This window comes from Ambystoma mexicanum, chromosome 2q (genome assembly GCF_040938575.1).
Source record: "Ambystoma mexicanum isolate Mex_15411 chromosome 2q, UKY_AmexF1_1, whole genome shotgun sequence".
NCBI lineage: Eukaryota > Metazoa > Chordata > Amphibia > Caudata > Ambystomatidae > Ambystoma > Ambystoma mexicanum.
This window is the reverse complement of record NC_090924.1, coordinates 1130396887-1131550319: the sequence shown is the minus strand read 5'-3', so window position 1 is coordinate 1131550319 and position 1153433 is coordinate 1130396887. Positions and strand designations below refer to the sequence as shown.

Here is a 1153433-nt window from a genome sequence, read left to right as displayed (position 1 = left end):
AGCAGCAGGGTACGTGTATTTCAGGGGTGCGCGGGAAGTATCACACGCAAAGCAGCAGGGTACGTGTATCTCAGGGGTGCGTGGGAAGTATCACACGCGATTCCATCAGGGTACGTGTATTCCAGGGGTGCGTGGGACGTATCACACGCAAAAACAGCATGGTACGTGTATTTCAGGGGTGCGTGGGAAGTATCACATGCAAAAGCAGCAGGGTACGTGTATCTCAGGGGTGCGCGGGAAGTATCACACGCGATTCCATCAGGGGACGTGTATTCCAGGGGTGCGCGGGAAGTATCACACGCAAAAACAGCAGGGTACGTGTATTTCAGGGGTGCGCGGGAAGTATCGCACACAAAAGCAGCAGGGTACGTGTATTTCAGGGGTGCGCGGGAAGTATCACACGCAAAAGCAGCAGGGTACGTGTATTCCAGGGGTGCGCGGGAAGTATCACACGCAAAAACAGCAGGGTACGTGTATTCCAGGGGTGCAGGGGAAGTATCACACGCAAAAGCAGCCGGGCATGTGTATTTCAGGGGTGCGCGGGAAGTATCACACGCAAAAGCAGCAGGGTACGTGTATCTCAGGGGTGCGCGGGAAGTATCACACGCGATTCCATCAGGGTACGTGTATTCCAGGGGTGCGCGGGAAGTATCGCACGCAAAAACAGCAGGGTACGTGTATTCCAGGGGTGCACGGGAAGTATCACACGCAAAAGCAGCATGGTACGTGTATTTCAGGGGTGCGCGGGAAGTATCACACGCAAAATCAGCAGGGTATGTGTATTTCAGGGGTGCGCGGGAAGTATCACACGCAATTTCATCAGGGTACATGTATTACAGGGGTGCCCGGGGAGCACCACACGTGAATTGCACGTGTGGGTCCTCCCAGGTGTTCCCTCTACACCCTCCACGGCCCCTGCAGGTGGCCCAGACCACAGGGGCCTACCCTGCACATGTCCTGCAGGCACCCCATCCACCATGGCCATGCCCCCCAGCCAACCCACATGTCACCTTGCACTACTGCCCACCAACGCATGTCCCCCTGCACCCCCAGCCACCAGGGGCAGCCTCCACCAGGCCCCCACCCATGTCCCCTATCACCCCCACACCCCGGCCACCAGGGGCAGCCTCCACCAGGCCCCCATTCATGTCCCCTATCACCCCCACCCCCCACCCACCAGGGGCAGCCTCCACCAGGCCCCCACTCATGTCCCCTATCACCCCCACCCCCCAGCAGTGCAGGGGCAGCCTCCACCAGGCCCCCACTCATGTCTCCCACCACCCCCACCCCCAGCAGTGCAGGGGCAGCCTCCACCAGGCCCCCACTCATGTCTCCCACCACCCCCACCCCCCAGCAGTGCCGGGGCAGCCTCCACCAGGCCCCCACTCATGTCTCCCTGCACCCCCAACCCCCCAGCCACCAGGGGCAGCCTACACCAGGCCCCCACCCATGTCTGCCACCACCCCCACCCCCCAGCAGTGCAGGGGCAGCCTCCACCAGGCCCCCGCTCATGTCTCCCCCCCCCCACCCCCCAGCCACCAGGGGCAGCCTCCACCAGGCCCCCACCCATGTCTACCACCACCCCACCCCCCAGCAGTGCAGGGGCAGCCTCCACCAGGCCCCCACTCATGTCTCCCACCACCCCCACCCCCCAGCAGTGCAGGGGCAGCCTTCACCAGGCCCCCACTCATGTCCCCTATCACCCCACCCCCCAGCAGTGCAGGGGCAGCCTCCACCAGGCCCCCACTCATGTCTCCCATCACCCTCACCCCCAGCCACCAGGGGCAGCCTCCACCAGGCCCCCACTCATGTCCCCTATCACCCCCACCCCCCAGCAGTGCAGGGGCAGCCTCCACCAGGCCCCACTCATGTCTCCCACCACCCCCACCCCCCAGCAGTGCAGGGGCAGCCTCCACCAGGCCCCCACTCATGTCTCCCTGCACCCCCACCCCACAGCCACCAGGGGCAGCCTCCACCAGGCCCCCACCCATGTCTACCACCACCCCCACCCCCCAGCAGTGCAGAGGCAGCCTCCACCAGGCCCCCACTCATGTCTCCCACCACCCCCACCCCCCAGCAGTGCAGGGGCAGCCTCCACCAGGCCCCCACTCATGTCTCCCTGCGCCCCCACCCCCCAGCCACCAGGGGCAGCCTCCACCAGGACCCCACTCATGTCTCCCACCACCCCCACCAGCCAGCAGTGCAGGGGCAGCCTCCACCAGGCCCCCACTCATGTCCCCTATCACCCCCACCCCCAGCAGTGCAGGGGCAGCCTCCACCAGGCCCCCACTCATGTCTCCCATCACCCCCACCCCCAGCCACCAGGGGTAGCCTCCTCCAGGCCCCCACTCATGTCTCCCACCACCCCCACCCCCCAGCAGTGCAGGGGCAGCCTCCACCAGGCCCCCACTCATGTCTCCCTGCACCCCCACCCCCCAGCAACCAGGGGCAGCCTCCACCAGGCCCCCACTCATGTCCCCTATCACCCCCACCCCCCAGCAGTGCAGGGGCAGCCTCCACCAGGCCCCACTCATGTCTCCCACCACCCCCACCCCCCAGCAGTGCAGGGGCAGCCTCCACCAGGCCCCCACTCATGTCTCCCTGCACCCCCACCCCACAGCCACCAGGGGCAGCCTCCACCAGGCCCCCAACCATGTCTACCACCACCCCCACCCCCCAGCAGTGCAGAGGCACCCTCCACCAGGCCCCCACTCATGTCTCCCACCACCCCCACCCCCCAGCAGTGCAGGGGCAGCCTCCACCAGGCCCCCACTCATGTCTCCCTGCACCCCCACCCCCCAGCCACCAGGGGCAGCCTCCACCAGGACCCCACTCATGTCTCCCACCACCCCCACCAGCCAGCAATGCAGGGGCAGCCTCCACCAGGCCCCCACTCATGTCCCCTATCACCCCCACCCCCCAGCAGTGCAGGGGCAGCCTCCACCAGGCCCCCACTCATGTCTCCCATCACCCCCACCCCCAGCCACCAGGGGTAGCCTCCACCAGGCCCCCACTCATGTCTAACACCACCCCCACCCCCCCAGCAGTGCAGGGGCAGCCTCCACCAGGCCCCCACTCATGTCTCCCTGCACCCCCACCCCCCAGCAACCAGGGGCAGCCTCCACCAGGCCCCCACTCATGTCTCCCTGCACCCCCACCCCCCAGCCACCAGGGGCAGCCTCCACCAGGCCCCCACCCATGTCTACCACCACCCCCACCCCCCAGCAGTGCAGGGGCAGCCTCCACCAGGCTACCACTCATGTCTCCCACCACCCCCACCCCCCAGCAGTGCAGGGGCAGCCTCCACCAGGCCCCCACTCATGTCTCCCTGCACCCCCACCCCCAGCCACCAGGGGCAGCCTCCACCAGGCCCCCACCCATGTCTACCACCACCCCCACCCCCCAGCAGTGCAGGGGCAGCCTCCACCAGGCCCCCACTCATGTCTCCCACCACCCCCACCCCCCAGCAGTGCAGGGGCAGCCTCCACCAGGCCCCCACTCATGTCTCCCACCACCCCCACCCCCCAGCAGTGCAGGGGCAGCCTCCACCAGGCCCCCACTCATGTCTCCCACCACCCCCACCCCCCAGCCACCAGGGGCAGCCTCCACCAGGCCCCCACCCATGTCTACCACCGCCCGCACCCCCCAGCAGTGCACGGGCAGCCTCCACCAGGCCCCCACTCATGTCTCCCACCACCCCCACCCCCCAGCCACTAAGGGCAGCCTCCACCAGGCCCCCACTCATGTCCCCTATCACCCCCACCCTCCAGCCACCAGGGGCAGCCTCCACCAGGCCCTCACTCATGTCCCCTATCACCCCCACCCCCCAGCAGTGCAGGGGCAGCCTCCACCAGGCCCCCACTCATGTCCCCTATCACCCCCACCCCCCAGCAGTGCAGGGCAGCCTCCACTCATGTCTCCCTGCACCCCCACCCCCCAGCCACCAGGGGCAGCCTCCACCAGGCCCCCACCCATGTCTACCAACACCCCCACCCCCCAGCAGTGCAGGGGCAGCCTCCACCAGGCCCCCACTCATGTCCCCTATCACCCCCACCCCCCAGCAGTGCAGGGGCAGCCTCCACCAGGCCCCCACTCATGTCCCCAGCCAACATGTCACCACAATGTAGATCCCTGGCCCCTATGGTCAGCCTCCAAATGCCAAACACCCACCCGAGTATTGCATCCACCCACTTAGAAATGCCAAAAACATGATAGAAGCCCAATTGCAAGTTTGGAAATGAACACATGTCCCTCACATACACCCAATGGGTGTCAGTGAATGTCAAAACTCATATCATGATATGCATGAAACCAATGAGATGATACTACACATTGAACTTTGAAAAAAAAATATGTATTAAAAGCAACATAAATTGAATCAAAAATAAACAAACAATAATAGAAATTTAAAAAAGAAAAACCAGCAGGTCCGTGAAATAATGCAAAACCACAAATCATAATGCAAAGGAAAGGTGTCCAAAGTCACAGTCCACAAAAGTAAATCCAATGGAAAATTAAAATCGAAAACCATTGCTGCATGGCGAAATCATAATAAAAATTGAAAATCCAAAAGTCAACTATGTACAGATAAACAATCCAGGGTCCATGATCCCAACCGAAGAAATGAAACCTATCTAATAACACTACCTAAAAAAAATAACTATATACAAAAATGTGGCCCATTGTCCAAAAGGTCCAAAAAAAATGCTAAAACAAAGGAAACCTAACACTAACTATAGAACTATTTACAAGGGCAGCGGGCTAGTCCGACGGCTCACTTCGGGATGTTCCGGGCCAGGGCATCATCAAACTCCTGCTCAATGTCCCGGAGACGCTCCTCCTCCATGGCCCCGAGGGTCCTCAGGGCCGTCCACATGTTCCCCCCAAACTCCCTGCGGATTGCCTCGAGGCACTCCGCATGGAGTTCTCTGCTCTGACCATCGTGAGCCGTGCCTCTTCTGCCCGCTTCCGCTCCGCATCTATGGCGTGGCCCAACCGCTGCCACACGGAAGACACTTCCCGTCCTGGGTCCTCCTACCCTCCGGCCGATGCCTGCCCCTCCGATGTGGAAGGCCCCGAGCCATCATGGCTCCCACCACGTTGCTGCTGCTTCGCCTCTGACCCATGCACTGGCTCCTGCTGCCTGCACATCCTCTGCTGGCTGGGGTGCAGTCGTTGATGTGGCCACCCCTGCTGGACGTCCGACTCCCGACTGTGGCAGGGATGCCTCCTCCATCAGCCTGGCCGCACCGTCAAAGGCAGCTCCACAGGGCACCCAGGTGACTGATGGGTGGGAAGATGGCACGGAGGACGACTGGCGCACAGGGGGTTCAGTTGAGGAGGGGGTCGTAGCAAGCCCCATCAAACGGAGGAATCCGGCCTGGGTGACCTGTCCCAGTAGGCCGACGCGGTCAACGAGCCATTCGAGATGACGTGCAGTCTCCTCATGAAAAAACTGCAGGTCACCTCGCATGGCCCGTTGACGCAACGCCACACCAGTCAGGACAGGCTCAACCCAGACCCGGATAGCCACGTCCGCAGGCAGAGGAAGGCCAGTTGTCGTGAGCTCATCCCCTGCCTGAAAACGGGTCTGGACGTAGGCATCCCTGCTGGTGCAAGATGATGCAGTGACAGGATCAGGGACAGGATTGCACACAGGCACCTCCGCGGCGACCTGTGCTGCCTCCTGTCCCTGGTCCTGCACTGCACCACTAGCACCAGTGGAATCTCCACCTCCAGACCGCGTCTCTGTTGCTTGCACGGCCTCCTCCTCCACCAAACCCCCCACCAACCTGGATGACTCCATGCCATCTTCCCCCGTTGGGCCCTGTGGGGTCCCAGCTGCCCCTTCTGCTGCCGAGGAGTCCAACTCCGACCTCCGCCTCTTGGACCTCCCCCCGGCAGCTGCGGCCTGGGACGCGGCACCAGACTCCTCACTCCCCGACGAGATCACAACCTGGGAGGGGAGCCGGGCCTTGCGTCTCCGGCTGGCGGTGCGATCCCCGCCGCTGTACTCCACAGCACCTTCTCCGCCCTCTTCATCAGTTGACGCTGCAGACCAGGAGAAATAAAACACAGGCATCAGGGCACTGTACAATGGACACATACACACATGACAGCTGCACATGAGTGGCATTGGCAAACCTCAGACATGGCATCACAATCTGCAACAGACATGTCATTTCAACTTGCACACATGAGCCATACCACAGCCACATTGCAACTGCCAGCACCATCCATACACATATAACAGCATGAGCAGGCAAAGGTGAGCCAGGCATCACATGCAACACAGGGAGTGCACTACACATGCATGCACACCACCACACTTGCATGCATGTGTACACCTCAGCCAACTGTTGCAGTATTCCGATGGACATCCATGTCACATCTGCCAATCAGGCTTCCACATCCCGCTGTCACATGCATCCATGTTGCATCACTGTTGCACCCTTGTCAAATACACACACATGCACATGAACACAGTGCTGATACATGCAGCTGAAACAACATACATGCATGACATCACGAACATGGCCACTTACATATACATTTGTCCAAACATGTGTGCCCACACATCTACATTTGGCATGCAAGCCTACACACACAAGCACCATCCATGTCTCACACATGACAGCCCTCGCATGTGTTAGCCTCACGGTCCTGTACACCCCCACCCATACTCGGCCCCATACAAACAGATGTGCAGCCGGCACACTACTGGCACATCACCACACGCACAGCTTACAATCATGATGCATGTACACTTACCGCTCGACTCCAGACGGGTCTGCCTCTCAAGGACCTCGACGTGGAGCGCTGGGGATATGCGTTCCAGGACCCTTATCTGATCTTCCGACAAGTGGCCCCGGCGCCCCTTAGCATCCGCTGCCTTGAAGAGGCGCCGGGCCTTGACCTGAAGTCCTCCCAGCACTTCTTGACATGTTGGAAGTCGCGGACTGCCACACCCTACGCGTTGATGGCAGTCACGATGTCCGTCCAGATCCGAGTCCGTCCTTCCTTGTCGGCGTGCACACTTCTGTAGAGGGCATCATACTACATCACTACATCGCCCCATCCAAGGGAAGAGGGCAGGAGCCCTTTCCCCATCGCTGCAACGCCATAACAGCTGGTAAGCTGCAACGAAGGCCTGCCTGGCCTTGTCCAACTTCCTGCCTGACCCCCGCATGCCGGGCGCATCGCGGCGCCACATCGAGGCTAAGCCTCGCTTATCCCGCCCATTACATCCGCCGGCAGGCGGATGCGCCGGCGGCCCTACGAAGGCCATACAAAGGCCTGTTGAGAGCCTGTTGGGCCTCACTACATCGCCCCATCCAAGGGAAGAGGGCAGGAGCCCTTTCCCCATCGCTGCAACGCCATAACAGCTGGTAAGCTGCAACGAAGGCCTGCCTGGCCTTGTCCAACTTCCTGCCTGACCCCCGCATGCCGGGCGCATCGCGGCGCCACATCGAGGCTAAGCCTCGCTTATCCCGCCCATTACATCCGCCGGCAGGCGGATGCGCCGGCGGCCCTACGAAGGCCATACAAAGGCCTGTTGAGAGCCTGTTGGGCCTCACTACATCGCCCCATCCAAGGGAAGAGGGCAGGAGCCCTTTCCCCATCGCTGCAACGCCATAACAGCTGGTAAGCTGCAACGAAGGCCTGCCTGGCCTTGTCCAACTTCCTGCCTGACCCCCGCATGCCGGGCGCATCGCGGCGCCACATCGAGGCTAAGCCTCGCTTATCCCGCCCATTACATCCGCCGGCAGGCGGATGCGCCGGCGGCCCTACGAAGGCCATACAAAGGCCTGTTGAGAGCCTGTTGGGCCTCACTACATCGCCCCATCCAAGGGAAGAGGGCAGGAGCCCTTTCCCCATCGCTGCAACGCCATAACAGCTGGTAAGCTGCAACGAAGGCCTGCCTGGCCTTGTCCAACTTCCTGCCTGACCCCCGCATGCCGGGCGCATCGCGGCGCCACATCGAGGCTAAGCCTCGCTTATCCCGCCCATTACATCCGCCGGCAGGCGGATGCGCCGGCGGCCCTACGAAGGCCATACAAAGGCCTGTTGAGAGCCTGTTTGGAGCATCAGGAGCCAGGGGCCACGGACCTTTAATCTTTTGTGAGTAGTGGGAATACCCTCAGTCTATACTATTGTGCTTTCTGGTATGCCCTCTGCTACTCCGCACCCATAAACATTTGAACTCGGTTTCTTTAACTGTTTGCTACATACGCTCATGCTTCCAACGCTGCCGCCTCTATGCATTACTGCTGCCACCTCTTTAATAGTACAGGCATCCTTAGCCCTTAGTGCTCCATGCCTCATGACTGCTATTGGCCGTGCCCTATGGTCGCTAACGTACCACTGCAACTGTGTTGTGCCCTATGGTCGCCCAGACCCCACTTGCATTGTGTTGTGCCCTATGGTCGCCCAGACCCCACTTGCATTGTGTTGTGCCCTATGGTCGCCCAGACCTCATTCGCATTGTGTTGTGCCCTATGGTCGCCCAGACCTCATTCGCATTGTGTTGTGCCCTATGGTCGCCTAGACCCCACTTGCATTGTGTTGTGCCCTATGGTCGCCTATACCCCACTTGCATTGTGTTGTGCCCTATGGTCGCCCAGACCCCACTTGCATTGTGTTGTGCCCTATGGTCGCTTAGACCTCATTCGCATTGTGTTGTGCCCTATGGTCGCCCAGACCCCACTTGCATTGTGTTGTGCCCTATGGTCGCCTAGACCCCACTTGCATTGTGTTGTGCCCTACCTATAACGCCTATGCCCCCTTCACGCCACTCCCCTGTACATTACCTTAGCCCCAGCATGCTACTCTGCCTGACTGCGATCATGTTCCCTTTCTGTGTCATGCAAAGTAACATACCCTGCACTGGCAACAGTTACCTAGCCTATAATAATGGTTTAGTCAGACCCGCCTGCCCAAGACACCACCCGATCACCTGCCCTACACCATTCCTGCCCACCACACCAGCCTTCCCCCCGGATACCAAGTCCGCCCTTCCCACCCATAGACATGCACACGTTCCGCATGTCGCAGCTAACACACACCTAGCTGTCTATAAGCAGAACCCCATCAACACGAGAGCATCTTGCCCTACCATTGACTACAACACCTCTACATTAGCTAACCCTACCAACTCCCGTAACACTACCCTCATCCCCTCCGATCGGAATTCTAGACTTGGCGCCAGAACCCACCACAGACCTAGCAAAGGCCCTACCAAATCACTCAATAAGATCAACCCTCACACTGTAACACCCATCAACACTATCCATCCCAGTCTTAAAGGAGCTCTCCTAAATGTCAGATCATTAGTCGCCCATGCCACAGAAGTCGCTGACATTATTCTAACAAACAACCTGGACTTCCTTGCGGTAACCGAAACATGGCTGCACGATGCTGCAGGTCCATCTCTTACCCTAGCCATACCTGATAACTACACCATCCTTAGAGCAGATAGACCGAACGCTCGAGGTGGCGGTGTAGCTATCATCTTTAAGTCCACGCTTGACATCAGACTATCCTCTGCTCCCCCACTCAAATCCTGTGAACACATTACAGTCAAATTTCAAACCTCCCCTAAAAGTACTATTACGCTGCACTTAATTTACCGACCCCCGGGCCCTCCTGGCTCATTTGAGGAAGACATCACTTCACTAGTTGCTGAAAGCTCCAAACCATCAGCACAATTGATTATACTCGGAGACTTTAACCTTGGGTTTAACGACCCCCTAGACACCCCAGCCACTGCCCTGGCCATGGCATTAGAGGAGCATGGCCTCCAACAACTTTGCTCCAAACCCACCCACTCGAAAGGCAGAATCCTTGACTGGATAACTACCCTTAACTGCAACATTACTACGAAAGATCCCACACAATTTATCTGGACTGACCACCACCTCCTCCCGTTTGACATTCTTACCAGCAACTCAGCACATAAAAGGCCTATCATGGCACCTGCCTGCCCTACTAGGAAAAAGAGCAATATCACAGCGGAAGCCCTAATACCTCTGGTGATCCCTACTTTAAACGCACTACCCGCCACAACGGACTTGAACCAACTGGTCAACGCCTACAATGAGTCCATGGCCAAAGCCATTGACATCATTGCCCCACTGAAACTGCGCAAAGGAATACCCAAAGCGCACCTGAACACATGGTTCACCCCGGAGCTCAAAACCCTGCGTCAACAAAAAAACAAACTTGAAGCACTCTGGAAATCAGTGCCTTCTATAAATAACAGAACCAATCTCACCAACATCTCCACCCTCTACAAAAATGAGATTATACGGGCCAAGAAAGAATCTCTCAATACTAGGATATCCCAGGCAAGCTCCAGTACTAAGGAGCTCTTTAACATACTAAAGGAATTAGAAAACCCCATTACCCCCACTGACTCTTGCACTAAGGATAAACCCTGGTGCACAGGGATCCAGAATGCCCTAGCTAACAAAATCTCAGGGCTCCAAACTAAAATCAACAACAAACGACAACAACTCACTCTCGATCCCACCTCCTTCCCCACGCCCCCTCCACCTACTGCCACTAGTTCAGGCTTCACCTTCAAAAAGGTATCCATATTGGAGGTTCAGAAAATTATAGCATCCCTTAAACCATCGAATTGCAAGGGGGAGAGCTGCCCCGCACAGATCATAAAAGATGCAGCTAGGGATCTCTCCCCATTTATCACCAAATTAATAAACCTGTCCTTCGCCAACAACATGGTCCCCAGCAATCTGAAACAGTCGTGGGTCCTACCGCTACTAAAAAAAACTACTCTCAACCCTGACATCCCCACGAATTACAGACCCATTACCACCGTCCCATTCCTACTAAAAATCTTGGATAGAGTGGCTTATTTACAAATCCAGGACTACCTTGAGGCCAATCACCTACTAGGAACTCGCCAATCTGGCTTTCGACCACAACACGGGACAGAAACGGCCCTTGTTGATCTCAAATGCCAGATAGACGAACTCAAAAACAAAAACAAGGCTGCCATCCTTCTACTCCTTGACCTCTCCGCTGCCTTTGACCTGGTCGACCATAAAATCCTGTGCAACCATTTGTCTCTGGCAGCACACTTCTCCCACTCTGCAGTCACATGGATCCAATCTTTCCTGGACAACAGAACCATGCGGGTCTTCTCCCCCCTAGCAGCGGCTGACCCCATCCCCATCACCTGCGGTGTCCCACAAGGATCCTGTGTCTCACCTACCCTTTACAATATTTTCACCAAGCCCTTATTCGACAAGCTGGACAATCTGGGTGTCACCTATACTAACTACGCAGATGACACCCAGATACTCCTCACCCTATCAGGCAACTACAACAAGGACGCCAAATGGATCAATGAAGTCTTTTCCATCATTCAGGCATGGATGGCCACACATGGCCTATGCCTGAATGATGACAAGACTGAATTGCTTCTTGTCGGCTCACCGAACACTATCAGTAAACTCTGTCCCGGCTACACTAGCTTCACTATTGACGGTAACACCATACCCATTGCCAAGAGCGTAAAAACCCTCGGTTTCTACCTAGACACGAACATCAACCTAGCTAAACAAATCAATATGACCGCCTCAGCCACTGCCTACACCGGTAAACTAATCAGGGCCTGCAGACCACTGATCTCCCCTAGCAACTGTCTCATCCTAGCCAGAGCACTCATTCAATCTAAACTGGATTACTGTAATAGCCTCTATGTAGGTGCCAACAAAACAGTAATCAATAAATTGCAAGTTTTACAAAATAACGCACTCCGTGCCGCCCTCAATATTCCTAGAAGGGAACACATCTCCGCCACCAGAACTGCCTGCAAATGGTTGTCCATCCAACAGAAAATTGACTTGAAAACCATATGCCTTACTTACAAAGCCCTCAATCATCTTGCCCCACCCTACCTCTCGAACAAATTTACACTAAGACAGAACACTAGAACCACCAGATCGTCCAACTCATTACAACTAACAGTTCCCAAATACTCCCTCAAAAGAGCTGGAGGATCCAGCTTCCCAACTTTGGCATCACAACTCTGGAATTCCATCCCACTGGATATTAAATCTACACCTACTTTCCAACCCTTCAGAACCAAGGTCATTTCCTGGTTAACCAACAAATAACTGTCCTACCACATATGTATGCACTCCGAATGTCCAATTTTATGTATATTGTTTGAATACTATTATCTATGCCCTATCAATACTGTACTATTGTCTTTTACCTGTAACCTGATGTTCAAAGCGCATATATACCCCTGGGTCAAGAGCGCTATATAAATAAATAAACAAACAAACAAAAAATACTGCCCCAGGACTTGCTCCACCAGGACACCAACTTCCCTGGCACTGAAGCTGCTGCCCCTCTGCCTCTCTGGCCGGGGGTTGTCAGTGGTGCCAGATGTTGCAGTGCCCGACATGACAACCCCAGAGGCAGGAGTGGGTGGGCAACTGGGTCCTGGGGCTGGGCTGTGGAGCGATGGAATCCCAGTCGGTAGTCTTCGGTTCCAGCAGGGGTGGTCACAGCAACAGCACCCCTGGCTGATGTGCAGGCAGCAAATGGCAGGGCACGTGGGCAGCAGGCAGTCAGGCAGCAGCAGATGGCAGGTGGGAGCGTGCCCGGGGCTCTGGGGGGCAGTAATTCGGCCTTGTGGGCAGGAGCGTGGTCTTCCGTGTGGTTACGCGTGGCCAGCTTGATACGGAGTGATTTGGCACGTGAAAATCCTGCACGTCTGCGTGTAAATCGAGGAAAAGCCCTTAGCGTGTATGCACGTCAGCACGCATATGCGATTTCATTGGACCAAAGGCCCTTAGCGTGTAAGCGCGTCTGTGACGTGACGCGTGCGGGTGTTGCCCTAATTACACGTGATGACAGAGCACACTTGGATTTCCACCAATCGTGTGTGAAACTTCCAGCGCACCCCAGAAATACACGTACCCAGGCCAATCGCGTGTACGCTCACTTCCCGCCGATTACACGCGATGACACTCAGACGTGCAGTTTTACCACGTGTGCTCGCATATGCAATTTCATTGGCCCAATGGCCACCATGCGCAGCTGTGACGTCACGTGCATGGCCGTAGAGAATGGCGCGTGTAAAAAAAAAGAGATACACGTCCGAGTGTCAAAGCGCGTAATTGGTGGAAATGCCCTCATCGCGTATGCGCGTCTGTGATGTGTGTATAAAAGGTACATGTGGAACACCATTTCCTTGTACGTGCTTTTCGTGGAGAGCGAGTGGGTGAAATCTGTACTTCTTGTCGGTTCACACGCGATTTACTTCACAGCGTTTCCAGTTCGAACTCCCTGTTACCTCTGACAGCTTTTTCTCTTTTCCTCTTTTTCCTGGGCCTGTTTCCTCAAGCAGCATTCCCTTCTACTGTTGTCCTGTCTCCTCAGACAGCGTACAATTCTTCTTTTGGCGGGGGTGTTGCCAAAGCGCACACGCGCATATTTTTCATGCTTTTGTTCCTGGCTGATGGTGAGTCGCGCACGTATTTAACATCTGTGCTTGCCCGGTGTGTCGCGTACCCCTTCAGAGGTCATTCTAGGCTGCGTGTGACATGCATACGTTCATGCTTGTGTTTCTGGGTGCCACAGCGTAGTGCAGGTTTATTTTTCCACGCACATGGTCTAGGAGGGGTTGCGTGCACCTTACTTCCCTTTTTTGGGGTGCCTGTGCGTTGCGTGACCCTGTCATCTTTCCCCAGGGGTGACATACAGCCTTGCTAGATCACTAGGGTACGATTACCATCTGGTACCCAACTCCTTTAACCCCCAATTGCCCAGGACAATAGTTCACATCGACTCCCATACGCACAATAACATCAGTGCCATGGCTGGGAGGCGACCAAGCCGTAAGGGTGGCAAAGGTGCCGAGCCCCAAGTGGTGGCCGTGGTGGATCCGGTAGGGGACATGGCCGTGACTTGCAGGGTGCCCCTAGCCCCCCATGTGTGGAGGAGCAGTCAGGGACACCCATGCCCCCCCCTTGGTTGAGGTTAACGTGGCTGACACCATCCATGCTCAGCCTTTGTTGGACCAGCCCACTGTGGAACCAGACCTGGCACAGGGTGACCCCATGGCTGACTTCCAGGTCAGCAGGTCTAGGCCACGTGCGCCGGTGAACGTTGGTGCATCAGGCCACGTGGATCAGGGGCAGCTAGGTCATCTGCTGCCCCGCGTAGGCAGGCTGGGGAGGCTGCAGGGGCAGCTGCGGCTACATCCACCCCGCCTCTCACACACCCAGCCAGGACAGTGTCGGTCCAAGTCCATCATGCTGACATTCCCCCTGACACCATCACACTTGAGCTAATGCCTGCACCAACTCCCATGCTGAGTGTGCAATCCCACGCTCCTGCCCCTAGTGTCCAGAGCGGCGTAGGACACTCAGGATTCCCACCACCTTCCAAGCGGAAGAGGAAGAGTGCTCGTCCAGTAGAGGCTGATGCCCCAGACACGGCTACACAGTCCGGCCCGTCAAGGAAGCCCAGCTTCAATGAGGCCGAACTGAATGCACTTGTAGAGTATGTGTCCGCACATGACTGCGAAATGGTGATTGTTGCAGGATCCAAGACCACACCTGCACAACGTCAGGTACACTGGCAGACCATTGCGGACATCCTAAGTGCCCTTGGAATCGTGAGGCGCACAGCTAATGAATGCTACAAGCGCTGGAATGACCTGAAGCGCAGGGCAAAGAATAAGCTGGCCTCAAGTCATGCCGCAACTCTAGTGACTGGAGGTGGGTCTCCAGCAGACGACATAGAACTCACTCCACAGGAGCAGGTTGCTGGGACCTACGTCACGGAGGAACAGATCCAAAGCGTGGGAGAACTGGCCGATTACGAGGCATTGTCCGGTGAGTGCATATGCATGTGTGTGTCATCCATGTGCATGGTGTGTGTGGGAGGGCTTCTGTTTGGGTGCCAGGTGAGGGTTTGTGTGCCTGAGTGGTTTGGGTCACCCATTTGCCTCTTCCTATACATTCTTGGCACCAGCATTTGGGTATAGCAGCATCCCTTCTGCCAACATTAGACATCCAGCCCAACACCACGCCAGTTGCCCTTGGAGTGTGATCTTGCCACAACATTGTTGTTTATTTACCTCTGTTTATTCAGGCAGATTGTTTGCATACCACCACTTTTACTCGGGATTTCTCAGTCCTATTGTCACATGTCTGACATGGCTATGGTACAGTGGACTGGCTTAGTTTCATGTACATGATTAGTTTAGACATGTCCCTGTGCTATAGGACCATTTTGGACTGGCAGCTGCAGGTTAAACATTTGAACCATTTCAATGAAAAAATCAATTACATGAGCAAACTGGACTGAATGAAAAATTGGTGACCTCCTCTCCCTCTTCACCTCATGGCTAGGGTACATGCCATCTGTGTGATGGCATGTGTATTTGACCTGCCAATCACTGGCCAATCAATGGCCAATGTGTTATGCCACTGCTAGGCAGCATGCAGCAAATGTTTTCATCTTCCATCTTCGTGTCATCAATGTGTGCCATCTGCCTCCCCTTCACACGCAGTGACGGTGCATGCATGGGAGGGTTTTAGTCATGTGGGACATGTGTCAATCAAGTACTGTTTCTGTAGCCTTTCAGCCCTAATTGTGTGCCATATGCTAATGCCTGTTTCCATCTGTTTTCTTTTATGTCTTTGCAGGGGATTACGCCCTTGATACTGCTGGGGTTGTGGAGATGGTGCAGACCCAGGAGCGGTCTGAGGGCCGACCGACCACCAGTGAGGGAGGTGGTGTGGTGGTGGGTGAGAACCCACAACTGCTGCAGGTCGTGCTCTCAAGGGGTGTCTCTGGCTGCACCTCCCCGAGCTGTATTCAGGTGTCGATTCGGATGATGAGACCTATGTGCCGTCGCAGGTGAGTGTTCCTGGGAGGGATTCTGTTCTGTCCGACCCACCTGCACCAGGGTTAGAACCCTCAATGGGGATGTCAGTGTTGGCAGGTACGCCTTTGGTGGTTACGGATGCAGGGTCACACTCGCGACATCTGATCCTGTTCCTGGGCCAGCAGATCAGAGGGGGAATGCAGTCCTGCGGCCTCAGGCAGTGCCGGCACAGCAAGGCGCAGTTCGCCTTGCCCCAGACAGGTGTGGTGCCCGCCGACGTGGTGGCCGTCCGCCACCTGGCAATACCGCTTGGGAGCAATCCATATACGGTATGGCAACCCAACAGGCAGCATCATCAGAGATGATGGCTCAGGCCATGGATAGGGTGGCCACTTCCATTGTCCCCCCCGAAAGGCTGATGGATCGACTACAGCAGGCAACAACTCCATCTGCCAGTCACACAGGGAGGACATGTTGGCGTCCGACAGGGACAGAAGGGCGGCACTGGCGACTCTGCAGGAAGCCATTTCCATAGAGTCCCAGGGCCACAGGGAAGCCCTGAGGGTGGAACTCCTTCACCTCAGGACGACTCTTGTTGAGCTTGAGGCTTCAACAAACAGAAGGACAGAACAGCAGCTGGAGCGTCTCACACGTACGCTCTCAGCTGAGATGCAGGCAACTAGGGCGGAGGTCCGGGCATCCCGTGAGTTGTTGCATGGGGACCTCCGCACACTTATCCTCCAGAACGAGACCTACCACACCCGCATGCTTGCAGCCATGGAGGAACAGACTAAGGCTTTGCGTGGGATGCCTCCCATAGTGCCACCACCTCTTGATGCAGCTGCAGAAGGTGAGGAGAGCGACAGCAGTGATACTCCCACAATAGGGTAGCCGTGTAGGCCATGAGCCCATGGAGGTGTTTTTTTTTGCAAGATCCACACAGGTGGGTTTTGGTGTGCACCCTGTCCTCGGACCTCCTGGGTGGCCTCCCCCACCCCCCGGGCCCATTAATGGCCATTTTTTTTTTTTGGGACAGTGTGTTGCCTTGCGTGGCTCCCGTGGGCATACGCTGCATTGTGGCTGGGCACATGCAGGCTTGTCATGAATTTGGTTCAGATGCTTGGGTTTTTGTGACACACACCCCTCCTGCTTCCCGTTTCCATGGGCTTGCAAAGGGTGTGCCCAAGTGACATTGACGTACATGGTGACATTGGACTCCCATGAGCTGTGTGGGCAATCTGTAGTCAATACTGTGTATACATTCATAGTGCATATTGTTGTTGTATTGTACACTGCATGGTGTATTGATATGTGCCTCTGCATCCATCTCATCCTCCTAATTTGCAGGTCCATTCCTCATGTCTTCACAATGCGGTCCACCTAGGAACTGGAGTCCAAGTTGTAAGCATTGCACCTACACTCTTGCGTGGCGCAAACATTGTATACTTGGAAGTGTTCGGAGGGCTGGCATCATCAGGTAGTGAGGCTAGCAAATTTTCTAAGTCTGTAATGTCATGTTTAAGGTAGATTGGAGGTTGTGTAGGTGATTGGTATTCTTGGTAGTTATTTGGTAATGTGTGTTGTAGGTCCTGCATTACTGTGAGCATTTCATGTGTGGACATGTTTCCATCAGGGACACTGTAGCTGGTGACACTTGGGGCATGTTGTGGGGATTAATTTCTTTCCTCTCACATTGCATGACATGCCATGGTGTGTTGTGTGGCCGTGCCGGGAAGGGGTTGGGTGACATAGCACTGTTTTCATGTAGTATTTTGCGAGTGGATATTCATTTCTGCAGCATGGAAGTGTCTTTTGATGACACTGCATTGGTGATGTTTGTGTAGGTAGGGATGCACACATTGTGACACTTCCACATGAACAATCTCAGGCTGCTATGGTTCTGACAGTTGACTGTCCCTTTGTTCATCTTAATTGTCAGGTCGAGTCATCATTGCTTATCAGATGGTATGTGCCAGGGCTGTGTGCCCTCCACTGGGGTGTGATTTCTATGTGAAGTAATTAGCCACCAGCTGCGTACGGGCTGCTTCACCCCCTGCCCTCTCCCCTCCCATGCGCAGTGGGCGTGCATGTGGTTGGGGATGTGGGGGCACCACCATGTCCACAGCCAGGCTCCGGCGTGTTGCAACATTGTGCAGGACACATGCTGCCACTATGATCCTGCACACTACTGGGGGCGCATATAGCAGCTGCCCGCCAGAACGGTCAAGGGAGCGAAAGCGTGACTTGAGCACTCCGAATGTGCGCTCCACTATGCCCCGGGTTGCAATATGGGCTGTGTTGTATCTTACCTCTGGAGGCGTGATGGTGTTCCGAATTGGCGTCATCATGTGGGTGCTCAGATGGTAGGCACTGTCCCCTGGTGAGGAGGTGATGGGTATCATTAGTGGGGTAGTGGCATAACTCTGCATCTGACATGTATGCATGTGCAGTGGCATTCATACTCACCAAGCAGCCATGTATCGCCATGCCGCCCAGCTTCTAGGTCCCGGCTTAGGGTAGACATTCGGTAAATGAAGCTGTCGTGGGTGGACCCTGGATAGTTGGCATATACTGAGGTGATGATTCCCTTAGCATTACATACTACCTGCACGTTGATGGAATGCCAGTGCTTGCGGTTCCTATAGATGTGCTCAGATGCCCTGGGGGGACGTAGTGCCACATGGGTGCAGTCAATGGAACCTAGCACTTTTGGGAATTGTGCCACACCGTAGAGATCGAGGGTGGCAGCCTGCCTTTCTGCAGGTGTCCTGGGCAGGTATATGTGCCCACGGACTGATGGGCGTGCAGTGATGGTGTTCAAGACCTGGTGTAGGCAGCGTGACTGCGTGGCCTGTGACACCCCACCCACTATGGCACTTGTCCGCTGAAATTATCCTGTGGCCAAGAAGTGCAGTACACTGAGGACCTCCTCCAGGGGGCTGAGTGCTTGGGAGCACAGGGTGGGTGATGTGAGGTCATCCTCCCACTCACTGACCAGGTACAGTATTATGTGTGGTGGAAACCTGTACCTCCCATACACCTGGTCATCAGGCATCCCAAAAAGGCTGGTTCTGGGAGTGAAAATTTTGGCCCTCACTATCCTCCTCCTCCTCCTTTGGTAACCCACGGCCACTGCTGCTAGGAACGGTATATTCATCCTGGCGTATGAGCTTGTTTGTTGTTTCTGCGCACTTTTATGCTGCCCGGGTCGACGTACGCCTGCTTCATGCTGGCGTACGTGTTTCAGGATTGGACCATTTATTTTTCGGCACGTCGTAGGCGAACATGTGAATCTTCCCGCCCACCCCAGGAATACACGTAGCACGCTCTCCCAGGCCCAGTCACGAGTAAATATTCCCGCCCACCCCTGGAATACACGTACCTCACTCTCACAGGCCCAGTCGCGTGTGGAAGTTCACGCGCACCCCAAAGTACACGTACCCAGGCCAATCGTGTGTAGAACTTCCCGCGCACCCCGAAGTACACGTACCCAGGGCAATCGCGTGTGGAACCTCCCACGCACCCCGTAGTACTCGGACCGAGGCCAATCGCGTGTGGAACTTCCCGCATACCCCGAAGTACATGTACCAAGTCCAATCGCGTGTGGAACTTCCCGCGCACCCCGAAGTACACTTACCCAGGCCAATCGCGTGTGGAACTTCCCGCGCACCCCGTAGTACACGTACCCAGGCCAATCGCGTATGGAACTTCCTGCGCACCCCGAAGTACACGTACCCAGGCCAATCGCGTGTGGAACTTCCCGCGCACCCTGTAGTACACGTACCCAGGCCAATTGCGTGTGGAACTTCCCGCGCACCCCGAAGTACACGTACCCAGGCAAATCGCACGGCTAGGGGGTGGGGGTGATGGGAGACATGAGTGGGGGGGCTGGTGGAGGCTGCCCCTGCACTGCTGGGGGGTGGGGGTGATGGGAGACATGAGTGGGGGCCTGGTGGATGCTGCCCCTGCACTGCTGGGGGGTGGGGGTGATGGGAGACATGAGTGGGGGCCTGGTGGAGGCTGCCCCTGGTGGCTGGGGGGTGGGGGTGCAGGGGGACATGTGTGGGAGCCTGGTGGAGGCTGCCCCTGCACTGCTGGGGGGTGGGGGTGATGGGAGACATGAGTGGGGGTCTGGTGGAGGCTGCCCTTGGTGGCTGGGGGCTGGGGGGTGGGAGTGGTGGTAGACATGTGTGGGAGCCTGGTGGAGGCTGCCCCTGCACTGCTGGGGGGTGGGGGTGATGGGAGACATGAGTGGGGGTCTGGTGGAGGCTGCCCTTGGTGGCTGGGGGCTGGGGGGTGGGAGTGGTGGTAGACATGGGTGGGGGCCTGGTGGAGGCTGCCCCTGCACTGCTCGGGGGTGTTGGTGATGGGAGACATTAGTGGGGGCCTGGTGGAGGCTGCCCCTGGTGGCTGGGGGGTGGGGGTGGTGGTAGACATGGGTGGGGGCCTGGTGGAGGCTGCCCCTGCACTGCTGGGGGTGGTGGTGATGGGAGACATGAATGGGGGCCTGGTGGAGGCTTCCCCTGGTGGCTGGGGGGTGGGGGTGGTGGTAGACATGGGTGGGGGCCTGGTGGAGGCTGCCCCTGGTGGCTGGGGGGTGGGGGTGATTGCAGACATGAGTGGGGGCCTGGTGGAGGCTGCCCCTGCACTGCTGGGGGGTGGGGGTGATGGGAGACATGAGTGGGGGCCTGGTGGAGGCTGCCCCTGGTGGCTGGGGGGTGGGGGTGGGGATAGACGTGGGTGAGGGCCTGGTGGAGGCTGCCCCTGGTGGCTGGGGGGTGGGGGTGATGGGAGACATGAGTGGGGGCCTGGTGGAGGCTGCCCCTGCACTGCTGGGGGCTGGGGGTGATGGGAGACATGAGTGGGGGCCTGGTGGAGGCTGCCCCTGGTGGCTGGGGGGTGGGGGTGCAGGGGGACATGTGTGGGAGCCTGGTGGAGGCTTCCCCTGGTGGCTGGGGGGTGGGGGTGCAGGGGGACATGTGTGGGAGCCTGGTGGAGGCTGCCCCTGCACTGCTGGGGGGTGGGGGTGATGGGAGACATGAGTGGGGGCCTGGTGGAGGCTGCCCCTGGTGGCTGGGGGGGTGGGGGTGCAGGGGGACATGTGTGGGAGCCTGGTGGAGGCTGCCCCTGGTGGCTGGGGGGTGGGGGTGCAGGGGGACATGTGTGGGAGCCTGGTGGAGGATGCCCCTGCACTGCTGGGGGTGGGGGTGATGGGAGACATGAGTGGGGGCCTGGTGGAGGCTGCCCCTGGTGGCTGGGGAGTGGGGGTGGTGGTAGACATGGGTGGGGGCCTGGTGGAGGCTGCCCCTGCACTGCTGGGGGTGGGGGTGATGGGAGACATGAGTGGGGGCCTGGTGGAGGCTGCGCCTGGTGGCTGGGGGGTGGGGGTGGTGGTAGACCTGGGTGGGGGCCTGGTGGAGGCTGCCCCTGGTGGCTGGGGGGTGGGGGTGATGGGAGACATGAGTGGGGGCCTGGTGGAGGCTGCCCCTGCACTGCTGGGGGGTGGGGGTGATGGGAGACATGTGTGGGGGCCTGGTGGAGGCTGCCCCTGGTGGCTGGGTGGTGGGGTGGTGGTAGACATGGGTGGGGGCCTGGTGGAGGCTGCCCCTGCACTGCTGGGGGGTGGGGGTGATGGGAGACATGAGTGGGGGCCTGGTGGAGGCTGCCCCTGGTGGCTGGGGGGTGGGGGTGCAGGAGGACATGTGTCGGAGCCTGGTGGAGGCTGCCCCTGCACTGCTGGGGGGTGGGGGTGCAGGGAGACATGCGTTGGACATGAGTGGGGGCCTGGTGGTGGCTGCCCCTGCACTGCTGGGGGTGGGGGTGATGGGAGACATGAGTGGGGGCCTGGTGGAGGCTGCCCCTTGTGGCTGGGGGTGGGGGTGGTGGTAGACATGGGTGGGGGCCTGGTGAAGGCTGCCCCTGCACTGCTGGGGGGTGGGGGTGATGGGAGACATGAGTGGGGGCCTGGTGGAGGCTGCCCCTGCACTGCTGGGGGGTGGGGGTGATGGGAGACATTAGTGGCGGCCTGGTGGAGGCTGCCCCTGGTGGCTGGGGGGTGGGGGTGGTGGTAGATATGGGTGGGGGCCTGGTGGAGGCTGCCCCTGCACTGCTGGGGGGTGGTGGTGATGGGAGACATGAGTGGGGGCCTTGTGGAGGCTGCCCCTGGTGGCTGGGGGGTGGGGGTGGTGGTAGACATGGGTGGGGGCCTGGTGGAGGCTGCCCCTTGTGGCTGGGGCATGGGGGTGATGGGAGACATGAGTGGGGGCCTGGTGGAGGCTGCCCCTGCACTGCTGAGGGGTGGGGGTGATGGGAGACATGAGTGGGGGCCTGGTGGAGGCTGCCCCTGGTGGCTGGGGGGTGGGGGTGGTGGTAGACATGGGTGGGGGCCTGGTGGAGGCTGCCCCTGGTGGTTGGGGGGTGGGGGTGATGGGAGACATGAGTGGGGGCCTGGTGGAGGCTGCCCCTGCACTGCTGGGGGGTGGGGGTGCAGGGGGACATGTGTGGGAGCCTGGTGGAGGCTGCCCCTGGTGGCTGGGGGGTGGGGGTGCAGGGGGACATGTGTGGGAGCCTGGTGGAGGCTGCCCCTGGTGGCTGGGGGGTGGGGGTGCAGGGGGATATGTGTGGGAGCATGGTGGAGGCTGCCCCTGCACTGCTGGGGGTGGGGGTGATGGGAGACATGAGTGGGGGCCTGGTGGAGGCTGCCCCTGGTGGCTGGGGGGTGGGGGTGATGGTAGACATGGGTGGGGGCCTGGTGGAGGCTGCCCCTGCACTGCTGGGGGTGGGGGTGATGGGAGACATGAGTGGGGGCTTGGTGGAGGCTGCGCCTGGTGGCTGGGGGGTGGAGGTGGTGGTAGACTTGGGTGGGGGCCTGGTGGAGGCTGCCCCTGGTGGCTCGGTGGTGGGGGTGATGGGAGACATGAGTGGGGGCCTGGTGGAGGCTGCCCCTGCACTGCTGGGGGGTGGGGGTGATGGGAGGCATGAGTGGGGGCCTGGTGGAGGCTGTCCCTGGTAGCTGGGTGGTGGGGGTGGTGGTACACATGGGTGGGGGCCTGGTGGAGGCTGCCCCTGCACTGCTGGGGGGTGGGGGTGATGGGAGACATGAGTGGGGGCCTGTGGAGGCTGCGCCTGGTGGCTGGGGGGTGGGGGTGGTGGTAGACTTGGGTGGGGGCCTGGTGGTGGCTGCCCCTGGTGGCTGGTGGCTGGGGGGTGGGGGTGATGGGAGACATGAGTGGGGGCCTGGTGGAGGCTGCCCCTGCACTGCTGGTGGGTGGGGGTGCAGGGAGACATGAGTTGGACATGGGTGGGGGCTGGTGGAGGCTGCCCCTGCCCTGCTGGGGGGTGGGGGTGATGGGAGACATGAGTGGGGGCCTGGTGGAGGCTGCCCCTGGTGGCTGGGGGCTGGGGGTGGGGGTGGTGGTAGACATGGGTGGGGGCCTGGTGAAGGCTGCCCCTGCACTGCTGGGGGGTTGGGGTGATGGGAGACATGAGTGGGGGCCTGGTGGAGGCTGCCCCTGCACTGCTGGGGGGTGGGGGTGATGGGAGACATTAGTGGGGGCCTGGTGGAGGCTGCCCCTGGTGGCTGGGGGATGGGGGTGGTGGTAGACATGGGTGGGGGCCTGGTGGAGGCTGCCCCTGCACTGCTGGGGGGTGGTGGTGAAGGGAGACATGAGTGGGGGCCTGGTGGAGGCTGCCCCTGGTGGCTGGGGGGTGGGGGTGGTGGTAGACATGGGTGGGGGCCTGGTGGAGGCTGCCCCTGGTGGCTGGGGGGTGGGGGTGATGGGAGACATGAGTGGGGGCCTGGTGGAGGCTGCCCCTGCACTGCTGGGGGGTGGGGGTGATGGGAGACATGAGTGGGGGCCTGGTGGAGGCTGCCCCTGGTGGCTGGGGGGTGAGGGTGGTGGTGGACATGGGTGGGGGCCTGGTGGAGGCTGCCCCTGGTGGTTGGGGGGTGGGGGTGATGGGAGACATGAGTGGGGGCCAGGTGGAGGCTGCCCCTGCACTGCTGGGGGGTGGGGGTGATGGGAGACATGAGTGGGGGCCTGGTTGAGGCGGCCCCTGGTGGCTGGGGGGTGGGGGTGCAGGGGGACATGTTTGGGAGCCTGGTGGAGGCTGCCCCTGGTGGCTGGGGGGTGGGTGTGCAGGGGGACATGTGTGGGAGCCTGGTGGAGGCTGCCCCTGCACTGCTGGGGGGTGGGGGTGATGGGAGACATGAGAGGGGCCTGGTGGAGGCTGCCCCTGGTGGCTGGAGGGTGGGGGTGCAGGGGGACATGTGTGGGAGCCTGGTGGAGGCTGCCCCTGGTGGCTGGGGGGTGGGGGAGCAGGGGGACATGTGTGGGAGCCTGGTGGAGGCTGCCCCTGCACTGCTGGGGGTGGGGGTGATGGGAGACATGAGTGGGGGCCTGGTGGCAGCTGCCCCTGGTGGCTGGGGGGTGGGGGTGGTGGTAGACATGGGTGGGGGCCTGGTGGAGGCTGCCCCTGCACTGCTGGGGGTGGGGGTGATGGGAGACATGAGTGGGGGCCTGGTGGAGGCTGTCCCTGGTGGCTGGGGGGTGGGGGTGGTGGTAGACATGGGTGGGGGCCTGGTAGAGGCTGCCCCTTGTGGCTGGGGGGGGTGGGGGTGATGGGAGACATGAGTGGGGGCCTGGTGGAGGCTGCCCCTGCACTGCTGGGGGGTGGGGGTGATGGGAGACATGAGTGGGGGCCTGGTGGAGGCTGCCCCTGGTGGTTGGGTGGTGGGGGTGGTGGTAGACATGGGTGGGGGCCTGGTGGAGGCTGCCCCTGCACTGCTGGGGGGTGGGGGTGATGGGAGACATGAGTGGGGGCCTGGTGGAGGCTGCCCCTGGTGGCTGGGGGGTGGGGGTGCAGCGGGACATGTGTGGGAGCCTGGTGGAGGCTGCCCCTGCACTGCTGGGGTGTGGGGATGCAGGGAGACATGAGTTGGACATGAGTGGGGGCCTGGTGGAGGCTGCCCCTGCACTACTGGGGGGTGGGGGTGATGGGAGACATGAGTGGGGGCCTGGTGGAGGCTGCCCCTGCACTGCTGGGGATTGGGGGTGATGTGAGACATGAGTGGGGGCCTGGTGGAGGCTGGCCCTGCACTGCTGGGGGGTGGGGGTGATGGGAGACATGAGTGGGGGTCTGGTGGAGGCTGCCCCTGGTGGCTGGGGGGCGGGGGTGGTGGTAGACATGGGTGGGGGCCTGGTGGAGGCTGCCCCTGGTGGTTGGGGGGTGGGTGTGATGGGAGACATGAGTGGGGGGCCTGGTGGAGGCTGCCCCTGCACTGCTGGGGGGTGGGGGTGATGGGAGACATGAGTGGGGGCCTGGTGGAGGCTGCCCCTGGTGGCTGGGGGGTGGGGTTGCAGGGGGACATGTGTGGGAGCCTGGTGCACATTTTAGCGCACATGTTTTTCAGTCGCAGGGGCGCTACCGCCTTCTTTCTTGTGGCGTACTTGTTTGGCCCTGTGCGCGTCTTTGACTGTGCGCTGGTTTGCCCTATTCGATTCCATGAATACGGGTTGTAGGCGAGCGTGTGGGCATTCCGCGCACTTGCCTCCTGTACTTCCCCCGTGACGCCCATATTTTCACGCGTTGTTCCCCATTCCGAGTGTTATGCCCCGTGTTCCGCCTACTTTTGTGATGTGCGCCGCGCTATGTGCGATTTCGCAGTCGCCGTGGCGCACGCTGTTGGATGACCTGTGCGCCGGCATGCGCGGCGCACATTTTTAGCGCACATCCAATGATTTTCGCGCACACGGACTTCCATGAATCGATGTGCGCTGGTTTCCCTGCGATTTTCGCACTTGCACTGCGATTCGCACTTTTTGGCACCTCTGCGCTGGAATTTTCAGCGCACATTATTTCCATGAATCGACCCCTTACTGTTTAAAATAACCCTGCTAAAATTTCTTTGGGGGAAAAAAAACCAAGTGTGATCCACTAAAAACAGTTGTTAAGGCAGCGTAACATTTTATTTATCCTGTACAAATTTGTAAAAAGGCACTGCCATGCGTAACATTTCTTAAAACCCTGGAGAAAAATATTCGCAGCCCACTGGTCCAAATTAATAAGCAGCCATCCATCTTTCTCCTCAGCAGCCATGCTCAATGGATAAACTGCAAAACAGCTTACAGTTTAAGTTAGCGTTGATAAAAAAGACTTTATGTAGGAGCCAGGTGTGATCCACTGATAAGAAATATTATGGAAGTATAAGGCTTTAGGTGTAATGTATCAATGGGTATAAATGTGCTGCATTGCATAAAATATTTTGAAAAACCAGGAGAGAAGCACTCGCAGCATGGAGACCAAATCAATCAGCAACCATCTTTCTTCTCAGGAACCATGCTTTGTGTAGGTATTTAATCACGGAACCTGCCGCTGGAGGGGTTATGCTTTGTGTGAAATATTCTAATGCATGGCCACATGTTTTGAAACCTGCTTCCTGCAATAAGGGTCTCAAATATAACTGCCTTGCCCGCTCAGTAGGCTTACAAAGTAAAATGAAGTGTGCAAGTGTTTCCTCGGTGGCACCGCACATTGGACAATTAGCTGAATCCAAATTTTTCCATTTGGAAGTGAAGGCAGCAATTGGCAGGATCTCCATTGTAAGCCTCATATAAAGTTATGCTGCATATCCAGGCTTCATCAGGCCAAAGTAGGCTTTAAATTCAGCTGTATGCCTCTGGGCCAGATAGACCGGTCCCAACCTTAGCTTTGATGCCTCGAGGAGAAGATTCCGTGCTTGTTGCCTTATCAGGGGCTTAATTTGGCTCCAACTCATTGCACAAAGGCTCCAAGGGTCTTTCCAAAACTTGCCCATATTCAAGTAGAGTGATAGGTTTTTTTATGTGGGAGAGCCATTTCAAGCTTCTTGCTCCTTCAGAAGACATGATGTGTAAGAGGGAATCCCTACACAGTTCCAAGGCTGGCTGGGTCCAGACTCTAACCCATAAGGAAACATAAGGTTAGTGCTTAGGACGATTGTGCCATATTCCAAATTAACTAAAGCAGCCAGGGCACTGGGGGATAATAATAACAATCTCTTCAGGAAGTTATTTTCCCTTCTGACAATCGTCTCAACATCTTCAAACCCTCATAACTCTGGACCATAAAGACCAGCTGAAACCGCCTGCTTCTAATGGAGTTTTAATGCAGGCGAAATTGCGCCACTCCCATGAATGGAAAAAAGGATAAAACAGCCCGCTAAATTTGTTCAGCGTAACGGCAGCCCTATTTATATGAAGGGCCCATCCTGGTCTTGTCTGAAATCTCACGCCCAGATAGTCAAAGCTATCAACTTGTTCAATTAGAGAATAATCAATCATTATTTGAAGCGAGATGTTCTTCCCGAATTTCGGCTTTATAGCCATCATCTTTGTTTTCAATGCATTGATTCGGAGGTCCAGCTCTCTCGATTTCCTTAAACTGTGAAAGGTAGTTCCTAAAGGAAACTTTTTCATGTTTATTAACTTATTTATATATATATTTTTTTGCAGACAGGCCAGAAAGTAAGGTGGGGAGGGAAATGAGGGAAGGGGCACCAACCACATATATGAAGGGGAAAGCCGACAGGGGAAGATGTTTGTAATATCATCTTTCATGTACTGGGTGTTTGTCTTAGCAGTGTACGGTGGTGGCGCAAGTTATGGTTGCTTAGTTTACCATAACTGGCGAATATCTGGGGGCTTTCAGTTTTACTTCTAACCTTAAAGACCCTTTAACAATGTATTTTCAATGTCTTTCATATCTTTTTGTGGTGCAACTTAACCATAACCTCCCTTTAACAAAGCTCAAACTCAAAGTTTTAGCTCAAACTCAATTTTAAGGTGGGAGAACATTTTCCTTTGAAAACTTTCTAAGAATTGGTCCACAAATTATAAATGTGCTATTATCCTGGGAGGCCTTAAGATTGCACGGATGCCCACTAATAACCTTTTGTGACACTGCATAGAGGCCTCCATGATGTCCCAAGCATGATAACCTCAAGCTAGGCAGGTCAGCGTATTAGTTTTTAGAAATATATCAAGAATGTGTTTTTAAAAAAGGTCTTTTATGGGAGAGGGTTGACATTTGTTTTCTAGATATAATCAATTGTGCCATGTTTTTAGAAAATGCGCTTTGGCACCAGCAAATGGTCTGAGGCAGTAGAAAGTTGTAATGTTTATTAATAAAAGGTAGGGTGCAGGGGTGGCATTGGGGCTGGGAGCGCGCCAAGAGCTGTAAGAATCTTGGGGTAGGAACAAAGTTAAAAGGCTCAAGCCCTCCCTACCAAAAGAGATGCAAGGAGGACCCATTTCCTCTGTGATTACTAATCATGTGCACAATTCTCTGAACGTGAATACGTGCAATGCGCCAGGATATCTACATATTTTATTTGAGGTCTGTGTGGTTTCCATGTCAATTTCTTTGGTGGTAGCATATGGTGGAGAGAGTATTGATTCTTCAGTAGCACCTCCATCTCGAGTTACCTTGAAGCCGGATATTTAGAAGAACTTGAGTGTAATGGTTAAAAGAGCAAGGTGTGCTGTATCCAGATCCACCTGTATAATAGGGCATCACCTGCATACAGTGATCGCTTAATATGTTGTTCCTCAAGTTCAATGACTCGCATGTTTGGGAGGAAGAATTCTTCAATCTATGGAACAGCCTCTATGTCTAAACTGAAGAGGATGGGGGAAAGAGGGCCTACTTGTCTTGTACTGCAAGAACGTTTATCCAAATTGTTAGATGGAGACCTTAACCGCTATTCTAGACTTGTGTTCTTGGAACAGCATTTCGATAAGGGAGATTATTTTGGGACGAAACCCAAATTATTCAAGCACATTTGTCAGATAATCCCAGTCGATACGATCACCTTTTGGCATCCAGTGAGATAGCTGCTGCAGACACGCGCAGTTGCTTAGTCACACAAGATCATAAGAGGGGAAAATGCTCGATTCTAGATGCTACAGATTGTCTTGCACTTCATATTTAAGATGACTCAAAGCTATTGGTCTCTAATTAATGACCAGATTGGGATCACATATTTTTGGGGGGGATATTGGGATCTGACTGATTGACAAAGTTGCAAATCATTCAGCAGAAACTGTAGACATGTAACATGTGTAGCTTCTGCATATCCATGAAACATAGCGATGACAATGCATGCAGGTGATGTGCTTAACACATAGGAAGGCCATACACATGTTATAAACATTGCAAAATGGCACGTTGTGCCCATTTCTTCATTTGCGTGGCAATACTCCGCTGTTGCAATATTATTAATGGATTTTCTGTGACATTGAAATCAGTTCGTGGCTTTGGATTGACTGATAAATCCGCTTTCACTAATCAAAGAAAGTAAGATTACCTGCAAGTGCCCAGTCATAACTTTAGGGATTGGCCTTAATCCAATGAAATGGTGTTCCAATTAGCACCTTAAGTCCTCATGGTCTTCAAATGAACGGCTCATTGGCGGAAAACTTTCATAGGGTTCACAATATATGATTTGTATCAACGAAAATCTGACAGGCACTGCGGCTCTTCATTAAATGTGTATGCCCATTTAATAATACATTCACTCAAGCTATCATAACAAGTGAGGAAAGCTGGCACTCCCGGAGGGCGGTGGGGAGGATGGCGGAGAACCGCATTAACTATTTATTTGTTGCTTTCTAATCAACCTCTTCCAGTAGCCGCCTTTGCCAGCAAAAAGCAATAGTAGTGGCCAACGCATCGACGCGATTGCTTACCTGAATAGAGTGCACATGGAAGGCTTTCCCAGATTGCTTACCTGAATAGAGTGCACATGGAAGGCTTTCCCAGATTGCTTACCTGAATAGAGTGCACATGGAAGGCTTTCCCAGATTGCTTACCTGAATAGAGTGCACATGGAAGGCTTTCCCAGGTGTCATAGCTCTGCAAGTTCAAAAAAGTAACTAGACCATAAGTGTAGAGCATATGACACGGGTTCTTGGGTCTCTGAAATGGGCCTATTGAAGGACAAAGTCATGTGATGTCATTTGCATCCTTTATATATTGCTCAGTGTAATGGGTTCCCCTTATCTCCAAGCCAAGCTAATTGGGGTGTGGTAGATTTTGGGTCTGCAACCTTTGGTTCTCCAGAGGTTTTGGGCTACAAGTCCCATTGGCCCTAGGCTGCATAGTTAACGGTGATGGATTATGGGAGTCGTAGTGCAGAACCTCTGACTTGACATAATTACAGACCGCTAAATACCTCTTTGTCTTGTGAGACACTCCTGGTGTGTTTGTGTTCTGGAACTAAGATCAACTGCCATGATGCCTAATGTTTAAATAAAAGTGATCTTTTTTTGAGGATTGTCAATCACAATTTTTACTTTGAAAGCAACAGCAGAGCGCTCTCAGGCCAACCACACCATCACAGTTGCATTTATCAATGGACTACTATGTGAAACCAGACCGTCAAGATCCTCAGTGCAAATACTATTTTGACTTCCAAACTCGCACAAAGGTCTCCGCGGTGGCAGTTGGGGGTTGTGTTGTTGTGGTTTCATGGACACCATACTCTTCCATTCATTGTATTATTGTTCTTTTTAATAAAGCCCTACCTTCCCCTCTACTAAGGGAGACCTGTGCGGTTTTACTTATTTCTGAAATGAGAGCTAATTAGAAAGGAAGTTGAAGTCGTAAGCGCCAAGCTTTCTGCTCAGCAAGCATACGTACTATTCCAAGAGCGTCAAAGAGTGCTGAGATTCTGGAGAGGAGGGATAATGTACCAGAAGTGGATGCATCATTTCATTAGTACGTTCATTAAAAAAAAATGTGTAAAATCCGATAATTAGGCTGGAAACAGATTTTAACCTTTACAAGTAACATTTGAATGCCAAACTGAAAAGCCAAATCCGAAAAGAACCTGGCAGCAGAATGCGCTGGAGTGACGAGGAGTGCATTTGCTGAGAGACTGCAGCCGAGTTGGACCTCTTTTTTGGATCATTTCAATTCCTATTCACATGTGACTTAAGCCGCACTTTCCTATTGCCTTCTCAATCTACCATTGACGTAAAACAGAAACGTTATCTTCTCGTTGACTATTGATAATACATTATCTTCACAATGAATACAAGGCCAGCTTTAGCTGTGATCTGACATATTAGCACAGAAAATCAGTCCAATAGTAATTGTTCTCTGGTTTAAATAGAGCCACATGCTATATCCATGGTACATGTAAAAAGGTTTCAGCAGTTTTGCCTGAATATTTAGTAAAGATTTAATTTCTCACATGACAGGCACGGCCAGTCTACCAATTTAACTGCCTTTGCTTGAGAAGTACTCATGTACAGGAGTCCACAGTCTTTGCCTCTCCATATGTTTTGAACTACAACTCCCATTAGCCCTAGCCAGCACAGTCAATGGTGAGGAATCTTGGGAGTCACAGTCTAAAACATCTGGGGAGCAGCAATGTGCATGCTTTACTAGCAAGGCTATGCTGATGCCTGTAAGAACCCTGTCGGAATCCGGGGAAACACCACAGGTGCTGCTGCTTCTGTGGTGAATGAAGTTTCTGCCGGATTCTTGGGATTCACGTCATGATCCAGTTTGAGGCCTTGGAATTCAGGTATACCCCATGTTTGTGTACTTAATATACATCATGCAGTGGATCCACTACACTCTCCACTGTGTGCACATGTGTGCATGGCCGATATCCGTAATCTTCGCCATAATTGCTTCATTCAGACTGTGCCCGTTTTTTGCAGGTCTTAAGAAAGCCCCCTCTGTCTGAAAGAAGCAGATATATTGTTGGGGGTCAGAACACTGTAGCCCGTAGATATGCTTTGGAATGACCTCCTGGAGCGGGGAACCTTGCATTAGGGACTTCCCACCGGGCTTCCTGTTTTGTTCAGAGGTTCCAGATGATAATGGTGTGGTGATGGGAAAAGCCATAGAAACAAAGTTCTCCACGGGTTTCTCTCGCCGCCACCTCATTTAGAACAAAGACCTTTGCTTACTCCATTAGTCATGAAGTCCTCTTAAATTAATATAAAGTTCTCTTTCTCTACCATGTATGCAAATGTCTCGGGCATTTAGCACAATTCGTGTAAATATATTATTTGAACCCTTCCCATTCCCCCATCTCATACTAAAGGATGTAGGATAATGATGCTTAGAAATGCTAGTCCTGTGTGCTACATTAAGTCCCATATCAATGTAATATCTTCTTTCACTCATCCTATCAGTGTATTCCTCCTTTGAACACAATTTAACCCTTTGGGATTTAAACCCTGGGGTTTGGCAAGGACCTGTAAACTATTAGGAAATCAATGTTGGCACAACACAAAACATAGATAAGGCAATCTGCTGCCATTTAAGATCGACTTGCAAAACAGTATACAATTGCACTTTACTTTGAAAGTCTTTGATGAAGAAAAGGGAAAAATAATCATCTGAACTTTTTCTTTCATAACAATTTGTTTTGTTTTCGGACAGCATACCTGTTCTTTACATCTAATTGCGTAGACGTAAAGTGTTCCGTTTTCTAATGCCTTCGAACATTCCTCACCTTCAATCAGAAGGTTTTATTTCTTCACGGAAAACTTAATACCTTTTTTTCCCTAGTTTCAAAATGATCACCATTCATCATTTTGTGCCTTCTTCATTCTCTTATCCTGCTACATTTACAGAGGCAGGGACATCACTAGGTAGGACGTTAGATTTACTCTTTGGTATTTTCTTACATTTTTTGATAGCTGTATCTTGCTTCAGATGAAACATTTATCATCTCTGGGACATAAGGTTGATAACTATGCTCTGAAATTAGTCCAACACTTTGGGTAACATCTGACGATGTTTGTGGTATCGTATATCCTGTATATTGGTAAGTGCTTTAACGAGTGTCCGCCGGCATGAAAAGATCACTGGAAGTGGCTCCTGTGGTGTAGCAACATTATTTATACCAACTTTATCGTAATTTTCCTTCCTACCGAGATCAAAGTTACTGCAGATATTTTTCTTCTATTTTTCAATTAACAGTTAACCCCATTGTAATACTTAGCAAAACCTTCTGGTTTATATTTCTACCCCAAAACATTTCTCTGATCTGAGGTCGTCCCAACATTTTGGGGAGGCTCTGGGTCAGGAACCTAGCTTTTCCTTTGAATATAATTGGCCAAGTAATGGGCAGACTGAAAGTGGAAGCAGACATTGGCACAATATTTCTGGTGTTTTGCTTTTTGGACTCATTAGGTAATTGTTCTGCCTACGGTGGAGTTTGCATTTAAAAATAATTTGCGTTCTGTTGCATAAGTTTTTAATTATTTTTGTCTGTATAACATATACCTGTGGGATTTTCCAGCGGTCATTCCTGCCCAGCATTTTGTGCATACTTTTCTAAATCCCTCGTGCTAATTGTGGAGATTTAGGATAGGGTTGTGTAAAACCTTTACATTAACCAAGGAGGGTATACAAATGTTGATGTTTTAACAGCTGTGTACATGCTTATTTTGTGTCGGTAAGGTTTGGTTGTCTGCATAGGTTTTGCCTGCTTATTTCTGGCTAGGTAAGCATTCACCTTGCTTTGCAGTCCTTCATCTGGTGGATCAGATTAGAAATTCTGTCGCTCTAGGACCACATTCACCTAAGAATTTGATCGTTGTTTTTGTTATTCACATTACATAGTTGCAACTGATAGCACATGATCATGTGATCATTTCAATAAGCCGTCTCCTACTGCGTCAGTGAATGGCAATGAAGAATTTGAGCTTCTTGAGATTTGTGATGCTTATATTCCCAGAGACCAGTTACCGTATTCTGCTTTAAAGCTCTCCTGTTAGTAATCGGACATGGCAACCTGCTCCTTGGTACATTCTTCATCCTTGGTTTGATGATTCCATCACCAGATTCCTAACAAATCTGGGGTGAGCGGATTATACTGTTTTCTGCCACAATCATCATGGCAATAGTGATTTCCGGGCTGCCCTCGCTGCAGAATGCATCTGGTTTATGGTTAAATCCAATGGACCTGATGTGGAGGTACATGGTATTGAGAGCAGCATAGTGTGGGTGCTTACCTTATGCAATGGCTTGGCACGTATTTTGGTGGTTGGTTTGGGTGCATGATGACAGTGTAGTAACTGATTGTGTAATCCATTCTAACACGTTTGCCAGTGTTTCTAATGTTGCTTCCCTTGCAGACACTTACTTTGGGTATTTGGCCAAACAGCATGATAGTTGCTTACTTCAGAACAGTTAACAAATAGATTCAAGCTTAAAGTAGCGTAGGGAATGTGTGGGTGCATGAAGAGGACACGTCGCAACTCTTCGGTTGCACTTGCTTGCTTATTGTTTCTTTCTTCACTTAGTGATGTTAGAACATGTGTCCACTAGGTGTTCACCAAATATAGGTAAATATAGCTCCGAAGACTGATCCTGAAGCTGAACATCAAATGGGGCTTTTTGAGAATGGACGTTTTTCCCATAAAGAGCAGTTTCACTTCTGGGCTGGTCTGCAGTCTTCTAGATTTCAGTGCAAAGTGTCAGGAAAGGTTCATAGTTCCCTGATACCTTCATGTCCGGTATGATGAGGGGCTTCATTGTGGTGCAAAAATCACAAATGATCATCTGCAATACAGTGCACCTGGGATGAGTGAAATATCCTGCTTTTGATAGAGGTGAACAGTTTGAGCTTTCATAGGGCAAAGAGTGCAGGTACATTATGGTGTTTTTGCTTTCAATGTTCACGCAGATGGGTTTCAACTAACTGTGGACACTGAAGATGCAGGAGGAGGATACGTCTTTGCCCTACATAAAGTCTGTTTGTGTAGCCTTATCTAGTTAAGACTGGCACAACTACTCCATTATCAAGCTTTATTGTGCAGGGTTGAGTCAATCAGAAATCCTATTCATGGGATGTATCTGGATGAAAGCTTTATTGCCTGCCTTTTTGCAGAGGCGTAGCCAGGATTGTCTTAACAAGTGGGACCTGAAGCTAATGTAGTTGGGCCCACCGCAGTGAAATTACCATCTGTACATGCCCACACAGCGCTGCTGAGTGGGCATTTACAGATTTTGGGTGGGCCTTGCTCGCTCAGGCCCTACCTTTTCTACACCTCTGCTGCCTTGACCCATAGGTTTGATTCAGTTGGTCAGAGGAGGGGGCTCCAGTGTTCTGGGTTGGGGCTACAGGCACTTGGAATCAGCTTTACTTATTTGTTGTTATAAGTATTGTATGGTGCCATACACCTGGTATAGGGCTGTACATTCTTTCAATTAAGTTTCACAGTAAGTTATTTGCCACAGTTATAACAATGTAGCCCCTAAGAGTGGATCCAATGCATCATGGGAAGTTTATATGCATTCAAAATGATGGACAAGGAAGTGCCTTTTTAGAGCGACATAGTCATTTGAACAGCTGATAGTTTCTCATCATGGACGAGTTGACCATTTCTCCATCCAGCGTTACATTTCCAGTGCAAACCATTGGATGTGCCGTGCATTCGAGTGACTGCAAATCTCTCCAGTTAGCTCACTTTTGTACATGTGGATGTCTCATCCAAATCATCAAAAATGTATATCTATTATACATATATTGCATAATATGTACATATATTACAACATTTCTAACTATGTTGTTTTCTCGAAGTGATTTTTATGTTCTGGATTTTCTCTTTCATTCTCTCACGTGTATACTCTGCTATTTAAATCTTGACAAATCAGAGCCCCGGTGTATTTACTTTGATGTGGTCTTAAGACACTACGTCTATATTTGGAAAAATTGTTTCAAATTTTCAAGTGTGTTGTTTTGTTAGCCATCAAGGTTTGTGGCAACAGAATGTTTTTTTGCTCATCCAACATCTCCTATTTTGTAAAGGTTCCCAACACCCCCTACATGCTACTTCCAATGGAGGTTTTCTATCTTGTAAGAGGATTCAATTCAGCACTACAGCTAAGTTAACGCCTAGTCTAGAATACTGAATGAAAACCCTTATTGATATATCTTTATGTCCAGTTCATGCGTTCTGGATGACTACCCCTATATAACACCCCTCTCTCGGAATCCCCCTGACCCCACTGAGCCAAGAAGTAGTTCTGTTTTGCAAGTTTAAAAGGTTTATTTGATAATTTAAAATATATATATATCACACTTTATAATAAATTAATAATTGAATAGCACACTTAATCTGATATGATAAAGATCAACAACGGAGAATCTGGCACTAGCACACTTCTTATAATCACTAATGAGTTGACATGAAATGGATAAGGTAGCACAGTGGTAAATAGGTACAGAAGTATAATGTGGTAGAGAATGCTTTATATGGTTCAAGGAATTGCAAGGTTGAATGAATGAAATGCAGTATAGAAAATACTCAATATGATTTCAACAAAACAATGTAATCACTTTTCTCTGGCAATCCCCTCCCCCCCTTGATACAATGCAAGGAAATGGAAGGAAGCACACAGTTCTCAGAAATGCGATCAACTGTAACTCAGTTCACCCCAGCAAGCTTAGACTACAGAAGTTTGAAAACACAGGCCCAAATTGCTTTGATATGTGCTGGCAATGAATTAAAAAATATGCTAAAATGCTTTTAATTCCCTTTCAGAGGTTCAGGGTGAATGGTATCTAGTTAATATTAGCTCAGGCTCACACTAGCAATGATGCAGGGATAGTTAGCAGGTTAAACGAATTTCTGCCAAATGGAAGGCAAGCAGCAGCAGTTTTACACGTGAAGAAATTTGCAAATCGCGGTAAAATTCACGGATGCGTGTTCCGCGATTACGGCAAAACTATAGGGGGTAGGAATGCGGTTCTTAGTGCGATTAAAAGCTTAGATTCTCAACTTTCAGATGAAAGTTACTGCAAGTCTCTAGCACAAACGGTTGCGGAGATATGAGCGATTGAATAAAGGTCGTTTTTCAGATTTGAAATTTTAAAGTTCAAAAAGACAAGTGCAGCTTTACAAATGACAGGTGACAGTTAGGAGGCAGTTCTACTTAGATTAAATAGATTGAATTATATTATTTTAACTAAGAGAGGTGTTCTGAGTTTTGCTGAGTACTCACAAGAGATTTTGAACCGGAAAGCGACTTGGTCACGGACTTCAGTCTGGTCAGGTCTTCCCGGGTTCTGCTCACAGCGCCTGGCCTCTGCTAGGCACCGGTTCTCTGGGTCGGGTCCTGCCTTCTCTTTGGATATTTCTGTCACCGGGTTCTTGCAAAAGTTCTTGGCAAAATTCAGACGGCTCGCCCGGCTGTCTGAAGAGTTCAGTTGCAAAAATATTTTGAGGCCTGCTGACAAATACTCTTGCTGGCAGTGGCCTTTTTGGTTAAGGTTCTGAAGTCTCTGTTTATCTTGGAGTCTAAGTGTTGGCTCTTTGAAGATTGATGGAGGTAAGTATGGATTTTTCCGGCAGAGCGTCCCGCTGCAGATGGAATTGAAGGTCCCTATCTGTCCTGTCTGTCTACTTTTATGTGTTTAGAATGTGGGTGTGTTCTAGCATCACTGACCCTACCTCTCTCTCAGCTTCTAATTGGTCAAACTTCCATTTATCATTTGATTGGGGAATGAACTGTGAGTCAGAGGGATGTCATTTTATGGCTTGCAGATAGGACACTCCTCTGTCAGATTGCACATATTCTATATTTGATAATAAAAGACATATTTCACAGTTACACAGTTGCTTGAAATTACATATACATGGTGTGGCTGAATTTAGCCATGTCTCTGTCCAAATCTGCTGTTTCTAAGAGCTTGCATTCAGAAATGGCACATAATTGACTTTTTAACTGATTTTTCAATTTCTGACATTGACCCAACTTTACATACATGTGCGCAGGGAGTATGGACATTAACTGATGAAGTTTCAGATTTTTAACATGCATACATTTAGAGTAATATCCACTTTTCCGCTGACACCCCCCTGAACATGCCACCGGGTCGAAAAACCTCTTAAAATGTGGGCAGAAAAATCACAAGAATTATGGTGTCATTTATAAAATTTTCACATGTCCGCTCTATGAATGATCCATCTTTTTAAAGTTATGTTCTGGCTCCAAAGGGGTGTGGTTTCCTCTCAGCACAAGGTAGAAATACTGGTTTATCCAGTTCTGCCAAGCCAGCTTGCTCTCACAGGCAGTGCTCCTCCCAGCTTCTGCCAAGAGGAAGCTACATTTTACGACTGCTGTAATAAAACCTTTGCCTGAGTCAGGAGAGGCTCATTGTTCAAGAGGAAGCCATTTATGATCCTCTCAATAAACCCTCTGCCTGGGTGAAGGGAGTTGCATTGTTCACTCTCCTGCAGAGCACAGGTAATTCAATTATCAGATAGATGGCATATCCTTAGTGTGAGCAGCAAAAGGGCAGCTAGGCCTGGGAACACAGCTGTGACTCAAGTTTCACTCCTGATGGGGGTAGTTGCCAGGCAGAATTCAGTTCCTTAAGCCAGGTTTCAGATAAAATGTCACTTTTTGTTCCCCAGTTCCTGCATTCAAATAAAACTAAACATTTTTACATATGCAGCTAGAATGCTAATTCTAAGTGCAAAACTATGACATTCCAACAGTTACAAAGGCATGTGACACCAAACATAGGTCACTCATTTAATCTAAACATTTTCGATTTTAGTGTCTTTAAATCCAGTGCAACTTAAACTGCTGACTCCATAGCTCAGCCAGTTTTGTTATAAGCATTGTTCTGGGCTCTTCATTTCCCAGATTTTGTAGGCACACAAAACTCCATTCTACCAAATGTCTGCTGGTGTTCAGTGAATATTTTGCACATATTGCAATGTTTGAAATAGGCACTTTGGCTTGCCTTCAGAGAAACACAGGGTGGTTTTAAACTGCCGGCTTTTGGATAGTGGTGAGTACTGGTACTGCACCCATTTTTGGGATTTAAGAAAATGAATTCCCCACAATTCTAGGTTGCATTTGGCAATCAGCATTGCCATTCCCAATGGTTTCAGACTACTGTGCGGGTAGTCCAATGGTGGTTTTAAAGCGCTTTGAAGCTAACCGGCGCTACTGTTTTTCCTTTGGCAACCCATTTCCCTCATGGCAACCCGGCCTTTCATTCTCGCACTGGTGGGTGGCAAGTGAGGCAACCATTTTGGTGTGCGCACAAACTGCGCAGCTTTCCTGGATTTCGGCGCACATGTGGGTTTTCCGCCATCTTGAATTTTCTAAGCCCACAGCGCCAAATGTTGTGGCATGATAGCTTAAACATGGGTCAGGACACCCAACAATCTTCCTCTTTCATAAACCTTCCCCAGCAGTGTGTACATGGGAGGTCGTGGTGGACCAGGGCAGAGTTTACATGGCACGCCAAGTAACATCCAGTGAAAGGCACACCAGCTGCAGGAATGCGTTGCTGTGGAGGGTATGTTTGACTAATTGACTTCTGCCCTGCAGGAGTACAAAGATGAGTAGATTCCAAAGTGCCTACTCAGCCCTTGCATGTCTGCAAACCAAAAATCACACCATCATAAGGGTATAACAGACACAGTTATGTAAGCGATATTCAATCAACACTACAGCTAAGTCAATGCCTAGTCTGGGATGCTGAGGAAAACCCTTAATGATGTATTTTTATATCCAGTTCAGTACTCTGGATGACAACCCTTGTATAACACCCCCTCTTAGAATCCCCCTGACCCCACTGAGCCAAGAAGTAGGTTTGTTTTGCAAATTAAAAGGTTTATTTGAAAATTTAAACAATATATATATATATCCCACTTCTATAAATAAATTGATAATGGATATTACACTTGTGAATATGAGCAGTAATCAGCAAGAGGTAACTATGAATAGGAACAGAAGAACAAGGTGGGAAAGAATGCTTTATATGGTTCAAGGAAACGCAAGGTGGAATAAAATGCAGTACAGAAATAACTTGTTATAATTTTAGCAAAAGGTAATATGATCACTTTTTCTTTTGACAATTCACTCCCCCCTATGCAATACCAGAAATGGAAGGAGAGCACACAGTCTTCAAGAATCCCAACAAATCACACTTTATAATGCAATACACAGTTCCAGTTCTCCCAGCAAGCTTAGGGAAAACAGGGATGAGTTTTAAACACAGGAAAATGACTTTAATGTGGTTTGCAAGGAAGTGAAAAGGTGCTAAAATTGCTTTTAATTCCCTCTGGAGGTTCAGGGTAGGTGATGGCTACTTTATATTAGTTCAGGCTCACTTGCCGTATCTCTGGAACCGTTCCTAGCCCAAACGGTTCCAGAGATACGGACGATTAAATAAAGGTAGTTCTTCGGATTTAAAGTAAACTCAAAATGACAGGTGACAGCTTGCAGCTGCAGAATTGACAGGTGACAGTTGTGCAGCTTTAAAAATGACAGATGACACGATTTCTAGGAGGTAGTTCTACTTAGGTTAAAATAGTTTGGATTAGATTATTTTAACTAAGAGATTGGTTCTGCACAGTTCTGCTAGGTACTCACAATATAAATTTGAACTAGGCCTCGTCACAGATCTGGTCAACACGTCCAGCTGCGGTTCTGTCTGCTCGACGGGTCAATCAGGCACCGGTTCTGCTCACAGCAATCTGGGTCAGCTCTGCTCTGCTGGTCTAGCCTCTCTGGATTCTGGATGTAACACTGCTTTCTGGGTACTGCTACAGGTTCTTGCAAAAATTCTCGGCAAAACTTCAAACAGCTCGCCCGGCTGTTGAATAGTTTGGTTAGTTTTGAGGCCTGCTGAAGAGGATTCAGCTGGTGGATTCAGGCCTCTCTGCTACAAACTCTGGAGTTAATTTCTGCTACAGGTTCTGGAGATTGATGGATTTGTAGTCTGGATCTCTGGATGTGAAGTCGTCGGTCAGCATGCTCCGCAGCAAATGGAATTGAATGTCTCTACCTGTCCCAGCAGTCTCTTTTTATGTGGTTTGGAAAGTGGGTGTGTGCGTTGGTCATAACTAAACCTGCCCCTCTCACTTATCATTGGCCAATTCCTCCTCTCTCCCTTGATTGGGGGAAGGAAATGTGAGTCAGAGTGATGCTGTAGGTTTTATGGTCAGAGGAACCTGCCCTTGTCAGATTGCACACAAATCTATTTCTGACCCAAATACATATTTATCTATGTACCATTTTTCTAATATTATAGGTCCAATTAACATATTTTCTGCAGCACCAAACCATCCGATCCCTGTCTTTGTACGATGTCGTGTCCACTGATGACAGAATTCTCCCCTTTTCATCCAGATAACGACCTCTAAACCTTTCCAGATTTTACACAAATGTGCACCAGGGATATGGGTTACAGATGATAAAGTGTCAGATTTTTAACATGCATACATTTGGAGTGAGACCCTATTTTCTGCTAGCAACCCCCCAGAATACACCACAGGGTCCTAACGCCTTTTAAAATGTGCACCGAAAAATCACAAGAATAATGGTATTACTTCTATAATTCTGACAAGTCCGTACTATGAATTATCCATCTTTTTTTAAATTATGCCCTGATCAAAAAGGGGTGTGGCTTCCCACATCACATGGTGGAATAACTGGTTTATCCACTTCCCCCAAGCCAGCTTGTTCACAGAGGCACAGCTGCCTCCCAGTTTCTCCCAAGAGGAAGCTATTTTACGACGCCCCCAATATAACATTTGCCTGAGTCAAGGAAGTTGCATTGTTCGGTCCCTTCCAGTTCCCAGGTGCTCCAACCCTAATCTAATCAGAGAGGTGTCAACTCCTTTTGGCAAGGGGCCGCAGGATGCAGCTAGGCCTGGGAAGAATGGCTGTTGATCCAGTTTTAACTCCTGTCGGGGGTAGTTGTCAGGCAGAATTCAGTTTCATTAAGCCAGGTTTCAGCTAAATGTCACTTTTTGTTCCCAGTTTTCTACATTCAAATCAAACTGACAATTTTTACCTATACATTAAATAATTACTTCCTTCAAGTCATTTCAGAATATAGTTTTACATTGTATCCACCTCTTAGCCAGTCTTTCCTTGGTCTGGTTTTGTTTCATTTATTCAGTTTTAGACAAAAGTCTGGTGGTTTTAAAACGCTGGCTTTCTGATAGTGGTGAGTACTGGTAATGCAACCATTTTTGGGATTAAGAAAATGAATTCCCCACAGTTCTGAGTTGCTTTTTGGCAATCAGCATTGCCATTGCCAATGGTTTCCGGCTACTGTGTGTGTAGCCCAATAGTGGTTTTAGGCAGTGCCCTCCTGTGCTCACAACATAGGCAAAAATGGGTGGCAGCCTATTCTTCATGTTTTCCCTGTGCACTCTCTGGGGAGTTCTGGCCATCATGATTTTTTCCATGCCAGTACTGCACAGTTTTATGGTAGGGCTTGCATGCATGGGTAAAAACATCCCACAGTTAAGAGATATACCTCCTTCCCCTTCTGTGGTACTGTGGACCGAGGGAACACTATGCTCTCAAGAGGGGTGTGAATGTGGTCCAGTAGCAATCCAAATGGCGAAGTATAACAGTCCAAAATAAAGGAATGTCCCATCAAGGTTCTATAAAAGTATACACACTTGAATCAAACACACCATGTGCAATATTAACCAGCTAGAAAATGCTAGACAAATGCATCCCTGTAGAAAGAACACAGAATATGCAAACAAAGCAGATGCAGCACTCTGGGTAATGAGACATGGGGAGAAAAGGCAATTAAAGACCACTATTTCTAAAAGGATATTTCTTGAGGTTGCAAAAGGGATTCAAATGACAGATCCTGTCTCTAAAGCCCAGAAATGGACCACGGAACAGTTAGCAAACATACCTATTTGCAGTTCTTGGTCATCCGGCAGCATCAAACCAGAATTCTTGGGCTGAGCAAAGGTTGGGAGTGTGCAAAGGCAGCACCGGAGGGTCCTGGAGGTTCAAATGTTTCGAACAGTTCTTGAAACACGGCTCCAAGCAGTTCAACAATGAAAAACACTAGGATCCTGGCTGTCTTGGCTCTCAGGGTGCTGTGAGTCCCAATCCAGGGGCTCAACAACAAGATGGATCCTTGTACTCGGGCTCCCAAACATGGGGGAGGATGGCACATAACTGCAGGGGTCCTTCAACACGGTGAGGACTTGAGTATCACTGTGGCTGGCAGAGAGGCTCATCTTGTTCCAGCAGCAGGGTCAACCTTAATGGTCCCTGGGTTGGTTAGGGGACAGAACTCACCTCTGCCTTGGTACACCGGCCTTCACCTCACAACTGGAAGATTCTGGGAAGAACTGCTCTCCCAGCAGCATCCAACCAAAACCTGATTCCAAAAGATGATTCAAACAAGTGGTGGGAGACCGCTTCTTTTAAAGGTAAAACCCCAAAGGTGTTTGAACTAAAGCTAACCCGCATTAGTTGTCCAATCCGTGTTCTTAAAAGAATTGGACTTTGCCCTTCTGACATCACACCCAAAATGTTTTGCTCTAGAGTAATTGGAGGGACAGGAAGAACAGAGAGAAGCACAGAGAAACAAGATGATGGAAGTGTTCCTTAACTTTACAGAGCCCTCCTTTCTACTCTAACCTCACCCCCTTCCCTTCTCACTAGGATCAAGGGCCTTTAGAAATGCAGCAACCTGGTGTGAGGCTACTCCCTTAGAATAAGTGTGGTCCTTTGATGCCTGGGTCCAGGACAGCTGCCTGTTGTGCAGCTGCCTCTTGAGGAGGGCATCACCTGCCCTCACACAGAGATCAAAGAGGAGAAATGGCGATTCAAGTTCCTGTACTGTCATTTGGCAGGCTCAGCCTGTCTGGCCAGAATACATATCACCTGCCAGAGCTGAGCTGGCTCGCAGGAGCTGACTCATGTGTGGTATCAAAATGGTTGTAGCTGCTATCAATATAGGTAGTGCTGTGCACCATGCCTTAACTCAGGGATAGTTTATAGTTCGAGTTTACTCTGCCACCATCATGGGCTACTAATGATCATCATAGTTTTGGTACAGGGGTGGGGGGGCATATCTTAAATTCAACTCCTGCGTTGTATAGACTTGGTTTTCACTGAAGCTGTCAAGGGGGCACCAGTGCTGCAAAAATGACTTTGCACAGTTCCATGAATCAGGGTTTGTGTCAGCAGTGCAAAGTCACTTTTCAGCAGTGCAAAGTCACTTTGAACCGTGCAAGAAATTCCATGAATCGGGCCCTAAAAGTATCTAGCAAAAATGTTGATCTCCTTTTGCTTATCTCTTTCCTATTACCTAAACTCAAAACAAATTTCTTAGTCAAATGTATGTTTAACAAATGCACGAGTTGGTGACATTTCATCTGTAAAACCCGATATATAACGGTTCTAAGTACACAGTACACAATATTTCTAATATTGACCAATTTGACTTTCCCACATGGTAGATTTATGTGAAATATTTTTTTTAGAAGATGCATCCGAATATCCACTGTCTGTGATGAATGGAATTGCCACACGAAGTTGGTATAAAGTGCAAAAGAAATGTGCCTGATTCATGGAATTATTTGTGTGGGAAATAGGGGATTCATGGAACCGACTGCGCAGGACTTTCTTGGGACTTGCGTTGAGTTCGCGCAGGTCTGGAATGTATGTGCAAGAGGTCGAGCACCTTGCACAAGACACCAGGCAGAGTGGGTGTGACTTGCACAGACTGCTGGGAAAGGGCGGAACTCAGAAAATGGGGAAGAACATGCAAAAAAAATGGGCGTTACGAGGGAAGGCCAGCAGGCAGTCCCTAGGATGCCCACATTTGCCCCAAACGACACGTATTCCTGAAAACACCCACGCAGCCTCTCGGCATAGGAATGGCCACGCAAATCCCTTGATCACTACGCCACCCGAAGGCAGGCATAAGTACACATGTGCATAGGATTCGCAGTGCAAGGTGGGTTTGCATGTCGGAATTAGGGGTACGTGTGCGCAACTGGGGTTCTGATTTAACTTAGGGGTCCGCGTAAGTAGTGTAGCGCGGTGCAGGAATGGTTTACAGCGGTTCGCACACAGAATTTCCGAGTTTAGACCGAATTACAATTTTTCATACGCATGTTGTTGGGGTGCCGGCAACAGTTATGGGGGACACTGCGCACGGTACCTGAGATGCAGGCCTGCTTCTTTTAAGGGTGCATGCAAAGGTAGCTTTTATGGCTGTTGATGCTTTGCTTGTGGGCGTGTAGTGGGCGTTCCAAGCGAATATGGTTACTCTGCGCAGTAATTTCCATGAATACGCGTGGCACTCATTTTTTATTCTGCCCAGAGGTTCACGCAGTGCCCTTCTCGGCGCGTCACTCTTGCGGGATTTCTGCACACATTTCCATGAATCGGGCCCTAAGTAAATCATGGCCTCAATGCACAATGCATAGCAGGGACACATTTTATCTCACTATGATGAAACCTTCCTTTTTCCAGAAGCATTCTCCATTGGGCCTTACTCTGTTTTGCCAGTTTTCATAGTAACGTGTTTTATGTAAAGTGTGCAATATTACACCATCACTGACGGTATTGTCAATTTTCACCAATGAAACATTATGCAATACAGGTCAGTGCTTATGCGTTTTTGACACCAGGGACCCCCCTTTCACTCCAGATTCCTCCTACTCTATCCTATACTACATTGAATTAATTCTGCTTACCAATATTGGTGTAGTTTTTGTATGAAACGCCTTTCATTAATACAATGGCAGAGTAGTGAATGAGTGCACCTGTTCCAGAGGTCAGATTGTTTCCCTACACCCCCATTGTGTCTTTCCAACTGTTTGATTATTCCTAATCTGCTGTCCTTTCAGTTGTCCTCCCACATCTTTGCCACAAACGATGAAGTCTGGGGCCCCAGGCAATATGCCCCATGCCAGTAGCGCTAAGAGCAGAACCCTCATTCTGGGGTTTCCGAAAAAAAGTTAAAACTTGGCTGTTCGCACAAGAGTGCCCATAAACCATCACGACCATCTGCCCTACTTTATAACACAATTGTAATGCAAATTGAGAAACTTTTTAACTCCTTGAATACTTTACGATGTATAAATGTGATGACTTATTCTCCCTATGCAATCTCCATCTTCTTGTAGGAGTTTGCACTGCCTGCCTGGCAACTGTAATGTAAGCCTTCTTGTATGCGCCCAGATACCTTAGGATCAGGAGCGCTTTATAAATGAACACATGAATGCAGACAGGAGTTGGTGTTGTAAGTAGTGGTGATGAGCAGGGTTACAAACGATTGTTAACACAACATGCAGAATTTCTGAAGCCAGTATAGCTAGGCCCATTTGGGTACCATAAAGGAATACTCCCCACCGCCCTTATGCTGCCGCCGACCCCCCATACAGCTCTATACATGCCTGTAAAACATGCTGCAATATACTTGCCACTACTGATGTACATAATCCTGCATTTACGTTTTCCTGCTCACAACCTGCTTTTATGCCCCTCTCTTCCCCATTGCCTGTTCCACTTCTTTAGGCCGCTGACAGGCTGCCATGATGTAAATCACCCATCTGTGGGATTGCTCTGAACTTCGAAAATAAGGCTTTCCTGACTCAAACACCACTTCTGCTTTCAAATAACTACACACAGGCCCGTTTCTTGGCCCGGGTGAAGCGGGCAGCTGCCTGGGGCGCAATTGGCCTGGGGGCACTTTTACCCCGGGGCTCAATTGCCTTCGGAGGTCAAATTTCCGTCTTTGCTACGATTGTCCTGGTCGGGGACCCGATTAGCCTGGAGCGAGTAGCGGCAGCAGGTGCTGCCTCTGCCTCTTCTGACCTACATCCGTGAGTCAGAAAGGCTCTCTGTCGCTCAGCCCGGGCCACCCTTTTTTCAAAAGTTTCGCGCCACCAGTATTGGGATCGGCATCAAAGGGCTTGATGCCGACTTTGATGCCGATCCCGGGAATGCCAGTGATGACGGAAAACACACAAAAAATGGAGGAGGCACCCCGATAACCCGTGCGGGGTCCTCCTCCTCCCTCCCCCCTGGTAAAGGGGAGGGGCCGGCTGATGCATGGCAAAGTAGCAAAAAGCCTGCAAAGGGCCAACAAAGGAATGGGGCGGGGATGCCCCCTTTATAACGGGCGGGCTCGTCACTGCAAGAAGCATCCAGCCTCTGCAAAAGGACGCCCGCCCGAATCGACTGGAAGGATTTCGTTTTACACCCACCTACCCTACAACAGGACAGAATCTGGGCAAGGCTTGGTCGTCGACATTGCAGGACGGCCAGGCGGTGTGGCAGTGTTTGGGCGACCAAGAACAAGAGGCAGACTCTGGATGAGCCAGGAGAAGCCGGATGGGTCTTCGCTCTTCTCAGACAAGAGCCTCTTCGGGGCCTGAGCGGCAGGGGCGTCTGGTGGTAACAATAAGGGCTCAGCTTCCCCCAAAGAAACAGGGTTCTCTCTGCCCAGGAACACCTGCAAGGGCAAGAGCGGGTTAGGCACGTATGGTTTGGGAGAGCTGTGCCTACAGTGGACTTTGTGGATTGAAAGGGGGAAGCAGGTTGTTGGACACGGAGCAGTCGCCGTATCTTCAGAGCTATTTTCACTAATGTGTGCAGTGTGGTTTTCATGATGTTCTGAAAATAAATCTATGGCCTTTTTATTCCAAAAATAAAGCCAAGGCTCATTCTGCACTTTTCTGTGGGAACCGAGGAATAAGCATGTACAGTATTATGGGTCCAAATGGACAGTTGCACGGGTTATGAGAGAGAACCCCATCTGGGACGATGGCAACCTCGCCCGAAATTACTCTGCAGGCCGAGGACCTGTTATCCCGTGGAAAGAGATGGTTTGTAATGCCAATGAGGCTTCTTGCATTGCAGAGCAATGAAAGTCTGATCTTGCGGGCTGGCCGGCTCCTTAATGGTGGCTCCGTGTAAAGAGCTCAGTTTTCAAAAATGGGACTGGACCTTGTTTGGCCAGTGATGAAAATAAACACTCGTTTTTTATTTTACAATCATCAAACAAATGGCATTCCCCACTACTCTGTTGTGCTCGACAAATGAATCCTAGAGTAGCGGCACTGAGAAAGTATAGGTAACGCTGGAGACCAAGCAGGCGGCGTGACCACTGCTGTTGCCATACAGTAAAGTCTAGCGATATAGGTTACTTACATGAAACTTCGTGTAGCCCATGGATACATCAGAGTGACGGAATAACTCACTGTGGCTGGACATTCAAAACACGGTGAAAATCTGTCCCAATGCAGGACAGTGACCATGAGACTGAAACCCCAGAGAAATCAGACAGGGTGCTCACAGGCTCACATGGGGGCCGGGGCCGCAGTGGGGTGTCTTCTTGTGGCCACCCATCCCATACACAAACATTCCGGAAACGATACAGTCTATACCACAATTTACCCCAGTCGGGGCAAATAACTGCCTCCATGAAACTGACCAAGAGAAACGAACCCCAGCCTGATGTTTGTACAGTGGCCTGCAACACCACAGAGGGTGTCAAGCCATCAGTGGGAAGTGAGCAGGAACATAGTTCTATTTTTCACAGTTTCACAACGCATCTGTTGGTAGTTAAAGCAGACCACTACTGGTAATTTAACGCTCTAGGCTGTTTTCGCCTGGGCTCCTGCTAAGCAGTAACGTGTCAGTCCTCGTTAGTTGTTGCTTTGGAGCTCATGAACGGGGGTTCTGCAGTTTGAGCTGGTTAATGCCTAAAGAGGCACGTTTTAGAAAGTATGCAGTACAAACGTAGAAGCACGCATGCATGCCATCATGCATCTGTTTCGTTCTTCTTAAAATCTCTGGCCAAAGCGCCCATTTCTTTGATCTATGCATCCCTTTTGGTTTTAAACTGGGCCCCTTTCTATTGTTTGCTGTGTCAAAGAAGTGCCCCCTTAGTGCTCAGATAAACACAACTACTCCCGGATCACTTTCAGGTCATTATCCCCATCCAAGGGGCAGCATTTCCAAATGTTCTGCTACTTTCCAAACTCAGGAATTGGCGGTCTTATCAGCTGTTTTCTTTGTACTCAAATTATTACAAATTGTTAGAATGGTGAACGTGGTTACAAATATATAATTTCACCAGAAGATTGCCAATGATAGGGAAATGCACATCTCCAACTTATAAAAACAGCTTTTTTTTACGTCTTTACTTTGCATGAATCCTCCGTCCCCCCAAAGCCCTCAAAGCAGCCCCATTTGAACTAAAATCTGTTAAATGAAAACCAGTCCAGGAGGCCTACTTTCTTGGGCCTGGCCAGCACTCTTGGTCTGCCCACCATTGACTGGCCATGACCATGCTAATCTCTATGGCCATTACCGGCCACTTTCTGCCCCTGCCAAAACACCTGCTCGTGGGAACTCTTTCAGCTCACTTTATTCAAGCCTTACCATCAAACTGTGTACTTGAAGTGCCTGCCAGTGTTTTTTCAATGCAGTCCTCTGCATTTATAAGCACTATGCAGGTCCTTCACCGAAGTCCTGTTAAAAACAAGCATTGGCAAAGCAAACAGCTTTGGCTTGTGTATAAGTACTAGGCATTCGCCAGGCACTGCTATTAGATGCCCAGGAAGTCACACCATTTTTCACCTGCTACCATCAATGGGCAGTTAATACCACTACAACAGTGCCTGATTTCCTGGGGATCCATTCCCTTTACGCCTGCATGTGTGCCCTTTGGAAGAGGAGGAAGAATGCACAGCACATTCATTAAATCCTCCGAAAGGTTGCAAAGTGCCTTAGAATTTAAAAGTAAGGTGTACATGGCTAGTACCTTGCTTTTATGCCTTACCTTTTCAGTCCGGGACTTAGTAAATTATAATTTTGGTGTTGTGTGTGTGTTTATGTTTTTGTTTATTTTTACGGGGATTGCAGGGAGGAGGGAAATCGGAGATTGCAGGGGCAGGAGGCAGGGTATGGGGAAATCGATAATGAGCAAAGGTTTGGCGCTAGGGGGCGCTATAAATGCTTTCGCAGCAGCAAAGTCAAAGAGAGTGCCCTTAATATATACTAAAAATGGACATAAAACCTTAAAAACCAAGACTAGTATTTACTGTGTTTGTTCTCTGCTTTGTCTGAGGAATTACTGCAAAGTTCTTGAATCACAATGTAACAAAACCTGTTTCATTTGTATAGCAGTGATTTATTGAAGTTGGGTAGGAGTTACTTAACCCTGGAGTGTAGTTGGGAGTGGCACGCTTGCCGACCGCTTAAGGGGTGGACGGGTTGGCGCATTTTAGTATCTCGCCCTGGGAACCAAATGGACTAGAAACTGCCCGGACTACACCATAAGATAAATAAATAACGACGCGGATGCAAGGCCTGTATTAAAGAACCTCCCGTTGTTACACCAATCACCAAAGTTGCTTTCCCTCCTCTATTGTTTGATCTCTTGTACTAGTGTTTGTTTTGTATTGTGCTGGTGCAAGTCTGGGTATATCTGGCGAGCACTCTGGATGCGCGCGGCATTTGATAAATCTGTCTGGGTAGTCTGCGCACACAGTCATGCGCACGAAATCTGAAAATCAATCTGCAATTGCAACCTGTCCTTTGAGAAATCCATGCGAGCTAAAAATACGCACATGTTCCCTCGTGTGTTTTGTATTACCATCCTGTCAAATCCTTGACATGCTAATGCTGTGCATTTTCATTATACGCACACGAGGAAAACACTTTGAACATTATTGTGAGTCATCCGAGTGCGACAATATCGTTCTTGTGGCGTGGATGCCGCAGGGAACGCGCTCAATGTCCCAGCAGGCGGGAAAGACGATTGCGTCATTCTGATCTCTGGCCCTAAACGCATCTCTGTTCGATAGTCTCTTCAATACAGGCTATAATTAGCTTTTACCTATTCACGAACTATGCATTTAGAAGATAAATCCGTGATATGTGCGTCAGTAGGTCCAGTCGTTTTTAATGTGTTTCTTTTAAGCATACAGGCATTGGTCTACGCTATTATGTTGAATTACTTTGCTTCTGCCTTTGAATTGATAAAAAAGTGTCCATGTAGATTATTTAACAGAGATGGTGGTGTTGTTCTAGTCTTGTCCTGTTTTGCTGACCACCAATGTTTGCTCGGTAGAATGTTGGTGCATGAAGTGATTGGCAGCTCAGGAGAATGTTCATGAGTGTTTGCTGGTAAGTGTTCTGTGAGTGTCAGTTGGGGCCTGAGCTGGGGCGTGTGATGATGGCTGGTGGGTATGCTGCGTGCTTCCTTTTCTGTAATATATACTAATAGTTACTGGAACCCTAACATGTAAATATGTATAATAAAGACTAGCTGGGTTTATACTAACTGATTCCACAGTTGGTCTGTGTCTGGACATCGGAACCACTCCATATCACAACATAATTGGAGACAAGCTGAACCCAGGGAGCAAACAACATTTTGAAGATGTTGGGCAGGAGCATTGAAACCGAGTAAGGAGAGCTGTGGGGAGGAAAGCGGCGCTAGACAGTCACCCACCATTCCCGCATTTGCTGTCATCCATCCTCACGGGCGAGGGTTAGCGCCACAGAGACTATCAAGGGAGAAGTGCCATCACTCATTTATCCTTCCTTACTGCTGAGAGCCAGGCTGGGTACCTGCCCCAGAGATCATCAAGAGAGACTGGATACTGCCCCTGGTAATGCATCTTGCCCCTGGTACTATTTAAATAGGCCCCGACACTGCCCTCCAGTCAAGCTGGACCTCTGGTGTAGCAGAGGCATTGGGGGGTTTGACTTGCAAGGAACTGCCATTGCATGTTGTGGGCACCAGTACTGAGCAATCCAGCGTGGTCTGCAGCAAGAAAAGCATTACTCTTACCGGCGCTGGTGGTCTGGTGTTCGCCACGCTCCATGTTGTATGGGCCAAAGTGATGGAGGGGGCCAGAGCGGATGTGTGCACGCGTGGCCCTGCATTGCTTCAGGGTGGCCCGGGATTGTGTCTGGGTGCGGACACGAGCATCTTTATATCTATAGTGGCAGCCTGGCTGGTGTGTTATTGGTCACACCTAGGAGTGGTTGTGGTTTGTGCTCACAGAGAGGCTGGCTGCCGACTGCCACTGTTGGGCTTGCAGGCTGCAGTGCCAGGCCGTTGTATGGAGCGGCTGGGACAGTGGCAAATTTAAGACAAAGGGCCCCTTGGGCAAGATTAACAGAGGGCCCTGGAAGGCGGGACTTGGGGGCAGAGCTTAGGATGGGGTGACTTAATGGTGGTCACAAGTGCAGCAATGATGAACTTAAAGTATTTTTCTATCATTGGAGTGTTGGAGTGTGTTTAGTGGTATGGCTCTGGCTGGAAACAGCCGCTTCACATCACCAGTTATTATTTCTTTTAAAAAAAAAAAATCATTGTATTTGGTTAGTTCAAACCTTTACAAAAAAAGATTTCAAATAATCACATACTACACATAATTAAAAAAGAAAAAAAAGTTCTAAAAGAAGAATAAAGTAAAATAGTACACACAGGATTACCAAACAGGAAAACAAAATAGATTAAGAGAAGGGTAATCAATTTGAGTCCAATACATCAAGTTCGCTCTTGAGGTGGATTAATTGGGTTGGTTCAGTATGCACACAGCAGTTAATAATACCACAAATAGAGCAGCATATAAAAAAAGATCAGCAATTACATTCACATCAGATATAATATACTACCAATTGTAGTATAGAAACAGTGAATCCACAGACAATTCAAATAAAATGAATACATTCAGAATAAGTCCCCATTTTTGCAGATTGCATCAAGTTAAGTAAAAATAAAATGCATCCCCTGCCAAGTATCATCAATTTACCAGGTTTACAGATTCAGTGATTTCATTACACCAGCCAGGGCCAACCCTTCCCGGATATTAAAGTTTTCAAGACAATGTTTCCATATCATATCTCCATCATAAAGGAATGGATTCATTGCTAGTGGCCTCAGATACTGGGTTCTTAAGCCCTGTAGTGGGAGGCATTCAAGCAAGCACCAAATGCCTTAAGGTTTCCAATTTTGCTATACACAACCTACAAGTAGCTAACTCTGCCATGATAAGCGATCTCCTAAGCTGGATATCCCTGGTTGGTAGCAAGTTCCACCTCACCCTTAATAGGATGCCCCTGTAGTGACGATTAGGAAATTGTAACAGGATCCTATTCAAGGTTCCTCTTCGTCTGTGTTCATGTGTCAGGTGGCTCATTGATGGATAAGAGTGAAATGCATCAGTATTCTGAGACCAATCATAGTCAAATAAGGCTCACTTAGCCTTACTAGGGTTCGAGATCAGTGTTTCCACAGACACACCAATCTCATTTAGGGTACATTCAGACCGAGCTCAGAAGGCCATTAATCCAGATGAATGGTATTTTGTATTTTGTATTTATTTTATTTATATAGCACACCAGGCCCAAGGGCATCCGGGCGCATCACCTAGGTTTACAAGCATAATAAGAATACATACAACAGAATACATAAACCAGTGAGGGAATACAAGCAGTGCAATAAAAGTATAATTAGGATAATATACAAGTTCTATACATATTAACAATCATGATAAGGCAGCTAGCATGTTGGCGCTAGTGTTGTAGATCAAGATGACAGTGGGCGCTAAGAATCAAGGCTGGTCTTGGGCTGACAGCCAGGCTTTGGCTTTGCTCTTGAAGGCCAAGAAGGACGGTTCCGCTCTGAGTGGATTAGGTAACGAGTTCCATAGTTTTGCAGCCAAGGCTGGTCCAAATTTCTACTCATTAGGTGGTGTAGAGAACCAGGGACGCCCATTGTACCCATGCCCACAGTGACACCAAGCCCCAATCAAAGCCGATAGCTGAGATCAGAATTGCGTTTGACACTCCAATGATTCTCCTCCAAATTTTTCCCTCAATTCTGCTCAAGATTTTACACAGATTATGAGATCTTAATTCTAAACCATAGATCAATTTAGGCACAATTTTGCCTTCGAAGAACATCATTGAGAGTTTGAGGCAGAATCTGCCAAACTTTTGGTCAATACTAATAATCTGAGCTTCTAAAAGTTTAGCCTAGATCTCATTAGCTATTTTAGGGCCTTTACAGGTGGAGAAATAAAAGCCCTGATACCGAACTGAGTCTGCTAATTTCAGGGGAATGCCTCCGATGGTGCATACAGGTCCTGTAGTCATCCCTTTTGCTTTCTTAAAGGCAAGAATCTCAGTTTTAGTTGGGTTAATAATTAGCCCGTTGTCATAGTTCTCAAAGTTGTTTAGAGAGCTTTGCAGCCCAACTTTAGTGCAGTCAAAAATCAGTACGTCGTCTGCATATATTAGACATACAATTTTTTCCTTACCGATCCTTGGGGAAACCAGCCCCTCTTTAGCCAGTGATAGTATTACATCAGAGAAGTACTGATTAAATAGCCAAGGGGCCAAAACACACCCTTGCCTCACCCCGCGGTAGGATCGTACTCTCCTAGAGATGTCCCCTTTTTGACTTAATCGGACCTGTATACCACAGTTTTCATACACACCGCTAATGAGTCTTAACAGCCCATAAGGCAATCCCCATTTGGCAAGTTTGGACCACAATCTACCACGGTCGATGCAGTCAAATGCGGCAGTTAGATCGATCGAGGCCATATAAGTGCAGCCCATAATTTGAAGTCAAGCCTCTTCCTGCACACACTTGAGCGCCAAGCCGTTAATGTTTTAAGAATGTCCCTTCCTGAAGCTTGTCTCGAATTGAGCTAGCGGATGATAAGTGGTAGCCCAGACCTCCAAGTATGAGAACAGGAATGCCGAAAAGATTTTTCAATTGGCATCAATAAGAGAGATTGGTTGATAGTTTCTGGGATCCCTCCTGCCCCACACTTGTAGATAGGGACCACATGTGCAGTATTCCAGGAGGTCAGAGTGATCCCGGTAGAAATGATGTCTCTAAACTCCAGATACAGGAGGTTTGTCCCCAAATTACGGTCTCCTTTAAAGGTGTTATTTGTGAGACCATTAGGGCCTGGGGCATGAGATGACTTGCATCTAGCGATTAAACCATAAATAGTGGTTAGATCCAGCTGAGCATCCCACATGGCATTTCCCGTTGTTTCATTTATGATCGAGCTATTGGTCAGCAGGTGCCCAAATCTGTCTCATAGAATTGCACCCACTCTTGTTCAGAAAATGAGTTAAGCTGGGATACAACATAATTAGGGTCTTGCCCTTTGACCAAATACCAGACTTCGGATTTAATCAAAATACCTAACATCAATTCTGCATCCCGCTGTAAAGTGAGATGTTTCTGGGATTTGCAGAAATTCCTATAGAACTGTCTGACCCTTCTAGTCAGTTTATTACATGTAGCCTGTTCAGAGTTGGTATATTGTATCATTCAAATTTCCCTTCTCATAACCCTGTTTGCTTCTGTTAATTTCATACTAAAGCCATGAGTATGCCTATGTGGTTTTTTACACTTACTACCTGATCCTGCCCCAATACCAGATACCAAGCCCCCAACAAGATTCTGGAATTTGTTAGTATTGAAACAATTAATCTTCCAATCATAGGTGGATAAGTCAAGATTGTTCCTTACCCTCAAGTTCAACAGATGAATATTATGGTCTGTCCATTGGACAGCATTCCCAGCCACATTAGCAATTACTCATGATTGAGTCAGAAATTCCCTAATACAGACTGGCAGATCAAAGGAAGCCATCAAGATAGAGTGATCACTCCAATCATTTTTCATGACCTCAAATGACTGGGAGAGTTTTTTTAAGATAAGGATCAACAAAAATATAGTCAAAGAGGAACTTATCCCTCTATGCCACGTATGCCAGTCTAATGAGGTGTGTTGTTTGGTCTTCCTTCCCAGTAGGGGCTGCAGACCACGCCCCTCAAGCCCAACCTTCCACATTCTGCCCAGAGATCTCTTTACTGAATACCCACTAGTTAGGTCTTCAAGATTCCATAGGTAGTACTGGGGTTCACAGTCAGCATTAAAGTCACCCAGCACCATAATTCTCCCATTCACGTTTCTCTGAATCCAGACATCTATTATATTGCATACATTTTCTACAAAGTCATCCAGAGGATCAATACCCCTATGCCAATAGATGTTAATGATCAATATCTTAACCTTACCATCACTGAAGCAAAGCTCAATCCCCAATGCCCCAGATGGCAGATTCACAGCTTTTCCCCCACTTAAACCTAGTGAGTTATCGGTTGCAATCATCAGCCCCCCCCCCCCCCAAGCATCTACCACCAGTGCTTTCTTTCGCTGGCTGCACAAATGCACTAAAGCCATCTAGGGTAGGGGCAGAGGTCAGTCACGTCTCTTGGAGACAGATGCAGTTAGTAAGTTTTAGGTTATTCACACATTCCCAATTCGAAAGAAAATGGGCATTGCCTCAGGTATTCCAAGATGTAACAGTTAGCAAAATCTCCTCCCGGGTAATTGCGGGGCCAGTCCACTTATCACAGGACCACTTTTTGCAACAGGGAGGAGATTATAGTTGCCCAGTCCACATCTTTAATTTCCCCCCTTTCAACATTCTTTGTTATTCCCAGTTTTCCAGGCATACATGGGACTAGATTAGTTTTTACATCATGAGGGTCAGTTTCCCCCTTCTCTCCCTCCTCCCTCTGTGTAAGGATAAGTTCCCCCACCAGAGGGGATGCCAGATGGATAACACTGACACCCAGCTTGTCCCTCACCAGTTATTATTTAAACAGTGATTTGTACAGGATCACTCGATTTGACACGTGTTTTGGGTGACATGTGAAACGTCATCCATTCAATTGAACAAGGATATGTACGATGGAGACATTGAAACTCTCAATAGACATTTCACAGAGAAATGCCCTTTCAGTGGAGAAAGCTCCCGGATCCATGGGCCCATGCACTTCAAGGGGAAATATGCCATCCCCTTCCATCCGCTCATCCCTTCCAAAACCACAGGCTGTCCCCAACCCTTCCAAAATGTTCTCTTCTTCCATCCTCTCCCTTGTTTCTTTCGATAAGCCCCTACTCCTTTCACCTTCCATTCACTGTCTTCCATCAGTCTCCAATCCCACTCCCCTTCCATTTACTCTCCCATTCCCCAAAAACTATTGCCACAACATGAAAAATGAAAACTGTAGACCTCAGTCCCCTGAACAAGAGACTCAGAAGAGACTCCCACTTAATGATGCCCTAAGAAATGAAGTTATGTACCTTTTGTTCAACATGTGTGCATTACCTGAGTTATAAAAAAAAACCAGACCAAACCTAAAGCAAAAGAGAAGGCTGAAAAGAAGCACGAAAACATCAATTGACTGATGTTCCCTTCTCATCTGCTCTCTCCTTATTCTATCCACTCCCCTTCACCTTTCCCCCTCTGGTCTACTTCCATGAACTCCCCCTTACCACCATCCCACTCACCCACACCATGGGCCTCATTACGACCCAGGTGTTAAGGGGTTAACAGCGCCGTAAAAGGTTGCGGCGCCGTTAACCCCTTAACGCCTTACTATGAGGTCCCTTTGCTGCTCCCGACCTTAACGGCTGGTCTGTACCAGCCGTTAAGGTAGGGACCCGCAAAGGGATCTTGAAGGTAATTACGATACCGCAATTTGCAGTACCGTAATTACCGCCTTCCCCATTCCCATTGAGCCCTATGGGGCAAAAACGGGAATGGGGAAGGGCCAATGGTAAATGGGGAATTTCCGCCCCGCCAACCTTGGAATGGGGTGGTAATTCCCCATTTCACCATGGCGGATTCGGTAAGTTACCAACGTTAACCATGGCGCTAATAGCGCCATTGGTTAACGCCAGGGTCGTAATGAGGCCCCATGTCCCTCTTGGTCTGGCAGAGTAGGATCACGAATGAAGCTCCCCCCTCTGTGAGGGCCGAGCAATGAAGTTTCCATCCCAACTGCCATACCAGCATCAGCATGCCCCCAGTAATGCCTCCCTAAACACTGTGGCTACTCACAGCAGGCCCCAGAGAAGGGGCCACGGGTCCCAGCATCTTGATGCGAAAGACAGACCCCCCAGAATACTCCAGCGTAGAATAGGATATTTTGTGGCTTAAAGAATGACATTTTGAAGCACAACATTTTATTTTTGTGACATTTTTGCAGCACATTTAATTGAGCTGAGAGTGTGACAGAGTGCGTTTATGCCAGGGAGCATCATCAACTGCATTTGTTAGTTTAATCAATACCCACAGGCGACATACACATTTGGTGAATATGAAGGTTCACTATTATTATATACGCGGCAATACTAGGCTATTACACCATGTGTGAGACCTTTTTTAGAATAGCGCTCAATATGAACTGACTCATATCTAGGTGCAACTCATTTTGATAGGTAAAACATATTGCGGTTACATGATTTGCCCAGAATCACACATCTTGGTTAAGCGGTGAAGCCCTAATTTTAGCCTAGGTACTTGACAACGTATCTTCCCAGTTCAAGCTGTTGCAAATATGTGTTAATGTTTGGTTTGAAAATACTCAATTTTACAGACGACTTAAAACGTTCATAAGTCACATATTAAACCTACCCGACAACATATACCTGATTGTAGAAGCATGGTTATCAAAAGAAGTATGGGGTGATTTTGTTTAGAATCCTAAATTGCATAAAGTGTACACTTCTGTTTGCACTTTTGAGCAAAAGGGCACCCTCTGTGCAATTGTGAGGCAAAAGGGCCCTTCTGCAATTTTGAGGCAAACGGGCCCCCTCTGCGCAATTTGAGGCAAAAGGTCCTCTCTGTCCAATTATAATTATTTCTACTAGTTTGAGGAAAAGTAAAACGCAGAAAAACTCTTCACTTTTCCACTGAATGTCTGGAAAAGCGTAAATGCCTCCCACAATTTACAATTGTGGGAGCCATGTACTATGGATTCTTTTGAAATGTGCCTGCTTTTACCAGTTGTAAAACTCAGGCAGATTCCATAGGAATCAATTGGTTTAACACCAGCATAAAAATACATGCTGGAGGAAAACCAAAGATTTGGCAGGCAGGCCTGGAAATGCAAGATAATGTGTTAAGTGTGCTTTACATAATCCTGCAGGGTGTAAACATCATGGACTTCATTTAGGGGTCTCCCTTGCTACCTCTGTGGTCTCCCTGGCTACCCCTACAGAATTTCTTAAAAAATATAATTTTTATTTTATTTTATTTACATTGAGACTCATGGCCTGTGGCCAGCAGCATTTGGCTCTTTGTTTTTGGAATGGCTGGTTTTCTGATGGCTATAGCCAGTAAGATAACTCCGTGGGTTGAGCGCTGGCTGCTGCAATGTGTGTGTGATCTGCAGGTTGCAGGTTCGACTCCCAGCAAGGTCAACTCAGCCTTTCATCCTGCTGCGGTTAAATGAGTACCAACACAGGTTGGGTGATATTGTATGTATATTTGTTTTATATGAAGCTCTTAGGCATAATTGCTATATAATAACACATCATTATCGTTTAACCATGGGCATTCACAGTGGTTTGGTAATATGTGCCTATATGCACTGATATTAACAATACATATGGTGATCCATTCTTGTATGAAATGTATATCACTTTAGAGTGATATCGTAACCATATTTTCTGTAGTGTACTCAGAAACAATGCTATGTGATGTCACTTCCTGTTTTGCCGTGGGGTGAAAGGTTGTGTTCCATGGCTTCCTGTGATGTCACTTCAGGGGGGGGGGTCAAATGATCTCATCAGAGGCCATTGGTTATGTGATGTCACTTCCGCTACCCCTGGCATTTTGGAGAAATGTCCCTGTTAAACATGTGGCTGTAAATGCTTTTGCCACTACTTTTTTCACTCTTCAGGACTTGGAAAATGACCCCCTATTATTGTAGCTATGTTTTCCCCATTTTGAGTGAAGACTACAAGTTCCAGCATGCAAATGTATGAGAACCTACAGTTTCCTAAAGACAAAGGGGCTGATTCGTGGAATTTGAGCGCCGAAAAACAGGGATTTGTGCGCTTTTCTGCCCGCAAATCCCCATTTGTTAAACAGGGATTTGCGGGCAGAAATCCCCGTTTTTCGGCGCGCAAATTCCATGAATCAGCCCCCAAAAAGTGAAGTAAAATGCACTATAGGGTCATTCTTCACACAGCTTGTTCTATACCACTATAATTTCTAATAACCCAACAATCACACTTGAATTTCTTATTAAAACCTTATATAATCTGAAACATAAAGTGCGACAGCAATAGTCACTGCTAGTTAGCTGTTCCCATCACCAATCATTCCCTGTTGTAAAAGGTCTGCTGCTGAGACATTTGCAAAAGAGACTATCTCGCTGGGAGTAGTGTGAAGCCCTGGCTGTTTGTCTTTGAGGTGAGAGAGACAGAGCAGGGGGCCGCATGGGCATTTGTACCTTGACCCACTGCTAAATCCGCCTCTGGGCTGGGAGCTCCTTCCTCCCCGGACACCTTTTCAGGAATGGTGACGTCAGTGGGTGTTCGCTGGTGCCCTGGATGTTGCAGCATTACTACTTTGTTGTCCGTTGTTTCTTTTGACGCATGTCTGTATGGAGTATGGACACTTGGCAGCACTGTCATGGACAGTAAAGGAGGACTGGAACGTGAGATGGCAGCGCAGTCATCACGGATCTCACAGTAAAACGTTTTCTGAAAAGGAGAGAGACTATCCACAGAGACTATGGTACTCGTGTCGCAGGTGATGCTGTTTGGACATGTGGAAAATCAAAACATGTTTTTTAAAGTGTGCACTTGTGGGCATTTTGTTGGTAAACTTCTTTCTCAAGGGGAGAATGGTAATGTGCAGTGAATGCTGAGTGGTTGTGTGAGCCACTGGGAATCCGAAAGCATTTTGCAATATTTTGAGTTCTACAGATTAGTCTTGATCCTGATCACACCTGTGCTCATATGTAGTATGCACTGTGGGGGGTGTAACGTCATAATATTTAGGTCAATCTCTAATATAGTAGAGGTCTTCAGAGTTATATTGTCATCTTAGTGTAAAGGGAATAGAAATACAAAAGCTGGGAATGTCTAATAAAGTAAAGATCACAAGTTATATTATCATGAATCATCAAGGAAAAATGGAAGAGTTGCATGTCTAAAATGTTGTTTACAGTAGCAGGAATGCATGCATGTTATGATCCGTCATTGGAATTGTGGTTGGGTTAGATTTTATCATAGTTTTAAAATCCTACTTCTACCATAAAGGTTGTGAGTGGAATAGGAATTTCTATGTTTTTTTCCCTTTATTGTTTTAGTTGTATAACAACTTTTTTAATATACTAATTCTCTTTGCGTTTTTTTTGTTCAAGTTGTTTTACATTAAATTACAATATTCAAATACAATTCATATCAGGACAACAGTCAAAGTAAAATGAGTATCAGAAGAGCAATGTAAAATAAGAGGATAAAAGGATATACAAGTCAAAAGATAAATGCAATTCGTAAAACCATTCTTGTTAGGAGTATAAATCGCAAGTAAAACTATAAAATGTCAAGAATAGATGGACTAACTGAATAATCTCTATTAACAATATACGTCAGATATAGTTATCTTTTCCTTTGATTAAATGTAACTGTTGCTATCATGCAGTTCATGTGGATTACACCATGACGTGCCAGTTTACAATTCTCATTCACACGCACATTATATTATCTTCATTTAAAATACATTTCATACTGTAAATAGAATGAAGTGACCATTATTAAATTATTAAATCGACCTGTTGAAAAGTTGGTCATCTAGTTTAATGGTTAATAAGAGCTGAACATTGCGATATTCACTGATACGTTTGTGGTGTTAAATATATATGTCCACATAGCATCTATATTCAACAGTCTAATATCTTTCAAGTGTTTCAAATCATATTTCACTCTCAAATCTGACAGCGCTATGCATTCTATTAAAACATGTTGAACAGTCTCATCATGTGGAGGGAGCTTACAGAATCTACAGGTCATGGTTGGACAAAGGCTTTTGTTATATTTAGCAACTTGTGTTCTAGCCGGCCAGAGATTCAATCTCATTCTTAATAGTGCCTGAATATATTTACAGGGTAATTCATAGAATTTCGCACAAAAGTGGCACACGCGGCTGGCGCACAGTGTGGGCGTGCGAATGTCTGCGCCAGCCGCGTGTGCTAAAATTGATTTCTGCGCTCAGCGTATCCATGGATTTTAGCCTCCAAAATCAGCCGTGGTGCAGAGGGGCGCAGCGACCCTGCAGCAGTGCCAGTTACGCCCCCATGAACGCCCTCGCGCAAGGAAAAGCCATCAAAATTCCTAATTCAGCCCAAAGGGCTGCGCTAACTCTGGACCAGTTTACAGGGCTGCCAAACAGCAAACGCCAAGCGGGGAACGTTTATTACTGGGGTGCGTGTGAAGTTTCACACACGAAAGGGCCTGTGCAAGTGGGGTACGTGTATTACTGGGGTTCGCGGGAAGTTTCACACGCGATTTCAGCAGGGTACGTGTATTACGGGGTTTGTGTGAAGTTTCACATGCGAAAGGGCCTGTGTGAGTGGGGTATGTGTATTGCGGGGGTGAGCGGGAAGTTTCACACGCGATTGGGCTGGGTACGTGTATTTCAGGGGTGCGCAGGAAGTTTCACACGCGAATGGCCTGGGTACGTGTATTTCAGGGGTGCGCAGGAAGTTTCACACGCGATTGGCCTGTGTACGTGTATTTCAGGGGTGCGCGGGAAGTTTCACACGCGATTGGCCTGGGTACGAGTATTTCGGGGGTGCGCGGGAAGTTTCACACACGATTGGCCTGGGTACATGTATTTCGGGGTTGCACGCAAATTTTCACACGCGATTGGGCTTGGTACGTGTATTTCAGGGGTGTGCGGGAAGTTTCACATGCGATTGGGCTGGGTACGTGTATTTCAAGGGTGCGCGGGAAGTTTCACACGCGATTGGCCTGGGTACGTGTATTTCAGGGGTGCGTGGGAAGTTTCACACACGATTGGCCTGGGTACGTGTATTTCAGGGGTGCGCAGGAAGTTTCACACACGATTGGCCTGGGTATGTGTATTTCAGGGGTGTGTGGGAAGTTTCACACGCGATTGGAGTAGGGTACGTGTATTACCGGGCTACGCATGAAGTTTCACACGCGATTTTGCTGTCAGAGCAGGGAACGCATATTTCGGGGGTGCGCGGGGAGTCCTCCACGTGAATTGGCAGTGTGGGTCCTCCCAGGTGTCCCCTCTACCCCCTCCACGGCCCCTGCAGGCAGCCCACACCACAGGGGACTACCCCGCAACCTGGTCATGTCCCGCAGGCAGCACATCCACCATGGGCATGCCCCCCAGCCAAGCCACATGTCATGTTGCAATATGATCACCAACTCATGTCTCCCAGCACCCCCACCCCCCAGCAGTGCAGGGCACATGCCAGCAGGCCCCCACACATGTCCCCCAGCACCCCCACCCCACAGCAGTCAGGGGCACCTGCCAGCAGGCCCCCACACATTTCCCCCAGCACCCCCACCCCCCAGCAGTCAGGGGAACCTTCCAGCAGGCCCCCACACATGTCCCACACATGTCCCCCTGCACCCCCACCCCCCAGCAGTCAGGGGCACCTGCCAGCAGGCCCCCACTCATGTCCCCTTGCACCCCCACCCCCCAGCAGTGCAGGGAACCTGCCAGCAGGCCCCCACACATTTCCCCCAGCACCCCCACCCCCCAGCAGTCAGGGGAACCTTCCAGCAGGCCCCCACACATGTCCCACACATGTCCCCCTGCACCCCCACCCCCCAGCAGTCAGGGGCACCTGCCAGCAGGCCCCCACTCATGTCCCCTTGCACCCCCACCCCCCAGCAGTGCAGGGAACCTGCCAGCAGGCCCCCACACATTTCCCCCAGCACCCCCACCCCCCAGCAGTCAGGGGAACCTTCCAGCAGGCCCCCACACATGTCCCACACATGTCCCCCTGCACCCCCACCCCCAGCAGTCAGGGGCACCTGCCAGCAGGCCCCCACACATGTCCCCTTGCACCCCCACCCCCAGCAGTGCAGGGCAACTGCCAGCAGGCCCCCACTCATGTCCCCTTGCACCCCCACCCCCCAGCAGTGCAGGGAACCTGCCAGCAGGCCCCCACTGATGTCCTCCAGCACCCCCACCCCCCCAGCACTGAGGGGCACCTGCCAGCAGGCCCCCACTCATGTCCCACTCATGTCCCCTTGCACCCCCACCCCCCAGCAGTGCAGGGCACCTGCCAGCATGCCCCCACTCATGTCCCACTCATGTCCCCTTGCACCCCCACCCCCAAGCAGTGCAGGGCATCTGCCAGCAGGCCCCCACTCATGTCCCACTCATGTCCCCTTGCACCCCCACCCCCCAGCAGTGCAGGGCACCTGCCAGCAGGCCCCCACTCATGTCCCCCTGCCCCCAGGTCATGACGATCCTCAATCATGGCCCTTATGGCCAGCCTCCCCAGCCCAAAGACCCAACTAAGTATTGCATCCACCCACATTGAAAAGGCAATTACATGATACAACCCGAATGGCAAGTATGTAAATGAACTCATGTCCGTCACACACACACACAATGGTTGCAAGTGAATGTGAAAACCCATATCATGACATGCATGAAACCAATGAGATAATACCACACATCGAAGTATGAAGAATTGTTTTTATTAAAAACAACATGAATGGAATTAAAATCAAACAAATAACAATGGGAATAAAAAAAGAAAAGCTGCATGTCCGTAAAATAATGAAAAACAAGAAATCATAATCCAAACGAAAGGTGTCCAAAGTCACAGTCCAACAAAGCAAATCCATTGCTCCATGGGGAAATCCAAAAAAAAGAGATGAATCCAGTAGTGAACTATATACAGATGAACAATCCAGGGTCCATGATCCCAACTGAAGAAATGAAACCCATCAAAAATATTACCTAATGAAAAACTATATACAGAAACGTGGTGCATTGTCCAAGCGCAACCAACATAAAGAAAAAAACAAAGGAAACCTAACACTATCTAACTATTTACAAGGGCAGAGGGCTAGTCCGACGGCTCACTTTTGGATGTCCCGGGCCAGGGCATCATCGAACTCCTGCTCAATGTCCCGGAGGCGGTCCTCTTCCATGGCCCCGAGGGTTCGCAGGGACGACGACATGTTCTCCTCCAACTCCCTGTGAATTGCCTCGAGGCACTCGGCCCGCCTCAGGGCCCTCCGCACGGAGTTCTCCGCCCTGACCATCGTGAGCCGTGCCTCTTCTGCCCGCTGCTGCTCCGCATCTATGGCATGGCCTAACCGCTGCCACACGGAAGACACTTCCCGTCCTGGGTCCTCCTGCCCTCTGGCCGATGCATGCCCCTCCGATGACGAAGGCCCCAAGCCATCACGGCTCCCACCTTGTTGCTGCTGCTGCTGTGCTTCTGCCAGTGCCCTGGCTCTTGCTGCCTGAACATCCTCCTCTGGCTGGGGTGCAGTTGTTGAGGTGGCCACCCCTGCTGGACGTCCGACTCCCGACTGTGGCAGGGATGTGTCCTCCACCAGCCTGGCCGCAGGGTCAGAGGCAGCTCCACAGGGCAGCCAGGTCACACATGGGTGGGAAGATGGCACGGAGTACGACTGGCGCATAGGGGGTTCAGTTGAGGAGGGGGTCGAAACAAGGCCCAGCAAACGGAGGAATCCGGCCCTGGTGACCTGTCCCAGTAGTTCGACGTGGTCAACGAGCCATTCGAGACGACATGAAATCTCCCCATGAAAAGACTGCATTTCGCCTCGCATGGCCCGTTGACGCAACGCCACACCACCCAGGAGAGGCTCAACCCGGTCCCGGATAGCCACGTCTGCAGGCAGAGGAAGGCCAGTTGTCGTAAGCTCATCCCCTGCCTGAAAACGGGTCTGGACGTAGGTATCCCTGCTGGTGCAAGATGATGCAGTCACAGGATCGGGGACAGGATTACACACAGGCACCTCCACGGCGGCCTGTGCTGCCTCCTGTCCCTGCCCCTGCACTGCACCACTAGCACCAGTGGAATCCCCACCTCCAGACCCCATCTCTGTCCCTTGCATGGCCTCCTCCTCCACCAAACCCCCCACCAACCTGGATGACTCCGTGCCATCTTCCTCCATCGGGTCCTGTGGGGTTTCAGCTGCCCCTTCTGCTGCCGAGGAGTCCAACTCTGACCTCCGCCTCTTGGACCTCCCCTCGGCAGCTGCGACCTGGGACGCGGCACCGGACTCCTCACTCCCCGACGAGATGACAACCTGGGAGGGGAGCCGGGCCTTGCGTCTCCAGCTGGCGGTGCGATCCCTGCCGCTGTGCTCCACAGCACCCTCTCCGCCCTCTTCATCAGTCGACGATGCAGACAGGGAGAGATAGGACACAGGCATCAGGGCACTGTACAATGGACTCATACACACATGACAGTTTCACACGAGTGTCATTGTCACACTTCAGACATGGCATCACAATCCCCAACAGACATGTCATTTCAAATCACACACATGAGCTATTCCACAGCCATATCGCAACAGCCAGCACCATCCATACACATACAACAGCATGAGCAGGCAAAGGTGAGCCAGACATCACATGAGACACAGGGAGTGCACTAGACATGCACACACGCCACCACACTTACATGCATGTGTACACCTCCACCAAGTGTCGCAGTGATGAGATCGACATCCATGTCACATCTGGCAATCAGTCTTCTACATATCAGTCTCACATGCATCCATGTTGCATGACAGTTGCACACTTGTCAGATACACATACATGCACATGTACACAGTGCAGATACATGCAGCTTGAACCAACATCCATGTGTGACACCACAACCTTGACAACTGACATACACTGTCATTCAAACATGTTTGCTCACACATCTGCATTTGGCCTGCATGCTTACCCACAAATAAACCATCCATGTGTCTCACACATGAAAGGACTCGCATGTGTCAGCCTCACGGCCCTGTACATACACATCCATACATGGCCCTACAAAACCACATGTGCAACCTGCACACTACTGGCACACCACCACACACACAGCTTCCAATCAGTATGCATGTACACTTACCGCTCGACTCCAGATGGGTGTGCCTCTCAAGGACCTGGACGTGGAGCGCTGGGCATACGCGTTCCAGGACTCTCATTTGGTCTTCCGACAGGTGGCCCCGGCGCCCCTTAGCATCTGCTGCCTTCAAGAGGCGCCGGGCCTTGTTGAGGGTCCTGGACCTGAAGTCCTCCCAGCGCTTCTTGACAAGATGGAATTCGCGGACTGCCACCCCCTCCGCGTTGATAGCAGTCACGATGTCCGTCCAGATCCTGGTCCGTCCTTGTCGGCGCGCGACCTTCCGAAGAGGGCATCATACTGCCCCAAGACTTGCTCCACCAGGACACCAACTTCGGTGGCAGTGAAGCTGGTGGCCCTCTGCCTCTCTGTCTGGGGGTTGCCAGTGCCGCCAGATGGTGTAGTGCTGGACATGGCAACCCCAGAGGCAGGAGTGGGTGGGCAACTGGGCCAGCCAGGGGTGGTCACATCAACAGCACCCCTGGCTGACGTGCAGGTAGCAAATGGCAGGGCACGTGGGCAGCAAGCAATCAGGCAGCCGCAGATGGCAGGAGGGAGCTATGTCATCTGGCAGGTGGGAGCTATGTCATCTGCTGCCCCAAGTATGCAGAGTGGTGAGGCTGCAGGGGCAGCTGCAGCTCCATCCGCCCCACCTCTGCCTCTCGCAGCCAGGACAGTGTCGGTCCTGGTCCATCATACTGATGTTCCCCCTGCCAACATCACACTTCAGACAATGCCTGCACCAAGTCCTATGGTCAATATGCATTCACACACTCCAACAACCCAGTCCACCGGTGATTCTGCCCCTACTGACCAGAGCGGCGTTAGCCACTCTGGCTCCGCTCCACCTTCTAAAAAGAGGAAGAAGGGTGCTCTGGCACGACAGGCTGAGACCCCAGGCACGGCTACACACTCCGGTACCTCAAGGAAGCCTTGCTTCAATGATTCGGAACTTGATGCACTTGTGAGCTATGTGTTGCAACATAGCCACGAACTGGTGGTGACTGCAGGGTCCAAGACCACACCTGGTCAACGTAAGGCACACTGGCAGACCATCGCCAACCACATAAGTGCCCTTGGATTTGTGAGGTGCTCAGCTGATGATTGCTACAAGCGGTGGAACGACCTGAAACGCAGAGCAAAGATCAAGCTGGCCTCAAGTCATGCCGCTACTCTGGTGACTGGTGGTTGGTCTCCACAAGAGGACAACGAACTCACTGAACATGAGTCTGTTGCTGGGACCTTCATCACAGAGGAACAGATCCGAGGTGTGGGAGAACTACCCGATTATGACACATTGTCCGGTGAGTGCCCATGCATGTGTGTGTAATGCATGTGTATGTTGTTTGGGTGACGGGTTCTGATTGAGTGGCAGGTGAGGGTGTGTGAGACTGAGTTTCCGGATTAGCGCGTCTTTTTTTGGCACGTGCGTGTGGGCGTTCCGCGCATTTACCTCCTGTACTTCCCTGCCCACCCCAGTAATACATGTACCCCGCTCGCCCAGGCCCAATCTCATGTAAAACTTCCCACGAGCCCCTGAAGTACACGCACCCCGCTCGCCCAGCCACAATCGTGTGTAAAACTTCCCATGCACCCCCGAAATACATGCTATTTTTGACACAGCAGGTGTCCATGTTTGTCGCGTACCCCTTTGCACATCATTTGTCCTAGAGGGCCACAGTATGGGACATTCATCAGAGTTGTATATACAGGCTTTTTGTTAGCGCACATTTTTTTAATGCGCAGGGACGCACCGCCTGCTTTCGTGTGGCGGACATGTGTTGATGTAAATAGTTGACTTTTGGTTTGTGTCATGAGATTGCCATTTCACTGCTGGGGGGTGGAGGTGCAAGGGGACACGAGTGGGGGCCTGCAGGCAGGTGCCCTGCACTGCTGGGGGGTGGGGGTGAAAGGGGACATGAGTGGGGGCCTGCTGGCAGGTGCCCTGCACTGCTGGAGGGTGGGGGTGCAAGGGGACATGAGTGGGGCCTGCTGGCAGGTGCCCTGCACTGCTGGGGGGTGTGGGTGCAAGGGGACATGTGTAGGACATGAGTGGGGGCCTGCTGGCAGGTGCCCCTCATTGCTGGGGGGTGGGTGTGCAAGGGGACATGAGTGGGGGCCTGCTGGCAGGTGCCCTGCACTGCTGGGGGGTGGGGGTGCAAGGGAACATGAGTGGGACATGAGTGGGGGCCTGCTGGCAGGAGCCTCTCAGTGCTGGGGGGTGGGTGTGCAAGGGGACATGAGTGGGGGCCTGCTGGCAGGTGCCCCTCAGTGCTGGGGGGTGGGTGTGCAAGGGGACATGAGTGGGGGCCTGCTGGCAGGTACCCCTCAGTGCTGGTGGGTGGGGGTGCTGGGGGACATGAGTGGGTCCTGCTGGCAGGTGCCCTGCACTGCTGGGGGGTGGGGGTGCAAGGGGACATGAGTGGGGCCTGCTGGCAGGTGCCCTGCACTGCTGGGGGGTGTGGGTGCAAGGGGACATGTGTGGGACATGACTGGGGCCTGCTGGCAGGTGCCCCTCATTGCTGGGGGGTGGGTGTGCAAGGGGACATGAGTGGGGGCCTGCTGGCAGGTGCCCTGCACTGCTGGGGGGTGGGGGTGCAAGGGAACATGAGTGGGACATGAGTGGGGGCCTGCTGGCAGGAGCCTCTCAGTGCTGGGGGGTGGGTGTGCAAGGGGACATGAGTGGGGGCCTGCTGGCAGGTGCCCCTCAGTGCTGGGGGGTGGGTGTGCAAGGGGACATGAGTGGGGGCCTGCTGGCAGGTACCCCTCAGTGCTGGTGGGTGGGGGTGCTGGGGGACATGAGTGGGGGCCTGCTGGCAGGTGCCCTGCACTGCTGGGGGGTGGGGGTGCAAGGGGACATGAGTGGGGGCCTGCTGGCTCGTACCCTGCACTGCTGAGGGGTGGGGGTGCAAGGGGACATGAGTGGGACATGAGTGGGGGCCTGCTGGCAGGTGCCCCCCAGTGCTGGGGGGTGGGGCTGCTGGTGGACATGAGTGGGGGCCTGCTGGCAGGTGCCTTGCACTTGCACTGCTGGGGGGTGGGGGTGCAAGGGGACATGAGTGGGACATGAGTGGGGGCCTGCTGGCAGGTGCCCTGCACTGCTGGGTGGTGGGGGTGCAAGGGGACATGAGTGGGACATGAGTGGGGGCCTGCTGGCAGGTGCCCTGCACTGCTGGGGGGTGGGGGTGCAAGGGGACATGAGTGGGGGCCTGCTGGCAGGTGCCCTGCACTGCTGGGGGGTGGAGGGGGTCATGCATTGGTGATCAGTAGTGCAAGCTGACGTGTGGCTTGCCTGGGGGGCATGCCCATGGTGGATGGGCTGCCTGCGGGACATGACCAGGGGTGCAGGGTAGTCCCCTGTGGTGTGGGCTGCCTCCGTGGAGGGTGTAGAGGGAACACATGGGAGGACCCACACTGCCAATTCACGTGTAGGACTCCTTTGCACCCCAGAAATACACGTACCCCGCTCGCCCAAGGCCAATCACATGTGAAACTTCCCGCGCACCCCAGATTTACACGTACCCAGGCCAATCGCGTGTGTAACTTCACGCAAACCCCAGGGATACACGCACCCCACTCGCACAGGGCCTATCGTGTGTGAGACTTCCCGCGAACCCGAGATTTACATTTACCCAGGCCAATCACATGTGCAACTTCACGCGAACCCCAGGAATACATGCACCCCACTCGCACGGGGCCTATCGCGTGTGAAACTTCCCGCGAACCCCAGATTTACACGCACCCCGCTCGCCCAAGGCCAATCGCGTGTGAAACTTCCTGCACACCCCCGAAATACACACACACGCTATTTTTGACACAGCGGGTGTTCGTGTTTGTCGCGTACCCCTTTGCATGTCATTTGTCCTAGAGGGCCACAGTATGGGACATGCAGTCAGTCAGCCAATCAGGCACACAGTGCATTCAGGCCACACTCCTCCCTTTCAGACACTCACAACAAGGAATGTGGATTGGGACAAGTACCCAGCCATTCAACACTACACACTGCATTCAGACCAGTTTCGGGCAGGGCTGTCTCAGTCTTTGTCTCTCATGCCAGAAACCAGACAACCACAACAAGGAGTGTATATTGGTCACACACTCCATTCACCCAGGTCCCACCCACAGGAGGTACCCACAACATACAGTCACTGGGAAGGCTCCAGTCAGTCTAGCTGGGCCTTCACAACAACACCATATATGGAACTTCCACCCAACAGCCAGTCAGGGGGAAGGGACAGAGTCAGGGCTTCCCAGGACTTTGGGAAAACAAGGTAACAGGCAATAGAAAGCAAGAGGCCACAGGGGCCATCTTGTTTCCTATCAGGAATCAACTGATCCCAATGGTAGGGCCTGGGTATCCCAAAATGGAGGACACCCATAGCACCTGTCAAATTCAGCATGGAGCTGCCACCAGCCCATAGCCTGCTCTGTGGGCCACCCACAGGTGCCCAAAAACATACACTAGGGGCACAGGGTTGTACCCCTACCCATGGGTGCCATAAGGGTATCCCATGGGTCTGTTCACCAAACCAAAAGAGAGAGCTGCACTGCCAGGAGTCCCACATGGACTCCTGGGCAGAAAACATGACAGAACACACGATAAAAAGCAGTAAAGGACAAGGATTCAGAGGCCCTGTCCCTCTGATGCATTTCCAGCATCACAGTCGCCCCCCCCCAGACTGAGGTGGAGGGTGTCTAATCTCCCACGGGATAGACACCCTCATCCAGACGGTCAACATACCTTCTGGAAAGGCCATCTGCATTATCGTGACTCTTCCCTGGTCTGTGCTCTATGGTGAAGTCTAGCCCTTGCAGGCTAATGGACCACCTGAGCAATTTCGGATTCTCACCCTTCATTTGCATAAGCCACTTCAGGGGCTTATGATCTGTTTGGACCTTGAAGGTAGACCCCGTAAGGTAGGGCCTAAAACACCTAAGGCTCCAAACTATGCTAAAACACTCCTTTTCAACAGTAGCCCACCTAAGTTCTCTACCCTTGAGTTGTCTACTGATGAATATGATAGGATGTTCTCTCCCTTTGTCATCTAACTGGGACAAGACAGCTCCAATTCCGGTGTCGCAGGCATCCGTCTGGACGATAAAGGGTCGGCTGTAGTCAGGCGCACACAACACAGGTGCCCTACACAGACTTTCTTTCAAGCCATCAAAGGCCCTCTGACAGTCTTCGGTCCAATTAACCTTCCTAGGCTGTTTCGGTGAAGTTAGAGCTGTCAGGGGTGCAGCTATGGTTCCATAGTCTGCCATGAAATTGCGATAGTACCCAGGGAGGCCCAAAAAGGCTCTCACCTGGGTTTGAGTAGTGGGAGTCTCCCAGTTCTGTACATCCTGTACTTTACTGGAGAGAGGTTGGATTTGCCCCCCTCCTACCTCATGAGCAAGATAGGTAACTTTCCCCTGAGCTATCTGGCACTTGGTGGCCTTGATAGTGAGGTTAGCCCTTTTCAAGGCCTGCAACACCTTATCCAGATGTGTCAAATGCTCTTCCCAGGTGGAACTGTAGACGGCAATGTCGTCTAAGTAAGCCACACAAAAGGCTTCCAGCCCACTGAGCGCATGGTTGACCAATCTCTGGAAGGTGGCAGGGGCATTCTTCAACCCAAAAGGCATGACCCTAAACTGGTAGAGTCCCTCAGGTGTTGAGAAGGCCATCTTTTCCTTGGCATGGTCCGTCAGAGCTATTTGCCAATAGCCTGAGGTAAGGTCAAAGGTGCTCACAAATTTGGCAGCACCTATGGTGTCCACGAGCTCATCAGCCCGGGGCAATGGGTGCGCATCAGTTTTGGTGACGGCATTGACTCCTCGGTAGTCCACACAGAACCTCCAGGGACCAGGGACTGGTTGATGGTTCAATAACACCCAGATCCAACATCTTGGCGACCTCAGCCTGGATGTGGTTCTTGACGGTATCTGACATACAGTAGCACCTGCTTTTGACAGGCACACTGTCACCAGTGTCAATTTCATGCCTACACCACGGTGTAAGGCCTGGCGTCAGTGAAAACAGAGAGGCATACTGTTGGTGTAAAGCCCTGCAGGCCCTCTGTTGCTCTGTTGTCAAATCCGGAGAGAAATGTACTCCCTCCACTGAGCCATCCTGAGGGTTGCTATGCAGCAAATCAGGAAGGGGCTCACTCTCATCCTCTTCTTGTCCTGAAGCTAGCAAGAGACATGAGACTTCTGCTCGCCGGTGGAAAGGCTTGAGCCTGTTGACATGGAATATCTGAGGGGCTACCCCCGAGGCTCCCATGTCAACCAGATAATTGACTTCGCCCATCTTGGAGATGATCCTGAAGGGTCCAGTCCACTTGTCTGCCAAAGCTCTAGGCTTGGTAGGCTCCATCACAAGGATTTCCTGTCCCGGAGTCCAATCCACTTGCGAGGCTTTAAGGTCATGCCAGTACTTATTCAATTCCTGGCTGGCCTTGAGATTTGCTGTTGCCTGACCCATCATCTGTGTCATCCTCCGTCTGAGGCCTAACACATAGTCCCCCACTTGCTTGGCGGGACCTGGAGGGGTGGCTGCCAAGCCTTCTCGGATCAAGGCGAGGGGCCCCCTCACGGGATGTCCAAAGAGTAACTCAAAGGGGCTAAAACCAACACCCTCTTGAGGTACCTCTCTGTAAGCAAACAGCAGGCATGGCAGGAGGAGATCCCATTTCCTCCTTAGAGGTTCTTCCAAAGCCCCTAGCATGCCCTTGAGAGTTTAATTAAATCTCTCAACCAGACCATTGGTCTGGGGGTGGTAAGAGGTGGAGAACTTGTAGGTTACCCTGCACTCTTTCCACATGGTTTTCATGTAACTAGACATGAAGTTGGATCCTCTGTCAGAGACAACCTCCTTGGGGAATCCAACACGGGTGAAAATGCCCAGGAGAGCCCTGGCAACCACCTTGGCAGTAACAGTCCGAAGGGGTATTGCCTCAGGGTACCTGGTGGCATGATCTACCAAGACCAGGATGAACCGATGTCCACCTGAAGTGGGAGGGTCAAGGGGACCGACGATGTCGATGCCCACCCTCTCAAATGGTGTGCCAACCACTGGCAATGGCTGCAGTGGGGCAATGACACTGCCTCCAGTCTTGCCAGACAACTGACAAGTTGGGCAGGTCCTGCAGTGGGACTCCACCTCTACTCCCATCCGTGGCTAGTTGAAATGGGCAGAGAGCCTCTGCTTAGTCTTCTTGGTCCCAAGATGACCAGCCATGGGCACCTCATGCGCCAACTGCAGTAGGAAGGGCCTGTAAACCTGGGGTACCACCAACCTCTTGAGGGCACCAGGTTCAGGCTTAGTGGGCTCACTAACAAGGAGCTCACCCTCCCAATAAATCCAGAATGTCCTAGGCACTTCTCCTTGTGCCTGGGACAGGGCCTGTTTCCTCAGTCCCTCGAGAGAGTGGCACTCTCTCTGTCCCTTACAGAAGTCTGCCCGGGAGGGTCCCCCTTCAGCTAACAAGCATTGAAGGTCGGGATGATCCTCCGGGTTGAGAACCTCTCCCACAGGAGAGTCTTCTGTCTCTTCTACCACAGGAGTTGAGTTTGGGTTTTCCAGTGGACCCAGCCCGTCCGGAGCATGGATCCCAATGGGTGCTGTCGGAACAGCAGGAAGAGAAGGTGTTCCCTCCACAGGGGTGGCCTTCTTGGTCCTCCTTCTTCTTGCCTTAGGCCTCGCCTTTGGCTCGGGTACCTGACCCACAGCCAGACCCGGTGTCACCTGTGACCTAGTGACTGCAGCAGCAGTCATGGGAAGACCATCCGAGATCAACCGCAACTCTACTAGATCATTTCCTAACAGAATGTTAGCAGGGACATTGTCCTGAACCAGGACAGGAAGCTTTGCTGTGTTGTCTCCAATCATGAGTGTGACTAAGGCTACAGGTGATAATTTGGGAGGCCCACCAGCTAACCTGGTGGTTTGCAGAGGAGCACCTTCATAGTCCTCTGGCTTGAGCAGGGTCCTGTCCACCACTGTCATGCTTGCCCCAGTGTTTCTCAAACCAGTAGAAGGCTGGCCATTCAAGAGGACACTTCTCAAAAACCTACGGGTGTTCTGTGGGATAGTCGCCAGTACTTCTGCATACTGGTCCCAGGCCCCAAGGGACACTAAGGAAATCTCTACCGGAGCACCAAATGTGATCCCGGTAGAGGAGGGGAGGACAGTGGCCTCCACCTCAGACACGGGGTAAGGGTAGGTCAGGCTGACAGCCTGTACTCCAAGTGCCTTACCTTTACACTTGGAGTCACCCCTTTTGTGATCCAGAGCCCCACAGTCCCAAAAAGCGGCAGGAGTGCGGGGTACGGTACTGGAACCACTGGGAGCCTGCTTTGCAGCAGGTGGACCACTACTCTTATTCCCACCCACAGATGACTTATCCCCACTAGATTTTTGGGTCTTGGGAGAGGAAGGTTAAGGTTTACCCGACTGTGACTGGTTGTGGGACTCCTCAGCTTTCTGAGAGGCCCCCTTTCCTTTGTCCTCGTCCTTCCCACTGGAGTCCTTAGGGGACACCCGGTGGGAGACCCACTTGTCAGCCAACCTAGCCAGCTTAAAGGGGTCCAAAATGTTCTGGTCAGCCACATACTGACGCAGCTCTGGTGAACAGGCTTCAGAAAAATGCTCAAAAAACAAGAGGTGGGACAATTCAACAAAAGTCTTAACCTTGTATCCATCGATCCACCCCATCATGTTCATGTGCGCAGCACTCACCCAGTCAACCCAAGACACATTCTCTCTTTTCTTAAAATCCCTGAACCTTCTAAGGTATTGGGTAGGTGTCTTGCCAAACTTGGCAATCAAAGCAGACTTCATACACTCATACTGACCCCTTTCTTCCACACTCAGCTTCAGAATACAGTCATATCCAGTTTGAGGCACTCTGCTTAACAAACACTTAGCCCAATCTCTTTTATCAACATCATGAATCGCACAAGCCATTTCAAACGCTTCAATCCATTGGAGGATATCTGAACCCTCCACAAATACACCAACCAAATCTTTCATAAACTTGGTGGCTGGGGACCTGACACTCTCACTGGTTTTAGCTGAAGTCTCCACTCTAGCTTTCTCTAGCTGGATTCTCTGACATTCAGTATCCTGGCTCTTGAGTTCAAGGTCCTTATTTCTGAGTTCAAGATCCCTATTCTTGAGCTCCACTTGTTGAGCCAACTCCTCTTTCTTAAGTTCAGCATCTATTTCCAACTTGCGGTATTCAAAGGCCAATTTCATCCTTAATAACTCAAGCTCCAAGGAATTGCTGGGGTTTGGAACAGAGGCAGCAGGAATGGCGGCATTCCCAGAAACAGAGTCAGCAGAAACCCCAGGGGCAGAGTCCTCATTGGTTGCATTCCCCCCCTCATCAAGAGTTTCACCATCAGTCTGGTAGTCCACCAGGGCAGCTATCAGCTCAGCCCTAGACTTATCCACAAAGTCTAACTCCCTGGCTTCACAAGCACTCTGGAGAGCCTCCAAGCTCATCCGAGTCAATTTGCCATTTGCAATAGACTCCATTGTTTGTAATGCAGTTATCTTGTACACAACTAAACCTTAATTTAATAAAGTGCGGATATCCTTTGTAAGTGGCACGGTTATACACTGATTCTTAAAACCATAAGCATCCCACCGCTGCCACCAGTGTAGAGAAAAGAAGACCGGTAGGGGGTGTCTGTACTTCTGCTCTCTATATGGTAGAAGAGAGGCACAGAAGACCCCAGCCAAGATTCTCTATTACAGTAGCAATGGACGAGCAATCAAGGCCTAGCTTCTCAGGAGGTGATGCAGGCTGATTCTTAAGTACAGTGTAGTCCCCAAGCCCCCACAAAGGAATGTCCACACACTGTATTGGTTAGAACACAGTCTTTATATAATCATTATTCAAGGTTATGTACACTTATCATAATAACTCACTTTGTACTTAGGAAAATCAACAATGGCAAATATATACAATTCTAAAGTGGTACCACCCTTTGTATTAGATCTCATTAAAGTGCATCAACAATACTGTAACAATGTCACACAGATCAATACAGTGAAACCAGCAATAGAGAGAGGAGAGAAAATAAGATGGTTGAGCAATAGGCAGAATACTGGCCCCTACCACTAGGCACAGTTCTGTGTGGAGATCCCCCCACCTGGGCAACCTGTAAAATAAAGATATAGCACAAGCCCAGTCCATATATTGTTCTGCAAGTCTTATTCCCTCCTATAATGTTTTTACCCCCCCAATGTACCTGGTGGAGTCGAGTTCTTCGAAGAGGCGTCGACAGATCCTTCTTGAGCGACCCCCTTTCAAGCGGGAGTCACGGATCGTCGAGAGGTGTCGAGAAGCGTCGAGGAACTCGGTGTTCGGCGACGGGGAATCGACGGCCCTTCTTGAATGCCTTCTCTTTCAAGCGGCGGACACGGGGCGTCGAACGTCCGTCGACAAACAAGGTAGAACAGCGTCGATGAGGTGGCAGCTTCGTCCGAGCGGTGCTCGTCGGCGTCGGAGCGTCGGCGTCCTGCAAGGCAGAGGCGTGCGGGGCACCTCGGTGACAATAGTTCTCGACCGCAAAGATTGTGGAGACGGAGGCCCAGCAAGGGTGTCGAGTCGTTCGAGTCTTTGTGGTCTTCGGGTGGCGGGAAACCCACCGGCAGGTTTCTCCTCAGCGCGTTGGTCGTCCTCGACTTTCTCCGGCAGGATAAAGCGGTCGACGGTGCGGACGAGGGAGTCCTTCGATTCGAATGTTCTTAGGCAAAGGAGCGGACGGCTCCGGTCGTCGGCGGCACGGCGTCAAGTGGTTCCCACGGCTGGGCAACACAACTTCGACGGGCCTCCAGCGGTTACACAAACCTGCGAACCCTGGTCGACGGCAATGGACTTCGACGGCGGCGATGTCCGGGTGCTTCACTTCGATCTCCTCGGCGATCCCGTCTCGGGTCGGCAGCCGTTCGAGGGTCTGTCTTCCAGGGCGCTTCGGCGAAGATGGAGCGGTGCTCGATGGTCCCTCGGAGCACGGGAAGAGGGCGCCTTACCAGGTCCTCTCTCGGGTCAGTCTTCGACGATTTCGGCAGCCTTCGGATCGGTCGAAGCAAATGCAACAGCAAGTCTTCTTCTTCCAGCTGGACGTCGAGGATCAGCAGTTCCAGTTACTCTTAGAGTGGAGACTCAGCTCCAGAACGCTTCTGAATGCTTCCTGAACGTTCCCTGAACACTTACCAGTGGTGAGAGGTCCCCAGATATACTATTCTGTCTCTCATCCACACTGCTGGCACACACTCAGCAGCCAATCATACAGAAGGGCATTCATGCAGTCAGTCAGCCAATCAGGCACACAGTGCATTCAGGCCACACTCCTCCCTTTCAGACACTCACAACAAGGAATGTGGATTGGGACAAGTACCCAGCCATTCAACACTACACACTGCATTCAGGCCAGTTTCGGGCAGGGCTGTCTCAGTCTTTGTCTCTCATGCCAGAAACCAGACAACCACAACAAGGAGTGTATATTGGTCACACACTCCATTCACCCAGGTCCCACCCACAATAGGTACCCACAACATACAGTCACTGGGAAGGCTCCAGTCAGTCTAGCTGGGCCTTCACAACAACACCATATATGGAACTTCCACCCAACAGCCAGTCAGGGGGAAGGGACAGAGTCAGGGCTTCCCAGGACTTTGGGAAAACAAGGTAACAGGCAATAGAAAGCAAGAGGCCACAGGGGCCATCTTGTTTCCTATCAGGAATCAACTGATCCCAATGGTAGGGCCTGGGTATCCCAAAATGGAGGACACCCAGAGCACCTGTCAAATTCAGCATGGAGCTGCCACCAGCCCATACCCTGCTCTGTGGGCCACCCACAGGTGCCCAGAAATACACTAGGGGCACAGGGTTGTACCCCTACCCATGGGTGCCATAAGGGTATCCCATGGGTCTGTTCACCAAACCAAAAGAGAGAGCTGCACTGCCTGGGCAGAAACTATGACAGAACACACGATAAAAAGCAGTAAAGGACAAGGATTCAGAGGCCCTGTCCCTCTGATGCATTTCCAGCATCACAATATAGATGCATATACTATACATTTTCAGCAAGCATAATAGGGCATTATGGGTAGACCGTATGGTGGGATGTTGACTGCCATTAGCAACAAGCTTCCATATCACTCATAAATCATACATAATGCAATTCCTGGTCTGGCCTGGCCAAAAATGTTGCTTATTATTAACATCTACCTAAACCCAAAATCCTCTGAATATGTACAGCTATCTAGGGGGCCTTAATGAAAATATTTGTTTGTGGTCTGGAAATAACAACAATGAACATATTTTCATAGCTAATGACTTCAATGCAGTACATGAGGAGGGGCAGAGCAATTCTAAATTCACAACATGGTGACAATTCTCTGACATCTGGGGGCATCTGTCATATATGAGAAGAATGGAATCTCTATCGATTGAATGGGAACGTTGAAGGAGATGTTCCTCCAAAACCGACATCTAAAAGAGATGGGTTTTTTTTTCGATTATATCTGGTTTGTAACCTAATATTGAACAGTATGATAGACTTTCAGGTACTCAATGTCATTAAAATCAATCATGATCTATTGACTTGTACTATAAAAATGCACTTCAAAGAATCTTGCCGAGGTAAGGGTGAACTTAACAAAGAATCATATATCTTGGGTTACCAAAAATGTCCATCTTTTTAACCAAAAAATAACTGATCTGGTCAGAGACTTCCCTATTGATCTAATACATCACCATTTTGCTCCTAGTGAGTTTGCAAATATGTTATATTGGTGCAAGATTAAATAATGAAAGCCAATGAATGGATAGCAACTAAAAGCGGAAATGCTCACAAACACACATACCTAGACATTTCCATGAAAAAAAGAGAATTAAATAGAGGGTTAAGGTTTTTAGGGGAATAAGATCATGGGGCTCATTACGAGTTTGGAGGTAGCCATGCTGTTTTTAGGAGCATGGCTACCCCCAAACTAGAGTGCGGGTCCGGGTCCTGCAAAAGGGGACTTACCGGGCCATTCAGACCTTGAAGGGCCCGGTAATTCCCTTTCGCGGGACCCGGACCCGGTATGTCCCCATTTCCATTGAGCCCCAGTGGGGCTCAATGGGAATGGGGAGGATGCTAACAATGGGCCCGTTAATGACGGGCCTGTTGTTAGCATCCTGTACTGCTAGCGGGTCCCGCTCTGCATGTCTGGTCTGGCCAGGCGTCCAGAGTGGGACCCTCTGCAGAATTTACCGGCACCGTTAATTCCGTGGCCGCCACATTCGTAATGAGGCCCCGTGTCTTTTGAGCTAAAGAACTGAAACAGAGCATAGAAATGAGTTGCGGTTGTATACATTTTATATGTTACAAAGAGATGGTCAATATATATCCTTACTTTTAGAACTTAGTTAATGACTTACCTCACTCCCAACATGTCATGAAGCTAAATCCCGTTTCTGAATCAAACTCAGTGGTCTATTTTTCCAATTGGCATAATCTAAAAAGGGAAGCTCCTAGCAATGGCTTTCAGGTGCCTGCAGAAAATGAGTGAAATCTGTCTTTGACAGTGGAGGACATTTTAATGAAAAACAAAATGCTAAAGAAATCTCGGGCCGCAGGGTCTGATGGGCTTCCCAATGTTGTCCTAAACAAATCCTCTTATATGGCCTAACATTCTTTTTTTGCTCTTCTCCATGATCATTTCTGGAATATAGATCCTGCCATTCTGGGGTATCAGTCAATTACGGAGCTGAAAAAAATTCCAAAGAATGTTGAATGCACTCAGAGTATTGCGGCTCTAGTAATCCGATTATCAATAAGCAAAAAACAAAACATTCTTAAAATAAGTACAGCCAAAACATGTTCGTTGTTTGTTTGGCAAATGGGCTCGTTTAGGCTGTAAACCAAATGGTTTAGTGTATGCTGTAATGTGGATGTTTTACCATCATGTACTAATACATTTTTATAAATTAAAAGTGCCACTGTCTTTAAGGTGTAGAGTTCCTCTCACTCAGACCTACATTTTGGGATCGTATTGAGGGTGTGATTTGGAGGAAGTTTTTGGTACTCCCGAACTCCACTCCTGTGGTAGTCATTCATTTTGGACTGGAATTTATGTCACTGGTATGTAGGATCAAATGGCAAAACCTTTAACTTTATTGTAAAATCTGGGACTATCCTGCTAATTAGATGTTCCCACTATTGCTCAACGTTATTATGCAAAGGGACTCACAGATTCTTTTAAACTGGGCAATGTCTTGTGAATCCAGATTGGGTGTTGATAATATGACCAGCGACTGCCTAATAGGAGATCCTTTGAGGGTAAGTAAAGTGCTGTAGGCATGGACTGGTGTTCCACGTGTAATCAAATTATAACTTAAGAAATGTTTAGGAACTTGCACCTGGAAGAAGAAAAGTGCCATAGATTTCCACCTTCCCCTGTTAAATGACCGCCAAGGTTTATTAGATCAAACTATATGAGTATAAGTTTGAATCTCCATTCAAAGTGCGAGATCATCAGGTGTAGAGCTGAGGTGGAATACCATCTGAGAACTTGCAGACTGTCATCATTTACATCACATTGAAAGTCTGGAACATTGTTTTTTGGTATGCACTTCCCTTGATGGTATGGGAAATGCAACGTTTGAACGGTGCGTACACGTACACATGCGAGCACCTATCTTTTTAAGCAAGGAGCATTGCAAAGTGAGACCTGCTTAGCAGAGCTTACTTTCTGAGAAAGCAAAGTAGCATTGTTTTGCATAGCAAAAATCAAAAAGAGCTCAGGACAGCACACCCTCACAGATGGCATTCTGTCACAGAAACCAATTGAGAAATCAGTCACTAGATGGACCATTTCTGACCCTCAAATAATGAGCTGGTCAGGGCCAAATACTTCCCCTTCATTCCAATTGTTGTGTTCCTCAAGTGCCTTGATTTGGAGTAAACAAATCCATGCTCAACTCCACATCCCCCAGCTGTTGATGGGTGTGGTTAGCTGTGTGTCATTCACATAAAACGGACAGTAAAGGAGATCAAAAAGGAGTACCACTGACTTGATAAATAACATGCATTACTTAGGTACCCTCAGATAGTTCAGTTTGAGGTGTGTGTCAAGAAATAGCGCATCTATTTGGGGTAAATAACCCCAGAAAAAAGGTAACATTTCCTTTATTAGGTCACAGAACTGGTCAGACTTTCATTCCCTTCAACGCCTGGTCCTACACTCACGCTGATGCTAGAAGTCGTCCAAATGATCATGCGTAGAATAAATAATCTGTTTTGGTTGGCAACAGAACCCACCAACACACTATTTGTAATCTGTTGTCAAAAATAGTGTGAGCAATTTTAACAAAAAAGGATTTAAAAGCTGTTTCTCAAGTTTACAATAAGTGGTGAAAATGCAGCTGGTTAACAGCTCTGTGTATTAACTATGTTTAAACAATGTGTATACTACCACTGCAATAGTCACTGTTGATAACACATGTATATAGGTGTTTCCGTGTAATGGAGAACTCGTATTGTTTAGCAAGTAATGAAATTGCATTTCATTTGATATGTGATTCGATGTTTATACTGTGTGAAAAGTTATTTGAACTAAAACACAATTTATAAATAAAAAATCTAGCCAAAATCTCCTACACATTCCACTCTGCAAACTAAAATGCACACACAAACAAGTATTCATATAGTACACACGCAGATCCTGGAACAGCCAACAACTTCACATCCTCAAAACACCCTCCATCACCACTTTCAGAAAAGCCTCAAAACATCCCTCTTTCCATACAGCTAATCGAGCCTGAAAATCTCCCCCTCAATCGCCCGTCTATCCTGATCCCTGTGTTCTGTTAGGTAAAAAGGTTCTAACTTCTGTTTCATCCCTGTGCCCGCACCTCTCTCCCACCCTCAGTAGCGTCGGAATCAAATTTAGGAGGGTCACAGAGGGGGCCACAGACAAATGTAAGGGGGGCTTCAGACAAAAGTAGGGGGGCTATGTAAGGGCAATTTGTGACATCAGAAGCACTCCTGCAGAGAATCTTTTGTGCACACCAATTACCACACCCCACTGCATCTCCACTTGCATCAGAATGTAGTCACTAAACCATTAAGTCACTACATTCTGATTGGAGGGGCTGCTCTTGGCTGCAAGGGGAACTTAACAGCTCTCCGTTGTCATGCGGCATCATTGATTTCGGCCCTGTGTGTGTGCTGTGAAGGTGGACACATCACTGCAGACAGTGCAGAGAAATTAGCCCAGCTGAGGTAAGGGATAGAAGGGGGGGCAGGACTTCAGATGAGCCCCCCCCTTCCCACCTAGCGACAACACTGCCCACCGTCACCTCTCTTTTATCTTGTGAACCTTGTAAGCCATTTCAAGACCCTCTGGGTAGGGCCAGTGCTATCCAAAATTCGGAGAATGTAAAAGATATTAAACTCCTTTAATGGACTAAATGTACATAGTAAACAGTGCCATCAATAATTCCTCATCAACTAAAGGCAGTACATGCTGTTCTGTTTTGGCTAAGTAGCACAATTGTCACATCACAAACTAGCTGTGAAAGTTTATTCCATTTGGTTGGGAAGTCGTAACTAGACTGTAAAAGAACGTTATTAGCATGCCGTTAGGCGGCTATTTCTGTCATACATGTATTATAAGGTTCTTGTAGATGTCATCATGCTCTGCAAGAAGAATACCATATCTGCAGAAGTAGACAAGGAAGAGGGTCAGTGCCAGAGGGCTGGACTCCTCAAAGGTGCTAAGGTTACAGACTACACCCTAATCACTAATCATTACAGGAGTTCTCTACGCTGCTAAATACTCAGGCTGCATTTCTTCGTTCCTATATTTCATTAGATCTGATCAATTATTCTTTAATCTCAAATGCCATTTTCAGTCAGACCAACACATCATAATTGTAGGTAGGTGTCATGAGCGGGAAGATTCAAGAAGATTCAAGACCAATGAAAATATTTTATTTTCACTTGTAATCAAGCGAGGGAGCAAAACTGCGTGGATTTTCTAAATAGCCCTGCTGAAAATGCCATGAGAACTAGTTTCAGGTGTATTCTACTGGATCCAGTCACTGGCAGGTGGGTTTCAACTTTTTGTTCACTGCTAATGAGAAAATTCCATTTAATTCCAATTGCATCTTTTTGGTTTAACAATAACTATTGGTTCAATTACATCATTACATGGGCAAAAATGTCGGCGTCACAATGGCGGCCGAAAATGCAGACTTTTTTTTTTAGACCCCCCCCCTTACACCACATATATATGTCGGGGGTATAGGATATAATATTAATATGGGATTGGGAGGGCTGCCGGTGGTTTTAAAAAATAAATTAAAATATAAAGTCTGCATTTTTGGCCGTCGCAATTGTGAGACTCGCAGTGATCACATAGATTCCAAATAAACCAGTAGAAATATGTGTAAAGGAAGAGGTGACTGAATTAAACATAATCACATTGAATGGGTAACATGCCCCATTTCATTTGGGAGATGCCACTCTAGGACTGGTTTCAACTTTGCAGTCTGGGACTTCCAGTCCTTTACAAGTCCCATAATGAAAAGTTAAAACCAGAACTGGACAAAGATCTTCCGAATTGTATGGTCATGTTGGCATGTATGTATCATGCAGCATGGACTAAGGTTTTCATTCTTTACACTTCTTCTGAGTGTGTAGTCTTCGGCAAAGTATTCCAGTGTGAGGATTTAAAAAGCAAGTATTCTTTATTCGTACTCCCTCTTTTCACTCATGTATTATAGGTGGGGATGAATTGCTATTTCATAGGAAAAAATGCAGAAATTATCAAATTGTAGCGTAGATGTAATTAAACTTCGCTCCCAGAGTGTTTACAATGTGTTCTTAACTATGTCTAATATAGGCCGCAGGGGCTCCAATGCCGATTCCTGTGGGAGGGAGGTCGGTGAGGGGAGGTTTGGGTCAGGAAGTGAAAGGTTGGGGGGCTTTTCTGGTTTCAAAGGCGCAGATGATTGCAGGACTCGTACGCAATTAGGTGTAATCCCGTAGATTTCCAGTGGGGGCAGAGTTCAGCTCAGCAGCAATCTTGTTGCCGTGGAGCGTGATTAGTTTTGATTGTGTGCAGGTACGCACGTACGTGACGCGCCCACCTTTCAAATGTCAACTGAATCGCTTTTTATTGGAATCTACGTGCCAGGCCAGACAAGCCCTGCTCAGAGCAAATCAATCCTAATTGTCAACGGGATGAAAGTGAAGCAGCATAAAATGGAGAATTCTCTGAGGGACGCTGCATGCCATTTTGTTTTATTTTTAGCTGTTGCTCATTTATTCCAATGGACTGAATATATGTGAGATCACAAATTATTAGATGCCTGTCCTGGTTCACAGACTAGGCAGTGGCTTCTGCCTGATAATGCAGTCTGGGGTTGCTCCTATTCATAGGCGTCCCTAGAGGGGGGGAAAGAGGGGCAATTGCCATACCTATTTTCTACTTTGCCCCCCACTTGGTGGTCTGCCCCCTCTCTGACAAAAATTTTAAAGGTGCTCCTTTTGCTCGGCCGACATTCACGCATTTTCAGACTATTTTTAAGTCTTTTTTTCTTTCTCCTGGCCTGAAAGGGACAACATGGGAATCAATGGTGCATATGTATCACTGGGGTGGACGCCATCACTGTTAAAAGCAGGCTACCTACTTGCTGGGAACACTATTGTTTTCCAAATGTGCAGTTTACACTTGTCGGCCTATCACACAAATGCCCTGTGATGTTCGTGCCCCTTCCTTTATGTTTTATCATACAATATATTTCTTAAAATATATGCTTGTCAAACGAATGCTTCTGTTGTGCTGACAGTAGTTAATAGAAAATTAAACTGTGGGTTCATGGGTGCCAACTTCTGATTTTCATTACGGGGTACAAATTCCCCCACCCCTGCTTTGTATATAAGACACATTTGTTTTTGTTTTAAGGTATTGTAAAAAGTCATACAAACAGTCAACAGTATTTAATCTCCAGCTCAACATTGAACCTGTGGATAGATTCATTGATGGTGTACCAGTGGTGGCTCTTCCATAATGGGCGAGGGGGCGTCGACCCACAGGCACCCTTGTCCATTATGGAGGAGCCAACCCAGTGTAAACACTGAGCACTCCCTTAGCTGCTTTGAGCTTTGGGCCTTTTAAGAAACGTGCGTGTAATGGATGGGTTCACACAGAATAACTCTGAGTCCAAATAACCGAACCAACTCAGGAAGATGGCGAAGTACTGTTTTATTAACAATTATCTAAAACAGGGAGTTACAACGGACGTATGGATAAATTCTCTGAGCAATCTTTTCATAAAAACATGGTTATATACCCAAAATACGTCAAAGGTGACATCATACTATGTGGCAAATAATGAAAAACCTACTGGGGATCAGGATAGGCTTACGGGAAACATCTAAGTGCACATTCTATAGGAACTAGGATTGCGATTCACTGCCTACTGTCAGGTGGACAGCATATGCCTCCCTCTAAAACATGTACTCTTCAAAAACATTAGATACACAGTTTATTATTGGTTTTCAAACTATAAGGTCCCTTGTTATATGGACCCCTACAATTGGTTGGCATGCTTGTGCCATGTCTGTAACATTCGCTTTACTTAGCAGCACGTATGACCAGATCCAGGTGCAAGGAGATGGGCCTGACTCTACCTCCCCACCCAATAAGCCCAACATCTCTCATCGCCCATGCCTTCTGACATGAAGATTGTCTTTCAACTTGGCCTTGCAAAGTATCCTTGTCTCTGAGAAAACATGGGATTGCGGGCATTCACTATCATTGTTCTAGGACTCCAAAATGAACTCTATTTCCAACCTTTGCTCACGTGACAGGAGACCATGATTTGGTCCATTTTGCAGGCTATAAATGTCTTCAATGAATTAAACTTGGTATTCTTGGTGTTCTTTCTTTGCACCTTAACAAGAGATGATTCATCCCTGCATGCACCTTTTCAGAATAGATAACCAACCTTTCCTAGTTCAGTCTTGACTTCAGGCCAAATAGCCTTCCCATGCAGCTTTACGATTCAACTTGTTTTTTCTGCGACAATTTTTCTCTTCCCTCTTCATGGGCCCTGGCTTACTAAAATACATGATACCGATGTCCGGCTTCTATACAATGGTGGCTTTGCCTGCATTCTTTTCTCTACATATAGCCAGCTTCTATGATAACTTGGTCTACCTTGCGTTTCAGCGTCTGTATAATTATTGAACAGTTGATTCTCTGCAGCACTTTGTGCACGTGTAATCTTCTTTTTCATATTTAAATGATCTCCTGATGCTTTACTTCGGCATTAGTTTCCGTAAAATCCATACAACCTCTTCAACCAGTATCCTGAGACATCGTTAATACTCTCTTATGATGTCACAGGCTTCTTTCTTTTCTCATATTCCTTCAGAGAGTTCCTCCCTCAAATTGTCCTCCTTTCAGGGATACATTCGATAGGGTTGTCTCAATGTGTATCTTCTTTCGAACACTTGTTGCAGTATTGGCACAACTGCTGTGTCAAACACAACATGATCTCTGTCTTCCAACATATGGGAGGTAGCGGGGTGGGGTTTCCTACAGAGGCATGCAGCTGCTTCTTTACAGCTTTTTGCAGCTCGGTGAACACTCCTAGGCACGTCTTAAACTGTCAAAGGGAAGCACGGTTCATGTTTGACAGTTCTGCAAAGCTGGAGTGTTTTGCTTGCCCAACCCTTCATGGCCCATGTGGGATGCTGGCTGGACAACTGCATCTTTGTTTATTCCTGCACATACAAATGGATTGGTGCGCTTCGTCATCATTGCTCCGGCTTTTGTGCGTTTGTGCAAGAGCCATGGTGCGCTCTTTGCATCCTGGTTCCTATTTGTCCTACAAGGATGGGATGGGAGTAAACTTCAGTACAAGGGCAGAAGGCAAGTTCATTTATATATGTTTATTTAAGCATGTATACTTGCATTGTGTGTAGTGAGTGAGTGTATGATGATTGGTGTTCGCGTGAATGAGCGAGTGCATGCTATGTGTCAATGTGTGTGCACGTGTGTTTGCCTTGGGCCATGGGGCTGAATTTGGTGGGGGGGGGTTGCACAACCCCCTCTCTGCATCGGTCAAAATCAGCTCCCCATGCAAAGTGTTGGGGGCTTTAGGGGTAGGCATGGTATTTATTTTACTAGGCATCTGTGATAGATGCTTTGTAAAAAAAAATGCCATGCCTGCTCTTTGGACCCTCGAGTGCCTTGCAGGCCACATAATCACCTTGTCTACCTGCGAGGAGCTGGGGGGCTGAGGGGCAGGCATGGCATTTTTTACTGGGCATCTATTATAAAGCAAGTATGATAAGTGTTATTATGTAGCTAGACTGGTATTTTAATGCAGCCAGTCTAGCCATTTCTTACTGTGGCATGACATTTTCTATTGGGCATCTTTGCTAAAGCAAACATGCTATGTGTTATCTTGTACAGTGACTAGAATTTTGGTGTACCCAGTCTAGCCATTTCTTATTGTGGTATGCATTTTGTATTGGGCATCTTTGATAAAGCAAGCATGATACGTGTTTTATGCAGCTAAACTGGCATTTTTGTGCAGCCAATCTATCCATTTCCCACTGTAGCATTACATTTTGTATTGGGCATCTTTGATAAAGAAAGTATGAATGTCGTATTAAGTGGCTAGACTGGCATTTTGGTGCAGCCAGTTTAGTCATTTCTTATTGTGGTATGCCATTTTGTATTGGGCATCTTTGATAAAGCAACCATGATAAGTGTTATGATGCAGCTAGAATGACATTTTGATGCAGCCAGTCTAGTCATTTCATTACTTATGTGGAGTGATATTTTCTATTGGGCATCTTTGACAAAGCAAACTTGATATGTGTTATTACATAGCTAATCTGGCATTTTAGTGCAGCCATGCTAGTCATTTCTTACTGTGGCATGGCATTTTGTATTGGGCATTGTTGATGAAGCAAGAATGATAAGTGTTATTATGCAGCTAGACTGGAAGTTTAATATGGCCATTTCATATTGTGGTATCCCATTTTGTATTGGGGCCTCTTTGATAAATGAAGCTTAATAAGTATTAGTGTTTGACTAGCCTAGCATTTTGGTGCATCCAGTCTAGTCATCCTTAATGTTGTATGCCATTGAGTGCCCAGACTGGCTTTTTGATGCAGCCAGTTTGGACATGTTTTCATACCGTGGCATGGCATTTTGAATGATAAAATCAGCTGGGGCATGTTCTTACATGGGGATACTGCAATATATTGGCAGAACAAGCATGGAAATGTGTTCTTATAGTATCATTACTAGCATTATACTCATAGCAAACATGAGTATTTTCTTATTTGGCAATACTGGCATATGTAAATCAGCATGGAAATGCATTGGCACATCAAAACATACCAACAAGAGGATCACTAAGTTGTATTTCTCCATAACACTACCTATCCCTCAAAGAAAAACGGAACTGTATCTAACTGGTGTGGGTGGTGGCAATCTCACCCTAGATCATGCTGGTGTGCTGACTATCTAAAAGTACATAGAGAACTGAGAAACAGACCCTCTTCTGTAAGACGAAAACTGTGCAACTAAAAAGCGCACATTATTCGAGTGTCAAAAAAAACTATTTTATTCTTTCTTGCTCATCTACTTAATAGGGTATTCTAGTTAAAAAGCATGTTGATCAATTCAAAAGATACTTATATGTGAAAAGAAAAACTTATAAATAAAAAATTGTAAAAACCACTGTATATCTCCACTAATCTGGAGATTATATCATACAAACTGGTCGACCATTTTCAGTGGTCTGACATTATTTTACCGCTTTCTTCAGGACCAATGCTGCCCCTAAGGGAGGCGCTTGAATCTTGAAGCAACTCTAACAGTCCTATTACTGGAATTTTGTGACTATGCAGCAAACGCTGATCATGTACTTGAACAAGAAAGGTATTGCTATAGCTGTATGACTGTTTTGTCATTCTCCATCATGGAGTTTTCCGTCTCTTCTTAATTCATGAATCTAGAAACGGGTGAGAGAAAAACACAAACAAAGAGATCCTCCATCAGCTGATCCCATGTGGGCGAAAGCAACATTTTTAATATTATGGGCCTGATTCATGGAAGTGTTTTACAATGGCGCAATCCCATAGGAAAACGTTCCATGAATCAGTCCCAGTATCGATTGTTCATGACAGTTTCTCAAAAAACGGGAAGAACACTTACTCATTGTTGAGGAGATTATTCCTCACACACTCACTGATGGAAATAGCTGTAGGAAATAGCAAAAGGAAATCTTGTTGACACAATGGGCCTCATTACGACTCTGCCGGTTCGGAAAGAACGGTGGTGTTAAAACCGCCTCCACTGTTCTTTTCCGGACGGGCTGATTAAAAGTCCAGCAGGCGGGAGGTGTCACTCCCACCAGGTTTGACCTGGCAGGTTTAACACCACCCGCCTGCAGGCAGACTTGGAAACCCCAGCACCATTACAGCATGGTGCCGGTGTTTCCACTTCCCCATTCCCATGGAGTCCTAGGGGATTAACAGAATTCCGCCTCCGGAATTACCGGGTCAACGGGGTTGTAATGCCCCGGTGATTCCGGCAATCACAGAGGCGGAATGGTAATACGAGTCCGGCGGTAACCTGCCGGAACTTCTGGCAAGGTTACTGCCTGACTCGCACTGAGGCCCACTGTGACTGGGGTACCTCCTTAATGTCCAATTATGTAACCATCAGAGTTACGTTCAGTATTCAACAAGCTGTTTATAATGGTCACACCATTTTCATTATCTAACTTGGGACTATTCTGGAGTCATTCCTTACACCACAAACACATGCTAATCTATGGGTTTCCAAACTAGTCATTGCTTAATGTGGTATGCCATTTTGTATTGTGCATCTTTGATAATGCAAGCATGATAATTGTTACTATGTAGCTAGACTAGCATTTTGGTGCAACTAGTCTAACCACTTCTTACTGGGGCATGACATTTTGTATTGGGCATCTTTGATAAAGCAGTGTTATTGAGTGCCTAGACTGGCATTTTGATGCTGCCAGTTCAGACGTGTTTTCATACCTTGGCATGGCATTTTTAATGATAAACCCAACTGGAGCATGTTCTTACCTGTAGAATCATTACTGGCATTATGTGCAAAATAAAACATGAGTATGTTCTTATTTGGGACCACTGGCATATGTTGGTGCAGCTAGCATGGAGATGTATTGGCACAGCCAGCATGAACATGTTTTTGTACTGGAATATATTGTGGACAAAGGTATGCTCCTGTTCACTGTTAGTGATTTGCATCTGTTGGATTGTTTCACAAGTTACCCTACAAAACCAATTGCAAACTGTTCTGCATTTTACCAATTTTTGTAAAAGAGTGTGCTATAAAATGCACCATTTTAAGCCATTATTTAAAAACCTTTCTCATGGGGAAACCCCACAAACCCTCTTTATTGGTTTGTGCTCCCTCACTAAGTTTGGTCACTATGGCATATTTGGGGGAAATATTTCCTCCCTCCAATTAAGAAATTCACCAGCCGCCACTTGTATATACAGCCAGAAACTGAAAACTGTTAACAGTTCTATGGGGGAAAAGTGAGATTCCTGCAACCATTGCTAAAGAACCAGGGGAAGAAATGGTCTCCTTTCCCCCTGTACTCTGCGCCTCTAGGTGATATTTAATCTGGTAAACAGACTGTCCTTGACTATCATTTGAAACTGAGTTATGAGTGATATCTCTTCTGTTATACTCTCTCTTTTGACTGGCTATTTTTTAAAGCTGATCTGGAAACGATGTCTCTTCTGCTAAATACCACCTCTAACTCTGGAGGATACCTCAGGGGCAACGTGCTCGTCTTGGAAGCAAGACGACGCAGAGCAACACTGGTTCGATCCCCGGGTCCATGCTTAGAAACCTCTGGGTTATAAGCGCCTTACAAATGACCAATAAAATAAAATACACATTATTTGAAGCTACGCTGGAAGTGATGTCTGGTTGAGTTAAAAGAATGCAGTCTCTTGCTGAGTTCATAGGACATTTTTGTAACTTTTGAACATGAGTTAACATTTTAGGATGTATATTAACTTGATGCAAAACTTGTATTGTCTCAAACCTACTATGAACAAAGAAAGAAGTGAGAGCAGTAGGAAATGGTGGTTACTGTGCCTTACTCTTTTTGATCTTGTAGGTTTAGTTGCACATGCAGCCGGTTAGTAGAAATCATGGTGTCCATGCTCTTGGTACCCAAAATATGCATTAGGCAGTTTGTTTTTTGGATTCTACTAGTATGGTGCTTGTACACATCTTATGAGTTTGCTTTTTCCACTGAAATTCGTAGGAGGTATAGTCCACAAGTTTAGTTTTGCTACCATTGTGGTTGTTTAATTATTATTATTTCATCATAAGTGCCGACAAGTGTTTGGACCATCTACGGGTCTTTATCAAGGCTAGGGTTTAGGTGTATCTTGCGTGGTGATTTGATGAGGGCCGGTGGCCATGGGCAGATAGTCAACCTGGTTAGGTGCGTTATTATAAAAAAAAAAAAGATTGTGTTTAGTTCAAATAAGAACCTTTACAATTTCTTTATCTTCATTACAATTTATAAAATGAGATACAATATTTCATTAAACTTTAAAATTTCTTTCTGATTACTAAGACAATTTATACATAAAAACATATCTTAAAAAAACGAAATTTATACATATACATTTTGAATTCCACAGCCAAAATCCAAGCAGTTACAAGCATTAATACGTTCTTTTAACACTTCATGAATTTTCGTTAGACTAATAACCAGATTTGTACTGTTTCCCCACATACATTTATTCCATAGTGTTGGTCTAGATATTTTTGATCCTGTGTACCAATGACTTCCAAATTCCTTAATTCTTAGCACCTCAAAATGTATACAGTACATCACCAGATGTTTCAAGGACTCAACCGTTTGCGCAACAGGACAGGAATGACAATCTCTGCTTTGGGTTCCAAACTTTTCCTTATATATAGTCCAATTGAAAATTCAATCATAGGTGCAAAATTGATTTAATCTAAAATGCATGTATAAATCTCTTGCAGCCAAACACGGAAATTGGAGAATATATCTGGATAAATCTCCCAGTTTCCTTCTATATACAGCATATTCTTTATATGATTTATATTTACCAATCCGATCTGACTGGAGACACCAGCTCAACAGTTGGAATTTCCGCTTCTTAGCAGGTAAACATAAGTTAAGATCTTCCTTGGATATAGTAGACAAATTTAGAATTCCTTCCATTTTACTTAGAAATTTGGATAAGACCAGTAACAATCCTGAATTAATCATATTGTTCAGGTCAACATAGAACAAGTTTTTTGAAGGGCCCAACATCTTCCTATAATTAACAACCTCCAATTTTGTTTGGCTGAAAGTGGTAAAAGACCCAGTTCGTGCCGAATTATATCATTATGGATTGATTGTGCTAATCCAAATTCCTTTTTCTATAGTTTTCCCTGAGCCATGTCTAACATATCATCTATATCAGAAGTACATATATCAGAAATATATAAAATGCATGGTTCAATTTTTAACAAATAGATTTGAATGATAGGGACTATTGAAAAGGTGCAATATTTTCAGTATATAATACACATCTGGGCAGTCAAAGACTTCAGTTTTTTTCCAAGAGCTCTTTCCACCAAATTTCTGAATTCTGATAAGTTAACGTGTAGCCAAGGTATCTTATTTCCTTAGCTACCGTGAGCCCAACCATACCAATCAACCAATTAAATTTCTTTGTTTTTCTCTTCCCATCAGAAAAAATTATAATCTGTGACTTTGCCTGGTTAATCTTTAAATTGAGAGATTCAGCAAATAGATAGAAGGAATCCAACTTATTCTGGAGTCCGAACAGAGTTCTGTCAAGCAATAGTAAATCATCCGCAAAGCTTACACAATTTAGTTTGAGATGGGCTAAGCATGCAGGATAGGTTGTTATATCCTTCCATGTAAGATCTATATCCGAGAGGTATAGATTGAATAATACCGCTGCTAAAGAACAGCCTTGTTTTAGCCCGATTTCAGTTTGGTATGGCTCTGTTAAGGTTCCCGTTTTATTTAGACGGACCCTATAGTAGGTCTTTGAATGTAATAATGCAATCAGAGCTACTAAGTGTACTGGGATCCCACTTCAAATCATTTTATTCCAAAGCATTTCTCTTATTACAGTGTCAAAAGCTGCACTCAAATCAAGTGCAGTCATATATACTGCTCCTGTCTCCTTTTGTTTTGTTTGACACTGCAAAAGTGATACAATAGTGGCATTTAAAGGACAGCCCATACATTTCCAGAAACCTACTTGGAATTTAGACAGGATATTGTTGTTATAAAGCAAGTCCTGTAATTCCTTTAAAATAAGCTGTGAAAAAACCTTGGAGGAGGCATCAGTTAGTGCAATTGGTCTAAAGTTCGAGGGGTCATTCACAGTGCCCTTTTTATATATGGGGACAATTATTGCAGAGCACCACGAGCGTGGAATCTGTTTGGTGGAAAATATTGTGTCAAATTTTTATTTAAGAATCCTTGCCCATAAATAAGGATCCATTTCTATTACACAAGAGGGGATCCCGTCCAGACCTGATACCTTAGATTCCTTTAGTTTAGCTATTGCATCCACTATGTCCTCTATGGACCATGGACAGCACTCCAAAATTAATTCAGAGTAGTTAACAGTACGTTCTGTATAGAAAGTTCTAGGAAGTTCAAATATTTTGGTGATATATTGTACCCAAGTGGAGGCTAAAATAGCTGGTTCGTTATAAGAGCTGGAGGCATTCAACGTTCTAATGAAGGTCCAGATGTTTCTTGTGTCATGGGCTAAGATGATATACATCATACGCTGATTATCTTTAATAGCAGTCACATGTCTGAATTCTTTAATCTGATTTTTATATAAGAAAAGTATGTGTTTTTTTTCAATAGAATATTCATCCAGATCTAAATTCAATCTGGTTAGTTTTGTCAAGTTATAATTTTTGATAATTTTTTAATTGATGGATTCATAGATTAAAAGCATGCCTGTGTTCCTTAGGAGTCAAAATTGGCTTAGTGTATTGCGCAACATTCATTACATGCATCTGAATACTATTACTGATTTGCTCCTCCAACTGTATGTCCACAACCGGAAAAACCTGCCCAATGAATACAAAAAGAGGATCCTCCCTAATATACTCGCTAAGTCTCCTACAGGTATGTATATTCCATATAATAGAGAGACCAGATCTTTCAGTCTCTATTAGTTTGAGCGACAAGCCTGAATCAAGTCTCCAATTACGGATAGTTAAGTTTATAGAAATGGCTGAGTGATCTCCATAACCAAGGTCTATGATTCACACTGGTTCACAAATGTTGCAAATAGAAGTTGACATAAAGAAATGGTCTATATAAGTGAAAAGATCACCCCGCCTCCAAGTAGAATGACGGGGACTAGGAAATGGCTGTACCAGTTGAATGTCCCATCCCAAAAAGTATCTCACCCACTTTTGTCAATCTTTAATAGTCAAAGGTACCTTTTTGTTAACCAGACTCTCGTTTATGTTCTTACTCTTGTGGCACGAGGAATTAAAATCACCTCCTATTATGATCCCCACTTGGGTCGTACTTACAAATATACCTTCTAGTACTCCATCCATCGTATTCACCATTTGGTCCCAAGAAATAGTTAACCTATTCCAATAGATACAAAGAATTACTATGACTAATTCCGTTCGATTCTGCGGATTCAATTAGGTTAGGTGCATTAGTGCCCAAGTGGTGTAAGTATGCGGTCCATTTAGGTGAATCTCTGCAGGACACGCTTACTCCTGGAGGGAGACGAGCCGAATCACAATGTAGTTACTGGTAGTAACTTCAATTTACTGTTGCCTTACTCTTTTCTTTCCAGTAGTAAGTCAGAGTTACTTCTAATCCCTTGAATTAGCACATGTCTGTCTTCCAATTTTTTTGGGGAATATTACACGAGCCCCATCACAAGTGCAGCTCTCTGGGTAAATTATCCTCAAATTAATGAATGATTGCATGGCTAGCGACAGAGAATTGTAACCCCTTAAGTGCCAAGGATGAGTGTGCTCATCCTTTGTGCAGACACTTGCATAATATTTTAGCAGTTAAGGAGAGACTAATTTTCAGTTAATATGTGTAATTGTGCTTGTTGAACAAAGCCCACAAAACACAGATACCTTACTGCTTGCAGCATGAACCATGTCAGGGATTGGGTTTTATAAAGCTAATTAGCAAGCCTACCTTGCTAATCACCAACAGTTCATTCAAATGGATTCCTCCAGATCACCAACTCTACCAATCACCTGTGGAGTCGCACAATGATCCATCCTGTTCCCTGCGAGCTTTATATGGAACCATTCTGAACCTTCCTCACTCCACACAACATCCACATATAAGTAGATGACACACAGATCTACCTTAAGATATTCACCATTGAAGACATCCACAGGCTTAAGTCCTGCCTCACACCGATCCAGCCGTGGATGCCCAGTGCTTACATGAAGCATGAAGCTCAACCCTTCCAAGACTGAAGTCCTATTTCTGACCAACAACACCAAATAACATGACATCCAGACCTAGCTCTCTACTATGAACCTTGTGGGTTTCACATTCCAGCTGGCCACTTGGGCCAAGTCCCTTGGGTTTCACATCGACATACGCCTCTCCTTCAAACAGCACATACCAAGGAAGACCCAAACAGCCTAGTACCAACTTTCTCTCATGCAGAAAGTCAAGCCGTTCATCCCAGAAAACAACTTCAGATCCGCTCTCCAAGCCTTGGTCTTCTCCCACCTGGATGGTGGCAATGCCTTTTTGGAAGGCTTTCTGGCTACTATTTTGGCACCCCAGAGATGTGTTCTGCATGCAGCAGCACAACTCATCAAAACACTCTATATATTTCAACACATCACCCTGACCTACTTCGAACTGCACTGGCTCCTTCTGCAAACCTGTATCATCTTCATATCCTGTTGTATCATCTTTAAGGGTGTCATTCTGAAGTCTGCAAGCTCCTTGCGATCCACCAGAAGTAAAGATATGTGCAGGCATGAACTTGGATGGTTCAAGAAGGAAAGAACCAAAAGACAGGCCTTCTCGTCTACACACAAGGGTTTGTAACCTCCTCCCCATCAGCATCAGAATTGCCCCATCTCTTCTACAGTCCAGGAAACAGCTCAAGGCCTTCCACTTACTTCAAAGATGGCTCCTCTCTAACACCTAGGTCCACCCACCCTCCCCTCGCAACACTACCTGAGACTCAGTGATCAGCTCCTCACGATTTCCTACCCTAGTTGCTTGTAGATACCTTCCTGCCCTCCCCTCCCCTGTTGTTAGCTTCCCGCTGCCCAATCTCTCCTTCCTTCACCATGTTCTTCCCCCTAGGATTATAAAGTGCTCTGTTGCTTCTCAAACAGCAAGGTTGAAAAGTAATCTTGAAAATTAAAGTTACAGTACACCTTATTGTATATGTTGAATTACTGAACCTTTACGTTCATAAATGTAAATTGGAAAACAAAAATGGGCGTCATTACGAGTTGGGTTGTATTCTGGCAGTAAATCTACTGGAATACTGCCCAGCTAAATTACTGTTACTGCCACTTTGTCCGGCATAATTACCACCAGATTATAAGTGGTGGTAGCGTGTAATTCCCCATTTTTATTGAGTCCAGTGGACTCAATGGGGCTTTTTTGGTGGAATTACTGCGGCGGATTTCCCACCTCGGTAATTCTGCCTATTCTGCTGATTTTTGTTCGATGGTGAGTGGCAATATTCACCTTCAGGATTTTCCTGGAGGTAAATCTTCCACTCCATGGCCCAATCTTATAATTTGGCGTAGCAGTAAAATTTGGGGGTAACTCCGTTACCACCAATTTTACTGCTTACTGCCATACTCGTAATGAGGCCCATTGTTTCAAGTGCTTTGTGTTCTCTTATTGTTCAAACGTTAATCTTTAAACATGCTTTTGAATTTACCATAACATACATTTAAAGATCTCTTAGTGATGTTAACCAGTACTATTTTGGCTGGAATAAATAGCAAGCCAGTATTTTTGTTGAACCTTTTGTGATTCTGTCACAATTTTGTGCTTCATTTGCAAATCATCAATTTCCTGTTATGTGCAAATCATATTTCATGCCTCTTGGCAAATTACTTGTTTCCCCACCTAAAAATCCCTCAAGGTACCACAAGCAGCCATGTTCCTCCTGGTTCCCTTTTCCAAGACATCAGGTTTAGCCCACTTGGAAAACCCAATATGTCACGTCATATCGAAAATGTTTGCTTTCCAGCAAACCATTGTGGTGGGCCAGACGAAGAACACATACTCTGATTTATCATCTCACTGCTGTATTTTGTTAACTGAAATGTGAGAACTCCTATCTTTCCCTATACTAAGGGAGTTCCCTACTTAACAAAGCTAACAAAAGTGCGCGTCCGTGAGAGTTTAAATCAAGACCGGTCCACTTTCCAAACTAACCTATCCTAACCCTACCACTATTAGAACAACCAAAAGCACAGGAGAATGGCTCCCCTCTCCTGGGAGTGGATTTTACACCAACTTCTGTTCAATAAAGTATCCGTAGTAGTTCTTAGTAACTACTTTTGTCAAATCATACAGTTCTGATAATGGATTCTTCAATGTTTCAACTGTCTCTTTTAGTTGTTTATTCTTTTTTGTCTTCTTACTCTCCTCTTGTTCTGTTCCAGTTTATTTGGCCCTTCTCCTTTCATGGGACAACTTTGTTACTTTCTTTTTTTCAAACGTAAGTCCTTCCTTTCATTTATGGTCCACTCTTTATATTGTCTGAGACAAGTTTGAAGGCTCCAGCATTTATTCTCACTCTCTTCATGTATTCTTGACACTTTATCTTGACTGGGACCAGTATGAGTGTTGCAATAATGATTCTCATTCTTCTCATACACTCTTGGTACTTTGTTTTGACTGGGACGAGAATTAACATTCCAGTAATAATTCTGAATCTCTTCAAGTATCCCTAATACTTTATCTTGACTGGGACGAGTGTGAGCGTACCAGCGGGGATTCTCAGTCTCTTCAAGAATCCTCAATAATTGATCTTTACTGGGATGATCATGAGTGTCCCTGTAATTATTTTTGCCCTCCCCTCTCGGGTCTCCCGCTTCTCCTGTTACCTCAACGTCTCAAGGGTTCCTAACCCGCGGGGACCTTCACTTGTCAGGTTGGCTTCCCGTTACTTCAGCAGCGTTCTGAATTGTCTCTCTGTTCCTTTCTCGGTCGCGCTCGCCTTGTGACACCTCAATAGAAGTGGTATTGGCGTTGTTAATAGACCTTCAGGCCGACCGTGGTCTGCTTGCAATCACACCACCACTTGTCTCTTGATCAGGCTCAGTGCGCTTTGTATTCTCCTTGGTTTCTCACGTCTCTCTTCTTTTCCCACTCCATGCGTTGGGAACCATACCCAAGCTTCTCTCCAGCATCGGACACTGCACGTCCACGTTTATTCAGCATCCTCTGCCAACTGATTTGAAACTCCCAGGTTCTCTCTCACACAGGTCTACCGCCTTAAGGCTTTATGAGGCTGCTGTGGGACTTCCCTGGCATACTGTCAAAGTCCTTCTTCTCTGTCTGTCTCATACTCTGTATTCGATAGGGTATTTGAATGACAATAACACATTCTGATTTGTTCTTCATCTCTTTCTTCACAGGATGTTAGTGAAGGAGGATTAGTAATATGTGGATTAGGGAGTTCCTCATAAGAACAGGAGTCCTTGTCCCCAGAGTGGAGTCCCTGCCAGTGAGGTCCCACTTGCCTCTGTCTCAAGGGAGGGTATTGCATAGCAGGCTCACCTCCCTAGCTTCAAAGGGAACGACTCTCCCCTGGGCAGAAGTGATGGAATCCCTCGATTTTTCACACCATGCACTCACATTTACCTGTTTAATGCAGCTGTAGAAACACTGGAATGGTCATCCTGAGTCCATGGATACATCATACAAAAGTATACAGGTTGCTCTAACCATGGAGGAGAAGATGTGTACATAAATTGTACATGAGACTATGTGTACCATATATATGCAGCTGCATGTGTGTGTGTTGTGTGACCTGTGTAATTAATAATTCATTAAGAAATGCCTTTTTGGGACTTCTCATGTGTCTGTAAATTTTATAACCGGCACAGAGGCCTTGCTCTTCTGAACTGATGTGAATACTTTTTGTTGGCTGAAAGATCATGCTTTTACGTACAAACCAAATCTAGCAATAATACTGATTATATCGTTCAGCACTTTTTTCTTGTCTTTTTCATGTTTAATTATTGATGTTTCTCTGCTGAATTTTGGAATGAAATTTCGCTAGCCACTCATATGTAGATATATAATTCTGTTTTTAAGATTGTAAGAGGGTTTTGGTTGTCACATTTCTCAAACGCAATGTTACAACAGAATCTCCTTTCCAATGTAAATCAGATTGTTTAGGTAAATGCGGGTTGCCCAAATAACTGCAGGATGTCCAAACTACCACCATTCCTGTCCTGCAGATGTTTTTAAATTGTATTTGTTTTCATGAATTATGTAACATTCACACCCGTGCAATGACGATCAGCCAATCAGGTGGCTGAAAAGGTTGGCGAGAACACATTGTTTACCGGACAGATTTTCCAGCCACCTGAGGCCCTTCCCTGGGCAGCACATCCTGATTGTGGGGCGGCAACAGGGAACCTCTTCCTGTTGCCTCCCCACATCCCCACCCTTCCCACCACCCTCAAAGGCATCCGACACCCTTTCCCCACACCCCTAAAATCCCCCCAGTTACCGGCTGGGCCAGAGCTTTCTGCTTTGGTCCCGGCGTTCCTCCCACCCGCTGCTGCTGCCAAGGAAATAAAAAAGGGGCTAAGCCCATTTCCCATGGAGGTGGCTACCTTGCTTTTGTTTATTAGAGATTGCACTGGCGCAATACACGCTGAGCTCATCTCCATTAAAAACATAACAAATGAACTATTTGCACACCAGATGAACTTCAGGGTGCGAATCACCCCCACTCAGGGGGTCATACAGGGGCGGTAATCGCCCTGAGCCCACACCAAGGCTACCTACCTAGGCTCAGGCTTGTGGGCCGTTAGCGGCCCTGTACACTCCCTAAACTGGGGTGATTGCACAATCATATTGTGGAAAAGGGCTCTGTTGTTTTTAATAAACCATTAGCTAAATGACATTTCCAAAAAGACTCGATAGATTTAACAGTGGTGTAACACAAAATGTGAGGCCCCACAGCAAGCCATGAGGATGGCCAAAGTTCGGCAAAAAGCTTGGCCCGTGCCACACTCCGTGCCGACCTTGACCACCACTCATGCCCAATGAACATGATGATCATGCTGCTGCAGAGGCATGCCGCTCACTGCACAAGGTTAAAGATGCAAGTATGTTTTTTAATCAAACCGTACATCTTTCACCTAGCCCAGAAACAATTGGGCTATTTATTTTATTTTGCATTTGTAAAGCACACTGCAGCCCACGGGCATAGAGGCGCTATCAAGGATACTTAAGAAGGCTTGCTTGAGGGTTACAATAAGCGGGCCAGAAAAACTTTGCTTTGGTTGGTATGATACAGAGAAACAGTCTTATACATACAATGTAAGGTGTGATATTTAATATTCAGAGATGGTGCATGTGTCAGGAATCGTACATGGGTGAGCCCTCTAGACAAAGAGCCTGCATTGCTCCTGAGTCCTTACAACAAAATGTACCAGCCATCCTTGTGCGTGTCCAGTAATATTATGCACCGTAATGATACCGTAAGAAAACATGTTCATGCTAGCTCTGTCAGTATATGCCGGTATCCCTGTGTACTAAAATTATCTTGTTGGGTTTGCCCTAAATGTCAGTAAAAATCTCCTGCAATAGGAAGAAAACAAGTTCTTGCTGCTGCACAAATGCTTCTCCAACCCCCACACCACTATTTAAGAATACTCTTCATACTGACTTTGCCCTCAACACTAGTGAAACATTCAGTGCTACAGTAAGGCACAGTTTCCTTGTTTGGCTGCACAAATGCCTCCACCAACCATGTAAGTACATTCTGTAAAGAAGCCGGTGGGGGTGCCTGTACTTCCGCTCTCTATATGGTAGAAGAGAGGCATAGAGGACCGCAGCCAAGATTCTCTATTATTGGTGCATGGTCGAGCAATCAAGGCCTAGCTTCTCAGGAGGTGATGTGAGCTGGTTCTTAAGTACAGTGCAGTCCCCAAGCACCCCCAAAGGAATGTCCACACACTGCATCAGTTACAACACAGTCTTTATATAATTAATATTCAAAGGTATATACAATATCACGATAACTCACTTTGTACTTCGAAAATCAGCAATGGTAAATATATACAGTTCTAAAGTGGTACCACTAACGTTATCTGATCTCATTAAAGTGCATATGGTCAGAATGACACACAGATCAAAATAAAGAGGAAACCAGCAGTAGAGAGAGGAAGTAAAGCAGGATGCTTGAGCAATTGGCAGAATATTGGCCCCGTCTACCTAGACACAGTTCTGTGTGGAGATCCCCCACCTGGGCAACCTGTAGAAGAAAGATACAAGCCCAGTCCATATATTGTTCACACTAGACTTCCCAATAGTTCTGCAACCCCAAAGTACCTTGGCGTTGTAGCGTTCCTCGTCGGGGAATTGACAGCCCTTCTTGAGTGCCCTCCCTTTCAGGCAGGAGTCACGGGTCGTCGAACGTCCGACGGAGAACAGGTCGAGCTACGACGTTGAAGTGGCCGCGTCGTTCCTAGCGGTGCTCGTTGACGGGGAAGCGTAAACGTCCTGCCAGGAAGAGGCGTGCGGGGCACCTCGGAGTCGATAGTTCTGGACCGCAAAGAGTTTGAAGAATTGTGGCCCAGCAAGGGCGTCGAGTCGTCGGCGTCTCTGTGGTCTTTGGGTGGCAGGAAACCCACCGGCGGATGCTCCTCGGCGCGCCGACGGTCAGGCCTTCTCCAGCAGGATACAGCGGCGACAACGCGGATGAGAGCGTCCTTGGATCAATTAAGTTCTTAGCAAACGGGAGCACGGCGGCTCGTCGAAGGTCTGTCTACCAGGGAGCTTTGGCAAAGGTCAGCTGGTGCACGATGGTCCCTCGTAGCTTGGAAAGAGGGTGCCATACCAGGTCCTCTCTGGGTCAGTCCTTGGAGACACAGCAGCTTTCAGATTGCGAAGGAGAGCAACAGCAATTCTTCTCTTCCAGCAGGGCTTCAAGGTCAAGAGTCAGTTTCACTCCAGTTACTCTTCGTAGTATAGATTTCAGCTCTGAACACTTCTGAACACGATTCCTAGCAGTGAGAGGTCCCCAGATATACTGTTGATCTCCCATTCATTCCGCTGGGTCACACCGAAGCAACCAATCACTACGAAGGGCATTCCATGCAGGCGGGCACCCAATCAGTCACACAGTGCATTCAGGCTATTCACTTCTCTCCAGACACTCACAACAAGTTACGTGTATTGGGACAAGTACCGAGACATTCAACACTTCATACTGCATTCATACCGGTTTCAGGGCAGGGCTGTCTCGGTCATTGTGTCAACTACCAGATACTAGACACCCACAACATAGAATGCGTATTCGTCATACACTCCATTCACCCAGGGCGTTTGGGGACGGGGGTTTGGGGTGTGCCTGGGGGGAGACCCTACCCCTTTCCACAGGAATTAATTTTTAAAATGTGAAAAATATGGTAAAAAGCAGTTTGGAATTGGTTTTATCATCTCACTGCTGTATTTTGTTAACTGAAATGTGAGAACTCCTATCTTTCCCTATACTAAGGGAGTTCCCTACTTAACAAAGCTAACAAAAGTGCGCGTCCGTGAGAGTTTAAATCAAGACCGGTCCACTTTCCAAACTAACCTATCCTAACCCTACCACTATTAGAACAACCAAAAGCACAGGAGAATGGCTCCCCTCTCCTGGGAGGGGATTTTACACCAACTTCTGTTCAATAAAGTATCCGTAGTAGTTCTTAGTAACTACTTTTGTCAAATCATACAGTTCTGATAATGGATTCTTCAATGTTTCAACTGTCTCTTTTAGTTGTTTATTCTTTTTTGTCTTCTTACTCTCCTCTTGTTCTGTTCCAGTTTATTTGGCCCTTCTCCTTTCATGGGACAACTTTGTTACTTTCTTTTTTTCAAACTTAAGTCCTTCCTTTCATTTATGGTCCACTCTTTATATTGTCTGAGACAAGTTTGAAGGCTCCAGCATTTATTCTCACTCTCTTCATGTATTCTTGACACTTTATCTTGACTGGGACCAGTATGAGTGTTGCAATAATGATTCTCATTCTTCTCATACACTCTTGGTACTTTGTTTTGACTGGGACGAGAATTAACATTCCAGTAATAATTCTCAATCTCTTCAAGTATCCCTAATACTTTATCTTGACTGGGACGAGTGTGAGCGTACCAGCGGGGATTCTCAGTCTCTTCAAGAATCCTCAATAATTGATCTTTACTGGGATGATCATGAGTGTCCCTGTAATTATTTTTGCCCTCCCCTCTCGGGTCTCCCGCTTCTCCTGTTACCTCAACGTCTCAAGGGTTCCTAACCGGCGGGGACCTTCACTTGTCAGGTTGGCTTCCCGTTACTTCAGCAGCGTTCTGAATTGTCTCTCTGTTCCTTTCTCGGTCGCGCTCGCCTTGTGACACCTCAATAGAAGTGGTATTGGCGTTGTTAATAGACCTTCAGGCCGACTGTGGTCCGCTTGCAATCACACCACCACTTGTCTCTTGATCAGGCTCAGTGCGCTTTGTATTCTCCTTGGTTTCTCACGTCTCTCTTCTTTTCCCACTCCATGCGTTGGGAACCATACCCAAGCTTCTCTCCAGCATCGGACACTGCACGTCCACGTTTTTTCAGCATCCTCCGCCAACTGATTTGAAACTCCCAGGTTCTCTCTCACACAGGTCTACCGCCTTAAGGCTTTATGAGGCTGCTGTGGGACTTCCCTGGCATACTGTCAAAGTCCTTCTTCTCTGTCTGTCTCATACTCTGTATTCGATAGGGTATTTGAATGACAATAACACATTCTGATTTGTTCTTCATCTCTTTCTTCACAGGATGTTAGTGAAGGAGGATTAGTAATATGTGGATTAGGGAGTTCCTCATAAGAACAGGAGTCCTTGTCCCCAGAGTGGAGTCCCTGCCGGAGAGGTCCCACTTGCCTCTGTCTCAAGGGAGGGTATTGCATAGCAGGCTCACCTCCCTAGCTTCAAAGGGAACGACTCTCCCCTGCGCAGAAGTGATGGAATCCCTCGATTTTTCACACCATGCACTCACATTTACCTGTTTAATGCAGCTGTAGAAACACTGGAATGGTCATCCTGAGTCCATGGATACATCATACAAAAGTATACAGGTTGCTCTAACCATGGAGGAGAAGATGTGTACATAAATTGTACATGAGACTATGTGTACCATATATATGCAGCTGCATGTGTGTGTGTTGTGTGACCTGTGTAATTAATAATTCATCAAGAAATGCCTTTTTGGGACTTCTCATGTGTCTGTAAATTTTATAACCGGCACAGAGGCCTTGCTCTTCTGAACTGATGTGAATACTTTTTGTTGGCTGAAAGATCATGCTTTTATGTACAAACCAAATCTAGCAATAATACTGATTATATCGTTCAGCACTTTTTTCTTGTCTTTTTCATGTTTAATTATTGATGTTTCTCTGCTGAATTTTGGAATGAAATTTCGCTAGCCACTCATATGTAGATATATAATTCTGTTTTTAAGATTGTAAGAGGGTTTTGGTTGTCACATTTCTCAAACGCAATGTTACAACAGAATCTCCTTTCCAATGTAAATCAGATTGTTTAGGTAAATGCGGGTTGCCCAAATAACTGCAGGATGTCCAAACTACCACCATTCCTGTCCTGCAGATGTTTTTAAATTGTATTTGTTTTCATGAATTATGTAACATTCACACCCGTGCAATGACGATCAGCCAATCAGGTGGCTGAAAAAGTTGGCGAGAACACATTGTTTACCGGACAGATTTTCCAGCCACCTGAGGCCCTTCCCTGGGCAGCACATCCTGATTGTGGGGCGGCAACAGGGAACCTCTTCCTGTTGCCTCCCCACATCCCCACCCTCCCCAACACCCTCAAAGACATCCGACACCCTTTCCCCACACCCCTAAAATCCCCCCAGTTACCGGCTGGGCCAGAGCTTTCTGCTTTGGTCCCGGCGTTCCTCCCACCCGCTGCTGCTGCCAAGGAAATAAAAAAGGGGCTAAGCCCATTTCCCATGGAGGTGGCTACCTTGCTTTTGTTTATTAGAGATTGCACTGGCGCAATACACGCTGAGCTCATCTCCATTAAAAACATAACAAATGAACTATTTGCACACCAGATGAACTTCAGGGTGCGAATCACCCCCACTCAGGGGGTCATACAGGGGCGGTAATCGCCCTGAGCCCACACCAAGGCTACCTGCCTAGGCTCAGGCTTGTGGGCCGTTAGCGGCCCTGTACACTCCCTAAACTGGGGTGATTGCACAATCATATTGTGGAAAAGGGCTCTGTTGTTTTTAATAAACCATTAGCTAAATGACATTTCCAAAAAGACTCGATAGATTTAACAGTGGTGTAACACAAAATGTGAGGCCCCACAGCAAGCCATGAGGATGGCCAAAGTTCGGCAAAAAGCTTGGCCCGTGCCACACTCCGTGCCGACCTTGACCACCACTCATGCCCAATGAACATGATGATCATGCTGCTGCAGAGGCATGCCGCTCACTGCACTAGGTTAAAGATGCAAGTATGTTTTTTAATCAAAACGTACATCTTTCACCTATCCCAGAAACAATTGGGCTATTTATTTTATTTTGCATTTGTAAAGCACACTGCAGCCCACGGGCATAGAGGCGCTATCAAGGATACTTAAGAAGGCTTGCTTGAGGGTTACAATAAGCGGCCCAGAAAAACTTTGCTTTGGTTGGTATGATACAGAGAAACAGTCTTATACATACAATGTAAGGTGTGATATTTAATATTCAGAGATGGAGCATGTGTCAGGAATCGTACATGGGTGAGCCCTCTAGACAAAGAGCCTGCATTGCTCCTGAGTCCTTACAACAAAATGTACCAGCCATCCTTGTGCGTGTCCAGTAATATTATGCACCGTAATGATACCGTAAGAAAACATGTTCATGCTAGCTCTGTCAGTATATGCCGGTATCCCTGTGTACTAAAATTATCTTGTTGGGTTTGCCCTAAATGTCAGTAAAAATCTCCTGCAATACGAAGAAAACAAGATCTTGCTGCTGCACAAATGCTTCTCCAACCCCCACACCACTATTTAAGAATACTCTTCATACTGACTTTGCCCTCAACACTAGTGAAACATTCAGTGCTACAGTAAGGCACAGTTTCCTTGTTTGGCTGCACAAATGCCTCCACCAACCATATAAGTACATTCTGTAAAGACGCCGGTGGGGGGTGCCTGTACTTCCACTCTCTATATGGTAGAAGAGAGGCATAGAGGACCGCAGCCAAGATTCTCTATTATTGGTGCATGGTCAAGCAATCAAGGCCTAGCTTCTCAGGAGGTGATGTGAGCTGGTTCTTAAGTACAGTGCAGTCCCCAAGCACCCCCAAAGGAATGTCCACACACTGTATCAGTTACAACACAGTCTTTATATAATTAATATTCAAAGGTATATACAATATCACGATAACTCACTTTGTACTTCGAAAATCAGCAATGGTAAATATATACAGTTCTAAAGTGGTACCACTAACGTTATCTGATCTCATTAAAGTGCATATGGTCATAATGACACACAGATCAAAATAAAGAGGAAACCAGCAGTAGAGAGAGGAAGTAAAGCAGGATGGTTGAGCAATTGGCAGAATATTGGCCCCGTCTACCTAGACACAGTTCTGTGTGGAGATCCCCCACCTGGGCAACCTGTAGAAGAAAGATACAAGCCCAGTCCATATATTGTTCACACTAGACTTCCCAATAGTTCTGCAACCCCAAAGTACCTTGGCGTTGTAGCGTTCCTCGTCGGGGAATCGACAGCCCTTCTTGAGTGCCCTCCCTTTCAGGCAGGAGTCACGGGTCGTCGAACGTCCGACGGAGAACAGGTCGAGCTACGACTTTGAAGTGGTCGCGTCGTTCCTAGCGGTGCTCGTTGACGGGGAAGCGTAAACGTCCTGCCAGGAAGAGGCGTGCGGGGCACCTCGGTGTCGATAGTTCTGGACCGCAAAGAGTTTGAAGAATTGTAGCCCAGCAAGGGCGTTGAGTCGTCGGCGTCTCTGTGGTCTTTGGGTGGCAGGAAACCCACCGGCGGATGCTCCTCGGCGCGTCGACGGTCAGGCCTTCTCCAGCAGGATACAGCGGCGACGACGCGGATGAGAGCGTCCTTGGATCAATTAAGTTCTTAGCAAACGGGAGCACGGCGGCTCGTCGAAGGTCTGTCTACCAGGGAGCTTTGGCAAAGGTCAGCTGGTGCACGATGGTCCCTCGTAGCTTGGAAAGAGGGTGCCATAACAGGTCCTCTCTGGGTCAGTCCTTGGAGACACAGCAGCTTTCAGATTGCGAAGGAGAGCAACAGCAATTCTTCTCTTCCAGCAGGGCTTCAAGGTCAAGAGTCAGTTTCACTCCAGTTACTCTTCGTAGTTTGGATTTCAGCTCTGAACACTTCTGAACACGATTCCTAGCAGTGAGAGGTCCCCAGATATACTGTTGATCTCCCATTCATTCCGCTGGGTCACACCGAAGCAACCAATCACTACGAAGGGCATTCCATGCAGGCGGGCACCCAATCAGTCACACAGTGCATTCAGGCTATTCACTTCTCTCCAGACACTCACAACAAGTTACGTGTATTGGGACAAGTACCGAGCCATTCAACACTTCATACTGCATTCATACCGGTTTCAGGGCAGGGCTGTCTCGGTCATTGTGTCAACTACCATATACTAGACACCCACAACATAGAATGCGTATTCGTCACACACTCCATTCACCCAGGGCGTTTGGGGACGGGGGTTTGGGGTGTGCCTGGGCGGAGACCCTACCCCTTTCCACAGGAATTAATTTTTAAAATGTGAAAAATATGGTAAAAAGCAGTTTGCAATTGGTTTTGCAGGGTAACTCCAATATTACAATTCAATAGCTGCAACAGTGCACAGGAGTATTTTCCAATGCAATTTCATGAAACCTTTGTCCACAATATATGCCAGTATAAAAACATTTTCACACTGGCTGTGCCCATGCATATCCATGATGGCTATATCAATATATGCCAGTATTCACATGTGGGAACATGCTCACGTTTGCTTTGTGCATAATGCTAGTAATAATACTATAAGAAAACATATCCAGGCTAGCTCTGCCAATATATGGCAGTATCCCCACGCAAGGACATACCCCTGTTGGCTTTGCCGTTAAAAATTCCATGCTACAATAAGAAAACCTGTTTGAACTGACTGCACCAAAATGTCAATCTAGCCACTTAATAACATATATCATGCTTGCTTAAGCGGTATCCAGTGAAAATGTTGCCTGAAAGAATGTAATCCGTGAAAAAGATGTGGTGAAAATAACTCAGTGAAAAAGTTGCCAATCAAAAAGTAATCAAGAAAAGCTGCTGAAAAGTAGCGAGAAATGTGCTGCTAAGATAACTGTTAGGGTAAAGGAGGGTATTGTGGGCTTATGATTGCCTGGTTTAGGGCAAGGGGAGAGGGTTAGGGTTAAGATTTTTATTACAAAATGGGCAAGAGTTTGGGTCAGGTTGGTTGCTGCAGGAATGGTGATATTGGGGCTTGGTTAGTCATTTGGGTAGATTATGTGTCAGGGCAGGTGTTATGGTAAAGCTAGGGCTAATAGAGTAATGGTTTCGGTAAGTGCTGAAGAAAGGCATAGGGAGGTTAGAGAGGGCTGGTGATGGTGCAGGATATGGGTTAGGATAAGCCTATAGATTTGGGTACAGTAAGTATAAGAGTTCTGGTTAGTTTAAGGCTCAAGTTATAATTAGAGCAAGGGTTTGGGTTAGGACAAGGGCTATGTCATTTGTGGCAGGCTGATGATGGGTTGGAGTTACTGTTCATTTTCCATTGGTGTTGTATTGAGCAACATGCAAATAAACATATTTAGTATGCTGAAGGGTTGGTGTTCTGTAAGAGTTCAGGGCAGCGTGAGAAACCTGAAGTTGTCTCACCCGCTAGTCCCCGGGGATCTGTCATCCAGGTGGCCAGGACACGTCCATCACTATTGGATCCAGTTTCTGGGGGTGGACCAGTGCGGGAGGATCACCTGAATGTGGAGTCTTTGGGGAGTGGAAGTGGGACACCGAAGGGTGAGACGCGGTATCCCCTTCCTTATGACACCTTTTCCCCATCCTGCCCAGTAGGATACTTAGGAACTCTACCCCCCCTTTCCCAACACAACCACTTTCTCCCACCATGAGCGACAACTGACTGATACCATTTACCAGAGCCATTTACCTGACATGTCCCAACACAACGGCCAACAACAACACACCTGACTTCTCTTTCCCTTCCCCACTGGGATAAAAGGCGGAGGACAAGAGCAATTTGAGCAAGGCCGAATACACGAGGAAGCAGCTATTCCAGGACAGCAGTTCAAATGGAGGAGAAAAGCGGCGAGACCTGAAAGGATGTCAAAGAGGGAGTTGCCCTTTTCAACCCAGACTCGCAAAGCTGCCGATTTTGTTATTAAAAGTGTGTTTATTAACATTTTACATAATAAACAGAGCATAGAATACAAATCCCAAATAAAACAACAAGGGGCCAAAGACCCCTACTACCCAGCCCCCCTCCCTCTCCCATCCATTGTGAACAGATTTTGTTAATGCACAATGGTCTGAGGTATAAGTCCAGCAAACAGAGGGTTCCATCGATAGCACCGTGACTAAGTTCTCAAAGCGCAGCTTGACACCATTTTAAAGACTTAAACATGAGTAGTTACTGATGGGCCCCCACAAAGGGGGGGGGGTACACCACTGGCAAGTCCTGTGGGGGGCTGCACGTTAGGGTCATTGTCTTGATCATCTTTCCTGGCTATGTAACACCTAAAGGGCCCCCAGTAGTCCTTCGGTTTACTGTTAATAGGGAGCGACAAGTTGTACTGAGTCTCCCTATGCTCACAACTTGACATAAGGTTGAGCCAGTGCTGAAACGTGGGTGGTGCAGTGACACCCCATGTACGCACCACTAGTGACCTTGCGACTGCTGTAGCCATACTCACAAGGTGTTTCTCACTCCTAGTTCCAACCTCCACAAGGGCCAGAAACCAGCATTCTGGAGAAAGTGGGATGAGACTATCAGTCATACTCGACACTGCAACAGCAATGATCACCCAAAAAGCATAGATCTGGGGACACAACCACGTGACATAGAGGAAATCAGCTGGGGTTTGACAACATCTCTTACATTCCGGGGGTTTATGTGGAAATAGTTTCCTCAATATAAGGGGAGAGAAGTACATCTGGTGTCAAAATTCGAAGTGGATCAGGCGAAATCTGTTATCTGAGGAGATGGATTTGGTCTGGGCACAGATCTGTCCCCATTGATCATCAGACAGTGTTTTCCCCGGGACACCCTCCCAACTGGCCCTGTGGCGTGTGTGGAGTGGGGTCTTGGTTGCTCGGGCCATACCATGCAAGGTCGAGACTAGCTTCCTGGTGGCGGTGATATATGTCATGAGAGGGGAGGGATGAGGGGAGTTCGGGAAGTCGGGCCACCTGATCCTCAACACCTCCCTCATTTGGAAATATAAAAGCCGAGTGATAGGTTTCCAGGCGCCCCTAGATTTAAGGACTTCCCATGATATAAATTTCCATTCCGGGGCCACATCTCCTAGTTTGTAGATCTGTAGATTAGAGAAGTGTTGTATAAAAATGTTCTGGTGTGAGTGGTATACCCTGGATGTGATATATGGCCATAGTGGGGGAGTACCATTGGGTCAACCCGGCCCACCTCGCCAGCCTGTGCCAGGCTCTAATGGTGATATCCACCAGCTGACTTTCTACCCTTGGGAATTTCTCCCACGTGGCCCACAAGAGACCCCTAAGGTCATCTGGATAAGCAATGGCCCTCTCAAGGCGTGAATGGGGTAAGTCGTCCGAGGGGGCCCACCACCAAATGGCGTACTGTGCCTTGGCAGTTAAATAATATTAAAAAAGGTCTGGACATCCAGCCCTCCATGGGAGTAAGGGCGGCATAAAATATCTAGGGAGACTCGAGGGTGTTTCCCAGCCCAGATCAGTTTGGTCATCATGCCCTTCACTCGTCGCCAAAAGGACACAGGTGGCCATACCGGAACCTTATTAAACACATTAAAAATTTTGGAAGGATCACCATCTTAGAAAGCGAGATTCGGGCAGCTTGGGAAATAGGAAGGCGCACCCAATTGTCCACCCGGTGTTCCAAGTATTGTAAAGCAGTAATATAATTCTCCTCGTGTAGCCTGGCTGGAGATGTGGAAACACAGGCGCCCAAGTAACGTATACCCTGCGGGCACCAAGCGAAGGAGTCCCCAACGTCTTGGGGGGAAACTCCAGAGGTGAATGGAAGCACCTCGGATTTGGTCCAGTTGATACAAAGGCCGGATAGAGCCCAAAACTTAGATATCTCTTCTGCCACGGTTTCCAGGTTAGTCTGCGGGTTCTTAACATAAATTAACATATTGTCTGCATACAATGAGACGATGGAGATGTGTGAGCGAAGTGTTACCCCTCTATGAGCATGATATTCCCTCAGGGCACATGCCACTGGCTCAATGGCCAAGGCAAATAGGATAGGGGAAAAAGGGCAGCCTTGTCTAGTGCCCCGAGATGGAAGAATAGGGTCAGATTGAATACCATTAGTGTACACCAAGGCACGAGGAGCTGTATAGAGCAGACGGATCCAATATAGGAACGTAATGCCCATACCTGCCCGCCGAAGGACCTCAAACAGAAAAGGCCATTCGACAGAGTCGAATGCCTTTTCGGCGTCCAGTGCTGCCTCTTCTATAGGGACCTCTGGGTTAACATTATGCATCAGTGGGAACAACCTGTGTAAATTATACTGTGTGGACCAACCGAGTATGAAATCGGCCTGGTCTGGCAAAACCAGGGCAGGCATGTCCAGCAAAAGCCTGTCTGCTAGGGGCTTCACTAGGATCTTGTTATCATTGTTCACCAATGACAAGGGCCGCAAAGCCTCTGATGAAAGAAACATAAGACCAGGAATCGCAGCTGGCGAGTAGTGTGACAGATGTCAGCGGTACATGGAACCTCCTACACTGATAGCCAGGGTGGGAAGATGCAGTTGCCATTCTGCTACCGTCCTTGACTCCGGCGGCAAAAGAAACGCCAATGAGTTCAGCACAGCCAGTAAGTCAGATGAGTCTGATAGTTGGCCGGTCTGTGTTAGACTCAAGGTTGCAGTGGCAACATTAAGAAGATTGAGAGACAGAGGTCTTTTGTGAATGAGCTTGGTACCCCTCTCCTGAATGAAGAGACTGTGTTGAAGAAAAAAAGGGGTAAGAAACTACAAATACCAAGAGACCTTAGGGAAGGCCAACTTGAGGTGTCAAGGTGGTCATACACGGGTCGAGCAAAAGCCATTGTACAATCGAAGGTCCTTGACACATTGGAAAAGTTGTGACGATAAGCCAATTGTGAAACTGACGTTTGCACCCGGCTGAGGGGAACACCATACGAACTGTGATTTTGTAAAGCCCGCACTTGCCATGGGCTAACAGAGTGACTCAGCGAGACGAGATCGCCCTTTTCTTGCGGCACCAAAATGGCAGTCGGGCCCCATAATAACACTTATCATGCTTGCTTTATTATAAATGACTGATAATAAATGTCATGCATGCCACAGCCTGACATGCAGGCATGCATGCATACATACAAACATACATCATACATAGGCATGCACACACACACACACACACACACTTCTACAAAATTATTTTATTTTTAGATGCTGTTTTCCAGACCAAATTTTGTCTTCCCCACCTACTCTGGGTAAGTCTCTTGCAACCAGGACTAATGTCTGGCAGAGGGACTCCCAGGAGCCCCCTTGTTAATTTGCATATTTAAATATCTTTGGGTCTCACCCTAAGTTACTAGGGGAATCCAGAGGTGGACCCCTTGTTCACTATTCTTAGAGAGACACAGCTCCACCCTACTAATTAGGGTCCAAGCAGACCGAAACACGTGTCTGGGGTTGCTGTTGGTACTCTTGTTCAGAGGAGAATTGCCTAGCATATTGGTGCTGGACTGCCCCAGGGCAGGATAAATACTGATATGTTTGGGATATTTCTTCTCTGTGAAAGATAGTGAGCTAAAGTCTCTGGGTAAGTCTCTAGTAACCAGGACTAATGTCTGGCAGAGGGACTCTCAGGACCCCCTTTGTTAATTTGCATATTTAAGTAACTATGGGTCTCACCATAAGTTACTAGGGGAATCCAGACATGGACCCCTTGCTCACTATTCTTAGAGAGGCACAGCTCCACCCTACTGATGAGGTTCAACCAGACCAAAACACGTGGTTGCTGTTGGTACTCTTGTTCAGAGGAGAATTGCCTAGAATTTCAGTGCTGGACTTCCCCAGAGCAGGACAAAGACTGATATGTTTGGGATATTTCTTATTATTGGAGTGTCCAGCCCTTTCGAGTTTAAGAAGTATTCATTTCGTCAACTATCTTGCGTATTTTGCACAAATAGACCCTAGTAATAGATGGGTGGCTCTAGCTGCAACAGAATGTATAGGCATAAGGGTTGCTACCATTAACTTTTTAAAAGCCTTGAACATGGAATGAAATGTTTCCCATCATTGTTAACTCCCATAAATGCTAACCTATCAAATTTTGGGAAAAAATGTGCTGCTTGAAAGATGTTTATCTGTAAATGTATATTAATGTTTGTTATATTGTTCATACTTTTTGAAAAATTGGATTTTTTATGTATAAATTGAAAAAGTTGTAATTTCAACTATATTCAATAATAATAAAAAAAAATATGTTTGGGATATTTCTTCTCTGTGAAAGATAGTAAGATAAAGACTCTGGGTAAGTCTCTTGTAACCAGAACTAATGTCTGGCAGAGGGACTCCCAGTACCCCCCTTGTTCATTTTCCCCACCTCTCTACAGGAAGGCCTTTGGCAGCTGAATCCTGTGCTCCAGCCTGCACCACGGCGGCAGAAACCTGCAAGCAGGGAGAACTTCCTGGTTCCTGTCATGTACGCTCGAGCACTGTGCCGTAAGTGGAATGTTTCTTTCTGAAGTCGGAGTGCATGCAGCTTCTGAACTCACCCCAGATATCAACTGGCCTTATCAAGGCCTGTGTTTAAGGCCTCTGCATTTGTCTCTTTCGGTCTGGAGGAAGAAGGAAGAAGAGGGCCCTCATTCCAGCAGGGAGCCCTACCCAGACTAGGCCTGCACAGCAACAGGGACCAAAAGAGACGGCATGCCAATGTCAGACATGATTGCAATAATAGGGTCCCTACTCCAGCCAGGACTTGTAGCCAAAGCTAAGCACCAGTACACTCCTACAAAATGCTTCTGTCCCATGCCACCACCCAATGATGCTGCTATATGTTTCAATCTGACTTGTGCACTCGTTATTCCACTACCCAGCCCCTCTCGCTTCTTGCCGGCAGCATATTATGTGCAAAACTCAATTTCTTCTCTATCTACGTCACCCACATTACCCTCCCTCTGTTGTCCAGCATGCCGCCATTGTACTGGTCGGTTGCACGTACACATATGCAGCAAGCTATCTCTTCTCACTGCAGTGCATCTGCACCCAAAATGATAAATGTCAGCCCTACAATCATTGCTCATGAAGAGCGTTGCTATAACACACACGCTCGCCTTCACATGGAACAAACAATGCGCACCTCAACCCCCGCCATCTTGCAACGTGAGGCTGATGTCGTGCATCTTAAACATTCCAACGTTCAAGTGAAACAAGGAATCTATGCCTATGAGCACATACGTGCCCGCATGGAATGTTCCCAACTCGCTCACAATCGGCTGTTTGGTCAGCCCTAGAAGCTAATACTCAAGCAGCCCTGCGCACCGGCTCTTTGCTTCCCACCTTGGTCTCCGCTCCCGGAGCGGATTGCTGCAAAGACTCGCTGCCCCCACTACCTCAATAAAGTTTCCATCGGAGTCCGGTCGCTGAGTCTTTGGGCACCAACTCTGATCTTTTTTGTGGAGTTACGAGTCCTGCTGCTGCTGTGTATACAGTCCTCTTTTTGTCGTGACTGACATTTCCCTTTATAACCTTCCAAACTCTGCGGAGCGGCCGCGGAGTCTGGTCGCTGAGTCTTTGGGTCTTCGGGCTCTGCGTCCCCCGGCCCTCGACTCACGACTCTGCGACGGCCGACAACCAACTGTGTGGTCCCACGGCTAAAGGAAATACGCAAATTACTTTTGACAACCACAGCTAAAACCTACTGGCATCCCGACCGAAGATGGCTAACACATCTGATCCTTGAACCAGACTACGCCGGAAGGTTGGAGCGGTTTCGGATTGTACCCCACCACCGGCCTTGGCACAACCAACGATTGAACAGACTCTGTCCAAATTCCAACATCGGAAGAGAGAACACTCACTGACGCAGCAGCTTGCCGATTCAAAGGTGAGTGATACTGTGCCGGCAGTGCAAATGAGAAAGGCGCATGATAATACCTTTGTTACAACCAGCACAACGGCAAATCTTGCTACACCACCCGCTGATGCTGCATTGAGCACGGAGACTAAGGTGGTCTCTCTTGTGAACCTCCCAATGCTGGGTAAATATGATGACCTTGCAAAGCCCAATAGGGATGGCTGTTCCCCCCCCCCCCGACGTGTTTACAAACACTGAGCACAAGGCTGACAATACGAGTCCCTTGAGCGGAAACAACTTGATGATAAATTTGCAAGGAAATGCACAAAACATCCACTCTGGCTTGTTTGGGGGTAAAGAGCTTTTAGGAGATCTTATACCGCTACACATGGAACCCCTGACTCATCCTCATCAAATCGGAGACCCTGAACACTCACTTCAGAGCATCGATGATAAGGCTGACAGTCTGCCACAATACACCCCCCCACAATACATCTCAAAATAACCATGAAAAGACCTCACTGGACTGTCAAACAACTTCAGCCTTTAAATTTAATATGGACGGTACTCTCTGATCAGAACGAGTCCCCCTTCAATCAAAGGCTCTGCTGACAAGCTGGTCCAAGCTAAGAGGGGCCATGACAAAGAAATAAAAAGCCCTGATGGCTAGGCAACAATGGCAGAAAACTTATGCGAAGAAAATCAAAATGGAAGGCAATATTTTTCAGATATATCAACCCTCTAACACCTGTGCTGCCCGTCTATCTCTAGATATCACGGAAATAGAACTTTGATGAGCAGTCAAGAAAAAAGGATAGAAGTTTTTGGTGAAATCGGCAACGCAAGGAGAAAAGACACTCAACTCACTTCGGCACCGTCTGACAGAGGAACCTATATACTAAGACCCAGGCACCTCACCAGAAAGAATTCATGGATAAAACTGACAGCCAACAACTGCCTTTCTTTCGCGTTGGCGAGAAACAGGATGAACGGAAGACAGACCACAAACGATATTCGGACCAGAAGGAGAACAGATTCAAATGTGAACCGACAGAGGCACGTCAACATGAACCCATTCCAACCACCATGATTGATCTTCAGAATATGTTGATTGCGATGACCTCCCACACATTGATTCCATTCCTAAAGTTACAAGAAGCCAATGTTGACGTGATCAAAGACCAAGCCACTCTGCTCACTTTGATACTTACGAAACAGATACATCTTGAAAATTGTATCACAAATGTCCAGAAGCGCTTAGACACAGAAGCAGAGGCGAGCCTGATGCAGCAATCAAGACTTTTTGAGGTTGCAAGAGCCGACCGGGCTGATAAATCACAAATGACGGCCGCAACGATGGCCTGGATGAAAGGGCCTATAGCGAAGATGACACATACAGTGGTCGATAAAGAAAATATAAACGACCCCAAAAGATCTGTGATAGAGACACAGCCGGACCTACCAACTATGAGAACTGCGTCAGGTTTCATAAAGGGTCCCATGGCCCCTCCGCCTGTACAATCTCTAACGCAAACACGGTTATTGCCCAATCCAGCGGGTAAGAGCTCATCTCTGCAATCAGTGGCAAAATTTGAGATTTTTGGGCAATCAAGACAAATCTTGCCAAACAATCCACCAAAAGAAAAAGGGAAAAAATCCAACAAAAGTCAAACGGGGTAACAAGCCTTCTTAAGGAAATTATCACTTCCACAGGTGGCAACATCAAATCAAGCCAACAAAAAAGATTGCAACAGATTCCAAACAAGCAAAGAGGAGACAGAACCATCAACGACCACTGTGAAATGCAATCAGATACAAGCCAGAGAAGCACAACTTCATGAAGAAGTGATACAACAAGATGAGCTGATGAATCTAACGACACACATGGATGATCCAGTGACATCCATTATCGATCTGTATACAGATCCAAATGACTTTTCATTGATAATCATAGATCAGTATCTGAAAGAGCTCTCGCTGCAATCAATTTCAATAGAGCTCTCCTGTGAAGCCATCTCGAATGGCGATTTAGATTCCTCCTCAATGAATCAAGAGTCAGTGATTGACCTGAGAGATGACTACGGGGGACCATCCCTAACTCACCAGACTGAAGGAAATACAGACGCAATGGGTGAGAAATTCTTTGCGAAACCCTCCAGATATAGAGCAAAGAGCTCCGGGAATGTGCGGTTACTGATATTCACGTACCCACGAATCTCCAAGAAGAAACACAGCATTATTCTAGCACGACATGATGCAAGAAATGATATGATATGGCATGTATAAAATTTATAACGCGCCTATACACAAGTGTTTCAAGTGATACATGTGATACTACAACTGGAAAGTATACGGTCCGAAGATATCAAATTAGTACTGTTCCTGGATGAACACACCCTGGATAAAGTAGAGATCGAGCTACAAAATAGGCAAACACTGAACCTAATAACCTAACCTAATAATACAAATGGAGCAACACCTTTACCGCTTAGGATTTCATTGTCCCCAAACCACCACTCAGTGGACTCTCTGTTCGTGGAACACCAGAGGACATGGTCATGTATTCCAACGAGCCATCCCTGACCTCGAGAAATTCCATATGATATGTTTACAAGAAACATGGATCGCTCCACAACCGATCTGTGATGGATTAATTACCCGTATGAACCCAGCCATCCAGCGGAACCAAGGAAGACAGTCTTCCGGTATGTTGATGATGATTAAAGTTGATTCCAACTGGACAACAGTGGATTCTATCAATCTGAATGCTTGAGCACAATGCTCCATCTTGCAAAGGATCAACGACAACTCTGATAGTAATGTCAATCAAACAAGAACTCATTCAAGAAATTCTTGGGAATCCTGAACCTTTACTGGAGCCCCATAGCCATCAATGACAAAATATTTATTTATTGTGTTTTCACGGCTATAGATGCAGCAGATGGCAAATACCATAACATTGAATGTATTCTCTGCAGTGACTTGAACATCCACCTATTCGATTCACAAGGTCGCCTAGCGGAGTAAAGCGTACTGACCAACAGAGCTCGTAGATGGTCAAAGGAAATTGCAATCAGAAACCTGATCCTAACAGGCAAAGCTCAAGATGAGAATAACCAACTGATACCAACTTGGATGCCGGGAAATTCTAAAGGAATAATAGATATATATGTATCCCGCGGTATATTGGATGCAATATCTAAAACAGAAAACATACACGCACCCAATAGTGACCATCACAAATTGACAATCTTGTGGTCAGGAACTGGCCATCCAAGGAAAACACAACAGATCCCTCAATTGGAGTTAAACAGCGCTGTGAGCAGACTGCGCCTCAAGCAACACCAAATTTACCTATTGCCTGAAAGTTTTAAGCACACATAAAGTGAGGGGATTGCTAAACTGAACTAGGAATGGTTACTACGAACTTACCAACAAAAAAGGAAACTTAAAGAGATGATGAAAAAGATACACAAGCATCATTTTAACACCCAAATTATGGAAAAAAGAAAGAGCTACGAAAAAAACCTCTGATTTCTTTGGAAGTCAAACAATGGAGAAAGATTCCGGTCTATCAAACTTGCAAAACAGTGCTATAACAACTGGTTGAAAATGACGAGAAGTACATTACATCAAACAGATGCTGAAAACATTCTCGCAACGCTAAAGAACAGAGACTTAAGAGGGTTGTGGAGCCTACTTAATCCTAATGTGAAGTCACAAGAGTATCTAATACTGAATGTAGTAGAATCCAAATGGATAGAGCATTTCACTGCCTTATACAAACCGCGGAGCGCGGTCGCCATCGATGATAAACCAAAAACAACAAAGAAATGGAACTTAGTCTGGGACCGGGATGACATATTGAAGATAATTGACAAACTGAACATGTCTCGTGCCCCGGGGCATGGTGGTTTATCCAACGTAATCATTAAGCAAGCTCCTGAATTGTGGGCAGATGTCACTACCCAAATATTTAACCTAATTGTTGAATTGAATCAGATTCCAAACACTTGGAAGATGGCAACCCTAATCCCAATCTTTACGCAAGGTGACAGAAAGGATCCGGTCAATTACAGACCTCTTGCACTGTTGGATCCCCTGGGAAAGATTTTTGTCACCTTCCTGCTGAATAAACTCACCAGTTCTGCACAGATTAATATTAGATTTGCAGTCAGACAAACAGGCTTTGTTCTAAAAGTGGGCACAAATGTAAATCTAATTCTACTAAACCTCATCAAGCAAGAAGCCATCATGAATAAAACACAAGTATTGGCAGCATTCGTCGACCTGCATTTCGTATTTGATGAAGTAAACAGGCAATTGCTTTGGGGCAAACTATTGAGATGGAACTGTCCACGAGACATCATCGCACCTATAAAATTGCTTTACTCGAACACCAAGATCACAGTCAGGATGTCCAAAGAATGAGTCCAAACAGCACCGATTGAGACTTGGAACGGTCTAAAGCAGGGTTGCCCACTCGCGGTGACCCTATTCAACTTGTACACATCTGACTTTGAAGAGCACATGCACTCAACTTCCCTAAATCCACCGAAAATTAAGTGGTCCGGCTACCTGTTATGATGTATGCGGACAATATCGTTTTACTGGATAAAACGGAATCGTACAAAAATGTCCACTTGGGAACTGCGACGGCCAAAATGCCGGCTTTTTTTTTCTTTTTAACCCCTCCCTTACACCATATATATATGTGGGGGGGTTTAGAGTATGATATTAATATGGGGGGTCTGGGGGGGCCTCCCCCGCATATATATGTGGTGTAAAGGGTTAACAAAAGTAAAAGTCTGCAGTTTCGGCTGTCGCAGTGATCACATAGATCCGATAAAACAACTAACGGATTACAACAATGCTTGAAGATGATGGAAAGATACATGGTAAACAATGAACTAAAAGTCAATACTGTGAAAACAAAAATGATGCACCTAACTGAAACATTAACCAAAACATCGAGATTGCCAGCATTAACACTAGAAGGGAAACCACCATCAGAAGTGTCAACATTCAAATATCTAGGGGTATTGAGTAATCACTCAAAAACCGAAAAGCAGTGGTCTCAATATCTGGTAGTCAATTCAAATAGATAGAGGGGTTACCTGCACTTAAAGGAATAGTGCGTTCAAAAATATTATTGTCCCGAGGGTTCGACCATGTGTTTTTAAGCATACGTTGATCAATCGTACAAACATTTCCTATGCACCTTACCGTAGTTTTCCTCATTACACATGCAAAATCAGGCAGCAGGGCGCGGCCATCTTGTGATAATCTTATCCGTTGCTGCATCACCCTAAGGTGAACTGCCCTGGCGGCACTAAATCATATCCCCCACCCCTGAGGCTGACATCACCAAACCTAGTGATATTCTCCGCTTATCTCCATGACATTACTGGGCAGCTTAGACAAACGCACCCAGTCATCACTTACGTGTTAACGTCAGTTGACGCAGAACCCATAAGGTGGGAAGGTAATTGGGATAACATGATGGGGAAACAAGGACACAAGAACTGAACGCCACTGTACGGGAAATCAGAAGCACCAGAGAAGTGGATAGGAGGTGCTTTAAAGGGAGATCACATGACAGGCCAACGTGTCGAGCGCTGCAGGAGGAGGGGCCTGGACAAATGAATAGGACGCTAGCATTGCCATGCCAACTTCCAGGCACCTGGCATTAGTTTTCTTAAAGGGCCAGCCGCACGCTATTTATAGTGCAAACCATTAGATGGAGACAAATGTTTGGATCGTGCTTGGCGCTCCCTGCTCCTATCTGCAGCAGGGTCCCGAAGCCTGACAGTATCCTCCCCCAAAGAAGCCCTCACCCTACAAGAGGACCAGAAATGAGATACAAGAACAGGGGCATGAATGTTACCAGCAGGCTCCCACGTGCGGTCCTCTGGACCATAGCCCTTCCAGTCCACATAATAGAACCTCTTGCCCCTCCTGACTCTGGTGTCCAAAATAGCGCCCACCTCGTACTCATCTACACCTCTCAACCATAGGGGCGGAGGACGAGGCGGGAGTGTAGCAGAGGGGTGACAGGGTTTCACGAGGGACACGTGAAACACAGGATGGATTTTCCAATTAGTCGGAAGGGCTAAATGAACAGTTGCGAGATTGATGACCTGCAATACATTGTAAGGACCACATACTTGGGAAGCAACAGCCTCTGACCTAGGAGATACAAATTCCATGTTTACCAGACTTTCAAGCCAGGATGATAAACAGGTGTAGGTGTGCGATGTGCATCAGCATGGGCCTTTATTCGGACTTGAGCCTCAAACAAATGTTTCTTAACAAGACTATGGACGTTATTCAGGTCTCAGATACAAGCAAGAGCTGCTGGGTTGTGAGACATTAAGCCAGGAGAGATGGGTAAAGAACGGGGATGTAGATCAAATAATGCATAGAATGAAGACAACTGGGTCGCTGTGTGGAGTGAGTTATTATAAGCGAACTCCGCAAGAGGTAGAACCGAGACCCAGGTATCTTGATGTTGTACTGTGGTGTTCAAGTGCTAGGTTTGCCTGTCTGTTTGAGGGTCACAAGCACTGGAATACCTGCCATCTACACCCAGCTCTGTGGTTAACGCCCTCCAAAAACAAGAGGTGATATAACTGACCACGGATGCTCCGGAATGGGCATTGGTTACAAGAGACCGACAGGTTTGCCAGGTGCAAGCCTGCACTGGGCACAAATAGCACAAGTAGCCACATATTCTGTAATGTCCTTCCTCAGAGTGGGCCACCAGTACCATCTCTGCAAGAGATTGGTCGTTTTCCTAACTCCCGGATGGGCAGCCAAGAAGGCGTCATGACACCATTGCATGGCCTTACACCGTGCAAATGGATCGGGTAAATAGATCTTGCCCAGTTTGGAAGGCAGGGAATGCTGGATCTCCAATCCGTGTTCAATGATTTCCGACGGGTCGGACCGAACCCAATCACAAATTGAGGCTTTCAAGGACGGTTGCAAAGAACATCCACAAACCACCTGACTAGGCAGCAAGGGAGCACCATTAACATTGGGATTACTGGAGCCTCCATAGAAACAAGAAAGAGCATTGGCTTTGGAATTCTGAGAACTGGGGCGATAGGTAATGGTGAAGATGAATGCTGAAAAGAACTCATGCCAGCGGGCATGGCATGCAGTAGTGCACTTCACCGATTGCAGAGCCAACAGATTTCTATGATCGGTAAATACCTGCACCGGTTCCGTGGTACCCAGCAAGTGATGCCTCCAAACCATAAAAGCATCCCTAACCGCCAGCAGTTCCCTTTCGGTGATGGTATAATTTCTTTAGAAATGGGTGAGCTTTCTAGAATGGTATGCCACTGGATGAAGTCTGTTGGCATCAGGACAGTGCTGTGACAGGATGGCCCCTAAGGCAACATCCAAGGCATCGGCTTCCACAATAAAGGGCAAAGCAGGATTTGGATGTTGGCGAACCAGAGTGGTGGTTAAAGCGGTTTTCAGAGTTTCGAACGCAAGTTGTGCTTCCGGTGTCCACCGGAAGGGCTGCTTTTGGCTGGTGTGAGCGATAAAGAGGGCTAACGATAGCAGAGAAATCCTGGATGAATCGCCTATAGAAATTTGCAAATCCCAAGAACGACTGCAATGCTTTCAGATTGCCAGGGGATGGCCAGTCTAGCACAGCAGGTGCTCATTTGTACCCCTTGGCTCGTGATATTGTACCCCAGCGATTCTGCCTCACCCACATAGAACATGCATTTCTCTAGCTTCGCATAGAGATGGTTCTCTCTCAGACTTTGTAGCACACGTTTTACGTGACAAACATGGGTTGCAGAACAGGGTGAGTAAATCAGGATATCATCCAGGTACACAACAAGATATTGATCCAGCATATTATGGAATATATTGTTGACAAAAAAACTGGAAGGTCGCCGGCATGTTGCACAGCCCGAAGGGCATCACGCGATACTCAAAAAGGCCAAACTTGGTCTTGAAAGTGGTTTTACACTCATCCCCCTTGTGTATACGTACTAGGTTATACGCCCCCCTTTAAGTCCTACTTTGTGAATATTGTGGCCGAGCCTAACTGGTCCAGTAACACTGATATCAGTGGGATTGGGTATTGGTTCCTGACCGTAAAAGAGTTCAGGGCGCGATAGTCAATACAGGGACGTAGGTCCCCCTCCTCTTGGGGACACAAAACAATGGGGAGGCTGCAGGGGAATGAGATGGGCAGATGAAACCTGATTTTAGCGACCTATCGATATACTCCTTTAGGATCAAGTCCTCCTTCCTTCGGCGTTAAGGAGTAAATGCGTCTGATTGGTATCTTGGCCCCGGGTACTAGTTCAATAGGACAATCATAAGGCCTATGTGGGGAAGCACCTCGGCTCCACCTACATCAAAAACATCTTGGAACTCCTTATACTCCTTTAGGGAGCCCTGTGTTCACCACAGCACCAATAGTGGAAGCCGTGTCCAGGAGAGCGCAGCTAGGAGTCGTGGTCTCCTGCTCAGGTAATAGGCAATGTTCCCCACAATAGTCCGAGGAAAAACGTACCTCCCCATAGTGCCAGTCCACCCCCGGGTTGTGTAATTTCAGCCAGGGAAGACCCAAAATGAGTCTAAACTGGGGAGCTGCAATCAAATCGAAGGAAATACAAAAAAGGTAGCAGGTGCCCCTCTCTCGAAAGAACATGGCATGATAACCTGTTCAATGGTTATTAACCACTTTGAGAGTTCGCAGTCATCTGCTTTTTGCTCACTGTACCTTTCACATATGTGAAATATCCATTTGCATATCAGTCTTTATCCCGCCCACATGGGCAGTCCAGCACTGAAATCGAAGGAAATCCTTTCCTATGTCCACATTGCGTGCTCATGAGCAGCTCAGTTGTATGTACGGTCACCATACCAGATACAAGCGACGAACCGTCAACTGCTTTATCCATTTCTGGACATGATTTAGGAATGATAGATAGTCCGAGTTCCCGAACATAAGACCCGTCCACGTAGTTACCCGTGGCTCCTGAATCCAAGACACCCACAACTGCCTAGGCACCACAGGAGGCGGAGGACAAAGTTAAAGGTAAACAATAAGGACGGTGTATCATGGGTCACTAAAGGAGCCACCCGGCAATAAGACCCCATCTATTGGCGGGCCTTAGTGTTTCCCTGCTTCTTGTGGGTTTCTTTGGACAGGCCCGCAGTAAGTGGTCTGAAGCCCCACAGTAAAAGCATAAACCATTCTTTTTCTATGTTCTCTGGTTTCAGCTGACAGAGGACCCTTCACTGCTTCTATCTGCATTGGTTCTGAAGAACCGGAAATGGGAACGGTGGAGGAAGATGTAGCCGGAGGCACCGTCCTCTTCTCCCCCCTCCTTTCTGCCTGTCTGGAGTCACTAAATCCAACCTATCGAATTTGGACACCATGCACTCCAAATGTGTGATGTTATTTTGGTAAAAATGAATTTAGATCAATGTAAGACTGGTTTGAGGTGCAGAGGAGAAAAGAAACACCCCTGGCATATGGGTTGTCAATACAATAGAACACAAGTAAGTTCCCAGTTGGGGAACTCCCGTCCCCTGCACACTATCAATGGCTAGAGTAGCCCAGTCATTTTAGAATAGTAGAAGTAGGTATTTAGTAAAGGTAAATATTACAATTAAAGTCACTGTCTTCTTTAAGGGTCTATCGGTCAGATATGACCCTGAGTACACCATTCACAAAGTCTTTTTGTTCTTTTTCAAAGATGATTTATTCCAAATATAAGTGCCCAACGCGTTTCGAGATACAATCTCTTCATCAGGGGCTGTGCGCTGAATAGATTTTCATTTTCATTTTTCATATATCTTTCCTTCCCTCTTCCAACCTTCTTCCACCATATCAAACTTAGTGCCCTGAAGCCGAGTGCAGGATGGCGCTGATTGTCAACAGTCTAATGTCTTGTGCGCAGATGTTAAGATGGAGTATTAAGACTCCTCGTAAGATCGTATCACACGGCTGTGTGAAGATCCGCAGAGCCTCGTGGTTCACAAGGAGTCACTAAATCCAACAGGTCTGGAAAAGCTGTAGGGATCACTGGGACTGTAGCAAGGGTATCCTTTAACGAATCTGATAAACCCTTATAGAACAGGGATGCCTTAATTTCTTCAGGCCAACCGGTCTCGGCTATCAACTGGTTAAACCTAACCAAATAAGCCAGGAGGGGTGTACTACCCTGTTGCAACCCGAGCAATTCCAAGTCGGTTGCCTGTGTGGCATATCGTGTGTCAAACACACGACTCATTGCGTCAATTAAGGCGTCGCAATTATACAGCAGATGGCTCCCCTCCTCCCCTCCTCTAACAAAGAGTTAGCCCAAGCGGCCGCAGTGCCCCCCAAGTGTGACAACAAAAAGGCCGCCTTAGTGCTGGAGTCTGGAAACGATGCAGGCCTACACAAAAAGTGCAACCAGCACTGATTCAGGAAGGTCCTGTCCGTCTTGGGGTCTCCCATGAACCATTCCGTTGGGGCTAACGGGAATTGAGCATTCATATACACTGGACCAGTGTCTTGCCGCGAAGGGGATAGCCCCGACCCAGATGCCACCGCGGGGGACGGTGCTCCATTACCAATGGGCTGTAATCCTGCCTGTAACTGATGTATGCGCCTCTTAGTAGCGGAATGGGCAGCTGCCATATCGCTATGTAAATCGGCCACCAACTGAAGGATAGCCGAAAATGACTCGCTGGCATCCATAGTGAAAGGCTTCTGATTATGTCAGAGGCGTGATTGCACACGTAGTGAAGCAGAAGCATTCTTCTTGCCAATGTACCCGACTGGCCTATAGTAGTGTACAACCAGCAGGGTCAATAAGTGAAAAGATAGGATACCAGGATCGTTGGGCGATACAACCACTGAAGACAGGCGGCAGGAGACGGCGCAGGATACACAGGCAGAAGCAGATCAAAACTGCAAGGAAAACAAAGTTAACACAATGCAGTCTGAAACAAGAAGTCTGGTAGTGTGCCAATAACAACCTACTGACCTTGACTCAACTACTAGTAACTCGATAACAACACAAAAACAGGAGGCCGTCAGCAGAGGTTGTTATGTAACAAGAAAGCCCAATAAGTTCTCAATGCTACAATGATATGAGTAAACCACAAGTCAGGAAGCCAGAGCAATGGGATCTTACTGCTTGGATTCCTTTCAGGGGCCAAGCAGGACAGCTGACCGTAATAAGGCACAGGGGGGGACAGCTGAAGACGAGGCAAGAAGGTAGTTCAATCCGAAGGAATGATTTGGAGTCCACAACTACTTGACCCCGAAGGCATGAGGAGGCCTAAGAAGGGTACATCCAGAGTATCTAGTCCAAGTACCCTGAATTTCCCAACCACCTAACTCCGACGGCACAAGGATGCCTAGAAAGGGCACACCGGAAGTCTCTAGTCCACGTACCCTAGTAAGTGGTTTCCAAAAGGCCAAGAACGTTCATGGGCCAAGAAAGTTCATGGGCAAGTTCCAAGGTACCCAAATCCAAAAGACGTAAGCAAGAGCAGGTCGAGTTCTTTCTGGGTCCAAGGGTCCAAGCAGGAGGCGGGCGGTGACTGTAAATGTAACGTGAGCAGAGTGGGTTCCAGGGACAGTCCGGGTTCGTCAGCAGGGCAGGCAACAGTAGTAACGTAGACACAAAGAGTCCGTAGGCAAACCGGGTCAAGTATCAAGAGATCAAGCAGGAATACAGGAATACAGGGGAAGGTAATCATGCATGGCGCTCACTTGGCAGTAAATACACAGCCTTCCACATCGACAATATCCTGATCCCAATTTCATCATCAGTAAAAACCCTAGGAGTTTGACCCCACTCTCTCCATGTCCCCACAAGTGAATGCTATTGCATCCGCAACATCCTATGCCACCAAGGTTTTAAACGCCTCAAAGACTTTTCTCCCCAAAGACAGTTGCCTAATAATCGCCAGCGCAATCACAGGTTCAAGGCTTGATTACTGCAACGCCCTCTTCACTGGCACTTCTTCTAAAAACGTGCAGAAACGCCAAGTGATTCATAACAATGTCCTGCAAGCAGAATTGGACATTCCAAAAAAGAACATATCGCAGCCGCTAGAAAAGCTGCTCATTGGCTGCACATTTGTGAATACATCATTTTGAAGACTCTATCTATCACCCACAAAAATGCCTTTCCAACACTGCCCCCCCTTAGCTTGCTCAAACTATCACTGAAGCTAATTTGACTAGACCATCTAGGACGCCTTATGCTCACCACCTTCTCCTACCCAAACTCAGGAGAGCAAAAGCAGAAGGCTCGAGTTTCCCATACATGGAAGTCAAACACTGGAATGCGCTACCACCCTCACTCAGAGCTGAACAATGATACTGGGCTTTCTGCAGAGCTCTAAAGACTCAGCTCTTAGGAATAGACTGCCCTGCCTAGAGCTGTCCAGTTCATCCCTGGATTTGCACCTTCTACACCTGTATTAATTAGTCTGTACCTATAAACGTTGGCTTGTAACCAGTGCCTCAATGCCCTAGGGTTGTTTGTGCACTTTATAAATGAAATAAATAAATAAATAAATAAATACATAAATAAATGAATAAATAAATAAATAAAGACCCTTTGTAATAGAACCGCTTCCTTTCAAGATACCTATTTTTTCCTTAATTAGGCAAAATGCTGTTTGTAATCAATTGAAAGTGAGTGTGGCCGGATACAGACATTTAAATGTTAACATTTTCAGTAAATGGGCGCATATTGAGTTCCTCGGGCCATTACGTATGGCAGAGTAATATTTAATCAAAAAATATATTTATGGGGCGGGAGAGAGACCATTCCAAATAAAAACCAACATGCATGTTTATAATCATACGTATTTGCTAGGCTGCATGTCGTCATGAATGAGGATTACATGGGCCTGTAAACAACAGGGAGCAGAAACTGAACAAACTGTGGGATCCCAGCAGTAAAGGGGGTGGTGAGAGAGGAGGGGCATGCATATCTGCCTCTCTGAAGATTACCACAAACAATTGGAAAATAAAACCTAAAAAGCTGTACTTAGATACTTCCTGCACAGTACAATCTTAACAAGCAATTTCACTGGGATCCGCATCAGATGCTCAAGTGGTCTTGTGGGTAAGTGTCTCGCCCCTGATCCTAACAAACATAGACTGATGGGTGCAAGTGGATTCCCTGGATCTATGATCCAGGGAATCCAATTCTTCCAAGAACCTACACACAACATATCCTGATAGCACCCACAGAAGCTTCTCGTTGTACAAATGCCAGGTCTTTTAGCTTTTTCAATTCATGTTGTTTTGCTGAACTCTGGAGCAGCGCTGGCATTGGGGAGGATCCCGGGAGGGAAATCTGGCCCAATGCCAGCACTGCTCCTTCCAATTTACGAATCCCCCACATTAATCAAATAATACCTATTATGAAACATACTACATATCCAAAGAAAAAGGAAGCTAGCAGAGAAAAGAAAGAAAAATCGTCTCCTTATTGAGATTCAAGAGTGGCCATTGAATCTCACTAACTTGAAGTCCATATCCCCCCGAATACACGGGAGAAAGAAGTGTGGCATCTATGTCTACAAGTCTACAAGTAGGTTTATGTACCCCTGATAGCGCCTCTGTCGATGTTCTGGTTAGACTAACTCCTTGGTTATACCACTTTTACTGTATGTTTAGCCAATGGAGAACAAATGTCCAAACACACATACTTCCCAGTGATTTCTCTTATAGCCCAAGGACACATGAATGCACTAAGATCTCGCGTGAATTGATATGCATGCACTATTGAGTTAGGTTTGCAGTTTATGATTGGGTCAGCCCACAGTCAAATGGAGATTAAATGCTCAGAGATGTTCAACTTTAATACACAAATGGCCTGTCTTCCTTAATTGTAATTTCAAAGCAGATGCTCCTCTAATCCCTAGTCACTAAAATGATATTGGGACACAAATCTTCGTTAAATTCTGTGACTTGCTTCTAGGAAAATTCTGGGAATTATTTGAGTCTGTAGAACAGCTACAGCATCCAATTTTTTCAGTAGAATGAGAAAAAACGTATTTGACACTGCTGCTATGGTGACGTTTGACAATACATGTGTAGCCTTCCGTGGCATGATGGAGGGTAAAAATGGAAATACTCAGGTAACCTCAAGTGCCTACAAACCTTTTTGGCTTACTGCACAAAAACCCAGACTCATTTAAAAGTGGAAAAGGTTGCTTTAATGTGACAGGCCAAAGCTTACAATTAAATGCTTACCTGGCTCCATGGCCTAACAGACTGAAGAAATATTTTAAACAACCGATTAAATAATGAAACATTTTCATTTCCCCCCAACAATTAAATAATTAAATAAAGCCACTTCCTTCCTAACTATCCCTTGGACCCTACCGTCTCCTTACCCCTTTTCCAGGCGTCCCGCTTTCTCCCTGGGGCCATGCCCCTCCAGGCTCAATACCTATTCACCCGGGGTGGCCCGCTTGTGCAAACAGCACCACCCCATCCTTTCCCGTGCCATTCCCCCATTGTGCTTCCCTCCCCCCACATCTAAAGGGGCCATGCCCCCGGAGCCCAGAACCACTTCAATACCCCTCAGACTCTCCTCTACACCAATCTCCCCCTTCCTATGACCTGCAGCCAGTCTGACCTGCCACATCAGCAACAGAAATTTTACATTACAACTTCACTAATGCCCCGACCTGTCACACAAAACTACCAGACACTAGCTCCTTAACAGACACCAAAAAACCCGTAAAAACTTGACATGGGAAGTAAAAAACCCTGCAGAACCCAAGTACAATGAACCCCTCCCCACATTTAATAAAACCAGATACCAGACCTAACCCAAAAGAAAGGGGTGGGAGGGCGGGACAATCACCAAGCCCAACCGTCGCCTGCCTCCCGAACCTTCCCTGGCCCTTTAAATACCCTGAGGAGGCGCTCTGCCCCCCACGGCCACTCGCTGGCCGTGTGCAGCGCCAAAAACCTCCCCGGGGGAAACGCTTCGCCTTCCCCCCGGGTCCTCCTTTTGGCTTACTGCACAAAAACCCAGACTCATTTAAAAGTGGAAAAGGTCACTTTAATGTGACAGGCCAAAGCTTACAATTAAACGCTTACCTGGCTCCATGGCCTTACAGACTGAAGAGATATTTTAAACAACTGATTAAATAATTAAACATTTTAATTTCCCCCCAACAATTAAATAATTAAATAAAGCCACTTCCTTCCTAACTATCCCTTGGACCCTACCGTCTCCTTACCCCTTTTTCCAGGCGTCCTGCTTTCTCCCCGGGGCCATGCCTATCCAGGCTCAATACCTGTTCCCCCGGGGTGGCCCGCTTGTGCAAACAGCACCACCCCATCCTTTCCCGTGCCATTCCCCCATTGTGCTTCCCTCCCCCCACATCTAAAGGGGCCATGCCCCCGGCACCAGAAAAACCCTCCACGAGGTGTTCTTTCTGCCCCACCCCCCACTAGTTTTCTTTACCTCAAACTCCTTAACCAATCTCCCAGCCAAGAGCCCAAGTCCGCCAGATAATGATTATTCCCATAAAACGACAAGTGTACACCATCCTCTCTAAAGATCATGAATCCCTCATAGACTATTTCCTTATGGTCCATAACCTGTACCGCCAACGAGGCACAAAACTTAACCATCTCTCTGTACACGGCAACAACTTAGACCACACTACAGCTTCTTGAGGCCACATTTCACGAACCCAGACTAAATCCCTTTTAATTTTCCTCAGAAGAGCCACCCCCGTATCCCTTACCAGGTCATTCTCCCCAGCATGAATAATCAATGCCTCGGAGCCCCATAGCGTTCCCTCAACCCAGCCAACATAAGAAGCAACTGATCCCCGCGCAGACCCCCTAACCCGTGGCATCTTACCACAACATCTTTATAGTTGCAACCCAGTTGCCTGCCAACAACCCTTTTCTCAGCTTCTTTCCCCGCCCACTTAAACCTAGAATGTCCCACAAACCAGATTTTTGCCAGCTGACCCGACCTCCTAGCAGCATCTGAAAAAGAAATTACAAAATCACTTACAAATCAACAGCAACCTAATAAATGCAACACTCCTGCTACCTACTCAAAAATTCTATAAAGACATCCAGTTTGCCCCGGTCCCTGACATACCCTTTGTATCTCCCTTACTCCCAGCGTCCCAACCTTTTCACCTACTCCTCTGAATAGCCCAGCCTGCTACCTACAGATGCTGCACCCCTCCTAAATTAATGAGTTCCAACCTCCTAACCTCTCCCACACCACTAGTAACACCTTCCTCAGTTCCCTATCCTTCCTTGCCATCTCTTAACCCTCTCCGAAAACACCCCCGGTCCTCTCCTACCTGTCCCCCTATATTTCACACCTTTCACCTAACCTTTAAACAATACACCTAAACCTGCTTACCCCCCCCCCCTTTTTCTTCTAAACTATTCCCCTCCTGCTCACCCTTGCCCCCCACCTTCCATCACCTTATTAATATGGCCCTGCATTGGCCCCCCTGCACCCGGGGCCCACGTGCACCCCCGTCCATGGAGGCCCTTTTCTTTATTACTCCTCTTTGCCACTGCACCAGGGGGCAAACCTCCACCCCCGTCCATGCGGTCCATTCCATATAACTAATCTTCAAGCTCCTTGCGTCCATTACCCCTGTTTCCCAACTGCACCAGGGGACCTAGTGCACCCCCGTCCATGCAGGCCCCTTTTCTGCCTTACTCCTCTCCACCACTGCACCAGGGGCCAAACCTGCACCCCCGTCCATGCAGTCCATTCCATATAAATTCCTCTTCCAGCACCTTGCTTCGTTGCTCCACTTCCCCCAGCTGCACCAGGGGCCCTAGTGCACCCCCGTCCATGCAGACCCATCTCATCACTTCCCCCTGCTGCACCAGAGGCACTCCCGCACCCCGGTCCATGCAGCCTGAAGCTTTCTCACCTTGTCGTGTGGCAAGCGTGAGGGCTTCGCCGACCGTCGTCCATGCCCTCTAAACGACGGCCACCACCCCTTAACAATTTCCACAGTTACATCCCCCTGCGGCCCTCCCCTGCCCTAACTACACGTCTTCCTCCTCACCCCTCTCCTACCCCCTTTGGATTGCCCCCAAAACCTCTCATCAAACCTTGTGCCCCCCCTCCTTTTACGATAAACTGAGCCCGACCTACCAGAACACCCCAACTTACCTGGCATGCGGTCCTTCCCCCCCACCTCCTTGCCCCACTCCTCGTCCTGACCCACTGTCCCCCACCTGAAAACAATCTGTAACCGGATGCCTACCTGCACACCTACTGCACTCGTGTTTAAATTTGCACATCCACCTCGTGCAGCCTTCTTTATTAAATGCCCAACATGCTGTTGAGGGCTGTCCTCTGCCTCCTCCCCCCGCTCCCTCATGGTCGGGGTGACCAAGAAAGGGCCGGTAAGGCACAGGCAGCCCACTTGCTGTGTGCAATGTCAGGGCAGGCCTCGTCGGAGCCATCCATTGCAGCCAAAGATCCATGCCTATCTCCCCCCAGACCGCCTGACTGTCCTCCGCCATTCTTGCTCTGAATTCCTCATCATAGCGTACCCAGGCAAAACCCCCAAAACTTGTGAAAGCCTTCCTAATTACGTCCATATATTTAAGCAGAGCCACGCAACGCTCCGGCAATTTTTCGCAATAAACACTGGCATAAATGATAAATGCCGACGTCCAATTCTCAATAGTCACCGGGACCCTTGGGCGCGAAGCCAGTTCCCTCTCTTCTTCTTTAGACCCCTCCTTTGCTCTCACTTCCCTATGGAGCAACTTAAAAACATCTACAAATTCCCCCGGCTGAATTTTCTCCCTGGTCGCTGCCATCAGGTGTGCCCCCAACGGTTTTGTTATACCCATGTATGGCAGTTTTTTCTCCTTGCCTTTCACTTCAACCTCCTTTTCTTTTTCAACTTGCACCTCGAGCACCAATGGCTCCACCACCTTGTCCGTTTGGACCTCCACTGAGCAAATGCTCTTCTCATCCCCCAAGGCTCCAATGGCCTGTACACCAACTTCTTTCCTTACCCCTTGCCGTCCAGACCTTTCATTTCCCGTCCCCCTTCTCGTGTCCCCTCTCTGCCATGCAGATGACTATTCCCTTTCCTGCTCACCTCTTTCCATGCCGGCCGCCTGCGGTCTGGCGTCCACACCGATGCTCCTCATCTCTTTTCTTAGAGGGCTCCTACTGCGGGAACAAAACATGTCAGCAGACTCACCCAGCCAATAGTTCCCCCGACCTCTTGCCCCCGACCACCCTGCACCTGCCTTTCCAGATCCCACCTCAAACTTCTTCTCTCCTCCCCCTTTCCCTTACAGCCCTATAACCTTCTACCTCCCACTGCCCCACATAATCCTCCAATCCAACTTCATCACCCCTTAAATATCATTGTAGATGTGAGCTCATCCCCGAGTTGAGTTGATCTTCTTCTTGCGAGCCCGGGGCGTCCGCCCCGCCACTCCTTTGACGTCTTCTCGGCGGGGCCGCAGAAACCCCTTCCTGGTCCTCTTCTCTCGGGCGAGGTGTGCCGTCCTCCACCCTGGAATCCTCATCGCTAGGGGCCGTGCTGCACCCTCTAGGCTCTCCTTGCGCTAACCGAGGAGGGGCTGTTCTAAAACCCTCTACCACCACCTGAACAGCAGGGGCTGCGCAGCGCCCTCCGCCCTCACTCCTCCTACCCAGGGGGGCCGTTCCGCGCCCCACTCTACCCTCCTCAATTGATGGGGACCTCTCCCTCCTTCTCCCACCTGCACTCTTCTGCAGGTATTTACCCCCTCTTCCCCTCTGCCCTGTCAACCCCTTCTGCGCCCCATCACCGCCCCCACCGTGGTTCCCTTGCCCCACCTCTTTTTGAGCACTCCTAGCTTCCTTAGGGCTCTCATTCACTCCCTCCCTCACTGGCTCCCCACGCGACTTTTCTCCCCCGGACGCCCTCCTGTCTAACTCCCTCCTTATCTTCCTGCCCCTGGATTCCCAAACCTCCCCTCTCCCCGCCGCGGGGATGCAAGCCACCACTGCCGCGAGAGCCCCGCCAGCCGCAGCTCTACGCTGCGGCCTGCCTCCACCTACTTAGTGTTCTCCCGTTACTTCTCCTACCGCCCCTTCCAATCGGGCCTTAGATGCCCTGCTACTATCCACCAGACCCTTCTTACTGGCTCCCTGTCCCACCATTGTGCACTAATACTCTTAATGTGCACTACCAATATGCCCCTTGCAGCTCAACTAGCTAAGCTAAACCCCCGAGCCAGCACCTACCCTTGGACAAACCCCCCTAGGGATGTAAAACCCAGAACAGATAACTGTGCTCTAAAAGCTAATATCCCTTAATAAAGGTCAATTAACTTCTATAATTCCAAGATACAACCTATATAAATAATTATGAACCTACAGGAATTTTTTATTTTTTTATTTATTTATTTATTGTAAAAAAAATAATACCCCTGCCCTAAACCCCCCCCCCCTGCTCCTAACCTGCCCCAGAGGAGAAAACGCCCAAAACTACAAACCCAGGATCAACTGGGGCCCAAAAACGAGATTAGCACACTGCCCCCTAGTGGCCTGCAGGCTGCACCGCACTAGCACAGAAAATAGAGCTGTCCCTTTAAGGGAACTGCAGTGCCCCCTAACACCAGTGAGTACTTCCACACATCAAACTCTGCATAAAAAGATGACAGGCTGAATTAAGTACAGCCACACATGAGGGGCCCGAAGATCCCTGCCTCACAAATCCTCTCAAATGAGACAAAAACTCCACTACACTGGCACCAGATGACCAATGGCTGATCAATAGCACTTTACTCTCCCTCACAACAACAACAACAAACGAGCTGAGATGCCCGCCCCAGACCGAAAACAACAGCTGCTCCCTACGCGACCCGCCTGAACCTCTGGTAAGCAGAGAGGGGTGTCTTATCTACGGCACCCCTAAATATATGCAGTTGCACAAAATTATAAATTTAAATTACCTAACTAACTGCCTAAACCCCGAGTCACTAACACCAACCCTACCTCACCTGCTCTAACCTCGCACACACAAGGCCCAGCTACTTCAGGGAAGGCTCGGGAGCAGGCGACAGGACTGATCAATCACCAAGCCCAACCGTCGCCTGCCTCCCGAACCTTCCCTGGCCCTTTAAATACCCTGAGGAGGCGCTCTGCCCCCCACGGCCACTAGCTGGCCGTGTGCAGCGCCAAAAACCTCCCAAAGCCCTCTGCCGAAAGGGATGCTGGGAGATCACTGTCTCCCCACTCTGGAGGCTGGCCCAGGGAGGTGGCAGAAGGCCCCGTCTATCAGCATAGCCACTGTGATATGGACAGTATAGCTGTGAGTAAACGTTCACACTTGACGCATACACTGAACTTCCACCGACCTCCACTTCTGTATGAAACATTCACTCTCCTTGCTCCTCCAGTTCAATGATCTGATGTGCCAGATCTGCAGCACATTTCCTGCTTCTGTAGCAGATGTTGAGCTTAACTGAAAGCATTCATTGTAGGTAAGAGTAACACAAATTGGGTATGGCTCTGGTGTGCTCATGCCCCATGGTGCAGGTGCGGGATATACTGATACAGCAGCAGGCGAACCTCCCTCCCACTCTCCCTCCCACTTGCACCCAACCCCCCTATGCCACCATGATGGAGGGTACAGCCACAGTAATCACCCTCACAAGGGCTTTCAGACCTCTGTCAAGAGTGAGAGTGCAGGGTGAACATGCACACATGCCCACAGCATGGCTCCAAACACACTGCCAATATTTTAGCTTGTTGTGACAGAATGCCACCTGTGCAGATGAAATAGCTTCACATTTTCTTTTTCTAAGTATGCAGGTACATCTGTTTCTGAAAGTGAGGTCTGCTAATATGACCCCCAACCCCTTTAATAATGCTCCATGCTGAAAAGTAAAGGGTAAATATGTATCTCCTCTTGGACTGTCTACGGACACCTCCCAGGAGCTGCCTTGTAGTTTGGTAACATGGTTGTACCATGTGACTTTTTCATTCCTGCCAACAGACTGATGGAACCCAAATATCCAGCAGCCATGATCTGCCTTTAACCATGGGCAATCCTGATCCTAAATTCAATTATGTAATTGAAATGTGTGCTTCCAGAGTACAGTGGTTGTTGATTTATAAATAATTAGATGTCATGTCTGGTAATGGTATGGTGGTTACACTGTCCAAAACCTCTTGTCATTTTGTGTCGGGCCGACTCTTTGATGTAGGCAGACAGGAAAAGGCGGTGGTTATTTAAAGTAACCATGAGAGAAGCACCAGTCAACTGAGTGGTCTCACCATCTTGTATCCTACCAGGGCTCCAAAATGTCCTGAACCCTCCTCCCCGCTTGCCACAGGCAAAACCTCTGGGTACGACATCACCATGCCAAAAACTCTGAAACAGCAGACAGGTTGTAAGCAGTTACAGAAGGCTAGAAGTAAATCAATCCACTGTAGACAATTGCCTTTTTAAGGGGCACCAACCCCTTCATCCTGTTGATGTATGTTTGGGCTACTGAAGGATTACACGTGGAACAAGTTTGGGAGTTCAGTTAGCTCCAAAGTTCTCCTCCATAGAGTTGAAGATAAAGACCTCCAAGAAAAGGGTAAGCCTTTTTCTTCAACCATCACAGAGTAAAATTTGGGGTGATCTTCTGGCTGATTAAGCCTATGGTACACTGAGAGCTCTGGTAGCCAGGAACCGGCTCACTGGAGGTGAACGGCCCCTCGAAGTACTCTCAAAAAAGCCTACCAGGCTAGGAGGTGCAGAGCAATGGACTTGTCTTGCCCTTGTAGACCCAGTAACTAAGCCGTCCAGAAATATCTATGGACCCTGTGCCCCGGCTTCAATCAAAGTTTGGGCTAGCCCAAGCACTTCGAGACACTTTTCAAGCTGCTGCAATCTCCTGGAGCTGCATTTTGACACTGACCGATTCTTGATATGCTGTTGAGCCATTGAGCTGCTGACTTGAGACATCACCTGCCTGCACGCCAGCTGTTTTCGAGATTTTCACTTAAGAACCGCATCGCATCGCTGGATCTCTTTGAGCTCACTCGACCGATTCAAGATTTTAACTTGACCATCGCTTGCCTAGTTCTTCACCTGATATAAGCCCATCACTGCTAGAGGAAAGTACTACATTGTTAGACAATCTCGGGCTATCTGGAATAACTGGCTCCACATAGCTTGATTCCAATTCCACCCATTGAAAGCACCTAGAAGACTGTCTCACACTGTTGAAGTCCAAGAATAAACATTAAAAGTATTTGAAATGGTTCTGTCTCACTGGCCTATGCCAAATGGCCATCGCGACATACAAGACCCCACTTTCTACCCTTTTTAAAGACTTGTTCAATTAACTTTACATGGCACTGAAATTATTGCCTGGACATCCACAGATTGCACCTGTTTATCACAAATCTACATATTCTGTGTTTCCCTTTACAGGAGTGCATTAGAGTGTTTTTGATTAGTGTGTTCATATTTTTATAGAATCTTATGTGAGGAACCAGGAATGAGATGCGGACACAGAGGACTCATATTTTGGCTGTAAACATTTATTGAAAATATAAGGTGTTGGGAAAATGCCTCACTATCTCTGATCTAGGAGGGGGTTCCCTATGTGATGAATCCTTTGGAGTCATCACTGATTTCCCATCGAGGATCTCCTCCCACATGGCCAGGGGATGGCAGCAGCTACCTGACCTGATCCTGTGGGGGGTACTATGAGTGAGGATCATATGGGAGGAGACCCCCTCAGGAGAGATGTGGTATTCTTCACTTTCTAAGTTGTTGATGGCTTGTTGTCACTATACAAATCACTCCCTTTGTAACAGCGAGCAACTCCTTCCTGAAAATCGCTCAAGGCAAATATGCCATTCATACCTCATACACACACAACTAACATCTCTTACCTCTAATGTTTTTTTCAAATAAGATCCCTACCCAATATTACTTTGCTAATCCTAGAAAACCTATGGACTCCAACTCCCATAAAGTCTCAAGTATTGAGATGAGGAGGAGGAAGAAGGAGTTAATGCAGACTGAAAGAAACACAAAGTTAACTGTACCGACTAGTTGTTATGGTGCAGCATGAGTGCGCAGGACTTTTAAAAATGGTGTACATACTCAAGAAAGCAGGAGAGCCAAAGAGGAAGGCAAAACTGTAAAGCGAAGCAGTACGGGAACGGACAGTGCTGAAGAACACAGGCATTTCTAGGAAGATGCTCGCAACTAATTACCAGTGTGGCGCGAAGTCAAGAGAGAGGCAGCGGGCCCCCGTGCGAGGACCGTTAAAGGACTGTCAGCCACAGCAGAGCAACCGGAGCTACGGTTCCAAGAAGCAGCAGTTATGCCTGCGGGTGAGTGAAGAGCAGGCAGGAGCGCTGGAGGAGGGTCTGCAGTGCGAGGGAGGCCGTCCCAATGAAGAAGCTTCATTGCAGAACACTGCAAGGCACTGGTGAGTCTGCTCAGAACCATTGGGGGTCCCGGGGCTTTCCAACAGGCATGAAAGCAAGTAAGAACATTTGAAAACCGACCAATCAAAAGTACAAAGACAACACTTGTGCAAGTCCCCATGTATGAATTGTCAATGTGGGGAAAGTTGGAGCAAGTATTACCACAAGTAAATTAATACTAATGAGCATATTTAAAGGCAGAACTTGAACAAGACCCCATGTATGAGATGTCAATGTGGGAACAGTTGGAACAAGTAGTACCTCAAGCCAATGAAGACGAAGCATAGTGAAGTAACACAACTTTGCTAGAAGAAGTCCTGGTGAAAGAAGCACACCAGGAAGTGAGCAGTTGGGGGAGAGATACCTGACAGAGGGGTACACCAGAGGATCTACAAGACCCCACAAAGTGATTGCTGGCAGGGGAGTATGCCGGGGATCCAAGAAGCTCTGATTAATCCTGAAGGAAGTAACCGGATGGCTTTAGCCGGCCACTTCCTCCAAAGACCCGCCTCTTAAGGCATAGCTCTCAACCATTTGTCTCGCAATGGCGGGTGAAATCACCCGATTTTGTTTTTGGCGGGTGAGACGCCCATTGGAATGAATGGGCGTGCAGGAGGCTTGGCGGGTGAATCAGCCCTTTGCAAGGCGGGTGACACCCGCCAAAAGCGGGTGAGTTGAGAGCTATGTTAAGGCCAGAACCTGTCTACAGCCTGTCTGTGTCCTGCCGGGACAAAGGGGCCAGACACACTGCATCCCGCGCTATCAAGCATTCACTGTGACTGCCACTGCGACCACTCTCCTAACTAAGGGTATCTAATATGCACCATATGAATAATCTGTTGTAGTGATCAAACTCTTCCATTCTATTGCAAAATACTATGCCGCAACATTGAACCTTCAAACAATATCGGCGAACACTCACCGTCTCTCCTCACTGACATCCGCGCTGCTCCTCTGCTCTGCTTGCCATATACCAATCGCATGACATCGGAAATAACCAATTTCCTGCAATGTGCATGATTGATACGAGGGCCAGCCTGCCGTAATCTTTGCCACACCTGACATTCTCGCAGCAACACCTTTAATATAAAAATCGCCTATTCTGCTTTAGTATTGCACTGGAACCTTCCTCTCTAGCACAGCCTGTATACTGTTTCCTATTCCAATGTTTGTGGCTTAGCGCATGCCCATCTGCCCACTGCCCTAACTACCTAACAGCGATCCATCCCACTGTCAACACTCTGGTTGACCTCAACGCCTAAATTGATTTATCCCACCATCAGCGTTCTTTGTAACATTAATTGTCGAAAATCGATTTACTATGTTGCCAGCACTGCATGTGATATGAATGCCGAAATGTGATTTATTGTGCCACCAACATTGTTTCTTGCATCCCTAACTGTAAGCGCCTGCTTGCTATTTAACCTCATAGTGTTAAATAACATATTGCCAGCACTACCCTATTTGATCCACACCCAACATCCAAACGTTTCAACACTCCCTGCACTTTTGTATCCCCCCCACTGCTTACTTGATTACCTCTAACGGCCTAATTATCTGTTATATCCAGTGGTCGAAGTGTAAGAAAAGAGAAGTAGTGGAAACATGTTCCCTGCTGGCCTGCCCCACCTTCTCACAAATCCCATCCCCATTCCCCCTCCCACAAACAATACAAACCCCCAAACACTTGCACCGGTTGTTTGAAGGAACGTTCAGTGCAGAGCACTGAAAGCGCACGTTTCAACTTCTTCGTACACTTTCATTTTAAAACGAAACCATTCCGGGACGGTTTCTTTTTAAAATAAAAGTATAGGAGCTGTACAACATAATTTAAAAAAGTAGAGGCACACCGCTCCCGCTCACTTCAACCACTGATTATATCTTACCGACAGCACATGCCTACAACCATATGTATTTGTTTCATACATCGTAGCATCCCATGCAACTCACCACAGCACCCGCCCCAATGCAAACCACGCACCACCCCACGCCAATGCACACCAACCCCTAGAGCTCTCTACCACCAGGTACAGGTTGCCATATCTCAAGGCCCTCACTCCAAGCTACTTAACATTATCCATCATCAGCTATCTCATCCTACCACCTTGCACCCCATCTCACCATACCTACAACACCACTGACATCAGTCACTATAACACTATTACTGACCACTCTAGTATCATGCATATTAACAACACTGATTGCTCCAAAGGTGCCTTTATCTCGTACCTCACAGGCTGGGCCCAACTACATTGCACTAAACAACACCCGCTGCCTTGCCCTATGCCATTCCTTCCCAACACCCCAGCCTTCCCTACCATACCACACCCCCTCACCCAAACTATCCCATTACTAGACAAAGCACGCCGCATACGCCTCTCCAATAGAACTACACACAAACACACACTTACTAGACCCGCCACTATTTCTAACAAAAATGACAGACTCTCCACACGCACTCTTCATCAACACTTGCACTCTGAAAATTGGCCCACTACTCTCTACCCCAACATCGCTACTATGCTGAAATCCCAGCAGACACAAGTGAACCCCTTCACCAACCTCCAGTTGATCACTATCACAAGTGAGACCCATCAAAATTCACCCAACACCACAGAGACACATACTAAGACCCCAATATGACCCCTCCCACAACCACACAACCTTTACTGGGAGCCCTACTCAATGTCCGGTCCCTCGGGGCCCATGCTATAGTTTTACACGATAGCATACTAGAACTCAAACTCGACTTCCTAGTACTCACTGAAACATGGTTACACTCATCCTCAGGCCCGGAAATCACCCTAGCCATCCCCACAGAGTACACCGTTCTATAGAGCAGACTGCCTAGAAGGCATAGGTGGCGGAGTAGCAATCATACACAAAACCACTTTGCAATTCACAGAATGCAAAATCAAACCACTCACAGGCTACGAACTCCTCTCGCTCAAACTAGCCATCAACCCCAAAACAACCATAAACCTCTTAATAACCTATAGAGCACCCAATGCCCTGAGTAGCCAAGACATAGACCTACCCCTCCTTGTTACACCTCTACTCAAACCCAAAACTAAGTTCATCATTTTAGGAGACCTTAACCTAGGCTACGACCCCATGGACAACAAAGTAACGGCCTGCCACAACGCCTTCCAATTGATGCAATTCTCCCAAATAGTAAATCCACCCACCCATTCCAAAGGCAGAATCCTCGACTGGATTCTCACACTTAACACCACAGTAACCGTAAATGACATCCTTAATATACAATGGACAGACCACTGCCTTATTAAATTTTACATAAACATAGACATTGATCTAACACCCAAATCTTGCAAACCAGCACCTATACGGATCAGGAATTCCCGCAAACTCACCCCTGAAAATCTCAACCCCCTGATACACAACCTGATAAATACCAAACCACTACTCTGCACCAACACAGCTAGCATTGCAGACCACTACCATCTTTGCCTGAAAACCGCTATAGATGAAGTGGCTCCACTTAAAACCAAACAACCCAAACCCAAACGTAGCTCTCCCTGGTTCAATGATGAACTCATAGAACTCACGGAAAAAAAGAGCCTTACAACACCTCTACAGAAAAAATAACTCCCCCGAACTACATTCGAAACTCATTCAACTATCCAAAAACTACAAAAACAGCATACTCTCCCACAAAACCGAATCATTCAACGAACGCATCACCAATGCAGCGTCCTATACCAAATAATTATTCAAAATGATCAAAGAACTAGAATCACCCATCCTACCTCCCAGCCCCATCAACACGAGCAAAGCCTGGTGCACCACCATTCAGGATGCACTATCCGCTAAGGTAACTACAGAACAAAGTACAATTGCCACTCAACAAAAACTATTGGAACTCACAGCCAATCCATCTCACCCCTTAGGTTCCCCAACTACCAAATCTGATGTACCCGAATTCCATTTCTCCCAAGTTACAAACGACCAAGTCCTTAAAGCAATAGCATCCCTCAAGCCTTCCAATTGCAAAGGCGACGGCTTACCCGCTAAAATAGTCAAAGACAGCGCAATCACACTAGCACCCACCATTACTGAATTTGTGAATGTCTTTCAATGCCAGCGAAATTCCAGCCTCCATCAAAGCAGCTTGGGTAACTCCCCCACTCAAAAAACCAACATTAGATCCAGAAATCCCTACAAATTACAGACCCATCACAACAGTGCCCTTTCTCCTTAAAACCATCGACAAAATTGCATACAGCCAAGTACAAACCCACCTAGAACAAAAGCATCTGTTAGGAGATAGACAGTCAGGCTTCCGCCCTAGACACAGCACTGAGACTGCCCTTCTAGACCTCAAAAACCAGATGGACTCCATCAGAGACTCAGGTAAACTGTGCATTCTCCTCCTACTAGACCTCTCTGCGGCATACCACTTCTCCACCACAGCCACCACATGGATAAAGTCCTTCCTTTCAGACCGTACATCAAGAGTCTTCGTAGGTGAAGAAGCAGCTGACCCCATTCCAGTACCATTAGGAGTACCGCAAGGATCCTGACTCTCTCCCACCCTCTACAATGCCTACACAAAACTACTCTTTGCAGCACTTGACGCCATGGAAGTCATACACACAAACATCGCCGACGACACACAAATACTCATACCCATCACAGGTAACCTTGATCAGGACACTGATACCATCAACAAATTTCCTCCCTCATCCAAAACTGGAGGGCAAACAATAGTCTCTGCCTCAATGGAGAAAAAAAACGGAGATCCTCATAGTTGGCTCCCCAGCTAGACTCAGCAAACTCCATCCCGACTCCTCCTCCATCATGATAGATGGCTCCCGTATCCCCATCTCCTGCAAAGTCAAAACTCTAGGAGTACACATTGATTCCAGCCTCACTATGAACAACCACATCAGCACTCTCGCCTCCTCCACATCATACACTGCCAAACTCATCACACTAAGCAGACCCCTACTCACTGCTGACAACTGTCTCACATTAGCCAGAGCCCTCATCTTAACAAAATTAGACTACTGCAACGTCCCACTATTAGGTACCTCAAAAAAGAACCTAAACAAATAACAACTCCTTGAAAACAAAGCCCTCAGAGCAGCTTGAGGCATCAAAAGAAGAGAACACATCTCCCAACACATAAGGGATGCCGATTGGCTCCCAGTACAAGTCAGAATTCTCCACAAAACTCTCACCATCACCCATAAGTGCATTACAGATAGCGCCCCCATCTATCTCAGCCATAGCATCTCCCGCAAAACCTCTAACAGAACATTTAGGTCCAGCGCCAACACGCACCTTCACATCCCACGTTTCACTACTTCCAGAGCAGGTAACACCAGCTTCCCCATAGCAGCTCCCCGCATCTGGAACTCTCTTCCTACCCACCTTAGTAATCCTTCCCGAAATTCAAGAAACTATTAAAAACCTGGCTATTTAACAAATACTAACACCCTAGTCCTACCCCACCGGGCCACTCCCCCCCCCTCAACACATGTAACTGCACTAAATGTAAATGATATATGGATTTGTTGTGGACCATGTAACTGTACTCTATGTAAATGATATTTGGATTTGCTTAACAATGTATGTATATATGCAAGATGCAACCGACCAATAATTTTTTACCACCTAAGACTACAAAGATATCTGTAACTGTGCAAACTCACCAAGATTTATTTAACCTACGCTGTGACACCTAAGGGTTTGGGCGTATAACAAAATGCAATAAATACAAATAAATAAATAATCTGATGAAAGGAAGTCCTGGCAAGCAGAATACCAGGCACTTTGAAGATAATTAAGAACTTTAAAATTGTAGGAAGATACCTGCCAGGAGAGTATACCAGGGGGTCTAAAGAACCTACTCAGGAGTCCTGACAGGAGATTATACCAGGAGGTCCACTAAAGTCACAGAAAGAAAACATATTTACTTTGTAGAACACATGGTAGAAAAGTATACCACAGACTCTAAGAAAGCAGGTTTTTGAAGTTGGAAGTTGAACAAAGACATTTTTGTATGTTGAGACCTAAACACCTGGCAAAGAAGTACACTCAGAAACCTGAAGAGCTCACAGGAAGATTTCTGATGGACAAATGAATCAGGTGATCCACCAAAATACCCAAAGAAGCTAAAGAGAATCTTATATGTAACATCTTATTTGAAAACAAGATCCTTTTTGTGAACTCAGTGCAGAGCAAGTCTAGGAAGAGGTAAATGATATCAGGCATATTGTTTGCACAGGAACCTCCTGAGTCTGGCATAAAGAACCAAAGGAATTGTTGTTTGAAAGAGCCACTTTTGCCATCCTGAGAAGCTGTTGTTTGAAAGAGAAATGTCTGCCATTGTTAAGGAACTGTTGTTTGAAAAAGACACTTTTGCCATCCTACCTGAAATATCCAGGGGAAGGGAACCACCCTCTGCATCTAAGGGTTTCTAATAATAATATTTCTGTTGGATGTATCTACTTGCTTTAATTGTGAACACTCTTCTGACAAGCATAAGTCAGAGACATTTTCCTTACACTTTTGGTTGTTCCTTTTCAGTGTGAGGGTTAGATTAGTATGTTTTGGACACAAGGACAGTTTATATAATTTTGAAAACTTGACACAGATTGATCTTTAGTTTTAGTTTCGTAGGTAGGCAAACTCTCTTTAGGATAGGAACAGAGAGGCCTTTATCCAAACCTTTTATTTGAATGAAGATGTCTGATAAAGAAAACATTGCATCTTTGTGTCTGCCTCTCATTTCTGACCCATCAAACCTACCTCAACAAAAACAAGTGATCTGTCCTTTGTCAAGATGTCAACAAATAAGTATATGTCCTGTGTCCATAATAATATTCTGGCCACATCACTCTAAAATGAATTCTAAGGTGCAAAGGATAGTGGTCCTGTTCTTTAAAGTGCACAAATATTTCAATCAAACACAAAAGTATAACTCCAACAAAAAGTTCCAAGCGGACAATTTTCACAGTTGCACGGAGTGATTCCCTTCCCCGGTTTCCGTTTCTTCAAATGAAAATATTCTACAGAAGCATGATCACGTTCCTTATAACCCAAAAGGACAACTCCCTCCTCTTGGTAATTCCACAATTCCATGAAATTCCTCCCTTCTACAGGTTTCTCTTTATTTTTAGGGCAGTTCATAGAAATCACTCCCAATGATGTGAATTTCTTTTTGGGTTCTCCTTTTTACAGTGTTCACAATTTTAGTTGCCAGTTCCCGACTCACAGGTTACCTTGCATGCTCCCCTGCCAGGTTCCTTTCTTTCTTGACAATAATTTACAATTTGAAAGGTATGATTTTTCCTTGATATTATTTGTACACTCTTCACTGTGTTTCACACACTTGACTTTGCCTGGTATACCACCCTGCCAGGACATGTGCACATCCTTAACATTCTCCAGGGTATGGGCTTTCTTGGGATACTCCTCTTTACTTATCGTGCACTTTGCCTGGTGTGCTCCCCTGCCACTTTTTTCTTTTATCCAAGAAATAATGTCCTTATATGGTTGCCTTAATAAACCTTGTTTCACAAGGTCAGTATTTCTTGGGTATTTTATGTACCGGGTTCCTCCCCCACTATCAAGACCCTCTTGATTTAATAGACTTGCACTTCTGTGGTAAAGGTTCAACAACCCATTCAGCAAATGGGTTCTAATTATCTCACCCTCTCCACAGGCTTCATTTGGTGTCTCGCGTTTCACTTTCTCAAAGCGGCACACTCCACTCGGCAACCCGGTAGCCCGTTTGACTTCCCCAGGCTTACCGGTTGTTTGGAGTTTTTCCTCTGCTTCACTGGTCTTTTGTCTCTCTGTGGTTTGGCTCGGCGAGCATCCGGTGAGCATCCGGCAAGGTGTTACTTCTCCACCGTACTCTTCCATGTCGGGTACAGTTCCTGCTGCATCGCGTGGTGTGGTGGCAGGCTTCCAGCTCTTTGATTTCTCAATCCACCAGCAGGTTTATTTTCTGAACCGTTTCCTATGGTGCTTCCACCTCCAGCGGGCTGACCGACATCTGCCTCGACCGCAGCACATTCCAGCCTCTGCAGCTCTGCTACTCCCTTCTTTTGACGTTCTGTCTCCTGGAGTTTCTCTTCTTGACCACATCTGTCAGGTGTGGCAGTAGCTGATTTAACCTTTACGCTTCCAGCTGCATTTGCCCAGTGAGGGAGCCTCCAGCTTCTCTCTGGCACACTGCTGGTCCACAGGGGTTCACCCCCTTTTCAGGGACCATAGCAGTTCACAGGGTTCCCCCAGCAGTCCCCAGTTCTCAACAAGGTGGTGTGGTGCAATGGTTCCTCCTTCTCTTCTCTGGAACAATAGTCCAAGGCCCTTTCTTCTGCAACAAACAAATCTTGCAACCAGCCTTTCCTTGCTTTTATACTGACGCTCTGGCCAATAGGATTTGCTGACCGGCAGGATACCGGCAAATGGACCTACCATATAGTAATACCAGCATATTACAGGTGCCGGACTCCATGGGGGGGAATTGCCAGTAGTTCCGGCACAAGTAATACGAGCTGTGATTTGCCAGTGGGGGAATGATTAACCTCCAGGTGTCGGCTGAAGGTAAGTCAGTTAACCCCGACTGGCAAACTTGGAGTATGCAGGTCTGGGAACATGTCGGTATATGGAAATACCAGCACTTTCTTTCCGGTTTGATATTCCGAATGACCTCCTGAATGTTTGAATTTAACCAAATAATAATTTCCATCTGTATTATATGCGCAATACAAATTTATTTTTAGTTCATGAAGTAACACTGTTTTTAGACAAACACTCCAAAAAGCATTGGTTTGATTATACACATTAAGTGCTGCTCCCCAGGATGTATTAGATCCTTTGGTTCTCAATCTCCGCTGTGATGCCTAAATTAACAATCATTCCAAAAACATTCAGCTCTATTCAATTTGTTGTCTGAATAGAAATATAGCTAGTAACAATCTTCAACTATAGTTACTACCCTTTAATGGAGCTTCTTCACATTTCCATTCTTTGTGGAGATTAAGTGGATTACAAAAAAAACTATTTACAAGAATTAGTGAGTTGGTACAATAAATGACTTGATGGCCAGAACAACAGGATGTTATGTTATTCAAACTTGTAAAGCGCACATACTGTGAGAAACCTGAAGGTGTCTCACCCTCTAGTCACCAGGGATCTGTCATCCAGGTGGCCAGGACATGGCCATAGCTTTTGGATCCAGTTCCTGGGGATGGACCAGTGTGAGAGGATCACCTGGATGGGGGTCTTCGAGTGAGTGGGGGTGGGGCACCAGATGATGAGACACGGTATCCCCTTAGGGTACGTAGGAACTCAAGCCACCCTGTGCCCCTTTTCCCCACACAAACACTTTCTCACAGACAGCTCACTGTGAGAGAAAACAGACTAACAACCGAGCCGTATATCTGACATGTGACAACACAATGGTCAGGCAGAGTCAGGCAGTTACGGATCATTACACACACCTGACTTCCATCACACTTCCCCACATGGATAAAAGGCGGAGCACAAAAGCACACTCTGAGCAAGCCAAAGCTTACGAGGTAGCAGCAGTTCCAAGATGGAAGTTTAATATGAGGAGAAAAACATCAAGACCAGAGACGGTCGAAAGGAGGGAAGTGCCCTTGACCTTTTCAGAGAAAAACTGTTACATTCACAAGCTTTCGAGAACAAGAAACATTTGACTTGGAATTAAAGTTGAAAAACCTGCATTGTGTTTCAGAGGTACCCGGGGCTCTCCCACATCAGTAGACGAGGCAGGGAGGAGCGTTTGCCGCTGTGGTATTGTCCTTGGCTCCTACAACAAAGCAGCACCAGTAAAGTCAGCACTGCCGGTGAGTCAGGGAGACTGATAATAGACCATTCTGTGTTAGAACCAAGGCTGCAAATGGCATCATTGTATGGAGACATCTGCAGAGAACAGTGTGTGAAGCGTATGTCACGAGCGATACAAATATAATTGAACAGCAAACGAATGACTGAACTTTTGAAGCCATGATAGATACCATATGCAGAGTGGACCGGCACCACGTGGGTGCTCATTCAAAGGTCTCTGTTAGGTATCCAACTGAGAGGTGACAAACGTAAAAAGGAATTGTGAAATCAAAGTGGTCCTGCAACGGGTCAAGCTAAACCCTGTGCACATTTGAAAGTCTTCAATAGTTAATAAGTACTGAAATTGGTCCGAGCACGCTGAGTGAAACTAATTGAATAAAAGGGATGTGTGCTCGTCAAAGAATATTCTCAGCGGAGGGAGACTAATTGTGTGAGACAAAGGATCTGGGCCCAGAAGAGGGGGGTCCAAAGTAACAATTGTTGTATAAAAGGGACCTGAGCCTGGCTCAAGGGGATCCAGGATGAAGAGTGAATCACCTGAATTGCTTACTTGTAAAAGGGAAAGGAACTTTTAATCTGTTTTTGGTACATCAGGCCTGCTGAATCAAGAGCCTTTGATAAGTAAAGAGACTTGGGCACAGAAGTTCCTGATGCTGGTAATGGAACTGTATCCTCATGCCGAAGAAGCCAGAGAGTGTGCTATGCTCGAGTGAACCGCCTTGTCCTGTGCTGAAATCCTGGGGAAGGGAGGCCAGCGGCCTGAACATCCTGACATTTCATTTTTGTGTAAACGTTTTTATTTTTCATAAACAATATCCCACACTATTTGTATTTAGAGGTAAGGATTGGCAATAGATTTATTTGGTATATGCCCTTTTGTTTTGACAAGACTCCACTAAGACTGCATTATAATGGTTTGAGGGTCATAGCTGGCTCCCATTTGTAGATTTAGGATTAGATAGGCGTTCATCACACCCTTGTTGAAGTTCAATGAACATCCTTGAACTGTGGTCACTTGTGTCTGTCTTCTTTTGCTACCATGCCTCCTTACAATACACCCAAGGGCTGCTTGGCGAAAGCTCAGATAAGTAGGCAATATAGCAAACTTTAAAACAGATGGATTTTAAGGAGACGCATACATGAGAAATGGGACTCTGTTTCCCGAAACACACCGGGAATCAAATTCCAGAGATGGGCTTCATCAATGGAAAAAAACAGCCACCAATATGGACAAAGTTGGAGCGAGGAACCAGCACAAGACACGTCATAGCAAAACAAAATGTCTGAGTAGGTACAAGGCAGAGTAAAAAAAATGCACATCCCCACCAAATACCCTTTAGGGGGATAGGTAAAAATCTAAAACAATTTCTAAACAATGTCTAATGTCAACCTAGGCATAGTGGTAGAAGCTAACAAAGGCACAAAAAAGAAAAACATGGCTGGAAAATAAAAATCCTGCAAATAGCGCCAGATGAAATTCGAATAACAGACCACAAAACTGATTCCAAAATTCTGCCCAAGATGTTAGAGCACAGCTTCAACCACTCATTCAGGACAGCTGCCGGGAATTCCAAGTCAGCCATCAAACATCTCTGTGAAGCCTCCAGAGATTTCCTCCAAGCGCCCTGGAGCATCAGCCATTGCTCTATTACCGGGAGCTTCTTTGATTGCTGCTACAGCCCACGGCTTCTGCACACGCCGCCACGGCCAAGCATCTTGCCCGTCGCCTTTCCTCCATCGCTATTCCTTCATGCCGCTGCTGTCTTCCAACGCCGCAGCAGAACAGCTTGTTCCCCCAAGTCCCACACTAGCATCTTCACACATTGCCATGACAACACTGGCAGAATGCGGTCAGAGGCAATGACCTTCTGACTTCTACTTTGATGTGATTTTATTTTTTTTAATTTTTACTCATTTATTTTCAAGATTTTCAAATAATCAAAAAATACATCACCAAAAGTTCAATAGAGTATAAAAACATAACACTCTACATTAAATAGGTAAGGAAATAAAAGTAATCCGAAGCATGTATAAATACTGAAACATCAGACATTTCAAAACCAATTACTAACCTTTCTTAAAATAAAATACCTAAACACAGTCTTACATTTTGAAAATTCCAACACAGAACAACACAAAAGACATACAGACATCTCACAGACTCACACAAAACAGAACAAAAACAAGACTGACGAAGAATCCTCAATTAAAGCACATATACATTATCAGGTAGTCGGATCCAACAGGAACAACTAATCATCAGATACACAATCACCATATAAATCCATAAACGGCTTCCAAAGAGCTCGATACTTACTTTCCTTTCCTTGCCTCACAAACATCACCCGCTCAAAGTTCGATAATACTAACAGATCATTAATCCAATTCTCTACTCTAGGCTTCTTCCTTGTCTTCCATACCATTAGTATTTCCTTCACTGCAACCACAAGTGCTTTATCAATCCATTGTCCATATTGACGAGCAACCGCACAATGCCCCCTACCCGACAAAAGCAACACCTGCATAGGCATCCTGGGAAAACGTATAGACAAGACCGCCTCCAATCTATCTAGCATTCCCACCCAAAAATCTAACACCCGAGAACAATACCATAACATATGAATCAATGTTCCCTTCTGCTTTCCACATCCCCAACACAAGTCATCAACAGCCAGTCCTAAATGATACATACGCAATGGAGTCCAATACAGATGTCCTAACACTTTGCTGTGATTTAATGCCTGGGCAGCCGATAAGATTGCTCAGCCGTTTGAGTGCTCACTGCTGCAATCCGAGAGTGATCTGCAGGTCGCAGATTCGAATCCCGACACGGCAAAATCAGCCTTTCATCCTTCCGAGGTCAATAAATGAGTACCAATTTTGGTTGGGTGATATTGTATGTAAATATGTCCTCTGTAAAGCGCTTTGGATTAAGGCGCTATATAAATAACACATCATTATCATTAATTAGAGAAACTGTTTTCATGCATCAATACACAGTTGCACCTGCACAATGAAATATCCAACAACTTGTCAATTCTTTGGAAATAATTCAGAACGGCATGTCCGTGAACTACTTTTCTTTATCATACAGCCTAGCAGCCTAACAATGATTATCTTATTTAAGAATCGTACGAATGTCACCAACATTGCTATGCCAAGCTAAATCACCATGCTTCACATTGGACCACAAACTGAACTTTTATCCCATTTCCAACTTTGCATCATGAGAATCTTAAACAACTTTATCCCAGATTCTGACTCATGCACTTTGATCCAAGCTCCTGTTTTTTTCAGACTGGACTATGGAAACCCCCTATTCACTGGTTTCTCTCAAATTGATTAGCAATGTAAAATATATATACAAGGCAGCAGTAGAGCTAGTCTGTGGCACCAGGTCATTTCATCACAGCATCACATCCTGATCTAGCCCCACAGAAGCAAAACTGCCCGAATGACGCACAATGCTCACCACCACCATTCTGCCAAATACCAAACAAAAACCCTTTTGTGTGTCGAGGGGCATGTGGATCTCTGCAGCAAAGAAGATCACAGATTTAAAACCCCCGCTTTCAAAAATCTAAAATCCAAAAGCATCAATGTGTGGATGGCCCCAACAAATTTGGAGGTGCCTCTCAAACTATTATCTGCACAATCCAGTTTAATCTTTCAAAAAGAAAAATCAGAAAATCTTCATTTTAAAGACCTGCTTCACTAACAGAAGGTAGACCCCGAATATCCTGTTCATTGAGACCCATCTAGCTCTATTATATTCTCGGGGCAACCCCCAAAATTATCCCATCTTCCCGTTCTTGCTCACAATTATTGATGGTGAACGTTTGACTCTTCTTGCTAGTTTAAACAGCATGGGAATCCTCCACTGAGACTATCATTACCTTTATTACTTTATTTCCCAGCATGTTGTCCTGCGTCTTGCTCTATTACTTATTCTCCTCCTGCCCTGCACCATTCCTGACCCATTCCATCTCCCTGCCAATATCACCTTTGTGGTTGTTCAACCTTATGACAAAAACACCCTTGATATCATATATCCAGTTTTCTGGCAACATTTTTCTGTCAGCCTAGCCACAGTCAACCTTAATTCTGAAAGGTGCGCTCTTTGAAGATTGGACTAAACATGAACAGGTGGGAGCTTAGAGCAGCATCCATGGCCTGGAAAGACAGCATTGCCATGCTCTGAAGGGAACTTGTAATTGGAAATGCAAGATGGCTGACAACCTTTTATCATCTAGGTTCCCCCTGGCATGTCACTGTGGCCAAAACACAAGCTATTATGAGAGTAGGAACATGGGTTAATGCCCATAGCCAAACTGGCATTTTGGCGAAAAGAAGGTACACGTCATGACAATCGGACCCTGGTAAAAGGGGTAGAAAAGGAATTGGTTTGGGAGAAGAAGCTGCCTGGAGGTGGAACAAGAAGCATTGTGTTAGCCGCAGAAGACCTTCATTCTCTGGCTTTATGAATCACAAAATCACTCTGAGCCCTGAAACTACACAAAATTGTATGTACTCTGAAATTACTATGCACCACAAAAGGAACCTCTGATAGAGAAAACAGAGGTCAAGGAAGGATGTGATCCTGAAATCCTGTGTTGGAGTCATATAGAGATTGTATATAAAAAAGTCACTCCCGTAGAAAATGTGCAATTTTTTAATTTGTGTGTCTTCTCTATCTCTGCATTAGTGTAAAACATTATATTCAACTTGATACATTTATGAAGCATAGACTACCTGAGAGGTCTCTTGGCACTGGACCTTTCTAGCTCATTCCACTTACGCCGCATCTTGCTGTTTTTAGAGTGTGCCCTACTTAAGCCATTGTGCTGAAGTGCAAGCCATGTCCTGCACATTATCCATCTTAATTGAGCAAGGGCAGTATGGGACTGTGGCATACAGTCATTCCCGGCACCAATGGAAAATCGGCTAACAATTGCAAATTGCATTTCAGTACTTTTCAGGCGATATTGTTTGAGTACCACCCATGAAGGACGTTTTGGAAAAATCTATTGCAAATATATTAGTGCATTTTAAAGAATATTTGGTTAGTAACATTGATTAAAAATAACACAGTACATCATCAAACTGGCCCACTCTGGCCAAAAACACACTTCATATACCTAATACTGAATGGAGTAGTCAGAGCATGACAAGGGGCAATGATATTTTTCTTTGATATTGTAACATCTGAGAGGTATCTTCAAATGGAGGCTGTTTCAAACTGTCTTCAAACGTGTTAAGCAGAAATGGAACCCCTACCCCTTTTTTTCTCCAGTTATCCATGCATCCTTGAAACACTTTTGTATCAGCGCTGTAAGGAAGGCATGGTATCAAACAGTGGAGACAAGTGATCACAGTCCAAGGGTGTTTATTGAACTTCAGTGGGTTGGTTAAATGCCTATCTAACCCTAAATCGAAAGATGGGAGCAAGCTATGACCATCAACTAAAAATAATGCAGTGGAGTCTTTGTCAAAATAGAAAGGCCTATACTAATAAACCTGTTGCCAGTCCTTACTTCTAAATAGAAATGTCGTGGGACAATAATGTATGCAAAAGAAAAGTGTTCAAGAAAGAATATTTCAGGATAGTTGAACTATTGGCTTCCCTTCCATACGTTTTCAGCACGGGACAAGGTGGCACACTCAAGCTTTGCACACACTCTGGCTTCTCTGCCACAAGGATGCAGTTCCAAAGCACAGGTATGGGGACCATCTGCGTTAAAGTCTCTTTACCAATAAATGTCTCTTGTTGCAGAGGGCCTGATGTACCAAGCAAATATCAAAGTTCCTTTCTTCTTTAGATTTTCACAGTTCATAAGTTCTTGGGTGGTTTACTGTTCATCATGGGTCCCCCTTTGCTGGCCTCAGACCCGTTTTATACCATGTTCACCATTGGTCTCCCGTCTTTGGCCTTGGACCATTAAACACAATGTTCCTGATTGGTCTCCCTCGATTGGGCTCGGACAATTAAACACAATGTTCACAATTAGTCTTCCTCAAACGGGCTCGGACCATGTAATCTCACTTTCTAAGTTTTCCTCTTTGCATCAAATATCGAAGACTTTCAAATGTGCAATGGGTTTTACTTAAAATGTCACAAGACCACATCGATTCACTTCACTTATCATTCTTCTACTTTCGTTTCTGTCACTTCTTGGCTGGTAACCTTACAGAGACCTTCGAATGAGCACCCTCTCGGTGCCGGACCGCTCTGTCACTGGTATTGTATCTTTTCTCTGTAATTTTCAAACATACATCAGCAATTAAGCTTTCCTCACGTTTTTTATCACACACGTTCCTATCTTCGTTTGTGCGCTCTTATAACAAGGCTGCTGCTTACAACCTTGACTTCAACAGAGAACGGTCTTGCATCGGTCTCCCCAACTCACCAGCTGTGTTGATCTCTCTGGTGCTGCCACGGCTGCTGTTGCTCCTCCCCGACTCTGTCAGTAACGCATGAGGGCCCCGGGTATCTCCGACACACAATGCAGGATTCTTCAGCCTGGTTTCCTGGTGTTACGCTTTTTAATCTGAATGTTTCTGAAAAGTAACGGTTTTTCTTCAGAAAGGTCTAGGGTCTTTCCCTTCTTGCGCTTCCTTCTTGGTTTGCCGTCTTTCTCCCCTCGCTCAACTGCCATCTAGATACTGCTGCTCCTTTGTGGGCTTTGCTTCACTCAGAGTGTGCTTTCGATCTCTGCCTTTCATCCGTGTGGGGAAGCTTAATGGAAGTGAGGTGTGAGTGGTTACCAGTAATTGCCTCATCTTGCCTGACCATAGTAGTGGGACATGTCAGGTACAATGCTCTGGTGTGAGTCTGTTTTCTCCCAGAATGGGCTGTCTGTGTGAAAGTGTTTGTGTAGGGAAAAGGGGAGGGGGTGGACAGTTCCTAAATATCCTACTGGGTAGCATGGGATAAAGGTGTGACAAGTAGGGGGATACTGCATCTTGCCATCAGGTGTCCCACTCCCACTCCCGAACACCCTCACCCAAGAGAATCTCCTGCACTGGTCCACCCCCAGGAACTGGATGCAAAAGCGATGGCTGTGTCCTGGCCACCTGGATGACAGATCCCCGGGGACTAGTGGGTGAGGCACCTTCTGGTTTATCACAGTGCATAATAAATAACAAATCAATCAATCCTTTTTAAAGCATTAACCTTTCCGAGACATACATCTGAAGCTAAGTTGAAGTTAAGACCGGACAAAATGGCATTAATTTATGTTTCCGTTAGGTTGGAATGCATTTAGAAATTAACCAGTTCAGGCGTTTTAAAGGTCATTCAAGCTTTGGGTAGTGCTTATCAATTTACAGAGTGCAAAGCACATTGATTTATGGACCTTGGCTTTAGAGCAAAAGTGCCAGGGCTCTGGTGTGGTGGTAGTGCTGTCCACAAAGCAGCTGGAAAACATAGCGCTGTGCTGCCATGCAGCCACTGTGCAGCCTGTTGCTAGAAGGAGGAGAACATCGTTTGGTGTTACATCATTGAGTTCACAGAGTAACATTAGAGTAGATGCGATGAGCATACAATTGTACTGGCATATCTAACAGCTATCAGGGCACTCAAGGTGGTGGCTCAATTTTCCCACCTGACAGCTGCCATCCAATCATTCTAGATCATCCAATGGGAGAGAGAGGAGCTAGTAGTTTGTGAGCGTATGCCTGGGAGCATTGGGAAGTAGTGTCATGTTTCAGTGATTGTGGTTTGTGTCTGGCCCCATGAAGGCATGAAGCAGAAATCAATAGTGGTGCATTTTATTGCTGACCATAATGGCATGAGTGTCTGGCTAGATTTTATTTCCTGGAGGATGGTTGTTCCAGATGTGTGGGCTGATCACTGAGAATCGTGTGTCACCTCTTCTTTTACATTTTGAGAATGGGACGTTAGCATAAGTGGGGATGTGGAGATGTATTTGAGCTGTGTTTGAGCTGTGCCATTTACTGTGTCTGTCTGCTGCATTTAGCCTTTGTGCCCCATGGCTTGGAGGGGGGCTCACATAGAGAGAGTTGGCATCATCCAGGCAGTTTTTGCCTAAGGTACCTATTACCTTTGGATGGCTCTTTTCTGGAAGTTTTATTTTTTCCAGGAAATTTAGCAGGGAAAATTCGTTTTTTCTACCATGCTCACATGCACATCCAGGGTCTTGTAGGTGGCCTGCATAATGCCAGTTGTTCACCTTTTTCTGGATTGGAAAGTTCTCTATGAAGAATGTGGTTGGTGGACAGATTATGCCAATTTAATTGAGGAGCCATTTCAGGCTTTTGTAAGAATGTCTGTCTTTCAGCCTTATATTCTACTTCGGTTGGCCCTCATGTGCATGCACATACCCCCAGACAATTGTGAATAGTTCTTCTCCATGAAACACAACAGATATATACATGTTTATCAAAGGTATGGTGATGTTCCTCAAGCAAGCCCATCTATGGGTTAAAGTAATCATTGATCAGAAGCCGGGAGCGGGGGGGGGGGGTTCTGAGGGATCCTTGAGAATCAGGGGAGATGAGCACCCATTAACCTCAAGCTTTCTTCTCTCTTTGATAGGAATGACCTGAATCAGTTCAGCATGTTATTCCATACAGCATTCTTGTGGTCCTGGAGCAGGCTAATGTCATCCATTGTGTCGGATGCCGTGGATACATGTATTAGAATCTGCATGAACAGATTGCTGGAGTCTGCAGATTTGAAAAGATCATCCTAGCCTGTGACTAGTGCTGAGTTATGTGTTGTGGTAATAGCAAAGCTGGGTTGGTTCTGGTTTGGTTCTAGCAGAAGATTGAGTTGCTTTCTACATGGGTTTGCAAACCTTGGGAGGGGGAGATAATTGCTCGGTTCTACAAGGTCCAAGATAGCTTTATTTAGAAAGGGTCAGGTGATGAATGAATATTTCAAACTTTTGAGGACAGTGCCTGAGGAGAGGGATATGTTTATGAGATTCAACATCAGTAGGAGGACATGTGTATCTTTGGGTACAGCTGTCATTGCCTCAGGAAATGGGTCTCCAGCACCTCTCCATCGTCTTAGTGAGTTGAGCAGAGTTAGGACCATTCACGTGTTCCTGGGTCATGTGTTGGGGTGGGGAGGCTGTGGATGAGGTCTTGCAGCATGGTGGTGGTGCTACTGGGGCTCACTTACGTGGGGCCTACTTAATCTTAAACAGTTTCATTTAAAATCAAACAAGACTGTGGGAAACACCCAAGAGCTGGCTGCAGGCTGGTAGCTAACACTACAGAACGTTCGTTATCGGTTTGTAATACATAGCACTTGATTCTTTGTCAACGCTCATCCATATATATTTAAGGCTGTCGCATCTTCTTCAACACTCAAATGGCAGACAGAATAGGCCAGTGAATTTCGGACCTCTGGGTTTCCACAGCAAATTGAACAAATGCAAATAGCTAGACTGGCCTCTTGAAAAGGCAGAAGTACAGTTGCTCATCATAACTACCCAACTGACATGTGTTGATAGCATGGGCATCAACTATCTAGTCTGCAATGGACCCCCTGCATTCTCGTAGGAACCCTGATGGATAAAGCAAGACTGACCAGGTGAAAAGTCTGTCCCATGGCACTTAGGATTTACATTGTACAAAAGCTCATTGTATTGCCCCTGAAGTAGCGTCAGAAGTTGAGGGAAATGAGTGTACACTGTCTGATAACCACCTTTGCAGAAATTGTGGTACTGCACTGGGTCGATCTCCGGCTGTTGCCTCTCTCCTCTTGCCCCATCCATACTTTTAAAAGTCTATTTAGTTTAGTTCCTTTAGTTCCTTAGTTGCTAATGGTTTGCACATCCTCTAATAAATTACTACCCTCTGTGTTTTCATCACCTTCCCACACATACTCTTTGCACATTGCCCTATTAGCTTTAATTGTGAGTAAAATACAAATGCCAGATATTACTGTATATTCCCCTTCATTGGAACAATGTGTGGATCTTGTCAGAAGGTGGAGAGCCGTTTCATAACCAGTGCCCTGCTCCTGCATCGCCACACTTTTTGTGTCACATGGATAGTTCTAATTTCTTTTTGTATTCACATTTTTATTGGATTTACCATAGTACAAAAATACATACACATTTACAAGTGGATAGTTCTGATTTCATAAGATAAACCAGTGGCAACATCTTTCTCAGTTTTTCAGAATACAGGTTAACCCACTGGGTGGCCGGTTTTAATTTTTTAAGGCTGCAGCAAAGAACAAACATTGTGCAACATTTACTATTGTATAGAGGTTGGGTTGACACTATCTGATAGTTGGTTTTGGCTATTGCAGTAGTTGGTAGTAGTGTTGCACTGTTTTCAAAGATGCTCTAGTAGTTTGTGGCTTGTCCAGTCCAGTGAGTCTGCATATTGTTTTTCAGCTTTTTGTGAGGGGTTGTTGGAAAAATACCATCATTCCTAACAAATTTATGGCAATATAGGAGAGGCTTAATTGGGCACAGATCTGCTTGGCCACACTTACCATGGCATTTTGTGGTGGCTACTGGTTTTGTAGGAACCAGCACAAGACAACAGTTCCACTTGCAGTTATCAGGGTCGTCGATGGCCAAGTCTCGTTTCTCTTGAAAGTCTCTTGTTTTCGAGGGCCTGACGTATTACAATAAAATTACGATAAAAAACAAATGTTCCTTCAACAAATGAAAGTTTGTTTCCTGGTTTTACTGAGGGTGAGGATTCTTCAACCTTGGGTCCCCCTCTTCCGGGCGGTAACACTTATTCCTGATGATGTTGGGTGATAGCTTTTCAGCCCTGTATCTCCCTCTACTGGGCTCAGAATCTAAAACAGTTCCTATTGATATCAAGGCCTTTGATGTTGAGTCTCCTGTTTCCGAGGGCCTGATATATTCACAAAACAACTAACAAACACAAAGTTCTGTTCTATATATCTCTCGGGTGATGACTTAACCCATGGGTCCCCCTCTTCCGGGCACAGACACCTCTTTGCTTTCAGCCTCATTCCACCGGGTTCACTCTGGTTTTTCTCGTCACAAATCTTAATGTCTTTTTAAACACTAGTTGTGGACATCCCTCGGCCGGGTTCACCTTTTTCAAGACACTGTTTATTGGGATTTAAGACTTTGCCCCCTCTTAGTTAGCATCCCTCTTCCGGGTTCACTCTTGCCAATTTCACTTTCACTTTGCTTTCAATGATTTGTGGGATTCACTTCCCTTGCTTGCTCACAAGGCCGGATTTACCCCCCCCTTACTTTCTTTACAGTTCTTAGGTCAAAGGCTTTCAACTGTACAGGGATTTTGCTTCACCTCGTGTATGATCACTTTGGTGGCTCTCCTATGGCCTTCTGGTATCTGTAGTTTTACTCAGACGGGGATCGACCAGAGTCTCTCGAGTTAGCACCCACATAGTGCTAGTTCTCTCTGCATCTAGTCACCCCTTAATACCTCTACAGTTCTTTAAACTTAGTTCAACTTGCCACTTTGCGACTTTCATTCATCACACTCCAGCTCTTATCGGCTCTCCCCTCAACTCACCAGCTGTGATAAACCGCTTGACTTTCTTCGTAATTGGAGCAAGGTCGGTCCCACAGTAGCAGGGGTTTCTCTTGCTCCCGCTTATCAGCATCAACACGATCCGTGTACCTTTGACATCTGTTGCAGAACACTTGGGCTATTGTCCTCGTTCTTACATGGTCTCTGTGGAGGTTTCGTGGGTCTGCCTCGAAAAGGGCAAGGGTGTGTCTCTCCTTGTCAGCCTCTCGATATTTGCCACCTTGCTCTTCCTCTTGAACTGCTGGGCCTGGGTAGCTGTCTCGTCGTGCGGTCTGCCTGACCCTTGCGTCGGGACATATCAGGTTAACAGCTTTATGAGTCGGTCTGCTTCTTTCATGGGGCAAAAAGGTGTTGGGGCCGGAAAGGGGGTTAGAGTGTCAGATCGTTCTACAGGGTAGGATGGGATAACAGTGCTATATGGAATTACAACCCTTGTATTAGAGGGGTTTTTGATAAACTCGGAAGGGTGGGTTTTGGAGGGGTTTTGACATGAGTAGGAGGGTTTGTGAGGCTAACAGGAATATCTAGGAACGTGAAATAAACAAGAGGGATTGTGGGAACTGTAGTATTTTGCCTGAGCAGGTTGGGAGTGTGGAAAATAATAATGAGAGGGATGGGGCAGACATGGCTGGGAGTATTCGGGTAGGGTGCAGGCAAACAGGGAGTTTGAGATGAATAATCTTCGGGTACAAGCGGGGTGGAGATCTTAGGCGATTGACGTTGAGCAGAGGGGTCTTTTGATCTGGGTAGGAGAGATTTAATGGGAGGAATTGAGGTAGAGGTGTTGAATCTTACAAAAACCTCAGAGATTTTGTTCTCCTCTCCTTTTCCCTCGGTTCATTACCACGTCTCCCTTGGGTCATTAACCTGAGTACAACGTTGGGTTCCACCATCCTGGTGAGCCTTTCTCGTTCTCTCACCCCAAAAGTTGGGATCTGAGTGGAGCAGGCCTTCATTGTCCACCTGAATAAGGGTTTCTCGAGGTTCACTATGCGAGATACCCTCAGATATTTCACAGTATCAAGGGAAATCTGCTGTCAAATGCCATTCTGTGGCTGTTGCTCTGGCTTTTGGTGAAAAGAGATATTGGGGAAGGTGGCTCAAAGTCTGGTGATGGCCAACAAATTGGCGCTTGAGTATTGGTACAAATGTCTATTTTTAGGTGGGCTTCACTACTATCTCATTTGACCGCTACCATTCTGACTGCTTCTAAAACATGGAAGAGGCTAGAGGCATGGTCCTAACATTTGTGTGAAGCAGTGCCAACTCAGAAATTCTCAGCAGGGATCAGCAAGTCCAAGGGATTGTCTGAAGCCACGGTTTTCAACAATGGAATATGGCAGTGAATCTATTGCAAACGTCACACCAAGGCTGTCATTAAATACTGAGCGTTTTGAGTCTTTTATGATATTTTTAAAATTCTTAAAATCCTCAGCAATGTTGGACTAGCATGATGAGAGGGAAAGGAGTTGTCTGCCTGATGTGTCATCTCTGGGCACAGATTCTGTCCGGGCTTGTGAAAGTCTGTGAATAAGAACGACTCCCTCGAGTAAGTTTGTGCAGTGGTGAATCAAATGTTCTAATAGACTGGAGTTGGGGGGTGGGTGGCTGACCAGTCATCTTTTCACCTTTCCATGCCTGTGCTTGATGCAATTTCATGTGTGCCCAAAGGGAAGAAGTGCCAAATTGTTTCCCAGCTTCGTCCGCTCGAGACACCAGTCTTTGCATACATGGCAAGTGAAAGATGCCTTTGCTGATTTTCAAATGTAAAATGACTTGTGTAGACCTGGGATTGGCCCTAACCTCTCCACCCCCTTGGAGTCATCTCAGTGTACTTTGCAGTATATGCTGTATAGGTACTTTTGGTGTGGGAGGCAGTGCTGTACATACGACTGACTGTAAAGTTATATGACCAGAAGCATGTATCTTTTCCAGCAATTTGTGAGACAAAAAATTGCAGAGTGGAGCATGGGCTGCATCTAAAGCTTTCTTGCTATGCTGAGTGTGGCACCTGAACTCATTGGGTTGTTAGTGTCTGCACCCTCATGTTCTGCCTTATTTTCTCAAATGCTGTCTGTAGAAATCTCAAAGAAGATGTGTCTGAGTCTCAATTTTGAAGCAGTGGATGGATCATAATCTTTGTTGAGTCCTTCATTGTGTCTGTTATCAAAGAAATAGGGTTCGGAATTTCAGGAATAGGTTCCTATCATCTGTGGATTGCTCTCTTCTTTGCTGAGGTTATGTCATCTTTTCTCCCTCTTATTCTCAAAATTTTGGGGGCTCAACCTCCCTCTCTTCTACCCAGACCTCATCCTTTATCACCACATGCCACTGCAACAGAAGTTCATGTAAGCTTACATGTCTTCCCTGTGCACCATATTGACGTCAGGCATATGCCTTTGCTCTATACAGATGAATAGATATTCGTCTAGTGATTGATTGCTGCCGCTGATAAACAGATCCACACACTATCTCGGCTTCTCCAACATCGATAGCCACTGCTGCAGCAAGTATAAAACATCCAACAGATACTGTGGTAAGGGCAAGCAATGCCATGAATGGCACGAAAATGAGTACATTACTCAAGGATGGATTTATTAAGTGTTTATTCAGGGACGAGGTTCAACCAAACGCCCGTAGGACCTAGAGACATGTCTAAAAACAATAGGGATGTTTCTAAAGCAAACTGGGCCTCATTACAAGTAGGCTGGTCTGGATTTAACGGTGCCGGTAAAACCGTACTGGCACCATTTACCCGACTGACTCATTACGACCCTTGATCCCGGAAACACCATCAGTGCAAAGCGACCCCCCGCAGTGTCAATGCACCCGGGAGCTGCGTGTGCAGAAACAGCATGTTGACTCGCTGGCACACCCCCAGTCACCGGCAATGCGCAACACTGTGCACATTACGAGTGGCACGGACACAGGAACACCGCCAACAAAGTGGCAGAAACACTGTGAATATTGCGGCGGTATCGGCGGCAATGCGGACATGGAGTTAAACAGTGGCAGGTGAGCTGAATCAGGCCCCAGGTGTGCAAAATGAGGCCAGCTGCACCTCATAGGCCACTGGGAGCCTACAAAAGGGCCACACCCACACAGAGGCCACCTTCCAGTACACCCATGCTGTCAGCTGCTGTACCAGTATTTGGGCTAGGGAACCTACAAGCAGCAGTGCACATCGTCGCAGCAGTGGGGCAGAGGAGGAGGAGGAGGAGGCGCAGGTTCAGGAGGCAAAACTTGAACTCCGTGCCCACCACAAACATAAACATGCAGCAGGCACCACCCCGCAGGCAGCCAGCAATACCCCGCAACAGGGCCTCACCCTTGAACCTGACCCCAGGTCAAATCCACACACTATACAGGCTTGACCGGGCCTCAATCATATCCATCGTCACCCTGATTGAAGAGAACATCAGCAGCCTCATTGGCATCCGGACTGCAATCCCCCCTACTGAAGGTAGTCCCGGTACTGCATTTCCTCGGAACTGGGACATATCAGCACACTGTTGGGGAGCTGCACGGGCTGTCACAACCCTGTTTTTCCAGAATACTGGTCCAGGTACTGGATGCGCTGCTGCGCCATGCATCAGTGTACATTTCCCTACCCTATACCCCTGCCCAGGTCATTGACACCAAGTTGGCCTTCCATGCCATTGCAGGCATGCCCAATTGCATAGGTGCAATAGACTGCACGCACGCGGAGTTGACAGTTGGACATGCAATCGAGGTGGTGTACCGCAATCGGAAGCAATTCCACTCACTCAATGTCCAGATGGTCTGTGATGCCGGACAAGTGATCACCCATGGCTGTGCAGGTTTCCCAGGGTCTACACACAATGCCATGGTCTTGCAGAATTCTAAATTGCCACACTGCATGGAACGCTCTGCTGGACAAAACACATGGCTATTGGGTGAGTACAACTGCCAATGCATTGCCCCTGTGTATTGGGGGGGTAGTGAAGGGCAACAGTGTCCCAGGCATTGGGGTGAGTACAACTGCCAATGCATGACCTCTGTGTATTGGGGGGGGGGGGGGGTAGTGAAGGGCCACAGTGTCCCAGGCATTGGGGTGAGTACAACTGCCAATGCATGACCCATGCTCAATGTAATGGACAAGCACCAGATTCCACACAGTTCAATGCGTAGAATTTTAAATTGCCACAGCACGCAAGTACATGCCCTGCCTACCTCCATGCAGACCCTAGCCATGGGGTGGCACTACATGCAACATCAACATGAGGAGGTGAGTCCCTCCCCTGCCCAAAGTACCTGTGCCTCCTCCATGCACACGATGTGCGCTCCACGTGTGCTGTGCATTGCTCACATCTGTACAGTGACCTGTGTCTGCCAGATGCAGGTCTGCCCATCACATCACAATGCCATAGTCACCCACCACATCTGAACCCATGGGCATTGACATGTGTGCAACATGTTGTTGCCCAATATCAATCCACGAATGTAACCATCACTGACCCCTGCATGGTAATGTGATCCAAGTGTGCTGTACAGATGAATCACACAACGGATTACCAAACGTGGCATCATTGAACTGCATCTGAATCAGACAGTAATACCACAAACACTAACATGAGCTCTTGCTTACACTCCCATGCAGGTGATGCCGATATGCAGTCACGCCATGGCTGATGACACCTATACAAAGGCCAAGGAACAGACATGAGGAGGCCTACAACAGAGCACACATACGCACACATGGCATGATAGAGTGTGCCTTTAGACTACTGAAGGCCAGGTTCCGCTGCCTGAGCCGATCTGGTGGCTCATTGCTGTACAGTCTGGTGAAGACTGGGATCTCAGCTCATGTGCGATGCTGCACAATCTGTGCATATGCAGGAACATAGCACTGCCCCCGGACATCGAGGCTGAGATGAAGATGATGATGATGACGATGATGACAGTGATAGGATGGGTGCACTGCCAGGCCGAGGTGCCATTGATGGACTACATGCATGTGCAGCACTCATCCACAATTTCATTTGAAACACTGCTCATGCACATTCAGCACTTCATGTGGTGGCACAACATTAAATGGTTTGTAGACACAAGAAATCAAGATTGTCCACTTGCTTTTTCACAACAGTGTATTTACAAGTAAACAGGGGTGATGGGAATTGGATAGGAATCAAGCACACACGTGCCCCCCCCACCTCCCCAATGTACCCACCCACCAACCAGGCCCCAACTGACTTACCCCACTAGGTACCACCCACACCTCCCCACCGTACCCACCCACCAACCAGGCCTCAACTGACTTACCCCACTAAGGACCAGCCACACCTCCCCAACGTACCCACCCACCAACCACGACCCCATCACAACTGTTTGGACGACAGTTCAAGAATGCACTTTCTATTTCCGTCCACGCTTGTGCCCCTACATGTCCTTTCCAGATGGTTCTGACAGCCGTGAAGACCTCCTCTGGGGACTACTGGCCACCGACCTGGAGGGTGTTCTGCTGGCAGATGGCACTGCTGGGTTCGCAGATGGCACATGATGCAGGAAAGCCTATTGGGCAACAAGCATTGTCTCTGCGATATTTTACATTATATTATTACCCTCCCTGACACTCTGTGAAAGGACCATGTTGGTTGTTGCAAATCGCCCGATTGCACGTGATAGCCGGCGCACTGGGGTGGCACTGTTCTCCCGTTGGAGTCTGGCCTCCTCTCGTTGCAGCCTCGCCTCCTGGAGTTGTTGCTCCACAAGCTTGCTTGGTGCTTCTCAATGCGCAGGAGGCGGGCACTGAGTTCCATGAGTGAAGGTGTGGGGGAGCGGAATGGACTGTGGGGTCCCATGGGGCTGAATATGGGCACCTGTTCGGGAGTGATGTTGCCCCCATCATTGTTAGGGAGAAGTCTCAAGAATGTGCTAATTTCCCTTACCTTTTTAGACCCCCAGCAACTTTGCTGGATTTCTAGGATTCAATGTTTTACCTGGGAAGAGTGTGAGCCTTTCTCTCCCACTCGTCCATGTATTTTGATGTGTGTTTTACTTTTGTGTTCTTTGGTTGTGGAGTTTTAAAACAACTCCTTAGGCATCACATTTTTCTGTGTGTCACACAGCACCCTGAGTGCAGTGGCACAGGGGTGTCTTTCAGACTCCCCAAGGTCTAAACACATTCTCTGGGACTGACTACTGTCTCCCAGAGCATGTAAAGTTAAATTGACTTTACTAGTCTTTTTAAATTTACAGACCCAGCACACACTATCTTCCTATATAGTGCTGGAAGGGTTGCCTAGCTACCCCTGAGTCTAAACACTCATGTAACAGTCAAATGTTACCCTTTCCCACTTGACGTGGCTGGTGGCAGTGGTTTTAAACAAACTACCATTATTTTTCACGACCGCGAACACCGGTAGCTAAAAATCGGGTCAGCCATGTTTTCCAATATGGCGCCCCAGACCTATATGTAAAACCAGACTCCAGTAAACTTTTTTCGCCATTTCTTTTTGGAAAGATCCTTCTTGTGTTTGTCTTTGTGCGCCAAACCAGGTTTTGTCCCTTTGTTCATTGGCCTTTGGTGGGCTTCAGTGCTGAAGCCCTCCTCTGGCGCCTGAGTGTCTGGGGTGGACAGGATGTGAGGGAGGCGCCCGAAACTCCCTGTGCTTAGTCTCCTGGGAGACCTGAATGCACTCTGGCATGATTGGCCGGCTGGCTGTCCTGCAAAGACAGACACCCTGCTGTGTGAGTGACAACCAGGCTGGAATGAATGGAGGAAAACTGTTTAAAAGCAGGTCTCTGGGACTTGGGAAGCAGAGCCAACCACTGGAATGAAAGAACCAAAGACGAGCTGAAGGAAGACGACTGCTCCAACTCCTGGTCCAATGGTGAAGCCCTGCTGCAGGTCCGAATTGCCTGAAACTCCATCGACAGAGAAGCCCTTCAAGGTTAACTTCTTCCCTTGAGTTTGGTGGGAACAACCAACTCGTAAGCCGCCTGGACACCATCCCCATACTGGTCGAATTTTCTCCAGAGTGCTGTAGAAAACCGGATAGCCAGTGGGAAGGATACCAGTTCGTGGTCTTTAAGGCACTCACACCTTAAACCAATGTTTTGCCAAGCTTGTGACCTCTTCCCTGGGCAGTGCAGGAATCTCCCGACTTCCTCCTTCTTGTTCCCATGACTGAAGCTCAGGAACAGCGAAATCTGCAGGAACTGCCAGGAACAACTGCCTACAGCTTTTCTTCACTTACAAGGTACTGTGTAAATGCGGTGCAGAACTCTGTTCAGCCGCGGTGAAAGTTTGTGAAACTTTCCCGACTTTGAAGGCTTGTCCTTCCCTAAACTAACATCTAACTTTTCGTCTGACCAAATTCTTCTAAAATCTGTGGCAAAGACTTAACCGTTTACTGCCAGAACTGTGCTATCCTATACACGACTCTGAACCATTGACTTTGCCCCAGGCCTATTGAATTGCTGGTTGTAGTGAACTGAAACCCTTTGCCCTGTCTATGAAAGTATTTGTGCTGTTGGTTCTTTTAACCTTGTCTTTTTACCCCTTTTTAAAGTAACTGAAGTGTCATTTTCGTCCCACTTCAGTGGAGCTGAACTTGTTCAGAAACTGATTGGTTGTGTATTGTAGTATATTAGTATATTAGAGTGTGATACTTACTAGTGGAATGTTTTCCAAATGACTGTGTAAATAAATGCATATTATTTTACCAAGAAACCTTGAGTAAGTGTTTGAATCACTGTAGTTGCTAATCCTTTGTGTAACCGGTTGTACTGCTCACTTTACTCTTGAGATAAGTCTGCCTTCTCAGCCACTGCTACCACATTACTGTGTAGAACAGGTTTGCACCAAAGGTGAAATTGAACTGACAATTGTAGTCTTAACTGTGTGTAGTGTTCCCAAAGGGTACTGCATATGATTCTGCCTAACAGTCATCCACATTGTTGGGTGCATCCGTGCCCTGTTCCCCTGGCGCACTGTCGACGCTGGCTGCATCATTATCGCTTTGAGTAGGTCGCCCACTGATGGGTGCGATGGAAGTGGCAGCAGGTGTGTCCTCGGTTGCCACATGCTGCACTTCGGCTGCTGCAGGGATTGTTGTGTCCGTAGCCACTGTCAGCATGGCAGATGGTTGTGTGCCAGAGGTGGAGGCAGTGGCATTCCGGGATGTCTGTGCACGATGGCCATGTGCAGTCACCCTTGTCGTTGGCTGTTGTACCGGGTCACTGTCAGATGATGTGCCTGTGGGGAATGTAGAGCATGCTGTTAGTTGTGTGGCAGGATGTGAATGGGGCTATCACATGCAACGCACTCCTCATACTCGGTCCACTTGCAGGTACACACATTTGATGGGTGATGCACTCAGGTGTGTGGATCACGGCTTGCACACAGTTGCACGTCGTCTGCCTGTCCTGGTAGTGTTGTCACATGGCCCTATTGCGTGTGGTCATTGGTGTGGTGGATGTGTTCTGTGCCTCTAGGCCTGGCTGGGGGCGAGGGGTGGATCATTGTTGGATGTGTTATGTGCCTCAAGGCCCTGGGTGGGGGGTGGTTGTGGGTCATTGGTGGATGTGTTCTGTGCCTCTAGGCCCTGGCTGGGGGGGGGGTGCAGATTACATCATTCACACTCATGGCTTTGCACTCTGTGTACTTACCAGCCTCACCAGGTGTGCCTGCTCCGACTTCTGCTCTGCCAACTCCCTCGATCCCCTCGAGGTGCTTGACACTGCTGCACCTCTCCTCCCAGGTCTGCAGCTTCAGGGGTGAAGCAGGTCCTCCTCCTATGCTGGTGCTGTGCTGAAGTGTGCTGCCATGTGGTTGCATACACGCAGCCGCAGATCGTCCCAGCGCTTGTGGCAGTCTTTGACAGTGTGCACTGTCACACCGACTGGTGTGCACTTCTGTGCAGAGGCTGCCCAAATTTCCTTGCGCCGCTGCTTGGTGCTACGCCTTTGATCAGCGCTGAAGAGCAGTGGTGCATTGTCAACAATGTGCGCAACCAGCACTGTTAGTTCAGCCTCGCTGAAGCAGGGTTTGTGCTGCCGTGTGGCTGGTATGCGGGATGTCATATTCTTGCTTCTCTGGATCAAGTCACAGTAGGTGTAGGCCCAGTGGTTGCTGAGGATGGCAGTGGATTGTGGTTTAAATAATGGCTGCTGCTCTCTTTACAGTTTTCGCGATCACAGTGTTTCCGGGACCAGTATTTCCGTATCCAGGACAGCGGGGGCAGATACGGATGTACCGCTGCCATGTTGCATGGTGCATCCATCTCCGTGGGTGTTAGCTTTACGGCGGTGACACCATTCCTGCAATGGTCTGGTGTGCACGACCGACAACCCATAATCGCACCTTATTGCTGCATGCTTGCGGTCACGGAAACAGTGTCACCGCCTTCATGGAAAAAACGGATTCCGGACCAGCTAACTTGTAATGAGGCCCGGCGGGGGCGGATAGGGATGTGCCACTGCCATGTTGCACAGTGTATCCGTCTCTGTAGGTGTTAGCATTACGGCGTTGACACCGTTTCCGCAATGGTCTGGTGCGCACAACCGGTAATCGCACCTTATTACCGCACGCTTGCAGTCACGGAATTGGTGTCACCGCCTTCACGGAAACAACGGATTACGGACCGGCTAACTTGTAATGAGTCCCAGTCAGGAATTTGTTAACACAAAGTGAGTTTTCAGAAGGGGTACACCACCTTAGAAGGCAAACGTCCAAATTATAACTTTCTTAACTTATTCTTACACAACCTTGCCCCTCCCTGGGATAGACTATTCAACAACATAATGTCCAATTGTTTTGTTGTCAACAGAAAGTTCCAAAACCTAATTCTAACAAGCCATTTAGCCTTCTGGCACCCTAAGCTTTAAACACACATTTTAAAAGGTTCAGCCAACAAAATAGTAAAGAAATCCTAGTCTCCAATATCCATTCCTAAACTAACAATTCTTTTTAAAAAAATGTATTTCGGCTTGGGGTTTATTTCAAACCTTTGCCACATGATAAACAGAATAAAACAGTGAAAAAGCAAAAAGGCAGTAAAGGACGGGAAACTCATGAAAATATGTCCTGCCAATATAGATTTGAAAACAATCATGAAAAAAATAAACAACAAAAGAATAAAAACAAAATTTGTTTTGACGCATAGGAGCAAAATTATTTTTTAAAAACTAAAAAGGTTGCATTAGAGTGAAGTAAATCAATACGGAGTATTTGTGTATCAGGCATGCAAATTCACTTGTCTCCGCCTTTCATGTTACTCTACTGCTTTCAACATATTTGGGTTAGATATGTGTAGTTTTTTTCCCATGTCAGAACTTCAAAGATTGTCAAAGCAAAAAGCAAAAGCAAACTGCGGTTTTTTCCCCTCACAAAGTTTCTGCCACCAGATGTCAATGTCCATTATTCGAAAACCTTTCATCTAGGTGCCCAAATAGCTTGTTCTCAAGGCCATTAGATGAAGGCACGACATTATCATATGTTTAAGAGTTTTGTTTGGACCATGGCACAGTCAGCATGACCTATTGGACTCCTGTATTCGTTTTCTGGGTGCTAATTTTTATTTGGTGTGGTATAGATTGAACCTAAATCTCATGTACAAAGATTTGGATTTCGAAATCTGCTCAAATATTTTGGTAATGTGTCTACTGCTTTGATTTCAGTAGACACGAAGGGATAGAGTTTGTACTTTGCTTTTTCATGTTGTGTTTTAATCCAGTCATGTATCCAGATTTTTCTTTTGGCAGAGTCAGGGTTGTTTATCAGAAGCTGCTCCGTTATTCCAGCGTCCAGAAATAGTTCTGAGCAACACTTAAACCATTTATCTAAGATCCAATCTCTTGGGTCAGTGGATTTGCCTTTCAAGATGTTAAATTGTATTGCAGAATCATGTAGAAGGGTTTTACGATAGAGTGCTAATGTGTTCCACTCTACGGTTGCATATAGCAATCGTAACCCTAACTCGTGCCTTATCAGTTGCACTAGAACACATTGTGGCAAGTGGAGTATTTTTTTCCAAAAAAAGCCCTCTAGTGACGCCCAAATCTTCCACAACAAGCATAGTGCGGTCTCAGCCCCTTATGTTAGTACGGAGCCTACTTTCTGCTTGTAAAAGCTCAAAAGCGGCTCAGAGAATATCTGCCATATCTACGGTGGAATCGTCGAGCTTGCGTAATTAAGATGTTCATCTTAGATGTGAAGGCAGTTATATGGTGGATGTCTGTCTTACTGGAATTAATTTCAATGCCCAGATATTTAGCCTTTGGTGATTGTGACAAACGTTCTTTTGCGAGGTGCCACATGAATTTTGACTTTGGTCTTCGTCCCTCTAAGCTTTCCAGAACTAAAAATGTTGACTGGGCCGTGTTAATTTGAAGGCCATTTTGCTGTGTGTACGTATGCAGTAGATTTAACTTTCGCTGTAGACCAATTTTAGTCTGATCTAATAGGATCAGGTGATCTGCGTATAGCATTCGCCCTACTGCTTGACCATTTATCTTAGGGTCGAAGGATGTTTGATCGTGGACTGTTAATTTCATGTCCGATATGAATAGCTTAAGGAACTCTGAGGCCAAAGGACAACCTTGTTTGAGGCCTTTTCTGGTTTTTATGTGCTTGGACAAGAGGCCTTCACAATTTAATTTTACCTGGATCGAAGTGTCCTTATAAAGTGCCATAATGGGAGCTAAGAATGTTCTGCGGGCACTTCCAATGGACCTATTTCGACCAGAGCAGCTTGCGATCTACGCTTTTGAATGCTTGAGAGAAATGAACCAAGGTGACGCATGTCTTGTGTCCTTTATATAGAGCTCTGCTTGAAGCATGCTCAATCAAAGCAGATTTAGGCCCTGATTCACAGAATGTTTTCCTATGGGATTGTAAATGAAGAAACAAGGCGACTCTGCCTTATTAAAACTGGCGCATCTCAATTGGCCCTTCTATAGGGCTGCAAATTTTCGAAAAATTCGATTCCTTCTTCAATATCTTATTGCAATCAAAATATGGATAGTCAAAAATTTCTATGTTCTTTTAGACAGGGATGTTTATTCACATTCTCATATATTGATTCATATTGCACTGTGTTGGGCGATCAAAATTTTGCCTTCAATATACATTTTGCCAATGCATTTCGGTATAAACCTTCGTCAGGGCTGTATAAGGGCACTTGATTACATCATCAAACAGTTTAAACACAGTATATTAACAAAATCACACATACCATTTGGATTGTCCAACGTATATGCAATAGTTCCGCCAAATGAAAAATAAACAACCAACAAAAAGCCATTTAGTTTCAGCATCATGGGTTTTATATGCATTGATTTTTAGGACAGAAATCAGTCCTACCTGATCGCTTTAAAGGCGTTTCCTCTCTAGTTTCACAGCTGTGTGTGTTTAAATGCGTTGCGAGGCGCATATATCCATCGTCTCTCTGTTAAAGAGATAGATGGTTTAGACAACCATTCTACTGTTGTTATATCTACTGTAGAACACGGCGAGTGTTCGTCGATGTTTACCTGGAGTTCCAGCGTTGTCCTGCGGTCTATAGAGAGACGTGTACGCGCAGGCGCCTGTGTGTTTCATTTAAACGTTGTCATGGAGACGGTACGAGGCGCCGTGGTCCAGCCGGGTTGCCGGAGCACGTACGCCTCGCGCCCCACCCCCGGGTAAATACCCTGGGGCGGGGATGTCTCCATGGAAACCTCTGTTCCACTATATGCAATAGCTCAAGCTGTCAATGTCTATGTTTAACTCCATTACGGATAGCTAGACATACTATTTGTACGATGCATTATATATGTGCTATGTTATTATTCATTTTCCAGGGTGATTCCTAAACAATTAAAGCATGCAATTATTTATACAAAAAAGGGTATACATGTTTATCCAAGTGTCTAGATAAATCGGTCTCATGCACCAATGCCTGAAGTTCATCTGAGGTTATCCTGCGTCCGTAAGTATATATGCAAAATCGGAAATTTACAAAAAACACATATAGTTAATCTCTTCATTCATTCCTTTAGGCATTAGAGAACTCAAACGGTCAATCCAGAAGGTTTCTCGTTGATCCATTGTTTTTTGGAAGTTTTCATGTGGATCTCTCTTTTCTACTATCTCTAGGATAGCAAAACGTATTTGTGCCAAGTTATGTTTCTTGTCTTGCCAGTGCCTGGCCACAGCCGAGGTTTTGTTACTATTACGTATACAAGATCTGTGCTCATTCCATCTTGTTTTAGCTGTTCTCACAGTTTGGCCAACGTAATGTAAACCACAGGGACATTTTATAGTGTATATCACATTTTTTAGAGTCACATGTCCCGAAACTTCTTAATTTTATGGTTTCTCCTGTATACGGATGTCTCAAGGTATCCCCTTTCCTATGGGATTGTGCCATTGTACAATGCATCTGTGAATCAGGCCCTTAAGGAGCATCCAACTTCATTAGCAAAGCCGCATTTCCTGTCATCCAGTTGACCAGATTCATGACTCCAGCATTTAAGACGAATTAGTCACAGGGAAGCATAGATCTTACCCAAGACGTCGAGCAAGGCAATTAGGCAGTAGTAGGATTTCGGGTCTGCCTGAGATCCTTTCTTGAAGATGGGAATTATCACAGATCTTCACCACGACGCTGGAAGTGATCCTGTTGTTCCAATTACATTGAATAGCTTGAAGAAAAAAGATGACCAGGTGCTTGTTCCAACATATAACTTGTAAGGCAAGCAGGCCCTGGGGCTCGCGAGGTACTTGCTTTCTTCATAAGGTCTGCAATTTCTAATTTGGATAATTGCATGTCCCAAACATGTCTCATCTGTGAAAATGCTGTTGGTGATTTGTCACCAGGTATATCGCCATAAAGTGAGGCATAGAACAATATCCATGTGTCCTCAGCTACCGCATTTTTGATGAGCGCTTTTTGTGCTGTATGGTTGTCATTCAGCAATGTCCACAAATTCCTTGAGTCTTTAGATGCGATGGCTTTCATAATTCGTTCTGCATCTTTTTGAGTCTGAATGCTTTTATGTAATATAAGCCAATTGTTGAACATTTGGCGGTGGTTGTTAATAGCTATTCTATTTTCCTTAATCCCTGAGGAGCGCAGAAGCTTGATATCTTTTCTTAGCTCTCGCTTTTTTGCCTGAATTTCATTATCATAAATGTGTTTATGATTGAAGTGTGGTTTGAATCCTGCTTTAATGTTTTCTTGGACGCTTGGAGGAGCAGTAGGTATTTGGTTCCTATTTGCCCCTTCTTTGATGAGTGTGTATATTGTTCACACAATTTGGCCACATCCGAGCACTTAAGGAGCAGCGCTTTCTACTCCAGGTGGTCTCTGTGGTATGTAGATATTAAGATTTCAAGCCACATTGCTTCCAGCACATTGTTCATTTGAGCAGGTTGTGGTCGCTCTGTTGCATTTGAATCACCTCTAATTTCTCAATTCGGCTTAATAAGTTTTCCGTGATGAAGAAGTAGTCAATTGTGGAACTTGACTGGCCATTGCTCCAAGTAGGAGCTGTTGGGATGTCACCAGTTATGTTGCCATTGATCATGTGAAAATTACGTTCCTTCAATTCCTTTGTCCAAAGTTCCGTCCTTGATTTCTTCTCAGATGTCTGGTGGGTCACCTTGCATTGCACAGTGTCCGTTTTCTAATGGGTTGTGCATTTGTTGTATTTAATCAAGAATTAATCTATTTCTCTCATCATCATAGTGATGAAGCATTATTTTTTCCAATCCACAGGGTTCCAATATGTGTTAACTATAATTGTCACTTCTTCACTTCCCAATTTGTAGCATGGACGCTTAAGAGTTAATATTTGAATATTTAGATTGCGATTAGCTGTGTGCGATGTTGTTACTCGTAGATTTTTATTCACCAGAGTTAAGAGGCTGGATGATGGTCGTCCTTTTGTACTTTTGCATGCTGGATTTAGAAATAAATCGTAACCTTCGGCTGTCGGAGCTTCGATGAGCCAGGTCTCCTGAAAACAGATTATATCATATTTCTGCAGTTGGCAACAATTTGTATTAAAGAGGTGACTGAATCCCCTCAGGTTTCAGGAGCCAATTACAAATCTCTTTTTCTCGAGGGGGACCTCATTCTATCGCATTTGTTTTGTGTTTAGAGCTCCTGCCAGCCAGTCCCAATTTGATTTCTCAAGAATTGTTTTTCTGGTGTTAATTTGTGTAAGTACGGGTCGGTCTGCTGCTTGTTGTGTTTGGAAAATAACTTTCATAGGCTTATTGGTGATGTATTCTGCTTCTTTGAGAGTGCCAATTTTTGTATGCATTTGGCGTCTTGGTTTTCCTTTAGTTGCCTCATCAATGTTTGTTTGCTTACTGCTTTTCTGCAGGATTTGCACTGGTGGCTGCTTGTCATTGCTTGAGCCTGATGTATCGGTTTGGTGTAAGCAGCTACTTATGTCAGAGCCCAAGGGCCACAGTTGGTTTGCAAAGTTTAGCAATAGGTGAGAAATTAACTTTGAGGCAATCTGCATGCATACAGAATCATATTTTAATGGTATAGGAAAGTGAACCGCCTGAATGTCACTAGATTCAATTGTTCTGAGAGAAGAAATATGATGTAACAGATTGGGGATGTTTGTACAATTCATTTTTAGTTGTAATTTAGTTGGACTATTCTTTCCAGATACGGTTTAGTATATCTGCTATCAGAGTCTTGAAGGCTGGTGTACCTACTTGGCTTGGACTTTAGGCTCGGTTCATTTGGATTATTTGTGTGCTTGTTTTTCAAAATGCTACCATTCTTTGTAAACAGGCTTATATGATTCTGCATTAAGCCATTCGAAACCTGCTTAGAGCAGTCTGTCCTTGTTTCATACCACTTCGGTTAAGTAAAGTTTGGATTATGACTTGTTTCCTTCTCTATTGCACATTCGAGATTTTTAGAAATTTCTGCTAATGCATTCAACTGGCTTTGATTGATCATTCTTTGTTAGTAGAATTTGTTTTTCTTCTAATGTTAGAAAGGCTTCTGTGCCCTTGATCGCGTCACTGTATATGCTTTGCGGCATTGTGTTTCTTGCGTTGGATTCATTCACATTTTTCGATGTTGAATCTTCCTTTTGTGTCTGGTTATCCTCTATGGGTATTGGTTCATGTTCTTCCATAATATAGTGATATAAATGGGTACTCCCAAAAATGTTTTGTTCTCGGGGGGTCAGGTCTGTAAGAAGGGAGGTTCTAAAGAGAAAAAGAGCAAAACAGACTGACTACCCCTCTCTCGTGGGCCTGTCGGATCACAGGTAAGAGTGCAAGTACTCTGTTTATTGATGTATACATTTCCAATAAGACTTATAGGAAAATCCAATGTTTTTTCCGATGTCATGCATATTGTAAATAACTGATATGCTGATAAGTACATGTAAATTGTAGAAGCCCGAATTTATATAATGTATTGAATGAAATGAAATATATGATTGGTGCATGTTGAAGCCTGTAAATGTTTTTTTAAAAAAATATCTTTTTAAGTGAATATTAAAAGAAATGTATACATTTGTAATCATGTATCCGGTCTAAATAATTGTTTCTCAGCAGGTGTTGTCTCTGAAAAATCAATAAGCAGAGTCCTTGCTCTCTTACCTGTGATCCGACAGGCCCACGAGAGAGGGGTAGTCAGTCTGTTTTGTCCTTGTTCTCTTCCATAATATATACAGAGAGTTCTAGAAGATCTTGGACAACTTCTGCATCCTATTCTCTACCTGTTTCAGTGGATACATTGTGCGTGATGGATTTTTCAGAGGGAATCATTGCAATTTGTGGGTTTTTCTTGGCGGATGTTCGCTTATATTCTTTCTTTCATTTTGCTGGCGTTGTTATGCAGCTTTTGGTAATATCGTCACCTGTCTCTTTAAGATTTCGGATAAATCCACACGTATTATTAGATTTAAGAAGTTTCTTTGATGGTACATTTTTTGATTTTCTGTCTGGGTTGATTTGGGTATCAGCGGCTTTGTCCTTGGCCATTCTTTTTCTCCTCTTCTTACTTAGGTAGATCTCGTAGTTGTGACCAATTGGGGTCTCATCCTCATTAGAAGTGGAATCAATTGTTTCAATTATATTCAGTTGCGATATTTCGCTGGTATTGAACGCTATAGCCTCATTTGAATCACCATCGCTCATAGGCTTTGTATGGGTGTTACAGATAACAGATAGACTTGTCAGACTTTGGACTTGCTTTTCTGGTTCCATATGAAGTGGCAATAGTGTGTTCCTGTGGCCTCTCTCGGAACCGCTCGAATATCCGGACTGGATGTTGATGTCTTTCTGTTTTGTACGTCCTTGTGTTTGGCTGATGCTTGCATTAAATTGTTGAGGGGCTCGTTACCCCCCATTTTAAGATTTCTCTAGCAGCTTCCAGCTGCAATCTTTTGTTTGCTCCTATTTCAGCCATATGCTCACACAACAGTTTTTGGAGTAGTGTTTCTGAGTTGCCGTCTCTAGCTAGACCTTTTTCCAATGAGGTAATGAGGCTCTCAGTATGGATTAACCTTGTATGGGCCATTGCTAATAGAGTGGCTTGATCTTTGTATGAGTCATTGATTGCCTTGTATCATTCCATAAACAGGGAGAGAGTGATGGAAAGTGTCGACATTATATTACATTGTAGTTGGAATGCAGATTGATCCTCAGAAGTTGACATTCTAGCTCCTCACCTTTGTCTACAGTTATTTTCAGGTGCTCAGTACTTGGTTCCCTGATGCTGTTTGGATAGGGAGGATGAGTCTGAGTCAGAGTCCGACTGCTGCATGCGAACCTTGCTTCTTCTTATCTGCCTACTATAGGTAGTAGTACCAGTGCCCTGCAAGCTAATTATTTTAGATGCAATTACACCATCATTCATAGAAGCATTGAGCCCAGCTGATGGCTCTGTACATTTCATTGATCTTCCTCATTTTTGACTGTTCTCCAGGAGGGATGTGATGGTGACAATATCCTGTAAATATTTTGTGTTTTCCACATCCGACTGAGAGATTACTGTCTCTGAGGATTGAATCAAAGGACAGTGTTTTGTGAGTATTGCTCTTGGTAGATTGAGGATGTCAAGCAGACATCTTCTTTTCTGAGCTTTGGTGCCAATTTGGGCACTCAATGATATCAATGGTGTTATGGGGCCCAACGGGGCCCCTCCGTAATTGTGCCTCTTTAGATCTTGGCCCTCAGTTCTGTTAGAATGACTTTCCACATTTATGATTTGTGATGTTCGGGTTCTGACTCTAATTCAGCCAAGTTAACTGTGGAAATCGTAATGTTATTTTGGTGAGTGTGTGCCACTGGTAAGAGTGGTTCTTCATCCAAAAATAATGCCTGATCCGAGGGGTTGACAAAGAATAGATCGGAGGTGAGCTTGCAGTTACTCTTTAGGCATATTTCATCCGTGAGCAGACTTTGTTCTGTGTGCATTTCATTCATGCGCAGAGATTTTTCAACGTGTGTTTTGTCCATGCGCAACCTTTGCTCAACGTGTTCAGCGTGTGCTCTAGTTTGAGCAACTAGCCAGGCATGTGCTGATTGATCTCCATGGCCCAAACCCTGTAAGTCATCGTTCTTAGGTGATGTGTCTGATGAGGGTAGGCTGCTCCTATGAATAATTGCAGCTACTCTCCCAGGTGCTTGGTGTTGAGGTGTCAGGGTGAGCTGTACATGCTTTTGTTGTCCTGGCTCTTTATTGGCCACACCCATATGACTTGTTGAGTCTTAATTTCACAGTCGGATGCTGTCAAAGCAGACGCCACCATGGGTGAGCACTGATCGAGCTTGGATGAGACAACGGGGGGAGGGAGAGTCAGAGTCTGATGGGGAGGGGCATAGTTTGAGCCAGTAAATAATACTTTCCTTTAATGGCTTCATTTTTCGCAAAGTGTCATTTGGCATTTCACCTTCCCCCGCCCCCGACCCCTCTCCCATTGACAATTCGGGGGGAGTTGCTTGCTCTGCATCCTCCTCCCCTGTGCTGCGCACCTGGAAATTCTGTGCCGACATATGAGTAAGGAGGCAAATCTGCCTTCGCGTTTTCTGCATGATGGTTTTCATGCGTCCACCGTTCACAGCCTGCAAGCAGATAGCAACGAGACTGCACTCAAGTCGCACTCTGTGTCTCGCTTCGCGTTTTGCCACGGTTTAAGTCTCCAGTCGACACTGTTAGACTCCTCCTCACCACTGGTAGCAAAAACAATGGAAAGACTGCAACGAGACTGCACTCAAGTCGCACTCTGCGTATTACTTTGCGTTGTGCCTTGGTTTTAAGTCTCCAGTCACAGTTGTTAGACTCCTCCTCCTCACTGGTAGCAAAGACAATGGAAAGACTGCAACAGGACTGCACTGAAGTCACACTTGGCGTCCCGCTTCGCGTTGTGCCTTGGTTTAAGTCTCCAGTCACAGCTGCTAGACTCCTCCTCCTCACTGGTAGCAAAAACAATGGAAAGACTGCAACACGACTGCATTCAAGTCGCACTCTGAGTCCCGCTTCGAGTTGTGCCTTGGTTTAAGTCTCCAGTCACAGCTGTTAGACTCCTCCTCCTCACTGGTAGCAGAAACAGTGGAAAGACTGCTGCAGCGAGACTGCACTCAAGTCACACTCCGACAGATACATTCTCATTGGAAGGTTCTTTTAGGTGGTATAGTCTAAAGCCCCCCCCCATACTTCATACTTTGACTGTTTCTCTGAGAACCTCTCCCATATCTCAAGTTCTCTGGTTCCGTTTCTCATGATCCTTCTCTCATGATTTCCCTCAGCCTCTGGTTTCATATCCATGCAATTGGTTTCCCACAACACTACTTGCACAATCTTAACCCTATTCCAGATCTTGTGTTTCCTCAGCATTCACATGAGGTCTCCCCCTAGACCTTGGGTTGCACAGCATTCATATGCAGTCTCTCTCTTTCTAGATTATAGGTTTTGCAGCATTCCTTCACTTCAATGGGTATCCCCCTCCACATTCATGGTCCTTTCCCGGTAGGCATTATTATGTCAGCCTCCTGTCACCGATCACTCTTCTATAAGAAGTACTTCACCATTAGGAAGGCAGCCTCCTGCTTTTCCCAGGACCATTCCTTCGGTCTGCCTCTTTCCCAGAAACCTGCCTTCTTGTGCATTGTTGCTCTGGGTTAGCCCTCTCCAGATCAACTGCTGTAGGATGCCCAAGGCATGGGTTCCCTCTTTCCAAGTAGCAGGTTCCCCATGTAACAGGGTTGGTTAGGAAGCTTGGAAGATTACTTCCATGATTTCGCCAAGCTTCTTCTGTGGTCCCCTCCACTTCCTCTCTATCCTTTTATACCTGTGGGGTTTTGGTACCAGCTTTGGCTCTTCAGAGTGGCTGGCTCCATTATAGGATTGTTTCAGAGATGTGAATTGGTTCTTATTTTCTAATGGATGTTCAAATCCTTCAATGATTTTCCTGGCCCATTTGTTCTGCATCTTTAGATGGGGCTCTGAGCATCAGCATTATCTTGGAATCCTTCCGGTGCATTTGTGTTAGACCGCAGCATTCCATGAAGGATGGTGGTTGGCTCTGATGCAGTGTCTCTGACCAACCGTGAGGATGGTGTTTTCTGAAATGCTAAATTTCTTAGGTTCGGGCACTTATCTGTTTGACTTGCACTTACTTCACACTTTGATTTGACATGGGGAACAGACCCTGCAGTACCTTCTGGTTGGGTTCAGATATTGGAGAAACATATACAAGTTTGCAATGTTATCATGTACTAGGGTTTGATTAGAAATCTCTAAATATATTTCTTTTGCGTGTTTTAGGAGCAGGGATCTCCAACACCTCTGAGGGATAACGACGGTGCCTTCGGGCTCATCGCGAATACGCTTGACCAGCGCAGTCCTCAGCAGCTCGTCCCCTGCACAAAACAATTTGGGAAGTTTGCTCAACCCACCGGTTTACATTCCTCCATGACCCTTAGCCTGTCCATGTTTGGGTAATTCCACAGATCCAGATGTGTTCCATTTTTCACCTTACAATAAGTAGAACACTCAACACTGTTTTGGCATATTCTGCCTATGAAATTCATGTTGCCCTATGACTACTTTGGCATACTTCTCTGACTGCAAAATGTGCCAAAGACTGCTTTGATATACTCCCCTTGATACAAAATTCACTTTTGCCTAATATTAACTTGGTGTCTTTCTGCACTTACAAAACATCATGTGGGTCTAAGACTACTTTGCAATTCCCCTCTACAAAATTCTGGTGTCCTTAAAAATGCTTTGCATCCTCCACCATCAAAATGCATGTGTGTCTAAGGCTGATTTTGTGTTTTGGCATACACTGTTGCCTACATAATTTATGCTTAAGACTGCTTGGGTGTATTCCTCGCACACAAAGTTCACGTGTCTAAGTCTGCTTTGGTATACTCCTCTATGTACAGATTTCATTGTGCCTAAGACTGCTTTGGCATACTGCTCACTTACAAAGTATGTCCCACCTACAAAATTCACTTGTCCCAAAAACTGCTTTGGTGTTCCTCCCAGGATTCAAAATTCACATATGCCTATAACTGCCTTGGGGTACTCCCTCTCCTTACAAACATCATGTGTGCCTTTGATTGCAGTGACATACTCTCACACCTTTAACATGCACTTGGGGTTCTCACCACATTCTCCTTCTCCTGGCCTTTTGTTCTTCTCCTTCCACCTGTACATTAGGCGCCCACAAACACCCTACATAATTTGACTCAAATACCCTCAATCTACCTGATAATAAAAAATATCCCCTCACTAGACATATTCCTTTTCCCTAACCATTCAGAGCTCTGTGATATTGCCCATGTGTTTTCAAGTGTCAACCAGTGAATGTCAGGAGTTACTACTAACTGCCTTTATATGGACACAAAGTTTAACTCACTGCTCATGCCGTGCAAAAAGCATGAGTACTTCAGACTGGTCCAACAAGCTGAAATAGGACGGGTTCGGGTTTTGCAGAAAACCATCTTGCTCGCTACTAAATCGGCACATTCAGAAAACAAAATGTTGTGAATGTTCTAAAATAACACACACTCCCACAGCATCCATCTTTAGTCAAATTTGGGACAAACAGAATAGTGCTGTCCCTGAATCTTTATGAATATGGATCTTGTGAGAGAGTGTATTCATAGAAACAAAATGAAGAAAATTCATTTTTATCGTCTGATGCATATAATAGCAACATAGGTTTTCAAATTAAGGCAATCCGTGCAATAGAAAGATACCGTTGGTTTGGGTATCTGAGATTGTTACTGTGGTGAAATTGTGTAGTAGGGAAATTAATGGCTTGAGCCTTCCTGGTTTGTACATGGATTTGGTTGTGAGGGCCTTCACTTGGTCAGCTTTGGTGGCTGAGTATTTTTGACTGATGCCATGCTGATTATAATTTCAGAATCGTGGTATGACCTTCCCCTTTTGAAGTGGTAAACTTACTGATTTGAAGATCATGGAGGCAAAGCCAATGAACACGTCATTGGTGAGCAGGTGGGATTGGAGTGTGTTCTGGAATACATCTTTTAGATGCTTTGATGTTCCTAGACAGCAGTTTTTGTTGGAATGGAACAAGATGTTTGTGGTTGGTGGGGGGGTTGATGGGGTTGTTGGAATTTGTGGCAGGTTGTGGTGAAAAGCATCCTGTGGTGGTCTGAGCAGGCTTCTGGCAATATGATAATTGGGGTGGGGAGGGGAAGCTGTACTGCAGAGTGGTTTGACCACTGTTTGACAACATTTGTTTGACAGGGCTTCAAGGTTGAGGCAGGTGCCATATGTCAAGAAATTGTCAGGAAGAAGGGACTGAATTGTCTACCTACTAATAGTTGAAGTCCCCTACTACCATTAGCTTTGCATGTGTTGGGAATAGTGATGTGAGGAAAAGACCAATTTTGTAAAAAGTCCTTTGAAAGGAGCTGGTAAGTCAGCAGCAGTTGTGGGTTTTGAAACATGTGTAGTGGCTGATGTGAAGTTGGATTTTGATAAAAAAAACATGACTGGACTTGTGTGGTAGATCCATGAAATACATTAGAAATGAAATTGCATATACTTTGGCCACTCTTACTTCTCTTGCAGACACTGAAGCAAGGGAGGAATGTGTCCACAACCATGTTTCTATGAGGATGAGATGTGGGTTGTTTTTTTAGGATGGAATCAAGGAGGTTTCGGGCAGAGGTTCTTACTGATCTGGTGATTGCTTTGAGTGCACTTTCTATGCAAATGGCTCTAGCCTAGGGTTGATGATTGAGGATAGTGTTTTGCATAATGAGCAACGAATTTTTGGAGATTGCCACAGAGTGCTCTCAGTACAGGCTGCTGTGTGAGTCTGTATCCTGAAGGTTCTTGGTGTTGGTTAATTAAGACAGACCCGTGCAGAAGGAACAAAGAGGACACCAGGGGCATAGAGTGTGCACAGGTCACTAAGGTGAAAGTCAGGAGCACAGGATATACAGGGATTCGTATGGTACATGTTGAAAGTTTAGCAACAACACGAGTTTGCAATGAGGCATATCTGGTCGCAGGCAACACACTGGTTACTTTAGGACTGGTCAGATACACACAAGAACACAAAGTTCGCTTAGACTCAGGTCATTTCAACAGGTTAGTTGCACTATTCTAGTTTTCAGTGCATGTAGATCTGGTCTAGGCATGAGTCAGGTGATCCGGGCATGTGCACAGGGTACACAGTCCACATGAGAGCCATTCATAGGTAACACTCATCCAGGCATGGAACAGGATGGTTAGTTCCTGAACTTCAAGTGTTGGTGAATGGCAGAAGGGTTTCCTTTACAGTGTTCAGTGGTATGCAGATACAAACTGTGGTTTTCTGTTGTGTTGAATCCTCTCTCTACATGGGTGCTCAGGTGAGCCCACAAACTGGCATGACCCTTTTTCAGACATCATTTGCATGCCACCTTGAGAGTACAATTGATGATTGGGAGAGAGGCATGAACACGTGGCTGTGCATGGCCCAATAGAGCCAAGGTAGGTAATGAGAGGGGTCAGATGGAGCAGGGATTGTGGAGCCTGGATGGAGAGCAGAGTCGTTGCAATACTTGGTATAAGCCCCAAATCAGGTGATGAGGGGAGAAATCTGTTCCTCTTGTTCGCTTCTGATGTAGCTTCCAAAAAATGATTGTCACTGGTTGAGACCTTGGCCCTTGCTTTTGGCTCGATCAAATATCATGCCATGCTTGTCCAATCACACCATGAGGAGTCATCCAACTTAATATGTGTAAACTTTAAAGAAATTGAATATAGGCAGGGATGCACATAATGAACTGTGCGGCCTATGTGGTGGGTCAGAAAAAAGAGTCTGGCACAACACAGAAATGTGTAAGTGCTTTTATTTTAATTAATAGAAAAGACCTATCTTGCCCTATCGCTATAGGGAAATCCCCTACCTAACAAAATCAAACTAAGGCGCTCGTCTGTCGTGAGGAAGTTGAAGAATCACAAAATATTTCCTCAGTCTGAACCTAAAGCTACCTGACCCTACGACTAATAATACTAACCGAACTGGGCCCCAGAAGAATCTCTCTCTTCTGCTGGTCTCCCCTTTGCCTTTTTGTCTTGTGGTTTCTCCCAGGGTCTTCTGGTTTCACAAGTCTGTAATATGTATTCCAAAAATCACTCCTTATGATGATCTCTCTTAATGTACTGTCTCCTTCATGAGCGCTGCAGCTCTTCCCAAGTGTTGGTGGGCTTTGTTTTCCTGATGAAGTGACCTTTAGTATTGGTCTCTTTAGTAGAGTCTCTTAAACACCTTCCTTACACTCTGAGTTGTTCCTCTGACGTATTCGTTTTGGGAGATACCCATCTCTGAGATGGATTTATCAAGTTTTTGTTTTCTTGGTGTACTTCAATGTGTACTTCCAACTCCCAATATGTTTCACAACTGTTCTTAAAAGGGTCTCCTCACTCTTTAACAATTGTCTCTCTTGATATCTCTTTTTGGGGTTTCACCTCTTCCACCCTCAATAGTTGTTTCCACTCTCTTAACAATTCACAACCTTATCCTTGCTTTAGGCTTTTGAATACCTCCTCAGATATCGGTTTCTGCTCGTTTGATATTCCGCTCCTACATGTATCACAATCAAAGTCTGTTTGCTTATTTATTTGTTCTACCAGTGGCCTCCTGCACACCCCGTACCTGTATCAGCCACAGGTGACTTTGCTGGGTTTGGCTCATAGTCAGATAGGTCATTTTCCTCTCTTCGCTTTCGTCTCTCGGTTCCTCGGTTGCTCCGGTCTCCGCTTCTCTGCAACCCGCTGTATTCCCACGAATGGCAGCTGGTGGAAGCTTTCCTCGCTTCTTATCATCCAGGTTTAAGCATAGTAAGGAGGTCCCTAGGCCCACCACGGCACCTCTGTGGTCACGCCACCACTTCATACGGTTCTTTTGCTTCCGTCCTGACAACGGTTCAACCGATGTCTGCTACACCGGTCCTCTGGTGTCTCCTTCCTGGAGTGCCGCAAGCTCTGCAACTGCACTCAGTTCTACCTCTCCTTGGCATTCTGACATCAGACGGCTTCCTCTGCATACCGTTCTCTCTCCTCGGTTTGGGCCTCCTTGTCCCGTTTTCACAGCCGTTTCTTCTTGAAGTGATATCTCCTTTATTTTCAGATAACGTGTTGGTTTCCATATTACCTTCAACCAAATAGGAGGAGACAGTGTTTTGGATGTAAGGCAGTCCCATGTATGCAGATAAAGTGCCCTGCTTAGGGAATTCCCTTTGATAATAGGAGTCTTTGTCCCCTGAGGGCGAGTTGCTGCCAGTGAGTTCCCACTTGCCCACACTTCTAGGGAGGGTCTTGCAGGGCAGGCTCATCTCCCTAGCCTCAAAGGAGGTGGTTCCGTTGAGGAGAAGGGACGAATACACCCAATGAGAACAAAGCAACTAATACATACACCAAACGGGTCTGTAGAAGGACAGCCGAGGGATGAGAGTTATTTTAGAAATACAAATACATGGACTCATTATTAGTTTCGTGGTATTTTGCCAGCAAATCTGCCATATTACAGTCCAAATTGATTACCGTTACTACGAGTGGTGGAAGGGCAGTGTAAAATCACATTTTTGGAGTTCATGGGGATTTTAATGGAGTTAACTTAAGTGGTAATTCTCCCAATTTCAAAACTTGACGTAAATCTTCTACTTCAAGGCCAAAGTAAAAAAATGTGGTGGTAATGGAATTACACCACTCTTAAAGCGCACCACCAAATTCGTAACGTGTAATGCGGCCCATGGTCTTTACTGTAGCCCGTGTCTGTTTGTTACTACCAGGGGATCCCAAATAACAATCCAAAGAGAACAACTGTATATCATACTGTAGGTTCAGATTTATGAGGGTGGGAACAGTTCTGCTGCTTTAGTATCCTAGAGCAAAGTGAAACATGTATAAAATACCGCTATTACATCATTTGTAAACCATGGATTCCTGATGTATTCTGATAAATTAGATGTTCCCTTTCTCTATAAAAGACACAGACGGTTGTTTAACCCTCCTCTTGGATATTATTTCTATAATGCAAACATGCTATCTTATTAAAAGCTGAGCGTGCACACACACACTGCTGGTAGTCGTGATAATGAATGATGTGGTTTCTGCCTGGCGTATTATTAGCCGAGCAGCAAACATTGAGCTTTCGCGGTTAGATAACGTGAAATACAGGAAAAGGCAACACACCTGCTTTTTATAACATTGCTATTCATAGCGCCCATTTGCAACGAAGTAGTAATTTCGTCAACAATTAGAATGTCAGCACCAATCTCCAGGTGGTTGGACAAATTGCTCAGTTGCATTGGATACACAGGTCATTAGTGCACTTTTCTGGGGTTTTCATTCACAACTATTTTAAGAAAATATAGATGCAGTTTCTTCAGTCAATTAGGCCGGCCCAGATGTTTGTTTACTTTATCTTTAGAGCTTAAGGACTGTAGGCAGTAGACATGTCCCGGCCATGTTTAGTGAACTCCAAGTTCACTCCTAAAGAGAACAGTAGATTTTCATAAAGTGTGATTTAGTTTTTCACTGAACACATTTTCTCTCGCCAGAGTAGCAGCAGTCAAGCGCATACTTGATGGCAAATTCTTTATGGCCGGAATAAATTGCAGCAGTTGGGGATCCTCTATATTTTGTGGTGGGAACAAATTGCAGTGGTTGGGGATCTCCCTAGCCAATGCAAACCAGAAGTCACGTCACCCCCGTGCAGAAGACAGGCATAACTTTCGGATCACCAAAGGTAATTCCACAGGAAGATTTGGGAACAAAAGAAACCGCAGTACTACTTATGCACAGGATAAACATCTCCAGAATTGCCTGGAAGCACTTTGCACCACAGTCGCAGTATTTCACTATGGTTTCCAATCCTGCAATTTAATTCTGCACTTTGGAGCCACATGGTCAGCATTTCACTGTTGTTTCCTGGCATCTGAGAAGTTTTTGTCCCTGCTGTAGCAAGAGGTTACGGTGAAGTCTTTGAAGTGCCCAGTACTGATCCTGGTGTTATGGTCTGCACAGTGCCAGGCTGCAGGTCAGCAACCATGCAAACCACGCAAGAAGATGTGCCCTCCAGCGTGTACGTGGTTTGTAACAAGTTCTTGTATGTTTCTTTGCTGGGCAGAGGTTGCAGATGTTGTTGACTGTTGGAGTTCTTGGTTTTCTCCTTTTTTCTTGACTTCTCATGGTGCTAACCATCAAGTGATAGCATCCAGGCTCCTCAGGGAAGGGAGTCTGAAGGGCCTTCCCGGAATAAGGGGAGGAGGCACTGGTTCTTGTCATTCTCTGCTCTCTGACAAAAGGTAATTGTTTGCAGACAGTGGCACAGTTCTAATGTCAGATTGGGCATTGGAAGCTTGTAGCGGCTCTCCGACTTATCTGGATGGTTTAGTCTTGGTCATTATATTCGGCAGAACATGTCATTCTTGTTGCAAAACACAAAACACACATTGTGCACACATTTTTCTGGGCATTGTGATATCATCCAGTCTGGTTAAAGTCAATTTTCCGTCCTTGGGTCTTTAATGGATCATTTTAATGAACAATTGATTCAACCAAGGGTTCCTTTACAGATTCCTTAAATATTGGTCACATACCACCATTATTGATGAACCCCTCCCTTGATCCTGAAATCCCCAGAAATGTAAAGTCAATAACTATACTACTCTTTTTGGAGAACGTATGGATTTCATGCAGCTCACTGGCTCAATGCAAGTGTGTGTAAGCAACAACACGGGCAACCCTAATCACCAAGGTGATCTGTCACATAATGGACTGCTTTAGAGTAGTAACCTCAAACGTTTTCATGCTGTGCCCCCCGTGAGGAACCAGAGGGCATCCTCCAAACTACTTTTCCTGGATCCTCTCAGGTGGCCAGGGAAAGGCCATTGCTTTTGAATTCTGACTCTGGGGGTGGATATGAGAGGTAGGATCACCTGGGTGGAGGGCCATTGGGGAGTGGGGAGAGGATGTCTTCAGATGAGGCACTGTATACCCCTTTCCCTTATCAAAATGCACCCTGCCCTCCCACAACCTTCATAGGTTATTTTCAGTCTGCCCCTCTTTCAAAAACATACAATGTCCCACATTCATTATCTTTTGGGACTGGCACGAGGGAGAGGCAACTAAGAGTAATGCACACTTCTATTGGTGTGCACCACTGTCTTACTGAGGCAAAGAAGAGGACTGTGAAACTCTACTACAATGGTCAGGCATGCCCTAATAAGTGGGGTCAGGCAAAGTGCTTACACATGCAGCTAGCTGAAAGGCTACAGGTGTATATAAGGAGAGGCCAGCATACAGCAAGGAGAGATCTGCCAGGGGCGAGAGATCTGCCTGGGGCGAGGGAGCTGCCTGGGGAGAGAGAGCAGGACGTGGCAACCCGGTACAGAGCAGGCTAGAGAGGCACCAGTGGAAGTGTCGCCAGGTGCTGCAGGACAGTACAAGAGATGCTGTGCTGTAAAGAGGTCGGAAGCCCAGCAGTAGCCAGTACTGTGTGTATTCCGTTGGAGCTAGGGAACACTGAGAAGTCAACATCAACAGGAAGGTTCAGAAGCGATGAGCGAAACCGCAGAGGATAAAGCCAGAAAGCACCCGGAGTAGCTGCCGGAGACCGGTGAGTGACAGAAAGGGACTAGTCATGCCGGGGCACTGCAGGGGCTGGGCTTTGGCACAAGTGGAGGCTGAGCAGATGAAAACCCATGATAAGAGGGTCAGGAGACCGAAGGAGAGATTTGTGAATGCCAGACAATCTGCAAAGTGTTTTATGCATTATTGAATACCGAACTAATGAAAAGTTATGCAAGGTACATGAAAGCACCACATGAGTGAAATTAAAGTAAGGTGAATTTTCAAATACAGAGAAAGCAAGTACAAAGGCGCTAATGGACAATGTGAAAGTATGAACCAAATGAAAGCCAGTGACAGGGGCTTAGGAAACAAAGTGAAAAACAAATCATAAACACTATTGTGAAGTGTGAAAGCAAGGTGGTGACAAGGAAAGCACTCCAAGAAGTGAATGGTATGAAAGTCAGGTTGTGGCAGAGTCAAGAAGTTCCCAAGGATAAACAGAACTACAAATGGACAATTGACACATGTTCAAAGAGGGAGTCTCTGTTAGCAAGGAAGTCGAATGAGAGCAAGTGAATATAAACGTGCCATGGGTTACGGGTTGCGTGACCTGTAGTGGGTGGGCCATATGGTCTGACAACTGTGCCTAGACCAAGTAACCCATACTTGGAGTGATCTAAGGAAAGTTAAATTACTGCAACTATTGTACCTATCAAGTATTGAAGAGAACAGGCTAACTGTAACCACTGAAAAGCCTGAAAGGTTGTAAAGTTGGTGTGGAACACTTACTGGAAGTCAAGAGAACTGACTGTGTTGAGCTTGGGCAAGGGAACCCCAAGCTCTTTTGGTGTGGAACTGTTTTGAACTTGGGGAAGGTGCTGAAATGCAAGCCAAGAGCTGGAATAACCTCAGAACTTTATTTGTAACACTATTTCTTTTTGTGCTGACGTTCCTACACATAGTTTAGCTTTAGTTGTGAGGGCAAGTTTAGGTTTTGGACACAGACAGACCTTTAAGCTGAACTTACTGACTCAGACTATATATTTAGGTAGGGAAATTGCAGCTTAGCATAGGGCAAGTTAGGCCTTACGCCATCCTGATATTTAATGTAATTAAAGTGTTTTTATTTGAACATTGAATTTGTTGTCTGCGTCTTGATTCATGATGCCTCCACACCCTCTACAGCAAAGGTTTTAGATGTCGGGCACCCAAGTTTGGTCATGGGGTGGCTCATGGTGGTTGGGGAGTGTATAGGTTATGGGGAACACAGAGTACCCAGACATGCCCACTTACGCCTAGCCATAGGGGTGTCACTGAGACAAGACTATGCACTAAGAGGCTACCTAAACCCCACCTTCATGCATTCCTATCAACTTTGGGAGGTGAAATCAGATATTTGTGTATGTGAACCCAATGAAGGCAATATTTGGGATTTTGATTGTTGGGGGTTCTTTATGAGGTCAAGGAGTATGACACTGTCCAAATAATGGAAGTAAGTGAGGCTCAGAGGTAGCACAGATACAAGCCATACAACATTAAATGGTTGTTTTCCCAAGATAGAGTTTCTACAATGTAATGCAGCACGACAGTTCCTCACAATATTATCTTTTATTTGTCATTCAATATTGTTACTGCCACCATGTTTCCCTGTTCCAGATACTTCCCTTAACCTTTTGCCTATTTAATAACTATCCATCCATTCTTTAGTCTTTATCCTCTCTTCGTTCTTTTTTTTATCGACCAACCTTGTTCTGTCTGTTAACTCTTTTACACCTTCTCGTCTGTTTACCTGATTCAATCTCCCTCTTGTGTTCTCACCTACCTTCTTGTAAACTTTCTTATTTGTCCCCTTCACTTCCCTTTTTAATTCAACTCTTCTTCTCCGCTATGTATCTCTTGTTTTATTTTCTCTCTATCCATTGTGGCGGATCAGAAGAAGGACGCAGAGTCTCTGAGGGCATCATTGGAATGATAGTGTGAAAATCGGACTATCCCTATTACTCTGGGGTATTCCCTACCTATTTTACTAACTAAGGTACTCGTCAGTCATCTTGCAATGTACAAAAAGAATGAGCCACCATCCAAAAACTAACACTATCTGATCCTACCACTAAGCTGAACCAAAACAGATAAGGTCAGGAGAATATGTCCCTTAGCCTGGCAGGTGCTGCTTGCACTGTTCTCTGTTGTCTTTAAACTCCAATTTAATAAGTAACGTTAAAATAGTCTTTCGTGACACCTTGTATTAGCTCATGCAACCCTCTCAAATCTTTCCTTGAGTCTGGTTGGTTTTGCCTGTTATTTCTCATGAAGGCTTATTGGGCCTTCTGCTCCTTATGTTTTGTCTTTCTCATATACCATTCATTTACTTTGTGCTCAGGGTTAATCTTTCCCACTGTCCAGGATAACGTTATGTTTCCTTGGAAGTTGATTATCATGAAGGCTTCACAGCCTTCCTTACTTCCATTGAAATGTGTTTCAAACTTTCTCACAAGTCTCTTTCTGTCCCTTTAAGGGTTAGTTAGTACTTCATCTTGGTCATTTAGGTAGTTTACATTTATCAACACATCCTTTTCTCTTTCAACTCAATTGGTTTCCCTTTCAGGGTGGGTTATGATTCTCTTTCTTTCACTTTCATAGTTTAAGTTTGTCAGATTTACTTTCTCACTTTTCTTGTTTCTACTGGGATGAGTAATGATCCCCACCCCGGTTCCCATTCTTCCCAGGTTCCCTGTTACCTTCCCTTTCAGGTGGGAACATCCTGGGGTTGCGGATGGTCCGGGTAGCTCTGGGCATTTTCTCTTCTTTGTTACTCTCGTCGCTGGTGTCTTCGCCTGATGCAGCTCATCTTTTCTCCCGGCTTTGGTGTTCCTCACTGGGGGACCACGTCAGCTGTTGTGGCTTCCCCTCAGCGGTCTCAGCATTGTTACCCGGGCAGCCTGCTCACCACTCAAATCTCGTGGTCACGCCACCACTGCTACCCTGACTCTGGTTGGGTCGGAGACTCATCAACTTCAGCCTCCAAGCAGATAGTTTTTCTGTTGCTGGCTTCCAGCAAGTTTGGACTTCATGGGCTCTACGCTTGTCCATCGCGCCGCCTCCAACTAGCGCAATGTTACATAGGGACCTCCCCTGCTTCACCACATGATCCTCTTTCTTTGCTCCCTCTTCCCTCTCTTGAGTTAACAAATGTTCCTCTTTAATTCCACTGGTCCAAGCAGATCTAGGCTTTTCACTTAAAGAGCTATCTGCTCTTTTTCTCATGGATAGCATATTTTTACTCTCCCTTTCCAAGTCTTGATAATTGGAAGTTTTGGATATGTGAGACAGTTCCATATATGCCATTATATAGTTTGGCTTTGGGAGTACCTCAGAGGAACGGTAGTCCTTGTCCCCTAGGGGGACATCTCTCTAGGTGAGGTCCCACTTGCCTCGATCCCTAGGGAGGGTGTTGTAGAGCGGGCTTACCACCCTAACCTTATAGGAAGTGACATGTTCCCTCCATCCGTCACGGCATCTTCTTTTCTCTCTGCTCTCCCTCCATTTCAGTTTCTTCACTTTCATTTTCTCCAATTCACTCCTGTTGCCCTCGCATCTGCCTTTCCCCTCCATTACACATTATCAAACTGTGCTTCTCGCCTGTGCATGGTACCTTCTTTGTTGGAAATGAGAGTGTTGCTCTCTTCTGGTTAAACGGGTGTGCAGAGAACCAGACCTGATTCACCTACGGTAGATTGATACCCTGGGATGACTGCAACCTGCTCCCTATACAATGCGATAACCTCCCAGGATTCACATAGTGTGGGACAGTGCAAGCACTGATCCGGGATGTCCAAGGTGATTTTTCAGGTGTCCAAAATGTTCCAGAAGGCAAAGAATGAGACACAGATACAGGCAGGATTCAGGATGGAGGTCAGCATCACATGATACTGGACTGGAGGAAGGAGAATACCTCCCCAATGATGAGGAAAAAGGAGGAAAGCAGGGAAGAAACTGCAAGGAGTGGGAAAGAAGGCAAAGGCAGTGTGCTAAATCTGACGATATCATCACTCCTTTCCCTGGGATAGCCTCTCCCATGTGGTCAGGGGAAGGCAGCCGCTACCTGATCCTGACCCTGGGGGTGGCTATATGAGGGAGGTCCACCTAGGGGAGGTGACTCTCAGGGAGACACAATGATGTCCTTGGAGGAAAACACATGCCCTCCTTTCCCTTTCAGGGAGGTCTCCTCTGTCCCTCATGTGTTAACGGCATATTGTCACACTTATTCCCAACCTCTGTATAAAGCTATGGTATTTAAACCCCAAACTCCCATTAGGTAAAACATACTGCTGCCTGGGACGAGGAAGAGACAGGGAGAAGTGAATATCACTCCCCGGGAAGCTCAGTATCCACTTCCCCCAAGTCATTTGGAAACCAATTACAGAACAACTGACAAGAAGAAGAGTGATGGAGTAATGATGATTACAAGGACCGGGCAACGAACGCTGTGGTCTAGTTGTTGAAAAATGAGTAAGCAGACCACAAAGTTTCAATATGGGCTGGTCGCAGCTGACAGAAGCCAGGAGATAGGAAAGCTAAAGATGCTTAATCACCTTGTGAACTGCTGAGCACTGCATTGAAGGCAAGGACACAGTGGCAGAAGTCGGAAAGGTGAACCGGACGAAGGGACAGCAAACCCAAGGTATGGGTGGTCCACCGCTTAGAGAGAAACGGCCATGGGAACTGCACATCATGAAAACCGACACCACAGGACTGTAGCGCTGGAGAAAGCGCACGCAAAGGCAGTACAGCAAAGTGGAGGGAAAACAAGAGGCACAAAAGACAACCAGTAAACCCTGGGAAGAAAGCAGGGTTACCGGGTTGTCAGCAAATAGAGTTTGCTGTTTATCAACAACAGAAATAACCTGTAAAACTAGAAGAAACAAGTGGGTTACCGGGTGATTAAATGAAAGGGAAAAGCTGCTTGAGAATGCCACAAGTCATTATAGAAACCAGAGGTTTATAACACCAGTTGCTAATGGGTTATCGAATCCCGACTGGGGAGGAAAGAATAACCCATGTGGCAAAGACATGGCAAGCATTTATACTAAATGAAGGCTGTCATAGAAAAGTGTTCCATAGTGTAAAATCCTGGAAAGTGAACACACCTGGTGAGGTTAAGTATTTGAGTAATGAACTGTTCATATAACAAGGTCCTGGCACAAGAGTACACCAGGTGAAGCTAAAGATTTATCCAACTAAGTGTTTTTGTAATAAAGTCCTGGACAAAAGAGTATATCAGGTAAAGTTGAATATCTGTATAATAAAGTGTTAAAGTAACAGAGTCCTTGCAAAAGAGTAGGCCAGCTGAAGTTACCAATCTGTGCAATGTGAGAAACCAGAAGTTGTCTAACCCGCCAGTCCTCAGGGATCTGTCATCCAGGTGTCCAGGGCCATAGCTTTTGAATCCAGTTCCTGGGGGTGGACCAGTGCGTGAGGATCAGCTGGGTGAGGGGTCTTCTGGGAGTGGGACACCTGATGGCGAGACTTGGTATACCCCTCCCTGTAACACGTTTACCCCATCGTACTGTAAGGAAGTCATGACATCAACAGTAAGAAAGACACAAGTGACCACAGTTCAAGGGTGTTTATTGAACTTTAAAAAGGGTTTGAAAAACACCTATCTAATCCTAAATTTAAAGATGGGAGCAAGGTATGTCCATCAAATAATAATAACACAGTCCTAGTGCTGACTTGCCAAAATAAAAAGGCTTATACTAAACATCCTATTGCCAATCCTTACCTCTAAATACAAATTATATCTGACCCTGCCGGGCACAACACCACCGGCAGGCAGACTTGTCACGGAAGCACTGACACTGTCAGTGATGGTGCCAGTGCTTCTTGCGGAATGGGGACTTACACAAACTGCCACCTGACTTCCCGCTCTGCCGTGACTTGTAATGTCGGTGTTACAGGGTTGCCACCAACCTCATAATGAGACCTATTGAGTGGGAAACAATGTTATGTAAAAGAAAGAAGTGTTCAGGAAATGATATGTCAGGATATTCAGGCAGTTGGCCTCCGCTCGCCACGTTTTCAGCACGAGAGAAGGTGGCACACTCAAGCTTAGCATAGTCTCTGGCTTCTCTTGCATGAGAGTGCAGTTCAAACATTAGCACCAGGGCCTTCTGTGCCCAAGTCTTTTTGCCTTTCAAAGTCTCTTCTTTCAGAGGGCCTGACGCAACAAACAGACCATAAGTTCCTTTCCTCTTAGAATTTCACACATACTCAGTTTCTGAGGTGATTCACTGTTCACCTCAGATCCCCCTCAGCTAGGCTCAGATCCTCATTAACACAATGCTCGTTGGATTTTCATGTGTCCAATTTCTCGGGTGATTCACGGTTCACCCTGGATCCCTCGAAGCCAGGCTCAGATCCTCTTTTAACACAATGTTCAAGCAGGCTCCCTCCGCCGGGCTTGGACAAATTTAATTAACTCTAACACAAACTTGCTTTTACCCAAAGCTTTCAATTGATCTCCCTTGTTTGGGATCGGACCAACTTTATCTATTTTGTTATCAACTTTCTTGGCAGTATCAACATCAAAGACTTTCGATTGTACACAGGATTTTGCTTGACCCACCGCAGGACCACGTCGATGCACAGTTCTTTGCCACTCTTTCACCTTTGTCAACTCACAGTTGCATGCCTTACAGAGACCTTCGAATGAGCATGCATGCAGTGCAGGACCCTTTGTCAAAGGTATTGTATCTTGGTTTTAAAGTTCAATCACTCATTTGTTGTACAGTGTTACTTGCGTTGGTTATCACATGCTTTTCCTACACTCTTCGCTTCAGCGCTCAACATACTACGTTGCTGCTTTCAACCTTGGTTGCATCCATCCTCGCCGAGGGTAGAGGGCAGGAGCCCCCCCCTCCCATCCCTGAAGCTGCTCCACGCACATGGAGTGCATTGCAGCACCATCGCCGGCATCATAGAAGGGCCTGCCTGACCCTGTCCTCAAAGGTGCCTGACTCCCGCATGCCGGGCGCCACGCGGCACGAAAGCGAGGCTGATCCTCGCTTGTAGCAGTGTAAAACTGCACTCATCTGCCGGTAGGCGGAACCGCCGGTTGCCAGCACGAAGGCCACACAAAGGCCTGTTCCTGCGCCTGTGCCCCCATTCCATCCATCCTCGCCGAGGGTAGAGGGCAGGAGCCCCCCCTCCCATCCCTGAAGCTGCTCCACGCACATGGAGTGCATTGCAGCACCATCGCCGGCATCATAGAAGGGCCTGCCTGACCCTGTCCTCAAAGGTGCCTGACTCCCGCATGTCGGGCGCCGCGCGGCACGAAAGCGAGGCTGATCCTCGCTTGTAGCAGTGTAAAACTGCACTCATCCTCCAGTAGGCGGAACCGCCGGTGGCCAGCACGAAGGCCACACAAAGGCCTGTTCCTGCGCCTGTTTCGCGCATGGGAGCGCGGCGTGGCCACCCCCCCTGCTCAATTTAAACTTCCCCGACCGCCTTCCGCAAAGTCCGAGGCAAGCTATCGGAACCAAGTATCCAAATATCTCCATTCATACAAGGTGAACTTACTGTAAGTACTTTGCCCCTGTCCTTGTAAACTACTCGTATTTGCTTAAATTGCTGACATTGCAAATGATACGACTCCCCCTCAGTCGGCATATATCGGTACTCCATTTACTACGTGGACCGTCATATCAAGGAGTATAATCACGCATGCCAGTACCGGGGACACTACTGTAGGCATGTACTCTGAGCCACTAGTATTTGAATGTGTTTCAGGCCACCCTTGAAACTCTCGAACCTAAGCATGTCATAGGTATTTTGTGCCTTATGGTCACTAGTAGACTACATCTTGATTGCGCTGTACACTATGGTCACCAACAGACCACGTTTATGACTGTGTGGTGCATTATGGCCACTAGTAGACCACCTTATAACTGTATTGTGCCTTATGGTCACTAGTAGACCACCTTATAACTGTATTGTGCCTTATGGTCACCAGTAGACCACCTTATAACTGTATTGCGCATCATGGTCACTAGTAGACCACCTTATAACTGTATTGTGCCTTATGGTCACTAGTAGACCACCTTATAACTGTATTGTGCCTTATGGTCGCTTACAGACGACCATTTCAATTGTGTTGTGCCTTAAGGTCGCTTACAGACCATTTCAATTGTGTTGTGCCTTAAGGTCGCTTACAGACCATTTCAATTGTGTTGTGCCTTAAGGTCGCTTACAGACCATTTCAATTGTGTTGTGCCTTAAGGTCGCTTACAGACCACTTCAATGGTGTTGTGCCTTAAGGACGCTTCAAATTGTATTGTGCCGTGCCTGACTTGGGTCACGTCTAATCTAGGCGTACCACTGCCCTGGGCGACAGCCTGTGATTACGCTAATCTAGGGCTGCCCTGACCTGTGCATTCCAGCCATTGGGTTATCCCTATCTAGGTGCCCAGGCTTCCAGCCATACCATAGCATCCTCGATCCCTTCCATTATCTCACCAGTCCCACCCAAGGAGACCCTATCTTGTCCCTATTAACAAGCTCATAGGGAACCTATTCTGGCAGCCAGCACCACCATCATGCACATCAGCGTGCGCCTTCTACTGCACTACCTCCTAGCCACACACCTTGCCCTATTCGCTCAACCACCCAAGTCAACCACTCCTACCTTTGAGGTTAATAACCTGGCCTGCCCTTACCTACGTGACCCAGCGTCACCCACCATGACTTTGACACCCTCAACGAGTCCTTCAGCAACTACCGTTGACGCTCACCACCCCTGCAACCAGATTAACCAATACCTTAATGACCCAGCTCTCTGGCTCAAACACTTTGCCACAAAACCAACTCCTAACCAACCTTGCCCCCTCACTCTCAGGAACAAGAGCCTAGGCACCAGATTCCGCATTCGTCCTTCCCGCACCAACACCACTAAGCAAGCCCCACGCACACCACCCAGCCCGCCTTCGCCGACCGCCACTTGCAAAACTAAGACCACAGGGGTTAAATTGCCTGTGTTCAAGGGTGCCCTTATCAATGCTAGATCTCTCACAGCACACGCTCTTGACATAGCCGACCTTATTGCCACTGCCGACCTTGACTTCATTGCCATATCCGAAACCTGGCTACATGCCGCCTCTGGCCCTTCTCTATCCTTGGCCTTACCGCCTGACTATGGCATCACACGCTGTGACCGCTCCTCTGCCCATACTAGAGGTGGCGGCGTGGCATTCACCATTAAAAACTCCCTTGACCTAAGAGTAGTATCCGACTCCAAACTTGAATCAGCTGAACTGCTGACAATCAAATTACTACTAACACCTAACCAAACGGCCACTCTTCACCTTATCTACAGGCCCCCAGGGCCGGCACCCACCTTTGTCAGTGAAATTTCCACTCTTCTTGACAAAACAAAAAACAACTCCCAAACAATAATCTTAGGTGATTTCAATATAGGTCGCGGCGACCCTAAGGATCCTGTAGCAACTGATCTGGAGTGTGCTCTTACTTACCTTGGCCTCACCTTGTACATACAAGAACCGACCCATATCAAAGGCAGGACCATCGATTGGTTAGCCGGTTCTAATTGCAACATCCAGGTCCTCAATAACTCCCCATGCTTATGGCCTGACCATCACATCATAACATTTAACATTGAAGCTACCCCGCGAGCCCCAACACCCATTGCCCCAGCCCTCCCCACCCGCAATAAAAAAAATATAACAAGAGAACAAATCCTCCCACTGTTACTCCCCTCTCTTAATGCGGCAACCAATGCCTGCTCTGATCTCACCTCCCTAGCAGACATCTACAACCAAACGATGCTCACGGCTATCGACACTATAGCACCAATCAAACCTAGGAAGACTAAACCACGAGCACATCTCAACTCATGGTTCACTCCACAGCTAAGAATCCTCTGCAAAGCCAAACGCTGCGCAGAAAACTGTTGGAAAAGCCACCCATCTGATGAGCATAAAGACGGCTTCCTCCTCGCATCCCTCACTTATAAAGACGCCATCATCATTGCTAAAAAAGAATCGCTTAGTAATCGTATCATGCAAGCCGACTCTAATTCCAAGGAACTCTTTAGAGTCCTAAAAGAGCTCGAAACCCCAGTCTCCCCGCCAGACACTTGCACGAAAGACAGCAAATGGTGTGCTAACATTCAAGCAGCCCTCCTAAACAAAATCGCTATGCTCCAATCTAAAATAAAAGAAGAGCAGGACTGCCTGAGGCGTGACAACCGCTCACTCTCCCCTACTAGGCCCACCCTCTCCAACTCTGCCAACATCAAACCTTTCATCTTTGCACCACTCACTGTCACCGAAGTAGAAAACATCATCCTCAGGATGAAACCATCCAACTGCCAAGGTGACCCGTGCCCAGCTCCCATCATTAAGGACTCCGCCCATGACTTAGCCCCATTCATTACAGACTTCATTAACTCATCCTTTGAAACAGGTACTGTCCCGGACAACCTTAAAGACGCCTGGGTGATTCTGCTACTAAAAAAACCTTCCCTTGACCCAAGCACACCCACAAACTTCCGACCTATTACTACAGTACCATTTCTGCTGAAGATACTGGACCGTGCAGCTCATCTGCAGATCCAAAACTACCTTGAATCAAACAATCTGTTAGGTCTACGACAATCCGGATTTCGGCCCAGACACGGCTCTATTAGACCTAAAAACCCAGATCGAAGTACTGAAGGACAAGGGCAAATTAGCAATGCTATTACTCCTGGACCTTTCCGCCGCATTTGATTTGGTTAACCACCAGATCCTTTGCAGGCACCTCCACTCTGCTGCCAACTTCTCTCCCTCCGCAGCGGCCTGGATCAAATCCTTCCTGAGCAACAGATCTATGAGGGTCTTTGCACCTTCCGCTGCCGCAGATCCCTCCCCTATTCATTGTGGTGTTTCTCAGGGTTCTTGCGTGTCACCTACTCTTTACAATATCTTTACGAAACCACTCTTTGATGTGCTTGATTATCTGGGTGTCTCCTACACCAACTATGCGGACGACACCCAGATACTCATTCCCATCTCTGGTGATTATTTTGCTGACACCAAGGCCCTCAATGACGTCTACTTGGTCATCCAAGCCTGGATGGCCCAGCACCAGCTATGTCTGAACGACAATAAGACAGAGCTACTTATCCTGGGTAAATCACAACGCCTGAGCAAACTTGAGCCATTCTATCAGTCATTCATCATAGACGGCAACTCCATACAAGTCTCGAAAGACACTAAAACACTAGGCTTTTACCTGGATTCCACCTTATCCTTGTCAAGACAAACTAATGCAGTCAGGTCCACCTCTGCCTACACGTGAAAATTCATTTCAGCCTGCAGACCATTCCTCACCACCCACAATAGCGTCACACTAGCGAGAACACTTATCATGGCAAAAATAGATTACTGCAGTGCTCTATACTTAGGCACCAGCCAAGAAAACCTGTCCAAACTCCAAACCACCCAGAACAATGCAATTCGAGCGGCCCTGAACATCCCTCGTAACCACCACATCTCAGAAGCCAGAACTAGTCTAAAGTGGTTACCCGTGAAGCAGAGAATTCCCCTAAAAATGCTTGCCCTCACGCACAAATGCCTAGCCAACAAGGCTCCGATCTATCTCTGCAGTCGGCTTTCGCGCCACTCCACTGCCCGTCCACTAGGAACTGCTCAGACTCACTGCCTTACTATGCCTAGTTTTAAGCTCCAAAAAGCAGGAGGCACTAGCTTCCCTGTCCTAGCCTCCAAACTTTGGAACACCCTCCCTGCTGCCATCAGAGCTGAAGACTCCTTCAACACCTTCAAGAATAAAACCAAATCTTGGCTCTTTGACCAGCAATAGTTGTGTTAGACATCTGTCCTACTTACTCAGCCCGCCTGTTCCCCAGCACGATTTCCGGTCTGCTACCTTCCCAACTACCTCAGGGATACTTCCTCTGCGGAGCCTAGGGACACTGTACCATGTGTAATATATGTAATTATTAAGATTGTTATTATGTTGTATTGGTATACTTTTATTGTAATCTATCTGCCTGTATGTTCTTTTCTTGCAACCCTGTACAAATTGCGCCCTGATGCCCCCGGGCCTGATGGTCTGCGCATTATAAATAAACACAAATACAAACACAGACCGGTCTGGTATCGCTCTCCTCAACTCACCGGCTTTGTTAATTTCACTGGCGCTACTTTATTATTGTAGCCAAGGACAGTACCACGGCAGCAGGCAATACTCCCGCCTTGATTTCTTGGCGCGGGAGGGCCCCGGGTACCTCCGACACACAATGCAGGATTCTTCATCCTGGTTTCCTGGTCTTACGCTTTCTATTCTTGAGGTTTTGTGAAAGTAACGGTTCCTTGTCGAAAAGGTGAAGGGCACTTCCCTCCTTGCGATCCCCTTCTGTTTCGGCGTCTTTCTCCTCCTGTTACACTTCCATCTTGGAACTGCTGTTTTCTTGTGTGCTTTGCCTCACTCAGAGTGTGCTCTCGTGCTCTGCCTTTTATCCATGTGGGGAAGTGTAATGGAAGTCAAGTGTGCAGTGAGTGTTGGTCAGTAATTGCCTGATCCTGCCTGACCATTGTATTGGGACATGTCAGGTATACAGCTCGAGTGTTAGTTTGTTTTCTCTCATAGCAAGCTGTCCATGAGAAAGTGTTTGTGTTGCCAAAGGGTGGTGTGGGGGTTCAGTCCCTAAGTATCCTACCTGGTAGGGTGTGGTAAAGGTGTTAAAGGGAAGGCGATACTGCATCTCGCCACCTGGTGTCCAGGTCCCCGAACACCACTCACCCAGGTAATTCTTCCTGCACTGGTCCATCCCCAGGAACTGGATCCAAAAGTGATGGCCATGTCCTGGCCACCTGGATGACAGATCCCCAGGGACTAGTGGATGAGACACCTTCAGGTTTCTCACACTAACCGGTAGGATATTTAGAAACTCTACTACCCCCTTTCCTTTCACAAACATTTTCACACAGACAGCCCGCTCTGGGAAAAAACAGACTCACACCCAAGCATTGTAGCTGACATTTCGTACTACTATGGACAGGCAAGGTCGGGCAATTACTGAAGAATCCTGTAATGTGTGTCGGAGATACCCGGGATCCTCCTGCCCGGCTCACCGAGTCGGGGAGGAACAGCAGCCATTGTGGTATCATCCTTGGCTCCAAGATCAAAGCAGCACCAGAGAAATCAACACAGACAGTGGGCCTCATTATGACCCTGGCGGTAGCCATGCCGTTAAATACCAGTCATGAATTTACCGGCGTCCGGAATGGGCAATTACCGGGGCATTACAACCCCCGTGGACCCAGTAATTGCCCATTCCCGGGCGCCGGTAAATATTAGTCCCCATTCCCATATGGGTCCCATTGGACTCAATGGGAATGAGGAGGCCGGATGCACCGGCACCATTCGTGAATGGTGCCGGTGCATCCGACATGTACTGCTCGTGGGTGCCTGTCCACCCGCCTGGTCACCCGCCTTAATGTGGTGTCAGGAATTGGATATGATTCAATTGAAAATCTATGCTGGTAATCGTTATACCACTAGAAGGAGAAAATAGGATTATTGAACTCCTTGAGTCTGATAGAATATCTACTCTAAAAGAGGCCTTGTTTTCCCAGCTTCAAGTCCCAACTGAAGTCTGAAGGTCAATCGACCTGTCGGCCAGTTCCTCAGACTCAGAAGAAATTGCTTGGAAGTCCAACAGTACCGTCATCACGCAGAACACCTGGAATTAAAACTGCCAGCACGTGGCTACCCGAGGAAACTTCTTAAAAACACCTGCAAAAGAGTCTTATTCATCCCCAAGTCTTGTGTTGCCTCCTGAATGATAATGGTCCATGATTAGTTCCAAGACTAATAGGTATGGCCCTCCAGCACATAAAAATGTTCAGCCCGGCAGTGATTTGGGACACTGTGCTACAACTTGGATTTAGGATGGCTGGCAAGACTGGGATACCAGAAGCAAGCCAAGAAATGACAAATACACGAAACGGACTGCAAATAGTATGAGGATTTCATTTAACATGTCTTCCATATGCATAACTTTTAAAACATTGTCAACTATCCAACCACCCCCAATGTGCTGGAAGCAGTGCTTTAGAAAACATGTTGCACCCTCAACATCTGCAAAGACAGCCGAGTATCATCTTTGTACTGGTGCACAGGGTAGCCATTTCCACAGATTCAGGCCCCCATAGTCTCCTAGTGATGTTTAATAATAAGGAAGATTGTATTGATCTCCCGCCGACCATCTGAGATTGTCGACTGGGAAAGTGAGTCACTGAAGTTAAGACTGAAAAAAAACATGAAGCTGGTAATCTATTTCACTTCTGGTTTTCGCACGCACTAGCACTTTCTTTTTGCCGTCATTGTTTCCGAATGCATAGACAGACAATCAGTGGCATAAGTGTACCAAAAACGCTAGTGGAACTGCGGCAGAGTAGACAGGCAGGGAGCAATGTGCTATACATTTTTCAAGGGTTGCAGCCGTGCTGGGTGATAGCCAACTGAGTTAAAACTGGTTTTAGTTTAGCTGTAACTGCTATCAGGTGGTAAAGTAGAGCAGTGTGCTTTAATGTCACAAAGAACAGCTCTGGAATGGTGAAAATGGTTGCAAAAAGTAGTGGAACTGTTAACAGTGAAGAAAAATAAAACAAACTAGTGGAATGCCGCTCCCGACCATTCCCCCTCACTTCCACCACTGCAGACAATGATGAAATTGCATTGCTTATTTTTTATATTTTCTATCTTCTGCCTCAACTATCCCTGGCAGCAGGCTCTCTTCTATCTGTATATTTCATTGTCCCAGGAATCTGTCTCTAGCTCCCATCCTTGCCTAACTCTTAGATGTCCCAGTAACAGTCCTGTAGCTGAAGGGAAACCGATTCCTTCTACCCTACTCATCTTCCTCCTTCCACTCTCCCTGATGCTATGCCACATGCTTGCAGCCCCATCTATCCATTCACTCTCCTTTAAGGCACAGTGGGTCTCCTCCTCTAGTTCCTCCTCTCTTTCTTCTCCACTTTACACCTTCAAACTCCTCTTTTGTCTCCACTTTACACCCCCGATCTATTATTCCTCCCATCGTCTTCCCCCTTAGTCTCTGCTTCCTCCTCCTCTTACTCTTTAAACTTCACTCAGCTCTCCACCTTAGTCCTTACTCCAGCTTCCTCAATAATCTCTACTCCAACCTTCTGCTTAACTTTCCTTCCAACCTCCCCTTTAATCTTCACTCCGACCTCCTTATTAATCTTCACTCAAACCTTCCACCTAATTTTCACTTCAAACTCTCCCTTTCCTCCTTTACTTTCACCTCACCCCCTACCCTAGCAAACAACGTTCCTTCCTCCCTCTACCTCTTTCCAGCCTACTTTCCTCTGCTCCTACTTCTTCAGCTCCTCCTCTTCCCCATAGCCACCACCACCTCGGTCTCAATCTGTCTCCAAAACTCCTACATCCCACTGACATTTCCTGCCAACCCCCATTTGTTAGTGCTTATGATAGCAATATATTTAAGCAAACAGTAATATCCTGGCACGGATATGTCTCTGTGCCCTCTTCGCTGCGTCCAACAAGGCATGCCTAAATGGAACCTGTGCCGAAACAGTCTGTGTCAAAACGGCTGCCTGGAATCCTGGTCTTGCCCTACGCCTGCCTTCTCGATCTCTCGATATTCGTGGGCACAGACATTTCTCTTTGTTTCCTGCTGTGTCCCTGAGGAGCAGCTTGATGTATGCCGATTTGAATGGTCTCAGTACTTTCCCTGTTGAAAGTGATTGGTTGAAAAGGTTTCTGTAGCATTCCATCAGTGTTCCTTGTGTGAGGATTGATTTGTGTATATCTAGGCGACAGGGATCCATGGGAGAGTCAGCTTTGTTGCTATTGCTTACCAGCTTGATGAATGTCTTCACTAATATTTGGGGGAAGCTTCAGAGTTTGTTCTGGCTATCCTCAGATAGCGGGTAGGTTGCATGCATAGTTGGTTGGTCTGCTGTATAATTTGTTGGATGGTGCTGATTTTGTTTTTGAAGTGGTCTGAGAGGTTGGTGCATAATTTCAGTGAAGGTATTGGTATGTTGCTGCAGCCAGGGGGGTTTCTCATTTCGTTTATGATTTGAAATAGTTATTTTTGTGTGTTGGGGCTTTGGTGATTCTGTTGTCGTAGTATTTCTTTTGGGCCTTATGGATTTCCTTTTTGTAAGAGTTGATATTTCGTTGGAATTGTAATTTCTTCACCAGATTGTTTGTTTTTCTCCATTCTATTCCAAGCTTCCTGGTTTTCCTTTTCATGGCGCTGAGTAGCGGGTTAAACCATTTTGCTGTTGCTCTTTTGAGGAGTGGGTTGAAAGGCTTTTCCTTGGAGAGCTCATCTATTGTTCTGGTGATCCATTTGTGCAGTAGTTCTGTTTTTCTGTCACAATCAGCTTGTCTGGATCTGTTGGTGGCGTAGGACTGTCGAGGTGTTGTGGTTGTTGCGAGGTACAGTGTAAGATATAAGGATTTTTCTCTTCTCATGTTGTTTGTTTTGTTAGCTGTAGTGGTTGTTGGGGTGTGTTCGTTATTCGCAGCCATTTCTAGTGGAGGAGGGTGTGGCTGTCGATCAGTTTGGTTTGCTCCTTGTTAAGATTCTCTTTGGTGGCGGACAACTTTGTGTTGGGGCATGTTGTGCTCCTTGGTAGAAGGATTGTTAGGGGATGGAGGTTACAGGGGTAGTAGCATGCCTGTAGGGCCATGTATGGCTTGGTTGGATTCTACTCTTATCCTCTTGCGATGTGAAAGCTAGATGTCCTCTATGAGTGGTTGTCCAATTAGTGGGTTAGGTTATTGTGTTCCTCTATCTATGGATGGCCTGTTTAGGCGGGGCTCTGGCGGGGTTCTATGCGTTGGAAGTGGGCAGTGCAATTGGATATGTGTAGAGCGTGACTGGTTTCTAGTTAACTTGGGCAGTGACCTGGCTATCGATGGAAGTTATTTGTCATGTGCCTAGTCCTGGAAGGCGTTCAAAGCCACACATGGGTTTGTGAGACTTTAAGTGGGGAAATATTGCACATGGACTTAGGATGGCTGCAGCTCAGCATTTGTGATTGCATCATGCAAACATTAAATCCAGCCCTCCTGGTTGCTTGTTTAATTATTTGGCATTATTTCATGTTTTGCTACTATTCTTCCGTAGCTAAAATCTGATGCAGGAAATTACCTGAAAGCTTGGTTTTCTCTTCTCTAAACACCCATGCGATATGACCATGTACAGCACAGTGAGTTTATTATCGCTGAAGGTTTTAAGAGCTGAGGAAATCACCATTTCACTGCTGAGCGCTCAGCTGCTGGCTTCTAATGCATGTCATGTGTTTGATTTAATACTAGATTCCACTTCTACATGTTATGCTTCATCAGAAATTTGATATACAGTTTTATATTGAGCTATACTAGAAACTATTATCCCTGCTGGGTTCTCATTTCTTATAGACTCTGGCTTAAGGGAAGGAGAGAGCTGCAAGGATTTGAGATTCCAGCTTTTAACACTTAACGTTCATTTGAATAAAGGAAGACCTATAAATGACTAGGCCTGCAAGAGAAAGAGAGAATATGCGTGTAATGTTATTTTCTGCAGAAAAAAGGAAATCTGTGACAGAAGGGTTTCTCAGATTCTACAGTCGTTGCTGATACAAGTCATGCATACTTGGCTTCCTGTGGGTCATCTGTTGGTAGAAGGGGTTGAGCAATCTAGGCAACACTGCGGAGGGGAGTGAGGTCCATGAGATACCACTAGACAATTGCAGAGGAAAACCACAACCACGTGCAATACCCAGCGAACAAAGCGCTACAAAACACCCAACACACAGCACGGACAGAGACAATGAGCACATAAGTCCAAAGCAACGAGGTAAGAAAAAGCCCTACTAGCCCAACCCTAAAACCTTCAGTTCTGCAACCGCCTCTCTGCACAGCAATCCGCACGCACTTCACCACACTGCAATGACAAAACAAACCACACATAGCACTACACAACAGCACATGGGAATCTACTGAGTCGTAAACCGCACCAAAGCTCAGTAAACGGTGCAAACCATACTGAAGCTGTCAACAGGAAATCAAAACTCTTCCTCTACCTTTTCCCGCTATACCCTACTAACCCCCCTGTGATAAACCTGAAGGTGTCTCCCTAGCTAGTCCCCGGGGATCTGTCATCCAGTTGGCCAGGACACGGCCATCGCTATTGGACCCAGTTCCTGGAGGGCTGAGGGAACCAGTGAGGGAGTATCACCTGGATGTGGGGTCGTCAGGGAGTGGGAGTGTTGCATCGATGGGTGAGACGCGGTATCCCCCTTTTTTCAAAAACTTTCCCCATCCTACCACGTAGGACATTCAAAACCACTACCCCACCCCCTTTTCTGACACTTTGCACGACACACCAAAGAACGGACTAACACCAGAGCTGTTTACCTGGCATGTCCCAATACAAGGATCAGGCAAAGTCAGGCAATTGATCAGAATCACACACACCTGATAAAAGGTGGAGCAAGAGAGCCCAGTACAAGAAAGGCAGACTACACAACAAGATAGCTATCCAGACCCGGCAGTTCAAGAGGAGGAGAAAGGCAGCAAATTTTGAGAGGATGACGAGGAGAGATACGACCTTGAACTTATTCGACAAAACCCTTCGAACCCTCCGCTGAGAGCAACGTAAGACAGAGGACAATAGCCCAAGTGTGCTGCAGCAGATGTAAACTGTACACAGAGAATACCGACGCCAATAAGCAGGAACAAAGGAGACCCCTGCTTCCAGGGTACCGGCCTTGACTTCTGTAAAGAGGAAGGCCAAGCGGTTCATCTCAGCTGGTGAGTCGAGGGGAAAGCTGATAAGAACCTGGCTGTGGTGAATGAAAGTCGCAAAGTGGCTAAGTGAGAAAGTTCAAAGAACTTTGAAATTGTAAAGGGGAGACAGCTGCAGAAGGGGACTGGCACCATGTGGGTGCTACTCCGAGAACCTCTGGTCGATCCCCATCTGAGTAAAACTACAGAAATCAGAAGGCGGTAGGAGAGCCGCCAAGATAGGTCAGATGGCCATTCAGAGGGTCAAGAAAAATCCTTGTACAGTCGAAAGCCTTTGATCTACGAACTATAAAGAAAGCAAGGGAAGTGAATCACGCTACATGAGAAAGCAAGGGAAGGGAATCCCAAATAGATTGAAAGTGAATGTAAAGGTGAAGTTGGCAAGTGTGAACCTGGAAGCGGGATGCTGACGAGAGGGGGCATCTAATGTCCCAAGAAACCGTGTGTTGACAAAAGTGAACACGGCCGAGGGATGTCCACTGGAACTGTTTAATATGACATTGCGATTAGCGAATGCTGGAGAAGCCATAGTGAATCCGGTGGAGGGAGGATAACAGTGGAGAGCGGTCCGAGCCCAAACAAGGGGGATCTATGGGTGAAACAATCACCCAAAGTCCATTAAGAGAAGGAACTATTATTTGATTTGTGGAATACAATTTGTGAAGGGTCAGCGCCCGGAAGATGGGGACCCAGGGGTGAAACCATCACCAGAGAAATACGTAGACCAGAACTATGTGTTTGTTTGTTGTTTTACTTGATAAGCCTATCAGGCCCGTGGGACCAGGAAACCACAAACCCAAAAGCCTTCCATAGGAGCTGTTTTAGGATCCAAGCCCAGATGAGGGAGATCCGAGGGGTGAAAACCGATCACCCAAGACACCAAGGAACAAGGGTCAGCGCCCAGAAGAGGGGGACCTGGGGTGGAAAATCCTCACCCTAAGTAAAACCAGGAGAAGAACTTTCATTTTGTTGAAGAACTTTTGCTTTGTTATTGAATACGTCAAGCCCTCGAAGGCAAGAGTCTTTCAAGAGAAACAAGACTTGGCCATCGATGTTCCTGAGAGCTGCATGTGGAACTGTCGACTCGTGCTGGGAAAGCTCAAGTGTGTGCTGTGCTCCAAGATCCCGCCTTACATCGTGCTCAAAATGTGGGAAAGGAAGACCCAGGCTAACACATCCTGACATACTATTTGTGAACACTTCTTTCTTTTCTTGAGAACTATCCCACACCCTTTTGTATTAGTTTGTAAGGTTTGGCAATAGGTTTCTTAGTATAGGGCCTTTTTTTTCTTTTTTTTTAATTGTGTTTAACCATTTTGGTTTTTACAATGTTTAAAAGTTCTGCGTTTTCGTGTTTTTGTGCCGTTTATGAGCTACTTAGGACACCATGTAACAAAGTGGACCTCCGGTACTTCAGGTAAGTTACAGGTTCCTTTATTGTCCATGTCCAGTACTTTTCCTCAAGACACAGGGATGGTAGGGGACACAAGATGACAAGGAAAAACACCGGGCTCACCCCCACACCCATCTTCTCAGCTCACTCTAACTTCCAACCGTCACTCACAGAACCCTGCACACCAACATTCCACCTAAACATTCCAAGAGGTGATGTCACACACTGAAAGCAGATTACTACACTTCTCCCCCCCTTAGAAACACAAAAGCCAAATACTACGCCAACGCTTTCCAGAGAAGACAAAAAGGAATGACAAGGTATTGTGACCAGCACGGGACCTTAACACCCCAAGACCCACGCTACCAGAAATGCCACAACACAGCGGCTGCCTATGTGTAGAACCTCTGGCAAAACCAAAAAAAGGAAATCCAACAAAAGGACAGCATTAACTGGACACCAACGGACCAAGAAGGAAAAGATTGCCAACGGCACGCAACCAAACAAGACAACACCCTCCCTCGGTCCACACCTCGAGGCCACAAAAATAAAAACACAGCACTTACGCCTGTCCCGAGCTGCCCCTCTGGACCTAGGGCTGCCACCCATAGCCTACCTATTGTTAGCTAACACTAACACAACTAATGCCTAACCAACCTAGCCACCTTAGCACAAATCACCTTCCACTTCGGTCTGCCACCCCAAAGTCTCAGAGCTGCCCCTCCAAGCGCTAACCAACCGCCCCCAAAGGAAGCAACAACAAATGCCCAACAAACCGAGGGACCTTAAACAACTTTGACAACAGTATGGGGAAGAACCACAACACCACGCTGCTACTCTGCACAAAACCGTTGGCCATTCCCTCTATCCACAAAATCCATTTATAACACACCAGGAGACAACCTGACATACCAGACACGGAATCAGGAGGCACACTGGCAAAGCAAAATAGAACACCACCTCGTCCAATAGGATAACACTATGGACAGTAAGAAAAACGCCACTCAACTCAGGCATAGCGACCAAAACAGACATTACAACGCTATGAATCACTACAGCGAACACTGCCCTGAGAATAACACTCCGCCAAAAGTGACTTACCCTGATTTACGCTCAGGCACTAATGACCACAACATACAGGCCAAAGCGACCAAACCTGAACTATCAGGCACTAATCACTACAGTAATGAGGTGACCTACCCTGGAAAGACCAGGCACCCAAGAACATCTAAAGTGACCCACCCTGGACAGAACAGGCACCAAAGACCATAATCACACCTCACTCCAATGACACCTAACCTGAAACCACACAGGTTGATGAAACCAAAGGTCAAGGGATCAGCAACACAGCAAACATAGTGACCAACCCTAGCACAACCTATGCCAGGCACTATGAACAAATGCAGTTGGAAACACATGACCCCAGATTCGCAAGAACACTTGCACGCACCCATACAGTGCACTCTCGGACCATCACTGGTAACATTTACCATACACAACATGACATAGCAATAAGCATAAATGCAGGCATCATAAAATACATTTCAATATTTTGAAAACATTGCAAAAAACATGTTGAAAACATTGCACACAACATGTTAATACATTAAATGATGACCCCCCCCCTGCAAAGTCCTCAGATGTAAAAATAGCACTAAAAATATGTGCATAGACAATGTCACTGATGCTTGCTTGAAATCAGAGTTCCCAATGAAAGTTGACAAGTGGACCACCACCCTGAAGTCCATGAAATTCTAGACCCCGCACCTTACATCCTAAGTAAGAATGCAACCCAATTTATACTACTAGGGTTTAACATCAGTCCCAGTAACGTTCCATCCAGCAGGTGAAACATTAATATAGCACTGGCAATTACAATCGCAAAAGTTGTTAATCAGTACACCTCCGAAGAGCATTTAATTACAAACCTCCCACACCAACCCTTCAATTTCAGAAAGGGACCACCCCGACCCCCCTATACTAGGGTACAGATTTCCCACAGGGCCACAACACAGTGACACCACAGGAAACAAACAACGGCCACCTACATCTAAGTGAGGGAAATTTCCGCCTTGAGACTAATCAAAGGCGCTCATCTCTAACAAATGGGCCACAACAGATACAGCATTCAAACACAGGCACGCGGCCCCACACTAACCTGACCCCAAATTTCGGCAATCCATTAATACGGAACTTGCTCCAAAGCCCGCACTCTATGAAACAGGCCTCATAGATTCATCGCTTCCCGGCACATTTCCAAATTCAGTTTGAAAACCAGAAGAAATCATTCACCGCCGTGTAACGCTTCTCCTCTCTCTCTCTCCGGCACGTATCTCCCTCTGCCAACGAGCTGTGAACGAGGCTTGGAATGCAGGAAGGCAACGTTCTCCGCGCACGTGACTGATTGGGAAACCTCCCCAGCTGTGACGTAATCAGAAAACATGCAGTCGCCGTCCCAGCAACAACAACCGGCAACGTACGCTCCTTTACCCAGGCTCATGTCGCGGTGACCAACAACAGCCGGAAAACCGCAGTAACGTACTTAATCCATGCCGCTGGAGTGCGCTCTTTTCCTTCTTGATGCCAGCGCGCATGGACACAACAGGAGCAACGCACACACCTCGTTAAACTGCAGCTGCGCACAAGTCTCCTCCGAAAGACCTGCCCATACGCGCACATGAAGTCCTCTTCACCCGATGCCATTCGGGAGGAGCCGTTTCACAGCCTCCCATGGAGGGGTCCAGAGAAGGGACCGCCCCTCCATGATCGTAACTCGAGATAGGGGACGACCAAATGTGGGGAAATAGTCCTCTGCGCCACGCTGCCGAACGCAGCCCCCTCCTCTGCAGATCAGCGCCCACACTTTGGTGCTCTTCAGGAGCCGCTCCCCCTTCCTGGACCAACGTAATACGGGCAGGGCCTCCTCCAGCCCGGAGTGCGGAACGCTCGTTCTCCGCTGCCGACTCTGCAGTACAACAGAGACGCGCTCCGAGTGAGCGGCGCCAACACAACAGCCCGGGCCCCCTCCTCCGCATTAATGCTGTCCAATAAACTAATGAGGCGTTCTAGGCACGGACCTCACCGATGACAGCAAACACGATTCTCGGCCAAAAGGATACAGGCCCGCCTGGGTGTGGGGGGAACATACGGGGGCGGTGTTCCAGGAGTGCTGCACCCCCCCCAGCAGCGCCATACGAAGGCAGTCCACCTACCATCCCATCCTCGTCGCCAGTGTAACAAAGTGGACCTCCGGTACTTCAGGTAAGTTACAGGTTCCTTTATTGTCCATGTCCAGTACTCTTCCTCAAGACACAGGGATGGTAGGGGACACAAGATGACAAGGAAAAACACCGGGCTCACCCCCACACCCATCTTCTCAGCTCACTCTTCACTCTAACTTCCAACCGTCACTCACAGAACCCTGCACACCAACATTCCACCTAAACATTCCAAGAGGTGATGTCACACACTGAAAGCAGATTACTACACTTCCCAGTTAATGCTGTCCTTTTGTTGGATTTCCTTTTTTTGGTTTTGCCAGAGGTTCTACACATAGGCGGCCGCTGTGTTGTGGCATTTCTGGTAGCGTGGGTCTTGGGGTGTTAAGGTCCCGTGCTGGTCACAATACCTTGTCATTCCTTTTTGTCTTCCCTGGAAAGCGTTGGCGTAGTATTTGGCTTTTGTGTTTCTAAGGGGGGGAGAAGTGTAGTAATCTGCTTTCAGTGTGTTTCCAACTGCATTTGTTCATAGTGCCTGGCATAGGTTGTGCTAGGGTTGGTCACTATGTTTGCTGTGTTGCTAATCCATTGTGCTATGCACGCGTGGGTTCGGATCCCATCCTCGTCGCCAGTGTAACAAAGTGGACCTCCGGTACTTCAGGTAAGTTACAGGTTCCTTTATTGTCCATGTCCAGTACTCTTCCTCAAGACACAGGGATGGTAGGGGACACAAGATGACAAGGAAAAACACCGGGCTCACCCCCACACCCATCTTCTCAGCTCACTCTTCACTCTAACTTCCAACCGTCACTCACAGAACCCTGCACACCAACATTCCACCTAAACATTCCAAGAGGTGATGTCACACACTGAAAGCAGATTACTACACACCACATTTCAACAAGGAGGTTCACAGGGACTGCTCGCAGGGCGCGGACTGGTATCTGCCAATTAGCTCTTTTCAAAGCCACTTCCAGAAATTTCCCTGCCATCGAGGGTCTTTTTATTTTGACACAACACCACTAGGACTGCCTTATTTTCATTTGATGGTCAAGGCCTGCTGCCGTCATAGATTTAGGTTTAGGCGTTTTTCCACCCTGCAAACATTGTTCAATAAACACCCTTGAACTTATATCACTTATGTCTGCCTTTACTGTTGCCTTTACTGTTGCCACCATGATTCCCTTACACTCCCACACTCATACGTTTCAGATCCTACAGAGCACCAGGGAACCACCACGGTGGTGATAGTGTGCGGTACAAATGATCTTTAACATTAACATTAACGAACCCTGTCATTACTTGAGTAAAGGAATGTTCTCCCAGAGCCATAGTGTATACACTTTATCTCTCAGAAAGGAAGGGACACCGTGAATGTACAGGTAAAGGCTATTTGTGGAAATTTCAAATCTTGTATTGTTAGGTTCAGGATCAACTGTGGAGTTGCAGTAAGCTTAATGGCTCACCGGGGTTTTGTTTGCTTGTTTTGTTGTGATGAGATCTGCAGGGGGTGAGGGGACTCTTCCAATCTTTACTGAACCATGTTACTGGGCTAGTTTAGGATTCAGGTTTGTAACATAAGCAGTCAGTGATTGGTTTGAGTGGAATATAGTCCTGACGCTGAGCCACTAACATGATGATAATGATACCTTGCAGCCACAGCTTCCTGGACTCATTTGGAAAACTTGACAATCTGTCTATAGGGCTGTCTTTAAATGTATTTTTCATTAGATATTGTTTAGAAGCTTTAACTTATTTTTTCACCTTATCTAGTAAATCGATGGATTTTCCATCGAATTAATTTGCATCGAGGGATTTTCATCTAAAAAATATGCATTTTATGCATGTTTTTAAAGGGTTAATTTTTGGGGGGTTTAAAGGCAAAAAATGGGAAGTTGGGTGGCCCGCCATTAAAAAAAAATGCATCAATGCTAATTTTTTCAATGCAAAAAATTTGATGGAATTGTCCCTCGATGCAAAAAAATTTGATGGAAAGACCATAAACCCTTGAGCACTATTTATTTAATTTTCAAGACCTGGGATGTTTCTTTAGGCTTTGAACAAACAAAATACTGTCCTTTAACATCTCAACCCCCCCTAAAACTCCCTCAACTTTATATTAGGATTTGAATGGGGTATGTTTTCTTTTGTTGCCTTTCTACGGAAGCAGGATATCCAGACAGTAATTGATTTTCATGCAGGCAATTTTTGTGAGAAACTGTTTTGCCTGTCTTCTTCATATGTTTATCTTAGTTCACATTATCTTGCTACCAAAAAAAATAAGTATCTTGTACATTTTTTCAATTTACTTTGAATTTGTTATATGTATACTTTGTATGGGTTATAGAATAACCCCATTCTGTGGACAATTCATCTGTCCAAAATACAATCAAATAGTATACCTTGTTTATTAAATATTAATTGTATGCCATATTAATTTGCTCTGACTTAGCCGTCAACTACCTGCAGCCTCATTAATTGTTTGGTCAAATAGCGTATCCATGATCAGGTTTTTGAATTGTTCAATTGGGGACAAACCCTCTTGTTTTAACAAAGGAGACAGAACAACCCAACACCCTTTCATATGCAACTGTGTCAGCCTGATTACAGCTTACGCCCTCAGTATCAATTGATAGTGAAATGTAATGTCTGGGACTGCGTGTTTACAGTAGTCATCCCCAGAGGGGACCCCGTTCAGAATGTTCGAGTATGTGGTTTGGTGGTGCCAGAAAGTCTGCAACTTCAAGGGAGACTTGCCGCTTTTATCAGGAACCACAGAGAGCGCCATTAACCAGAGGGACCCTTTGATCCAAAACAGACAGGAAGGTGGGTGTGGCTTAGTATTATATGTTTCACCCCTTTGCCTTTTCTGTTACAAAGCACTCTGGTTATGACATTGTGCATACAGAAGATTGTTGGTGGGGACCCAGAATGGGTTCATTAATGTAGGCTTAACCTACACCAATCACTGTGGTCCAATTAGCTTTAAAAGAGGGCAAAGCCCTCTTCTGGCAGATCATCTGAAGGCTTCAACAGAAGTAGAAGGAAGAACTCATCATTGGACCCAGGCTGAAGGTCCAGTCGGCTTAACATCTTCCGCCAGTGAAGGAAGGCCAGGACCTCTAAGAGGGATGCAAGATCCCTCCCCTAAACATATTCCAGGGAACATAGGGAGATACCGACTTCAGAGGATCCTCCAGCAGCTCCAGAACCGGTACCCAGTCAGCACATAGCATGCCCTGCTAGGCTCTACAGCAAGCTTCCTAGGTGGGAAGTGCCAAAGAGTGTCTGAACCAAACCAAGGACAAGGCAGCTGCCTGCATCAATATCCTCAGGATTTGGCTACATGCCTTAAAGAAGGACACAATCCCAGTGAAGAAGCTAGGAGGAGTGCATCGACAAGCATCTACCGATGTACGCTTTAAAGGACATTTTCGAGCCAGTCGAGCCCCTCGAGCTGAAACCAACTGCACTGCTGACTGTTGTTACGCAGCTGTCGCTATAGCCGTCTGAGACACCTCGACTAGTGCTTCGGAACCCCCGACCAGCACTGAGATGATTCCTGACCCTGAGCTTCCATGTAAGCCGCCTGCAGCCATCTGTCCTTCTTCGCTCGTCGAACTGCCTGCCGCCTGATACCCACAGCTTTCTCCCATCTTGAACTCTGTCGCAGAATCTGCAAAGCTTCCTGAAATCGACTTGACCATGTCGAGCACCAAGTACTCATACAGCACAAGGTACATTGTGGTTCAGTCTGCATGGTGCTTCTCCGAAGGCCCGTCGTGACATTTTTAAGACCCATTGCACCCTTTGTGTTGAAACCAGGTATCCTTGAACTATTGCGATTATTTACTATACCGACTACCATCCTGATAGTATCCAAAGTGCATCCGTTTTCCCTCTTTGAAACTGTCTGTCCTCCTCATTCCTTTACAGGGTTGGTTGTATTTCGTAGTGTGCTAGAACTGTCTGTTGTGATAATAATAAATAAGATATTTTTATACAACCTTGACTGGACAGTCCCTTTTATCATTGGGTAATAACTGTACTTTCGCTGTCTTGCAACTAACCAACGATTCACAAACTTTTGGAGATAAGTCTGCTATTCCGTCCACATTACCAAAATTGGACAACAAGGTTTATAATTTGCTTGTGTTTCCAATCTGTTCAGATCTCTTCTGGTGTCCTAGAGCTGTCGGGCTGATTGATGGTTTAGAAAACGATATTGATCTCTGGACCACTGGTGCACCGAAAGTTGATTTGTCACAGTGGTGATGACGGATCATTAGAAGGAATAGTTGCAACCAGCACCCTCAAGCCAACCTCCACCACAAAGTGTTCCACTCATACCAAGTTTTCAACTAGCACAACAATCAATGTCCTTTAGCAATGCCCCAATTCTCAGGACAACGTCAAGAGAGATGGCCATTCCAAGTGTTTTGTGATTTGTGTAATGAAGCTCTTGTTTTTGGCCATTTGCAGGCCTGCGTTTGACAAGTGATCATACTTCATCATCAATAGCATCATATACGTTTTATCGCAAGTAAGTCCACACAATATATGCAATACTAAAGACCAGCTATGCTAATTTGACCAGCTATTACAATAAAAAGGTAACAATATATGTGGGAAAAACCATGTTATGGTGGGTTTATAAATGATTGAAAACACCGTTCTTCCTGTAACAGGGAAAAGAACTGGCAATTTTAGGTAACAAGCCGTGCTCCCTTAGGCAAGCATCCTTGACCGTAATTTAAAAAAAACCTGAAATGTATTTCTGGCTCATGACGTGTGCACTTAAGAATGTGCACTGCTACCAAACATAGACTTTTAAACCAGCAACTGAGAGAAGTGCGTCAACCTTAAATGTCAGGACATATTTGTATTCGTATTTATCTGAAGAACAGGGATGTCAATTTCAATCAGAATTGACTTACAGTAACACATTTACAGATGGAAGAGACATTTCCACGAAGCGTACATGTGCCATAGCAGAAAGAAGAGAACAAGTGGTTACCCAGCTTATGCAGGTTTAAAAAAGAGGAACATTCATTTGTGATACAGTTTATAAAAGCTTTTCACAATATACAATTGGGATATATACCAGGTACAAGCAAAAAGACGTAAATGTACATAAAAAAACAGGTGACTTATAAAGTTAACACTAACCTAAGCCTGCATGTGCGTCAAATATAAGAGGACTACTATTTAAATATACAAAATTACATTATTAACCGTCACTGCAGGCAGTGGTGGGGTCAGGTAGGGAGGATGGGGAGAGGGGGCGCCCTCTTTAGCAAGCAAGTGATTTTAAGCCGAGCTTTGAAGAGGTACACGTTTGGGCAGGCCTTGTTTGTTATGGGAAGTGGGTTTCATTGTGGCGGGGTAAGTAGAGAGAAATAGTGGGCATGAGAGGAGGCAGAGGGAGGTTATGTGATGGTGAGTTTGAATGCAAAGATTACAATTATTACCTGAGTACATATGATTACAAGCATAGAGGATGTTAACTTTTTTCAAATATGTTGGCCTTACCCATGCAAAATTTTTCAAAGCACATGAGAAATCTATTCTATATATGTGTCGATTTAAGATGGTGTGCACTAATATGCACAGCTCAGAATTACGTAGTGCAGTTATTTCACACATGTACCTAAAAGTATGTCCACTAATCAGAAAAGGGACAGGAAGATTTTCAAGGAGCTGAATTAACTGTGCATCGTTGTGCAGCTAACCCCATTATGAGCATGCACAGGAAGGTCTTGTGCAGCTTCTGCATAAGCATTGCTTCATGAGGCGCAGGGACGATGGCCACTGTGGACAGTAGACCTTTGTCACAGTAGATCAAAGCTCAGCATAAACCATAAATTGCAAACCAAGAATTTCACACCGCACCGCATGTGGTGTTTTATTCCTTTTGACGAGGTACAATTTAAAAGAGCAACAACGCTCGTATGGTGAAAGAGTTGACCTCATTGCGACTTGCATGTTTACTTGCCCAAATTCAGGTTTGGCACATGCAAAAGAAAGCATGTCTTGGATTTGACAATGAAATTGGAATTTACAGATGTATAGGCAGACTACTTCCATAGACGAGCCCCTTTTTTGTCTGTGAATGTAAGTAATTTGCAAAACCACTCAGTTGGGGTATCAGCAGCCATGGTTTGTAAAGTTAAGGCATGCATCAATTGAGATGGCTATAGTTGACCTTACAAGAAGGGAGTAAGTTGGAGAGGGATAGGGTGGCTCTCTCTCTCTGGATGCAGAGAAAGCGTTTGATTGGGTCAACAGCATCTACCATATTTGGATTAGGTGATGAGTTTGATTAAACTGTTGTATAATAAACCAATAGCTGTAGTCATCTTTATTGGATATATCTCTGAACCCTTCAAGTTGAAGAGACGAACTAATCCAGGCTGTCCTCTGTCAGCTCTGCTTTATGTCCTGGTAAAGGAGCCACTAGGCTTGGCCTTGAGAGGAGAAAGTAGAATCAAAGGTATCAGCTGTGGTAGTATGGCTGTATGCGGATTATCAGTGGTGGGTACTGCAGGACAGTACAGGCTCGCTTCCGGCTGTGGTGGAGACGTTAGACCGAATTGGAAAGATTTCAGGTTATATGGTGAAATGGAAGAAATCCAAGGCATTACTGGTTACGTCACCCTGCTTCAGAGCAAGCCTCGTTGATGAGGGCTTCCGATTGGTGGCCGGCAAGAATGAAATATCTAGGAATCTGGCTTAAAAAGGATTTAGCCCAGATCATAGATGTGAACAAGTCATGGGCATTGGAGAAATTTGAACAAGGTGTGGGATCTGGTCTACGCATAATATAACCCTGTGGGGAAAGGTGAATACAATCAAAATGACAGTAGACCCGAGGATCAATTTCATATTGTAAATGGTTCCACTTGACGTTAAACTTGGGTTAGTTTCGTGCTCTGGTGACTCCTCCCGCCAATCCTCCTCACCTGGGTCTTCAGTGAAACTGTCCTGGGTGTCCATCTTCTTCTTTCTTCTGGTTTTCCTTGTCTCTTCTCCCTTGCTGTCATTCTCTGTCTTGTGGAGATAAGGGTGAGCTCCCCCGGAGGCCATGTTGCAGGGATGGTACACACCAAGCAACAGGGATTCCCGGGGAGCCGACCCCAGTCAGGGAAAAAGCTTTGGACGCAGCTCGGAAGATACTTGGTTGCCAGAGACACCAGAGTGCCTTCTTTCCATGGAGGATTGGGTCTTCTTTTCTTGTCTGCCCATGTCTTGTAGCTCTTCTTGCTGTCTACCAAGGATTCCAGAGCTGACTTATGGGTATGTTTGTGATCGTCTAACAGTTTTTCTATCATTGGAATCTTAGACGGCATGGTACCAGACAATGGGATGTGTCGTGGATGATAACCATAAGTGCAAAAGAAGGGACTGATATTGATGGCGGTATGTTTCGAGTTATTGTTTGCAAATTCTGCCATCGGGAGGTAATCAGTCCAATTGTTTTGCTCCTGATTGCAGAAACATTGCAGATCTTGCCCTAGTGTAGAATTTAGCTTTTAGGTCTGGCCAGTACTCTGTGGGTGATATTCCGAGGACAAGGCGTGTTAGACACCCATCTGTTTGCATAGAGAGGCCCAGAACATGGAAGTAAACTGAGAGCCCCGATCGGAAATGATGTTCCCAGGAAGACCATGTAGGCGGACTATGTCCTTCAAAAACACAGAAGCAGTTTCAGGAGCAGACGGAACACAGCGTAAAGGGGAAAAGTGAGCCAGTTTGCTGAATGAATCAACAGTCACTGTGATGGCTGTGTGCCCCTTTGAAGGGGGAGATCAACGATGAAGTCCGTAGATATGTGTAACCAGGGTTGAGACGGAGGTTCTTCTTGCTGTAGCAGACCGATTGGTCTGGAGGTGAGATATTTGTTTGAGGCACAGACAGGATACGTGGATACATACGTCTTCACGTCACTATACACTGTAGGCCACCAAAAATGTCTTGTGAGGAGATCCTTCATTGCTTTTTGGCCCTTGTGTCCTGCGGTAGGGAGACCGTGACACCACGAGAGTGCCTGTGTCGGCAGGGCTTTGGTAGGGAGATACAAGGCATGGTCCTTGAAAAATAAGCCCTCCCTTTCCTTCAGCCGGCATTGGGGAATACTGGGGATGGTCTCCTGGGACGTACTAGAGATCACTTCCTGCAAAAATGTGATAGCCACAGCTAGGAACTTCTTCCCTGCCAATAGTATTGGCCAGTATCTTCCCCATGGCTCCATGGGACAAGGCATCGGCTAAGGCGTTTCCTTTCCCAGGAATATGGGAGATATCAAAATCGAACTGGGAAATAAAATAAGCCCAGCGGGTGTGACAAGCATTCCGGCATTCCATTTGCTGGAGTATCCATAAATTGCTGTGATCTGTACGGTCCAAGAAGCGATGAGCAACTCCTTGGACCAAATGCTTGGCGTATGGCTAGCAGTTCCTTTTCTACAATAGAATAGTTCCCTTCACTTTATGTGAGAGTCCTGGAGTAGTACGCCAATGGATGCTCAAGCCCGTCCACATCCTTTTGTAAGAGAGCAGCTCCTATATCTCCCCCTGACGCGTCTGCTTCTTACAAGAACGGCAAGGACTGATCAGGCTGTACAAGTATTGGGGCCATGGTGAAGGCCTGCTTGAGAGTGTGAAAGCTTTATCTGCTTCTTGTGTCCATTGGAACTGTACGCCCTTTTGAAGGAGCAAAGTCATAGGGAGAACCAAACCCGAGAACCCAGATATGAAGCGCCTGTAAACATTGGCTAGTCCAAGGAAACGCTGTACGTTCTTGATGTTCCTGGGAGCTTGCGATCATAGGATCGCCTGGATCTTCCCTGGATCCATCTGGATTCCATCTTCAGAAAGGATATACCCCAAATAGGACACTGATGGTATGTCAAAAAAGTATTTTTCCGGCTTATCGAAGAGATAATTGTTCCGCAATTGGAGTAACACTTCATATACGTGCTTCCTATGTTCTTTCAGATTAGCTGAAAAGACCAGGATGTCATCTAAGTATACGACCACGCTGGAATACAAAAGATCAGCGAAGACCTTGTCCATGAACCGCTGAAATATTGCGGGAGTGTTCACTAACCCGAAAGGCATCACTTGATATTCAAAGTGCCCCGTAGGTGTCCGAAAGGCCGTTTTCCACTTGTCTCCTAATCTGATACAGAGCAAATGGTAGGCACCTCTGAGGTCCAACTTAGTGAAGACCATAGCTCCCTGAACTGCCTCCAGGACTTCCTTTATCAGGGGAATTGAGTGTCTGTTCTTGATGGTGAGTTGGTGTAGACCACGATAGTCGATACACGGCCTGAGCTCGAGGGTCCCTTTCTTAGGGATGAAGAACAAAGATGCACCAGCAGATGACCAGGACTCTCTGATAAGACTGTGCTGGAGATATATGTCAAAGTGTTCTTTAAAATCTTTACGCTCGGGCACAGAAAGTGGGTACATCCTTCCAAATGGTATGGAAGTATCTGGGAGTACGTCGATAGTGCAATCTTCATTCCGGTGAGGGTGTAGGATGTGTGGTTTTCTGTTCTCGAAGACCTCTACAAACTGCTGGTATTGTGTGGACAAGGAGTGAATGGCTGATGCTTTCCAATGGCGTTGAGTCCTTGTGTAGCAAGCAGTTCTGTCTGTAATATGAGGAATGGAACAGAATGGTGTTGGCAGACCAGTCTATACTGGGGTTAGGACGGCGCAACAAAGATTATTCCAGGATAACCGAAAAAATGAGCATCCTGGATCACGTCAAAAAATACCACCTCCTGATGTCGGAACATGGTGACTTGAAGGGGCCGAGTTTCCTGTACAATGGGACCAGAGGTCAAATGGGACCCGTACACTCTTTCGACTGGTAAGGATTGTTTCTTGGCTGACAAAGGTAAGCTGTTTTCACAGGCCCAAGTGACAACAATGAAATTGCCTGCAACCCCACAATCGAGCATGGCTAGGACCTCTAGGGGAGGTGAGAGATCCTGGGATAGTGTCACCTGGAAAACCATGAGTCGGCTGTCACCTCTGGAGTAAGGTCTCAGCGTGTTGTTGCAGGGATTTGGAAGAACACCCCCGGACCTCTACCTGGTCAGGTTCGGGGTGTAGTGTTTCCCGGTCGACGAGGAGGGACTTTGGGACAGTTCCTCAGAAGGTTCTTCTGGGAACCGCAGTACATGCATAGACTGAGGTCCCGTTGTCTCTTGCGCTCATCAGCAGTCAATGGACCCTAGGATACACCGATCTGCATGGGTTCTTCTCCCTGTAGCCTGATTGTCTTCTCTGCTGGTTTGTTTGTTTGTTTGTTTGTTTATTTATTTGATAATGCGCACCAAGCCCAAGGGCAGCTGGGCACAGTGGTACAAGAATACTCAAAGCTTAGTTACAGTGTTACATAGTCGGTACGTGCATAAATTACATAGATTACATAGATTACGCAGATTACATTGCAGTATGGGAGACAAATACAGTGCAAGATTAGTGGCAGCTATTCTTAAAGATAGCGTATACTACAGAAAATGAAGTGAAACACCAGATGAGTGGCCTATGGTTGCACTTGGGAGAGCAGGAAAGTGTGTCATAAGAGTTTGGGTTGTGCAAGTCAGGAAAGAGAGATGTTATAGGTCATTCGAGCGAAGCCATTTGAGGGCATTAATTCTGAAACTGGTGTACGGAAGGGGGCATCTAAGGTCAGTAGGGAGTGAGTTCCATGCTTGTGCAGCTTTGACTGGGAAGCTAGTTCCTCCCGCCGTAGCGCGTTTCAATCTGGGAGTGTCAAGCAGGAAGGTATTGGCAGATCTCAGTGGTCTGGTGGCAGTTTTCCTCGTGATTTTTTCCGAAAGGTAGGGAGGTGCTAGTGTGTTGAGACATTTGGAGGTGAGGGATATAGTTTTAAAGAAGATTCTGTCTTTTATTTTTAGCCAGTGGGCCTCTTTCCTAAATTTAGAGATATGCTCTCTATGAGGTATGTTCAACGCTGCTCTATGAGCGTTGTTCTGCAATCTTTGAAGTTTGTCAGTGACATACTTGTTGGCTCTTGAGTATAGGGCATTGCAGTAATCAAGTCGGGATATGATGAGCGCATTTGCCAGGTTAATGCAGCTGTCTTTAGACAGAAATGGTCTAGCGGCTCGGATTAATTTTCAAGTGTAGGCAGTAGTAGAGGAGAGAGAGTTAACTTGCTTTTTTAGGTTGAGAGAGGAGTCCAGGTAGAATCCAAACATTTTAACCTCCGGCAGGACCTTAATGATGTTATTGTCAATGTTATAGGATTTGTAATTTGAAGTTAGTTTTTTTAGATTAGAATTGGAGCCGAGGAGTAGTATCTCAGTCTTATCGTCATTCAGGCAGAGGCCATGGGTTGCCATCCATGCCTGAATGAGGGTGTATATTTTGTTCACCATAGCCAGGTCATCTTCATAGTTTCCCAAAAGGGGTATGAGGATCTGGGTGTCACCCAGTCTGTCCAACTTGTTGAATAGGGGTTTAGTGAAAATGTTATACATCGTTGGTGAGACACAGGATCCCTGTGGGACTCCGCAGGAGATTTGCATGGGATCGGCACAAGAGGAGGTAGAGAAAACTCTCATCTCAAAAAGGATTGCACCCAGGCAATGGCTTCTCCTGTGAAATTGGCACCGAGTCTTAAGTGGCTACATAACACTGCGTGGTCCACCAAGTCGAAGGCTGCTGACAAGTCCAAAAGTAGTAGCAAGGTGGTTTTGCCATTGTCCTTTAGTTCCTCAATTTTAGTCTTGAGGTCTAGCAAAGCTGTTTCAGTGCCATGGAGGGGGCGGAATCCTGATTGTCGAGATCCTAGCAAGTGATTAGTTTAAGATAGTCTTGAATTTGTAGATAAGCTACCCTGTCAATAATTTTGAGTAAGAAGGGCACCGTTGTAATGGGTCTATAGTTGGTGGGTATTGATGGGTCAAGGGTTTGCTTTTTCAGTAGGGGAGGAACCAGGATTCTTTCAGGTTAGTCGGTACCGTATTTGATTTGAAGGAGGAATTAATTAGCTTTGAGATGAATGGAGCTAGGTCTCTAGCTCCGTCCTTGATTATTTGCGCTGGGCAACTGTCACCCTTGCAGTTGGAGGGTTTCAAGGAGAGAATTACCTTTTCGGTGTCAATGATAGAGATAGTCTTGAAACTAAATGGTGGAGTAGCGTTGTACTCCGGAGGCGGTGGTGGTGGTTGGTTATCGGTGAGCAAGGAGTCATTTTTTTTTTTATTTTGAGTTGGAGGGAGGAGATTTTATTAGTCGGGGCACTCTGTATAATGGTGCACCATGTCTTTTCCTTTGGGACAGTGTCCGGTAAGGGCGGACTAGTCATGGGCTGTGAGTAAAGCCGGGTTCTTCTTCTTTCCTGACACCGTTCTGTGAGGCGGATTTCGATCTACAAGGAGAGAGTCACCGGCTCTGGAAAGGTTGATTGCCTTGCAGTGCGAGCCAGCTCATCTTTGATGTCATGGAGGCCTCTTCGGAAGAGCGTTTTCTGGGCTGAATCAGGCCATCCCGCATGAGCAGCCAGTTTTTGGAATGCCGTGACATAGGTCTGTACATCATGGGTTCCTTAGCTAAGGTCAAGTATAGCCTCGTAGGATGGGTTTTGCACCTCTGGTCATTCGAACCTAGACCTGAACAGGTGTGTAAACTGTGCATAATCATTTATTGACGGGTCACCCTTGGTGATCAAGGGTGTTGCTCAAGCCAAGGGGTTCCCAAATAAATTGGGTACAAGAAAACCCACACAAGCACGATCCGTCTCATAGGCTCAGAGAAGGTAAAATACATCAGACATGCTTCAAGGAACTCTTTCAGATTTTTTGGATTCCCATCGTATTTTTCAAAAGGTAAGGGCAGAGGGGGCAGGACCCCCAATGATCCTCTCAGACCGCAATCTATTGCCATAGAACGATGTTTTTGGAATGCAGGGACTGCAACTCTGCAGTTAAACCCAGCATATCTGATAACAGTCCCTGGTATTGCTCCAGGGATGCCATGGGGTACTTTGGCATTGCAAGCTTTCGTGCTCTGGTGACTCCTACCCCCAATCCTCCTCACCTGGGACTACAGTGGATCTGTCCTGGGTGTCAGTCTTCTTCTTTCTTCTGGTTTTCCTTGACTCTTCTCCCTTGCGGTCCTTCTTTGTCTTGTGGAGATAAGGGCGAGCGCCCGCAGAGGCCACGTTGCCAGGTTGGTACACACCAAGCAGCAGAGATTCCTGGGGAGCCGACTCCACTCAGGGAAAAAGCCTTGCAGCAAAAAACCCTGTGACAGATCCTCTTTAGTGGTGTTTGAGGAGTTAGACTCAGGATCAAAATGCAGCACGTTGTCACTAGCTGGTACCCAAAGTACACTGGACAGAGGGGAGTATGCTGAAGGTTGTAAGCATACCAGGATCCAGGACACAGAATCAGAGAGGTGTAACTTCGATCAACAGGTAAGCAGGAGCGGAGCATAAGCCGGAAAGCCCAACTGCAGTAAAGGAGAGAGAGAGAGAAGAAAGGTGAACCGAAGCGAGAACCGAGAGAGAGAATCCAGGGCAAACCGGGGTGAGACCTGGAAGTGGTAGGCTGCAGGTGGAAGGGAGCAGCAACGCCTTGGAAGGCGCATGTGCAAGGATAACACAGGGAGAGAGAGCAAGAGGGAAATTGGTGAACAGAGTGGAACGCCAAAGAAAGAAAGGCTGAACAGCGGACAGTTGAAGCGGGAGAAGGGGCTCAGGAATACCAAGCGTCTCACCTAAGAAACAGTGAAGATTACAACGCTCCATGCTGCGTTCCTTCGCAGAGTAAATACAGGCGGCGGCCATCTTGGAAGAACACTAGAACGCTGCAGGACGAACTAATGGAAACCTGACGGAAACTCTACTGAAGTTTCCAGTTCTGCCACAGTTTCCAAGGGCATAGCATGACAGTTAGGCTGGACAGGATTTTGCAGAAATACCTTTGGGGAAACAAGCCAATGATGAAACTGTGGAAATTACAGCTACTGCTGAAGAAGAGCGGTTGAATGTACCCAGCTTTGTGGCTTATCAACTTGCATTGGCAGTACTCCACATTGCACCTTTTCAAGAAGAGGAAACCGATGATTGCAGTTGGTCTGAAGCTAGTGTGGTGGGCCCACTGGAACCTAGGGCACTTTTGACTTCTAAAATGCATCCTAAGCAGGTTGCATCACCTCTCACAGAATTTTTGAGAACTTGTTGGTTTGAATTGTCCAAGACAAGGGATCTGGATGCCCTGGGCGCCAGAAGGGCATCAACCTGGCTAAATAGGAAGGTGAAACTTAATTGGCAAACTCTGTTCTGGCTGGTATGGTTCCTGGGAGGTTTGAGATGGTTGGGTGACATGCTGAAGGATGGGGAAATACTGTATTGAATCTATGAACCAAATATAATTTGGAAGGGGATTTGAATCAGGATTATACATCACGCTAACATGGGTGTTGGGTGATGCCAGTTATATTAGTGAGGTGACTCAGTTAGTGAACTGGTGAGGCAGGAACATTTGGCTTCTTTGGTTTACAATCTCCTGTTAGTGGCCAGGAAAGGGAACTCGGCACTGATAGAAAGATGGTCCCAGAATCTGACAACCGGTATGGATGAAGCAAAGTGGGAGAGGATATGCAGTAACATTCGTCTTGTGTTCTGGAATGGAGGAGAGTGTGCGATGCAAGTTAAGCTCTTGAACAGAGCATACTGAATACCTATTTCAATTTTTGAATTGGTTGTATGTGACTCGTAGTTATGTTGGGGGATGTGAATATATCGAAGGGACGATGGAGCACATGATTTGGGATTGTGCCAGAGAGAGCACATTCCGGGTTGACGCGTGCACATTAATGAACAAGGTTCTGAGACTGGACTCGATGTTTGATTTCGATACCCTGATATTAGGGGATGATACTCTTCGGATGAGTTGACCAACCCGGAGAAGAAATGGCTGTTAGGAGCTGCAATGTAAGCGAAGACAATGATTCTTAGGAAACTGTGCAACCTCCAACGATAAACGTCTACACTAATAAAACGTACACGCTGTCTCTAATTGAAACGGTCTTGTTTTCACTGCAAAATATGTTTCATTTGCATGAAAAGATCTGGCGTAGATTTATGGATTTATGGATCTAGAGCTGTAATATGTAGGCTTACTGTGTATACCGTGGAATGAACCACTTGCAAATATATTGCTTTCGGGTTGTTTATTGTAAATAGCAATAAATATATAATTTAAAATGAAATTGCAGATGTGCACACATAATTGCTATTTGTGATCTGGCATGCCGGTCGTTTAAGGGATTAATTTACTTGCACCACTTACACCCACATTTATCCTGCCACAGTGAACAAGCATTGGCAAATCCAACAATTCTGGATTTTCTGTAAGCACGGCCCAATGGCAAAGCCTGGCGAATGCTTATCTGATGACTATGCAAAGTCTAAAACTGTTGTCCTTGCCAGTCTGTTTTTTAATGGAATTCAGTGGAATACTGCCTAGAAATGACAGGTGCATCACCCCAAAAGCAGAGTACTAGCTCAAAGAAGCTGGGAAAGGCTATAGGGACTAGCACGGCTATGGGTGGTAAATGGGTGGGTAAAAAGGCAAAAAACTACAAACTGTGTGTTTCTCCTCACATCCCATCTCGCAGCTATTGTCAGTTCTCATGCCTAATAGCCACATTCTTTTTTATTATAGTGTGTTACAGTTTAAACAAACGTTTCACACTGATAATGAACACATTCAGTAAGAAAGTTAAAAAGAGTTATCCATTACTCTATATCAAAAGTGATCTTACAAATTCATTACAAATAGAACAATCATTATTTGAATGTACATCTAGACACCCATTGTAACCGAGGGCGATAGTCTCCTCTATAAATAAGACTGTTAAAACATTATTTAAATAAATAATGAAATCCGCTTTACACTTCATTGGAATAAAAGCAGTGCATATTTCAGATAATCTCAGTATGAGTGTCTCTTGCCAGCTTTTCTTCAATTGTGTACCAAGGATTGGTCATGGCAAGACATAAAGACAGGGAGGACCCCGTTAGACATCTGAGCCAAAACTTTTCATGTGGATGATTTCGAAATTGTGAGCAAACTGCCCTAAAATGTTCTTGTGGAAGTGTTCACAACTAATACATTTTGTTAAAAGATGTTGTAGTGTTTCGATGGGGGAGAGTTTGCATAACTAACAGGCTCTATTCAATGCAGTAATACCCTGATGTGGGATGTAAGGAACTCATGGTGGCAACAGTAAAGACAGACACAAATGATCACAGTTAAAAAGTGTGTACTGAACTTTATAATGGGGGAGATAAATGACTAATCTAAACCTATATCTAAGATGGGAACAAGCTACGACCATAAAATAATAATAAGGCAGTCCTAGTGGCGTCTTGTCAAAGTAAAAAGACCTAAACTAAAAAAAATATATATATATTGCCAATTCCTTACTGCTAAAATTACAAAAAGGGTGTTGGATAACAGAAAAGAAAGAAGTGTTCACAAAAATCAAAGGTCAGGATGGCATGGCTGGGTCTCCCTTCCCCACATTTGAAGCTATTGCCTTAGAAGGCTGGCTGATTCAAAGAAACAAAAAAGTTACTTTGGTACTCTCTTACCTTGGGCGATTGCTCTTTGACCCTTGGATCTCCCTCCGCCGGACTCCGATCCTTCTTGCAACTTGGGCCTCCCTCTGTCGGGTACACTACAGGCTTTCAAATGTTACCTGTATGAGTCAAATGTCCTTTTAAATAATTCCCCACTGCGGACAACCCTCGGCCGGGTTTACTCTTGTCGACACAATGTTCACGGGTGTATGACCCATGATGCAAAATAATCAAATAAACAAAAGTTCTCTCTGTGATCCTACACCTTGGGCGATTGCCTCTCGCCCCTAGGATCTACCTCTGTCGGTCTTGGACCCTCCTCGTCTTGCCTTTTCCCTTAGGATCTCCCTCTGTCAGGCTCAGATCCTCCTTTTAGTTTGGGCCTCCCTCCATCCGGTTCACTAAGGCATTTATCTAACACGGTTCATGTATTTCTAACACAGTTCATGTATTGCTCATTTTCATCCAAAAGCAGGGTTTTCCTTCTGCTAGCTTTCTTTCGGCATCCCTAGGTTGGGTTCATACTTGCCTTATTCCACAGTTCACAATCTTATCGGAAAGCGGGGTTGCCTTCCCCTAGCTTTCCTTTGGGAACGGGTCAGAAATGTTCTATTGTAAAAGGGATTTGACTTAGCCCTTGTAGGACCACTGACACCGCACACCACACCTTCCTAGGGCTTCTGGTTCTTGTAGTTTCAAAGAATAGGTCCTGGTCAGAGTCTTTTGAATGAGTGCCCACGTGTTGCCGGACCCCCCTGGACATGACCTCAACTGGACTTTCTCTAAAGTTCAACAAACACTTTGTTTTTCAGTTTCCTTGCATTCCAAAATATTGCCACTTGCAACCTTCGGCTCATCACAATTCAGTTTACTTTCAGCTTCCTCCGACTCACCGGCTGTGCTGAGCCCCTTTGTCTTCTTTGTTCTCTGGAGTCAAGGATAGTACCAGGGTAGCCAGCTTGCCTCTCCACCTGTGTTATCAAAGCGGGAGGCCCCCGTGTACAATTGACGTCTGCTGATTTGCATGCCAGTTGTATCTCCCGGTCTTATGATTTCCCTTTCGGAGGCTTTGCGGTGTTGAGTTGAAAATGGCAAGTGAGATTCCCCCTTCGTCATCCTTCCAGGTCTCAACGCCTTTCTACTCCGCTTGAACTGCCAGTTTGGTGTGTTGGTGTAGCTGTCTCCTTGTGCGTTCGGCCTTGCTCGAAGTGTGCTTTCGTGCTCTGCCTTTTATCCCTGTGGGGAAAGTAAAGGGTTGTCAGGTGTGCGTGTTTACTGTCAATTGTCTGACTCTGCCAAACCCTTGTGTTTGGACAGGTCAGGTGAACGGTATTGGTGTTAACCTGTTGTCTGTCACAGTGTGAGTAAGTGCTTGTGTCGGAAAAGGGGGAGTTAGAGTTTCTAAATATCCTGTTGAATGAGTGATTCTCAAGGTCTATCTGGGAGAATACCCTCCGGTTTCTCACAGAGCCTTGTGTTGATCAAAAGTGAAATAGTCAAATGTAAAAACCGACTGTCTATTTTAACCTCATATAAATCATGTATTTGTTATTTTACATTGTTATTGACAATACTGATGACTTTTTCCTAGGACAACACTGAAACATATTTGATCTTCCTATTTATAGTAAAATCTTTCCTTAATTAATAGGAGAGGTAGTATTATAATAAATGGTCTGCGCTTAATTTTAAAATACAGGACACAGAATTGAGAGATGGGAAACTGAATTTAAATCTACATCCTGTGTCATCTAAACAAAGCACTATCACCAACTGTTTGTTATCCACCTATATTTGAATTGATTTCAAAGCCTTACTAAGCATGGATCCCACAGTAATGTATTGTGTTGTATTTGTCATTTATATAGTGCCTTATACCATTATTATAGTCTCAATGCGCTCTGAGTGGGAACACCCTTGGTGTTAGAGGTCATGGAGTAAGATTAGGATGCGTGTGTTTATTTGGCCAAATAAGGCTCAGCAGGGCTGGCCAGGCTCTGGTAGAGAGCACCCTATGCGGTGAAGCATGTGGATGGGCACTGAGAAGAGTTGGGAGATGGCATGAGTGTTAGAGGCTCGCTATGTGTTCAGCGTTCCCGAATTTGTCATAGATATTCACTGCATTCTGATGTCAAAGGTGTTGTGGCATAGTCTGGTGTAAGTAGGTGGAGAATTATGTGAACAGTACGAATTTTGTCATAGTCCTTTCTGTATCCTGATGTGTGTGGGTAGCCCTGCTTGCAGACGGTGTCCACCGAAGTGGTGTGTTATACGTAGCTAGCAGAGTTCGCTGGTGATTTGTGGTTTGTGCACCCGCTTAGGTAATTGGCTTCCTCTGTCCATTCTTACGGCTGCAAAAAAATGGTTAGCAAAAGTGACAGTCTATGCTCCAACTATTTGCAACAAGAGAAGGATGGGATGTACATCCAGGTTCTTCTGGGGGGATAGTGTGGCGAATCAACCCAGATACGGAGTGCTTACTGAACTTTTTCACTTGTTACCTTTACCATGAGCGGCCCATCATATCGTTCATACATGCGAAATACCTGCCCATCCCTCAAGTCCTTCCAGAGCGATTCCGGTGCTGGTACTTGTTTGCCCTCCTAGAGTATTGCACGAAGGACCCCTACCTGGTCTACTGGAGAGAGACATGGCCATGGCACACGTCCTCCCATAACAATTCCCTGCAGTGCATCCCAATCTGTTTGATTGCGATGGTGGTGATTCTATCACAACGGCTGTGAGTGCAAATTGGTTGTTTTCCCATCCATGCCAGGTGCAGTGACTCATCAATCCTGTGACATTTCCTATAGAAGGGCTGTGATTAAGCTAGTGGTGCTTGTGGGAAACTAGGGTCATGATTGGAGTATCATAATGTGTTTGGTCTGGGCCGCCACGAAAGCGGCAAATGCCGTCTGGCCCTGAGAGGTCTGGGTCGTGCGAATGCAGCCGGTGCCACCTGGTGCTGAGTTTCTAAGTTTGGATCAGGAATTTGGGAGGGGTTTCCGGATATTGTGGCAAATAGCCAGGTTTTGAGGACTTTTTGAAGGAAAGGTAGTTTTCAGTGTGGCACATATGCAGAGGAAGAGTGTTCCAGATGGTGGGAGCTAGAATAGAGAAAGCAGAGCCACCCACGCAAGGGAACAGTGAGGAGGAGAGCTGAGCCCGATCTGATGTTTATGGACAGTTGGTAGTGCATGATTTTGTTGTGAAGAATCCCAGGTCCTGTATTATGGAGGGCTTGTGTGTGATGCACATGGCTTTGAAGGTTGTTCTTAGGATAACAGGAAGCCAGTGCAATATTCTGAGTGCGAGGATGATGTGTTCTCTGGGCGAGAGGGCAAGGAGCAGTCTGGCTGCTGCATTTTGGATTTGTTGAAGTTGCCGGGGTGCTGAGATAGAGGGAATTGGCGTAGTCTAGGCAGGAGATGACAATGCTTTCTTGTTATCATTAGCCTATCTATGAAAGTAAGACATTTTCTAATATAGTACCATCTCTCCCCATCCAGTATCACCCCCACACCAACCTGGAACCCTATAATAATCCCTCTGGCGTCAAGGGGCATGCCAGGCCAGTAACCACCCTCGAGTCCAGGCTTAGGTAGACACAGGCGACGAACATGCGATTATTAATATACAATGTAATTAGTAAAATTTGAATATAATGTACAAAATGTATGTATTTAAGTTGTATTGCTACCAAATCATGTTCCACCATGTTCTGATGAAGAAGTCTATTGGTCTTCGAATGCACATGCATTGTTTTACCTCTGTATAACGCTTCCAGCTAGTTCAGTAAGAGAAATCAAATTCTGCATTTGTGTGAAAAGAATTTGGAAAGCCAAGTAGAGCTGTTTTACATAAAATGAGATGGCATTGTGTTTGTTGTTGATCTGCAATTTCACGGGATAGTTTTAAAGAGAGTAATAAAAAAAGAAAGGTAAATGACAACATTTGTGGGCAAAATTGAGTCACATTAACCCACCCAAAAAGGGAAGGTTTTTGTCATGTATGCACACTGCTGCAATAGAAAAGGTCCTGGATTGTTGAGTGGTATTCTATGCGGTTCCTCATTCTCAGCAAGCATTCCCATTTTCATTGCTGCCATTATATATCCAGGGACTCACACTGTATGCTAGGTATTAACAAATGCCAGTACTGAAAACAAATGGCACAGACTACCATCAAATGTCGATGTACTCCCACAATGTGTGAGGCATATTCTTTACCCAAGTTCTCCCATGATATGCCAGATAAAAAAAAAGGGAGGTGCTTGAATTGCATACCTTACCTGCAGGGCCCCACTACCAAGACGTCGCACGATTTGCATCCATTGTCTTGTCCATCCAGGACAAATGCTCAAAAATACATGCTGGGCGCTTCACTAACCTCCACACACTAGCATCCTCAGTGCTCAGATACATATATACATATCAACTATGCTGTTTGCACACTGCAATGGACTAACCCTCGCAACAGACACCAAATAAAGGAACTCTAAACCTCTACAATCAAATTAGATATCTCAGTGCTAGCCAAAGCATCCTAGCACTACACGCACAAGGGGTTCCCGTCTGACAACAAATGTTTCTATGCTCTCGGCAAAGAACACCTTGAAATGGACTCACATGCAGAACCGAGGGTACTTCTGCCCTGTAGACATCAACACAACATCAAGGCTACTTTGCATGTTGCCTCTCGCCATACTAACCTAATCCACCCCCTCTTTCAGATCCACCAGCCCACCAGGAGGCCATGCAAATGGTTGTGGTGCATGGTATTAACCCCAGTAACATAATATAGTGTGTATACTCGTGATGAGTTGTGCTCAGTACAATGTTTCAAGGTTGTTGGGAGCTTTTCATGTAGCTACAAAAGCATGTTGTTCCATCCAGACATGACAGCATTCTGGGAGAATTCGCGTTCTACATTGTTAAGGCAATTCAGCTACTGTCTCAACTAGAACATCCATAAATAGTACATTACCTGCAGGGGCTAAATAAGTTCATAGGCTGTAAACAGTGGAGGTGGTACATAACATGCAGTGCATCAGATGGCATTCACACTTAGGGAACAATTGAGCTCTTAGTTATTAGTTGTTCAGCTTCAGGAGGTGCTTTATAATTCAATACTATCCTTCTGCTTAATAGAAAGCATCTAGTCTGACTTCAGACAAAACAAATCAGGCGCTTAATTCAAGATTGTGTTCCTAAATAACCGGGGAAGAAATATTAAAACAATTCGGCAAAGCAGGAGCACAGCCCAAATGAGAATTGGAACAAAATAAGCTATATATGGCTAATTTGCTGTGCGTATGGCTCCTACCGACTGGACACTTTGACTATAGCTCTTGAATCTGGCATTGTAATAATAACAATAATAATATTATTATTTCTGGGATATTTTATCATTATACTGTCTAAAGGTATCCAGTTCCAGAGCACCTGCTAATAATTGTTACTTATTGCCATCACTATAACACACAACAGTGCTCAATGTATTGACCTGCAAGGTTGGGAACGGTGAAGGTCTGACTTAATCTTTGTGTCAAACCCATGGCACACGGCATTGTTCTTTTCGCAAGGCAAGTGCGTTGTACTTGAGCTATGCTCCTGGGCTCATAGGTTTAGGGCTAATAGTGTTGATTGGCCCAAGACCACATGGGCATCTGCAAGAGTGTTGATACTGGCACCATATTACTGCAATATGGTGTGTACTTTTTATTAACTTCCTTTTAGATTGTGTGACAAGGCCAGTCATATAGCCTTGTCATGAGGGGAAAGGAACCCCTCTCGGCCAGGGTTGGGAGACCTACCAGGCAGGAATACAGATCCAGTTCTACCCTTGAGGTATACAGTGTCAGCAGAGAGGGTCCCAATTCCTGCCCCCCACTTGTGCCAAACTGTGTCTGTGCAGGCAGCTACATACTCATGCCAAACGTCAATTAATTGCTGGCTAGTCTTCTTATTTTAAAAGATATCCCGAAAGAACAAGAAGACCAGAGAACCAAGCAGGACATGCAACAGGAGAGCGAGAGAGATGTGTCCAGAAGGGAAAAGCTGACTATTTGACAGACGTGTTTTAGCAAACAGAGGTGGGGAGAGAGAACCTGCTCCCATTTGCGACAAACACAGCAGACCTCGTAGAGCTGCCCAATGAAGGACACCAACTCACACAACAATCAGAAGGGCCCCTAGACCACCAGAGCCCAAACGGGGACCCACCCTGGCCACCCACCCTTCCCAGACATACATTTCAGAATACCGCATAGAAACCGGTCCTGGGACACGATCATGAACAATGGCCTTCCTGGGCCTCCACCTCCAATACGTGGCAAACCTGCACTGAGAAAGAAGATGGGGCTGAGCACCCTAGCTATAACTGTTTGTCATACACACAAGCCTCTGGTGGGGAAGACATGACCTGATTTGGCCAAGGACAGTGATTCAATCCTAGCAGAGAATTATATAAACGAGCAGCAGTAAGTGTGTTTTTTTCAGCTGATTTCAGAGGTGGAGGACAATCAAGATAACAGCAGGAAGGAGTGTGGAGATGAGTTGTGAAGCAGGTCAGATGTTGTGCAATGAGTAAAGGTGGTTCTGTAGTGTGAGAGTGCATAGTTGTGTTGCGAGTGGCTAGGCAAGGTAATGCAAGGAATGAATGTGATGTGAATGTTACTGAGTGAAAGGAGTGTGTTTTAATAGTGGAGGGAGACGTAGTGGTTGGATGCAGGAGTAGCGATTTGGAGGGAGGAGTAGTGGTTTGGAGGGAAGAGTTGCAGTTTGGAGTGAGTGGTAATGGTGTGGGGATGACTAGTGCTGTAGGGGGAGGAGCAATCGTTCAGAAGAGGAAGATTAGTAGTAGGCAAAGGAGGAATAACATCAAAGGGCAGAGCCGAGACCTAGTTGAAGTGAGCACATAGAAAGGACAGAAGAGTGGTGGCAGGAGGGAGGCCGACTGAATAAGAGGAAAGAGCAGTAAATGGAGAGGTGAGAGGTGAGAGTAAGGATGTTAGATGAAGCATGACTAACAGAGAGTAGTTGTAAGGCAACGGGGGTCATTACGAGTTTGGAGGTATCCATGGTGCTATTAGCGCCATGGCTGCCTCCAAACTCGGGTCCGGTAAGTCCCCATTCAAGATACCCATCCCCATTCCCATTCGAGACCCCATAGTGCTCAATGGGAATGGGGAGGGAGCTAATAACGTGCCCGTTATTAGCTCCCTGGTCCCTTAGCGGCACCCGCTAAGGGCAGCTGGTAAAACCAGCCATCCTTAGCGGGAACCGCTAAGGGACCTCGGAATGCGGCAGTAAGGTGCTAGAGGCACTGGCATCCTTACCGGCGCCGTTAAACCCTTACCGCTGCACTCGTAATGAGGCCCAACATCTCAAATCTCATCACTGAGAACTGAATAGAGAAGGGACAGTAAGAAAATCCCTGAGGGAGTTTAGAGAGCCATCATTTAAATAATTTCAGACAGTAAGGGTCAACATTCAGCAGACCTAAGCTGGGGTTACGGATTCCTGGGTTAGGGAGAAGGGTCATTGTTGCGCATGGGGTGGGCCTTAAAGGAAGCGCGGAGCCAAGATACGTCTTAACACCATCTTTATTTAACCAGAACTGCCGCCCCCAACTTTCCCGCTCCCCCTCCGCCTCCCACCCCGCCCCTCTCCCTCTTTCCCTCTTAACTTCTCTTAAAGGGTCTGTGTCCCTTTTCCCCTCACAACATCCCCCCTTACTTATCAACTGAGTCCAAGTTCACATTTCTTCGATGAGTCTGGTGGGCCTCCTGGCTGACCGATGGGGTCGTCCCGCTGGCTCGTCCTCATTGTTGTCCCGGCCGGCCGGCAGGGGCTCCTCCGGTGGATCGGGTGGAGGCCCCGGATCCATGGAATCTTCCTCTAGAGGCATGTCAAGTGTTTCGTCCTCTTGAAACCATCGCCTGAAGTGTGATGCATTTCGGGTCACTTCGCCTTGGTCTCCTGAGGCTGTGACCATGGACCCGTTTACCTCTGTCACTATCATGGGCTCAGGACGGTGTCTCGAGTCCGTTTTCCGGCGTTGGGTTCGTCAGACTAGCAAGGTTTCCCCTATTGGGATCAGGGTTTCCTTTGCTTTCTGCTTTTTGTCAGTCCATTCTTTGGCCCTTTTTCTCTTTTCAGCTTCTCGTCTCCGGATCTCCTCGTCCTCCTCTGGCGTGTAGTCTTCAAGCTGGGGAAGTCGGGACCGCGGTTTATACTTGATCAGGAGTTCGGCTGGAGTGTGACCAGTCGCCTCCTGTGGCGTGTGCCTATAGCTTCGTAGCATCTGTGAGATGGCCTGTGGCATCGAGGCCTGGTCGGTGGCCGCTTTCTGGCACGTGCGTTTGATGTTCGCCATAAATCGTTCCACCATCCCGTTGGCCTGGGGCCATAGTGGCATGATTTTTTGATGGTGGAATCCAAGATGTGTCGCAAATCTCTTAAATTCTTGTCCTTGAGTTGGGGACCCATTGTCTGTTTTCACTAGGTTGGGGATGCCCCACTCTCTGAATAGCTCATCTACTACGCCTTCCACGTGGTGGAAGGCCGTGGACTGTACATGCTTCACTAACGGGAATCGGGAGTACTCGTCTATGGCCACTAGCAGGTGGCCTCCCTCTTCCAGCATGCCGTAGAAGTCAAGTGCCACGCGTTGCCATGGTCCATCGAGGAGCGGAACTATGCGCAGCGGGCAGGGTGGTGTACCAGCTGCGTTCAATTGGCACGGGTTGCTGTGTTCGTCCACGATGGTGTCCATGTGGGGGAACCACACCTGGTTCCACAGTATTTTTTTTGTATTGGCCACACCTCGATGGCCTTCGTGTGTGATCATTACTAGTGGCTTCCTTAGGCATTTGGGTGCTACCAGGCGGTTCCCTCTGAGTAGCATGCCTTGGCTTGTCGTAGCCAATTCATTGTGTATTCTCTCCATTCTGGCTAGGTCTCTTCTGTCGACTTCCCCCTCATCCCCCGGCTCAAAGCATTCGTTGGCCGCTAGTCGCCACCTGTTTGTGTTCGTGAGGTGAACTGCTGCCTTGATGGGGGGGTCAGCTCTGCTCTTTTCTGCAAATAGTTGTGCAGTGATGGCTGGAGGAAGGGCATTGTGTAACAGGTATGCGACATATCCGTCGGCTTCTCGCTGCATTGTGGTGTCGGACGCTCCGTCTGGGTGTCGTGATAGGTAGTCCGCTGGGTTCGCATCGCCTCCAGGTTTGTGGACGATGGTATATTCATATTCCTGGAGGCGAATGCCCCATCGTTCAATGCGTGGAGGCATTTTGATCCTTGGGTTGCCAAACAAGGCCAGCAGGGCCTGGTGGTCTGTTATGAGGGTGAAGGTGTGTCCGATGACGAAGTGGTGGAACTTCTCGCATGCCCACACGGCTGCCAGGCTCTTGCGCTCCGCCTGTGATTATGCTTGTTCGGTGGCATTGAGCGCACGGCTGGCGTATGCTACTATGTGGGTTTTGGCATTGTCCTACGGATCTGTTTGGGCTAGAATTGCACCTAGCCCCACTGGGCTGGCATCCATCGTTATCTCAGTTTGCCATTGCGGATTGAAGTACGCCAATTGTCGGTTGGCAGCTAGCTCCTGTTTTATGGTGGAGTAAGCCTGTTGGCAGTGGTCTGTCCATAGGAAGGGTTGATCTTTTTTTAGCAATTGCCACAGTGGGCTCGTGAGTGAAGCATACTGTGGGAGGTAGCGAGCACAGTATCCGGCCATGCCCAGGAATGAGCGGAGTTCGGAGGCATCCTTTCGACTGGGCAGGTTTGTTATGGCGCTGATCTTCTCCGGATCTGCCCTGATGCCTTGGTCCGAGAAGATGTGGCCAAAGAAACATAGGGTGTGTGTGTTGATCTCGCACTTCTGGCTGTTGAGTGTGAGTTCGGCATCTTGGAGGATGCGGCAGACCTGATGTAAGGCGGTGTCGTGTTGGTCTTGCGTGATACCAAATATGAGAATGTTGTCACTGTAATTAAACGCGTTGGTGATGGGGCTAATTAGTCTGTCAATTGTCTCTTGGAAAATTTCAGCAGTGGACGAGATCCAAAAGTGAAGTCGTTTGTATCGAAACAGTCCTTTGTGGGTGGTGAATGTGGTGATGGGTCTGGATGCAGGGTCAATGACAAGTTGGTGGTATCCCTGATTTATATCCAGTTTCGAAAAGGTGGTGGCTTGGTTGAGTCTGATCAACATGTCCTCCATGTTAGGGCCAGGGTGTCTCTCCCGTTGGATGGCTGTATTCGGGATCCTTATGTCTACGCAGAGGTGGAGGCGTCCGTCTGCCTTGGGGATGACTACAAGTGGTGACACCCATGGTGTGGGTCCTGTTGCTCTTTCTATGATATCGTTGTCCAGTCGTGTCTGCAGTCCGTGTGTTACTTTCGCCTGTAGGTGAAATCCTACTCTCCTTGGGTGCTGTGGTACTGGCTGTACCTTTGGGTCTATGTGAAGCTTGATGACATTGTTCTTTAGCATGCCTACTCCTTCAAATAGCTTTGGATAGGTGGCCTTCAAGTCTTCGATGTTTAGGGCCTCGTGATGGATGGCCTGTATCAGTTGGGAGCCGGGTGGTATACATTGAATGGCTTCTGATTCATCGTAGTGAATGTCAATGAGTCCTAGAGCGAGAGCGACTTGTGGCTCAGAAGGCACCTTCCCATCGCGGGACTGTGTATGACATGTATCACTGTCTGTATTCGTTTTCCTCTATGGACGAGGTCACATGCAAATTGTCCTTTTGACATTAGCGGCTGTGCTGCACCCCACTGAAATATTTGGGCGTGCGACGGCTGCAGCGGGAATTCGTCTTCTAAGTGTTGATATATTAGATGGTTCTTGACATTAACGGTTGCGCCCGTTTCCACCAGGGCCGGTGTGTCTATTCCTCCTACGTGAACCGTCACCCTGGGTGCTGTGCTGTCATCTGAGGCGTCTGAGATGAGTCGAACGTATTCCCTGCTGTATCGGTCGTTTTCTGCATATTGTGCCATCGAGTGTTCCTCAATTGGTGGGTTCTCATACGGATCTCTGGTGGCATTCTCCCTTTGGTGTTCTTCTTCGGGATATGCTTGCATTTGGTATATTTGTTCCTGGTTGGCGTATGTCTCCTCCTTCTGATCCACCTGTAGGTTTTCTACTGCCCTGATGAACCCGGCGTTATTCGTGGGCCTTGGGTTGTTGAAGGGCTTGTTGTATTCCCGTTCAGGGTATGACCTTGGGTTGAACGGTCTCGGCACCTCGAATCTTCTCAGGTTCGCCTGTTGGTTGGGTGGTCGGTACGCTGGTAGTGGGGGTGTCTTCTCCCGGCACATGCTCTGAAAGTGATTTTCTTGACCACACTTCATGCACATTTGTCCTATGGCAGCGCATTGGCCCTTGTGTGGGAACTCGAATCCGCACCAATAACATTGTCTTACTGGTGGAGAGCGTCTTGCGTTATTCCTTTGGTCTTGTCTGTACGTGTTGGCGTAATGGCGGTTTGTTTGATTGGTGGTGACGGCAGCAATGGAGCCTATCTTTTTCGGGTTCTCAATGTGGGCCGCTTGATCATCTACCCTTTCGTACACTCTGGCCAGTTCAGCAATTTTCTTCAGGGGTAGTGGTTTTTTCAGCAAGTGTTTGTGGAATATTGATGACAAGCATCCTTCTATGACTCTCAAGCGGATGGCCTCCTCGTCATTAAAGTTGGCGAAGTCACAATATGTCATTTTTCTCTGGAGGCGTAATATGAACTGACCAACTGTTTCTTGGGGCATCTGGGTGCACTGATTGAATATGTAGCGTTCATAGTCCCTGTTTGGGACTACTATCAGACAACTGTTGATGGCTTCGATAAGTTTCAGGTATGTAGTCCTTTCCGCTTGCGGGATGGTCTTGATGACGCTCTTGATGTCTTTCCCGACCAAGTTTGTGAAGATGTCTAATTTATTGGGCGCATCTTGATTTCCTACCGCCCTCATGCATTCTTCAAATTCGTCCATCCACTCTTGCCATCTCTGGTCTTGGTTCTCCTGTGGTTCTAGTGCAAATGGGTTTGGACGACGAAGGAATGACACAGGTTTAGTGGGTGTTACCCCTGGTGTTGTGGGTGCTGTGGTGTCCTTTCTAGTGACTGGTGACAGTGACTGATGCTTGCTCAGTGGCTTTCCTTGCTTTCTAGTGGTCTGAGACAATGACTGATGAATGCTTAGCGGCTTTCCTCGCTTTCTAGTGGCTTATGACAGTGACTGATGCATGCTTGGTGGCTTTCCTCGTTTTCTAGTGGCTTATGACAGTGACTGATACTTGCTTGGCAGCTTTCCTCGCTTTCTAGTGGAGTATGACAATGACGGATGCTTGCTTGGCGGCTTTCCTCGCTTTCTAGTGGCTTATGACAATGACTGATGCTTGCTTGGCGGCTTTCCTCGCTTTCTAGTGGCTTATGACAATGACTGATGGTTGCTTGGCGGCTTTCCTCGCTTTCTAGTGGTTTATGACAGTGACTGATGCTTTCTCGTGTCTTTATGACATAGGTTACAGTATTGCAGTTATGTTGCCCTTTCACTGGGCCAGGCCCCTTGTACTCCATACCTGGATGTTTTTGTTTGTTCATGCGTGTCTGATGTTTCGTTCCGTGCGGTCCTGCTGCTCTCTGACCGCGTTGCTGGGTCTTCCTCCTTTGGCCTCTCCCACGGTGTGGGCCTCCTCCGTATCACGGCTCGAGTCACTCGCTGACTCACGCCATGTGCTGCTACACCGGGTCCCTCTTCGACTCCAGATGTCTGCTGCGGTCGTCCTCCTGCGCCACAGGTCTGTTCGCGCTGGCGCCGACACCCTCTTCGGCTTGTGGTTGTAGTTTCTGTTCTGCGCCGCACCTCTGCTGGGCTCTCGAAGTGCCGGGTCCCTCCTCGACTCCGGCTGCTGCGTGCGTCCTTCTGCGAACGGCTCCCTTCTGACGGCAGCCGCCGGGCATCTTCACCGGCGTCCCCGTCTGCCTCCTGCAGTGTAGATCCCCTTTGTGGCTCAGCTGCGTATCACGGTTCGTCTCTGTGTTCGTCGCCAGTTGTTGCGCGCAGGGGTGGGCCTTAAAGGAAGCGCGGAGCCAAGATACGCCTTAACACCATCTTTATTTAACCAGAAATGCCGCCCCCAACTTTCCCGCTCCCCCTCTGACTCCCGCCCCACCCCTCTCCCTCTTTCCCTCTTAACTTCTCTTAAAGGGTCCGTGTCCCTTTTCCCCTCACAACAGTCATAACAACAAGAAAAAGAGTGATGGCCGTGGGTCCTAGAAAGAGGAATATCAAAACGCTTGAACCATCTCTGTGCCTTGGGCTAATCATTGTGCCATCTGTGACATTGCCAGAATGCTAGAACCATAGATAAGCTGCGCATATTAAAATCAAATCTTGCTAGCCTGCAAGCTTTATTAATGCTGTCTGAAATAATATCATTTTGGCACTATACAAACACCACATTATGTGACCTCACATAACATGATAGGTAATCACGTGTTATGTGTGCGTCTATGCAATAGGAGTGCTCCGAATGGAAAACCCTAAACAGGAAAATACATCTTTGGCTAAACCGTGGTTTTAGCTTTTCTGGTCTGCCCTGATTTGCTTCTATTTTACAGTTTATTTTTGATAATGCACACAAGGCTGGTCTGTTGCTTGACAACGGTATCAAATTGTGTTATTTCCCCTCTCCACGTGCAGCGTAGAATTCATTTTATTGTTCATTTCTAAGAGCATGAACACTGCTCTGAAAGACAGCTGGGCTCATTATATCCTTTAAAAAATACAATTGATACATCGTAAAAACCTAATTTGTATTCATATAGAAATTATGTATCATGACTTATAGTGCGGCATCGTCAAAGATATTGGGGTAGGGGGTTTTATTAGCATAGGTTCAAGCAGTCAATCACAGTAATGCTTGGATAAAAGCAAGCGCCTTGAGTAAAAAGACACTCCCCCCATTATTATGTGAGTGCTTTGTGACGGCCGTCGAGAAGCGGCAGCTTGTTATGCTTTTGCTCTTTTTTAATACTGGCCCTCAGATGATTATAATCCTTTTGGCAGTTGTAGCTATCATTTTTGGAGGACATCCTGTGTATGGGGACCTGTAATAGGGTCAGGTCACTCCCTCAGTTGGGATGGGGATTTTGTGTGAGTGTGCAAGGCATTCTTCTTTGTTTAGAGGCCACCTCTCTGGTTACACAGAATTCAGGCGATTAAAATGGATTCGACCTGGGACTGGTAGCCTTTGAACATTGTCACAACATTTACACTATTAGTAAAAACTAAGGGTTCACTTTTGAAGCCATGTCCACCTTCCTCGTCGTATCTTGTTCTATTTCACCTTTTCGGGCACTGTGATTTCACCTCTTTCGTGTTGGTCTCCAACTCCTAGACAAAAAGTATGACTTTGATATAAGTGAGGGAACGTCTATTACATGTGGGTGACCAGCAGACACTGGGCCGTGCACAAGTCTCCCCGCTGGCATTATCATTGTATCTCTAGTGCCAATGGTGTGTAGGAGGAGTTGCTGGGGGCTCTGATGAGGGCTCTGGGTTAAAAGGGCTTTGAATTAAAGGGGTTTATTAGTTTAGCATGCACATGTAGTTTTAGTGTGGGTTTTAGACAGAGATGCAGAAATGCCGAAATGCACAATGCACCTGGTTGCCAATGTAGGTAAAACCACAAAAAATACCCCAATGGTGCCACCACTCAGGTTTCACAGCCCCTGCCATTCTTCCACCTCCCAAGTGTACTATGGTCGTCCCCTGCCCCTGGCTGGGGATTATTCACAGTAATGTCGGTATGCCATTGGCAACACTACGAGGATCCCACCAGAGGGCTAGTTTTGGACGGCCTATGTCCCGTTTTGGTCACACAAGGCCTAGGGATCCCCCATGTATTTACATGCATTATTTCTGATCAAATTCAATCTATATTTCAAAAATCTATTTTATTAGAAATATATAATTTTTGTGAACATTCTAATATTTACGTCATTTCTTGCAAAAATATTTCATATCACGGTATGGTTGAATAGAAACAACATTAAATATAGACATCTCAAACAATTCCCCTTGACATACACAGACGAAAATAGATGTCAACAATAACAAGGCAACCTCTATATTGATGACCTGAGACAAAGTTCATGTGAGGGCAAAAATACAAGATCAATTACAGGTCAATGCAATCCTGACATCGATCATTTAGTCGTGTGTCACCCTGATTATTCCTACATGAACGTGCTATAGATGCACATAGATCAGGTTTCAGTTTTTCCGGGTAATGTTTTTTTCTTTATTTCCCCATTTTGATCAGAGTGAAAGGAAAACGTATGGTGTTAGTGCTGCACAATGACCCTAGCCTGAACCAAGACAACGGCAAAGCTTTTTCTGGTTCACGATCACCCAATACTGTGGGGGGGGAGGGGCTCTAAAACGAGTGTGATCAGGTAAAGTGGAAAATAATAAAGTAGTACATTACCCAAGTGAAATGTACACGAGATGCATAGAGTCATTTCAAACATTAGTGAACTATCACATGACAGCACTGCAAATAATGGATCCCCCATACATGTTGATTATTGCAGGGCATGTATACAACAATCCAGCCAGCAGATGTGTTGTAATGCCTTTTTCTGGAAAAAGTACATTTTGAAACAGGATTGCAGTGCCTGGTCACAGAGATGCCTAGTGTCTACTCTCAGGGTAAGGACCTCATAAAAAACTTCAATATGTCACACAATGTCATCTACGGCAGGAAAGAAAACCACGTGAGCTAAATATATTGCGTATGCTCTGATGGGGTTTCATGCTATTTCCAGGGAGACACCAGAGATGCACGCCGCATGCCAACATTATCCCTCTACCAATTTACCTGGAGGTTGTGTTACTTTTCTGAAGACCCCATAGGAACCCCGAGCCACCAAGGGATGCTTCTGTGGTATTCCCCTTTCACTTATTTGAACGTACCCTGGCATAAAACAGATAGGGTGGCAAACCTAGAAGTGCATGCTATGCAATGCCCAGCAGGGTTCAACTTCCTGCTACAGGTAGTTCATTGGCTGATCCTGCAATTGTGGGCACCAGTCATCTAATATGTTTTTGAATAGCATATCATAATTGACCCCCCTCCCCTTCTGAAGCAGAGCCACAGTAGGTCTTATTGCTTAAGTTAATGTAACTCAATTCTTCTACCATGTTGACTCAGACCTTACGGGACATACATGGCACTTTTGGCAAACAGATCTCTGAATGAGTGATTATTTCTCTGAGCTGCCTTACTGGCATATGCTCAGAAATGTGTCAAGTCACAGACAAATGTACTACGCACTACTAGGCAAAGCAGCAGGATATTTGTAAGTGCCCACACAAACACACAGAAAGCAAAGCAATGTGGGTGTATCACACAGGGCATAGCACATCATTCCGATTCCCGCCCTGCGGTTAAAAGTAGATAGCGTGTCAACTTGGGATTGATGCAGCCCTACCTTAACCCCATAACTTGGCAGCAAAGGACATATATTAAAGGCTGAAGACTGATCTGATAGACAATGAAGAAATCAATGGATAAGTGTGGTGTCTGTGTGCGATGGGTGTACATGTCAAGGAATCAGTACTGTTACTAATGGTGCCGGTGCTTCAGTGTTCCCATTCCCGTGTAGTCCTATGGGACTCTACACGAATGGGAACTTACCATTCCTCCGCTGCCCATAATATCCCAGTATTACTGGGATATCGGGTGGCGGAAACGGTAAGGTGAGTCTGCCGGCAATCCAACTGTCTAGGCAGACTTATAATGAGGGCCAAAGTCTACTCACCTCGTCATTTATGAGCAAGGAAGCAATAGGCACCTTCAATGCATCTGTAGTGTCCAATACCTCTGTAAAGCTCTCTGTTATGTATCTGTGTTGTTGTAAACCTCTGTAAAGCGCTCTGTTGTGTTTGTGTATTGTTGTGCATCTGCATTGTTGTATACCTCTGTAAAGCGCTTCGTTGTGTATGTGTGTTGTGTATCTGTGTTGTTGTACACCTCTGTAAAGTGCTCCATTGTTTCTCAAAGCTAGGTACGGCTCAATAAAGACTGTAATAATAATACTACTAATAATACAAATAATAATACTAATAAAAATAATATTAAATAACAATAGAATCATTGATACAAATCAGGGAGTGGTAGTTTGCTTGACTTGTCTACTGACACAGTCATACGACCACAATTACGGCCTTTCCACTTATCCCTGAAAGGGCCTAAGAGGAATACTGGACAGTCACTGTGGGCATTAGCTGTTATCAGATCCTACACCTGCATATAGATTGAAGCTGTTCTTGGAACATATGTACTCCATGGGGGCATTTACACAGCCCATAGATGCATTCTGTAAGAGGATTCAATTCAGCACTACAGCTAAGTTAACGCCTAGTCTAGAATACTGAATGAAAACCCTTATTGATATATCTTTAGGTCCAGTTCATGCGTTCTGGATGACTACCCCTATATAACACCCCTCTCTTGGAATCCCCCTGACCCCGCTGAGCCAAGAAGTAGTTCTGTTTTGCAAGTTAAAAGGGTTTATTTGATAATTTAAAATATATATATATCACACTTTATAATAAATTAATAATTGAATAGCACACTTAATCTGATATGATAAAGATCAACAACGGAGAATCTGGCACTAGCACACTTCTTTATAATTACTAAGGAGTTGAGATGAAATGGATAAGATAGCACACAGGTGAATAGGAACAAAAGAAGAAGGTGGTACAAATTGCTTTATAGAGTTCAAATGGATGCAAGGTTGAATGAATGAAATGCAGTATAGAAATACTCAATATGATTTCAACAAAACAATGTAATCACTTTTCTCTGGCAATCCCCTCCCCCCCTTGATGCAAGGCAAGGAAATGGAAGGAAAACACACAGTTCTCAGAAATGCAATAAAATGTGATTCAGTTCAATCCAGCAAGCTTAGACTACATAAGTTTGAAAACACAGGCCCAAATTGCTTGGATATGTGCTGGCAATGAATTAAAAATATGCTAAAAATGCTTTTAATTCCCTGTCAGAGGTTCAGGGTGAGTGGTATCTAGTTAATATTAGCTCAGCTCACACTAGCAATGATGCAGGGATAGTTAGCAGGTTAAACGAATTTCTGGCAAATGGAAGGCAAGCAGCAGCAGTTTTTACATGTGAAGAAATTTGCAAATCGCGGTAAAATTCGCGGATGCGCCGAGCGCTATTACAGGAGAACCACAAGGACTATCTCTATCGTTTTGGGGTCCTAGGAAAGCCTAGGATCTCATCTTCCAAATGAAAGTTACTGCAAGTCTCTAGCACAAACGGTTGCAGAGATATGAGCGATTAAATAAAGGTCGTTTTTCAGATTTGAAATTTTAAAGTTCAAAAAGACACGTGCAGCTTGCAACTACGAAATGACAAGTGACAGCTTTGCAAATGACAGGTGACAGTTAGGAGACAGTTCTACTTAGATTAAAATAGGTTGAATTAGATGAATTTAAACTAAGAGATTGGTTCTACACAGTTCAGCTGGGTACTCACACTGTATTCTTGAGTGAAATGGGCCTCGCCATGGATCTGGTCAGGGTTTTAAACTGGACTCTGGTCTGGTCTGGTCTGGCCTCTGCACTTCACAGTGATCTGGGTCAGCTCTCTCTGCTGGTCTGGGTCTCTCTGGGTACAGCACTGCTTTCTCTCTGGTCTGGTCTCTTAGTTCTGGATAGATTGAAGTCTCTAGTTTGGCTTTCTGGAGGTTTGATGGAGGTAAAGTATGGATTTTTCCGGCAGAGCGTCCCGCTGCAGATGGAATTTGAAGGTCCCTATCTGTCCTGTCTGTCTGCTTTTATGTGTTTAGAATGTGGGTGTGTTCTAGCATCACTGACCCTACCTCTCTCTCAGCTTCTAATTGGTCAAACTTCCATTTATCATTTGATTGGGGAATGAACTGTGAGTCAGCGTGATGTCATTTTACAGCCTGCAGAAAGTCCACTCCTCCTGTCAACTTACACACAAATCTAGATTTGAAACAAATACATATTTGCAGAGGTACATATTGTTTTAAAATCATATGCACCCATCATGCATTACAGGAGGTATCCCCTGTTCAAACTCTGCTCTTCCTGGGAGCTTGCATTCAGAAATGGCACATATTTCACTTTTTAAATGATTTTTCAATTTCTGACATTGACCCAACTTTACATACATGTGCGCAGGGAGTAGGGACATTAACTGATGAAGTTTCAGATTTTTAACATGCATACATTTAGAGATATATCCACTTTTCCGCTGACACCCCCCTGAACATGCCACCGGGTCGAAAAACCTCTTAAAATGTGGGCAGAAAAATCACAAGAGTTATGGTGTCATTTATAAAATTTTCACATGTCCGCTCTATGAGTTATTCATCTTTTTAAAGTTATGTTCTGGCTCCAAAGGGGTGTGGTTTACCCTCAGCACAAGGTTGAATTTCTGGTTAATCCAGTTCTGCCAAGCCAGCTTGCTCTCACAGGCAGTGCCCCTCCCAGCTCCTGCCAAGAGGAAGCTACATTTTACGACTGCGGTAATAAAAACCTTTGCCTGAGTGAAGAGGGCTTTGTTCACTCTCCTGCAGAGCACAGGTAATTCAATTATCAGATAGATGGCATATCCTTAGTGTGGGCAGCAAAAGGAAGGTTGCCTGGGAACACAGCTGTGACTCAAATTTCACTCCTGATGGGGGTAGTTGCCAGGCAGAATTCAGTTCCTTAAGCCAGTTTCAGATAAAATGTCACTTTTTGTTCCCCAGTTCCTGCATTCAAATAAAACTAAACATTTTTACATATGCAGCTAGAATGCTGATTCTAAGTGCAAAACTATGGCATTTCAACAGTTACAAAGGCATGTGACACCAAGCATAGGTCACTCATTTCATCTAAACATTTTCGATTTTAGTGTCTTTAAATCCAGTGCAACTTAAACTGCTGACTCCATAGCTCAGCCAGTTTTGTTATAAGCATTGTTCTGGGCTCTTCATTTCCCAGATTTTGTAGGCACACAAAACTCCATTCTACCAAATGTCTGCTGGTGTTCAGTGAATATTTTGCACCTATTGCAATGTTTAAAATAGACACTTTGGCTTGCCTTCAGAGGAACACAGGGTGGTTTTAAAACGCCGGCTTTTGGATAGTGGTGAGTACTGGTACTGCACCCATTTTTGGGATTTAACAAATGAATTCCCCACAGTTATGGGTTTGCATTTGGCAATCAGCATTGCCATTCCCAATGGTTTCAGACTACTGTGCGGGTAGTCCAATGGTGGTTTTAGGCAGTGTCCTTCTGTGCCCATAACATCGGCAAAAATGGGTGGCAGCCTATTCTTCCTGCATTTCCCTGTGCATTTTCTGGGAAGCTCTGGCCATCATGATGTTTTCATGTCAGTACTGCACAGTTTTGAGGTAGGGCCCGGATGCATGGGTAAATACATCCCACAAGCCCCCCTTCTTGCGGTGGCCATCTGATCCTTCACTAATGGGACCCGCAAGATCTGGGATGTTTCCTCATCTTCTTCCAATAGATGGCACAGTTCAGCATCTTTTCCTCCATCCGGTCGGATCGATCGGTTCTCCTCGCCGGTCCTGATGGGAATATTGGGCGGTACCCCGAGCCCGTTGCGTCTCAGCTCCCGGTCTCCGGATCGTCCTTCTTGGCCCGTCTCAAGGTTTTCTTTCTCCTAGGACGACAAAGGAAGAGCGGCAATACCTATTCATAGACGTTTTTCCACCACTGTTGAGATGGTGGGATAGCATATGCATTTCATCATCACGACACATTACATTCTTATTTTGAAAAAAAAACAGTATAACTAAGAGACAGTTTCATGCAAATCACAATATTTTAGAGACTAGATGTGGTATGTTTTATGATTGGAACAGAATTAGTCTGAGACAGTACCCGCTAGGATTCCAGAGGATTCCTCCAGTTGTTGCAGAGTGTGCCTGGGATGGCAACATTTCAACTGGTTTATGTGGACCCACTTGTCTTCTCCCGCTGCCAAAGGACCTTTGGGGATGTGGATTTTGTAGGCCACAGGGGAGATCTTGTCGATGATCTCAAAGGGTCCCTTCCATGTAGGCAAAAATTTGCGCTGCTTGGCCTGGTTCCTTTGGAAGTTGTATAGATAGACCCGGTCTCCCACCTGATATTCCTTCCTGGAAGTTTTCAGGTCATAATGGGTCTTCATGCTATCAGCTGATCTTTCTAGATTCCGCTGAGCATAAGCAAAAGCATGTTGGAGGTGTTTCCTTAAATTCTCTACATACTCATGAGTAGTGGAGGCATTTATCAGTGTCTGCTCTTGGGTCCTGTAGAGCAAATGCTGCGGAAGCACCATCTTGCGCCCGGTCATCAACTCAAATGGTGACATTTTGGTTGCAGATGAAGGGGTAGATCTGATAGCCATTAGGACCAGAGGTAATCGGATATCCCAACTTGGCCCAGAATCTGCCACAAACTTCTTTAATATGCTCACAATTGTCCGGTTATATCTCTCTACTGCCCCAGAAGAAGCTGGTCTATAAGCAATATGCAGCTTTCTCTTGACCCCCAGTATCTCCCACATCTTTGTCATTACTTCACTGGTGAAGTGGCTACCTCTGTCTGACTCAATCCTTTGAGGTAGACCAAAACGGGAAAAGATGTGGTTAATCATCAAGGCAGCTGCAGTTTCTGCCTTGCAATTTGGGGCTGGGAGACATTCCACCCACTTGGTAAACAAGCATGTCACAGTCAACATGTACTTATTCCCCCTAGCCGAGCGAATCACAGGGCCTACAAAGTCAATTTGTAAATCTGACCATGGGAGTGTCATTCCCCTCTTTTGTAAAGGTGCCCGGTGCATGAGGGATGATGGCTGAAATTGTGCACACACAAGACAACCCTTCAAATATTGGTCGAGGTCCTGCCCCATGTGTGGCCAGTATGCAACCTCTCTTAAGATTTCCAATGTTGTGTGAAACCCCCTATGACCGGCGGTGGCCGCATCATGGGCGTGACTTAACATCAGGCTTCGGAATGAGGTAGGAACCACCCACTGATCGTGGCCAGCTTTGGATTTCCTTACCAGCAAACCGTCTTGGATCCGGAACATTTTTGGACATTTCATCAACACTCTTAGGCCCTCTTTCCCAATGTAATCGGTATCCGTCAGGGGAAAGTTCTCAGGTTCCTCAAGGTGCTGGTAAAATTTACCAATTATTGGATCCCCCTTCTGAGCAGTAATCAAATCAGCATCAGGGGTCTCCTTACTCCATTGTGCAATTGAAAGGTTGTTGTGAGCATTTGTCTGGGACCTAGTGATAGCAGTGACCTGGATTTCCCCCAACAGGGACTCAATCTCAATTAGATCCCCTTGGATGGCCCCGGTTTTGGCCAGCTGATCAGCTAAGTCATTTCCAGTTTTGTCTGGTCCCTCTACTTTGGAATGACCCTTGATCTTTTTCCAGTAGATGGTCATCCCATTCGATGTGACCAGATCATCAATGTTTTGGATCAACTTCCCATGTTTCAAGGGTTTGTTGTTAGCACATAACATGCCTCTGGTTTTCCAATTAACCAGGTGCTCCACGAACCCGTTCCGTACATAATCCGAATCTGTGATTATGACCAGTTCGTGGAGTTGATGCTGGACAGCAGTGAGGATGGCCTGATGCACAGCCATCAATTCTGCCACCTGACTACTTCGGGGACCAATTTTGTATCCAGCGGAGGGTTCTGGGGACTCATTCACCCATGCATTCCCTACGCCAGCCACCAGTTCTTTCTCCCCGTCGTTGTCAACATGGTAAGAGCATCCATCCACATAGACAGTGGGCATTCCCTCACACTTGTCTTCTTCAAAGACTTTGTGGGGGGAATTAAGGTATGCCTCCATGTTGTCCTTTATTTTTAGACTTTCGTCCTCGAGACAGTTTTCTCTGGCACAATCATGCAAGTCAGCCAGACCTTGCGCGAGGGGACTCTTCTTGTTTTGGCCATATCGGACCTCCACAGGAAAGCCTTGCATTGACAGAATCCAGGAAGTAATTCGGGAGTTACTCACATTTCCGGCCCGGATTCTGTCACTTTGGAGATATTGCAGAGGCTGGTGTGGAGTCTCCACTATGATGTGTTCCCCCTGGATAAACGGGCGGTAATTCTTCAATGCCCACACCGTTGCCAGGAGTGCCTTATCACAATCGTTGAATTTTTCCTCCACAGAGGATAAAGTTTTGCTCGCATAGGAGATTACTTTATTGACCTTGTCATGCTTTTGGTATAATACGGCCGTCAAGCACGTATTAGAGAACCCTGTCTCCAGGAAGAACTCCTTGTTTCTGACAGGGTAAGCTAGGCAAGGCGCTTGTGAGAGGCTTCTTTTGAGTTGTTTTACCGCCTCGGCTTGTTCTGGACCCCATTCCCACTTGACCCCCCCTTCAGGAGATGAATCAGGGGTCTGGTGATCTCTGCGTAGCCCTCAATGAACTTTCTGCTGTAATTAGTCAGTCCAAGGAGGCTCCTTAGTTCCCGCAGAGTTGTGGGGTCTTTCAGTTTCTGAAGTGCTTCCACTTTCTTTTCCTGGGGACAGAGACCCTGAGGAGTAATCTCATGCCCCAAGAAGTTAACACGGGTTTTACACCACTGTGCTTTCTGAAAGGAAAGTTTTGCTCCGGCGGCCCTCAACTGTGTCAGAACATAACGGATCTCCGCTATGTGTTCCTCCACAGATGAACTTTTGATGAGGACATCATCTACATAAGCCAGGTTACCCCTTGCACCCAAGTCAGGCATGGCCTTGTGTAGAAAAATGTTGAATTCATTGCCGGAGTTGAGGTATCCGAAGGGAGTCCGGGTCCAGGTGTACTGCTGGCCCCCAAAGGTAAACGCCAGCTTGTATTGGTCCTCCCTACTGACAGGCACAGTCCAGTATCCATTGGTCAGGTCTATTGCAGTGAATACCTGTGACCCCTGGATCTGGGCCAGCCCTTGGTCAATGTAGGGCAGAGGCCATCGGGAAGTATGGACCCGTTTGTTGAGCTCCCTAAGGTCGGCGCAGAGTCTCCACTGGCCGTTTGGCTTCAATATTCCCAGCACCGGATTATTGAAGGTGCTGTGGACTGGACGGATTATTCCCCGGGACTCAAGGTTCTTAATTATTTCCGTAAGGGACTCCATTGATGCGAGAGGCAAGCGATATTGCTTCACAAACACAGGAGTCATGCCAGGGTCCGTGGGGATTGTTGTTGTGTGGATGTCAGTGCGACCACAGTCATATGAGTCTACCGCAAAGAGATCTTGGAAATCCAAGAAAACTTGTTTCAACTTTTGCTTTTGTTCCAGAGTCACACAGGCATCAGCTAGGTTGACTCTCTCTTCCACCATCTGCCTGAAGCCTGGAAAGACTTCTGGTTTGGCTATTTCCGCGGCCTCCTCCAGCTGGGTGGAGAAGTCCCTGGTCAGAGTGCTGATTTGGACCGGAGGCTTCAGGTGGGAAAGGCAGCCCTCATGTACCTGGAAAATCACCTCATCCCTCCTGAAGTCACACGTCACATCTTCCTTACCATAGGGGCAGGAAGTGTACACCAGGAAGTTCCCCCCATGCCGGGTGAAAATCCTGTCTGGTGTTGTATTGTCCTCACTGTCACTGTCAACACAGTCCTTGGGGATTGGTCCTAACAGTTCATTTACAAGATCAATGGAGAAATGTCGGTCATCAACCGCCATTCCAATAATGGTGCCCGCGGCTAGAGTAATACTCTTTAAGTCGCTGTTATCCACCTCTATTAGAATGGTGTCATGTTCTATGTTGACTAATGGAGTTGGGTTTACCCCCAACCCTTGCTGTTGGAAAGAAGCATTTAGATGTATGTAAGCATCAGGGTTTTTCAACTCTTGTCCCCTTTTAACTTTCACTTCCAGGGAGAATTGTCGGGTCCTTTCTGGGATGGTGACTTCCTCTTTAACCTGAATTTCAACTGCATAAGGTAGCAATTGAGCTGACCTAAATGCTTTTTCTGGATCATCAAAGCCCATGGGATTATCCGCTAATCGGGACCAAGCTTTGAAGTTTATTAGGTCCAAACTAATGGCAAAGCGATTGAGAATGTCACTGCCTAAGTAAAAGGCGGCAGGGACGTCTCGCACGACCCAACAATTGTGGACTATGCTCTTATTGCCAATGGAGATTTTGAGCATACACCTGCTTGGCAGGAGATGTTTGGAATTAGGTGCTTCCAGGTCCATTTCCCATTTGTCTATCAGTTTGAAGGTGGGAAGGGCTGGATCTTTTGGGAGTTGGCGGAACATGGCTTCGCTGATGAAGCTCTTACCGTTGTTCACACACACTCGAGCGAGAACAGAGTCCTTCCCATCATTTAACTGAACAGGGATGAACAACTGCTCTCCAATTTGCTGAATATCAGCCAGGCTCTGAGCTGATTTCACATCTTTCTGGACTATAGGAGTGGGAGTTTCAGGTTGTGGATTGGTATAGAATTTCAGAGTGTTTCTTTCCAGCGTGGAATACCACTTTAGACTGGAAGGAAGGTTGATTTTCAGAAATAGAGAGGACCCCCCATCACCAGTCTGTTGTCCTACTGCTATTACTGTCACGTCTGGAATTTGGCTATTCTGGAAGTGAAATTCTACTTGGTCAGATTTTTGTTCAACCATGTGGCAGGTGCCGTTTAAACTAACATGGTTGACACTCTGTTTTAATTTTATCGGTCGGCTAGTCTGGGTCCAGAGGACCTTGTTTACGCAATCTATTAGGGGTGACAACCTTCTCAGGAGGTCATTCCCTAGTAAACAAGGGGTGCCCTCTGGAGTCACAACTATGACCGGGTGTTTCAACTTGTGTCGCCCGATCTTAATGTCCAAGTCTGCTGTCCCCTCGACGGGAATTTCCTTCCCGTCAAAGTTCTGGAGTTGCCCAGGAAGAGAGGTGAGAGGAATTTGATAATTCTCTCCCCTTCCTGCATTCAGTTCGTCAAAGGCCCTTCTGGACAGAAGGGTAGCTTGAGATCCCGTGTCCACCAGTGCCGAGATTGTACCCTGCCCCTGTACTTGTACCGGGGCATAATATCTTCCCTCCTTCTCCTCAAGGGGGCACAGATAATGTACATTTTTGGAAAACTGGTGGGCTAACTTTCTGGTTTTGGACATTGCTAGCGAAGAGATTTGGGCAGAATTCTGTGGAGAGCCTTGGGAATCTGAAAGAAAAATTTTGCAACTGGAGATCAGAGCCATTGTGGGTTCCCCTGGCTCCGGTTCTGGGCCGCCCCCCCCTTTTTGGAGGCAGTCACCAGGATGGGTTTGAACCAGGGGATTTTCTTGCTGTTGGTTCTGGGATGAGATGGTGGGAGGCGGTAGCTCAGTCTCCACATCTCCCCAGTCTGGATTTGCATTCCTAGGGACCCATTTTTCTTTGGGAGGAGTTCCCCCCTCTCTGAAGGAGAAGATCCTTTTCTCAGGATCCTCTGAGGATCCCTCTCCCTCAAATTGGAAGATCTGTACCTCCTCCTCAAACTGAGTCTGTTTGGGTCTTTTGTTTCTCCTACCCCCCCTCTGCTCCTTAGGAGGCAGACTTTCAGGGGCAAGAGATTTTGTTTCCGGTTCCTGGGTTTCCAGGGGCTGTTTACAAGTGAGGAAGGAAGCTTCCTCCAAGGCTTTACACCCCCCTTCCCCTTGTGCCTCCTCCCTGGGAACCGGTGAGTTATCGGGGTGCTGCCCCCGTCATTGTTCTGGAGCACCAGGTCCAGAGTTGGGTGCGTTCTGCGCCGGCATGCTGATCTGAGGGTTCTGCTGCGCCCTCAGTATATGACCCATATCCCGCGCCATGTTTTGAACCTGGCGCTCTAACTGGGAAACCCGCTCAGGCTGATACGGGGCCCTGTTTTCTCCCCTGGGCTGATCCCGGGAAGGGTAGCTATCCCTCCTCTGGTAATACCCCGGGTTGGGAAGATTTGGGTACCCCTCCACCCTTGGCCTCCCCTCTCCCGGATTCAGTGGTCTGGGCTCAGGGAATTGGGGAAAGAAGGATGGATGGTTTTGGGGCTGAAAGTTGGGTGGATACCTGGGGAAAAAGTTCTGCCCAGGATTTGGAGAGTTTCTGCCCTCCGGTGGGAAGTTAGGAGGGAAGTTCCCTGGGTTAGGTGCTTGGCTGGATCCCCCCCCTTGGGCTGGAGGAGTCCACACATAACCCAGGATGGGTCTGTTTCCCTTGTAACGGGGACTTACATAATCAGGAGAGCGAGGGACCCCATTTGTGGGGCTGCCTCCCTGGCTCCCTGTCTGTGACTGGCCCGAGGACCTTCTGGGCCTAGCATTATTAGGTGCAGGTAGGTTTTTAGGCCCCCCCATCTCCAAATCTAAAACGGGGGTGACCTTTACCTCTGCCACCTTGGCAGCAGCAGGGGTGGTGTTGGCTTTGGGGTTTTTCTGGGCATTACTTTTGCTATCTACCGGTTTCTGCACCTCATAGATCCGGGTAGCCTGTTCAATGACCCAATCTAAGGATCTTTTCTCGTGAAAATCCCTCACGAGCTGGGTCATGATGTATTTGGGCAAGGCATGGAAAAACGTATTTATGAACTCTCTACTATCTGTGCGCACCCTTCTTGTGGTCTGTGCAAAAGCACGCTTTAACTCCTGCACAAATTCTTGTGGGGCCTGATCCTCCCCACATTGCAAATTGTAGGCTGCCTTGCGAGCCTCTTGAGGATTTCTGTGAACAGAAAAATGTTTCAGGATGGCCGCCTTATAGGTGGACCATCTTAAATGATTTTGATCCTCCAGCCCCGCAAAGAAACTGGAGTATTCCGGGGAGAATGTCCACTTTACATATTGAATACAGCTTTGGCTGTCATTCAAATGGAAAGTCTCCATCATTTGTTCAAACAACTCTAAGTGCTCCCAAACAGAATACTTAGCGTTCTTATGGTAAGGCGTGATGACGCTCCTGATCGCCTTAATCTGCTTTAAGGGGTCCTTAAGCAAGGCCCTTTTTGCCTTATTGGCCTTTTTGGTTCGGGTAACCCTTGTCCATTCTTCCTCGGACTCAGAGGCACTGCTCCCAGAGGTTCCCGTCTGTTCTTCCAGGTTTTCCCGGATTCTGCGAGCCTGGGAATGGCTGGCAGAATGTGGGGACCTGGTCTCCTGTGTCCTGCGCAGTTCAGAGGAGTCTTCAGATTCCTCCTTGCTGCCAGGATTTGATGGGTACCCCCTCCACTGACTTAACTGGGCAGAGGTTTTCAGGATGCCCTTAATGGGCCTACTCTCCTGGGGTTCCCCATTGAACTGTACTGTACTTGGGTGCCCATACCCGGATGCCCACCCCTCCATTCCTGAGTGGTGCTGGCCTATGAGCCCCATACTCTTAGCTGGATAGTAATCTGCCATCCCTGCAGCCCTGTGCTCATGTGCGCCAGGGGACATGGGGGTGGTAGAGCCCAGGGACTGGGGGAGATGAAGGCCCCTGGTGTTAGGGCTCCTGCGGTTATGGTCAGGAGCCTCTCTTTCCCAGCGGACCTCATCTCTATCCGCCCCTGCTCCCTGTTGCAATGCAAGAGCCTGCATTTGTGCTTTCAGTTCCTCTGTTAAGGCCTTACTCGACTCTATCAGTTTCTCCTGCATCGCTACTTGTTGTTGGAGCCTATAATTGTGTTGACAGAGGGCCTCGTTTTCCCTCTGTGCTTCCTGGTTGGTCCTGGAGAACTGGGCCAGTCTTTGCTGCAGGAGGTTTACCTCCTGGGCAATGTCCCTATTGGCCTGCTCCTTTCTTGCTAGAGCATCTTCCACCCTTCTGGTGTGCTCTACCAAGTTCTGGTTTTCTTTTTGGAGGTCACCCAGCCCCTGGTGGGCCAGGTGATTTTCTTCCATTTTTCTTTTTAAATGGCAGACTTCCTGGCCTAAGGTATCCCTTTCCTGACTAAGAGCCTGCATTTGTGCCGCCAGGTCGTCCCTTTGCCGTTGAAGGGCACCAGCTTTTTGGCGCTCCTCATCAAACTCTGCCTGGGTATCCAGGTCTTTCAGAATTAGTTTGTTGCTCTCTGCCTTCACTCTATCTAGGTGGCCTTGCAGGGTGACTACCTGCTCAGCACATACCCTGTTGAAGTCCAGTTGTTGCTCCAGCTTTTTCTGGTTTTGCAGTAGGGAGTCCAAACCTTCTTGGTATTCCTTCTGCAAGGCCAGAAATCTGGTATCCTGTTCTACCTTTTCCCGTTGCAGCACATCCATATCCTTCTTTATTTTAATGATGTGCTGCCTACTATCATCTTCTGACTCCTGGCTCCTCTGCAGCCTCTGCTCAGAAGAGACCAGGTCAGATTGGACCTTCTCTAACGCCATCTGTTGCCTATTTGCCAGATTTTGGCTTTCAGCACATCTATCCTGCATGTCTCCCATATATAGGTACAGGTATGCCGCTATCCTAACAATCTTGTCGTGTTCATCTTTGGCCTTAGGAGCCATATATAGTTCGCTCAGGGCCACATGTAATGGACCCTGATCTCTCCATAAGTCTGACCCTGTTTCAGTGACCTGTCACGTGATGGCCTGCAACCAGGCATCCTGGCCCTGCTCAGCCCATTCACCTCTCACAAATAACTTATGTAAGAAGTGCTCTCTGGCTATTTTCATGTCTACTAAGGTCGTCATTCTAGAGATTGGTCTCTGTCCTGACTTACAGAAGTTTGTATTTTATTTTTGCAGAACAGAACTTTTCTTGGAGTGTCCCTTTTGAGGAATGCTTCACAGCGTAATGCAGCGTGGTGATCCGACCGGATGTATGTATCCCGTCAGTTAGCACACTGTATTAAGCTGCACAAGTGGTAAATCTAACCCAACGTCTCGGCTCGAGCCCCCAATTTGTAAGAGGATTCAATTCAGCACTACAGCTAAGTTAACGCCTAGTCTAGAATACTGAATGAAAACCCTTATTGATATATCTTTAGGTCCAGTTCATGCGTTCTGGATGACTACCCCTATATAACACCCCTCTCTTGGAATCCCCCTGACCCCGCTGAGCCAAGAAGTAGTTCTGTTTTGCAAGTTAAAAGGGTTTATTTGATAATTTAAAATATATATATATCACACTTTATAATAAATTAATAATTGAATAGCACACTTAATCTGATATGATAAAGATCAACAACGGAGAATCTGGCACTAGCACACTTCTTTATAATTACTAAGGAGTTGAGATGAAATGGATAAGATAGCACACAGGTGAATAGGAACAAAAGAAGAAGGTGGTACAAATTGCTTTATAGAGTTCAAATGGATGCAAGGTTGAATGAATGAAATGCAGTATAGAAATACTCAATATGATTTCAACAAAACAATGTAGTCACTTTTCTCTGGCAATCCCCTCCCCCCCTTGATGCAAGGCAAGGAAATGGAAGGAAAACACACAGTTCTCAGAAATGCAATAAAATGTGATTCAGTTCAATCCAGCAAGCTTAGACTACATAAGTTTGAAAACACAGGCCCAAATTGCTTGGATATGTGCTGGCAATGAATTAAAAATATGCTAAAAATGCTTTTAATTCCCTGTCAGAGGTTCAGGGTGAGTGGTATCTAGTTAATATTAGCTCAGCCCACACTAGCAATGATGCAGGGATAGTTAGCAGGTTAAACGAATTTCTGGCAAATGGAAGGCAAGCAGCAGCAGTTTTTACATGTGAAGAAATTTGCAAATCGCGGTAAAGTTCGCGGATGCGCCGAGCGCTATTACAGGAGAACCACAAGGACTATCTCTATCCTTTTGGGGTCCTAGGAAAGCCTAGGATCTCATCTTCCAAATGAAAGTTACTGCAAGTCTCTAGCACAAACGGTTGCGGAGATATGAGCGATTAAATAAAGGTCGTTTTTCAGATTTGAAATTTTAAAGTTCAAAAAGACACGTGCAGCTTGCAACTACGAAATGACAAGTGACAGCTTTGCAAATGACAGGTGACAGTTAGGAGACAGTTCTACTTAGATTAAAATAGGTTGAATTAGATGAATTTAAACTAAGAGATTGGTTCTACACAGTTCAGCTGGGTACTCACACTGTATTCTTGAGTGAAATGGGCCTCGCCATGGATCTGGTCAGGGTTTTAAACTGGACTCTGGTCTGGTCTGGTCTGGCCTCTGCACTTCACAGTGATCTGGGTCAGCTCTCTCTGCTGGTCTGGGTCTCTCTGGGTACAGCACTGCTTTCTCTCTGGTCTGGTCTCTTAGTTCTGGATAGATTGAAGTCTCTAGTTTGGCTTTCTGGAGGTTTGATGGAGGTAAAGTATGGATTTTTCCGGCAGAGCGTCCCGCTGCAGATGGAATTTGAAGGTCCCTATCTGTCCTGTCTGTCTGCTTTTATGTGTTTAGAATGTGGGTGTGTTCTAGCATCACTGACCCTACCTCTCTCTCAGCTTCTAATTGGTCAAACTTCCATTTATCATTTGATTGGGGAATGAACTGTGAGTCAGCGTGATGTCATTTTACAGCCTGCAGAAAGTCCACTCCTCCTGTCAACTTACACACAAATCTAGATTTGAAACAAATACATATTTGCAGAGGTACATATTGTTTTAAAATCATATGCACCCATCATGCATTACAGGAGGTATCCCCTGTTCAAACTCTGCTCTTCCTGGGAGCTTGCATTCAGAAATGGCACATATTTCACTTTTTAAATGATTTTTCAATTTCTGACATTGACCCAACTTTACATACATGTGCGCAGGGAGTAGGGACATTAACTGATGAAGTTTCAGATTTTTAACATGCATACATTTAGAGTTATATCCACTTTTCCGCTGACACCCCCCTGAACATGCCACCGGGTCGAAAAACCTCTTAAAATGTGGGCAGAAAAATCACAAGAGTTATGGTGTCATTTATAAAATTTTCACATGTCCGCTCTATGAGTTATTCATCTTTTTAAAGTTATGTTCTGGCTCCAAAGGGGTGTGGTTTACCCTCAGCACAAGGTTGAATTTCTGGTTAATCCAGTTCTGCCAAGCCAGCTTGCTCTCACAGGCAGTGCCCCTCCCAGCTCCTGCCAAGAGGAAGCTACATTTTACGACTGCGGTAATAAAAACCTTTGCCTGAGTGAAGAGGGCTTTGTTCACTCTCCTGCAGAGCACAGGTAATTCAATTATCAGATAGATGGCATATCCTTAGTGTGGGCAGCAAAAGGAAGGTTGCCTGGGAACACAGCTGTGACTCAAATTTCACTCCTGATGGGGGTAGTTGCCAGGCAGAATTCAGTTCCTTAAGCCAGTTTCAGATAAAATGTCACTTTTTGTTCCCCAGTTCCTGCATTCAAATAAAACTAAACATTTTTACATATGCAGCTAGAATGCTGATTCTAAGTGCAAAACTATGGCATTTCAACAGTTACAAAGGCATGTGACACCAAGCATAGGTCACTCATTTCATCTAAACATTTTCGATTTTAGTGTCTTTAAATCCAGTGCAACTTAAACTGCTGACTCCATAGCTCAGCCAGTTTTGTTATAAGCATTGTTCTGGGCTCTTCATTTCCCAGATTTTGTAGGCACACAAAACTCCATTCTACCAAATGTCTGCTGGTGTTCAGTGAATATTTTGCACCTATTGCAATGTTTAAAATAGACACTTTGGCTTGCCTTCAGAGGAACACAGGGTGGTTTTAAAACGCCGGCTTTTGGATAGTGGTGAGTACTGGTACTGCACCCATTTTTGGGATTTAGCAAATGAATTCCCCACAGTTATGGGTTTGCATTTGGCAATCAGCATTGCCATTCCCAATGGTTTCAGACTACTGTGCGGGTAGTCCAATGGTGGTTTTAGTCAGTGTCCTTCTGTGCCCATAACATCGGCAAAAATGGGTGGCAGCCTATTCTTCCTGCATTTCCCTGTGCATTTTCTGGGAAGCTCTGGCCATCATGATGTTTTCATGTCAGTACTGCACAGTTTTGAGGTAGGGCCCGGATGCATGGGTAAATACATCCCACAATTCCAATGTACATTGTCAGGGAAGGGCCAAATGTGCTTAGGAGCTGTAGGACAATATCAGAAGTGGATGGCATTTCCGGATTGAGAGATGTGGTATGCATGCTGGGAGAAAACTCACAAGAGGGGGAAGGCACAGCATGTTTCCTTCCCCATGGCTTGCTGTGTTGCTTTGCCCCAGATGGATGGTTGTGGCATACAAAGAAATGTCCCTCGTGAAGGGTCACTGTGGTTCCCACAGGATCACCAAGTTCCAACTCCTTGCTGAACCAGAAACATGTCAAGGATAAATGGGATAGAGGGCCGGGTGACTTGGATGGTTGGGGTCAGATGATCTGTGGTTTGCAGGACAGCGTGGTATCCCCTACTTTTTAGTTTTGTGTCCTCTGGGAAATGTATCTGCAAAGGAGGAGCCACTCTATAGTGGCATCGGTCTGCCCCTAGGGAAACGTAACAGTCTGGGGCACATATTCATTGTATCAAAACAAAAAGGTGCTGTTACATAAAGGATTGGTCCTTTGGGTTGAATGATTTGAACACAGTTACCTAGTCCAATCCGTTTTTCAACAAAGTTTCAATTTTACATTCAATCATAAGGAACAGAAAACACCTTATCAGCCCCAAGTGTATAACAAATCAACATATTATTATTGAAAACAAATCATACAAACATATTCAATATGACAATCACAAAGGGGCACATTGAATAATAATGACATTTACATCAACAAATACATATTCTTGAACATGAACATGAGGTATATATAGTGAACAGACGTCAGAAATAAATGCAAGAACCATTAATTAAGGAGAACGAAAATCCAAAAGCAATTACATAAAACACAGTGAATCAAAAGAAACCGGTTCAAGTTGACCAATGTGTTCGTCTTTCAATTGAAGAAAAGGCTATCTTTGAATCCAGACGTTGTTACTGGTTCAAAAAAACTGGTTTGAGATGAGAACAGGAAATGGATCCTTTTCTAAAATTGTAGAAATGTCCCAGAGTCCGAATCGATTCTTACCTGGGATTGGGTCTGCCGAAGCGGTGTCCAAACCTGTTCCCCCACGTGCATTGTTTATACAATATCACATGGTGTACCTGCCTCAGTGTTTACTCTGTGCACATGTGTCCCTCCCACTGTGGCACATAATTCTGATCATGCGGCTTCTGATGGTTTCTGCTTACTGGATGTCATGGGTACTTTTGCTGAGCAAGGTAGTGTGTGTACTTCAGCTGTCATGTTTGGTTCACAGTTGGCCCCTTTGCATGCCCCTTTCTTGGGGCATATTCCCTTGTGGGGTGTGCTCCTTTTGTGCGATGCACTGCCACCCTGTATTTGCCGGATGATTCTGGATTCCTGTGTGTATGCATGCGCATGGTAGTTTGAGGGTTTCTCAGTTCTGTAAATAGTATTTGCTTTCAAAATGGTGTGCCCAAATCAGTATTTAGGCTGCTGTGAACATATAAGTAATCGCTGATGTTTCGCAATCTATGTGATAGTTTTGTCCTATATGGATGTGATGATTGTTATGGTGTTCTTTTTCATTAGTATGTAATTACACAAACTGTCATTGGTCGATTGGGGCGTACCTTTTTTGAAATCATTATCATCAGTTTCATATACAAGGGAAGAGATTACGGCTGCTATTTGGAATATCCAATCAAAGAATAGTCAATGGCGCACATCTATGACAACGAACACGGCTAAATTACTTGTTCTATGGAAAGGAACCCGCTCGAGAGTCCGCAGCCACACTTTAGCTCACTTTACCTTTCACAGAAGGCAAATAGCCATTTGCATATCAGTCTTGGTCCCTCCCGCATGGGCAGTCTAGCACCGAAATGCTATGGCAATTCCCTTCTGAAGGGGAGTACCAACAGCAACCCATACACGTATTTCAGCCTTGTTGGGTGTTAGTGAGGTGGAGCTGTGCCTCTCTGAGAACAGTGAGCAAGGGGTCCACGTCTGGATGACCCTAGGAAACTTAGGGTCACTAAACCTAAGTCCCTTAAACAATCAAAAAATAGTCATAGGTCCCCCTCTACGAGAACAAACACGGCTAAGTGACCTGTGTTTTGGGAAGGTAATAAAATCACTCGAGAGTCCGCAGCCACACTTTAGCTCACTGTAGCTTTTTTCAAAAGGGAAACATCCATTTGAATATCAGTCTTTGTCCCGCCCACATGGGCGGTCCAGCACAAAAATGCTATGGTAATTCTCTTCTGAGAATATCACTTGTCATGAGTTTGCTAAAATATATTTATCTAATTGGATTATCCCTTAACTCTGTGTAAAAGAGAGTGAGGCCATTTGTTGCAGAGACTAAAGCTCGAACCCCAGGACACCAGGACTTGCATCATTGTTCCACCACGGATGTAATCACGTGAAAACAAACGAAAATCGAAAGAGGGGGTATTCATATTGTTATCAAACGTAATGTGCAATGCTCCACTCATGCCTACTGGTAAGTTTCAAGCCACTTCTTTATCATTGTAAAGGGCAGATGGCAGGTCAGTAGCCATCCGGAGGTAAGTACTTAAGCAGAGACCCACTGACACATCCAAGCTCTAGGAGCCCATCACTCAACTTGTCACACCGAGAACCTACACTCAATAATGCATGCATGATCCACTCAATCTTACATCAGGACTCCTGGCATGACAGACCCAGTCACACAGGCACTCATATGCTCTTAGGCAGTCACCATTCTCACAGGCGACTCACAGATCAGACACTGACTCCCACACTTCTCTACCCGAATGGCACCAAACACACAACACTACATACAGATGAGCACACCTCTTACAGCAAAGGGAATGAAAGGACAAAATGCCCACAAGAGGCTAACACGTGCGCACTCGGGAGAAACCAATTAAGAATCCACACAAGACAAGGGAGGCAAGCATCCACATGAGGGGATAGAACACCCACAGCTGCCGACAGTTTAAGAGACACATTTGGAGGATCAAGTGCCAGAGGGTTACCAAAGTGGCCAGGACAAAACACAAACAAGAATGAATATATTTCCAATGTTGTTGAACCAATGCCATGGGCACACCACAGGGCCACCTAACACACTCTTAAACAACAACTATCCTTGCACAAAAAAGGCTGGGGGACAAGGAGGTAGGAGAATACAAAGAATACCAGAACAATAGAAGTGCAGTCAATAGAAGGGATATAACACAAGGTCACCCACAACATTGTAAAGTTTCCACTGCTCAACCCTGGATTGAACGCACTGGGAGCCATAAAGGTAGTAGAATATAAAGGAAACGAGAACAAACACAAGGACAATGGAAGGGACACACAGATGAGGTCACCCATCAGACCACATTATACCACTGCCCAACCCTATACGCGGGGAGCCTGGGTGATTGTAAAAATGAAAAGGAGACTAGAACATGAAGCACCACCAAAACTATATCCTCTGATTAACATGTAGCACGCCAAGGCTACACCCCCATTGATAATGAATTACCCCTGGTTGGCTTACCACTTGGAGGTACCTCAATCTCCCACTGCATGGAACAGAAGCACAGAGAAAAGGGAAGGGAGAACAACTTCCAAACTCAATGAATAAACACTAAAACTAGGCAGGCCAGACGCCCTACGTTGCAAACACAAACCCTTTCTCAGTTCCATGGCACAAACAGCTTAGTACGCACATGAGCACACAGGCCTAAACCGCATGATCACAAAACGCCAGTGCACACACCCAGCTGGTGCCACTGATGCCCAATAGCAAGTACTCTAAGACACTCGCATGTGCACCAATGCCAATAGATCAGGTTGCATGATCAGGACCAAATTACATGACCAGGAAACGATAATAACATTTCTGAGAAGCACATCAGTCGCTAATATTAAACATTTCTTCAAAACCTAGAGATTGCTAAACTATTCGAAAAGGGCAAACCCCATGTCAGTAGCTGACAACCAAAGAATCCCCAAAGCACAGGAACACCACCCTACACCTGGAGGTTAAGCCACCCAAACTCAAAGTAGTATATGGTGATTGCCTGAATTCCTTGGGACCTGGAAGCTTCAGGGTCTGGAGTTTCAGGAGAGGCAGATGAAGCTCGAGGACAAGGCCAGAGGATGTAAACTTCAAGTGGTGAGGAAGAGGTTGTGTTCCACCCTGCCAGGCCGTCCCTGTATGTTTGTCAGCTATTGAGCCCTTTGAGCGCAACGTGCCATTGCTATTTGTCTATCAAAACTGTGATGTGATGTATAGATACGGTTGGAGACATGCAAAAGAAAACGGAGCGCCTTGCAGATCTCAGTTTCCTGTACCAATATCTTCCCCCTAAACCCTGCACTGTGGAAAAATGTCATTACAACCTTGGCACATTGTGAACGCGAGGTGGCATTAGGTGAGATATCCTGCTGTCCCAATGGGCAGTCCTTTTGAACAACCTGCTTGGTGGGTCTGTTCCCAAGTGTATGCTGTGACAAAAAAGACGACTTAACTACAGGAGTGCATTGATGTGTAGTGGCTGAAGTACCTACTCAGACCAACAAAACTACTAAACCAGCAGTGATTCCAATCATGAAGGTGAAACAGGAACAGCCCAACAGGTATACCTATTTTGCCGCTTGTGGTAATGTGGGCCGAGGGCAGGCTAGACTCTTCCGGAGGGGATGTAACATGGTATAGAAGCAATTCAAACAACAATAGTACGATGGTACTAAAATAAAAGATGATCAACAAAGGCTATATAAATTACACACATCCCACCAAATTATTACTATCCCACCAAAGTAAGACAAATGTCAAAGTTATTTCATATGTCTTTCAAAAGTTAGAGAAGGGGGCTTAAAATTCAATAGGGTCCAAAAGACAGGCCAAGGGGAAAGGGCCGTTTCAAATGCCTCTATTTCTCGTCTTTCATTGCCAAGTTTTTCGGAATCAACCTGGAAGTCTGGGTGCTTTTGGCACACGGCTGGGAATGAGTCAGGGAGTGGCCGTGACAGTTTGCAATGGTGCAGTACTGCTCAGCAGCAGTTATGGCTTTGCTGGTTGACGTTTCTAAGGACAGCAGGAGATTTCAGGTCAACAGCACTGAAAGTGTCAGCAGCCTTGGGTACAAGAAAGCAGCGACTGGCCTTTAGTGGTTAATGGGTTTGGCTGGCTGAACATGACATCAGGGTACTGCAGCAGTGATGGCTTGGAGACTGAAGAATGAAGTGGTGATGTAATGGGGGACCATAGAAGACTCAGCGTGTCTAAGATGCGGAGACCATGGATCTTCGGTGTCAGCGTTGAGTGGAACTCTGAGATGTGGAAGCAGTCGAGTGTTGATGTTAGATATGACTTGGTTGGTTCCCTTGCAGCAGTTTGGAACAGCGTTGAAGCTGTTCAAATGTGTCAACGTGGTTTGGAAATGCAAGTACAGCCAGGAGCCACCTGGGCCGTTTGTTTGGGCCTGTGGTCACTGGGAGACCCAATCCAAAGTCTCAAGGGCAAAGTGCGTCCTTTTTGCTGCCCTTCCCAAATAGGAAGGGTTTTAGAGAGCACTTCAGGATTCTGTCACCTCCAGTGAAGTAGGTCCTGGATACCAGTGTTTCAGTTGCAAACCTCTTGTAATCCCAAATAGGATTTTGGGAAGGATAGTTGGAAGAACCTTCTTTTTCCTTGGAGCTCCTATCTTCACCTCTATGGTGGAGGATATTGGACTACACTGTAGTTCCAATCAGGTTCTACTGAATACTTCTTCAAAAAGGTTCCAAAGATGAGTCAACTATGGGGAGGGTTTCTCCCCCTCTTATAGTCAAAATGCTAAAGTGGAGTGGTCCAAAAAAAGCTGGTTGTTAAGGGTCCAATACTGGCTTCTCTGCAGGAAGTGAGGAGGGTGGAAAGGAAGTTTGGGAGCACTAGCAAAATCCAAGATGTTGAGACCCCTCTGTGGTCAAAACCTTTCTTCTGGGCTTCTCTGCCTCTGCTCCATTCCTCTGCCTGTCTACATCAAAAGACCTCCAGTAAGTAATACCCAGGGAGGGATCCTACTCACTCAGGGAAGGGCTAAACTCTCCTCAAGGGGATCAAAGAGAGGCTTCCTGGGCTGGAACCCACATGGCTGGGGGTACACCCAGGCCAGATGGATAAAATACACCAAGCCCCTAGCATCATTGCATGACCACTCACCAAGCTAACAATCAGTGACATTACTTGTGGCTGTCTAATTGTATAATCTCATTAACCACCATGTAAAAAAAAAGACATTACTTATATTTAGATATGAATAACTGCAACCGGGCTGCTGGGGTACACAATTATAATATTATGAAACCAGTGCTACAGATGATTTAAAAACAATCTCTGCCTCTTGGAACTTTGACTTACAACAGCTGTAATCAGGAGTGCAAATGTAATCTTTGAACCTACCCTGCTGCCATTGGAGGGTAGCTGCTGGTGAAGAGAAGGTCACAGCAAGGTACATGTGTGCATTATGCTTTTGTCATGGTGTATTATGAAAATGGGATCTGATTAGTAAATCTCACTTTTAGAAATAGACCTGCCAGCATTGTTTTATTACTTTAAAAATGTTTGCAAACTCAGGCTTCCCCACCCTCACCAGATGGCATTCTGTCAAAGGCACATGCCGTTGTTCTGTGTGACAGTCAACCAGAATGGCTCAGTGTGGGGTTTATGCAGTGAGGCAAGCAGATACACACTGCAGAAGGACTGTAGTGTGCAAGAGGAGTGCAGCAAGGCAAGCAAACATGTCAAACAAGAAATTATCGGAAACACTGCGTCATTGTGAACCTGGTGAAGTGCAGGACATCACCTAACATTCCATCAAATAGAGGAAAGGATCCTTAAGTGAAAGATTGGGGGACATCTAAAGAAACACATCTTTACAGGACAAGTAACCACCAGAAGACATGTAGGATCGATGAGGGTTTTATAGTGGGTAATTTCCAGTCATCAAGACATAATACAAGTCTTAGTGAGCTTAGAGCCCTTTGGATAGCAGGCATGCAGTGGATGTGGATGCAGAATAACTCTGACACCAAATAATCAAACCATCTCAGGAAGATGGCAAAGTTTACTGTTTTAATATCAATTGTCTAAAACAGGGAGTAACAACAGACATCAATTGATGTTCGCTTGAGTTTCTCGCACATTTCACATAGAAACACATTTATATACTAAAAAATCATCATAAGTGGCGTCATGCTACGTGGCAAATGAGAAAAACCTGTGAGGGGTTGTGATGGGATCAAGAGGAACATTTTAGCGTATTTTCGATAAGGGGTGGGATTATGACTGGATGTCTACTGTCAGGTGGACAGCTTATGCCTACCTCTAAAATGTGTCATCTTCAACACTATTAAGTACACGGTATATCATTGGCTCTCAAACTATAAGGCCGTTTATAATTGGTTGGCACGCTCGTGCCACATCTGGAATATTCGGTTCACTTAGCAGCACATAAGCTGAAACCCAGGTGCCAGGAGGTGGACTTGACTTTACCTCTGCGCCCAATTAGCCCAACATCTCTCATCACCCATGCCTTCTGCCAGGAAGATTGGCTTTGAACTTGGCCTTGCAGAGTATTCTTGTCCCTGTGAATATAAGGGAGTGTGAGCGCGCACTATCATAGTTCTGGAACTCCATGCCCAGCTCTATTTCCATCCTTGACTCATGTGACAGGAGACCATGATTTGGTCCATTTTACAGCATTTAAATGTCTTAAATGAATAAAACTTGGCATGCTTGGTGTTCTTTCTTTGCACCATAACAAGCGATGATTGAGCTTCTCACCTTTTACTGCCTTCAAGAAAAGATAACCGGCCTTGGTTTGCTTCAGCTTTGGCAACAGGCCAGACAGCCTCGTCACTCGTGTCCACAATCTCAGCTAATTCTTACTGCGACACAGTTCTGGGCCTTACTTCTTCATGGGTCTGCATAACACTGATGTCCAGATTCTATACAATGGCGGCTTTGCCTGCAGTCTATTCACTACGTATAGCCAGCTTCTAAGATCACTTAGTCTACTTTTGTTACAGCATCTGTCCAGTTATTGAACGGCTTACATTTTCTGCAATGCATCACACACATGCAATTTTCTTTTTGCATATGAAAGTTTACTCGATTCTTAACTTCGGCGTCAGTTTCTATACAGTCCATGCTTTCGCTTTAGCCAGTATTCTCAGGGCATCCTGCTCATCTTTTGTGGCATCACCATCGACTCTTTCGCTCTTTCTCATATTCCTTTGAGGAGTTTGTAACAATGATGACCTCCAGTACTTCAGGTAGGTTCTTAGTCTCTTTATTGTCCTTGTCCTGTACTCCTCCACAAGACACGGGATGGTAGGGGACACAAGATCACAAGGGAAACACCGGGCTCACCCCCACACCCATCTTCTCTGCTCACAGCTTTCTCTCACTGACCAACCGTCAACAGAACACTTCCACCCAAACATTCCACTAGCAGATGACCTCACACAGACTGCTACTCTGTAAGCATATTAGTACAGAGTTCCTCCCTCAGATTGTCATCTCTTCGGGGATACATTTGATAGGGTTTACGCAGAGGTTACCTTCTTTCGAATATACGCTGCAATATGGTCACAACTGTTGGTGTCAAACATGGCACGATCTTAGGTTTCCAACATACAGGAGGTAGGGGGGCGGGACTTCCTGCAGAGTCATTCAGCTGCTCCTCTACACTACCATGGGCCTCATTACGAGTCCGGCGGTAGCCGTGCCTGAAAAACCGGCAGGCTGCCGCCAGACCCAAAATACCATTCTGCCTCTGTGATTGCCGGACTCACCGGGGCATTACAACCCCGGTGACCTGGTAATTCTGGAGACAGAATTCTGTAAATCCCCATTCCCATGGAGTGCAATAGGACTTCATGGTGATGGGGACCATGGAAACACTGGTTCCGTCTATGACAGAGACGGTGTTTCCATTTCCGCCTGCAGGCGGGTGGTGTTACTCCCGCCAGGTCAGACCTGGCGGGAGTGACACCTCCCGCCTGCAGGACTCGGAATCAGCCGGTCCGGAAACAACGGTGGCAGCGGATTTACCGCCACCGTTGTTTCCGGACCTGCTGACTTGTAATGAGGCCCCATGTCTCCACAATCATGCCTCAGGTTACCAAGAGAATTGTTGAAGAAGGAGATTATGTTTGGGTTAAGTGTGGCCATCAAAGGGAAAAGGACATGCCATAGATTTCACAACCTGTCAGGGTAGTAAAGGTTCTCAATAACACTGAGAGTGGAAGGTGGTGTGGTATGGAACATGAGCCGGATGTCTTTGTGAGGAGGCAGGTTCCAACATACTATTGGGATCTCAAGGTGGGGTGGTTTCTGATAATGTGTATTGGGCAGTGGGTGAAGAGTCTTCTGTGGATTGAGGCATTTTAATGAGTGGAGGTATGGAAAGTGATGAAACAAACGTAAAAGAAGCACCAAGAAGGAGTGAAGTAGCAAGGCGAAGCGGGAGAACACATTCAGTTCCCAAGAGGTTCCTGGATTTTGTGCTGTAGAGATGAGCATGAACTTTTTATGGAACAGTAGGGTAGCTTGTTATTGTATTGCTTCATTATTACAATCTGTTTTTTTTAATTATTGCTGTGTTCATTTACCAATCTGTTTAATTTGCAACTAATTCAACCTCCTTTTCATTCCACGCATAAGGGTCAGAAGGTCGGGATTGAGCACCTGGATAGGCGATCCTCTTAATGACACCCTGCATATCAGGTAGCTTACCAGCATGGCCTCAATAGTACCTTCCTCCTCAGTATAGTTATAGTCCAACACGAAGTTGCTACATAAATTGCAGTCAAAAGGGTGGCTCTCAGCACAGTGGACCCTCAAGTCTCTTTGTGGGCAGGGCTTCCATAGCCCCTTTGACACCCCCAGCTTCCATGGGTTACCAAGTTACAGTTACTTGAATGTGATCACCATGCTTGCCCTCATTTGGATGGCCAACATTTCCATGGTGTGGGGCAGGCAAGTGGAAGAGAAGTTCCCCCATAGCCATGGTTACAATGATGGCATCCACTGATGTGTCAACGATGCTCTGAAAAGCTATAACATGCGACCCCCTCCACCTATGTCAACATTCAGTGATTGACACTATGAAGAGAGGAGCTTGGGTAACCTGTGTCACATGTCTCAGAGCAGGGGCCTGCTTCAACATCCAGAACACCAGTGACCCAACAAAGACAACAATGCCAGCAAACCTAGAAAAACACTCCCCTGCAGGTTGGTGCTGGGATATAAGTGAACCTCGTCATTGGCTCCGAACAACTCCAATCACCCAGGCTCAAGTAAAGAGCATGATCACGCCAGCCCCCCTGAACTTCAATGCAGGCCACCGCGATTCGCACATGCATCTCCCTGCAGGGCCATCCAAACAGAGGCCTCTTGGCTTGGGAGGGTCGCACAAGTCACTCTTGGGCTGTAACCCTCCATCAGTATCTGCCAGCCGCACAGCCCACTCCTGGACTGCTGGGCTTCATTTCAGGCTGGCAATTAACATCTACAAGCAAGATGACTTCTGGCGGACAATGGGTCACCCATTCTCTTTCAGTCCTGTTAATCCGCACCGCCCAGATTCTCAGATCTCATCCACAGTGATGTTGAGCTTGGAAGAGGTGAGGAATCCATGGACTAACCCAGAAGCAAAGGGTTATGTCAAAGTCTTGTAGTAGAAGGACAGGTTAATGATAAGTGGTCGTCCACAGGTAAGAACACAGGCAGAAGCCCTAAAACCTTCACGGAGTCATCATGCACGCCTCGTCCACTCAACACTCCACCAGACATGCTTGACATCACAGCCCTAGTAACGCAAGCATATATTCTCTCAGTCCACCACCGTTCTCACTGGGACTCAAACATCAGACACTGACTCCCACAGACACCCCTGGAAATAGCCTGCACAAACCTTCTTAGTAACATTACACATGATTACGGATTTTATACTTACCTAGTTGGTTTGATCATTTATTTTGTATTTGTATGTTCTATGCTTTCCTGCAACACCGAAGGGAAAGTTGCCAGAGTGTGGCAAATGCAATACATTTGAAACTAGAGTACAAAGTCAGATTGGCGCTCGTGACAACACAGCCATGTTGACAAATGTATTTTCTAACTTCTGAGACTGCTGTCTTCATAATCTTAGCATTACTTTCTGAGACGCGCTTTACTGAATGCACTCATCAAGCGTGCCATAATAGAGATCATTTCTTCTTTCTCAGCAATGCACATTGTCCGCTGCTATGCGTGTAGCTTATTGGTATGGAAATAGCACATTGTTGCCTTGGGCCTGCGATTAGCCTTTCACACCATTTTAGAAAAGCAGACCGAGAAAACGTTGATGCATTCATACAGGGTGGCCATGATTCAGACCCCTTTCCGGTTTCCCTGTCAGAGTAGAGTGCTGAGGGGTGCAGACGCAATTCGCGCTATATTAGCTATTCTAATTCTCTCCGTGAAACAAGCAAAGTAAATGACTGCATCTGGTAAACGCTTAACATTATCCACGTGCTAACAATAATGATTTGCGAGACAAAAGCAGCAGCTTTCCTCTTCGGGCTCTGATGCGTCCCGCTGATTGTCATAGTCGCGCGAGGCAACGTTTTTGACTTACTCGGCTCATTAGAAAGCAGGAGGTCACCGCAGACGTCAGCATCTTGACGCAGCCTGACAACGGAACGGCTCTACGTTGCGGTTCGCCACGTCCCCGTGACGCGAACTGGTCTTCCGAGGTAGCAGTGGCGATGCTTCAAGAACCAAGGAGAGAAAGAAGCGTCGGCAATGCGAGCATACGTGCACTTAAGTGTGATGATCAGTAGGATCTAGGCGAGTCACATAGAGTATGAGCTGGCACAATTCCTCACTTTTCTGTGATGCGATGGCACCTGACCTCTGCTTCTTACTTGCCGGCTCAAACCGGCCAGTAGGCCAACAGCGGAAGGGCCAGCCCAACCTGAGAATGTGAGACAGGTTTTTTTGGCCAAATGGGACCGTTTTATGCGTTACTGCTCTATCTGGTGTATGACGTTCACTCATCACATGGGGTTTTTTTGGTATGAAAAATTCACTGAAAAATATGGGGTGGTGGAGGTAAAGGAGTATATGGCTACGGGGTTGGGCAATACGTAGTAAATAACTGGCCAACAGGGTTTGGGAGAACCACCCAAATACAAAAAAAAAAATGTATGCGTTTTATAGGCCTACAATCGGGGGTGGGGGGTGAGAGGGGGAAGCAAAAAAAACAAAAAACCTGGTGACAGAATGACATAGAACCCTGTGCAGGTGTTTGTTTTGATCAATACTGCTGACCAAATCAGCATTAAAAAGCAATATTGGAAACACATATGACCAATAACTCCCTTTTAGATCCTACTGCAACAGTTATTCACAAAAAGTAACTTTCTAACTCTAACATTCCCTCTGTCCTCATCCTACTCGATCTCTCCTCTGCCTTCGACACGGTCAACGGCTCCATCCTGCTCAACCATCTCCGTGATAACCTGGGTATCACTGATCAGGCTCTGGCCTGACTGACTTCTTTCCTCTCTCATTGACCCTCCCAGGTCCAACTTGGGTCCTTCCTATCATCTGTCTTCCTTTCTACCTGTGGCGTTCCCTATTGGTCTAACTTCTCGCCCTGGCTTTTCAACCAATACCTGGCATCCCTCGCCCACTGCATTTCCATTTTCTGCTCCAATTTCCAGTGTTACGCTAATGACACTCAACTCATTTTCAGGCTGCCCTTGGCCACCTCCTCTTCTTCTCTCATCTCAGAGTGTCTAACTGCCATTCAAGATTTGTGTGCCGCAAATGACCTCTGTCTGAATGCCAGCAAGATGGAGATCCTCCTCATCGGCACACCACCACAATCCTTTCCCCTCACTCACTGGCCGGCCTCTCTTGGCCCTCCTACCCCAACCTGCGAGGCTAAGAACTTTGGGGTCATCTTTGACTCCACACTTTCCTTCACCTCCCACATCTCTGAGGTCACTAAAAAGTCAAACTTCCTACTGCACCTCTTCAGAGGTACTCTGCCTTTCCTTTCCTTCCCCCAGACGCTCACTGTCTTCCAAGCTTTGGTTCTCTCCAGGTTCGACTATTGTAACAGCCTCTTCCTAAATCTACCTGCCTCTACTCTCCGCCCTCTGAAACTAATCCAGAACAGGACTGCAAGACTTGTCCTTGGCCTGAAGCCCTGGGATCGTATCTCTCGATCTCTGAAATCTCTCCATTGGCTCCCAGTGGATGCAAGGATTAAATTCAAAACCCTCTCTATTGTTCACAAGGCTTTCTGGGGCCTGGGTCCAAAATACCTTCAGCTATGCCTCCGCAAATACCTCCCCTCTCGAGCTCTTCGCTCCTCTACCTCCAACTCCCTCAGGGTCAGTCGATTTTCAAAGACATGAGCTGGGGGTAGATCTCTGTCTTCGGCTGGGGCCTCCCTCTGGAATAGCCTCCCTGCCACTCTAAAACATGAGGAGAACCATCTCCGGTTCCGGGAGCACCTCAAGACCTTCCTCTTTACTTCTGCATTTGCTCCTCCTCTCCCCTGCTGATCTGCTCTCTCTTGGCACTGTGCACCTGGCCACCCTCTGTCCCCTGGGCCCAGGTACCTGCTCACCCTGCCATCCTCCAGCACTGCCACCTGGCCCCGCCTTGAAATGGGACTTTATCGGTACCCATTTTCTTCCTTTTCTGCACTTGTTCGACTTACCCAGTTTGCTGCCGTAAACACTTCACCTGTCACTTGCTGGCTGCACTACCACTGTTTATTGCCTCTATTATCTATTTATTTGTATTTATTATTATTTATTATTATTATTATTTATCTTTTCTCCACTGCTCCACACTCTCCTCTCTTCCCCGTCCATGCACTTTCTCTCCTTTCCCTTTTCCCATGCACTTGCGCGTTCTCAATGTCACTGGGCCTAGTAAGATTGTTGATGTGTTCTCCCCTCCCTTGCCTTGTTGCGCTCTGAAACACTTGTGTATGAGTGCGATACAAATAAAATATCATATCATATCATATCATTGGGCCTAATTACCAGAATGGAGGTAGCCATGCCGCTTTTAGTGGCATGGCTACACCCATACCAGGCCCGGGTTCCAGGAATAGGGAATTACTGGGCCATGCAGACTTTGGCAGGCCAGGTAATTCCCATTCTCGGAACCCGGACCCAGTACATCCCCATTCCCATTTGAGCCCCCACAGGGCTCAATGAGAATGGGGAGGATGCTAACAACGGGCCCGTTAATGATGGGCCCATTGTTAGCATCCTGGTCTGCTAGCGGTCTGACCAGGCGTTCCAGAGTGGGACCCGCTGCAGACCTCGTAACAGGGCGGCCTGGAATGAACAGTGCCGGTCCCTTACCGGCACGGTTCATTCTGTGGCCGCCTACCTCGTAATGAGGCCCATTGCTTTTACTAGTGTGGGCTACTATTTCATTTGTTCAAGGGCCAGTTCTGTGCCCCAGTACACCCCTGACTACTTGTTATATGTTCTGGCTGCATTGAAGCTACACAACACACATAATGAAAATATGTGTAGGCATGATGGTCATGCATGACCTCCTCTCTGAGAATCAGAATGCTTGCAATTAAGTGTATAACTACTGGTATTGACTGCAGTCCAAACATCCTAACTTCAGAAGAAAACAGTCTGTACAACAAAAACAATTTTGCTGCCTTCAAGAAACTGTCATGCAGAAAAAGGATGAATCATCGACATGGCTTCACCCAAAATCGGTTCTTAACAAATAAACACTCTTTTGGCCAGCATGGTTTCTTGCTGGGATACGCTAAATAGATGACTTGATAAATGGGAAATTGATTCCTTTTGAGATAGATGAAGAGAAGCGCATATGGGCAACACATAACTCTGAAGAATGTTCTTATGGAAGCTGGCAACTTGGTGGAAGGAGGATCTGAGGGGAATGATTTAGGAGAGATGTTGAAACAAATGGGACATCATTGTCACACGTCCTCGGCGGTGTACGCTCTACTCCAAGTCTCGGCGTAGGGAATCCTGCCTTGCTGACAAAATGGTCAAGTGCTGGGGCAAGAGGACATCTGAGGGGAATTAAGAGTGACTTTTGTGAGAATGTTAAACTCTCATCAGTCAGCTGGGGGACAGAGCAAGGCAGGTAAAGAAACTTAGAAGAGTACTTTGTAGGCCATATAGAATGACTGAGAGGGGAATGAGTGACTGCTGGGGTTGCAAACGCTGATGAGGTACACTGAAGCGCTAGATCTGGGAATATAGTACATTCTGGGATGATTTGCAGAGACCACGAATACCTTTCTCAGCAAGGACTTGGAATTGACCTTTCAGATAGATATACTAGGGCAGTGGTATTCAAATATGTTTATGCTAAGCCCCATTTAGTAAACAAATTGTTACACAGCCCCCCTTGAGTGAAAATAGTGTTGCCAGGCCCCCATCAGATGCCATTAATGGGGAGCAGGTGTAAGTGGATCTAGGTCACCTGGCTTAAGCCCAACCCACCTGGCGCCTTCTAGGTTGCCGCTCTTTTTCCCCACTTAGCAAGCCCGCCCACCTGGTGCCTTCCTGGTTGCCGCTCTTTTTCCATACTTAAGGAGGCCTTTAGCCTCTTTTTCTTTGCAGATGGGGAGCAGGTGCAAGTCGATCTAGGTCACCTGGCCTAAGCACCACCCACCTTCTTAGACCTGCCTCTTCCTTCATGCTCTTAACTCTTAGATCAAGCGTGTCTCTCGCCCGGGCGTCCGAAGCAAAGGGCTGACAAAAAAAAGGGAAATTCCTCTTTGGACCTATTCGAACCAGGAGGACCCAGGGCCCGACCCCCTGCTCAGACAGCAGGTAAGCATGCACCAACATGTGTTTACTCCCTTGTACCCCCCTCCTTCTCGCACACAGGTGTTGCTTGTTTTGCTTAATTCTTCTGCCTTGCTCCACCTCCCCCCTCCAGCCTACTTCTGCAGGAGTCTGTCCTGATACATTCTGGTTTCACCATCACCGTCTTGTGGCCAATGCTGGATTTTACTTTTATGGACTTCATTGATTCACGGTGCGTCACCCTTTCTCAACTCTCATGCCAGACTTCCTTTGCATCTTGCACTCATGGTGGCCCTGAATCATGCTGTTTCCATCTTCATCTTGTATCCTGGTTTGCAACATTGTGTGTTGCTACTGTCTTTCTTCTGCAATTGTATTCGCTCTCCCCTCTTGCTTCTCCACTCTTTTTGACTGCTTTCTCTCTGTTCTCTCCTCTTCTCCCTTTCTCCCTTTTCCTATCTCCTCCCCTTAATTTTTTCTATGCACTTACTCTATCAGAATTGTCCCTGGACCTTGTATGATAGCAACCTCGTCTTCTCCTTTCCCAACCCTTACTTGTTTCCCGCCCTCCAGCACTATCTGAAATGTCATCAGGCCTAGTACGATAGTCGCTTGTTTTGTTCCTCCACTCCCTTTCTCCACCCCTCTCCCTCACCTTTTGTTTTTCTCCGGCTCTACCAGAAATGTCAGGCCTTGCACGATAGTCACCTGTCTGTTTCCATTTCCTTCCCACTCTCTCCCTCCCTTCCTTATCTATGTCTTAGCTCTTGCACTATCTGAAATGTCATCAGGCCGAGTATGATAGATAAGTTCACATCCTTACTGTTCATGGCCTGTAAGAATGTAATTGTATTTTCCCTTGCTCCCTCCCTTGCCTTAAAGCACTTTGAAATACATTGTGTATAGGGGCTATATAAATAGACTATCATATCATAATATATCCTATTAAAAGCAGCCACGAAGAGCCACGTGCCACCCCTGGATATCCTGTGTGCCCCCCAAAAGGGACCAGACCCACAGATTACAGCACACTTTCCACTGTGTACTGTACTAGGGCGAGACACACAAGTCCTACAGGAATGCTGGATATGTAGAGCAGCAACGACAGAGAAAAAATGGATTCTAAGGGGACAGAAGATGATGAAGCCACCAGCAAGGGCTGAATGGTTGCATGCAATAGGATGTCACGGGTGGAGAGGATTCTCTAGAAAAGACAGAACAAATTGAAATTTTTTGAAGAAACTTGTTTTTGATTCGTTGTATAATAACATAGGACTTTTCTGTGACAAAAGAAAGATGAATGATGGTGAGGAAGGGGTAGGAAATGCACTCTGCTTGGATGCTATTTTTTTGTAGCCCTTTGCCAGCTTGTTTTAATTAAAGGATAACATGTAAATACATCTTGCTGTGAAGGCATCACAGTTTTTTTTAATGTAATTCAGCAAGAAACATCCTCAATGCATCTTGAATGTAACATGCAACATCTAATTGAGTACTTATGAGGTTTAAGGAGTGAAAACCTAGCTGAGAAGGAATGGGGCACTATAGAAAGGGGACACCCCCAGGGATTACAAGTAGGGTGCGGGAGTTGTAGGGGAGCTGGGATGGGTAGGAGGAAAAGGGAAGGGATGGAACTCCAGGGGGAGAAAAGGGGTTGAGTGGAGCTATCAGCGCATGGCGGAATTGCTCTTTGAAGGATATGATATGTCATTTATATGACACTTAATACCCAGAGGTTTCTAAGCGCAGACGCAGGGATTGAACCTGTGTTGCTTTCTGTCTTCTTGCTTCCAAGGCGTGCACGTTGCCCCTGAGCTATCCGCCCGAGACAAGAGTAGTGTTTTCAAGTCGTTCTTGGAGCATGGGATGGAGGTGGTCTGTTTTATTCACATTGGTAACTTGCTCAATAGGCAGAGTGCATAGCAGAATAAGCAAAATTACTGTTTAGTCCTCTCGCATCACTCTTGGTTTCCAACCTGGCGATGTTGTGCCTTTTGGTGGTGTTCTGGTCTCTGGGAATGGAGAGGTTCACAGACACGTAATTTAGTCTTGAACATGAGTGCTTGGAGGGCAAGCTAGTGCAGCTCCTCGAGGGTGGGAGTAATGTGGTTACATTTTCTTAGTCGGGTGTTATGGCTTGCTGCAGCATGCTGGATAGCTTTCAGGTGGGCGAAGGTAGCAACTGATGGCATCATTTCACATGCCAATGTGAAAGCTAAACTTGGAACCATGCTGTCACTTCCGTACAGAGAAACATTTTGCTTTTGCATTACAACGCTTGCAAGCTCATGCTAAAACTATAGCATTTCAACCAAGTTTACAATTAAAAGGTTGACCTTATAAAGACACTCCTGTTGTTTAGATATTGAAAAATATCATTTTTATTTTCCAAACCACTTTTGTATAGTTACTCCCTATTAAAGTAATGTGTTTTCCTTTACCTCCAAAACCCATATTGCAATTAACAACTAGTAGCCGTGTAGACCTCAAGGGGAGTCCAGACCACTTGGGTTAATTTGGCCATAACTTGTGGGCACGCCATTATCCCTTAATGATGAGCACTCCCTCAGTCTATAAGTCTACAACCATGCAGATAGTATTAAATTAACAAACCAATATTTTGTTTTGTTATAATGCACTAAGCATGACATCGTTCCACCTCTTGCCAGGGTTGAGCTTGACATTTGGAAAAATACACAAGCATTCTCGTTCTGCTGCGTCATTTCATGACTGACAAGATATCAGATCTTGGCAAACGGACTTAGGCTAGACCGCAGTCTGCCCGTTATCTCCTCAGATGCAGGGAACTGTCAGAGGCTTGTTGAAAATCAAAGGGCTCTTTTGAATGTGGGCGGCTGATTACCTGAAGTTCTGGAGCAGGTCAACTTAGTGCTTCTATCATTTTCATCTGATATACCAGGGGTTGATAGAGTGACTGGACCTTGCAGTTGGGAATGACTTCCATCAGTAATGCCAACGGCCCCCATAGGCATTGTGTGCATGGGCGTAATTTTAGGGGGGACGGGGGTGTTTGTCTACCCCAATTTTCAGGGCACACTATTTTGTCCCCATTCATTTGAATGGGGCACCTTTTTTTCAGAGGTTATGTCCCCCCAACATTTTCAGCAAAGTTTCTCCACTGCTTGTGTGCAATGAACCAGCTTCTAAACTTGACCTAAACTGGATCAGTTGTTCCACTGGAACTGGAACTAGTGAATGGTCCTCCATGCTGCCACGTGTGATCTGCCCTTCTCAAGGTCGGGTGGGGCGTGGATGCGCGAACCTGGGCCCTCAGAGGCTTTTATACTTCCATTTTGCTTTGGTTTCTCTGTATGCTAAATTTCAACCATTCATTTTGAAAGTATTGAGACCCTTGTGGTTTCAACCCTGTTGTTAGTTTGATAGTTGGAGAACATATCCAAAAGGGTCACAGAGTGGTATGACGTTCCTTTGCCCGTGATCTTATTGATGCTCTGGAATTGATCAAACGCAGGTGCAGAAAGAATCCTCTACTGGGAGATTATGCAAATGTCTGATGCGCCACAATACAGCATAATCAAAGAAAAGGGATGCGCACTCTTTTGAGCCCGAGCCCACAAGATGTGGACAGCACAAATAGACTACACAGCACTAGGCTCCAATTATGCCCTACTAAGATGTAGCCATGCAAAGTCTGAGGCCCGAGTAAGGGTTGTATTAAAAGGGAGTGGTCACTACACATCGTGGTGGGGCAAATCAATGGAAGAAATTATGCCCTTTAGTGTGTATGCATCTATGTAGGGTTGGAATTTTTAAAACATAAACCTAGCTGTCAAGCAATGGAGCGCAGTACATAGGGGACACTCCCAAGGGGTCACAGTTAGAGTGTGGGGTAGCAGGGGATCTGGGACGTTGCTTAGGGGGAGTGTGGAGGAGCGGAGGCTCCTGAGGGGGGAGAAGAAGGGTTGTGTGGGGCGATCTGAGATTGGCATGGTGTTTTATGAAGAGTAGAGTATTTAGATTCTTTCAGAAGTGAAGGGGGAGGGGCAGTCTTTTCTGTGTTTGTAACTTGCTCCAGTGACAGGGAGAATGGCCTGAAAAGGCAGGTTTCCTGTTTTTTGCCTCTGCAGTTGGTGGGATGGTGGCCGCCAGAGGTGGCGAGTTTCTCGTCCAATAAGTGGTCTGTTTTGGTTGTTACTGCTTTGTAGGTGATTCATGCTACCATTTTGTAACACTCAAAAATATCCTTTCCGCAAACAAGTAGCAGTATCTTAGCATTTAGCATTTATAGGCGGAAAAGTGGGCTTACGAGAGAGTGATAGCAACAGGCATTGGTTTAATTCAAGCACTAGTACAACTAAATTCGGTTTCCTGGCTTGAATGGGGGGTACGTTTAAAAATACGAGTTTCCAAAACAGAACCGGAATCGCACTAAAGCCAAGAACATAGACGGGGAACTTTTTTTTTTTGTTCGTATCTGTGGCCTGATGTTCCCAACAGGTCTCTTAGCGAGCAGTGTGAGCAGACAAAAGAGATGAGTCAGTAAAGCTGGGAGAATGGATCAAAGAGGAGGACAGTCAGTTCTCAATGAGCTGATAATGCGCGGTTGCTAGGAAGGAGATCAAGAAGAAATGTGTTGATAATCATACGCAGCTGGGGACAGAAATACCAAAACAAGGGATAGAATGAATGGCAGAGGGGGAGAACGAGCGGAGCACAGATCGAAGTATCTGATACATGGAGGATTAGCAATGGGGCCACGGGCCGAAAATGTTGTGAGTCATTGGTCCTAATTCACAGAGCGTTTTCCAATGGGGTTTCGCCATTATAAAACGCTTCTGTGAATTAAGCCGATCGTGTGGCCGTTCCTTGAAACCTGCCCGAAAAGCGCAGAGAGTTCATACACACGAGTCACGACACGGGAGTTAAACATATGAATACGGATTGCATAGCAGGTCATTCAGCAAGTGTCTAATCCACACGGTGCAATGCAAAACATGCCGTATTTGAGTCGAGGTGCGTTGTTTGGACTGGCGAAATTGCCACCGTTGCCTGTAGGTGGGTGGATGGGGCCCAATCGGCTCTACTAGAAGATGCAGATTGTTCACCCGGAAGTCATTTTGTAGGTGTATTTTAAGCAAACTATATATGATAGAAAAATATGCCTGAATCAAATGCAGATGCACATTTGCATGGATGCACCAATTTCTTAAATTACATGCATTGTCATCTTTTTTTTTTTTTTATTGTGCATTAGTCACATGAAAGGACTTTTTACACATTCTTAAAACAAAACAAGACAAGCATAAAACAGAAAGTAAAACAGATACAGATAATTACAGTCTGGCGTAAAAATAAATAAAAGCAAATCCGAGGGTCCTCCCTTACCCCAGATCAGGGGCCATCCCCACTGCACCCACCTACCCCCATCCACCAGGCGTTCCGTAAAGGCAGGGGCACTGCAAACCCAAAATAGGATCAGTTTTACGCTAAGCTCTGAGTCCTGAGCTTAAACCTTCATGTGACACAGACACCAAGGTGGACTTTTAAGGCATCTCCATAGATACCCTTCTTTATTTATAAAATGACTTAAACTGTCACTATTAAACATGTTTATCCCTGAATACCTAATTCCCATCTAATGTCTCCTTTCTATAAAGGGATCTGCTCCGTCAGCCCACTCATACCTAGAGGGGTCACAGGGTGGCCCATAGTGTGACACTGATGGAACAGAGCCCTGCCCTACCACCCACACAAACATGAGGCCAGAGGATGGTCTCGATGGGTAGTCCCACCGCCTAATCAGCCTCAGGCAGGCCACCAATTTCTTCCACGACCTCACATTAGGGAACACAACCCCTATGGCCCTTCTATTTACCACTAGATTCCTACACCTGTATAACATTACTGCTGCATAACAATCCCCACACACAAAATTCCCCCTGCATAACATTTAACCTACATAACATTTAACCAACATTTAAATATATACATACATGTACATGCAATAACATACATATACAGACAACAATAAAACAATGACATGAAAACATATAAAACATCGCGTCACCTAGGGGTGACTGAGGCAGTCAGCCACCACTTCTCAGTGCCTTATTTGCTGCTGTCTTGCCGGTGGATTTCCCCTTGATGACATGGAACATGGAGGGGTCTGCTCCTGATGCCATTTGGGGCCTGGCACCCACAGTAACCTCTTCGGGGTGGACCCATCCAACACATGGGGTCCTCCTGTGGGATGTATCAACCCACTCATCCAAGCCCTGCAACATCACTGTGCGTCGCTGGCATCAGAAACATCATAATGGCCACTGGAAAGCATGCTGCTCGCTGGAAATCACCAGAAATTGCGCAGTGAAAACCTGAAAAATAGGCCACCATCTACTTTTGCCTATCTTAGTGAGCACAGGAGATCAATGCCAAAAACCACCATTGGGCTACCCACAAAGTAGCCTGAAACCACTTGGAAATAGCAATGTGATTGAAAAAGAAACACAGAGCTGTTGGAAAATCCGTTTTCTTGATTGTCAAAAATTGCTAAAATCATGGCTCACAAATCACCTAAAATATCCAACCTCTTTGTTGGATGTTCCACATCATGTACTGCAGGAATCCACATCAATACAATGTCAGCAAGAATCATATGTTCTCAGAACAAAATCCTATTTTAAAAATACTTGATGGAAAGGCAGCTGTCAAAATGGGTGTAGTACTGTTACTCGCCTTTGTCAGGTGCTGGCGATTTATAATTCTAACAGGAGAACTGGTGTTTCAGAAGTGAAACATGCCAAAGAAGAGAATTCCCATCAAAATGCCATATAGAGTGCCACACAGTAATCTCATGTTGAAAAAGACTTGATTTAAAGATATGTTGCTTATTTTAAGTTTATAAATGTTATTCTTTTCACAAGGAACTATGTTACAATTGATCAGAAACTAACCTGATGCAGTTAAATCTCCAAAAGGTTTGCTTCCCCTGAAAACTCTTCACACCTTGTCATTCCCACCACAAGGAGGATGTCGCATTGGCATGCTAATCAAAGAGGGGAGCAGATTTTCTCTGCAGCCTGGAGAAAGAAACAATGCAGGCCTTGGACTGAATGGGGAATGCTAATTTGGGTGTAACTGTCAACAAACTCCTGGCAGGAAACAACACATGTGACCCTCTGAGTCAGCCTAGCTCTGGGGACTGACCAGACTGAAATGTGGATTTAACATTGGAGTAAATTATATTTTCTAAAAATGCTTATAACAAAGTGTGTTGAACTGACGAAAATGTGAAACTTTGAGATTGTGAAAATTAAAAATTCACTCACAGTTTAAGACTAAGCTGGACTCTGTGCGATGTTCTGAGCCCAAACACCGGAATTTATTAATATTGTAGCTACTGTATTTATGCTATGAACATGCAAACGTACAGCAATATGCCCAGAGAGGATATGTATGCATGTATCAAATTTGGTGCAGAATTAATATTGAGAAACCCTCCAAAAGCACGAAAATGTTGTCATTTCTGAACCCAAGCCGTAGAAACATGGGACTTGAACAGAAATGTACCTTAAGCAATCTGTCATGCAATTATGTATTCTCAACAACTTGTGTATCTGGGAAATATGTTTATTGGGAAAAATAGATTTTCTATGTAAAAGCAAAAGGGAGGGATTTCTTTTGGACCATAAACACAGCATCACTCTGACTCATTATGACACGCTGATCTTTTCTCCAATCAGTGCATAGGAAATCCTCTAACCTATCAGATCCTTAGAGGGTTGGGCATTGTAGACTCAGCCTCCCCACCCACTTTGGAAATACATAAATATAGACTGCTTACGACAGGCAGGACACACACATGTTTCCACTACTCAACCTATTTCTTGGCGCAGCACCCAGCAGGAAAACTCCAGACTCCAGACCAGATCCAGACAATATGCAGACAGAGACTCTAGAACCAAACTCTAGAACCCTGAAGCAGAGGCCACACCCAAAACAGAACTCTTTGCAGCTGGCCTCAGAATCATTTGCAACCTGATTCTAACCCCTAGACTTCCAAGGGGCATCTCAAAATCCAACAGCCTGGCTGAGCTGTTTTGCTGCTCTAGCCAAGAACCCTGTGCTAGAACCCAGATCCAGACCCATAAAGCAGCTCTGTATCCAGAACCCATCAGATCCAGTTCAAGAGGCCACCCAGACCATAGTGCCGTACGTAGAGCAGAACCCAGTGCCTGATCCTGTCCGGTGGCAAGTGAAGTCAAACCCTTGACCAGATCTTTGACGAGGCCCAGTCCATTCTAAAGCCTAGGAGTGAGTATCTAGTCTAGAACTGTGCATAGTCATCTCTTAGTTTAAAGTAATCTATTCCATCCATTTCACTTATCCATAACTGCGTTATAGAATCCTGTGGCCTGTGTCCATCCTGAATTCTTCTCATTCTATTGTTTGTGATAATTGTAGCAATAATCATCTTTGCGCTGATATTTTCTGAAGAGGGACAAGTGTTTTGACGGACAGAGATCAGAGCGCAGGCCCCTGTTCTGGTGTTTGCCCGTTGAGTGTCTTACTTCTACATAGCTCCTTAGTATGAATCCATATTGATTCCTACTCTTTAGCGCGATCTTTAGCGCGATCTGTCATTTTTGAAATCTTGACTTTATTTCTGAAAAATCTACCTTCACAAAAACCTCTGTAACTTTGGAAATGCACAAGCTAAGATCTTAAGCTTTTCAACTAACCTAAAACGACATTGGAATTCATTATAGTTTTTCTGTAATCGCGTTTCACGCACGCAGAAAAGTTGCAGTGAATTGCAATTTAGCTCCATTTCACCACATGTCAAAATAACTGTTTCTTGTTTTCAACTGCTGAAATTCGTTTTCAATCTGATAATTCTTCATGAATCATTGATAGTGTTGACCTGAACCAATTCAAAGTAATTCTCACAAATTCTGAATCTCCTTTAGTGAATTAAAATCATTTTAGCATATTTTCCCATTCAATGCAATCACATTTTTGCCTGTGTTTATAATCATACCTGTTCTCTCTAAGCTTGCTGGGGGAACTGGAATTGAACTGAATTATTGATTGTATTCATGAAACCTGTGTGCCCTCATTTCCATCTCTTCCTATTGCATAGTGGGGGGAGTGAGTAGTCACAGGGGAAAGAGTGATCATATTATATTTTGATTGAAATCATATTAAGTTTATTTCTGTGTTGCATTTTCCCATCTTGCATTTCCTTGAACCATAAAAGTATTCTCTGCCACCTTATCCTTCCTGTTCCTACTCCTAACTGATTAAAGGGATCATGGTTATTGTGATATTACCCATTACTGATTAATGTTCATATTCTTCAATGTGCTATTCAGATATTATTTTATTAATAAAAGTGTGATATATATATTGTTCAATTCTTCCAATAAACCTTTTAATTTGCAAAAGAAACCTACTTCTTGGCTCAGTGAGGTCAGGGAGATTCAAAGAGAGGGGCGTTATATAAGGATTCATCATCCATATTTAAAGAACTTTGACATAAAAAATATATAAATAAGGGCTTCCATTGGGCATCCCAGACTAGGCATTGACATAGTTGGAGTGCTGGATTGAAGTCACTTACACTCCTGACTCACCACACATCCTGCTCTCTTCAAATGTCGTATAAGCAGCCCCTGTGCTGAGGTGGGGGACCACTGTCACCGCGGCCACACCTGAGCACACACTGTTGTCATCAGAGGCCCATTCTAGGGGTGGCACCATCATCTATGCTGCACCCGAGGTCCATTGATGTCTTTGGGCTAGCTCCATCGCCTGGGGGATAACCTCTCCTGCACTCATTCTCTCATCTTCAGGATGGCTCATGACATAGGGAGCCATCCCCATAACCACTGCCTGAGCCCGCTGCACCATTTTGTCTTGCGGTGGCATCCCCATTGCTATCAGGACACAGCTGCTGTCAACCAGCACGTCCTGGCGCTGCTGGCATCCTCGTGGCACCCTCCCCCTCTGCCTTGTGTCAGAGAACTGCAGTGGGTGATTTGCTCCATTTCACCCGGGCTTCTTTGCCGTGGCAGCTGAGGACTTCTCAGATTTCTTTACACCCCGCTGGCCAATGGGGCAGACCGCAAATTTCCTTCAACGCTTCACCCTCTGAGGCAGTGCAGGCGACACAGCTCTTCACCTCCCAGGCTGCCTGACATATGTGGCTCGGGAGAACTTTTCTGCAAGGCACACCTTGCTGTCGACTAGGATGGGTATCAGTGAACATGGGTGGGTCATCAGGTTTGGGCCACCCCATCACGCGGCCCAGAATGGTCGGCTCTTAGAACTTCACCCTGGACAACACCCCACACTTGATTAAGGATGGGCCTATCTGGATGGCCCCCGGGTGGGCCAACAGCCACAATTGCTCCGTGGGTTCACAGGGTACTCTGGATATGCAGCCCAAGACCACGATAACAACGCCGGGTGCCTGATGCATGTTGCTTAGCTCCAAACATTTCTTCAGGCCCTGGGGGCTGATTTAGACCTCACCCACCCCAGGGATTGTTTATTTTCTTCTATTCTCTTCTTCCACCCTAGCTCTCTCTCTCTTCTTTTTTCTAACCATCCTCAAAGAGTTATTTTTAAATCTCTAGAATCTTTTCTCCTCTGCCTATTCCACTCCTAGAGCAGGTAGTTCTGTCCTTTATTGTCCTTCCCTTACCTTAACATTCCATCCAGCTCCATGATGGGCTGGTTGAATATTTCCAAGTAAGTAAACACTGCATTAAATAAAGTATGTTATTTATATGTCTGGTGTCTGTGTCTTTATTTCCCCGTTTCCCGTAGAGGACTAGCAAACAGCCCTATCTATCCGGACCCTATTTGGGCCACGGACTACACTTGCCCTCATTACAAAATGTTACCCTTAGCAAATATCTTCAAGACTCCATCTTCATCGACAAGAGCTTATACAAATGGTAGGAACATCAATATGAATGACAGCATGACTTCAGACGGGCAGTCACGGCAGCAGGAGAGGCAATCTGTGTAGCAAGTGCTCGTCCAGGAAGTGGAAAAGTGCCTAATCTCAGAGAGTTTTCACAGAGCTCCCCTCATTGCCAAGCATGCTTTTGCTTGCACCAATACTCTTTCTAACATGCCCCGGCCGATGGGAATAACTGTGTTGACTTGCTTTTGAAAAATCTATACTTGCATTCACTGCATAGCACAGAGCATTATCTCCTCTTCTTAACTGCACACATTTTCTCAAACATCATAAACACATCACCTTTCTCAATCTGCTTCTTCCCCAAGCACTACCATTATTCTTCACAGGCCAATATCCCACATGATTCACCTGTTGTAATTCTGAGCGCTCGGTTGTTTGGCAGACACAAACGCCATTGCAGGAGGGGCACATCTCCCAGGACGGCCTGTGGCCTCGAAGGCTATGGGTGCATGTGCAATCTGTGGTATTACCCACATTTATCGTTTAGAAAATATCGTATGGTTAATCTGCCCAAATTCGGCCGGTACAATTCGATCATTTGTAAACGATCAGTTTGGGTAATCACTACCAAACATGGGGATCGGGGGCTGCGGGGGTGTCTGACAGCAATATAACATTATAGCAACCCACCACAAATGCAGAACAGCAGGGGGATCAGTTATTTTCTTCGAGTGATACTTGTTCTTCAAGAACAATTATCAGCCGACCAACAGAATTGAGCCCCCTGCTGTTCTTGTAAGTGTGTTTAAGGATCAGCTCAGTGTCATGTAAGATTAAATATCAATCTGACCCAGCACCTATTTAAGAATGTCATTGGGCTGTGTGATTCTTTAATAGACACTGGGCTAGACCGATATTTAAGTTTACATGACACTGAGCTGGAGGCAAGGTGCCCTTTATTTGCTGCGTCTGGGGCATCCTTGTGCAGCCGCACCTCCTGAGTGCACCTTGAGCTGGCGCTGCTTGTTGCTGTCCTACTTTCTACTGAATTAACCCCTGTGTGGCTGTTTTGGACTATGCCTGGACTGTCTCTGTTCTGTCTCTGAACTCTGTTACTTCTTGCCTTGTTCTTCCCGGGAACCATGGAACTGGAGTATCGCTAGACCCGTCTTTGTGCTGCCAGGTAGGCCCAGTGTTTATTTTCAGTTGTGTTTGTTTTCCTTCTTTTTCGTCCTTGTACCGCACGGGATCGTTTCCTGCCCATTCCCTGGATCTCCTGCACTTTCTATTGGCACGTCTTTGACACACATAATTGCTTTACCTACGCTGTATTTGTATTAAAACATTCCTTGCACCCTGTGGTTTTGAGTCCTTCATCACATCACCTACAGTTGCAATGGCATATGAGGAGGGATGCAAAGCTTGCAGGTGTTGTTTGGTTATTTATCCACCCATTGACTGCCAGTGGCCATGCTAATCCTAATGACCATTCCCATCCACTTCCTGTCCCTCCCCACTCAACACACATCATCTTTGAGCTAACTTTAACATCAAACGTTGTGCTTGAAGTGCCTGCCAGTGTTTTTTCAAAGCAGTCTTCTGAGAGTTAATGACATAGTTGGATCTGTAAATGCACGATGAGTGTAATAAAATTGTCTTAACCATGTCTGCCTTCAGCCACTCTATTTATAAGCACTGTGAGTGTTCTTCACTGAAGTCCTGTTGGAACCAAGCAAACAGTTTTGGCGTGTGTATAAGTATTTGGCATTTGCCAGGCACTGCTATTATATGCCCAGGTACGCCATTTTGCAGCTTCTACCATCAATGGCAAGTTGATACTTCTACAGCAGTGACTGGCAACTGCCTTTTCTATGCTTACACCAAAGCCAAAACTGTTTGCATTGCCACTGCTTCTTATGCATGTGAGTGGGAAGCTTGAACATATCTCATTGTGTTTAGTTGTGTAACTTACATGTTCAATAGTCACCCCTCTGGTGTGACAGGTAATTAATCAGTGAGCCATACTGCAGCAAAGATGATGCAGGCTATCGAAGGGAGCTGGCAGAAATCCCTCAGGGTTGTGATGAAATTATCAGGTTTTAATTGCCCTTCGATGAGAAGAACACTTGTGTACATGCGTGTTATAAATGACTTATCATATCATATCAAGATCAGATGCATGAAAATCTCTTGTCATGGGTGTGATGCTGGAAATGCATCAGAGGGACAGGGTATCCGTATCCTTGTCCTTTACTGCTTTTTTATTGTGTGTTATGTCGTGTTTTCCATGCAGGAGTTCATGTGGGACTCCTGGCGGTGCAGCTCTCTCTTTTGGTTTGGTGAACAGACCCATGGGATACCCTTCTGGCACCAATGGGTAGTGGTACAACCCTGTGCCCCTAGTGTATATTTTTGGGCACCTGTGGGTGACCCACAGAGCAGGGTACGGGCTGGTGGCAGCTCTGTGCTGAAATGACTGGTGCCCTGAGCGTCCTCCATTTTGGGATGCCCAGGCCCTGTCATTGGAATCGGTAGATTCCGGATGGAGACCAAATAGCCCCCATGGCCTCTTGCCTTCCATCACCTGTTACCTTGATCTTCCCGAAGTCCCGGGAAGCCCTGCCTCTGTCCCTTCCCCCTGACTGGCTGTTCGGTGGAAGTTCCATATATGCTAGTGTGGGGAAGTGCTGACCTGACTGGCTGGAGCCTTCTCAACGACCGTATGTTGTGGGTACGCCTGTGGGTGGGACCTGGGTGAATGGAGTGTGTGACGAATACGCATTCTATGTTGGTGGTGTCTAGTATCTGGTGTTTGACACAATGACTGAGACAGCCCTGCCCGAAACCGGTATGAATGCAGTATGGAGTGTTGAATGGCTCGGTACTTGTCCCAATACACATAACTTGTTGTGAGTGTCTGGAGAGAAGTGAATGGCCTGAATGCACTGTTTGCCTGATTGGCTGCCTGCCTGCATGAATGCCCTTAGTCGTGATTGGATGCTTGAGTGTGATCCAGCGGAATGAATGGGAGATCAACAGTATATCTGGGGACCTCTCACTGCTAGGAATCGTGTTCAGAAGCTGAAGTCCACTATGACGAGTAACTGGAGTAACTGAAGCTTGACCTTGAAGCCCTGCTGGACGAGAAGAATTGCTGTTGCTCTCCTTCGCAATCTGAAAGCTACTGTGCCTCCAAGTACTGACCCAGAGAGGACCTGGTAAGGCGCCCTCTTCCCGAGCTCTGTGGGACCATCGTGCACCAGCTGATCTTTGCCAAAGCTCCCTGGTATACAGACCTTCGACAGGCTGCCGACCCGATACGGGGACTGCCGCGGAACTCCAAGGAGAAGCGCCCGGACTGTTGTCCGCCACTGTCGACGACCGCCATCGCCGACCGGAGCCTCCATGCTCCCGTTTTGCCTAAGAACTTTCGAATCCAAGGACGCTCTCGTCCGCATCGTCGCCACTGTATCCTGCTGGAGAAGGCCTGACCGTCGACACGCCGAGGAGCATTCACCGGTGGGTTTCCCGCCACCCAAAGACAACGGAGACACCGACGACTCGACGCCCTTGCTGGGCTACTGTTCTTCAAACTCTTTGCGGTCCAGAACTATCGACACCGAGGTGCCCCACACGCCTCTTCCTTGCAGGACGTTTACACTTCCCCGTCAACGAGCACCGCTAGGAACGAAGCTGCCACTTCACCGTCGTAGCTCGACCTGTTCTCCGGCGGACGTTTGACGACCCGTGACTCCTGCCTTAAAGGGAGGGCACTCAAGAAGGGCCGTCGATTCCCCGGCGAGGAACGCTACAACGCCAGGTACTTTGGGGTTGCAGAACTATTGAAAAGTCTACTATGAACAATATAAGGACTGGGCTTGTATCTTTCCTTTACAGGTTGCCCAGGTGGGGGGATCTCCACACAGAACTGTGTCTAGGTAGCGGGACCAGTATTCTGCCAATTGTTCCAACCAACCGCTTTCCTCCTATTGTCTATTGTTGGTTTTGTTTATTTGATCTGTGTGTCATTCTGACCGTATGCACTTTAATGAGATCTGATAACGTTGGTGGTATCACTTTAGAACTGTATATATTTACTATTGTTGATTTTGGAGCACAAACTTAGTTATTGTGATAGTTAACGTGACCTTGAATATTATTTATATAAAGACTGTGTTTTAACCAATACAGTGTGTGGACATTCCTTAGTGGGTGCTTGGGGACTACACTGTACTTAAGAACCAGCATGCATCACCTCCTGAGAAGCTAGGCCTTGATTGCTCGATCACGATACCAATAATAGAGAATCTTGGCTGGGGTCCTCTGTGCCTCTCCTCTACCATATAGAGCGCGGAAGTACAGACACCCCTTTTTCCGGCTTCTTTACTATGGGTACCAGAGTTGTGTTTAGTGGTGGGGGTAGGTTAGAGAGGGCTCTCAGGAGAGCCACCCCACCGTCCAGGTGAGCCAGAACCTGGACCTAAAAATTGGCTTGAAAGTTCATCTCTGAGATGTATGGGTTTGAATGGCTGTGTTTAATTGGTAATTTGTCACGTGAAGGCAGCGTGGTTGTTGATCAGAAGATGACCGATATGAAACACTGCATTAAATAAGGGGTGAAACATTGAGTTTTACTGAACCGGGGCAAAAAGTTAGGGTTTTTGGTATGACTTGTGTGATCCCAGCCTTTGTGGCATTGAGTTTGAAGGATTCACTGCATATCCAGGATTGTAAGAGCATGGGACAGGCCTTAAGGCAGTGCCTGACATTGATATGTAATACATAGGTGAGATTGTTGGTTGATGTGGATTATGTGGTCAGCCAAGGCAAATACTCTGTGTTCCATATTCAAGGTGAAATCCTAGTACAGAGGATGGCACCTTGTGTAGTAAAGAGGTGACCAGAAGTGTTTATGATCTTTTGAGAAGTGGAGGGAAGGAAGCATTTGTTTGAACTGATGATAGTTGGTAACCGGTTCAATATTTTATCTTCTCACCACGTATAGATTGCATAGGATGGTCCTGGTTGTTAATGGTGCCAAATGCCTTTTTTTAAGTGGCAAAGCAGCACTAGGAGGCATGGGTTTCTTTTTTCAGGGACATGGAAGACATAATTCACACCCTGGGTGGGTGCTGTTTTCAAGCTATGATGGGGTCAGTGCTTTGACTGAAGGAGATGTTGACTCCAAATGAGGCATTGCATTTGTAAGGCAACCACCTTTTTGAAGGTATGGGAGGTGAGTGATATGGTGTTAGTCGCTTTAATTAATGGGTGCTTGAGTGGTTTGTTGCAGAAGGGATGATTCTGGCCTGTTTTCACAGCAGTGCGATACAACTCCATTTGTTAAAGGAAAATATGAGAGGCACCGACACGCGCCATGAACATCCTTAACAAAAGGGGCCTTATTACTTCAGCTTCGTGTATCTCCTTACTGGACGGTCCTCTCTGCATTCTGTGCGGCTTGCAAATGCTTGTGTGGCTAGTTCTTGACTTTACGAGCTTAACACCAAGGTATAGTCTTGGTCTCTGGTGAGTTGTGGCCTCTTCCATCATGTTGGGAATTTGAATGTAGCTATGAGACGGAATGCTTACTTCCATTTCACAATGACTGTCTCTTGACCTTTATCTAGCATTATTGCCACGTGCAGGGTCTCACACCACACACCACCATCACCATAGTACGATTAAGCAGAGGCGTAGTTAGCATTCATTGTAGCATTTATGATACTATGCATTTCAGTTGATGACTTGTGGGGCCAGTAAGCGGTGGCGTGTTGTGTTGAGCCTTTTGGGATTTCAGTAGAGGTTGGCCATGGCTGTTGGGATTTATGCATATGTGATGTGTTTAGAGGGCATGGGAACTGGTTGGTTTTAGATCTTTTGGGATTTGGGGTTTAAATGTAGATCTGGTCTGTGGGAGAGAGTTCCAGGTCGTTTCCTAAATGCACAGTGTTTGAGGCTTGTCACTTTGTGCTTGTGGAGCTCTAGAAGAATTCAGATGTGATCTGGGTAGCCTGCACTAAGGTAAATGGTGGCAACGTGTTGCTTGCATTTGGTAGTATAGGGGACAAAGGGATATATGTCTGTCCCATCAAACATGTTGCTTCTTGAAACCCTACATTCTGACTGCAGCTATGCAATGGCCCAGAGTAACTGTAGCCAAAGCCCATGTGTTCTGCATTCATGTTAATTATTGCATTATCCCTGCACCTAGCTGAAAGAGGAAACCTTGTACAGGCAGGTTTACACCTGGTGCCATATTCAACATCAAATACTATAAAAAATTGAAGTGAGGAAACTCAGTGGTAACATATGTAACATACCATGCAGATGTCCACAATGTCTAATCTAGATATGCAATGGGGAATTGCAATGATTTTTTTTTTAAGTTAATCCCAAACACGGAATGTAGTGAATGTTATACGTGACTTGCAGGTTTTTTGTCTTTCCCCGTTTGGGTGAAATTCAACAAAGACAGGATCTTTCCAGCCATATCTTACCGGTAGGTGATTGTCAAGTGTGTTGGGAGGAGGACGAGCAGGGACATACAGCATTTTCTGAAAGGAAGCGCATAGAGCGAGGCATGCTCACGGCATTGCATTTTATTGGGAACATTCTTTTCCCTGGAGGAGAGAGTTCAGTATTCCCCCCTGGGGAGGAAGGGATTGTAGCCAGTAGTAGTACCTTTTAAAGTGCATCATACATCTGAGCCAACACACTTGTCAGGCGTGCCGAGCGAAGGCAGTATGTGTGATTATCTTGCATGACAATTTATTTTGTTAGTTTTTGAAACCTCAATAAAAGAAATGTTAGATAAAACACATTCCTCTGTCTTAAAACCAGCTTTTCTCATTTTTAAGAGTTAGATCATGATATGGTCTGGTACTGGGCAACAGTTTTGCCCCTTTTTAACCATCTTAACAATCTTTATTCATCATTTCTTTCAAGATTTTGTCATCTGAATAATAATACCAAGAGAAATGTACCATATGCATATATATATAATGCCAGTTCCAACTTCCAATAAACAAGCAATAACATATACAAGCAAAAATAGTATAGCCACACAAATAGTATAGTACTCCCAAGAGCTTTCTTTATTGGGGTGGGGTAGACATTGAGAAACATAAATTGGGCAAGGGGTTTCCAAGGGAGGGGCACTTCAAATGCAGCCAATAAATACAATAGTGGCCATGTTCAACAATGTGGGGTTTCAAAGGTATTTGTTATTGCTGGTTGACAAAGTCAAAATGGACGGCAGTCTCCTCTGTTTAAGGTGCTGCATTTTAAGAAAAGCATCTGGAAAATTGAGTTTTGGAGCCAGATGTCAATATCTAAATTGGGTTTCAGATTCTTTCATATATGACTTTCAATCCAACGCCCAAGTAGTGCTATTTATTGGTGTCTATAGAAATGATTGATTACAAAAGTACCTAATGAGAAGAAACCACATTTTTTGGTTTGAATTCGTTAGGGATTTTTTGTTGATTTTATTACAAACCGATGAGGTGGTGGGGTAAAGGGATAGGGTAAGGTAGAGGGAAGTGGGGCAGGATGTGCGGGGGTCACACCCCACATTATTAAAATAAGATTTTATCAAAACAAATGTTGTCATTCCTCGGTAGGTCATTTTTTTCCAATCATTTCGGTAATCCCTATTTCTCCATCTTATATGTGAAATATACATAAATACACTATTTCTTTAGCATTAACATTAATTCATGGTATTTTAGCATTTCTACCTTGAGGTGAAGATCGTACATTTGATAGCCACTAAAATACGAAAGAGTAGTCAAGTGGAAATAAAATCTTAGCAAGGAACGCTCAATCACACACAACCAAAGTTTCTCAATATAGACCAAGGTCTATCCCACTGGTCCTAGAGATGGTATTCCAGTATTCATGGAAAATTAATTGACTTTAGAACATTAAAACATCATATGCTGTTTTAATGTTCTAAAGTCAATGAATGGTGTGTTAAAATGCTTTTATACTGTGCACAGTCTCCACTGTACTCGTTTCAGAGCATAGACTTAGAGGCCGATTCATGGAATAATTAGCGCGGCGCAAGTGGGCAAAAACGTGCGATTCGCAGTGGAATAGCGAAAATCGCAGTGAACGTGCGAAAATCGCACGAAAAGCAGCGCACGTCGATTCATGGAAGGCCGTGCGCGAGAAAACCAGCGGATGTGCGAAAAAAAAGTGCGCGCCGCACGTTGGCGCACGTTGGCGCACAGGCCATCTAACAGCGTGCGCCAGGTCACAGCGAAAATCGCACAGGCCACAGCGAAATTCGCACATAGCGCGGCGCACGCAATAAAAGTAGGCGGAACACGGGCGTAACACTCGGAATGGGGAACAACTTGCCAAAACGTGGGCGTCACGGGGGAAGTACAGGGCACAAGTGCGCGGAACGCCCACACGCTCGCCTACAACACGTATTCATGGAATAGAATAGGGGAAAAAAGCGCACGCTCAAACCAGCGCACAGGCACAAACACGACCGCCACAAGAAAGGAGGCGGTAGCGTCTCTGCGGCTGTAAGAAATGTGCGCCAAAAGGTGCGCCAACAAATAGCACCTATATACTGCCATGATGAATGTCCCATACTGTGGCCCTCCAGGAAAAATTACGTGCAAAGGGGTACCCACAAACACGGACACCCGCTGACAAAAAATACGTGTGCATGTATACCGGGATGCGCGGGAAGTGTCACACGCGATTTGCAGGGTACGTGCATCACAGGGGTTCGCGTGAAGTTATTCACACGATCGGGCCTGGGGGAGCGGGCTACGTGTATTACAGGGGTTCGCGTGAAGTTCCTCACGCGATCGGGCCTGGGGGAGCGGGCTACGTGTATTTCAGGGGTTCGCGTGAAGTTCCACACGCGATCGGGCCTGGGGGAGCGTGCTACGTGTATTTCAGGGGTTCGCGTGAAGTTTCACACGCGAATAGCCTGGGCGCGTGAATTTGAGGGGTGCGCGGGAATTTCCACACGCGATCGGGCCTGGGGGAGCGGGCTACGTGTATTTCAGGGGTTCGCGTGAAGTTCCACACGCGATCGGGCCTGGGGGAGCGGGCTACGTGTATTACAGGGGTTCGCGTGAAGTTCCACACGCGATCGGGCCTGGGGGAGCGGGCTACGTGTATTTCAGGGGTTCGCGTGAAGTTCCACACGCGAATAGGCTGGGCGCGTGTATTTCAGGGGTGCGCGGGAAGTTCCACACGCGAATAGGCTGGGCGCGTGTATTTCAGGGGTTCGCGGGAAGTTCCACACGCGAATAGCCTGGGCGCGTGAATTTGAGGGGTGCGCGGGAAGTACCACACGCGAATAGCCTGGGCGCGTGAATTTGAGGGGTGCGCGGGGAGTTCCACACGCGAATAGCCTGGGCGCGTGTATTTCAGGGGTGCGCGGGGAGTTCCACACGCGAATAGCCTGGGCCCGTGTATTTCAGGGGTGCGCGGGAAGTCCCACACGCGAATAGCCTGGGCGCGTGTATTTCAGGGGTGCGCGGGAAGTTTTACACGCGAATAGCCTGGGCGCGTGTATTTCAGGGGTGCGCGGGAAGTTTTACACGCGAATAGCCTGGGCGCGTGTATTTCAGGGGTGCGCGGGAAGTTTTACACGCGATTTCTGCACGGTACGTGTATTTCAGGGGTGCGCGGGAAGTTTTACACGCGAATAGCCTGGGCGCGTGTATTTCAGGGGTGCGCGGGAAGTTTTACACGCGAATAGCCTGGGCGCGTGTATTTCAGGGGTGCGCGGGAAGTTTTACACGCGAATAGCCTGGGCGCGTGTATTTCAGGGGTGCGCGGGAAGTTTTACACGCGATTTCTGCACGGTACGTGTATTTCAGGGGTGCCGGGGAGTCCCACATGTGATTTGACAGTGTGGGTCCTCCCAGGTGTACCCTGTACACCCTCCACGGCCCCTGCAGGCAGCCCACACCACAGGGGACTACCCTGCATCCCTGGTCATGTCCCGCAGGCAGCCCACCCAACATGGGCATGCCCCCCAGCAAAGGCACATGTCTCCTTGAACTAATGAACACCAACACATGTCCCCTTGCACCCCCACCCCCCAGCACTGTGGGGCACATGCCAGCAGTCCCCCACCCATGTCCAACTCATGTCTCCCACCACCCCCACCCCCCAGCACTGTGGGGCACCTGCCAGCAGGCCCCCACCCATGTCCAACTCATGTCTCCCACCACCCCCACCCCCCAGCACTGTGGGGCACCTGCCAGCAGGCCCCCACCCATGTCCAACTCATGTCTCCCACCACCCCCACCCCCCAGCACTGTGGGGCACCTGCCAGCAGGCCCCCACCCATGTCCAACTCATGTCTCCCACCACCCCCACCCCCCAGCACTGTGGGGCACCTGCCAGCAGGCCCCCACCCATGTCCAACTCATGTCTCCCACCACCCCCACCCCCCAGCACTGTGGGGCACCTGCCAGCAGGCCCCCACCCATGTCCAACTCATGTCTCCCACCACCCCCACCCCCCAGCACTGTGGGGCACCTGCCAGCAGGCCCCCACCCATGTCCAACTCATGTCTCCCACCACCCACACACCCCAGCACTGTGGGGCACCTGCCAGCAGGCCCCCACCCATGTCCAATTCATGCCCCCCTGCACCTGGGTCCGAACATTCCCCAATCATGTCCGTAATGCCCATCCTCCCCTGCCAAAAGGCCCAACCAACTATCACACCCACCCACATATCAAAGGCAATTACATGTTACACCCCCAATGTAAATAATGCAATTTAACACATGTCTGTCACACACAATGGCTGCAAGTGAATGTCAAAACACCCAACATGACATGCCTGAAAGCAATGAGATGATACCACACATTGAAGATTAAAAAAATAATATGTATTGAACAGCAAATAAGAAAAAACACAAAGCAAATCAAACAAAACAAGATGAATGTCCATGAAAAATTTTGAAAAAATAAAATAAGCCAATCAAGAAGATAATCCTGGGTCCATGAGCCCTACCAAATTAAACCTAACTGACTACTAACTAAAAAGGGAACTATATAAAAAAAAGTGGTGCATTGTCCAATCGCAACCCAAAAAAAATTCAAAAAAACAAAGGAAACCTAACCCTAACTATACAACTATATACAAAGGCAGCGGGCTATTCGGACGGCTCACTGGTTGTTGTCATGGGCCAGGGCATCCTCGAACTCCTGCTCAATGGCTTGGAGGCGGGCATGTTCCCTGGCCCCGAGGTCCCGCAGGGATAACGCAGTGTCAAGCTCAAACTCCCTGCGAAGACCCTCGAGGCACTCAGCCCGCCTCAGCGCCCTCCGCATGGAGTCCTCCGCCCTGACCATCGTGAGCCGTTCCTCCTCTGCCCGCTGCCGCTCCGCACCTATCCGCTGGCACAACCTCTCCCACACGGAAGCCACTCCCATTCCAGGGTTCTCCTGCCCTCCGGCCGATGCCTGCACCCCTGATGTTGATGGCCCCGAGCCATGATGCCTCCCACGTTGAGCCTGCTGCTGCCTCCGACGCAACTGCCTGTGCCAGCACGACGGCATCCAGGCTGATGGAAACCACCGACGCCGTCGTGCACGTGCCCTGCCCGATGATGCCGTCACATCCTCCATCTGCTGGGGTCCAGTTGCTCTGGTGTCCACCCCTGCTGGATCTCTGACTCCCGACTGTGGCAGGGATGGGATCCCCACCGAGCTGGCTGCATTGGTCGGGGCAGGTCCACAGGGGGCCCTGGTGGCATCTGGGCTGGAAGACGGCAAGGAGAACGACTGGTGGATAGCCTGCACAGAGGAGGAGAGGGCCGCCACATTGGCCAACACATGCAGGAAACCCCCGAACATGGCCGATCCCAATTGGGCCACGTCGGCACGGTGCACTTCGTGATGACGTGCGTGCTCCTCCCGGGAAGCACGCACGGCATCACGAATCGCAGCCGTGCGCAACGCGACCCCAATCAGGACCTTCTCCGCACGGCCAGGGGTTCCCACGTCCGCAGGTGGAGGGGAGTCAGGTGACATGGACATCCCCTCTACCTGCGGACAGGCCTGGGACGGGGCATCCCTGCTGGTGCATGGTGGTGCACTCACAGGGTCAGGGACAGCGACATGCACAGGCCCCTCCACGGTGACCTGTGCTGCCTCCTGCCCCTGGCCCTGGACTGCACCACTTGCACCAGCAGGGATGCCCCCACCAGGCCCCATGTGTGCCCCAGTGGCGGCCTCCTCCTCCTCTGTGCAAACCACCAACCTGGATGGCTCCTCACCGTCTCCCACCGTAGCAGGCCCCTGTGGGGGCTCACCCACCCCTTCCGCTGCAGCCGTGGGGGCATCCCCGCCGCCTTGCTCCACAGCGCCGTCTCCGCCCTCTTCTTCACTAGCCGCTGCGTAGAGGGAGACAAAGAACACAAGCATCAGGGCACTGTACAATGGTCCCCTAGACAGGAAGCAATAGCAGATGAGCACCACTGTCAAAGTACACGTCCATCATGTCCCTCCACAACACATGGGCCAGTCCAGGCAAAACACACACAGTAACAGGCATGGTGCATGCCATGGACATTTCCATGCATGTCCAATGGACTCTTGAAACATTCAATGATATGTAACTCACATGCATCATGGCTCATGCCCATCACATGCACACACATCACCTCAGTCACATCCATCTGGCCCCAAACACACCAAACACAGCGGATACAAGGGTAATTTTGCTGCTTTACTGAATCTCTGCATTGTCACACACATGTGTCATGCATCCATGGCATGCACAAGTCACAGACACGCAGGTCAGGCACACAGACATGGCTACCATATATGTACCTGGCATCAGCACCCATCCCTCACCCCCACCCATGTTCAGGTACAGAGACTGGCATGCTCTCATGTTCATAATCTGATTAGGGCTCCCCATGCGGCATTTCAACACATGCAACAACCATGTGCATCACACATCACTGGTCGCACATGCATTACCATGATGTCCCTGCACACATACATGCATACATGGGCTATGGCACACATACAGGCAAGTATCATAGAACCAGCACACCGCAACATGCCCTGTCACACACAGTAATGCATGGACACTTACCGCTCAACTACAGACGGGCCTCCCTCTCAAGGATCTGGGCGTGGAGCGCTGGGCGTACGCGTTCCAGGACCCTCATCTGGATGGTACTCATGCGGCCCCGGCCCCCCTCCACGAGGCGCCGGGCCTTCACAAGGGTCCTGGACCTCAAGTCCTCCCAGCGCTTCTTGATCTTCAGGACGTCGCGGGTTGCCACCCCCTCCGCGTTGATGGCAACCACACAGTCGGCCCAGATCCTCTGCCGTCCTTCCTTGCTGGCGCGGGACGATCCAAAGAGGGCATCATACTGCCCCAGGACATGCTCCACCAGGACACCAACTTCGGTGACAGTGAAGCTGGTGCCCCTCTGCCCCTCTGGCCTGGGGTTGCCACTGGTGCCAGATGTGGAAGTGCCCGACATGGCAACCCCAGAGGCAGGTGTGGGTGGGCAACTGGGTCCTGGGGCTGGGCTGTGGAGCGATGTAATACCAGTCGGGAGTCTTCAGTTCCAGCAGGGGTGGACACAGCAACTGGACCCCTGCAGATGGCTGATGTGCAGGCACCAAATGGCAGGGCACGGTGGCAGCAGGCAGGCAGGCAGGCAGGCAGCAGCAGATGGCACGTGGGAGGCTGCTCGGGGCACTGGGGGGCAGTAACTCGGCCTTCTGGGCAGGAGCGTGGGCTTCCGTGTGTTTTCGCGTGGCCAGCTTGATACGGAGTGATTTGGCACGTGAAAATCCTGCACGTCAGCGTGAAATCCGAGGAAAGGCCCTTAGCGCGTAAGCGCGTCAGCACGCATACGCGATTCTATTGGACCAGAGTCCCTCAGCGCGTAAGCGCGTCTGTGACGTGACCCGCACGGGTGTTCCCCACTCAGGACGTGATGACGGGGCACACGTGGAGATACTGCACGTCAGAGTGTCATCGCGTGTAATTGGACAAAAGTGCGCGTACACGCGATTGGCCTATGTACGTGTATTTAATGGGTGCGCGGCCACTTACACACGCAAGTACGTCAGCGAACCGGTATCCCGTGGTGCGTGTGAATTTCCACACGCTATTGGACTGGCAACAGGATTCCAGGGCTGCGCGGGTCACACGCTGTATCCCGTGGTGCGTGTGAATTTCCACACGCTATTGGACTGGCAACAGGATTCCAGGGCTGCGCGGGTCACACGCTCGCCTAGAACACGCGCTAAGCATAAATCGCGGACTTTAACAATAACAAGCTCAGACGCCAGGATGAACATACCGTTCCTAGCAGCAGTGGCAGTGGGCTACCAAAGGAGGAGGAGGATAGTCAGGGCCAGAATATTCACACCCAGAACCAGCCTTTTCGGGATGCCTGATGACCAGGTGTATGGGAGGTACAGGTTTCCACCACACATCATACTGGACCTGGTGACTGAGTGGGAGGATGACCTCACATCACCCACCCTGTGCTCCCAAGCACTCAGCCCCCTGGAGAAGGTCCTCAATGTACTGCACTTCTTAGCCACTGGATCATTTCAGCGGACAAGTGCCATAGTGGGTGGGGTGTCACAGGCCACCCAGTCACGCTGCCTACACCAGGTCTTGAACATCATGACTGCACGCCCATCAGTCCGCAGGCACATATACCTGCCCAGAACACCTGCAGAAAGGCATGCTGCCGCCCTGGATTTTTACGCAGTGGCACGATTCCCCAAAGTGCTAGGTGCCATCGACTGCACCCATGTGGCTCTACGTCCCCCCAGGGCATCTGAGCACATCTATAGGAACCGCAAGCACTGGCATTCCATCAACGTGCAGGTAGCATGTAATGCCAAGGGAATCATCACCTCAGTATATGCCAACTATCCCGGCTCCACCCACGACAGCTTCATTTACCGAATGTCCACCCTAAGCCGGGACCTAGAAGCTGGGCGGCATGGCGATACATGGCTGCTTGGTGAGTATGTATGCCACTGCACATGCATGCATGTTGGATACTGAGCAAGGTCACAACCTCACCAATGATACCAATCCCCACCTCCACAGGGGACAGTGCCTACCCTCTCAGCCCCCACATGATGACGCCAATTCGGAACCCCACCACGCCACCCCAGGTAAGATTTAACACAGCCCACATCACAACCAGGGGCATAGTGGAGCGCACATTCGGAGTGCTGAAGTCACGCTTTCGCTCCCTTGACCGTTCTGGCGGGCAGCTGTTATACGCTCCCCCAGTAGTGTGCAGGATCATAGTGGCAGCATGTGTCCTGCACAACGTTGCAACACGCCGGGGCCTGGCCGTGGACATGGTGGTGGCCCCACATCCCCAACCACATGCACAGCCGCTGCGCATGGGAGGGGAAAGGGCACGGGGGGAGGCAGCCCGTACACAGCTAGTGGCTAATTACTTCACATAGAAATCACACCCCTGTGGAGTGCACACTGCCCTGGCACATTCCATCTGACAATCAATGATGACTCAACCTGACACTGATCCTGAATGTGTGGAGAATGAACCGGGAATTCCATGTCAGCCTGAGATTGTTCACCTGGAAGTGTCACAATGTGTGCATCCCTACCCACACAGACACCACCAATGCAGTTTTGTGAAGTTACACATTGAAGCAGCTAAAATGAATACCCACTTGCAAAATGCAACAAGAGGACAGTGCCATGTCAGCCAACCCAACCCCAGCACTGCCACACGACACACCGTGCCATGACATGCTAATTGCAGGTAAACAAAGTAATCCACACAACATCACTCTCACTATGTACAGTGGCACTATTGGAAACCTGCAACACCTGAAATGCTCACAGCAATGCCGGACCAACAACATACTTGAGCACGTAGTACCATTAACATGACATCAAAAATGTAACATATTAGTAGTCTCACCACCTGGAAATGCCTGCACTCCCACCACTACCAACTGTGCAGTGTTGGCGCCATGTAGAGTTGTAGGTGCACTGCTGCCAACATGGTCCCCATCGCCAGACTAGAGGTCCTTGTGTGGACTTGAGGAAGGGACCTGCAAATTGGGAGGTAGACACAGAAGAAGAGTTACACATCAATGCAACATGCAGTGTACAACACAACAGCAATATGCACTAGGAATGTATACACAGTATTGACTACAGACTGGCCACACAGTTAATGGGAGTCCAACGTCACTGTGTAATTCACTGTCACTTGGGCACACCCTTTGCAAGCCCATGGAAACGGGAAGCAGGAGGGGTGTGTGTGACTCAAACCCAAGCATCTGAACCAAATACATTACAAGCCTGCATGTGCCCAGCCACAATGCAGCGTATGCCCACAGGAACCACGGGAGCCAACAGATCGGAGCCAACAGATCGGAGCCAACAGATCGGAGCCAACAGATCGGAGCCAACAGATCGGAGCCAACAGATCGGAGCCAACAGATCGGAGCCAACAGATCGGAGCCAACAGATCGGAGCCAACAGATCCTCCCAAAAAAATTGGGAATAAAAGAAATCAAAATAAAAATGAAAATAAGAAAAAATCAAAAATGGCCATTGATGGGCCCGGGGGGGTTGGGGAGGCCACCCAGGAGGTCCGAGGACAGGATGCACACCAGAACCCACCTGCGTGGATCCTGGGAAAATAAAACACCTCCATGGGCTCATGGCCCACACGGCTACCCTATTGTGGGAGTGTCACTGCTGTCGCTATTATCACCCTGTGCAGCTGCATCCGGAGGTGGTTGCACTATGGGAGGCAGCCCACGCAAGGCCCTAGTCTGCTCCTCCATGGCTGCAAGCATGCGGGTGTGGTAGGTCTGGTTCTGGAGGATGAGTGTGCGGAGGTCCCCATGCAACAACTCACGGGATGCCCGGACCTCCGCCCTCGTTGCCTGCATCTCAGCTGAGAGCGTACGGGTGAGACGCTCCAGCTGCTGTTCTGTCCTTTGGTGTGTGGAAGCCTCAAGCTCAACAAGAGTCGTCCTGAGGTGTAGGAGCTCCTGCCTCAGGGCTTCCCTGTGGCCCTGGGACTCAATGGAGATGGCCTCCTGCAGAGTCGCAAGTGCCGCCCGCCTGTCCCTGTTGGACCCCAACATGTCCTCCCTGTGTGACTGGCAGATGGAGTCAGTTGCCTGCTCTAGTCGCTCCATCAGCCTTTCTGGGGGGACAATGGAAGTGGCCACCCTATCCATGGCCTGAGCCATCATCTCGGATGATGCAGCCTGTTGGGTAGCCATACCGTAAATGGATTGCTCCCATGCGGTATTGCCAGGTGGCGTACGGCCACCACGTCGGCGGGCACCACACCTGTCTGGGGCAAGGCGAACTGCGCCTTGCTGTGCCGGCACTGCCTGAGGCTGCAGGACTGCATTCCCCCTCTGATCTGCTGGCCCAGGAACAGGATCAGATGTCGCGGAGTGTGACCCTGCATCCGTAACCACCAAAGGCGTAGCTGCCAACACTGACATCCCCATGGAGGGTACTGACCCTGGTGCAGGTGGGTGAGACAGAACAGAATCCCTCCCTGGAACACTCACCAGCGACGGCACGTAGGTCTCATCCGAATCAACACCTGAGTACAGCTCGGGGGAGGTGCAGCCAGAGACACCCCTTGAGAGCACGACCTGCAGCACTTGTGGGTTCTCCCCCACCACCACACCACGTCCCTCACTGGTGGTTGGTCGGCCCTGGGACACCTCCTGGGTCTGCGCCATCTCCACAACCCCAGCAGTATCAGGTGCGTCTTCCCCTGCAAAGACATGAAAACAAAGTAATGGAAACAGGCATTAGCACCATGGCACACATTGAGGGCTGAGAAGCAAGAGAACCAGTACTTGATTGACATGTCCCACATGACTAAAACCCTCCCATGCATGCACCCTCACTGCGTATGAAGTGCAGGCAAACGGCACACACTGATGACACCAAGATGGAAGATGAACAAATTTTCTGCATGCTGCCTGGCAGTGGCATCACACATTGGCCTGTGATTGGCAGGTGAAACACACATGCCATCACACAGATGGCATGTACCATTGCTATTGAGTGAAGATGGAGAGGAGGGCAGCACCTATTCATTCAGTCCAGTTCCCGCATGTAATAGCTTTTCTGATTCTGACAGGTCAGATTTTTCACCTGGAGCTGCCAGTCTGTAATGGTCAAATTGCACAGGGACATGTGTGTACAAAAGATATCCAGGTAACAAAGTCACTCCCCTTTGCCATACCCATGTCAGACATGTGACTAGTGGACAGCGACATGCCTAGTGAAAGTGGTGGAATGCAAACAAACTGACTGAATGAACAGTGAAAAATAAGCAAATCTGTTGTGTCAAGGTGACACTTCAAGGGCAACTGGCGTGCAGTTGTGCTAGATGTCTACTGTTGGCAGAAGGGATACTGCTATGGCCAAATGCAGCTGCGCAGGAAGTATTGCATGAAGCACATGGCTGACCCATACGACTGAGGCGCACACACTCTCTCCTGGCACCCAAACAGAAGCCCTCACACACACACCATGCACATGTATGACACACACATGCATGTGCACTCACCGGACAATGCCTCGTAATCAGCCAGATCTCCCACGCCTTGGATCTGTTCCTCCGTGACGTAGGTCCCAGCGACTGACTCATGTGGAGTGAGTTCCATGTCTACTACTGGAGACCCACCTCCAGTCACTAGAGTTGCGGCATGACTTGAGGCCAGCTTACTCTTTGCCCTGCGCTTTAGGTCATTCCAGCGCTTATAGCAATCATTGGCTGTGCGCCTCACGATTCCAAGGGCACTTACGATGTCCGCAACGGTCTGCCAGTGTGCCTGGCGTTGTGCAGGTGTGGTCTTGGATCCTGCAACAATGACCATCTCGTTGTCATGTCCGGACACATACTCGACAAGTGCATTCAGTTCGTCATCCGTGAAGCTGGGCTTCCTGGACGGGCCGGACTGTGTAGCCGTGTCTGGGGCATCAGCCTGTGCCGGACGAGCACTCTTCCTCTTCCGCTTGGAAGGTGGTGGTGATCCTGAGTGTCCTGCGCCGCTCTGGACACTAGGGGCAGGAGCCCTGGTGGACTCTGTATCAGGAGTGTGGGATTGCACACTCAGCATGGGAGTTGGTGCAGGCATTGGCTCTAGTGTGATGGTGTCAGGGGGAATGTCAGCAGCATGGACTAGGACCGACACTGTCCTGGCTGGGTGTGTGAGGGCTGGGGTGGATGGAGCCGCAGCTGCCCCTGCAGCCACTCCGCCCTGCCTCCTTGGTGCAGTAGATGACCTTGCAGCCCCAGATCCACGTGGCATGATGGCATCAACGTGCACCAGCGCACGTGTCGTAGCCCTGCTGACCTGGAAGTCAGCCATGGAGTCAGCCAGGTCTGGTGCCACAATGGGCTGGTCCAACAAGGGCTGAGCATGGATGGTGTCAGCCACTTCAGCCTCAACGGGAGGGGGGGAGGGGGGGGAGGGGGGGGGGATGATGGGTGCCCTTGACTGGTCCTCCACACATGGGGGGTCAGGCTCACCCTGCAAGTTACGACCACGTCCCCTACCGGATCCACCACGGCCACCACTTGTGGCTCTTCCACCTTTGCCACCCTTACGGAATCCTCGCCTCCCAGCCATGGCACTGATGTTAATGTGCGTATGGGAGTGGCTGTAGACAATTGTCCTGGGCAATTGGGGGTCAAAGGGGTTGGGTACCAGATGGTAATTGTACCCTAGTGCTCTAGCACGGCTGATTGTAACCCCTGGGGAAAGATGACGGGTCACGCAACGCACAGGAGGCCCAAAAAAGGGAGATGACGTGCACGCAACCCCTCCTAGACCACGTGTGCAGAAAGAAAAACCTGCACTACGCTGTGGCACCCAGTAACACAAGAATGAACGTATGCGTGTCACACGCAGCCTAGAATGACCTCTGAAGGGGTAGGCAACACACGGGGCAAGCACAGAAGTTGGATACGTGCGTGACTCACCGTCTGCCAGGTAAAAGAGCGTGAAGAATGAGCGCGTTTGGCTGGCTAAACCCCCGCCAAAAGAAGATGTGTGCGCTGTCTGAGAAGACAGGACAACAGTAGAAGGGGACACTGTTTGAGGGAACAGGCCCAGGTAAACCAGTAAAAGAGAAAAAAGAGAAAAAGCTGTCAGAGGTAACAGGGAATACGAACTGGAAACGCCGTGAAGTAAATCGCGTGTGAAACGACAAGAAGTACAGATTTCACCCACTCGCTCTCCACGAAAAGCACGTACAAGGAAATGGTGTTCTACATGTACCTTATATACAGGCCCACACGTACAGCTTCACTTACGCGGCGTGTACGTTCACCAATCACACGCTTTGTCAGTCCTGCGTGTAGATCCATTTTCACCAATCACACGCTTTGTCACTTCTACGTGTACATCCATTTTCACCAATCACACGCTTTGACACTGGGACGTGTCACGCAACTATTTCCTGCACGTGCAGGTGACTATAGGCGCGCATATGCTGTTGACGGGTTTACGCGCTAAGGCCCTTTGCTGACGTGTGGGATTTCACTACCTATCAGGCTGTCCACGCGTTCACACACGAGAGACTACGCTCCTGGCCAGGAGGCGAAATTACTGCCCCCCAGAGCCCTGAGCACGCTCCCACCTGCCATCTGCTGCTGCCTGACTGCCTGCTGGCCACGTGCCCCACAGTGCTGGTGGGTGGGGGTGTTGGGAGACATGGGTGGGGGCCTGGTGGAGGGTGCCCCTGCACTGGTGGGGGTGGTGGGAGACATGGGTGGGGGCTTGGTGGAGAGTGCCCCTGGTGGCGGGGGGTGGTGGGAGACATGGGTGGGGGCCTGGTGGAGGCTGCCCCTGGTGGCGGGAGGGTGGGGGTGGTGGGAGACATGAGTGGGGGCCTGGTGGAGGCTGCCCCTGCACTGCTGGGGGGGTGGGGGTGCAGGGGGACATGAGCAGGTGTGCAGGGTAGTCCCCTGTTTTGTAGACTGCCTGCAGGGGCCGTGGAGGGTGTACAGGGAACACCTGTGAGGACCCACCCAGCCTAATCGCGTGTGATGATTCCCACGCACCCCTGTAATACACGTACCCTGGCTAATCGCGTGTATAACTTCCCGCGTACCCCTGTAATACACTTACCCTGGCCAATCGCGTGTTAAACTTCCCGCGTACCCCTGTAATACACGTACCCTGGTCAATCGCGTGTTAAACTTCCCGCGTACCCCTGTAATACACTTACCCTGGCTAATCGCGTGTTAAACTTCCCGCGTACCCCTGTAATACACTTACCCTGGCTAATCGCGTGTTAAACTTCCCGCGTACCCCTGTAATACACTTACCCTGGCTAATCGCGTGTTAAACTTCCCGCGTACCCCTGTAATACACGTACCCTGGCCAATCGCGTGTTGAACTTCCCGCGTACCCCTGTAATACACGTACCCTGGCTAATCGCGTGTTGAACTTCCCGCGTACCCCTGTAATACACTTACCCTGGCCAATCGCGTGTTAAACTTCCCGCGTACCCCTGTAATACACGTACCCTGGCTAATCGCGTGTTGAACTTCCCGCGTACCCCTGTAATACACGTACCCTGGCTAATCGCGTGTTGAACTTCCCGCGTACCCCTGTAATACACTTACCCTGGTCAATCGCGTGTTAAACTTCCAGCGTACCCCTGTAATACACGTACCCTGGCTAATCGCGTGTTGAACTTCCCGCGTACCCCTGTAATACACTTACCCTGGCTAATCGCGTGTTAAACTTCCCGCGTACCCCTGTAATGCACTTACCCTGGCTAATCGCGTGTTAAACTTCCCGCGTACCCCTGTAATACACTTACCCTGGCTAATCGCGTGTTGAACTTCCCGCGTACCCCTGTGATACACGTACCCTGGCTAATCGCGTGTTGAACTTCCCGCGTACCCCTGTAATACACTTACCCTGGCTAATCGCGTGTTAAACTTCCCGCGTACCCCTGTAATACACGTACCCTGGCTAATCGCGTGTATGACTTCACGTGTACCCCTGATATGCACGTTTCCCGCTTTGCGTTCCTTGTTTGGCAGCCCTGTAACTGGTCCAGGGTTAGCGCAGCCCTTTGCGATGATTTAGCGATTTTGATGGCTTTTCCTTGCGCAAGGGCGTTCTTGGGGGCGTTACTGGCGCTGCTGCAGGGTCGCTGCGATACTCTGCGCCACGGCTGGTTTGGGAGCATGAAATCCATGAATACGCTGTGCGCGGAAATCGGTTTTAGCGCACGTGCCTGGCGCAGTCAATCGCACGCGGACACTCTGCGCCAGCCGCTTGCGACACTTTTCAGCGAAATTCTATGAATTACCCTGATAGTCTGTGGTGTGATGTTCTGTGCCCCCACCAGCCGTATTCAAGATGTTAGTCTACTGGAGGAAAGCTATACAAGTTTAAAAAGTGGGAAATGATGCTACAAACACATAAAGGGAGGGATGCAGGGGGCCAAGAATGTTTTGCTACAGCATGGGTGCATGTTAGTCCTGTTAGATAGACCACATTTTTGTAAAAGGGGGGTAGGTGGCTATGCCCTAAAGTGTAGTGAAAATTGAGTTGTGTTTCCGAGGTACGTTTGGAGGATTACAAGTTAGTACATAATACCATGTGGGATGCAGGAAGGGCTTCAGGGCATGCTCCGGCACTCCTGAACGTTTGGTGGCATATTTGCCTCTGTATTTCCATGTGTTGTACCTAAGGTCAAACTCTAGAATGTTAATGGTCGGACTGCCAAGCCTGAGCCAAGAGTGGTGTAGTCAAGACAAGGGTCTGTATAAAGGTGAATGTTGTTGGCAACAAAAGATAAGGGAATTAAGTGGTCAAACGAGCATGGTAAAATTGAACATTCCTGGCACCTTGACATTAAGAGTTTCTTCCATATTATTTAATTCTAGACTGTATTTGTTCACTGTAGGAGAGGGGGCTCCTTACTTAGGCTATCAAAGTATGGTAATACCTAGCCACATATCGTAAAAAAATAAAAAAATAAAAATAAAAACATATCTTCCTCTGCTGGCTGGTATGTTTAGTAGATTGTGTGAACCATAAAACAGTGGAAGTACTGCATACAGGGTAGGTAAAGAGAGAAACACCAATGGCTGGCACACGACTCTGTGAAATGTTTTACAGATGTGAGTGTGCCCATGGGTTATGGGTGGACAGGTGTTACGCCTTCTAAAATACCAGAATGCCATTTCTTGTGGGCCTGAGTGTGCTGAAACCACTCTTAAAGGAAGTGAAGAGAAAAATACTTTAGGCCCTGAACAGCCACAAACATTTGGGTTCTATAGATAAGACAGCGGGGAGGAACTGCAGGCATTTCCACCTGAGGGTGGGTTTTAAACTGCGGCTCATCTTGCAGTGAAACACTGGACCTGGCTTCCTGAGGGTTCTTAAGGCCTACTGGGATCTCGATGATGATGGCTATAGTGGTGTAGGGGGACAGCATTAATCTTGCACTATGTGTCCTCTTTGGCTGCGGCTGTGCTCTCCTGGGACTTAATATACATAATATAGCTGTTTCTGCCTGGGCTGCAGATACTGTCTGTTAATAGTGGGTAGCATGTGTGGCTTAGTTCCAAAAATGGGTGGTGAGTAAGCTGACCAGCGTACATATACAGGTGTACATAGAAGTAGAAGTTAGTCTATGAAAAGGGACAGAACACCATATGTATTATTTATTTGATTGTTTTGTGGAGTGCTACCTTATGTTTTCTTCCAAGCACTTGACATTTGGCATTAATGTGAAATGACATAACCAAACGTGTCATAATATAACCCGACATAACCTGACCAACCAGCTTATAAAACAAAACCGGCATCTTGTCCCAAAAAATAAAAAGGGACGAATACATATATACGAAAATTAAAAATGATTAAGCTCCCTTAAAAAACAAACATATTTACTTTGGTTGCAATATCGCAATTGCAAAGGGAGAATGAAAAAGGAAAAGCACAAGGGAGGAACAGGGGGAAGCCTGGATGCAGTGAGGCAGTGATTGGAAGTCCAAGGAGGAATACGCCAGGGAGCCACGCCCACCTTCAAGCAAAAGGAAGGTGTACATCAAAAAATACATCCAGCAGAACAAAACATATGTCTGTCGATTTCCTGAGATGTAACACACATCCAGCAATTTTCAATGGTCATTCCATCTTCCCTTTTCGTGTGTAATAATACATACATAATTGCCAGCACTGTGTAAATTAGCTCCAGACACTGGCTGTGAAGACGATGAGCCTACTCAGCACCAAAGAATACAGGACACACCAGTTGATTTTGCCCCTTTACTAATGGCATTCCCTTATAATAGATGCCACAAAGCTGAGCAGACTATGTATAAGGGAAACAAAGAAGCTAGGTTTTTTAAACATGCACATGTTCATTTCATTTATTAGCCATTTATCAATATTAAATAATTAGGCATACACAGGTTAAAATATACAAGCAATTCATAACATATAAGTACAAGTTCACATTTGTTTATGAGGAAGTCCAGCCACCAATAATCCTTTATAATACCACTTAATAATACGAATAGTAAAACAATATTGCATTACTACTGTTGCTGGGAGGTTGATGCTAGATGGTGGTTATAGTTTTTAAGCAAGTTCAGCCTCTTAAGCCATGCTCTGTACAGATAGTTGGCAACCGCATAAACATGAGTCTGGTCATCTATTCTTCTGCAAAAACCTATTGCTTCTGACACAGATCGAGATCACAATAACCTCCTATCGCACAGATACAGCAGACAAATAAGCAGAACGTTTTCCACTGTTTCGGTTTCATCTTTACAAAGCGAACGTTTATCACAAACGTGAGTGTCCCATCTGTTCATGTAATGTGCCCGAAGTAAAATTCCGAATCTGAATTTGACATACCATGAACACATGATTTTGGGTTTCGTTTTATCGAGGTTCGCCTCGTAACCTTGGTGCGGTTTGTTCGACCAATACATACTTAATAGTGTGGCCATAGCAATTTTCTCCGATATCCCAGTGGTTTTTTGATTGCAGATCTCTTGTTACAATTAATTTAGAATAGAGTTTAATTTCTGATGGATTAGACCAAAATTCTGCATGCCCAATTTCACGTAAAGTATATTTAATATATTAGCAAAAGGGTGTCGAGGATCCACCTTCTTGACCCATAAGATCTACTAAAGTATCCCTGTACTTGACCAGTTCGGGGGTGCTCCAAAGTCTAATCCAGTACAAGGGCCAAAGGGCAACACTATGGGGAAAGTAACACAAATCTAGCTCCTTGTGCAGGGGGATTTCTGGACAACCATTTGGAAGACCAAGGGTTACCCCAACGCTCTGCTCTGTAATGAGCGGACTGTCTTGCTTGGAGATTGTGTGCCTCTATAGTGAGTCTATTCGCACTGTTTCCATGTTAATTCATGAACTTTGCAATAGCGCTACACTACCTGGACAAATTGACAGCAGCCTTCTCAAAGTGACGGTCCCCTTTCCCTGCAGTTGAGAACCTTATACCCAAATAATCATATTGTTTCACTTGCTCGATGTTGATCTCGTCTACTTCTAACTAAAAGCTGCATTTTCCCCCTCTTTTTTGTAGAAATGATGGATATTGTTTTATCATAATTAACTTTTAGTCCTTTGTCATTACAAAAATGTTGGAATATGTTAAACTGTGTTTTTTGCCCGCTTGGCATTAATGATGTGAGAATAGCATTGTCTGCAAAAACAAGCAGTGGCTTTTGTCCAAAACCACGGTTGAAGCATCAGGGAAGGGAGGATAGCTCAGGGGCAACATGAACAACACAGGTTCGACTCTGGGTATTAAGCGCGTTATAAATAAACAATTACAATTACAATCAGTAGGGGTTGATAGTAAATTCTCGATCACTCTATTTATAAAGAAGAGGCAGAATGGTGTCAGTGCCAGCAGACATCCCTGGCACACACTTTATTTTCACAGCAAACAAGGACGTTTATTTTCTGCCCTAACCCCATTGAAATGTATTATAGAGCATTCCACAAGTGGGCAAGTTAAGGAAACTAGAACCCAACACTTGGCTTGTCTTCCCTTGGGGTTTCGAGAATGAAGTATCTGGCAATCATAACACTTCCTCTCTGTATCTCTTCTGTGAATATCCTCACTTTTCAGTGACACAAAGTCTTGGTGGTTTGTGTGTCCCAATACTTTTTTCATGGCTCTTCCTTCAGTATGCTTGGGTACTCTTCTTCTTGTCCTCCACTCCTGTAGAGACCCTTTACCTGGGAATTGTACCCATGTGCACTTACCCTTCCATGCCAGGGTAATGGCAGAACTTGGGGTTGTATAACACTGGGGTAAGCCCAAAAGCTTCCACTGGGAGGATGGCCACATGGACCTCTTTAGAGATTGGGTCAGTGTGCCTTCTTACCCTTCCTGTCCCAGGGACATAGCTTTTGACCCAACACCTCATTCTAATCCTTTTCCTATGCCAGTCAAAACCCTCATGTCCATGGGGGTATTTCTTGTACCCTCCCACTCTCTCCATGGTCTAATCCTGAGGCAACTCGACACCACCCCCATTTGCTAATGCCACCACTCTTCCTGACCTTTCTCTTCTCAGGCTTGTAGTGTGCATGCTCATTCTCCTTCACTCCCCAAAACTACTCTACTCTATGTTTTCTCCTCTCCTCCTCTTCTCTTTTTCGCTGTCTTGTCATTAGGCCCCACCTGGCTGTTTTCTCCAACAACCTTCACAATGGTCTCCTCATCCTTCTTTCTGGTATCTCCTCCTTCCACCTCCCTGATGTACTCCTTCTTTTTCATCCAGGTATTTTCTCCAAGCCCAATCTCAATAAATAAGCTTCTTCCACCTTGCTTTCCCTTTTGAGGCCTTGTTCCAGTCACCACACTCCTTACTTTCCTCCTCACTACCACCTCCTTGTTCTCCATCTTGCCCCATCCTTCCCTCCTTCTAGCAACCTTCCCTCAGCCTCCAACCTCCTGTTTCATGTCAACGTCTTTGTCACCCTCCATCTTTTGGCAAAGTTTGGATTCATTCCAAAAGCACCCACACTACTGTCACAGAGCTTCACAGAGCTCCTGGGTTACATAGTGGGTCGAACCCACCCCCTTGGGACCATACGCACTCAGGTGTGTGCCCTGATTAAGCTTCCAGTTGGGCCAACTTTGCTTTTTCACTAGCTTCCTACTGCTAAGATAGCGCTACCCTCATGCTTAACATGATGCAGCCTGAGCCTTGACCAAGACTGTCCACCCTCATAGATATTAATTTTGTGCATTTCTGATGCTAGCTTCTATCATAGAATTACACTGTGTGCATCCTCATATGTTATTGTTCTGTGGCCATTGTCGTTCAATGAATAAGGGTTCCTCAGGTATGCAGCTTCATTGATAGATGATTCATTGGTGAGAGGGATAGTTCAGGGGAAACACATTTGTCTTGGAAGCAAGACAACGCAGCACAACACAGGTTTAATGCTGATCCCATGCATGGAAACCAATCTCTAATTATAATTAATTATAGGAACACTATTTTCAGAATGAACCATGTGTTTTCTAGCATATGGCATTGCTATGCCAGTGTTCTCTTGGTGACCAGGACTTTGCCAGCTTTCCTTTGCTGATGGTTCCAGTAATATGCTATCCAGATTTGTTAATGCCATACAGGAATACACAATGGGAAGTGGAGGTCCTACACTCACCTTATGGGCCATAATTTACAAGCAGGTGTACACCATGGTGCTTGTGTGTTGGCTATGTTAATCATACTTGGCCAAATTTCTGGCCAAAGTCAAAAGCTCCTGTTTGACAGTCGAAACAAGGTGTTTTAGGCCAGCAGATCCTCCTCACAACCTCCAGCCCAGCATTGCCAAGCAGTGGTACCCAGCCACATGATATGATATTATATTATATTTATATTGTGCCCATACACAAGTGTTTCAAGGCACAACTAGGCAAGGGAGGGTTACAAGGGAGGACAAAACAACGATTTTACTAGGCCCAGTGACATTGAGAATGCGCAAGTGCAGGGGAGAGGTAAGGGGAAAGTGCAAGGGGCTGGGGAGGAGTGGGAAGGGCTGAACACATGATCAAAACAACAACAGGTAGTGTGGCCAAGAAGCGGCAAGTGCAAGAATGAAGCGCAGACAACGGGTGTCTAATAAGTGCGGGTAAGGTGACTGTAGGGTTGCAGATACACACTCAAGTGCAAAGGGGGGCCAGAAGGCAGTGAGGGTATGCAGCTGGGTGGGCAGGGATCTGGGCCCGAATTCAGAGGGTAGCCAGGTGCCCAGTGCAGAAACAGACAGATCAGCAGGGGAGAGGAAGAGAGAAGGCAGAAGAAAAGAGGAAGGTCTTGAGGTGTTTCCAGAACCAAAGATGGTTCTCCTCAAGTTTTAGAGAGGCAGGGAGGCTGTTCCAGAGGGAGGCCCCAGCCGACGAAAGAGATCTACCAGCAACTCGTTGCTTGGAGATGCAACTGACTCTGAGGGAGTTGGAGGTGGAGGAGCGAAGAGCTCGAGTAGGAAGGTATTTCTGAAGGGAGAATTGAAGGTAATGTGGACTCAGGCCTCAGAAGGCCTTGTGGACAATGCAGAGGGTCTTGAACTTAATCCTTGTAGCCACTGTGAGCCAATTAAGAGATTTTAGGGCTGGAGAGATATGATCCCTGGGCTTGAGGCCAAGGACAAGTCTCGCAGTCCTGTTCTGGATGAGTTGCAGAGGGTGGAGAGTGGTAGCAGGTAGATTTAGAAAGAGGCTGTTGCAGTAATCCTGCCTAGAGAGAACCAGAGCTCTAGTGACAGTGAGCTTCTGGGGGAAGGAGAGGAAAAGAAGAATACACCTGAGGAGGTGCAGTTGGTAGTTTGACTTCTTAGAGACCTCAGAGATGTGTGGAGAAAAGGAAAGCGTGGAGTCGAAGATGACCCAGAGATTCTTAGCCTCACAGGTGGGAGGAGGAAGAGGGCCAAGGGATGCCGGCCAGACTCATGGCCAACTCACCTGTAAGTGAATCCAATCAAGCAATCCCACTAAGTCAGTGCCTTGTCTGGGATGCCCAAGGGAAGCCCGTATTTATATATTTTTATGGCAAGTTATAATCTGGATGACGAACCCTTGTATAACACCCCTCTCTTAGAATCCCCCTGACCCCACTGAGCCAAGAAGTAGATTTGTTTTGCAAATGTAAAAGGTTTATTTGAAAAATTAAACAATATATATCTATCACACTTTTATAGTAAATTAATATTTGATAGCACACTTGATGGCTTAGAAGTGATATAGACAGGATAAAGTAGCTGAGAATGCTTTATGGCTTCAAGGACAATGCAATGATGAATGAAAATGCAGTACAGAAAATAAACTTGATATGACTTCAACAAAAGACAATGTAATCACTTTTCCTTGACAATTCACTCCCCCTCCTATGCAATGTAAGAAATGGAAGGAGAGCACACAGTCTTCAAGAATCCCAACAAAATGCAATACGAAACGCAGTTCCCCCCTAGCAAGCTTATAGAAAAACAGGTATGATTTTAAAACACAGGCCCAAAATGCTTTGAAGGTGGTGGCAATGAAGTGATATGATGCTAAAAGTGATTTTAATTCCCTGTAGGAGGTTCAGGTGAGTGATATCTAGTTTATATTAGTTCAGGCTCACTTTAGCAATGCTCTATGAGGAACCAGCAGGTTAAAACAAATTTTAGCAAAGGAAAGCAAGAAGCTGCTGATTTTTACACGTGGGTGAAATTGTGCAAAATGTCAAATCGCGGCAAATTTAATCGCGCGCGTCAAGCGTAATTACGGAGGCCCTATAAGGAGTAGGAAGTCGGTTCTAGGTTCTGAAAGCCTAGAATCTCAGCTTTAAGATAAAAGTTAAATTTCGGTCCTAGCACAAACGGTTCCGGAGATACGGACAATTTTGTGAAAGTAGTTTTTCGGATTTGAAATTTCAAAAGTTCAAAATGACATGTGACAGTTTTCAGCTTTAAAAAGGACAGAATGACACACACGATTCCTATGAGGTAGTTCTAAATAGGCTAAAATAGTTTTAATTAGATTATTTTAAACTAAGAGATTGGTTTTGGCACGGTGAGTACTCACACTATATTTTTTAAATAAGCCGTCAAGGTCTGGTCAGGTTGGACGGGACTTCCGGCGGGTGGTTCTGAAGTCCCGGCTTTCTGGGTCAGCTCTGCTCTCTGGGTCTGTCAAGCACCGGTTCTGCTCACAACACTGCACAGTTCTGGTCTCTCTGGATCTCTGGTCTCTCTGGATCTCTGGTCTCTGGAGGTTGATGGATTTGAAGTCTGGAGTCTCCCGGCAAAGCGTCCCGCAAGAAAGTGGAAAGTGAATGTCTCTACCTGGGTTTCAATGTTCCTTTTATGTGTTTTGAAAGTGGGTGTGTGTGTAGCATCACTAAGCCTGCCCCTCTCTTGATTTGATAGGTCAATAGATTCTTTGGTCCCTGATTTGGGAAGGGATAGTGTGTCAGAGTGATGTCATTTTTATGGCCTCCAGAAAGAACACTCCCCTGTCATTTTTACACACAAATCTATTTCTGATCCAAATACATATTTCCCAGACACACATACACACATCATATATTACTAAAGATAGTCCCTGTTCCGACTCTGGCGTTTCTAGGAGCTTGGGTTAAGAAATGGCAACTTATTTTCGATTTTAGTGGGTTTTGCAACATTGGTTTTTCATCAAAAATTATACAAAGGTACACCCCCTCCTTCAAATATCTCAGTATTTTCCAGGTCTCTAGCTTAAATACAGTGTCTACAATATTCATAATTAGCGGGGTTTTGCCCCAGAATATCACACAATTTGGAGTTTGGTCTTGAATTGTGGGCACAGTTTTCATTTTAAGGATCCCCAAATTTCACATTTCTGTCATCTGGTTACAAAGAGTTATCAGTCTTTTTATGAAACATATATTTGTCTTCAATTCAACTCCCCAAAGTGTTTGGGTCCGCCCCCAGAAGCTTGGGTGGACCAGGGAACACATGTCTCTGCTCACAGGCAGATCTTTGTTGACAGTCAATACTCAAAATTAACATACCCCATTCAAGGGAAAGAGTCTTTTGTGTGGGCTCCAGCAGGCTGCCTGGAAGTCTCTCCTTAATCAATCAACAGGGTCATGTGATATCCTGCCTCCTGGTGTGAATCTCTGAGGTGAGAGGTTTCCCAGCCTCTTGAAGCTGTTAATGAAATCAGCCTGCCTCCTGGGAACAGCAGGTGGCTAAGATTTTTTAATTAACCAACAGGCTTTGAAATCCCTTGCAACTCCTAAATACAGTTTCCCTGTCAGAGTTTAGACCGCTAGCGCCGGTTTGTGGACAAAGCTGGTATTGCACCCATTTTTGGGATCTGTCTTAAATTACTGCATTTCAATAGAGTGGTCTTTTGCTTGATAGTATAGGACCCTTGCTTAACATTGTTTTGATGGCATCCTTACAGTAGAGTGGTGATGTGGAACCCCCCACAAGAAGGTTGTATCTTTGGAGTGGTCTTGTGCCAACTGCGCAGTTCTCCTGGATTCTGGCATGAATGTGCGTGGCGACAGCTCATCCCCACATCCACCCAGTCTATTGATTTAGTTTGTTCTGGGATAGAATAATGGGCGGCGACAGCTCATCCCCACATCTACCCAGTCTATTGATTCAACATGGGTCAAAACCCTTGACACACCCTTTACCCCAAGAGATAGGCAGGCAACTTCATTAACATCCACCCCTCTCAAATAGACCCTCAGGACTGTTGAATAGATTCTGAATAAAGAAGTCAAAATGTGTAGTTATGTGCCCTTTCCTGTGGTCCACATTGAGTTGGTAGGATCGTAGAGTCAGGAACTATTCGAAGACCCGGCTTTAGAATCTTGATTCTGGTGAGCAAGGTGAGGGGTACATTATCAGTGATAATGTTTATTTTGAGCCCCAAAATATAATAATTCAATGCCTCTATGGCCCACTGTAAGGTCAGACTTCCATTTCTGGAACGGAATAGTTCTGTTTGCTGTGGAAGAGTTCAAATTTTATGTAAAGAAGATGCTGTTTTTACCCATTCAGCTCCTGCATCAGAACAGCACCAAGCCCACCCCTAGAGCAGAGGCGTAGCCAGGATTGTCTAATAAGCGGGGCCCGAATCTAATGTAGCTGGGCCCACTGCAGTGACAGGAACATCTGTAAATGCTCACTAAGCACAGCACAGCTGAGTGGGCATTTACAGATTTTGGTGGGCCTTGCCCGCTCAGGCCCTACCCTGTCAACGCCTCTGCCCTAGAGGTGTCAGTGTTCACAATTAATGTCTGATTAAAATCTGTCATTATGAGAAGGGTTGAATGGCAAAGTGAGTGCTTCAAACTCCTCAAGGCCTCCTCCGTTATGTTATTCCAGGTAACCTTGCTGGATTTAGAACCTTTCATGATGTGGGCAAAAGGTCTTGCTTCTATCAAGTGCAACCATGAATCCAATCCACTGAGGACCCTGAAAAGTGCTCATTTTACTTGTGCCTTCCCCCACCATGAAACCCAAGTTCTCTATCAAGGGGAAATCCAGGTGGCACCTTTTGGGATTAGCTTTCAGGCCTGCTTTCTGTAAGCTCTCTGTAACCAAGTACAAGTGACACGTATGCTCTGACTAGTTGTGCGCTATAATACAATGCTGTCCAGGTATGTCCCTGGGTATTCCTGGTGAGGTTGACAGATATGATCCATCATTCATTGAACAGTGCAGTCGAAAAAGTCAGTTTCTCAAGGTGTCCTAGAGAAAGGTGTTCCTGTAACCGTTATTCAAGTTGAAAGTGGAGATATAGGTAGCTGGTTCCATTTTCTTTTTCATATAATGGATGCATGGCATTGAATATGCACCAACAAATAAGATTGCATTGCCTTTATGAAGTCTATGCAAAACCTCTATATTCCGAAGCCTACAAAGAACCTCCATGATCTGTCTGGCTTGGAGACTAAGTCTACTGGTGATGACAAGTCGCTCTGAGAAGGTTTAAGTACTCCAAACTCCAGCCTTCTCTTGACCACTGTTTGAAATTCTTGACATTGGGCTTCTGGAAACCTGTAAGCTTGGATCGTAGTGGTCTTCGATCAGTGCTGTTTCAATGCAGTAAAGGAATAATCTTCCCAATGTGCCCACAAGCACATCTTTGAAGTGGATCATATAGTCATGCAATTCATTTGGTGGTAGCCCTTCTGGTCTTTTCCAGAATCACTTCCCTTAAGGAGATGGTAACTTGGATTTCATATAAAACCCTGTGCCAGCCATCTGAATGGGATATTCTGCTTCTTTCCAGGACATAATCCAGTTAATGTGGTAGACTTGTGATGTTTTCTGTTGGTCACACAGTTCTATGTGGTAAGGGAGATCATACAGAAGTCTGTTGATCTGATAGGGCCCATGCCATCATGCAAAGGACTTATTTTGAGATGTACCAAAACATTGTTATCCACACAGAACTTCCTGAAAGTAACTTGGTGGTCATATTGTCATTTCCACTTGTCTTGGCCTCCTAACACCTATGTGCGGTTCACTGATCAATAAGAATCTCCTGGAGAAACCCTATGCAGAAAATATAAGTATCTCAATGCTTGATAGTTTGTTGAGAGTTGTTTTTGAAAAGGGGAAACGCCTGGAAACGCCTCTGCATAACTGGTGGCATTAACCATGATTACCAAGATATAACTGGCCCAGCCTCAGAAGGGCAAAAGCATCTTGTGACATCCACGCCTAACTCGGGGAACAAGACATCAGTAATAGGCATGAGATGCAAAGCAACCTGGCCAAAGTTTAAATGTGAGGTTTTCTGGCAGATGACACATTCATCCAAGGAAATGCGAAATCAAAATGCACTCATGTTTTTGTCCAATGATTTGCAAAATTTAGATATTAGTCAGTAGACGAAAATTTTCTAGTATGTTTGAGGTGCAGAGGAGATAATAACCAACCCTTGCATATGGGTTGTATAATATGAATCAAAGAACAAATAAGTTCCCAATGTAGGAACTCCTGTCCCCTGCACACTGTCAAATGGCTCAAAATATTTTGAGTCCAAGAAGTTTGATTGTATTATGTGTGTTTGTTTCAGTATATTTTCCCATTATCAAATTCATAACAAAGAGAAATATTACATAGATTTAAATGCATATCAGAAAGACTGACAATCGGTATCCTCATGAAACATAAGTAATTTTTTTGTGGCCCAACGCCTTTCGAGACAATCTCTTCTTCAGGGGCATATGAATAGATTTCAAACAAAATCTGGAAAGAATATTAAATAGTAAGTATTAATGCATGCTATATTCAAGAACAATTCAATAATCAAGCAAAAAGAGCATTAGGCATGCTTATTCACAGTATAGTATAACATCACATTTATAGTTTTGAGTCAACCTAATAATGTGTACACGTATCCATATTATTACATTTTGGGTTATTTTCAACCACAACAAGGACTCATGGTGGTCCCTAATCCCGACTGGATTTGTTTTACAATAAATCGTATGTCGGTTAACCCTCCTCAAAGTGCAATTTTGCAATAGCTAAGTAAATTCTAGACAGAGGACTAGCATCCTAATACAAAACTGTTTGAGTACTGTATTAAAAAAGTTCTTGGAGGCTTACCATCAATCGTGATAACTATTTAAGTGAGTGTTGCTATGTGCAGGTAAAAAAATCCCAAGGATGCGGATAGAGGAATAGACTGTGAAGATCCTCAAAATCGCTTCACCACACCTATGTACAGAGTGGAGGTTATTGTATCTGATTGGCAATGAGTACTGAAAATACAGCAAGGATGTTTAAATCGTAAAGCTGGAGTCCAAGGTCCCTCTGGGGTGGATCTAGTAATACCGCTTAACATTGAACAAGTATCGCAAAGTCAAGTGTCCCATGATGTATAAAGGAATAAACCCTAAGGATCAGAGATATCCTAATTAAAAAAACTGAGACGAAAGTGCTGTGGATAAGGAAGCGAAAAAACCTCGCCAAGAAGACTTACTATGTAATGGTTACACACGGAGTAAACCAGGAGCATCCGCCTGATCCCTTCCGAGTATTGAATCTGGATGATAATCTATAGTTGAAGATGGCCGCTATAAGTAGTGGCCAGTGTTGATGATGCTATCACGCAATTGCAGGTTTCTAATGAAGGAAATGTAAATTGAGTGACATCATGGCCCTCATGCACGGCGTGACGTCAGGGTAAAAGAAAAAGTAATGTGATAAGGCCGCAAATTAATGGTAAGATATAAGGACTTAATTAAGGTCCGAATAGCGATGTCATGGTTCAAAGTAATGGACCAGTGCTTGAACAGTGGATCTAAAGCTGTACAGAGGCAGGAAGGGCTTGACATTCCCCAGAGAGCTGATAACAAGCTGTCTGAGGTTTCTTAGCAATGTGTGTCTTGAAGGAGAGGTGTTTGTTGATGTGCAACCTGAGGGACTTGGCGCAGGAGATGAGCTCAGGTGTGAAGCCCTTTATTTTCATGGTTGATAGCCAGGTCTGTATGTCTCAGTGTTCAGTGTAGGAATTTGGTCCTGGAGGGGATAAGCTTCAAGTATGCACTGAACATGATGGAGTCGAACTTGAGTTATATGTCTTGAGTTATAGCTGTGTGTCTGATCGAACCCTGCGGGACTCCACAGGTGACGGGTAGCATTGGTAATCTAGAGGAGTCTGTCTGAACAAACTGCTGGTGGTTGGTGAGGTAGGACTTGAAACAGCGTAGGACAAGGTCGCTAAACCCCTTGTGCCAATGTAGGGTGTCCAGGAGCGCCTGGTGGTCTACTGTTTATAGCTCAGAAGTCCTTCCACACTCCTTGAGCAGTCCCTCTGTTACGGAATCTGGGTCTGAAACTGGATTGGTAGATTTGGAGGAGATTATTGGTGTCGATGTGTTGCAGCAGTTGTGCATCTACCACTTTCTTGATGTTCTTACCTAGGAAGGGGGGATGGGTGATGGAGTGATAGTTACCTAGGTTGTCGGGATCCAGAGTGGGTTTCTTTAGTAGAGGGAGGATTTGTCCTGTCTTTAGGGTCAATGGGAAGGTGCCTTGAGTTAGGGAGCTGTTGATGATCTCCAAGTAGGGAGTGAGAGCTTCTGTGGGGAGGGTCTTGAGGAAGGATGCTAGGACAATGTCATCTGTATACGATGTGGCTTTGAGGGCTGACATGGTTTTTACCAGGTCCTCTGTAGAGAGTGTCTTGAATGGTGTCCAGGGTGTGGAGATTACATAAGGAGGCAGGTGAGGTTGGTCTGTAAATGGAGAGCTAGTGTCTATGTGCTGGCAAATCTTGCGGATTTTGTCGATGAGGAAGGTGTTGATGGCGGTGGATTTTTCAATGGAGTGTGGTATGGCAGGGTCAGGTAGTAGGTTGATGCAATGCTTGTCTGCTTTGAAGAGGGCTCTGTTTTGTTGTTGGATTCTGCTATGGAGTTATGATAGTAAGAGACCTTGGCTGTGTTGATTAAGGGTTGGTCATTTGCCTGGAGTTTCTTGAGGAACATGATCCTGGAGCAGTGCCAGGTTTTCTCTTTTTTCCTGATGACTCTTTTGCGGAGTTTCAGATTTTGCATGTACCAGGGTGCTGATGGTTTCGGTTTGCAGGTGCATTGTTTCAGAGGCACATGTCGGCCGATGGAGGCTGAGAGGCTGGTATTTAGTGCTTCCAGTAGAGAGTCACAGTTTGGTTGGGGGTGTTTGGTCCATGTGAGGTGGAGGTTGGAGAGGTCTTCTGTGAGGGCTTCCACAGGGAAGTTCTTGAAGGACCTGAAGGTTTGTTTGATGGGTTTCTGCTGGGAGTGGTTGACTGGGTTGGTGTGCAGGATGTTGAAAGAAACAGCAAGGTGGCAAGACGAGCCAAGCGGCAGAGCAGAGCTATAGTGGAGGGAAGACAGTGCAGTGATGATTAGGTCGATTATGTTACCTTTCTTGTGCGTTGGGTCTTTCATGTGCTTTGTGAGGCATAGGGTGTCGAGGAGGCAGAGGAGAGCTTCCTTTATCAGTTTGGTGGCCTTGTTGCCTGGGAGGTTGAAATCGCAGAGGAAGATATTGTTGGCATGTGTGAGGGACATGGTAGTGACTAGTTCGCTGAAGTCTCTGATGAAGGGGTTATTGGGTGTGGGTGGTCTTTAGATGAGATTGAAGGTGACTGTGCCCATCAGAGAGAGCAGGAAGTGGCAAGAGAGGACTTCAAAGGAGCCAATATTGTCGACATTAAGTCTGGTGCAGGGCCATGAGGTCTTGTGGATGACTGTGAGGCCTGCGCCTGTCTTGTTCAGCCAGTATCTGTGTTGGATGCTGTAGCCATCTGGAGCAATGATGTCTGGGATGTGGGTGGAGGTGGGTGTCAGCCAGGTCTCATTGATGTAGATGCTGTCAAGGTTGTGTGTAGTGATGAGGTCAGCGATGTCTGCTGCATGGGTGATAGCTGAGCGGATGTTGGTGAGCCTCAACTTCCGTGTTGTGGATGGTGAGGGCATGCTGATGGGCTTCAGACTGATGTGGGTGAGGTTGCTGCATTGAAGGAGGGGTAATGTTGTTGGCGTTGCCTGGTGATGGTTGGGATGGCTTGTGGGGACGGAGGGTGGAAACAGATGCTGGTGCATGCTTACCTGTTTGTCTGAGCAGGGAATTGGGCCCTGGGTCCTCCTGGTCCGAACAGTAATTGGCAATTTCTACATCTGCCCTTCATTTCAAATGCTCTTGATCTAAGAGTTAAAAGCAGAAAGAAAGAGGCAGGGTTAAGACGGTGGGTGGGGTTTAGGCCACGTGACCTAGATCCACTTGTACCTGCTCAGCGACTGCAAAGGAAAAGAGACTGGAGGACTGCTTAAGTAGGAACAAATGGTGGCAAAACATGAAGGCGCCAACAGTTTAGCAGTGATTGACAGGGGGGTGAGGTTTAGGCCACGTAACCTAGATCCATTTGCACCTGCTCACCAACTGGGGTTTTGAAACTTGGACATGTTTTAGGCAGCATTACATAAGTGGTCCAACTAAGGTAATTAGAATCTAAAATAGGCTCATCTTTATCTTGGAGTTTCGAAAACCTAAACCTTTGGGTACTGTAATTCTCCATTCAGGGATCCCTTCCCTGACGAACATCCCTCCTTCTCAGTCAAACACAATTTTAGGAGTTTGAGCATCCACACATTTATTTCTTGGTGGCTCTTTAGGTAGGTTTAGGTTCTTTCCTCCATGATCTCAGCACCTGGGGAGAATCCTCCCCTTGTCTTGGGCTCACCTGACCTTGCACACTTTTCTGCAATAACAACAGAAAATGGGACTGGGTGACACCAGGCTCAGCCCTGAAGCTTCCACCAGCAGGAAGGTTCCTTCTTCCCTTTCCTGTCCCTGCAACTTGGATCTAACCTCCAGCTCCCCATCCTTATGTACCTCCTTGACAATGCACAGTGGTCCCATACCTAAGAGGAGCTCTCTATCCACTCCATTGTCTCTTTCCTTAACCGCCTCCTGTGCCTCATTGCTGTCTAAACACATGCTTGTACCTCAGAACTTCCCCAAAACTCTCCTCTCAAGTGTGTAGTGTGCCTGCTCCTTCTCCTCCTCTCTTATGACCACTTCTTGATTGTTTCTGCTATCCTCCATCGTGTTTCCACCTGTTTTCTCCTCAGCTCACTCCTTGATGTTTTCACCAATCTGAATGTTCTCCTCCTTCCACTTAGTATCACTTCCTCCATCCTTCTCAGTATGCTCCTTTTCTTTTGATCCTAGTATCTCCTCCTACCATCTGTTCAATGTACTCTACCTCTTTCCTCCTGATCTCTGCTGACCACCACCTCAATATACCACTTAACTCTCATCCTCTTGATATTGCCTCCCACCTCCACTATGCTACTTCCTTCTTCAACCCACTTACCTCTTCCTCCAGTCAACACCATCCTTTGGATTTTCTCCTATCCTCCACCTTTATGTTCTCTATTTCACTACTCCTCTGAGGTCTTTCTAACCACCTCACTCTATCCTCCATTGTCTTCCATCACCTCAACCTCATCCACTTCCAACACTTGCCAATGACCTGCCTCCTTTCCAAAACACTAACACTATTTCCACTGTGCTCTTGGGGTATATAGTGTGTTGGGCTTGCCCTAAGGTACAGCCAGTGTCTATCTGGGCTCAAGTGCAGATCTTGATTATGCTTTAGCTCTTATTGGTTCAAGCATGCCTTGTCGTAGGCTTGCCCTTGCTTGATTACTCCAACCCGGAAGTTCGTGCATATGGGTCCCAAGCCTTGATCAAAACCAGCCAACATTTTGAATTTAATTCTGCATATGTCATGAGTGGGTCTATTGTGGAGCTTCGAGGTGTGTATCCACATACGGTTGTTCTGTGACTGCAGCTTCATTGAGTAAGGGCTCCTAATGCACTGTTAACCTGTATGCCGCGTTACTGTGGAGAACGATAATTTCAGACCAAAGTTTTTTCTAGCTTATTGTAGTTCTATGGTAGTGTTGAATTAGTGGTCAAGGCTTTGCAAACCCTCCTTCCCTTGTGCTTTCAGGTTTGTGGAATGCTATAGAAGACTGGAGGTGGAGGTCCTGCAATAAGATTTTGGGGGCAGGCTTTGGGAGTTGCTGTACCACTAGGTGAATTGTGGGTTATCTTTTACTCATATGTGGGGACAGGGGCATGCTGAAGAAGAAACTGATAGTAATAAAATAAAGGTGAAAAGAGAAAAGAAAATACTACAGGTGAACCCAGATACTGAAAAACGGGGCCACGCCCTATTACGTCACTACCGAAAACCCTTAGATTTTCATTTTTTTAGCTAACCTTTTAGACCTGCCCAATTCCACTTGGCTTTGCCATTGTTCAATTTCCATTCAGCTCATGTGATCATGCACTCTATGGACTGAACTGGTAACTGTTGACTAGCAGGGTCACTCGGCCAAGGACGAAGGCACCCGCTTGGTGGAATTAACCAGCCTGAACTGATACGAACAACGAGACTGTACAATAGCAACTGGAAGTTGTTATGTGGGTGGTGATGCAATGCCCCTCAGGAGAGATTGGTAAACCAGAAATGGTCATAAAACCTCATAACATAACTGGAAACAGCAATTACAGAGGGACTGCACATTTATGAATGGGTTCATTGTTTTGGCCGAGGCAAGCTGAGTTTGCTGGGAGGCCTAGCAATACATTCATGAAGTTTCCAAGCTTTAAATTTCGTCAGTGACCTGTGGCCCAGTCTTGGACAGGCCCATAGGACAATAGAGCAATGCTTGAAGTGCAGGCACAACATGCTGGTGTGGGCCAGTTTTTTGGGTCATAGTGGGCCAGTTGTATGTGTTATTTCACCGTGCAGCTAAACGTGTTTCCAGTGTTACTAGACACATGTTCTATAAATGCACCATTTGTGAAACATTTTACCCAAAATGTCCCCCTTTGGTACTTCTCAAACAGCCTATCACAAAATGAATGAAATACCATTCATGACTGTCAGACACTTTTTCATTCTGTGGTCTCCTAGCCCAATGTATGCCCCAATCCGAACCTGCTGTGACATATAAAGGTAAGGGGTCTGGAGGGAAGTTCAGCTTAGAGCAGTCAGTACAGTCAAGTGAGGGGTGCGTTTTTTACTTGGCTTGCAAGACAACAAATAAAGTTGTCTCAGTTTGTCATCACCCAGGATTGATGTGTGAGCTTGGCTTATTCGACAATTCCCTGTCAGACAGCTGGGGCATGGTGAGATAGGCCAGGGAATCCCTCCGCCCCCACACTGACCCCGGGCTCAGCATTGCATAGTAGGAAACAGTATTCAGCCCTGATGGCCCTCTGCTCCAGGAAATAGACAGTGGGCTTGATCACATACCCCTATTCTCCTATTTGCAATATCTCAGTGGTGCCTATCTTCGTTGACCCATGTTAGAGAGTTAGTGATTTTGGTGCAATTGAAAAAAGATTCAAGGACAGAGGCTATAACCTGCCAGAAATGATAAAAGATTCGGTAAAAGCAGAGATTATTGAAAGGGATATTTTGGGTTGCTAGTCCCCTACCCAGAGATCTGAAAGGACATATATAGCCACTACCCAGGTAATTGCCTGCATATATTTTCACTAGTGCAGACACACTGGCACATTATGGTTCAGATTTGCTTCTCATGTTGATTTAAAAAAAAAGGAATGGCATGTGCACACATATAGACAAAACATTACTTGATAACAAGAACATTGGCAGGTTTCTGTACATCTTTTGTGTCATGTATAATAATGTTTTTTAGGCAATATAACCTGCAGTGTGTTGGTGTTCAATGGGTATGGGCCTGGTAACCTGTGAGATTCTTGAAGGACCAGGCCGCCAGTATCAGCGGCAGTTGGGTGATAAGCAGGGAAGGGAAAGAGGGAAAGAGGCAGAGAATATTAGAGTTTTGAAAAATGTCCAGAACTTAAGGAGGTCCTGCTCACGTCTGAGAGAAGTGGCGAGGCTGTTCCAAAGGTAGGGACCAGCCGAAGATAGAGACCTACCCCCACTTGATAGGCAGAGAGTTGAAGTTAGAGGAGGGAGGGCTCTAGCAGGGAGGTAAGTAGAAGACAGCGTGTTCCCATGCCCCAGAAGACTTTGCAGATGATGCAGAGGGTCTTAAATGTGATCCTGGCAGCCACCGGGTGCCATTGGAGAGGTTTTAGGGCTCGAGAGATACGGTCCCTGGGCTTGTGGCCAAGGGTAAGTCTTGCAGCCCTATTCTGGATAAGCTGGAGGGGGGCATAGAGAGGAAAGGGGAGATTGAGGAAGAATTTAGAATCAAAGTATTTAGCTTAGCTTTGTGAAATGGGGGGAGTGATTGACATGTGGGCCTGGCCTTTAAGACAGCCTTTTAGGTACATATTATGGGATATTCATAATGGGTTTGGGATCAATGTGGGGTTTAAAGGATGACCAAAGAGTGGTTGCAATTACACAGGATGGTTCACCAATGTTTATTGCGATTTGTCCACTTTTGTCACATTTTCCTGGATTCGTCTACCACTGTAAAACTGAAGGGAATATTCCTTATCATACTCTGCTTTGTGTTGCGTAGCTCCCTTTTCTTTTTATAATCAAAACAGACATTTAGGAAGATAACTGTGCAGCACTGTGCCCCAGTATGCAATGGATGCTTAATGACTCCACACATGCGTGTCGTGTTTTCTTGGGCATGGTGTTTATAAGCCTTGGCTCATCATGACACGGGGGAAGGCTCAGATTTATGATCACAGGTTAAGCCATAGACAGGCTTGGTGTTTTGAAGCACTTTGCGCATAAGTCTAGGGTTTTGGTAACCATAACATAAATAAATGTGGAAACCAAAAAATGTGAGACGTTTTGGCTCACCTTCCTGGGAGTCTTTGGAAAATTGGCCCATTTGGATTTCTGACATGCAACCCCTCCCAAATGTTTTTGGGACCCTAGGGAAGTAAATGGAAGTGCTTTGCCGCCCGTGTTCTATTGGGCATGGCTTCAACATGCCCAAGCGCACCAGGAAGTGAGTACATTCCAGACATCCTCCCTGGCACAGCAAACACTGTTTCTCCAGCGTGCTCTTTTATATGATTCACCCTATATAACACAGTTGAGTCCCACGATAAATTCGATCCAGTTGTACACATAGCTGGTCCAACCTTTTCGTCTCATGCCTTCCTGAGCACCTATCTATCCCTTTCCCTCATCCCAAATATTTACTCACCTTTACTCCTCCATACCAATACTGAATGTTCTATCACCCGCTTTGACGACTTGAACTGAGGCATGAGGCGCTGTACAAATGCAAGATAACAAAAAATGGTTTATTGTCCATGTGCTTTTGTTTTGGCAAATATGTATAGATGACAGGTAGATATGGAGGTGATGTCACAATTCAACCTACTGCTGACTGTTCTTGTTGAAGAGGCATATGTAAGATTCTTGCTTTAGCATTTGGGATGGACCTGCACCTTTAAAGGTTTGTAGTCCGGATCATTATGCAGTGTTAGGAAAGATTTCATTTAGGTGTAATTTTTCCTCCCTTTGTGGACCCTCAAGCCTTTTGCTTTGTGTGGCTATACTATCCGGACTTTTTGCAAGTGGAGCGCAGCCTTCAGCTGCACTCCCCTGGGCTTTTTCTCATTTATTATGGGGAAAATGACACATTCTTCAGACTGTCAGTACTGGGAAACTATGTTTACCTTAGCCTTCTGACTGTCTGGTCCCAATCCACACTACTGGTGCCAGGATGTCTGGAGTGCCCAATTGACTGGGACCACCGTGGACCATGATTGGTCCATGACTGGGATGCCTTCATGAGAGCAGATCTTCGATTGGAAGTCTTCCATTTTGGCGCAAAGCTAATCATGGATAAGAGAATGAGCTTTGCATCCATTCCAGGTCGATCACCTGAGCTCTACCGAACTACAGAAAGAGCCAAGTATCCTGCAATGAAGAAACAGACTTGGGACCCTGCCGGAGACACTTTGGAAGGTTTGGCACCCTTCCCCTTCTGCTGTCCCGTTGGACCCCTGTTTTCTTCATCGATCAAGAAGGCCTGAAAAGGCACTTTGTCCCTTTGGAATAGTAGGAACAACTACACCCGGTGCCCCCTGCTTACCCACCGAAGAAGCCTGTTTGGAAGTGTTCCTGGGCCATCCAGTGAACTGTCCAGCTTTATCTCGGGGTATCCCACAAAACTGCTGACGTCTTGAGTTGAAACCCAAGATTTGGGACCTCGCTTGCTTGTGGTCCCATGCCCTCTCCCGCCAAATTGTGTAGGCCTAGCTCCTCTGGGTCCCGAATTAGGAGAGTGCATAAGGCTGCACACATCTGTGATTCCTGCATCACTACCTGTTGGTGACACTCAGTGTAGGTGCCTTGCTGACCTGCTCTCCTGTGCCCTGATGTCTGCTGCACTGGAATCTTCTTGGTATCTCCTCTGGAAGATGAGAAAAGGCAACTGTCCCATCACGGACAACCTTTCTATCCCACAGTCGCTGAGAGCCGCAGGGCCGCGAAACTCGATGACTCTAGCGACCTCAAATAAACTGGAAAAGTTTGGTCCAGACTGTGCTGAGGGTCGGTGAGTACTTGCATCACTTACTGGTGGCCCCTGGGCACAACCGATCACTTTTACGCACGAATATCCCTTAAATGATATTCGCTTTTGGCTGGGTTAGCCTGCACTCCTTTGCTATTCTCACCTTTTGAAAACTGCTCTGCTGCCAAGGGCTGATCCTACTTAGTGGGAATCAATTCTTCATCGCCTCAAGCGCCTTCCTGACTTGCTACAACTCTCCCAAGAAGACCTGCTTTTTGTTCTGCCTGTGCGATCGTGTGTTTTACGCACAACTGTACTATTGAGCACAAGGCTCCCCACTTCTTAGGGCTGGATTCGAAAGTAAGGGAACGACTCAGAAGAATTTTCTAATGCGCGTAGTGTTTTAACCACCCCTTTCTCTTACAGGTTGTTGCTGTGTTTGACTCTGTTGATGCATATTACTTAGTATAGAAAATTGTATGATAACTGTTTTATCTAACTGAAGTTACTTGTGTCCATTGGTCCGAGTGACAATAAATGTATATGTATTTTTGATATGCAATTGTCTAAGAGTTATGCGTGGTTCATTACTGTGTGTGCTCATTATGGGCTCCCAATCACTCTCACCCCTCCTGAGACCTAGAGCCTCATCACGAGTTGGGCGGTAACGCCAGTGCTATTACCGACGGTGCTATTGGCCCTACCGCCAAACCCTCTGGCGTTATTAGCGCCGGATCACGGGTTTGGCAGAACGGTTAGTGCCCATTCCCCATTGGGCCCATTCGGGAATTCCTCATTCCCCATTGGGCCCAATGGGGAAAATTCACGCTATTACCGCCGGCAGATTTCCCGCCGGCGGTAATTGCGCCGAAAATCGTCAAATCCACCAAGGCCATGATCTGGCGGACCCTTAAATGCGGCGGTAATAGCGCTTCCGCCGCATTTAAGGGTTACCACCAGACACGTTAAGAGGCCCTTAGTCTTGACCACCTGCCAAGCTACCTAGATTGGTCTGGCTTGTCCAGAAGTTTCCCCTGTTTCACTAAACCGAGGGTGGCCTCCTAAACTTCTGCCCACCAGGTCAGAGTCTTCTAGAAATCCATCTTAACAAATTGGTGTACGGCGGTGGGATAAGATTGGAGGTACCCAGTTTTGTGCACTGGTAAGGTACCAGGTTATACTTATACAAGCGACAGCCTGTGAGAAAGGGCTGTTCTGTGGCTGTCTCTCCAAAAAAATCACATTGGACTTACTACGGTGTCACTTTAAAAAAAAAATGTCCAAGTGTTACTGCCTCCGCCCACTCCTCCCACAATCCTATTTCCAGTATCCTTAGGTTAAAGTTAACTGTAGCCACCTGCCTTTACTTATAATATGGAAGCAATTACGGACATTGCTTTGAGTGCCTCCAAATCTGAGACACTAAGAAAGATTTGTACCGAAGGGTCCTGGTGGCCACTGGTACCACATCTGAAATGATCCAGAGGAACACAGATTGGCAGGAAGTTAGGATTCAGGCTTTGCCCTCCTATGATAGTGCAGAAGGTATTGGGGCCATCCCAAGAACTAGTAATCTAATGACAAGTGATATTATAGAGAGAAGCAATGATGATGATAATGCAGATGTGTCCCATGTTTCATTGGCCGGCTGGAATTCAAGAAGCAAGAGCTGCTGTTTAAGTAGAAGGAGCTTGAATTTCGCATGGCCAAGTTAGAACTGGAGAGGACAGAGAAGCAGAAGGACAGGGATCACCAATTGGAGCTTGCTAGATTGCAAAGCACCAATGATTCCTCCAGAGGGTCTGGTAATGTGGCTGGTCCCTCCTCTCATCCAAGATTTCCTAAAGATCTGCTTAGTGTGTATGATGACAAGAATGACATTATGTAATGGTTGGCTGCATTTCAGTATGCAAGTGAGGTACAAGAAGTAGTGGATGCTGATAAGATTGCCTGGTTACTCAGTCGACTACCCAATTCTAGCTGCAGTGCTATTATGGATATGTGAAAGGCTGACCAAAAAGACTTTGTGAAATTGAAACAAACTCTGGTCTTAAAGTTTGGGAAGACTCCTGCCCAATACTTGAATAGATTCAGATATTACAAGAAGAAAGGGTTTCTTATGTTGCTGATTCCTTTAAAAACTTGAATGGTTGGGTGGAAGGATACAGGGCCACCACCTTTGAGGGTATGCTATATTTAGTCATGCTTGAACATATTGTTTCTTCTTTTCCCCCGAGCTTAAGCAGCACTTGGCTGACTCTAAGGAGATAAATCCTAAGAAATTAGCCATTGCAGCAGTTTTATGGGTGTCACACTGAGTGTGGCACCCATAAGGACAAGCCTGATTCCAGTAAGCAGGAGTAGGGAAAAAAGAAAAAAGATAAGGAGGGTGGGGGATCCCAAAAATCTTCCTCTCAGAAGGGCCACTAAAAAAGTTTTAAAAGGGTAAATCACCTGAGAATAGTCAGAATATTGGGAGTAATCCTCCCGAGCATAGCTGTGGTTACAATAAGCCTCCCTATGTACATAGACCCAGTGGATCTTGTGTGGCTTGTGGAGCCAGTGACCATGTAAAGGGGGACCCCAGATGTAAGGTCAAAACATTGGGGGTCCACTCTGTGAGTCTGCCCCCCCCCCATGAGGAGGAAGATATTATCACAGGGGCATCCTTCTCCTCAGATTCTTTCCCCGGTGGGATAGAATCCGAGGTAGTCTTAGTTTACCTGTGTTCCTGGGATCCAAGAATTTCAGAAGCTTATCCTACGATACCTGACAACACCAAGCACTAGTTTAAAGAAAGTGTGCTGATCAATGGAGAAGGCACTCCTGCCCGTAGGGATAGCGGAGCCAGCAGAACTGTGGTGGATGCTACACTGGTCAACCAGGAGGAGCTTGCAAGAGCTCCCCTGATGCCCACCAAGTTAGCTGATGGCCCACCTCTCAAGTTTCCAGTAATGCCTGTAAATCTAACTATCAATGGCACGGTAGTGAGGATTTCTGTGAGCATACAGAGGCAAGTCCCTGGAAAGGTCCTGCTGGGAAATTACCTCACAGACTTGGGTCTTGTGGGGGATACAGCAGAGAGATCCTGCACAAGGTCCCAAACAAGAGCTGCCCTTGCCAAGTACACGGCCGAGCCAAAGCTAAAGGGTAAACCCAAGGCTAAGGGAGTCCAAAAATATAAAAATGAGGGAAAGAAAACATTTCTCCAAACTCAACTACCAATGCGGTGGAGGCAGTTGATCAAGATCTTGAACACGACGAGGAAGAAGTGCTGCCTGAAATACTCAACCCCCATGACCATCCTGAACTCCAAAGGTTACTGGTTGAGGTGGTCCTGATAGGGAAGAGTTCAGTAAGGGCCAATGTGAGTGCCCATCTTTAGAAGGCCTAAGGAGCCAGGCCTGGTCCCAGCCTGAGGTGAACCTCCTGGGAAGCATAGGATTTATTGGGAAAGTGGGCTCCTGTACAGTGAGCCCACAGAGTGTAATGAAGTTGACCATGGGAAGCTGTTGGTCCCCCTTCAAGTCAGCCTCTTCCTCCTACAACTGGCACATAAAGTCCCCCTTGCTGGTCACCTTGGGATCAAGAGAACCAAGCAAAGGTTAGCGATGCATTTCTACTTGGCCAAGATGGGGAACCAGGTAAAAGGACATTGTAAGAGTTGTGCCACTTGCCAGATCTCTGATAAAAGTGACTCAACAATCCAGGCTCCATTGGTGCCACTTCCTGTTGTGGGAGTGCCCTTTGAGAGAGTAGGGATCAACATTGTTGGTCCCCTTGACCCTCCGACATCCTCTGGAAATAGGTTTATTTTGGTGCTGGTCGACCATGCCAACAGATATCCTGAAGCCATCCCATTGAAGACAGTGACGGCCAAGTAAGTTGCTAAAGCTTTACTTGGCATATTTACTAGGGTTGGCTTCCCTAAAGAGGTTGTGTCTGACAGAGGCAGCAACTTTATGTCTATGTATATGCAAGCCATGTGGAATGAGTGTGGGGTCACTTATATATTTTCATCATCTTATCATCCACAAACAAAAGGCTTAGTTGAGAGATTTAATAGAACTCTCAAGAACATGATTGGGGCTCTGGAATTACCCCAAATGAGAAAATGGAATCTCCTGTTACCATGCTTACTCTTCGTTTACAAAGAAGTACCTCAAGAGAGGGGTTGGCTTCAGCCTCTTTGAGCTTCTTTGTGGTCACCCTGTAAGGGGACCACTGGCCAGAGTCAAGGAAGGGTTGGAGTTCCCCACTCCTCCTGTAACTATCAATGTAGTAGACTCTGCACTGGGGTTAAGGAAGAGGATGGTCCTTCTGATGGCTCAGACCAGTGACAAGTTGAAGGCTGGCCTGATTTTGGTCAAACATTGTTATCACAAGAAATGTCACTTGTTCACTTCACCCCAGGCCAAGAAGTCCTGATCATGAACCCTATATGGCCGTGAACCCTACATGATAAATGGCTAGGCCCATACTCAGTTGAGGAGCAGCTTGCTGAGGTCAACTATCTGGTGGACCTTAGAATGCCCGGAGAGGCCCCCAAAGTGTTCCACATGAATAGGCTGAAGGCTTTCATCCCCAGAGTTGAAATAACTGCACTGCTACTGGCATCAGATATGGAAGAGGAGGAATCAGAACCTCTCCCTGACTTATTCCAGAATTGTACTTCAGATTGGTCCATTGAGAGTGTCTAGGTGTCCCCTCACCTGACTTCTGACCAACAAAGGGAAGTAAGAACTTTGCTGAGGCAGTTACCCTCCTTGTTCTCACTAACTCTAGAATTGACACCTTAGTGCAAACATGATATAGACACTGGGGAAAGTGTACCTACCAAAAGTAGGGGCTACAGAATGTCAGATAGGCGAGATCCTACATCAAAGCTGAGGTCAACAAGATGTTGGATCCTGGGGTGATTGAGCCTTCCAGTATTTCATGGTCCAGACCTGTGGGTTTAGTGCCAAAAGCGGGTACTTCAGCACTCAGGTTCTGCATGGATTACAGGGCTCTGAATGCTGTCACCGGGACAGATGATCACCCCTACTTTGAACTGATGAGTTGGTTGATACCTTTGGTGCCTCCAAGTACCTCAGCAAGGCAGGGGGAAGACAGCATTCACATCTTCAGAAGGCCTTTACCAGTTCAGGGTGATGCTATTTGGGTTGAAAAATGCACCTGCCACTTTTCAGAGGCTTGTTAATCATGTTCTAAATGGGATGGATGAATTCTGCTTAGCTATACAGATGATATAGCAATCTACATTGCCACCTGGGAGGAACATGTGGAGCACCTTAGGATTGTGTTACAGTCACTTCAGAAGGCCCACTTAACCATAAAGTTCAGCAAGTGCCAGATTGGCCAATGATCTGTGGTCTACTTTGAAAATGAAGTAGGTGGAGCGAGGATACAGCCTCTACCCAGTTAAGTACACGCAGTACAAGATTGGCCTACCCCCACCTCACAAACCCAGCTGAGAGCCTTCTTAAGACTCACTGGGTACTATCGAAATTATATGGCAGACTATGGCACCATAGCTGCCCCTCTGACTGCTATCACCACTCCAAAGAAGCCAAAGAAGGTCTCCTGGTCTGAGGAGTGTGAGAATGCATTCAATGGATTAAACGACTCCCTGTGCCAGACCCCTGATCTCAGGGCCGCTGACTACAAACATGATTTTATTGCGCAGACAGATGCCTCTGACACTGGGATAGGTGCTGTAATGTCACAGATAGATGAGAAAGGCAAGGAACACCCAACTGGATTCAATAGCCGCCAGATTAAGGACAAAGGGCTGACGTGGTCCACTGTGGCGAAATAATTTTTCTCTGTCATGTAGGCGCTAAGGAAGCTGAGGCCCTACATCTATGGGACCCACTTCACTGTGCAAACTGACCATACGCTTCTAAAGTGGCTGATGAACATGAAGGGAGAGAATCCAAAGTTGCCTAGGTGGTCCAGAAGCCTGCAAGTGTTTGACTTCACCATTGAGCACAGGCCAGGTGTCCAACATAGCAATGCCGATGGGTTGTCCAGAATGTTTGACCAACCTGAACATGATGCCTATCATGGGGTGTATTAGTTCACCCTGTCCTTGGTCTGGGAGGGACGAGTGTTAGGAAAGAATTTAATTAGGTATAATATTCCCTCCCTTTGTGGACCACACAAACATTTTGCTTTGTGTGGCTATCCTATCCTGACTTTTTGCCAGTGGAGCACAGCCTTCAGCTGTACTCCACTGGGCTTTTGCTCACTTGTTATGGGGAAACTGACATGTCCTTCTGACTTTCAGTACTGAGAAACTATGTTTCCCTTAGTCTTGGAGTATGTCACCATTTCACAGTAACTTTTTAACTGTGCACAATGTACCTTTAAGTGATTTTACGAGTGTGCTTGGGAGGAACTGGTGGCAGAAGTTACTTTTTTATAAGTGTTTTACTTCTTTTTACTGAATCACATCATATTTATCGTGTTTGGTTTAAGACTGTGGACAGGTCTGAAAATGGCAGAGCCACAAATTCTTTTGTTCTGTTCCATGGCCATTTTGGCCCTTGCCTTCACCCAGGTGGAGTAACCCAGGTTTTCCTTATTTGGGCAAGCAGCCTCCCATGAAAAGTGATCTCTTTCGAGGGCTTCTGCATGTCACGTCTGTGTGCCCAGGAAGCGGGTTGGGACTGTCTAGTCCCAATCCATACTACTGGTGCCAGGATGTCTGGCGTGCCTGAATGATTGGGAACACCGGGGACCGTGATTGGTCTACGACTGGAATGCCTGCATGAGAGCAGATCTTCAATTGGAAGTCCTCGATTTTGGCACAAAGCTAATCCTGGATAAGAGAATGTGCTCTGCATCCATTCCAGGTCGATCAACTGAGCTCTCCAAACTACAGAAGGAGCCAAGTATCCTGCAACGAAGAAACTGACTTGTGAACCCTCCGGAGACACTTTGGAAGGTTTGGCACCCTTTGCCCTCTGCTGTCCCATCGGACCCCTGTGTTCTTCATCGATAAAGAATGTCTGCTAAGGTGATTTGCCCCTTTGGAGAAGTGGGAACAACTACTCTTGGCGCCCCCTACTTACCCACCAAAGGAGCCTGTTCGGAAGTGTTCCTGGACCATCCAGTGAACTGTCCTGCTCTATCTCGGGGTATCCCACAGAACCGCCGCCGTCTCGAGTTGAAACCCGAACTTGGAACATCGCTTGCCTCTGGTCCCATGCCTTCTCCCACCCCATTTCGTAGGCATAGCTCCTCTGGGTCCGAATTAGGAGAGTGCATAATGCTGCGCACATCTGCGATTCCTGCGTCACTACCTGTTGGTAACAGTCACAGTAGGTGCCTTGCTGGCCTGCTCTCCTGTTCCCTGAAGCCTGCGGCACTGGAATTTTCTTGATATCTCCTTCCAAAGCTGAGAAATGTCCCTTCACGGACAATCGTCCAATCCCGCAGCCGCTGAGAGCCGGAGTGCCGCAAAACTGCAGGACTCGAACCTACGAGCGACCTCGGCTAAACTGGCAAAATTTGGTCCAGACGTGCCGAGGGTCAGTGAGTACTTGCATCCCTCACTGATGGCCCCCTTGCACAACCAATCTCTTTTACACACGGATATCCCTTAAAAGGTATTCGCTTTTGGATGGGTTGGCCTGCACTCCCTTGCTATTCTCACCTTTTGAAAACTGCTCTGCCACCAAGGGCAGATCCTACTCAAATAGTGGGAGCCAATTCATCGCCTCAAGCCCTTTCCTGACTTGCTACAGCTCTCCCAAGAAGACCCGGTTTTTGTTCTGCCTGCACAATCACGCATTTTTACACACAACTGTACAGTTGAGCACAAGGATCCCCACTTCTCAGGCCTGGACTCGAAAGAAAGGAAATGACTCTGAAGTATTGTCTAATGCTCCTAGTGTGTTAACCATCCCTTTCCCTTACAGGTTGTGGCTGTGTTTGACTCAATTGTCGCATTAGGAAATGCACTGTATACATATTACTTAGTATATGAATTGTGTGATAACTGTTTTTATCTAACTGAAGTTACTTGTGTCCATTGGTCTGGCTGACAAAAAATGTATATGTATTTTTGATATACACTTGTCTAAGAGTAATTTGTTGTTAGTTACTGTGTATGCTCATTGTGGGCTTCCGATCACTCTCACCCCCATCCTGAGGCTTAGGGCCTCATCACGAGTTGGGCGGTAACGCCAGCGCTATTAGCGCTGGCGTTAATAGCCCTACCACAAACCCCCCGGCACTAATAGCGCCGGATCACGGGTTTGGTGGAACGGGTATTGCCCATTCCCCACTGACCCCATTCGGGAATTCCCTTTTCACGCTCTTACTGCCGGCAGATTTCCCGCCGGCGGTAAGAGCGTGAAATTTCAGTGGATTTCCCCACAGTTCAGAGCTGGGGGGAAATCTGCCAAACCCGTGATTTGGCGGACCCTTAGATGTGGTGGTAATAGTGCTACCGCCGCATTTAAGGGTTACCGCCAAACTCGTGATGAGGCCCTTAGTCTTGACTGCCTGCCAAGCTACCTAGATTGGTCTGGCTTGTCCAGAAGGTTCCCATTTCACTAAACTGAGGATGGCCTCCTATACGTCTTCCCTCCAGGTCAGAGTTTAGAAATCCATCTTAACATGCAACATATCAGCACAGCCTACTTGTTTAATTGCCTTATGTAAGGAACTCATGGTGGCAACAGTAAAGACAGCCACAAGTGATAACATTACAAGGGTGTATATTGAACTTCATAATGGGTCAGATAAACACATAATCTAAACCTAAATCTAAGATGGGTGCAAGCTGCTACCATCAAATATTAATAAGGCAGTCCTAGTGGCGTCTTGTCAAATAAAACGGGCCTATACAAAAACAAATATTGGCAATCCTTACTAATAAATTACAAACAGAGTGGGATCATGTTCACCAGAAAAGAAAGAAGTGTTCACAAAATGAAAGTCAGGATGGTAAGGCTGGTTCACCCTTCCCCACGTTTGAAGCACCGAACAAGGCGGGTCTCTCAAGCACAGCACAATCCTTGGCCACGTCAGCACGAGGTTCACAATTCAGTTCAGTGATATCAAAAACCTTCAGTGGCTAACTCTCCTTCTTGCAAAAGTCTCTTGCCTTAGAAGGCTGGCTGATTTAAAGAAACAAAACAGGTAAACAAAAAGTTACTTTGGTACTTTCGTACCTTAGGTGATTGCTCTTCGCCCCTTGGATCTCCCTCCATCAGGCTAGGATCCTTCTTGCAACTTGGGCCTCCCTCCATCGGGTTCACTACAGCCTTTCAAATGTTGCCGGCATGAGTCAAATGTCCTTTTAAATAATTCCCCACTGCGATCAACCCTCAACCGGGTTTACTCTTGTCGACACAATGTTCACGGATGTGTGACACATGATGCAAAATAATCAAAATAAACAACAAGTTCTCTCAGTGATCTTGCACCTTGGGCGATTGCCTCTCGCTCCTAGGATCTCCCTCTGCTGGGTTCGGATCCTCTTCACCTTTTCTCCTAGGATCTTCCTCTGTCGGGCTCAGATTCTTCTCACAGTTTGGGCCTCCATCCAGCGGGTTCACTACGGCCTTTCTTTAACACAGTTCATGTGTTCTAGCACGGTTCATGCACTGCTCATTTTCATCAGAAAGCAAGGTTTTCCTTCCCATAGCTTTCTCTCTGCATCCCTCTCTTGGGTTCACACTTGCCTTATTACACAGCTCACAATCTTCCTGGAAAGCAGGGTTCCCTTCCCCTAGCTTTCCACTGGCCACAGGTCAGAGACTTTCGATTGTATAAGGGATTTGACCTAACTCTTATAGAACCACTCTGATGCCTCATGCCACCCTTTCCTAGCAATTCTGGTTTGTGTAGTTTCAAAAAATATGTCCCGGTCAGAATCTTTCGAATGAGCACCCATGTTATGTCGGACCCCTCTTTACCTGGACCTCAGCTGGGCTTTCTTTAAAGTTCAATCGCATACACAAGTTCTTTGTCTTTTGGATTCTGTGCATTTAAAAAATGTTGCCACTTGAAAACTTGGGCTCAACACAGTTCTATTTGCTATCAGTCTCCTTCGACTCACCAGGCTGTGCTGAACCCGTTGGCTTCTTAGTTTCCTGGAGTCAAGGATAGTGCCAGAGTAGCCAGCTTGCCTCTCTGTCTACTTTCTCAAAGCAGGAGGCCGCCGTGTACCATTGATGTCTGCTGCTTCGCATGCCAGCTGCAGCTTCTAGTCTTATAACTTTTCTTTCGGATGCTTTGTGGGTCTGAGGTTAAAGGGCAAGCTTAACTTCCCCTTTGTTGTCCTTCCAGGTTGCACCGATTTTCTTCTCCATTTGAACTGCCAGTTTGGTGTAGCCGTCTCCTTGTGCATTTGACCTTGCTCTAAGTATGATTTTGTGCTCTGCCTTTTATCCATGTGGGGAAGCTAAAGGACGGTCAGGTGTGCGTGATTATTGTCAATTGCCTGACTGTGCCTCGCCTGGTGGTTTTTACATGTCAGGTAAAGAGCTTTAGTATTAGTCTGTTGTTTGTCACAGTGTAGGAAAGTGTTTGTGTTGGGAGAAAAGTTGGGTAGGGTTTCTAGATGAAAAGGTGTCACAATAAAAGGGGTGGTCAATTAACTGAAAGGTGAGGTTTGTAGCGTTGGTGAGATGACTAAAGGGGATTGTGTGAATGGTACTGGTTTATAAAAGCAGATTGGGAATTTGGAAATAATAACCAGATGGACGAGGATAAGAATGATTTGGAGTATTTGGGTAGAAAACAGAAAAACAGAGAATTTGGGAGATGTGGTTTCTGAATGCAACAGGGTTTGAGCTTTTAGGGGATGTATCAGATATGGAGGGGTTGTTGGATAAAGGGGATTCTTTGGGTGGAAAGGAGATAGATGTAATCCGGCCTACAAAGCCCTCTGAGACCTCGTCCTCCTCTCCCTCTTCCACTGTATAATACTGCGTCTCACCTATGGCATCCCAAGAGCATAACCCTTGGCTCCCCTACTCAGGTGATGCTCCCTCACTTGTCCACCCCCAGGGTTGGGATTTGAGAGTGCCAGTCTGTCCCTGGCCACCGGAATAAGGGATTCTTAGAGTCTACTTGGGAGAATACCCTCAGGTTTCTCATACTTCTGATCCTCTGTTCTTTTTGAGCAATAGGCCATGTTATAATGACTGTCATTGTTCATGCATCTATTTTGAATACATTAATCAAAATAATCACATTTTGGAGTGCTTTATATGATTAGATACCATCATTTGGAGAAGTTGGATAAGTAGACCTAGTTTCTTCAAGCCTTTCCAATTCCCCAAAGGATTATGGTAGCCCTGATGTACAAACTTAGAAGCATTGTACAAAAGCTTTGGGCTTTTCCATCAAGATCTTGCTAGCGCTCAGGGTCAGGGTATGAGACACAGCAGCTTAAGGATGGCCTTTCTCCTGACTAGGTTGATAGGAAGAAATGACGTTCCATGCAGTGTCTTTGTGTTGCGGTTGTCCTTGTCAGATGAGGGCTCCAAGAATTTGCAATTAGGAAAATAATGCTGCCCAGGACATCCCATTCAAGAGGGGGTGATCAGATTCAATATTCAACTTTGTGGGTTTCTGTTTAATGGCTCTCTCTGCAGCTTGTTAAACCGTTTGCTTAGTAGATGCAAGCAGTGCCCAAGGAACAGAAATGTGAACACGGTTGAACAAACTATCATTTGTAATAGGCAATTGCAGTTCTAGGCTCCTTCACTGTCAACAAGCGAATTTACTTTGTTGGTTTGTGGATACGTATTCACCGCGTTGCCATGTTTATACCCTAAGGAAGGTGAAGTTAGTGATCTTGTCTTAATATATTGAGTAGCCGGCTGAGAAGAATTGTTGGAGGCAAATGAAGGGGTGACACAGCCAGTCATATGTTTTTAACTAAGAAGACATTCTGAAATCGAACTTTCTGCAAATCTCTAACTTCAGAAATCAACTCTACAACGCTACAGACTTGCCAAAGAGGAGCTTGTGCAGCCTATTCAGGGAATTATAAAAATGGTTTGCGCTTGGGTAACAAACAATGGGCCTCATTACGTGGTCGGCGGGTAACCCGACGGTGCGACCGGCGGGTTGCCGCCGACCTCATAACACCGTCTCCAGTACTTAGCTTCCCGGTGCCACCGGGACATTACTGGTGGACAGGGAAGCTAGGTGCCAGAAAATGTTTGTCCCCATTCCCATGGAGTCCCTTAAGACTCCATGGGAATGGATTCACAGAAGCACTGTCGCCGTCACTAACAGTGCCGGTGCTTCCGTGATGACTCTGTCTACCATGGCTGCTGCACCCGCCAGGGCCAGACCTGTTAGGCGCAGCAGCCCTGGCAGGCAGACTCGGAGTGTGGCAGTCCAGAAACAAGGGTGGAGGTAAACTTACCGGCACCCTTGTTTCCGATCAGCCACGGTAGGATAGAGCATCATTGCTTCAATCCGTAATATCTAAGCACTAGTGCTAAGTTAATTTTCTCCATTTCTTTTCCACAAGGGCAACGTTTTGATGATCTGGCCCCAGAAGTAACTAAGAGCATTGTCTTCTTTTCTGGCCAGAAACCCACAAAGGCAAACTTACACCCATCAAAGTGAGACCTGCCCAAGCAGAAGGCAAACAGATGAGTCGTGATTCAAAGATGCCACGGAAAAATCGCATAATATTTTGTAAACTGTGAAGCCTCTTGTATGTATGAGTAAAACAACAGATTGCATGCATGCTACAATATATATTATTATTATGTACAAAATGCACTCTACCAAAGGGCTCAAGAGGGAGAGCCTGTAGAGAGCGATAACAAAGTTTAGTAGTTACCAGAACACCAAGCAGGAGGAAAATTCAAAAAAGCAGACTGCACTATTCTGTACTGTGGGAAAGCAAGGAGCAAGTTAGTAGTTGAGTTGGGTGCTGAAAGTCCTTAGATTCTGATGGCTTTGCTCAGGGGATGCTTGTGTTCATTTGAGACATAACTTTCACTTATATAACCATCAATTTGTATTATTGTACTTTACCAGGGTGCTCATGAGCTATCTTGTGAATAAGAAATCAGTTTTTCTACACCACGCAGACCTCTCCCCAATTACACTAATCCTTGAATGTCTCAATGTCAGAATGACTCCAGTTAATTTGATAAAAAGATTGTGTTACAAGTGTCATGAAGGGGTAGGAATAGAGGACACATACAAGTGCTGACAGTGCAAAAACGTGTCATTCAGGTAACATAAAAGAAGGAAGGAGTCTGATTTGAACTTAGAAAGCCACGTAGCGTAAATAACGAGAGCCAGACTTTGCTTCACGGGGTATCCTATCTGCTCCCTATGTTCCCATGGGTGCAGTCTTTAAGGTGTCAAGAGTAAGACTCGGACACAGTGGCATATTAAGTGTTGGTTATAAACTTGTATTGTCAAAATAGTAACAGGGGTTGGGGAAAATCCTACCTGTCCCTAGGTCTATGAGGGTGTTCCCTGCCTCAACAAAGCTAATGAACGTCTGTGTCAGGATGTTCAACGAATAAAGCATCCTACGCCCTGAGTCCAAAACCCTAAACTGACACTTACATGCTAAACTAAATACAAGGTGAACATGGGGGTTTCTCTGAGCTATAAACTTATAGCTTATTCTTGAAGTTCCAGAAAGTGCGGAAAAGAAAAACAATAAGGTTCAACCAGGAAAATGGGGATGTCTCTTCCCCTAAGTTTCTTCTGGTTTATCACAATCTGTCCGGCACTTCTGATAAATTTGATAATGTTCCAATGTTTCCCAAGGAGATGACTCTCTGCCTGAACACTCCCTTTTATTCACTTTGTTAACTCACTGCTTAAATGCGTGTGTGTGTGAGGGGTAGTGTGACACTACCCTTGAGTCCCTTCAGTCTTCACTTATTCAATATTCTTTTTGTCACTCAGAAGAAACAGGGATGTCCTTCTTCTCCCTCTGATTTCCTTTCGATCTAGCAGTTTCTTTGCGATATTTACTTTCTCTCACTTCCTTGATCTTGTTTCTCTTTCAAGGGTTACGGCTTCCCCTTTGGTCACTATTCCACAACTGCATTTATTCAGTTATCTTTTTACCCCTGGTTTACTCAACTGCCAGGGCTTCCCTGTTTTGTTACTTTTCGGGTTTCCTTTATTACTCAAAAGGGGTAAGACGACTCCCTTTGGTGGCACGCTGCAGTCAGAATCATTTTCAATTTCCCAGTTCAAGTGATGACTTTCTGAAGTGTTTGGGATGCTGGTCTGAGAGGGAGATCACTCCTCTGTTCTGCACAAATAAGCACATTGGGCCTCATTACAAGTCAGCCAGTCTGCTCACTCGCACTTCCACTGCTGGTCATACTGGTTGTTAAAGTCTTACAGGACAGGAAGGCTGGCCAACATTATGGAGGAAGGAAATTGGGCAAAGAAAGGTGCTACTCATTTCAAACCTGCAAACACAGGTAGAAACGACAGGGATTGTGCCCTCCCAACTCCCCAACCCCACTGCTGCGACAGGACTGGAACCAGTGAAAACCCTGGTAAGCTTCCCACCCCAGGCTGAGAGGTATGCCCATCCCCTCTTGACAAGGTAGGGTCCCTGACCCTTTCAAAATACAAATTGAAAATTGGTTGACTCAAATTCTTTATATGTGGGCTGGGCAATCAGTGCCATTATGGAATTTCAAATGTATGCAGATGAAACCCTGCTGTGGTCTGCAGTCTTCATCATTCTTGAAGAAAGCAGTATTTGCAGGTTCACCCACACAGCAGCTGTCTTCTCCTCCAAATTGCTTTGGAGAAGACAGCTCCCACATGCACTAATTCACATGGACTCATTCATTTTCTCATTCAGCACTGTAAGAACTCCATCAGTTTGCCTTTCTTTCGGTATTCCGCTTTATTTTATTTTTTTACTGGGTATTTATAATGTGCCTATACACAATGGGCCTAATTCACAGAGTGTTTTAAAATGGCAAAAGCCCATTGGAAAACGTTTGGTGAATTAGGCCCAATTTGTTTCATTCAGCTTTGTTAAAGGGGAACCGCTAGAATTATCTGCACAGTAACCATTCCTTGCACTTGGGGCTCTTAATATTCTTTTAGTCGTGTACTTTAGAAAGCATTTACAGTTACCTTTCTCCACATTATCAAAATCTGCCAATTCTGGGGCATGCAGTGACTGAAGTCTATGAGGAATCTGAGGGCATCCTCACTTCTTTCCCCAATATTGCCTCCTCCCAGGTGTCCAGGGAAAGACTGTCGCTATTTGATCCTGACCCTGGGGGTGACAACGGGAGGGAGGATCACCTGGGTGGAGGAGACTTGGGGAGGGTGGAAGAGGCACCCTTGGGTGAGACAAACAGTATACCCCGTTTCCCTTTCTTTTCTAATGAGTCTAATATCCCCCAGGCCTTTGTAGGTTAATACCAGTCTCTTCCCTATCTTTCACATATTTCATCTCCCAGTAAACACCAGTCAGGTACTGGCACAAGGAAGAGACACACCAAAGTCATACATCCTCATTTTAATCACTCGTACACACACGAACATCCTTTTGGTACTGGGATGATGAAGAGGCATCAAACACTGAAAAAAGACTATTAGTTTGACAAGGAGCTGTCTAGTCTTTCTGAAATCTTAATTGATGCTGGGAACTTTAAAATGGGGAGACCATGTTTAGGGAGAGACTTCTGTTTCCTCTTTGGAACACAGCGGGACATGGGACGAAACTCAAAGAGCTGGAGAAGCTGCAGCAACAGAGGAGCTGGAACCGGAGAGAAGCCAGGTCGAGACTTGTAAGTGAGTCAGGGGAAGCAGAACCAGTGTTGTGGAATGCTGTGGAGATGCAAGGAGCAGAGAGAATCTCCCTGGGTGTTCGCAGCTGCAGGACCATATGGACATTGCTTACCGGTGCTCCATGGAAGGCAGCGGTGTGAAGCGAAGTCATTTAGAAGGGAACCCAAGGCCGTAGAAAAGCAGCGAGAACCGAAGGAGGTTTTCCAGCACTACACAGAAGCCGACAGACACGCAACTGGACATTTTGAGTCTGCCCTGAAGGCAAGGGGGTCCCCAGGAGTGTCAATAGCACTAAATATGCTAAGAAAAGTTCAATATATTAATATTAAAGGTCCGAGAAAAGGGGACCGGGAAATGTTAAAGAGGCAAAGCGGCATTGCCAAGAGTCAAGTAAGCATTGCCAAAAGTCAACCTATTATTGAAAGGATTGAATGGTTGTAATGAACATTGTCAAGAGGCAAAGAGGCATTGCCAAGAGTCAAGGTAGCATTATCAACAGTCAGGTTATTACTAAAAGTAATGAATGGTTGTAGTGAACATTTTCATAGGCAAACAAGCATTGCCAAGAGCCAAGCTAGCATTGCCAAGAGTCAAACAGCTATAACCCTAGCAAAGGGTGCCAGCGTTGTTGGTCAAAATAAGTGACACAGAGAATATGTTTCCTAGCAGGAGTGTGTACTGGGAAGCTTATGATGGCTTGTGCAAAAGAGCTATAACATAGACTGTATTTCCTAGCAGGAGAGTGTACTGGGAAGGCTATGGTGGTCTTTGCAAGCAAAAGCTACTGAAACAAGTGAATGGTGACAAAACAAGCAATAATAAAGTATCAGAGCCATGTGAAATAAGAAGCTGAAACTGTAGCAAGATATATATGAAGCAAATACAAGTGAGGTGTGACGGTTGCGTGACCTGTAATCGGTGGGTGGACCGTGTGGTCTGACAACTGCACCTAAACCAAGTACACCCACCTAAGGAAAAGCCACTTGTGTGATTGAACCAAGGAAAACGTATGTGAACTGAAATTGTAGAACTGAACTTTATAAATTGGTGAAAGGTAACTAAACCAGAAGAGCTGGGAAGTATCCCAAGGAAATGTGTTATTCTGTAACATTGTGAGATTTGAAAGAGTGTGTTATTTGAAATCATTGAGAGACTTGAAAGCTTGGGGAAGGGACCCTCTCTTTGATACTGTGAACTATTTGAGCCTTGGAGAAAATAAAAACCCAGTGCGTTTAGTGGGCTGGCTAGGGGCGAAACCCAGCAGTGTCCAAAAAGTGGGTCTGAGCCGGGGCCTGACTGAGGCCCCCCAGTCCCAGCACTCCACGGCGGGTCATTATCCCTTCGCAGCCACAGATGCGACGGGAGATGAGCCCTGCCATAAAGTCAGATAGCTCTGACTAACAAAAGTGCCAGCCAGCCACACCTTCGCTCAAACTAGTTTGTGTGACGCTGTGGCTGGCTGGCACTTCTGTCAGTCACAGTGCAGGAAACTCCCTGTTGTGCCTGTGCATAAGGCTGAGAGTAAGAATTCCGTCCACGCTTTTTTCCAGGACGTAATTCTTACTCTCAGCGGTGCACTGTAACAGGCAGAAAAGTGAGTGAAGACAAAAGGGTGTTAATGTTTGATCCATTAACCCCATGGTGAAGACATTAGCTTCTCAAAGTAAAAATCTCCACCACTTCACAGAAGGCCTATTTCATAAATGTCCTACACCAACTTTGTTGGTTGTCTTCATGATCATCAGTCTGGCTTCAGAACTCCCAGAAGCACGGAAACTGCTCTCCTGCACATCTGTGAAGACCTGCTCTCCAACCTTGAGTCTAACACCCCTGTCTCCTCATCTTGCTTGATCTCTCTTCTGCCTTTGACACGGTCAACCTTGCCATCCTGCTCAAATGGCTCTGTGATAACCTGGGTATCACCGGTCAGGCCCTGACATGGCTGACTTCTTTCCTCTCTGACCGACCCTCCCAGGTCCAACTCGGGCACTTCCTCTTTGCTATCTTTTTCTCTACCTGTTGTGTCTCCCAGGGGTCTAACCTTTCTCCCTGGCTGTTCAACCTATACCTTGCACTTCTTCGCCACCGCATTGCCGCTCTCTGCCCCAACTTTCAGTGCTATGTGGATGACACTCAGCTCATGTTCAGACTACCTTTGGCCAGCTCTCCTCCGTCTCTCATCTCTGACTATCTGTCTGCTATCCAGGAGTGGTGTGCCGCCAATGACCTCTGCCTTAATGCTAGTAAGACTGAGATTCTCCTCATCATCACACCCGCTCCCTCCTTTCCTGTCGCTCTCTGTCCGGCCTCTCTTGGCCCTCCCCCTGCTCCAACCTGCGAGGCTAAAAACCTTCGGGTCACCTTCAACTCCACACTCTCCTTCTCTCCTCACATCTCTGACGTCTCTAAGAAGTCACACTACCAGCTGCACTTCCTCAGAGGTATTCTACCTTTCCTCTCCTTCCCCCAGAAGCTCACTGTCTCCAGAGCTCTGGTTCTCTCTAGGCTGGACTACTGCAACAGCCTTGTTCTAAATATGCCTGCCTCTATTCTCCGCCCTCTGCACCTCATCCAGAACAGGACTGCAAGACTTGTCTCTGGCCTCAAGCCCAGGGATTGTATCTCTCCAGGACTGAAATCTCTGCAGTGGCTCCCAGTGGCTGCAAGGAAAAATATCTTCCTTCTCGAGCTCTTCGCTCATCCGCCTCCAACTCCCTCGGGGTCAGTCGCTTCTCTAAACAACGAGTTGGTGGTAGATCTCTTTCTTCAGCTGGGGCCTCCCTCTGGAACAGCCTCACTGCCTCCCTTAAACTTGAGGAGCACCATCTCCAGTTCCAGAAGCACTTCAAGACCTTCCGCGTTGCTTCTGCCTTCTCTCCTCCTCTCCCCTGCTCACCTCCTGGCTGAAACTGATTCTGCAATGTCTACCTGGCCACCCTCTGATCGCGGGCCCAGGTCCCTCCTCCACCAGTCACACACACCTGCACTGCCTGCCTGGCAACCCCCCCACTTGGGGACTGTTTCTGTATCTCTACAGACCCAAGACTAGCACTTACCAGCACTTGACACCTGATGTGTGCACTCACCTTTGCACTTGCTACCTGCTCCTGTTACTTTACTTATTGTTATTATTCTATTCCCATGTACTGCACTGTCCCTTCACCCTCACCCCACGCACTTGCGTGATCTGAATGACACCTGGCCTTGTATGATCGTTATCCGTCCTCCCTTTGTTCCCCCTCCCTTGCATCGTCGCGCCTTGAAACACTTGTGTATAGGCGCGTTATTAATGCCATATCATATCATTTCATAACTATCCAGGATTTCTCTGGATATATGCTTCTTTCACAGGTTAGAAAATCACATTCTTAGACTGTTCATTTTCTTCAACTGCATAACAATTCTACATCAAACAATGATTAGAACATGTTGGGGGCCCTTTTGCAGAGGGTCTTAAAGGCTATCAAAAACTCTACCTGTCCCATATCAGGTATGAAATGACGAGCCACTACTGGATTTTATGATTCCTTAACTTTGCATTAAAGGCTTAAGCTCTCAGGAGGTTTTTCTGGTTGGTTCTGTAGTCCACAAGCCCCCACAAAGGAATGTCCACACACTATGTTATGTGATAACACAGTTCTTTATATAAATAAGGTTCATTATATATACACAATCAATAAAACACTTCGTGCTTTGGCAACTCTGATATGGTAAATATGTTCAATGTCTATGTGGTACCACAGTTCACTCTTGACTCCTCTAAAATGCACCAACTGCTGACAGTACCAATGGCATACAAATCAAATAGTAATGTGAATCAACATCAGACATAGGAAGGAAGAAAAGTTAGATTAAACAATGGCAGAATACTTTGTCCCACTACCACGACACAGTTCTGTGTGAGGATCCCCCCACCTGGGCAACCTGTAAATAAAGTGTATAAACAACCCCAGTACATATATGTTTAAAATAATCTTGTTTCCTGCAAAAATGTTCTACTACCCCAATGTACTTGTGTTTAACAGAGTTTCTTCGACGGTTCGTCGATGGATCCCTCAAGGGTGAAACCCCTTTAAAGCAGGAGCCACGGGGCATCCATAGTCCTTGAAGAAATGTTAACACAGTTGTCGAGACAGCAGCTTCTACCTTTGCGGTGCTCATCGACGATCGGTCATGGACGTCCTGTGAAGATGAGGCGTACGGTGCACCTCGATGACAAGAGTTTGTTGCCGCAAAGCAGATTCAATGAAGAACGTAGGCCTGGCAGCGGGTTTTGGCGTTGGCATCGATGATCAGGACTCAACCACGGCTGGCTTTCGGATCTTCGTGTGGCGGTATACCCACCGGGGGATTCTCCTCGGTTCATTGATGACCTCGACTTTCTCTGGCCAGACAAAGCCATCGACAGTGTTGGCAAGAGAGTCCTTGAGTTAAATGTTCTTATGCAAAAGGTGGAGCGTTTGCCACTCTGGTCGTCGAGCAGCACGGCGTCAAGCTGTCCCCGATTCTGGGCAACATGAATCGACTGGCTTCCAGCAGTTACGGAAATCCTCCGAACCCCGGTCGACGGTGTTGGTCGTTGATGGCCTCGAAGTTCTGGTGTTTTACTTCAATGCTTCTCGGCGGACCTCGTCTCCGGTCGACAGCCATTTCGGGACTGGCTTCCAGGGTGCATCGATGAAGGTCAGCTTCTGCATGATGTTGCCTTGTAGCTTGAGGTGAGGTCTCCTAGCTAGGTCCTCTCTCGGATTAGTCCTCGACAGACTCGATAGCTGTCAGATAGGGTCAAAGGAAAGCAGTAGCAATTCCTCTTCTTCCAGCTGGGCTTCAAGGATAAGCACCTTCAAGTTTCAACTTCAGCTTCTGAACAATTCTTCTAAGTGAGAGGTCCCCAGATATACAGATCTGTCACTCATTCACACTGCTGAGCTAGGCTCAGTCAGCCAATCAGTCAGAAGGGCATTCATGCAGGCAGGGAGCCAATCAGGCTCACAGTGCATTCAGGCCATTCACTTCCACCCGGACACCCATAAGAAGGAATGTGGATTGGGGCAAGCACCCAGCCTTTCAGCACACTTTACACTGCATGATTGTCAGTTTCGGGCAGGGCTGTCTCATTCTTTGTGTCACACACACAGATACCAGACACTCATAACATGGAATGCATGTTGCTCACACACTCCGTTCACCCAGATCCCACCGCAAGGGTGTAGCCACAGCATACAGTCACTGGGAAGGCTCCAGCCAGTCTGGCCTGGTCTGTCCCACAATACCATATATGGGTCTTCCACCCAACAGCCAGTCAGGGGAAGGGACAGAGTCAGGGCTTCTCAGGACTTTTGGAAAACAAGGTAACAGGTAATAGAAACCAAGAGGCCACACGGGCAATCCTGTCTCCTATCAGGAATCCACTGATTCCTATGTCAGGCCCTGGGTATCCCAGAATGGAGGATACTCAGGGCACCTGTCAAATTCAGCATGGAGCTGCCACCAGCCTATACCCTGCTCTGTGGGCCACACACAGGTGCCCAAAAACATACACTAGGGGTACAGGGTTCTACTGCCACCCATGGGTGCCATAAGGGTATCCGAAGGGTCTCTGTTCACCACAACCAAAAGGAGGAAGAGCTGCACTACCAGGAGTCCCAACTGGACTCCTGTGCAGAAATCAACACAGAACACACATGCTAAGGGAGTACAGGACAAGGTCATGGAGGCCCTGTCCCTCCAATGCATTTCCAGCATCACACACCCAAAAACTGGAAGAAGCGCTGAACTTTTATTTGGACACTTCTCATTTGATGTTGACATCCCAACACATTGTATACAATTAGATGTGATGATAGGTTTTGGACACAGACAGATATTTGCTTTGGACTTCCTGACACATAGTATCCTTAGTTTAATTTAGGTAGGGAAATCCCACCTTAGTATAGGGCAAGTTAGGCCTTTTTCCAACCCTGCTTTTTTGTTGTGGAACGCTGCAGAGATGCCCGGATCAGAGAGAAGCTTCCTGGACTTTCGAACCCAAGGCTGTGGAAAGGTTGCGTGAAGCAGCGAGAATTGAAGGGGGGTTTCCAGCACCACACAAAAGCCAACAGGTATGCAACTGGAAACCGGTAAATCTGCCCAGAAGGCCAGGAGACCCCTGGGGCTTGTCATTAGCACCAAAGAAGCTAAAAACACTGGAATATATATTTGTAAACTTTAATTTTTATTTGCATTTGGAAACTCAATGACCACTCAGTATTTCGCAAAACAATTTCCAACAACAGTAGTCGCCCCTTCCTTTACTCCTCCTCTCCTAGTCAGTGCATTCATGGAGCAAACATTCAATCAACAGTTAAACCTCTCGGGATGAATGATCATCTCTCCATATTACGTTGAGTGGTCTCGAGTGTGTTAGATTGGCACCCCTCTTTGAAATCATCACAGCGCACCTCCTCTGGCCCTTCCCTGTTTCACCGTCAGTCTCTAACACCCTCCAACTTGGACAGCAGCAGTCCCCATTCCTCCCTGAAGGACTCCCTGTAATCATTTACAATGGCTTTCAGCCTCTCCATTTCAAACATGTTACATAGTTAACCTTCCATTCATGTCTTGTGGGCATTCTAGCCACTCTCCAGTGTTGGGCTACTGCCAATCTCCCTGCCCATAGCATTTGTATCTGGAGCGGGTCGAGGGATAGCTGGGTCCCCACCAGATCCTTGATCCCAGCTAAGGAGCTCCTGCCAGAAGATGAAAATTCTAGGACATTGCCACCATATGTGGGCGACGGACCCCACCTGGCCACTACTTCTGGGGAATGTGAGGGAAGCACCCGAAAACATTCTTGATATTTTCTGTGGGTCCATATGCCACCCGTGCAGTATCTTAAAGTTATGTTTGATGGTGGAAGTGAATATATTGCCATGGAATGTCACCCTAAAGATTCTGGCCCAGTCCTCATCCATGATTTCACCCCCGCTAGTTCCACCCAGTATCTCTTAATGGTGTGTCTTCCCACCTCCGGGGTCAAGACCAGAATCTTATACATGTTAGAGAGGGCACCCTTGCGGTGGTGGTGCTGTCTAGCCATTTCTCAAACTTGGTTAGGTCCCCGCCAAGCTGGGAGCCCCACTCAGTAAACATCCCTTCAACCTAAAATATTAAAAAATCGAGAACTTATCCTGCCCCAGCCCCTCTTGGATGTGCTCATAACCTCTAAAGCGACCCTCCCCAAACAGCTGTCCCACCCTCTCCAATCCCCCATCCGACCACTGCTGGGCGTACCTCAACCTCTGCCTCGTCAGTTGGAATGGGGGTCCCCAGACCAATACCATTGATGAGGGCCAGGTCGAGAGGGATCTATTTACACTGTTGTGCTTCCACAGATCCCATACAATGCCCAGTGTGGGGAACTCCTTCACTGCCCTCAGGATAGCCTCATATGGGGCCCACAGGTAGTCTCTCACCTTCAACGGGTGCATTTCCAAGTCCTCCAAATAAGACCACTAAGTCCTAAGGCTCTACCTCGAGTGTTCCAGCAGTACTCTCAATTGCGCTGCTTTGTAATATAAGTAGGGGTCTGGAAAGCCAAAACCCCATTGATCTCTCGGGAGCATCGGAGTAACCCACTTCACTCGTGGTCTCTTGTCCTGCCAGATAAATCTAGATAGTGCCCCCTTCAGTTTGCCGAAGAAAGCTTCTGGGAGTCTCACTGGGAGGGCGGTAAACCGGGTAAAGCTGTCTGGGAAGGACGTTCATTTTCACCAATACCATCTGCCCATACCATGACAGGGTCAGGGGCCTCCATCTCTGGAGACCCTCCTTAACCTTAAGTATTATCAAAGTTTGCCCAGGAACTTGGTACTGGTGCGTTCGACCTTCATCCCTGAGTACCAGGTACAGTCTTCTAATAGCGGACATTCTGGGTCCACTGGCCTAATGGTGGATTTATCCACATTGACTTTCAGGCACGAGAGGAGCCCGTAGTTCCTTATTTGTTCCAAAAAATTCAGGAAGCGAGGTGCTGACCTCAGCGAGGTAAGACACAATGTCATCTGCGAAAAGGGACAGTTTAAATTCCACCTCCCTGAACCTGATGCCCTTGATCTCCTGGTTGGCCCTAATTGCTATCGCCAGCGGCTCTATTGTGAGGGCATATAACAGTGGCGAGAGGGGATACCCCTGCCTCGTCCCTCATGTCAAGCAGAATACCTCAGACATGATGCCATTCACCCTGACGCGTGCCATCGGTTGGGAGTACATCGCGTCTACCCATTTCAAAAATCCCTGCCCAAGGCCCATTTGCTTCAGTACTGTCTTCATATAGGCCCATTCCACCCTGTCGAACGCCTTCTCAGAGTCCACAGAAACACGCACGTGCCACTCCCCTGGGTACAGCAGATTAATTGTTTTCTGAATGTTATCTGTACCCTGCCTACCCTTTATAAAAACCCACTTTTTCCCCATGAACCAGGGATGGCATAAATCCCTCTAACCTTGCCCCAAGAATTCTAGCTAAGATCTTCACGTCACTATTCAGCAGCAACATCCGACGATGGGAGGTACATTTCACTGAGTCTCTGTCCTCTTTATGCATTTCAATGATCACTGCTTCCAGCATGGAGTTCTGCAAGGGGTCCCCCAACAGTACCTTGTCAATGACCCGAGCCATGTATCGGCCCATGGTGGATCTAAACCTCTTATAGAATTGTGTTGCGGATGCACCACTCCCTGGGGATGTACCTGACTTTAGCCCTTTTATGGACTGGACAACCTCCTCTTCAGATATGGGCTCTCTCAGACGAATCGCATCTCCCTGTTGTACACCCGGTATGTGCAGAGCGTTCAAAAACGTAATGATTTGTCCCTCGTCTCCCTCAAATTCTGACATGCAGAGCACTTCATAGAACCTCGCGAATTCCTTCCCCACATCCTCGGGGTCGTGTACTGCCACCCCATCCTCGCCCCTGATTGTCCCTATCAACTTCTTTTCCTCTCTTCCCACAGTCTCCAAGCCAGTATTTTATCCGCCTTTTCCCCTTGCTGGTGATATTTTTGCTTTAGGAACAACAGTTATTTTTTCTGTTCCTAAACTAGGATCACCTTAAGCTTAGCCGTATAGAGCTTCAACTTCGCTGCGATGGACGGTGTGAGATGTGTCCCCCCAGACCCACCCAGCTGTAGGTCCCAAATCCTGAGCCTCAGCCCCTTCTCCTCTTTCTCCCTCTCTTTCTTTTTCTGGGTGCTTATTCTGATGAGCACCCCTGAATCGTGGCCTTAACACCCTCACAGAGTCTGCACTCATACCTCCAAATTGTCATTGAAGGTCAAATAGTCTGTGTTGTCAGACAATACAGTTTGGGAAATCTCCCAGTCCTTCAACAGGAAATCATTGCAGTGCCACCCACCCGATGACCTTGGCCTCAGGGGGTGGCCCATCGAGCAAACCACTAGGTTGTGATCCGACCACAGGACTGGGGACACCCACGAGTCCTTTACCTGGGTTTTTAATTCTGCGTCCACTAATATTAGGTCGATACGTGAATAGGGGTTATGCACCTCCGAAAAGAATGTGAAAGGACTTTCTCCCTCCTCCCACTCCCGCAGAGAGTCAACATGGCCCAGGTCCCAGTTAATTTTCACAAATCTCCTGGAAGAGGCCTTACCCATGGCATCTCCCACCCCCACCATTCTCCCTGCCTTCTCTCTTTGCGTCCAGCACCATATTAAAGTCTCCCCCTACCACCAGGCGGTCTTCCACAAACATCAACAATTCAGCCTTAACTCCTTCCCAAAAGTCTGTCTGCCCCATATTGGGGGCGTATATGGAGCACAGGGTGATCTTTTCACCTTTTAGGCTTCCCTTGATGAACTCATAATGCCCGCTCAGGTTCCTCTGTGTCACCTCCACCACAAGCCCCAGGCGGGCTGACACAGGGATCGCCACCACATTTCTTTCTCTGTGCCGGAGGCCATGATCACCTCCCCACCTGTGTTGCCCCAAATCTCCGCTCCTTGTCCCTCTGCCAATGTGTCTCCTGCACCATTAAGATGTCCAGCTTGGCCCGCTTAAATTCCCTTATGGTCAGTGTATCATCTATGAACATCCCTCCAGTACCACAACTTACATTTGAAACATTCCTCCCCTCAAGAAATTATACCATTATACTGTCCCCCAAACCACTGACAAAACGTTGAACTTTATAAACTCCCTCTGTGTGGGTCCCGAATTGCCCCACCCTCCGTCTCCCATCACTGGGCATCCAACCCCGACTCCAGCACCATCACGTGCCAGGTTAGGATCACCAAAGGGTCCCTAGTCAACCAGACTCCCTCAATTCACTGCTTATTCTTACTGAGTCCCCCACCACCCTCACCAACAATTTTGCACCACAATCATAGCCCCACCCTCCATGCATCACTGCCACATTCCAGGCCACGCTCTCCTTCCAAACCCATTACACTTTCTCATGGGCTCTGCGGATACCTCAGTAGGGTGTTGAGTTCTTGAATTTGTGGGAACCCTGGATCTTGCACCTGTTTCTGCCTGTCACGGTTGGGGCCACCCCTCCAGCGGTCTCTCCCAAGCGGCCTTCTCGGAACCATGAGTCTCCCATTAGTTCCTCCGAAGCTCGGAGGATGTCTGCCTCCATTGCCAGTCTGTAGGGTTGGCCCTCATACGCACAGTTCAGGGAGAACGGGAAGACCCAGCTGTAGTGGGGAGTGAAGCCTCCTCCTTGGCATTGCGCCAAGAGTCAGCACCCCGCCCCACCGCTGCTGGCCTTCAGTTTCGTGGCTGCTCTCCCCTGCTTCTCGTTGTCCCTCACCCCAGCTGTGGAGCGCCTCAGGAGCACTCCGGCAGCCACCAGGTGAGATCTGATGACTAGCTCTTCTGCTGCAGCACCTTTCATGGCGAAAGTTGGAACGGATGTGGCCCAGGGCTTTGCCACCTGCTGGGGGCCCTTGGATCGACGTGGGGGTGTGAGAGGGGGGCTCAGTACCCTTTCAAGTCCCAGCTCAGTAGAGCTGAAGGATTAGGCAGCCACCCTTCACGCACCTCCTGGTGGCCTCCCAACTTGAATATATTAAAGGTCCGAGGACAGGGGACCGGGAACTGTTAAAGACGCAAATGAATGGTTGTAATGAACATTGTCAAGAGACAAACAAGCATTGCCAAGTGTCAAGCAAGCATTGCCAAGTGTCAAACAGATATAAACCTGGCAAAGGGTGCCATAGGTGTTGGTCAAAAGAAGTGAAACAGAGAATATGTTTCCTAGCAGGAGAATGTACTGGGAAGCCTATGTTGGTCTTTGCAAGTAAAAGCTACTAAAACAAGTGAATTGTGACAAAACAAGCAATAATAAAGTTTCAAGGCCATGTGAAATAAGAATAAGTCAAACGTCACTGTAAAGCTGAAAATGTGGCAAGGAATATATTAAGCAAATACAAGTGTAAGGTGTGTCTTTTTTGCGTGACCTGTCATAGGTGGACCGTGTGGTCCGACAACTGCACCTAGACTGAGCGCACACACCCAATGAAAAGCCAATTTGCGATTGCACCAAGAAAAAAACATATGTGAACTGAAATTGAGGAACCACACTTTATAAATTGGTGACAGGTAACTCTACCAGAGAGCTGGGAAATATCCCAAGGAATTGTGTTATTTTAGAACATTTAGAGATTTGAAATAGTGTGTTATTTGAGAACATTAAGGGACTTGAAAGCTTGGGGAAGGGATCCGCTCTTTCATAACGTGAACTATTTGGACCTTGGGGAAGGAAACCCCGTTTCCGCCCAAGAGCTGGAAGAAGCTCTGAAATTTTATTTGAACACTTCTCATTTGATGCTGACATCCCTACACATTGTATACATTTAGATGTGAGGGTCAGTATATGTTTTGGAAACAGACAGACATTTGCTTTGGACACAGACTATCTTTAGTTTTATTTAGGTAGGGCAAGTTAGGTATTTTTCCAACCCTCCTTTTTAGTTAATAACACGTTATATCCCAATCTCCATTCAGTTGTCTGTATCTACTTCATGCCGCCTTCACAAGTCCCAAACTGCCTTTTCAGGCAAAGACTGTGTCTCTGAGGGAAGAGCGAGCACTGGGAATCATGCTCCACCCACCCTGTGGGGGCTGCATTGGGTATCAGCTGGAGCAGGCCACTTTCTTGTTTCTGAGTTCCCTCATAAAAGGATGGGGAATTTCTGCAACACACCGCAAGAAATGACCTCACAAATTCTTAACAAATTGTATGAATTAGCATCTGGTCCCATGTGGCATAACTTGTATTCCTGAAATAATAATTGCGGGCCAGACTAGTGATTTGCCTTGGAGGATAGGGTGTGTCCCCATTTAGGGAGTCAGTTGGGTAGGTTCGAAAGATCGTGTGGGCCAAGGCAATCACCTGGTAAGTGATGGAGAACACCCCACCCCTGTCTGGGCATTGTGAGGCTCGTGTTTTTAAATATAAAAAAATAAAGCTGTAGAGCCTAGGTTTCCCCCAGAATTGAAGGGTCTCTCTGTGCATATGCTGAGCGAGAGACCCTTCAACACTAAACAAGAAGCCATACAAAGGAAGGTGCAACATATTGCCATTGATTCAGTTGCAGAAAGCCCAACCCTCACTCATGGGGATCGGGCCGGCGATCTGTTCAGTGCCCTTCCCACAGATAACCTGATTGAGTGAGCATGCTCTAACAGGGTGTCCCAGCAAGAAGAGGAACACTGCGCATCATGCATCACCACTGCAGCCCCGGATCCTGTCAGCGTGGTGCCCCCTGGACAGGAAGAGCACCACGCACCATAGCACTGCCGCAGCCCGGCTCACTTGTCAACTTGGCGCCCTGTTGCCGCGGGGGGTACCAGGCACCATGACACTGCTGTTTGAAGTGCAGCATCCGTGAACATCAGGGGCGCTGTGCAACAGTTCACAGCCACCGACCTGGCCGCACTAATCTTTCATGAGGGGCACCCCAACAGTAAGTGGAGCATCATGTGGGTGCTGCTAGCCCCGCTCCTTACTAGTCGGTGAGCGCTGAGTCCATGGGCTGCTCCAGATAAGTGGTCTGGGTTAGACGACTGCTCTGGGCCCCCTACTGTTACAGAAAGTGCCGGGCCACTCCTGGCATACGTTCCCTGGCAAGGACACCACGTTTGGGCGTCCCCAGTTGCTGCTGATTGTGCTGAGCTGCCTCTGACATACACTACCCAGCTAGTGAAAAACTCATGGGGGCCCCATGCCACCAGGGCCACCCCAGGCTGTCCTTGACAGATGCGGCCCATGTAAGGACTCTCCCTTCATACTGCTGCTACCCTGGGGCCACCTAGCACATCTGGTTCAGGGAGTTGGACAATTACAATAAAGTGCAGCAGCACCTCCAAGCATCTTTTCCTGCAGTGTGGACAGGAAACACGGAGCTGTTTAGGGATCGTTTTTTTTAGTGGTGTGCTAACTGGTTTGTGTCTATCCCTTTTTTATATAAATCACAAAAATGCTTGTGCAAAGGGGACTAACTCTAGATATATCGAAGATAACATCTGATCACTAAAGAGGCCTTATGCCAGAATATATTTTCCTGACCATCCTTGTGTTGCTCTGTGGTTACTCTAATCTAGTGGTTCATTTGGTTTGGGGTATCCCTGCAATTATCACCTTCCCTGATATACCCTTTGTCCCAGTGCAGCACACCAGGGATGATTTCAGGACCCAGGGCGAGCGGGGTACTGGGAACAAGTAAGGGGAGGGCCTAAGGACAAAGATATTAAGTCAGAAAAGGTGTTTTATTATGCCCCCCTACACCTGTCTTCTGCCACATGTACAGTGAACTATCCCTCTGCTACAGCTACAGCCCATTGGAGGGGGTGCACGGGGGATCTCCAGAGTGTTTCCTCCCTTGCAACCTTTTTGGTTAGATCCCCATAGAAAAACCTGTTGAGCAAGTAACAGCATTAAACTGAGGTATTAGACATTGGAATTGGAGGTCCATAGGATACAGTGGCTTCCACAGACTTAGTTACAGTAGCTGTAATGGGAGCAGATAAGCAATTTGCAAAGCAATCCATTCTGATCACACACAGTGAGTCAAATGTGCATCTCAACAACTTGCCCCAGCTTCACTCATAACACTCACTGCAGGTTGGAAGGAGATGGCAGGTCTGGCAGGTCACGAGCCATGAGTACACAGTGGATTAGAGGGACTCCATACACAGGAGGAGCACAGAATTGTCGTGTCGACCCATATGCTCCTTGACAGTTCTGTCTGACCCCAAAATGGGAGCAATAGTTTTAACCCATCAAACCAGGTAACTCTAGCATTCAGCAATATGGAAATGTCACCAAATATAAGAACCATAATAAGGAGAGATGAAACGCATGGTGAGTAAGTGGCATTACAGCATCTTGACTAATCTGATGGCCTTGGTTTGATAGGACAACTGCTTATCCAATCACAGGCATTGATATGGCTTTTGAAACGGATGAAACACTATAAAAGGAAGCAGAAGGAGGCTTTCAGATTTTGAGTTAGGTCAGTGTTTTTTAAGAGGAGTAGAACTGAGAAATAGTGAATAGAGGAATTCTTTGTATGGTGTACTTCAGTCTCGTTCCAAGAAGCAAAATGCCAAAGTCTGTGGGGGATTATAGTGCATATCCTGGAAATTGCCAGAGAAGGACCTGGATGTGACATGAGAGGATTGTAAGCCTGCTGGTGGGACTAGCTCAGATCCAGGACAAGGCCATATTGACACTTAAAAGAGCCGGAGGGGATTCTAAATCTGACTGGGATCCATAATCCAAAACCCAGTGAGAGCCATAAACCTAGGTGAAGAAGACCAAGCCAGAAGCTCACTGTCTCCCAAGCTCTGGTTCTCTCTAGGCCGGACTACTGTGACAGCCTCTTTCTAAACCTACCTCCCTCTACTCTCCGCCCTCTGCAACTCATCCAAAACAGGGCTGTGAGACTTGTCCTTGGCCTCAAGCCCTGGGAGCATATCTCTCCAGCTCTGAAATCTCTCCATTCGCTCCCAGTGGATGCAAGGATTAAATTCAAAACCCTCTGCATTGTCCACAAGGCTTTCTGGGGCCTGGGTCCAAAATACCTTCAGCTATCCCTCCGCAAATACCTCCCCTCTTAAGCTCTTTGCTCCTCTACCTCTAACTCCCTCAGGGTCAGTCGTTTTTCAAAGAAATGAGCTGGAGACAGATCTCTACCTTCGACTGGGGCCTCCCTCTGGAACAGCCTCTCTGCCACTCTAAAACTTGAGGAGAACCATCTCTGGTTCCGGAAGCACCTCAAGACCTTCCTCTTTGCTTCCGCCTTCGCCCCACCTCTCCCCTGCTGATCTGTTCTTCTGGCTCTGTGCACCTGGCCACCCTCTGTCCTCCGGACCCAGGTTCCTGCTCACCCTGCCACCCTCCCACACTGCCTCCGGAACCTCCCCTTGCACTAGGGTCTGTATCTGTACCCATACAGCACCCCCTTTTTTTCTCCCTGCACTTTTCTAACATACCCTGTCTGCTGCCTTACACTCAGCACTTGCCACTTGCTGGCTGCACTACCATTTTTTGTTGCTTTTATTATTTATTTATTTATTATTATTATTATTTATTCTGTTCTCCTTTGCTCCACACTTTCCACTTCTCCCCCTTCCTTACACTTTTCCCTCTCCCCTCCCCCCTGCACTTGCGCGTTCTCAATGGCACTGGGCCTAGTAAGATCATTCTTTTGTTCTCCCCTGTTCCCCTCCCTTGCCTTGTCACGCTCTGAAACACTTGTGTACGAGCGTGATAGAAATAAAATATCAATTCAATTCAAAATCCTGCTGCATACTCAAGCAAAGGAAAGCAACCATTGGCTGCTGATTAAGAATAGCTTCAAATGGCATCTGTGTAGTGAGGGAGAAATTGTTCCTCCTTGTGTATTTCTTGCGGAAAGGGGTAATCATAAGTACTGTAATGAATACAGACAATTCATCCCTTCTCACCATAGAGACCGCTACGCAAGACCCTCCCTAGGGATCTGGGCAAGTGGGACCTCACTGGGATTGTCTCCCATCTTGGGGACAAGGACACCCATTCCATAATGAAACTCCCTGTCCAAGCCACCTTGTCTGCATATATGAATATGGAAAAGACTTGTTTATCTCCTGCAACCAAAGTATTTTACAAATATCCTTCTTTGCCACTCTTGGTAGCAGGCAATGCTGAATACAACCTGAATGCTAAGGTCAACGAAGAAGGACACTGTTCAGCTTGTTTCTGTGACGTGTATAAGAAGAGGATGGATTGTTAAGCAAAGGGATATTCCTATGGAGGTAGTGGAACTGCTACGCAGAGGTGAGCCTCTGCAGTTTTGACGTCTTGGAGGGGCAGAGCCACAGAGCCAGCAGAAGCAAGGAGTGAGAGTGAAATGCTAACCGGGCACCTACATGTTGGCCTAGAAGCCCAGGTTGGAATGAGAGCAGAGACAGAAAGATATCCGTCTCATCTGGTGTTGAGACCAAGCAGAACCTATAGTGGCCCGGGAAGCCGGTAACAGACACTGAGACCAGACCATATGGGGAGCCCAAATCACTGAGCTGTGTGCACTTCGGTCCGTAGCTACAGAGATACCTAGCCAAAGGGAAAGCCGACGAGGTTTCAGGAAGACATATCGCTACAAGGTACAAAGATTGCGAATAATAACTGGGGAACACATCCCGGTTATGAGAGCCTGAGAAAGCCAAGTGTACAAATACCCAATAAATGGGGGAGTGAGAGTAATATTAACGTTGTAAGAAATTGCTGCACAAGCTATTCAGGCTACGGAAGCCTGAGAAACCAGAGAGTAAAAAATCCCTATGAAAGGGGGACTGATTAAAGTATTAGCACTGTGAATAAATGCTGGAAAAAGCTATTCAGGTTACGGGAGCCTGAGAAACCTGAGTATGCAACTGAAACATGAAAAGGGTAATGAAGGAGGTATGAATAAATGAATAAAGGCTAAGAAAGCCAGAAAGGGCTACCAACTGATTCAAAATAACTTGTGGGAAATCAAAGAAGATGTCTGAGGACTACAGGACTTTGGGGAGGCCCTGCGCCTCAAAGGTGGAAAGGACAGAAACATGTCATGAATTTTCCGGTGCCCAGGAATGGTCAATGACCGGGGCATTACAGCCCCAGAGGACCCAGTAATTGCCCATTCCCTGGGGCGCCGGAAAATATTACTCCCCATTCCCATTCGAGTCCCATTGGACTCAATGGGAATGGGGAGGACTGATGCACCGGTACCATTCATTAATGGTGCCTGTGCATCCGTCAAGTACTGCAAGAGGGTGCCGTTCCGCCTGGCAGGCCAGACCTGGCGGGCTGAAAGGCACCCTCTCGCAGAACTCGTAGTTTGCCGGTCTGGAAACAACAGTACCGGCAGCTTACCGGTACTGTTGTTTCCTGACCAGCAAACTTATAATGAGGCCCATTGTACTCATTTCTTGTGTCAAGTGTTTTCTTGATCCTCGCAGTGTCATTCATAATTAGTCCCTTGATATGTTTTTCTAGGATTACTTCTGCACCACCACTCACACCTAAGAACTATCTTAATGAGATCTGCAGGTGATGTGTAGGTCTCTGCAGAGGAAGGTGCCTTATCCCACTGGTACCTGTGCATGTAACATGCAGGTTGCATGTCGATTGATGCAGTCAGTGAAATCTACTTTAGAAGCACTGTATTGTTTTAATCCACACAAATTGTACTTATTTTGTCAATCTTAGAATAATGAAAGGCTATGTCAGGCAAATCACTCATGACTGAATCTACCATAGCCCAAATCAGCATTCAAACACTCTTTTTTGTTATCATTTATTTCATGTTTATTTTCCTCAGTGGTGCTCATTTTGTTTACAGTAGATGGATAAAATGCTGACTCGGGCTTGTTTCACAGCAGATGACTGAATTTAAGGTAACTCCAGCGAACATGTTAGCATTACCCGGTTGCAACTACATCCCCCTGTTTTTTTTTGTAAAGCTTTTTATTGTAATGATTTTCTTAAAGTCAGAAAGTCTTATGTGTACCTTCTTGGGTAGAACCTGAAACCTCAGTGCTATGTCTCGACAAGTTAAATGTGCACCTTCTCCAGAACAATGCATCCCTTTGCCTGCTGTGTATCTCACTCCCTACTCCTAGGGTCTGCAACCTGTGGCTCTCCAGATGTTTTGGACTATGACTCCGATGATCCTTCAATATTGACCATACTGGCTAGAGCTGATATGAGCTGTAGTCCAAAACTTCTGTAGAGCGAAAGGTTGCAGACCCCTCCGGGCCACCATCACTCACCCTCTCGTCGAAGATGTACTTATTTTCCAACCTCACCAATGAAATCCAGAGTGTCCCTTGAAGAATCGACACCAGGGACTTTTTCTGCCTTGACGGATCTGAAAGAGGGATTCTGGCTGCCTGGATAATTTACAAAGAATTGCAAATGACCTGGATTTCGGGGAGAGAATCTGGAGTCCTCTGTGAGCCACCAGCAAACATCTGCCTGGCTCTTGTGTATTGTCTTCTCAGGGATGTGTTAGTGTATGTCATCGGTATACTGTTATTATTCTTGTTATTATTCTGAATGGTGGCTCAATAACTAGAGTGCTTCGCTTCCAATGCAAGCCTGCTAGATTTCCCTTTCACAATGAAACGATTTATTGGAACCTGGAGAAATGAAGGGGGCGAGAGGCTGTCATTTCTCCCAGTGCTTTGTGAATCTCAGGGGTGGCACAAAGCCCCAAGATGTGCATCTGTTGCGAAATCTGTGAGGCCGATTCCTGGAGGACTAACATGACAAAAGAAACACTTGCCTCTCCGCGTAACCAAACACAAAATAATTTCCTCTTGTGCATTGCATGTGTGTGTGTGTAAGAAGGACAAGAAAGACATGAGCCTCATTAGGAGTATTATTGTTATTCCATGCTTTTTCATGGAATTGCCGCCAAACCCGTTTACCGGTACTGCCGCTCGGTCTGGCAGAATTACCACCGGATTACTAGTGGTGGCATGGCAGTGTTTATCTGCAATTTTGGAGTCCATTTTACAGATTTACTCTGAGCACGATAAACAGCTGATTTTTGAAGATAAAATGGAGGAATTACCTTACAGCTGTGTGCTGGCGGTAAATCCTCCACTTCACCTCCAGACTTGAAGTTGGGCCTCATTGTGAGTTGGGCGCTAATCCCAGCGGTACTACCGCTGGGGCTATTAGCCCAACTGCCAACCCCCCCGGCGCTATTAGCGCCGGATCACGGGTTTGGCGGAATGGTAAATCCCCATTGGGCCCATTCGGGAATTTCCCATTCACCGTTGGGCCCAATGGGGAATGTTCGGCGCTATTACCAACAGTGGTATTACGGTAATAGCACCAAAATCGGCAAAATCGTGGCAGATTTGCCCCCAGCTCAGAGCTGGGGGTAAATCCGCCAAACCCGTGATTTGGCGGATCCTTAAATGAGGCAGTAATAGCATTACCGTCGCATTTAAGGGTTACCGCCAAACTCGTGATGATGCACTGTGTTAAAATCACTAGTAATTCCGTTACTGCACCAAAAAGGGACAGTAATGGAATAAATGCCAACAATTGCCCACACTGCCGACTTCATCGTGGGGGGGGGATGTGGAATTATTATTATGTGGTTTGTTTCCCTAACGTTTTTGGAATCATGGGATTAAACGGGCAGTGAATGGAGCAGATATGTCAGAGCAGAATGTTTGTCTAGTCAGTCTTTTTACAGAGAGACGGCTGCTACTATTGATAAGTGGCTGTCTACATTGTGTTTACTGCTACCCAAGTGCACACGTAAATTAGGCCGTGCAGGAAACATAACCCTGGAGCTCTGTGAACCCGTCATTAGTGCGCGCGTCGCTGGTGTCGTTGGGCCTGCTGCTCAGCAGCGGCAGAAACCACCGCCACTGACATGCCCAGCAGTCCCTCGCGACGCGATAAGGCACTGAGCTCCCGGAGCGGCAGCCAAATGTGGAGCACCCGAGGAAGCAGGTACCAGAAATAGAACAACCAGGTCTACCGTGCGTGGGCGAGGATGGAACGTCACTAGGAACACCACAGCCTTGCAGTGTCTCTCATTGAAATCCTTCCCTACACATGCGCAACCCGTCAGTCAACGGAACACATTTGGACCTGCATGTCCTAGACTCAAATAAAAAGCCTGTTCATATACAAATCAGTGTCTTTTTAAAATGCTCCATGGTGTGGACCGTGGGTCTCTCGTCAGATCCCCCATTCAACCTTGAATAGGTAATACAGTCCTGGGGAGATGGCTGCACTCGCTTCAGGAAGTGCACTCACTTTTGTCCATTATCAATGTTTATTGCACGTGCTGCGTCTTTCTAAATCACATGCCCATAGCCGTCCTGCATTGTCCCATCTTGGAGGCAACCTTGAAGGGGTTACCACCCACCTTTGTAATCGTTGTGTATTCTGGGTAATCCCTGCTACAAATGTTAGTCCCTCAACTAGCCTGCCTATTATTCAGAGTACCCACCCTGTACCACAAGGGCACATCTCCCAAAGTCAGCACCTACTGCATAAGACCAGCAACCATGGTGGCTGTGGCCTCATGTTGATATTATGGGCCATTGGCGTTTCCTATTTCTACTAGTCATCCTTTAAATGTACTTGTTATTTGAAAAATGAAGGATTTCATGTCCGCACAATCCCAATCGCTACAGTAATGTAATCCTTAGCGTAGAGGAAGTGCTAAAATTCCACGACTAAGGATGGGGAAGCCAATCCAGTTTTGAGAGGTAAATTACTTCCAGGGCAAAGAAAATCCAAGTGAATAGTTGGGGAAGAAGGCTTCGTTCTTGTGTTCTTTAAAGCAACATTCAGCAGTTAATTTTGTAAAAGTCCCCTGGTTGACTTACGAAAGGGACTCCCAAAGAAGTCAAAGGAAGTTTAATCTTTTGGAGGATTCACAAATGGAAGTTATATTTTAAAGCTGTCCAGTAAACTTTTAACTATGACAGTCCTTAACTTCATAGTCTCCGGGGGATAGCTCAGGGGCAACGTGCTTGCCTTGGAAGCAAGATGACACTGAGCAACACAGATTCGATCCCCGGGTCCACGTTTAGAAACCTCTGGGAATTAAGCGCCAATTACAATTGCTAGTTTCCAAAGGTTTTTTGACGTTTTGGTACTTTAAAAATGGGTTGAAAAAGGTCTTAAATCGCACCCATGATTAGATTGCCAGACTATAGGACTTGTTTGAACTCAGTTGGTTTCTGCAAGCTGGTCAGTTTTGAACGTTGTCGGGAAGGAACATCCTTCCTGAGGTTAATTGTAAATGTTTTGTATACTACATCCCTGTTTACATTCTTAAATACTGTACAATGTCCATCCTTTAACTGCTGCATAGGGATCATCTGAAGAGTTCAGTTTAAAATGTGCAGTTAATCTTAAAAGTTTAGTGGTAATGGGAATTTTGGTGGTATTTGAAAATATATCAGAATTACCATCTGTCTGATTCACGATTTGGAGGTATCACTTATGGTATTCTGATGGAATACCACCAGAGGTAAAATCCTCTGGCTGATTTCCGCCTGAAGTCGGCTGGCCTCAAAAGTAGTTTACATTTAATTTAACTGTACAAAGGGAAAGAACACGTCCTTTCATTTAATGAATGTAAAATAAATATGTACACAAGGTGTACATATTTATACAAGGTATATTTACACTGAAGGTGGAAATAGACAAACAAAACAGTCAGAGGTTACGACTGACAGTGGTATTATTCAAATACTTCTGATGATATCCTAGCGCATATGGTTTCTTAGCAGATATACCACCAGCGGAGGTCACATTTACTGCAAGTTGTATTTCTGAACAAAATCTGCCAAAGTTATAATTATCTTGTGTCACACTGCAGAACCTCATACCAATGACTGGCCCAAAGTTGTGGTGCAGTTAGAGCTTTCAAAGGGCAGGGCTAGGCGTGGCCTTTGGTACAGCACCATGTAAAGAAGTACGAATAAGCTCTCAGTTCTAGTGGAGCACCCAGCAAGACCATTGTTGAACTAAAATCTAACTTTCAAGGTGTGCATGGAATGTATTTCCCAGCGAATTGTTTCCTTACGTCCTGATGAAAGCCCACCATAACACCTTGGGAGACACCAGTGATAAGTGTACATGTTAAATAGGCGTTATTTGTTTGATGTCTACCTGTTTGTTATCCTTGTGGGATTTTGAGTCCCAGCAGGGGTATTATGGGCTGCAGCACTAGTGATTCGAAAGGATTGCCACCAAGATAGTTACAGAGAGATCATAGGTTGTAGTGCATGATATGTTCAATTTTGACCATGCGTGAAAGGAAAATATCTGTCTGGTTTATTACTGCAACCAGGGTACCTATTGTACCACCCCTCATGTCAACTGTGATAAATTTGTACTTCGCACTTTGATGCACTTGCACTTTGTTGTGTCTGATTGACTACTGTTTTCACTTTACTGAATTTTTGCAAACGAGACCCTTTGGCCTTATGTGTATAGTGGAAGAATATGTGACGAATATATATGTATGCAATCCAAGAATAAAATATCTGTCATTGTTTTAACACATTTCGATTTGTCCGTAGAGTTGTGTTATGCCAATGAAAGAGTTTTTGAAAATAACAGAGTGTGCTATTACAATGTTCTTTGAGTATAGACTGAAACCTACCCTATTTGATTGTACTGTACCTATTTCCCCTGTATTTTGAAGTAGGTGTCTTTTCTTGTATAAATTGCCAGTGCTGACCCATGTATTGATTGTTTGCTGAGAAGGCGTGGGCAGCTCTGAATCAGAGTGATGGAGTGCTGCTTGTGTTGTCACTGGCCCATCATCTAGCCCTGTGTGGAAAGCAATGGGTAACTAAAGTATTTATCTGTATTCTGCCGTCAGGGCCTTGAAACCCAACTGGTTATTAACACTAATCAGAGGCAATCAAAATCCTGAATTTTGTTTAGGAGGAGCAGCTTAATCTTTGTCTAATCCCCGTCACCGCAGAGAAATAGTTCCCTTGAAAGGATCTAAAGAAGGGGACATCACACAAATGGCCACATGATGACCTTAATGCTGTTGATACTGACTGCAGTTTATGTTTTCCTATGAGCGTTGACCATTTGTGTGCAACATGCAGAGCAGTACCACAGCATGAAGCCTTCCAACAAGCTCTTACAGTAATCCATTCTGGAATTGATAAGGGCAGAAGCCAGGAGAGAACTGTTTTCCTCAGATAGTTATGGTTTGATATGTCTCAATCATTTGATGACATAGGCACAGGATGACTACAGATGAGAAGTATGCTTCTTCATGGAGAGCTGGGAGTCCAGGTACACTTCCAATGTTTTGACAAAGGGGGCCACCACAATATTACGGCCAGCAATCATAAACTGATTTTAGTGAGGCTCCATGTTTTTTAGCCAAGGGCCTGACCCTACAACAAATAGTTTGGTGTTATTATCATTCAAGGCTAAGGAATTAGTAGCCATCCATGATTGAATCGATGAAGAGATCTGACTGATGGCGTCTGTGTCCCGGATGTAATCTCCCGAAAGTTCTAAAAGTATCTGTGTGTCGTCCACATAGTTCGCATAGTTTATATAGCTAATACCGAAGCTATCCAAGAAATCGAAAAGAGGTCTGGTATATATGTTGTAAAGAGTCATCGAGAGACAGGACCCATGTGGTACCCCACACATCGGTGGAACAGGGCAAGCTTGAAAATCACCCACAGAGACACTGGCAGAACGAGGTCTCAAGAAAAGACTCTAACCATGCCGCTGCATTGCCTGAGCACCTTACAATTTCCACAAGCCTACTGACTAGTAGGGTGTGATCAACCAGGCCAAAGACTGCTGAAAGATCAAGCAATATTAAGAGAGCAGTAGGACCATTATGATCCCTGAGATGTAAGACTTGAGGTCAAGAAGGTCCGTCTCAGTACCTTGTTTAGAGCGAAAACCTGATTGGTGATCCCCAAGTAAGTTGTTCGTGTATTAAATAGCACTGCTTTATAAGACAAGGGCAATGTTCTTATTTGCATACCCAACGTGCTTTGCTCATGTGGTTCTGATCTGGAGTGAGCTTCCAACGATCACTACTGGGTCGTACTGTGGCATGTGGGACTCGGCTCCAATTACTTATTCTTCTTTTACATTTTAAGAGAGGTTCATGGCCGACCTAACAGGCCAGCTTGCTTTCCAGGTGAATGGGCCAGAGAAGCAACCCTGGATGAACTACATGTACAGAAGCATAAACTAGCAACCTACTCAAGAAATCCTCATCTTTAGGAAGACAATGCTCAGAACCATTAAATGAGGTTTGTACAATGGGTGTTAATGGCATCATCAATTTTTAGCATGAAAACGGTATCACGCCGCAACATAGAACTAGCAGGAAAACGAAATGGGCATGGCATTTCTGACTAACATTGAGAGAACAGCTAAAGACAGAATGGATACATTGTTACCAAATGTAAACTATCTTACCAACTAGACAAAAGCCTCTTGGAATTATTGAATGATCATAACAGCAAGTCCCATGATACCAACAGAGGTGGTTTAGTGTTCAACTTAACATGGGCAAACATTCTAGATAGCAAGGGGGACAAGTCTGGTAAACTACAAATGAGAATGGGAAAAAGTGAAAGGAGACTCCTGCAGTAACTCATAGAAGAGAAGCAGGGGTTGCTGAAGTTTAATGACAAGGAAAACCTGGGCGAATTGCAGTGCACCTGCTGGTAGAGTGAATGAATGCCAATCTAGCAAGTCTTAGGGCAGCTATCAGTTCTTGAAGTCACACAGTGAAGCAAATAATACTCTGACCTGTAAAATTGTATTTAATATAAATGAAGCACACGCTTACTAAATAAACTGTATTTTGTGTGGCTTTCATTCCTATAATGTACATCGCGCAGAACTACATTGAAGCAAGTGGTTGAAGGAGCAGTGTTCCTTCTGTGCATGCATCACAAATGATCCGAAAACAGTATTATATGTCCAAGAAAGCAACAACTTAATGTAAAATGTTCTAGGCATTATACATATTGAATTACATTTTATAATCAACTTCTAAATATAAAGGGAATAGTACTATAGCCTTGTTTTCTATTTGCACATCATGTGAAAAATTGACAAGTGCAGCTGTAGTCTGGCCAGGCTTATTAATTTCATTTTCCAAGAAAGGGGTTCAAAGTTCAATTATCTGGCATAATGAAATCCCCTATTAAAGAGTTATTAATACATTTGCTCAGCCAAACAAAGATGTGAGTATTCAAAGCATATGGTAATCTTTAAAGACAAATAAGGAAATGGGGCCTTTTTGCATTCCACAATTCCAAGTATTGTGGTGTCTCACAGTTCATGAGCAAAGGTGGATCATAACGGCAGGGTCAGTTTCCTACTAAGACAATGCATCAAGGTAACATATCCCTTAGTAGGCCTCAACTTGTTGAACTATGGCACAGCAGTGAATTAATATCTGTTGTGTCACTACTTCATGGCTTTGGATTTCAGAAGGCCTAGGCTCACTTTCAAAGTTAAGAATTTCCAATAAGACAGGCAGTGAACACCTATTAAAACATGAAATAACAGGAAAACAGTACTGATTTAGCTAGCGTCAAAATAAAATCATATTATTGGTCATAACCTCTGACTGCTCTGCTTTGTTTAAAAAACGAAAACCTATTTAAATTTGCAAAGCGATTCTTAACATTATAAACACAATATATTAATATGTGTGAATTATTAATAAATGTACCCATTTTCATATCTTTCTAATTTTTACAATTTATTGCAACATGAAAGATGTCTGTGGATGCAGAATTGTCTGGCCATTTCAGCTACATAGACGGTAATAATGAGATTGGGCCGTAACAGAAGTTATGGGAGAAACATAGATTTCAGTCCAATCTCATCATAACCCCAGATAGGAGGGGAAATCCCCATTGTCACATGGAAACATAAATTGGACCAATCAAAATAAAGGGCAGGATAATCAGGACTGTCAGCATCTGAGGACAACCAATCCTAAATCCATTGAAAGAGTAAATGGTACATGAAATGATGCTAAATTGTTGGAGTTTATCAGACCTTTAAGGCCAAGCACACATGGAATATTGCCCAAGACAGAACCAGATTGCCCATAGGGGATTTTGAAAGCATGGGATAGACTGGTAGCAGAGCTTAGTTGGTGAAGCTGACCGAAGCTGTTGATGTCTCTTCATGTTCTGTGTCTTTGAAAGACAAAACATAAGTGAGTACAATAAACTCCTGTGCATTTAAATATATATGTCCCAATAACAAGTTAAAACCCCTAATACTAATTAAAAGCCTTTTAGGGAAAACCTTCATTAGCTATGCCACTGAATGGGGTCTGGTCTTCAAAGGAAACTCTGTGGATATATTTAAAGTAGTTTGACCCAGAATGTATGATTGTGCAGGGCACATAATACGTTCTGAAAGTAGCCAAATAAATACATTCTTGAGTTTTCACATGGATAATTTTGGCCCACATTTGTCACAACAGTTCTCAAATTTGAAGTAATTGTTAGACCTTTTGACCTGTGGAAAACATAGTTTACATAATAAGAGAAATCCTGACTAGAGCTATACCCCTTTAAGTGGAATAGGAAGCAGGTTAGTGTTTTCCATTTTATTCCCAAGAAAATATTTGTCCCTTTCAATAACCCATATCATTTTACCAAATAACATTGCACAGACACAGAAAAGGGCTCTGCCTTAAGCAGACTCCTGATACCAAGTAAAATGAAGTTTTGTTCTTTTGCTAGCTAAAAATATGTTCTCATGTTTGTGTGACCAGTGCTTAATTTGTAAAAAATAAGTGCCAAACCCATGTCTTTAGGCATACACAATGAGACATTATCACAACTACTTTTCCTGGCTTTGTATGCAATAACATAGCACCCATTCAATCCCAATGAAAACCTCCACCAAGACCACATTGTACTGCCCTTTGGCGTCTGGTGTCAAATACATTTGCCCTTATGGCCTTGATATATTTTCACAATCGTACCCCTGCAACACCTGGTCTACGTCATTCAATCCAACAATGCCTTTTGCAAAGGCACCCTAACCAAGGTCTGCCTCCACTCCCCATTGTGGATTACTTTGTAAGTAACTTCTGATCAAAATGACATCCTTACTCTTCAATACACATACAATCCAGATTCAACTGAAATAAGTTGTCAAAACAATCTGGGTGCATAGTATCCGTGCTCAGAAACTTCTTTAACCCACATTGTAGGGTGCCACCAGGCACAGTGCCATTTCAGAGAGCTCTAAAAACATATACGTTCAAGCAATAAATGTAACACACCCTCTCCCCATTCTGTCATAGCCACCCTCCTTCACTGAGAGACCAGGCCAAGGCAGGATTATCAGACCCCAACTACTCTGACCTGAACTTGCCACAAAATATGTGTACCATTGGAGTCAAGAACCTGCACTGAGACCTTTCAACGCTGGAGAATTCCATTGCAGACAGCTGGTATACTTTGGTCTTGGGGGTATTATTAGTAGCCCTAAGAGACCTTTGCATGAATTAGCAAGTTAAACTTAACTCCCACTGAGTCAAGACTTTTGTGAGGCTCTTGACAACATGCTGGCATGGTACAATACAGTGGTTGTCAATGAAGGGTCGCCATGGGTGCCAGATGCCACCCATGCCAACTCTCTTTGTACCCCTGGTGCTACCTTTCAGATTTTAGGCTTAGTGATTGCTGGGCTTCAAAACTATCTAAAAGCAAACACATCTCTGTAAGAGCTGTCCTTTCTTACTGTAGTTCACACCTCTTCTCCCTTCCCATGTCCTTCAGCAGCTTTCTGATAGCTGCTGAGTAGGCAAAGAGGGGACAAGAAGAGACAATGTTCTCCCCACCATCAGCACATGACCAGGAGGTTCCAGTCATGGTTCAGGGGGGAACAGAAGGTGGCACAAGTAGAGGCTGCTGCAATAGTTGCAGAAGCCCTGAGCCATCAACACATGGACCTCATCATTTGTTAATGCAGCTGTGGCATGGTTGGATGTGATATTGGTGAAGGGTGCCTGACTTGGACATCTGACACTGCAACATACACATGATGACTATACCATGTCTATGTAGCTGAGGCATTATATGGCCTTACTGAGGAACTTGAGACTGTACTTGGCATATAATGGCATGACATGGGCATCTGATTCAGTGCTTTAACTGGTATTGTCTGCCTGCTGGGGCATTTGAGTCTGCACTTGGAATATTATGGACATCTTGCCATATGATCCCACCCAAGGCATATCAAGGAGGTACCTTGATTACATGAGGATTGGTGACTAAAATAGTCTATTGTCAGCTTTGGTACCTATTTCTTATTTTAGAAATCATAATCCTATGCTAGGTATTTTATTATTTTGTTTTTGTTTTTGGGTTCAGCACTTGCCCCTATCTGGAGGGTCTTGGAGGGCCTTACAATGTTCAAAGGTTAAAAAGGGGGAGGTGAAACAGAAGCTACACAATATTTTCAGGATAGGATAGAGATTTTAGGATAGACTAGTGGTATCAGGAGAGATGGAGGGGAGGGGCTATATGTGGGTAAGCAGGTATGTGTTAAGGCTCTTTCTGAAAGTTGTGGTGGAGGGTGCAGTGCGGATGTTAAGAGGGTACTCTGCTCCATGATCTGGGTGGCCAGTGGATAAACGCTGGCTTTTGTGTGCAAGTATGCTTGCAGAATGGAATATGTAGGAAATGCTGGCTTGCTTGTCTGGTGCTTGAGTGGGTGATGGGTTTGAGTTTGTCCTGAAGGTAAGATGGGGTTTTGTGGTGGATGACTTTGAAAACAATGCAGAGTCCTTTGAAGGCAATCCTTTGAAGTACAGGGAGCCAGTGGAGCTGGGCCAGAGCAGGGGTGATGTGGGAATATGTTTGTAGGGTCTGGCGGCTGCATTTTGTATAGCTTGCTGAGCGTAAGGGTGCTTCTTGGGAGTCCAGTGAGTTCAGCATTGCCATAGTCCAGCTTGGACAGAACCATTGCTTAGACAGAGGTGTCTGGTCTTTTTTACTCAGCTGTAATGTTACTTTCTGTAATGTCACTGGGGGTCAAAAGTCATGTTTATCTATTTAATATTTTAGAAAGTGCAACCCTAGTTCAAGGGCAATGGGGAGCTGTACAACCAACAAATCCACAATCAAATCAAGCAACATAGAATCAAAACCTTACAAAGAAATGTATTGTAATAAACACAAGTAAAAGCAGAACAACACAATACAAAAAAAGGAGAATATAATTATTAATATGCAAGCTGAAAACAACAAATTTGATGGGCCTTTCTGAATTCCATGAGGGTAGGGGGAAGATTGCAGAAGGTGGAAATGCATTCTAGACTCAAGGGGCACATGTTGAAAGAGCCTGAAAAGAAAAATGGAGTGCTTAAATCACTGACTATTAAGACGTCAACGACTGGCACTCCTTGTGTGGCTTGAACCCAAGAGATGGCCAACTTCTAAGAAGATAAGAAGGCTTACTTCAATCCACTGCCTTCTAGGTAACACAGCATATCTTGAAAAGTGTATAAGAGTGAATATGGAGCCAATGAACAGAAATAAGAAATGGTGTAATAACTTCTGGATGCCAGAAAACAAATGAGCCACATAGTGCAATAATGTTTCCAAAGGGACCAAGCAAGAAGCAGGGAGCCCCATGAAAATGCCATATCTTCCATCCAGAGAAGAAAGAACAACAGCCAGGATTGCGGTCCAGTAATACGGTGGAGGAATTACAGGTTTATGTTTCTTGAAAAAACAAGATTGCCCAAGATGTGAAATATGTGATTAAATATCAGATTAGAATCAAGAGTAAAAGCAGGGTTAATGCCTAAAGAAATTAGTGGACCAGGCTACTCCTGGGAAAGTGTAGGGGAAAAAGCAAAAGATACCAAAAGAAATTCAGACTTAAAGATTTAGTTTGAAAGATAGTGAAGACTTCCAATCATTGTGTAATGGTTTATTGAGAGGCCACCCTCAATACAGGGATTTCCTTTGCTCCCCAAGCTAAGTGTCACACAATAAATGGTTAATGTCAGTGCTCCTATTCAGCCCTATCTCCAATGCATCCAATACCCCTTGAATCCCTCCCCCTGAGCTACCAATGAGCCAAGAACCGGGCCAGTGTACAGGAAATACATGTATGCGTATTTGAATTAGATGTTAAGTGAAACACACTAAAATGTCAAACACCCCTTTATCTTTGGCACAACACAATAAATCACATAAGTGGGTTATAAAGAACATAAATCGCAATTCTTTAACTTCCGCAAATTTCACTTCACAAAATAATTAAATTGATCAATAACCGAAAACAATTACATATTCAATGCTATTCAATTTTGAGTTTCCCGCACGCTTAAAAGAGCTAGCTGCGCGATTAACCATTTGGTACAATGCATATGGCAATTGTGAGTTCACCCACCCCTTTTTCTTTAAAATAACACGGGGTGATTTAGCAGTTGGTTTTTCAGACGCCCCCCCCCCCCTACTTTGCTGTGCATTGGAGAAGTCATACAGAGAAATTGGGATGATTTAAGAAGTTAGGATTTCAGACCCGCTCCACTTAAAGGTCTGTTTTGGGGAAGCTGGATGGTAAACATTGGGATGATTTGAGAATTTTGGATTTCAGATGCCCCCCTACAGTTAAAGGCCTTTGTGGGGAAGCTGAACAGGGAGATTGCCCAATTAAATAATTTTAGAAAACATCATCCTGTGGTATTCTGTCTAATGGGGAATTAATTAAATTAATATTTTCAGTTAAATAGACTAATGATCTACACAGTTTTGCCCCCGAGCCCCTGCCTGCCCACTATAAAGGGAAAGGATTTAGGGCCAGCAGATTCCCCCACCTTTTGGTTACAAAGGGTTCAGTTCTATTTACATAGAAAACCTCTCTTTAAAGTCAGGAAAGTCAGCTGGGAGTCAGGACCATGTGGAAGGACAGGGCAGGGGCCTGGTCACTCCACACTCAAGCATGGCCTCCAGCTCTCCACCATAGAACCCAGTCAGCTTTTAGGCCTTCTCAGAAATAAGCAGATCCACCTAGGGGCAATCTCTGCAAAATCTAATTTTTGTGTTTCCTGGCAGCTGTCAGCTGGTGATTTTTAGCAGCTCTCACTGATGATAATTTTAGGAGCTCTCCCATTCTCTCACAGTAGATCCACTTTATATAGCAGTGATGACACTATCAAGTTTACAATATTGGAGCATACCCTGCAAGAGTTCCCACAAATAGAATTGGAAAGTTACCCTTCTCTCTCCTCTGAATCGAGCCACTCTCTAAGGATTGGCTTAGGAGCCTGGAGCAGACATGTGGCAGCTTCCATTTGCAATCCCCATTAGTTCTCAAGTCCAATTTATGGCAAAAACTAGTTATGTGGTAAAAGTTAATAATTTTACTATTAACCGCCATAGTATAAATATTTTTCGATTCAGCTACTCAGGGGTAATGTAAAAAAACAGCTGGGTTTGCACCATGTTGCACGACCGTTTGGCAATTTTCTGCTATTTTTACAAAAAGCACAATCATAAGGAACATGCAATTTATCCCCTCATACCTGATTTTACCTCCCTCCCCCAGCACCAGTTCGCCAACTCTTAAATCCAGGAGAGGTTCGGAGCAGCCAGAACACCTTTTAGCTCACCATTTCAATTCCCTAAATCGCAGGTGGAGGAATTTTATATCACCAGAATCGCCTGGAAATTACCTAAAATATGACACATCAATAAAGAAAGTATGACTTTTGGTTGCTGAGAAAAAAGCGGAAGTTATAATAGTCCTTTTAAATTAATAGTAAATCTATAGGTTAATTTAATTAGGAGCTTTGCTTCTTCCAAGCCATTTGTCTCTCTCAGCCAGTGTTTTTATTAGTCTCTTTGTGTTTGAAGTTTGTTGCAGATCGTAAATACCTGGGATGCATCGGCAGTGCCATTTGTCCTGCCCCGAGCTGGGCTTTCAGAGACAGCAGGTCTGGGGGACATTTGGTTTTCAACACTCTTAATGGACACACTTTATTGCAGTTGTAAGCATTTGGGATGCACAAACCAGGCTGGCAGTGGGGGTAGCCTTTGTGAAGTTTGCCCAGAGGCCCACCATTTATCCTTGGCTGAAGGGAATTCCCATATTGCATTTTCTAACATCAGCTTTGATTCCTTGACATACGTTGTGTTTTCAGGGTCCACTTTGCTTTTGCGCTGAAAGTAAAGGGCTGTTTATTTCAGTCATTAATAAAATACACTTTTTAATTATCTGCTGTTCGTTTTTCTGCTGAAAAGTGAGTTTGAATTGTCACAGTGCACCACCTTTTGATGGGTGGCAGTATCAGTGAAAATGCTGCATTTATTTCTCAGCCAGTAATGTGATGTGCTTTTGCAATTTTCACTTGGATTGCATTTTTGTTTTAGCCTTCTCTGGTTTTCCCTCACAGAAATACACCCTTGCAAAGCAGTTTTGGTGTCAGTGTTTAAAAATCCTGTTTTTTTAATGTGAAAAGACCTTTGAAATTCTTCTGCCTTTGTGAATTAAAAATGCTGTTATTCTTTTGGTAATGACAGAAAGGCCTTTTTCACATGGCCCTTCAGTTCTGTTGGTTTGGGGCTTTTGATTACACCGGGGGGGAGCCCTTTCCCATGAGGCAAGAGAGTAAAGGCCTCCACTAAATAGTCCCACTGTGGTTGTTAGTATAATGCAGGAGGATCTTATGGGGAGGTACTCCCATCTGAGGGAGAAGCATGACCATCTAGGTTACAGCCCTTCTTAGAATGTCACCCCCCCACATACTCTAACCTCTCCTTCCTCTAGCAACCTCTTTGTAGACAGATTTGTGTACTACTATAAGGCAGAACACCTTAAGGTTCTGGAAAGTACTGAGACAAAGAAGTACATCAAGAACCTAGGTAATCCAAGTACTGGGATGAGTTGGCCCTGTGGAGCAATAAAGATGAAACCAGTGAAAGTGAAGAAGGACATATACAATGGGCCAGACACTGCAGGCAACATTATATAAAAATCGACAATGGACTAAACATCTTTTCTGAGGAAGCCACGGAGGACGGCAGGTGTGCTGCGCCCCGAACGCTGGAGATACAAACCTGCATTGCTGATCCAGAGGGAGAGAACTCCAAGGACACCAGCAGTCTGCTGCATCTGATGATCAGGAGGACTGTAGGAGCAGATCAGTGCCCAGCAACGTCGAGAGGAAGACGAAAATCAGAAAGCAGCCAGGAACGCTGTCACACAGCCGGAGGGAAGTAGGAGGCCAGAGAAGCCGAACTGAATGCCTGTCATCCCAGGAACCCCCAGCGATAAGATGAAACCCTAAGCAAGATAAAGGGCGGCATGGGAGACTCAGGGGGGACATGGGGTGGCTTTCCAAGAGGGTGCATGCAGTGGTCCCTAGGTGCCTTTGCAACCATAATGCTTGGGTGACAAACAAGAAGAGAAACCAGGGTCTGGGACGCAGGTCAAAAGAGTAATATGAGTCATATTCCTCATAGCAGTATATGGCAGGGAAGGGAACCCATTGGGCCAAACCAAAGAAAAAGAGAATCCAGGGTCATGGGCCCTCTTAACACTCAGCAATGGGTGTTGTAGGTATGACACCTAATGAAGAGAATACCAGTGAAAGGGAATAATTCCCCCTGGTTGTAAGAGACTGTTCTAAAATTACCAGGAGAATGTAGTTATTCTCCTGGTAACTTTGACTGGGAATAAGGTCCAACAGGCCTGGGGAAGGGAGTCATTCCCCCCGGCTATCTGAGACTGAATGCCAGGAGAAGGGAGGCATTCTCCTGGCCCAATAAGAAGGCATTGTTTGGAACTGTAGAGGACCAGCTGTGTGCATCTGCAGGAGATCCCATGTATTGGAGACCTGAAATCGCGCCGTGCCTAACACCAGCCATAATTACAATACCGCAGCGAGTGTTTGAAAGAATATACCCATTGAGACAACCCTACCGAATGTACCCTCGACGTGATGATTACCTGGAGGAGGAAAAACCTGAAGGAATGTGAAAAGTAGCTAACCAATGAATTGATGACATCATAAAGAAGTGTGCACAACATCTCGAGATACTGGCTAAAAGATGATGTATTGAGCCTGAAGAAACTAATGGCGATGTAAAGAATTGAGTAATTTCCCAATATAGAAAAGGAAGATTACAAGTACACAAAGTGCTTCAGAAAAACAACAGATCAATAAATGTACAGTTAATGAAATGCAAGGTAGATTAAGTCATCATAGAAGTTGGCTATGAGTAGTGAATAGAATGCAGGCAAAGCGGCCATTGCATAGAAACTGGACATTGGTATCATGAATTTAATAAGCCAGAACCAATGTAGCTAAATAGAAAACTGTGTCACAGCAAGAATAATATGCTTGTTAAGCTGTAGGGAAAGGCTGCCTGGCCTAGAGTTAAGATTCAAGGAGCAAGGTCAGCTATCTGTTCTGAAGAAGAATGAGTATGCGCAGGATGACCGTTCTCGCATTAAAGTGCAATATAGAACACAAAGGATGCCAAACTTCAATTCATTTAGAGCATTTAAAAGCTGCAAAATGGACCAAATCGTAGTCTCCCATCACGTGAGCCAAGGATGGAAATAGAGCATGAACGATAGCGAGTGCCCTCACTCCTGTGCATTCTCAAGGACAAGGATATTCTGCAAGGCCAAGTACAAAGACAATTTCATGGCAGAAGGCACGGGTGGTGAGAGATGTTGGGCTAATTGGGTGGTGAGGTAGCGTCATGTCCTATCTCCCTGCACCTGGGTCTTGTCTTACGTGCTGCTAAATGAACCAAATGTTCCAGACGTGGCACAAGCATGCCAATCAATTGTATTAGTCCATAATGAAGGACCTTATAGTTTGATGACCAATAAGAAACTGTGTATCTAATGTTTCTGAAATTAAATGTTTTTTAGAGGGAGGTATAAGTTGTCCACCTGATAATAGACAACCAATAACAATCCTAGCTCCTATAGAAAAGTATATTTAGATGTCTCCCTTAACCAATCCCGACCCTTGATAGATTTCTTCTTTATTGCCATCTAGTATGATGTCATTCTGATGTAATTTTCATACAAAAAACATATTTTGTGTAGAGATCATTGGGAGACTGAGCGTACGTCCATTGATGTTGGTTCCATTATTTGGACTCAGAATTATTCTAGTATGATCCCATCCATTACATATGCACGTTCCTAAAGGGCCATATTCTCAGACCTTTGTGACCTGGGGAAGGGAGTCATTTCCCCAGGCTATCGGAGACTGGACGTCAAGAGAAGGGAGGCATTCTCCTTGCCCACAATGGAAGCATTGTGCGGAATTGTAATAATAATCCGGAAGACGCAAGCCATTCTCCTGGGACTAGAACAGTATTGCCTTATTCTTTTGTTACTAGTGTAAGGGACAGACGTACGGTTTTCTTGACACAAGACAGTGGGCATGTTTGCTTCTACAGACATACTGACAATCACCTTAGTTCTTTCGTTGAGGCATGGAACCTCCTCTTATGAATAGGGACAGATAGGTTTTCTATTGCTTTCTGATTTAAATGAATGTATTTAGCCCCAATCTTGCCATCTTTGTGTCAGCCTCCTTCTTCTGCACCCTTACAGTACCAGTTAAGTTCCTAACACAGAAGACGTCTGCTGGAGATGACACTTTGTGGTACATTTTCACACAATGGTGTATTCTTAGACCATTCCTGCCAACATATCATCCAGAGGTTTCATACACATGTTCAATAACATGGGCAACAATACCATACCCTGAGGGACACCACAACACACTGGGAGGGTGTCTGACTTGACAGAGCCCACCTGAACAAACTGCATCCAATCATGCAGATAAGAGGAAAACAGAACCAGGACACGACCACTGAAACCCATATATGAGGGTAAGACGTTAATCAACACCTCATGGTTTACAGTGTTGACCACAACTGAGAGGTCAAGGAGAGCAAGAAAACAGGCTTGTTCAATAACTGAAGGGTATTTACCTCAGTGCTGTACCAAGGATGGAAGCCAGATTGATAGTCCTAAAGTGGACAGTGATTGGGTAAGTGCCGAATGTGACTTAATTCCCGGTGATGTCACCGTTAATGAAACATTAGGGAGTTGGTTGCTTTCATGAAAATACATGCTTATTTGTAATTGCATTTTGTTGGTTGGTATGGAGCAGGGAGAGTGGGGTAGCTTTTTGGGAGTGTCCCAGCTGCTTTGAAGATTGATTATCTGGGTCTTGCATCCTGCAGGTTTTTGGGACATGTCTTTTCACAATGTATTGTACAACACAAGGGCAACATTTCTTACCAAATGACAGGGAGAAAAGAGTGGAAAGCGGCAATATCCTATTTCAAATCAGTGACAGGCCTCAAATTAACAATAAGCGACTCCCCGGCGTGCATGGATTGGATGAAGCCCCCCACCCCTTGCCCACTTAGCCGGGATATGTTGCTTACTCATGTCCTTAGTTTGCATTTGCTTACATTTTGAAAAGTAAAGTTTGATGTTTGGTTGCTAAAATAGGTTGTGCACAGTTTTGCCCAGCATTTGTTTCCTTTGGGTTATGTTGCCCCATGTCCACTTGTGTGACGTAACCCGTAAGGGCAAGAGCTGGGCACATGGGGAGGAATAGGGAGCGTGTCTTACCATTGTACATACGGGCGGTGAAGTCTCCTATGATGTACTATGTCGAGTTCTGGAGGGCCTATCTCTTGGACAGTGGCGATGTGCCAAAATTGAGTTTGTTTTAAAGCCTGGGCAAACACTAAGGGCGGCGGAATATGTTGGAAGTGTACAAGAACATGTACTTTTTAACTTGCTTGTCCCTTGAAAAGGGGAAATTGCCATTCAATGATGAAAGGAAGGGTCTCAGTGGTGATGTCAGGATAGCCCCCCCCCCCAATGCCCCAGCCCTCGGGAAGGGGAATGTATCATTGAAGTAGAGTTAGTTGGCCAGGATGAGTCTTTCTGCAGCCACTGTGGGGGAGCATGCACCTTCCTCTTTGGACCCTCTGTGAGGCATTGACACCTCTCTCACCACCTCTGGTCTTTCCCTCTCTTCTGATTCCAAATCTCTGACTGTTCCTGATTTCGTTCACTGTCACCCCATGATTTCTCTTTGACACTGCATCTCAGCACTCACATTTTCTTACTGTGGGCCTGCCCAGAACCTATCAAGAGTGTATCCTTGTTACAAGTAACAACCATAACATCCATTAGTGCCCTGTCCCACTGTCACCTCGTCACCCCACCTTCACTCCAGTTACCATGCTCAAACTCTCATGTGTGTTTTGAAACGCCCCTCTGACCAATTTTCCTCTTATGCCACAACCTTTCTTTCCTCACGCTTTTTGTTGTCTTTTCCTGCAGGCCACAATTGTATTAATCTGTTTTTCATCCCTCACACCTGCTACTACTGGCTTCTCTTCCCATTCTCATCCAGGGTCCTCAAGTTGGCACACTCAGGCATACCTCAATCTTGAACCTGTAATCCAGAATCCTGATGCATAGCTAGAATCATGGCTTACAATGTGTCACTTTTATATGGCTGGCTAGTAGATTGCAACTTGAAAAGTGTTCTCCCGCTGGAAGGTTTAGACGTCAGAGGAAAAAACAAAAGACGCCCATGCCAGACTCAGAATCTTGCCCTTGGGGGTCTCCAGGGTCTTGGAGTGCTCCAAAATGGTCAATAAATGGCGCTATACAAAATACTTAAAATAAAGAAAGCAACCAAGCAGGCTTAAAGCTGGTAACCCAAACAGGGTCTCTATAAACAGTGCAAAGAGGAGAAGGCAGATTTAACCAGGCCCGGTAGCTCGATTATAGCATCACATTTGCTTCATGGCTTATTATCCATGATCCATTATCTGCCCCAACTTTCAGTGTTATGCGGATTACACCCAGCTAATTTTCAGGCTACCCTCGGCCTCCTCCTCTACTTCCCTCATCTCTGACTGTCTGTCTACTATACTGGAGTGGTGGAGTGCTGCCAATGACCTCTGCCTTAATGCCAGTAAGACTGAGATTCTCCTCATTGACACACCCACTCCCTTCTTTGCTGTAGCTCTCTGGCCGGCCTCTCTTGGCCCTCTTCCTGCTCCCACCTGCGTGGCTAAAAACCTCGGGGTCATCTTCGACTCTACACTCTCCTTCGCTCCTCACATCGCTGATGTCTCTAAGAAGTCACACTACCAACTGCACCTCCTCAGATGTATTCTTCATTTCCTCTCCTTCCCCCAGAAGCTCACTGTCTCCAGAGCTCTGGTTCTCTCTAAGCTGGACTACTGCAACAGCATCTTTCTAAATCTGCCTGCTTCTACTCTCTGCCCTCTGCAACTCATCCAGAACAGGACTGCAAGACTTGTCCTTGACCTCAAGCCCACGGATCCTATCCCTCTAGGACTGAAATCTCTACACTGGCTCCCCGTGGCTGCGAGGATTAAGTTCAAAACCCTCTGCTTCGTCCACAAGGCCTTCTGGGGCCTGGGTCCTCAATACCTTCAACTCTCTCTCCCTAAATACCTTCCTTCTCGAGCTCTTCGCTCATCTGCATCAAACTCCCTCAGGGTCAGTCGCTTCTCCAAGCAGCGAGTTGGTGGTAGAGCTCATTCTTCGGCTCGGGCCTCCCTCTGCAACAGCCTCCCTGCCTCCCTGAAACTTGAGGAGAATCATCTTTGCTTCCGGACCACCTCAAAACCTTTCTCTTTGCCTCTGCTTTTTCTCCTCCTCTCCCTTTCTGATTTCCTGGCTGACACTGACTTTGCACTGGTTGCCTGGCCGCCCGCTGATCTCGGGCCCAGGACCCCTCCCCCGCCAGTCGCACTCCTGCACTACCCTCCTGGCAACCTCGCACTTGGGGACTGTTTCTTTATCCCTACAGTCCCACTACCAGCACCAGTTGTCTACACTTACTCTTGCACTTGCCACCTGCTGGCCGTACTTACCCATTGTTATTATTTTCTTAATACATGTACTGCACTGCCCTCACCCCCTTCCCACCCTTCACTTCTCCCTCCTCCCCTTCCCATGCACTTGCGCAATCCGAATGACACCTGGCCTTCCCTCTGTTCCCCTCCCTTGCCTCGTCGCGCCTTGAAACACTTGTGTATAGGGGCGTTATAAACGCCATATCATATCATATCATATCATGAGTCCGGTAGTGGAATGGACGACTTGCAGAAATAGCCAGCGTTGACATGTTTCCCGATCTTCACAATCAAATTTGGCCTTAACCAGTGGCAGCTTTGGGTTCATCCAGAGTGACAACGATAGGCCATGCGGTCTATGTAGGCGTGCCCAGGTTGTTCGTGTTGCAGTGTAATAGTACAGGGCCAGTAATAAAAGTGTTCCTTTACATATTTAAATTCAGCATATACTGTACACATCTACCACTGTGGCAGGGCACCTGTTGGTACGAGACACATTTCTTTATGTGGAATAGAGAAACCCCCCAAACCTATACATACAAGACTATCGTAGGTCTATTTGTAAGTAAGTGATCTCACGCATTCGCTCCACAAGCATTTCTGGAACCTCTGTACAGTCCGGCCACTGCTGTAGTTCTTCAATCTTAGTCAACATTTCACTCTTGCCCATTCTCACAAGTCGGACTGCGTTTTCCTTGGCTTCTCCCTCTTCCCCACCTTTTCATGTTCTTACCCATTGGTTTGAGCCACACCAAGCTCTTAATGAAGATGCCCATATTCCAAGATTCTTCAATGGGAGGCAGGTCTATCTCTGTGCTGGTGCCAATGCTTTGGGATGACGTGCCTGAGAATCCATGAAAGATGAGGGACCATAGACTATCTCAATTACTCACATGTATTAGGCACCAACGAACCTGCAGGTGGATATGCCTTATAGAAATGTCAATTTGCATTTCCTACCAGACCAGTTCTAACAATGTGACCACAGCTTCCAGAGAGCACTATATAGAAAATGTGAACATAGTCACACGTATAGGCCCTCTGCTGAGTATTATATTTGGTGCACAGAATTTTAGTGTCATATGGAGGTTTGGGGCGCCGTCCCTCTGCCCTATCATGGTTTGGACTGCATTCTCTGTCCACATGTACTCCCAACATGTTCCCGGAGCAGGCAATTGCCTTCTGAATCTGATTTTTGCCTTTTTGACTGCACACTAACATTTTGGTAAAAGGAGAAAGCTACACCATCTATATACAGATATTTGTACCGTTCCTGTTTCTGCACATGAGCAGGTAAATAATAAATGTGGGATGTACAGAGACCAGTAGTTCTGCCCTCTCCCACACAAAAACATCTGAGCCATATTCCATTCTAACATAGTAAGTGTTCACACCATGTTGTGATCCTTATAGCACAAAGTCCTAGTTCACTCGGGTGGATAGTAACAAGTCAAAGTTGCCTGCTTGACTGATTGCCCACTCAGTTATTTCCACAAGGTGTTGCCAGGTAATAGCAAACAGAAATGTCATACAGTGAACAGGGGGTTGTATGACACTCCCCCACAAGTGGTCCCTTGTGATCACTTTAGATAGATCTATTGGCACACTTGTAGTAGCGTGGTAGAATAGTATTTGCCTGTAGAGGTGTACAGATGCTTCTAATACAAGCCGGCAGGAAGTGTGATGGGCCCAGATTTGCATGTTAAATGCATCATGCAATGCTGGGAAGAAACCGGCTATTCCGTACTTCTAGCTCGAAGTTATCAATTCTACCTCGCTACTATATTTAGAACAGCAGGTTATACTGTCCATATTTAATTTGCTCAATGAATTTATAAATTGGACACATTGCACTAACATCACCAATTTGAAATATATGCCAAATGATTTTGTTTACAACCAGATATTTTTTAAGAGCCCTGAAAAAGGGAACCTATTCTCGAAACATGTGTCGGCTCATTGGCTCTTTGTAAGGCTCATTGGCTCACTGCCATTCAGGCACATTTTAATTGAATTTGAGAAACGCAACAATAAATACGAACTGCATGCCATTTGATCAAAGACTATTTGAATGACCAGTTCTAATGAACGCACACCACACTCAAAACAAATAGTTGAGTGTATTTGAAACTGAAACCCGTTCCTGACCCTCCTTCATCCCCTCCTCACAACCCGCCCACTGTGTCCCTTAATTGGTCAGTGCTCCATGCACGTGACCGGAATCAAAAAAGGATTGAAGAGTGTACCACCTGTGCAGCTTTTCCTGGTCTTCCTTTGCTCTGGGCCTCTGGTACTCACCATCTACATGGTCTGCTCCTATCCCCCTTTTCCTCATTGCCTTGATTTCCCTTTCCACTGCTCAACCGTCTCGAGACCCGTTCCAGACCCTCCTTCCTCCCCTCCTCCCAAACCACCTACTGTGACCCCTGATTGGTCAGTGCTTCGTGCATGTGACTGGTATTCTACCCCTTCAGTGGTTCTCCCAGGGAAGCCTTTCCCGGGTAGCTGGCTAAGGGCCACCAGGCAAAGGGCAGCTCCCTTGGGCAGCTTTCATCCCGTTTGCACCTGTTTGCTGTGGGTGCCGTACATAGATGTCTTCTGCTACAAACAGGTATGGTGGTATGGATTGGGAGTGCAACCAGTGCGGTGCCTCCTAAATCCTGCCAGTACCTTATTGCTATACCACTAGTTGTGATTCTTAACACTGTGTAGAAATCTTGCTGCACTCCAAGGCTAACAAATGTGTTGCATTTAAGTGATTGCCTGTAATAGCCATGTATCACATTTAGATGAATTGTGAGGGTCGTAAATGTCTTGCATTTAGGTGGATTTTGATGGTAGACAATGTATTGCATTTAGATGAGTGTAGCCAATGTACTGCATTTACATTATTTCCTAGAATAGCCAATGTATTGCATTTAGATAAATGTTTTAGGGGAGCCGATGTATTGCTTTTAGATGAATTTTTACGGATAGGCAAAGTATTGCATTCAGATGAATTTTGAAGGCAGCCAATGTTTTGAATTTAGATGAATATGGCACCTTTCATACGCTTCCACTAGCTGCATTCTCTAAAAATAAACACTGCAAAACACCTCTTCCATAAGAATGCAAATATCCCCCATGTTAAAATGTGGTCTAGCTGCACACATAATGTTCCCCCTACTCTCACACCAATGGTTAAAGGTGCTATACAAATGGCAGATTATGATGATGATGTTGTCCTTCGATGTGTGATGTCACTTCTCCTAACACTGGCATTTTAGTGAATTGACATCTTTGTGGAAAGCAAAATGAAGGATTAAGCAAATAAGTATATATAAAATGTACAATTCACTTGTAGGAATAAACCTTTTCTACAACCAACATAGGTGTATGTGCCTGCTTGATAGAACCCCATATCAAGGGGGGTTCTTGGGGTTTCCCCCATCGTGAATTTCCATTAAATAATAGGTTAACATTTTGCTTTTAGAGCATACTTAAGAAATGGGTAAAAAGCCAAACAGTTTGCAATTGGCACTGGGGGCCCAATGGGCAGGCATGATATTTTTACAGGACATCTATGATAGATGTCCAGTTAAAAGATACCATCCTTGTCCCCTGGGCTCTACAGTGCCTAACACAATCAACATGATTAGGTGTGTATGCAAGCGCTGGGGGGCCAAGGTGGAAAGCATGGTATTTTTGACTGGACAACTATTATAGATATTCAGTAAGAAAATACCATCCCTGTCCCCTGGGCTCTACAGCGCCTCAGAAGGAGAACTTGTTTTGGCAGGTGGGTAGGGGGATTGTGAAACAAAGGCATTTTTAAAATGCCTTTGTTGTACAACCCTCCTTTCCCCTCTCTACCCCCCCACTCACCAACATCAGCTCAATGGACCAAAACAAGCACACACACACAAACACAAACACACACACATGCACACAGCATTCACTCTATCATTCACACGAGCACCCATCACCATACACTCACTCATGACATACACGCAGCCATACACATATGAGCTATGCAGGGCTGGTGAAGCAAAACGCCCCCAGCCTTGCATGGCTCAATCAGCATTTGCAGCTTGGGAACTGAACTGAAATGGCAAAGGGAAACATTGTTTCCCTTTCACAGTTTAGCCAGCCCAGGAGCACTCCCTCAGCTGGAAAAGGCAGCCGAGGGAGTGCTCAAGCTGAGGGAGTGCTCAGTGTTTCACTGGGCTTGCTCCTCTGCTCCTCCATAAAGGGTGAGGGGGCCAGTGGGTGGATGCCCCGCGAAGATTATGGATGAGCCACCAGGCTCTGACTGGCTTATAGGGTAATGCCCATACCAACTGCGGGCCACTTTTTCATTGGTGACTGAGACAGTTTTATGCTCCAGTCCGACCATGTGAGCCGCCCCTGCCCATTTCCTCCAATCTAAAAAAAACAGCAACAAAAAATAATTATTTTTTTTACATTTCATGCTGGGCTCTTGTGCCCCTCTCCCCTGCTCCACCATCCTGGGATGCGGCTGCAGCCCCCTGGGGGGCATGCCCCACAGTTTGAAGACCTTATGGCATAAGACATCCTCGCAAGATTAGAAGATGGTAAAGAATATATCTTAGTTAGCAACCATATTTTAATGAAGATGCAGATTTGTTGTGATCGTTGCCTTCATGATATGCCAGGGGTACCCCCGGCAGGATAAGCATGGGGAAGGGGCACTGACATCAGAGTCCAGTATTTATGCATAAAAACAGTTACTGCAATCCTATGTCAGTTCTAGCCACAAACTCCAGGAATAGTCATCCTATGCTTAATACATCCCCACATCTCTCGGTTCTGTCTTAATATGTAACTTCCTATATTTGGGAACTGCCAATTTATGCCAGATGTACCCTCAATATAACAGGTGGAAGGTTTAGACTCAATGTTCACCTCTGGCAGTGCTCCAGCCAACCTTCCACACTATTGTTTTTTTTCCCATCTGCAGCATTGCAGAATGGGACCGGCCATATGCAAATCAGTCTTGGTGTGCCACCAATTACAGCAGTCCAGCTCGAACTGCCAAGCCACTTTGCATGGAAACTCAAGCAAACAAAGACATGCCGGTCTACCTATGGCGCAGCGAGCTATGGATCCACATCCTGGTAAACCCTCCCTCAGATAGGTAGACACACTATGAGCGAAAGAAAGTGATGGATGGAAGGTTTTGATTTATTCTTAACCACTGGGTAACCTTCCACACCTTGGTTTTTGACCTGGCTGTGCCATTACACATTTATGCAAACTACTGCTAAAATAACCCAGCTCTTAGCACCAAGTCATCCAGACCTCTGTAGCCAGAATGCTGGTGCGGAAGAAGACCTGGAACTTTATCTTCAGGAGCCTTGAGACGCTTCGCTGGCTACCCTTGGACGCTGGTCCACATTCCAAGATCGAGCTGTAAGCCTGAAAGTGAGTGCTGTTCTGCAGTTCAGAGGCTCCAACTTTGAAGCCAACTACCTCCCACCACCATCACCTGGGCAACTTTCCTGAACTTAGGAAAAACAATACCTGCAACCTCATGTTCTCTATTTTTTATGCTTCAACCTCTTCAGTGATAAAGCACATAGGGCCTCATTACGACCCTGGCGGAACGGGTTGAACGTTTCCGTAAAAGGCTGTGGAGCCGTTCAACCCGTTCCGCCACATTATGAGGTCCCCTCGCGGGACACGTTAAGCACGCCTGGGAAAACTAGGCGTGCACACCGGGTCACGCGAGGGGAAGAGGGAGCAAACAACGGGCCATCTCGTAATGGCCCGTTGTTTACTCCCTCTCCCATTCCCATTCAGCCCTATGCGGGCTGAAATGGGAATGGGGATAAACCGTGTCCGTGTCCTCGAGTGAGGATTTACCGGGCCATCCGAACTCGGAATGGTCCGGTAAGTCCTCATTCCGAGGACACGGACACGGATGCGGTTTTGCCGGCAGCCATGCCGCCAATAGCGGCATGGCTACCGGCATACCTCGTAATGAGGCCCATAGAGTCAATTCAATATTGCATGCCTCTTTGTAACATATTTTTATTTAGAGGGTCACACCACCTTCCTATAATTTCCATGTTGTCTAATAATGTGTGTTATTGCCCAACGTAAGGTTTATGCATTTATCGACCTCAGAAAAATAAATGGCTGTGTTCAACCTGTCTGGTTTCAAACATGTCACTGCAGAAGTACACTGATTCAGAAGTGGCATTACCTTGCTGCAGTAGTTTTGTCACCCACTCCATTGATTGTGAACATAAGGTCCTTTGGGTAGCATATCATGCAGTGGTTGGGAGGAAGAGTAACTCTTACACCAAATAACGGAACCAATTCAGGAAAATGGCAAGTTCGTCTGTTTTATTATCAATTGTCTAAAACAGGGAGTTACAACAGACATCAGCAGATGTTGCCTAGCATTCTCTCGAAGCATTTCATAAGAAATCACATAGATGTAGTAAAAATGTGTCATACATGATGTCATACTATGTGGCAAACAAGAGTTGTGATTTGCTCAAGGGGAACATCTAAGTATACTTTCTATAAGGGGTTGGGTTGTGATTGGACATACTATCAGGTGGACAATTCATGCCCATCCCTAGTGCAAGTCATCTTCAACAGCTATTAGGTATACAGCGTATTATTGGCTCTCAAACTATAAGGCCCTTTACTATATGGCCCTCTGTAATTGGTTGGCATGCTCATGCCAGGCTGGACATTCGGCTCACTAGCAACACGTAAGTTCATAACCCAGTGTCAGGAGGTGGACTTGACTGTACCTCCCCACCCAATGCCTATCATCTCTCATCACTCATGCCTTCTCCCATGAAGATTGTCTTTGAACTTGGCCTTGCAAAGTATCTTTGCCTCTGAGAATATATGGGAGTGTGAGCACATGCTATTGTAGTTCTGGAAATGCATGCCCAACTCTATTTCCATCCTTGGCTCACGTGACAGGAGACCGCAATTCGGCCCATCTTGCAGCATTTAATTGTCTCAAATGAATAAAACTTGGCACTCATGGTGTTCTTTCTTTGCACCTTAACAAGGTAGGATTCAGCATCACACATTCACTGCCTTCAAGAAAAGATAACCAGTATTGGCTGCTTCAACCTTGACACCAGGCCAGACAGGCCTTCCAATGTCTTTCACGATCCAAGCTACTCCTTTGCTGAAACACAATCCTTGGCCCTTTTCTCCATGGGTTTGAACTTACTAAAGTTGGGACACTGATGTCCAGCTTCTATATAATGACGGCTCCGCCTGCAACCAATTCACTACGTATAGCCAGCTTCTATGATCACTTAGTCCACTTGCGTTACTGCATCTGTACAGTTATTTGAACGACTTGAATTTTCTGCAGTGCCCTTCACACCTGCAATCTTCTCTTTGCATATGAAAGTTTACTCAATCCTTAACTTCGTCATCAGTTTCTACAAGGTCCATACACTCTCTTCTTCAGCCCGTCCTCTCCGTGCATTACGTTTGTTTCTTGTGACGTCACCAGCTCTTTTTCTTGTTCTTGTTCTTTCATATTTCTTCAGGGACTTCCTCCATGAGATTGTCATCTCTTCGGGAACACATCTGATAGGGCTTTCTCAGTGGGTACCTTCTTTTGAAGATCCGCTGCGGAATGGTCACAACTGCTGGTGTCAACCATGGCACAGTAGGTTGGAGGGGGAGGCGGGACTTCCTGAGAGGCATTCGGCAGCTCCTCTACAATTGATTGATTCATTCATTCTTTCGTCCTTTTGATTGGTTACTAACAAGATATACCTGAACACTAAGCGCTCGCCCAGACATTTTAGTTTAGCCTATTTCACATTGGTTCAAATCCTACCCGAGCTGGCTTAGTCCTTTATCCTTGAAAAGTCCATGGATTGTGGAGCATTAAATCGGGAGATATAGTGTGTAAGGTAAGATATTACACCCGTCCCACACTTGCCTGTCCGCACAAAGGACAGCAGTTGGCAACAGCACCACTTTCACTGTCGCGACAGTCATTCCAAGCTCTTTAATGTAGAACTACAAGTGCAGCACAGTCGGAGAAGGGAGGGGTCATGGCTGAGAGTATAAGCAAGTTCAGCTTTCGGTTCCTCTTGGAACATGGGTCTTGTACAGCCCTGAACCACAAGCAAACGCACGCCCCACACTTTGCCACCAAGCCTCGGATCTGGCGCAGGGGTCTGGGAAAGGGTTAATTAGCTGCGAGGGAGGGCTTGCAGTGGAGAATCGCGGTTTGACAGGCAGGGGCCGGCCGGACAGCTGTGTTTGCTGGGATATTTTTAAACGCATTAACGCAGGCTCCAATCGCTCGGCCGGGCTTGACCTATTTTTGGCTCCGGCCAGCATTGTTCTATTCCTGGTGCCTGTGGGCCACGCTGTTGTTGATTCATATGCAAATGAGTTATCACTGGCTTAAGCCAACTTTACAGAGAGAGAGAGAGAGAGAGTCTTGGAGGCAGACAGAGCGTGAGAGAGAGAAAGACAGGCACAGACTAAACACTCGCCAGCGCTGGAGACATGTCAAAGCCCCAGGGGGGGTCCCCTTGACACTCTGAGCACAGCGCGCCGTTGTTTTCATTTATTACGTCGTGCTATTTGTGGTGGCTCTGGTTTTTGCACGCCTGGACCCGCGGCATCTGCGCGCTGCTCTCGCGGGGGTGCTGCGCGCTCGCTCGCAGGAGAGTCGGCGTTTCCGGGTGGCACTCCCTGAGGCGCCGTGAGCTCGCGCTGGCTCCCTCGCGGCCGCTGACCCGAGGGGAGTGCGCACGCTGCACCCCAGTGCAGCACACAGTGCTCAGACTCTGACGCGCGCGCGAGGAGAGCATTTGCCGGAGTGTCTCCGCGTCCCCACCCCCCTGGAGGAGGGAGGGTGGCCCCGACGCCCCTGTGCAGTGATGAATCCTTCGCGCAGCTGAGCCGCAGGCTGACTGGAATATGCTGCAGACGATTTATGAGAGCGAATCGTGTTTTTCCTCAGATGGGCTTTCGGCGCGCGAGCAGCTCTTGGCGCAGCAGAGGATGCACAGCGCGATCAGCCCAGGTAAGGCGGCGGCGCAGCAGCAGCAGCGCGCGCGCGCGTGCACCTGCGCGTGTCAGGGCTTTGCCGCTGGTCAGTGGTCAGGTCATTATTGCCTGTCGTTCATCTGAGGTTGTCTTGCTGCGTTTCTCCCATTGATGGTTTATGCTGCACGCAGTTTGCATGGATGAGTTTAGAATTCCCCCGATGCACAGACACCCGCCACCCACACACCGTGTTGCTGATAGTATCTCAGTTGTGGGGATTGCCATGCGCCCCAGGGGGAGTAGCGCCTCCACACAGAAGGCTGTGTCAGGACGCCGGTGTGCATGCGTGGTTGTTGCAGCCTGCGTGTACCTGGCTGGGTTATCACGACCGGCTCTGTTTTTACACCCACCTTTGCAATTCTGTATTGAAAAGAATGTCCATCATCATGGCAGCACCTGCTCGCGCCCCTTCGTTTCCACACAGCTGTGTTACTGGCTGATTGCATTGATTTTTGGAGTTTGTTGTTGTTTAGGAATGGGGGAGTTTATGGTGGGCCTTTCCCACTTGTCTTGTCGTTTCAAGCAGTGCGATGCACCGTGCAGCTGTCAAGGTGTGAGCTGTGCCAATTGGTGTTGGTCACATTGAAATAACCGGGTCTTAGTGAAAGCCCAATAACTCCACTATTCCTCGCGGGGGAAAAAAGGGATGATTTTCATCCCTCGGACTCGCGCGCAAGTTCTGCAATTGTACAGATGAGTGGGTGGAGCCTTTCAGTGCAGGTCCCCTCGCGCCTGTGGATGTGGCTGGGCGGTGCGCATTGAACAGGTGTCCAACATGCGGCCTTGGTTTGGGAGCAGTGCCGGGGTGGGTATGGTCTGGTGAACACGCCTGCACCTGCCCCCTGTGTTCCGTGCCCGCGAGCCCCTGCCACCCGTTGATGACTTTTCAAAAGATGGCGGAAGTTAGGGATGCTTTCAGGATGTCCATTCCGGACGCTGCTCTGCTGCTCGCGGAGCCCGGAGACCCTGGCATTGCAGCCACGCTCCATCTGCTGGAAGGCATTTCAAGCCGTGCCAACCCAAAGACTGGAGGAGGGCGTGGCAGCGGCTGCACGGGCCTGCACCCCCTGGAGCACATCCACGAGGCAAAGTTCACACAGCTTGTTCTTTGCATGAAGTGCACATCGGCCGAGATTACACAAGGCGGGCTCGGTTGCAGTTCTGCATAACCAGCAGCCCCCGATAGGTTACTCAATGTTGTGTTCTTTCATCCTGTTTGCCACCTGGCCTTTCCACGCAACCGCACCTCATCATCAGGCATTTGTGACTACCTACCCGGGACACACAACACTTTTAGAAAACGCAGCACGGTGGCACACATTCCGCGCAATGCACGCGCTTAGAAGCGCACACACGAGCGCGTGTATGTTGGCACCTGAGAGGCAGGCGCGCTACTCGCGCAAGTTGCAATTAAACTATTAAAGGGACCTTTGGTGGCTGCTGTAGATTCATATTTTTGGACAGCATTCGGCGTGTTATTTGAACTGGAAGGAACCGCGGTTCAGCGCTGGGATATTTTTACCCGGCAGTTCTAGAAATAACAATGATGACAAATTACACAGGCAGGGCTGCCGCCGAGCTTCAAACGCAGACACGCGGCCTATAAACGGCCTCTGTGTGAAACGCGTCAGCAGGGCTCGCAGGAAGGGGACTGGGCGCTGCACATTGGCAATGGGGTAAGGGGGGGTGGGGGGGTGCTGTGTTGGTGTTGCTTGGTGTGACCAAATGGGTAGATGTTCTCTTGCAGCAAAGTGTGACATATTGCATCTAGGCCCCTAGCCTATATTCTATATAGGAAGGGCACTGGATTTCTGCTGTATTGGGGTCTTGTAACCTTGACAGAGTGGGAGCTTCACGTGCCTTGGGGCGATAGTGCGCGTTATAAGTGCGAATAACACAACATAACTGCCAGCTGTTATTTTCCAAACAAGCTTTTGTAAACCTGTGTGTTTCTGTTTCTTTGTTACACACGTGTGGGCATTATACATTAAGCATACTGCTATATCATCTCAGTGGGTTAAACACCTGCTGATGTTTGTCTAAAATGAAACTCACCTGTTTACAACCGTTTCAGTTAATGCACTGTTTCAGTCTTCAGAGGTTGAGAAAAGTGGTGTTCTTTGGGGTGGGGATAACAGCCACACACTGTGCTTTGATGCTGAGAGCTTGTAGCAGTCATCCCAGTAAACGTTGTACTATGAAACACCCCCCCGCCCCCAAACACACAGGTGCACAACTTTCAGAGAGCCAGGTTCAAATTGCAGGTTCTAAACATGGCAGCCAACTCATTATTTCCTGCTGTGGATGTTGTTAAAATGAGTGCCGTTGCGTTGGGTGTTAATAATACATGTCAATAATAAAAGTGATTGCACACTATATAAATGATAACACGTAGAATATGGTGCGAATGCGCTGCCTTGCAGCTGCATCTTAGTGCGTTCAGACACTACAGCATTCTTCAATGGAAGCAAATGGTACCGTTCAGACAGGTGAACATCAATGCACCAAATACACAAAAAACTCAGACGATGGCCCCCTTCCCCAAACGTTTCTTATCTCCTCTACTTTACATGATAACATCGCTTTTGACATCCGGCATGCCAACTGCATCCACATTGGGCATTCTGCCACAGGCATGGTGGTGATATAAGCTATCACCGCGTGATTTTCAGTGTTCGCCTCTCATGCTCTATCGTCCAAGCCACCATACATCCTTTCATATAGTCAGCAGGTGAGGGCCTCCAGGCTCACCTCCTCTGTCGGTTTCCTTGCCTGCGGTGACGCAACAGAGCCGCTTTTGTCTCCATTATTGTCTTGGCTTTGAAGCATGACTATTCTCTTGTATGTGTCCTAGGGCATACACAGATACACAGATCCTCAACCGGCCTTAACCCCCTCATTCATGCTCCATACATTTACTCTGAAGTTCTTTCCAATGTTACTGCTGCCACCTATCCTGGCACATCTTATGTCATCATTCTTCAGTAGTCCAGGTGGTTTGTGGTGCACCAGCGGGCACAGAAGATCTACCTTGTTTTGGAAAGTCTGCGAGTGGAGTTAGAAGTGTGTGCTGCTTCACCTGGGACTCACTTGATGGGTGGCCAGTGTTTGTGTGTTTAAAATCACAGAGCGTTGTCTGGTTTCCTGTCAGGTTCCGGGATATATTCTCCATCACTATGGGCCATTGGCATGCTCTTTGAGATTGACTGGCCTTACCAAAAAGTAGACATTCTCACTTGAGACCATTTAATCGCAAACAATTCTCTTTAATCCTTTGTTGGCATGTGCTAGACAGTTCAACATTTCTTGGTGGGTTTGGATGAAACAACATTTATTAATTTGTTTATTTGTGCTAGCTCTCTGGAGTGCTAGCATGCTCCCTCAAATGCATGTTAGAGCACTGAAGCATTCTTTCCATTCACATACATCCGAATAAAAGCAAATTGTTTTGTTCACAAGTGTCGGAAAATTGATGCATATGTATATTGAATAGAAGCAGGGAGAGTGGTTAAGGCTTTCATACTGCACAGGCTAGTATTAACAAGAACATCCCTGACTTTATTTTCTTATATAATGATTGTACAGGTGCGTTGCTAGGTCTGGAAAAGATCTGGGGCTACGCTAATGCCGGAACTCGGGGCTAGCTAGCCTTTTGGTTGTAGCTCCCGAGCTTCTATCCAGGGCTACAACCAAAAGTCCCACCAGAAACGTCTCTGCGTTTGTAGGTTGGAAATAATCCACGGCAGGTATGTGCATGAAATCACAATTGTTTACATTATCGGCTGGAGTTCGAGATCGTGATCTATTGTGTCACGGTTTCCTACGAAGATGAAGACATTGGCCCCACTGGTTGATCATCATCAAAGGACCTCAGTAGATCCTCTATTAACATTTATAGAGGTCCCATTTCCCTTAGAGCCTCCAAATTACTCTTGTAGTCTTGTTGTACATAGGGAAAGGGTCGCCAACCTTTGGATCTCAAGGTGTTTTGGACTACAGCTCCCAGCAGTCCAAGTCAGCATAGCCACTATTAAAGCACCATGAGAGTTACAATCTAAAATATCCTTAGTTCAGGGGCCTCTACACTGGCGTGGTACTGTACGCTACCAACAAAGGCAGCCATTATCCACGTAATGGTGATTATATGATCTGTAATAAAGCCAGCTGGTCATTGTTTTGCCCAAATGATGTCGTGAGATTTTGGCACAGTTTGATATTGGCTTCGTCCATCAGTGCAGTAAGCATTGTGATTTCAGTGGAATACGTGGCTAGGTTCCAAGGTCTTTTAACAGTGGACCACTGCCAATGTTGTATTGAAATGTTCTAATTCTAATGAAGAGGAATGTGTGTAATGTATTAATTGATTGTTAAGATGATACAACAGATTTCTTCAATCTCTCTGGTTCATGTGTTTCTTTATGTATTTAGAACAGTTCTGTGATCTGGCTCATTGCCTCACATATTCAGTTTTTAAAGATGACTTTCTCGCATCATTACACTTCTTTATGGTATCATAGAATGGGGATTTCTCAGATATGTCTGTGTTGCTCTTACACGTCTGGCCTTGCAAAAGGATGCCCCGTAGCACAATGGCTCATTGAGCATTCACTGAGTTGCCACTTCACTGCAGGCTGCTATGCACTTGTGGGTGTTTATTTTTGCTACCTGGAACAGCCAGTGGCAAAAGAGGATGGTGTTTACAGTGCTACTGTGTCACACTGTCAGATTGTAGTCATCGGGTGACACCTGTAGGTGCTGCAAGCGGCGGCCGGTGAAGCCACCGGATACAAATTTGATGTGGAAGGTAGAGCCTTTGGGTACCAACCTATTACCCCAGAAAAATGCAATCATGAAAACTGCAAGTGACTTCGCCTTGCCCCTCATCCTGGAAGTTGCAATTTTAATCATCTACTCGGTCAGGACAGTTGCAGTACCACAGAAAGAAGAGTCCCACCCTTCAGAGCAAAATAGCTCTTTAACAAAAGTCCCCTTCACCTCTCCAAGGAGGCAATCCCCAAGCGAACGTGCACTCCAGTATAGTTTGGAACCCCCTTCTCAAACGATTGTCCAACCTCAGCTGAATTCGTTTTCCTACTTACATTTTACTTAAGTTTTCTATGTCTAACAGACAGCACACCCCCAGGCCTCCTTTATACCTGATTATCTCTGTCTTTGTGTACTTGGACTTCCTGGCGAGATTATGCTCTTGGATCTCACTCTCATGATTAAGGTAAATGTCTGTGTACCTTGTCTCCCTAAGATTCCCAAATGCTGTTTCTTCTTGCTTTATTTATAATTGTATTTTCCTGTTATTGTTCCACACAACCCAAACTTGAGGTGTTTATGTGTTGGACACTGTTTAGGCACCAACAGTGAAGCTGCGATTACCTGTGGAGATCACAGGGACTCATTTTGTCCGGAGTATTTGGAAAGCCTGTTGCAGGGTGTGATGGGTCCCAAACAAGCCTCACACTGCTTGTCATTACGGTCTATGGGACATAGGGACGTGTGTGGTGTCTTCTTTTAGAGATAAAAAGCAGGGTTACTCCTATGGAATCTTTCTCCTAATTATATTTTGTGCTTTTTTTCAGTGCGATATACTGCATTTTGTAAACTGGACACTTATCTTTAATGTTGCGCTGGAGGTGTACTGGGAATGTCAAACTGACAATTTACTGAGAACATCAGACTAGGATCCCACTAGTAATTTTAAGCTCTAGTAAGCTATATTATCTTGCATTTGTATAGCACTTCCTGCAATGGGTTATGGCGTAGAAAGGGTTTGGCTGTCAGAGAGGCAAAGGATGAGTGTGGAACATGCAGAAGTGGTAGGAAGGAGAAAAGTTGGGTAGATAGTTGGGATGAGGGTGGAGGGTAGACAAGATGCTCATGGAGGCATGAGAAGGAAAAGGTGGAGGAGCTATGTGCACAATTGGACCGAATTTATTGTGGGACTCAACTGTATTCTAAGGGGTGCAGCACCAAAAGGAGAAATAGCTGGAGAGAGGTGTTCACCGCGCTGGGGAATATGTCTGGAGTGTACTCATCTCATGGTGAGCCTGGGCATGTTGAAGCCATGCCCAAGAAAACACAGATGACATCTACTTCCTTCCCTCCATAGGGCCCCAAAAAACAGGGGTTGCATGTCAGAAATACGAATTTGCCAAGTTTGAAAAAGCTCTCAGAAAAGCGAGCAAAACCTCCTCTATGTGTTTCCTCTTTTATGTCATTCATACCGAAAGGCTTTATTTGACTAAAATCCTAGGCTTGTGCTTCTGTGCAAAGTGTTTAAGGACTTTGAGCCTGCCACAGTTTACCTATGTTGGAAGGACACGCTTACTGAAACGGTCTCCCTTTTATTTTATGGGGGATGTCAAAATGGGAGCTTATTGGGAATGCAGACTTACTGAGAATGTCAAACTGCGTGCCTACTGAGGGCGGCAAGCTTAATGGTGATATCACACTGGAAGATTACTGGGAGCAGCAATTTGGAATTTTACCAGGAATGTCAAACTGTGGGTTTACTCCATGGCATAACATATCATGATATATATCGTGACAGGACCTTTAATGATGTTACATGACACATATGGTATGACATGGTTTATCATGGTATATATCATGGCATATCTTTCTAGGTCATGGCATGCCATGTAATGATGCAAAATATCATTACGCACAATGGCATGACTGATATCATGACATATATGACATGCTATGTAATATCATGATGTGCCATAACGTACCATGCGCTGACAGGGAATATCAAGGTATGACATATCCTGTCAACAGAAGATAAAGCCACCGGGGAGAGGGCAGTTTACGTTTTGGAATTGATGCTTAATTGACTGTCACGATGTGGGGCATAACAGAGACTGAAGTTATGTGCAAAACGGGCATAATTCGGTTTAAATATGGGCATAATGCAAAGTAGCAATGATGTGTGCGTACACTGGAAATCTGCCATCTGTGCCAACTGGGTTTAACTGAATCTTGAAGTGGCCCGCTAGGTGGGCATATGCTATTTTCGTAACTGGGCATAATATAATAATAGTCCATGCTGCTTTGCTGAAACAGGCAGTGATGTGATAAGAAGCTATAATGTAAATTGGTATGGATGCACTAGCTAGCTTCCAAATCCATGTGCATAAATACAAGTCCGAGAATCATATTCATAAATATATATTTGGCAAATTGTGGTGGCACAGCCACTTTGCATAGTTGCTTAATCCTATCTTCTCATTACTAAAAATCTGCCTATATCTTTTGAGGTTTTGATTCCAAAAAGTCCTCTTGTCAAAGTATTAAAAAAAATCAAAACAACTATTTATCTTTATCTATTTTTCTCTGTCTACCGATTTGTATGCCTGTGAATCTGCTAGCCACTAACCTGTGTCGCATATATCATATCTCGTTTAGCGTTTCCCCACTACATTGCTGTGCAATAGCAGTCACAAGTTTGTAATGCTTCCTCGAGAAAGTCGTCCTGGCTTTAATTTAATAGCTGTTTATAGTCCTCTAATTTAAGGAACACATTTTACTAGGTTCAGTTGGGATTTTTGCTTCCAATACTGAGTACATGATTTGGGGGGCGCAGCAGGTGCTGCTGGGCAGGCTCAGGGAATCAGCCTCATTTATTCTTCCTCTATACAGCTGGAGTGTTCTTAAAATAGCTCCACTCCTGACCTTTTCCTACTTTTTCGTTCAGAAACTCATCTTCCTAACGCTTGCCACCCTTTTCAGGTTTGATTTGGTATTTCAGAGATAAAGATGCTTTATTCCAGCCTCAGAACGTGCAGTAGCCGTAACGGCGGAGCTGTGAATTGGGCAAACCTGGAAGCCGTGCCCATCGCCAGAAGACAGTCACAGTGGCTTCCATGAGATAATAGTGACCCAGTGCTGTGTTTGCTAATGGCTATAGTTTCCTGAGCCTAGTGATGTCCTCTTTTAATCTCTCTGCGGAGAATAATGACTCCTTGCTGGATAGTAAATCAAGCATGGCTGCCTAGTATCTTCTTTGATTGACATCTCATGTCCCTGTATGCCTTCAGAGAAGCACACATCCCTTAAGAGGCTTTAGAAAGGCCTTACCTTAGGACGGCTGGTGTTTGTCTCACTCATTTACTTGTTTCCTCCAATGATTATGTCCTGACATGACCCCTATGCAATCACCCTTTCCACCCTCTACTCACCAGTGGCGTCTTCAGCAGGCTCCCTCTACATGACCTAACAAAGGGGTCGGCAGGAGTTACTACTGCCTTCAACTACTGGCTGACCTATTCTCTCTCTCTGATTGCCTCCCTCCCGTTGGGCCATGGTAACCCCTTTCTGTCTCTAGTGATGGCAAATGGCTATCGGAGGTTGCCTAGGAATGACATCACCCCTCGGCACTTCTGCATCTCTTGAAAGATGCACATTCAGAAAGAAGCAAATATGTGGCTGCTCAAAACCCACAACACCCATAGCTGCCTTTTACTGCCAAGCAGTGCCCAGCAGCCAGACGATTGCCTCCCTGCATAAAACCTGTAGAATTATATTGTTTTAGTCCTTTAGAGCAAACACAACATTCCCATTTGTTAAACACAAGCATTTTAACGCTTTGGGGATCTCCTTCTTTTGGCTCACCAGTGTCACCAGAAACACCTGTGTATGAGCGTGATATAAATAAAATATCATATCATATCAGAAAGGATTCATTGATCTTTTGAACATGTGAGCAGGGAAGCTGAGCAATAGGAGCTGGAAGATCAGAGATGAAAAATACCAATGAACCTAATGTGCCCGGTCGTTATTGCACAGCACCACAATTGCATCGGGGGAAAGAACCGCGACACAGGGAGAGGCATCCTTGTTTGTATTGGTGGGGTGAGCGTGAGGTGAGGTCGACAAGCATGGGCGTAATTTTAGGGGGGACAGGGGTGTTTCTCCCCCCCAACTTTCATGGCACACCATCTTGTCCCCATTCATTTGGCTGGGGCACCTTTTCTTCAGATGTCATGTCCCCCTCCCAACATTTTCAGCAAAGTTACTCCACTGGTGACAAGTGTTTTAGGAGATGCAGAAGTGGAGGAAGCAGACCGGCGGCAGACGACGGGGTACTTTGTTGTGATGGGTTTGGGGGAGGTTTAGAAGGCGGGTCAGGGAGTGGTAGAACACCCCCTTTGTGAGTGCCAGGGTCAGGAGGCTGGAGGTAAAGTGTGGACCCTCCGCCCCTTCAAATAGGCGGGTCGGGATGGGACTGCACGAGGGAAGGAGCTTCGCTGAGTTTACTGCATGGGAAAGCCCTTCGCTGTAAACACAAGCAAAGTGAAGACATGGAACAGAATCGAAACCATAGTGGGTTTTTAAAATGGATTTTTGATATTTTTTCAGAAGTAGCACCGTTATCAGGTCAAACAAACAAGTTCATTTCATCGATTATATTAAAGGCAAGATCACCAATTTTAACTTTTTAAAGAGAATTTCACCATTTGGTTGCATTAGAACAAACAATGCTCGATTAATTAGAAACTTGCCAGGAAGTTGGGATTGGGACAAGAATGACAAGTGTCAGTAAAGAGTCAGGACGATTGGAATGGCAATGGGCCAGGAGAAGCAGACACGTCTGGGCTGACAAGGTGCTGGCAAGCCAGGGACACAGAAGGGCACCTAATGGCCCGAAAACGAAGTGGGCGGGGCAAAACTGCTGATGGGCTTGAAGGCCAAGAGTGGACGTTGGGTAAGCTTACCAGATGGGATTGGAAGGGAGATGGCACAGTATGTCGTGGGAAGGCTTGGTGTGTACTGGACTACTAATCGACCAGCTGGCCTGGCAGATTGTTTGGGTTCTTAATTAGCCGGGTTGAAAGGATTCCTGAAGGGGTATCACGTGCTTGCAAAGGAAAAAAGGGGAGGGGCGAGTAGCAGAACACTGACATGATGCCTTATGAGAATGAACTTTGATTCTCTAAAAGCTACTCTTTTCCGCCCTATTTGCATATATTTTGACATGCGCATGAAATTACTTCCAGATCGCAAAAAGGGAGTCGTCTAAGGGGTGCGTGGTGGAGGGACAATATGGGGGTGATGAGACTGTTTGTGAACACCACCAAATCCTAACTCACATGAAAATACATTTACCACACTTATTAGCACTTTTGACTTTCACCTGTGCAATCTAGCTCCAAGTGGTGCAGTATGTATGGGAACCTGCACCAACTGCTGCCAGTTTAGCAAGTTGTATGTAGATGATAGCAACAGCCATGGAAACATTAGTGTACACACTATGTAAACATAAGCCCACAATGTCATTGATAAGTGTGTTTTCTTTGAGTTCATGGCCAATTGCATGTGTTCTTTTTGACAGCCGCATGGTTCTTTGTGAATAGCCTGTCTAGTAGTAACATTTGTCAAGCTTGGTTCCATCCCAAAAGTGGCATTCCAGCCCAATTTGCTGGATAACATCCCCTGCGCATGAGACCATAGCTAACCCCAGACTTGTTTCAAGCTCATTGTCCATCTTCTTTGAGTTCTATCTTGGGACTCTAAGAGGATTCAATTCAACACTACGGCTAAGTCAATGCCTAGTCTGGGATACTGAATGGAAACCCTTATTAATATATCTTTATGTCCAGTTCATGCGTTCTGGATGACTACCCCTATATAACACCCCTCTCTTTGAATAACCCTGACCCCACTGAGCCAAGAAGTAGTTCTGTTTTGCAAGTTAAAAGGTTTATTTGATAATTTAAACAATAGATATATATATATCGCACTTTATAATAATTTAATAATTGAATATCACACTGAATCTGAGCAGTAATCAATAATGGATAGTCTGGCACTAGCACACTTCTTTATAATCAATGATGAGTGGTTATAGGATGGATAAGATAGCAACAATACTTTATGGTTTCAAATGGATGCAAGGTGGAATGAAAATGCAATACAGAAAATACTCAATATGCGTTCAACAAAACAATGTAATCACTTTTCTCTGGCAATCCCCTCCCCCCTTTATGCAATGTAAGGAAATGGAAGGAAAGCACACAGTTCTCAGAAATGCAATCAACTGTAATTCAGTTCACCCCAGCAACTTAGACTACAGAAGTTTACAACCAGGCCCAAAATGCTTTTATATGTGCTGGCAATGAAGTGAAAAATATGCTAAAATGCTTTTAATTCCCTCTAGAGGTTCAGGGTGAGTGGTATCAAGTTAATATTAGTCCAGGCTCACTTTAGCAAGGATCTAGGAGTAACTAGCAGGTTAAACGAATTTTTGGCAACTGAAAGCAAGAAAACTGCTGTTTTCACACGTTGAGAAATTTGCAAATCGTGGCAAATTCGCGAGTGCGTTTTTCGCGATTACGGCAAAAGTATCGGGGGTAGGAATGCGGTTCTAGGTTCGTAGAAAAGCCACGATTCCCAGCTTTCAGAGGAAAGTTACTGCAAGTCTCTAGGACAAACGGTCACGGAGATATGAACGATTAAATAAAGGTAGTTTTTCGGATTTGGAATGTTAAAATTCAAAGTGACAAGTGCAGCTTGCAACTAGAAAATGACAGGTGACAGCTTTACAAATGACAGGTGTCAGCTTTACTCCAGTTAAAATAGCTTGCATTAGATTATTTTAACTAAGAGATTGGTTCTGCACAGTCTTGCTAGGTACTCACACTATATTCTTGAATTAGAATGGGCCTCGCCACGGATCTGGTCAGGTTTTAGACTGGACTCTGGTCTGGTCTCTGCACTTCACAGTGATCTGGGTCAGCTCTCTCTCTCTCTGGATTCTGGAGATTGATGGATTTGAAGTCTGGATCTTTCTGCACAGCTTTCTCTAGAGATTGAGGGAGGTAAAGTATGGATTTTCCCGGCAGAGCGTCCCGCAGCAAATGGATTTGAAGGTCCCTATCTGTCCTGTCTGTCTGCTTTTATGTGTTTTGAAAATGGGTGTGTGTGCAGTATCACTAAGCTCTACCCCTCTCCACTTGTCATTGGCCACTTCATCCGCTTCCCCTTGATTGGGGGAATGAAATGAAGTGTCATCATGATGAGGTCTGTTTATGGTACAGAGAACCCACCCCTGTCAACTTTACACACAATCTATATTTGCTCAAAAAACATATTTACACAGGTACACATTTGTTTAAAATTACATGCACCCATCACATATCACAGGAGGTATACCCTGTCCAAATCTGCTCTTCCTGGGAGCTTGCATTCAGAAATGGCGACATTTGCACTTTTTAACTGATTTCGTAATATCGGACATTACCCCAAATTTACACACATGTGCGCAAGGCATGCAGGCATTAATTGATGAAGTATCAGACTTTTCACATGCATACATTTTAAGTAATACCCTCTTAACTGCTAGTTTGCCCCCAGATCATGCCACCGGTTCTAAAAACCTCTTAAAATGTGGGCAGAAAAATCACAAGAATTATGGTATCATTTAAATAATTTTCACAAGTCCGCTCTATGAGTTATTCATCTTTTTCTAAAACCATATTCTGGCTACAGGGGTGTGGTTTCCCCCCAGCACAAGGTTGAATTTCTGGTTTTTCCAGTTCTGCCAAGCCAGCTTGCTCTCACAGGCAGTGCTCCTCCCCTTTACTTCCAGGAGGAAGCCACTTTTTACAGCCCCCATAATAAAACATTTGCCTGAGTCAGGACAGGGCTTTGTTCAATTTCCTGCAGAGCCCAGGTAATTCAGTCAGGGAAGTGTCATATCCCTTTTGGTGGGAGCAGCAAAAAGGCAGATAGGCCTGGGAACACAGCTGTTGTGCAAGTCTCAACTCCTGTCGGGGGTAGCTGGTGGGCAGAATTCAGTTCCTTAAGCCAGGCCCCAGCTAATGTCACTTTTGTTCCCCAGTTTTCTGCATTCAAATAAAATGAACCATTTTTAAATATGCAGCTAGAATGCTGATTCTAAGTTTAAAACTATGACATTTAAACAATTGCAACCTATGTGACACTCAAAAGTAGGTCACTCATTTCTTTTAAACATTTAGGTTTTTAGTGTCTTTCAGTCCAAATTTACTTAAACTGCTGAAATCCACAGCTCAGCCAGTCTTGTTATAAACCTTCAAGTCACTTCAGAATATAACTTTAGATTGTATCCACCTCTCAGTAAGTCTTTCTTTGGCCTGCCTTCATTTATTTCATTCATTTATTCAGTTTTACACATATAAAAAAAATCTGGTGCTGTTTTAAAACGCCGGCTTTCTGATAGTGGTGAGTACTGGTACTGCACCCCTTTTTGGGATTTAAGAAAATGAGTTCCCCACAATTCTAGGTTGCTTTTGGCAATCAGCATTGCCATTCCCAATGGTTTCAGACTACTGTGTGGGTAGCCCAATGGTGGTTTTAGGCAGTGCCCTTCTGTGCCCATAACATCGGAAAAATGGGTGGCAGCCTATTCTTCATGCACTTCCCTGTGCATTTTCTGGGAAGCTCTGGCCATCATGATGTTTTCCATGTCAGTACTGCACAGTTTTTGAGGTAGGGCTTGGATGCATGGGTAAAAACATCCCACAAGCCCCCCTCTTGCGATGGCCATTCTATTTCACTAATGGGACTCGCAAGACCTGGGATGTTTCCTCATCTTCTTCCAATAGATGGCACAGTTCAGCATCTTTTCCTCCATCCGGTACTGATCGATCGGTTCTCCTCGCCGGTCCTGATGGGAAGATTGGGCGGTACCCCGGGCCCCTTGCGTCTCTGCTCCCGGTCTCCGGATCGTCCTCCTTGGCCAGCCTGCAGGTTTTCCTTCTCCTAGGACGACAAAGGAAGAGCGGCAATACCTATTCATAGACATTTTTCCCCCACCATTGATATAGTGGGGTGGCATATAAATTTATAGTCAAAACATATGGACATGCACATTTCTTTTTCCCTTCAACAACAAAAACACCCACAGAATTTGATAGGCGATATGTAGGATATTTTAAGTTAGAACTGAATTAATCTGAGACAGTACCCTCTAGGATTCCAGAGGATTCCTCCAGTCGTTGCAGAGTGTGCCTGGGATGGCAACACTTCAACTGGTTAATGTGGACCCACTTGTCTTCCCCCTCTGCCAAACCGCCTTTGGGGATGCGGATCTTGTAGGCCACAGGGGAGATTTTGTCTATAATCTCAAAGGGTCCCTTCCATGTAGGCAAACATTTTCGCTGTTTGGCCTGGTTCCTTTGGAAATTGTATAGATAGACCCGGTCCCCCACCTGATATTCCTTCCTGGAAGTTTTCAGGTCATAGTGGGTCTTCATACTATCAGCTGATCTTTCTAGATTCCGCTGAGCATAAGCAAAAGCATGTTGAAGGTGTTTCCTTAAATTCTCCACATACTCATGAGTTGTGGAGGCATTTATCAGTGTCTGCTCTTGGGTCCTGTAGAGCAAATGCTGAGGAAGCACCATCTTGCGCCCAGTCATCAACTCAAATGGTGACATTTTGGTTGCAGATGAAGGGGTAGATCTGATGGCCATTAGGACCAGAGGTAATCGGATATCCCAACTTGGCCCAGAATCTGCCACAAACTTCTTTAATATGCTCACAATGGTTTGGTTATATCTCTCTACTGCCCCAGAAGAAGCTGGCCTGTAAGCAATATGCAACTTCCTTTTGACCCCCAGTATCTCCCACATCTTTGTCATTACTTCACTGGTGAAGTGGCTACCCCTGTCTGACTCAATCCTTTGAGGTAGACCGAAACGGGAAAAGATGTGGTTAATCATCAGGGCAGCTGCAGTTTCTGCCTTGCAATTTGGGGCTGGGAGACATTCCACCCACTTGGTAAACAAGCATGTCACAGTCAACATGTACTTATTCCCCCTAGCAGAGCGAATCACAGGGCCTACAAAGTCGATTTGTAAATCTGACCATGGCAGTGTCATCCCCCTCTTTTGGAGAGGCGCACGGTGCGTGAGGGATGATGGCTGAAATTGTGCACACACAAGACACCCCTTCAAGTATTGGTCGAGGTCCTGCCCCATGTGTGGCCAGTATGCAACCTCTCTTAAGATTTCCAATGTTGTGTGAAACCCCCTATGACCGGCGGTGGCCGCATCATGGGCGTGACTTAACATCAGGCTTCGGAATGAGGTAGGAACCACCCACTGATCGTGGCCAGCTTTGGATTTCCTTACCAGCAAACCGTCTTGGATTCGGAACATTTTTGGACATTTCATCAACACTCTTAGGTCCTCTTTCCCAGTGTAATCGGTATCCATCAGGGGAAAGTTCTCAGGGTCCTCAAGGTGCTTGTAAAATTTACCAATTATTGGATCCCCCTTCTGAGCGGTAATCAAATCAGCATCAGGGGTCTCCTTGCTCCATTGTGCAATTGAAAGGTCATTGTGAGCATTTGTCTGGGACCTAGTGATAGCAGTGACCTGGATTTCCCCCAACAGGGACTCAATCTCAATTAGATCCCCTTGGATGGCCCCGGTTTTGGCCAACTGATCAGCTAAGTCATTTCCCATTTTGTCTGGTCCCTCTACTTTGGAATGACCCTTGATCTTTTTCCAATAGATGGTCATCTCATTCGAGGTGACCAGATCATCAATGTTTTGGATCAACTTCCCATGTTTCAAGGGTTTGTTGTTAGCACATAACATGCCTCTGGTTTTCCAATTAACCAGGTGCTCCACGAACCCGTTCCGTACATAATCCGAATCTGTGATTATGACCAGTTCGTGGAGTTGATGCTGGACAGCAGTGAGGATGGCTTGATGCACAGCCATCAATTCTGCCACCTGACTACTTCGGGGACCAATTTTGTATCCAGCGGAGGGTTCTGGGGACTCATTCACCCATGCATTCCCTACGCCGGCCACCAGTTCTTTCTCCCCGTCGTTGTCAACATGGTAAGAGCATCCATCCACATATACAGTGGGCATTCCCTCACACTTGTCTTCTTCAAAGACTTTGTGTGGGGAATTAAGGTATGCCTCCATGTTGTCCTTGATTTGTAGACTTTCGTCCTCGAGACAGTTTTCTCTGGCACAATCATGCAAGTCAGCCAGACCTTGCGCGAGGGGACTCTTCTTGTTTTGGCCATATCTGACCTCCACAGGAAAGCCTTGCATTGACAGAATCCAGGAAGTAATTCGGGAATTACTCACATTTCCGGCCCGGATTCTATCACTTTGGAGATATTGCAGAGGCTGGTGTGGAGTCTCCACTATGATGTGTTCCCCCTGGATAAACGGGCGGTAATTCTTCAATGCCCACACCGTTGCCAGGAGTGCCTTCTCACAATCGTTGAATTTTTCCTCCACAGAGGATAAAGTTTTGCTCGCATAGGAGATTACTTTATTGACCCTGTCATGCTTTTGGTATAATACTGCTGTCAAGCACGTATTAGAGAACCCCGTCTCCAGGAAGAACTCCTTGTTTTTGATAGGGTAAGCTAAGCAGGGCGCTTGTGAGAGGCTTCTTTTGAGTTGTTTTACTGCCTCGGCTTGTTCTGGACCCCATTCCCACTTGACCCCCCCCTTCAGGAGATGAATCAGGGGTCTGGTGATCTCTGCGTAGCCCTCAATGAACTTTCTGCTGTAATTAGTCAGTCCAAGGAGGCTCCTTAGTTCCCGCAGAGTTGCGGGGTCTTTCAGTTTCTGAAGTGCTTCCACTTTCTTTTCCTGGGGACAGAGACCCTGAGGAGTAATCTCATGCCCCAAGAAATTAACACGGGTTCTACATCACTGTGCTTTCTGAAAGGAAAGTTTTGCTCCGGCGGCCCTCAACTGTGTCAGAACATAACGGATCTCCGCTATGTGTTCCTCAACAGTTGAGCTTTTGATGAGGACATCGTCTACATAAGCCAGGTTACCCCTCGCACCCAGGTCGGGCATGGCCTTATGTAGGAAAATATTGAACTCATTACCGGAGTTAAGGTATCCGAAGGGAGTCCGGGTCCATGTATACTGCTGGCCCCCAAAGGTAAAAGCCAGTTTGTATTGGTCCTCCCTGCTGACAGGCACGGTCCAGTATCCATTGGTCAGGTCTATTGCAGTGAATACCTGTGACCCCTGGATCTGGGCCAGCCCTTGGTCAATGTAGGGCAGAGGCCATCGGGAAGTATGGACCCGTTTGTTGAGCTCCCTGAGGTCAGCGCAGAGTCTCCACTGGCCGTTTGGCTTCAATATTCCCAGCACCGGATTATTGAAGGTGCTGTGGACTGGACGGATTATTCCCCGGGACTCAAGGTTCTTAATTATTTCAGTAAGGGACTCCATTGATGCGAGAGGCAAGCGATATTGCTTCACAAACACAGGAGTCATGCCAGGGTCCGTGGGGATTGCTGTTGTGTGGATGTCAGTGCGACCACAGTCATATGAGTCTACCGCAAAGAGATCTTGGAAATCCAAGAAAACTTGTTTCAACTTTTGCTTTTGTTCCAGAGTCACACAGGCATCAGCTAGGTTGACTCTCTCTTCCACCATCTGCCTGAAGCCTGGAAAGACTTCTGGTTTGGCTATTTCAGCGGCCTCCTCCAGCTGGGTGGAGAAGTCCCTGGTCAGAGTGCTGATTTGGACTGGAGGCTTCAGGTGGGAAAGGCAGCCCTCATGGACCTGGAAAATCACCTCATCCCTTCTGAAGTCACAAGTCACATCTTCCTTACCATAAGGGCAAGAAGTGTACACCAGGAAGTTCCCCCCATGCCGGGTAAAAATCCTGTCTGGTGTTGTATTGTCATCACTGTCACTGTCAAAGCAGTCCTTGGGGATTGGCCCTAACAGTTCATTACCTAAATCTATGGAAAAATGTCGGTCATCAACCGCCATTCCAATAATGGTGCCTGCGGCTAGAGTAATACTCTTTAAGTCGCTGTTATCCACCTCTATTGGAATGGTGTCATGTTCTATGTTGACTAATGGTGTTGGGTTTACCCCTAACCCTTGCTGTTGGAGAGAAGCATTTAGATGTATGTAAGCATCAGGGTTTTGCAAATATTGTCCTCTTTTAACTTTCACTTCCAGGGAGAATTGTCGGGTCCTTTCTGGGATGGTGACTTCCTCTCTAATCTGAATTTCAACTGCATAAGGTAGCAATTGAGCTGACCTAAATGCTTTTTCTGGATCATCAAAGCCCATGGGATTATCCGCTAATCGGGACCAAGCTTTGAAGTTTATTAGGTCCAAACTAATGGCAAAGCGATTCAGAATGTCACTGCCTAAGTAAAAGGCTGCAGGGACGTCTCGCACGACCCAACAATTGTGGACTATGCTCTTGTTGCCAATGGAGATTTTGAGCATACACCTGCTTGGCAGGAGATGTTTGGAATTAGGTGCTTCCAGGTCCATTCCCCATTTGTCTATCAGTTTGAATGTGGGAGTGGCTGGATCTTTTGGGAGTTGGCGGAACATGGCTCCGCTGATGAAGCTCTTACCGTTGTTCACACACACTCGAGCGAGAACAGAGTCCTTCCCATCATTTAATTGGACAGGGATGAACAACTGCTCTCCCATTTGATGAATATCAACCAGGCTCTGAGCTGATTTCACATCTTTCTGGAATATAGGAGTGGGAGTTTCTGATTGTGGATTAGCATAGAATCTCAGAGTGTTTCCTTCCAGCGTGGAGTACCACTTTAGACTGGAAGGAAGGTTGATTTTCAGAAATAGAGAGGACCCTCCATCACCAGTCTGTTGTCCTACTGCTATTACTGTCACGTCTGGAATTTGGCTATTCTGGAAGTGAAATTCTACTTGGTCAGATTTTTGTTCAACCATGTGGCAGGTGCCGTTTAAACTAACATGGTTGACACTCTGTTTTAATTTTATTGGTCGGCTAGTCTGGGTCCAGAGGACCTTGTTTACACAATCTATTAGGGGTGACAACCTTCTCAGGAGGTCATTCCCTAGTAAACAAGGGGTGCCCTCTGGAGTCACAACTATGACCGGGTGTTTCAGCTTGTGTCGCCCAATTTTAATGTCCAAGTCCGCCGTCCCCTCGACGGGAATTTCCTTCCCGTCAAAGTTCTGGAGTTGTCCAGGAAGTGAGGTGAGAGGAATTTGGTAATTCCCTCCCCTTCCTGCATTCAGTTCATCAAAGGCCCTTCTGGACAGAAGGGTAGCTTGAGATCCCGTGTCCACCAGTGCCAAAATTGTACCCTGTCCCTGTACTTGTACCGGGGCATAATATCTTCCCTCCTTCTCCTCAAGGGGGCACAGATAATGCACATTTTTGGACAACTGGTGGGCTAACTTTCTGGTTTTGGACATTTCAAGAGAAGAAATTTGGGCAGAATTCTGGGGAGAGCCTTGGGAATCTGAAAGAAAAAATTGGCAACTGGAGATCAGAGCCATTGTGGGTTCCCCTGGCTCCGGTTCCGGGCCGCCCCCCCCTTTTTGGAGGCAGTCACCAGGATGGGTTTGAACCAGGGGATTTTCTTGCTGTTGGTTCTGGGATGAGATGGTGGGCGGCGGTAGCTCAGTCTCCACATCTCCCCAGTCTGGATTTGCATCCCTAGGGACCCATTTTTCTTTGGGAGGAGTACCCCCCTCTCTGAAGGAGAAGATCCTTTTCCCAGGATCCTCTGAGGATCCCTCTCCCTCAAATTGGAAGATCTATACCTCCTCCTCAAACTGAGTCTGTTTGGGTCTTTTGTTTCTCCTACCCCCCCTCTGCTCCTTAGGAGGCAGGCTTTGAGGGGCAAGAGATTTTGTTTCCGGTTCCTGGGTTTCCAGGGGCTGTTTACAAGTGAGGAAGGAAGCTTCCTCCAAGGCTTTACACCCCCCTTCCCTTTGTGCCTCCTCCCTGGGAACCGGTGAGTTATCGGGGTGCTGCCCCCGTCATTGTTCTGGAGCACCAGGTCCAGAGTTGGGTGCGTTCTGCGCCGGCATGCCGATCTGAGGGTTCTGCTGAGCCCTCAGTATGTGACCCAGATCCCGCGCCATGTTTTGAACCTGGCGCTCTAACTGGGAAACCCGCTCAGGCTGATACGGGGCCCTGTTTTCTCCCCTGGGCTGATCCCGGGAAGGGTAGCTATCCCTTCTTTGGTAGTACCCCTGGTTGGGAAGATTTGGATACCCCTCCACCCTTAGCCTCCCCTCTCCCGGATTAGGTTGTCTGGGCTCAGGGAATTGGGGAAAGAAGGATGGATGATTTTGGGGCTGGAAGTTGGGTGGATACCTGGGGAAAAAGTTCTGCCCAGGATTTGGAGAATTTCTGCCCTCCGGTGGGAAGTTAGGAGGGAAGTTCCCTGGGTTAGGTGCTTGGCTGGATCCCCCCCCTTGGGCTGGAGGAGTCCACACATAACCCAGGATGGGTCTGTTTCCCTTGTAACGGGGGCTTACATAGTCAGGAGAGCGAGGGACCCCATTTGTGGGACTACCTCCTTGACTCCCTGTTTGTGACTGGCCCGAGGACATTCTGGGCCTAGCATTATTAGGTGCAGGTAGGTTTTTAGGCCCCCCCATCTCCAAATCCAAAACGGGGGCAGCCTTTACCTCTGCCACCTTGGCAGCAGCAGGGGTGCTGTTAGTTTTGGGGTTTTTGGGCGCAATATTTTTATTTTCTATTGGCTTCTGCACCTCGTAGATGCGGGTGGCTTGTTCAATGACCCATTCTAAAGATCTTTTCTCATGAAAATCTCTCACGAGCTGGGTCATTATGTATTTGGGCAAGGCATGGAAAAAAGTATTAACAAATTCTCTGCTGTCTGTGCGCACCCTTCTGGTGGTCTGCGCAAAGGCACATTTCAGTTCTTGCACGAATTCTTGTGGGGCCTGATCCTCCCCACATTGCAAATTGTAGGCTGCCTTGCGAGCCTCTTGAGGATTTCTGTGAACAGAAAAATGTTTCAAGATGGCCGCCTTATAGGTGGACCATCTTAAATGATTTTGGTCCTCCAGCCCCGCAAAGAAACTGGAGTATTCTGGTGAGAATGTCCATTTGACGTACTGGATGCAGCTACTGCTGTCCTTCAAATGGAAAGTCTCCATCATTTGTTCATAGAGCTCCAAGTGTTCCCAAACAGTACTTGGCGTTCTTATGATAAGGCGTGATGACACTCCTGATTGCCTTAATCTGTTTCAATGGGTCCTTAATCAAGGCCCTTTTTGCCTTATTGGCATTTTTGGTTCGGGTAACCCTCGTCCATTCGTCCTCTGACTCAGAGGCACTGCTCCCAGAGGTTCCTGTCTGATCTTCCAGGCTTTCCCGGATTCTGCGAGCCTGGGAATGGCTGGCAGAATGTGGGGACCTGGTCTCCTGTGTCCTGTACCGTTCAGAGGAGTCTTCTGATCCCTCCTTGCTGCCAGGATTTGATGGTACCCCCCCCACTGACCTAACTGGGCAGAGGTTTTCAGGATGCCCTTAATGGGCCTACTCTCCTGGGGTTCCCCATCAAATTGCACTGTGCTTGGGTGCCCATACCCGGATGCCCGCCCCTCCATTCCTGGGTGGTACTGGCCTATGAGCCCCATGCTTCTGGCTGGATAGTAATCTGCCATCCCTGTGGCCCTGTGCTCATGTGCGCCAGGGGACATGGGGGTGGCAGAGTCCAGGGACTGAGAGAAATAAAGGCCTCTGGTGCTAGGGCTCCTGGGGTTATGCTCAGGAGTTTCTCTTTCCCAGCGAACCTCATCTCTATCCGCCCCTGCTCCCTGTTGCAATGCAAGAGCCTGCGCCTTCAGTTCCTCAGTTAAGGCCTTACTAGACTCTATCAGTCTCTCCTGCATCGCCACCTGTTGTTGGAGTCTATCATTGTGCTGGCAGAGAACCTCATTCTCTCTCTGCGTTTCCTGATTGGTCCTGGAGCACTGGGCCAGTCTTTGCTGCAGGAGGGTTACCTCCTGAGCTGTGTCCCTATTGGCCTGCTCCTGTCTTGCCAGAGCCTCCTCCACCCTCCTGGTGTGCTCTAGCAAGTCCTGGTGTTCTTTTTGGAGGTCACCCAGTCCCTGGTGGGCCAGGTGATTTTCTTCCATTTTCCTTTTTAAGTGGCAGACTTCCTGGCCTAAGGTATCCCTTTCCTGACTAAGAGCCTGCATCTGTGGCGCCAGGTCGTCCCTTTGCCTTTGGAAGGCACCAGCTTTCTGGCGCTCCTGGTCAAACTCTGCCTTGGTATCCAGGTCTTTCAAAATCAGTTTATTGCTCTCTGCCTTCTCCCTATCTAGGTGGCTTTGCAGGGTGACTACCTGCTCAGCACATGCCCTATTGAAGTCTAACTGTTGCTCCAGCTTTTTCTGGCTCTGCAGTAGGGAGTCCAAACCTTCTTGGTACTCCTTCTGCAAGGCCAGAAATCTGGTATCCTGGTCAGCCTTTTCCTGTTGCAGGATGTCCATATCCCTCTTTATTTTAATGATGTGCTGTCTACTCTCATTTTCTGACTCCTGGCTCCCCTGCAGCCTCTGCTCAGAAGAGACCAGGTCAGATTGGACCTTCTCTAACGCCATCTGTCGCTTATTCGCCAGATCTTGGCTTTCAGTACATTTATCCTGCATGTCTCCCATATATAGGTACAGGTATGCCGCTATCCTAACCATCTTGTCTTGTTCATCCTTAGCCTTCGGGGCCAAATATAGTTCACTCAGGGCCACATGTAGGGGACCCTGATCTCCCCATATATCTGACCCTGTTTCCGTGATCTGGGGTGCGATTGCTTGCAACCAGACCGTCTGGTCCTGATGAGTCCACTCACCTCTCACAAATAACTTATGTAAGAAGTGCTCTCTGGCTATTTTCATATCTACCAAGGTCGTCATTCTGGAATTTGAGTTCCTTCCTGACTTACAGAAGTTTATATTATATTTTTGCAAAACAGACCTTTTCCTTAGAGCGTTCCTTTGAGGAGTGCTTTACAGCGTAACACAGCGTGTGCTCCGACCGGATATGTGTATCTGGTCAGCTGGCACGCTGTATTAATCTGCACAAGTGATAGATCTAATCCAAACGTCCGGCACGAGCTTCCAATTTGTAAGAGGATTCAATTCAACACTACAGCTAAGTCAATGCCTAGTCTGGGATACTGAATGGAAACCCTTATTAATATATCTTTATGTCCAGTTCATGCGTTCTGGATGACTACCCCTATATAACACCCCTCTCTTTGAATAACCCTGACCCCACTGAGCCAAGAAGTAGTTCTGTTTTGCAAGTTAAAAGGTTTATTTGATAATTTAAACAATAGATATCTATATATCGCACTTTATAATAATTTAATAATTGAATATCACACTGAATCTGAGCAGTAATCAATAATGGATAGTCTGGCACTAGCACACTTCTTTATAATCAATGATGAGTGGTTATAGGATGGATAAGATAGCAACAATACTTTATGGTTTCAAATGGATGCAAGGTGGAATGAAAATGCAGTACAGAAAATACTCAATATGCGTTCAACAAAACAATGTAATCACTTTTCTCTGGCAATCCCCTCCCCCCTTTATGCAATGTAAGGAAATGGAAGGAAAGCACACAGTTCTCAGAAATGCAATCAACTGTAATTCAGTTCACCCAGCAGCTTAGACTACAGAAGTTTACAACACAGGCCCAAAATGCTTTTATATGTGCTGGCAATGAAGTGAAAAATATGCTAAAATGCTTTTAATTCCCTCTAGAGGTTCAGGGTGAGTGGTATCAAGTTAATATTAGTCCAGGCTCACTTTAGCAAGGATCTAGGAGTAACTAGCAGGTTAAACGAATTTTTGGCAACTGAAAGCAAGAAAACTGCTGTTTTCACACGTTGAGAAATTTGCAAATCATGGCAAATTCGCGAGTGCGTTCGCAGCAACAGTATCGGGGGTAGGAATGCGATTCTAGGTTCGTAGAAAAGCCACGATTCCCAGCTTTCAGAGGAAAGTTACTGCAAGTCTCTAGGACAAACGGTCACGGAGATATGAACGATTAAATAAAGGTAGTTTTTCGGATTTGGAATGTTAAAATTCAAAGTGACAAGTGCAGCTTGCAACTAGAAAATGACAGGTGACAGCTTTACTCCAGTTAAAATAGCTTGCATTAGATTATTTTAACTAAGAGGTTGGTTCTGCACAGTCTTGCTAGGTACTCACACTATATTCTTGAATTAGAATGGGCCTCGCCACGGATCTGGTCAGGTTTTAGACTGGACTCTGGTCTGGTCTCTGCACTTCACAGTGATCTGGGTCAGCTCTCTCTCTCTCTGGATTCTGGAGATTGATGGATTTGAAGTCTGGATCTTTCTGCACAGCTTTCTCTAGAGATTGATGGAGGTAAAGTATGGATTTTCCCGGCAGAGCGTCCCGCAGCAAATGGATTTGAAGGTCCCTATCTGTCCTGTCTGTCTGCTTTTATGTGTTTTGAAAATGGGTGTCTGTGCAGTATCACTAAGCTCTACCCCTCTCCACTTGTCATTGGCCACTTCATCCGCTTCCCCTTGATTGGGGGAATGAAATGAAGTGTCATCATGATGAGGTCTGTTTATGGTACAGAGAACCCACCCCTGTCAACTTTACACACAATTTATATTTGCTCAAAAAACATATTTGCACAGGTACACATTTGTTTAAAATTACATGCACCCATCACATATCACAGGAGGTATACCCTGTCCAAATCTGCTCTTCCTGGGAGCTTGCATTCAGAAATGGCGACATTTGCACTTTTTAACTGATTTCGTAATATCGGACATTACCCCAAATTTACACACATGTGCGCAAGGCATGCAGGCATTAATTGATGAAGTATCAGACTTTTCACATGCATACATTTTAAGTAATACCCTCTTAACTGCTAGTTTGCCCCCAGATCATGCCACCGGTTCTAAAAACCTCTTAAAATGTGGGCAGAAAAATCACAAGAATTATGGTATCATTTAAATAATTTTCACAAGTCCGCTCTATGAGTTATTCATCTTTTTCTAAAACCATATTCTGGCTACAGGGGTGTGGTTTCCCCCCAGCACAAGGTTGAATTTCTGGTTTTTCCAGTTCTGCCAAGCCAGCTTGCTCTCACAGGCAGTGCTCCTCCCCTTTACTTCCAGGAGGAAGCCACTTTTTACAGCCCTCATAATAAAACATTTGCCTGAGTCAAGACAGGGCTTTGTTCAATTTCCTGCAGAGCCCAGGTAATTCAATCAGGGAAGTGTCATATCCCTTTTGGTGGGAGCAGCAAAAAGGCAGATAGGCCTGGGAACACAGCTGTTGTGCAAGTCTCAACTCCTGTCGGGGGTAGCTGGTGGGCAGAATTCAGTTCCTTAAGCCAGGCCCCAGCTAATGTCACTTTTGTTCCCCAGTTTTCTGCATTCAAATAAAATGAACCATTTTTACATATGCAGCTAGAATGCTGATTCTAAGTTTAAAACTATGACATTTAAACAATTGCAACCTATGTGACACTCAAAAGTAGGTCACTCATTTCTTTTAAACATTTAGGTTTTTAGTGTCTTTCAGTCCAAATTTACTTAAACTGCTGAAATCCACAGCTCAGCCAGTCTTGTTATAAACCTTCAAGTCACTTCAGAATATAACTTTAGATTGTATCCACCTCTCATTAAGTCTTTCTTTGGCCTGCCTTCATTTATTTCATTCATTTATTCAGTTTTACACATATAAAAAAAATCTGGTGCTGTTTTAAAACGCCGGCTTTCTGATAGTGGTGAGTACTGGTACTGCACCCCTTTTTGGGATTTAAGAAAATGAGTTCCCCACAATTCTAGGTTGCTTTTGGCAATCAGCATTGCCATTCCCAATGGTTTCAGACTACTGTGTGGGTAGCCCAATGGTGGTTTTAGGCAGTGCCCTTCTGTGCCCATAACATCGGCAAAATGGGTGGCAGCCTATTCTTCATGCACTTCCCTGTGCATTTTCTGGGAAGCTCTGGCCATCATGATGTTTTCCATGTCAGTACTGCACAGTTTTTGAGGTAGGGCTTGGATGCATGGGTAAAAACATCCCACAGGACTCTCTCTAGGTACATCAAGCCCGGGACCCACGTCTGGTGAGATTCCTCCCACTCAGGGTGGCATTAACAAAAGCACATTTTTTTCAATCAATCCTAACCATGGGCGTTTCTCTGGGCAACCCCCCAAACCTCTGCTTTTCAGCCTGCCATGCCATGCCACAACAGAAGAGGAAAGACTGTATATTAATCAGGCTTGGTATCACCCCACGTTTTGCAAGTGAAATGGAACGCCTGTCAGCAGGCGGCGCTACTGCTTGTCAGAACTTACTGCTCATTCTGTAGATTTGGTGCTGCAATGTGAACAGTGATTGGTTGGGGCTGCATTAGCATCAGGGTGTGCCCCATACTAATGCTTCCCCACTCCCAGGCTCTTCCTGTTTTGTATGTAAAATCTGTATTATGAAACTGGTGATCATATCAAGCAGCTCTTGGCTTGTTCTGAAAGGGGAACATTTCTGTTGGGATGTTTCTTTGGGGCTTGCAGAGAGCCCTACTACAAGTGCAAAGGTCCAAGAAGGACCTCAACACTTCATTGGCAGTGGCCCTTCCTGTCAAGCTCGGACATTTGGTTTCTCTGGTAGGTAGGGTGACCAGATTTCCAAAAGGAAAAACCGGGTTGTTCAACAACATAAAAGAGGGACTACCCCATCGCAGCCCATCAATTACCGCCCATCCCCCAACACGCCCCAAACAAACATCACCTAATCATATTTCCAGCACTTCTCCTTTCTATAAAGTGTCTATGATCTCATTTGTGCAGTTTTGCTGTGAATCTTGGCATGTTAATTCAAAACAAGCGTTTGCTCTCATTGATATTACATGGCTTGCTGTACAACCATTTCCAAGCCAGTCTCTGTGGCACAGTCAGTAAGAGTTGTGACTTGGACCTGAAAGATTAGGGGTTCGAGCCAATCCTTCAAATTCTGAAAGTGTTGTGAAAAATAATTACGATTTTAATTACTGTAGTCACTCGACTATGCAAAACCCGGACAGTAGTCACCCGACTATGCAAAACCCGGACAGCGTTTCTAGGAGGGTGATTTCCCCGGACTGTCCGGGGAAAACTGGGACGTCTGGACACCCTACTGGGAGGTCCTGTTTCCAATAATGGCAGGGTGGGTTTGAAGGTGGAACACTCTTTCCTTTTCCCAATCCACCTACTCTACAGAGTTATGTTATGTTAAACCATTTATAAAGTGCAAACTCTCACCCCGAGTGGCATCATGGCACTAAGGCAAAACTATACTGATACAGACAAAAAAAGAGGGCCGAAGATCAAAAATAAGAAATTAGGGTGCAAAAAGCCAAGTTTTCACAGCCCACTTAAAGCTCAGATGATCCTCAGTAAGATGAAGAGGAATGGGCAAAGAGTTCCACAATCGTGCAGCCGCAACAGAAAAGGAGCGGCACCCCACACAATCGTGTCTAAAACGTTGAACCAAAATACAAGTTGAATTTCAACCCACTGAGGTAATTGTTATGTAAGGAGGCCTTGGTACTTTTAGACGCCTGGAATAAATAGGTGAGCATTGTGCCTTTTATTCCATAAGTGAGGTGCAGTAACTTTATTGCCCTTGACCATAGCACTTTCACATTTAAAGTCCTGGTATTTCTTTGATCTTGGACATCACACCGTTTAAGAAAAACCCTATCTTCTACACTCCTCTGCTAGCAAAATCTTGCATGAGGTGCAGAAAGTAACATAACATGTCACTTTCTAAGGGCATAGTAAAAGTCACAGAGAATAACATAAGTCCTTTGTCATGTACTCACATTTAAACCTAAAGCGAATGGCCACCCTCACGGATTTGTCTGTTTTTCTTACTTAGAAAGTGCTGCAACGCCATTCACGCAGCTTCACTCTGCTGAATTACAATGCCACGTACAGACCAATAGTCAAACAAAACAGATCCATTTAATAACATGTAAAATATGTGTCTCTGTGAACTGCTTTGTCTACTCTCACCTCATCCAGGATCTCGTATTGAATGCCTTTCAATTCACATCTGACTATGTCACTTCCCTTCTTGTTCTCTATACTGTTTGTGTGGTTTGTTTTCTGATCGTTGTCTTCTTTTGTGATGGTTTCTACTTCTTATCTGACTTTTCATCTCTGAATCTGCTGTTCTACCATCTCTAGGATTTTTCTCTGGGGTAGTTAGGTGAAATTGTGTCATTGATTTGGCTTAATCTACTATTCAGTCTTGCATGGAATGCCACATATATTAAAAATGCTTCAGAGTACAGTATAAAAACTGAGGGTGGTGGGGGATTGAGGGTGTGAGTGTGTAAGCAAGATGATAGGAGAGGGAAAGGAAACAATAGAATAAGGATCTCCAAGATGCTACATATACAGATGAAAACTGGCAGTTGATGCCTATCTTGGCCTAATAAATAATGCTATGCTGCAGGGCCGGCCAAATGCTAAACCAGAGTCCACCTGTGAGAGACTGAGAAATCTGTCAGGCGTGGCAGGCCTTCATGAACAGGACAGCTTTGAAGGCTTTCCTAAATTGGAAGTGATTGGGCTCCTGCTTGAGTTTGATGGGTAAGGCATTCCAGAAGGACGGGACAGCTCCTGCAAGGAGCCGTTCTCTGAATTTGTTTCTTTGACTATCCCAGGAGTTAGGTAGTTAGTGTGCTGGACATGAGACTCTTAGATGGGGCATATTTGGCTATTCAGTAGATCGAAAGTTGGGTCCAAGATTCCAAACTGTTCTTTTGATGACAAGAAAACTTCGATGTCTACTCTGAGCACCATGTTTTTTCAAGGATCTTAAAACATGTTCATTTATTCTGAGACCAAACAGTAGCTGCACAGCCCGATTTTGGATGTCCCAAAGCTGGGTGATTTGCTTCTTGAGGGGACATAGAAGGAGGATATTGAAGTAGTCTGGCAGGGATGTGATCAGTGCCTACATCACTTTTTACTTTTAGATCTTCTCAAGAGATGGAATGATCATATGAAGGAGGAAAAGGGTGGAGTGGCAAATGCTCAGGATCGATGTGATGATAGAAGATGGAATTGGACAAATGTACTTCCCAAGTTTCTTGGTTTTCGTAACACGGAAAGAGCCTGGGCTGAGCAGCTTGAGACAGATCCTGGTGATCGTTGCTGCTAGAAAATCCCCACATAACAACATTTCTGTCTGAATGGTTGAAGAAAAAGTTGACTTTACGACATCTAGTCTTGGGCCAAACCAAGCTGTTCTGGGAACTGCATCAGAATCTAGGTAGAGCGGCATTTCATCAGACTAAATGTTGAAAATGTCAAATACTACCTCGAGGGCTCTGGTGTGAAGCCTACATTGCTGGTGGGATTCGAAGGGACCCAATGGACCCCCAAAAGGGAGCTTGTTGGTGCAGGAGGGGACTTGCCTTCTTGAACGAGATGTATAGCTATGAAACCTCCCTTCACCTGCATAATGTTAACAACATGTGCTTTGTTTGTTGTTTTAACAATTTAAGGTTGTTCTTCCAATGTGTAGCTATTGGCATGGACTTCTCTGGCTTAGCTATCATGCCTTGTGAATGATTTGTTTTTTTTTGTCATAATATGGAAACTAGAAATGTATTTATGAAGTAAGGTAGCTTCAGTCATTGCCATGGCCTACTCTCCACTGCATCCCTTTCTCTTCTGTTTCCCACGGTGTGTGCATTTTTGAAATAAGTGACTGGGTGGGAACTTACCTTGGTGTTTATCTCTTCCTTTCTAGTGGCAATTAACCTTCACAATATTCACTTCTGACATCAAAGTCGCTTCCTCTCGCTACAGCGGCTCTAATCTATGATTACACACCAAATCAAAGATGTCAAGTAACCTCATTCCAGGAACACACTTTCTATATTATTCCCCACACTCAACCTTTACTAGGCTCAATGGAAGAATATTTTGTTTGTGACACACATAGGCCACCCCATTCAAAACAACCATGGCAACAACTGTGATGGCTGCACCATGTGGAAGTCTGCTTTTTCAGCGGTCGGAAACATAACCTGTCAAGATTTTGCATTTTCCTCCCTTTCAAGAGTTTGCTGTTTAGTTTTGGCTACTCGCTGGTTCTTTAGTGCCTCCTATAAAGCCAAGAGTGATGGGATGCAAGGAAGGACACAGCCTGTGGGTCTTCAGATTTGTATCCCATCCATTGACTGCCTTATGGCCTTTCTCACCCACTAACCACCTATCGCTCTGCCAAAAACACCCCCTCCTGCGATCTGTCTGAGCTAGCTGTATTGCTGAGTAACATCAACCTATGAGCTTGTTTGAGCTACCTTTATTCTTTCTAAGCAGGTTTCTGAACGGTAAATGCCTTAATTGCAGCCTTCAATCACCTCCTGATATACTAGTTCTTAAACAAATGTTCCACCAGCCACATGATTCATAAGCAATGTGTGTATCTTGGCATCTGTTCACTGCACATAATTCATGTTAGAAAAATTGGCACTACACTTTTGGTTCTTGTAATATGCCCAGGTAGTCACACCATTTGTCAGCTGTTGCCATTTTATGTTCAAGTAGTATCACTATGGCACTGCCTGGCAAATTCCTACCCCATGCCTACACAAACGCTAACACTGTTGGCTTTCTCGATGCTATTTTCTGTATTCTTCAAGTCAGAGAGCATGCAGAATTACATAGAGATTTGCATGTGAGCTTCAGGGCACAAGTTTGATTCCCTGCAGGGTTAACTCAGTCTTTGATCCTTCCAACTGTAGTCAACCAGGGACCATTTATTTCGGTAATAATTAAGACACATATTTCTTACTCTAAGACTCAACATCATTTCACTTCATGGAAATATTTAAGGAATATGCGGCAGCCCCGTGGGGTATAATTATCTCAGATCAGGGTACTTACACATGGATCCTGGTGTGTATGGTCACTTTTCAGGAATATACACACACACCCCTTCACCCGCAATACAGGGATCCTCAATCGCTTAACTGCAGAAGTGGGCAGAGCCTGCCATGGTTTCTTATGGCAATTCCAGACAAACATATTTGCACTTAAGGAGTTACCTCGTTTTGTAGTTTATTTAATACTATCTTTCATTTAAATGATTAATGATGAAGCTATGCCACATCCAAGAAATCAAAATAATACCACATTCTTGTGTAGCCCCTCATGCCAGCTTCCTCTAGCTTCTAAGTGCTCTAATGACATGTGTTATTAGCATTTGGGGCAGGTGCCGCAGACAATCAGCTTGCTCATTTCGTGGGCTGAATCCCACAATCCAAACCCACATTGCAGGCAAGCTGGAAGCTGCGAACGCCACCCAACCATCTGCCACCCACGTTTCCCTCTCCCCGGTCCCTGCTCCTTTCTTCCTTTCACCCCATTGTAACCCTTACCTGATCCCTCTGCTGACGGCGCAACCGCCACCGCTGCACCTGGATACCGGGCTGCCAATGAAATCGAAGAGGGGCGGGCTCTGCATGGAGTCCCACCTGATTGATTGATTGATTTATTGATATTTTATTTCTATCGCGCTCGGCATTTATATGGCAGCTACTTAGGTATTTGTTTGAATGAAGTGGACCCTGGGCGTAATTCTAGGGGGACGGGGGACAAGGGTGTTTGTTTCCCCAAATTTCATGGCACACCATTTTGTCCCCTTCATTTGGCAGGGCCCCCTTTCCTTTGATGTTATGTCCCCCAAACATTTTCAGCAAAGTTACTCCACTGAACCGAACTCCGGGACGAGCAAACTGTTCTTTCAAATAGATGACTATCAGCACCACGGATTAAAAAAGCACAGAAAGGGAAAATAAATGCTTTGAGGGTTTGCACATTGAACAATACATGACCATATTAATCCCACGCTTTAAGTGAGGAAGAATAGCCTGCGGAATTGGGCTAGTGCAAGTGTCTGGTAGGTTTCTCTTCTGACACACCCGCCCTGACCAATGTGAGGGCGGCAATACATCCAGAAGTACTTTTGCCATTCTAGAAAAATAGGATGATTCTAGCAAGGAAGAGAAACACCTGGGTGAATAGCCCCAGTGCTGTCTGCGGGCTAATAAAATCCAAATAAATCTCAACATTTCAAGAAATGGCACTTGCTTTTGAATTTTGTAGATTGGCAGAGGCTGGCATCATGCTCTGTCTCTGACAGTTCTTTTTTAGAACCTTGAAGGTGTAGTCAGCACAGGCTTTCCTGTATGGATGTAAGTCTAATAGTGTACCTTTCCTAAGTAGTTTAAGATTAAATGGGAGAGAGGGATCGGATTGAAAAAGATACAAGACAATCTGTTAAAGTGGCTTCTAACTGCTGCACTTCTGAGTATCTGGGCCTGTACTGCTGACATTCTGAAGAGGCGTAGCTCTCATTTTGCTACACGGCAATGCACTAATACTATTCGCTTTTAGCAATATATTACTCTTTGTGGCTCGAATTTTCATCCCAGCACTAACACAGTGCAAATATGCACTTGTACCAATGCAAGGTTTCTGTGGTGCTGACCCAGAGGTTCTACATGCAGTGCACTCTCTGCCAGGCAAGGACCAGCAGTGAAGTTGTCATGGGCCAAAAATGATGCAGATTCATTTCTTGCAGTTAACTACTCCTTAAGGAATTTGACATTGGTGATCAATCAATGGCAAGTTGTAGGGTATAGTCAATTCTGAGGAACTTTAAAATAATTCTAAAATAAGATTGCCTCCAGCCGAACATCTTCATCCTGTGTCATAAAAAAGCTCTGCTCTGAGTGTGTTAAAAAGTGACATGACCGGCGCATCCTAACTATATTAGTGTAATAATCTGAACGCGTGCAAGCACGATCATTAGAAAAATCATAAAGTGAAGAATGCTCACAGTTGAAAGTGAAGAAAATGATGTGATTGTGGGGAGATCTTGGCCAAATGTGAACATGATGTCAGAGTCAAAACTATATCCGTCCTCATTGTGCGGTTGGCTCTTTTGTCCAGATTCATTTAAATGATTCTAATAGTGAAAAGTCCTGGGAAGGAAAGTGTGTATGGACCACGTGGACATATGCTCATGTCTTGGCGTGCATGGCTAAAGGATGTGAGTGGTTGCAAAGGTAGCAAATGTGTCATGTTTGGATGCTGCTGGCCCCATGGGCACCTCTCACCTGGTCCAATCCGGAGCACCATTGGGAAGGAAGAATGATGCCCAATGGTAACTGGTGATGGGTGCAGACGAATAAAACCTGCGTTTTGTTCTCTCAATGTCAAGCCTGGTGCACACCAAGATGATGCACCCCCTCAGTCGGCGCTGCCTCTTCCCATTCTTCTCTTCAGGACCATCTTCTCCATATTCCTTTCCTGATCCTTCCTCCGTTGTTGAATCATTGCTTCTTCTATTGCACCCTTCTCTCGTTTGATTTGCCCAGCCTAGAACCTTAGTGAATGCACTCTAGGAATGCAACCAACATGGGATGAAGGTACAAGGTGGATATTCATCATCGAGGCAGTTTGCCAGTTAAGATCAATAGTTTTCTCTGTGGCAGGTCCAAGATTAAACCGTACTAAATGAAACCGAATTACATATGAGCTGCAGGCTGGTAGCTTGCCCTCCTCGAGGAAAGACTAGGACAGAAAAAATGGTGATTAAAAGCCATGAATTTGGCCTGCGATGGTGAAAACTATCCGGTGGAGACAAAGGCTGTCAAAGATGTGGGGCTCTCTTTGCACAGGACACATATCCGGTGTATGCACTAATTCATTTTCTTCCCATTTCCTGTGTTTAGATTGTAATGCTTTTGTTAAATGAGGTTATATCAAATAACTATCATATATAATATATTGCTTGTCAGTTTATTTGCACACTGTAAATTGTTCTCTGCAGATAGAGCTGGAACTCTGAGGCTTTACATCCTTCACTATAGAGCAGACACATGGAAGACAAGTGGACAGTGGACATCAGTTACCCCCTTTGGGGATGCAAGATATCGGAGGCAGACTTCATAAGAATTGTGTCGATTTGTTTAAATGATGATGTATAACAAAAGATACAGTAAAGTTCAATACATATTATTATAGAAAGGTAAGCCAGTTTTTGTCCCAAGTGCAGTTTTGAACACAGACTTCAAGTTCACAACAGTTTTGCATTTAGGCTTTTTTTTAAATCAGATATATCTAAAAACTCTTACTTCCCAGAATGTATTAACTATAAAGAAGACTAGATAGATCCGGTTTATTGAGTATTTCTAGGAATTTCAATCGCATTCTCAATAGGATTTTGGATCTAACTTTCCAAATTCCAGCCACTTTCTAGATAGTATCAAGGGGCGTTCTTTCCTAGTTCCAGCATGCAGCAGATCGCTTGTCAGTCACTTTCTAGATAGTATCAAGGGGCGTTCTTTCCTAGTTCCAGCATGCAGCAGATTGCTTGTTAGTCACTTTCCAGATAGTATCAAGGGGCATTCTTTCCTAGTTCCAGCATGCAGCAGATCGCTTGTCAGTCACTTTCCAGATAGTATCAAGGGGCATTCTTTCCTAGTTCCAGCATGCAGCAGATCGCTTGTCAGTCACTTTCTAGATAGTATCAAGGGGCGTTCTTTCCTAGTTCCAGCATGCAACAGATCGCTTGTCAGTCACTTTCCAGATAGTATCAAGGGGCATTCTTTCCTAGTTCCAGCATGCAGCGTTTTATTTGTTAAATCGGTTTCTCAATATAGCCTCAGGAAACATTCACTCCAAGTTCCAACAGGAGGCATTTCTCCTTTCCACCACTTTCCTGACAAATTCTATGAACATTTCTGCATGTAGCCTTTCTACTTTTGTATCTATTTAGAATGGGCCATAGGAACTCTGTCTCCAAGTTGTGGCATTCAAGGCACGGGGCATGTCAATTGTTCCTCTCTGATCGGTTCCCTCAGTTTTGTCCATTTGGTGCTCCTGTGGGCGTCCTTCATAGCGGACACCGTTGTAACACTTGCCTCCTTTTTTCATCTACTTACATGGGACACCCTGTGACCCCTATACCATTTCCTTTCTTCCTGCTCCACTTCCACTGAAAACACTTGTTGATGGAAAGCTAGTCACAGTATCCTGCAGTAGATGACCTGGTCCTGTGCCCTCATGCACACCAGACCAGAGAGAAGGTGCGTTTAATTAGTTTGCATGTATGCATTTATCGAATGTTATGCAGTGTGGGTTGGGTTTGTGTGTATAAATATGCGTGAAAGTGTTTTAAAAATATGTGCATGCTTATATGTGTATGTTTCTGTGAGTGTGCAGGTGTTTGAATTAATGTGTGTCAGCGTGAGTGAAAATATGTCTGCCTGTGTGCATGTGTGCATTTTTCTATATGTTTGAGTGTGCCTGACGGACTGTGCACTTGCAGCTGTGCAAGTGTGATTGGTGAATGTGCTTGGTGGGGGTGCACCAACATCAGTCCCAATGCTGGCATATATTTTGTGCATGTCCTTATGAAAGATTTTTTTTAGCTGGAATGCTGACATGTCCCCCCTACATTATTATAGGGCCCCTCACTAGTGTTGGTCCCTTGCATTATATAATGTCCTTCCACTGAAACTTTCAACAACCAACTGCCACCCCGCTGCTAGCACCAAAATCTGCCTCTGCCACTGTGTAGGTCGCACGCCATAACGTCAAGTGCATAGACTACTGGACATGCATTCTGGAAGAATGAGCAGCTACAGTGTGTGCATCACACCTCGCTCCACAAATGCAAATAATTGTGGAGACAGAGATGGCATACTGCTGCTGTTAGACATTCATGCATCCTCTCATGCGATGGACATTAATTCTGTTCGTCCATGTGTCGTACCTCTCAAACTCTTACATGCTGCCTCACACATGCTCACATTTCCTACATGGTAAGCAGAATGATCACTTGATGCAGCCTTTCTGTGGGCTTCACACTGCTGTCTTAGCACTCACCCATTCAATCGTCCTCACATTCGCATTAACACTCCCATACTCACACTCATTTTATTTTTATTTTTTATTGATACAGCTGATTTTTTAAATAAGATTTTTTTTAGGTTTCAATCTACAAATGTACATTCAATTATACATAATATACTTTGGGTCCAAAATTACACAGACATCTCTTCAGAAACATGTTATAAAACCAAAACTAATAGAAAGTTTAAAACATAAAAAGTATACTCGAACAACTTCATACAAATTTAAAGCATGTAGAAAGTGCATTGTGGCTATTTTTAAAGCCATTCTATTGGTTGAGAAAATCATTGACCAAAATATATCAAAATCAAGTTCCGGTCTAATCATAAAACGTGATTTAAAATAAAATTCAATCTGATTTCTAGGACATTCAGCCATTAAATGCTTTAAAGTCTCAGGCTGCTCTGGTCGTTTACAAAATCGCCAGATATTATGGGCTTGAGATATGATTTTACAGTGTGCCAAAAACCTGGTATGTCTGCCATAGATTTAGCCTCAGTCGTAAATAGGCATCTCTCAGCTTTGGAAAAGGACACTTAGTTAAGTAGCTTTCCACCGAGTTGTGAGCTTTAACTGCAAATACACATACTAATTTTATCCTCATAATAATTCATTCACACATCCTCCCTCACTCTCATCCATCCGTTCTTACATTCATATTCTTTCATACACCCCACTTCAACACAATCTCTCTTCCTTCTCGCTGTAAATAACAGGTATTAGCACATGGAAATCGTTATTGAACCCCTCTCAGCCAATCAGAATGTTTAGATTGCTGTCAATAACTACTGGTATTGACTGCATTCTGAACATTCTGTCTTTAGAAGCAGATAGGGAAACAACAACGCAATTTCCAGGCAAGAATTTTTATCAACATCCACTTAATCTGTGAGTACCCTTTTCTTTGCTGAAACATGCTATTTAAAACACAGAACATTTAGAAATTGCTTTCACTTTCTTACAGATAAAATGTATTGTTACATGACATCTAATCCATGCTCATGTTAAACCTGTTAAAGTTCAACCAAGTTGCAATTAAAATGCTTATTTTATGAAGATTACATGCTATTTAATACTACAAAATAAAGCTATATTTAATTTACTAACTCACTCTATATACTTTACTCGGTCTTAACGGTCACTTAACCACCAAAACTCCAAAATGTGCATTGCTACTACCACCATGTGCTAATATAATAGGCTTACTGACCTCAGAAGTGTCCATTATCGCTTGGGATAGCTTGGTGGTGTGTTATTATCTTTTGATAATGACCTCTACCTCAGTCTATAAGGCTATATTATGTGCTTTGATGTAGTTAAGAGGTTGTGCTATTTGACGTCATGAGTACTTTGAAGTGAGCTAAGGAGTAGCAGGGGTATGTGATGATTGCCTGGTGTTATTACAAAATGTGATTCAAAATTATGAACGAGGGACTGGATCGCCTTTTAGAGCACTCATTCCAAGTATTTTGATTGGACAATCAGTGGAGCAAATGTCCAAATTAAGCCTTGTATTCAGCATTTGCACAGGTATGTCCATCTGTATACAGTGATTAATGTACTTCTTTCACATCAGGGAGCTTAGAGGATTATTCCACCCTTGTATCAATGGCCATCATTTATGAGTGGAGAAGATCATATACTTGTCAGATGGTATAGGATGTCACTGTATGATGTGGACAGTGTGTTTAGAGTGTGACTAGAGAAATGCCATTTACAAGCCAGAGTTGAGACTTGCCTAAATTATCCAGACAGACCGAATCACCAGTTACCTCTACCCGCTAGTATGCATTACCTTTCTTCAAACGTAGCACAAATGTAGGCTTTCAGGTGCAGCAGTTCCGTATCCTTTAGTCCTTGAGAGATCAAATCCATTGCCACATCACTGCACCACACAGGAAGGAGCTGTTGGCAGGAGAATCATACAGGGGCCATCAGGATTTGAAGACTCAATTCCTATGATATGATATGATATGATATGATATATGACATTTGTAACGCGCCTATACACAAGTGTTTCAAGGCGCGACGAGGCAGGGAGGGGGGAACAAGGGAAAGACAGACAACGATCCTACTAGGCCAGGTGTCATTCAGACCGCGCAAGTGCAGGGGTAGGGGGAAGGGAAAAGTGCAAGGGGAAGGGGAGGGGGGAAGTGCAGTACAAGTAAGTAGAATAAGTAAATAAATAGGGCCCGCTGGTGGCAAGTGCAATGTAAGTGCAGACAAGTGCTGGGAAAGGGGGGGCTGTAGGGATACAGAGACAGTCCCTCAGTGCAGGGGTTGCCAGGGAGGCAGTGCAAGAGGAGAGTGGCTGGGACCAGGACCGAGGTCGGTGAGAGTGGCCCAGTTGCAGATTCGGTGCAGATTCAGTCGAGACTTTAGCAGGGGAGAGGGAGAGAGAAAGCAGAAGCAAAGAGGGAGGTTTTGAGGTGCTTCCGGAACCGGAGATGGTTCTCCTCAAGTTTCAGGGAGGCAGGAAGGCTGTTCCAGAGGGAGGCCCCTGCCACGGCGAGAGATCGACCCCCGACTCGTTGCTTCGAGAAGCGGCTGACCCTGAGGGAGTTGGAGATGGATGAGCGTAGGGCTCGGGAAGGAAGATATTTAGGAACAGCGAGTTGAAGGTATTTATGCCCCAGGCCCCAGAAGGCCTTGTGGACAATGCAGAGGGTTTTGAACTCAATCCTCGCAGCCACTGGGAGCCAGTGTAGAGATTTCAGTCCTGGAGAGATACGGTCCCTGGGCTTGAGGCCAAGGACAAGTCTCGCAGTTCTGTTCTGGATGAGTTGCAGGGGGCGGAGAGTGGAGACAGGCAGATTAAGATAGAGGCTGTTACAGTAGTACAGCTTCGAGAGAACCAGGGCACGGGAGACAGTGAGCTTCTGGGGGAAGGAGAGGAAGGGAAGAATACCTCTGAGGAGGTGCAGCTGGTAGTGTGACTTCTTAGAGACGTCAGATATATGAGGAGAGAAGGAGAGTGTGGAGTCGAAGATGACCCCGAGGTTTTTTGCCTTGCAGGTAGGAGCAGGAGGAGGGCAAAGCGAGGATGGCCAGAGAGCTACAGGGAAGGAGGAAGTGGGTGTGCCGATGAGTAGAATCTCAGTCTTACTAGCATTAAGGCAGAGGTCATTGGCGGCACACCATTCCTGGATGGCAGACAGACAGTCAGAGATGAGGGAAGGAAAGGAGGAGGCCGAAGGTAGCCTGAAAATGAGCTGGGTGTCGTCCGCATAGCACTGAAAGTAGGGGCAGAGAGCGGCGATGCGGTGGGCAAGGAGTGCCAGATACTGGTTGAACAGCCAGGGAGAGAGATTAGATCCCTGGGGAACACCACAGGTGGAGAAAAAGATGTCAGAGAGGAAGGACCCAAGTTGGACCTGGGAGGGTCGATTGGAAAGGAAAGAGGTCAGCCACGCCAGAGCCTGACCAGTGATACCCAGGTCATCACGGAGACGGTTGAGCAGGATGGCATGGTTGACAGTGTCAAAGGCAGAAGAGAGATCGAGCAGAATGAGAACACACAGAGTGTTGGAGTCGAGGTTCAAGAGCAGGTCCTCACGGATGTTCAGGAGAGCAGTTTCCGTGCTTCTGGCCGCTCTGAAGCCAGATTGATGGTCATGGAGACTACCAACAGTTTCAGCATGGAGGTTAAGCTGGGAGATGGCCAGTTTCTCCAGGAGCTTGCCTAGGAAGGGGGTGATGGAGATTGGGCGATAGTTAGCCGGGCAGGAGGGGTCGGAGGAGGGATTCTTAAGAAGAGGGTGCACAAGGGAGTGCTTGAGGGGGGATGGGAAGACTCCAGAGGCGAAGGAGTGGTTGCAAAAGTCAGCCAGGGCAGGAGCCAGGGAGTCGATGTGGTCCTTGATAGTTTTGGAGGAACAGGGGTGAACCTGTTTAGACAAGACTTTCATAGATCGGACTTGTCTGGAAACCTCATCAGCAGAAAAAAGTGGAAAGGCAGAGAAGGAGGGAGGAGGGGTGGCTGCAGAAGGGCCAGAGGAAGAGTCGGGAAGAGAGGGTGGGAGGTGATAGGAGGAGAGTGAGGACAGGATGTCCTGAGTTTTTGAGATGAAGTGAGAGGCTAGTGCAGTGCAGAGGGCCTGGGAGGGGACAGGAGAGGTAGAGACTGCAGCAAGGTTGGCAAGCTCCTTGCAGATTTTAAAGAGTTCAGCCGAGTTGTTGGATGCTGCAGAGATGCGGGCTTGGATAAGGGCTCTCTTTTTGGTGAGAACGGAGAGACGGTATTGCCTTTGGAGCAGGCGGCAGGCCAGTTTATCAGAGGATGAACATGAAGCACGCCATTTCCTCTCAGCCACCCTGCACTTGCGTTTTAGGGTGACGAGATCCGAGTCATACCAGGAGTTACATTTGGCTTTGGGCTTCAGGCGGATTCTCATGACAGGGGCAAGGATATCAAGAGTATCAGATATAGCAGAGTGGAGCATGGAAATGGCTGTGTCAGGGTGGGAGTCAGCCGAAGGGGGTGGGGGAGGTCGAGAAGGTGGCAGCGAAAGCCTCAACTGACACGCGCTTCATGGGTCGGATGACCGAGAAGGTGGGTGGCAATGATGAGGGTGGCTTTGCCTGTGGGGTAGGGAGGGTGAGGTGGGAGGTTAGGAGAAAGTGATCACTCCAGGGGAGAGGAGTGGAGAGAGGGACAGAGAGGGGAAGGTCAGAAGAGATCAGAGCATCAAGAGTGTGCCCTGCAGAATGAGTAGGCTCAGACGGGAGAATAGAGAGTGAGAGAGAGTCGCAGAGGTCACGAAAGAGTCCAGTGGGGGGACAGGAGGCATCAAGGTGGATGTTGAAGTCACCAAGAAAGAGGAGTTGAGTGGTTGAGGACAGGAGTGAGGAGGAGAGGTCAGCCCACTCAGAGAGGAAGGAGGAAATTTGGCCAGGTGGCCGATAGATAGTAGCCACAGTAAGGGAATGGCTAGGAGAGAGAGAGAGTCGGCAGACAAGACATTCAAAAGAGGAGTAGGTCTGCGTAGGAGTGACAGTGGCAGGAATCCACTCAGGGAAGATAAGGGCAACACCCCCGCCTGCACGGTGGGGCCTGGGCACGAGAAGATCTTGTAACCGTCAGGTAGGAGTGTGTCAAAGCTGGTGACAGAGCTGGCTGTGAACCATGTCTCGGTGAGACCGAGGACGTCAAGGTCCAGTTCCTCAAGAAGGCGACAGATATCAGAGGAATGCTTGATGGCAGAGCGAGAATTAAGAGTGGCAATGTGGAGAAGGTTGCCAGCCTTGAAGGACTTCCGGGGGGGGGGGGTACAGATCAGAGGTACGCCCTGCGGAGGTGTAGAAGAAGGAGGTGAAGAAGCTGCACGAGAGGGGGCAGGGAGGGAGGGTAGAGGCAAGGTAGCCGAGGACAGAGGAGGGGGGACAGCGGGAGAGGAAAGGAAGTTGATGAGGCGAGGGAAGCGTCTATCAAAGAGGTGAAGGTTGGCCTGAGGACCTTGGACCAAGACGGTTCCATTTGCATAGACATTAATGATGGCCTTAGAGGAGCGGAAGGACTCTGATCTCGAAGGCTGTAGATTGAGCAGAAACCAGAAAGATCTGAGCAGCAGCGTGATATCACTAAATTACTCTGGTGTATTTAGCATCACTTTGGTATTACTGCCAGCCAGCACCCTTGAACTTTGGGAGTTACACAAATATATTCTAATTAACCTTGGCATAAGGTGACAAACATCATGGAATACAATTTCAGCAATTTGGAGTATATATTTTATTTTCTGGAATAGAGAATATGGTCTTAAGCTGACACTGAATATGCGATGGACGTTGTGCTCACTGGCATGTTATTTAAATGAGGTGTAATTTCTCCCATCACAGCATACGTAAAGTTATCTTTTTTGTATGGGAGCAAGGAATCAGATTTCCACTGTGATTCAAACCCTTTCAAAGAAGATCATAGCACAATAAATGCAGAACTATTTCGTAAGCCAACTAGCTCATTCCTCCATGCCAACAGTAGTCATCCCACCAATCTCAAGTGCAGCATCCCCTATAGGGTATTTTTGCTTATATGCAAAATCTTCATCAAGATGTTTTTGACGAAGAAATTAAAATCCCACCTAAAAAGTTAAGGGAAGATGATTATTCTGTTAGGATAATTAATTAAGTGAACAGAACTGTTAGCTTCCTAGATCGAGAGGCATCATTAATTGACAGTGACAAAGATGTCAATGTGGAGGATGACCATGACGGAACTAGCTTGGTCTTGTCATATAATTCCCCCCTCCCTTTTTCAGAGCCGCCAGAGCGCCAAGGGACCACTCCGGTAGTGATAGTGTGCGGTACAAATATCCTTTCACATTAACATTAACATACAATACCGATTCTAAAGCTGTGAAGGATATCATCTGTAAACATTGGCATGTTTTACAAGCTGATAAACATCTATCCAGGGACCTAAAAAACATATTGAGTATAACCTATAGAAAATCTCCCTCACGAAGAGATTCATTGGTTTATAGTTTTGACTCTAGAGATAAACTGTACGCCCCCATACATACAATGTGGCTTAATGTGCGGAGGAGGACTTTCTGCTGCACTAAATGCAAAGTCTGTAAATATGCAATAACTGGTTCCACATGCACACATCCGGTCTTGAAGCGACAAAGATACATCAACACTGAAATTATGTGTAATTTTTGAGTGGAGAAGATCATATACTTGTCAGATGGTCTAGGATGTCACACATTATTTTGCAATATATTGTTAGATGCAGCTGGGATAAATGGTATGTAGGAAACATCACATGTACATTGAAAATAAGAATATTACAACATTTGAGAGCAATAAAAACATGGAATCCTCATACCCCAGGGCTCGATCAAGTATGCCCAGGAAAACTAGATGACTTCCATTTTTGTGGCATATGTCAGATTCTAGACTCATCTAGAGGGGGCAACAGGGAGAGTACATTGAGACAACTAAAATTCCCTAATGGACACGACTTAGATGAGGAACTGCACACTTTATTTGGTACAAGTTAGGCTACTGTAAAACATGTCAGCACATTTTTGCTAGGTGGACTGACAGGATGCCCCTGGGGTTGTATATTATAGATGCTGTGAAACCTACCTGCTGAATCTCTGTTTTCATAGATTACACATTTGCTATGGTGGTTATATCAATTTAAAAATAAGGTTGGTCACATTTTTAGACATATGTAAAATAACCATTTGGCTTCGGCTGCAGAATATTCCTAAGCTAGCCGTGTTCTGTAAAAGTCATATGAATAATGTCAGGGATCCAATATCAAGTGGTAGATATAATTGTCTGCCAATTTTAAATGTCTGCCCAGTGTGACTATCTCCAATAAGCATGACAAGCAGAATGGTAATGCAAGTTTAGAAGGGTCGGAATTACTTTTAAAAGATAGTATTTGTTTTATATTCACATCCTGTATTGATTTTCCATTTCATTCTTGCACTTCTATGCATCCATTTAAAAAAAAAAATGTCCAGCAACATAACGTGTGGTCTCCTCACTTGACAGGATTCTTTTTAAATATAAACTGAGATATGACAATTATCAAATGAGCACTACCACTTGCCTATGGATCTCTTGGCACATATTGCATGTTAAAGGTGCAAATATGATGTGCAAATACATGCGCTGCAACTTTATACATATGAATGGCTGAAATTACCAATGCCACTTTATTATGGTCCCCTTGATGAATATCAAGTGTCAGGGGTGCCAGAAGGGATGTGCAATACAAGGCACTGCCCACTTCATATTCGTATCATGTGGGTATGTACAGACTTCTCAAAAAGAGCAGCACTATGCTTTGATGCTCTATAATGAAATAGAAAATCGTATTATAACTTGCTGCCGATCATGTGGCCATATATAGATTTCTCCAAAAGCAAAGCATTCCGCTTTAATGTTTTCATCTTAAACAGAATGACATTGTGATAAAAAGAAGACACGTACTGCATTATGCGACAATTTTTATTACTTTGCAGTACTCAGCAAAATATGTAGGATGAGTTGTCCGAAATGCTATTTAGGAGAATATATACTGCAGATTCTTGGCATTAGTCAATCCTGCTGGACAAACCTATCCACTAGGTAGCATGTTCATTTGTCAGAATTCCAACATGGCCGCCACAAGAGCACACAATTCTAAGCAAACCTGATAATTGCAGTGGATGCAGTACAAGTTGGAGTTAGCCTTAGTTAAGCAGTGCAAGGGAAGTAGTATTTTAACAGGATATGTATTTTATTACGTGTTTGTGAACAAGCCCCAGGGTGATGGCGAAACGCGTCTTGGTGCTTTTGTTTGATGCCTAAACAAAGCTGCTTTTGATGTTCTACTATTTTCTTCTGCTTATTTACGGTACCTCAGGAGTGCCGCCGAATATTTGTCCTTCAAATAAATATACATTAACATGTATATGTACTCGGTCAAAATCGATCAAAAGTGCTCGACCAAACTGCAGACTTTAAAAACAAAGTCTTTTAAAGAATGGGATCACATAAACATGTGTGCCTGTGGCTGAGATTTGGCTAACTGGATGAACAGATAACTGTGGAATTTTAAAACAAATCCTTCAAAGAAAATATCTGTACGATGTGCTGTCCACTAAAGTTTTGATTCCATGTTCCTTCCACGCCCTTGCTTTCTGCATTTGCTCTCAACTGGATCCTGCGCACCCAGTTATCCATATGGTGCTGCATGCTTGAGGTAGTGCTGGGCAAACCTATTGGTGTTTCCCTGTATCACCCACATCGTGGGTGTTTTGTGTTCCCCTGCACTTCTCGTTGTTTTGCACAGACTTGTCCAGGAAAGTTTCAGGTTCCCCAATGCTGATAACGAGGGCCTTACAAAAGAAGCCCAGCCTTCTGACAAAAGGGACCAATATCATTTCCCTCTGCCTTCCTGGGGCCTGACGGGGGCAATGGAGCATGTTAAACATTTTTTATTTTGAACTATGAGGCAGGTTTATTCTGGGACTACTGTAGTGAGTCGGGGCAGAAGGAAGCATAGGAATGCCTTTGAGAGATGCCGGATGGTGGTACATCACACCCCCCAAAAGTGACCGAGCAATATTTGGAGAAATCTGAATTTTTGTGCCTTTGTCCCCCAAATGTAATCAGGTAATGCAAGTTCTCCCGGCCTTAGGTTGAACTGCTCCTGCTATTGTAGATGCACAGCCTTCTTTAAGCACTTCTTTAGGAAGCCCTGTGGTGTACAGTGTTCTGTGTCGGACTTCATTATCAAAAGTAACCCGATGAACAGTGGGACCTTACACCAAAGACCCTACTGCTAAACCGGAGTATGCTAACTTTCCTGCTGCCAAGCCAACACAAAAGCTTTTCTACCGGTGGAAGGGACCTTGTAACTCCCTACCTGGTCAGAAACCCTTTTTACCAGCCTCACCTTGCTAGGTCCCTAACCCCTCCCCAAACCGCCTTCCTCCTGCCTCCAATCCTGGGGGAGTAGAGCTGAACTGTGGCCAGAGGGTCAGCTCACCTTGGGAGCTGACCCTCTATTGCAGCCTCTAATCAAGTTCTTGGTGGATATGCAGTGGGGCTTAATTCATGGGCGTAATGAAACCCCAGCCTGCTCCTGTAATGCAGGGGGGCTCCAACTATTCAGACATTCAGGAGCCCATGTTGATGCAAGGCCTCTGTGTACTTTAGACGGTATATCCGAGTCCTTTCGCCACATTTTGCAGAGGGCCCCTACATTTTGTATTAGGCCACTCACTCAAGTCATGAGATTTCAAGACACAATACATTTCTTTTTTTTTCTTCTTTTTTTCTGAAAATAATATGTACCCAAGGTTAGCATTCTAGAAAACGCGTGCAAGGCTATTTGGAAAGGTATGAGCGTCTAGTCAGCGAGAATGCATGCAGTTCTCTGCGCAGAATGTGTCTTCTGGGGCGGCTATTCTTAGGCGAGTTATTTCGATCTTCTGGCCTTACTGCTCTAAGATTAGCCGGCTGCAGTTATCCTGCCTTCTAAGTTACCTCCAAATATAAACGCAGCTGGAATGATTATTTACACTGTGACAGCATGCTGTCATTTTTGGGTTATTTCTCGTCCTTTAAATAAAGAAGGCGAGAGCACAGGAAAACCACATATCCCTGGCCGCAGCCAAACCAGCACGATAACTCAGTATTGGGGGCATGGTGTCCATGTAAGCGTGCCCACATGGCAGATGTGGCATCCCTTATCCACACCATTTGGGCGAGACGCTGCGGCCTGCAGGCAGCAGTCTCTCAGTCACGGATAGGGCACGAGCGGGGCTGTCGCTGACACTCTGGGACCGTCGGCGTCCATTGCAGGAGGCAGGATGTCTAAGTGGACATGTCGGCCCAGAACTCCTGCAGCATCCACTCTAGACAGTGGTGATGGTGAGGGAAAATCTCTCCTTGTATTCACATATTTATTGATAAATAAACACATTACAATCAAAGACATTCCACAGAAATATATACAAACCCATCCACCCTCTCTCCTCACAGGTACAGTGCACAGTTGAATCTCTCCTTCATTGATGTGCAATTAGAACTGGGCCTCATTACACGTTTGTCGGTGCTGGAAAAATGTGGTGGTAATTCTGTTACTGCCACTTTTCCCGCACCATCAAACTACAAGTTTGCAGGTGGGGTGGCCTGATTTACCTCCAACAGACAGCTGGAGGTAATTTAGGCCACCACTGGCAAAAAACTGCCGCTATTACCGTCACCGGCAATACATGCAATCCCCCCCATGGACTCCATCGAATGGGAACTTACCGTTGCTGGCACTTTATTTTATTTTTATTTTTTATTTTGGATTTGTAGAGCGCACTACAGCCCACAGGAGATTTAAGAAGGCTTGGTTGTGGGTTACAATAAGCGGCCCATGAGAAGATGGTTAAACACAGTATGATAGGTTACACTTACAGTTGCTCATGGTTTCATTACATAGTACAGTGAATGCATAGTCATGTGTGACACATCCAACCAATTACAGTCAATGGGTGGTAGGAGGTTACATGTGCAATACACCGCTCGAAGGGACAAGCCCTTTCAGATGAACAGCCTAGTTTTTAAAGCCTTATGGAAGGCTGCATTAGAGTCGATTGACCTGATCTGGGCTGGGAGGTTGTTCCAGAGGGTAGGAGCCATGGTTGGGAAGCTGCAGCCTCCAGCACGCACTCTGCGCGTGTAGGGAACCGTGATACAGTTGGCATAGGTGGTCCTTGAGGGTCTGGATAGTGCTTGTTTGATGATCCTCTGAGCTAGGTACATAGGTACCAGACCGTGTAGACATTTATGTGTGAGGGCAAGTGTTTTGAAGACAACCCTTTCCTTGATGGGTAGCCAGTGTACCTGCCTCCTGACCCCTGAAATGTGTTCCTTGTGCGAGATGCCTGTTGCGGCCCTTAGGGCATTGTTCTGTGCAATCTGGAGTTTAGCCAGATTTTTATGGGACGTTCCAATGAAGAGTGCGTTGATCAATTTAGAGTAATAAGCTGCTGATGAAGCGATGGCATTGACCTGCCTATCCATGGTAAGGCTAGGTTCAAAGTACACATCCAATGTCTTGATCGCTTGGTAGACTGTGATAGGGATGTTGTCAATGGTGAAAGAGTGATACTTCTTGTCAAGTTTGCCCAGTGTGGATGGAGACCCAACCAACAGAAGTTCAGTTTTGTCACTATTTAGGCAGAGCCAATTATCTGCCATCCATGATTTAATAGTGGAGTAGATGAAATTGAGGGTGTTCATATCAGTTGGATAGTCCCCAGAGAGTTGAATGAGCACCTGGGTGTCATCTGCATAATTGGTATATGAGGTGCCCAGGGCATCAAGGATCCTGAACAGGGGCCTGGTGGAGAGGTTGTAAAGGGTGGGGGCTGTGCAGGAGCTCTGTGGGACGCCACACTTGATAGGACTGGGGATGGCACTAGAGGAGTTTGAAAAGACTTTTATTACTCTCTCCTGAGGAACAAGGTTATCCACTCGCAGGTCTTTGGGGAGAAGTTGGCTGTGGAGGGGAGATGGTGGCATAAGGTTTTATGATCTACCAGATAAAAGGCCGCTGAGCGGTCTAGGAGCAGGAGGAGTGCCGGTTTGCCTGCATCTCTCAGTTCATCTATTTGATTTATTAGGTCAAGTAGGGCAGTTTCACTTGTAATATGCCAGTGATACCGGCGTATATGGTTCCTGTAATGGTAATACATTTGGTGGTATCCTGGTGGAATTACCGGCACGATACCACCAAACTTATAATGTCTCAAAGTGTGCTTGTGCGCTGAATAGTGTAGTCTTGTATTGCTTTGCTCGCTCATTCTAGAGTTACTTGAAATGTTAAAATGTGTATCAATGCACTTCCTCAACCTTTCATCAGAGGCTCTGGTCACTGTGTGCTGGCACATGTTTGGGCTCTGGTGAGTAGGCATTAAATGCCATTCATTGGCATAAGTGCGTAAAAACACACGGTTATATTATATGAGCACCATACTGGGCAGATTTGCACCAGGCACCAGACACGTACAACTTTACCGAGTACACATTAAGGAGCAGCTCTCAGATGAGGTTCTCTGAAGGATAGCCATGTGTCTGAACTCTGAGATGGCACTCTGTCAAGTTACTCTACGGGGCTACACACTATTATGCACGCCTGGGCTTTGGTCGGGGGCAGACAAAAGGGGTCCTCTATGAGAGAGGGTGCAGTTAGAGGCTGTGTTGCCCCGTTTCATTCTGAGGGCATTCACAGCGACCTTCCACCCTCACCAAAGACAGGAAATCGCGCCTCCGTGAAAGTTTGAAGCCGCCACAGCTGCTGTTATAAGTTTATGTAGTGATACAACAACCTTGCCTGAAATATTGGGGTACCTAGCTCAGGTCCATTTTAAGGACTTTGGGTTCCTGGGACACAGGCACATTTGGGTCCCCACCCGAACAAATGAAATGGATTCAGAATATCTAATCATTCCTTTCCCCCTCATCACAATTACAGCCAAAATATATGATATACTTTGTCAGGCAGCAATGAAAATAGGCACAGGTGTTCCCTTGAAGACCCATGGCCTACTTCATCTGTGCTGGAATTAAACAAGTGGCATTTCAAGGGCAACATTAGTAGTACATAATGAAATGCTTGTGTAATAGCATAGGTACAGGCCACGTTTTACCAACAGGAGTTACAAGGAAGATGAAAAGGCTGCAGTGTAGATGCAGGACACCAATCATTGGCTGTATGTAAAAGGTGCATATGCCCCGGGACACAGACAGAACTCTAGTTTTAAACCTCACTCGGTTTAAAAGTGCTAACGCTTGAATATAGGAGATAGATTGGAAGCATCCAGGAAGGTTTACATACACAGGATGCAGATTAAAGGCTACCAGGTAGGGGCATGCATTCAAGCATAGACTGAGATTAGAAGAGGGCTATTATTTTCAAGTGGTGCTGCCATTAGAGAGCAAAGAAATTAATTACGTTATGTTGTGCAGTATAACAGTACTCCCTATTACTTTATATGAAGCAACACTATAGCTAGTGAAACCAAGACTGAGGCTTTTTAGAGTGTACCATGAGAACGAAATCACATTTAAGGGCTGACCATTTTGACATAGTAGTGTAGAAGAGGAGCCAAGTACCACTACCTCAAGCGTCCCGTCCCTTTATCCTATATGCTAGAAACCGTAGTATGTGACATACAGAGAACAGTTGAACCGACAAAGAGCAGAGTATGGACTCTATGACGTACCAGTGAATGTACCATTACCTAAGGGAATCTGGGAGGTAAGGTACCCATTGAGAAATCCATGCCTACATACAAGAAAATATGATGACCATTTGAATGAAATCCCTGAAGAAGCAGAGCCAATAAACGTCAAGGACGAATGGTAAAGACGCCAACCATCGCCAGTACACGTCATGCAGAGCTGAGATGGCGTACCTAGAAGAGATGCAGAGACTAGAGGGTGCAGATATTCTATAAGGCATCAAGAAAGTATCAAGGATAAGTAACATCTTGGGATCAATATGGAGAAACTTGTGCCACAGAAACAGATGAAGATATCAAGTAATTTTACACATGTACAGATGCAAAAGAAACGCAAGCAGACAAAGTAATCTTGATTCTAGCTTTATTTATATATATATGCATATGGATGTATGTTTCCACTACCATTATAGCAGTGCTGGACAGTAGCTAGAAGGCCTCATTTCTTGTGTGTAGCAGTTAAAAAGCTAATTGAATTACAAAGTGAATCTCAGCAGACGAGTCTGGACCTGCCAAGAAACCAAGGTCTTATCAAACTGGAGTGAACTGACATTGGATACAAAATCGTGTGAAAGAACAAAACTCCTGTTCAGAAGGCATGAACATAACAAGGAAGTTGTCATTGGTTTATTAAAAAATAGTATTAAATACACAAAAAGGCTCGCTTCCATGGTCTCCAGTCACATGGAAGCATGAGGTTGAATGAACGAAATGATCACACCTATGCATGAAGGCAGACAGTGCTTCTCACTCCCTAAATTTCTCAGAGCTAAGAACCCTCCCAAGTCCGAGCTTGAAAGGCCTAATTGACAGTAGACCACTAAGGTGATGATGGATTGATATGCTAATTGGTGGGAAGCTAATGTTAAAGCGACCTCACCAGCACCTTGATGGCCAGCCTGCATTCTGTTAGACGTAGGTGGAAAAGTACTGACGGAGGTTAGAATGTGCCAACCAATTGTAGAGGACCATGTAATTAGGGGTCCTATAGTTGTGTAAACCAATGGGACATCATGTATTTAGTGATGTTGATAGTGGTCATTTTTAGGAGAGGGCTTAGTTGCTCCACCTGATGTTAAGTAACAAATCAAATAGTCACACTTTTTTTAGACTCGTATGGATGGTATACTTAGATGTTCCCTCAAAGCTAATCACTCATGCACGTAGGTTTTTGTAGTTTGCCACAGAGGAGGACGTTGGTTCATACGTAGGTTAGCATTATTGATGACGAGTATTGCTTATAAGATCTTAGTTTTTACTATGAATGTTTGAGTAAGAGATCAAGCGAGTTCGTTGATGTTCATTATGCTCCCTGTTTTAGATACTTGATATTAAAACAGTCTTCCTTTTGCCAACTTCCTGAGTCATCTCTATTATTGATGCATGAGTAAAGTCTGCATCCCCATCCATCTCCAGGGTAATTGCTACTCATCAAAGGGGCTGGGGTATATCCAGTTCACTAGGGACTGGTAATTTTGACATGTTTAGCACCACAAGATTAAATGTGTTGCCCAGGATCAAACACGTTGGTTAAGAGGTGAAGCTAGTATTCGGGCTTCATCTTCAATTTTTGCACTTTACCACATTGCTTTAGGTACAACAAGTGCAATTATACACTGTTTTGCATGCTTGACTTGGAAAGTACACAAATCTCACAAGAACCCAACATTACAATATATTTGATTAAATATACTTTACAGAAACATGTTATGCAAAAGGAGGATGATGCCTAGCTTTATCTTTTCTGTCATCAGAAGGAAGTATGCAAGTACCAGACTACTATTTGTTGTGAATCTGAAACCTCTTATCTGGGCCTTTGGCTGCTGTATTTTAAAGCTTTACTTGCACACATTACACTAACCTGCAGATTGGTATTCATCATTGCAGAAAAAGATTTGACATTGTACAAAAAAGCAAACTGAATGTTTTTGAATGAAAAAAGCATTCTTCAAAAGAAGCGACACATAGATCTTTGAAATTTGGTTGACTTATTTCCATCTACAACTCCTTTCACCCAAGTGGCCCGCAAGAAAAGAAAGAGTAGACACTGTGCTAACAATTGTCACTAAAATGTGACTATGAAAACCTTTTCACAGAAAAAAGCACTGTACTATACAGTGAAAAAAGATGTTTTGTCTAGTATCACTGTATCATCAGTGACTCACACTTTGGGTCCGTATCTCCATTTTGGCTTGCCGACAACCTCTAGCAACTAACAGCTTATACTCTATATTGTGGGTGGATGCCAATGTTTACAACCATAATTTGGTGGATCATAGCCCTAGAACTGCACCATTCTTATCCTATACGTTTTTATGACTAGTGCTATCTAGTGCAGGCATGTTATTTTGGAGTACTGCAGGTGTTGCTATAACCAAATTTTATGTACACTCAAGTTTATCATCCTCAGAGAGAGTGAAGGCAGAGTAGGTCTAGCCAGAATTTGGTACTGTGATCGGGCATATGAACACAGATCTCTGCAAGAAGTGCTTGACACACTGAGATATCTTCTGACCCTTTGTACGCAAATTTATTAACATGGATTTCATCTTGGGCTATGCGCTTGGTCAATATATTACTCACAGAAAGAAGAAAATGCTAGACAACGTGGTACAGTGAAGACACACACTGTATGTACTTCAGTGAAAGCAGAACCGGTTACAGAATTAATTTATCCGATCAGCAGTTATTTGTTAACAGACTATCAGTAGCACACCATGCATGACGTGTTACTTATGCTTTGAAGAAAATGAGCACTGACAATTGTTGATCGTGCAGCCATGTGGGGGCACATCACAAAGTGGGGGGCTAGGGCGTTTGCACCTTTGCCCTCCCATGTCCTATTTGCTGATCATGCTGTCCTCCTGAGGCTTGAGCTTTTTCTGATGAACCCAAACAGTTAGACATAATTGGGTATTCGGGCATTCCAGGAAGGGAAACCTTCGAACCTAGGTGTGGGAAAACCTGAACTCGATTTAAAGTTCCTCTGCCATAACTACATTTTTGACCAAATATGGGTGTCTTGAACATTGCGTTTTCTGAAAATGGTGCCTGGTTGTTAGTGCACGATGTGTTATGGCAAATGCATCAACATCCCTGGTAGTTCTAATTTGTAAATTATGGCAAGCCTACATTCATTTTCCTATACTGCTTACATTAAAGAAGGCCACCTTTTGTAATGCCGATTTGCACTGAAATGATGAAAGCCAGAAAGAAATGGTCTCTCCTCTAGTTTATATACTCTGTCCATATTATGCAAAACAGACCCAAGTTTCACATTTTTGCCTAAATTAACTTTGACCTACTTTGCACTAGCCATGCCTATTTAAACATTCTTATAAAGGCTTTGTTGGCTTACACTGGGGAAAATAATAAGAAATCTGCTTCACATAAAAGTCATAGTTCACATGTTCTTGAATATTGATGTCATATGGTGTGTCCTAGTATTAGAGTCCCCCTGCTATGATTGACAAACTGGTGAGCCATTATATTGAAACCTCGGCTTCTCACATAGTGAAACATTGGAGTTGATTCCTGAGTAGGTATTGATTCCCTGCCTCATTTGACCTTCTTGCTCAGGTTAAGATGAGTGATTAACCCTGTACAGCAAGGGTGCAGAATGGTTCTTTATGGGAGGGGGCGCAAATGTATTTTGCATGCTGCCTTTTCCGTGGGCTGGATTTTTAATGTGTGGCACAGGGGCGGGGAGAACATTTGCAACCCACCCAGACATACTTGGAAAAAGAACAATCATTTTGAGGTGTACTTATTGTCTTTATTGTTATTTTACACTTTAAATTGACCTGCACGTTTTTCTGCACCTATGCCAATAATGCTTACTGAAAATCACTTCATGAAGGTGCAATCTCAATTTCTGCCAGTAATGGGCAATAGTGAGCTGCCAAGAACCCATGTACTAGGAAATCCAATATGAACTACAGCAAGAGAGTGTGCACCTTCCTTGTTCACATTGCACCAAGTGCAACAATGTCACCAAAGACAACGCAGTATATCATCCGAGATCTTGGGAGAATATTGCCTTAACACATTTTGCTACTTGTGACACCTTGTGCATCATATATTCTATCAAATGTCCTTGTGGCATATATTACATTGGACTGTCCAAATGATCTACAAAGGTGCTGTGGAATGAACATCCCTCCAACATCAGAACCAGCAATATGAATTCCACTGTAGAAAGACACTGTCGCAAACAGATCACCAGTTATGCCAGCTATAGTGTCAGATACTTGAAGTAATAACACCAAAACCCCATGAATACATTTACAAATGGCTCAACTGCAGAGAAGCTTTGTGGATCACTTGCTTGGACTCTGTGGCCCAGGGCAAAGGGCAAAGCAGGCAGAGGGGGGCATGAGGGGTGAAATATAGCCCCTGATTTCCAGAAATAAAGAGGACAGAGTGATTTATGAAGTCCCATTGAAGTATAAGGCCAGCACAGAAATGGTGATGTCAGACATGAGATCTAGTGAACCAAAGACATGCCTAAATCTCAAATGAAGGAGACATATTCTGGGAAGTTCAAAAGTGCGGAGATATGCACAGTGCATTTCAGCAAGGAAAAGAAAGACGTGTGGTTGACAATGTTGTTTTACTAAATCCATGGAAAGCTACACTTTTTACTTAAAGAGGCAGCTGTGTGTACATCAACTTCAACGTATTACTGGATTGTGCTCCAGTAATCTCGAGTGTAACCAAACCTGTTGCAATTCCAGGAAACAAGACAACTTCATTTTTCATCATCCAAATGACAATATTCAAAGAGAAGTGCCTACCATACTTTCAGAGTTTAAACATGGTTTTATCATATAACTGCCCTATACATACGCACTCATGTCTTTTGCAACTGTGAGATTAAAGAAGTACATTACACATGGATATAAGGCCCAGGTGCCTTATACATTGTCATGTAAATACCATTGTGTGTGAGTTTAAAAGCCATTTCCTGCAGGATTTTACATGCAGATGGGTATTTCTCCTGAAAAGGAAACCTAATCTCCAAGACCTTTCCTCTGCTGGTTCTGGAGAGGAAGGCCTGGTTGTCAACCATCAATCAGGTCCATTGCTTAAATAAATATAAAGAGATACACTGCCTAGATTTAAACCACAGTGGAAATAGATAAAGCCATGCCTGTTCTTTCAGCAGAAGTAACCTTGAGGTCACAAATCCCATACAATGTGCAATAAGCACAGCCAAAGCCATTAAAAGGCCAAGAAGGGATAGGCGAAGATAAACATGAGCCAGCCTCTGGCTGATCACATGCTTAGGGGGAAATGCAACTTAAGAGAACAAAGGGAAGGTTGGAGTTTAGTTAATGGAAAAATACATATTATTGCATAAAAAGGGCAGCGTATATGCCACAACGGTCATTCCAGACTTTTATTAAAGGTGCCAGTAACCCCATTTGAACCATGCCAACATGATCTTTGTGCGATAAACATAACAGAATCTATTAATGAACATTTGATTGGGGCCTTCCATTGATTCTGAGAGATTTGAAAGTTGGTGTGAGGGTGAAGGACATCAGAACTATGAAGTGGCATATTTTTCACTGATACGGCTCCTGCGTAAACAAAGAAAAACATATCTTTGCATAGGAAGGGCGTGCCAACTTCAGATTAGCATCATATGATTGGCCAAAAATATATCCATGCATGTAAGGATTTGAAAAATTAGGGTACTTGCCATGTTGATAGATTTTCAGAGTTTGAACATGCCAAGCCCGCATGTCAGTTTGGGAGGACACAGCTTTCTCCTACCACAGCTTTCCTAACTCACACTCCTCATCTCCTTGTCCTATTAGCTCACAGGTGGGAGGTGGGTAGACTAACCAACCAATCCCTTTCGTCGGAATCATGACAAGTTTGTGATGTAATTTGTCCTATAAGTAAAGCAGTTTGCATCAGCACTGGGCTTTTCCACTTATTCCAGGAGGTAGCCTGCTGCTGAACTCTTGCGAGAAACACCCAAGCAGAGAGGCCCCAAATCTTGCATTGGAGAAAGGCACAAGGAGACCTAGAAGCTGACTGTAACCCCTTTGAGGAGCCAGAGGAGATTATCCTGGACTATCATCCTTGCTGTCACATAGGTGCCCTGCTCTTCCCTGATGCCCATAACAAGGCCTCTCTTGTAAGTAAAATTATCTCAAAGCCATAGATTGTCTCGGCCCTGCATATTTCTGAAGTATTGTTCTAGTAATTCCCCATAGCAAAATATCCTGTTTGTCTGTGTAGATCATCAGCATATTTAGTTAATGTAAATCAATGAACTCCACTATAGAAATCATGGGATGCGTTTTGTTAGCATTCAAAACTAACAAGCTCCTCCCAGTGTGTGTTGAGCCAGTATAGACGTAAAGATTTGCCAAAGAATTAAACCAAAACCCTGTTTCCACTTGAGTGTGCTGGGTGCAAAACGAAATTCCCCATTGATCTCCTTCATTTTAAATCAGCAGTGTGAAGCCTTGTATTTCCTTTGCATGTGTGGTGGGAAAAACAAAATTGCCCCTTTGTTCCCATTGTGCTCTGACCCAACCCACAAAGCCCTGCATGTTCTTTTTAGGTGTGGCAAAACAAATTTTTCCATTGCTTTTCTTTCCCTCATATTGTATCTCTGGTAATAAGTAAAACATTATTTTCCCCTTGAATCCCTTTTGCAAAGTATGTATTTTTAACAGAACCCCAAAATGATTTTCCCTCTGGGTTCCCACTATCTGCCACTGGCCTTCAGTTCAGAGGGGCCAAGTCTAATTGATGTTTGGAGAGTGGCGGCTGCTGGGAGAAAAGTATTATAAGCAAATCATCAGCAATCACTTTGTGTTTGGAATAGTTCTTTTTCTGTATTGGTGAGGTGTTTGAAGAAAGCTGTGGAAATTGTGACTGAATATCTTAGTAATAGCTCTGTGTTAGTGCCATTACAGAAGTCATTTTGTTCTTGTGTTGCCACAGCATTGGTGGCTGATGTTAGTCTGTCAAATTTGGTTTAAATAAATTAATATATCTATATTCTTAGTACACACCAGCCTGGTCCATTGTGGCACTGGGTATATTTTGGGATTGGGTGCGAGATGGGTTGGAGGCCTTATCAAACTGAACCTTAACAAAAGAAGAGTGCTTTGTTGTGCGCCACCTTGATTGGGGGAAAAGAATTCCCTGAGTTGAGTGTGACCGCATAATAAGCCGCGACAGGCATGAACAAAGAATGCAACCTGCCATGTTTTCTATATCTACAGTGCTATGACATGACTTCATAGCTCACTCTGTACCATCCAGATTTCGTTCTGTTCTCATGCTCTGCCTGATTTTATTTCTGTTTATTATTTCAAATGTTCACCCTTGCATTCGATCTTGTGATTTGGGCATGTTTGTTAATCTTTTCTACTGTTCCTAATTGTTTTTCTTTTTGACTATTGTCTTTTTTTGCATTCCCTTTGAACCTACCTATTATGTCATATCTTGTTTTTTTTTACTATTCATGTTTTTGTTGTATACTTGTCCTCACACTTCACCTATTTTCATTTTTATTTATTTTTAATTTTATATATTGTTTCACATCATTCATACATGTCTCCTCTGTTGGATGCAATTGGTCCCTTTACATTCATAGTTCCTTTCATATACTGTGTATCTTTTTACATCCCCCTTTTTTGTTGCTTTATCCAGCCTGGGCACCACAGTGCACGGACGTCTGATGACATTACGCATGGGCACAATGATGCACTACGCGTCTGATGACATTGCATGCGCTACTCACTAACACAATATAGCGGTAATACTTTGGGAAGAAATTCTTCCCTGCTACCATTTCATGCTAGAACAGCGTTCTCTGATTCCCAGCGGTAGATTTTCCTTTTTGGTGGGAACTTTTCAATCACATTTTTAGAATTTGGAGGATTTATGCACTTCGCCCTAGAACAGTGTAAGCAGAATGCGTTTTTGATGCCCTCTTGTTCTCTTCTTTAGCTTTCGGCATCACCACAATGACACACTATTTTTTAAACTTGCACATGTACTTTGTGACTCTTCCCGTTTGCCCCCACTATTACCATGATGAGATGTGTGGCTCACTGGCTGTTCTTATTTTAATTACAGGCGGTTTCTGTGGAGAAGGGCAGGCATGTTTCAGCTCTCCATGGTTTGGGCATAATGATTCCATTAGACGGGCCACTTGATACTATCATTTCTATTGCAGAGGGCACTGGCGATGGATTCATGATCCGAAATCCATTGGTCTGATGTATCAGTTCACCTTTACGCCTTGCTTCATGTATAATACTGTGCACTAAAACTACATTCTTGATCTATGGTATCCTGAACCCCATTTTGCATTCTTTGTTTATTAATGCTTAGCTTGCATTGTCTTTTAATCCTCAAATGTGAGCATGCAGCACCAGAACCCATTTACCCACACTGCTGACCCTCTGTTTGCTCAGCATACACACTGCATGCCTGTATATCTTCAGGGGCGCTCAGCCAATAGGGCCAGCCATGATCCTGGGCAACTGTTTGTATTTTTTACATAACAATATGCGGCCGGATGCTTGAAGTGGGGCGTCTCATTGAGAAAGTAAACACCTTTGTCGGGCCACGTAGGATGGCATGGTGGTCCACATTAGGCCCAAGGGCCATATGTTGTGCACCTATGCTGTACAAGCTCCATCATGGCAGATGTTTGCCAATACGACTTTGCAAAGAAGAGGTTACTGGGCTGTTCTGTAATATCCAAGGTGTGGCTGGCACAGTTTGTGCAAGGGAGGATTATGTTTCTGGTCAATATACCATACTCCATTGCCATTTGAATAGTCTCCGTGTTGTTCGGAGGATTGCAGGCTGTTATATACCCTTGCAGTGCATGTGAAAAGAGTTCCTTTTGCAAGTGTTGCCTAGACTGTGAGGCTACTCAAATTGGACGTAACACTTTCCTGATGACAACTTTATTCAGATCGGTTTTCAAAAAACACATCCTACATATGGTATGGTTCTAATACAGCAATTGTGTGGTCTGGATGTGATGTGTTAGCCTGTTCACTAGCTTGAATTAGACTGCTCATGTGAATTAGTATGTGGGGTGGGAAGTTCCTTGGTACTACTCTCACCTCTGAACCCTTGGATTCCATGTGTTCTATTTTTGGAACACCATGCTTGCAAGGGGCAGCAGGGTAAAATGTGTAAATTTTCATCGCTCCATCTCACAAGAGCTAACTATTTATTTAACATTTCTAAATGTTGATCGCAACTCGTGTGTGCTTCACCGAGAAGAAATGCCCTTCTTGGAAATCAAAAGGTGCCAGCACAGTCTGGTAACTTGTAATAGCTACTACTAAGGGAATGCCAGATGATCATTTGTGAAACCTTGGCAGTATGTTTATTAAAGAAGGGAGGTCACTGAATCCAATACAGAGCAACGGGGTGCCATACTGATGGGATTATGCATTTGCCCAGGTCCAGCGTCTAAGTATACATCCTAATTGAGGGGACAGCAGAAGGACAAAGTAAAGGGAATGTACCCAGTTGTCACATACACTTCCCAGGATCTTTTCCCAGAACCAAAAGATGAAGACTAATGGGCAGGTGGCATTTTTATTGTGATCGGTCTGGGGATCAAATTGCCACTATTAATCACTTAAAGGTATTGCAGCCTTATGCAATGGAAACCTTTTACGAAAAACACAGTTCTGTAGTAAAATAATTTACAAAAGTGGGGTAAATATATATAACGCTGCTAGAAATGTTTGCAGTTCATGGTGCATATACTAATAAGTTAACTTAATGTACCATTGCAGACTAAATCAAAAAGATTGGAACAGTCATATTTATGCAATGAATCCCAAGAAATAAACCCTAATGAAGGTCGGTAATATTTGGAATTGATCAACTGGTTATGTAGAGTCACTTGGGGTGGTAATGAGTCACGGCTCCCCATCCTTGTGATAATGAGTAGCAGAATATTATGAATTTTCAAATTTCACGAGCCAAATGGATGTTCTATGGATGTTCTATTTCATCAGGCCCTGAAAGAGTGAAACACGTGTGGGTCATACATGTAAAAAGATTAGGCACACCAAGGTTTCTGTTCACTTTTTTACTTCTGGCTTTGTCAGTGGGTTGAACAATTCTCAGAGGTATGCCTAGTCTCTTGGCTTTGCCAGTGGGTTGGACTGTTCTCAGAGGTATGCGTCTAGCGTCTAGCCTTTGTCAGCATGTTGAACAGTTATCAGAGATGCTCATGGACATTTGGCTTTGTCAGTGGGTTGAACAGCTCTCAGTGGCATGCACCTAGTCTGGAAACACAGAAATGGTGCCTGGGGATTGGCTGTGATGACAGCATCATTTTGCCAGGTCTAGCAACATGCCTTCCTTCATCTATGTCTGATAACTGCCTTCCAACACCTCTTCTTTAGGACTCAACGACAGAGTGATTTTCACCCTCTTTTCTGCCTTCGAATGAGTTTGTTGCCTTTCATTCAGCCCAGCGTGTTTCCCAGTTGTCCTTGTGAAGGGGCTCCTGTCACAGGGGTTATCAAGTCTTGGGAAGCCATTTTGCATCACACATTCATCTGAAAGCACCAGTCAGCCTCTTGTCAAGAGAGAGAGAGAGAGAGAGACATCTTTCATTGACATCTTGGTTTCCCTTGACACAGGAGTTTTTCTGTACCCCTGTGCTATTCTATCGCATCTGGGGACCATAAAAATTGGCAAGTAAAAACAGACAGCGAAAATGTCAGCGTGGAAGAAGGACCACAGCACCAGGGTTAACACGTGTAAGTTCTGCTTAGGTTTTCAACTGATGAATGCAACCAAAGAGTTTGGCCCCCTCTGATGTAGGGAGTTATTTGACGTCCTATTTGATTGCTTCTGATTTTATAGTATTGACAAGTTAATATTTCTGTTTAAGGTGATTCTTAGAATAAAACAGCCTTTGAGGCGTCTTGAAAGCCTATTGCTTGAAGGTTTTAGGCACAAAGAACTAGATGGAGGCAGCGCCACTGCCAGAGAAAGTATGTAATTAAAACAATGTATGTCATTTATTGACAGTATGCTTCAATATAATGCTTGCCGTCTATAAAGTAACATTGGGGGTTGGAATACCGTAGGGGTTTAAGTTAGAATATAATGTAACCTTCTTTCTCAGTGAAATGTTACCCATGAAAAGTTCCTAATCTTGAATTTGACAAATACAATTTCTATGACTAATGTCTTCAAAAGGTTGTATGGGTTGAGAATACCTGCTCCTGTATAGCAATAACGGGAGGAAAAACCTCCTTCTTCACTTGTAATTGCAGCGCCACAAAAAACCATTCAAAAAAAGAAAATGTAGTTATATTTGTATTCCAGTATTTATTGGGTTTAGTGACATTGGGCATCATTACGACCCGGGCGGTAAGTTCCGGTCATTACCGGCATGGAGCAAATACTGTGTCCGTGCTGGCAATAGACCGCTAAAAGGGGCCTATTACGAGTACGCGGGCACGAGCTTTGCGCCATGCCGTTAATGACCCCACCGCCATGCCGTAAAAGGGCGAAAAATCACCCTTTCCGGCATAGTACAAAGTGCAAATTGCTCCAACGGCATCCAATCTATCGGCATTAGCGGTGACCGTTAATAGAGGTCACCGCTATTAGAGGTGACCGCTATTAAGGACACCGCTAATAAGCAGAACCGGAAGTAGCGTCATCGCACAGGAACGGGAAAGAGCACGGCGGCCATCTTTAAAAACACAATCCATTGCCATCCACCACAACCAGGAGCCATCTGACCCCCAGAACTCTAACACACCTCCACCACCACCTGCTGCATCCTACCATGCCAAAAGCAGTGAAAAAAAATGGAGACCGACTGCACAAGGAGCGCTTCTCCCGATAGGAGTTGACAATGCTAGCGGAGACACTGCAGGAACATACAGATGTGGTATTCTCCACCGACATGTCCCGACCAGCTCTGCAGTGCAAGAAGCAGATTTGGGCTGAGGTTACGCAAAAAGTAAGTGCCGTTGGCTTGGCACCACACCCCGCACTCCAAAAGATGTCCGTAAGCGGTGGGACGATCTGCGTTTACGTGTGCGGAGCATCCTCTCTGCCAACCGCAACCTGGGGATGGCGACAGGCGGAGGTGCGGACTCCCCCATCAAGTTACAACCATGGGAGGAGATATGCGCCAGCACCATAGGGACGGAGGCAATTGAGGGAGTGGGGGACATGGAGCGAGGAGCCCCGTCATCAGCAGATGCAGGTAGGTGTCCCAAATGAAACAATGCTTATACCAACACAATGATGTCCACCTGAACTGATAGTGCAATGATGTAGAGCAGAGTCCACCAGACACTTATGTACAAGACTGCCTACAGGCAGTGCACAGCGTCATCTTGTCCCCATGCATAATGTACCCCATATGTGTCTCAACCCAGACGCTTCCATGCATCACCCATCCAAAATCCAAGCAACCCGTATGACACTCCCCCAATGTCAATCAACTGCCATTCCATATGAATGCAGCCACATCGATGCATGCCTGATGCCTATAGACCCATCACTAATCCTCTCCCTCTATTGGTCCCCCACAGGCACGCATTCAGACAGTGGTGATGAGGACACTAGGGAGGATGATCCCACACCATGAAAGAAGGCCAGGGGCAAGGAGGGAGAACACTGCCCCTCGACTTCAAGGGGTAGAGGCCAACCTGCACCACTGCGGAAGGGCAAGAAAACCCCAGAGGCCACAGTACCAATGTGCACTATGGCCCCCACAACAGCACCCACACCAGCCACCAGCACCAAGGAGAAAGTGGCAGAAGGCACTGCATTGGCTTCCAGCAGCACAGTGGGGGAGACAGCTGCCACAGCAGCCATGTCAGACGATGAGGGAGATGTTCAGCCGCATGCCGCAACTACCGCCACAGTCCCCATGCATTCGCCACAACTCTCCCCGTTCAGCATGCATGAGCTGTCTCCTGGGGATTCATGGGCTGGCAGTTTCAGCCCCACGCTACCTGGCCATGAGGAACAAACCCAGTTGGAAACCTCCCACACATCCGCCACTGTTCCAACCATACAAGAGGGGATCAGGTATATACAATGCGCCAGGAGGAGCTGACAGGGCTGTTGACACAGCATATCATGGAATGTGGCTGGGCAAAGGATGACATTAGGGAGAGTGCTGCATCCCTGAAAACAGCAATGGAGAACACCTCGAAGGACATTTGTGTCGAATTGGCTTCAGTGCGGCAGGTCCTCTCCGAAATGGTGGCAGCAATGCGGGACATACGTGTGCCACAGTTCCCAGAACAACCTGGGACATCTTCAAACACCAGCTCAACTAGGACCAACCCCGTGCGTAGGCCTGGCAGGAACTTACGCAAATCGGACAGGGGTGCACCTGGTGCAGGAAGAGGGGGGTGGCTGTAGGTACAGCCAGGCATACTGGTCCCATATGGACTAATGGAGCATGCCAGTGCACACCATGTGTGGGGAAGTCAAGGGGGGAGGAGAAGGGGGGAGAGAGGGCGTGTGGGGGATTTGAGGGGGGAGGGGGGAGAGGGTGTGTGGGGGAGTTGAGGAGGGAGAGGGTGTGTGGGGGAGTTGAGGGGGGAGAGGGCGTGTGGGGTGGAGGGCTTGTGCACTTTGTTATATTTCTTTAATACACCTGTTGGGAAAGCAAAAATCACATGTGCGGACATTACTTATTGTGTACGTGTGCTTTATTGGTGAACAGTCTACAGTGTCCATGTCCCTGACACACCCAGTGCCCTGAGTGCCACCTCCATGTCACACTCCCCGTCCATGTGTGCTAGAAACATTGGTTGATCAGAGTCTGACGCATGGCACGTCCCTCCTGAGCATCGCTGCCTCCCTGAACTGCAGCCCCTTCTCCACCCTCCTTATCCTCATCGTCAGGTGATTGCAGTTCAGCGTCAGGGGGCAGAGACACATTCCGTCTGATGCACATATTGTGTAGCATGACACATGCCATGACGATCTTGGCCACCTTCTCATGGCCGTACAGGAGTGCCCCACCAGACCTGCTGAGACAGCGAAACCGTGCCTTCAAGAGGCCAAATGTCTGCTCAATCACCACACGGGTATGTGTATGCGCACGATTGTAGTCCTCCTTGTGTCTGTTCTGTGGGTTCCAGACTGGGGAAAGGAGCCACCTCTTCAAGGGATAGCCTGCATCACCTGCATGTGGGCAACAATGTATATGTGTAAGTCATAACTTCATATGGGACCTGTATCAATGACACCATAGCATGCATTTATTTCCTGATTGCAACCACATATCCATGCATGAATGGAGACACACGATGTGACTGCTATGTGTGTATTCCTCTTATGGACAGGTGTGCCTGCCATCGTCTAGTGGGCACAGGGGGTTCCTATTCCTGTGAGTGCTCATGCACTTTGTTAGTCCACGCCGGTTGTTCCCATGATCTGGCTGATGTTCAGTCATTTGTATGCTTTCATCCTGTCACCGTTGATGGCAGCCTCATGATGATCTCACTATGCACAACAAATGGTGACATGCATTTTTGTTGGACCTCTGTGTCAGTGTAGTGGTGAATTAATGAATTTGGCCCTCATGTGACTCCTTTCTACGCAGTAATGGAGGACTGTCCTTTCTGTTGATGGTATTTGGTGCTGTTTATTGGCCATACTAATAGCTTGTAGCTGCATTGTGTTGCGGGGGATGCAGTCTGCTTGAGTACAGTGCACATGTAGATGGCTATGGAATGGTTGTAACACTACATCATTTACATGGTAGGGCGGCTTGCATCTTGCATTATGTGGTCAGGTGTCAGATCCGGTCTGGCCTGCTTTGAGGTATGAGCATGGTCCATTCTCTCAGGCACTCGCAGCCAGGTGAAGTATGCATCTCTCCCCCCATCTCAGCCAGGTGAAGTATGCATCCCCCCCCATCTCAGCCAGGTGAAGTATGCATCTCTACCCCCCATCTCAGCCAGGTGAAGTATGCATCTCTACCCCCCCAACTCAGCCAGGTGAAGTATGCATCTCTACCCCCCACCCCCCAACTCAGCCAGGTGAAGTATGCATCTCCCCCGCCATCTCAGCCAGGTGAAGTATGCATCTCTCCCCCGCCCCATCTCAGCCAGGTGAAGTATGCATCTCCCCCCGCCCATCTCAGCCAGGTGAAGTATGCATCTCTACCCCCATCTCAGCCAGGTGAAGTATGCATCTCTACCCCCCCCTATCTCAGCCAGGTGAAGTATGTATCTCTACCCCCCCATCTCAGCCAGGTGAAGTATGCATCTCCCCCCCCATCTCAGCCAGGTGAAGCATGCATCTGTCCCCCAATCACCTACCCACATCGCATTTCCATGAGGCTGACATGCAACTCACTGAGAAGCCAGGATCTCTGCCCTGCATGTCGCTCCATGTAGCGTGGTATCGTGGAGTTCCGCATGACCCTTGAATCATGGGTTGATCCGGGGTTTCGGGCACAACAATGTGTGATGATCTTGTTTGAGTCACATACCATTTGGACGTTGATGGAGTGGTATAACTTGCGGTTGCGGTACGCTACCTCCATGGCATGGGGGACCACCAATTCCACATGGGTGCAGTCGATGGCGCCAATGCAACCAGGGATGCCGGCCAGTGAATGGAAACCAACTTTGGTGTTTGAGATCTCCTGGGCTGTCCGTGGTAAGAAAATGTGGTCGCCTGTGTGCTTCAGGAGGGCATCCAGCACTTGGTACAGTGTAGGTGAGAATAATGGTTGTGATATGTCATGCATGTGCCCCACTGTGTGCTGGTAGGTGCCTGTGGCCAAGAAGTGGAGCACAGACACTACCTTCAGTAGGGGTGGGATGGTGGTGCGTATTTCAATCAGGCTTACAATGTCCTCATGTATCATGTCCACAATGGTGTTGATGGTGTCCCGGTCCAGACGGTACAGGGTGTGGATCTGCTCAGGGGTTAGGTTGTATGGACTGGCTCTGATGCGAGGGATTAGAGGCTGCCTGCGTGGTACCACTGGCTGCACTGGTGCGGCATGCTGGGCCTGCCTAACCCTCATTCTCCTCCTGTGTCTCCTCTGTGCTGCCTGTTGTTGCTGTTGTTGTTGTTGTTGTTGTTGTTGTAGCAGGAGTTTCACTGCAATCATGTCCTCCAGCCCCAGCATTGCTAGTAGTATGGGAATCATTTTGGTGTGTGACTGGGTGTGGTGTGCTCCTTTTCTGCTGCTTTTCTTTGTTTGATCCAACTGTGCTGATTGTGTGCACCTGTGGCAGTTAGGAACACTGCACATGGCCGTTTACGGGTGGTCCGCGATGCCGGTATTTGCTCCATGGCGGTAAGGAACATTTCGGACTTCAGTAGGCCGGTATTAGCATGTCCGCCTGACTTGTGATGTGTTCCTGTTTATGCCATGCCGGTATTGCCGACATGACGGGTCGCGTGCCCGCGCCCAATCCGCTAGTAGAGGCACGTTAATTACGGTGACGCTAATAGCGGATTGCCGGGTCATGATCCCCCGTAGTGGGGCATCGTTATTCACTTACCGCCCGGGTCGTAATGAGGCCCAATATCTCAATATGAATTGCCCTTTGTGAGACACGTGTTTCGGCAAATTAATGCCTTTTTCAAACAGGGCCAGTCATAGTTTTGAAAATGCTTGATTTGAATATGATTATTCACGCATGATTTTACGGGTTTTAATCCCACCACAAAGAATCTGCTGTCTGTCTCCTCGTGTCGGCTACGGAACCTTCACGTGTCTCACAAAGGGCAATTCATATTGAGATATTATCAAGCAATGTCACTAAACCCAATAAATAATGGAATACAAATATAACTACATTTTCTTTTTTTTTAATGTTTTTTGTGGCGCTACAATAACAAGTGAAGAAGGAGGTTTTTCCTCCCGTTATTGGTAAATGTTTCACGGAGCAAGGGGTAATTCTCTGTAACTTCACTAGCATGAGACACTGTCAATAGGGCTGGGCATTTGAAGTTGAAGAGCCTATCCAACAATACTGTTCCTGTACAGGTAATGTAACGATTTCAACTCGGTTTCATTCATGTGTTTGATAACAACATGGGAACAATCAGTGTCCTTGATGTACAGATAAAACAGCAATTATGTCAATGTATTTCCTTATATATTTCAAAGCAAATGTTTTCCAGAAGAGAAATAAATACATGCAGCAGGTGTTTTGCGTGCAAAAGCTTTCTTAACGCCCTAAATCCTTTGTTTTGAAACATAATGTGTTCAGAAGATTGTTCAAACAATTGAAGGAGATAACGGCATAATAGCTTCATTTTTAGAACCTTTTTCATTTGAACGATTTGAATTTTTCGGTTTCCAGAAAACTGCTGGCTTGATAAGCATCCTGCCAGGACAGAGGACAGGGGAACGTCAGCCAGGAAACGTGCGGGAAATACTAGCTTTCATGCAGCTTTTCCTTATTCATATTACCTCACGTCAACGTGAATGAAGCTATGGTTTTCAAGGTCAAAGGGTATCTGTTTCGAACACGGCTCCTCTGGAGAGGTGTCTAACAACAACCACAAGTAGGCAAGCGTGTAGTCCCACTGTGCTGCACCACACCACTGCGCCTATGCCGTGCCGCCAGGACTGTGCATTCTATAATTGGGGGTTTCCCCTTATAGAGCCAACATAACCCGATCACATGTTGACGAATAGAGCGAGCGTCATCGGCTGCTGCTGTATAATTAGGATGTCTCTTGTTCACAACAGGTATCAAGAGACATTGCACACACAGAGCCTGATGCCCATTCACCCACGGCTTGGGGTGTACCTTTCAAGCTGTGCCTCCGCACAGCAGCATTAATTACTCAGCGTGTTTACCCCGTGTGCAGGGAACAAAAGGACGGACGGATCTTTTTTTGTCTCTTGGCCTTTGAGAATTACCTTCCTGTTGCGCTGGGGTGAGGCTGTCGGTTGCCGGTACCCGCTCACTCTGGCCAGAAACATCTCTATTAGTGTTGAAGCCTACGTCAATGGAAAGTGCCTGCCACGGTTGTTGTTGTTGTTCCTAGCGATCAGGTGAGGGTGTTTCAGAGGCAGCCTTTTCCGCTATGTAACTGGGCTTCTGCGGCTGGAAATGCCCTAATCTATCCGTCTTGTAGCAATGAGGAGACGGCTGAGCTAGTCAAAGCTGCACCTCTTTCCATACAATGCCAGGGTTTGGAAGCACCTGGGAGGGAGATGTTGGCACCAAAAGCGGTAGAATTGAATTTTCCTATTGGGTTGCATTGGGGTTACAATTAAAGTAAAATATACCTACATTATTAAAATAAAAATTGGGGGTCTCCCGCCTAAATCAGGAAGGCTGGCATGTATGTCTTTCACGCCAGTTTGATCCCCAGCTTTGCTGGTTTTAGTTTCCTGTTAAACCTGTTTCAAATATTTTGAGAATTTTTAAACATTTCCTAGATTTAGCCAATGCTGGAAATGGGAAAAATTGACTATGCAAAACCCTCAACATCGTGCGGGCGGTAGGGTTAAGTGGGAGTGATTGATGGACAGAGCTCAAGGCGAGCAGTACCCTATCTCTTCAGGGAACCCAATCCTAATGATTTGCATGAAAGCAAACACCATTTTGGGAGCCTATGAATTACGTATTTTACATTTGAAATATGTCTGTAATAGTGATTCAGCGTGAAACCGTTCTGATCAAGTTATTCAAATTGGGCTCTCTTCTCTTTACATTTCTCTAAATACTCACCCTAACAAAAAAAATATAAAATGTATCGAAATCACAAAACATATATTACCCCTTTTAACAACTTATGCATGGATTGTGAGGCTTCTGCACGCAGCTCGTAACAAGTTGCTTCAGCTTGCGCAAGTCTTCTGAAGCCCGCAGCACAGTGTGTGCTGCTTCCCAAGAGCAGATTTTGGGGATTGCTGGGCTAGCCTAGCCTTGGGGTATGCGGTCTTGGGTCCCAGGAAGGAATGGCACTCTGGCAAGACAAACTTTGCCGTAGCAACCTCTGTCCTGTTATGGCCCATTTTCTGCTCTGGATTTAGCTGTCTTGTATTGTGCCATACAAGACCTGGAATTATCCACGGTCCGATGTGGTCTTGTTAAGGATTCCAATCGGGAATCACACACTGAACCAGGACACTTGGTCTTAGCCTGGGATGTGGTGCTCAATAGGAATGCTTTTTCTTTAATTTCAACAAATTCAAATTGAGCCGTTACCCGACCCATCTCACACCCCCTTTTAGAAATACCCGGGTCACAATGGACCATGAACCAGGCCGGTTGGTGAAAATACAATATTTATTTATTTTAAAAATTCTCAAAAATCACACATATTTTAATATTGGGCAGCAATCACCAATGGGGTGATGATGACAATGGAAATGAAAGCAATGTTCTTGGTTAACCTTCTAGTAGAACATATCCATAGGACCAATGAATAGGAACACTTTTTGAATTAGGATAGATAGCACCGAAGTTAAGGTGTCCCCCTGCAATGTTCCCTCAACCCACAAATAATCGAATTCTGAGTGGATAGAAAGAAGCCTGCGGCAGTCAGGGATTAGAGGCAGCAGACAGCATCAACATCCGACCTTCCCTCACACAATAAGAGGCAAAACCCTTTACAAAGGCCCAAAATGACAAATAAATAATTAATGTGCGGTTAAATCTTTGAGGCAAATATGATTTCTCACACAACAGGAATGCATCAACACTAGCAATCACAAGGCAAGGTATCAACCAAAGGCATACCATTCTAAAACAAGTTGAAAGTTAGAACATGCTGCAGCCAAATTCACACGTTGGAAAGTTGCATTTTACACAGATACAGTTTTAAATGGCAGAAACTTTTTTTATGACAAACGAGTGAAATACTTAAAATCACAATGCGGTTTTCGGGCTGGGGGATATATGTATATCCCAGGGACAATACAGAGGTGAAAGAATGCCTTTAGCTACAAAACTGGATGAGATTTGCAAGACAGAAGAAGGTTCGCTTTGGGTAAAATAAAGCAGTGAAAGAGAGAAAATCAGCTGAGAAAAGAACAGGTTTAACTTAAACTATATTATTAAGACTATATTGTTAAAGAAGTATAGAGTAAGATCCAAGATTGATTCATGACCTCAAACTTGTCTCCCCAGCGTTCAACTTTATGTGTAAATTAGTTTGATTACTCAAAATATGACTAAGGGCTTATGATCTACACAAGACAGAATTAATAGAGAGACAGCGCTAGCACGTAGAAATTCAAGGACAGGGTGCACAGAGAATTCTAACAGTTTTAACAAGTTACCAGGGTATGCATAGGATTTCTTAGAGAGTGGAATAAATACAAAAGTCAAGATGGGGTAGACTATGTGTTATGGGATGTGGGATACTTATAGTCCACTTTTGAATCTGGGATTTTGGACAGTGAACCGGTTCTGGTCACATAAAATTCTGGTCACCGGACAGCGGACTTTCCTGACAAAAGACAGCTGAGCAAAGGTCTGGTTACCGGATAATCAGGACAGCTGATGGTAGTGTTGCAGCGGGCATGCAGTTAGTGGGCAAAAAGCCGGTCATGTCTCACGATGCTTTCCAAAAGAATAGTACAGCTTTTTCCTTTGGTTATTGGGATTCTTTTAGTTTGTTCTCTGGATTGAGGCTTTGCTGGGATGGTCAGCAATGCTTTGGCCTTGCTGGGATAGGATCAGCTATGCTTTGGCTTTGCAGTGGGATCTGGAATCAGCTTTGCTTTGGCTTTGCAGTGGGATCTGGAATCTGGAAAGATGAATGTAGAACAGGGGTGCACAACTGATTTTGACAGAGGGCCGAAAGTACCTTACATGAGGGCTATAGTGGGCCGAAAAGTAAAAGTGGGCGGGGCGGTAGGCGGGACATGTCAGGAGGCTTTTTCAACCCCCAATTTGTATTAAACACATGGAAAAAGATATGTTTTTGAGGGGTAACGATTTTTATTGCATTTCAAACTTACATTTTGTACTACACATTTTCCATTGCTATCATTTATTTCGATTTAGTTATTGTATATCGTCTGTTTAATTAAATTATATATATTTTATTGACCCTTGATTGGACATTCCGTTATTTTGGACTGCACCCATACAGACCCGAACCCCCCCACCCCCAACTCAGCACACACACAAACATGCACCCATACAGACCCGAACCCCCCACCCCCCAACTCAGCACACACACAAACATGCACCCATACAGACCCGAACCCCCCACCCCCCAACTCAGCACACACACAAACATGCACCCATACAGACCCGTACCCCCCAACCCCCCCAACTCAGCACACACACAAACATGCACCCATACAGACCCGAACTCCAAACCCACCCCAACTCCAAACCCCCACCCCCAACTCAGCACACACACTCAAGCATGCACCCATACAGACCCGAACCCCCCACCCCCCAACTCAGCACACACACAAACATGCACCCATACAGATCCGAACCCCCCACCCCCCCAACTCCAAACCCCCACCCCCAACTCAGCACACACTCAAGCATTTACCCATAAAGACCCAAACCCCCCACCCCCCCAACTCAGCACACACACAAACATGCACCCATACAGACCCGAACCCCCCACCCCCCCAACTCCAAACCCCCACCCCCAACTCAGCACACACACTCAAGCATGCACCCATACAGACCCGAACCCCCCACCCCCCAAACTCAGCACACACACAAACATGCACCCATACAGACCCGAACCCCTCACCCCCCCAACTCCAAACCCCCACCCCCAACTCAGCACACACACTCAAGCATGCACCCATACAGACCCGAACCCCCCACCCCCCCCAACTCAGCACACACACAAACATGCACCCATACAGACCCGAACCCCCCACCCCCCAAATCAGCACACACACAAACATGCACCCATACAGACCCGAACCCCCACCCCCCCAACTCAGCACACACACAAACATGCACCCATACAGACCCGAACCCCCCACCCCCCCAAATCAGCAAACTCTCAAACAAGCACCCATACAGACCCGAACCCCCACCCCCAACTCAGCACACAAAAAACATTCAAATCAAAACATTCATACACATCCGACACACCCCCACCCCCGCATCTCAACATACACACAAAATACATTCAAATACAAACATTCACACGCCCCCACATCTCAACATACACACAAAATACATTCAAATACAAACATTCATACACATCCGCCGACACACCCCCCACCCCCGCATCTCAACATACACACAAAATACATTCAAACACAAACATTCATACACATCCGAAACACCCCCCCACCCCTGCATCTCAACATACACTCAAAATACATTCAAACACAAACATTCATACACATCCGACACACCCCCCCACCCCCGCATCTCAACATACACACAAAATACATTCAAACACAAACATTAATACACATCCGACACACCCCCCCACCCCCGCATCTCAACATACACTCAAAATACATTCAAACACAAACATTCATACACATCCGACACACACCCCCCACCCCTGCATCTCAACATACACTCAAAATACATTCAAACACAAACATTCATACACATCCGACACACCCCCCTACCCCCGCATCTCAACATACACACAAAATACATTCAAACACAAACATTCATACACATCCGACACAACCCCCACCCCCGCATCTCAACATACACTCAAAATACATTCAAACACAAACATTCATACACACCCCCTTTCCCCATACACACACAAACATAAAGCAAAACAAACCCGACACACAAACACAAACAGACCACTTACCGGAGACGTGCTGGAAGGCAGGCAGGTAAGCTGGAAGTCGCTGGAATCGCACTACGGCTGGCATGGTCCAAGGCTGAAATGCCTTCCGGCATCAAGCCTTATGGACCACGCCAGCGGTAGTGCTGGCCCTCCATTGGTGCAGCACACACACATTACGTGGCTCGTAGGAGCGACGTGATGCGTATGTGTGCTGAGCCAATGAGGGCCAGTGTTTTCACCGGCCCGGAAGTCAACAAAGACTTTCCTAATGGAGGGCGGCCGCGCGGGCCGTCCTCCATTAGGAAAGTCTTTGTGCCTGGCGGGCCAGTCAAAAGGGCATGGCGGGCCGCAACTGGCCTGCTGGCCGTATGTTGTGCACCCATGATGTAGAAGATCAGGAACGCAGGCGCAGGAAATTCAGGAAAGAGTCTGTCCAGAGTTCTGTCAGCGGCAGGGCAGGCTTAGCTAAGCACACCTCTAACCAACTGGATTGGTCAGGGGTGATAGTTACCACCTTCCTATCAGCTGGTTGGGTTTCAAAGGCATGATGTCAGATTTATGATGTGAGTTTTACAATGTCCAGACCCTCCCACAGTTACTTTAGCTAAAATCCAGTTTTTCCATAAATGGCACATTTGTACAGTTGGGGCATCTTAACAAATTACATAAATAGGTTACATATTTTCTGCAGAACATGCCAGTCCAACTCCTCAATTCGTAAGACATTGTTTCATCCTTCTAATAATTTTTAGTCATTTTTAGTGTGAAATATTCGGCCTAAAATTCTATAACTTTTTAAATGTTTGTGGATTAGCATTAGGCATGTCAGCATTGAAATTCGCGATGGCATCATGTATACTTTCCTTAGAATACCCAATTCTCTTCCATTTCTGTTCCCAAGGTGGCAGTGAATGCTACAATGTCTTAAATTACGAACCACAAAATTACATTCACCATGCTAACTTTTTACATTTTTGCGAAGTCCTGTTGCAAAGACAAAAGTCTTAAATGTTTATTAATAACATAGTCTTTGGAAACAAATGGGCTGGCCTTTGTCCTTCACTGGACCATTTTTTATTCTCTTCAGCTACCACCAACTGTCATTTCAACCCCTTGTGGAGGGGGGTTTCCCAGTTTGATTGAAGGTTTATGACTTCACAGGTTGGTGTCCCAGAAATTCTATTGTAGAAGGCCTCAGCCCAGACGAAAGTCTGATGAGTATGTGAACTTTCTTTGTCTTGGTCAGTCAAAGTTTTCCAACCTAGTAATTATCAGCCAAGTGACCTGGACGTTTATGGTGGTTCCCTTTTGGGGGAAGCCTTAGCTTTGCCAACAGGAAGGAGCTTGCAAAATCCAGCCAATGCAGTTTAATTGCTTTTTGTATTTATTTTTGTTATAAATCGGAATAAAGGCTGTTGAATAAGATCTCCCATATATGTTTCACAGCACAAAACCCCTTTACACTGCTGGACAAGGGGCGGGCCGTATCCAACATACACTTTTAAAATAGGTATTTTTCTTTATTTGCAAAAGTACATTTAAACACGGTGTGAGGTCTGATGGCATTTTCTTTTCAAAAAGGTTGAATTTCCCACATTGTTCTGTATCCATAGTTAGTTTTTTGTAGGCAGCAATTTGTTTGAAACACAGATGCACTGAAAATTGACATGGACCTAAAGAGCTGGAGTTTCTTTGAATTATTGATCTTTGACACTTTGTAACTCAAAAAAGTCAAGCGTTTCCCGTGCGGCTGAAAATGAAGTTTCTTTTATTTTCCCAGGTTTGGCTTAACAGAGCCTGTCATTCAGGGATCATGCTTTCTTCTGCTGAAGCACAATGTGGATATGGATGGGCATGGCAAGGCCTTATTAACAAAAGTAGTTTGATGAAAAACAGATGAAAATAGCGTCAGAGCAGCATCCTTTTCAATGCGAAATATTCCCTTTTTCAATGGGAACTTTGGCTTGCAGCAAAGCAGCACTGCTTTTTTACTCCCCTTATTTTGTACATGAAAGCAACACACTGGTAGGCTTTTTCAGTGTGCCTCCTTGTTCCATCCCGCCGAATATGTGCTTGGCAAGACGGTGCAGCCATCTTTTTGTAGTTGCAAAATGCAGTTTTGGTGTGAGGCAGTGGTGCTCAAAGGAGCCAGCGCAGCCATTTTGCTGTTTCTGCTGAAATGCAGCTTTGTTATGGATGGGAGTACTGCTGAGTGGGTCAAAGTAGCCCACAGTCTGACTACTTCTGCTTAGTGCCAGCCCTGTATCGGCTCTTCTAAAGTATTAGGTGGAATCCAGTACAACTGCAACAAATCCAGAGCAATGTGATTTCACTACCGTATTCAGCTTAGGTTCTGCCAAGTTGCTTTACAAAGCTCCTGTAGTGAAGCAACCAAAGTATTTGGGCTAACAGCGTTGAATGCTCTGGGCTTCCGTACCAACCGTAGTTCTGCACTTTTCTGCATTTCTACTTGCCTCCCAAAATACTGACACATGCCTTTATGTGTGTCTCAATAGGGTTTTAGCGTGTAATTTACTATGCACTTTATGATATGGCTGGCCTCTCTTGGCCCTCTTCCTGCTCCCACCTGTGAGGCTAAAAACCTTGGGGTCATCTTCGACTCCACACTCCCCTTCTCTAATCACATATCTGATGTCTCTAAGAAGTCACACTACCAGCTGCACTTCCTCAGAGATTTTCTTCCTTTCCTCTCCTTTCCCCCAGAATCTCACTGTCTCCAGAGCTCTGGTTCTCTCTAGGCTGGACTACTGCAACAGCCTCTTTCTAAATCTGCCTGCCTCTACTCTCCGCCCTCTGCAACTCATCCAAAATAGGACTGCAAGACTTGTCCTTGGCCTCAAGTCCACGGATCGTATCTCTCCAGGACTGAAATCTTTGCACTGGCTTCCAGTGGCTGCGAGGATTAAGTTCAAAACCCACTTCATTGTCCACAAGGCCTTCTGGGGCCTCAATACCTTCAACTCACTCTTTCTAAATATCTTCCTTCTCAAGCTCTTCACTCATCCGCCTCCAACTCCCTCAGGGCAGTTACTTCTCCAAGCAACTAGTTGGTGGTAGATCTCTTTCTTTGGCTAGGGTCTCCCTCTGGAACAGCCTCCCTGCCTCTCTGAAAATTGATGAGAACCATCTCCGGTTCCGGAAGCACTTCAAGGCCTTCCTCTTTGCTTCTGCTTTTTCTCCTCCTCTCCCCTGCTGAACTCCTGGCTGAAACTGAAACTGAAACTGCACTGGTCACCTGGCTACCCTATGTTCTCTGGCCCAGGTCCCTTCCCCGCCAGTTGCTCACCTGCACTGCCCCCCTGGCAACCCTTGCACTATGTGGCTGGTTATGTCCCTAGCCCTAGGGGCTGTAGGGATACAGAACCAGCCACATAGTGCAAGGGTTGCCAGGGGGGCAGTACAGGTGAGCAACTGGCACTTGACACCTGCTCTCTGCACTTACCCTTGCACCTGCCACCAGCTGCCCGCACTTGTTATTTATTTTTCTTATTATTGTTTATATGTATTTACTGTTCACCCTATGTACTGCACTTCCCCTCCCCTTGTCCCGTCGCACTTCTCCCCCCTCACCTGCACTTGCGCAATCTCAATGTCACCAGGCCTAGTACGATCGTTGTCTCTCTCTTCCCTCTGTTTTCTCCCTTGCCTAGTCGCACCTTGAATCACTTGTGTATAGGCACGTTATAAATGCAATATTATATATCATATCATATCATGTCATATCATATATCATATCATGATTGAGTTTATTCTATTTATTTGTAGTCTTTGAATTTCCTGTATGGGAATCTACCAGCAGCAAGATATTGTTAAAAATGTAATGATCTAAAGAGCACTATTTGCACTTCTTTGCATTAGGGTGACACTTTATTTTCAAAGGATGCGTATGGAATAAAAAAGAGTATGCTTGGAAATAACAAAATGTGGTACAGTAGACATTGCATAGATTGATAAAAAGCATGTTAGCACTTTATTATACTAGACACCTCAAGCATTATTGGGTGCAATTGAAATAATGCTTGGATGTGTCTGTTTCACTTGGCAAAGGATTGTGTGATCTAGCCCTTTTAGTGGTGGGTATGTTCCTCCAGCGGGTAAGTTGAGTGGAGAGAATGAGGGTAGCAGGGATGTTGGCCAATCTTCTGGTGCACTAGAGTGCCCCTCTTGTCTGTGAGTTAGTCAGCCTTATATATTCAAATCTTCAGCCAAATGCCATACAAGGCTCTATTCAAATGTTCAGCTAGCAGTAATAGCAAGCTCTATTCGGCTTAATGCTGTACGGGGCTCTGTTAGGTAGTCTGCTAAATGCAATACAGGGCTCAATTCATATATTCAGCTAGATGGAATACAGGGCTGCACTCAAATATTCATCTAGGTGCAATGCATGGCTCTATTTGGATATCCAGCTAGTTGCAATACTGGGCTCTATTCCGATAGTCTGCTATATGCAATACAGGGCTGCACTCAAATATTCATGTAGGTGCAATGCATGGCTCTATTTGGATATCCAGCTAGGTGCAATACGGGGCTCTATTTAGATATTCTACTAGATGCAATGCGGGGCTGCATTCACACATTCAGCTAAATGCAATACAGGGCTCTATTCGGATATTGAGCTAAATGCAATGCAGGGCTCTATTCACATATTCAGCTATATGCAATACAGGACTTCACTAAATCATTCAGCTAAATGCAATACAGGGTACACTTAAATGTTCAGCTAGGCTAGCAATAATGCAGGGCTATATTCAGATATTCAGCTAAATGCAATGCAGGGATCTATTCAAATGTTAAGCAAGATGCAATACAGGGCTAAACTCAGTAGAATTAAAAATGTGTAATACAGAGGTTGGACAATGGAAGGGCAAGATTGGGGGTTTGAAAGTCAGTGGGCTGTTGCAGCAACACAGGGCTACTCATTTGAGGTTGGGTCCAAGTCACCAAGAGTTAGAGTTTACGTGAAGCAGGTTTCAGCACAGTATTGTGCTACAATGATGCATTGTGGGGTAGGGAGCAGATGAAGACACTCTAGTGGTTATGTTCACGGATGCAGATGAATACGGTACGTAGCCTATGGTCACAATGCTCCTGACTACAAATACGTCAGTGGAGGGGCTAATTGCAGGAGTCACAAACTTAAGAGCTGGCTATTCAAGCCAATGATAGACCCTTATCTTAATGTTGGTGGAGACAGCTTTCAGAAGGCCTAGCTTGGGCTCCCTGGGAAAACAGGGCAAACAGGTAGGGAGCTGCCTAGGGGAGCTCCCCTTTGCCTTTGGCCCTTTGCCTCTGTCTGGGTATGGTTGCCCTGGGAGAGCCCCTTGAAGAGATGATGATTCCTGTCACTTGCACGAACCCCCACAAATCTGGATTGAGTATGAGCAGGCAGAGGGAGTGGGGAGTGGGTAGGAGGGGATAGGAGGGGCTCGAAGCAGGGGAGGGGAAGAGTGGAATCTAATAGCATGGGTGAAAAAATAACACGAAATGGAACAAAACCAAGTAAAAGGCACACAAGTAGGAAACGCTTACCATGATGCACACACTCACAGTGCAGCTGGTAAATGTGAGGCAGGGGTCCGATGACCATGGAGAAAACTATCTGATGCCCGTGGATGATTCCGGTCACGTGCATGGCACCTCAGCAATCTGTATCAAGTATGGGCAGGCAGAGGGAGTGGTGATAGGAAGGCCTGGAGCAAGGGGAGGGGAAGAGTGAAATTTAACAACACGTGTGAAAAGCTAACAAGGAACGGAACAAAACCAAGCAAAAAGCACACAGGAAACACGTACCACGATACACACACTCGCAATGCAGCAGTTAAATGGAAGGCAGGGGTCCGTAGACCATGGGAAAAACTCTCCACTGCCCGTGGATGATTTTGTTCATGTGCATGGCACTACCACCAATCTGGATCGAGTATGGCCGGGCAGAGGGAGGGAGGAGTGGGGATAGGAGAGGCTGGAACAGGGGAGAGGAAGAGTGGAATCTAACAACGTGGGTGAAAAACGAACAAGGAACGGAACAAAACTAAGTAAAAAGCACGGAAGTAGGAAACGCTTACACAATGCACAGACTCGCAGTGCAGCAGATAAATGTGAGGCTGGGGTCTGGTGAAAGGTCTATGAAAGTTTACCTCACTTTCCTTTTGTCCAAGATGAAGACGGTGGTAGACCATAACTGGGGGCATACTTTCTGTTGCTGCTGGGAAAAGTGAGAAATATGCCTGACATAATATCATTGGTAATCGAGTAATAGGTCTCCGTGACTGGCCCGCCTATACACACAGAACAGTATGTTAAACAATCAACGGCTTGCTTTGGAATATCTCTGCAACCTGCAGCTACAGGAATTATTTAACACGTTTCTTGCAATTGGCATGCAAAGAAAATGCATCTTTCATAACTGAAGACTTGAGCAAAAAAAGGGGTCCTATGGGACAGTTTAGTCAGGGCTTTAAGTGGGGTAAGAAATCGAGGGGGGGGGTCATTTGGGGGCGTGGCTTGTGGGAGGGGCGTGGCCTAAAAACTAGGCAAATCGTAGGGTATGCACACAAATATATATAAATGTTATATATTTGTGTGCGTACCTTACTATGGTTTGTGTACTTTGCAAGCCATCTTTTATAAACGTAGAAATATGTTACATATAACATCTACGTTTATAAAAGATGGCTTGCAAAGTACACAAACCATAGTAAGGTACGCACACAAATATATAACATTTATATATATTTGTGAGCATACCCTACAGTTTGCCTAGTTTTCAGGCCATCTTTTTTTAAACATTTCAGGTTTATAAAAGATGGTTTTGAAAGTACACAATTCAAGCCATCTTTTATAAAGCTTTGACTACGGACAAAATTGTCCGTCGGCAAAGCTTTATAAAAGATGGCTTGAAATGTGTACTTTCAAAGCCATCTTTTATAAACCTCGAAATATGTCGAGGCATCGCCAGGTTCGCCGAGGGTTAAAGACGCCTCGGCGACCTGGTGAAACAAAGGGACAGTAAGTGCCTCTGGTGACCTCTCGCGCGAGGGGTCACCAGATGCAGTTACTATGAATGACGGCAGTGGCAGCCAGTCACAGCGTCGCTGTGGCTGGCTGCCACTTCTGTCAGCTTGCCTGAATTCATTGCAGGCGCATCATGCGACGGGATAATGCATCCCGCCAATGTTGCGGTAGGACGGGGCCCAGGCAGTGCCCCGGCTCAGTCCCTCTTTTTGGAGACTGCCGGGGCCCGGCCCCGGCAGGCCCCGGCCCACTTTAAGCACTGAGTTTAGGACAAATAAAGAAGGCCCTTGCAAGGCGTTTGTGAAGCTGCCATTCGGGCTGAATTGCATTGAAAGCTATTTGATACAAGAGAACAATCTGAACTTTCTTGTTCACTGCATTGGTGTCACAGCAGTAAATAAACAAAATGAGTATTCACGGATGCGATGTCACAGCATTGAGTAATCAATTCCCCTGCCTCTCCTGAGGGTCTTGAAACCCACGGAAAGTAGAGGAAAGTCGTGTGCCCTGTTCCCATTCTTTCAGGGGCAGCTGCAAAGTAATAGTGCTGCTCTATTGACAGGTCCATAGAGGTGTGCAGCATTGCTGCTTGGCAGAGCTCATGGCAACTCTTCCAGATGCAGTTGCACACACGCACATCTATCACTGTGGCCAGCCTTCCAATCACATTCTGCAAAGGTGCCAAGCCTGGAGAGAAAGGAAGGGGACCCTTGGGAAGCTTGGGGAGGGTAGCAGGAGATTAGATATTTCTTTTTTTTTTTTTTTAAAACTAAAATGATGTAGTTTGTTTCCAAACCTTTCCATTATGAAACAATGTTAATTAACATAAACGAATACATCAACCACTATTCATAACAAAGGATATAACAACAACGGACATTCATTGTTAGCAAAAGTAAAATTAAAAGACATAACAGTTGTATACAAATTACTTCAAAAATTGCATCAGTTAGCATCAGCAGCAACAATGTTAAGATTACCAGTTTATAACACAGTTAGAACATGACAGATCATAAAGATCACTACTAAATGGGAAAAAAAACATAAAACCCCAATTTTCATTTAGTTCGTAAACGTGGCAAATATGCCAATGCGAGTGAATTCAGCTGAAATATTGCTTGCGGGGTGGGAGCGAGGATTGGAACGACAGAGGTACAATTATTGAAGGGCTCATCAGCACATAAATCAGACATTGAAGTAGCCACTCCGGACACCATCCTACCCCCAAAACGAGTGCGACCCGAAAGTAAATGATTAGGAGTTGCAGTGTGATTAATGCACCGAACATGATTGCGTACTGATGCAAGGTGGTGTGGATGCAGGTACTGTCATTTGGTTCAACCGCCAAGGATTGCTGACTGTAAGGAATGGTGGTGGAAGCCATGGCTCATTCGGTCTGTAATGGATTGTAAGAGCTCTGGAAACCGACATCAGCGCTGGAGTCATGGAATTGAATAGGGCCAGAAGTGTTCATTTCAGTTTGGGTCGTGGACTTTGAAATGCACTTACCACACACGTTACAAGGCAATCATACACTGTAGTGCGACGGTTATGATAGTGTGTGAGAACGTAAGCCTCTTGTTTCAATAACACAACCGAGTGCACATAAATTACGTGCCCAACAAACCGGCGATACTAGACAAAACAACTCAGAATATCCCCAATCCAAATTCAGAGGAAAGCAACACACCAAAACTACAGTTCAAAGATGGATGCTACGTTATTACTGCAAACGTTACTTTTATAACGTAATAGCAGCGTTAGCGTGGAAGAAGGTCACGCAGATCTAGTCAATATGGCAGCAAAGAAAAATGCACACAATTAACAATCATGCACAATGAAATAGCACTCAGCCTCACTGCCAAAGCGCCACACTTTGGTGCACTTTTGGTGATAAAGGAATTCTGAGATGCAAGAGGTAGGGCAGCGGGAGCCGAGACCAAACAGAAATAAAAAATAAAAAAAACAGAAAATACAACAGTTGACCACTCCAACCCAAGAATATATCAACTGGAGTAGCAAAGAAAAGACATAATATGAGTCCAGTAAGAATAATGAAAAAGCTACTTTGAAAGTTGTACGAGCAGAGTTTGCCGTGTTATGGCGGCAGACCGCCGTCAGCAGTAATCGCCCATCGTCTTGACGACTAGCACTGCAGCCAGTTAATAATGTTCAAACAGGAGCAGGAGTCCAAAGGCAGTCCCAGCCCAACAGCACACTTTGGTGCACTTTGGGTGCACGCTCTGGTGTGCGTGCACCAGGCTGATAAAGGACTTCTGGGATGCAAGAAGGGGGAGGCGGGCAGCAGAAGGCAGGATCAAACTGAAATTTGGAAGTTGTACGAGCAGAGTTTGCCGTGTTATGGTGGAAGACCGCCGGCAGCAGAAATCGCCCTTCGTCTTGGCGACTAGCGCTGCAGGCAGTTAATAATGTTCAAACTGGAGTAGGAGTCCAAAGGCAGTCCCAGCCCAACAGCACACGTTGGGACCGGTGGGTGGGAAGACAGACAAAGGAAGTGGGATGGGTAGCAGAAGATACTGCATTTTTCTTTGCACTTGTTCTTCTCCCTCAGACTACCCTTTCCACCCCTGCATTGCTGGTCAATGTCGACGATTCAGGACCTGTTGGGGAAGTAGGTGGGGAGCCTACCCATCATGAAACTATACGTTGAAAGGTATCAATAAAGGTGGGGTTTCTACCACAGGGTTCTGAGAGTAATCAGGGAATACTCGAGTTTCATTCTTGTTTTTGCTGTCATATGGCACGGAAGAAATGTGCGTGGTTGATGCCTATTCATCTACAAGCCTATATGTTAATGCTATGGGACTTGAGTATTAATCATTTAAGAGTGTTGTGCAGTGCATGCACTTAACGAGACATAGAAACTGTGATAAAGGAAGAATCACTGAGAATGAGCCAGAAAGCTCAGTCGCAGCAAAAAGCTTCTTACAGATCAACACTGGACATATTGTTTATTTTTAAATATTACAGACATAATCTGAAAATTGTTGAACAAGTTTGATGCATCTGAAGATATGAACTATTGTGCATATCCGAGGGGGTATTTGATACATTCTTATTTTCATCCCACAAACAAACCTGTAAGAAATTGATTTCTCTCAGCCACAACAAATTGATTCTTTTTTTGCACAAAGTGATCTTCCTTGGTACACATTTGCCATGAAAATTGAATTGTCTCGTGGATTAGATGAAAACAAAATTACATACACTTCACCTTGTCCTATGGTGAAATAAAACCACCACTTTATTACTGAATTTAAAATGTGTCCCTGAAACTGTTAAATTACACTTTGGATTGTAATGGGAGCAGCCACAGCCACTGTGCTTTAACAGTTTTTCGAATTTCTGAGAACAGAATGTGATTACACATGATCTCAGAGCGCATTAGGAAATGCGGTTTTAGGCAGTGCAATCATTATTCAGCAATATAAGAAAAACTGCAGAAATTGAATATTGGTATCAACAAAGGGATCATCCAAAGAATTATATAATTGTAGGTTTTAAAATTCAACCTGACATCATTTAGTAATAATACCTGTGGTTGGTAATGGCCCAGAGCCCAAGATATAAGCCAACTCAAAGCTAGAGCTTTAACGCTGGGACCCAGTGCGCTTACCAATCGATCCAGCCCATCACTGATGGTATTATTGGCATTGGCACCCAAGGTGCTAATAGTCTTTTATTGTAAACATTTTAAAATAAATGTACCCATAAGGTGCGTCCATGTCAGCGGTTATAGAAATAGAGGTTGGACTCAAGGCAGAGCCTGTTTTCCATTACTATGACCCAGAGCCTGTCTTCCATTACTATGACCAAGGAGGTGGTATTGTGATGTGGGATATATTGACCCACTCAACGGCATTGCCTTACATCATTGAGCTGCCTGTGCGCAAGAAACAGTAACCTGGCTGCACTGGCTCCTGTGTGCACCAGGACCTCAAAACTGCTTTTGGCAGCAACAACAGAAAAATGGCTGTACCATTTTGCCTCACACACTTCAGGCAAAATGGAAGAAGGGGACACCCTGAAAAATATGCCAGTGTGTTCTGAAACATATATGGAATCAAGTGAAAAGGAAAGCCTGCCATTGCTGCGAAAGCCAAAATCCCCTTCAAAATTAAACCATTTTCACGTTTTCAAAATGCTGCTTTGATGCCACTTTCATCTGTCATTCTGAAACCACTGTGAGGAAAAAGGCCCATTTAAAACCAACTCTCAGAGAAATCAAAAGCAATTTCATTTTCACCAGAAAGGGAAAAATCAAAAGCAATTTCATTTTTACTCGCACAGGAAACACGCATTTATTCATTGACAAAATGTATCCAGGCGCACCAGTTCAAAGAGACTTTTTACCCTCTGAGCCAGGTCAAGGAGAACTGTATCTATACTTTAGATAAGAGTCCTCTGCAAGGAAAATGACTACAGCTGCCAAGACAGTGGCAATCTGAGGAGCTGCAAACCGAATTAAAGTAAGAAATTAAACATTTTAAGACACATAGGCTGGAGTTGCAAGATCTCAGAAACCTGTAATTCCAGTTGCAAGCTATGAAACTCTTCCTACGAAGGGAGATACACCCTAAATCCAGGACACTTAGGTGGCAAGTACCAGCTTGAAAAACTTTGAATGGGATAGGACAATGACAGTTCACATGCTCATCAGACATTCATCTTTGCTCCAGGCTGGGACAATAGCAGTCCAGGGACACTCCCCTGTTAAGTGTGAGGGGCAATAAAACTTTCAATGAAGACAGAGGCCCCCCATCCTGCTTGGAAGAAACTGCCAGTTGGTGTTAGCTGGGAAGAAGAAAAATGATAGACAATGAATCCCATTTGGCTTAAGACTATTTTATAAAGAACTTTAAAAAGGCTTATATCTCAGCTGTCAAAATTGGTAAAAATATGAAATTTTCACAGCGTAAAAATGGAATTGTGGGTTGTGTTTGAAAACTTGGTAGAATGTTGTGACAAACTCTGGAAAGAAACAGTGATATATGTTGTATTACCAGAAAAGCATCCATGTTGAAAATGTCAAATTATGTACATAAATCCCTGGGGACAATTTGCATCTGTGTATAAAATTGGGGAGTTGTGGGCCAAATCTTTAATTTGTAAAATTACCAAAATGTGTCAGAAAGACGAAACAAGGTCGCACAGACTGGAGGTTTGGACTAATCTGTGCTGCTCAAAATATGTAACCTGTGTATCTGATTTACTAAGAGGTGGCAACTGCATAAATATTTGTTTTTGGCAAAATCGGATTTTCAGTAAAGGAAATGTGGGAGTTTCTAGATACAGTAAAAAATCACCTCATAAACATGACATCACTTTTCTGATATCCAACCAATTGTGAGCAAGGCAGAGACTATGCCTCTGCCCAATCCTATTGTTAGGAGCATGGGTAGTGAATCCTGCCCCTGTCATATACTGTAATGATGTCATCTGGCATTATAAATAAGGGCCCCTGACTAGCACTCAGGACAGACACTGATTCCTGATTCCTACACCGGCGTCCTGTTCCTGTCTGTTCCTGTCTTCATCTTGCATCTATCCATCTAAACTCCAGATGCCAACCACAAGCCAAGCAATTGCTGATCCTGATTCAGCTAGGCCTCAATTCTAAAATAATCCCCATAACCAAGGCAAGCGCTGTGGTGCTTTGGGGAAGCATGCTGAATTTACCTGGCTTGCTGCCACTCACTGCTATCCTGCTATCCTGATGCCCTATTGTATCCAGTAACAAGAACTGCCAGTCCAGAAGAACTATTCTTTGGTATCCAGTCCCTGCCCAGCTGACTCTGTCCCGCTGAGTTTGTCCGGCTGCCCTGTGTTAGACCAGATCCGTGTGGTGATCCAGAGCTGCTGACTGTCCAAAATCCAAACTAAAAGTGGACTGTGAGTATCAATAGGAACCATAGAAACATAGTAAACCTTGCTTTTCTTTGTTCCATCCCAATCTCTAAGTCAGCCTATCCTTCTCCTGATAACTGTAATATTGTCACAATCATTCTTGAAACCCTGCCTTTGATTCCTTGTGCTAGTGCCAATATCTTTAATAATTTTGTCTTGTGAAATCCTAAACCCTTAGTCCTCCCTCGGGTAATCTGACTGGGTCCGCAGGGCAGGCGCGGAGGTGCTAGGGTTGATTCCGCGGATCAACCCCTGAGCTTACTTTGTCTCAATCTGGTCGCCTAGCCCGAATGCCCTAGCGTAAAGTAAAACTGTCTTTGTCAAAATTGATTTCTGTTCCTTTTTTGTGTCTTTATTTTTCCAAAAACGCACCTCATTCTATCTGGAATAACTCCCTCAATTTAACAGCTAACATTTTCATATTGTACCTAGGATCCATAGGTACACCCCAACCCTAACACTGCATCCAGATTTACAATATTTCACCCGTTTTTATTAAAACGGTTTTGGTAAATTCAGGCGGGATTTGCAAAAGTTTGTAATTTTACAATGTGTCATTTTGGTTATAAACGGGTTTCAATCTTCTATTCAATTTCGAATTGTATGCTTTTGCTCAATCCATTGCTGGTGATTGCTAGTATCTTTCCAGAATTGCTCCAGTAAAGAATTGTTTTAGACACATTCATTGTTTATTCATTGTTTATCCATCCATTTCCGAGTGTCATTTTAGCATGGCCAGGGTTTAAATCCGATTTTCTCTCTTGTTTGACAAGGGAAAGTCAGATTTCTATTCTGTTTCTTATTTGTCATTTCTGATTACCTGCTGATTCTGTTTATCCATTTAAAATTGATTATTTGGGGTTTGAGGGAATGTTGCAGGGGGAAATTCTAACTCCAGTGCTATCTTACCTAAAATCAAAAGTGCTCCTATTGCCTGGTGTTTTGTAGTTGTGTGTCAATAGCAGGTTAAACTACGTGCATTGCTTGCATTCATATTGTTCTTATCACCCCATTGGTGATTGCTGCCCATATATTAAAAAAGTGTGTGATTTTCCTGAATTTCTCTATAAATAAATAAATATTACCTTTACCTACCAGCCTGGTTCCTGGCCCATTGTGACCCGGGTTATTTGAAAAGGGGGTGTGATATGAGTGGTGTATCTCCCAAATATTGAACCTATATATAACAAAATAAGCATTTCAGTTGTGCGCTGCATACTAGGCTGAGACCAGGGTGTATTGCCTGATTGAAATGCTTAACAGTGAAAGAACAGATTGGAGGGCCTAGAAGCTGGCAAGTGCATGAGTATTCAGGAATGGACAGTGAGCATTCATGTAAGAAGGTAGGGAGGGTGCCACAGTGAGGAAGTGCAGGGGACAAAGAAGGCGGAGGGAGGTGGCAGGGAAGGGCACTGAAGGCATCGGAACATGACTGACATGGGGGAAAGTTGCCGGCCTCAGGTTTTTAGCATTAGAGTCGGCCCACATTCCTGAAATCCTGATTATTTGACACCTTCTACCAGGGGTGCTAATAAACAGTGGGACATTATGGAACCCTTACTGTTGGTGATGATTGGCGATGCATGATTGTCTAAAGAGAACTGTGTTATTTCTGGTCTTAATAGATGGCCCCTTAAATAATTGTACACAACTCTGGAGGACAAGGAACACTACTCAAAAAACACACACTGAACCTGAATGATCTTTCAAACTGTTGACCAACAGCTCATATTTAAAATGACAGAGAAGGCAGTTGCCAACCAACTAACTGACTACCTCCAGTGGTTTCAGGCACAAAAGATGCAAAGATAGAGCAACCACACTGATTATTGACAATGTCCTCCAGATTAAGGTCAAAGGTGACTACTGCCTCTTGGTCCATTGGTTCAGCAACATCTCTCCCCCATATACAACATGGTAGATCATATCCTATTGATAACATTGCTATCAGGAAGAATGGTATTCCCCATTCCAGTCATTAGCTGGTTCACCCCCTACTTACGTAAATGGCACCAACCAGTGCACATGCACAATTTCAGATCAGACTAATGCCAATCTCATGCAGAGTGCATCAGTGCTGCATTCTCTCCTAGTTCATTTTCCGTATTTACATGGAAAAGCTAGGAACACTCCTCACCCACCCAGGCTGAACCAGTATGCAGACGACACACAGATATAATGCAAAGTGAATTGTGCACAGAACATCTCAAATCACAGGGACTTCCTCACAACCACCCTGGCTGAGAAGGATATACCTGCAGCTCAACGCAATGAAAACAGAGTTTGTCCAGCTAAGCCACCCCTAGAAACATAAGAGCATCCACCGTTGGCTGACAGATGTGCAATTAGAGACGTTCTCTCCTCAACTGGTCCCATCAGTGAAATGGCTCAGATTTATCATCACCATCAATCTGTCCTTACACCAACACATTGCAAAAGAATCCCTAACAGCCGGGTACCAAGTAGCCCTCCTCTGGTAGATCACATCTTTTCACCCTCAAAAGGAGTTTCAGATCAAGAGTGAGGCTCTTATGATTTCACACCTGGACATTGACAATTACATCCTTGCTGGAGTCTCTGCCTTACACCTGGCCTCCCAAAGGTAGTCCAGCCCACCACAGCATGCCTAAGCACCAGAACCAACAAATATTAGCATGAGTCTGCAATGACATTGCCTGCCCATTCTGGCCGGGGTACTATTTAAGACTGTAAAAACTCAGATGCTTGACTTCCACCCTGTGATTCCAGTGGATCACACTAATTTAGAAGCCACACAACCTATACACTAAAAACCTGGTGAACCTGTAAGGAGAAAAAAAAGAAACACAATAGAAAAGCTCTCACTCTTCTTCAGGTCAGGAAAGGGTGAAAGACTTGGGTCTTTAAGGAATACCTAAACGACCTCACAAATCCCCATCTCCCACCTCCAGAGAACCATCCCCAGGGCTAAGCTACCAGAAGGACTTCCCACCATACATTGGATGCACACCTTTTTGTAACTCTTCCTTTATCATTGCATGCTGCTCAGATGCTCCCCAGCTCGGTGTGTGCTATTTAAACCCACATATATACATACAAACGACCTGATGAATAATAAATAAAATTGCAAGATCCGTCTCAGAATTGTGATTGTGGACTTGCTTTGGGAGCATTGACCTTTTTTGGTTAAATCCAGGCCTGCCTTGAACATCTCTGCAAACCTGTGTCACCTACAAAATATTTCTGTCACCACACCCACTGCTCTGTGCAGATAGAGTCTGTAAAATTGGTGTAAATGGCCAAGGAAAATAGTTTTTAAACTAGATAGCAGATTTGCTTGTCGAAGACATTGCTGGATACCAGTTCAAGTAAACAGCACACTAGAGCGTCGAGCCAATTCAAAAGTCAATACGGATTATGGGCAGAGGGCGGATTGACATACCTCAGACAGGTGTTTCAAGAGTTGATCTCAAGAACTAGAGCCAATCGCAGCCATGCATATAAAATCTTCGTACTGTGGCAAATCTATCAATACTGCTACCAACTCTCTGGAGGGAAGCTTCTCCTACATGGCCAGAGAAAGGCAGCTACTACCTGACTTTGACCCTGGGGGTGGCTATCTGCGGTAAAACCACGTGGGGGAAGACCAACTTCAGGGAGGTAAGGGATTGTTAAGAGAATTACCCCTCAAATATGATTTTGAATACCACGCATGTTCCCTTAAAACATGCCTGCATGACTTATTGTGACTTAGATGAAGAATTCCCATGTTTGCCTCCCCGCCCCCTTTTTAGTACTGAGACTAGGAAGAGGGGGTAGAATAATGATGAATACTACAGGTGGGAAGCAAACACAGCGCTCTAGACTTTGGTAAGTAATCATGAGGACCTGGAAGTTTAAAACAGAGATAGCTGATCAGACACATGAGGAGAAACAGAAGGTGCAGGAGAACACAGCTTGTGCTAGCGCTTCTTGGAATGTGGAGTGCAAGCGATTGGTGCAGAGTATTACAGAGACTGACGAGAGTGCTGACATAAAAGGAGAAGTATGCTGCATTGGTGTGAGAGGCAGCCGGAGCTGTCTGGAGCGGCAAAGAGGCAAGCGGGAGCCAAGCGACTAACGGGTCACTCTCCGGGTCAGTGAAGAGAAGACCAGAAGGATGGAAGAACATGAGGGACACTGGAGATTACCAGTAAGCCCAAACAAAGAGAGTGGGTTAATGGAGCGCTTAGCAACAAGGCTTGCATTTCCTTGACAGTTTACAACACAGTGATTGAAACCAGTGGAGAGACAGATGCAAATGAAAATGAGAAAAGGATGTCGAACACTGTCTGGGGTAAAAGCCTAAGACATTCACGGGCAATGTCACAAAAGGATCAATGGTCTGGTACTGGGGAAGAGAGCTTTTTACTCACCCCCAATGGTGTGGGAAAAGTGTCAGGAATCCAATACTTTAAAAGGCAATTGATATAATTGTGAACTTTGGTAAAAAAGAGTTGGTGACCCAATATTGGAAGAACTTTGTTTTGTGTAGGAAAGGGAAAGAGATTGAAGATTGGAACAGTCCTTTCAGGCTAGTGAACCAGGCAAATAGTGAGTTGGGAACTCACACGAAAGATATGAGTGAAACATCCTGGCAGGAAACCAGAAGCAAAAAAAGAAAGTGAAATTGTATGTGTGACCCACAATTGAAACATCCTGGCAGGAGAGTAAACCAGGAGTCAGGAAAGAAAGTGAAAATGTGAACCAAGAGTGAAATACCCTGCCAGGAGAGTAAACCAGGAGCAAAGAGAGGTTATATTTTGGAGACAAGTGTTATATCCTGGTAGAAGGGCAAATCAGAAAGGAAGAGAAGAATATTGTGAATATTTACTCACAGTGGAGTAAAGGTAATACCTTTAAATGATGTAACTGTGGGATTGAAAGGAGCAAAAAGGAAAGAAGTATTTCTCCTAAGACTACAGAGACATAATGTACTGGAGGAGCTCAAGGGAGACAATGTCCCCTTAATGAACTGTGCAGAAAATTATTGAATCAAGAAAGGAATATAGGGGTGGAAACCCTTTGTGAGAGTCATGGAACATTAATAAACTTTCTTTTAATGTACTGGAAAGGCAATTGAAGAATAGAAGAAACGTAAGGGAAGGGAAGCACTTCTCCCTTTGTGTTCTAGTATAACATTGTATTTCTTCGGTTGCGGACATTTTAGAACGTTTTGCTTTGAACCATTGAGAGAAAGCTACATCCGTATAGCTTGTAGACACCCCTGGTACACATTATTCTGAGTTTAGCGTGTAAGGGACAGTCTAGGGTTTGGACACAGGACAGATGATGCTCTTTGATTTTACTTCCTGACACAGAGGCTCCTTAGTTGTGTTCAGGTAGGGAAACCCCTCACAGTCATAGGGACAGGTAAGGGTTTCCCAACCCTCTTTTCATTTTCAAAATAAAGGGCATGTTGGACATTAAAACGTATTACTGTGTCCTAGTCTTACTCTTGATCCCTTACAATACGTATAGTGCAATCCATTCCACATCAATAGTTGGTGGAATTTTCAATTAATTTAAAGATATGGTACAATATGGATACAAAAGTATTTGGACAATGCACAAAAGTAATAAACAGCTAGGGTCAAAGTAGGGACAGAGATATGACAGACCCAGTGCTATAAACCATGAATGCTTTGTCAATTTTGAGCCGCTGCAGCTCAAAGGTACAGTCCGCGGATGGGAAAAACGAACCAAACCTGAATGGTAAGCATATGTGGTGTAGACGATTGCTACTGAAGTCGCCACGGCTGCAGGTCAGGCTTTGCTGGACAGAAATCACGGTTTAAAAAGACAATATTGGAATCTGATTTATCACCAAATAATTTCTGTCAAGAAAAGGCTTAATCACATTTTCCATCTCCAAGATACAGGTGTCATGCTTCTGAAATGTTTTATTTATAACTTGAACTGAATAAATTATACCAAGTGAACAGTGCAGTGATATTGAATTTGTATGCTTTAAAATGTTTGATACCAACAAACGTACTGCCTTTGCTTTGAAAACAACACACCACTGTGATGGAACACTTCACCATCTTAGGAACTGATGGTGAGGGGTTCTGTAGGGGCCCTAGAAATATCATGTATTAGTTGCACCGTAATTACATCATCATTTTCCGCCTTCGGAATAATGACACCAGTGTCTAGTGTTGGAATAGCTTGCCACACGATTTTATTATTTAATCACAGTTATCTTCCAAGTGATCCAAAATTGGGATTATTGCAAGCTGATTATTTGCACCAAAATGATTCACTTCCAGCAAGCTTGCTCTGGGTCAGAGGTCTTCACAGATTCTTCAGAGTAATGGTTCTTTTCGTGACGTCCCCTAAAGCATATCCGTTTTTTTAGAGCCATTGACTGCCCTTTCTTCTTGGTATTGAGGGAAGTTGTATTCTTTCCATGATCAGCCGTTTTAATTTGGATGTGGCCTCAAGTTAAGGAATTGCGGCACCCTCTTAATTCGTTGTGGTAGGTGGTCAATAGTTGGGGCACCCCGGTAAATCTGCAGCTGTGACTTGTCTAAAGGGAATCATCATGTTAGTTGACCAATGCATGGTTAACGGGCTAATTTTGATTGCATTTGGTGTGGTTGAGGATGGGTGCGAGCATATGGATAAGAGGGAGAAAGTAAGAAGTAAGTGCTGCCGGTACCGACTTCCTTTCTCTGACATCACCGGCCGCAAGGGGATGGCTTGCTGACCGGTCTGGTGAAATTAAAGAGGAAGTACTGGCTTGGATCACCATTAAGGTGTCTGCCCCCCTCCCCATATGCACCCATGAGGTGATCGTCCTCTTGCTTTTGTGACCACCAATACAACTCTACGATTAAAAGTTTCAGCTGCAAACCTTATTGTCACATCTATAAAATGCCTACTGTTGTGGGATGTCACAGTGGAATTCTGTTAAGAGCATCATCTGTTCAGCAAAAGAAACACTGTGGGAAATTTGTAACATTTAAAGATAGCATAGTATGGCGCCCTGATTCCTAATGTGTGTAACTAACTACCTTTAGTCCAGTTCCTTGACAATGTAGGAGACTTAACACACAGATAGATACTCAGAAAGACCACTGGACCATCCACACCCGAGTCAGCGCCCACTCCATCTGTCACTCTAAGAATGCTCACCCAGTGCTCCACCAACATTCCACACTGGCATTCCAGGGCAGTGTTCTGAGGACCGTTGTGGGCTCAAAAGCCCTTGTCACAACTGATGATTTTGGTTGAAAAAAAGCTTATCTGAGAACACAGCAAAGCAATTTACTTGCATAAAGCTGCTTTTGTTTCTGGAAACTATGGGGTGCCTCAACCTTGTCAGCATCCACATAGAGGGGGTAGCTATGTGCTTGAGCTGTAGCATTAGCTCTCTCAGGAGACTAACAACCGAAATTGAACTCTTTTATATACTGAGGGATAGCGCCCCAGCAGGCATGTTCTTGGGAAGTCACATATCAAACGAGCCTGGCGTGTGGCTGATTGTCACGGGTTGTTCTGTATCCTGATAGGCCTGTGTCTTTAACAGACTGTCCAATGCTCCTGTAGACCACTTGGTGTGTGCATGAAAATCTCAGTCTGGTTGTTGATGAATGCTACTTCTCCTGAAGCCTGTGTGCCACACACTACTTCTCATGGCAGGTTCAAGAGAGCACCTGTTTCTTCTCTGACACTTGATGCCGGATATCTTTGCCTTCTAAGAGCTATAATGATAGACTTGGTTATTAGGCGATGCATTTAATGGTAATCAATTAAAAGGGCTGAATCGGCCCTGCCTGGATTCTCACTCGGGGATTTCAGGAATGCCTCATGTCCAAGGCGAGCACTTGGTCCGTGAGCTATCCGCCCGTTGATAAAAGATACACCACCTTCTCTTTGTGCATGGTAGACCCTGTTGTCTAAAATGGCTTGCTCCATGAATTCCAGCTACCTGATAGCAGCCTGTGAAGCGCATCAGGCATAGCAACCTGAATCTAATAGCGAGCCATGGTCTTTATGTAAGCAGATAGCCTATAAAACCGGAGCCCTGCTCTGCTGCGTTGACATGTCTGGAGCTCAGAATAAAACTGCGTTTCCTGCTTTAGCCCTGGCTGAGTCTTAAAATAACATGTAGAAATTATAGTTCTGATTACACAGAAAGCGAAGGACTTACAACATTCTCCTAATAAAGCTATGGGGATGACACATGGCTCAGCCATCTGCGGCCTTTCTATAACAAGAATTTCTGGGGAAAAACAGAACTCTCAAATTGAATGCTTTGACATTGCGAGCAGGATTACTTCTTTTCAAAATACACACATCTAGCCTTTCTACTGGAAATAACTAATTATCTGGAATCCTCTTAGTGCCGAAGAGGCGATGTCTGGCAGACATAAAAATGGAACACTAAACGTGACCAATAGCAACTACAACGTCTCTAGGACACATTAGAATGCAAAAACACTGCAAACAAATAGCCAAAGCAAACACATTGACATTATCATTTATTACTAACATTGCTGTTACACATTGCTTGTGTGGTGTTCCAATCACAGTGACACTACAACTTACATTATATATTAAGAAATATTTATCTGCAACCCATAAAACTCATCTCTATACCGCCGCCTCTCTGATCCCTAGTGCAGCTGGAAGGCACCTCAGTGACTTGCTCGTGTGTTACACCAGCAACATGACTAACAAAACATGTACCTTTTCCTATAACAAAGGCATAGCAAATCACAGGCTCCCGGCATCTTTCAGAGCGGGATGGGTTTTGTCGAGTGGTACTGCCAGCTGTAATTACCACCACTGCTACTACCACTACCAGTATTCCTGAAAATCCATCCAAGTCAGAGTTTACCACAGCCCCATTGGTAACGGTACAAATATTGCTTGTTTACCGTCTGCCATACTCCAGCAGCACCACTTACTGTATTTCCTTCTAACATATTTACATCAATGTTCACCATTATTTATTGTCATAATGGCTATAGTGCACAGTAGTGGTTAAATGGAATTCTTCAAATGGGAAAGGTAGTGGGAGGGTGGGCCTCTCAGATTCCCCCCTTTCCACACCCTTCCCATTAAGCAAGTTGCATTCCCTAGATTGAAGGGAAGTGGCTGTGCTTCCCTTCTGCATAGGAGAAAAAATGTGTTACCTCCACCTCTGGGGTGTTTGTTCAAATTGGTGGATTTTCACTTTGAAAACTCAACTCGTGTTAGTGCCATTTTCAGATGGTGCAATGCCGACTGAGCTTATGCTGCCTAACTTATAATTGGGAGGGTGGTAAAACCATCAGTATTTCACAAATCCTTCCAACTTTACAGTCACCTCCCAACTCGTGATGATGCCTTTAGAGTTTATTTAAAAGGTTATAACATTCAAAGCAATACATTTCAGCAAAATTGAGTGATCTTAAGGCAGCATAGGGTGCAAATAAATGAGTTATTTATTTATGTACTGTCTTAAATAGCTCCCACATAAATGGGAGACTACTTGAGTGCATCTTTGAAATTGGAAGGGGTAAGAATGTTAGAGGGTGGAGTGAGGTTCAGAGAGGATACAAAGGCAAGCTGCGCAATCAAATAAATAGATGAGTCTTCAGCTCTCACTTGAAACTCAGGTTCAGCTGCTGAGGGAATGATTTCCAGAGCGGGAATGCTTGGATGTGAAATGTTCTGTGGCCAAATCCTTTGTATCTACCTAGGTGCCGGGGTCAGCATGTTTCAGGGTGCCTTTATTAGGTAGCTGGGCATAGTGTGGGCAGATGAATCTGGTCAGGTAATTTGGCATGAGTCAGTTGGTAGCTGTGTGGACAAGGCAGAGGGCCTTCCAGCCAGCTTGCATTTTGTAGGAAAAGACTTTGTGGGGTTCATGGCAACAGAAATGTGGAAACGCCTTTTTAATTCACCTAATGAAGGCACCTTGAAACATGCTGAGTTGGTGAACTGCATTTTTTCGGCCTTCTGAAGCTAGTCTATTGCCCTTTGCAGTACTCCCAGCCTAAATGCAGTTTCAGATCATTGCTACTCCCAGCACTGTGTTTTGCAGTTGTAGTACAAAGACTGAACGAAACAGTGAAAGAAAATGCATCTTAAATGATCACCATTGTTTTCAGCCATTGTCCCCCACAGCATCCAGTTTCAGACATCATCTCCTTTCTAATCACCCACCATTCACACCTCTTAAGGAACAGGCTGATAACTAAATTCACCCCTCCAACTCACCATCTACACACACAGCTATTTCTGCACCAATTTGATGCTAATTGGTTGCTTGGTTGCTTAAATGCAGAAGACAAACGCTGATCACTGCAGGAGCACGGCTATCGGGGTGCTCGGGATTAGGCTTTAAGTCCCAGCACAGGCTACTGAAATAAGCAACGGCAAGTCAGCAGCTGCAAGATAGCTCAACGAGTGAGCCATTAAAGCAGATTCAGCAGGGCTGAGTTTTGAGTCCCCACTAAGGGGGCTGCAAAAATCAAGTGTACTATTCGTCTGCTGTCCTGGAATGGTTCTCAGCCAGATGTTAAAAATAGAGGCACTCCGTACCTTTTAGTTCCCACCAACTTCGATCCATGCCAGTGGCAATAGTAAAAAGATGGAAGTTCCCTTCTACTTGGCCCAGGTGATAGCAAGCCAATGTGTTTACCACTGTAACTTGAGGTCAAAGGTCTGCTCAGCATCCAAGATCTCTCTCGGGTTACACACGTGTTTCTGAACTGTAAACGAGGCAGCCAATTGAATGCGAAAAGGAAGAAGACTATGAGTCTCTACAGCATGTTCAGCAGAGCATGTTGCTGTAATCCTCTTTACACACTACATGATGTGAGCTAATGGCCACTTGTACTTGGTGAATAGAATAGGCACCGGACAAGCCCTGGCATACTCCACAGACAGCTACAAAAAAATCCCCCAACAGGAATGGAAACTAAATTTGGACTGAAATGTTAATTCTTCAAATAAGTGTTCACATTTACATAAGAGAATGTTGAAAACAAAAGCAGATGTATAAGGATATGCTCAAACTGCAGGTACGCTTTATGTTTCTACTGTTTATGCTTGAAGGAGTTATTAACATATGTAAGTTATACAAAAAGAATGCATGTTGATGTATTATTTGTATTTGCATATGCTTCTCCCTTTGCAGCTTAGGTCAGACCTGCATTCGTTTTTTCAGTGAAGCAAATGGTTCAAAACAACCTCTTTTCTTATTTTAATCTAACTTGAAATGTTATAAAATCGAATGTTACCATCCATTAGCTGTGCCTCGTCTGTGTGTTCACTTAACAGGGCAAGAACATACTTTAGGTATCTTTTCTTCCTTATTATAGCTTAATGGAGCAGATGCATATTATTTCTCTGCACCTTTATGCTTTCTAAGATCACGTGTTAAGGACCTCACTATGGTTCTACTTTTTGAAAATGCAATTAATGTAGTTGCATCTTTTAATCACTGGAATTGGGTCTTTCAGATTAGCTGGGGGGGAAATAAGACCAGTTGAGCTGAATAATATGATACAGAATGTTTGCATTTAAATGTATTTCTTGAGCTGTTCTGCTTCTCTTCCATCCATTAAGCTAAGAGGTATGTTAAAAGAGGTCTGTAGAATCCTGCTTTCCTAACAGATAGCTAATGTGTGTGTGTTGCATAAACAGATCTGGTTCACAGTTCACAGTTTTCAGTTAACCAAATGTCAATGCTGCATGGAATATATATTGTCACACATAAAAGAGAACATTTTCATTGTAAGCATTTCTTAACTTGTAATGGTAATCAAACAATAGGTTGCTCTGCCCATATATAACTTTACTTTAGATGCTACTTATAATACATATTCTAACTATCATTTCCTAATAGAACATTTAAATAGAAGGTACACAGTCTCACAGGATGTCTTTCAGTTGCTATCAGAAATGGATGATCAGATTCAAATTATATTTTGAAATAATATGCATCTGCTCCATTAAGACAAACCACTGCTGGCCGTAAAGGACGTATTGAGCCTCCCAAAAATTACTTGCCCTGATCATGCTAGCCGGACTCGCAACCCCCCTTACCCGTTCTCTCAGCACTGTTGTTTCATCGCTGCTAACGCTTGTCACTCTCCCCCTTGCACTCCCATCCTGCCATGAGCAAATGACTATGTGCTGTACTCCTATGCTTACATGCTCCAACTCTTATTGCTGCACCCTATCTATCTGTTGAAAATATTGATTGTTGCACCCTGCCCAGTTAGCAAAAATATTGATTGTTGCACCTTGCCTATTTGTTGAAAATATTGATTGCTGCACCCTGCCCAGTTAGCAAAAATATTGATTGTTGCACCTTGTCTATTTGTTGAAAATATTGATTGCTGCACCCTGCCTGTCTGTTGAAAATATTGATTGCTGCACCCTGCACAGTTAGCGAAAATATTGATTGTTGCACCTTGCCTATTTGTTGAAAATATGGATTTCTGCACCCTGCCTATCTATTGAAAATATTGATTGCTGCACCCTGCCCAGTTAGAGAAAATATTGACTGTTGCACCTTGACTATTTGTTAAAACTATTGACTGCCGCACCTTGCCCAGTTAGCGAAAATATTGATTGCTGCACCCTGCCTTTCTGTTGAAAATATTGATTGTTGCATTCTGCCTAGTCACATCATGGTCACAACAAGCCTAAGGGATAAGCCCTGCTCAACAGGCTCATTTACCTGGGTTGGGAACGGGCTTGCCCATTTATGGTGTGCGTGTCACCACCCCCTCCCTTGCTCTACCCCCTTCCTCGCCAAAACTCCCCCTTCCCTACATCAACACCCCCACCTCAGATCACTACACCAGCACACATCAGTGAGACACCAGGTCCCACTGCCTCAGCCAGGTCTGACTCCACATGTCCTATTACCGGACCCACAAGGAGACTTAGACTATCATCTCAAACTGGTCCTCACTACACCCAAACGTACATTACAGTCCCCATGCTGTCTATAAACCTATCCACTCTGCAAATACCTCAAAAACCCCAGGTTCTGGACACACCAGTCTCGGCGCCGACTACACCTCGCCAAACCCATAGATCACCTCCACCCACAAGGTGACCCTCTCCACTCCAGCATACCAAATGACACACACAACTGGAAACAAGTTAAAAAATCCAAAGAACCACAATACTAACATTAAGAAGCCTGACCACACTGACACGGTGCTACACCTGAAAGGTGCCCTTATTAATGCAAGATCACTTAGAGCCTACCCCTTAGACATTGCAGACCTTATTAAAGTTAACGATCTAGACATGCTGGGAGTCATGGAAATTCGGCTCCACATTGCCTCAGGCCCCTGCCTATCACTAGCCATCCCAGAGGGATACACAATTTATAGGAAGGACCGAACAATAGCTAAAGGAGGTGGAGTAGCTCTCCTAGCTAAAAATACATTTGATATTAGAATATCAGGAGCATTCCCCATCACCTCGGGTGAAGTAATCAATTTGAAAATTGCACCCTCCATATTGTCTATAGACCACAAGGTCCCTTGTCCACCTTCAAAGACGACATTACCTCTCTTCTAGCCTTCAATATGAAACTACATTCCAAAGCCATCATCCTAGGTGACTTTAATCTCGGTCTGAACAATCCCCATAAAACTATGCTAACAGCCATTGATTAAGTTGTTCCATTGAAATCCAAAAAAGTGAAACCTAAAGCACACGCCAATGCCTGGTTCACTTCAGACCTGCAAACCTTGCAAGCGTCCTAAAGGTCTGCCGAATGCAGCTGGCAAAAATCACCAACACCTGCCAACAAAGCCCTCTTCCAGACTCTAGCTAATAACTATAAGGAAGCAATCATCAAAGGTAAAAGTAACTCATATAATAAGAGAATCCAGAATGCCCAATCAAGTTCTAGAGAATTATTCGCCATTCTCTGTGAGCTGGAATCACCAGCCCCGACCCCTGACCATTCCATCAAGGATCAGCAATGGTGCACCAATGTGCAAAAAGGCCCTAGCAGACAAAATCACCCTTCTGCAAAGTAAAATTGAAATAAAAAATCTGAACTCAACCTTGACCCTGCCTCGCAAACCACACCTTTGACCTTAGAACCACACGTGATTACTAAATTCACGTTCATGCCAGTGTCTACAGTAGAAACTATTAACATCATCAAAGGGCTAAAACCTTCCAGATGCAAAGGTGACACCTGTCCTGCCACCCTTATAAAAGAATATGCAAATGAATTGGCACCTTTCATCACCACCATCATCAACAGTTCATTCGCCTCAAGTTCAGTACCCAATGGCTTGTAAGAAGCCTACCTTGGACCCTAACATCCCAACTAATTTCTGACCTATCACTACAGTCCTATTCTTACCTCAACCGTGTAGCTTACCTGCAGATCCAACAATTCCTTGAAACTAACAAACTCTTAGGACTGAGACTATCTGGGTTTAGACCTGGTCATGGAACAGAGATGGCTCTATTGGACTTAAAAACACAAATGGACCAATTCAAGGATAGAGGAGACCTCTGCATCTGCTAGACCTCTCTGCAGCTTTTGATCTGGTCAATCATAAAATGTTATGCCATCATATCAAAACTACGTTCCACTTCTCCCCTGAAGCCATCAAATGGATCGAATCTTTTCTTTTCAATCATACAATGAGAGTCTTCTCTACCTCATCAGCAGCCTCTCCAATCTCTATAACATGCAGTGTACCGTAAGGCTCTTGTGTATCACCAACATTGTATAATGCTTTCACAAAGCTCCTATTTGACAAACTAGATAATATTGACATTGATTACACCAACTATGTGGATCATACGCAAATACTAATACCTATCACTGGCTGTTATGACACTGATGCCAACAACCTCAACAAAATGTACCTTGCCATCCAGGCCTGGATGGCTCCAAATGAATTATGCCTCAACGATGACAAGACAGAGTTTATCTTACTAGGAAACAAATCCAAGTTAAATAACCTTCCAAAGCAATACAAATCCTTCATCATTGATGGCAATACTATCAATGTCGCCAATAAAATAAAAACACTGGAGGTCTACATCGACTCTTCCCTCACCCTAACTAGACAGGTCAATGCCATTGTCTCGTCCGCAGCGTACACGTCTAAAAGTATTTGATCTTGCAGACCCTTTCCTTCGACAGACAATAGCATTACCTTAGCTAGAACACTGATCCTCTCGGGGATAGATTATTGCAATTCTCTATTCACAAAATCTAGTACTAGAAACATCAGAAAACTCCAAGCACAACATAATGCTATCAGAGCTGCGCTGAATATACCCACGAATGAGCAGATTTTGTCAACCAGACAACACATCCATTGGCTTCCGGTCCATGATAGGATCAAATTTAAAATCCTCGCTCTCACCCACAAATGTCTCACCAACAATGCATCAGTTTACCTCAGTAACCAAATTGTCAAAAATCAATCCAACAGTCATACTCGGGCCTCATACGCTAACCTCATTGCTACACCAAGATTTAAGAGACAGAAAGCAGGTGGGTCCAGCTTTCCGGTAGCAGCCAAATTGTGGAACACCTTGCCACCACAATTAAGAAATTACCAATCCCTTTGGTCATTCCGAAAAATGTCTTAAAACCAGACTTTCCCGTTTAGATTCCCAACAATGAGACAATAGGCCTAGGCTAGACAATCCAACCCTAACCATCCTCCCATTCCTGTGAAGAAAATCTACAGGCACCTCTGTCTACTTATCAATGTCCGTAACTCCCAGTTTCGTTGCCTTGAATAATAATTACTTAAGATATAACAATATAATATTAATGTCATGACTGTTTTGTACATCTGTTTTTCTGTATTCTGTAATCTATACATTGAAATGTAACTGTACATGTGGAAGTACTGCCCTGTAACCAATCTCTTAAGCTCTAGCGCCTAGATGCCTCTGGGCTATGTGCGCTTTATAAATGCCAACATAAATAAATATATAAATAAATACATTTTTATTTCGATAAAGTCTATACTTGGAGGTCTTCGTGTTGCTTATCATTTGGCGGGGCCTGATCCAGGGTAGTAGTGTTAATAGTAGCTTTATTCGGCTTTGTCCATTAACAAAAATATCCACATACATTAAGAAGGTACAACTTCAAAATGTACAACATAAACACCATCAACACATATTTCATTGTCAACCCAGCAAAGAACAAGCTGTGTACCACAAAATCAAATAGATTCACAGCAGTTTAAGTAATGTTCCCTAAGTTGTTCAAACCTTTAATAATAGAGACCTAGGGAATTATTTTATTATAAAGGGTAACTTCAAGAAGGGGACTACCAGTGTTTGCTACTCCATGCTGTTAGGTTCCCTGGATGCAATTTCGAACTTTTGCAAGCTGGATTGCACATATAAAGAATAAAATCCAACAAAATTGTATTTACTCTGTTTTAAGTCCTGAATCGTGACCAATTTTAAAACTGCCTTCTAACTACACTTTTCAGACAGCATTTGCAATGGATTCCTATGGAATCCACCTGCTTTTAGCTGGTGCTAAATGCAGGTGGATTCCATAGGAATCAATATATTTTGTGTCTGCATGTAAATCTCATGCAGGTGTAAATTGAATTCTGCTTTCAGGACAAGGATGAAAGCATGGTGGGGATGTCAAGTCCAGTTTGGGTCCTTTCTGTGCCTTGAAAGTAATTGCAAATATTCCAGTCCTCTAAATTAAGGTGTCTAAGCATTTCATCTTGCATTTATACCTTGATTTACTAATCTGCCACATTTAATAAGACACCCTTGGAATTTTATGTTTGATTTAAAGGTTTCAAGAGCTATATCTATAAGTTTTGCGATTACATAATTGCCATTCAAATGAATGCTACTGAAGGAACCATATGATGAGTTCCTGGTGCATAACCATACCTTATCAAATAATGCCATTATCTATAACTTCCTGAGGACATCATAATTGCGGAAATCGAGAGGAAATTCGGGTAGGTCCTCACTCCATCAGGTAGTATTCTCAGAGCTTGGCCTGGGCACAAAAATGCATGACCTGCAATGCACATAGGGCCTCACCACGGGTTGGGCGGTAGCCCTTAGATGCGGCAGTGACGCTATTACCACCAGATTTAAGGGTTGGCCAAATCACGAGTCAGGCAGAAAGATGGAGTTTTTACCTTCAGCTTTTTGCTCCAGTTAAAAATCTCCACTTTCCGGCCGCTTTTGGTGCTATTAGCGCTGAAATAACACCCATTGGGTCCAGTGGACCCAATGGGGACTAGCAACTTACTTCCTTACTGCTACTCGTGATATGGCGCTAATAGCCCCGGACGAAGTAGCAGTATTTGCGTTGTCGGTGCAATTACCGCTGCGATACTGCCAACCTCGTGATGAGGCCTGTAGTCATCTAGTATGCCTAATAAGTAGGTTATGGTTCAGAACTCTTCACCTGTCTGTCAGATCAGGGCATTCTATGTCCCATTTAAAACAACCTTTTTAATCTCTGAGTGCTAGTCTGTTGCCTTTAAAAGATACACATTACATGGAAGTAATGAGGATTATACCTATTAAACAGCAATTTTGAGTTCTAGCTTTTAGGCGGTTTTTAGTGCCACCTATAAGCCAAAACTATTTCATCAGAGTACAGACTGGAGCAAGATGGGATGTGAAGAGGGGGAGCACAGCTTGTGGAGGTTGTTTGCATTTTTATTCACAGAATGACTGCTTACGGTCGTGCTAATACCGGCCACTGGAGTGCATGCAATACAACACACGGAAACATATTTTACAGAATATCCCCAATTCCCCACTAACTCACTGCTATCCCCATATGTCTCCCCTATAATAAAACCAACTTTAATGTTTGCATTATACACCTTTCATGGCTTGGGGATCAAATTTAAAGTGGTCATTAATATGCCCTTTTTCATGTTGACATGGGGACCCAGCTGCTAGTTTGGTTAAAGATACACACAAATGGGTTCGGCAGTCTACCCTCTCCACCATGTGATTATGTAACATGCATTTGCTTTTCAGCTTGTCTCTTCCAAAACAAAGGGCTGTCTTTGTACTCAAATTAACTTTAAGGTGGTGGGTTTTTCATATTGCTCCTGCTTATGCCAAGCTGTGTTGCAACCACACAGGGGTTGGGTTTTGAAAAGCTACATCGACTGCTTAGAGTAATGATCTGTATTGGTGCCCGTCCAGCTGAGATGGATAAATAGCCCCTCCCGCAATATATGATATGATATGGTATTTATAATGCGCCTATACACAAATGTTTCAAGGCGCGACGAGGCAAGGGAGGGGGAACAGCGGGAAGACAGACAACAATCCTACTAGGCCAGGTGACATTCAGATCGCGCAAGTGCATGGGAAGGAGAAAGGGAAAAGTGCAGGGGGGAAGGGATAGGGGGGGAAGTGAAGTACAAGGGATAGTACAATAAAATAAGATAAATAAAACGGCCAGCAGGTGGCCGTGTATGGTAAGTGTAGAACATAAGTGCTGGTAGGGGGGCTGTAAGGATACAGAAAAACAGTCCCCAGGTGTAGGGGTTGCCAGGGAGGCAGTGCAGGTGGGCTACTGGCGGGCCTGGGCCCAAGATCAGAAGGAAGGCCAGGTATCCAGTGCAGTATCTGTCAGGAAAATCAATAGGAGAGGGGGGGGAGTGAAAGCTGAAGCAAAGAGGAAGGTTTTGAGGTGCTTCCGGAACCGGAGATGGTTCTCCTCAAGTTTCAGGGAGGCAGGAAGGCTGTTCCAGAGGGAGGCCCCAGCCGAAGAGAGAGATGTACCACCAACTCGTTGCTTGGAGAAGCGACTGACCCTAGGGAGTTGGAGCAGGAAGAGCGGAGAGGTCGAGAAGGAAGATATTTAGGAAGAGAGAGTTGAAGGTATTTCGGCCCCAGGGCACAGAAGGCCTTGTGGACAATGCAGAGGGTTTTGAACCTAATCCTCGCAGCCACTGGGAGCCATATCAAAAAGAGAATGTACAGGAGTGGGGACTGGGAACATCCCTCTCAAGCTTCTGAATTTCTCTACAGCATTTGCGGTAGTGCTGAACTGTTTTTATTAATCCCTGGAAGTCATCCAGAAAGCCTATTTTGTTTACTTTGGCCCATAATATAAATATGGCAATTTCATCAAATGCCTTAGCTAGCTCTAAAAATGGGAAGAGACCCTCCCCACTTATAGTAACATATTTGTTATACAAAATGTTAAGAATCATACAATGATAGATCCCTGCAAATTGAAGCCATTTTGTATAGACTTTTCCAGATACTCTGAGTAGTGAAATCAGTCTAAAGCTGTTTTCTTTCATCCAACACAACGTTGCCACTCAAAATCGTTACCTGAGGTGTTTCATTGACCTCAGTGATTAAGCCATTGATTTAGTCCAGATGAAGAATGAGTGCTACCTATTGGCTCCTGCTTCCTTCATGTAGAGCTGGGGGGGGTCCCAATTTTCTCAAGTATATCCATGATATTGTTTACATTGCGGTCAGGGGGTTATGTGACATTATTATGATGGGTGTTTTTACAAAAGAATTTTGCTGAAAAAAGTCTTTCTTTAAAATACATTTTAACTATTCCCAACCCCTCAACCCGTTTTCGGCACTTTCCTACCCACCCCCCAAATTTCAATGATTTGTTTTTCATAAAAACACCCGCCGAAAAAACGACTGTCGATGCAACGACTTTGTACCGTTCAGGGAGATTACCAATTTAGTAGAAGCAGGGGTGGACAGGGAACCAAAATCGGCCCTCGACATAATTTTCAAAGTGGACCCATATTACACATTTTGAGGCATCCCAACCCTTTTCCAATAGGAAAATGTGGAAATACCACACAAAAGAGGCCCCGGATGGAGATGCCTACCGGGAAATCTCCAGAGTTCCCTGTAGGCCAGTCCACCCCTGAGCAGAACGTTTGCAAGAAATCATGAGCTGTAACATTCCTGCTATGCGTTACTGGTAGGCCTGTTTCACAGGGAATGAAGTTGGGTTGAGCAGCATTTCCTACAACAATGAAAGCCGAATAACAGTGTAGCTAGCCAGTGACAGTGGGTATTCTTTGAGAACAAGGTAATTGATGCTGTTTCCCCACTAGTTCAAAGAAGCCAATGGTAGTTTGTGCTTGCAAATGTGTGGAATAATTTGCTGATATGTTCAGATCGCCCAGGAGGCAGAATCCATTGGATGCTATTGGGAAGTGCATGTGTTTATTTGCATCGTGGTAAACTACTGCAATGATTTACCTGGGCCTGGACTTTCCCTTCAAATTCTGTAATGACCACTGCCATATTATTATCATAACAGACACCTATTTCTCTTTGCAGACAGAATTAGTTATGTGAGGTCAATGATATTTAAGGGATGGAAGATGAATAGGACGTAGATGTTGCAGACATTCTTTGAAGCTGAGTTGAGATTTTATGGGATCTACCTTAGACATGATGCTACTATGCTAACATATACCCCTCATTTTAAGGTTGCAAAACACCAAGAGGGGTGGGGGGCTCGTTTTCACCAAAATGGTAATTGCATGGAGCAGACCCCACAAGGCTCCCTAACACCTTGATTCGACACTTTGCTTTCAAAAGGTGTGAATGCAGCCTGCTATTTACTCATGGAAGGCAACATTTAACAAGGATCTCAATGGAATACACTTATTTTTACCAGGTGTAAAAATCAGGTGCATTCCATAGTAATCAATTGGTTTTACGCCAGCATACAATTGCAATGCTGGTGTAAAATCAAGAGGTTTTGCAAACCGAGTGGAAAAGCAGGCAGAAAAAGCCCTCCCATGTCATACCCCTAACTCTACCTGAAAATCTTTAGAAAATCCCATGGAGCATTAAAAAGTGATTAATGTAACGTAATCCTTCTATGCCTGGTTTTAACAACTTCTTTTTACATCCGTGTGATTCCAAAATACACCCTCAAGTACTTTTTGTAGTTCTTGCATTATAAGAATGAGTATGTTCTATGAGCGATTATTTAAAAGCATGTGATATTTGATAACACTATTTCTGCATCTTGTTGGTTCTCGAAACATCCTATGTGCCTAACAATATATTCAATCTATACACTGAAAGGTCCATGAGAATATGTGTACGTTAGTAAAACTCCTAGGCCGTTCAGAGTAAGGATTGGAGAACAGAAATATAACATTACGAACAAAAAACAAAATCAATGTTGTAACATATCAACACATTGTTCAACGTCTACATATTGCAGTTGTAACGATTTATTGGACGACCACCCTCAAAATGGAGTTCCTTCCCTCCCCACTCGAGGTGTTGCTCAACAAGCTGCTGAACGGATGCCTGTTTGGGTCGATTCCCGACTTGTATAATGCTACCCAGATCCTTCCCCCAGGGCTTACAAAATCTACTATCCCACTCGCATTGGCAAGCAGATTTTATGAAGGGCGAGTACCATTTGCATGGTACTCGACGTTGTTGGTGAGTATAAGATGTTTGAAACCTTTATTTGACATTTACTGCAAACAAGCTTTGTTTACAGTAAATGGCAATTAGGATTAATTGTGCATGGCTGGCCTTTGGTTGGCAAAATTGCACCAAATATGAAGTGTGCTTATGTTGAAATGCTCATTTTCACAGAAAACACTGTCAATATTTTGTCACCCATTACCATGGGGGCATGTGCATTTCTCTTGGGTGGAGTATGTTAACCAAGGACCTTGCCCTGCAGTTCTAGTGGGATTTTTAAGAATTTGCAAGGCCCTGTACCACCAATGAGCCAGGAACCAGGCCGGAGTATACAAGAATATATATAGATTTATTTAAATTGTGGTATTAGTAAACATTAAGCTAAAAATAACGCAAGCCACCAACCCCATGGCACAACACAATAGCTTCAGAACATATGTAACTTTCTTGTGATAATGAGCTAGCAGGTATTTCTCAATAACATTTCAATTGCAAGAAACAAAGGTTTTAATTTAAACCAAATCGCACATGGCATTTCCAGTGCTTTATACATGGAGTTTCTCTGTACATTAACACATAGGCAATTTTGAAAACACACAATCAGGATTCACCCTGTATCTAGCACCCAGGTTACTTCCTTACCCCAAACCAGTCTCAAACCTTTCTGCTATGAGTGTCCGCTGATCACCCAAGTAGAGAGTGTATATCCTTTCACTGGAGAAATATGTTTGGTTTAATTTATTTGACAAAATATCTCCCAGCACCCAACACAGGCTTCAGTTATATGTGACACCCCTTGGTTTAAAGGCAAAGTTTAGGGAGCAGTAGTATATTGGGAATTTCCTTTTTTTTTTAAAAGGCAGGGTTCAGGTCCAGGGAATGGATAGGGATTTTCGTTTTGAGACACAGCACATGCAGATGAAAGGCATGAAGTCTGTGGTTACAGGAAAAAGAGGGTTAGCCAATTACCTTATAGGGTATAGTGGTTAAAATACACTGGGAATTAGATTTGTTAATTTCGAATTTTAACAGAATTCATCCTGTGATCTTTACTATAGGGAAATTAATTATTTTTAATCACAAGTGCTAAGGGTCTACACTGTGACAAATCAACTTCCGGGCCACCAGTGGGCCAGGGATGAATATCGGTTTCTAAACCATCAATCAACCCCACACCTCTAGTACACCAGAAGGGATCCGAACAGATTGGAATACAAGTGAATTATAAGACCTCCCTGTCCAATTTTGGTAACATGGACGGAATGGCAGGCTTATCTCCCCAAGGTCGTGGATCGTTGGTTAGTTGCAACACAGCGAATATACAATTATTACACAATGATAAAAGGGACTATCCAGTCAAGGTTGTATACAAATATCTACTTTATTATTCTACAACAGACAGTTCTAGCACACTGCAAAATACTACCTACCCTTTAAAGGAACACAGACCGTTTCGCGATGGAAAGGGATGCACTCTAGATACTGACAGGAGGGTAGTTGGTAAAGTAATCAGTCTTACTGTTCAAGGTTATTCGGTTCCAGCACCAAAGGGGCAAAGGGTCGTAACTGTCTGTAGAGGCCTTTGGAGAAGGACTAGGGGGGAAGAACCACAATGTACCTAGTGCTGAAGAAGTTCTTGGGGCTTGACAGGGTCGAGGTGGTTCCAGGGCACTTTGCAACCCTTGAGACAGAGTTAGTGGTGTGAGACAGCTGGGGATACCAGGCGGCAGGAAGTTCGGCAAGCAAGGCTCTCCGGACGTCTGCAGGCTGTCTGGCGAGGCGGCTGAGGCCATGAATTGTTGTCTCTGTGCTGGTTGGTGGGTCTGGAATGCTGGTCGAGGCGGCTCAGACTGCTCTTGTGACTGCGGCATGACAGCAGTCAGAGGTGCAGCCGGATGTGATTTGAGGACTCGACTGTCTCGAAAATGTCCTTAACAGATGGACGCTGGATGATTCTTGTGTGGCATTCATCCTAGCTTTTTTGCAGGGTTCGTATCCTTTCAAGGCGGATGGCCCAAAGCTCAGGAGAGTGATCGCAGGCGACTGCCTTGTCCTTTGTCCAGAGACTCTCTGGCAGTTCCTACCTAGGAAGCTTGCTGGCAGAACCTAGCATGGCCTGCTGCGTGCTGGCTGAGTACCGGTTCTGGAGCTGCTGTATGGGTCCTCTGAGTCCGGTATCTCCCTCTGTTCCCTGGGAGATGTTTATGGGAGGGATCTTGTTTCCCTCTTGGAACTCCTGCCCTTTCTTCACTGGCAGAAGATGTAAGGTAGACTGTACCTTCGGCTCGGGTCCAAATTAGTCCTTCTTCTTACTCCTTTTGAAGTTGTTTGATGATCTGCTAAGTTAGGGGTTCAGTGCTCTTTTAAAGCCAAATGGGCCCCCGTGATTGGTGCAGGCTAAGTCTACCTTAATGAATCAATCCTGGGTCCCCACCAACAATCTTCTGTAATGCAGGAGGTCAGGACAAGAGCGCTCTGCAACAGGACAGACAAGGGGTGACAACATATACCGAAGTCCCACCCATCTTCCTGTCTGTTGTAGATCAAAGTGTCTCTCTGGTTAACTGAGCCCTCTGTGACTCTTGATTAAAGCGCAGGCTTCCCTTGAAGTATGTGATGGGAGCAGACTTCCTGTCTCTCCCAAATCACATCCTTCACCCCTCTGAAAGGGGTCTGCTCTGCAGGGACACCTACGGTAACTGCTGGACCCAGACAGGTCGTTTACTGCCTTTCATACAGAGAGGTGGGAACTAGCTTCAAGTTGACACATTGCATACCCAAGGGGTGTTAGTCCAGCCTTCCTGTTGTCTCCTCTGGCAACTAAGCCTCTTCAGGCTTGCTTCATTCATCTCTCTTTAGTATGAACTGCCACCAGCCGGAGTACAAAAGGAATGCAGATTCATGGAGCCTTTGATATTTAAATTAGGCTGCTTATGGCAGGAGGAAGGCGTGCCGTCTCCCTTCTGGAGATGCTTTGATGTACCCGGGGCTGTCACATTCCAGCTGAATATGACAGGGGAAGATGGCGCCTATATGCTTTGTGTTCCCGGAGTACATGTGCCTATGCGTTTTGTACAGGAAGCAGAAGGACTGTGTGTGGAATGACCCACACAGTCCTTGGAGGTTGATCTCCCATCATTCATTTTCATTTATCAAAAAATCAAAAAGCCCAGGTGAGCACACTCTGCCCGTGCAGATGGTCGAATTTCTCACATACACAGTTTTGCCCCACACCCACAGTTAAGGGAAAGGATTAAGGCAGGTAGTTTCTCCAAACATTTAATATCATTGGGGTATGTCTACTCACATGAGAGTTCTCTGCTATTAGCTCAGGAGGCAGCCAGGTATTAGGATCCTCTTTTGGGAACAGGTAGGAATCAGCTCACACCTCAGACAAGGATAGCTCAGCTATTCACAGCAGGGCCCAGTCAGATTTTAGGTTGTCTCCCTCAGATGGTACTCCCAGTCTTCCAAGGGATAATCTCCAGAAAAAGAGTTCAGCAAACTCCAGCAAGTGTCCAAGTGTCCAGTATTATCTGTTATTGACCATATATTGTACCTATGACACCATCCCATTATAAATAATTATGCGATGCCAACCCATTTTCCCTCACATCGGATTGGACATTAATTTTTCTCTCCCTCCAGAAGTCTGGCCTCTGCAAGCTGATAGGGCAAGGGGTTCATGAGATCTAGATTATGAATACTGATGGGAGGAGAGAGAGGATAGTCTAAAATGACAATTTTAAACGTATACTTTAGCAACTCCAAAAAGTCACAACATGACAACTTTTTCTAATTTACAACTAAACCCAATAATATATATATTTTCTGATTCTGCTATTTTTGCCGGACCTAGAGAAACTAATTTGGTCTCGGCACGGCCTTCCTGGAGCGCGTTGTTATTTTTCACCCTTTGTACCAAAACTCAAATATTTGGGTCTATGGAATTTAGTAATCCAAACATTCATTTTACTGTCTATCATCTCACCAACTTTCAGATTGCTATCATTTTATAGAAATGCCACAATTATATTTTTTTTCTACACCTTATGTTATACACATTACATGGAGCTGATATGTACATGGAACTGACAGGCTTGTTCCAATCTTTAACATGGTATAGGCCTCGACTGTGCATATTTTTGTTCCCTTTTGATTAAGGAAAAACATGTCCAGTGTTAATCAATAACAATGCATTCATATGGAAATCCTTGGTTTCTCATAAAGCAAGCTCAGTATGTTTCACTTAATAAAAGTCACATTACATGGGTCTGTGCTTGGCTCAATGTTGTTTCAGCTTGACAATTGGGTGCATTAGAAGGTTTCTATTTGATATGGTAGGTTATTTATAACGCGCTTAGTACCCAGAGGTTTCTAAGCGTGGCCCCGGGGATCGAACCTGTGTTGTTCTGTGTCGTCTTGCTTCCTAGGTGAGCACGTTGTCACTGAGCTATCCTCTCGACACTGTCTAGGTCTCAGTTTATTGGGACTGTAACCAGTCTCAGTGGTCAGGCCTGTATTTCCTTATCTGACCCTCCATGAATTTGATCTGAAAACTGTATTTTTTTTGCATTTTGCTGAAATAGACTTGCATTCCTTGTATGCATTGACAAATGGTCTCTGGGAGTCATAGATCCAGACAACACAGTCCAGCAGTTAAATGGGGGATGCTGCAAAAGAAATTCACATTTGCAATCTGAAAGCAATGGCTTTTTAAATCGAGAAGATGTATTATTGACTTTTACATGTAAGGCACAGTTCCTTCTTTTTATTGCCCAAGTACACATCATTTGTATGTATGAGTGTTTCATGTATAATGCTTTTGTTTGCCTTTCTCAGTCATAATGGGACTGATTCATGGAAGTGTTTTAGAATGGCGCAATCCCATAGGAAAACAACCAGGAATCAGGGCCAATGTGCCTTTTCCCATTATACATGAAGTCAGCATTTGAAGTAGCACATGTCTTTTGGGAACCATTGGGCACATACAGCAGTATTAAAGTTCTAAGGCACACTTTCCTTCACCTGGGTGCCTTTCCATTTTGGGCAAGGTTCAGTGAGGCCCACTTTTTGCATTCTGTAGGCCTCAGTTATATATTATGGTTTAGGCTGGCCTGCATGTTCCAATGGGTCTCTTCCATCAGCCAGCTTGAATCTCGCATTGGTGGTCTAGCTTGGCATTTCAGTTCATGTCATTCTGCGGATTAATTTATACCCCACACAATGCTGGAACAGGTCGTTATGCATCGATAGGGAGGTAGCAGAGAGGACATGGTACGCAGAGAGGTGTTATGTGCACATCATTTGGAAGCTATGACTTAATAAACACTTTGCTTTAACATGTTCTTTGGATTACTTGATACATTATATCTTAATCTTAGAATAATATAATTGACAATATTTGGTCTATGCATATGCTAGTTTGATTACAACTCAAACAATGATGTTTAATCGACAAGTAATAAAATGGGGAGCATTCTGCATGGTTGCAAACATTGTGTGACTGTTTGGTCTTCCATTCAACAGGATCTGTTGATAATAAAAATGTGTCTTGCGACAGGTAATTCACCAATACTGAAGCATTATTCATCACTGTAGATGTGTGCTGAATGGTAACTGGTGTTTATAAGGGTCAGTTTACAAAGTGTTTTTTTCTTCTTTTTTTTCCACTTCACTCATGGATTGACAGCATTGGATTTATAACTTGAAGGTCTTTGCCTGAAAAGCCTGTGCTAACAAAACAACTCTAATAAATTATCTGGCTCTATTGAATGAACTTTCCTGCACTATAATTGTCTAACCTGGGTATCACTGGTCAGGCTCTGGCGTGGCTGTCCTCTTTCCTCTCCACTCGACCCTCCCAGGTCCAACTGGGGTCTTTCCTCTCTGACATCTTTTTCTCTACCTGTGGTGTCCCCCAGGGATCTAACCTCTTTCCTTGGCTGTTTAACCAGTATCTGGCACTCCTCGCCCACTGCATCGCCGCTCTCTGCCCCAACTTTCAGTGCTATGCGGATGACACCCAGCTCATTTTCAGGCTACCCTCGGCCTCCTCTTCTCCTTCCCTCATCTCTGACTGTCTTTCTGCTATCCAGGAATGGTTTGCCGCCAACGACCTCTGCCTTAATGCCAGTAAGACTGAGATTCAACTCATCGGCACACCCACTCCCTCCTTCCCTGCAGCTCTCTGGCCGGCCTCTCTTGGCCCTCTTCCTGCTCCTACCTGCAAGGCAAAAAACCTCGGGGTCATATTCGACTCCACACTCTCCTTCTCTCCTCACATATCCAACGTCTCTAAGAAGTCACACTACCAGCTCCACCTCCTCCGTGGTACCCTTCCTTTCCTCACCTTCCCCCAGAAGCTCACTGTCTCTAGAGCCCTGGTTCTTTCGAAGCTGGACTACTGTAACAGCCTCTATCTAAATCTGCCTGCCTCTTCTCTCCGCCCTTTGCAACTCATCCAGAACAGGACTGCGAGACTTGTCCTTGGCCTCAAGCCCAGGGACCGTATCTCTCCAGGACTGAAATCACTACACTGGCTCCCAGTGACTGCGAGGATCAAGTTCAAAACCCTCTGCATTGTCCACAAGGCCTTCTGGGGCCTTGGGCCAAAATACCTTCAACTCTCTCTTCCTAAATATCTTCCTTCTCGAGCTCTTCGCTCATCCACCTCCAACTCCCTCAGGGTCAGCCGCTTCTCCAAACAACGAGTTGGGGGCAGATCTCTCTCCGCTGCCGGGGCCTCCCTCTGGAACAGCCTTCCTGCCTCCCTGAAACTCGAGGAGAACCATCTCCGGTTCCGGAAGCACCTCAAAACCTTCCTCTTTGCTTCCGCCTTCTCTCCCCCTCTCCCCTGCTAAACTTACTGAAACTGCACTGAATCTGCAACTGGGCCACTCACCGCTCTCAGTCCTTGGCCCAGCCACTCTCCCCTGCACTGCCTCCCTGACACCCCCCTGCACCGCGGGACTGTGTCTGTATCCCTACAGCCCCCCTTCCCAGCACTTTTCTGCACTTATCTCGCACTTGCCACCAGCTGGCCCTTGTTATTTATCCTGTATGCTCTTAACCCTGTATTGCACTCTCCCCTCTCCACCTCCCTTTTGCACTTTCCCTTCCCCTCTACCCTTGCACTTGCGCGATTTGAATGACACCTGGCCTAGTAGGATCGTTGTCTGTCTCCCCTTGTTTCCCCCCCGCCTCGTCGCGTCTTGAAACACTTGTGTATAGGCGCGTTACAAATGCCATATCATATCATATTTCAATACATTTATTTTTTATATTTGAAAAGGTAAACTTTGTTGTCATACCTTTAAGTGAGTGTGGAGCTCGTAGACAATGTTGACTCCTCAATAACCAAACATTGGAGTTACTCCAGATTCTCCAGAGGCGTACACATTTCTGCACCCCGTTTGTGAACCTCAACCAATGCACTTGTACAAACAAGTAGTGCCACATTTACCTATTAATAACATTTTCAAGACCAGCTTAGAATGTACTTTTTCGGTAGTGGTAATTACCATTGTATTTACCTTTTATATGTCTCACTAATGTAATGAATTTCTGGTGGTAACTGCATTTACCTGTGGGGGGAAATGAGTGGTAACTCAGTAGAGTGGATTCTTTAGTCTAGCAGTGTTTGACTCCTTTGTAGTTGGCAATGCACGATCGATCGCTGCTGCTGTATTTACCACTGGTGGTACTATTGCCACCCTTTCTGAATGAAGCCATCAGTCTCTACATATGATCATGTGTGAGGAATAGCTTTTCTTTGACATGGGCCAAAGTTCCCTGTTCAGAACATTTAGGGGATATTTTAAGATCGTTTGCTGTGCTCCTTATATTCAGGAAGTGAAGAAAAGCTCTCAGCTCCGACCAAGCACATGCTTCCTAAGACCGAAGGTGGTAGTTGTTCCTAAAACAAAATGAGACAGAGGCATATGTCACTCTGTAAATTTAAATGATATGATTGTATAACTTGATACAAATACAATTGAAATAAAGAATGTTGAACGATGTAGAAACCAATGTTGGTATTAAATAAAATTTGCTTCCAAGTACAAATACATATTTGTCAGACATGTTTTTGAGATTGTGGCCCACAATGGCCCAGTCTTGTTATCCCAGGTCTCTACTTTAGTCACTCAGAATATTTATTATGTTTCTTTCACCATTTACCTACGGGAGTGGGTGGAGCCCAGAATGATTTCCTGTGGGAATTCGGGACGAACATACTGGCCCGGCTGCATCTTTGTTGGCACTTTAATTTTACAGAGCTGCAGGCTACTGCTGGGCTGCTGGGACATTCCTCCTAGACAACTATGGCAACGTGTCATCATGCGGAAAGCTCCTTAGTGGGAATACATTACATATACCTAAGATTTTACCTCAGAAGTGGAGATTGGTAGCTACCGGATTGCCTTCACTACAGGGCATTTACCATTCATGTACCTAAATGTGTACATTTTTTAAAGATACATTTTATTTGAAACCAAAAGAATGGGCTGTATTATTATATCACAGAATAGGTACATAAGGCTGTATTATGAAAATAGAAGACAGGGAGATGGCCTCTCTGCATAGATAAGATGCTGCCATAGGAGCACTCGGGCATATCCAAGCAGCCCTGGACACGCTGCCTTAATATGCGACTGGGATCACACCATCCCTTGACCACTGTGTGGAAGTGCCATCTGGCATCTCCCTGGACCCCTGTCAATGGTTCTATATTCATTCATCCCTGGATTTATTTCCACAGAGTTTTTTGCCAAAATTTCTTCACCGAAAAAACTCATCGAATTTCTTCCCACCACCCCTACCTCTACCCCTTATATGGCGTTACCAACCCCCATATTGTTCGATGAGTTTTTTTCGGCCAAAATATTGCGGCAAAAAAAATAAACAGAGGCGAAGGGTGACCGTTGTACACCTGTCAATATTCCCTGCTGGTGGAGGGAATGGAAGGTGTATAACAACCTCGAGATGTTTAAACCTTGGCTGTGGGGCAGGGGATGCCAGTGTGTGTGACTAGGGCAGCCACCAAAGGAACCATGGACTCCTTCCTTTGCATTAGTAACACCCTTTCTGTACTTCCTCAGAATAGGTGCATGTTCAGCATGTGAGGCATAGCGTGTGTGGCTGGAGTAACCCTTCATGTCTTTTTTCCTAAAGTTAGGTGGTGGCTGAGACATCCCGTCAATTGGAAGGAACGCCCAAGAAGGGCATGCAGTGTAGCTCCTTCCTCAATAACTAAGAGAGGTAGTTGGAAAATCATGGTGATGTTCTGCAACACCTACCTGTCAGTGTTTGTTTGCTAATGTGGTCCAGGGTAGTCAGCATGGAGGACATCTTTTAGTGTGAGGTTGTTTATTTCTGTGAGTGCGAGGCTTCAGCATGGTTACAATCAGAAAGCCTCCTGTGATATCTCTGTGTCAGCGTCAGATGGTCTTGTTTGCAGCATCTGTGACTTCGGGTAGTTTATGTGACAATGGTAGATTGTGTTTCTGTTTTTGCTAAGACTGTTCAGTCGTCAGGTGCCGTCTGTAGGCGAGGTGGTAAGTAGTGTCAATGGTATTAGTGAATGTGAGTGCTGGAGCAAGGGGGCTGGAGAAGTGGGATGTAGAGTTGAAATGAGAGTTCCAGTGGTTGGGTCAGAGTGAGTGAATGTGAGAACTGAGAGAGGGCAGTGAGGAAAGGGGTGGGTATGTGGGTGATGACAATTGGTTGTAGGCAGGGTAGGAAAAGATGTTTTGTTAACAGTGGCCATATAGGTCTTGGGATCCAGATGAGAGAGTGGGATGAATATAAATGTATTAGAGGTGACATTGTTGAGAGACACCTGAGTGGCTGATCCAGTCTTCCTTCATGTGATGCCGATCCGAAATAAGCGGTAGTTCAGTCAGTGAGCTACTATTTTATGAGTGTTCCTGCTCACTCATATAATCTCATATAGATTTCTTAATATATAATATGGTTTTCATGCCCCAGTGGGAGGGCAGCAATGACTGGTAATGGGCCGCCAGCCCGAGCTGTGGTAAGCCCGAGCGGAGCGAGAGCCTTGGCTCAGGCTGTGGCCCGTTAACAGCCATATCCACCCTCCCGCCAGGGCATGAAATCCATTCGCACCCATGAGTTCACCCGGGCAGTAAATGTCTTTCTTTTTATTCCTATCGGAGCCGCAGCAACAGCAATCTCTGATGGAAAGAAAAAAACAAAGATGGCTGCCACCATAAAGAAAATGGACTGTCCCTTTTCCATTTCTATGGCTGCGGCCGGACCGGGAGTTGCGGTGGACTGGAGCTTAAATCTCTGGTCCAAAGGTAAGTGGGGAGGGAGGGACGGGGTAAGGGGCGATGTTTTGTTTGGTGGAGGGTTTTGGGGTGGGGAGACAACAGGGAGAAGCTCCTTGTTGCCACCCCACATAAATGGAATAAAAAATTGCGCCAACTGGGGAAGGGCCTTGGGTGGCTTGAACAGCGGCCAGAGAATGTATATTCTTGCGAGCTGTTCCAGCCACCTGATTGGTTAATGGGTCTTCCCTCGGTGCAAAAGTCATTTATCATTATCTTATGAATCAAATCTGGTGGTGTGCAAAGCAAGTCTATTTTCTGTTTTCCTATGCAAACGGTTATTCTCAATTTTTCATCAATCAAATAACTTTAAAAAAAAAAAGTTCATAAAGCCTTAGATGGAGTTTATTTTATTTTTTGATGGTCTGGACGTTTGTGGCTATGGATCAGTGTTGATAATCTGTTGTTACTTCCCACGAACCATCTTTCTGTACGAAAAGTCAAGCTGACAGCTCGTGTGGCTGAGAAAAAGAAAAATTACTTTAGGCATTTCTCACTGGTAACTGGGTCAAGAGTTTCTATCTTCACAACTCCTTGGCAGCATTGGGCAGCAGAGGACGGCAATGCGTGGATTCTATTTGTAGAATGCACAGGATGTGCTGCTTAAAATGGCCTGAACGGCTTTGAAGAAAAGTCACCAAGAGCGCCCTAAGAGCTGTCATCAGCTCGTGCATTAGTAGGTACGTTTCGAGCCTGGGCCTGGTTCTGTGAAGGGCACCATTCCATGTCTGTGAGAAAGACGTCTGAAAATAGAGTACTAAGGACGTCGAAAATAGATGCGCCGAACCTATGAACGCTTGGGTGAAGGAGGCGCTTGGGGCAGAGGAGCATTCAGTCAGCTTTGCACCTTGCGTGAAGGGCTTCAGCTGGAGTCAACACCAGAGGATTCATACTTTCACCACCCTGCACCCTTTACATGCCTGGATCGATTTGTTCCTGCTGTTCTATAGCACGGGAGGAGGCCGAGTTCAAGATGTAAACATTTCTTTCCCCGCACAAGACGTGCCAGCCGTAGGCATGAAATCTACATTGGATCGGATGTGTGCAGTGTCACACCTGCTTGGTACTTTTTTAAGGTACAGAATGCTAAGATTTTAAAGGAATTCAGACAAGTTTACTTTACGATCATGTGACCTTAGAGAGAGGATAGCATATATTTGATTTAATAAGACGTTCATATTCGAAGAGTGTCATGGATTTTGGACCTCTTATTAAAGGTCATGAAACTAGGTTCACAACAACACCGTACTACTTCTTTAACTTTACATCCAATTGCAACTAATAATTTGTTAAATATGGATTTTGCTCTGTATTTTTTGGGAACTTTGTATGCACCCTAGCGTGGGTTCTGTGAGTTAGGTCCTCCATGTAAGTGGCATACCTGCTTGTGTTGTTGTCTAAAACAAGGGAAATTCTCCCAGCAAAATGGAGTAACAGATAAGCAGGTATCTGCCCCTTGTTGCCAACTGCACTACTCTGCTGATTTGTCCAGCTCTACTGCTGTGTTACCTGGTCATAGGAAGGCTTATGCAACTAAAACATCTTTACATTAATGTGTTGGTGTGGTATGCAGCGTAGAGCTTAGGCAGTTTAGACCAACAATGCATTACACCGTCAAGGAGAGAATTGTATAATGGCACGTGGTGGTTGTTGTTGCCTTTCTGTCAGCCAATCACAATATTTGAAATGGAGTCAATAACTACTGGTGTACACTGCATGCAAGCATTTTGACTTCAGAAGCAGACAGGGTAACATGCGAAAAGCATTTCTCTACATTCAAGAAACTGCAATGCAATTTCTCAGCATGATTTCTGTGAACAAGACACTCCAATTTAACATATCATACTGATGCTAAAATATGGAACAATGCTTTCTCTTTTAAAGAGATACTCTTTACTTCTACATTACATCTAATGCATGCTCATCCTAAACCCATTCTGGTTAAACCAACCTTACAATTAAAATACCTTATGAAGACAACCTTGTTATTTGAATACTACAATTTTGCTGGTTCTGGTATTTAAGCAAGGCTCACAAGCCGATCCGGCATGCTATAGACTGCTTGCTATGTTAGATCGCAGCTCTTAAATTGTTTGCGGGACTACTTTTGCAGTCTTGGTCAAATTGGGCCCAGCATGCCATTTATTACGATCTCACCAATCAGATTATCATAAGGGATTTAACACCTCCCAATCTATATGGATCTTACAGACCCTTATTTCTGTTGCGTACCACTATTCGAGGCTCCTCTGTATCTGTCTGTTGTGGATAACAGCGCGGCCATCGATAGTGTTATTCGCTCGCATTTATGGGAGAAACTGATTGCATGGGGAATAGATGATTCTCTGTTATACTTCTTAAAACTATTATATGGTGACACTCGCGTAAGGGTGAGACTCTCACAGGAGGGGGCATTGTCAGGATATTATAACACGAATGTGGGACTGAAGCAGAGCTGTATGTTACCGCCCCTGCTCTATAATCTTGATGTATCTGACCTAGACCTGGCCCTAAATTCAGTATATCATTTTTCTTCCTCAATTTGGCAAAAACAAAACAGTGTGCTTAATGTACGCAGACAATACTGTGATCATGGATAGGACTGAAATTGGGCTACAATGATCCCCAAATGCATTGTTTTCTTATTCTGAACTAAGCCAACTCACCCGCCCACCATTATAACCCTAATGCTTATGTGGACTGCCATACCTATATGCTTACTACCCCATGACTACCATAGATACGGCCAGCATTGCCCCCAGTGCCACTGCTGATAGCCATGCCTGTGTGCCCACTGCTCCATTGAATGCTATTGTTACTGCCAGCACTGCCCCGATTAACACTGCTGATAGCCATGCCTGTGTGCCCACTGCCCCTTTGAATGCTATTGTTACTGCCAGCACTGCCCCGAGTGCCACTGCTGATGTCCATGCCTGTGTGCCCACTGCTCCTTTGAATGCTATTGTTACTACTGCTCCTATGAATGCTATTGTTACTGCCAGCACTGCCCGAGTGCCACTGCTGATGTCCATGCCTGTGTGCCCACTGCCCCCTTCACTACTCTAAAGGAACCTACCTGCATTAAGCTCACCAACCCACCAGCTTCAATCAGTAGCAGCACACCTGACCTAAAATGTGCCCTGGTAAACGCCAGGTCAATCCTTGCCCACACCCTGGATGTGCACGACCTGATTACTAATGACCACCTAGATCTTCTCTTCATTTGTGATACTTGGCTCCATGAATCTTCTGGGCCGCCCTCTCCATAGCCATCCCCAACGGATACACCATATTCAGACAGGATAGGGTTGGCCAAAGAGGGGGAGGTGTTGCCGTTATTGCCAGAGACACTCTTAACATTAGAAGAATTCAAAGTGACTTAGGACCCAACGCTGAATATCTTCTAATCAAACTCCTAACCTCGCCCACCTCCACCATAGCCTTCCATCTAGTGTACCGTCCTCCTGGCCCCTCTTCTGAGTTCCAAGAGGCGCTCATACATGCTTTGTCCAACAACATCAAAAAAACATCAAAGATAGTACTACTAGGTGACCTTAACCTCGGCCTCAACGACAGTAACCATGCCCAAGCCTCTACTCTACATAAAGCCCTATCCACCTTAGGGTTCATCCAGTCCATCACTGAGCCTACCCACACTAAAGGCCGGACGCTTGACTGGGTAGCGCATCATAACTGTCCAATCCTCATCCCCGAGATCTCCCCCATCCCCTGGTTAGATCATTTCTGCAACAAACTCAACATTGCTACCACTAAAGGGCCCTCGAGACCCAACCCAGCATTGCCAGCAGCCCTCTTTAGAAGCTTGCGCAAACTCACTACTGAAAACCTCCTTCCTCACCTCCTAGTTCCGGCCCTCTAGGCTCCCTTCCCGAATGATCCTAACCTCCTTGCAAACACCTTTAAGCAAGTCATTACTTGCGCTGTAGACACCATAGCACCGCTCACTCTCAAGAAAGCAAAGAAATCTAAGCACTCTAATGCCTGGTTCACCCAAGAACTTCTAGAACTATGGTCCTCTAAAAGGCGCCTGCTTGCGTCCTGGAGAAAAAACCCCAACAAAACAACCAAAACAGCTTTCAAAAACTGTTCTAGACAGTACACAATAGCCATCACTCAGGCTAAAGCTGCTCCCTTCAACACTAGGATCGACAATGCCAAATCTGGGACCAAAGAGATATTTGCAATCTTCAGGGAACTTGAGACTCCTACCACCCCTCCTTCAACCATCTTAAGGATGAGTCTTGGTGTAACACTATTCAAACCGCCATGCTAGACAAGCTTGACACGCTGCAGGCCAAAATTATAGCACACCAAAAAGCCTTACTATTCATATTAAAAATACAGCCCCCTTTCCCTCCACCTGCCGCAGCCAAGGAGCTACCCATCTTTGACTTCTCTGACCTGACTGAAACAGAAGTTATAGACCTTATCAAATCCATTAAGCCCTCCAACTGCAAAGGGGATGCCTGCCCTGCACACATCATTAAAGAATGCGCCCACTCCTTGGCTCCCTTCATCACCGCCTTCATTAACTCATCCTTCCGCTCAGCTCAGGTACCTACCTCCCTGAAGGAGGCCTGGGTCTGCCCACTCCTAAAGAAAGCGTCCCTTGATCCAATGGCTCCAGGGAACTACAGACCAATCACTACCGTCCCCTTCTTGCTAGAGATCCTTTATAAAGCAGCCTACCTGCAAGTTCAAAAATTCCTGGAAGAAAACCAACTCCTAGGGCTGCGCCAATCGGGCTTCAGGCCTCGTCATGGCACAGAAACTGCTCTACTGGATCTCAAAAACAAAATCAACGACCTAAGAGACGCCGGCAGGCCAGCTCTCCTTCTCTTGCTAGACCTGTCGGCCTTATTTGATTTGGTAGATCACAAGACCCTATGTCATCACCTGTCCTCCACTGCCAATTTCTCTCTGAAAGCTTGCAAATGGATATCATCCTTCCTCAATGAGAGAGTTATGAAAGTGTTCTCCGACTCCTCGAGTGCTGCCCCCAGTCCCATCAAATGCGGTGTCCCTCAAGGGTCCTGCATATCACCAACTCTTTACAACCTCTTCACGAGGCCACTATTCCGACTCCTTGACGCCATGGGCATCGCATACACCAACTATGCCGATGACACACAGGTGCTCATCCCTCTGACTGGTGACTACCATGCAGACACAAATACTCTCAATCGCATCTACTCCACCATCCAGGCCTGGATGGCTGAAAACTGGCTATGCCTAAATAGTGAGAAAACAGAACTCTTGCTAATTGGATCCACAGCCACACTCAGTAAACTAGGTGCGCAGTACAACACATTTTTAATAGATAACATCCCCATTACCGTGTCCAAAGCCATCAAGACTCTAGGCATATACCTGGAACCTAGCATGACCATGGACAGACAGGTGAATGCCGTCGCTTCCTCAGCTGCATACCACTCCAAACTAATCAATACAGTAATGCCATTCTTTTCTCAAGACAACTGCATCATCATAGCAAAGCCATTTATAGGATCGAGGCTAGATTACTGTAATGTACTCTATGCCGGCACATCCCAAAAGAACCTGTCTAAACTTCAAGTTGCTCAGAACAACGCCTTGAGGGCCGCAACTGGTACAGATCGCAGAGAGCATATATCTGGGGTAAGAAGGCAGGTCCATTGGTTGCCCGTCAAAGAAAGGATCCTCTTCAAAACACTGGCCATTGCACACAAATGCATCCATGGATTGGCACCTACATACTTAGCTCAGAGGATTACCAAAAAAACACCCTCCAGACCGTCTAGGTCGGCGTATGCCAATTGCCTCATTGTTCCTCATACACGAAGAGTTAGAGCTGGTGGCTCTAGTTTCACTACCTTGGCTGCACTCACTGGAACACCCTCCCTTCCCAACTCAGGATGATCGAATCACACACAACCTTCCGTAAAGCCTTGAAGACTGAGCTTTTTGCCTAAACTCATCTCCCAGCGCCCAGTTTATGACTGTCTCTGCCTACTGCACCCGAATTGTAACCCTCTGTATCAATGTAACTGTCTTATTTATTGTACTGGGCCGCTATCTTGTAACCCTTAAGCAAGCCTGCATACATATCCTTCCCAGGGCCTATATGCTCATGGGTTGCAGCGCGCTATATAAATACTAAAATAAAAAATAAAAAAATAAATAAATGGGCTAAAAGTTAAAATTTCTAAGACAAAGACCATGATTTGTGCAAGTATAAGGGTAGGGATCCCTTCACTTGGTCCTTAGACAATATACGGCTATAGTTTGTCATCACATATAAATCCCTTGACGTTCACATACAGGCCTCCTTGTCCTTGGCATATTTAGAGGAACAGGTAACAGCAAGAGCGTGGGGAAAGTGGTTAGCTATTTGGAGGGTTATTTCCCAAAATGGGGGGAGATCAATTGAAGCACAAGTAATGGCATACAGGGTGTCTATAGTACCCACCATCCTATATGCATTGAATGTCTTCCCCCTTAAGGCAGTACACTGGTTGCCGAAGCTTGAGGCGAAAATTCTTCGCTCGCTGCCTAAATTTCCGAGCACCGTTCCTGTTGAGGCCCTAAGATTAGAACTTGGTCTCCACTCCCTAATATCCATTTGGAAAACTGCTGCATGTAAATTTTGGCCCCACAATTCTTTTTTAACTGGAGCTTTATTAATTCCCTGTTATAGAGCATGCAAGCACATAATGATCGACTATCTAAGAGCACCTGGTTCAGAGATCTGGAACATATGGTGATTAGACATTGTAAAGAGATTAGCTTACCACGTACCAGGATTCCTGATATGCCTTTGTTTTTAAGTAAGATAAACGGCAAAACCTATAACTTTGATCTTTGCGTTTCCTTGAATAGTCTGGCTGAGAAACGCAAATATGCAATATATACTCACCATGGTCAATTTGAGGATTCCCTGAAGAAATATTTAATCATGCTTCGCCTTCGGCCCTAGTACGTTTTATTCTTTGCCTACGTATCGATCTTCTCCCTGTACTAGTAAATACTGGGGCCTGGAGGAGAATTAAAAGAGAGGAGTGGATGTGCCGAATATGTTCAACACAAGTGGAAACAGCTCGGCATGTGCTGACTGATTTCTCTTACCTCCGGGACCTCTACCTAAGGGGATATAACAGATTTGGCAATTATAGCTCTGACCAGTTCCGGAGTGCCCTATATTCGGCAGAATCTTATGCCATCATGGCCGCGGCATACCATGTCTGGCTCAAAGTAAATTCTTTGCACACATTTTTTACATAATCAACTAGTTCCTCTGATGTTTATTACTTACTATGAAATGCTACCTTTTAATTATGTGATTTTAATGTAGATATCAAATTTATCTATGTTTTGTTTTGATTTTAGGGTGTTTTTATTCGTCTATCATTATTATTATTATTATTTATGATTTATGTGTTTTTGTATTTTGTCTGATGTGTGCGAAAGGACGGCAAGTGTCTCTTAAAAGCTCCCTAAATAAAAAAAATGATACAATACTACAATATAAAACCACATTTATGTTACAAACCTGTTTTGTCTTTATACTTAACTCCCCATTAAACAGACAGTTTTTACTTTAACACCACAACTCCAAAAACGATATTGCTATTACTATTGCTAGTACTATTGTCACTTGCGTTAATGACTCCGCCCCATCATATGGGGCCTCAGCTTTGCTTTGGGCCATTACATGAATGGGTTATTATGCCACGATAATGACCCCTTCCTCAGTGTACTAGGTTACAATATGAGAAATTATAACAGCTGAGGTGACTACATAGCATACAGACTGATAATTAGTATTAAGAATAATTAATAATGTGCCTGGTTAGGATGGGATTTGTGTTGCTTATGTACAGGTTATGCTGCTTGGATAAGTGATATGATATGATATGATATGGCATTTGTAATGCGCCTATACACAAGTGTTTCAAGGCGCGACGAGGCAGGGAGGGGGGAACAAGGGGAAGACAGACAATGATCCTACTAGGCCAGGTGTCATTCAGATCGCGCAAGTGCAGGGGTAGGGGGAAGGGAAGAAGTGCAAGGGGAAGGGGAGGGGGGAAGTGCAGTACAAAGTAAGTAGAATAAAAATAAATAAATAGGGCCAGCTGGTGGCAAGTGCAAGGTAAGTGCAGACAAGTGCTGGGAAGGGGGGGGCTGTAGGGATACAGAGACAGTCCCGCAGTGCAGGGGTTGCCAGGGAGGCAGTGCAAGTGGAGAGTGGCTGGGCCCAGGACCGAGGTCGCTGAGAGTGGCCCAGTTGCAGATTCAGTGCAGTTTCAGTGAAGAATTTAGCAGGGGAGAGGGAGAGAGAAAGCAGAAGCAAAGAGGAAGGTTTGGAGGTGCTTCCGGAACTGGAGATGGTTCTCCTCAAGTTTCAGGGAGGCAGGAAGGCTGTTCCAGAGGGAGGCCCCTGCCGCTGAGAGAGATCTACCCCCAGCTCGTTGCTTCGAGAAGCGGCTGACCCTGAGGGAGTTGGAGACGGATGAGCAAAGTGATACATTATAATCTTGATGCAATTGAGATATATGGAGAATCCAGTAATTTGGTTATTGACAAGGGAAATCAAAAATCATTAGATTTACTAATGACAAACAAAGTCTATTTCGTTGGAAGATGTGTAATGAATACCTGGATGAGGTGAAACAGCTCTGATGTTTAGACGTTCCTATTCTTCGATAGCAGAAACGCAAAGGAGTCAAAAATCATTCAGTTGATTCTGAAAATGCATCAATTTAATGATATGTATGGAGTTTCTTCTTGGCCCCACTTGTTCATTTCTAGGGGCCACACGTGTGTTTTGGAAACAAGACAACACATAGTAACACAGGTTTGAATCCCGGCCTTGCACTTAGAAACTGGTCTGCAGTATTATGCACGTTATAAAATAACAATTACAATTACCTGCAGTCAATCTGTGACATTAATATAATATGGTTCGGAGACCCATGATAAAATAACATGGAAATGGCTGACAGAACTAGAAGCCATGATTTGACAGACACCCGTAAGGCTACCGCGTTCTTCACCTACTGCAGCATTTATAACAGTGTTGGGATGACTTTTCTGACTAAACTGTTGAAGTGGAGGACCATTTCTCTGTACAAATAATCATGACTACCTGCGGGACCCTGTTTATTTACAGAGATCAATTATATTTATCACAAAAAATCGTTTTCTGCAATCACATCTTTTAGAACACGATCGATATAGGATATTTCTAGATCCGCCATCTCCCCCGAGGACCATATGAATAATCGGAAGTGTAGTAAAAAAACAACAATTATGGGACCAGTTGTGATCACCTTAATAAGTTAACTATGATGACAGACTGTTGCGTTTCTTCCTCAGCTGGGCTTAATTAAACCTATATTAAAACATTCCTGTCTCATTACCATCAGGTGTTATTTATGTACTTTCGATATAATCTCATTATCGACCCTCGTCTAGGTCTGGGGAGAGAGTGGGGATCATGTGGGACATGTGAAACTGATCATTGTATAGACATCTTAAAACATCTCAGTATCGAATGTGAAGCCACGCTTTCCAGGAGATTGCAAATCATCGGTCACTTAGTTCCTGTAAAAAAAATGGCATTTAGAGGGTTTTTTGGGGGTCTCATGGCAACGAGGCATTACATTTCCCTCGTTCTTACTGTGACAGGTTTAAAAAAAATAGAAACTAACAGGTAGGTTGGAGGGCCCTTGATGTACCGCCTTCCTGTGACTGCAGGCTGGCTGTTCTCTAGATTCACCATATGCTGCTTTGCCCATTTGTTACTTCTGATCTAAAGTTAATATTGTTTGTTGTTGTTAAATAGTCATGTTCCTTACATTTGATATCTGTAAGGTTTGTTTTGAACCCAAATCACCATAAAGAGTTTTTGTTAATTTAAACGATTTCCAAATAGCTTTCTACCTGCATCTGACAACACCCATGGGAGCACTGACACTTCTGTACGTTGGTTGTAAGGTGAAAGAGGCTTACGTGTCACCCCGTCTCAACCATACACACACACATCTGTGCCCCAAGTACATTGCCTACAGTAAACCAGCGGGAGATACCCTTTTGGTTTCAAGATGCTATGTCCGATCTTTAAAGACAATTGGAAGACCAATTTGCACTCTTGTGTTGAGTACCCCTAACTGTAAATTTGCCTGAGGCCATAAAGTTCAGAATAAATGGAGGGGGCGGAGTAGAAACGCAGGGATATGAGGTTTTATAACGCACTGCATGCAAAACCACTGCAATGGGCAGTTGAATGAATTCATCAAATAAAGAATATCAATACAATTCCACACATGAAACTGGAATTGCACTGAGGTGACCTATGGTTGCACGGTGTGTGTTGGTGCATGCTCTTGAACCACAGTCCCTCATGCTGCTCCATGGTTCCTAGATGTGTTGCTTTCATTTCCAGAGAACACATTGCTGTTTTGAGAGTAATATGTTTCATAGGCTCAGATTACTCTTGCGCCAGGATTGCCAATTGAGATCCTACAGTAGAAAGCTGTTAGCAGATTTGAGATATCTCCCCCGTGTGTAGATTTGCATATGAAATATGCATATTTTATTGTGGAAGCTTTTTTTCTTAGCACATCATTATTGTGTACTGTAATCCGTTTTAAGGCTTGTTGACAGCACTGGAATTATGAGTGTCAAACACATCTGCTCTTGTTGAACACGTTTGTGAGATGTCCGTCATTGGCTGACTATCATGATAACATTATATTTATATACAGGGAAGAACAATGCTCTTCTGGTCAGAAAATAGCGTACAATAAATATAAGATTTGATGGGAAGCAGTGAAGTTCTGACAATGGGGTGAGTTTCAGTGACATTCTGACCAGTTTGTGGAGGGGAGTAAATGGAAAAGTCACCGGGGACAATACATGGGTGAACATGCATAGATTATACATTTTTCAGGTGGGTGTTACAGCCAGCTCTGTTAGGCATTTGACCATGATAAATGGGGTGGTAGAGAGGAGGCAAAGAAAGTGAGCGACAAAGGCATGTTAGAGTCATGAGACTGCCAGAATTAACAGCACAATTCTGAGTGGTTGCTTGGAAACCTTCATGGAAATAGAGACATTGAATATGCCTGAGAGCAATACCCCATACCTCACTGGGAAGATTGTCCACTGTTAGGACAGTGTTCTGAAGTCCAACTTAGGGCTTGGTAAAACCTTTCAACTGTGACTGTACAAGACTCCACTCTTAGTATAAGGCTGTACCACCTGAGTTCAGGGTAGCGTAGGCAGAGCTGCCAGGCTTACCTTAGGAGGGAGAGAGGGATGTAGAATCAGTACAATGAAATTGTAGTTCACACATCGTGCAAAGAAACACAGACACACTATGTATCGTAAAAAATAAAGGGTTTATTTAAATACAAGCAGAACAAGGTACATCTTGGGTAAATAAGTAAGATCACATTATACATAAACACATTATAAAACACAACACTATGTTTGCAGGTATACAGACCAAGCCATATAACCTAATTTGGGACACCTACCAGTAGTTATAGGGAAGTCAAAACCAAAAGTTACTTTTGGATTAATTACAGTAAAACAGGGTTGTAGACTCTAGCAGTTGTACCGTGATGCTCAGCAAGAAATTACATAGCAATTTAACTGCACCATATACTTTTCTGATCTAGCGAAAGACAGATTCGAGGAGCAGTATCAACCTTTAACTAAGTTTTGGATAACACAGTTATACCAGGTTAGTAAGACCCTTTTTATGTAATATTCAATTACAGTTGCTTTTCAGTTCACAGACTAAGGGAAGCAATACATTGTTAACTTATTTCTGGACGGCACACAGCTATGCAAGTTAAGTAAAACCTATATACTTTTGCAAGGAGCTACTAGCAACCTAAAAGGTAAGTCTGACCTAGGCAGACTTATTTTGGACAGGCTAACAGCAAGCAAGAACCAATTGGGGACACTCATATAATTATCCTAACGGCAATAATAAAGTGAAACCAACAGCATTACCTTTGGGAAGAGGGGAACCCAATTCACAGGTGAGTATATTAACCTTCTAGCTACTTTCTGTTAGATTGGCGAGACAGTTTCTAAGGAAAGTAAGAGTTTGAGAATACTTATTTAAGAAGGCACATAGCTTATTCAAGGTAGGTACATCCTATATGTACCGTTCAGAATGGCAGAACATATCTAAGGTAAGTAATAACTTCTTGTAACTAATCACTCTGAGAGTTTTAAAGTTACCAACTACCTAATTTACAAGTAAGTGAACTTTTCAGCACTTGCTTTACTTTTCAAGTCAGACTCCTTAAAGTATCCAGCCCTTCCCACTCTAGTACATGAGTTCTCTCAGAGGCAGAAGAGGGATCCTAGTGGTCTACGAGCCAGCTGTAGGCAGGGTGGGATAGGGCTCAGTTGCAGGAAAAGTTCTGAGTTCCAGAGGAAGACTGTTCAAACAAGTATGTATTCTACTTTTGAGTTATTTGAGGGTCCAGGGACCCCAGAGAAGACACCATAGCAGGATTCCTGCAGTGGGCCTCGGTTAACTGGACGAGAGGCCTTCCAATCACAGAAAACACACCAAAACTACACAGGAATCACAAGAGACTTAAGGTAAGTAAATACACAAGCCAGCACAGTAACTCAGCACAGAAGACAATTTTGCAGCATGAGGACTTCATGATCTATAGCCAAAAACCCAGGCACTGCATTTCTTGTCAGGATGACAGAAGACAGGAGCCTGGACGGGCTTATTCAGCAGGGATCAACACAGAAGGCTTCAGGCAAGGGTTTCTTCATTGCTGGATTCTGTGGATTTGGTGCCTTTTCAGGAGCACAGAAGAAGACAGAATATGGCTTGTCGGATTCTCGTCATTTGCAAGGTGCAGAACTCTGGTGAGGGAACTTTCTGGACTCAATTCATGTCTCTGGGGATCCAGCAGGATGTCCACAAAGTTTCAGCAAGATTTGGAATTCGGAAGACCGTGCATCGCACAATGGCTCGATGTCCCAGGGTATTGGGGTATTGCAGCCCCGCAAGGTTGCATCATGACGTGGGGTGGCTCAAAATGCAGGTCTTCTTGAGTATAGTGGGTCTCATCAGGTTTCGGGTTGGGGTCATCCATTTCGGGATCCGTAGGTCGATTGGAAGGAATGGAAACAGCAGGCTCTGGTTACACAGCAGGCTCGCCAAACACTGGAAATCGTATCAGCCGCGTTTTCTTCATCATCCTCTTTCAGGTTTCAGTTCCAGTGGTCGACTACTTCTTCAGCTTTCAGGATTGGACTTTTATGCAGGATCCCAGCGATACAGCATTCAAACCTGGGGGGTAGGCAGTCCATCCAGGACAGTCAGCTGCCCAGTTTGAACTGGATTCTCACAGTCAGGCTGAAAGACAAAGGGCTGCGCAGTTTTGGAATCCTCCCTCGTTTCCTGCCTTCACAGACACTCTGGAGCCTGGGCGGGGAATCCACAGGTTTCCCGCCAAAGATAAAGTTAACACAAAGGATGTTTCCATCCTGGATGTCAGGGGAAGGAACAAGCAAGGATAAGAAAAACTGAAATGGCAAAAAATGAAGATAGGGGCCATTTTGGTAAAATGAGCACCCATGTGGAAACAGCGTGCGGTAAAGGTGCAGCAAATTAATGAAAAGGTTCACTGCCACCAGCCACTAAAGGTAAGTTTACCCTTGTAAAATAAATGTTACATTTAGAATGAGGAAGGGGATACCCCGTATCGCCCCAGCACTCCACATAAGGTGGGGGTGCTGGTCTCACCTAATAAAATGTAAAAGGGATCGAAACATCCTTCCTACCCTTGGGAACTGTAGGTCTCAAAAGGTTAGCCAGAGAAGGTTAAAAGGGAAGCCCCTGGGGCAACCCAGCAACAACAGGCACTTATTGCCAACAAGTTGGCAAAGAGGATAACTTTTAAAAGACACTATGGAGAGTCTTAAAAAAGACACCCATAAAAAGAGTAAAAGACTATGTGATTGTGGGAAAAGGTAACCATTCACTGAGGTACAAAGGAAAAAGAATCCACCAGTAAAGCAAAGGGTTCTGGGGTTGATACATGTCAGAAAGATTTATCATTGCTATGAAAATCTTACCTAACACTGACAGGAGTAGACTGTTGTTCAAATTCAAGGGTCACATATTCTGCTCTAGCCAAGACAGCACATCTTCCCACCTGCGGTATTTTCTTCATAATATAGGGTATTTACCATCAGCATGCACCAAACCAATCCATAGTTGTGGTGTGCTCTTTTGAATCTGTCAGCAGCTAGCTTAAGCTAGAGAGAGCTTTTGCCCACCAAAACAATGAGAAGCTACAGCTTGGATCTACAGATCAGAAATGGCACATTTTATAATATCATTGTTTCACGTTGGCCGTTTGAGCAGACGTGTATTATAGCGTCATATATTTAACCCGATGGTTTGCTGAAATGTGACCTGGTTTTCTCCTCTTTTTACCCCAGGCCTTTTATCATTTGTTCGTTAATCTTTTTAATTGTAATTATCATAACTTGCCGTTGTCCATTTATTTATAGTTCATCCGCTTTGCACCATGCTTGCTGTTTTCTGCATAGCCCAAGCACGTTGTGCAAGTGTAAGCTTCAAGCCTGATCAATCTGCCCTAATGGAGTACTGTGGCAGAGACTTTGGCTCACCTCTGTTTGTGAGTTTCTGAAGGTAAGTGCCATGAAAATTCAGTTAGAATGCATTATGCCATTACGGCTTCTTTAACTCCTACCACTCTAATGACAGCTTAGTGCAAAGTGTAGTTGAACTCTTCTATTCGAAGATTCCAGTGGTTTTAGATATATGTTCAACAGCAGAAGTAAACATCCTGAGTAATCCAGAGTAAATAATAAAAAAGTGACCTGTGAATCTTCATGGTTCTACCCGACCACAAAATTAATATGATGAAATTGGAATATTTACATCTCACCTTTGGGTACTGTGAGAAAGGCATGATATCACAAGTAGACACAGACACAAAAGATATATGTATTCAACCCCTTTATTGAATAGAAATGGGCTTGGATGTGGCCTAACTTGCCCCATCTCTACAATGGGAGTAGTCTGAACCATCACACTAAAGGCAAAGGTAGTCAGTCAAAATAATAAAGCTGTCTGCCAAACCTATGATTGCCCTCACCTTCTCTAATACATTAATGTGAACGGGATTGGATCAAAGTAAAAGTGTAAGTCAATGTATTATCAGGATGGCACTAGAGCTGTTCCACAGCTCCCTTCCCCAAGCTTAAGCTACTCGAGATTTCACAATAGTTCATAGACTTAAACAGTTCTACAAGAGGATGTCAAAGAAACAATGGAGCCGTCCCCTAGCTCCTTTCTCCAAGTTTCAGCCACTTGGGTCAGTCACTGCACCATGTATTGAGACAGTTCGTATTCAAGTTTCTCAAACAGGTCGATATTCGTCAAAGTCTTTTCTGGACTTCTAAATTTCACATTACATCACAGTTCTTAAGTGGTTTCTTTCTCAAAGAACGTCACAACAGAATTCACTTATCTTGATTTCACAGGGGATTTTGTTCCCCAACAGTTTAGCAATGTTTCAACGGATCCTCATCTCAAGGTTTAAAGTTCCTTTCATAAAGTTCAATGTTCCTTTTGGTAAGAAGAGGCTTTCTTTCTCCACAGACTCAGTAGCCCTCCTTGTTAACTTTCTTCTGGAAGTTTTCACAAACTCACTTTTCAGTTCCTTTCACTTGGTTATCACTTGTTCAATACTGGGGTTTCCTTCTCCAACCTTTCAATCACTTGTAGCAAATCTTTATATCAAGGACGTTCGACAAACACACAGTATTCCTCAGCCCTGTGCGGGACCACTCGGATACCTGACTTACATTTCACTTGACTCGTGTCCCTGGCACTCTGGGTCATGCGCCTGGCGCTCTGAAGGTCCACTATGGGTGCCAAACCCCTAGATTCTTGGACATCGTTCCCAGAGTCTCTTGTCCTTTTCATTTGGCCCCAGACGCTTAGGTTCACTTTCTTAGCTTTCACACAAATTAATCATCGTTCATTTCCAGAGATAGACTCACTTGGGATTTTTAGCGTGCTTTTCCTTTCTTGCGCAGGTCCTCTTTTTAGGCTTTCTCTTTCACTTCTATTTCGTATTTCACACAGCTCTCATTCACTTTAGAAAGCTGCTTTGAATTTGTACAGTCTTTTTCTTGCCCCACACTGCTTGCGTCCTCTTTAAACTACAGTTCCCATAATGACTCTCTCTGTTAGGCTATGGAACTTTACATTCAAGGCTTCTGCATAGCTTCCTTTCCTTTCTTGACTTCAATAGTGCTGCTCGCACTCCACTCCTGTCATTTGGAACTGAAGGCTTTCTCTAAAGCTTTCTTTAACACGTGCACCGGGTTTCATGAAACTCACCTGCGTTATCGTCTGCTGGTTTCCGTTGCTATCAGAGTAGGTCAGGTTCTTCCTCACTGCCCCCTGACACCTGGGCTTCTATTCACATGCCAAGGGGAAACAAGCACTACAGTGGATACAGCCAGCATGCTGCAGTCTGTCTTCTCCAGCTCTTTGGAGACATGTCTCCCTAGCCACGTTGCAGCCCCTTCCAGACACTGGGCCAGCGCTTCACCACTCTTTTCTCCTCTGGAATCTCCAGGCAGCTTCCTCTGCTCCTTCGCGATTCTTGGCTCTCCAGGTCCACTGCACCCCCAGCTCGCTCAGAGTGTGCCTGTGTGCTCCACCTTTTATACTTCATGGGAAAATCTATTGGAGTCAGATGGGAGTAGTTGCCTAGCCTGACTCTGCCTGACCTTATTAAAGGGACAAAATGGAGAATGTCCATAGGAATTCATTGCTCATTGATCCCTATTGGTAATCCTCATGACTCAACATGTTCTTCTTCGTTGAAGTCTTTTGGCAGCTAAGTGGGGAAATGGAATTATGGGAGTTGTAGTGTCCCACTAAACTGGGGCGGCTAGGTCAGTCGAGTTCTTAAAATAAACAGTCCTGTTCAAGGCCCATCTACCCATAACGCTACAGCAAAACCTAACATAAATATAAGATCCCCTATAGTCCAAGGGGGATGACTCCCTCCCCCATAGCAAAATGGACAGTTTATTGGGATAAATGAAAGGTCTCAAAACAAAGTTCTGATAAACCTGGGAAGATGACTCCTTCCTCCTAGCGGACTCCACGTAGAGGCAAACAGTGCTCCTCATGATACAACAACATGTTCCAAGTGCTTTTGTGTAGAAAACTATAGTCCAATGAAATGCTCCAAGGCAAACACACTAAAAAGCCTATGTGGTCCCGCCTGGGACAATACCAATTTTAGTAGTAGTGGATCTTCCTACAGTCTCTCAAGTATTACCTCCTTGGGGTATTGGCCAGGTACTTGAGACCAGAAGTGATCTACACTACAGAATAGTTGTTGGTTAGGTTCCCGACACCCCCATCTTTATGTCTCCCCAAATGCCTTGGTTCGGGAAGTTCTTCACCGTTCTTCCTCGGGTCTTGGAAGCATAAGACTTGATAATGTTGTTCTTCTCCGTCTTCCACTACTTGACTCTTGTATTTTGGAGGACGTGGCTGTACTGGGACGAAGAACAGTTCAAAAGTGCCTTTGAGTTGCTGATTGTCTGGTGTGCACTCAAAGTATTGGGAAGGGAGTGCTCTCCAGCTTCTTAGTTGTTTTGGTTGTAATTGGGCGTGTCTGAGGCATGTGCCTTGTTATGATATAAACAGGATGTTGCTGTCAGCATGCTCCCACCTTGTATATCATTTTGGGAGGGGCTATCCCGTCTAGCAACATGGCGATGCTTCCAACTCTTAGGATCCCTTTGCAAGGATTTCTGTGTCAGAGAGAATGCTGGCGGTTTTCCGTTAACAATTTTTAAAGACACAAGTCCAGATGGGTTTTTACTGTTTTGAGGTACCCCTTTCCCGCCCCAGGTGTTTTGGAAGAAACAGGAAGAAGATAACTCCTCTATGGTGTTGTGGAGAGGGGCGGCTGAACTATGTTGCCGTCACCTTGGATTTAATGATCATTAAGTTATCAGTAGCTCGGCAGTGGCTCTTCTTTTCTTTCAGGTCACCTCTCCCTCACGGTTCAGCCTGATATCAGTTTTGTGGTATCCTGCTGCTTGAAACTCAGGTCCGGTCCACAGCTTCGGGATAGAGAAGGGAGGGCAGTCTTTCTCTCCCTGCATCCCAGGCCTCTCCTTTCCCAACTGTAGGTCGGTTTCCTGGACACACGTATCCCTCTCAGATAATTTTCACACCTTCGCTGGCTTGGATTGGCTTATCAGGCTGGGGTCTACGTGTTGTAAAGGTCATCGGTGGGTATTGGCTTGCCTGTCAGATTGCAATATTGGACCTTTCGATATTCCTTATGCTTCTTTGTTGCTCCTGCTACTACGACTTCCACTCATTGTCTTCTCCTTCGTCGCTGTCTTCTCTTCCTGTTCAGTTTATATAGGGAGCTGCGCCCTGGAGTATCATTATGTTCTTGACCATTAGCTTGTTAAAGTTCTCTCGTTAACTCATTACTTTTCCTCCATGAGGGGTCATTAATAGGAAGTGGAAAGACATGATCACCCAAAGCATTATTACATGTCCAGTTATCGGGTAAGGAATTATACTGGATGTTTTACAACAGGGAACAATCAAGTGACCCGGGTTCTTAAAGGGCCCATAGCCTGGTTTAGCATCACTCCCTTTAAGAATGTTTCTGCCTCCCATGGGATCCTCCTGTGGTGCACAGCTCACAGGGGTATTCTTGGTTAGCAGCCGCACTGCTCTACCCTCATAGGAGGGTCTACCCCCCTAAAAGAAGTGATGCTATCTGTAAAATCGTCACATACCATTGCCCTTAAGGGACTGCCTTCCACTTCTTTTTTGTAGGTATAACAACTGGCATAATCCATGTATTTTTCCAAGGGTTTTTCCCAATCCCAGGCTATGCCATCTAGGATTTCTGATTCCTTTTCCCAAGTATTTATTGGGTTATAAATCTCAGGGGAAGGACTTAGGCTCTGGATAAGGTTTGCAAATCCAGGACAATCTGTCCCAATAATAGCCTCCTCTGGTGGGCCTGATGTTATGGCCGAATTCCAAATTGACCTTTTTCCGTTTATTGTCAAGGATATGTCTGTTCTAGGATAAAAATCCTCTTTCTCATTTATGCAAGTGACTTTAATAGGATGGTTATTTTCTACGTCCTTGCGATTTATCAGATCAGCCCCAACAGCAGTTTGTCTGCTACCAGAGTCAACGAAAGCGGAGACAGATACTCTGTTAACCTCTACTTGTGCATCGGTTTTGAACATGGGTATTGAGTCAGTAACAGCTAGTGGTGGAGTTTAACTCTGCTTGGTCAACCTCACCCATCATCTTCGTATGGGTATCCAGGCATCCAGCCCACCTCCATAGGTTCCTCTTTATAGTTTTGTGGGTAATGTCTGGCTAAGTGGTCCTTTTCCACACATGAGAAACATGTGAAATCCATACCCGGGAGGATCTTAATTTAATCAGCCTTTCTCAAGCCAGGGTCCTGGGGGTGTGGAACCTTTCTGTCCAAATTTTCTTGGATTTTTTGGGGTAGAGGCTTCCCCCTTTTTGTTTTCCCTAAGGGAAATGTTTTAGAGCCTGCCCTATTTTCTTCCTTTATTTCTTCCCCCTTGTGCAATGATCCGAGATGTTTGGCAACCTTTGCATAAACCTGGGCAGTTTCAATTGCCATGTTCAGGGAAGGTTTAGATAGCTGTAGGATTAATATTTGTAAAAAATAAGTGCAGACCAGTTTCAAGTTGTTCCAATGCTAGGGCCGCCATTACTTCGTGAAAGGTCTTCTTTCCAAGTCACTGGTTTTAGGCATGCTCGCATTTTGAAGGGAGTCTCATTGGGGCCGAATTTGATATTCCTTAACATGTGACAGAAGAAAGTCTCTGTCTGTCCCACATGATTTAACAACCCCTCTTTGATTTCATTAAAAGAGGTTGTTCCCCAGGGATTGAGGGTTTGATAGGATAACTGTAGTTCTCCCTTTAACAGGGGTGCAAGATAACATATCTTTATTTCTTCATGTTTCCCCACGTATCCATTTCAGATAATTTTGGCTTGGATTGACTTACCAGGCCAGGGTGTGCTGGTTGTTTTCCCCTGTTGCCGGTCTCGCCATAGGCTGTCAGTGGGTTTTGGCGCACTTGCCAAATTGCGGTATTGGACCTTCTGATATTTTGTATGCGTCTCTGCTGCTCCTTCTACTATGGCTTCCATTCGTCATCTTCTCCTTCGTCACCATCTTATCTTTCTGTTCAGCTTATATAGGGAGCTCCGCCTGTAATATCATTACATTCTTGAACATTGGCTTCTAAAAGTTCTCTCATTACCTCTTTACTTTTCCTCCATGAGTGGCCGTTAATAGGAAGGGGAAAGGCATGATCACCCAAACCATTATTACATGTCTGGCTAAGGAATAATACTGGAAGCTTTTACAACAGGGAACAAACAAGTGACCCGGTATAGCGTCACTCAAATTACGATGGTTTATACCCTCCTATGGGATCCTCCTACGTTGTACCACCCCCAGAGGGATTCTTGGTTAGCAGCCACACTTGCTTGGCCCCATGGGAAGGTCTATGTCCCCCCAAAGAAGTGATGCTATCTGTAAGATTGTCAAAGCAGTCACTGAAAATATCTAGTGAGAAACCCTTCCTCTTCTAAAAAAAGGTTGTTTTTCAATATCTACCTTTAGGACCTACCCTCATTGTGATAAATAAATAAATAAACACTAAAGCATTTCTATACTAATACCCAATCTATTAGTTATGTTTTTTCCTCTTAAAGTTGACTGTGACTCATTCTAGAAATAGTATGTTTTCTCTTTCTATCACAACTGTCATCTAGAAGCTCCATCACTGCCCTTGAGATCACACCACAGAGCTTAAAACTTTACTAAATGTAAACATTACCTTCTAAATCTCAGTGCTGGCAGAGAATATATACACGCCCTCTTGGTGGGCAGGGTTTACTCCAGCTAATGAATTGGTGGATAAGTGATTGTGTTCTTTGGGGTGGATAATGAATCCATTTGCATAGTACTATTGTCTTGATCATGCATGACTTACAAGCAGGAAGTAAATGCTAACATTTGCTGTGGATTTAATTTACTGCATACAAGGCCAGTTTCCACTCATTGCCTCCATATCATTGTAGTGTTGCCACAATAGAAATATGACACCAAAATAATGGCGTGAAAATGTGACAATTGATCCTCCCCTTGAACTGAAATGGGACTATACCATCACGTAAATCTAAATCAATTTAAACGATTTGCATTTTTCTATTGGTAGGCACTGTGCCGAATTGCAGGAATTCGTCCCATCACCCCAAAGGGGAGCTCTCCCATCCCTGTAAGGCTAGGGGAGGTGAGCCCACTAAGCAATACACTCCCTAGGGGTAGAGGCAAGTAGAAGTTCACTAGGAGACTCCCCCTTTGGGGACACAGACCCCCATTTCCAGGAGGAACTCCCTAGAGGACCTGCCAAAGTACCATCCGTTCACCTTACTGGTAACAACATCTGTGAAGAGAAGTTCAATATGTGTTATTGCCAGTATGAAACTGAAAACCTCCTTTTAAGCTCCAAATCTGCTGGGACAAAGAAGAGGGCGTGTGGAGGAGAAGAGAGTTCACAACAGAAAGAGAAAAAAGAACAGCTATTTGCGCTGGGGAAGACCCATGGCTACGTCAATCTAGAAAGAGGAGAAGCCTGGGAAAATAAATAGAGAGCCTGCAAGTTTCAAAGGGAGACACACTCTGGATCCAGAGAGCAACAGAGGCAAGACATGCAGCGTCTTACAGTCGGAGGAGACCCAGATCTGACAGGCATGCTACTTTCGGTAGCAAGAGGGTCAGGCGAGCTGAAACCAGAGATGTGGCGTACCGGAGAAAAGCATGAGAAAGAATCTGAGATTGGTGGCGCAACCACGGGAAGCTTGTGGTGGACCACAGGTCCTCATGATGATGCTGAAACCATTTTGCCATGGCAGATTAAATATAAACTGGTACCCGAGATACTGGCATGCCATCCACGACAAACCAAGAGATAGGAAGTGGAAGCAAAGACCTTAGATGCAAGAGAAAGAGGAAGGGAGCTGATCCTCACCAAGCGAGAACTCTGGTGATGTTAACCCTCAACACTAACGGTAACAGGGATAATGGGACATCCAGGGGAGGATATGAGAATCATTATTGGAATACTCATATTCATCACAGTCAAAAGAGAGAAAACATAATGAATGAATGTGAATCACTGTTGGGATACTCATCTCAGTGTAGAAGGAAACATTGTACAGCAAGTACAAAAAGAAGTGAAAGAGGTATATTTTGGAAAGGATCCAAATAGACCTCAGCAAGAGACCTGAGCCTGACAGAGTTAAAATCAAGAGTTGATGGAGGGGATACTTAGAAGGGACCTGATTCAGGAATGGGATGCAGTTCAAGCTTTAGGCTCTCTTAATCTGGTTTTGGCTATGAGATCTAATGCTGAGCAGGGGGGCAGTGGGTGTAGTATCCCCTCACCCAACTGTAGGCGCTCTATTTTATTAGTGTGTTTAAACATGTTACCACTAAAAGCCAGTGCCAATCAGGGACAAGGAGACCCATTGATAAATTGCATGTGTGGGCTAAAAGTAAGGGAGGATCTTAAGCATTTTTTGCTGATTTGTAGGTGGTGTCTAGATTTGCTAATAGATTTGTTAAGTCCCCTTTTCTTGGGAAATCATATAAGGGAATGTAAAGCGTCACTGTATTTTATTTGGAACTGTTCGGAAACTTGACCATATTTTTAACCTGGCTACCTACGTGAGTAAGGCCCTGATAAGGCGCTCAAAGAAAGTTTTAGAGTGAAATTGAAGTGGGGAGAATTCTCTTTTTAATACTGTGTTTCTAACTGATTAGCATTTTGTATAAATTTTTGTTTCTGCCATGATGTGTTTAATGATGTATGTTAATGTTGAAATCCAATTGATAAAGTTTTACTTACTACCAAACTAGTAATGATTCATACCAAGATGGTCTTAGTGAAATAGCAGAGCATGTTATAAAGAGTAAACCTGAGAACAAGCTGGATTGTTATTTAGGAAAATAAGAAATAACTCGGAAAGAAACAGTTGGATAAGGTCATCAAGGGAAGAGAGAAGGATCCCCTGTTATATAAGGGTACAAGAGTAGAGACAAACATCCAAAACAGTAATGAACATACTGATAAAAGTGATCACTGGAGATTACCTGAAGATCCTCTATTGAAAAGTGACTGAGTCATATGCCAACACACATAGGAGGTCATTACGACCCAGGCGGTAAGTACACCAACTTTACCACCATGGTGTAAACTATGTTTACACCATGGTGGATGGCGGATTTACCGCCCCATTCCAAGGTGAGTGGGGCGGTAAATCCCCATTTCCCATTTACCCTTCCCCATTCCCATTTTTGCCCCATAGGGCATAATGGGAGTGGGGAAGGTGCTAATTACGGCACCGTAAATTACGGTGCCGTAATTAGCACCAAGGCGGTTTAGCGCCATGGATTTAACGCCTGCTAAAAGCAGCTGTTAAAATTGGAATCAGGCATTAAGGGTTAACGACAGCATTAACCCTTACCGCCTGGGTCGTAATGATCTCCATAGTGTGAAGACGACCTAACCAGTCTTATTGCCAATAATACAAAAGACAACTCTCAAACATTACTGATGGGAGACTTTAATCTTGGCTATAATGATACAAATAACAAACATGCCGAATCAATAGCAGCCCTGCTAAATGATCATGGTCTCACCCAAAAAGTCCTCTCTCCCACTCACATTAAAGGAAGGAACCTTGACTGGGTATCCGAACTAAACTGCAATATTGATATTACTGATATTGTCCTGCAACCATGGACAGATCATCACCTAATAACCTTCTCAGCCAAACTAGATCTTCTCAGCCCTGAAACTAACAACATGGTACCCCCTCTCCCTACCAGAAGCAAGAAGGATATTACTGCCGAGAAACGTATACCGCTCCTCCTTCCATACATATCTGGACTGGAAAGCAACACCAACCCGGACATACTAGTAAATACCTTCAATAATGCTATGACCAAGGCACTGGACATGATCGCCCCTGTCAAACAGCGCAAAGCCAGACAGGAAGCACACTTGAATGGCTGGTTAACTCCCCAACTTAAAGCTCTAAGACTACAAAAAAGAAAGCTCCAACCCATTTGGCGTCACTCCCCCTACTGAAAACAATAAAAATAATCTAAATGAACTGGCCAAACTGTACAAAAAAGAAATAACCAAAACTAAAAAGAATACTTTCAATGATAGAATTGCGAAAGCTAACTCCAATGCCAAAGCACTCTTCACCATCCTCCATGAATTGGAATCCCCTATCCGACCGGTAGACAATGCCCCCAAGGACAAAGTATGGTGTACTAACATACAAAATGCTCTATCGAACAAAATCTCTTCCCTCCAATGCAAAATTGCCAATTATAAGGCCTCACTGCCACCACCCGATCTACAATCCACTCAACTCCCAGAGACCAGGATAACTACACCCTTTAGTGTCAAGACCACCTCCATAATTGACACAGAGAAAATAATACTCTCCCTAAACCTTCAAACTGCAAGGGTGATACCTGCCCAGTGCAAATAATAAAGGATGCAGCTACATTCCTAGCCCCTTTTATCTCTAAGCTCATAAATTCTTCCTTTAAATCAAACACGGTCCCCGGCAATCTCAAAGAATCATGGGTCCTCCCTTTACTCAAAAAACAAACCCTGGACCCCACCATCCCCACCAACAACAGACCTATCACTACCGTGCCATTCTTACTTATAATCCTGGATAAAGCTGCCTACATACAAATCCAGGACTACCCGGAAGTTAACCACCTAATATGCTCACAGCAATCCAGCTTCTGTCCCCTTCATGGCATGGAAACAGCCCTCTTAGACCTTAAGACACAAATTGAAGAACTAAAGGACAATGGCAAAAACAGCCCTTCTACTTCTACTGGATTTGTCGGCAGCCTTCGACTTGGTTGATCATGAAGTTCTACGCAACCACCTTAGATCTGCCACCAACTTCACTGGAGAGGCTATAGCCTGGGTCAATCCTTTTTAGTCAATGTACTATGAAGGTCTTCTCCACCTCATCCTCCGCCGACCCTATCAAAATAACCTGTGGCATCCCACAGGGCTCCTTTATCTCCCTCACCATGTACAACATCTTCACCAAACCTCTGTTTGAAAAGTTGGACAGACTGGGTATCACCTACACTAACTATGCAGATGACACCCAGATCCTCATACCCCTTTCGGGCAACTTTGTGGCCGACTCAGCCTTGGTGAACAAGATCTACACCATCATTCAGGCATGGATGGCATCACACGGACTCTGCCTGAGTGACGATAAAACTGAGATACTAATCCTAGGTTCTGAAGCTAACATCAAAAAACTAAGCCCAAACTACACATCCTTCAACATTAATAACAACACTATCACGGTGATTTCTGTGGTTAAAACATTCTATTTGGACTCCTCTCTCACTCTCAAAAAGCAAGTCAACTCCCTTGCCTCTTCTACAACCTATACTTGCAAACTAATTCGAGCATCTAGACCGTACCTCTCTAGTGATAGCCGTATCATCCTAGCCAATGCTCTTATTATGTCGAGATTAGATTACTGCAATGCCCTGTACTCAAGAGCTAACAAATATATCACAGATAAAATTCAAAGATTGCAGAATAACACACTGAGAGCAACATTGGATGTCCCCTATAGAGAGCACATTACCAAATTCAGAAAAGAGGTCAACTGGCTGAAAATAACGGATAGAATCCTCCTTAAAATATCTTCTCTTACTTCCAAATGCCTGAACAACCTAGCACCCCCCTACTTAGCGGAAAGAATCACTAGGAAAACAACTACCCGCTCTATGAGATCTGCTAATACATTCATGGAGATTCCCAGGTTTAAACGATCAACTGCGGGAGGAACCAGCTTCCCTGTTAAAGCTGCGCAATGCTGGAATAAGCTACCACTTGACCTCAGACTAGAACAACCTTACCCTTAATTTAGACACAAGGCACTTAAATGGTTGCACACTAACGACGCGTAACCTGATTCACCCTACTCCTACTACTACCTGCTCTCACCTGACCCCTGCACCTGCTGAGTCATACTGTACTATAGGCGAGTATGTATATATTATTAGATATGCCTTTCTCCTTGACCCTCCAAGGTTACGCTCTGTACTATATGTACTTATGCACCTGCTGTACTTACCTGTATGCACCTGTTATGCACTGTAACCAAGCTATAAGACTTCTTGTACTACTGCACCCGGCTACCCAAGGGTTTGGCGTGCATTACCAAATAAATAAACAAACAAACAAACATAAGGAGAAGGAAGATATTCCTAAGACTTTGAGTTGTTAAAGATAGTATATGGGTCAGAGAGATTAGATTTAGACGGTGGTTGGTTTCCTTTTCAGATGTTCATTGACAACTGATGAGCACATTAGCATCCACCCTAAAATCAAAAGGTGAACCACTTCTCAGAATGAAGTTTAAAACAAAATAATGTACTGCTGTTATATTTTGTACACTGTCTAGAGCAAATTATTGGTTCTTGGTTTAAACAGACACTACTTAACTGCTTTTATGTTATGTTTGATTTCTTCCAAATGCTTTCAAAGACCTGGATATCTAAGGACATGTGTTGCTTTGAAAGCCTGGGACACTGGGGCCTAACTCACTCACTATTTTCATCATCATCACCATCCTGCAATAAAGCCATCAAAGTGCATACAACAAAATTTAAAAAATCATGCAGTAGATGAGCCATATATCATTTATGTTGTTTGGTTTATTACAAACCTTTCACATTAACATCACAATCATTGCATTAAGTACGGTGCATAAAATATGAAAATGGAACATTCTCCTCGCTGTCAATATTAACATTTAATTCAGACCACAATACATCTAAAATGTATCAATTATTTTCCCTAATACTTCTTCTGAGAATCTAATTGTAGCAATTATCAATGGGACTGAGTAATCCCCCCTGATCACCCCAACCTTGATTCAAGACCACAAGACATCAGTTAAAACCCTATTTACATCGTTTACAAACCGAGTAAAATGTTTCATCCATAATGCCACCAAAAACGGACATACCACTACATGCTGGAGACTTGTCCCTCTCCGAACCGAGAGATAGCCGAACCCACTTGGCTAATTCATGGGAAACAATAGGACCCAACATGGATACCTCAACAATAAGGTCTTTGTGTGGGGGCAATTAATAAAGTCCTCCAAATCAAATGGTGCAACTAGCATGACGCCTCTGAAGAGTTCATGGAATAAACCTGCAGTTGATCTGTACACAGGTTCACATAGGTATTTAACGGTTTCCTTACAGAAGATGGGGACTGAAGTTTTCCTTCCTTACTCGATTTTAGTGCAACAGTTTCCACCAAAGATGGGAACAGTACCTTATTATCCTTATTATCTCATGTTTTAATTGTTACCAAAGTATTATCCAGATTCAAGTTCAACAATTCTATTTCATTAATCCTGTTAACCAAGGCTTTCGCAGTTACTTCCATGTTTGCCATCATGGCATCCTCTTGAGAAAACAGTCTTTGACAAGACATTCCAGAGCACAAAGTATACACCATTATTGTGAAACGGTACTGTATGTGGAGGCACTATGAGTCCATTTGCAATTAAATAAATATTTGGGGCAAGTGGAAAAGGATTACTCACCCTGCCGGTCAGCTTTCTTTTGTGAATCGATAGGTAAAAGAGCTGCCTCTCCATGCCTCCAGTGCACACCAAACACCAAACACACAGCTGCACACCGTGCGCGCCATGCTTATGGTGTGTATTTCAATCTTGTTCTTACTCTGCCACGCATAACCCTCCTCCTCCAATATCACAGGCAGAAAAGAAGGGCTCCAAAAGCTCAGTGTGCTGCACCAGTAACACCAAACACACAGCTGCACATCGTGCATATGGTGTTTATTTGTAGTTTGGGCTTATTCTGCCAAGCACAATGCTGTTCCTCCAGTATCACAGGCAGAAACAAAGGACTCCAAAGGCTCAGCATGTTCCTTGAAATACCAGACGCAGAGCTGAAACTTTTAAATAATAAACTATTTTTTATCAGTTATGGGAGCATTGTAATTCCACAAATGGTCAAACAAAGCTCGTATAGGGTGCATTTCATATATTTGAAACATTTCCAATTTAGTCACTGCAAAACCTATTTGTGCAATAATAAATTAAATTAAATGGATCCAGAGAGCAAAGGGTTTAAAGCAGGTTTCTCAGAAGAATTGGACATAAGCCCAATTCTGCTTAGGCGTATAGAAGCAGAAGACTCAATGGGAGTGACAGCAACTTTTCAAAATCTTCGTCTCAGTCAACTCTAACAATTGACCCCATATTTCCCCCCATATAGGGTAGCAGACTAGGCATTCACTTTGTAGACCTTGTGGTTGGTTGGAAGAAGGAGTCAGACACATTTCTATAAGGTTTATTCAAAATAGTGATGAAAATAGCTATCTTACCCTATTGCTACAGGGATATTCCCTTCCTAACCAAACTAACTAAGGTGCTTGTCTGTCTTCAGGAAGTCCAACTTAAAAAAGTCCTCTTTCCGAAACCTAATCTACCTGACCCCACCACTAATACTAATAAATAAACATTGTCAAAAGAATGTCTCTCTCCTGGCCGCTTCCCTTTGGCCGTCGGCCTCGAGGCTTTACTTAAGAGTTCACTTAGTTCATATATATCCTGATGTATTGTAAGCCTGTATTAAGCAAGTATTCTGTAACAGAATCACAATGCCCGAGGGCCGCTGCACGCTTTATAAATGTAGATAAATAAATCAAAATAAATATATATAAGATGTGAAAATGGTACCTGTAGAAACAAGTTCATTACGATGGTCTCTTCTGGTTCTCAGTGTCTGATTTATGAGCTCCTGTAGCTCCTGCCAACTAATCCTAGGTCTGGTCTTCCAAATGGTGTACAGTATTCTCTGTACTTTCCTTAATGTTTTTTTTAAGATAGTTTCTTACAGTCCTTCCTCTGACTTTGAGTATTTCACTCTCTTTCCACTTGACCCTTCTGGGGTTTGCTATATCTTTTTCAGGGGTGAGAAACCTCCCCTCTTGGAGTCTCTCTACTTGGCTCTTTCTCTGAGCCCTGCTCACAACACATGATCCTGACTCATATTGATTTTCAAAGTCTTTCATTAAGGGATTCTCCCACTCTTCAACATTTAACTTTAGCCACTTCTTCCATCTTTCATAGGATTCTTTTTCCAGCTTTCTTAAAGCCTCATGTTTAATATCACCACTCACGTTCCTTGGTTTCTTGTGATGTATATATTTATGCTTTTTTAATGTACCAACTTCAGTATTGTAGTTTTCACAAGTTCCTTTACTTAAGGCTTGCTCCCCCGGCAGTCTCCCCCTTCTCCATTCCATCCAGGTACCTTTGTTTGTGTGGGTGTCATTTTGGGGTTTGGTGCTCTCACAGGTCTACTGCTTCAGTTGGTCGTCTCTCTGCTCTGGGCTACACAACCACTCTGCTCTCAGCATCTCTGTGGCTTGCCACGCTCAGTGAATGCTGGCTGGTGGGAGGTTCCAGGTCTCCCACCTCTATGGGTGTCGGTGTTGTTATACAGGCCACAGGCCTACCATGGTGCTTCTGTGGTCACACCACCACGTCAGACACTCTTCCAAGCTCCGTCCTGACAGCAGCTGTTCTGCTGTTCGGGTTGCCGGGTCTGCAGCATGTCACTTTGGCGTTCTCTGCTTCCCAGATTGCTGTGGGCTCCGCGGCCCCACTCATCTGTCCCTCCAAGACGTAGCTATGTCAGAGGGCTTCCCCTGCGTATGGCTCTTTCTCCTCCATTCTGTTCCACTCATCCTGCTTACATACAAGTTCGCTCTTAAAGGGATATTCCCTTTTCCGTCAGGCATTGTGGTTGATTCAGCATTTCCTGGAGCCAAACAAAAGGAGGGCATGTTATTTATTACTGAAAGCAGTTCGATAAATTCAACTGCAAGGTGGCTTGCATACAGAGTTCCGTGTGGGAATAAGAGTCATTGTCTCCTAAGGGGGAGTCACTCCCAGTGAGGTCCCATTTTTCCTAGACCCCTACGTAGGGTTTTGCAGAGTGTGCTTACCTCCGTAGACTCAAAGGGGGGGCTCCGCAGGGAGAAGGTGCAAATATTCTCAATTAATCACCACCTCTAAAGAAGGCTCTAGTGCCTTCCCTCTGAATTTATGAGCAAATACCAGGGTTGCTGACCCCTAAGTAATCAAAATAGTCTACCTGGTGGATGCATTTGCCATACAAACTAAATCCTGCATGAAGAAGCCTGGTCCGATGGCAAGGCATTGCTGCAGTTTTGACGGTATTAACTACAATTTGGAATTCCCAACAGAATTTTTCTTAGATGGAAAGTTGATGTCTTTGTGGTGTTGAGGATTTAGATAAGATTATCACATCATCTGCATACCTCAAAATATCTGTTTCTATTGCATCAATATTTGGTGCATCACAATCAGAATTTTGTATCCGTTGTGCCAATATATAGTGAAAACCGCTATACATAAATGCCACTACCCTTCCACACTCCCCTGCGAACCGAGAGAAAGAATAAGTGCTATCCTCCCCCCACCCCCCGGTCAAATTGCACCCTCACTGCATTATCTTGATGAAGCAAAAATATTGCTTTTGGTAGTGTGGCTGGTACTTTAAGCTTATCCTGTACTCTATAGAGTTTTCCACCCACCCCAAATCAGGGACACACACATTTCATTTTTGTAAAACATGGTTGTTTTTAGGAACCTGGGATACACCCGTTTAAGAGCATTGATTCCCTATAGCCTCCCATCCCTTTCAGGACAAGACATGCACAGGGATGCACAGAAGGTCTATTTATTAAAAATAGAAATAATCAAAACTATTTAACAAATTGTGCATCTCAAATTGGACATATTTTACATTAGCTATGAAATATCCATGTCAATGTTTACTACTGTGATGAATGATCATATATTGGGCGATTGAATTATTAAAGCTGAATTTACCATGAATGTAGAATTTTTAAAGTTCACGCATCACCATATGTACATTTTGTTTACCCTGACCGTGCATTCAGAATGCAATGAAAAGTGACTGAGGATTCAGGACACAGCTTTCATTTAATAGAAAACAAAATGAAATGAGAACATTCCTGCCTATCTAAATACCTCCTTCTTTTAAGAATGGATATGCCAGTGTTTCAAACAGCACTTTAGAAAACTCAATTTAAGGACAGCCTGCTTGTAGTTCCTGTCACTTGCAAAAATCACTTGCAAAAATAAATGTCTATTTAACATGCAAGTCTTTCTCCCCTGCCCATAGCCCTCCCCCATTGGCCACCGACCTCGTTACTGCGAGGCACATCACTGTGCTGTCATCACCTAAACAAAATTTTCGAGATGGAGTTTCAGGTGAGCATTTCAACCCCCTCCTCTCCTTATACCCCTACCGTCTTCTGCTGCTCTTTTCTTCCCCTCGTTTTTTCTTTCTTGCTCTTTTTTATACTTTTCTCCGATCCCCTTTGCTGCACCTTTCTTCATTTAGTGTTTAATTTAATTTACTTTTCTGCGCATTCTAACACGCTCTCTCCCGTGCTCAGCCCCCTTCCCTGCAAGTCTTTCTCCCCTGCCCATAGCCCTCCCCCATTGGCCGCCGACCTTGCTACTGCGAGGCACATCACTATGCTGTCTTTACCTGAACTCCATTTTCGAGCTGGAGTTTCAGGTGTGCATTTTAACCCTGCTCATCCATTTATGCCCTGAGCCCCTTCTGCTACCCTTTTTCTTCGCCTCTGTTTTTTCTTTCTTCCTCTTTTTTATACTTTGCCCGACCCCCTTTGCTGTACCTTTTTTTCCGTTATTGTTTAATATACTTTTCTGTGCATTCTAGTGCGCTCTCCCTCCTGCTCAGCACCCATCCCTGCAAGTCTTTCTCCCCTGCCCATAGCCCTCCCCCATTGGCTGCCGACCTCGCTGCTGCGAGGCACATAACTATGCTGTCTTTACCTGAACTCCATTTTCGAGGTGGAGTTTCAGGTGAGCATTTCAACCCCCTCCTGCCATCTTTCTTCCCCTCTGTTTTTTCTTTCCTCTTTTTTATACTTTCCCCTGACCCCTTTTGCTGCACCTTTCTTCTTTTAGTGTTTACTTTAATTTACTTTTCTGCGCATTCTAGCGTGCTCTCTCCCCTGCTCAGTACACTTCTCTGCAAGTCTTTTTCCCCTGCCGATAGCCCTCCCCCCATTGGCCACCAACCTCGCCACTGAGAGGCACATCACTGTGCTGGCTTTACCTGAACTCCATTTTCGAGCTGGAGTTTCAGGTGAGCATTTCAACCCCCTCCTCCCCTCATGCCCCGACCCCCTTCTGCTATCCTTTTTCTTCGCCTCTGTTTTTTCTTTCTTCCTCTTTTTTATACATTGCCCCGGCCCATTTGCTGCACCTTTCTTCTTTTGGTGTTTAATTTAATTTACTTTTCTGCACATTCTAGTGCGCTCTCTCCCCTGCTCAGCCCCCTTCCCTACAGGTCTTTCTCCCCTGCCCATAGCCCTCCTCCCATTGGCTGCCGACCTCGCTACTGCGAGGCACATAACTATGCTGTCTTTACCTGAACTCCATTTTCGAGCTGGAGTTTCAGGTGAGCATTTCAACCCCCTCCTCCCCTTATGCCCTGACCCCCTTTTGCTGCTCTTTTCTTCCCCTTGTTTTTTCTTCCTCTTTTTTTATACTTTCCTCCGACCCCCTTTGCTGCACCTTTCTTCCTTTAGTGTTTAATTTCATCTACTTTTCTGCGCATTCTAGCGCGCTCTCTCCCCTGCTCAGTATGCTTCCCGGCAAGTCTTTCTCCTCTGCCCATAGCCCTCCACCCATTGGCCGCCAACCTCGCTTCTGCAAGGCACATCACTGTGCTGGCTTTACCTGAACTCCATTTTCGAGCTGGAGTTTCAGGTGTGCATTTTAACCCCTCTCCTCCCCTTATGCCCCGAGCCCCTTCTGCTACCCTTTTTCTTCGCCTCTGTTTTTTCTTTCTTCCTCTTTTTTATACTTTGCTCCGACCCCCTTTGCTGTACCTTTCTTCCGTTCGTGTTTAATTTAATTTACTTTTCTGTGCATTCTAGTGCACTCTCCCTCCTGCTCAGCACCCACCCCTGCAAGTCTTCCTCCCCTGCCCATAGCCCTACCCCATTGGCTGCCGACCTCAATACTGCGAGGCACATGCTGGCTCTACTTGAACTCCATTTTTGAGCTGGAGTTTCAGGTGAGCATTTCAATCCTCTCTCCTCCTTATGCCCCGACCCCCTTCTGCTATCCTTTTTCTTTGCCTCTGTCTTTTCTTTCTTCCTCTTTTTTATACTTTGCCCCGATCCCCTTTGCTGTACCTTTCTTCCTTTAGTGTTTAATTTAATTTACTTTTCTGCGCATTCTAGCGCGCTCTCTCCCCTGCTCAGCCCCCTTCCCTGCAAGTCTTTCTCCCCTGCCCATAGCCCTCCCCCATTGGCCGCCAACCTCGCCACTGCGAGGCAAATCACTGTGCTGGCTTTACCTGAACTCCATTTTCAAGCTGGAGTTTCAGGTGAGCATTTCAACCCCCTCCTCCCCTTATGCCCCGAGCCCCTTCTGCTATCCTTTTTCTTTGCCTCTGTCTTTTCTTAGCGGGGGGGCATCCTAACGCCATTCACCCCCCCCACTGCACACCCAACCAACCCCTAGTCCTGGTGTCGTGTAGGCCGGCACATCCACCCCTGCCCCTCCCCCACTCCCCTACACCCTTTCTGACGTGCCGGCCTTCCCTCCTCAGCATTCCCTGTGCAAGAAATAATAGGCGGAGACAAGTTGTACGATTGGAAGTGTTAATGCCACAGCAGCTTTATTTTGCATAAAGTCTTGGAGTTATCTTACATACGATCCGTAATTCACCACACCACAGGTTCTTCTACTCCGTGTGTGGTTACCTAGGGTCTCCCCCCCCACGCCGTCGGCGTCGTACGGACGCCTCCGGGGTACCCCGGCCCTGTCTATCTTCTCTCTACCCCTTGGTCATCTGTCGTTGATTACCACTTGCCCCCATCCATATCGTTTTGTTCTACTCTTAACTTTGGTCCGTTGACCCAAATGCAGCTCTGCCCGCCCCCTCCCCTCTCAGAGTCCCCAACGTCCCCTTCTATCTACCGCAGGCCGCCCCTTGGCACCTTGCGACTGCAAGATTCCTATACAGACACCACCGACAGTGTCCCAATGCATCTCATACTCCCCATACATACACCGGGCCGACCCCGCCCTCCGGTGCCGACCCACCACTTTCTCCCTGCCTAAAAAGTCATCGTCCTGCGATGTCCATATGTACTAGTGTCCCATACTACTTTGACTCACAGTCCCACCTTCTTCTCTAGCACAGCCTCTACTCGAGACCCTCATCCCCAAATTCCTTCCCCCCTCGGCGGGCTTCCCTTGAAGACCTTTGTTGTATTTTTGAGCTTCGTTCTTTTGATCCCCCCCGCCCCTCTCTTTTGGGTTTGGAATGGTTTCCAAGACCCCTATCTCCCTCCCCTTTTTCCCAGGGCCTCCCCTGAGTCTAGTACTCCTGGGGCACCGTAAGATCTAATCTGTTGGCTGTGCATTCCCCTATGGGCCTGACAGCGCTTTGCTACAGGGATCACAATGTAACTCCTCCAAGACTCTCTGCGGGCTGCCGGCGGCAGAGAGTTCCCCCCTTTTCCCTTCGGGCATCTCATCCCCTCACCCTGCTAATCTCCTGCTCGACTCCACCACCCCCCCCAGGCCTCCCCCGCCTCATTACCCGTGCCTCCCCCTTGGCCGCCCCTTATGTGCAACCCACCTTTCTTAATGCTTCCATCCATTCCAAGCACATAAGTGCTGTCCCCACTTCTGAAAGGTGTGTTCTGTCGGATTCAAAGTACCCGGGTACCTTTAATGTTAACAAAGGGTGTCTCACCCAGACCATTCCCCTGCTTTTCAAGAATTCCCCCATCCTCCCATTGGTCTTCCGCCTGGATTCCTCTATCGCCCCGTGTCGTGCCGGTCCCCTCCATTCCATTCTTGGAATTATTTCCGACCACATGACTTCGGCCGCCTGGAATTCCCTGCCAATTCTGGTAAACAGGGCCCTTAACAGTGCGGATAGGTCCTTTCGGCCCCTTGCGCCCAGGTCGTTGCCCCCTACGTGTATCAGCACAACATCCGGAAAACCGTGCATGTGCATGGCCCTTTCCAGAGTGGCCCACAACTGGTTGCAATGGAGGCCGGCCTTGCCCATCCACCGTATCTGTGTTTGCCGAAAACCTAGGTTACCATCCCTGTGTGCAATCCGTGCTCTTCCTGCCGCCCGTGTGACGAAGGAATGGCCCACGATCCATACCCGTGCAGCATCTGGGAGGAAACATTAACATCCGTTTACCTGGTGTGTCCCTACCCCATTCCGCAGATACTCCCCCCCCCACCCCCGTGCTCGCCGTGTCTACAAGCGTACGTATACTTTGTATTTGTCAGAATCCCACCGCCCTAACCTCTTGACCACGTCCTCACCCATACCCTCTCTACTAGCCGTGGTTGCTGCGCCTATGAGGAACGAATGCGTGGAGTACCGTGCCGGGTTCTCCCCGGATCTTTCTAACGTGTTGGCCAATACCCTCCGGAACTGGAACTGCGTAAGTGGTGTGCCGTTGGCGTGTGTGAACAAGTACCCTGGTCCCTCTCTCCTTATCCCCAGGTACCCTTCCATATTTCTTACTGGACAAAATGCGTCTTGCCCCAGTCTCGCCAAAGCCAAGGAGCAACCCCTGGCCCCTTGGTCGGTTTTTGATACCCTTATTTTGAGATATAGTACTTCATTCATGATGGTAACATCCCCCAATAGCAGCGCCCTATGTTCTCGATCTCCCTTAGCCCGGCCACCAACTCGCTAACCCGTAATGCCCCGAAAAAGGCCGTGGAAAAACAGGCCTTGAACATAGTATGCTCGTGTTCTGAGTAGCATACGTCTCCTGTGGCCCTCTTTATCTTCTTTAGTAGTTCGAACTCTATGGGTCTCCTCTCATGTATTGTTTGCGGGGGACCCCTATCCCTATCCCAGCCTTTTAATGCCGACCTGACCAAAAAACCCTTGGTTGGGTCGGACGTACCCTCAAGCTGATGATGGAAAGCCACTGCGCTGAGGTGCGCCGCCATCCATGACCTGGACTTCCCCTCCTCCTTTGCCCTGAGCGTGAAACAGTGCACTTTCTCCTCCCCGCTAACCGCCCCCAGATGTTTAGTGTAATCTAAGAACATGGCGAAATTTGCCCTGTAACGCGCCCTGGTGCTCCCTGCCAGAGCCCTGGCGGCTAACTGTCGCATTCCCTGCTCCAGCTTACGAGGTGCCACAGCTGGTCGTTGAATGGCGTCATGTTGTGGTTGGCCGTGCTAGCCTGGAACGACATGCTGATCTAGGAGACAAATTGGTATGTGTCACAGATTTGATGACGATCGTTTGTAACTCATACTCTGTAACTCATGGCTGTCCCTTCCCCCTAGCCATCCAACCCCCCGCCCGACATGAGGACCCAGGTGTGACCTGAACCCACCATCCCCGGATTCGGAGGCTGGTGCCTTATCCATTAAGCCACCGGGCCGCTTAAACCGTGTGGTCGGCATGCCCCAAAGAACATACTCAAACCACTGCCCTGCGGCCGTCCAATCTCACATGGCGCCATTTGGCAATCGTACAGAATAATTCAACCAACATTTAAAATCTTTTCTATCTGGCGCTCTGCACGCCGTTCATTAAGGATTACCCGCTGCGTTTGGTCCAGCAGGTATACGAAGCTGTATCCGCAGCTTCTACACAAGCGCCGCTCTATTCATCGTGCTATTTAGTCAGGCACACTATTTACATGTAACAGCGTAAGGAAAATATAATCGCATTTCACTAAACCAGTCCGGCGTGGCGCGGCGGCCATGTAAAGTCAAACACCACGAAGGTTCAAGGATAAGGCGCTCAATATTTCTATGTAAACGTGTTTGAAAATCTAAACTCTCAATTTGATACCCCAGTCATGCATGGCGCGGCAGCCAGATGAGGCAAAGCGCCATCGAAGTATGGCGCCATAATTACATGCAAATAACGTATGCAAAGATATACAATCGTATTAATAACCAATTCCTTGAATGATGGCGTCGGCCGCCCCCCCCGCCGCACTGCTCCCCGAAGCGGACACACCCGACTCCCAGAGCATCCTGCGAACACCAATGCCATGCAACAGCCAAAATAGGCCAAAACAGAAAGAAGCCCACTCATCGCTCCCTCAACACCCGTGTCTGATCCATCCGCCGCACACACTCCCCTCGAACCGACCGCCCTCCCCAATGCCTCCCACCGCCCTGCCCAAAAAGGATCTCCCTCTCGACACACTCCCCCCCCTGAGTTTGGTCCAGCAGGAATACGAAGCTACATCAGCAGCTTCTACACAAGCGCCGCTCTATTCATCGTGTTATTTAGTCAAGCACACTATTTACATGAAACAGCGTAAAGACAATTTATAATCGCGTTTCACTAACCAGTCCGGCGTGGCGCGGCGGCCATGTAAAGTCAAACACGACGAAGGTTCACAGGGCCGCTTAAACCGCGTGGTCGGCATGCCCCAAAGAACGTACTCAAACCACTGCCCTGCGGCCGTCTAATCCCACATGGCGCCATTTGGCAATCGTACACAATTATTCAACCACCTTTACAATCTTTTCTATCTGGCGCTCTGCACGCCGTTCATTAAGGATTACCAGCTGGGTTTGGTCCAGCAGGGATACGAAGCTGCATCAGCAGCTTCTACACAAGCGCCGCTCTATTCATCGTGCTATTTAGTCAAGCACACTATTTACATGTAACAGCGTAAGGAGAATATAATCACTAAACCAGTCCGGCGTGGCGGCCATGTAAAGTCAAACACCACGAAGGTTCAAGGATAAGGCGCTCGATATTTCCATGTAAACGTGTGTGAAAATCTATACACTCAATTTCGATACACCAGTAATGCTTTGCGCGGCAGCCAGATGAGGCAAAGCTCCATCGAAGGATGGCGCCATAATTACATGTACCTAACGTATGTAAAGGTATACTCTCGTATTTGTAACCAATTCCTTGACTGATGGCGTCGCCCGCCACCCCCGCCGCACTGCTCCCCGAAACGGACACACCCGACTCCCAGTGTATCCCGCGAACACAAATGCCAGGCAACAGCGAAAAGAGGCCAAAACAGAAAAAAGGCAGCTCATCGCTCCCTCTGCACCCGTGCCTGATCCATCGCCGCACGCACTCCCCTCGAACCGACCACCCTCCCCCAATGCCTCCCAACCGCCCCGCCCAAAAAGGATCTTCCTCTCTACAACACCCCCCCCCCTTTTCCTGGGCGAGCGTCAATCGAGGAAACCCCCGCCATACTGTTGCGACCCTCCCGCATTACCTTGTTACGCCCGCCTGGAACCGACACCCGCTTCGCTGGATCCTCCTAATCCACCACACCAATCCTCACTGAACGCCTGCCTGCAACGGGCCACGACCAGCAACCTTGGCGACGGCGACGGCGACGACGATGACGACGACAACAACGGTTTCTTCCCAGTAAATGCGAAAATGCTTCTTCTTGGAGCACACGTGGCGGGAGCAGGAACCGGGGGAAGTGATCGCTCGTGTGACGATCCTACCCTTTTGTAGGGTCTTCCCCCCCGGCTTCCTGCTCCTGCCAGCCCCCCCTCCCCCAACCAAGTCCATGTTCCCCAGCCACTTCCGGGGCGGCCCCCTCCTCCTCCTTCCCCCCCCGTGGTCGTGAGTTGGCCCCTCCTCCCACGCCCCCGTGGGACTGCCGGAGGAGGAGGAAAGGGGAGAGGGGGAGTCTCTGGCCCGGCAACCCCCACTAAGGGGCGGCGCCTGCCATGCCGCATCCCGCGGCGCATTCGCCCGCCATTCTTCCTCTTTTTTATACTTTGCTCCGACCCCCTTTGCTGTACCTTTCTTCCGTTAGTGTTTAATTTAATTTACCTTTCTGTGCATTCTAGTGCACTCTCCCTCCTGCTCAGCACCCACCCCTGCAAGTCTTCCTCCCCTGCCCATAGCCCTACCCATTTGGCTGCCGACCTCAATACTGCGAGGCACATGCTGGCTCTACCTGAACTCCATTTTTGAGCTGGAGTTTCAGGTGAGCATTTCAATCCTCTCTCCTCCTTATGCCCCGACCCCCTTCTGCTATCCTTTTTCTTTGCCTCTGTCTTTTCTTTCTTCCTCTTTTTTATACTTTGCCCCAATCCCCTTTGCTGTACCTTTCTTCCTTTAGTGTTTAGTTTAATTTAATTTACTTTTCTGCGCATTCTAGCGCTCTCTCTCCCCTGCTCAGCCCCCTTCCCTGCAAGTCTTTCTCCCCTGCCCATAGCCCTCCCCCATTGGCCGCCAACCTCGCCACTGCGAGGCAAATCACTGTGCTGGCTTTACCTGAACTCCATTTTCAAGCTGGAGTTTCAGGTGAGCATTTCAACCCCCTCCTCCCCTTATGCCCCGAGCCCCTTCTGCTATCCTTTTTCTTTGCCTCTGTCTTTTCTTTCTTCCTCTTTTTTATACTTTGCCCCGATCCCCTTTGCTGTACCTTTCTTCCTTTAGTGTTTAATTTAATTTACTTTTCTGCACATTCTAGCGCGCTCTCTCCCCTGCTCAGTATGCTTCCCTGCAAGTCTTTCTCTCCTGCCCATAGCCCTCCACCCATTAGCCACCAACCTTGCTTCTGCAAGGCACATCACTGTGCTGGCTTTACCTGAACTCCATTTTCGAGCTGGAGTTTCAGGTGTGCATTTTAACCCCCTCCTCCCCTTATGCCCCGACCCCCTTCTGCTACCCTTTTTCTTCACCTCTGTTTTTTCTTTCTTCCTCTTTTTTATACTTTGCCCCGACCCCCTTTGCTGCACCTTTCTTCCCTTAGTGTTTAATTTAATTTACTTTTCTGTGCATTCTATCGCGCTCTCTCCCCTGCTCAGCCCCCGTCCATGCAAGTTTTTCTCCCTTGCCCATAACCCTCCCCCATTGACATTGGACAGAGTGGACGGGGTGGATGGGGTGTATGAAATGGATAGAATGGATGAAACGGATAGAAATGGATGGAGTGGGTGGAACCGATGGATTGTGTGGAGGGATGGAATGAACCGAATAGATGAACTGTATGGATGGATCGAGTGGATGGAATAGATGGAATGGGTGGAGTGGATGAAATGGATGGCATGGATGAAGTGCCACACTTAGAATTGTGGAGGTGGAGTTTGGTAGAGGCAATGCAGAGGTTTGAGTTTCTGCGGCTTTCGACAACTTATTGAAATATTCTCCACTGATAATAGGAGTAGATTTTTTGTATTCGTTGGGCCTCATTACGCGGTAGGCGGTAGCCATGGCGCTATTAGCCCCATGGCTACGCCTTACCGCATTCTGGGTCCGGGTTCCCGAAATAGGGACTTACTGGGTCATTCCAACCTTGGAAGACCCGGTAAATCCCCATTCCGGGAACCATTTCCCATTCCAATTTGAGCCCCCATAGGGCTCAATGGGAACGGGGATGGAGCTAATAACGGTACTGCAATTTGCGGTACCGTTATTAGCTCTGAAGTCCCTTAACGGGTCCCTTTCATAACGCCTGGTAAAACCAGCCATTAAGGAAGGGACCCACTAAGGGACCTCGGAATAGGGTGGTAAGGGATTACCGGCACCGGTGCCCTTACCGGTGCCGGTAATCCCTTACCGCCTACCACGTAATGAGGCCCGTAGTTTTTGTTAAGTTTTATTTTGCAGTGTATATTTCTACACAGAGCCATATTAATGCCTCGTTTTGCTGACACATTCACTGCAAAAACACTTGGGAATGCGCTGCTTTCACTCGATTGGATGCCTAGCAGCAAGTCACCTGCTCTTGATGCCATCTCTGTTCAGGAAGCGAGCATCAAGCTGGTAGCGATGGAATGATCTGCGTTTTTCTTAATGAAATCCATTGACCAAATGATAGCTGCCAGCTGGCTGTATTCCTCTGCGTTGCTCTAGCAGGAGGGTATAGCTCCCCGCTGCTCTAGCAGGATGGTATAGCTCCGCGCCGCTCTAGCCAGAGGGTATAGCTCCGCACCGCTTTAGCAGGAGGGTGTAGCTCCTTGCTGCTCTAGCAGGATGGTATAGCTCCGCGCCGCTCTAGCAGGAGAGCCTGGTCTGCCGGCATTTAAGTAGCCCCGCAGCCCTCAGAGTAATGCTTTATATAATCAAATGCTCCTTGGCCTAAAAATAAACCCTAAGCTGATTTTATTTGTCAATCTTCGGGCTCCTTCTGCTTTAACAAACCTTAATTTAGATAAATGTAAGCAGGCGTTGGCAAGTGGGGAGTGGGGGCGAGGGGCGGGGCTCTTGCCTTATTCTGCCACCTATCAGGTTCCCTATAAGCAGGTTAATCGTCATCTGTGCGTTGTGGAGCAGGCTGTTCTGCTGCATGCCCCGTCTCTTGTGGCAAGCATGGCGTGCAGACAAGACTAATGATTAACCCAATGGGCCCATTTTTGAACAGCTCGGCTGTGCGCGGGGAATTGAATGCAGAGAGCTCCATTTGCATAATTGCTAACAAAATCTGTCTCTCCTTGACAGCGACCAAAGACTGTCATTTTCAAAGGCGACAAACTAAAAATAGGCCTTTAATGTCGCTGCTATGGCAGCGTTTCCATTTCAGCCTGGCTTTTAGGCTATAAATATAGACACTTGTAAACATGCTCTGCCGTGCAGACACCGCCGCACTTCCCCCGCTGAAGTAACACAGCCCCAGCTCCACCAAAGCCCCTGCTAAAGTTTACAGTTATCGATCTGTTGGCACTTAGTGTCATCATCGTGGATATGGTCATACTAGGGGTTTAGACATGATTGTGGGGTAAAAAAAAAACTGGTGGTAGTGTTCATTGATGAAATCACTCAACGCTTATGTAACAATCCACAAAGTCATTAAAAAACAAAATCCTGTAAAAAAATAAGATTTTGAATTTGATATTAAAACAAGAGGCCATCTAAAATGGGCAGAAGGCACTTTATGAAGACCACTAATTCATTGGTATTCTAAATGGCCATCTATCAGACCCACCTCCTACTCCACGTTTGGGAAGCAAAAGGGGTGTATTTGGGCAAAGAAGCAACCAACAGGGTACAACATGCTATTGATAAGAAAAATGCACAATGAAATTCAGCAAAGTTGTTGCAACTGACAGGCTACTTTTTCACAGGTATACCCAACAAAGCCCAACTTCGGCACACATTTTCAATAACCAGTCTGCACTTTTAATTAGACTAGTTCAAATCTCTGTGGTAGGATTAAAAAAATATTTCTGTGGGCACACATGAATTTTTCAATGTCTCCATATACACCCTAGAACCGACCATCGACCTGATCTTCCATCAGTTCTTGATGGCAACTGCCATGGACTTCATGCCTCTCCACTGACATCAGCTCAACAATCCTTTACTCAAGAGTTCGTCTGAGGGCTGTTAAGATGTCAAAAAAGAGGTGCTTGTCTCCAAAATTGGCTGTCACACGCATTACAGCCCAGGGGTGGACTGCCCTATGGGGAACTCTGGAGATTTCCTGGTAGGCCTCTGCACCCTGGGCTTCTTTTCTATGGTACCCCGGTAACCTGTTATTTTCAAATGTTCCCATAGGAAAAGTGTTGGGCTTGCTGAAAATATGTAATATGGGGCCTCTTTGAAAATGATTTCCGGGCCTCTTTTGGTTCCCAGTCAACCCCTGCTGGAGCCGGCTTGCTGCAACATCAGGAGTCCAGTGTTAAAGCTCCACACTAATGTCCTGTGGTACCCTTAGGCTAATGGACATTCACTGTGTGTCCAATGCTCCTCCATGGATCACGCAGAGGACAGAACTGCGGGGCATGCCTTCTACACCCTACATGTATGCATGGCATGGGGTACGGTGTTGTGTGTGTTTAGTCATCGTGTGATCACCAAGTGCTTTTGGACTGGGTGGTGCTAGCTCAAGCTTGTGTACGAGAGAGAGCGAGAGAGAGGGAAAAAGAGCAGAGAGAAAAGCAGAGAGAAAAAAGCAATTCTGTTGTCTATTTGGGGGTTGTTTTGTGTCGATGGGGGCAGTTGGCACTGAGGGCAACAAACTGAGACGTGAGGGACATATTAATTTTGAACCTTAAAATACGCTGAAAAAGGACTTTAGTTGTAGTGTTATTAACATTGTAATGAAAAACCCAAAACGCACAGGAACACACTAGTTACTTTTACCAGTGCAACATGAATTTCCTTTCTCTATTGTTATTCCCTGTTCTATGGGCTGCGACCCTTCAGGATTGTCTCCAATCACGTTTCATCTCTCTGCGCCATACCAGGGGAGAAATTCCCCCTCTGAACAAAATTAGAAGCGCCCGCCTCCGACATATATGAGTTGGTCATTTTGTACTTCACCACTGAGGAGTGGCTGAGGAGCAACATCTGTTCAAGCACAGAGAGCAAGAGGTTTATGTATGGATTACCTTCACTACATTAGGGTTAAATGCCATGTGTTTCCATAGTTGCCAAAAGTGTGAGAACCCTTCTTCAATAACCTGCTTTCCGAAAGGGTAGTTTTCCTACAGGAGGCTTGGCAGCCATTTATGAGCACTCTGTGCCATACCTGAGCAGGATTTTCCATTTTCACATCTGTCTGGTCCTGCTCACAAGAACAGTCCAGCACTGAAATGCCAACAGAGGAGCCCATTAATTCACATACATTTCTGGCTTAGTCCAAAGAAGTAGTGCTGTCCTCCAGTGGAATAGACCAGCTTTTCATAGCCACATTCAGTGCTTTAAGTTGAACAGACTTGGCCCTTATTCACAGAGCGTTTTTGAATGGGGGTTGCCATGTTAAAACACTTCTCTGAATTAGGCCCCCAGTCTTTCTCTAGACCGTGCCCCCAAATTACAAAGCCCTGCAAAGTACATGTCTGGGCCTCAATACAGTTCAGGATGGCTTCCAACTCTGATTGAGATTTAGACATAACACATTGAGGCAAAACCTCGAAGATGCTAAATGTTTGTCTGCTACCCTCACCCATAGGCCACCTATAGGTGAGCTTGCACATTCTTGCTTGTGTTCGCACTGTATATGACAGCATCCAAGCGCTGTTCCTTTCCTTGGCCTTCCCAGCTTTGGTCTTCAACAGCAGGTGAGTGCAGTATCAAAGCAAAGGTTATCAGTTTCCTGTGCATGGAGCCAGGGAGCCAGGAAAGCTTCTCTGGATGAAGTATTCAGATCAGCAGGCATGATTGATCCTAATGGCCCTCTTGTTATGTTAAGGGGAAACCTCTAAAGTTAATTGGGGGGATATTTGAAGTCTCTGAAGTGAGAAATTTGGATCACCCTGAAAGGGATCCACCCCTTTGCTGCGCTTACATTGTTGTTCAAACTCTGACCACGTTTCTATACTATAAATACAATTCCAAGCCTATATTTCTTTCAGAAAGAAGCACTTGTAATGAATTCTCGCCAAACAGTGCTATAGAATGTGCCCTTGTTTTTGTTACTTAAAAGGCACCATTGTCACCTCCGGCTGAAGAGAGTGGAATACTTCCCTCCTGCAGGACACAACTCTTGCTATGGTCTGATTGTCATCACATATATGCTCTACCTGACCTCGCAAACCTCTTTATGCAGATAGAAATGATATTTTAGAGATATGTTTGGTCTGGATGAAAGTTTTTAAAGCTTGTAAAGTTCTACAACAAAGTCTTACTTCTAATAGAAATCTTGCAAAATTCTCCAGATTTATTCAGATAGCTTTTTGCACCCCACCCCCATTGTCAGTATGAAACCTCCACGGCCTTAGATTTGTGCCCAAAGTTGATGTTGCAGTTTGGGGCACTATTATAGCCTGCAAGTTCCATGTGGGCACTGCGACGGCTAGCTGCGACTACAGTACGCCATTATGATACTTACTAAAATTATACATTGCATGTAAATCAGTTGAGATCCCCTAATATAATTTCACTGTTCATGCTTAACATTTGTAATACTTTGATGTTCTTATTTTGCAACATTGAATATCGCTGCATACAGAACATCTAAAACTGGAAAATATATCAGACTCCAAACCAATATTTAATTTTCAACCTGAGAATGCTGATAGAGCATCAGGTCTCGGTTAAATAGTCTGTGTTGCAAACCTTGACTTGCGTATGTCACTTGTTCAGCAGAAAAAATTGCTGCAGCTTTTTATGCAAATGTTTTTCACAAATGTGAATATGTATGAGGCCTAGTGAGTGAACGAAAATGGACCTCCCTCAACTTTGTCAAAAAGGAAAGGCATTCAGTTGAAGGAGAGTGTGCCTCGGAACTATAATGTTGCTAACTGTGTCCAATGGCTTCCAAAAATACATGTGGTGCTGCAGATGCCGACTTCATGTAAACTGGGAAAAGGCACATTTTGACAGATTCAAAACTGCTACAGTACACATGGGAAAAGATACATTGAAATGCTGTGCATTTGAAAAACAAAAAAGGAGGAATTGCACCTTACATTTAAAAAGTGAAGCCAAGAGAAATATTTCATTTCACACAGAGAAAGACCCTCACTTTCCACAAATAAACTGACATTTAAATGGAAATGCCTACTTGTTGTACAAGTTAACAATAGTTTCCTGTGTTAACTGTGGCCTATTGGTGAATAATACCAAAAGTGAATAATACCAAAAGTGAATTTATATCTGTTCAAATATTGTATTAAAGAAAGATTGTAGTTATGAACAACAGGTGAAATACTAAACATTACATGTTAAAACACATCTTTTCGATTTAAAATGCTATCTTTCTCAGAATTATGCATTTAGCAGACTGCAGATGTGACCTTCCATAGGTATGCATTGCTATTGATTAACATTGGGCCCGCTTTCTTGAATAAAAAGAGACTTGTGTGACCTCATCCAGGACTCAGATTGAAGAGCATAAAAAGTCTGTCAGTTCCCTGTGAATAATAATTCAGTGGAATTCAAAAGTTGGTGTGGTGAGAGAGTGTGAAATGAGTGTGTGAATTGTTAAGTGGCATATGTTTCACTATTTCGGCACAGTAGCAAATTGTGAGAAATGATAGCTCCTCCCAGGAAGGTGGCGCAGAAATATTTTTTGATTCGCCATAACATTTTGAATTCACAAATATATATGTTCATGCGGTTTTCTGAAAAATGAAGGTAGTTGCCACGTAGTAAGAACTTGTGTAAAGAACTAAATACAAAAACATGTAATTTTGTAATGATACATCGTCCTCCTCCCCCATTATTCATAATGCAGACCTCTAGACTCCTTGCCCTATCAGCTGGTAGTGGGTGGATTAGTGGGAGGGGAGAAAGAGAGATGTCCAGTCCATAGCGTGGGAATATTCATAATATGTAAGTGTCATTAGAGCTATATAATTTCAGTTTTCAATGTAAAAGGGAAAGAAGGAAAAAAGGGCGAAGAGCAGACTGACAACAGGAGCGAAGAGCAGACTGACAACAGCAGCAACCTGACAAAAGGAAGGCTGACACCCAGGAAAGCAGATAGACAGGAGACCCTGGGACACTTGCTGGTGACTTTTGCCTGGAAGCTGGGAGAGAGGCCTAAAATCTGGCTTGAGGGACCTTGCTATGAATAGAGACCAGAGGTGTGTGCTGCCTGGCCTCCTGAGTTAAGAACAGGGTTCTCCCATGTAAGTAGATATATCCCAAAGCTATCTATTTTGTTCGCAGCTACCTACCGTAATCCCTTTCCATACGTGGATGGGGTGGGCAAAACTGTGTAGACCCTGACCATATTTGACTAAAAATATCACTTAATTAATTAGAAAAACACCTTATCTGTTTTAACATCGGAAGTGTGAAGGGAAGCTGTCTGTTTGAACCCATTCCTTTTCATTAGTGGGTGCTCTCCCATTAGTGGGAAGGGGGTAAATGTGTCATACCCTTAGCTTACTTAACTAAACATATAATTTAATACATTCTTGTAGGGTCAGCTACCACGGATGATGTTTTTGTCAAAATTCGAAATTGGCAAAGATTATCCGAGTGCACAGTAAATGACTCTAGTCTTTAATGTAATTGGGTAACCCTTCTGCTCATTTAAATGTGCTAGTGTCCCCAAAAGGAAAATCCCTCCACGCTGCATTCCCAGTGAAAACAAATTGTCCCAAATTAATGTTCCCATTCATTCAATACATTTCATTTGAATGTGTGTTTCCCAAACGATTTTTATTGAGTTAATTTCCCAAACCTTGCCTTTCAAATAAAAGCCAAAACGAAATTCCCATTATATTCTCACTCCCTGTACCTTTCCTTCAAACTAAGAAGTCACACAGATCTGATGCCTGGGGGTTGCTGGGAGAGAAGAGCATTGTGATAAACCAAGCCATTGCTCTGTGTTTAAATTTCCTATCTGTTAATGTGCAAAGAAATCCTATGTGTGTTTTGATTTCAAATCTTCAAATTCAACCTGAGTTTGTTGCGGTAACTGAAAGTCTATTAAGAAATACATGTCAGTCAATTGATGCCAGTAACTTGCACTTGTGATTATTGTGTGGTGTCACAGAGTTGGTGGCTGTCCTTGTTATTGATTTATTCTTCATTGTAGTAAAATTTTAATAAATATATATATATATATATAAATATATATATATATATATATATATATATATATATATATATATATATATATATATTGTTACTATATACCGGCCTGGTTCCTAGCTTATTGGTGGTACAGAGGGTATATGCTGAATCGTACTACATAGGTTGGCGGCCTCCCTAAAGTTGAATCTGCTAAGCGCTTTGTTGTGTGCCACCTTGCTTGGGGGAGGGACTGTCTGGGTTTAGAGCATGGGTGCACAACATACGGCCCGCGGGCCAGTTGCGGCTCGCCATGCCCTTTTGACCGGCCCGCGAGGCACAAAGACTTTCCTAATGGAGGGCGGCCCGCGGCCACCCTCCATTAGGAAAGTCTTTGTTGTCTTCCGGGCCGGTGAAAACACTGGCAATCATTGGCTCATCACACACACGCTTCACGTCGCTACTACAAGCCACGTAATGCGTGTGTGCTGCACCAATGGAGGGCCAGCAGTACGGATGGCTGCCGGAAGGCATTTCAGCCTTGGACCACGCCAGCCGTAGTACGATTCCAGCGTTCCAGCTTACCTGTCGCTTACCTGCCTGCCTTCCAGCACGACTCCGGTAAGTGGTCTGTTTGTGTTTGTGTGTCGGGTTTGTTTTGCTTTATGTTTGTGTGTGTATGTTGCGGGGCGGCGGGGGTGTGTGTTGGATGTGTATGAATGTTTGTATTTGAATGTATTTTGTGTGTATGTTGAGATGCGGGGGTGGGGGGTGTCGGATGTGTATGAATGTTTGTATTTGAATGTATTTTGTGTGTATGTTGAGATGCGGGGGTGGGGGGGTGTCAGATGTGTATGAATGTTTGTATTTGAATGTATTTTGTGTGTATGTTGTGATGTGGGGGTGGGGGGGTGTCGGATGTGTATGACTGTTTGTATTTGAATGTATTTTGTGTGTATGTTGAGATGCGGGGGTGGGGGGTGTGTCGGTTGTGTATGAATGTTTGTATTTGAATGTGTTTTGTGTGTATGTTGAGATGCGGGGGTGGGGGTGTTGGATGTGTATGAATGTTTGTATTTGAATGTGTTTTGTGTGTATGTTGAGATGCGGGGGTGGGGGGTGTCGGATGTGTATGAATGTTTGTATTTGAATGTATTTTGTGTGTATGTTGAGATGCGGGGTGAGGGGGTGTCGGATGTGTATGAATGTTTGTATTTGAATGTATTTTGTGTGTATGTTGAGATGCGGGGGTGGGGGGTGTGTCGGATGTGTATGAATGTTTGTATTTAAATGTATTTTGTGTGTATGTTGAGATGCGGGGGTGGGGGGGTGTCGGATGTGTATGAATGTTTGTATTTGAATGTATTTTGTGTGTATGTTGATATGTGGGGGCGGGGGGGCTGTCGGATGTGTATGAATGTTTGTATTTGAATGTATTTTGTGTGTATGTTGAGATGTGGGGGCGGGGGGGCTGTCGGATGTGTATGAATGTTTGTATTTGAATGTATTTTGTGTGTATGTTGAGATGCGCGGTTGGGGGGGTGTCGGATGTGTATGAATGTTTGTATTTGAATGTATTTTGTGTGTATGTTGAGATGTGGGGGCGGGGGGGCTGTCGGATGTGTATGAATGTTTGTATTTGAATGTATTTTGTGTGTATGTTGAGATGCGGGGTGGGGGGTGTCGGATGTGTATGAATGTTTGTATTTGAATGTATTTTGTGTTTATGTTGTGATGCGGGGGTGGGGGGGTGTCGGATGTGTATGAATGTTTGTATTTGAATGTATCTTGTGTGTATGTTGAGATGCGGGGGTGGGGGGGTGTGTCGGATGTGTATGAATGTTTGTATTTGAATGTATCTTGTGTGTATGTTGAGATGCGGGGTGGGGGGGTGTGTCGGATGTGTATGAATGTTTGTATTTGAATGTTTTTTGTGTGCTGAGTTGGGGGGGTGGGGGGGTTAGGGTCTGTATGGGTGCATGTTTGTGTGTGTGCTGAGTTGGGGGGGGGTTCGGGTCTGTATGGGTGCATGCTTGAGTGTGTGTGTGCTGAGTTGGGGGTGGGGGGTTTGGAGTTGGGGGGTGGGGGGTTCGGGTCTGTATGGGTGCATGTTTGTGTGTGTGCTGAGTTGGGGGGGTGGGGGGTTCGGGTCTGTATGGGTGCATGCTTGAGTGTGTGTGCTGAGTTGGGGGTGAGGGGTTTGGAGTTGGGGGGGGTGGGGGGTTCGGGTCTTTATGGGTCCATGTTTGTGTGTGTGCTGATTTGGGGGGTGGGGGGTCCGGGTCTGTATGGGTGCATGTTTGTGTGTGTGCTGAGTTGGGGGGTTCGGGTCTGTATGGGTGCATGTTTGTGTGTGTGCTGAGTTGGGGGGTGGTGGGGTCGGGTCTGTATGGGTGCATGTTTGTGTGCTGGGGAGGGGGTTCGGGTCTTTATGGGTGCATGTTTGTGTGTGTGCTGAGTTGGGGGGTGGGGGGTTCGGGTCTGTATGGGTGCATGTTTGTATGCTGGGGTGGGGGGTTCGGGTCTGTATGGGTGCATGTTTGTGTGTGTGTGCTGAGTTGGGGGGGTGGGGGTTCGGGTCTGCTTTGGTGCATGTTTGTGTCTGTGCTGAGTTGGGGGGTTTGGTTGGGGGTGAGGGGGCCATGGGGTGGGGGGTTTGGTTGGGGGTGAGGGGGCCATGGGGCATAGTGTTTGGTTGGGGGTGAGGGCCATGGGGCATAGTGTTTGGTTGGGGGTGAGGGACATGGGGCATAGTGTTTGGTTGGGGGTGAGGGACATGGGGCATAGTGTTTGGTTGGGGGTGAGGAGGCCATGGGGCATAGTGTTTGGTTGGGGGTGAGGAGGCCATGGGGCATAGTGTTTGGTTGGGGGTGAGGGTGCCATGGGGCATAGTGTATCTAGGGTCAATATAATATATATAAGTTAATTAAACAGGCGAGATACAATAACTAAATAGAAATAAATTATAACAATGGAAAATGTGTAGTAAAAAATGTAAGTTTGAAATGCAAATAAAAATCGTTACCCCTCAAAAACATTATTTTTTCATGTGTTTAGTACAAATTGGGGGTTTAAAAAGCCTCCTGCCACGCCCCGCCTACCGCCCCGCCCACATTTACTTTTCGGCCCACTATAGCCCTCATGTAAGGTACTTTCGGCCCTCTGTCAAAATCAGTTGTGCACCGCTGGTTTAGAGTGACTGTCCAATGAACCGTGACACTCCTCAAACTTGAAAATGGAAAGCATTAATTTTACGTCTTGAAAAATGAGAAAACATCACGTCCTTTTTCCAGCAGTTTTCTCATTTTACTGCTGTCCATTTTCAGGTTTTCTGTTTGTATTGCCATGTCTTTTATGCTTGTTAATCATGTATAACATCCTTGCTTTACATGTTTGAATGCCAATGAGCATGTATTGCAGCATTGTCTATATATAGTGTGTTAGGAAGTTACATGTGGAATCCTTTTCTTTAGGAAACAGTACCTGTGCATTGTCATGGTAGACTACATGAGGCGAAACGAAAAGTTGGGATTTTTACTGATTACCTTTTCATTGGGGTGATTCTCATATCAAAAACTGCACTCAAAAATACCTTACCATTCTGAGGGCCTTGCAAGGAATCTCTTTGGAGGCGCTTTGCCTGGCCTGTCTGTCTGTGCACTGTAGCTGTAGAAAATGTCACACAGACAGGACCCTTTTCAGACATTTGGCTGTGTCGTCATGCCCCAAATTCTCTAATTATTCTGGAAGGTTTTGTAGTCTGACATCTCTGAATGTAGAGGCAATATAGATATTGCTTTGCTTTTGGTAATTCCAAACTTGTAACCTAAAGTCATTGAACATCAGCCAACATACATTCTGTTTAAATGTTTGAAACTAAAACAGTGGTGTATACTGTGACTGTAAGCAAACATGAGTTGTTCGTGTTGTGTTCTGTGGATTCATGTTTTCTATTACTACATGTTTTTTTCACTGTGTGATTTTTTGACGGTGCCTGGTGCTTTGCATGTCATTGATGTAGAAATGCCACCCGACTTTCCTGCTGAATCAGATACGGGAGTAGGTGCCCAGAGCAAAGGCTTTTAAATTGAAAGGGTTGGTAAAATAATATAACTCAATCTCAAAGATCTCACAAAATATGTTAAGGTGGGATGCCCAAACAATTGGGCTCTGGAAGTGTGCTTTCAGTCTTTATTCTCACAATGCAGGTAAAGAAAGGTACCAAATCTAAGAGCCCTCGGTTTAGCACCCTTTCATTCCAGGGTGTCCACCACTCCCTGCCAAACTTCCTGGAAGCAGGCTTTCCTTTGCCCTCAAACCACAGCTACTTATGAAGAGTGTCCACCAAGCCCAGGTTCTGGTTCACTCTGTGAAACTCCTCGTTGAATCACATCTCTGTCACCTCCACCATCTTGAAGTAGTCACTTCTTAAGTGCTTGGAGTTGGAGTCAGAGGTTTTTATTCAAAGACTCTAGTCTGACAAAACCCTCCTCCACCTTCCAGGTACAGGTAGTACCCTGGATCCTTCTTTCATACTGCTCTGAACTACCTGCCTGGTTCTCATGCTTCCCCCTCTGTCTTCCACATGCTTTGGAACAACCTAGACTTCTCAAACCTTCCTGCTCCTGCCACTTTGTCCATACTTCAACTTTTCACCACCACCTCATGATATTAACTCCTAGTCCTCACTCACCCCCCTCCTCTGAACATTGCCTCCTCCTCTAAGCACTCCGTGCCTTCTCTTGACGCCACCACCTTCTGCAACTCCTAACCCCCTCCTCCTGGTGCCTCCTCCTCCAAACTTCTATCATTTCCTCTTGATGTCACTTCCTCCTCCAAACTATCACCTCTTCCTCCAAACATGTGCTTCTTCTCCAAGTCCCCAACCCCTCCTATCTGCTATCCCCCATACTGACGCCAGCAGCCAACAACCCACACTAATGATCTTGGCTGTTTGCCTTACATAGCGAGATTCACCCAGGGCTTTAAGTGGGTTAAGAAATCGAGCGGGGGGCTCCTTTGGAGGCATGGTTTATGGGGTGGGCGTGGCCTAAAAAGTACACAAACCATAGTAAGGTATGCATACAAATATATACATGCATGTAAGCATTTATATATGTGTATTCATACCTTACTATGGTTTGTGTACTATGCTCACAAACCATACTAAGGTATGCATACAAATATATAAATGCTTACATGCATTTACTATGCAAGCCATCTTTTATGAATATCTGTTTATAAAAGACGGCTTGCAAAGTACAAAAACCATACTAAGGTACGCACATAAATATATAAATGCTTACATTTATATATTTGTTTGCGTGCCTTACTATGTTTTGTGTACTTCAAGATGGCTTGAAAAGTACACAAGCCATAGTAAGGCACGCACACAAATATAAAAGGTTTATATATTTGTGTGCGTACCTTATGGTTTGCATACTTTTCAAGCCATCTTTTTTAAACATTTCTATGTTTATAAAAGATGGCGTGAAAAGTGCACAATTTAAGGCATCTTTTATAAAGCTTGGACGACGGACAAAGCCAGAGGCGTCTTTGTCCGTCGGCAAAGCTTTATAAAAGATGGCTTGAATTGAGTACTTTTCAAGTCATCTTTTATAAACCTCGAAATATTTAATGGAATCTCCAGGTTCGCAAAGGGTTAAAGATGCCTCGGTGACCTGGGGAAACAAAGGGACAGTAACTTCCTCTGGTGACCCCTCGCATGAGGTGACAGTGACTGACAGAATGCCAGCCAGCTACAGCACTGTGCTGGCTGGCACTTCAGTCAGCTTGCCTCACTTAATGGCGGATGCGGTTTATAGTGAAAAGACCGAAAAAAAAAAATCGAAAAAAAGGTTGAACCAAAAAATCTCGAAAAAAAACACCCTTTTTTCATTTTTTTTTATTTTACCCCTTTTTTTAACTTACCTGACCCCAAACATACTTATAAATAAATAAATAAAAAATGGAAAAAAAACATTTTTCGATATTTTTTTTTCGAGATTTTTGTCATTCGATTTTTTTTCGGCCTTTTGACTGACCACCGGCGGATGCATATCCCGTCGCAGCTGTGGCCGTGCCGGGATAATGCGTCCCGCCAAAATTGTTGTGGGACCAGGTGGGCCCCGGCAGAGCCCTGGCTCAGCCACACTTTTTGGAGACTGCCGGGGCCCGGCCCACTTAAAGCACTGGATTCACCTTCCCCATGGGTGGGACCCTGGCTGAGGGTTTGCACCTTTGGCTCCCAGTTGTTTGAGGACTGGATTGACTGTGGCTTTCAGTCTTCTTTGGATCAGACTGAGAAATGGGCTGCTAGGCCCATATCAGCCCTGTTAGCCATCTTGGATTTCATGTTGGTATATGATGGGCAAGGGAGAGCAACCTGTGTCAGGACCCACGCTGTGTGCTGTTTTTGTACAGGTGAATGCAGTCAGGGTGTTTTAGTGGAGCTTCTTTTTACTATTCTCTGCCTCCCGCAATATCCTGGTATGTTTAGTGTGCTTGTGGGTTCACATACTTCACTAGTGGGTTTGTAGAGCTGGACAGATCCATGAACCTCGCAGAGCTCTCAGAAAATAGTTATAAGATGTGACAAAACCACAGAGTTTTCCAGACTCAACCCTTTAGGGATTCTTGTTGCGGGGTGGAGCCTTAAGGACCACCATAGATGTAATGTGTCTAATGGATTGCATGTGGCTATCCCCTGAGGCCTGACACAGACTGAGGGACAATGATCAGAGGATCCTTCCCATCCAATACCCAGGTCAACCATCACTGGTCCTGTGAGGCACTGGGCCCCCTGAACCGCTCTCCGACTGGTCCACAGAGCCTGGCAGGGAACCTCATCACAGTGGACATAGGCTCAATTTGCTCGAATGGAAGGAAGGAGCGTGTAAGGCACAGACCTTCTAGAGCCATGTTTGTGGTTATTTAAAGGGTGCCTCTATGCATAAACGGCCCCGAGAATGGACTACCTTAGTAATCACTTTTCACTATTTGAGTTTGACTTACACTGTACCACATGCTAATGCAATTTGCTTCAAGTTACAAAGTGGTTCCATATCAGGAAGGGAGGGATCAGATAGGAGCAGTGACCTGTCCAGACTCATTTGACTTAGGTGGCCCAGGTTGGGTGGCATGTACCCATACGAACTTATGAAAGGAGGATAGCACAGGGGCAATGTGCTGGTCTTGGAAGGAAGACCACGCCGAGCAACAGAAGTTCGAATCCCAGATCTGTGCTTAGAGACCGAACTCAAGTACGGTATTAAGAGCGTTATAAAAAAACAATGGAACAAATAAATAAATGAAGTATGAGTGTGCGCATACACGCGCAAACACACATTTCTAAATTGCATTAATTTACTATTTGATTCCACTACCCATATCTACTTTAATTACTTACATTAGTGCCTTACATTTCTGTGTTTAAAGTTTTCAGATTAGTTTGTTTATGATAATGGGGTGGCACCTGGGTTGACAATCAGATTTCAGGAGTAGCACGTGCCACCCCAGGCCACTTCCTGGACACGCCTGTGGATAGGAGGAATAGAGGTTCACACAGGGAATTGTACCTTTACACTTATTCAAATGGGCCACGTTCTGACAATTTTTCAATAGACAGAAATCTTGTTTGGAGGATATCTTAATGCAGGAGTCCAGGCTGTGGACAATAGTTGCAGCAGTGACAATGCACAAATTCCAGGACACGGGGAACCCACTAGATTTGCCAAAATATTAATCTCCGGTGATCAGATGTCAGTGGACTCTTGATTGAACCCTGTGGCTGCCCTAGGTATTCTGTTTACCTGGTAGATTGCTCCACAGCTTGGTGCCTTGGGCAGAGAAAAATGTATTTACTTATTTTGCCATATTGGAATGTTGCTGATTCAGACCTGAGAAAATTGAAGATTTTAACTATTTCTTAGGTTGTTTTCTCAGTAAATGATTAGTTAGGCAACTAAGGACGTTAATTTACAAGATACTTGATACCACTGAAATATGGTAATTACTTAATGTAGTAATGGAGTATTCGCTAAACAATTGTAACTACTGAGGTTCTCAATCTATTCTGAAGGGTACAACATCGTTAAATCGTCAGGCTTTTTTTCGCAGATTTTTTTGCCATAACGTTTTTGGCCGAAAAAACTCATCGAAAAATATGGGTGGGGTGGGTGGCTAAGGGGATATAAGGAGTAGAGGGTGTGGGGAATAGGTACTAGATAATAGGGAAGAGGGTATTGGGGGACCTCGCTAAAAATATATAAAAAAAGATTTTTAGGAGATGTTTCAGCAAATAAACTGCAAAAAAATGGCGTTCTAAGAACATAGAATTATTCCAAAGCTCAACAGAATGTTCTAAAGAATGATCTTACCCAAGATATTGAAATTATTTAAATGTACACTTTGCATTCTTTCTTCCAGTGGATTGAGGATGTGCCTCCCTATGTGCGAGAGCAGTCAAAAAGGACATGCACGGTTCAGTGCCAGACCACTTTCAACAACGATGCTAGTGTGTCTTTTGCATGCCTGATATGACATGTGGCTCTACAGCTCTGCCTCTGGTGATTCTCAAGTAAGAAAAATATGCGCGATTCTACGCTTCTGAGGGTGTTAATTTGCAGAAACCTGAAAAATATTCAAGACCGTTTCTTTGTATGTGGTGACGAGAGTGGCCTACCTGGCCCTTCTGCCATTTTTGGACCAAGCGAGCTACATGAGCCCAACAGTATAAACATCATACAGTAGAATGTTTCAATTTGTGTAATAACACATATCATTTGGATCTTATCAGGTTTCAAAAGGGAGCCAACAGTAAGCATTGATATTGTATTTTCTATGTCCATGCCACTGTCGAATGGCATAGCGTGCATCTGTCACACAGCTGTCACTGGTTTGGCTTCATAAGACTATGTGGCAAACTGAGGTGCATTACTTGCCAGAAAGCCCCAATGGAGAGAGAGAGAGAGATCTTCATCTATTGATAGCCTGCCGAGCTCAGGGATCTCTGTTACCCAAGCATAGGATCACAAACACTGGATTTGTATTTATTAAAATATTGAGAGAGGAAATCGAAACTTGTCTAGATGTTTAGTTGGCAAAAGTGCAATGATATGGGCCCTGATATCAAGCAGAGGCCTGGTAAAGCTACTGTCCTTGGATGAATCATATTTCCAAATAAAGCATACGATGTTGTTCTATTATTTATAACCCTTGAATCTCTTAAAACCAGAAGATCTTCAGGTCTAGATAAACTTCCCCAGAAACTCAGAAACGTGTATGGTCTGTAACCCTTATCTGGGTTACATTTTTGCAAAACGTTCAATGTAGTAAATAAGCAAGGGATGCTCACCAGCCACAGAGATTACGGCAGAGATGTCCACATTTTCAAAAGTGGCACAAGGGATGACCTGGGGTGACCTGGGGAAATACCGCTCTGTGTGTCTGATCAACAATGCAAGTACAATTTATGGAAATATCCTGTTAAAACATGTTGACTCTTGGGTCGAGGAGAAGCATCTCTTAACACACTTGCAAGCAAGCCTTAAGAAAAGAATAGGGATTGTGGATCATGTATTCAGCTCATAGATGTTGGTGTAGAAATGTCTAACTCTAAGGAGAGAAACTTTCTTTTTGATGATTTTAAGAATGTGTTTGATAGCATTCATCACCCTCTATGTGGAGTTTGCTCCAAGCACTGGAGGCTCTCCTACCCTTGTTACTGGCAATAGCTAAGTTTTTCACCAAGAGCTACTGGGCAGCTCGATGTGAACATCATTTTCAGTCACACCCGTACTATTCTCACTCTTCGTGAATGGCCTGGCCACGAGATGATGTAAATTGGAGGCAGATGCTCCTAGATCAAATCCGTCTGTACGGGTCTTTGGAACAATTTGCCCTTTAAGAGCTGTGCACCAAGGAGGGCCTGTCTACTCATGCTAAAAAGACCAACTCTATGGTTTGCCCTGCTAGCAAGCGGCTAGTAATTTCCTGCTCCTTTAATAGGAAGGAGATTCATTTAGAAGAGCATTTTGATCACCTGGGAATTAGACACACTAGAAATGAAGGGCTGGAATGCGCAGCTGATGAAATGTGAGTTTTTGTTGAAAAGAAGTGCAGTTGTGACTTTATCTTTTGCCTAGAGGTTTGGTGGGCGAGAGGTTACACCCTCACTGGAGGTTTACAAGGCCTACTGCACTGCATGGGACAGAGCAATGGTGGGGGGGCGACTCCCCCTTTACTATGGAGTCAAAACTATTTTCTGAGACAGATGCTCTTATTTTCCAAAAAGGTCCCCCCCCTCCTTACCACTGAGGGCCAGCAGGATTGATCATTTTCACACTTGAAACCAATTTTACATTGTATTAGATTATGTGGACACAAGAACTGGATGTCTATAAACCCTTCAGAAGTTGCTTTGTAGGTATGGATTAGACACTTGAAGGAAACAATTGCCACCATGAATTAGCAAGTTCTGCGTTACCACCCTGCATGCGTGGGGCCTGGGCTATTGCAACAGTCAAGCATGTCTATACTACCTGGGCATTACTCAAAACGCTCCTAATAGTTCTGTTGCAAGTATGCATTAGGAAGCACCTTGACACTAATTACTTCTGGTTCAGAACCCTACTTGGACTAGATAGAACCTTTTGTCTCTAAACAGACAGACAGACTTGAGACATTGGGTAATGTCCCTCCCTTGACTACTTTTACTTTTTCGATTTATCTCCCCTAAAGTTTGCACCTCTCTATTAGGGGTTTCTGAAATACAACATTTAAGGTACTAAAGGATATGAACTTTAAGATAAACACCTATGTGTGTATATGAGTCTACATTGCAGTAGATAGCGACATTAGTATGGCATGATTTAGGAGCATGAGTTATATGGGAATTGCACTGTATGTCATGGAGTTCAGGACGTGTTCTGAACGGTACATAGGGAAGACTGTTCCCACTATGGCAAGGGTTTTAAGGATTTACGTAGGCCAGGAAAATGTCTATAAGTGCGTTTATTCCCATCTTGTCAGCTGTGTATTTCATGCATGCATGTATGTATGTTATGGATGATGTCTGAGTATAAACATGTGTTGATGAGGCTCCTCTCCATTTCGTAACCCAGCCCTGGGGAGCGGTGCAATGAGCATTCCAGGAATTGCTCTCGATTTGCACTGGCGACTCTCCACATGCTCGTGACGCGGGGGGCTGGAGGTAGCAGAGGCAGGAGGCAATGACTCCCAAGGCATCTGTGCAGATCCCTTCACAATCTTCTCCTTGGCTGACTCATGGATGGGCAGAATCGTTTTGGGGGCTCATCCTGGCTTGGACTCCCCTGGATGTAGCACTTAGGTTTAGCAAAGGAGTTTCAGAACCACCAAATGATGTCAAGGATTGTGGTGTGCAGTTGGCATTCATATTTAAAACGTAGCTCTGTGATTCTGGTAATACTGCACTACTAAGCCGACCAACGACTCCCTGAATAAAACACACTGGGAGATGGCAATTAAGGAGCTGAATGACTAGAATCCAAAAAGAGCAGCATCTTATGGCTAATTGCTACAGATGTCCTCTATGTTGGTGGGAGAATACACAATCCCCACTGCATTATGGGATTTGTAGTGAGAAGAAAATCCATTTTTATTTGGTGTTAGCCATTAACAATATATAGTACAACATGAAACCACAAAACAATTTTACAGTTTTAGAAGACCAACCCCATTCAAAATATCAAAATGATTATTCAAAAGCTCTGCCCAAACTAAGACTCTCTCTTACAAACATACAAATACCGGATGTAACAGATAGTGAATTTCTCTCACCATATTTAACCTTTTCAGGTTTTTAATAAATGAAAGACTCTAAAGACGTGTGTTCAGCAAGAACTGCAATGCCGAGTAACCCTGGCTCAGACCTTAAGGCACCCCCTGGTACACTTGTGCCCAGACTGGATACTTTACTTAAGAATTCGTTTTGGCCTTTATCTAATCTGGAACAGTTGGCAAAAACCCATATTTCGCTGCCATATAATAGCGACGACTGGACTTTCGCCTCCATCACCCTTACACATTTATCCAGCCCCCCCCCCCACAATCTGCAATAAAAACGTAGCAGCCACCTAAGACTTATCTAGATCCTCTTTCCAGCCTTTTTGATGTAATGCCACCATGTACCATTCCTCCATAAGAACCACGGACTCCCTGAATAAAAAATGCGGAGAGAGATGGCACTTAAGGAGCTGAATGACTTGAATTCAAAAATATCAGACTCTTATACCTAACTGCTACAGATTTCCACATATGTTGGTGGGAGGATACACAATCCTCACTGCATTTTGGGATTTGTAGTGAAGCTAATCTATCTTTGCTTTCTTGTTCAAATTGAGTTCTTGTGTGTTTGCAAAGGTGAAAGACCTGCGCTGTCGATATGGTGCCAGAAAAGAAGCATTCGAATGTGGGAAGCTTACTGTCCATATTTTTTTTTTATTGTGCAAATTGATTAATTAAAACCTTATACACATATTTTATTAACACAATTAATTAACAGTTAATTACTAAGAAAATAAAAGCATAACATAAATTCATATTACTGCATGCTCTTTTTCATACAAAATTACATGGGCATTCTTCATCGATCAATATTACATAAAAAATATTTTCCATATATAAAAATTAGCCCCAATATACATGGGATATTGCTGCATAAATTGCGGCCCAAAATTGATCTGCGGCCATATCACCCACTAATTCCATATAACCACTTAAATAAAAGCCACTTAGCTTTATCCATCCCGTGAGTAAATGTATCGCTGTATCCACTTCACTTCCATAAAAGAGGCATTTCCTGAGCACATATGGAACAGAGTTCCAGCCATCCGTGTATTCTTTGCAGGGAAGTATATTAAAACGCAAGAACAGCATAAATCTTTTAAAATCAGGTTTGCCATATTTCAATAAGTAGTCACTCGGTTTGCCATTTTTAAAGCATTGAAAAATATAATAAAAATATCTCTTTTTAGTACTAAGCTGCTCCAAGGATTTTATCATATCCCATTGTAATCCCTTCTTCCTCAGTAGGAGGTTAAAACAGGGATTATCACTAACATATACAGTATTGCTCCAGTTGATATCAAAAAGAAAAGAGTTCACATATTCTTTTAACATATTAAAGTAATTGTCCCTATAACCAGATCTAACAGTCTTAGCTATCAGTCCAAAGATACTATCTTTTCCTTCATGTCTCATGATCTTGTTATATAATTTAACACATCAGATTTTTCTCAGTGTGGAAAGTGACACCATACCCAGTTCACATTTTATAGCTTCAATCGAAAACTGCTCCAGGGAGCCTGAGCACGGGTTTCCAAAATCTACCCTCTAATCTGTCCAGCCATAGTACATATTTATCCTCAAGTGCCTCCAGTGCACACAAACCCCTAATGCAATACTGCCTTTATACATTTCTATAAACCCCTCAATCGAATACCCACCATTTGCTCCCAGGTATTTTCTGTAACATTCCATTGATTTATCATCCTACCTGACAGCAAATTCTCCAAAGATTTAGATGGAGGGGTTACTTACAAAAGGTATTCCCAGGTAAGGATACACATCCACAATCTCCAGTGCTTTGTTATTCAATTTAGAAACATAAGATCTTTTTTAGTTTTTCTTAGAAATAGCACAGATTATCATCACTTTCGACTTATGAGGGTAATAACCAGGTCATTATCACTGGCATACGTACCCACTGCATCCAACAATCTTTGTAGGCCAACTGCCGTTTTGTCCATTATGACAGTATTGTCTACATAAGATAGCCACCTCATGCATACAGCCGCTATTTTAGGGAGAAAGCGATTTATGCCCGACAGACTGGGGTAAATGTCTGTGACATACAAATTGTATAGCACTGGGGACGTAACACACCCTGTTTTAACCCTTTCTTAGTCTCATCGGGGTAGTGAGAGAACCTCTTCCATTCAGAGATGTCACTGTAGTGTCAGTATTCATTTCCCTAATGAAATGCAAGACCATCGGACAAACACCCCACTTCCACAGCTTTTGTCATACTCTTTCCCGATTAACACAGTCGAATGCCCCACTGTAATCTATGAAGCACAAATGGAGACTACTCTCAGGATGTTTTAAGATATCAGAAATGAGATAGTTTAATGTAACAATGTTATTTATGGTGCAATGCCCCTTCCTAATGCCAGTTTGCTGGTAATGGATAATGTTCTTATCCTCTATCCATGTATTGGTACTCTTCAGTAATAATGTGCAGAAGATTTTATAATAGGCATCTGACATGGCTAAAATTCTAAAGCTGGATGGGGTAGATCTAGAGCTCCTCTTAAAAATGGGTACCAGGATCGACTTTCTCCAACTCTCCAGTATTTCTCCTTTCTCCTAAATTAACATAAACAAGTTTAGTAGTCAAATAGCGCATTCACCGTGTTCGTCTCCCAGCGCTCATCTCACAGCATTGTGGTTCACTAGATAAATTAACCTTGCAACATGGCCGCCGTACCCTTTGCCATCAGCCGATCGTCAAGCCGCGCTGCTCCACTCTGCTCTGCAGAAACACATGCCTCTATCTCTCTCACAGGCTAGCGGCCGCTTCTGACAATTCCCTCCATCCAGTGGTAACCAATTGCATGCAAAACAGTAATGTCAGCTTCCCGTCAATGGAAAACCATATTATTCACCAAAAGGTGCTTACCTGACACTCCTCTGATGAAGGCAATGCCATTCTTCACTCAGTACATTATAGCAAGGGTACTGCATTTAGGTTTGATGAAGTAAAGGAAAAGGTGATCCTGGTTAAAACAATCATTTAGTTTTTATAAAACAGAGCAGCTTTGGATTTAGGAGGAATTTCAGAACATTTCCCCTTAGAATTATGAGTTTGGCTTGGATCAATTTTCATGTTTTGCATGCTTTTAGCTGCTGCGTTAATTTACACTAAACACGCGGTTCTGGTTTTTGGCTTCATTTAATGTTGATAGGCATTTCATTTGTAAAGTTCCATCTCCAACTAGCCGGACCTTGTAGCACTGTTGCACCATTTGAAGATTGCAGATCAGACCATGAGTGTGCGGATGGGATGGTGCACGTTTGGAATGTTTCCCATGTGGATCAAGTTGGGTGTCTTTTGAGGGAAAACGAAGTGCATTTACTATGATGCTTTATTATTGTCAGTGTGAAGGATGTTAGGTGCATAAAAAAAAATACTGCGTCAGTAGTCACAAATTCATATTGCTGTATTGGAGCACACAGCTCAGAAACACGTTCACTTGAGAACATACGTTAAACTTTTCATTCTAATCTGCCCTAAGTCCTAAGAGCAGCATTGAACATCCAAAAAAAGAGCACATCTCGGCAGCCAGATGCAATGCCCACTGGTTGCCTGTCCAAGACCCCATCAGGTTCAAAACTCTTTCCATCACACACAAGTGCTTAGCAATCAATGCCCCAAAATATCACTCAAATTTGCCAAACCTCACTCCAATAGACCTACCCGGGGCCGGGCCACTACCTCACATCTACTCACCACTCCCAAATTCAAACGAGCAAAGGCAGGGGACCGCAGCTTCCCGGTTGTGGCTGCCAAACAGTGGAATGCCCTCCTTCTGTCCCTTAGCTCAGACTCCTCTACTTTATGCAAGACTTATAGATCACACAACACTGCACTCTGCCTAGCCCTGCCACACTTGTTAACTTTGCCACTACTGTATTCTCTACTTCATGTAGGTACTGTAACCGGCGCCCAGATCCCCTCGGGTTCGGTGCGCTCTACAAATGTCTAATAAATAAATAAATACCTCTGGCATAACTTGCCCTTTGATTAATAGAAACTGGGTAGGTGAATGGTACATTCTTAATGCATACATTATGTTTTGAGATGCGCAAACCACATTTGCACATGAAATTGAATTAGCAACAGTGAAAATACAGCGCAAGCGTATTCACGTTGGCTGTAATGTGATTACACTTGCGGAAGTGCTAATTGCATGGGTGCAATATATGTTTGTGCCACACACCATTATCCCTGCCCATTTGTATTTGTATTTTAGTGTGAACTTAGCTTGGGAGCAACAGTGCCCTATGCATGTGTTGTGGAGAACAAGATGGGTACATTTACAAGATAAGCCCTGAGCGGTGGTAATCTGGGACAGTGGATTCTAGGACTTCCCTAAAATGAGGGTCTTGGGTTCTTTTCTTAACTGCAGGAGCACTGCAGCAGTCCCGATCACATCTTGAATGGTGTTTCTTGGTCTTCTCCCTGCCTGACGGGTTTATGTCAAGCCTTGCAATAGTCTGGCTAATGGAGGAGTGTGTGCCACCAAAGGTGGTAGGTTTGGCAGTGGTGTAGGCAAGCCTTTGTGCAGTAGTTTCCTGGTATCCTGGTATGTGATATTGGCGATATTGAAGAGAAGTCTATCAGACGCTTGTATATTAATTGACCTTTTCACAATTGACCTCAGGAGAATTGACCTAATTTAGAAGGTCAATTAGGACATATATGCGGGGGGAAACCCCTCACAACCCCCACCCAATCCAAAACCCCCTGCAATCCCCCACCCAATCCCCTTATATTATTTTTAATCCAAAACCAACCCAATACATATATAAAATAACTAAAATAATATAAAGGTCAATTGTGCAGAAGGTCAATTAGGACCACTATGATTAGGTCAATTGTGCAAAAGGTGAACTGTAAAAGGTCAATTTGGATAATACCTATCAGACAAGCCAGTGTAGTTCACGCAAAATGGGGGTAATGTGCTTCATATGTTTATGGTATCGCTAGGTAGACCCAGAGTCATATTAGCCGTCCAAGATGATGTCACTAATAGCAAAGATCCTGGGGATCCCTGTGGTGTTGTCCCCTTTAAGGATATGTGTCATGACTTTGTCATGACTGACTGTCAATAAAAATAGCCTCAGCCGGGAACGTGCTCCAGACGGCAGCAGACTCCATGAATGCCACTTCTGCCTCGGGTTTCATTTATTGGGCCTGCAGGCTGATACCCTGTGATCACAACCCTGTTACCCTGGCCTGCAGGCTGACCGTGGTACTGCAGCCACCACTAATATGGGTGCCTCCAGATCAGTATGTGTACCCTGGGTGCCCTAGACCACTGTCCAGCCGTGTGACCACAGCCACCGCAAGAAGCCCAGGTGCCCCCAGCAACCAGGTAAGTCTGTGTGATCACAGCAATCTGGTACCCTGCTGGGTGCCCCCAGCAACTGCCTGGCTGACCAATGTGCCCAAGAGCCAGCCACAACAATTCCCTTAAGTAGACTCAGACTTGAAAGTAATTATACTACATAAACTAGGTAATACGGCAGCCTATTTCAGTCAGCAACACAGAAACGAGGTCAAAAATTACAAAAACTCTCCAAATCAGGGCCTGGCTCTATATTAATGGGTAAAAAACGGAATGTTTGGATAAAGTAATAACGTTGCATGGCTTGATTCATGTGTAAACACGTCAGCACTCAAAGGTCTGTTTACACCCGAGAGGCTGTGATTACCTTAAATGCTGGAACAGCAGTAATTAAGCAGGATGTTTATACTGAATTCCAAAGTGCATTAGAGTACCGCTTTGCCTGCTGCAGAGGAAGAAACCACAGAGACAGCCCGATGAAGGAGGCCATATAGTCAATGACAGTAGCTTCTCCAGAGCAAACAGAGCAGCCACAGAGAGCCAGGAAGAAGCAGGCATTTTAGAAAGCTAGAGAACGTAGCCAATGCATAATGTGAAGGAATTAGATTTGAAGTGAACAGCTTTTGAGTGCACTTTTTGTCCTGTTTTTGAAATTCTGATTCGATTTGGAAAATGGCAAGAAATTCGAAAAGCTGCTATTGATCCAACAATTGTTTTTTGCTAAATGAATACATCTGATGCTCTTCAAAACAGTCTGTTCAGTTCTGCTTTCAAACATAGAGCGCTAAGAGAGAGGCAACTGTTTTCTTTATAGCAAAGAAAGTGTTTTTACTACCAAGGCACATGTTCTTCTATTTTTAGCATGGGCAACCGTGTGCCGGAAATAGTATTTTTTCTATTTCTAGCACTGGTCGTGAAAAGTTCCTTGACCTATACTTCTCTATTTGTAATACTCTATTTCTGTTTCTTGCCTTGGGAACTAGAAGGTTTGCCCCAGTGTGCTGATGCTCCCTGGAATGGCAATCACAGGACAGTGATGCTTGTATACGGCCATATGGGGTGGGAAGCTTGCCCACCCCGGCAATGCTCTCCTGCCGAACCCTTCTCAGGTGGATTCATAGTAAACGTTTGAGCAAATTGCATTTCACACACATTTCCGGGCATTTAAAATGTGTCAATTCACAAACTTAGTATAAACAGGACACCCCTGACTTTCTTTTCTCAGTAGCTCGCCGAAATAACGCATTGCTCTTTTTCCTGGCTTATCAAAGTTACTGACTTCCCTCCTTTCTCCAAATCGTAGAATGGCTATTAGTCAGACTGTGCACATTTCACACAGCTCTTCCTAAGAAAGGGAAAACAGCCTCAATTGCATAGAAGCTGCTTGCAGCAGGGACGTGTGTCACTCTACAGCCTTGCAAAACCAGGTAATGATTAGCCAACTAAAGGGTTAATCTCTTCAATATTGCGTATTTCTCCTTTGCTATATTTGGTGGAAAAACAATCTAAACTTGTTTTACCAAGCTCTCCTCCTAACCCCTTTACAATGAATAAATCATTTATTGCGTATACGTGCATAAAACACATCCAATAGATTTACAAGACCAAATGTAGTGTTGTGTTGGGTTATGCACATTTCATAATGCACCAAACAATACTGTGTGCATCATCCGAGCTCATGGAGCTTTAAACCCTATTTTACAGGAGGCGCCTCTCAAAGTGAATGGGAACAGCTCATTGGGGAAACTACCGGCACGGCAATTACATCTTTCCATACTGTCCAGGTCATGCATGAGAGATGGCATTACAAAGTTAAAGTTGTGACCACCTGTACTATAATTAAATCCTTAAAAGACTCTCGGCCCTGATGGAGTCTAACAATATGATTAAGAAACACCCGTTGGATGATGTGCCCAGGTGCTACATGTTTTGTTTTTTGCAATAAATGTGAGTGGCCCTCTCCTCAGTTCTTGGAGGTAAATCATTATCGTTGCAGTCCACAGAAAGGTCCAAGATGCAACCCGAAAAAATCTATCGTCTCTTGGCAATGTTGGGCATTCCATACAGTATTTTTGCATGAATCCTATTGGTGGAGAAAAGCAGCTGGATCAACTACAAAATCATCACACCATTTCATCAAACAGGATTCCGCAAGGGTATGGGCACCACAGTTAACCTCTTGGCCTTGACCTCCATGGTGGAATTGGCTTGGCGCACCCTAAACCATAATGTATGCGCAGCTTTTATTGACCTCAGCGCATCGCTTGACACTGTACGGCGAGTAAATCTTTGACTGAAGCTGATGAAATGGGGAATACCTTTGGGGCCGCTAAACATGATTATTCTGCTTTATAGTAGCACAAGGGTTAAGATCAGACTGTCATCTTCGGGAGAAACCAAACCACCAAGGTCTTGCCCACTTTGGTGGGCTTAAAACAAGGCTGCATACTGGCACCCACTCTTTGTTACCCGTACCTTGCAGATCCCTCCCAAGAGCTGATTTCCGATAACACCTGTCGCCCTCGACTGGGCTCCATGCGTATTCAGTGGCTCGGGTACGCAGACAATCTGCTGTTGTTGGACTACTCTGCTAAGGGGCTCCAACAACAGCTTACTAACTTGAATTTGTACACAAATGAAAATGACTTGCCTATTTATGTTAACAAATCTAAAATGATGGTCTTCAAGACTGGTCCACGCTGGGTACATTGTGGTTATGCCTGGGGGCTGAGCACCCATGATCTGGAAATTGTCTCATGTTATCACTATTTGGGGGTCCCTATAGATGACAAATTGTCTTGGCAGCCTCATGTGGACAAGCTTGAGGTAAAGGTGTATCAACAAGTGGGAGTCATGAAGAGCTTTGCGCATGATCACAATGGTTATTCAATGGATCCCATCATTAAAGTCTGTAAGGGAAAGATCCCTCCTATCATCCTTTATGGTGCCGAAATCTGAGGCCGTAAATGTACCAATAACATCAAGAAACAGGAAGGACAGTGCCTCAAGACCTTTACTAAAAGACCTAGCAGTCTCCCTGTTGAATACCTCTTTATCGAATTGGGGATTAGCAGCATTCACTGTCAGCTTCAGAATGCATTGACTAATTTATATTAGAAATTAGTAAATAGCACTGAAAATACTCTTTTATATATTATTTTCAAGGCTATGTGGAATTTAACAACTGGTTTTGGGGACCCGTGTTTCATGTCGCTGATAACCCAAGCAAAGAAATAGTGCTCTATTGCTGGACTTGATCAAGCGATTACTCCCATGCAACATTATATGTTTATCTTGAAAAGGGAATTAGGCACACTACATCACTAGAACATGAGCAATCCCTTACAGACTTAGCTAGCAAAGTGCACAGTGGTGAGTACATTTTGCAATTTGGAAAATGGGGGAAAGACCCCTTTGCCTGCTGGAAAAGCCCCCAAAACTCGCTTCTTCGTGAATACTTACATCTTAAACTCAACTTGGTCAACACGTTAGAGGCACATTTTGGGTGAATGCACTTAGAAGAGGACAAAGCATGCAGATTTTGTGCCATTCCTACGATTGAAAGTGTAAGGCATCTTATGGTGAAATGTGGAAGTCTAACTGTAATTCGGAGGAGGATGAAATGGGCTTGCAGCAAGGTAGTGCCCGTGGAAAGCTGTGAGGTGAATGGTATTTGAGGGACATGATAATGTGCCCAGACATCACATGATGAAGATGTGGGTGCTTATAAAACACATTTTGGAAAAGTTTCACCTGTTTGCATGTTGGTAGTCTGGTAACAATTTATTGATGAATTGTGTGTCATCAGAGTATGGACTGAATTTGTATCGATTTTCAATGTATTCTTTTTGTATTATATTCAGGATTTTTCAGATGTTTCTGTACTTTGTGCCTGTATTATACTCAACTAAAGATATAAAAAAATGTTTTAAGTATGAAGCAGGTTCGCAGTTTCTCCTACGTTCATTGTGAAGGTTATGCTTTTTGAATGAGTGAAACCGGCTGAGTTTGTCAAGTTTGAAGATACAGTAGAAATACATTCAGGGACATCCCATCTACCTCTGATGTAGAGGACATGTTTCGATAGCCCCACATTACATGGCATAGGCTTTCTAGATGCCTGCCCCTTGTGTCCCTTGAATTATTATAGAGCAAGTAGGAAAACTGGAAACTCATTAACTCAATTTGAACAGTGCTTAAAAGAAGGATCCTTTCAAGATTTGGGACGTGTTTCAATTGTGGTTGATAATAATCCACGGGTCAGTGGGATTCCCTCTCTAAGGACATGTTTGGTGCCATTCCTCGCTGTGGGCAGTTCCCCTGTGAGAGTAAGAACTCGGCCACCAGGGTCGCTTGACTCCGTGGCCGTAAGACTCCTTGCTTTCTCATTCTAACAGTGCACCTGGGACCACCAAGCAGATGATCTTTGCTTCACTGCACTGTGAGGTTCTGTATTTCTTAAAAACCTCTTAACAGAGATTGAAGTTTTCTTTTTCTGTGCCCGGGCTTAACATCAGACAAGAGGTTAGCTGATTAAATGAAATGGGAGAATCCCTGGGGTGTCTATAAAGTAGAAGGCAAGCGTAGACTCCTAACTTTAAGATGCGCATAAGAAAGTTTTTTTTCTTTTGTTTGTTCTTGCGCATGCCTAATACCACCCCAGATATTGGCAAACCTTGCTAATTTTGTGGTTTCTTCCCTGCCGAGGCTACCATCCACCACATTGTACTTTAGTGACACCCACTAAAAGGGTGCCCAACCTGGCGTATCCATGTGCCACGTGAATGCATGTTGTGCAACCATGGACTCGTCGTCGTTTCTGGTGGTTAATTTCCAATCACTGGCCTTTTTGTGTTACGTGCCCCCTAAATTCTTTGATGGAGAAGAAAGGCAGTTGCTTATCCCTAAAAAATAAAACAATGTATTAAATAAGAACAACTGAAGCGTGCCAGTAAGTGTTGATATACTTTATAAAGCTGAATGTTAGACTGTCAGTGTACCTGCCCTTCTTCTGGAGAGACTTAACCGTGCATGCAGCTTTCTGTGTTTCAGTGACCCTTTCATTGTCGATTTCTCTGAGAGTGGCAACGTCGGTGACTATCACTGGCAACTGCTGTAGAAGGGCTGATTGTTGAATAATGTGCAACTGTGTTGGCTAAAGGCAGCTACACATCTAAGAATCATAGACATGGCAGCTTCCTGAACTCTTATATTATCCAGTTATGAAACTCCAAGACCCTGAATTGTAGAAGTTGAAGCAGTGAATTTGGGCCACCTGCTCCCATGCACCTCCATCAAAAACCAGATTAGTGAGAGAAGAATGCTCATGTGGTGTTTAACCAATAATTAAGAAGTTTCTGAAATAAGGTTTTAGATCCCCTATACTGTTCGTCCATAGGAGACAGAGCAAAGAGTACAGTTTGCACATTATAATTAGGAGTTTTCATAAACAATGCGACAATGGTGACTTTTGTGGTTTGTAGAGTTGAACACTACTTTGGAATTACCAATCCGTGACTCTTGCATGACCAACATGGAATGCTGTTTATTTACCAAAAACGAGAACAGGGCTCCAAAATTTACTTATTTACTATGCAGATGAAATACCTGCACGCTCACCAAAGATTTTCCCAGCTACCAAACTATATTTGATCTCCTGTTCATTAGTAAGGTTGTGCAAATGGGTGTAATAGGTCAGATGCATATTTTTGGGGCAGTGCAACTGTGATGAATCAAATTCCGGGGCACCAGTGGTCCAGGGATGAATATCGGTTTCTAAACCATCATTCAGCCCCACACCTCTAGTTCACCAGAAGGCATCCTAACAGATTGAAACACAAGTAAATTATAAACATGCTTGTCCAATTTTTGGTAACGTTGACGGAACATCAGGCTTATCTCCGCAAGGTCGTGGATCGTTGGTTAGTTGCAACACAGCGAAAATACAATTAAAACCCAATGATAAAAGGGACTGTCCAGTCAAGTTTGTATACAAATATCTACTTTATTATTATTACTACAGACAGTTCTAGCACATTACAAAATACAACCCACCCTGTAAAGGAACACAGAGGACAGACAGTTTCACAAAGGAAAGGGATGCACTAGGGATACTGACAGGAGGGTAGTCGGTAAAGCAATCAGTCTTAACGAACTGTTCAAGGTTATTTGGTTTCAGCACCAAGGGAGCAAGGGGTTGTAAATGTCACTATGGACCTTTGGAGAAGAACCAGGGGGACAGAACCACAATGTACTTGGTGCTTGAGATGATCTTGATGCTCGACTGCGTTGAGTCGGTTTCAGGATGCTTTGCAGCTTATGCGACAGAGTTCAAGGCGGGAGGCAGCTGCCGGTATGAGGCGGCTAAGCCTTCCTTAAGGAACCAATCCGGGGTCCCCACCAACAATCTTCTGTTATGCGTGAGGTCAAGACCAGGGTGCTTTGCAACAGGAAAGGTAAGAGGTGTCAACGTGTACTCCTAAGTCCCACCCATCTTCCTGTCTGTTGGAGATCAAAGTGTCTCTCTGGTTAACTGAGCCCTCTGTGGCTCCTGATCAAATGCAGGTTTCCCTTGAAGTTTGTGGTGAGAACAGACTTCTGTCTCCCTCAAATCACATACTTCGTCCCTATGAAAGGGAGTTTACCTACTGTAAACAGTTGTCCCAGACATGACATTCACTGCCTTTCATACAGAGGGGTGGGAGCTAGCTTCAAGGTGAAACATTGCATATCAAAGAGGTGTTCGTTTTCCTGCCCATTGTTAAGTTCTGTGACCAGGCCTATTCGCAGGCCTGCTTCAATTAACTGTCATCAGTATGTGCCGCCACCACACAGAACTTAGACAATAGAATAGGGCGGATCAATGGAGCCTTTGATATTTAATTAGGCTGGCCATGGGAGGAGGAAGGTGTTGCTCTTCTCCTCTGGATTTATGTGTGCACCACTCGCTGTCACCATATATGTGACGGGGAGGACTGCGCCTGTAGGCTGCATCCCCCAGAGTACACTGGACTATTTATTTATTTTGTCATTTATATAGCACACCGAACCCATAGGCATCTGGCCGCTTTTCTTACAGAGGTAATATTTAGTTACAAGGTAGCATGGTTATATATATACAAGATCAAGGTTTGTGCGTTGGTTACATGTAGCATGTGTGCAAGACAGATAAGATGATAGTACAAGCACGTCTGTACTAGGTCTAAACCTGAGGGTGTTACATGTGTAGCTAGGTTCATAATTGTATGTCTTAGTTCTGTATTTCATGGGTGAAGAGCCAGGTGTTCAATAGTTTCCGGAAGATCCACAACAAACTGTGTTTTTTGTGCGGCGAGCATTAGAAAATGTGTGTGGATTAGCCCCACACATTTTCAGAGGTTGATCTCCCATCATTCCATTTCCTAAAAAATCAAAAAAGCCCAGGCGAGCGCACACTCCCCGTGCAGATGGTCGAATCCCTCACTGCTGCGACCAACTCCATGGCAGGTATTCCTGGCTCAAACTCACGAGATGCACGTACTACTCATTCACAGCCTAGCTACTGATTAAGATGATAAAATGCCAGCACACCTAATGGTCATGGATCTGCTCGTGGCATATGACGTGATAGACCACAGCGCACACAAGTATTGAAATGGATAGTGCAGAGGAGTTGGGTGTTCCTCAATGGACAAGACCAATTCCAACCTTCCTTGACAGCCAATCACACACGGGCATAAACTCTCACCATCTTGTAGACAGAGTATAAGGATATGGAGAAACTGACCCATAGCTGCATTCCATTTTTTTGTCCGAGTACCAGTCAATTGACATCAGTCAAACAAGAAATAAAAGGCACAGAAATGGCTGTGGATGCACACACATAACAGGCCCAGGATGGTGCTATGCTCCCACATGCAGTGACAAGAAAAGCATGTGTAGAAAATTGCAGTCCCACTTTTTAAATGAGAATTCTCTCAGATTTTAGCATCTGCAACCAGACCAGAAAATCCTAACACACTGCCTGGTAGTGCCATCGGTGTGTGCATCTTTTTATGTCTGCACATCCGTTTCCGTTCCCTTTTACTCTTATTCTTCCTCTTCCTAAATCTCTGAAATTGGGGCATGCCTGGCACGTAAGGGGTCTAAAACACTCCCAAATCAATAAAGGAATAAAACGTTAGTCAGTGACACTTCGGATGTTCCATCATTTTTTAAAAAAAGGCACTATATACCTTTGTTTGGGCGTGTCAGTGCTCCACAACACACAAAATCGAGTTCAAGGCTTGTTGCTAAAATAGCATACGATTGCACCTGGATTGTGTCAGAGCACAGCTCAAAGTGGCCACACTAATATTGGAATGAAAACCGCTAGAGAAACCTGGGGATCACGTAGTTTTCAGCACTAAGCTTTCCAGTCCATTAGGTCGTCCATTCAGCACCAGCCCTGTGGAGAGTGTCTTGATAAAGTCTAGGAAGGGTGCACAGAGCAGCTAATGTTCTGCTTGAGTAATGTCATATTTTCAAGCGTCATTCACGTGTCGACAATTTTGAAGTTGAATTGTCTTTAAAACGTTTATAACTCTTTCAAAGTTCACTTAGATAACAGATATCAGCCAAAGTACATTTTGAAATAGTAGTACACTTAATCAATATTTCACATAAAAAGATACCTTTGAATACAATAACTACATTTCCTATTAAAATAATTAAATTCTGGAAAACACTGCTTCAAAGCTTGTAATGACTATTTTTCCAAACGATAAATGATCGGGTACTTTCACATGGCACAAATGCAAGGTCTGACAAAACCCATGGTCCTATCCTCTGGAGGATAGCTCAGGGTCAATGTGCTCACCTTAGAAGCAAGACGACACGGAGCAACACAGGTTCGATCCCTGGGTCCAATTGTGTTGCATGTTGCTGTTTTTTTAAAACAAAAACACAAATTGACTTTTTCTTTTATAATGAAAAATTATTATGTATAACTTCATAAATTGATCTGGTCATGGCGAGTATGTGAACAGTTAATATTTGAAGCATGCAAGTCATATCATATATTCATTTGTCATTCACTCCAAACACCATGCACACACACAACATACACACTCTTGCACATCACCTTTGCCATAATCATGAAGCTACTTTTAAGGACAAAAATTTGTACTGAAGCTTTCCACATAACTCTCTATTGCCTTATACACAACCCCCCCTTCTGTCCATAGTATTCTTCCACAGCGCCCATACAAACTCCATTTAGACATGGGTGACTACCAGGGCCTTGGCCACCCTCTCATAACTATAATGGCTGAAATGCAAACACGCATAATAGCACCTCCCACACCTTTCCCAAATGTATGGACCCCGGCCCATCTGAGGGCATTCAATCACAAAGCGTGTTGGGACCATCATTATGGTGAAAAGTGCTATAACAAATGACAAAATGTATGAATACATGAATTTGCAAGTTCTCGTCTTCAGCTTTCTGTGCAATTTCGATACTGAAATTGGCAAGCACAAAGTGTGGTGCTCTCACCAGAATAACAGGGCAGCATGCCATCATCGAGACACTTGCATAAGATTGACCAGTACCATGAAAGGATGAAGGCCAAAATGTAAGAAATTAGAAATAATGAAATTTGGAAAGTGAAACCTCTTTCTTTTATACTGTGGCTAAAGGTATGGGCGGTGGATTGCTTAATCATTGCTCTTTCATTCAAATGCAGCTCTTACTATGAAGGTAGAGCCGAGGTTTTTGTTTGATGGTTCTCAGCTTGTAAGATGCAGGTACACTTGCATAGATCTGGGTTGTCTAGTTATGTGTCTGTTAGAGATTGACATCTTGATCTGGTTTGGGTATGTTTTGCAGGATCTAACAAGCTGTAATGTCGGTTTAGTCCTGGCCTTTATGTTGTGATTTGGGTGCAGTGCATGGGTGAGAACTGAATGGCAATGTGGTAGGACTAGTTGAGAAGGATGGGTGCATGGAATGAGAAGTAGGAGATGGGCATGATGCAACATGTTATAGTACTGCCTTGAAGTGTGTTACATTTGTGCATGACAGATTGCAGTTTAAAGAACAGTACATGCATAATCGTTCACACCCTTTTTCCTCTAGCAAATAAAAAAGCTTCCTTTTGGATTACCTATAGGACTCCCATATCTATTGCTGCCAGGGTAATTCAAATCATGGGCCCAATTTAAGAACTAGTGTAATGCCTTATGAAGACAGTCTGTGTTCATGTCCAAGGCCCTCATTCGGAGTTGGGCGCAAAGGGCACCGTTAAGGACATCAGTGCCGGTAATCCCTTTGCGCCCTATTCCGAGGTGCCTTAGCGGGTCTCTTCCTTAACGGCTGGTTTTTGGACGGGGCCCGTTAAGGGACTTCAGAGCTAATAACGGTACCGCAATTTGCGGTACCGTTATTAGCGCCTTCCCCCTTCCCATTGAGCCCTATGGGGGCTGAAAATGGGAATGGGGAATGGCTTTTTCAATGGGGACTTACCGGTGCGGCAAAGGTCGGAATAGACCGGTAAGTTTCCATTGAACCAGGGCGGACTCGGTACCGGTATTGGAGGTAGTCATGGCGCAATGATTGCCTCCAAACTCGGAATGAGGGCCCAAGAGTTTCAAGGCAGGTGTGTGTTATCACTGTTACTATTTCTTTTTTTTTCCTTTGTCATTTCCTGAAACGTTTAGCCAATAGACACTTGGTAGTACCAAAACATCCTCAATAATGTCAATTTCCAGTTGTATGCCAAAGATACCACTATTTGTCCTCTTTTTCCTGTAGGCATTCAGCATCAGTTCACATCCTTGGTGAAATCTACATCGGCTAATGGATACAACCCAAACCTTGTTTTTTTAATAACATGTATCCATTTGACCTTCAAAAGGCAGTACCTCGGCTTATGTTTAGACTTTTTCTAATTTGGAGTGTGTGGTTTGGGCATATGAGTAAGTTAACAATTCTTGTGAATGTAGCCACCACAAAAGAGTTGTACTGATTTAGTTTACACTGTGTTTGCATTTAGCCACACTAGAACCATATTGATTTGGTGTCTGCTCCTGGATTTAGCCACACACAAATTGTACTGAGTTAGCCTTGCTGCTTTTGAAATTCGCCACACTAGAACTGTACTGATTTGATGGCCGATGTTTTTACATTTATCGACACTAGAATAGTTCTGATTTATTTGTTTAGATTTAGTTTAGACGCACCACTCTGCAAACCATACACACTTGGACCAAAGCAAACGAGGGGCAATACAGAATGAAGAACCAACAATAAAACTACTTAACACACAGAGATCACCTGAAAACAACGAACCACCCCCTTTTCTTCTCCACACCCTCACACCTGTCATGTACCACACATGCCCAGAGGGCTCGTGAAACAACACACCAAAAAACTTGCAAATCACACACCCCTCTCTAATCATACTACAAACCCAATACCTGCCAACAACAAACAACTCAGACACTGGATGCCACCCTACAGACACAACAAGCCCAGTGAACAAAACTAAACCGATATAGAAAGCTGACACACACAGAAGGCAGTTTCTCCTGATTCTGCACACATCAACAGATGAGCACAAATGCTTTCCTATCCCTCTCTCCCTAACCAACCCTACCCACTTTTCTTACAGTGTCACGTGAGTGCCTATAAACCATACAAACGGCAGTGGTGTGCAGTATAAAATAACATAACATATGCAAGATGTCTACACATTTTATTACATATACGTAATGTGAGTAGAGTTCAGTCCATGGTATATGGCCGTCGGGATTGTTCCAAGCACGAGTGGGTCAATGAAAGTGTTTGAGGAGCAGGCTTTTACTGAGCTAAGCATTTAGAAGCACTGGATTGCCATGCAACCAGCAATGCAAAGGTGAAAGGGTAGAAGATTACTTATCACGGTTTTCTTAAAGCAGACATGTTTGACTCAAGGTAAAGGATATGAGGGCAATTGCACCAGAGCCTGGGTCCCTGCACCCAAAAGGCTCCAAAAGCAATGTGTGCCTTCTGGAAAAAAGGAGGCCCGGTACCATCCATTGGTTCCAAGAGGAGAAGGACCATTTGGGAGAACAACTACTAAACTTCCCCAAAATTTAACTTGGAGCTTTAGCTCCCGGGATGTAGTTCTTGCAACAACAGAGTTGTATTCATTTTGGGTGTTGGTGACAACCAGCTTAAAGATTTCCTAAACCCCGAACTGCCATCCTTTCCATATGGCCCTTGGATCAGGCAAGTTGCAGCCCTCTGTGAGATCTGTTAATGGTGTAAGAACCTGTCCATAAGGCCTGCTTTGGAGGTGTCGAGGTAGTGCACCCTCAAACTGATAATCTGCAGGATTGTTGTGGATGAGCTGCATGTTGTGTGTAAGGCGATGCAGTTGGTATGCTCTGACTGTTGCTTGGGTCAATGATGGCATGCCCATCTTGGGTCAAGTCGCAAACCCAGATTCTTCACCTTGTTTTTAAGCTGGGGGAAAGGGGGTGGGGAATGGTTAAAAAAGCAGGCCTGTCATTCGTAGAGTCTGTGTAAGATTCCTGCAAAAGATGTTCTTTGTCTTCTTGATGTTAAATTGCATTCCGTTTTCACACAACCCTGCCTCCAAACGGACGGACTAATCAGCACCCAGAAATGTACCTGCCCTGCGACTCAGCATGAGATGGACCAGGGTGTCATACGCATGGGAATGGCATGCCAGTCTAACGATGTAACGTGGTGAAGGAGCGGGCAAATGTAAATATCGAAGGGCATGGCACACCACACTCGTTATGCTTTCGGCTGGGCAGTACCTCTTCCCCCTACTAACAGCAAGGCAGAAGTAGAGTTCTCTCATATATAAGGATGGGCTATGAACAGTTTGAAAAAGAGGGGTGGGAGTGAGGGGAAGGGTGCATCTTGGACAGAGTGAACTGCAGCTGTAGAGAGAGAAGCAAGGGATCCGTGTGCAGGGAAAGACATAAACCACCAAGAAAAATGTGCTTTAGTTGTTCAGTAAATGTACAAAACCCATAGGCCGCAGCTACGTCAGAGTAAACCATTTGAGTGCGTTTTCTATGGGATCCGGTTGCTGAGATATATGTTTCTATTTCCCGAACATGCAACCTCTGAAGTTCAAGATTAATTCAGATTCTGTTTATTACTTTGGATTATTTAACATTTTATTTGCATTAGTTAATACAAATACACTGTGCACTCATTTGGATTACTTTTGGATCATTTTGATTACCATTTGATGAATTCAGATTTAATTAGATTTTATTTTAGTTATTTTACTGGCTCCGTGAGTGATATAACACAACATATGCACTGCGATGCAAATAAAAACTTGACTATGCATATTTTCAGACATATCCCCACCCACCCAGAGATGAGAACAAAGCATACTTTACAGGCGAAGACTCTTTGCAATGATGGTCACCTGTAATGAGAACCATTTAAGTACTTTCATTCAGGCCTACGTACTGGGGTGCTGTATTTAAAATGAAAACCCTAAAAGGTACACTTTGTCAAGACGTTTGTATTACCTTTCAAATGTTTGGTTTTGTTATAAATGACCATAGCATGAAACATGTTGAGATAAAGAGATGGTTTAACGGCCCATTTATCCCATTTCCTTTCAGGCAGCTGGTACTGCATCAGAAATAACAATTATATATCAATATAACGAGACAGAAATGACGATATCACAGAGACTCAGCTACTGGTTATGTGGAGTGGGTATAAAATACTGTGAATGCATAAACCCCCTCTTCATAACAAAAGATGTTGGCTAAATAGTCAGTGAAACAACATCTGTGACCAAAATAATAAAAACGAGCAGAATCATTATAAAATGAGTAAATCATGGCATTGATGTTACACAATAAAAAAAATGATGTACTCAAAAGATTCCCACATTTACTAAAAAAATCCTCTTTCCAATTGTAAAATGTGATCTTTGCTCTTTCCCACAAATAGTGCACATCGGTATGGTGTGATGAAAATCTCCCACTCCCACTAGACATGTGTGCAGAGAAACCCGGTTTTTCGTTCCGGATTTTATGGTCTGGTTTTCATCTGCGCAGGTTTCCCCCTTCTTTTGTTTCTACCAAACGATTCATGCGTTTTTAAAGAGTTTTTTTTTTTTTTTTTTTACAAGGCACTTGCTTACTCCTGCTTTCTCCCGTGGATAAAATGGATGTTGACAGTCTAGTTCCGTGGTGCTGACAGGTGTCTATGGAGAAGGAAGACCCTATGTTTCAGAAAACTGTGGAGCCACATTAAACACGACGTGCCTTGGATGTTTCTATTTTCTCTAAAGACATGGATATGCTCCTTGTGTACCTCTTCCTTTCATAATACTTTTATAATTAGTAGAGCATTGTACAGCCTTGGCCACCTGCACTTGTTAATTCTGATGTAGGCATACCACATACAATTCAGAATACCACTTGGTGTGAAATGTGGGCTCATTTTGAAAGCACTCGCTGGTGAATGCACGTGTGCAGTATTCCACTGCCCCGCTTTGCGTCTCCAAGATGGTGCGTCTAAAAGGATATGAAACTTACCCCAGAACTTCGCCATGACTCCCACTAACACAGGGTATCTTGACATTGTGGAAAGAAGGTTGGCATATGGATGAGAAATGCGGCTTAATGATGTTTTCTATGCATGCGTGAAGGGGTTGTTGGTCACATTTATGCCAACGGGTGCCCTCTTCCTCAGACCAGAGAAACAGAGCTTGCTTTAATGCACTGCAGAAATGCATAACCTCTGGAGGAAGTGATTCATATCCCGGAAAGTGATACACACACCACGCTGCTCTCTCCCAACAAGCTCAGCAGTTCTTTTAAAGAACTAAATTAGACTTTATTTAACTTTTTGAGTCACCTTAGGATGTACATGTACAGATTAAAAAGTGGTCTTGTTTTGACCAAAATCACACCTATTCGTCCCCATTTGGGAACGGGGACAACAATCCCTGCCCCCACCCACCTCTTAAGAGCAAGGTCGTTTCCCAGCGTTAAACATTTAGTTTTTCCCCAGCTCTCTGGGTCCCAGGGCAGGGTTCCAGTTTTTCCATCGTCCTGATTTACCTAAATGCTTGTCCGGTAGGCTTTATATTCTCCACATCTTTTCTCTCTCGCTTCTCCTGCTCCTCCCTATTTCCCCATTCAACTCTACAGACTCCGGTCTGGTTACCCCGAGGCATGGGCACAGCACATATCCCAGAGGAGCCTCGCTGCCTGGTGGTTGCTGGCAGAATACACTCCAATTCTCCAGTAATGACCTCTACGGTCAGTTTATTTCTCAGGTGCATGATTTAGTCACTGTATTGTGCGGCAAGAGCCTCACCCGTGCAGGTGCTGACAGGTCCTACCCCTGCATTCCCTTATCATCACTTGCCATGCCCTTCGCTTGCAGCTCCATTGCTCCCACAGCCCGTTCACCCCGCCTCTCCAGTGACACCCACAGAAGTGCTGTGGCTGGCGGGACACGCGTGGGCCCTCTCCTCGGCCCACTCACACCGCATCGGGAACTTCCTGACCTGGTGCTACTAGGAGGAAACTCTGTAGCTCTATTAGCCCTTCAGCAGCCATTCGGGAGGTGCTGATGGGTTAGGCCGGGATCACAGGATGGAAACTACCCACGATTAATAAGGCTCACGCCCAAGCCATGTGCACTGTTGTTTCAGCGCCGCCCCCAACGGTTTCAACATTAGAAGCAGGGGCACGAAAGACACCACAAAAACAGACAGTAGGAACGTCTCGCCTCTTTTCTACAGTCTCTAACGTGGTACCCTTAAATAACTTAGGGAAACCTGAATGCAAAAAAGAGAAAAATAGAGCAATTCTTGGGAAAGTTGGCCTCTTTCTGCAGAAGTGTAACATCAACACGTAATGAAAGTGTGCATGTCCAGACTGGTCTACATGGAAAAGGGGAAGCGGCTGGAAGGCTAACCGCAGTCCTCGCTTTTATGGGACGATTTGGCCAAATCTGTGGATTTGATTGACTGTTGAGCCGGTAGTTTTAATCAGTGGCGCTGGGCGTGTGTGCGATTTGTCAAAGTTGACTGAATAATGTACGCCCACATACTATTCAATGGTCCACACTGTTGGACCCCTGTGGGGGCCACTCAGGTAACTCACATACACACGACACGGGAGCCTTTGCCTGCTTTAGCTCTCGTTATTCTTCCCTTTACAGACTGTCCCTCGCTCCCCCTTGGGCCTCCCTTTTCTCCCTTCTCGCCTTCCTCTTCCTCCTCCTTCCAGTTCCCTCCCACTGTTCTGTCTCTTCTCTCTTAAAGGGGCTCTGCCCTTTATTCACTCGTAACACACACACACCTGTTTTATTGCTTGTCTGACTGTGAATAGGTGCTGGATAATAAACCACTTCGCCTGAATCAGGAAGTGCATGTTTGTGTTGCCACACTTTGCCATTTGTAAAATGCAAAATGGGCAATTCAATCTAAAGGGCAACTATTGTATTTTTCTTTTTTTCGAAAAAGATATACTATAATGCAAAGTTGCATTAACTACTTAAGCATAAAGAAACTTTATTGTAATGTAACATAACGCGGTCTTGTCCGGAGCGTAGCAAGCCCGAAACATTGCGTGCGGCTAACGGTTGGAATGCTGCGAATGGGGTTACCATCAAATACGTGGGTCAGGGCAGAATTACATCCGTAGTACCCCCCTCCCCGCCTCCCCTAAGAAATAGTTGTAGAAACTAGCTTTAAATGAACATTTCTAGAAAAGGGTGTAGCCATTACAGTATGGAGGGAATCGCCCCAAGCAGCATTCTAGCAGAATACCTACAGAGCTACCGCCAGGTGAATTTTAAGAATTGTAAAATTAGCCAAAATGTGATTCAACGTGATTTCCTTTCGTACACAGAAAAAGGTTTCCATGGGAACATTGGGAGAAGAGGAAAAGCTGGGCATCTCTGAAGCTCCCCTCTTGCTAGTTTACTCATGCCATCCATAAAGGGGTCGCAATGGACCCTTGACTGCATTCACAAATGTACAGCAGTGGCATGAAGCACCTAGGCACATCACCCAAATCTACCCAATGAGCAAACGAATCCAGCAGGTACTATTGCTGGAATACCGCCGCCTGCCATCAAACCCAGTGCTGTTGCCACTGGGGCAGTGGTGAAGTCTGCAGTAGGCAGATTTCCTGGAAGCTCCTCACTGGTAGTGGTAATTGCTGCTAGTGGTATTCCTGATACAAAATCAGTCCAATTCGTTATGAGGCCCTTTAATCTGCCCTATTGTAACAGAGGCTTTTATCAGGTAGCGTGCACTAAAGCACTTCTAATTACTTAAGTTTTTTTGTAGCTAATGCTCAGTTTGGTTAAAATATGTTCCCAAGATTACACACTGTTAAGCAGTGAAACCAGGATTGGAAACCACTGGACAATTTAAGCACTTAACCACACACCTTTCTCGGTCAATTTAGTACAAATATCTAGGTTTCAGCTTTGAAACCTTGTAATCATACTGTATTATACAGTTGACTTGCAAAGTACACAAATCACTTAGTAAAGCTATATGACAATACGTAAGTCCATCTAGAAAACGTTTAGCCAAATGAATATCATTGCAGCTTTATTTTCCACATTAACAATGCAAAGGAATGTGAGCCTCACATCCCTGCTCACTTTTAGACCGCTATACTTTCGACACAAAGACACAGAAACTTAATTGTGTGATAATGTGACCTATTTATACTAATTGTTTAGCACAACTCCCAGCTTGCTATGCACAACGTTAAGAAACATGGAATTTCCACATACGCCCCTTCATTTTTATGTGTCAAACTAGTAGACACCATGCCTATAAACTAAGCTTTAAAATAACGTTTTATTTTCAGACTCACTTTAACTGTCCTGGAAGGAGACGCACATTTTTGGTAGGTGACTGGATATTTGTGTGGGCTTTCATGTGTAAATGTTTGTCACAGTTTATTTACCCATAAGAAGAAGTGATGCTGATAAGAGTTATGTGTTAAGAAAGTAATTGCTCAGCCCTTGTTAAGGTCCGGCCACACTGGGGGGTTCCGGACACTAGTTATCATTAGCACCCATGTGGGGGAAATCAGCCTATTTGATGCCTAGGAACTCAGGCTTGAACCGCCGGTATAAAACCCGCGTTCCAAGTCACCTGATGTCCAGCTCCCTGCCACCATCTTCCCCCCACCCTCCGTTACATTTTTTCACCTTCTTTCGGCCAATGCCGCATCCACTCCTTCGCCTCCCGCATGCTGCCATGGAAAGAGAAGAGGGGCTGCGTACTGAGCCCTACATTCCTTTCTATGGTGACCATCTTGAAAAAGGATTTTCCTTTCTACAGTGGGATGCTTCGCGCGTCCCGTTGTAGGAAGGAACATCCTTTTTTTTTTAGCACCTGGATTACCACTTTGGCAGCCTAGGGTGCTAATGGCCTTCATTCCCTATTCCAGGGGCTTGAACGGGGGATAACGGCCAAGAGTCCTCATTATCCACCTTTGCTTTGCTTGGGCCGATAACTTGCGCTTCCGGGGCGTTATCCCTTGTTCCAGCCCTGGTAACGGGGGATGACCGCAACATTAGGATCCTGCCCATATAAAGAAACCTCTTTGAATATGGTCCAGTTAAAGGTCAGTTAGCTAAATGGTGTTGCATGCACTGGTTTGTTTAAAAGATATTGGCTTACTCTAGCAGAAGCATCTAATAAGAGTTGTTGTACATAGGCCAGCATAGTGTGTGCAGTCTTTGAAAAATAGAACTAGAGAAACTAGGATGTGATGAGGAGGGGTGAAGTGACAATTTACTGGGACAATATATTGCATGCAGTTGCTTACATATTTGCACTGCACTTATTAATATTTTGAGGCAAAAAGCCATTGCTTTGAATCACAAAATATTTGGGCAGGATTAGAATCAAATCAATAGGAAGTAAGATCAAAGGCATAGGCACTGTACCAATTGCTGCCCCTATGCTACGTGTCTTTTCATTTATTGGTTGCATCACACCCGATCTTTGTAGTTTACTATCACTGTCAACATGGAACATGCTGTCTTTACAGTAATGGTGGAGGGGTGATTCTGCATTCTTATAATGGGCCACCAGAGGCAGTCAGTGCATCGTCCTTAGGCTGCCTGTACAGTTCAGGGGACCTACAAGAAACTTCCAGGATCGATCTACAGACTGCTCACTTGACCTCTGACCCCAAAACCGCCATCTATGAAAGGTATTTCCCAGTGGTCGAAGTGTACGAAAAGAAGTAGTGGAACTATGTTCCCTGCTGGCCTGAACCGGCTCTCCACAAACCCCATCACCACACCCCCTCCTACACACAATTCAAACCCCCAAACAAACACACCGGCTATTTAAGGGAAGGTTCAGCGCAGTACATTAAATTCCAAGCTTCAACTTCTTCTTACATGTTTATTTTAAAACGGAACCATACCAGAACAGTTTCTTTTTCAAATACAATTATAGGAACAGTGAAAATTAAAAATAAAAGGTATAGGCGGACCACTCCCGCCCACTTCGACCTCTAGTATTTCCACATCCAAAAAGTGCTTCTAATGGGCTGCGAGCAACACAGAGCTCGTAACAGTGCCAGACTCACTCATTCCATCAGCTTAAGGCTGCCTTGGGAAGCCTGGCTCCCCCACCAGCAACTGCTGCTAATCTAAGCAAAGCATCCTACATCCAGCCTGGTCCCTTCAGCCCCCTGTACCACCATCAAGTGGTGAATAGGGTGGCTGGGTCAGGACTCGGATCTCTTAGCCTGCTCTGCTAGGGTCCTGCAGGCCAATGGTCCCACCTCCCCTTCCCACCATTGGATTTTCCTCACAACTTCCAGTACTTGGCTCCTTGCTTTGGGGTGACTAAGTAACCCACCAAAGGGCAAATAGCTAAGGGCCAACCTCCAGCCTTTCCTCCGCCTCTTTGCATCTTTGCCTTTGAGATTTTGCTTTGCTGTGTCCCGCTACTTGCTTGTGAGCACCAATTACGTCTTTGCTCAGCCCCCCTCACCATGAACTGCTCTTACTCTATCTTCCTTTTTCTTCTTCTAGATTCTTCATTCTCCTCTGCTCAAAACTATTTGCACGTTCTTCCTATCCCTATCATCTCTTTTCTTCAACGCCACCCCTCTTCTCACTCCCTACTCTCTATTAATAAATTCTCTAACCTTAACTTTTATCACACTTCCTCTTTTCACACCTACCCCCATCGCCTCTCTACTTCACAAACTCAATATCAGTATGCTTCTACATCTCACTCTCTTTATATGTTCTTTGTAATGCACAATCTGTCTGTAACAAGACTTCCTTCTTTCCCATTCTCCCTCTGCTGACCTCATTATCCTTACAGAAGTCTGGATTTCTCATTTAGACTCTGCAAACCTTGCTGCCCTTCATAACCCGCCTACACCTTTAACCACTCTCCCACCCAAATGGTAGGGGTGGTGGCGAAGGAATATAGTTCCGAAATGCATTGGCCAATTTTTTGAGCTCACCCTGCGCATCTGCTTTTTTTAAGATGTACAGTTAATGATATTGAAGATAAAAATCGAAAATTAAACAATTGTACTTTGCAGTAAACTAATGAAAGTTTGTCACCTTTTGTTTGAACTGAATCTATACACCACAAATGGTGTTTGGGAGTGCAGCCCACACTGCTGGCTTAACGGCCTTGGTCCATACCCCCGGTGTAGGATTGTTCACAACTTCCAAGCTTCCTGTCTCTCCTACTCCCGTATCTCCCACTATTTATCCCCCTTTCAAATTCACTATCTCCACAATCACTGCTCCCTATGGCATTTGGATTATATCTCTCTATAGACAACCTGGTCCCACTGGTAAATTTATTGGCCACCTCTCCCAACTAATTGACCCCCTAACTCAAAATCACCACCTTTTTCTCAATGGTGACTTTAACCTCCCCTCTCTTTATGCTCCTCTATCACTGGCTTGACCTCTCCTCTCCTTAACCACTCACTCTTTCTGTCCACTCTCTGACGACCATTCAAATTGTAACTCTCTTGACCTTATTCCCATCTCCTTTCAACTCTTCATCTATAACATCTCCACTGCTTATTCTACCTCTGATCATTCCACAACCTCCACTCCTACTTCCACCCCACTCTCTTCATCTGCCACTTACATTACCAAGTGCAGGTTACCATCCTCCGAATTCCCTTATCTACCTCTATGACCTACACCACTCTCATACAATGCACAATTCACAGTTCCATCCACTGATAAATTCTTCACTAACGTTAACGCTGCTCTTAATGCTGTCTTCTTGCACGTTCCTCTTACTACATTCTATAAATTCAATAAAATACAAAATACAAATACATTCGCTCCTAACCCTCCACTCCATGGCCTTTGGTTTACACCTATCATCTGCACCCTGAAAAGAGCAATGCAGAAAATACTTTGCACTTGGCAAAGATCTAGACACTCCTCAGATCTCCACCTCAAACTGACTGTTCTTCAAGATTACTCCTCTGCTCCTGACTTTTCCAAATATGACTTCTATCTCTCTCTCATTTAGTCTCAATCGTCTCAACCTAGGCACCTCCGAATCTCATCTCAATTCTCTCCCCTACTAAGCCCTCCTCCATCTCCTCTACTCTTTCTTCTAATGATCTAGCTCTCTACTTTGCTTCAAAATATTCAAACATTAAGAATACTCTCTGAAATTACCTTCATTCCCCCACCTGCTCACCTTTCCCACCACATCAACCCTCATTTCCTATGACAATGTCTTCCTTTGCCCCACAAACCCTGAGAAGATTCTTCACCTTCTCCTCAGTGCTAACTCTTTATTGTGCCCCCATTGATCCTCTATCCCCACACATAGTGAAACTCATAGCTCCCAGTATGACTTCATATCTTACTTCCCTCTTGAACTCCTCTCTTGACAATGCCACTTTTCCATCATCCTACAATTCAGCTACTGTCATTCCTATACTTTAGATACCTGGTCTAGATCTTAAGTGTCCTGCCAACTTTCATCCTGTCTCTTTTCTGCCTCACTATTCCAAAATCCTAGAGCGAGTAGTATCCAATGGACTCATTGAGTTACTAGATACTTACAACCTCTGGGATCCTTATCAATCTAGCTTCTGACCTCTGCACTCTACTGAGTCAACTCTCAACAATGTCAGCAACCTACATCTCTTCAGCTCATCATGCCAACCCTTCATATTTTGTTAATCTTCTCGACCTCTCTGCTTCCTTTGATACCATAAACCATGCTGTTCTTCTCTTAACACTCTTAAAACTATCTCTCATAGGAATCTGGGGCAAGACCCTCACATGGTTTGCTTAATTTCTTGCCCCAGACACTTCCAGGTGTCCGGCGACAGCCTTACCTCCTCATGCACCCCACTTACTGTTGGTATTCCCCATGGGTCAGTCATGATACCATTTCTCTTCACTCTCTATACCTCTGCTCTCGGAACCTTTATCTTGTCCCATTGCTTCTCCTATCAACTCTTTGTCGATGACAGTCTGATCTTCTGCTCCTTTGCCTCCTTATCTGACAAGATATGGTAAAACATGTCTGTCTGCCATCAAAGATTGGATGGCATGTCACTCGCTCATGCTCCACTCCACTAAGACTGAAGTTCCCTTCTTCCCATCCAAATAGGCTATCTCTTCCTCTCCCCCTCTTCTACTCTTCTCTTCTGACTGCCTTCCCTATTCTTCTTCTGCTCACAATCTTGGTTTTGCCTTCGATCCATCTCACAATTTCTCGCTCTTCATCTCCATATCTGCTACTGCGGCCAGACTTAATCTCCTCAACATCAGAAATGTAAAACATCCTCTTCCCTTCAACAATGTTAAGTCCCTAATCTCTTCTTTAGTGCTGTCTTGATCTGACTACTGTGAGAGCCTACTCTATGACCTACCCAACTGTGCTTTTTCACCTCTCGACAAAGTCTTGAACTTTGCTATCTGTACACTCTTCAAACTTCCCTGCTTCACCTCCACCTCCCCTCCCCATCATCAGTTAGGCTGGTTATCTATGAGACAGAGGGCAAAGGATAAACTAATTCTCATCATCTTCAAAACTATAAAGGGACTTGCAGCACCATACCTATCGGACCATCTCACTCCTTACACCTCCCTTACTCTTCCCTCTGACCCTATGATCATCCTCAGCTCAACTCCTTGCCATCGCTCATGTCCCTTGCGCTCCCTCTCATTTCTGCTCTCTTCATCTTATCAATCCTTTATTCCAGAATGCTCTTCCTCCCGCTGTACTCCCACTCTATCTCCATTTAAAATCAACCTCCCAGCTCTCCTCCTTCCTGAATAACCACTTGCATAGAATTCTACATTGCATCTTCCTGTTCTCCTCTCCCCCTAGCTCTCTATGACAAACCCAGAGCAAATATCTCTCACCCCTTCATCCTATTAGCGTAGCACTTGCTCCACTATACCTTTCCTATATCCTGTTCTACCCCATCCCTGGTTCATGTTTCTACCTCCCTTGCATCAACTGGTCTTATATCCACATCTTCTCACCCATTGGTAAGGACAATGGTCCTCTGCTCTGCAAATAAATGTTAAAATGTTTTGTAAGCATTTATGACCAAACATGCATTGTTTTCCCTGTAATGTTCATTAAATAAAATAAATAGAAATTCTTGCGTACACCACACTGTGCCCTCAAGTGTAGTGTATGTGTAGAAGAGCATATGACATCATCTCTTCTGCCCTCCCCTTCACCTCCGTCATACTGGAAGAACAGCAAAAGAACACTGTGTGTGACACCAGTTGTCATCCCAATTCAGCACCGAAGATATGAGAGATGTTATGCACTCAGACAGCCATATCGAATGTACCCTCATACTGAAATGGTGGAAGGATGTCAACAATCACCATTGGACATAGAGGAACTGTAAGTGCAAACTAACACGAGTAAAGTGACTTCATTAAGGGAAGACATGAGGACACACGGAAACGATATGCAGATACTTAAAGAATGAAGGCGCAATTGAAGTAACAAAGTAATTAAGTGTAAAGAGATGAAGAAACCGTCTATTTTGAAAGTAAGAGTAAGAAGAAACTCAATGAATGTGCATATGCAGAAACGCATGGTAGACCAGTCACATAGAAGCTTGCTGCAATAGAAACTATAATGTGCATAAAGGGGCCATGATGAAAAGATGGACATTGGATCGTGTTGAAACTACCTCAGATACAAACAAAGGCTGCAGAATTGGAAGATGCTTCACAAACAGCTTCATGCGAGGAACAAAGAATATCTGTTTTGCTGAGACTAAGGATGATACAACAAGACATAATTGGAAAGTACAAATGAGTTAACCAGAATAAGCCATGGATTAAGCAGAAGCGAAAACATCTGCAAGTGCCAAGTACTGGACAATCAAAAATACAAAAAGCGTATCTATGATGGAACGACCAAGTCGCCAGAGGCCAAGAGGAGTAATAGCACCCAGAATAATTAAATCAAATAGCAGTAAATAAAAGGACGAAATGGACAAATTTGTGGTCTACTAACACTTGATGCAAGAATAGAAGACAAGGTCTATTCATTAAGCCTCAGACCAAGGTAGTGGTGTACCCTGACTCCCTTATAAATCCCAGAGAAGAAAACAGCCAGCAAGGTCACCTATAAAGGAGAGGCCTTGGCTTGTGGCCTCACTGATGAGAGATGGTAGGCTAATTGACTCAAGTGGGCAGTGGTCTGATGTTGTTCTCTGCACCTGCATATCGTTTTGTTCACGTGCAGCTAGTGAGTCGAATGTCCAAGGATGGGAGGTTATGCCAACCATCATAAGTGGCTATGAAGCAGCATGCTATACAATGTTACGAAAGCCAATCCGCTGTTATTATTTTACTATAACCTGTATTATACATATTTAGAGGTAGTTCGAGGCGTACCTACCAAATAAGAGGCAGCCAACGATGTTATTACTACGTACACATACCAAGTATATATGTTCCCCTAACCAATCCCTCCCCTCGATAGGTTTTGCTGTTTGCCGCAGAGTATGACATCAGAGCTGATGTACATCGACGAATAAAGTATTTCTATAATTGAAAGTTAGACGAGAGTGTGTGAGCTGCATTTCCCTACTTTATTTGAGCAGACAATAAAGTAGTATGTTGCCATATTCTTTCAGTCTGTCCGGTTATTTGGGTTTGAGATAATTGATTATGGTCATTCCATTCTGCATATAAGAATGCCCAAAACTGCTGCTGCACATATACATGTCTGAACATATGTAAGTGTCCCATAAATGATGTCTGTCACCACTGTTCACATGTGGGGGTATGTTATGCTAGAAGTACTACTGGTGGAAAATCAGTGCTCCCAGCCGGGTGCTAACCCTGGCTGTATTTCAAACACTTATCAGCCTAGCCAGTAAATTATGCCACTGTTAATTACCAGTGCTGCAAAAATAGCACAAGCAGAAGATATATATTGCCCTCGTACATTTATAGATCACGCAGAAAACCTACACTTCTCAAAGAAAAACTCTATATTGTCACATAAACATTTTATTTTGGTGGTAGGAGATTTTAATCTTCAGCTGGAACCACTTAATGACTTGGAAGGGTTATGGTATGACTAAGACCTGGCTTGGGACATTCCGGCCTTGGTCGCCGCCTGCCCTCAAACAATGCACCGCTTAGTTGCCCAATCTTCTACCATCATGTACAATCTAAATGTAAGGGCTTGTCATGGTAGATTCGCCAATGATCAACCAGCCAAAAAGACTTTTATTGTGCCCAATGGCACTCATTAATTGATTATATTTTCATCTCTTTGACTGACTGGGCATGGGTGAATAATTTCAGAATACTTGGTAGGATAGAAAGTGACCATCTTCCCCTATCCATCAGCCTCTCATGGAATTTGGCAGAGTCTAGCCCCGGAGCTATCGACTTGGGTCCATTACACCCAGAGGCTGAGGGGACGGTTCGTAAATCTTTGAATTGGGCCAAAATCGTATCTTCTGAGTGTAAACAAAAAATGTATGTCTCAGTCCTGGAAAAGATAGGATGTATCTGTAACCCGGGGAGCAAGCATGCTACAATCCTGGTAGAGTATGAAAAAATAGTAAGGGTAGCATCTTACTGTATGTATTAGTACCTCTAATAGCAAATAAGCGAAGACCTGTGAGTGGAAGTAGATAGTACGATGGGGCCTGTCTGCAAAGAAAGCCATTGTCAAATGTATTGGAGACCCATTGGGGGTCGCCAACCTAAGTTGAGGTTCCTAAAATTTGAATATAAAAACTTTATCCTGGAAAAAGAGAGAACATTTTAGGAGGGGATATGGGAGGGATTATTTAATGCCAATTATGCCAGAGACAATGTTCTATTCTGGAAATTGGTGTCTGACAGTGACTGCAAAGGCAACCAACCATTGGCTTGTTGCATTGGTAAAGAAGAATGTAGACGCATGTTTTTAATGTGTACTCTATTGTCTGCCCTCCACCCCCTTCAGTAGCCATTGACTGCGTGTCAGGTGCAGACGTGCCGTATATTACTCTTACGGAAGTTGTGGACACAATCGGTGCTACAAAGAGTGGTAAGGCGGAAGGCCTAGATCTAATACCAACAGATCTATTTAAAGATGAGCCGTCTATTTGGGCCCTTACACTTTGCCAGATATTTAATGCCATACTGGCTGCAGTGAGGATTCCCGATGCCTGGCGTAAAGCTGTAATTGTTCCAGTGTATAAAAAGGGCGGAAGGAACAGTCTGACTAATTACAGTGCTTTTTCTCTTTTAGATGGAAAGTTATATTGAACCATTTACATCTCTGGTCTGACAGCAGTGGAGGTGATTAGCGTACATCAGGCTGGTTTCCAGAAGGGTCTTGGAACATTGTACCAATGCTTTATGCTTTACCTCATAGCCCAGAAGTACACTGTTTTACCCAAAATGCACCGGTATGTGTTATTTCTGGACCTGAGGACTGCATTTGATTCCATGTCTCAGGTGGAGTTGTGGATCATATTGACGAAGCGGAAGGTTCCCCAGTACCGTATTATATTATCCCTTCTCTACTCCGACACCGAAGCATGTGTTAGATATGGGTGTCAGGCAGGGGTGTGTCCTGGCCCCACTATTATTTAACATCTATATCCAGGAGATCCTAGATGAGTTTATAAGTGGGTGCCAGGACTGCCCTAAGCTGGCCTCAACCAGGTTCCCGGCATTGTTTCATGCAGATGACGCAGTCCTGATTGCTACTTTACCCCAGGGTCTTAAGCAATTGAACCCGTAGGCCCTTTAAGCAAGGTAGTACTCTATGGGATGGATGGGGATGCAGATTTTACACTTACACCAATAATCAGACCGATTCAGGAAGTTGGCAAAACATAACTGTTTTTAATTGCATTTGTCTAAAACAGGGAGTACAATGGGCGTCAACGGATGACCCACAGCATAAGTCTCAACGCATTTCATAAACAACATTACTTTTATAGCAAAAACTCATCATACGTGACGTCATACTATGTGGCAAAATAAGAAATCCTAAGTGAGACTAGGATAGGCTTAAGGGGAACATCTAGGTATACTTTCTATGTGGAGTAGGATTATGATTGGATCTCTAAGGTGCAGTAGACAGCTAAGCCAACCCCTAGTGCAAGCCATCTTCGCTGTCATGAAATACACGTTTCATTGGCTTTCAAATTATAGGGCTCTTTAATACGTGGCCCTCTACACTTGGTTGGCATGCTTGTACCCTTCTGGAATATTCAACTCACTAGCAGAACGCAAGCTGGTACCCCAGGTGCTGGAGGGTTGGACTTGACCATGCCTCCCCACCCAATTAGCTCATCATCACTCCTACTGTCTGGCATTCAAATTAGTCTTTGAACTCGGCCTTGCAAGTATCACTGCGCCTGAGAATAGAAGGGAGTGTGAGCATGGTCTTATCTTCCGGTCTCGGTGTAGCTCACCAAAAGTCTATTTTAATCTTGACCATGTGACAGGAGACCGTGTTTTGAGCTCCTTCTTTGCATTTAACACTATTAAATGAATAAAACCTGGCACTGCTAGTGTTTTTCCATTACACCTCAACAGGAGCTTGTCTCGCTTCTCACGTTCATTGTATCTTCTCGAATAGATAACCAATTTCTTGGTCCTAGTTTGCTAAAATACATCGTGGCACATCCAAATTCTATATACATATATATAGTGGCGGCACTGTCTGCAGTCTATTAACTATGTATAGCCAGGCGTATTATTACTTAGTCTACTTGGGTTTCAGCATCTGTACATTTATAAAACGGCTTGCATTTTCTTCAGTGCTCTCCGCACATGCAATCTTCATTCCACATATGAAATGTTGTTCAGTTCTTTACTTCGCCATCAGATTCTATGAGGTCTATATACTCTCTTCATTGGCATATCTTCTGGGTCCGTCATTTCTGCTTCATGTGATGTCACCAGTATTCTCTTTCACTCATCTTCACACTTCTTCCGGAACCTCCTTTAAAAGACTGTCATTTGTCTGCGGGTACATCATATAGGGATTTTTCAATGGATACCTTGTTTCGAGGACTGTTTGCGGTATAAGGACCATTATTGGCGTTGTACATGTCGCAATTTCTGGTTTCCAACATATAGGCAAAATGGGGGCGGCACTTCTGGTAAAGGCACTTGGCTCCTCCTCTACACAACCCCTATCTGTTTATTTGAGGAACTACAAACACCTTGGCCTTACTGTAAAAACGTCTAAAAGCAAGTCAATGGTCTTTGTACCAAATCAAAGGAAGCGTATTTCAATCAACCGGACAATAGAGGATGAACCAATTGAGCAGGTTATTTGTTTTTATTACCTTGGTATAAGATTCCAGACTAGCCCAGGATGGATGGACCAAACTAGCAGGGTGGCCTTAATGCTGGAAAAATGGTGCCGCTCCATGTTATCCTTTTTTACTCTCCAAGGAAGCAGTGCTTTATCACCAGCACTGGAATTGTATCAGAAGCAAGCATTTCATACTCTGGAGGTTTGCGAATGTTGAGTGGATGCTTGTCAGGGAAAACTATTTTATGAAAAAACTATTATCATTACTTGCTAGCACCCCAGCTGCCCTTGTCCATTTAGAATATGACACTATCCCTTTGTCCACGAAAATAGTGTTTAGACCAATATTTTTTTTTTTGGGTAAGAATATGAACTCAACCTTGCCAAAAGCGGTGTAGGGGATGCATTGCTATACATTATGTCCCTGAATGGAGGCAAAAGCTTGAAATGGATATCCCTTGTGAAAAATATATTGATCAACCTGAAAGCGAGTGAGTTCTGGGAAAACCCACATCGCCTCCGTGCTTTAAGTCTGAGTTGGCTTAAACGTTGTCCGAAGCAAAGAGCATGGGATCATCTTTTGCTTGATGCCTTGAGACTAAACCTGGGCCTGGAGTACTTGGAACATGAGCAGGAAGCTGGCTTTAAGGAATACTTAGATGTAACTTCGCCAGCTTATGAAAGATCACTGTATCCAAGGTTTACACTAGAAATGTTGCCCGTCGCTCCCTTTACGCACACTTGGAAGGACTCAGATTCTGCAAAATGTCCAATGTGTGGTGCTGGCAATGAGACAGTCTCACATTATCTTCTTCTATGCAAGGCGACCCTGCGGCTAAAATGGATGTATTTGAGACCTATCCTGCTGGATGCAGGTATCTATATACTTGGCACAGCACAACTATTTCAAAGACAATGTTCTAATCTTTCTGTAATGTGGGCTGTTGCCCGTTATCTGCATAGAGCTTGGCTGTGATGAGGCCATATGGTAATTTTGTATTACTATTTTGAAATCACTAAGGGCCTCATTAGGACCCAGGCGGACTTCGCGGTGCTAAATGCACCGCGAAGCATGGCGGAAAGCCGCCGATAGCGCCATGGGGGTTGGCGGATTTACCGCCCCATTCCGACCTCGGCGGAGCGGTAAATCCCCAATCCCCATTCTGCCCTTCCCCATTCCCATTTTTGCCCCATAGGGTATAATGGGAGTGGGGAAGGAGTTAATTACGCCACCGTAAAATACGGTGGCGTAATTAACAACGAGGTCCCGTAGCGCCATGGTTTTCTCCGCCTGGTAAAACCAGGCGGAAAAGGCCGCCATGGCGCTACGGGAACTCGTAGTATGGCGGAGAGGTACGCCATGCACTACGCTGGCGTAAAACCCTCTCCGCCAGGGTCCTAATGAGGCCCTAAGTGTCCTAGGCTGTGAGCATAGCTCTTCTAGCATTTGTTTTTATTTTATTTTTAAGTTTTGCTAATACTGCTTATGTACTAATGTCAGATATGGAAGGTCTCTCACGTTTCAATGTTTTCTTTTGTAATATGTATTTTCTGATGTTTTGAACCTGATTACTGTTTGCCGAATAAAGGTTGTTCAACAAATGTATATTGCCCTAGAACAGTTATAGATCAAGCAGGACCCTACACTCCTGGTTTTACTTTTCTTTTTTAAAGAAGAGCTATGTGGCAAACCAGTTTAAGGTTTAAGGGGCGGGACAAATTGCACCTCCATCCTTAGTGAATACACATTGCCAAGACCTAAAATAGCAGGAGCCGGGTTCTGTTTTGATAAATTTTAACACCTGCTCAAAACTCATCTAACGGTTGGATTGCACTGACCACTGACTTTAATATGAACACAACAAGCAATGGGTTTTCCCGTGTTGTAGTGTGCAGTACTTGGCCCCAAACTACACTTATCAGTGGCGTCAATGGTAACGACTGGCTGTAATGAGATGGGTCAAATCATTATTTGAATACAACTTTGGTTGAAGTCTTCGCAATGTCATTTTAGCGAAATTAATTTTAATACAGTTAAGCACTTACAGGTTCCCCCATCCGCATCTTTGACCATCGCCTCCTTAGTTATCTGTGAGAGTCCTGCAAGTGATGTCTCAACCCTACTCCTGTAATCTTATAATAACAATTCAGTATTACTGGCCCCAATATGGTGGCCTTTATAACATTGCTGCAATTGGACAACACTGTGGTCCAGAATATAGATGATGACAATGAAAATGACCATTGAAGGAGCACGTGTCTCGAAAGATAGCTCAGGGGCAATGTGCACGCATTGGGAGCAAAACAACATGGAGCGCCACGGGTTCGATCCCTGGGTCCCCACTTAGAAACCTCTGAGTATTAAGTGTGTTATAAATAACCTATCATATCATGTGAAACACTGTTTGCTAATAATTAAATGTGACTCTTTGGGAAACATAAATATCTTTTCAAAACCATCTGTGTGGCACGATGGCGCTCAGCTGACACTGATCAGGATGTGTGCCTCCTATTTATACTTTCAAGGGGAAATGCCATTGCTGAAATGGAAGTGAATCAGCGATGTTTACATTAATAGCATAACAGTTCACACACTACTAGTCATAGTTTCCAAGCAGCCACATGCCGTATTTTATACCATGATCTAGTCCTGGCTTTCCCGATTGCATGCTAGGACTTGTAGTTTAGTTCCCCCTGTATATAGCTACGCGCCTACGATTCCCAGCATGCAAAGTGAAAAACCGGGAATGACTCAGGTGTCACGACCAGGGGCGGCTTGTCAACTATGCCCCATTGAGAAGCACCTTTGGTTCTTTGCTGCTTCGGTGGCATCTCGCCGTGCCTTGCTTATCACAGGGTTTGCCGTGTTGGGGAACTTGGGCCCCTTTCTAGACGTGGCTGATTGCAGGTCCTCGGATGCGGCAAATATGTGTGTGGCTGTGCGCAGCTGTGTGAACTCTGCGTGACTCGGAGTGTGTGTGATCAGGAGAGGCTCCCACAGCTGTGCAAAGCCTCTGCCGGGAACACCTCCCTTCACACACAGCCTTTCTCAGCCATCTCTGCTGGAGTGGGAAGTGTCCCGGGAAGGGCTTCCACGCTGTTTGGAATTCGTTCAGAGGCAGCGCTCGTCAATGCCAATACCCCTCCCTCCCCCCAGCTCACCCCCCACCACGGCTCACTTCTGCAACTGCTTGCTCAGAATTGAGTTAACTAGAGGTGTTAGTGTTGCAGCTGCGGTCATGGTTCAGTGGAAGTGAACACTCCGAGTGCTGGGTCTTGTTTCATTCACTGACTGCCGGCCCAGTCATCATGCAATTATTGCCAGCAGAAACCCCGAGGAACACATTATTGTACTCCCTGCAAACACTTATTTCATTTGAATATGGTCACTAGAGTGTATCTTTTAGTATCTACATATGTGATCAGCAATATTAATAGTGTTGCTTAAAAAAACATCCCTGCTAAAGAGGGTTTAAAAAAACATGTTTCCTCGCTGTGGACAGGGACATTTTTATGTTGGATAACTTGAGGTAAGTAACACATCCTCTCATCCATGCGTTTTGCACAAATCAAGCTCAGCAGTGAACTGTCTTCACTTATCTTTGGGGGTGTATTATTTGATTATTTATTGTGCTAACCTAGCTCAAGAGTAGGGAGCGCTTTATAACACATGGAAGCCAGCGTTGGGCGTGGCGCTTTGAACAGTAGCTGAAGGGCCAAAAACGTACATTTAGTCGTCTAGGATGTATTTATTATTTGAATTTTATTTTAATTTCTGTATATATAGCAGCGCACCAAGTCCTCAGGTATCCAGGCACTAGTTACAGTAAGTGCGAAGAAAGTGCAAGACCATGCTTAGGGTTGCAATGTACGGGGGAATCTTGGAAGCATGCTCTGGCAGAGCCACTCCTCATGGTTCCGGGGCTACATCAGGTGTACAGGTAAGATTAACAGACAAAATTGGTAAGTGTGCACAATGGCTAATCCCCCACACTAACGTGAGATGGTTTAGATTCTATTAAAGACAAGCAGGCGATTATTATGCATTACAATCTTTACTCTGAAACCACAGCAGCAAAGAAAAACTTTTACAAACAAAAAAAAGTTGTAAAGAACAGAACTAAATAGAGTTCAATGTCAATGTAAGGGAGCTACCCAATCCATCATGGAGGACAGGCCATGCCCTGCAGGAGACCATTGAGTAGGGACCCTTCCTTATATAAGTCCATTACTCTAATCCCAATTCCTCTTTCTGTAGCTGTCTTGAACCAGACGTCCACTGCACAGATCAGACGATAAACGATTAAGGCAAATCCAGCGAGGCTCTCGTACCACGCACTCCGTAACTTGTAACTGCGAGCCACACTCCTGATCAGAACCTCGACTCGTAGCTGTAAGAACAACAAGCAAGAAGGGTGGGTGGATGGGAAGAACAACAAACCAAATAATGTACTCTCTTGAACCACCTGTGTACATGTGTGTCATAACTGTCATATCATATCATATCCAGGGTGGGTGGGATAATAATCGCCTCCTTGTCTTTAATAGAATCTAAACCCCCATCTCACGTTAGTGTGGTGGATTAGCCATTCTATGACAAGACAGGAGGCTCATATTATGCAAGTTCAAAGCCCTTGCATCCCATTAATACAACATGATCAATACAATAGAGACAATATAATAATATAATAAAATAATAGGAAAGAAAAATGTTTTAAATGCTTTCATTAAATCAATCAGCTGACCGCAAGGGAATTGCCCAAGACTAGGCTGCCCGAATAACTGTCTTATAAGGCATGGTCAAATCCACTGCAAGAAAAAACAACAGGAAAATGTGCCAATTCCAGCGTTCCTTACAGGCCACCAAAACCAACTGGTTAAAAGAGGGGGAAAACATTGAACACAGTTTTCCTGTACTAATAGGTTAGGAAAAACTCATCTGGAATAAACGGCTCCATTGTCCAATCAAACATTTAAAACACTTAAATTCATACCATCTTTGGGAACCTAGATAGCAAACCAAAGAAAATAAGCATCTAGCTCTCCTGGAGATAAAGAAAAGTACCCCATAGGGGTGAAAGTCTTGTAGGTTCCGTCCCATGCGTTAAAGGAAGATATTGCATTAGAAACAGGGCATGTCACATAACTACACTGGGGAACCAAGAGGGAAAGACAAACCTTCAAAAGGTAAAAAGAGAGTAAAAAGTCATTTTATTAATTTGTAATAGGACGACCCATCCTGAGCGGAGCTGAAAAGCAATAGACTTAACCCACAATTGTCTTCAAACATATGTGTATACTAAGGAGGGACAGAAGCATAATGGAAGAGTGGGGTCCCACTTGAGAAGCTAAACCTGTCAAACCGCCAACACAGAGACCTTCAGACCTCCCAAACTCTTGAAGAAGGACTCTGTTACCATGACAAAAGGCAGATATTTACAAACCTGATCCTTAAGAGGCCAAACTTGGCAAGGAGAAAAAATGTATCTTATATCCAATCGCTACCATTATAGTGATACCTAAACCCCCTTGTAGATGTGCCCGGTGCTTGAACCTTGTTCCCTCCTCCCTGGGTAATAAATCCCCTAGAGGATCCCCTAGAGAAACTAACCGCAGGAGGACTCCTAAATTCCAAAGTCTTAGCAAGACTCTAAACTGCAAGAACTGATCACTAAACAGGTGTACACCAGAAGAGGTCTAGCCTCTATTTCAGCCAATTTGAAGATCCTTGAAGCTCACAGCACCCTGAGCTGGCACCTTATTGCAAAACCAAACTCTTGTGAAAACCAAAAGGTCCACCTGCCATGCAGGTGACTACGAGAATCAAGTAATTAACTACATATATATCCCAGCCCTCTGGGAATCGTACTGGCAGACACCTTCTGAATATTAATGTAGAGACGCTGGAACGCATCGTGATAGAGGGTCGTAATAACTTGGATGGGAGATTAGTATCACTCCCAGACCCCTCTATCCCACCAAGGGATATTGAGCCTTCCCAAATGAGGAGAACCTTCCCCCACTTATCCAAGGGAAAAACCTTGTAACCCAGAAGAAGGGTACCCTGAGGACCACATTAAAGCCCCACTTTACACCCTTAAGAGAAATAAATACACTCTAGCACCTCTAACCAATCTCCTGACTGTGGACAGGCTCCGCTTAACTTATTAAAATACCAGGAATTAGCGCAAAAGAAAGTAACTGAAAGGAGGGAAATGCTCAGTGCGAGTCTGCACTGGTCACGAGCCAGAACTCCTGTAAAAAGGAAAAACGGAAACCATCGGGAGTTACTCCAAGTGGTGTATATCATGATGCTATCTCCCCCAGGGATGGCGAGAAGGGGAATGAGGTGGGAAAGGACTCTGGGATAATTATCAATGCCCCGTAAATTCAAGGTTGTGAAAGAAATCTGGGACCACTGTCCCCTCAAACCCTGAGGTCTGAGTCTCTGTATTCGTGTGAGGTTGACTGGCCACTAAGGGAATCAGGGGAAAGAAAAAGTAAGCACATTGTCCCTAGCAAAACAGCACTTATATAGTACTACGAACCCTCAGGTATACGAGTGGTGTTTATCACTACTACGAACGGTGTGTGGTGTGAGGTGTTCACTTATCGATCTCAGCAGGGTAAAAGACTGATTTAGACCTTTCCAAAATTAGGAACTTGTAAAACTAAGGTCAGCACGGATGTGAAAACCAGCACTCTATATATATATATAACGAAAGAGGTTAAGCAATGCTCTTGAGGGTACAGAAGCATGCTTGTACTCCTCGAGCAGAGGAGAGATTGCAACACACTGTTAGACAGTTAGCTGAACCACAGGCCAAGCTTTGGGAGGAAAACCATAGCGCAGGCGCAATAAAGATAAAGTTATTATTTGGCAACTCGTCTATCTGATACCATCAAGTGTTCCAAACACTCCATCTAGTAGAACATGGTTACTCAACTTGCCATGCAACAAAACTGAACAGTTACCCTCTCGCTGACCCTGTCTTCACCAATAGTCCAATAGAATAATGTATGTCCAATGGGACGAAAAGTAAGGGAAGCCACGTCCCCCCATAACGAGAGCCTCAAGCCCTGCAGACCTCATTAGGGGCCTAACACATCATCTTTGTTCTTCCTCTTATTTAGAGAAAATAATGCCTCTTAATCAGCACGGGTATTGGGTGGAGCAATTGATATCGGGGAAAGCAAAACCTAAGGAAAGGACTGAGTTGTCCTGAAACTAACTAAGATAAAGGGTGACAGAATTTTAACTAAAAGACGAAGGTTAACACCAGAGTGATGGCTAGAGAGGAAGGTACAACCCCCCACCCATATGGGTCTGTTTACAACTACCTCCACACAGTCTTTTCTTTAAAGTACTTAATAAATAAATAATATAAATATATAAAATATCCAAAGAAGAGGGGTTACGCCCTCAGAGGGGTCCGAACCCCCGGCCCTTATATAAGCTGATACTTACTGAGCTATCCTGGCTACTGACAATTCTGAAAAACGCAAATGTGTTCTAGTCAACACTTAAACATATTGTTAAGCAAAAGCGTACACTGAGCAAGTGCACCTCAACTGCTCACCCCAGCAGGGTGTGGCAACCAATAGTGCACGAGGGAGCACCTTACAGTAGAAACCAGGCAAAGCCCGAAACCGAGCAGGTTACGGCATGCTTACAAGAACAAACAATGACGTCAGCCGTATGCAGCACCTAAACAAAGATGCCGACCTTAAAGGAGTATACATGAGCAAGTGCACCTCCAACTGCTCCCCCGAGCAGGGCGTGATAATCAGCAGTACACAAGGGGGTAACCTCGCATAAGAACACAGGCTGAACCTGAAACCGAGCAGGTTATGGCACACACCAGTTAGGTAATCACCCAAGTTGCCGAGTTTAAGGGAGGAAAACACTGAGTAAGTGTACCTCAAACTGCTCACCCTAGCAGGGTGTGGAACCAGCAATATACGAGGGGTCACCTCACAGAAAACACAAGCAACCTTGCCACCGAGCAGTTGGATGCACCTTTCCAGGGAAGATCATGACATCTGCCACCAGCAGCACCCAAACAAAAGAAAACTGTCAAGTTTAAGGGAGGAAGACCCTGAGCAAGTGTACCTTAAACTGCTCACCCCAGTAGGGTGTAGTAACCAGCAGCACACGAAGGGTTAACCTCGCAATTGAATTCAGGCAGAACCTGAAACCGAACATGTTATGGCACTTACAGTGAAGGCAAATCACCTAACTTAATAAATAAGTAAATAAATAAATAAATAAATAAAACAGCAGATTGGCAGCGTATGAGGCACTTCAGTAGGCGAACTAGTGTTAATATAAGTTGAAAATATCAATATAAACACAAAATAAAATATCAAATTTTAAATATATATATAAATACATATAAACATTAATGTAAATACATATACATAAATATACATTCACATCCACATGTGTATACTGCCAAAAGCAGGCAACGAACCCAGGCCCCTCTGCCTGGTAAACCTGCAACCTTCTCCTTGAGCTATGTCTCTTGTGTGCTGAACCATAAGCCTATCCGACACCAATATACATATATATACTAATAAATAGAGAAAATGGAAGCTTTCAAATCTAAAGAGAGGACACAGCTGCCCGCTGTAGGAATGCCATTGAAAGTTCCTCCCAACGAAATGAGGGCCTAGCAAACTGCCTCCCAGCCGTATCCCCAGAACAGGCCTAGCCTGTATGCATCTAATTTCATACACGAGCAGTGTATAAATATAAAAAACACACACACGCAACGCGTGTGAAGTTAATGGCTACAAGGAGCTGCAGTCTTTACAGTCGTGACGCGCGTCGGTAAGAAGCGGAGCTTCTTTAACAAACCGCGCCGGTCACCATTGCGGGAAATGCGCGCTGGTTCCTGCAGCCGCCTAAAGAAAACAAACTTCCCCCAAGGGAAAAAGAAATTCACGCGCCCCCAACCACCTGTGGGAAATGCGCGCTGGCTCCGGGGACTGGGGGCAGCAGTTAAAGATAACAACTTCCCTGGAGGGAAAAAGAATTTCACGTGTCGCCGCCGCCTGATTTTATGAGGCAGGTGAAGCGTAATTATAGAGAACACGGCAAGAACACCGCCCAGGGCCTGAAGAAAACAAACACTGCAGAAGTGGAACGCTCGCAGCGGAGCACCGCTACAATGTATCAATGTGACCTGGAGGTCAGCGTTCACACGTGAACACGGCACTCAGCCAATTACCAACAGAACATGAAAATACATGACCATTTCACTAGTACAGTGTAATAAATCACCAAACTCTTCAATATAACAAATAACATAAAAATAACACTCTAAACTCCATAATTCAACACTAAGGCAAGAACTAGGAGGAGTGACTTAGCTGTGTATTTCAGCAGCAAAGAAAGAGGAATTGAGATTAGAGTAATGGACTTATATAAGGAAGGGTCCCTGCTCATTGGTCTCCTGCAGGGCATGACCTGTCCTCCATGATGGATTGGGGAGCTCCCTTACATTGACATTGAACTCTATTTAGTTCTGTTCTTTACAACTTTTTTTTGTTTGTAAAAGCTTTTCTTTGCTACTGTGGCTTCAGAGTAAAGATTGTTATGCATAATATGAGCCTCCTGTCTTGTCATAGAATCTGGAGAAGCCACGCCTCATGCTATGGGGGGGCTACATCAGGTGTGCAGGTAGGCAAATAGTCAAAATTGGTAAGGGTATTGATGGAAGAGCCACGTTTTTAATGTTTTGCGATAATGGAGGGTTATGGGGGCTTTACAAACCCGCTTATTTAGAATAGCATGTGTTTTTTTAATATATGATCTCACTATTGGCGATCAGAAGTATATTCTTACTCGTTGAAAAGGTTTTAGCGGGTCAGCAACTTTTTGGCTCAGCAAATATTTTGTACTACAACTCCCTTCGACTCTAGCCAGCATAGTGAATGGTGAGGGATCATGGGAGTCGTAGTCGGGAACATCTGATGGCCAGTTTCCGACCCCCTGTTGTATGATATCTAAACCAGAGAGAGTTGGTTTCTCCCTGGAGAGCTAGAAGGTGTTTTCCATTGGGAGGGGGGTGGCATTTCCGAAACTGCTGCCTTCCCTGAGCAGAATATGTGACATGTGGGATCTAAAGAGACCGGTGTTCAGCAGGTCTTGGGGTGTTGGCTCATCATGGTGGTATTTTCTTCAGTTAGATTCCAGTTCCATGTGAAAGTGTTTTAAAAATAAATCAGTTTGTAACTGAAAACCTGTAGAGGGAAGACCTGACTGAGGACAAATATGTTCTTGGGGATAGGTCCAGCGAGCAGCACACTGCCACGGTCTGATTCTATTGTAGTGTATTCAGGGCGTTGGCTGTTAGGCCCCTCTAGACTTCTGGGCTAACCGGTACCAACGTGTGCTAATGTGGATCCTGAGGCCATTTATTGCTGCGCCCTCCCCAGTGGAAGTTAAACAAACTCCTGCCCGTGTACTGACGGGACTTCCACCAGATCACCCTGGATGCCAAACGTAGTGCAACCAAGTCAGGCATAATAGGGCCATCCCCCACTATGGCACTCCCTACCCCAGTATCCAAGACACAGATGCAATGGTTACCTTTCCCACCCCAATAACTACAGAAACAATTATTTATTTTTTGGAAACCAAAAGATCACATTTAATTTGAGTCAAACAATGAAATTGGGGCCGTCCTACCCACATAAGCAAAGCAATGTCCTTAGCAACTTCCAAGGTCGCCCTTTGGATTTCCCGGTTTGCAACAAGACTATTGTCCATGGGTGACACATGTCACTCACGGTTTGCAAAGTAGCGGACGTCTGCCTCTGGTTATCAATTGCCAGGCAGTATAGACCCGGGACCACTGTACTCGGTTGACTAGGAGTCTCAACTGTCCGAAAGGGAGTCAGTGGCTGACATCTGAACCTGGATTGAGTGCGGCCATCAGGAACCACTCGTGACCGGAACCACAACGTCAAAGCTCCTCCTTGGCTAGGACCGCACCGTAACTCTGCCACGCTTTGGGGGTGGCTCCCCCACTGCCACCGACTTCAGGCGGGGGCTGCAACAAAGTGAAGGAGCCCAGCAGCCCCCCTCCTATGCTTGCCCTGTGGAGCCAGAGGCCGGATGAGGCTGGCCTGGGAACGCCCCTTCTGCCTCCCAAGGTAGACATGTGAAGTGTTGGATACCTCGGGGGGGGGGAGAGCGGTGTGGCCCGCTGTGCAGGCTGCCCCTCTAGTGCCTGCTCTGAGGGCTGACCAGCCTCTTACTCAGTGTGCACGTACACAATGGGTACTTTTAGCTGACTTCCAGGGCTTGACGTGTTGCAGGAAGCAGTGCTGGAATTCATTGCAGTGTAGGCTTCTTGAGAGTTGTAGTGAGTGATTGTGAGACATGAAAAGCAGCAGGAGGGTTAGCTTTCAAAGTAGTAAAGACGACCTTATTATTTGTTTCTTTATGGTGCTTTGTACAGCAGCTCGTGAAGGGGCAACTGCTTCAGAGTGCTGTTTATGAACACTCCTATTGTTTTTACGACATTTTGGCAATCTTCATTGTCGGAATAGTGGGACTCTTTCACAGATATCCGTGGATTTGGGAGGCATTCCCGTTGCAAAGGATTGGGGCATTGCAGTGAGTTTTAGTGCAGATTTGGATTTGCAGGTGGAGGCAGTGCATTCCTGGATGACTGTGAAGATTTAACATTGAGCAAAATCCAACCCCACGATCTCCCTACCCACTTCATCTTCCCAGCCCTGGGTGATCTCGACCAGGCAGCTAGAGCGATTATGAATGCCCTCTGGGCAAAATAAGAATTAATGGCCTCAGGAGGGCTGCGGATGGCATGGGTAGTTATATTTCTTTTTCAGTGTAGGGAAGTGGGATCCTTCAAAACGAGGGCAACTTGTGTGTTTGCTCCTTGAGTAATGGGTGTCGTTCTAGGTTGATGCTAGAGTAACGCTAGTCAAAGCTAATACTGCTTTTCTCTCTCTAAGGGTTAGTATCTCTTAAGCCTCTGCTGTCACGGTGAATTCCTGCACAATCAAGTATACAGTGAATCCCTTGCCACCACAGGGATGGTGCCATGCGGCTGCGGCATTACCAAGAGCTGCAGCCATATTACCAGGCTGTCTTACCCTCCGCACGAAGATTGGCTCTTTTTAAAAATGGCGGAACTGTCTGCAACAGAAAGGCAGTTACTAGCGACAGGAAAATGTGACATGATCTTTCATCAGAGACTGCTGTGGGGAACGCTACCTTGAGTGAGTGAGAGAGACCGAAAGAGAACGTGAGTGAGAGTGGTGTGTGTGTGAGAGTGAGAGAAGAGGGGGGGAGGGTGTGTGAGAGACAGAGGGAGCGCGAGAGAGGTGAAAAATGGCATCATTTTAAATGTCAAACACAGGAACATTATGCAAATGTTACGAGTCACTGGAAGCACAGCTATAAATAGCAGCTCTCTAAGGAAACAGCAGAGCACGTGTGAAATGTATTTTCAGGAACTGAAGCTGAATTCAATGCAAAATTCCCCTTTTTGCATAATTCACGGAGAGAGAGAGGGGGGGGGGAGACCACACATGTCACGTGTGCCTCTGTAGTAGTGTTGTCGCGCACAATGCCCTTTTGTTCGCCACTGTATTGAATTGAGCAGTTCCTGCAAAGCTGGTGTTTAGGGCTAGTGCAGCACACTGCGGAGCTGATTTCAGTTGCAGCATGAGATGACACTGCGCAATGGGACTGGAAGAGAAGCAGTGAACATCGAACTATGAGAGCAAAGGGCACACAACCTCATTATGACAAATAAATAACACACTTTGCTCATCCTACATCCGTGAGTATCAATGTATTTAGCGTAAACCCCGCCCACTTGTGTAACATCCCTCAGCAATCCCACCTCTCAAAGCTCTCAAGTTCTTCAGCTCCACACGTGAGAAAGCCATCCAAACTGTTTTTTTTAATTTTTATTCTGGCGCTTGTTTTTTTCTGTGTGAGCTCTTCCCAATCGCTTCCCACCACATGCCCGTTATTTTGAGGAAGTCAGAAGACATTGGGGCTCATTACGAGTTTGTCGGTATACAGTAAAAGTGCTGGTAATAAAGTTTACCAGCACTTTTACCATTTTGGACAAGTATGATTTGGCCAGAAGACAGTTGCCGGAATTACTGGCGCTGGTATCGCCTCGCCGGAATTACCAGCACTGGTAATACTGGCAACAAAAATATTGAATGGGCCAGAAAATTGCACTGGTAATACCGGCACAATGGTATAACCAGCACATTACGAAATTGGATTTGCTGGTAATACCGGATGATATTTACCAGCAATACTGGTAAAACCAAGGCAGAGATAACAGCTCAGTGCAGCCAGTTAATGGACACAGGTAAAGGGGATAAGGCCACGGGTGCACCCAATACACACAGAAAGAGTACAAAAGGGCCACACATTCTCCTATACGCTTGCCTACATCCATGCTGCCAGTCTGTTGCAAACATGGAGCTGGAAGCGCTGCAGGCCAACCCACAGCTGCAGGGGCTAGAGTACCAGCAGGAGCAATAGAAGATTAGGAAGGGAAAGAGGAGGGTGGGGCTGCAGGTGGTGAGGTGAATGCGTGAAGTCTTGGGAGGATAGCTCAGCAGCAGCGTGCTCGCCTTGGAAGCAAGGCGACACAGAGAAACACAGGTTCGATCCCTGTGTCCGCGTTTAGAATCCTCTGGGTTTATCCCTCACACAAGGGTCTCACCCTGGACCCTCTCTGACAGGCAGATACTAACAGCACACTGCCAGCCTACATGGAGCGTCACAGAGGACAAAAGACCTTGATGTTGGGTGAGTACATGTACATGTACAATCTCATCTACTTTGCGGCATGGGTGACGGGCAAAGGGGGGGCAAGAGTGTCACAAATGCATGTCCAGAATGGTCAATATACATGCAGAACACACAAGCGCATCCCTCAAATGACAGGTCACAACACACAGGAGTAGCACATGACTGGGGATGCATCAGTCACTATCCGGGCCTTTCCACACCAACAGGACAAAAATATGCAGCACACTTCAGGTATCAGAATGCAAAATCCACCACCTGCAATGGTAGTGAATTGGTTGACATGGCCACCTAGGGGAATCAAATGCACACCCAGAGGCACTCCCAAGAGACTGGTGTCATGCCTGGAGTTGACTGAAAGCATCAACAAATAGTCCAATCTCTGCATACAGTCACAGGGAACAGCACATTACAGTGATGCACATTTACACGTGCCTATCCAATGACATGCACATGACCAGAGCTGGCTGTGTAAGCTCGTGGGTACAGACAAAGATTAGGTGACGGGCAAACAAGCAGCAATGTTTCCCATGGCAATGCTGTAAGCTGCACCACCCAATGACACCACAATACATGGGATGAGACACTGGCAAATAACTGCTGAGGTTCACTACCCTGCCATCAGACCTGGCATGTACTGCATTCACAATTATCAAACGCACCACCGTGGATACCACACAGACCACCTTCGCATGTGGCCCAGACTCCCATCATGTACCACGCATAGTGGCAATGCACAGGCCCAGCCCACACCCACATGGCATGGCGCCCTCACAGTCAGATACCATAATGCAATGTGTGTTGGCCGTCCGATGTGTGCAAGTATTACCATGTCAGACTGGACAACCCCCTTAGCATTGCAATATGCATTCAAGGATTGGAACGTTAAAATGTGTGACACAATGTGAAATGGGACATGCATGCACGGATGGACCATTGAGATGACGTGTGACAGGCAATACTACTGCATCACGAGTCACACCTCAGTCTTACCTCCTTCTAGGTGACTCTGGATACCCACTGCTTCCGTGGCTGATTACCCCTCAGAGGAATACCCAGACTAGCAGGAAATGGCATATAACAGGGCCCACATGAGGACCAAGTTGGCCAACGAGCAGACCTTCAGCCTCTTGAAGGCCTGATTCAGATGCCTACACTGGTCTAGGGGTGTACTGACGTACAGGCCAGACAGGGTTGGACAGATAGTCCTGGCCTGTGAAATGATGCATGGTATCAACATCAGGCGCAACATACCCCTGCCCCCAGATCTGGACATGCCTCCCCTAGAGAATGATGAGGCAGCACCAGCCGGTCCCATGCATGTGCGCACAGAATGTATGGAGGCCAGGGATGGGTGCATGGCCTGGCAAGAACTGCTTGAGAACTTTTTTAAAGTTTATCCTCCACTCTGCACACCCCTTGCACATTTGTAAATATCTTGCAAGCGAAATGTTTTGTATTGAAACATGGAACAGTAGCAAACCCAAACATTTCCCCTGAAAGAAAAACTATCCCTGGCCTCACAATCACCCAGTGATGCACCCTATCAGTGTTCTATAGTCAAATGTGGTGCCTCTTTGCCATGGTGCCCTTTGCCTGCTCCTTTGTCTGGAGTTGCTGGTAATGGCGCCTTGGGGGGTACCAGGATGGTATCCCTCGGTGGTGGTGATGGAGCTTGGTGGGTCAGATCCCTGACCATGCATGTGCTGCAGGGTCAATTGTATACTGTGGTTGATGGCACCTGCAGATCAATGCCTGCATGCACTCCTGCAGGTGCATCTCGTCGAAGTGCCGGTGTCCTATGGTAGTGAGTTCTGACTGCCTGTCCTCAATGGCACACAGGCGTGCAACCAGCGATCTGATTGCTGGCCAGTGGCAAGGGGCTGTGTGTTGTGCCAGGGCTGTAGCAAGTGGAGGGGTAGGATGTGTCATCCTCCTCCTCAGTGGTGGTGACAATGCCACCATAGACTAGTGGCTGCAGTGCCGTTGGTGGTGTTGAGGGCACAGCAGGCACATCAGCATGGGGTGCCCAGACTATGGCCTGGACAGGCTTGCCAGAGGTGGCTCTTGGGGCTGATGTGTCTCCCTGCTGACCAGTGATGGGCCCACTGACCACTGGTGTGGTGAGGATAACAGACAATGGCACCGCTGATGTGTCACTTGCAGCAGTAGTTGGAAATGCAGCTGATGGTGGAGCGACTGACAAAGCTGATGATGAGGCGGCTGATTGTGGTGGGGTGGCTGATGGTGGTGGGGTTGACACAGGCATTGTTGTGTAGGTGGCCCTGCCCTGGGCCTGCTGGTCGGAGGTGTGGACTTTGCTCTTCTGGCAGATGTCAAATGTCCCGCTCCATCACTCTTCGTGGACTGTGTGCCTGTTGAGAAGGGATGGGCATGCTGTTAGTCATCTGCGGGCAATGTCTGCGGGATTGCATTACACTCATGCAACTTTCTGTGGGTCCTGCTCTATTCACAGGGATTTGGACCTCATGTGTGCTCCTACATGTAGGTAGTGGGGGTGCAGATTGCCTGTTGGTATGCTAAAGTGCCTTTTCTTTTGTGTGTGCGGTGGGCCAATGAATAATGTCATGGACTTCCTTGCCACGCATGAGTGCTTCTCATGTGTCCATCTGTGGGGCTGTACATTTCTGCTATGGTGCTTGTGTCTGGCTGTGTCTACCTGCATCCACTGACATGTATGTGTGTGATCTGCCCAGTTGCTCTGACTGACATGTGTTAGGCCAGTTTACTTGCACATTAGGTGTGCTGTGCTTGGGGATGCATGCATTTGGACACAATATTTGATTTTACATGGGGTTTGTTGTACTTACCACCTATGCCTTAGGTTCCAGCTCCTGCCTCTGCCGTCCCTACCCCCTCAATGCTTTCCATGTGCAGGATGGAGCTGCATGCCTTCTCCCAGGACATGAGATGGAGGGGTGCCACTGTACCCCCTCCAATGGCATACGTCTCCCTCCTGTGATGGGAGATGAGGTTCTGGACCCTCAGTTGCAGATCATCCCAGCGCTTGCGGCTGTCCCTCTTTGTGTAGGGGACAGTCCTCGCAGCCGTCACCCTCTCTGCCACCTCCAAAAGTCTTCCTTTGCTGGCTAGTTTTTCTGTGGCCATCCCCAAAGAGTGCCTGTGAAGGCTGTGGCACAATGTCTGCCAGTGCAGTCAGCCCTGCCTCTGTGAATTTCGGTTTGCGCAAGGAGATGTCAGGGACTCATGTCTTCTTGTCTGCAGACATGTTTGGCAGCTCCCGTGTCAGTGGATGGCATTTAGAAGTGGGGTATTCAGAGTGGATTCAGTTTTAAAGATGGCCACCAGCGAGCGTCCTGTTCTGGCAGTGATGCTAATTCCGGCTCCGGTAATTCCAGTTATGGTAATTCCAGCAGTTTGAGTGCCAGTATTGGTATTAACAGCACAGTTATGTCGGTAATACCAGCGGATGATGCTGACCATTTCTGGCAGGGGTGTGGTGCGCCCGAGGACTTATGATCCACCATTATTTCTGGTGGTCGTCCATCCAGACACGATAATACCAGAATGCCGAAATTACCGGCATTTTACTGGCAAACTCGTAATAAACCCCATTATGCCTGACTGCAGACAAGGTAATGGTCACGCCGGGAGAACAGTTGAACCCCCACATTTGCAGGGCTACCAGATTGGCTCACGGCCTTTATATGTATCTGAGTGATAGGAATATTATTGGCCCATGACCACATTTTTAACGGTTCCCACGTTTTATCCTACATGCCTAGTTCAATGCACGATACCTAAGGATGTGTAAGGACTTGTGGCAATCACAGACAAGTCAAGCAAACCAGTTAGTCTGATTGTGACATCTTTTGAAATCTGTGATCATTTTGGGTATAGTGATGCCATGAAAATGTAATTAAACACATGTCGGCTGTCTTTTATCACTGAAGAATAAATACAACAGATTTTAGAATTGGATTTCTTGGATTGTTATAATATTTGGATGGACTACTTATTAATCTTACAAAAAGATTGGTTTTGAGCACAAGATACTCTCCCAAAGCATATTTCTTGTATACTTATTTAGCACTTGCACCATCAAAAGAGACCCACAATAAGCCAATAGCTGGACCCTTGCACCATTCTTCTACACGATCGATGACATCTTCAGTGTCATCACTATGGTCATGCCCTACAAGCACAACACATGTATTGGCATCCCCATTTTCCATATATCTTCATCATTTAGCCAAGTACCTCGTGGCATATATCATGTATTTCAATTATTTGCCCAAGTAGTCACATACGTGTCATTGTACAGCCATGTACTCACTTCATTTTCCATGCATTGACATCACTTCCCCGGGTACACGCAAACTATGCCAGGATGTTGCCAGGTATTGCCTTCATTTTGCCAATTTCTCCCAAAACTTGGTAGGCATTGTCATCATATGCCAAGGTACTCCCACCATACGATGCCAACCTTTGGAAAGTATTTCAATAATTTGACTTAGTACCCCTGTCATTCAGGGTCGGACTGGGGCATAGAATTGGCTCAGGGTCAAATGAAAAGGTATCTCACATTTGCAAATGCAATTCTTTCCTTTTGTGAATAACAGTTTTAGTATCACCCACGAAAGATGGAGTTTTCTTATAAAATGTGAATATTAATAGCTGCACGGTGAAACAACCCATCGAACGGGCCCATTCTGGCCGAAAAAACAGTACCACTTTTACCAAAAAAGGGTCCCACGGTAGCATGTCAGACCTGCATTTTGGGCATTGCCCTTTGTGCCAATCCAAACCTGCTGTCATTTGCCAGGTAGTGCCATTATTTGATTAGACACGCATACCATTTGCCATTGGCCAAATATTGGCTTACTGATCCTTCTGGGTACTCACTCGTTTGCCAAGATAGGTCTTAATGTTCCCAAGTACTCCCATCTCTGAGAGGTAATATCACATCCCTGAATACTCGTACTAGTTGCCATCATATTTCGAGATATTCACACCTTTTGTCACGTGATGCCAATGCTTGACGTGGGCTCCAAAAAGTGGGGCTGAGCCGGGGCTCTGCTGGGGCCCCCGGTCCTGCCATAACGTTGGTGGGACACATTATCCCGCCGCGGCTGCAGCCGAACACATGTCTACATAGTCACCAAATCTAGCTGATGTTCAGAGGTCAAGCGCTGCCAGGCAAGATGAACATTTTGGAATACATGTGGATCACAACGTGACACGGACTGATGAAAGATCGAGGGACGTTTTTGTCTGTGGTGTGAATTATAGCAATCACCCCAACGTTGCTGGTGTACCGGGCCGGTAGCGGCTTTCCAGACTAAGCGTAGGTATGCCAGAGCGAAGCGAGATCCTTGGTGAGAGCTCAGGTTTATTACCCCTTCTACAATGATGATATAGCTATTCTCACCCGGGGGCTCCATCCTGGGTGCAAACAGTTTTATTTAATTATTTTTCACGGTAGACTGGGCCTCAATATAAGTTTGCTGGACTGGGAACTACGGTACCGGTAAGCATGCCGGTACCGTAGTTCCCGGACCGGCAAACTACGAGTTGTGCTCACAGGGCCTTTCTGCCCACCAGGTCAGACCTGGCGTGCAGAAAGGCACCCGCAAGCACAGCATGTCGGCTGCACCGGCAACGTTATAAACGGTGCCGGTGCATCCAACCTCCCCATTCCCATTCAGCCCTATGAGACCGAATGAGAACAGGGAGCATCTTTTTTCTGGCGCCCACAAATGGGCCGTAATGACCCGGTAATTGCCCATTTGCGGCTGCCGGAACAAATTGCAAGTTTTTACCACCAAACTTGTAATGAGGCCCACTGTCTTCTCTATGTATTACATGAGCCCAAATCTCCAAATCCACCATACCAAATTGAACTCATGAAATCATTTCATTAGTCATTTGCAAAGTGTCTTGACCCTTATTTTCTAGATATTATTTTAATAAAAATCATGATGGTGTGCTGATCATCACATGAAAAAATATCATGCACATGCTATCCTCAAAGTGGATCATTCCAGTGTGCGCACATTTGTTACAATTGCTTGGATCAAGGTTCATTGGTGAAGTTGCAAGAACATATTCCGTCTCTTGCTTTCAGCTCGTTCAATTGAGAGGAGTTTTTGTCTTCTGCAATGTTTCTTCATATAATGTGACAGTGGTACCTTCATGTCATTGCCTGTTTAGGCAGATACTGCTTCTAGTGCATTGTAGAAAAAAGATATTTAACCCGGCATTGCAATTGCTTCAGTTGTGATTTTGTAGTGGGGTAATACCACATGTTAGACAAGCAGAGCAGGAGTCTGGAAATGCCTAGACGTTCTCTGAATGTGCATACATTTAAAATATCTATTTGCAAACTGACAACAAAATCATGATTTTGTAAGTTTATTTTAACATTTGCATGACAAATTCTTAGCACATTCTGCAATTATGCATTGTCGTTTGGCAAGAGTTTAGTCTAAGATGACACTACTGTAATTGAAAGCAAGTGTATGTATTAACTGAAAGAGGTATTTTATTGGCACGTTAATCCATTTGTACCAGAAAATATCCCCATGATGCGCTGATACAGCCACTTGAGGAGATATCAACCATTAGATTCCGTCTTGTTCAACAAGACCTGCACATGCACACTCTAGCCACATGTCTGTCCACAATGTATGTAGGCCACTTGGAGTGAAAGGCAGTTCATATGCCTTCAAGCATGCATCCTTGCCGAGTGTTGCTGGACCAGAAGTGTGAGTAACTGCAGTTACAAGAGCTGTGGGATAGATCCTCCCCACCAATGATCTCATTATGTTTCCTCCAATCATTATGAATTATAATTTTTTATTCAATATAAATAACTCTTCTTTTGTCAATACACCCCACATATTTTTCAGGGGATTATTGGCCAGGAAAACCTGAAAACACGCAAAGCATGCAGTCGGTGAATATTTTAAAATAAAATAAAGGCATGATTTGCATTTTTTTGTAGCTCAGTTATATACAATATCACTGCATTGGTATTCAAGGGGAATGTGGTGAGGCCCAACCATGTAGTTTCACATAGTATCCACTTCTATCATCTATAGGCAAACCCCGCTAGCATCAGAACTGGAGAACTCAGGCACTATAATCTCACTGTTTCAAATGTGAGCTTTTAAAGTTCAGACCCCCAGATGACCACATTTGTTTCCATTGATTTTTGTGTATCTACTCCTCAACACCCATTATTAATACTATTGTTATGATTACAAATAATAATAACATGTAGTGCCTCACTGTAATCGAGCTTTTGTTATATCATTTTAAATGACAGAACTAAAAACATTTTCTGTCATACAAATGATTTTATTTTTGTAGTGATGTCATGCTATATGTGTTTTTGAGTTGCTTTGCAGAAGCCAGTAGAAATGACACATCCCATACACAAATATTATTATGCCACTTTCTTTGTCATCGCTGCATTTCATGGTCTATGCCATGAAGGCTTCCCAACCAACCACTCGCCATGTCTTCCTTGTACCCCAGTTAGTCCGTTCATTCTGATGTGCAAGCCATCCTCTGTCTCCTATTCCTTGAGGTACCCCATGACCATTTCTGCTTGTGCAGGGGAATTACTTTCTAGAGCCATCCAAACCTCTGGCCTTGGTGCCTTGAAGAGAGGATCTGCGCTGTCTCTTAGCCATATGCACGCATTTCAATGCATCGTTCCACTGCAAGAGTCTCATGCCGCCACAGTCGCTCTTGGCATGAAGGTGAGATGTATTTATAGAATATAGTTCTTTACTCTTTAGTGGTTCACTTTATTGATCAAGATCTCTAATACAAAATGCTCTCTTCAGTGCAACAATCCCACCCACAATCTGGGACAAGAAAAAGGAAGCTTTAATCTGAATATTTTGGTTTGTTTATAATAATAACATAGGGAATTAAAGGTGGTTACCTAACTTAACAATGCTGGGGAAGACACTGGCAATACTTAAACAAATGCAGGCAGTTTGTCTACAGAAAGGAACATCGCTCTGCTGTTATCTCACTAATGTTTCCATTCAAATTCACACATACATATGCAAACAGATACAGATGACTATTCGAGACACTAGGTGTCATCAACATCAAAATGTTGGCACACTAATTGACATTGCTTGATTTCATTTTTCTGTACCCACCATTCTACACTATATATTTTCTCTGTTTTCTCTGACGCCATTAACAAGTAGTGGCATCATAGGAATGTATTGCTTTCATATAGTTCACCAATGTTACACTGATTAAAATCTAAAATGTTGGAGTCTAACTATGACAAACTATGTGTTCCTAGCTGGGGCATCAATACTATTTGACATCTGTTGTAATGTTGCATTGGTTTCAAACAATTGTCAACGCGTGGGTTCCCTAGGAATAATTAATTCTGTTTTGTTTGGAATGCTGGGACAGCAGGGTCTACCGCTCTCACTATTACCAAGGAATCGGGTTAACCATCACAATACACCTGTTCAGTTAAGGAATAGATTTCAATTACTTTATTGACTATGGCAGAAACCAATCAAAAAGACTGTCATTCTGCATTTTAATTGGAGACGTCCAAGGCCACTACACATCAATTTGCAGGAGGGAAATCCCTATTGTCATGAGGCTATTTAGCATTTCAATATTAATGATAACGTACAAGGCACAAATGCCTTGCACTGTTTTCCCCATTTCAATGGTATTGTTTTTAAACAGGATTTCCCACAATACTTTTAATTGCTACATGGGATTTAATTAATTCTTGGAAAAATGTCTAAATAATCTGAGGTCAGAGTACTGAACAATTTGTGTCTTTCAAAGGGCCGAGGCAGGTAGGGAAACCAGCTAGCATCGGGCAGATTCACCAGGTAAACTCAGTGTGTCCACCTGCTCCCAAATTCCCTCCTGGGTAATCTGATTTGGCCTGGGGAAAGGCCTCTGCATTCGGGTCTTTGTGGGATAATGCCCTGTTATGGAGATTTACCCATCAGCATATCCAGTGTGAATCTTAATCGCCTACTCTCCTTTTGGACAGGCTAACTTGCTCCCCCATGATGCCCAAATAACTCTCCCTTGTTCTGATGTGTTTGAATTTATTAACCCAGTAAACTTCACATATGCAAATCCATTTGATGCAGGATTTTCGATTGGACAGAGCTGTCATAAGTTCCCTTCACTTTTTCACAACCAACATATGATCCTGCTTCTTGCTTTCATTGGCCCAGTGAATTTGGTGCTGTAAGAGGATGTCTTATACAAACTAGCCCCCTTATCTTTCGAGGTAAATGACGTTTTAACTGGCCTATTTATTTTTGAAATACTTCTCACATGTGCCATTGATGAGAATTACATATTCAGATTCATAATAATATTCTAAATCTGTAGGTATCATTTATGTTTCTGCCCTTTCATGCATAATAGGGTTATTTTAAAAAAGTGAATTATGCATAAATCATACATTTTAAAGGTGCCTTATTATATGCAAGCAATTTATAATGTTATACTGAATCCAGATGTCTCAATTCTTTTTCATCCCACACAGACTTCTGAACTTACAGACACTATGGGACTGATCACAGAGCTTTTTATAATGGCGAAATCCCATTGAAAAACACTCTGTGAATCAGGCCCTGAGTATTGCCAATGGTCACTTTAAATGCATATTTTGTGCAGCATTTCAAATAGCCTTTTGCGATACATCAAAACATATTTAGCTGAACTTCGTGTGTTCTGCTTACTGTTGTTGGAGAGCATCTGTTTTTTTTAGGAGGACATTCTGTTGAATCGAGAATCATTTTAATTGGCTATTTTTCCTTATATTAGGTGTAATGTGTTCCAAGGTCAGGGGTTTGGTGCCTGTGTAGGCATCTGATATTTCAGAATACACCTAGTGAACCAGACACTGGAACTGTCGACTTTCAGATTAGTTCAAAGATATAAGATCATGTGGTTTTGGAGTTGGAACTACTCGCATTTAAATGATATCTTGTAATTTAGAAACACGGCTTTTGTCTTCGTACACACACCTGCTCCTCTTATATTGTTTTATTGATGCAGATGGTGTGTTAATAGGGCGTGGACATTGTGGCTTTAAAAAAGGGCATTAAAGCCTACAAATACAGCATGTTTTTTTTTAAAAGAGTAATTTGTGAATTTCATTTTACCTAGCTTTGGCCTTCATTACAAGCTGGGTGCAAAGGGATACCGGGCACCGGTAATGACACCGGTGCCGGTAATCCCTTTGCACCCCATTCCGAGGTCCCTTTGCAGGTCCCTCCCTTAACGCCTGGTTTTACCAGGCGTTAAGTACGGGACCCGCAAAGGGATACCGGGGTCAATAACATTACCGCAATTTGTGGTACCATTATTGCCGCCTTCCCATTGTGCCCTACGCCGACCTCGGACTGGACCGGTAATTACTCCCTTCACCAAGCCGGAGTTGGCCGGAGTCGGACCGATTTTGGAGGAACCATGGCGCTAATAACGCCAAGGCTACCTCCAAACTCGGAATGAGGACCTTTTTCTCTACATTAATGAATAGGTATTTCAGCGCAATAAATTGTTTTGACCATGTATCTTTTACTAGAGAGTGTTACATTCAGTCAGATAACACCTGCCAGGGTGCTCTTTTAATGATGGTAGAAATATAGCCATATCAACACAGATTATTTCTGCCCTCAAAACTAGCCTCTGAAAAGTAAACCTGTGCTCAAAGATAGAAAACCAGATACTAGGACTGCTAAAAATGTAGTAAAATGCTTAAAGTATAATGGCAAATAAACAGGAGCTGGGTCACAAAGGAAATATGTTATGTCTGCAATTCCAGTCATTTGCAGTTTATACCTACATTTGTTTGTAAATGTTGACTACTCATAGTTTTCACAAAAAGCAATGCACATCATACTTATTCGGTCATTTAGGAGTTTTATAGAGTGCCTCTATTACCTTGCAGCCACTTCATAGCGCCTTCTCACCTGGAAATCAAAGCCAAGATAAACAGTTGATGAGCATACAAATGTACTTCATGGTCAGCATGGCAATATTAGAAGGGATCGATGTGTAATAAGTGGTGGGTTTTACTCTGGTAATTGTGTAATTAACAGGCTAAGGAGAAGGTATTGGAAAGAAGTATAGGAGGAAGAAAGAGGGAGGTTTTTTGCATCAATGATTCAGAGCCTATGGTTAATATTGTCTATTTCCTTGAGGTTGTAGACCAGCTATGGACAACTTTACTTGTTTACCCTTTTAAACCATTACTCGTCATTCTGAAGCATCTTACTTCTGGTATTTTTCTTTTTGTTTTGTTTCTCAATGTGAGCAAAGGGTGTTTTATAATTGGGGTCCAAAACCAATAGAGTTTTGTTCCGACATTTTTGTTATTTGAAATTCTGTTGGCTCATGTTTTTCAACTTGGCCGAGTGCAGGTTCTTTTCTCAGGTGTAACGGTGGGCCAGTTTCTGGAGATAACCCAGGTCTTTGGTTCAAATGCACTGTGGAAGATGCACAGGATCTTGAACTTGATCCTAGAGTTTTTTTTATATAGCTTGCAAAGTGTGTTAAGGGTTTGTTTTAACATGACCACGTTTCTTCAAGGTCAGTCCCAGTATCTTTGGGTGATTTGTTTATTCTTTGATTGTCAGCTTCTTTAGTAGGCAGGCAACAGTTTCCAACATTACAGTAATTCAGCTTAGCTCTTTAGTTCTCTAGCATGGATTCACATGCTCGTGAATATTCCCTGTCATCAAGCTGGGAAACCTTTGTAAAAAGAAATCAGTTTCACTCTAGACTGAAAGAGACTAGGATACCATGTGCCTTCCAACTTCAATCAGACTCTCCATCAATTATCCAAAGTCCTACGTGGTGTCATCGCTCTGTTCCCGGGCACCCCGGCTCAACACGATCTCATGTCTGGTGACCCCCTCGAAGGAGAGGGTGAAGGCCATCCTGGGGAATGTTCAGCGGCTGTCAACACCATCCATCGCAACAGTCCGGTCCATCAAATCCCTGCTGGGCATGATGTCATCCTGCATCCATATGGTTCCTTTAGGCAGGCTCCAGATGCGGCCTCTCTAGGAGTTCCTAGACACCAAGTGGCAGCAGGTCAAAGGCACATGGACTGACAAGATTACCCTCAATCAGGCATTGCGTCAAGCTCTTTATTAGTGGTTGACTCGGCCACATCTGACTCAAGGGGCTCCTTTCCAGTTACCTACATACCTGGTGACAGTCCCTACAGACACATCTCTGGAAGGTTTGGGGGCTCACACAGGGCAGTCTCATGCCAAAGGCCTCTGGCTTCCAGAGGAGAAGGACTTGTATATATACATCCTGAAGCTCTAGACAGTCTTCTGGGCCCCCAAGTCGCTACAGCCTCAGTGGTGCGGATCTTCATGGACAACACACCACCACCATGTTCTACACCTGATAGCAGGGAGGGACCTGTTCCCACGATCTTTCTCTGGAAGTCCAGTCCCTGTGGTGCTGGCCCATTCTTCAGGACATGTTCCTCATCCCCCATCACCTGGCAGGCACCAAGAACACCATTGCAGCCTCGCTCAGCAGGGAGCTGTGGTCCTGTCATGAGTGGGAACTCCAAGAGACACAGGCATCTCATCTCTTCAGCAGGTGTGTGCCCCCCCAGATCGACCTCTTTGCGAAAGCGGTAACTCCAAATGCCAAATGTTTAACAGCAGATATCCTCAGCCGAGGAGACTGGGGGATGTCTTCTCATTCCCGTGGGATGGTCTTTTCCTGTTCACCTTTCCCGCGATTCTGTTCCTGTTACATGTGATCAGCACACTCAGACGTTGCCATTGCAAGATGATCTTCTTTGCGCTGGCGTGGCTATGGCAGATCTGGTACCTGGACCTTCTCATCAGTGGCTTCCATCCATCCAGCTGCCTCCACTTCCCAACCTTCTCTCCAGAGAAAATGGAACAATACTGCACCACGACCTGGCGTTGCTGCGCCTCACGACCTGGCTCCTGCTGCCCTAGAGTTTGGGCACTGTTCCCTGCTGCTGGAGTGCAAGAAGATCCTGGCCAACGCCAGAGCTTCCTCTACATTGTCTTGTTACAGTGTGGTACAGGACTCAGAAGATTACGCCTTTGCTGATAACGGTTCCTCAGCTCCTCCAGTACCTGCTTTCGCTGGCCAAAGCTGGGCTAGCTCATGCCTCCATCAAGGTTCATCTGTCTGCCATATCCAGTGACACCCGGGAGCCAGGCAAGCTCTCCCTGTGGTCACACATGCTCATCAAGGAGTTCCTCAGGGGCCTTTTCAGGACTTTTCCACCTGTGAAGGCTCATGTCCCGATTTAGGAGCTGAACATTATAATTATACAATTATAACGTGGTTTTGACTAAGTTCATGGGGACTCCATTTGAACCGATGCATCGGGTCTCTCTGAAGTTTCTCTCTTGGAAGACAGTTTCCTGGTGGCCATCTCCTCGGCGAGTCGTGGGAGATCAAGGCCCTCTCCTGCAAGCAGCCGTACTTGAGCTTACATGCTCCAAAGGTGGTGCTGCTGACTTGTGCCACCTTTATGCCAAAGGTTCCTTCAGGGTTTCACCTCAACAAGCTTTTGGTTCTACCACTTTTCTTTCTGAACCATTCTACGCCTGCAGAAAGGGCTTTGCGTTTGCTGGACGTTGCTCGTGTCTTCAAGTTTTATATGGCACGGACAAAGAATTATAAGAAGAAGTCTCAGCTGTTGGTCAATTGTTGACCTGTGGGACACAGTAAGGCCCTGTCTAAGGCTTCCATATCCAGGTGGCTCTCTGGCTCTATCATGCACTGTCTTCATCTGGCAAACAGACCACTTCCAGGGCGGCCGAGAGCCCACTCCACCAGAGCCATCATAGCAATGACAGTGTTTCTCTCTGGTGTTTCCCTGCTCGACCTCTGCAGGGCTCCTACGTGGAGGTCTACCCCACCTTCACGAGATCTGCTACTTTGAAAGGGATTCCAGAGAGGAGTCCCAGATCGGGCAGCAGGGGTGCAAAGCAACCTGTTTGTTTGAGGTGAGTATGTTCCAGGGGTAAGTGTATTGCTTCTGTTGAACCTTGCCACCTCCTGTGAGTGTGTATATGTACTGCTGTGTAATTGTATTCATGAGCATGTGAATCCATGCCAGACCCCATGCTGGAGAAGGTTTAAGTTACTTACCTGTAACTCATGTTCTCTAGCATGGGTCTTACATGGATTCACATGCAAACCCTCTCTCCTTCCCCACTGTGGCTCTTCTCTGTTCATACTGCATCTTTGCGCATGCTCCCAAATCTGAAGATGGCCAGAAGGGATGGAGCTTAGGAGGGCGAGTGCCATTGGCTGGGGGTAGTATGACCCAAAGGATAATGATTGGCTATAGAGGAGACAAGAAGTTTTCAGTGTAAAGCGAAACTGCTTTCTTTTTTCGAGGATTCTTCGCCTGATGATGGGGAATATTCATGAGCATGTGAATCCATGCAAGACCCCATGCTGGAGAATCTAGAGTTACAGGTAGGTAACTCAAACCTTAACACAAGACAATGGTACTTTTTCTGGTTTGCTGTGTTACTGGGATGTTTACCAAGTATCATTGTGAGTGAATTACTCCTGTCATAAATTGTGTGTGTTTAGTATGGTATTGACTAAATCCATATTACATGCATAAGCAGTATACAACAAATACATTCACCATGAGTAGTTCTCAAAAATGAATTGTAAAAGGTTTATAGAATTGTGAAAGGTTTATATTGTGATTTCCCTTTTTGGTATTTCCTCAAATGTTTACATTTTAGGCTCCTAACTACACATGCTGAGAAAATCACAGCAATTTAAGACCGTCACGCCCTGACCTCATTGCTTCCAGCCCTACCATTTGTGTGTACGTTAAGTCCACAGATAAGTTTATGTAGACCATACCTACACTTTTAGGAGTACCCACCAAATTTACAAATATGTGGGTGTTGACGAATATTTAAATTTCCTTACCCGGCCCGCTTTCTGACACTTCATTGGACGCGCACACCAGCAGAAGTGGTTGTGTACACTGAGAAAATCACAGCAATTTAAGACCGTCACGCCCTGACCTCATTGCTTCCAGCCCTACCATTTGTGTCTACGTTAAGTTCACAGATAAGTGTATGTAGACCATACCTACACTTTTAGGAGTACCCACCAAATTTACAAATATGTGGGTGTTGACGAATATTTAAATTTCCTTACCCGGCCCGCTTTCTGACACTTCATTGGACGCGCACACGAGCAGAAGTGGTTGTGTACATTCTGCACACGTTCCGTATGCCGTACCACAGGAGAAGTCAGCGCCTCGCAAATTCCCACATGCGTAACATTGCGGCATTACCGCCATCCCTTCCTTGCTTTGCTGTTTTAGGGAACACCCCCGCTTGCCGCGCCTAGCCAGGGATCCATTAAGCAGCCATTTTCGAGTCGCCATTCGTTTTCCTACTGAGGCGTATTGTCCCTGTCACAGAAGATGTGAGAAAATCCATGGACACTTTTAAAAATAACAAGGCTCTGTCGCTCAGAGCTCAATTACTCCGAAAATAGAAAGGTGCCTGCAGTCTGATTGTGACTCGCAGGGGATGAGCCATTGTCCAAGCAAGTGTGACTCATCCGCAGGGCTGGAGTCCACCTACACAGAGCTGTCAGTGCCGCTGATTGCCTTCGCTCGTCCCCCCTCTCTAGGTTTGATGAAATATTCATGCCTTTGCTCTGCTCCCAGCCAGTGCTATTGATTTCTTGTGTAAACGCTGCTATATTTAGTCTAGACAAATGGAATGTGGACGCTGCTGAATAAATTGGCCGAACGGCCGTGCTCCTGCCTGCTTCTCGCTCTGGGGCTGGCGCTATTATTAATAATCAGTGGTGGTTTCAATGAGCTGGTGTGATGTCTCTTTAGTTCCAGATTTGCTTTGGAACCGTATCAGACACAATTTACTCAGTGAATGGGCCTGATACAAACAGTAGGTTAGAACATGTCTGATTTAGAATATGCCTGAATTGCCAAAAAGTTGCATCCAACGTATTTCAAAGAGCTAATATTAAATCTATGTGCTTTACTGTTAAGAATTATTCACTGGCTGGCCAATAAAAATACCACAAACAAAAAATGGCTATATCGCAGCACGTCACAGTTGTACTATAGCTTTATGGTTCTGCAATAAAAATACAGCCACATTAATTAATTCGAGAAAGTCCACACAATACAGGGTGTTCCTGGAGATGTTCTTAAGGCTTTCACAAAATGGTCTGGGTGCCCCTCTAGCGAGAACGAACATGGCCAAATAATTGTTCTGTGGACCGTACGTACCAACTCGAGAGGGTCTACAACCACGTTTAAGCTCACTGTTCCTTTCACAGAGGAGAACTATCCATTTGCATATCAGTCTAGTCCTAACCACTTGCGCAGTCCATCACCGACAAGATAGGCCTGTCGCCTCTGAACAAGAGTACCAACGGCAACCCAGACACGTGTTTCAGCCTTTGTGTCCTCGTCAGTGAGGTGAAGTTGTTCCACTCTAAGCCCAACGAGCAAGGGGTCGATGTTTGGATTTCCCTGGGTAGCTTAGGGTAAAACCCCAAGTCTCCAAACATTCACAAAAAGGTTCTGGGCCAAAAAGCTTGCATAGGGTTTTTAAGCCATTTCGACAAGCACTAACCCATTTGCTGTCTCAGTAGTAGCAGGGTATTGTAGGAGCAGCCCTCAAGGTATCTTGAGGCCTGAGTGAACAAACAGGGCTCTGTGTACCCCACGGGCAAACACCCATGGGACACCTGCTGGTGAATAAAACCTGTGGTCCTCAGGAGTAGTTGGCAGAAGAGGAATCCTTAACAGGTTTGCTGTAGATAACCATCTGGAAGGCTGTGGGATGCGTAAGGAAATCAAGGTGGCTAATGGATGGATACCAGCAGAATGGGAGGCGAGTACAGGATGGAAAACACACAGCATAATAGGTAGGAGGACAGTATTTAGTGAAGGGAAGGGAGATAAGTCAAAAGAGGGAGGAAGGCGATGAAAAGAAAAGGAACGGAGGATGCCGGAGCAAACATGGAATAACAGTGTCAGTGGTTAGAGAAACAAAGAGACGCAGAGATCCACCTGTGGTCTCACCTTAAGTTTCCTTGACGTTCCTTCTTTGTGACGTGGCACTATGGGAAGCGCCATGTTGGAACAGACTAGGACGTTCATGTGGGAACATTATGGAGTTTATCAGGCACCATCTTGAGGAGAAGGAAAGATACCTATGGTGATTTCCTTTCCATTTGTGCCACAAGGATCTAGGTGATGTGCAGTTCCTTAGAATTTGAAGCAAGTATTCCTTCTATAAGCAAGCATTGCTGCACTGCATTATGATCTGTGTGGAATAAGAGAACAATCCCTGCCTTTATTTGACAAGGGTTCTCAACAATGAGCTTTCAGAATGTATCCAGGCTCTAATAGAAGTGTTCACAGTAATCTTAGTGAATGCCAGTTAAATATCTTTGACATGGCATAGCACAACTTCACAGGACGCCTGACATTTATGATATCATAGAACTGCATGGTTGCTGCCCTCCCCATCCCTTCTCACAGATGTACCTCACAGATCTTCATCGCCACCTCATTTCATGAGGGTCTTCCTGCAAGGACCTATCTCTCAAGGACATCTTATTGGTCATCACTACTAACCCCTTTCTTCTCAGATCACAGCTGCTTTCCTGAGATGCGCTCTTTCAACACTTTCAGAATTTACCTCCTAACCTTCTTCCACACCCAGGTCTGAACCAGCCACCAGAGTGTAGTATCCTATGTCATTGTCTCCTAGCTACGGCATCCCTGCCTGCACGCGAGTTAGGAATGTTAGAGTTTGAAGTGGTGTTCGGAACGAGAGAGGTGGAGACGGGTTGAGGGAGAGAGCGGAGATTGTGAGCGGCAGTGCAGGGCGCCGGAGACTCTCATAGTAAATAAACACATTTACTCTTCACGTTGTCTCCGAGGCATACTTCATTTTGGCGACAAGCCTCGCCGGCGGCCTGAGAACCCACGAAGCCGCTGGGGATCTCAAACCGAGAGCGGCCGCTCCGAGCCCTCGCAAAGCGTTGCGTGGCTTGAGCTGGGGAAGAGTCGTGTTGTCCTACCGGAGCCCTACCTAATCCAAGTAGAGAGCGGATGCTCCGAATAAACGCGTGGGATCGCGTTAGTTCGTGCTGTTTTTTTTCTTGCTTGTGTCTTCACTGCTGCAGCAGCTGTATCGGTTTTGATTGGCTGCTGAGCCAATCAAACCACCAATGAGCATCTCGCACAGATTGTATTGAGGAAAGGGACCCTCCTCACTAACACAGATCACATGATCTGTATTTATTGGAACCAGGCAAATGAGGAGTAGATAGGAATCTCCTCATCCTCCTCGCAGTACTTTTTGAACACAGAATTTCTTGCAAGTGATTTGGAGAGTTGAATCACTTCAAAGCAGTTTGAACCCCACAACTGGATTTGACCTCATCTCTTACAGACACAATTTTCCAGAAACATGCAGGGCATCAGCATACAACCCCCAGCTAGTTTCCTCCCAACTGCAGGTCAACCTGTTGTAAATTGGTTGGAATGGAAGGAATTTTGGTTGAACTATGTTCAGACCATTGACCAGGAAGGCTTAACTCTGCTTAAAAAGAAATCACTGCTGCTCCACGCCTTGGGATTGGAAGGACAGAGGAAGTATAGGGAGTTACTAGAATTGCCTGTGGATGAAGCTGGGGATACTGATGAACATGAAATGCTATAAGACAACTATACAAATATTATACACCTGAGACCAATGTAGCTATAAACAGGTATAACTTCTACACCAGAACTCAAAAGGAACATGAGTCTATTGAAGATTATATATCAGCCTTGAGGGCGTTGTCACGCACATGTCGTTTTGGGAATGGCATCACATTGGATGAACTCATAAGGGGTCAAATCATCATACACGCAAAAGATAGTTTGGTGCAGGACAGACTTTGGATGGTGGGAAACCCATCCTTGCCAGAAACAATGGCCATTGCCAAACGTATAGAACACAGTCATCTGTGCTCCAATGAAATGAAAAATAGGAAACAAGAGGCTGTTCTAAACATGCAGCAACAGAATGACAAACCTACGTTGGATTCAGGAGAACAAGGCATGGTCAACACTCTTAGGACAAGAGAACGTGCAGAAAACTATGCAACCAAGAGTTGCAGGTCCAGGGGATTTGAGAACAAAGGACATCTTGGCAAGTGCAAGAATTGGCGTTGAAAACCGAACCCAGACCGAATGCCCCACAACTTAAAGAAGCTGACAGATGTTACAATTGTGGAAGAACGGGACACTTTGCCTATGCCAAGCATTGTCCTGCAGTCGGACAGAAGTGTAGTAATTGTGGAGTTAAGGGACATTTTGCAGTCACGTGCAGACGGAAGAAGAGAATTTCGGTCATACAGGAGGAAGACGAAGAATCGGATGAAGATAGAGTTTTTACCATCCGCGTGCCTCCTGAGGGTGAATTCAAATGCCCAAGCTGTGTCATTATAATTGACAATGGAGGCTTAAAGTGAAAGTTGACAGTTGTTCTCCATGGACGATTATCACGAAGAAAACCTGGAAAAATGTACTAGCATTGGCTCTTAAGAGCAAATTCAATGAATCTGATATAAACAAAATCCTGGTGGATTCGAGGGGTCAAAGATCAAGAAAATTGGCTGGTTTTCAGCCATCATTGAATTCAAAGACAGGAAGGCAGAAGTGAAGATATATGTTGCAGAGAAAGGAGTCAACATTATTGGATGCAGGGATCAGGCTGGTCTCCGTATCAGATTAGACCCTTGTGACAATGTACAAATCTTAATTGTCAATACAAGTTGCAAGCAGAGAGAAGAAATAGAGAGTATAAATGGCACACAGCAGAAGAAATTGGGACTACTGAAAGACTTTTCACATAGGACTCGTCTAAAGGATGGAACGGTACCGGTCACACATGTGAAGTCTAGACCTATATCATTTGCCATAGCAGACAAAGTAGAACAAGAATTGGCAAAGTTGGAAGCAGAGGGAGTCATTGAAAAGATCGAATTGTCGGAGTGGGCAAGCCCCATTGTAGTTGTGATGAAAAAAAATGGAAATCTTAGAATTTGTGTAGACCTCAGAGATGTGAATAAGAACGTCATAGTTGACATTTTTCCCCTCCCCATAATTTCAGAAATGCTAAATCGTATGGGTGTTGCAAATGTGTTCTCTACTCTGGATCTCTCTAGTGCGTACCATCAAATATCTCTGACGGAAGACTGCAGAGACATCACAGCTTTTGTTACTCCACATGGGCTGTATAGGTACAAGCGCATGCCGTTTGGACTAGCGTCAGCGGTGTTTCAAAGGGTCATGGAGCATGTGCTGAAGGGATTGAAGGGAATATTTGTTTACCAAGATGACATTATTGTATTTGGCAAAGGCCGATAGGAACATGACATGAGATTGAAAGATGTTTTGTTGAAATTGGAGAGCGTGGGTTTGAAAATTGAGAAGAATAAATGCAAGATTGGCATGGATGAAGTTGAGTATTTGGGGCACACAGTCAACAGCAAAGGGTATAAACCGAAGAGTGATGCTATGAAAGCGATCAGGGAATCTCCTAATCCTAGTAATAAATATGAGCTTAGGTCATTTCTAGGACTTTGTGAATATTATAACAAATTTGTTGAGAAATTTGCAAATGTTACAGAACCATTAAGGAAATTGTTAAAAAAAGATGTCAAATTTGTATGGAGTAATGAGTGTGATGAGGCTGTAAATTGCATCAAGAGACAAATTTGTAATTCAAAAGAATTGGGTGGTTATGTTTTTGGCAGGTTGACCAAAGTTGCGGTAGATGCTAGTGGTCATGGGCTAGGAGCAGTCCTGTCCCAAATTGATGAAAGTGGCAATTAGAAAACAATCTGTTATGCCTCCAGAGCAATTTCAGACACAGAAAGCAGGTACTCCGTTATTGAAAAAGAGCTATTGGCGTGCTCATGGGCTGTGAACTATTTTAGAAAGTATCTGTGGGGTTGGAGGTTTATCATACAAACCGATCACAAGCTACTCATTGAAGTGCTATCTGTGAAGGGTATGTGTAAGGCATCACCTAGGTTGGCTAGGTTGAGCATTAAATTACAGGATTATCATTTTGTGACAAGGTATGTACCAGGTAAAAGAAATGTTATTGCAGACTATTTATCACGGCTACCATTAAAGAATGCGGATTTGGAGCCAGAAGGCAATGAGGATATAGTGGCGGTTGTTCTAGAGGTAACCTCTAAGGAAAAGTGGTTGGATGAGTTTTCCAAAGACATAACATTGCAGAAGATTGCAGATTTCACGATGCTAGGTTGGCCAGAAAAGAGATTGATTGATGGAGAGTCTATGGAATGTTGGGAAGTGAAGGATGAGTTATCTATGGAGGAAGGATTTTTGATGAGGGGGAGTAAGTTGATACCTCTGAAGGTTCTGTATGAGGAGCTCATAGAGAAAGCACATCCTGGCATAACAGGGACTAAAACTAATGTACATTCTGCATACTGGTGGCCAGGTATGGATCTTTTAATTGAGAGATTTGTCAGAAACTGCTGGCCTTGCCAGAACATTGATAAAAGTTGTAGGAGCTTCAAGTCAGAACCTGTTGTCATAGATAAAGGGGAGGCTCCGTGGATGAAGTTAGGCATTGACATTGTAGGACCTTATGCAAGACTTATAGGGGAAAAAAGGTTTTTAATTGTTATGATTGATTATTATTCAAGCTGGGTGGAATTGAACGCTGTCAAAAAAGTTGATTCTGGAGAAATTATCAAATTTCTTAAAGACATATTCTGGAGAGAAGGTTTTCCCAAAACCATTATTAGTGACAATGGGGTTCAGTTCAAAAGCAAGGAAATTAAAGAGTTTGCCACAACATCTGGAATTGTTTGGAAGTTTTCTGCGTTGTACCATCCCCAAACCAATGGGTTAGTTGAGAGGTGTAACAGGATGGTTGTGGAGACAGTGGAATTGGCTTTAAGAAACAACATGCCTGTGAATGAAGCACTTATGGAGAAATTATGGAGTTTAAGAATGTCAGTTAAAAGGGGTTTGAATATGTCTCCTTTTGAATTGATGAGGGGCAGGGCTCCCAACACATTACTCACTCCAGAGTGGATAAATTGCAAAAGAGTGTCAGAGTCCAGGGAATTGAGAAATAGTAAATGCCATGGAGTTAATAATAGGATGTCATTGGGATGTAAACGCAGGATTGAAATTTCACCAGGTGATATGGTAAGGATAAAATTAGGTCACAGTGTGAGGAAAGGTGATTCTAAATACAGTAAACCGGTTAAAGTGCTGCAACTGCTTGGTAAGGCAATAAGGGTGAGTGATGGTTCAGTATGGAACATTGACAGAGTAAGCAAATGGAATTGGAAACTGGATTATGGTAATAGGAATCAACCCAGATAAGATCGTGTTCTTGATGATTTGATGTATAGTGAAGACAATTTGAATTTGGAGACTGATGTTGTTTCTGATTCTGTCTCTCAAAATATGGAGGATTTACATGTGAGAGACAATTGTGATGTTTTGGCTGGTAGCCAGGCTCCAGGAAGTAATCAGTCTGGGGAAGATAGTGTGAGTCGGAGAATAAACTCTTGTATGAATGATGAAAACAGGAATGTTGGTATTAGACATAACAGTCAGCTAGTATGTGAGATGGTGCGTAACCCTAGAATAAAGAGGTAACCGTTCTGGACGAAAGATTTTGTTATGTGGAAGTAGAGATTATGTCATGAGAATGCAGCATAGACACACTAATTGTGTTTTATTTTGTGAAGCGGTTGTTTGTAATGCATTTGTCAGTATATAGACATGTTATTCAGATACGCTTTAGTCAATTGATATTTGGTTATTTAGCACTACGTTGTTAATTTGTTGTTTCATCGTATTTCTTAAAATGTACTTCTTAGTTTAATTTGTTTCTGTATAATTAATATTATTAAGTGGAAAAAGGGGGAGATGATGTAGTATCCTATGTCATTGTCTCCTAGCTACGGCGTCCCTGCCTGCATGCGAATATGGAATGTTAGTGTTTGAAGTGGTGTTCGGAACGAGAGAGGTGGAGACGGGTTGAGGGAGAGAGCGGAGATTGTGAGCGGCAGTGCAGGGCGCCGGAGACTCTCATAGTAAATAAACACATTTACTCTTCACATTGTCTCCGAGGCATACTTCACAGAGATCGTGAACACCCGCAGGCACCCCTCTCACCCTCACCCTCTATCGGACACACGTCTCTTCCAGCACCCACTTTGCTGGTACATTCAGGGCAACGTGCCATGCCCAGCTGCAGCGTAAAACCCACTTGGGCTTTCATCTCATACCATACTGGTTTCATTGGCATTACCACCAGTTCAAGCTGACTCTATAACCATGATTGCCACCGTCCAGTCATCTTCTAGTGCCAGTGTTGTTAATGAATGGATTTTATCCAGAAGTTGTTTTTTTTTTCTCTTACATGATGCCGGATGTGCAGTCTCAGTGATATCTTCTCTTTGCCATCGCACATACGTCAACATTAATTCCTTGTATTACTGCTTAACATGATCTGTTTAAATGCCATTAGCAATCATATGTTAATGTGATGTTTCTTTGCAGTGGAAGTGAAGTCAGAGGTCCCAATGGGATTGGAGCCTGTAACCCCACTTGATCTACGGACAGACCTCAGGATGATGATGCCAATGGTTGACCCCGCGTTGCGCGAGAAGCAACTGCAACAAGAACTTCTCCTAATCCAGCAGCAACAGCAAATTCAGAAGCAACTACTGATTGCAGAGTTTCAGAAACAGCATGAAAACCTGACCCGCCAGCACGAGGCACAGCTCCAAGAACACATCAAGGTATCTTCTGTCCGTGCACAAGCTGCACACTTTCATATCATTAAAATGTGGTCATTCTCATTAACTAGCTCAGCATGTTGACTACAGAGGTCATTCATGCAATCACTGATCTAAAAGAGTGTACGCATGTGCGAGAGGTAGTTATTCAATTCCATGAGAAAATCAATAATCACAGTGCAGCATTTTCCAAAAGTACTTAATCTCGGAGGAAGGTCCTTTGGGTTATTTAGGCAACAATTGTTTTGGCCTTAGGCGTGGAACGACACATGCATTTCCTCTGCTGTGTCTAGTTAACAATGTTATATAGCATGACTGTTGCAGCTGGGTCTTCTCGGCAGACTCTAGTGCAGGAAGGACCCAATTGGTTGTTCTTTGGTCTCAATAAGTTCTGGTCAGTTTTGTGCACTGTATTGTTCAATGCACTCCTTAGAGTAACGGGAAGTGTTGTATGGTGGCATTGTCGCTGGGCATATGGCACAGATTGCGTTCTCATAACAAACATGGTGCCAGTCTGAACTTTGCACACTCGAATTCCAGTAGGGCCATTGCAGCGCTTCGTCATTTCAAAATTGACAAACTGATGACTATTAAATTGATTAATTTACTTTGCCCATTTTTTTCAAATGTTTAAAAATCATTTTCGTTTATTGAAACGTACTGCAGCTCATCGCTTTGCATTTACATACAAGTTCTTTCGAGCCTAATAAAATGAAGAGAAAATGATTGTTCGGGCTAATGATATTGATCTAACTCCATATAATAGTGATGAGATTTTGGAGTTTTAGGTTTTGGAATGTCACTTGCCTTTTCTAGTATCTGTCCTCACATGAAAGCTCACAACAATCCTAATGGCACCATTGCTTCACACCTATCTTGCATTTGCTGTTTGCCCTTTCACACTTCTGGACTTTGCTAACTTGGATCCTTGTGACCGAATTGCAAGTTGCCATCGCCATCGTTTTTCGGTTTATTTTGTGGGTTTTTTCATTTCAAGTTTGGCCCACAGCAAACCTCTGGAGGTTACTTTGAATGTGGAATCTTAAAGGAAAAAACAGGGCCATTGGAAGCTTGTTTGCTTTCTGTGTATTGGTGTGGAAATGCATGATAACATTTCATACAGCCACCATAATTGGGTTAAGAAAGCTTGATATTTTCACGAACCCTGTACCTGGAAGGCTATAGCTTTGTATAGCTTGAGCTACTTAACTTGTAGGCCAGTAACTCCAATGGATTTCAGTTTAAATCTTTTGGTAAACCGGCCGCTTGTACGAGTTATCCAAGAATGCGATTGATTGATTACAAAATACTTTTTCAATTTGTTTTGCAAAATTGTCTTTTGACTCACGCAGACATGATATAAATGTCGCGGGCCAGGGGACACTAAGCTCTTTGCCACCATTAGATGATATACAATAAAATGTTTGAAAGAGGCGCTTAGCATTGGGATCTACCAATAAAAACATTTTTAAAAACGAAAAATCAGCCTACTCGGGTCCTACAACTCTTCTTGCTTCGACTGATAGATTTACCGATGTGTGTTGGGGAACACAAGGCTTTTATTATCTTTTTCACCTTATGTGTCAATTTCTGCCTTTCCATCAGACTTCTCAATTTGCTGATCCTTCCCTCTGGTATTTATTTGGCTTCCCGTGCCCCGCCTCCTTCAACGGTTTGCAAAAACACATTTTGGAATTTTCTTTTATATTCTTTTAATAGCTACGAACCCCTTGAGCCAATAACTGGAAGATTTTCTGTTAGGTTGTGCGCTGGCGGTGCATCAATGAAAAACTGCAGTTTGATGTCTTCCTTTAGGGCCTGTGATATGTTTTGTGTATAGCTTTCAGAAGGGGGCTTTCTATGTGTCAGTGCAATGCTTATCCTGTTCACTGTTTCCATTGCTCATCAAACCAGGACTTTGAATTCTGGCTGTGATTTCCTTTGGTGTCTCCAGAATTGTTAGTTTGTGGCCCTATTTTCAAATTCCTATTGGCTCGTTGTCATTGTAGATCAAGCACATTTTACAAGTTTTGGCATCTGCTCCTTTTCCCCTTGCATTGTGTTTTTCGACATGAGTATCATCAGGGTTGCTTCTGGTGAAACTGTTAAATCTGTGGTGCTTTTGTCAATATAAGCAATACCTTGTAACCTTTTTTATTATAAGTCTGCTGTTGATGACACTGTATTTTTACCTAGTTTTTATTTACAGACTGTACTTTGATATGATTGGTTATTTATAACTTGCTTAACACCCAGAGTTTTCTTAGCGGACCGGGGATCGAACCTGCGTTGCTCCGTGTCGTCTTGCTTCCAAGGCCCTTGAGCTATCCTCCCGAGACTCCCTTTCTTTTTATCCTCTCAGTTATTGATCCCACTTTATTCTTTGTTGCTTTGCACTTGACTTGCAGTTTCCCCTGTTTTCGCGAGAGGGGTGAATATAATAGACGGCTGCGTTTGAGATGGTAGATCAGAAGCATACGCAGTTTCCAGAGTCTGGATAACCACCATCCAGTTACTGACGCTCTCTACATTGTCATCAAGGGAGCTCTATGCCTTCTGCTCCTGCTTAACCTTTCCTCCAAATTCAAACACATAAATCACTCCGCAGAATCCTGGATTCCAGCATGGGATTTGATGAACATGCTCTGGGTTTGCTCCCCTCCTACCGTGCTGACAGACACTGGTTCATCTAGGTGGCCAGTTGTACAGGCACCCATGCTATCTCCAATCATCATTGAGCCCCTGGGGGAGTCCTTGTCAACCACAACCACAAGATGCATCAATATGCTGATGGCATTCAGCTCCTCCTAAAGGTCAGCTGTACATACAACATCCATCAACTCCAAGACTGCCCCTTACTCATATAGAACTAGATGTGGCCTGGCTATCTGAAGAAGAAAGCCTACACCCTCTTGGCAAATCCCTCCAAGCACTGCCAAATACATAACTTTCAGAATCTCAAGAAGCTCAACAGATACACCCTGCAGCTGACTACTAATTGAATATCAATAAGATGTGCTGTTGGTGGCGACCTCTCATTCAAAGCTCGCACCTGTAGAAAATGTATAATGGCTTTCTATCTGGTGATTCTTATACACAAGATCGTGCCCTTTGTACCAATGTCCGTACTGGTCTTTCAATCGAAGGATAGTGTTAACACCTTCCTCACAGGTGTGCCAGCCGCAATGTTGAACCCTCTATAATCCATCCAACAAACCACAGCCGGGCTCATTAAAGCTGTGAAGAGAATTGATCACTTCTCTCCTCTCCCCCTGGAGCTGCAGTGTCCACTTCAAGTCTTCATCTCATTTAAGAGAAGCTGCATCACCTGCACGGCAGTGTCCACTAAGGATCACATCTGCAGTCCATAAACCTCTGCATCTCCAGAGTATATTGCAATGCAAGGAGGCACAACCTCGCCAGGCTGGAAATTAAGAAATGTAAGAAGAAGGAAACAAGTGAGGAATACTTCCCATGCTAAGCACCGGTAACGACAAAAGACTTTGCATCGGGATGGCACCTTTCCTCATGCCGTTTCAACGAAATCCACATATTAGTGTTAGCAATGTATTGCATGTTTAATCTGCACATACACGTTTGACTTGTGTATATATGAGTTAAGAAAAATAAGTAAATAACACAAAGATCTAATATACATTTAATATGAATTAGTTAGAAAAAGTCCCTGGACATTTTTGATTTGCCAGAAATATTTTTCTTGGTACACGTTTCTCTTTGTTGTCTGAATTCAGTCTGACCGACTCAATGACATAAAAGACGGACTTGGCTCTTTGAGATTTTCTTTCTCAATATGCAGTGTTACAGGTTATGAACATTGTCTGGTTTCACTCGGGGTTTTGAGACTCACTTTCCTAGCATGCCATGCATTACTTTGGGTAATAAAACATACTAGTTTGCAATGGACTTTCAGGTCTCTTTTGCAGAATGCACTGTTTCAGACAATTAAGGCTGTGTCACTTCACGATGACCTTTGGGACTGAACTACAGACTCTATATTCTTCAAAGGTTCACTCTGTCCTTAGATTACGGGTGCTGCAGCCCATGATGGTAGCTGGCGTGATAGTAGGTTGAAAGCATAGAAGACTGTGTTGGCTCGGGAGGGGATGGTGAAAATGACAGTGTTATGGTCAGACCATGGGAAAGGGAGGTTGGATAGGATGGTAGAGTTACTTTTATGATCCAGAATCCAGTCTAGCATGCAGCCCACAGCATCTGTGGATTCGGTGACCAGTTGGGTGTAGTCTTGGGCTGACATGGTGTTCGCCAGTGCGGCGGCATCTGATTCCATAACGTAGTTGTATCCAAGGTTAAAGTCATCCACAATTAGGAGTTGGGTGGTAGGTTTAAGATTGGTTAGAGCCAGCTGGGAGAGGTTGTCTTCGAATGATGAAGGTGGGTAGATACGGTGGAGAGTGATGGAGGCATTGGGGGAGTATTTGATTTTGTCGGAAATGGATTCACATTTGGGGAGTGGGGTCGCATTGGGGGAGTATAGGAGGATAGTGTTTTTGTAGATCAGGGCTACACCACCGCCTGTTTTCTGGGTTCTGTCACAGCGAAGTAGGGCATATTCGATGGGGAAAGCTATGGATAGCACCAGGCCAGAGGAGGATATTAGCCGGGTTTCTGTCAGTGCGAGGATGTCCAGGTTGTTACTGGTGATCAGATTGAGGAAGTCATGTGCATGCACCACCAGCGATCTGGGGTTGAGTAAGGCACATTGCAGAGGACGGGCCTTTGGCTCAGGGGTGAGCCGGGTTGGAATGGTCTGGGTGTGATTGGCGGGTGTAGTAGTGTTGGAAATATAATAGGAATGCACAGGTGAGAACTATTTATAGTCCATTCTCCCCATTCCGTGCCTAGTAATTTTGGGCATGGATGTTCTTTTGAAATTCTACCCAGATCTTGGGGTGTTTTGAATTGGCTGTTTGAATTGCATTTTCCAGATATACTCAGCATCTCTTTTCAATGTTCTGGCTGGCCCTCTATGATATTGGACTATTTTTTATAGTTTTGATTTAGGGAGGGTCTACCTGGTGTATGGTGGCACAATTGGTGGTTTGGGCTTCCGCAATGAACTGGGTCTCCGGCTGTTCTGTGGAAACTTGGTGGAGGGGTTTCTGTATTGTCTCAATCTTGCGGTCAGGGTTTGTCTAACTGATTTAACTTTTCCCTGACTACTAATCAAATACCTTTACTGATCTGGTGCCTCTCTCTTCAGTTGATTGTGTTTGAAGATATGCATATGGGCTGTCAGACAGTAATTTCAAAATTACCTCAAATTCATTTTTATTGTTGGAAGTGTCCGTCCCCTGATGACGACGTTATAAATCACTGTATACTTCGAAACCGGTTGGGTTGTTGAGTTGTGGAGCATTGGGTGGAAGAGGGAGACTTGAAGAAATGATACCTTCCATCTCTATATATATATAACAAAACTCAACAAATGCGATTAGTTTTATATTGTTTTGCTCATCTTATGAGATGTGCATATGTGACAGTTGAGGAGTGATGGAGGTATGTTTGTGATTTTAATGAATGTTTTTCATAGGTATTGTTTTCTTGATTTGGAGTTTGAATATACTGTCTGATTCCTGTTGTGAAGAACATTTCCTTGTAAATATAAGACTGCTAAAGCATGTGGTTAACGAGAATGAATTTTTCTTTTTCTAAATTGATGCCCCCAGATTGGTTTGTTTCTTTATACAATTACTTTTGTTCCCTGGTTTCAGAGGGGGAGGTACACCTGCCTGTGTTTCTGTTCTGTTTCTTGTAATATCAAGTCACTGCATTGCACATATCTGGTAGATGTACCAGCATATGGAGGAGTTAGTTCCAGTGGGTCAGCATTGCAGTTTTAAGCTGGTTATAAGGAAGGTGGTGTCTCCACTGCAGCTTTTGTGACATATTCCGGGTATGGTAAGAGTGGCTAAAGTGGGCACATATCTTCCGAGCCACACTTATGGAGGGCACGGGCAAAGCATGGCATGTACACGTTTTTGCCAATCCCCAGGCAGCTCAAAAATCGGACCTGTTGTGAGATGCCCCAAAGCCGTATTGTAAACCACAATGATTGAGCCAGTGTGAAACAACCCCCTTGATTTCTTTCAGAAATGAACTCCACTGTGGGTCTTGCTGCCAAGCTCCACCATACGTAAAGGGGCCTGGTGGAAAATGTCACTTTGTAGCGGTTGTTCTGTGCTTTGCTGATGACCAGCATAGGGCAAGGTGACCCAGTGTCCGGTGATGGGTATCAAATCTGTGCCTTGAACATAGGCCAAATATCCATCATCATGTCTACTTTATTACCCACAAAGTACCCTCGTAGAGTCACGTGATTGTATTCTGATGCCGCCGCCCCCCGTGATCAATATTCTGGCAGGGCCTGTGAAAATCTGTGGCTCAACGTGACTCTGTGTTCTAATGATTTAACATTGTTGTGCACAAGTGTTCATTGCTTGCAATTGAGGGATGGGAGGCCATTGTGTTTTTCTTTTGCAAGCATGAGGAAAATATAATCCCTGTTGGGCCAACGTTGAGGAGGTGCCCATTATGGTTACTTGCTTTCCTTACAGGCCTCTTTTTTGCAAATGGCAGGTGGCAAGATATGTTTGTTTCTATTTTGCTGTAAAAAGAACCCCACACACACAAGTTTTGTTTCAGGGCTATGAAATCCGTAAGCTCCCATCCGTCTTAGGATCTACTCAGTGCATTTTGCAGGAGATATGCGTGGATGCTGTTGATGATGGATGAGCTGGGCTGTTTATGTGACTGACTGCAAAGTTTTACTACTAATAGCATGTAATTTCCAGACTGGTTTTAGAAAATAACTGTACACTTGTGCACAGGGGATGGCCATAGTTTACTTACTGTGCAAAGTGCGTGTAGTTGACAATTACATGGGATTGTCAGTGCTTGAACCCCCATGTTATGTCTCTTTCTCTCCCTCCAGGGATGTAATATCATCAATAAAATAGTGTTGACACTTGATCTTGAGTGAGGGGATGGAGCATAATCTTTTTCATTGTCATCTGTTTCTAAGGACATCAGAGGTGGTTATTTTCAGAAAGCCTATCATGTTTATCGCCTGAGGATTGCCCACTTTGTTGCTGAGATGATGTCAACCTCCTCCTTCTGAACTCCATCCTCTGTCATCTGCTGCCAGTGCAATGGTGGCGCACGCAGGATTACATTTCTTCCCTGTGCAGCATAGTCACTTGGCACTGATGCTCCTGTTCTTTGCAGACGAAGATATCTACAGCTTCTTAAACATATTGACCTCTTCGCTACAATTAGCATACTGCCTACATCTTTTTGGCTTTTCCACTGCCTAGAAAATACCTATGGGGTTCTCACTGTTTTGATGTTCTTCTTCTACCCCTATACAATGCACATGGGGTTCTCAGTGCATTGGACTTCTCCTATGCCTACTCAATACACATGACCTTCTCTACATGCATGTAGGCTTCTGACTGTTTTGGCATTCTCTTCCACTGAAAAAAATACATAAAGAGTTTTCAGTGCTCTGACCTTCACATGCACCTAGTAAATGCACATGGGGATCTCAGTGGTTTAGCCTTGTCTCGGTTTACAAAATGAAGTGTGCCTAGCAATGCACATTCTCCTCTGATAGATATACTAAATGCATGTTGAAATCTCATTGTTTTTGCCTTCTCCTCTGCTTGCTAAATGAACAAAGGGATCTCGGAGCTATTGAGTTCTCCTTTGCCTTCTAAATTCACAGGAGATCTCTGTGCTGTGGCATTTACTTCCATCTACTAAGTTGACATGGGATTTTCATGGCTTTGGTCACCGCCTCTGCCGCCATTGCGCTCTGAAACTCCTGTCTATGAGCGCGATACAAATAAAATATCAATATCAATATCGAAATGCATGTAGGTTCTCACTGCTATGAGGTTTTCCTCTGCTTTCTAAATGCATTTAGGATTTGTAGTACTTTGCCTTCTTGTTTTGTCTAAATGCACATGGATTTCTCACATCTTTGGTGTTCTCCACCTACTAAATACAAATTATGTTCTTTGAGCGTTGGCATTCTCCTCCGTCTACTAAACAAAATTGATGTTCTCATTGCTTTTGCTTTCTCCTACACATAAACCATCTTTAGACTTCACCTTGCCTACAAAATGCATGTGGGTTTCTCACCGCTTTGGCATTCTCCTAGACCTACTAAATTCATACCATTATCTCAGTGATTTGGTATCCACCTCCTCGCACTAAATGCATGTTAGATTCAGAGTGCTTTGCCCTTCAACTCCCCCAAATGCATGTGTGGTTTACAATGCTTTGTAATTCCCCTGTGCCTGTAACATCTCTTCCAGCGCTTACTGCTTTGTCTTCCCTCCATCTGTAATATTGCACTGTTTGTAACGCCTTTGGCCTTCTTCTTCACCTAATAAATGCATGTGGAGTTCTCAATGCTTTGGCCTTTTCCTTCAACTACACAATGCATTTGGGCTCGCAGTGTTTTGACCTTCTCCCATGCCTACAAAATGCATGTTAGTAATGCAGTGCTTTCACATTCTTCTCTGCCTACAAAATTCATGTGGGATTCTCAGTGCTTTGGCTTTCATAGCCTCCTCCTAAATGCACATCCATTTCCAGTGCTTTTCCTTGCTCCTTCACCTGCTACATTAATGTGAGGTTCTCCCTGCTTTGGCCTTTTGGCCTTCTCCTCTTCCTACAATGTTTAAATGTGGTTCTTTGGTGTCGGATGTGGGTTCTCACTTCTTTGACCTTCTCCTACACCATTGAAATGTATATAATTTCTCACTGCATTGAGGTACTCCTTGCACTCAAGAAAGCATGTGTGCTTAACACTGCCATCGTATTCCCCATTGCCTACATAATTTACATGGGGTTTTCACTGCTTTGACATTCTTCGGCCGTTCTTCCACCCTCAAATCACATCTCATCAACCCCCATACCACAATTCATACCTAATTCACTAACTATACCTATGCTATATTATCCATGTAATCTTTCTAACTTGCACTATCGCTAATCATAAATGTTCCCTACTTACAATTATGTTCCTAATTAACTAGGGCCACTCCTAACACAAATTGAGTTTTTACTTGCCTACTTTGATGGAGATGTGAGGTCAAACCCTGTATAACCTCTTATCTCGGCCCTCAAAAGCACTATCAAAACTTTAATTTAGTTTAACCCGTGGAAGTTCTACAGGGTTGAGGTTTGCACAAACAATCCCACCCATGTTTTCTGTGAGCCATCACCCGATTAACAATCGGGTGATCCATGCGGACATGAACAACTCGCTCTGCAAATGCAAGCCATTGTCATCGTTGTCATGGATTTTCCTAGTTTTAACCTTCATTGGGGGTGGGTGCAACTTCTGTGACACTGTCCTCTTCCAAATTGTGTGAATAGGATAAATACATAATAATAATGAGAGAAATATTGATATTTCTGCTTGTGGTTTATATAATACACTAAAGAGTGTATGTATGTGTGTGTTCAGGCCTGAGTGAAAACTGATTGTTTGGTCAAAAGATTATGAGTATACAGTGAGGGGTCAGAAATGTGAGATGAATAACTCTGTGAGGGTTTTTCAAAAGATGCCATTTTATTAAATTGAAAGGTTGGATAAAGGCCTCACTATCTCTACCCTGACGAGGATTTCCCAGCATAAAATAAACTAAAGGAAAACTCTAACAAAGGATATCTGTCCCTCGCACATATACATACAGTAACTCGATAAAGTCATGCATGGCAGTTCAAAGGCAACACAATTATAACAGTTACATTCACAGTATGACCACAGTCTCTTCTTATAATTTGGGTGAATTCCCCTTGCCCAGATTTAAGCAGGATTCTGCTCCACAGTTCCAAAAGAAATAAGAGACTCCTGATTTGTTACAAAAGTTTCAACACAGTTCATTGTTACTTCAACTGGACAACAGAATATTCGCACACTCCATTGGTTCAAGGAAAGGTTCTTTCTCTTCCTCCTGCAATATTAAGATTCAACATTATCTTTTTCACACAAAGAATATTTCCTTAGTTTGTGAGTAGCAACATAAATGGTATTTGTCAGGATGCTTTTCAACAACTTATTTCTGAGAACATAGAACATTTCTGCAGCAGTTTTATACAGTTCTTTCTTCAACAATGAAAGTCTGTCAGATTGACGTGTGACACCACTTCACAGCACTTCATCAACTTCTTCCTGGTTTACTCCCATGCCAGGCCTACTACTTCCATGGCAGGTAGTTCCCTCCCATGCCTGGCTTACTTCTTCGAACAGTAGTTCACATACAACTGCTTCTGTGGTTAACATCAGTTTACAACAGCTTTGCAGTTTTCATTACTTTACAACATCCGACTTTAAGCAATGTTTCAGGAAAAAGCAAGTTTCACATTGGTGCTCTTTAGTACTCTTTTGCACTTTCTAAAACATCTGCATGTTATGCTCCTCTCCTTCTGAATAACCTTTTCGAGAAGGGCAGCCTTCTGGCCCTCTTGTTTCCCCACTGCATTAACAACTAAACACTGACAAGGCTATGATTTCTTCCTTGGCTTTGGCAATGTGGGTTTATACCAGCTTTTGTTCTATGCTTCTTCAAATATGGGCAATAAGCTTTATAACCCTTGTAACCTCAATTAGTCCCCTCCTGCCTTTGTCAATATCTGTTGGTTTTAAATTCCCATGATTTTGCTTCATTTTTGCTTGGGTAAAAGCATTGCCCCATCTGGTTGCTGGGTTCTTAATTACCTCGCATGCTTTAAGACATTGGCTTTGAAAAATACTGTTTCTCTGTTTTTTGATAGTTCAATATTCAAAATTTTCTTCGACTTCACTTTCACTCACACGTAAGTGTTTTCTATTCTCTAAACGCCTGTATTTAGCACTCAAGCAGTCCCAGAGCGCTACAGGGTCACTATCAGCTTGTGAACTCACCTGGTAAGGCGTGCATATCTGATTCCCTTGCTGCTCACAGGTGTTCTGCGTCAGTGGTTCCACACGACCCGGCAATCTGCTTCTCTTGGTCCGCTGCTGCCCATGCTACTTGAAAAAGCAGCTTCCTTTGATCTGGAGGCTCTCTGGTGCTCACCAGCCACCCGAGACAGCCTCGTAGGGAAGATTGCTTACTGCGCTTTCGCTTACCACTGCGCAGCCTCTGCAAAACAGGTCTCCAGCGGGAAAACTTTCCTCTTTCAAGCTTCATGCTGCACAACCTCTGCAATCAAGGCTTCTGGAGAAAAATACCCTCTCAGGACCGGCTACTGTTCTCTGCTGAACAGTGGTCCAGGCGTCTTCTCTCTCCTCCACGTTCTGCTTCTGCTGCTTACATTGTTCACACTGCTCTCCCTGCTCAGTAATGGCCTGCACCTGAGGGAGCCTTTTAAGCCTCCCAGTCTCCCTCAGGTGTTGGTCATTTCCACTAACAAGCTGACCGCTTGTACAGTCTTTTTCCTCTTTAGCCCTATTCTTTGTCCCAGTACTTCAGGAATTATGGGACTTGAAGTCCCTAATACCAACATTATTTTCTTCTGATTTTAAAAAGGCCATGGGAAGGTTGGGGTCTCGGGGGAAGTTGAACAAGGAGTTTTCCCATTCGTCCTGAACTGCTTCCCCTCTCATGTGATCCTCCCACAGAACACCACCACCAGGGTCTGGATCAGAAAGCGTCTGCCTTTCCCTGGCCACATGAGAAGGGTCCCAGGCCAGGTTTTCTGGGGAAATCATTAGTGATTCATCACAAAACATGTAGGCTTGCACTTTCACCCAAGGATGGCATCAGGTCCTTGAACACCTTTCAGTTGAAATGGACGCAAGACCCAAAGGGGCCCCTAAGCAGCTGCCGCCATGTAGGCAGTTTCACTGTACAGCAGCATACTCCTATAATTCATTACATTACATGTGTGCCTTGTGCCATGGATGGCACACACAACATTCGGGGATTGAAGGACGGATTAGATGTTTTTAATATTCTTTTGTGGCCCGTGGGTCGCCCCACTCTCTCTCATCCACCGGTTGCCACGCCCTGACCCAGCCACTCATAATTAGCTCTATTCAACGGTAACCTCTACTGCTTAAAGTCAAGTCTTATGCTATCAATGTCTGCCTAGTACGTCAGCCAACTCAGCTCCCTCAGTGACTTACTATCTGTCCTTACACTATCCAGGTGTTTGTATTTTAAGGCTTGGGAAAACATGCTTTTGCTCTTGCTTGGTTAGATCCGACTAAGTCAACCACGTCCGCACATATCCGTTCTGTCTACTCTGGCTGTCTCCCCTCTTCTTTACTCCTGTTTCCACACTTGTTTTATCACCAACTCATTCCTCCTACCATCTTTTGATGATATCACTCCTCCAACTCTACTTCTCTACTGCTCTGCTACTACTATGATCTTCCTCTTCCTCTTGCTATTCCAATCCTCCCACGGGTCCCCTCCTCTAACTACATCACTCCCCCTCCCACTAATACGCTCTTCCTCCCACTACTACACTCGTACTCCCATTATTACATTCCTCCTCCTATTGCTATACTCTTCCCCCCACTACTACACACCTCCACTCCAATTACTACACTCCACCTCTCACTACAGCCACTCTCCAAATACCCAGTACTTTACAGGCAATCCTTAAATAAGCCCTCTGCTGACCACATGCCAGACACTCGCGCACACCCACTTCACAGAACAACTTTCGCTCTTAACCAATACCTCACCCTTTCCAACAAACTCCTCCATGAACCGCTGCTTCCTCTTCCCTCCTGCTTGTCTCATGGTCCACCTCCACCTCCACTGCTGACCTCACCCGAATAATCCACACTTCCCCTTCCTGTTCACTGCTTAAAATGTTCCTCCCTAACTGCTGATTGGATGTTGTTCCCTTTCCAGTTATCTGCCTTCTGCCTTCTCCCCTTTCTTTTTATGAGCTAAAGAAAGTTTTAAAAGCTCTTTTAGCCTGCCCCACTTCTTATATGTTGGCTCGCTGCTTGGCGATTCTTGTGGTGGTAAGAGTTCTGTGTGAAAGTTTGTTTCAGCAACTTTGTGTCCTGAGCACATCCCCTGGTAAATCTGTGGAGGTCTAGGGTGTGTGTTCTTGTTGCTGCTGTTTTGGTGGGCGTTGCTGGCCTTGTATCGCCAATGGGCAGCACCTATGTTGTTATCCTCCAGGTGCTCCTCTAGGTGCAGACTAATGGCCCTGTCTCACTTCCTGCGAGCACGATACAGGCTGCATTTGCCAGCTCATGTCACCCTTCTTGAAGACTTTGTTACAGGCTGCCTTTGGTGGGCCCCAGCATCCTGTAGCATTGTTATCACCTCATTGCTTTTTACTCTGCGTTAGCACCTTGCTGACAAAGAGAAATGATTAGCTTTTCAGGGGACTCTCTGGCTGCCTGCCCCCTGATAATCTACAGTGATTCACATCCTCACTGCATTCCTTTGTGTCCATTATTTTTAAACACCCCACGGCTGCCTCAGACGGTTTTCCAAATTGTAGATAAGGGGGCCCCCAAATATCATATTGAAATGGCGCCCATTGGGCTTGATAAATATTCAGTCTGCCATCCATTCACCCCTGTTGTGAAGGGCTAATCAACCCCCTACTGCCCACACACATCCCCTCTCATTGCTCTCAGGGTCTGTTGCCAACACTCTCAAGTTACCCAGTTCAATGCGTGAGAAAGCCATCTAGTCATGTTTTTTCTTGGAATTCTGAGCGTTTTGGGTTTCTTTTCCATTTAAAATGTCCTACAAATTCCAGAATTCCAAGAATATAAAGGGCCTGGGTGTCTCTATCATGCTTGGAACTGGGACTCTGGCAGTGCTGGTCATTGGGCCGGCTCTCGCCGATCCGAGATCCGGTACCAGATGTGGAGCCGGATCTCGGGATCCAGCCAGAGTCGGCCATTGCAAACCCCAAAGCCATGCTCTCTGCTGGGTTACTTTGGGGAAACAAAATGTGAAAAAACACCCGTGAGGGCACGGAGTAGGGGGGCGGAGCAGATCATTGCCGCCATGAGCGCTCTGCTGGCTCTGCCCCCTACGTGTACACAGCAGGACTTTGATACAGGTCACAGCTGCAGGAGACACAAACTGTAACTTCCTCTGGTGACCCTGTGCAAGGGGTTACTCAGCCACGACCCAGTTTATTTATTTATTTATGCAATGTTTGTCGGATTCATGGACCCAGATTATTTATTTATGCAATGTTTGTCAGATACTTGTATCCGACAAGCATTGCATAAATATATAAATATACGTATCTGACAAACATTGCATGACTAAATAAATACCCCCCTTAACATTGAAACTATCGCACACGATGCAGCCACCCAACTGCTTTCAGAGGGGAGCTGCAGGCACTGTGCCTGGTGTGCTTCAAGTAAAAGAAAACGTTGATTATGGCAAACAGAAATCACCTCGTTTTAGTAGTACCGAAGGGGGAGGCTTTTTTAATAAAATAGGATTCAAATTGTGTATTTTAAATAATATTTACTCAGCAACACTGGTCAAAACTATTATCACCATAGTGAAGTAACTCATCACCATTGCCATGGAAGTAGTTTAAAGTGGAATTGATATATAGTTTGGAAAAGAAGCAGCATGAAAGAAATTGCGCCGTTTTAAACTATTATTTTGGACATTTCCTTTGATCGGAGGTCAACTGACAGCTCTGCTCCCCCGTCCCCCCCAAACCCTGCCTCCTCGGCAACGTCCCGCCCCCAAACTCCACCCCCACGCCGGACCTTGTGGGATCCCCCCCACCAAATGTTTCCCATTTGCAGCACTGGACTCTGGAAGGCTGTGCTATTGCACTGCATTGCTGTGTCCTCCCATCGGAGAGACAAGTGAGAAGGCATCAGATATTCGCCACTGTCCTGCCATTGACGTCCTGTTCATTTAAGAGCACGTCATATCTTCTTCTGCATGTACACATACATATGAGGAGATCTGCGTGGGCCTGCAGCTGCAAGATTCATATTATGTTGTGTGCCCGGTAACCCTCCCCTGCCTACCCCTGCATCTCCTTTCCAATCAGAGCCCTCATTGTTGTGATGTACAGACCTGAAGGCAGCTCGGAGGTACAGGCTGCGCTTTGTCGCTAGGCTTGCCAATCAAACCGTGTAGGGGAACCTGACACACGTGTCGCCTTTATGCTGGAGGGATTATCTCACAGCATGGGGGCTTCCTTTAGGACAATACTTGCTTTAAATCCGAAATGGGGCGTTAAATAATGGGATGAACAGTCTCGAATACGTCCTGCAATACAGATGCAAGTGGGCTTTAAGTGATTTTTCAGCATTTAATTAATTACAGTTCTACAAAAAACCTTTCTAAAAGCTCCTTGCTAATAAAAAAAACATGATGCATTATTAGGCGTTTTCTACAATGAAGCCTTCTGGCTGGGTTAAGAGTAATAGTGATTTAAAGTTCGGGGGTGCGATTTGTCTGTCTGATCCCCAATATTTGGCTTGTATTTCTTTTTACCATCAATACATTAATAACACCATTATTGGTGTGTGTTGGTTAGTGAAGTAAAATGTCTCATTCACTCAAATATCAAAGCTCAAATTAAAGCCCCACAGACCTTTGCAGCGCACACTCTGGTGGAGGCAGCTTTTGATGCCATGGTGGGTGGGGACTCATCATACATTGTTCCTGTGTCAGTGGTGTCTGTTGACTTTTTTCGTTGAAGGGTGTATTACTATTTCCTCTGAATTAATACGAGCTACTGAGCACAGTGAGTGAGCCCAAAGACACGTGGAAGGCACGGGGAGCAGTGCTTCGCCCTGAGGACGTTTTCAAAATAATTGGTTGAAATAGAGCATTTTCTACCACAAATATTAGGTAAAAGTGAGTGGCAGGGTAAAACATGAACACATCCAAGGGATGAATGCCATTGCCACTGCTGTCCTGAGGGTGACCACAATATATGCCAATACTGCCACTATAGAGCAAATGTCTATGATCTATGTCAACATTGCCTTGTAAAACACTTCTATGCCTCCTTTGTCCAAATACATGACAGTATTTCTACAGTAACACTCTTCAAAGATGGTGGCTCTTGCAATTCATGTCAGTATACTACTGTAAATGACATGGTGCCAGAGCAGGAACTTACAGTGCTTCTCCCACCCCGAGCCACGTACGAACACATGCATGTTTGTGTACACACACACCACATTCACAAACTGCATGCACACATTTTATTTTGTAAACGTACCTTTTCCAGATGTTGATACTAGTCTCCTCTTGTCCCTTTGGTCTTGAATCTTCTCCGGTGCCCCATCAGTCGACTTTCTGGCAAGACGGACAAACAGTGGTAAACAATGATAAGGGCCCTGGTGGTCATAAACTTGGCAAGAGGAGGTGCTTGCGGTTCATGCCTTTAGCTTCAGAATGGTGCTTCAATATACAGTCACCCTTGGATTGTTCACCACCAACAGTCCAACCACAGTGGAAGGACAGGGCATTGGGCATTCTGGAAGAGAAGCGTGCATGCATTGGAGTTTGCAAAAATGTTTGGAAACTTGCTTCACATATTTGAAAATTGCAATGCCAATTCAGTTCGAGGCAACGAGGGAGGTTGCACGTGGACACATGGGGGCCATTGGGGATACGCCTCCCCCCTACCCACCCTCTACCCCACTGGGCAGGTGCAGAAACCACAGTGCAAAATCATGCACATACGAAGTACTACATTTTCCAGCACATTTTCAATGAAATACAGAGGACAGGTTTTTTTGCCTTTTGGTAAAAACACCAAAGCCCATTCCTGGTTAAGGGTGTAAGCGTGGGTCTTCCTAATTGCTTTGTGTATTCCTGAGCAGATTTTGTATAATTGTGTGCTTTAGTTGTTCATTAGCACACTCTATCCATCCATGCATTTATTTATCTGTCTGACTCCCTGTGTTTGTCCTCCTCTCTACTGTATTCATCTGCCTTTATATTTGTCTGTCCATCAATCTCTGTCTATCAAATCAAATGCAATATTTAAAAAAAATATACTGCATCATATTGTATCACACTTGTCTAAATTGTGAACTATCATTTTTAACTATGCATATAGACACCTTTGGGCATGGTCACGGCTACTCTGCTATTTTGAAAGATACAAGACAAGCGGCATGATTGTGCCGTACACTTGGCTGCATGCAGGCCAGCCGCACTCAGCCGGCATGATTGTGCCGTACACTTGGCTGCATGCAGGCAAGCCGCACTCAGCCGGCATGATTGTGCCGTACACTTGGCTGCATGCAGGCCAGCCGCACTCAGCCGGCATGATTGTGCCGTACACTTGGCTGCATGCAGGCCAGCCGCACTCAGCCGGCATGATTGTGCCGTACACTTGGCTGCATGCAGGCCAGCCGCACTCAGCCGGCATGATTGTGCCGTACACTTGGCTGCATGCAGGCAAGCCGCACTCAGCCGGCATGATTGTGCCGTACACTTGGCTGCATGCAGGCCAGCCGCACTCAGCCGGCATGATTGTGCCGTACACTTGGCTGCATGCAGGCCAGCCGCACTCTTGACCTAGTCCCCATTGAACATCATTCTTGAGGCCACTTTGATTGACAGAAATGGGCTTTCCTGTGGAAAAAGGGTTAGGATGCCCCAGGTGGATTTGGATCTCGTGGCAGTGCAGACCTGTGTGGCAGAGAGGAAACTTGCATGTTGACGTTATGTTATTCACAGTGTGCAGTGGACGGTCTTGCAGAATGCATGGCCGGGTGCAGTGGTCGAAGTGAGTGGGAACGGTCGGGAGCGCTGGTCCACAACTCTTATTTTTTTTCTGTTAACAGCTCCATCACTTTTTGCAACCATTTTCACCATTCTGGAAATGTTATTTATGTAGTTAAAGCACACTTCTCCACTTAACTACCGGTTATCAGTTATAGCAAAAGTGAAATCTGTTGAAACTCAATTGGCTGCCAAGCGACATGACTGCAACCCTTGAAAAATGTGTTGCACATTGCCCCTTCCTTCCTACTCTGTCCGCCACCAGACTCACAGTTCCACTACATTTTTGGTACACTTCTACCACTGGGTGGGTGATTCTGCTGGGTATAGCCTAACCGACAAATGAGGCGAATCCCGCTGGAAGTGAATGGACATCAGCACTCCGGGGTGAATGCCACCAAATTCATAAGGGGAAATACCGTCCGCCCGTGAAATCTGCTCTGCCGGTATAGAGGACTTAAAATGTGCCTTTTCCTGCAAGTAGCTACTGCAACCTCCCTACCCAATTTTCCAAGTTCCATGCTTCACACCTCTTGCAGTCCTGGTTTTTACTTCCTCTTGAATGCTGGAACTTGTCGTGTGGGGGATGTGTTGTCACATAACACTGAAAATGTAGCCAGAGTCTTTTTTTCTTCATGGGGCCCCCTATCGTTACATGAACATTAGTTCACATATTTTATAGCTCTTGGTATTTTGCGCCAACCGTGGTGTTATTTGAGGTTGAAAAAAGCTGAAGACCGAGTGTTTTGCTGGCAATAACATATTACATACAATACGCTCTTTACAGATATGTCCCTTCAGTGGACCTCTTGCATGTGTAGGCCTTGAAGTGGGAACGCCTCTGTTGTTCATATTGAATGCACACATCGTACTTAATGATTCTCTTTAGTGGGGGTCATTCCGCGTTGCCCCTGTGCTATCCTCCTAAGCGCAGGTATGGGATTCGAACCTCTGTTGCCTGCTCGTTGCCCCTGTGCTATCCTGTTAGCGTGGATCCGGGATTCAAACTTCTGTTGCCAGTGCGTTGCCCCTGTGCTATCCCCCTAAGTGCGAATCTGGGATTCGAACCTCTGTTGCCTGCTCGTTGCCCCTGTGCTATCCTCCTAAGCACGGATCCGGGATTCGAACCTCTGTTGCCAGCGCGTTGCCCCTGTGCTATCCTCCTAAGCGCGGATCCGGGATTCGAACCTCTGTTGCCAGCACGTTGCCCCTGTGCTATCCTCCTAAGCGTGGATCTGGGATTCGAACCTCTGTTTCCAACGCATTGCCTATGTGCTATCCTCCTAAGCACAGATACGGGATTCGAACCTCTATTGCCTGCGTGTTGCCCCTGTGCTATCCTCCGTTCACAATGGGAATTGTCTGCACAATGTTAGCCCTGAGTAGGGGCTGTATTTTGCAGCTATGAAGCATCTTTCTGTACTCGATGCATAGCAGCATAACTAGTTACTGGCAAACAGATAAAAGCGCATTGCCCATGAGCCTGTGGGATAATTGGCCAAAGTGGAGGAATTATTAAGTCATCAAACAAGACTTGATATGAAGCGCTCTCAGAAATGGAAACTTTTCTGGAAGTGAGGTCATGTTCACTTTTCCGTTTCGTTGTGTTGCTGCTCAAAATGAAATATCGCTTAGCAGCAAGATTGTTTATGGATTAAGAGTGGTTTTATGTTTCTCGTTTACCCCTTAAAGATACTTCTTGTAGTTCTCGGCTTCCTACGTTTCTTTAAACTCTTTAGCTTTTCTATCCTGTATGGTATTTGTAATGGCTGTTGTTTTCCACCCAATAACACATTGTCAGCTGCACCTACCTGTGTGTAAAACGAGTGGGCGTTTCTATCGTGACCTGTTCCACCTTTGCCCGCATTATGCAGTGGTGACCAGTTTGCTCCATGTCTCGCAATGAGGACACAGGCACGCATTAGAGGAAGGACAGGCCTTGCTCTGACACACGTGCTCTTCTTTTCAAAGCCAATGCGTGTAGCAAAGCCTCATTCGAAGCCCAACTGCTCTACTGATGGGAGTTTTTCTTACCACCTTTTCCAAAAGTGAAATGAAATTACAAAATATTGATATTGAAAATGCAATGCATTATCAAGAAAGAAGACTCTTTGCCCTCGGTCTTTCCCTCCCACAAAAAAGCAGTGTGTGTCATTGTGAGATAATATAGGATTTATCAGGCAGTGGGAATAAATAAGGTTAGCGGGACAGAGTCCCCCATTCAAAGAAGGGTAGACCATTTTGAAGAGTTGATAAGCGGAGTAGCCAAATTCTTTCACTCCAGATTAATTGTAACCACTGAGATTCACAGGGGCAGTGCACACACCTCCTAATTCATTCACGATTTTCCCTAATCACAAAGTGGAACGCCAAGGAAATGTCCCACATATTTCAAAAGGAATTCAATGCATCACTAGTCTGTGGCTCAGCAGTTAGCACGGGGAAGCAGACACAGGCACAACATGTGCCAGGGGAGGAAGGAGGAAACTGCTGTAAGGAAAGCGGCAGCTGCTGGAAAAAAAGAAAAGGGGTAGAGGGGCGAGTTTGCAGTAACCATCGGCAGGCTCGGGCTGGCCCATAGGGCAATAGGCCACTGGCAGAACCAAAAACACAAAATGCCGGTGTCAGCCTGATTTTTGGTCAAAGTGGCTCACCTTTTTGGTCACTTTGGTCCAGTTTGATGAGTTATTTCACTCATCAGCTAATAGTTTTGACCCGTGTTGCTGAATAAATATTCTTTAAAATGCACAATTTGCATCACATTAGATTAAAAAAAACTCTCCATTGGGTACTATTCAAACAGTGTCCCAAAGGAATGAATAGCCGTCTGCCACTGTGGGCCACTTTTTCATTGTAGCCCGAGACCATTTATACTGGCCCAGTGCGACCCTGACCATCGGGTGGCTCAGAATGCAGCCAGATGAATGGCTAATGCCTGCATTCCATACAATCTAATTCGCTAATACACACCACCCAGGTTCAAGTTGAGATTTGCTATTACGGTTCTATCCATTTTTCAATACTTGCCATTAAAATGCCTAGAGTTCTTCTTGCCTGTGTCCCGTTTATGTATATGTCAGACCTAATCCTTTACATTAAAGAGACTGATGCCACTGAGTTTATACTGAAATAAGAACTGGATATAATGCTTACCTAATAGTGTTTTTATCTTGGGTTCAGAAATGACGTGTTTGCCGTTTCTCAGCTCGAGATAAAAACTACAAATCAAGATGGCCCCCATGGATCAGGGAGAAGGGAATTACATGTAGTCTCCTCTCCTGTTCCTGGCGCCTACGAGAAATGCAGAAGCGCAAAGTAGTTGGGTGGGGGCCTGGAAATGTAGAAATGGGAGTTGGGCTCAGGGGCAGGGGACGCAGGGAAGATCACACTTACCTTCATCCTGGTGAGGGAAGATGGCTGCCTCCCGCTCTGAGGAGCGGGGTATTTACCGGCGTGGTGAGGACCCCGTCCTGAGCCTTGTCATTGGCTGGGAGGCTGCCACACCCCCCTTGCCAGGTACTAATTAGCAATATTCATATCACCCACATCATAGCTGTACCCTTTACCACATGCAGACTCACGATTGGAGGATGGTTTTTGTATTTACATGTATTAATGGCCATGCAACCACATGCAGCATGTCATCTTGTTTCCTTCTTTCATCTGATTTCATGGACAGTTGTTCTGCAAGAAACGTGACTGTACATTCACTTCAGAACCTTCCATGCAGCTCATAGTTTTCTTCATAAAAGCTAGGAGATTCCTGACTATCTACTCTGTATCCAATTACTAGCTGTGAGGCGTTTCCACAACGCTTAGAAGGCGAAGCAGGCAGGACAACCAAGACTTCCTTATCAGGCAGGCCTAGGAGAGAGCGACCTGTACACGTGTGTATCACTCAACAGACATGCCTTCTCTTCCTCTCCCTGCAAGTTACAACAGGAACTTCTAGCAATCAAGCAGCAGCAGGAACTCCTGGAGAAGGAGCAGAAACTGGAGCAGCAGAGGCAGGAACAGGAGCAGGAGAGGCACCGGCGGGAACAGCAGCTCCCTCACCACAGAAGCAAAGAACGAGGCAAAGAACGTAAGAGCCACTGGGGTAAATGACAACAAAATCTGTCTATTGTTTTTCTGGCATGCCTCGCTGAACTTTCCATAGCAAGTGACTGCAAAGAGAATGGGTCATTATAGCCCTCTGCAGCGGGCTGCGCAGCTTATTAACTATGTGCTTGGGCCATTAATGAAGTCTCTGGTGCATACAATCTCCAGACTTGAAATCCCTGGAGAACAGGGTGTGTGTGTGTGTGTGTGTTTAACCACTCCAATTTCTTGAATATCTTCCTGGGGACATCCTACTTTGTGGTGCTGTTTCTGCTGGATTGGACCATTATTTGTTTGAAACGCTTCACGATGGCATGATTTGCTATGTGCCTGCACTGCACTGCCCTGTTTTGAAGTGCCACACTCAGGTTTGGTATGTTACACTGTGTTATGTTATGCTACAGTGTGCTATGTTTTTGAGCTGTAGAAACATGTTGTGCAATGTCTTGTGTTGGGATCAACGTGTTATTTTCCCCAAGGCTTAATGCAAGTTAAATAGAATTTGCCTGAGTGCTACTGTTTTTTACATGCAGTTGTATGTACTTTAGTTTATTTATTTTTGCATTTTTAAAGCGCTCACAAAGCCCGCGGGTATCGAGGCGCTGTTACAGAAATTGTTTGTTTTTTAGTTGCGTAATTGTTTTTTGTCTAAGTTGTGTATTTATAATGCGCTTAAATACCCAGAGGTTTCTAAGCACGGACCCGTGGATCGACCTGTGTTGCTTCATGTCGTCTTGCTTCCAAGGCAAGCATGTTGCCGCTGAGCGATCCCCTCGGGATACTCATTCAATGGGAAGAATATGCCAGTATCCTTTGTTGCTAGCTGGTTATGTCATGTTCTATTATGTTGAGGTTTCATTATGATGTATTGTTTTAATTGTCTTATGTACAAGCGCCTTTGAAGCAGCCGTAAAACAGCAGATAACACCCCCCAACACGCAAAAAAATAAAAATGCACAAATGGTATGACTGGAAATCAAATATGTTAATTTGACCTTACACCCCTGCTTTGAACTAACATTCACATAATGCCCTATATTAGCAATACAAATAACTACATCCCTGGGCGAGAAGGCTAGTCAAAGCTAGGATTATGTAAATGAATTCCCATAAGCGCTTAGCCTAAGAGGATTCCTGCCTCCCACAGCAATGTAATAATTCCCATAAATACCTCATAACAAAGACTCGGCCGTCCTCAGAACAAACCTACACTCGCTCATCTCAGAAGAAGCAAGGCAACTCCCTCTTCATCTCATCAAATCGCGACCCCTTATATGCATAGATGGAGCCTTACCCAGTCGCCATCAGGTTGCTTCAGAGCTTTACAAAAAGACACTTTGCACTGTTCCATGAATCAGGGTGTTTGTTGGCAGTGCAAAGTCATTTTGCACCAGTGAAAAGTACTTTGCACCGTGAATCGGGCCCTGTATGTCCCTGTTTGATGCACTTACAACTCTTATTGCTCACTTTCTCACTGCTCACTAGCAATTCTGACCACAAGTTCCAACATGCAGCAGTTCTTTGTCCACGTTCTGAATGGTGGTAACTTTTAACATTCAACAGTTCTAACTCTGGTCCCTTTACCAATGTGAAAATGAATGGTGCAACGACAACCTCGTTGTACAAATTGGGGCACAGCATAGGGCAAAACAAATTTTGCTTCAATTTCAACGCCATTTTTAGAAATATTTTCTTAAATTCAACAAATTCACTAATGCAAATTAATTCGTATTCCACATCTTTTATGCAAAATAAACATTTATTCTTCTGTTTTAGTCATTGTTTCTTAAATAAGGAAGAATCATCTTCTTTATTTAAGAAACATTTTGTTTTGCCCTATGCTGGGCCCCAATTTGTACAACGAGGTTGTCGTTGCACCAGTCATTTTCACATTTGTAAAAGTAGAGGTAGCACTCTACTAATTGGGAGCACCTTGAAGATAAACTCATGAACCATTTAAGTGTAAAGATTACACAAGTAGTTCTATGACACAGAGTGCGCCTCTACATATCTAGGATACCCTTTACCAATGGTCACTTGGAACTTTGAGCACAATCCACTTTCTTAAATATGTGCCCACATGCTCTCGGAACACTACCCCGGGGCTCTGGTGCACAGCCTTACTCCTTGTAGTCACTTACACATGGTTTGACTGGAGGTGCTATTGGATTGAATACTCCACATTCCAGAAGGAAGAGGGGTGATTCACGTTTTTGTTCAAGATATTGCATTGAAAATACACAGCCCACTACTGTGCAGATTCGGAATTACCCACTTCTGCTTAATGACAGTTTCACCAGATTTTAATTTGCTGCATTTTTTACCACTTTTTTGCCACAAAAATATAGATGGTAAGTCTGGGTAAGGGATGTGGAGGAGGGGTGGTGGTGGAAGGGGCAGGGGCCACAGGCACCATCCCCCGACTACTTACAGTAAAGAAAATGTGTAAAATCAGCAAAAGGCAAACAAAATTGGCGAAGTGTCATTCTGGAAAAAAAGTAAGGAAACCTTCATAGATCTGCAGATTCAGTACAGCAAAGAATCAAATAGAAAGACCGACTAAGTACAACAACAGAATCTCATGTGACCGGTGTTAGTTTATTCATATCGCATTACACAAGAGTGAGCGGGAGGGTAGACCTACAATAACCAGAGTACCATTAAACCTGGTGACATTGAACCATTCATTCTCCAAAAATGTGCAGTAAAATGAGCTGTAACAAAATTTGACATATCTACTATATATGGTTAAATAACTCCAACTTATATCCAATGGCCTAGCTGATTACACTAGCAGTGCGTACTGCTGGCAACTGCGAAAGGAGTATAATCCTGCAGGGACTGTAGTCCACTCCCAACAATCACCTGCCAGCAAAATAACTAGGCTAGAGCGGGGGTGAGGAGGAGGAATAAAGGGTCTTTCCACTGAGGCTGTTTATTTGGAATTTAGGAAATCGTAAGTTCCAGCATGCAACATGACTGTTCAATGTGGCTAGCTCTGTGCACTCATGGTGTTGCGCCTTGAAACACTTGTGTATAGGCGTGTTACAAAAGCCATATCATATCACATCATGGTGCGCTCAGGGAACTCATGGTCTAGGTTCCAGCAGTCAATGTATCATTTTGATGTGACTTTCTCAAGGCCATTTGGGTTTAGTTTTGTTTATTGCCCCTCAGGCTCTGTGCCTTTTCTCCTTCTGCTCACTGGAGTATTTGGGCATCTGTGTGCAGGGCATTCCTGCTATCCTGGTTCTTGCTGTTTCCTGCCCCGCTTTCCTTCAAGCTTCCCTCCACTACCTCTGCTTCTTCCTCTTTTCTTCCTGCTATTCAGGCATGTGCACTGCAAACGATCTCTGTCTTAATGCCAGTAAGACTGAGATCCTTCACATTGGGGCCCCTGCTCCCTGCTTCCCCCCCTCTCTGGATGCCCTCCTTGGGCCCTCTCCCCTCACCATCTTGTGAGGACAAAAACATTGGTGCCATCTTCAACTCCTTGCTCTCCTTCTCCCCCCACATCACAGACCTTGCCAAGAAGGTCCACTTTCAGCTCCACTCCCTTGGGTACATTCTCACCTTCCCCCAGAAACTCAATGTTTCCAGAGCTCTGGTTCACTCTAGGCTGGACTACTGTAACTGCCTCTTCCTCAATGTGCCTCTTTCCTCCCTTAACCCCCTTCAACTAATCCAGAATTAGACTGCAAGACTTATTCTTGACCACAAGCCCAGGGACTGCATCTCTCTAGCTGTGAAATCTCTCCACTGGCTCCCGGTGGCTGTGATGATCAAATTCAAGACCCTCTGCATGATCCACAAGGCTGTCTGGGGCCTAGAACCCCGCTGTATCCAACTTTCTCTCCATAAATGCCTCCCTTATGGAGCCCTTCAGTCCTCTAGCTCCAATTCTCTGTTGATCAGACATTTCTCCAAGCAGAGAGTTTGTTTGTTTATTATTTATAATGCGCACCGGACTCGGGGGTATCTGGGCACAGAATGCGGTAAGGAGGTTTTCAGCTTGGTTACATTGCTGTGCATTGGTATGCATGCATAAATATACAGAAGACCGGATACAGAGTACAGAGTTATGCAAACAGAACTTATACACATATCAACAGTGCGCACTCTGTAGCGGAAAGTGCGTTAGCAGTCATTTCCCTTGATCCAGTGAATATAGTTGAGCCTGAAGTGTGAGTAAGTTTGGTATACCCTTAGGGCAGGGGGAAGGGAGTTCCAGTGTTGGGCAGCTTTCACCAGGAAGCTATTACCACCAGTTTCTGAACGTTTGAATCTAGGCACCGTAAGGAGGTTAGAGTTAACGGTTCTGGTGGGTCAATTGGAGGAGTGTCTCTTGAATCTGTCTATGAGGTATCGTGGGGCGGCGTTGTTGTGGCACTTGTGTGTGAGTGAGAATACTTTGAGTGAGATTTTGTTTGTTGTGGTGAGCCAGTTGCTGGCTCTCCTTATGTCGGAGATGTGTTCTTTTTTGGGTATGCTCTAAGAGGGTTGTTTTGTGAAGAGTGGGGGCAGTCTCTCTCTTCTGCAGGTGCTTTCCTCTGGAATAGCCTCCCTGCCCTCTCAGTCTTGAGTCGGACCTCCTTAAGTTCCAGAAACTTCCCAAGACCCTGCTTTTCTCTACCTCGTTCCCTAGCTCCCTCCCTACCTAATTCCACATCTGCCGCTGCGACTGGCAGCCTGGTTCCCTATGAATTTTACAGGCTACCAGGCCCTCCTTTACCAGTTTACTCCCTGATTAGCATCACAGCATCACACTGAAGTATGGTCCTCCCCTATCCTTGCACTATGGTCCCTACCCGCGGTGTCACTTTGCTCTTACCCTCCTGGGCTACCCATCAGTACTTTCCTAGCCCATGGGCCCAACTCCTCCCCCCTCTGCATTGTATGCATCTCCACACCCTTCTTTTGCACTTCTCGTTACTGCACTTGTTCAATCCGAATGTCACAAGGCCTAGTAGGCACGTTACTGTTGTTTATCTCACCTGCTCCCTTCTCCTGTGTTTGTCTTGTGGCACCTGGAAACACAATTTGCTGTATAGGGACCTTACAAATATTCAATAAATAAAAATAAAATTCTCCGGATTCGGTTCCACCTGTTACGGCTCTCTCAAGCGGCTTCACATTCTCGCTGCATTCCCTGGTCTGCTTGGCTATGCCCGCTGCTTCCACCCTCACAGTCCCCTAGCGCCTCTGGGTCTGGCCTCTACAGGGCTCTCTCCAGCTCAGCTTCTCTCATGGGATTCATCACCATTCCTCGGATCTTATTGACAGGCAAGGTATCGCCCACGCACCAACATCACACTTACCGCAGACTCCTTCCTCTTGATTTCCTGGTAGCGTGTGCACCATTGCTTAAGGCAAAAACGGGACTAGAAGCCCTTCCCCCAAATGAAATGACTCTGCCCCTTGTCATGCCACTTCTTTCTCGTGATGATAGGTGGTGTCTCTTTGGGTTGGTTCATTGGGCTGCAATATCCGTTTGTATATTCAGACGTATTAGTTATGAAATTACCTCTTGGTGTACAAGCTTATTAGCATAGCATAATATAATGTAACATAAAATGTTTTATCCAGATTGTTACCAATATCAAGTGGCCAGGGCCTGCAGATAGATCCATGTCAGGCCTCTAGTTAGTGGTGATTTCTTTCTTTTAAATTGTGGGGCTTGTAGTTTTACCTTATAAGCCCAGAATGCCAAAGAAAGAAACAGGACTGGGTTGGCCATGCCTCCCTGTCATGGTTCTAGTTGAGCGCTCTGTGGATCCCCCAAACATCTGAGAATGCTGCATCTTGCAATTGGAACAGATGTACTTAATTCAGGAATAAACACAATGTAGTGCATCAAAATCAAATGCGTTCTAGCGAAGCTTGCCAACAATAGACAGTAAAACGACACATTTAGTCATCTTTATGCAAGCCTTTAAGATTCCCCACGCAATTTGTGACTAGGTCATCCAGCTCTAGGGTTTGCTTTGCATTCTGGGGCTTGCAGTTCTGAATGTAGCCGGGGTGTGTATCCATGGAGGAAAGCAGTGATGTTTTCCTCGCAGCTCATACATCTCTGCCTTGAGTCTGCAGGAGCAGATGAAAAAAGACTACATAGCGGAAATCTAGCCATCTGGGTAAAGCACTAGAAACCCAGTCTGGTCTAAATCTGGAAAGGTGGCAACCTTATTTCCTGCACGCAGTGCAGGGGGCGGGTCACCTGACAGTAGTCGGGGAACACAGTGTCGGCATATGATCGACCACCTAGTGCGCTTCCGGGCCCTTTATGGCAATGTCGAGACGGCTGGGGCCCAGTGTTGCCAACTTAGCGACTTTCTCGCTATATTTAGCGAGAAAGTACGCCCCCTAGCGACTTTTTCATTAAAAAGCAGCTAGCGAGAAATCTAGCTACTTTTTTCAATTGGTTTGGAGACTTGCTCATATATGCAAGTTTCCAAACACATTGAAAAAAGTGTGGTCATTCGCCCGTTTTCTAACGGGAGTAATGTAAAAACACACTGAACTTAAAAGGGAGGCGTTTACTGTTAATCAGAGCCATTTTATTGCTCTTAAAGTAGACAGCCCGCCCCCAGAAACGCTCTACGGGAACTGTATGTTAAGGGGATGGACCTAAAGAAAAAGGTTAAAAGGGGAGGGGGCCACAGTAAAAGCCATAAATCGTAGGTGGAAATTAGGTCATTATGTAAATTAGGCAGTGACATCATCTAGCTACTTCTGGCGACTTCTAGGGGAGCCAATAGCTACTTTCTTCACTGAGGAGTTGGTAACACTGCTTGGGCCATACAGCTTGCACTGGACGTAAATCGACAGGTACATTGCAGGTAAATGAGAATCGGTTATGCTACCGAAAAAGTGTGATCGGCGAGGGTGCTATGTTCTGAAAGCATAGCAAATATCCACATTTCGAATTAGCCGTTCGACACACTTTCTAGGAGGTTACGTGTGATTACAAAAAATCAAAAAATAGTGAATTAAATAATAACGAAAACATAATTTATTTGAGGGGGCACCCCTTCAATCACCCTGTTCCCCATGCTTTCAACACAACCACGCCCCACACTTTATAACCCCTTACCCCCACATATTTCTTTTTCATTATTTTTTCTTTATTATTTCATGCGGGTTTTGTTGTGTCTCTATCATCACTACACACATGTTTTATCCGTTGGGGAACACAACTAGAGTCGATACCTTGCACCGAGGCGCGCCTTGTCCACGTGCCTGCAAGGACTTGCATGGTGATAAATGATCTCGGGTCATTTTCCGTCACTTCCAAAACGGATGTGCACGTGGCCTGGGCGATTTCAGTTCCTGTCGCGTTTCTTATGACACAAGAGCCGTCTGGGCGTGGAGAGGCGGGGCTAATTGCCGGGGTGAACATGCCTAAGGGTTATTAGAGAATAGTAAGCTCATTCTATAAACGCTAAGCAACTACTTTTTATATTTTTATACAACGTGAAAAACACAAACTCATCAATGAGGGAATATGTTGTTCCATTGGTAAAACAATGATTTTTATTTTTTATTTTATTGTATTGGTTTATTCAAACCTTATATACATACAAAGCAAGAACATATAATATGTAGACCGGATAAAACTTGAACAGCTAAACACGAGTAATCCGACTCTTAACAAGTCTTGGCCGTGGACCGTGGTTGTAGCAACGTGAATTTCCCTGTCTTTTTTTTATTAGCGTTTTTCTTTATGTAGCCAATACAGTTGTGCTTTTCAAGGAAATGCCTACAGAAGAGCTAGAATATAATGCCCACTAGAGGGCGACATACACTCACAATTCCTCTAGCGGCAACACACAGCTTCATTTCCGATGTCCACAGTTGCTGCACATTTGTTGTACCAATGATACTGCTTTAAGAGCACTGATGATAGTATAAACAGCAGCTATGGGTGCATGGAAATAGGAGGGAGTCATGGTGATGGTGTTGCACCCTAGAAGTGCATAGGGTCATTGGTCCCGGGAAAGAAAGGCTATTGACCTGTGCTAGGAAATTGCAAGCAGCAACCCCTGCTGCACACAGCCCAGTACGTACCGTGCGTGCTGCTCTCTCTTTCTCGCTCGCTCTCTCACGCACAGTGTTCAGTTCTATGTACATTGCAATGGTTGGGATATATCTATCGTGTTATGTTTATATGCTCATATGGGAAACAAATCTCGAAAGTTTGAAGTCCGTAGGATTAGTCTGGCTATTAGGAGAGATGTCGGGGCCAAAGAGCACAGAGACTTGCATACGGGCAGGGGTGGACGGGGAACCAAACGTGGCCCTGGGAATGTTTCCAAAGTGACCTACACCACATGAGCAAGTCCAACCACTTTAGGAAGGGTGTTGGGGGGATTTCCCGCAAAAAAAGGTTTGAAATAAGTGTGTAACTTCACAACGAGGCCCAGGGCCTGATGGGAAATCTCCAGAGTTCCCTTCTGGCCAGTCTACCCCTGCCTCAAGTCTCACGGGCTGGAGATTGGAGGAATTCAACTGCCTTGGAAGCAAGACGACACAGAGATCGCAGGTTCGATACCCGTGCTTGCTTAGAAACCTCTGGGTATTCAGCGCGTTGTAAATAACTAACTATCATTATAAATGCTTCAACATAAAAATAAGAATGAAATCCTCCTAAATGAGATGCCAAAAGTCAGCGGGTGGGGTGGTGGCGTCTGAGGGCATTGAGGTGGTGGTGTCTGAGGGCATTGATAGAGTTGGTAGTATTGCTTTAAGAGACGCTGCGTTGCAAAATGTGCCATAAATACCTAACCTGTGAGGCCTTGAGTTGGCGAGCATGACCCGGCAGTGAACGTTCAGGCCATTGTATATAGCTGAAGCCCGAAGGCAGCACAATGCTGTCACCTGATGCTCGTTTTAAGGCCGCTAATGTTTGTTATTAAGTGCAAATGTGTGTAGGCAAGAACATGACCTGTTGTAATGCGCGTCTCTTGTAGGAGCCGTTGCCAGCACGGAGGTGAAGCAGAAACTTCAAGAGTTCCTTTTGAGTAAATGGGCGACGAAAGACCCTCCGACCAACGGAAAGAACCATTCCATCAGCCGGCACCCCAAGCTCTGGTACACGTAGGTCCCATGTTACATGCAGTTTCTTCCCCTAGGGGGCACTCGTGTTCAGCGGGCGCAGGGCGAAGCCCATGCAGGGGCATTAGGAGGGAACTGCATGGCGCCATTACTCGACAAGAGAACTAGATTCGCAATCACAGATGAAAAGCTCTCAGCCACAGCTCATCTTTCACACACTTCCGGCTCCCCTGACCAAGTTTGACTGAACCTTTCATAATTCACTTTGGGAAGGAACATTTTTCGAGCGCAAAATCTGTTGCTTGTTTTTTGCTTGCTTTGTGTTTGGACCGGAGACTTTTCCCTGGGCGCTCCCGATCAGGCAGCTAAAAGTGTAACCTTTTGGGAATAATTCTGCTCAATAGTTCATTAGGCACCCTGGAAAACCAATGCTGTTACTGGCGGCCTCCCTCCCAGGCGAAGACACCTGGGATTTTGAGGTTTGCTCCAGACTTGGCAAACCCTTGGCTCTTCCTACGGCTTCGTGTTTCTGGTGTGGATTATTCAGTGACAATGATCCTGTGTTAAATCCCTATCTGGATTAACTAGTGCATGAGTGTAGTGCCCAAGGCATAAGTGGACTAGGAACCAAAGGAAGCCTTGGAAATAATGTTCAAACTAGTCCCATATTACACATTTTCAGCAAGCCCAACCCTTTTGCCCATGAGAACATTTGGAAATAAAATAGGTTATCACACACAAGAGGCCCAGGGTGTAGAGGCCTGCTGGGAAATCTGCAGGGTTCCCTGTAGGCCAGTCCACCCCTGATAATCAGGCCGGTTCAGCACGGATCTTTCAATGTACTTTCGATCGATGCATTGGCTCGAGATGTCTCATTTTGCGCCCGGCTTGTTGTAGAGTCCCCCTGTTGATGTAAAGGCCAGCACAGCAAAGGAGACCCACCCCACCAGGGCAACACAGCAAAGGAGACCCACCCCACCAGGCCAGCACAGCAAAGGAGACCCACCCCACCAGGCCAGCACAGCAAAGGAGACCCACCCCACCAGGCCAGCACAGCAAAGGAGACCCACCCCACCAGGCCAACACAGCAAAGGAGACCCGCCCCCACCAGGCCAGCACAGCAAAGGAGACCCACCCCACCAGGCCAGCACAGCAAAGGAGACCCACCCCACCAGGCCAGCACAGCAAAGGAGACCCACCCCACCAGGCCAGCACAGCAAAGGAGACCCACCCACCAGGCCAGCACAGCAAAGGAGACCCACCCCACCAGGCCAACACAGCAAAGGAGACCCGCCCCCACCAGGCCAGCACAGCAAAGGAGACCCACCCCACCAGGCCAGCACAGCAAAGGAGACCCACCCCACCAGGCCAGCACAGCACAGGAGACCCACCCCACCAGGCCAGCACAGCAAAGGAGACCCACCCCACCAGGCCAACACAGCAAAGGAGACCCGCCCCCACCAGGCCAGCACAGCAAAGGAGACCCACCCCACCAGGCCAGCACAGCAAAGGAGACCCACCCCACTAGGCCAGCACAGCAAAGGAGACCCACCCCACCAGGCCAGCACAGCAAAGGAGACCCGCCCCCACCAGGCCAGCACAGCAAAGGAGACCCACCCCACCAGGCCAGCACAGCAAAGGAGACCCACCCCACCAGGCCAGCACAGCAAAGGAGACCCACCCCACCAGGCCAGCACAGCAAAGGAGACCCACCCCACCAGGCCAGCACAGCAAAGGAGACCCACCCCACCAGGCCAGCACAGCAAAGGAGACCCACCCCCCCAGGCCAGCACAGCAAAGGAGACCCACCCCACCAGGCCAGCACAGCAAAGGAGATCCACCCCACCAGGCCAGCACAGCAAAGGAGACCCACCCCACCAGGCCAGCACAGCAAAGGAGACCCACCCCACCAGGCCAGCACAGCAAAGGAGACCCACCCCACCAGGCCAGCACAGCAAAGGAGACCCACCCCCACCAGAGTCAACAGAGAACAAGGTGATTTCTATGCAAACACCCGATGCCTGCACTTACCCTTCCCCCCTGCACTTGCCACCTGCTGGCCGTACTTTACTTATTGTAATGTATTCTATAATTCCATGTACTGCACTGTCCCTTCCCCCCGCACTTGCCACCTGCTGGCCGTACTTTACTTATTGTAATGTATTCTATAATTCCATGTACTGCACTGTCCCTTCCCCCCGCACTTTTCCCCTTCCCCCTTCCCATGCACTTGCGTGTTCTGAATGCCACCTGGCCTAGTCGGATCGTTATCTGCCTTCCCTCTGTTCCCCCTCCCTTGCCTCGTCGCGCCTCGAAACACTTGTGTACAGGCGAGTTATAAATGCCTTATCATATTATATCATATATCATAACTTTGCGGACCAGAGTTCGCAGTTTGGCAGGGACCGTCCTGCAGTTTGACCCCCTGCCCCCTGCGTCCCGAGAGTTTTCTTAATTTAAAATCCCTGTCCTGGTGTTTGCTAAAGGGAGGGCGAGCACTGTCCCAGTCTCAGCTAACTGCAGGGAATTATTGCATGTTCACAATCCGCAGTGAAATGAATATCAGTTTGGCAGTACAATTTAAGAGATTTCTCTGGGTTCAAACCTGCAACCCTGGAGATACCAGCCACACACATACACTGAATGCGCAAATAAGCACATGGCAAGGCCTCTAGAATCAATCGTGCAAAGGCTCCTTTCGAATTAACATGTTATTTTTACTGGGTTGCATATAGAGTAAAAATTGCACCGTTTGTATCCAGGATAGGTGTTGAAAATACTGTGCACTCGCGATGTGCAAAGGGCGGCCAGGGTTTAGTGGTGGGTGTTGTTTTTAGTCCTACTTCTGTGTCTGTGGACAGCCACGTTTTTTTATTTAGAAAAACTTGTCACCCTACGCCACATTAGTGATAGGATATAAGACGAAATATTAAAGCACAGGGGCCAAAAGAAAAGGCGAACTAACAGACGTGCGCGCCTCTCTCAGGATTCTCCCCCCTCACGTGCTCCTTCGTTCGGTTTTTCAGCAGGAATTCTTGCCATAGTGCTCTGCATAGCTGAAATGTTTAGTTGGCCAAGATTAACTGCTGCTTTAAATTCCAGTTCCAGTTTATGCCTAGCATATTATTGCACCTGCATGCGCGCGGCCAGCTGTGCAGACGCTGGGCCTGGCATCGGGCGCGCTACCCCGGAGGCTCCTGCTGCGGCCGACGTTCCCGGCCTGTTATTCGCTGCTCCCGATGGCTTCGGTCATTTTGCTCCCTTTTCAAACAGCAATTTGAAACCAGGGGCTGAGTTCGAGGTCCTTGTCAGAGGCCTGTGATGACACATGGTAGGAGACGGCAGCAGGAGCGAGGGACTACGTGTGTAAGCGCGACTGCTGTCAGTTGCAGAAATGCAGTGCACACTTGAACTAGTACTTGTCCGGGGGCCAAACGTGTCCTATTGCAAATGCGTAATGCAGCGATGCATGTTTGAAACAGGTCAGTTTATGCCCAAGTAGAGGCAGCGCTTTAAACGGAAACTGAGAAGTGCAGAGAGCCTGCTTACTGTTGAGAAGTGCCGGTACTGCTCCACTAACAGTAGTGGCTTCCTGATGAGAAGTGTCGGTAGTATGACCTACAAAAAATGGAAGTGCAGGCACTCAGGACCGGCCATTACCTGCCCATTTAAAGCACTGGGTACAGGAACGCAGAACATTTCTGCAGCGTTTTGTGCTACAAGCAGGGGTAAAGTCCTAAAAATTAAAGTCGGGGACACATCAAAAAATGCAATGGGATGTGACGTCGCCAGAAATTAGAAATCAAGGTGAAATGTGCACATTTCATTAAATTGCTTTTGGATAACCATGCAAATTGCACGGGACGAATGACATTTTCCTTTCATAAAATCAACACACACACAAAACCAAGAGAGAGGATATTTTCTTCTAATGGTGTTTTTGAAAATTTTAAAAGGTGTGCATGTTTTAAACTCCAAGAACCAATACAAATGTTTCCCCTGGAACTTGTAGTACTGAAATAGGTAATTTGATCTCTAGTTGTTTGTTTTTTTTCATCAGGTTATATAGTATAGAGGTGAAGTGTCCGGCCTACAAATCTGCCGACTGCGAGATCGACTTTCATTCATAAATTCAGAGGACATTCAATGTTTGTAATTTTTACTGGGGGGGACTGAGTCCACCCTCTGAATAAAGTGGGTGGACTCCGTCCCCCCCGCGTGTATCCTCGACTTGAGGCCTGGCTACAAGCCCAGCATGTCATTGCCTACATGCCCTGTTCTTCCCTAGCACTCACATGATGCATTCTGTGTTGTCAATGCGCTAGGAAATGCCAGCCATGGGAGACGGGGCACATCTCACAGTGAAACGCTACTCTTTGGAGCAGGACATTCCCCGAGTGTGGGTCCTGACATTGGCAGCGACGTTTCACCCCTTCATATTAGGCACACACACACACCTTCGTTATCATGGAAGAGGATTCCCTATGCACTGCAAGGCATTTATGGTAGGAATATTATTTTCCAATTATTGTTACTGCGGATTATCCCTCCTAACATTAAAATAAATAAAAGAGATTGATAATATCCTTCTCACAGATGATTGTGGACCTTATTCATCGCCTGTTTATGCTCAATCGATGCCAGCTGGTGTGGCAAGGGAGGCAGCACATGCGCTCTGACAGCCCACACCCAAGCTCTGTGTGCTCGAGTAGAGCCAAGCGAGTCAGTGCCGCGGGGAAAGACAATGGGACAGGGGAAGACGGCAACCAATGATGGATTGAGTCTCCCTTCTGCTCTATGCCTAGGGTGACCAGATTTTTTTAAAAAAAGAAACCCGGATGGGCCACCAAAATAGAAGTAGGACTAAGGTAAATACACATACACCTTCAGTCCTACTTCTATGTCGCTGGCCTGTTGCAGGGGGGGGCAGAGGAGGTGTGCTAACATGCACACTCCTCTCATTGGAGGAGAGTGCCGAGGAGGGGAAGGGGAAGGAAATGGGGACGTGAAAATCATTTCACCCCCCCGTTCGCGCAAAAAGATTTGTGCCGGGACCCGATTTAGGGATTTTGAAATTGGGTCCCGGCAAAAAAAGGAACCATGACCAAAACCCCAGACGGGGTTTATAAAAGAAAAAAACTCCCGGTACCCCGGGACGTCAGGTGATTTCCCCGGACTGTCCCAGGAAAACGTGGCCGTCTGGTCACCCTATCTATGCCTATTCAGGTGGGCGTGTACGTGCGTCCCTTACTTTCTAGACTCCCTTTTCCAAACTCCACCCTGTCCCCGGGCACCACCCTGTACCCGGGCACCACTCTGGTTCATTTAAAGACACAGAAGCACAACTATTCATTTGGAGGTGGACAAACATTCCAACTCTTTCACTTTGTTTGGTTTTCTTTCTATTGTGCTAAGTTAACTTTAATGTGAATTCCAGTTCCTGTAAATTGTTTGTTCTACCAGATTTTGGGAGTGCATTTAATTTGCATGAAAACCAATTGTGTTGCTTACACTGTCTTACCTATCAGTCAACCACACTAGAGTTGACAGCACGCAAACGGGTTTAATTAGCATAAGGGCACTCATTTCACACTAAGGCTTCACCCTTGTTAATGAGCATGCATACATCGTCCACACCCCCTTATTATACATCATGCCACACTGTAAGGAAAGAGGGCCTTCACTAGACTAAAAGAATCAGGGGTTGGACCTGTCTTGCCCACTAATGGGGTCTGCTCAGCAGCCCTCTCAGAACAGTGTTGAACTCCCCAAGCCCACCTACCCGAGCTCCCTTCAGTTGCGGTCCAGGGTTCGGGGTTAGGAGCCGAGCGGATGCAGCTGAAGGCTTGTTCAGGGACTTTCTTTTGAGAAAAGCGGGAGACACTCTGTAAACTATGTGAACTCTGTTACTGCTTTAAAGAATTAAAAGCACAAGCCAAGAGTGTGTGATGCTGTAACCTGTTTTCAGGCATTCTTTGACACAGTGATGCAACTTCTTGTTATGCACAATGAGCTCAAAACTGCAGTTCCACAAAATACTTTTTAAATGTATGAAACATACATGAAAATGAAATGGTCCCTTCTTCATGGTCGCAGACAATTGTTCATCTTTGCAATAATAACACCATCATTGAATGCCCCGCCCTCCCAAGCGGGTGCTCTGAGGTGTTGTCAGGTAACAGTTGGGCACTAGTCGACTGCCCTCTCCGGGGCAGGTGTTCTGAAACGTGCAAGTTCACTTGCAAAACCAGAAAGTTAGTTTCAGCCAGCAAGAACATGTTATCGCAGAGAGTGTTTATTTTTAGGTGCCAGGTCACTTCTGCTGATCCAGGAAGCAGGACTTTTCAGTTATATTTATATATGGAACGCCAACTCTGGCCACCCTGTAATATCCACTGCCCTAGGACCAGGGCTTGCAGATCTAATAGTGCACATCGACATTGAGGGCAACTATTTAGCTCCTGCTTCTAGCACAGTAGAGCCCGGTTAGCTTGAAACCAACAGTTTCCAGGAGCTACTTTGGCTCCAAGGGCCAACTGGTGCCTTCCAAACATATCATTGTGACATTAACTTTGAGTATTTGAGAATGTTAATAAAGAAGAATTGGAACACATCTAATACACATTTAACCACGATGGTTCATACAAAATGGACAGAAGTTAAAGGAGCACCTCTGCTACCTCCTGGTTCCGCTTCGGTAGCTACTGCCTTTGCAGGGTGATGCCTGACACCCAGGAGCCGGTTTTAGCTCCTGCTCATCCAATCTCAATTTCGAACCCTGGCAGAGAAACTCATTTTTCAGGATCTAGTTGTGAGGGAGATAAATGCCAAACGTGGTATCACTTTCAACTTCATGTTAGGTGTGTAACCTCCTTCCCCTCCACTGTTTCATACGACGAGGCGAAAGAGAATCATGGAACGAAAGTCAATTGGCAAAAGCAGGTTGGGTCGGTGAAGTGGAAGGTGGTGGGAGTATGAGTGCTATACCGACATGCGGTATGCCTGGCCTCCTAATCACTGACCACGTTACCTAATCACTGATCACGTTTCCATTTTACCTGAATAGTCTTGCAAGACATTTGGAGTATTGGGAACTGTAGATGGTGACTCTTGGACCGCCTATAAATATTGTCCATCAAATACCTCTATAAAAAGCAGCGGATGAAAAGCTGATTGGGCCTGTTTAAAGTTGATACAGGCTGTCACCGGTAATCAGTGCAGGTGTGCAGGAAGGGGGGGGGTTGTACGCTTGAACTGAAAAAGCTTGTCTCAACATTCAAGTTAAAGCACAGCTGCACTAGTTGGTGCCTTTTCATCAAACACATGTGAAGCTCTGTGTACGGTGCACTGCGGTACACAGAGTGTATTTACTCCAAGGCCTAGACCCATGATTCCACATTTAGGTAGAAAACTGTTAGGCTAGGTGCGCTAGGAAGGTGGCCGAAACAGCAGAACAATGTGGAACACCTGGATCAGGAAACAGGACGTAAGGCATTGAGTGGCAGTGTCTCCCAGAATCTTCTGCCTGTCTTGTCATGGTTAAAAGGCCGACATTTTGATTCTGTCCCAGAAGCCATATTCGTTGCACCATTGTTCAGGGTTTCAGAAGCCCTCACAGGGCTGGCCTGGGTAGAGACACAGGTGGTGTTGTCTTCGGCTTATTGATTGTCCTGCAGACCACGTCCTGGCACAGTGCCGTCCAAAAACCTCATATTTACATGGGTCAAGCACTTTAACAATAACCTTGGGGCGCAAACAGAGCAGCGGTGCACAGCTGAAGCGCTGCTTGCCCTGGCCACCCACTGGCGCCTGTCTAGCAGGAACAAGGGGAGCCACTGCAAAATGGTTGCCTAGATACAGCCTGCAGTCGATGGAGGTGAGCGCTGCTGACATACGCGCCACATGCAAATAATCTACCGGTGGCGTCCAACCAAACTAACCAATGGATGGCTGCATAATCAAAGCCTCTCCCTAGCAACCGTCAACATTGCCGAAGACCACCTTCTCCAAAAGATTGCTCAAATAGCCATGTCCTGTTTATTTCACACTAATTCGATCATAAGGGGAGTAGCCACTCGGAATTCCATGATCTCAGAGCCCCCCTGGCCTGGTCTTATGCACCCTGGGGGTCTGGCATGACTACGCGAGGATTGCTGTGGCTTTGTATGTGGATTAGGAGGGGGGAGAGAATATTATGTAACCTATTATTATTACTATTATTAGAGTTCGACCTAAAAAAGATAAGGGAGGGCCGTGGCATTTGGTACTTAAGTAACAAGATTGCATTAGAATAAATAAGCAATTCCGCCCCTGCCCATGGGCAGTGCGACGGGCAGCTTGTGCGCCTACACTGTGGCACAGCCTCCATCTGGCTCGCTTGCCAAACCGCACTTTCCGGGTTAGCGACGGCACTTTACCCATATGATCTCGCACATTTAGAAATAACCGGGCAACACCACGCACCCACACCTTCCGAGATGCAACGGAAATCTATTAAGAGGCGTGAACAATCGGATGGTAGACGCTGACCACTGCCCACTCGACGGGACCAAGATGCCAGTGTGTATTGTCGCACTACAATGTGCTTAGACTGCGTTGCCCGTTGCTCGCATCCGCGACTTTTCACCCTGCAACAATGGGCCCTGTTATGGCATTTTGCAGCGCATCAGCGCGTCCTCTGAAATTGTGCCCCTGGCACTCTCCGGGCGTGTTTGCTTACTAGACACATAAAATGAGTTATTGCTCTGGAGTCGGGGATGTGACCTGTTGCTTTTGCAATTAATGGGGACATATACGCCATTGTTGTGCGCTGCCCGGGACCGCACAGATGTGCCTGATTGACGTAACACTCGGCTTCATCTGCATTTGCCAATGTGCCCTTAAAAGAGTTGCATCGGTTTGTGTATATTTACAGGCAGAGAAAACGTGTGTTCACGGCAATATTCGCATGTGTCAAAGAAGCCAGATTCTATTCCAGATAAACAGAAAACAATCCTGCCTGTACTACTTGCCAAAATCTACACATGTAAATAACATCACGTGTGTTGAAGGGAAACCCCAGTAGAAAAGGCCCTGATTTAGCGGGTGAAAAACACGCATGGCTTACATACCCGTCTTTCTGAAAGCACGTTTCTGCTGCAATGCTTGTTATGCACAGGAACCCACTGGCAGTGCGTGGTCCCAGCTCCTCACTGGCGCCGCAGCCTCTTCTTTTTATTTATTTATTTATTTATTCAGATTTATCTAAAGCGCACGTCAGCCCGGGGGCATCGTGGCGCTGTTACATGAAGACATAATCTGGTTACAGTGGAAGGAAGATGGTCACAGAGCAAATTTCATTACATGACACATTACGTAGCAGACGTAAGAGAGCAAGTGTAGGTGACGCGGGAGGATGTTAGTTGAATAGTGTAGTTTTGAGGGACTTGCGAAAGGAGTATAGCGATGGTTCTGCTCTGAGTGAGTTGGGGAGGGCATTCCAGAGCTTTGGTGCTATGTGTGGGAAGCCAATGCCGCCGGCTTTGGCTCTTCTCACAGTGGGTACTCGAGTTGGTTGGCATGATGGCTTCTTCTAGGACGGAAGAGGAGTTCTTTGTTATCGTTTCAGATAAGTATGGGGGTGCTGTATGATTGATGCACTTGTGTGTGAGAGTGAGAATTTTAAAGTTGATTCTTTCCTTGACTGGGAGCCAATGGGCGCGTCTTCTGGCCTGTGAAATATGGTCAGTTTTGGGGATGTGTAGTGCAGCTCGGAGGGCGTTATTTTGCACTATTTGAAGCCTGCTTAGGTTTTTAGTCGATGTGCCTGCCAAGAGGGCGTTGCAGTAGTCCAGTCTGGCTCCTATAGTTGCTCTGGCTATGGAGTGGCAGTTGGGCGTGGTAAGGTAGGGTTTGATGGCATAGATGAATTTGGTGGACAGAGCAGATGCTGAGGCGATGGCGCTGGTTTGTTTGGTCATGGAGAGTGTGGCGTCTAAGTAGTCTCCTAAGGTCTTGACGGCAGTGGAGACAGGTATGCTAATACTGTCAATGATAATGTGAGAGTAATCGGGGCTGAGTTTAGCTAGTGTTTCGCTGGGGGCTAGGATAATGATTTCGGTTTTGTCTCAGTTTAAGCAGAGACCATTGATAGCCATCCAGGTTTGGATGGTGGAATAGATTTTGAGGAGGGCTTCTGAGTCTTGGTCGTAATCTCCGGAAAGGGGGAGGAGAACTTGCGTGTCATCGGCGTTGTTTGTGTAGTCTATGTTGAGGGAGTCCAGTAGGTCAAAGAGGGGTTTGGTGAATAGGTTGTAGAGGGTCGGTGCAGTGCAAGACCCTTGTGGGACTCCACAAATTAAAGTGGTGGAGGGCGCTGGCCTGGTCAGAGTACACTTTCATGGCCCTCCCTTCAAGGAAGTGTGTGATCCAGGTGGTTGCTTTATGGGAGAAGTGAGCGGCATTGAAGAGGTGAGATGTGAGAATGCTGTGGTCGACCAAGTCGAATGCTGCAGAGAGGTTGAGCAGTAGGAGGAGAGCAGGTTTGCCTGTGTCCATTATCTTGGTAATTTGATTCTTTAGATCTAGAAGGGCAGTTTCAGTCTGGTGTCCTTTGCGGAAACCTGATTGTCTTTTGCCTAGGATGGTGTTGGTTTCCAGGTAGTGTAGGATTTGGTTGTGTGCAGCTTTGTCTAGGATTTTGAGGAGGAAGGGGACGGTGGTGATGGGGCGATAGTTAATAGGGGAGGAAGGATCGAGCGAGGGTTTTTTCAGGAGCGGGCGAACCCAAGCTTCTTTTAGGCATTGTGGTACGTTTCCGGATGCGAATGAGGCATTGATGAAAGCCGTGATGATAGGGGTCAGGGGTTCTGAGCACTCTTTGATTAAAGAGGGTGGGTAGATATACCCTTTGCAGGTGGAAGGTTTGATTTTTTTGAGGAGATCCTTGACTTCCGACTCTGAGACTTCTCTGAAAGCGAAAAGGGGTGTTTGTGAGGAAAAGTTGTTAGTGGGTGGTGTGGGCGAGCAGGTGGGGGTGTTGGGAGCTTTGCGTTGAGAGGCTATTTTGTTTTGGAGGGTGTTGACTTTATTCAGAAGGGCAGACTGAATGCCTGTGCACTATGCTTCATCCTTGATGATTTAGTCTGGGCTGTAGGCAGGTGTAGTGAGTTCTTTGAATATGGAGAATATTTCTCTTGATTTAGAGCTGGCATTAGTAATTCTCTGGTTATAGGATTCGGATTTAGCGAGGAATATAGCTTTTTTGTAGGTCGACGAGATCAGTTTGAAATCGTTAAGAGAGGATTGGTTAGGCACTGATTGCCATTTAGATAGAGCTTTGCGCTTCTTGGTACGAAGGTCAGATGAAAAGTTCTTCAGTGATCCAAGAGTTGCAGTGCATTGATTTCTTCCCTTTTTTATCTTCTAGAGGGGCAATGAGTTTGATGGCTTTAGTGAGCGCACTGGAGTAGATGTTGGTGAGGGAGGTGGTGTCATGGGTAAATGGAGGCTTGAGATCAGGGATGTCGAGGAGAGGAATGAGATTGGAAGCAGTGAGTTTTTTGGAGCTTCTTACTTTAGCGGGAGGGGCGTGAGTTAAGGTTTTATGGGTGGACGTGGTAGAAATGGAGAATTGAATGAGGTAATGGTCCGTCCATGGGAGGGCTGAGATGGAGGTGATGGCAGATGCGCAGTTATGATCAGCTAGCCAGTCAATGGATCTGCCTTTGTTATGAGTGGGAGCAGCAATTTTGTGTTCAAACCCCATGTGTGATAGTTCTTTGGCTAAATTTGCGGTTGCTTTGTCCTTCGGGTCAGATAAGTCAAGGTTAATATCCCCTAGAATGATGCTTTTCGTGGTGCTTTTGAGATTGTTGCCTATGTTTTGGAGGAGTTGCTTTTGGTAGTCGTGGAGTGATCCTGGTGGTCTGTAGGTGATAAAGAAGTTTATGGTACATTTAGGGGAGAGGGCTTCTTTGGCAGTGAGGAGATCAGCGTTATTGTTCCATTGTTGATTACACATTCTCATGTCGAGGTTGTCTTTGAAGATGAGGGCGACGCCGCCACCACCTTTAGGGATCTTACGGTCCTGTCTGAGGATTGAATAGTTTTGTGGGAGGGCGCGGTGGATGGATGGACTGGAGGCTTTATGGAGCCAACTGCGGCCATTTGGCGCTGCGCTCTCAGCGCAGAAGTGTTGTAATCTTGCTGTGTTGGCCGTGACCATGAGGCCACAGAGACCTATCTGCACCGGAACATTATTTTTACTTAAATAAGTTGTGAGCCGAAGCACTAATGCACTGTATCAGCTGGCAGTTTATTTAAGGAAAATTCTTCACGCTCAGTACTTGGACTGAATACTGCATGTAGAAAATGGTCTGATTTATCCCGCATGTTATGTATGCAGGCACAGGGTAGAAATGCACCAATCCTGCCGAAATCCTGTCCACATATTGCATGTACTTAACTGGATTGATGGCACCACTTGCCATGGTAGAAGCACGTGTGCTGAACATTTTCCAGTGCACTGCTTGAGAGGTTGTCATTCATTTGCACAGCGCTGTTCCCTTGATTGAATGCACATGACCCCTGTGCCTGTTGGCACCACAGAACTTGTGGAGTGTGCTACAAAGCCGCCTCCCACCCCTGGTGCCCCTGTCTTTGACTGCTCTCTCCTTGTGGCCAGTGGCATATCCTGGGAGTGGCCTGGGGTGGCACGTGCTGCTCCTGGAATCTGATTGGCCACCCCAGGTGCCACCCCATTATCCTAAACTATGATCATTGTGTCTGTGCGCTCATACTTCATGCCACCCCTGAATAAGTCAGTGCCCCACTTGTGGCACCCCAGTCAAGAGTCTGGACACGCCACTGCTTGTGGCCTTTGTTCCACTACAATAGATCCATGTAGTGTGAAGGGGCCACATTGTCTCGCATTGCGCTGTGGGATTACACATTTGATCTTTGAGGGGAAGACCAGCTGCAACCAGGCCCTTCCTGCAACCTCATGGGTGCCCTAGACTCTCCCCTGTTAAAGTCCAGAGTGGTGAGTGCGTACTCACTCTGAGAATGGAGTGCACTAGTCCTCACTGTCAGTCAGAATGTACACCTACACGCCCAGCTGATGCACATTCCCCTCATTAGAAAGCCTGTTCAAATGTTTGCCTGGCACATGTTCATACGTAGCACACGCCCTGCGATATGGCCACGCCAAGCTGCACAATATGATCTGTAACGAATGACTCCACACAACCCATGTCAGCTGACCTTTCATAACACATTACTGGCTACGCCCCTTAACTCATGAGTCAGCAGATCACCCATAACCCAAGGGTATAACTGCTGGACCTTCTACTGATTGCATGATCACTCCGACAAGATGAAGGGGGCCAGGGGCTGATATATGTAGATTATTCATCACATGACTTTGGGGGATATACCTCACGCCATCTCAAACCATCACCTTGTTATGCAACAAAAAGCAATGGAACCGTTCTGAGCGGTGCCACCGACTGCGGCAGACAGGGGAACTGGTGGCCCGAGCATGTGGTGTGTGAACTCTGCGAGCAGGTGGAGCATGAACACAGCTGAGACATGTGAGCAGCATCTGCTGGCATGTAACTCTGATTGCCTCCATGCTAATGTGCGCCCCCTCTGTGTTTGTTGCAGTGCTGCTCACCATACCTCACTGGATCAAAGCTCACCACCCCTCGGTGGGACATCTCCCTCCTACAAATATGCACTGCCTGGACAGCAAGATGCCAAGGAGGATTTCCCCCTGCGGAAAACTGGTGAGTCATTTCCATGTATGTCTCCTTCTTTACCATACATATTGTGTTTGCATTTTCACTCACAGAATCCATGTATTTTCATCACCAGGCGGGAGGGGGGGCTCAAGAGCGGTCACAATGCTTTTATTGCTTCCTTTGCTTGCTTTGATCAGCATTTCTCAGTGGATCAGTAGTACTATAGTAGTAATTGCAGTGCAGTGGGCTCTAGTTTTGAGAAGATGCTGTGTGTGGCGGTGCACATAACACAGTTCCATGATGTTTTTCGCGTGGGGCATTTTTGCCTAAGCCCATTTTCCGGAGTCTGACTTTTCAACTATGGGAAAAGTTATTTCATGGGACTGCTCCATCATCACCCCTGAACACCCGTAGTCACCTTGTGCCACTTGTCCCACCCACTTAACTCATCTTATGCTGGGGACACCCCTGTTAACCCCCCTGTCTTCCCTTATGAACCACCCTTTTCCATCCCATGATGCTGCACCCTCCCGCCTGCCACTTATCCCCTCTCTATTCTTCCCTCCCACATCCCTCCGGAAACCTTTAACCCATCCCTGACCTCGCTTCTTACCTTGGCTGTCCCGCCGCTTCCGGGTCTGCTGCGTCATGCACATATTTGCACATCCGCTGACTCCTAATAGGGAAAGGCAGCCTGTCAGGAGTCCGGATGCAGCAAAAGTGGGCATAACTGCACAACACACATGCATATATGTATAACTCAAGCCACAATCAAATTAGATGGTGATTCAGGGTGCGCAAGTGCTACGTTTGTTGTGGTGGTGGAATATTGTGCAATGTGCACCAGACAGGGGGGCTACATCCTGTACTGCAACACCCCATTACATGCACAGCACAGTTCATTGGCCAGTTGTGGCGGTGTCAAAGAGCTGCATCCTGAGATATCTGCGCTGTCGGAGGTCCGTCTCTACTCTGCCATATAGCAGACCTTAAGCCTGCCCTAGAAGTCTGACTGAAGGAGCTCCCTGGTTCTGAGGTGGGCCGCGTCTCTCCTGTGGCCCACCCAGGCTGCCTTTGTGAGACATGCATTAAATGACTTCCAACTCTCAGGAACCATCACATCGCATTCTAGGACCACTATATGGCTGGGCAGATTCAACCTTTTAACGGCCTCAGTGCACACACAACAACAGGACAAAAACCCACACCACAGAAGGAAGCCAGCGGAAGAAAAGAAGTCAAGAACCAGCAGATCCCCACGCACAACTCAAATGCTGGCCGAGTCATTAGAATTGAACAAATGTGTCTTCATCGCTTTCTTAAAGCTAAAGAGATTGGGGATCTCCCGCAAATCATCTGCTAGCTCATTGCAGAGTCTTGGGGCACAGCGATCGAAACTCAGGCCACTAAAGTTCTTAAGTTTGCACCGTGCCGGGTGAAGTTTGCTATTTCCGTTTGACCTGAGCATCCTCACTCTAGGGACCTCTTGCATACGACCCTGAAGATATTTGGGGGCATTTTAACCTCCTTGAGCTTCTCCCTAGAGACCGTATCATTTTGCCAGGTCTTGTTTTGCAAGCCTTTTCATGTCCTACTCCATCACTACACTGGGAGAGAAGTGGGCGATAAAATAAGGGTGCACCAAATAGGATATTTACCATTTCGGCTGATACCGAATAATTGGCCCCATATGGCCAATGGCCAAGCAAGAAGTCCTATCCGAACGGCAGTCTCTTTCTTAGCATAATTGCCCAACTTAATGGTCACACTTCATATTCATAAAAGTAGCTCCTCTGTATAGTTATTACCATTTCTTTAATCTTAATTTCTATCCCCACCACCTTGGAAATTGAATCAGTAATGACAGAAAACCCCAGCGAATCAGCATGCCTTTGAGGTCCTTATAAAGTGTGCTTATTTCTAGGCTAAAGTTATTGTTTTTTTATATGAATCAGTATTTTAGAAATGGCAGCTTTAACAAGTCAGCTTCAGATTAGTAAAAACAATATTTGTTCTCCAAAGCAGACTATCTGCATTTTGGCCACTCTCTGTCCAAAACATATTAGAAGCTAAACATGTAAGAACTCCAAATCATTCACATATTGTTTAGTTTCATGTCTTGGCATGAGCCTTTTCTTTACACTGCCTTATGTAGCAAAATAGGAGACATGTCAATGTTGCATGATGGACACATGCACTATATGCTGAGGGCGGTTTTGTGGGAATCTTCCATGGATACGTTTAGCTATAACGGATGGTTGTTTCACTGTCGTTGACCTATTGTTCACAATGCTATGCCCATCAAGCTCGTAACCCACGCAGACTTATCTTTTGGCCTTTTTCATAAGGAGGGGCATAGTGCCAGTTCCACGTTTTTGAAAATTGATCAAGACCTGGGATTCAGGTCTTGCACATTTGTGGCTTCTCACTCTAGTGTGCCTGTGTGACCAGGCGGTGCACTCTACCGGGCCCCATCATCAGGTGTGTATTGGTGTGCATGTATGCATATTAAGATTACCTATGAATGTGCTCTCAAGTGAAAATGACCTCCTCCCACCACAGAGATCGAGCCTGCATTGCTGTGAGAAGTCGGGGTGTGTGACGTAAAGGGGCCCAACCAACACACTCCAGTTGTGTGTGTATATGGATGCTTTGAAATGCTGGCACTAAGCTCCTCCCCACAGTGTTTGATTTCAATCAGTGTTTGGTACCCATCAATTAAAAGACAGTGATAGGAGATGTACTACATCCTTGGAATTGGAAAGTTGACTAAAATTCCATTGACTTTAGAGCCACCATCAGCATACATGTGCAGGAAAGCACCATCAGCAGTCTCCACAGGATTACTGTGACATCCTGTTGAAGAACAAAACACATTCAAATAAAAGTTAAACCAATGACAAAAGGAATATACAATAAAATGGAAATCTGAAAATATAAAACTAAACATGCATAAAATGAACACATTAATACCGAAAATCCAATTAATGTAAAATATGATTGTCCCGGGTCCTCTCCGGAATATATTGCATGCAATGGCTGGTTATCCTATGACTGATAACATGATCCTCCCAGGTCCCCTCTGAAGCATATCACATGCTGTGGCTGGTTATCCTAGGACTGTGATAACATGATCCTCCCAGGTACCCCCTGACTGCATGCCGTGGTGGATTATTCTATGAATACAATAACATGATTCGCCCAGGTCCCCTCTGAAGCATAGCGGATGCCTTGGCTGATTATCCTATCACTGCAATAACATGATTCTCCCAGGTCCCCTCTGATGCACACTGCATGTCACGGCTGCTTATCCTATAACTCTGATAACATGATTCTCCCGGGTACCCTCTGATGCATATCGCATGCCACGGTGGATTATCCTATGACTGTGATAACATGATTCTCCAAGGTCCCCTCTGATGCATATCGCATGCCGTGGCTGATTATCCTATGACTGTGATACCATGATTCCCCTAGGTCCCCTCTGTTGCAGATCGCATGCCACGGCTGCTTATCCTATAACTCTGATAACATGATGCTCCCAGGTCCCCTCTGATGCATACTGCATGCCACAGCTGCTTATCCTATGACTGTGATAACATGATCCTCCCAGGTCCCCTCTGATGCATACTGCATGGCACGGCTGCTTATCCTATGACTGTGATAACATGATTCTCCCAGATCCCCTCTGATGCATACTGCTTGACACAGCTGCTTATCCTATGACTGTGATAACATGATTCTCCCATGTCGCCTCTGATGCATACTGCTTGACACAGCTGCTTATCCTATGACTGTGATAACATGATTCTCCCAGATCCCCTCTGATGCATACTGCATGGCACGGCTGCTTATCCTATGACTGTGATAACATGATTCTCCCTGGTCCCCTCTGATGCATATCACATGCCGTGGCTGATTATCCTATGACTGTGATAACACGATTCCCCCAGGTCCCTTCTGCTGCATATCACATGCCTGTGGCTGATTATCCTATGACTGTGATACCATGATGCCCCCAGGTCCACTCTGATGCATTTTCCATGCAGTGGCTGAAGTCACAGTGGGAGAGATCTGTGTACTTCTGTTGGCACAGTGACAAATTACAAACATAAAACCAGTCATTGCACATGCATGTTTCTTTCAGAAATGGGTGTGCATTCTGGACGTGTGAAACCTATTGTACTATCAAAGGACATGTCAATAAATCGTCTGTCATTGCCACACACCAGCGTGTGACTGTAACTGCAGGGAAGTAGAGAGGCTTCGGGGGAGGCGGGCTTTGCTACCTGTGTGTACCTTCATTTACTCATATAGGCCATGAGGGAGGCAAGTGAATATTGGTCCTAGAGGAGGCTACAGATGCAGTCACATCTGTTTGGTTTCCTATGCTTCCAGAAGCTGTTCTAATGCCACATACTCGTGATAACTCCCCTTTTCTCCTGCACTGGCTGGCCAGCGGTCGTCCGTCGTGGCTAGCTGAAATTGTGTCTCCCTCCAAATGAAAAAAAAAAACAGGAATTGTTTATTTTTTTGTCAAAGCTCCACAAGATGTATCGCCGATTACCAAGTACATTTATCCAGGCTTCTTCAATGTCACACTTTCCGTAATATGACATCACACGACCATTGACCTCTGATGACAACACAGGAAGTGATGTCATTTGACCCCACCCCGAAGTGACATCCCATGAATCGATGGAACATAACCTTTCACCCCTTGACAAAACAAGAAGTGGCATCACATCGCATTGAAAAATATGGTTCAGATATCTCTGTAAAGTGATAGACATTGATACAGGAATGGATCACCATATTTATCAATAATATCAACACGTATCGGCCCATATTACCAAATTACTGTGAATGAAAGCAGACGTCCAAGCAGGGGTGTTGCTAGGTCTGGAAAAGACCCGGGGCTACGCCAATGTCAGAACTGTTGGGACTAGGGGCTAGCTAGCCTTTTGGTTGTCGCCCCTGAGAATCTATCTGGGGCTACAACCAAAAGACCAGGGGCTGTAGCCCTCTTAGCCCCCCCTAACAACGCCTCTGCGTCCAAGGCCAAACGATAATGATGTGTTATTGTGGAGCGCTTAAGCGCTTCATATAGAACAAATATACATACAATATTACTCAACCTGTGTTGGTACTAATTTGTCAACCTCAGGAGGGTGAAAGGCTGAGTTGACCTTATCGGGAGGCGAACCTGCAACCTGCAGATCACACACACGTTGCAGCAGCAAATGCTCAACACACTGAGCTATTTTACCAGCCATAGCTTTCAGAAAACCAGCCACTCCAAAAACAAAGAGCCACATCCTGCTGGCCATAGCACAGGAGTCTCAGTTTAAGTTAAAACAAAGTAAAAACGTTACTTTAAAAAATAAGGTTTTAGGGGTAGCAAGGGAGACCACAGGGGTAGTAAGGGAGACCTCAGGGGTCACCCCTAAATGGCGTCCTTGAGCGCAGGATCGGGAGTCAAACGTATGTTGCTCTGCATTGTATTGCTTCCACGACAAACGTGTTGCCCACGAGCTAGCCCCCCAGTGTATTTTATGTGTTTGTCAGTGTGATTGAAGTAGCAAAAATATGCTGGACTAATTCTAGGATGGATATTCTTTTACTTCTATGTATAAAAGTATTAATGTTTTTTCTACATTCAAGCTTATGTTCTGCAAGAAGGCTCTGTTTCTTCATATGCCAATATGAAAGATATTGGTGAAGGCCTGTGCATATGCTTCTGATCTAGAGTGACATGTGCCACTGTGTTCTTCCAAGATGTAGTCAACAATATGTTTGCCAATGGGTTCTGAAATAATCATTGTCTGCCTTACAAACGCAGAGCGCCATCTCTTTAGAATCAGTTCACAAAAAGTGATGTAAAATGTGCCCACTCCATGAGCCTACAAAGTAAACGCTGGCGAACGATTGTCAGTCTGCCCGCTTTCTCCTTCCCCCATTTACCCCTTTCAAGGAATGTGTTTTGCACTGTTTCCAAGTTATCACTCCTGAATAAGAAACACTACTTGTTTAAATTAATCAATATCTAACTATGAATGTCTGTTGGGATAGGTCAGATGACCATAGCTCTACAGTATCAGATTATTTCACGCTACCGGAGGGATCAATGCCATCACGAAGGGCCGGACCGCAGGTTGGAACCTGTTGTGAGATGTCAGAGGACGTCAAGGTAGCTTAGTACCACTCGAGCTTGAGTTACATGTATGTTATCCTTTATAGGACCAGAATTCACAGGGATTTTTTCTACAAAGCTTTCTCCAGTAGACATTTATTTGCTGTGAAAACCATGTGTTGTGATCTAAAAGAGGGACTGTGAGCCTCCTGGGTGCTTTTTTGTGCATATATGCAGTTCCAGTTATTGTTAAGTGATGTACGCAGGAAACCTTTCACTGTCCATCCTCATCCTCTCCATCTCAGGCCCCCAACCGGGAAAACTCATGAAATCCACTCAATGCATCCACCAACATTCTCCTGAGCTGTCATTTCTTGCCCACACGCCACAATTCTACTTGCACTCATGGATGATAAGAGGGACAAACGCTTTCATCTAAACCCACAATACAACATGGCTCTTCCTTACACATTGAAACTATGATCATGACATCTCTCTTCCAACCCAGACACGCAGGCTCAGATACATATGGACCATGGGCAGCGCCCCAATGGCCACTGACACCTATGGAACAGAGATACAACTCTTGTACTTGGCATGCAGTTGCCAGGGTCCATACAGGTACAAGACTTCACAGTAGACTGGCATGTTGACATAGACCACTTCAGACACCAGCAACCAGCACAACCCACTGAGTGGTGTTGCCCCATCATACAGGCTCAATGCAGGAGGAAACCGGCAAAGGCCGCCCTTCACTGAGACACCAACTGAAAACCAAACTAGTACAACTACCCCCACTGGGCGAGAGCAGATGCACAGACCAGACCTACCAGACCATTACCCATGCACAGAACACACTCCACCACATCATTCCGAAAGGTCCCCTGTGTTTGCAGATGTGTTTGCAGATGTTCAGTTATACCGAGGAACTGTTCTCCAGGCAGTGCAAGCAGATGTGTTATCATGCCAACATTGAATCCCAAAGCAAACCTATCATGAATCGGGAACAACCTGCATCCAAGCCACCAAATACTCACCTTTTTTCATCCCAGGCATTCATGTCACCAGACGCCTGCATCATGCATGCAACTTTAGAATTCCAACGGGAATGAGGCACTTACTGGACCAATCAATGGCATCATGAAATGTCCAACAACAACTAATAATCCAATGATAAATCATGCAGCGATGCTCACATCAAAACGTTCCTGCACCGCTTTGGAAAACTGAGCCCTATATCTCTGTGTATGAAAGAAAACTAATGTTGCAGGAAGAGCACTGCTAAACCCATGGACTTGGGAGGTCACGAGGTGGAACACGAACTTCCTCACACCACAAATTAAACAATGCCCTGAAAAATGAGGATTTGGTCAAATGGGACCCAACTATACCAACCACACCATCAACTAACCTGGCACCAACCCTTTTCTACAATATGGGGCCACAACAGTATCACATTGTGCTCTCTAACCCACCCAAATATAATGGTTTTCCAACAACCTAACTGTAATTGCTGCACTAACTATTAGAAAGGTTCTGAATTTGAACTGTGTTCCCCATTGGCAAGGGGTCCTTGGAACCTTCAATGTTCATTGTAACGCAACCCAGAACACACTGCTCCCATGGAAAGTGTTCACGCTGCATGAGGACATATAGGAATACATTGCTGAGAAAAGAGAAGGCCAAAGTACAGTCTTGTAAAGACCATATTCATCTCCAATTCAAAATTCTTTCCCCAACTCCTTTCTGAAAAAAATGTCAGAAATCTTGTAATGAGGTGTTTCATGCGTTCTATACAGTGTCTATTTGGAGTAAATAAAGTCTCATAGATTTATCCCACAACAGAGTCTCCACTCGGATAATAGTTCCACTGTTAATTTCCAATTGTATGGCAAACCTGTCTGCCCGCCATACCCATTTTGGTGAAGTAGAGGCTGGAATGAGAAGAAATGGCCAGTGCTAAAGAATCCAACATGCTGCAACATCATTATAAGCCAGCAGTGCCTCGCTCCACTCTGAGCTCTGAGGTGGCTCTGTGGATGCAGGGTTGCCACTTAACTCTCAAGATAAAAATGGAAGGTAAGCCTTGTCTTCCTTATCCACGCACCATGACCCTAAACTCGAATGTACCCTGATTGCTGACACAGTCTTCGGTTGCTTTTGCTCTTGGCACACTGCTACGATGAACCAATGGCTGGTTGATTCCAGGCACACATGATGCTGTAGAGTAGCTGTCCACCAGCACAACATAGGTGGCCCAATCCCTTTTGGCGTGATGTTTCTCAGACACACACTTGGTAGGAAACTCTTATATAGAATTTCCTGATGCTTTAATATAAAAAATATACAGTTACTCTCAAGATATGTATACAAGGAACTGCAACCAGCCAACCTCATCATCTCAAGCCTGACCCACTCAGATAATTCACCCAAATCATTCACCAACATTTTATCACTTGATAAAACTACCAGAAACTAACCTTGTTGACGCTCCAGATAAGCTTAAAAATCCCCTGCATAAAGCTCACACTTAGATATATTTTGTTGTCATTAGGAGACTTGGCCTTCATCTTTGTAAGCACAGCTGTCTCATTAACCCTTTATTTCAAGCATGGAACCAAATTATGTATAATGGTTTGGGGCATTTCTACTTCATAAAAGAGGAATCCTCGGGACAACCAGGCCACTGGAGTTCAAACTAAGTTGACAAATTCTATGTTACATGTAACCCGGAAATGTTCTGTTTGTGTCATGTGTGCTTATAATGGCAATCTAATAAAATGTTGGACTGTTCATAAGTATCTTTGATCACTCAAGTGATTTACAAAAAAGATGCACAATTCTGCATTGTCCCTTTAACATGACAGCAAATATGCAGAAGTACATTTTAAAATGGACGCTCTTTTAACAAAACCTACAGACATAGTATATTTCCTCAAAGAAAATGAATGGTCCAATTTAAGCCGTTTTCAGTTGATTTGATCTTTTTAACATTACCTGAGATGACAGTGTAAACCAATGCTGAGCCTGCATTACATAATGAAGCGCATTACATGCTCACTATTGCCACCTTTCCTTAAAGGTTTTCTGGATCATTGGATCAGATGCTATTGATCTGTCCAGAAGGATGAAGACACACGGATGTTCTGTACATGATATTTTTCAGGTCATCTTAACTATATAACCGGCCCATTTCCATTCCTCAGAGTGGTATGACTCCTCCCTGTGTTTGATCCACTGAGTGGTTTGTTCTGTTTGCTTGAGAAGCTTGTAGTGTACTATCCTGTGCATGTGTTTGGAAGGATGGGGTATTTTGGATATTGGGGTGGTAGATGTCTTAATCTTCTGATATTCTTGAGGAAGGCCTTGTTATAAGCGGTCTTGAAATGTTGTGACCCTATCCCTTAGTGGAGGCATGTGTTTGTTTTGTTTTGTATGTAGCGGGTAGGAAGGGTTTCCCTGGTGACCCAATGGGGTTGCTTACTGTCATGAGGTTTGTGAAGTCTGCTCCAGTGATGAGCGCGAAAGGGGCTAAAGGGGGAGGAGGCCTTTGCAGAGACTCTCTGATCTTAAAGTTTCCCTTTTCTTGTCCAGGTCCCTGTGGATCAGATATTTTGGAGATGAAATGTGAGGTGATGGGCATAGTACAATGTTTCAGGATGCTTTGGGATTCCTTTACTACTTTGGGCATCTGTTTGTTGCGATGGAGATTGCTTTGTGTTTTGTGCTTAGTTCCCTTTGAGCCATCAGTATCATTCCCCCGTAGAGGTGCAGAGGCCATTGATATGAAACGTTGTCATACCATTTGTGGTTTTACCCCTGTGCACAATCGTTCTTCTTTATGACATTTATCTGGGTGTGATCTTGCTGCCTATTTTTTCTGATTGGTTCTGAATGCATTTTTGGGAACAAGCTTCACCGAGGCATAGATGATGTATTTCTCAAATGCCCACTGTGCCCTTTCTTGGTCTTTCTTGAGTAAGGGTTTTGGGATCGGAGCAGTTTGCAAACCTCAATATTATTAGAACAACATTAGGGGATGTGGCAGAAAACCTGAAATCTTATATTTGTTTAATCTATTTGGACTTATTACAAAAGCATGCACAGTGCAAGTAATACACATTCAGGACGGGTTATGCATTAAAAACATAGAAATCCTTCAAGCCAATATTTCTAGTGGCCATACGGCAGACAGTGGCACACTCCTAATTGTGGGCCTTTAGGATATGGTAACAACCCAGTGAATAAAAGGCATGCACAATTGAACTATAGTATATTCTAGGAAACCCTTACTAGGTACGTGCATTTATGCTTGCCATCCCATCATATCTAAAGGCTAATTATCGAAGCTAATTCCTTTAAAAAAAATCATATACCAATATTGATTAAAAAAAGCAGCCCAAACTCTTGTACTGCATAATGACCAAGACAGAAAAAAGCCCAGACTGACTACCCCTCTCTCTTCGATCTGTCAAAGAACACAGGGAAAAGGTGCACTAAAACCTGCTTAATAATAGAGCAGAAAACAACACCTCTTGAGTGACAAATTGTTTTAGACTGGATACTTAATTACAAAAGTAGAAATGTCTTTTAATATTTTCTTTGTTTAAAAAAGTTGTTAATAAAAACGGACAGTTACAAATTACAACATGCATTCATCAACAGTTACATATCAATACATACATTGTATGAGTACAAGGTGCTACAATTAACATATATTTTAAGCATAGTTGTCAATTTCAATATGCGAGACACCAGAAAAAACACAATTAGGTTTTCCTATAGCCTGCATAATGACCTACAGACCAGGGCTGAGACGAAAGGGAGTGGGACTGGGGGCTGTTCTCTTGTTCCCACAAGCAGTGTTGCCTACATGCCCCTGTACCCACCTACAGATAAACACTGCCTTTCTTGTCATGTAGACCTATTGGTCGTTTACACCTCAGGGTCTAGGCGATACTAAAACAGACACTGCAATAACCCACCCTCAAATGTCATACGATTAAGATGTTTCTCTTTTAGGAATCCTTCATTTTGTCTGTTTTCTTACATTGTCCACCCACCGATGTTAAGTGCGTCGGTAAAAGTGACTTCTTGTATTTGTCTGCTTTGTTGCTAGGTCACCGCCAGGCAGCGTATGCAATTCATGTATTTAGCAGATGTAGTTCTTGCTAGCATTATTGCTTGAGTTTCATAAGTTTAATTCCTCTTGTTTCCCAGCTTTCACTTTTGGGAGATGTGCAATCAAAGGATCTACGAACATGTTCGGTATTTTCGGCAATATTTCAAGTTAACATGTTTCCAGTTTGCCATGTTTTCTCCTAGCACACAATGGTATGTTAGGGATATTGACATTGTGCGCTCATACACCCTGATGGCTTGTAGGCCTTTTGCATAACTTTAAGAGGAGCTCTCTGCCTTGAATACAACCAGGAAAACCTTTTTCTCTATGACCTTATTGGGGTGGGTCAGGCTATTAGTACTACTGGCAGGATAGCCATTTAGAGTTTGTGTTTTAGTGCAAAATAGAGCAATGTCGGTTGGTAATTCCAAAACAATCGGGACTATGTAGAGACTTCAGATACGGAACAGTGCAGAACAAAATATTTTTTTTATGCTTTGGTAATTCGCTATTAAAAAAATGACATGGCTGGACGGTATGTGTCCTGTTGCAGCACCGCACGCCATTGTTACTCCTCTATTGGCTGCGAGTATGCAGAATTCAGGGGTGTTGCTAGGTCTGGAAAAGATCAGGGGCTAAGCTAATGTCGGGACTGGCGGGACTCGGGGCTAACTAGCATTTTGGTTGTACCACCTGAGCTTCTATCCGGGCATACAACCAAAAGGCCCGGGGCTATAGCCACTCAGCCCCCCTAGCAACGCCTCTGCGCAAGAGCGGGGCCAAATATGTGCACGGGGAACGTGCGTGCGTACGTATCTTTTCCGTACCCTTGAGTAGAGCTGATGACAAGCGCGCTTGCCCCTTGCACGCACTACACTATTTTGGACATTGACCCCGAGGTCATGGCTGTCACTGTGCTGGTCAGAAACTCAAGCCTCGTCCGAAGCAGACCATCACGCAGAATGAGGCGGGCCTCAGCCTCCACCTCGCTCACCCAGGCGCAAAATGCGCTGATGTTTGCATGTTTACACTCTGAAAAAGTGCCAGGCAAGCCCCTTCTAAACACGAGGTTGCCATTTTGGCACCCCAAAACCACGCTGGTTTGACGCGTCTCCCCGCGTTTCAGTGTTGCAGGGAAACTATGATTCGTATTTATGAACTGCCAAGCTGTGTGCAGTCTGTGCAGCACAATATTGGAGAATGCTGCACACAAGCAGCTGCAGCTACTTGCGCTCCTCGGCAGGAGTTTCAGAATGGCCGTAACTCAATTTCTATTGTCTGCGCGGGGTGGCTACAGGCGTAAGTAAAGGCAGATGTCGTTCGGCCCATAGAAACCTGCGCATGGAGCCATGCTGGGCCGTGCACACACGCGAGCTTTGATTGAAAGCGGGGGGGAGGGGGTGGGGGGGGTGCATATAGACGGGCTTCTAGAGTACATCTGCTCACCGGCCCTAACTACTCTAGTGTGGTTTATAAGATGCGTTGTACTGTGTCCTGAAGACAATACGGAACTCCATCAACATTTTCATAAGTGGCGCGCATTGTAACGGAGAGAAATGGTTGCAATCACGACCGCTTCCTGTTTGCAAACAGCCAGCTCTGTCCGAATAGACGTGCGTGCTGTTTTGCAGACCTTGTGCCGGACTATGTTTCACATATGCCAGGGGACAGTCAGGCGAGATGCAATTTATCGCCTGATAAATTATGTAACTGACAACTCGGGCTATTAGTTAACAGCTTGTACAAATCTGGAACTCTGTTTACTTATTAGGCTCCAGCCAGCACAATGGAATCTAAATGATAGCCTTCAGCTCCGTGACCTGCGAGGTTGCGGCGGTGTTTTACCAGGGAAGGCAACCGGAAGCAGCAGGGCACGAGCCAAGCGGCCAGAGCTCATCAGCAGAGTGGCCGTGCCACCCCTGGGGCAGAAGGGACACTGTGGAGCCTGTGTCCTCCCCCCCTGGGTCCTTGCCAAAAAAAGACGCCCAAGGGCGAATATGCAGTGATGGACAGGCGGGAGTGGGTGACCTTTGACACCAGGGGTGATCCCTTCCCTTCCTTCCCCCAAGGGCAGGCAATGGCCACTGGTCGGGGCCCTCCTCAACCTGCATGGGGCACTTCAGAAAATGAACTTTCAAACTTTGCATCAGACCCAGCGTTTCAGACGTAGATCAGTTTACCTTTCGCCGGTTTCACTGGCCTCTTTCCCAACTTGACTGCCTTTTTTTTCGCAATATCACAGTAGGGCCTCGAGCTTTACAGGATTCCCTTACATTGAACGTGAACTGCTGTCACCGATCCACTTATGACTTCAAACCACATCGAGGGGGAACCTAATATAAGGTCGAAACCAAAAGAAAGGATTTCCTTTGAACCCACTGGCACCCGTTATTCTGACCAGTGAGAGAGACGCTGTTTGCCAAACATCCAGAAGAACGCAGGCAAAGCCTTTTCTGCAGGGAGTCGTGTAGTCTAATGTTACATCTTTTCATAGGAGTAGACAGCCTCGTCTGCTAGGACTCACGATAGACCTCTAACTTGAACACGCGTCAGCAGTGGCAATTGTTTGGGCTTTTCTCTAGGAATTTACCTGGCATCGCCATGTGCAATCTATGAACATCACATGCCTGCCCAAGTCCGCAATTTGCTCTGGAACTCACAGGAAATACAGTGCTTTAATATACCAGCTATTGCCAAGTAAGGGCAACTACTCCAATAACTGGCAGATGTTGCCATCAAGCCCAAGAACTCATACACGTGCCAGGAATTCCACAGACTGCCTATGGACTCCTTTCAAGATGGAATAGGAAGTGAAAATAGCCTTCACGACTGCACCTTACGTCCACCCGTTATCTTCCAAGGCAAGGGTCTGCAACCAGCGACTCTCCATATGTTTTGGACTGAAACTCCCATGATCTCTCACCATTCACTATGCTGGCTGGGCTGATGGGAATTGTAGTCCACAACATCTGTAGAGCCTTAGGTTGCAGAGCTCGGTTCTCAGGGCACACAGTGCTCTCACCCGCCTCATGGAGCTTGCACACCATAGCATTCTGAGTTGTGCTTCTCCTTCTGCAATTAACTACTATAGCCAGGTTACACACCTCACATGCTGGCAATGCAGTACCTAGTCCAGGCCAATATATGTTGACACCATTTTACTTTAGCCAAGACAAATATGCATTTTCAAATGTTGACATACCCTGAAGTATCGTGTGTGTGCCTGGGGATTGCCAGAAACATTATATATATATATATATACATATATATATATATGTATATATTATTTATTTTATTTTTTTTCCATGAAAAAACTTTGTTAAAGGGACATTTTGGTAACAAGTAAAACCAAATAATTCTCAGAAATTTGCCAAGTATGGTAAGCTAAGCACCCATAACTCACGCCACCACCATGCACTGCTAAGACTAACACCCAGGACATCAAAGATGACATCACATATGATATTAATTTTGATGAAAAGTCACTACAAGGGGTTGTGCTTATAATGTTGGTAACAAGATGTCAGGGGTGATGGGGAGACCTTCACGATATACAAACTGGTAGAAAGACCACCATAAACCAACCCTGGCTTCCCTATTTGTGTTAAACCACTACATTTTACTTTAATAAAACTTCCTAACACATTTTTGTTAAAGGGTGAGGGCAAGCATAGGTTTACACACAGACAGATTTTTATTTTGGACTTCAAGGCTTTGACGGACCTTAGAAACATCAGTTAAGGGAACCATCCCTTTAGTGTTAGGGCCAGTTAGGCATTACACCAACTTTAATAAAATAAAGGTTTTGAAAGAATTATCTTTGAGTCTGTGTCTCTCTTTATACCAGGCCTTTCTCACAATATCCTCAATTGAAGACATCCACAGGCTGATGGCCTTCCTCAAGTTGATCCAGTCCTGGATATCCAGTGCTTACCAGAAGCTCAACTCCTCCAAAACTAAATTCCTACTGCTGACCAACAATAATGAACACCCTGACATCCAGACCTGGCTTCGCTTGGGCCTATAACTTGGGCTGCCGGGCCATTATCCCCCGTTCCATTACCTGGAACGGGGGATGAACGCCACATCACTCCCCTTAGCATAACACAAAATGTTAATGGAAATGTTGGAAATTCTTATTGAGTCTATGTATTTTACTGAAAAATGTAAAGTAGATGGAGTCTATAAGATTATTTTTTTAGTTCTATGTTTTAATTGTGAAAGATGGTTCCTAACAGAACAATATAATATTTTATATTGGGCAGCTTCAAAAGATCGAGATCACTCAAAAAGGACTGTTCATAGGACCTTCATAGTTCAAACAAATATCAATGTTCATTAATGTCTTGGGGTTCCCTTCCTCAGGCTTCAGCTCTTTCAGTAACACCAAACAATCAACATTCCTAGGCCTCTCCCAAGTTCAGATACAAATTCAGCTTTTAGGCCTCAGTGTTCCCTTACCCAAGCCCAGACCCCTCTTACGTTTCAAATACAAATTAAGTTGTTGGGCCTCTCAATCTTCCCTTCCCGAAGCTTAGGCCCCTTTTCCAAGTTTTAAATACCAGTGCAATTTGTCAGGATGTACCTTTCTATGAAATACAAGTTCAATTTGTCAGGATGTACCTTTCTTTCATATACAATTCATTAAAGTTTTTTAAAAGGGGTAGCATCAGAGACTTTGGAAAACACTAGATTATTTACTCCTCCCAAGCGCGACCACTCTGAGCTGTAACCCCTCTCTGTTTTATTGGCTTCTTTGTCGTGCCCACTGGCACCTTTCTTTCCTTCTCCCGCACACTTGCACCTTCCTCACCTTCTTGTGCCCACTGGCACCTTCTTTAACTTTCGCTGTGCACACATGCACCTTCTTTTTCCTTTTTGTGCCCCCTGGAAACTTCTCCAGCATCAGTTTGCACACTTGCACTCTCTTTCCACTCTCCCAGGTCACTTGCACCCTTCTCTCGCTTGGGGTCTCTTGCGCCTTCTTTATTTAAAGTTTTTTCACTTTGCACCCCTTGCACGCTTTGCTTTTCTGGCTTTCTTCTACTCCCTCTTTATCTCTTAATTCCAAGTTTTAATCTATATAGTTTAATTGGTTTCTTCACATTTTTTTCCTCTTTCTGCTCTGCGCTGCTTTATGCATTTTCTTTCTTTCTATAGCTGGTTTCCCTTATATTCCCTGTGTTATTGCTATGGGAAATCTTCATTACTCTCTTTTGCTTCTTCCTCGTCCCAGTATTTGTTGGACCTGGGGAGGGGGTAATGGAACGGTTTGGGAGGATAAATCTATTTTCCCCTATTCTATCAGGGAATCGACCATGCACATAGGGGAATATTTTAGCTGGGTTCCCCCTCAAGGGATGGTTGTCCCCTTCCATATTCTTGATAGTTTGTTATACAAGCCTGGGTTTTGATGGTATTCTTTGGTATTTAAATTGGTAGTGATGGATCTTGCCATCAGACTCCCGGTTTGGTTTTAATTGGTTTCTTTTTCTCTCCCGTCTTGGGCAGTTGAGGACAGGACTAGATTTTGGGAAAATTAAACGTGGATTAAGGTGCCAGGAATCGACGTATCCCAGGAAGGCATCCGGGACTTCCTCCTCCACTTTTGGCTACTGTTTTCTCAAGGATCTTCCCTAGGAACGGAAGATGGTGATGGTGCAGTAGTTGCTGAGATAGTCGGTGTCCAGTGTTGGCTTCTTAAGAAGCGGGAGGATTTCTTCTGTCTGGAGGGTCGAGGGGAAGGTGCCTCGAGTTAGGGAGCTGTTGATTGTCAGGTAAGGCAGGAGTGCTTCAGTCGGAAGGGTCTTGCGTACAGAGGCAGGGAGGTTGTCTTCTGCAAACAATGTGGCCTGGAGGGATGCTAAGGTGGCACTCAGGTCTTCCACAGTTAGTGCCTTGAAAGTTGCCCAGGTAGTTGTGGCATTGGGAGATGGGATGCGTAGTGCTCTGTCAGTTGTGGCATTGGTGCCTATGTGTTAGTGGTTAGGGTCTGTATAAGCATTTGCTTCCTTTCCGTTTTATCACATGTTCAGTCAGACACCTATCCATCTATTACCAGGGTGGCTTTTCTAAATTAGTTAAAATATATAAGACCATGAAAACCCTGACCCTAATATTCATTTTGACTTATTTTGTCATTTTGAAACTAGACATATTGAAGCACAGCTGGGCAAAGGATGTTTTCATTGCCTTGATAAAAGTAATGGAAAATTGGGCCTGTTCGGGAATGTTTTAAAAAAGCTGACACTTGCCCCGCGTATAATGTTTCATGTGAACTGGAGTTTATAGCCTACCTTCTCATAATGTAAAGCGCTACATAAGATATATTGTGTACCGTGTAACAGAAATGTGCACTTTAAAGCATTTTTACCTATAATGGTAATAAAACCATATGTGTTCTGTTCGTAAATCTACATGACCTCCATTGCAATTTGTCAAAACATTCTGTTTATCATTTCCTTCTAGAATACTATAATTCAAGTTACATAATTTGTTATATCATCATTCACATGACAGTAAACATGCGGAAACTCATTTCTTTTTCAATAAAGCCTACAATGTAGCAGGTATTCCTGTCACTTTATATTATCTGTTTAACATACATTACTTGGTATTTCAGTGTGAAGACATTGAGTTTCCATTGTTTGTTGAAGAACTTTACATTCAATCAGATAATACTCTACAAGAATATTTATTTCAACAATATCGATAACAGAATGCTGCCTAATGTGCATAGAAAAAGGCTCCGTAATGAGAGGTAACAAGTGGTGAAAATGGACAACCTTCCTCCTGTCTCTATAAAGATTGAAGGGCATGGAAAAGGGCCCATTAATTACCACCCTCACCCTGAGGATTTATAATTACTTTGAATCCTCCTAAGAAAATCACCCCCAAACCCACAATGTTGTATGATCCTATTAGGAAACCCCCAATCTACCCAGTCAAAGCTGTCTCCACATCAAGAGCAAGAAAAACGGACCTCTGTTTGGATATGTGTTCTTCATCTATAATATGCAGTACCACCTGTGGCATTCTTATCTTATCAGGATGAATTGGTGATGTCCATAGTGGTGTTTGAATGTCACGCGAAGTGGAATAATCCCCACCCAAGAGCTCTAGTAGTATCAGTTGGACACATATAGCCTGGGCGGTGGGCACCAGTGGGTCCCGCTCCAATGTAACCGAACTAACGTGTAACTGAAGAAGATCTGTAATAAAAGTACTTACTTGGAAACTTACCTGGAGCCTCAAATAAGTCACTATATAGCACTCCTTCAACCTTTCTTTTGCCATTTACACACCCACAACCAAAGTCAGTAGCTACATATGTGGTACGGTGATGATAAGGTTGAAGGAGTGATTAATAAGGAAAGTACTCTGCTATTCAGTGTCAAACCTTTTTAAATGTAGGGTTTACAGAAGATGCTATTAGAGTTGCACTGCATCTATGGATTTATAGAATTATATGTATTTGGATTGTGATTGATTTAAAACTCTTCTTGATAAATTGAAAACGTTTTGAATGCGTTAAGGTTTGGTTGAGGATGCACAGTTATGTGAGTTTACCAATGTATGCACATGAATAAAGGATGTATATCGCAGCTAAGCATACAAGAGCACTACTGGAGTGGATGCATGGGAAATGCTTATGTACTGCTAATCTTACGGAACTCCTCATTCGTATGGATGCGCAAGAGAAATGAGGTAAGGGAGCATTTGGGAGGTGTTGTATAGTGCTTAGGGTGGTGCCACTTTAGGTACACACTGCTGTGGATTTGCATAAAGGCAGGCAAATGGATGTCAAGAGCCGGTAGCATGGGTGTGACGAAGAAATATTGAAGCAAATATAAAAGTGGGCAATACAGGTGTGACCCAGGAGTAATGGATGTAGGAATATTGTAGTGGGCATCACAGGTGTGACCCAGATGTATTTGTTAGTGATGGGCAAGGTGTGACCCAGAAGTTTTGGATGTATGGATATGCGGGTGGGCAACACAGGTGTGATCCAGATGTGCTGGATGAATGGATATGTGTTTGGCAACACAGGTGTGACACAGGGATGTGGATGTATGGATATTAGATACGAGCAACACGTGTGGCCCTGATCTTTGGATGTAGGAGTATAAGTAATGGGCAGCACAGGTGAGACCCAGAAGTATTTTTTAGTGTTTGAGGAACTGTGTGCGTGTCCAACAGGTAGTGGGTACATGTTGTCCAGTGGTTTCGGATGTATGGATATAACGGGGGGAACATAGGTGTGACCCAGAAGTGTGGAATGCATCATTCAAAGTGTCTGTGAGGCACCTTGTAGGTATCTGACATGTAACACATATATTGAATAATGGAAGGAGTGGCGGAGGTGTAATGTATTTTGTATGTATGTCTTATCAGGATGAATGGTGGAGGTTGGAATAACATAACAGGCGTATTTGTAAAGCGCATGTTCACCCCCGAAGGGGCATATTGGCACTAATAACAGATGTTAATTGTTACCCAACTTAATGGTATTCATTTTATCGACCTCGGAAGGATGAAGGGCTGAGTGAACCTGCCGGGATTCGAACCTGTGACCATGAGGTCAAACACAGGTCCCTGTAGTGGATGCATTAGTCCACTGAGCTATAGACCCGGCTGTCATTTGGAGTGGAATTATGTCCACCCCAGAGCTCTAGTACTGTCAGTTGGAAAGATGTAGCCTTGGTGGTTGTCACTGGTCGGTCCAGCCCCAATGTAAGAAATGTCACGTGTAACTTAAGAAGATGTGCAATACATGTACTTACTTGGAAACACACCCGGACCCTCAAGGAAGTCACTTTGTAACACCTCCCTGTGTTATCCTCAATACCTTTAATTAGGAATGAACCCCTACAAATCTTTTTCGATAAGACCGGGGTGAAGTGCTTCAATATGGTTGCCCAATATGATGGTGTATCTTTTTGTGCCCACCTTTATTGGGGCAATAGGTCTTTCAGAAGTTTATTTGACATTGCTCCACCCATATTGATAATCTGGTGTTTGATTGATCAAGCTCTGGGTTAGCCAACATGTTCATATCACCTGTACATATGATTTCCCGTTCCCCTGATGTTCAACATTCCCCAAGCATTCCTTTGAAAAGGGATTTTGTCTTTGTCTTGGTGAGGATCTTACATTATGCCCAGAGATTCCTCTTATACTCCCTTTCACAAAGCGACATTGGCACTCTAGACATATCATTTATTTTTCCACTGTAAATAAGAGATCCATCCTGATTAAAATGGCAGCTACTGCTGTCTTGTATCATGTCCACGATAACAATTATTTCGGATATATGTTATTCTTTGCCCACCCCAAGGTGGAGACATGCTCTACTTCCTCAACCACTGGGCTCTCTTACAAGGCCTATGAAGGCTCCTCACAATAAGTGACCATACTCGAAACGTGCCATATTTTATATGTGATTTTGCATCAAACAGAAAAACAAAACTGCTCGTAAACATGAAGGAAGCCTGGTAGCAGTAGCGTGTGACATTTTCCAAATACACAAGTGCCACAAACATGAATCCCCATACGCGTTCTAAACCAGCTACCTCCCCTTCTTTTCCTTCCAGCCGGCTCCACCCCTGGCAGAATCATTCTCTGCACAGTCAATGGGGGTCATTACGAGTCCGGCAGTAAGCCTTAAAAGTGACGGTGACAGGTTACCAGTAACATTTACCGTTCGGCCGAATTATGGATCGGATGTAATTCCGCCGACTGTGACACAGTCGGCGAAATTAGAGTCAGCAGAACTACAGTAGGTGGGGTCACAGTCAGCAGAATTACCACCGATGCAACCAAGCAGTATTACCATCCTATCACAAGTCTGGACACTGCGGTAATACTGATCCAAGATGAGGTTGTACATCATAGGTGCAGCTATGTGCTATGCTGGCAGACAAACAGCAGAACCTAGGACTGGTGTCCCTCATTAACACATGATATTAATGGCACAGCAAGTAGTGGATAGCACTGTGTCTGCTTTCATTGACGTAATCTTCCCCAGAACGTGTTTGCGGTAGACAAACTGAGGTTGTGGAATAATCACACACATCTTTGCTGGGTGCTTTGCATTGATGCTGGTGGGGTCAAATCAACATTCCGTTCGCTCTAAAATCCTGTTATGTGGCATTTGGCTGGCCAAGAAGAAGCGCTATGCCAGCTTACTGTTTAGAACGGAGCCAGACAGGCAATGCATTGTGTTTCCAATTGCTTTTTTGGTTAGCGGTGCATGTTCATTGGTAATTCCAATAGATCCTACAACTTTGGTCATTTTTTATTATTGTATGTTTTCCCTTGGCACGTGCTGGACTTCACTGTTACTATAATTATGTAAGGAAGCATCAATTGTTACACAGTGAACATAAACCATCATCAGTAATGTGACAGCCAATGAGGTGAACCCTATCCTGGAATTGGTGCAATTCCTCCACGGGAATCAAGGTCCCACCACTCTGCAAATGAGACAGAGACTGGCCTGGCCTCAGCAGTTAGTCATTGTGACATTTGGAGCACTGAACAATTAAACTGAACTGCGTTTAAAATAGTTACTTTCAAAATATTACAAGCCAAGAAATAACACTGTTTAGACAGTTCCAAGCTAGAAATGTAACCACTGGATCACCAGCCTGATCACCCCACCTCCCCCGGAGTCCACCTTGGTGTTGGCCTATTCTGTAGGAAGTCACCTCCTAACCTGTGCAGTGCGGTGATAGGTGATAGGATCTAAAACAAAAGGATTGAATGCCTTTTTTTTACACCAAAAGGACCGAAAACCCCGTTTTCTTTTTTAAAAAAACCTTTTTTTTGCATACCAAACTAAAATATATATAAATAAATAAATTTAAAAAAACATTCAACCCTTTTTTTCGGTCCTTTTGGATTCGAAAAAAGGGCATTCGATATTTTGTTTCGATCCTTTGGCTGGACACCGTGCAGTGCTCCATTGCGACGTAGTTTGGTTTCCACGTTAGAAAAACCAACACATATATAGGTATAGAATAAAATAAATGCATTAGAAATATTAGAGATAATAACATCGTTTAACACTCAGCATATATAGGTACAGACATAAAATAAATGCATCACGAATATTAGACATGCTAAAATCTTGTAACACACAGACTGTTGCAATTACTTATTTTGACTGCACATTTGGTGATCACTGAAACTGCTTGAAATGGGATTGGTGGTGAATCTTTCAGAAAAACGTAGATGCTGCTGGTCGAGAAATGAGAGATGCGTTCTGCACAGGAGATGCTATGTGAGTATTAACACCGTGTAACTGCACGTATGTACAATTGTGAGTAGGTGCACAGGGCCACATGCAAATCAGTAAATCATGTGAATCAGTCCGACCGTTTAACATTCCAGGTGGCGTCCTGAGATCTAGGTTCCTTAAAAGGTATCGTGGTCGTGTTGTCCGCATGCTGCACCATATCACTTTTTAATTTTATTGTGTGCCTACACATTAAACTTCTGTCTTTCCGTTTACATTTAAAAACTATCTTCAAGAAATGCTTGCTTCCGAGTAGTTAAGCAAAAAAAACGTCTGAGTTGGGGAAAGGAGCATCTCAGATTACAGCCATTAGCCTTACTAAGACCCCGCGTTTTACAAATTACCCTAATTAGCAGTTTTTCCTGAGACACATTCAATTTAACCAGCACACGATTTTGTCTGGATGCATTCAACGCTGTGGGGGCGGAGGTGGGGGCGGGGGTTTTGAGGGCGGGGAGGTTGTGTGGGTAGGGGACCGACCAAACGCTTTTTTTTTGTTAAAGCCAGGGTTGGTCTGCCTGTACAAAGGGGACGGCTATATAGATTTCGAGTTACATTCCAGCCCAGAAGATGCTCTTTGGCAATATTATCAGCCATGAGAAAATGTTGTTAATTAAGACAAAAACTCACCGATTAGCAGGGAAATAGTATGTTTGGGAATTTCTTATGCAGAATACCCTACGCCACGAACCATGGCATGCCTTGTGCCAGGGGTATGCTACCTGTAGCCCTCCTGATGCTTTGGACTACAACTTCCATAATAGCTCACCATTGACCATATTGAGATGGGCGGATGGGACTTTTAGTGCAAAACCTCTGGGGAGCCAAAGGTTACAGACCCCCTGACCTGTTCCTTATGCAAAGGAATGGCCTACACACCGACACTGAATATTTGTGAAACGTCACAGAATGATAATTGCATTTCTCCCAATCACTCTAAACCCATTAAATCCATGATATATTATATTACAGAAATCTAATTCCCAGGTGCATTAACTATGCTTAGGAGAAGGCCAAAGCAATGAGTACCCCATGCACATTTAGTAGGTGGAGGATAAGGGAAAATCAATGAGAGCCCCTGGTTCATTTAGTAGGTGGGGAAGAAGGGAAAAGCAATGAGAGCCCCTGGTGCATTTAGTAGGTGGAGGAGAAGGGAAAAGCAATGAGAGCCCCTGGTGCATTTAATAGGTGGAGGAGAAGGGAAAAGCAATGAGAGCCCTGGTGCATTTAGTAGGTGGAGGAGAAGGGAAAAGCAATGAGAGCCCCGGGTGCATTTAATAGGTGGAGGAGAAGGAAAAAGCAATGAGAGCCCCTGGTGCATTTAATAGGTGGAGGAGAAGGGAAAATCAATGAGAGCCCCTGGTGCATTTACTAGGTGGAGGAGAAGGGAAAAGCAATGAGAGCCCCTGGTACATTTAGTAGGTGGAGGAGAAGGGAAAAGCAATGAGAGCCCCTGGTGCATTTAGTAGGTGGAGGAGAAGGGAAACTCAATGAGAGCCCCTGGTGCATTTAATAGGTGGAGGAAAAGGGAAAAGCAATGAGAGCCCCTGGTGCATTTAATAGGTGGAGGAGAAGGGAAAAGCAATGAGAGCCCCTGGTGCATTTAATAGGTGGAGGAGAAGGGAAAAGCAATGAGAGCCCCTGTTGCATTTAGTAGGTGGAGGAGAAGGGAAAAGCAAAAGCAATGAGAGCCCCTGGTGCATTTAATAGGTTAAGGAGAAGGGAAAAGCAATGAGAGCCCCTGGTGCATTTAGTAGGTGGAGGAGAAGGGAAAAGCAATGAGAGCCCATGGTGCATTTAGTAGGTGGAGGAGAAGGGAAAAGCAATGAGTACCCCATGCACATTTAGTAGGTGGAGGAGAAGGGAAAAGCAAAAGCAATGAGAGCCCCTGGTGCATTTAATAGGTTAAGGAGAATGCCTTCACAGTGAGAGCTCCACCACATTCACTAGGCCAAGAGAAAGGCCAACGCAGAGAGAACCCCAAATGCACTTAGTAGACAGATAAGGTGGTCATAGTACTGGGATCCCCAGGGACATTTATACATCCACATGTCTGATTCTATGTGGTACTGGGCAGGGTTTGGTGTGGGTGAGGAATACATCTCTTGGGCATTTTTCATTTGCAACAGCAGATGAACCTTTTGCATTGGAGAAGCCCAGGTAGCACGTGGATCTCTGCACCAGTCACACTGGTCACTCCGTAGCTACAGATCGTTTCTGCTTCAAAAAACAGCGCCCTGAATGAAGGTGGGAAGAAATGCAATTGTGCACGAAGTGGTTTTGCACATACATCACGTGCCAGAGGGTGAAGTGCGGAGGAGGGGAAGGCAGCTAGAAGCACTGGTGGGAGAAGATATGGCATCAGTAATAGAGAAATCCATGGATGGGATAGAAGAGGAGATTCCTGAAATTCCCACCTCTGATTTCCTTGCAAATAGATGACTGTGAAGAACGTGATAAAAATGTTTCTTTATCTCCTGATTAAAGATCGAGACTCAGACGCCTCTTCTTTGACTATACCATAGATAGCCAGGAAGGCCAGACAGAAGAAGCGGGGGCAATCATTGGTGAACCCATGTAATTGTCCAATGCAAGCACTTCAGATGTAAAGTATTTTTCAAAAATGGTTAAAAATAACGAGAGCTGGCAACTATATGGTGTCAACTTAACACTAACAGTGGATAATGTTGGGCAATGCTTTCTCTTTGCTAAAGCCATAAGAAGAGGCAACCCAGCAGGTTAGCCTGTCTAATGCACCATGTAGAGAGGTGCAGACACTGATGCACCTATTGGAGTTAGTCCTAGCCAGCATGAACATGAGCGGTCTGATGATACAGAAGCAGAGCTACTATGAATTGGCAGTACATTCTATGCATTGTTGTTATGAAGGGAGATGAGGAGTACATCATGGCATCTTGGCCCATGATCTAAAGTCAAGGTGGCAACCTTTAGACACACATGGGGGAGGAAGAGGTACATGCTGCAAGTTGCTATTTGCAAGAGGTCATGCTAGCCGTGCGTAAGGATGCACTGAAAGGACATTTCAAATCCCAGATGGAACAAGAGGAATGGCCAAAGGTAGGCGATCAACAACCCAGAGTTTGGCTCCACATTGAAAAGAAGTCCTTTTGACAGTACACACATATTCTATTCAACTCAGGACACTAGTTCCTGTTGCACCAAGGTGATCTCTCAGAGAGTAAACAACTGTGAGGGGTTGTGGGGTGGGCTGGCCCAGTCTGGTTTTCTATATACATCAGGGCACTAATAAGAATTCAGTGAGCCTATTGCAGACTACATGGTTTATGTCCATGTTCTTGACTTATGCCAGCTGGGTCATGTTGATGGTCTCCTGCCATTCTGGCTTGGCAAGTGTTCATTCTGGCCATGTGCATTTGCCCAATTAGCTGTGGAAACATTATGTTGCCCCTGGCAAAGGGCAGTGTGGGCAGGTTCTTTGTGCTGATGGGGCTCTTGTCAGAAGAATTAAAAGCAAAGGAAACTGCCTGAATTAAAATCAAGAGACAATGAAAAGTTGCACTTCATCTCCAAGTGTGACACATATGGTTTAACTGTTTGAGGAAATTGCGTCCGACAAAGCGAGTGAAAAGGTTTTGCCTTTTGTAATGGACGGCACCTGATGCAAGACATGGAGACTGTCTCAATGTAAAGTTAGTCCCCCAAAAAATGCACTGTTTTATTCATTAACAATTTCACCAGCCACTTACTTCCCTAAGACACAGCATTTGACACATGGTGTGGATACTTCCACAAATTAAACTATCCCAGGGACAATATGGGACCTTGAGTAAATTTTGCCCCAAAAGGTTAAGTTAGAATAACTTCAATTTCAGAGCACTAAATGCAACAAAACAAAGCCTCCCAAGTAAAAACACTATCTGCATTCATGGAGAATTGTGCCAGCCGCAATAGAACTGTGCATCCAAAAATACCTAGGCCCAACTGTGTCATAAATGTAATTCAGCTAACAGAAGAATACAGTCTGTGTTATAGAAAGAAATTATCTTCAAAGTGAGAAAGGTCAAACAAATCATTCCGTGATTGTATAGGATTTGGCTATGTTTTTTTCAAAGAGGCGCGCTTTTGTTGTGCATGGAAGCAATTGCCTAAATGCAGATTCTATTCTGTATACCAGGGAAAATCTATTTAAAAGGTGATGTTTTATTTAAATTGCCACTTTTGGATGTATTAAGAGTTACACATACCTTGTTTTGTGCAAGGGAACGTGTAATGTTTTGTATTGTTGTACATTTTGTAATTACAAAGAAGTGAGTAGGCCTTTTTTAGGCATAATGAAACATAAAATGCTATGCCTTGGCTTGGTGCAATGCTGAATAGTGTCCCAGTGAAACCACATTAAACTCACTCCACTTCAGCCTTGTGTGTGGGCAGGTGAGGGAGGTTAAGGTTCCCATGGGACTAGCATGGGCCTTTCAGCATGGATTTATTGTGTATTTTAATCATGAAGAACCCATTAAAATCCCAGAATAAAATGCCTTGTTAACAAACCTTGCAAGTAATGAGTAGCCCCTACCATTGCAAGCCCATTTAAGGACACGATCTTCTTAAAGATGCACAGTAAAATAAATCCATACATTTAATTCATGGTGTTCTCATAGGTTACCATTTGAAGTGACCAGCGAGTCAGGGATCTGGTTGAACTTCAAAGAATACATTATTGTGCGTAGAGTGTTCAAAGGGACCTGTCATAGGACCCACATCAATCATTATCTGTGAAGCCTGTTAGCATAATGAGTTTCATTACCACAGAAACTAAGGCTGGTAATCCATAGTAAACCAGTCATGAGTTTAAATTTGCATGACACTTTGCTATGGAAAAGGTTTTGGCACATAAATGATATGTTCACAATATGGTATGATCTGCCATTAGAGAACAGCCCTAACACACATGAACACATGGGCAGATTTAGATACAGCCAGCAAGCTCCTGCATATTCATATTAATGTAAATCCCAAAAATGAAGTGGGCATTATCTACAGAAAGTAGGGACTGCTAACCAGAGTGTGTAGTGAAACAGAAATTGTAGTGGAATTGTGGCACTGCCAGCAGTGGAGGGCATACTTACCTGCACTTTTGTGATCAGAAGGACACAAGGCCTAGTAAGATCATAGTTTTGTCCTACCACGGTTTCCACCTCCTTGTCTTGTCACACATAGAAACACTTGTGTACAGGTGTTTGTTTGTTTGTTTGTTTGTTAGGTGTGTTATAAATGCCATATCATATCATGAACAAAAGGTGGTCGCATTAAGCAACACATGCTAAAGAGTTTAGGGTGGGATTTGTACGATGGGCATGTGGTGGGATGATGAAAAGAAGGGGGTTGTTGTGCATTGTTTTCTATATGTTGCTCTCTCTGTCAAAACACATATCAGTTCGGATACCAGATTTAGGAGGGATTTTTCCTGGAACTTCTTGAAATTGTAGAAAAGGTGGCAGGGAATTGGCCATTTCTTTTCTTATTTCAATTTCTTAGAGTTCCAGTGTAAAGAAATGTGCCTGCACAGGGATTTATGCATCTTTGGAAACATGTACTACAGTGTTGATGGGGGGAAAGTCCTAACATTTTAATGTGGTATAATTTGGCAACCCCTGCCACCCTCCTCTCTATAGGCTCTGGGAGATGCTGTGTAGAGGCTGATATTGACCCAAGGAGGTCCCGTAGTTGTGTTTATGTGAACGGCAAATGTTCACACCGTTGATTAAGACAACAATGGAATGGGGAAAAACAATAGCTGGAAGGCTGAATATAACAAATACATATACATATAACAAATATTTTGGTTGTTTGGGCATCTTGGGCTTGTCTGGGCTTTTAAAAAGAATGGAATAGAATAGAAGCATACTGAGATGAACGTGTGCTTCTCCACTTCTGAATTTGACTCTATTACACATATCAAGGTGTCTTTGCAGTCTCATCCACACCTACACGGGTGCTAAAAAGAGGAATTTTTCAAGACATTGCACTTTGATTTATTACCTATCACTACTGCAGGGCCCTAAGTAAAGTTATTAGCTTAAAGGATGTGTTTAAGTAACAGGAAGGGGTATGCTTTAACTGGAAATAAAATAGTTCATAAACTGTGGAAATGATTGCAAAAGGTAGTGAACTCTACAAAGTAAACGTAGTATAACTCAGTTCACGTTATTCCCCCTAACTTGAATGACTGAGGCTAACTGTGGTAGTTGGAAGAAGGAGACAGAGTAGCATGTTCACAAGTAGATTTATTTAAACAATAAGTAAAAAGTCAGATCTACCCTGAATAGTATGGTGTTTGCCCTACCTAACACAAAACTAACTATGGTGCTAGTCGTAAATGACGTTGTCCAAAGTAACAGTCTGTCCCAAACTACCCTATTCTTTCCCTACCACTACATGCCCAAAAGAAAAGGGGATACAGGAGAAGGACCACCTTCCCCTGGGCAGGCTTCTATAGCCTCAACCAGTCTCTCTTGGGATGGCTTCCGGTGATATTCTGAATAAGTTCTTTTAGTTCTTCAAAGAGGCTGTTGTCCCTCTGGGGCTTTCCTTTTTCTACTATTGGTACAGTTCCTTTTTTCAATAACTAATGACTCTGAGCTTTGCTTTCCTCCAAGACTAGCACTTTCTCTCTGTTGTTTCCAAACTTCTGGTAGGCCTTGGGTCCTCCCCTGTCCTGTTTGTTTAGTTTCACAAATAGTCCTTCTGTTATACAGCATCGATAGGCCCCTTTACACTCCTTTCTTCCTCTCCAACTTTCGTTTAGCTTTAAACCAGTATAACTGTCTTCTGGATGTTTCCTCTCTCATTCCAATCTTCCATACTGGGACGAGTGTAAGGGTTTTGTTGGTAATCTTCACTAGCTTTCCAATGTTCACTTATACTGGGACGAATATGATTGGTCCCTGTACTCCTCATTCATTTTCCAACATTTACTTATACTGGGATGAGTAGGATTGATTCTTTGGAACTCTTCATTAGCTTTACAACATCTACTTACACTGGGATGAGTAGAATTGGTCCCTTGATACTCTTTATTAGTTTTCCTAAACTTACTTCTACTGGGTCAAGTATGATTGGTCCCTTAGTACTCTTCATTAGCTTTCTGCCCCTTTTCCCACTCGGGGCTCCTGCCGCTCCAGTTACCTCTATTTTACCTGGCTGAAGTAACTGGTTCATCTACTGGGGTCAGGTTTGCCTGACTGACACAACCTGCTTGGGCTTCTGTTCCTTCGTAGCCCATCATGGTACAGTTTATGCATCATCAGAGGGCAACACAGTCATGCCACTGCCTCCAGGTCTTCTTCTGACACCCAAGCCGATCTCATGTCTCCTCTGTGCTTCTTTCTTCTCCAGGTCCCAAGCATCTGTCGGACAAAAGACTGCTCTGCATCCCCCTACTCCTTTCTCCGCCCCAGTTTGAACTTCCCAGTCTCCGAAGATGAAAACGTCTTTCATTGCTTCTTTTTTGTGCTTTTATGTGGAAGCGTTGGGCCCTCTCCAGTGTAGGCACGCAGTCCTTGGTTTCTTTCCAGGGCATATTCACTGTGCCTCTTTGTATCTACTTCGTCTCAGTGTGTTTGGCTGCCAACCACTGATGACTCTTCATGGTTCTCCTAATCTTCTTCTTCACAGTATGAGTGGTAGCTAAAGGTTGGTTATTGATAATACAGTAGTTTCAAATCATGACTGGTTTGGAGGTAAGGTTTTGATTCTTTGATGTTCTGGTAACTTCCTCTGAAAAGGTTATAAAGAGTTCCTGGATGGAATGGGAGTCCCTATCCCTAAGAGGGGAGTCACTACCTGTAAAGTCCCGCTTATCGCCACTCCTAGGGGGAATGTTGCCCAGCAAGCTCACATCCCGTGAATCATTGCATAACCCCATGTTATATAAAGACATTATTGCATCCAGCAACTATACACTTTTCACTTTTTTTCTTCTAATGAAAGAATGACGGTGGGTTATAATAGCTTTCTAAACCGGGCCCTCATGCCACGCCAGGGGTTATGAACTCATAAACCTTGTTTAATGCCCATCCTCTATGCAGTCCTCTAGATATCTCTTCAGGGCCCATGACATCCAATACAGCCCTCACACTGGGTCTATAAATAAAAATGAGAACATAGATCCCATTAATGACCACCTCTAAGCAAATCGTCATACTCAGAATGACATCCATAATCTGTTATGTGACTCATTCCTAACACTGTGACTTGAGCAGCAGTCTGAAATCATTCACTTTCATTTTTAGCTGCCCAATTCCATGTGCAAAAAGCCTTAAAGACATTAGGAAGGTCATGACTGTTTGGGATAATCACTCTTTCCTAACGTATAGCCTCTAGCTTTGCCTCGGTCAATATCTTGGGATGGATAGTTATCCCGCCATTATGACCCCTCACTTAGTATATTAGGATGAATTATGAATAATTACAAACATGACGATTAGAAAGGCAATAGAACACCTAAATAAGTATTTGTCCACAAAGTGCTCCTTTTTCTTGGGCATAGGCGTGGTTTGTTAATCCACGGAATGGTTACATTCATATAATTCACTGAAATGTCATTGATTTGCATAGTTTGGTGCTTATTCTGAAAACATACTCGGATTTCCCTATTTGTTGGCCTAACACGTCCAGCCTTACAGGAGAAGCAATGCCATTAGAATCTGTCAATCAATGTTAATAATGGTGCAATGCGAGTGGGCGGGGCCACAGGGGCGATGCATGTATGTATTGAGTTTAGTACATCACACACCTAACCAGGATTACTTTACTACATGGGGATGCAATGTAAAAGGGAGGAACATCTTCCATTGGGTATCTTATCTAGCCCCTTGTTTGGTGTCTAGTCAAAGGATCGAATCCAAAGGGTCGACAGGTCAAAGGATCGACACCAAAGGGTCGACAGGTCAAAGGATCGATTTTTTTTTAAATTATATATATTTATGGGGGTTTTCGTTTAGGAAAAAAAGTGTTTTTTAGCAAAAAAGGGGGGTTGGGGGAAACCCCCCCCCCCCCAAAAAAAAATGTGAAAAAAAATAATAATAATTCGATCCTTTGACCTGTCGACCGTTTGGGTCGAGCCTTTGACCCCTCGACCCTTTTACTGTCGATCCTTTGACCTACAACCCCCTTGTTTCACTATTTTTCTTTGTTTTCTCTCATGTGTGTGCACTTCTTTGTATTCTCTTCTTCCATTCTTCTTTTTTACATTGTTTACTCTTACTTTTATTTATAGGTTTACATGTAAGTGACTATTTAAGGAAATACATTGCCTATGAGATTTTCCTAGTCAATATTTGGATTCCTTCTCAACCGTTTTTAAAAACATCTTTACAAACAGACCCAAGAGTCTGCAGTAATAAGATGCAATTGGAAGGATATCATTTTAATGTAACTGTTCAAACGGAATGGATAGTTCCAGGAAGGGGCTAGAGGCTATGGAGGGGGAAATCGAGGAGGGTCAGACTGTGAGATGTTCTTTCTTTAAAGAGAGATGTAAATGCAGCCTGACACAAGCATTTCACGAGTGAGGTGCCCCGTTCGCACGCACTGTTCTAGTCCGGATTCCTGGACGCTGCGCTTTCGCTGGAAATCCTCGAGGCAAGAACCGTGATTAAAGGTTCGTGAGTTGCCAAACGCTCCCCGCCTTCTGCTTCAAGCGGTGTCCGTGTTGCTGGACTGCCTCCATGCTTTGCTGTTCAGCTTCTCATGGGAAAGCATAATAGGCGAGAGTGATATCTCCCCGTTGGTTCTCACTCTTAGAAATGCAAAGCACGCTGAAATTGTACATAATTCTCCTCCAAAGGAAAGGAAATAGCTTCTCAAGGCTTTTCCTCTGTGTCTCCTTGCGTTATGGCGGGGCACAATTATTGCACTTAGACGGCTCCACCAGATGGCGTTCACTGTATATTTAGCTAATTAAGTTGTAAGGGGGCAGAATGATATCAGAGTACAAAGGCTCAGCTGGAAGGGGAGCTTGCTTTAATGGGGTTCCTTCCTTGTGGGGGTGCTGCATCTGACTTCTTGCGCCCGTCATACAGGTGGCCTTTGAACCCCAGCTGTATAGCAGAAAAGCATTGAGGTTTTGAAGCCATCAGTAAACGTGTAAGGTTTGTAGTGTGCTCTTTGAACTCGCACGTGTCTTGCTTGCTAGCTATGTGGAAGGAGGTCGAGTTCTTTTCTTTTCCAGTCTTTTTGCCACTGGTGATTGTTGGTGCCAAGTATTTTGTCAACTTAAATAATTTTTTAAAATGCTGATTTGGATTTTTCCAAATTGTATTTATTCATTTAATATTTACATAAACAATACAATTAAATACAATAATACTAATGTACAGCGCACCCCTTATTCAAATCCATCCTAACAGCACAATTCTTCAAAGGGAGTGACAGAGAAAGGTGGAAGGTGGAGAGAATAAAAGAGTGAGAAAATACAAACAAGAAGAGAAAAAAGAATAAATAAAAATAAGTAAAGGAACATTACAAAATTATATGAGAAAATAACCTAGAATGTGAGTAAAATAACTAAGCATAAAGGTCATTAAATCCTCTCCAGATGATCTCATATTTATGAAGTTGATCTTTAGCGTTAAAGGATACCTTCTCTCTCCTAGACAAGAGAGACAAACGCTGCAACCAATCATCAACACAGGGGGAAGTGTCGCTTTTCGATCATTTGGATTTTAAGGAGAAGGTTTAAAATGAAGGTACATTTTAGAATGGCTGCAACCTGAGCGGAGGACATGCAGCATTGCCCATGAAGGTACATTTTAGAATGGCTGCAACCTGAGCGGAGGACATGCAGCATTGCCCATGAAGGTACATTTTAGAATGGCTGCACCCTGAGCGGAGGACATGCAGCATTGCCCATGAAGGTACATTTTAGAATGGCTGCACCCTGAGCGGAGGACATGCAGCATTGCCCATGAAGGTACCTTTTAGAATGGCTGCAACCTGAGCGGAGGACATGCAGCATTGCCCATGAAGGTACATTTTAGAATGGCTGCAACCTGAGCGGAGGACATGCAGCATTGCCCATGAAGGTACATTTTAGAATGGCTGCACCCTGAGCGGAGGACATGCAGCATTGCCCATGAAGGTACATTTTAGAATGGCTGCAACCTGAGCGGAGGACATGCAGCATTGCCCATGAAGGTACATTTTAGAATGGCTGCAACCTGAGCGGAGGACATGCAGCATTGCCCATGAAGGTACATTTTAGAATGGCTGCAACCTGAGCGGAGGACATGCAGCATTGCCCATGAAGGTACGTTTTAGAATGGCTGCAACCTGAGCGGAGGACATGCAGCATTGCCCATGAAGGTACATTTTAGAATGGCTGCAACCTGAGCGGAGGACATGCAGCATTGCCCATGAAGGTACATTTTAGAATGGCTGCAACCTGAGCGGAGGACATGCAGCATTGCCCATGAAGGTACATTTTAGAATGGCTGCAACCTGAGCGGAGGACATGCAGCATTGCCCATGAAGGTACATTTTAGAATGGCTGCAACCTGAGCGGAGGACATGCAGCATTGCCCATGAAGGTACCTTTTAGAATGGCTGCAACCTGAGCGGAGGACATGCAGCATTGCCCATGAAGGTACATTTTAGAATGGCTGCAACCTGAGCGGAGGACATGCAGCATTGCCCATGAAGGTACATTTTAGAATGGCTGCAACCTGAGCGGAGGACATGCAGCATTGCCCATGAAGGTACATTTTAGAATGGCTGCAACCTGAGCGGAGGACATGCAGCATTGCCTCTGTAAACGGTTTTGTTAATTTCATGTGTGTGGGGCCTTCACACTGTGTTTGTTTCTTCCCCTCTGTTGAAGTGCAGGTGTTCATGAAGATCCATTTTCTATTTCTACTGAACTTCCAAGCTGATGTTTTTCCAATTTTTACCATTTTAATGGTTAGTTGTCTGATACGTAGAGGGTGGGTGTGTTCAGTAGATTTTTCTATCAAAAATATTGTCCTGCTGCCCCCCAATTTACGGGCTGCTATTCATTATCAGTCACTCCTGCTTTCTAGGTGAACAGATCATAAGAGTTGGTTCTAGGTACCGTACCGCACATAGTTCATCACTCAAACACGTTCCATAAATTAGTATTTGGTGCTTGTGCACAAAAGATGTCTAATTTTAATAAATTGAGGTGTTAGTCTTACAGTAGGGTGCATACTCAAAGACTAAGACACAAGGCGTGTCTATCAATGCATACTAGGCTGGAATTGGACTGAATTGCAAGCCTATTCTAGTCACAATCAGGGGAGGAATTGGTCCGAACAAGTCCCTTCAAAAATGGTCTAGCTGGAGCAGCGTTCCATGTAGAACCGAGGCACACGCTCCCTACCCCCAATTGGAGGAAACTCTCTGCCCCCGAGTGCCGCAAGTCTCCTGAACACTGTGTTTGGAGTCCCAATGCGCACAGAGATACAAACGCACTACGCACATCTGACGGTACACTTGTACTGCCTGCTGTATTAATGTCCAATGCAGAATCGTAATCCTCCTATCTCCATTCAGTGGGGTTAAGGGCACCTTACTGCTTCGGGCACTAGGACTACTCAAACGATGAAACAGTCCAAAACGGCATAAATGCATCATTTTACTGTCGGGATGACTTCTGACAGGTGAAATGAGCACCATAACCAGTGTGTATGGCGTACTCAGAAGGAATGCATATTTGAATTACTGTCACAGACATGTTTGATACATTGGTGGTCATTCTTATGTTCCCAAAATGCACTTTGATTTTAGGCAAAGCAGCCAGCATCCTATATTCAGGTCACCCGCATTATTTAATGCCTAGCTCTGCCCCTCAGTCCCACCCACACCACTGACAATCCACCCCCACCACTACAACTGCTATCCCTCCCCCACACACACGAAGGAATGGAAAGGGAGGGAGTTCCTCCAGTCAATTTTATCAACTTCCACCACTGGTCCCAATGGAACAGCTTCACCCACTTGCAGTATATCGGGTGGCAATGCCTATTGGGCTCTGCCTCTGCCACAGATGTGCGTTTCAGCGCAGTCAGAATCGCAGATTGTGTTTGGAGTCAGAGAAGGACCACTTAACTATCATCATCCTGTAGTCCAACTTTGCATTAACGACCATTCATTTCTACTCTTTGACTCTCTTCACAAGTGAATTAAATTGGCATTGCTTGTTTCACCCACACTAACAGTGCCGGATTAAACCCTGTGGAGGTCCCTAGGCAGTTGACATTCTGCCCCCCCCTCGTAAATTATAAGAATGCTAACACAGCACAGGCCGTTGCACAGCGCAGAAGCATATCAAGGCCTCTGCCTTCACGGGGAGCATAAAAGTAGTAGTGCCCATCGGCCAGTGCCTACTTGGCCTAATGGATAACCCGGTGCTGCCCACTACTGATTCCATATCAGCTCAGTCTTGCACTTGTTAATGTCATTGTTTCGTAGTATTTTGAGGATGCTCTGTGCCGGCACTCGGCATTCTGGACACTGTATCAAACGAATACGGCACATTATAGCTGAAAACAACCTGAATGCCCTTAGCCCTTTTCTGCTAGCACTCATGTGGCGGTCCATTTCCCAAAGAACCAAAGCTTTCTGTATAAAATGTTGTGCTTCGCACCTTACCGTCCCATCCTTACTGATCTGGAAATGTTAAACAATATATGACATGATGCCAACTCACTTTCTCTGCCTTCATATTGCTATAGAAAGGGTATTTGAGAGGAATCCAACTGGGGGTTTGGAGGGGGGGCATCGTAAATATGGCATTTATGGAATATTTGTTCAGTAACACTGGTTAAGATGCCCAGTTGCACAGGGAAGCAATTCCTTGAACTGGCCCACTTTGGCCAAAAATGCAGACCCATTATGACCAAACAAACTGACCCACGCTAACAAATTGGACCCCCGCTTCAGGCGTTGCCCTATTGGCCAATCCACGTTTACATATAACGTAAAAGTAGAATAGAATAAGCTTGCATTTTCCCTCTCATCCCGGCTAGTCCTACCCCACCGACCTTTCCTGAGCCATCGGGGTGCCTGTAGACCATGCAAATGATAGCCGTGCGCGGTACAAATCCTCGTAGCCTAACAGAGCACCGGATCTCATTTAACTTGCAGCATGCATCACAGAACCCCTGAGTAGCCAGCCACGGGAGATTTCCCCCAGTTCAGAGCCACAGAGCAATGCTCCTGTGAAGCTAACACGCACTGGCTGCACACCCACAATGCTTTGCTCTCCGGCTCCGAATTAGGGGTGTAATTCCAGGGATGGATACTAAGGGGTGCTGTGACATGTGTGGAAGTTGAATTGAAAGGGCACCTTTTACTTTCAAATTGCTGGTCATCCCATTCTTTTGCAGACTGTGAACATGGGGGAGATGCGTCTTATTCTAGGCCTCGTCCTTCTGGAATTACGTTCCACTTAATTCAAGAAGTGGCGACAGCCATCTTATATTTGGGACGCCCCCTTGTCATTTGCAAGAGTGGGACATTCTACCCTAACACCTTTATCACGTGCTCATTATCGCTGAGACACCACTTGTGTAAAGCGTATTTATGCCAATTGTGTGCTCTGTTTATTTTCGTGACTATCTGAAAATGAGCGCATTTGTGCTTTTATTTTTTTTAACCTATTTTTCGTTTTTTTCTAATAATGGGGTCCACCCATCTGCTCCCCGTTCTCCTCACACCACCATCTCTTTCTCATATCCACTGCCCACTTTTCACCCTTTCTTTTTTTTCCAGCTGTACTTACCTTTCCGCACCAGCCAGGTAAGTGCACGTTTGGCATGGCATTTGGTCAGACGTGGGTCGGCAAGGTGGCTGTTTTTTCTTGCTGCGCCCCTCTCCCCCTACATTGAGGGACTACAACGTTGGCAATTCTAAAATGCACCATCTTTGATATTTCTAGTTGAAGTTATAAACAGTGACTGTCCCTCTTTTTAAAACTGTTTCTTGATCTGAACTGCTGCCCACCCGTAGAAAACTCCTGGCAATAAATCACTGGCTACTTGCCCAGGCTGAAGTAAACATCACCTTTTACCCACCCCAACACCAAGCCCGTGCATTGACCGGCGAACCCTTTCAGTAGTTAATCCTGGCCTGTTTGGAGACAGGATGTAGGAAAACACCGAAAGTTTCCCCTGTCCAGCACAGTAGTCGCAGCCCCCCTTTGCAATCCATCACGCGGGCGTGGGCTGGCCAGCTGCCCAGCTGCCCTTCTCATCAGTGCCTCGTATAGCGCAAGCAGTGATGGCAGGGCTGCCTGTGCGACTTACACCCGTGGCCTCCATCCTGAGGCACCGTGCTGCCCTTGGAAGCCACGGGGACATGCGTGCTCCACACGCTCAGCCTTGTTTAATGGCATGGCTCCGCCTATATAGCTGCTAAAAACGAGTGCTAAAAGAACATTCTGTCTTCATGGGCTTGTCCTGGTCCCGGCTTCCCAATTTTTAACATGCCTCTTCCCCGTGCTTCCATGACATGGCACTGGGCTCTGCAAGACTAGATCAAGGGCCGTTTAGTGCTTTGCATAGCAAAGAGCATAACATAATACGGCCACTCTCCCAAACCTTTAGCACCCATAGAGTAAGTCTATCGTAGATCTTAATGCTGTCATACTATGAGTCAGGTATGCTGGGGACAACGCGCGTGGGAGAGGTTGCGCGTTCATGTTGTGGGCCTTCACAGGCCTAACGCTCTAAGTGGGCAGTCGTGATGTAACTTTGTGAGTCCCTACATGGAAAGAGTCGATCACAGAACCCACTTTATGTAGCCTCCTGTTCACCCTGGTGCAACTCTTGCTCCCCGTGGTGCAGTGACAGGCGGGCCTATGCCCGGGTCTTGTTTGACGGCTTCTTTCTGATCCCTCGATGCTGGGACTCAAGTGTTGCAGATGGCGCCCTTGACACACAGGCTGGGGTAGAAAGTGGTTTCATAAGGAAATAGCTTCTAACAGACGTGGGACTGATTTACAAAAGCGCTTTCAATGGGAAAATCACATATAACAAAGTTTTTCAAATCGGACCCTGTAGTCCCCGCCCGATTTAGTGTCACCCCAGAACTCAGTGACGCAGAAGGATTGCATGGAAAAAGGAGGCTCCAGCCACGAGGATAGGCAATTGAGTGACAGTAAATGACATTCAGAATATAAGAGCCCTTCTCGTATCTATCCCTAGCACCCAGTCCACAGTGATCGCCAGTGGTGTGTGGTGGTTAGCAAGGCCTTCAGTTCCAGGTGTATTGCAGATGTGCACTGTTGCTGTGCGTATTCACCATATCACACATGTGATGCAGGATAGCATGTCCCAGGTTACTGCACATTAAAACTGTTGAAAGTAGTCCATGTTTCTTTTAAAAATGTTCTTCAGTGATTCTGGAATTATGAATGGCCCAGTATCGGGAGGAGAGGGGCCTCGGAGAGCTGAGCAGGTAGATGGACGAATTGGAATTGCGGTTACAATTGTCATGATGATGATTTGAGAAGTGAAAAGTCAATTGAATGTACTATTGCTTTCATTTAAAGAATATAGTCCGCCTTGACAGGGTTGTACTATCAGATGACCCATGTCGCCAGGGGCTTTGCATAACTTTGGGTTCTAGACGATAGTGACGAAGTGACATCACCACCTGTGGCCTCATTATTGAAAGTGCTCCACCTGCACGACAGCCAGGGGGTGCACATACGGTAGAAGGCGTTTCATCGTAATTTGGTCATCATTGTGTATATTTTGGTGGTGGTGCTTTGCTGTTGAGTGGCAGTATTCTGGGCGCCCATCCATGTGTTGCCCATTCCTTTGCTCCTGTGGGTAAGGTTCAAGGCCATCTTCATGGAGCATGATCTTAATCTGCTCGCTCAGACTTATTTCAATAATGCACAGATTTGTATCTACCTCCTCTGAGTGTCTCCCTTCCACCTTTTCGACAGCTGGCCATCTTTTCTTGTTCTCCCCTCCCACCTCCCTCACTTCTCTTTTTCCCATTATTGCTCCTCTCCCACCCCCTTGACACCTAGTCTTCTTTTCTTTTTCTCCCCTCCCTTATTTTCCTACCTCTCATCAGTGTCCATCTTTCACCATATCAACAGGTAGGGCCTCATTACAAGTTTGCCGTATCCTGGCAGGGTGTCCAGTCATTTGGTCGAATTAAAACTGGTCGAATGACATTTGGTCGAAAACCAAATGGTCGAATTTTTTTTTTAATTATATATTTATTTTTTGGGTTTTCGTTTTTTTAAAAAAAGGGTTTTTTAGAAAAATAAAAAGGGGTTGGGGGGGACCCCCCCCCCAAAAAAAGGAGTGAAAATAAAAATAAAAAAAAATTCGACCATTTGGTTTTCGACCAAATTGGTTCGACCATTTGTCTGGTCGACCAATTTTTTTCAACCAAATGTCTGGTAACCTCCTAGCAGTAAATCTGCCAGGATACCAGCAAACTATATTGCCGTTACCGGCACTCGGTCTGGGGGTATTACTGCTGGATTATGAGTGCCGGCAACAGGTGTAAATCCACATTCCATGGAGTCTCATTGGCCATTGGGGACTTTCTGGTATGACTGGTGCGGTAATACTGGCTATTGTTGTCGTTAAGGTGCCCGATCTACCTCCAGCTATCAGCTGGAGGTAGATCAGGTGCTCACTGACTAAAGGGCACTGAATCAACAGTGTACAGGGTAATGCCCTGACTAATCACCTTTGTAACACAAAAAAGTGGCAAAACACAACTATGTGAAAGTTTTCTACATTATAAAAATGAGTTCACAGTCAATGAGTGGCTCATGGAGGATGGGGTTGTTGGTGAAAGACAGAAGGAAACAAAGATTTTCTTACTAAACCTGGCAGATAAATCCGGTGCCCCACCGGCAAACTTGTACTTTGCCGGTGCAGTGACATGCCGGTTAACCAAATTACTGGCACGTTACCATGCAGCAGCAAAGTTACAATGCCCCCTAGTCTCCTTTTCTTGTTCTTTCCACCCCTCACACATTCCTCTACCTCACCTCAGTGCCCCACTCGCATTGATCTACCTCCTCTGTGCCCTTCTCCCACCTCCTTGACACCTAGCCTCCTTTTCTTGTTCTCCCCTCCATTTCCCTATCTCCCATCAATGGCCCTCTTCCACCGTCTAGATGCCTGGTGCCTTTTTTACAAAAACGTTTTACAAGGGCACAATCCTATTGAAAAAATCTTTGTAAGTCAGGCGCAAAGTCTGCTTTTCTTGTTTTTTCCACCCCGTCCCACATTTCTTTACCTCCCCTGAGTGCCACTCTTCTATTTCTCCACCCAGTGTCCTTCTTCCACCTGTTCGACATCCATACTCCTGTTCATGTTCTTCCCATGCCCCTCCTTCATTGCCCTATTTCCCATCAGTGCCTCTCTTGCACCTCCTCAACAATGATTCTATTTTTGTTCTTCGCACCCCCCTGACTCATTTCTCTGCCTCCTCGAAGTGCTTCCTCCTCGACATCTAGTCTAATTTTCTTGTTCACAGCCTCTCTCATTTTCCTGGCACCTCTCAATGTCCCTTTTCCACCTCCTTGACACCTATGGTCTCATTCCAATTTAGTTGGTGAGGTATTAACATGCCGGTAATACCGTTTACTGGCACGTTACAGCATCGGCCAACTATGAGTTTGCCGGTAAGGGGCCTGATTTACCTCCAGCAAAGATCTGGAGGTAAATCAGGCCACTTACTGTCAAAAACTGTCAGTAATACCGGCACTGGTATTACCGGTGCCGGTAATGCTAGCAACTCCTCCCATGGAGTCCTAAGGGACTCCATGGAACGAGGAGTAACTACCCATGCCAGAACTTGTAATCTGCTGTTTATTCCGGCAGACCAAGTGCCGGTAACTGTAATTCTGTTTGGTGGTATCCCACCGGATTTACTGGCTGGATACCACCAATCATGCAATAAGACCCATAGTCTTCTTTTCTTGTCCTCCCCCTCTCTCATTTCCCAACCACCTCGCAGGGCCCCAATTCCATCTCTTCGACAGTCAATCTCATTGGCTAGATGTTCTCCCCTCTCTCATTTCCCCACCTCTTCTCACCAACCCTCTTCCCCTTCCTTGACACCTAGGTTCCTTTTCTTGTTCTCCCCTTTCTCATTTCCCTGCTTCCTCTAGTGCCCTTCTTCCACCTCTTCGACACCTAGACTCCTTTTCTTGTTCTCTCCTTTCTTGTTTCTCTGCCTCCTCTCTGTGCCCTACTTCCACCTCCTTGACACCTAGTCTTCTTTTCTTGTTCTTCTCCTCTCTCATTTCCCTACCTACTCCCAGTACCCCTCTTCTACCTCCTTGCACCTAGTGCTATTTTCTTGTTCTCCTCCCTCATTTCCCTAGTCTTCTTTTCTTGTTCTCCTTCTCTCTCATTGCCCTACCTCCTCTAAGTACCCCTCTTCCACCTGCTTAACACCTAGTCTTCTTTTCTTGTCCTCCCCCTCTCATTCCCATACCTTCCCTCAGTGCCCCCTTCTACCTCCTCGACACCTATTGTTCCTTTCTTGTTCTCCTCCTCTTTCATTTCCCTACCTCCTCTCAGTCCTCCTCTTCCACCTCCTTCACTCCTAGTGTTCTTGTCTTGATCTCCTCCGTTCTCATTTCCCTACCTCCTCTCAGTGCCCCTCTTGCACCTCCATGAAACCTAGACTCCTTTTCTTGTTCTCCTCCTCTCTCATTTCCCTACCTCCTCTCAGTACCTCTCTTCTGCCTCTTTGGCACCCAGTCTTCTTTTCTTGTTCTCCCCCTCTCTCATTTCTCTACCTCCTCTCAGTGCCCCTCTTACACCCCCTTGACACCTTGACACCTAGTCTTCTTCTTTGGTCTCCTCCTGTCTTATTTACAGACCTCCTCTCAGTTCCCCTCTTCCACCCCCTTGACACCTAGGCTACTTTTCTTCTTCTCACCTCTCACTTCCCTACCTCCTCTCAGTGCCCCACTTCGACCCACGTGACAACGAGTCATCTTTTTTGGTCTCCTCCTCATTTCCTGACCTCAGTGCCCCTCTTCCACCTCCTTGACACCTAGTGTTCTTTTCTTGTTCTCCTCCTCTCTCGTTTCCCTCCTCCCCTCAGTGCCCCTCCTCCACCTCCTTGACACCTAGTGTTCTTTTCTTGTTCTCCTCCTCTCTCGTTTCCCTCCTCCCCTCGGTGCCCCTCTTCCACCCCTTGACACCTATCCTCCTTTTCCTGTTCTCCCCTCTCACTTCCCTACCGTCTCTCAGTGCCCCCCTTCCATCTCCGTGACACCTAGTGTTCTTTTCTTGTGCTCCCCCTTTCTCATTTCCTACCTCCCCTCAGTGCCCCTCTTCCACCCCTTGACACCTATACTCATTTTCTTGTTCTCCCCTCTTATTTCCCAGCCTCCTCTCAGTGCCGCTCTTCCATCTCTGTGACACCTCGTGTTCTTTTCTTGTTCTCCTCCTCTCTCATTTCCGACCTCCACACAGAGCCCCTCTTCCACCTCCTCGACAGCTAATCTCCTTTTCTTGTTCATGTCTCCCTCTGTGACGCTGGTGATTGAGTAGTCCCTGCATTACTGTTTTTAAAGTAATAGTTAATGTAGAAAGGTGATTCTGTAGAAGGAGCACTGACGTCTACATCTAGCCAAGGCAACCCAAACACTTCTTATTCTGTCTGCTTTTTGAAGTCCACCTTGCTGGGGCCCTGTCTTTAAAGGAAATAGTTTCGCTGCAGCCCCCTCCCAAGGCCTTGATTCGGACTTGCTTCCTGCTTCTCTGGTTTCTTCTCTCGATGGGGTCATGCTCCCCCGCCCCCCCCTCCCTCCCTTCCTGCCGCATTTCATTTGAGCCTGGTTTGAAGTTAGCAGGGAGCGGGCACATTACAAAGCTAGCGCTGTTCGCCCGCAGACCGTCACAAAGCGAGATGTGTTCATCTGTCAAAACATCGACACACGCACGTAAGTGTCTGCTGACCGAAAGAGACTCTACGCTGCGGTTAGGTGAGAAGGCATCTGAGCAGGGCAACATAACGTTGGTCTTAACAAAACAACACACCGACATCCTTTGTGTAATTGCGTCGCAGAAACCATGCCCGTAAAACAATGCGCATACTCTTGCGCGTTACTAACACCTTCTCCGCCGAATCACTGACGGTATCGGCGCAAAGCTGTCGGGGAGCAGGGCACAAGGCGATTTGGAAATGGCACACACAAAACCCTTTGTCAGGTGACAGTATGCCACCTGACAAAGGGGTTTGTGTCCATTTAATTTTTGGAGAAACCGTTTTTCACAGCCCCTGTGAGAACACAAGGGTGGTTGTGTGGCCTTTCCCGCGTTGGGAGTTAGCATGCTGCATGCTCATGTAGTGTGGTTCTATAGACAGCGTGGCTCCAGTACAGGAGCAATTGTCGGGAAGGCAAAATCTGCTGTATGCAAAATTACATCCATTAAATGCATTTTTGCACCCGCGCACATGTTCAGTGATACCACGTGATGCGTAGATATCGACCAATCACATTATACAACAGTTCCAAAAAAGGCGCTGTGTTCATATTTAACACACGGGTCACATGATTGATGGAAGTCGAGAGGCACTGGCATATGATCACCGAAAGTGGTGAGATCGAGTGAACGAGGTATGCCAGCCTTGCCAGGCCGAGATATAAGAAAGGCGAGGAAAGAGGCAAGAGTGGGTGGGGGCCTCTGCTGTAAGTGGGATTTGAAAATGAGGGGTGTGGCAATCGCTTCACGGAACACTATTTGTTTGGGGGGTGGGGGGCGGTCCTTAAAGTTTGTGAAGCAGCCTAACAAGCGTAAGCAACTTAGGAACATGTATACAAGGAGTTTCCTAAAAAAAAAAATAGAGAGATGCCCCTTAAATAAAAGGAAGACACATATATTAAAAGAGGTGTGTAAACTATCATCTAATTAGTGTAACCCATCTACTAAAATGGACATTTTCAATTAAAAAATACTAAATCAAATACAAATAGGTCAGCGTAGGTTCTAATCGCTGTAAAATAGCTCAAGGGGTTAAAGTGCCTGGTGCGGTGATAGGAATGTACCTTTCCGGTCGGAGTGTAACACGCTGGTAAGATACCTCATTGCTTATTGCACGCGCTGCAGAGATCTATGTGTAACAGGCAGGGAACAGCACAGAAGACCTAGGGGCCTGCTGTCATTTTCGAGCCCCTTCACTAACCCCCAAAACTGAAAACTTTACTCTCCAAATTGCTGCTCGGGGCAGGGAAGTGAAAGGCGTGCGCTTCCCTTCTCGCGGCGCTCCCCAGTAATCAGTGATGGGGTCATGCATCAAACTGGCTCCGGCTGCGTTTCAGCGCCTCCAAGCTTTGAGGGCAAAGCCCCCCTGTGAACGGGGCATCATGCAGGAAGAAGGGGGCGATCTGCGGTCGGGGCACCGGCAGGATGCCACCTCCAGGCGGAAAGTAATATCTCGGCACTTCCATCCCTAGCTAGTGGAGGTGCACAACCGAAACACGAAGTGCCTGGGAACGGAGAATGCATGTTACTTCTCAACATGGAATGTTTCCAGGGCACCTATAACTCTGTATTGTTTTTGAGATTTCGATTTTTTTATGTTTACCTGTATATTGTATTTATAATGTTTCGTGGTATCAGCGCGCGAAAACATCATTTTTGGAACTGTATCATAGCACATAAATACAGTATAACATCTGCACAATAGCAAGCATGCCACTGCATAGCTGAAGACCCCTTAAGGGATGGATGTGCATGCACAGCTGTAAGGGAACCCCAGAATCTGTAAATGCCCGCTCGGCAGCGCTGGATGGCCATTTACAGATGGAGGGGAAACTACACAAGCTTCAGTTCAGGCCCCACCTGTTGGAGAATCCTGGCTACGCCTCTGGCATACACGTGCTCCCATACACGTGCACCGCCTATTGCTGCATTTTGCAGAGTGATCAGCATTGCATATACGTGGACGTGCACCCTTATGTTGCACGTGTACCTGCAGTCAAGGTAAACATTTATTTGCACACATGGTATGGGCAGTGGTATCGACAGTTGGCCATATAGCAGTTACGGTTTATGGTTTTTCCATCTAAAACGTCCCAACGAAAGTTTTTGCATCGAAAATTTAACCATTGAAAACATTAGCATCAAATGCATTTTTTAGTATTTTCTTTTTTTTCAGGGGGGGTCCCCACCTTCTCAGGGGGGTCTCCACCCTTGACCCCCAGTTTTTTTACTCTTAAAAAACCCACCCCAACGAAAATTAATCCTTTACCCATAATATATTTGCATTCGATGCATATATTTTCGATGGATAGGTTTCGATGGAAAAGGTTTAGTTGGAAACCTTTTCAATGGAATCACGAGATACCAGCAGTTACATACATACTTTTTTTTAAAAAAAATACCACTGCTAGTGTCTTAAAGGAAAACAATACTCAATGTATTCAAGTTCACAGCAGTCCCACGTGCAGTAATTAAAGCCTGGGACTTTTAATTAGGATTCATTTAATAACTTACTATTTGCTAAATCTGCTCTAGCAGGCCACATTCTAAAGCTGCTGCCGTCCCGAACCCATTGCTCGAGGTGTTGGAACAGACCCACAATGCGATGGGAGGGACTGCCCGTGCAGACACACGTGCGCTGAAGTTCCAAGTTGTGGGTCCCTCCTTTATGCTTAGAGAGTTGGCCCCCTCCGCCTCGACACCTAAAGGTGGCACGTGTTGCAGTCTTTCCCCTAAAGATGATGAATTATCTACTAACATTGCCTTTACTGAGTTCATGCCGAGAATCATCAGAGAGACTATGGAACACCAGCTTTGATGTGGGCCTCTCAGTAGTAGAGAGCCATTGTGGTACAGGTTGTGCACCCAGGAACCCACAGCACGCATGAGAGCGCGTTACAGACACACTAAGCATTGTCTGCAGCTCAGCTGTGCATGCTAGTTTTCTCAGAAAATAAAGAAATACCAAAAGACAAACAGGGCAGAGATGGCGGCTATGTTGGCAACCCTCATACCTAATAGAGTAGTGCCACAAAGATTTGAACCACCAGCAGCGAGGACTGCATATAGGAACAGGCACACCCCATAGACCAGCCAGCGGCTTGCAACCTTTGGCTCTCTTGACGTTTTGGACTACAACTCCCATTGGTGAGGGATCATGGCACTTGTAGCACAAGATGTCTGGAGAGGCGCAGGTTGCAGACCCCTGCCAGAGATCATATTTGACTGTGCTGCAACTGCTGCATGATAGTAGTGTGTGCTCGGAGGAAGGTGTGTGGGCGAATGCATGCATTTACAGGAGCACAGCTCAGGGGCAACACTCGCTTCTTGGGAGTAGTATGGTGCCGTGGAATGTGGGCTTGATACCCAAGTTTTACTGTTCCTATACTTTTATCTTTAAAAGAAACTGTTTCCGGAATGGTTTACTTTCAAAATAAAATTGCAGGAAGAAGTTGAAACTTGCACTTCAGTGCACTGCACTGAACATTCCCTTAAACAGCAGATGTGTTTGGAGTTTGGCTTGCAGGTGGGAGGGCGCGTGGCATTGGGGTTTGTGGTGAGCCGGAGCAAGCTAAAGGGGAACATACTTCACTACTTTTTTTGTACACTTCGACCAGCGAACCCAGTACCATGAGTGGGTAATGGTGACAGCGATTATTACAGTGCAACTATGGTATGAAATGTTCTAGGATTCACCAAATTCTCTTTTTTGTTCTTGTTTTCTTTTGGTGTGCACAACATCAACAGGCCTCATTGCTGTAAATATGCGGCATCACAAATGACGTTTACCCCTGTGCAAAACGCATTTCACGAGCACTGCATCGCACTGGTGCTAAGATATGGCAGGAGGTCTCCTCGGGAAGCCTATTCTACAGTGTAGACTCTTGCAGAGAAAGTCCTAATGGGCGGAAACAGTGATGATAAACACCTGACACCGGCAGCTGAAGATAAACAGCAGTCCATTGTGTGAATACAGATAAGGCAGCGAGAGAGAGAGAGAGAGAGAGAGAGAGAAGTCACGGTGACATTGTGAAACGATGTAGGCTCTTTCTGCATGCACACCTGTGTTTCCGAGAAACAAAGCAAATAGCCCAGGAAAAAATGCCATCATTATTAACTTTATTCCATTATCCCATAAGTAAGTGCTGGATAATTTGGCATATGCACCATTAAACCTATACAAATGAACACACGCCTACACCACTTGAGTGTGAGTCAGAACCATTTGCAAATAGTGGCAGGTTGATTCGTGTGTTTGTTATATAAATGGGTATTGCACTGAAAACCGTGAGTGTGGGTCAGTAACAGGTGCTGTCGAAGGAGGGGCGAGCAGGCGGTTTGGCCATTGGACATTGAGGTGTAGTGGCAGCTACTCCACTTGATGCACCCTGCGAACGTTGGCAACTAACTGGGTGGCCCTGCGCACTATCTCCTACAACTGTCAAAACTGGTAGTGCTTAGAAGCATCTAGGCCTCATCGCACGCAATAGAAATGGTCGAACCACCTCACGTTTCATTTGTAGCCAAGGGCAAGATAAGGAATATGTTTTTCCAACAGTGGTTTTGGGTAGGCATAAGGAACTAAACATGCATCTGAAAAGAAATGCCTAAGTGACAATGGGCCTCATTATAAGTGTTGCGTAAGGCAACAATAGCGCCGGTAGTGCTACCGGTGCCATTGTTACCTCGCCGCAACATTACGAGTTTGCTCGCGGGGGCCGCTCTGCACGCCTGGTCAGACCAGATGTGCAGAGAGGCACCCGCTAGCAGAACAGGATGGTAGCAATGGTAACATAATGAACGGTACCGCTGCTACCATCCTCCCCATTGGAATGGAGACGTAACGGGTACGGGTTCCGCAAATGGGAATTACCGGGCCCACAAAGGTCGGAATGGCCTGGTAATTCCCATTTTCCGGGACCCAGACCCGATTTTGGGGGTAGCCATGCCGGTAAAAACGGCATGGCTACCTCCAAACTCGTAATGAGGCCCAATGAGTAATATAAACAATTAAAATATTTAAAGAATACAACTCTTTGCTGGACTTTCTGAAATCCTATCTCCAAGTATGTCCACGTTTCGCTGCACTCTTTCCTGACTCACCAAATTTCTTTAATTCTACATCCACACGCCTGATTTTACTCCCCTATTTTAGGGTCACCAGATTTGATAGCTAAGCGGCAACATGTTCGCCTTGGAAGCAAGATGACACAAAACAACATAGGTTCGATCCCCGGTCCGTCCTTAAAAACCTCTAAGTATTTAAGCGCGTTATAAATACGCAACTAAGACGCAAAACAATTATGCAACTTTCAAAAAACAAACAATTCCTGTAACAGCGCCTTGATGCCCGCGGACTGTGTGAGCACTTTAAAAATGCAAATAAATAAATAAATAAAAAGCAAAAAACCGGGACAGGGCAACTAACATAAACGTAGGACTAACTCTTGAAAGTGGCTGTCAAGGCACCAAACTTCAGTAGCATTTGGAGGAGAAGGGGTTTTAAGTGTCACTGTTCAAAGAAACATATATTATAATTCATTTCTCACAAACGAACACTATCTTGAGTTGTAAAATGCAGCATTTCTTCTGTGCAAGCTGTGCCTGCCAGCTATGAAGACCTACTACAAAAAACCTGGACCCCTGCAGTTTCCAATGGGAACATATTCTTGAGAAAGGGCACACAGAGCACCAAATACCGGGACAGACCCGGCAAAACCGAGACATCTGGTCACCCTACCCCAGCCCCAATGTACGGCAGACGTGCCTCATCAACGCGGCAAATGCAAATGTTTTGTCCAGCGATTCACTCGCAATCCAGTATGGAAGCTTACTCACGCTGCCCATCCGGTCACTACCACTACGCCTCCACTAGGGGGCCTGGCGTGCTTCTGCAATCTTCCCGGCAAGCTCTGACAGGACGCCAGACCCAGCTGCGCCGTTCAATCACCACTACAGCCTTTGATGTTGCATTGTTGCCACTGTTGGGACCGTGCACAGTGATATTGCTGGGCGTAGTGTGCGTAGACACATCGACATGTCCGTGCCAACCAGCTGACATGCTCAGTGGTGCCCACGTGCAGGCTTCTGTAGGCTTATGCTATATACATTTCTTCTAATTGCTGAACAAATATTATCGCCGCGTTTGTCCTAATAGGTGATATTTGTCAAGTGTCAGGTGGTGAAATGGTAGTGTTTGTTCTGCAAAAATAACATTACTCAGCAAATGTTTCAAGTGGGCGGTAGTTTTTGGGGGGAATTATTGATGGCATGCGGGCTATTTGCAGTTTTGAATGTAATGCATGCAAATGAACAGCACAACATTCCCACATGTAGATTGTGCACACTGTTTCAGTATGGCTTTTTCACATGTGCAATGTTGTATTGTATTTGTGATTTTCCAAAAAGTGTTAAGAAACTTGCTGTGGAACTTACTCTCTTAGGTTCTTGGTGGATTTAGACGATTTTTTTTTAAACAAAAGTTTGTCCCTTGTGTTTAAACAGAAGTTTCTTTGAAATAAAAAATAAAACAATAAAAAAAGAAGTGTTTTTCAGGCCAGGGAATTCATGTATTGAATGCCATGTGTTGGTTTATGACGAGGAACCTCTAGGACTCGAGCATGCTTGCATGTATGCAAATCAGTGCTTCGTGTGTGGGAATGTTTGCCAGCAACCGGCCCTGGCACTTATTTCCGAGCCCCCAGCACGTATTATCTCAGACTTTGTTTGATTACGGTGTGGTGCCTGGGCAGCTCTCAGAAGTAGTTTCCCAGCAAGCAACAGCAGTGTGCAGTAGCCGCGTGCCTCTGCAAACTAGACCGGATCCTTATCCTTCATCCACCTGATGACCCACACTGGGGCGGCAGTGCTAGTTATCAATAACAACAATGAGTGTGTAGGTGACGACTGTACCCGCTCATGCTGGCCATGCCGGCAGACTGCGCCGGTCAGCCTGCATGACACGGGGCCAGCTCCGCTACTGTGATAACCGGCAGCAGTGTCGCACGGTAGCGAGGCAGCTTTTGGTGCCGAGGGGCCTGAGGGGGGTGGATAGAGTGCCAGTCGGAAGCTGGGGGCGCACTGGCCAGAGGGGGGAACAAAAAGGGGGGCGGCCATCCCCCCTGCCCCACCATGGCTCTGCCACTGGTGCCACAGTAAAATGGGTTGACATCTACAGGCCAGCCAGCATCAATGCCATGAGGGCCTGTCCTAAGTGCCAACCTACACAAGGAGATCTTGCTGCAGTGTTCTGATGGCAAAGTTAGCACATTTATGTTGCCTTCATTTGGCCATCAACTTACCATAGTGGGAGCACATTAGCCCTATTTTCTGTGGCCGGATGGTCAATACATTCCACTTGCCACCTCTAGAATCAGAGCAAAATGTTAGCAATGATTGTGTTTGAAGAAGCGCTTAAAATAATCTCACTTCAAGACACACCCAGTATGTTATGTTATTTTATGTAAATTCCTTGCCTGCCATAGTCAGCATAGCTACTAGCCCCAATGCGTTGGCGTGAGTTTAATGCCAAATATATTTACACTGTGGGGAGCAGCCATTGGTGGTGGCAATGGTGGCGGGGAACTGCCTACCCCAATGTATCACAGGAGTGCTAGAAAATATTTAGCCCCTGATCTTTTGGGGGGAAATCAAGCACTGGTGCAAAGCAACTGGCTACTATTATGTGTAAGGCTCACTTCCTAATAATGATAATGATGCGTTATTTATATAGCGCCTTAATCCAAAGCGCTTTACAGAGCGCATATTTCCATACAATATCACCCAACCGAAATTGGTACTCATGTATCGACCTCGGAAGGATGAAAGGCTGAGTTGGCCTTGCCGGGATTCGAACCTGTGACCTGCAGATCACGCTCAGATCGCAGCAGCGAGCACTCAACCCGCTGAGCTATCTTACCATCTGATCAGTGGAACTGATTCTCTTGACTTCACCTAATGTTCTCATCTTAAAGACAACTGAAATAATAGTTCTCTTTGTGAAAGCCATTCTCCACAACTCAGTCTTTTACTGCAGGAGGGGCAGGTGCAACAATTTATCCCACCCACAGTGACCAGTGTGATGATTTTTGGGGGTGAAAAGTCTGCTTCCATGTATCCCTCTGCTAGTGGGCACAGTGGCGTGTCCAGACTCTTGACTGGGGTGGCCCAGGTGGGACACTGACTTATGCAGGGGTGGTATGAAGTACTAGCACACACACAGACGCCTGAATAGCATTAATGTATTATTTGTCTCATCTACCCATATCTACTTTAATTACTAACATTAGTGTCTGACATTCCGTTGTTTACAGTTTAATGATCATAGTTTAGGACAATGGGGTGGCACCTGGGGTAGCTCATCAGATTGCAGGGGAATCACGTGCCACCCCAGGCCACTCCCTGGACACGCCACTGGGTGGGCACCCTAAACTGTCGCTTAGAATTCTTTATTGTAGGACCGGCCCTGGCAACAGCACAGAGGGGACGTCTATATCAAGTTGCCAGAGTTGCTTTGACAACTCATTCCTTGAAAACATGCAGCACTCTCAAGTTTGCCCATGTTCTTGGCTGGAGTGGGTATTACTTGCATTCTGGAACTTCTACTTTCGATTTTCTGATTTTAAATGCAAGACAACAAGTCCCAGAAAGCAAAGGAAAACGCCAAGACTGGATGAGCTACTCACGCACGTCATGGATTGATTGGAGCCTCTGAATATAAGCGGCGCCCACGTCTAATGCCAGTGCTCTCTGGTTCCTAGGTAGCAAGCTCATCGCCTGTTATTATTATTATTATTTTGTAATAAGTATCCGAGTTTTAAACAGTTTTTTCATATTTGAACTTATGGTCTTTTAAAGAAGGTTCCATGGGTCACAAAAAGCAATCATGGCTTCCAATCTGTTCAAGCGTGCTCTGGGATGTATGTGAGAAAATGAGCTGCACGTGCGCCCACATGCAAGTCATGCCAAGCCGTCTCAGTGGAGTAACTCCTCTTTTCGTTCTTTGGAGGCACTGCCTTCTGAATGAGTCCCTCTATCCAAACCGCGTGTCTATTAAAAACACTCACGGAGTCAATATCAAGAACTACGCTTTCTCCTGCGTCCCCGGATGGCCAAGGGTTAACTAGTGTGCGCCGCGATTCAGGCGAGGGGCTGCAGCTACCCTGGACACCAATGCTGCCTGGCAGACGCTGTGCCGCCACGAGCACATCATACAGTGGAGACATGCACTTGCTCCAACTCTGACAGCATAGGCTAGTTCAAGTGCTGCACTTTGCAAACGCCAATTCAGACGGATGTCATAGGCCTGATGTCCTTAAAACGGTACCATTGCCGTCACTCGCCTCAGGCAGGCTTACACAGGTGCAACGCCAACCGCGTACCTTGAAAAGTCACACATTGCAATGTACCAATGAGTCACTTTATCTTGTGCCGGCTCTTGTCTTTTATCCCATTCGGAAACATTTTGCAATACGTCATAACACTGTACTGTGATGCAATCAAAAACAATATATCAAAAAGGTTCTTATAGAATCTTTTCTTCATTTTTTTACAAATCAATAATACACCACTGGATGTGTGTGTGGGTGTGTGTGTGGTAAATAATTGTCAAATGCTGCTAGCAAAGAGGCCCAATAGCACACTTGTTTACTATTGCTTCTGTAGAGGTTTATGTTGACCGCGTTTTGGGGGTGGCTCTTTTTGTTTTCATTGTCATATGTTATATATATTATTTTTTTGTTTTAATTCCCCAGCCTCGGAGCCCAACCTGAAGGTGCGTTCCAGGTTAAAACAGAAAGTGGCAGAAAGGAGAAGCAGCCCCTTACTCAGGAGGAAGGATGGAAGTGTGGTCAGTTCTTACAAGAAGCGAATGTTTGAGGTGACAGGTAATTGAGGGCCGGAGGGATTGTCCAGCGACTGCTAGAGGTTTTCTTCGTCTTTAACGTAGCGTAGAAGTGACATGCTTCGGTCCTGCCGTGAAAAGGAAACGCATGACCCCGTGTCACCACTCCCGCTATCTACAAGTCCTTTTTAGTGTAGACGCGGGGAAAGGTCACGCTATGCATCACGGTGGCGATGTCCCGGGAGTGGGTCGCATGTAGCATAAGGATGCTTGCAGGATGGTGCATGGTAAATTACTGGGGGCAAAGAAGAGATAGTGCTCCAGGCATTGTATGGACATGGAATGAGTAGGGCTTGGTGGAGGTCAGACAGAGTAATGATGCTTCATTGTGTTTTGGGGGGCATGTAGCTATTGAGATTGGAATTCTGAGTCGTAGGGTGGCAGTAGTAGACCAGCAGACATCAGGGGTCTGGTGGCAGAAGAATATCTGCTATATTGACATGCGATAGAGGGTGTGCCTTAACCTCTTTAGTGCCCCTGAAGAAACAGCACTACTGTGACCCCAGCAATTCTAGCAGAGGTGGCCGTCCAGTCCTGTAATGGGTGGGGCTCACACATGACATGCTGGCCATGTGCTCAGCAGCAGAAACCTTAAGCACAGTTCCATTTATTGTTGTAATGATTATATGCACGTGGCCGTGGGGTTTTGAGCTACTGGCGCGTGTTGTAGTTGGCTCTTTTTTGAGATGTTTCCGCTTGACGTCTGCTGGGCTGATCTATGGAAGAGTACTTGCTGTTAGGGGAGCAGCAGCTTTGAAGGCATGCGCCTTGAGTCGTTTCCTGAAGGCCAGAGGATTGGATGCGCCAGATAGAGGTGAGAGGGCCAGAGAATTCCTGGGTCTGGGCCAAGGTGACTGGTTTGGCTCTGAGAACCTAACGCCAAGCATGGCAGATAATGGACCTGTAAATATTGAATGGATTCGTCTCGACTTCATAGAAGTTAGATGATTTAAGTTTTGAGAGGCTGGTGGACAGAAGTGAAGCCAGCTGCCAATGTTGTGGGAGGACTTAGATGACATCGTAAACGGGTGTTCCAAACGATCACACCATGCTTGTTGGGGGTGTCCACACACATTTGCTTAGTGTTTTCATTGAGTACTCTTATTTTGAACGTCCCATATTTCCATGCACCACCATATATGCCGTGGACACCTTAAAATGGCCTGTATTTGATTTCACCGAATGTAAATTCAGAGTGGTGAATTTCACCAAAGTCAAAATACCAAAAAAATACCGAATAGATTTTTCCTCCCAATCCCCCCGTTTTTCTATCCTTTTAACCCCAACCCCATGACCTCCTATTTTAACCCTTTACCCCACTACCATTTTTCGGTATTTTGGTTTTTGGTAAAGCTTACCACGCAGATTTATTTTTGGTAAAATTAGTGAGTACCCTTAACCCTATTTTCGGTAAAATGACTGAGTACCGTTAACATGGACATTGTTTGCAGTAAATTCTGTAATCTGCATCTGAAGTAGCACAACATAACTGCGGAGTATAAAATTGAAGCGCTCACAAAACCTATTAAAGACATTAAACCACTCCCCACTTATCTCACTGAACACCACAAGAGAAAAGCAGATGGTGAGGAAACAGCTGACAGAAAAACCTAATATACAGTCTTAGATTGTTTTTTAATTTGATTTTGCATTTTTGAACAGTCCGTGTGGTTTTTCACATTATCACTCCATGCCTCCAAGTACTGGAATGCATTATGACATGATCTTAAAAGCCAGAAGTGGTTGATAATTTCACATCTAGCACGGGACAACTTGGGATTATTGTAAACTGCTCTGTGAACTTTTCTACTGAGATATAAAGACACACCCCTAAGAGCCTGTGTGCTAGTCACCTCTTTTAAGTCATTGTTAACAAGCTTGCAGTGTGTTGCTATGGATGATGTGAAAAAAGTTAGGCCGCAACAAAAAAAGGGCAGACACATTTTTTCTGAATTCAACAAGCAGATATCCTGGTCCTGTCAACATTCCAAACTTTAAACAACAACCTGGTTTACTTTGTGATTCAATGCCCTTTGCAGGAAGTAGATTGAAAACCTGAGATTGCATATCTTTCGAACGCAGTGCTCACCACCACGCATTAATTAGAATCTGCAACTCATGACAGAATATGGTAGCTCCCACACTCCATTCCACACAGATGGCGGTGTCTGCCACACACTGCTTAAAATGAAGTGTTTGTGTGAAAATACGCAGTAATACTTCACAGCGTGATATTTGAAAGATCCCTGTGCGAACACTTGCAACATTCTGTGTCTGCTTTCTAACCCAATAGACAGTTTCGGTTCTAAAGAGGACTACGATAAGGAGTGGAAGAAATAAAAACAAAGGTCGACTCTAATAAGTGCAAGGTAGCAAAAGGCAGCATATACCACTGAGCAAAACAACACAAGGGAGCACAGTGGCATGGGATAGCATAGGCATATTGCGAAAAGAACAGGTTATCCAAAGCACAGTCTGCAATCTGAGCTATGAGAAGCAATTGGACATTAGAAGACAAGGGGCCTCATTATGAGTTTGGCAGTAGCCATGCTGGTAAATGCCGGAGTCATGAATTTACCGGCACTTGGCAGTGGGCACTTACCGGGGCATTATAGCCCCGGCGGACCCGGTAAATTCCCATTGCCGGGTGCCGGCAATTATTACTCCCCATTTGAGTCCCATTGGACTCATTGGGAATGGAGAGGCCGGATGCACCGACACCATTCATGAACGGTGCCGGTGCATCCGTCGAGGTCTGCTCGCGTGTGCCAGTCCGCCCGCCAGGTCAGAACTGGCGGGCGGGATGGCACCCACGAGCAGAACTCATAGTTTGCCGGTCCGGTAACAACGGTACTGGCAAGCTTACCGGTACCGTTGTTACCAGACCGGCAACCTTGTAATGAGGCCCAAGGTAGGAATAGTGCCATCATGGTGTTGCACTCTGAAAGGGAGAAGGAAAGTGAAGATGGAAATGCATGTCAAAGATGTGCATGGCATGCAGAGACGTCAATTCACCGAAATGCAGGAGCAGTGAAAGCGACAATCATGCACCAGGTGAAGTCACGGGCATTATTATGTGAACTTTGATCCTAATGACATCGCAGGAACGATATTGCAGAAAGTTGAATTTTGTTATCTACGTTTTGTAAAAATCATGTGCTCACTGTTAGGAGACTTTAGTTAGCATTAGGACAGATTCTCTTGAATGAACTCGTACTGTTTTTCTTTCAGTGTTGATTTAATTTTGACTATACCTTGAATATTGATCTTTTAACTTGTGCATTTTTTTTTACACATAAAACGAATACTATACCCGCAAAATGGTGTATTTCTGTTACTGTATTGAATAGTATAATTAACTATGTAGTCTTTAAGGTAGCTGGAATATTTGTCTTGAGCTTTTTTGCGAAGGGGCTTGTCTCGCGAATGGATTTTGATTATTAGTGGCATTTTGGGCAGTGAGCCACTGAGTGCCATGCCACAGTTCCTGCATTGTAGTCTGTCAAGCGTAGACAGAGTTGTTTGTGTTTAATTAAACCGATTGGCAAAGCACTGAACCACATGCTATATTAACCTCACACTTGTAAATAGACCTCTATAGAAATGGATTGGATACAGCAAGGATATTCCAATCGGTTGTTTCCCCCAAACCATGGGTTAGCATTGTACATAAAATACCTTACGGGTATCCGGCTTACAGCTTTTTAATATATCAACATAGGATAGTTGAAAGGTTTAGTCAGAATTCAAACCAGTGACTGTAGCATGAAATCAGATACTAACAGCAAGCACTTATTTCACTTAGCCATCTCCATCCCCTTTTACACCCTTTATACAAAGGTTATTTCTAAAATATACAAGAGTACATTGATGGAAGCGGTTTGCGCATTTCACAATTAAGTATCACATTAAAAGTCAAACCTAGCAAAACTGCAAAGGCGGAAATGCCACCAGACATGGCAGTATAATCACTTAGAATGTGCCCTGTTCTGTGATACTGTGGCCACCTTTCAGACTATTTATGCACATAGACGAATACCTGCACATCTCAATCTAGCATGAGGTGCTGAAGCCTGCGTGTCAAAACCAGAGTGATTTATTTCAGGCCAACATGTATTTCACAAAGCAAAACATACTGGGCTGAAATAAATCACTTTTTGACAACTGAGTGGGGGGGCCAGTGATCATTGGCATTGATTCTGCGACCTGGGGTCACAGAGGCAGGGCCGGGGGTACCAAAGGGACTGACCCTGGTAGGAGTTGCTTCCAGTGGCGACCCCCACTTGACGTCCCTGATGGTGTGCTCATGAAATGGGGCGACCAACGTAATAAAATGGTTTCACAGGACACGTTACATGTTGGGTTGCAGCAGAAGCCGCCCGGAGTTCCCCGTTTGGGGGCATTTGCACTCATCTTCCCCCATCCACCTTTCTTGTGTGATATTAGTGACACATGGCATCCCTACAAATAGCAGAACTGTAGCACTATTATGAGTGCGGTGCAGTGATGGCTTTGATTTCTCCCCAGGGCCGGACCGAGAATTTCAGAGCCCTTGCGTGGTCAAAAATATGCAGGCCCCTTAATTTGAAGAGGTATTCACCTCAGCAGAAGTGAGGTCACAAGGAAATACATTCCAAGGAGTGTCATCAGTCTTTCACACTCAAGAGCATCCTGAAAAAGTATTTCATAGGAAGCTGCTGTTAGTAAGCCAAGAGACAAATAACGTTGTGCGATGCATGAAAGGTCACTTATATATGGTCAAACACTGTAACAAACCAGGAGTGAGGATTTCTTTAATTGCATAAACTGCAAATGTAATCACTTTAGAGACTCCCAATACTTACAGACTAGACCCAGTCCGATTAAACTTGATACTTATATGCACTTTAATTATACTTTATTAAAAATGCATTGAAAGGCATGCAAATTACATAATTAACTCACGTGAAAATAAATGTATCATTATAGAAACATGTCCATCAAAAAGAGCTTCACTATACAGCTTTGCTTCCCTTATTCGGAACATAATTTTACAGCAGCAGCATCCAATGTAATGTGAGCCTGAAAAAAACACTAATTTATCAAGTCTTTGACATAGACTGAAGAAAATGCATTTTAAGCCACCTAATAGCCATTAGACCGGACAGCAAATGGGCCTCCCACTACTAATCACCCACCATTAAAATGTCTTAATAGAGAAGAGTGTCCCACCCATGCCCCCCTTTACTGCTGTGGCCCTATACACATTTTCTCGCCCTTTGCAATGCTCTGTCAAAACAAGAAACATGTTCAGAAGATATTTGTAAGGCTCCAGCGGGAGCACATGTGCCCGACTGTTCGTGTAATACAATGTAAAATACGTACAAACAGAAGTCACTGGTTTGTGCTTTTAGCAAAGGGAAGGGAGTGAAGAGCTGATTCTGGTGGGATGCAGGCCATGGAACATGGATAGACCAGCAGAGAACACCCAAAATCCAACACAACGCTGTGAAGGACAGGTTGCTTAGCACATGAAGCATGACATGTTCACCTGAATGGAGTCTTGGGGGACTTTGTATTCTTTCTTATTTTTAGAAATGTTTATTTTATATGCGGGTGATGCTCAGTCCGCATTTTGGGCAGGCACTAGCTCAAAGCTTGAGTTGATCTAGAGTCAATCATTTGACTCAAGCCGTTCCGAGCCTTGCCTGGCTCCCAGATCTATTGTGAGGGTGAAGAAGCGTGGCAGTGAGTTCCATAGATTGAGATGTGATTTTAAGGGAACAGCTTCTTGTCTGCTTGTGCTTGTGTTTTGGTATGGTCGACCGTGCAGTGAATGCGATTGATCAGTTCTACTGTACTTGGGAGTGACATTCGGACACATCACTCTTCCTTTCTCATTGGAAATGCTTGTCTCGGTTTGAGATAACAGCATTAACATTTCTTAAGAAAAGCGGTGGCTCTGACTGGGCAGGATCCTGCAGCTATGCAGTGCACCTTAGGAGGACCGCCTTCGAAATGCCAAGCATGGCACGCAAAGAAGACATAGGCACCCCTCAATTTCTGAATTAAGTCCTGCATTCCTGTGTTCCTTCACAAATGTAAAGAACAATTTGTGATTGTGAACAGAGTGCAGTTTCATGTTAACCAACAACATATGTACGTGGCACTTTCTAATATATTTTGTTACACCATTGAGACACTAAAAAAATCTGAGCTGCTTTCAAAAAATAGAATCCACCAACACATAAATACTATAGACACGTTTTTTTTTTATAAATGGCCAATGAAACAGGAAATTCATGAATTGCTATAGAAAATACTTGGGCGCACGCTGTACAAAACACAGACTGAAAACAACATTTCGAGAACTCTGGCACAGCTCAGACGTTGTATTTCTTCTGCAATTGGCAGAGGACTATGGCCGTCAACAAAGAGGATGAGCTTGCTTCACGTAGCTTGCAGCCAATCGTATCACAGTAAAGGGCAAATCACGTGTCAGGCAATTTTACAAATGTTAATGACAAAATACCATACCTCTCTGAAGACCAATACACTTCCAATTTTATTTTCACAGTGGTCATGCCTTGAAAATGAGTCACTGGTTTCTTTAATGCTCTATACTTTAAACTCTCCTCAGTTCTCATCCTCATTGATTCCATGGCACCATTTGACACTGTCGAACACCCTGCTGCCCTCCCTGGCCTTCTGAATGTTGTCATCTGTCCTTGACTGGAACATACCCTACTTATCATTTTCCATCTAATGGGACATTGGCACCTGTGTTCCCATCACCTCCCAGTTGGCCGGTTATCTGCCCCTCTTTTTCCTTTCTCCGTCTCTGCCAACCGATCTTTCTTCGTCTTCTCATGCTGCCTATCACTTGACAAAACCTAAATCTTATCCATCCTGTGATTTACCCGTTTACCTGTGAACATTCCCCCCACACATCGAACTGTCTCTGCCAAAGTCATCTACCTCCCAGCTCTCAAAAGCCCACAAATTCCTTCTTCTCTTTCACTTTTCCTGCCCTCCTCCAAACCTGGGGTTTCAATTGAGAGCAGAGTAGGGCTTCCACAAAACATTACGGATACTGTCCAGCTACCAGGATAAACCTACTCAAGATGCCAAAGAGCTGTCCCCACTTCACCTATCGCCCATCTGAAACCTTGTTCTCCACTCTTGTTCTCCACTCCTGTCCTCTGCCATCTTGATTACTGATCTAGCCTTCTCCTCTGCATTCTTCTCTGCTATATTGTTCCCTTCAACTATATTTTTAACTTTGAAACTCACAGTTTCTACACCTCCCACACTCCTCTCGCATCACTTTTACGTTGGATGTGTCTCCATGCAGTGCTAGCTCCTCCTAATCAGAGTCTACTTTCGGGAGGATAGCTCAGGGGCAACATTCTCGCCTTGGAAGCAAGATGACACGGAGCACCACAGGTTCGATCCCCGGGTCCGTGCTTAGAAACCTCTGGGTATTAAGCGTGTTATAAATAATCTTTCATATCATATCTACTCTCCCCTAGCAGCCAAACCCGGTCTCCATCTACTCTCCACGTCACATCCTGAGACTTCAACTCCTGCTCAATCCATCCTGCCTGTTCCCAGTCCCCCTCGTAATCCTCCTCGCTCCCTACCGCTAGAGCGCCGCACCCCTTATATTATGAACATAGCCAACATGCATGCCGTTATGTTCACTCTCAATAACACATCCTATTCAGGATATGGTAACCGGTGACCTATAGTGGCCTCACACCCCACCCTCTGGCTTCACCTCCATGGTGTAGCGACATACATAATTGTAAATAATGTATGCAAAGTATTATTAGCCTGTGATGTCACCACTTCATGTACTCACTGGTATGTACTCCCTCCTGCACCTTGATCCTATCCTACTCGGTAATTGCAAACCATTAATGTAAAGCACTTTGGAAAGGAATTGCTCTTTTCGCATCGGGGGACGGGCCATTAGCCAATCAGGTGGCTCAAACAGCGGGCGCGAATATACATTCTCGGCCCACTATTCCAGCCACCCGAGGCCCTTCCCCAGGTGGCTCCATTTTTTAAATAAAAGTTTAATGTGGGGTGGCAACACACATGGTTGGACTGCCTAGTCAGGTACAGAGCTATCCCATACACATGTGTGGCACCCCTGTGAACCCTGGAACGTGGTGTAGTTGAAATTATTTTACTGAGCGGCATATTACGGCACCGCAAAAAAGGTCAAACTAAACATTCTTAATAAAAAGCTCAAGGATATCGCATTTATAGAAGTGCACTCACTAACTCTCTTCAGCTGCTCCGATTTGTGTAAAGTGTACAAAAGTACACATAAATTAATGCATTGCGGATTAAAGTATATTTACGAGAAAGACTGTTAATTATTTTCCATTTTTCCTACATACATTGTAATAAAATTGTTATGATTTCAAGTAAATTATGTTTTGCTTTCCTGTTGCATTACATTTCACCCCAATAACGGACTATATAGTGCCAAATTCAAGAATGCCTTTGTTCCCTTTTACTACAACCAAAAGTGTTTGCCATCTAGTAATGTATTTCTCTATATTTCGAACCATGGCGAGTATTTCTGATATTATATGTTACATTGAACGTGTGGATTTACGTTCCAGTCTGCCACTGGCTGCGTTCCTCGCCTTTCCCCCTTTTTAATTTGTCAAGCAATCACCATCACCTTGCTTTGGAAATGTGGGTGTAATTATTGCCATGCTATTCTACGTCAGAACCAACCAAGCTGTTCCTTTCAGCGAAGAGCATGTCTCAAACGAGTCTCCTCTTAACATACATGTTTTCAGACTTATTGATGAATTGCAATATACATGCACCCCGACACGTTTCATATCTAGAAACACTCGTATGTAAATAAAGATCAATACTAAAGTGAGTGATATATAGCTGCATTATGTATTTTGCACATATAGGCTTAGTGCCCAGGGTCATCTTGGTGGTCAGAACCTTACAATGAACAGTGCTCTTTAGGAACTGGAAACAGCAGTGATAACATCAACAGGGTTTTATAGGAGAGGGGACTTGTAATATGAAGAAGGGACCGCAAAGATGGACTTAGTCTAATGAAATGCATAATATTGACATACAAGTTCAGGTGAACGTGTTGGGTTAGGGATCAGGAGGGAGTGATGATACAACTATGGGGGCCGCAGGGGCACCTTCCAGTGCAAGGAGTGTTTCTGAAGAGTGAACTTGAATACTGCCCCTGGGAATGTGTGTGGTTTCAGATGGTAGGTGGCGGAGAGGGGGGATGTTGCAGTGAATGATAGACAAGACACTGTACGGCTGAGAAATGCTTGGGATCATACTATGCAAGGACATGGGATTGTAGACTTCACGTCTGATCATCAGATGAAACCCAGCCAGTTGGGGAGGGGAAAGCATGCGAAGCAATATAAATAAATATATGAAGGATGAATTTGGAGATGGAGCATTTCTGCATAGAAAGGCGCCCAATGTGGAGCTGGTGTACTATTGGGCGAGGGACATGGGTTATATGACCTTTTGAGGAGAGTTTACAATGCTCGGGGCATGCAATTCTTCAAGCAGTGCCATTATTTTATGTCCCATAATACAAAATTTAGGAACATACATATGTATACAAATTTACCAGTGGAGGTACCTGCTTTAAATGGTTTTGCTACTGGTGTTTTATTGTTTGCTGAAGAGGCCACTTTTGTGTCAGAAACGCCCTCCCGTTTAAAAAGGCAGCTGTTGTTATTTGCAGACTTGTGTACTGCGAAAGGCCTCAAAAGAAATTATTTGGGAACAAAAGCAATTGTGTGCTCTGGAAGAATAAGGGGAATAACAGGCCCGGGCAACATGCTCGCCTTGGAAGCAATACAAAGCAGAGCAACACAGGTTCGATCCCCGGGTCCGCACTTGAAAACCTCTTGGTATTAAGAACGTTCTAAATAACCAAATATATATATATATATATATTTTTTAGTGATCAATGACGTTAACATTGAGGAAGTACCTTGTTATGATTATTCAGGTATTCAATTTAACAATAGAGGTTCCTAGCAGGACCAAGACTCCAAATCAAATATAATTTGAATTAAGAATTCTTCTGCACTTTTAAAGTGTGCACGGGAACAATTGGGATGAGCAGTTAAACAGTCCTTGAAAGTGTTCAAAGCACAGGCCAGACAAGCATGTAGTTTTGACGCTGAGGTATGGGGCAATGGAAATGCAATCTAGCGACCACAATTGAAGATATGTTTTTAAAACAGCTTTGGGGGCTTCCACAAACACCCTCAAACCTGGCTCTTCACGCTAGGTTGGGGTGGCCCTCTACTGCCTATTGAGGTTCATGGAGTATATTTAGCGCCTCTGGCTTGGTGATTTTGAGGTGAAGCACTGTGAGTTGTGGCTTTGATCGGATGCCTCAAAGAGATAAAGAGCCTGTTGAATTATGGATGGGTAGCCATTCATTATGGGGATATAGTCCATCGAGGGGATCTGTGTAACACCTGTTGGACAACACGAGTGAAACTTGTGCTGTCTAAATCGTCCCTCAGCTGGAGGCCAGTTAACAGTTTAAAGCTACCTGTCAATAATGTTATGTGGGCCCCCTTGCATCGAATTTCCACCCACTGCACTGTCCCCATAGGACACTATTAAGGGGGCTGTAGAGGGAAACACGGATCTATCTCACCTCACTTTACAGCACCCCAAAAAGCAGAGGAAAAATAGCTGGCAGAGAAAATGCTGTAGCCCTCTGTTACAATCTCATTGCACTTGATCATGAATTCCATGGTCCACCACCCTGGCACCAGAGTAAGGGCATACAGCATTCATAGGACGTGTTATGATATGATAGGTTATTCATAATACGCTTAATACCCAGAGGTTTCTTAGCGCGGTGCTGGGGATCAAACCTGTGTTGCTCCATGTCGTCTTGCTTCCAAGGCGAGCACGTTGCCGCTGAACTATCCTCCCAGACAACAGTATGGCTGCTTCTCCCCTCCTACAGCTCTGAGGTACCCGCCATCTTGATCTTACATAGAGCTTTGTATATTTCACGGGTTTCCCTCAAATGCCACTCAGCGTCCGGCTAGAGTTTTCACGTTGGCCTCGTCTTGATTGAACCATTTATTGGAAGCTTTGCTCTCTGGAAAGAAAGGCATAGTGGAAGATTGACATATAAGAGAGTTGATAGGCAGGCAATTAATGGCCTGAAAGACAAACACACAGAGACAGATAATTAGACCATGGGCTAACCATGACCAGGCTTGGGAGCGCACACTCCCTCCCACTTTGAGGTAGAAGGTATCACACTGCTGTGACACCCATCCCGTGGCTCCGATTGCAAAGGGTGCTACAGCAATAGCCTGTCAAGCATCTCACCTAGGAGAGCAGTGTATTTACTGTAGCTGCAGCAAACGTATGGTGGCAGAGGACAAAAGCCTGCCCAGGAAATATCACTACACCCCTCTCCATGTGACGAAGCTGAAGGCTTAACTCTGGAACTCTTTTAGATCATTCATGCCTCTAATGAGTGCAAGATGCATCCAATGATTCAAAGGAAGAGGGTGGGGGCTTGCACAGCACACTAGTGTAATGGCCCGACTCCATACTAGCTTTCAAAACTGCAATCCAGCCCCACCTTCTCCCCAACATTTTGGGGCTGGCTCTGTCCCTGAATTAGACATTGAACTAGAGTATCTCTCACATAGACAGGCGGCGAGGCAGTGGCTGCCGGGGAGTGGGCAAGCTGTGGGACACACTCGTGGCACGGGAAGACAGAAAAATCCTATAGCTCTGAGAAGTATACATCAGAAAATGTAAAGCGGTCATAGTAAATCAATAACAGATTGGGCCTCATTACAGGTTTGCCGGTCAGGTAACAACGGTGCCGGTAAGCTACCGGCACCGTTGTTACCGGACCGGCAAACTACGAGTTCTGCGAGTGGGTGCCTTTCCACCTGCCAGTTCTGATCTGGCGGGCGGACCGGCACCCGCGAGCAGACCTCAACGGATGCACCAGCACCATTCATTATTTGTGCCGGTGCATCTGGCTTCCCCATTCCCATTGAGTCCAATGGGACTCAAATGGGAATGGGGAGTAATAAATACCGGCACCCGGCAATGGGGATTTACCGGGTCCGCCGGGGCTGTAATGCCCTGGTAAGTCCCCATTGCCGGGTGCTGGTAAATTCATGACTCCAGTATTTACCAGCACGGCTACCGCCAGGATCATGATGACCCCCATTGTATTTTTGTCATGAGTTTCTAAATGGAAAGAATGTGTCACAGAATGGCTAATTAAGTAATAATTTCATATTCCAATGCATGACTCCTAACTTTGACCGTGCACAGTCTTCCTGGTCATGCTGCCCCTTTACCAGACATGATTTTGCATCCGTTCGATATGTTTCTGTGCATTGCATCAAAGCATGCCACGGCACGAGTGGAAAGAACAACAACGCTCTCCCTATAAAGGTGGCATTGACTGTGCTGTTCAGCCTCCTGCTAGACTCATAGTAATGACTTCTCCCTTCTATATCAATTTGCATTTTTAGAGTCTTCCGTCAGCAGCAGTTCTCCAGGATCAGGCCCCAGCTCACCGAACAATGGTCCAAGTGGGATCGGGACGGAGAATGAAAGTTCTGCTCAGCCATCGAACTCGCATGTGGAGGTAAGTCAGATCATTGCATCGGGCGGGCCTTCGCAGGTCTCATGCACTTGCCTCCAGAGTAGAGTCCAAGTTCTCAGATCTCATGCCCTCCACTCGCCTCCACAGTCGAGTCCAAGAGCCACTCCCGATGGGCTTGCTTGTGCGTGTGGATGGAAACAGGAGACGGGCAGTGTCAGAGATGAATGCAACTTATTAATGAATAGGTTTCCATTCACTAAGGAGGATCTACAGAACAATGGCTCCCCTCAAACAGATCCAGGCAATTACAGTTTGCCTTATGACTCCGTTTCCTTGGAAAGGAGACTAAGAACTATCATAAAGCATTAGTGTTATTCCCTTGCATGTAATGGAAGGTATTTGGAAGATCTCTGCATTTAATCGGTACATGGTCTTGCAGATTGCCAGCTGGTGCTGCTGTTTCAGTTCCGTTACCAAGCTCTTGTTTTTGACCTTGGGGTTCTGGTTTCTAGCATCAGCTCTGTTTTAGCCACATCACTAGCAAGCTTTATTAGGTGCCTGCTTTGAATTTTCAGTTTGGCTCCGCCAGTCATGAGGCCGAGAAGGTGAACAATGATTGCAGTTGTGTACCCGCATCCCAAGCCTTGTGAGGCTTACCCATCTGTTTTGAACTGCAGGGCTGGGAAGAAGTGAACCCAGGGAGAGAAACCAGGCAGTGGGTGGGCTTAGTCATGCAGGCTGGTTAAGGTTCGTGGGGGTGGGGGAGCAGAGGGTTAGATGCAGGGACGTCATTTCACCAAAATGCCAGGGGTAGCGGAAGTGACATCACCCGACCCTTGACCCTCTGATGACATCACAGGAAGTGATGTCATTAGACCCCGCCCCAAAGTGATATAGCGGGTAGCGATGGTACACAACATTTCACCCGTTGAAAAAACAGGAAGTGGCATCACATAGCATTTTATACTATGAAAAATATAGTTATGATATCACTATATGATGTACATTCATACAAGAATGGATCGCCATATGTATCATTAAGTTCAGTGTTTATTGGCCCGTATTACCAAATGACTGTGTATGCAAGCAGACGTCCATGACCAAATGATAAGCGTAAGTGCTATATAATAACACATCATTAAGCGCTTTATATAGAAAAAATATACACCCAATATCACCCAACCTGTGTTGGTACTCATTTATCGACCTCAGAAGGATGAACGGCTTAGGCTTAGTGAGGCGTTTAAGAACAGACTAAATCAGTGACTCACCCCCTGAAGTGTGCCTGAAATAAACATTTAATGAGGCCAGCAATTACTGTATAGAATTCCAGAAAGACACATTATTTGGTATACCTATTCTTTCTTATTTAGGGTCAGTGCTGAAAGTGTTAGAAGAAAAATAAGAACAAGTGCCTCAAGTCTTTTTTTTTAAGGGGCCTGAACAAGAAAGCCAGCCACCCCAGAAGTAAAGAGCCACAGCCCAGGAGCTTGCATAACTTAAAAAAAAAAAAAAAAAAAAAATATATATATTTTTTTTTTTAGTAGAGGTCGCAAGGGACACCACAGAGGTCGCAAGGGACACCACAGAGGTCGCAGTTGCGACCCCTGGCGACCCCCAAATGACGTCCCTGGTTAGATGGGTGGAAAATCAGAGCCAAGAGGATGCAGAGTGTTCCAGTCTGAAAGAGAATGGTGGGATTGAAGCCTTACCGGGAGAAAACAGGGCAAGTAGCCCTCACCATATGGGGTAGCAGGGCTAGCTGGTAAGGGCAAGTGGGAAGGCGAGAGATCAGGTAGTGCTGGGTGTGTTAAATTGAGGTGGTGTGGTGAAAATCTAGGGTAGAGAGCAAGGCATGGAGCTATACAGAGATGGAAGGGAAGTGGCAGGTGCAGGGGATAGATTTGGGTGGCAAGGGGGAGCGAGGCCAATGGGCATTAATAGTCCAATGCATCGTATTTGTTTACTAATACAAGGAAATAAACAGTGTAAATTATGTTAATCCTCTTAATGTACTATCATTGAAAGGCAGGCAATTATCATCATTTATTGCCCACTCCAAGTCAAACTAATGGGCTGTTTTATGATGTGTCATAGGCATAACAAAGTTGAAAATCTAGTTATGTTTAAACATTAGCAATACTTATATACCAACTACAAAGTAAAGAAACAGAGGCTGAAGAGTCCAGGACTGGGATTACCTAAAAAGTGCAGACAATTCCCCACATTTTTGCCAAGCCCGAGATGTACATACTCCGCACTGGGCAACAAATGCCATACAGCCCAGCAAGGCTCTTTCAAGTCCAGATAAATACTCTGGTGATTTGGTACAAGCGTAATACTGTGATGCATAAGTAATCTGCCATTTAGTACAGCTTTCTGACTGAGTACTTTGCAGCGCAATACAACCACATTGTGATTACCTTAAAAGGGATGGGGTTGAAAATTAAGGTGTGTTGGAAATGGCATGGGGAACCCGGGTTGCAGGTGAGGGGTTTTTCCTTGTTCACTCCTGTGGCTTTGGTAGAAATCTGAATGCAATCCAGACCACATTTATTTTTCAATTTTGGCTACTCGTGAATACTTTTGCAGGTTCCAAATATTCTTCGTTCCCATAGTCCCTGATCCTCTTGTTCCTGGTTCACCCCCTTGCTCAGGGGGACTACAGTACTGTGGATGCACCATACTGGCCCCATGCAAAAGTTCTCCCCATAAGGGAGAAGGGAAAACATCCTCGGATTCGTCAAAGAATACAACTGCGAGTGTGACTAAAGTTGTCATCAACAATCAGTCACTGGAACAGTTTTTCAGGAGAGTGATATGGAAACTAAAGAAACCAAGCACAATACATTTACTGAAGGCACAGTAGGTGCTGAGGCATGGTTCCGAGTTCAAGGAACACATCTTAACCTTTCACTCTGTCCATTATGGTGACCCTTGGCTGTCCCTCTCCAATCTTCTCCCAGAAAATTCTTCTTTCCTGCTTTAAATACTTTTGAGGGAGATAATCAAGACCTTTGAAGTTGCATCTTGAATATTCCAACTCCTTACGAAAGGGTGAAAGTCTAAATAGGATTGCTACAGGTAGAAGGTGGGCTCATACACACTGCACAGGTAACGGGGCCATTTTGCACATACCTTGTCTTTGGATTATGTGAGAAACCTGAAGGTGTCTCACTTACTAATCCCTGTCGATCTGTCATCCAGGTGGCCAGGACACAGCCATCGCTATTGGATCCAGTTAATGGGGGTGGACGAGTGCGGGAGGATAACCCGATGGGGGGTACGCAGGGAGTGGAATTGGGACACCGACAGGTGAGACGTGGTATCCCCTTATTGCACCTTTTCCCCATCCTACCACGTAGGATACTCAGAAACTCTACCCCACTTTTCCAACACAAACACTTTTGCACACCAAAAAAGACAACAGACTAACACCAGAGCTGTTTACCTGACATGTCCCAACATAAAGGTCACACACACCTGATGGCCCTTTCCCTTCCTCACAGGGATAAAAGGTGGAGCACAAGAACACACTACGAGCAAGGCAGGCTGCACGATGAGACAGCTATCCCAGAGCGGCAGTTCAATAGGAGGAGAAAGGTGGCGAGAACCGAAGGAGAGACGTGTCCTTGCCCCTTCCAACCCAGACCCGTGAAGGCTCCCAGAAAGGAAACCTAAGACTGTTAACAATAGCCAGCGTGTGTTACAGCAGATGTCAACGACGCACAGAGTCCTCCTACACTGATAACCAGGGCAGGGAGAGACACTTGCTACCGTGGTACAGTCCTTGACTCCAGAGACCAGAAACGCCAAGCGGTTCATCACAGCCAGTGAGTCGAGGGGAGAACAGATAAGAAATCGAACTGTGTTGAACGAAAGTTGCCAATGGCAAATGAAGGAAAGTTCAAAGAACTATTATCACGTTAGGGGAAAACCAGCTGCAGAGGGGTCCGGCACCACGTGGGTGCTTATTTGAGAGACTCTGGTTGATCCGCCATTTGTTGAAACTACTGATACCAGAAGGCCCTGGGAGAGCTGCAAGGAAAAGGTCAAAGTGGTCATACAGGGGTCTAGCAATACCCCCTGTACAGTCGAAAGACTTTGACCGACACGTAATTGAAAAGCTAAGGGAGATTAATCCTGCATAGTGAGAAAGGAGAAGGAACTAAGGGATGATGACAAAGAGGGGCGAAGCATGATGCCCCAATGAACAGTGTGCTGACAAGAGTGAACCCGATGGAGGGATGCCCACAGTGTATTGTTTAAAAAGCCCTTTTTTCATGACTGTGAAAGGAGAAATCTAGAATAAAACTGTAGTGAACCCGACGGAGGGAGGCTAACATTTGAGAAGGGTTTGATCCTGGAAGAGGGGAATCCAAGAGTGAACAGCCATCACCCAATGACTCTTGAATGCAGCAGGTGAAATCCTGCAAATAAAAGCCGGAGTGAACCCAACCGAGGGAGGCGGACATTCGAGAGGGGTCTGAGCATGGAAGAGGGGAATCCAGAGGTTAAAACCATCAACCGACATAACGAAATAGATGAAACTGTGAGATTAAGAGCTGTAGTGAACCAGACGGAGGGAGGCTGCTTTTCAAGAGGGATCTGAGCTCGGAAGAGGGGGACCCAGGGGTGAAAAGCCATCCCCCATCATAGATACAGAAATAAACGTTTTTTAAATTGTTTTGAACCTATCGGCCCTCAGAGGCAAGAGACTTTTTATGGAAAACCGACTTAACCACCAAAATGCCTGATACCTGAGAACGGAACTGTAGTCTTGTGCTGAGAAAGCTCAATAGTGTGCTACGCTCAGGAGTCCCGCTTTATCCCATGCTCAAATCGGGGGGGAAGGGAGACCCTCGACTGCCACATCCTGACTCATCATTTGTGAACACTTGGTTCTTCCTTGTGAACAATATCCCAAACTCTTTTTGTATTAATTGTAAGTATTGGCAATATTTGATTTAGTATAGGCCCTTTTATTTGACAAGGCGCCACTAGGACTGCCTTATTAATATTTGATGGTTGTAGTTTGCTCCCTTCTTAGATTTAGGTTTAGATTAGGTGTTTTTCCAACCTACCTACACAGTTTAATAAACACACTTGAACTGTGATGACTTATTTCTTTCTTTATTGTTACCCCATGAGTTTCTTATAATTAGCACCATTTTCGATCACATGAAGTTTTTTCCCATAGAGCTGATTTTACACTAAAAGTGCCTGTATTTGATTGGTGTATGTTTACAGCAGTGTTCACGTATGGCAGTGGGAACAGTTTGTGATGTTTGAGCATGGTCCTATTTTTAACCATATCTGCCTCATTGCCATCCAAATTCGTTTCTCCTGCCTTCTTAGTGGCACATTTCTTTCTTTTATCTTGCGTTCTATCACTTATTGTCTCTGTTGTCAGCCTCAAGATGTCTTCCTTTCCTCCTCTTCGTCTCCCTTTCTTTTTTTTCTTATGATTGAAGAAATGGAAGCAAAAGATACAGGGAAAGAAGGGGAAGGTTGACACCGGCATTTGCTCTGGCCTAGGGCTCCGGCAAGGCCTCCATGACTCTTCTCCCACACATTATCCATGTCGGGGTGATTGGCGGCTTGTGCGTTTCTAATGTGAAACCACCCCTGCAAATGTAAATGTGTGAGATATAAGAGCAGTGAAACAAAGGGTTGTGCTAGAGTCAAATTTACCCAGGAATTAAAATACTTCATGATCTGGCCTAGCGTGTTAAACAATTTACCTCATCACATTTCTGAACTAGAACGTCTTAGCAGCAACCCACTTTTTTTGGAAGTTAATACAAGAATGTTTAACATAATTCCAGTAAGGGAAATATATGACGTGAAAAAACTGAATGAAGGCAGGATGTTGCAGGCTTTGGAATTTCCATCCCTTGTTCAGGGAAATACTAATTAATCTTTGCAGACCACAGGAGAAGTCAAATAGAGAGCACTAAGCTGGTGGTGAAAGAATGAAAGTCTGGTACATGCACATGATGGCCTAACTACATTCAGAGAGGCTTGGTTGTTGGTAAAAGCACAAGGAAACGTGATTTTCTCACAAAACCAAATACATGGGCCTCATTTCGAGTTGGGTGGTATTCCAGCGGTAAATCTGCCGGAATAGCGCCTAACAGAATTACTGTTACCTCCACTTAGTCTGGTGGATTTACTGCTGGATTATGAGTGGTGGTGGCAGTGTTAGTCCCCATTCATTTGGAGTCCATATGATGCCTTTGGGGATGTCGGCAGAATTACCGCCACAGAAATTCCGATGATTTGTGAGATTTTTCAGACGAATGTGGGAGGATTTACCTTTAGCATGATGCTGGAGGTAAACCCCCCACTCCAGGGCCAAACGCGTAGTATGGCAGAGTAAGAAAAATGGCAATAATTCTGTTATTGCCACTTTTTTTCCCGCACCGCCGTACTCGTAATGAGGCACATAGGCGGTTCTAACGTAGATTTACCTTTCTGCGTCAAGTCACGCTATCACTCTTCATGCAGGGTTAGAAAAGACTGATCAAACCTGATGACCTGCAAGGCAGCACCTGGAATTCCGTACCCCCAATCAGAATTTAATGGCTAGAAAGGGGGGTGACACCAGCATGGGCAAGGGTCTCCTAAATGTACTGGAGCCATATACGCTACATGCAGTCTGCGTAAGAAGATGGCGTATGCCACACAGTGGTCTACGATGTAGCGGTGTATGTTTAAACCGGTATATATAAACATTAAAAAAATGCTCACCAAGGAAACAAACACATTGCTGTTTAGTGAAATGTAACCCACTTTCCATGTGTTGAGTCATTATTTTGGCACATGTCGTACATGTGTTAATAACTGTGTACCGAAATTCTAATTTATATTCTAATTGATATTACATTTGGTCGTTTCTCGATCTCCCATGAAATACTAACCTGCTCTTCTCTTGGGCGAATAGTTTAATAACATTAGTAGTGCCGATCAACACAATATGGGCACACATTTGTGGAAGAGGTACTGTATTCCTTTCATAAAGCCTGTTTATCAAGTTTGGAAAAACACATTTTCAAACTCAACTGTACTCGTGGCCAACTCTGTGGTATTTAATCAATATTGATGCATTCGGTGCAAATATTCTGCGCGCCTCTTATTATTTAATTAGCGGGCTCTTTCCTGTGTACCAACATTTCTAAGAAGCCCAGTTGGCAACGTGAAAGTCATCCGAAATGCCATTCCCTCTCCGCTCCATCCTGCAAGTGTGCCATAATGGGTGTTGTGACATTTGCAGCTTGGGCTCGTCCGCATGCGTGAGTGGACGTTTAGGACTTGTGTTCATGGCAGCAAATGAAGGCCTTTTCCTTCGGGAATATGCAGTCGCTATGACAAATGGCGTGCTTGTGGGCTAGACAAATATGGATCCTTGCCATGTCGTCCTTTCCAGCTGTCCGTGTGTCTGCAGCCCTGTGGGCAGTTTCTTAGACAGTGGCTGATTGTCTGGGGCGGGCTGCAGGAGACCTTAGCCAGGCCGCCAGGTAAGATTTAGAGAGAATTGCCACTCTTGTATTCCCTAGTTTTTGAAGCTGGCTGCAAAACGATTTTTATGGAGTGAAAAAGAAGTCCCCATTGTACAATGCATTTAAATCAAACCCCTATTCTCTATCATATGTCCTCATATTGATAAGGTAGACACAATATGGTAAAACACAACACATGCGCCAACAGTTTGCCACGATCAGCCTGCTGCGGGTCTGAAGGACGAGAGTGTGCACGGAGGACCCATAATAAATGATGCATAACAAATAAACAAAAAGTGGTCTTTCTAGCATTGTCAGAATTGCAAAAATCAGGGTATTTTGGTGAATACATATATATGTCCACTCCAAGGGCCTGAGTCACATAGAGTTTTTCAATGGGATTGTGCCGTTTCTAAAATGCTTCTGTGAATCAGGCCCTTAGACTTTCTTTTCTGATCCATACCACTTTAAACCTACCCATTTATAACATTTAAGGATGCCCATTTACCCTAAAGTTCCTATTCAGAACAGGCAGGAACGTGACTCCTTTCTGCAGCGCTGCTCCACTGGTACCACAGATTCCAACGTACGCGAGGAGGAGTTTAGGTAGAAGCAGGGGGTGGCGCCTTTCTGCAGCGCTGCTCCACTGGTACCACAGATTCCAACATACGCGAGGAGGAGTCTAGGTAGAAGCAGGGGGTGACACCTTTCTGCAGCGCTGCTCCACTGGTACCACAGATTCCAATGTACGTGAGGAGGAGTCTAGGTAGAAGCAGGGGGTGGCGCCTTTCTGCAGCTCTGCTCCGCTGGTACCACACATTCCAACGTGCGCGAGGAGGAGTCTAGGTAGAAGCAGGGGGTGGCTCCTTTCTGCAGCACCGCTCCGCTGGTACCACAGATTCCAACGTACGAGAGGAGGAGTCTAGGTAGAAGCAGGGGGTGGCACCTTTCTGCATTACTGCTCTGCTGGTACCACAGATTCCAAACTATGAGAGCAGGAGTCTAGGTAGAAGCCGGGGGTGGCTCCTTTCTGCATTACTGCTCCGCTGGTACCACAGATTCCAAAGTATGAGAGCAGGAGTCTAGGTAGAAGCAGGGGGTGGCTCCTTTCTGCAGCGCTGCTTCACTGGTACCACAGATTCCAACGTATGAGAGGAGGAGTCTAGGTAGAAGCAAGGGGTGGCACCTTTCTGCAGCGCTGCTCCACTGGTACCACAGATTCCAACGTACGCGAGGAGGAGTCTAGGTAGAAGCCAGGGGTGGTTCCTTCGTGTCTTTTGCACCTTATTTTTTGTGGGGAGTATGTTTACTCCCTATACTGTTTTGTAAGGAGTATTTTCCTTATTTTAGGGAGTAAAGATGGCTGGCACACACCTTATTGTTAGGGTCGGTTTTAGCTGTGTTCGTTGGTTAGATCACATGTACTTCATCAAATAATCCTGGGATTTTTTCCTGACGGTTTTACCAAAGAAGGCTGGGGAGACCCCCATTATCCCCCCCTTGTACACCCTCCCTTTATTTGTATTTATTATTGTTTTATATACCTTACCCATACTTACCATCTGTGGTAAAAAAAATAAGAGGTAAACAATTTGGAGAAAAGCCATTCGGCAAAAGTGAGGAACACTGCTTGAGTTGTGCACCCCCAATTGGTTAAGGCCTCTCACTAGTCTGGTGAAAAAACTCTTTACTGTAAATCTTGGCCCAGTTCAGCATATCACTGTCACTTTCATGGCCGCTGCCGATGCAATGTTGCCTAATGATCAGGCCCCCCACAATATATGTCGAAAAATTCCCCAAATGTGGCAGTAGATCACAGGGCATGGCGTTTGGGTGCATGAGCAGGGATTACCTTGATCTAATGCTGCTGAAGAGCAGTGATATCTTGTCCTCGCCCACATGACGTGGCATTTTCACTAGATCAAGGAGCTAGGGCATTTTCTGGTGAAAGACCACTCTAGGCAACCCCCTACAGTGTAACAACCAAGGAGGGCGTGGCGCAGGTAATTAAAAAAACTGGAAAAGTGGCACTATTGTTGGGGTACAGTGGATCCATGGTCCATGTGTGGCTTTTTGCCAAGTTTGGAAATATTGTCAGTGCAAGCCATGGGCACTGATGGAACAGCAGTACAGTGCCTTATCACGAGTTTGGCGGTAACCTCGGCGCTATTAGCGCCGGGGCTATTTGGGCTACCGCCAAACCCCCCGGCGCTATTAACATCGGATCACGGGTTTGGCGGAACGGTTGGTTCCCATTCCCCATTGGGCCCATTTGGGAATTCCCTATTCCCCATTGGGCCTAATGGTGAATTTGTGCGCTATTAGCCCCCGGCGGATTTCCCGCCGGCGGTAATAGCGCCGAAAATCGGCAAATTTGCGGCAGATTTGCACCCAGCTCAGAGCAGGGGGCAAATCCGCCAAGCCCAGGATCTGCCGGACGCTTAAATGCGGTGGTAATAGCGCTACCGTGGCATTTAAGGGTTACTGACAGACTTGTGATGAGGTGAGGAACACAACAAACAATGCCCTTCCAGGAAGTAATTGCATAAACTCCTCTTTACACCAGGAATAGCTATCCCTACCCCCCCCCCACCCGCACCTTTACTCCCCACCCCCCATGGCAGTCCCCATTATCCCCTCCAGCACTCCCTCCATTTTATCACTGGCTTCATTTACACGTCTCATCTCCAAACAGGCCGCAGTGCGAAGGCTTTGTTTTCCAATAACATCCCATGTTTTCCTTCCGCGGCGCTTTCTACGCGCAGCCTCGCTTTGGGGCAAGGCACGCCGTCTCCCCGCGTTAATTGATATCGCAGATTCATCCCCCAGAAACCAGCGCGGAACCTGCCCGACAAGCTCCGCTATTTACTTTAGACAGAGCCCGAGTGTGCGGTGTGCTTCCCGGAGGTGGTCCATTCCTGGGCCCCCATGTGCTTTGTGTTTGGGAAGAAAGCAGTCACTGTTGTCCTTCTGCTACACGGGGTGTTGCTTTTCAGGGATGCGGCCCCCTCGGGGGCCATATGATGCAAGCCCGCCTAATTCTAATAAGACCTCTGCTGCCCCTATTGTGTAACTGCTCTGCTGGGGGCAGTAAGCGCCGAAACAGAAAGTGTAACGCGAGAGAGCCGCGCGCGGCCACATGTTGAAAGCACGATTGTTACGCGAGGCAGACAGTAGGAAAGGCTTTGCTGCCACGCTAAGCGTGACATTATGTAACGCTCTAGGCGAGGTTTCACTCCCAAAAGATGAGTAATTTATTGTACGCACAGGAAGGGGAACGCTCTCTAAATGCGAGGCAACGTTGCGGGAGCTGTCTTTCCCCGTCCATTGCTTCTGGAAGCATCCTCCACACTGTGGAGTCTAGGCATTTCTGTACCAAGGCACCACGTTAGAAATACGCGCAGAGAGATACAGGACCATGCGCGTAAGATGGATTCGAGGAAAAGGTTGGGCAGCGTGTTGCAGTTTAGGGATCCAGACCTTGGGAGTGTGCTGTAGTGATATCTGCTATGGGGAACAACTACAGACCTGTGCAGAAGCACCCATCTGCCATCTATGCTGGCTTTGCAGTGCACGGCTCTGTGAGGAAGGGAGGGTATGTCGTTACTGGGATAGTGGGAGAGGCCGATGCTAAATCTATAGTGTTGAGGAGTGCAGGTTGGTACTACCCAAGCTGTGAGTGGAGATCTAGTTTCTATGCATTTGGCCAGAGCATTTGGGAGTATGATATGATATGATATGATATGATATGGCATTGTTAGAAAGGGATGGTAGGTTGTTACTGGGAAAGTGGGAGAGGCCGATCCTAAACCTATAGTGTTGGGGAGTGCAGGTTGGTACTACCCGAGCTGTGAGTGGAGATCTTGTTTCTATGCATTCGGCCGAAGCATTTGGGAGTATATGATATGATATGGCATTGTTATTCAAAGGGCAGAGCCCAAGATCTGATCTGCCACAGTGATTTGGGAATGGTTAGCCACTGATGTGTTGGGCGTGGGGTGTGCGGTGGGGGGTGTGATAGGGCTAGAGAGGAGAGTCTAGTCATAGCTCAATTTGTGTTGATGTGCTAAAAACTGGGCCCACAGGGATATCTGCGGGGGATTTGCGTGTTTAATGTAATGTAGGATACAGAGGAGTGGGCGATGAACTATGGAGTCACCTGCGCTGCGTCTAAAATATTAGTTGTTGTGTGCTGTAGCTCATCCTGCTGCGTGTGCCCGGGTAGGGGCCTACACCCAAGGTCTATGACAAATGGTATACAATACTAAAGGCAACTATGCACATGGAGAAGGGGTTGTGTGCAACAAAAGTGTAATTTATTCTGTCTTATTTCCGGAATATTTCAAGACATCATGCTAAGGTAGCCTGTGTGATGATACATTTACAAATAAGCGGTGAATTACATTATTCTCTAGAAACAGCCAACACGTGTTTCGACCAACAGCAGGTCTTCTTCAAGGCTGTGGTAAAGAAACATTGGTACACAAATATTTAGAAAGATGATGAGCAAACACCCGAAAAATGAGTTCCAAAAGAGAAAGTAAAAGTACTGGTACAAAAACAATGAAAAATAAAATTGAATGTATTGAATGAGAAGCATGAGTATATAACACATATTAGTTTGTATAAAAATTATACGTCCAATGACAGTCCACATCATCAACATGGGAGAGAAGAAAACGGGGAGAGATGGGAGGGACAAAAAGTTAATGCAGTTGGAAATACTTGTCTGATATTCTGCAAAAGTATCGAATGTGCGCCACATGAGTCAACCTGGATTCTAACTCCTGTGCCTTGCATGTGCTGTTAAGTGCTGAAACGCACGCAGGAGGAACATCCTATACCAAATATTTCTGGCATAATATTTGGTATATATTTGATTTAATGTAAGGTAGTTGGTGATGGAAGGGTGGAGTCAGTTGGTTGGGTGAGGAGAGGGGCGCAGGCCTGGTATTCATGCGCTCCTACCACAGGCCTTTTGCGCAATTCCTCTTGCTCTCTCCTTCTTTCTTTATTCCTCTCTCTCTTTTTCATATATTGCATGTGCTACAATTGTCTATGGAAGAGGAAAGGGGACAGTGTCCAAACTCCACCATGTCGCAGCATCATAAAATATTTGAGAACCTTTGATTCAGAGAAAGGGCTGCTTGAAATATGAGGCCCCCGGGCACCCATTTCACCTTCCTTGGTATGCTAGATGGCAAGCTGCAAGCAGCCTCAAACCTCACTCTGAATTGCTCATCTGCTGTGCTCCATGGTCAGCTGGTACATTGGCAATCTGGGCAATGCCTGTGGTGGCAATACCCGCCAGGTCAGTGACCAGAGTTCCTCAGGCTTATTTCAGTATGTCGGGGCAGGGGCCAGAATCCATGGTTGTTTCTCCCAAAGGTCTACCGCAGTGAGCTTCAAACTCCTCGACACCAGCCATTAGCTTTTCCTGCAATCTCACCTCCAGTTTAGAATCACCAGGCAAAGCATTGTGCTTATGGAAATGAACAGGAAGTAAAAATGCTTTTCTGCTAGCCTCCTTACTTCCACCCATGTAGGCAGAAAACCCATGTGGATTATACCGTTTGCATTATTGTTCTTCACACCTTTTTTACTCACTCATTGACATATTCTCTCAACCACTCAACACATTCACCCACTTAGCAGCTCACTCCCTCAGTTAACTCAACCACATACTCACCCATCCCAAAACATGAACCCAAATCACTCACTCAGCCCCTAACTCAGTCACACACTCGCCAACCCACTGAACCTCTCACTTCTTTGCACACCCACGTAATAACCCTCTCACTTATTCACACACATGCTCTGCCACTCACAAATTCACTATTGGCAAAGGGACAGAAGAGGCACGAGTTACAGATTTAAAGTGTGTGTGTGTTTGTGTGTGTTTGTGTGTAGAAAAGACTAACTTAATATTAGTAGATATCCGTTCTACACAACGGGCCTGATTTTCAAAAATATTTTCAATGGGACTTTCCCATTTGAAAACATATTTAGAAATCAGGCTCAATGTATCATGGAGAGAACTTAGTGACTTACTTTGCATGCTGTCGTGCTTGTCCCGAATTTATTTACTTATTTGTTTATTTATTTATATATCGCAACTATCCCAAAGGTGTTTGAGCGCATAATATGTCTTATGATGTCTTATCCGGGTCTTATGATATGAATAAAGGTGTGCTCTAATGAGCTCGCAATCCCCCGAAATCCTTTTGCCTTCAGAGGGTGGGTGTATTAATGCACAAAAGTATTTATTTTGCATAAGCCTAGTCCACACGTCAAAGCATCAGATAAAGTTAGCATTTTGCAGAAAACGAAGAGTAAGTTTAATCGTAATAGAGGGTTAACAGACTGGAAAGCTATCTGTAAATTCTATATCTGAAGTCATCATTCTTAAAAAAAAAAATGAAAGACCAAGGTAAAATAACGTTTCTGCTAACCATGCAGTTTTGTCCCTAACTGCAAAAACACACTACTCACAGGATGATGCATTTTATACCAAGCATTAATCTTTGCTGACAAAATAAGCCACAGTGCTTGCTAATTCAGCAGTGCGGGTGAAAAAAGATACACCTTTCAAACCTCTGTCCTTCTTTGTTACCTCTTAAGCAAGGAACCCCAAAAACAACCTCATGGCATTCATGATGTCAGACAGGGGCTGTATACATTTCATGGGCTCGTTTAATGCTAGAGAGCCCTTCGTGTGGGTTTACAAGGAGTGTCTGCGCTCCGAGGACAGTCCCCTGGAACCGGAGAAAGACAGGAACTCGTGTAGGTTGGTGTAAATGTGCACTTTATTCAAACCAGGCCCGCTATACGCATCACGAGTACTGCCGGCCATGACCATAGAATGACAATGCAACAGAAAATGGCGGCACGCACCGCACGCAATGATGGCGTGCAGCAGTCAGCTGGCTGGGGAGGGCGCACAGAGGGTGCTCAGAGGACTCCAAACAAGGTAACAGAAAGTAGTGTCCAGTTCCTCGGTATTGCAAACATGATTCTTTAATTGGCTCTGTGTATTCATAACAAAAAAATGACTACTCATTTGTGCTAACCGTTAGTCCAACGAGCGTTTAAAAGGAAATGGTTTCCTCCTTCAGATTAACAAGGCTGTGCATAGTAGACCAGTCTGAATACAACGTAGAAACGCCCAATACCTGTAGATTTCAGCTTCAAGGTCAGTGAGCACTGTATGCTCCTCTGACACATTTCCCCGGTGGGTGTCAAAGCACAGCGTGGTGCTGCCTGGTCTCTTGAGGGGGGCTTCGCATCACCCACCCAGGAGTGAGCATCGAGTGATGAAGTGATCGATCCATGTATCAGAAGATGAATGTAAAACACATGATTAAATGCACGGGAGCTCTTTTGACAGATGGCTGCCTCATGTGCCTGCAAGACTGGCATCCAAGATGGCTGCCTCATGTGACTGGAAGAATGGCATCCAAGGTGGCTGCCTCATGTGACTGGAAGACTGGCACCGACCTGGCAGAGGAGCCGCCCACTGGAAGACCCACAAAGCTGCCGGAGTCCCACCAAGAAGAAATGTAAACACCAGATCAAGGCTATTGTAGGGTACCCGAAATTGCTCTTACCCATCAGGGTTTCCTGAAGCCCATCAGAGGTCGACCATCAGGTTTAGCCCTCAAAGCTCATCCCATACCTCAGATGAATTAATAGCCCTGAGACCAAATATGGACCCTGAGAGTAGAGAGGAGGGTTAGAGGAAGGGCTGGATGTAAAAGCATCTGTGATTGAAAAATAGACCTTGGCCAATCAGTGAGATGCTATCAACTATCGCTTATCAGGCCTGGATTACAGTATCTTTAAAAAAGAACACATTGGAATTGCAAGGTTTTGCAGGAAATCTCTGTCTGAAATGTTGTCATATTATACACTATTGGCAGAAATTAGCCCATTCTCAGAAATAGCCCATCATTTGAATACCATTAAACTGTTACACTATTACGTTACATAAAAGCAGGAGGAAATGTGAAATTATTATTATCTATATTTTAACTCCTCCACACACCTCGTATTGCTAGCCAAGCATTTCTTCTGGATTGCGTGCCACAGCAACCTATCGGATACCACCCCACACCTGGCCCAGCTGTTCTAGTGTTTTCCAGTTCTGGCGCATTTTTCAGCTTGCCCATTCTTTGGTGAGAACTTTCCAGCAGGTGTACCTTCTGTGGGAGTCGGGTTCCAGTAGCTTACCCCCACAACTTCTGACGCCACTGGCAAGGCAGTCCAAATCAGTCTTGCCAACGCTGCCTGCAGATATAGAGCTTCTACCCCAGGAGTCAAATCTAGTGGGTGAGAAGCACCTTTGTATGTGGACCTCTGTTCTTTTCAGATTTCCAAATAACTGAGGTTTCCATCCATGTTTATGTTCTACACAGTGTATGTCTTCAGCAAATATTACAGCGCAATTTGATCGACAAGCCCAGAGGTTTTAGATCAACCACATCCATTTCTTCTGCAACTCCTGCATGTCTTTTGTTTCTGGAGATCCTCCTGGAGTACAGGCCTCCCGTTCCACAGACATGACAGGGTACACCCTCCACACCACCGGGGACGGCCACCAAAGCTTTCTAACTTCTTGAGCCCACTTTGGAAATCCATGGGGCACCCACTCGTCTAATGCCTGTCATTCAGATTGCATTGTTCCATACATGCCAGCCCAAGGGGGGTTTCTCCAGGGAGCTAACCAGGGAGCTAACAACAGGCCTGTTATTAACGGGTCCGTTGTTAGCTCCCTCCCCATTCCCATTTGAGCCCTATGGGGGCTTGAATGGGGATGGGTGAATGGGGATGGGTTCCCTGAATGGGCAAATACCGGGTCCTCCAAGGTTGGAATGACCCGGTAAGTCCCCATTCAGGGAACCCGGACGCGGTATGGGGGTAGCCATGGCGCTAACAGCACCATGGCTACCTCCATACTCTTAATGAGGCCCATAGTCTCCGTTCCAGGACCAATGCCCATTTTCATTCCTGAATCGTCAGGTTTAGGTGCCATTGTGCAGACCCTCACAAAAACAATTTTAGACTGACTCATGGTCCCCCTACTGTATTGACGATAAAAGCAGCCTGTTGCCTAGAGGTATTTATTTTATTTATTGTTCACTTGTTAGGCGCTTATGCAGGAAGCAAGTACTGTTTCAAAACACCATGTTATATTGCTGCAAATGATAACATTTAACTGATTCCCAAAATGTGGTAGCCTTCCATCTAAAGGGCGTTTGTAGCGTGATCTTTGGATATCTGTGTTTCTTTGTGGTCATATTACTGTAGCACATTTGCAAACATGCCTGCTTCGTGCGTGGACCTTTTTTCTTTGGGGCCAATCGATGATATTGCCTGAATAGTGAGTATTATGATTGCACAGTACATCTGTGGGTGACTGGAGCACTTGCATGTTCCAGTACATTGATGACGTGTTCTGTTTGCAGCATGTGGTGTCACAACAGCGCCTTTTGAGCCACGAGGAATCCATGAACCTGTTAAGCCTCTACACGTCCCCGTCTTTACCAAATATCACCTTGGGGCTCTCGGCGGCATCCCCCCAGCTCACTGTGAGTACTGGCTTCTCCTGCTCCATTATACTGTTATTGCTTTGGAATTACAATGTTTTATGTAATGTTCAGAACTATTTTTCGGACAAGGAGTTTATAAGTCAAAGCACACAAATGACCATTAGATGGAATGCCCCCCCTTTCCTCCCAGCACTATCTGAAATGTCGTCAGGCCTAGTATGATAGCTGCATGTTTTGTTCCTCTCCTCCCTTTCTGCACCCCTCTCCCTCACCTTTTGTTTTTCTCCGGCTCTACCAGAAATGTTGTCAGGCCTAGTACAGTAGTCGCCTGTCTGTTTCCATTTCCTTCCCACTCTCCCCCTCCCTTCCTTATCTATGTCTTAGCTCTTGAACTATCTGAAATGTTGTCAGGCAGAGTGTGATAGTGAATTTCACATCCTTACTGTTCGTGGCCTGTAAGAATGTCTTTGTATTTTCCCTTTTTCCCCTCCCTTGACTTGAAGCACTTTGAAACCCATTATGTATAGGCACTACATAAATAAACCATCATATCATATCATATGCGTGAGCATGAACGCATTTCGTCACTGCTTTAATTGTACTGAAAGAGCAACAGTGGCCATTTGGTGGCATAATTCAAAATATTAAATGGCAAAGCCTGCAGTTTTGCCTCTTGTGTAGACATTTTCCCGGCAAAGACATTATATGGCCAATCACTTACCTCCCTGGGTCTGTAACCTGCTGCACTCCATGCACTTTGACTCCCATAATTCCCATCCACTGGCCATACTGTATAGGACTGATGGGAGTCGTAGTTCTGAAGAGCAGAAGGTTGTCGAGCCCTCACTTACACCATTAACCAGCTGATGCCCTCCTAGGGTTAACCTCCTTGTCCAGGCATTTAATTGGTTTGCCCGGGTATCAATATCTAATTGAACGTGACATGGAAGCTCTTGCTATCTGGAGTTGGCATCAATTGCCCAAGTACTAGCATCATTGTCAGGAATCGACATCAACGGTTCATGTATTCACACCATTGCACTACCACTGTTACAAATATTGCCATCTTAAGAGCTGACAAATAGCGTAACTATCTGGCCGAACATGGTAGGACCTAGCAATTGCCTGTACAATGCTTAGACAAAAACCCAAACTGTTGGATTTGCCAATGCTTGTTCCTGAAGCTATTCCTTCAAACGGACCCCTTCGACCGTACTTCCTGGAAATGATGATGTGTGTTTGAAATATGTCTTGCCTTTGAGCATCGTACATGCATGTGTAATATATGAATGAACAAAAGAGAACGCAAACATAATAAATGTTGCAATTGCGCTTTGATTGGGTAAATAATATGAATGATGATCTTGATGAAAGAAAACATCTATTTGTGTACGATGCTTCATAAAAGAGAAGCCGCCATTGGGTTAGGCTGGATTGTTTAGAGTGCACCATCCCTTGGCCATGATGGGTGGGATGGGCAGAGTGCCACTGCTGCAATAAGACAAAAAGAGAAGCCTGCTGTGAGGGAATGACATCCTACACCCCTGAAATCACAAATCTGGCCTATGTCGTGCCCAGTACTAGGTGCTAAACTCTCCCAGAGCTCTTCTGAAAGCTATGCACAAGAGCAGAAGCAGCTATGCATGATGTATCTACATTTACAGAATATCTTTCCAGAGATAGGCTATGGCTGTCAACCATTATCATTTGCACAAGGTTAAACAGTCTTCACAGGGGCTGGGGGGTGTCGTAGAGCCAGTAAGGAGCCACATTATCCCTAAACAGCTTTTGTATCTTTGTTTGTATTTGCATTTATTTGAAGAACAGGGATGTCAATTTTGATCAGAAATGACTTACAGTGGCTCATTTACAGAGGGTGGAGGCATTCCCACGAAGCATGCCTGCACAATAGCATTAGGATGAGACCACGGAATGAGCCAGTTTATGTGGGTGTAAACATTTTAGGGCACAAAACAAACAGACACAATATGTACATAAGAAATTAATTGACTTACAAACCTAACATTATCCTAAGGGGGCAAGTGCTTCAAAAGTGTAGTACTAATTAAATATACAACATTGCATTATTAAGCATCACCGGAGGCAGTGGTGGGATCATGTAGGAAGGACAGGGGAGAGGGCAGGGGGGAGCTTCCTAAGTAAGTGATGTTCCAGCTGTGCTTTGAAGAGATCCATAGATGGGCTGACTTTGACAGTTTTAGGCAGCAGGCTCTGAATCAATCAATAGCCTCTATTTGAAATAACATCTTTAGGTATATCATACATATAAAATAAATAAATACATTTAATGAAATTATTAATACAATTCATTCATGTTACAAAAAAGACAGTAACAACATTTTCATATAGATTTTAAAATAGCGTGTTACCGTGCATCTAAGTATTTCCAGCAGATTTGATTAAAGTGTGTCTCCTTAACCAGGCACAATGAATATATTTGGCAATGTAAAAGACCATGTTCATGTTATTAGTGTTTTTGCAAAAATCAAATGCTGTACTGTAGTGTGAATTGAATTAGCAATAAAAGGGGGTTTACGACATTTCATATGTAGAGACCTTAGGCTCTCACACAGCTGCATGAAGTGTAGTATGTATTCTTTCTCAGCCCTACATAACAAACAACTGCAGCAGGTTATATTGGAGTCGGGTGATTAGGGAGAAAGAGCAGAAGCGAGAGGAAGCACAGCGAGCGTATGGGATGGTGAGTTTGAGTGCAGAGAAGGATCGAAGGGAATGAGATGGTGAGTAAACTGAGACACAGTCAGACAGGTACTGAGGAGAAAGACCTTTGTCGACTAGGAGAAGGAACTTGAGACGAGAGCAGCTGTGCATGCTGAGTCAACAAACATGGTGTCAGTAGAAGTGGTGGAGGATCTAAGTAGGTTGAAGAGAGTGCGGGTAGTAAAGTTGAGGACTTTGTCTGGATGGACTATGGAGTACGGAGGAAGGTCCAGGAGTAGAGTTGAGCAGTAGTCCAGTTTGATGAGTACAAGAGTGGGCATTAGAGCTTTTGCATAATGGTTAGTAAGAAAAGGATGAAGTGCAGTGGTAGTGAGGAATTGTTGCAGTCGTAGGTCGCTATGAAAGAGTCACCCAAGAATGCTAGCCTTGGATGAGGGAGCAAGAAGGTCAGGCGGAAAGGAGATCGGAGAGTTCAGAGGAGGGATGGCATTGGAAGCTGGTAGAAAGATGACTTCTGTTTTTGAAGAGTTCAGCATGAGGCAGTGGAGAGTCATCCAGTGATGAATTGCAGTAAAACAGTTTGTAATCTGTTCTGAGGTGGCTTGGGTGAAGGAGCGAAAGTCTTCCTTTTTGCAGTTTCTCCCTCTTTCCCCCTTCCATCTCTCTGCTCTCTCCCTCCATGGTGCTTTCCATTGCCCCTATCTTCTCTAACTGGTACTCTATCACCTATCCAATCTCACTTGCGAAGCCTGGAAGGAAAAAGCTCAAGAAAGATCTCCTGATCTCTAACACAGACACCTACATTAAAGTTTTTTCCAGGTAGACTGTCACTGGCATCCTCTTTTTCAATCCATCTACAGATCTGTGGATTCCTCATATCGTTTTAGTGCTCTCCCCTTTCTCATCTTTGCCAATTAATGGTGGCACCCGATGGGAAATACTTGTGGCATATTTCACATCCTCTAGTGGAATCATTAATGTCTACCAGAACGGCATTGTCATGGTCCAGGGCTCTCAGCCAAACCTCCTCCTTCTTCATAGGCATGTTCCATCTCTCATCAATTTCCTCCCTTCTCCTGCCTCTCCTCCTCCTGCCACCCATCTTCCCCGTTTGCCACCACCACAGGCATGCCACATTCCTGTACCACCCCTCGGAAGACATTCAAATGTGGCAACCAGCTCCACTTAGCTACCCTCAACTTTTGCTGTGTCGTTTAACACTCCTCTGCCACCACTTTGAAGACTTTGTACTTGACATCCTCGCTCTCACAGAGACGTGGTGCACAGCCAGCTCTGTTACTATTTTTGATAAACTCCACCAGGAGGGCTGAAAGATCCTCTCTAAGCCCATTCCTAACTGGTCTGGGGGAATTGTGGTCTTGATCTTCCCAGAATAGGTACCTGCTACTATAATACCAACTCAGTCCTACTCTTTCTTCGAATGCCTCGTCTGCAGGATTGGTGTCTCCAATCCTGTTGCCGACTCTTACCACAATCTACAGAACCCCTGGTCCCTTCCTCACAGAGTGGTCTGAACTCCCCTCTTCTCTCCCTCAGAGACTTCAATATTCACCTTGACTCACCTGATGGGACCTCTGGGCTCTTCGACAGTTTCTGTGACGCTCTTTTCCTCACCATTCTTCCCTCTGGTCCGACACACTCAGCCGGACATACCTTGGTTACTCTCATCTCAGCAGGCATCCCCATCTCCAACCCTCACTACACATTTCCCCTGGTCTGATAATGCTCTCCTGCCAACTCCTGGATTTCTTGGGTCCCCCGGCTAAGCCTCTACCTGCACTGCCCATCTCCTTCTCTGTCATTAGACTGATGAAGTGAGTGTCAGTTGCTGCTTTTGCTGCCACTTTCATTCCCCCTCTCACTCCGGCCACCGACTCTCACACTGACAGAGCCCTTGCTAACCTTCACCTCACCATCTCCAACACTCTAGACATCCTTGCTCCTGTCATGAGGATCCGCATGAAGCCTGCGTCCAAGCACCTGGTATGATTCCAATCTAGCCTCTCTGAAATGCAAGTGCAGAGCTGCTGAGTGGAAGTTGTTGGCTTCAAGCTCATTCTGTGACAAACTGGCATGCCGCCTGCTCCAAAGGCAATACGGACTCTCCATCCACTTGAAGAAGAAGGCCTACATCCAAGCCTGTATCTCTGGGGCCAATAACAACACTGAACTGAACTGTTCAAAATCTGCAAGGAACTCACCCACCCTACAGCAGTCTCCACTTCTCCTCTACCATCCCTGACCATCCGCACTGCACTGGCCTCTCACTTCATAACCAAAACTCAGGACATCCTGTCCTCCCTCTCCTCTATACCCGTCCCTTCTCTGTCACCCGATTTCAGGACTCCCCTAGCCCCCCTCTGCCCTTCCCTCCTACTCTTCTCTTTCTCGCCCATGTCACCGGATGAGGTCTCTAGACAAGTCCTCTCTATGAAAGTCTCTTCCAAACAAGTGCTCCGCTGCTCCTCCAGAACTATCAAGGACAACATTGCCTCCCTTGCTCCAGCTTTGGCTGATTTCTGCAATCACTTCTTTGCCACTGACTCCTTCCCGCTTCTCCTCAAGCACTCTCTTGTAGACCCTCTCCTCAAAAAGCATTCTGCCGTCCCCTCTTGCCCGGCTAACTACTGCCCATTACCCCCTTCCCAGACAACCCCTTGAAGAAGCCGGTCATCACCCAGCTGATCCACCACACTGAATATGGTGGTTGTCTCCACAACCACCATTCTGGCTTCAGAGCAGCCAGAGGCATGGAAACTGCACCCCTGAACAACCCTGAAGACTTGCTCTCAAATCTCGATTCCAACTCTCATTCCATTCTCATCACATCTTGACATTTCCTCTGCCTTTGATACGGTCAATCATGCCACCCTTATAAATTGGCTCTGTGATACCCTCGGCATCACAGACTTGTTACTGGACTGGTTGACTTTCTTTCTCTCTTAACGACCAACCCACGTTCAACTGGGCCCTTTTCTTTCCTCCATCATACTCTCAACCCCCGGTGTCCCTCAGGGCTCTATCCTCTTGCCAGGACTCTTCAACATCTACCTTGCCCATTTGATCTCTGCCTTCTCTCCTCACTTCCAGTGTTATGCAGATGACACAGAGCTCTCCTTCAAGCTTTCCTCCACTGCCTCCTCTTCATCCTCTCTCATTCCTGACTGCTTGACTGCTATTCGGGCATGGTTTGCTGCTTACAATATCTGCCATTATGCTAGTAAGACTGAGATCCTTCTCATTTGGACCCCTGCTTCCTCCTTCCCTTCTACTCTCTGCCCACCCTCCATTCCACCCCTCCCTTCACCCTGCTGTGAGGCAAAAAACCATGGCATCATCATCAACTCTCTTGCTCCTTCTCTCCTCACATCATGGACATCACCAAGAAAAGACCACTTTTAGCTGCACCTCCTCAGAGGCATTCTCCTTTTCCTCAACTTCCCCCAGAAACTCAATGTCTCCAGAGCTCTGGACCTCTCTATGTTGGACTACTGCAACAGCCTCTTCCTCAATCTGCCTAAATCCTCTCTTCACCCCATGCAACTAATCCAGAATAGGACTGCATGACTTATCCCTGGCCTCAAACCCAAGGACCGCATCTCTTGAGCCCTAAGATCCCTCTACTGGCTCCCGGTTCCTGGAGGATCAAGTTCAAGAACCTCTGCATCATCTACAAGGCTTTGTGGGGCCTGAGAGCACGGTACATCTAGCTCTCTCTCCCTAAATACCTCTCTGCTAGAGCCCTTCAGTCTTCCAGCTCAAACTCTCTGCAGATCAAACTTCTTTTCAAGCATACAGTGGGGGGTAGATCTCTCTTTTCTGCAGTATCCTCCCTCTGGAAATCCTCCCTGTCCTCTGAGACTCGAGTCCTCCTTAAGTTCTGGAAGCTTCTCAATACCCTAATTTTCTCTCCTTCCTTCCCTCTCCCAGGGTAATATCCCATGCTGCTGCGTTGACCCGCTGCCTGGTTCATTCTGATTCTTACAGGGCATCAGACCCTCCTCGCCCAGTCCACACCTGACCCCCCACTAACTGTACTTGCCCAGCAGGCCACCTAGCCCCTGCACTAGCCAGGCTGGGCCTGCACCCCTTTTCAGCCCTTCCAGCCCCTTCTTCACACTTAGCATGTGGACCTTCATTCCCCTGTACTCTCTTCCTTCCCCTGGCACTTGTCCACCCAGCCTCCCCTTAAGCACTTGGCTGGCCCAGGGGCCCTCCTCCTCTACGTCCACCTCCCCACCTTCCACTCCGACCTGCACTTCCTTTCCCCTCCTTGGCATTAGTGATTTCCACTCTGCCCGGCACTTCCCCCCTCCTCCCCTCTCCCCTGTACTTCTTCTTACTCACTTGAATGCATGATCCGAATGACATTAGGCCTAGTAGGACCGTTTTTTATATTCTTCATCCCTGTCCCCCCCTTGTCTTGCTGTGCCTTAATATACCATTTGCATTATAGGTGCATTATAAATACGGAATCAATCAATCAATAAATAAATAGATAAATAAAGGAGAACAATATTTGGGTGTCATCAGCAAAAAGGTGATAGTGAAAGACAAAGGATTAGATAAGTCTTCATAGAGCCGAGGTACAGAGGGTGAACAGCAGAGGTCCAAGGACTGATCCTTGGGGGACAGTGACAGGGAGAGGGGTGTGGTCACAGGTTTCTGAGTTCCAACAGATTTTAAAGCATCAACTTTCCAGGTAGGAGGTGATCCAGGCAAGAGCAGATTTGAGAAAACCAAGGTCCTGTGGAGCGAGGAGTGGTTGAGTGTGTCAAAAGTGGGAAAAACAGTCTAAAAGTATAGAAGAGTGTTTGGAGTGGTGGGAATTACAGAGAACATTTGAAACATGCAGGAGTGCAGTCTCGGTGGAGTGTTTACTATGGAAGACAAATTGAAGTGGATCTCCAAGCCATTATATTCAAGGAACTTAGTGATCAGGTCAAAGATCGACCACTCAATGACATTTAAAAAATGGGAAGGAGAGAAACTGGGTGATAGTTGGACGCTTTGGTCAGCAGAGGGTTTCATAAGCAGGAGTAAGGCAGTTGCAGGTTTGAAGAATGCAGGGAAGAGTCCAGCGAGGAGAGGGGTGTTAAACATCTCTCAGAGATTCACATGTACTGCATTCATTGTTCACCACTGATTCTCATCCCAAAAATAATGTGCCTAGTTGTAAAAATATTCCCTTATTACCTCTGAATGGCCAATATGTCACCCCATTACTGCCCACCAACCTCAGAACCTTGATAGCCACCAAGGATGTTATTCAATAATTGGTTACTGAGCCCCTTTAATCCAAACACAGTGGATTTACTTATTCTTGAACTAGATCCCTGCAGCCACATCTAACCCAGACTGCATAACCTTCATTGCCAGACTGCATCAGTTTCCAAAGACATCTAGTCTGACCACACAACCCTCTGAAGTATACATATTGTGAGAAACCTGAAGGTACTCTCACATCTACTCTCTGGGGATCTTCTGTTTAGGTGGACAGGGAAGAGCCATCACATTTGGATTCAGACCCTGGGGGTGGAAAAACGAGGAAGGATCACCTGGGTGTAGAGGTTCTTGGAGATTGGTGAGAGAGGGCTTGAGGGTGAGACATGGTATCCCCCCTTTCCTAACACTGACCTATCTGACCCTTCCTCAGCCTTTATGGGTCATATACATTCCCAACCCATAATTTCCCATTCTCCCCTACCTAGTACTGATCCAAAGAAGAGGGAACTAGGATTAATGCACACTTCCTATGTAAAACACCACTATAGTAACGGGACGAAGAAGAGGCATGAGCAGACATCCACTATTGAATGTCAGGCATATCCCAGTAATTTGATATGTTATGGTTGGGCAATACCAGCTAACAACACACACATGAGACCCATTAACAAGGCTCAAGTGTATAAGGAGAGAGCGCTGCCATGGTGGAAGGGGAGCAGGAGGCTTGGATATTGGCAATAATCCTGAAAGACCCAAAAGACCCAGAGTGAGTGAGTCACATGGTGAGTGCAGGACTGGGAACCTGTGAAAGGGAAAGAGTACAGCTCGAGCTGTCAACCAACTGAAAGTAGAACAGCTGCAAGCCGCAGCCACTCCGGTCACAGAGAAGTGCCCAGCGAGGAAGCGAAGTCAAAGCGGGCTGAATCCCACTGGCAAAAAGGTGAGCAGAAGCAACAGGGACTGCAGCGGTAGAGACACGAAGAGCCGATGAGGGTCAGAGGACTTGGAAGCACTGGAGTGCTCCCTGGGAACCGCAGGCAAGTAAATATGAACAATCTTGAATACCAAACTGAATGAAAAGTACTACTTGAATGCAATTACTCAATCTTGAATACCTAACTGAATGAAAAGCACTACTTGAATGCAATTATTCAATCTTGACTACCAAACTGAATTAAAGTACTGCTTGAATACAACTACGCAATCTTAAATACAGAACTGAATGAGAAGTACAGTGTGAATGAAATTATGCAATATTAAATGCAGAGCAGAATGGAAAGTATTGTTTGAATTACAACAAAGGGATATTAAATACCGAAATATTAAATACTGAATGGACATTGGGAAATAAACTGACAAGGAATGTCAGACTGAGTGAAAGCTGCATTGAGAATAGTACGAAAGCAAAGAGGTTGACAAAACAATATGGAGAAGACTTGAAAAAGACTGATAAGCAAAAGTGTTGCAACAGAGGCCGGGTGCGGGGGGGAGTTATGGTTGTGCGACCTGTGATGGTTGGACCACATGGTCTGACAACTGTGCCTAGACCTGTGTGTTCCTCACTTTGAAGTTTACCTACAAAGCCAATCATGTCAAGAAGAAACACAGAGCTCCTGGTTGCGTGGCCGGTGATGCATGGACCATGTGGTCTGACGACTGAGCCTAGACCAGGGGGCCCTAGATGGTGACAAGCATGAGACTTTATGGCAATCTTGGCAAAGGCAATCCTGAGAACTTAAATAAATGAGAAATGCTGTCTTGGGGAAGAGAACCTCAAAAATCCCTTTTTGTGAACTGTGTTAAATTGAACTCGGGGAAGGGAATCCTGAGAACTTAAAAAACAGAAACGCTGTCTCTGGGAAAGGAACCAATTACACGAAGGCACCTGGCTAGGCCCCGATTTACCCAAGTGGGTATATACTTATACATGTACACAATAAACATCAGGGTGGGAGATCAGACACACTTTCATTATTTATACCCCTACAGGGTGAAAAGAAATCTCTAGATTTGTTTAGGGTCAAAAGGGAGCAATAGTGACCCCAAAGTTTATTGATACATTAATTGGTGGACAACAAATATCAGTGTTGAAGATGGACACTGAGGTGGACGAACCTTTTTTCTCAACCTCAGTGTCCATCTTCAACACTGATATCTGTTCACTATAACTTTGTTGTTGTGCCCAGATGTTATTTGTAAAGTGAATTCCGTTGATCCACAAGGAAAAACATGTTATATGTCCACCAATTTGACTGGATTGTGTTCATGTGTATTATGTACAAAACTGTGAAGTAACAAGTGTCTATGGGTGTTTTTCTACTATGACAAACTCACGTGTATTAATAAACTTTGGGGTCACTATTAATCCCTTTTAACCATAAACAAATCTAAAGATTTCATTTCACCCTATATGGGTATAAATAATGAAAGTGTGTCTGATCTCCCACCCTGATTATTGTGTAAATTTGTAAGTCTGGGAAAGGAACCTCAAGAACCCCTTTTTGTGAACTGTACTAAATTTAACTTGGGGAAGGGAACCTCACGATTTGACAGAACATTGGTTAGACCAACAACTGTTGGAACTGTATTGAGTGTGAAACAGAAAGCCGAAGAAGAACCTAGGCTGAGAGCAGCTGAGACTTTATTTTTTAACAGTATTTCGGTTGAGAAGAATCCCACACTTGGTTTATTTCTAGATCTGAGGATAAGCATAGGTTTTGCACATAGACTGAACTTTGATTTGGACTTACGGACTCAGATTGTCCTTTGTGTTCTTTAGGAAGAGAAATCCATATCTTATTTATAGGTCAAGTTAGGCCTTACACCATTCTGACATTTTAATAAAGTTTGTTGAAACTTGAGTTCTATTGTCTGTGTCGTCTCTTGATACCATCTCTGTCTCACAATATCTCAAACCTCATTGGGCAATACTTCTCTGTCTTCTCAGATTCGGCTCAGCAAACCTGCTAGCAATGCATACATCAAAGAAAAAAGGGAGCCTAAAATTATCACTGCGTCACCTTCTTGAATTCACACCTATGCAAGTCAGAAGGGAAATTAAATCAATCGTCTTTTCGTAAAAATATGATACTTCTTCTTTGTAATTCTGTGTTTCCCCTGAAATCTTACTAAGCAAACCTTCCCCATCTGTTACATCTTACACCTGATGCACTCTTCTAGCTTTGTCATTGTTTGCAGAGCAAGTAGAGCAGTGAACAACAACATTGGTGACATCTGACCTGTGCGTAGAGGTGTGCTAACATCTAGCATGAGGGACGCTCACAGGCCAGGCTATAACCACTGGCTGGGCACTTTAGCTTGACTGCAGGAGTGGGCAGAGCCTACAACGTTCTCCTATGGGAATCCAGAACAAACATGAGTGTCCTTAGCACATAATGGGTTTAGGTCTGTGCACTGGATGTTGAGATCGTAGGCCCATGGGCAAAGGCCCTCTTAATTCGAAGGCCACCCTCCATTAGCCTGAAGTAGTAGGAGTGGGGATGAGCCCAGGTTATGTTTATTCATTGGCTGGGCCAGCAGAACATTTTTGTGCTGTCAGCCCGCTGTCTATCTTCATGAATGAGTGTCCTGTTGAAGTATGACAACACACACTCAATGAGGGTTGAGGTCTTTATTACTCCAGCATAGATATATTCACCCTGCCAGCTCCTGGAACTGTCCCTGACAGAATGCCTTTCCCTGAAGCTCACAGGGTTCTCAAGATGGAGCTACGTGACATGGCTGAGTTCTACTTATATTGTAGATGTGAATGGCAGTTTTGGCTGGTCAGAAGAAGGATAGGGACTCTGATTTTCCATCTCACTAGTACTTTTATTATCTCAAAGATACATACACCTGTCTTTCCCTACGCTAAGGGTTTCCCTACCTGACATAGCTAAGTAAGGTGCTTGTCAGTGGGAGTCCATATCAGGATCAGTCCACTGCCCAAACTAACCTATTCTACCCCTACCACTATTATGACAGCAAAAGCCAGGAACATGGTTCCCTTCGCTGGTGAGCTGGTTCTTCACCAAGTTCCATTCAATAAAGTAGTTTCAAGTAGTTCTTGGTAACTACTTTTATTAAGTCACAGAGTTCCACTACTGGGTTCTTCAAGGTTTCAAGAGTCTCCTTCGTTTGATTACTCTTTCATATCCCTTATTTGTCTCTTCTCTTACTCTACTTGTGTTTATCCTTTTCCTTTCGTAGGATAACTTTATCTGACAGTTAGAATTTATCGGTTGGCTTCCTGAGTTCTTAATTTTTACTTCACAGTCTTTGCTTTCGCTTTGGCCTTGGCCCTTGGTTCTGTTTCAGTCTGTTCTCTTGGTTTTTCTGTCTCACAGTAACTCCTATTCAGTAATATCTCAGGGTTGCCCCTTAATATTATGGGTTATAAACCTTCCAGTAAGGATTGTGCGGACCTTAAGGGCACCTACATTACATGAGACATGCATGGAATGTCTGACAGCGCAACACCAAGCTACAACAGATTGTCATTCTACATTAATGTCTTAACTCGACTGGGACTAGTATGAGTTTTCCCGTAGTTGTTCTCTTTTCCGTCTTTCACTCTTCATTCTTTGTCCTGACTGGGACGAGTATTCATTTTCTCTAATATCAAAATCTGATCTTGACCTGGACGAGTATGAGTTTGCCAGTAATGATTTTACTTCTCTTCCTTCAATCTCAATATCTGATCCGGACTGGGACGAGTAGGAGCATGCCAGTAACGATTCTCCTTTTCTTCATTCAGTCTCAATATCTGATCTGGACTGAGATGAGTACGAGGGTGCCAATAATGATTCTCTTTCTGCTCACTCAATGTGAATATCTAATCTTGACTGGAACGAGTATGAGAATTTTAGTAATCTTTATTTTTTTATTCACTCACAGTGAATACCTTGTCTTGACTGGGATGAGTGTGAACGTGCCAGTAATTCTCTCCAGTCCCCTCCGAGTCTCCGGTTTCCCCCGTTACCTCATATGCTTGAGGACAACCTCACCAGGACTTTTGACGGGTTGTGACTTTCTTCTGCATTGGTCAGGTTGGCCTCGTAGTTTTTGGTGGTTTCACACACTGTCTCTGTGGTTTCTCATTCACCACTTTGTTTCTTCTTTCATTCAATGAAGTGGTATCAGCATTGTTCGCGAACCTCCTGGTTCACTAATGCGCAACTCCGGTCACACCACCACTTACCTCTTGATCTGGGTTAGAACGTGTCACAATCCGGTTGGCTTCTCTCATCTGTTCTCTACTACAATGCCACGCGTTGGAAATCTCAGCTGTTAGCTCTTGTTCTGGGCTAGGACGCCTCGCCTTCCCTTTGGCTTCTTTCGTCCCTTCTTCACACAGGATGCTGCGTCTGAAGCTTTCCGGCAGGATACTTTAAAAAGCAAATTCGTAGCTTGCGGTTTCTCTCATTATTCTCCCAGTCTCTGCCTAATTTCTCTTTACTACGCTTTCCTGGGCCTTTCCCAGCATAACTTTATAGTCTTTTCTCTCTGTTGGTTTCATAATCTGTATTCCTGCACAGATATCTTCCCTCAGCTCAGTATCAGGCAGTTTTTCCTTTGAGGAATAATCAGTGTATCTTGATGACAATAACCGATGTTGGTTTGTTCTTCATACCTTTCTTTAGTGGATGTCTTTAGAAGTATGGTGGTGGTGTATTTCCTAGGGCGTTCTTGTCCCCAAATGCAAAGTTTCTCGGTGAGTTCCCATTTGCGGAGTGGGCTCACCTCTCTAGCCTCACTAGGAAAGGCTCACCCTTGGGGATAAGTGACGGATACCCGTGATTTGTCGTAGAGTGTAATTCATTTGGTTTTTGAGATGGAATGAGGTGAAAAGGAAGTGCATCTGTCTTGTCTGGACTGCCTGAAATACTAAATTTGGAGGGAGCGAGAAGGCAGCATTTCAGCTGTCAATTTACCCACACTTGCAGTGAGTCGAACGTGAATCATTCATTGAACACGGTTCATAGGAGTAAATCAAAAATGACAATCCCATTTCAACAGAGATGCACAGAGTGATCTTAAAGCAGCAATATATCCTGCACTCAAATAATATTCTCGGATTTCCCCAGCTCCCCAAAAAAAAGCCCTCTTTGCAGTTTTTTGCAGTTTAGTCTGGTGGAATTCAACTTCCTAGGTTTCCAAGGATGTAATTTTGTTTTATTTGTAAGCATTTGTGAACGATTACGGGATATTTCTTTCCTAAAACATAACAAATACAGTGGGTTATTGTCTTTCCCACTTTGTTTCTTACCATAACACTGACATAGGCCTCATTATAAGTTTGCCAGTCTGGGAATTACGATACCGGTAAACTTGCCGGTACTGTAGTCCCGGACCGGCAAACTCCGAGTTGTGCTCGCAAGTGCCTTTCTCCCTGCCAGGTCGGACCTGGCGGGCAGAGCGGCACCTGTGAGCACAGCATGTTGGATGCACCGGCACCGTTCACAACAGTGCCGGTGCATCTGGTTTCCCATTCCCATTGAGCCCTTTGCGGCTCAAATGGGAATGGGGAAGAATTTTTCCCGGCGCCCAGGAATGGACAAATACTGGGTCCGGCAAAGCCGTAATGACCAGGTAATTACCAATTTCTGGGCGCCGGAAAAAATAAAATACCGGCGGCAGCCGGGCCTGTCTATTACAGGCACGGCTACCACCAGCCTGGTAATGAGGCTCATAGTCTGACAACATGCACAGCAATTCCTCTTTAATGTATGGACTGGAAGGAGAGCAGAATTCACCAGCAGGTGCATGCCATATGTTTGTTTATAACAGTAAGCTTGCAGCATAAGAGGCATTTTCTTGGATTGTTTTAAATCTTTGCCTGAGAAGAATCCAAAATGAGGTTTTCCCAAATTATTTTATTTCTGATGAAAGAAGTGACTCATGGAAACAAGGCACAAAGTAATGTCAAAACTATTTGGGAACTGGATGTAATAGGTCATTTTCGTCCCCTGCCGCAGTGTCCTGAAGTGCCCTGGCAGTACAAAGCTTTTCATGCGGTCGAGTTAGGAATATTAACAAGCAGGAGGCTCTGCTTTCCTTCTCCCCTGCAGCATGAACAGACCATGAAGCGGAAATGCCAAAAACAGGGTGTTTCATTTTGGGATGATTAACAAAAGGCGGTGTGGCACCACTACCAGCAGAGAGTCCATTGTGGTCTGCACACCAGTGAATCCCCTTGAACTTAGTCGGAAGGTGGGAGTGGTGGGGCAGGATACATCCTTATGAAGTCCACTGAAAAATGCGAGCATCCTACCAGATGTGTGAACATCTGGCATTCAGATCATCCTAAAGATCTGTTGTGGCAAGACACCCATGACGAGTTAGCGACTGAGTCAAACTTGTAAAGCAGTGAGTACTGCGCGGCATACGCAAATGCACTACGGCGCGCCATTGTACGCTGCTGCTCAAGTACCTTCTACCAGTAATCGCCTAATATGGGTTTTCATTGGACTGCATGCACTTCATTTTTAAAACATGGTGCTCACAGCAGGTCCTAAAGCACATGGAAAACAAATTAGGACGTATGAAGGTTGACTACTCATCACAGATGGGAGAGAGCATGGAGAAACCGCCAAGACCCCCAAGCTTTTCTGAAGGTTCTTGTGTAAGAATTGCTTTTGCCTTCCTTACCGAACCAATTCGTCATCATTGACCTTTGGAAATGAGTCCGGATGGCCTCATTACATAAGGATTGCAATGACCCGGAAGACTAGGAGTAATGAGGATTGCCATACATAATCGGTCATTACCTTTTGTCCTCCCTCATCATCAAGTCCTTACTAAATGAGGCAGGGTTCCAACAGCTAGGAAGGACTGTTAGAAATGGGGATTATCATACATAATCAGCTAAAACCTTTCATGCAGCATTCCAAGGCTGAGTCCTTTCCTCCCAGGAAGAGAAGACTGGAAAATTCTCACCTAAAACGGGAAACTTCGCCATAGGCCTTTGGGTGGCCAGCACAATTGTTGTGTTGAAATATAATGTGATCATATGGAGTCAATTCACAAGAGGACAGCTTGCTTCCCCATATAAGAGGGGTAAAATGCACCATTTTTACACAAGGAACTAATAGTGAAAGTTTATCATTTGTCACCTGAATCCTCAAGGACGTGTCTCACCATTGGGATAATACACAAAGGATTAGTGAAAATGGAACTCTTTTTTTTTTAATCGGTTATATATTACAGGTTTGCGGATTACAAATGGAAAGTTTGGATAATGGGCCTCATTACACGGTGTGCGGTAAAAATCGGAATTTAACGGCATGGCGCTATTAGCATGTCCGCCCTCGCTAAAGACCGCTAATAGCGGCCATTACGAGTTCGCAGACACGAGCATAGCGCCATGCCGTAAATGTCATTACCGCCATGCCGCAAAAGTCCACAAAATGCCCATTACCGGGCTCGACCACAGTGCTGATAGCACCTCCTCCCTCACGCAACATGCTAATAGCGGTCACCGCTATTAGCGGACACCGTCAAAAAGCGGAACCGGAAATAGCGTCATCGCACAGGAACGGGAAAGAGAACGGCGGCCATCTATAAAAACACAATCCAGTGCCATCCTCTGCATCCAGGACATCTTACCGGAGAACTCTGACCAAAAACCATCCAGGACTGCCTGAAGATGTCAAAGGCCCCGAAAAAATCCTCTGACCGACAGCGGAAAGAGAAATTCACACCAGAGGAGCTCATTATGCTGACTAGCACACTTGCAGCCAATGCGGAGGTCGTATTCGCCAATGATATGCGCCGTGCGGCGATCATCAAGAAAAAGGACATCTGGGACGAAGTAGCCCGCAAAGTAAGTGCAGTGGGCACTACCACCCGCAGCGTGAAGGACTGCCGCAAGAGGTGGGACGACCTCCGGCTACGTGTGCGGAATATCCTTTCAGTTAACCGCAACCTTGCAATGGCCACAGGAGGAGGCGCAGAATCACCTCTGAAGATGAAGGAGTGGGAGGAGACATGTGCCTCCACCATCGGAGTCGAAGCCATAGAGGGGGTCGGAGACATGGAGCATGGTGTGGCCATCTCATCTGATGGAGGTGAGTGAATGCGTCAAACAATGCACAGTGAAGGGTGAGGGGGTACCCCAAACTCGTGTCGATGACTAGGCCATTGGTCCTGCCACACACATACATGCATGCATCACCATATACACGTGCAATACTGACCCATCTATGCATGACCAACCCGACATCCCCATGACAAGAATCACTGATGAATAGGCCCCAATGCATAGAGCAGCATGACGTGAACATTCTGCATGAGGCACCTAGACCCATTAACGATGATGTACCCTATTCATGTCCTCCACAGGATCACCGACGGACACTGGAGAGACAAGCACCGCAGCACGTACTCCCCCAGCAGCCAAAAAAGCCAGATTGCATGAGAGGGGTGACACCGCCACCACCTCCAGTGGAAGTGGGAGGACAGTCCATCTGCAGAGGGCCAAGGGCAGCAGGAGCACCATTGCATCACAGCCTGAGGGCACGGCTCCTGTTTTAGCCGAACCCACGCAAGTGTGCCCCATCACTGCTGAGATGAGCACGGAGGGCACGCACTCCGCAGCCACCAGCTCCACTGGGGAGGCAGCAGCCACCGCACCGGCCAGTGACGAGGAGGACGCAATCGACGTCCTACAACTCATCCATGACCCCAGCCCAACATGGTCCATTGAGGGGAGTCCGAGGGCAACATCCGGATCTGCTACCCAGGGAGCACATGACACCCTCACTGTAGAAGGTGCATGGAGCCCTCAGCTGTCCTCACCGGATGCCGGGTGCATGGACCAGGGCGCGCCGTCCAGCCCAGCGGCATCTACCACCCTGGAAGACCTTGCAACCATCAGCCGGAGGCAGGAAGACATGGCTGCGCTGGTCGCCCATCATGTGGCGGAGACAGTCCGTCTAAGGGATGACCTCCAAAAATATGCTGGACAAACAAAGGAGGCCATGGAGGCCTGCACTGACAGGATATGCCAGGAGATGGGCCAACTCCGCCAGGCCATTCTACGTATTGGGGACATCATGGAGCAGCATCACCGACCCCCAACACAGGATCGACCGGGAACCTCCTCCTCAGCAAGTTCCCAGCAGACCAGCCCCCTGCGCCGCTCACTGCGCAACCTGAGGCGCCCCGCATCACAGCAACCCGATGTCGGTGGGGGCCCTGATGCTTAGCTCCACCAAGGACCAGGTGGCACATGTGGTGCAGGAAACATTATAGACACCATGAGACTCACCTGGGTGTTTTGGGGGGGAGGGGGGTAAGGGTGCATTTGGGTGTTTTGGGGGGGAGGGGGGTAAGGGTGCATTTGGGTGTTTGGGGGGGAGGGGGGTAAGGGTGCATTTGGGTGTTTTGGGGTGTTGCATTTATTATCACATTCTGTCCAATACACAGTTGTTCTGAAGTTGAAACCCAAGCGTGGTCTCCATCATTGCGTATGTGTCATTTATCTCGGACAGGGTCCTTTATGGTACTCCAAACATGCGCCAGGGCAACAATATCCATCTCCGTCCATGCTTTTTCACCTTTGTGCCTGATGGGATTTCAGAATCAGATGCTGACGCACATCGTTGTGCCCTCTTGGCATTGCCTCTTGCATGTCCTGCCGGGGCATTCCACCCGTACTCATCCACATCCCCATCATGCTCTTCTGGTGGTTGCATGTCAATTTCAGGTGGCATTGGCACATTCCGTCAATTGCACATTTTTGGTGCTCTACACATGGCTTGGTTGTCTTTGCCACTTTGACACGGCTGTACAGGAGTGCCTCACACAGGCTGCTTAGGCAGCGGAGCACTGTCATTGGAAGTCTGACTGCCAGCTCTATCACGACGCAGGTACGGGGATGTGCAATATTGTTGTCCTCTTCCTGCTGGTTCTGTGGGTTCCGTACAGGGGTTGGGAGCCACCTCCTCAGTGGATCGCTAGCATTGCCTGTATGGTGTGAGGAATGGGTACCTGTTACGGGTCACCTCTGGTGTGGCCTGTTGTTGTTGGTGCTGCACTGCTATCATGTAGTCAAGGCTGTCATGTCATGCTGCTGCTATTGGGGCCATCTTGGTGTGGGAAGGGGTGTGGGTAGGGGTGTGGTGTGCTCTTTTGTGCTGCCTGTCTCCATTGCATGCACCTGTGCTGTTTGTGTCCACCTGTAGTTGATGGGTACACTGCTCAGGTCTCTTAACGGGTGCTTTTCGATGCCGTTATTAGCGCCATGCCGGTAAGGGGTTTTTGGGTGTTTTACATGCCGCTAATACCATGTCCGCATGGCTTGTGATGGCCTGGTGTTAGCGCCATGGTGCTAATTCCGGCCTGGGGGTCGCGCGCCCGCACCCTTGCCGCTATTAGTGGCACCGTAATTAACGGGTGCGCAGATAGCGGTGGGTCCGGGTCGTGATTGGCTTAGGGAATTAACGGTACCGGTAAACCTTTACCGGTACCGGTATTCCATTACCGCACAACGTGTAATGAGGCCCAATGTCTCTTGTGAGAAAGCTTTTCTCTTGTGAGTGTTCTCCATGGTTTTCTTATTGGGTGAATACATCACAAGCCTTGTGTATACGATCCCAAATAGGGTGATGCAATGCCTTAACCCTCAGAAGCAAAATGCATACTTTTTCATATGTTGCCTTTTCCCTGATCCACCTGTAAATTGGTGTAATATACAACATAGAATTGTTCCCTGACTCAAAGTATATCATTCTCAACCTCAAAGTCCTAGTCTGTCAAATTACATTTCCCTGAGTTACAGTGAATGCATAGATTGCGTAAATAAAAAACTAAAGTACAGCTGGTCCGCACTGTGGGTAATAATAAGCAGAGCTCAGATACCTGAGGGTTCGTAGCGCTATATAAATGTTACATTATTATTATTATTATTATTATTATTAATATTATTAAATGAGCTGCAGCTGTCCTGTCCCGATCGTCCCCACTATGAACTGAGTTGCAAGGCGATGGAGTGATGTTTAAAAGGTTGCATAGGTCATCAATGACATTTGTGATGTCATCTTTTATGTCCTGGGTGTTAGTCCTAGCAGTGCACGATGTGGTGCAAGCTATGGTTGCTTATCTTACCATAACTGGTGAAGTTCTGAGGTTTTTCGGTTTTACTTGTAACCATAACATCCTTTTTAACAGAGTGTTTTCAGTGAAATTCATGGGTTTTTACCAGTGCACGCTAATTTCCTACAACATACTAATATCATACTTAGTATGATATAGCAACATCTTTGTCCAATTTACAAAGTTTCACCTTAACACTCTGTCATTTCCCCTTCTAGCATAATCTTTAACACCTCTATACACTTTTTGCAACTTTTTCCACTGTTTTTGTGTTCGTCGACGTCTGCAAATGTCTGACGTCAATGCAGACTTTTCAGACAGTGTCACGTGACTACACGCACTAACGGCATAATGACGTGTCCGGGAATGCGTATGCAGTTCGGGATCGGGTCCGTGCTTTGTGGACAGTTCGGGACTGCATTTCCTGCTCATCTAGGAACTTTGAAGTTCAATATTTACCCTTGCACAGCTCCTACACCTATCCTTACTCATTATCCAATCTAGCACAGAACACATACTTGGAAGAATACTCGCAAAACTGCTATTTATCTTGAAAAATGGCAGCAGCTTTTGCCATCCCTCCTCCCTAATAGCCACCACCACCAGCTGGAGGACCTACACAATAAAAGAAGGGCAGTAAATCAAAAGACAATGAAAAGGACCAAGAAGATGAGGTAGAGGAAGTGCCTACCTCTAGCACCGAGAGGGAATCATGGGTGTGACAGTTCTTTACCACTGTTAGGAATGTACCAAAGGCTAAAGCTACCAAAGTGAAATGCACTGACTGCAACGCTGTACTTAGTCACAGACTACCTGTACAGTACTCCTACGGGACCACCTACATGTACTGCCACACCAAATCCAACCATCACAATGCTCTCAGAAAGGTTGTTCCTTTCTTAGCCTGTAGTAGACAGTCTTCCTCCACCTCATCATCCTCAACCAGTACTGTAACCATACAGCCTACTTCTGTGGGAAACAAAATCCCACCAGCAACCCTGCATGCGATAAAAGAGGCTGGGCCTCATTACGGGTCGGGCGGTCCGGAATTAACAGTGGCGGTAAACCCGCCGCCACTGTTAATTCCGGACTGCCCGATCCCGACCCCTGCAGGCGGAAGGTGATCTTCCCGCCAGGTCTGACCTGGCGGGTTGAACACTTCACGCCTGCAGGCGGACGTGGAAACACCAGCACCATCACGAGATGGTGCCTGTGTTTCCACTTCCCCATTCCCATTGAGTCCTATAGGACTCAATGGGAATGGGGATTAACACCAGTCCGCCTCCATGACTCTCAGGACACCGGGGTCGTAATGCCCTGGTATTTCCGGGAGTCACGGAGGCGGAATGGTAATACGAGTCCGGAGGTAACCAGGCGGTTTTACCACCGCGGTTACCGTCGTACTCGTAATGAGGCCCGCTGTTGATCCATATCTTTCGAAGACAACAGTACTCTGTATATACTGCAACAAACCACTCTGCAGGGGGAAGCAATATTGAAGTGCTTTTGAAGCTGTAATCAAGGAGCATGAGAAACACTGCCCCCTACTTTAGATGTATCACAGGCGCAACATCTTCCCCTGTCCGCCTGCCCCTCCATATTTGTTGGTTGGTGCCCTCATTTCCCTTCCACCTTACTTTCTGACCTCTCCTGCCAAAAAAAGAAATAAAAAAGGTTCCTTTAGAAACCACATTTCACAGTTAAAATAAAAATAAATAAATAATCCTATAGACTCCATCTACTTTACATTTCTAAATAAAGTAGATAGACTCAATAATATTCGCCAACATTTCCATTAGCATTTTGTAATATGCTAATGGCAATAATGTGGCGCTTATCCCCCATTCCAGATGCTGGAACAGGGGATAACGGCCCGACAGCCCAAGTTATTGGCCCAAGTCAAGCGAGGGCAGATAATGAGGGCTACGGGCCATTATCCCCTTTTCCAGCACCTGCAACCGGGGAGGAAGGCCATTAGCACCCCAGGTTGCCAAAGCGGTAAACCAGGGTGCTAAAAAAAAGGATTTCCTTCCTACAGCGGGACGCGTGTGGCATCCTGCTGTAGAAAGGAAAATCCTTTTCCAAGATGGCCCCCACGGAAAGGGAAGTTGGGACTCCGTACGGAGCCCCTCTTACCTTAACATAGCAGCCTGTGGAAGGGGAAGAGAAGGAACGAATGCAGTGGCAAAAAATGGGACGGAGGATGGGCAGGGTGGGAGGAAGATGGAGGTGGGGAGAGCCGGGCATCAGGTGGCTTGAAGCACAGGCTTGTACCAGCGGTTCAAACCCACGTTCCTAGCCACCTGATTGGCTGGCTGTCTAGCCCAGGGTGCTAATGGACAATTGCATACTAGAGAAAAATATGAACAGACAGAAACAATGTTCTGTCCCAAATATATTTTCTCTAGCATACAATAAAGAGCATAATCTATGGACCTCTATAACTATCCACGGTCTCCTGAGTCCCCTTTCCAGGCCATGGATCATTAAAAAACTCGGATGGCAGTGCACACATCGCACAGGACAACCCTTCTATCCTTTATAATTTTATATTTGTAACACTCCCTCAATGCTTGCTTTCAAACAGTCACACATCCATCCAGTAATCACTTCCAAAAACTGTACATACAACCCTATGACCATATTAAGCTTCCACACACCAACTGCCACTTAAATATCTTCTACAAATATTTTGCATCTGCATTTCGGATGCCAAGGTGGGATGCCACTGGCTAACTACTGGAGGAGAAAAGTCCCAAGGATGCATCTTAACCATAACATTCCTTTAACAATGTTTTTTTCTGTCAATTTAATAGGTTTTTATAAGAGAAAATATTTCATGGTTTTACATCACTGTATATAAGTTATTAATAATTCCACTTTCCACATATATATGAAAGAACTATACAGCTCCTTTAAGAAACATTTTTGCAACACATACTTATGTCTGTTATCAGCATTGCATGCTGGGGATGGAAATCATCATTCAATTGCCTACGGCATAAGGCTTCACCATTACCCCAGCCGAACCAAACCACCCCTATTCACTGCAACTAGCCTGCATCCTAGTTCAGTATACCCTATACCATAATAGTGTAACCAATGGCCAGTGCTCATGGCTTGCAGCCCTGAGCTGTCTCCAAATCCATGGGGCATAGGCTTTGGCCATGCAACATTCCGCAGTAAGCAAATAAGAGTCCACATTTGCATTTGCCGAGGGGCCCACTACACAGACACCAAATGTATATCACTAGTTTTTCTACTTCCATTCTTACACTTTGGAAAAATAAAACACAAGACATATTTCTAAAAAATGCTTTTAAGTCCTTGCTAATGCTTGTCGTGCAAGTTTGTTGTAATCTAGTACACCACTGCAGGCCGTAAACACAAGCAGAATATTTGTTCCCATTCAAACCTAACCCTATGCCCATACTACATGCCCCGATAAGAAAATTACAGTCCACATTTCTCCTTGCAGACGGCCAGGCCCAATGCCCAGACACCAATGTTATATCACTGTTTTGTGTACATACATTTTCACACTTTCAAAAAAATAAAATAGAGGACATATTTGCTAAACCATGCTTTGAAGTTCTTGCTGACCCTCCTCGTGAATATTTTCTGGAATCCGATCCAACATTTCTACCTGTACCCATAAGCTGAATTTTCTTTTCCCATTCAAAACTATCCCAATTCCGAAAGACTTTATAAAATAGCCGGCCCCTGGTGGCCATGCCCACATTAACCCCATTGCTAGTCCCTCGTGGTCGTGGCCAGTAGCCAGATTGTCTGAGCCATCGCCTTAGGCCATGACCCTGACAATCTGGTCAGAGTGTCAGGAGTGTTTCCTGTGCTTGAAGTCTGAGAGAAGCAGAGAGAAGCTGTTTGTTCCGCTTCCATTGTGTCAGTCATTCTTCCCTGTTGCTGCATTGCTGAGGAGGAGCTAGACCTTAAGCATATACTCCACAACGTGGAGCGTCACAGAGTGTCAGGAGTGTTTCCTGTGTTGCATGTGTGAGCGAGGATTATTGGACCGGGAAATGAACAGAAATGTTCTACTTCAATTACCTTCCATATGGACAATGAGGCGGAGCGGTAGAAAAGAGTACCTCTGCAAACGAGATGCCAGGCGTGACTCTGTCCTATTGAAGCAATCAACAATTGCCACAGAGTCATTTGGAATCCGAAGACACGCTGATGAAAGGGACTCCTATTGAGTGACAGAGCTAAGAGCTTCTCCCTTCTTTGACCCCCTGTCTGATAACAACATAAGCGTAGACCGAGGGGAGGCGCATAGCGGGGCCATAGGTAGAGCGGCTGTGGAAGAAGTGGAAAAAGTGCAGAGTACCCTATGGAAAATGCAGACGTGTCTGACCTTGGGTTGTCAACGAGCGCCAAAGCAGCGCACACTCTAACTCTCCAGGGCACACGGAAATGACATCAAAAGTGCCTGTTGCTCGATGGCAGCATTATCAGAGAATTCTAGTGCATATTTAAAGATGAATGAACAGCTACAGCAGTCACGGCTATTGAAAGGAAACATGCATGCTCATGAAAACAGCATCTATGTTAATAGCAAAGTGACAACTGGTGGAATAAGTATGCATGAAGGAAATCACCACGAGTAGACCACAAGTTCAACCACTCAGTAGTATGACAAACAGCATGAAATGGAACAATGGATAATTAATTCAAGACGATGCCACAGTGCAACAGACCTGAGCTTGAACATCCTAAAAATCAAAGACCGATCATGCTTCCAAATGTGTATGTGCAAAATGCCAATGAAGAGGAAGGCCAAGTAGACATGAAGGAATCCTCATTGGCTATCCTTGAAAGCGCAAACCACAACACCCCCGAAAAATCAAACCAACGGGATGAATTGAACGAGCAAGGGACTGCCTAGGGAAGTGTCATTGCCCCCACGTGGATCTCTAGCTGTTGCTGAGAAGTTGTCATGTAGCATTGCAGAGATATCCCTACAGCTGGAGAATAATAGAGTGAATAAATCCAGACAGGCTGCCTATCTGAAGCCTACACAATTAAACAAATAAATCCAAAACATCCGTTCAAACAAATGCAAGAGAATTCACTCGTATACACCTCCGGGCATCACTTTCCTACAATTTAGAGCAAAACGAGTGAAAACACCTGTAAAGATGACGCCTAGCATTCTAATTAACAAGAGAATTAACACCAGTGCTGGGACAACGACAGACTCAGATGAATCCGCGTCTGACTCTTCTTTCCTACAAAGAGACTATCTGAAGGTGAGAAGGATAGCCTCCAACTGGAAATAAGCTGAAGAGACTGCAAGATCAAATTCAACCAAGTCTGCATGAGAACTGAACCCAAGCATCATGTCGGCTCTAACAATATCATTGGCCCCCTTTTTAAAGATGTATAAGCATATAAATGATAATTATGAAGATCATTCTACATTTATGGTCATGATGTACTCAACGCTCCTACATATTGAAGCATTCATGGTCTTGATACAAGAAAAAATGAACCAAGATGCTGAGAGAGCAGATTTGGCCCAAAGGACTCTGTTTGAATAACTAAAAACCAATGGCAAAGAAAAGAAACTCGGAGCCGAGGTGGCCCAAGAGGCATTAATCGTACTAAAAATGAACAGAAACACAGCTAGAGAACCACATGAAACTCTGTGCACAAGCACGGGAATACATCAAAATGCTAATCGCCCAAATCAAGAGTGCACAGAAACAAGTAGCCAAACTGAAATCTTGGATGCCAAAATGATGCGATCAAAATACAAAGGAAAGCTGCCTCACCAGCTTTAGTTCCGCGTTGTACCAGCGAAGTAACATCACAGCAAAAGCATTTTCATTCAAATAAAGTGCATGGAATGCACAAGGACACACTTTTAATTGGAGGAAGGGAACCAATTAGTATTACTTCCACTTCCACAGACACAGGACTAGTGGGAAATATCATATTCCGAATGGATTGTGTCCTCCCATCTATTCCTTATCTTTGATATTTCCATATTCAGCTTGCTGCTTCAGAATAAAATTGTATTTTATTCCAGTAGAGGGCGATGCGCATCAATGACTGTCGAGTTGATGTCCCTCAAAAGCTTCTGTCCCATGTCGACATCATCAGTGGTATAAATAGTCACGCGCAGCATCCGTTGCTCAGTTCCGTTTTTCCGTGCTTCATGAGCTTCGGGAACGTGACGCTCGGTTCTGTGAAGAGAACAAATTCTTCCAGTTTTTGTCAAGAAAACCTTAGATTCCTTGGTACGAGATGGCCTCTTAGTCGGCTCCATCTACTCCCTGATCCGGCTTCAAAAAGTGCTGAGATTGTGCGCAAAGATGTCCCTGACAGATCCCCACATGGTCTGCCTATGGTGCCTCTGGGTAGAGCATCCCTGTTCGGAGTGCGAAGAGTGCCTATCGATGACAGCGAAAACCTTAAGGGAGTGCAGAGGGAAGCTGGAGAGAGGTAGGCCTAAATAATCCATTACCCCTACCAAATTTACCCCAGACAAGTCGAGACCGCCATCTCCTCGATGAAAAAAACACTTGGATCTAGATCTCGGAGCGGATTGCATCACTCCTCTGCTTCGAAACACAGTAAAAACACAGTAAAAAAAGGCGTCACAGATCACCTTCAACATCATCCTCCAGTTCACAGGAGACAGTAGCATGCCCTACCAAAAACAGCTCCCCAGCTCAGTGAGAGAAATTTCGTAAAAGAATGATGAAGTTGTTCGAACGCGGCCTTGCCCCCCTCGGAGACACCTAGAGGTGAGGAGAAGATTCAGATACAGAAAGACACTTTGGTCTAGAACGGATTAGACCTCACATTCCAGAACTAATTTCAGAAGAGGTCAGATACCTATAGGTCACTTATGAAAAGGGTCATGGAATATATGGGGTGGTCTAGGCCTGTACACATATATGAACAAGATGACATACTTGATAGAGGACCACAAGAAGATCCTGTTGTACCCTTTCACAAGGCTTTAGAGAATAAAGTGTCCAGCAATTGGGAAACGCTGTAGGTTATTCCTGCAATCAGCAAGAAGCTGTCAGCAAAATATAGAGCTTCATCTGCAGACACTCCATACTTATCTAAACATCCAACCCCAGAAAGCTTGGCAACCTCGTCGGGAAGACAAACTGCATATCCCACAATCCTGCAGGATCGTGACGATAAAAAATTGACGCCATGGCCAAGAAAGGTTTCTTGGCATGCAGCATGGCCCTAAAGTCTGCAATGCTGACAAGATTCAGTCAAAGCCTTTGGGAGTGTGTTTCAAGGGCGGCTGACCGACTCCCGAAGGGGAGGAACAAGATGGTTTCTTGAGTATCATCCAGGTTGGGAAGGATGCGATGTGTGAATCCCTCCAGACCAGTCTTGAATCTGTTGACAGCATCAGCAGAGCCATGGCAGCTAGTACCACAATCCGCAGATTCACATGGTTGCGGAAGTCTGGCTTTGCTCTTGACATACAGTGCAGGCTTCTGAATATGGCCTTTGATGGCACCCATCTATTTGGTAAAAAAAGCTGATGACAGTTTGGAGAAATTGCAAACTTCCAAGGCCGCAGCCAAATCCCTTGGAGCTGCGATAAGACAAACTCCAAACCGCCCCACAGGTCCGCCCTGGAGGGGCCGGTCCTTTCGCTATTATTCTGCATTCGGAAAAGGCAGAGGACAGCCAGCTAAAAGAGACCTGGGACGATTTCCCTGTGGTGGACGGGGCAGAGGTACTAAAGCCTCAGCAGCAGGGGCTACCTTACCCTCAGCCTCTGCATCAGCCACCTCAAAACATCTCTGAGGTCTTCTATTACAAAACAGCAGTAGGAGGCAGGTTAACTCATCATATCATCTGACAGAATGGCAGTCTATTACTTCAGATGCTTGGGCATTGGGGACAATTGGCCAGGGCTACTGCTTGCCTTTTCTACGCACACCTCAGAGTCATCCACCGGGAAACAACTCTTTGAAGTTTCAAGACCTGCTCCTTATGCAGGAGATTCTCGACCTGCTAAAGAAAGGTGCTATAGAACTGGTACCTGTAGTGGAGAGGAACAAGGGTTGGTACTCTCTTTATTTTCTAATTCCGAAAAAGGACAGAGGAATGAGACCCATCTTGGATTTAAGAGAATTGAACAAATTCCTCAGAAAGGAAAAGTTGAAGATGGTTACCCTTTCTCAAATCCTTCAGGCCCTCCAGATTCAGGATTGGTTGGTATATCTGGACCTTCAGGATGCTTACTTTCATGTGCCAATCCATCACAAGCACAGGAAGTACCCGAGGTTCGCCATTGGCAACTCTCCCTATCAATTTCGGGTTCTGCCATTTGGGCTAACCTCCGCCCAAGGGTTTTCACCAGGCTAATGGCGGTGGTGGCAGCGAGTCTCAGGAGAGGGGGGGATTCACATCTACCCCTACCTGGACGATTGATTGATCAGGGCCAGTTCCCAGGAACAAGCCCTGGAACATCTAAACCATACCTGCCACTCCCTCCACAGGCTGGGCTTCTCCCTCAACTTTAAGTAGTCCCACATGATACCATCACAAAGACTCCAGTTTATCAGAGCAGTCCTGAATGCATCCCTGGAAAAAGCCTCGCCACCGGAGGTGAGGGCTCAAGACATTCTAGAGATGGTGACAAAATTCCAGAATTCCAAACATCTCCCAGCCTTCTGTTCGGCCTGATTGCATCCTGAATTTTTCTGGTGCCACAGGCTCACCTGAGAATGAGATCTCTTCAATGGACTCTCAGGACCCAATGGTCACAATTCGCAAGAAGGATGTCAGATCTCCTACAAATCCCATACAGAATCTCACTGGACCTTCAGTGGTTGGCCTGTTAGGAAAACATCTTGAAAGGAGAACCTTTTTGGCAACCATGGCCGGAGATAACAGTAGTGACGGACGCCTCACTCACGGGGTGGGGAGCCCACACCAACGACTTGACCATCAGTGGCCATTGGTCTCCATCAGAGTCCAAACTACATATCAACCTTTCAGAGCTGAGGGCAATCAGACTTGCTCTGAAGGACTTTCTACCCTCTGTACGGGGAAAGAATGTCCTGATAATGACGGACAACACAGTAGCCATGTACTACCTCAACAGAAGAGGTGGTGTAGGGTCACTACTACTGTGCAGAGAGGCAATGCAGCTCTGGTTTTGGGCAATACAAGAAGGAATCTCTTTGTCAGCAGTTCACCTAGCTGGAGAGAAGAACACGGCGGCGGATGCTCTGAGCAGGCAGAGCACAGTCTCCCACAAGTGGGAAACTAGCTCACGAAGTCCTTCAAGATATCTTCGCCCTTTGGGCAACCCCTCAAGTAGATCCGTTTGCAACAAACGTAAACAAGAAGTATGAGCTGTACTGCTCCAAGGAATTTCCCCATGAGGAGCTCTAGCGGATGCATTTGTGGTGGACTAGGAATATCCACTCCTCTATGCATTAACTCCAGTCCCCATGATTCCTCATGTAATAAGGAGGTTGAGGAGGTTCAGGAGAACCATGATCCTAATTTCCCCGGATTGAGCCAGGAGAACGTGGTACCCGGACCTTCTAGACATGTCCATCTGCCCTTCGATCCGTCTTCCACAAAGAGAGGATTTTCTCTCGCAAGACTCAGGACTCAGGACTCTCAGCCTTCACGCATGGTTTCTGAAAGGCTAAGGTATACGGATTGGGACCTCCCAGGCGACGTAATTGAGGTGTTGCTTTCGGCCAGAAGACCAGCGACAAAATCACTATACCGCTGCCATTGCAATAAGTTCTGCAGCTGGTGTAGAGATAAAAATGTTGATCCTTTTTCATGCAATACACTGACAGTGTTATCTTTCCTTTTACACCTAGCAAATGTAGGACTCCAGATCGGCACAGTTAAAGGTTACATAGCAGCACTGTCCATTTTTAAGCGCATGGCTGAGGAACCCTCATACTTCAAAATACCCTTGGTTGTTCAATTTTTGAAAGGGTTGACCAATGTTTATCCCCAACTCCTTTTCAAGTCCCTCTGTGGGACCTAAAGTTAGTCTTAAAATTTCTAATCGGTACTCCTTTCGAACCACTTCATTTGTGCCTGCTTAGATACCTTACGTTCAAAACTGTCTTTCTAGTGGCAATAACTTCTGCACAGTGGGTGAGCGAGCTACAAGCTTTGTCCTGCAAACCCCCTCACACTGTCTTTCATAAAGATGAAGTTGTTCTACAGGTGAAGCCAAGTTTCCTCCCAAAGTTTGTGTCAGAATTTCATATTACTAAAAAAATAACCTTGCCTTCTTTTTACCCTCCCCTCATCCGGTGAAAGAGGAAGAAAGGCTGCACAGACTTGGCCCAAAGCGTGCTTTGAGCTTCTATATTAACAGACTGGCAAAGTTAAGACAAACAGACCAATTATTTGTGGGATACACAGGTCACAAGCTAGTTCTAGCCATCACCAAACAGACAATTTCAAGGTGGATTATTTTAACTATTATATAATGTTACAAATTGGCAGGTAAGGACCCTCCAGAACATCTGAGGGCTCATTCTACCAGGGATATTGCAGCTTTGTCCGCTCTTCAAAGGGGAGTTCCGGTAAAAGACATTTGTGCACCTGCCACATGGTCATCGGCAAACACCTTTACTAGATTCTATAGCTTGGATTCCTCCACTAGCCAGGAAGCTAGATTTGGAAAGACTGTATTGCTTTCTGTGCATACTTTAGAAATTAAAATTTGTACTCCCTCCTCCTTTATACCTTACTGCTTTGGGAGTCTATCAAATTAAGGAATACGTGGGAGGACACAATCCATTTGAAGAACAAGTTACTTACCCATGATAAAGTTCTTTCGACTAACGTTCTTTCAACTGGATGTTCCTCCCACATATTCCTTATCGCCCCTCCCATCCTTCCCCGCAGTAAAACTTCCCTTGTAGTTACAGTCTGCGCTCCCTCAAGGGTAGTAGCTGTCTCATCATACACAATACCTAACTCTTCAAAACGTAACTGAGCAACGCACGCTGGGCGTGACTATTTATACCACTGATGACGTTGACATTTGTACGGAGACCTTAGAGGGACATCGACTCGACAGTCATCGACGTTCAGCACCCTCCACTGGTAAAATAATTAAAAAAAATTCCAAAGCAGCAAGCTGGATATGGAACTATCAAAGATAAGAAATACGTGGGAGGAACATCCAGTCGAAAGAACGTTACCCTGGGTAAGTAACTTGTTCATCTTAGATCACCAGGAAAAACTGCAACAAAAACAGTAGCTTCACAATCTTTCAAAGAGGACAAAAAACAAAACACACCTCAAGCAAAGTAAAAATTACTCAGATGAAAAAATAAAACAACATCTCAAAGGGGAAATGCTGAAATCTAATGGCTCGCGAAAATTCGAAAGTCATATTCCCCAGAAGAAGCAGAGAAATGCACAGCAAAAAAGGCAGAAGTGGAAAACCACAGAGAACATAGCCAAGAAATAGAAAATAGTCTGTCACACCACAGACGAGTAATCAAACTCCAGTCTGTCTGAAAACATCCGATGAAGACATGATAAACATGTTGAATAGGACTACCCATGATTAAGATCCAGAAGATGAAGTTCAAGAAGACCTGAGGGACCCTCAAGTAGCAACCTCAAAGTAAACGATTGAATTTGAGCAATTCAGAGACTCTGACTCAGTGGACCACAGAGTGGTGCTGGAAAGGGAATGCACACTAACGCCTCAGAATTCGCTCATCACCTTATCAGAGAAAAGTCACAAAATTGATGTAAAGGTTCATGAAGCATCTTGTTATGGAGAAACAGTAACAAAAAACCATAGACTACCTCGAGAGCTACTTCAAAATCATCCATTATCGCAGCCGAGTAGCAGTAGATTGAATGAGTCTTGGGGCTTATTGGAACATACCAAAACAGGCACTATTCACAAAAACAAGGCTAGAAAAAAGACCCATCACAAGCAATCAACTACTACTGGAGTGAATACTGTCAATGAATGAATGATGGATTGATTTTGAATAGCTACACCATATTACGTTTACTTCCTCACGTCTGATGCTTCGCACAATCGAATCAGACAACATTACTGTAGTAGAATTCATGGAAGAACAGCAAAACAATCTTGTCCGTCTACACATCCAATCCAGGATGATCTGCGATTTATTACTTACGGCCTCACAGTGTATATTATGGTTGGGTTTTGACATCACTGAATATAAACACGAACCAGAACAAGGTGAGAAACCCAAAAATTCCAACAAGGAAAGACCAGCATCAGTAGCTCTGAAATAACCCAATTTGAGCATAAGCTTCCACTGAGCATGTACAAACTACACAGAAAATTGAAGTGACTTACCATCCACAACCTTGCAGATCCTGTAAATCTCTGAGTACAAGGGTTGCCTTTGAAAATATCAACCCATTAAAGATTATGATCAATTGCCAAAAAAACTCCTTGAGGACAATCTATAAAGATGCGCGAATGGAAGATAAAGATCTAAAGCATGATACATGGAGTTGGCTGGCAGAGGCACTTGCCACTGGAAACAAGAGTTAATGCCAAGACCAAGGACAAGCGGCAACAACCTTAATTGGATCCTGGAACACCAGGGAATTCGTTCTTCGGTTTGCAAAGGATGAATGCAATTTAAAATGATTCAACATCTTATGCCTGCAGGAGACGTGGATATCCAAACTGCCAATTGCTAATGAATTCAGTATTTAAATGAATCCAGCTATAAAAGGACAAAAATAACGCCCAATGGCAGGCTTGTTAACGTTCATTAAAAAAGGGATGGGCTACAAAGCAAAAGAATCACATAACCCAAATCTGTATATCCAGATACTTGTTTTAGAACTTGTTAAAAATACAAGCACATCAAATCAACTGACAAAAATAATGAATCTATACTGGCAACACAAAACTACAGGCTCATCTAAATTCGTAAATCAAATAACAACTGTAATTGATGACTTCAATGACGAATCCAATCATCATTCTATGTGGTGATCTGAATATTAATTGCTTAGCCCTAGGCACTGGAGACGAAAATAAATCTAACAACACACCATTTGCAAAAGCCAACATAGCGAAGATGTGGATAGAGGAAATGGAAGTGAATAAACATCTGCATGCTGAATGGCCAGACTATGAGGAACTGGGTACAAATTTCACACACCACGACTGTTGGCAGACAGGATCCATAAAGGGAGTAGACTGCGGACTCAACCTGTTACTAATCAACCTGTTAAAAATTAAGTCAATCAAGAACGGAAGCAAAGTCTACTTAGCATTTATAGATCAGGCCCAGGCTTTCGACAGTATTAGCAGAGAGCTATTATGGACTAAACTACATCGATGGAATTGTCCAACAAGCCTCCTCTTTTTGCCATCAAAGCATTACACTGCGGAACTGAAGAAAAAATATGCCTTCTATCAAAGGCAATGAACACACACAGAGGCTTTAAACAGGGTTGTCCATTGGCATCCCTGCTGTTCAATCTCTTCATATCAGACCCTGGGGAGGTGATGAAGAAGTCAAACTTGTTCTTCCCGCCAAAGATCAATAGGAAAACACTAGGTTGGATGCTTTATGCAGATGACCTAGTCATTTTAGACCACACCCCAATTGGTCTACAAAGAAAATAAATTGGACCTACTTCAAACGTACGTTGAGTGTAGTGGTCTAAACATCAATGCAAGAAAATCTGAGATGCTGATACTGCAGAATTTAAAAGGAAGGAAAAAGAAGTTGTTTTGGTGGTGTCTGAGGAAAGAACTTTTGAGCCAAGTGGAGTCCACAAGATACCTTGGAATGTATATCAACTCAAATACAAATGATACCCCTTGGATTGCCGCCACTGAGTCTAAGATCAAGAATCATGCAGCACAGGGCAGCATAGTTCATAAAAAAGTCAGCATATTCTCCTTGGCACCAGTGTTGGAATGTTACAAACAAAAAGCAGTCCCTGCTTTACTTGACATTGCTGATTGCACCCTGAGTAGTTCCTGGGAACTCTGGTCAACCTTGGAAATCAATTTCTGTAGGAAAATATTACATCTACCAAGATCTGTTCGCACAATCATCTTAAGATATGAATTAGGTCTGCTTTCTATGAATGCAAGAGTGACTTTGGTATAGCTATCCCTGTTCAGGAAATTAATTATGGACCAGACGCCAATTCAGTTTGCAATACTACAAACGGAAAACAAACATGGCGAGGAACCAATCTCAAGAGAATGGATTGATTGTTGTATCAAAGTCTTAGAAGATATTGGATCTTCTATGCTAGCAGTGAAATTAAATCCTGATGCATTCAAAACAAAACTATGGAACCAAGATTGGTTCAAGACCATTAAACAGAAACAGAAACACGGATTATTTGAACACATAAGTAAAGAAGTAAAACCTATCTATCGTTGCCTAATTACCTGCAAAAATTCCCCAGTCCGCATCATTGAAACCTATTCATGAGATTCTGTATGTATTTATTCCACACGAAAGAGATATTGAAGAGCCGAAGAATAAGGACATTTGAGGACAAAAACTTTCATCTGTGTTGCAATGCAGTCGAAACTCTGCAACACTTAAATCTGTATTGCCCGGCTTTGAGAAATTTAAGAACACAGTATCTGGGAACTTTCATTTTGGAAAGACCACTTTTAAATGGAGTGGATTGGTTGGAAATTGTATGTTGGGGACAAAATCTAAAATACATTTTTGCCCAGACAAAACTACTGGAGGACATTTTTAAATTGATTCTGTAGAGTACTGAGATATCGAACATTATGACAACTTTAAAATGAATTGGAAAATGTATGATGTCAATTGAGGAGAGTATGCAATACTGTGACTTTTTGTAAAAGTTGTCTGCACCCAAGAAAACCAAAGGTCTAGATTTTACCTCCTTAAAGGTCATGCATGTTTATTTTCAAGATAAGTAAATCCCTTCGCAAAACAATCCCTCAGAGATTTTTCTGAACATGATGCACTTTACTGTGTAAAGAGGAAACTGTGCATCACACAAAGGGAAGATATCTGTGCACCCATCACCACAGTACTCCTGCACCCCCCACTGCATATAATGGGGGGATTCAAAGGCCAGACACGCCTTTGCTCTGCATGTACCACAAGGTATTAGTGAAGTGTGCATCACTACCCACTCCAGGCTTTTCACGTCTGAGATATCGTAACAATGAAAGGAACTTTCCACAAAATGGCCTGGTCCAAAGGTACATATACTAACGGTCCTGGTGATGGATGTTCACATGGCTCTCTCTGAAAGTCTCTTTGGGAGTGGGTGGGAGGTCATAGGAAATTGTACACCATTCCAGGGAGGTTTACAACAAATGGCCCACCAGGAAGCAGCATGGCCCCCGATACATGCTCTACTTTGTGTTCTGCTTTATGCCACACATTCTGGGGAAATCAAAGAGTGTACCATCTTTGCAGGATCACCCACTTGCAAAAGCCCTGTGTGGGATGTGCCACTGGAAGATTCTCACCGTTCACTCGTCATAAAGCAAGGACTTCAACACGTTCTGTAATGTCACCGGGAGCAGATGCACAAAACATTCACTTTCTCCTGGTCGCCTGGAAATCTTTGCATCAGTGTCCGATAAACAATAGAGTATAGTGCATGTTAGCTATCACAACCAGCATATTTCCAAACAATAACGTTTCCGATTTTAGGATTCCGCAATATGTTAGTCATGCACACTTCCAAAGTAACAGGCAAATCCTCTTCAGATATTTTTATTATGATGGCTGTTACTTTAACAAGACCAATTCGTTAGAGCAACATCTGAAAGGCAATGGGCCTCATTACGAGCATGGCGGTAGCCTTGCCTGGATGGCAGGCACAGCTACCGCCATGCTTGCTACCGGCCCTGCCACCCGTGATTGGTGGTAACCGGCCCATTACGAGTTGAGTGGGCCGGTAATTGCCCATTCGCCGGTGGTGGTATTGCCGGTCTCCCGATCCCCAATCTGCCCCACAGGGCAGGTGATAACGGTGCTGGTGCAATCACGAGTTCTGCATGCGGGTGCCGCACAGCCCGCCAGGCAACACCTGGTGGGCTGTCAGGAACCTGCAAGCAGAACTCGTAATGTGGCAGGACGACGGGACAGTATGAACAGTGCCGTTGCCTTACCAGCACCGTTCATACCGTCACCGCCAGGGTCCTAATGAGGCACAATGACCCTAATGAAGGTATTTTCCTCAGTTTGTGAAATGTAATTTGTATTTAACAAAAAAGAGTTAGCGCTGCTGAGGTTTTATCTGCAGACTCAGTGAATTATTAGTTGTTTGATGCTAATTAAAGCAATATCACTTTACTCCTCCCTTCAAGTCCAAACTTCAACTGTGGCATTCCCAACAGTCCATTGGTCTCCTCACTCCCTTCACCATCTACCGGCGCCCCCCGCCTCACTTCTTTATTCTTTTCATATCACCTTCTGCTCATACGCCAAAGACACCCATATCTTGATGAGACTGGACAAAGGCAGAGAAACTATGTCAAGCAGCGTTCAGCTCTGCGTGTTTGCTGTCCTCAATTGGATGAGGCTTAAAATAAACACTAATAGAATTTTAATCGTCCATATAAATCCCAACAAGAAATAGTGCCATCCCTCCATCTGGCCTCATACAATTGGCTCCACCCCATTCCTTCTCAATCGGTTAAGAAACTTGGCATCAAATCAGACACTGACCTTTCCCTCACCCCTCAGATAAATGCCATAGTCAACACCTGCTTTACTCTCTACACCATCATTAAAATCCTCAACTTCATCACGTTCATTTCCAATGGGACTCCTTTTTCTCTAGCTCCAACTTATCCAGAATGGCAAGGCTTTACATATCACCTTACCCTCAGGAAATATGAAGATCTCATGTATGCACTCCCCGCTCAGTCGTGACTTACAGTCACTAAGTGAATTAAGTTTAAATCCCTTGTCATGGTGCACAAAACTCTCAAAATCCATGACTGCGTTTCTTCATCTCCAAACCCCAGCATCAGAGTATACCGATGAGGAAGGGCACCCCAAAGGTGGGATTCAGTAAACTTCAAAATTCTCATTAAAAGCTGAATAACATAACACGTATACAGCTCTATAAAACGAAAATGAACAGTCCAAATGTAGCCCCTAAAGATGACTGGGGTATAAGAATGATGCAATATGTCTTAAACGTGAGATTTGGTTAAGTTCAAATTTCAAGATAAAAGCTGAGTAACATAACAAACATCACATATAACTATAAAATGACATTTAAGAGGTCCAAAAGTAAGTGAAAGTGTGAACTTTGCACAATTAATGAGCAGAAGATGTGGTTATTTAAAAAGTGTAAACTTCCTCTTAAAACATCAGTTACACTATATTCTCATAGGGAATGTGATGCTGTGTACTAAAACCATAGTCACATCGCATGTTAAGGGAAGATGTAAATCACTAATAGATAAGTAGAATTACTGATCACGTTCTAAAATTCACCGCTCTTGTGTGTACTTTCCATATAAGGGCCTACGGTAGCAGCCCTGTACTTATGGTTAAGTTGCTCAACCCATAGAAAGAGCACTTTTTGGGCAGCTTATAACTCCCCCCCACCCCCTTGACGAATCCTCATGAAACTTTGCAAAATAAGTATATGGCCCGTCAGATTTATCCTTCGAAGTTTCGGGAGGGGCAAAGATATAGGGGGGTGCCAAAATGTGTGGTTTTTCCCATAGGCTCAGCGCAAAAAAAACAAATCCAGCCCAAACCGCTGGATGGATTTTCACCAAATTTGCGGCAGGAGTGGCAGCTTGGTCCCGAAAGGGTGCTTTTGTAATTTTGGTGTAAATCTGTCGTCTTCTTTTTAAAAAAAAAAGCCAAAAAGTAGGTAAACAAATGTGTGCTATGTTGGTTCGGTCCACGAACTCACTTCCCTGTTCGGTCCGCGGACAGGCTTCAGATTGGCCCAGAGGTCGACCTGATGTACACAGCAATCGGACGCGCCCATTGATTGGATGGCAAAAAGCATGAGGTGCATCAGATTTTTGGAAATGTCATCATTGTTGGATTTGCGGACAGCGCCCGTTGTCAGTGGACAGTGCGGTAAAAACATATTAAAAAAAACAACATTGTACTTGTCAAACTAATAAAACAATCTCTGGGGAGGTGAGGGGTGATGAGGATGGAATGGCATATGGCCTTGAAAAGCCCAAAAAATTGGTGCTTTTTCAACTCTGACGTCTCTGAACAGTCTGGATGTCCAGGGGCATCTATATCTACTTCTGCACTACAATGTTGGTGAAAAGCAGTTTTTGGGGCGCTTATAACCTTGGTGCCACTCATAGAAATTCCATGGAATTTGGGAATTTCATTCTAAACCTGTCTCCGAATGGTTCTGGAAAGTGTGGTGCTGTTTGGCCAAGAGGGAACAAAATTAGAGGGGTTTCCCAAAATATTTTAAAGGCTTGTAAATGTGGTGCCATTTGACAAATCCGGTTTGCAAAAAGAGTTTCCATCTAGATATGAATGTTTTTGCAATGTTTGATGGGATTCATTTTTAGATGGCTTATATCTTTGTTGCCGTTGGATGAATTTGCAGAAACATTTTAATGTTTGTGCAAAGTCTGAATGGACCTTGTCAATCTAGACCGTTGGTTTTCTTGGGTGAAGACAGCCATTGATATTTCTCGAAACCCATTTTAATAAAGAGCTTAATCAGTAGAGCTATATCTCCATTTTGTTTCAATCGGGTGAATATAGGAAATGTATCTATGTACACTGCAATTTAGGGGATGCAATTTAGGGGATTTTGCAGAGGATATGATTATTAAAATGTCTCATCAATCAGAAAATTCGTTTGCATAAATATATATTTGTTTTTTACTGCAGACAACATCTGTCATAAAGGACAAGCAGAAATGTGAACCTCAGACAATAAGGCAGGGAGGTGCTATGTCTGGGCAGTTCAGTGGAAGCCTTTCTACATCTTCAAGTCATCCTCACATAGCAGGGGAAGGAAAACCCAACAGCAGCCACCAGGCCCTCCTGCAACATTTACTGCTGAAAGAACAGATGCGACAACAAAAGCTCCTGGCTTCTGGTAAGAGCAGGTGGAATTGAAGCAGTATCTATGCACATCAGGGCTAGAGGCTGGACAGTTGCCAGAGCTGATACATGTCTGGTACTATAATGAGCTACACGCGTGGTGCTTCTGAGATATGTGGCTTGGAGAGAAATAGTGGAAAGGAGCACCTCCCTAGCGAAAAGAAAATGAATCATATGAAAACAACATTACCAAATGGATGCCTTTTCTTCCTATCTCATTGCTAATGTTTTGGGAAAACTGCTTTTTGGACGGAGATGGGGGTGGGCCTCTCAACTTCTGGCCATTCCCTTTAGATTGTATCCTGGCAACATCCTGCGAGAAGCCACATTTCCCCAGGGGCTTAAAGTTTGGCTTTTTATTTTTGTTTTGAGTCAGCTGAAATCAATCAACTTTTCAATATAGATCTGAATATTTGGTCATACAGTAAAATATAATGTGTACAAATAAAAGACTAATAATAAAGTTGACAAGGCTTCGAATAAGATTGAATCTACGCGCAAAATCGAAACACAATGATTTACCAATTCTTAAACAATGATAAACAATGATAAAACCAGGACATAACACATCACTACTAAAATTTCATCACTCTCAATGTCTAACTGGCTTGTCCTCAAACCAATCTAATCAGAGATCTTGTCAAGCTCTAATGCGTTTAAAAAGCCAACAATAGCAATTTGAATTGAAGTAGAGGACGTTGATAACAAAACAGACCAGCAATCATATTCACATAGTGAGCCAAGATAATTGCAATGTTTAGAAAAATAAGTTCTTCGTGGACCCACAAGAGCAGGACATAACGAGATCAAATGTTCCAATGTCTCTTTATACGAGTAGTTCAGACAAAAATGACAAACGTTCTGCTCCATTGGTATCATTTTATGTACTGACCGGACATCTCTTGTAGGCCACAAGTTAAGATTAAAATGTAACATAGCAGATCGATGACCAGGTGATGGAGCTTTCCGAAGGCAACCTGCCATAGTTCGTAATTTCTTAGGCGCAAACCTTAAAGTTGACAACTGATTCTACATGAAACATGTTTCTCTATTTTTGATCCCATCATGTTGATAAATCTTTGTTTTGGCTTTATCTGGATTTGAAAGTAGCATTTCAATTGACACATCTGCGTGCGCAAGTATGCCAATAACACCCATAATCCACTTTTGTGCAAATTGATGTTCCAATGAAAATAAATAGGTGACCAAAACTTTCAACATTACATTAGAATGTGTAGAAATCAAACACCTTCTAAAAAGATTCAGCTAAGTCAGGCCCAACTCATATCACTTCCAGGAAATGGGTATTGATTTTGGCAGACATAGTACTTGTTTCCAGAATTTAGCTTCGAGTTTATCTAACCGAAGCCTCAGCAATTGGGCTCATGTTTCTAGTCCATATAATAGACACAGCGTGACTTTTAAGTTCCAAAATAAAAGTGCAGGAATTAGTGAAAACTTGCCATATCGATGCAGCATAATCTTTGTCTGCGATAAGGCTGTGTCCAACTTACTATCAACGCTCTCCATCTGGCCTTTAGCTGAGACGACACCTTCAAAAACCATTCATAGATATTTATATCTTTGGACAATGGCTGACTTAACTTTAATTGACCATGATATCTGAGATTTCTGAGACCTCATTGGAGAAGATATGACTATTTGTGTTTTATCCGTACTCACCTTTAATTAATTGCACATGATGTAAATCTGAAAAGATGTTAATAACTTCTGAAGACCCATAGGGGTTTTTGAAATGAGTACAAGATCGTCAGCGTAAAGTAATGCTTTAATAGGCTGATTGTTAAGTTTTAGTGAATCAGAACAAACTTAAATGCTTCTTAGACATCATGAAGAAATTAATTAAAAATAGCTGAGGCAAGTAAACAGCCTTGTTTAAGGCCTCGAAATGTTGGAATGGAAGCAGATAATAAAGCGTCTAGCTTAAGTCTAATTCGTATTGATGTCATTGTGTAGTTTGGACATTAACAGGAGACGAGAAACAGAATCAAAGGCACAATTTAAATTTACGAACGCAAAATAAACAACCTGTTTAGTGGTCTGCCATTGTGCCTTCAAGGCTTTCAAACACATCAAATTTATTGCAGTACCCATGCCGGAAACAAAGCCTGATTGGTTGGGGTCTCGATGATTTTGAGACAGAGTCCAAGAGTTGAAATCTCGCTGGATCAGTCTGACAAATATTTAGCCTGGGGCATCCAACAAAGAAATTGGGCCATAATTCTGAGCTAGTAATCTATCGCCCTTTTCAAAGATGGGGACAATTAACGATGTTGTTCAAGAAGTTGGAATTATGCGACTAACAAGTATTTGTTGAAATATTTTATACAAAAGTGTTGCCCATAGCTGTGGGTTTGCTGTTAACATAACATGATGTAGCCCATCAGGCCCAGAAGCTTGCGAAGAACTAGCTTTTCTAATTAGTTCCTCCACCATCAAAACAGAACACTCAACTTTCCAAGTGGCAGTAGATTGTAAAGGATAGTTAACATTCCTAAATTCATCGTCTGTGTATAGATTTGGATAACATTGGACCCATTGATGCTCTTTCACTCCATTAGTTTGAGCTGCAGCTGTTGCAAGAATGATTGTTCAGCAAAGTCCATATTTCAGGTGAATCTTTATTACTCATTGCTTTGAGCATGAGTTTGCTGTCCTGCTGGAATAGAAAGGCCTTGCGGCCACAAATCCAGTTCAAATATTTGCATTTAGCTGTTCTAAAGGCTGCTGTTTTATCTGCAAACGGTAATTTGCAAATCTGCTTCCTTTCCTGACGATATTCTCTATGTCTATTCCTCACCTGTTCATCGTATGCATGGGTGTGACGAAAGGGTTGTGGACCCATTATTGTAATAGTATCTTTATATTTGGCCAAGACATGAGTATATTTCTCAGGTGTAGACTTACTAACATTGATATCAATTGAGTTATTGAAAGCCAATAGTTTGAGTTCAGACCATCGAAAGCGGGTTTTTGCGCAATTGATGATTACATTTTGCATACTCCATTGTTTCAGAACTTTTGTTTTATCTGTCGCCCACCTCCATTTAAATGCTAAGAGGTTATGATCACTCAATTCTTGATTTATAATTTCAAAAGTCAGTAGCGTCAAAAACCAACTGGGATCAACATATATGTAATCAATGATACTAGACGAACAATTTCGATGCCATGTAGCTTTACCAAGGATGTCACCTGAGACTGCACCATTCACTCTGCAAAAATGATGTTCAGCCATAAAAGAAGTCCATCTCTCCACTTTTTTCTTATTAATGCAATCTAAATTTAGATCGCCCACTAATATGGTGGCTGTTATGTTTGTTGTCATCTGTATCAAGTCAAAAAGCTTGGCCAACTCGAGATAAAATGTTTTATCAATCACCCCTACTAGATTGCGATAAACATTTATCAATACAATATTAAAGTGCTGCCAAGAGATTTTAACCAATTGAAGGAAAGAGCTGAATCGATGCCCATGCAGAAACAGTAAATCCCGCACTGATTCTTACTGCTAAAGTTTGGCTTTTCTGGTGAGACCAAGAGAAGTCAAAATGTCACCCCAGTTTCTGATGTGCACAGACTGTGCCTGGGAGACGTTCAGAAGAGGTGATTTGATTGTGTTTCACTTTACAAAATATGAGAAACACACTTTTGACCTGCAATGGGATTCATGGGTTTGTATGATGCCAGCTGTCCATGTAATTCTGGAGGCCATGTGGCAAGAATTATCTGGCTGACCCATGAAATAAATTAGTAGTAGATTTTACTGACTGGACAATGTTAGAATTTGTGATGTCTCCTTATCCACTGCATCATTGATCATCACATATACTGCAAGTGCATCTGTTGAACGCTCATCTCTCAACGGCGTGGACTAAAGATCCAGTATCGACTAAATTCGAACATTTCATCTTCTGCACCCTGTTTTTTTTTAAAGAAATGACAATGTTTTATTAATCATTTGTTCATTCATATTCCTTCTGCAAGGGAAATTGTCTTGAGTCACTCTCTTTACTTTGCAGGTGGAGTGCCTATTCATCCTCAGTCTCCACTGGTGGCAAAGGAAAGAGTAGCTCCAGTTGGGAGAGTTGCCCACAAGTTACCACGTCACCGGCCGTTACATCGAACGCAGTCAGCTCCTCTACCTCAGAGCACCCTGGCCCAGCTGGTCATCCAACAGCAGCACCAACAGTTCCTGGAGAAGCAGAAACAGTACCAACAGCAGATGCAGATGAATAAGGTAAGAAACAACTGCATGCATTTCACACTTGTTATGGTACCTAAAGGTACAGTTACTGGTGGGTATGTGTGTAAATGATAATTCTGCACTACTGGTGTCATGTGCTTAACTACTTTTATTTGTAGGTGTATTTCACTTCCTAATGTATCCAATTCAGCAGTACAATCTTTATAGAACAACTTACCCATGCATATGTTATCAAAGGCTTTGATTCCTTAATCCCCTTAGTTATTATACCCAATGACATGACTCTTGGGCAATGTTGTGGTTAATCCGTATTTAATCAAGAAAAGGTCTGTATCTAAGTTTAACCTGCAAATTGTGAAGACACAAGTCTTGAGTGCAACCAAAATATCACACTCGTACTCAGTCATGTTTACATGATACTCATAATGAACATGCATGAGAATATTGTACATACAATGATTTTCTTGGCGATTATTTGCATACATGTTGGTCATTGTGAGAACACGATTCATATGACTGTATGGTAGGTCGGCACACCTGTCCTTGGTCCAACCAGTTTGCTTCTGGTAATGTGTGGGGAGAACAGGGAACAGCCCCCAAATGATCTCACATGTGCTTTGCATGGGCAGGATTCTGGAAGCGCTGCTTTTATATCACTGGGGTCCAACAAGAAGGGGTCTCGGAGGTGACCAAAATGGAGATTGGCCGCAGCTGTTTGCTGTCAATGTCTAAAGTAGTTTCTTCTCCTCAAAGGAAGGCAATGTTTTTTTTGTAAATGTTTTTGTTAAAATTAGCACTTTTCATTTCATATGCTTATTTATCTTATGTAAATCAGTTTATCTCGGTAGGGTACTGTAAAATATAAGCTCGTAACAGTTTGCATTCCCTAAAGTAGAATATAGTGCAAACTTCAAACAAGTAACTTGGACACTATCTTTGCTAATATTTTCACCCAAAGCATGTGCACAGTTGTTTTGCATGTTGACGCATCATTGTCTGCCAATTCTGAAAATTGCTGTACATAAAGCCCGCGATTCCCACATCTGAAGTTAGCCTGCTGGCCTTTCAGCAGGGCAGTGTAACTAATTCCTGCCCCTGAACAACTACTTCTTCATTGCTCACCAGTTTTCTAATTGAGATCCCAAGGCATTATCTGAAATATTCACTCTCTTGGAAAGTTTCTAAAAATAAACCACCAGTGCACATTTTTAGGAAGGTGCCTGTGCAGTGGTTTAGCTTTTGGGGATTGCCTTAATCAGGAAAAATGAAAAGATAAAACTGTTTGAACTTCAAAGTTTAAAGCTTAACCCCTCTAAGCTGGGGTGTCATTATTATCAAACAGGCTTTGCTAGTTGGGTTTCCTTGGCATGTGTATTACACATATTTATTCAAGATGTTCTGCCTCCATTTTTCAACTTCCAGATGGAAAACTGGTCACCAGTGAATGCAGAAATATTTCTTATGCCTTTTTATAAGAACTAAATCGAATATGAGAATAAACTATAAGCATATGTGGCTTATTCAGCTGCCCTTCAGCTGCCCTTCAATACAAATACTAGGAAAGTTGGATAAAAGGGAAGCTGAGCGCAGTTGAACACTTCTAACACCGCATATTCTCTGGGCAGCCCACACAGGTATCTTTTGTGCGGAGAGGATCCTGCAGGGCAAAAGAGGTGCCGGTGAAAAGCAAATCATGCTTTGCCACGCCTGCCTATGATCACTGTTTTACCTGAAAAGGGATCACTTGCAGGCAATTAAAGTACAATGTGTGTCTACGGCAATGCACAGACACGCTCTGCAAGAGATCTGCCACACGTGCATTAAAATGACACCGTTGTTTCTTGCCAAGCATGGCCTGTGTGTCACACGCAGCTTTTGTACTACCACCAAACAACATTATGCATCACCAATTTGCCATGATTTGACAGGAGCCAGAGAGACATGAGAATGCCTTACAACCTTTCCAAATAGAATAAAGAAACATTGTGGCTATATGTGCCCGAGCCTGTAGCCATTTCAACTTCTTCACCTGCAAACATGCCTGACTGGGGAGTCATCATCAAAGTGATGTCAATCCATTAAGTCATTGTGTAGTATAAGATATCAATGGCCATACCAAATAAATGAAGACGACTCCTGAGATGGGCCAGTACTGGAGGGCATTGGTGGTCCTGTTGGCACATTGGGATTAGTAGGGAATCGGTTTAGTTCATTTACAATAGAGGTTATATTTCGATAATGATGGATATGGTATATTTGGAGTCAACAGCATACACGCACAATGCTTCACGATAACAGCTAAATTCTCAAAGCCCACAAACTCCAGCTCACAAGCTCAATCAGATCAAAGTCTGCAGCAACCTTGCCTCCTCCTTTCGGATCAAGATCCTGAACATCAGACAAAATATTGCAAACAAGACAATTGGTCCAGCTCACACCGTTTACTCCAACTGCAACTTCCCCCACTACATCCTCAAACCACCCCCATCTTTTCCTCCTTCACCCGCTCCTCATCTACCAACTAGAGTATCTTCTCAGCAAATGTAAATGCTCTGGATCCTTTTGTGATCCTTATCTGCGGAAAATGTTCAAATCCCTGGGGCCTGCAATATCTCACCATGTTCTGAACTTGGCGAGGCATTCCCTCACATCATGCTTGGGTCCCAATCCCGAGAAGGAAGTGGCTGACCCCACTAACCTCGAACCTGCTACACAATATTGATACTCTATTGCCATCGCTTTCTGCCTGGAACCAAACCAATTCTGATTCAGGAAGGATCTCAAAAGCATGTCCTTTTCCCCATGTAACCTCCTACTCCCCACCCACCTTCTGCTGTTCGCTACCATGTGGTTTTCAACGGCATGTAGCATGTAACAAGAGCGATAAACAAAAAATAATTCACTTAGTGGAAACAAATGACCACTTGTCTCTTATGTTCCTCGCTCTTTGTAGTAAGATTTGGATTTGGGTTGTTTGCCCATAACAGAAAAGTTAGCACCCGAAAAGACTATAGCTAACTTACGGTCAAACAACTCAAAGCAAATGCCTCCCCACAAATACCCACAAATACCCTCTCGTCCCCCTCCCCCTTTATTTACCTTTTCCTTTTGGTGGCACACCTCGTTGTGTGCCGCCGACTCCCTGCGTCACAGGTTTCCTTCATTTACGTGCTTGGGAACCGGCGCCACAGGGTCCTTTCCTTTTTTTTTTGTTTACTTTTTTCTTGTGCATAGAGGGTGTCCCCTATGCGGGGGACACCCCTGCAACCCCTGAATCCAAAAATGCCGAACATGGGGCATGCGGGACACCCCCGCAAACCCTGCTCCTCATGTTCAGTATTTTCCCATTCGTATGAATGGTACAGGCCTGTTTCGGTCTTTTGTACCATTCGTACGTGCCTCCCCACAAATACCCACGAATACCCTCTCGTCCCCCTCCCCCTTTACTTACCTTTTCCTTTTGGTGGCACACCTCGTTGTGTGCCGCCGACTCCCTGCGTCACAGGTTTCCTTCATTTACGTGCTTGGGAACCGGCGCCACAGGGTCCTTTCCTTTTTTTTTTTTGTTTACTTTTTTCTTGTGCATAGAGGGTGTCCCCTATGCGGGGGACACCCCTGCAACCCCTGAATCCAAAAATGCCGAACATGGGGCATGCGGGACACCCCCGCAAACCCTGCTCCTCATGTTCAGTATTTTCCCATTCGTATGAATGGTACAGGCCTGTTTCGGTCTTTTGTACCATTCGTACGTGCCTCCCCACAAATACCCCCAAATACCCTCTCGTCCCCCTCCCCCTTTATTTACCTTTTCCTTTTGGTGGCACACCTCGTTGTGTGCCGCCGACTCCCTGCGTCACAGGTTTCCTTCAGTTACGTGCTTGGGAACCGGAGCCACAGGGTCCTTTCCTTTTGTTTTTGTTTACTTTTTTCTTGTGCATAGAGGGTGTCCCCTATGCGGGGGACACCCCTGCAACCCCTGAATCCAAAAATGCCGAACATGGGGCGTGCGGGACACCCCCTCAAACCCTGCTCCTCATGTTCAGTATTTTCCCATTCGTACGAATGGTACAGGCCTGTTTCGGTCTTTTGTACCATTCGTACGAATGGATACAGTCTTTTTGGACGTTTCTACAAGATTCTACATATTGGAGTCAAATAGACAATCAGAATCGTGCATCATCATCTTGGATGTCTTTTATAAGATATGGCCGTATTGATGTATTCCATGGCGCGATGAGGGAACTTTACAGACACGAATGGTAACTGAGTTCCCTGGAACAGAGACAGAAATAAGGCGACACGTGTAGGGTAAGGGTTGGCATTCAGGAATCATGAACTGCCGCAAGGCACAACAGTGTGCTACGCTTCCCCTAGGAGGAAGTCTGAGATGCATGATGGAGGGGTGTCGGGCGTATGGTAAGTGTTGTGAGGGGGAGGTGGACTTATGGAGGGGAGACTAAAAGAGCATGCGTGCAATAGGCAGCCTATAAAAAGTGGTCTTCTGCAATGTCACTCTTTAGAACACGGGATTCGGACCTAGATCCAAAGAAATATGTAGTCATGGGAGTGGCAGAAATGTGAAATGATGTGGTGGCCACGAACCACTGAGGAGCGTTCCTACTGAAAAATAAACTAGGATCCCATGTGGAGGTGTGAGTGCACTGAAATGCCTGTTAGTTGCTTTCTAGGTGCCTCCTTCTTGTTGGGCAGTCTGGGGTTTAAATGCTGAAATACATACTGCATGCTGCACGTTTCGCAATAACATGGTGCCAACATCACGTTCTCAATCTGTTTCAAAATTACATAACTTGGGGTGCAAGCACGACACTCTAGGTTGCATACATGAAGGCCGTGGCTGATTGTGGCAAACCCTAGTGCCTGCAGCTGGATTCAAGCAGATTGGCTAGCGCTGTGCAGTAATGTATATGGTAGTGTCTGGGGCCTTATTAACGCTGCTCAATGGAGCCATGACTCCGTCTTCCCACCTCAACAGTACAGCATCTAGCATGGCGCCCAGGCAAAGGAAGCACCCACTCACGTTTTACTAGGCGAGGACTCGCCTGTAAAATAAACACACACACAAAGCTGGCAAACATTCTGGAGAGCAGGCCCTCTTGTTTTCATTGTTCTCAAAAGTGCATGTTCACTTTTCTTTGCAAACTGGCATTGCACTCCCCTGTTCTCACTGCATGATCCCAGAACACCAAGGGCCAATCGCAAGTTGAAATTAGCATATCCCATCCATGTGCTCGCGAGTTGGTGACAGGCTCAGCCTGTGTGACCCTCATATATACCACTTGCATACTCCTGCAGAGACATAGACCCAGTCACAGGCGTCATGAGTTTGCAGAGTGCATGTTCTTTTTAAAGAACCATAGATGACATGGGGGTGGATTACTACGGAGCTATTTGCACTCGCCTGGTTTATTTTGCATAGCACTCTGGAGTGGTCCACGTGACTCCCCACCACCTGTGCTTGATTTGTCTGATGGTCACTCAGCACATAGTTCCGTTGTTAGGACACAGGGAGTAAGCAATGTTATTTGTTTCTAAACTTAGGCACTTTAAATAAAAAGAAATCCGTGCACATAATGCTGAATCACAACACACATATAGCTGAACACACTGGAGGATAATTCCCTGTAAAATATGATATAATAGGCCCATGTATCGTCCTTGTATATCGCCATAGTGCTCTCAAAGCATGAGCTGAGAGTCGTTCCTTCTCAGTTATAAGAAACCCAACATATGTACCTTCAGGGGAAATGATCTTTGCCAAAGTACTAACCTTTTAACTGGTAAAAGCAATTGTTCATACTTTTTCCCTTGGGACTTTGTTCAGTTTCACTAAAACCGATGACACTGGGGTTTGTCATTTCCTGTGTATGACACAATACATCAGCTCAGCTAAGGCCCTCAGTTCCTCGGCCAGGTCAATAACTGGCAGGAAATGCCTGCCAGTGAGGTCATAATCGACCAACTCAAATCGCATCCTCTCACACGCTCATGTTCCCTCTCTGAACCAGACGCTCTGCTGGGATTCAAGCCCTAGAAGTGTTCACCATGCCGGAGACCACTCGCATGAAGGGGTTCTTTTCTGACACGCGACACCTGTGTGTGCAAGTCGTCTCGGTCACACCTTGCAGGTTTGGAAGCAGAAATACAACAGGAGCTAGACATGTTGGTCCACCACCGCTACAACATTTCCAAAATGATGTTTCCAGCCCAAGCAGCCAATAGAAAAACAGAGATAAGTGTGCCCCCCCCCCAACTCCTCACGTGGCATCAATTGATTCCTGTACAGCAGCGGTAGCCACTAAGGTGCAGGGCAGCCACAGATGCTGATAGGCTCTCAGATTGGCCCACGCGCCGCTCTCTCTGTATGCCCCATTGCAGCAGGAATAGTACTCCCCCTCCTTATATTCTGTGATATATGATATGATATTTTATTTATATTGCGTCCATACACGGGTATTTCAGGTAACGTACCGTGAAGCAAATCCTCGTTTCATTGTGCACGTGCTTTTGGGATTTAGCTGCCCGAGTGCAGCTGATCGTATACAAATTGATAGGTATGGAAACAACTATTTGCGTTGCCCAAAAACAGCGTGCATCTCTGGAATCATGGAATTTATGCTTAAAGTGTGCTTAAAGTGTGCCCATTTTAACATCGAAACCCTCCTTTTCTACTCTTTGCAATGCCACTGACATCTTATTTTGAACAGTGCGTAAAGGTGTTTATATTTATGAAATTCACGAAATATTCACGAAACATCCCCTCTCTAACTCGTTCTAGGAAAATTACAAAAAAGTGATTACAAGTGAGTGACCTGGCGGGCAGCAATGATGAACGTCTAGCCCAGGGTTGTCTCTCCAGGTTTCGAGGGCCGGAAACATGTCAGATTGTCAGGATACACCTCATTAATTTTCATGAGATACATTTGCTTACAATGATTCTAAATTATGCACATTCTTTCTCATGAATATTAATGATGGATATCCTGAAAACCCTTCCGGATTCCGGCCCTCGGGGCCAGCAGTTGGCAAACCCTGGTCTGAGCCTTTTTACAGAAAACACGCGCCAGGGTGCAGGAGGCTAGGAGAAGAGAGAAGGCGGCAAATGAATGTGGTAGATGCGAGACGTCCTACCCCAGCCTTGAGAAAACCCCGGGCCCGATTTATGGAATTTTTTGCACGGTTCAAGTGACTTTGCATGGCTGGAAATGGATTCTGTACTGCCGACACAAACCCTGATTCATGGAACTGTGCAAAGTGTATTTTTGCAGTACAAAGTCATGTTTGCAGTACACAATGGGCCTCATTCCGAGTTTGGAGGTAACCACGCCGCTATTTGCGGCATGGCTGCCTCCAAACTCATTCCGATTCCGCCCTGGTGAATGGAGCAATTACCGGTCCATTCCAAGGTTGGCGGGACCGGTAATTCCCCATTCACCAGGGCCCTTCCCCATTCCCATTTGAGCCCCCATAGGGCTCAATGGGAAGGCGGCAATAACGGTACCATAAATTACAGTACCGTTATTAGCTCTAAAGTCCCTTTGGGGGTCCCGTCCTTAACGCCTGCTAAAAGCAGGCGTTAAGGAAGGACCCGCAAAGGGAACTCGTAGTATGGCGGTAAGGGTTTAACGGCACTGGTCTCGTTACCGGTGACCGTTAACCCTTACCGCCCTCCTTGTAATGAGGCCCAATGACTTTGCACTCACTTTGCACAGCAAAAATACACTTTGCACGGTTCCATGAATCAGGGTTTGTGTCGGCAGTGCAAAGTCACTTTTCAGCAATGCAAAGCCACTTTGAACCATGCAAAAAATACCACAAATCTTGTCTGCAGATTTTTCAATGGAATGAAGGCACACAAAGGAGAGGGACAGGCTCCTTTAAGGGGCAAATTATTCACACGAAATAAACATTGTTTTGTGCACTATTTGTGAACAATTGTTGAAGCAATTACTATCGTCCAAACAGGGACTTCATTTAGGGGTCACCAGAGGTTGCAACTGCAACCTCTGAGGTCTCCCTTGCGACCTCTAAAAAAAAGAAACCAAAAAAAGTTTTTTTTTTCTGTTTGTAATGCAAGCTCTTTGGCTGTGGCCTGCACCATGTGGCTCTTTACTTCTGGAGTGGCTGGCTTTCTTGTTCAGGCCCCTTGAAAAAAATAAGAAAAATAAGAACAGGCCTGCCACAAGTCTAGCACTTTCAGCACTGACCCTAGATAAGAAAGAATAGGAATGTCAAAAAATGTGTCTTTCTGGAATTCTATACAATAATTGCTAGAATCATTAAAGGTTTATTTCAGGCACACTTCAGGGGGTGAGTCATTGATTAGTCTGTTCTTAAATGCCTCAACTCAGCCTTTCATCCTTCTGAGGTCGATAAATGAGTACCAACACAGGTTGGGTGATATTGGGTGTATATTTTTTCTACATAAAGCACTTAAGCGTAAGTGCTATATAATAACACATCATTATCATTGGGTCATGGATGTCTGCTTGCATTCACAGTTATTTGGTAATATGGGCCTATACACACTGATCTTAGTGATACTTATGGCGATCCATTCTTGTATGAAATGTACATCACATTATAGTGATATCGTAACCATATCTTTCGTAGTGTACAATGCTATGTGATGCCACTTCCTGTTTTGTCAACGGGTGAAAGGTTGTGTTCAATCGCTTCCCGCGATAGCACTTCGAGGTGGGGTCAAATGACATCACTTCCTGTGATGTCATCGGGGGTCAAGGGTCGTGTGATGTCACTTCCGCTATCCCTGGCATTTTGGTGAAATGATGTCCCTGCGTCCAAAGTCTGCACATTGTATCATTTCTTAATGTAAATCACATAACACAACTCAAGTTGAGGTGTGAGCATTTACATTGTACATGTGTACATACAAAGGTTGGGCTTTATATTCTTGTCCTGGCTACAGATATGCTTTGCTCTGCACAGTGAGGATTTGCGCCCCCTGGCCAATGCAGGGGTAGAAGTGTAGAAGTGTTCACTTCCAAGTAGTAGGATACCAGCTGGGCCTTATGCCAGTCAAGGAGATGTCTTTTTTGAATGCTAGATTTAGGTACAGCTGAGAATCCACCACGTACTACAGCTTGTGCAAAATTAGGTGTTGTAAAGAACACAGTATGGTATGTAAATCCAGGGTAGTCTAGATTAAATTAAACGGGTCTCATGGGGAAGGATGGTGGGAGCAGATAATTGGAACAATCACATTGCCAAGTGGGTTTATACATGTTGTGGTAAGTCAGACATAGGAGATGGACAAGTAGACCTATTGGAACCAAATCTGTAATCACCAAATAAAAGAAAAACTATACTGACCCTACAGCTATGGTGGATTGCCTAATCTATAAAACAATAAAATGGGTGCTCGTCCGTTTGTCTTCCCAATACAAGTTCAGTCCTCTGTCTGAAACCTATGCTAACATATCACAGCTGCAGTACTATAGGAAAGATCGATGTCTTCGGTCTCCACATGCCACGCTTACTGCATGGCTCTTTGATTTTCTTCTGCAAAGCTACACAGGACCCCGTTTCACACATCTGCCGGGTTCCTCTCTCGACTTCTACTGAAGCCGTGTTGCCTTTATGGGCCTCCATGGAATGCAAGGGGCAATTCCATTTGTCCCGTTTTCCATGAGGAGGTGGCAAGGAATCCAGGTCACAAACCCAGCTATCCATATTAAAGGAACCAACCTATGTCTGATTGCCATGTTCAACTCCCGTGTAACCAAAAGACATGTCAGAAGGGGGGCTGGATGTAGTCCGTGCTAGGACATTCCTTGTCCCTGTGACCTTTGCATTAACCCCACCTCCTGTAACAAAGACACATTCTTGAAACAGCGCCTTGATGCCTCCGGGCTGCTAGGCGCTTTACAAATACAAAAATAAAATAAATAAATAAAAGTGGGGAGGCACCCCTAGTGGGATCCCGCTTGCCCTGTCCTCTAGCGAGGGTATTGCATAAATGGCTCACTTCCCTAGCCCCAATGAGGGTGGCTCTCCCTTGGGGAGAAGGCACACATTCTCTGAATTTGTCATAATGTTCATAAGATGTTGGGTCACACTTTGCATAATGTGATTTGCCTTGAATCACACATTTCATTGGTCCAATGCTGAAGCCAGAATTAAAACACAAATCTCAATTTTTGATGTTCTGCACTTAGCCACAAGACTACACACATTGTTCAGTTGCCATTATTTGCTTGTCCTATGTGGGCTAGGAAGTAGGAGATCTTTTAGTATGTTCCTTATGACACAAATATTCAACTCATTATTAAATTGGAAGACTGTCTGGGCTGCACAGAAGCACATTGAACAGCTATCGATGGAGAACAGGTCATAGTTTTTGTGTGCGTTACTAGTGCAAATATAATTGGGGCCGCTTGAGTCTCAGTGAAGTGACTCAAATGTGCTGCTCCAATATCAATGGTGGAAAATCCAGTCGGGCAATACTTTGTGTCCATAAGGGGAAGGGTAGACTGTAAAATAGCAATGATAACATTCCAGCTTGACTTGTTATTGGTACCATTCTGTGTTCCGCTGCCAAGTGTCAACTACATAACTGCTTGTGAAAACGGTTCTGCGACTTGGCAAAGTATAGCATACGTGGACGCCATGCCAGCGGTCCATTTGCAGCATGTAGTGGCTAAACAGACATGTTTTCACAATTCGGGTGCACCAATCGATGCTCATAAATGTGGCCCGTGTTTTCCTGTTCTTCCATTCACACTTGTGGTGCAGCAGCATCGCTTTTGAAACCCACCCATGATGGGCGCCTCCAGGCCTGCAGCTCTACGGCCACGCTGTTGGTGGCATTCGAAGACATAACACCGCAGATGAGCCATGCCCTCACGGGAGCTGTTACCAGAGGCTTACGTCACAAGGTCTCGGTAGGTTATTCCATCTGTCAAGAGCAGGCGCCCTCCAAAACAACAAGGTCAGAAAAGAACAGCAAATACATGGTATTATTCTTATCCGAGGAAGTTTAGGGGAGCTCTCGTTTGCCTTACACCTTATTTGCCTGTGGTGGTCCCCAGAGTGTAGCATACTGGAAACAGGAGAATAAAGCACCCAGCAGGACTGATCTGAAAAACAGCAGGCAAGTGGCTCCGCTCTGCACTAGGCTGGTTATGTTTAATGCAAACGGGAGTCAATGGAGGGTAAAGATCTGGTGAAAAACTCATCTCTGGAGGCCTCCGCAGCACAGGACGCCACACAATCATCAGACTCGAACCTGAATCTGGGAGACACACGAAGGGGAGAACCAGAAAGCAGGCACACGAACTCAGGAAAAGCACAGCTGCACATACCCGCCTGTCTGTCCTGGGGAAGGAACCGCAGATACTGCTCTCTGAGGAACACAGGGTCTACTCCCCCCCTTTCCTATGTTCCTCTCGCTGTGCTGTCTGTACCGCTCAGACATGCTAGCTAGAATTGCCCCATCAAAATCCCCTGCGTACATACATGCATACATGTGGTGTAAGGTTGTGCAGAAGTATCCACCTGTGATATTCATGAACCAATCATATCTACCCTTCTGCTTAATCTGGAGAGGCTTTCGATGGGCAAAACGTGCACGCTTCATTCACAACTGCACAGCGATGCTGGTCGCCAGTGGCGATGCTAGAAAGAAGGCCAGGGGAGGGAGTGACCTTTCTGTTTTCTCTTCTGGCCTGAAATCTGGACAGAAAGTTTCTCTTATTTGAAAACATTGACTGCTGGGGAAAGGAAGCTAATGAAAATAGCCAATGAAAGGCAATCCGCTGTAGTTTAGCTGACCCCTTGCCTTGGAAAACACCGGAGGTGTCCCAAGCATCATTAGCATGCATTTCTAAACAGGGCGACTGGTAACACAATAGCTGTACTTGGCTGCTGGAGTCTCTGGGTGTCCATTAGGAATTTCCTGCAGAGGAACATCACAAATAAAAGCTATGCTTCGAAAAGGGTCTTCTGGTTGCATGTACATGAAGGCACACGTGCGTGAATGCAAAGGCAACATGCAAAAGGTTGTGCAGCACATTTGCGTAGCTCAGCATCCCCTAGTTGTTTTTTGTATCCCAGTACAGTTCTTTAACTGTAAGTAATGAGTACATTAGTGTTATAGGGCCTTGGGAGAATGGAAGAGATGTGCATTTTAAGTTATCATGCAATCCCTGTATGTCTGGTACCCTGAGTCGGAGTGGAAACGTACATTGACGTGGCACCAAAAGACAGGGGGGGTCATTACGAGTTTGGAGGCAGCCATGGTGCTATTAGCACCATGGCTGCCCCCAAAGTCGTGTCCGGGTAGTCGGAATGGAGACTTACCGGGTCATTCCAACCTTGGAGGACCCGGTAAGTCCCCATTCTGAAAACCATTCCCCATTTCCATTTGAGCCCCCATAGGGCTCAATGGGAATGGGGAAGGCGCAAATAACGGGCCGGCAAATAGCGGGCCCGTTATTAGCTCCCTGTCCCTTAGCGGCTCCCTCTAAGGGCGACTACTAAAACCAGCCGGCCTTAGTGGGACCTGCTAAGGGACCTCAAAATGCGGCGGTAGGGGGTTAACGGCACCGGCATCCTTACCGGTGCCGTTAAACCCTTACCACCATACTCGTAATGAGGCCCAGTGACCCACATTCGGAAATCACAGGGTGTTTGTCGCAGCCAGATGTTTGATTAGTAGTTTGGGTCACATTGTGTAGGCCATTGTGGCAAATTGTTCATTTAAAAAAACAGAGTTAGTAACATTGGCCAAAACTACCATATGTGCAATGCAGTGCGTTTTCAAACCGGAACAGATCTACCCACAAAGGAGTCCTATACGGGCCTGTCAGACCAACCCCACGGCCATTGCCGTAGAGATGTATGGGCCAGTCCGAGCCTCTGTTTACGCATTTGTATTAATCCAAATGAGTACTAGTAGGATTTCTGTTAATCTTCAAACTCCATTTCTCAATTTCTCTACATGTTGGCAATCCAGCCTGCAAAATTCAGCATCTGCAAAAGGGGGGCCTTTGTGACCAGAACTATATATCTTCTTAAAGTCCAGCCTTGCAACAGCCCCATGGATTAGCAACTGTTTTTCAAGGTTTTGTGCCTGCCCTTTAAGAGTCCATGCAAGAGGTTTTTGGTTCCTACGCTGCGTGTGGCGTGCCCACAACCTGGATGCCCCCTCCTTCCATGCAGTAGCTCTGTCGTTGCGGAACTCCTTGTGAATGTGTTTTACTTCATGCATTTCTACAAACTAGGATGTCTCCTGGAGATTATAAGACAAATACAACAGACTTAGATGAAAAATGTGTATCATTGTCTGGGCTAATATCACTGTGCGACCGCTAAAATAGGTAAGATTTATTTTGGGCAATGGATATGTATTACATCCGGTGGCCAACCCCAATCATGTACCCCCTAATTATACAGTCACACCTCACAATTCCTGGCAAGAAACAGGTGGTTTTATGAAAACTCAAATCTATTTATATAAAGAAATTAAAGGTGAAATCAAGGCAAAGTTGTCTCCAACTTTATGCAGGGGAAGTCGCCACCTTGTTACACAATCACAGACAGCCCGTCTTCATGAATGAAAATGAACTTCCTGCATTTATCTCACTATTCCTCACATTGAAGCACTCACTTCCAGGATCAATTCTACACGTTATATATATATATATATATATATATATATATATATATATATATATATATATATATATATATATATATATATATATATATATCCTATTAACAGTAGACATTCTAATTATTTTAGTGTTACTTAATTATTTATTATGCGCTTAAGCCCATGGTTGTCAAAACGCAATACCAGAGTGCCAAAACAGACAAGGTAGAGGTATAAAAGCAAAAACCAAGATTGAAGAACGAAGCGTGAACTTCAAGGCAGAAAATATAAATCAGTCTCTCAGAGGGTTGCTTTTATGTAAAAAATGAAGCAAATAAGAACATTTTCAATTTTTTCCTGAAAGATAGGAAGGAAGGTTCAGACCTCATGGAGGTAGGTAGAGAGTTCCACAATGCATATGCTAAGGCCTGAAATTATTTACCGCCTGTACGGATGCTTTTGGTGCATTTGCAGAGCATAAGATATTGAGACCCCGAGCGCAGGGCACGCGTTGTTTTCTACCACTTGAGACATTATTTGAGATATTCTGGTGCACTACCATATAGTCATTTGTGTGTTATTGTTAAGGTTTTGAATTTAGTCCATTGAGAGACTGTGAGCCAATGCAATTATTTTAGTACAGGCGTGATATGCTCACGACGACCAGTGCAGCTTTTTGCACTACCTGCAGTCGGGCTATTCCATACGCTGAGGTCCCCAGTAGCACTGCATTGCTATAATCCAGTTTGCTTCCTATTATTGCTCTTGTAATAATTGGCAATAATTGCAGAATCTGAACTCGTGATAAATGGCATAATCTGCCTGAGCAATCTGCTATAGTAGCGACAAGCGCTGACTGTAGATGAAATATGATCAATTATATTCACATTAGAATTGGCAGTGATGCCTAATGATTTAGCTTTCCTTAATATCGGGATAAGGTGAGTATCCAATGTCAGTAAATCGTAGCTGTTTCCAATCTTTTTTGACATGGCCAGTGTAGCTATCAATAGTAGCTCTGTTTTTTGCTCATTGAGACAGAGGCAATTGTCTCGCATCCAGACATTGACCATGTCAAAGATGTAATCAATCAACTTGCATCCTTGCATGCCTTGTGACTTCTAGGTATACATTATAATGAGGAATGTTAAGACAAATAGCAAGGTACCTTGCAACTAAGTAGGGTGTGAGACTCCCAATAACACAAGAAGCAATTTCGATTACACAAAAACACAGAGAAGGAATAACAAATACAGCCAACTCACCACAGACAAGTACTCTGAACCACCACGGAGCTACTATACTACGAAATAACACTCTCAAACACATCCCAGACATGAACTGATGCAAACCGGCCACACGTGCCATGTAAGGGGCTTAAAATCCCAAGGGAAGCTGGGTTTTTACATGTCTACTGCTTTTTGGCTAATATCTGAAAACACTTACCTTCATAAAACCCTCTCAACATTACACATGGACACCTTTGCAAATTAATCAAAGAACTGTACTCTCGCCAATAACAGTAGCAGTTTATGAAATCAGAGAACATTGGCATGTCTCACATTCCCTACTTCTCAAATAAATGTGGTACTGTCGGCTACTAACATGTGCAGTTTACACTATGCTTACTTAGACTTCTGCAGGTTGTTGGTTTATGGAAGTAATGTTTTACATTTAAAATACACACAGTGGGCCTCATTCCGAGTTTAGCGCCATGACAACCTCCAATACCGGTACCGAGTCCGCCCTCGTTCAATGGGGACTTACCGGTCTAGTCTCACCTTTGCGGGACCGGTAAGTCCCCATTGAAAATACCATTCCCCATTCCCATTTGAGCCCCCAAAGGGCTCAATGGGAATGGGGAAGGTGCAAATTGCGGTACCGTTATTTGCTCCCTGGACCCTTAGCGGGACCCGCGAAGGGACCTCGGAATAGGGCGCAAAGGGATTACCGGCACCGGCGTCCTTACCGGTGCCCGGTATCCCTTTGCCCCAGCCTCGGAATGAGGCCCAGTTTCCGTTCTCCCACCCAACCGGGAAAAATGGCTTTAGATTGTTTTGAACAGGTTTAAATACCCCTTCCCTTTCAGATCACACATGAACCTCACTGTGTAATACCAGAATGAGGGATTGCATGTGAGTTTACATTCACACTAAGTTTATTGGCACGAAAATGATTCGGCTTTACTTGATCACAATTTCGAATTTAGTTAAAGTAATTAAGGCTTCCACTGAACATCTATTATCTAACTTATCCTCATTAGGAAATGGTATGGTCTGCTGTCAAACCACTTTGGGTACTTTTTTAACTATCCCCTGTAAAAATAAAAATCTACACTATCATAACTGGGGAACATTCCCTATTTTACCCAGAGCTCACAGCACAGAAAACACATTTTAGCATCTGTTTATATGTAATCTCCCTCAGCTCCAAACAAAATGAAGCATCCGTATCTATCTCAAAACAACTAACTACAATATCCTATTATCTTTCTTGTGAATACCTTTTATTAGCCCTGGCAATCTGTATGGAGATGTGCCATATTTTGTACATGTAGTCAAATCTCACTATGCACTGAATATGATATATTATATTTCACTTAAAATACGATGTTTTTTCTATTTGGAATGAACATCTCCAAGGGAGCTTACCTTTTATTATCTATTATATGTGGGGGATTTTTTTTATACTCACTTTGTAATTTTTCTTTTAAGGTGCTGAGTCAAAATGTGCCGTCATGAGTTTCCAAAAGAACTCCTGGTTAGGTTCTCATCTCTTTTGGAAAGCAAGTCTGCTCCAGGCTAAGTTGATTTAGGATCCCTTTAAGATGATCCACAATTTCCCAGTTGTTGTTCAGATCCGGAAATCATCTAGTAGGGCCAAGTGTTCTTTTTCCCTGCAACCTTTCCAGAGTCAGACACTCTCTCCTGTGCTCCCACTATATTTCAAAACGTCCAAGAGTCCCACAGTAAGTCATAATTATTTCACATTATGTGATTGGCCAAGTTCTTCAATTTTCCCATCTCATAGTTAGAGATACCTATGGAAAGCACATTGCCAGTCTTCAATGGCTTATAATTATTTATATATTCATGGTCAGAAAACGGTGGGGGCAAAAACTACTCCAAATAGTTTTGTCACCAATTTCATTGTTCTTCCATAATTTATTATAGTAATGTGCAAACTTAATGAATACAAGATGATTGGAATCTGTTTTTTGCAGATGCACTTGTGGCTATGTGACACAACTATTTGGCCTATAATTTTATTATTAAAAATCATGGACAAATGAATGTTCAAAAGTTATACATGATATTCACTTTCGCACAAATGGTCAATTAAAAGATGTGCTGTATTAAAACCAAGTTAAATATAAATGACAGGACTTGCCTTGTTAATTCCGCTTTGGAGCTCAGCACAATGACCTATGTTATAGCCCTTAAGTGACCTCTCTGTGAAGCCATTAATTCATGGCTCATTGGGGAATTTTGACAGGTCCCACTATTCAGCTTGCATGAGTCCGAGGAAAGAGATCATTTTTATGAGATCAGGGTCCATAGATTGTCAACTAATGCACAAATATGGCTTTGAGGTTGGCCATAAAATGCATAGGTCCCAATCATCTGGCAAGCACAGATGTCAATCCCTCAGGTGACATTAGATTCTATTTTCCTAGTATGTCACTTTATTTTTATATTAGTATCCCCTCGAAGAATGGAAGGGAATTTGCTCAGAGTTGAAATGCAGGTCAACTTAAATCCACCACAATGTTGGCTGAATGGAATACAGTGCTATCCAAACTAATTGAACAATTGCTTCTTTCTTCTGTTTTAATTGTATCATTTTTACATTAAACATTCTTTCACATGACTTAAATGAAATAAATTGCTGGATACAATCCACTTATTAATTAGCAGTGCTCCATTTGAGTGCAAATAACAAGTTAACAAGTTAGTTTAGAAAGTCACAGCTGAAGACATTGGCTAGACTTTCAGTACTACAACCACGTCTCTCTTTATAATATTGACAGCGGCTTCCAGGTTGCTTAACATAGGCACTGGTTCTTTGGCATCCTAGTGTTTTTGCATGCACCACAGAGGTGGAAAACATGAATAAAATGTTACATTTTGCCGCCCTCACCTAAATTTGAAATTGTCTCCATTGGCCGTTGACTCTCTCGGCACTGAGCTACCTGCCGCAACACAGTTTTCAGTTTTCAGCCTCTTTTTTGCTTTAGGGAAACAGTTTTACATTCTATTTACTTCTATGAATCTTGCCAGTTTTTGGCCAATAGGGGATATCGTTAACAAATATAGGGAACAATTATAATGTGCACTAAAATGCCATCAGATAATATGACAAGACAAGTACACATGACAATCGCTGGAGAAAAAAAGATAAGGATTGCTAAGGTACTTATGCTCCATTTGGAGCATTTTAGTAAAAAAAGGTGAGAAGGCTAAGTCACAAGAACACCAGCATATAACCAACCTCAAAAAATATGGCATTCCCAACAAAACATGATCTTGGACTCAAATCAGCTGACACTCACTGCAAAAATATCACCACCATAGTCAGCCAAAAGGAAAATCACAGGGCATAACAAAAAGTGACACTGTAGCAAATCAGCAGCCCATAAGTGTGGAAAAGGAGAGCATTTAGCCAAAGCAGTGTATCTATCCACTAATACCACTTTCTCCTGTCTACACTCAATGCCGTTAGCTGTGGCTCCACCAGGCGGTGCTCCAGCACCACCAATGAGCCAGTATTTAAACACTAGAACATCACTTTTACCTATTAATGTTTACACACAATTCAGTGTGCATTTTTGTGCTATTTACCAATCTCCTTACGTTCAGGCAGTCTAACTGATACAGAACAAGATTTGTAATGTGAATATTTTTGCATATTGAATGTGAATGGACACACGTAGCAGACTTTACACATGATGCAAGTTTGGGGTCATGTGTCTATAGAAGCTTATGGAAGTACTGTAACATTTTGATTTGGCCGGAACGCTCCCATATCTGGCAATTCCACTTTGAAGTCATTATGTGCCCTCCACATCGTATTAATCCCACATGCAGCACTGGAAATGAAGAAGCTCTAAATGATTAACTTTAGCTGTCAGGAATGGGAACACTTTCTCATGCAGACCTCAGTACTCATTAAAGGCACTGCAAGAGTTAACCTTGACTGAGGTTTCTTTGCTCATGCCCAGCTCCCATCAGAAGATGCAGCTTACATGAGTCTTGAAAATCTGGATTCATGCCCATGGCCTTCGCCTTGCAATATAATTCCGCGGGTTCTCTTCAGCTACCATGATCCCAACAAATTACGTTTTCTTCCAGTGGTCACTTTTGTGGCCCGTACATTAAGTCCTGCCTGCTCAGCACCAGAATTCCTCCACTACTGTTGGCCACCCTCTGGAACATCCGCCTTGTTGAGTTGGAGAGATATTATTAACCATTGTAATGGCTAATATTGTATCTAATTTGGACGAATGAAGGGCTGAATGAGTATTGTCAAGGTTCCGAACTCTGACTGCAGGCTATACATTAACCTTTGAAGAGGGAGTTTACTGTAACTTGCAGTGTTATAGTACATGTACAGTCTTCCAAACAATATACATCTTTATACCATTGAAAAGCAAATGGGACTTTTTGCACAGCCTCCATCTGCAATGAACATTACTAGACAGCCATCAAGGGCCTTAGCACAGTTTAGATGAGGTTTGTGTTGCTAAGGTAGTGAACAATAACTCTCAATAAACTTTGAAAACGGAGATACAAGTAATCCCACGATGAAGCCCCATGTATGCTCCTGCAGGGAATCTGCTCCCCTGTTTGATTTTCAGTGTACCTTTCGTTTTAGACTTCCCAGATATGAAATATCATCACAATGACACATGTTGTTTGGAAACCTGTGTAAAGTCGTGTTTACTGGAAACCACAGCTGAAAATAATGTTGGTTTGTTAGGCACAGTTTATGCAGACTTGTTCCTTTACAAAATACCTGTAATGTACTCTGCCAACATATATGGAGATAGGCTGAAGGTCAGTACTAGATAAGGTTTGCATTGGTGCAGATGCAATTAGCACTGGGGCAAATGTGTATTGGATTCAAACAATCTAAAGAGAAGCCATTCCCATCTACCTGGGATGCAGCGCAACACGTGCACCAAATACCCAGCTGTTGTCAGTAGCGTGGAAAAGGACTTCCAAGGTGAGTGCCAACTTTAGAAGAATGCCAGTGCTGAAAGCTGGAAAGGGTATGTTGAGAGGGAATTGCAAAGGAATGTTACGGGGAGGTTTGTAGTGCTGTATTGTGCTATTCAATTCACCTTTATTTATGATTTGTGTTCAAATCAGAATGTCCTGTAGTTTTGGATGATTTTTAATTAAAGTCAACGAATGTGCTGATTGATATATTTTTATTCTAATGGGGTTTTGTTTGTATGAAATGTCCTGTGGGACAAGGCACACAACCACAACAAAATGTAGCATTTATTTATTTAACAAATAACTTGGATGACCTGTTTTATTGCTATCGTCGAAATGATGCGTTCTGCCTTAGCTCTTAGCTCTAACATACAGATAGCAAAGTATGTTCCCCCGCACTATGTGGCCTTCACAACTCCTTCTCTGTATCATGCTATCTTGCAGTCTTTTCCTTCCATCACGCTTAGCTTATTGTGGGACCTGCGCGGACTAAACTCACCTTTGCTCGATCAAAGCGACGCACTTTGAGAAAACTACTGTGTATAATCTGGCACATTACGAAAAACACAATTAAAAAAATAGGTCAAGAGCTGGAAAGAAAAAAATGCGTAGAATGCCATGTCCCATGCACTTATTTATTTATTTATTTATTTATTTAATGTATTCATTTATTTTACTGTTGAATCTATACAGCGCCCACAAGCCCTCAGGCATCAGGGCACTATGATCCAGTTACATGTATCCCATAAGCAGGAAAAAGTCCTTAGATGGAATCTTTAGTCCATCGATACATATGGATAGGTAGGGTAGAGAAAGAATAGGTGCATACAGGTGCAAACATGACAATGTTATATTAGTTCATGGGTATCAGAGACAATATCAATGCCCAAACTACTGATTCGGTTGTGATGGCAGGGCAATAGTTATTCAGAGCAGGTGATGGCGAATGGGGGTGCACTTTGCAAATGTTTGGCTGCTCCCCTTTCGTGAACTATGGGGCACAGTTTATGCATAAACATAAGAAAAAGGAATACGAATATTGTACGGTAGTACATTGACTGACAAGGTTTAAAGACCAGGCAAGTTGAAAAGGGGATTTCACCAATACGCACTTACTTTACACAAATATTTCAATTACAGGGACACCTGTGATTCTTGGAGTGAATGCATTTACCCGCTGTAACAACTGCCAGTGTATCAGAACCTTTATGCGCAGTCTCAGAGGCGTTCTTTTAGGAGGAGCTCACTGCACAGTGCTTTGCACTTGCCATGAGGTGTTCATGCCAGGACCGCTGCTTCCCTCTGCGTTTTAAGTATGCTCTATGAACAGTCCTACAGGCTTTATAGAGAAACTATTACCGTGGGTGACTGAGAAGCAGACGACAGATTGTGCTCTTACTTTATTTTGTGTGGCCTGAGCTGGTTCATGGCAGAGTGCGGGCATCAGAACGGACTCCATACGACGATGGGAGCGTGTGAAGGAACTGCGGGGGGTGAGGGGTGGGGTAGCTGGATGGGAGCACGCTCTCTGTACAGTGTGATATCGTTAAAGCAGACAACTCATGAACTCTCTATTCAGCTCATCAGCGTCCTCCTTGCGATGCAGTGACATTCCAAGAAAGTGGTATTCAAGGCTACTTAAACCGATCCTCCCCTGGAGTAAAAATATTGTTTCTGGCACCCCACCCATCTAGGGGCAGGCCAAAGTATGTCCAGGGGGACCCAGGCTGTAAAACATAGGCAGATGGTCTACTGCTTATATTTTCAGTTAAAAACAGTCCTCTTAATCCTTTTTTGTTTTAAAAACAATAATCTTAATCCCTTTTTAAAGAGTCTGCCCCAGGATATCTTTCGGTCCCCTAGGGGCCCAGCCCCCCAGTTTGAATATCACTGTTCGAGGGGATTGGGTCCTCCGACGTATTCAATATCTATGACAATAATGACCACAGCTGTGCTGCTTCGGAAAATCTTTCGGCGTCTGCGTCGATGACGTCGATACGCCGCCCTCGAGGACCTCCTCCGACAGCACCAGATGTTATAAGTAGGACGCACGACGCCCGTAGCCTCAGTTCAGTTTTTTTCCGCGAACGTGTTCGCTTCGGGAATCTCGGCGCACCTCGACTCTTTGGAGTTTCTTCGAACCTGTTCGTTTTGTGAAGTTTATCCTTCGTGAAGATGTCTACCTCGTCTTCCACCCCGCGTCCGGGCTTTAGGAAATGCGGGGACTGTGGGTCCAAGATGTCGGTGACGGACTCGCATGACGCCTGCATCTGGTGCCTCAGGGAGGCCCATGACACGGATGACTGTGTCGGCTGCCAGTTGTTCATGTCCAAATCCTTGCGGGAGCGCAAGAAGAAGTTGTCGGTAGGTAAGGTGTCCAAGCCCCGGAAGTCGAGGTCTGCGGGGCTTTCGAACAGACGATTCGAGGGGCGACTCTCCGTGTAGTCGTCGGAAGTCCATTGGGTCTCGCTCCGGGAGTCGGTCCCGCCACTCCTCTGCCTCTTCGAGGCATTCCCGGAAGCGCCGGCATCGGTCGCCTTCCCCGTCCTCATCCGAGGACTGCGCCCGTCGGCAGGTCACTTATCCCATCAAGCATGCGACACTGGAGGAATGGGTTTCCTTCGGGAAGAAAATATTAGCGATTCTCGAATCACAGGGCACCGGTCCGTCCGCGCCTCGAGTGGGGTCGGTCGTGATCGGTCGAGAGACACCGCTCGTATGCCTTCGGGCTCGGGTGGTCGGCATGATTCGCGGGAGAGGTCCCACTCGGACAAGGAATCGTTCTTGTCATGCCTGTTGCAGGTCCCGGTCCTCGACGCGCTTGAGACCGCATGAACCTGTGAAGTCTTCGAAGAAGACATCGACGCCTGTGGCGCCGAGGTCGTTGACGGACTCTCTCGAGGCTCCACCTCCGAGGAAGTCGTCGACGCCGTAGGTGCCCAGGATGTCAAAGGACACGCTCGGGGCTCTGCCTTCGAGGCATGTGTCGATGCCGTTGATGCTGTCAGCGCTGCACCTGACGTTGACGCCGATTCACTCGACGCTGGCGCCGATTCACTCGACGCCCTCGCCGCCTTTCGAGGCTGTGGTGTCGGAGGTACCCCATAGTACGGGGGAACCCCTAGAAAGGCTCTGGCCAAGGTCAAGCATGGCTTTGTTCCCCATTCCGTGCCTTCTTACCACCATCTGGAGTACATTTCAGAGGTGGATGAGGGCTCTGATGATGGCATGGTTCCTGATACGGTGTCAGATGAGATTCTCTCAGGCCATAGCCAATTTGAGGACCTACGACAGTCACTGCACGATGCCAGTGGGCTGGACACCTCCCCGGAGGTGGAGTTTTGGAGGCCTGAGCCTGGCACTCATGCCGACTCCTCGTACCGGCGCCTTATGTCTAGAGTCACCGAGTACTTGGGATGGACTGCTTCCCCAGCGGAGTTTATTCAGGATGATTTTACGGACATCCTCGACCTTGGTCCACCAACTGACCCGGTACTGCCGTTTCATATGGCTCTACAGAGGAGGGTGGCGGTGGCTTGGACTGCTCCGGAGAGTCTCCCGGCAGTGGGCAAGTCTTTGCCGCAAAAATACCGCCCAGCCAGTAGCGACCCCTGCTACTTGACCAAGCACCCCACTCCAGAGAGTTTGGTGGTGCAGGCGGCTACGGCCCCGGCAAAGCAGGCGTCGTATCCTACCATCCCTCCTGATAGGGATGACAAACGTTTTGATGGCTGGGCGAAGAAAGTGTTTTCTTTAGGGGGTATGGCGCTTCAGGCGGCCAACTCCGTTTGTGCCTTGTCTCGTTTCACGCACACTCTGTGGAACTGTATTGCCTTAGCGGCTGAACATATTCCCGAAGGGGACGAACGGGATGGTTTACTTGCTATGGTCCAGGATGGCAAGGATGCCATGTGTGAGTCCGTTCAGTCGGATTTGGACATGACAGACTGCGTCAGCCGGTCCATGGCGGTGAGCACCGTAATACGCAGGTTGTGGTTGCGGAAGTCGGGGTTTGCTCCTGATGTGCAGGCCCGGCTCCTCAACATGCCCTTTGACGGTGAACATCTTTTTGGAAGCAAGGCTGACGAGAGCCTTGAGAGGTTTCAGACCTCCAAAGCTGCAGCAAAGTTGTTGAGCGCTGCAGTTCGACAACCTCTGCCTTTTCATCCTAGGGGACAGCAATGGAGGGGAGGTTCCTTTCGTTATTACTCGTCCTTTGGTAAAGCGAGAGGAGCTGTCAGTCAAAGGGGCCACCGTTGGAGTGCCAGAGGTAGAAAACAAGGTACTCAAGGTGCCAAGGCCGCTCAGGCAGTTGACTCTTTGCCTTCAGGCAACGCCACAGCCGCTACCACTGAGTCATGAGGCCATGTGCCATACTTCGCCGGTTGGGGGAAGGCTGGCGCAGCATCTTGTAGAGTGGCGTGCCATTACTTCAGATGTGTGGGTTCTGGAGGTCATAACCCACGGCTACTCTCTTCCCTTTCGGCAGAGGCCTCACGACAGTCCACCAGGGAACCTCTCTTTGAAGAGTCTGGATCTGCTCCTTGCGCAGGAAATTCAAGCCCTGCTGGAGAAAGGTGCCATAGAACTGGTGCCTGTAGCGGAGAGGAATAAGGGATGGTATTCCCCTTATTTTTTGATTTCGCAGAAAGACGGGGGATTGAGACCCATCATGGACTTGCGCGGTTTGAACAAACTCCTCAGGAAGGACAAGTTCAAGATGGTTACTCTCTCTCAAGTCCTCCAGGCCCTTCAACTTCAGGACTGGTTGGTGTCCCTCAACCTCAAGGACGCTTACTTTCATGTGTCTTTCCATCCCAAGCACAAGAAGTACCTGAGGTTCGCGGTTGGCGACTCGCACTTTCAGTTTCGGGTCCTGCCATTCGGATTGACCTCCGCCCGAGGGTTTTCACCAAGCTCATGGTGGTGGTGGCAGCGTATCTCAGGAAAGGGGGATTCACGTCTACCACTACCCGGACGATTGGTTGATCAGGGCGCGCTCTCCCGAGCAAGTCCTGGATCATCTGTCCGTCACCTGCCACTCCCTTCACAGGCTGGGCTTCTCAATTTAAAGAAGTCCCATTTGACGCCAACACAGTGGCTCCAGTACATCGGAGCAGTGCTCGACACACCCCTGGGGCAGTGTTTTCCTCCCCAGGTGAGGGCTCTTCACATTCAGCAGATGGTGCACAAGTTTCAACATGCCCAGACGCTCCCGGCGTCGAGTTCTTGAGGTTGCTCAGCCTCATGGCATCCTGCATTCTTCTGGTGCAGAGGCTCGACTGCGGATGAGATCTTTGCAGTGGGTACTCAAGATGCAGTGGTCACAATCCTCCGGCAGGATGTCGGACCCCATTCAGGTGCCGCCCTCGGTCACCCAGGACCTTCTGTGGTGGGGCGTCGAAGGCAATCTGATGAAGGGGGCTCCATTTTGGCTTCCCTGGCCGGAGGTGATGATCGTGACGGACGCATCCGGCACGGGATGGGGAACTCTTGCCAACGAGTTGACAGTCAACGGTCGTTGGTCTCTGTCGGAGTCCAGACTCCATGTCAATCTGTTGGAGCTGAGGGCCGTTAGGGTAGTCCTAAAGGCTTTTCTGCCGACTGTGCGGGGATAGAATGTCCTGATCCTGATGGACAACACGATGGCCCTGCACTACCTCGACAAAAAAAGGGGGTCACTTCCTCTGTGCAGGGAGGCAATGCAGCTCGAGTTCTGGGCCATCCAGCAGGAAGTTTCGATCTCGGCAGTTCATCTGGCCGGAGACGAAAACGAGACGGCGGATGCTCTGAGCAGGCAGAGCATGATCTCTGAAGAGTGGGAGCTGGCTCAGGAGATTCTTCTGGAGATCTTCACCCTTTGGGGGACCCCTCAAGTGCATCTCTTTGCCTCCAGTGTCAACCGAAGTGCGAAAGGTTGTGCTCGTGGGAATTTCCTCCAAGAGGAGCCTTAGGAGACGTGTTCGTGGGGGAGTGGTCATTCCCACTACTGTATGCGTTTCCTCCAGTCCCCGTCATCCCGCAAGTACTGCGGAGGTTACGGAGGTTCAGTTCCCGGATGATCCTCATTGCTCTGACGTGGGCCCGGAGGACGTGGTACCCGGACCTTCTCGACTTGTCCATCTGCCCTCCACATTGTCTTCCCTACCGAGACGATCTGCTCTCACGGGAGGGGATTCAGGTTCTCCATCCAGAGGTCAGATCCCTCAACCTTCACGCTTGGCTTCTGAAAGGTTGAGGTATAAGGATTGGGACCTTCGAGAAGACGTGATGGAGGTGTTGCTCTCGGCCAGACGGCCAGCAACAAAGTCCCTGTACCGTTGCCGTTGGCGTAAGTTCTGCGACTGGTGCAGAGTTAAGAATGTGGATCCTTTTGCATGTGACATTCCCATGGTTCTGTCTTTTTTGCTTTCTTTGGCCCACAGGGGCTTGCAAGTGGGTACCGTTAAAGGTTACTTGGCGGCGCTGTCCATATTTAAGTGCTCGTCTGAAGAGTGTTCCTATTTTTAAATTACTTTAATTTCTCAGTTTCTGAACGGGCTCACTAATGTGTTCCCTCCGTCACCTTTCCAGGTGCCCGGTTGGGATTTGAACCTTGTTCTCAAGTTTCTAAGGGGTACTCCATTTGAGCCTTTCCACTCTAGTCCTTTGAGACTGTTAACTCTTAAAACTGTATTTTTAGTTGCGGTCACTTCCGCTCGCAGAGTAAGTGAGTTACAGGCACTTTCAGTTAAGCCACCCTTCACTGTGTTTCATAAGGACAGGGTTGTCCTTAGAGTTCGTCCTTCTTTTCTTCCGAAGGTGGTGTCGGAATTTCATTTAGGCCAGAAGGTTGTTCTTCCAGCATTTTATCCTCCTCCACATCCTGGTAAGGAAGAGGAGATGCTCCATAGGCTAGATCCTAGGAGAGCGTTAAGCTTTTATATTTCACGCATGTCCCGGGTCAGAGTGGACGATCAACTCTTCATTGGTTACGCTGGAAAGCGTTTGGGACAAGCTATGACGAAACAGACTTTGTCTCGCTGGATTATTTTGGCCATCTCGGAGTGTTACCGCTTGGTGGGTAAGGACCCACCGGTCGGCTTGAGGGCCCATTCTACCAGGGGTATGGCTGCATCTACTGCCCTACAGAGGGGTGTTCCTATTTGTAACATCTGTGATGCAGCCACCTGGGCTTCAGTACATACTTTTGTACGTCACTACTCCCTCGATTCCATCCGTGGGCAAGGCAGTCCTTTACTCTGCAATTTGATTGGGAATTCAAAATTTTTGTTTTCTAAATTCTTTTCCCACCTCCTTGCATTGGTACTGCTTTGGGAGTCTGTCATAGATATGGAATACGTCGGAGGACCCAATCCCCTAGAAAAACAAGTTACTCTCTTACCTGGTAACGTTCTTTCGATGGGATGGTCCGACGACGTATTCCTTATCGCTCCCTCCCTACCTTCCCCACTACAGAATTTCTTATGCCATTGCAGCTTACGTTTCCGCAAGGCTTTGTGTGTCTGACTGGCAGAAGACTGGTATCACACGTTCTGGGGGAAAAAACTACAACTGAGGCTACGGGCGTCGTGCGTCCTACTTATAACATCTGGTGACGTCGGCCGTCAGAGGAGGTCCTCGAAGGCGGCCTATCGACGTCATCGACGCAGGATGCAGACACCGAAAGATTTTCCAAAGCAGCACAGCTGTGGTGATTATTGTCATAGATATGGAATACGTCGTCGGACCATCCCATTGAAAGAACGTTACCAGGTAAGAGAGTAACTTGTTCTTCTAAGATATGAATCCGAAGAAGTCATGGATCGGGGCATTGAGAAGTTGACAGCCCTATGGGGGCTCAAATGAGAATGGGGATGTACAGGGTCCCCGTCCCGGGAAAGGGAATTACCGGGCCCTCCAAGGTCAGAATGGTCCAGTAATTCCCCATTCCAGGAACCCGATCCCGTTACCCGGTATGGGGGTAGCCATGTCGCTAAAAGCGGCATGGCTACCTCCATACTCGTAATGAGGCCCAATGTATCCATCCTTGATTGCCCAAATCGAGCAACTATAGGGGTTGTGTAGCAAGCAGATGCGTTCAGGAAAACGGTTTACACATGCAGGGAAGTCAAAACAAAGATTATAGTCATCAAGCCTATCCCGGCACCCCCACAAGAAACGTGCAACACCAAAAGGCCCATGAAACCCATACAGAGTAAGGGAATGTGATGTCCTCTGCCTAAGTGGCAGGCTGCATAATCATGTCCCCTGAGGCCCAATCCTTCTTGTCTACACTGCTGTTTTTTTAACTAGATGTATGCTGTAATTTCCCTGTTCTTTAGTCCCATATATGCAATGCTAAAATGTGAACATTTATACTCGATATCTCCAATTAACAAGACGTTTTACAATGTGCACATTGAAAACTGATCAGTTCACACATGTGCCAACTCCCGAATGAACTGTGTGCAATTTGCGGTGCATGTACACAGATTGCTTGGCACACATGCTTTGGTGCAAGTGTGGAATACGTGTTAAGCCCCACCGGCTAAGCCAGGGCATGGCACAAGGAATCTTCCACAAAGTCAGAAATTGCACTGAAGACCAACCCACGCCTGCCTTTGAAAGGAGTTAAGCCTCCCTGTTGGGGGGAAGGGGTGGGTGGGAAGTAGGGGGGGGGAGTCGTGATTTCACTACCATAAGCCATGGGCCACTTTTGATTCCCATTGGAGCTTTCCACCATCCCACAAAACCCCTGAGAACACTAACGCGCACAACTCCATGAATTACAGAAATTAGCTGTGCATTATTTGCCCTTTTTTCCGACACTAAATAATTCTACCTGCAAAACAGATCACCATTTGCACATAGCATTCTATTTGCACACTCTGGCCCCGGATGATGTTCCATGGAACTCCATTGACTAACAGTCCAGGAATATGTGACAGCACAGTCCTTTAATTTTGAAGCTGGGGGAGAGGAGCTGTGGGTACCATAACTCCATGTCCTTTGGTTGAAGCCCTGGATCTCAGGGGGCTGCAACCAAAAGGCTTGCTAAAAGCGGCATGGCTACCTCCAAATTGATTATATCCCCACTTAGTAGGAGCGTCAATACCAGATTTGTGGGGGGCAGTACCCCTGTAGAGAAATATGTGGTAGATTGGGACACATGTACTATATATGTGTTCAGAGGAATAATCAAATTGTGTTCTCCTTTTGGATTAAACAGGCAACAGATACTAGGCATGTGGACATTGAGTGGAATGGAGTGGCCTGGTAAAGGTTGACAGAGTTAACACACTTTAGTCCTCTATTTAAGGGAACTATGCTGCGCACTACTTCAAGATAAGTAATACGTGATTCCTGAATTATATTATGTGGTCACCCATTTTAGAAATTTGCCATTGTACCTGGAAGGGCTTGTATCATAGTGTTATTATCTCTAAAGTGAAGTTATACTACTTGGTTCTTCAACCTTTGGCTCTCCAGATGTTTCGGAGTACAGCTCCCTTCATCCCTAGCCTGCATAGTCATTGGAGTCGTGGTCCAACACATCTGGAGAGCCGCAGGTTGCAGACACCTTACAGGTTTAGTTCAAGACCATAAGGAAACACAACATGTAGGTTATTTACAGGAGTGTGGAGAGCACTATTGATTCTTTGTAATAAATGAGTGTAAGGCAGTCGGGCAAAGTTTAATTCAAATGCATGATGTGTAATTTAACATGAGAAGCATATAAGTAGCTAGTCTCCGGTGAATGCACTCTCTATCAGACTACAATCTGGAGCCTGAATGGAATATTCATAGGTCTGTAGCAAGTTATCTTCTTTGGAATATCTGCTTTAACTCCAGTTTTGTGTCCACAAACGTCTCTGTTGCTGTGAACATGAAGCCTCTTGCAGACACCTATTTCCTGTTTAGTTACTTGCCATAATATCTCTGAAGCATGGCTCAGAATTGTATGTTTATGCATTTATAATGCAGTGAAACCTTTTGGTCCTTTTAATTAAGCTAACACATCGTATGATGGACGGGATGTAGAATAACTCTTACACCAGATAATAAGACTGACTCAGGAAGTAGGCAAAATGTATGTTTTATTCTCTATTATCTAAAACAGGGAGTTACAACGGACATCAACAGACGTCGCACAGCATAGTCTCAAAGCCTTTCATAAAAAAGCATTCTTATATACCAAAAATGTGTCATACGTGACATCATACTGCGTGGCTAACTATGAAAAACTACGTTTTATTGTCGTTGGTTCAAGGGGCCAAAACCAAATATGATGCCTCACGGAACCACTATTGAACCTTAGTTATTCTAAAAACAGGACCAAAAGCCGCATGAGAGGAAAAAGTGGAGGCTCAGTGTCAGCTATTCATATATCAATCTCAAATTGTATCAAAAATCTTTATTAAATACTTATTTTCTTTAAAATTAGACATACATATATCAGAAATGTCAATACAATACTACACAAACAACACATTTCATTACAGTTTGCATAAAAATAGTGCATGTATCAAAAGACCAACAATTGATTTAATGTATACACTGTACCCTTGTTCAGTGCAAGCGATGTTCTTGTGCAAATGTTAGGTACTGGTGAAACCAACCACCTAGGTCTATTGTCCTATAAGATATATCCATAGGCCAGGTTTGATTTTTCTAACATTAAGTCATTCTGCTAGAAGAGACAGCATACACATAATATCCTAACATTAAATCGTTCTGCTAGAAGAAACACCATACAAGTAATGTCCAACTATTGGTATTTTGGGAGGATACTATCAACTAGGAAATTCCTCCTTAATGACATTAACAAACAACCCTCGATTGTAGTTTCGACACTATGCTGTGTAGAGACCTTTTCTTAGGTACTGCTGCCAGTCTTATTCAGGACTTTTATAGAGATTGAAAATGTTCTTCTCATGTAGTGGCTTGGGATTTTTTACTAAAAAAGAATAAAAGCACCTATTGTACCTATTAAAAAATATACTTATAACCCATCACTGATAATACACTTAGTACTTTTCCAAACAGTCATCTATGTATTCTTTTCTATAAAGGATTGTATTGTGATTGGGTCTACAGTCAGGTGGACAACTTATGCCCTCTTCTAGTGCAAGTCATCTTCATCAGTTAATAGATACACGGTACATCATTGGCTCTCAAAACTATAAGGCCCTTCGTTATATGGCATGCTACAATTGGTTGGCATGCTTGTACCCTTCTGGAACATTCAATTCACTAGCATCACGTAAGATGGTACACCAGGTGCTAGTGGGTGGACTTGACTGTACCTCCCCACCCAATTAGCCCATCATCTCTCACCACTCATGCCTTCTGCCATTCAGATAGTATTTGAACTCTGCCTTTTAGTAGTTTTTCTCCTCTGGGAATATAAGGGAGTGTGAGCATGGTCTTATCAAGGTTCAGGTTTGCATATCCACTTCTATTTCCATCCTGGACTCACGTGACAGGAGACTGTGAATCAGTGCATTTTATAGCATTTAATTGTCTTGAATAAAGAAACTTGGCACTCATGGTGTTCTCTCTTTGCAACTTATCAAGGGATGCCTCGGCATCTTACATTCACTGTTTCTTCAAGTACTGATAACCAGTTTTGGCTGCCTTAGCCTTTGATACCAGGCCAAGCAGCCTTCCTTTGGTCCACCTTCGAGCTTCAGCTTATTTCTTTGCTGCGACACACACATAGCTATAAATCCTCCCTTTTCCCCAGGTTGAGCTTACTAGGATTGTGACATCGAATATCCAGGTTCTATTTATTCATTTTGGCGGCACCGCCCGCAGTCTATTCACTACTTATAGCCAGCCTTTACGATTACTTAGTCTACTTGCGTTACGGCATATGTACAGTTATAAAACGGCTTGCATTTTCTGCAGTGCTTTTTCACACGTGAAATCTTCTTGATGCTTATGAAAGTTTTCTCGATTATTTACTTCACCATCAGATTCTATAAGGTCTATGCCTTCTCTTCTTCTGTCATCCTTCTCAGTGTGTCCCGCTCATTCCTTGTAATGTCACCAGCCTCTTCTTTTCTCATCTTCACACTTCTTCAGGGATTTCCCTCAGGAGACCGTCATCACTTCGGGGATACACCATATAGAGTCTTCTCAGTGGATACTTTGTCTCAAAGGCTCTTCGTGTAATAGGCACCATTACTGGCGTTACACATGTCGCAATTTCCGGCTTCCGACATATAGGCAGATAGGGGCGGGACTTCCTGCAGAGGCATTCAGCTGCTCCTCAAAAGCACCTTATGCCAGAGGCAAATGGGCACAACAACAAACAGGCAAACAAACACAGGGTCACAATGAAAACAAAAGTTAATAAAACATATCATAAGTAAAAGCAAAGTTAAAAAAAAATGTTTTTAAATGCAAACACATAACAGGTTAAAAACTAAAGCCCAGTAAAAGAGCAGTGATACATTGAAACCATTCAGGTAAAGAACAAGTCTGAGGAATTTCTTGAAAACTATGAGTGAAGACTGAGAGCTCAACTTCACAGGCAAGTTATTCAAAAGTTAGGAGACTACAAAGTTAAAAGAACACTTTCCAGCTTTCTAAAAGTTTATGCAAGGTAATACTAGTTACTCTGGTTAGATCTCAATAAACTGGAATTTTGCTTGTCTTGCAATCTTCTTTTGAGATAAGCCGGATTTTTACGATGGAGGCATTTGTGAGTGATAGATAAGAATCCTAAAGTTTAGACAATCCTTTACCAGTAGCCAGTGCACCGCTCGCTGTGCGTCAGTGAAATGAGCTCTGCGACTAACCCGGGCCACAGTCTTGATGGCAATATTCTGCACCACTTGAGGTTTTGATAGATTGTCATTTGTCATACCGAGCAGTAAGCTTCCACAATATTCTGTTTTTGCACCCATTATGGTGTGAGCCAATGTGGCTGAAATAAATGGACAAACAAAGCAGCTTTAAATAATAAGCTGAAGATTAAATCACCGAATTCCCTTGATCATACATTGAGAGTTTGGAATCAAGATATACTCTGAGGGTTTTTACCATCTGGAGGACAGTGATGGAACATCCAGCAATTATAACATTCCGATAAAAGGGAGACAATTTGCTAAGTCTTAAGTTGGGTGACAACCAATAGAAGTTCAGTCTTCACATTATTCAGGGTGAGCCCATTATTTGCCATTTAACTTTGAATTAAATCAAAGATGGCATTCACTCTGACCAAGTCTACATTATTTATTTAGAGATTGCAGTCTTTTCCGGCTTTGTGTTCCTATTTCGGCGATATCTTATATGTGCCAAAGTGGTAGTGAGTTATCAGGATCTGCAGCCTCGGTGGTTATATTGCGACTGCTGCAATATTATAATGGATGTTTGTTTTTAAGAAAGCACTTATGTTGGTTGCGCTCCTGGTATAAGCAATTTCATCACACCTTTACTTATAGTAAATGTGTGATGAAATTGTTTATACCAGGAGCGCAACCAACATAAGTGCTTTCATAAAAACAACAAGTCTATATTATAGTCATCTGTGAGCTTGAGCAGGATTTGCGTGTTGTCCTGATAGTTGGTATGCAAAATATCCTTTTCACAGAACAAAACAAACAGGAGCTTTGCAAAAATATTGCAGAGAGTGATGTGAGAAACCTGAAGGTGTCTCAGAAGCTAGTCCTTGGGGATATGTCATCCAGGGAGCCAGGACTTTTGGATCCAGTTTCTGGGGGTGGACAAGTGCGGGAGGATCACCTGCATGAAGGGTTCCCAGGGAGTGGAAATGGGACCCTGGATGGTGAGACATGGTATCCTCCACCCTGTAACACCTTTTCCCCATCCTACCAGGCAGGATACCTAGGAACTCACCCCCTCCTTCCCCACATGAACACTTTATCATGTAAAGCTCACCATGAGCGACAACGGACTAACACCAGAGCCGTATACCTGAAATGTCCCAATATAATGGTCAGGCAAGGTCAGGCAATTACTGATCATTACACAGACCTGATTTCTGTCATACTTCCCCACACGGATAAAAGGCGCAGCATGAAAGCACACTCTGAGTGACGCAAAACACAGGAGGAAACAACAGTTCCAAGATGGCAGTTTAATACGAGGAGAAAGACTGCAATACCAGAGAGGGTTGCAAGGAGGGAAGTGCCCTTGATCTTTAAAGACCATTACCTTCATGAGCCTTGGAAAGTAAGAAACGTAAGACCAGGAACTGAAGCTGATGAAACCTGGATGGAGGTACCCGTGGCTGTCCCGCGTCAATAACCCAGGCGGTGAGGAGTGCATGCCGCTGTGCTACTGCCCTTGGCTCCTACAACAAAGCAGCGTCAGTAAAGATAGCATAGCCAGTGATCGTAGAAACCGATGCCAAACCAGCCTGCGTTTTGAACCAAGGGTGCAAGCAGCAACATTGTGTAAAGATATCTAAGGAGAACAGTGTGTGAGACGTATGTGACAAGCGATGCTAATACAATTGGAATCCAAAGGAGTGAGTGAACTTTAGGAGGCAAAGAAAGGTTACCATAGACAGAGTGGTCCGGTGCCACGTGGGCGCTCCTTCGAAAGTCTATGTTAGGCAACCAACTGATGCTATGTGAGACAAAGGGGAATCTTAAGATCGGAATCTTAAGATCTAAGTGGTCCTGCAACAGTTCAAGCTAATCTCTGTGCACATTTGAAAGTCTTCGATGGTTTAATATACACTGCAATTGGCCCGGGCTCAGCTGAGGGAGACTAATCTCGGGACAAAAGAAAGTGATATGACCCCGGTTTAGGGGAATCCGAGGTGTACCGTGAGTCAGCGAGAAAGAACATTCACTGAACATTGTAATATGGGGATTTGAACCCGGAAGAGGGGGATCCAATTTTGACATTTTGTTTTTGAAAATGATCTGAGCCTGGAAGAGGGGTATCAAGGGTGAACACACAAAATTGAATACTTGTAAAAAGAAAAGATCTTTTTGCATCTTGTTTTTGTACAACCGGCCCTATGAATCAAGAGACTTTTAAGAAGTAAAGAGACTTGGACTCAAACAGTCTGCATGCTGGTAATGGAACTGTATCCTCGTGCCCCAGAAGCCAGAGTGTGTGCTTTGCTTTAGTGAACCACCTTGTCCCATGCTGAAAACGTGGAGAAGGGAGGCCAACGGCCCGGACATCCCGATCTATCATTTTGTGAACACTTCTTTCTTTCTCATAAACACTACCCCACACTATTTGTAAATTAGCAGTTAGGATTGGCAATAAGTTTTTTAGTATAGGCCCTTTTATTTTGACGAAGACTCCACTAGGACTGCATTATTATTTGCTGGTCGTAGCTTGCTCCCATCTGTAGGTTTAGGTTTAGATAGGTATTTTTCACACCCTTGCGAAAGTTCAATAAACACCCTTGAACTGTGCTCACTTGTGTCTGTCTTACTGTTGATACCATGCCTTTCTTACCGTAAGGGACAAAAAAGAACTCTGTGGACCACCACACAAAAGCTCAGCGGGAATGCCATAGCTGTTTTGCAAAAAACTCTGGCCAATCTGCCAGATAAGAAGGATAAGATCCAGTCAGCTGCCTTCTTAGAAAAGAAGGCATTGACCTGGACTCTATTAAAAAGAATATCAAAATCAACCAAATTGAATGTAGCTGATTGATCTGCTAAGACCAGCAAGGATACATGACCCACATCTGTCATTTCTAGCACGCTAGACTTAAGGTCCAAAAGAGCTGATTCAGTCTGTGAGAAAAAGTTTATTTGCCAACTATTTACTACTTTGCTTTTCTTCCGGAATTCTTGGCTAGTGAATTACAAGGCTTTATACTGCACTAGGCACACTAGATATTCACACCGACTGTACTGGGTACACCAGACTACAACTCTATATATTGTAAAATTACTATTTTGTTTTATTTATTGGGTATTTATAATGCGCCTATACAGCAAATGGTGTTTCAACAAGACAGAAGGGGGCTTTGGGACAGAGGAGGAAAATGGTCCTGCTAGGCTTTGTGTCATTCTGATTGTGCAAGTGCAGTAACAAGAAGTGCACGGGAGTGGAGAGCTGGGGGGTAGTGCCAGTCATAGCGGAATGCTCTAATGCTCAGAGGGAAGGAAGTGCAAGTCAGAGTGGAGAGCATGCAAGTGCTGGGGGGAGGAGGAAGGTGGGAAGAGGGCCCCTGGCCAGGCTAAGCAAAGGTCAGGTGCACACGTGGCAGGGAAATGCAGAGAGTGCAGGCAGAATGAAGGGCTGCATCGTGAGTGTGAGGACAGGGCTGGAAGGGCTCAAAAGGGGTGCAGACCCAGACAGGCTTGTGCAGGGGGAGACGGCCTGGTAGGGCAAGTGCAGGTTATTGGGGGCAGTCAGGGGAGACCGAAGTGCTGGAGTGGACTGGGCAAAAAAGGCCTGGTGCCCTGTATGAATCAGAAAGGAACCAGACAGCCAGTCAATGCGGCAAGGTGGACATTAGCAGGGGTTGGGCAGAGTGAAGGAAGAAGAGAAAGGAGATTTTTGAGAAGCTTCTGGAACTTAAGGAGATCCACCTCAAGTCTGAGAGGGGCAGGGAGGCCTTTGCTGAGAAAGGCTCCTGCGGAAGCGAGAGATCTACCCCCACTCTCTGCTTGGAAAAGCATCTGATCTGCAGAGTGTCAGAGCTAGAAGACAGAGGGGCTCTAGGGGGGAGGTTTTTAGGGAGAGAGAGTTGTATGTAGCATGGCCACAGGAAGCCCTTTGGATGATGCAGAGGGTCTTGAACTTGATCCCTGCAGCAACCGGGAGCCAGTGGAGAGGTTTTAGGACTCAAGGGATGCGGTCCCTGGGCTTGAGGCCAAGGATAACTCTTGCAGCCCTATTCTGTATCAACTGAAGGGGCGAAGAGAGGATTTAGGCCGATTGAAGAAGAGGATGTTGCAGTAGTCCAGCCTAAAGACGACCCAAGCTCGGGAGCCATTGAGTTTCTGGGGCAAGGTGAGGAAAGGGAGAATGCCTCTGAGGTGGTGCAGCTGAAAGTGGGCCTTCTTGGTGAGGGCTGTGATGTGACGAGAGAAGGAGAGAGAGGAGTTGAAGATGACACCAAGGTTTTTGCCTCACAAGAGGGTGAGGGGAGAGGGCCTAGAAGGGAAGGACTAGGCCACACAATGACAAACTACCACACATGTGTTCATACGTATGCCCACAGGTAGCTTTATGCTTTTCAGCAGAACAGAAGAAAAATATGCAGCAGGGCTACACTAGTGTCACATTGTCATTGAACATATGCAAAGAACAGGGGAAAACACCTTGCATTGGAAGGAAAATTAATATTGTTTGGAAAGCAACACAATCTCAAATCTCCATCTAGTCTTTTGTCCATGTAAGAAATCTGACCTCCAATTGCATTTAACCCCTGTCCTCAGCTAAGGTCAACACAAATCAATAGATGCACCCATGCACGTTATTAGAGAAAGGAAATCAGAGCATACAATTTCATACAGACAGTTTTCTTTAGCTTCCAAGAGCTATATAGTATTCATGGATAACGTATGTATCATGGTTAACCATTGTATAGACTGGGATGTATTTGGGGCATGCCTTGGCATGTAACTCATTTATGGAGACAGGCACACTTTAGGAACCAGACCCACTTACTATCTCCCCTTTTTCCCTTTTAGTCACATGTCAGGTTAGTCTGATGTTAGCAATCATGGAATTTACTTGCACAACATAATTATTCCCATAATTAATTTAAGTATAAGGAGCTTCCGTGTATTGTGGGAACCAGGAAGCACAAGGAAATTCCTTTCTAGGTCAAATTGACCTGGCCAGATTCCCCTGCAAGAAATTCAAAACAATTCTTTGGTGATCCTTATTTATACTTACTCCACTTAACTTGCAACTGTACTCGCCTAGCTCTACTAGCATGACTGCAGCTTGGCACCCGTCTCAGCATCAGCTCATGGCAGCCCTTGCCTTTTGGTCTCAGAACACTGCAGCTTAAAGGCCTGTCGTGAAGCCAAGCACACAGATCTCCCGTCTGCCTGTGGCCTTCACTGGAATCACGGCCAGGCTTGGCAGAATGCCACGATGTTCGCAAGATACAGATTAACTGTCGGGCACAGTGAAAGAAAAACAGACCCATCTTTCTTTTTCTCAATTAAAATTTGAAAGAGCTATACTCCGTTCTTTCTTGCCTCATGAAAGCAGCACAGCAAAATGTTCTCTCATGCACACAGCAACAGGCCAAAAAAACCATGAAAGAGTCAGGACCTGCCTCTCATAGACTCAGGAATCGGCAAAAAAACCAAGAAGGCAAAAATCTTGTGTAATCAGGAAACGGCCAAAAAGCCCAGCCTCCTAGCCTGCAGTTTATTTAATTTTCATCAGAATTCAGTCCAGAACCTATATATCATATGGAAAGTACACTTTATGTGCCACCTTTCTCACCATCCTACCTCCTTATGTCTTAGCCACTTGTCTCACTACACACATGACGCAACCTTTGCAAAGCTTCTAGTGCCTTTTAGCCTATTGCAGCCCAGCCCACTGATCTTCATACATTATTGAGAGAACATCACCCGATAATGTAACTTGTTCCTCCTTCTCCTTTTCCTGTTCAGAACAATGAAGGCTTATACTGAAGGTTTTTTCAACAACTACACCCAGCACAGACTCTGAATCTCGTGTGCAAGTGTAGCTTTGCTTTATTTTCTGAAAGCTGCTATTTCGCATGCAAATGCAGCTTCGCTTTATTTTCTGAAATCTGACAGCCCACAGCCAGCTCCTTATGCACCTGTCGTGCTACTATTGATCAACGATTCTATGGCCTCCAAATCTAGCGCCCACAATGATTCCTATATTAGCTGCTAATACCCCCCTTCCAGTTTCTACTACTACATTTGTTGCCCCACACACATGTGCTTGTTATACATTAGTAATTAGTATTGTTAATAAAACCTACAGCACACGGTACATGGCATATGCTGCAGTATTACCTTAATTTATAACTGGTGCACACTGTCTCTGTTGAAATCAGTGGCCTGATTAAATTAGTGCATGGTTGACATTCGTACATTCATACAAGAGCGGAAAGATGCAGGAAAACTCTATCCCCTGGACCAGAGTATTATCGTAAAACGAGAAACTGAAGGGATATCCAGAGAGCAAAACACTGTACTTACAAAAGTATCAAAATATTTTATTTATCATGATACAATAATTTGAAAAAGTCAATTAATGGCATTTTACTTTGTAAAGCATCAATAAATCACGTAACACGACAGCATAGGTGAACAAATTACTTTAACTAAAATACATCCATCTCAACAGGCATTCATAGTGCAGCATCCAAACCATACATCATACATAGTGACATTCAACCAACCAACAATGGCTAAAAAGTGACTGAATTAATTAACATTATTTGCCAATTGGGAGTGGGACAAACATTCATCACATCCCATTTGATTATTTTAATGTTTACAAATATATTGAACAGACAGCAATAGAATTCATTAAACACAATCTATCACAAGGGCGGATCTGAGAGGGAGAGTGTTATGTAGATCACATCCCTAAAAGAATAAGCTCAACCGGTTTCGACGTAGAGTGTGTAGTAGACAACGTCTTCATCAGGAGATACAAGGCGAGAAGCTGCAGGAAAAGAACATTACTACATAAATATGTGGCAGTGTCCCATCTCATGAACTAAATTCAACACTAGATTGTGTATAGCCACCATGTGCCACCTGTTACAAACCAATAAAACTAAACATTTGTGCTGGAGAAGTATATCTAAATGAGAACAACCCCAGAAGCAGGGTTTTATTTAGAAAAGCCAGAGGCGAGGCACCGACCCTGAGAGTGTAAATTTTTTTTATTAATATTAAAAACAAAAATAAGGTGCACCATAGGGGCTGAAAAGATCTAAATAGCCCAGGCAGGAGACCACTAGACACCCCCACATGCGGCATAAAAATCCCATGGCTAAATAAATGCAATATGATGGACTGAACAAACCTTATATAAGTAGCCATTAATATGCAAAATGCAAGAGATGGATCGTATGCTGAAGTCATATCGCCAATGAAACTGTGGCTAGTGGGAAATGAAAGAGTGATTGAAGCACACATAAGGTCAAAAGGTAACTACAGCAGCCAAAGGAATCATATGAGAGCAGTCAATTGATACCTGTAATTAACATGACGCTGCTCACAGTAGCCCCCTTCAGAGATTATGGTACGGTGGCTTTCTAGATGGTGATGCAGCGAGACAAGTCGTGTCAACAGATGTACGCCTAGTGTACTGTCAAACAAAAAATGATGTTAGCCTAAACCGCATACAGCAAACTCAAACTAAAGGCTTCCCAATAGAGTCATATACAGTTAAAATCGCTTTAGTATTGTTCAATCCTTGTCTTGAGACGTAGTTTTGTTGTCTGTATATGCAAGTTCAGCTGCAGTTGTATATGTAGACTCGTGCTTCACTTAGCCCGCAGTATCATACACAGTATCATACACACTCCTTACTTACGTACTTAAGTCTGTGTAAACATTTTGTCTGCCAGACTTCTGCTCGTAGCTAGCTAAATTAAATTTTTTTAATTAGTCGCACAGCTACTTTTTTAACTGTATATGACTCTATTGGGAAGCCTTTAGTTTGAGTTTGCTGTATGCGGTTTAGGCTAACATCATTTTTTGTTTGACAGTACACTAGGCGTACATCTGTTGACACGACTTGTCTCGCTGCATCACCATCTAGAAAGCCACCGTACCATAATCTCTGAAGGGGGCTACTGTGAGCAGCGTCATGTTAATTACAGGTATCAATTGACTGCTCTCATATGATTCCTTTGGCTGCTGTAGTTACCTTTTGACCTTATGTGTGCTTCAATCACTCTTTCATTTCCCACTAGCCACAGTTTCATTGGCGATATGACTTCAGCATACGATCCATCTCTTGCATTTTGCATATTAATGGCTACTTATATAAGGTTTGTTCAGTCCATCATATTGCATTTATTTAGCCATGGGATTTTTATGCCGCATGTGGGGGTGTCTAGTGGTCTCCTGCCTGGGCTATTTCGATCTTTTCAGCCCCTATGGTGCATCTTATTTTTGTTTTTAATATTAATAAAACATTTTTACACTCTCAGGGTCGGTGCCTCGCCTCTGGCTTTTCTAAATAAAACCCTGCTTCTGGGGTTGTTCTCATTTAGATATACTTCTCCAGCACAAATGTTTAGTTTTATTGGTTTGTAACAGGTGGCACATGGTGGCTATACACAATCTAGTGTTGAATTTAGTTCATGAGATGGGACACTGCCACATATTTATGTAGTAATGTTCTTTTCCTGCAGCTTCTCGCCTTGTATCTCCTGATGAAGACGTTGTCTACTACACACTCTACGTCGAAACCGGTTGAGCTTATTCTTTTAGGGATGTGATCTACATAACACTGTCCCTCTCAGATCCGCCCTTGTGATAGATTGTGTTTAATGAATTCTATTGCTGTCTGTTCAATATATTTGTAAACATTAAAATAATCAAATGGGATGTGATGAATGTTTGTCCCAATCCCAATTGGCAAATAATGTTAATTAATTCAGTCACTTTTTAGCCATTGTTGGTTGGTTGAATGTCACTATGTATGATGTATGGTTTGGATGCTGCACTATGAATGCCTGTTGAGATGGATGTATTTTAGTTAAAGTAATTTGTTCACCTATGCTGTCGTGTTACGTGATTTATTGATGCTTTACAAAGTAAAATGCCATTAATTGACTTTTTCAAATTTTTGTATCATGATAAATAAAATATTTTGATACTTTTGTAAGTAACAGTGTTTTGCTCTCTGGATATCCCTTCAGTTTCTCGTGACATTCGTACATTGCCTTATTCCAACAAGTCTCATGATGATGTCTAAATCCAGATTGTCAAAAACCCAGAAGATTATGTTCATCAAAGTTAGCCTGTACTTGTAAGAAGGCCAAATGATCAAATATTGTCAACAGAAAAGGCCACTTGTGATAGGACGATAGTAGGAATACTCGGATGCACTGATTTTTGCAGTGGGATAATCCAGGCCTGCTTAATACTTGCAGGAACAGATGCAGACAAGAATGGTGCATTAATAACATTACTGATCACAGGGGTGAGAACAGAGGCACACGATTTAACAATCTTAGATGGACAGGGTCTCCAGCACAATTGGTAGGCTTAAGTAACTGTATCACTGCCAACACGTCAGACTCAGAGACCTCAGTAAAAAAGAAATACAGGATTGTAGATGAGTGAGGTAAATATCTCACCATAAGATCAGAGATGCACAACTTCTTAAGGGAATTAGCATATTTAAGAGACAAAACCTTCCTCAATAAGGCCTGCTGCATATTGTTACACCAAGCATGGTAGTCATCTCCTCTGGTATAATACAGGGTTTCTCCAGCTCGCTAAGAATTGTAAAGAGTTCCTTGGAATTAAAAACAGCAGAACTAATGCTCATATCAATGTATTCGTTCTTGAATTGTATAATGGCTGTTTTATATTGACGAACAGCTGCAAGATAACCATCTTTATTTGCAGCATCAGGGAGCTTTTGGCAGTGTCGGTAAGCTTCATTCTTGCAGAAACACAGGTCTCTTGAATTTTGACTAAACCAAGACTGAGAATGTGTTCCTGTCGTGATGGATTTACATACTCTCACCTTTGCATTACTATCCAGGACTGTAGATCGATTCTGGAAAAAACAGTTCGCTAATACATCTGGGAAGGAGCACAAAGTTAGCACAAGATCCAAAAAATCAACAAGAGGACCAAGAAACAGTGGCATTACCTTATGTAACCTTGGTTTTTCTGCCAATGTCCTTCAATCAAACACCCACTGTTGTAGCTGAGGAGCTGGAAGAGAAAACACAATAAAAAAAATGATCAGAAAATGGACACAAAACAATCTCAGCGGTATCCACAGGGATATCAAAAGCACACAACCAGTCCAGGATATGACCATCCTTATGTGTTGAAGCATGAATAACCAAGGCACTGCTAACAAAAAGTAGCCAGGCAATCCCGAGTATCCCTGTACTATAGATCAAAATCGTCCACAATGACAATATTGGAGGTTCGTTTAACAAAAGAATGAAGGTATATTGTGTGGAGGTTTGTAGAGTATAAAAAAGCTGTAAGAAGTTCAATGATTAACCACCAATTTTACTCCTCAGGAGCTTCAACAGTAACTTAATGTATGTGAAATGATTTCCGAATATATAATGGCAACACCTCCACCTATGCCAGCAAATCTTTTTCATATTAAAAATACGGTAATCCACAGGCCCAGCTAAGGCCACCTCTGGGCCAGAGGCATCTGATAGACAAGTCTCAGTTAGAAAGACAATAATAATGTTGTTTTCCAAAATGTAGTAGACAACCTCAATGGTCTGATATCTTACCAAAACGTCATCCTTCATTTACTTCCATCGTTAGGAGTAGCAGAGGTCATGGACTAGCCCCAATATGCATTGCAGTTGATAACCTTGGCACTGGAGGTTAAACAGGCTGTGAAGACAGATATACCACAGACATATGAAGAAGGATTCCGCCTTACGTCTTTGCAGAAAATAGTGCAAAATGGCTACTAATGCACACCTCGACTCATTTTACACCTTAAATAGTGACATAATTATGCAATTGAAAGCTACACTGCAAAGAGCCCAGCCTGTAACTACCAAGATGTGCACAGACCCCCAATCACATCTCTAAAGGAAGAGGAACACCCCACTGGTTAACAATGCATACAAGGACTTTAATCTGGGACCTCATTACCAAAGGTTTGAGGCTGCACAGATGCATTGTCTACATATTAATGCTAATGCAAATAAAATGTAGATTCATTTGCACTGCACTAATTCAATGTGTGCTTCCTCTGACTTTCAGTAATGAGTCTCTGGGTCTTTAAACGCTGAACTACTGAAGAAACGGTTATTTGGTTGATATATTTTATACTTGCTCTCTAGGTAGGTAACTTGGATCTACACAAAATACAAGAGAATTGGGAAATGTGGAATCCGCTTTACTACTGAAAGCCCTAAAGCTTGGAACCAGCTTCTTTTGGAAACTCAAGTGGACCTTTCCCTTATGTATTTTCTAAAGTGTAAGAGTGTTCACCTAGTTGAGTAACATCATTCATTCAGGTAATGATTACCTGAAGATGTTATATCAAACCAAAGGTTTTTTTTAATGAAATTGAGTTTCTCTGATGCCAATGGGATGCGATTCCTCAGCAGTAGCAGTTTCCCAATAGGGGGAACTCGGGCACCATCCCATTATTATTCGGGAACCACTATGTCTAGCAAGGTGACCTTTTCATTTAATTTAAAGAAACTAAATATAGTTAGGTTCTTTACAAATGCAAAAACTGATGTCTCAAATGCCCTGCACAGCATTGTGCATGGACCAGAACATCAGCCACTGTGGCCTGACTCATGCACAGCACTGTGAAGACGTGTAAGAGACCTACCATGATGGCGGCACAGTATTAATTGTGCTCAATCGGTACTGGGAAACTCTGCCTGTTAGGCACAATACATATATTTGCACCACACTGCATATCTCAGGGAGAGGGTGGGCTCAGAAGCACACCCTGGTCTTATTCCAGAGTAGGGATATGTATTAGTTAAGGGGGGGATATTAACCCCTGACCCACTTTGAGCGAGCGTCTGCTGCTCAGAAGAGAGGACGCCTTAGTGACATGCCCCAAGCCAAGGCATATATATATATGTTCTAAATACGTTTAGGCAGGCATGCATGCATGTTTGAATGTATATATGTGTGTGAGAGAGTTTATTCATGAAGATGTGCCTGTGTGTTAATGAGCTAGGGTGTTTGTGTGTATATCTGTATGTACTTTGTATTTGTGTATGTGCATGCGTGAGGGAGTTTGAATGACTGTTCATGAGTGAGCAAGTGTTTGTGTGTGAAGTTTCCATTGTGTGCACTGTGTGTTGTGCAGTGCAGATGGGTCTGCTGCATTCCATACAATTGCTCTTGTAGTGCAATACTGACATTTCGGGGCAAAAAGGGTACATTTAGACTAAACATATTTTAGGGTGGTAAAATGGGCCACATTTTGTGGGGTACTCCATTGAATTTTATCTCAGGTTTACACCACCATTTAGGAAAAAATGAGAGGAAGGAAAAACATGTTACTTTTCTTGCACAGTTGTTTCATCTTATATGATGTCCTTCTATGAACCTCATGTCCTTCAGTATCCCACTATTGGATGTGATTGTTCTTGAGAAGGACATGGTGCTTTGACAGAGCAGACATACATAGATATGAAAGGTCACAACAGCAGGCCCACCATTGGGTGCAATGCACAACAATGTTGCATTGGAACGGATCAGGAAGAGGTTGAACATACATTGGTGAAGTTGCAGTAGGATATTGGTCAGATATGGAAATGTACGGGGTTTCCTGGGTCTAGCCACGCATTGCCAATTCATGGGGCGGAACGCTTTGAAAAGTGTATCATCTTCCATAGAAAAAATGATATACTGTAGGATATTGGTCTTGAGCGTACCATAAACATACTCCAGATAGTGTAAATCCATGAAGAAAATAATTCAAGGAAAGAGGTGATATTAATGGTCTTCAAGAAGTATACTCGAGCAAAGTAATTTTAGCAGATGTGTTTATTGAGGATGGTTACGTTTAAAAAAAGAAATAAAAGATTGCAGTCTTGATGGCATCATATCTTTGAGGTGAATATTGACAGAAACATGATTGCACACTCTTCATGTCTCACTCTCCTATAGATGCTATCCAAATCCATTGAGCAGCTGAGGCAGCCAGGCAGCCATCTTGAGGAAGCAGAAGAAGAGCTCCATGCCGATCATCCAATGCAGGAAGACAGGGCGCCCTCCAGTGCAAGCAACCTTAGAAGTGACAGTAGATTTTGTGTGGATGGCAGACTTGGGACACAGCTGGGATCCGTGAAGGTGAAAGATGAGCCACCCGATAGTGATGATGAGGCTCAAACCCACCACATGGAATCTGGGGAACAAGCAGCATTTATGCAACAGGTAATAGGCAAAGACTTAGCGCCTGGGTTTGTGATTAAAGTTATTATATGAACTAGGATGCTCTGCACCAACAAGCCTTGACACAATAGCCCAATGTCTGTCAAACGAAGAATGTCTGTGAAATACGGTTACTGATGTGACGCCAGGTAATAGGCGATCTCATCCTGTGCACATCAGAAAGCTGTTCACCCTTTGAAGCCTCTAGTGGATACACAAACACCTTTGCTTGTTTAAAGGGTCCATTGCCAGCATATTGCTCCCATGCAAGGAACATCATGTTTAATTGTGAAACATTATGAAACACTAATTGGTTGCTGCGAAGCAGAACTCCTTAGTTAAAGCTGATTTGTGGAAGCCAGTGTCTGCCCCATGTCAATTGTGGCCCTGGATAATGAAACGTGTATTTATATTATTTTAATTCTGCTGTTTGTTTTGACATGTCCTCTTCTGTACATGTATATATTGTGTCACACTCCCTTCTTGGGCACTGTTAACGGGGCTGTCTAGTGCTTTCCATGTGTTTATTCCTTGTTCCATTTATATCGGAATATATGAGGTATGCATTAGAGAATTCATATTTTATTCAGCACTTAATACTGGAGACCAGTGACTAAGCGCAGAACCCAAATTCGAACCTTTGTTGCTATGCGTTGTATGGTTTCCAAGACAAACGCGTTGCCCCTGAGCTATACTCCCGATATTAACAATTGGCAAAAAATGTGAATAGCTAATCTGTTTTTTTAAAATATTTTTCACATCTGTTCTTTCTTTCAATTTTGGTATTTTAAAAATACCCTTCCCACGCACTACCAAGCTTTAATCAATAATGGTAGATCGCTAATGCCGCACCACTTGAGCAACATGACGTCATTAATGGGAGAAAATAGAAGGCCAGCTGTGCATACTAGTTTTGAATGTATTACTTTTGAACTTTTTGAAAGTTAAAATCATAAGCTTTTTGGCTTTACCTGCGTGCACTCTCTTATAATACAAAAATATACTGTGCAGTGTTGGAGTTTTCGTAGTTGCCCCACGCAGATCCTATTGTCGCTGAACATATTGAGTGCCCTTGGTAATCCATTTTTTCATAATTCTTTTTTTTTTAAAGTTCAATAGGCAAAAAGTTAAATAATGTTAAAACACGAAGTTCGAGTTTACAATGCTGAATTGGAGAAAACCCTTGATGGCATCCTTCACATATCCAGACGTAACTGCAGCTAGAAAAACAACAAGAAAACCACTTTACAGCTCCAATTCTTTGCTTTCTTGCTGCAGATGTTCACTGAACAACCAGCAATCCTAGGGTAGGCCTAGGGACGGAATGTTAGAACCTCCTCTGGCAGTAGTGTGTGTAATGATGACAAATGTATGTCTGTGGGTCTAAATCCTATTGAAACAGTGCAATATGTCCCCTTGGGATTGGTTTGTTTACAGCATCTTAAGCGATACAGTGATGCTCTTATTCATGGCTACTAAGATACCTAGCGTTAACAAGGATGCCACCATTGTGACTATGGTGGTAATGGCATGTGCGCTGGGCTATCATAGGACATTTACCACATGGGGTACGAATGCATTACTACATGGGATCATTTAACCCGTATTTAGCTCATTAAGTACTTTTTATTAGCCCCATACACTAAATATCAAACATGATCCAAAATCAAACTAGTGGTATTTTAAAAACAACAGGAATTTAAAATGACAGGTGATTGTACTCACATCCCAAAGCTCATAATGGGCCCCTAATGTGTCTGGCCTATTTCTTACAAACATTATTTTTACCAAATACAATATGGTACAAACAGTCCTCCTTTCAAGCCAGAGACTGTGTTCCAAGTCTAGGATTCATCCTAAAATACAGATTATGAACAGTGTAATTAAAAATAAAAATAAACCTTGAAGGAAAACAATAATCTAATTTTTGGAATCACGTGATGTGCCATTTCAGAGCCATGCAAATTGTTTGTAAAGTGTGTGGTTGGTGGGGAGGGAGGGCGTCCAAGTCAGGCTGCCTGCTTCCTCCTTAATATTACATTTTTTTAGTGCTATGGTTAAACGCGATACTTCAATTTAAATAAGTGATTTTCTTTTGCTGTCAGGCACAGCAAGTACATATTATGTAAAATGGCAGTCCACATTTCAAAATATACTCATCATCTAGGGATAAAATCAGTCATCCAGAACCTAGGTTAAAAAAGATACTTTGGAGGTGAGCGGGTATTCAAAGGCAGTGCATAATGACGTCAAAGCTCTGTCAGAGGCCTTCTGTTCTCATGGGGAACGATTCTCTAAGGCTGAACAGGAAATGCCTTATGGAAACAGGAAGCCTGACTGATTATGCCCTAAAGGGTGTTGGAAAAATGGCAAAGGGATGGCAGTACTTTGCTTACCATTTTAAGAGCCGCCACCCATTGACTTAATGTAATAGAAAGAACAAAATGGTTACGGAAACTGCCTAGGAAGGTTTCCAATTAAACATGCTCTTGCTATTTACCTTTAATAAAGCTTTAGGAAAATGGCCCTTTGTATCAACACCCTCCCAATGAGAAAGATCTAGAATTGACTTTGTATTCATGTCAGATTGAACTGCTGTTGGAACAACACTGCGATTATTCAAGGACATGCTACTTCAGAGTCCGGTGGTCAGTTTAAAACTAGGAGCTAGCCCTTTTTGCCAAATGTCGAAGTAGCTCGATTGTATATTATTAATGGCACATGTTGTTTACATTTTCGCACTATTTTAAAAAACTTTTCTTATCAAATATCTAGCTGCTGAAGATACGTTATCTTTTTTGTGCTAACGCAATACCCTACATGTTCACGAAATAGAAACTCTCATGAAGTTATAAGACCCATTCTCATTAACCTGTCTAAAAAAGACAGACACCAGACATTCACAATCATAGATGGCCCCTCCAAAATTCTGTTGAACACGTATGCCTTTCCATCCTGATTGGAACAGAAAGGGACAAGGCATCCCCACTTTTATGTCTCTCTGAATTGTTTAATGAAAACGTTCAAGTACAGAAAAGGTACAAAACATGATATTGGTCTTTAATGTGCATATTGGACTTTTGTGCCAGCCTATAGAAAAAAGGGATAGTGCATCTTTGCAAATATATTTTATTTTGGAAGTAATCTGCTAAAAAGCAGCATTTTGTATCATATGCTTTTAAAATGTACCCAAATCCCCAGAAGATATTTTTTTATGATGGTGTTTAAGCATGCTTAATCAATTCTTTTAATGGAGTTAATACATGGCAATTTCCCCCCAAAATCTCCTACCCTCGGAAGTGTACCAAGAAGTTCCTTAATATTTGCTGCAAGAGAACACTGTTTCCATGTTTGTTTTCTTTGACCCTTTTCCTTACTGCTAAATGTTTGTTCGCGTTTGCTGTATTTATTATGCTTTCCACCGCTGAAGATGAGTCGTTTGTTTTGTGTTGTAAATATATTTTGTTTGTATGTTCACTTATTTGCCTTCTGCTATAAGTGTATCCCTTTCTCAAATAAAGATTTTTTTTTTATAAAGAATCCTCTTTTACACTTTTGGTTTTCTATATGCTTATTGAATTATTGTCATGTATGCCTAAACGTGCCTATTACATTTTTTTTTAAATAATCAGCTGATTTTAATAGCTGGTATGTTCTTAAAATAATCCTTTTCAACGTCATCTCTGGGTGTGTCATTGAAATCAGCCAAAAATCGTAGAGAAACCTCACATTTTGTTTATTTTTTGTAGTTGCTTATATTATTTCTTTTTTTGCATCTACCTTGAGTACAATTATAACTTGTGTTCTCAGCCACACTTATAGTTTAGTGATCATTTGTCTTTGCACTTAGACAAAAAAAGCCTTTGCTTAGGAATGCAAATAGCTTTATTTTGCATTAAAACACCCATAATAATGACACAATAGCTAATTGCACAAGTTACTAATATGCATAATGTAGACTCCTCGTAGTTTGTTTTGTGTTGATATGCCTTGAAAAATGATCCTACACATGAAAAAAAGATGTAATTACCACCACAAAAAAAATAGATGCATCTCAATGAAGCTTCTATTTTGGGTTATAGACACACTCAAAAAAATCTAAACAAGTGAAAGCCAACCATAAGGCTTAGTCAACAGGATATGCTAACTTGCTGTGTACTGTGTCCATCTCCTTACAGATAGATTCAGTGTCAGCTTGCTGCACTCAGAGGTCATCCATTGAGTGTGCAAGTAGTGGTAAAAAGTGGGAGTATCAACAATACTTACAACGATTAAAAAGATGTATTTTCTAAAGTGTTGGAAAAGCAATGATACGACTGTCAGATCAGTACACATGAAAGACAGCCACATCTACCAATCTCATCCGATTACATTGCCGCATGCATAATACCTGTGGCAAAATACTGTAACCCACTGAAATGTGGTAATGCCACAAAAGAGGTGAATTTAGTGCCTCAAACCTCTGCCATGAAATAGATGGTGTTAATATGATTGCAGGAAAAAAGACTAACTCGTGAAATTCACCATTGCTCAAGGTAAGGTAGGCGTCCACAGATCACATTTTAGCAATGGGTGCCTAGCCACCATTGCACTGAGTAACAGTGTTGTGGGATTTATTTTACAGTATTTCCACTCATGTATGTGCCAAACATGTGTTTGCCGTGAATGCCACAAGTTTGGCATTATTTGGAACAGACGTGATGGTAACTTTCGATGTTTTTCTTCCATAAAATAAACAAAAGTATTTGTGTTGTTGGGAAATCCATACCCTGTTCTTTAAGTTGATGGGAACGGGTTGTTCTTTGGAAAAGCTGCTGCAAACAGTTTGGCAAAAAGTTCGGCAGTTGGAGTCACTCTTGAACTGATGCATGACATATTGAGTTTCAAAGGAAGATCTACTTCTCTAGCCATCCTGCGGGTCCGTTCATTTACAGACTTCTTATGCTGGGCACACTACCCATTCATTATCAGACATAGAAATAACTTTAAAGTAGCATTGTTTACCCCTCACTCCAGACTCCATATCCCTTGCTACTCCTCGCAACCATCCATCACATCACACACTGTACATCAGCAAGTACACAAAACAGCACCAGACTACCAAGAATCCATCACACTCTTGAATTAACATTGCACTCTTCTGACTCACAGCTCCACTCTTCTCAATCCACACCCCACATGTTACGCTCCTTATACCATTTTCCTGACTTCCTGCCTGCTCCCCTGGCGCCCTTCATCTCACTATATACTCTACTGTCGTAACTCAATACTCCTGACAACACTTTTTCGGAATCGAAATTCTGTGGCCATGCCACCACTAAATCGATTGCCTGCTTGACTCTCCTAACACACTTTACTGCACAGTCCACTCTTTTGACACCAAACACCGAAGTCTACACTCCGTTCTGCTGGCACCCCTCTTCTGACTGGACCCTTCTGGTCCTCACATCCATCTACTGATTTCATACTCTTAACCCTACACCCTTACCACCAACCTTCTGCTTCCATTCTTTTGACAACACTCTATTGATTACAGATTCATTTGTCTACCCGACTGACACTGTTCCCCTGACATTCCACCACCCTTTCTGCTCTCCGGATGCCACCATTCTGACTCGGTTTTTCATGTTCACGCAGCCCGCTATTGATTCATTGAACCATGCTCCTTGCTTAGTCTCTTACATTCCCATCCCACTCTCTTAAGGGTATTCTCCAAATTCCATAAAATCAGGTGTGCATTGATGTATGTAGGACTTAGATGATTATTTCTGCCAGCAATGAGGATGTTTACTTTAGTGGAATCAAGTGAAGCACCCTGGTACCGGTTCCATATGATTATGTCGCAATGAACCTGAAGCAGGCCTAGCTTTCCCTTTCTGCAATGTGTGTAGATTCATGCTTGGGGTATCTGAGCTTGGTAAAACAAAAGCATTGTTTTAATCTGAGATCATCAGACTCTTGGCACCAATATTTCTATGAGTCTGCATCAACATTCAGAAGTTCACTCATTGTTAGCAATACATTAGACCACTGCCTGCAAATAAATCACACCCTGAATATCCTCAGACACACTCTCCATTCCATGCACCCAGTAAAGCACACCCTAAAATCTCCCCGGTGCGTAATGCACAGGCCCCCGATCGTTGTGCAGAGCCAAGCCACTCTTCACATAGCCCGATCTATACTATAATCCACAGCCACTGTGCACACTCTCAGCAATGCTGTGCAAACTGACAATAAGTACATAAACTCGGTTTTCCAGAACCTAAAAACTCAAGGTATGCTCTGCAAACCACCATTCATACACTGCAACTGCATTGCACCGGCATCCAGCCTTGTAGCCATTTAGTCATTCAGTGCACATCATTCGTAACCATGTTCCCCTGTGTGCTTTCATTGGGTCGGGGGGAGGGCATTTGTGTATTGGGGGTCTGTAGATGGAGGGAGCTTCGAACTATTCCACCGGTCTTGGGAAGTGAAAAATATCCATAGAAGGAGAAAATGGTGGTCTATACATGGAGGTCACAAGAAGAATCAAAACCCACCTTTCGACTTTTGTGCTCATGGCTGGTGCATGTGGACAGCTGTAGCTTACAAGATAATGGACTACCGCGTGAATACATGAACTATCTAAGGATGTCATCAATGACTGGTGAGTAGCTCATAGCCTCAAATATGATTGCCTAAGTCGGAATCAGAATCAAATGCAATGAGGGTGCGGGTCTAAAGCAAGGAGCCAGGACAAAACCTGCTGTTCAGAAGTTTGGAAGGTCAGGACTACTCTTAATTTTGAACATTAGTTATGCATTCAGCGATGGCATTTGAGAATAATTTCTTTTTTACTGTTTGTTCTAAACATAAAGGGGTGACTTTCGGTTTTATGAGCTGCCATGCACAGCATGCTAATATTCATCAATTCTCCAGTACAGTATATGTTAAAATGGCTTCACTCAATGAATTGGTCAGATTCGATATCAAACACTTTGGGTTTGATTCATGGAACACAATGTGCAGGGCTTACATGGGACTTGCGAGGAATCCACACCCGTCCACTACATCACAGCGACCCAATGAACGCCTTTCACAAGACTCCAAGAGACGGGCCTGTGCAGTCACCTAAAAAGGGGCGGAAGACATTGAATGAGGAAGAACAAGCGAAAATGTGGGCGTTATGAGGGACGTTCCACCATCAAACAATCGCACCGCCCCTATGCGCACAATACATACATATTAATGGAATTAAAGAGGGAATACCGGCGCGCGAAAAAGCACGCGTAAATCCAGAAACACCTACGCCATGCGATAGCAGGCCTAAACATCAATGCGCACACTAACAGATACATAAAAAGCACCATTTGTTGAAGCAATCATCCAGGGACACCGCAGCAGGAGGAGGATGGCCAGGGCCTGAATCTTCTACCCAAGGAGCATCCTTTTTGGGATGCCTGATGAGCAGGTCTATGGCAAGTATTGGTTCCCCCATATATCATCCTCGACCTGGTCACGGATAGGGAAGATGACCTCACATTACCCACCATGTGGTCCCAAGCATTAACCCCCTTGCAAAAGGTGCTCACTGCTCTGTATGTTTTGGCCACTGACTCATTCCATTGGGATGGGATAGCTCTGTGGCAAAGCGTGGGTCTTGAAAGCAAGACCACGCTGAGCAAACAAAGGTTTGAATCCCGGTCCCGTGCTTGAAAAAGAAAAAAAAAGTAAAAGAAAAAAAAAGCGTTATAAATAACCTTCCCTTCTACAATGAAACTAGCGCCTAGATACCTACGGGTTATATGCGCTGCAAATAAATAAAAATTCCAGCAGACCACTGCCATAGTAGGTGGCATTTCGCAGGTCACGCAGTCATGCTGCTTACACCAGGTATTAGCAATCATAACTGCACATCCTTCTGCCTGCCAGTATATCTATATGCCCAGAACACAGGCAGAAAGGCAAGAATCCAGGATTTTTATGGCGTGGCACACTTCCCAAAAGTGCTAGGTGCCATTGATTGCACCCATGTTGCTCAACATCCGGTACGAGCAACAGAGCACTTCTAACGCAACCGGAAACATTGGCACTCCATCAATGTTCAGGTTGTGTGTGATGCCAATGGCATCATTACTGAAGTGTATACCAACTATCCTGGTAGCTACACCGGGCCCTGTAAGGTGGGAAGCATGGCAACACATGGCTCATTGGTGAGTATGAATGGTCATGCACATGCATGCATGTTGCACACAGACCAATAGACACTGTCAACAAATGACAATGACAACCATTCTCACCTTTACAGGGGACAGCCCCTACCCTTTGAGTACATACATGATGATGCCCATACTCAAGCCCAACACACCTGCCGAGGTAAGGTACAACACTGCCCATATTGCAACTCGGGGCAGTGTGGAGCGCACATTCGGAGTGCTCAAGTCACGTTTCCACTCCCTTGACCACTCTGGTTGTGTGTTGCTATATGCACCACCACTAGTCTGTAGGATCATTGTGGCAGCATGTGTTCTGCACAATGTTTCAACACAGCGTGGCCTCCCAGTGGACATGGTGGTGGCACCTCATCCACACCCACAGGCACACCACTTGCAAATGTCTGGGCAAAGGGCTGCACATACCCAGCTTGTGCAATCTTATTTCACCTAAAATCCTTCCCCTGTGGAGTGCACACAATCCTGCCAAATCCCAGGTGTCATTCAATGAGGACAATGGGCCAATCCAGAGTGCCCACAAAACAACCCTGAGAAAGTGCCCTTGGAAGTGCAAATTTGTGTGCAACCCTTAGAAATAAAAAGACATTTATTTTTGTATTTCCAAAAGAAACACATTGAAGAGGGAGGATACCACTACTACCATGCCAACCATTTAATGAAATCACCCCTTTGGTACCACAAACATCCCATATAACTAAGATACCTGTCAAATGTGTAAGCAGTGATAAATCCTGAAACAACATGTCTGAGCTGCAAGCCATTCATGCCCTCAAAAATTAACATGGACTCAAAATGCACCAAGCACACTGCCATATAGCTGCACACATGTCCTAGAATGTGCAAGATGCACACAAACATGTCCCTATTGTGGGGAGTAGAAAAGCAGTGCAGTATAGTATCTATCCACATGTTACTCAATTAGGCAACATGACCACAATAAACCCCATCCAAAATTAATATTTAACAAGTTAATTTACAATTGCGACACGCCAGAATTGCTACATCCAGACATGCAGCAACTAAAGTAGCCATCCCATAATGATCAAGATAAATGCACATCTTTCCTATCCCCTTGGCATGTAGTCGATAGTCAAATTTCATGCCATGAAATACCCATAATTCCCTCACAGAAGGATTTCCAGACAATGAACAAAATGAAACAGCAGCTAACACATCCATGCACCCAAAAACTCAAGACCCACGGGCCCTCCTCAGGGACATACAACACATGCAAACAACAACTCACAAGACAACCATCAACATGTGTCCCATGACACATGCAGCAACACCTGCACACTGCATGCAAATCAAACACACAAAACACACACACTGAGAAAAACAACCACCATACTGCCTGTCCCGCTCAATGGAATGCAGCAAATGTGCATGTCACATATCCCCATTCACAAGACGATGGCACATGGAGAACACATGCATCAGCCAACATGCTGCATGAAAATGAGAAGACACTACATATGCAGATCATTTAGCCCACAAGAAAACCGGGATACCTCTGGAAGACAACTGATGACATGACAAGGCATGCCATCACCTGCGTAGTATTGGGACAGTGCACTGAACACAGTCATGTGAGCCCATGATGCAAAGCAGAAGAATGCAAGTACACAAATACTCACCTCTTGCACTTCAGGCAGGATCATGCTTGACACATCAATTCACAGAGGCCAATGTCAGACTTGAAGACTGGCCACCAAGGCAACTGCCATGGAAGACATAAGCACACAAGTCGAAGCAATGTGATACTGCAAGCAAGGATAAATGCATGCTAAATGTAGGATGGAACGTAAAAGTGCAAGGTTAATGCAGACTTCATTGTGACAGCATACAATTGGTCCAATTGTGCATTCAATTGAATGCAGCAGTACCATGCACCCATCTGCGGTCAACTTGAAGCTTCAAACACCATGGTGCAGCATGCGTGGGACATGCATGTGAAAACACCAACACTGCTAAACGTAATGTGTGCGTAAACAACATAGCATCACAAAAATGTGCATCAATGGTCCCATGGTTGTGGCTTGTAAATGGGGATGCACACTATAAATGGGGAACCCTAAGCAAGAGAGGCCAAATATGCTGTCGAACCATTACACCACAAATATTGCAAGGGATGTGAAGTGTCACTCATTACACATGGTCAAAGTGCAATGAGACACACACCAGCACAACCATCAATACCTGTCACAGGCCACAAACAGTCGTTCTGCCACCCACACCCAAGAAAGGCCCACTCATTTGGAACCCCCACACTTTTAAATATGAAACCAGTGTGCCCACCAATCTATAGAAACAACACCACACCCAGACCTATCACCAAAAACACACCCTGTGAAACATGCACCCATGAAGTAGTACTGGTTCCCCACAAGACAAATCAATCCAATCAGCAGACCAAGCCTCCACCTGAGCAGGAGCTCACCCTGCGCTGCTGGAGCAGTACCCTGAACATCACCAGCATACTTAAAGGCTAGAAGGTAAGCTCTGGGCTTTGTGAAGTGCCCAGTGACATCATTGGATCACTGAGAGGTGTTATAAATGGAACGTGCAGTTCCCTGCAATAATTGAAAATCAGATTTTGGATTATAACGCTAACATGAATCCGCATAATTTTTTTGTGCAAAGCACCATAGCTAACCATAAGGGTTAAACTTTCTTAAAATGGCTGCCACCTAATTCCTTGATCTCCCATCCACTACGTTACTAAATTCTTGAATCTGGATTGGCTGATTTGGTTTACTTCAGCCAATCACGCAACGCTGGCAGGCGATAGCTGGCACACGAACTAAGGCACACGAAGAAAGGCTCCTGTCCCGAGCCTCACAAACAGCAGACTAAGCCTCCACCTGAGCAGGAGCTCACCATGCGCTGCTGGAGCAGTGCCCCCAACATCACCAGCATACCTAAAGGCTCCAAGGTAAGCCCCTCTTGAATGTGGATTCGCTGATTTGGTTTACTTCAGCCAATCATGCAATGCTGGAAGTCATTAGCCGGCCCACAAACTAAGGCACATGAAGTAAGATTCCTGTCCCGAGCCTGTCGGAGCCGAGAGCAGCCGCAGCCCTGCCCTGCAACCACCATACTCATCAAGTACTCCAAACCAATCATCCTTCGGATAAGCGTCCATGCCCTTCCTCCTGCCGACACTGACTCTGCTCACTGTCTTCTGAAAATCCCAGTGAACCCCCATGAGGGCGTAGTAAGGTCCTTCCGTCGCCCTTATACAATGTCACCTGAACTGCTATAATCGCGTGCTAATTAACAATTGTCAGCTGCTCAGGAACTACCCCCACTCTTCCTAAACCACATTGCACCTTTTGTTTGCATCAAGGTCCCCCCTCATCTCGCTCAACCCAATCCCTTGCCGATTATGGCTGCCCGCAGGTCTTAGAATCCCCAAGGGGACTACGACCATCGCCGCACTCGCTAACTGCTTTAAAATATATAGTACTACCAACAGATTTGGTATTAACCTGTTGTTAGCCATCTATGACTAGACCAACAGCTGCTGCCTATGTTCTATTGCTACTCAGCCACGCAAGTTTGTTCTACCGATTGCTTATTCCAAATGTACTACTGCTTGTTTAAGACATTTATATTTGTTTGGAATAATGATCTCCACGTTCTCTTTTACTGCAATGTTACAAATTACATTTCTTACCTGCTTACTCTACAATACAGTCCTGTATACCAAGGACCTCACAAACTCCACCCCTTCATTTCCCATGACCCCCCCACAGGACAGCATCTTGACATGCGCCAGGGTTTTCTCTAATGGCTCGTACATCCTTCTAGGCACAGGCCTGGCCCGCATCTGGTGTCCTAGACACCATCCTCACTCTTGCGCCACACCCTTTCTGACTGAAACAGGAGCCTTCCACTCCACAGCCAAACTACCCTCCACCTACTCACAGTCTCCTCCTAAATTCACAGTAGCCTCAGAACCAACTCACTCCTCCTGCCCTCCCAACATAGCAAGTCTCGCAAGCCCTTCTTCCATTAGGATACGAGCCACCCCATGCATAGGACTCACGCATTGTAAGCGCCTAAGCACCAGAACCCAGATGCATACCCCTTCACCGACCCATACTGGGAGCATCCAGGAGACTTACACTCTCTGCACTTACTTACCAGCACCTCCCCTCAATGCGAAAGCTGAGCAGATCCCCAACCATTTCTCGGATTCCCCCAAACAATAACACATACCATAAAACCAACCCCCTGAATCACAAGCAAACCACAATTTCTAACTTTTATCAATGCAAAACCCAGAAATCCCACTCCAAAGTACAGCCTGCCGACATAGCCCAAATAGACCTACCCTCTTCACCCAAAACTCGTCCCCTAACATGCTTCTCAAAGGTGCACTTCTGAATGTGTGCTCCTGAGGTGCACATGCCATTGACACGCACAACCTCATCCTAGAAACACAACTAGATTTCTTGGTAACAAATGAAACCTGGCTTCACCCTGCCTCAGGGCCCTTACTGACTCTAGCTATCCTACTGGATTATATTATTCTGAGAACTGACCATATAGATGCTAAGGGAGGAGGAGTAGCCATTATTGCTAAAACTACATTACAGTTCAGAGCCTGTAAAACAGACCAAATAGACGGATGCAAGCTTCTAGCCCTCAAAGTCTCCACCGACCCTAAAACTACCATCAATTTCCTCATATTCCATAGAGCGCCCAATTCCACTAATCATCCTGATATAGACATCCCCTTACTTATTACTCCTCTACTTAATTCTAAGACCAAATTCATCCTACTACATCAACCTGGGATTTAACGATGATCGTGACCGCAAAGCTACAGCCTTCCACACTGCATTACAAGAAATGCACTTCTCCCAAATTGTCAATGCTCCCACACGTGATAAAGGTAGAATCCTAGATTGGATTCTCTCCCTGAATATCAAAATATCGCTTGAAGACATCACTAAAATCTCCTCGTCAGTTCACTTACTAGTTTGCTTTGATGTCTTAACTACGGAAGCCCACGACTCACCCACACTACCACTTATTGCTACTATGGTGAGAAATACACGCAAACTCACTTCAGAAAACCTGGCCCATGTCCTCTACAAATTACTTGAAGTACAGCCTATATTGAACACTCACCCTGACAGCATCTCCCTTCTTTATACCACCTGCCTAAAACGGCTGTTGATGAAGTATCGCTACTCAAGTCCAAATTAGTCAGGTCTTATAAACGAAGCAACTCTTGGTGTAATGATGAACTAATCATTCTGAGAAGAAACAAAAGAGCACTAAAACAACTAAATAGAAAAAACCCATCCACAACGTTGAAAAACGAGCTACAGGCATTCGCAAGAAAATACAAACTCGCAGTCATTACCCACAAAGCCATCACCTTGAATCTACGTTTCACTAATGCTGCCTCCAACATCTCAGAGAATTGGAAACACCCATCCCACCTCCTAGCCCCACTATCGCCAGTAAAGCATGAAGTACCACCATCCAGAATGCCCTAGCATCCAAAATGAACTCCCTCCAAGACAGAATCGCAACTAAAAGAAAACTACTGCCTAATGCTAGAGAGACCCCTCTAACTATTTACTGAAAATATAGTTACATCAACCCAGTTCAACTTCACCCTGGTTACCCAAGAACATGCACTTAAGACTATTGCCTCTCTCAGACCATCTAATTGCAAAGGAGACAGTTTTCCCACCAAACTAGTCAGGATCTGTGCTCCCAGTTATCAAAGAAGCCTGGGTCACTCCCCTACTTGAACAAAACCCACACTCAACCCAACCTTACCCACCAACTACAGGCCCATTACCACGGTTCCCTTCCTTCTCAAAATAATCAATAAAATTGCATACACCCAGGTACTAGTATACCTAGAAAACAATCACCTGTTAGGCGAGAGACAATCTGGCTTTCGCCTAAACACAGTACAGAGACAGCACTATTAGATCTAAAAAAAATCAGATGGATGCTATCAGAAACTCAGGAAATGTATGCATTCTTCTACTACTAGATTTGTCCGCTACGTTCGATCTGGTGGACCATGACAAACTTTGCCTAGCATTATCAAAAAACTTTCAGTTCTCAAATGAAGCAACTTCTTGGATTAAATCCTTCTTCTCAGAGCGCACTTCCAGAGTAGCCATTGGTGGGGTTGCGGCCAACCCTATTCCAGTACTTCTGGGTGTACCCCAAGGATCGTGCCTCTCCCCTACGCTATACAGTGCTTACACAAATCTTCTCTTTGCAGCATTAGACGATATGGGTGTAAAATCTACTCTCTCATTCAAAATTGGATGGCAACAAATAGTCAATGCTTTAATGGCGAAAAGACCGACATCCTCATTTGTAGGTTCTTCAGCTCGATTGAAAAAAATTACTTCCGGACTACACATCTATTATTATAGATGGTACTGCTATTCCTATCTCAAACCAAGTCAAAACATTAGGTGTGTACCTGGACTCAAATCTCACCATGAGCAAACATGTCAACTCGCTAGCCTCATCCACTGCCTATACAGCTAAACTCATTGCCCTCAGTCGACAATTTCTCACCCGTCAGAATTGCATTACCCTAGCAAGAGCCCTTATTATATCTAAGTTAGACTATTTTAACATACTATTGCTAGGCACCACCAAGAAGAATGTTTGCCAAATTGCAATTACTGCAAAATAAAACACTCGAAGCAGTGCTTGGAATCCAAAAAAGGGACCATATCTCACAGACTAGAAGAGAGGCATCACACATAAATGCATCTCGAAAAACACCCCCACCTATCTTAATCAATGTCTCACTCGAAAAAACCTCAATGAGATCCCTAAAATCAAACTCTAGCACCCACCTACTCATACCTCCCTTCAAGAATTCAAGGACAGGAGGTTACAGCTTTCCTGTAGCAGCTCCCAGAATTTGGAACTCTCTCCAACTGAATGTAAGCAATGAGCCTTCCGACACTCACTTCAAGAAACTGCTAAAAACCTGGCTGTCCAACACATTCTAAACTGTTTATCTCTCAAATGCTTTCATAAGTGCCGTGTTCACCACTTTATTGTACCTATGGTAAACCCATACTTCCTTCACTCTGTACATGCGCTGCGATGTTGTCAATGTTGTTGTTTTTCTCACCTTTTTTCGCTTCCCATGTAACCAGAAAGCTTCACAGTAATCTTGTAACCTATGCCGTGATACCCTTGGGTTCGGGCGCATAATCCAAAGTGATCACACACAGTGTAAGAATCCCAGCCAAACACCACACAAGCATCTGCAAATTCACTTCACTTACCTGCACAGGGTACCCACCTGCCTTGCATACGATGCAACCCATCGGGAGACGCATCCCCTAAATGCAATGACATGCATAATAACAGAAAGAACATGCATATCCTTGACAACACATGGATGGATCCTAGAAATATGCAGAGAGTACCCACTGCAGAAGCACCACAGGGTGCAAGAGGATGACAGCACATAGACGGGGATCTGCCCATGAGTGTGGCGTACCACAACAGAGAGAGGGCACAGAGAGAGAGACATTGAGAGGGAAGGCCAAGTTAAACACGCATCATGGAGTACACTGCCTGGATTGGAGACGGCCAATGCCATGCACTACACCACAGTAGGTGCGGACATAGATGAGTTGACCAAGGGAGGTAACACAGTGACATGAGTACCACTTAAATAACCATCCCGGCATAGTAGCATGCAAAGCACATATAAGTAAGGTTACACATGGAGCAAACATGGTGACCAATGATACATGCTCAACATGCAAGACAGTGCTCATGCTTACCCGGTAACTATGCCGGCATGGTGTGAATCCTGCATTACCTACACCAGTTCCAAATTAGTGACATGAGGGCCAGTGCCTGGTGGAGGACATGGGGAACATGGACGTCAAAGGGTGAAGGGTGTCTACCCCGGGACAGCAGTCACCGCCACATCATGGCATCACGGATTACTGAAACAACATGGGAGAAGACATTACAGCAGGCATAGTGACGTACCATTCACACAGCACACATGTGAGGAAACACCGAACCCATATTTACCTGCACATGCCATCATGTGCAACACCATGCAAACATGCAAGTTGACCTCACTATGCATGTCTGCATGTCCACCACTGCAAACGTCATGGCCTTGAGAGGTTACCTGCACAACTCAAGGAAAATAAAAAATAAAATAAAAATAAAGCCTGGAAAGGGCAATTCAAAAATAAAATGCGAACATCCTGGCCTGGGTTCAACTAACTTATAAACAAATTAACAAAGAAATCATAAATGTCCATCATGGACAGGAGGGGTGGGACCTCCACCTGGGAGGGGGAGGGGCAGGGTGCATGTCAACGTCCATGGGTGGACGTAAAAAAATAATAATAACAATAAATACCTCTCCATGGGCTCACAGACCACACGCACAGTTATGGTGGGCCGGGAGGCATGTCTCTGCTGGCACCACCATCCTCCCTTGAATCAGAAAGTGTAAGTGGTCCTCGAGGCTCATTATGCAGTGCCCTGGCCTGGTCCTCAGTGGCAGTCGCCATGCGTGACACTGATGATTGCACCAGCAGACTGCGGGCTTGGAGATTACTATGCACAACCGCACGGGTTGGATAGAGTTCCTCCGCGATTGTCTGCCTCAATGATAACGTCTCCTGATATGATATGATATGGCATTTATAACAAGTCTATAAACAAGTGTTTCAAGGCGCGATGAGTCAAGGAAGGGGAAAACAGTGGAAGACCGACAACAATCCTGCTAGGCCAGGTGTCATTCAGATCGTGTAAGTGCGAGGGCAGGGCGAAAGGGAAGAATGCGAGGGGAAGGGAAAGGGGAAAGTGCAGTTCATGGGAAAGAAGAATACAAATGATAAATAAAATAGCCTGATGATGGCAAGTGAAAGGTAAGAGCAGACATATGTGCTGGTAAAGGGACTGAAGGGATACAGAACCAGTCCCCAAGTGCAGGGGGTTGCCAGGGAGGCAGGGCAGGTGAGCAAAAGGCGGGACCTGGCCCCAAGATCAGAAAGGGTGGCCAGGTAACCAGTGCAGAATCGGCAGGGAATTTCAGCAGGGGAGAGAGGCAGAGAAAGCAGAAGCAAAGAGGAAGGTTTTGAGGTGTTTCCGGAACCAGAAATGGTTCTCCTCAAGTTTCAAGGAGGCAGGAAGGCTGTTCCAGAGGGAGGCCCCGGTTAAGGAAAGAATTCAACCACCAACTCGTTGCTTGGAGAAGCGGCTAACCATGAGGGAGATGGAGGCAGATGAGTGAAGAGCCCGAGTAGGAAGGTATTTAGGAATAGAGAGTTGAAGGTAATGCGGTCCCAGGCCCCAGAAGGCCTTGTGGATAATGCAGAGGGTTTTGAACTTAATCCTTGAAGCCACTGGGATCCAGTGCAGAGATTTCAGTCCTGGAGAGATAAGATCCCTGGGCTTGAGGCCAAGGACAAGTCCCGCAGTCCTGTTTTGGATAAGTTGCAGAGGGTGGAGAGTAGAGGTAGGCATATTTAGACAGAGGCTGTTGCAATAGTCCAGTTTAGAGAGAACCAAGGCTCTGGAGACGGTGAGCTTCTGGGGGAAAGAGAGGAGAGGAAGAATACTTCTGAGGAGGTGCAGCTGGTAGTGTGACGTCTTGGAGACGTCAGAGATGTGAGGAGAGAAGGAGAGTGTGGAGTCGAAGATGACCCTGAGGTTTTTAGCCTTGCAGGTGGGAGCAGGAAGAGGGCCAAGGGAGGCCGGCCAGAGAGCTGAAGGGAAGGAGGAAGAGGGGGTGCCGATAAGTAGAATCTCAGTCTTACTGGCATTAAGGCAGAGGTCGTTGGTGGCACACCGCTCCTGGATAGCAGACAGACATAGATGAGGGAAGGGGAGGAGGAGGCCGAGGGTAGCCTGGTGGAACAGTATTCTGCTGGCTGCCTCTTCCTCACGGATTGCAGCTCTGTGGGTCAACAACTCACACCTCAGGGCTTCCGTGTGTGCCCGACCCTCTGCCAGCAGGGATTTCTGCAGACACTGCAGATCAGCCTTTCGGCCCCTGATGTTCGCCTCCATGTGCAGCCTGTGGGAGCAGCAGGTGGACCGCATTACTTGCAGCTGTTTCTCTACCTGTGTTGCTGGGGGGATCATGGAAGTGCCCACCCTATCCATGCCCTCACCAAACTCTCAAAGGCAGGAGCCTGTCAGTGTGCGGAATGAAATGTCTGCTGCTCCCACTCTGTCTGCCCAGTCAGCATACGTCCCCCACGTGTGCGGTGCACACGCTTGCCTGAGCCAAGCGAGCATGGCCCTTGATTTGATGCCCATATCTCTGGCTGCAGGACTGCAACCCTCCCTTGGACATCTGCCCCAGGGCAAGAAACCAATACATGGGAGTGTGGCCTTGCAGCCATAGCCATCGCAGACGGGCGTGACACTACTGACTGGCCTTGTGAAGGCACCTGACCCCCTGCAGACACACGGGCCCCAGCTTCTTCACCCATTGGTACACTCACCCACGGCCGGCATTGAGGACTGCAGATCCGGTTCAACATCAGAGCTACTTCAGTCAAAAGAGTCAGAAGGGTCTGCAGCATGGCTCGGGTGGTCTGTAGCACCAGTGAATTCTTATGGCCTGCCACGCCACGTCCTCCACTGGTGGTCTGAAGCACCACAGACTCTTCTTCATCCTCTTACTCCTCTCTGCATCTGGTGCCTCCTCACCTGCACATGGACAGAAAAAGAAATGTGGAGTCGTGCAATGTGTCTACAGTAAACATGTGTATCACATTGCTGTCATGCAACAAAATGCACAGCATGTTGCCATAAGAAATACAGCATCGACACACTACGTACAACAAGCTATTAGAGCATGGCATATGCAGACTTCCAAAAACATTGTCTGGTCCGGGCCAAGCTGCTAGCCAACAAACAGGTTTGTTAAGAAGCACATTATGGCCCATGGCACAGCTAACTGTTGACTAATAACAGTGAAATGATACAAAAAGGTTTAGCCCCAATTAGTATAATCTAAAACGTTTTCACCTGGGAAAATAGGAGCAGGCTGTTTTTTTTTATGTGTGCTGCATAACATAAAGGAAAATTTAGCAGGCACCTTTTGTTGTATGTTATGCAGCAAGCATAGTAAAAAAACAGCATGCTTAATGTTTACCCACGTGCAAACGTTTTTAGATAATATGGATTGTGACAACATCTGTTTGCTCCATTTTGTATTATCAAAGCATTCGCTCACTTTTTAGCACCAATGTAAATCTTTGATAATTTGGCTCCTGATTGGCATTTGATTTCATCTAAAATAGTTTTCCAAGAGCTCTGTGAGCAATCTAAAACTCTCTCCACTCAGAGGCGTGGCCAATGGGCACGGCATGGAGATGTGATTCTTCGGTGCTCCCGAGGCCGGCAGCCGTTTCCTGCAATATCCTGCCCAAATAACAACTGCAAACGAAGAAAAAAAGGTTTTTCCAGTAGCGGAATAAAGCCGGCCCTATATGCTTTAACCTGAGCAAAAACTGTTGGCCAAATCCGAAGAAATCAGCAAAAGGAAAATGAAGTGACCAGATCACAAGAAATCCAAGATGGCCGTTGAGCGCAAACGTAGCAATGTTCTACATCCTGACGCCCGCTGAAGCGAAGCTGCAAACGTACAGCCGCTGGAACCCTGTAGGCGGACACTGACGCACACTCGCCCTAGTGTTTGGAGGTAGAGAGCGTCCCCTGGCCCCTGCGTGGACCCGCACATCTGCAGACCACAGGTGATGGCGTTAAAGAGAGAGCTGTCTCACGTGGTGATCAGCATCGAGCCTCCCAGCCTCATTCCCTCAAGCAGTCACACCGAGTGGTCGCGGGCGCTCTGTGTAACGTTGAGCGCCTGCTGACATGTTCATGCCGTCGGTGGCCGGAGCCCAGACCATGAACATTCCGGTAAGGAGAGTGGGAGGTGGGAAGTGGACTCTGAACACTGCCGGGGGAACATCGTGAGGGGAAACCTGTTATGGTTGAACTCCTGCCCAAACACCCGGTCTAACACGGATTGGGGAAACGAGATCGGATGAGCTAGAACGGGAAGACGGTGGTGGGCTGCCAACATATACCACCGACCAGCCGTGTGTCTACACATTCTGTACCGCCTCACAACAAGACACACCGAGCGTCGGGTGACACGAATGCATAAGTGCACAATGGAAAACTGAACTCACCCCCTGATTCAAAGTGAAACCAACCCTGGGACACTCTGTCACCCATAGAAACACCAGAAAGACAGCGCTAACAAGTTACAACCCAAACAAAGGGGTGCTAAACAGTGAGACAAAACACGCAGATATTTAAAGGTGCCCCAAGTGTACTGGCAGACCCACAACGTGGGAATCAAGCAATAGCGGACGGAACCGATAACCTTCTCCCCCCCCCTAAGGAGTGAAGAAGGAGGGCCCCACAACCTGAAAATGTAGGAAATAACTTTTCTACCTCCAAGACTGAGGTACCAGTGCAAACTGATACTGCACATAACTACCAAATTCGAGCTGCAACAAGTGGAATAACCACTCCACACCTGTAAATAGCAAAGGCACTATGCTGAACACAGGGAAGGAACACACAAACGTGTAAACTATAACAAACACATCTGTAAACAGTGATCTGCAGGCTGAAGTCACTCCTGGCAAAGAGCAGAATCAACAAACCAAAAGCCCTCACCGTGCAATCCCTCAACACCGCCTCCCGCTGGGCTTTTGCGACCCCGTGGACAACAAATCCAGAACACCTGTGGGACAAGATTGCCAAACACCCCCCCCCCCCACGAAACGAAACTAATCCCCACGCTACAACAACAACCTCACAACATGGGGAAAGATAAGCCCAGGAAAACCTCCACACAAAGCAGGATAGAACAATATACGACCACACCACTGTCTCGCTCGCCGGAAAGGTCGGCGTCAACTGAACTAGAGAATACAGAAGACGACATCTCCCTCAGAGATGTGATGGGTGCCATTGCCAGCTCCAGAACATCAATGGAGAAGGAAATGGACAGTATTGGTGTCGAAGTATCCCTATTGAGACATGACCTGCAAAAGCTAACTGCACGCACCGGGTAGGCGGAAGCACGCATCTCGGAGACCGAAGAAAATCTGCGGGGGGTCAACCATCAGATGTCTAGCATGTTAGACCGTATTAAAACTCTGGAAGGAAGAGTGGATGAAAGTGAGGGAGGGTCGAGGTGCAACAACATCTGCATCCTCGGCCTCCCTAAGAAGGCGGAAGGGGCATGCATGGAACTATTCCTTGAGAAATGGCTCACGGACACATATGATATGAAATCCTTCTTCAAATTCTTTTTTATTGAGCGGGCACATCGCATCCCACTGGCAGAACTGCACCAGGTGCACCGCCGCGCGCAGTCATCGCAAGATTCCTAAATTATAGGGATAGAGATGCCATACTGAAAATGGCAAGGACAAAAGGATCCATCACCTATAATGGCTCTAAAATCGCTTTCTTCCCTGACTTCACCAGAGAGGTGCAAAAAGTGCGTCAATCATTTGACCCACTCAAAAGACGTCTGCGATCATTGGGAACCAAATATGGTCTAATCTTCCCTGCTCAACTAAAAATATTCCATAACGGCCCAACGGTGCATTTCACAGACCCTAAAGAAGCATGGAATTGGGCAGAACGACATATAGAAGGTGATTGGAGCACAAGGAGGAAATCGGGGGGCGAACGCAATAGACCACATCCAGAGAGACCACCAGACATCAGACCCCAACAGCAGCAGAAAGAAATTCCACAACAGGAAAATTCATGATAGGAAACGTCAACAGACAAAGCAAACAGGACCACTGGAATGTAAAGACAGTGAAGCCCAGCTTCAAAACTGATCTACAGTTCATAAAACACACAACGGCTGGCAGCCAAACCCAACCCACCCCCCTGACCAGAAAACGTACGCATAGCACTAGGCAAAAGTACCAGACTGCCAAGTTCCATTGTCTGAATACAGACGGCGATACAGAATCAGAACAGAGTTGTTATTATTATAAGCGACTTGAAGTTTGCGAATCATTGCATGAAAATTGCGAGTGCATAGTTTTGTTTAATTAAGTGTTTAAGTTATAAAGGGGCGATAGATGCTTCAGTTGGGGGCAAAGTATGGGGAGGAGGGAGTTGGATATATGTTCAAAAGATGGAAAAGCTCAATGGAACACCGAAACCTACATAAACCAGGTGTTAATCAAACACTGACCATTGTTCCCTGCCACAAGACAAGCGTAAGCAACGCCCCCACTCCGGGAGGCTTCACTGTTACCCGTAACCATGACTGCTAACATAACTCTGCAAGACAATAAGACTCGGCCTTAAAACCTTTTACCTGAAATGTAAATGGCCTAGGAAACAGCCTGAAAAGACGACTAGTACGACAGTTCCTGAATAGGCATAGCCCAGATATAGCCTTCCTAACAGAGACTCACCTGGCAGGTACAACCAATGCATTATTCAAGTGTTCCAACTATCGTGCAACAATACAGGCAGGCTTCACGATGGGAGCCAGAGGGGTACTGATATTAATACACAAAAGACTGCTGTTTACCCTCTCAAAAACAACACAAAAAACTAGGGACAGATTTACGTAGGTCACAGATACGCTCTGGAACAAAACAATATCCCTGTTGGCGATCTATACCCCACCAGCACTACAAACCACGCTAATATAAGATATAACACCCTTGCTAACCAGTGATACCTCTGACACCTTGGTCCTAGGAGGCGACTTCAATGATGTCATGAACAAAATACAGGATCGCACACACCTACGCAACAGAGACCCCAACCGCCGAACCAACCTGGCCTCATTCGTGGAAGCATTTGGTATCAGAGACGTGTGGCGAGACCTGCATCCTGAAGAAAGAGAATACTCCTTCCACTCTGGGGTACATGCATCGCTGTCATGTTTAGACTATTTCTTTGTGCCAGCAGCAATAATACATAGAGCAACACAAGCAGAATACCTCCCAAGAGGCATTTCGGATCACTCCCCTCTACTCATGTCAATTACGACAGGCAAACCAGCCCCCCCCCCCACCGGTATGGAGATTGAACAACTACCACCAAGGCTCCCCTGAACTAATACAACACCTACAAAATGCCACCACAACATACTTTGAACTGAATGAAGGATCGGTGGACTGTCCTGTTATACTGTGGCAAGCCTATAAACCGGTGATACGAGGGGAAATCATCTCCTGGACAGCAGCACAAAAGAAAATATACCTAGAATCACTGAAGGAGGCAGAGGCAAAGTTAAAACAAGCAGGAAAGACACATCTAACCCAGGACTGTCCTGACACAAACAGAGTTTTGGTTCTGGCTAAACAAAAAAAACTACAAAACATTAAATTGGATAATGCCAAACAGGCACATAGAGCAATGAGAGCCAGAATTTATGAAACAGGTGACAAGGCGGGGAAGATGCTAGCCTGGCTCGAATGGAGGGATGAGGGCCACAACCAAGTAAGAGCAATCAGACCCCAAAATTGGCAGACGCGGATATAGCTGAAGAGTTTGCAAGATACTACGAGGAGCTATACAAAGCAACTGCGGCTCCCCCTGAGACCTCCAGTATCTCAGAGGTCTCAGGGGGATTACGAGTGCATAGTTTTGTTTACTGGAGGAAATCACCCTCCAGTCCCTAAGTGCCGAACAAATTGCTAACCTAGAAAGGGAAATCACAGAGGGAGAGATTACAGCAGCCATGATGCAGTTCCAATCCGGAAAGACAACCGGACCAAATGGCTTTCCCATAGAAACCTGGAAAAAGATAGGCGGGAATGAACTGGCCCCCCACCTACTCAAAAGGTACCAACAGGCCCAAACCACAGGGCGCCTGCCAGCGGCCCTAAGGAAAGCTACGATAATTGTAATACCTAAAGCAGACAAACCCCCTGATAACTGTAGCTCATACAGGCCGATCTCCCTCATTAACAGCAAGGCGAAGATACTGGCCAAATTGCTAGCGACACGCCTACAGCAGATCATATCATTTCTGATTCACCCAGATCAATGTGGCTTCATGCCCGGTAGATCCACAAGAATGAACATAAGGAGAATACACTTAGTCATTGAACGTGCCCAGACCCTGAATATTCCCTTAGGAGTACTCGCAATAGACTTTGAAAAGGCATTCGATTCCATCCACTGGGGGGCATTCTGGGGGATCATGCGTAAAATGGGGTTCTGAGAACAATTCCTATCCTGGGTCCAACTACTGTACAACACACCAAAGGCCGAAGTCATAGTGAATGGCTGGACATCACGATCCTTTGCCTTGGGAAAAGGGACGCGGCAAGGCTGCCCCCTATCAGCCCTCCTCTTTGCGCTGGCCATGGAACCACTGGCTCAGCTACTGAGAGAAACATATACATGGAGAGGCATCCCAGGCAGGCCAGAATGGGAGGACAAAGTCTCAATGTACACAGACGACTTATTGATATATCTGCGAGACTCCAAGGTGACATGCCCAGTAGTGACACAGCTACTCCAAAAATACGGGACCTTTAGTGGCCTAAAAGTGAAGTGGTCCAATCCACACTATTTGCACTAAACCAATTAGGTATGGAGGCCCCCGAGCCCTGCCCATATAGAATAGCCCCCGATCACTTCCAATACCTGGGTATCAAGATCACAAGAAACCTCAATGATTACACACTTAACAACTTACAACCCATCACAGAGCATTTTGCAGGGGATGTGCATCATTGTATGCCCCTACCCTTGACCCTGCTAGGTCATGCTGCACTGTTTAAAATGCTGACACTTCCTTGTTACTTATATCTACTCCAGAATGCCCCTCTGCATATACCTGTGAAGACGTTCCAAAAAATAGACTGCACACTCAGAAAGCTCCTATGGGGAGGTGGACGCCCGAGAATAGCCCTTCAAACACTGCAACGGTCGATATGGGAAGGCGGCATTGGCCTGCCAAGGCTATAAACATACTACTGGGCTAGCCAGTTGTCGGTAATAAATGATGCACTGCATGCGGAAGCCAGAATACCGCATGTACGAGCATCACCTTCCCTGGAACTATATGCTGCAACACCCAGAGTAAACCCCTGAAAAATGGCATCACAGACGTCTCGCATCTGGGCAGAATCACATACTTTTATAGGTTGTGGGGGACAAAGTCACGCCAATACAACCGCTATGTAACAATAGAAATCTCATTGAAGTAGCTAAATTGCTGAAATGGCCAGTGTGAGTGGGATGTTGTATAGAAAAAGTGGGAGACATTATAGTAGATGGTACTATCAGACCCTACGATGGACTGATTCTGTCTTTTAACCTCCCAGAAGCGGAAAGATACCACTACACACAGCTCTGGCATGCACTACAACAGCACCTCCCTACCCTCTCTGACATGTCAGATGGTACTCCACTAGAACGAAACATAGTTACAGACCACATCCAGGCAAAAGTCACCACAGTGATGTACAGTGTCATCACCTCCTTTGCCACACAAGAACTGGTACGGCTTAAAACATATCAACCAGGTTACGACTAGTCCAACTGAAAATATTACCCAGGATCTATTATCCGAGGGTTGCCCTGTATCGCTGGGGTAAAATAACAGAACCTAAGTGCTTACGCTGCCATAGAGTGGAAGGAACCTTCTTCCACACATTATGGGAATGCCCAAATATTAGCCATCGTCATAGAAAGGAGAGTATATAAAGCCAGGGGATGCCCTGAAAAAGTGGACAAGATTTGGCAACGATGGGAAGATATAATGTGAACTTTGAAATCTTTAATAACATAACACCGTAGAATGTGGGATATGAACATGGCAATGGAGAACTTACCATAAAACATGTATTGTATGTGATCTGTATGAGCACGTATTCCTTCGAATGTTATTGTAGTTGTTATTGTGATCTGGCCCGGTAAGGACCAGTGGTTGTATGTTATAAAACCAATAAAATATGATATTAAAAAAAAAAACTCTCTCCAGTCAGACCAGAATATGCCCATGGTTTTCCTTTGACAGAATTATCAGTACAAAAAGTATCTTTATTACATTAATTAGGGATACATGTTTACCAAAGTCATCCATAGATTTACCAAATTCTCTAAATAAAATTAGTTTGCATGCAAACACATGTGCAACAATGAATACATCCTCCTGACCGTAAAATGTTAAACAATGATCAATCAAAGGTTGAACAATTAATGCCTAAATCACAGAAGCATTTTATAATGGCAAGACCCCATTGGAAAATGTGTGGGGTCACTTAGTCTTTCATTCGACTTCGAAGCCAGCAGGCAGGGAAGTCATTTCACCGAAATGCCAGTGGTAGTGGAAGTGATATCACATGACCCTTGACCTCTGATTACATCTGTGATGTAATTTGATCTCACCCTAAAGTGACATCACGGGAAGTGATGGAATACGATTATTCACCCCTTGATAAAACAGGAAGTGCATCACATAGCCTTGTTCCTAAGTACACTATGACAAATATGGTTACGATATCACTGTTATGTGATTTACATTTCATACAAGAATGGATCACCATATGTATCATTAATATCAGTGCGTATAGGCCCATATTACCAAATTACTGTGAATGCAAGCAGACGTCCAAAGTCAAACGATAATGATGTTTTAATATAAAGCACTTAAGCTTTTGCAATTTATATAGAACAAATATCACCCAACCTGTGTTGGTACGCATTTATCAACCTCAGAAGAATGATTGGCTGAGTTGGCCTTGTTGGGAATCGAACCTGCAACCTGTTGATCACACACACATCGCTGCAACGAGCACTCAACCCACTGAGCTATCTTACTGGCTGTAGTGAAATGAGCAATTACATGTCTGAATGTTCTCAGAGTCAGAGAGCAGATTACATTCTGTAGTGGATACCATTAAACTGCTAGCAGATTTAACAGCAGGCCAGTTAATCTGCAGGTCTGGTGCAAAACTGGCCAAATGTCAAGCCAGGCTTCAGAGGTTGGCCTCACACGGCATTCCCATACTCTGGGCATTTGTTACCTCATACATGCAAACAAACATCCTAAACAGCATGCCATGGAGATAGGAAAGATAGACACATTACAATACAAGAAGGCATTCATTGTGGCACAATGAAATCAAGGGCCACTTTATGTGCTATGGTCAAACACTTCTGCAATGTACACACGCTTTTAGGCACAAAGATTTTGTCAAGTGACCGAGGACACCAAGATGGAATGTCTTGTGATGATCATGACAGAGACAACAGCACACAATAAACATGCCATAACTGCAACTTGCAAAAAGCAAAATAGATAGTCCAAAATGGATGCTTATTCTATGCTAGATGCTTTTTGGAAGTGTTTGTCTGCATTGTGAATTTGTGGTGTTTAATCACAGACTAAATAGGTGACTCACCCTCTGAAGTGTGCCTGAAATAAACCTTTAATGAGTGTATCAATTATTGTATAGAACTCCAGAAAGACAAATTATTTGTTATTCCTTTTCTTTCTTGTTTAAGGTCACAGCTCAAAGTGGTACTCTTGTGGAACCCCCTTTTTTTTAAGTGGCCTAAACAAGAATGCCAGCCACTTCAGAAAGAAAAGAGCCACATGGTGATGGCCCCAGCCCAGGAGCTTCCATTTAAACAAAAAAAACACAATGTTTTTTCAGGGGTAGCAAGGGAGACCACAGGGGTAGCGAGGGAGACCTGAGGGGTCGCAGGTGCAACCCCTAAATGACGTCCCTGCCGGCAGGGGCATATGCTTTTTGATTTTGTTTTCCCAAAATGTCACTCTTGCAAGAGATGCATGTTCACATCCAGGGTGCATACCTCACACGGATCTGAGGTAATGTGAGTGTGGTCAGCAAAGAAAAGTGTTTTCATGTCAACTTAGACACATAGCAGACTAGCTAGAAAAATAAAATCAGGCTTATGTGGTGCAGGCATTTACTGTGGTGTTTACACCCAATAAGGGGCTTTGGAATGCCAATGGCTCCTTGCCAGTGACTTGTCAGAGAAAGGGGCAATTAGCATTCTCCATTTCACACTGTGTCTGCCCCAGCCCAGTAATAAAAGATAAGACTTAAAAGAAATATACAAAATAACAACCCTTTATCAGGATATCATGGATAAAAACCTCAGTGTTTTACACCCTTTTCATCAACGAGGAAGCGTACCCCACAGGAGTTGAAGTGCCACCCCGGGGAGGGGGGGGGGGTGAATGTAGGTGGTTGAAGGAAACATCTACTCTCTTTGTGGTCTCTTTAACCTCATGGCAGATCTTCCGAGAGGTGGTAGCACATTTGCATTTATAATTGGGAAGAACACATTGCAGTGAATGTGATCGCACCCCAATAAAGGGTAGAAAGAAAGGCCAGGAATCTGCATTAATGATTACAGTGAATGCAGTGAGTGAAAAGCTAACCTGTGACCTTTTAGTACATGTTACCGGAAGTGGAGAAAATGTATGAAGATTAGAGTATTACATACTTTCGAACAGTAAGGCCCTGTAGTCTCGACTGGTTCCTGGTGCAACCATTCATTGCCAACTCCTGTTGCATACATGGAAGAGGGGGACTTAATTGCTTGGTCCAAGTAGTGCATCGTAAGCAAAGTATGCAAAGATGTATCTCGTAAAAGGGTACACAGGATGCTGTGACGTGCAGGCTTCCCGTGGCATGGGAGACCAACGTGTACCATTACAGTGTGATGGGTGGAGGAGCAGTGCAGCAGTGAAGCGTTTTCCTTCTTCCCACATCAGCTTCACAATACTTGGAATATGTGAGCCCCGGGGCATTTGATGGCAGTCCCTGTTAATGGTGCAAGTCCCTGGGAATTCTATGGCAATGTTGCGAGCGCCTGGACTCTTGATGACAAGATCTGGCAACAGTATGACTACCTGATTTGGCAATAAACCACATATATATTGTATATCGCAGCAATACCTGTAAAATCGACGTGAAGACTAGACAAAGCTATGTTAGTACCTGAGCACATGATTACGCAAGCTGGCCGTTGTGTGTGCCAGGTCTATTCAAATGCCACACATATTGGCTTTCCCAATGCTTGTTTAGGGACTCAGGTTAACATTACACTTACAAAACAAAGAGTGAGAGTGCAGGAATAGTTGAATGAAAAAACTACTTCTGTTACATTATGGAGTCACACCTTTCATGGAGTCGAGAGCCTTTGAATGTTATTGGATCCACAACAGAAGACGCAATGGAGATGATAGTGCTGTGAGCACATGAAACATAACAAGACAAGTGTGATCCGAGTGTGTGAGGTAGTAAGTTAAAATATTGCTGCAACAAACACATTGATTCCTTTGTTGTATTATTTTATTTTTAAAATATAAAGGTCTTTCTAATCCAACTTTTATACGTGTTCTGCTCTTATGGCCTTGATCCAGCTTACCCATCTCCATCCTGGCCCGTAAGCGTCCCGTCTGCCATTTTTTGCACGCACTTTCTGATGATGTACTTGTTTTTGATTTTGTAATCTACATCTTCCTCCTCCTAAATCCCAAACCTTTCTTTTTTGATCCTGACATTACACTGCTTTTTTTCAACAAAAATGAGTGGCAAATTGATCCCCCCCTATAACTAGATCCATGTTTTTTGTTTCAGTTTGCTTGCCTTCATTTTACCTAGAACCTTGGTGTGGTCCATTGAAGTTGTATTGTTAATTCTAACTAGTAGGTTCCTAGTTGGAAGTGATTTACTAAAGCCTCTTGCCAGCACTCCAGTTACAGACAGAGTCAATCACTGTCATGGATGGTCTGCGGCTAGTTACGTCTGATCATGTAGTGGGAATTCGCATGGTTCAAAAGCTTAGAAACAAATCGTAGTAAGTGTACCCCTCATGGATAGTAGACACACAAATGCAACAGTGCCTCTGTTGGTAGTTAGCAATGTACTGATGATCCGCGTTCTTGTGTACCTGCTGTTATGCCACATCCTCAAAGGCATTTCCATGTTGTCTTGCAATCACATCCTTTGTGCAAATGTAATCAATATTTCTCTTGTCGCTATATAGAACATCCATTTAAATATCTGCTTTTCTAATTTAATTATACTTCCCAGATGCACAGCAATATAGCCCTGCGTTTGTTTTCACCCTCACTAGTTACATTTGATTGGTTTACTCAAATTGCATAGCAGTTGAATGTTGACCTGAACTCCGCTGAGGGCCGTGCCCAAATGTACCTTCTAAATATTTGAAAAGTAACATAATTGTCTTGATGGGTGTACCTTGCATGGATATTTCATCAATTTTCTTTTTCAGTGACATGGCTGCCCACACTAGAGCGGGACCAGGAACTGGCAATCTCCATCCATCTGGCCAGACAGAATGTGAAACCCAGAGAGGAGCATCGCGGCGAGCCTGCGGAAACGCGCCCTGTATAATGTAGATCGATAGAGCAGCCAGCAGTAATGAAATGAAGTGAGGGGATTTGTAAGCCGAGTGCTCACTGACCAATAGCGCGTCGACAGCAACTTGATCTGCAATGTTAATCAATGGAGCAGTGAAGAACATGGCTATTTTCAAAAATCCAGGAAATCATTTGAAGGAACAAGTTACTGATGGATATTGCCAGCTTTTGTAATTAGTTGGTTTTTGGCAAGTCCTCCAGTGTATGGCCACATTTTAGCACTGCATCTGTTTATTGTACCTGGCTGAAAAATGACCTCTAGCTGTGCAATCATTAGGCTCTGTCCCTTCTTATGCCTCTGTGTGTGAACTAAAAAATAATAAGAACCCATGTTTTGTGGGTCCATGGAAAAACATGCAGAATCACCATGGACCTTGCTAGTCATGCAATATTGGAGGAGCGGAACTGGACTTGGATAACTATGATACTCTGCCAGAGAGTGGGAGTTTAGCTAATGTCGAACATTTCACACAAGAGACTTGTGCCAAACCCATGGCAAGACTAAATGATATATTCAATGGAGGGAACTCTGAATGCACACATTCTTTCTGCAGCCGAACAGAGGCTCAAATATGTTACACGACTTAGTATGGTTTTGCAAGTCCATTATAAACCAATTTCAAATGTCAGGGCTATAGACGATCTGCTATCATATGGTAAGACATGCCTACTAATGACTCACCGATGGGACCTGGTGGAATGTTTCAATGCTTGATGAGATCAGAATGATATATGTATGTATGTATGTCTGTATGTGTTAAATTACGCGCAAGTACTGTTTCACACCCCTAAATAAATATTACTCTTTATTATTCTTCCATACATTTGTACATTGGCCTTTTCTTTGTGGACATATACAACACCAAAGCAACACTCTGCGATCTTACAAATCACTCCATAGAACCAATTATCTTCTGAAATTATTGTGTTCCATTTCTTTGTTTGCATATGAAAGAAGACCTGGGTGCAAAGAGGTGTTAGGTCCATCATTTTATTCTGAGGGCAGAGATTTGATGGTGCAGTTTCAATGTTATGCTCATAAGGAAAATAATGTTCTTTGACATGAACTATTCTGCATGGAACACCACGATCAGAATGACACATTCCAGCAGGATGACCCACCAAGTCTGCTGAAATATCGAATGGACACAGCCGGTATCACGCATCCCTCCCATGTGTGATACCATCAGCAACTTTCTTATTGCCCTCCATTCTTGATTGTTATACGTGTGTTGCTACAAAGGTGCAAACTGTGGGGATTATTGTTTATCATTGACTTTATTATTGCTCTCCAGTCTTGATTGTTATATTTGTGTTGCCACAGTGGTGCAAACTATGGGGATTATTGTTTATCATGGACTTGCATTTTCTATCTACTGCAAAGATTTATCAAGGAAATATGTTATGCCATTCATGTTGATGTGTACATCAATGTGCATATCTTAGGCACTTGACTTCAGGAAACACATTATCATGAAACCTTACAAATATGGGTTGCCAAGGTGCTCGCATCTAAATATTAAATACTTCATTTGAAGGACATCTCTATGCACAGTCACACAATATGTAACGTACCATTCCTGATGCGCCGTCTACGATTGTCAATGGATGATCATAGGAATGTTTGATGAGTTACCCAATCAAACATGTCTATTGTGTGGACTACCAAGAATGAGCACTGTCCTGGCCCTGTTACTTCCATTAAAAGGGCGCCTTTTCTGCAACTATGTCTGTCTAGGGACACTCATAATGGAAGTGTCAGAAATGCAGCTGCTGTTGACCAGAGTGGATTAGAATTAATTCACTGTGGGTTTGTTGCAGCAAATATTCCTGTCTGAGAAGAGAGGAAGAAGAGACCACATCACAACATACAGCAAACAACACAACTGGACCCCCATTATAGATAAAATATCCTTAAAAACTGCCTCACTCACCCATAAATCCATTAACAATGCAGCCCCTACCTATCTGACTAACAGATTTCACAGACTAACATCCACAAGACCAACGAGGCTAGCTTACAAAGACTCCCTATCCGTCCCCTCTTACAAACGTGCAACTATAGGCGGGAATAGCTTCCCAGTGAAAGCAGCCAAGCTTTGGAATTCCCTACCACCCACTCTTAGAATGGACCTTCCTTACCAAATCTTTCGCTCAAAGATCAAATCCTGGCTGAAGACAACCATCATCTAGGACCTCCTGGCCTACATCTTGGATACATAACTGCTAACTGTATACATTTTATATCTACTGCCGATTGATATTATTACTGTACTCATCCCTGTACATATATTACTGTCTGTAACCAAGTCTTGCAATTTCTTGTATCTGCTGCGCCATGTTACCCTTGGGCTTTTCGGCGCATTATAAATAATAAACAAACAAACAAACAAACAAAACAAATCATGTTTAGCATGGACTTTGATAATTGGCTATGACATGGGCATAGCTCCAACGAGCATCATGATTGCGGCACGTGGATATACCTTAGGGCCTTTCAGGAGTATTGGCAGTAAGTAGCCATCACAGCACAGCTCCAAGTTTAGAAGATTGATTTTCCCCAACTCATCATTCAACAATCATGCTGGCCCTTGTGGAAGACTTCTATCTCCCAACATAACAGTTTTAGAGAGAAAAAACACAGGAGCTATCTAGTTTCTCTAGTGTCCATGGTGTCATTTGTGTAAGTAGTGCTTGCACTATATGTTCCCACCAAGCTATTTAACCCACAGCTGTACATACTAGTACACATCAAAATGCGTATTTTGCAAGAATGGTCATTGAAGACAGCAATAATGGATCCAATAAAGGCACCTATCCTGCCCAGCACCCATGTATTATTCAAGGAAAATTCTTGCTGGCTACTGTGTAAAAGCCTCCATAGCTGGAGGGAAAGAGAGACCAAGTCAGTGTAATGGACGAAAATGAGGAATAGAAACTATAGATTGCTTACCAAAAACAACCACTAGGTGAAGCAAACCTTTTTATGAGTCAGAGGGAAAAATATTCATCCATGTGGAATCTATGGCTCCTCCAAATAGCCTTCAAAGAAGAAATGGGGAACAGAATCTGGCAAAGGCAACCAAAACAGGGAGAACTGTGTAATTAGAGCAACCTTTGGGTATTCAGTAATAGGTGGGCTGACTGAATGGGGATATTAAAGGAAGTCTGGATCACCAACTCTTTCTTCAATAATCCCCCTAGTAACATAGGGAACGATATGTCGACAACTGAAACGAGGGAGAGGCAGGGCACAATAATGGTTACTCCCAATAAGGTCCAACATCAGCTTCCCTAATTGCACATGTTAAAAGGATGGGGTAACAACAACATGAATCCTTATGACTGTCTAATATATCATTTTTGAGACTTTAAAACTACTGAAATTATAGAACCAAACCTCCTGAGTAATACCACCTTTTCTATCCATAGGTATAGAAAAGGAGGACAGGACCTTACTATTATACTAAGAACTAACTTGCCTTTCCAGATCACTGAGAACACCATCCCAGACTTTGAATGCTAGTTATCAAGCACTGACTACCATTGCCATACATGTAAAAGTACTGTGACGAGGAAGCTGAACAGAGCAGTGGAGATCAGTGAAGGCCTGAATACCAAGATGCACTCTAGTGTTTGTGAAAACATAACAGGTGCAGGGAAATATAAACCGGCGAAGGAGATGACGGAACTGGGCTGCTGGCAGGAGCTACTTCCTCCTCTCTGTGTGAGGGAACATCTGAAAGAATGTCAGTGGTGCCAACTGGCTTGGAAACATGAAGGGACAAGGTTGTTGGGAGCGGATGACACACAGTGATATCGCAAGAAGCCAGCAGAGGGCTCCTGGGCATTCGACGGCATCAGAGAACAGTGCTTTGCCCACCCGAACTCCATGCAAAGCAGATGAATGCAGCAGTAGCCTAAGAAAACAGGAAATTGATCTAGAAATGATCACAAAGCAGAAAGCAGCATGAGACTGTAAACAGCATGCCACAGAAGAAACGAGAAATGCCATCATGAACCAGTGATTCCATGAAAGAACAGAGAGAACACTGGGACATATTGGTGGCCACGCCAAACAAAGATGATTATACATAGCGAAACCAAGAGAGAGAGAAAAGGAGCGGTTTACAAAACCAGAGAGAGAAAGACTGAAAGAGCTGTTTTCTAAAAGGAAAGTGTAAGAAACCATAGGATGCCTCACCTGCTAGTCCCCATGGATCTCTCTCTCAGGTGGCCAGGGCCTGGCTATTACCTTTGGATCCAGACCCTCAGGGTGGACCAGTGCGGGAAGATCACCTGGGTGAGGGATCTTCAGGGATTGGGGGTGAGGCAACCAATGGTGAGATGCGGTATTCCCCCCTCTCCCGTGCCCGAGTCCCATCCTATTTCATAGGATTCTCCAGTGTCCCAACACCCCCTTTCTGCACAAACAGTGGGCTGAGGAAGAGAGTGACTAAAAGTAAAGAGGCTACCCCTTACATATCTCTTTGGACATGTTCCACTAATCGTATCAGGCAAAGTCAGGCACTTGACTTTAATCTCATACATCTGATACCCATTAACTCTCCCCACACAGATAAAAGGCACAACATAGAGACACACTCTGAGCAAGAAAGGAACACGAGAAGGAGCAGTGTGAAGAAGACTGGTAGTGGGTGTCTGTACTTCTGCTCTCTATATGGTAGAAGAGAGGCACAGAAGACCCCAGCCAAGATTCTCTATTACGGTAGCAATGGACGACCAATCAAGGCCTAGCTTCTCAGGAGGTGATGCAGGCTGGTTCATAAGTACAGTGTAGTCCCCAAGCCCCCACAAAGGAATGTCCACACACTGTATTGGTTAGAACACAGTCTTTATATAATCAATATTCACGGTTATGTACACTTATCATAATAACTCACTTTGTACTTAGGAAAATCAACAATGGCAAATATATACAGTTCTAAAGTGGTACCACCCTTTGTATTAGATCTCATTAAAGTGCATCAACAATACTGTAACAATGTCACACAGATCAATAGAGTGAAACCAGCAATAGAGAGAGGAGAGAAAATAAGATGGTTGAGCAATAGGCAGAATACTGGCCCCTACCACTAGACACAGTTCTGTGTGGAGATCCCCCCACCTGGGCAACCTGTAAAATAAAGATATAGCACAAGCCCAGTCCATATATTGTTCTGCAAGTCTTATTCCCTCCTATAATGTTTTTACCCCCCCAATATACCTGGTGGAGTCGAGTTCTTCGAAGAGGCGTCGACAGATCCTTCTTGAGCGACCCCCTTTCAAGCGGGAGTCACGGATCGTCGAGAGGCGTCGAGAAGCGTCGAGGAACTCGGTGTTCGGCGACGGGGAATCGACGGCCCTTCTTGAATGCCTTCCCTTTCAAGCGGGAGACACGGGGCGTCGAACGTCCGTCGACAAACAGGGTAGAACGGCATCGATGAGGTGGCAGCTTTGTCCGAGCGGTGCTCATCGGCGTCAGAGCGTCGGCATCCTGCAAGGCAGAGGCGTGCGGGGCACCTCGGTGACAATAGTTCTGGACCGCAAAGATTGTGGAGACGGAGGCCCAGCAAGGGCGTCGAGTCGTTCGAGTCTTTGTGGTCTTCGGATGGCGGGAAACCCACCGGCAGGTTTCTCCTCAGCGCGTTGGTCGTTCTCGACTTTCTCCGGCAGGATAAAGCGGTCGACGGTGCGGACGAGGGAGTCCTTCGATTCGAATGTTCTTAGGCAAAGGAGCGGACGGCTCCAGTCGTCGGCGGCACGGCGTCAAGTGGTTCCCACGGCTGGGCAACACAACTTCGACGGGCCTCCAGCGGTTACACAAACCTGCGAACCCTGGTCGACGGCAATGGACTTCGACAGCGGCGATGTCCGGGTGCTTCACTTCGATCTCCTCGGCGGTCCCGTCTCGGGTCGGCAGCCTTTCGAGGGTCTGTCTTCCAGGGCGCTTCGGCGAAGATGGAGCGGTGCTCGATGGCCCCTCGGAGCACGGGAAGAGGGCGCCTTACCAGGTCCTCTCTCGGGTCAGTCTTCGACGATTTCGGCAGCCTTCGGATCGGTCGAAGCAAATGCAACAGCAAGTCTTCTTCTTCCAGCTGGACGTCGAGGATCAGCAGTTCCAGTTACTCTTAGAGTGGAGACTCAGCTCCAGAACGCTTCTGAACGCTTCTGAACGTTCCCTGAACCCTTACCAGTGGTGAGAGGTCCCCAGATATACTATTCTGTCTCTCATCCACACTGCTGGCACACACTCAGCAGCCAATCATACAGAAGGGCATTCATGCAGTCAGTCAGCCAATCAGGCACACAGTGCATTAAGGCCACACTCCTCCCTTTCAGACACTCACAACAAGGAATGTGGATTGGGACAAGTACCCAGCCATTCAACACTACACACTGCATTCAGGCCAGTTTCGGGCAGGGCTGTCTCAGTCTTTGTCTCTCATGCCAGAAACCAGACAACCACAACAAGGAGTGTATATTGGTCACACACTCCATTCACCCAGGTCCCACCCACAGGAGGTACCCACAACATACAGTCACTGGGAAGGCTCCAGTCAGTCTAGCTGGGCCTTCACAACAACACCATATATGGAATTTCCACCCAACAGCCAGTCAGGGGGAAGGGACAGAGTCAGGGCTTCCCAGGACTTTGGGAAAACAAGGTAACAGGCAATAGAAAGCAAGAGGCCACAGGGGCCATCTTGTTTCCTATCAGGAATCAACTGATCCCAATGGCAGGGCCTGGGTATCCCAAAATGGAGGACACCCAGAGCACCTGTCAAATTCAGCATGGAGCTGCCACTAGCCCATACCCTGGTCTGTGGGCCACCCACAGGTGCCCAAAACATACACTAGGGGCACAGGGTTGTACCCCTACCCATGGGTGCCATAAGGGTATCCCATGGGTCTGTTCACGAAACCAAAAGAGAGAGCTGCACTGCCAGGAGTCCCACATGGACTCCTGGGCAGAAAACATGACAGAACACACGATAAAAAGCAGTAAAGGACAAGGATTCAGAGGCCCTGACCCTCTGATGCATTTCCAGCATCACAAGCAGATCTTCTGGGGCAAAGGCAAACCCACTGGAGCAGAACAACCGATCGAGGGATGAGAGAAAGGAGTTGAGCAACCCAGGAGATCCCTGCAGGAGGTTGTTGCCTCTGAAGAGCCATGAAAGATATTCGAAGAAGGGCAAAACCCAGACAAGAAAACTGTATTGTGCCAGTAGTATTAACCTTAACTCGTGAATTAAAGCTTCAATGACAAGAAAAGAATGCACACAGTCGGTGAGTTAGCAAACAACATGAAAGGCCAGTGTGTGTTAAGGAAAGATTGAAGTTGCAACAGTATATCTCACGATTGAAGTTTGCGCACATGCTGATGAGAGATAAAGGCAGCCAGACCTGTGGTGAACTTCAAACTTTACATTTCTCATAACTGTGAAGTCAGTAATACAGAGTAACAGAATAGTCCGGCGACAGGTAATAGGCCACTCGAAAGTCTGTGCCAAATATGTGATTTCTTGTTGTAAAGCACAAACTACTTTAAGAGAAAGATTTCTATGAACATGTGTGCTATGGTACTGAACTACCAAGACCAAGAGACACTGAAGCAAATAACACAAGAGTGTTAGCTGAAGAGAAAGTCTGAGTGGTTTTGTGGAGGTCTATGGTAAAAGCCTCGCACATTCGAAAGTCTTCGACATCTGTGAAAGGTTCGAGCCCGACTGAGGGAGACCGGAAGTGTGATAAGTGTGGGGAAGGGAACCCCTAACAAATGTGAATGAAGCTTGGGGAAGGGAACCCCTCCAAGTGCTGTGATTGCGAGATCCAAGCCCGGCTGAGGGAGATCTACTTTCAATCAGGTACTTTTTGTTCGAACGATCCATGCCCGACCAGGTGAGAGCTAGGTGAACTTTTCACTTAGAGAGGTCTGTGTCTGACTGAGGGAGACCTGCGTGAACTTTTGTTGAACTGTGAAAGCTGGAATAAGTGACTTTAACATGGAAGGCCAAGCAGGCCTCAATCCACGTTTTGAACTGCCTTTGTTGCCTGTTTACAGGGGCTGCCTTACTCTGTGCTGTCCAACTTGGGAAGGAGGGCTGACTCAGCCACATTGATTCTTTATGTTATAACACTGAGATTCCTTTGTATACATATTCCCCTTTACACACTTTTTGTAAAAGAGATGGGGCAGGCATTGGGTTTTGTTAGTATAAATCATTTTGATTTGACAGAGACTGACTAGGACTGTATTTTCCTTATTATTTTATGGTACAGACTACTCCCATTTTAGCTATAGGTACGAGTAGGAGTTTTTCCAAATTCCAAAAAGATGATAAATGTTTTGAAACTTGTAGCTCTGGTGTCAGTGTCATACTTGTGATACCAATGCTCCCTTACATATGGTGTCAACGTGGGATACGATTCAATTGAGACAAATTGGGGGACCCCTAAAATTCCAAAAACTTAGTCACAGAGCCTCGGACCCCTCTACCACCACAAAAGAATCCATAGGCTTTGATATTTGTAGTGGCAGAGAAGCCACTATTCCTCCCAGTGAAGAAAGGGATGATTCCCGCTGATTTAGTTCTAATACCCCCTGTGGGTTGGTATATAAAATTGCCCCCAAAATCTGGCCTAGCCTGGAAATTTGGTCTAGACATCCTAGCAGGCATTATAGATCTAGACTTTCGGGGAGACATACAAGTCCTCTTACAGATCCTTGGTGAAACACAGTTTGAAATACGCTGTTGGGATCCAATTGCAATTGCACAGGGAATTCTCGAGAAAGATTTATTTCGCCATTTTGAGGAAGAAATGGAACCAGAGGAAACTGAGAAAGGTGATTTAGGTTTTGGAGAGACTGATGAGATACGTACCACAGGGGCAGAAAGGGAAGAGGAACCTACCATCCCCCCCGACCTAACTTTCGCCCAGTGAAATGATCCTGTTGTAAAGTCTGGAGGGGTGAGGGTATTTGTACTCCTGCCCTCTATATGGCACAGTAGAAGCACAGAGCAGGTTCTTTATATGGTAGCTATTGACGAGCAACCAAGGCTTAAGCTCTCAGGAAGTGATGCAGGCTCGTTCTTAAGTACAGTGTAGTTCCCAAACCCCCCACAAAGGAATGTCCACACACTATGTTATGTGCTAACACAGTTCTTTATATATAAATAAGGTTCAAGGTATATACACACATTAATAACACACTTTGTACTTTGGCAAATCTAATATGGCAAATATATACAATGTCTATGTGGTACAACACTTAACTATTGACTCCTTCAAAATGCACTAACTGCTGACATTTCTAATGGCATACAAATCAAACAGTAATGTGTCTCAACATAGGACGTAGGAAGGAAGATAAATTAGGTTAAACAATGGCAGAATGGTTTTTCTGCTAATAAGGTATAGTTCTGGGTGAGGATCCCCCCCACCTGGGCAACCTGTAATAAAGTGTATTAACAAGCTCAGTCCATTAATGTTAAAATAGTCTTGTTTCCTAGTCAAAAATGTTCCAGTACCCCAATGTACCTGAGCTTAGCAGAGTTTCTTTGAAGTTTCATCGACGGATCCCTCGAGGATGGACTACCTTTAAAGCAGGAGCCACATGGCATTGAGAATCCTCGAAGAAAGGTGAACCTTAGTGTCGAGAGACCTCGAAGAAAATAGTTCAGTACAGCAAAGAAGACTTGATGAAGAACGTAGGCCCGGCAGTGGGTGTTGAGTGTCAACGTTGGATGTCGGCATCAGGGTCAATGATCGAGACTCTACCATAGCTGGACTTTGGATCTTCACTTGTCAATGTTTTTGTGGACTTTGGGTGGGGGTAAACCCACAAGCGGATCCTCCTTGGTTGTCGACCACCTCGACTTTCTCCCGCAGGACAAAGCAGTCGACGGTGATGGCAAGGGAGCCCTTCTTTCAATGTTTTTAGGCAAAGGTAGCTCCGGTCGTCCTGCAGCCCAGTGTCGAGCTGTTCCTGCTTCAGGGCAGCATGACTCGACTGACTTCCAGCGAATACGGAAATTCTCCAAACCCCGGTCGACGGCAATGGACTTCGATGGCCTTGATGTCCTCGTGTTTTACTTATTTAGATTTCTCGGTGGACCCTACCTCCAGCCGACAGCCTTTCGGGACTGGTCCCAGGGTGCCTCAATGAAGATTAGTTTCTGCACGATGTTCCCTCGTAGCACGAGAAGAGTTCTCCTAGCCATGTCCTCTCTTGGATCAGTCCTCGACAGACTTGACAGCTTTCAGATTTGGTGGAAAGAAAGCAGCATCAATTCTTCTTCTGCCAACTGGGCTTCAAGGATAAGCAGCTTCAAGTTTCAACTTCAGGTTCTGAACAAATTGGTAAGTGAGAGGCCTCCAGATATACACCTGCCCCTCATTCACACTGCAGAGCCATGCTCAGTCAGCCAATCAGTCAGAAGGGCATTCTTGTAGGCAGGCAGATAATCAGGCTCACAGTGCATTCAGGCCATTCACTTTTGCCCAGACACACATAAGAAGTAATGTGGATTGGGGCATGCACCCAGGCTTTCAGCACACCACACTGCATTCATGTAAGTTTCAGGCAGGTCTGTCTCATTCTTTGTGTCACACACCCAGGTTCCAGACACCCATAACATGGAACGCATATTGGTCACACACTCCATTCACCCAGGTCCCACCCCATGGGTGTACCCACAACATACAGTCACTGGGAAGGCTCCAGCCAGTCTGGCCTGGACTTCCCCACATCACCACATATGGTTCTTCCACCCAACAGCCGGTCCCAACAGCTGTTTTCCCAGGACCTTTGCAAAACAAGGTAATGGGTATTAGAATCCAAGAGGCCACAGGGGCCATCTTGCCTTCTAGCAGGAAATCATTGATTTCTATGGTAGGGCCTAGATATCCCAAAATGGTGAAAACTCAGAGCACCTATCAAATTCAGCATGGATCCCATACCCTGCTCTGTGGGCCACACACAGATGCCCAAAAACATACACTATGGGTACAGGGTTGTTCCCCCACCCATTGGTGCCATAAGGGTATCCCTATGGTCTCTGTTCACCACAACCAAAAAGAGGAAGACCTGCACTACCAGGAGTCCTACATGGACTCCTGTGCAGAAAACAACACATAACACACATGATAAGGGAGTACAGGACAAGGACATGGAGGCCCTATCCCCCAATGCCTTTCCAGCATCACACTCACCCCACACTAGACTGAGGTTAGGATGGTCTAATCTCCCGCGAGATTGACACCCTCATCCAGATGGTGAGCATACCTTCTGGAAAGACCATCTGCATTATCGTGACTCTTCCATGGTCTATGCTCAATAGTGAAGTATAGCCCTTGCAAGCTAATGGACCACCTGAGCAGTTTATGGTTTTCACCCTTCATCTGCACAAGCCACTTTAAGAGCTTATGGCCAGTTTGGACCTTGAAGGTAGACCCTGTAAGCTAGGGCCTAAAACGCCTAAGGCTCCAACTATACTGAAACATTCCTTTTTAGCAGTAGACCACCCACGTTCTCTACCTTTGAGTTGCCTACTGATGATTATGATAGGATGGGCCCTCTTTTTGTCATCTAACTGGGACAAGACAGCTCAACTTCTGGTGTCACAGGCATCAGTTTGAACAATAAAGGGTTTGCTGTAATCAGGTACACACAACACAGGTGCCATACACAGACTTTCCTTCTAGCCCACAAAGGCCCTCTGACAGTCTTCCATCCAATTAACCTTCCTCGGTTGTTTGGGCGAAGTCAGAGCGGCAGCTATAGTTCCATAGTCCACCATGAAGTTCCAGTAATATCCGGGGAGGCCCAAAAAAGCTATCTCCGGGATTTGAGTAGTGGGAGTCTCCCAGTCTTGTACATCCTGTACCTTACTGGGTAGAGGTTGAATTAGACCCCCTCCTAGCTCATGACCAAGGTATGAGACTTTCTCCTGTGCTATCTGGCACTTTTTGGCCTTGATAGCCTTGATAGTGAGGTTAGCCCTTAGCAAGCCCTGCAACACCTGATCCAAATGAGTCAAATGCTATTCCCAGGTGGAACTGTAGACAGCAATGCCATCTAGGTAGGCCACACTAAAGGCCTCCAGCCCACTGAGGGCATGGTTGACTAATCTTTGGAAGGTGGCAAGTGCATTCTTTAACTCGAAAGGAATGACTCTAAACTGATAGAGCCCCTCATGTGTTGAGAATGCAGTTTATTGCTTTGAAAGACCAAAGACATTTTGAGGCTTAGTACCACAAATGAAATACGCCAATCACGGGTTGAAAAGGTACAAGTATCTTTTATTACTGTACAGTTACAAAGCAAAACAGATGGCAATCTGGCTCCCAACACCTCGCAGTGTGTACCAGCAGACACAGTGAGGGGTGAGAGTGCTGGACATCTACACACAGACATATTTATACCATTTTTGAAACATTGTCCAGCCCCTCTACAAACTAATAATTCACTGGGTAGAGTTTGTGCCTGGTTCATATGACAAATTTTACAATATTATACAATGGATTAAACAAGTTTTCATGTCCATGAAGTCACAATGATGCTGTTGGTTCTCTGATACACGGTAAGCCTTATTCCACGAATCGCTGCAATGAAGTTACTCCAGAACACACGATCTAAGTTGGTTTTCCATTGTCTCTTTGTTTATATGAGGATGAGGCTTGTGAGTGCAGACAACACTTGGATGGAATTTCATTCAAGTTACAAGGTTTCTTTGCATTGGTCAAACAGTCTGCTCTCGGTCAGCCTAAACATTAACAGAACTCAAAGGTCGTCGTTCGGCTCGACTGCAAGTTGAAAACACAGTCCACCGAGTTGAAATAAAAATGGCGGATGAGTCTCCAAATGGCGGCAAAATTAACCAAAGTCAGAACATTACGAGTGTGGTTTTCTGTTTAACGCAAATGGGCTTAGGCTAATATTCATAATAAGGAGGTAATATATGATTATGGTTTAACACCTTGGCCTGGACCATCAGAGCTATTTGCCAATAGCCTGAGGTAAGGTCAAAGGTGCTTACAAATTTGGCAGAACCTATGGTGTCCACGGCATTGACTCATCGGTAGTCCACACAGAACCTCCAATCCTTGGTATCTGCCCAGGAACTTGCCTTGGGGACAAGGACCACAGGACTGGACCAGGGACTGGTTGAGGGTTCAATTACACCCAGATACAACATCTTCGCAACCTCAGCCTGGATGTGTTCTTTACAGTAGCTGACAGCTGATAGCATCTGCTTTTGACAGGTACACTGTCACTGTCACAGTGTCAATTTTGTGCCTGCACCACAGGGTGAGGCCTGGTGTCAGTGAGAACAGAGGGGCATACTGCCTGTAGGCCCTCTGCTGTTCTGGTGTCAGAACTGGAGAGAGATGTACTCCCTCCACTGAGCCATCCTGAGGGTTGCTATGCAGCAAATCAGGAAGGGGCTCACTCTCATCCTCCTCTTGCTCTGAAGCTAGCAGAATGCATGGGACTTCCTCTAGCCTGTGGAAAGGCTTGAGCCTGTTAAGGTGGAATACCTGAGGGGCTACCACAGGGACTCCCATGTCAACCAGATAGATGACTTTTACCATCTTTGAGATTATCCGGAAGGGTCCAGTCCACTTATTTGCCAAAGCTAGAGACTTGGTAGGCTCCATCACAAGGATCTCCTGTCCTGAAGTCCAATCCACTTGTGAGGCTTTAAGGTCATGGCAGTACCTGTTCAATTCTTGGCTGGCCCTATGATTTGATGATGCCTGTCCCATCATCTGTGTCATCCTCCTTCTGAGGCCTAATGCATAGCCCCCCAGTTGCTTGATAGGACCTGGAGGGGTGGCTTCCAAACCTTATCTGATTAAGGCAAGGGGCCCCTCATGGGATGTCCAAAGAGAAGCTCAAAGGGGCTTAAACCAACACCCTCTTTAGGCACCTCTCTATAGGCTATCAGCAGGCATGGTAGGAGGAGATCCCATTTTCTCCTTAGGGGCTCTTCCAAAGGATCCAGAATGCCCTTGAGAGTGTTATTGAACCTCTCACCAGACCACTGGTCTGGGGATGGTAGGAGTTAGAGAACTTATATGTTACTCCGCATTCCTTCCACATCGCTTGCATGCAACTAGACATGAAGTTGGATCCTCTGTCAGAGACCACTTCTTTATGGAATCCAACTCGGGTAAAAATGCCCAGGAGAGCCCTGGCAACCACCTTGGCAGTAATGGTCCACCAGGGTACCTGGTGGCATGATCAACCAGGAGGAACCGGTGTTCACCTGATATGTCTAGGGAACCAATAATGTAATTGCCAACCATCTCAAATGGTGTGCCAACCACTGGCAAAGGCTGCAGGGGGACAATGACACTGCTTCCAGTCTTGCCAGCCAACTGACAAGTGGGGCAGGTCTGGCAGCAGGACTCCACTTCTACTCCCATCCGGGGCCAGTAGAAATGTGCAGACAGCCTTTGCTTAGTCTTCTTGGTCCCTAGATGACCAAATAAGGGTACCTCATCCGTGAACTGCAACATGATGGGCCTATAAGCCTGGGGTACCACCGACCTCTTGAGGGCACCAGGTTCTGGCTTAGTGGGCTCAATACAAAGGAGCTCACCCTCCCAATATATCTTGAATGACCTAGGCACTTCACAGTGTGCTGAGCCTGGTGTGACCTTTACACACTTTTGAGACCTAGTGACTGCAGCAGCGGTCAGGGCTAGTCCATCGGAGATCAACCCCAACTCAAGAAAATTATTACCCAACAAAATGTGATGTGATGTGATATGATATGTTATGATAGGCTATTTATAATGTGCTTAATACCCAGAGGTTTCGAAGCGCGGACTCGGGGATCAACCCTGTGGTGCTCTGTGTCGTCTTGCTTCCAAGGTGAGCACGTTGCCCCTGAGCTATCCTCCCAAGACAATGGGCAGTCACATTGGGGGTCATTACGAGTTTGGAGGTAGCCATGGTGCAAATGTGTCCGGGTTCACTTAATGGGGACTTACCGGGTCATTCCAACCTTGGAGGACCCGGTAAGTTCCCATTCAGAAAACCATTCTCATTCGAGCCCCCGTAGGGCTCAATGGAAATGGGGAAGGAGCTAAGAACGGGCCCGCAAATTGCAGGCCCGTTATTAGCTTCATGGTCCCTTAACGGGTCCCACTAAGACAGGCTGGTAAAACCAGCCGGTCCTGGTGCGACCCGCTAAGGGACCTCGTAATAGGGTGGTAGGGGGTTAACGGCACCGCCATCCTTACAGGTGCCAATAACCCCCTACCGCTATGGTCGTAATTGTCCCCATTGTCCTGAACCTGGACGGGAAGCTTTGCTCTCTTGTCCGCAATTGTGATGGTGAGTAGGGCTACAGGAGATAATTTGGGAGGCCCAACAGCTACACTAGTAGTTCTCAGATGAGCACCTACATAGTCCTCTGCCATGAGCAGGGTCCTGTCCACCACTGTCATACTTGCCCCAGAGTCTCTCAAACCAGTAGAAAGGCTGGCCATTCAGGAAGACACTTCTCAAACGGCTGCTGATATTCTGTGAGATAGTAGCCATTACTTCTGCGAACTGGTCCCAGGCCCCAAGGGACACTAGGAAAATCTTTGCACAAACACCAAATGTGATCCCTGTAGAGGAGGGTAGGACAGTGGCCTCCACCTCAGGCATGATGCAAGAGTAGGTCAGACTGACAGCCTGGACTCCAAGTGCCTTACCTTTACACTTGGGGTCCCCCTTCTTGTGGTCCAGAGCCCCACAGTCCCAACAGGTGCCAGGAATGTGAGGTACGGTACTGAGTCCACTGGGACCCTGCTTTACAGCAGAAGAAACACTACTCTTGCCCCCACCCCATAAGACTTATCCCCACTAGATATTTGGTTCTTAGGAGAGGAAGGTTTAGGTCTACTCGACTGGATGCTTGGGGGACTCCTCAGAATTCTGAGAGGCTCTTTTCTCTTTGTCCTTGTCCTTCCCACTGGGTACCTTAGGGGAAACCCATATGTGCAGCACTCACCCAGTCAACCTAAAACACATTCTCTCTCTTTTTATATTCCCTGAACCTTTTAAGGTATTGGCTAGGTGTCTTGCCAAAGTTCGCAATCAAAGCAGCTTTCATGCACTCATACTGACCCCTTTCTTCCATGCTCAGTTTCAGAATACAGTCATAACCACTCTCAGGCACCCTACTTAACAAACACTTAGCCCAATCTCTTTTATCAAAATCATGGATTCAACAAGCCATTTCAAATGCTTCAATCCACTGGAGGATATCAGAACCCTCCACATATACACCAACCAAATCTTTTATAAGCTTGGTGGCAGGGGACCTGTCCCTCTCAACTGGTTTGGCCGAAGTCTGCACTCTAGCTTTCTCTAGCTGGATTCTCTGACATTCAGTGTCCTTGGTTTTAAGTTCAAGATCCCTATCTTTGAGTATCACTTGCTCTTCCAACTCCTCCTTCTTCAGTTCAGCTTCAGTTTCCAACTTTTTAAATTCAAAGGCCACCTTAATATTTCAAGTTCCAAGGTATTCCATGAAGAAGCAATGCTTGGCTTCGAAATAGAGGCAGCAGGATAGGTGGCACTCCCAGAAACAGATTCAATAATATCCCTGGGGTTAGGGTCCTCAGTGGTTCCATCCCCCCTTCATCAAGAGCATCACAATCAGTCTGGTAGTCCCCCAAGGAAGCTATCAGATCAGCCCTAGACCTATCTAACTCCCTGGCTTCACAAGCACTCAGGAGGGCCTCTAAGCTCATCCTAGTCAATTTACCATTTGCAATAGATTCCTCTTCTTATAGTGAAGTTATCCTAGTACTACTTAACTAAACCACAAATTAACAAAGTGTGGATATTTTGTAGGTGGCAAGGTTACACACTGATTCTTAAAACCATCAGAATCCCACCGCTGCCACCAGAGTAAGGACTGGAGTGGAGTATTTGTACTCCTGCTCTCTATGTGGCAGAGTAGAAGCACAGAGCACCCCGGCCATGGTTCTCTATATGGTAGCTATAGATGAGCAACCAAGGCTTAAGCTCTCAGGAGGTGATGCAGTCTGGTGCAGGCTTAAGTACAGTGCAGTCCCCAAGTCCCCCACAAAGGAATGTCCACACACTATGTTATGTGCTAACACAGTTCTTTATATATAAATAAGGTGCAAGGTATATACACATTTTAATAACACACTTTGTACTTTGGCAAATCTAGTATGGCAAATATATACAATGGGCCTCATTACGACCCGTGCGGTAACCATGGCGCTAGTTGCGCCATGGTTGCCACCGGTATTTTACCGATTCCGCCATGGTGAATGGCGGAATTACCACCCCATTCCAAGGTGTGCGGGGGCGGTAATTCCCCAGCGCACTTCCCCATTCCCATTTTTGCCCAAACAGGGCTCAATGGGAATGGGGAAGGCGGTAATTACGGTACCGCAAATTGCAGTACCGTAATTACCTTCAAAGTCCCTTTGCGGGTCCTGTACTTAACGGCTGGTAAAACCAGGGACCCGCAAAGGGACCTCGTAATAGGGCAGTAAGGGATTACCGGTACCCTTACCGGTACCAGTAATCCCTTACTGCCTGGGTCGTAATGAGGCCGCATGTCTATGTGGTACCACACTTAACTATTGACTCCTTTAAATGCACCAACTGCTGACAGTTCTAATGGCATACACATCAAACAGTAACATGTATCAGCATAGGACATATGAAGGGAGACATGTTAAGTTAAACAATGGCAGAATCCTTCTCTTGCTACTAAGACACACAATATTAATGGACTGGGCTTGTTAATTCACTTTGTTACAGGTTGCTGGGTGGGGAATCCCCAAAGTGAATTAACAAGCCCCCACCCAGCAACCTGTAACAAAGTGAATTAACAAGCCCAGTCCATTAATATTAAAATAGTCTTGTTTCCTAGGGAAATATTTTTCACTACGCCTATGTTTAGCAGAGTTTTTTCGATGTTTCATCGATGGATCCCTCAAGGGTGGACTCCTTTTAAAGTATGAGCCATAGGGCATCAAGGGTCCTTGAAGAAATGTGAACCTCAGCGTTGAGAGTCCTTGAAGAAAAGAGTTTGGCGCTGCAAAGAAGACCCGATGATGAACGTAGGCCCGGCAGTAGGTGTCGACTGTCGGCGCCAGAGTCGGCGATAGGGACTCGACCACAGCTGAACTTTGGATCATCACTTGTCAGCCTCTTTGTGGACTTCAGGTGGCGTGAAACTGACCAGCGGATTCTCCTTGGTCGTCGACAACCTCGACTTTCTCCGGCAGGACAACGCGGTCGACGGTGTTGGCAAGGGAGCCCTTCTTTCAATGTTCTTAGGCAAAGGAGCGTTGTGGCTCCGGTCGTCGAGCAGCACAGCGTCGAGCGGTCCCCACTTCTTGGTAACACGACTCAACTGGCTTCCAGTGATTACAGAAATCCTCTGAACCCTGGTTGATGAAAATGGACTTCAATGGCCTCAATGTCCTGGTGCTTTACTTCAAGATTACTCGGCAGACCCCATCTCCGGTCGACAGCCTTTCAGGACTGGCTTCTAGGTTGCTTCGATGAAGATCAGCTTCTGTACGATGTTCCCTTGGTGCTCGGGGAGAGGTCTCCATGCTAGGCCCTCTCTCGGATCAGTCCTCGACAGACTCGACAGCTTTCAGATTTGGTCGAAGGAAAGCAGCAGCAATTCTTCTTCTTCCAGCAGGGCTTCAAGGATACACAGCTTCAAGTTTCAACTTCAGCTTCTGAACAAATTGGTAAGTGAGAGGCCCCAAGATATACACATCTGTCCTTCATTCACCCTGCTGAGCCAAGTTCAGTCTGCCAAACAGTTAAAAGGGCATTCATGCAGGCAGGCAGTCAATCAGGCTCACAGTGCATTCAGGCCATTCACTTCCACCCAGCCACCCATAACAAGGAAAGTCGATTGGGGCAAGCACCCAGCCTTTCAGCACACCACACCCACTGCATTCATCTCAGTTTTAGGCAGGTCTATCTCATTCTTTGTGTCTCACACACACAGATACCAGACACCCATAACATGGAATGCATATTGGTCACCATATTGGTCACACACTCCATCCACTCAGGTTCCACCACAAGGGTATACCCACAACATACAGTCACTGGGAAGGCTCCAGCCAGTCTGGCCCGCATTTCCCCACAATGCCATATATGGGTCTTCCACCCAACACAGCCAGCCGGGGAAGGGACAAGGTCAGGGCTTCCAGGACTTTGGGAAAACACAGTAACAGGTAAGAGAAACCAAGAGGCCACGTGGGCCATCTTGCCTACTATCAGGAATCTATTGATACCTATGGTATGCCTGGGTATCCCAAAATGAAGGATACTCAGAGCACATGTCAAAATCAGCATGGAGCTGCCACCAGCCCATACCCTGCTCTTTGGGCCACACACAGGTACCCAAAAACATATACTAGGTGTACAGTTTTGTACCTCCACCCATGGGTGATATAAGGCTATCCCATGGGTCTCTGTTCACCACAACCAAAAAGAGGAAGAGCTGCACTGCCAGGAGTCCCACATGGACTCCTGTGTAGAAGACAACACAGAACACACACGATAAGGGACTACAGGACAAGGACATGGAGTCCCTGTCCCTCCAATGCATTTCCAGCATCACACGTGTACTCGCAGAGGCTTTCTTACAAGTGATTCCTGAGGGAGAAGGACAAGAAAAGGGAAGCCCCTTTTTCTTCCCGAAACAGGGATTACTATATAGAAGGGAACCTACACGGAAGGCAATTAGTAATACCTAAAACCCATCACAAGATTGTGCTAGAGATTGCACACTCTCACTTGACAGGGGGATACCTGGGGCAATCTAAAACCCAAGCTAACATCAGTGGGAAATTCTATTGACCGGGTATTCATGCTGACATAAAGAACTTCATTCAGACATGTGAGATATGCCAAAAAAACTGCTCACATGTTCCCCTACTTGTCCCTCTTAACCCATTACCGATAATAGAAGTCCCTTTCTCTAGAATCGGGAAGGATAATATTGGACCGTTTGAAACTTCTAAATTGGGCAATAAATATGTTCTCGTAATTGTTGATTACGCTACCCGGTACCCAGAAGCCATTCCATGCGGAGCAACCCAACCCAGCTAATTTTAAAACATGTGTTGCCATTTTTTTCTAGGGTTGGCTTCCCCAAGGAAATTTGAATGGATCAGGGATCCAATTTCATGAATAAGCTCATGGGCGAAGTTAAGGAATCACTACACATTACCACATTAAGAACCTCAGTTTACCACCCCCAAATGGACAGATGTGCAGAGAAATTTAATAGGACCCTCATAATGATTCTGAGAAAATTAGATGAGGATATGATCCTGTGGGCCCTGTTTGCAGTGAGAAAGACTGCTCAGGCATCCACCAGTTTCTCCCCTTTCGAGTTACTCTACGGACGGTAGAGAACCAAGAGATTTCTTAGACATGCTCTGGGAGACCGGGAAGGAAAGATAAGAGGCAGCAATACCCCTCTCACAAACAGCTACCCGATTGCGAGAGTGCATGAACCTCTTCTGGAGTCTAGTCCACATTCATATGGAGAAAGCTCAAGCCCAACATAAATGTACCTATGACAAAAAGGTAAGTCTAAGATAATATTCAGTAGGCCAGAACAATGTAAAGCAAATGATCAGAATTATGCATTTGTGAATCTAACGCTTAATTCAACAGGACCTGGTCAGTTAAAGACTATTGTCAATGATATTTAACAATCAGGTTCTACATACTCACTATGTTTGTGGTGTGTCAGTGTGATGTTGTTGATCATATTTAGCTCACCTGTCACTCCAGAGGAAGTTACCAGAGTTGTCCGCTTCATGATGGTCTCTTCTAAAAAGGTCACCCCTTGCTCATCCAGGACCATCAAGGATAAAATTGGCTCTCTTGCACCTGCTCTTGCTGAGTTAGGCAATCAATCTTTTACCACAGGATCTTTCCCCACTCCCCTAAAGCACTCACTTGTCCCAATCCTGAAAATACCTTCCTCTGACCCTACCTGCCCTGCGAGCAATCACCCTATTTAAATCTCCCCCTTCCTTGGGAGGTTTCTTGAAAAGCTGGCCTTGCCCCAATTTAACTCTCACACTGAACATGTTGGTGTGCTCCATGACCATCAATCTGGATTCCGAGCATCCAGAGGCATGGAAACTGCTCTTCTGAACACTTATGAAGAATTTTTCGCCTCTCTTGAGTTCAACTCCCCAGTGGTCCATATCCTTCTTGATCACTCCTCTTCATTTAACACAGTTAACCATTCCATCCTCATAGAAAGGCTCCATGATGCACTTGATATCTTGGAGCGGGCACTGGACTGGCTGTCCTCTTTCCTCACTAACTGGTCTTCCCAAGTCATCCTGGGACCATTCTCCTCTCCTACTTCCATCTCCACCTGAGGCATCCTCCAGGGTTCTATTCCCTCCCCCTGGCTCTTAAACATCTAGCTTGCTCTCCTTGCACGCCCCATCTCCTCCTTCTCCTCCAACTTCCAATGTTACATAGACAACTCACAGCTCTTCTTCAGACTCTGTGCTGACCCTCTTGCACCATCCATCATCCCTGACTGACTTTCTGCCATCCAGTCCTGGTGCGGCTCCAATGATCTCTGCCTCAACACCTGTTAAACTGAGATCCTTCCCGTTGGGACCTCTGCTTCCTCTTTCTTCCCTTCAGTCTGGCATTCCTCCTTGGGTTCACCCCCTGTTCCTTCAACTGAAGCCAGAAACCTTGGATTCATCTTTGACTCCTCTCTCTCCTTCCTCTTTCACACTCAGGATATTGCCAAGAGGTCCAGCTACCAGCATTCCTTCTCTTCTAGCTTTTCTCACTTTCCTGTAGTGGCTCAATGTGACTCAAGCCCTAGTTCTCTCTAAATGTGTCTACTGTAATATCCTTCTCCTGAATCTTCCTTTCTCCACTCTGTAACCCCTCCAGCCTATCCAGAATAGAGCAGCAAGACTTATCCTTGGCCTCAAGCCCAGGAACTGCATCTCTCATGCTCTAAAAGTCTTCACTGGCTCCCAGTTGCTGCACAGATTAAATTGAAATCCCTCTGCATCATCCACAAGGCTGTAGGCCTAGGGACCACCTATCTTCAACTCTATATCACAAAATACTCTCCCACTAGACCTCTGCGCTCCTCTGGCACCAACTCTTTGTGTGAAAAGCGTTTTGCTAAAAAGAGAGCAGGGGGTCGCTCACTTTCCTCTGCGGGCTCCCTCCTTTGGAATAACCCTCCTCCCCCTGCACCTTGAGAAGGACCATCTCAAATTCCATAAACTTCTTAAGATTTTCCTCTTTTCTTCCTCCTTCCCACCTTCGCTCCTCTGCTAGACCCACAGTTGCTGAATCGGTGTCCTTGGCCCTTATACATCTTCGGGGCCTTAACCTCCCACACCGATTACTCCCAGCTCCTGTCTATCCACAACACTTTGCATCTGCACACCCTCCGCTCTGGGAACTCGCACTTACACCTCCTGCATCTCTGGCCATGTAGCACTCAGCATTCCTAGCACTTCCTCTATGGCTCTCCCACGAGCTCGGACTCCCCAGCACTTACTCCCTCTTACCTCTTCTTTTCTGCACATGCACGTTCTGAATGCTCACAAGGCATATTACGTCCGTCCCTCTTCCTCTTCCCCTCAGCTCTTAATATTGTGTTGTAATGTACCCTCCCTCCCTCCCTGCCCTGTGGGAGCTTTGAAACAGTATATTTTCATTGTATAAGCGCCTAACAAGCAAACAATTAAAAAATGTAAAAAAAATAATAAATTAGAGGCAGTAATATTGATAGGTTTGCTTGCTCATATACAAATGGGAATGATCCACATTATGGGAAAGTACATCGCACACATTTTCGGTCAAGCAATCTGACTCTCAGTTCACAGACATAGTGCTGTGGAGCTGAAATGTGTTGCCGAAGGAACACCACTGCTGCCAAGTAAAAGCGTGTAAGAGAGGCTCAAAATGTGAGTGTGCAGTTCTTGTAATGATTGATTTGGTTTCTGAAGAATCAATTTCCACTGGGAATAACTCATCCATTTCTCCTGTGTACCGATGCGGTTTCTGGCAGATGGTAAATTGCTTTCTGTGGTGCATACTAGAGTGATCTGTGATTCATCTGCATTGTTGAAAAAGATGGAAACCAAAGGAGTGGATCCATTTACAAGTAGAAATGTTTCGATATTCAAACGTAAGGGTGACAAATCCGAAACCTTGGGACCACACATGTCACATGGCGTATTGTCGGCAGTGGCTGGGGGAAGTTATGAACAACCAGTCCAAAATGATTACAACTGTTAGATGTACTCTCGATACTGATATCCCCAAATAAGGAGATGAGAATTGCATCATCTTGTAGATTGCAGAAAGATCTACCAACACTCAGACAATAACGCCTCCTCTATCAGAAATACATTTCTGTTTGACATGAACAGTAGTAAGATCAGATTCATTCATTGGATGGTCCTAAAGAGGCGTATTGAATACGAAGTTTAGAGCACCATCAGTGAAGACTAGAGCAATCACGTCTTGCACAATTGATGAACTGAATCCAGAGTATCATTAACTCAGGCTTCCAGCAAGGGATGTGAGCTCGCTGTTTCAATAGAACTTGTGGGGAGGTTAGAATCAAAGGATGCAACAGATGTTTTACTTCAATGGATAAGCAAAAAAGTGTCAGTGGAAGAGAGGAGGTCACGTTGCAATAGAAAGGGTCAGAATAGGAGACGAAAGAGTCAAGGCACCCAATGGAAGACCCTGAATTTGTTGTGACCTGATTGGGAGTTGTGTCATAATAAAAAAAAATCACAAAACTGAAGTTTGAATAGTTCATTAATATCACTTCAACCTTACAATCTGAGTATTGGCTTGTCAGTCTCACAAACCCAGTATATTTTTATACTAGACAGTTAAGATGTCTTCAGCATGTCACAATTAAGACGTTATTTTCTTTTTAAACAAGACAATATTTAATTGTGTACTTAAGTGTGTCACGTGCTCTCTTTACATCTATGTGACTAAAGAGCTACATTAGGAAATCAAATAACCTCTCTAGCATAATTTGACAGGTGTTAAGAAGACTATTGAATCTATAATAGTCAGATTTCTATAGTAATATAATTGTAGTTGTTTTCTGTAGTTGCCACATTCAACAACATTGTTAAATTTACTGAAATAAATGAAATTTAGGAATGCAAATTCACAATTAGCATCCAGAGTTGAATGCTGACTGTATTCCAGTCAGTCGTGATCTACGGAATTCACTCATTACCTGCTTTTGTGTCTCCTGATTTCCTAAAATCCTTTTGAATGACATAACCAGCTTACATCTGCTCCAGGAGTCTTGCCACTTCCTTCTCAACTCTAGCTCTCTCAGAAATTACAGGACTCTGATCATTCTTCTTCTGCTCATCTGCTAAACAGGTCTTCTCCTCTTCTACGCTGTCACCTCCAACTCCAGTGACCGGCCTCCTCCTCGGCAGCGCAAATCCTGCTACTCCTCTACACTGGATGTGCCTATTGAAGAGCAAACAGGGACAGGCTACCATATAATGAAAGTGTAAGTGGGGACTTACACGTGTAAACATGTTTCAAAGGGATAGTTTTTTCCCACTAATTTTCATGTTTGAGCACCAAACGCTTAGCATGCTTAAAATATGGTGTTCAAATCTGATGCCTGCCTCTGTTACTGGGTGCTAGTAGACGCACTGTCTAAGTGCCCGGGCAACACTGCCCCTTATTTTCCCTTCTCCCATGTTAACAGCCCTTCATTCACTCAAGTGTTTGGATGCACAAAATGTATTCACTGTATTGACCTTGCCTTAATCCACTGACTCTAACATATTCTACATCAAACTAGAAAAAGAAATGCATGAGAAGAAAAATACAGAAGTTTTCATCATCAACTGTTTGTAATCCACCTTGGATTCCTGTGTGCGTCTTCTGCAAGCTTAACGTCAGCACCACTAAGCAGAATACTTCTGTCAAAAGTGAGGTAGAGGGCGATGGGGTCAATTCTAATCCTGGGCCCAGGGTTCACCACAAGGGCCTCAACACCTGAAACCACCTGTGCCAGTATGCTAGTCTGCAGACCACTGCTTTCTCCAGCTTTACCTTGCATCCTGAGTGCTGGCCAATGTCTCTCTTACCTGGCAGAGACAGACAGCACAAGAAGGAAGACAACCAGGGAGGTTGTGCGCATCGCGGGGAGGATGAGGCCTGGCACCATGATTGGGAGGAGGGGCAGCAAAGGAGATCCACAGCCCAGAGATTGTCTGGCTCCAGCAACCTCTGATGTGGTGGGAAAGCGACACTGGTTGGGCACCACCATAGCACTAAGCAGAGGTGGCAGAAAGAGACTTGGGACCAGGCAGGCATCTGGTAGAGAGGTGTGGAGCCTGTGATGATTCCGATGGAGAAAACAACAACAGTGTTCCATAGACATGCGCTGTCACGTTCACATATCAAAGAAACTGTTCATAAGACAAATCTTTTGTTTTTTTATTTAATGATTGATACTGTTGTAGCTGACACGTGTTTCGACCATTTAGTCCTTTTCAAGGCGCAGTATCTTATCTATGTTCCATGTTTGTTAAAAAGTGAATGAACATTTGTTGATGTCATTGATAACATGACAAACATATTATATGCACCATTAACCAAGACCAAAACCAATCAAGTAAGCCATGTCATTGATCAAATCATCCAGTCACGTTATTCAACCAATCGAAGAAAAAAGGCAATACATGACAAATGTTACCATGAAAACATAAGAAAAGGAAGGGGTGAAATAATGGGAATATCAGGTAAAACAAGAAGTAGAAAAAAAAAGAGGGGGGAGGGGGAGACAAGACAAGATATAGATCAATTATTCGATACATATTGCAGTTTAGGTATGTCAGCTATGAAATCACTATTCATGCATAGGTCCCTATGAGCCCAAGGATTATCAAGAATATTCCACTTTATGCGATGTCTCCCAACATATTGTCAATTGAAAGCGATTGTAATAGTCTAATAACAAGATTAAACATCATACAGATCTAAATGCAATTGATCTGGGATCCAAGCTCCATGTAACATTGACATGACCAAACATTGGTGCTCATTGTTAGTCATAGTAAGGGTCATATTTCTTTCAAGCTACACCAAATTGATACCTAATAAATATATTCTTCCAATAGAGACATCCAAGGTCAGCTTAAATGAAAGGGGGTATGCTCAGTCAAAACAACATAGTAATTCTGTTACTTAGCTCGGGACCAGTGCTTACTATATGATGTCTAGTCATAATCTATTCAAAAGGTCTGTGCCATAAACCCACATTATTCAAGCAAATTCAACCCTCCAGTGACGTGGTCATGAGTGTCCATGAAGACCGCATGCACATATATGTGTATTAGTCAGAACCTTGTAAAGATTGCCACACTTGACAAATTGCATGCTTAACATAAATCACGTAGAATCATGTTGTGTTCAGGTAACAAAAGATAGCGCAAACTGCTTATTACCTTACTGCGATCTATCCAATATGACAATCAAATTTGGTATGATGAAAGATTCCTGCTATTTGCTCCATATAGCCTGTGTTCCGACGAAAACAATATGTTACATAGTGAGCGTACTGTTATAATTAGAATGAAAATATACAGATCCTATGAAGTGATTCCATTGGTATTCGCTCTTAGATTTACCTTGCAACTATATTGTGCGACGCTGAAAACAGGAATTGGCCTATATGCGGCCCGATAGTGGCGTTCCGAATACAATTCTCAACGTCTTACTAGGTTTGTATGCACCCTGTAAAGTCAAATCGAAGACACACATTATGCGCTTCGAATGTGGAAAACATTTTCTTTGTACCGAAGAATTACGGGCGAGTCAAAACGCTTAAAGAATTGTCAGTTACCTGATTGTGTCAATTTATATGTGTGCGTCCTCCTGACCAGCCCTGTGGCATCAAGACTGCTTTCGTTTGCGTCTACCGCATACTGAGAAAGTAATTACTTCCCAGTTAGTCATGTGAGCGTATGATCACATGTTGTCCCACATGATCACGCATAGTGCGTGTATTCTTGCTTGGTCAATGGGTATTTCAATACCATTTAAATGCCCTTAAAAATAATAAGGGGAGGGGGAGACATTTTTTAGAGGCTAGTAATCCACCCTCATAAATCATGTCTTATACATTAAATACATTATGCCTTATGAACTGTTGTCATGCTAAATTCCTTTACAATTTATAATCTTGCACTATATATTAGTTTGCACAAATGTTACGCATGCTCTTGTTCATTTGATAAAAACTATGTCCCCAACAACCTGGGCAGACGGCAAATGCCTAAATCCTCCATTAGCGTGCCCTGACCCATTTATAGGTCTAATATGGCAATACCATGCAGACTGCCATCTTCCTGCATAATTAAATATAAAGGGAGTAAATCCGCCTTGGTAACATCTTCTGCCTTCGCTTGGTTGTACTCGTGCAATGGTGTCCTTATGTTATGCAAGTTATATTATTAAGAAACCTACTTTCTCGTGAACTCGGTTTGTGTTCGTCTCATCAGGTATAAACACAGAAGTTTCTTCTGAAAGTTTCATGTTAAAAGTTGTGTGCTGATGAGAATCTTGTAATGTTAGGATGTTACCTATTACACAAAACAATACCTGTTGTTGAAAAATTGTTCGCAGAACCCATTACCCCCGTTCATTTAGACGCCTCACAAATGCGCAGATTAGTGATTAACCTTGCATAATGGGATTTAAGAGTAAAGTCCCAAGTAGAGAAATATTGTATGAATCATACATGGGAGAAACCATAGATCTGTACACAAGGAACGCTCAGGATACAAGTACAGACCATGTGTCCTACCTAAATACATCAATTAAAGAAATATGTTAAACTCATATTCGCTGTTAAGTCCAAGAGTGGTACATCTTAAGTGACATATCATGCATGCTTTAAGCTGGGGTAGATGCAGTCGTCTATCACCACCTCTACTATTCGCACGTGTTTGCTGTAAGCCTACAAACCAAATGTCTTGCTTGTCTGGAAATTGGTGATGTGTTTGCCAGTGAGCTGCGAGCAGAAGTTTCGGATCTTGGCTGTTAAAACTGGAGAGATGTTCACGTATTCTGATGCGCAGTTTCCCGGCAGTTACCTCCTCCCATGTGGCCAGGGGATGGCAGCCGCTACCTGATCTCGATGCTGGGGGTGGCTGTATGACGGAGGATCAAATGGGGGAGGCAACTTCCGCAGAGATATCCTGACTTCATCAGGCGAGAAGCAGTATCCCCTTTCCCCTTTCAGGATGAATCCCCCATTGCAACAATCTAATGGCCCATTGGGGTGCCTTCCCTCTTACACCCATGAAGAGTAGTGGAAAGCTTTGGTCACATCCCAAAGGCCAACTCTCAATTAACTGACCTTGCAAAATTAAGAAAGACACACTTCCCAGTTCCACATACTCCTCCTCCAAATCTAGTTTTCCTTTAAAAACTACTGCAACCATGTATACAGCATTCCCAGGAAGGGAATACTATTCCCACAATCCCCACAACACTGGAATGAGGAGGAGGCAAGGAGGAATGATAATCACTTCCCACTGTCAGCAGTCTAGTCCCTCCCTAAATCCTATTGGCCTGAGCCAATATAAATGGAGGAAAGACTCAGGAAGTTTGATAGAGGACCTCTTTGGAGGACCTGGCTGCAGAAATACTGTGCTGGAGGAGAAAGGGCTGTATACAGCTGTGCCAAGAGAAGAAAGGGGCAACCCTTGCCTCCCAACTACATGAGGGAACTGGAAATCCCTGGAGGTGTCAAGGAGGCCAGCCTAACCCCTGCAGGAAGAAGGACAACCCCTGGGCATCAGCAGAGTGCCACAGCCCAGAAGAGACTGCAGTCTTACTCACTCAGGGGGAAACACTAGAAAGTCTGCTTCTTTGGGGTGAAGCACATTGAGGTTTATGGGAAGAACTCTGATGGTCTTTGCTGGAATGAGAGGACTGGTCCTCTCAGAGGCTGCTGCTGTTTTGAAGAAGCCATTGTATCTCACTCTGAGTCATGTGGCCCCTGGGTGCACAGACCGGTGTGGTCGGAGCTGAGGGCCTTGCCAGCAAGGAGGTAGAGAAACATTGCAGGAGCAGGGCATGCCACAGAGACACCAAGAATAGAGAGAAGATTCCTGGACATTTGGCAGCCGGAGAAAGCAATGTTTCACTTGCCTTGACTTGAAGGAAAGCGGGCGTGCTGACGGGGATCCACTAGAAGAACCGGAACGAAGTGGAAGCAGTCCAGAATGGAAAGCAGGTGGCAAAGCTTTACCGCATGAGTGCAAATAGGACCCAAGAGGTCACACAGAGCTGGTGAGTCAGCCCAAGCAAAGTGGGGACCCCGGAGTGTTTCAGCGACCACGCAAAATGCAATGTGTAAACTTTAAAGCCACATAAAGAGAGAAATTAAGGAGATTATTTGCAAACCAAGAGGGGATATTGCAAATACGAGCTCCAGTCATATATTCAAGAATGGAATGCAGATTTGAGGGAAGTCAAGGGGTGAATGTTGAATCAACCAGATACACAGCACCAAAGAAGATATATGCAATTGTGGAATTAAAGGAGGAACTGTTTACCTATGAATTTGAGAAGACCTGGCAGGCGAGTACACCAGGCAGCTACTAGTAAGTGAATGAGAAGTGCTGGTAGGGGAGTATACCAGGCGGTTGCAAATATTCAGCAAGTCCCAAGAAAGGACTGTGTTTGTTGCACCAAATATGGAACTTTTTAAAGAAGCAAGCACAAGGCTAAGGAGCTTTGTAACAAAATGGATTGTTGTGCACAAAGAAAGACACAAAGATCTGCTAGACCAAGAATCATTGGTAAAGTGTTAAAGAATCCACGGGAAGGGAATCAACCTCTGTAACTTTGTGTCCGAATTGCATTTCTGACTCCTCACAAGCCATGAAAGGTGAGGGTCACCACAGTCACCAGATCATTAAAAATTAGAGTACCAGCAACAACAATGGGCGGGGATCTACGCTTCCCATAAATACTGACCTGAAAATGTTTGGAAAATAGGACAGAGCACAAAGAGCAGCATTGCCCGTCCTGGGCTGCCAGGCTGATCACTTTGCGGCAAAGTGTTACAGCAGAAAGGGCTGGTGCGTAAGCCCTTTTTGAGACTTGTTAATGCACATACGTACCATAGGGAGAGTAGGATAGGTAAGGATTGACCGGAGACAGAGACCAAATCCTGTAAAGAGGAGGAGATGAACAAGGGTAAACAGGAATCAGGAAGTGAGGGTTATCCTGGTGAGGTCAGCAGAGTTGAAGGATGAAGAACAAGAGCAGAACAAGAGCGCAACAAGAGGAAGGAAGGAACAACAGATTGTGAAGGTGTTGTGTGGACAATGAGCTGGCCAGGGCAAGGGTACTGCAGTGTGAGTGAGCATGACTGGGAAATTAGTGCAGATCGATTATTGAGTGTAAGGGTTTTTTGTGATGTGACTGTGTGAGTGAAAGAAGGGTGGGTTGTAGAGATTGCCTGCCTGGAATAGTAATGATGGAGGGCAAGTAGTAGTGAAAGGAGGAGATAAGTAGTGTGAGTAGGAGAGTAATAGTCGGAGGAAGAGCTGTAGTAATGGGAGGAGAGTACTAGTGGGAGAGAGGAAGTTGTAGAAGGTGGAGTAGAGTAGTGTGAGTGGAGACGTAACATCAAAGGGTGGAGGTAAACCTAGGAAGAGTGAAACATTGGAGGTGCAGAAGATGAATGGGAGGAGTAAGAGAAAGGGTAAGTATAGGAAGGAAAGGGAATACTTGAATGTGAGTGAATTGAACAAGTGAAAGGCACAATTCCAAACCCCATCAGAGCACTAATCCAATGACAGTGTAGGGAAAACTAGGAAGTCCCCAAGAGAGTTCAAATAGCCTGCACGTAGGGAACCATTGGTAGCCAAACACAGCTACTTACAGTAGGGGTTACTGATCAGTAGCACTAATGTGTTTTTACATATGCCTGGGCTAAGGAGTTAAGGATTGGCCCTAGAGCCCACACAGCTAAATAAAAAACCCTTGGGCTGTTCTTATTACTCACTGTTTTTGTGCCATATCTGTCGCTTCCAAGAGTGCAATTACCCCATCAAATATCACATCTAGGGTCTTTAACCAGGTTTTCATATCAAAAGTAAAAGGATATTTTAAACTCAGTATCTAATAAAATGAAAACAGTGTTACGAATCTGAAAACCGCTTATCAGAGTATCTTCTGTCCAACAGGAGGCTGCTTCCTTTCATCTCTTTTGCGAACCTGATGAATCACTCTTCAGCACTACGGGGTACAATAAGGAAGTATGCTGAGAATGACCATGCGTATTAAACAGATAGGGTCAAACAGCACTTATATTTTCCTTCACGGTTCCAATGATGTCAAGGGAACTAAGATAATAGGGCAAAGCAGTTTCCCAAGCTGAAACCACAGTGATGGTGGTATTTGGACATTATTTAAGCAATAATCCCAGATGATGGCTTTAACACTGAGCCATTACCTTCCCCAGTAATGCACCCACCAAGAGGCGTTTGCAGTTTCTCAACTTGAAAAAACCCACAAAACAAGATGGCTGCCATGGACCTGGAGAAGGGAACTACGCATAGTGCCTTCTCCATTTCCATGGTGGTCATCGCCGCGCTGAGGACACGCCAGGAACACTATTGTTCCCGGTGCCAGCAAGGGACAAGGGAACACCAGGTAAGTGGGGCAGCGGTGAGGGGGAGCTAAATATGTGGAAAAGGGAGTGAGGGTTGGGGAAGAGGATATAGGGGAGGGAGGGGGCGTACTTACCTCAGACCCCACAGGGGAAGGTGGTGACCTCCAACTCTGAGGAGGCTCTGAGAAGGGGTTTTACCATGTGGCAAAGCCCCCGTCCTGATCCTCCTGATTGGCTTGGAGGCCACCACCTCCCTCGCAGGGTACTACTGCTTCATAGAGTCTGGTTGCAAACTGCTTGTTTTTCCTCTACCTAACCCGGGAATGTCCAAAAAGCAAAAGTATTTTTGTACCTCAAATATTCTTTTTTCATCATAAAGACTACTCTCTTATAAAGCAGTTATGGACCACTTTGAAGCATATGCTAATTGCGCTTGGGTACATTGAAGTTAAATCATCTGGTGAGTTCAGTCCACTTAATGTTAAATTTAGTTTGCTTGAAGAGTTAGACAGGCTTTATGACCAACTCAACCAGAAAGGGCCCAACAGTTCTCAGCACTTCCCCGTAACCTTCTGTGTGCCGCATGAGTCCATCATTTCCCCTGTCCTCTTCAACCTCTGCATGGCACCTCTGGGAGAACTTCTTGTGAACTCTGACATCAACATACAAAAATACATGCAAGAAACACAGCTGTACCTAAAGATCAAAAGCATCAAAGACACCCATCGACAGAATGACTGTCTTTCCCTCAGCCAAGCAGGATGATGTTCAACCTTAAAAATACCAAATTAACTCTCCAAGGAAACCGCGCAAAGAATGGTCAAGTTCAGAATTGGCTGACTGGCATAAAATTGGATGTATCTATATCTCAAATCTCACCCAAACCTCTCGATTCTGACATGGACTGCGACTACACAGCACCTGGAAGAACCAAATAGAATGTTACAACCTTGCAGTCATATGCAAATTCAAGCCTTTCATTCCTGCCCTGAGTTTCAGAAGACATGTCCAAGCCCAGGTAATCTCCCAGCTGGATAGTGGCAACGCCCTCGTAGCAGGAGTCGCAGATGTCAACCTGGCACCTCTACAACCCAACTCATCATATAACACAATCCTTAAGGAGCTGCACTGGCTATACCTTCAAGCAAGCGTCATGTTCAAGAATGCCTCCATCACCTACAAAGCAGACAAAAATAAAACCTAACTCTACTTGACTGAGAAACTCACAATTTCTGGTGGCAGTGCACTGCCAGAAGCTACATCATCTCCAGAAAGGAAACAAAGATCTGCAAGAGGGAAAAATTGGAACCATTCCCTTTCTTGCTGTGCACAATGTTTCTGGGACAAATTACCAATCCAGCTAGGAATGGCCCCTCCAGCCTGCACTACAGGAAAATGATGCTACTCATCAAAGAACATCTCGAAAATCTGTGATGGCTCCCCTCAATCCGATTTAGTCCCTTTAGACTTCCCCTATACACTGATCCCCCTGCCCATCCCAGCTCCTTCACTCCCCATGCACCACACTTGTATCCTCCTGGCTGTGTCCATTAATTCACAGCTATGTTTGCACTTTATAAATCCATTATATACATACATTCCCACCAAGCTTTGCCCAAAACCCCACCTCCACCGCCCATAGCACAGCACAGATCCCCATCTCCCCTAAATTCCAAACACTGCACACCCCTTCCCTAATCCCCGGCAGACACCTAATTGACCCATAATCCCTAACTCTACCGACTTCTTCCCCTAATCTACAACTCAGACCTCCGCCCACCAAATGACAACATTCCCACGGCCCTAATATACCAACTAACAACTCCTATTCGATACACTACGCTGGGGACTGGCGGTTCATCCTGATGTAGACTGTGGGGTAGTTACTCCATGGCTTCTTTGCCTGCCCCCATCCTCTGGCTCTGGAGTGTGTTTGATGCCACTGACGCTTTCTGAAACAGACACCTCCGCACCTTTTTCAGAAGCTGGAAGTACACCTTTGCAGGTGCTACGCATTTACTCACTTTTCTGAATGGGCAATCACCTAGAGCTTGTCCAACACTACCAAGACCAGGTAGTTCAGTGTTAAGCACCCAGCAGCCCTTGGCGTGTTGCTCTGGCCCCTGCAGGGAGTGGGTCTGAGCCATGAGGGGTTCCCAGCATCAAGCGCAGGATCTAAACCATAACCATATCGGTCTTGAGTGATTTGCGGTCCTCATCTTAAGAATGAGGGTAGACAATTTCCTGGGAGTTAAGTCCCCCCAAATCATGCAGGGGGCATGTGTCTGCTTCCTGAACCTCGTCCTTTCCCACTGGCACAGCATGCCCAAGCTTCAGGTGCCCCAGTATCTCATCTGAGACTGACGCAGGTTTGGTAATGGAGAAGGGACAGACAAGGGTGTGGAAGTAGATGGAACCCTCTGGTGGTTGGCTTTCTTAAGTTCAGACACCTGTACCCTACCGTCTTGCTTACAGCCGTGCCTGAGGAAGAAGGCTGGGGCGGTGGCAATGGTGATGGTATCAGTGGCTGAATTGCAGAAAGTGGGGCACAAGGAAGGTGCAGCTGCAGTCATGCTGTTACAGGAGGAAGAGGTGTTGATGTAGGGGAGTCGAGGAGCAGACTGCAGTGCAGGTGGTCGTCACAATGCACCAGGGATGGCAGATCTAGATCTCCTAACTCCTCTTGCTGCACTCGTCTCTGCGGAATCGCTGTTATTGCAGGTGGCAGCACCTTTTGTGCATACAGGTGTATTACAGTTAGTGGCTGTACATACATGGTACATACATGGTCCTAGGTGTACCTGACAATTATGGCATTTGGTGACCTCTCACCCTATCATGCCAAAAGAGAGCTTGACCATGCCTCTCTGGTTTTCGTGGGAGGCATGTAGCTGTCACACTATGTGGCTTTGACATTTGTGTGGGGCCCTTCACATTGTTCTATATATGGCAACTCTTCACGAGCCATGTTGCAAGTATGTGCCTCAATTAGGTGATGCCTATATAGTGCTTGTAGGTGCTATGTTATGTAACTTAATATTTGTAAAGTATTTAACTGTCTATGGTGTAGTGTTGCAGCGCTGAATGAAAATGTGGTAATACAGTTCTGCACCTACCTTACACTAACTGGGTTTCTGGTAGATCATAAACTGAAACATAGCATAGAGTGCATTCACAATGGCAAAGTAAGTCTTACAATATTTAGACACAGTCGAATTTCTGCACATGAATGTTGACTGTAGTTTAAAGGCAGACGCTTTGTGTAGGATTGCACTCTACTGTGTGAGGCTACATCTGTGGTTAGTCTTGGCTGCCTGAGGGTAGTGGGACCCGAGATAAGTTAGCTAATGCTGAAACAGCAGAGGAAGCAATGTTTAAGTGGTACTCAGACAGCTGTGGGCTCTGCTGTTTATACATCATAACAGTGCATTAATTATAGGTGATATTGGTGGGGAAGCCTAGATCTCCAGACAGGTTTGGAAACTTGGGCTGAGGCAGAGATGACATCTTGGTCATTCCCAGAAGAATGAATAGAAAGGGTGAATGAGGTGCAGATGCAGAGGGGGAGTCTGCCAGAGGATTTCCAAAAAGGCATGGTCCTTCAAAAATATTACGGCACCACTGGTTCAATTGAGCAGCAGATCACTGATTCTGGAGGTATGGACCCAGCCTTGTGTGGGGTCGGCAGCAGGGCCCCATTTCTGCAGACATTGTATCCTTGTGATGAAGGTGCTAATGGAGTCGTGGCCTCCCTTTACTGATAGCTCCCTATATAAGACCGGGTACAGGAGCAGGTGTGGGAGAACGGGTCGGAGGACAAAGGTCCATGAGTATGGTGGCACTTGCTTAAGCACATGAACCCATGACGATCTCACTGTTGAGCTTGAACATGTATGCAGAACCTTCTGAACACTTTTAATCAAAATGGGCGTCATAAATGCATGGGCCCTTAGACATGGGGACTTTAGCCCTGAACTTTAACGGGTAGACGAAAATGCACTTGGCCGCATTTGAGGGCTATCATACATAGTGGCTGTAGACACAAGTTCAAAACATGTATGGGACAGAGACCAATGCTTGAACAAAGACGTGCAGATATCGAGCCTGAAATGTAAGCTGTAACCAAAAGTGGCCCATTCAGCTGCTTCCGAGCACTTTGTGGCAAGGTAGCTGAACATGAAATTGAAAATGTTGTACGACTTCACAAGCCCATGCATAAGCAAATAACGGTACGCTTATTTTCCTCAGAAATGTAGTATATAGCCCACAATTCTCAATGTAAGCTGCTTCTTTGTGCTCTCAGACACGATGGAATATTTTAGTGCCATAAAAAAAAGCGGGTGTTGCGAGTACACACAGAGACGTTGCTGCTGGTGAGAACTCGTTGTTTAAGACTTAGGCACTCAATACAAGTTTGGCGGTCTGTGGAAAAAGTGGCGGAAATTCCGTTAACGCCGTTTTCCCCACAATGCCAAATTATAATTTTCTCAGATTTACCGCCGGTGGAATTACCTCATACTGAATCCACCAATTGTTTAAGGGAAAATTGACAGATTCACCTACATTTTGTTGCTAGCGGTAAATCCACCACTTTACCTACAAAATTCAGTGGATTTACCACATGCAGTAATTCTGCCAAAATCCTTATGTAGTCCATGGACACCAAAATTGGGGTGTTGCAACCACTTGTAATCCTGTGGTAAACCCATAGGTCCAAGTGGTACTAACAGTAATCAAGTATGGTGGCAATTCAGTAGAATTATCCGCAAACTCGGAATGAGGCTCTTTAAATGTGTTCCCCATAACTAACAGACCTTTAACAACACACTCTAAGTGAAGTTATTATGGCATCTGCAACATTACCCCTGCCCATGTCACAGACTTTAATGATTTATCCTAACCCATACTCCTGCAGATCCTCTAGGAGTTTGTACACACGCGCAGGTCGCCTTCCTTCACGAGCTCTACCAATGCGCTCGCCACCACTTCTGCCCTCTCCATTGGCACCTCCTGATCAGACCCTAAGACATCTTCAGTCCTGTAGCTGGATACTGGCTCATCCAAAAGAGGGCACCACTCATCATACAACTCCTCCCCATGCGGCACAATACCATCTACAGGAACCACTTTGCTTAAATGCCGTCTTTAACCATTTTCCACCTTGATCTACCCATGACTAACCATAACTGCTTACATGGAAAACAACTATTTATGTACTCCTTTGCCCTCTTTTGTGGATCTATTACTCTCACATGATCACCCACTTGGAAAGCCACTTTTTTTCACAGCCTTTTTGGCATCGTAATATTGCTTATATTTTCCTATTTTTGTAGGGATTCCTGATTTTCTGCACTGTTTTCTCTAGATCTATGCAGCAACCTTGATCTCCCATGATCTCCCATCAACCATTCAGGACACAGCTTATTTTGAAATGTCCTACCTGTATCATGGTGAATGCTGCTATTACCGTTGCCACATGTGGTGTGTGGCTGTACACGAAGATCATGCAATCCAGCTCAAATGTCCAATCCAACCAGCTTGCCAGGAACAATTTCAGATGATCTTTTATGGGACAGTTGATACTTTCTGCTAGACCATTACTCTTGGAATTGTACATTGCTCTGTTGACAGCGTTTTCATCATACTGGAGGAGAGTTGAACTATCACTAAAGATTGTGTCAGTTCTCCCTATTGAATATTACCTGCAAGAACTCAATTATTTTCTTTGTGGTGACTCTTGTACAAACACCACTTCAAACCATAGTCCAACAACACAATTGTAAACCTCATGCCTGTCCCAAGAATATCAAGTTCCATAATATCCAGCCCTACTTTGGACAACACCTTTGCCGTTACTGGTACTGGAAGCAACACTGGCACGCTCCTAACAAAACACTTGTCATTTTTCATGCAAGGCATTCCTTAACCATCATCTCTACTTCAACATCCATGGCCAAATGCCAATTTGGCGGTCCTTGTGGTCAATGACAGATGCCATTTTATACTGTCATATATTTATTGATCGGCATCACATGTTTTGCATGTGAAGTCATCGTGCAAGGCCATTGTTGTGATCCTAGAATGGCACAGGATGATAAACTCTGGCCAATATCATAAATACAATGTTATCATTATTAGTCAGGGCATGCATTAGGCTTATCCAGAGATTATTAGAATCAAGATTCCATTACAGGAGAAATAACCAATTTTGAAAATGATGGTAATAGATATCTGCCTGTCGTACATATTTAACATGGCAACCACAGCAACTCTTTGTTCCAATTCCTAATGGACCCAGAATAAAAGCGGGGATGTAGTCCTATGTAAAGCAATGCCTTTTGAATCGTACCATCAAATTGAGCTGGTTCTGAATTTTGAATTGTCAATGGAATTGAGTATCTAGGTGTAATAAAGATGCAAGTTTAACACAGTATAAAGAAACGCACTTATCAGCTGCGAGAGTAGCACTGTAAAAGGCTCTTTCTGATATCTGTGAAATAGAATCCATAATAAAACAAATCCATAAATACAGGGGCAGAGGTAAGTATAATCAAACTTAGTGGTAGGACGGAATGCAGTAAATAGGCCTTAAAAGCTTGCTTTTACAGAAAATGTGTGTTAGCCGTTTGTGTGCAGAAAAAGTCGCTGTGGCTGGTGGCTTAGTGCAGTGTCTGCGATCCCAGACCAGTGCTGAAAGAAGTATGCAATGGTTGTTATTTTTTGCCGTCACAGATTAGAGCTTGCAGGTTCTGCCAACGAACAATTAATGCATGACCATTTTATAATTGAAAATCCCTTCTAAAATACGATTTGATATTCTAATGCAGCTGACAAGAACCACAGTGGTCTCAAAATGCCCCATAGTACATTTTCCCTGGGAAAAGGGTTAGAGTGTCCCCGATATGCAACATTTGTGTAGCAGTGCATCCATGGTTCAAGGATCTGGTGGTGACATGGTGGTAAGGGCTTCTCATGTGAACCAGGGCAGTTGATTGAAGTTCCGGTGGTTGTCTCAAATGTTTCAATTAATTAACTTTGTGCTGTGGGAATTGGGGGTGGATTGTGACATCACATGTTGTAATTGGTGGAGGCATGGGAAGGTTTGTGCACCCAATTATTGAACATAATGTATGCTTTTCTATAAGGGTTCAAAGTGCGAACACCAATCAGCTTTGTGTGGGAATTTTTTCATGGAGCACGATCACAAATGCTAATTACTTTGCATTGTATAAATGTTGTAGATTTAGAGGTGTTTCTTTGACAGTGCCTTTTCATGCAGTTCCGTTCTGCAGTCTGTTTGAATATAACTTTCCCAAAAAAAACATGTTACTTCTTGCATGGCGTACACTCATTTTTTGACTACTTTTGTAATTTTTGGTGAGTTTTGAGGCGACCCCCGACACATTTGTGGAGGCCCCAGCGAGATATCTCAACCTTTTGACCAAGGCGTAGGAATTCCACCCCTGCTCCTGGAGGAGTGCGGGACAGCATCTGTTGGCCAGTACAAAGAGCTCTAGTATGAGGAGGACCGTGGATGCAGACTTCCCAAAGGTCCACCTGGTCTGGGGCTGCCTTAACTCCAACTGAAGTGCAGGCCTTTGAAGGGAGACTCTGATGTTGAAAGAAGTGAAGAATCTCCTAAAAGGATATATGTGTCTACTCATGCAGGAAAAGCGTAAGGGGTTGGAGGGACTATTTTTATAGTGTATAGGAAGCACCTTCATTATAGTGGTGGAGGGCGATTGACCGTAGTATTCTTAGATGTTAGGTCTGCTGTTTTGATAGGGAGAGAGTGGATCGTGGCACATCTACACTAGAGCAAAGGGTTGTGTATTAAGTGACAGACCTTTTTAGTCAAGAGTTGCATGTAGTGCAGGCTATTGGTATAGTTGCGTCATTTTCTTTTCTTTAGGGAAGAATGTATTTGTGGGACATGTGCACACATGTTTCGTGAAGTAGCAAGAGTTTGTTTTTAGTTTTGTGGAAAGTGGTTGTAGCATTCATATTATCTCGCTGTAAAAAAACTGAAGAGCCATAGCCAAAATAACTTGTAAATAATTACAGAGCTGCATAGCGTGAGTAAAGGATGCAATCGCTTTTTCTAACGTACAAACATAGGGCATCGTTGTTAAGGTGGTAGGCCTGGGTAGAAGGCCATTTCTGTACTAATATGATATAACAAGGCAGGCCTGTGTAGAAGGCCAGTGTGTGAAAGCATTGAGTGCAAGGTGTGAAAGGGCAGGGCCTGTGTGGAAGGCCGGAGCAAATCAATATAGGGCGAGGAGTAATAGATTAAAGGTTTAAAATAATAAGGGGAAGGAGGGAAAAGGGAGAGAAGAATAATTCAATAAAAAAGATTAAGGTGGGGACAATGACGTCCTATTGCATGGATGCCCCATTTAATCACATGTGTAGAACATTGCCCCTACATCGCAAAAAAATATCAAAGTACCATTTTGAGTGGGTATATGACACAGTGGGGAAGATGTTTTTTTGTTTATTTATTTGTAGTGTGCGGCATGCCCATGGTTATCAGGGAGCAGGAGATACATGATAATTTACGGCTTAGGTTACACAGTAATATACCAAGTACAAATGAAGAAACGCAGAGCAGAAAATGCAAATAATGGAAGGTGCATAAATACTACAGTAAGACACTGTACAGCACACGTTAATATACATAACATAAGGTACATTTGAGACAAAAACATTTTGAAACAAAAACATATATTAGTATAGTGTTTAGGGGATATTTACACAGGGGTGTAGTAGGGCATAAGGATATATTAGATGTCATTCTCTTTGAGCCATTTGATAAGATTCAGTCTGAAATTCAGGTAAGTTTGGTCAGCTGGGCATTTGTGCTGGGCATTTATCACCCTGGCAGTTTGAGGGTTTGAGGGAAAGGATGACCTTTTCAACCTTTGAGAGTAGACATTTTGGAAAAACTAAAGCGGAGTGATGGTTTGTGAAGGGGCTCAGAAGTATTGCCTGGCGAGATTGTGTTAGTTAACGTGCCTTTTTTTCTGCAATCTTGTCCTGATGGGTAGTGATTTTGTTGGCTAAGGCTTGCTGAATATTGGAGCACCACGTTTTGTCCTTCACACAGTTGTCTTGCACTGGGAGCGGGTTTTCTAATTATTTTATAATTACGAATAATCCCTTCATGCTTGAGTTTGTTTGCGAGGTTCTATTATTGTGGGCTACTTGTTTGGCCATGAGTATTTCTTTCTTAAAATGGGATGAAGTGTTATTGAGGTTGGTTCTGTTTTCGGCCGAAGGTAAGAGCCTTCAAGAAGCTTTGCATCTTCTTTTTTCCTTTTTCAAGGTTTTCAAGTGTGGAGTGAACCAAGAGTTAAGATGGGCTTTCGGCCTCCTCTTCCTCATTTTTAGGGCAGCAATGGAATCTAGAGCTGTAGTCATGATTTTATTATATTCATCAACTAGTATATTGGGGTCCGTACACTCTTGAAGTGCATTGAGGGTCAGTAGGATTAGGGGTAGAAGTTTGTCTGTTGTAATATTCTTTTTATTTCTAGTTAAAGTGGGGGGAGTGAAAGGATATTTTTGGAAGTAGGTCTTTTTGTTGTAAGTGTGAATGTTAAAAGGTAGTGGTCTGTCAATACCTTGGGGGTTATGGCTGTGATCAGGGCACTGCAATTGTGGTCTGCCACCCAATCAAGTGTTCTCCCCTTGTCATGTATCGGTACATTCACTCTTCGGGTGAGTCTGAGGTCGGATAGGAAATAGTCAATGAAAATTGCTTGTTGGTCCTTTAGGTCATTCAACCCAAAGTTGAGGCGCCTAATAGTAATACCTGCGAAGAATCTTTTAGTTTATCAGAATAAATGATGGAGATATCTTCCTCAAATTAACCGATGGGTCCTGGAGGCCTGTAGATGAGATGAATAGTGAGAGTTTGCGAATTAGGAATGGGTAGTTTGGCCGTGAGGGATTCGCATGATTTAGTGTCTTGTGATGGGCATAGTCTCAAGGATAAGTTTGATTTTGCAATGAGCGCTAAACCACCACCTCGGGCCTCGCAACTGTCAGCTCTTAGAATGGTGTAGTCATCAGGTACTGCTAACATAAGGGCTGGACCTGCTGCTGGATGGAGCCATGTTTCAGTTATGGCATGAAAGTTGTAATTTTCTGGCAAAATGAGGTCAGAAATCTCTGTAGCATGTGCAAATAGAGATCTGGCGTTTATTAGCGACTCTTTAAGCTCTTGTGCAGTGCTACCTGTCGATGGGAAGGGGGAGGTACATTTCGTAGCTCCTGCGTTCTGAGATGCAATAAGGGGCATAGTCAGTTGGAGCTTTATGCAAGTAGGAGCGGGAAGAGTAGTAAGCCTAGGCTTTGCAGTAGTGGTGGTTAGTCTGCTATGAGGACTTTTTCTCTTGAAGTCTGCATTGGTCAGAGTTAGCAGGGCCTAGAGAGTCTAGAGCAGAGCCTGATGTTTCTGGAGGCTATGCTGCACGGTATATTAGAGTTAAGTAAGTGAACTAAATTGTTCCAGATTGCTTGGTAGAAGTTGGTAGGCCAAGTTGGCTGGTAAAGATCATACACCTGATGTAGCTGCCATGTTGGATGAAGGATAGCAACCTGGAACTGGCCGGGCATAAAGGTTTGTGAAACTAGGTGCCGAACATAATGCGTGAAGGGTGCCCAATAAGATTACATTTAGCACAGTGGTAAACATAATGCCCCAGTGTCAAATACAGCACAGGATAGTGTCACAGTGCCACTATGCTAAAGCACCAACTAGGTTGACAGGCAAATTTAGAGGGGAGGTTATAATCCAGAGTAACGTCAGGATTGTTGGTATGCCAAAATGTTATACGTTCAAGCAGTGCAAACCTGAGCTACATGGATTGGTAATCGACTATGGGCTGCAGGCAAACAGTTATAAAGTACTAATAATGGGCATAGGCTGGAATTGTTGAATATCGTGGACTGGTAATCAAGCATGAACTAAATGCAATCCAGTACAGTGGACTAGTGATCACGAATAGGCTAATACATTCAAATGCAGTAGACTAGTAGTCAGGCAAGTGTTATATGTTCAGGCAGTGTTAGCATGAGCTAAGTGGACTGGTAATCAACCAGGCCTGAGGGCAATTAGTTATAATGTACTAATGATGGTCATAGTTAAAGCAGTTGGAAATATTGAGCTAGTAGTCAGGCATGGGCTAATGCAAGCAAATACAGTGGGCTAGTAATCAGGCATGAGCTGAATGCAACAATACAGTTGACCAGTAGTCGGGCATGAAATAAATGCAGTCAGAAACAGTTGATTGGTAATCAGGCATGAGCTACCTGCAGTTAAATACAGTGGACTGGTTATGGGCGGATGAGATCCGATGCCATGAACAAATATTTCAATAGTGGTTAATGCAGTGGGCAAACAAGAGCAATACTAATCACAGATGAGCAGCACTTAATGACACGTCTTAGTGCGAATAGGATACAGCGGGTGACGTTATTGGAAAGCGGGTAAAGTGTCCTAGCTTATATTGTTTGTTACACCTGCGATCCAATGCTCATATAGACAGGCAATGTGGATTTCATGCCGGCCAATATGAAAGTAATATGAAATGTCAGAGCAGCTGTAGAGGGTGTTGGTACTGGCAGTGATGCTGCCGGGCACGTGCCTTATATTGACGAGTGAAGCAGTTAGCATTGCGGTGTTGGAGACGGAGAGAGAGAGGGGGGCTCAGGACCTGTATATGCAGTTTGATACTCACGGATTCAGCGATTGTAAAGCCAGACTTTCCGGCCGACGGTCTGGACAGCAACAGACAGGCACAGGATAGGTGATGATCCTTAGAGCATTGGTCCTTCGAGCGGTGGCCCGGTTTGCGCCTCGAATAAACAGCGAGCAGCCAATCCGGATGTAGTTGAAGACAGCAATGAAGAGTTATTGCTGGGATGTAACTCAATGTAATACGGCGGGCATCTTAGCCCTGGTACAGCCTCATGGGGTGCAATGGAGGAATATGCACACACACACGCACACAAACTGTGTTAAATACTGCTAAACATCTGTGGAGGTTATCTAGGCAAAGCACAGCATATATGCCTGCGAATGCGGCGCAATCCGCATGTGGGATGCAAGTAAAATAGCTAGAGCCAGTTTATCTTTTAATGAGGCCAAATGGCTTACCAAACGGCCAGGCGGGCTGCATGCTGCTATCTAGGTGGCACTGCTCCTGTGTTATAAAGAATGGGTAGGGGATGGAACGATCAATAAATATGTTATTAGCAAGTACGAAAAAGGGTGGAGGAAATATTTAAATGACATAAAAAGAGCATGCAGCAACAACTTGACAGTGGGCCTCATTATGAGTTTGCCGCTCTGGAAACAATGGCAGCGGTAAACTTGCCAGTACCATTGTTTCTGGACCGGCAAACTACGTGTTCTGCCCGCTGGTGCCTTTCAGCCCGCTAGGTCTGAAAGGCACCAGCGGCACCCACTTGCAGAACTCGACGGATGCACTGGCACAATTCATCAATGTTGCTGGTGCATCCGACCTACCCATTCTCATTGAGTCCAATGGGACTCAAATGGGAATGGGGAGTAATATTTTCCAGCGCCCGGGAATGGGCAATTACCGGGCCTGCCGGGCTCTAATGCCCTGGTAAATGCCCATTCCTGGGTGCCGGAAAATTAATGACTACGGCGGCAGCCGTGCTGGTATTTACCGACATGGCTACTGCCAGGTTCGTAATGACCCCCAGTGTGTTCAAGGAAGCAGAAAAAGCAATGTAAAGGGAGATAGAGGAAAAAGGAAAGGAACACGAGAAGAGAGCAAATGAACAGGGGTGGACAGCAGGATGCATAAAGTTTAAAATAGAACATTGGGGACAGAACTCTGACAATAGTGAAACTGATACGGTGGAAGAAGGGCACACCATATCAGAATGGGAAGACAGTGGTGACAGCGATCATGGGGATGATGAAACAGACACAGGCAATTTGACAGATAGGAGAAGGTAAAGGAGGAGAAATCAGAGAGAAGAGGAAGAAAGAGAAGAGTCACTGGGTGACTGGGGAAATAGGCTTCAGAGAAGGAAAATGAGAATAGCGGTACCCAAGAGACCACAATGTGGCAATAAACCCTGAGCTCGCACCCATGTGTCCCTTTCACAGAAAGCAAGGGGTTAGGTTTATTACATACCATGGCAGACAATAGACAGGGACAATTTAGTTTACAGTTTACCTTCATTAAAGGTGGGGGCGAGCAAGTGTATTTATGTTTTTGAAAAAAAAGAGACAGCGGAATCCCACTGGCCATTGGAGATTTAAAATATTTATTGGCAGTATTGGCCAGGGATAGAAGTGACAAAATATGGCAACAGGCCTGATATACTGGCCTAAAATAAGCTCTAATATACATGATGGAGCACCCTTAAATAACCATCGAGCACTTGTATGGAAAGCAGTAAGGGAGCTGTATCCAGATACCTCAGATATGGGCTTAATATTAGCTTGTAAAGTGAAGCATGATGAGAATCTCACGGAATACGTATGAGCAATGCAAGAAATGTGGACACAGGAAAATAAACAGTCATGGGACGTAAAAAGAACCTTGTTTTACCTCATCCTAGTAAGGGTGTGTTCCGCAGATGTGCAGACCTCTTTAGAAATAATAGTGGGAATTGAGGCAAAGAGGTGGCCAGAGATACAGGCAACAATTGTACATTATTGCAAAAGAAAGCAGGAAAAGGATAAGGTGACAGTCTATAATGCAACAAGAGCAGAAAAAAAATTAGTTCAGAAAGAACTGGTGAAAATACATACAGAGGGAGCAGTAGTCACAGGCCCAGTTGTCATTCCACCGGCTCAGCAAGGAGGGCTTCCAGTGGCCACAGTAATGCAGCCAGGAGGTTACAATCAGGTGCCATCCGACCAACAGTGGGGAACGGCACAGATGCAGCACCAACCCGCATTCATAAACGTGCAGCAGCAGCGAGGGTTCAATGAGGTAGGCATAGGAAATGGGTACATGGGACAGTATCAGACTGGGAAAACGTTATATGCACATTGAAGGGGAATGGGATCCAGGGGAATGACACTGTTTCTAAGGATACAGTGCTTCACATGCAGAAATGTTTGACATTTTGCACAAACATGCCCACTTATTGTGCAGGCAGGGCAACAACAGCAGACATACATGCTGCAGACTCCTCAACAGGTGCAGGTAATGCCACAGCAACATCAATTACAGAGTCAGCCCACTCAAACACAAGGTATTTCTACCCAGGGACAAGTGGAGATACAAGGTGGAGAAATGGCAGGAACTCAAGGTATAGTGGGCATACCTCAGGTGCTAGTGCAGACACAAATACCAGAAGGGGTAACAATACTGTGACAGAATACTGTGCCCAATACACAGGAGTGACAGTGGTGGGCGGTAATCCATTTACATTATCAGCAAACACATTTTCCCAAAAGTGGTTACAACTGGGAGTGCATGTGTATCCTGTTCTAGCAGTAAATGAAGAGCCCAAGGAGCAAATGAAGGTAGCAGTTCAGATAGGACAGAGGGGATTTTCCATTCATATAGATAGTGGAGCACTAGATCATGCATTAGGGAAGATGGAGTTCCATTATCTTACAAATGTATGGACACACAAGGCTTTTCAAGGACAATTTTGAAAGTTTCTCTGACAAAAGATTTACCCCTGACAATAGGGACACAGCATACTGTCGCACCATTGCTGTATTCAAAAGACACCCCCATTAATATTCTGGGAGGGACCTAATCACCAACTTAAAGGTCACAATTTCATTTTCAGAGAAAAGGATGGTGTGCCTCACACCCGGAATGTATCCAACTCGGGTGGCAGTACTGATTCAGGGATACTATGCACACAGCCTAATGAGAGGGATATCCACACACATGGAGGTGTTTCCCTACGGGGTACACGTGCTGTTGGAATGGTTACCAAGGATTGAAGGAAAGGTGTTTTGGCTGTTCATCACATTTTTGTTCAGGCCCCAGTGTTCTCCCTCTGTTAGTTCAGGCATACACACTCTACTGAACCTAGAGGAGGTAGTTGTACAGAAAGACATGATATTACTGGTTGCTACTGATGAGAATAACATGGAATGGCATTCAATGTCATGTGTTGATCCCAGACTGACATTGAAAGGAGTAAGTGACTCAGAGTTGTTTGCAAAAGACAATGAGGAATGAGAGGTAGTGTTTGAACTGAGCATACCTTGTTCAGTACACATAAAGAAAGGGCAGTGTCCCAGATGACTCAGATAACAAAAAAGAAAGCATAATATTTGCAGGAACATTTAGAAAAGGTGCACAAAACACATGGACAACAGGACCCCATGATGTAGGACATGTAAAGGGTCTGGGCAGTTAACATCAAGTTGAAAGTAGGAGCACTATTGCCACGAGTGAAGCAGTACCCACTTTCTTGAGAAGCAGATGAGGGCATATGCAAGACACTGCATGCCCTATGACAGCAATGCATAATACAGATGAGCTCATCGCCTTGCAACGCAGCTTTCTATCTGATTAACAAAGCAAAGGGAGGAGCATGGCATTTTATACAGGACTTATTCCCCCTGAACAATATTATTGAGGCAGAGTATCCATTGGTGCCCAAACCTGCAATGATTTTTTGCAACATTCCCGCGGAGGCACACTATTTCACAGTAGTTGACTTAAATGCCTTTTTCTCCATTCCACTGCATCCAAACTCAAGGTATCTCACTGCTTTTATGTATCGCTGGACCAAATTCGAACATATTAGAATGCTTCAGTGGTACTGCAAAGGGGCTAGAATCTTTAATAGAGTAATACAAATGGACTTGAGCAATTTGAAAGTTGCAAGCACAGTAACACAATGGACCTCATTACGACCCAGGCGGTAGAGGGTTAATGGCGCCGGTAGAGATGCCGGTGCCGTTAACCCCCTACCGTCTCATTATGAGGTCTGCTTGCGGTACCCACTAAGGACGCCTGGTAAAACTAGGTGTCCTTAGCGGGACTCGTGAGCAGACCAGGATGCTAACAACGGGCTCGTCATTAACGGGCCATTGTTAGCATCCTCCCCATTCCCATTGAGCCCTATGGGGCCTCAAATGGGAATGGGGATGTACCGGGTCCGGGTTCCTGGAATGGAGAAATACTGGGCCCTCCAAGGTTGGAATGGCCTGGTATTTCCCCATTCCAGGAACCCGGACCTGGTACTCGTTATGGGGGTAGCCATGCCGTTAACGGTGACATGGTTATCTCCATACTTGTAATGAGGCCCCAAATGTTGATGACTTATTGCTATGCAGCCCAACAGAAGAGGAGTGCAGAAGGGACTAAGTGACACTACTAACTTTGCTAGCAGACAAAGGATACAAAGTGGACAGAGTAAAATTACAATATTGCCAAGGCCATACACAATACTCCATGACCAGGAACAGTGAAAGAGATGCAGCAGTTTTCGGCCTTGTGCAATTACTACAGAGCATGGGTTTTTGATTATTCCACGTACACCAGGCCATAGTTGCAAACACTAAAAGAAGCACAGAAAAACAAAACACACATTAAATTGACAGCTGAAATGGGTGAAAGCGTTGATGAGCCAAAACATAAGTTAGCACATGCACCAGTGTTAGCAACTCCCAATTGCAAAGAAATGTTTCACCTGTTCTCACATTCAGATGGAAAAGTAATGACAGCAGTAGTGATGCAGAAAAAGGGACATGGACACAAGCCCCTTGCATATTACTGTGGGTCATTTGCCATGTGAGCAGGCACTTGCTGCTGCATTTGCTATTGAGAATGCTTCCACTATAACTATGGGTGGCCAGTAGTGTTGTACGTGGAGCATGAATTATTTGCAATACTGGAAAAAACTAAATCAACACTGACAACTCAGAGATCTTCAGGGTATGAAGTAATGCTGACAAACCCAGCAACAGAAGTGGTAAAATGCAGGAGCATAAACCCAGCAGAGTTCATTGCAGAGAAAATAGAAGAAGGGGATTATGTACATGACTGCATAACATGAATAGACAGGAGTGAAGGTAACCCGCCTGGTTAAGACAGAAGTGATGAAAGGGGGGATATGATTTTCATTGAGGGAAATTCCAGCAATAACCAGTCCACAGGGCCAATGCATTCAGGTTGCGCACAGACAAGGAGTACACAAAGGGGAGGAGTTCATAGTGTACTCACAGACGCCACTACCAAACCATTACTTTGCACAAGCAAAAGAGCTGGTGGCCTTGATTGAAGCATTAAACATGTCAGAGGGTAAGGCAGTGAACATCTTCTTTGATTCGGCCTATGCGACTTCTACATTGCACTCAGGGTTAGCAAGATGGGAAAGGAGAGGGTTTAAAAGAACTGATGCCACTGCCGTTCAGCATGCAGAATTACTGAGGAAACTATTAGAAATGCTACCGCTCCGAATAGATATAGCATTGATAAAGTGCAAAGCCCATTTAGGAGAACAAGATTTAATCTCACTAGGAAATGAAAGAGCAGACATAGCAGCAAAAGAAGCAGCATATATGCCAGAAGGGTCACATGTGCTGTTCCCTGGTGAAAAAGAAAAAAATACCTCTAGAAGCAGCATTGAAAGTGAGTAGAGAAAAAGATGTATTGCCAGAAAACCTCAATGCAACCCCAATATTGCAGATAATTGAGTTGCAGGGAGAAGCATCAGCTACTCAAAAAGATCTATGGACGAGGTGATGTTGTTCTTTGTCCCCAACTGACTTGGTCTGGTGACATGATAGCACAGGAAAGGTTGTCATTCCTATTAAACCATTACAATTGGCATTGGAACAGCTTCACTACTCTGCCAAAAGAGCATGTGGCTGCAGGGATAAGTGAAGACTGGTTTGTGCAACATTTGAATGAGCATGTCGTAGAGTTTGTAAATAACTGCAAGAGCTGCCAGAAATGTTCTGTCAGGTCACACATTGAGAGTTGTACAGGGAACATTGCTCCCACCGGACAGCCCCTTCCGGCACTTGCGTATCGACTATGTTGATATGCAAGAGAGATGTACTTCTTACAAGTACCTGCTTGTAGTTGTGTGTCCATTCTGACGTTGGCTTGAGGTTGGCCCCTGTGCCCATAGTGACGACCGCTCTACGACTAAATCTGTTGTGAGGGAGGTATTCCCAAGGTGGGAGATACCAGATGAAATTTGTTCTGAAAACCGGGAGCACTGCTGATGATTTAATAGAGGAGATAACAACACTCCTGGTGATAAGGAATACGCTATGCACGGTTTTCCATCCTCAAGCCAACGCTTTGGTAGAAAACATGAATGGACTACTGAAGATACTATTTGCAAAACGTACGTGAATAGTTGAAAAATCATGGGTGCGCTGTTTGCCTCTTGCTTTGTTTGAACTGAGTAATACACCTGGAGGAGATCACAACCTGACTTCTCATGCGATTATTACAGGGCAGAGAATGCATGAGCCTATTCCGCCATAACGTACAATCTCTAACGCACTCTCTTCTTCCTCTATTCTTGTGGAGGGGAATTTGATATGTATCTCAAAGAATTGACCAAATCCCTTAAATATATATCCTTGCAATAAGGAAGTGTCCCCGTGTTGTCTCCTAGTACTAATTGGGACCACAAATAAAAGAATAACTAGGTACGAAAAGAAGTGGATCAACATCATACATCACTGCCTACCACTAATACGGCAAATAGTGAGATCACCACCAACAAGGAATAATACTTAGGAAGCTCTCATTACTTTTGTTTTTGTCTTTAGAAAGGGAATCAACTGTACACTTGAAAAGGAATTGGGCTCAACCAAGTAACACTGCCCCAAAAATATCCCTTTGCCACCTGTCTTAATGGAAGGTAGTACACCGCTTTCAGTTTTTAGCTTGTAAATTTTAAGAGGGCAGTAGGCCTGATGCGATGATACTAGATTGTAAGTAAGAGATGGTCTCTTATGATTCAAAATTTATGTAAAGTTTTTATTTTATAGGAAATGTAAGCAATGGGGTTTCCACTGGGCTCATACTGAAATATAATCACATGTCCTGAAGATGGCTCTCCCTATCAACTACGTGAATACATGGGCACAGTGTATCACGAGTGAAAGAGTCGAAAACACGTGTTGACCTAAGAGAGAAACCGAACGCCACAGTGTTTTCGTGCTTCTACATACTATACAGACACTGAAAAAATAATCAAGCTACCTTGACCCCCAACAACTAATTATCTGCTGCATAGTCAATAGAAACCAACGCAAAATAAATACTGCAGTAGAAGCTTGTTCTGTCCTTCTATTTCAGTGCTCTCCTACGTGTTAAAAAAGTAACAAACAAAGTGACCATATACTAACACCCAGTCAGATCTCACTGACCAAAGTGTTTTGTGTAAAAATTGCACACTATATAACTTGATTTGTGATACATTTACTGTATTTCTATGTGTTTTGATCAGTGATTTTAGCTGCTTTTTATATATTAGCCGAGGAGACTCAAAGCAAAAGCAGCCGCAGTCATAAATACAACGTTGTTGTACGTATAAATGCAGTGGTCTTCTTTCTAAGTTTCCCAAAACTTAGAAAGAAAACCACAGCATGTATAACTATAACAATGTTGTATTTATGATTGCAGTGGCTTCAGCTTTGAGTCTCCTGGGCTCCACCGATCCGGGGGAGCCCAGGAGACTCAAAGCGAAAACCGCTGCAGTCATAATTGCTGTGTTTTTCTTTCTAAGTTTCCTGAGCTCCCCCGGCTCAGAGGAGCCTGGGAAACTTAGAAAGTAAACCACTGCAATTATAAATACAACATGAAATTGAAAACACTTACCGGCAGCAGCCTTCCTGCCTGCCTTCTCTGCTCTCTGGCAATAATGAAGCAAAAGCTGCCATAATATAAGCTACCAGCGGGTGGCGTTTGCTTCGTTAGTGGTACAAGGGCATAGATTAACACAAGCACAGGAGGCTCATCCATTTCACAAAATGGATGCCTCCTAGTGCTTGAAATTTTTGACTTTGAGCCTCATTTGCAAAAAGGTTTACATAGGAACTTTCTTAAAAAATATTTTTTATAGATATTTTTGATCATGGCCCATCTTTTGAGCCAATAAAATTTTAGAGTGAACTATCCCTTTAAAGTTACACTGGTCATCTCAAATGTTTCAAGGAATGAACCTTGTGCTGTGGGAATTGGTGGTGGATTGTGATGTCACATGTTTTAATTGAGGGCAGTGTGGGCAGGTTTGTGCTTCTGATTATTGAACATAATGTATGCTTTTCTACAAGGGTTCAAAAGTGCGAACACCAATCAGCTTTGTCTGGGGAGATTTTTTCATGTAGCACGATCACGAATGCTAATTACTTTACATTGTATAAAAGTTCTAGATTTAGGGGCGTTTCTTTGACTGTGCCTTTTCATGCAGTTCTGTTACACGATCTGTTTGAATATAGCTGTCCCAGCTGTATCTGGGGCCTGAATAAAACTGCATTACTTCTTGCACCAGCGTACACGCCTTTTTTGATAGTTTTTACATTTTTAAATTTTTTGGGTGATTTTCGAGGCGACACTCGACACATAGGTTTGAACCACATTAAATTGCCCAACATTTAAGTAATGTTATGAAACAACAGGTGCAGTAAAATACCTCCATCTGTGTCCACAGGACACCTGCTGTGATTAATACATAATTCTAACCATGCCCATCATGACTAAAATGGGTACCATTAAATGTAAAATGATAACATGACATGTAATGTGTTCTCCATTTACAAGTTCAATGTAAGACGTTGGCCATAGTACCACAAGTATCTGTTTAAGTCACACAACTTTCCTACACTCACTCACACAGAACTCAAACTGGATTGCACAGTAAAATTGTGCACTGGACAATAAATTTGAAAAGTGACATAGCAAATTCAGTTCTAGGTTTTTAAATTTTTTGTCTGATTTCAAAACAAAAAATAAATTTGAATTCTGTGCAACAGGGAGAATCACATGCATTTTAGAAAGGATATCTTAAACTGAATAAATTATTAACACCCTTTTTTTTACTATGTTATGTTTGAAGTCTCAAAAACATAAATGATGCCTCTGAATTCAGAATGTTCTTGCAAATCTGAATTCATAATTCCTATTGAGGTTACTAGTCCATATCAGGAATTATAAGGGAAAGACATGCTTCAATCCAATTTCATTTTCACATTGCTAGGGGGAGGGCAACTTTGTAGCTAACATTTCCCCTTATGACAAACAGGGACGTCATTTAGGGGTCATCAGAGGTCGCAAATGCGACCTCTGAGGTCTCCCTTGTGACCTCTTTGGTCACCTTAGCGACCTCTAGAAAAAAAAAGAAAAAAATGTTTTTTTTTGTAATGCAAGCTCGTGGGCTGTGGCCAGCACCATGTGGCTCTTTAGTTTTGGAGTGGCTGGCTTTCATGTTAAAGCTCCTTTAAAAAAAAAAGAAGAAAAAGAAGAAAAGGAGTGACACAAGTCTAACAGTTTCAGCACTGACCCTAAATGAGAAAGATTAGGAATACCAAATAATGTGTCTTTCTGGAATTCTATACAATAATTGATAGACTCATTAAAGGTTTATTTCAGGCACACTTCAGGGGGTGAGTCACTGATTTAGACTGTTCTTAAATGCCTCAACTCAGCCTTTCATCCTTCTAAGGTCGATAAATGAGTACCAACACAGGTTGGGTGATATTGGGTGTATATTTTTTCTATATAAAGCGCTTAAGCGTAAGTTCTATATAATAACACATCATTATCATTTGGTCATGGACGTCTGCTTGCATTCACAGTAATTTGGTAAGAGGGGCCTATATAAACTGATCTTAACGATACATATGGTGATCCATTCTTGTATGAAATATACATCACATTATAGTGATATCGTAACCATATTTTTTGTAGTGTACAATGCTATGTGATAGCACTTCTTGCTTTGTCAACGGGTGAAAGGTCGCGTGCCATCACATCCTGCAATATCACTTCGGGGTGGGATCAAATGACATCACTTCCTCTGATATCACTAGGGGTCAAGGGTCGTGTGATGTCACTTCCGCTACCCCTGGCATTTTGGTAAAATGACATCCCTGATGACAAAGATAATGTAATATGAGCAAAGAGGAGGACATGTGTGGCTGCGAGTAGGTGCTAAATGATGCTGCATGGGGGAGGTAGCTTGGTATTTAAATTCACATAGAAAGAGAGGAAAGAGTATTTGGAAACACAGCAAAGAAAGGAGAGCCTGTCGATCAGGAGAGAAGTGGACTGGGGTTCCAACTGGAAGTGGCAATTGGAAATTCTCTTTTAGAAAGCCTTTTACAGCGGGAACTTGAATCAGGGTCTTTCCCGAAGACATAACCAGATTACCTGAAATGTATTTTGGGAGAACGTGGACACACTGAAAGGAAGAGCTTGCCTTGAATAGTTGCTTGCAGCTAGTAGATGTCCCAACCTGTCCAGAGACTCTTAAAGACAAACCAAAAGTTAGTACAATAATCCCAGAACATTAAAACAAATATCCCAAGAATTAATTAAATCCCAGAGAGCAATTAAACGTATGTTGAGAGAACCCTGTTTACAAGTTAAGGGGGACTTGGACTTGTAAATGAAAATGTGTGGAATTCTATTAATATAGATTTCCTAGAATCCAAAATTGTTTAGGGCACATGTGCCTCTTGCAGTAACAAATTATTAATTAATTCCCTGTTTTTTCAAAGGAGTAAATTATATCTAGGTTTGTGAGCCCTGCATACAACATGTCTCACATATGTTTCGGTATTGATAAACCTCTTGACCTGTGGAAAAAAATAGTATATGTAAAAGGAATATCCTGAATAAAGTTTTTTAGTCCTCCAAGTGGAATAGGAAAGAGGTTAGTTTCTCTCCTTCATTACCTAGGAAATTATGTCAATTTAAAAAAACAATGTCATTTTTAGAAATGGTGGGCAGAAGTAGAAAGATTTCACCTTAAGTGGACTCCAAATGTCTATTAACATTAACTGTTGATTTCTCTTTTATTTAAATTTTATAATCCTATCCTTGTGTGACCCTTTAATACACTAAGGTGTATTGCTCTCGAAAATAATAGCTTCTTGCAATGATTTCATAGGGAAACCTGAGTCACTTCAAGAAGCCCTCGCCATGGAGTGGATGTAAAACTGTTTTTTAGATTATAATATATTTGCAATAGAACATGTTATTTCAATTAACATTAATGTTTTATGCAGCACTTAATACCGGAGTCCAGTCTCTAAGTGTGGTGCTAGGATTCAAACCTGTGTTGCTCTGCATTGTCTTGCTTCCAACACAAACACGTTACCCCTGAGCTATCCCCCCCCAGTCCAACATTATTTGAACATTATTTTGTGATCTAACATAAACGTATTTCTTTCTTATTAGACAACATAGTTTACTAGTATAATTTGATAAGTTTACCATAGAATTATTTTCACATAATAATGAACAGAATCCTCTGAGTTATGTTTTGTTTAAAAGAGAAAATGAAGTATTTCGTTTGAGTATTTACAGATATTAGAAGATCCTATTTTTGTTAATAAAATTATTTATAGTTGATTACATCTTCTATGTCTGAATGTTGGTGTGATTATAAATAAAATAGGTTGGATATTGTAGTGTGGCTCAATCATAAGTGAGACGATAGCAGGCAGGACATGTTTCTTTTCTGTAGACAGGCTGCCTGCATTTTGGTGGAATATTGTGGGTGATTTCATTGGAAATGTAGACATATTCCACAGATAGAAGTCGTCACATGCATCACCAAAAAACAATGAGCACATCTTTAAACATACACGACCTACTTGGCAATACCTGATAATACCTGAAACCAAAAGGAAAGATCAAAGGACCATACTGAACTGTCCCCAAAGAGCTGTGACAATCATCCAGTAATCAGATGGATATTTCATGTGCAATGAAGGCTTGTCAAGATTTCTGTGAAACCATGAAGACTGGCGGACCCATGAAAACACCAAAGTAAGTTTGGAATGATTGACATCACGTCCACACTTGAAATGCACCATTCCAAATGTGTTTGTACCCTGTGCACCCCATCTATCATGACAAGACACAGGATGCCACTCTCATTTGTGAATTTTTGATCTTTTTCATAGAAAACATATTTCTCACATTTGGTGTAAACCAGAACAACCATCCAATGCCCTAGCTATGTAAAGGTGCTCTTTATCACCGTCTACCTATACAGAGGGGGAGTAATCAGGAGTGTCACTGCATTTGTCACCACATCATTGAGGCTTGTTCATACCTGTCAAACTACGCTCACTGAGTGGTGACAACCAATTCAGGAATTTATTCATGATGGATACTTGGCATGCATTCCTGTGTTCAATTCACATTGATGTCCACACCAGATACACATGTAAAGCCCACAAACAAGATTATAATTGTCATATATATTCATATTACTCTACATGAAAACGCAAGGCATGCTTGAAAATTCTTGAATATCTGCTAAACCCAACCATTACCCAAAGTTGTCCTAGAATCTAAGCTTGCACACAAGGTTCCATTGTCATTGGGACCTAAGATTGTAGGGTTGTCAGTCTGTGTCATCACCTGCATTGTGCTGGAAGCTGAGTTATATTTATAATGGACACAAGAGCATTCAGGGGAGACCTTTTCTTCAGGTCAGGCAACCAAGAGTGCCCATTCGTAATGACATGGGCTGCTACCTTTTATGGTTAATTGAAGCAATGATGCATTCCATCCCCTGGCCCTGGCTTTATCCCCAGCTGTTGGCCAGTGGTGGAGAACAGTGCTGTAAAATGTGGATTTTGTCAGATATATGTGTGACAAGGCAAACACATTGGCCTTGTCCTGAGGGGACGGAAACCCCTCTTAGCTCAGAGTGGGGAGCCTACTGTGGAGAAATCCAATCCGAAACCAGCACTACCCAGAGGTGGATGGTGGCAGTTGAGAGGGCTCCAATTCCTCGTAGTCTGCTTCTGAGCAGTCCACCTTTGTCTCATACTATATCTCCTCGACAAAATGCTTGCCAGTCTTTTTGTGTTTCTCCCAGAGACACATTAACTAAACCAGAAAACAGCAAGAAGCATTGGAAGGACAGCTGGTATTCAGGGCCATTAGCCTGCTGGAGAAAGACTGGGACCCCATCACCTGAAACCAACCCTGCAATTTTGCGTGATCCTCTGATTGCAGAGAAAGACCAATGGAGAGAGGGGAGGGACACAACACCATCAATACGCTGCACACAAAGCCACCACTGAGCACCCTAGACCACAAGGGACTAATATGGGGGACACAAACCTTCTCGTACATGGGACTTAGGTTTGGAACACCAGGGACAGGGCCACATAAAACAAACACAAATATTCAACTTCCAAGGCTGCCATTACTGTATATTAAGGGCATGCATGGAAGAAGTGGGCAGGGCTTACACACTGCTTGTAACCTGTGGTGCTTCCGTCAACACATCCCTGGCTGGGACGAAAAGGCCAGATTGGCCAGGAACAGAAAACCAATCTAGAGAGGTTGAGGAGGATGAAAGAAGACCATAGAAGGCAGGAAGGCTGAGTTATTCAGGTTGTCAGAGGAGGAAAAGGTGGAAGACAAAGAGGCTAGCATTAAGGAGGAATATGAGATTTCTGGAGAAGGTGAGGAGTTGGCTAGTGGGTGAAAGTGGTACTGCAGTATGAGTGTCTGTAAGTTAGTGTGAGTGTTGTTAGATAAGTTAGTGTAAGGACTGATAGTAAAGTGGTTGTAAATGGGTGAAATGAGTATGACTCGGTAGCGGGTAGGAGGAGTGGGAGCACTAGTAGTATGGAGGAGGGAGGAGGAGGGTGGAGGAGTGCATAGTAGTGCAGAGGAAGAAGTAAGGAGAGAGGAGTAACATCAGAGGTTGGAAGTAAGACCTGTAAGAAGAAGAAGTGATTGACATCAAGAGGACAGAAGAGACGAGGGAGGAGATTTCTGCTGCACTTTGGTGCACTGAATGTGTCTTTCATTACAGCACTGATCACGCCCAAATGTACCATTGAGGGTAGCACAGTTTGCTTTGCAATCTCTGGTCGTGCTGAGATTAAGGATAAGGGCATCCTATGATATACTAGGGATCTATGCTGTGGAACTAGATTGATTATGTTGTCCCACTCTCGACGGGCATTATTTCTGTTCATCGTTTCAGTCTTTTCAGACATAGCTGGTTTTCATTCTGTTCCAATTCCTATCATCGCCTAAGCTATTCCTCAAAATTAGTTGCTGCCTGTACTCATCAACAATTCTTCATATATCCATGGCATTTGATGGTCCTGGAGGCCTTAATACCAACCAGAACATTAGAAGAACATGCATGGACAACCACTGTTGAAATAGAGAAACAAGGGAAACATATCTGGCTTGGAGCTTTGCAAACACAAAGGTAATACATTATCAGTATAAGGCACAAAGTGAATGTACAGTAAATACAAATAACTGGAAGGTTGCTTAGCTACATCTGGTGTCTGGAAATTTAATTAAAAATAAAAAAATAAATTTCGAAAGAAAGCTCTGAGATCACTATGAGCGGACTTTATAAAGTAGACTGTCACACCCTTGCCGCACATGAGTGCGCGGAGGGGCTGACTGTTGTAGCCATCACAGAAGACGGAAGGCACACATGTAAAAGGTAAGTGTATATGTGTATGTCTGTGTGCATGTTGAGTGGGAATGTTTATAGCATAGAAGGGGGAGTGAGCGGGGAGGGGTGAAGTCTATGTGTGTTTATGTGGGGGTTGACAAGGAGTGTTTGTTGCATGGAAGGGAAGGGGTAAGTGGGTGAGTAAGTGTATGTGTGTGCTTGTGTCTGTGAGGGGACGGCGGGAGGCGGGAATGGCAGATGCAAAACCTTTAGTGTTGACGGGTGCAGGTCATAAGCACCAGGTTCCTGTGTGTCAATCTGGATTATGGTTTGGCCGAGAAACCTGAAAGTATGTTATCTGGGAAGTTGGTGAGCAGGTGCAAGTGGATCTAAGTCACCTGTACTAAGCCCTGCCCAACTGTCAATTAAACTGTTGGTGCCATCCTGGTTTGCCGCTCTTTTACCCTACTTAAGCAGCCCTCCAGACTATTTTCCTTTGCAGTTCGTGAGCAGATGCAAGTGGCTCTAGGTCACCTGGCCGAAAGCACCACCCACCTTCTTAGCCCTGCCTCTTCCTTTCTGCTATTAACACTTAGATCAAGGGTGTCTCGCGCCCCGAGTGTCTGAAGCGAAGGTCAGATGACGAAAAGGGCAATTCCTGTTTGGACCTGTTTGGACAAGGAGGACCCAGGGCCCGAACCCCTGCTCAACCAGCAGGCAAGCATGCACCAACATGTGTTTTCTCCTTCTATCCCCACAGGGCATCCCCACCATCATCTGGCAATGCCAACTTCTCCAGTGCTGGGGTGAGGACAGGTGCTCCGTGTCACAGTAAGTTGTGCATTTGTAAATGTTTTATTCTCCCGCCACAGCAAGTCTGTGCACGCTCCCCCATCCTTTTGTCCCGGTTACATCCTTGTTTGTTGGCTCTCCCCGCACCCTCTCCCCCACTGCACTCCCATTGGTTGGCAGGCGCTTTAAATCGGCCAACCACGGTACCCCTGCCGTGGCAGCCCCCTGGGCCAAGGACTAGAGGTTAAGGACAGCACCAGTGGTGTCTGCCGGTGTTTGCCGTGGTAGCACATAGCCTGCAGCCGCCAACCTGCTGCAACTGATCAGTTAAGTCAAATCTGGGACTGTTGTATTGTGCTGTGCTAAAAAACATAGCCTTTTTCCCCTTCTGAAAAAGTTGAATCTGGGTGTTTTTGCACCATCTGTGGCAAAGCCCTCGCAGGACAAGGCTGCATTGTGGAGCAACGCAGGTGGGCAGGAGACGCTGCCCGATTATACTTAGCACACTTCGCTACATCAACGCTTCCGTGCCTATAAGAACCAAGGTACGGACCCTCTGCACCAAAGTGCAAACCCAATCTTACCTTCACAAGTCATTGGGATACCACGCAGCTACCATTTTTGGATCTGATCATTGCACAGAAACAAGGCTGTATAGTTACATCTTTATACAGAAAAGAGACCGACCGTAACAGTTTGCTTGAGTATTCCAGTCAACAGCCACATTCCCAAAAGGATAATTTACCCTATGGGCAATTCCTCCGGCTCCGTCGTAATTGTACAAACTTGATCGACTATGAACAACATGCTGTTATCTTGAGGACCAGACTCCTGGGGAGGTGGTACCCTCGCAAACTCATTAAGAGATCGGCAAAAAGGGCTCGCTGGACACCGAGAGAACATCTTTTGAGCCCTAGTGAGAAAAGAACTGACACAGATCGATTGGTTTGTGTTACAACCTTCTCACCACAGACTTTGCAGATAAAAAAGTTATTTAAGAAACACTGGAACTTAGTTACCAGCACAGGATGCACCAGTGGTCTTCCCTTATTTGCACTTAAACGATCCAAGAATCTGCATGATCATTTGGTCCAATCAAGGCTGAAAACGGTGGGGACCAATTTCTCACAGAAAAGCCTGAGAGCCGCTTGGAGCCATGACAAAGAACGCATCATGGGTCATTACCCATGTGGTAAGTGCAGCATCTGTCACTGAACCTCAAAAACCACCAGGTTCGGGCACAGCACATTCAACTGACAACTCCACCAATTCACAAATTGTCAATCTAGTAACGTCATCTATGCCATACGATGTCCCTGTGACCTGCTTTATGTCGGTATGACCCCAAGGAAAGTTTTGGTTCGGATTAGTGAACACAGGTCACGTATCCTCACAAAATGTATGGCCGCTCCTATGGTTTAACACTATGTGACGGAAAATCATACAGAGAAAGATCTGCACTGGATGATAATAGACCAATGGACCCCGGATAACAGTCAATATTCCATGCAATACAGATTGACTAAATTAGAGCAAAAATGGATCCATAGATTGAAAACCCATGAAATTGGCCTAAAAGAGGTCATTCAATCGTCTTTCTTACTGCAACGTTAGTAGGATCGGCATTCAGTGCCTCATTTTTTTACTTCTGGATATTCTGCGATAGTTGTCTCCATTTGGGATAACAAGTATGTAATTAATTCCAAGAACTAGCACAGTGGTTGTTTCCACCGCTTTATTCAAGCATGACATTATACATTTTCGGCACTCTCTGATAGTTATGGTTGCCTCAAGATGGGAGTGGACCATGGAAATGTGGCCCTTAGCTCTGTTTGCAACTGTGGAGGCTGTATGTTTGATTTAATTTTATACCCTCGCTGTTCCACTTGCCCTTTAACAAACATCATTAGGAAGATGCGTGACAATAGACGCAGTGAGGATGGTAGCAGTGACTCCTCCTCTCGAACGTGCAACGCAGCTACATGGGAAGACATGGACCGGCAACAGGGTAAAATGGTGAACACTCGCACTCCGCTCACACCGAAGCAGGTGGCGTGCGAGTGGGAAACCATTAGCTGAATGCAGTCCGGGCAACAGAATCCTCAGAGGTAGGTGCTAGTCACGCTAATTCGGGGCAGGGGCCGAAACTCCCCATGGTCGAGGGAACTTCCCGGGTGTGAGTCACGTGACCCACAGCTTTGGGCTCCAGCGAATGGAGGCATTCTAATTGCCTTCAGCTAATTGCTAGCCATGTCCCTGACCGTGTGCCGGGGCGGCCACGTGGGCGGGCATCCCTAAGGGCCAGCATCCGGTTTGCTGACTCTCTGTGAGGCTCGCACCTGCGGCCATTTATGGCCGGCGGGGACAGGCTCAGTGAACCTGAGCCACGGAACATTGAGTTGCATGGAGGAACAAAATGGAATACAATCTGAAGCATCTCCCCTCTGTCTTCTCTTCCCCACTCTCTTTGTGTCCATATATGTGTGACTTTCAAACAGCTCACAGTGGATGGAGTAACGTGGTAAGCGAGGAAGTGGCTTCACTTAGCACCCACTACGGGATGAGAAATCTGTAATCCTTGGGTCTCTTCCACCTGTTGGTCGTGCGTTTGGGCGAGGCAGTTGCACCTTGAAATAGATACGACGTCTGTGTAAGGTAACTCCCTATTCTTAAATGTCATCCTGCAATCTATCTAAATAGACAGTTGCATGAAATTATGCAGTAAATATGCGGGGTGTTCATAATGCCTTTACACCGTATATATATGTATATTTACTTTGTAGATCGAACAGAGTATTGAACTGATGAAACATTAATGGTTGAGCAATCCGCAGGGATATGGCACAGAAACCCTGCCTAATGAATGGGTATGCACGTCGCAGCACACCGATTGTTTTCTCATCCACAAGCCATTGGGTAAGACCATTGCACTTGCTGACCCCGAATATCTTGCAGTATATTGGTCTACGTGGGGCTGTTTTGAATTTTTTAAGTTGCAATGTTGTGGATACAACTTGGGGTCTGTGATTAATGATAAATGCAATAAGCTGGGCCCTGCAACCAAGGGGCATCTGAGTTGCGGCGGGGTTGCCTAAGTCCCTTTGGTGTCAGCAATGGTCAGCCGCACTATCCTTCCACAAATGGTCTTTCTTTTATGTCAGCAAACAAAACCTGATTCAATCTAAATGATTCTCCTAGATGGGTAGGGGTATTGATAAGACAAATTACAGTGCTATGTGTTTAAAGAATGGCACATGTCTATAATATAGAGGTTGGTGTAAAGAATGATTGAAGCACATTGTTTTTCTATGTTCCCCTTTTTTTCCCCCCTCTTTTCTCCATCCGGCTTTCTTAGTAATACATCTGACTTATAGAGTTTTGGAAACTGCAAGCTGGAAGAATTTATATGTCAATCATTGGACTAAATTCAATACACACCAACTTGAATTGTTGTTAACAAATTGTATTTTTTCAATAGTACATGTCCTGATGAGGTGCACTAGATGGAAATTGTACTACTGTCTAGTTGCTCGAAACTCGAGTAGACATAACCTTAGAACCAACTCCACCACCAGCTGGCTCTGACTTGGGTTTATATACAAAAAAATGTGTGGCAATTAGCAAATGTTGTAAGCAAGGTTGATAACATATTCCATTTCTAAGACTGATGTCGATGCTCTATAATATAGACAGATATGCTGTTTTCAGAGTAGATTACATTGCGTTCATTGCACAAGTACGAAAGGTTTTGGGGATGAATGGGGATGAAAGTAGATGGGATGAATGATGTGTGATATGTGTGTGTTTTTTACAGTTGGTTTTTAATCATGGGTAGCCAATATTTCTTATTGCATATTTTGTAGATGTATTTTCATGATAATTAGTTTATGAATAAAATAAAATGAAATGTAACCAATAAAATGTCCTTTGTCTAGAAATCATATTTTTCAGGTAGGTTTCTTTTGGAAGGGATTGAGTGGTGCTCAAATGCGTGAATTGTACTGTAAATCGTTGGAGGGCTTGCATTTGTCCACAGACAACCGCAATTTTGTCCAAAGCCCTTGCAGGCCAAGGCCGTGGTGTGGAGCGATGCAGGTGTTTGCCGCAATGGAGGTAGCAGCGCAGACTGTGAGCACGGACAACCATACCCTTATGTCTGCGGCCGCAAGGTAAGAAGGTTGGGGGAGTGTTAGCTTTGCTTCACTCCATGCAGCCCCCCTGATCTTGCACCCCTTCCTCTTCTTGCATATACATTGCTTCCCTGCAACCAATTCTTCCACCCCCATGTGCTTGCGTCTCCCCTCTTCGTGTGGCCCCTTCAATTCAGGCCACATGTGCTCCCTTGTTTCCCTAGCCACATACACTCCCTCGCATCATAGCTTCCCTTATATTGTGCATGTACTATTCTGACACTGTCTCATGCTCCACTGTTTTTCTGGCATTACTTTGCATTGATTGCATTCTTCTTCTAGGTAACTGTTGTGTTCTGTGCCTTGTTGACTGTATTGACTTTGTGTTTGTTCTCTGCAGTTCTTGATTTTGTGTTGCTATCCATTGTTTGTGGCATCGCATTGCAATTGCCTGCATTCTTCACTTCAAGCTTCCCATCTGACCTCTGTGTTTTGCTTTTGGTCATGTATTGCATCTGCATTATTTACTTCCAGGTTCCCTTGTGTGCTTTTTGCTTTGCCTTAGTTCTGTACTACATCTATTTTCTCTACCTTTAGGTTCCGTGTTGTGCTCTGTTCTTTGCTGATGGTTCTGTACTGCATCTGATTTGTAGGTCCATTGCTCTTGTTCTTTGTTCTGCCCCGCTCCCTTTCGTGTCCCCCACTGTGCCTCCCTCCTGTCTGACCCCTGCATGACCTCCCAACAGACCTCCCCTGACGGGACTCCCCTCGCCCCCCCCTTTGCTCCGCATTCCTATGATGCTCACTGTCTCATTTATCTTTCCTAACTGCTTTTCTATCGACTTTCCTGTCCCTCTCACTAAGTCTGGCAAGAAGAAGCTCAAAAGGGATATTCTGGTCTCCAACCCAGACCTCACTATCACTGATACCTATACCAGTGCTTGCTCCAGACAGACCCTTACTGACACACTTTGTCATTCCCTCTCGAGCCTATGGTCCCCCATATGGCCTCTGTTCTCAGTCCTTTTTCCTCTTCTCCTATCAATGGTGGCACCCAGTGGGAGGCCACCCTGATCCCCTTCCACTCCTCTAAAACCATCATTAATGTCTACTTAAATGCCATCATCTTGGTCCAAGGCCCTCAGGCAAATCTCCTTCTCTTTGATAGATGCTTCCCACATCTTATCAACTTCCTTTCCTCTCCTGATACCCATCTCTGGCTCCTCTGCCGCTTCGTTCCTTTTGGGGAGAACCCCCAGGTATGCTAGAGCGATACTGGAAGTGCGCAGACTTGGAGGGCCTGATTCCCTCCCTCCAGAATACACAGATGACTCAGTCAATGGCAAACTCAAACCGCGGTTTATTACGGCCAAATCCATCAGCGATCGATACAAGAACTCAGAAAGATTCCAGCATGTCACACAGTAAATGGCACGCAGGCCACTTTTGTCTAAAAAACATGTCACTGCTCTGTCATTACTTGGGCTTTTCTCCAGAAACCTATTGCGATGTGGGATTGGCCGACAGGAGCATAGTAACCTATATGAGTACCTATACATGTTATTCTACTAGCTTTTCCATGTCAGGTGGCTGGCCTATTCCGTTCCCAATTTACCAACTAAAACAGCGGTTCTCAGCTCACTGTGCACCTTTTGAAGGTGATGGGAATGATTATGTGTCTGTATCGTAGCTTGTGTGCACTCTGCCTTATGAGAATATTCTCCTGCTCGGTGTACCATTTGTTGCATACTTGTTGCAGTCCGTGTCTGGCTGCCTGGCATCGGCTCTCCTTTCTCACCACTGATCACTGTCCATTGTCTGCTCTGGTTGCATCACGTGTTTGGAGACCACGAAATTGAGCTCTGTAGCTCCGAATTATGAGGATGTATTCCCTTTTCCTGCAGCTCGTCCCCTTGTAATGCTTTCCGTATCTCTTGCCTTTGGGTCCTGTCTGACTCCTCTTGCTCTCTGTCCAGCATCAAGCAGCTCAGCTAGCCTCTTGTTCAGTGGTCTGAGGCCTGCGGTAATCTTTCTAAACCTTATAATACGTTTTCACCATTGTGCATACTATACTATATTCTCCATAGGTTAGTCACACTTGGCTCTGTCAGCTCCTGTATGGGAGAAAAAGTCTTTAGGGCCCCTCCCCCCCCCATTTCTCACCAACATGCAGCCTTTATGGCTCGCCCGGCAGCCATCTATGCACCTGGGTCTGGGAAGCGGGATGGCTGCGGGTCGACACATGGGGTTGCTCGGCTCATCCTGACAGTATGATACAGACTCCATTTTGTGACACGTAGACTCTATTTTGAAAATAACAAATTTAGGCCTCACTGGCACAATTAGTCTGCAGGGTTGCAGCTCACCCTCCTCCCCTTGGCGGCTCTGCGGCAGGCCATTTCTCACGGGAGACTAGGCACGAACAAGCTACATTACAAACACTGTATCTTTCACCTTCCGCAATCCATCATTGACCTGCAGATGACCATGCTGAAACTGGGGTCTGATAGAAACAAGCTGCTTCCATAAAACTTGTCCCGTCCTCTCGCAGACCCCACATTTATGACATATGCTGTCTATGACCCTCAACCCTGTTCCCCGTTTGAAGTGCCAGACATGTATGCTAAGCCTGTGTGCCACCCTGTTTCACCCATGCAGCTAAGCCATCTGAAGGGACTATAAATTTGCTTTGAGTCCATGAGATTGATTGTACATATTGAAATAAGATGGCCCTCACCCATCCCAGATCACACACGAAGTCATGAAATGTATGTTTGAGCCTTTCATTACTAATCAAGGATTATTGTTGACACCTCCATATACAAAGCAATGTATGGTAGCCATATATACTCTATGATTTCCTAAAAATGTACAAGTTTACAAATAAGACATGTAAGTGTTGCAATATGCATGGTTTTTAATGTAATGAGTGCTGACTGTATAATAGAGTTTCTTTTGTGGCATTTGTTTGCCCTCTAAGCATTGAGTTGGGCAAGTCAAGTTATAGAAAGAATGTTGCAGCCTCTTCCCTATACCAATGCACACACTAACCTGTTTCTACCTCATCTTGAATGCAAGCTTTTTTTGTGTGTCCCTCATAACGTAGAGAATATACAGCCCAACATGTTACGGGCCATTTCTCCTCTCACCCCTCTCCGGTACCACCGCGCACACAGCAGCCCCCACCTATCTTCCCCCTGTGGCTAGGCCCGGACGAGAGACCCTAGCCCTATGAATGATGTGGTGATAACAAAACTTTTATTGTGTTATTGATAAAAGTTATCTTGTAACATGATATTCATAGTAAACGTAAACGTGTAATATATACAATGTTCATAAGGTCGCATAATGTTTGATCTATGTGAAACTACACTGGTTTAATCCTACCTCGCATATTAAATGATGTGCATGCAACCTTATAACGTAGACGAGATAGAAGCAACAGGTCACTCTCTCCCTTCTCCTGCAGCGCCGCAAGCTCAGCCCCAATCGCCCACCGCGCCTCAAGTCGGACTGATATCTAAAGGCCCTTATATCATTGTGAATGTGATGCTGTAACTGTAACCTCTCACCCCTCCGCTAAGCCTGCACTCAGTATCAGACCTCCCCTAAGCTCCCAGACCCACAATAAAACCATAAAACATGTTTCACACCCGAAGGCCTTGGTAAAAAGAAATATAGATAACAAGCCTCTCATCCCTCTGCCTTTTTGATATACCAGCTATGTGCCCTCTGACCCGATAGTCTCCAAGCTCACCCCAACCCCGACTGTCCATGGTACTAACGTACTATAAATATGCCCCCCTTAGATCTAACAAAGCAGAATGATGGAGGTATGCCAGACATGTGCCCCCTGATAGAGTACATGAACTCCTGAAGCAGACCCTTTATTGTATAGTGTTTCTATGATGATGAGATATGAGCACCCAGAGGTATGTGCTATTTCTCTTGTGATGTTAGATTACCAACTTTTTAGGATTTACAGAGCATCATGAATTATAATGAATGCTGAATGAGTATGTGGGCCACAAGGGCAAATATTAGCATAGTCCAAGATGTATCAATCAACCATCGTCTGACCAGAGCTCCACCCTGATGAGTTCAGCTGACTTGCAAGCATCACGATGACACCTCAAGAAGCCTTGCCAATCCCAGAGCTTCACCCCTATGGATGTATATGTGCCACAGCCCCACTGCCCAATCTCATCAATTTATGTATCCCTTAGCTCCTACGTCATAGGTGACGTGGTTTTGTAACAAAATGTGAATGTTTGCTGATGTTTGGTAGAGCACTCTCAGAGTTTGCAGAGTTCTCTGCTTGCCCTATATTGGTTGGATACACTTTTACCTTTTGACTTCACCCACACTTGGTCTTGGTCTCATTCCCATCTGGGGTGTGTCCATTATTGACTCTCATTGTGGAATTTTAAATGCCTTTTTGGGGGACAGTCACTTTCACTCCCATAGGTGATCCTGCAGTTCCATAGGGTTTTTTGCATTTAAGCATCTGCAAGCTTTTCTCAGGATCTCTTGTGCCTTGCAGTTTCTGCGTTGCTGCATTTGACTAGTGGCAAAAATAATAAAAACAATGACAATATGTATATGTATCTGTCCTCTAACTATGGACAGTACGCTCATGTTCTTCATGTACTCGAGTGTGTGTTTGTGTCCCGAAGTGCGGATTGCATGTGTGCTTCATGCCTAACGCTGCTGTGTCGTGGTGTCTCTAACAATGTCAGCAACATGGCTTCTTGGTGCTTAGTCCAGGCTGTCCATGTAGGTGTCCCTGACCATGGCCTGTGGCTCTTCATTCACACATGGATAGATCTACAATGTGCCATGTTGGTAGGGCTAGCTGAGTGGATACCTCTCAGTGTACTTATCTATCATTAGCACACTTGGTATTCATCCAAAATAGAATGGATGATTAAGTGTTTTCTGGCCTTCTGTCTTGTCATGATCTTGATGGTGGGGTGGCAAGATTCTGACTCCCTGTTCATTCCTTTGCCACCTCTTCGGCACCCCCTGCTGCTTCTCTGTCCACCCTGTTGCCTCCCCCCTCTACCATCCCCCTAGCACTCTTTTCTCCATCTCTGGCCACCCTGCCTTCTTTTCCATCCTCCTCTGCCCATACTCGGGCATTTCCAACACTTCCGCAGGGTGTATCTCTTGCCTGTACCCATCCCTGGAAGTCCTTCAAATGTGGCAACCTGCTCCACATCGCTACTCTCAACGCTCGTTCAGCTGTCAAACACTCCTTTGATATCTGTCTCCTGGAAGAGCTTGATTTGGAGGTACTCTGTCTCACTGAGACTTGAAAATAACAAGGGGGGTCCTGGGAGACTCTCTGCCAGACATGAGTCCTGGTTACCAGAGCCTTACCCAGAGTCTTGAGCTCACTATCTTTCACAGAGGAGAAATATCCTAAACATATCAGTATTTGTCCTGCCCTGGGGCAGTCCAGCATCGAAATGCTAGGCATTTCTCCTCTGAACAAGAGTACCAACAGCAACCCCAGACATGTGTTTCGGTCTGGTTGAACTTCATCAGTAGGGTGTAGCTGTGTCTTTCTAAGAATAGTGAGCAAGGGGTCGACGCCTGGATTCCCCTAGTAACTTAGGGTGAGACCCAAAGTTACTTGAAATATGCAAATAACAAGGGGGTCCTGGGAGACTCTCTGCCAGACATGAGTCCTGGTTACAAGAGCCTTACCCAGAGTCGTTAGCTCACTATCTTTCACAGAGGAGAAATATCCTAAACATATCAGTATTTGTCCTGCCCTGGGGCAGTCCAGCACCGAAATGCTAGGCAATTCTCCTCTGAACAAGAGTACTGAGACTTGATTCACGACCAGCTCTGTCATGAGTTTTGACACTCTTCTTCCAGATGGCTACAAGATCCTCTGTGAACCTCAACCTCAACTTGCGCTCAGCTGTCAAACACTCCTCTGACATCTGCCATCTCCGGGAAGAGCTCGATATGGATGTCCTCGGTGTGATAGAGACGTGGTTCATGGGCAGCTTTGACACTCTCCTCCTTGATGGCTACAAGATCCTCTCTGCACCCAGAACCAACCATCCCGATTGGGTGTAGCCTTGATCTTTCCGGAGTGGATCGCTGCTTCTATGCTTCCTAAGCAGGACTACTCATCCTTTGAATGCCTGGTCTGCAGGCTCTCTCTCTCTTTCTCTCTTGGCCTTTCTCTCAGTGTGGCCACTATCTTCCGGCCTCCCGGCCAGGTAGCCTCCTTCCTCTCTGTGTGGGCAGATCTCCTCGCCTCTACCTCTCAACTTCTCCTCAGAGATCTTAACATCCCCTTGGATGCTTCTTGTCCTTTAGCAGGACTCTTGCAACCTCTGCGACTCCCTCTGTCTCTCTATTCTTCCCTCTGGCCCGACTCATTCTGCAGGGCAATCCCTAGATGTTATGATCTCCTCAGACCTCCCTATCTCCAACCTTCTCACCACTCCTCTCTCCTGGAGTGACCACTTTCTCCTTTCCTCCCATCTCTCTCTCTACCCCTCAAGCCAAGCCGACTCCAGCACTGCCACCTACCTTCTCTGTCATCCAACCCATGATGCGTGTGTCAGTGGAGGCTTTCGCTGCTACTTTCTCTACTCCTTCTGCACCTTTGGCTGACTCACATCCTGACACATCCCTTTATAACATCCATCTTTCTATATCGGACAGTCTTGACGTTATTGCCCCTGTCATGAGGATCCGCTTGAAGCCCAAATCCAAGTGCAACTCTTGGTACGACTCCGACCTTGTCACCATCAAACGCAAGTGCACGGTGTCTGAGAGGAAGTGTAGGGCTACAGGTACACCCTCTGACAAACTGGCCTGCCGTCTGCTCCAAAGCCAGTACTGACTCTCTATCTGCACCAAGAAGAGAGCGCACATCCATGTCTGTGCCTCTGCGGCATCTAACAACTCGGCCAAACTCTTCAAAATCTGCAAGGAGCTGGACACCCTGCTGCGGTTTCTGCTTCTCCTGTTCCCTCCCAGGCCCTCTGCATGGACATGACTGCGCATTTCATTACTAAAGCTCCAGACATACTGTTCACTATCTCTTCCTCCTCCTCTCCTGGCCTGTCTGAGGGCTCCTGTCCTCCTCCCTTCTCTTCCTTTCCCTTGTTCACCCCAGACAAAGTTTCTAGACAAGTCCAAACTATCAAAGCCTCATCAAAACAGGTTCTTCCCTGTTCTTCCAGAACCATCAAGGACCACATCGACACCCTTGCTCCACCCCTAGCCAATTTCTGCAATCACTCCTTTGCCACTGGAACTTTCCACTCCCCCTTAAGCACTCCCTTGTTCACCCACTTCTAAAAAAGTCCTCGGCCGATCCTTCCTCTCTGGCTAACTATTGCCCAATTTCCATTACTCCTTTCCTGAGCAAACTCTTGGAAAAGCTGGCCATCTCCAAGCTTAATCTACATACTGAATTTGTTGGTTGCCTCCATGACGACCAGTCTGGTTTCAGACCTGTCAGAAGCATGGAAACTGCTCTCCTGAACACCTGTGAAGACTTGCTCTCCAATCTTTACTCTAATCTCCCTTCTGTCCTCATTCTCCTCAAACTTTCCTCTGCTTTTGATACGGTCAACCATGTCATCCTGCTCAATCGCCTCAGTGACAACCTTGGTATTACTGATCAGGCCCTGGCCCAGTTGACCTCCTTTCTCACTGACCAACCCTCTCAGGTCCAACTGGGGTCTTTCCTCTCTTATATCTCTCTGTCTACTTGTGATGTTCCCCAGGGGTCTACCCTCTCTCCCTGGCTCTTCAACCAGTACTTGGGACCTCTTAGCCACTGCATCGCTACTTTCTGCTCCAATTTTCAATGTTATGCGGATGACACCTAGCTCTCTTTCAGGCTCCCCTCAGCCACTGTGCTTCTTCTCTCATACCAGACTGTCTGGCCGCAATTTAGGAATGGTGTGCTGCAAATGATCTCTGCATTAATGCCAGTAAGTCTGAGTTCCTCCTCATTCGGAAAACCGCTCTCTCCTTTCCTCTCTCTCTCTGGCTGCCTTCTCTGGGCCCTCTACCTGCTCCTTCCTGTGAAGCTAAGAACCTTGGTGTCATTTTCGACTCCACACTCCCCTTCTCACCTCAGATCTCTTATGTTTCTAAGAAGTCTAACTATCAGCTGCACCTCCTCAGCGATATTCTTCTTTTTTACACTTTCCCCCAGAAGCTCACTGTCTCCAGATGTCTGGTCCTCTCTAGGCTGAATTATTGCAACAGCCTCTTTCTAAATCTTCCTGTCTCTAATCTTTGACCTTTACACCTTATCCAAAACAGGACTGTGAGACTTGTCCTTGGCCTCAGGCCCAGGGATCGTATCTCTCTAGCTCTGAAATCTCTTCACTGTCTTCCTGTGGCTGCAAGCATCAAGTTCAAGACCCTCTGCATTATCCACAAGGCTTTCCGGGACCTGGGACCACTCTACGTCCAACTTTCTCTTACAAAACATCTTCCTTCTCGAGCAATCTGCTCATCCACCCCCAACTCTCTGAGGGTCAGGCGCTTCTCCAAGTATAGAGTTGTGGGCAGATCTATCTCCTCGGCTGGGGCCTCCCTCTGGAACAGCATCCCTGCCTCTCTCAAACTTGAGCAGAACCACCTCTGGTTCCGGAAACAACTCAAGACCTTCATTTTTGCTTCCGATTTCTCTGTTCCTCTCCCCTACTGATGTACCTGACTATTCCATGCACTGCTCACCTGGTCACCCTCTGAACTCGGGCCCAGTCTCCTGCATGTCCATTTGCCCTTGCACTGGCTCCAGGCTCCCCAGCACTTAAGAGTCTGTATCTGCAACCCTACAGTCCCGTCTCTTGGGACTTGTGAGCCACCTGCTGGCTGTACGTGTGAGTTAACTGCACTTCCCCCTTCTCCTCCCCCCCGGCACTTGCGCAATCTGAATGACACAAGGCATAGTAAGATTGTTATTTTGTCTTCCCTTTGTTTCCTCCTCCTTATCTTGTTGCGCCAAGGAAGCACTTGTGTACAGGCGTGTTATAAATGCCATATCAAATCATTTCCATTTGGAAGAGCACTTGATCTGATAGACTGCATTGCTTGGCCTTATTTATTTTATTGGGATGTATACCATGCACTGATGCTATTTGCATGGTCTCCAGACACTTTGGAAGCTCTGATGAAAGATGTGGGTGTATGGAAAGTTAGAAGGACAAGGAGAACACTTCAAGATACTTTTGCTGCTGTGTTGACGTGTGCCGTCTGGAAGTACCCAGGTACTGTGTGCCGGTTTGTTTTTAGGTGTTCTTTGTTGAGTGGATAAAGGAATTTCTGTCCAGTTGGCAGCCTTGTTTGCCCCGTGGTGCTATCAGCAGGGGCGGTGCTATTTAAGTTGGTTATAGAGTTATAGGGCTCTTTAATATGATGTCTGTAGGGAGGGATTTTGTGTTTGGGTTTTAATAAGAGACTGTTAGTGCTTGGGGAAACTATTTGTACTGTGGCAAACAATCTAGGTTGCTAGGAAGCAATATACAGTGTGGACCCTTGTTGTAAGTAAATCCTAAACTTCAAGACCCAACTCAGAGGCAATTCTGTCACTGCCCAAAACATTGCTGTACTGGAATTACCTTTTTTACCACACTGCTTAACTTGTAATGAGGACCATGGTCTTTCCATTACAGGTGGGGCACACAAAACATAAAACTGGTGTAGAAAACATGCAATAAACGATACAAGCCTAACTCATAGGGGCCAACACATTGCGTCAGTTTTTCTGTATTTTTTCCATGCATTTTCAGGGGGTATAGGATACAGATTTTAATTTTGGATTTTGGGGATAGGCTGGGGCATGAAAGGGGAGTATGGGGTGCTTGCCCCATAACAATGTAATGAACAATGCCAGGAAATATCCCCATGAGATGGCCACCTACACGTTGCACCAGATCTGCAAAAAACACTAACCTGCAGGAATGTTAAGATGAAGCAAAGGCATTGTTCTCCCTGATGCAGAAGGTATACCTGCATCAAATCCATAAAGTTCTTAAGAAGGAATGTAATCTGCCACACGATGGAGCCCAACAGGGACCGCAACTTTAAGGTCACATAACAAGAGTTGTGTTCCATACGCCAAGCCTGTACTGGCTTTAAATTTAATTTAAAGTTACGTAAAGGCCTAATAGGTTCATACTAGCGCATGATCCACCTCTTGTCATCTAGATATGTTGGGGCAGGATCTTTTGATATGTGACTATAAACCTGTCAGTGAGTGAGTCCCCTTTCACCATGACTCTGATGTCTTTGCCCAGCCTGTGCCTAGAGCCCACAATCTTGAGGGTGAAAGAGCCTGGCTCAGGTTGTATTGTGCAAAGGTCAAGGGAAATGGTTGCCCTCAAGAATATCCCAATGTCACAGATCTGCCAAAACCTCCTCAAACAAGGAGTGAGACACATCATATTAAGGTTTCTCACACTTCCTGAGTTCGCATTCAAGAACACTTGATTTACAAGTTCATGTGGAGAATAAAGAAGGGTCCACCAGTAAATTATCAATATAGCTTTATTAAGTTTAAATGCAGCTGGGGAGAGAGAAAGCCAACACCATGAGCCGTTGAACCTCTCTGTCCCCAACCGTCACACATAGAGTGTTTAGTGGCTTGCGCGAGTCTTCAGGACAGAGAACCGCATGAACCAAGGATGCAACACATCTTCCTCTTTTCCATTAACTACAACATCAATGAAACAAAACTTTAGTACTTTACATAATCCTTGTATTTCATAGGCGGACCTCTCAATATAGATCTTGTTCTTCCACTGGTTTGGGCTACATTCTGTGCCCTCCTCCTCTTGAGCACTCTCACTGCTATCTAATTGTACTTGATTCACCTAAACTACTGTAATATTCTTCTGTTAGTTCTTTGTTCTTCCACAAAATCATACCATGAACCATCCATTCCATCTTCATGTGCGCTTCTTCCACCATGACATGCTGTAATCCTATTCATGTTCCATCTATCACCATTTTACTAATGCACACAAGTACCCCTGCACTCCTTCACTCCTTTACCCTTTTAGGACATGAAAATCTTGACAATCCCTTCACAGTCTTTCCTGGTTATTTCACTCTGACCCAATCACTGCTTTGTTTTCCAAGCAATTTTGCTTTTTGTTTGTCATTGGTATACCTTTTCTGCTCACTTTGTTTATCTCATACTCTTTTTGGTAACTCCCTCTGCATCTCCTCTTTCCACTTGCATTGTCTTCCTTCATCTCTGACTCATCCTGGACACAAGCTATGACAAGGCAATCTCTGATGCACTAACTGAAAAGGAGTCACACACTGTGGGGAGTAGTACGGTATGAAACAATTAATGTAAACAACTCTCTTGAAGTTCCAGTTATTTTGTATACACATCTGGACAGTTCTTTCAATCTTCTATTAAATCTTTCAATCATGCCATTAGCCTGTGGGTGGTATAAGGAGGTACATACATGTTCCACACCATGTTCACTTAAAACATTCCACCATCTATTTCAATTTAAATTGAAGTACTAGGGAGGTGTATAGGTGTAGAAAAATAAGATTGTGTAGGGTACTAAGGCAATAAGCAGATTGATTAGAATTGTGTGTGAAAACTGAGCAGTGACACAGGGTGATTTTGCCCCTGCACAAAGAAAGTTTTACAAAAGTAGCAAAAAGCCATTTTAAATTGACTACCATAGAAGTGTGTGATGCCAGGAGGTCTCCTGACTAAGCTACTCATTGGAAGGGAATGGCATGAAAGCAAAGCCGGGAGCTAGCAAACCAGAATGGTGCAGGAAGTGACCTCAGTGAACACTGATATTTGGATTGAAGGTGGGATTTTGCACAAAGCATAAGAGGCGTTTTACATGACCCAGAATGCTCACGAAGAACTGATCCAAATGGCTCATCTCACAGATAACTGATATTTTCATGTGCAATTACATAAAGAAAGATTGCAAAATAAAGAGGCGGATGTGATGAAGCAGACTGGGGCCTGGAAACATACTCAGAAAGAACTCACACAGCTTGGGGATAAAGTGCTGCAGAGCGACAGTTTTGAGTTACAGCAAGAAAAGCACTTTGCGCAACTACAGGATGAGCTGAAAACACAACTGCAAGCCAGTACAGAAAGAGAGATCGAGTTTGTTGCACTCCATAATGCATGCACCGAAGGTGCAGACACTGGAGGTTGCCTGCTTTACCAATTGAAGGCGAACCACTTACAGGTAAAGAAAAATCAATATTTTTGGCTTATCCTCAAGGGATATGAGATCCTTTCTGTCACTTACAATCACGGTATCACACAAGACAGAGTGAAGACTGAAAAGTATACATTTGCCAGGAAATCTTGGAACAAGCGGTACTTTAAATGTGTAACCTGTTGTGGCCCTGGCTGGAAGGACATCCTGACCCTGCAGAGATCCTGTCCCTAGTGTGTGTGTGGTGGACCGCCTATCTAAAAGAGGAAAGACAAGAGAGAAGCTGGCCCTTTCTCTACAAATTGGGTTATCCCAAGACATCAAACACACTTGTAGTGTTTAAAAAGAGGGTAATGTGGGAGAGAGGACACACAGCAGGGGATTTCCGAAACTTTATTCACCCTCCGTATTGTGTGCTTTCCCTACCCATCTGTAATCATGCATCAAGCATAAATTACTTGCAATTGCAAAAAATATATCTAAAAAAGAATATCTAACTGTTAAACGGGAAATCATATTGTGCCTCCTTTTGATTTATATTGGCCTAAGCTTAGTCGCTCTGCGAAGAAAACCGCGTTGCAAAGTTCCGATTTTGAATCGACTTCGCCGCCTATTTAGAATCATCCGTCATTTTGATTTCTATTCGTATGTGGATTCTCCGTTCTAAAATGGTAGACTGTGTTTAAACTTGCAACCAAGCCTTCCCGACCTTTGAGCCCTTGTTAATGGTTAGACTGTCCAAGGGCTGACTGTTTAGACTAGGTAATGCGACCTTGCACCAAGTTTGACTTGTTGTCCTAGGATTGTCTGCACTAATAAGCCTAATCCACAAATACACATTGAGGACAATACTAAGTAAATGTCGAGCGTGGACAATGGCAGAACTACATTGTGAAGGGATATGTACTAAAGCTCACTGCTAAAATCCAGGAATACACTTTGATATTGTAACTTGTTGGAAACACAAACCTTTGTAATCCATGTGCATATTATTGTATGAGCTATATGTGAACTCGGCACAAACTCTAGACTGCAGATTATTAACCTGTAGAGGGCTGGACAATACTGTAGGAAATGTATAAAAATTCAAATGTTTAGATGTCCAGCACTCTCCCTCCTCACTCTGACGGGGTACTCATTGCGGGGTGTCGAGAGCCAGATAGCGATCTGTATCGGATCTGTGTTTCTTTGTAACTGCACAGTGTTAAAGATCAGTGAATCTTTATAGCCCGTGTTTGGTGTATTTCCTTTTGTGGTACTCAGCCTCGATATTTTCTTGCTTTTACAGATGGTGCCCGAATAGGGTCCCTCAAGATTGATGCCATCTCGTTGAAGTGTTGACGCGGCAATCAGACCGGGATAAGACAGTGAGAAAGGGGGCCCCTTCTTGGATGAGACACGATACCTCAACAGTACTGCATGACCCGATCCCTGGACGGTGAGCCCACGGTTCGAGACGGCATCTTGACGAGGGATCATATATCGAGGCGGGCAGTTTTGCCGAAATCAGCAACCATGAGGGTCCTTTGTTGTCCTTTGTAATCCGATCAGACCTCCTTTAGTTCTTTGATCAGGTGAGTCATGACCCGATTCTTAAGTATCCTGATAATTTGATTTGGCGTGTTGTACTCGCAAGCACAATTATTGACCAGGTAACACCAGGAATCTGATATGCCTGAGCAATTGTCTGCCTGTTTCAGGGCATTATTCCACAGAGACAGACAATCTTTGGAATTTGGCCGTCTCTCGCCAAAGGAGGGGTCGCAGGCGTGTACTATGTACTGTAAGCACAGCATTGGTAGTATAGTGTTTAGTGATATTTGGCACAGACAAACTAGACATGCTTCCGAACTTCAGTGGCCAATCAATGGTAGCTTTGAGATTCCTCGTATAGAATATTTAGAGCGTATATTGTTGAAGAAAAGAGCAAGACCTGCAGCATTTGATGTATTACAAAATTGGAAAAAAGAAGCTATGCAGCAACTTAAAAGTAGAGAGAAACATGCGCGCCGACATATGTGCAACACAGAGAAAGCGTTATTGTATGATCAAAACAAACAATCAGAGTCAGTTAGAAATATGGATGGGGCTTTTCAACTTGGCATTCAGAAAATATATCCGTCTAAAGATTTTCATGTGCCTGATGAATTAATTGACAAGCTTCTAAATGAACGAAGGCCTGGTGCCACTGCGCCTCCTCTGTATGTTCCTATTCCTGTTGCTTTACCTCTTCCTGCTGTTGTTCCTCCTCCCGTAGTAATTCCTGCTCCTCCTATCGTTCCTCCTATTGCTCCTCTTCCTCCGGTTATTGTTCCTCCTCCTATCGTTGCTCCTCCACTTGTACCTCTGCCTTTTCCTATTGTTACGGGTCTGGTAGATTTGTCTTCTGCACCAGTGATAGTACCTTTGTTACCGATTGTACAGGATTCTTCTACTCTTTCTCTTCCAAGTGGTTCTGTTCCGCTTGTAGTTGATAAGGGAGTGGAATCAAAGATCATAACTCGCAATACTGTGTCTAAAGAGAGAAAGCGTGATTTGACTGCATGGGCTAGAAAGTGCATGGAGAAGGGTGAACAATCTGATGTTTTTGCCACACTCTCTAATCTAGAAAGTTTTCCAGAGAAAAATGTTTTTATTGAAGGACTGGGAATTCATTTATCTGTAATGTGGAACAGACTGAATGGTGTAGATCTCCCACAAGGGTTGAGGGATTTGAATGTTTTAACATGTTCAAGAGATACTGCGGAGAAAGTATATGAGCACGTTCAGAGGGTTTTTGAGTATAGAAGGAGTTAGAAAGGTTACGGAAAGAAGAAAATGATGGTGATAGTTTGAGCTCTATTTTTGTACAGAAACGGTTCCTTCCTCTTTGTAAGTCGATGAGTGAAAAAAAAAAATTTGCACAAAAGATGCAATTAGATGAATTTCAGATATGTCGATATCTCCCGTAGAAGTATATGACAAGTATAGTCAGTATACGCCAGAAATGCAGAGGAAAGTGATACAGGTTGTGGTAGAATACCTACAGGGTGAATGTATAAAAAGAAAGATTTGTTGTCCCGCAGAATTATTGAATATCTACAAGAGAGCTTTTTTTCGACTGACACTCCTTCAGCTGCTTTAGCGCTCGATTTAGCTTTGTTGCTCAATAAGCATTCAGAGTTTCCTCCGACATGTATCCCAAAGGTTGAGGTTCCAGCTAATTCTACAGCAGGTACTGCTACTTACGACATTCCTGCACATTATGTATCACTGTTTGTTCACGTCCCGTTCTCGAGACAGGAAGTGAACACTATTAGACAATCCATCCCAGATATTAGAAAGAATCCAACAGGGTTCTATAAAGAGATAGAATCTGTCTTGCAGCCATCAGTATTTAATCTGAGCGATATAGATTTGTTATTTCCCGTGCTCCTACCCATTGATTTGTGGAAACAGATTAGGACAGTAGATGATGCAGAAGGATTAGGGGACACATGGGATAATATGATTAGACAAGATAGAGATAGACCAGCTGGCGAGAGACTGCCACAGGTAATACTGACTTTGCCTGATAGAATAGTGACAAAACCGAAAGCCTTAATTCTGAGAGAAGGATTGTCTGGGACAAACTTACTGCTTGTGTCCAAGGAAAGTCTGAGGGTGCTACCAAATTCTTTAATCGGTTTGAACAAGTGTTTTCAGATATCAGTGGACAAGATTTGAGCACAGAATCTGGAAAATGACTATTTGTAGACAAATTTGTGAGTGGATTGTTACCTGACATCCAGTTGCAAATTATGACTTCTGAGAGCGCTTGGCAGCTAAGTCTCAGTCTGAAGTATTGCATATGGCTCAGTGTTATGAAAACCAAGTCAATAATGAAAAAGAGAGGATCGAAAAGAGAAAGGGAGACTTGAAAACAAAGGTTTTGTTGCAACAGATTGTTAGAGGTCCTAGAGGGGGTTGTACACAGTTTAGGGGACAGTATGCTCCACAAGGTAATATGCCGTTGGGTCCTGTACACGCAAACCAATGTACTTATTGCAGACAAGAGGGTCATTGGCGAGCGCAATGTCCGATCCTCCAGCAGAGGTCGAATAACACATTTGGTAATATGGGTAGACAATCCAGAGGCCGCCCTGGGGCAGGGGGTCCTGGTAGAAGTCAGTTTTCTCAAAATTCACAGCCTTTTTCACAAGACAGTCAGTCACTGAGTGTGGATAATAGAAATATTTTTGATCATCCTTCTACTGCATATCTCTCTGAAGACCTTCCCTTCGACGATATATTGTTTCGATAGGATTGCCCGAAACAGGGTTTGGAACCAATGCCTATTCCCGTTAATTAGAAAGGTCCCTATGTTCAAATGATAGTGGGAAATAGGAAACATCTATTCTTGATAGATACAGGAGCGCAGAAGTGTTTCATTGACCATTCACGGGTTCCATACATTCCACTGTCAGGGCAAACCAATATTTCTGTAGGGTTTTCCAGTACACCAGTGGTTAGTCCGGTTTCTTTGCTGGTATTGATTACACTGGGTCCATTCACGGATCACTGTCTGTTTCTTTTGACAATGAACTGTGGAGAGAATTTTTTGGGGTTGAATCTGTTGAAGGAATTAAATGCGGTAATTCATTGTTCTCCGGATGGAGTGCGTTTTACGATTTCACCACAGCAACCTTCTGCCTCAAAGTTCCTGACTAGACTTTTGCCGCCGGTTTTTAGTGATGTTCCGGAGTGTTTATGGACGATTGATGACAATGATGTCTGTGTTTTACAGATTGAGCCTGTTAGAATCATTTTGAAACAAGGAGTAAAGTTGCCACGTATTCCTCAGTATAAGATCTCGGTTGATGGTGGGCAGGCTTTGAAGTGCATAGTTTCTGATTTTGTACACTGTGGGGTAATTGAAGAAATTGCAGGTAGTTTGTGCAATAGTAGGATTTTGCCTGTGTATAAGAAAGGAGATAATGCAATTCCTTTTCGTTTCATAATTGATTTACACGCTATCAATAAGATTGTTGCTCCACAATTTCCTATTGTGCCTGTTGTAACGACAATATTAACTATGATCCCAGCTTCTGCTACTCATTTTAGTGTTGTAGATCTTAAGAATGCTTTTTTTTAGTATTCCTATACACAAGGATAGCAGATACCTGTTTGTGTTCACCTTAGGGGGATGCTCGTTTACATTCACCCGTGCGCCACAAGGATACACGGAAAGTCTGAGTATTTATAGTAGGGCTTTGAAAGAGCAGCTTGATACACTCGAGTTGCCTACCACTTGTACATTGCTTCAATACGTAGATGATCTTCTTTTAGCTGCTGATTCAGAAACGGCCTGTAAGGAGGGCACTGTGTTGTTGCTTATTCACCTAGCAAAGCATGGACATAAAGCTTCAGAGAAAAAGTTTCAATATTGTCGACAGGAGGTCACCTATTTAGGCTATCTCCTGTTAAAGGCGGGAAGAAGATTGACGTCTGAACGGATTGAAATAATTTCTAGCATGTCTGTCCCAAATACACAGAAGGAAGTCAGAGCCTTCATAGGAATGGCTTCTTACTGTAGGCAGTGGATCCCAAACTTCTCACTAGTGATTAAACCAGTGTTGGCTTTGACAAAGAAGGGCATTTCTTTGCCATTGCCGTGGAACTTGGAACACCAGAAAGCATTTGATCTGCTCAAGACTGCACTGTGTTCTGCACCAGTTTTGGGCACACCAAATTATGAAAAGGCCTTTGAGTTGTATGTGCATGAACGTGATGGATGTGATTTGGCTGTGTTAACGCAGGAACATGGGGGGAAGAATAGGCTGTGCGGCTACTTTTTCTTCTGCCCTTGATCCTGTTGCATGCGCTTTGCCAAGATATTTGTGAGCTGTTGCTGCTGCTGCTGCGTCTGTAAAACAGAGTGAGGGTATGGTCCTAGGCCATGCTTTAACCTTGTTGGTGCCTCACTCTGTAGATGTTCTATTAAATAGAACACAAACACAACACCTCACCTCTGCACGATTAACGAGATATGAATTGATCTTGTTTGCAGCGCATATAAAAATAAAGAGGTGTTGTGTATTGAATCCGGCTGAACTATTACCTTTCCCACAAGGTACTGCTTGCAGTGACATGACTGCCTTTACACCACAGAACCAGAGACTAAAGGCAGGATTGACCTGAAAGATACACCTTTGAACGACCCACAAGGGGAGCTGTTTTGCGATGGCTCTTGCTGCAAACTTCCGGATGGTACATCTACGGCTGCTTATGCCACCACCACACTAAGCACGATTGTGGAAACCAAAATAATTTCGCATAACTCTGCGCAGGCCGCAGAGATTATTGCATTGACTGGAGCTTGTGAACTTCTGAAGTGCTTAGAGTAAACATATATACTGATAGTCAGTATGCTTTTGGGGTCGTTCACAACATAGGCAGACTTTGGGCAGAACGAGGTTTCTTGTCCTCACATGGAACGAAGATTCAATACGGCTCCTTGATAGTGCGGTTACTTTCAGCACTTGCACTTCCCACTCAGTTAGCACTCACTCAGTTAGCAATTATGAAATGCGCAGCACATCAGAAAATCATAAATGATGTAGGAAAAGGGAACGCTTTTGCTGACCAGATAGCCAAACACACTGCTAGTGATCTCTATACAGATATGTACTCTACAATGGAAGCCACAAATGTTTGTACCATAGATGAAGGTATTGAATCTGTAAAGAATATCCAAGCCAATGCCACTTTAGAAGAAACTAAGCAATGGGCTGAGGGTTTGGCGAGGTTGGATGATGATGGGTGTTGGGTGGAGAGGTTAGAGGGAAAATGGATGCTGCCAGATGCGTACATTACTATGATGGTCGCAATGGCTCATGGGCCTACCCACATCTGTGCCAGGAAGGTTTGCAAAATGTTAGAAAATGTCTGAGTGAACACTAACATCTCGAAGACAGCTGAGCGTTTTGTCCAGAGTTGCATGTTCTGTCTAGAGCACAATATGTGGAAGGGCACATCGACACCAAGGGTTAGTTTTGGTCCACCTTCTGTCCCCTTTGAAGTGATCCACTTTGACTTTATTGAAATGGAGCGTTGCAACAACTTTAAGTTCGTTTTGGTTGTTTTTGCGCCTTTAGTAAATGTGTTGAATCGTTTTCTGTAAAAGATGCCACAGCAATGACAACGGCGAAAACCATGCTTAAGGAATATTTTCCTAGGCTTGGTTTGCCAAGGGTCATCTGGTCGGACAATGGTCCACATTTTATCGCTACTGTAATTCTGCAGATATGCGTGGGATTACAGATCGATAAACGGTTCCATTCGGCTAGACATGCTCAGAGTGCTGGATTGGTAGAGAGACACAATGTAATTTTGAAGAACAAGCTCGCTAAAACATGTGCTGGCACCAAATTGAAATGGCCGGACGCCTTACCGATAGTGTTACTGTCAATGCGCACCACCCCACAGACTAAGACTGGGCTCTCCCCATATGAAGTGGTCATGGGTAGGCCAGTTAACATTTGGAACCTCCCAAAACCCCCGGGCCCTGAGGGACATTGAGCATGTACTTCTTTCTGATTACTGTGACCAGTTAACTAAAAATCTGTATTTGATTTACCAACAGGTGCGAGAAGCCCTTCCAGCAAATTACGAGGGGCCAGGTCATAGTATCCGACCTGGGGAGTGGGTGCTCGTCAAAGCATTCGAACGAGCATCCTGTCTCTCACCACAGTGTAGAGGGCCACACCAGGTTCTCCTGGCCACATAGACAGCGATTCGGGTGGAAGGCAAGAGGCACTGCATACATGTGTCGCATGTTAAGAGGACACCCTTCCCTTTGCCACATAATAAAGAAACCTACCTGCTCTGCTCCCAACGATCACTCAGCATTGAGTAGTACTGAGAGTGCTTTTAAGACCCTCCCTGAGCCCTCAGGGCCTGGGGAAACAGCTGCTTTATCTCCACACTCTCCCACAGATCCTTTTGCATCTCCGACTGGTTCTGCTGTAAATTCATCACTTCCATCAGGAAGCAACAACACATTGTTCACAGATCACACTGTACCAGGAGTTACAAGGTACAAGCTGCGTCCACGGAACTAGACTTACTGCACGGTTCGGCTGTGCCAACAGGAAAATCATCATAGGGCTTGTCCTTTGCCCTATCTTTTGCATATAAAGGAAAGGTGTTGGCTTGGTATAAGGGAAAGACTAAGAAAACGTGTGATCTGGAGATCAACAGCAAATGAACTATGGTGCTTTTTGTTTCAAAGGAACAATGCCTGCTATCACCTCTACCCGTACGGAACAAATAAGTGACTCTGTGGCCAGTAAAGACAATGGACAATCAAATACATGGTCTTTTAAAATATATTTCATTCTTGTAATCATGTTAACCAGTTTCACAATAGTAATTGCTTTAGGATTTTGGTACATGGAAGAAATGCATCCGCTCGAAACGTTTTTGCCTACTGAAAATGTACCAACTGTATCTACACCTTTCGTGTGTCTGCCCACTCTATCTCCCACAGACTCTCAACACAGACAGAGTTACCACAATAACACATTACTGCTTATAATGAATGCAACACATGCCATTTTGAACAAGTCTAACTGTTGGGTGTGCTCTCATTTACCGCAACATGGAGACAAAGGGTTGGGCTGATATATTCATCCTTTGCCTCTAACTACTGCATGTTATGCTTCCCTAAGGGCACTATTCTTTGGCCGATGGAATGATAGCATCTCGGGGAACTTTGATGGAACGAATTTTAACGAGTTTGAAAGACGAGTTCTAACGCCCCTGAGATGCTCACTTTTCGCAAATAGAAGCAAGCTTAATGTTGCTTCCATTAGGCCTTCTGATAGATTGTCTCGACCTTTTCAATCTCTGATCTCCTTCAAGATGGCTCTTATAGGCAAAAGCGATGCCACCCTACCTTCCTATACTGTTAACCACAGCCTCGACTCAGTTTCTTTCTGCATACAGAGGAATGGTACTCAGTCAATGGGTAATTTCAAGGGTTGCACCAATGTTGCGAACTTGACTAGTGAGGACAGACCTTTATATGTAGGCGAACCTGCCTATTTCGTTTATGGTAATGAAGCTTTACCATGGCTACCTAGGGATTGGCAGGGAACCTGTTATTTAGGAATCCTGTTGTCAGGGGTATTTATAGCTAGTACCACAAAAATATCTAGGGCTCATCCAAGGTGGGATGAGAATTGCGATACTTCGTCACAAGTTCTGGGTGACGTAGCAAAATCTTTTGTACCTTTTTGGGGACAAATACTAAATTCCGAGGATATTAGGAGACTTCCGAGAGTTTTGGAGACAACCATCAACCGGACCACTGACATACTCTATAACATGATTCTAGAACCGAAAGCAATGAGGGTAGTGGCACTACAGAATCGGATGGCGTTAGACAGCATCCTGGCCGACCGTGGTGGCGTATGGAAATTAGTGGGTTCAGCTTGTTGCGTTTTCGTACCAGATTCCTCCCCAACCATCTTTGAGGCTATACAAAATGTGCACGTCCTTAGCTCAGAAGTGCGTTCCCGAGGGAAATTGGAATTTTAGCGCTTGGTTCTGGGACTTCTTACCATCTTGGGGATGGAAGCTACTTTCAGTCATACTAATTATTCTGGGTGTTCTGTTGTTTTGCTGTTGCTGTATACAATGTCTTCCTGCCATATGTTCAATGTTAGGGGGATGTTGTGCACAGACTATGGGAACATTAGGACAAAGGGTACGCACACCGGAAAGAATGACAAACAAATTTGTGTTGAACGAAATTTCTGTTTCAGACCTTATGGCGAATGATATCTCTGATGATTGTGATTCAGGTTGTATGGACATTGGAACGTAAAGTTACTCGTAAAGTGACTAGTTGTAGTTTAGCGCTTGGCTTAGGCCAAAAGGAGGGTTTGTTAAAAGGAAATCATATCGTGCCTCCTTTTGATTTATATTGGCCTAAGCCTAGTCGCTCTTTGAAGAAAACCACGTTGCAAAGTTTCGATTTTGAATCAACTTCGCCACCATTTTAGAATCATCCGCCATTTTGATTTCTGTTTGTATGTGGATTCTCTGTTCTAAAATGGTGGACTATGTTTAAACTTGCAACCGAGCCTTCCTGATCTTTGAGCCCTTGTTAATGGTTAGACTGTCTGAGGGAGGACTGTTTAGACTAGCTAATGCGACCTTGAACCAAGTTTGACTTGTTGTCCTAGGATTGTCTGCACTAATAAGCCTAATTCACGAATACACATCGAGGACAATACTAAGTAAATGTTGAGCGTGGACACTGGCAGAACTACATTGTGAAGGGATATGTACTAGAGCTCACTGCTAAAATCCAGGAATACACTTCGCCATTGTAACTTGTTGGAAACACAAACCTATGTAATCCATGTGCATATTATTGTATGAGCTATATGTGAATTCGGCACAAACTCTAGACCGCAGATTATTAACCTGTAGAGGGGCTGGACAATATTGTAGGAAATGTATAAAAATGCAAATGTTTAGCACTCTCCCTCCTCACTCTGACGGGCTGGTACTCATTGCGGGGTAGCTATCTGTATCAGATCTGTGTTTCTTTGTAACTGCGCAGTATTAAAGATCTGAGAATCTTTATAGCCCGTGTTTGGTGTATTTCCTTTTGTGGTACTCAGCCTCAATATTTCCTTGCTTTTACAGAACAACTGCTACAGAGTTGGTTTAGGCGTTGTTAAATATTAAAAAATACCTCCTTGGTATCATATAAACACAGGGCGGTATAGAAGGAGTTATTCTCAAGGAAGTGTCTTTTTTACTGAAGATATCGGTCAATTATCTGGTCGACCGGTTTCGATGATATATCTTGTTTGACTCATCTTCTTCAGGAACAATTTCTTATATTATTGGATTTAATCTTCCATCCGCATGTAGGCCCGTAAGTCTGCATATTATTTGCATGCGGGGAGGATCAGGCACCTAGGGAGTTAGTGCAGGAATTAAAGCGTGCTTTTGAACAGACATCCCAGCTGGTGAACACACATAGTCGAGAGTTCATGACCACCTATTTCCATGCGCTCCCCAAATGCATATTAACTCAGCTGTTGCACGATTTTCATGAGCGCAGGACCCTGGATTGGGTAATTCAACAAGCCACCAGGATCTATGAGGTCCAGAAGCCCCCGGAGAATAAAAATACCCCCAAAAATGCCTAAGCCATCTAACACATCTGCTGCTAAGAAGGTGGTAGAAGGGAGAACTACCCTTCCCTTGGAACTGGAGAAGGGGGGGCTTAAAGTAACCCTTCTGGCAGCAAACAAAATGTAAGGCAGAAGGGACCCACCGGCCCGTCCCAATCGAATGGTAGTCAGGCAAGGGCCCAGAACAATGATACCAAGCCAATCTTGGGGTATGGACACACTCACAAGGCGAGGAACCAATCAGGTAAGAACTGCCCCAGGAAACCTCACTCCAAACTTCCCTCAGGAGAGATGAATCACTCTGCCTCCCAACCTGACATTTTCCCCCAGACACCCCCGAACCAGAACTTCCAAAATGATCCTCCTCTCTCTCCCTGATTCCAGAACAATAGATCCCTGAACCTGGGAGAAGGGAAATTCAGGGTGGAAAATTATGGCAGAAATGTCCAGTTCCTAAACTAATCCAGGAGAAGGCATAGTTCCCTTTTCGGGAGTAGCAGAGGTATGACTCGAGATGTCCCTACAACCCAGAAAAAGTCTGGCAACTGGAGCAAGAGTCCACTGCTGACAGACAATCTGGGGTGCATGCTGAGGGCTCAGTCCAACCCTCAACCCAACCATGTTTTCCAAATTCCCCAACACACAGGTCTGATGCTCGGGGGAAGAAATGATGGGAGGAAATGTCCAACAAACCACAGGATCCTGAGGAACAGATCTGGCTGGAGGGGAGATGCCAAGCACTAGTGGACACTTCCTTCCTCATCCAGACAGAAACCCAGAAACCTCTCAGCCTGAAAGTGGCTTTTCTACCCGTGGAAAATTAGAACACAAAGAGCAAATGTTAAGTAGAAGAGGCCAAAGATTAACCCACTTTGTGGAGAAACTCAGGATCATTCCCTGTGAGAGAGAAGAGTACCCAGAGAATTCAGGTAAGCAGACCTTCTCTTTCAGAAACAAAGGGATCCCTCCCAAAGATAAATGGGTGCCAAAAGATTGTCAGTGAGACAGTAATTATGGAGACCGGCCCAGCTCAGGAAACTATTCATTCCCGAAAATGTGAGCTAAACAATGCAGGAATTGAGGTGTCCTTCCCCCGAAAAGGTTCTGAAAACTGCCTCCAGGTAAAGGAGGACAGCAAAGAAAAGAGGGAGTATAGGATTCCCCAAATCGGGCCATTTGTCAGCTACAAAATTTCCCTTATAGATTCCCGATCTCCGACACAGGAAATCGCCCAAGATCACCCAGTGTCGAAGTTCAATCTCAAGAAAATGTCCACCGGGCTGGCAAATAACTCACACTTTCTTTGTACTCTGGAGGAGAAAGAAGGCAGATTTTAGGCACCAGTCAAGGTACAGGGTCTGTGTGAATTATCAGCTTTGTTGGACACTGGATCCCAAGCCACCTTTCTGTCCAAAAAGACCTTTGACCAAGTCAACTCAGGAAGGGGGAAGGAAACCAAATCCTCCACCACTTCCCAGAAAACTCCAAAATATCAACGGGAATGCTATTTCCATTGAAGGGACTGCAGATCTGGAAATAAGAATTGGGCAACATCGATTAAAACATTGAGTGATAGTTGTGACTTCAGAGGGCACACCTTGTTTACTGGGGAACGATCTCCTGAGGATGTTATCACCTCTGTTCGACGCTGTGAACAAGATCCTTTTGACCCAGATGAATAGGCCCATAAAATTTAAAATGAGTACTAATTATGTAAGCATGAATGGTACCTGCCATTTAACTGGCCTACGCTCTGAGAAAGTAGAATTCCATTTCAAGAATAACCAGGTTCCAGACATCATTATCATCTCCGTAGCCCAAACTGATGATGGGAACCCTTCTCCATTCCTGAAAATTAACCTTCCTCCCAGTTTTAAGTGACAATCCACACTGGAAGGGAACACCTTGAAATTTTACACCAGTCCAAAATCAGATGAAACATTGAGTCCCTTTAAACAAAACAATGAAGATGCAGCTCAAAGTCTGACAGACATTCTGAAAAGGGCAAACAGCTGTTTCCCCATTCATATAAATGGGGGAGGAGGGTGTGCTCACCAGAGTGTGCCTGAATAATGGATGGAGCTGCATCAGAGAAGGATTATTCAGGAAACTCCCAAAAGATCAGACCATCCCACATTTAAATTGATTGACAAATGGAAAGTAGGGCTGGAAACTCCAAATTCCACACATCTCCTGCCTAGCAGGTCTATGCTAAAAATGTCAATTGGTAACAAAAGTATAGAGCCTAATTGTTGGTTCATGTGTGGTGGCCCTTCTGACTTTTATTTAGGCAGTGACATTCTCACCTGATTTGCAATCAATTTGGACCTAATTAATGATAAAGCCTGATGATGAAAGGGGGGTAGCCCTGTGGGCTTTGACAACACAGAAGAAGCTTTCTGATCAGCTCAATTGCTGCTTATGCTGTTGAAGGTCAAGTGCGAAAAGAGGTTATCATCACAGGACAGGTACACAAATGTATCATTCCCCCCGAAATGAAGCAAGGACAGAACATCAAATATAAGGACGCACATATAAATTGTAATTCCAATCACCAACAACAAGGTTTGTCAGTAAATCCGACTCCTTTAGTAGGCCTAGACCACAACACCATTTGAATATTAGTAGATAACAGCTACCTTCAAAGTATCACTTTGGGCGCAGACACCTTTATTAGAATTGTGGTTGATGCCTAACATTATTCTATTGATTTAGGTAATTAAATCATTGGAAGCATCCAAAATTACTCTTCCGACTTCAGTGACGGTATTCATCAAGAAAGCATTTTTACCAGGCATTTGGGGAATTTCTGGAAGAGGTGACCTGTGACATCAGGAGGGAGGAGGTAGTATTCAGAGTCAAGGACCACTACCTCAAATCCCTGGAACCTCCTGTCCTGGTCAACACCATCAAAAGAGATCTCTCTACCCAACTGATGGATACTGCTGAAAATGCCACGCCTGAGGTCTTTACAGGTTTCAAGCAGATGGTTGAGGAAAGGATCCATTTTGCTGATGTCTTTGAGACCGAGTAGCAAGGACAAAAGTTAAAAGAAGGTCTTCCTGGAATTCCAAGATATCTATTGAGTGGACTCACATGACTGTGGACGCATGGCCGTTAATTCAACCACCATACCCACAGACCCCCAGATGGCCCCAGTATTTGTGAAACAGTACTGGTTACCTTTCGTGTCCATGGAGTCACTCACAGAGATAATTAAGAACATAGAATCCAGTGGGATAATTCATCCAATCCACAGTACCTTCAAAAACAGAGTACTGAGGATACTCAAACCAAATGGCCAAGGGAGGCTATGTGCAGACCTGATGGTAGTTGAACAAATGAGCCCACATGTCAAGATGGCCACTGCCCTACATCATTCAGGTCCTGGCACAGATATAAGGGTCAAAGGTGTGCACCGCCACTGACATGACCAACGGCTATCGGACAGTACCCGTGATAGCGAAGGCCAGTACAAGCTTGCCTTTACCTTCAGGGGCAGTAATACACGTGGACCCGAACCCACTTTGGATACATAAACTCTGGCAATGAGTTCAACATCTTTCTACATAAGGCCATGCCTGACTTGGGCGAAAGGGGAACCCTGGCATGTGTAGATGATGTTCTGATCATGAGCTCAACTGTGGAGGAATATATAGCAGAAATCTGCTATTTTCTAACCTAGTGGCAGAAAGCTGGAGCAAAGCTGTCCATTCTGAAGGTACAGTGGTACAAGACTCCATTGAACTTTTTAGGGCACGAAGGTGGAAGCCTTAATGAAATTGAAAGACCCTTCTACCCTGCGAGAATTAAGAAGCTTTCTTGAACTCACTAATTATAGTTAAAATATCATTGAAGACTACGCAGAGGTCACTAGACCTTTGGTCCACCTAGTAAAGGCCAGAGTCAAGTGGGGTGGGGTCCGGAACAATCTGAGGCAGTGTTAAGCAACTGAAAAGAAGCCTTTCCCAGGCCCCTTGTTTGGCTTACCCCATACAGTTCTTCTTGTAGATGGGGTTCTCAGATACCTGCTAACAGTGATGTTGTACCAAAAGCACGATAAGGTCAACAAAGTCAACTCGCACACAAGCAAGACTTAGTCCTTAGTGGAGGAAAAATTCAATGACTGCGAGAAGGCACTCCTGGCAACGGTGTGGCCATTGGAAAAATACCTCCCATTCATCCATTGTCGAGACTCACCAACCCTTGCAATATTTACAAAGTGACAGAATTCATGCAAAGAACGTTAGTAATTTCAGAATTACTTCCTGAATTCTGTCCATGCAAGGCTATCCTGTGGATGTCAGACCACAAGACCAGTCCCCTAGTGCAAGGGTTGGAGGACTTGCATGATTGTGCTCATGAAAACTGTCTCGAGGATGAAAGTCTTATGACCAACAACAGCATAGAGGTGTACTTAACTTCCCCACACCAGGTCTATAAAGAAGACATGTGTCAGGGGATACCCACAGCATATGTGTATGGGTGCTCCTACCATATTGATATCAGCAGGGGAAAAGTACTAGTGGCTAGCATTGGGAATGCCATGGTGAGCGATACCCCAGAACACTCTGTTTGTTACAAAATAAAACCCCAGAGTAGTCAGGTTGCAGAGTTGATGGCCGTTCAAGCCATTATCACTGCAGTGCATCATCAACTCAAAGAACTGGTCATAATCATTGACTCTGATTATGTCAGGAATGGGTTTGTGGAGCACCTGATTAACTGGAAGACTCAACGCATGCTTTCTGCCAACAATAAACCCTTAAAGCAAGCCACACTGATCCAGTCAATTGATAATCTGGTGACCTCCAATGAGATGGCAATCTATTGGAAGAAGATATAAGGTCATTCCAAAATAGAGGGGCCTGATAAGACTAGGAATGACCTGACAAACCAGCTTGCTAAAACTAGAGCTCTGCTGGGGTAATTCATAGAAACGTAATCTCTGCTGGGTATTTCCTAAGTGGCTGCTATCACTAGGTCACAAACTCATGCAAATAGGGCACTCTTGAATACCCAGTGGAGTAAAAATACCCCAGATGCAGATTTGATCACTGCACAGAAATAAGTCCTGCTAATTGGAAAATTCTATCAACACCTTGAAGACCCCGCAAGTTTTCCTCTAACTTGGTCGGATTATACTGGTAAAGAGAATCTCCAGGTGTTGAAGTTTTCCAAGATGTTCCAGATCCAAGACGGTTTGTTGGTATGGAGAGCCCTATCTGCATGTAAAGATTGGGTGGTACGTACCTCCTTCCGAACCCTGATGTTGAACCATGCCCATGACGTGGTCACTGCCAGCCATGGGAGTTTAATAGGACATTAGAAAGGTGCTTGAGCTTCCCTACTGGCCACACATGGGCCAGGACCTCTACATTTACCTAAACGGGTATCTTGTGTATGCTCAATTTCAACCCAGTTCACTCACACACAGAGCTCACTACAACAAAGGCGTATGACAGTGACTTGATCAGATTTGCAAGTTGATTTCATAGGGCCAATGATTCACTACTCTAAAGGAAACAAGTACATGGTGACTGTAATATACTTATTCACAAAGTGGGTAGAATTTCTACTAGTCCCAAATTGTAAGGAACCTAGGTGTGGATCTGGATGGAGTGATGGAGAACCTGGGTGCAGTTCTGGAGGGAGGGATGGGAGCAACTGCCCCACTAATGATCAATCACATCTTCTCACATTTCGGCCTCCGGCAAAAGATTGAGTCAGATTGAGGAAGTCATTTTACCGGTGACATGATGGCAAAGATGTGGGAGATCCTAGGGGTAAAAAGAAAACTCCACATTGCCTACCTCCCAGCCTTGAGTGGGGGGGGAGGGGTAGAGAGATACAACAGGATGATTGTGAGTATCTTAAAATAGTTCATGGCAGACTCTGGACTCAGTTGGGACATTTGATTAACGCCTGTCATCATGGCTATTAGGTCTACACCATCTTCTGCAACAAAAATGTCTCTATTTGAGCTCAGGACCAGATGAAAAATGGGGTGTTACCTCAGCATCTGCTCTACAGAACTCAGGAACAGACATTGATAAATGCATCCACTACTCATGAGTACATTGAAAATGTAAGGAAGCAGCTTCAGCATGCTTTTGCTTATGCTCAGTGCAAGTTCGAAAAATCGGATGAAGGGATGAAAACATATTATGGTCTAAAGAACACAAAGAAGTAGTACGAGGGAGTTGACAAGGTTTACATGTACAATTTTCAAAGGAATCAGAGCAAGGAGCAGAATTCCTTCCGTCTTGGTGTGGTGTCTTTAAAATTGTAAATAAAATAAAATATCACCTGTTGCCTGCACGATCCATATCCAAAAGGAGAACAGATGGAAGAAAAATGGGTCCACATCAATCAGTTGAAAAGCTGTCATCCCAGACAAGCTTTACGACTGATGGAGGAGCCAAATGAAAGTTGAGCAGAAGAACCATTCGAGGAGTGAAACGAAAGGGTGAAAACCCTGAATGGAAACTTATAACAGGTGAGTAGTTTAACTAATCTTCTTTGGAAATGTTAAAGGAAAAAATGTGTCATGTTTATGTTCTGAAATTTTATTTCTAGTTCTATGTAATGTTTTTCTTTCACAAATGCTATGTTCTATCTTCCGGGGAAATATGTTGTGTAAAAAGTACTGAACCTTTCTTTTCTTTCTATTTCTAGATAACTAACTTCCTTCACTTCCAGCCTTGTGGCAAGAGGGGAGTCCAGGAGGACCCCACGGACCCCGGGAAGGATAAGGAGGGTGTTCTATCCAATACACCCAAGACCAAACATATGTAAATGGAGGCCGGAGTGCCCACTCCCTATGGAAGGAAAATGAGCTGGATGGGCTCCAACAAAGATTGTTTTAAAAAGGACTTCGAAAGACAACCCCACTCTCTCCTGGTCTTTCCCAGACAATTATCAGGAAAGAACGAGGTTGGGGGACTTGTGGGGTTCAAACACAGCCCAAACAAATATAACTGAAAGACCCTTGGGAAAAAATAACCTGCCAGCCTTAAAAAAAAGGTTCCACACAGAAAATGGTCCTTGTAATGCAGATAACCTGCCAGCCTTAAAACAAATAAGGTTCCACACGGAAAATGGGACTTGTAATGGGAGTGTGTGTGTTTCTGCAAGTGACACAAAGAAGATTTGTGATACAATGGAAATGCTATGTGAATGGCCAAGGACTTGAAGCGGGAGAATGGAAGACCAGGCTCCCGCCCTTCCCCCCTCGCGCTTGGCCTAGAGGATCACGGCCTAGACACCCGCCACGAGAGGAGTTTGCCTATCTACCAGACGACCAAATACCCTGGTACAGGAACATACGGATGTGCCCATCTACCTGCCCAGCAGCCCGCCCTGTCCATGCCGACACCTGCGGCACGGATCAACTCGACTAAACCTACATGTCGTCAGAGATGCCATGACGACCTAGCCACGGTCAGCACACCTGTGCAAATATACACACCGGACACTCCCACACCAATTCACACGAAGAATATACTCAGTGCTATGACGTAGGCGACAGACATACTCACGGACGTGCATCTTTATTATTTTCCACATAGGCTCTCAAAATGCAGAAACGCAAGACGCATAATGAATTTATCTAAAAAAGCTTGCTCACGCTTCTTCTAAGAGCCATGTACCATAATGAAGAATATAACGGACACGATACTGAGGATAAAGCAATATGATACCGTAACCTAAAGCGCTCTGCATCAAACGGTTCCACCTATGCACCAGGCCCAAGTAGGCCGCAAGCAAAAGCTTCCATGAACATTGAATGAGCAAGACCTGGGTTGCTGACCCTGCAAAATGAGCCCGGCGAAAGCACACCGCCAAGGGCACGATGTTGCAATCTCGCACGCTGCAAGCCAACGCCAAGGTCGCACCTGCAAGATAAACCAGGCACACAGTAGGAAAAACAATATTAATTATGTTGAATTTTGCCTCAAACACGGTCCCACCTCACGTGACAAAGCCAGACCTGACAAGATGCCAAGCCAAGGAGGAAGAAGATGCCTGAATCCCACGTTTGAAGACACAGGCAGATACAATTAAAAGACTCATTGGACATCTGCAGCAGTGGGAGTAGTCGACCTCCCAACATATGAATAGATCCTCACATTGTTTACACCTACCCATATTAAAACATTGTTGCAAATTACAGGTGCACCGCGAGCTGGGAACAGCGATAGTCCCAGACTGGGAGGCTCGCGAGCGGACCAATCAGAACAGGGGGCTCTTATCACTGACGCCATTAACATTGACCAATCCTCAGAGGTCTTCATGTAACAATTTTCATGCATCAAATTGAAGGGACAGCCCAAGTATACCACCTGACTAACCCTCAGCCACTAACACCGTTCTCTATATGTGCGCTATACTAACCCTACCACTCGAGTAACCAATCCAGAGTGGAAATAGGTTTTTTACTAAACTTTGTAAGATGACGCAAGTAGCGCGTCATACTAAGGTAAAAAGGGCCTGCGAGCCCCACGATTGTGTGTGTGTCAGGACGGACGCGTACGCTCCTTGACCCATCCCTGCCTTTTTGTCTAATAAACAGCAGAGTCACCTTGCTTCTTGCGTGTGTCTCATACTCTATCTTTTTTGTGTTATACGGGAGGAGTTGGGGCCTCCCTGCCCGGAGGTCTGCGGACGGCCCGGCCGACCCCGGCAGAATTCTCCCCCCGACAAGTTGGAGGCACTGCTGAGATCTGTTTAAGGTCTGCTTTTTTATTTTTACTTTTTTCCAGGTACTCCCGTTGCGAGGAGGCCCGGCGGCGCGGCCCCCTCTGCCGTTGCCCCCTTCTGAGGACTACAGGACCATCGCGGAACTGCGAGAAGACCGGACAGCGCAATCCGGATATTGGCCTTCGGGAGCCGGTTGAGAAGTATCCCGCCCGCGGTTGGCGAGTGTCCAGACGTGGTCCAGATGAGGGGAGGTGGCGAGCCGCCTGGAGGGGTGCACGCAGTCGAGCGGCCCCGCATCAAGAGAACTTGGTGAGCATGCCACGCACAACAAGCAATGTGAAATTGTGAGGGAGGGGGGAGGAATTAAAATACGGGAGGTGGGAGGTGTTGCACAGGTGTGCGGCGAAGGTTTTGACAATTTAGTGTTGGCGATGACATGAATGGTAGCCGAACGAGTGCGAGAGCAGTAGGCTACGTTACGCGAGAGAGGGGGGCGGAGCACGAAAACATCACGTGCGGCCGTTCGTAGACACTGACTGGCCTAGGTCGCGACTACGTGTAAGGGTGTGTGTGTGTGGTTTCCTACGATTTGGCATTTATTGATCAATGAGTAGATGAGGATCCCTATTGTTCGAGCAAGAAACTCGATAGGTAGATGACGTTTCCCTGTAGGCGGTAGCTAGTCAGTTGCCCAATACGGAAGATAATTGGCTGGTTAAGCCCTCCTGTCGATGGGCGTATCACACGCGAGGCGACGCAACGTGCGCAGTCCGATTATATTATTGATTACCTTGTTCCAGGAGTGACAGGAAGGCAGCTGTGAGGTTAACGGGGTAGATTGCAAGTGTATTTTGGACTTATATGAAGAACTTACCAGTAGCTCGAAGAGATCGGTGACGTCACCAATAGGGCTTTCATAGGATATCCCGAGCACAAGGCATCTTTCCTTCTGAGAGTGGTGGGGAAGAGACTGTGGTAGAGGATTGGGAACGGAGATAAACGGTAATGAACTAATCAAGGAAAGGCGAAACGGGGGACGTGGCGGCGCACGGAGAACGCCGGCCACGGCGAGTGTAGAAGAAGGAGGAGGAGCAATTGAAAATAGGACGACTGTATAAGAACGTCACAAGGGGTACACAGTCGCAGGGGGCTACGTGCGCCTCGGCCGCAGGGGGCCGTAAGGGTGTTGCGTAAAGGAAGAAAGAAAGAAGAAAATATATAAATGTAAATACTATATTTTAATAATTTTCCTTAGCGGACTATCGCAAGTGCCCAAACTTACGGGGCCAGGTAACGATATAAGGCTGTATATTGTAAACTGCTAATGAGATAACCGCTACCAAATAGGGGAAGGGTAACAAGTGGAGCGCTACTATGTCATATGGGACAGGATCGGGAGGGTGGGTGAACACCCTCACTACCCCACTACAACACATATGTACCACACTGTCACCCCATAGGGAGAAACTGATTAAGTATAGCATAGAATGGACCCAGGGGACGGACAACAAAATGATAACACCGTGGCCGCCTAAAGGTAGCTTCGACCCATATGCCCAACATTCACTACTAAACCATCTGCATAATACATACAAAGGGAAGAAGTTGGCAAACCACGTGGAGGTGTTTAACTTATGGAGGATGTTCCAGGGGTCCCGACCAGGACCAAATGGAATGTTCACTGTGGGGGAAATACCGGAAGAAAAAAAGATCAAGGAGGAAGGAGAGGATGGGAAAAAGGGGAGTGAAGACCCAAAGAAGACGGGGAACGGACAAGAGGGAGGAGAAAATAATAATAAATCAAATGAGATAAAAAAGGAACTGAGCAACGATATACCCCTAGAAAAGGGAGTGAAAACAGAGGGAGGGGGATTGTACCCTTTAAGGGAGTTAGGAGAAATAGAAAGAGGTCAGTTAAGGGCGGCTGAGGGGTACTCGAATCCGGCATACAGCCCTCCACCATATGTGGCTCATAGGAAAATGCCAGCAGGGGAGGGGAGGACTGGAGAAGAACAAACTGTGGAAATAGGAAATGATGAGTGGGTAGCTGCACAGATACTATTAAAATTACGAGGTTCATTAACAGGAGAAGAGAAGGAGGTAGTAAGGAAAACAGACGAGGATAATACCAGGGAGAGTGGAATGAGAGGGGAAGAGCTGTTACGGCAAAAGGAAGAGATTTTGGAGGAACGACTAGCAGAGTTAAGGGATGAGCAGAACGAACTGATCAAACAGCTCGAGAGGGAGGAAAGAGAGAGAGCGAGGAAAAGAAAAGAAGGTAAGAACGAATTGGAAAAAATAAGGGAACGAACTGAGGAGCAAAAGAGAGAAGCTGAACGGGTAAAGGCAGCAGCAGAAAGGGTATCAAGAGCAGTGCTGCGAGAAAAGAAAAGGGAAGAAGAAGAGAAAGAAAAAGAAATGGCAATGTGGAAGAGGAGATTACTATCAGAAACGACTAAAAAATACAAAGAAGGGAGGGTGATAGAGAGCATATTAGAAAGGGAAAGGGTGAAATGGGAAAGGAAGAAAGAGGATGAAAGAATATTGGAACAGGTGAGTAGTGAAGTAATGGAGGAATTAAAAAGGAAAAGGGAGGAAAATGGTAGGGAGATGGAGGAGAGAAATGAAGGAGAAAGAGAAGATAGGAGAAGGGAGAGTGAACTGTGGGGGGATGTATATAGAGACACAGAGGTAGCAACAACATCAGCGCAAGGGGGAGAGGTTGATAAAGGAGAAAAAGGAGGACTGGACCTAATAGACTTAAAAACAGTAACAATCAAGGGGAAAAAGACCGAGTGGGGGTTACCGTTTATGACTGACTTTTGTAGTGAAGAAGAGGAAGGAGTGGGGAAGGAAGGAAGAAACAGTGAAAGGGAAAGCCTAGATAAACTATACATCACCCGGACCAACACAGACTCACCATGGATCCGTAGGAGAAAGGATGAACTGAAGAGAAGTGAGGGTGAAGAGCAAGGAATAGTGGAAAGACAGACATATGAGGCCACACCGTCCCCATCACGCCCTCTCCCGTCCCACCCTACATGCTCAACCACCTCACGCTCGTTACGAACAATAAAACTTGCGCCCTTTACAGACGAACTGACACCCTATGCATGTCGGCTTAGAAACCTCCCTAGACGCAGGCAGGAAGGACGAATACACATACCCATATTATATACAGGAAGTGATGGAAGAAGGGGAAAAGATGGAGAAGAAAGAGTTACGAGCAGGGGAAATACAGACGAAATTGACGATGTAGAAGAGAGGGAAGAAGAGGAAGGGTGTGAGGACTTGGTTCTATTGAACACAAAGGGTAAAACGAGACATAACCTAATGCCACTTCTGGAGAGGGGAGGAGTTAGAGCACAGTACGTCCCTTGGAAGCATACAGACAAAGAAAATATAAAGTGCAGGCTCCCATCATTAAGTGGAGGTGTGGGTAAATGGATATATGAAATGGAAAAACACACCGCAGGACAGAAACTGGCAGTGGGAGATGTAAAGGGCCTTCTAATATCAATATTAGGGGATGCAGCAGATGACATTTGGAAAAGAGCGGGATTCCCTGGGGTAACAATAGCAAACACATCGCATGATGGGGCACCATTCACAAACTGCAGACATGCACTATGGCAGGCACTGAGGGTACAGTACCCAGACACATCAGACATAGGAGCAATTACCTCACGCAAGATGCGTGAGAACGAAGATCCTGTTGATTATATCCAGGAAATCCAAGAGAAGTGGAGCATGGAAACTAGAGAACAATGGGATGAAACACCAGCAATATTTTATCATATACTAGTACAATGGCTCCCAGAAGGAGTTCAGAAACAATTGAAGAAAGTAGTGGGAATGGAAGCAAAAGCATGGCCAGAAATACAACTGACTATAGTGCATCATTGCAGGATATGGCAAGGAAAAATGAAACAAAAGGAAGAGGACAGGAAAACGGAAGAGGCTAAACTAGTACAGAAAAAGCTCACTAAATACACAATGGAAGGGGCACTAATAACTACGCCTACAACAATGACCCAAAGCCCCACACAAGTAGTGGCTGCACAAGATCCCTCCCAAATACCACCTTCACAGACTATAACACAACAGGTGCCGCCACTCCAACCATACACGACCAACATGGGAGGAGGATACCCAATGCCAGGAGCTGGGTATTATAATTACAACAGGGGGAGAGGAGGAATTATAAGAGGGAGAGGATACGGATATAATACCCAACAGCAGGGGGGAGGACTTAGAAATTCCTACCCCACAGGGCAACCAGCATACCAGGACAACACAGGGAGCTTTCCATGGCAGAGTAGGGAACCGCGGTGTGTTGGAGTTGTGGATTATTAGTGCACATGTCACGCACGTGTAGAGTAAGACCAGGAACACCATCATGGAGTGAACAGGGACAACCAAGGCCCACACAGGAACAGCAGGGCATGCAGCAGCAGCAGACGTTGCAACAGGGAAATGGACAGCAACAACTAATAACACAACAACAGCCACAGACACACTCACTGCCACAACAACAGGTAGCGATAACACAACAACCCCAAGTACAACAAACACAACTGGGTAGGGTGACGGTCCTGGGACACAACCCTTACACAGGAAATGGTCAATCGTTGTACCCTCAATAGGACAGCCCACAGACGGCCTTGGTGTGTCCCATCCTGTCAGTAACACCTAATAGTGCAGAGGAACCACGCATAGAGGTAACGATAGGTGACAAAAAATTATCATTCCTTGTTGATACCGGGGCGACCTGGTCTTGCATAAGGGAAGGTAAATTTAAGATGTCAGACGAAGCCATGAACACCCAAGGATTCTCTGGGGCTAGAGGGTTGGTTCCTTTTACTGATAACATTCCCTTATCTATAGGAGATTATGACCTGTCAGTTCCACTTCTATATTATAGTGCCTCACCAGTAAATATACTGGGGAGAGAGATAGTGAACAGGTTGAATATGACGATCTCCTTTACTGAGGACGGTATAATTTGCTCTACCCCAGGGATCAACATGCTCGCAGCACGACATACTGCGGACAGACAGCGATTAGGGCGGAGCCAGTAGATGGCGAACTCTTCCAGTACGGGACAGACATGGCATTTGCATGGATGCCAGGGATAGAGGGAAAAATATGGAGGAGGCCAGCAGCCTATCTGTTCAGACCAGAAACACCAGTCGATGAACCGGAAGGGAAGGTGGTTCCAGTGGACACTGAAAGCATTATAGCAACAGCTGATTACATTGTTGTACATGCCCAAGACAGAGAAGGAAGGGCATGGAGGGCAGTGATAGCACTAGCAGAAGGATGTAGATTGACACAGGTGTCAGATGAGGAGCTGTTCTCAGAAGAAAAGGAGGAAGGTGAAATGGTGTTTATGATGAGTGTGGAAGTATGGCTAAGAGTGGCGTACAAACAAGTAGCACAGAAAATTGCAATGGCACTTGAGGCACCAGCATGCACCCCAGTCCCCTTCTTTAAGGAGGATATGACAAAAGTACCCACATCATTGTGGACTACTAGCCCCTATGACGTAGGGTGTATAAAAAGTATAGGGGGAGTAAGGATAAAATTGAAAAAAGGTGCAATACTCCCCAGAGTAAAACAGTACCCACTATCAAAAGAGGCAGATGAGGGCATATATGAAACCATAACGGCCCTTATAAATAATGGCATATTGGTCCCCTCAGAATCACAGTGTAACACGGCTGTATACCCAGTGCGCAAGGCTAAAGGGAGTTCTTGGCGCTTCATACAGGATCTCAGGCCCTTGAACAACATAGTAGAAGCAGAATACCCCATAGCAGCAAACCCGGCCACAATATTGTGTGGCATTCCAGCAGAAGCATCACGGTTTACAGTGATCGACCTTAAAAACGCATTCTTCTCAATACCATTGCACCCAGATTCACAAGATCTGACAAGCTTCACTTACAGAAACACAAAGTGGAAACACACCAGATTGCCACAAGGGTATTGCGAATCACCCTCAATTTTCAACAGAGTAATACAGATGGATTTGGGTAACATTGAAGTGGAAAGCACAGTGTTGCAGTATGTGGATGACATAATAATTTGCAGTACAAACGAAAGAACATGCAGAGAGGACTCATTAAAGATGTTGACAATATTGGCTGAGAAAGGTTACAAGGTAGACATGGAAAAGTTACAGTACTGTCAAGAACAGGTACTTTACATTGGTCAGCTCATATCTCAACATGGAAGAAAGATTGCACCACAAAGAGCACAGGCCATTTCAAACACACCAGTGCCACAAACAGTGAGGGAACTGCAGCAGTTCCTGGGTCTGTGCAACTACTGTAGAGCATGGGTATTTGATTAAAGTTCATACATAGGACCCCTGCTTGAGGCGTTAAAGGAAGCTAATAAAGGGGAGAAAAAGCTGGGGTGGACAATGGAAATGAAAGAGGCTTTTGATGAGTTGAAAGATGCGATATCAACTGCTCCGGTACTGGCATCCCCAGACTATGAGCGACAATTTTTCATATTTTCACATTGCGACAGTAATGAAGGCAGCATTGGCCCAAAAAACAAGCATGGGCTACAAACCAGTAGCTTTTTACAGCGGCCATTTAGATCCTGTGATGCTAGGTCATTTCCCTTGCAAACAAGGTCTCGCCGCAGCTGCTTCTGCGGTAGAGAAAGCATCAGCAATCACCATGGGGTGCCCAACTACGCTGTTTGTGGAACATGCACTATTTGCCATATTGAATAAACCTAAGTCCACCTTAACCACGCAAAGGGCATCAGGTTATGAGATCATCTTATCCAGAGCTGAACTATCAATTGTTAGATGTAGCACGGTCAACCCTGCAAGGTTCATAGCAGAAGTAATTGAGGAGGGAGATTATGCCCACGACTGTACGCAAATAACTGACATGTACTCATGTGCTAGAAAGGTTGAAGAAAACGCACTAGAGGGAGGTGAGCTCTTGTTCATTGATGGATCATCAACTATCGACCAAAGGGATGGTGTAAGGAGGACTGGGGCAGCAGTGGTAAAAATGATGGAGGTACCGGTGTGTGTGGCCATGAAATGTGTACAATTACCACAGCATTACTCCGCTCAAGCAGCGGAATTAGTTGCACTGATCTTGGCATTGAAGGAAAGCTTTGACAAACGAGTGACCATATATTCCGACAGCGCATATGTTACATCCACTGTCCACTCAGGGCTGTCGAAATGGAGAAGAAGAGGGTTTAGGAGAGCTGATGGCACTCCAGTGCAACATGCCTTCCTATTGGCTGAACTAATTGAAGCAATAAATGATCCCCAAGAATTAGCTTTGGTCAAATGCACCGCACACACCAATGGTGAAGACCACATCTCAAAAGGGAATGCAGCAGCAGACGCACATGCGAAGTATGCTGCATACTTTGGTGAGATATGGAACCCCCCAGAGTCACAGAGAGGGAGAGGGAGGGGAGTGGCTAAGGAGATGTTGATAAGAGAAGGGTACACCCATCTCCCAGCCACACAGATCATGGAGCTACAAGCGGCTGCACCAATGGCCAAAAAAGAAATATGGCTAAAAAGAGGATGTGCAATGTCACCAACCGACGCACTATGGCACCAGGGTGACACTGGAAAGATTGTGATACCACTGGCACTACTGAACACCGCCCTGAGCCAACTACATTACCCAGCCCACACAGGCAAGGAAGTAATTGCAGCACGAATTAGGGAAGACTGGTTCTGTCCCGAGTAAAATTCTCATGTGTCAAATTTTATCAGCAACTGTCTCACATGTCAACAGTTTACGGCCGGTCATACTCTGAAGGTGATAAGAGGTACTATACCCCGGCCAGAGGGACATTTCCGGCATCTCCATATTTACTATGTTGATACGATCAACGTATGTCAAGTAAATAGGTATATGATTGTAGTAGTATGCCCATTCTCGAGGTGGATTGAAGCAGGGCCCTGTTCACACCCAGATGCATTTAGAGCAGCTAAATTCCTAGTGAGGGAGGTCTTCCCCAGGTGGGGAGTGTGCGAGGTACTGAGGTCAGACAATGGCCCACATTTCGCAAACGAAATGTTCCAGCACATCACATCCTTGCTGAACATCAAGCATAAGTTTGCATGTGCATACCACCCACAGGCCAACGGTATATGTGAACGCCTGAATGGCCTATTAAAGGAGGCAATTGCAAAGATACAGCAAACAACAAAGAAGAGTTGGTTATATTGCCTTCCATTAGCCCTATTTGAGCTAAGGAATAGACCAGGGTCCGACCATCACCTCACCCCTCACGAGGTGGTTACCGGACGTCAAATGCGCCTTCCCCTAATGCCAACATCAAGAGCATTTACTGACCACGAGAATACTGTGAGTGTTCTTGGTGATGAAATGTACCAATATGTGTCTTCCTTGATTACTAGTGTAGTGTTTGTGTCTCAACAGCTCGAGCGCACGCGGGGCGGGTCTAACAGCGATCAACAAGAAGACGTGGATAAAGAACTGGAAAAGGAAGGACTGTGCAAAGTTGCTAAAGGTGACCACGTACTACTTTGCAATTTCAACAGAAAGTGGAACAGTCCACGATTCACTGGCCCCCATCTGGTAGAGGAGGTATCAACGAGAGCAGTAAAGCTACAGGACAAACGTGCTTGGAACCACCTACACGACGTAAAGATCTACAAACTCCAGACCCGCCCCAGCGCCACCGACAGGGCCACTGGAAGAGCAACAACAGCGTCACCAACGGAGGAAGAGACTTCTACCACGACTAACAGCCTAAGTGTCCCCATACCCTGCCACCCCCCAGATCCCCCAGAGACAACTATTAGAAAAGAAAGGGGTGATCCCCATACCGCCCACCCCATGGTTACACGATCAAAGGGTAAAGAGACTTCTGCCAGTTAAAACCCAAACCCTCTACCCATTGACCCCCTGCCCACCGTAGTAACAATTGAACTGAAGGACATTGTTTGCACCTATACACATGTAAACACCTGAATGTTCTCTTTCTTTTCTCTCGCACATGCAGGTACGGCGTATTATTGTACTGTTAAGAAAGTAGATAACTAACCAATTCACTGCCCAGGAGTAGATGGTACCCTCAGACGATAATTACCTGGAAGAATTGTCACACCAATTTGTATATGAAGTAAGAAGGCCAACGTACCTGAAAAGAAGGAGGGTACGTGTCTACTACACAGCATTCCTCTTGGCCATAGAACATTCAATGCCCCACCTCCAACCATACTTGCCTGCCCTGAGAGATAGATCACTTAGATTGGCGTGGGAACAGCTTTTTGCCTGGGCACTGAATGACTACTTGATAGGGAGAGCTTAATAACAATAACTAACCTTAATAACGAGCATATTAAGAATTTTCAGGCGGGCAACTGTAACGTCGCAAGAATAAGCTGCCGGACTGCAGCAAGGTAAGAGCAAAATGCCGGTGAAATTAGCATTTGTAATAAAATTGATAGGGATTTTAATGATCACCGGGTTCTTGGCTGCCTCTGTATGGCAGTACAGCTATGCTATCAATATTATTGCTGTTCCCAAACCTAATACACCCTCACCCCCAGCTGCAACAGGTGTTATGTCAGGTGGTACTAGTAAAATCCCACACAAGGAAAATAGAGTTAAACGCAGCACATACTCAGATAATAAAGGCATTGACAACTACGTACAAGATTCAGCACACATCTCAAACAACATATGGTACCAACACATGACCCACATAGGTAAGCAGACAACAAAAGACAGCTGCTACGTTTGCTCATTGATCCCATACGCCATGAGCGCTTCTCGAACATTTGTTGCCACGGAGATAGATGGAAAAGTAGCACGATGTATAATATACCTGGCACTGTTCCAGACGAAAGGAAGATTTCAAAGGACAGTGGTGCATCTGGTGTGGAAAACACGAGATACATATCCATATGAAAACAACTTCCTCAAGACTTATTTGAGTTACCACAAGAGCAGTCTACATGCTGAAGGATTCAAATACATAACAAGTGGTCCTGAAAAAGGAGAAACAAAGAAGGTAACAATGCAGTACCTGCCATGTGATTGGTACGCCACTGAAGTCCCTGGTAAAAACGGATGTTGGGAAAGACCACTGATTATAATAACAGGGAAGGTGTACATGGACAACAAATGGGACATAGGAGTGGTTGGCAGTAACATGGTAACAAGGGAAAACATTTCAACTATTGCTGGACATAACCATAGATGTTGGATGACTTGGATCAAGTACGTACCCATGCTCACATGGATGGAGAAGGATGAAGACCCAATAACGATATTGCCGCTAACTGCGCCTAAGGTATGCTACCAACATAAGGGAGAGGTGGATGTAGGAAACAATACCAACTGTGGAAGTGTGATGGAGCTACCTGAGGGGGGAGCAGGAACAGCAGTAGTAATGGACCATTACTGGGCCTGTGGAGACAAGGCGTACCACACACTGCCCCCTTTGTGGAATGGTGTATGCACTATAGTACACGTTAATGTACCATCACTGGTGGTACCCCAGAAGCATGTAAACATGGCGAATTTCCCCAAGATGGATGAAGGGAACAAAAGGAAGAAGAGATCTGCACAGCCTCGGAAAGGGCCAGAGAACAGACGCAACGGCAACAACACTGTCCTCAACAGAAGGAAAAGACAAGGAGAACCTCTAACAGGAAATTACCTGTGGGGAAGGTCGGAAACAGCACTGACCTCAATCCCGCCGGAACACAGACTATTCAGCAGAGCAGCTATGTTCTTCTCCTCAATAATACATCCTAGACTGCAGGCCTACGCAAACGTGAAATGGCTCCAGATAACTAGGTGGGAACTAATGATGACAATTAACTCTACAGTGAATGGATTCAACGCAATAAAAGAGGAATTGCGAGCAGTAACAATGGTTGCACTACAGAACAGATATGTACTGGACCTCACAGCAATGGAAGGAGGAGTTTGCGCAAAGATAGGACAATCATGCTGCACGTTCATTCCTGCTAACGATGCTGACAATGGTACACTCACGGAAGCTGTATCACAATTGGCCCAGATGCACTCAAAAATGATGGATGAAAGTAAAGGTGTGAAAAAGGATTAGAGTTGGTTTTCAATATTATGGTCATGGATGCCATCTTGGCTGTCAGATGGACTGAAGATTATAGTTGGATGTACTATTTTGGCTGGAGCTACACTGATCATAATAAGATTTTGGAAAGCCCGGAAGGCATGCACCACAGACGAGATGATCGAAATGGTTGGTATACACCTCTTGATGCCAACAGATGACGGCCAACACACAGGCACAATAATAAAAGAGAGAGAGAAGTTGCGCAACCAGATCATCACCAACCACCTGGACCCACCATCTGTCAATCTCGAAAACCCACGAAACCCAAGGAGCAACATAGGGAAATGGGTATACTGCACTCCTGGAGGAACCTGTGAATATATGTATTGGTCATTTGAAGACCATGTTAACCACTATGGACATTTGGGAGGAATAACTAAAATATGGAGAGTAAGAGGAGATAAAGAAAAGGATATGTTTGTGGTCGACAAGTCGACCAGAGGGGGGACTGAAGCGGGAGAATGGAAGACCAGGCTTCCGCCCTTCCCCCCTCGCGCTTGGCCTAGAGGATCACGGCCTAGACACCCGCCACGAGAGGAGTTTGCCTGTCTACCAGACGACCAAATACCCTGGTACAGGAACATACATATGTGCCCATCTACCTGCCCAGCAGCCCGCCCTGTCCATGCCGACACCTGCGGCACGGATCAACTCGACTAAACCTACATGTCGTTAGAGATGCCATGACGACCTAGCCACGGTCAGCACACCTGTGCAAATATACACACCGGACACTCCCACACCAATTCACACGAAGAATATACTCAGTGCTATGACGTAGGCGACAGACATACTCACGGACGTGCATCCTTATTATTTTCCACGTAGGCTCTCAAAATGCAGAAACGCAAGACGCATAATGAACTTATCTAAAAAAGCTTGCTCACGCTTCTTCTAAGAGCCATGTACCATAATGAAGAATATAACGGACACGATACTGAGGATAAAGCAATATGATATCGTAACCTAAAGCGCTCTGCATCAAACGGTTCCACCTATGCACCAGGCCCAAGTAGGCCGCAAGCAAAAGCTTCCATGAACATTGAATGAGCAAGACCTGGGTTGCTGACCCTGCAAAATGAGCCCGGCGAAAGCACACCGCCAAGGGCACGATGTTGCAATCTCGCACGCTGCAAGCCAACGCCAAGGTCGCACCTGCAAGATAAACCAGGCACACAGTAGGAAAAACAATATTAATTATGTTGAATTTTGCCTCAAACACGGTCCCACCTCACGTGACAAAGCCAAACCTGACAAGATGCCAAGCCAAGGAGGAAGAAGATGCCTAAATCCCACGTTTGAAGACACAGGCAGATACAATTAAAAGACTCATTGGACATCTGCAGCAGTGGGAGTAGTCGACCTCCCAACATATGAATAGATCTCCACATTGTTTACACCTACCCATATTAAAACATTGTTGCAAATTACAGGTGCACCGCGAGCTGGGAACAGCGATAGTCCCAGACTGGGAGGCTCGCGAGCGGACCAATCAGAACAGGGGGCTCTTATCACTGACGCCATTAACATTGACCAATCCTCAGAGGTCTTCATGTAACAATTTTCATGTATCAAATTGAAGGGACAGCCCAGGTATACCACCTGACTAACCCTCAGCCACTAACACTGTTCTCTATATGTGCGCTATACTAACCCTACCACTCGAGTAACCAATCCAGAGTGGAAATAGGTTTTTTACTAAACTTTGTAAGATGACGCAAGTAGCGCGTCATACTAAGGTAAAAAGGGCCTGCGAGCCCCACGATTGTGTGTGTGTCAGGACGGACGCGTACGCTCCTTGACTCATCCCTGCCGTTTTGTCTAATAAACAGCAGAGTCACCTTGCTTCTTGCGTGTGTCTCATACTCTATCTTTTTTGGGTTATACAGGAGGAGTTGGGGCCTCCCTGCCCGGAGGTCTGCGGACGGCCCGGCCGACCCCGGCAGAATTCTCCCCCCGACAGACTGGAAATCAAAAGGTCTATCTTTCATTACAAAGGGAAATGGTGAACTGAAAAAGTAGCCTGTAATTTGCATTTGCAAGAGAACATCAAAAGCCCCCTTTACATGAAAAGCAGAGTTTTCAAATACTGAAACTAAAATGGCCTTGCAGGTGTGTTTTGCAGTTTTAAATCAAGACATTCAAAAAATGTTCCCCTGCTAAAATAACTATATCAGGGAAAAGACTTGGTGTGTATTGGTGGGATGCCATGTATTAAAATGTGTAATATGCTTCACATGCAAAATACCGACAATAATTGAAGAGGCTATTTTGTTTCCATTGGTCACATGTAAACCTCATTTAGACCCAAGACAGATGATGTTTCTTGTTCTTGGCCAGATTTCCAAGGCCTGCCTGGCTCCTTATCTGGAATGGAAATCTCTGTGAAGTTGATGTACACCACAGCAATAACAACAGGGCCAGATCAACACAGACCGAGTCCTGGATGTGGAACATTATTAGAAATATACATTTTTAGATCAAAACTGTGGTCAACTGCAGATTACAGGACACAATAGCAGATGTCAGCATGGCCTCATGGCACCACAGGGTAGAGGTGAACTGTCTGTTGCATGATAAGGATCTCCTCAACCAATCAACTTATAAAGAACAAAAAGGCTAATGGCTTTTATCCCAGCCTTAAACCAACATTCAACCCAAGTGGCTCTGGTCACATGCTTGCAGAGAAATGAAACGTACAAGAAATATGGGGTTTTGGTTTTGCATACATGCTGAAGATTTCCCAATAGTTTTAAATGTATTATCATAACTAGAGACTTTCTCAGCAGCGATAGGTCACACTGTCTCCATTCATATGTCATTCTAAAGATAATTTCAAGGTGATTTTGTTGAAATAAATTGTACCCAGACACGACTTATGGAATAGCAATAGCAAACTAAAATGTGTTTCTGGCTGTCCTGAATATGTCCTGAATTTAGGAATTGGCAGGCTGATGGGTCATAAAATTAGGTAACTGGACATTTAATGTTATGTTCATAACTATTATATTTTTGTGAAAAGTACAAATAATCTTAGCGTGCCTGTGCAATGCAGTGACAAAATGAAAGTAAGCTTAACTGATCCATCATGAGCAAAGGAATAGTAATATCCATATATCATGGCATTTATTAGTAAATTATAAGCTGTTGCATTGTAGGGACATTTGGGCTAAAATTGGACATGAAAAAAAATTGATTCTCAAAGGGGAGTTGCAATATTTCTCTTCTAGACTCCTGAACTAATCCTTAGAGAGGGGCTGGACTTGGGTTGTGGAGAGAAATATAAATGTCCAATTCAGGTTGCATGATCATAAGCTAGCACTGCCTAATGTTCAATTTACATGGGAGGGACTTGCACTATGGCAAAGTGGACAGCTGCAAAAAAGGAAAACTGCTGGAACCTCATCTAGGTGGAAATATTGGAAGAGGGCTAGAGATTCCCATTGCTGGGGAGACTAGAAAACAGACGCTCTGCTACTTCCCTGGAGCTATAGATGGAGGATTGCTGTGGGATCCTATTGACTGAAGTGCTGGCCAGAATCCTGCTTATTCCTTAAAAGCAAAGCCCTGCTCAGTCTCCATGAGTGCCAAGACCAGAGATTTCCTAAAGTAAGTAGATTGTCCAACAAAATGTCAGCGTGGTGCTCTATTTATTTGACCTATACCCTTTCATCAGTGGGGTATCTTCCATTAGTGGGTGGGGGGCAAACTGTGCAGACCCTTAGCATATTTGACTGTATATTAATTTGATTAACTCCCAAATAGATTGGTGCAGGGGGGAGCTTCGAAGAATTTGAAACTCCCACCTTCTCTCCTAGCAGGAAGATACAAGATAGTCATTTAAAGTAATTGTGGTGAGTTGATTTTTCCTGTTCACAGCTGACTTCTCTAATGAAAAGGGGGGTCTTTCCCTAAAATGAAGTGCCAACTGTTACCCCTTACCAAACCTTGTTTTTAAACAAAAGATATACTTGCCAATAATCATCCCAATTTAGTGTCCAACTTCCTGAACACAGCCATTAAGTGAAGGGGGGACTGAAAATAGAATTTCTAAACTTTCCCCACTCCCTAGACCTGGGCTTTGAACAGAAGGGTGCTGCATGTAATTGATGCTCGGGTTTTTGGGGATGGGCAGAGAAGTGCTTTGCAAAAGTGAGCCCTCATGTATCCAACACTGAACATTTGACGTATGTCTTGTTTTTAAGTCAAATCTGTGTTTATTTCTAAGCGACATTTTTGGTGAAGTAAGATTTGCAACATGCATTTTTACAAATCTGTAATTTCAAACTGCTAGCATTTTGAGTGATCAGGGAACTCCATGTCTCAAGCCTTGAATATGAACTGGTTTTCATAAAACAAAAAGTATGTCTATGTTTTAGCACTAAAACTCTCAGCAAGAAACGTTGAAGATTATGTTCTATTATTGTGCCATATTATTATTATTATTGAAATTCAACATACAACAGGGCTCATGGGAAAAGAGTTTTGACTAGTCTATTTAGCCTGTGTTCCATGTTTGTGAGACAAAATTAAAATGCAGAAATGGTGTGTTTAAAAGTAACACCCTACAGAAAAGTGTGTTTTATCATTTAAGCTGTGTTTTCTGCCCTGGAGAATGTGTTGTGTTTAACTAAACAAAAATGTATTATTCATTGAGCTTATCATTTTAAATAAATATATATTCTTTCCATACCCCGGCTCATTTTATGACTCACTGTGGGCACAGGGAGGGGATATTTATGTGGCTCAGTATGAGTCATCAATAGTGCCAGCTCAAAATAAAACGTATACAAATTGTTGTAAGGCTCCCCAGGTTAAGGGTGGTCTCTCAATATAACGCTAAAGATTCATATACGTGTTTGCACGCCTGATGAAGAGGTGAGGCATGTCAGTTTGTATACACTCATCAATTCTCTCTGTAGCCCTTTACGCGTGCTCTTGCACTTCTCTAAATATTCTATGCACTTTCTGTAACTAGCGCCTAGATGCCTCAGGGTTTTTTACGCTGAAATAAATGCAAATATAAATAAATAAATTGTGCACACCAGTTGTGTTTGATTTGAGAAGGATTCAGATAACTGATATAAAGAGGAGCAAAGTGAATTCCATGGGAAGGGAGCACCCCTTGGAATTGCAAACTTTTTGAACTTTTATGTTTAATTTGAGCATCGTCCTTTTTAAACATTTGAACAATTTTGAAAGAAAGTTTTGGAATGTGAGGGTCATAATACTACTTTGGACACAGGACTGCATTTTTTTTAACTTTTACTTTATGTTAATGTTAAAGGATATTTGTACCATGCACTATCACCACCGGAGTGGTCCCCTAGCGCTCTGGTGGACTGAAAGAAAAAGGGGGGTAGGTTAGAGCATGTCAGTAGGGCAACGTTTGGAGAGGAGCAAGGGAGCTGTGATGTACTGTTGGCAGCTTCAGTTCGGTTAACACAGATCACTGAGTTTTTTGGTGTATTATATGGTTCGAGTCCGTCGTGTGCTGTTGTGTGAGGGTCTGTGTGGTGTGTTTGTTGTTGCGGTGTGGTGAAGGACGTGCGGGTTGCTGCAGTTCAAGACCTGTGGTTGTGTTTTGTTAGGTTGTGAGGAGTGTGTGACGAAGGGTGAGGTTTTTTCAAAGTTTTTGCAGGGTTGGTTAGTAGCATTGTTGTCCCGAGAAATGCACTCTCCTGTTCTGTGTCTTTTGGGATTTAGACATGGTTGTCTTCCTTTCATTGATCTTTTTCCGCATGATAAGGCTGTCTCTCATCTCTCTGTCATTATGTTAAGTTAGCTAGTGTTTGTATTTCTATCTTTGTTTTGGTTGGCCCCTACATCCCAGTCTGTGGTTGGTGCTAACTAGTCCTCCCGGACCATACTACTTGCAATTTGTAGGGATGTACCTCTTAGAGCAGGGACAGAGAGGCATTTTGAACCCTTTTCGTGTTTAATAAACGTCTATGGGCAAAACCATGAATCTCCTGTGTTTGCATCTCATTCCTGACCCCTCACAATTAACCCATCAGGAATTATGAAAATTATCCCAAATACAGTTTCACAGAGGAGAAGAGGACTCAATCCAGTTATTAAAGGGTTTGCTGACAGTTGGCTTAAATGGTATGCTTGATCAATTGCAATGCAAACTAATATACACAATCAATGGAAATAATTAGCATAAAAACTAATTCTTCAAAAGAGATCAATGAATGATTTATGTTATGTACACATAGTAGATAGACAAAAACATAAAATACATAATAAATACAAACGTGAACAATGTGGTCTAAAACATTGAAGAAAATGGCAAAAAATGATTTAGTGAAATATACAAGGAATCATATACGTATGAAAAACAAGCAAAAAACCAAATGCATAATAAATGCAAGACCTAAGCAGTACAGTCTAGAAACCGGAAAAAAAATTAATTAGTGAAGGTTACAAAGGGTCTACGCCTGGATACATAATTCACAAAGGCGTTTAAACTAACATGAAGAACGCCAGAGGAAAACAATTTGCTGGGGCATTTTGGCAGTGTGAAAAATGAAAGACCGCCTTCCTCAGGACCTCAAACAGTTTGGGACCCAGTCAAAACAAACAAAAAACCTCACTCGCAAGTGATAGACTAAAGCATGTAAAAACTGTTGAAAGTTGTTATAAAATAGCTGAAGAAGCATGGCAACCGTAAAAGCCAATCACCAATATTGTGAATCAAACCCACATTGCCTGTCACCACAGGCCCCACGTAAAGTGCACACCAAGCATAAAAAAAGTGAAAGTCAAATAGTGACTAATATGCACCAACCTGTGATGTGGCGATAGCTTCTGGTCAGGAGAACAGGCAATGGAGGCTGACCAGACCAATGGCGCTTCAGAAGTCAGAGCACCATATACGCTAAAAGAGGGGAGAAAGGGAAGGGGAGAGAAGAGCGACAAACAGTCCATCAGTGACCGTACTGATTTAACAGAGGAAATGAGATGGTAGCCGATGAGAGGACCACACTCTTATCACTACTTAGCAGGTCTACTAATTATGCAGACAGAAAAATGGTGTTAGGTACGATCAGCTTAAGCTGATAGCTGGTTGAACGAAGATAGTGCACCTCTGCATAGATACGTAACTCGAATGTGCTACTGGATGCTAGATCTGGACTGGAGGTGACCAAATGGAGGGGAGGAAAAGGGAGGGAAAAAGACAAATATGAAATAGTGAATAAATGCAAAGGGATGTTTCTGTGGCTAGCATAAACACACAGAAATTCACTCATCTGCAACCTGATAGCATGGTGGTCTAGAGTCAAACCCACAGCAAGCAGTCTGAAAGAGCCTGTGAGGCAAAAGAGTATTATAAACTATGTAATAGTAAACTTACTGGAGATCGCTGTCCTAACATGTGCCATGTCACATCGCTATTTGCAAATGCGATTAAGTAAAGATAAACCGGGTAAGATCAAGGGGGATCGCTGGCCACCATGGAAAACATTGAGCCTGCTGCTATCAGTGCTGTGAATGTCTACAATTGAGATAATAGGCAGACTAAATGTGAACATAGAAGACAGACTAAAAGTTAACAAGTCCCTCATCTGAAAATAGAAATGCAAATGTGTGTGCCATGTTAGAGAATAGCTGGTCAGTTGTAGGCAACCTATCAAGGACATCATTCTAAATATTGCCATACCAAAACCCTGATTACAAATACAGTAACGTTAGGGCCAGCCAAATAAAAGCTTGGAGGTGCCATGGGCTAAATGTAACCTACTACTGTCAGCAGAAAAGATAATAGGCTGACTGAGTGTGAAGGCTACAAAGCAAAAGTGAGCGCCATGCTGGAATAGTTCTGGGTTAGATAGGGATCCATTTGTGGCCAATTACTAAGAAGAGATAAGGAAACACGACAGACTGACTACCCCTCTCTCTTAGGTCTTTCGACAACACAGATGTAGGTGTTAGAGTACTATCACATCAATATGGTGAATACTTTTTGCAAAACAACATTAATGCAAGGAAAGAATGTTTTTCTTCCACAGACCGTTAATTTATAAAGGTATAAATCATTTTAATAATTGGTTAAAAACCACATGTTTTTTTACATATAAATTGTGCATGTGTGGGCTTTTTCATACATCACTCATACCTTTCATAACCATTCATTCATACTGTGACATAAGGGTTTGACAATTTAAATTTTGTTTTGGCATATTAGTTGTTAATAATATACATGACATCAGAAAAAACATTTTGTTTTTCTATAGGTCGACATATGTTTCGGCCCCTTATACTAGTACCGCCGTTGTCTACGGTGGTCTAAAGAATTGTTAATGGGCCATCTTCAGGACAATAATAATTTTTAGAAGCTTCACGTCTTCACCTCTTTTTCTTTTCCATATGAAAAGCCCAATCTAAAAACACAAATAATACTAGTATTACTTTGTTGAACGGTCTGTACTCATTTAGTTGTTTTTAAGGTAATGGCCAAATTATTTTGCCAAGAACGAGGCACCTACCTGTGGTCGAAATGTTTTATTCTGGACCACGGAGCTTAAGTTGTAGGGTATCTTCTATTTTACCCCTTGTCAGGAGCCCTATTGAAAGGGAACATTTATAGGGAGAATTACTACCCTGCTTGTGTACTTGAGTCAACACGTGAGAAGAAGAAAATTTTCATTTTCAAAATTCGGAAAACAATTTACAATGAGCTTCTAGATGTAGGTGAATCTTCAGTATTCTCTACTACTGGACCACTTGATGGATTGTAAACGCGTGGAGGCTGTTTTACGTGGATGGCATCAAAAGTAGTGTCTAGAGGACAAGGGCACGATTAAAGACCAACTAATAGTGATCCTCTTACAATTATTGTTAAAGACAATTGTTATAACAATGCTTTTGCACACTATGATTTTCAAAAAACTGCTAATTCAGTATTATTTATAGTAGTTAGACCTCAAGTGTCGGCTTGATATGGTTGGAAGTTAAGAGTTTCATCTGTCAGTAGCTTAACAGATTTTTCTTTTACAGGCTACAGATCTAAAAGTAGCCATTTCTGACGGAAGCCGTATATATGCGGTCATGTGAGCTTATATGTCTCACTGTAAAGTAAGTTAGTGATGGTTTCTAATAACGTAGCGGCATGCATAGTGGCATTCTTAATACAAGCTAGTAGTTGCTCTTATGTCAATTTCTCTACTTTTACTTTTCCACTGACATTATTGTGGTTGTCACAGTAATTTGAAGGGCAATTGCCCTTGACGTGTCTTGCCTTGGTTGTTGTACAATTTCTGTTTGGGAGGAGCTCCAATGTGTTAATAAGAGCTTACTAACACGCCGCCAGCCAATCGAGTTTAACTACCTACACGGGTCTGAAGTACTTGGCAGGTGTTCATACACGATTAGGAATATGCAGGCTTACCTCTGGTGTTTATTAGCGGCGAACGGTGTTTCAATTCTGTTAGCGTCCGTTCGTGTGTCGCTGAAAAGCTTGGCAGAGGCAGAAAGGGGGTGGGGAATGTGTATTTGTATGAATCACGTGAACGGAATGCACGCGTTTTTTACGTTGGTTTCTGCCGGGGACAAAATTCGCGGCCATTTGTAAGCATATATGGCTTGTAAAACGCATTGTGATTATACGAATAATGTTATAAGTGCGTTATGCTGCTATTCATGCGTGTAGTACCGCTATTTGACACTTTACACGGCGTAAACTTTTTCTTGAGGAAAGATGTTCGCTTGAGTCAAACAGCATTGGTTCCACTATTACGTCTTGTTATGGGCACACTTGAACAGATATTATTCTTTAATGGGGAAGAGAACTGATTACTAAGTGACAGATAGTTGACTTGCTAATGTCTGAAGGTGTGTGTCTTAACATAATTTAATTCTTCAAAGAAAAGCACTCCATTCAACGGCTATATTTAGCCCATTTTGGACGGTTTTCAGATTATAGATCCATAGACCCACCCAATTACTAAGAAGGCATGATATCAGGCCATCATCTATTGTATTAAGTCTGAAAATACATCTTGCTTCTTTGATGGACAAAAGTCTATGTGGGTTAGAAGTATTTTTAACTCTGTCAAGGACCTACCAAAGAATTTAATTGACTCTGTGGCCGTATTCCATATCGTGGCACACAAGGCGGGCCATGCCATTGAGGCATCGAATACGTGACCGATGCTCAGTAATTCTTGTGTGAACCAGTCTTGAAGTTTGATCCACGTAGCGTAAGCCAAATGGGCATTGAATACAGTATATGGTGTACTGCAGTTAGTGTAATGGCGAAGTTCCCACTTTCTACCAGCAATGTCAAAGTGTTGGATTTTGTTGCAAAATTTACAAATTGAACATGTACCACACGGGAAACTTCCTGTGATTGGTATAAGGTTCCAACCTATGGTCATAGACCTATCGTCTTAGGTTTAGAATAGACTAGTTGATCCCTCAAATGTTTCTGTCTTTTGAGAGCAAAGAGAGGTAATGGTTCATCAGACAGATTGAGTTGTAACAGTAGCCAAAATGTGTGAATCCATTTTTGGATGTAAACATTTCAGTACTATAGGTAAGAACACACACTAGTTTTTCTTGATCAGTGTTGGGTCTTTGTTGAAACAGAGTCACAAGTGGGGTATATCTTGTCCACTTCAGTGACAGGGCTACCAGTTTTTTTGGATAGCCTCGTGTCCATAGTCTGCTTGCCAGCTGTTCTGCATGTTGGTCATAGTCTGACAAAAGAGTGCAGTTATGTCAAAGCCTCAGAAACTGCCCATAAGGTACATTTTCCTTTTGGAATCATGGGTGGAAACTTGTGAAATGTAACAAAGTGCTTCTATATGTTTTTTTTTATATAAAGAACAAATCAATTTGTTCTGATGAGTTTTAATTATTAGGTCAAGAAAATGTACTTCTTGATTGTTAGAAATGATGGTGAGTTCAATAATGTATGCCGTTGGTTAAGCCATTGCTAGAATTCATTTAAGAGTGCCAACTGTCCATTCCAGATCAGAATGATATCAACTATGCATCAGCGCCATATGGCAATGTTATGCCTGAAGGGGTTGGCATCCGTCAGAATGAAGCGTTCCTGAAACGCTGCCATGAACAATATGGCTCAACAGGGTGGAAAGTTTGCCCCCATTGCAGTCCCACATGTTTGCTGAAAGAACTCGTCCTGTTACTTAAAGAACATTTTTGCAAAGCTAAAGTGAGAAGTTCCAAAATAAATTCTACAGCTGCTTGAAATGACTGTTCAGTATGCGCCAGAAACTCACATAGATACTGTATTGCCTCCTCTGCGGATACTTGTGTAAAGGGCGGCACGGATATTCATGGTGACCAGTCAACTGGTGGCAGGGTCAAAGTCCATGCCATCAAAGAGTTGGATAATTGATGATCTATCCCTGAAATAGGTGGTAGTCTGCTGAGAGATTGGCTGTAAAATGTAGTAATGTATTGGCAAACAGATTCTAACACTGTGCCACAGTCTGCCACTATTGGTTTCCCTGGTGGGTTAAAAGCATCTTTATGGCTTTTCGGGATAGTATAAAATGAGGGTGTTGATCCCTGACAAGTGTTAAGGAACTTGAATTCAATGTCAGTAAACCAAAGTCAGTGATCTCCTGTAATGTTTTCTTCAAATCGGTTGTAGGGTCTTTTTGAAGTTTTATATAGCTACCTTGCTCCCTCAGAAGGTCCATGGCCATCAGATGGCATTGTGCTGTGTTCATGATGACAATGCCTCTCCCTTTGTTGGCGGGCTTGATAATAACTTAGTAGTTATTACTTAATTTGCGAACTGCAATGCGTTCAGAATTTGATAGATTGTATCTCATAGGGTGCTGAATGTTTTGCAATTTTCTATGCTCTTTGAGTACGCATTTCTCAAAGGTTAGGATTTCCCTAGGTGTGGCATTGTCTTGCGGTGTAAAACTAGATGGAATATGTAGATCCATGTCGCTGTCAGTTTCTGACTCTTGATGGTCTTGAAAAAGATTTGAGTCAAATGTTTCTCATAAATCAATAAATAACCTTGAAATGCGACCACTCCACTTAACCCCTTGAATAGAAAATGCATGATTCCCTGGAACACTGTACAAGCACTTACCAAACAGCTTTCTTTTAAAGTGATGCGAACCATTAGGTGTTATAAATGCTGCTAATCATCTCAAATTCTCATGCAATTTCACTTGATGATATGCACTTGTCAGATCAAAAGTGCTGAATACTTTGACCCCACACAATAATGCTAATATTTCTTGCAAATTTGGTAAAAAATGACAATCAGCCACCACAGACCCAATCACGTTCCTTACATCAATTCACAACCTCACCCTTCCATCTAATTTACTTGTCAAAACCACAGGAGAAACCCATTCTGAACTCTCAGTGGGTTCAATTATATTATCTTTAACCATTTCCTCTAATAGTAATTCCAAATCTTTCCTAACTGTAATTGGTACCTTATGCACCTTGTTGCTTACAGGCGCTGCCCCTTCTTTCAATTTTATCTCATGCTCAAATTTACTTAACATGCCCTATTCTTTTTCAAATAACTTGGGATAATCACTAATTATTTCCTGGTTTTCTCTATCTCCTACACACAACACTTGTTCTTTTTCCCCAGGATGTAACTTCATCTGTAATTCACACTGCTGAATACATCCCAGTGCAGTATGGGAGCAGCTGTGCTCTCCATATACAATTTAGCTTATGTTTCCCTGCCATTATATTCAATGTCACTGAACATATACCCTAAAATGTCAATCTTACCCCCTCCATAGCCTCCGGAGTTAATATTAGGTTTAAATACTTTGCACTCCCCAAATACAACCTTAAAGTTCTCTAACCCGATTATACTATGCTTTGTACACAAATCTACCATTACTCTCTTCTTGTGTCCATCAAATGTAACAGAACACCAAGGTCTGTCAGAATTGTCCAGATCTCGTCCTCCATTTACCATCAAAACGTTATCTGCAACACCATCTTCTCTGACCATGTTGCCTTCTATATAGTGTACCTTGTTCCTAAGTCTCACATAACACATCCTTGAAAAATGACCCTTGCATCCAAAATCCGAATAAAAAATGTCTAACGCTCAACAATCCTTGTTGTTTGCAAGTGGATCTCTCTTGCATACTTAAAACATGTCTCATATCACTCCTAGGTTGGTGCACGTATGAACTTTGTGAATTCCTTCTTCTTCTTTGCATATCCTTTCTTTCTGGCCCAATGGCATACAAGCCATCTTTCTTCTCTCCTTCAAGCGCCTTAATACTTAACTCTGATGTTTAAATGCTCCCAGCAATCTCTATTGTAGAATGCAAATCAGAATTTTCTCTTGTCGATAGTATTTCTAATTTTCGTATTGAAAGCATTTATCAACATCTGATCACGCAAAACACGTTCAGGTTTTAGTTCTCAAAGTCCAACTTCACAGCCAGTCCTCTTAATGCCCCCACATAGGCATCAATGCCTTCTCCTAGCATCTGTTTTCTTGAATAGAAATTGAAGCTTTCTAGTTCTATATTTGTTATCTCCACAAATTGTTCCTCCAATCTTGACATGCATATAGTAAACAAATCTTTATCTTCTTCCTCCCAGCCTTGAGGTAGGTGTTTCATTAGCCTTACCACCGCCACTCCTACGGCAGTCTTCAACAATAAACATGTCTTTGAAGCTCTCAACTCTTCCCCATCCTGAGCATCCAAATACGCCTCAAAAGGTTTTCACCACAATTCCCATTTCATGTTAGGATTCCCTGGAGATGGTAGAAATGGGGCTGGAGATTGAACAGACATATTTAATGTATCCTCCCATATACTCTGTTCTCTCCCATTTTATAATGAAGTATACTTCCATATTTTTCAGTAATCTTCCTTTTTCCTCTGAAAATATGTGTACTTCACCTTTACCTTTCTTCAAATTATTAAATCACCTCTCTTATGCAAACATACTGCTTAAATCATTTTCTTCTGCCCCTCTCTCCCCCTTTTAATGCTCCTTTTCGGCCTTCTTAATGTAGAAGCTGTTTCTTGGCCTCACAGGGTTAATTTCTTTCCCAAATAAACATGGAGGCACAGTTTACACATGTTGGCATGCAGAGCAACTTGTAAACACAGCTCAGTTTCCACCGCCGATGTGCTCCGCAGACCCTTTGCTCGTCGCCACTTGTTGCGAATAAATAAAGGTGCACCAGTAAGTTATCAACATACATTTATTAAGTTTGAATGGAGTGGGGAAAGAGGCGACCGATACCATGAGCCTTTGGACCTCTATTCCCACAACTGTCACACATAGAAAATTTGGTGGCTAGTGCGGGTCTTGTGGACAGAGAATCTGTGTGAGCCAATGATGTAACATGGCATGAGTCTGTGACTACGTCAGTGCGCTTGCCTGCTTTCCTCTTCTCCTTTGTGTTGGGTTCCCTGCCCATTCCAGACATTATGCATCTTCCATTAACAAGGCATGCACTCTTATGAACCCATGTTCATGTTCTTACCTTTCCTGGCCTACGGTATTGACAACTAACAGTTGACTACCAGTAATAATACATGTTTACTTATGTAGCACTTTTGCCAAAGTATTGTACACAGAACATTTATATTCAATGATTATTACCCAATTGAAGTGGATACTGTTATGTTCTGATAAGGTGTACTAGAACCGCATGTCGTGCTGGAACACAATGACTGTTGAAAGGGAGCTTGACAGAGGTGTCTGCTGCTCTCTGCGTTCTCTGTGAATAAATAATTTGTTATGTTATGTTATGTTATAACATTTCTATAGCGCTAAAACCCTAATGCATCCAAGCGCTCCTTCACAAGCAAAAAGGTCAATGAGGATAACCGAAGATAGAGTTAAATGAACAGTTCTGTTTTTAGGAGCTTCCGAAACGCCAGATGATTACTTTCTGCTCGGAGCCCCAGCGGAAGGTTGTTCCAGGCCTTAGCCATGAGCACCGGGAAGGAACGTCCATTTCCACGGGCTCTCTTTGTCCTTAACACCTGCAGACATAGAGTGGATGTAGAGCAAAGGTTTCTTGCAGGTTGGTAAACCGAGATTTTGTCCTTTAAATAGTTTGGGGCTGTCCCATAAATGCATTTGTGACCCAGTGTTAGCATTTTAAAGGAGATCCTGGCTGATATCGGAAGCCAGTGTAGCTCCCTTCTGGCATCAGAGGTGGGTTCATGCCTTTTCATACTGTAGATTATACGCACCGAGGCATTTTGAATTTTCTGCAGTCTAAGGACGTCTTCTCTGCTAGCCCCCCCCAATAGGGCATTACAGTAGTCCAGGCGTGGTAGAATCACAGCTCTGACTAGCTTGGCTCGGTTGTTTTTTGAAATTAGAGGGGCGACCTGCCTCAAAACTCGCAGATGATATTGAGAGCTTTTTCAATGGCGTCTACATGTGCACCTGCATCCAGGGAAGCCTCCATGTATGCACCTAGTGTCTTCACTTTATCAACTACTTTGATGAGACTGTCGTCAACCAGGAAGCCAAAGAAAACCGGGGCTAATGCCTCTCTCGATTTTTTGGACCCATAGATCATGAGTTCCGTCTTTCCTGCATTCAAGCATAGCCAGTTTGTGGTCATCCAATCTTTAACACTCTATGTACCTCATTAAGTTTAAGTTGGTCTGCTTGATGGTCTCCTGATAGTTCCATTGACAGCTGGAAATCGTCGGCATAGTTTGTAAAGAAATAGCCCAGATTCTCCAGTTCTTTACAAAGAGGGACGATATAAATATTGAAAAGCAAGGGCGACAGACATGCTCCCTGTGGGACTCCACATAGGATAGTTTCTACTTCCGAGAAAGCCTCACCCCAATGTACCCTGGATCTACGACTCTCCAAGAAGGATCTGACCCAGTTAACGGTCTCAGTGGCAAAGCCCCCTGTATCAAGTAGTCTGTGTAGTAGGATCTTATGATCCAGAAGATCAAAATCTGCACTGAGATCTAGTAAAATTAACAGGCCTGATCTACATCTCTCAACTAAAGACAGCATGTGGGTCTGAAGATCAACCAAGGCGCTCTCTGTGCCATGGAAACGGCAAAAGCCCGATTGCCTCTCATGCAGCCTACTGGTATTTTCAATGTGAGATTGAAGTTGTGTAGTGGCGACCTTATCTACCAATTTCAAGAAAAAGAGGGTGTTAGTAATTGGTCGATAGTTAGTGGCATCCTTGGGGTCCAGGCTGACTTTTTTTTAGAAGAGGGGTAACTGCCACTGTTTTAATGGCTTGTGGAACTGTGCAATGCCTGAAGGAGGCATTTACAAATTTGCACAGAAATGGTGCAAAGATGCTCTGATGGTCTAGTATAATTTTTGACGGGATGAGGTCCCCTGGGAAGCTAGTGGGGTTCATAGCTCTCATGGTATTTTCAATCTCACTGACTGTAATTTCTTTAAATTTGAAACCAGTATCGGTTGATTTTAGCTCCTCCTTTAGCGATTCAATATGATTAGTCATATGATTCGGTTTGCCCCTTGTGCTATGGAGGAATTAGTGTCGATGGTTTGGTTATGTAGTTGTCTCCGAATTTTGTCTTGATCGCAAGTAAGTTTGTCAGAAAAGGCTTTCTGCGTTCTGACACAGTCCTCTTTAGTGGGTGTAATTGAGTGATTTAAAACTTCTGGTTTCTCCCAAGACCTGAAGAGACGAAAAAGTTCCTTTGTGTCATTATTGGCTGAGTCAATTTGATTGTTACAATAGGTCCGCTTGGCTTCCATGATTGTTTCTTTGTATACTTTTGCATGTGCTTTCCAGGTGGCTCTATTTTTCGAGTTTTGATCTTTAAGCCAAGCATGCTCTGCGCATCGTTTGGTGGCCTTTAATATAGTCAACTGTGGTGTAAACCATTTATGTTGGCGCATGGATTTCCTCGCAGTTATAGGTTACATAGGGGCCACATCATCCAGTAAGATAGCCATTTGGGTATTATATTTTTCCACAAGTAGATCCGGATGGTCTGAATCACTCGTAGTATGCATAAGAGAGGTCAAGCATTCAGTTAGCTTATCTGTGGTTAGTGCCTTATAGTTCCTGTGCATAATTTTGCGCAGGGGTTCATGTTTGTGTTTATGTACGGGTGGGAGCTGTATATGACTTGAGACCAGAAAATGATCAGACCATATACATGGTACGGTGGGAATTTTTGATAAGGCAATGTTATAGCTCGCCATCCAGTCCAGGATGTTGCCTTTAACATGTGTAGGGTCATTATTGTGCACCAGAATGTTATTTTTCCTGAGCATCTGTTCCAACTCCTTGGCGTTTTTATCTTTAATATTACCTTTCCACAAATTTAGGTCTCCGACTAATATAATGGCAGAGTTTGTGCTTTGAATAATATTAAGAACATTGATAAATTGTACATTAAAATTGTGTGTAGCTCCTGGTGGTCTGTATACGGTTATTATGTGTATGCTAAAATTAGGATTAGGGATGAATTTGGTATGTAAAATATCACAACCTTCGCAATCAATTTTCGTTTCATACATTTTTAAATCCTCTTTACATATGACTGCCACACCCCCCCCCGTGTCCATATTTGCAGTGTTTACCAAAGAACGTATAGCCTGGTGGGGTGACCTGTTCTATAGTAGGTCCGTGCGCCTCCGACAACCAAGTTTCAGTTAGACACATGATGTCGATATTATTGTCATTGATGTAGTCCCGCACATCTATGGTGTGTCTAACTAGAGACTTTGTGTTCAGAAGCGTTAGATTCAACGTAGGTGCATTCTGGGATGAAGGAGGTGCGTTAATAGGCAGTGGGAGCTGGCTAGTTAGCGTGTCCCGGTCATCGCTTTCCCTAACAGTTTCTAATACAATGGGATTCTTGTTACTAACCCTGTTTTCCAAATCTTGTTTATTTGAGGAGGGTAGGAGCATGGGTAGGAGCATGGCATCCATGTCTTTACTGCATGAAGCCGTGGCTACCTCTATGACAGGTATATTGTTTATTGTAGATTTGGGGTCCATGGGCGGTAGGCTTGCACTGCCCTTACTTTGACTTAGCCTTACTTCCGTATTTAACATTACTGGGGATACAATTTGAGACAGTTTATGCTCTAGGGCCATAGTGCGGCACAAGGACCTACCTCTTGCTTCCTCAATTGCGGCGAGTGCCTCCCGGATGCCCAACTCCTGATTTATGGGTCGGGTATACAGGACCTATCGCCGCATCCGCACTGCTCACCACGGACCGCCACAGACCGGCTTGCACGTGTGCACCTGCGCGTTCGCGCCTCGGGGTGGGATAAATGCACACAACGAACTACAATAACGCAGGGGATTGTGGTTTCATGGGATTAGTGCGGTTGGTAGTAATTACAAAATCGAACCGCAGAAAATGCAACTATGTTAGGCTCCTGTGACTGAAAACGACAGTTGCTTGACACAATCATAAATTAGACAATTAACAAATAGGCTAGTTAAATTTTAAAATTCATAAAACAATTCTAAAACAATTCGAACCTGTTCTTAGAAAAACAGTTTCTAATTTCTAGTTCTCTAATGCTAGTGCTACTCAGAAAAACAACAATTGCCGTAAGTATCTATCTCTGAATAGAGCAGATACACAAGAGTTAATATAGCCGCCACAGACCGGCTTGTCACGTGCGCGCCAGTGCGTTCGTGCCTGGGGGCGGGATAAATGCGCGAAACAAACTACAATAACACAGGGGATTGTGGTTTCACGGGATTAGTGCGGTCGGTAGTAATTACAAAATCGAACCGCAGAAAATGCAACTATGTTAGGCTCCTGTGACTGAAAACGACAGTTGCTTCACACAATCACAAATTAGACAATTAACAAATAGGCTAGTTACATTTTAAAATTCATAAAACAATTCTAAAACAATTCGAACATGTTCTTAGAAAAACAGTTTCTAATTTCTAGTTCTCTAATGCTAGTGCTACTCAGAAAAACAACTTTCTTCGCTGAATTTGCATATGTGTAGTTGCCACGATCCTTTCATTGGCGACAAGGAGTTGATAGTCTGTACAAGGGGTCAGAGGAGAGCGCACACAGTGGCAGGCACCAAGGTATACTGTGGAGGAACTGTCACTGGACCAGGTGAGAGGGGGGTGCCGCGGCAGCACCTGTCGAGGGCAGAGGAGCAGCTCTTGCAGGGGGTGAAAGCCCAAGGCACGGGGGAAGGGGCGGCCAGCCCCAAACAAGTAAGTGAGGGACACGAGACGTTACACTCACGAGCGCCCCCCTTTCTTAAGGAAGCATGGCGGAAGCGTTGTCAGGGCAATGCAATGCGCTATGCTAGTGAGTGCCCTTTCTCCATTAGCGGCCTTAGCAAAGCATCATCAGGACAACGGGGATGCGCTGTGGGCAAAATAAGGAAGGGAAAAGGAAAAGGGAAAGCTTTTATTTACAGTCCTTACAAGATAACATTGGGCTGCGTCCTACAGGAAGTAAGGGGAACAGTCAGACAAGGCAGAGTGGATAGTCACAGAGAACAAGTGATAAGGCAACCTGCACAAAATTATGGCCACAGCAGCTATACCACCCCCAGCCTCATTTCTGGCTGAACCAGGGACACCACCAATTAGATGGGAAAGGTGGAAATAAATATTAAAAACATACATTGTGGCCATGGGTGGACAAGTTTATCCCCTGCAGGAAACATGCATTATTACTCGATAATTTGGGCCCAGTGGGCCACAGCGTATTTGATGGCCTTCCAGAACCACAAGGTGAAGGAGCGGGGGATCTGCATGAATTTACTTTGGCTGTGAAGAAATTTGAGGAACATTTTTAGCCAAGAAACAATGTAACTTTCGAGAGACACAAGTTCTTTCAAAGAATACAAGACCCAATGGAACCAGTGCAAGGGTATGTGGCTGCTCTGAGAACATTGAGCAATACCTGTTAGTTTGGTAAATTAACAAATTCCCTGATTCAAGATCAACTGTTAAGGTGCAACAACAATCCTTGGGTGCAAGAAAAGTTCCTGGCAAAAGGCATGACCCTAGAACAAGTTGTATAACTCACCAGGGGTATTGAACAAATAACACAGTAGATGAAGGAGATGAAGATAGAAAAACACAGCTAGGAAGTGTGTGCAGTGAGTCAAAGGAGAGCCACTGGTACAAGGAAGGAATGGATGGGATACAAATGCTTCAGATGTGGGAACCCAAGACATGCAGCAACCAGTGTGTTTTGTCCGGCCGAGAAACGCAGAGTATATCAAAGGCAAACGTAAGAGTCACTTTGCAAACATGTGTAAGGATAACACCATCAATGCTGTGGAGTAGAGGCAAGGCCAACATGAACAAGAAGTCGTGCCGACCCCTCAGCGTGAGGAAAGTAGGCCTCGGCACATATTTGAAATATCAGCAGTGTCTGGAGGGATGGGAGGTCCTATGGAAACTTTTCACATTGATGGTTCAAGTTTATCGATGAAGGTAGACAGTGCTTCTCCATGGACGATTATCTGAAAGGACACATTCACAGGAACACTGTAAAGAGAACTGCAAGTATCAGCACCACCCCACATCCAGCTGTGCAGTGCAGCAAATGTAAGATTGGAGCATGTGAGGTAGAGTGTCTCGGGCACAAAATATCGGCTCAAGGAATTTCTCCCAAGCATAGTCTAGTCGAAGCTATTAGTAAGTCCCCAGCACCGCAGGATAAGGATCAGTTGAGGTAATTCATGGGCATGGCATGGTTTTATCAAATGTTTGTCAATTTTGCCCTCATCTCGACACAGTTGAGAGCATTATTAAAGAAGGGAGTGGACTTATTGTGGTCAGATCAGTTTATGGAAGAGTTCTAGGAGATCAGGAGAGGAATCTCCAATGCACCTTCTTTAGAGGGATTTGTGAATAGACTGGAGACATTCTTGAAAGTAGATGCCAGCTTATTGGGTCTGGGAAGGTCTTTCTCACAGTTGGACTGTGGGAAGGAAGATGCCTTTGCATCTAGGCCATTGAGCGGTGTGTGAAAAAAAAACTATTCAGTTGTAGAGAGAAGCTTTGGCAGTGTTTTGGGTTACCATGCATTTTAAGTTCTTTCTGTGGGGCCAACGGTTTACAGTAAAAAAGGACCACAGACCTTTGGTACAGATGTTAGCTGCGGGGAACTGGTCCGAGGTTTCACCCAGAATTTCTAAATGGGTATTAGGATCACAAAATTATGATTTTTCAGATGTGCTATGTTCTGGGGCAAGGAGAATGTAGTTGCAGATTGTTTCTCTCAACTTCCAGTGACTTGTGGTAATGAGGGTGAACAAGGAGAAGGGAAGGGGGAAGAAATTATTGTTGCCAGTATTGAGCAGGGTGCTTTAAATAAGGAGAAATAGGGGTTGGCTGAAAGAGATGACTCCGTGCTTAGCAAGATGATGGAGTGGGCAGTGGAAGGTTGGCCCTGCAGAAATGATGTGGACAGGAAGTTTGATTGTTTCCATGAGGTGTAGGATGAATTGTGCTTGGCTGGCAGAAGACTCCGGAAAAGTAATAAAGTGGTTCCCCCAAGGGGATTGGGGAAAAACAAATAGAAATTGCTCATTAAAGGCATTGTGGTGTGAACAGTACAAACAGGGTGCTGAGACAGAGTTACTGGTGGGCAGCGATGGTTGGTGGAGTTGGTAGAGAAATAAGTTGATGTGAAATTTATTTGGCAAGTGACAAGAGCAAAGTGGTGCGTAAGACACCATTTCGCCCGTTGCAAGTGCCTGAGGAACCTTGGAAAAGGTTGCAGTGTATTTAATGGGTCCCATTCAGGAGCTGGGTGAGGGATTCGAATTCATTTTGGTTTTAGTGGATTTCCACTCACAGTGGCTAGAGTGGAAAGGAGTAAGAGAAGCACCACAGTGGAGTTGGTGACCTTTTTTGAAGAACTTTTCTTTTGTGAGGGGTTTCCAATGGAAATTGTAACTGATAATGGTGTGCAGTTCTGTTCAGAAACAATTAAGTCATTTTTGATGCAGTTTGGTATTAAGCACACACACACAGCCTTGTACCACCTCAGAGCTAATGGACTAGTAGAACGTGTAAATATATTCCTTAAGGGTGGCATTCAACTGGCTATGAGGTCGGGGTTAGTGTGGAGTGATGTGTTGAAACATGGTATGGAGTTATTGCATCACACCCCACTCATTCACAAAAGTGTCTCCTTTTGTCTCATTGAAGGGGCATCAACTGGGTACAAAATTGTGTCCAGGATAGATAGGGCCGGTGTTCCGTGTGAATGTTAATCGGAAGGAAGTGATGAGATTGGTGGAAGAGGCGCACTGTCAATACAAAGGAGTGTTCGATGAAAATGTCAAAGTCAAGGAACAGGAATGGCAGGTTGAAGATTGGGTTCTGATTAAGAATCCTAGGTATGTTCTCAAATGCTGGGAGAGCAAATTTTTGGGACCAAAAAGGATTGCGGCAGTGAGGAATAATGTGGTGGTAGTGAAGTGTGGTTGAAGGGTAGGTTAGCATTAAGCGAGTAGCGGTTAGTATCAGTTATGGAGGGAGATGATGGAGTGATGGGTAAGGGTGGTAAAGAAGTGAGAAGTGGTGGTGAGGACGTGAAGAGTGTCGGAGATAGAATTACAGTGTTGGATGGGGGACGTGTAAGTGGAAGGGTTAAAAAATGTCCTTTCAATTTAAGGATTTCCTCTGTGTTTAATTTTAATTTCCATGGTGTCAAATGATTTCCACCTACAGCAATTGTTTTAATAAATTTTCATAATCAATTTTCTTTTGTCATTGTTAAACTTTTGATTGTTTGCGGGTGCATCAAATTGTTGTTGATTCCTTGTTAAGGGGAAAGATGTGTTATGTCCTGGCAAGGTGTTCCAGAACCGCATGTGATTCTGGAACATGATGACAGTCGAAAGGGAGCTTGGCAGAGGTGCCTGCTGCTCTCTGCGCTCTCTGTGAATAAATACTTTCTTCACTTACTTTGCATATCATGGGCCTCATTCCGAGTGGGGCGGTAAGGGATACCGGGCACTGGTAAGGAGACCGGTGCCGGTAATCCCTTACCGCCCTACTACGAGTTCCCTTAGTGGGTCCCTCCCTTAACGCCTGGCAAATAGCGCCATGGCTACCTCCAATCTCGGAATGAGGCCCCATGTCACTGCCACGATCCTTTCAGATACCCATTAAACGATCTCAGAAGGATCTAACGGAGATCCAAACATGCAACTTGCAGATCACACACAAATCTCATCAGTGAGAACTCAACGCACCGAGCTATCTTATGCAACACATTACCATTACGGAAGGAGAGAAGAGGCGTCCTGACAATTGCTGCTACCATGCACTCACAGAGAACCGAGACATCGTTCTCTGTCCCAGGCATGCTGCTCACTACAACGGCTTCAACCCCTATCAGTTGATACAATGAACATATCGACTACGAATAATACATGGTGACAGTTTACTTGTAGCAGGGACAGAAACATCAGGTGAGATAGGAAAAAAAACAGGAAGATTGTCGGATGTTTAGCAACTTACAGGGAAAAGGTACGGTGAACATGCTTTTTTTGAGGGGGTACGTCGTTGTCTGTCATGGGAGTGACGCTACACACTGTCGAGTTTGACGGTAATGGTAATACATGCAATAGTTCTGAATACTGCGCGTTTCGCAGCTACGCCTACCTGCAAGTTTCCTTTCTGAAAGTTTTCATTTTATTTCCTTTCAGAAAGTTTTCTTTTCTGCTTTGTTTTCTCTCGAGGTAATTACCGCTCCACAAAGCAGTACCACGTGCAAAATTACCGCACGCACTAATGCTGGCTATGTGCGGTGATATGACATTTCTCAATGGAGTCCGGGGCTCCAAAATGGTTAATAACTGAAGGGCCTGTACGACTCCGAGGCCTGCGGGAGGTCATCCCGTTTGGCGGCGCAGTTCTGGCAAAACTTGGAATCAGGCCCAACGATTGGACTGCGACGATAATGAAGGGATGGTGGGGTGGAAATACTTCAGTCAGCAATATGTTTAAGGCGTGACTCCCTCCCAATCTCAGGTCCCCACTGCTATTGGTTCTTTTGAAATTGAAGGAAGACAGCAGAGCAGAGCCATAGAGAACTGTCTCGCTAATAGTGTCACACCAAAGCCTCCTTTTCATAGACGAGTTTGGTGTTTCCTCACTACACCTGTTGGCGTCTGTATATTTTGATCCCTAGCTTTCTGTAAAACAGGGCAGAACTTCAAGGTCAGGTTGTACTTTGTTCACATTATTTTAAGTTGCTTGGTAAATGCTTCTTTTTCCATTATTCTTAACTATCTTGAAGCCGAGTCCTTAAAACCACTGTGGCAGTGGCACATAAAGGTCCCTCCCATCAGGGCCGGTGACCTGAGGCCAGGGCACTCTAACCAGTGATCAAACCTGGCCCCCAGGGCTATTAAAAGCGCCTCTGGATGGAGCTCGCAGACCTGCCTCGCTGACGCACCCACGTCCACTGCCAAGGCAAACCGTTTTTGACGGAGTCCTCTGCTCCCATGATAATTCAGCTGGAATGTTAAATAGATGTGGTCGCGCATACTTGATGCCTTAAAAAGCACGGCGATGCGAGAGCACATTTTGATGGGTATTCTGAGCCCGGCCCATTTCCGTTTTGGATCTCTCACTTGCAGCCTAACTGCACACTAAGCGATTTCAGACCTCTGCCACATAAGCTCCGAGCAGAGTCGAAGCTGCTTGCGACCACATTCAGGGCTGGGAGGAGGCTGGGTCGACGGAGGGATTGGCACAGGGTCACCGGGCCAACACCTGCAAGTCTTCCACTAGATGTCTACCATAGCAGATGTCCTTCATTTGGCGCCTTTGCTGGTAGTTTATGTGGCATGTGCTAGGGATATTGATTATTTTCCCCAGTGGGCAGGTGGCAACTGTGCTGGCCGTCTCCGCAGAAGAGGACAGGGATGGAATGAGCATGGCGTGTGCAATGTCATGATGAGCATCACTGAGTACTGTGTGTGGTGATGGCTCCTTTAAGAATGTGCCAATAATAGGAGCCTCAGCCGGCACGTGTGTTAGTATGCATGTAGACTCCATGCTTTGCATTTCTGTCCCTGTGGGCCTCATTACAAGGTTGCCGTCACCCCGTAACACTGATCCCACTGTCTGATTTCCTGGTGCCACCAGGATATCACAAGTGGCAGCGGAACGGTAAATCCCCATTCCTGTGGAGTCCCATATGGGGACACTGAAGCACTGGCAACATTGCTATGGGTGCTGGTGCTTCAGTGAGAGACATATGATAAGTGCCTGAACTCCTGGCAGTCAGACCTGCCGGGTAGTATGGTAGCCCGGAAAGGGTGCCGGTACATTGCTACCGGCACCCTTATTTCCAGACCGTCATACTTGGAATGAGGCCCTGGTCACATTTACTGGGCCTGTAGTTTGACGCCATGTTACCACGGTACTGCAGTCCCTACTTATCTGGATGATCCCAGATCAGCGTGTGCAGCCTGGCTGCTCCCATGCCACTGTCCAGCTGTGTGATCTCAGCTAAATTGCAAGCCCGGTTGCCCAGGCAACTGTTGTGCGCCATGTGAGCATTGTGCGCCATGTGAGCACGACAACTGGAGAAACTACTCGGTGCCTCAGCACTGGTCGGGGCGGTCAGTAGGTGGGACGACAGTGTGCCCACGTACCACCCTGTAACAGTGTGATATGATATGGTAGGTTATTTATAACATGCTTAATACCCAGAGGTTTCCAAGCGTGGACCCGGGATCGAACATGTGTTGCTCCGTGTCGCCTTGCTTCCAAGGTGAGCATGTTGCCCCCGAGCTATCCTCCAGAGAATTTCAGTGTATAGCCTTTGAAATACCACACCCTTCATGTGAACTTAGGTCACAGGAGCGCCTAGAGGCAAATTTATATGCAGTGTGTGTTATGCAAAACACGTTATTTTAAGGAGAGAGATGAACATAGGCGAGAATGGTGCCCTATCCATGGCTGTCAGAAATGCTCTTTAAAGACAATGGGCCTCATTACAAGGTCGGCGGTAACCTGCTGGTTCTACCGGCAGGTTGCCGCCGATCTAGTTACACCGTTCCACTGCCTGAGATCAGTGGGCAACCGTGAGATTAAAAGTCCCGGCGGCTTAAGTCCCCATTATCCACGGGAATGGGGACACAGAAGCACCGGCACGTTTGCTAACTGTGCCAGTGCTTCCGTGAAAACCATGCCTGCAGGGGCCAGTATTCCTGGCATGTCAGACCTGCCGGCAGCACCAGCCCCTGCAGGCATTCTCATAGTCTGGCAAGGGTGCTGGTACGTTGCTACCAGCACCCTTATTTCCGGACTGCCAGATTTGGAATGAGGCCCTCGGTCATTAAAAAGAATACAGAATCTTAAATATCAATGGAAATGCAAGTTCTTTCTACAAATGGCAAAATAGTGCCTAATATTAATTCCTGCTCCCATTGTTTCATTGCAATGCAGTTTATATACATTACAGTAACTAAACTCAATCAATTTACCTCATTAGGATTAACGTTGATCCTGCTGGGACACAAACCTTTGCCCTGTAAATTAAAACACAATACTCATGTGCTTAGGGAGTCGCAAGCTGGTAATTGTCTTCACTTTACCGTCTCTGACTCTCTAAGCGGGCGTAGCTACTCTTTTTTTCTGTTGTATTCTGAAAAATAGAGTGGTGTAAAGTTTTAATTCCATCAGCCCAACAACTCCAGTGGAATTCACAATTTTGCACTTCACAAAATCGCAGATTTAAAAAGGTATTTTTCAATTAAGTCTCCCGTTGCATTATAGAAAATTAATTCCTGCAAAATGCAACATTCGTTTTTTAACTGAAAGGTGAAAATTCAATTCGCTAAAACAATCTCCAGTAAAAGTTCATATTTTCAAAAAAATTACCCTTTTGTAACTTCACAGCATAGACATTTATTATACAATTTTACAAAATCGGTGGGAGCCATCCTGTGCCTAACTGGGCATATGCCCAGTGAAAACTCTCCTGTTCTGTAAAATATCTTTCCGGTGGCTTTTGTGCTCCGCCCATTGTTAATGATAGGGCATGATTCATGGAAAAAGTTGTGAGTCCCCACAAAGTACTTAGCGTCATAAACAACATGGCACCTAGTTTCCGTGTGCGAAATGTTTTTTTGCGCAGTCTGCAGATTCACTGATTCTAAAGTGCAAAGTAGACTGCTGTGCAAACAACGATGAGTTGCATGCAGAACGACCACAAAACACCCCCACGCAAGCAAAAACTAGCACCAACAAACAACATTGCGCCTACCTTTGTACCACCATCCAGCACCCCGGCAAAACTGCGTACTGTCCCCAGTAACTCAAGGCAGCACCTCAGCAAAGCTGCTTACTGTACCCCGTAACTCAAGGCAGGACAAGGACGAATCTGTGTACCAGCCCCCGTAACTCAAGGAAGCATCCAGGTGAAATTGCGTATTGTCCCTGTAAGTCACGGCAACACCCCGGAGAAACTGCGTACTGTCCCCCATAACTGAAGTCAGTAATAGGATGAATCTTGATACTATCCCCCTGCAACTCAGGGCAGTACCTGGGTGAAACTGCATTCTGCCCCCTGTAACTTAAGGCAGCAACCCTGCAAAACTGTGGACCGTCACCCCAAAGTTCCAGCGGCACCTGTTGTACGTTGGACAAAAGGGACACAGCCCCTTTGAGAAGGACGTGAGGGAAAGGGCAGGAAGAAGGAGGTAGGGGAGGGGGCGGGAGTGGCGGAAGACAGAGAAGTGATCGGCCTGAATAAAGAAGGTTCACAGCAGCATTGGCTCCGTCTCGTTATTGCGTAACCAGATAGAGTCCAACACTGGCGACGAAGCCGATGAGACCCTTTGCGTGCCGGCAGCAGTGGTAGGAGGGCGGCAAGCCCAGCAGTTGAGAAGGGCCCGTGTGCCCAGAAGCCATCGTGAGGGCCTGTGTGCCCAGAGGAGAGAGCAGCGGCTCGAGTGCCCTGCTGGAGGGCCCGTGTGCCCAGAAGCGATCGAGAGGGCCCGTGTGCCCGGTGGAGACAGCAGCGGCCCGTGCGCCCTGCTGGGAGGACCGAGTGCTCAGAGGAGAGAGCAGCGGCCCGAACGCCCTGCTGTAGGGCCCATGTGCCCTGAAGTAATAGGAAGGGCCCGTGTGCCCAGTGGAGACAGCAGCGGCCCGTGCGCCCTGCTAGAGGGCCCGAGTGCCCAGAAGAGACCGCAAGGGCCCGTGCGTCCGAGGTGGTAGCAGCGGCCCGCGCGCCCTGCTGGTAGGCCCGTGTGCCTGGAGAAGATCGGGAAGGCCCGTGCGCCCAGCGTCAACACCAGAAGGCCAACACATCAGCGAGCCGCAGCCCGCGTGCCTACTGAAGCCTGCAGCCAGCGACGCGGAAGCCTGAAGAGCCGGAAGAGGCCCGTCCGTCGTCGCGGAAGACCGGAGAAGACCTGCAGCCCGAGGAGCCGGAAGAGGCCCGCCCGTCATCGCGAAAGACCGGAGGAGACCCACAGGCCCGCGGCGCCGACTAACAAGTAAGGTGCCGGGTGGGGCAACTACAATGAGGGGAACCCCGTGTCTCCCGCACGTGACAGTACCATAAACACGCTGAAAGTGAACGGAGTCACAGCCACATAAAAAAGGGAACCCCGTGTCTCCCGTACGTGACATTAACCAGATTTAACTGCCAAGAAGGGAACCCCGAAACCCACAACACGGCACAAGGGAACCCCGCGTCTCCCCACGTGACATCAACCAGATTTAACTGCAAAGAAGGAAACCCCGTGTATCCCGCACGTGACATTAACATAAAACGGGTGAAAACCCACAACGCGGCACAAGGGAACCCCGCGTCTCCCCACGTGACATTAACAAAATTTAACTACAAAGAAAGGAACCCCGTGTCTCCCGCACGTGACATTACCATAAAACATTTAAGGGTAAAAGAAGTCACGACAAAAGAAAGCCCCGCGTCTCCCCAGGTGACGTCTGGTATATACCAAGGAAGACACAGCACCAGGAGTTAATAATAACCAACTCCCACACACCACTGAACCAACTACAGCATACCGAGCTGCGCCATCATGTCAGCCCAGGATGCAGCAGATCCCAATGCACAACCAACATCACCAGGAGCACCCTCCTCCTATGCAAGCCTAATGAGAAGACCCGCCCCGTTCACTCTGAACCCACACCACGACCAGGGCCAACGATGGGAAGAGTGGATGGAGGAATTCGAAGACTTTGTGGGTGCAATTGGCACACAAGAACCTTCCAACATACTAAGCATCTTTGCAAACATCGCAGGGAGAGAAATCAAAAATATCATCCGTACGATTCCCCTACAGGACCGCACCACATATGCGAGACTCCGACAAGCCATAAATGAAAAGATTGTTATCTCACCCAACCGTGACTATGAAAGATACACTTTCAACCAATGTGGCCAACTGCCTCATGAATCAATAGGAGAATTCGTCATTCGCCTTCAAAGAAAAATATCGAAGTGCGATTTCGCCAACTTTAATGACGAAGAAGCCATAAGGCTACGCATCATAGAAGGGTGTGTATCCTCCATGTTCCGGAAACACCTCCTAAAGAAACCCCTATCCCTAAAAGAAGTTTTGGACCTAGCAAGAGTATATGAGAGAGTGGACATCCAGGCAGCAGCCATCGAGAACCCCAAAAAAGGAGAAGTTATAGCGGCAATGCACCCATACGCCCGACACCCAGCTCCACAGACAAGGATAAGCCCAAGGTATCCGACACAACGAACACCAAGCGACCACCAATGTTATCGCTGCGGTTTCGAATATACGCACAGAGTTCCATGCCCTGCCATCGGCCAACGCTGCATGAGATGCGGTATGGAAAACCATTTCCAGGTGATGTGCAAAGAACTACTACCAGAAGGGAGCTCGACACAGCCGCGACCCACCACCCTCATGATGGACACACACACGGAACAACCCCGCCAGGGAGACAGAAGTACGACACTGCCCACGAATGCTTATCAACGTCCAAACACGTTAAGAGCCCTTGAGGGGCTTCAGATTGAACCAGATAGGAAAGACCATGAACTATATGACATACACCAGAGTGACTTCATGCAAAACCCGGGAACACGGGACGACCTACAAGGCAGAAACCCCAAGCCCTTTTCAACAAGGAAGAGACCTATATCTCGACCCCCCACCACAACATCAGCTGGGAGGGAATGAACCAGCCCGATATCTACAAGATGGATACGACAGAGAGTACGTATGCCTTCTCAGTGCTGAAACTGAAGACACCTCAGCTCCCAGAGTAACAATACAGTTAGGAAGTACCAGAAACAGATTTATCGTCGACACAGGAGCGACGGTAAACGTCATGAATGAAGATATCTACAGGGAAATAGCCTCCTCATACCCACTACAAGAATCCAAGACTCACATTTTTCAAAGAAGAGCGGCGCAGCCAATGACCTCCAAAGGAAAATTTCTATGTGATCTGCGGCACAGGGACATCACGGTAACTGCCACGATACACATTATAAAGAGCCCATCCATCGGCCGCTGGCTCCTCAGTTACCGCACAGCCAGTGCCCTCGCCTTAATTGATCTACACTACAACCAGTCAGAAGTAATAGAGGGACTGCCAGTATCACACGAATGCGTCAGAGCAATGATCGACAGACCTCTGGCGAAGGGAGACCTCAAGGGCCAATTCCCCAAGCTATTTGAAGGAGTTGGTATGCTAAAAGGATCATGCATCAAACTACACATCGACAATACCATTAGGCCAGTACCGCAACACCCGCGCAAAGTGGGTTTCCACCTCCAAGAACAAGTATCAAAAGAAATCCAACTTCTCCTTCTCAATGACATCATAGAGAAAGCAGAAAGGCCAACACCATGGGTATCGCCAATAGTAATTGTTCCCAAGGACAATGGTCGTCTCCGCATATGCGTTGACATGCGCATCCCGAACACGGCCATCCAGAGAGAAAGGCACCCAGGCCCGAGCCTGGAGGACATGTTGATTAGGTTAAACCAAGCGAGGTTCTTTTCAAAGCTTGACCTCAACCAGGGCTACCACCAACTGGTCCTGGACCCAGAATCACGACCCATCACATTGTTTGCAACGCACGACGGCCTCTTTCGATACAAAAGGCTCAACTTCGGAATATCATCTGCCGCCGAAATCTTTCAAGAGACCATCAGACGCCTCATAGCATCAGAGATGAACGCACTAAATTACAGTGACGACATCTTAGTATTTGGAAAAGATCAGGAACAACACGACAGAGCGCTGAGAACCATCTGCTCCATCCTACAAGACGTGGGACTGACTCTCAACGAAGACAAGTGTGACATCAACAAGACAAGCCTTAAATTCTTCGGCCACATATTTTCGAACAAAGGGATAACAGCCGACCCGGACAAGATTAAGGCCATCACCGACCTCCAAGCACCTACGACTACGGCAGACCTGCGCTCCCTACTAGGCATGGCAGGATACTGTGCGCGCTACCTCCCAAACTACGCCACAACAACTGACCCACTCCGCAACCTCCTAAAGAAGAATACACCTTTTGTATGGGATGCACCCTGTCAGGAAGCATTCACAACGATAAAAGAAGGTCTCACCAACAACCGACAACTGGCATACTTTCGTCCGGACTGGCACACCATCATTACGGTCGACGCAAGTCCAGTGGGACTAGGTGCCATCCTTGCCCAGACCGACACCGCCGACAACGCTCATCACGCAATAATTGCATATGCCAGCCGAGCCCTGTCGCACACGGAAAAGGCCTACTCCCAGGCAGAAAGGGAAAGCCTGGCTGCAGTATGGGAATGCGAAAAATACCACTACTTTATTATTGGCCGGAGGTTCACCCTAGTAACGGACCACCAAGCTCTAATATCAATCTTCGGGAACCCCAAAACGAAAATGCCACCTCGCATAGAACGGTGGGGGATAAGACTGCAAGAGTACGACTACTGCATCGTCCACAAACCAGGAGGAGACGCCAACCCAGCAGACTATCTCTCCAGACACCCCCTACCGGACAAAGACGGCACCCTAGCCCAGGAAGCCACAGAATACATCTCATACCTGTCATCAAATGCCATGCCACCGACCATCTCGACCGCAACATTCGAAGAAAGGAGCAAAGCCGACCCAACACTCAGAGCTGCTGTCTTTCTCACTCGGTCCAACAAATGGAGGGAACGTCACACAAAGGTAACCGGGGGGGAGGATGTAAACCAGAAGGAACTGGACCGGCTGGCCAAAATACATGACGAACTCACAGCCACTGACCAAGGACTCCTGCTACGGGGGAGAAGGCTAGTAGCACCAAGGGACCTAAGGAAGACCCTAGCAACATTGGCACATGAGGGCCACAGGGGAATGGACAACAGAAAAAGATTTCTCAGGAACTATGTCTGGTTCCCCTACATGGATGTAATAGTAGAAGACATGCTCAGACACTGCAGGCCATGTCAACTGGCAGCGAAAGGACCAAACCCAAACCCTCTGCAACTAACCACGATCCCGACAAGACCCTGGCAAAAGGTCGCAATGGACTTCTATGGACCTTTAGAAGAAGGAGGCTATCTATTAGTAGTAGTGGACGAATATTCGAGATTCCCTTTTGTTAAGCAAACGCCGTCAACATCATTCGTGGAAACTGCACCCATAGTGGACGAACTACTCAGCGAGTGGGGCATCCCCAACGTCGTCAAGACCGACAACGGCTCCCCATTTCAAGGAAGAGAATTCGCAAACTTCGCAAGTCACCTAGGCTTTCACCACCAAAAGATTACACCTCTCTGGCCCCAAGCCAATGGGATGGTGGAAAGGTTTATGGCCACAATCAAGCTAACCAGACAAAAAGCAGCAGCAGAACAGACGCCTCACCCGAAAGCCATCTGCAGCATGCTTCGGAGCTACCGAAATGCCCCACACGATGCCACGGGAAAGCCACTTGCTGAGCTCATGGTGAGGTACCAACCCAGGATACGCATTCCCCGATGGGAGGACTACATCCCTGAGGAAGACCTCATCATCAGGGAACGAGATGCCGAAAAGAAGAGAAGGGCCAAGCAATGGGCCGACACCAAACGGAGAGCGAAAGAACAACAACTGGAGATGGGGCAAATGGTCCTGGTGCAACAAACTCAACGCAAGAAGACGGACACCCGATACAGTCCAGAGCCGCGAATCATCACAGCCATAAAGGGGCCCATGATTACAGCAACAGGAGAACTGGGAGACATCACTCGCAGCTCCTCCTTCTTCAAAAAGCTATATCTGGAGGAGCCCGAAACACAAGAGACACCCGACGAGAACCTCAGTGAAGAAGAAGAAGCAGAACCCCCAGTGGAGTCAACTAGCGAAAGCTGAGAATCCCCGGGAAGACCCCCTCGAACAGTAAAGAGACCAGTGAGGCTCATCGAACAGATGTAACTGGGCTCCCATGTTAAGTACGGGGGAGGTGTTGTACGTTGGACAAAAGGGACACAGCCCCTTTAAGAAGGACGTGAGGGAAAGGGTGGGAAGAAGGAGGAAGGGGAGGGGGCGGGAGTGGCGGAAGACAGAGAAGTGATCGGCGTGAATAAAGAAGGTTCACAGCAGCATTGACTCCGTCTCGTTATTGCGTAACCAGATAGAGTCCAACAGAACCCAAACTATGTACTGTCACAAATAAGTTCAAGCGGCATCCCGGCGAAACTTTGGCCCATCACCCCTAAGTCATAGCAGCCCCTCAAGTCCTCACACTACCCACTGATCTCTGGCCCAAACTCCAGCCAGCCGTCTGCTAATCCGCACTACTGCCACTACCCACACTCACCTCCACCCATCAACCCTGGCAGACCCCTGCTAATCCAGCCTACTCCCACCACCTCCCCTCACCTCCACCCCATCCCCCAGGCAGCCCCCTGCTAGCCCAGCCTACTACCACCACCCCTACTCACATTTACCTGTGCCCATCACCACCAGGTAGCGCCGTGATAGTCCGGCCTAGTCCTACCACCCCTATCCCCTACACCCCAAGCCCAGGCAGCCCCTGCTATTCCACACTACTCCCACTACCCCACCCATCACAGCCCCTTGCTAGTCCACCCTCCTTCCACCACCACCACTCACCTTTGCCCCAACCCACCGGGCAACCCCCTGCTAGTCCTGCCTACTCCCACCACCGCCACTCAGCTTCGCCCATCACCTCTGCCAGCCCCCTGTTAGTCCAAACTACTCTCACTACCCCCACTCAGCTCCACCCATCACCCCTGGCAGCCCCCTGATAGTCCAGACTACTGCCACTACCCCCACTCACCTAATCCCATCACCCCTGGCATCCCACTGCTAGTCCACCCTACTCCCACCACCCCACTCACCTCTGCCCATCATATCTGGCAGCTCCCTGCTAGTCAACCACCCCAACTAACCTCCACCGGTTGCCAGTTATATGGTCAAAAACAAAATGATCGAATGCCTTTTGATAGACAGTAAAATGATTGAAAAAAGGGTTTTTTTGAATTTTTTTTTTATTTTATTTTTTATGGGGGGTCCCCCCTCAACCCCCTGTTTTCTTTATTAAAAACATGTTTTTACCAACACAAACAAAAAAATATATATAAATAAATAAATAAAACAATTCGACCTTTTTTTTCCTATCATTTGACTGTCGATCAAATGGTCATTCAATCCTTTGTTTTCGACCATTTGACAGGACACCACCTCCACCACACCCCCAGGCAGCCCTCTTCTAATCTGGCCTACTCCCCCACCCCCACTCACCTCCACCCATCACCCTGGCATCCCCTACTAGTCCACCCTCCTCCCACCACCCCCACTCACCCCACCCATCAACCCTGGCAGCCCTCTGCTAGTCCATCCTCTTCCCACCATCACCACTCACCTCTACCCCAACCCCCAGGTAACCCCCTGCTAGTCCACACTACTCCCACTACCCACACTCACCTCCGCCCATCACCCCTGGCTGCTCCCTGCTAGTCCACCCTCCCCTCACCAACCCCCACTCACCTCCGTCCCAACTGCCAGGCAGCCCCTTGCTAGTCTGGCCTACTCCCAGCACCCAGACTCACCTCCGTCCCAACCGCCAGGCAGCCTCCTGCTAGTCTGGACTACTCCCACTACCCCCACTCACCTCTGCACCAACCCCCTTGCGGGCTCCTGCTGGTCGGGCCTACTCTCACCATCCCCACCCACCTCCACCCATCACCCCTGGCAGCCCACTGCTAGACCAGCCTCCTCTCCCCACTCCCACTTACCTCCCCATGAAGCCCCCTGCTATTCCAGCCTACTCCCACTAACCCTCTCACCTAAACCCATCACCCTTAGCAGCCCCCTTCTATTCCAACCTCCTCCCACCATCCCCACTAACCTCCCCCCAGTCAACCCCCTGCTAGACCAGCCTACTCCCACCACCCCTACTCACCTCTGCCCATCACCCTTGGCAGCCCCTTTATAGTCCGTACAACTCCCACTAGCCCACTCACCTAAACTCACCACCTCTGGCAGCCACCTGCTAGTGCGGACTACCTCCACTCACCTCTGCCCATCATCCATGGCAGCCCCCTGCGAGTCCACATTCCCTCCACTCCCCACCCCCACTAACGTCCACTCCAACCCCAGGCAGCCCCCTGCTAGTCTGGCCTAAACCTACCACCCCCACTCACCTCCACCCATCACCCTACATCCCCGTACTAATCCAGACTACTCTGACTACCCCCACTCATCGCTGCCCATCATCCCTGGCAGCCCCCTGCTAGTCCATCCTCTTCCCACCATCACCACTCACCTCCACCTTAATCCCCAGGCAACCAAATGCTAGTCCACACTACTCCCACTACCCCCACTCACCTCCACCCATCACCCCAGGCAGCCCCCTGCTAGTCCATCCTCTTCCCACCATCACCACTCACCTCCACCTTAATCCCCAGGCAACCCCATGCTAGTCCACACTACTCCCACTACCCCCACTCACCTCCGCCCATCACCCCAGGCAGCCCCCTGCTAGTCCATCCTCTTCCCACCACCACCACTCACCTCCACCCCAACCCTCAGACAGCCCCCTGCTAGTCTGGACTACTCCTACTATCCCCACTCGCCTTCGCCTATCACCACAGGAAGCCCCATGCTGGTCCACACTACCCCCACTCACCTCTGCTCCCATCACCACTGACAGCCACCTTCTAATCCACCCTCCTCCCACCTACCCCACTCACCTCCGCCCATCAACTCAGGCAGCCCCCCTTCAAGTCCGCACTACTCCCACTACCCCCACTCACCTCTGCCCCAAACCCCAGGCAGCCCCCTGCTAGCAGGGGCCTTCTCCCACCACCCCCACTCAGCTCCACCCATTACCAATGACAGCCCCCTGCTAGTCCAGACTAATCCCACCACCCCCACACACCTGCACCCATCACCCCTGCCAGCCTCTGCTATTCTGGCCTTCTCCCATCACCCCCACCCACTACCCCACACAGCACCCTGCTAGTTTTCTCGCCAACTGTTCCAATGTATAGCAACAACCTTCCTTAACTCACCAGCTTGGCTCCACCTGCCACATGTCCTCCCCCAACATGATCAACTGGGAGCACTGCAGTTGAATCCAGGACTGTAGCTTCCCCCATTACTCAGTGGTAAACCACATGCATCTGCATGTCAACTGGACACCATACTGTTGCACAACATACACTTTGAAAACTCCATGTACATGTGAGATACCAAAGCAATGTAATGCAATGTGCTATTTGTATGGTGTCTTTGTGCCACTGAAATGGCCTCAAAGTGCTGAATTCAAATGCCCTTGAGGGACCATTCATAGATTCCTTCAACTGATTTACAATGTGTTTGTGCACATCATCCTATACAAAGGTAGCTAGGTTGGTAGGTGGGTAGGGGTCGCAAAGAACCTGCTAGCGACCCAATTAGAGCAGGCTTGTGGTTGGGTGATGTGAAGGTTCTCAGAGTGTGTGCGAGTCAAGGAGACTGATAATGTATTCAGATAGATTGAAGAATCAATCATGGGATACAGCTGCATTCCAGTGGCAGAGGTGAAGAACGTTATGAGAGCAGGTAGTGGCTGATTGCAGATGTGTGTGGGTGGCTGGCTGCACCTCAGGAAGGGTACACTATGAGTGCACAACTGATAGTGTAGCCCACTCGCCCACAGTGAGGCCACATCCTTCCTCAAAGCAAACAATTCCAAATACCCACTAGAGTAAATGAAGTGTGAGCACATACACATTGACAAGCAAGTGCCAAAGCAACACCTAAACATCAGTGAACCAGAAAGGAACTCAACGTACAATAAACTCCACCCCCAGTAGCAACAGTACATAGGCAAATGAGATGACACCAGATACAACACACAACGAAACCATGTAGAACATGTGGCAATACACATGAACACATTTCTAGTTGTGTCAGTTGATAATGCCTTTGTTGTGGAGAGGCACACTGCTAAAGAGAACCACAAGTGAATGGATGACCTCCTTCGAAGGACTAAGTGTCAACCTGGCCTCTGCCCAGGCCACTGGAGGGGGGCCACCAGAGGAGGAGCTGACACCATTTGAAGAGGTTGCAAGTGGACTGATCAGCAGTGAGCAGGTGCAAGGCGTGGGAGGCATGGTTTCCAATGACAACACATCCCATGAGTGGCATTTGTGCATATTGTATGTGTTGACAATTTTCCATGACATGCTCATATATGTGTTGGAGTACAGATGGCTGCAGTTTGCAGCCATCCATGGGCACTGCATGATTGGTACTGTGTACACTTCCGTCACAAGACCCACATTCAGGGAGGAGGTTGTGTGGTAAATGTTGGAGTCACAGTACACATCACTGTCTGCTGGCTGTCACTGCATGCCAGTACATGTTTGTGTGGCAATGGCATGCAGAACCCATGTCTATGTTGCCCTATCTACCACATGATGTACAGGGTATCCTACATATATGTATAAATTCCAGCAACCACGGTTGCTATAGGACATATATCAGAACCTAGACAAATAAGAGTGTCACATTCACACCTCTACAACTTCCACCGGGCCTCCTCCATATACAATTTCTCCACTCGCCTATGGGGTGTGGTGGGTATTGTACTTCAGCAAATGACCAGACTTCGAGCATGGCAGAAAATGCCACTCTAAGCTACACGGAACAACAGATACCAGAAACCATCCAGGGTCCCTCCTTCACGGACCCCACAGGATCCAATCAACTGGTAGTCTCTTCAAACACAATTGACGATTTGCTCAAACTCAAAATAAAGTGTTTCAGGACCAAACTCCATGGACACTTCTTACGAGAATATTTGAAGGCTAATATAATACCAGCAGGACTTATAGTCAGGAACGAATACATACTCTTTCTAAATGACAAGGAGTACACTACCAGCTTCAGCCACATAGCCACGAAATGCAGTCGGGACCTGATGGTCCTAACAATAATTACAGCGCAAAGAGTTAGTGCAGAAATCCAGAAGGATCTCGATGCAGAGGAAGAGAAATTCACCAGTAGTACACTAATAACTAAAGCTCAGGATCAATAGAGGGAGATTACTATGCAATTTGAGGACTTCAAAACTACTATACTCAATAGGAAAACTAAGAAATTTCAGAAAGATATTAGGGATTTCAAGATAGAAGTCATATATCCATACACAGCCCATGACTATTTGCAAACATTTAACAAACCAGGATCACAGGCAACACAACGACATAGAGGAAGACGAAGGTTGGTCACCTTCTTAGGTTCCAGCAGTGATTCAGCCTCAGACGACAACACAAGATATAACCAAAGACCTTTCCTACAAAACTACCCCCTCCACTACCTCCCTGTTTCTTTAGGCAGAGGAGGGCAAGAAGGAGACATTTAGGGACCACTGCCATGGGTAATGCAATATGGACAGGCAGGAGACCCAAACGATACCGCAGGAGGACATCCCAATGATAAATGATTCTCAGACCTTACCAATATTCAATCTGGCAAAAATTGAGTTGTCACCAGCTCAGATTTTGGTACTCTCCAAGGGCCTCTCTTTTGTTCCTTTGGCACCTTTGGATGGGTTCAATACGGAGATGAGGATCTGTCCTTTTGTGCATTCAGTCAGACACCAAACCTTCTTTAGAGACCACATGGAACAAGAAAAAGAATCAGACTCAGGACGTCATACACAATCGACCTTCATTCCTCTAGACAATCAAGTCCCATGTGATCTACTGACGTAAGAAAAATGTGTACTGAAAGACCTGGAATGACTGAAAATGAAAAAATGTAAACTCCCTCACAACATATCAAAAGAAGAAAGAGAAGCCCTAAGCACCCTCTCAGGGAACCACAACCGAGTGGGAAAACCATTGGAAAAAGAGGGTGGAATAGTCCTAATGTTGATCCCACAATAGAAACACAGGGTGATGTCCCTACTGGAAGATCGAGAGTTATAGCTTGCTCCGCAAAGATCTCACAAAATAACACAGACAAGAAATTTCAGAAACAGTAGCATATGGCCTACAGCATGACTGGATCACAGAAAAAGAGGCTGAATTTCTAAACAGCACACAGGGATGCACTCCCTGTTTCTATGCGTTACCAAAGGTTCACAATAGTATCAAACTGTGGACCCATATTGGAACCCATCTGCAAATTCGTGGACACTTTTTTCAAACCTTTGTGTGTACTAACGGACACATACTTCCTGGATACCACACACACAATACAAATATTTGAACAGGAAGTATTTAACACAGAAACCCAGGTTTTGGTCACAATGGAGATAAAATCCTTGTAAGAAGGGGGCGGCTGCTGCACATGCCCACATCACCGGTGTGGTGAAGGGTGGCCTGACACCCTGTGGAATTGTCATAGCCCCGACTGCAGTTGACAAACAAGTTCAGCTGAGAAGTGCAAGGGCATGGACCACGTGGGTCCACTACCACTGTGTGTAGGCGCAGCCCTGTGTCCATGCCAAAATCCCTGTACTCTCACATGACCACTGCAGAACTGCTGGCCTACCCTGCTGCAGCACTGCTTGGAGGGGAGAGACACCCATGTAAGGTGCCACTCCCTGAGGGGGCATACTCTCCATTCAAACCATCCATTGTAGTCCAACCCAAGATGAACAACGTGTGGAAATGTACCTTTAGATTGCAGGGAACCAAATGGACAGGCGGACCGACCTGCTGTCGTGGTGCAAGTCATTGAGGGTCATTTGATGGCCATGCACCCTCTTGACTGTCATTTGACAGCCATGCAAAAGTACTTGCCCACTCAGAAAAGCGCCCCCAGCAGGCAAGCCCTGTTGGCACATTGCGTGGTGAATGGCACCTGTCCATTCTGGTGATGTGTGGAGCCTGTGTGTGTCATCAGGAAATAAGTGGAGGTCATACAGGACTGTTTGACACTGTCAACAGTAGGCCAGTGTAAGGCGACTATGCCGACTTGTAAACTGTGTACCCTGGGTAACAGAGGAGGAGGGCTGTCCAAAAGTGTCAGACAACTGGAGTACATACCAGAATGTAGTCTGTATATACGAGAATGTAGTCTATCCAGACCTCCGGAGCCGGCCAGCCCACTCGGACTACCATGCATACCAAATGTCCACCATCACATGACTGGGCATTTCAAAGTATCACGATGGGCACATGCGGTCCATGGACCTGCAGTGTGAGCACAAGGGTGGGCAGTGCGCCAATTGGTAGGATGTCCACTACTGGGAACACATTGTTGTCAAGACACGCAGTTGTCTGGTGGATCCCACAAGCCAGTCCTGATTTGACTACGCACAGTAAGACCATGGGAGTGGGTGGAGAGTTCTCACGACACCTGCTTGGGGAGACGTCCACACAATTAAATGCAAGCAACATGCATCCCTGACTGCTTAAACTTGTAAGCATTCAACAAGTACAAGCACACATCGCAGAGGTACAAACCTGTATGTTGTTGCCCCCAGAACAAACATATGGCATGCTCACACATCAACTCTAGCTTCACATGCAGTGGGACGACAGATTACATCACCGTCCCTGAGAGGACAATGTACCAACATGACATCTACCAACATCCACACACATGTGTCAGATGAGGAGTGTGGATGGCTTACAAATGTGCAACCCATATAGGTGTTCTGCATGCATGTCCCTCACATGGCCACATCATTGTAATCTGGCATCTGTACTGTCAAAACACTTTTTCTGATCAACTCACATTGCACATTCACAAGTGCCTAAGGTCGCCAAGAACCAACTGTCGGAATTGAAAGTATATCGTGCCTCCTATTATGAAAAATATATTTAATATTGGCCTACGCTAAGCTGCTCGAAAGTTGCTTGCGAGAGAAATCTGTGTTGCAAGGTCCTGACCTTTAATTCATGTAGGCCGCCATTTTAGATCAAACCGCCATTTTAGGATTTGTTGTGGAAAAGTCACCCTGTGAGCTAAAATGGTGGACGATGTCATTGCAAAATACAACATGGCCGTCTTGACCTCTGTACATTGCTAATGTGTAATCTGCCTGCAGGCTACTTGTTGAGGTCATGAACTGAGACCTCATCCTACGTTGACCTATGTGTAAAGAGATTACTCACGCAATGAAACCAATCTACGAGTATATATTAGGATAATGTATTTACATATTGAACAAAGAACATCTGTCTGACTACATTGTATTTATGTTTAAGAAGACCTGCAATGCAAAACTTTAGAATACACAGCTAATGCATACGCTTATTGTTACATGTATTAAAAACAAACCAGTTGAATGCGGTTATTTGAGACTTGGCACGAAGCCTAGAATTGGTGACGTATAAAGTAGAATATTAACCCGAAGTAGGGCTGGACATAGTGCCCACAAAATGTATAAAAAGCGAATGCATTCTAATGTACAGCGTCTTTCACTGAACACACTGAACCATGCTGGAGTTCGTTGTGTTGTAGTGAGGGCCGATAGCTATCTGACTTTGCACTGTTTTTGTAATTGAATTCAGTAGAGAAAAAAGTACTTTGTATGTTCCTTTGTAACCCGTGTTCGGTGTATTTCCTTTTGGGGTACTCAGCCTCGATATTTTATTTCTGTTTTCATACAACAGTGCATATACCAAAACATGTCCAATCAATAGATGTCTGCCATCACATATGTCCAGCATTGGCAGGTTGCTGCATGCTACTGTGGATTACTAGAATACACATGCTGCATACAGAATGAGTACCTGCAATCATGCATGCCCATGCATAACACACATACACTGTAGAACAGTGCACCACATGGGTACTCACCAGCAGCTTCCAGGTGTACTTGTCACTCACAGATATGGGTGTGGAGGGCCTGGTAGAACATATCGAGGACCCACAGCTTGACTAATGATGGTGGCACCTGCCTCGAGGGCTGCCACTGCCTTAGTACGGCTCCAGGACTTGAGGTGGCAGTCTTCACGGAATGGCTGCAACTCCGTCTGCATTGATGGCAGCTGTGATGAGCACCCAGATCCTATGATGTCCTTCGGATCACAGCGGTGTGGCTGGGTTGAAGAGGGCATCATAATTCTCCAGGACCCAATCGACCAGGATGCCAACTTCGGTGGAGGTGAAGTTGGCAGCCCTCTGCCTAGCTGCCATGGGGCACCGCTCGGTGGTGAAGAGGTTGGAGGAGACATTGCAATCCCTGAGGCAGGCATGGGCTAACTGGGTCCTGCAAATGATGGGCTGTGGATCTGTGGTGGTGGAATTGAGAGGTGGGAGTCACAAGACGTCAGATGAGGTGGTTACAGGTCCTTAAAGGCCAGCCACAGGAGCAGAGGCAATGGGGGGACACCAGGCTCTCCAATGCAGTGCTGGTGAGCAGCATGCACCTACACTCGACAAGGCAGCAGCAGATGGTGGGGTGGGAGGCAATACAGGGCAAGAGGAGGCAAATATAATGACAGGGAGGCAGGAGGAAGGCCCTTGTTGGGTGTGACATTGGAGGCAGTAGATAGCAGAGCAAGAGGCTTTAGCATGTAAGTGACTTGCTACGCGCTGCATGCAGCATGACTATGCATCCCACAGCAGTGACAGGAATATTTAAGAGGTACAATGCCTATTACCAGTTTGTGTGGGAAGGAACAGAGGACCAACTATCGCTGACAGGGATTTGGGGTGCTTCGCTAGCCATTGCCTTCACATTACATCAAATGCATGTGTTTTGTGGGGTGCCTCTATGCATTGCATACTGCATTTTCTGTCCTGGGGGTGCCTCTACGCATTGTCTACTACTTTTTTGGGTTTTGGAGTGCCCATACTGTATTACGTATGCTTTTTTTCCTTTTGGTAGGTGCACTATGTAACGTGTCTCATTTTTTTGGTTTGGGGTGCTCATACCGTATCACATATGCATTTTTCCTTTGGGAAGCCCTAAGTCCCCTCTCAGAGAACCACAAACCTGTGGTAAAACCAGCAGAAAAAGGGGGTGGAATAGTCCTAATGTCGATCCCACAATACAAACACATGGTTATGTCCCTACTGGAAGATCGAGAGAGTTATAGCGTACTCTGCAAAGATCCCACAAAAGAACCCCGGCAAGAAATTTCAGAAACAATAGCATATGGCCTACAGCATGACTGGATCACAAACAAAGAGGCTGACTTTCTAAATAGCACACAGGGATGGACTCCCCGTTTCTATGCGTTCACAAGGTTCCCATAAATCCCCCAAGAAGGCCAATAGTATCGGGCTGTGGCTCCATATTGGAACCCATCTTCAAATTCGTGGACACTTTTTTTAAACCTTTGAGTGTACTAATCGACACATACTTACGGGATACAGCCCACACAATACAAATATTCGAACATGAAGAATTTTACCTAGGAACCCATATCTTGGGCACAATGGACATACAATCCTTGTGCAAAAGTATCCCATGTGAACCAGCCATTGATTGTATACGGGAATGTCTGGCTAGCAATAACTTACGAACTAGAGTGCCCAGCAACTTTTATAATTGAACTCATGACCATAGCATTGTGCAAACATTTCTTTGTTTTTGACAAGCAATTCTACCTTCAAACCAAAGGAACCACTATGGGGACAGACTTTGCCCTGAGCCTGGCAACCCTATTTGTGGGCAAATACGAGAAATACCATGTCCTCTCCAATCACAATCCTTGGAGAGAAAATTTGAAATGCTGGCGCAGATACGGCGACAATGTCATTTTCATCTGGGATTAGTCCAAAGAAGAACGGAAGCATTTTCTTGCCTGGATTAACACATGTGACACTAATATACCATTCAATATGGAGTACAGCCATCTGTAAATTACTTTTCTAGACTTAATGATCAGGCACAAGCAAGGCAAGTTGGAAAGTAGTTTATACTGAAAACTTAGTGACAGGAACACACTATTACATTTCACAAGCAACCATCCCACACACACCAAGGAGAATTTACCATATGGACAATTCCTAAGGATACGTAGGAACTGTACATCATTAGATGAGTTGTACAGACACGCGTTGCAATTGTATAAAAGACTCAGGGCACAAGGACACCCCAAAAAGCTTCTCAATCATTCCTAAAAACAGGCCAGATTTACGAATAGGGAGGCACGGTTAACATCCAAGAATCAAAGACAAAGAGACAAGAATGAACAACTTGCATGCGTAATAACACATGGACCCACAGCTTCCAGGTAAAGAAAATAAAACAAAAAATATTAGCCTTTGGCAGGTCTGAACTTACCAGAAGAACCTCCACAACTTTATTTGTGTTCAAACGGGGCAAGAATATTCGGGAACGCCTGGTCCACTCCCAATACATGAAAGAGGCATCCAGAACCGGACTCTGGAATATTCGCACAGTGAAAGGCCACTATCCATGTGGCAACTGCGTGGCCTGCAAATTTACTACCAAAAGCCAAACATTCCAAAATAGGAACCAGACAATGGACGCTGAAGGATGCGATGAACTGCAAAACAAATCAATTAATGTACTGTATCCAGTGCCCCTGTGGACTGAGATATGTGGGACAGACTTTGAGACTAGTCAAAATTAAGATTTCAGAACACAGATCAGAAATCTGCTGCAAAAACTCAACTGCACCACTTGTCGAACACTACATTGAGGCCCACCACTCTCCGGACAACTTGTCTTGGTGGATATTAGAAACAGTGAAAGTGGGACCAAATGTACAAAGAAGCTTTCTGGAGAAACAGTCCCATTGGATCTATAGATTGGACAGATACAATCATGGGCTCAACGGACAATTCGTACTCCGTACTTTATAGTATTCACAGTTGGTGTATCACCATCCAGGAACCAATCTGGCAGACCCCTTTGTAAGTTTGCCAGTGAGGTGTGACAGATAAACAGCACAAATTCATCTCCACACCTCTACCAACATGCGCTGCATCACATGTCTGTCCCCCCTAAGACATATCCACCCACCAGAAGAGCGCCACTGGGCAGGTCCATTTCTGATTCAATTTCTTTGCATACATTAAATCTGTACATCTAGGACTTTGAGATAACCATGTGCACCATTGATGCTGGTCTGCAAGAGACACAACATGACCGAACCCGAGCCACTCCCACTATGTATACAGTGACGTGTCCCAGTTGCCATCATAATGGCACCAAAATGTCCTGACATCAACACGCTCCAACTCATGGGACCAATCGCAGCAGTGGCAATGGGGTTTCCATGACCACCAGGCAAACAACACACCCGCACTGACTGAGCCACATATGCTGACTCAGCCTCAGCGAAAACTTGCAGAGAGACGCACATGCATTCAGGTAAGCTCCGATTGGAGAGGGGTTACGAGACAGCACCCTCCTGACACTTTGATGCCACTCAACACACTGCCAGCACATATTATTTTTCATTCCACTTTTTGTTTTGACAGAGGGGACTCCCAAAAAAGTGATCCAAAGCCACAGCGTCTCTGCTGACACAGTAAAGGCGACCCTCCTGTCACAGCTAAGACTTCAACCCATGGGGGGTTTGGGATAACCTCATGCATCATACTACTCAACCTGGTGCACCCACATCTCCCAACCATGGCAGGTTTCAGCAAATTTTACAATCACTACTTTTTGCTTGGAATCAGCACCCACCCTTCACCCCCAAGGAGGACAGACAGTGCCTGAGCCGTAGCCCTTCCACAGCGCTGCATCTGGTCACCTTCACTGACACTGGAGTGGGTCCATTGCCACCAAAGAGACCCCACCACCACCTGAAGAACCACCACAGGATGGCAGTCCCAGACCACCCACGCACCTTAACCACCTGTGCCCTGATGTCCATGAGCCCATGGAGAGGGGTATGATTTTTCTGTTTTTCTTTTGACTCTTTTCAGTTCACTTATGTTGACACACCCCATCACCCCCTACCACCAATGAGGACATTTTTTTTTTAACTCTGTCCAAGATGGACACTTTTTCTTTAATATTTGTTTACCTGGAGGGATGTGCCATTGCCCTCTTGAGGCCTTTCTGAGTGGAGGACTGGACATGCAGCCATGTGCAGTGGAGTCAATTGCCATGGTTAACTTGACTACAACAGCCTCACTAGTACAAATTACACTCTACATTGATGTGCACATGTGCAGTCTGCATGAATGGCTCCTTTTGCTGGTCCAATGCAATGTCCTGTTGTTAAAGGTATCTTGCCTGATCCAGTACCTGCACTCTCTGAGAGGTCACCCAGCACCCTTTTTCTACCCTAGTCCCCATACCATCTGCCAGACACTGGCATTCCATTCCCCAATGTGGAGACACAGTGTTAGGTTTAGGTGGTGAGAGAATCACAGCAGAACAGCTTCGCCAACAGGTAAGGTTGTGCATTGTCAATCATGTTCATATCTGGTGACGTTTGCACCCCAATATTGGCATGCAGTGGCACATGTGGGGTTTACATGGATCATGTGATTTTGTGATGGTGATTGTCACTGAAGATGTGATTTGGGCCACATGTCAGTGTGTGTGTGCATGTCCCCTTCATCCTCCATGCATGCTCAATGTGTTTCTGTTGCACGTCCACAAAGGACAGGTGACATAGAAGTCTGTGTTGGACTTATCCTCCTTGAGCCATCAGCAGCCTTTGACACTGTCAATTACAGCATCCTCATCGACAGACTCCGCTCTCTAATCATTTTGGACTCTGCATTTGGATTGTTCACCTCTTACCTCACTGACTGTTCAGAAATCATCTTCATACCACCCTTCTCCTCTCCCCCCGCCTTGACCCCAACAGGGTCACTGCAGGTGTACTTCCTATCCACCATACTTTTCAACCAGTGCGTGAGCCCCCTCTCCACCCTTATCCGCTCACATGACCTGTCCTACTACAACTACATAGATTACACTCACATCCTTTACATGATCCCTAAGACCTGCGCACTGCCTAGCAACTGACCACATCCTTCAAAGGCCTGGTGGAAGCAGAATCATGACTTGCAGTAATACAGCACTCTTCCACCAACCCACCAACTGGCTTTGCTCCCTGGACTACACTCCCACAGCATCCAGCTCAGTCACCTGGGATGCACCATGGATTATGACAGAGCACCCTATCACCACATGTATACTGCTTGTAGATCCTGTCATCTACACCTCCACATCCTTACATGATCCTTCCCTTGCCTATCCTACCCTCACAGAGTCACGGCAATGCTGGCATTAATCCTCTTCCGCCTACACTGCTCTTATTCCATTTATGTGGGTGCCCCGGCCTATCAGCTCAGAAAGCTACAACAGATCAAGAACAACGCAGCCTGCGTCATCCTTGCACTCACCCACAGGAAACACAAGACTCCTGCACTCCAGGTATAGTCAGATGCACCACCTTCAGGCCCATTTGCATTAGTGACTGTGACCTCCACAAGATGTGCCTTGACTTACTCCAACACTGGTTCACAGGCTGACGGCAATACAGAAATCTTACACCAGGCTCTGCACTACTCCTAGTGATCCCTTCCCACAATTCAACTTGAATTTGAGGTACCTCTTTCTCTGTCAAGGCTCCCACACTCTGAAACCTCCTCCCACTCAGCATCCACCAAGTGGTGGACCACCTTTCCTTCCATAAGGCACTAAAAACCTGGCTCTTTCTTTCCCCAAGCCGGACAAAGGTCACACCCCATGCAATGTCCCAGATTGCCCTGCTGTGGGCACCCTGAATGTCATCGCTGTGTTGGTTTTCAGGAGTCCAGATTGTTCTGGCCAGAAGGTTATACATCAGCTAACATGCACGTAGATGGCAGGGCAGCCTCCGTGTATGTCTCCCTGCAATTCACAGGACCAATTTAGCACTCTAGGACATCATGATGTGTCTGCTTGGCACATGTGGACCACTGACAGCCTTTATCTATGTTCCACATACAAGCCACTTGTTGTTTAATGTTGTTTTTTCTATACGTTCTTTCATCTTCAATGTATTGCATGACATATCTTTTCAGAATTGTTGGTCGAATCTTGCACTGTGAGTGACAGCACTGTATGTGACTGTATAATGAGGGCATGTGCATGTGAAATATCATACCCTACCCACAGCTTCTGTTCATCTGTTGTCCCTGCAAGTATCTGCACTACAACCCATGATCCCCGCCCCCTTCCTGGAACAGCTCATCCTGGGTGTGGGCTCTGATGGTGGGGGAAGCGACAGCTGGGGAGTGATGACCTGTTGATGAACTATTGTGTCCAACAGGGGTGGTAGGTGGATGGGGCAGTGTCTGGAGTTTCCGTGCCACAGCCTTATATGCATGAGGATTGAGGACCTGGGTCTCTTTCTGGTTTTTGGGTCTGCCCTTCACCCTCTCCCCCCATTGTCCTCCTTCACCAGTGCTATTTTTCCACCAGTTTGCCTCCCGGCCTCTCTGCCCCTGCTTCCTTCTTTTCCTCTCCTTCTGCCTCTGTCTTCCTCTCTTCACCTTCTCTCAGCCCTCACCCACTCTAACCAACCCCTTCCCTACCCTCATCTCCTCAAGAGGAGTACTCCTCCTTGCACCCCACTCCCACTATCTCTCTCTGATCCCCAGCTGTGCATTCTGCACTCTTGCTCCTCTCTCCCCAGTTCCTCTTGCCCTCTTTCACCCTTCCTATCAGCTCTCTCACTTGTACTTTGCTTCCCCAGCCCTTCCACTCCTCCCTTGGTGTCCCTCCCCCCTTGCATCCACGAGGACCCCCACAGGCCCCAAGGCAACCTGCCAGTGGGTGTGCTTGACTTGTATGCCTGCCATCGATGCACCGCCTTGTGCCTCCATCCCAGGGCAGACTAACACCTGTGTCCAGAGTGTGTAACGTGGCATATGTTTACTTCACTGCCAGTGATTACTCGCTTCTGGAGTTCCGTTATTGTTGTACTCATTGGTGCTCACACTCTTTAAAGTGACCATCTGGTTGTTGACATAGGGGGCACTTAATTAATGTGTGCATTCAGTGCACCCTCATTGTGTTGGTTGATCCCTGGTCCAGAACTGTGGCTATGCCTGGGTGCACCCACACAGTCTTCTCCATACTGGCATGCCTCCCACATTCATGATCGCAGTTTTAGGAAATGGCTTCCACCCACCTTGGTATTGTGTCAAGGGAATGACCCCTCAGGGGGGCTCCCTTACATGGGTGTCTTCCCCCTATGGGCAGAGAAGGTAAATGTAAAGTGCCTCCTTTGTGATTAATGTTGGCCTAAGCCTAGTCGTTTTACGAGGAAAACCATGTTGCAAAGTTCCGATTTTGGATCGATTTCGCCACCATTTTAAGATTCATCCGCCATTTTGATTTCTGTTTGTGCGATTCTCTGTTCTAAAATGGTGGACTGTGTTTTCAACTCGCAATCAAGCCTCCTGACCTTTGAGTCCTGTTAATGTTTAGGTTGTCCGAGAGCCGACTGTTTAGACTAGGTAAAGAGACCTTGCTCTCCATATGAACTGTCTCACATAAGACTCATCCCTGTATAAAAGTTGGGACAATGAAGAACAAACCTTGAGTGTATGCTCAGGCCGAACTGCATTTTGCAGAAATGTAGAACAAGGCTCGCCGCGGGATCCGAGACCATACACCACCATTGTGCCTTCATGGAAAAGCAAACCTGTGTAATCCTTTGCATATTATTGTATAAGCTGTATGTGAACTAGGCACATACTCTAGCCTACGAATTATTAACATGAAGAGAGGCTGGACAATATTATTCGAAATTGTATAAAAGCATGAATGTTTAGATGTCCAGCACTCTCTCACCACTCTTTGTCAGGCTGGTATACGTTGCGGGGTGTTGAGAGCCAGATAGCTATCTGTTTTTCTTTGTAAACTGTGCAGAATAAAAGATCTGTGAATCTTTTCAGCCCGTGATTGGTGTATTTCATTTGTGGAACTCAGCCTCGATATTTCTTTGCTCTTACAGATGGCACCCAAATAGGGACCCCCAAGATTGATGCCACCTCCTTGAAGAGTTGACGCGGCTATCGGACCAGGATCGGACGGTGAAAAAGGGGGCCCCTTCTTGGATGAGACGCGACACTTCAACAGTACTGCACAACCCGATCACCGGACGGTGAGCTTGCGGTCCGAGACGGCATCTTGACGAGGGTCCATATATCGAGACGCGCAGTTTTGCCGAAATCACCAACCACGAGGGTCCTTTGTTGTCCTTAGTAATACGATCGGACCTCCCTTAGTCCTTTGAATAAGGTGAGTCATGCCCCGATTCCTAAGTATCCTGATATTTGATTTGGAGTATTGTTCTCGCGAGCACAATTATTGACCAGGTAACACCAGTAATCTGACATGCCTGCGAAATTGTCTGCTTGTTTCAGGGCGTTATTCCGCAGAGACAGACAATCTTTGGAATTTGGCCGTCCGGCACCACAGGAGGGGTCGCCGGCATGTACTATGTACTGTAAGTATGGCATTGGTAGTATAATGTTTAACGATATTTGGCTTTGTTGCTCAGTAAGCGTTCGGAGTTGCCTGTTACTCAGTTACCTATCAGAGAGGTTCTTCCGACATTTGTCCCTAAAGGCAAGGTTCCGGCTAATGCCACAACAGGCGTTGCCACATATGCTATTGATGCACATTATGTATCACAGTTTGTTCACATCCCATTCTCAAGACAGGAAGTGAATACCATTAGACAATCTATTCCAGATATTAGGAAGAATCCGACAGGGTTTTATAAAGAGATAGAATCTGTCTTGCAGTCGTCAGTGTTCACTCTGGGTGATATAGACTTGCTATTTCCTGTGCTTCTTCCTGTTGATTTGTGGAAACAGATTAGGACTGTAAACTATGCAGCAGGGTTGGGTGACACATGGGATAGTTTGGTCAGGCAAGATAGAGTGAGGAAAGCTGGTGAAAGACCACCACAGGTGATACTGACATTGCCTGATAGAATAATGACAAAATTAAAGACTTTAATTCCCGAAAGAAGGATTGTTTGGGACAAATTTACAAGGAAAATCTGAAGGTGCTACCGAATTCTTTAATCGGTTTGAACAAGTATTTTCAGATTTTAGCGGACAGGATTTAAGCACCGAGTCCGGAAAAAGATTATTTGTGGACAAATTTGTGCGTGGATTGTTACCTGACATCCAGTCGCAAATTATGACTTCCGAGAGTGCTTGCAAGCTAAATCGCAGTTTGAAGTATTGCATATGGCTCAGTATTATGAAAACAGAGTCAATAATGAGAAAGAAAGAATTGAAAAGAAAAAAGCAGATCTGAAAACTAAGGTATTGTTGCAGCAGATAGTTAGAGGGCCTAGAGGGGGTAGTACACAGTTTTGGGGTCTGTATTTCCCACAAGGTAATGTGACGTTGTTTCCTGTACACGCAAACCAATGTGCTTATTGCAGACAAGAGGGTCATTGGCGAGCACAGTGCTGCCCGATCCTCCAGCAGAGGTCGAATAACACATATGGTGTCATGAGTAGATGACCCAGAGGTCGCTCTGGGGTAGGAGGTCTTGGTAGAAGCCAGTTTGCTCAAAATTCCCAGTCTTTTTCGCAAGATAACCAGCAATCTAATGTAGATAGCAAAAATATTTTTGATAACCCATCTACTGCCTATCTTTCTGAGGATCTTCCCTTTGATGATATATTGTTCCATTAGGACAGCCCGAAGCATGGTCTGGAACCAATGCCTATTTCTGTTAATCAGAAAGGTCCCCGCGTTGAAATGATGGTGGGAAATAGGAAACATCTATTTTTGATAGATACTGGAGCACAGAAGTGTTCCATTGATCATTCATGGGTTCCAGACATTCCACTGTCAGGGCAGACTAACATTTCTGTAGGGAATTCTGGTACGCCAGTGGTTAGTCAGGTTTCTTTGCTGGTACCGATTTCATTGGGTCCATTCATGAATCACTGTTTGTTTCTTTTGACAACAAACTGTGGAGAGAATTTGTTGGGGTTGAATCTGTTGAAGGAATTAAATGTGGTAATTCATTGTTCTTCGTATGGAGTGCGTTTGACGATTTCACCACAGCAATTTTCTGCCTCACAGTTTCTGACTAGACCTTTGCTGCCGGAATTTAGTGACCTTCCGGAGTGTGCATGGGCAATTGATGACAATGATGTTGGTATTTTACAAATTGAACCTGTTAAAATCGTTTTAAAACCAGGAGTTAAGTTGCCACAAATTCCACAGTATATGATTTCAGTTGATGGTGAGCAAGCTTTGAAGAGTATAGTTTCTGATTTTGTACAACGTGGGGTAATTGAAGGAATTGTAGGAAGTTTGTGCAATAGTCCGATTTTTCCAGTTTAATAGAAAGGGGATAATGGAATTACTTTTCGTTTTATTATCGATTTACGCACTATCAATAAGATTGTCGCTCCACAATTTCCAATTGTGCCTGATGTAACGACGATATTGATGATGATTCCAGCTTCTGCTACACATTTTAGCGTTGTGGATCTTAGAAAATGCCTTTTTTTAGCATTCCTACGCCTATACACGAGGACAGCAGAAACTTGTTCGTGTTCACCCTAGGGGGACGCTTGTTTACATTCACCCATGCACCAGAAGGGTACACGGAAAGTCCGAGCATTTAAAGTGGGGCTTTGAAAGAGCAGCTCCACACACTTGAGTTGCCTAATACTTTTATATTGCTTCAATATGTCGACAATCTTCTTTTGGCTGCATATTCGGAAAGTGCTTGTAAAGAAGGCACTGTGTTATTGCTTATTCATTTATCAAAACATGCACATAAAGCTTCAATGTAAAAGTTTCAATATTGTCAACAGGAGGTCACAGGAGGGAAGAAGATTGACACCTGAATGAATTAAAATCATTTCTAGCATGTCTGTCCCAAATACACAGAAGGAAGTCAGAGCCGTGATAGGAATGGCTTCTTACTGTAGACAGTGGATCCCGAACTTTTCACTAATGATCAAACCAATGTTGGCATTGACAAAGAAGAGCATTTCTTTGCCATTGCCGTGGAACTTGGAACACCAGAAAGCTTTTGATCTGCTGAAGACCTCACTGTGTTCAGCACCGGTTTTGGGCACACCAAATTACGAAAAGGCCTTCGAGATGTATGTGCATGAACATGATGGATGTGCTTTGGCTGTGCTAACGCAGGAACATGGGGCAAGAATAGGCCATGCAGTTACTTTACCTCCACCCTTGATCCTGTTTCATGCGCTTTGCTGAGATGTCTGAGAGCAGTCGCTGCTGCTCCTGCGTCTGTAAAGCAGAGCGAGGGGATGGTCCTAGGCCATGCTTTAACCTTGTTGGTACCTCACTCTGTAAACGTTCTATTAAACAGAACACAAACACAACATTTTACTTTTGCATGATTAACGAGATACAAATTGATCTTGTTTGCACTGAATATCCAAATTAAACGATGTGCATTAAATCCGGCTGAATTGTTACCGCTTCCGCAAGACATCGCTTGCAGTGATGAAATGTCACATGGCTGCTTTTTTACCACAGAACAAGAAACTAAAGGCAGGATTGATTTGAAAGATACACCTTTGAACGATCCACAAAGGCAGCTGTTTTGCAATGGCTCCTGCTTCAAACTTCCAGATGGTACATCCACTGCTGCTTATGCCAACACTACACTAAGCAGGATTGTGGAAACCAAGAGAATTTCACATAACTCTGCGCAGGCCGCAGAGATTATTGCACTGACTAGGGCTTGTGAACTTTCCGAAGGGCTTAGAGTGAATATATATACTGACAGCCAGTATGCCTTTGGGGTGGTTCACAACTTCGGTAGACTTTGGGCAGAACAAAGTTTCTTGACCTCACATGGAATGAAGATTCAATATGGCACCTTAATAGTTCAGCTACTCTCAGCGCTTGCACTTCCCACTCAGTTAGCGATTATGAAATGCGCGGTACATCTTAAAATCATAGACAATGTAGGAAAAGGGAACGCTTTTTCTGACCAGCTAGCCAAACAGACTGCTACTGATCTCTATTCAGAAATGTATACTCCAAGGGAAGCCACAAATGTCTGTACTATAGATCAAGTAATTGATTCCATAAAAAATATCCAAGCCGATGCCACTCTAGAAGAAACTAAAGAATGGGCTGAGGGCTTGGTGAGGTTGGATGATGATGGGTGTTGGGTGGATAACTCAGAGGGAAAATGGATGTTGCCAGACGCGTACGTCACTATGATGATTTCAATGGCTCATGGTCCCTCTCACATATGCGCTAGGAACATTTGCAAAATGCTAGAATCTGTCTGGGTAAATGTTATCATCCCGGAAACTGCTGAGCGTTTTGTCCAGAGTTGTATGATCTGTCTACAGCACAATGTGGGGAAGGGTACATCGACACCAAGGGGTCGTTTTGGTCCATCTTCTGTCCCTTTCGAGGTAATCCACTTTGACTTTATTGAAATGGAGCGCTGTAACAATTTTTTTTTATCAAAGATTTTATTGATTTTGAAACATAAAAGCAACATTACATTCATCTCTCTGCATTACAGGGCGGGGAAAAAAAGGGGAGCATTTGTGAAATCAACATATCCAGGAGGAAATAAAAGAAGAGAGAGAGAGAGAAGCAAACAAAAAACATAAACATCAAGGAACTCAACATCAGGGACCACAGTCCAACGGTCCGTCAATCTTTGGCAAAGGAAGAACTCATGACATAGTTTGTTCATATCAGGTTCGTTCCGCCCGGTGTCTCGGGGCATCTCTCAGACTGGGTAACTGTGGCGCCGCATCTGGCACTTAGCTGGCCTCCTCCCACCGTCTCCATATTTTGTTCGCTTTTTGCATGCAGCCCCTCGCTGCGTACACCCGGTGCTCTGTCACAGCGCAAATGTCCACATCTGTGACCCACTGGTCATAGCTAGGTGTGCGTTCCGAACCCCACAGTTGCGCAATGTTTCACCTGAGAACCGCCACTGCGGTTGACCAGAGCAGTTTCTCATAGCGGAATAGGTCGGTTTCACTGGAAATCCCTAGGAGATGGTGTTTTGGACACCTTTGTATCATCTTGCCTTTAACGCTGGACAGTTTATCACAACATTTCTGCCAGTGCTGCTGAATGTTACTACATTCCCATAAGATATGGAAGAAGGTACCTTCCTTGCGCTTGCAGCGTAGGCAGCGTGCATCCGATGTCTTATCCCAGCGGAAGAGAGCCACTCTCGGAGAGTAGATGCGATGTAGGATCTTCAATTAACCAGTCTGAGCCTTGAGGAGATGCTTGCCTCACGCGGGTACATCAGGGCCTCAACCCAATCTACTGGTTGAAGCGGTCCCACATCTCGTTCCCACTTGGTTTTCAGATTGGTTAGTTCTGGTGTCGCGAAGCATGTTATCACATTGTACATGGTGGAGGTGACCTTCCGTTCCACTCGGTCCAGTACTATATTTCGCTCTAGCGGAGAGCTTTCTGGCATCTCTTGTGTGTTCTGTCGGTGGGCAGTCCAAGCATGTTTCAGTTGCATGTAGTGGTACCTTTCTGTAGCTGGGAGGGAGAACTCCGAGTGTAATGTCTCGAATGGTACCAAGTTGTCCTCACGTATCACATGTCCAATGCTAGTGATACCTCGCTGGACCCATTCGGGCCATCTAGGCAATTTTTGTATTTTGGGAAGGCAGCAGTTGTTCCATAGAGGTTGGGCCAGTGTCAGTTTCCCGTCCCACCCTAAGTATTGATGTGCTTCTTTCCAAATTCTCACTATGTGCGTTGCCATGTCCGATTTTGGTGTGCGACTCAGGCCACCGTATAGGTGCTCTAATGGTGTTGTTGTGCTGTTGGAGTTGAACCCTTTGATGTGTGGGAGGCTCCCGTCCCCATGGAGCATACCATTCACCACCACCATCTGGCTGGCCCAGTAGTATAAATGCAGTCTGGGCAGCCCGATCCCCCCTTCCCAGATAGACCTCTGGAGAGTGGCGAGAGCAATCCGCGGGTATCCTTCTCCCCACAGCAGTTTCCGAAAGGATGCAGTCGAGTTTGTGGAATTCTTGATATGAAATATATAATTGAGCGTTTTGCAGGATGTACAAGAATTTGGGGAGAGCGATCATTTTGAACAGGGCAGCTCTGCCCATCAGCGTCAGTGGCAAAGAGATCCAGTGGTGGGTATCTTCTGCGAATCTTGTTACAAGGGAGGAGAGATTCAAGAATGTGTATTCAGCGAGGTGCTTTGTGATGCGTATCCCCAGGTATTTAAACTGTTACATTTCAATCTAGTAAGGGCCAGCCGCTAGGCTCACCATCGAAACGTTTCCTATGGGGAATAGGATGGGTTTGGTCCAGTTCACACGTAAACCGCTGAATGCCCCATATCGCTCTAGCATGTGCGTGACTCTGGGGCAGGAATTGCTTGGGTCTTTTAGGTAGATGAGCAGGTCATCAGCATAGAGCGATACTCTGTCTTCCCAGGTTTCAGACCAGCAGAAGCCTTCCCAGGTTGATGCGTTTTGCAGGAGGATTGCCAGTGGTTCAATTGTGATTGCGAAGATCAAAGCCGATAATGGGCAGCCCTGCCTTGTGCCTCTCCCCAGACTAAAAGCGTCCGATCGCCAGCCGTTGACCCTGGTTCGGGCCAATGGGGATTAATACAGCAGACGCACCCAGCTCATGAAGTTCTTCCCGAAGCCCATGCGGTGCATTATGTTGCAGATAGCCTCCCATCTGACTGAATCAAAGGCCTTTTCGAAGTCAATTGCTAGTAGGGCTAGCGGGCCTTGTATGCTGCTGGCCCTTTCCAAGGCCGAATATAGTCTGTGAAGGTTCATGCGTGTTGATCTCTGTGGCATGAAGCCACACTGGTCCGGGTGTATCAGGGAGGGGATAACCTGCTGTAGACGATCCACTAGTAGTTTTGCCAGTATTTTAGTTTCGCTATTGATGAGTGAAATAGGCCTGTATGAATTGCAGCTTTCAGCGGGTTTGTCTGGTTTGTGTATTGTTGCTTCTCGCAGATCTGGTGGAAGAATGCCCTTTTCTCACGCATGTTGGTACATTCGCAGTAGATGGGGCTATCACATTGGTTCCCACCTTCCGCCATAGCTCAACCAGGAAGCCGTTAGGGCCTGGGGACTTGCCGGTTTGGAGGCCAGATATGGCACTTAGGACCTCATCCTCTGTGATATCCCTCTGCAGCAGCTCCAGTTGCATCTCATTTAAGGTGGGGATGTCAATTTCCTCCATAATCGTGATGTCCATCTGAGTTGTGGGTTCCCTATAAAGCTCAGGATAGTATTTCGCAAAGCCTTGGGTCATGTCCTGGTCCGTCACTCGTGTATTTGACCCTCCTGTTTCTAGCCACCGGACATGGCTACATCCCTGCTCCTTCCTTTCCAGCCATGCCAGCATCTTGCCAGCTTTATCACCTGTTTCGTAGATTCTTGCTCGCATTGCGGTATGTGCTTGTCTTGCATTGTCCATTGCTATATTTTGAAGCCTTTTCTGTGCTAGGAGCAGCATGCGATTTGTGTCTGGCGTATCCTCGCTTATATGTCTCTCCTCTGCCTGCTTCACTTGTTGTACCGCTTCAAGTGTCTTACTCAGGTGCTTTTTCTTTTTTGCAGTTGTCCAAGATATTAGTTCACCCCTTAGTACTGTCTTGTAGGCCTCCCACAGTGTCTCGGGGTTCAATGCAGTCTGCGTATTTAGCTCGAAATATGTGTTGGTGGCCTCTTGAAGTCTATCGACTAGCTCGGGGTCACCCAGGTAGTAATTATTCAAGCGCCAGCTCAGCGGTGGAAGCGGCCTGGATGTTGTGAGTTTTAGCTCCAGCGGGGAGTGGTCAGAAATGCCTCTGGGGAGCATGTTTATTTCCTGTGCCCTGTGTGGATCAGTTACTGGGGTAAAAAAATAGTCTAGCCTGGAGAGCGAGGCATGTGCCCCTGAGTGGAAAGAGTATTCCCTAGGGTCCGGGTGGAGTTCTCTCCATACATCGCATAGGCCAAGTGCGTTGGTGAATGTAGCAAGCCTAGTAGGTACGTTGGGGTTTCTGTTACGTAAGTGTGATCTGTCCTAGGTTGCGTTCATGACTTCATTGAAGTCTCCTCCCAGTACCATGAGGTTAGAAGTGTCGTTTGTGATCAGTGGGGCAATATCTGTGAGTAGTGGCTCTAATAGGGTTGGCGGAGCATAAGTGGCTATCATTGCAATAGAGTGATCCCATAACGTGCCTGTCACATATAAATATCTGCCACCGGTGTCGTGGGTCACTGTGTTGAGGTGGAAGGGAAGGTTTTTGTGAACCAGGATCATGACGCCCCTTGAGCCCATCATGAAGCCTGAGTGGAGTGCCAGCTTGTAGTTTGTGCGTCTGAACAGGGTACATTCTGTGCCCGCAAGATGGGTCTCAGACAAAAACACTATATCTGCGCCCCGTCTGTTTAGAAATTGCAGTACCGACGTGCGCTTGACTGTGTTGCCCAGGCCATTGACATTCCATGTTATGAGCCTAAGTGTTCTGAAAGCATTAGTGGTAGCGCTATGTGATGCCATGTGTGTCTGTGGTGGTAGCGGCGTGTGCTGCTGTTGACGGTGTTATGCTCCGGCCGAGTTTATGCCCATGAGTTATTACCATCTTATCTAGCCATGGTGTGCTATGTGCTTGACTGGACCCGTCTGTAACTAAATTTAACAAACCCTCAACCCCCACCCCATACTCCTCCCAACTAGAAGCATCGGTCGCCCGAACATAAGAACCTATGGTGTCAACTGGACACCTTACATGCAATGAACTTAATTTCAGGTACAAGTGGTCTCCCCTGATGTTACACGAACCAGGGTTGGCACCACTAGTACTGTTCTGTGGTGTTTCTCTGCGGGGGGTGCTTCGACATGAGGTTGCAGGTCTTCCCCGCGACCGCAACTTGGAAAGGTATGTTACCTTGTGTTAGGTATTGGGTATTACGGTGTGTGGCATATGGTTGGGCAGTTCAGTATGTACTCACTGGTGTGTTACGAAGCATTACCAGAAATGGTGGCAGGGGTCATCCGTTGTTGACTTCCGGTGGGCCTCGTTCCGGTGGCTGTTGGGGTGCACATTGTTGGTTGGGAGGTGGTCTCTTGTTTCTTTCCCTTTTTCCATGAGCAGTTGACCAGTCTTCCTCTATGTGCTGTTCTGCCCAGCGCCATGCTTCTTTAGGATCATTGAAGTGGACTGTTGTACCTTTATGGTTATTCTTAAGTTGTGCCGGGAAAAGCGGTCCATATTTGACCCCCAGTGATTGCAGGTGTTTTTTGAGTTGGTGGAAGGATTGCCTCGCTTTCTGCACCTCTCTCGTGTAATCAGGGAAGAAAGTAATTTTTGAGCCATTGAAGGTGATCGGGCCATTGGCCGGTGCGTGTTGTAATAGAGCATCTCGGTCCCTGTAATTTAGGAATTTTGCAATCACTGTGCGTGGCGGTGCCCCTGGTGCCGGTCTACCTGTGGGCATTCTGTGTGCACGCTCTATAGAGAAAAACTTGGAGAAAGAGCTCAGATCAAATGTGTCTGCTAGCCACTGTTCAAGGAAGAGGTCGCTGTAACAATTTTAAATACGTTCTGGTAGTTATTTGTGCTTTTAGTAAATGGGTTGAAGCCTTCCCTGTGAAAGATGTCACAGCAATGACAATGGCGAAAACCATGCTTAAGGAATATTTTCCTAGGTTTGGTTTGCCGAGGGTCATCTGGTCAGATAATGGTCCACATTTTATCGCTTCTGTTATTCTGCAAGTATGTGCGGGATTACAGATCGATAAACGGTTCCATTCGGCTAGACACACTCAAAGTGCTGGACTTGTAGAACGCCACAATGGTATTCTAAAAAATAAAATCACCAAAGTTTGCGCCAGCACCAATTTGAAATGGCCGGAAGCCTTACCAATAGCTCTGCTTTCAATGCGCACGACCCCACCGACTAGGACTGGGCTCTCCCCTTATAAAATTATTATGGAGAGGCCAGCTAACATTTGGAACATCCCCAAACCCAGATATTTAAGAGATGTGGAGCACTTACTTCTTTCTTAGTATTATGAACGGTTAACTCAAAATCTGTATTTAATTTATCAACAGGTGCGAGAAGCCCTCCCAGTTAAATACGAGGGGCCAGGTCACAGAATTCGACCCAGCGACTGGGTGCTCACAAAGTCATTTGAGAGAGCATCCAGTCTTGCACCGCGCTGGATAGGGCCTTTCCAGTTCCTATTGACCACACAGACTGCCATATGAGTAGCGGGAAAGAGACACTGGATCCATGCTACGCATGTCAAGAGGATACCTTTCCCTTTGCCACACGACGGAGAAGACAAGGAGAAACTTACTTGTTCTGTTCCCAATGATCGATTAGCATTGAGCAGCACTGAGGGTGTTTTGGAGACACTTCCTGAGCCCGCGGGGCCTGTGGAAATTGCGGCTTTGTCTCCAAACTCTTCTAAAGATCCTTTTGCACCTTTGTCTGGTTCTGTTGCCAATTCATCACTTCCATCAGGAAGCAATGACACACTGTTTGCAGTTCACACGGTACCAGGAGTCACAAGGTACAATCTGTGACTACGAAGCTAGAGTTACTGCACAGCACAGCTGTGCCCATAGGGGAACAACTAGAGAGCTTTTCCTCCACCACACTTTTTGCATTTGAAGAAAAGTAGGTGGCTGGGGATTGGGAAAGACTAAAAAAACACGTTATCAGGAGATCACCAGCAAACGGACTACAGAGTTTTTCGCAGGAATCTTTTTGGAGAAGAGCTTCAAGAAACAATGCCTGTTATGATCTCTACTCGTGCGGAACAAACAAGTGACTGTTTGGCCAACAAAGACATTGGATGATCAAATACATGGTCCGTGAGGATGTATTGTTTTCTCATAATTGCATTAACCATTCTCACTGTATTGATTGCTTTCGGATTTTGGTATGTGGAAGAAGTGCGCCCATTTGAAACATTCTTGTCTACTGAGAATGTTCCTACTATGTCTACACCTTTCCTGCACCTGCACACTTTATCTCATAGGGACTCCCAACATAGACAGAGCTATCATAATAATACATTACTGTTAATAATGAATGCAACTCATGCAATTTTGAATAGGACAAACTGATGGATATGGTCTCACTTACCGCAACATGGGGAAAAAGGGTTGGGCTGGTATGTTCATCCTTTGCCTTTAACTACTGCATGTTATGCCTTTTTAAGGGCACTATTCTTTTGCCAATGGAATGATAGCATCTCAGGGAATTTTGACAGGACGAATTTGAATGAATTTGAAAGACGAGCCCTAACGCCTCTGGGATGCTCTCTTTTTGCAAATAGGAGCACGCTTAATGTTGCTTCTATTAGGCCTATGATAGACTGTCCCGACCTTTCCAATCACTGATTTCTTTCAAGGTGGCTCCTGTAGGCAACAGGGATGCTACGCCACCTTCTTAAACTGTCAATCATAGCCCCAACTATGTTTCTTTCTGCATACAAAGGAATGGTACTCATCCAATGGGCGATTTCGAGGGTTGTACCAATGTTGCAAACTTGACCAGTGAGAACAGACCTTTGTATGTAGGTGAACCTGTCTACTTTGTTTGCAGTAAGGAGACTTTTTCGTGGCTACCTAGGGATTGGCAGAGAACATGTTATTTAGGGATTCTGTTACCAGGGGTATATGTAGCCAATACCACTGAAATCTCTAGGGCTCGGCCAAGGCGGGACAAGAATTGTGATACTCCTTCACAAGTTCTCGGCGATGTAGCAAAATCTTTTGTACCATTGTGGGTACAGATTATGAATTCCGAGGATATTAGGAGACTAGCAAGAGTACTGGAGAGAACCATCAACTGGACCACTGACATACTCTATAACATGACTCTAGAACAAAAGGCAATTAGATTAGTGGCACTACAAAACCGGATGGTATTAGATGTCGTCTTGGCTGAGCATGGTGGAGTATGCAAATTAGTGGGGTCCGCTTTTTCTGTTTTCGTACCAGATTCCGCCCGACCATATTTAAGGCAATACAAAATCTGCATGTCCTAAGTTCAGAAGTGCACGTTCCCGAGGGAAACTGGGATCTTAGTACTTGGTTCTGGGACTCTTTACAGTCTTGGGGATGGAAGCTTGTCTCGGTCTTAATGGTAATCCTTGGCACTTTTGCTGTTTTGTTGTTCTTGCATACAATGTCTTCCTGCCATATGTGCAATGCTAGGGGGATGTTGCGTGCAAACAGTAGTAGCATTAGGACCAAAAGTACATGTGCCTGAGAAAATTACTAATGTATTTGTGATGAAGGATATTACCGAGAAAGACCTAATGGCAATTGATATATCTGATGAATATGATTCAGGATGCATGAACATTGAAATATGTAGTTATGAGTAAAATGAGTATCTTTAGTAAAGCTTTTGGTTTAGGCCAAAAGGAGGGCTTGTGAAACGGTAAATATAAAGTGCCTCCTTTGTGATTAATGTTGGCCTAAGCCTAGTCGCTTTACAAGGAGAACCGCGTTGCAAAGTTCTGATTTTGTATCGACTTCGCCGCCATTTTAAGATTCATCCGCCATTGTGATTTCTGTTTGTACGATACTCTGTTCTAAAATGGTGGACTGTGTTTACGATTCGCAACCAAGCCTCCTGACCTTTGCGTCCTGTTAATGTTTAGGCTGTCTGAGAGCCGACTGTTTGGACTAGGTAAAGAGACCTTGCGCTCCATATGAACTGTCATCTGAGTATTGCCTGCTCACATTAGACTCATCCCTGTATAAACGTTGGGACAATGAAGAACAAACCTCAAGTGTATACTCAGGCCAAACTGCATTGTGCAGAAATGTAGAACAAGGCTCACCACGGGATCCGAGATCATACACCACCATTGTGCCTTTATGGAAACGCAAACCTGTGTAATCCTTTGCATATTATTGTATAAGCTGTATGTGAACTAGGCACGAACTCTAGACCACGAAGTATTAAGATGAAGAGAGGCTGGACAATATTATTCAAAATTGCATAAAAGCACAAATGTTCAGACGTCCAGCACTCTCTCACCTCTCTTTGTCAGGCTGGTATAGGTTGCGGGGTGTTGAGAGCCAGATAGCTATCTGTTTTTCTTTGTAAACTGTGCAGAATAAAAGATCTGTGAACCTTTTCAGCCCGTGATTGGTGTATTTACTCAGCCTCGATATTTCTTTGCTCTTACAATATGTGCAGCATTTCAGAACAACTGTTCTGTGCGGTGCCAACCCCCCATCACCATACTGGTGTTGGCGCATGGCATGACCCCTCCCACTTTAATTTGTGCATGAGGCCAGTCTATCCCCATCCACCACCTCCCCCGGTGCAGGCTGGCCTGCTGTTGCACGTGTGGTTGACCGTTCCACAACCTAAGTGTTTGGGCTTCACATTCTCTCTTGCTTCTGTCCCACAGAAGTACTCAACGGCGTGCAGATCAGCCCGAGGTGGGTGCAAGCCACGCCCTTTGCTTTGCTCAGGCAGATGTGGCTACTGTGAGTATCCAGCCAGTGGCATTTGTTTGTCTCAATGAGTGAACCATGCACATGTTTGTACACATGGCTAGTAATGTGGCAGTGCAAATGGCACATTGAGTTAGTGATGTCCTCTTTGATGGATGACTCAGTTACATTGATTTCCATGATTTTACATGCCAGCAGACACTGACATCTTGGGATGCGTTAATCAGACCTAGATCAATATGGCATATCATGGCCGTTTCAGTGACTGTAGCTATACTTGGTCAGTTTGGACCTCTCCGTGATGACAAAAATACATAGTGATGTCTGGCAAGTCAACTTGCTGTGCCTACAATGGTGCTCACAGGTAAGGCTGTATCATGTTTCAGTTCATGTGAGTGAGCCTGACAAACAGCCAACACATCCAAGGAAGGCAGCAGGCATGCTAATTGGCCAATCCCAATTTGGGACGGTAGTGACTTGAATCAATGTCACAGGATTCTTTCAATTCCCTATGAATGGAATGTGTTCAGTTCACATCCTTTAATGGGGAATCATTGGCGGGCAAGTCTGGAGGCAGCAGCCACGGTGAGTCCAGGTCCACATGCATTTGTTACAGTTGCTGCACTTGTTATTGACCCTAGTTATATCTTGTGATGTGACTGATGGTCTTGCACAATACACCCATATGCCTGTCCCAACCCTGGCCACTGTCACCACAGGGTATAGTGTCATTGGGTGCAGTGATGTGTTACCTGATCTGACCTTGTGTTTTACTTTGTTCTGCTGGGGGAGATGGTTGCTGCTATGCATGGGCACAGGACTGAGGAATGCCTGCATGCAACACCTAAGCAGTGTAGGCTAGTTTGAACACCTAGAGAGGTGCACCGATAAATGACTGGGGGCAGCTGGAACAGACTCTCAAGGGAAAAGAGCTGAGGTCCGATGGGCATCTTTCTTGAAATGTAGTTGCACTTTTCTCAATCTGTATGACTGTTTCTATGTAGATGTGTTTTATGAGCTGTATTGTTAGTAGGAAATTGAGTAGCCACTCAACCTGTATATTAGTGTGAGACATGCCTAGGCTGGCCAAAGCAGTCCTCAAAATGGTTTGTTCCTGCTTACATCATATGCTCTGCCTTTCTAATTGTGTTCTGCTGTGTGTTGTCTAGTGCCTGAGAACTGTTATTTCCACTTGCTATGAATGTGTCAGTGGTTTGTGCATTTCATTTGATGGCTATGGACATACACAGTTTGCCTCTCCCAGACACACATTCGCAAGGTGTTGTTATGGTCAAGGTGAATTAGCCCCGATTCATCACTGAAGGGCAACAGGGATGTGGCTTCACTGCGTGTGCTCCACATGGGCTGCTATTCAGGTGAAGTAGGTTGGCACAAGCTGATTGCATGCATCCTGTCCATGTACCCTTTGGCCAGCCAAGGGGATGGGTAGTGCATGTGGCTGAGGGTGAGGTCCCTCCTGCAGCTCTACAGGTATGATACACTGTGTGGCAACATTGTGCAGGAAATAAGATATCGCAATGATCTTGCAAGCTACAGGTGGAGCATATCGCAATACGCTGCCAGAGCGGTCAAGGGAGCAGAGGCATGACTTGAGCACCCCAAACGTGCCTTCACTATGAATCTAGTGGCTATGTGTGCTGCATTATACCTTACCTCAACTGGAGTGGCAGGATTCCTGAATGGCGTCAGCAGGAATGTTGAGAGGCACTGTCTAGTGCAAATGTGGAAATGGTTGTTGTTACCTTTGTTTGTCATGGTCTGTTATTATGTGTGTCAGGGGACTGCTTGCACGTGTGTGATAGTTGATACTCACTGATGAGCCAGTTCTTGGCAAAGGTTCCCAATGCTAGGGCCTGTTATAGTGGTGACGGCCATAAATGAAGCTATCATGTGTGCTTCCGGGGAAATTGGCATTCACATGCATGATAACTCCCTTTGCATCGTAGTTGACCTGTATATTGATTGAATGCCAATGATTGCGGTTGTGGTACATGTGCTCAGTCGCTCTGGGGTCTGTAGCGCAACATGTGTTCAATCCAGAGGCATTTCTAGGGGGGCTGAAGGGGCCTATAGCCCTGGGTCTTTTGGTTGCAGCCCCGGATAGAAGCTCAGAGACTACAACTAAAAGGCTATAGCTAGCCCCGAATCCCGCCAGTCCCAACATTAGCTTAGTCCCTGAACTTGTCCAGACCTAGCAACACCCCTGGTGCAATCAATGACTCCCAGTACCCATGGGAAGTGTGCTATGGCATAAAAATCCCTGGCACACTCTCTGCCTTGCCTGTGGTGTGTGTGGCATGGACATAATGCAGCACAATACCTGGTGTAGGCATCTGGATTGCGTGACCTGTGATATCCACCGACAATGTCAAAAGTGTGCTCGAATGAGCCATAGCCCAAACATATAGGGCTATCAGCACCTTCTCCATGGTTGAGAGTGCATGGGAGCTGATGGTGGGTGATGCAAGCTCTTCCTCCCACTCCCTGACAAGGTCTAGGATGACATGGGGAGGGAATCTGTACCTTGCATACACCTCATCATCTGGCATCCCAAAAAGCATGTGCGAGGATGGCAAATCCTGTGCCTCACCATCCTCTTTCTTCCATGAACATGAACATGTATGATCGCTGCCACAACAGCTAGATTCATCCTGAAAATGCTATTTGAAATGGTGTGCATTGGGTGCTTTTATACGTTTCCTTTGTGCTTTGTATTTGTACGTTGCATTGTGTATAATGTGGCAGTGAGATCACAAGGTTTGTGTGTGCCTTTTTGCTCCCTGAAGTTCCAGTTAGTAATCCATGAATTGGGTTATGTTTGCGCTTCACTGGGCATGTTATTATTTTACATGGCACGTTCATCAACACACCCACATTATTCCTCATTCTTCCTCGTTGAGCGCAGGGAATGGGGAATATGCATTTTCCACCAATTTGTTTCTATGCGCTGGCCCTTCCCACGCGTTGTGCAGTGTGTCGCACAATGCGCTCAGCACCACACAAAGTAGGGAAGGACCCATGCTAAGTCCAATCCATGAATCAGCAACATACGTTTTGCATGCCACAAAGTGCACTTTTTCTGCGCAAAGTACCTTTGCCGCGCACAGAACTTTGTATTAATCGGGCCCATAGTTCTTTATGTTACTTGCTTCTGAGAGCATAGGCACTACCACACCGATCCAATCGTCCTCTCAGACCTTCTGATCGCCACAATTTTTTTATGCCCGATTCCTGCTTTTGCCTACCTATCTGCACTGCTCCTGTACTTTATACCTCCATTCATGCAAATGACTGATTGTAACCTTAACTGTAACCTCTGTTATTACTGTTTGAAGTTATGCGCCCCATTGCATTCGGGCCTGGCGCGCTATACAAATAAAAAAAATACAAATACAAATACTACATTTTCCCTTGCTTCTATTTCCATTTCCCTCTCCCAACATAGAATGCAACCGCCAGATTCCACACGGTCTAGCGAGATCAGCTCTTTGAAAGAACGTGCTTTCGCTAATGGTGAGGGAAAGTAAACAAGTGGCAAACTTCCTGAATTTTGAGCTCAAAAGGCAGATGGAATTGCATATAAGAGCAGAATGCGTTGGAACTTCCGTGGCATTTGAATGACACCTTGCAGAGTCAGAAACTCATAGGAGTTTGCTCCTGTGTTTGCTTTCGTTTATTCCCAGCAATTATTTTCTTTTCTTGGTGGCGCAGACCCCAGCGCGTTTCTGAAATCGCTAAGTCTTTTTTTTCCACTGGACCACAGAACATAAAAGATTTACTGTTACAGTTTGCGTGTGGCCAGGGGATGGCATACGGGAGACACGTTTCCTGCTATTTAATTTAATTACTCCAATCAAGTGCCAGCCTCAGGCATGTCATTCCCTACCGCTCTGAGGCCCTTTGTCTGTCAAAGGGATGGACCGCTCTGACGGCTGCAGATGTACCCGCCAAAATACCGATTGTTTGTTTTGCCAAGACCGGATCCTTTCGCTATTCTCGGTTTGATACTTGACTTGGAGAAAAAGACTTGTCACCCTTGTGTGCTGACGCGAAATTAATAAGAAGTGATATGATGGGGGCGCTGTGAGTGTCTGCAGTTTCACGCAGGAATGACAACCCGACAGTCGCTTCAACTTAAGTACATGCGTTCCCAGAACATTAAACTTGTTGCAGACTTGACCAATGTTTTGGGATAGGTGATAGATTCTATTTGTCATGGCACTATACTATTTTAATTGCCACGTTAGATACGGTTTACCTTCTGCTGTGTGCATACATTTTAAATAATATATTTTGTAACCACAGTTTCACGAATCCATTTGCTCTAGCAAGAATTGGTGGCACCCAGCTCAGTGATGCTCGTTTTAACGGCTGTTGTATTAGAGCTGTGCTTCCCCTGTTAGGTCGCTGTTGTGCTTTATAAATCCAAATACAGAAAACAGAAAAAGGACAATCCCAGAAGAATGAACGAATATGTAGGAAGGGAGGCTCTAGCGCATTTCAAAACTGTAATCTGAACCTAGCAATTTCTCAATCGGTGTCTGATAGATTTGATAATGTTTGTTTGTTTGTTTTATTATTTATATTGCGCACCAGACCCAGGGGTATTTGGCGCGAAGGCATAATGAGGGTTGTTCAATTTAAGTTAAAGGTTACAGATTATGCATGGAAAGGTACAGCTCCCGTTACAATGCTGTATGCATGTACTTTCAAAGCAGCACAAATGTATATACAGTAAATTTACAAGAATGCATATGAGGCACATAAGTGAGGCAGAACAAAGTTTACAAAATATACACAAGATCCGAAATGTCAGTAGAGTAGGGTAAGGCTAGGCATCATGTTCCTTTAGCCATTGGATGAGGTTGGATCTGAATTGGAGGTAATGGAGATCTTCCCTTATAGCAGGGGGAAGGGAGTTCCAGTATTGTGCTGCTTTAACAGCTATGCTGCTCCCACCTCAATTAGTGAGTTTAAATCTGGGTACTAAAAGTAGGTTAGCGTTGGCTTTCCTTAGAGGGCGAGAAGCTTTTTGTCTGGTGAATCTGTCTATGAGGTATTTCGGGGCTGCATGGTTAAGGCATTTGTGTGTAAGGGATGCAGTTTTGAGGAGGATTTTGTCTTTTGTGGAGAGCCAGTTGGTAGATCTCCTGAGGTCTGATATATGGGTGTTTTTGGGGAAATTTATGGCGGCTCTCAGGGCATTATTTTGAAGGGTCTGAATTTTGGCGGTGGTGTATTTGTTACTGCCTATGTAAAGGAAGTTACAGTAGTCTAGTTCAGACAGGATTAGTGCCCTTGCTAGGGCGACGCAGTTGTTGGGTCAGAAGAAGGGCTTGACTGCTCTAATTAACTTTCAGGTGTAGGATGTGGCTGAGGCCACGGCATTTACTTGTTTACCAAAGGTAAGCGCACAATCTATGTAGAAGCCGAGGGTTTTGATGACTTTGGCCACAGTAATGATGTAGAGTCAATTGTGAAGGAGTCATAAATGGGACCTAGTTTTTTGATGTTGGAGGATGTTCCCAGAATGAGGAGTGCAGTTTTGTCATCATTCAGAAATAGACTGTGGGAGGCCATCCATGCCTGGATGATGAGGTAGACTCTGTTCACAAAGGCCAAATCCTTGTCATAATCTCCCGTCAACAGGATGAGGATCTGTGTATCATCTGCATAGTTAGTGTAGGTGATACCTAGACGGTCTAGATCATCGAAAAGGGGCTTTATGAAAATATTGTATAGGGTAGGAGATATGCATGAGCCTTGGGGTATGCCGTATGATATAGGTGCAGGGTCTGCGGCAGCTAGGGGAGAGAAAACTTGCATTGTCCTGTTATCCAGGAAGGACTGGATCCATTCAACTGCTTTGTGAGAGAAGCAGGCTGCCGTGACCAAGTGATTACATAGTATTGCGTGGTCTACCAGATCGAATGCGGCAGAGAGGTCGAGGAGTAGTAGGAGTGATGTCGTACCTTTATCTCTTAGTGAGTCTATTTGTGCCTTAAGGTCTAGAAGTGCAGTCTCAGAACCATGCTGCGGTCTGAAGCCAGACTGGCAAACTCCTAGGAGGTGGTTTAGTTCCAAATGGTGCTGAATTTGTAAGTAAGCTACTTTGTCTAGGATTTTAAGTAAGAATGGCACAGTGGTTATGGGACAGTAATTAGTTGGGATTGAGGGGTCGAAGGTTTGCTTTTTGAGAAGAGGGAGGACCCAGGAGTGTTTCAGTTTGCTGGGTATAGTACCTGATGTGAAAGAGGCGTCTATATGTTTGGTGATGAAGGGTGAAAGTTCACGGGCAGCGTCTTTTATAATTTGGGCTGGACATGGGTCACCTTGGCAGTTGGAGCGTTTGAGCGTGAGGATGACATTCTCGACTTCTTTAGTGGAGACTTTGCGAAAGTAGAAGGGAGGGGTGTATGGTGTGGGTGGAGATGGAGTGGATTGCGGAGTAAGTAGTGTGTTCGTAGTGGTATTGAGAGTGATGTCGATGTTAGCAGTATTTGGAATAGTTATGGAAGCTTTTTTGTTATTGATCTTTGCCTGGAGCATTGTTATCTTGTTGGCAAGGGCATTTGGTATGCCTGTGCATCAGTTCTTCTCTTTGAGGCATGAGTCAGGAGCTTGGATAGGGGATTCTATTTCTTTCAGGATGGCGAACAATTCTTTGGTGTTTGATTTGGCTTGAGAGATACGGGAGTTGTAGGAGGTTTGTTTAGCTAGAATAATTTCTTTTTTGTAGATGGAAGCTAGTTTCTTCAAGTTGTTTTTATTAATGTCTGTGGGGTCTGATCTCCAGATTTTTTCACTTGGACATTTCTTCTGTCTAATATCTTTCAGAAGGGGTCATCACTTCATTGTACTTTTCTACCATGGTGGCTGGGTCGGACTGAGCTGAAATGGAATTTAAGGTGGGGAGAATTAGGGGGGATAAGATTTTCAGGGGTAATGTTTTTTTTATTTCTAGTAGGCGCGGTAGGAGCTAGGATTCTATTGCTCATAGGTGTGGTGCCTTCTAGGGTGAAGGATACCAAGTGGTGGTCGGACCATAGCTGAGGCATTATAGAGGTGATAGTGGTTGGGCAGTTGTGTTTGGCAATCCAATCGAGGGTCCTTCCTTTGATATGTGTGGGTTCAGTAATCCTTTGAGTAAATCCTAGTTCCTCAAGGGAGTTGTTGATTTGTAGGGCATTGGGGTCACGTGAGCCATTGAGTCCAAGGTTGAAGTCACCTAGGATGAGGCATTGGGTCAACTTTTTTAAATTGTCAGATAGTAGGTTCATGAGGTCTTCCTCAAAGGAACCTAGGGGGCGTGGTGGTCGGTATATCAGATGAATGGTGATAGTTTGATTGTTAGCTATGGCGAGTTTGGCTGTAAGGGATTCACAGGAATTGGTATTGTGGGGTGAGGAGAGTCTTAGCGTTAGGTTGTTTTTAACAATTATAGCCAGGCCACCACCTCTGGACGTGGTGCGATCCATGCGTATAAGGGTGTAATTACTTGGCATGGCTAGCATTACAGCTGGGAGTCTAGCTCGAAGTTTGAGGTTTCGCTGTTGGAGGCTGCACGGTATAGTGGCCATGTTAGCTGACTCAGAAGGTACACTTCCTAGAGGAAGCTGGTTTTGTGTCTGGGACATGTTCCTGTTTTGAAGGGTGGTCAGATTGAGGATGGTTCTAAGTAGAACCGTGTAGTATAGTAGAAGATACATAGTACGCTAGTATAAGTGTCTTAGAATGCTGCCAATCTGAATGCAACTTTGATAGTTCAGGCAGAAATAGGTAAGCACTGGCGGATAGCTGTTGGGCAAATACTGGCAACCTAAATACAATTTTGCTAAAATAGCCAGAAACTGGTGGATAACTGTTGGGCAAGTACTAGGCAACCTGAATACGATTTTGCTAAAATAGGCAGAAATTGTTAAGCACTGGCGGATGGCTGTTGGGCAAGTTCAGGTAACCTAAATACAATTTTGCTAAAATAGGCAGAAATAGGTAAGCACTGGCGGATAGCTGTTGGGCAAATACTGCCAATCTAAATACAATTTTGCTAAAATAGGCAGAAACTGGCAGATGGCTGTTGGGCAAGTACATGCAACCTAAATACAATTTTGCTAAAATAGGCAGAAGTAGGTAAGCACTGGCGGATGGCTGTTGGGCAAGTACTGGCAACCTAAATACAGTTTTGCTAAAATAGGCAGAAACTGGCAGATAACTGTTGGGTAAGTACTGGCAACCTAAATACAGTTTTGCTAAAATAGGGAAACATAGGTAAGCACTGGTGGAAGACTATTGGGCAAGTACAGGCAACCTAAATACAATTTTGCTAAAATAGGCAGAAATAGGTAAGCAGTGGTGGATGGCTATTGGGCAAGTACTGGCAATCTAAATACAATTTTGCTAAAATAGGCAGAAATAGGTAAACACTGGCGGATGGCTATTGGGCAAGTACAGGCAACCTAAATACAATTTTGCTAAAGCAAGAGTAGGTCAGCAGTGGAGATGCATGTGAGTTCCACTTGGTTGTCTGTGTGTATAAATATATAGGTACACGTAGTCTGTTCGGTGATCTGGTTGGATGCAGAGGCAGTAGTCAGTCTTTCACATGGTTTCGCTAGGGATTTACAATTATGGGTATAGGCGGGTGGACAGGGGAAAGGTAGTGAATTTACAATCTCAGCGCGGTGCTGTAAATAGAGAAGGGGCGTATGATAGTGCCAGCAGAGAACGGGCGCATTATGTAGAAGCGCGTACAGGTGATAAGTTGGCAAAGTCGTAAATCAAATCAAGTACAATGTGGATAGCAAGTTGTAATGCCGTGACAGATAAGGTAGTGTTACCTAGGCGTTGAGCAGGTCCAGGGGGACTGGCAGATGGCAGATCCAGCATGAACAGGCAGGGAACATGCAACAGCCTGGATACTCATGGGCCTTGCTGGTAGTGGGCCGTCTTTGCCTGCCAGCAACCAATAGGGATAGAAAAGGATCGCTCAGCCAATCCGGCGAGGTTAGGGCTGTTGTCTGGGCAGGGTGGAATCAGGTCAGGCAGCTGTCGGACATCTTGGAAGGTCCGCGGCCTTGTGTGCCACAATGGTGGTTAAGGTCTCTAAAAATACATGTGCATGCTGATGTATGTCCATGTAATTTGCATATCTAATATAACAGATCTGCAAATACTGACAGGACCATAACGCTTCTGAGGCCAGATTACAGAAACTTTGCATCGGTGCAAGTGCAAAGTTTGCACGGTATTAGCACTAGGGTAAAGTTTGCCCTATTTTTAAAAAGAATGGGACACATTAGAAAACTATTGGACTATGACAAGTGCAGTTTGGCATGGAATAAGTACCAGGGCAAAAATTGCCCAAGTGCAAAAAAGCTACATGTTCAATGCATTTTTTTACCAGGGCAAAGCATGCCCTAGTGCTAATACCATTCCGTATTAGCACTACGGCAAACTTTGCCCTGTTGCAATAATGCATTGAAAATGTATCTTTTTTGCCCGAGGACAGTTTTTGCCCTGGTGCTTACACTCTGCCAAACTACACTTGTCATGGTGCAATAGTTTTCTAATGCACCCCATGGTTTTTAGAAATAGGGCACACTTTACCCTAGTGCTAGAACCATGCAAACCTTGCACTTGCACTGATGCAACGTTTCTGTACTCTGGTCCCTGGTGTGTTATTGATTGTTATGCGACTAATAGTTTGCTCCCATTTATTTTGCCCTGGGTGAAAGGGTTAGAATTGGAGCACATGCATTATTCTCACCATCAATATTGGATTTTATTTTACATAGCTTTGTTATGTTTTTCTAGCATTGCCTACTACCTTCCATGTCCTCAGGTTTCTGCAGTGCTTGCTTGTATTTTCATAATGTATTTCAAATATTAAGAATTAGCACCCGGAGTTTAGGTGCAAAACCAGTCGGAGTCACCAGAATCTGGACTTTATTTCTGATCAAAGGCCTTGTTGAATTCTGCTAGTTGGTGGCTTTTCCTCTGGGATTTCAATTTTCACTGTGATCTGCCCCCATCACCTGCTCCTAACCTCTGCTTGGTGCTGCTCCATTCCCTCTAACCTGTATCCATATGCCCCAAATCACCTCTGGACCTGTTCTTTACCACCAGCGGAGGACTCCAGAGGTCCCCTCGACTCCCCCACTATCACCTACCTAAATATGACTTAGAGATGGAAGCATTAAAGAGTAGCTCCGCTGGGCTGTTATGTACTATAATGCTGCATTCTGTGGGCTGTACTGGGAAATAAGGCAGAAGGCGATCTTGTAAGGATAACAAGATTAATCTTTACAAATGAGGATGCTAGCAAAGGACTCTGCTGCCTGAATGGTCTTCTCCTGCCCCTCTCTCCGTTCCTTCCCCTGCCAAAGTGGTTTCAGGCAGGGGTTTATGTAGGCCTAGCTTGCCATGGGGATGTCACTGGAGCTGGATCATGGTTTCATCCCAATCTGTCCTTTTTCCATAATAGGGATGCTCCAAAGCCTTCTTTCTTCATTGTCAGAAGTTTTGTCAGAGCATGCTGTTCTACATTTTGCTAGCTATGCAAAAACACACTGTAGCTCATGCTTTCCTCCATTGCGATAACTATGCAAAAACACACCACAACTCTGCAGATTTTACAAACCTCGAGGCCCAGTCCAAGGAAAAACTAAAGATTGTTTTTTGTGTACAAACATTTTTCAGTCATTCTCTCCATATTCCACTCATCCTGCTCACGTTTATCTGGGTCCTGTTGTTTCCTCCACACTTCATACTTATAATTTATCTGATTCTGCATTTTGCTGCACAAAAACATGTGAGTCTTATTTTTAACGTGCATGGACTCGTAATGGACAGTGGACACCCGGTGAGTCAGTTTGTGCTGGCCATGGTGACGGACACTGCACACTAAGCCTGCAGTCTATTTTGAATCTCACAGGCCACATTCCTTCTGGGAAGGAGAGGGGGTTTGACTCATCTACATCAGTAGCTAAGCTTTTAAAATGCCTGGCATTACAAATCTATCCAATTAATAGTTACTTGCACCTTATATTTAGACAATAACTACCTTCTTCAGTGCTTGCCTATGTCTGTGTGTGTGATTGTTTGCATGAGAGAGCCTTCACAGTGCCCCTCCTCCGGCCCTAGTCCATCATAGCGCCTTACAAAGGTCTTGCCTAACTCTAAAGCGCTTGGGGGTTCGGGAGGACCCCGGTTCCTTCCGAACATTAATGCAAAAGTGGAGAGGTTAAATAAATATCCCAGAGTTGATTGAAAGAGGAAGGTAGCATGAAATACAGACAGAAAATCAGCAAATCGAAAGTCAAAATTTGTCTCTGTGACAGGTGTTTATAACTATAACTATGTAAATCCATCTCATAGATTGTGCTATCTACTTCTGCCCCAATTGAATATTACCACTCATTCACCACCACACATTGGGCCTCATCACGAGTTGGGCTCTAGCCCTTAAATGCGGTGGTAACGGTATTAAAGCCGCATTTAAGGGCTGGCCCTATCACGAGTTGGGCGCTAAATGGGCTGTTTTACCTCCAGCCTTTCTCTGGAGGTGAAAATCCCCTGTTTTCAGCTGTATTACCGCCGCTGTATTAGCCCGCATAATTAGCGCTGAAAATACCCCATTGAATCCAATGGACCCAATGGGGAATGGGGATTTACTGTTAACACCCAACTCGTGATCCGGCGGTAATACAGCCGGACCGGTCAGTGCTAGGGCTATTACAGTCAGCGGTATTACAGCCGGGAATACAGCCTAACTCGTGATGAGGCGTAATAGAATAGGCCATTTTTTAAAGGCTGCTGATTTTACCATTTTAGTTTACTATGCCGCATTTTCTGGGCCATGGCCTTTTAACTGAATTTTATTTCTGCTGTTAGGCAGAAAGCTCCAAGCAGACACGGTCAGGATGGAAAGCGATGCAGAACAGTTTTCAGCTAATTGATGCGAGGGAGAAAGTTCTCAGGGGCCTGAAATGAGATTCAAGACAGCACGTGCCTTCCCACACGATAGACAAATGAATACACAATGGTTGTGAAGGACACAGTGAGATATGTGAGGCCCAGTCAGCAGCATTACCAGAAGGAAGAACTAGGCCGAGTACAACACCCCCACTGAAAGCAGGGGCACTTGGTACAGTGGTAAAGTGCCTTGGTAAAATTCAAAAATAGAAGAAATACATTTCCAGGAGCAGGGTCTCTCTCACGTTTTTTCATGCAGCTATTTATTGTGAGAAGAATGGAGGTTGCTTTCAGAGTTGGCAACACATATCGAGATGGGAGTTACAGAGTGAGCGGGTGCAAGGGGCAGGAAGCCAAGTGGGCCAATTATGGGGAAGGAATTGTGGTGTTCCATGGGTTGCAACACAGTTTTGACCTCTCTGATTTCATCTCACTATATGATTGGTCCGGCTCGGTAGGATGCTTCAGACCAAGCTGACTCAGGTGTCATTGTTGAATGAGGGTAGAACATTTTATTAATCACACGATGAAAAGTGCCCACCAATTTAAAGAATTCTTTTTGTGCTGACTTTGAAATTAGAGTGGTGGTATTTTGATGGTCATGAGAAAGAAAACTTCTAATTAAATGGTTTAATGTATAGTGATCCTTAGGTGCTCAATGACGACTAACCAATGGAAATGTTAGAATTAGAATTAATGTTGCATTTATAGAACATGTACATTTTGTGGTTTCTTGTTTTAAATATTGTGGCCCTAAGTGGGCGTGTTGAAATGTTTTTCAGCTCAGTACCACAGAGCTGTCTGATTCTTCTGGACGTATTTGCAAATAAAAAGTTGTTCTTTCTTGCAGTGTGTGCACTCTATTTGTGATCATTTTCACATTACCTTTGGATAATTTGGGGGTATTTTGCCTTACCTTTATATTTGGGAGCGCCAGAGAGATCTCCAGTACCCCCAAAGAGCTGGCGGCTCCCACCGCTCCAATACAACTCAGAAGAGACTAAGGGTAGGTCAGGATGTTGGGGCCACACCCTTGTGCAGACCACAAATAACTCAAAAAGCATCCCGACAAAACTATACTGTTTCTGAAAGTCATATAACACTGATCAACTCAGTTATGTGCAGATATTAACCAACCATTGCCCCCATTCAATATAACTTTCAATCGTAGTGGGTATCAGCAATCTATAGATAGCCACATTATCTCGACACTCAATTTAATTAACCTTAACATTTATTAAAACATATTTGATAAAATTGATATTTTAAAATTACACATAAAACATGATAATTCCATTCACAATAAAGTGAATAAAGTGACGTGTGCAATACAGTATCTATTACAGGATACAAAATGCATAAAAAGAATTTCATAAAGAGAACATTGGTAGATTTTCTACTTCCCTCGCCAAAACGTTATTGACTGCTAGTATGTACTTGCTCAATCAAAGATATACTCAACTAGCATGGAACATTAATTTTTGGACGGATACCTGTACACAGGTCCTAATAGACAACAACGTCCAATTCATATACACTGTTAACTATAACTGCGGTCAAAACCCAACATGTTTCATTCTTCTAATGTTCAAAATTAACTCAAAGAACTTCTTCAGGGGAAATTAATACATAACGCCAAGGACAGTTCTCGACATTCATTAAATTAATGCTGAATGTCCAACGTTGAAAGTTCTGGAGGTGACATCTTTGTTTCTATCATAAACACATTCCTAAGGAAGCAGTATAACAGCCTTTTGTTCATGCTGTTTTTCAATCACTAGATGTCCTACCATAAGAAAATGAATAACTCTAGGAGAACTTACTGCTAACTTTTTCACCAGTTTAGAGAAGCGGTGGGTCAAGGAGCATCACACCTAGACTGAAACATAACAAACACTGGGGAGACAGTGAGCAAAGTGACCCTTAGCATTCCTTAAAAAGACAAGGGCTGATTAAAAATATTGGAAAGGCTAACCCCAGCGCACTTTCCATGGGTTCCACCCATTCACTCTTTCATAAATGTTGAACTGTATGTTAAGTTAATTACATGATGCTATTTATGATAGCCAGCCAACTCACTCAATGTCTAGGGAAACATTAAGTGACCCTAAAGGGCGTACTTATCAACTCTGTATCAATAAATCTGAAAGCGTACCAGCTATGACAACCTATAAACATTGGTTGTCAGTTACACTAATATTGCGGGTCAAAATTGACTAGGGATATGATAGTACCCATCACGCGTGAAACTCACATCAGCGTCTAGTTGTCCCTTCATCGTCAGTAGTTGCCATAAATGAAGTGTCCGCATACATTTTATCATCAGGGCCCATTTGGAGCTGTGAACTAATAGGGGAGGCTGTATCACAAAGCCGGAACAAGTTAGGTGTCTCAATATTCTGATTTTAACAAGCTCCATCCTTTGTCTAACAGCCAATTCCTGCTTACCTTGTTTTACCCAAGCAGCATTGTGGATGTCGTCAAATCGTATACTTGTTAAATTGGAATCTCCCGACCCGCGTCGAGCACACCCAGCAATTGTTTACAGGATAACCCACGTGGGATCGAGGTGCGAGATCTCCACAACAGTAAATCCATTCTTTAATTCTTTTTTAATGGTTTTAGGCTCCCAATCTGTCTGCGATCCCACTTAACAACAAATAAGAGTGAATGATGATAAGGCGGACCGACATAACGTTATCCCCTTAGTTTAAAACATTTGTAACACCTCTGTATTTAAGTAAAAGTCTACAATTACCAAGTTGTAGGGGTGACAAAAATTGAATAGTTAGCATACATTTTGCCAATCCGCCATGCATACACCTGGAAGTATGTAAACTGTACATTTTTGTAACATTGTCAATGCTTGATTCTTGTAACATTGTAAGCTTTGCATATTCTTTCTGCTGCGCCTGGTTACCTTTGGGTCTGGCGCGCATTATAAATTAATAAACAAACAAACAACAAACTGTTATTTCAACTTGCTATGACTGTGTCAGTGGTTTGTGCAGTTGATTTCATGGCTATGGACATACACAGTTCGCCTCTCCCACACATTCTCAGGGTCTCTCAAGTCCTATGTCTACTTCTTTCGTTCTTTTAATGGAGTTGCAACTACTACATATTGCACAAGGAATATGGCCTACAGGTCTAGATAGTCCCCAGGATTCAGTAATGCTCATTTGGGTCTGATTTGGTCTATAGATATAATTATTTGTTAGCATATCTTTAAGATTAGAACCACGTTTAAATGCACACAACAGTGGGTCTACCAGGCATTTCCATCCATTTAGGACATGCCCATTCATTTTTACAATAATATTGACCTTGTTGGACAGATGGTTAAAAGTACTAACAAAGACTATTTTGTTATTGTCATTAGATGTGTCCTTATATTCTAATAAGGCCTCCCAATTGTTGTTTCTGCTTTCTTACATACCTTGTTGACAATTGATTTAGGGTATCCTCTTGTTCTTAATTTGGAACAAAGGGCAGTGGCTTCATGATCAAAAGTCCTTTTATCAGAACTATTACTTTTTTTTTTATTTAAAGTGCAATAGCCAACGTATGACTTTTAACACATTTCATTACACATATAGTAACTTAACAATAAGAATCAAACATTTACATATTTGAGTAAAAGCATGTATCATGGTGCAGGGAAGACAGGAAGAAATCTAACCAAATAATTTTAACAAAATAATTTTAGCAAAATAAAAATCAAATTGTTACTAACTTCAAAGCAATTAGAACTCTACCCACTTCAATTGATAAAGCCATCTCATTGCCAGAGGATAGTCTAGCCCAGAAATCATCAGTGTTCAACCGAGATTCATCATGAACAAATCTACCAAAAGAGCCGACCCTGATGTTCCAGGTCCCAGAACACTTGGAGAGTAAGTGCTTAGTAGTCTGAACTTCCATAGTTGAGCACCTTTCACATATTGATACAGTACTCCCTCCTTTATCCCTTATGGCTAGTTATTCCAGGGTACGAAGTCAATTTAAGCAAAATCTCAAGAAGGCTGATCTAAACCAAAAACTAGGGGACTTCTTTAGATAAGCCGGAAGAAACGATAGGGGCTTATCTAACAATGTCAAAGAGGCTGATCTTTTAGTGCTCCGCATCTCCTCAATCGTATGGATCCAATCAACCAATTTCATTTTTTCTTTCACTTTTAGGGGGTTCTGTATAAGGGACCCAACATCAGAGTCACAACCTGACAGTAGTTCCAAGCATGTTAGTTCTAGCTTACACAGAAAAACATTATTTCCCTGTTTCCGCTCTACATCAATTTCCTCAAAGAGAGAATTCCTAGGAGGATCTAGAATTGACCTATAAAGAGTAAGCCACTTCCAGGCTAGCCAAGATCTAAGCGACGACAGACCAAGCTCATAACGTAGACAAACAATCGGAATAGAATCAGGGAGACCCAGCGTACGTTTCCAAATATTAGATTCGATAGCATCCCAATCTAGTTTGAAGGCTACAGAGTTGTGGTCCATGCCATATAAAATTATGGGAACTACCTTCCCGATATAGAATCTTATAAGGGGGAGGATGGTAAATCTGCCAAACTTAAAATGGATTTATTTCATCTGTGCTCCCAATTTGATCAATTTTAATTCAATGGAGGCCAACAAACTATTCCTAGAAGGGAAGGATCTTAATTCAGCTCCCAGATAGGTTAATTCTGAGACAACCTCTACGTGGGAATGATCTAACTTGCAGACCAGGTTCTTCACTATTTTGTTGGGCTTCCTAAATACAAGAATCTTAGATTTTAAAGGATTCATTCTTAAATTATTGATCCTGGCATAAGATTATAAAGCGGTTAACAAATGCTGCAGACCCACTTGTGAGTAGTCCAAGACTACTATATCGTCAGCGTACGCCAACCAATTGATTTTTACATTGCCAATGGAGGTAGATATTAACCCAATATTCTGTAGCCAAACTGCTAGATCCGTCATAAAAAGGATGAAGAGCAAGGGAGCCAATAAACAGCCTTGGCGTACCCCTCTAGTTATTGTCATGATGCCTACCCCCGGGCATCCGGATCAAGCCCATCAGCCCTGGGAGCAGGCATCCAGACATTTACAGAAACCCCAGCAGCCCCAGCTAGGGGCTGTCTGGGTTCGGTCCTTGCGCCGTAGGCACCAGGCTCATAATAAAAATCAGTCCTGGCGCCATAGGCGCCAGGCTCATAGACATTACTTACCTCATGCAGACCATGCTGCAAATAAATCCAAGCCAACGTGAGGCCTGAATGGGACTATTTTACTACAGGGACTATTTTTTACTCGGGTGTGGTCCTGGGGAACTTCTTTCCTGGGACTACTTTGGTGGCTATTTAAACCACGCCCGAACAGCAGCACATGCTTCGTGTTATTCTGCATCCAGCAGCGTGACTCTCACCGTGCCTGCAGCCAGCATCCAGTCTTCTGCCACGCCCGCGTGCCTACAGCCAGCATCCAGTCTTCTGCCATTCCCACCTCGAATAAGGAGCTCCTAGAATAAAGAGGAAGAAAAGGACAAGGTTAGAAAATGAACTTATTTCAAATTCCTCACCTGATTCCGGATCCATTTCATCTCCCGACCTGGAAAGTACATCAGTCCTGCATGCGTCGCTTCGCCAGCTCCAGCACGGCGCCATACTCACCAGTTCTCACAGCATCTTTCGATCCGGCACTGTCTCCATCATTTCTTCGCTGTACTCCAGCACCTAGGGGCACAAGAATAACAAGGTGAGCCAAGGGAATCAACAAATACCTCTTACCACCATAGACTTACCTGATTTACCACCGGCGGTATTATTCTCCATATCTTCATATGCCGCATCTGTAAAGAGGGAGAAAAACAACACGTTAACGCATGCAATAGTTACCGGACAGCGTTGGGTAACACAGACTCTTAACTGAACGCCCGCAGCAGATACGAGACCTTCTTCTCACAAACCCAGTTGAAATTTAAGGAAGGAAGGGGACAAGAGTGAACATCGGGCACATTGAACTCTTTGAACTTGATACTTACCAATCCCGCCTGGGACTTCAGAGTCAATGCTTACCGGAACTCTCCCAACGCCTTCAAACCAGTGAAGTAACTGGTATCTACGCGCCTCTGCAAGACACGCAGGATGGAAAGCTCATATTTTACAAACATAAGGTGATGTTACTAAGGGGATATCGGAGGTGATTAGTGGGGGAGAGCGATAACAGTTGGGAGGCCATCACTTAAACCCACAGGTGGCTAATCCCTGTCTCCACTTGCAGGAAAATACTTCTTTGGGTCCAGCAGACAAGACTAGGCGGGCCAGTCCAGACAGTCATCTCTGCACTATGCATCACGTTGATGGAGACCACAGCTGTCCGGGTCCGATCGACACCCCTGTGGGGTCCAGGTGAGCGTAACAGTTATCCTGATTGGATCAGAGAGCAAACCAGTCCTACCAAGTCTGACCCGCATTAAGTTGTTAGAGTGCAGCTCTCTTAAAATAGTTAGTAAGCCCGCAGGAATACCCCAGGCATCCAATTTCCCCCATAGTAGATTCCTATCAACCATATTGAATGCCTGGGATAAGTCAATCCAGGCTCCAAAGAGAGCAAGGCCCCCCTTGGTGAAAGACTTTGCAGCAAGGCAGCTCAAAACCAACCCATTCAGTGAGGTAGAGAGATCCTTTCTAAAACCGGATTGCTGCTTCGGAATAATTCCCTTTGTTTTCGCCCAAGATTCCAATTCCCCTAAAATAATGCCCGAGAAGATTTTGCTATCAGCATCTAGGAGAACTATTACATCTTAGCCTCAGAAATTGGCCTAGGGGGAGATTCGCTCTCGTATGCCGAGGATGACAACTATTAAGCAAGAGTAGTGAATTCCTATCAGTTGATTTATGTAACGGTTTCACTTGTAGTGTGTTCTTTGCCCTGTCTGCCCAGATCACTTTGTCCCAAAAAAGAAATTCTGTAGGGCTATGCACAGCTGTACATTTCAAAAATGTATTCTGTTCATTAACCCATGTCATGAAATTCTGAAACATTGTGGCATCCCCATTCCAGACTATCAGGATGTCATCCATGTATCTCCTCCATAAATGGAGGTTTAGAAAGAACGGATTTCACTCATTGTAGATTTTAGATAGTTCAAATGATTTGACATACAGGTTGGCCAAAGAAGGCGCCGCAGATGAACTCATTGCACTACCACGTATTTGATGGAACATTGTGTTATTGAAACAGAAAGAAATCTCTGTTAGAGCCATTTTGGCACACCACAATATAAAACTGTTAGGCATGGTTCCATCTCTTCCTTTAGACAGCAGTAGTTCCTCAATCACTGCCAAAGTGGCTTTTTGAGGAATGCAAGTGCATAACAATACAATATCAAGACTAAGCAACAATTGAGAATTGCTATCGAAAGGAAATTCCTCAATTTGATAATCTCAGTGGTGTCCTAAACAAACAAGTACATACCCATAACAAAAGGTTAAAGATGTTTGTCTGCAAATTTAGACAAGGGTTCAAGCAGGGATGCTGTTCCTGCTATCATGGGGGTGTGGCACCAGCCTGCAGAGACCAGTTATTTTGCTCATAAACCGAGGAGGTGAGCAGATGCCAAGTTACCCAAAGGTCTGCCTGATCCCTTAGGTGGGCAGCCGAAACCAGTTGGTGCAGGCAGTTGAGAGGAGAGACTCAGCATCACGGGAACTCAGAGTTCCCATATCACATGAGTGTACTCTTGCATGAAAGTGCAGCATTTTTGATGTTTTTTTTTGTTGGTTTAATTTGTTATAATATTGGTTAGTAGATTATGTTGAAGGGGAACTACTCTGTTGTGGAAAAAGACGGCGCAATGTAGTATTGCATGACATTTTAATGGGATATTGCAGTGGAACTCCTCCACTGGGGGAGGAAGATGACATCATAAGTAGAATAGAGTTCTGGTTTGATGTGGGTTCTCCTCTTATAAGGGGAACAACAATGCTGCATAGAAGTAGAAAGGGATCCTTTTGTTCCTTTGTGGGAAGGGCGAGAGGAAGGAATTGTTGTAAATATTATTGGTTGACTTTGTTAGAGAGGTGCATTTAGAGATTTTTGTGCTGAGGTGTGGATGATTTGGTTGGCATGAGAAGTGTGTGAGTAAGAAGAGTTGAGGTTGATGTGTGAGTGTAGGCGCCTTTAAGGGAAAAACACTTTCACAAATTGATTTTTGTTGGGACTGATTATTGTTGTGATGAATTGGATTTTCTGTAAATTGGGTTCTTGTTACAATATACAAGGCTGCTGCAACAGTGTCAGTAGATATTGAGTAGGGAGGGTTGAAGTTTATTGACATTATGGACACTCCAACAGAAAATATGTACAAGGCACTCACACAGTATCAGGATAAAATATTAAAGTATCATGGAGAGTGGGTACAGAGGACTGCAGGAAGAATGTTTAAACAATGGTCCGTAGTGGGCATGCATGAAAAAGATGTGTTGGAACACATTTACACATATTTATTGTCAACACACAAAGGGAAAAAACTGAAGAACAGACAAAGCACATTGGAATTGTGGAAAATGTTTGAGGAAGAGGGGGTGCTCTTAACGGTGAGACAGAAAACATGAATAAGGAAGTTACCCTGGCTTCTGTCCCTCCCCCTTGTGGGTCCTTTCTTCTACAGCCCGCTGCAGGCTATTGCAATCTACGATATGTAGCTGTAGGTGAGGATAATAAAGGGCTGATAAAGAAAACAACATCGGCTGGTAGAACCACATCAACAGGGACTGGTGGAACCATGTCGATTGAAACTGTTGATAACACATTATTTTTGGAGAAAGGGAAAACACACCAAGGCAGATAGAATATGTATTGAAAAAAGCAGAGGAGGAGCCCATAAAAACAGCATGAGAGCAGGATGAGGGCAGGTGCGCAGCGACAGCCTCAGACTAGTGGACGACGGGACAGATTATGTTTAAACTTGAGAGTATTCCTGTTACAGACCTCCCTACCCTAGAAGAAGTAGATAGTGACTCAGTGTGTAGTGGTGGACAAGCAGAAGTTGTTGATGGAGTGTGGGTAAAGGAAAAGACAAGGGACAGTCTCGTGGGAGGACAAGGATAGGATGCCATGGTCTGAGCGACTAAGGAAAAAGCCCACCAGAATAGTGGTAGCAAATAGCAAGAAGGGGGAGGAGACAACAACGTCTCAGAAGCAGGGGACACAGTTCCCAATTTATGGAAATGTTGAGGGGGGTCTCAGTACGTACCATGGCCAAATATGGATAAGGAAAACAAGTCCATTAAATGACTCTTTCGCGTGAAGGTGCCGGTCCTGTTGGAAAACAGGAAGGGTGAAGCTCTCCCTACTGGCGATGAATGGGGAAATGTCTCAGATTTGGACTTGCTTTTGGCCTCTGCTCAGAACACTTCTCTGCAGATTAATTCACTGCATAAAGCTACTGACTCATTTAATGAAGTACTGGGGGAGGGCTCAGATGCCCTCAATTGTCAAGGGAAAAGAAACACCAGTTCCTACTATTAACTATTTACCAGGAATCAAGACTCTCCAGCCCCATTGAAGTCCCTGGACAGGCCCGTTCCACCACTGTCCAAACAGAACCTAAAAACAACTGATGTGACAAATAGGTCTGAGACAAATCGGACTAGTGGAATTGGTGAAGAACTTGCTAGACCAGTCACTTCCCCCGGCTATTAATTCCTGAGACTACTCTGAAGGACCAGGCCAGGGGAGGAAAAAGGTACTTGGAGGAAACGGAGGAGGAGGGTCTCTTGGGCCCTAGAGACCCACTAAAAAAAAATTATGTAGCAGTCAAGTACTACACAAAGTGCATCACCTCAAACACAGAATGGTGAAATCTACTGTTTGACCAGCCCGTCCCACCCACAGGGCGCTAATAGAGGTAGGGCAAAAAGTATATCTACCGCCAGTGAGGAGTTTGAATCAATGGAAAGATGGCAGGTGAATCAACAGATAAAGGGTTCAGCCAGACTACCCCCACATCAAAGAGGGCAGATACCCAAGCAACTGGACAGACCTCCCCTTTAGATTAGGAGGCCGAGTGTGCTTACCTACAATCCTCAATATGGCCGATTGTATCGATCACCTTGGCACCATTCTTAAAATTGTACAAAAATCTGAACGATAACTATAAGGATCAATCAACCCTATTGGCACTAATGCACTCAAAACTAGTGTTTATTTAAAACTCTAATAGATATGATTGAAGATGCCAGAGGAGACAAAAGGTCTTTCCTGGCCTGCTTCAGAGAAACAACTTGATGAAGAATAAGGAAGATCAGACGGAGAGCAATAGACATACTCCAAGGGTAGATGAAGTCATAACCTCTCCCCAGTCTCGGACTTACACCGACCCCCGGACTGCTCAAGTGGAGAAGGGGCAAGATCTGCAGAATTCAACAGCTCACAAAGAAGACACCCCTCAGCCATCTTGTAGTGGTTTGGGCAACTACTGAGGTACAGCAACCACCCATATTCGAGTGGAAGCCAGTTCTCGCCCTGCTTATTCTCGGGTGACTTGGACTTGTCACCCTGGTCACTGCAATACGATAGAAAATTCCACCTTGCAAGATGGTCTGGCAACTGAACAAGTGAGCACAGCATCTTTCCTGATCTTCTCTAAGGATAACTAAGACTTAACAAAAGAACCACGGAAGGAGACGGAAAAAGGGGAGAAGTCCTAACAAGGAAATCTAAAAATAAACCGCTGGATAAAGGCCAACAGGGCGAGGCACCAGAAACATTTATAGGAATTTAAAATCAGTAGTTGCTGACCCCTTGGCCTCTTTGTCTCCTCCTGCCCCCTCAAAGGCAATTAACAGGGAACCGTCCTCCCACAAGGGTGCCTGGAGTAAAAGAATAATTGTGGGCAGTTCAGTGTAAGAGGATTCATCCACTCAGGAACTACTGGAGGAAGACTTGATGCAGCTGTCCACCTAGAAGGACGATGAATATGAAGAGCAAGAAGTTGTACCCTATTGCAAGCTTGGGGGGAGGCCCACCGAAATGAAAGCTCTATGGTGGATATAGAAGTTGTTGAAACCTTATAGGAAAAGAGAGGGAAAATTAAGTGGAAGGATGATCCAGCCAAGAGCTACTCTCGGGTGCTGAAGAAAATGATTTCACACTCCAGGAGGGAAGCTCCAACCTCCTCCTGGAAGGTGATCATATCATCTAAGAAATGGAGGTGGGTCCAACAAGGAGTCAAAGCCCCTTATATTAAATCGAGCCAATATTATGGGTCTCCTCCACAACATACTGCATCTAAGGGTGATAACTTTAGAAGATATTAAGATTGTGGCCTTTCCATGTGAGAAAGAGAATGATAGCATGCTCCTGAATATGGAATCCCCTGCTCTGATAACCCTTATGATGAACGCAATCGATGATCTGAGGGGATTGGGCTTCGACATGAAAGAGTTTGATCCATCTATACGTCACCATCTCCGGCAAGATATGTTGATCCATAATATCCGTTTTAGAACATCAAAAGGAAGTGAGCTGATGGATAACGATCAATCAAAGAAACCAACCAGAGATGTGCCCTTTGCTCCTCTAGGATTGAAGGAACTGAAGATCACGATAAAAAGATAGTCGAAAACAAGCCCATCCAAATCTACGACCATAATGGACGGCCTAATTACAAGGATGCTGAAGAGATATGTATGGAGCTGGGTAGCAAGAACTTTAGCTAAATCTCCTAGCCAATAGAGCGAGAAGGGAGATGCATTGGAAGCACTACAGATAGGATCCTGGAATACTAGGGGATTTGCTCATCTGCTGCGTGCAATAGATTTGAATATGACAAAGGCCGACTTTCTTTGTTTCCGGGCTATCTGAATAGTGCGACAAAAGGACTGAAAGGGAGACCAAGTTCATGGTTGTTAACTCTGGTGAGAAACAACTCTCTTGGAAGGGTAGTAAAGACTATACATCCAAGTCCACTGATCCAAATTCTCTTAATATAATTGGTGGATAAACCCAGTCCAAAGGAAGGAATAATGGTTCTCTTCAACGTTTACTGGAACCCAGATGATAAGGTCTCAATTGACTTTGTGCCACTAACAATGAAATGGATAGATGACCTAAAAGCCCAACTGATAGATCTGAGGATAGTGCTCTGTGGGATCTGAATATCGAATGTCTTTCGATTTCATTGGAAAGAAACGCAACGGAAGAAAAAAGAGGCAACATTTAAAAATGTCTAGAATTTGGAAGTGGCTGGAAGAATCGGAGTCAAGGGAACTGCATATGTTAAGTGGCCAAACAAGGGGAGATCTAGCAGGTGCTAAAATGCAGCACTCGATTCACTCCAGTGCAACTCTAGATTACTTCTTTGTCTCTGGTAGCTTCCTCTCTAGGGTTTTAACCTTGAAGACTTTTAAGTCGGACCAAAGTGACCAGAATCCTATGATCCTAATGTGTTTAAGACCTAATGAGAGGGAAGGAAAGGAGAAAAGCAGCTGGATCTGGAATTATAAGGTGCTATTAGAAACAGGCACCCATAGACTGAAAATTAATGTTAAATCACTCCCCGCCCTAACAAGATCTTTGAAGAATTGGAGTGAAAATCAGGACGGGAGTGTGGATTATGAATCCTGCCTGGCAATTTTTAGGGAAGGTACAGGTCATCGGTACAACCCAACATTTACGAATAAACACTTCTTCGACAGTGCTACCACAACAAGAAAAAGACAATTACATCATGATTTAAAGAAATTGAAGAACATCCTAAGTCCAGAAAGAAGAAAGGAGTGAAAATAATTAAAACAAAAATATTGAAATAACTAAAATAGATATATCCTCTTGCAAAAAGATGCTGAAAGAATGATGCAAGCAGTAAACTCCAACAATGCAAAGAACTTGTGGACATTGTTGAATGGTAAGGAAGAAAGCAACGGTGCCCTGCAATTGAATCCCATACAAGAGTCGGCGTGGGTCGCACATTTTGAAGCTCTGGCTGGTCTCTCGAAGAGCTTAGAGGATTCCGGCCCACTGAAAGATCTGGAATCATGGCATATCAAGTTCGATAGAGCAGAAATTAGAATTATCATTGTAAAATCCAGTACCTCAAGAGCTCCTGGCCCGGACTGTATGACAAATGCCATGATGAAGGAAGCCTCAGATTTATGGACAGACTTCTGCATGCCGTTGTTTGAAAGAATATTCCAACAAGGTAGAACGCCCTCCTTATGGAAACGATCGATAGTGGTTCTGATCTTTAAAAAGGGGGACCACCTTAACCCTAAAAACTATAGGCCCATCGTTCTCCTGGATGTTCTGGGTAAAGATTTAGCAGGAGTCCTATTAAAACGCTTGAAGGAATGGATCGCTATCTCTGAAACCTTTCATCCGAGACAAACAAACTTTGTTAATCACACTGACTGTGGCCTGAGCGTACTCCTAATGAGTCTATTGAAGATCAAGACCTTCAAAGGAAAAGAGAGCCTTTACGTAGCGTGCGTTGACATGGAGGCCACCTTTGATTCCATCAACAGGGAGCGTTTGTAGTCGGAAATGGCAGAAAGTGGTTGCCCTGCTGACCTGTTAGCTGCCATTAAAGACCTTTACTGTGGAACGTCACTACAGATCCGGCTGGACAAGGAGGGGAATCTTACAAGGAAAATGTATACTAGTAGAGAACTTAAGCAGGTTTGCCCTCTGGCACACATCCTCTACAATTTTGTTATCAATGACATGTAATATGTGTTGGATCCACCAAGATCCTGCCCTCCAAAGATCAACGGAACTTCAACGGGCTGGCTCCTTTATGCAGATGATTTAGTCCTTTTGGATAGAATGCCTATTGGCCTCTGAAATAAACTGGATACCTTGCAAGTTTATGTCGATTAAAAAAAACAGAAAATAAATGCAAACAAAACTGAGATCCTGTTGATCCGAAACCCAGGACGACGGAGGAGAAAGATCCTGAAATGGAAACTGGGAGATAATCAAATTAGCCCAACAGTGACCATAAAATATCTTGGAATTATTGTCAGTGCTAGTGGGGGTGAAACATCATGGTTCGCCAATCTGGTACTGAAGACCAAACAATTGACAGCTCAAGGCTTGGTAATCAGAAGAAAATTTGGTAAATTCTCCCTGTTACCGGTTATTCATTTCAACAACCAGAAAGTGATTCTGGCATTGTCATATGCTGGAGAGGGCAGCCTAGGATCACCCTGGGTTCAGAAACTTTGGTGCAATTAAGCTTCTCAGTGGAAACATTGTGTGGGAACCCCCTTTTGGTGAAAAGGGCACTATTAGTGACTGACTGATCAGATACTGAAACCTCGGGGACCCACACACTGTCCTGATCTCTGACTAGTCTAGTCCGCCTAAATACCTTCGAAAATGGTTCCATGTAATAATGTCCCCACAAAAATATCACCATGCAAAAATATCGCCGAAAAATTGCCGTTTTTTGTGGGGACATTATTGCATGGAAAATGCGGGGGACACCCCGCAACCCCCAAACCTTTTTTTTTTTCTTTTTTCTTTCTTTATTTTTTTTTGGCTGCCCCTCTCCCCATATATATGGTCACCCATATAATATCACCACAACCTTTTCCCAGCGATAATATGTACGGTGACCATATTTATGGGGATAATATTACCTGATACCTTGACAATCTCCTACTTGTAGACACCGAGATCTCTTCCTGATATTCTGTCTTAATGTTCTCCACACAAGAACCCCACTAATTCGTTATGGAAACAAGCTAAAGGACAAAAAATGTTGGCTATGCAGCCTCCGAGAGGAAAGTTTGCAGCACTTAGTTCTTTTTTGCCCATAGCTAAGAACAGAAAGAACTTTGCTCCTATATGAGAAGATGAAGAAGGTGAAAGGCACTGATGCTGAGGCCTGGTGGGAGAGACTGTATGGGGGATTCAGCCCAACAATAACGAGAATCTTAGTGGCTTTCCTTGAGGGTTGTTATGATAAAATGGAATGACCAAGCCGTGGAGCAGAATTAGTCACTCTAGATGGGAGTTGGACTGCTGTCCTTGTTTAAAGAGGGTGAGGTATAATGGAGGGTCAAATGGCAGACTTTTGAAGGTGCTAAAATGGGAGGTAGTGGTATCGGACTTTCCCGTGTTTCTAAATGGTTCCTTCTTTGAATGTACCTATGTTTTGGGGATTTTTGTTGCTATTCTCCCATTGGATTAGTTAACTTGGATTGCTCATTTTTCCTTTATACCCACTCTTGTTATGGGATTTTAAATGTGGATTATGTTTTTCTTTTCAATGGATGTGGAGGATAAACACACGTTTTAAAATGTAAAACTAAATGTTTAATCAAAAAATGAAAACAATAAAAAAATAAGGAACACTTAATGTACAGTCTGCCATCCCTCACTGCAGGTACAGGGAAGTGGATGTATGCCTTGAGAAACAGACAGCATATATTTCCCTGGCTGTAGGAGATTTGAAGAGCTTGCTCGTCTCTTTATTGGGTAAACAGGTGGATGGACATTAGAGACTTGCAGCATATGACAGGATAACGCTGAGCAGCAATGCCCATGATATAACGCCATTTATTAACTATAGAGCACACGTATGGAAAGCACTGAGTGGAATGTACCCAGACACGTCAGGCATGCAGGCTATTCCAGCTCATGCTATGAGACTAGAGGAGTATCCCACACAGCATTTACAGGAAATGTGACAGTTAGAAACGGGAAAACCATTTGATAGGAAAATCCCTTTTTTAATAATATATTGTCTAAGGGTCGCCCCGCAGACACACAGTCAGAATTGGGGAAGGTTGTGGGCATTGAGAGGGAAGATACAAGCACACATAGTAAACCATTGAAGAGCGAAACAGGATAAAGAGAGAGGTAAAGTAGACCAAGATCAGAAGGCAGAAGCAAAGTTGGTGCAGAAAAAAATAGATAATTTCAGTATGGGAGGAAAAGTAATCAGAAACATCACAGATGGTAACATGTGTACAACCCATTGCAGGGAGGGGTTGCAGGGAAAGGGTATTCTCCACAAGGGGGTACTTTCCACAAGGATGATATTTTCCACAAGCAGGGTATTTTCCACAAGGAAGGGGGAAATTCCAGAGAGGTAGGGGAACTGATTTGGATACATGAGAGTAAGACCCAGATTCGGAGACCATGGCTTGCAGGAAAGTGGGACACTTTGCTCCAAAGTGCAGAAGCAGAAATCAAGTGCAGTATGGCCCTGGTGGTGTCCCAGCGTATCATACCAACACCTCTCCACCACAGATGCAATCCCTGCAGATGCAACCCTTACAGAAGCAATCTCCACAGATGCAACCCCTACAGATGCAATCACCATTTCCCCCAAATGTACAAAGCCCCCCACAGCAGGTTTCCCCAGTTGCCCAAAATATACAGAGTACTGTTCAGTAGCAGCAGGCACCCCAATACCCACAAAAAATCCCCTCCAAGCACAGTCACAAGCACTGGCCCAGCAAAGGGATACATATTTGTTACCCCAGGGCACAGTACCACACTTGACAGGAGGGACACTATTGGGAGGTAACCCTTCCACATTCTCAGGCACAGACACATATCCCCAATGGGATAGCCATCAGAAGGTTCTGATTTGCATTTATACAACAATTACACAAACATAATAAATAAACCTAATTCCATTATAAATCATTAACTTCATTATCAACTGATCACAAAGTCATAATTCTACATTTCATAATACAATACAGTTGTAAGGATGCTGATTGAAGACCATTAAAAATGTCAACAACTCGGAAGTAGTAAGACACCATAAAATAAAAAATATTGCAATCGCCAGCATCCATAAACATTTCCCATAACATTGTGATATTCCAACCATCAACTTGATTGTTATATGATTTTAGAAATTTTGTGCGTAGCCCTTGCATAAACCAACATTATATGATGGAGTGACTCTCTAACATTGCATCCACACAGGCGACAGTTCTTATCATTGCGACTTAAACCTAATCGGGCTCCTTTTGTTTCAAGGACCTCTGTGTTGTTAAACTTCATAAATAAATAATGACGAAATGTCATAGGACTCAGGTATGCCTCGAAGTATTTGGGAACAGATTTACGATTCAAGTAATGCTGACAATAATGGCCACTGTGTGCATGTGTGGCTAACTTAACAATATGAGGTTCTCTATATAATACATTGGCAGTTTCATTTTAAGCCAGCGTTTTAAAAGTGCACGCGTGGTGGCCTAGAATACTGTTTGTCATCATGTAACCATTTCTCATGCATGCATTTTAACATGCCAAGTGTTCCCATTTCTGCGTTTCTTTCTAAAGTCATAAAGGTACAAATATGGGATACTTTGATGGTGTCATTCATTAATTTGGTCAAATTATCATAGCTCATAACTGATCTAATCATGTATTTAGCCTGTAGGCACTTTATGTCATATTCCAAGTACAGAAATTCCACAGATATGATAATTGGTAGATGCATACGTTTCCGAAGTAACAGCGCCTCGAATTTTACTAAACAAGAAATATATTTATGACCCCATATCTCAATGGAATATAAGAGCATGGATCTTTATTTTGCTGTATACATTAGTAGTATGGCATGAGCAGAATAGCCAACATTCCTCCCTATAAAAGTACTAATCGTATTGGCTGATATCGAGCTCTTAGTTTTTAAAGCTAGCCATTGTTTATCCCAGGATAGTTTGCTGTCGAGTTCAATTCCCAAATACTTGTGAGTATACACTTGTTCTAGGGGAGTATTGTTCATAGTCCACACATGTTTTTAAGATTGGACTTTACCAGAAATGCCATTATTTAGCTTTCCTCAACGTTTATTTTGAGGCCATTATCATTAGAGTATGCCACCAAGCTATCCAACATGCTCTGAATGCCAACGGGTGTATAATCTAGCAACGTGAGGTCATCCGCATAGGCTAGCCATCAACTGAAGATGAGCCTAACTTTACCAGGTAAGTACCAAGATTCATAAACGCTTGGACTATATCTGCCAATTATAAGTTAAACAGGGTTGCTGCCACTACGCATCCCTGTTTAAGTCCACAACTAGTGGTGATACTGGCAGACAACTTCCCCTTTGCACACAAACGAATCCTTACTAAAGTATTGGTATATAGCAGCATTAACATTTTAAGAAGCCCTTTTGGTATGTTCAACACACTCCATAGCCGTTTTCTGCGTACTGAATCGAAGGCTGTGGAGAAATCGATTAGCACACAATAAATTTTCAGCTTCCGTTTTTGCCATGCGTATTCAATTACAGATGTCAGTACTATTAAGTTATGTGTAGTACTTGAGTGCTTCTGAAAAACGATCTTGTTTGCCGGTAAGATATTATTGCTGGTAATTCACTCGTTTAGTTCTAGAAGCAATTCTCGAGCAAAGATTTTGAATGGAATGTCAAGCATTGCCAACATTCTGTAATTATTTGGGTCATTCCATGCACCTTTTTTATATAATGCCAAAATATGGCTTACAGACCAAGATTGTGGAATGTTACCCTGTGAACCAATTTGGACAAACAGTAAGTGCAAGGCAGCTGCCCAGAGGTCAGGATCCATTTTCAGCAATCTTTTTCAAGTGCCATCTGGACCAGCTGTTCTGGAGCTGTTAAGTTTTTTAATTATAACAATAATGTAATAATGTCCTGAACAAACGCTTTACATTCCCATACCTTATCCGGTATGGGAATGTATCGAATGGATCAATGTTACATTCTAAACAACCTAAGGTTGCATTAATATGAGCACACCACACTTCCTCAGAAATACAATTTATCGTTATGTCCCATGGTTTGGCACTACGCATCACCTCCCAAATCATTGAGTTATCATTAGACTGAGCAAACAGAAGCGATGCGCTGCCATCGCTCAGTTTCTCACCCCTTTTGGTGTAATTTGATCCAACGATGGTACTGATTTTTAATCGATTTAACCCTAATGGTGATTTGTGCATCATGGGGCCTTAACACAGAGCCGTGTATAACGTCAGCAATATCTCTGCTCATGGTTTGTTGGGCAGCGCTAATGGTCTTATCGACATACCCTTTATGAGGTATATTTTTTTTAGACCTTTCTATTGTTGACTGGACATGACTTCATTTTGAATCTGTGCCATCATCTCAGGGAAGTGTAAGGCTACTATGCTACTCGCGTCAGCTTCTTTGGTGGTACATACTTCAATAAATTCAGAAGTGACGACTTTGCTGTCCTATTTGCCAAATCTAAATTGTGTGCGTGCCATTGGATGCGATTTTTACCATCATTCACATAAATCTGACCGTTCCTATCACAATCGGGCGCAGATCTATTATTGTTAGGGAGCAATATTAGCATACACATAGGCAGATGATCACTCTCTTCTCTAATAGAGATGCCCATGTCATAAATACATTCTCTTCCTTTATCATTTAGAAATATATAATCTAATGTGGCAGCTGAACACCCACTACTCTTGTTGCAGGCATATTAGTGTCGCTAGTAGTGCTCCCATTTAACATTATTAAATCATATGATAACAATGTTGAGTACCAGTGCTTTCCTTCTTTGTTGTTATCGTGTCTCCCACAAGGCGATGATACATCCTCCAGCATATTTAGATCATACAATGGTAGTGAACTAATCTTAGCATTGAAATCACCACTTATCAACACCGGGTATTTGTGATTATACTGTTTCAGAATCTTATCAACCATCTTGGTTATGTTTTTGGTGTTTACCGTATTCGGTGGGTCGTATATATTGACAATTATTATTGATATTTGCTGTTGCAACCTCTTTTCTACTAATATATGAGGTGTATATTCGTTCAACATTAAGATTTGCCATGGTTGCTTGACTCTAATTAGCAATCCCCCATTTTGGTCTACCCCTCGGTCCTTGTGAAGCCGGTTGATGAACAGTTGTGCGATCATCAAACAGAACCTTACTAGATAGCCAAGTTTCCTGCAAGGCTATAATCAGAAAATTGTCTATTTCTGAGACTAGACCCTCTTCGGCGAAAAAGTGATTGTGTCCATGCGTGTTCCAAGATAACATTATATTGTCTGAGCACTAACCCATTGCAAAGTGCTGCTTAAAAGATACTGGTAACCATTGCCAATATGCTTGTTCAGTTATTTCCTTCACTGGACCCTCAAGGCCTTGTGATACAGCAGGTATGACTAATATAGGCTGAGGGTTCCCTTGTATGGACCCATTAGATGATGAATCTATTAACACTGTGGGCCTCATTACGACCCTGAGGGAGTGGGTTTACGCCAGCGTTATTCGCGGCGGACCCGTCCGCCCTACTACGAGATTCCGTAGCGCCATGGAGCGTTTTCCGCCTGGTTTTTCCGGGCGGAGAAATCCATGGCGCTACGGGACCTTGTCGTTAATTATGCCACCGTATTTTGAGGTGGCGTAATTAACGCCTTCCCCACTCCCATTATACCCTATGGGGCAAAAATGGGAATGGGGAAGGGTAAAATGGGGGATGGGGATTTACCGCCCCGCCAAGGTCGGAATGGGGCGGAAAATCTGCCAACCCCCATGGCGCTATCGGCAGCTTTCCGCCGTGCTCCAAGGTGCATTTTGCACCGCGATTTCCGCCAGGGTCGTAATGAGGGCCTGTGTCACTAGGCAAATGGGTGTTAAGGATTTTATGATTTGTCACATGTGGCCACTTTAGAGTGGGACAAACACAAGTATCCATGCATTTTGAGGGCTGCGTTCTATTTACATTTTATGTTATAGTTGGACACACTTCTGAGGCAAACATTTTCATCCTAGGTCTCGAGACAATTAATTCAGGGTGTGCTTTAATCAGATGGATTTGTGTTGTCTTACATGCATAGCCCAAGCGTAAGAGATCTTATTCAAAACTCATAGCAAATTTTAAGGTTGATTCAGATTTAAAACATATGTTTGATATATAAACACCCGCAATTTCCTGTTGGTCTACTAACACTATGGACCTCATTCCGAGGTAGGCGGTAAGGGGTTAACGGCGTTGGTAAAGGTGCCTGAGCCGTCAACCCCTTACCGCCCCATTAAGAGTCTGCTCCCAGGACCCGCTAAAGACGCCTGGTAAAACCAGGCGCCCTTAGCCGATCCCGGGAGCAGGCCAGGATGCTAACAATGGGTCGGAATGGCCCGGTAATTCCTCATTGAAGGAACCCAGACCCGGTACCTGGTATGGGGTAGCCATGCCGCTAATAGAGGCATGGTTACCTCCATACTCGGAATGAGGCCCTACGTCTCTCGATGTGATGGACCTCAGAGGAATAATCAGATGCAAAATATGCAACACTGCTGATCTGTTTAGTGGTAACGCATGAGCATCTTTCTCAAAGTTGTTCGCCACCACCGATTCTTGGTAGCCACACATGGATTTCCCATAGCCGCTGGTGGGCCACTGTTACAGCTATTTGGATACCAGAGATTAGTCAACGTGTTCTGTGTCAGCAGCGGTGCAACAGGGAAATGTTAATCCCCGCTATTTGACTTGTTCTTGCCACGTTATCAAGTGTAGCTTTGCCCAACCTAGTGGTTATGTTAGGGTGTGATAGTATGTGATAGTATGAACGCTAGGCGTGTCGTTGCAAATTATGATCGAGGTCAAAACTTTGGCTAATCCAATATCTACCACTTCAGGTAAATTGTGAGCCTGACCTGTAATTTTATCAGCCTCCTTGAATGAGATATCCTGTTTTACATGTTTTTTGTTTTTGCGCAATATCGGTCTATTACTGTACATAAAGGCATGACTAGCCGAGAAGGACCCTTTGTTTTTAGATGATTTGTTACCACCATTCTTATTCAACTGTTTAAGGCATTTTACATATTTCGTTTTAGACAATATGGATTCATTACTGATGTCAAATTTGCGAATTCCAGATATACCTTGCACTCTTGATGTTTATTGTATTGTATACTTCTTTATGTCCTTATTTAAATTAGATGTTGTTATGTCTTCATTACTCTTTAGGTGCAGAGGAGAGACTACATCCCTGGCACTTGGGATGTTTATGAGAACATTGAGAAAAAGAAGGTTCCCCAAATAGGGAACGTTCTTTTTCTCTTCCTTCATTATTGAATTTGCCACTAGGCAGGGATGCACACTCAGCTGGCGGCATACTAGTACCCCAATCACAGACAGATTTAGATGTTCTCTTCAAATTCAAATTGTTATGTAATAAGGGTGATTGAATGTCCAGTTTTATTTCTAGCCATTCACATTTTTTTACCAATGCTGTTAAAAGGTTTTCAAGGGCATTAAAAATTTCATCTGAGGATATACTACTCTCTGCAATGTTAGTCTCAGTTCTCCCACTGGGATCACAGACCACTTTGGTCAAACTATCAAAGGTGCTGGTAACTTTCTTATTTTTAAAGCCAGACCCCATTGATAGCCCATCTTGGGCATATAGGGGCACATGCTCATATCTTGCCTCTTACTACATCTTTATTAATAATAAAGGGAAGCAAAGCTAATGTAGGTGATTTTGCTATATTAGGCGCTGTTTTAGGTGATATTTTTATACTTGGAGATGTCAAAAAAGGGATGACGTTACCAAGGGATGAATTCATGATAGGTCCTAAAAACTCTACCTCATAGTCTACTAAATCTCTGCTCGGAAGATCAATAGATGATATCAATGGTAAGCTCTTATCAGCATTATTATGGACCATTGCCTGAATACCTACCGGATTGCCACTTATTATGTATTCTGATGTAATACTTGGCCGAACACATTCAACTCCCGTACTGCAGGAATTATGCTGCAGCCTTGTTCTCATCTCTTCACTGCCTATTTTCTTCTTATATAACGCACCACCCTCATGTTCAACTGGTTGTCTAGAGTTGGAGTCATTTATAACAAAAGGGACAGCCTAGGGTCGGGCAGGACGGAAAGGCTGGTCTAAGACTTTGTACGAGGGGGTGGTCCTGTCCTCAAACGTTTTCAAACTACAATGATTCGTTGCAGTGATTATTCAAACAAACCTCCACATTAGTGGTAATACATCATAACAAGTATGCATTACTGGAAGAAGGTTCTGATCCCCATCCTGGAGAAAGACTATGGTGTCCTTTATTTTAATTAGGTCACACATGAGGGTATTGAAATAGAAAGTAAAATATATCACAAAATACACATTTTGTGTTAAATAAATTACATATTATTCAAATGTTACGTACACATCGATTACCAAAGGTGCATGTACATTGGTGACAGGCGGGCATTGAATCTAACATTTTCAAGTGAACAGAAAACCAAATTCTGAAGTGTCCTGAGAAAATACACTGAAAGTTCAAAGGCACATTTGCAAAATTCATGTGGTGCATTAACAAAACACCTATACTATAGTGCGGTATTGTTTTTCCTGTACAAAGTTTTGCCAAATATTACTTCATATTTTGCAAACAAACAATATATTATAACAGTTTAAACAATATTATGTGAAACTCAAAGCAAGTCACTAAATGACCAAAAAACCTTAAAAATAGGGTCTGCTGTAGGATGGTTTGAAAGGGATAACCAAGAAACTGGTCATCCCTTTCAAACCAGCCTACAGCAGACCCTATTTTTAAGGTTTTTTGGTTTAAACTGTTATAATATTTAATATAGTCGCTAAGGGACCAAAGAGCTAATAACGGTACCGCAAATTGCGGTACCGTTATTAGCGACTTCCCCATTCCCATTGAGCCCTTTGGGGGCTCAAATGGAAATGGGGAATTAATTTTTCAATGGGGACTTACCGTTCCCTCCAGGGTCGGAATGGACCGGTAAGTCCCCATTGAACCAGGTCGGACCCGGACCCGGTATGGGAGGTAGTCATGGCGCAAATAGAGCCATGACTACCTCCTTACTCGGAATGAGGCCCAATGTCTTTAGCTTTCACAATTCAGGGAACCTTGGTCTAGGCACAGTTGTCAGATCACACAAACCACCCATCCCAGGTCACGCAACCAGGAACCCTATGTTCTTCAGCCCACACAGGTTTTTCTGTATTTGCCCTTGTGTACAGATTCACATTCATTTAACTTCTCTTTGTCGGCCTCTTGGCTTTACATGCAGGTTCACACACTCCTGGCATCTCCTAGTTAGTCTCTTTGTTTTGCCATTATGTGTCACACATTTTATGCCAGTATTTGGCCTTGCCACACTGTATCCATTTGAAAGTTCACTTTAAGGTGGTTTTATGTATTCCTCACATTCCTGTCACACTCTTTCACACTTGCGCTTTTTTCCGTAGGCTGCTTGCAAATGGGCACTTTCCCTTTTAGCTTTCACCAGCTATTAGCTCTTGCCCTTAAAGTTTCATTCAGTTCAATATTCAATATGCTTAATTTAGCTTTGTTTCATGTTTTTATTCAGTTCGACATTCAATGCACGTGATTTAGCTTTACTTCAAGTTTTTATTCAGTTCGAGATTCAATATACATATTTTAACTTTTTTCAGGTTTTCAATACGTTCAGGATTCAATATAATACATGCAGCACTTCAGTGCTTATGCGCAGCCCCTTAGGAGTGCCCTGACTCTGAGGGCCCTTCCCTTGCACTCACCGGTACTCAGAGTTTGGCTACTCTGCTTCCAGTCAGCTTCACAGGCTGATGGTCCCGTCTCTGCGAGCCCCGCTCGCTCTCCGGGTGCTTCCTGACACACGCTGGTGGCTCTGTTTCTGCTACATGGATGCAGACAACGTCCTCTCCTTCTTCTCTCTTTCTCACAGCTCCAGTAGTTTTCCCTCGACATTGGAGGCTCTCACACCTCTGGCAGCCTAATGGCCTGTCTGTAACGCTCACCTGTTATCCACGGGGACATCACTCAGCCTGTTCTGACCTCTTACGACCTCAAACCCTTCCCTGGAGTCTACTCGACTGGAGACTGGGCCTGAAACACAGGATTGGTAGAGTTTAACTCCCTATTGTCTCTGTGTGCCTGAACCCCTTGTTCCCCGGGGTCCAACCCTTCCCTTTGATCCACAGCTCACCTTGTTTCTTGGAAAGTGTGCTCTCCGTCCTGCTTTCAGCGCAGGGGTGCGTTGATTGATGCGGGCTTGTTGCTGCCTAGTTACTTCACTGGCAAGAGTCCGACAGGTAAGTATAATGAGTCTTTTGAACAGTTCTCTAACTTCGTTCCTTTCCTTCCTTAGATGATGGCCGGCGTCCGGGGATGGCGACGTGCTGCTGAGATGAGTAGCGCTGAAGGTGAGTGAGAGCGCGATGCGCGATGCGACCCTTTCGTATTTGTATTGAACTGAGTTCTTTTTCTGTGTCTTTTAGGTGCCGCGACGTTTTCAGCGTGGATGCCGGTTATGAAGAAGAAATGCGGTGAGTAAGCGCGGTATGAAGCGCCTTTAGATGTTTCCACGCTAACCTGGAGTGTCTTTTCCCTCTTGCAGATGGATGAGAAGTACCGGAGACAGAGTTCCCCCAGAGCGGCTGGGATTCAGGTAAGCGTTTGAAGCTCGTACAGTCTTTAAAAATAAGCGAAGATTTGCTGAATGCTTACTAATGCCTTTTTTCTGTTCTTTTCCCTTTTCCTTAGGAAGCGGCGTGCCGCGATGGGAATGACAACGCCGAAGATGCTCGCAGAACAAAAGAAGCGATGAATGATGGGCAGAAGCGCCACAAGGTAAGGCTGTTCCTAACAGTGTTCTTGTTCTTGCAGGAGATGAGCGCAGAAGAAAGATGCAGGCCTACTGGAGTCCGATCCGAACACGGTGAGTGTCACGCTGCAGGTGCAGAAAACACAAAGCATGTTTCTCAGCCTGGGCGTGGCTTAAATAGTCTCTGGATATCCCAGGTGTCTCTGGGCTGAACCACACCCAAAACACCAGGCTGCACATGCAGTTCTGGGAACCAAAATATGTGGGGGCATCCATCTTGTCCCGATCAATGCACTACAAGTCCAATTCCCAATGTTATCCTATGGGAGTGAGTGAGTCTGGTGCCACAAGCGCCAAGTCTGACTCCAAGTGGGTTTTTGGAGGGATGGAGAGGCCCTTGTGGGCCATGTAGGTGATCGTGGCCTGGCTCCAGCCTGACATCTTGGAGGGCTGGGGAGATGAGGGGCAGGAATCATGATACTAACTTGATCTGAGCTCTGCAGGATCTCTGGGACATCAGCCGGTGTCCTGGCTTCTCCTCAGGATGTACCACTACTGCCTCCCCATGAGAAGTGTCCCCTTCTTGTCTCTGCCACACACCCTGTTGCTCTCCTTGCTGTTCCTTTGGTCTCCCTTTATACACCTGCAACTACTTGATAGATTGCAGGTGTGGACTCGCAATCGGGCTTGCATGACTATAATTCTGTATGATAATCCTTGTATATGAATAAAAAATGTAATGAATAATTGTGACAACACGTTGATACAATTAGGTTAAAATCATGTACCAAAAAAGCATCAACAACAGTAGCAGTCCCCCCTTTTTTTAGACTTCTTATGCCCGATCTGCTACCAGTCCATAAGGGCACCCATTCCATTTTGTTTAATACTTTTTGACAACCTAGGTTGTCTTTTTGGGTTAGGACTATATGCAAAACAAGAAGAAAAAAACTGTTTACCTAGTTTCACCCATTTGGTAACATCCTCTTTTTCTGGCAAACTCCAATTACTATTCCTCTCCATACTGGATCTTGACACTCGAGTCTGTGCAACAAGGTCTGGGTATACTATGGTAGAGAATGCTACATTCAGCTATACAGAGCAACAAGCATTAGAACTGATTCAAGGTCCATAATCATGGTCCCCACCATCACTACAACACAAAATATCAGTGCAGAAATCCCAAAAATACTAGATGCAGAGGAGGAGAAATGCAGCACTAGTGTACTAATTACAAACACATGAGATCAACTGAGAGAAATAATGAAGCAATTCGAAATTTTCAAATCCAACACATTGTACAGAAAGACAAATAAACTATAGAAGACCAAACTAATTTACCCTTACACAACAGACAACTACATCAATTCCCTAAATAAGCCCGGCTCACTGCCACCACAGAGAACGGGGAACAGAAAAAAGGGGGTCACCTTTTCTGGATCCAGCAGTAATTCATCTCCAGATGATGCATCAGGGTACAACTCTAGATCTTTCCCATTTAACCAAACCCTCTTCCTTTTCTAGGCACAGGTGGGCAAGCAGGAGGAGCTTGGGGCCATCCACCATGGGCCATACAATATGAGACCAACAGAAGACGTCCACGATACCGCATGATACCATTCCAACAATAAACAAATTCATTGATTTACCAATATTCAACTTAGCTCAGGTAGAACTTACACCGGCTGAAACTTCAGTCCCCTCAAAAGGACTCTTGTTTGTGCCAATGGCCAAAACTGATTGGCACAACACTGAGATGGAAATTCGTCATTTTCTGTGCTCAGTCAGGCTTCACACTTTCTTTAAGGACCGGGAGAAAATGGAAAAAGAACCTGACTCAGGGATGCACCCCGAATCTTCCTTTTCCCCCCTCCACAACCAGATTCCCAGTGATCTCCTCACTTTTGAGAAGTGCACTCTGAATGATATTAGTGAGCTTAAGACTGAAATAATCACACTTCATTATTACATTACGAGACATGAGAGAGAAGCCTTAAAGCAACTATCAGATAATCGGGACCTAGTGATCAAACCAGCCGACAAAGGGGCGGTATTGTCCTGATGTCCCTCAACCAATATAAACTTATGGTAATGTCACTACTTGATAACAGAGACAGCTATAGCCCCCTCAGGAAGGCCCTCTTAAAGGAACTACAATTAGAAATCTCAGAAGCAGTTTCATTTGGTCACCAATGAGGATGGATCACAGACAAAGAAGCTGATTTCCTTAATACATCTCAAGGCAGGACCCCCATGTATGTATGCACTGGCCAAGATACACAAAGACTTGCAAAAACCTCCGGAAAGACCAATTATGTCAGGGTGCGAACCAATATTGGAGCCCATTTCTACATTTGTTGATACCTTCTTGAAGCCTATGAGCATTTCAACAGATACTTACCTTAGGGACACAACCCACACAATCCAAATCTTTGAGAATCTAGACTTTAATCCAACATCACAATACTTGGTCATGATGGATATAAAATCCCTTTACACCAGCATAATGCAGGAAGTGGCCATTGAATGCATCAGTGAGCACTTCACTAACACCAACCTGCAGTCTCGTGTGGCACCTAACTTTATGATTGAGCTCATGACAATAGCCCTTTGTAAAAACTTTTTTGTGTTTGATAGCCAGTTCTACCTTCAGACAAAAGGAACTGCCATGGGGACAGCGTTTACACCTAGTTTGGCTATATTATACATGGCGTCATATTAGAAAATCTACATCCTCTCTTAACGGAACCACTGGCTGCCACATTTAAAATGCCGGAAAAGGTATATAGATTATATCATCTGCATCTGGGAAGGCAATGAAGAAGATCTTAATGCATTTTTCTTGTGGATCAACACATGTAATGATGCTATACAATTTACAATGGAGTATGACAAACAAACTATTCATTTCCTAGACTTGACAATTTGACAACAGGGCTGCAAATCGCAATGTAGCCAATACTGGAAGCCTACAGACCAGAATACACTTCTCTATTTCTCAAGCAATCACCTTAGAAATATCAAAGAAAACTTAACATTTGGACAATTCCTGACAATGCGTTGGAACTGTACTTCCCTGGATGAATTCTATGAACATGCCTCACCTCTACAAAATAGACTCAGACACCGGAGTTACCCCGAAAAAATGATTTTCCAACTCATCAAAAGAGCCAGATTCACAGATAGGGATGCACTACTTATCCCACAAGACCCAACACATGAAGAACAGCATGGTCGATTGGCATGTGCAATTACACACAGCCCCCAAACATTTGAGATCAAGAATATCATATGCAAATATTGGCCCCTGGCACACCTTAATCTACCAGACGAACCTTTACCACGGTTTGCATTCAAATGGTCCAGCAACATATAAGAACATCTGGTCTATTAACACTACACTAAGGAAGTACCAAGAATGGGCCTCTGGAATTTACGTACCATGAAGTGCCACTACCCATGCGTAAATTGCGTGGCCTACAAATTTACCAGGAAAACACAAACTTCCCAAATTGATACTAAAACATGGACCCTCAAAGACATGATGAACTGCAACTCCAATCAGGTGGTGTATTGCATACAATGCCCGTGGTTTGAAATCTGTGGGCCAAACCATGAGAAACGTCAGCACCTAGTTAGCCGAACACAGATCCAGAATCCGCTGCAAAAACCTAACTGCTCCCTTAGTGGAACATTACATGGAATCTAAACATACACCTGATGATCTAATGTGGTGGGTCCTAGAAAAAGTGAACGGGGGCCCTAATATACTGGGATGTCTACTTGACTTGGAATGTAGATGGAGCCATAGATTGGATACCGTCAACTGCTGACTCAATGAAGAATACCTACCTCCGCCCACATAAGATAATAAGCCTCTTCACACGGGAGCTCCACCAGGACAGACCAGGATACGTCTCACAGCTTTTATTCCACCCTAAGATTAAGCCAGAACTCTAGGGACTGCCTTCCAGGTTTTCCCTCGGCTCCTTCACACCAGTGCCTGTGCGAGCAGGCAGCACTGATAAACCTTCTACTGGGCCACATTACCATATACCAGCTCCCTTTGCAGAGCAACAAAGGGGAAACAACCCTGTTTGTTGTAGTCATTGGTGAGCAGGACACCATGTGGCCCCTCTTAAACAGAGGGCGTTCCAAGCATTTCTGCTTGGAACAAGCGCTCTGCTATAAGGACACTCGTCCTTCGAACCCTTTCGGGATCCTCTTACTGTGGATGCATGTATTCACAGAGGTGAAATACCATGCCTTACACCATTTTTAGTACAGGCAGCATAAACAAGGGCGCACTGCTTGTCACCCAACTTCAGGCATTACCAAGCACACTGCACCAGTACGTACCTACTTGCAGGGATAACATTCACTTCCTTGCTCCTTAGGCTTAGGCCTCAAATCCCCCTCAGTGTTCTACACATACACACGGTCGCTATCCCACATTGAAGCTTTGCATGCCAATGACCGATCGAGTTGCTTGCAGGTCGGTCTGGACTCCCAATGGTGCCAGGCTGCCAGACCTCTGCAATATACAGCAGATGTGTGCACTGCTGCAAGTTTTCTTTTGTACATAGTTCGATCCCATATAGTCCTTCCATGGACACACCTTGATACACCCATGGTCCGATACGTCTTGTGTCCAATGTTGCTTAGCAACGTGGCGCTCTCTGTACGGTTTCCACGGAAATGGGTGCATGCCACCCACAGTAAACAGCCTTGAAAGGGAAACTCCCTGCCTTCAGCTTCCTCGCACACAGCAGTCCAGATGCTATGCCACTGCCTGATTACTCCATGGCCAGACTTCATTGATTTAAAACTCTGCATACACTGAGAACGATACAAGTTAAAGAAACCCTAAAGACGTGTATGTGTCAAACCCACCGGTGTGCGCTCTGGTAAATCCTGCCACCCCCGTTCTACAAACACTGGTACCCTTTCCTCGCTCCACGCGCACTCAGGTACAGTCAGTGTAAGTTCCACGATGACTCACCCTGCTTTTAATATATATATCTTTTAGTGCCTGACGTCCGAGAGCTCCCACCAGCCAGCAATAGAAGGCTCTCTGAAGACAACAAATTGATACATTCTCTCCTCCTGTCCATCATAAGGATCCAGGTAAGAGCTCTCTCGGGTCCACCAATGCCGAGCCACTCCATCTCCTGTTATTCCCTGCAACACAACACAATCTAAATATATGCACACATACCCCCCGCAGTGTGCTGCAATCCAGAAACTCTCACTGTGTTTTCCTCCTGCTTTGCCTCCCACAACAAAGCCTCATCAGTGGACCTCACCACTACTCCCAAATGGACTACCACCTACCAATTTACATACAACCTACAACAGCTTGCAACCAGTACTTATCCCGACCACATACCACATACCATGGACTGAGTGTGCAAGCCCCTGAGTTGATGAGAATTGCAGCATTATTTTTTCATGGTAAGTTTCACACATGGGGTAAACCCCTTTTCTGCCGGAATCTCTCATTTTGCCATGTTTTACTCACAGTTTCTTATCCACAAACATCTAGACCTAACCAGATTCATGTATATCTTTGACGCATCCATCTGGCAGACCCATCGTCCCTTTATGTGGTTCTCTGTTGGAGCACTTGGCACAGTTTATAGATGAGACTTTGATTTTGTTTGTTTCAGTTTTGCCATCTTATTTACGTGACACCAAGTATTTTCTGCAACACATCAGTGACATACCATGGGAAGAGGGTCTCATTTTGGCCACATTGGATGTTGTTTCGTTATATACTTCTATTGATTATGATATTGGGATGAGGGCCTGCAAACATTTTTTGGACACACGATCATTGAATTTATTAGGACATTGCATAATGATCCTGAAAATGTTATTTTTCTGTTTGTCCAACAATGTTTTCTTGTTTGAAGGGCCTTTTTTTTCTTCAGGTGAGAGGTAGTGCAATGGGAAGTACATTCACGCCCCCTTATGCCAACCTTATGATGGGGTGGTGGGAGGCTACATTTTTGTCTGATTTGATTTCTGTTTATTTCCCAACACAGATTATTTCTTGGTGGAGGTATATTGCCAATGTTTTTGTTATTTGGAAAGGCACTGAAAGCGATTGGTTGTCATTTGTAAAACATATTAATACTAACCAAGTGAATTTGACATTCACAGAAGCGCATAGTGTCGCTGAAATTGTGTATTTGGACTTCAAGATCACTCTAGACATCTCAGGCATGCATACGTCTTTGTACAAAAAGTCCTCGAATACTGGCTTACCATTGCATGCTAGTAGCAGCCATCCACCCAGTTGCAAGAAAAGAATCCCATACGGAGAGTTTATCCGTTACCGTCGCAACTGTATTTTTGATGACTGTTGTGCTTTCGTTGCGGCAGATTTTTTGACACAAGCGTATGCCAAAAACGTGATTGAAACTGCTTTCTGCCAAGAAATGAACTGCTACATGGTAACAGATTTATTAAGTCCGCTCCCAATGATGATCCACACCTTATCATCACCTATGACAATTCATCTCCCAATGTGAGAAAAATTATTCAAAAACACTGGTGTGTTCTTATGTTGGACAAAGACCTATTTTCTTTATTGCCGACACTTCCAACACTTACATATAAAAGAGCACTGTCCCTTAAAGACAAATTGGTATCCAGTTTTCTATCACCTCTACCCAATGTGTCCAAGGCTGTTAACTGGCTTGTTGACTCTCCTTCTGGCTTCACGAAGTGTTCGAAATGCGAAGTATGTGTCGATGCTATCATACAGAAATCTTTTATTCACCCTGTAACTTCCAACTTGATGACCTGTGACACCCCGTTTGTGGTTTATGTTCTTTGCTGCCCCTGCCAAAAATGGTATGTGGGGAGCACCACATGTAAATTGAAGCTTAGAGTGCTGCAACATCTAAGGGCCATAAAAAACTCTGACCCGGCCTATCCAATGTCTAAGCATTTTAAAGAAAAACATGAAAATGACTTTCGTCTGCGAGTAAGAACCTCAGAGGTGGTGATCGTGTCTTAAAACTGTGGCAGCTCGAAACCAAATACATTTTGGATTTTGATACTAAGATACCCAACGGGCACAACATTGATGAGGAGTTATATACCTTTCTGGGAGTTTAAATTTGTCAATTTTTGATGTTCTCTTTGCATAAACTGGTGTCTGTCTGATTCCATATTATGGGCTTCATTACGAGTTTGGAGGTAGCCATGGTGCTATTAGCACCATCGCTGCCTCCAAACCGGGCTCCATTACCGGGTTCCTGCAATGGGGACTTACCGGGTCATTCCGACATAGGAGGACCCAGTAATTCCTCCTTGCAGGAACCATTCCCCATTCCCATTGAGCCCCTATAGGGCTCAATGGGAATGGGGAGGGAGGTAATAACGGGCACATTACAAGTGGCCCTTTATTACCTCCCTCTTCCCCTCGCGGGACCCGGAAAAGACGTCTGGTTTTACCAGACATCTGATCTGGGTCCTGCAAAGAGAACCTCGTGATCAGCGCTCCCTTATTGAAGGGGGGCGGTCCTATACCGGCCCCCTTCATTACGGGAGTGCCAGGGTTATAATGAAGCCCCATGTGTTTTTTGGCTTATATGCAACTGAGACTTTTTGTTCAGATCTAATCATGGTTCAAGTCTCATTTCTTGCTCACTTTATTTTGATTGTTTTATTAGATATTTGATTTTTAGTAGTTTTCTTATTGTTTCCATAACCTCTTTTTTTATCAACATTGGTTAGCTGTTTAGTTTCTGTGTCAACAGGGGTTTTCCAAGTCTCATTACTATTGCTTATGTCCTTTTATACATTGTAGTCTTTCAAATCTAGTCTTAACGATGTGCTCACTCATCATTTCATGGCTCACGACCTTGGTATAATCTATTGGATCTTCCAGTGGTTTATTTTGCCAGTAACAACAGCTATTTGATCATTATACTGCTATCAAGCACTTGCACTTTATCTCTGCTTTTTGCTGCTATTCTGATCGATGCACTTTCATCTAGCCGCTAGCCTGCACTTGCACTTTATTATGGCCTGTGACCTTCTTTGTATTGGTCACATGTTGGTTGTCTATTCATTTTCATCATTCTGCTGCTGTATGCATTTGCACTTTAATTGACTTTGGTCTTTGGTTCTGACCAATAGTCCAAAAATGCTGCATTTTTTTGCACTTGCACCTTATTGTTTGCTGGCAGTGCATTTATAGTCATGCATGATGACTGGGCACAACCTTTTAACATATAGTTGGTCGTCTAACTGCTTGTTGTTGTACTATTGTATTTTAAAGTGTTCTTATTCTGTCTGAAGTTGAATCCAAAAGACCTTCGCATTGTGCATTTTTACATCTGTCGAAATATGCCTTTTTTTTAATATGCGTATATTTTAATTTTGGTTGAACACTGAGAGGCATAGCATTTGCACTATGCACTTTATGGGTATTTTATCAATTAATTATGCGCATGCCCAGATGGTTCCTCTGTGTTCTTTCTCTTTTGTTCCCACTTTGGGTTCATCAGTAATGTTTTATTAGTATTACATTCTATGCATATTTCAAAGTTTAAATACATTGAATTAGGGTTTTGTGAAGGTTAATGCACTTTTTATGAACTCTTTTCCAAGCAGGCAGAACTATGTTACCATGTTACAATATGTCTGCCATTGGTTTGAGTCACAAATATACAGACCTGTTTAGTGGTACACACAATGAAAGGACTTACAATGTTATTTACACCATGTTTACTTTTTCCCCCTGTTGGTGAACAAACGCTATGTATAGCGCGAAACGCATTGATGCAGGACTGCTGTCATGGTGTCCTGTCTGTTGTCTGTCATAGATGTTTTTATTTTATGATTGAATAAACTTGTGAGTAACTTCTCTTCAAGTTTGTGGCAGATTCTTTGGTTGCTGTGACCTCATGACATTTTTTCACGATTCGGAGTGCAAGCTAGCCGTGTCATTTTCTGTCACGGTTTCTGCTTTTTGTGTGCTATATATATATATATATATATATATATATATATATATTTTTTTTTTTTTCAAAAGAAAAAGAGAAATGCAAATGCCTTTAAGGAAAGGCAAATCCGACGGGCTGCACTCCTGAAAGCAGCTGAGAGATGTAAGTCAAATCTTGGCAGAAAAAAGGCAAGACAGCATGTCCAGGCAGCACGAACATTACTTTATTATTGAAGCTGCAAAGAAAGGGAAAAGCCTGGATGGCAGACAACGCGTTTCGCGGTATTCTAACTGCTTGTTCACATAGATAGGAAAAGAACACAAAAAAGGACTCTTTTTAAATGCTGTGTGAAACTCTATGGTAGATACATAGAGTGACCCAAGTCCTATGACAGTGCTAATTACAAGCGTCTGGCAGCCATATTTGAGCATACTAAAATAGCACAGTATGTACATTTATATAGTAATAAAATGAGAAAGAATATTTTTAAACACTGCACAATTGCTGCAATTACACACACTGAGGAAAAAAAGGGGGGGAGAGGGATGGTTTCCCACAATGCTAATTTGCGGCAAAATATATAAATAATCTCCTATATTTTTGACTAAGACAAACTCAGTAGTATGTCAATAGATGTTTTGCCTAGTAATTGCGTTGACTAGACTGGGACCACAGAAATACTGTAACCTAGATTTGCCAAATAACTGGCTCTGGCATCTAAAGAATAGAAGTAAAATATACAATTAGAAAAACCATGCCAGGGAGCACCGTCAAAGTTAGTACCCCCATCTGAAACGGGACAGGACTTGAGGGTAAATAAGCAACCCTATCTTTAACTCAGTTTCATAATGCAGACGCCGATTACACTTTTATGAATGGCTTTCAGAGAACGCTGTGTTGTCAGCACTAGTCTCACTATGTAAGGACACAATAACATCTTAATCTAAAGTGAAAGTGCACAGTAAACATAGCAGCAATAATTATTCAGTATGGTAACAGTATAAAGTGCATAGTGGCTTGCAGCAAAAAATACTCTCAACAGTAGTAATAAAGTGCGTAGTGCTCTCCGTCCATGTATACACAAAGATGAATAATATGACAATAGAATTCATACATCATAGAACAAATTGATTGATGTCAGGTAGTCAAAATGAAAAACAATAAAAATAACATAATATCAATATATTAAAAATAGTTCTATCTTCAAGGTAAAATTCATAAAATAAAAAGTGCATACATGGACTGCTGGAGGATAAGTGTAAAGTTTATCAAGATTAAAGTGCTAAGTGCATGTAAACAATGCTCATATTAAAGTGTCTATGTGCATCACAAAACTGCAATAATAAAGTGCCTAGTGCTACACATCAAGAAATGTTGTCAGTTGACATATCCATGTCAATAGTTAATAGTAGGCTAATAAACAAAAAACAGTTTAAATCAATGTATGTATAGCCACACAAAGACCTAATTAGCGTCTTAGAGATAAATGGTGACAATTACTGACAAAAAGGACAAAAAAATAGACATAAAGAGTCTAAACATTACTGTGTATAAAAGCTTGTCATAACGAGTTCACTTTGAAATCCTACCTAGAAATCATGCTAAAAACAAATATCAACAAGAAAAGCTTCAAAATTGCATATGAAAACAACCTGAAGTGTATGTAATAAGAGGGAAAAACGCCGAGATGATAATTAAGTCAATGGAGACATGCTTTTGGACATATACAGGGCCATGAAAGAGGCAGAGGGTGTGCCAGATATATAAAGAAAATTTTCAGAAATACTTTAAGTGCCCAGGAACGTGTATAGTTCTTCATCAAGATTATGACTCTTTGGTCTTTTTGTCCCAAGATCCAAAATGGACTTTGTTTCTAGTTGTCTCAGCAGTAGCCCCCGATTGCCACCTCTGGTCGATTTGGGCACTGACCGGATACCAAAGAAGGAGAAGCCCTCCAGTTTACTGCAATTTTCAGACTGAAAATGAAGAGCCATCGGATAGTTCGGATCTAAATTTCTTATGGCTCTGATGTGTTGAAGCATTCTCAGTTTCAGAGTGCCTCCCCACATACCACATGTTGCAAGGACAATTCAACACATAAACCACATATTCAGTGTCACATGTAATCCTAGACGCGATCTTGATGTTATTACCCAAAATGGGATGTATATAACACGTCTTTTTGACAGCATAAGTACAGGCTTTTCATTTTGAACATTTGTAAAAGCCCAATGGTTTAATGTTCATCCAACTATTGGTCAATGCATTATCAATCGGACTCATAAAGCTTGGTACTAAAGTATCCTTAAACGAGGTGGATCTACGAAATGTGATTTTTATGCGATCTCCCAAAATGCTGTTAAGGTGTTCATCTTATTTAAGGATATGGCAATGTTGTTGCATGACTTGGCGAATGTTATAAGCACCTTCTCCATAGGTCAAAATGAGCTATGTCTCACTCATGTCTGTGGTTTTGTATTTCAAAGTATCTGCTACTAGTAGTAGGGAGCGGTCTGTATCTCTTGCTTTCAAAAAGGCTCTCTCCAATACCTTTTTGGGGTATCCTCGATGTTTACATTTGTTGGCCATAAGGGCACATTCACAATCAAAAGTGTTGATCTTAGAACAGTTTCTGCTTATGTGAATGAATTCCCCATATGGAATACTCCATTTGAGGGCTGTGGCATGATTACTCTTGGCATGGAGTGGAATATTGGAGCTTGTAGGTTTTCTATACAGGCTGGTAATCAATTAACCTTGAGCCACGGTAACAAGAATATCCAAGTATGTGATAGCAGTCTTGCTGTGGCTCTCAGTGAATTGTAGATTTAGGTCATTAATATTAAGAATTGTGACAAAATCCAACCATTCCGAGCTAGTGCCTTCCCAAATGACAAACAAATCATCAATATATCGCAGCCATAAGCCAATTTTAGATGTATGTTGACTATTTTTAGGGTGCAATACCACAAATTTCTCCCACCAGCCTATCATCAAGTTTGCACAGGAAGGGGCGAATGTAGTGCCCATAGCAGTGCCTTGTAGTTGCATAAAGAACTGCTTGTTGAAGAAAAAGCAATTATTAGTTAAGCAAAGTGAGATCATCTCAAGTATCATTTGTCCATGTTGAAGATAATTCAAGGATTTGGTATCCAAAAAGTATTCACATGCCTTGAGGCCATCTGTGTGTCATATTGATGTGTAGAGAGAGACTACATCAAGTGTTGCGAGTAGATAGGTGGATTCCCATGGTATTCCTTCTATGCGACTCAGGAAATCTTTAGTGTCCCTTAAATAAGAGGGCAAAGTGGTAACAAAAGATACCAGAGTCTTATCAATCAATCTGGAGATGTTCTCTAGAAGTGCCCCACATAATGTGACTATTGGTCTGCCTGGAGGTCTTATTAGGCTCTTGTGCACTTTGGGCAGAAAGTAGATATTCAGAATGACTGGGAATTTAGGATGCAAATAGGAGCATGTGTTCACATCCAACAAGTCTTTCTCTTTCCATGTTTGTAAAAGATGGCCTTATTTACTGTTCATGGCCTCAGATGGATCCTCAATTAATTTAACATAACAATTCTTGTTCATCAGTTGTCTGTGAGCCTCTTTAATGTAGTCCTCACGGTTCATGAGGACTATATTCATACCTTTGTCCGATGGTTTGATGACATACTCCGTCATGGCACCTAATCGATCAATGGTGCATTGTTGTAATGGAGTTAGGTTTTTCTTAAAGGGAGGCCGTTCCTTCATTGACAACCAGAGCTTAAAAAGCCTCATCATGCCCTCCTGGAATGAAACGAGACTTAACTTTCAACTCAGTCTTTCCTGGCCAATCAGTGTCAATATACATTGATGCAAGTTCTTGGTCCCAAATGTCAGTGACGTTGTCGCCTTCGGTCTCCAGATGCTTGAGATCTCTCAAAGTAAACATGTCTTGTATTGAGACGTAAGTTCCATCCTGGAGTTTGGATTTAGGCTTAGGTTTAGGTGGATACATGGCAAAGAATTTTTTCAATCTGACTTTGCGCATGTATTTGTCGAAGTCAATGCGAGTTTCAGCATAATCATATCTCGACATGGGGCAGAAGTTGAGGCCCATTTGCAGAACATTTGATTCCTCAGAGGTAAGTTGATGGGTGGACAAATTTATAATGGACATGTCTGATGTATTCATGGTCATATGAGTCATTTATTCGCTCCAGAGCATGTTTGCCGCTCTGTTTTGTTCGCGTTTGATGTAGTTTCTATGCCTTCCCTGCCTTGTTTATTTCTTCCTCTTTGGCCCGAGGGTTTTTCTCTTCCTCTGCCTCTGGTTTTCTTGCCGCTGTTGAGTCTTCCTTCCATACCTAACAGTCTCATTTCCTCTAAAAAATTAAGCTTCCTAGAGGGCTGTTCACTCTCGCTTTCAGTAGTGTCAATATCAGAGGATGATAAATCAGAAGGAATAGCATCAGTAGTATTAGATTGTTGTATAGGGAGCTTTTGTCGCAGAGTATCAAAGCGTTTTGCAAAAGTCAGTACTCTTCCCTGTTCATAATCATTTTTATCTCTGATGAATTTCCTTTGTTTTCTTAGTTTTATATCTTCCTCAAATGTCTTATAACCATTTCCCATGCTGATTCGAATGGCCTTACCTTCTTCACTTGGGTCAAGCTTCTTTAGTTGCACCTCTATGTCCTGGATCTTGTCTAGGATCTTGTGACAGTCCATTCTAGCATATTTGATCAGTATATTCAGAAATGTTACCGAGCATGTGTTGCTGGATTCTCTCCATTCCTGCAGCATGGCTGGATCTTGATCTTCGAAGGAGGGTGTGGTAAGGATGCGTAGACCTCTCGGAATGCGACCCACGTCAATGTAGTTTTGGAGGGAGTGTTCCTCCCACCACTTGCTGATCTCACGGCGCTGTAATCTCTCCAGTTCTCTAAGCAGTCTAACTTCATTGTTAGGCTGTGTGTCCCGGGTAGGTACCTGAGGTAACGGTTTGTTAACAGGTTGTTTCTCACAAAAAAGTGAAGCAGCTTGTGCTTTTCTCAAGTTCTCCCTTTCTTGTTGTGATGCCATAATTTGTGTGCACTGTACTGTCTAGATATGTTGCATGCCCTTTAACCAAACAACAGTGTTAGCTTTCCAACACGCACAGTAATACTGAAATGGTGCTGATGTATCCAAATATATATATATATATATATATATATATATATATATATATATATATATGTATTCACAGGGCCCTTGTAGCAACGCCCTGAAGAAGGCGGCTCGGAATTATTGAACGCCGCTAAAACGAGACTTGAATCAGGGGTCCCCTACCATCTCGCTCAAGAGAACCACATTCCTTAGCTGGAATTAGATCCTCATACTGTCACGTAGGGAGGCCCATTGGTTTCCCATTTTCTGACAAAAGAAACCTCCTCCAAAACCCAGAAAGGGACACATTTAAAAATATACAGGAGCAATTAGCAACAACCAGTAAAAACAATGATGAAAGATTTGTGACTTTTCACTGCTGTTGTATTATTATTTGTCGTTACAAAAAAATATGTCTAAAAAGACAAATGACTTGCAAAATTATTTAACTGAACTACAAAGCCTGAAAAGTTATCCTCATTGTACAATCCAAGAATTTGTCTTGCTATGAAGAAAGTACTCAGACAATCTTGATGATCAATTGCTGTGTCAATATTTCATGTAATCGCTTGATTAAGAGTATTTACCTTATGTTTTAGTTTCTGCCTCACTTTCTAACAATTTCTTGATCTGTCTGTTCGGAACTAAAACCAGATCTTTTTTTCCTCTAAACATCACTTTCTATTTTACCACTTAAAGTGTGCTCCCTACCTACGAGTAGGTTTTAAACACATTAATCATGTTGTTTCAAACTTAATTATGATTGTAAATTCTGAGTAAAATTTCAATTTACGGTCTACCTGATATGTTCCAATATGAACACAAATGTAATGAATAATTTGTGACAACATCTTGATACAATTAGGTTAAAATCAAGTACCAAACAAGTATCAACAATGGTAGCAGTGCCCCCTTTTTTGTTTTTATAGTTAAAGGAACATGCTTCAACTTTAAAGCACTCTGCGGGTATCTTCCTCATCCCAGTACTAGATTGGTGAAATGGGGTTTTAGTTTTCATTACACCTAATCGCCTCTTCTTCATCCCAGTACTGTCAGAGGTAAAATGTGGGGAAGTGAAGGCAGAGGTTTAAGAATAGCCTATAAAGGTTGGGGGAGTGTTAGGTTGGTCTTCAATAGGAAAAGTGGGATTCCATGTCTCGCCTGTGGGCACCGCATTCCCAATCCTCAAGGTTCCTCCACAAAGGGGATCCTACCTCGCTTGTCCACCCCCAGGGTCAGGATCCAAAAGCGATGGCCTTTCCCAGGCCACCTGAGGAGAAGATACCATCAGGTTTCTCACATGACCCAGCAAAGCGCTTGAAGAACTTGACTGACAAACCGATTTTAGCAGATGATGACGACATAGGAGAGATAGTGTTTCAGATATGCATACCATTTAAGCTGTTGGTAGAACACAGAGAGGTACCCTGTAAGTACTTCTTTCAAAAACACTCTCAGCATACTTACAAGAGGACTTGGACCGGGTGCCTAAAGATATATGGACCAGCTGCCCACATGATATGGCTCTTTTGAAAGGAATATGGGCCATCTGCATCAAGTTAAAACCAGGGACAATAGTGCTCAGGCTCAAACACTACCCCATGTCACGGGAAGCAGATGAGGGGATTTAGGACAGCATTGTAGCTTAGTGGTGAAAGGACATCATACAGCCATTAGAATCCCCATGTAACATTGCTAAAAAAAGCAAAGGGTGGTCTTGGAGGATGGTTCAGGACCTCTGCCCTTTAAATAACATTGTGGAAGCAGAATTTCCAGTAGTCACAAATCCAGCCACCATTTTGTGCAACAGGCCCACGGGAGCAATTTATTTCACAGTAGTTGATTTTAGTTGATCTTAAGAATGCATTATTTTCTATTCCATTACGCCCAGATTCTCAGTACCTTACCACTTTTACTTACAGCAGGAAAAGATTCCAACACACTCATTTATCACAAGGGTATTGCAAGCTCCCCAAGTATTTTTAACACAGTGTTACAAATAGATTTAGGAAATGTGCAAACACAGAACACAGTGATATAGTATGTGGATGACCCCCTGGTGTGTAGCATCACTGAAGAACATTGTAACAAATGATTAAGTGACACTATGGACACAGAAGGGGTACAAGGTGAACAAAGAGAAACTGTAATACTGCCAGAAGAAGATGTGTATCTAGAGCAGATAATATGAGCAGGGAGAAGCATTACCCCAGAAAGAGCAACAGCTGTTCAAAAGACACCAAAGCCAAGCACAGTGAAGCTGATGCAACAGTTCATGGGTCTGTGCAATTTCTGCCGGTCCTGGATCATTGATTATTCACTTACAACAAGCACCTGCTGCAATGGCTAAAGGAAGCACAGCACGTGAAGGGACCCATAATCTGGACACCTGAAATAATCAAATCAATGAAAGAATTAAACATTACCCTCAATAATGCACTTGTTTTAGCAAACATAGACTATAATAAGCAGTTTTCCTGTTCTCACATTCTAATGGTGATGAAGGCTATCCTCACCCAGAAAACTTCACAAGGACATATGCCTTTGCCTTGCTACAGTGGTCTTTTAGTCCCAGTCATGCAGGGCCATTTTCCATGTGAGCAAGCACTTGCAGCAGCGCATTTGCCATTCAAAAATCATCCACCACTCCCATGAGCCTCCCAGTTACACTTTATGTAGAGCACATGCTGTTTGCTATGCTAGAAAAATCGAAATCCACCCTTACCACCCAATGAGTGAGGTGTCAAATTGTCAATCCAGCAACATTTCTCACAGACCTAGTGCAGCCAGGTGACTATGTATACAATTTTACTACATATCAGGACATATTAGATGTTCTCACCCATGTTAAATAGGGTATTTTAGAGGGAGGAGAAATACTTTTTGTTGATGCTCATCAACGATTGATCACAACACGGGATACAGACACACAGGGGTGGCAGTGGTGCCACATGAGGATGTGGAGTTTAAGGTCATATAAAAAGAGAGACTTGCACTACACTAATCAGCAGAAGCAGCAGACCTTGTGGCATTAACAACAGCAATAACAAAATATGAAAAAAGAGGAGAGGGTTTAAGAAATCAGATGGCACCTGTGCAACATGTAGATTTATTTTCCAGATTAATATAAGCACTGCCCTTTCCTTCAGCATTAGCAATTGTAAAGTGGGCAGCCCATACAAAAGATACAGATTTCATATCTCAGGGCAATGACGTAGCAGAGACAGCAGCAATTTATATTGTTATTTTATTTCTTTTGCGCTCATAGACAAGCGTTTCAGAGCATGACAAGGCAAAGGAGGGGAACAGGGGAGAACAAAACAACGTTTTTACTAGGCCCAGTGGCATTGGGAGAGGGGAAGGGGAAGGTGTGGAGCAAAGGAGAAACAGATAAATAATAAAGGCAACAAACAGTGGTAGAGAGGCCAACAAGTGGCAAGTGCTGGGTTTAAGGCTGCAGAAAGGGTAGGTCTGATAAGTGCTGGAAGAGAAAGGGGGCACTGTATGGGTACAGGTACAGACCCCAGTGCAAGGGGTAGCCCAGGGGTAGTGCGGGAGGGTGGCAGAGTGAGCAAGTACCTGGGCCCCGGAGGACAGATGGTGGCCAGGTGCACGGTGCCAAGTGAAAACAGATCAGCAGGGGAGAGGGGGCATGAAGGCAGAAACAAAGAGGAAAGTCTGAGGTGTTGACGGAACCAGAGATGGTTCTCTTCAAGTTTTAGGGTGGCAGGGATGCTGTTCCAGAGGGAGGTCCCAGCCAAAGGCAGAGGGGAGATATTTGTGGAGGGATAGCTGAAGGTATTTTGGACCCAGGCCCCAGAAAGCCTTGTGGACAATGCAGAGGGTTTTGAATTTAATCCTTGCATCCACTGGGAGCCAATGGAGAGATTTCAGAGCTGGAGAAATACGATCCCAGGGCTTGAGGCCAAGGACAAGTCTCGCAGTCCTGTTCTGGATTAGTTGCAGAGGGCAGAGAATAGAGGTAGGTAGATTTAGAAAGAGGCTGTTACAATAGTCCAACCTAGAGAGAACTAGAGCTTGGGAGACCATGAGCTTCTGGGAGAAGGAGAGAAAAGGCAGAGTACCTCTGAGGATGTGCAGTAGGAAGTTTGACTTTTTAGAGACATCAGAGATGTGGGCAGAGAAGGAAAGTGTGGAGTAAAAGATGACCCCGATGTAATTAGCCTTGCAGGTGGGGGTAGGAGGAGGGCCATGGGAGGCTGGCCAGAGAGGGAGGGGAAAGGATGGTGAAGGTGTGCTGATGAGGAGGATCTACGCACTGCTGGCATTCAGACAAAGATCATTGGTGGCACACCAATCTTGAATGGCAGTTAGGCAATCAGAGATGATAGAGGGACAGGAGGTGGCCAAGGGCGCCTGAAAATGAGTTGAGTATCATCAGCGTAGCACTGGAAATTTGAGCATAAAATGGCAATGCAGTGGGCGAGAGTTGTCAGGTATTGGTAGAAAAGCCAGGGCGAGAGGATAGACCCCCTGGGGAACACCACAGGTAGAGAGGAAGATAGAGGATAGGAAGGCAGAAGAGAGATCGAGTAGGATGAGGCCAGAGGGAATGTTAGAGTCAAGGTTGGAGAGCAGATATTCACAGATGTTCAGGAGAGCAGTTTCCGTGCTTCTGGCAGCTCTGAAGTCAGACTGGTGGTCATGGAGACAGCCAACAGAATTGGAATGAAGGTTAAGTTGAGAGATGGCCTGCTTTTCCAGGAGTTTGCCCAGAAAGGGATTAATGGAAATTGGGTGATAGTTAGCCGGACAAGAAAGGTCAGCTGCGGGATCCTTGAGAAGAGGATGCACAGGGGAGTGCTTCAGAGGGGAGGGGAAGAATCCTGAGACAAAGGAGTGGTTGCAAAAATCAGCAAGGGCCGGAGCGACGGGTGTCAATATGGTCCTTGATGGTTTTAGAGGAACAGGGATGAACCTGTTTTGATGAGGCTTTCATAGATCGGACTTGTCTAGCAACCTCATCAGGGGAGAAAAGAGGCAAGGACGAGAAGCAGGGTGGGGGGTGCCTGAAGGAGGGTCAGCAAGCACAGACAGAGAAGGGGAGAGGGGGAGATGTGGAGAGAGTTGACAGGATGTCCTGGGGTTTTGAGATAAAGTGAGAGGCAAGGGCATTGCAAAGAGCATTGGAGGCAACAGGAGAGGTAGCGCCAGCAGCAGGGTTGGCCAGCTCCTTGCAGATTTTAAGGAGTTCAGCTGAGTTGTTAGATGTCGCAGAGACACAACCTTGAATGTGGACTCTCTTCTTGGTGAGGACAGAGAGTTGGTATTGCCTTTGGAGCAGGTGACAGGTCAGTTTGTCAGAGGATGTACAAGAAGCCCTCCATTTCCTCTCAGTCACACTACACTTACGTTTAAGTGTAACTAGGTCAAAGTCATACCAGGAATTGCACTTGGCTTTGGACTTCAAACAGATCCTCATGACAGGGGCAAGAGCATCAAGAGTATCAGAAATTGAAGGGTAGAGCAGAGACAGGGCTGTGTCAGGATGTGAGACAGCCAGAGGTGGAAGGGAGGTAGAGAAGGTGGCGGCAAAAGCCTCAACTGAAACATGCTTCATAGGTCAGATGTCCGAAAAGTAGGTGGCAGTGTTGGGGTTGGCTTGGCTTGGGGGGAAGAGAGGGAGAGATGAGAGGAGGGAATGATCGCTCCAGGAGAGAGGAGTGGTCAGGGGGATTGAGAGGGGGAGGGCAGAGGAGATCAGACATCATGTGTGTACCCTGCAGAGTGAGTTGGACCAGAGGGGAGGATGAACAGGGAGAGGGAGTCACAGAGGTCACAGAAGAGTACAGAGGAGGAACAAGGAGAGTCTAAATGGATATTGAGGTTACGAGGTGGAGGAGTTGAGTGGTAGAGGTCAGGATGGAGGAGGAATGGTCCGTCCACTCAGAGAGAAATTAGGTGATTTGACCAGGAGGCCGGTAGATGGTAGCCACAGTAAGATAATGGGTAGGAGACAGAGAGAGCCTACAAACAAGGCATTCAAAAGAGGAGTAGGTCGGAGAGGGAATGATAGAGGCAGGAATACACACAGCAAAGATCAGGGCTACCCCCCACCGGACCGGGAGGATCTGGGTGTGGAGAGGATCTTGTAGCCATCAGGGAGGAGAGTGTCAAAGCTCATGACAGAGCTGGCCGTGAACCATGTCTCAGTAAGACCAAGGACTTCAAGGTCTTGTTCTTGAAGGAGGTGGCAGATGTCTGAGCAGTGTTTGACAGCAGAGCAGGAGTTGAGACTGACAATATGAAGAAGGTTGCCAGCCTTAAAGACCTTCTGGGGAGGGGTACACATCAGCGGTATGCCCTGCCGAGGAGAAAGAGGCCTAGGAGAGGTAGAGGAGGAGAGTGAGGGCAAGGTAGCCAAGGGGGGAGAGGAGGGGACAGCAGGAGATGAGAGGAAATTGATGAGGCAAGGAAGCACCTATCAAAGAGGAGAAGGTTGGACTGAAGGCCTTGGACCATGATAGCGCCATTAAGGTAGACATTAATGATGACTTTAGAGGAGTCGAAAGAAGCCATGAGAACTTCCTAGCGAGTACCACCATTAATGGGAGAGGAGGAGATAGGACAGAGCACAGAGATCATATGAAGAGTCCATAGATCTGGTGAAGGAACGACAAAGAGGATGTCAGTGAGGGTCTGTCTGGAGGAAGGATTAGAGTAGGTGTCGGCGATAGGAAGACTAGGGTTAGAGGCCAAGATATCCTTTTTGAACTTCTTCCTACCATACTTAGTGAGAAGGGAAGGATAGTCAATGGAGAAGCAGTTGGAAAAGATAGGAGAAACAGAAAGTGCCATGGGGTGGAAGCGAGGAGAGGATGGAGAAGCTGGGGAGGCTAAGGCAAGTAGGTGTGTGACAAAAGAGAGTGGTGAAGTCACTGGGCTGGCAAGTTACAGAGAAGCAACACTATACAAGCAAAATACAGAGTATTTAGCAAAGGGCAGCAAGATTTGACTTTCTAGCAAAAAGCAAAAACAGCAAGATGTGACTTTCCAATCAGGGATTCAGATGTTAGCAAAGGGTTTTAAGAAGCACTGCACATCAGAATGACAACATGGGAGTAACATGCAGGAAGAACAGTGATAGACAAAGGTGGTAGGAGTGAGTCCAGAAGGAACAAACTAATCCAAAGTTGTTGAGGTGACAATGATGAAATATACAATAGCCCACAAACCAGCTTCCTTTTCCCTCTGTTTTGGTGAGATTTTTAGATGATGTTTAGATTCACAAAGATCCTATCGACCCACCAGGGTGACCCATTGTGTCAGCCATTTGTTCGATTTTAGAGCCTTTGTCGGTATACACTGATTATTTTATGAGACCGTTTGTGACAACTATGCGTTCCTTTATCCAAGACACTACCCAAATGATTAAAGTGCTAGACACTATAGAAGTAAGAGCCAAGGACATACTCGTAACATTAGATGTCGAGGCTCTATATACGAGCATCCCTCAGATGAAACGTGTCAGTATAATGGAGAAATACTTAGCGATGAGAGAGGATAAAACTGTGCCATCAGCATTCATTTTAGAATGTATTAGACTTGCCCTCACCAACAAATTCTTTATAGAACAAGACACTTTCTATTTACAACAACATGGCCCAAGTATGGGCTCAACATTCGCCCCAGATCTGGCGAATCTTTTTATGGATGATTTGGAGATACATTCTGTTTACGCTGAACACAACCCATTTAAACACCTTATGAAAATGTGGGTCAGATACATCGACAATGTTTTCATGTTGTGGGGAGGTGACCAATCTGAACTCGAACTCTTCCTAACTTGGCTTAACAACCAAGAGCAGTGTATCAACTTTACAATGCACTCAAACGTTGAGAAGATCGCGTTTCTAGATCTTGAGATCTATAAAGACGATAATAAGTTTGGTACGACTCTCTTTAGAAAAGTTACAGATAAAATCACCTTATTACTTTGACAGTTTTCATCCGCAATCTCTACGACAGAATTTACATTTTGGCCAGTTTCTACGATTATGGAGAAACTGTAGCCGTAAGGAAGACTTTGACACAAACAGCAAAACGTTGTCGGTTAGACTTAAAGCCAGAGGTTATCCTTCACACATTGTGCAGAGATCTATGAAACGAGCCAAGAACACTAATAGACAGGATTGTCTGGTGCCACATCCACGAATAAAGGAAGAAAAGATTACATGTGTCTCTACTTTCTCTCCCATAAGTAACGATCAGCGCAGATGTATAGTCAAGCATTGGAACATGATCAATACCGAAGATTTCACCTTAAGTAAGCCACATTTCGCATTCCGTCGAATTCCTAACCTAAGAGACAAACTGGTTCACACATATAGAACACCAAGGGCCAGAATCGACAACCAAACAACACTCTGGGGTCTACCACCAGTAGTGGGTCACTTTAGATGTGGCAAGTGCTCAGTGTGCAAATTAACAACCGATATGAAGAGTGTAGATCTGAAAGGTAGAATCTGGACCTTGAAATGTTTTACCAACTGTAATTCCAAATGGGTGGTATATGGCATAAGATGCCCATGCGGATTGTTGTATATTGGCAAAACTAAGACACCCGTAATGCAGAGGATCTGCGAACACAGGTCATGTGTAAAAAATTGTGCAGCAGAAAAACCTTTGGTGGCACATTTCAAGTCCGCTCATCATAGTGTAGATGACATCCATTGGTTCATAATTGAAATGATCCTTCCCCAACCTAGAGGGGGCAACAGAGACCTTAAGTTAAGGCAGGCAGAACAGAAATGGATTTATTCATTAAATACCGTTAAAGACGGTCTAAATATTTCCATTGAATGGGCTCTGTTTGTCCATCATAAAAGATAATTACATTTTCATCTGTAATTTTCGATTGCCTCATAAGGTATATGTCTGAGGCACAGTAGATGGACCACTTTGGTCACTAATAACATTTTTGGAATGGGATCCGATATATTTGGTGTCATTCTGCTGAAATTAAGTATTTTCAACGTGACGCAAGCCTGTTGGGTTTTTTAGAGCGTGTATGATATGGCCGCAAGAATAGATGAAAGAACGAACGGGACCTTAGTTTGAAGGTTTCAAAGAGTCACCCCAATATGGCGGACGCCGAGGCACATATATTAATTTGGAAAGATTCTGGCGCGCATACCATCCAACATCGCGTTTCATGCTTTTTAAACGTCACGTGATGAGCTTTGGATCACTCTGCTTTTCCCCCGAGTGAGGCGACGCGGTGTGAGAGAAAGCAAGAGATCCGAAGAGAAAAAAAACAGATTTTTTCTGGTAAGACTCGATCATCGAGTTGGCAAGAGTGTGTGGTAGTCTCCATTCCTACCCGAAATTGATATCCATCCCTTGGTTATTTTACTAGGCCTGTGAGAAGATTTAGACGTTGCCGTAGGAAGTCGGAGCGATATGAAAAGTGAAGCAACTAAAGCACACTGACTATGAAAAAGTTCCCGTTATAAACAATTGCAGCTGGTAAGCACAGACTCGGGGCATGGCAGTGTTGTATCGCTAGAGAAAGCATGTTCTCTTACACTATACACACGGACAACATAATTATTTTTCTACCTCTAGAGCCAAGCTGGCAGCGGTGTGGTAGTTACCGACAAATGCTTCTTTAAACAAAAAGACGGGATATTTGCAGGACCTGTGATGGTTGAGGAGTAATGATAAAGGTATTTTTTATGTGATAAAAGCCAAATAGTTATAATTTGTGAACTCACGCATCTAAAAACACAAAGTGCACAGTGATAGTGTTTTATTTGGAAATGTTTTGAATAACAGAATTTCTTAGGAAAAACTCTGTTATGGGTAATGATGAAACCTAGAATAAAATGTATCCTTCTGTTTAGAAATGGATTAAGGTGAAGACGAAAAGGATGCCATGATAGACTTGTCATGCTGAAAGTTGCAGTAATCATGTTTTTAAGATTATTTGTTTGTTTGTTTTTGTAGAAAATTAAAAGTATGGCTAGTATCGTGTGATGGCATACGAAGAAATGGGAACCTATGAAAAAGATTAAGAGCCCTGAAGACAGCACCAACAGAAAATGCAATTGAGATTGATTGATATGCACTTTCTCACAATTGGTTCTTGGTCCTAGAAACACATTTTGTAAGTGTAGGCACATGTTCTTGCCCTCAGAATTTAAGGGGGCATCATTCGAAAAAGTAGTGGTAGAGATACTGATCAGCTCTCCACCCAGGCGCACGAGCGCCTGTATTGTGTACATTCTCGCAATATGAGTTGTATGTATATGTGTAGATATCAGTGTTAGAATGAGTTTTTGATTATGCTGTTGTTTTTACATAAATGCATTGTGATTTGTGATTGGTTTTTGATAAATATTAAAATATGTACATTTTATGATAATACATGGTTATTTGCCCTTTTTGATAGTCAAGGGGTGAACATGAATATGACTATAGGCATCTAAAAATCTCACCAAAACAGAGGGCAAAGGAAGCTGGTTTGTGGGCTATTGTATATTTTGTGTTGACTTGTCCTCACCCAATAAGCCCCTAAAAAGAGGACTTTGAAGCTCTAGCTATCTGATGGTGACAATGATGAGGCAGTCCGGATTTCTTAGAGGATTGAGGTGGCAGCATCATTGTGGTTAAGGAGCAGGGAGGACCCCAATTAGCGTTCCGGAAGCGGACAGGGAGCAGACAGGGTCCTTAGAAGTAGGGCTTGCTGGGAGGGCTGGCTAAAGCCTGCCGGTCCCTGGTTGGATGGAAGAAAACACTCAGCAACCAATGGGAGTGCTTCACAGGGAGAGGCAATTCAGCCAGCCTGCCTGCTGTAAGTGATTTCAATTTGGCACACACCCAAGTCAAAGCCCAGCATGTAGTGCACAACTGAAACCCTTATTTATTTTTGTCTATAAATTCAATATTTTGAACGATATACCACTCATATCACACCCTTCTCCTGAGACCCCCCCGGTCACACTGAACCAGAAATAAGGCTAGTTTGCAAAGGTAAATATTTATTTATGTATTTAAAATTTAATCACAATGGGCCTCATTAAGAGTTTGGAGGAAGCAATGTAGCTATTAGCTCCATGGCTGCTTCCAAACCGGGCTCCTTTACCGGGTTCCTGCAATTGGAACTTACCGGGTCATTCCGACATAGGAGGACCCGGTAAGTCCATCTTGCAGGAACCATTCCCCATTCCCATTTGAGTCCCCATAGGGCTCAATGGGAATGGGGATGGAGGTAACAACGGGCACATTATAAGTGTCTCGTTGTTACCTCCCTCTTCCCCTCACGGGACCCGGAAAAGACGTCTGGTTTTACCAGACGTCTGATCCGGTTCCCGCAAAGGGAACCTCGTAATACGCGCTCCCGGAATGAAGGGGGCCGGTCCCGTACGGGCCCCCTTCATTCCGGGAGCACAAGGGTCGTAATGAGGCCCAATATATTTTAATAGATAAGCAACAATCACCAATGGGGTGACAGAACACTGAATATTATCTTTAATACACTAGGAATAAGTAATAAGCCAAACAAATGCAGCACAGAAAATAATACTTTTGTGTTGGTTCAGATCAGACAGCACTATGGTTAGAGGTTCCCCCTGCAACACCCCTCAACCCCTAATAGGCAATGTAAAGAGATAGGAGGAGAGAGCAGGTATTCAGGAATAGCACAAATCAAACAGAATATCAGTCCCACCTTCCCCCATGAAACAGAAGAGAAAAACGGAATTGACTTTTAAGCTGTCTATGGGAGCCGCTTTGAATAGGTGCAAACAATCACAAGCAATTATTTAGTCAGCAGAAAACATTTGAAACCTTAAGGTCCAAGTCAGAAGCAGTTTAAAGCTATTTTACACGTGTAAACCTTTCACAATTTTAAAATCGCGGCAAACTTTTCCTTGCATGATTTCTGCTATAACGGGGGAATTGCACTGATTTGCAGTGCGGTATTGGATTATATGGATAGCTATGGAGGTTAGGTACAAGTAGGAGTTGACATTTTGTTTCTATCATAAAAACGGAGGGAGTTTAGGAGGTTTTAGTTAAGGTCATTTTTGTAAAATAGGCGCGAGAATGGAAAACAGAAATGCACTTTTGAAAATGACAAATGGGCTTGCTTACACTAGAGGATGACTATGAAAAAGCAAATACCACACAGGGATCTTTCAGTCACGTGATCAGGGTGACCTGGCCTGCTAAGGAAACTCGACTTCTTCAGATGAGAAAAGGGTCGGCGCAAAGCTGGTTCTAACAATAAAGGTTCAGATGGAAAGATAGGATGAGTTTGAGATAGGGATGAGGCAAAGTAAATATACTATGGGCCACAGTTCTTCCTATTAATACTCACAGGATAAGTTTTTAAATGGACTGTCGCTCTGGTCACTGGATTGGGTCTGGTCTAGGAAAGATATCACATCTGGCACGGTACTGGATCATCTAGGTCGGTCGCCGGGTTTGCACAGGATCTGCCCTCCTAGTCTGTGGTATTTGAATCAGACGGATGGCGAGTTCCTCAGGCAAGCCTAGTGTTGGCAAGCCAGAGAATTTCAGGATACTGGTTCAAAAGGCCTTCTCACACCACACAACGCTTTACTGGGTGGAGAGAATACATTTGGGGATTTGGGCCTTGTTGGAAATCAATAGTTCTCTATTGCTGGCAAGAGATTTGGCCTCTGGATCTTGAAGAATATTAAAGCTGAATGTAGAATGCTGGATCAGAGTGCTTCGACGGAATCAGGAAAGTGGCTGGATCAGTGAGTCCCTATGTGTTGTCAGCTGTCTCTATTTATCCTTTCAAATGACATCACAAAGGGGGTATATGGGCCGGCTTAGCTAAGCTTGCCCCTGTGAGCTGGGATAGGACCACACTTCATCTCCGCCTTGCAATTTGAGTGATTGGATCACATTTTATGATTTGCTTTACAGTCCTCAGAGACCTCCCTTTAGCCACTGGTCTCAAAATTGGATTTGATACTAAATGTACATTTCTGCATTGGTCACCTTTATACAAATCACAGACAAAGATGCCATATTGTATGTAGCCTCTATTCCTCAAATCCCCGTAGCGGTGGGATCTTGTCTCAACTTTCTACAGAATTTTGCCCTTTTTGTTATGAACACAATTTCCAAATGTTATGCAAATTTTCACAAATGTGTGTGTTTAACATAGGGATGTGCATGTACATTTTCACAATTCTAACATTAATACACTTCGCATTAAGCCACATATATTGCCATTCCTGTCCATGTCACACAGTTCTACCGCCTCTTCACACGTGCAGCCAAAATTTAAATTAACAACTCTGTCCTTTTTATTTTTTCCCCACTTTGAATAGCAAGTTATGAGTCTTTTAAAAATTGTTCTTTGTTCATGTTTAGCAACAGATGGTCCACCCCTTTTTGTCTCCCTGCAGTCAAGGGGCATCCCCCTCCTTGTTTGTTCCTTCCAGAGGCCATTTACGACCCCCTTCACACTTCCAGTTTCCTGGGCTGAAGCTCTGTCATTGTTCCTTCCCTTTCCATAGACAACATTCTGTTCTAACCCGCAATTAACACCTTCCAGTGAGTTTCTGCTAAGAGGAAAGCCCTCCTTCTGGGATAAACCTGCTTTTCCAGTTCTTGCAGCTTCAGCCAGGCTAATTAACTCCTTAAATCCAGCAGAAACCAAATTTGTTACATCAAACCTAAATACATTTCTATCTTGGCCTTAAAATCTGTGGGAAAAACAGAACTAAAATCTGTATTCCTTTTTGGTAACAATCCTTTTTATGTTTGCTAATCCAGCAGACTTTTTAGTTATAGGTCATTTTAAAGTTTCATCAGTACTCCTCTGACAGCTGTCATTCAGGTAGCCCCGAGTACTGCACCCAGATTTTGGCATATTCTGTCAGTTTTCAGACAATCCAGTTTGTCTGAAGAATGTTTTGCTCTTCACATTAGGACTTTATATGTTCATAATGTTTCATTAGCACCAGGCAAGATTTTGAATGGTCAGAAGTGTTGTGTTAAGGGCATTTTGGAGTTTTTGGCAACAAAGCAAATGTCATTTGTAGGCACATGTTGGGGTTTCACTTGCAAAGTGCTGCTTCTCTCTCTGCACTCTGTTTGCTGGTCATGGAGCTCACTGGCACATTTCTGCAGGGTGTGATCTATTCCACCGCACATGCACCGTGGGTGGCAGGTTGTGCATCCCTCTTTTTGTGTGCTGAAGCACACAGTTTTTGTAGGTTTTTGTAGGTTTTTGGCATGCACAAGGGTTTTGCCGCCATTGTTGCTGCTTCTTTCACCATAACTGGCAGGGTGATGCCGCATAGCATAGCGGAGTGGGTGAATACATCCCACACTACACAACAAAGAAAGCCATGGTGGGCATCTTGGAAGGGCCAAAAATCATTCAAATAAGCAGGCAATAGTGGGAAAAGTCATGCTTTCAAAATAGCAAGACAGCTTCAGGTATTAAAAAACTCAGAAAACGGCAGCACAATGAAAATGCCCAATAAAACAGTGCTTTTCAACACGTTTAAGCAAAAGGAGGCAGCCTATTTACCACACATTACAGAAAATGTTCCCACACTCACAAACATTCCACGACAGCAAGTACAAATCACTGAACCCTAGAAAGCACCTGCCAGTGGCCCAGATAATAGAGTCACAGGGACATGCCTCTCAGCAAGAACGCGCACTATGGACAAAGAAAGGGTGATATTTATCCCACACAGATGTAATATGGAGACAAAACATTACAGGGAAGCATGTTATGCCCCAGGAAGTATTTAAAATTGTCTTGAACAATTGCATTACCCAGAACACACATCCAAAGAGTACAATGCAGCCGACCTCCACGAGGAATGGGTTGTCCCAAATTTGCAGGAATACGTGGCAGTGTTTATTACTGTTGAGAACAATAAAGTTCGACATTGCCCCGCCCTCCTGGATCTTTTTGACTTCTCCACATTGCTTTTGCAATAATTTCCGCTATTTTATTGTTGTTGTATGTCCATTCTTCCATTGACTTGATGATGTAGGTCCCTGTGCCCACCCCGATGCAAAATCCACAGCTAAATTCCTTGTGCAGAGGGTGTTCCAACAACGGGGTATTTGCGAGGTATGGAGGTTTTATAATGGGCCACACTTTTTCAATGAGCTCTTCAAAGCAATCACTTCTTTATTGGGCATAAAACATGAAATTGTGTTCAGCTTATCACCCCCAAGCCAACAGACTCATGGAGGTCCTCAGCGACCTACTAAAAGAACGGCTTACAAAGATGTGCGAAACATTTCACAAGAGGTGGCTGCATTGCTTGACTTTGGCCTTGTTCGCTTTGAGGAACCAGCCTGGTTTCCATCATCATTTAACCCTGCTCAAAATAGTTACGGGTAGGAGGCTGCAAGCACTGCTTACTCCTGTCCACACACCTTCTGATGTTCACAGCTCAGCAGAGATTTTTTTAGATGAGTTTCAGGGATATCTAAAGCAACTTACCAATTCTCTCACATTCATATCCCAACAGGTTGGGCACTGCCAAAGTCACTAGCCGTGCCAACAGCAGAAGTACAAACGCCACAAGATGAAGCATCAGTGCTACAGCAACCACAACTTGATCTGGGTGATACAATTTTCATCAGGCACTTTCCGCGAAAGTGGAACAGACCCAGGTTCCTTGTTCCCTTTGAGGTGACTTATGCTACACCGACTGCAGTAAAGGTTACTGGTCGTAAGGTATGGCTCCATTTATCGGATATCCAGAAAGACTTGGCCACCACCCTCCTTCCTGGAGAAGAAAAGGAGGGAGCAGCAAGGGAAGTATCTGCTAGCTAACACTGACTTTCTTAAACTCACATCGTCTTTTTGGGCACTCCGACTCTCTTTATGTAGCTCAACAGAAGATGACACCCATAACATATATTCCATGAAATATATGTTATGTTTGATTGTTGTTTTGTTTCTTTTCTCCCTTCCTTTCCTTTCGTTTAAAGAAGAATGGGTTTTGGATAGACATAGTGCTAATGATATAGATGTCATACAGACACTGATAACATTTGGTATAACCCCATGAGGTTAGTGGGAACCTGATATGTTTGATCACAGACGACAGTTACACCCAAATTATTCATTGCACAGGAAGTGCCAGCATAGACAACACACTGTTTGGCGCACCTGGCTTTATTTAGGGTTAGGGGGTTGTTCCAGGGACACAGGGTCCATGCACAGTGGGTGGAAGAGGGCGATATAGTTTACGGAGATAAGTACAACAGGCTAAAGAGGATTGCAGAGAAGGAGGAAACTAAGGATGTTGTATTGCATTAGAAAACAAAGAGACCAAGGAGAGAGGAGCTATCATTTACAACACAACACACGCTTGCTTGTGAAAATGAAACAGTCATTCACTGCCTTGTTGTAGGACGGGAACATGATTACTTATATATTGTGATATTTTTTATGCGGAAGAGTGGGTGGAAAGACAAATAGGATGTAGGGGAGAAGAATTGATAGGATTTTCAGATGAAATGCACATGCAATAAGACTTGCGTTAGTGTTTGGGAAAACAATTTATGTACATTAACATGGATAGATGAAAGTAGCAACCTATTATCAAAACAGCACTTTCACAATCTTCCTTGTGTTTCAGTTCCAAGAGTAGCATTAACGTGGGAATAAAGAAAAGGTTCAGAATAACAATTGTTAAGAATTCCAATCGGGCGTCACACACCAGACCAGGACCCTTGCTACCAGCCTAAGATGCAGCGTACAATTAGAATACTTTTGCTTTATTTCCTAGAGTTCAGATTGAGCTGGCACCCAACCAGTCTCACAGCCCCTTTTACAAATACCCCGGGTCACAATGGACCATGAACCAGGCTGGTGGGTGGTAACACAATATTTATTCAATTTAAATTCAAAGAAAATCACACAAATTTAATATTGGGCAGCACTCACCAATGGGGTGATAATTACACTGTACAAAGATAGAATAGAAAGGAACAAGGTACTCTAGGCAGCAAACATAATTAAAATCCGACCTTCCACCATGAAATGCGAGGCACAAATGGATTCAAAAACCTTTGCAATTGTATGTAGGAATTGGTAATTCATTCATTTACAGGTGCATGTGAATAAATGAGGTAAATATGAGTTATAACCAGTGGTCGAAGTGAGCAGGAGCGTGTGGGAGCGGTGCTCCTCTACCTTTTTAAATTATGTTTTACTGTGCCTTTACTTTTATTTTAAAAAGAAACCGTTTCGGTATGGTTTTGTTTTAAAATAAAAGTGTAGGAAGAAGTTGAAACTTGCACTTTCAGTGCACTACACTGAACGTTCACTTAAAGAGGAGGTACATGTGTTTGGGGGTTTGTATTGTGTGTCTGAGGGGCCGTGGTGATGCGGTTTCTGGGAGTGGGTGCAGGACAGCAGGGAACATAATTCCACTACCTCTTTTCATTCACTTCGACCACTGGTTATAACAGTATCAGAGATGTAAGAACACTAGCAACTACAAGGCAAGGTACCAACATGGGAATACAGTTCAAAAATCAACTTTGAAGTGACCACACAGTGCAGCCAAAATCACCCGCATGGAAATTCCACTTTCTTACTTTCACAGGTTTAAATGTCAAAACGGTTTGAAAAAACACATGAAATAAACGGAATTGCAATGCAGTTGTTTTCATGCTGGATGACAGATGCACATTACAGGGATAATATGCAAGTGGAAGAGTGACTCTAACTCAATAACAGGATGAGATTCTCACTGGGGAAGTAAATTTGGTTTTAAAAATAGACGCAGTTAACAGATGAAATCGGTTTGGAAAGGAAAGGACAAGTTTCACTTAAACTAGATTTAGTGGCTAGAAAATAGAAACGCCACCCGTGAATATAAAAGTTACACTGCAGTTGTAATCCTTCATGCAGTGAGCCTCTTTTTAGGGAGAATTAATTTATTTAATCAAAATATTACTAAGGACTTACAAATGATGGAATTTAGTGGAAGAATCGCACTAACACTTAGAAATCAAGGACAGGATGCTTTGCCGCATCTCGATTATGCACGTGGTTGCCATGGACGTGACATGCATGAATATATACGGCTGTTGCCAACGTGAGGAGAAGCCTCCTCAACCGGCCAGCCAAATTACACAAAAAAAACATATTCCAGAGAAGGAACCCGCTACCATCAGATCCCATTTGTTCCTGATGAGGAGCCTCAAATATGACAAGGAAAATATCCGTAATGCAAACTCAATGACTCTAAGGGCTAATATAGGAATTAAAGTTGAAATTGCAAGAGACTTGGCACCACCACAGCACAAGACTGCGTGGTGCCCCGCCTCTCTAAACAGTTTTTCTTACCTGTTCGACTTGAATTTACAGTCTTGTGGTTCTCGACTGTGCTAAATCAGGAGGACAGGATCTCTTATGCATGGATGTGCGCTATTAGATTAATTTAAGTGAAATTAAGATTGAGATTCATTGAACTGAAAATATGTATCGCATTGATCAATAGAGATAGCTGTCTCCTTTTTGGGAGGAGCCTGTTCTCGCCAGGTCACGAACTACCTTGGGATTATATCTCTCCAAGAGTGCAGCACAGGGTTACCAGCTGGTGACATCCGGTGTTTGTTCTTTGTACTATGTGTATGGATCTCGAGTGGCCTCGCGATTTACCCAGCTGAAACTGAAGCTAAACTAACTTGCAATCAAAATACAAAATGAGGAGCCCACGCTCACCATTCAATTTGCAGACCGCAAACACTAACTCATTTAATTTTGTTGTGCCTCCCACCGCACAATCTCTCAGTTTGAAACAAGTTATCAGGGTATTGATGGGATTACTTAGAGAGTGGAACAAATATAAGGTATCAAATTGGGGTATACTATGGGCCTCATTACGAGTTTGGAGGCAGCCATGGAGCTATTAGCTATTAGCTCCATGGCTGCCTCCAAACCGGGCTCAATTACCGGGTTCCTGCAATGAGGAATAACCGGGTCATTCCGACATAGAAGGACCCGGTAATTCCTCCTTGCAGGAACCATTCCCCATTCCCATTTGAGTCCCCATAGGGCTCAATGGGAATGGGATGGAGGTAACAACGGGCACATTACAAGTGTCCCGTTGTTACCTCCCTCTTCCCCTCGCGGGACCCGGGAAAGACATCTGGTTTTACCAGACATCTGATCCGGATCCCGCAAAGGGAACCTCCTAATAGGCCCTAACGGAATGAAGGGGGCCGGTCCCGTACCGGCCCCCTTCATTCTGTCAGCACCAAGGTTGTAATGAGGTCCAATGTGTTGCTATGGGATGGGGAGATACTCACAATCAGCGCTGGCATTTTGGATTTGGGACAGCCAACCGGGTTTCTGGACTCAAAGGATCTGGTCACGGCACCACAGCGGGGCTCTGCTAGCAGAAAACAGTTGGGCCTGTCTGGTCACGGCACAGCGGCATGCAGGTAACGGGGCAAAAAAGCTGGTCTGGTCACAGGATACTCCCTTTCCCCCTGAGTTAGTGGGATTTTGTTATGGGGTTTCGTTTTTTGGATCAATGGTCCTGCCTGGATAGGGTCAGCTATGCTTTGGACTGGCAGTTGAATCAGGAATCTGGAGTCTGGCAGGATGAATATGGAATGTCTGGATACGCAGGAGCTGGAAACTTCAGAAGAGTGTGTGTCCTTTGTTTCTGTGAGCTTCCCCCTTTTATAAGGCGGGTGACATCACAGGATTTATTGTTGGGGCAGGCTTAAGCTGGACATGCCTCTAACAACTGGATATGTCAGCCTATGTATGTTGCCTCCTTCCTAGAAGCAGATTTGACTCAGTTTTATGGGATGTGTTTTTATGAGGTACAGAGCCATCCTACAGTCACATTTGCCAAAAATCAGTTCTGACCTAAATTGCACAGTTGTGGCACTCTTGCAAACCACATAGACAAATGATATACTTCATGCTGAGCATGGCAGTCCAACTCCCAGTTCTATATGACATTGTTTTGTCCTTCTAATAATCTTTTGCGCTTCTCGGTGGGAAATATTCTGTAATTTTATACAGGTGTACCTATTATCACATATCATGCTTGCATTACATTTCGAAGTTATCTCATGAACACTTGTCCCATGAATTACATTATTCTACGGTTTACGCTCCATACATGCTAGGGAAAGCCACAATATCTTGTTGTAATGCCCCCAAAATCATATTTAAACTGTTAAATTCTTGCATTACTGCGTTGTCCAGTTGCAGAAATAAAGCCTTAAAGTTTATTAATTCAAAACAGCTTTTTGCCTCAAATGGCCAGCATTGTCTCCCAAATAAGGGCTTAACTTCCAAGGTTGCTCTGGAGTTTTCTTTGAAGCTCCTCAGTTTGAGTTAAGGGGAGGTGTCAGAGGATTTCACAGCTATGTGTCCTGGAAATCCTTTGTCTCTTGGCTGCAGAATGCAAGAAAGTCTGACGAGCGTGATACATTCTCCCCTAGATGCTGCTCTTCTTGCGGGGAGGCAGGTCTTGTTCCCTGAAAGCAAATGTCCTTTGAAGCCAGGCCAGGAAAACCTGTTGTGTGGCTTCAGCACACTTATTTATTTTTTCTGAACCAGAATGCAAACTGTGGGACCTAAATATCCTACATCTGTTTTAAAACGAAACCCCCATCATATTCTGTGCAAAGACAGTGCCTTAATTCCACAATTTACTTTCAAACAGACATTTATTTGCTTGTAAAAAACAACCATTTTTACACGTGGTGAATCTTCCCTTTGCTGTCACTTCCAATGCGGTCTTCTTTTACATCTAGATTCTAAACATGATTTGCAGCCCTAGTCAATTTCTCATATACAGAAATCTGTTCAAGGCAAAAGTCCACTGAAACTGACATACACACAGAGACATAGGGCTTCTTTTAAAGAATTTAGCTATAATATCTTGTTGTAAAAAGTCAAGCGTTTTTCCGTATGGCTGAGAGTGAAGTTTCTTTGTTATTTCACAGATATTGCCTGGCACAGCCTGTCATTCAGTTAGAAATGCCCCCTCTTCCTGAAGCACAATCTGAATATGGATGGACATAGCTGTGTCTCACTGAACAAAACTGTGTACTGTTGAAAACGGTGGACAAGAGCATCCGGGCGCAGTCATTTTAAATGTAAAATATTTCCTTTTTCATTGGAAATTTTTGAGCTAGTAGCAGAGCAGCGCTGCTTTTCAATTTTTTTCTTGGGTGCACATAAGGAATACACTGTCAGCCTTCCTCGGTGTGTTCCCTGTTCCATCCTGCCCAATAGGTGCTTGGCAATGACAGCGCAGCCATCATTTTTGTAGCTGAAAAATGCAGTTTTGATGCAAGGGAATGGTGCTCTGAAGAGCCAGCGCAGCCATTTTGTTGGTAACTGCTGAAGTGCAGATTGGTGATGGAGGGGACTTCTGCTGGGGGGGTAAATGTACCCCACAAATTTCCCCCGAACTCTCCCGAGACTTCTTGTTGAGGGGGAGTAGGGCAAAGTGGGGTTCATCAGGTGGAGTCCTTCTTCCACCCGGGAACGGTATGCCACGATCCTCCCGTTTTCTTTTATTGGAGTGTGGAGCGACACCCACAGATTTTCCTTCAGTCTTTCCTTGGAGTGTGGAGTGACACTCACAGATTTTCCTTCATTCTTTTCTTTCCAGGTCCCCAGGGAAGTCTTCCGCGGCCTATGGACAAGCAGAGTCAGTACTAATCTAGTGAAGAAATAAGACAGGTTACAACATTTCCCACTGACTGTCTTCCCGAAAGGTTGACAGCAGTGGGGCACTCATACCTTATAGTCATTCCAGTACTCGGATAATAACAACAAATAATTCCTTACAAGAAACAGATAACTATTGACATTTTTACTAGGGATTTTGGTGATACCCTTTTGCCCTGATAATGAAGAAAAGTACTACCTGATAGATAGATATACCTATGAACCTACCTGTTCCCTTCTGGTTCTTCTTTTTCTGGTTCTCATTCTCCAGATGTCTCCTCTATTTGACTTTCTCTTGGCTCCTCAATCTGCTGCAAAGTGTGTCTGGGGTGACAAGTCTTTAACTGATTAATATGGACCCATTTCTCTTCTGCCAACTCTCCTTTGGGGATGCAGATTCTGTAGGCGACAGGTGAAATTTTATCTACAATTTCAAAAGGACCGCACCGGCTAGGGAGACATTTCTGCTCCTTGGTCTGGTTCCTTTGGAAATTGTACATGTAGACCCTGTCTCCTACTTGGTATTCGTTTCGGTTGTTTTTAAGTCATATTGAGTCTTCATCCCCTCTGATGATTTTTCCAGACACCCACAGATTGAGCGTATGCAAAAGCTTGTTGAAGGTGTTTTCTTAGATTCTCAAAATACTCATGGGTTGTGGAGGCATTTATCAGTGTCTGCTCTTGTGTTCTATAGAGCAGATGCTGAGGTAGCACCATCCTTCGTGCAGTCATTAGCTCAAATGGAGACATCTTGGTTGCAGAAGATGGGGTAAATCTGATGGCCATCAGGACAAGTGGTAATCGGATGTCCCAATTTGGCCCAGAATCTGCCACAAACTTTTTTAGAATGCTCACAATTGTTTTATTATACCTCTTAACTCCCCCACTAGAGGACAGCGGTATGCAATGTGAAGTTTCCTTTTTACTCCAAATATCTCCCACATCTTTGTCATCACTTCACTGGTGAAGGGACTTCCTCTGTCTGACTCAATCCTTTGGGGTAGGCCAAACGTGAGAAGATGTGGTTGACCATCAGGGCAGCTGCTGTTTCTGCCTTGCAATTTGGGGCCGGGAGACATTCCACCCATTTGGTAAACAAGCATGTTACTTTTAACATGTACGTGTTCCCCCTAGAGGAGCGAATCACGGGCTCGATGAAATCTACTTGTAAATCTGACCAAGGCACTGTCATCCCCCTCTTCTGGAGGGGAGCCTGGTGTGTGACTGAAGTTGGCTGAAATTGTGCAAACACAAGACACCCCTTCAACTATTGGTCGAGGTCCTGCCCCAAGTGTGGCCAGTATGCAACCTCCCATAAGATTTTTAGAGTAGTGTGAACCCCCGATGACTGGCCGTGGCCGTGTCATGGGGCTGTGACTTAGCATCAGGCTTCGGAATGTGGTAGGTACCACCCACTGGTCACAACCAGAGATGGATCTCCTTACCAACAAACCATTTTGGATTCGGAACATTTTTTGGACACTTCATCAACACCCTGAGGTCCTCTTTCCTAATGTAATCGGTATCCATCAGAGGAAAGTTCTCAGGGTCCTCAATGTGTTGATAACATTTCCCAATAATAGAATCCCCATTTTGTGCTTTGATTAAATCAGCATCTAGGGTCTCTTTACTCAACTGGGCAGTTGAGAGTCCATTGTGAGCATTTGTCTGGGACCTAGTGACAGTAGTGACCTGGATTTCCCCCAACAGAGACTCGATCTCAAGGAGATCCCCCTGGATGGCTCTGGTTTTAGCCAGCTGATCAGCTAGGTCCTTTCCAGTTTTGTCTGGCACCTCTATTCTGGAATGACCCTTAATCTTCTTCCAATAGATGGTCATCCCATTAGAGGTGAACAGATCATCAATATTTTGTGTTAGCTTGCCATGTTTGAGTGGTTTATTATTAGCACACAGCATGCCTCTGGTTTTCCAATTAACCAGGTGCTTCACGAACCCGTTCCGGACATAATCTGAATTGGTGATTATGATCAGTTTGTGGAGTTGGTGTTGGACGGCAGTGAGTATGGCCTGATGAACTGCCATCAACTCTGCCACCTGACTACTGCGGGGACCAATTTTGTAACCAGCGGAGGGTTCTGGGAATCATTCACCCAGGCATTCCCTACGCCAACCACAAGTTCCTTTTCCCTGTTGTTGTCAACATGGTAGGAGCAACCGTCCACATAAACTGTGGGCATCCCCTGGCACTTGTCTTCTTCATAGACTTTGTGCAGGGAATTCAGGCACGCCTCCATAATGTCCTGGGTTTTAAAACTTTCGTCCTCTCTGGCACAATCATGCAAGTCAGCCAGACCTTGCGCAAGGGGACTCTTCTTGTTTTGGCCATATCTGACCTCCACAGGAAAGCCTTGCATTGACAGAACCCAGGAAGCAATTCTGGAATTACTCTCATTTCCGGCCCTGATTCTGTCTCTCTGGAGGTATTGCAAAGGGCGGTGTGGAGTCTCCACTATGATGTGTTCCCCCTGGATGAACGGGCGGTATTTCTTCAATGCCCACACCGTTGCCAGGAGTGCCTTCTCACAATTGTTGAATTTTCTCTCCACAGAGGATAAAGTCTTGCTTGAATAGGAGATTACTTTATTGACCTTGTCATGCTTTCTATATAATACTGCTAACAAGCATGTATTCAAGAACCCTGTCTCCAAGAAGAACTCCTTGTTTTTGACAGGGTAAGCTAAATAAGGCGCTTGTGAGAGACTTCTTTTGAGTTGTTTTACTGCCTTGGCTTGTTCTGGACCCCACTCCCACTTGACCCCTACTCAACAGATGGATCTGGTGTCTTGAAACCTCTGCGTATTCCTCAATGAACTTCCTACTGTAATTAGTCAGTCCAAGGAGGCTTCTTAGTGCACACAGAGTTGTGGGGTCTTTTAGTTTCAGGAGTGCTTCCACTTTCTTCTCCTGGGGACAGAGACTCTCAGGAGTTATTTCATGTCCCAAGAAGTTGACACAGGTCCTGCACCACTGTGCCTTCTGGAAGGACAGTTTTGCTCTGACAACCCTCACTGGGTCAGAACATAACGCATTTCTGCTATATGTTCCTCCACAGTTGAGCTTTTTATCAAGACATCATCCACATAGGCCAGGTTACCCCTTTCACCCAAGTGGGACATGGCCTTATATAAGAAGATGTTGTATCCAAAGGGAGTCCGGGTCCACATGTACTGCTGCCCCCCCAAAGGTAAAGGCCAGCTTGTATGGGCCTCCCTACTGATGGGCATGGTCCAGTATCCATTTGTCAGGTTAATAGCAGTATATACCTTGGACCCCTGGATCTGGGCCAGCCCTTGGTCAATGTAGGGAAGAGGCTATCAGGACATATGGACCTGTTTGTTTCACTCCCTAAGGTCTGTGCAAAGTATCCATTGGCAATTTGGTTTTAAGATCCCCAGCACAGGATTATTAAAGGTGCGTGGACTGGATGAATTATCCCACGGGACTCCATGGATGCGAGAGGCAAGCGTTATTGCTTCCCAAACACAGGAGTCATTCCAGGGTCCATAGGAATTGTTGTAGTATGGACCTCTGTGCGACCACAGTCGTACGAGTCCACAGCAAAGAGATCTTGAAAATTGAAGAACACCTGTCTCAACGTTTGCTTTTGCTCCTGAGTCTCACAGGCATCAGCTAGGTTGACCCGCTCTTCAGCCATCTGCCTGAAGCCTGGAAAGACGGGTTTTGCTATCTCAGCAGCCTCCTCCAATTGTGTGGCTAAAGTGTTGACCTGGGCAGAGGGTTTTAGGTAGGAGAGGCAATCATTCTGGACCTGGAAGATCACCTCATCCTGCCTGATGTCACAGGTCACCTCTTCCTCCCGGTAAGGGCAGGAAGAGTACACCAGGAAATGTCTCCCTTGCCAGGTGAAGATCCTGTCCGGTGGTATGTCATTGTCACTGTCATTGTCAAAGCAGTCCTGTGGAAAGGGTCCTATCAGTTCATTTCCAATCCATGAGCAAATGTTGGTCATCATCTGCCATTTCAATAATGGTGCCTGCGCCCAGAGTGATACTCCTACGGTCACTGTTATCCATCAATATTGGAATGGTGTTGTGTTCTACATTGACTAATGGTGTTGAGTTTAACCCCAACCCCGGCTGTTGGAGATGTGCATTGAGATGTACATATGCGTCAGGGTTTTGTAATTTCTGTCTTATTTTAATTTTTAATTCCACTGGGGAATTGTCAGGTCCGTCCTGGGATGGTGACCGCCTCGCCAATTTGAACTTCAACTGCATACGGCAGCAACTGGGCTGACCGAAATGCTTTTTTAGAATCATCAAAGCCCATGGGATTGCCCCCTAGTCAGGACCACGTTTTGTAATTAATAAGGTCCAATATAATTGCAAACCAATAGAGAATGTCACTGCCTAAATAGAATGCAGCAGGGATATCTCAAACAACCCAAAAATTATGATCAATGCTTTTGTCACCTATAGAAATTTTAGCATACAGTCCCATTTCCCACTTATCAATCAATTTAAATGTGGGAATGGCTGGATCTTTTGGGAGTTTTCTGAACATGGCTTCGCTGGTGTTGTTCACGAACAGACTCCTTCCCCTCATTTAACTGAATAGGGAGGAACAACTGTTTGCCAATTTTCTGAATGTCAGCTAAACTTTGAGATGGTTTTTCATCACTTTTGACTATAGAATTAAGATTTTCAGATTCTGAATTGGTAGAAACATTTCAGAGTATTTCCTTCCACTGTGGAATGCCACTTAAATCTGGAAGGAAGGTTGATTTTCAGGAATAGAGAGGAGTTCCCATCACCAGTGTGTTGTCCTACAACAATTACTGTAACGTCAGGTGTTTGATTATTTTGGATATGAAACTCAATATGATCAGATTTTTGTTCAACCATGTGGCATGTGCCATTTAAACTAACATGGTTGACACTCTGTTTTAATTTTATTGGCCGGCTAGTCTCAGTCCAGAGGACCTTGTTCACACAGTCTATTAGGGGAGACAACCTGCGAAGGATGTCATTCCTTAATAGACAAGGGGTTCCCTCTGGAGTCACGACTATGACCAGTGTTTTACCTCATGTCACCCAATTTTTATTTCCGGATCCGCAGTCTCCTCGACATGAATTTGATTCTTGTTGAAGTTCTGAAGTTGTTCAGGAAGAGGGGTGAGAGGGATCTGGTATCTCTTTCCACTTCCTGAATTTAGCTGCTCAAAAGCCCTTTTTGACGGAAGAGTGGCTTCGGATCCAGTGTCCACCAATGCTGAAAATGTGCATTGCCATTGCATTTGAACGGGGGCATAGAATCTCCCCTCCTTCTCCTCAAGTGGGCAAAGGTAATGGGCATTTTGGGCAAGCTGGGTGGTCAATTTCTTTATTTTGGACTCCGACACAGTGGAGTTTTGGACAATTTTCTGTGCCGGAGTCTGGGAATCTGTAATAAAAATGTTGCATTCTGAAATAGATGGGATTTCAGAATCCCCACTTTCCCTTGGCTCTGTGCTGCCCCCTCTTACCTGGAGGCAGTCACTAGAGTCAGTTTATGGGGAGGATCCCTCCATTAATGTTTTTTTCTCAGGATGATAATTTTGGGGTTCAGGGATGGGTGCATCTGAATCAGTCCCCACACCCACACAGTCTTCATTCAGATCTCTTGGGACCCATTTTTCTTTGGGAAGAATTCCCCCGTCCCTGAAGGAGAAGATTTTTTTCCCCAGAATCCTCTTAGGATTCTTCCCCTTCAAACTGGATGACACCAACTTCCTCCACAAAATGGGCCTACTTGATGTCTTTATTTCTCCTACTTACACTCTGTTCGCTGGGTTGCAGATTTTCAGGGGCAGGAGATTTTAGTTCCACTTCCGAGGTGTCCAGGGGCTTTTCATGGGTGAGGAAGGAAGCTTCCTCTAGGGATTTACACCCCCTTCCTCCCGTGCCTCATCCTCTGGAACCAGTGATTTGTCGGGGTTCCCTCCCCGTCATTGTACTGGGGTGCCAGACCCTTGGTTTGAGGGGTTCTGACCCGTCATTCATTTGAGGGTTCTGCTGAGCCCTCATCATGCGACTCAGATACTGCGTGAGGTTCTGGACCTGGCGCTCCAGTTGGGACACCCGTTCTGGCTGGTCCGGGGGTCTTTGTTCATACCTAGGTGGTTCACGGGAACGGTAACTATCCCTTCTCCGGGAGTACCCTGGGTATTGGGGATTTTGGTAACCCTCAGCCCTTGGCCTCCCCTCTCTCGGATTGGGTAGTCTGGCCTCCTGAAAATGGGGAAAGAAAGGAGGGTTGTCCTGCAGGTTGGGGTTTTGTCGATACCGGGAAAAGAAACTTAACCCAAGATTTGGGGGATTACTGCCCTCCTGAGGGAGGATTTGGGGGATTACTGCCCTCCTGAGGGAAGTTAGGAGGGAAGTGTCCTGTGGCAGTACTCACCTGGTTGGATCCCCCCTTGGGATGGGGGAGTCCATACATACCCCAAGATAGGTTGGTTGCCCTTGTATCTAGGACTTATGTAATCAGGAGAGTTAGGGATCCCATTGGTGGGGTTACCTCCCTCACTGCCACCTGTTGCTGATTGGTGAGAAGTCCTTCTTTGCCTCTGATTTTGCTGGTTTTGGGTAGGTGCATTTTTAGGCCCCCCCCATTTCTCGGTCTAAAATGCGGGCAACCTTCACCTCTGCCACCTTAGCAGCAACAGGGGTGTTGGTTGCTTTGTTTTTTTTAATCTGGTTTTTATTTTCTGCAGGTTTTTGGACCTCATAGATCCGGGTAGCCTGCTCTATTAACCAGTCCAGGGTCCTTTTATCATGAAAATCCCTCACCAACTGGGTCGTTATGTATTTTGGGAGCACATGAAAATAAGTGGTTATGAATTCTCTGGAATTAGTGCGCACCCGCCTGGTAGTTTGCACAAAGGCGCATTTCAGCTCCTGCACAAACTCTCTTGGGGCCTGATCTTCTCTGTATTGCAAATTGTAGGCCACTTTGCGGGCCTCCTGGGGGTTTCTGTGGGCGGAAAAGTGCTTCAATATGGGCACCTTATAGGTGGACCATCTTGAATGGTTTTTGTCTTCCAGTCCAGCAAAGAAGCTGGAGTACTCCGGAGAGAACGTCCATTTGGCATAATCTATGCAGTTCTGGCTATCTTTAAGGTGAAAAGTGTCCATCATTTGTTGATAGAGCTCCAGATGCTCCCAGACAGAATATTGTGCGTTTTTGTGGTACGGTGTTATGAAATCCCTAATGGCATTGATCTGCCTAATGGGGTCTTTGAGCAGAACTCTCCTCTGTTTATTTGCCTTCTTTTGTCGTGTTACCTGAGTCCACTCACCCTCAGACTCCGAGCTGCTACTTTTGGAGGACCCTTTAAGATCTTCTAGGCGCCCCCTAATTCTGCGAACTTGTGAGGGGCTCGCAGAATGGTGGGGCCTAGTTTCTTCTCCCCTGTGCTGCGCAGGAAAGTAGCCTTCTGACTCCTACCTGCTTCCAGGGTTGGCGGAGGATCCCCCCCACTGCCTAGATTGGGTGGAGGTCTTCAGAATGCTCTTTTGGGGCCTCATTTCATGCTGTTTTTCTGCAATTTGAACCAAATGGTCCCTTTGGAGATTGTGCTTCTGTAGGTCTAATTCCCTGACTTTCTCCTCATAGGAGGCTTCCTGGTCAGAGACATCAGCCATGATATTTTTGAATCTATACAGGGATGCCCGCCCATCGATATCTGAGGGGCGATGACCTGTCAGCTCCATCATGTTAGGCCTAGTTAAGTCTGGGTGTCCCATGACACCCAGTTCTTGTGAATTCGCAAACATGAATTCGGCAGTGGCCGGGGCATACAAATTGGTAAGTGGGTTTGAGGACATTAGTACAGAGGGCATCACACTGTGATCATGGGCTGCCCTGTCCCTCTCTACTTGTTGAGGGTCCCTTAAATTCAGATTTATCCTGGCATACTCTTTCTCCAACCTCCCTGGTTCTACATCTCAGCCCTACCTCTTGATAGTAGGCAAAGGTCTGAGCCTTTTGCTCGGCTATGAAGGATTGACTGGCTTCTATTACCTGCTCTTGAGCTGCCACCTGCTTGTGGAGTCTATTGTTCTCCTCACAGAGGGCCTCATTGTCTTCTTGAGCTGCCTGTATGGTTTGGGAACACTGAGGCAATTTTTGTTGCAGGAGATTCACCTCCTGAGTTTGCACATTTTTAGTTTGGGTGTTCTCTTCCAGAGCACCTCCTACTCGTCTGGCATGCTCCAATAACTTTTCGTGTTCTACTTTTACTTCATTTAGTTTCTGGAGTCCTAGCTCTCTTTTCTGTAGTTCTGTTTTTAGGTTGCCCACTTCCTGACATAGGGCATCTTTCTCCTGATTTAGGGTGCCCCTCTGTTCAGCCAGGTCTTCCCTTTGTTGCTTGATAGCATTTAATTTCTGGTGTTCTTGATCAAATTCTGCTTGCGCGTGAAGTTCTTTAATAATTAATTTATTACTTTCCTCTTCCACTTTCTCAATCTGCTTTTGTAACACAATGATTTGTTTGGAGCAAACTTTATTATACATTAGTTGTTGATTTAGTTTCTGTTGATTCTCTTCTACAGAGTCAGCCTTTACCTGACATTCCTCTTTCAATGCATCTAATTGGGCCTCTTTGTCTGAATTATTCTGTTCTTGTATGGCCAAGTCCTCTTTTAGCTCTTTAATGTAATTTTCCAATCCTAACTCAGACTCTTGGCTCTTTTGCTATTTTTCTACTACTAATTTTAATTCAGTCTGGATTTGGTTTAAGAGCCCGGAATGATTTTGCGCAAGGGTTCTGTTTTCTTTATGTTTTGCCCGCATCACTCCCATATGGAGATACATATAGGCTGTGATTCTGACTATTTTAATCTTCTCCTCTTTAATTTTCAGAGTCATGTACAACTCACTCAAAGCTTGATGTAATAGGCCACCGTCCTGCCACTTATCCATGTCCATGGCAGTGACCTGTTGCATAATTTCTTCTAGCCAGACCACCTCATCTTGCTGTGCCCATTCCCCCCTGACAAATAACTTGTGCAGAAGGTGCTGCCTAGCCATGTTGATCTCTACTTTGGTCATTTTGGAAAGTGTTATTTCTTTATTAATTTATTTCTATAAGGGTAACCTGTATTCTGTTGCTTTTTGTCTAGTTTGAGGTTGATTTTGCGTTAGTTTTACACACAGGCCTGGTACGTAGGGTTTTTGTTTTGGGGAGGTGATTTATAAAGCGTAACACAGCTTTCTAGTCACACAAAGTATAACTACCTTGAAGGTTAGCCTGCTGTGTTAAGCTGCCGCGGGAGGCAACACTTGTCTCAAATCCCGGCACGAGCCCCCAATCTGTTAAGGATTCCAATCGGGCGTCACACACCAGACCAGAACTCTTGCCACCAGCCGAAGATGCAGCGCACAATTAGAATACTTTTGTTTCTATACAATTAGAATACCTAGAGTTCAGATTGAGCTGGCAACCAACCCGTCTTCCACACCCTTTTGCAAATACTCTGGGTCACAGTGGACCATGAACAAGGCCGGCGGGTGATAACACAATATTTATTTATCTTAAATTCAAAGAAAATCACAAAAATGTAATATTGGGCAGCAATCACCAATGGGTGATAATTACAATGTACAATGATAGAATACACTTAATTTGACCTACTATAACATATCCAAAGCACAAATGAATGGGAGCAATTTTACTGTTCAGGTAGATAGCACCTGAGTTCAGATTTCCCCTGCAATGATCCCTCAAACCCTTAGTAATCGAATTTTGAGTGGATAGAAAGGAGCAACACGGAGTCAGGTACACTAGGCAGTAAACAGAATTAAAATTTCCCCCACAAAATGAGAGGAAATATTGGATTCAAAAACCTTTGCAATTGTATAAATCACACTCGGAATTGGTAAATAATTAATTTACATGTGCATATGAATAAATGAGGTAAACATGAGTTATAACAGTGTCAGAGATATAAGAACAGTAGCAACTACAAGGCAAGGTACCAAGAAAGGTCATACAGTTCAAAAATCAACTTTGAAGTGACAACACAAATCACATGCATGGACATTTCACTTTCTTACTTTCATAGGTTTAAATGTCAAAACGGTTTGAAAAATGGGTGAAACAGACAGAATTGGAATGCAGTTTTTATGCTGGCTGACAGATGCACATCACAGGGATAATATGCAAGTGAAAGAGTGACTCTAACTTAATAACAGGATGAGATTCTCACTGGGGAAGTAAATTCGGTTTTAAAAATAAACAGAGTTAACAGAGAAAATCGGTTTGGAAAGGAAAGGACAAGTTTCATTTAAACTAGATTTAGTGGCTATAAAAGAGAAACGCCCCCCGTGAATAGAAATGTTACGCCTGTTCTATGGCTTCAGCACACTTATTTTTTTTCTTTGAACCAGAAAGCAAACTGTGAGACTTAAATATCCTACATATGTTTAAAACAAAAACCCATCACATTCTGTGCAAAGACAGTGCCTTAATTCAACAATTTACTTTCAAATAGATATTTCCTTGTTTGTAAAAAACAACAATTTTTACATGTGGTGAATCTTCCTTTTGCTGTCACTTCTCTTACATCTAGATTCTAAGCATGATTTGCAGCCCTAGTCAATTTCTCATAAGCAGAAATCTGTTCAAAGCAAATGTCCACTGAAACTGACATAAGCACAGAGATATAGGGCTTCTTTTACAGAGTTTAGCTATAATATTTTGTTGCAAAAGTCAAGCGTTTTTGCATACGGCTGAGAGTGAAGTTCTTTGTTATTTCACATTTCTTACCTGGCACAGCCTGTCATTCAGTGAGAAATGCCCCCTCTTCCTGAAGCACAACCTGAATATGGATGGACATAGCTGGGTCTCACTGAACAAAACTTTGTACTGTTGAAAACGGTGGACAAGAGCATCCGGGTGCAGTCATTTTAAATGTAAAATATTTTCTTTTTCACTGGAAAATTGTGAGCTAGCAGCATAGCAGCGCTGCTTTTCAATTCTTTTCTAGGGTGCACATAAGGAACACACTGGCAGCCTTTCTCAGTGTGTTCCCTGTTCCATCTTGCCAATAGGTGCTTGGCAAAAACAGCGCAGCCATCATTTTTGTAGCTGCAAAACGCATAGCGGGCGCAGCCATTTTGCTGATAACTGCTGATATGCAGATTGGTGATGGAGGGGAATTTCGCTGGGTGGGTAAATGTACCCCACACAATGGAGCTCCCAAGCCTACGAGGAGGAACAGCAGCAATAATGGACAATTATTGGGTATGTGGCACTCTCGCATATACTCAACTACCACTTTGTTGCGCTGGAGTTTGTTCCCTTGTTACCCTGGACTCACCAGCAGTGGTGGTACCATATTCTTATCTTGTGTCATTTGTTGAACATCCTGTTATACAAAATGTATACCACAAGTGGTCTAGGCGGTCCCTAAACCTGCAAAGATGTTGTTGCAATAATAACTATTTCTCTAAAGAATCTTCTGATAGATTAATAGCAATACTTATGGAATATCACCTGTTCGTTAAAATGGCAACCTTCAATACATCACTTCTTGAATCAGAGAGCGGCCAATGCCAAATGGATACAGATCACCTGCTCGGAGCTGTTGCCACTAGCAAATGGTACACAGAAGGGGTTAAATGCCATCAGGGAAGAACCTAGAGCAGTTAGATTGACCACCCTGCAGAATAGGTATTTCCTCGACCTGATAGCAGCTATGCAACGAGGAGTGTGTGCAAAGATTGGAAGCTCCTGTTACATGTATGTGCCCTCAAATGACGTTGTAACTGGAAGCTTAACTGGTGCTATCACTGCACTGCACGCACTCCACAATACTATGGAGAAAGAAAGCAGCAGAGTGGTCGCAGAGGACGGGTATACAATAGATTTTTCTTGGGTGCCCACCTGATTGAGTAACATCGTAAAAGTGCTAGTCCCTATCCTCGTAGGGGTGCTCATTGCACTTTGTGCTTGCCAAATGGTTTTGAGTTGGTGCAGAGGAGTTGGAGCTAAGGGAGCATCCATTCTGTCACTCACACTGAAAAATTCCAATGACAACATCACACCCCTCTCGAGTTATGTTCATACACAGATAGATAAGTGGAATGCTGAGATTGAACACTGTATGGTTCAGAGAGGACAGCCGAATGGTCATCCAGGGATGCTCTTCAGTCCATCTCCAGATCCTGATATTTACACTCAACACTAGCTAGATTGTAATGGTGATGGTGATTGGTGTTTTATGACCTGCACCCTAAAGAGTATGCAGCACAGGGAGAAAGCATACATGATGTCTGCAAGGTATGGATTTCAAAAAGATGATTGGGATAGGAAGAAGGAGCAGGAGTTATTGGTTAATTAATTAACAAAATGGGGGATGAGTATGCAAATCCAACATCCTAAATGTGTATGCAAGTATAATGTGAAAAAGCTCTTTTAGCAAGATATTAGTCCCTTGATAATGACGTGGCTATCAAGTGCCTTTTGTAGTGTGAAATCGTATGCTGTCACATGCCTTTTGTAGTGTGACATTGGATTTAGGGTAGACATAGTTTTCACATATTTTTGGGGAGTTTTCAGGCTGTCTGTTCCATATTAAAACACATGTGTAGCAAGGAAGTTCTTTCCATTCTTTTCACCACACCTATATTATTAGATAAGGTTATGTAGCTTGGATTTATTTTGGATGACTATTAAGTATAATTGTCAGTTGTTGTAAGGAGCAAGAGATCTTCCATGTCAGAATAGGCCATTGTTAAAGGCTACACATTTCTCCATTTTCGGTAGTAGGCTGCATTTTCTGACCTGTGGTAATTTGACTGAATTTTATTTCTGCTCTGGGCAGAAGCACAAAACCTACAGAACCTTGGAATACATAGCAGGGTTTGAGAAGAGGAACAAAGAGCTCTGGAGGGCTTCTAAAGAATTAGCTTTGGGCCTAGAAACTCAGCACCGGAGTAGTGAATGGTGTGGTGTATTAGGCACAGAGTCTTAAACTTGATCCGGCTCCTAATAGGGAGCCAGTGTAGCTGACACAGCAGATCCTTAGAATGTGAGAGTTTAGGGGCTCCAAGAGCCAGCCGAGCGGCCGAGTTTAGGAGAATCCGTAAATTTTGTAACAAAACCTCTGGTTGTCCAAGGTAGATGCCATTGCAACAATCAACAGATCCCATAATAGAAGAGGTGACCCACGGCCTTGGACTCAGGAGGAAGGAATGGTAAGACGTTTCTCAAAACTTTCAACTTAACAAAGCCTGATTGACATCCAGAAGAGGTTCGGCATATTATCAGTTTAAGAGTAAAAACACACCACATTATGTGCAACCATTTTGCAGAGCCCTGAGGGACCCCACAAGTCACTTCCATAGGAGGCAATTTAAAAGGGGGAAGAGATATTGTCTGGAGGCGGTCAGCCAAAAAAGAAGCAAAGTGTAAGTGACTCCAATCAAGCAATCCCACTATGTTAGTGCCTTGTCTGGGATGCCCAAGGGAAGCCCTTATATATATATTTTTATGGCAAGTTATAATCTGGATGATGAACCCTTGTATAACACCCCTCTCTTATAATCCCCCTTGACCCCACTGAGCCAACAAGTAGGCTTGTTTTGCAAATTTAAAAGCTTTATTTGAAAAATTAAACAGTATATATATATATCACACTTTTATAATAAATTAATAATTGATATCACACTTATGAATATAATGTTGATCAACAATGGGTAATCTGACACTAGCACACTTCTTTACAATCAATGAGGAGTTGGTATAGGATGGATAAGGCAGCGAAAATACTTTTATGGTTTCAAGGGAAAAGCAATGAGGAATAAAATGCAGTACGGAAATAACTTGATATGATTTTAGCAAAAGATAATGTAATCACTTTTTCTCTGGCAATTCACCCCCCCTCCTATGCAATGTAAGAAATGGAAGGAGAGCACACAGTCGTCAATAATCCCTACAAAATGCAATACGAAACGCAGTTCCCCCCTAGCAAGCTTAGAGAAAAACCGGTATGATTTTAAAACACAGGCCCAAAATGCTTTGAATGTGGTGGCAATGAAGTGAAATGATGCTAAAATTGATTTTAATTCCCTGTAGAGGTTCAGGATGAGTGATAGCTAGTTGGTATTAGTTCAGGCTCACTTTAGCAATGCTCTATGAGTAACTAGCAGGTTAAAACGAATTTTAGCAAAGGAAAGCAAGGAGCTGCTGATTTTTACACGTGGCTGAAATGATTGCAAATGTCAAATCGCGGCAAATTAGTCACATGCGTTCAGCGTAATTACAGCGTCCCTATAAGGAGTCAGGTTAGTTGGAAAGCCTAGAATCTTAGCTTTAAGATAAAAGTTAAATTTCGCTCCTAGCACAAACGGTTCCGGAGATACGGCCGATTTAGTCAAGGTAGTTTTTCGGATTTGAAATTTTAAAGCTCAGAATGACAGATGACAGTTTTCAGTTTTAAAGATGACAGAATGACACGATTCTAGGAGGCAGTTCTAATAGGCTAAAATAGTTGGATTAGTTTGGATTAGATTATTTTAAACTAAGAAATTGGTTTTGGCACAGTGAGTACTCACACTATATTTTTTAAATAAGCCGTCAAGGTCTGGTCAGGTTGGACGGGACTTCCGGCGGGTGGTTACGAAGTCCCGGCTATCTGGGTCAGCTCTGCTCTCTGGGTCTGTCAAGCACCGGTTCTGCTCACAACACTGCACAGTTCTGGTCTCTCTGGATCTCTGGTCTCTCTGGATCTCTGGTCTCTGGAGGTTGATGGATTTGAAGTCTGGAGTCTCGCGGCAAAGCGTCCCGCAAGAAAGTGGAAAGTGCATGTCCCTACCTGTCCTGCACTGTCTGCTTTTATGTGTTTAGAAAGTGGGTGTGTGCGTGGCATAACTGAGCCTGCCCCTCTCTACTTGTCAATGGCCCAATTCTCCCCTCTCCCATGATTGGGGGAATGAAATGGATTGTCATCACGATGAGGTCTGTTTATGGGCCAGAGGATCCTCCCCTGGTCAATTTGCCCACAAATCTATATTTGATCCAAATACATATTTCCCAGATACACAAGTGGTTGACATTACATGTACATATTACAGATGAATTAAGACAGGTCTCTGTTCAAGCCCCATGTTCCTGCGAGCTGGGATTCAGAAATGACAACATTTTGCGCTTTTTGGTCGGTTTACCAATATCGGACATTTACCAAAAATTACACAAATGTGCGCAAGGAGTATGGACATTAATTGATGAAGTGTCCGATTTTTAACATGCAGACATTTGGAGTAAGACCCTATTTTCTGCTAGCAACCCCCCAGAATACACCACAGGGTCCTAACACCTCTTAAAATGTGCACGGAAAAATCCCAAGAATAATGATATTATTTATATAATTTTGACCAGTCCGCACTATGAGTTATCTATCTTTTTAAAACTATGCCCTGGTCAAAAAGGGGCGTGGCTTCCCACATCACATGGTGGAATAACTGGTTTATCCACTTCCCCCAAGCTCAGCTTGCTAGCAGAGGCACTGCCCCTCCCAGTTTCTCCCAAGAGGAAGCCACTTTACGGCCCCCCAATATAACATTTGCCTGAGTCCAGGACAAGGCTTTGTTCAACTTCCTGCAGTCCCTA

At 45.4% G+C, this 1153433-nt stretch overlaps 1 protein-coding gene and 1 long non-coding RNA gene across 14 annotated transcripts; one reads left to right on the top strand and one right to left on the bottom strand.

The window, feature by feature from the left end:
- The first annotated feature begins 397314 nt into the window (after positions 1-397314).
- Positions 397315-894921, top strand: HDAC9 (histone deacetylase 9). 13 transcript variants are annotated; one of them, XM_069648491.1, is made up of 12 exons: positions 397321-397936; positions 646202-646443; positions 668130-668295; positions 677267-677393; positions 690996-691117; positions 744366-744497; positions 757057-757172; positions 774097-774219; positions 813102-813312; positions 817361-817578; positions 863166-863432; positions 893954-894921. In XM_069648491.1, exons 1-12 carry the CDS (start codon positions 397831-397833, stop codon positions 893954-893956), a joined length of 1833 nt encoding a protein of 610 aa, XP_069504592.1. In that variant the 5' UTR covers positions 397321-397830; the 3' UTR covers positions 893957-894921. The 13 variants fall into 13 exon arrangements, with proteins under 13 accessions (XP_069504597.1, XP_069504596.1, XP_069504589.1 ...); XM_069648488.1 differs by lacking the exon at positions 893954-894921 and having other exon boundaries at positions 397317-397936; positions 668139-668295; positions 863166-866969; XM_069648487.1 differs by lacking the exon at positions 893954-894921 and having other exon boundaries at positions 397318-397936; positions 677267-677387; positions 863166-866969.
- A 113868-nt stretch (positions 894922-1008789) lies between these two features.
- On the bottom strand, positions 1008790-1009368 carry LOC138569067 (uncharacterized). Its single transcript, XR_011303099.1, has 3 exons — positions 1009282-1009368; positions 1009096-1009173; positions 1008790-1008990 (listed from the first exon to the last, which is right to left on the bottom strand). It is a non-coding gene; the product is annotated as an uncharacterized lncRNA (long non-coding RNA).
- Positions 1009369-1153433: the final 144065 nt, after the last annotated feature.

Excerpts from the sequence above, each read along its gene's own strand:
- HDAC9 (XM_069648485.1), top strand. The coding sequence starts at position 397,831 with ATGCTGCAGACGATTTATGAGAGCGAATCGTGTTTTTCCTCAGATGGG. Across the intron at positions 677,394-690,995 it reads CACCCCAAGCTCTGGTACAC|TGCTGCTCACCATACCTCAC; the intron begins GTAGGTCCCATG and ends TGTTTGTTGCAG. Across the intron at positions 813,313-817,360 it reads ACAAAAGCTCCTGGCTTCTG|GTGGAGTGCCTATTCATCCT; the intron begins GTAAGAGCAGGT and ends TTTACTTTGCAG.